Consider the following 868,827-nt stretch of genomic DNA (forward strand, 5'->3'; position numbering starts at 1 on the left):
ATGTTTCTCAAAGTAACGGGCTTCAGATACCCATGTCACGTTTTCGAGCAAAATAAAGACATTTCGGCGTCCAAGTAGTGTGGTCATCTCGAACATGTCGAGGGCAGGATACGAAACTGTCATTTGCAATCCCCCAGCGACGAGCTTGTAGGTGCAGTCAAGCGAGTTCTCCTCTGCCCACTCCTGACCGATCTGCGCACTGCACTCCCTTCCCACTGTTCACACCTTCCTCAAGACTAAGGTAGTGGCACGGGCAGCGGATTCTTTCCCAGACAATGCCGTCTCATAGCAGTGACCTCTGCAGCATGAACATCCGTCCTGTGGGACACGGGAGCCCCCATGTGCGGGTCTGTTCTTGGGGGGTCGACAATTATCTTCAGGAGGGCCGTGGTGTGGTAGGGTACGGTAGATCAGAGAAGAGTCAAGTACTGTCTACACAAAACGGTTCTGCTTCAGATCCTGCTTAAAAAGCGTTGTTCTGTGATACCTTCCGGTAAGACTTCTTGGTGCGGCGACTCAGGTGAGAACAAAGGGCATATAGACACAGAGTACAGAGTACATACTCCGTACACCGGGGTGTCATCTCCACGTTGCATTCGACCCCCCAACATTCGTCGTTCCAAACTGGACATTCCCACCCACTCGAGGGCACCAGATCGAGTGCAACGCGCGGGCGTATGATACGTACTCCGTATGCTTACTCCGTATGCTTACTGGCATTTCTACATCCACGCATGCTTGATTAAGCCACTTCCTTTTTGATCGACACAGTACACGCCACATTTCGACTCTTCGACACCTGGTATCCGCATTGGATGTGCAGATGTAGAAAAGCAATGCGTACGTGTATACAGTGTGTGTATCCGAATGCTTGTTGACGCTCCTCCGTCTATGTATGTACGGTACGTAATTAAAGCTTCATCTCATCTTCAGCCACAGCCACAGCTACAGCCACAGCCACAGTCGAGCACACAAGGTTCGCGTTCCTTGGATCGCGCCGCGCGAGGACTGTCGTCTCAGTTCCCTAGCAGGTACCTTACCTGCCTGAAGCGAGAACCTCAGACTCCGAACGGGGTCTCAGTCTCAGAGTGGATTGGGAACTGCAATCGTCCCTTCTCGCTCGGAGGGAGTGGCAGTGGCAGTGGCAGTGGCGCTGGGGCCGTCTCGTTCTTCGCACGCAGAGCCAGGTCCCGTGGGTCAATGCAGGCTCGACGGGTCAATCAATGTGCCTCTCGATCAGGTGAAGTCCAGTCGATATCCTTGGGCGGGGAAAACATTGCGCAGGGAACGGCATGTACTCCGTGATCTGGCCAGCTAGGCTGGCGTGGATACCGCGGAACAGTCGAGTGGTGGACCGCGAGCGTACTTACAGTCGTCGATATCGACGTCACCACCGGAGATGCGTTGAACCGTGACATCGGGCCTGCCGAACGTTTCTCACTGCTCGTTTCACTGACAGGCCGACCTTGAAGGCTTCATCTTCCAGTAGTGAGCACGGCTGAGAGCACCGCGTTGGGAGGAGGACAACCGAGATCGGGCAGATGGAGTATGGCAAGCAAGGCAGAAATAGTCCTTCACCCGTGCTCGGATGCTGTATCATGAATATGCTCTCATTATTTGGGGAAAATCTCAAAGTGGGTATGGTATGATGGTAGGGGATGTTGTGGTAGATGGATGGCCCTCAGCCAGTAGATGGCAGCCTTGAATCTCCTTTATTTTGTGCTTCTGTCGTGTGTGCGCAAGCGACCGTTGATAATAACTACGGCCACGCTTCGCCTCCCAACCAGGTCTATGTGCTCGTACTCGGATTCTTTTCTTCTGCTTCACTCTCAGATCTCTCTCTGCCTCTCGCCCTCCGTGCCGCTCCGCTTCTATAATCATTGTCCACCCTCGCTTCGCTGCCAATTGCTCCGGTCGTTCAGCGAGTCGGTCGGGGTACGTAAGAAAGCGCCATATATTACCTCTTCTCCATCGAGAGATCCCGCCTTGGCGAACATCACAGGTTGGAGACGAGGCAAGTAAGATCGTGTCAACATGTGTCGTGAGTAAAAGCAAGATTCAAGATGCCTTGTCAAAAAACGCCGGCGATGTATGAACTCGTCGGAAGGGAGTCCCGTGTACAATCCCCAGCCATGGTCATGCAATCTGTAGCGACTTGAATAATTCGTCCATTTGCTTAACGTCCTCGCTTGATCAAGTGTCCGGTTGTCCTTGCGTCTGCGAGTCCTTCCGTGAAAATTTTGCAGGAACTGGTCGTCGTTCGGTAGGTCGTGCCACGCCGAAAAGGCGTGGGTGAATCGATGCAATAGTGCCAAAAAAGGCTCAAGGCATAGCAGCCTCGGTGGTATCGTTAACATGACGGGAAGTTATTCCAGGTGGTGGAACATGATGAAAGCGCATAAAGCAGACGAAGTATGCAGGGTGATGGGATCGGAAAAGACTGTTTGAGCGGCGCTAGAGCTCCATCAAGGAGCTATATTCAACAGGTAAGGAAAGAAAAGGAAATTCGAGCTAATTTGCTCTGGTGGCTGGCTTTCAGCGCTGAGATTCTAAGCAACCGCAGCAGCAGTGGCTATAGCCTCGGTGGCCTCGGTGGCGGGAGCAGCTGGAGCGCTATCCGCTGGCGCTCCGTTGGCGACTGGCGCTGCTGAACCGTTGGCTTCAGCGTTTTGAGGACAGTCCTTGCTGATGTGACCGGGTTGTCCGCACTTGTAGCAGGTCTTGCCTGCAGCGTTCAACGGCCCGCCATTTGGAGCTGTACAATCACGAGAGATGTGGCCCTGAGAAACAGTCAATCAAACGTCTCGAACACAAGTGCGGTTCACATACGAGTTTGCCGCAAGCATAGCATTTCATAGCCTGAGCTTGACAGTCTCGAGCATAATGATTAGGGCCACCGCATTTGTAGCATGTCGCTGCCCGGTTGTTGGTCACACCGTAGCCTGGGCGGAAAGCAGCATATCCCCCACGACCACGACCGACGGGTGGTCCCTGAACATTAGGAGTGGGGCAGTTGCGAGCCAAGTGACCGATCTGGCCACAAGAGTAGCATCGACCTCCAGTAGGGCCACCGTTGATGCGCAGGGTAGGGCAATCAGCCTGGACGTGGCCAAGTCCCTGGCAGTGGTAGCATTGTTTTGCTGCAGCAGCCTCAGTGAGCTTCAAGGTCCTCGAGATATGAACAAAACGTCACTCACTTTCGGTTGTGCGCGGCATAGGACACTGATTGGATTCATGACCCGGCTGCTTGCAGTTGTAGCACAATCTCTCCGAGGAAGTGCACACTTCAGCATAATGGCCGACATTGCCACACTTGTAGCATGCGCGGCGAGAAAGAGACGACATGCTGGACTAGTTGGTTTGATCTTGTCCTCAAGCCCTGTTCTCAACGTGTCAGATATCGTCCTCTTAAGCCCGATTTGTGCGAGAGTGATCGGAGCGCAATCGTGTCGGTCGGAGGGAAGATCGATAAGGCGGAGGCGCGGACTCGCATAGAGACAATACGGCGACATACCTCGCTGGATGAACCTGGTTCGAGTTTCCCTGTCCCGCAACCTCTGGGTGATGTTAGCCGCCGCAGGATCCAAGGCGTCGGGTACGTGCAGTTGTGGACCTCCTGACTGAGCGCAAGGAGGGGTACAATTGAGGGTGAGTTGAAGCAGAGATACAAGAGCAGAAATGTGGTTCACTCACAATTGGCGCAACTTCCCACTCGACCTTTCCAACGACTTCCAGCCTCCTTGAGACCCTTACGACGTCCGAGCAGCACCGACTGATGGAAGAGAGAAACGAGCTGCGCAACAAGGACCTCAATCTGTCCAGAGTCGCATTCAGAAAGAAACGAGCCAAGGCCGACACTAAGCCAGAATCAGACTAGCTGTCATTTGATATCACTCTCCCGTCATACCGTCGCCGTCGAAGCGCCGGACCACATTGCGAACAACGACTACGATCGTAACAATGGACGAGTGCGGCAGGACATCCTCTCGGGAGCCCCTCGTCTTCGAGAGCAATACCAACCCTTCGCTGGCTCTGAAGTTTGTAACTCTTAAAGTGGTATTTGGCAAATACAATCCGTGTCGCTGTTCTAATGCATAACCGTCGCCTTCAACATGCCGTCCTGCCCACAGTCGTTATTCCTGTGGGCTCTTTTCAATGACAGCCGGAGCTTTGATCTCCCTACCCCTCAGATAGCCGAGTCCTTCGCCGCCCTGTCGTCATTGTTAGCAAAGACCCAGAAACAAATTGGTCGAAGGACACCACCTACATAGCTGATGAGAGGAGACACCTCGACACCCTTAGCATTGCCTTCAGACACGACCGTAGCCCCTGCAGCTTGAAGCCACCGAGCTCCCTGGTCCATGATATCTGCTTTGCTGGTGTCCGGGTTGTCTTCCGCGGACCCACGTGCATTCTTCAAGGGCGAGAACTCCTCTTTGCGGTCAACCTCAAAGCATGCAAACTTCTCCATGGGTACAAAGGGAAAGACATCGAACACAAATTGCTCCAGCTTGATACCATTGGGCTTGTCAGGCTTGACGGTTTGGCCGGTCTCTGTATCCATAAAAGGGATTTTCTTCTTGGCAACGTGGTGAGGAAGCTTGTAGCCCCATTCCTCGATTGCTTCGAGGAATCTGAATGAGTAATAGTGGTTGACAATGTTGGCGGCTCTGAACTTGAGACGGTCGCCGGTGTCCTTGGCCTCGGCCATCTCCTGGTCCATCTCAGAGTATTCAATCACGTCTGGCTTGCCGTCCTTCTCTACGATCAAACCAACTGGTTCGTTAGCAGCTCGCTTGCGGACCACCTTCGTGCCAATGTCAACCGCCTTGCCAGCGGCGAAGCCAATGAAGACTGGATCAGCTACTTTCACCAGACAATTGTCCACACAGTAGGCGTGAACATGTTCAATACCACGCTTCCGCATATCTGCCCGGGCTTCGGAGAGCACCAGAGCCTGGTAGATGCCGCCATTGCCATCCGGAGCAACAGCAACCTTGGATTTGGTCTCCATAAGGATCTTGCCCTCGTTAGATATGCACGGTAACACTCCTTGCTCGAAGATGACGATGTTCGCTTTGTCCAATCCAAAGTAGTTGTGCTCTTGAAAGAACCTCTCCGTAGGCGCTCGCGTAGGGCCGCTGGTCATGACATACCAAGGTACAACAGGAGGCGTCGAAGCAGAAGCATGCTGCTTGGCCAGTTGTTGCACCTTCCATATGCGTTCTGCCTGCATCTGAAACAGCGACTTGTGGCTGGGAAGACCAATGTCAAAACATCCCTTGGGATCAGAGCTGCCCAGTCTTGTACCCTGCCCACCTGCCATCAACACCACCGCCACCTTGTTTTTTGCGATGATACTAAGGCCCTCCCTGTACCATTTCTCTTTCTGCTCGTCGGTGGTCTCGAGGAGGGAAGCCGTAGCTGACTCAGGCAGAGGGTTGATGGAAGGAGCCTGTGCAGAGTCCTTCGGAGGATGTAAAGCCTTGTCTGCAAGGATATTGATTCGGTCCGGATCGAAGCCGGAGAGCTGCTCGAACAGCGCGCCTTTGCCATCTGTGTCTAGGTCATCGTAGAATGCAAACACGTGTTCTTGGTTGGCTTTTTCGTATTTCTGACGCAACGACTTCAGCTCTTCTTCGGTAGGCTCCCTAGCTGGGGCGCCACGGTCCTTGGAGGCCAGATTGAGCCTTTCCAGCATCTTGTTCACCATGCTTGCAGCCATCGTTTGGATTCGTGGTTACTGTCGCTTCACGTGGTGCACGGCAAGTTGGAAACCTCAGAGAAAGGGCAAATACGTGTCAAAGAGGGAGTGTACCACCTTTGGAGACAAAGACAGCTGCTCACTGCAGTCAAAACAGCAAGTGACAGTAGGGGCCAACTCTTGAGCTTTCACGAGCTGATGGAATGTCTGGTGCGGTGAGACAGCAGCGTTTCAAAACATCTCCGCAGCTCCTCCGAAAATGACCAACACACGAAGCCCTAGGGTGACGTATGACAAGGTTTCAATTCCTTGCCCGGATGAGGTTGATCCAAGGTGAGAGATACATTCTGCAGCACTGGGCAGATTCATGCTAAAGACAGCCGTCGAAAACTGCAGATGCAAGCCGGTCGCATATCGCCTTCAGGATGAAATGGGGAGATACTACAGTGTAGAAGTTATTGTACACAAATTGATTATTACTATTCAAGAAAGGATAGCTGGACAACTTGGTCACCGATCTCTATTCCTTCTCGATGAGCGATAGGAATCTCCTCTGCTCTCTCGTGGTCTATCTCCCTCTGTACCTCTGCCACTATCCCTGCCTCCGCCCCGATAGTGGTCTCTTTCCCTCCGATCTCGGCCATCATACCTGTCCACGTCTCGAGCGCGGCGGTCATCTCGTGCTAAGTCTCTGTGGTGGGAATGTTGCGGGCTCCTGCTCCGTGACCTTCGGGGTCCCATCTCTGGCAGGCTGTCCACCTTGCGGCGCGCGTCGTCCTTGTCGAAGACCATTCTGTAACCCCGTCCGTTCTGCTCGCGGGTAGCTTCATCTCGGTAATGTCGTTTTTTCTCGAGACTCGCGATCCCGCCAAAGCCGCCTGCCTGTCGCTGTCTCTTGGTATTCGTCGCATCTCTCCAGGTGTCTGATAGCTTGGACACGCTTTGCGAGAAGTCTACATGGATGCGATGATCATCAATGAGTACGCCCTGCATCTTGAAGTACGCCTGCTCACAGTCCTTCTGATTCTCGAACTCAATAAAGGCATACTGTAGACTGTCGCCGGTGCGTTTGTCTCGGATCACCTCGCAGGAAAGGATCCTGCCGAAACGGCTGAAGATCAACTCGAGATCCTCGTCATGGGTGACGGGATTTAGCTTGCATACAAAGAGAACGTTCTCCGGAGGCTTGACTTCTGCAAACGGGAGGTCACCCACCATTTCGAGGGTCAAAGCCTGTGCTCTTGCCTCTCGTTCACGGCGAAGTTTTTTCATGGCTGCTTCATCGACTTCTTCATCGAGATCCTCATCATCAGCGATCATGACGGTGGCCAGCTGCGCTTTGGTTGGAGCTGGACTCGCATCAGGCACAAGGAGCCCTGGAGGGTCAGGGTAGGGATCTTCAAGGACGATCGTGTGGCGGATGCGGATGTCCTTGAGCGGCCTCCCATCGGAGTTCGTGAAGGCATCGTTTATCTTCTCCAGAGTGTCAAAGCCTTCTACAACCATTCCAAACGGAGCGGCTTTGCCATCCAGATAGTCGATGTTCTCCCCGAGAGTGATGATGAATTGGCTTCCAGCAAGTCGCTCGTCGGGATCGCGTGCCGACGGCACCGTCGCCATGCTCACTGTCCCACGCTCAGTATGTTTGAGCTTTGGGTCGATGTCGGCAACGAAGCTCTTCTTCGAGGGACCGGAGAGCAGGCCCCATATCGAACTACCTCCGTCACTCTCGGGTGAATCTGAGCCGAGTGGATCTCCGGTCTGACAGGTGAAGCCTTTCTGAACGCTGTGAAACGGAGAAAAGTTATAGTACTTCACTTTGCACAGTTTTAAAAAGCTTGGTGGCATGTCAGCGTCCCTATCATGGCAGGATAAACAGCGTCAAACTCACTTTTCACAGCATCTTGGCGAGCTGTTGACGAGCAGGTCGATGACTATCTCGCCCAGCGATGTTTCAAGTAATACACTCATGTCGGATGTCCCACTCAGACTTAGCGAATGCGCGCCTGCACAGTCTTCGTTGACCAAGCCCGCGTTCTATGGCTTTGGCATGACGAGGGTGAACGGAGCATGACTCCGGGATTTTTGATGGGGAGACGTCTCGACATGGAGGGTGTCGGTCTTCATGCCAACTGCGCTTTGAATCTGAGACTTCAAATGACCGTCATTCAGAACCATCGGCCAAGGCGCCTCTGCCTGGCCACATTACCTACACAGTAGGTAACTATGTGGCAGCTAGGAACTAGGCCTTATCGGGCTCGCGCCTTCCTGCTGGTCTAGTTAGCTTTACGCTTCGGTCCAGGCTTCACTGCCACTTCACGGCCGTCTCACTTCGCGTTCACCTCCTCCTTACAATGCACTCGATGCTGAGTGTGAGCTTCAAATGAGATTATCTGTGCTGCACTTCTCGGGTGGGCATTTAATGGCTTCATCTTCGCTTCCGTCTTCTCAACCTAATGCTATCGCCAAGGTCAAGCTCATTTTCCCAAGCTCATATCGATACTTTTGATCGGCTGCCAACAGACAACAGACCATGAGCCTGACACGCATGTCCAACGGAACATGAAAATCAACAACAGAACTGGGAAGAGCAGCTCGATTTGACCTCCGTCTTTGCAACAGCGAATGAATGCACGCCCCCACCAGTCCGAGAGAAGTATACTGTAACAACGCCCACCCTGCAATTATCCACGTTGCCAGTCCTTCTTTACACAGTCATACAGAAATCCCCCGATTCTGTCACGAACCGTCGTCTTTCATGGCTTCCACCCGTGCGTCGATGACAGGTCCAGCCGTGTTGCCCTGGTCTCACCGTCAACCTCCCATCTTCTGATCGGCGCTGGTCTGCACAACGTGAGCTTGCACAAAAGGAGATAAGCATCTGGCGTGGATCATTTTCGAGCCGCAGCTGAGCACGCATGTCCATCAGCCATGCCCAGTATCTCGCAAGAGCCATCCATGGGGCAACTTGTCGGCGGTCAGTGTGCCCGCCATGATGAGTTGTGCAGTGCTCCTCGGAGTCGTCCAGTAACTACACGACTTGATGCTCACGGGCATCATTCGGCCAGAATGAGCAGGTAGCATTCGGGGGTTGCTTCTGAGGGGTGCTTCCTGCTGCAGACATCCGTAAAGGAGGGTTTCCCGGCTAACCCTCGCACGAAGGTGGCGGCAGCTCAGGCCCTACTAGGGCTACGTTCTTGGTTCAATGCACTTCTGTGTGACGAGGACGGACCTGAAACACATTCTCTGATTTGTCAGGTCCTCTGTGGGTTGGGCTTTGGAGGGATGGGGCTGACCTCTCGACATCTTGTGTTACCAAAGTACCCTGTGATGTTCCGCAGGCTCTTTACAGCGACGGTGTAGGGGCCTACCTTGCACACAGGGTACATGTTATCTCAGGACAGCCCATCTCGAACGCTCAGCTACGGTTCTGCTTCTGTCATGTGCACCATTCCTGTTGCCAGTTCTCTGCATCAACTGTTCCGCACGTCCCGAATCCCCTCAGCGTCGGGATGACAGTCCGATCGGCGAGCGATTGTGCGAGGAGTTAATTCCCCTTCAGCACCCAAGATGTCAGGGATATCCTTCCGCTTCTATCCGAGTGTTGTGGATAGAACATGGGCAGTAGTCCTCGACGAGGCTGCGTAATGAGAGGCGGAAGGCTGGGCTTGAAGGTCGCTCCTGTGTGCAAAGAGTCCACCCCTAATAATACTACCCCATACCCGGCTGATCCTTCCAGCTGCGAGTTTGCTTGAAAACAAATTGGGCATCTGCAAGGATTTGCGGCCGAGGTTCGCAGCCAATCAATTGCGATGGACACTAATAGCAAACAGAGCCCGCTCATGAGCTGTGTTTGGAGCCGCAACAACACGACGCCGATTTACATTCCACCCTCTTCGATATTTTGCCCCCAGAGACGTGCGTCACGCGTTCTTGGAAAGGTGTGGTTCAGAAGGATGCGGAAGCTGTTTTGATTACCCACATGGAACCTATCCAGACAGAATCCAGACCCAGTTCTATGTGCAGTCAGGGCTCCAAAACGGTTTGCAGGTTGGTCTCTGAAGATTCATGAACCTCTGATTGGTCTTCTGCACCTATTCTGTTTCACGGCTGTTATGGCAGGCGTCCCATAAGCTCGTCGACGACTGGTTAGTCGCTAGTGTCCGCTGAATCAGGTTCTTGCAATGGACCAAGCATCAGTGTCACACGACCGGATGCCTGCAGCAAGGCCGTTGCAAGGGAATCTTACGACCAGGTTTCAAGGACGACTCCGAAAGCGTGACTTTTTCGGTGCAAGTCCACAGTGAAGCCATTCGGGTCAACGTCGTTCATGATATGACACATCTCTTCAATCTGGTGTGGACCGCCATTGGGATATTTGATCTTTTCTCCTATTGGAGTACATCCTAGACATGCTTCTGTTCGACTGATCCTGGCTTCTTTCTTATTTCTCCGCTGATGCTCACTGCTCAGGTTCGATCACTGCGCTAGTCGGAGGTTCTGGCAAGCTCAAATAGGACCTGGTGCCTACTTTCAGCCATTGGTCGGCGAAGGCTCAGCCCTCTTGACGTCGCCAATTTTCATGCCTGAGTACTTTTGTTTGCTGATTCTCGCTTCGGTTTCAGGCGTGTTGTGCATTATGGTGGGCAAAATCCTCCGAATGTTGTGCATGTTTCGGTTAACAGTCGAGCTAGATCATGACACGGCCGCTATACTCGGACCTTGAGTTCTTCAGGCGCACCGATCGAGGGGTGCACATGCCACTGAGCCAGAGTTCTCATGTCCACGATCAATATGAGACTGGAAGCCACCTCAGCAGCCGCACTACGCCATCATCTGAGCCAGATAGCAGAACGTCGACCGGCTCGAGGAAGCGTGTGCCTGTTGCTGTACGTTGTGCATAGCTCATACGATATAGTTCGAAAGGCTCTCTGACACGTTGCAGTGCGAACGATGTCGAAAACGAAAAATCAAGTGCAGTGGCAATGAAGGCGATAGTCAAGCTTGTGCCAACTGCAAGAACTCTGGGTTGGAAGACTCATGTCGATTTCTTCGAGCAAGTGCCCTCCTTGCCGTCATGGAGGCAGAACTGCTGACTTTTTCAAGGTCCAATCTGTTGAAACCACGCACCTTGGCTTTCCGCGGACCTATGCACCCCGATACTCTCCGTATGGACTTCCGTCCCATCATCGCCTGAATTACATGTCTATGCCGTCGAGATGCTCTCCGCCCAGTACTCTACAATATCACTCTCTTCCTAGCAGCGTTGAGTACAGTCCGTACACTCATCAAGCCACGAATGTCGACTGGAGGCCGCCATATGTCGGACATATGAATCCGTATTCACCATACCCTGACGACGAAGAGTCAAGTCCCCTCGTTACGCAACCTCCGTCCTACATGCTCCCCAATACAGATCCCATGGCGACCACCAACACCTTCTACATGCACGGACATGGAGTGAGACCACATCCTAGTTCACTTTGGCCAGAGACTCAGCCCTGTGTGTCTCAGCCCATTTCGCAGCTGACCGGCATCCCCTACACTATGCCTCATGAGACTGCACAGTCCTTCCAAACAATTGGAATCGCTGGAAGCCTTCCTTCAGACCGTATCTTACCACAACCCATCACGGCACGTAGCTATATACCGACGCCAGCCAGCTCAATTGATATACCTTTTTCCAACCCGGTTCAGCGAACGCATAGCCTCTGGCACAACGATACGGGGACGTCTGTTCACCAGCTACCGAATCCAGCGGAGGCGAATTCAAGGCAAGAGCAGAGCACTGGCAGGGAAAGTGTCTCCTACAGATTACAAGACATGACATATAACCAGGCGAACTTGAATGAAGCACTTTCCGTGACTCCTGCATCGGCCGGCAACTATCTTGCAGTCGACGAGTCTCGGCGTTCTACAACGACAGCTCCACGGGAAGATGCCACCTCTCAGCAGTCGGCCTTAGGTCTGATCACGCCCGGGAGCCAGAAATCAAACACGGAGACCTCCGACGTGACATACAACTACAGTTCCATGGGCAGCCACCTTTCACAATTAGGCGGTGCATCTGGCGAGCTCCGCCCAGGGGCGTTGTACTGCCAAACAACAATGCTTCCACAACGAGAAGCTGGCTCTGATGATTGCAGTCCGGACTGCACCAGCTGTCAGACTGAGTCCACTCGAACGTCGTTCACGTCGATGACCAGCACGTCCTCCGGTTGCTGAGCAGAAAGTCACATCCTTCCCGATGTTGGTCAGTCTCATTACCGATGTTTCCTAACTTGTCTAGGCTGCAGCAAAGCGTTCTGTCGTTTTCTCTCTGCATTAACATTGTGTGGCTATACGATACCTTGACACAACCATCATAACTCTAATACTGGACATAGCCAATTCTCAGGGGGCCTCTCAAAGGCACAGGACTGCACCATTACAAGGGGTTTGGCATGTATTCTCGGGACTCATGATAGTGGAGGTAATATTGCGGCTCTGCTTCTCGCGTTTTTCTGGTTGCGTTTTATGTGCCATGAAAAAAGCCGGCGGGGAAAACGTGTGATTGCGACGACAAAATGAACAGGTATTATTGGGGGGTGTTGTCGAGCCGTTCGCAGAGGGGAAAAGTATTCATGCTCCAGTCGGATCTCGTGTTGGATGTCATTGACTTCCTTGTTTTCAGTGTCGAGCTGAATCGGAAGCCAGGTAATCAAGCTGCTGCTGTGACGGTGCCGGAAGAGGGCAGATGTACGAAGAAGCCCATCATGTACTCCAAAATCCCGGTCTCACTGAAATCTCGATAGAGGGCCTCAGCCCTCAAGCAGAGTGTGATCCTGGTCTTCACATGACTTTGTACCATTAGTTGAAATGAACGAATGGCTTCGGTTCATTTCACCGCATAGGCTCGTTACAAACCTGGGAAGCATCCTCTGCTGCGAGAAATGAAAGTCAAGAACTGTCCTCAAATGAGCGGGCTGCCAGCCATGTCCACTTTGATGTAATTTTTCATATTGTTGTCATTTGCAATGCCACAATGCTGGGTGCTGGTGTCATTCTAGCAGACCAGTCCGCGTGCAAGCCAGAAGGAGGCCAATATGAAGAGTCTGTTCAGGCTGACAATGCTTGACCACCTTAGTCGCTTCTTCTATCCGCGCAAAGGTTGTGCCACCTGTGTTCTCTTCTCCTCTCCCCATCAGGTGAGCAACCACAGAATACCTGCGCCCTCGAACGTGAGGCATCTCACCCACTGCCACCGACACCGAGATCGCCACCACCACGGCTCCACGACCATCACATCCACATCCACTACCACTCTCCCCCTCAGGTATGTCCCGCTTACTTGCTCTTCTTGTCCTTCTTGGCGCCTTTCGTCTTCGCGGTGCCTCGGAACTCCTTACTCCTATTCTTCCGCTGCTTTCTCTGCTGTCGACTGGCCTTCTCGATCTTGGTGGCGTGCCCGACTCTGACCAACCGATAGTGCGGCTCGAATTTCTTCATGGCCTCGACGGAATCGTAGATGAGTGCAAAGCCCGTGGACTTGCCACCGCCGTACTGGGTGCGCATGCCGAAGACGTTGATCTGGTCCTTGTTGGATTTGTACACTTCGGCGAGTTTGGCGCGCAGGTCGTCCTTGCTGACGTTGGGGCGATTGGGGTGCAGGACATCGCTGGGTGGGCCATCAATGTCAGCTTGAGATGTTTGGTAAAAAGAGGCACGACTTACACGACAAACTGCTTGCGCGAGAGCAGTCTGTTGGTGATGAACTTGCGGGTTCGGATCGTGACCGCTGAGTCGGCCATGATTGCGACGGGCTGGACGGAGTGATCGCAATCGAGGTCGTCGAGATGGGAGGGGAGTCGAGTATCTTTTGTCGCTCGGATCAAACGAACGCAGTTGGATGTCGATATGCAAGATTCGGTCGCTCGCTCGCGCCAAAATTGTGGGCTTGGCATCGTGAAATCTTGGCGGCCGGATGGGCTAGTCCCGATTGGTATGCGAGCGCGCTCCAGGGCAAAATCAATCACCACAACGAAAACTAGTTCTTTCACCCACCTACTCTTTGTTGGATCAACCGATGTCAGGTGCAGACCGGAGGTCTACTAGATATCACTCATTAGAGAGGTTGATAGCTCTCGGGGCCTCGACAGTGGAATTCTCGCTAGCGAGTCCGTCGTCATGGATATTTCTCGAGCTGGCGTCGAGCCCGTCGTGGTCAAGTTCTATCGACAATACATGCAGCAGATCAATGAGCTAAGCTATCCACCTGGATCTCTGCTGCTCGCTCCAGACATCCAGACGTGCTTGTACAAGTACTTTTTCGATGCAAACCAGAACAAGTTTCTACCTCCACCACGGTATCAGACCAAAGTCCTGCGCCAGATCATCAGGGAGATCGAAAAATCGATCAAAGACCCCGAAGAAGAGGTAGGCCTACTGCTTTTGTGATTTTCCACGTTCATGCCTGGCTGCTCTTTAGAGTCTGTTGTCTCATTTCCTAGTCTGTCTTGGAACAACTGACTTGGCGCCACACAGCAAGTCTCGGACCAGTTATATGAACACCTAGGCCACCTCTCCGGGATCCCGCTCCCGGACCCGTCAGAAGAAGCCCAACAACTTCGCGTGCACTCTTACTTCCCACCGCTTCCGTATGACGAGCCCGGCGTCCAGCCCGTTCTGATCAAAGAAGCACACAATCTTCTCTCCAAGGGCAACAACGTCGGGCTCCGGACGTGGGAAGGCTCTCTCCATCTCGCGTGGTACTTGGCAACCCAGCGCCCAGAGCTAGTCAAAGGGAAGAACGTGCTCGAACTTGGCGCCGGGACGGGCCTTTTGTCTCTGCTTTGCGCCGGACATTTGCGTGCTTCGTCCGTCCTGGCGACCGATGGCTTGGGCCACGTATGCGAGTGCCTAGAAGCCAATATCGAGCTTAACGTGGAAAACAACACACTGCAGAACGGTCGAGCGCCGCAAGTCCTGCAGTTGGACTGGACGGACCGTGAGGCAATCGATGAACTAGTGCAGAGCGTCAAGAACCCAGGCACGAGCTACGACCTGGTCATAGGCTCAGATATCACCTACCACCCGGACATTCTACGACCGTTGGCTCAGGTCCTCGGCACTTTGAAGGATTATTTTCCCGACATGGTCATCCTCATCTCGGCAGCCATTCGAAGCGACACTTTCTCGCATTTCACGAGGACCTGTATAGACGAGTTCGGGTTCACCGCCATGGAAGAAGACGTCCACATCCCTGACGGACTGCAGTACTCGGGCTTTTTCCATTCGGTCATCACGCCCATCAAGGTCATCTCTCTCCTGCGCTGATGGTGATGGTGATGGTGAAGCTGGAGCCAGACGTCTCGCAAAACACAACGGCGGAGAAGGCACGAAACAGCTATCTGACTAAACTCGACTTGGGAGCTCTCGTGCAGACGAAGTGATTATCAAAAGACAAGGCTACTAAGCTGGCAATTCCGTCGCGTGCGAGGGTTTCGGACGGTCCACCTTAATCCCTCGGAACAGTCTCCGCTACGCGGGTAAATATCTGAACTCGCAGGCCTTTCAACGCATTGCACGGACGACAAAGCACGCAGTGAGTACTCAAGCTGGTTCAGAAGAGAAGTTCACTTCCTCATCCGATTGGGTTCAAGTTCTGTTGAATCAAGTATCCGGTCTCGTGGCGCGCAACTATCGAGCATACGAGTCACATCCATGCATTGCAGAGCCATGACACCGGGATAACTGCGTACCCAGACCGTGGCACTGCGATGGTATTTCTGTGTCCCCACGTTCTCGGGTACAACAACGTGGCATCTGGGCTTTCAATATCGAGAACACCTATTTCAACAGCGAGCCATACAGGCGTGTACAAGATGGAAGATCGTCACCCTACTTTGTCCAACTCGATCCATTTTGTCATATGCAGACTGCGTGCAATCGGCGAATGTATATTAAGTCGTGCAGTGCAGGTGGCTGTCTGCACGGTGTCAGAGTTTCAGAGTACCTAGAGTGCTCGTGTGTTGTTGAGAGCTGTATTTAAGCGGCCAAGATCTGGAGCCTCTATGCCACGCCAATGTCGGCGTATTTGTCCCTCGCGTACCCTGCATCACTGGCGTACAGTAGCTGTAGCTGTAGCGAGACGAAGCCAACACCGACACCTACCTACCTATATTAAACCCTCCGGCTCTACCCTTGCTGGGGATGCCTCCGGATGCTGGATTCCTTCTCTTGTGATGCATGCGTAAGTGGAACCGAAATGCCCGCGATCACAAAGCCTATCTGTATAGCCTTGCCGGAGGTGCGACCGTTTGGCTTGAGAGCCAAGACTCAAAGCTCACGACACCTCCCTGACCAACGGCTTGTACTGGCCCAGATCGCCATCATCACCATCCTCATCCTCATTATCACTGACATCAAAGTCACTCGGATGCGCTAGCCCACGACCCTCCCCCGACTGCAACTGATCCATCAGAACATTGACGTCCATCTCCGCGGCCGTCATGCCCCCGCCGTGCTGATCCGCGCCTCCTTGGCGCGCATCAAGTACAGCGCGGCGACGCTCCTCGGGTAATGTCGTCCTCAGGAACATGATCAACAGGCCTATGTCGTAGATGATTTTAAGAGCTGCGGCGAGTTCAAAGGGGACCCACCATCGCTCCTTTGACCATATCATGCCCGTGACAATGGGGCCGAGACAAGCGCCGAGAGTGCGCACAAAGTTCAGCGTGCCCATGACTTGGGTGCGTTCCCTGGGCAAAAACACCGCCGCGACAAACGCCTCGCGGGGCGCTTGGTCCATGCTGCCGAACACGGCGTCGCCGAGCAGCAGAAACACCAGCAGACGCCAGCCCGAGACCACGAGCCCGAGCGGGACAAGGGCCAGGAACACGGCCGAGGGCAGGTGCGTGCAGACCATCGCTTTGACCAGGCCTAGCCTGCGTGCCACGGCTGCTGAGAAGAGGTTCGAAAACGAGGCGGCTAGCCACACGAGTGACAGGGCGTACCCGATCCGGTGGGTGAGAAACCAGCGGCTCCGCCACGACATGTACCACGACATGACTGTGAGGGGGAGCATGCCGGACGCGAAGGCGTTGAGGCCAAAAAGGCAGGAGAGGCGTAATAGGATAGGCAGGGACGAGCGGGAGACCTTCCATGGCGAGGAGAGGGAGGTGCGCAGCCGGCCAAAGAAAGAGTCTTTTCTGCCACGTTGAGGCTGAGAATGTGGCGATCCAGATCGGATGCTGGCGGTGCGCGTGATATTTGGCTGTTTCGCAGTTGAGGAGCGCCGTGGCGTGCCGTCGAGCAGAGGTCTCGTTTGTTCTGACGGAGAAGCCACTTCTTCGTCTACTTCGGTCATTGACGCCGTTGTCGCCGCCCAGGAGTATTGCCCCGCGGCCTTTGCTTCGATGTTCTTGCTCAGGAGGAGGGTGACGAGGAATTTGACGAGGCCGATGATTGCGTACATGCCGAAGATTGGAGGATATGTTTCTTTCCAGTCAATCTTCAGGTATGTCCGTTGTGCATAAGTGATCCACCCTGTCACGAACAGGCCAAGTGCCATGGCGAGGGTGGAAGAGACGGCGAACCAGGCGAATATATCCGTGCGAGCTTCTAACGGGGCAAGTTGTGCAAGGATGCCTTCCTGTTGAGGCACAAGTCAGTCCAGCCAAGGCTGTGCCTAGTGGGTGCATTTCGAACCTACCTCCACAGCGCGGAATGGTCCGACTTCGTGTGCTCCTGGGGATATTACTCCAAAGACCGCGGCCAGCAGGAGCAGATAGTAATTCTTGCTGAATGCAAACACTGTGCCGGAGAGTGTCATAAGCAGCGACCCGATCAGCAGAATCCGTCGTCTTCCAACTTTATCCGCTAGGATTGTCAAACTATAGCTAATTGCGGCATCGCCCAGTAGGGTCAATGTCATGAATGTCCCCGTCTGTTTCCAACTGACACCGGCCTGCGCATACAGGAAGATTGCCAGGACGAGGGCGGCGCCGCCATAGGCAAACATGCGGAGGAACCGAGTCATCAAGATGAGGTAGATGTCTCTGTTGCCATATTCGCGGATAGATTGAAGGCCCGTCTCGCGGTTGAGCCAATGGAAGAAAGCGGAAATGGATGCCATGTTGAGAATCAGATATCGGCGACAATGAATATCGCGAGGCTGATCTGGGCGGCAGTATGCGGAGCACTGCTCACGCCGATAGAATAAAAAAAGATCTCGAAGGGAAAAGAGCAGAAACGACAGAATCGAAGCGGCAGCACGGTCGTCAGGACCGCATGGGGTGAGGTCAAGGTACACCGGCGGACATCTTCCAGAATATATCGCGCCGGCTTCCAACTTGAAGCTGCAACCAACCGATCACTTACTCTGCCTGGCATTGTTAGATAGGCAGAAGTTCCCCGCACCTCGAGCAGGGAAGGCGACGATTGGAATCGAGGTGCGGGATGCAAAGGAGATGCATTAATGCGTGAAGGGGGGGCCTTACTCACGATAGCCGGCACCGTGGTTCGTCGCTGTCAAGGATGGTGTAGCAGCGGAACAAGCGTGGTTAACCAACAACGTGCATGCTGATCGTCATTGATATCAGAAAGCCTGGACTGTGAGAGGCCGACATTTTGCTCTCGCTTGAAGCTCGAAGGAAGTAAGTGCCGCCATTGCGAATCCACCAATAGAAGAGGGTGGATGGTGCTTGTCGAGCTTACTGTGTAGCTACACCGAGAGGAGAGCTGCCGTTTATCCTGTCCAGAGCCGTGATGGTGGTGGTACGGTATCGATGCGCATACTTTGCCGTAGTTGTCCGGCAGACCGTCTAGCCGCGCTTGGATGACTTTATGCTTAACCATATGCGAGCAAGACGCGCCGTAGGCAAGAGAATTGCTTCACCCTAGTCAGGTTCCGGCGGAGTATCGCCAAATAATGGCAACTTCCTCGAGAGAAAAACAGCCATGACTCCTCAATATCCGGACCCTCGTCCTAATCATCAACGATCATTTGCATCACTTCATCCATTTCCTCTTCCTTCGACTTCGTCCTCGCATCTACCTTGCCTTTGATGGGCGGCAGCCAAGCTAAGCCACCGTGGACTGTCTCTCCGATGTGTGCCTTGGGTACTTTGTTAGTGAATCGCCAATCGACGTGGAACGATCTACTCACGGTCCACTCAGTCTTTCCAAGGTTGTGGTTGAAGTTCAACCGGCCTAGAAAAATGGTTGCATCCTCGGGATCTTGACACCTGTATCCAAAGGAGACCTCAATCTTACCGCCCGACAATTCAGTGCCTTTGTCACTAAGCCCTGCAGGAGCAGGTGTCCTAACGATGCACTTATCCCAAAGGGCGATGCCTCCTTGCCCAAGAAACAGTTCATTCGGCAGATCTCCTTCCCCAGCTGGAGACTTGCGGCTCTCAAAGCCTTTTGATAAATCGCCCGTTGACTTGAACAGACGTCGCCACCGGAAGGTGAGAGTGGAGATCTCCTCGCCTGGAAGCGATTCCTCTGTCCACTTCTTCCAAGCCCTCTCGTGGCCGAGGACGCGACTCGCCGAGCCAGTCATGAGGACTGGCTGCAGTTCCAGATCTTTTTTGCTCGACTCTAGATATAGAGTCATCTCCACAAGTACAGCGCGGTCGCCAGACTGAAGGAACTTATCGAGCGGGTTCAGGAAGGGGTAAAAGAGGTCAACCCGATTAAAGGCGCACATATCCTTCAGGCTGTCCTCATCTGGAAGGAATTGCTCCCAGGTGACTCGGCGATCCTTATCCATAGCCAGTCCTTCGAAGGTTGGGGGAAATGATGCCACAAACTTCCGAAGGTCATCATCCTTGCGACCAGCTCGTGTACCAAGGTCCCAGATCCATTTGTTATGTGCCTGCCAAAAAGGCGTCAGCCGAGTCTTGAATGTTGAAATCACTTCGTGGGGGGCGTGACGAGCTATGCCCAGGACTTTTTTTGGAGAGTCAGGTGGATTCGACGCAAGCATTGGACCACCTGAGTTACCTATGAGGATCATCAGCATCGAACCTCGCAATATGGATGATGATGCCTGCCTACCACCAAATACGTCCAGGTCCGCCGCGATACAACTACTGCAACGTTGTCAGAACCGTGTGTTCGAGCTGGAGGGTCAAGTCTTACTGCAGCCATCTCGGAGTGTCAGGGGTTGGTGCTGCGATTATACCTGGCCGCGAACTATACCTGTCGTTCTCGTCTCGGTGAGCACCGGTGTACTTCATAGGTACACCATGGGGATGGCCAAGAGCATAGACTGGCCTGAAGCCGCTAGTGTCTACCCGCGGCGGAGTGTCGGTCAGCTCGAGGGAGACAGCAGGAAACTCTTGTTGAGAACGCTCCAGTTGCAAGATCACCACGTCATGATCGACTATTTCTGACAGCTTCTCTGATATCTTGCGGGCTCGTTGAGCGCCTGGGCTGACAGCGTTCAAATCCTTGAGTCCGCGCAAAATAACCCTAAGCGCAGTCAGAGCGAGACATTGTTGGCTGTCACCTGAAGAGTGCTACTACCTCTCAATGCGATGGGCCGACCCATGCTGAACCGAGTAAGTCTTCACAGTCTCGGTTCTTCCTCCGTATGGCAGCCACGAAGGCCACTTACTTGCTTGTTGGCTTTGCGATGAGCGCACTTTGTTGTGGAGATGGAAATAGGCCAAGTATTCTTGCCACTCCGTTTTGCTGGCCCCCTCCAGAACGTGCTGTGCCGTCATGACAATCCCGGGGGCAATTTGGAAGCCGGTACCAGTGGCGAATCGATGCTGGCCCTCGAATGCGACATGTACAGCCACGGGGTGTTTCACCGACGGCCATTCAAGCTTGTCTAGTGCTGGGACATGCTGCGTAATGAATTTGCGGAATTCGTCTCTCTTGTATTCGTTGTCATTGAACTTTTGCTGAGCTGCATTTATTGCCGCTTGATTTTTTGGGATGGCAGCCTGAGCATCTTTGAGCTGCTGCAGGGATTTTCCCACCGCGTCCTCCTCGATGTTGAGGAGCCTTTGAGCCCTATCTTTAAGGTCTTTAATCCTCCTCTCAGCTGCATTTGACAATTCGTTAAGGACTTTCTGCCGGACAGTAGCATTCGGACGATCTTGCAAGAGAAAGTTCGGGGCCAAATCCTTCCGCACGAATCCACAGACAGCTTTTGCAACCTCTCTTCGCACGATCAGTCCTGAATGGACGGAAGTTCATCGCTTTCTGGACACTCACTGTACTTTCTCGGGAGCTTCTTCAACCTCACATCTGTTTTTGTCCCACGTGACATCAATATTGTGGAAGTTGCCATCGGGTACTCGCACAATGATGGGCATCTTATCGCTCCTGGCGCACTCTGATGGGTAGGAATCTGATGGGATATTGGAGCCTTTCCACGAGCTGAGCACCAATGTGCGGCTGAGTAGTCGTGTCGCAAGTTCGGGGGAAGGCGAGACACACGCTACGGCCACCGCCTCCCAACATCATGTAGAGCGCGCCGGCGTGTGTCGTATCGCACGGTCTTGCACTTGCCCGCCGACTGTCAGGCGGTTAGAAACACTCCCGCAATTGGTGTTGGCACCACTGGCTTTGGTATGAAGACAAGCGGCTCGTCTGGGAGCAGGAAAGGCTTCTCATTGGATCGGCTGGCAAGCGAGAATGACATTTCCAAGAGAGGTGCGACGTCCGGACGGCACGTTGAGATAGTGCTGACTCCTCAGCCAGCCTTTTTTCCTTCACGCTCTCTTTACATGCGGTGCCACCTCTCTATGCGTACTCATTGGCATGAGAACGAGGCGAGAGACAAACCGGGACAGTAACACTTGACCCAGATTATGCCAGCTCAACGTCTTCTCTTCTTCCTGGATATCACTCATCTTTCCAACGGCTCGCATAACCGCCTCAGCCATGCCTTCGATTCGAGCGGAGTACTCCCTGGTGAGTTCGCCGGCTTCCTGGAGCCTCAACTTGCCAGCGTTCCCTGGTAATCGGACCAACGAGTTATCCATTGAGTCGAACGCAAACAGGTTGAGTTCCACCTCCTCCGCCAGACCCTCTACATCCTTCTCCATAACCTTCTCCGCCGAAAAACACAGGAACTGAACATCGACTTTGGCTCTCAGCTTCTCAGACGACTCTCGCCTGCTCAACGCTTGGCTGACCAGCACGCCTGCGTCGGCGCCTATGATGAAACCAGAAACGTAGAAGTCTCCGTACCGCTCGCAGAAAGCCTCGAAGCCGTGCTCTGAAGAGTTGAGCAGCTGCAGAGCTTCAGCGGACAGCGGTGGAGGACGCTGGAGATGGACAGCTCCACACTGTACGGAAGTACGGCGGGAGATTTTGCTGGACTGGTATGTATCTTGTGAGTAAAACGAGCCGCCAAATGTCGGAACGACGCACCGATTTGTCCTCGAGCACAGCCTTGTCATATGAACCGGTCACACTTGCGCTGAGCACCGCGTTGCCCAGGCCTATACCCAGGGTCATGCTCAGGTGATCTGAAGAGTGGCTCGACGAGGTGGTCGATGCGGACACGTATGTACCATTGCAGCTATCAGCGCAACGGTAGGTGAGTTTGCTGGATTGCAACATATCCAGGTCGAACGGGCCAGGGCTCGTGATGAATGGATTGCTGCTTGTACTGCTGGCCAGCTTTGTGCTGAATCCTGCGCCTGGCATGATGACCTGCTCCAGACGAGGCAGTAAAATGTAGCCTTGAGCTGATGCCCGCGCGACGCTTAATATGGCGGGAGTCCCCGTTTCAAAGCCGGCCATCGTTGTAGCACGCTCTCGTCGTCCCATGATTCTCGGGCCACAGCATTGGGAAAGCTCCGAGAATAAGGGCATCGTAGGCTCCTCCAGCGATGATGACTCGTGGCGATACTGGTTGCCAAGAGTATTCATGCCTCTTTGAGACCTAAGTAACTCCCTCTCCTCGCTTGCAAGGATAGTGCCAAAACCTTGGTACTAGTATACCTTCAGCTCGGTAAGAGACGCCACAAAGATCAGCTACAAAATGGGCGACGCGAGCACCTCCTTCCCACCACGAGGGGCACGTCCACTCTCGTTGTTCAGTCGACGATGGCGCTTCTTCTTGTGCCGTACAACAACTCCATGCGACTTGGTAGGGAACCTGGCTAATCATTCTTCGCGGTTGCTGACCCCCATTCTCACAGGTCAGGGGTGAGTGTGCCTCTTCACGGTCGCCATACAAGCTGACCATCGCGCAAACCACTCCAGCTTCAACTCGTTTACGCAACAAGTCTGCATTGACAATGCCGTCGTCGGCATCTCTGATCCCGAAGATTCACAGCCCCTGACACCAGGAACTTACGCGCCGATAGCAAAGGACGGCGCACCGGCCCCGCCAGCCGTCAGTGCTCCCATCAAAAAGGACATCGATGTCATTCTCAACGACTCCGGGGGCAACAGGATTGTGCGATATCCCAGCCAGATCGTCACGTACACGTCCAAGTATGTCTCGAAGCTCAGCGACGTCAGCAACGACCTCAACATCTCCGGATCGCTTTCGATCAGATACGGCGAGATATCTGGCGGAGGGTCTGGATCGTATGTGAATACGGAAACGTTCCAGGACAGCGACGTCAACTTCGTCGTGGTCGTCAAGGTGATCAATCAGACCATCAACATCAAGGACCAGCTGCAATTCTGGCCCCTCAGCGGCCGTGACAACTATACCGCCCAGACATTCACCGACATATACGGGGACTGCTTCATTTCCGGATTTCAGGAAGGCGGACAGTTCTCGGCCATTGTGAGCATTCGGGCGCGGGACAAATCCCAGGTCACCGAGATTGCCGCCAAGGCACACCTTGCTCTCCAGGTGGGGGTGGGCTCCGTCGACGCCGAGGGGGCCGTGAAATCAGCAAAGTCCTTCATCAACAAGAACTCCGAGGTCAACATCACCGTGAACTGGTCCGGGGGCGGGCAGCTCAAGGAGGACCCTCACGCCAAGTGGGACATTGACACGCTGCAGGACGTCGCGGTGCGCTTTGCCGATCTCGTGGCGGCTTGCCCCCAACGCACGCATGCCATCCTGACCAAATACACCGCGCTGCGTGGCTACCTACAGTGGAAGCCGGCCACGTTGCAGCCGCTCGACTATGAAATCGCCAACCTCTACACGTCCGAGCTGCTGGACGTCTACATGGGCTACAAGCGGATCTGGAAGGACATCCACGTGATGTTGGAAGACGCAGAGGACGACCCGACGGTGTTCGAGAAAGCGCCTGCAATACCGGGCGACGGGGTCCGCATGCCACCAGATCCCGACGCCCCGGCCTCGCCGACGCCGGCGCCGGGCGCCAAGATCGACCCGTTCGAGCCCACCATCGCTGGCCTCGACGCTGCATTGAAGTGCTGTCGCCAGCTGATGGTCAAGATCGTGACGGAAAACGACCAAATCACGAGGGACCCCAAGCTGGCCATCGATTCCAAACGCAGCACGCCTTATATCCGCCCGCAGACCTTTCGACTTCTCCTGCCTCAGTACAAGGTGGGTGCAGTGCCGTGGGATCCAATTGGAGCCCTCCCCGTCGACTCATCGCCCGGCGGCACGCCCTCAACACCAGTCAAGGTCGGCCTTCGCAGCGGATACCATGACTTTCGGTTCGACAACGAAACGACCAACATCAACGTCCTGAACAACAGCACCTTGGAGGCACTAGTGCCCCTCTCGCCGCCCATCACGACCCCAGCGGACGGCATTCTCTGTCTCAACAAGGTCGACCTCCGTCGTCAAGGCACCGACCCAAGGACGATCGCGCAAGCCTCCATGACGGAGATCCGGGCCGACCAGTACAAACCCCGCCTGTCGACCATGTCGACCACGGACAATGTCAAGACACGTTGCAACCAGCTCGCGTGCACCAGCCTCCTCGTGCCCCGCAACGATCAAGTCCAGGTCGGCATGTGGAGCATGCCATACCGCCAGCCGACGAACACGGCTCGGCCCGGGTTGACGACGTTCCGCCAGCGCGTCGACTTCCGCGTGCCGTACACCTCTTCGGCCCCACCGCTCGTGACGGTCTTCCTCGCCGGGTTCGACTTTGACTCGACGCCCCTCCTCAGCGCCCACGTCGCGCCCGACAACATCGACAACAAGGGCTTCGACATGGTCGTCACGTTCAGCGAGACGGCGCGCCAAGTCCACGCCTCCTGGTTCGCGTGTCCGCCCACGGCCAGCAACATCGTATGCGGCACCTCGCCCGCGTTCTGGCTGAAAGACACGGCAACCGAGATCGTGGCGCGCAAGACCCAGGTCTCCTTCCAGGGCGCGGTCACTATGCCGACCGACGCGTTCAAGTCGCCTCCACGGGCGTTCCTGGGCCCAAGTGGATTCGTCATGGGCAAGGATTGGGACGTGAGGTTGCAGTCCCGAGCACAAAATCTGACGGAAAAGGGGTTCGATTGGAATGTCAATACGGTGGATGACACGCCGCTGATGGCGGCAAGTGCGAGCTGGGTCATGTGGGCGGAATGAGTACTTAGGGACCCCGTGGGAAGAAGGAAGGGTAGTGAGCAGACACGATGGACCGAACGGTTATCAAGAAGCCAAGAAGTATTGTACTTATCCCTCTCAATCGTGTCGCGCAGCACAAATCTCGGACCAGTCTACGTGTCTGTTGTCGCTGGATCACTTCACTTGATCGGAGGTGGGAGAGCATCAGCCTTTCGTAGGTCATCGAGCGCTCGACGCCTACCCCTACGGCAGGTATCCAAGCGCTCTTTCATGCGTAGGGCATCACTTCCGATATGGGATTGAATTCTTGGTCAAGGTATTACGGTTGACGGACGGTAAGTCGGATAATGAAGAGAGATGAAAATAAACTTTGAGGGCTGTGGAAAGACGGCGTCGCCTCACAAATAAAGTAATTGGATTGCTTCGCTCAAGAGATCTCTTCGTCGGAGTACTGGTTGAGGCAGAAGACATTTCCACGGAGAGAACAGTTACGATCTCATTATCGTGTCTCTCGCCCAGAACACAATGTTATCTTGCCAGGAGAGTCCCCTTCTCACTGGCGAGAACATCGATCGCCCAGCTTGTATGCTGTATCCGGCAGCAAGTGCACCTTAGGTTTGACATTCCCCGAGTAATACGTCATGACTTCGGATCGTGGTGATTCGGGCCCTAGCTACCTAGGTAGTGACGAAGTATAGGTACGTGATGTTGGTCAGGTACCGCATCGGTTTCCAGAGCACGTTTCCAGGGCGGCGATAGTGTTCTTCGCTTGCTGCGGTGAATTCCTGGAACATCGCTCAGCGCTTAAACCAGGCCGGACCGCTTCCCAGGTATACGACATGCCTGCCAAAAAGCCATCAAAAGCAAAACCAGAAGCAGGAAAAGAAGGCTCCAAACTACCGTCTCGCAGCAAGAGAGCAGCTCGAAACCACTCCGAAGACCGTGAGCAAACCAACGAGGTGATTGCTGAACCACATAACGGACAACACGACGACAACCAGGCGGCCGAAGAGCCGGATCGTTACTCAAGATCGGGCTCCAAGCAGCAACAAGAACAAGCAGAAACCGGAAGTGAGCCCGAACCTGAGCAAAGCTCTGACACCACAGACGAGACTGCAGTGCGCGCAGGACAAAAGCGCAAAGAGCCGCCGGACGAGGCTGCGAAATCGAGACCTAATGCAAAAGCACCACGACAGGGGACCCGCTCGTCGACAAGACACAGGGATAATCCCGCTTCGCCCGGACAGCTTCTAAATTTCCTTCTGTCAGCTGCCGCGCTGCGATACTGCTTCCCAGAAGACGAGTTGGCCGACGCGAAGAAATCCAGGACATATAAATCGTACTCCTTGACCTCGCCGACAAGTCTGGCGCCGTTTGAACACCTACTGTGCTCACATATGCTCTCCAAACCGCTTTCTCACAAGCTGGGCATGAGAAGTATCCGCACGCTGCTCAACGAGCCATTCAGCTTAAACAGCGCCGAGGCAATCACTTCCGTAGGGCAGAAACGTGTCTGGGAAGCACTAGAGGCGGCAAGGACGCAGCACCGGCAGAAGACAGCCACCTACATTTTTGAGACGGCACAGTCGTATAGTGACTCCGAGACGATGTCCCAGCTTGCGGATGCTGCGGACAATGGAGGGCCTAAAGCTGTGACTGAACATATCAAGAGCACCGTAGCAGGGCTAGGTGTGGTAGGGGCCGGTATATTCTGTCGGAGAATACAGTGCGTTGACGGATGGGGTGATGCACTGTGGCCATACGCGGATGGGAAGTCCATCGACGCCATGAAAGAGATAGGTATTCCTGTCGAGAATGCTGGAGACCTGCATACCGCGATTGAGCGGGATGTCGATTGGGATATAGTCGGAGATATGGGTGTCCATGGAGGGGGCTTGGGCAAGTCGGAGCGTGCTGGCGAGCAACAGACGAGAGGGCGAGCGAGGTTTGTGATCGCTTTAGAAAGAGCCGTGGGTTGCGTGCTCGAGGGGAACGTCCGAGAATTGAGGCAGGCAGCTGCAAAGGTTGAGGGACAATGAATACTTGGACCTCCGCAGAGGTGCTTCGCGCACCAAAGTGAAGCTCTAATTACGCCTGGTACCCAGAAGTCTGAGATACCGGGCATGAATTCCCCATCTTCCTTTCTTAGACTTCTCCCAGCCAAATAGATCGTGCGACTTAGTGGGAGGCGCAGCTATGCAATTTGAGAGTGGATTGGAGGGTGCACCAGTGCCATCTTTGAGGCTAGAAGTGTTAGACACTGAGGACGGTTGAGCCATCATGCTGGAAGACCAATGGGCTTGAGATCAGAATGCTGGCTGATTGCCGAAGCATGATCGGGGTGCTCGCACATCGCCGTAAGTGTCACGCAGCCATGTGAACAAACCAAAAGCTCGGCAGAAAACAGACAATCATGATCATCAGACTGAAGATCCCGTGAATGGAAGAGTTCATCGTGTCAACACCGCAGACAGCAGAAGCATGTAGAGCGAAAACCACATCTCCATCTGCCTCATTCTTAGTTCACTTCGATGACACCACTGAGACAGTACGGACAATCAGTGACTTCAGAATAGAATGGTGGATTCTCAAACTAAGATGAGATTCCCGTCGACGCCCCCTAGGACATGCCCCTCTCTAGAAACCACACAAGTCGGGAGTATTATACTTCTGCCACTCAGCAAGTCGACTCAGCTGTTCAGATGTGTAAGGCAGAACGGAAACTCCCAACACCATTGCCATGAGCTATGTTCATCCCAACTCTGTACTCCCCAATACCATGATCCACGATGCGTCAACCCAGTGCTCCCTGCCATCCGGCTAGAATATCCAGTACAGCCTCGCAACCAGCTACCTCCACCACGAGTCCACACACGAGAAACGCCGCCTCTGTGAAGTGGTGTTAAGACGAAAACGTTGCTTGTAGATTGACGAAAGCAGCAGGACCACCCTCTTCGCTGAGCACATCAATCAGTGCCTCGGTCTGCTTCCATGCCGTCTCCAGTGCAGCAGAAGGCGATCGTCCCAGCGACACTGCATCCCGTTAGCGAAACGTCCAATATCGAGGTTGTGAGGAAATCAAACCTAAGATAGCCGAATTCAGCTCCTCTGCAACTGCTGTCCTTCCAGAAGTGTCCAACAGATGCCCATGTACACTGCCTTTCGGATCGTTGTAGGCTACCAGGCTAAATATGTCCTGAAGAGCCTTTGCATGCTCGCCGTCCTCATGCTGAAATTCTCGATGCAGCTCCTGGCCATATAACATGACTTCCTGGAGCAGCTGGTCGTGCTGTAAGCCACTACTGTCGGCGCGCGACTTGCCGACCCCATTAGCATGGTTGTCCGAATCAAGTTCCATGTCGTGAACAGGATCGTCGTCCGCACTGTTAGACTTCTCGACACCATTACTGGGTCTACGGTCATTTCGTGCTGGTGGCTTGCGCGTATTGAGGTCAGTTGTCTTGCTGATTAGCTCAATCCATTTTCGACATTTCAGCCGGAACACTATGTCCGGGTTTTCCGCCAGGACGGTGGGAAAATGTGCATGTGTAATTTCGAGAGCTTGATCGATATCTCCGGAGAGAATGGCCCGCCGTATCCCTGTATGGTGAGCATGACATTCGGCAGAAAGAGGCCAGTCAACTTACTTTGCCGATGGACAGCGTCGGTGTCATCCTGAGCTGTAACGGTAGGTGTGTTTGCTGGAAGCACGTTGCTTAAGGACTGTTTTTCTCTTCCTATTTCCTCCGCGAATGCTTTGGCGGTTTCAACGTAGCCGTCATGGCTCAAGAATTGCGCCACTAATTCCTGGATGAGACTGTTTTCGTCTCGTTGACGCTGTAACGATGTAATCCTCGCCTTCGAAATATCTCTTGAGATGTTGGCCTGTTCGGCCAGCATCTTGCCGTCGATGTCGAAAACAAAGGGCCGCTGCCCAAAGTTCCCCGTCACGAGCGCGCCAGAGTGTTTCTTCATTCCGATGGTCGGGTATAGTTTCATGTCCTTCTTGAGTTCTCTGAAGCAGACGCCGAGATCCTGACCATTCTTGGTGAAGAATGCCTGCCAGGTGTTGAAGTTGATACCACAGCCGATAACGTCTCCAGCTCCGAAAGTCGGGCCATAGTTTCGACCCGAATGCTCACCAAAAAACATTCTCCCGTCGTCACCGTGATAACCCCACGAGTGTGTCTCCCAGCCAGGTAACCGCTCCAGCGAGGCCTCACTCGTAGAAAACCCGACCGCGATAGCTGTGTCCTTGCTCTTCTGCTTGATTACCACCTCGAAGTAGTACATTCCACATCCGAGAGGCATGGCATGATTTGTCCTGACAGAGGCTGCTTCGATTTCCGCCTTACTCGCCGATCCGCTGTATCTTAGATCTTGTCCGTCACTCATTATATCAAGACCCGGGTACTTGTCCTGCTCACTCCATCTGGATGGCAGAGGTGGCAACACCTCCTCTTCTTTGGGAGGATTGCTTTCGATAATGTCGTATGTCATGCCACGATGGGATGGCGCTAATCTCGTGTTGCTGGGGCTAGTAGAAAAGGAGCTCTGCGAAGAAGTGCCCGACGGCTGCTCACGTTCTCGCTTTAGCTTCGCCTTGTACGCAGCCTCCAATTTCGCCATGTAACTAGAATGTCGGAGGTAGGATGGGACGAAGAAGGGGTTCGGATGCATTGTGCCTGTTCTCAGAGACGGGATGTTGGCAAACTTCCTCGAATAGGACGGCAGTGGTGTGGGCTTCCGCCAGCCTCTGGCTGCCAGCGAGTCTTGATCGTGTTCTGAATATCGTCTCTGATACTGATGTTCTGCCTGATATTCAGCCGGATGCGTGCCGCTCGGAGTTGACGCCGCGAGATGGGAGAAAGCACCAGCCCTTGTAGGATGGTGAATGTTCTGTGACGCTGCGCCCCCAGCCACTGAAGCATACGACAATCGTCGAGGCGCGTTGCCACCAAAGGCACTGGGCCGGCTGCTACTGCCTGACCCAGTCCCATCCGTCATGCTGGACGAAGAGCAAATCGCACAGGAACGCACAGGGATTCGTGGTCGGGGTCACGAGGGAAGTGGTCGAGCCGGTGGGTTTGGTTGATGTCGGTCGGCGCTGGCTGGGAAGTCAGATTGACGTACTGAATGCCGTTTTACGACATGTTTGCTGCCCGTCGGTGGCTAAGGAATGGCGGGTCTAAGGACCGAAGCTGCTGTTCCTTGGTTGGGACGGATGAGAGAGCATGCTGGGTGTCGTTATCGTGCTGATACCGCGTTACGGAAGGTCATTGACGGCAATACAGATCTCATTGGGCGGGCTTTTGGGCGTGGCAGGTGGGCGTGGCAGCCCTTAGTTAAGCGGCTGCGGGGACCGGAAGGAGTTGTCCATCCAGTTCCGAGGCCAGCGCTGTCCAAAGCTTCATGGTACGGTTACTTTCTACACACACCAGAGCATTGCATGATTTAGTGCAGCGAAGAAAATGTTCTTTCGATCGATGACACCAAACTTGCAGTTATGCTCTATTGTTACAACATATTCCGGGCGAATGGACCCAGGCCTTACAATCTCAAAACCCCATTTGCCTTTTGACCATACGCCCAAGAGAGGTGTCACCCCGACGCATGGTGTTGATAGTACAAAGCCGCTGGTGCCGGTATCGTGATCCCAATGGCCATGCCCACGGCCGGCCAGAAGGTAAAGATGATCCCATAACGCCATGCTGTATGAATAGATACACTCTGTCTGGTGTTTACAGGACTGTGTCGAGGCTTTCCCGCAAAGTACGTTTCGCACCGTCCCTAAGTATTTGGAACTTTTGTCGAGATAGAAAAAAGGCTTCGCCTTCCTCCGCATGCTGTAGATGTTTGTCATGATAGAATGGTGATGATACACGGCTTTTGCATCACCGTGGACCGGTGGTGGCAATGATCATGTTAACCTTGGGCGGTAATGACGGTGCTCGGTGGTGGCATCGGAGCCGGTGAACTTGCTGGAGGCGTGGACATGATCGTCACATCGGGCCTGTCACCGGCATTGCTGTCCATGGCGATGTCACTTCCATTGGGTTTGGCCTCACTGCTGCTTTGCTGTGACACATCCTTCGCGTCACTTGACTCTTCGCCGTTGAGGGATGAGTGTGGTTTCTCTCCGCCTCTCCATGAAGGTATTTCCCATACCACACCAGTGAAACTTTTCAGCGTGAATGCCTTCTTTTTCCACTTACGACAGGGGGCACCAGATCGATCGAGAGCACGCAGGCCAGCGTTGATAGCGCCCTGGTTGGCCTTGGGGCCCAACTTGTGCGACGGCCCAATTCCACTGGTGTTCGGTACCTTGGTGGCGTTGTGGTCGATGGTGCCATCTTCTCTGTAGATAGTTAGTATCGTAGAAGCCAGAGTGTCAGGGAGTACGGTGATCTTACAGTCGTGGCTTCTTCTTGGGGCCTGGCTTGCCTCTTGGTTTCGGTGTGCCATTTGTCTCGGCCATCTGTCCTAGACTTCTTTTGGTCCCTGCAAGTGAGCCTCCTTTGCGTTTCTTGGAGCCGTCACCGTTGGAGTTTTCAGCTGCTTCTGTTCCAACTGGCGCCGGCGTTGACGCGGACTCGGAAGCGTTGTCGTTGACTTCCGGAACCTTCAGAGTAGATAGGTCCTCGGGTGCAGCAGGTGATGAGGCTACTGAGGGTGATGACTGATCTTCTGACTTGACGAGAGAGTCTTGGAAACGGCGTAGGAGTTTCGGTGATAGTTTGAGAACAATTGTCTTGGTCTGCTTTTTATTCTTCTCTGTTCGAGCCGAGGATGATGGTGAACGTGTGCTTGAGGACGACATAGTCAAGTATTGATTGTGGTGTCGTTGAGAGAGGACAGTAGGGTTTTGCTGATGGTTGACGTGGAGTAGTTTTGTGCAGTTGGTCGTTCAGCTTTCTGCGGTTTGTGTGGTGGTGGCAGTTGCTGGGCGGCTGCAATTATTTGCGTGTTCCGTGCATTGCTGTCAGGAGGTCGTGGTGGGTTTTATGATTGTAAGCTATTCAAGTCTGCGGCATTGGTAGGGGTGAGATTCTCGTGGGCTGGTGAGAAGTGTTCATTTGGTGTGTGCAGAGTGGTGAGAGTGTGAGGCGATGATGAGCAGTGGAAAGTCGAAGAAGAGGTGGGCATGATTGCTGAAGGGGATGAGACAAAGACGGTGCTGGAGCTGGACCTGGCGTGTGATTGTGTGGCCGGATCATTCTGGATGGCATGGCTTGGATTTTTGCGTGGTTATGCTTTGGGCTGGCTCAGATCAGATCGTAGGTGCAGGAAGTGAAATCGGGCTGACGGGTCACCGTTGCGAGGCGCGTGTGACGGAGAACGGAAGGGAGGCAGAAGCGATGACCAGGGCAAGGTTGCTGCTCTCTTGTCGAAGAGGCAGTGAAGAGGGACTTGAGAGGGCAGACAGGGTTCGTTGAGTTGGAACGAGCTAAGGTAGTGCAGTGCAATACTTCGGACTGAAATGTCCTGAAATGACACAGTAAGTCACGGACTTAGCACATTGGAGGTGCGTTACTCGAAAGTAAATGCAAATCGATATTCTCGGGCAAGGGTTCACTAGTCAGGCCCCGGGTACGGAAGCTAAGCTCAATTCCACATAGTGATCTTTTAGTGCCCACCTGTCAGTCATGTTGCCTCCTCTCATGATTCTTGCTTGCCAGTCACTTCCCGCTCACTTGCCAACTCTCGTAGAACCGAAAGAAATCCTTGACGCACCTTTCGGGGGCTCCTGCTACTGTAGGCGTCAATGATCCAACCAATTCACTCCCACACCGTCACCAAACCACGCTGCCTAGCTGGCGATCAAACCATCCATCGCCCTTTCTCTTCTCCGCATGTTCCGCAGAAATAATGCACTCAAGGAAATTGGCAATAGCAAGCTGATAGCGCAACAGCACAGACTCAACTCGCTCTTCTCCACCTCAAAGACATGCATCCAGCCAAGAGAAGGAAGCTGGATCAGCCTCAGCCATTCCAAAACAAACCTTTCCGCTCACCGCTTCGTGCAGTATCCAAAGCCCATTTACAACAAACGAGGGGACAATCGCAAGACCTAGGCACATCCATTGGCGTCATACCTCAGCTGACGCCATTGCTAAACAATACAGACTGCTTGAATTCTTCCACAGATTCTCATGAGTCGATTTCCACTCTTCATGTAGGGTCCGCCTGTGTCAAACCTGCAGACCTCCAGAAACAATGCACTGCGTTATCCATTCGACTGAGTCAGCTGCGGCAATCTCTTGAGAAGGCAGATCAAGCTCTTCACATCGAGGAGTCTGGTCAGGGTACCGAATTGAAGAAGCTAATCGTCAAATGGCGAGCAGTCGCTCAGGAGGCTGCGGACGAGCTCTTCGCCGACGCGAGAGAGAGAATCGAGGGAATGGGTGGTGTAGATGCCTGGCGACGGCAGGCCGACCAAGACTCACGACATTGGAATTTCGACGAGAAGGAGCTTCTGCCACAAAAACATAAGCAATTGGCAAGTGATTCTGCGTCCACGGAGGACTGCCTGGCGATTGATGAGAACAGACTGTCTGAACCTGAGGGGGACGACGACAACGTAAGTCAAGGTTGGTTTGCTCCTCTCCTGAGCGCACTAATTTTGCATTCTCGCAGTCATTCACAATGGATACGATGCTACATCAGATGAACATTGATTTGCAAGCCATTGGCTTTGATAAGCACCTCGAGAAGTGGATGGACTGAGAAGTTCGTCCAAGAGACCTTCCGCAGCCGCAATCCTTCCTGCTAGGGGTAGCAGATCTGCCACCGAAAAGGGTTCTGACGACAAATTCTGTCCCCAAATGGCAACAACGTCTTGCCGATTTCAGATGTCCTCCAATGGACATCCGTTCCGAGGCTGACAAAGCGTCTTGCTCTGCTATTGGCTTCCTTGGCTTTCATGCCCCTGGGACGAAAATGGTATGCGAGAATTCAGGCTTGCATAGTTATGCTGCTGTTGGGCCGTCCCAGAATGCCGCAATGCAAAGGGACGGGGAGATACGAAACCTGTGGGTATTCCGTGCCGATAAATATTGCAGCGGCTCTTGGGTCAGAGAGCATTGAGAGCAGCGCATAGAACAGGCATTTGAAGCAAAAGCGAATATAAAGGTTATATCCTCAACTTGCAGCGAGCATGGATCCAACAGCACTCTCCTTACTTTCGTCACCTCGTATAACTCTTTCGGCCTGAGCCTCTTTCTTCACTGACCTTGTGGCCTTTCTGTGGCCCTGCTTGCCGTTCAAGTCCAGCTCTCATCCCATCAGACTAGCAGAGTCACACCGAATCCCTTGCCATTCCAAACACCCTCGATCTAGTGGATCTGGTTACCCAACGAACGCCATCGACCAAATAGCTCTCTTCCCATCTAGTATACTCGTGCCGAATTCCTTCCCGTTTCAAACACCCTCGATCCAGCGGACTTGCTTCGAAAAGGCGAACGCCATCGACCAAAAATGCCGACCACCCTCGTCACCGGCGCCACCGGCTTCGTGGGCTCCAGCATTGTCGACGAACTTCTCCGCCAAAACCACACCCTCCTCCTGGCCGTCCGCTCCCCGTCCTCTGCCAATGCACTTCTGGAAAATAACCCCTCATGGCCAGCCTCGTCCCTCATAATCTTCCCGGTCCCTGACTTCACCGCGCCAGGAGCGTTTGACTCCGTCTTCCAAAAACACCGGGAGATAGAGTACATCGTCCACGTGGCGGCTCCGTTGCTTGATGACCCCGCGCACACGGACTTTGTCGAGCATTTTGAAAAGCCCAGTGTGCTCGGAAACTTGGGACTGCTGAGGAGTGCCAAGGAATACGGTAGACATGTCAAGGCTATCAGCGTGACGGGGAGTTTGAATGCGATCACGACAGGAAGTCATGAGGACGTGAAGAGCAGAGTGTTCGGGAATAAGGAGTGGTTGCCGCTAGGGAGGGAGGACGCGATTCAGGCGAATAACAACTATGCAAGTTTCCTCCCGCATCCCTTCATTTCTTCTATTTTTCTGTATACGCAGCTACAAGACAAACGGCTATGATCTTTCGGCGAGATACTGACCACTGCTAACAGATCTCCTACTGCGTCGGGAAAAAGCTCGCCGAAGAGGCAATCTGGAAATTTGTCAAGGAGGAGCAACCTTCCTTCACGGTCACGAATTTCATGCCTCCCTTGATCTGGGGCCCGATGCTGCAGCCGGTCAAGGGCATTGGCAGGATCAACTTCAGCAACTCGCTGATTAAGGCGATCATGGAGAGTAAGAGTTCGGAAACTGGCAAAGTCCCGAACACGGCGTTTCCGGGACGGGTGAGTGAACCGTGCCGTCTTTCTGCATCCCACAATGATGGTTTAGATGGAGCCCTGGAAAGCTGACCAGTCTTTGTACCGTGAAAGATCGACGTCCGTGACCTCGCCAAACTCCAGATTCTGGCCCTCACCACGGCAGGAGCGGCAAATAAACGCTTCGTTGTCGGGCGACCCTTGATCTTCAACCAAGTTGCCGATGTGTTCAGAAACGATGTGCAGCCCGGGCTGGCCGACAGGGTCGGTGAGGATAACGATGAGGCGAGCACTTTGACTTTGCCGAGATTGGACATCAGCGAGGTCGAGGAGGTGTTTACATACAAGTGGACGCCATTGGCGGAGACCGCGAAGGATGTGGCTGCTTCTTTGCTGGAGATTGAGAAGAGGCCTTGAGAAGACCCGACTAGATCATCAAGCTGTTCCGTCCTGGCCAGCTCGGGTGGCTAGTTTTGGTGTCCTCCGTACCGCAGCTCGATAGCTTGTCAATTCGGTCGCATCATACATGTCGTATATCCTGGTGGCCTCACCGACCTTCATCTCATGACGGGAGGACGAGTCTCTTTGTTCCACACGACCCGGCTCCTGACCCATTCAACAGCTTCCTTGACCCCGGTGCCTCTCAACGCACTGACAGGCAGCACTCGACTATCTCTCACCATGCCTCCCTTCTCCCCCTCAAAAACTTTCTTGATGAAACCTTCCTTGATCCGCACAACCTCGAGACAATCTTCCCTGTCCTGCTTGTTCGCCAGCACTAGAATCGGAATCCCTTGCGTGTCGTCGTTTTCTAGAACACTCTCCAGCACAGCCCTGCATTCATCCAGGCGTCCCTGCGCGTGTCCCGAGTCGAAGAAGCCCGGCGTCATGGGCGTCATGGGCGTCCATGGCGTCTCGGGCACTTCATCATCGCCAACCTTCCCGACATAACTCTTCTTCCGCCCATGCCACATCGCCCCGGGCGTCTTCGGCGCCTCTTCAATCTCCCCATTCCCCAGATCCGTACTATCCACCACAAATACAACCGCGTGACAACTCTTGAAGTAACTCGTCCACAATCTCCGCAGGCTCCATTGTCCTCCCACGTCCCAGATCTTCAAGTACATGTCGGGAAGGGAGATTGTGGCCACGTTCTGACCCACAGTGGGGACCGTGTTGCCGGCTGTGGTGGAGGCGGGTGCTTCACCGACGGCCCCATTCGAAGGGTCGACGGTGGTGTTGAAGAGGGCTTTGATTTGTGTCAGGAGCGTAGTTTTGCCGGCGTTGTCGAGGCCCAGGAGGAGGATGGAGTATTCTGACCAGTTATTAGCCTTGCGGACTAGGGTCGTGGCTTGACCGCGGACTTGCCTGGTTTGCTGGTCGCGTAGAGATACAGGGACCGTGCTAGGTGATACATCATGCGAGATTGCAAGTGTAAGAGTGAAAGGCAGGTGTACCCCGGACGGAGAATGGGATCAAGGGACGAAGGAATAGTGCTGATAGCCGGACGGGAATCCTGCCACGTATATCATCATCGCAACGGCCCCAATTTCCACATTGAACCGTACGGATATGCGGCCAGAACAAAGTGCGGCTGGTAACGTCTTGTAAGCTGCGTCCACCTTGCCAGTCTTCGATCAGGCCAGGACTGTTATGTCTATCGAGGCACCGAGGTAAGATCCCATAGCGATAGGCAGTCGGCCGCCGGAACATGATTCTTCCGGACAGAATCATCGAGCAACAACCAATTCTTGCGCCGTGCTGCAACCTGACTATGCCCTTCACCTACTTCGTAACGGGGCTTCCTGATCAAGCGGCGAAAGAGTGCTGATGGCTGTGGCTGTCACGATGATAGAGGTTCCATTGGCCGATACAGGTGCTGATACAGAGGCTCCAAGCTTGTCTGCGAGGGACGTTGGACTGAATCGCTGGTCCTGTCCTAACTAGAGCTGAGGCATGCCGGCAGCATAAGCTCGGATTCCTTGATTTCAAGCCTCCATCACTCCCGGACCGCTGCCAGATTTTTTTTAGACTTAAAGGCGCACAAGGCAGCTTGGGCCCGTGGGAAGCGTGCATCGGAAAAGCGCCTGGTTTAAAGTCCGAAACGTCTGGAGCGGACCTATTTTCGAATCGTTTTGGATTCATCCCGGCTGCAGCAGGTGATATAAGAGGTTTGATACACGCGTCGCTGCTGAGAAGATGCTTCATGCCCACGCAATGCACCTTCCACAATACTGCAGCAAAAGACGGTTTCCGCGGGCGCCATCTTCCACCCACATCAGGCAAGCACAATGTCCAGCTTCATCTCCCTCAGCACGTCCTGCCATTTTACGTCCGTGGCATCATCAACGATCGTCCGTCTCCGCCACACCTCCCTTGCTATATCTTTGCTCATTTCTAGGTTCATGAACCCATGCCTCCTTTTGCACATATACCAGCTTAGCATCTTCTGCTGGGTCCCTTCGTCGACACATTCGCACGCCACGATGAATGGCGGCCAGACCAACGTGCAACCTACACTCTCGCCGCCTAAGGTTTCGATGTCTTCGAGATGACTGACGGCGCTGGTAACAAGGGCTTGGATGATAGGCGAGCCGGGGTGGAGATGACGAATTGTGCGGTGAAAGTGGATCAGCGAGGCGTAGTAGAAGACGTAGGCGTGGTGAAGGGTGAGAGTGTGCGCCAGGGGCGTCAGGTCTTGGGATGAGAGATCGAGGTTCGTGGGCGATTGCGCGTAGAGTTGGCTCTCGAGGTTGTCGATCTCCTGTGCGGACGGTGATCTTGATGACGCCCTCGAAATGCGTTTGATGAGCGAGTTCGTCAGGACTATGTGTTTGAGTATGGGGCGTGTCAGGCCAAAGAAGCGATCAAGCACGTAATGCCTCGTGTCGGCTAGGAAATTTTCGCTCTCCACGTCGATTGTGGACGGGAGATTGATGTTGCAGAGTGCCGCGATGGCAAGGTATCCCTGGTAGACCATCGATGAGGACTTGTCTCTGTTCCAGGCACTGTCTTCGATGGTCGACAGCCAGGATGCGCCACCTTGCAGATGGGTCCGCCATTCGTTGGACCGACCGGTTATCATGTCCATGGCTGAGAACATGGTTATGGTGGCGAGTATGGAGCCCCTTTGGAGGTCGACTTCGTGGGTGTTGGGGTGCTCCTCCAGGCTCGCCAGGCTGTGTCTCAGATGCATGATTGCCAGGTTGTAGTGTTTCGTGGCAAGAGTGAGCGACTTGGCCTCGTGGTTGAGCAATTGGCCGCGACTAAATGCCGCGGTCGCACACAATGCGTGGAACAGCGCGACCTGCCCATTGGACTGGCTTGACGGCGAGGTAAGCCCTGCAAGTGCCATGGGCGTGAAGACGCTTCGGAATGGGTTGTCCGGTCGGTCGACCGGAACCAGGTGCCAGCATACGAAGTCCGTCCAGTGATGGACCAGCGCTCGTTGCTCGGAGGGACGTGGGAGAAGATCCAAATGGCGTGTTGAGAGTGGCATAACATCGCTAGAGCGCCGATGTTGCTGCAAGCAGTCGTATTCATGTAATGAGGAAAAAGGCGTCCCGATAGATGGCGAGACTATTGTCTCTATCTCATCGTCTGCTTCGGAGCCCCCTCCCACACTCACATCAATCTCAAACGTGTTCGCCGAGGCTGTTGTGGAACTATGGTCGTCGACGTCGTCAAGCAACCCTGCTGGATGAGCTGCACTAAGGCTTGCCTCCTCGACATCTGGCTTGGGCCAAGTACCTTGTACAGCGAAGACTGAGAACGGACCGCGAGATAAGCAATTGCCTTCTTCGGACAGCCGCTCTATCTCCTCCAGAGCCTCGTGTACGTCAACTCGCTTGAATGGCGACTCCTCATCATAGATTGCTGGATTGCCTATCGCACGTCGGATATTTTGCACGCGTGCTGGATTGTCTGGGTTCCAGACCAGTCTGACCCCATAGCCCTGGCAGTCGAACCCGCCCCTCAGACACCTAGCGCAAGCGGGACGCCCTTCATCGCACTTGACATGGCGTGAACGACACGTCCAACAGCCAGAGAATGTCTTGCTGTGCTTGATGGGAGGTCGGTACCTGGTCGCTTTCCGCCCTGGCTGCTTACCCGGCTTCATCTGCACCTAGGATGCATAATCGGTGCTCACGATCGGTCAAGTCCTAGAAGATGCCCCCTTCGTTGCCTAAGCATGTTGTCTCCCGCCAGAAGGCAGTCCAAGGGTCCGCCGCAGTATGCAAACTCTATTGTCGCACAGACACAGTAAGAGTCTAGAACTATCGGAGCACGCGCCGAGGATGTCGCTCTCGAGGTCAATACTCCGCATTATGTACGAGGCCATGCCCATTGAAATGTGCTTCACCTAATGTGGTATAGCTGATTAACAGTGGCAAACATGATGCATGAACCAACATGCTGACCACCTGATAGGCCGCGTTGCTTGAGGACCGGCAGGAGGATATTGAGGACCGCCTCCAAATGACCCTGGATTAACACAAGGCTCCGCGAGGCTGACAAGATGGGCCAATCGGATTGGTCAGATAGGCAGCACCCCACGTACAGGCCCTGATTGGTATGCGCACATTACAATGGGCATGGCCTCGTACAGGATGGCGGGCCGGAAAAACAAGCATCCCGCGCACCCCACCTTTGATCAACGTCATGGCGGCATCTCGCGCTGCTCACCTGGCAGCGATGCGCCGTGCTCAGCCTCACCGGGCTGTCTTAAAAGGTGCAGTCACGCAACTAGACATGAGATGTCCTTCGTGTCCGGAACGCCCTGCTCTACTCGCTGACATTTGGCTGCCCTGATGCCTGGTCCGTGTTGGATCCATGTCGGTCCGCATTCGGTTTGATCAGCCCGAACAAAGTTGCTACACCAATCTCGACTTCGTCTCGGGCAACGTTATCCTTATCCTCCCGCAAGATGCCACGATCGCTGCGGTCACTGTCAAGCTTGAAGGCGAGAGCAAGACGAGACTCGCCGCCCCGAAGTTCCCTGACAATGAGCGCTCAGACAAAAAGAGGAGTGAGCTAGAAGTACACAAGGTTGGTGAGGGAGCTGTCTCGACACTGCCACCTCCGCTTATGCACAAGGCTGCAGCTTCTGTACAAGGTCGTTACCGTGTTTCCATCACCTGAGCTTTTGGAGAATAGTAGCGGCTCGGCCTTCACGCTGCTGGCTGGCCAATACCTCTATCCTTTCAAGTTCAAGGTGGGCGACTCCTAATCTTCAGGTTGGCAGGCGTGATATTTACTGTGGCGGACAGTTCCCATTCAATAATGATTGTCAGAAGAATCCCAGTACCTTCAAAGACCTCAAGCTGGGTCATGTGAATGTGCAGTTCGCACCGGACACGTTGAAGCACGTGAAGAAGACACTGCCGCCGTCACTGAGTGGCTTCCCAGGAGAGGCGGAAATAAGATACTATGTCAAGGCAACTGTTGTTCGGCCAAAGTTCTTCCAGGAGAACATCAGAACAGTATGTCCTCCTGGACCAAGTGGCGGTACAGGTACTGACTTTTCGTCTTCCAGATAGCCGACATCAAGTTCTTACCTATTGAGCCTCCGCGGCCGCCAACCCGTCACGAGGAGACCTTTGCACGACGGAAAAGACAATTCCAGAGATATCCTGCTGAGCCACAGAAGAAAGCACTCTTCGGCAGGAAGTCATCCACGCCATTGTCCGCCGAGGACGAGCCACCTGCATTCCAAGTTGACGCACGCCTTCCGAGCCCCGCCATCATTACTTGCAACGAGCCTCTGCCGATGCGGATCCTGGTGGAAAAGCTCAACGACAGTGCGGCAATTGCCTACCTCAAAATGCTCCAGATCGAGTTAATAGGATACACTCAAGTGCGAGCTCACGACTTGGACAGGACTGAAACATTGACTTGGGTCCTCATGTCCCAAGCCAACATGAACATGCCCCTTGGAAACCCGACAGACAAAGGTTGCAAGCAGTGGAAACTGCCGTCTCGACTGTGGGATGACATCCCCATCCCAAACACCGTCTGCCCTTCCTTTGATACCTGCAATATCTCTCGGCGGTATGAGCTGGAAATTCGTGTCGGGCTCGCACATGCCATGGCCAGCGGTGTCCGACCAGAACTTATTGTTCTGCCCTTGCGCTTGCCGGTGCTGGTGTACTCTGGTATTGCTCCGCCACCAAAGCTTCTGGAAGCGATGGCGAGCAACCCGCGTCCCCTACCGCAACCCGAACCTGCACCGTTAGGCTTATTTACGCCCCACGGGCCGTCGGCGGTGAACGGGTTGCCTTCTCCATCCGACACGCCGCTAGGCACACCATTGGAGACACCCACGACACCAATCTCCGAAATCAATTCATATCCGGCGCAAATCGGTTCTTACCACCCGGCGCAGGAGTCCGACATCCCTGATGTCGCTCCTCCGTCGTATGAGGACGCCATGGCTGAAGACATGGCGCCTGTGGATGGTCCTCGTCGAGATTATCAGGTCCCGTCAGAGTCCGAAGTCCAAAAGCCTGCCTTCAATCCTGATTCGAAAGGCAGTGCGCTTGGTAGGCGAGTTAGCGAACGGCTGTTTCCGAGTAGTGCAATGTCGACCCCTACAAGAACGGCATTGATGGCGAGCAGCATGCAAGGCCTGACTATCGCTGAGGATGGTAATCCAGGCTTGTCAGGCTCGCCAAGCTCTCCAAGCTCTCCGCCAACAGACAACCTGGGAAAGATGGCGAGCTGGAGGAGGAGCTTTAGTGGGAAGAAGGAGTAGCGGGATGCTCCTGTGATCTAGGTACAAACCGTTGAGCCAGGAAGTCAGCAAGCGAGGAGTTGGACATGGGCAGCATTGAAACCGAGTACAATAAAAATCTCCCAATTTTGAAGCGTGATGGTTGGAGCCCGGGGTAACTCGAACGTCTTGCATGCTGCCCTCCGCGGTCAACATTTAAGGTGGGGCTAGCCTGGACACGCCTAGTGAAGCCTGTAGCGCATTCGCCTTGTCCCGAGTCCAGGTCCGCCTGTGCTGGAGACTGACTGACGTCACGCAGTGACGCGAAGCTGCCCACCTACTGGAGCCTATTTTCCTTGGTGTCGCTTAATGCTTCGTTCGTCCTTCCACCAGCACTACAACAAAATTGTGCATGCATTTTAGCCACGATACTCTTGGGACCTCTGCTTGCCAATCCGTAGTCTTTGCACCAGATGGTTTGCTTTTCGGGGCGGCTTTATCATCGGTGTTAGTGCAAGGTTGAACTGCCAGTATGGACGTCATGAAGGACAAGGTAAGAATTGTCCGAGTTTGAACATTTCCATCTAAACCAGATCACCCGTCGCTTCACTTCCGACTAGGACTACGATGTCGGTAGTTGTTAGATACCCCTTGGCCGTTCAGTGGCTGTTTGATTCTACAAAGGCCGCCTATGTTCTGGCTGCCGCCATCAAGCATACTGTGAAACTCATGTGACTAACGCGCTTCCAAGAACACAGGTTCTGGCGGCGATCGCAGCCCCCAGTCAAGCTCTTTCGTCGCGATCGCAGCAGCCCTAATCCCCTCAGCAATTACAGCTGCCATCTTTTTGGTCGCGTTCTTGTCCCTGCGATGGAGGTATCGAAACATCTACGCGCCAAGAACCTACTTCCGGACAATCAATCGCAAGTCAGTATTCCACTCTTATTGAGTACTCCGGGTTGACAATTCATAGGGATCGAACGCCCTCGTCCAGCCACGCGATCGTTTCTTGGTATCATGACTTCCGTGTCCTCGATGACAAATTTGTTCTGCGGCATTCCTCACTGGAGGCATATCTCTTTTTGAGATTTCTTCGGATGGTTGTCCTGATCTGCGTTGTGGGCTGCTGCTTGACTTGGCCGATTCTCTTCGCCGTCAATGCTACTGGAGGTGGCGGAGCTACGCAACTCGACAGGATATCGTTGAGCAACGTCGCCGACAGGAAACGCCTCTACGCTCATGCTATCGTGGCATGGGTGTTCTTTGGTGATTAGAAGACAGTCCCGCGATCGCTTGCGTGCTGACTCGCGTCCAGGGTTCATCGTCCTGCTCATTACAAGAGAGAGGCTATTCGTCATCGGACTCCGCCAAGCATACCAGACCATTCCTTTGAATGCGAGCCGGCTCTCATCTCGAGTGGTGTTGTACCTCAGTGCTCCGCCTGAAGCACTCAAAGAAGAAAACCTTCCTCGATTCTTCGGAGAGAACGCTGTCAGGTCATGGGTCGTTTCTGATTTCAGCCATGTGGAAAAGATCGTCAGCAAGAGAAACAGCAAAGTTGACCAATTGGAAGGCCTAGAGCTGCAGCTCCTGAAGAATGCGAACAAGGGCAAAGAGAACGGTACAGCTAATGGTCAGTTGAAAGATCATCGGCCGACGCACAGAACCAGATACCTGGGGGGAGACGAGGTCGACAGCATTTCCCGCACTCGCAAAGAACTTGAAGACATTCTGGCCGACCTTGACCGGGTCCGGCAGGCAGACGGAAGTGGTCCTAATAGACATACAGGGGCAATATTCGTCGAGTTTAAGGATCAACGCAGTGCGCATCAGGCCTTCCAGTTGGTGCAACATCCATCTCCGCTTACTTTGCAGCCAAGGTACGTTGGGGTTCAGCCCCGGGAGGTAAACTGGCAGAATCTCAACCTCGATCCGTCTCTTCGAATCACGTATTCGTACCTGGCCGCGGCACTCGCGGTAGCAATCATCATCTTCTGGTCAATTCCAGTCGGAATCATCGGAACTATCTCCAATATCAATTACTTGACGGACAAGATAAAATTCTTACGGTTTATCAACAATCTACCAGATCCAATTCTCGGGTTGCTCACAGGGTTGGTGCCACCTTTACTTCTCAGCACTGTGGTATCTTACGTGCCTTACTTCCTCAAATACGTGGCAAATCTATCAGGTCAACCAACGACGTTCGAAACGTCCAAATGGGCTCAACAGTGGTATTTTGTGTTTCAAGTGGTGCAGGTCTTCCTTATCACAACCTTTTCGTCAGGGGCAGCCGCCGTGGCTACCAAGGTTGCGAACCAACCAACATCAGTACCGACTCTCCTTGCTAAAAATCTCCCGAAGGCTTCGAACTTCTACCTGACCTATTTCATCATCCAAGGACTGGGGACTGCATCGAAACAGATCCTCAACTACAGCGACCTGTTCTCCTTTCTGTTCTTTTACAGGGTAATGAGCAAGACCCCGAGACAGAAGTTCAACATATACACGCAGATGAAGGGAATCAGTTGGTTCAATGTGTATCCCAAGTTCACCAACCTGGCCGTCATTGCAATAGCTTATTCGTGCGTCGCACCGCTTGTGCTGGGGTTCGCAGGCACTGGCGTCTTCCTCTTGTACCTGAGTTACCGCTACAACTTGCTGTATGTGGTTCAGGTCAAGACTGAAACACGAGGAGAGAGCTATTCCCGAAGTCTGCAGCATCTCATGACGGGTGTCTATCTTGCTGAGTTGTGTTTGATTGGCCTGTTTGGAGCTAAAAAGGCTCCTGGCCCTTCAGCTCTTACAACTGCTTTATTGGTCGCCACAGCGCTCCATCATTTCACCGTGAACAAATATCTCGGACCTCTCGAGAACTATGTGCCGATCGACGCATTTTCAGACGAAGATGAAGAAAGGCCGTTGCTTAGGGGTGATGAGGACGTCGATGGACCACACAGAACACAGGTCGAACGCTCACGGATTCACAGACTGGGTTCGGGGAAGGTTCCGGCAATTTTACTTGACCCATTGGCCACCTTTCTGGAGCCACGTATCTTTGCTTCCCAGGAAGCCCTTCGACCATGGCTGCAGGATCCCGAAGGTGAATCAGAAGAAACCATCACGTACACCGACGAGCAGATCGAGAATGCATATTTAAACCCGGCCATCACGTCGAAGACGCCGAAAATATGGCTACCAAGAGACCGAAAAGGCCTGTCCAAGACTGAAGTCGAAGCCAACGAGAAGGAGGGTTTGCCCAGTACAGATGAAGGCGCTGAACTGGATTCCTCCAACAGCATTCGATGGAACTATGAGGATTTCAATACAGTGCCTATTTTCAAAGAAGCGACTCGTTATTGAACCCGATGGCTCTTGAAGGCCATGTTGGTCATGTCAAGGGCACGCGGTTCTCATTTCAAAGCAGATATATAATGACCTCGAGAATCTGGCAACGGGTCCATTCTCTAGCCCAAACCTCGAAATCTTCTCGCTGGCGTGGGAACTGTCATGACTCCGGGATTTTGTCTTCTGGTGGCTACCTGACACGTTTAGTCGTGCGTCCCATGGCTTCTGGGTGACAATGCACTCATACGCTCTTAGCATGATATCGCCGGAGATGTCGAGGATCTGCCCAAGCAGAACCCATCACCTTCCTCTAATTGCACAGAGTGAGAGCATCGATGTCATCCCGTCCTGAACAATGCAGTGGATCGGAAAAGGATTGGCGCATACCCAAGGCCTTTTGGTCCGACCTGAAGAAGTCTCGGTGATAATGCAGCCTGCCTGCGCTAAGCCCCGTTGTTCGTCGAAGCGGTCGCCCTGTGATCCGGGCATGCCAGATGTCAGCCCTTTCACTCCCACCGCGCCCAGCTTGATTTCAGCCAAATCCCAGAATAAACCAGAAAGTCCGATTGGCCCGGTGGACCTAAACAAGCGCCATCGGCTACAATGCATCCTTTTCGGTCTAACCTCGCATTACTGATTTCGTACCGAATGGTCAGTCGGCTGCATGACCATCGTTTGAAGGCTGGCTGAGCCTCTTGTAACACTTGCTATTTCCATAGCACCGCAATCAAACCCCAGCACCCTTCGACAACACACCCGGGCATTTATTCCCAAATATGTTGGCTTGTCCCGACGTCGCCGACTGGTGCTCAGTCGATCGCATATCCGGTTGGACGTTTGTCCATTTCCGAATCAGCTTGGCGTTCACAGCCGCTTCTGGGCATCGTGTTGTGAGATCAGCTCACCGCGAGTCCTCGTGCTGTGAGCTCGGTTGCTAAGTCTCGCGATGATTATTGGAAAGCGACGACTCGTGTCAATCGGTGAGGCCGTCGAAGCCAAGGACAAGTCTTACTACGGGGAGCATACGAGGAATGGTGTCAGATTCGGGGATGTAATTAGTAGTAATCGAAGTATAAGTATATATGCTCTTCGAGGCCTGTCCAAGGGAGGAGCACTGTCATCGCCATCAGTCATCGGATTGAGAATCACATCCCTATTCACTCTCATCACCCAGACTGCTCACAGGAATAGACACATCTCTACCAACCATCTTGGTTCCACACAAGCACAAGCAACGCGCACCCCACAGCCGCAACATCATGATGTCTACAACAACCACAACAAAGAGACCTTCCCTCTTCTCCCGCTTCTCTTCCCGGACCTCCATGCTCTCGACTTCACCCTCCTCCTCCTCCTCCTCGCCGACGGAATCCTCATCCTCAACCCCAAGAGGCTGCCGCGACTACAACCGCTACGCAAAACACAACAAGGGCCACAACTTCACCCTGACTGACCCGTACAGCGGCTCCTCTTCAAGTTCAAGCAATGTCTCCTCGACTCAATCCGACTCGACCTCGACCCCAACCTCGACATCTGCCGACATGCCCGTCGGCGCCCGCGACTTCAAGCTCCGCTACGCAAAGGACAGCAAGCTGCAGGGCCATGACTTTAGCAAGACATACTTGTATGCCTATGCTGCCACTTCGACGACGAACTATTCGATGGCCTTGGACGCCCGGGGCGACGTGGACGTCGTCTCCTCTTCCTCTGTGCCCCGGGGTTGTAGGCACCTCGCCAACAAGAACATGAGGTATGCGTGGCATCAAGGTAGACAGGTGTTTTGAGGGTGGGATTTATATCCAGACGACTATGTACCCTATCGGGACTCGGATGTACGGTGTCTCGACCGTGTGCAGATTTGATACCAAGGTAATTATTGGGATTCGCGGTTCACATGTCTGTCACTTCCTTGGTGCTTGGTCCTGGGTTCTGGATATCTGGTGTCTGGGTCCTGGGTCTCGCCTTATTGGTCCTCGTATGGTACGGTGTACAAGTTATGGTGTACGAGAGGGCGCCCAACCTGGTCGGGTCGGGTCGGGTCGAGTCGGGTGGCGTTGGACTGCGTCGAAGCGAAAGTCACTGTGTCAAGTATTTACCTAATGGATGGATATCACGTCCATAATCGTGGCAGTCTAATTAGTTTGCAACGATGTACTCCGTATGCTCGTACCTTATTGCCTTGACCATCCTTTCATGCTCATGACATCGTATTCTTCATCGTTGACATCGTAGCTCATTGGCACTCTATTTGGCAATGAAGTGGGTGTCCTCGTACCGTGACACTAAGGGGGAACCACTTGCTCAAATGCGTCTATGCTCGCAGCGTAATGACATTGGTTTTTTGCAACCGGCCTGTCCACGAGACTGTGGATGACGGCTTGAACCAAACTTGAAACGCACTCCCCCCCAAACAATGGACGTTCCTCACGCCGAATGTGTCGGCAGCGCCAACGCGCCTAACGCCGACAAACTCACAAAAGGCCCGCCTGCCCGGCACTAATTCTCTCACTCAATGAGCCTTGCCGTTGCCCTTCAACAACGGCTGCCCCTCCTCATCCGCCGCGGCCTTGACATCACCGCTGGTGGCGCGCCGCTTTCCCCCGTCATTGGCGCGAAGCCACTCCTGCACCACCCCGCGGTAGTCCGGCGCCATGTAAGGACTAAATATCTCTCCAAAGATGTTGCCCTTTCGCCAGTACGGCAACCCAAGGTCCTGCAGCAGGGAGTCCATGTAGGGCAGCTGATCGAAGACCAAGTCCGGGAAGAAGCGGCCGTGGCCGTACGGCGCGCGATGCCGGGCATACTGTGCCAGAAGGGCCGTTTCGTCATAGACGGTCTCCGGGTTTGGACGCAGCGAGAGGGCGTTGTTCAGGTACGCGTAGGCCCACAGGCATTGGATTTCCATGCGCGGCGTGTTGGCGAGATTACTGAACATCGATATAAAAGCGAGGGAATGGTCGCCCTGTTGCGTGAGCCCCGGGGGTGCGATCGCCCGGTACAGGCGGAAGGGCGTGTAGTTTGCCTCTTTGTCCATGCCGGGGTTGAAAGGCTGGACGTCGCTCGAGGTCGGGCTTTTGAATGGACCGGCGAGAAGTCTCGGGAAAGAGGCGCCTATCGTGGCGTCGGCTTTGGCGTTGAGGGCGGTCCAGAATTTATGTTGAGACGTCGTGTACTCGCTCGACGGGACGCCGAGGGCCGAATGGCTTGTCTCGGGCACGAACTTGAGCGTGGGTTTGGCGGAGAAGCCGGTCGCCGTGACGAGGGCGTCGGCCTTGATGGCCACGCCGGAGGTGAAGGTGATGGTGTGGTTAGAGAGCCCGGCAATGTCTTCGCGGTGTACGCGCACGTGCCCCGTCCTGACCATCTCGTAGATGTCCTTGTCGTAGCTGTAGATGCCCGACGCCGTGCCGTACCAGAAGGGACTCTGTTCCGGTTCCAGCACTTTCGTCCGCTCGTCCTTGAGCATGCTGCAGTCCTCGAGCGTCGCCTTGTGCAAGTTGATCCAGAATTTCTGCGCAATCGTCTTGCCGATGCGGGTGAAGTGGAGGAAGTGCCGGATCCAGCCGAAGCCGTCGTTCCACAGGTTCGGGCTGAAGAACGACACGATCCGTCGGGCGGGCAGTTTCTCCCGCACGGCTTGCAGCGGGCCCATCGTGTGTGCCGGGAAGATCCATTCCGGGCCTTTACCTGACTTGCGGATGATCCATTCCACCTTCTTGCCTGCCTTGCCCGCCAGGTGGACTGTGTCGTATGCGGATTTCCCTCCCCCGAGAACGGCCACCGTTTCGACGTTCGAGTCGTCTGTGAGGCTGGTGCCATGCATGCCTAGTTCGGCAGAGTGCATGATCGGACCGCCGAACTCTTCGGAGTCCCTCAGCTGGGGTCGGTTCGGGACGTTGGTGACGCCCGTCGCGATAATCAGCTTGTGCGTGTGGATTTCTGTGCCAGCACCGAGTTTGACCTTCCAGCCTCTAAGGTCTTTGAGCTTCGAGACTTCAGCAACATGGGATTCGAAGTCGATCAGGCTCAAAAGCCCAAAATGTTCAGCGTAGGCTCTGATATAGCGGTGCATCGCTTCGCCTGGGACATGTTGACCTGCCGGGACGCCAAAGCCGTCGTGCATAGGAAAGTCGGAGAAGTCGATGCCGCCTCGAATATTGTTCGTTTTCAGGCCCGGGTAGATCTTCTCTTTCGACCAGACGCCGCCGACGGTTTTGTTCTGGATAGCTCAGCATGTCAGTATTAGAAACCAAACCCGCTGGGCTGGCCGCAAAGACCTACTGAGTCAAGAATCTTGACCCGCGCATCTGGTTCACATTCGCGTATCGTCTTCGCAGCACATAGCCCCGACGGCCCTTGGATGCGATCAGTCTAATGCATGCGTACGGGCTCGACATTGGTTGCAATTTCATACCGGCACCGATTATCAGGTAGTCATATATCTCCCCTGCCGACATGTCCAGCACTGGCGTCGAAATGATGTCGCACCTTTTGTTGTTGGAGAGCTCAGCACGGGTGCAAGAGAGCGACAAAGTCTTCCACAGCCATCATGTATGCAGAAGCTGTTTCCAGTAGTCGGGCTCTGGAAGTGAAGGATTATCACTTAGGTCTGGCAGTGAGCAGTGGCATCGGCATCGTTCCAATCAGCTCCAGCCACAGCAGGTGACTTGTCCATCTTCACGAAAGTGCTGGGAATCCTGCGAAGTCCAGGCACGTGTCGGATTGGTCGGCGTAAGCTGCAGATCCGTAAGCTGATGTCCAAGGTAGTCAATTGCTGACCTTAAGTCGCTGGTTACCAAGAGCGTCCGGCTCTTACATTCCAGCCCTTTAGGTCCCATGTATTGACTTGGTGGGATTTCGCCTATCGAAACCACATGGTTGGATACTTAGATACCCGGGACCACGTTGCCTCGAAACCACGTTGCCTCAAGATTCATAGGTTGCCGACTTCGACACGAGCTTCGCCGGGTCTGGCCCTGTCGGCCGATGTATCCAGAAGTTTGGGGGCATCTCATCGCCTGAGACGACCAGTGAGCGACCGGCACAGTAGCGCAGGAAGGGACCGCAGGGCTTACCTTTTTGCTTACTTTTCCGTGTCGACCTCAGCCGCACATTCCTTCCATCTCATCTCACCACTCAGTCCTACGCTACCGGGCGTTTAGCGGCTACCCTACTTGGTGTTCGAGATGTTGAATGCTGAGGCTTGCTTAAGAGCCAAATGTCCTCCCCGCGGAGAGGTTTGGAAGATGTGTGGAGCTGTCTCTGTGTGGATACGACTGTTGGGAACTGTTGAAAGAGGCGGCGCACCTGAGGGACAAACATCAGAGGCATTGTTCAAACCCAGTGCTGGACTGTGGATACAGGGTGCCTGCGCCGTGCAAACATGACAAACGCCGCCGGGGTGCCACAGGCGGCGTGGGCTTGTACCTGGTTGCTTCTTGGGCCATCTCCCAAAGTAACTTCTACCTAGTAATGAACTCCGTTTGGAGTACTGACTACAGTAATTACTGGCCCGCACCAGATGCCGCAGGTCCTGTCGTGACTCATGCGGTCAGTCACCATCCAACACGATTACTGTACACAGAGCTATTTCGTCAACGGCGCGCACACATGCTTCAATTAGTCAGTCAGGGGATGTTGGACCCTTCGTCAATGTTCAATCATGTCACAGAGGATGTGTTTGGATGTGTTTGGATCTGTATTTGTGCGCTATACGCTGCACGCTGCACGTCGTGACCATTGCAAGCACGTTTACATGGCACGGGACATTACAGGCCAGGACATTGCAGTACATGAATGCTTTGGACTCGTAAGTCATGACAATCAATCAATCACCGTGGATCATCGAAGTCTGGAGAGACGATCCACGAATTCATCCATCCATTATGAGCATCACTTTAACCGATCGCCACGGCAGTCTCGACAGCAGCCTTCTCGTTTCCGAGAATGACTTCCCTGTGAGTGACGTTGCCGTGCTCGTGCTCCTTCTCGCTGCCTTCGCTTCCATCCTCCTTCGCAGCCATGGCCACGGCGGCGACGGATCCGACGCATCTGTATGTCCGGAATTTGCGGGCAGGAAGGCGGGCTTCGAACTGTGAGGAAAAGAAAGTTAGCAAACTGCACGATACACAGGATCTCTTTTGCGTTGTGGTTTTTCCAGAAGCACGGACTTGTCACTCACCATTTCGTCGATCTCCTCGAATGTTCGGTTCTGCACCTCGGGTAGGTAGAGCCATGTCCACAGGGCGCCGAGAAGGCAAGACGGGAACCAGATGTAGCCGTACTTGGGTCCCCAATTGAGCGAGTCGGGGTTGATGAAATAGGGGGCGGTGAAGGTCGCGAGCCAGGCGCCCAAGAAGCCGATCGAGGCTGCAAGGCCGAAGGTGTAGGATCGAAGGCGCTGGGAGGGGAATTCGCCACCGCAGAGCCATGCGTACGTCGCGACCATACCGTTGTAGCCGACGATGTAGACGACCGAGACGCCGACAATGACTTTTCCGGTTGAGGTGCTGGCGCCTTGCTTGTCATACACGATGGCGACGATCAGTTGCGTGATACCGCAGAGACACATGCCGATGGTGAGGAAGACACGGCGACGACCCCATCTGGTAATTACGGCGCTGTTGACCAGGATAGCGACGACACCCACGGCAACGAGGATGCAGGAGTTTTCGAACGCCGAGCCAACTTTGGCCATCTCGAAGAAATATGTGCCGTATGCTTTGCAGATCTGTTAGTCTCTGGTTCACGGATGGGGCCCACTCTTCGGGTACTCACAGATCATGTACATAGCACCAGACGCGGCTTGGAGAGATACAGCACCAACGGCGAGGAGCGTTCGTCGTCTGTCCACGGGGTTTCTGAACATGTCGAGGACGGCTGCACTCTGGGCCAAAGCTTGCTCGGCTTCGATGGCCTCGGTGATCTGGGTGACTTCCTCGTCGACGGCGTCGGGATAGGGTCTCAGCCAGTTGAGAGATTTGCGGGCCTTCTCGGTCTGGCCCTGAAGGACATACCATCGGGGGCTCTCGGGAATGAATAGCAAGCCGATGGATAGGAAGACTGGCACAATGTAGACGACTGCCAGGGATACAATGTATTGGTTCTTCCCGTCGAGCTTGACCGTGAAGTTGTCGATGACAGTACCGACCAAAGTGCCAATTGACGTCCACGACTGGAACAAGGCCAGAACGAGACCTCGGTATTTCGCTGGAGCACTTTCTTGAAGGTAGAGTTGAGAGAAGGTCATGAGCATGCCGTTCGCAATGCCGATCAGGAAACGGGCGAAATAAAGAGCTCCGATGCTCGTCGTGGTCATCATGATAACGTTGGCGACAACGCAGAGCAAAGCAGCAATCCAGATGGACATTTTGCGGCCGATGAATTTCGCGATTGGACCGGCAGTCGATGAGCTAATGAAAGCTCCGAGAATCATCAGCGATGAGATGAGCTGCTGTCGTGTGTGGTTGATGTTGTAACCGATAGGTGAGACAGACGTGGGAACCTTCGAGCCAAAGACCTAGGGATTGTCAGAACTCGTCGTAGTATGAGCCTCCTTTTTCGTGCAACCATACCTCCAAGAAGCCAGGCATGGCCTGGAGACCACCAATAATGCCAAAGTCGACACCATACTGGAACGGACACATGCTGACCAGAGTACATGCTACCATGCACTTCCAGTGGGCTTTCAGGGTGTCAGGCCGTGAGGTCGCCATGATGGACGATTTCGTGGTTGCTGAGAGGTCCAAGGCAGAGGCTCAGGTGAGGTTGGAGGTGATATCGAACTGCCCGAGACAGAGGATTGATATATCACACCGTCGGTCCAAGCAGCCGACATATTCAGAGCTGGTTGGAATGAAATGGTCGGCAGCGACCAGTACGATTCTGGTAACGGCATTGAGGAGAGAGCTAATAGCCCCACGATGGAGGCAAAACGATAGCGCATCGCGCGTTGTTCATTGGCGGGAATCCATCCCAAAGCGCCTAGAATGTTGGCGTGACTGGGCCTGTCCGGGGTAATGCTGGAGCGAGCTAAGCCAAACGTCGACAATGACCCACGGCCTGATAATGGGTAGTCGATATTTGACCAGGCTTGGCCCGGCCTCCGAGACTTGCGATTCAACCAGCCTCGCTCGGACAAGATGGGCGGGCGAGAGCGATGATCCATTGCCTCATCAGAGACAGACTGATGATCTCCATGTTCGACTTGAGGCAGATGTTAAGCTTTTAGCCGTGAGCGACTGCTGGGCGATGCCCCTCGTCTTCTCACAGGACCTACACAATACTGTGTAGTGCAGAAGAATGGCACAGCTTCGTATGGCTGAATGGTTCTACGAGGTCCCTTAGCACAGTGGTAAGAACGCGCTGTGATTGAGTTTCCGCTGCGTGATCGAAGAAGCAGCCATTGAACGTGCCGGTAGGAACGCACATCCGAAAAGCTTGTCCTCGTCCGTGGAGGTGTGCCCTGTGGCCAAAACCTCGCATGGCTTAGGCCTTTCTGAAAGCCCCAGTTTCGAGCTGCTCCAGGATCTCCACGTTTTGAGCTTATGATTTGCAGATCTGGAGATAGATCCTTTGCGACGTGCCCAATGGCTGCTGGCAGGCTTCTCCGCAACACTGGAGCCCCTGTCTCCAGTTGTTGGGGTGTCGGTCATTTGTTTGTGGCCGACGTGCGGGGGCAGGACGGGCTTCGACTCTGGCGCCTTTCCCAAATAGCCAGCTGGACAAGCTGCGAAAGTGCAAATTCATTTTCCTAAAACGGCGACTCCGACGGTAGTGCAAGCCACAGGCATGTCCGACAGGAAATGCACGTGTTGTCCCCGGAATACTGGTGTTGAGCTAGGCAAGCCGAGAGCGTCGTTGAGGTATCGCGTAAATTGTTCCCCATACAACTACAGCCAGACTCGACGTCGGTATGTCTCTAGTGCCTGGTACTTTCCCCAGCCTTTTCAGGGACCAGAGCCGGATAACGTTCGATCACGGGGGTGTGTGCTGCATCCAGCATTTGCCATATTTATATTGGTTCGAACCGGGTTATAGGATGCCATGTGACTGGATAGTCACAGCTTCCACACCAACTTGGAGACCTTGCCAACCATGTTCAACAGTCATCACCAAAGAGCCGGTTGTGTTCCAGCGTTGACGCAATCTCACAAAAGTGTACATGTCTTTCTTGAATATCAGGCTCCCACAATACTGACCAGGAGTACAAGAAGGCAGGGAGCCATAGTCCGGCTCAGAACTGTCGAGGTTTTCGTGAGAAAACATCAAATATTCGCGCCCCTCTCCAATGCATTGGAGCAAGCCAGGGTCCAGCAAGTGTGGGGGATGCCAATAGGTATCGGAAATCCGGAGGCTCTAGAACGGCATGTATGGATCCCAGCATCGACGTTGTGGGTAGGTTGCGGCTTCTCACTTTAGCTCGCATACAGGCGACGCGGCTCTAATGGTCCTGAGCCCTGGCCGATGCGCCATGAGGCCATTCTCCGTTTGCAGGCAAGTGCGATTGGCATTTCCCAGACCTGGAGCACGACTCGGCTGCCCTGGGCCTGGGCGATCCCTCTTGATCGGTCAGGGTCGTCAGCGAACTGTGTACCGTCCCGGCCTCCAAGGGTCTCTTGTTGCGGGTCTAAAATCTAGACTCGTCAGTGCATAACTGGGCCAACCAGGTCCTTGGACACTGCTTTAGCGGACCTATCCAGGTCTGCCATCGTTTTATCCTCAATGCTCTTTTGATCTGCACATATCATTTCGAACAGAACGGTCCAGGCTGTAGCATGCACCGTGCCTTACGGCACCAGGCAGTAGCTCGGATACCAACGGACTTGGGTCTTCCGCGGTCGACAAGATGTCGCTGCTCATATTGAGTGTTGAGAGAAGTCGAGGTCTCGGGTAGGGTGCCATCGGTTGGGGCTGGTAGCTAACTAGGAGAGCAGGCAATTACTTCGCCCAACAGTTCTTACCACCTGTTAGCTTGCCAGTGCAGGTGACCTTGCGACAGAGAACAGCCGGTTCGAGGATGCTTGACCATGGTATGGGGAATCATCGCTTGGTAAAGCGGTCACTTGCCCAGAGAAGGAACTGAACTCGCCTTGGGCACTGAAATGTGCACTTATCAGACCTGCCGGCGGAGCAGTGCCACAGGTACTGCCATCCAAGCGCGAGCGGCTTGACGAATGAACAAGGTCAAAATCTGGCACCCGTTACTATCGTGTGCTTGAGCCCTTCAAGGCGTGGTCATGCAGAGGAGCAGCAGCAACCCCGCAACGCGAGTGAGAGCTTCCACGCGCCAAGACTGTGTTCGGCACCATTCCATTTGCAGACTAGCGGGGACTTTTCAAGTGCTGCGCTTCGTGCCGTCTCAATCAACACTTGGTCTGCTTGCACTTCTCGCGCCTGCAGACCGAAGGAGTCCGCTCAAGCTCGCATCTTGATGAAAGTACACAGTTGAGGAACCTGTCTTGGCAAAGCCCCTTTTCGGTTTTTCACGGACTATACTGCTCTAATTACCCCATATTCTCCACGGAGTCACCCCGTCCTCCCACATCGCATGACGCTCAAAGAACCCTGCAAGGAGGAGAAGGAATATCCTCTGAGAGCTACGATGGACTCTCTATCACACCATCCGCACTCACCGGCAACACTCTCGGACTTATGGTCGTGAATCCGTGATTTAGTCCTCCCATGGTGCGCGACCAACCTTGTGCTAAGGCATATCCGAGTGTGGATAGTGCTGCCCGAGCCCTCACAAGTCTGTCCTCAACTACTAACCCAGCATATACTCCGTCTACCCAGCCCAGCACAGGTGATCCGACAGGGACATGTAAATAGGCGGTATCTATGGCGGATACTTCACGAGAGGTCAGCAGGCATCGACCCTGGGGCTGTAGTGAAAAGCATTGTCTTGCCCATCGAGACTCCGCACCATCGGTTGCAAGCCTCGAGAGTCTCCAGGAGGTTCTGTTTCGGAGCAGCACAAGAATGATCAAGTTGCGCGTGATTAATGCATCAGGTGGTCTGATGGATAGCTCGACGTGGATAGAGATTCGTGGCTACAGCACGTATTTTATGGGCTTCAACGATCGAGCCGACAATGGGAGAATGTTGTGTACTGTGGGGCGAAGTAGCACGACCTTGAAAACAGATTGCTGTGAAACCGCAAGCGCTGCAGAGCATACACTTGCTGACTGTTCGGATGTAGACGCACGGTACCTCAACGAGGGAGTAGGTGAGTCCCATTTGTGCTCGTACATAGGTATCTTTGCAGAAATAACACCGCAATACGGCTTCGATCTTGGAAAGTATGCCAGGTACAGTATCTGCGAAGTGAATCATGACCGAAGATACCGAGTGCTGTGTGGTAGGTCCGACGGTGAGGTGACAACATGGTCGAGCCAACCGTTGACAGGAACCGCACGTGCGCCTGGACCTGCACCCACATGCGCACCCGCGCGGTCAACGTTCGGCCCGTTGAACCTACAGCGCCGCCTCCGGGCGCGGTCCTGCAGTAGCAAAGAGCTTACGAGGTACCTGGTTACGTAGCTCACTTCCACGCCAGCGAGGGGTGGCCGTCTATCGAGCCTCGTCGTGCCTCGTCCCATTCGCTCGAGGTCCCGAGGTTGGAAGTGCTCGGTTGAATACTTACGTACGGAGTACACAGTCCAAAAACGTGTCGCACCATTGCCGGGGAAAGCTGTCTGTCGACCGTAGCGTTACGCATGGAGATTTCTGGCGAATGCGAGGTACAAGCCGACATGCAGACTCAGCAGGCCGTACGGGGTACTGTGTACTCTTGCGTGTTCCGGCGAACCCCTGGCGGTCGTTATGATCGGTGGGTTGGCGCCCAGCCACCGTTTCAGGCACTAAGCCTTCATTGACGAAACTTCGAGTCATCGACGTCGTGACCTGCGTAGATCGACGATTTCGACACAGCCTGTATACGAAGGGAATAGACATTGATCATATTCTATACACATGGATATTATACAGTGTATATTGCATGCATGTACATTCGAGGCGTTGCCCCGATGCCCTCGTTTACTGTTGTCTCTGGGGGCGTTCAGATGTATCGTGGCCGTTTTAACTCATCTCCCCATTGCCCCAGCTACGTTGCGCGCTCCGTTGGCATCGAGAATACTCCATTGCTCGAGACGAAAACCTCCCGGTCAAAGCATGCTTCGCGCAATGCGCTCGTCCATGTCATTAGAACTCCGAGACACGGACGGTTGTAGTCTTCGTAATGGTGCCGTTGGGTGGGCTTGCCGTCCACTGATTGTCGGTGTCGGTGCTGACGGCGTGGAATTCGTCTTCCAACATGATCTTGTCGCTGTTGTCATCACCCGCCGTCACCGTGCTGGTGAAGCCTCCCAATTTTGTGCCGGCCCCGCGCCGCAGGTCCTCTAGCTCCGTCGATTGCCGCGAGCCGAACTTATAGTACTGACTTGCTGGCTTGCGGACAGAACGCTTGTCGGTCTTGCTTTTGCCGTAGGCGAGGCCGTCAGCATCGTAATAGTGGCCGGGGCTGCGGCTGTTGTTCGACGTGAATCTTGCCGTTCCGCCCAGGATCTTTACAAAAAGTGGTCGTAGCGCAGGCAATGACGCTGCAAGGATGCCGATGTTGAACTCAATGTTGTTCCACATGAAGAATGAGTCATGATATGTCCAGTCAGGATCCTGGAGCGCATGTGCCTGCTTGACTGTTTTGATAATACTCGAGACGCAGGCGAACATACCCAAGCTCAGGACAAAACACAGGGTGAGCTTCGTCCGCAGGTTTGCCTGGAGCTTCCACACGACGGGGATGGGCAGGAGCGCGAACAGCACATCGGTCGCAATGTTGATGCTGCTGTTGAAGATCCCGATGTTGGTGAATGTAGTATTGCTGAAGCACTTGGCCTGTCCATTTGCGCGGAGTGCGAAGTTCCAATTGGCGTCGACCCTCGTGCCGCAGTTGAAAATCAACGTTCCGGCACAGGAGATGGTGAACGCGACGAGGAAGACGATGCAGCCCATCAGGAAACGTCGGTAGACTTGGCCCTGCACGAATCGGCGCAGGAAGAATGCGATGGAGATCTTGACCAGACTGATACCAACCATGATGATGATCGAGTGGAAAAACCGCCAGTGTGAAAAGAGGGCAAAATCGTCTGGGCTGACCAGCGCCGGATGCCTCCCCAGGCCGCCGGCTTTGCTTTCTCCCACAAAGCAGATCACGACGCCGATTTCGCAGATCTGGATGATTTCAGTGATTGTTAGTCTGGATCACGCCAGCATTGTAGGTTTGGGAACTCACCGCAGCTGCGACCATGAGGTAGTCGTCCGCCCCTAGGCTCTTCAGCATGAATATCCTGACGTAAAGCCTCAGCAGGACGGTCAGGACGGCTGCACCGCAGAAGGCGCCATGCACCGCTAAAAGAGCGCCTGAATTGTTTTCATTTTGGTACTGCACGGGAGCAGCAGGAGCTTGCCGTTCAAGAAGCTGAAGGAGTTCCGGGATGACCATAGTATCGGAGGGAGGCGCAGTCAGTTCACATGATCTGGGAGCGGCGGTAACAAGCGAGCTGTAACGCTTCGTCAGGGCGAGACTGTTCGCTCCGAGATGTAGATGAAGGAATGTTTGACAATGCTGGCTGTCTCAAATTTATGGCAAGCGGAATCACTTCACATGATCTTGCAGTAGTGGTGACAGGCGAGCTGGAACGCTTGGGCAGTGCGAGAGTGTTCACTCCGAGAATGTTGATCAAGGAGAGTTTGACAATCTCGGCTGGCTCAAATTGTTAACATGACCGAGCCCTAGTTACAGTACCTGTTATGAGCTTGCTTAATATGAGTCTTCTCGGACTCCTTTCCCTCATGCACGGTTTCAACATATGCTAGGCTTCTGGAAGACAAGGAGAGGACACGGATCCTTAGCGTCCATTATCCTTCAACCAAAAACGCGGGTAGATCCCACGAGCGGCTTTGGTCAATGGCATGTTGCAGGTTTTCCTGGTGGAACGGATTTTGCGCCTCGTCTGCAGTTAGTTGAGCGCCAACTCTTAACTGCTTACCACCGTCGACTGCCTAGGCCGCAGCGCTGCTAGCCACAACAAGCCCGGGCATTGACTAAGTAGGGACTGCGGAGTAGCAACCAGTGCTTCGACCTCGAACACGAGGCTGTTCCAATGAGAGACGTACTGATTCCAGGCCTACCAACATGGGCAAAGTCGACCACGGCGTCTTCCAGCAGAGACTGCGTTAGAGGGTACAGAGTACATTTGCCTGGGGTAGAATGATGGTGGCGCCGAGGTCGGAAGTGCTTTCGGTGAAGAAGCCGTATTTGGTGCACGCCGTTATGACCAGGCTTTGCATATCGAGCCGGTTCCGGGGTAAGGACCCACAGTCATATTGTTAGACAAGGATCATGCTGGAGTCTTTTATGAAAACCAGCCGTAAGTCGCTGCACAGAAACTGTGAGGACCGGGGTGCCTGTGGACTTCTTCCCCTAGCTTCACAGGCCCTGATTCGAGAGCGCAGCAAATACGGAGCATAAGGGAGCCAAGGATACGCCGGCTCAGCGATGCACGACGCCGAGAGCTCGCCCCTGAGACGACATCGTGATCACACCAACCATGTCTGCAAATCAGACTCTATTGCAGACGATCCTCGCAGCCCGGCGCCCGTTGCTAGTGGCTTTGTCGTTGTTGTAGAAAGGAATGCAGCAGCAGTGAAAGGCTCGTGACGAGCAAAAGTAAAGATGAAATGTTAACACCGTACTCCGTACGGAAGATCATGGGGTATGGGGTCAAAATTAGGCTTTGGCACCAACTCTTTTAAGCTGCCCTAGGCCATTTACAGGATAGCCTAAATCTAATCCGCGTAGCCTAACGAGCTGGTCGCGTGGGATCTGCGCCGGTTCTCCGATCACGTCAAGCATCCTGCTCCTTCTCCTACCACCCAATCCAGCACGATCAACTGACCGCCCTTCCTGGCGTCTCTGCTGAAGTTGAGCTGATCATCGTGTAGAGCTTCATACACAGTAGAGGTCGTTATCTCCGCCCTCTTCCAGACTCAGCTCTTGTGGAAGCACTATTGAAACTCCAAATCCTGCGCCTCGAGGGTTTCGAAGATTGGGCCGACGCTCATCGTATTGTGGGTGCATACGGCCTCGGTCACATGGAAGCTTTCACCTCGGCCGTTCTAGACTGCGTACAGAAATGCCGAAATCAGCCGTCTGATACGCTTTCAGAACCGAAATGATCGGCGTGCGCTTCGAAATGAGAAGACTCCATCACACTGCATGGTTTCACCGCAGCCTTATCATACGACCAATCTCTTCACGACGGTCGACCTAGGGTCCTCCCTCGTGGATGGCTATTTAGCCAGCTACCTGACCCAACTCATTGGCGAATCTCGGTAGGTGCTCGCTTGGCCCACTGACGAACATTCGACAGTCACTAGATAATCTGCGATGCCCACTCATGCGTCTACCGAGGGACTATCGATTCCCTAAAGCCTCGTCAAATCCACCTCGCTCACCCGCCCGAGATCTCGCGTGGCCAGATAACAACCTCATGGCAGTGAGAGGAGTGCAAGTGCGATGTCTATAAAGCGACGTAAGGTCCAGGTTATCAGCGCACCCCTTCTCTGAGCTCTCACAGACATTTTGCCTCTGTGACCCAGCGGTCCCTTTTGGTGTGATATTGGCTTCAGGTGTCTGCCGTCCACTCCCTTGTTTCTTTAAGAGGTCTTTAATTTTCTCATCTACGTCCCATTCAGAACAACTTCCAGCGATGCATCTTCGATTCCTTGTGCCAGCCCTGTTGGCAGTATCGGCGGCACGCGCAGCTCCAACGCCTGCGGACAGCGAGTTTTCCGAGCGGGATAACTCTGTTTCAGCCGCTTCTTCGGCATTTTGGTTCCCTGCCTCGACGATCCAGACGGATATTTTGGCCGCGAAAAGTCTCGTCAACCTCGCCTTCTATCAGCTCACGAATCCGCCGAGCGGGAGCTGTAATCTGCTCAACGCAGCAGTCCGCCGAGAATGGTCTACCCTCTCAAAGGACGAACGAAAAGCATACATTTCCGCCGTGTTGTGTTTGCAATCCAAGCCAACCAAGGATCCCAGCTTCGCCGCAGGGGCCAGATCGCGATATGACGACTTTGTTGCCGTACATATAAATTCCACTTTAATGATTCACGGGACTGCCAACTTCTTGGCGTGGCATCGATACTTTACATGGGCCTTTGAGCAAGCCCTTCGAAGCGAATGTGGCTACACAGGGTATCAACCATATTGGAATTGGGGAAAGTACGCCTTCGATCCTCTTCACTCCCCTCTCTTCGATGGCAGCGACTCCAGCATGTCCGGAAACGGCCAGTACGCACCACACGGCCCGACAAATGCTCTACCTACAGGACTGAACCCCATTCCTCCTGGGCAGGGAGGCGGTTGTGTCAACACGGGCCCATTCGCAAACTACGTCGTCAACTTGGGCCCTGTCGCACCGACTTTGGATGTTCCAGGCATTATCGACTATTCAAGCCCGGACCCTCTCGCGTATAACCCGCGCTGCCTTCGGCGAGACATCTCATCGTGGGTCTCCTCGAAGTGGTCCAAGGACTCCGACTCGTTCGACCTCATCTCAAACTACAATGACATCCTCTCATTCCAGAACCGCATGCAGGGCGACTTTGGAAGTGGCTTTTATGGCGTCCACACGGCCGGTCACTTCACCACCGGAGGTGATCCTGGTGGTGACCTCTTCGCTTCTCCAGCTGAGCCGACTTTCTTCCTGCACCACGCACAGATCGACCGGACATGGTGGATCTGGCAGAACCAAGACCCGAAAAACAGAAAGAGTGCATTCGCTGGTGGCACCTCGGTTTTAGATCCCGTTAACAGCCCTCCTGGAAAGCTGACTGATCCTATTATTATGGGATCTCTGGCGCCGACGATACAGAACAAGGACGCGCTGTGGACGACGGGCGGGCCTTTCTGCTACATTTACGTTTGATGAGAGGGAGTGTGCGAACTTCTTTGGTACATGGTGATCATTCTGAGCACGCAATAGAGATTTGCAGGGTCGCACCAGAAGATAGATTATCGTAGCATAATGTCTAATGTCTATTGAAGCCGAACTTGTCTTCCAACTCCGGTACTCGCGTGCTCACGATTGCCAACTCACCACGTCTTTGAAGCCAGCCTCGAGCGCGAATGTCACTGGGACCCGCTTGGATCCTATTTCACGAGACGGTGGTGACACGCGAGCTGACAGCGCGTCTTCGCACTTCGCGACCCGCCGCCGAGGCGGGAACCAATCGCAATGCGTACACGGCTGGTGCCGCACAATTCTCCGAGAGGCTGAAACCGTAAGGCTGACATCGAGAGCAGCGCCTATGCGTCTGGAGTATGTAGGTATCTAATAGACAGCACTGCCTCCTTGCGAACCCGCACAACGACGTAGTGCCAGATCTGACGTATCAGCAAGTCGTGTGGAGTCTCGTTCGCGAAAATTGGAACCAGTGAAATACACTGTCTGGGGTTCATGAAAACGGAGTGTGAGCCTTCATCTTGAATTCAACAGCACTGCCACCCCCCGATATTGCAGCAAACAATAATGATGTTTCACAGCCAGATCTCAAAATCTCTTCTTTGCCAACGAGCTATGTGGACATGCTCCTTGACTTCGACCTGCACTTGATTTTGTGCTACAACTTTTCAACCTTCACCCAACACCTCCATTATCGCTTTCCCCGGACCGCCGCTCTTCCCGCATCCTCAGGACTCCATCCAATCGTCAAGTGAAAGTGATCGCCACCTCCACCACCGCAGAAATGTTCGACCCGGTAGATTGGTTCATGCTCATGTGCTGCTGGTGCTGCGATCGCAAAGACAAGGACGAAGAAGAGTACGAGGTCTCCGAGCGCGAGCGTACCCGCCAACAACTCAAAGCCGACTTGGCCGATGAGGCCGGCATGCCGCACGAACAAACGAAGAAGCCGCCCCAACTAGCCCACGCGCCGGCAGAACTGCAATGATGTGCCCGAACGCCCTCAATCAACGGCTGAAACCCATATGGTAGAATGAGTGTATGTACCACTCACTAGTGTCCGGGAGGCGAGGCAGCTACTCAAATGATCTTGCTGGATTACTTACTCTGTACATACGTAGCGGACTGATCTGATCACTCCTCTGCGAAACTCCCGCCCGGCGGCTCCTCCTCATACTGCTCCACACCCTCCGGAATGTCTACCACCGCTGACTTAGTCCAAATGTGGATGGCCTTCCTCATCAGCTCCTTACTCAACCCCTCCAGACAACCCGCCTTGACGCTCAACATGGCCGCTGGTTGGACCCTATCTCCACTTTGGCCGGCCACAGCAGACATAGACACATGCACCAGACGACTCCCGCATTTCGTGCAAAAATAGCCGTCTGTGCGCCCTGAGGAGTTGGCACGACTGTACATTTCTATGGCGTCGGGAGTGGGTGCGTATTTCTGGATGTCAAAATACGGAAAGATCGCAGTCATGCCGTACGTGGAGGACGACTGGTGGCGGCATTCCGTGCAATGGCATATGTACAGCGCGAGAGGCGCGACGAGGGGCGTCACAAAGCGGATCTGGCCGCATTGGCAGCGTGCGTCCATGTCGATTGAACGGAAGGATGACAATGGTGTGCGATGCGAAGCTGCCAATGGAACCTGGTTTCTTCCTGCCTTCCTTCTTCTCAGTATCTCGGAACTTGTGCTGTATCTGCGGACCGGGATGCGTTAGCGGCTGGACTCGCTACAGTGGACAGGTGGAGTTGATAGCGAGGATGTCGAAGACACAGGACCTTGTACCTAGCTATACCCTGCGCCCGGCCTGATTGTAGCTACTGTACAGTGCACACTGTGCTGTAGACCTTGAAGTGGTAGTGGCTAACGGACCACGCTTCTGCAGATACGAGTACGAACACGAGCACCATTCCCCCGCCTCTCTTCCGTCCTCCCCTCCTGTCATTCCCATCACCATGGCTGGTGCTGTTACGCCACGGCAACTGTGGCCCTCCACTGCCTTTATTACTCACCTCAGTCTGACTGCACCTTTACACACCTCTTACGCACCTCTTCGACACTCATGCCTGCTACGACACCAGTGCATGCCATCTCAACCTCGTGTTCGGGTGGTCGCGCCCGTCGTCTCCGCAGCTACACGTTCGGTCCTATCCCACCTACGCCTCAAGCGGCCAGGCCACGAACCGGAAGCCGGGATGCTAGGCTCCCAATGCGTGACGGTTGCGCGATCGGCATGCCACCTACCACGATACATAGCACGCCCAGCATGCTGCATTGGGACAGATTCGTCGCTTGACTACCACACAATCCCCGCGAATTAGGCGACCCGCGCCTCTGTTCAGGTCAAGGTCGCGCATTCTTCGCATTTGGGGACGTACAATTGGATCCTCTCCGGCGTACTGTAATTAGCGTACAGGTCCCTGCCCTTGGCGGTGTTCACAGTGGACCATGTTGGGCAGGATGCACCCAATGCGTGCGTCACTTAGCTGCGAGCTGCTCCCTAACAATCTCATTGAGCTGCCAACGAATCAAGCGGGGTAGCTGGTGGTGGCCCTGGCCGTTGAGGCCATCGGCCCTATCCAGCCAGTCAACCACTCGACCACGACAGACGCTCGTTTACTAGAAGGTTCCGCTACTCCGTACCGGGTAGGCCACGCTGGTCAAGCAACAATACTCCGTACAGCGCCTTTCTTGGGTGAAGGAAGAACCAAGCCGTGATCGCTCCTACGTGGTCCGTCCGGGGAATACATGAAGAGCCCAGGGCGGCCACACTCCGTACGCCGCAAAACATACACTACACCCCGTTCTTTCGGAGACTTGAACTTGAACTCCAAGCCTTCCGGTGTCACCCCTTCCCGCGCCCTGCAATACACAAAGTGCTCAAGGTACATAACGTTATCGAAGGCCTGGCGTCGGTTCCCGACGGGTCATCCCGACGATTCTGCCCAGGAGATTCACGGGTTTGGTCCCATCTAGAGAAAGGCATGACAGACGTCTTCAGCCATGGTCATTCGTTAGTTGGCTATTCGGTACTGCCCTGGAAAAATAGCGACCGTGATCGCAATCAACGAAAATGCCTACTTTCAACTCTAACGCCCTCGACACACCCGGCACCGAATCCTCAATCGACAGCATCAACACCCCCGAGGACGAACAGCAGTATGCACCTCCGCCGATTCGTAAGTCGCCGTCTCGCCAGCTGATAAACTCGCCGCGCCGGCCCTCCGGCTCAGCATTTGCCTATCCCGTTCCGAAACCCATCTCCGCGTGCCTGGTCGACCCCTTCCACACCCTCCCGATCGCGGTCGACACCACGACAAACAAGCTCCTCCACTTCTACAGCCAAGACAGCTACTGGGCGACCGCGTACGCGCTGGCCCCGAAGATCAGACCCTCGATCAAAGGCTCGTGGGAGTACCAGGCCGGGGCATGCCTCTCGCACTTCCACATCCTCATGGCGCGGTCGGCGCTGCATCAGCTGCGCATGAATGAGAAGTGGGGCACCGACAAAGCGAGGCGGGAGCTCGAGTACGCGGCATTGAAGCACCAGACCGAGGCGATCACGGTTCTGCGCGAGAACGTCTCGCGCGGCCAGAATGCCGACTTGAAGCTGATTCTCACGAGTATCATTTCGCTGGCGACGTTTGAGCAACGGTATGGAGACCACGAGCGGGCGGTCCTCCACTTCAGGACTGGCCGGGATATCATCCGCCAGATCGGCATGCAGGACGATGGGATGAACGATCGGCTGAGAGAGGAACAGGCACTCTGGTTTGAGGGCATCTATCGCGATCCCAAGGCGAGCTGGATGTGGGGCAAAGAAGACGCGAATGAGCGGCTAGGTTGGTTGAAGACGCTGCTGAAGGAGGTCGATCGCATGTGGAGGGATCGACAGATGCTACCGTTGCGGGACAAAGCCGAGAGCCTCCTGCCGGCCGACAGCAGGTTGCGTGAATTTTTGTTCAGAGGAACTACAGGCCGCAGCGTGGGCGTGTATGGCGACATCGACGAGTTTGTGGCTCAGCAGCGGTGTATTCTGATCTTTGTCTGCATCATGTGCGCGATATACGAAGAGCCGGGCGCCGACGACGACGGCGGCGGCGGCGGCGGCTGCCTCAAGACGGTCGCGAAAGCCATGGCCTTGAACGTTACAATCCGCGCGTACGCTGCCTTCCTCGAGGATCTGCTGGTCGAACATGCTTTGGGCCCGGACCAGGCTGTCGCGGATCTGCTCTGGATGATGTGTCAGAACTATCGCGATGTGAAGGCTCACCTTGTGACTGCGGCACCACCGAGAACGCTGCAGCGGCTCGACCTCAAGGACTGCCACTGGCGAGCGAGCGGTATTGCAAATGTGGTCAAATATCTGCCGGGGAGGAGGCAATCGAGCCTTCGAAACATGTTGTTGGATTTCATTGATGGAAAGGCCTATACCGGCAAGGTTCGGGTCAATGAGTTTGACTTCAGTTATGCTGGCTTGTGACGTTCTAGGGGCGGAACGGGGTACGCGTTCCGCTGAAAGGCGTCAAGGGGTATGGCGAGGCGTCAGACAGTGTCAATGCGTCATTGTTCCATAGGCCGATGGAATCCGAAACACAGGTACAAGTAAGCAATCGCGGGCAGTGCAAGAAGCGATTCTTGCCATGAGCGTGGCCGTGGTGCTTCCAAACAAACACTCCATAGCGCTGGTATGGAGACACCACGCGGAAAACATCAAGCTGAAAGTATTCGACTGACTGACGGCACTACGCAGTCCCTGGGTGGATATGGCATGTGTGGCCAAGTTATGACAACTTCTCACTCTTCCACTTGCTGACCTTGTTGGTTGGAGGCTCATTCAATTCGAGTCTTGGCCGACCATGTCAGCAGTATTGGGCAAGGGCGCAGACGAGACAAACTAATTAGGGAACGGTTAGAAAAGGCAAGAGGAAAGGACGGGAGGAAAGTCTGGGAAAGGCTCTGGGGCGTGCTGTAATCTACGAGATGCTCGCCGGGCGAGCGGTTCAGGCTCGGTGATTGTAGTAGCAAACCGTGCTCAGAACTACACCGGTCGCCCCTGACGGCCAGGAGACGTCGTGAGGCCGTGGAGGCCAAAGGAGTCTTGGAAAGCTTGGTACGATGCGACGAGGCTTGGCTGGAAAGCATCGTCATGATTCCCAAGCGCGGCGCCGAGCTTTTTTGGATACAGTACAGCCATAATAGTGCTTGGCCGATGGAGGTCATTCTCAATTCGTTCAGGACGAGCACATTGGGTGCCCGGCTGCGCTGCGTCTTAAGATCTATGTATATGTAGTGGCAGGCCTCTGGAGCATCATGAAGCCGTTTCATTGTCAACGTTCAGAAACTGCGTGCCTCTTCCCTGATCCGACGACCCAGCTGCGCCAGACTCTTCTTGCTGTGCTTCTCGGGCAGCCGTGAGCCAGACCGTCCGTTCGAGTCTGGACCCGACCAATTTTCCATCAGACTTGGAGGCTATGCCACACTCTTCTTCGGCCTTCGCTGCAATGACTGCACTTTCCATTGCCCATCACGCAGTCCCGCTCCATCATGATCTCGCTTTGCCTCGGGATGCCTGTAAAGTGGTCACCACAGACAGGGATGGAAGTGTCACACCTGCCCAGACGACGCCAGAGACCGAGGTCCATCACTTTTCTGTCCTGACCAAGTCGTTCGACAGTGGCGCTGGTATCGACGGCGAGGGAGCACCTCCGCTTGGGCCACAGGATATGATGTCCAACGATCTCTCACTTCTGTAAGCGAACGATATTGTTGCCGGATGGTGTGCTTGTACTGACAGTGACCATAGCTTGACCATTCCATCGGCCCCACCTGATGACATGCCCGGTCCTCCAATCCTAGCACTTGGTGATGGACCTCACCAAGACGGACAGGCACAGAGGGTTGCAGGAGCGGGGACCACAGTCGCTCGGTCCAGATCACCTGGAGGGAGCCAACTGCAGCAGTGGTACACCAGTCCGACCGTGACGGATCCATTCCACCTGATCGCTGTTGGCCCTCACAACATCACCTGGCAGGTCCGACATGAGGTCAACTCCAAGCCCGATTATCATGTTGATGATAGTAAGACTTCGATGGGGAACTCATCCAGCCAAGAGGATACCCAGAGCGAGCATGTTGGAGATGAAGAGGAGACGGAGCCGACCTCGAAGATGTCATTTTGACTGCTGCGGCCGGGGCCACTCGGCAGACAAGATCGGATTGCATGGCATCTCATCTGGGCTAATGTCGCTGTGGTGTCTAAAAGGTCATGGAGACATGCTTGCAGCTTCAGTGTGTTGTACTAATTGACTCCCGACGATCTGTCGCCATGTCTTTGATGTTGCGCTGCTGGTTGTGGCTCGGAGACGACATTGTATCGAGTCTGTCATTCTTGCGAAAAGGAGCAACTGTTATAATACCATGTCCTTGATGGATTGCATTGGGGAAAGTGAACGGAAGTGCAAAGAGTCATGATGATGAATGTTGAGACCCGACGTCTTCAGATGGTGGGAGATAAAGTTTCTTCCGCCCCTGATCTTAGGGCCTCCTCCGGCCTTCCGTACCACCGGATCGATAAGTCTAAGAGCTGAGTGGACCTCCCCCACGCTGCCGGCAACCGACGGGGATACCCGATGTTTGCTCGGAATCGGGTTCCTGAGATGCATGTTGTTCGCCCCGGCACCGCTCGCCCTAGTTGACGCTGTCAAGATAGTCCTTGCATGATCCACCGAAACCTCGATGCTATCATCAAGATAAAGACATCGTGGAACGACTGTCCACATTTGGACCAAGACTTAAGTGTTTGACCGAATTCACGCAAAATTTGTGACCGAGTCTTCAATCGAGGCTTCTACGCTCTCGTACCAATTGTTAGCAGCCACAACAGCGAGATCATTACTGTTGTCAGACTTGTTCGAGCTCAGCCTGACCTTACACCCAGGATGGCCCGCTTTGTCACTTCCGACTGTACAAACCACGTGGACATCGGTGCCTCGAATCGTGATTCGGCATGTCTGAGATGCTTCCTACTCTGATTCCACGATGCGCACTGGTTCCCACAAGAACCAGCAGTCTTGCAGTCACGCCAAGCTCTCAGAAAACCCTTGTCGAAGGCTTTGTCGTCACCGAGGAAAAGCGAAGGGTGAGACCTTGAAACTGAGCATTCGTCGAGGGCCCCACGTCGGGTCGGTGTTAGTTTTCGCCGGATTGCATTCCCCAAGTCCCGCCTTGCGTACTCCGTACCACAGTACACGTAGCCTTGCACCCTTGCTGGCCATTTGCGCACCCTGGCACTCCCCGGCATCAGGATATCTGTTCTCTTGATCTCGGGCCAAACTGGCTCTCACTGAGACGAAGGCCATGTTGCGGTAGAGTCGTCGACTCAAGTGCAGTCGATATGGCTGACAGCGCGATATCGCAAGGATTCTCCCTCGTGGGATGGGCATTCTTGCCAACTGTGCGTTAGCCCAAATCCTCCCTGCGAAGGCCACACACATTGACGAGCCCACAGTATGCCACTAACATCTTGCAAACCATCTACTACCGGGTGACCATTCCTGCCGGGCAGCGACATCCACACCCGGGAGAGCCGCTCTTTGCATATCACCATCGACGGATTCGAGTCTTCGTCCTGTCACTCTACCTCGTCTATACCCTCGCGCAGGCGCTGTATGATATCACGTTGTCTGGCGACTTCTACAGGTTGCTCGGCGTGACACCATGGTCAGGCGAGAAAGAGGTCAAAAGTCGGTTCAGAAGACTTGCAGCCAGATACCACCCTGACAAACTGCATGAGAATGGGCAGCCGTTCCCTAGCGCCGACGCAGTGTTTGTTCGCTACAAGCTAGCACACGATACCATATTGGATCCTGCAAAGCGATTCGCATACGACCGATTTGGGCCGGTCATTGTGCAGGTGCAGCACCCAGGACTGAAGACCATCAAGGATTATGTCTACGCTGGCCTGCGCTCAAAGGCTCCTGAGTACCTGTCCAACGCGGGGGTGCTTATTCTACTGAACTACATCTGGCTACCTAAATGGGGCCAGTTCTGGCGGTATTTTGCAGTCGCCTGTATGGCGTTTCTCGAGCTATACTTCCTAACACACGTCTGGGAGCCACCGAAACTCGCATTGCTCTGGGCCTCTACGGCCCAGAAGTTGCTGCCAGACCTGCTGCCGCCTCATCTCCTACCCTACCAGGTATTGGGCTTGGCCAGGCGGATGTCCATGTCCATAAACATATTCATCTCCCAGCTTGCACCGCCCAAAGCAAGAGACCCTGCCATGCGTGATATGCAAACACAACAGCAGATTGCACACCTTGCTCAGGCGGCCAGCCGGCTGGACGCCGAGACAGGAGGTTTGCTTCAGCTAGCCATGAGTCCGTTCCGAGGAGAGGGTGAAAAGGCGGAGATTTTGAGGTCTGGGATGAAGGAATCCTTGGTGACAAGTACCTTGAGGAGACATCCGGAAGTAAGAGCGGCTGTGCAAAGAGTCCTGGATCGCAGGAGGGGCGCGGCCATCATGCAGGAACGCGGCGAGTCGGTCTCGTAATAGCACAAGAGAAAACAGAATCTTATTCAGACCATCTCTAAAGACACCCAAGTGGTAGCTCTGCACCGTCTATTCTTACTCCTACTGTGATCCCCGTCGATTTCTGTGGGTGCCATCCCTTGCCCCACCTTGACTTGAGCCTTCAGGCATGGTTTCGACTGTCTTTCTCCTTCTGAGATTCTACTTGCAGGCAATGAACCGAGTGTTTGTTGTCACGAAGGCGGTAGGACGTCAGTGACCGATCTGGAGGCCTATTGAAGAACGAGGTTGGGCCAATCACTGGCTGATCGCATTGCCGGCAGACTGAGTGCGACGTTTGGATTGACCTTGGCCGATCTTCTCCACCATTGAACGCGACTCGCCTACTGTGATCCTCGCAACCTGGTTATCGCACTTCACTTACCAACCACTGGCCCGACCTTCGTTTGACTGGCTATCGATATCTTCCGCCATGTTCTCGACATGTCCTTACCTATTAACACGACTGCACTCCGATTTCAATCCTTTTGCGATAAAAATGACCCTCCCGCGCGGCCAAACACAAGCATGGACACGCGCACTGGCCGCATTCCGGACCACGACAACACCCCGATCATGACCCCAGCCAATGACCCGCGCCCCTCGAGCGGTGACGGGAAATTGCAATGTTGCTGTGGACGGCTAGAATGCGCTTACCTCGAGAACAACAGCACTATACTTGGTGGCATAGAAAGGGATCTTGAGACTGCCGCCAGGCTTGGTCAGGTACGTGCACCGTCACCTGAGTCGGGGTGTCGGAAGATGTTGTGTTTTGCTGTTTGCTTGTGATTGCTTCCTGGGCACGATACAATGCCGTGACGATGCAGTGACTTCTGGGAAGGAACATTCAAGAGTCACAAAATACAATCTGCATTCTTCTTTCCTCCTCCTCATGAGCTATCCCCATTTGCGGCTTCAACCAACACGACGAGATGAAGATCATCTTGCCCAAGGCACATCGCCATAGCACAGTGGACACTATGCAGACGAGCAGCGGGCTAACATTCGCTCTGCAGGCCCTTCTGACCCGCCATGAATCGTATGTCAGTGAATCGCAACAAGAACACCAACGTCTCACAGCCTATATCAACGACCTGGAAAGAGAGAGGACACATCTGCAAACGGCAAATGAGAAGATAGTGGAGGAAAACCGACAGCTCTTGAATCAGCTCGAAGTCGCAAACACTTCGCTCCAGGACAGCGATAGCCATGTTAGGAGCCTGGAGGCATTGCTCCGCGACTGCGAGGTGGAATACAAACGGTTGAACGGCCTCAATCGACGGACAGAAGAGCTGGAACTCCAGATACTCGAATTGGAGAACGAGCGAATCACATTATCCCGCCAGTCGGAAGACACCAAGGAGGAATCCAAAAGCACAATCAGACGGTGGAAGGAAAGCGAGACGAAAGTCAGGCAGCTCGAAAGTGAACTTCAAAGAATCGAATGGGAAGCCAAGAAGGACAAAGAACGATATGAGGAGGTCATCGCCAGACTGCAGAGAGAGCGAGTGCTTGAGAGAGAACTCGGTGGTGCCGAGGGCCGACTCAAAGGTGCTGCTGCGTTACGCGGCCTCAACGCAAAAGAAAGCGGCACCAATGTTATCAGCCATTTTGTGCGCGACATTCTTCAGGACAATGCGAATCTGCAGGCTGGAATTGTCGAGCTCCGGGAACTGCTTCAAGCCTCAAACGAAGAGGTACAGAACCTCAGGGAGCAGATTCTACAACATCAACCTGTGGAAAGTGATGGCATGCAGAACCTTTCCAGATCAGTTCCTTTGAGTGAGCAAATTGACTGGGCAGAACCGTCCCCGAAAGTGCAGCAGTCAGTTCATGTTCACCATCACTACCATGCAAAACTCGGCAAGAGGGAACGGACATCGATTATACGAAGAAGCTCTCGAAAACGGGCGGTCATCGGACTCAGTATGCTCCCTTCTACCCCGGAGTCGTCTGCGCCTTCAACACCACTTGTCGGACCTCATCGGTTCGTCTCAAGCCCTATTTTACCCACGAGTCTTCACCAGCCGCAGCCAATGCGGAATCGTTGGTCTGTACAGTCGACTGCAACAGCATCATCCATGGCGTCCAGTTTTCCTAGCTCTCCGAGGTCGTATTATGAGCAACCCAGCTCTATCTTCGACCGGATTGAAGCAGGCGAGGAGTCATCTAGACCCACAAGTCCAGAGTCTGCAGGCTTCGCGACTTCGCCGCTGAAGTTTGACGACGCACCTGTCCTAGGAAAGTTGCATTATTCAACAGCGGGAGAAGCCCCGATTGCGCCCGACCACGAACCTGTCGATCATGATACCTTGCAGCCTGAGGTCGACGCCGAAGCCGAGACACAGAACCGAGATACGGGTCTCGAACCAGGTTCTCAGGAACTGACGCCGAAGCCTTCGCAGATACTTGTTGCCTACGATAGGATAGAGAGTCACATCCATCCCGAACCGCCAGATCCTGGCACTTCGAATGAGCAACCACCAACTCCCACAGATCCAGAACCTCCGAACATTATTGTCGAGGAACATCCTGAAGAACATCCGGATGCACTCGAACAAGCGTTCGCAGATGATCTACCTAGTATCGGACCGGTGCACGTCAGCGGACCAAGTCTACGACGCTCAGCTTCTCATGACTCGCTAGTCTCCATCTCCGGCATGGACATCCACATTGCCAAACGACCAAGCTCTTCGACATCACAATCGTTCAGCCTCCTCAAAGGCAACAAAGCCTATTTCGCCCTCCCACCTTCTGCGGCTCGCAGAACACCGTCAGCTCAGCCGCTTGCCACTGTTACGGAATATACCGCTTCGAGCTCGGTGAGATCTTTCAGCTCAAATTCGTTGACTGTGCCATCCGCCGAACTTTCACTGCCCCCGCGAAGTGTAAGCTCGAGTGTTGCCGCTTTGAGTGGCCTTGCCGGTCTTCCATCTCCACAGCACGAAAACCAACGGTCGTCGGCGTCGAGCTCGAGCGGGTTTACTGGACTCGTTGGTGGTTGGGTCCGAGGCAAGTGGGGCATCGCGCCTGTAAAGTCGAGCACAGACTTGCGCTCTTCTGCGGCTTCAGTATCGACATCTTCCTCGACTGAATCGCAACCACGAGGCTTATTGCTTCCGAGTGGCAGACTACCGGGCATCAACCAGAAGGGGCCAATACCCGGATTGAGACCACCTCAGAAAATCAAGGCGGTGCAGGTAACGTTGGTGAACGAAGCGGGGCTCAAGGAGAGCTTAGCAGAGTAACGCCCCGCCCCACCGGGAATAGTTCCGCTTGATTATAGAGCTTGACGACAGGACAGCATAGGTGTCCATAATGGTGGCTGACGAGATTCTCTTGGATGCATTGCCACAAGATGATACCCCTTGAGTTAGCTGAACGCGCAGCAGTACGGAGTACATAATAGCAGAGATCACGGCCTCGAATTGAGTTGTTAAAGTTGCACATTCCCGTACTCCGTATCTTTAGACTATATGCAGAGCAGACGGTAGGCCACTGAGATGTTTGCCATGCCCAAGGCGCACGTTATGGCTAGGTACCTAGGTAGCTAACATCTGCCCCAACCAAGTCAGACGATCCGCCTGTCAACATACATACAGTACTTCGACGGACGCAATGCAACCAACCGTCAACGTGAGCAATGCGGGCAGCCATATCCGTAGAAGCTCGTCCAGGAAGGGAAGTATCACGCTAAGTACGGAGTACGGAGTACTGTACAATCTACACAGGCGCTGGCGCTCACACCTACCAGGATGCGAAAGTATGAGATATGGGGTATGAGGCATGGAATGCTTCTGAATTAGGTGGGTAACGACGGTACGGAGCGTCTTGTACCTCGTGGCATTGTCGCACTACGGACAACTTGAAAGGACTTAATTACCCTGCCCGTTGAGAAAAGAAAAGCGTGAGATTCAACTTTCTCCGACAGAGTACTTCGTACACTGTGCCCCAGTGGTAGCAGGCGGCTGTGCTCTTGCATACCTAGGTACTGATAGCTACTCCGTAACAGTATTTGCTGATATGTCCTGTGTCCTGTGTTCTGTCTCTCAAAAGGGCGGCGGGGGCGGTTGGAGAGGGGTGTTTGGGGGTTGAGGGAGAGGGGCGGGACAACTAGACGAGCATTGTGCCTTGACGAGGCTACGAGTACCATCCGTGTTGAGGTGCATCATATGGACCTATGTACACAGTATGCAGCCAGCCGGGTCGCACGGGCTAAAATTGCAGGGCAGTGGAACCGATGCGGGCAAACACGACGCTTAGCTATCCGATCTAGGGATAGCATACGAGTTATGAGTTTAATCCGATTTAAGGATATCACTGCCCTGCAATTTTAGCGTGGGCGGAGAGGATGGCTGCTGTACTCGTACACAGTAGGATAAAACAGGCCCGAAGGAGTGGTTCGCGTAGTAATCTCCGAGTACTGTGTAGAGGAGAAGCTAAGTCACTATCGAATGCCGGCAATCTTAGTGTGGATGATGGCCATGGCATGTGCTTGGTATCAAAACTCCTACTATGGTACTCCGTAGACAGCCGGATAATCCTACTCTGTACCCCGCCACCATCTGTGTACCACAGTATGCAGGCCTACAAGGCCTGTGACATCAGGGATGCCCTGCAATCGTAGCGTGGACGAAGGCCCTGTGCTGGCACGGCTGGGTAGGCGCCCATATATAACTCTTATATAACTCATCGAGGTAGACGGCGGCGGGATAATATCCCACAACCACCCCCTCCAATACTGTGTGTAAGAAAGCGAGCTCTAGCCTGCAATCTTTGTCCGGATGAAAGGGTTGACCATCTGATATCCCGCTTCACGTATGCCGACGGATACGGAGTAACCATATATAGTACATGTTCCTTCGAGTGTTCTAGCTTTGTTGGCCATTCACTGCCTTTCCACCTCCTTCCTTCGAGCTAAAATTGCAGGGCACCATATCAACCACTGGCGGCTTAGGCATGGCTCGGAACCGGTGAGCCAGAAATGGAAGAATCGGTGCTCGGAAGGGAGCCGTTAGTTACTCGTGAACACTTCTGCCCTGCAATATTAGCTTGGTTGAAAATGAAACCTTGGAAGGACTGACCGCCTAAGATCCCGTACGAGTACCACGAACGCCGGTGGACGGCCATCCTGTACAAGTAGGCAGGCACTCTCTGTCGACTTGTTCAAGCTTTATTGGCCACTCACTCACCGCCTTCCCTGCTCCCTCTTCGCCCGGGCTAAGATTGCAGGGCATTTCAGAGAAAACTCTTGCTGTGCTTCTCCGCCTCCGTGCCAGAATGGCAGGGTGTTTTGGCTGATGCCCAATTGGTCCAATTGGATGGTGGGATCATTTTAGTGCGCAGGCAGACGCACGAAGAAAGTCAGAGCCGATCGATCTCTCACTCATCTCTCTGTCTCTCTCCTCAAGAGAACCGACTCTCACAGCACATTCAAAACCGGAAGAATTGTCGCCGTACGCGCCGCGTCTACTACTACCTTGATATTCGCAAGGTGAAGCGACGCCAGTGCATGGGTGGGCGCTTTTGATAACTTACTACAGAAGACAAGCAGCGAAATGTCAGGCAGACTTGAGTGCGGCTGCCTCTACGGCTGCGGTCGACTTTGTCAGCCTCATGCGGGGAATCTGAGCAGACCCTTTCTTCTACGCTAAAATTGCAGGGCATTCTGGGCTTTGCCCGCCCATTGGCCCGCAACGGGGTTACAGAACCTACGCCCATTGATGTACCACCGTCGAGTATGCACAGAAAGTGCACCCTGATTCTCGACCCCATGATATTGATGCCCAGTCCAGCGAAAGAGCTGCATCTGCAGAGCCGTTCGGTGTAGGCCAGGCCATTCTTCCGTCCCAGACCACCCTTGAAGGGCACCATAATTTGCTAAATACGGCGGTATCAGGTCCGGTCGTGAGGCTCTAGGACTGAAACGCACGAGCGACGAAGCACATGTCGGACTTGGGACCCCCGTTTGCGGCTCAGCACCCGGATCTCAACGAGGCCATGCAACCCAGACTTTGTGACTTCCGGGCTGCCGGCGTGACGGAGTACAAGTACGAGTACGGAGTACGGCGACAGACCTCTCCGGCCGAGCTAAAATTGCAGGGCAGAGGAAATGAGGCTCAACTGTTACCGGTTAGTCCACTGTGTGAGCTGGGTGGGCAGCATACTTCAATGTATACTTCTGTGTACCCCTTACTCCGTCGAGGACGTCACTCATTCACCAAAGCGCGTGCCTACGCTAGGAAGAAGAAAACTCTTCTCCCCCTTTCTTCTTGTCCGTCCACTTCTTCCGTACTATGGCAAGCACGTCTCATAGCGTACAAATTATGCGACTCCATGGTGTTGATGCTGTAGAGGTGAAGAAAAGGAAAGGGTCGAACTGCCAATGACTATAGAGTCTAACTCGAGCAAGGATGCGCTGTGCGCTGCCAGCTTCGTGGTTTGTGGACCTAACGCCTACAGACGGGTCTCACAGCGCAGCATTCTAGTTGGAGCTCTTTGTGACCATGGCGTCTTCCTATACTTACTGCATCAGTTGCCGTACTGGTGCAACCCTGTATGACTCGGGTCTTGAGGACGGACCATCTGGGACCTTGCACGGGCGGACTTTATCCTGCCAACAAGTACAGACATTCCTACGGGGGTTCGACAGCTTGGATTCCTAGCATCGGCACTCCTTTACAGATTAGCCTGCAGGATGTCCTGTTCGCTGTGGATTTGACTCTTGCTCAACATCTTCCCCCTTCTCATCAACTCGGCAGTCTTGGTCATGATCGGGTCCATCATCATACTGGCCATTGCAACCACCGTGTCGCCCTTGCAGTAGAATGCGGCGAATTTGTTGTTGTCGGGGTCACCTTTGAGCACCAGCTCATCCCATCCATTCGGCGTGGCGCCACAATATCTCAGCTGTGAGCCCAGTGCAGACCAGAAGATAGGGGTGAATGGCTTGGGTTTGCTGCCCGGCTGCGCAATCAGTTGGCCGATGGTGCGACCCATGTTCTGCGCGACATTCCAATGCTCGATGCGTGTTGGGGTGCCGTTCCCTCCGGGACCGTGGTACGGATACGTTGCGATATCGCCGAGTGCCCAGACGTCCTGTAATCCCTTGACGGCGAAGTTTTCGTCCACGGCTATACTGCCGTCTTCCTCGAGCTTCACTTTGGGATTACCCTTCAAATACGACGTCTCAGGGCCGACGCCGATACCCAAGATAACCAGGTCAGCCTCGAGTGTGGGACCGTCCTTCAGCTTCACGGCCCCTACAGAACTCAAGCCGACAGCGTTCGCGAGTTTCGATGCCGGCAGAGCAGCTTCGACGCCAGAATTCATGTAAAACTTGGCTCCGTTATTTTCCAATATCCGCTGGAAAATCTTCCCCACTTCCGTACCCATTACTCGTTCGAGTGGGGCGGATTCCATACCCACGATGCTTACGTCGTTCTCCTTGGCGAGGGCATTCCCGACTTCCATACCGATGAAGGAAGAGCCAATGATGACGATCTTCTTACCCTTGTCTCCAACCGCATTCATGATGTTCTGCACGTCGCTGACTTTCCGGAGCAGGAATATATTGCCCAGTTCATTGTTCTTGAATCCAGGGAGGGGTAGTTGACGCGGTGTGCCGCCCGTGGCTAGAATGAGTTTGGTGTATGGGTACGACTTGTCCAACTTTGTCTTGACTGTCTTTCCATCGAAATCCACCGAGGTCACCGTGTCGGAAACGAAGTCTATTGAGCCATCCTTGTACCACTCCTCGGGCTGTAGATAAAGCTTTGTTGGGTCAGTGATGAGGGCTTTGGAAAGCTTCGTGCGGTCGATAGGCAGGCCTTCATGGGTGATGACTGTGATCTGGCCTTGGTAGCCGAGTTCTCGGAGTTTGAGGAGGGCGCCAAATGTGCCGGAGCCACTGCGAGCTGCGTCAGCCAGATACTCATATGTACGATCAGCCGATAGTCGGGCTCACCCGCCGACAATGACCAGTTTGTCCTCGGAAGAGGGTGTGGTCTTGATGTTGACCGTTTTCTTTCCTCCCTTGATGTCTGCCTCTTTGCCCTTAATGTAGACACCGCCATCCTTCTCAACCACGTCGAATTTGTTCAGTGCTAGAGGCGCAGGGGCGTCTTCGACATCGCCGCTCTTTACATTGAAACAAGCTGTGTCGCTTGTCAGCGCTTCGTGTCTTCTTAACCTGGGTTCGGTTCTTACCTCCATGCCATGGACAGGTCAGTCTACCCTCAGGTGTGAGGACGCCGTTCTTCAAAGGTGCGCCAAAGTGCGTGCAGTTAGCATTGAGTGCGTGAACCTGGCCATTGACATTGCACAGCAGGACCTTTCCACCTTCTATCCCCTCGACCTCGTATTCAGCCTTGTCCAGGTCTTTCAGATCGAGCTTGTCGACACCCTTCAGCTTGAACTCTTGAGCCATCTTAAGCGTCTGTGCGGAGAAGGCTCTGGCGCCGTGGGTACTAGACAGAGTTGGGACGCCGAAACGGACTACAGTGCTTGGAATGAGAAATCGACTCGGAAAACGTGGTTTACACCAGGTAGAAGTGAAAGATCCGGCAAAGAAGCGGGTGGAGGATCGTGTAAACATGAAATCTGCCGGCCACAGGAGTGAGTCGTGTCCACCAGAAGATCAAACTGGTTGCGGCCGGAAGTTACCACAGCCACGATAATAAGACATGCACCCAGGAGACGAGTAGGAGATTGATGGATGATGCGTGCAAGGGCAGTGGTGAGCACGGTTCCTCCTTCGCACTCCCCTCTGCGGAGAGACTCCATTGGGATGAGAAGTGTCGTGCGTCATCGTCTGCCGTTGCACGGCCCAGTGCGGGTACTGCCGCTCAAAGTCCTCCAATCAGCAGACGTGGATTGTTAACACCACGCTTGTGATCTTGATATCGTACGAGGTACAAAAATAGCCCGATCAGGGGAGTTCCACACTGTGGTTGTCGAAACGTCTTCATTACGAGGTACCCAGTACGCGTACCTCGTACCTAATATGCCAATCTATGCCTCGCCGGCGCCGGCCCGGATAGTCTTGAGGCAACACTTCCTTCGCGACTTATCGACCGTCCCAAGGCTCCGCTCATCACCACATCGCTCAACCCCGGGGATTTCGACCGGCTTCGCTCCTGCGCACGTTCGAATTTTGCCCGCTCTTCCTGCACGACGTTCTCCTCGGCTTCCGCGTCGAGCAGCGTGCCATGTATCTGCAACGACCACTTGTTTCTGTCATGTGCAGGAACGGCTTCAGTATCCACGACCCGGAATTTCAGCGTCGATTTGATCTTCGCACCATCCGCATCTGCAAAGTGACCGCCTTCTTCATCTAGCGAGATTTGAGAAGATGACTTTTCCACAAAAGTTACCTCTGTCTCCTGTGTATCTTGCTCCTGCGGACCATCTCCGCCCTCCTCGCCACGTAATCGGCCCTTCCTGCCTTTCTTGCGGCGCTGGGCCTCATTTCTACTTGGGCCATTCCACTTCCATCCCTCCGGGATTCGGGTTTTTCCAACGGCTGTCTGAAAGTAGTTGTAACTCACCAATCCCACGAACCCTTCTGAGGTAACATTGGTCCAACCGTAGAGTTCGTCACCATTTTCGGGTCGGAAAACCAAGAATGTCACCGTGAGCCATGCCCAACAGACGCCAAACTCGTCCGCTGTGCCTGCGAGGATTTCGGCTTGCGCCTCAACGTCGCCGCTTCGCGGTGGTAGGAGAGGTAAATTGATGCCAGAATTAGGTTTTGCGGAGAGGTCGGGGTCGGAGAAGGCAAGGACGATGCCTTGCGCAGGTGGGAAATATGTGAGTAACAAAGGTGCCAAGTGTGTTGCGAGTAGTGAGGACGTGCTAGTTTCGAGGGAAACTGCAGGTATGGGGAGGTAGAGCGATAGTCGCGTCGAGTAGAATGAGCTAGGGTCCTCGAATTCAAGAAGCCTCAGGATATCTTCCTTATCTGGGCCTCCTTCCAACCCATTTGCATCGCTCTTCAGTGACTGCGCATCTGCCGACTCGCCTCGTTCGTCCTCCCGCGCAGGCGCATCAGGCAGTTCAATGTCCTGTGAAGCTTGCGTCTGTTCACCATGCGTTGCTAATTCGCTGCCGTCCTTCGGCTTCTTCTTCTTGCTTTTCTTCTTCTCTATGCTTTCTGTCGATTGTTGGGATGCGGTGACTGGCGGCTTCACACCGTCCCCTGTCCTGGGCTTCTTTTTCTTCTTCGCGGATTCTCTATCATCGGCGTCGTGCTTGCGCTTCTTTGGCGTGCTCAAGGATTCGGCATTCTTGTCTGTCTTCAGGGGAGCAGGATGTTTGTCTTTTTCCTGCACTGACATGATTGGAGTGTCCACAGTCTGAAGCTCCTAGTGCATCTGATGCGAACGACTACTCCATACTCACTCGCGCTTTCTCTTCGAAATTTCTTGACGGAATGCGGAGCGCGGGATTTATTTCCGCCGACCGCCGGCTTGGCACGCGTGCCTGACTCCCACTATCACAGTCTTCACTCACGTTAAGTCCAACACCCACGCTCTGCATCTTCAATCTACATATGGTGTACGGAGTAATATGCTATTGTACTCAAAGGAAGGGCTGTACGCCGTGCTCTCGCGTGTCCATGGACCTCGAGGACCCAAACCGCTATGCGCGAACAATGACAGTGCGGCCATCAACCCATCCTGCACGCTGTTCACCAGCTGCTGAAAATGGACGCCTGGAATATGTCCGATGAAGACTTGTTTGGTGCCGAACCCGAGTTCGATAAGTTGTGTGAGATATGTGCAGGTCTATTTGACCACGATGCTATCTGGCCAGAGGGTCAATATCGACCTCATCATGATATCCGTGCGTTAGCTCAATCTGCGAAAGCAGGCTGTCACTTGTGCAGCTTGATACTCGGTCGCATATCTCCAGAAGATATTCTCCATCTGGAAAAGGAACTTGAAGACCCCGCTCCTACATGTTCTCGTCAAATTGGAGTCAACATTCGTGGCGCCGAGACTCTCACGCTTTGGGTGGCTGTTTGCAATACTCGAATCCGTCGAAAAGGATGGGATACATGTAAGAATGGCTGGGTTGGAATTGCAAGATTTCGAATCCGGGCACTGAGAGATGACTATACCCAAGAGAAACGCTCGGCTGCCAGGGGGAACTTCTCCAAGTCAACCATGGCTCAAATCTCGGCCTGGTTGGAACGCTGTGATTCCTCGCATTCGTCGTGTCGTACGGTGCGAAATGTTACGCCGACACGGAAGCTTCTGCCAACGAGACTTCTCGACGTGTCCTTGGCTCTCGATGACAATCGTATCAGGCTCTGCGGATCACAATCATTGCGTGTCGGCGTTAGATATGCAACTTTGAGTCATTCCTGGGGAGGGCAATGTAACATGAAATTGACGATGAAGACACTGCCCGAGTTCCAAAAGGGTATTTCTCTAAACGATCTTCCCAAGACTTTCCGAGATGCCGTGGTTGTGACCAAACAGCTCGGCCTCCATTATCTCTGGATTGATGCACTCTGGTGAGTCTCCCAGGTTTTTGGAGGGTATTTCCAGCTCCACAAGTGAAATCCTTTCCTTGGTTTACTGTCTTGTCTACTTATTGGGCTAAAAGTATGCTTCAGCATTATTCAAGATTCGCTCAACGATACAGACTGGATACAGGAGGCTTCTTCGATGGGCGATGTCTACGCCAACTCCCATATCACCATTGCAGCAACCACGTCTCCGAACTCGGAAGGCGGCCTGCTCCACAAAAGGAGTCCACTATCTGTGTGGCCCTGTAGGCTCACAGCGACCTGGAAATGCTTTCAAGCTGGCGAACTGGTCATCTCTACCCCTGACTGGGCTGATGAGACAGATCTCGAACCCCTCGCAAGTCGATCCTGGGCGTTCCAAGAATGGCTCTTATCGAAGCGACTCTTACACTTTGGCAAAGACCAGGTGCGTTGGCAGTGCTTCTGCTTAGCTGCCTCTGAAATTTACCATGACGGCGGTAGCGGCGACGGTGGCGGTCTCGACGCATATGGGATCCCAACGAAAGGCATCATCGTGCGATTGGTACAAGATCCGCGGAGAGCGGCTGATCTGTGGTTCCAAATCCGAGAAGATTATTCCCAAAAGGAACTTACCAATGCGACTGACAGACTTCCAGCTCTTACTGGTATCGCGCGCATGGTGTACAGGATTCTCAACTCGCCCGAAGACGACTACCTCGCTGGGATCTGGAAACCACATTTGCTTCAAGAGTTGCTATGGCAGAGAGGGCACCACACCGCCACGTCAACTGGGACAGATAGTTCGTACATTGCACCATCGTGGTCGTGGCCTTGTCTCAAGGCTCCCTTTCTCCGGTATCAGGCGGGCGGCAACGCCAAAGACGTCGAATGGCTTGTTCACATCGTCAAGGCGAAAGTCTATACGATTGGAGATGCTTTTGGCCCCGCCATCAGCGGCTCACTCATCGTTCAATGCTCATTAAGCTCCATTACCGCTACTTTGCATCACGGCGATCAGTCCACACCCAGACAGGATCACCACCGATGGACAATTGAAGCCATTAACGGTCTTGCCGTCAGCTATAATTGCAACCTAAGCCTCGATGACCCTGCAACCTCCCACCCAAATCCCCCACCGCGTACATTCTTGTTCATGTCCATCCGGGTAGGCTTCGGGCACAACCCCGATCAGAACACCATAGCTGGGCTGCTCCTCCAACAGACGGGTCACTGCCGTGGACAGTACCGTCGGATAGGACTGCTAAACATCTTCGGCGGCAGACAACAACCAGCCTTGCTGTCCAGCTTGAGGCAGGGAGCCGCTCCAAGCGAGACCTGTTACCTTGAAACCGAATCCCGCGCTGATCGGATTATCGAGATTGTGTGACTTTTCCGAGCATCGTGACACTGTCCGCGGTCTTGATAGATCAAAGGGTCCTCCGCATCTGGAGCAATCTTGGTCATCACCCAAATCCAAAGTTCACATATCACGTTCGACCTATCAGCTCGTATCAGTTCAGGTAGTGCCGATTGCAGCCTCATATCCCTTTACTCCTCCATGTTTTCGCCCCCGGACAGGCTGCCAGATCAAAGCATTAGTGTACAGAGCTGCAGCAGCACGATCTATTGCTCCTAACCAGCTAGCTGCATCAAGCCCGAGCTTTCTGAAGCGGCACCACCACAACAATCCAAGAGGTCGGAAGTCATCGTGCAATGGGTCGGCATTGCTGCACTCACTGTATCGTCAAGAATCACAGCGGCGTCCGCTGACACCTTGGCATTGCTCTCACGGTCCCGCATCGGTATAGGACCTGATTCTCGAACAGCCCTGCACAGGAGCGATTACACGGCTTGTACTGAGTCTGCAAACAGACTCACCATTCACGATGACGCAATAATCATGACGCGCGAGCAACCCAACGACATGCATGCCCTGCAATTTTTAGCGTGGTTGAAGCGGCTGGCTCGGCCGTGTAGAACGTTTTATTCATATATAGGCTACACGGTCTGCCAGTACATCGGACACGGGCAATCACTGATCCTCCTCATCCGCGTCGCATGCAGCTTCAGCGTGGATGAGTCTACAAAAGATCCCTGGTGATGGCAAAAGGCCCGCGTTCCGCCTCGACTGCCTCATGTGGGCGGAGCTCCATGCAGGGCGCATGCCGTGGTACTGGAGTTGTGGCGGCGCTCTTGGATCGCAGTGCCGGTGCCAAATAGGGGAACCAAACCCGGGCTCATGAAAACAGGGGAGATGCCCTGATTTTATTCGATTTTCGAGCCCACGGGATGGTGCCCAAATACTCTGGAGAAGTGCTCCGTCGTTATATATTCTCGTAGGGGCAAGAATCGTGGAATGTTAGCTTCTCTACTTGTTCGATGCCATATCCGCCAATGCGGCCATTTTGATTTTCCGCTGCTGCTGTTCTCGCATCGCCTTCGCGTGGTTAGTTAAGCGGCAGGCTCATTGTGGAGTCTGATCACCTACCTTCTCGACAGTATTCTTGACGATATAGCGAATGACCAGCACGTGGTTTTGCTGCCCGTATCGCAGGGCCCGAGCGATTGCCTGGTTCTCAATGCTTGGATTCCACTGAGGTTCGACGATGAAGATCCGATTTGCAGCAGCAAGGTTCAAGCTTCCCATGCATTAGCACCAAGGGTCATTTCGTGCTGGATTGTAGCGACAACGCCTACCCGAAAGCACCTGTTCCGGTGGTCATGATCAGGACACGGACATCTTGCGAAGTTTCGAATTCACGCAGTGTAGTTTGCCGGTTGCTTACGGGACTTTCCCCATCAATACGTCCGCATTTGATGTTGTTCCTCTGCAAATGCTGCTCTATAAGGTCGAGGGTCTTGGTCCAACATGAGAATACGATGCTAAAGTATTAGTCAGTAACCTCCGCCCTGCCATGACCCAAATGGCTTACCTCTTTGTCTGCTGCAGGCCGAGCCGTAGGTCTTCCACTAATGCATCCATTTTGGCTGATTGACCTGTCGGTACAAACTTTTCGTGTCTTCCAATTTGATCACCTGCAGAGTTGCTGTTGGGAGTCGCTGCCCCGTTATACAGTGGCTTGCAGATAGGACAGTCTGATGACGTGTCGTGACTGGTCTTGGAGTACCCCTCCAGTTGCATGTCGAAGCACTCGTTACACAGGACGTGGGCGCAATTCTCAGTGAAAGTCCTGTATACTTGGTTGGTGCTCAGATATGGCATCGACTGCATGCATAAGGAGCACTTGACTTCTTTGCTTGCTTGCCCAGATCTCTGGTAATACAGATCTTCCCGTTCGCTCTGTAGATCTCGGTACCTCCAAGAGTACGGGTCTTGGAAAGTGCCGTGGTTGCAAAGGATCCGTAGTTGCAGCTTTACGTGGAACTGGCCGAATGTATTGCGCCTCGATTCATAATTTCCCTGATGTGCCAGAAGGCGTGACATTTGTGTTTTGGTTCGGTCGTATTGCGTTCTCTCCGCGACTGAGAATTCCACTTCACGGATTTGCTCCTTCTGAGAGGGAAGGTGTAGGACACTTCTGCTCCGTCGGAGGCAAGTCGAATCCATTAATTGTGACAGTCGTTGCGAGGCAGTCTTCCAATTGCGGTCATGGTCGAATGGTCGAGCGATAAAGTGACGAAATACGGCGATCTTATCGAATGGATCTGCGCGAACGAAAGCGAATAGACTGCCAATGTCATCCAGGGTGTTCTGAAGGGGAGTCCCAGTGAGACACCAACGAGACTGTGCTTGCAGCCTTGACACTGTTTCATAGAATGTCGTGGTCCGTCGGCGGATGAAGTGAGCTGTACAATCAGACAGTGTTCGATGGTGGGTTAGAGCAAGATCGTCTCACCTTCATCTAAGACAACTCTAAACCAAGCAAAGCCGAGAAGAGGACTGCGGATATGATGGGTCGCCACTGGAGACTCGATCGCGATGGTCTGATATGTTGATAGGACAATGTCAGCGTCGGGTATGCGAGGTACATCTCGATCCCTGTTCTTGCCATGATACACTATGATTTTGAGGTCTTCGTGGACATGCCTACAGTCAAGTCAGTATGAAGGTACTTCTGCAAAATGACTGGCACATGCTTTTGGATCTCCGTTTGCCACTCGTGGAGCAACACTGGTATTCTCGTCAGTTGGGCGTGCGAACAAGGAGGATGGCATGGTCTGGGCAGAACATACATGCAAATGGGACGAGAACCAATGTTGCACGCGATCGTATGAGCTTCGAGGCCCCCTCGGTGGTCGGGTCTATCAGGTGGGCGCCACCGCCATGCTGCCACGCATGTGAGGCATCCAGAGTTTTCGTGATTAACGCAAGAATCGAAAGGGATTTGCCCATGCCCATCTCATCGGCCAGGATGCCGCCTCCGATTTCCGAAGGCCTGAGTCGAGATTTCGCCCTCGTAATAACGTGTGTGAAGCTGTAGCACGAAATCAGAACAAAGACAATATTGTTCTTGGGCGTTACAAACCCCTCCTCGCAATTTGTATCATCCGGTTTCCACAGCGAAAACTCCGTTGCTATAGGGCCTATCTCGCGTTGGAGCATAAAGTCGAGGGCGGTTTTCTGATGGCTGCTCGATACGCATTAGCTTGCTATGCTTGCTGAGATGCATGATCTGGGCGTGTTCAAGTGTCCTGTCGCCATTTGTCAACGCCCGGCGTACGTACAACAATAACGGGGTTTTGAGTCGAGGGTCGCCTTCGACGGTCTTGAGATGAGAATCTCGCTTGAGAGAAGCATAGACTTCAGAGATTGCACGCTGGAACTTTTGAGACTCGTCAAGGACTATTTCCTCATCCGAGCTTGGCTTGATCTCAACTGTAGTCTCCGAAAGTTCTACTCCTGGAAACGATATGAAGTGCGGATTGTCGTATGTTGACTCAGGTCGTCGATGGTCAGGATGTTGGAGCCAGATTTTATGTTGGGAGAGTATCATGTCGATATTATGGCGGACATCGGAAGATCCATATATGTTCATATTGACTTGTATTGTAGCTTCGCTCGCTTTTTGGGCTCTGCGTATTGTGTCGCCCACTGTCACAACATCTGCGAACACGTCGATCTCGATGCAAGGTAAAGCCAAGACCTGTACCAGGGCCTTGGAGATTTGGGTGTTGAGGATGCCAAACTCTGTGCCATCGACAAAGAAGAGTGCAAGATGAGTCGCAGTACGCCCAACGGTGAAATTGTAGCTATTGGCATTCCGACGAGCATCGGGCGAGCGCAATTTGGTATCCAGATGCAACATTTCGCCCGAAAGACGAACAGCTGTTCGATAGATCTGGAAAGTCGTTAGGCCAGAGTACCAACTCTGTCATACGCAGGAGAGCGGTGCATACCATCCCGAAGCAAGTTTGGGAAGTAAGTGACGGGGGGTCCATCTCAAGAGAGAAGTCCTCCATGACGGCGGTTGAGGGAGTGAGTCCATTCTGACTGAAGGGTTGATCGTCCACCTCCCATGAGCGTATAGACGCCTCTGCCAGTTGCTCGGGCCGCCAGTCTGGATCCTTCTCGCTCCCAGACAGAAATGGTCCGTCACAGAGAGTACTCCATGATCCGGGTGAATAGTTCAGATCACCACTGGGTTGCTGTCAGTGAAAGGCCCAGTGTATCCTATCGACAGAGAAGTAATATACCGTACCTCCAGTCGTTCACTTCCCAATCCAATGTACTCGTTGAAGACTGTAGTGTTGCATAGCTGAAGCCATCCGTGAACGGGTGCTCTACGACCAAGTCTCCGCAGTCATCGTTGAGTAGGTGCTGAATTGAAGCCATGCGCCAAAAACGGCGGGGCTTACGCGACTATGTAAGTAGCGTCTTGGCTCAGGTTCCAGCAGGCGCGTCGGTGAGCGCGTAGTGAGGTAAGTCAAAGTGAACAATGATTCTCTTCAGCATCGACTTGTCCCTCGTTTCCCCCTTCATCGTGCTTGGAGAAGGGTCAAGTCCCCCAGGCTGGTTCGAAGGGCGCTCTGGATGATCATATGAGGCTCCAACCTCCTCCCGGTCTCGTTCGGCTGAAATACGAGAGGCGCCTTCTAGGCTCTTGAGTCAGCCTCACAGTCAACACCGCCCTCCTAGGCGCTACATCCGGCTAATCACCTGCATCTCAAGGCCCTTTGGTGCTGGGAGGCGACCGTGGCTGCCTTCCACGCCTTGTCATGAAACTTATGCGAACCATGGCCCCAACACGTCCTGTTCACCCGCGTCTCATGCACAGGCGTGAGCTCTCAACGTCTACTTCTCCTTCCCGTATTCTTTCCCCATCGCAAGGACACGTTCTGTTGACTCGCGAGGCTGAATGCAGTGGTCTTGAAACCCGCACCGAAGGATGGACAAAACGGCCTCTTCTGCGCCGGTTTGCACATCTTATCGACCGCAACACCCTGATCAAGCTTTCCAAGACAGCCTGAGCCGCTACCTTGCCAAATACAAATCTCGCCTGACGAGAGATGAAGAGAAAGAGTTGGAGAACACGAAATTAAGTGACGTGAAGAGACAAATACTTCAAATACAAGACCAGCAAGGCAAAGAACGAAAGGCCATCAACTTGACCCGCATGGACAAATTTATCAAGGCAATGGACGAATGGGAAAATGTGGTCTCCATTTTCGCAGACAGCACCGTCTTTGTGGCCTTCGTTTGGGGCCTTGTTAAAGCTTTGCTCCGGGTAAGCAAGTCATGTGTTGCCCCGTTTCTGACATTTTCATGCATGGCAGCGTACAAGCCCTCCGTGAGAAAGGCCCAAATTCTCGGCACGCAACTGTACTGTGCCTCGAACAAGCTTATTCACCTCGTACCGCGTTTCTCATGTTAGGGGCTGCCGGCTCATATACGAACCATTAACAGGCAGCAAGCACTTTCAGCGACTCTTTCGAAAATCTACTCGATGCTTATGAGCAGCTCGGACTGCGCCTTCCGTCCCTCGAACCATACCGAGAGTTGTTTGCCGAAAATGCGGAGATGAGGAACGCTCTAGGGTTGATGTACTCCGATATTGCGGAGTTTCATCTCAAAGCACTACGGTTTTTCTCGGGTTCCGGTATGTGGACCATCCCCCCAGCAAGGAGGTAAGTGCCACTGAAGCTGAATAGGATGGAAGAAGTCTTTCACTTCGCTCTGGAAAGATTTCGGCACGAAATTTGGAGGTACTCTCAGGGCTCTGGATCAACACCGAAGCCTCATCGAGGAGCTGGCCCGGCAGTACCAATTCAATCAATACCAGCTCGATCGCAAGCAACTTTTTGAAGTTGTGCAGAGCTATGAAAACCTTCGAGAGAAATTAATGGCCGACATCGACAGCCGCGTCGAGCAGGAGCACTCCAGGAAACTCGACGATACGCAAGCTTTGCTTAATGCGGCAAGTCCTCATTCCGAGCACGAAAGAGCTTGCAGAAGAAGGGGCTACGATCAACATAGTGGGCGATGGCTATTGGAGAAAGCACAGATCAAATCTTGGAAAGACGATGAGATCCCTGAATCATCCGCACTGTGGCTCAATGGCATGCCAGGGGCAGGTATGATATGGCTCTTTTCACTGCGCCACGAATGACTCCCTGACGGCAACAGGAAAGACAGTCCTTGCCTCACTCATGGTAGAGGAATGTCGGAAACAGATCAGATCGAAAGTCCTGTACTTCTATTGTGTTGAGAAGGACTCGACCAAAAACACATACATATCTGTTGCAAAGTCCTTGATTAGCCAAGCCATTGGTGAGTCTAGCGAGGTTCTTCTGCCGCATTGCTACGATCGTTTGAAGAAGCACGCCGCAAAGATTTCACAGTCAAACACCGATGCGGCTACTTTGCTTGAGTTCGTTCTACAAAGGGCCACGCAGCAGGAGGAGATTCTCGACCAACAGTCAATATCCACCAGATATTATGTCGTGATAGACGGTTTAGACGAATGCGAGTCGGATGAATGGCAGAGGATTGTTGAGTCCATGCGCCAGTTGATCCAATCGCTAGAAAAGACCCATTATTATGGGAGGTTGCGGGTCTTGCTTGTTAGCCAGCACACGAACCAAATTGAGTCAGCCCTCAAAGGGGTAGCTTCGCTTTCAATTATCCCTGGAGACAACGCAGATGATATCAAAGGTTACGCGGAGCAGAGAGTCAACGCGATACAGCAGAAATTCAATCTCAAAGACGAAGAGAGGGCAGGCATAGTTGCAGAGACTTGCGACGGAGCTCACGGTACTCCAAGCAGCGTTGGCGAGCAATCATGGCCCTGAGTTGACTTATCTTAGGAATGTTTTTGTATGCCCGATTGGTTATGGATAATCTCCTCAACCAAAGGACTAAGATCCTCTTCTACGAGGAGCTTGCACAAAAGTTCCCGAAGGGTCTGGCAGAAGCGTGTGTATGCTCCCACGGTACCGATCGAAGTCTAACATATCCTGCAGTTACGAAAGGATATTAACACGCATAAGACGAGACTCGAGCGCGAAACTTGGCTTGGGAGGATGGGAAGAGATCCGCACCCTCCTTGGGTGGCTGGTATGCGCTCGAAGATTGTTGACATGGCAGGAAATCCAATGCGCATGTTCCATAGATCCGGACAAATCCACCATCGATTTCGAAGGCCGACAGCTTCGTAATCATATCCGTGATGACTGCGGTTCGTTGATTGAGGCTTCTTCGGATCAATTTGTTCGGCTCGTGCATGGCACTACAAGCAGGTGAGAACTGCTTCTTCGAAGCTCTACGCTTGGTAATGACTTCTCCCAGATACCTCGTGGTGACCGGTTTCGTCAACGAGCTGGTTGCGGAGACCAGTCTGACCACTAAGTGCTTTCAATATCTGGTACTTCCGTGCTTCACCCAGGGTCTTTCTCCGCAAGGAGTCCTGCACGTCGCGCTCCTGGGCCATTACATATTTCAGGACTACGCAGTAGGCAAATGGTCGGGTCATTTCACAGAATTGCTCAGGAAGGCCACTGCCGCCAAAGAGCAAGAACATGGACTCCCTTCGACTTATCGGGCAGAACTATCGAATCAAGCCCTACTGGATGACGCGCTGGCCCAGTTCCGAGACGCCCTAGACAATTTCACCAAAACCTATCAGGACGCCTTCACGGACACTTCCGAAGAGCAGGTGACATTGGGCGCCTGGAATCAACTTGCTTTCAAGGAAGACACGGAAGACTTTCACATGAGTCTCTGCGCAATTCAAGCCCATATCCAGCAACACCTTAGAAAGGCATTTGAGATCCGAAACAAAATCAGCATTGAAGCTTTGGCGACAGCCTTTGACCGCAACCGATCTTTCCTGGAAGATCCGGCTCAAGACCCGTTCAAAATAAAGCTGAAGGCCCACGAGGAAAAAACTCTCAAAGATACATATGGCGAGCAGCGCTATAAATGCCCCAGGCTCGACTGCGACAGCTTTTACATGGGGTTCGTAAACCGCAAACTCCGGCAGAAACATGTGGATCGGCACGAACGTCCATTCCGTTGCGACGTGCCAGAATGTCCTGGAGAGCTCGGCTTTACATCCAGCCATGATCTGCAGAAGCATAAAAGAACGGCTCACTCGAACACAGGTGAGGGAATAGCGACTTTCGAGCCACTCGAAAGTTGCGTAACTACAGAAACTACCGCGAGATGGCCGTGTCCGCATTGCCCAAAGAGATTTACACGCGGCTTCCATATGAGAAATCATATCCGGACGCATGCAAATCAACGTCCTTTCAGCTGCACTGTGTGTGGGAAATCTTTCACCAGGGATTATGATCGGAAGAGACATGAGAAGACGGTGCACGCCAGCAAATGAGAGTTATGAGCTGCATTGCTGGCGCAGGGCTGCATTCAGTCATAATTAACCTGCAGGTAATCACACTACCTGAATACGGTTTTAAGGGGGAAACGCACCTGTCATGTTCATGTACATTCGGCGTCCCCAACGATCTCTTTTACGGAAGATGGCTCTGTCCGCTGCAGACTGATTCATCAGCTCTGTATGAACAAAAAAATGTGATTGAAAATACAGCAAGCTACGACCGAGCAAACTGCCTGCAGAGGTTCTGGCAGGGTACCCAATGACTGAGCCACGCTTCAAGTGGCCAGTCTTAGAGTCTTCGAGTAACACGGGTCAGACGTCTTCCATCCAAGTGTGGATTGAACAGCAGAGAACGCGGGGTTGGACGACTGCCGAAAACTATAGCGTGGCCACAGATCTGGCAAGCAGTGGTCCCTGGCCAGACTAAAATTGCAGGGCATCACACAAGGCAACCGTGGCATTCGCAAGGCGAACGGGATTCACATGTCGAACGGGATTCACATATCAAACAGGACTCACAAGGCAAACGACATTGACAAGGCAACCGTGGCATGGTGAGGGTTCACTATGTGACTCAATTAGAGGACATGATGAATTTCAGAGGGGTCTGGGGGGAGACCCAGCTATATAGTTACGAAGGCCTATGTAAACAATACGGTATCGTACAATAGGGGGTATGGCCCAGTACACCTCTTGAGGCTGTCTGGCTAACCCTTCGGATAACCTTCCTAGTTATAGCTTCCCCTACTTAGCTTCGAAGGCCCTCCTTCGATAGTCGGGTACTCTTCGTAGTACTCCTCAGTCTTAAGGCATCTCCGAAACCCTCTAAATCCATTAAGTTATTTATCGGAAAGGTAAGGAAAAGGTCCGTTTATAGTGTCTGACCTGCGTAGGTAATAAGTGTGTTGTTAGAAAGAAGGGAATATAGCTCTTTAAAGGGGGTAGTGTCTCGATTATAATTATACTATTTATATTATCGTTAAATTTATAAGGGTTACTTACTTATAACTCTATTTAAATAGGCCTTACTTTAATATTATTAATTCGTAAGTTAGTGTTTATATATATATTTATATATATATCTAAAGGTTTAGCGAGGTTTAAGCCCTTATAAAGTAATATTATTACTTAGCTTATAAAGTAATAAGTGTCAGGAATGGCGGTACTCGAGATGTAAAAAGGGGTGTATAAGCTAATATCTATCTAGCTATCGACGAAGACTCAAAGCATGCGGAACGAGGAGGGTTCGCATGCGAGGAGCAAGCTATATAGGCCTAGAGCGCTAAGCCCATCTAGGCGTTCCTGATAATAAGCGATAGTAGAGTTATAGTATATATAAATAATAGTCTTAGCGCGATACGGTAACGAGGGTAATAAGTATAAATATCTCCCTCTTCTCCCCTCTCTCTCTCTTACTTTTTCTTTATATACCCTTTTATTTATCTTTACCTTACTATCTTACCTCTTACTTAAAGCTTTTAAATATTATTCTCTTACCTTATAATTATCTTTTAGCTATCTCTTATTTTATTTATTATAAATATAAATTACTTCTTAAAGCCCTTTAAATCTTAATTAACTAGATCTCTTAGTATCCTTCGCTTCTACGAGAGTAGTCTCGTTAAGCCTTCCTTACGAAGGTTAAAGGGTATAAGAGCTCTTATACTAAATTTACTCGCTTATAGCTCTTAACTATAAGTTCTAGAGTCTTAACTCTTTCGAGATATAGTTAACTATTTTATTAAGTTAATAAGAAATAGCTTATTATTAAAGAGGGTTCTATTCGCTAGTATAAGTAGCCTTATATTATTCGAAATTCCCTTATAAAGTAGCCTTTATAGGCTAAAGGAAATATCTTAAACTAGTTAAATACTCTATTACCCGGTAATAAGTATCGGCCTTTAGAGTTCTCCGGGAAGCGTTAACCGGATTAAGTAGCTAAAGATTTTTCCGCTTATCTTATTTATACCTATAGAACTATAGAGCCCGAGCCCTATATTAATTATATAAAGGGTCTAGAACTTATTAACCCGGCTAAACCTATCTTTCCTATATATATCTAAGCTCGTAGCCGTTTAAGGGACCCTTTATCTCCCTTCTTTACTTATAGCGACTATATAATATATATTATAAGAGATTAGCTTTACTCTCTTTATTTAGCGTCCGAGCTATCTTTATAAAAATATCCGGTATTACTTAACTTCTTTATCTTCTTTAAGAAAGCTCTAAATAAAGAGTATATTACCTATAAGAGTAAGAAGCTAAAGAATCGCGAAGGCTAATTAATTACTTATATACTATTAATCTCTAGCCGATAAGGGCTCGTAAGTATATTAACTAAAGATAATTTAAGTATTATTAATATTAGGGTTCCGCGCGAGTTTAAATTAAAACCTAAGGCTAGCGAAGCTTAAGAAAATAAATTTATAAGCCGTATAATAGTAAATTTAATAAAGGTTATATAAGTAGTTTATAGCGAGGGTATAGGCGTTAATTTAATATAGTTAGTTTAGCTTATTCTTAAGTCGGAGTGTTTAATACTCTTTATTAAGTAAGAATAACCTACTCTCTAATAACGGTAAGTTATTAACCTACCTCTAATAGAGTCTCGTTTAGTCTTATCCCGTTAAAGCACCTTTTAGTAGCTTATTAATCGCGTCTCCTTTTCGTTTACCGCTCTTAAGATATCTTCGCGCGGTCCGCGAGTGTCTAGTTTTAATATACTAAGCGTTACGACTTAGGATCGAAGGGCGGAGGAGGATTATTAGCGTAGGGTGTTAAGTTACGCCCTTAATCGGGCTTAATTAATTAAAGTAATTATAGATACTAGTTAATGTATTTAAGAGGTAAAGAAAGCTATAGAATTATATAAGCTTTAGCGTTAAAGCTAAGAGACTAGTGCTTTTATAAATAAGGTAACCTATAAGGTTTCGCCTCGGTTCCTTTCTTCGCCCTCTATAGCTGCTGCGGGTCGCGCTATTACACTTAACCCTTTACTTATAGCGTCCTTTTATCTCTCTTCTTCGGGTGCGCGCTTATTTAGTACACCTTTAGTTCCGTCTAGTAGTGATAAGAGCCCGGCTTAGCCTAGAACTAGGGGTAGTTCGGTGCGAGGTTAATATAGTAATATTAAGATATATTCTTAATACTACTAGTTTATAATAGGGTTTTATATCTTAAGCTAGTAGTACTTTTAGAAGTATTTTAATTATACTTAAAGAGAGCTTTAATAAAGCGGTTTAGTTAAGAAGTACTCTTTTAAAGTATATAATTCCTTTTATTTCCTTTTAAAAACCTAAAAATAAATCGAGTACTTTTATAAATTTAAGTATTATTAGAGTTTAATTATCTTCTTTTTATCGTAGGCCTCGGGTTTTATCGTAAGGACTATCTTAAGATATATCTTTCTCGAGCGCGTAATTATCGGTCTCCCGCTAGTTTATCTATAGTCGCTATAGTATCCTATAAATATCGTGTCTTTCTAGGCTTTTCTATAGCTAGACTTATTAGCTTTACGAGGGCTTATCTTACCCTCTAAGCTAGGCCGACTATAAGTAAGTCTTCCTCGGCCCTTTAATATATATACTCCGCTATAGCGGGAGGGGTTTAGTATCGAGACTACTTTATTTCGTCCCTTATAGTCCTTTATAGGCCTTCGAAAGAGCTGCTTCTAGCTATTTCCTCTCCTTTATAAGTTTCTATACTTAGTATAGTAGCGTTTAATAAGTAGTTTAACGATATCTTCTCTTATATCGAGTTTATTATTACTAAGCTTATAGGAATATCGTAGAATTTTCTAGCTACGTCCTAATCTATTCGCTTAGTTATAAAGACTATATTACCCCTTTTCTCTTAAGCTCCTATTTACTCCTTCTTTACTTTACTTAAATAACTATCGAGTCGTTACTTTTCGGATATAAGCTACTACTTATAGAGGATAGTTATAAGCTTATTGTATAATAAAGGCGTACTATCTTATTCTAGCACCTTTAGGACTTTCTTTAATAGCCTCTTAATACTAACCGTCTTCTCTTAAAGCTATCGTTACTATACTAAAGTTATTACAGCTTAAATAACCTCGCTTTCCTCGTTAAAAGGACGGTATTTAATAAGCCTTACTCTATTTACGAGTTTCGGGAGAATATACTACTCGTTAACTTCTTCTAGTTAAGCGGCGAGGATATAGACGCTAAACTATAGCTTCTTCTCGATCTTAAAGGGTCCGAAGTAAGTTGCTTCGAACTTTTATCGCTATTTATTAGCTAATAAAATATACTCTCTTATCTTTAAGCTTATTACGAAGGGGGTTAAGCGATCTTAATATAGCTTCTTTATATAGATACCCCTCTTAATTAGTCTTCTATTAGCCTCGTACTATACGGTTTATAAAGTCTCGAGGCGTATACTAAAGTCCTAGTCTAGATTATCCTTATTAAAGTCTTCCTTATCTCTAGTTAGGCGGAGTTCGATTTTATAAACGAGCTTAAAGGGAGATATCTCGGTATCGTTATAAGTACGAATATAATAAGTAAATAAGGCTAAAGGAAGTTATAAAGCTTATTCGGCTATAAGTCGGTTTATAAACTACTTAGTTAAGATAAATTTAAATATACTATTAAGCCTTTCGACCTTACTATTTATTTATAAATAATAAGGTATTATAGTTTAATACTTTACCTTAATCCGATTAAGGTAGTATTCGATTATTCTAGATATTAAGTTAGTATTATTATTTAAAAGGAGCTCTTAGAAGGCTTTATAGTTATAGTAAATATTAAAGAGGAAGTTTATAATAGTCTTTAAGGTAGCGTTTTTTATTACCTTAGCTAGTAGCTAGCCGGTTACTTAGTTAATAGCTATTAAAATCTATTATTTACTATTAGGAGTTCGAGGTAAGGGTCTAATAAAGTCGATAGCTTATTTCTTAAAGGGTTATACAGCGAGCTTAACTTACGAGTAGGGTTTCTCTCGTTTAGTCTTTCTTTATTATATTATTTAGCACTCTTAATAAGTATCTATATACTTATATATATCGCGTTATATCTTTAGCTACTATTTATAGAACTTAATTATATTATCGAGTATAGGCGTATTAAAGTAACTATAATAACGGTAATAATACTTAATAAAATCTTTTCGGAAGGGTTTTAGAGTAAAGGGTATATATATACCTTTAACGTTATAATATAGCCGATCTTTTCGAAGGACGAAGTTTTATAGGAGGTCTCGTTACCTCTCTATTAGCTTCGCCTTTAAGTTCTATAAATACTATACGAGGGCCGTTTCCTAAGATAAATCTTCGTTAAGGGGGTCTTCGTTATTTATAGTTACTCTAGTAGTATTTAAGGTTTTAATCCGGTTATTAAGCGTAGGGATCTATACCTTTATCGCTAAACGGGCCTTTATAAAATCTAGCCGTCGCGAAATCGCGTCTAGTATAATTACCTTAAAGCCTTTACAGTACTTAATATTAAGTTAGAACTTACCGAACTCGTTAAGCTATCTCGCTAGTCTTTTTAAGGGGATACGAGTCGTGTTTATATACTTAAGGCTCTTATAGTCGGTAACGATTATAATTCAGTAGCCGTTCTAAATATATATATACTAAGCTCGGAGGGCGTGCTTAATAGCGAAAAGCTCCTTTTTATTAAGAATTACCTCCGCGTAGTGTATATAAGGATATATAAGTATATAGGTAACCCTCGGGGTTCTTAAGTATCGGGGGTAGAGTAGAGGTTAATACCGAATAGATTATTAAATAGGATATAGCACTTATACTATATCTCCTTAAGTGTAATATTAACTAAAGTTAACTATACCTTCTATAGAAGTGTATCTAGCTGTAACTATATATATAGGTAGTTTTCCTATCTAGGAAAGTCTAGGCGTTATACTATTGCCTCCGTTATATATATAACGTATAACTACTATAATACCTTATTTCCTATTTAGGGTATTACGTAACCCGAGCTAGCCTTGCTAATAAGGCTAACTTCCTCGCTTAACCTCCCTTTCTATACTAGGCCTTATAGGCCGTATAAAGGTCGGTTCGTAATACTTTCCCCTCCTTAGCCTATTCGTTATTCGTAATATACTTAAGGTAGGCTATAGCCTACCCTCGTTATTATCTATTATTCTCTTTCCCTTATAGCTAACTATATAGGCCTTTAAGGTGCGTAAGTCGAATCCTAAACCTCTTAAATCCTTTAAGCCTATCGTCCCTTAGCAGCAGCGTTAAAACGAGATTATTAATTATATTAAATTTATTAAGAAGACCGAAGCTATAGTATCTTACACTAAGTATATAAACTATAGTAAAGTTTATTTCTACTCGAAGGAGTAGAGCGTAAAGTATACGGCGTATCTTTAGTACCGGAGAGAGTATAACGGAATATTTTCCGTAAAGGAGCTCCGAAAGATTAGAGAGTAAAAGAAATAATTAGCGGCTAAGTCGAGGGCTAAAAGGCGCGAGATCGCGCGTTTACGAAAAACACTTACTAAGTTAGAGGAGAGCGATGCCGACCTTTAGGACTCCCTAGCGCGTCTAGACGAGATTTTTAGTAATATATTAAAATAAGAGATAATAGCGCTAAGTGCCTTTAATAAGGCACTAGCCTAGGCTAAGGTAGCTCTAGCTAAGCCTAACTTCGTCTAGTAGAATGCGCCCCTAACCGAGTTAGTTAACTAGAATAAGATCCTAAACTTTAAAAGTAGCAGCCAGCCAGCGGCTAGCTAGCTCCTTATACCCTTATTCTAGTAGTATTATTTAATAAGATCCGCGGGTAAGTTTTCCCTAGGTTCCTACGTGTTTTCACTATTCTTATACCCTAACTATCTAATTAGGTATTATTATCGGTATTTAGTTCCTCGGTAGTTCACGATTCGCTCCACGTTGTACAGTAGCTCTTATATTTCCTCGTGGATTAGGATTAGTCCTAGTGTAGCGTTCTAGGGTGCTTTTTTAAGTAGTAATTTATAAAATACTAGGTAGATATTTATGCCTACCGGCAATTCTATCTTAAATATTACTAGTCCTAGTTTCTTTTTAATTTTATATAGTTTAATTTTAGTATAATTTAGCTTATTACTTAGTCTTTATATTTTAATATTTTTTTATGGAATATAGACTTTCTCCCCCTTCTAAAAGTTTAGTCCCTTAGATCTTTTCTTATTTACATATTTTATTAATTTTTATAATATTTTTTATAGTTTTATTTTTATTATTTTATATAGTAATTATAACTTCTTAACTAAGATTTTTACTTTCTCCGTTATTAGTCGAAGTCCTCTCGCGTCTTTTTCAATATTTAGGTATTTTCCGTAATTTATATAGAATAGTAATATTCTCGTTAAAGCTTTTAAGTTATTATATACGAACTATACGATCGGTAATAGTTTTATCTAGTTATTTTATTAGTAATTAACGTAGTATCGTAGGTATTATTTAAGTATTTAGTTAATTTATTCCGTTTATCTATCTATCTATAGATAATATACTATAGATAGTTTTTAGTATATCCCCGTTAGATTTATTAATAATTACTAGAACTATAACGTAAATAGCTTATCTTTATCGGATATAATCTCCTTTAGTATTCCGTGCTATATAACGATTATCCTCGTGAAAGCGTATACTAATTCCTTTACTATACTTAATTCTTTTTAGAGTATAAAATAAGCGTATTTTATAAGTGTATCTATAATTATAATAATACTATCGTAGTTTATTCCCGTAAGCGGTTCCTTAGATTATAGTAGTTTAACGATAAAGTCTAGTATAATCCGTGCTTATAACTCGTTTTTAAGTTCCGCTGTTTATAGTAGTCTATATAGTTTATATTATATATACTTTACCTTTACGTATATATCGTAATTCTTAATGTATTCTTTAATATCCTTCCTTAATCCTTTCTAGGTAAAGTCTCTTATAATTAGTTTAATAGTCTTATTCACTTCTAGATATCTAGCTAATTTATTTTCGTGTCGTCCTTTAATAACCTCTCTCTTTTATTCTTTTATTAGTTCGATATTTATAATAGCTAGTGTATTCGTAAATAGTATTTAGTATATAAGGTAGTTATTTTCCTATTTAAGAATAGCGGCTAGTTTTAGTTATAAGTTTTCTTTATAGTCTAGTCTTCTGTTTAAGATATCTACCCTTCCGTTTTCTATTCCTCTAATATAGTTTATCTTAAACTAGTATACGGAAAGTATCTCTACTTACTATACTTATCTCTTAGTTAACTACTTTATAGTTATCTAGTATAGTAGGTTTTTATAGTCTAAGTAGATCTAGACAGGATACTTAGGTCCTTTAAGATAGACTCTCTATTCGCGTAGTGCTTTAACTATCGCTAATAGTTCTTTATCGTATATATCGTAATTCGTCTCTAGTCTAGTTATCTTTCTAGAATAGTATATAATCGGTCTTATTCGTCCGTTATTATCCTTTTATATAAGGTAGGCTTCGATAGCGTAATCCGATATAACTATTTTAAGCGTGATTTCTCTCTCTAAGTCGAAGATTACTAAGATAAATACCGATATAAGTCGGTCTTTAATATCCTTAAAGGCTCTTTTATAATCCTAGTTAAAATTAAATATAGTATCCTTCTTTATTAAGGCTAATAAAGGTGCTATAATTTTTAAGAAATCTTTAATAAACTTTCGGTAGTAGTTTATAAATCCGAGTGCCGCTTATACTTCTTTAATATTAGTTAGTTCGGGCTAGTCTTATACTACCTCGACCTTTTTTAAGTCTAGTTATAATCCCTTAGTTAATACTATATAGCCTAGAAAAGCTATACTATCTTTATAGAATTTATACTTACTAAGTTTAATTAGGAGCTGTTTCTCCTATAATCGTCGTAGTACCTTTCATATATATTCTATATATTCCTCGTATATTTTCGAGAAGATTAAGACATCGTCGAGGTACACTACTATAAAGTTATTTAAGAAGTCTTTTAACGTATCGTTAATTAAGCTTTAAAATAAGGCGGGGGTATTAGTTAGCTTAAAAGGCATTACTTAATACTCCTAGAGTCCTTATCTAGTTTTAAAAGCTATTTTCTACTCTTCCCCTTTTTTTATTTATACTCAGTAATAGGCGTCCTTAATATTAAGTGCCGAGAAGTATTTAGCTCTAAGGAGTCGATTTTATATATCGTCGATTTATAAAAGTAAATACCTATTTTTAATTATAATCTCGTTAAGTAGTCGAAAGTCGATATAAGGGCGTAGTCCTCTATTCTTCTTAAGTATAAAAAGCACTCTATAAGAGATAAGTAACGTCAATTTATATATAAAGCCTTTTACTTTAAGCTTTTCTATATAATCTTTAAGGAACTCTTCTTCTTTCTAGAATAGCCTCTTTAGCTATCCGGTGTACCGGGGCTCCTTACCCTCCTAAATTAGTATTTTATAATCCTATAGCTTATATTCTAGTAGCGCTACTAATCCTTCGCGCTCTTTAAAGATATCTTTAAAGTCCTTATATTCCGGGGGAATCTCCTTAACACTAGAGCTAGCTAGTATATTTCTTCTTTACGGTCGCACTATTATCGCTCTTTCTTCGATAGGGGCCTTTAAAGGTAATCGATCTCCCTTTTTCTTATTTATACTGTATAACGAAAATATAATTTTTCTTTTCTACTAATTAATATATAAGTTATAGTTATAAAGCTATATTATACCTAATACGATATTATATATTAGGATCTTAGTAATATCGAGGGTAATTATTTCTTTATATTATCCGATTATAAAGGCTATATCTCGAAGCTTTTTCTATACTATCTTAGCTGTCCTGCCGTTAGCTATTAATAGAGTATAGGGTAATAGTTTCTTTCGTTAATACTTAGCTAGTTATTTAATAACTTCTCTACTAGTATAGTTACTATTAGCACTATAATCGATTATTGCTCTAATCTTAATTCCGGCGAGCTATACCTTAAAGACGAGGTGCTCTTTTTAGATATTTAAGAGGATTAAGTATAATCTAGTAGTTATTTAAGGTAACCTTAGTAACTAATCTAGCCTCTTTAGGTTAGTGTTTATAAGTTTTTTAATAAGTGTCGGTAGAGCTATAGATCTTATTAATAGTCTTTATTCTTATAGTCTAGTAGTAAACTATATTAATCTAGTGTTAGCGCGATATTACTATAATCCGGGTTAATATTATAAATATAAAGATGCGCTTCTTCTTTATATCTATAGCTATAATCGTAACACGTAAAGTATTTAATAATATAGTCTACGTTAAATTATTTATCTATAACGGCCTTAACTATATCCGGGTTATATAACCGTCCTATAACTATATTAAGTTCTTATTTAGGAAAATAAAGGTGTAGATATCGTCTTTACGTGTATTCTTATTATTTACATATTAAGTTTTATTATATTATCTTATTATATATATATAATAGTATAGCTATATATAGGTATTTTAGGTTAATATTAAATAAGTACGCGTGCGCCGTATAGTAGTGTTTATAAGTAGTATCGCAGTATATAAAGTATTCCGTAATATATTCGTCGTTACTTCGCTTATTAACTATAGTTTCTACAGTACCTAATATTTCTATTATTATATTAATGCTGTTTCCTTATCGGCGCCTTTTTAAGATCTATTCTAATTACTCCGAGGAGTGCTTAATTTATACCGTAGTTAGCTATATATTTTAGTATATATAAAAGTTCTCCTTATCTTTATAATCCGGATCTATATAGTAACTAAACTAGATCTTCTTTATATACTTCCGTAGTTCTATATCGAGATCGAATATAAGGTAGTAATATTAAGTTTCTTCCTTATAATCGTCCTATTAATATAACTCCTTATATTACTAGTTAGTAATAATTATAAGATAGTATAATAACTATCTTAGTACGACTGCTATTCGGTTTATTTAGTCGTCCTAGTCTATAACTAGTATACCGTTATCGTCGTCTTTAGACTTAATCCTTTAGTCCGGTTTCTATTCTTTTAAAGCTTCTTCCGCGCTTATCATTCTAAGGCTAGTATCGGGTATCTCGATAAGTTCGATTCGTTTATTACTTCTCTAATAGAAATGCATTCGGGTTTCTTCGCATTCCGTATCACGACAGATCGGGAATATTAGGATATATAGCGTCTTTTCTTTATCCTAGTTCGTATCGAACACTATATAGGTATACTAAGTCCTCTATTAACAGCTAGAGTTATAACTCTCACCTTTCTAGTATAGCGTAATAAGTTAAATCCTCTTTACTATATATTCAGTAATAATAAACCGTAATTTATCGTCATTCTAAGAGTTTATTATCTAGAACCCTAATTCGTTATATAAGTCTCCGTCTCGAGCGAGAATCTCCTAAAATTCCCGACTCTTCTTACTCTTTTAATTTCTTAACTTCTTCCTTTAAGGGAACTATCTAGACTCTTCTTTATCGAAAAGGTAAATAGTATAAGAGTCGTTATAGTAAGCAGTTTAAGATAGTTTTATATATTTATACGTAGTATCTAGATACTTAAATCTAGCTATATAATTAATCGGTTTTTCCTATTATTAATATACTTCTCTATTTAAGGCTTAACTTACCTTATTAAGATCGGTTCCTTACTCTTAGAACTTCTTCTTCTCTAGCTTACTTACGCTCTATATATCCGAATCTTAATAGCCCTTCTATACTACTTAGTCCTAGTTATCGGTAACTATTATAACCTTAATAAAAGTATTAACCTTTATTTCTCCTATACCGGCTATATCGTCGCTTATTATTATATATAGTCCGTAAGCCGTTTACTTATAATCTTATATATAATGTCCGGCTTTCCCGTAAGTATAGTATAGGTTCTCGCGTCTATATCTCTCTTTCTCGTTATTTCTTCTATAGCCTCCTAAGCGTTTAAGTCCTTCCTTATAATGTAAAGTTCGAGTCGTTATTATATTTAGGTCTATAGGATCCCCTTATAGTTAATAAGTAAACTATTTTCTATATCTACTTTTACTTAAGTAGTATATAGTCTTAGCTTTTCCTCGGTAGCCTTACTTATTTAATCGTTATTCGAATAACTAGTTATTAATTTCGATAGCTTTATCGACTAACTTATAGTAGTCGGTAAGTCGTTTAACTCTTAGTTTATACTTAATATTATCCTTTAACCCGTTATAAAATACTACTGTAAATGTATTATCTTTCTAGTTTAGTTTTACTTAAAGCCGCTTAAAGAGGGCGAAGTATTACACTACGGATCCCGTATACTTAATTTAGTGAATCCTTTAGAATACTGCTTATTCCTCTCTAGGAGTACTAAAGATCTATTTAAGCTTAGCGATAAATATTAGAAAACTCCTAAAGATCTCCTTAGTCTTATTATCCTTTTATCCGTCTAGCGAGGTTAGGTGGTTTATTATAATAGGCTTAAATTAGTAAAACGCTAGTCCCTTTATATTAAGAGCGGTATATAAGACCTTATCCTTATAGGTTAGGTACTTAGTGCGTTAAAGCTTAAAGAAGGCCGTAAGTTAGGTAATAAATATACCTAGCTTAGTACGGTCTCTATAATACGCATTAACCTTATAATAGTCCTTATTACTCTATCCTCTTATTACCTAGGTAGTACTATATAACGAGGGTCCTAGAGTTAAGTTAGATGCCGAGGATCGAATTAATCCCGTTAGCGAGGGGGATCGAACGAGTTTCGATATTATCTAGTAATACCGTTAAGAGGTAGTTAAAGTGTTAAGAATTACCTTCGCGCAGTGTATATAAGGACACGTAAGTATATAGATAACCCTCGGGGTTCTTAAGTATCGGGGGTAGAGTAGAGGTTAATACCGAATAAATCGTTAAACGAGATACAGCACTTATACTATATCTCCTTAAGCGTAATATTAACTAAAGTTAACTACACCTCCTATAGAAGTGTATTTAGCTGTAACTATATATATAGGTAGTTTTCCTATCTAGGAAAGTCTAGGCGTTATACTATTGCCTCCGTTATATATATAATATATAATTACTGCAACACCTTATTTCCTATTTAGGGTATTATATAACCCGAGCTAGCCTTACTAATAAGGCTAACTTCCTCGCTTAACCTCCCTTTCTATACTAGGCCCTATAAGCCGTATAAAGGTCGGTTTATAATACTTTTCCTATATAGAATAATTAAGTTCGGCCTCTTAAAGCTTCCGCCCTTTAAAGGCGATTAAATACTACTTATTATTAAGTCTAAGCTATAGGAGTATAGCTCTTAAAGCTTATTCCGAGTAGTCGGTTTCGATTTAGAAGGGTTTAAACTCGTCGACTTACTAAAGGACTAGCTTCGAAGAGAGTGCTTTCTTTAAAGCGCGAAAGGCTATCTCGTACTTAGTGTTTTACTTTACGAGATGGAACTTCTTTTTCCGAAGCTCTATGTCTGCTTTAATTAATAAGTTAGAGAGGGGTGCTGCTATTTTAATAAAGTCTTAAATATATCGATAATAGTATAAAGCTAGGCTTAGGAACTATCGTACTTTATAAACATTCCGGGGCTAGGGCTAGTCTATAATAGCTTATACCTTAGCGGGAACGGGCTTACTTTATCCGTAGCCTACGATATAGCTATAGAACTCGAGTTCCCGAACCTTAATAATGTATTTTAAGGGTTTCGTATAGAGCTTATTCTCTTAAAGGTATTTAAGCACTTATCGGAGGTAGTCTTAATATTCTTCTTTAGACGAGGAAAATATAATAATATCGTTAAGGTATATTACTATAAAGCCTTAATATATAAGGTCCTTAAGGGTATTATTTATAATATATTAAAATATTAAAGAGGCGTTCGTAAGCTTAAAGAGTATAGTAATCTATTTATACTTATTATCCCGAGTATTAAAAGTAGTCTTTTTAATAAATGCTTTAGCTATCTTAATTTAGTAATACCCCGAGGTAAGGTTAATCTTTAATAAGTACTAAGCGTTTCTAATACGGTCTAGATAGTCTTATATCTAAAGTAAAGAGTATATATTCTTCTTTATAATACTATTTAGAAGGCGGTAATTAATATATATCCTTTATTCGCCCCTAGGTTTAGGAACGAAGAGGACGGGCGAGCCCTAAGGGCTAGCGAACGGTTAGATAAGCCCTTTTACTAAGAGATCCTTAATTATATAGTCTTATTTATCTTAGTATTATTTCGAAAGGTTATAGTAATGTATATTAATCGGCTTCGCATCTCTAGTATCGATTTTATATTTAATATTACGCTTTTTAAGCTCCTTAAGTATAATCTCTTAGCGGAAGGAGCCTTTAGCCTTTCGAATAATAGATTCGAAAGCCGGGTCCGTATAGAAGGGAAGTTCCTAGCTTATCTTTAAGGTTTTAACTATCGTCTTAGTACTTTATTAAACTATTATAAGGTAAGGTACTTAGCCTTTCTATATATTCGCGCGCGGTTCCTAGCTCTCTTTAACCTTTAGAACTTTTAGGGAGCTGTATTAAAGGAACTAATTAATAAGCTTAGCGGCCTTATAATAACTAATATAGTTTAGCTTAATAAGGGGGTCTTTCTTAAAGCTAATAGCGAGAGTCTAAAAGGGTCGGATAGAGATAATAGTAAACTTTTAGCTATCGTTGCGAGTAGTTAAATAAAGGCGACTAAAGTCTTATTTAGTATTATACTTCCGGAGCTAGTCTAACCTTAGTACGATATTATATATATTCTAATTAAGGATATATAGCTCGGTCTAGACTTGAAGTTCCCTTAAGGAGAGTTTTATTACTAAAGTTTAAGTAGTGTATATAGTATTACTATTTATAAGCTGTATATAAACTGAAGGTATTTATTAAATCTTAATATCCCCCTTAAGGCGGTAAAAGGCCGCTCTTAATATAAATAAGAGGTTAAACCCGGTGTTAATAAGGATTATAACTAGTAAGGGTTCTCTAAACTAGCTAAGTATTTTATTAGTAATATTACTTTTACCGAGAGGTCCGTACCTTATATCTAAATATATAGCCGCTGTAAGGACCGCTTTAAAGGGCTTTAAGTCTATCGCTAAAAGTGTTATTTACGGCTTATATTTATTTAAGGGTTTCTTACTCTTCTCCTCCTTCTCCTCTATATTACTAAATACCTCGTTGTTTAGTAACGCCTCGCTTTTCTCTATTCGCCTCTTTATCGGTCGCTATAAGGGCGACTCGAGTAGTTATTATAAAGGTGTCCGGTCTTATTATAGTTATAATAGCGGGGCTTATCTTATCTTATAGAGATAGTACCTTTTATAGTTCCGGGTACTACGGCGAGAGTTCTAGACCCGCCTTTAGCCCCTCGCGATATATTCGACCCCCTTCTTCGGAAGTTCTAAGGGGGTCGAGTTAATCTTATCGCGTTTATTATTATCTTAATATCCTTATTAGCGTCTTTCGCGAGGCCTTATACTGTAGCCGACTTATTTCTAGAATATATACTTCTATATATAGTCTAAATAGTAAAGGTAGTAAGTTTTACTTTATAAGACTTATAATATATAGTAAGTCGTTTATACTCTTACTTAAGTTACCTTTTAAGTTAAGTAATATACTTAATATAGTTTATATATATATTAAGTTTAAACTTTATAAGTAAGATAGTAAATATCTTTTAAATCTTTAGCTTAAAACCTCTTCATAAATAATTAAGTATTTATAAATTATCTAGGCGAGGTTTAAGGTATAAGCGAGCTAAATTAAGGGTCTATATAAACTTAATTACCGAAGTCCTTTATATAAGAGTCTCGAATTTATCTTAGCGCTATTCTTAAGTTTAGATATTAGTAAAGTAAGATATAAAGGCTCTTAATTACTATTCTTAACTATTAATAAGTCTTTCGCTAATAAAGAGTCGAGTATTAAAGACGGTATTAAGAGTTTACTATACCGCGGCTTCATTCTATAGAAAGGATATTATAATAACTACCTACTCCTTAAGAGGGAGTACTTAATACCTTAGTAAGGATATATAGTGTAGCTAATCTTCTATAATTAGAAGCTAAACCTTAGCGGTGTCCTCTTTCCTTTATCCTCCGTACTTTAAAGAGTCCTTAGGATTAATAGTTTAAGTATAGAGGATAACTATTTAAGTTACTAGGGTTACTTAGTGTTTATCCTAAAGTCCTATAAATATTACTTAAGGTGTTATAGGGACGGCCCTAGATAAGTTTACCGCTCTATATATATCGGACTTTTTTATAGGTTAGTTCTTAGTTCGCTAGTTATTAATTATATTAACCTAGCTAACTAGGTTTTATATAACCTTTATTAGCTTATTAATATTAAATTCCCTTTAGGCTAGTAAAGTTTAAATAGCCTTAACGGTTCTAGTAACTAAGTTAAGGGCCGGTCCTTAGTTAGCGAGCTGCTAAATTTATTTATATAAAGTTACCTAGCCCTAGACGATATTTTAGAACCTTCCTTAAAGGTTAGTAATCCCTTATTCCGTTTAGCCGAGATATAATATAGCCTCGGTTTATCCTTATAATACAAGTCCTTAAGACGCTTAAGGTAGTTTAGCTCTATATCTATAGCCTTCCCCGAAACCCGTCGATATAGTTAGGAACGCGGTAACTAGCTTTTAGGTAAAGGAAAGAGTTAATTTAAGCTAATAAAGGGGGTATATAAGAAGGAAAAAGTATAATAATATAGTAAGGGTAAGTAAATATTAAGAAGACTAGGTATAAGGAGATAAAGTAAAAGAAAGATAAGGAGCTATAATTAGCGACCTCTTAGTAAGGGTCTTATTCTTTTTCTAAGGGCTCGACCTAGCTAATAAAGTTTTAATAGGCCGTATTCTTTCGGATAACGCCCCTTCTTAAGTTAATTTCCCTCTTTCCGTATTAAAGTAGCCTTATCGCTATTTCGCCCCCTTTCTATTTCCTTTCCTTCTCCTTTAGGTGCCTTTTCGAGGAATATCCGATATTATTGTTACGGTCTCGAGTCTTCTAGAAGCCTTTAACCGTTAAGAACTAAGGTATTAACTTACTTAGTTCTTTATTAAGGGTATAAGTAAGTTAAGTGTAATTTCCGTAGAGTTTTTAAGGCGCTATATCTATATTATTTCTAATATTAAGTAAACGGCCTTCTAATTCTTAATCTACTTAAGCTCTAGTCTCGGGTTTTATTACCCTTTTATTAAGAAAGCCGTTTTATTCTTAGAGCTAATAATAATCGAGTCGCGCTTTAGCGCTCTAGAGTATTAATAGTAAACAGTATTAAGTAAATTCTTAAGGGGCTCCTTAAAGCGGATAGTGTTTTATCGGCCTTTAATATAATATAAACTCTAAGGGGACCGGTCTAGTAGCCCCTTTATAAAAGGATAGTTTATACTAGAGAGAGAAGTAACCCTAAAGTCTCTTTTTTAAGTACTTTAAAGGGTTCTTACTATTAAGTAATGCTTTAATAATTATTAAGGCTTTTTAAGAGCCTAGGTATAGATTAAGGGACTATCTCTTTACCGTTTAAAAGAGATAAAGGCCTTTAAGGGCCTTAGCCTAAGGCTAGCGAGGGCTATCTAGCGTGTTACTACTAGATATAACTTAATTAGAGGACATAATGAATTTTAGAGGGGTCTAGGGGGAGACCTAGCTATATAGTTACGAAGGCCTATGTAAACAATACGGTATCGTACAATAGGGGGTATGGCCCAGTACACCTCTTAAGGCTGTCTGGCCAACCCTTCGGATAACCTTCCCAGTCACAACTAGATAAAAGGCAATCAATTACAAGGGCAAATGGCATTCACAAGGCAAACTCCAATTCCGCTGGGAAGGGTTGAAACCCCGTCAGGCGTCTCCAGGCGTATTATGCGTTCTACCAGAGCCCTCCCTCCGCGCTAAAATTGCAGGGCGGGCCGACCAAAGTTCTAGGAATGGAAAGGCGTTGCGTACATATTTTGTAAAGCTTGCACAAAGCAACTTTCGCAAGGACTGTTACGAGCCGACCTTTATACGGCCTGCCGGGCCTGGCACAGAAGGGAAGGTTAAGCGAGGAAGTCAGCCTCGTTAGTAAGGCTGACTCGGGTCACGTGATACCCTAAAAAGGAAATAAGCCGTTGCATATGTTGCATCGTTGCAGGGTATGGGGCCGCAACGGAGGCAACCATACAACGCCTAGACTTTCCTAGATAGGAAAACTACCTGTGTATATAGTTACAGCTAGATACACTTCTATAGGAGGTGTAGTCAACTTCAGTTAACATTACGCTTAAGGAGATACAGTATAAGTGCTGTGTCCCGTCTGACGATCTATTTAACATTGACCTCTACTCTACCCCCGATACTTAAGAACCCCGAGGGTTACCTGTGTGCTTACGTGTCCTTATACACGCTGCGCGAAGGTAATTCTTAACACTTTAACTACCTCTTAACGGTACCATTAGATAATATCGAAACTCGTTTAATCCCCCTCGCCGATAGGATCCATCCGATCCTCGGCACCCAACCTAACTTTAGGACCTTCGTTATATAGTACCACTTAGGCAACAGGAGGATAAGGTGATAAGGACTATTATAAGGTTAATGCGTATTATAGAGACCGTACTAAGCTAGGTATATTTATTACCTAACTTACGGCCTTCTTTAAGCTTTAACGCACTAAGTACCTAACCTATAAGGATAAGGTCTTATACGCCGCTCTTAATATAAAGGGACTAGCGTTTCACTAGTTTAAACCTGTTATAATGGACTACCTAACCTCGCTAGACGGACAGAAGGAGGATAAGACTAAGGAGATCTTCGGGAGTTTTCTAATATTTATCGCTAAGCTTAAATAGATCTTTAGTACTCCTAGAGAGGAATAAGCAGCATCCTAAAGGATTTATTAAATTAAATAAACGGGATCCGCAGCGTAATACTTCGCCCTCTTTAAGCGGCTTTAAGTAAAGCTAGATTAGGAGGATAATACGTTTACGGCAGCGTTTTATAATAGGTTAAAGGATAATATTAAATACGAACTAGGAGTTAAACGACCGACCGACTACTATAAGTTAGTCGATAGAGCTATCGAGATTAATAACTAGTTGTTTAAACGACGGCTGGATAAGTAAGGCTACCGAGGAAAAGCCGGGACTATATACTACTTAGGTAGAAGTGGGTATAGAAGACAGTCTACTTATCAGCCGTAAGGAGATCCTATAGACCTAGATATAATAACGACTCGGACCTCACGTTATAAAAGAGGATTTAAACGTTTAGGAGGATATAGAAGAAATAACGAGAAAGAGAGACGTAGACGCGAGAACCTATGCTACACTTGCGGAAAAGCCGGACATCGTGCACGAGATTATAAGTAAACGGCTCACGGACTGTATATAATAATGAGCGACGATATAGCCGGTATAGAAGAAATAAAGGCCGACACTCCTATTAGGGTTATAGTAGTTACCGAGAACTAGGACTAGATAGTATAGAAGGGCTACTAGAATTCGGATATATAGAGCGTAAGTAAGCTAGGGAAGAAGGAGTTCTAATAACGGGGAACCGATCCTAACGAGGTAGGTTAAGCCTTAGATAAAGAAGTATGTTAATAATAAGAAAAACCGATTAATTACGCAGCTGGATTTAAGTATCTAGACGCTGCGCACGAATATATAAGGTTATTTTAAACTGCTTACTACGACGACTCTTACACTATCTACCTTTCTAAAAAGGAAGGAGCTGGATAGTTCCCTTAGAGGAAGAAGTCAAAGAATCGAAGGAGTAAGAAGAGTTAGGAATTTCAGGAGATTCTCGCCTAGGATAGAGACTTATATAATGAACTAGGATTCTAGATAATAAATACCTAGAATAACGATAAATTACGATTTATAATTACTAAATATATAGTAGAAAGGATTTAACTTATTACGCTATACTGGAAAAGTAAGGGTTATAACCCTAGCTGCTAAAAGGGAACCTAGTGCACCTATATAGTGTTTAACGCAAATTAAGAAAAAGAAAAGACGCTATATGTCCTGACGTTCTTAATCTATCGCAATGCGGAATACGAAGAAACTAGGATGCATTTCTATTAGGGAAGTGATAAACGAATCGAACTTATCGAGATACCCGATACTAGTCTTAGAATAATGGGCACGGAAGAAGCCCTAGAAGAATAGAAACCGGACTAAAGGATCGAGTCCGGAGACGACGATAACAGTATGCCGATAATAGACTAGGACGACTAAGTAAATCGAATAGCGGTTATACTAAGATAGTCGCTATACTATCTTATAATTATTACTAACTAGTAGTATAAGGAGTTATGCCGATAAGACGATTATAAGGAAGAAACTTAATATTATTACCTTATATTCGATCCTGAAATAGAACTACGGAAGTATATAAAGAAGATCTAGTTTAGTTACTGTATAAACCCGGATTATAAAGATAAAGAGAACTTTTATATATACTAAAATATATAGCTAACCACGGTATAGATTAAGCAACCCCCGGGGTAATTAGAATAGATCCTAGAAAGGCGCCGATAAGGGAATAGCATCAATATAATGGTAGAAATACTAGGCACTGTAGAAACTATAGTCGATAAGCGAGGCAACGACGAATATATTGCAGAATATTTTGCATATTGCGACACCGCCTGTAAGCACTACTATACGGCATATGTATACTTATTTAATATTAACCCGGAATACCTATACACGGCCATACTATTACACACATATAATAAGATAATATAACGAAACCTGATATATAAACGATAAGAATGTATATAGAGACGATATTTACACCTCTATTTCCCTAAACAGGAACTTAACATGGTTACGGGACTGTTATATAACTCGGATATAGTTAAAGCCGTTATAGATAAGCGATCTACCGTAGACTATATCGCTGAATACTTTACGTATTGCGATTACAGCTATAGATATAAAGAAGAAGCGCACCTTTACATTTATAATATTAACCTAGATTATAATGATATCGCACTAACACTAGATTAATATAGTCTACTACTAGACTGCGAGAATAGAGATTATTAATAAGATCTATAGCCCCACCGATACCTACTAAAAAACTTATAGATACTAACCTAAAGAGGCTAGATTAGTTGCTAAAGTTGTCTTAGACAACTACTAGATTATACTTAATCCTGTTAGATATCCGGAAAGAGCATCTCGTCTTTAAGGCACAGCTCGCTAGAGTCGATATTAGAGTTATAATCGACAGTGGCGCTAATGGTAACTATATTAGTAAAGAAATAGCTAAGTGACTAGCTAGGTATTAATAAAAGAAACTACTACCCTATACCCTATTAATGGCTGATGGTAGGACGGCTAGGATAGTATAAGAAGAGCTTCGAGATATAGCCTTTATAATCGGACAATATAAAGAGACGATTACCCTCGACATCACTAAGATCCTAATATACGATGTCGTGCTAAGTATAATATAGCTTTATGACTATAACCCCTATATCGATTAGTAAAAAAGGAAAATTATATTTTCGTTATGCAGTACGAATAAGAAAAAGGGAGATCGATCACCTCTAAAGGCCCCTATCGAGGAAAGAGTGATAATAGTGCGACTGTAGGAAAGAAATACACTAGCTGGCTCTAGTGTTATAGAGATTCCCCCGGAATATAAAGACTTTAAAGATATCTTTAAAGAGCGCGAAGGATTAGCAGCGCTACTAGAATACAAGCTATAGGATTATAAAATACTAATTTAGGAGGGTAAGGAGCCCCGATATATAGGATGGCTAAGAAGGCTATTCTAGAAGGAAGAAGAATTCCTTAAAGATTACGTAGAGAAGCTCGAAGTAAAAGGCTTTATATATAAATTAACGTCACCCATTTCCTATAGAGTGCTTTTCGCACCTAAAAAAGATAGAGGACTACGCCCTTATATCGACTTCTAACTACTTAACGAGATTACGATTAAGAATAGATATCCACTTCTATAAATCGACGATATATAAGATCGACTCCTTAGAGCTAAATACTTCTCGGCGCTCGACATTAGGGACGCCTATTACCGAGTATAAATAAAGAAAGGAGAGGAATGGAAAACGGCTTTCAGAACCAGATAGGGACTCTAGGAGTATTAGGTGATGCCCTTTAGACTAACTAATGCCCCCGCCTCATTTTAAAGCTTAATTAACGACACGTTAAAGGACTTCTTGGATAACTTCGTGGTAGCGTACCTCGACGACGTCCTGATCTTCTCGAAAATGTACGAAGAATATGTGAAATATATACGAAAGGTACTATAACGATTATAAGAGAAACAGCTCCCGATTAAACTTAGTAAATGCGAGTTCTATAAAGATAATATAGCTTTCTTAGGCTATATAGTGTTAACTAAGGGACTATAACTAGACCTAAAGAAGGTCGAGGTAGTACGAGACTAGCTTGAACCGATTAATGTTAAGGAAGTATAAGCGGTACTTAGATTTATAAACTACTATCGGAAGTTTATTAAAGACTTCTTAAAGATAGTAGTACCTTTATTAGTACTAATAAAGAAGGATACTACGTATAACTTTAACTAAGATTATAAGAGAGCCTTTAAGGACATTAAGGACCGACTTATATCGGTACTTATCTTAGTAATCTTTAATCTAGATAAAGAGATCACACTTAAAATAGATATATCAGACTATACTATCGGAGCCTGCCTTATATAAAAGGATAACGACGGACGAGCGAGACTAATTATATACTACTCTAGAAAGATAACTGGACTAGAAATAAATTACGATATATACGATAAAGAACTACTAGCGATAGTCGAAGCACTACACGAATGGAGAGTTTACCTTAAAGGACCTAAGTACCCTGTATAGATCTACTCGGACTATAAGAACTTACTATACTGGACAACCACGAAGCAGTTGACTAGACGACAGGTACGATGGGCCGAGACGCTCTCGGTATACTGGTTTAAGATAAACTATGTGCGCGGAATAGAGAACGGAAGGGCGGACGCTCTAAGTAGAAGATCAGACTATAAAGAAAACTTACACCTAAAACCGGCCGCTATCCTTAAGTGGGAAGATAACTAACTTACGTACCGAATATTACTTATAAATACGCTGGCTATTATAGACGTCGAGCTAACTAATAAATAAAAGAAAGAAATCATTAAAGGACAATACGAAGATAAGTTAGCAGGACATCTAGGGGTGAATAAGACTATTAAACTAGTTACAAGAGACTTCATCTAGAAGGGACTAAGGAAAGATGTTAAGGAGCATATTAAAGAATGTAATATATATATAAAAGCGAAATATGCACGATATAAGCTATACGGGCTATTATAAACAGCGGAACTTAAAGACGAGTTATAGGCCCGAATTGTACTAGACTTTATTATTAAACTACTATAGTCTAGAGAGCTACTTATAAAGATAGAATACGATAGTATTATCGTGATTACGGATACACTTACGAAATACGCTTACTTTATACCCTAGAAGGAATTAAGTATAGTAGAGGAACTGGTATACGCTTTTACGAAGATAATCGTTACGCAACACGGAACACTAAAGGAAATTATATCCGATAGGGATAAACTATTTATATCGCAGTTTTAGTAATTACTAATAAATCTAACGGGAATACACTAAAAACTGTCCACGGCATATCATCTATAGACAGACGGACAAATAGAACGGATTAACTAAACACTTAAATAATACCTACGGTGCTACGTCAACTATTAATAAAATAACTGGGTAGAACTACTACTAATCGTATAGTTCGTATATAACAACTTAAAAACTATAATAAGGATATTATTATTCTACGTAAACTACGGAAAATACCTAAATATTAAAAAAGACGCGAGAGGACTACGACTAATAGCGGAAAAAGCGAAAATCTCGGTTAAGAAGTTATAATTACTATATAAAATAATAAAATTAGAACTATATAAAATATTATAAAAAATAATAAAATATGTAAATAAGAAAAGATTTAAGGGACTAGATTTTTAGGAAGGGGAGAAAGTCTACATCCTACGAAAAAACATTAAAATATAAAGGCTAAATAATAAGCTAGATTACACTAAGATCGGACTATATAGAATTAAAAAGAAACTAGGACTAGTAATATTTAAGATGGAATTGCCAGCGGGTATAAACATCTACTTAGTATTCTATAAATCACTACTTAAAAAAGCACCCTAGAACACCACGCCAGGACTAGTCCTAATCTACGAGGAAATATAAGAACCGCTGTACGACGTGGAACGAATCGTGGACTACCGAGGAACTAAACGCCGACAACAATACCTAATTAAATAGTTAGGGTATGAGGATAGTGAAAACACGTGGGAACCTAGGGAAAACCTACCCGCGGACCTTATTAGATAATACTACTAGAATAAGGGCATAAGAAGCTAGCCAGCCGCTAGCTAGCTGCTACCTTCGAAGTTTAGGATCTTATTCTAGTTAACTGACTCGGTTAGGGGCGCATTCTGTTAGACGAAGTTAAGCTCGGCTAAAGCCACCTTAGCCCGGGCTAGTGCCTTATTAAAGGCACTTAGCGCCATTATCTCTCGTTTTAATATATTACTAGACACCTCGTCTAGCTTCGTAATAGAGTCCTATAAGGAGGAGTCTTCCTCCTCCACCTTAGCCATCTTATACTTTAACGCCGCTAGGGATCGGCGGGCATCCACTAATGTTTTTCGAAGACGCGCGATCTCGCGCCTCTTAGCCCTTAACTTAGCCGATAGTTATTTCTTTTACTCTCCTATCTTCCGGAGCTCCTCTACGGAAAATGTTCCGTTACACTCTCTTTAATGTCGAAGATACGCCGCGTACTTTATACTCTGCTCCCTTAAGTAGAAATACACTTTACTATAGTTTATATACTCGGTATAGGACACTATAGCCTTAGTCTTTTTAATAAATTCAATATAATTAGTAATCTCGTTTTAACGCTGCTGCTAGGGGACGATAGGTTTAGAAGACTTAGGAGGTTTAGGGTTCGACTTATGTACTCTAAAAGCCTGTATAGTTAGCTATAAGCGAAGAGGAGATAATAGATAATAATAAAGGAGGGCTGTAGCCTACCTTAAGTATATTGCGAATAACGAATAAGCTAAGGAGGGGAAAGTGTTACGAGCCGACCTTTATACGGCCTGCCGGGCCTAGTATAGAAGGGAAGGTTAAGTGAGGAAGTCAGCCTCGTTAGTAAGGCTGACTCGGGTCACGTGATACCCTAAAAAGGAAATAAGCCGTTGTATATGTTGTATCGTTGCAGGGTATGGGGCCGCAACGGAGGCAACCATGCAACGCCCAGACTTTCCTAGATAGGAAAATTACCTGTATATATAGTCACAGCTAGATACACTTCTATAGGAGGTGTAGTCAACTTCAGTTAACATTGCGCTCAAGGAGATACAGTACAAGTGCTGTGTCCCGTCTGACGATCTATTCAACATTGACCTCTGCTCTACCCCCGATACTCAAGAACCCCGAGGGTTACCTGTGTGCTCACGTGTCCTCATACACGCTGCGCGGAGGCAATTCTTAACAAGGACGTTCTCCTCACGAGAGCTAAAATTGCAGGGCAAGCGTGAGCAAGCCACCAAAGTCCATGTTAATGTCGGGGAGCTCAACCACAATTGGCGTCCACCGGCAACGGCCAAGTACTTCAGCATTGCTTAGTTGAAGTTGGGCATTGCCTTGACAAGCTCGCCTCCCTCATACAAGGCATCTTGCGACCTTTCCGGCTCGTGTGCCGCACTGCATACAACAGTAGCAAGGAGCGCGACCCGGTGCTAAGTGAGAGGTACATAGTAAATGCCACACCTCAGCCTCGCCTCACCCGCGCTCTCTCCCACTACAGTTGTCGGACCGTGTGCTCGTAATGCGACTGAAAGCTGTTAGTGTCCGAGGATCAACTGGTCTGCAGCCTGGTTACGAGTAGTCAGACGAGGCAAGAACGACGAGATCAGTGTCTGCCTCGCTCCCTTCGCTACCTCACTGCCCGTCAATTTTGACTTGCAGGGAGAAATCAAGTCTGTTGTTGTGCTCAGCAGTCTCTGCCCTTTCCATCAGAATGACGGGGGAGGGTTCTACTGTTTCCTGTTCATCAACGTCTCCGTCGAGAGAAGCCCTGCATTTTTGCCGCGGAGCGAGGCCTCCGAGACGCAAGAAGAGTGAGGGTATCCCTACCTACGTGGAACGCGACAACTCACCATCTCAGGTACTAACAGACAGTTTCCCCCATGGTGTCTTCGAGGCCCTTCCTCCGCGCTAAAAGTGCAGGGCATACTACTTTTGTATGCAGGGTCGGCCTAAGTAGGTAACTAGATGCGCACTGTACGAGCCAAGTACTGTAAGTTACCCAGGCGAGCCAGGCGCACCAGGGCGCTTCTGAATTCGTCATGTCCTCCGAATAGAGACACTCACCGGTAGTCGGTCAGTTTCTGGGTCACATGCACTACTTTTAATCCAGTCCGGACTACGGAGTACTCGTACGAGGAATCCATCTTCCTGTTCGCCCTCAGACGTTATGATCAACAATCGCAATTGAGACTGTGAGTTCTACACGATGATGACGGTGCACTGCGGCTTTGGGAAAATTCTGCAACAGAAATTCCGCATTGGGCAGGAGGCTGAGTGACGACGAAGAACCCGGCGTCTCCTGCACGCTAAAAATTGCAGGGCACCGGCTCACAACCCAATGTGGCAATGTGGCGAATGTGCGTAGTACGGATCTCCAAGCGCCGTCGGTTCCAAACCGCGTATCTACATCGGAACCACATGGGAGGTCAAGCAAGATGACAAGTATGCTTCCCCAGCGTGGGAACAGGGAGAAAGCTGCCAAAGCGAAGTACATCGGCCGGTCAGCTTCAGCCTCGATCGCCAAAGCCGAAAGAAAAGAAACAGGCACATTGCGATGTATGATAGGATATATTTGGCATGGCTACAGGCCAGGCAGCGAGCCAGCGAGCCAGCACTCCCCATGGACCAGTAGTGTGGTGTCCTGGCTCGATGGGACTTTGCAGTTTGGTATTGGATTTCGACACAGGGCAATTGGTTCGACGCCAAGTGACATCGACAGTCACGGGCCCCCGGCAGGGAGGGGGGAGGGGAGGCGGGGGGGTGAGGAAGGGGGGCTGATTGAATTAGTAAATGGGCATAAGAAAGCAGTCTATGATTCGCTTGGAGTACAGAATGCACAAGATAAGCGAGTGGACGCTGGACGACCTATCCTCCTACCGTGACTAACGATTTGATCGAGCTTGGTCCAGCAATGCCACGATATGTCTGCGGTGACTTGAACTTCCGGAACGCCCGTTGCCACGTCGAATGGCTCATGATGCTGTAGTCAACACTTCGGCACGAAACTCGCATTTTCTAATCGACTCACAGTACCGCTTCTGCCTTTCCAGTCTCGGGCTTTGGTCGCTGCCAATTTTGGGCAGGCCGGATGGCCGCTGTCCGTGCCAAAGCATTATCATTTTGAAGCAAAGTATGACTTGGTCGGAATCATCTATCCATGCCGGTATGCATGGTAGATATCCAGTGCTCCGGTGGTTAATTGCCGGACTGGTCGAGATGCGAGATCTGAAAGATATCCACCGCAAGAGGTATCGACCTGAAGATATGTCGAGGTGCATGTGGAGGCACTAATTTCGCACCGCTGTTTGGAGCTGCCGAACACTTCGGTCCCTGCCTCTTCGAGAGATCCAGTCTGCGCCCAATCAAACAAGGTAAGGGCCAGCTTCGCATTCGGATGAACGTGATCAAGGAACTGTGTGAATCTAGGGCCGTCCCGTCGTTGACGTCCCCGTCAACCGAGCCGTCAAAGAGGTACGTACCAGCCACTCATCGGCGGAAGCCTGCAGGGTCCTCCGCACCAACGACTCCAGCAATTTGTCTTGTCCACGCTGTATTTTGGGGTCCGGGCGTCCCCCGCTGAGGTCTTTCCGCATCGGCATGGATATTGATCGCACCTACCTGCCCGTGGTGGTGGTGGTGGTTGTCGAAGGCTTTTGATGCACCTTACGGTCGATACCATCCGCTATGCTCCGAGATATCGGACTTGCGGGATGGAGCCAGCTTCGGACTATTTGCTCTGGCATCCGACAAGCCCTGTCGGGGGTTGATGGATATGCGTCTAAGCGAAGCCGCCGGATGAAAGCCGGATGAGGTGAGATGCTCCTAAACGCGCGGTGACGGCTGTCCGCCGGAGTGACAGCTGCCATGAACGAATAGCCCATCGCAGCCTTGCGGGACGTGCTGGGGGATGCCGGTCTCCAAAGACGATCACCGAGCTTAGCACGTTCAAAGATCGCTGAAACAGCTGAGCAAACCATGATCGTGCAGAGCAGGCGGACGTCTTCCCAGGTCCAGTTGGCTGCCCGCAGCGACGAGCTCAGCCTGCCAACCGCAGCGTTAACGAATGCAGTGAGAGTAGCAGAAATATCATATACGGGTTGTGGCGGAGGAAAATGCCGAAGTACATGTTGCAAGTCACCCTAACACATGAACCCACCATACTGGATGTCTACCGGAGACGCTTGTCAAGGTCCTTAGTGTGTACGCCGTCTTTCGGATCTAGTCGATCTGCCTGGATTGCTTCGGAAGCGCTGCAGACTGGATTTCATCCTTCTAGGTCGAGCTACTGAAACCGTCTGAATTGTCGCTTTTCATCCAGGAACCCTGAGACAGCTGAGAACAATTGCGCACCAAGGTGGCAACAGAGCATCGATACCGAGCGTCGACGGCGGACGCAAGCATCGTGAGCGTCCCTGGCCGTGCTGACAAAACAAACAAATGGCTGATGGCTGGAAGACGATGAACATGGTTCATACTCAAACAAGCAGGAGGCGGCCAGGAAGCATCTCGCAAACCCTAAAGTCCCTTCCGAGCCCACCAACCGCCTCCCCTGGGGTACGGTGGAGCCATAATCGTCAACTTTACTCGCATCATGCATGTGAATGAGCCACTTGTGCTGATGTCGTTCAGGCACTTCCGGCTTCCGGAGTCCCATCACCCCAGATCTGACAACGCAGGAATCTGGCAAAGCTCCTCAGGGCCCTGACGATCAGAAAAGCTCCCAGTGCAAGACCGTTACCACAATTCCACGATGTCGAGGAGTGAACTTCACTAGGTGAAGTGTGCGGATGTGGCTTCCAAGCGAGTTCTGTAAAATCGTGGCATTTCATCATGGTCGATAGGAGAGACCCTGCCGCGACCGGGGCATATCGATAGCCTTCGGATCGGCAACCATGGCTATCCACTGAGCTGGCAGTGCGGAAATTGGAAAAGCCACTCAGGGAAAGTTGGGGAAAATTCTAGCGACGGTGGGAATGAAGACAAGCACCAGATAGGTTTCCTGTACGGAGTAAGCAGGCACAGGCAGAGAACAGAGAGGAGAAGCGGCAGGGACTTGGCTTAGGCATGCCACGGGCTCGTTCAGGCACACCCGTGCACCGCACCTACAGTACCACAGCACCAAGCAAGTACAGGCACCGGGGGGCGGAGTGCCTGGGATTGCCTGGGATTGCCTGGCCACGAAGAAATACTGTGTACCTGAGTTACCGCATGCCGCGCTCCTCACTGCCCTTTTCAAGCCGGCTCACTGGTGACTCGTGCGAGGGACTTGCGAACTACTCCGTACGGCACCCATGCAGTTGGTTCGTCCGAGCTCCATTCTCGCGTGCCCGCGACTATCCCTTCCCAATTGACTGGCATCCAAGTCCTGGCTATTTACGCCGCTGAACCTTTGGAGGCTTGCCAAAAATGTGCTGGAGCCGCTTCTCCCTTCGCATATTGCACGCCGAACTCCACCATCGATGATATTCCATGCCAATACTCCGTACAGACGGCTTCTCATCTTAGAGCCCGTGTTCTTGCTCCATGCCTGTCCCTGGTCCCTGTCAGGACTGCAAACTTTTTGACTTTCCATGCACAATCCAGCATCCCACTTCGTTCTATCTCAGCTCAACATTGGCGGCTTCCGTACTCACGACTTCCCGCCCGGCTCTGTCTACCCAATCATGTATTCGATGTCTCAGATCCTCTAAATGAGTCTCAATGTACCGAGTATCAAGGGGATAGACCCCCAAAGTTTTCCTTATCGTCGTGGTCTAGATAGTTGCAATGTTGGCCTGACATAGCACGGTGTTTCGAATTTATTGAAGCATTCCAGCACCTGCGGACGGACCTCTTCTCAAATTGCGATACAACCTTTCCTCGAGCCCGCTAAGAATTCCCACGGTGGAGGCAGCGCAGACGGCCCGGCGAAAGTGAACCAAAAGTGACGGTCAAACACGATTGACAGAGGCGGGACCTTGACGAAACGCTCCCGGGCCTGGATATCGGTGGTGGTGGAGGAGACCTAGAATTACAAGGGCACGTTTGCCTGGACCGCTTAGTCGAGGGCTAAGGGCGACGGACGGCAAAGGTATTGTTGCTCGACCGCACAAAGGCCCTGCTGACGAACTGATATAGGACTGGTCTGCCTGCGAGGGTCCTGTACGATACTAGAGATAGACTCGAGGACGGGACGTCATATCGCTCCGAACTCCCTTCGAAAATCCAACGACATATCCTTGACAGGAGGGGCATCAGGCAGCAAGAGACGAGCAAAGAGGCAATTGGCACAGGAATGACACAGAAGCTGAAGACACAAGGCTGAAAATTGGACATATACATCAGCATAGGGCTGGTGTGAAGACCGCGCTGTGACCTATCAAGACCATCGTGGCAGCTCTGTGGTCGTGCAATTACATCGACAAGGACATAGACACCCCGTATTTTGCGAGACTTGTCATGGCTTCGAATCAAAGACCCCCAATGGGGCCTCCGGAGACTCCTGGCAGATATCTGCAACACCCATCCCCAGGCCTGTTCCCAACCCTTCAGCTTTCACCGGACATTTATGCCACCCAGTTCTCGGCCGGCCCGGCCACAGCGCCGGCCTATTCCAATCAAAGGTTCTTCTGGGATCCTTCAAATGTCGACTTTCAGGACCCTTCTTTCTGCCAGCCATATCAAGATCACTTCCAATTCAGCCCAGTGACAGCTACCCCTCCATTCACCTCCTCATCCACAGTCCTACCCAGTCTTGCGGCCACAAATCCGCCCTTGGAGGAGCGGCCTTACGAGTTACCTGCCCTGCCTCGTTCAGCCAGTTACTCCCACAATGACACATCTGCCTTCCCAGCCCCATTCACAACATCGCCGAGAGTTCCTGCGCCGCAGATGGAAAACCCAAGCATGTTCTTGAGCTCACCGGCACGAAGGTTTGGGACCGGTGACCAATATTCGAGCCGTTTCCCACAACACCTGGGCCCTGAACGGCCGGCTTATGCACATCAAATTGAAGAGTCGAAGCGAGAAGAGGAAAGCAAGAGACTGCGACGAGGAGATTCAAGGAAGCCGTCCATTACGCGCTCTGTTATGGAAGCCTTGAGACGCCCAGTCTCTCCAAAGAAGGATGGCAGACCGGGCCTGAAGAGAAGCCTGACTCACACAGGAGTGCGTAATGAACGAGGCTTCAAGCCGCAGAGCCTAGGCAGCGTTGGAGGACGCAATTCTCCCATCCCGCATGACCACAACATGCATAGACCGGGCCGATCTTCACCACTCAAATCAACGGTCGACCCAGTAGCGCGGACGCTGAGCACTAGTAGGAACGCGAAGCGGGGGGCTATGTCTCTGGCCATTGACGAGAATGGTGTCGCCAAAACAGTCATCTCAAAGGTGTCTGACGATATGGACCTAGACGAGACATCCGAGAGCGAGCCGGACTCTTTTGATGAGGAAGACTTTCACTTTCTTCACAGCCAAGGCAACTCTTTCGCCTGCGGTGGGGATGATGAACCCACCCAGGCTCAGGCGAGCCGGCTGCACGGTCATTGCAAGACCGATTCCCACTCTACAACCACCTCGGCCAACTCTGCCAGGCAATCCTCGTACCAGGGTTCGTCGTCAAGTCTTACAAACAACAGGAGTTCCGACGGACAACAGGGTCGAAGGAAGCGGCCCATTCTTGGCTCTAACGTTCATGACGATACGTTGATGGAAGAAGAGCCGAGTGGTAATGCCCAACAGGTCTTACGAGCGATCATACAAGACCGCTCCCGATCCACATCCTCGCAGGGGGACAACAATCAGCTGCATTCCTCGCCTCCCTTGCACCAGGGCCAATATGCTTCATACAACGCATCGCCAACAACGATCACGGATCCGGATCTCGCAACACCGAGCACCGATATGGATAGCCTCGCAAGTAACCTGAGTCTCCGTTGCTTGTGCAAGTCATCTATCCCGGACGGCTCGGTGCCCATGGTCCAATGGTAAGTCATCAGTCCTTGTCTGGTCTTGCGGGTTTCGGACTGGCCTGCGCATTGCCCGCCACTACATATTCTGACTAGGCTATGTTAGCGACTCGTGTACGAGGTGGTTACACAGTACCTGCGTGGGTATCGATCATCGGCGGAGGCCCGAACCATACATCTGTGTCTTCTGCATGCAGACCCCTCTCCGCTCAGGCCATGCACCGTTGCGTCCCTCAGCTCTGCCTTCGACAGCCAGCCCGCTGGCACACAAATCAAAACGACCTCGCTGATTGTGTGCCGGCTTCGAAATGACACACCTTCGACTCTAAAGCCACGCGCCGTCACCTCGATTCCGTGAGATGTGGTCGAGAAACACCTGTCTGCAGGAGCGATTCCCCGCGTTGACGTCGTGTCTGCATATTGGGCGCTGAAGTAAGGGGTTGGGAGATGCTGATACATAGATACCCCTTTGGAATGACTTATCATGTCCCCATTATGTCCGTACATACGAAACAATTGTTTGAACACAGAAAACGGTCGTCAGCAACAACACACGTCCCATCTGCTTCGACTTTCCCAATTCCATCTTTTTGCGTGCCAGTGCGTCGTTTTCAAAATCAGCTCCGTGCTCCAAAAGAATGTCGGCAGACGGTGACACAAGAAAGCTCGTTTGGTCTCGATTGTCTCAGATACCTGGGAATATTCGGCCAGTCGCCCTTGGCACAAGGAGACCATGGGGGTCGGTATAAAAGCGCATAGCCGCCAGGAGATGTCTCGACTGATTAGCATTGATCTTCAGGTTCTTACCCAACTTCTTCTTGATCGGCCACGATGTGGGCCACAGGGATCGTTGCCTCTCTTTTCCTCGCGTCCCCTACTTCGGCTACTTACCTGGGGCTTTTCGGAAGAGCCAATAGACTTTGTCCAGCTGTAGTTGATACCATCGCCGTGACATCGACTGTCAGCATCACCGTTCCGGCCGTCACAGTGACTGTTTCGCCGACCCTTCCTCTGGCCTCGTCGGACCCGGCCGTCGCTACGTGTCTGAGCGACACCCAGGCAACGAGCATAGTTGGGCTCTGGAAGAGCATCCTCACCCACGCAGACCGCAATGTTGCGAATTCCACAGCTCAAAGGTTGATAACCAATGAGTTCCTAGGAACAAGCGACTCGATCAATTCACTCGCTGGAACTTCGGTAAATCCTTGATCTCCTTCCTTAGATCCTCATTGCTCCTATTGTAGTTTCATTCTGACCATGCCATGTGGTGCCAATAGTTGGGCAACGCAACCTTCTCCGGCAAAGACGCCTTCATCACGGCCACACTGGAAGCACCTCCCATCGCACTCCTCACCACACTGGACATCTTTCACGACTGCAGCCGCATAGCGTTCTACTGGGCAGCCACCGGCGTTGGTTCAGGCGCCGAAGAGATCAGAGGCATCGACCTGCTGTATCTAACGGACGACCAAAGTCAAATCAATATGGCCATGACCGAGTTCAACAGTCTGGCGTGGGCAAAGGACGTTGGGTGGAAGAGCCAGAGAACAGACGGGACGCAGTATTAGCTTCGTCAGCATGGAAGTCTCAGCTTCTCGTTCTGTCGGCTCTGTTGGAGCTTTTTGGTAGAAGTTGGTGCTGGGTAGAAGGGAACTGCCAGGCTTTTGTCATGCTCCAGTGTCCCGGCTAGACGGAACAGAGGGAACGTGGAGCTGCGTAGATCTTGCACAGGGCGATTGGAATCACCGAAGGTTGCGCCTTCGCCTGTCGTTCTTTCCCGCATGGCATAAGCGAGCTTGAAAGAATAAGAGAAGCCTTCCCCCAGATTGTTGTCGTCGTCTTCTATGGTTCACTTCTTATGGTTGCTCGACCTTGACTACGGAGCAGCCGTAACTTCGGCGGCCGGCCTGAGCCAGCTGGACCCTGGACGCCGAGCGATGACCGTGCAGGATCTAGATCCTTCAAGTGGAACTGCGTGCTCTGGTGATGCCCTTGACCGCTGACACGGACAGGAATGTGACAGGCTACCATGTTATTTTCGGCAAGACGGGGCAGACGCATGTGACGAGATTCTTGCCTTGGGACAGCATTGGCACAAGCCACGGGGAATGTCCAAACATGGCGTCCGTCGAGAACCTGCTCATCGCATGATCTTTCGAGGCAGATGGCGGTGGATCAACACTTCTTGTCTGCTGTGCCAGTCTTGCTCGAGCATCAGCTGGCCGATGCTTCACTGCCCACCATACGATTCCGGGCCACTTCTACATGATCATCATTGGTGTACCAAGCACCAAGGAACACCCAGCCGACACTTCCATTGTCAGTAAGGCGCCTCTCCAAGCCCTCTCCGGCGTCCGTGGAACCATCTGACCGCTACCGAAGCGAGTTTAGCTAGAAGTCAGTCGTAACCTGCGCGACCATCAGACATAAGCACGCTATCTTCAACCTACTCTGGTCTCATTCTTTATCTTGCACTTGCTTCGGCTGGTCCGGCGTGTAACTTGTCCTCGACAGACGACAACGTCGTTGCCCATCGCCGACCAACATGGCTACCGCTACCGTCACCGAATTCGTCACCAGGACGGTGAATGCCATAGCAGCCACCAGTTCCGCCGCCAACCGAGCAACTCCCCAAGGCGGTGTCTTCGAACATGTCAATCCGAGTCACTATGACCCTAAGAATCCCATCATCCTCTTCATCATCCAGGCTGCCATTGTCATTATCATGACCCGCATCATCCATTGGCCTTTAGCCTTGCTCCGCCAACCCCGGGTCATTGCGGAGGTCCTCACGGGCATTCTTCTGGGCCCATCGGTCATGGGCAGAATCCCTGGTTTCACGGCGCACATCTTTCCCACTGCGTCCATGCCGGCGTTCACCTTGGCGGCGAACCTCGGCTTGGTGTTGTTCTTGTTCCTCGTCGGCCTGGAGGTGGACTTGCGGTTCTTGGCGAGCAACTGGCGGATTGCCCTGAGCGTGGGTGCTCTCGGCATGGTGATTCCTTTTGGTCTCGGCTGTGCTATCGCATGGGGCCTGTATCGGGACTTCCGGAGTGACGCAGGCCTGGCCCCTATCAGCTTTGGCGTCTATATGCTCTTCATTGGCGTTGCCATGGCCATCACGGTAAGTTGGCGTAACTGCGCTGCATGCCATCCGCAATACCTGGTGTGTCTGACAACATCTAGGCCTTCCCGGTGTTGTGCCGTATTCTGACGTCGTTGAAACTGCTCGGGACGCCCGTCGGTGTGATCGTTCTCTCTGCAGGCGTGGGTAACGATGTCGTCGGCTGGATATTACTTGCTCTCTGCGTCGCCCTCGTCAACTCTGGCGCCGGCCTTGCGGCTCTATGGATTCTGCTAGTCGCTGTGGGCTATATCCTCTTCCTGGTGTTTCTGGCCAAACCTGTCATGATGTGGTTCCTGCGAAGGACAGGGAGCCTCGCAAATGGACCAACACAGACTGTCGTGGCCCTCACCATCCTCCTTGTTCTGGCGTCAGCGTTTTTCACGGGCATAATCGGCATTCACCCCATCTTTGGCGCATTCATCATCGGCCTGTTGCTTCCCCATGAAGGAGGCTTCGCCATCAAGCTGACGGAGAAGATTGAGGATCTCGTCAGCGTTCTGTTCCTACCTCTCTACTTTGCCTTGTCCGGCTTGAGCACCAATCTGGGGCTCCTCAACGACGGCCTGACGTGGGCTTACGTTGTCGGTGTCTGCGCAATCGCCTTTATTGCCAAAATCGCAGGTGGAACGTTGGCTGCGCGGCTGAATGGGCTGGTCTGGCGCGAATCCTTCACCATTGGCGTACTCATGTCGTGCAAGGGTCTGGTCGAGTTGATTGTGCTGAACATTGGTCTGCAGGCCAAGATTCTGAGTACCCGCACGTTCACAATCTTTGTCGTAATGGCCGTGGTCACCACCTTCGCGACCACCCCGCTCACGGTGTGGCTCTACCCACCATGGTACCAGCGGAAGCTCGAGCTTTGGAAACAAGGCAAGATTGACTGGAATGGGAACCCAATACGGCGCGCCGGGGACGATGACACCGAGTCCAGCGAGGCGGATATACTACGCAAGACCGACGTTGCCAGACGTATACTCGTCTACCTCCGCCTAGACGGCCTGCCCAGCTTGTTTACCATGGTGTCCCTGTTCGCGCAGAAGCCGGAACTAGCAGAGACCCCCCACGTGCCCACCACAACGGCACCCACCGCCACTGGGCACGGGCTAGCCGGCTCTCAAGACGAGCGGCCCGTCATGAAAAACGCACACGCCCTCAGCTCGGTCGCGACGCTGCGGCGCCCACTACAAGTCCACGGTCTCCGACTCATGGAGCTGACGGAACGAAACTCCAGCGTGATGCGCGTCTCTGAGATTGAGGAATTTGCCGGGCGCGACCCTGTCATCAAAGCATTCGGTACCTTCGGTCAGTCTCGCGACATCGCGGTCGGGGGCCAAATTGCCGTCGTGCCCGACTATTCCTTCTCCGGGACACTGATTTCACGGGCAAGAGACCTGGCCAGTGATTTGATCCTGATTCCCTGGTCCGAAACGGGTACTCTGTCCGAATATCCCAGCCTGTTTGACACCAAGCCGGGGGACGCGCTCGCGAACAAGCAGTTCTCCACCCTCGCGGCGGAGATGTTCGAGAAAGCCAGGTCGTTGTGCCACGTCGGCGTCGTACTCGACAAGAGTGTCCTGTGCACGCCTAGTTACACTTCCAACGCAAAGCCCGAGTCCCCAGTGGTGGAACGGCCAAACCGTCAACTCAGCAAGACGCTCACAGGCATGAGTCTGGGCGGCGACTACATGAACTCGACAGTTCACTTCAAATTGTCAGACAGCGGACGATACAGACTGATCGCGCTATACCAATCCGGCAGCGAGGACGACCTGTTCGCCGTGCGTCTGGCGCTCCAACTGGCGAAAAACGACCTCGTAGATCTCAAGATCCTGTACGTCCGGAGCGGTGGTGACTCGGACGTCGACATGGACAGCGAAGACAAGAAACACCACGACTCGAACAAAGTGCGCTCGCTAAAGACGCCGACAGACCACGAATTCGACGCATTGCGGTCAAGCATCCCGACCAGCGAATCCAGCGCCCGCGTCACGGTCCTCGACGTCGATGTCCCCGGTTTGGAAGCCCTCACGACAGCCGTGTCTGAGCCCTCTTCCGCAGAGTCCCTGCTCATCGTTGGTCGTGGATCGCATTACGCAGCAGACGGGGCAGACACTGGCGTGTCCGGGTCTGGAGTTCTGTCCCCATCGGCGGGCCCCTCCTCTGCACGCGACGATGCCCGTACCTTAGGGCCCTTGGCCACGCAAGTCGTCAAGGTGATTCGAGACCGACAGATCGGCGCGAGCGTGCTGGTCGCGCAGGCGAAGAGGGAGAGGGATGTCGAAACATATACCGCTGAGGGGTTTGGTGGGGCTCCCAGCATGAAGGATGGCAAGGGGTTAGGTCTGACGAAGAAGCTGACGCATATGAGTGAGGACTAAAGTATAGCTGTATCGCGACACAACTATAGTGGTGGTTATGCCCGGAAGGATGGCGTTGACTTGATGATGAAGGGGTACCAGGATCAGGATCAGGATCAGGATCAGGACTAACACAGTAAGTCCAGCAGGTCAACCTCTGTAATACGTGTGCGGGCTATATATAGGGGTCAATTGAATTGGGTCAGGAAAAGATAGGGATGGCTAGGATACGCGCCACGAGGATTCTAGATACGGAGCGGAGTAATACAGCACAGTACAAGCAAGGAAAACGGTATACGTATATTATTACTCGATCGATCAAGCTCGAAGCGATGTGGATGAGTTAGATTCGACGTGCGACTACGGAGGACGGAGGACGGAGTACCACTATACTTGAACCTCCGCTGAAAGGAACAAGAATGCTCGTTTGCTTTGCCTCACTGGCTGAATTACAGGGCTTTGCTCGCTTTGCCGTTCCCCTCGTACGTGCACTGTTCCTCCTACTCCTGCTCCTCCTCCTGCTCCTGCTTGTCCGGGACTCTTTGCTCCCCGTTTTCCCACCCAAGTATACCGGGCCTGAACGTTTTGAACCGTGAAGGAGGGCCTGCTCACTTGACTTAATCCTCGGGTCCCAAGAGGTTCAACGCGCCGGCTATCAAGATCGATATAATAAAAGCTTAGAGGAAGGGTCTGCTCACTTATACTTGTACTCGAGGCCCAAGGGTCCAAGCGCGCTGGCTACGAGGGATCAAGATCGAAATACTAAGTCCTAAATTAGCAGATTCTACATCCGTGGACATGACGTCTCTCCTTCGAGGTCTCTCTCTCGCAAGTCATCTCTCCACTTCACCGTAAGTACCCTAGTTGCACAAGATTGACCGCTACTGAAAGGCCGTACCGAAAGAAGCCACAGGCACACAGGGGAGCTCAATCCTCCGCCTGTCTGTCATCCATGACGCCTACCCTACCTCCCAACACGGATAACACCTGCGGCGATCAATTTCTGGATCTTAGACCGAATACCCGGGTTCTTCATGTGCTCGTTCAGTGCCGCGGGGTCGGATTTGGCTTGTTGCAGGATCGATTGCATGACTGGGTCGGAGAGGATTTGCACTGCAGAGGACAAGTTAGTAACGTCGCCATACAAACAATACTTGAACTACGGTGGGCTACAAAGGTTCGAGAGAAGTGGCTGTCACCAGGGGATGTCGGGCGTACTTACTTATTTCCGGATCCCTCTGAATTCTAGAGCTGGTCTCTTCCTCGGTCTCGCCCTCCCTGGCCTTATACATGGCCTCCAGGGCCCTCTGTTGCTGCTGTTCGATTTCGCGGGCGTTCTTGCCTTCGGTGTCGTGCTCCATCGCCTCGGTACACACGTCAAGGCACTTATTGTATTCCTTCATGCCGAACAGGGCCTGTGCTTTGCGGAGGTAGGCTTTGATGAAAGACGGATCCCGGCGGATGGCTTCGTCACAGTCTTGGATCGCGGTCGGGAAGGCGAGGAGCTTGATCAGGGCGGCGGCGCGGTTCGAGTAGCCCCTTGGGTCGTCAGGCGCGCGCTTGGTGAGTTCGGTATATGCCTCGACGGCGCCGGGCCAGTCTGCGTTCTTGAATTTCTCGGCACCTAGTAAACGGGCTTCTTCTGCTTTTTCGGAGTCGACGTAGGCGTCCTTTTCGGCTTTGATCTGTGCTTTCTCTGCGGCTTTGAATTTTGCCAAGATGTCCGGAGTGCGGTGTTCGGTCAGGGATTTCTGGTAGTTGATGATGGCCTTGGGTAAGTCGCCGAGTTTCTCGTACGCGGAACCGATGCGCCCAAATGCTTTGGCGATGATCTTGAAGTCGGCCAGCATGGAGCGACCTTCTTCGATCGCCTTTTCGCAGGATTCGATGCAGCCTTTGTAGTCGCCCTTCTCAAATTGGGCGGCGCCGAGATTGGTGAGGTATGTGATATCTTTGTGGAGGTCCCAAGCTTTAGAGTAATGTTCAATTGCTTCGTCAAACTTGCGTTTCTTGTAGTTTTCTGTGCCGAGAGCCTTTTCTTTGTCGGCTTCTTCTTTGGCCTTTTTAGCCGCAATAGCTTCTTCGTCCTCGGGCTCGGCTGAGGGTTCTGGTTCGGGGGCTTTTTTCTCCGTTGATGGGGGCGGTCTGGATTGAGGGCGGGCGTCAGGCATGGGGACGTCTTCTTCTGCTTCAGCTGGCCTTGCGGAGGATCCGTCTTCGGGCGGCATTCCCATCTGCATGTCGACGCCCAGTAGTACGCCCATAACCTCCAAGAACCGTGGGTCCCCTAGCGCTTGGCCCATGTCTTGAGGGTTCTTCGCTAGTTGTTGCAGCTTGCCCATGAACTGCGGGTCTGCTAGATATCTCGCCGTCTTGGGATTCTGGGCCAGCTTCTGAATTAGTTGAGGGTCGTTGAACATGTTTCCAAGCCCACCCATTGGATCTGCTCCATCTGCACGTGCTTCAGCCTCAATGGCCCGATTGACCGCCTGCAGACCTTGCTGAGCTTGGGCGTTGGACGGGTCGAGTTTCAGAGCTTCTTCGAAAGCATCTTTGGCCCCGACTAGATCACCCAGCCCGTGCGCGGCGGCACCTTTTCTGCCCCAGCCTTTCGCCCAGTCAGGCTTGATCTCTGTCGTCTTGTTTGCGTCGTCCAGAGCTTCCTGGTAGTCTTTCAGAGAAGCGTATGCGCCGGATCGGTTGGAGTAGAGGACGTGGTTGGTAGGGTCTAGTTCGATGGCCTGGGAGAATTTCTCACTTCACACCAGAGTCAGCAGAGGAGTTAGAAACGGTGTTGAAAGACAACTTACACTGCGGTCTTGAAGTCTTTGGCCGCAAAGGCCTTGTTGCCCTCTGCCTTGAGAGCGTCGGCCATATCCGTAACAAGGATGAGATTGGGAGGGATGGAAGGTATTTAGTAAGTATTTATGAAGCTATAGTTCGAGGGAAACGGTGGTGAGAAGCGTCGCTGCTGATGATCTGCAGGTGAATAGAAAGTGAAGAGTTGGAGAAGCAGCCTGATGTACAGCACCACGCGATGTGATGCGGGCAGCCACTTGCAGTGTCTAGAAAATTCGGCGCACAGACCACCTCACCAGCTGGTGCATACTGTGTAGGGCACGGAGCTGCCACGGTCACAGCCTTGCCAACCTCGCCAGCCTTGCCTGTCGCCGACCCCACTATTTACCTATGCCCAAGCCTATGCCAAAATTTACGGGGATCCATAGCGGGCTGCTTCTTTTTTACACTGACATTTCATGCTACCATATGCCTCGCACAACCACAAATTCTCTTGATCATGTCGCGGTGACTCAGGTTGCTCGGCCTAATCTCGTTATCGCATCTGGGTCGGCAGGTTTCTTGCATGACCATGATGTTCGCACACCTCTATCCTCACCGGTAGCACACACTCCCCCAAGCCATTTTTGAACATGGCTCCTCCGAAGAAGGCCACGGCCTCGCCCACGCCAGGACCGTCGTCCGGTCCTGGTGGCCGTAATCTCGTCGGCGATGCTCTGTATGCCTGGGCCACGGAGAACTACGACCCAGGCTACGTCTTCTCGCAACAGGAACTATTAAGCGCCCCAGTGATACCAAATGCAGATGTCACCGTGCTCCTTCCCACCGTGGACTACCTGGTCAGAAAGTCCCTTTTTCGACTCCACGACAGAGCCGGAGGTGCTATAGGCTGGGAATTGATCGACTTAGAAGTCGCAAAAAAGTAATGAATACACCATCAAACCACCTGCACTTGGGCCTGCTACAAGTGCTGACTTGATTACTTTGAACACAGCTATTCCGGCCTCAGCCGCAACGAGGCGATCGTTCTCCAGGTCATCGAAGGCGCAAAGAACTCGGGAATATGGACAAAGCAGATCCAGACCAAGACCAACATCCACCAGAACACGGTCGAAAAGGTGTACAAGGCGCTGGAGTCCAGGAACCTGATCAAGCAGATGAAAAGCGTTGCTCACCCGCAGCGGAAGATGTACATTTCGGCAAGCTTGATACCCTCGGAAGACGCGACCGGTGGTTCATGGTTCTCCGAAGGTGTTCTTGACCAAGGCTTGATCGATACCATTTCTGACGTTATCGAAGCCTACGTCTCCAAGAGCAGCTGGCAGGAGGTCACTCTGGAGGAACACGAGGAGACCAGCCTTGGTCAGAAACGCAGGCGACCGTCCGATGGCTTTGAAGAACATGGCAACGATAAGCTCAAACTCGCAAAAACTATCGATGGGCAGAACAAGACCAAACCTGTCAAGCAGCATGGTCCCTCGAAAGCCTACAAGCCCTTCGAACCTGGGCACTCACGTTATCCTACTCTGCGCGACATCACACGGTACCTCCTCGAGTCCAAAATCACCGCCACGGCCCTACCTCAAAACGCCATTGCCCAGCTGCTGCAGGTGATGATCTACGATGACCGGCTTTTCACCCTCTCCCGTGTGGCCCAAGCCAGCGAAGTAGCCGACAACTTCGACAACAATACGGTAACAATGTACCGATGTTTCAAGACGCCACTGGATCTTATGGAGCAGCGTTCCATTGCCAAGCGCAAGATGCACAACGACGAAAAGACCCGGATCGCCGCCTACCGACTCGAAGAACTAGAGGCCCTTGGTCCAGGAGGAGCAAGTGAGGTCCCCTGCATGAGGTGTCCTGTCTTCGACATTTGTGGCGAGGGTGGGCCTGTCAATGCGGTGACGTGCACGTATTTTACGAAGTGGTACGACAATCTTGAGCAGGCGGATCAGGAGAAGGAGGCAAAGGAGAAGAGAATCAAGGAAAGAGACAAACCCTTGGTGGATAAAGGGAAGGGCAAGGCGCAGGAGCTACCCATGGCCAACAAGGATAGGGGGCCAGGTATCGAGGTCGAGCTGGAGGAGGTGGATCCCTTATAGCATTGCGATCTGCTCCTCTGGTCATGGCTAGATGCTGCTGCGAGGTGTGCACAGAGAGAGCATCGCGACAGCTTTGGCAGATTTACGAACCCACCATGGGCTTGGTCACTGGATCACTTGAGAGGAATGAACTTTGCACTTCAGAGGGATAAATACAGGAGCCCTGCAACGATACCCCCGCCTCCGCCCTCCGTATTTAGAGGTAGCGGCAGAGCATAATAGAATCAATTGAGATACCACAAAATAATTACTTGAACTCGATCGAACGGCTTCTGGGCTCCGTCGCTAGAACCCGCCGAATAAACCCTTCGATCTCAAAACAGTATCTCGTTGCATTGGCCGCTCCTGGTGGCTTGATCGGTCAAGGCTGTCGGATGCAGTTCCAAATGGGTATCTCAGTGGTTGCAAAAAGGCCGTCGCAATTTGAGCATCTGATTGCTCTATTATCAATGGCTGAGCACTACTCCCAGGGACGGGAAGTCAGGAGTTGCTCGACAAGAAATACATACTAATCAACGGCCATGTTCGACGATAATATAAGAGGTTCACCTTCCCATCCCAACTTGGTTCCTCAACCCTCATGTTTGCCAGTTCTACTTTCCTCCACTCGACCCTACTAGAATTCAACAGTTTCACATCTTATCCCATCATGAAGAATACTTCAGACTCGAATGACGTCGATGCGGAAAGTCATAAATCTGAACTTGACTTGCCGCCCTGAGCCTTAGGTCCAACCATGCTGGTCTGACAAAGACGCTGCCGTGGAAGAAGCCACCAGCAACGCTTGCGAAGAATACCTGGCGTCAGACGACTTCCGTCTTCCGCGCACCCGCAATCTCGTTGCTTCGGCCTTCGGAGGGAGCGCTGTGACCAGAATATTACAGTACTTTGTGGGCCGCAGTGTCCCCGTGCGGCCCAACATGGCGGCCCATTCCAAATTATGTGTCCACGGCTTCTGCAGTCAGCTGATGCAAGCTATTGGGAGCTCCTGCCATTCAGGAAGCTTTCAAGAACAAGGCTCGCTGCCGGCATATCGAGGTGCATCCGAGCCCGAAACCGCAGAGTCCTATACAGCGTTGTGCGTTCCAGAACAGCCTCGCTCGACGATAGGCCACCTGGGAAGACCAAGTCATGTCAAATGCAGTCTCTCGTCACCCATGGCCATCTACTCGAATTCAAAATGAGAACCGACCAACACAGCGCTAGTGACCCGGGAATTTCTCAGCAAATCGTCGCGAACGTCAGAATGAAGGTAAGGAGCTACACTTCCCACGACCATGCCAGCTCGAACCAAGCACACGACAAGCCACCAGGTTCCGGGCTGTTCCATTCGAACGTTAAAAAGTGTCGATCTTACAGGCATCAATGCCGGATAATGAACTGCTCGACTCGGGTATCTCTGGCTTGCAGAGCGGCAATGCGAATCGCGTTTACTGTACGAAAAATGGAAATCTGTCAGAATCAATCAAATACTACCCCTCTTGAGCCCGCTTCAGTGCCCCTCGTCGCTGACATGTGGTGACGCAAATCGTCCCGGCCAGGGGATCGATCAATCGGCGAGACGCGTATGATACCCATAATCAGCCACGGCGGGGGCTTTTCCACGCTTTCATGCATGACCATTCCAAATACAACACCGTCCATCCTGTCGAGCCTATCTTGACCTCTGCTTGCAGGAACAGACATGTAGGTTTATAAAAAGTCCCTGCCCCTTCGTTATTCGTGTTCTTCCATAGCACAGCAAGATCTCAATCACAGCTCAACAACACCACGCTCATAATTCTCCTAAAACAACCATACCGACGAATCCATCATCATGCCTGAGTACAAGGGACACTGCCACTGCGGCCAGATCGCCTGGACCGCCGACATTCCCGAAGAGAAGCACATCCTCTGCCACTGCGGGGCCTGCAAACTCCAGGGCGGCGGCGAATTCACCCTCAACCAAATCATCCCAAAGAGCAACTTCCACCTTACCAAAGGAGATTTGAAGGTCTACACGTACAAAGGCGATTCTGGTGCGTCTACGGCAAGATGTTTGTCAGAACCAATGCTGACGCGGTAAACGTGGACAGGAAACACCGTCGACTGCTTCATGTGTCCCAACTGCGGGAGCTCTCCATATCACCATCAACATGTGATGGGTAAGTCGACTCCGTCCATAGCCCCTCTGATACAACTTCGTCTCGGCAGCCGTGCACATTTCTTAATCGAGTTTCATCCTTCTCCTGGATGGCCTTCCAGCACACTTCAGTTCCTCCGCTTACTCGGATACAGGCGATGACAAGATCGTCATCCGCACGGGCCTGCTCGAGGGCTCCGACAAATGGGGCAAGCCCGCCGCCGAGATCTACGACAAGGAACGTCCATCCTGGCTACCACAGACGGGCGAGAACAGTTTCCCCGAGGTGCCTCCTTCGTAATTGACTTGACTTGAACAAGCGAAGGGGGTCGAGTTGGGACAAACGTGGAGAGTCGACTTGAGACAAGCATGAGGTCGAGTCGGGGAGTGATCGTCTGGAATGCTCTTTGGACCTTTGTAGGACAAGCTGACATGCCATCGCCGGTCTCGAGGAGGGAAGCAGGCTGATCCGATTGGAGTTTATGTCGTGGCCGTGTGTAGTTCTACAATAGCCGAGAACACAGGAACCGTCAAAATATATAGAATCATTCACTTGTACACAGACTAGAGCCTGCGCAGCATGCTCAGTGTATTGCGCGCCGCAGAAGACGCAACCATCGTTGTCACCCCTAGATAACAGAGCTCGGTTTTCAGCCTTACTCCGAACATGCAACACCCAACACTTGAACAACCTCCAGCATCAAGCCCATCAAGGACAACATAGAAGTCATCCATTTCCATGCACAGCTCAAAATACATGCACCATCCACATCGTGTCCTACCTACCTACCTACCTACCTGGCCTGCTCCCCCTTCCCACGCTTCTATAATCCAGTCAAACACCCGTCACTCATAAGCCATAAGCCATCACCGATCACACAAAACCCACAGCTCATCATCCATCACCCATCAGGCCATCACCCATCACCCGTAACTCATACCTTATAACGCATATTGTACCTCTTGTAAACTACCCACTGCTAACAGGCGGGATAATCCCCACCTCATCCCCCGGCCGTATCAGCAGATCCAACCCTTCGCCGCCACCCTCACCCGCGCCCTCTCCTACAGCCTTCCCCTCGCCCTTCACCCGCATCCGTTCCTGCTCGCCGCCATCCCCATGCCCTCCCCCGGTTTCCCCGCCTCCGGCTCCCTTCCCACGATTCCCCCCCGACGACGCCTCATCCGCCTCAACATCGACGTCCACGTATTCCAGATTCACAGTAACGGCGCTACTCCGCAGAATCCGCCTCGTCATGCCCGGGAACCGCCTTTCCAACTCGCGAAAGACACCCCGTAAAGTCGTGGGCGCCGGCAACGTCAGTGTCTCGAGGTCGCCTGCGAAGGTGCTGGCGCTGGCGAAGAGGAGGAGGGTGAACGTGCCGGTCGACGTGGATGTGGATGTGGATGTCGACATGCTGGGCTCTCTGGCTGTGTGTGTGTGGGTGCGTCGTGCTTGCGTGTGCCTGTCTTGGCTCGTGGGGTCGTGCTCGTGGACGACGGGCGCGCGAATGTGGGTGGGTGTGCGTGGTCGTCGACTTTGTGGCTGCTGCTTCCTGCTGCTCCTGCTGCTCCTGCTGCTCCTGCTGCTCCTGCTGCTCCTGCTGCTCCTGCTGCTCCTGCTGCTCCTGCTGCTCCTGCTGGTGCTGCGCGAAGTGAAGTGGACTGATACTCTGCTCCTGTTTCCTCTCCGCTGCTCGGCTCGGCTCTCCTCGCCCCCCTTAAATCAGTGGGATCCGGTAATTAACGTCGTGTATCCTTGCTTCCTTCTTTCACGTTCTCCTGGATTCTTGAAGCTCGGATGACTTGCCGATGCAGTGCTCATTGGCTGTCAGGACATAGGGCGCACTGCACTTGAGTTTTCCCAGCTGCCGTAGTTTAATTTACTCCGTAACTTGTACGTCCTTTAGCTCGGCTTGACCCCCTTCTCAAGAATCTGTAGATATATCGTGCCTGGGATATTTTCAGGCAACGAAAGCTTCGGCGTCCGGCACGTATCCAAGCGCGTCAACTCTGTCACAATGAGATTTCACGTCTCCTCAGCTGGGTTGCTTCTACATAGTAGACCCTCCGTCCCGCCACTCATGTCGGTGGCTCTTCCGGCTTGAAGCGGAAAGGGACAAATGGTTTATCCGGCCTCTATACCTACTTAGTTTTCGACATTCTCCTATGACGTCGCATTGTTTATCAGATATTTGGTTGCCAGAAAACTTCACACTGGGATCCATCACGGGAAGTTTTCTGGCAATGGATCGCAGAGGGCTTGCACAACACATCGGACAGACATGTACGCATTGCCGTGCTTTTGCTATGAACTCACACCCCGTACATATGATGTGCTGCTAATTATCCTAGGTCGAACCGACCCGCATATGTCCTCGTTCGATCCCCAATTTTGATTTTTTTGGTGTCTTGTTACCACGTTTGGGCATAGGTTGATGATCTCATCTATTTCTAAGCACCTCTTCTCCATTCTCGAACCCATACTCGATTATGCCGTTGTACATACTTATGTAGGAGAATCATGAACCACGAACACATCTGCACTATTGTGGACCCACGGGTGATCTAGTGCTCGAGGAGTCTCAGTGATCCCTGGACCACGACGTTCTCCAAAATCGACCCGGGTGGGATATCAATGGTGCTATTCTCGGTTGCAACAATGATGACAGTACCTGCAGTAGGATTAGTGAATGTAGCTAAAGTTCGGCAGTTACTAGACGCACCCTTCAGGACAATGCCGCGGCCAAAGTTGACATCACCAGTGACCGTCAAATGATCCAGCTCGACAATGTTGGGGATGCTGCTGATTCTCTTCTGGAATTGTGCCACCTTCTTGAAATCACTGCCCAGCTTGATCAGAGGAGCGGGGCCGAATCGGTTCGGGTCAATGACCAATTGGCCGTGGCTCAAAGTGTACAGGTTCGACTTGACAAGCATGAGGTCGGAGCACGTCTTGACCGGCAAGAAGCGTCGTCGGGGAACATTGACACCGTGGGAGTTCTTGAAGTGCTTGATCGCCGCGCCGACCGCCGTCTCAAGTTGGATGATGCTAATGTCCGCTTCACCCTTCTTGTCCGCAGGGATCGACTTCTCATTGGGGATGATCTCCATCTCCAATTCGTTGTTCTCCACGACACGTTTGATAGCTCGCAGGTTCATCCAGATGTTGTTGGTGTTGAAGTACTTGAACTTCTTGATCGACTTGAATTCGTTGACGTACTGCTTGGGAACCTGAGCGATTTCAAGCAACCGTGCACGACCTTCGTAGTCAATGATCGTACCACCCTTGACATCAGCCTTGGTCTTGTCTGTCAACTCCATAATATATTCGGCCTTGCTCTCGACCATATGTTGCAGGATGCGGAGATCCACAACAGCACCGAGGTTGTCAGCATTGGACAAGAAGATGATCTCGATGCCGCGTTCTAGTAGCTGGTCGAGGAGGCCACTGTTGTAGAGGGATTCAAAGACATCACCGTGACCGGGTGGGTACCAATCAGACAGCTGCGAGTCATAGGATTTCGGCGCAGGGAGGAGAGAGTCCTTGATGACACGAGGGTATCTGGATTGGTTGAAGGTGAGAATGTCGATGTTGTGGCCCTCGTATTTCTTGATGATGGATGCCGTGTCATCGTCGGTGTTGAAGCTGTTCATCAGAACAAAGGGCACATTGACATCATAGGTGCGGTTGAGGTATTCAATCTGTCGGACGGAGAGATCGAGGAACGACATGCCGTCTCTGACTTCAATGACCGATTTGGGACCAACACAGCCCATGGAAGTACCCAAACCGCCATTGAGCTTGACGACTGCGAGTTTGTTCAAGAACTCAACAGCGTCGGTGTTGGGGAGATCGTCGTAGGCGACGACTTGATCGGGGTTGGGAGGGTTGATTTTGGCCCAGTCAATGGTGTTACCCTTCGCCCGGTCGTTGAGGTATCTTCGGAACAGAGCAAAGAAGTTGTCCATTTCTGCCTCAAATCTCTTCTTCTCTTGAGGGTCCTTCACCGTGTCGGCAATGTTGTTGAGGGCATTGCGCATCTGGCTGGCGGCCACATTGGTGGATGTGTTCTCGAAAGCCTGCATTGCGGGAGATTTGATTAGCGTGTCATCAGAGTGATGCAGGGAGCGCTTGTAAGAGAGAGAAGGCTGGCGTAGGTCGATCGGAGCGGGTACTTCGAGATGCGGCATTTTGAACAAGGGGAGGCGCTGAGCTCAAAGAACTGCAGTAGCAATCGACCGCGTTGGTTAAATACGAACAGCTGCAGCCGCGAGGAGATTGCATAAGTTGCGAAATGACGAATATGAAACAAGGTGTCGAAGCCGCGATTTGGACCATGGCTGGACGTGTTCGTAGTCGTCTCGCAGGGAACTGCTTTTGGACGAGGAAAGTGGGCAGCGCAGCGACACGGTGCCCGAACCACAGCTTAGGAAAGCAGAGTGGCCCGTGCAACGGGATCGTGTCTTTGTATGTTTGACCAAATCGGGAATTGGGGTGGTACAAAAGCAAAGGAGAAAAATCAAGAAATCTGCTGCTTACCACGTGGGATTGTGTCTTGCCATGGTGTCTCTTCTCGCCTTGCGCGGCGCCATTGGAACCGTTGGCTGAGCCGGAAGGACGGAGATGGGATGGGATGGCTCTAGAGGCCATGGTTGTAGCTCTCGGTTGCGAGACAAACAGTACTGGGAATCCGGAACAGGATGTGGCCACAGACTCTGGTCTGGCCGGCGTTTCTGGAGAGGAATTAGCTGACAGTCGAATCGAGTCGAGTCGAAATCAGGGAAGGTGAAATGAGGTGAAAGTCAGAGTCGAGAAAAACTGCAGACTGAAAGTGGGATGAGGAGGCGATGAAAAAGCGAGAGCTTTAGCTGCCTCATTGAGAGCTTCTGCAATAGGATTTCATCACTGCATGCATGTGCGTGGGCACCAGGCAAATGACGTCGGGCAAGGGCAACAGCTCCGTATTGAAGCCGCTGCAGCGAGGAGGATATGCAATGGGGTTCGTAGCCCTCATTTGGCGGTCAGGACTCACCTAATATCGCAACGCTTTAATTGGACCTGCGGTCGGGTTCGTGATGGGGCGTCGAAGGAACGAGAGGTAGGTGAGTCGCAAGAAGATGGGGTTTACTGACTGGGCTGAGGCAAAGATGCACATCAATATATGGTCCGTCCCTCTACGATCAACGGATTTGTTGGGCACAGGCGTCCATCAGTGTTGTATCGAGCGATATTTTCCTCGCACTCGACGACAATCTGGACGACGGCGATCCCCCTCCATCACCAGTTTCACCCCACCTAAAATGGCCGTCCGCCCACGTTCGCGCCCCTCGTCGACCCGCCATCAGGGAAAGGTTCTCCATTGACTGAGCCTCTAGGCCCGTTCAAGCCTAGAGGGACCGCCAGAATTGCCATGTTTCACCGGGTTTTCGACGCCGCGGTGGTGCATTGAGCCGCACTTCAATTGCGTCGCCGCCATCCACGCTCACCTTCGCCTGCAGTCGGTGCCGAGCCAGACAAATCAAAGGGAAAAAAATTGTCGGAAAAATATCTCATTGTAGTCGACAACTATCAGCAACACAGGAGCACCAGAAATCACCTGTCCCTTGACCCCGTGCTCACTTCCCGCTCGTTCCAAGTACGAGTACTAGTCCACTCTAGCTGATGTTGTGCCTTGGAATCGAGTGGCGGTGAGCCTCGGGGCCCTTCTCGTGACACGGGAGCAAGATAAGAAGACATGGTATTCACATAGAAGCATTCGCTTTGATGCATCTAGCCCTGTTCGGCTTCATGTATTTGTGACCTTTCTGTAGTACGGCCCGTCTGCAATTAACAACCTCCCCAGCCACGGCAAGCAGAAGTCGCCCATTAAAAGATATCGCAATGTCTACCTGGTATCATTGATTCAAGTCCAAGCATAGTCTTGTCACCACAAAGACGCGTAAGAGAAAAGGGCCGTCCAAGCTTCTCTGTGCGGGTGAACATATTGAGCTTTGTGCCGTGTACCTTGGAAAACGCCCACGCTGAAAGATAGAATATTCGGTGATGACTCCTTTTCGAGGTCTTCACACACCCATGCTGAAAGATAAGATATCCCTGATGGCTCCTTTTCGAGGCCTTCAAGACTCGTGCTTTCCACTGAAGCCGCTGAAATCTCTTCGTGCGAAGAAGCTTCGTCGTCCTTCTCGCTTAGAGTCTGGTGATTCCCGCCCACTAGTCGCTGGCCGCTGACCGTCCGTGGAGACTCCATTGCTAGCTGCGAAGCTGCTGCGTATGGTAATTGTCCCAGAGCCAGCTTGAACAGATTGCGCGGAACCACTTCCTTGGTCAGAGACGAAGAACATGGCCTCGCCGAGGTCTTTGGACCGTAGCATATCGTGGTCTTTGACCTGCAACACAAATTGCGTGTCTGCCGTGCACGGCACCTTGAAGCTCTCGTGGTTTTCGTCGAACTCGACCGTTCCCGAAGCCGACCTCACGGCCTTGGTCTTGTGCACTTCTTTGGACCCTTTAGGTCCGACCATTTTCAAGACGACCTGGACATCGGCCTTGGGAGGGTAGCCAGCCGCGGATACAATGGTAAAACTCGCCGTGCCTGTCTCTCCTGCTTTGGCGGTCGTGATTGTTGAATGATTGCTCTTGGTACGAATGTGCAGCATGGGCGAAGGGCTAGCTGGAGTCGCAGGTGTGGTAGCTCCATCCGGGCTCAAGCTGTCTTTGGCGGGACTCGTCATCGTCGGAGTAACTAGTCCTTCTACAGCGTCCGCTGTGCCATTTGTGTCGTTCAGACTGGACTGTGTTTCCTCTCTGCCGCTTTTCCCACGAGAGAAGCCATGTTTGATGAAAGATGCACCCTTCACCACCCCGCTGCCGACCCTGCCGACTCCCTTCACCGGGGCACCTACCACTTTGCCTGCGGGGGCAAAAGTACCTTGGAAGGTAGACGTTCCTTGCCTTTTGCGAACAACGTAGTCAGGCTTGAACAACATTCTAAGTCGAAGAACGCCCGACTTCCCGTCCAGGGCGTATGTGAGCTCTTGAGGCTGAAATGGCTCCAACACCTGCAGGTTAAGCACCGCCGAGCCCAGGTGGTCGGCTTTGTCGCCAAAGTCCCAATCATAGACGTCGACTCTGAAGTCAGCCGCTGTCCGAGACGGGATCGGTACCTCGAAGAATTCGTTCCAGGCTGGATGAAGTGTCTTCTTCTGCGTTTTTGTTTTGTAGACCTCCTTGCCGTTGAGCTTGAACCTGCAATAGGGATCACTATAACCGTTGCGATCAGCTGACGGCAGATCCGCCGCATCCATCACGTCAACCCTCAGGATGCCCATATTGTTGATGCTTTCGCTGGGGTCAAGCTGCATCTTGACAGGCAGATATTTGAGATTGACCACGACTTTGTTGATACCGCCATTATTGCTCCTCAATGTGAGCTCGGTAGGCTTGTATAAGCATTGCTGCAAAGTAGCGAGCGTAGGACCCGTCAACTTGGCGATGATATCGTCATCGTCTGCTTTGCCTGTTTTGTCGACCTTCTCAGTCAAGCGAAGAGTGATCCGGGACATTTCGATCTCTCGAACCATGGCATCGCCAGTCTCACCGAAGTGATGATCCTTCTGCCGGATCTTGGAAGAGGTATAGGCTGGGAAGGCGTGGTCGTCCATCAACACTTCGAGCTGCACATCGGTCTGAGCGAAGTGACCTTCGACGAGATTAAACACGATAAGGCCAGATTCTGCGCGTGATCAGCGTGAATAAATTCGAACTTTGATACAACTTACCGTATTTGTGGAGGTCTTCTGGCATGATCTTGACTTTGGGAGCCTGCTTCCTGGCTGACCCGATGGAATCTTGAATGGATGGCGCTCCATTTGACAGGCTGCTAAGCCTCCCAGCCTTATCGAGGCTCTTTCGTAAATCTGTGCTTTGTCTGGCGACATCTGTCGACAGTCTTCCATCAACGGACGACTTCTTGCTGTGGCCGGGCGTGGCCGGCCCATCTGTAGTTTCAAGCGCAGCCTGCACCTTTCGCTCTTCTTCCTCTTCTTCTGGGTCCATCACGTTCAAAGTCGGGAAGAAGGACACGGTGTATTGGATGGTGCCCTTTGCTTCACCAGCACCGCCCATCCGCAATCCCTCTGATAATTGGGTTTTGGTATCGTTGACTTCATAGCCACCCTCATCAGCTTCTTTCATGTAATCAGAAGCTGCAATTTGAACCAGTCCTAATGAGCGATCTTTGCCGAGCTTTTCTTCGTCCATCACCTCGAGTATCAGCCGCTCACTCGGTGTATGTATCGGGACGTAAATGGCCTCATCCCATGTAGGATTGAGGTCGTTCTTGTAGGTAACAGTCCGGCCCTTCATAACGCTTGACAACAAGACCCTGGCGTATGGATCTGACTTGCCCATGGTCTCGTAATTTCGCAGGTTCTTCGCACTCTGGACATGGATGCGCATCACACCGACCGGCGTGATATAACCACCGGAACCAGTGATGCCTTTCAGGGCGACTGGCTTCCAGTCCAGGTCCAGCTTGACCTTAGAGCCAGTCGACGTTCCGTGCAAGTTGTACCACTCCTGGCCGCTATCAACGAGCTTCAGCATATCGTCCAGCTTGATCTGGTAGGTGCCCAAGATGGGGTCGGTTGCAAGGTCGCGGCTGTCTTTGATCACCAGTCCGATCCGGGCCTTCTTGCGATCTGTGACCAGTACTGACTTGGTATTGTCGGAGAAGACCGGATTGTTGGTGTGCTTCGGCGTGTTGGTCTTGTGGATTTCCTTGCCGTTGAGAAGCAGCACGGCGTAGGGATCGAATGCACCGACCATACTTTTGCTGCCGTCCAGGTCCTTCGCTTGTTCGACTGTGATTCTTGCAATACCCGTATTAGATTCTGGCGGCGGCAAGATCTCTCCAGTGTCGAGTTTTTCCGGTTCCAAGACAGGGAAAAACCGAATATCGCAGTTTAGAACTCCTCGGTGTTTCCCATTTGAGAGGACATCGATAGACAGGTTTTCGTGCTCCGTCACCCCTTCCAACTGGTCTAAGGCGAATGTAGCTGTGCCGAGGTGCTTGTCCTTGCGGACGTCATTATAATCATAGACCTGCAATGTAAGGGAATCCGTAAAGTTGGTAACGATGATGTACATAGTCTCGTTCCAGCGGGGGTTGTGGTCTTCATGAATTGTTTTGGTACGAGCAAGCTCCTTGGCGTTGTTCAGTGAGACAATCACATACGGGTCCGGCGTCCCTGAGAACTTGTCGGGGTTTTTCAGCCCATGGGCGTTGTGAATCGAAACAGCCACGACGCCAATTGCCAGATCAATCGGATTTCCTGATAACAGTTTTGCTACTTCAATAGGAAAGACGTTGGGTTCGTACATGATTGGCGCAAGGTTTCCGTGGATCTGTTCTTTGATAAAGTTCTCCAGGCCAGGGATGAAATTGATATCGAAGCCAAATGTCTCGCCACCCAGGGGTTTGCAAACGTAGTCGATGGTCGGGCGGCCGAGGAAGCAGATGTCGACGCGCTCGATATGGGGATACGGAATCTGCAGCTTCATCTTGACTCGCATCAACCCCGAGAACTCGAAATCTTCGACAATGACCTTCATTGACTTGCTGACGAGCCCTTTGCCGATCCGAATTTCAAGAACTACTTTTGGATTGATCTTGGTTTTGAGCTGGCGAGCCGTCATATCCATGGTGTCCGTTGGGGTGAAGCTAAACTTCCAGTCCATCATCACAATGTCGTCCTCCGCCCGAGGGTAGGTCTTGACGTGTTCGACACGAGGTGGCTTAGTGCCCAGAACGAAAGCCTCGAGTCTCATGCTGTCAAGAAAGGCTGGAGTAGATGTGCTGAGAACTTGATCCACCGACATGATAATACCCTTTGCCAGCTGTGGGGCGTAGATTGGCCAGAACTTGGCGAGGAAGCTGTTCATCCACTCGAGACTCTCCGTGTCGGTCTCCAGGCGTGCTTTGGCCATTTCCCGCGTGATGTCGTCTCTGAAGTTTCGCCTCACACGTCTGATCGAGGTCCTATAGTACGTGCCGCACGTAGCCATGACGATGATAACCCATGCTAGGCCGCCCCCAAGGGTAGCGATCAGCCATGATGATATGCAGGCAAAAACGATGACGGCCGTGTTATGGTACCAATCTGGAAGCCTTAGTGATACGGCCATGTATCTGTGAAGAGCATATACGCACCACCAAAGAATTTCTCATCCAGCTTGCCCTCAAGGGCTGTCTGGTGGTCTAGTAAGTTACGTTCGTCCATATCTTCCTCCTTCTCACCCGAGCCAAAGCGCGGAGCCCAGCCGACCTTGTGCCACTGCTCTTCTTCTTCTGGGGGTACTCCATTGGCCGCGCCAGGCTCTGTTGTAGGGGCATTTGCTTTCGCGGCAACGGCTGCGGGCTCGGGCGGAGGTAGATCGTACTGGTCAGGCTTTCCGTCGTCCTAGCGCAGGTTTCGGTCAGTGGCGGAGATAGGAGCAAGAGTCTGAGTTACTCACAATGTCGGTGGCTATCCCGACGCCTTTTGGCGTACGACCGGTAGCATTCTGCCGCTATGGCGTTGTCAGTGGTGTATTGTTCAACCGGGTTTCTCCAAGTCTTACCGATCTGGCTTGCGCGGCCTTTTCTTCAGGCGAGGCATTAGGGTCAAACCGCAGAGCAGTGGCACCAGCCTTTTTGCTCTCGTCCAAAATCACCCGTGCCGCAGCGTCGCCGGTCACGGAGCTGTTGGGGTCCTGGGCAGCCTCGACGGCGCCTTGAGACCTGAGTTCGTTCTTCTGCCTCTCGGAGCTCATGGTGATTGGGTGTGGAGACGATCAATCGACCCTGGTCCGAGCTGCTTCAACGTCTATTGGGCATGTGGAAGAAGGGAAACCAGACGGGATGAAAAGAAAAAGGCAGGGAAAAAACGAGCCCGCAGTCACTTGTGCGACTTCTGCGCTTTCACAGCCACAGCAGGGTGAATGAATTGGACGCAAAGGGATGAGGCCGGTGAGGAAAGTGCCTGCGGTCTATGGCTTCTTGTTTGACCGGCGGCTGGTGGTGAGAGACGACAGATGCGGAGAGCTCCAGCTTACGAATAAGTTGCAGGGGGGTTCAGCTTGGTAGGCGCCGCTTAGGCACGTTAGGCTCGCTGAAAGGCCATCAATTACTGGGTAGGCGCTGTCGCTAGCCCACCGCGCAACTCGATTCTTGAAACTCGCCAAGTTCGCCTGTCCGGCAGCCGAAGTGACAGGCATCAAGCAAGCTGATCTTCAAGACTGGCCGCTGCTGCCGCCCGACAATGCGCCGCTTTCATTCGCTGAATCCCGAGATCGATCGTCCCCTTCCGCGACCGCCTACACAGGTACACTACGCCATTCGGCAGGAGGTAATGCACGGTCGTCTTGGTTGCTCAATGTGTTATTTCTAAGGCCCATTCACTCTGCATCCCGGTTTTCTTCTGCCGGGAATACTACCTTAGTACACTGTAGCTGATGCCCCGTGAAAGAAAAGTCTACGCGTCCAACCCACCGCAGCTGGGCCTCAGCGCAGCCATGATGTCAAAACTCGGGGATCTCGGCACATACCATACTGTGTACTCCGTACACTTGACAGCTATCCATCCCATCCATCTTCGGAAACCCCCCACACACGTTCCTTTAGCGTTCCTTGAACCACCTTGTCCGCATCTGTCCCGCTCGGGAACATCCTTGCGGGACCCATGAGGCAAGTGTCGCTCCAGCTCGGGGAACGCTCTGTAGCCATCGGGTACACAAGGGATATTGGTTCCACCTGTCCTTCCCATACGGCGGCGCCTCGCGTGCACGCCTAATGAAACACATCTTGCGGAATGCAAAGGCAGATTGAGCATCGAGAACCGCCACGAGATTAGTACAAGATACCAGCAGCCAGCTCGCAGTCTGACATGAGCTTGGCCCGTCCTTACTTGACACCAGTCTGCATTTTCCGCATGACTTTCTCGATAATTGCTGGCTTTTCTCTGCAGTTCGGACAATACCAGTCTTCGTCTTCATCTGGCACTTTCTTCATGTTCAAGCACCCTGTATGGAACCATTGGAAAGGACAGTCCTCATTCTCGCAAGCCACCATCTCACCGTAGCTGCGCTGGTGGCAGAAACAGTAGACCTTGTCGTCTTCTCCGTCGTCATCTTCCATTTCATCATCCTCGCCCGCTTCAGCATCGGCCTCCTCGGCAACAGGTTGTTGATGCTTCTTGTTGCCGCGTCCTCTTCTCGATTGTGAGGCGTCAGTCTCCGAGGCATCTGCTGATGACAGGGCTGAGTCTGCATCTTCCGAAGCCGCCGTTCCGCCGCGGCCCCCACGCACCGATGGTGATTGACCCTTCTTTCGCCCAGCGGACAATCTTCCCTTATTTGCTGCCTTTTGCTTGAGCTTGTTGACCTGCTGATGTGAGATGACTTTCTTTGGAAGGCCTGACTTTTTAGACGGTGCCGGGGCCTGTTGGGAACCAGTAGTCCGAGGAATGCTGCCGGCACGGCTTGTACCTGTGCCGGTGGGTGTTCCCGCCTTCGGAGTACCTGGCCCGAGCGACGACTGACGTAGACCCGAGGGCTGCGAAGGAAGATTTGCACCGGCAAGTGGATTCCCGAGCTTTCGTCGTTTATTTTCAGCACCAAGGGAATGTTCACGCTCTCGTTGACGTTGTTGCTGTACGGCTGAAGCAGGCGTTGTTGGGGCCGAACTCCGTTGCGTTGGGGCAGTCACGGTCGTGATCTGTGGCACCGGTCTTGCTTGCGTCTGCTGGATCGCGGCCGCCGTTTGCGCGTTTGCCCTATGTGCATTTGCGTTGAGAGCACTGACGGATGCATTTTGCAGAGGGATGGTTGTGGGCAGGTCGAGAAAAGGCTTTTGCGCCTCTGCCTTGCGGTTGAAAACACTTGGTAATGGCGGTCCATCCTGAAGTTGGCCATCGTTTTGCAGCTCTCTGATCTTGACGTCGAGTTTCTTGACCTGACGTTCAAGAAGCATGCACGCTTTCTCACTCAACGCGATTTTCTGGTCTTGCAGCGCCAAACAGAGATCGAAGTTCTTCTTCACCAGATCGGCATATTCATTCTCCTTCGGATGAGGTGCCAGCACTCCATTGGTTTTGAGATGCTTCTGAATGTTGGCATCTTTCTGATTCACGACTGACAGGTGTTTCTGAAGGTCTTTGTCCTTGGCCTGGATCTCCTCCATCATGTGGGTGATCTCAGCAGGCAGATTGGCCGCATCATGAATGAATTGCTCCAATACTGAAGCACAGTCTTCATTTGACGCCATGATGGTCGATGCAGGACACCGAAGACAGAAACAAGCGAGGAGTTTCAACCTAGATTCAAGCGGCTGTTTGACTTTTGGTTTACTCGCTTATTGCGTGTTCCGGCCACCGCCACGACACCGAAGCATCAACAATTTGATTCTTGGCTGTGGACAGATATCAGTGGCCCTTAATCTAGGAAGATCATGATAACTGACGCGGTCATTACTGCGAACCTGATGAAGTACTGTGTAAAGGTGAAAGATGCAAGGGGCAGATGGAGGAAGAACTGAGCCTGACGCCTGTAACAAGCGAGAGTCACCTAACCTCTTTGAGATTAGTGCATAAGTATGTGGCTGCTTTACGCCACATTCACTCGAGACTCACCCAGCCACATTTCTGCACCAATGAAGACTCCTTGTAACAATGAGAACTTAATCGCAGCCATCAACATCTAACATTTTCGAAAGATGATCACCTCACCCAGTAACTAGGCAAGCCGGGAGCATGAGCCACCAGGAGATATCGAGGAATTTTCACCACCAAGTCACGTAATGTCACCAGAAGGGCACCATCACATCAAGTCCTTGTCTCGCAGTAACATAAGATGGCCATCGTGCAAGAATACCATGAATCCCCAATCACCGACCCCCTTCCCACATTCACTCTTTCAACCGGCCTCCAACGCGAGATTGAACAGAACGGCGTCGCGCGACCGAAAGGCTACACAGTATCATGGCATTACAACCCTAGTGTAGAAAACCACCACTTCGGACAGACCCATCCCATGAAGCCATGGCGCCTCACACTGACAAAGTCTCTGGTCCTGTCATATGGGATGCACCAGGCCATGGACAGCTACGTCTCCCGCGCGGCCACGAAAGAAGAACTCGCGGAATTCCATAAGGACGAATACGTCGACTTCCTCTCCGTGGCCACGCCGCAGAACATATACGAGATGTACCCGGAACTCGCCACAGGGACGCTTGGGTACTCGTCGCACATCTTCGGTGTCGGCGACGACTGTCCCATCTTCGACGGCCTGTTTGAATTCTGCTCCACCTACACGGGCGCCTCGATCGACGCGGCCCGCAAGCTCTGCGCCAAACAATCCGACATTGCGATAAACTGGAGCGGCGGCCTCCACCACGCAAAAAAGGGCGAGGCGTCAGGGTTCTGCTACGTCAATGACATTGTCCTCGCGATCCTGCAATTATTGAGATATCACTCGCGGGTTCTTTACATCGACATCGACGTCCACCACGGCGACGGCGTCGAACAAGCCTTCTGGTCCACCGACCGAGTCATGTGCGTCTCGTTCCACAAGTACGACAAGGAAGTTTTCTTCCCAGGCACCGGCCCGCTCGAATCCACGGGTCCCATCCACCCGGACAACCCTGGCAAGAACTACACGATCAACGTGCCCCTGAACGACGGCATTGACGACGAGTCCTACGACTACCTCTTCCGCAATGTGATCGACCCGGCGATCAAGATCTTCCACCCAACAGCAATCGTTTTGCAATGCGGCGCCGATAGTCTAGGGCACGACCGGCTCGGGTGCTTCAATCTGAACATCCGCGGCCACGGCGCATGCGTCTCCTTCGTAAAGTCATATGGCATCCCGCTCCTGGTGGTCGGCGGAGGCGGGTACACGCCGCGAAACGTCGCCCGCGCGTGGGCGCATGAAACGTCCATCCTCATCGGCGCAGACCGCACTCTAGACCCAGCACTGCCGGAACATATGCCCCACCGCGACGCCTTCCGAAAGGAAGGCTTCACCCTGTTTCCCAACCTGGGCGGCTGGCGGCGCGAGAACCTCAATTCTCGCGCCGACATTGAGAAGATCATCCGGCATGTCAGGGAGCAGCTGGCGGGGATCAGAGGCGCGCCGAGTGTGCAGATGAATTACATCCCGCCGGACATTGCGGGCTGGAGGGACGACGTCGAGGAGGAGCTAAAGGCAAGGAGGCTGGAGAGGGAGGAGAAAGGCGAAGAGAGGGACGGAGCTGGCGGATTGTTAGCAAAGGTCGGCAGGAGGAGAGAGCTGGAGCGAAGAGACGGATTTGGCGGAAATCTCGCGTTGGCCAGTGGGGCAGCGGCAAGTCTGAAGCCAGGGTTAGGGGTAGGAGTAACAGATGGGAGTAGGTTGTCGGCTAGTGAGGACAAAATATGATCACAATGGCTACCTTCAACCCTGGCACCACTGGACCCGTGGAGGGTCGCGTTAGCACAGAAGCAGAGGCCGCAGCACCAACAGTGCTTAGTACTCTTAGGAATCACGACGACCTTGACAATTACCGAAGCGCGCGTGGTGCTTGCTGGCTTCAACAAAAACAACGCAATACGCAATACACAGGTCCTCACGTTCGACGCATCTCCCACCCTCGACTCAAGCCCTTGGCATCTAACATCTGACTATGCATCCCGTACGAGCACTAACTAATCACGGCGGGCTGTGTCCGGTCTACATGGGACAAGCGGCGAGACACCCATTCAGCCTCAGGCCCCCACATACCGAGTGCTATACACCTGTGAGCCATGGAGGACTCTGCGTCATGCACAAGGTAACCTGGAACCTGCGGTATTTCATGCCTACCGTGTCCCAAAAGGGGAATCCCATCCTCTGCTGTAGGTATCCCCCAAACGTCTCCGCGGAATACCGATATACAGTACCTTGAGAGTCTCTCCAGACGGGTCTCTCTCCCCGGCACTTGCCACTTGGGCGAGGTCCCGTTGTAGTGTAACCCTCTCCACGCCATTGACGTTCAGGGCGTGTTCGTCTTGCCACCTCTACCTGTTTACTTGACCTCGTAGGATCGCTGGAAGAGCGACTAGTGCCTACGTAATTGCTCATGTCTCTCGCATCAGATCCTCCTTCTGAGCCAAAAATAGACGGCCCTATAACTCCTTTTCTTTCTCCTTCGTTCCTTTTCTCCTTCCTCCCTGTCTCGATCGAGAGCAGCCATGCACTTCGCTTTGCTCCTTCTTGACGCTGAAGGGGATGACCGCTTGAAACTACTGTATCTAGGTAGATTAGCAGCCTGCTTACTCGCCCTGACCCTCGACCGTCTATGGTTGTGCCGAACGGGGACGATGGTCTAGAGGATAACTTTGAAGTACCTTGTGTTCAGTACAATACGTTGTACTCAAAGCGCCGTAGCTTACAGGCGAGGAACGGACTAGATGTGATCACTCATGCGATTGTGGAAAACACTTGCAGGTGCTGTTATTGATTTTGGTACGAAGGGCTTTGGCCACTGACTGCCCTTCATCCAGCGTTGTGAAAACATGCCCTTGCAGGGTCATACAGCACTAGCCCAGTCCAAGAGGGCAGAATCATATTCATGGACTGTGAGGGTCCCGTTGAGGTTGGCCTTCATTCTCACGTACTCGTGCACTTCGTCAAGTGGAGCACTGCCTGGCATACCCTTTGAAATCTGGCTCCTGTCTCGGCGAACGACCTCTCGTCGTGCCAGAGTGCTAACAGCCACATCATGAAGTTTCGGCCAGCTTCCAATCGTAGAGAGTATCGTGCAGTTGCATTCGGATTTCGGGGTGCGCATTGATGGCCGCCGGGTGGTCGACAGAGGCTGTTCTTATGCGCTGCAGACTCCGGTCTACGAAAAAGGATTTCGAAGCTGATTGAAACATTACCACTGAGTTTTCACATTGAGCACTTTGGCAAAAAGGCTTTCTGCCTTCTTGATAATGCTTCTTTGCCCAAGGGCCGGTCTACAATCAGGAAAGGGTGTGGCAAGGTCTCTAGAAGACGGTGAGATATTTGCTTGCGCCTCAGGAGCTTTTCCTTCGTCCAACGTGGGGCAGGACAGGTCAATATTCGTCCTCGCGCACTCCCTTCCCCTCTCCAATGCCAATCATATGCAAAGCATATGGCAAAGAAAAAAAAGAAAAGAATTGCGGCCACTGTGGATCGAACACAGGACCTTCAGATATACTGGAACCGAAGTTGAACTTCAGTCTCTGTTAAACGTTAGCCTAGCTACAAGGAGAGGTACCGATTTAGACATACGACGCTCTCCCAGCTGAGCTATAGCCGCATCACATTTGTTGGTCCAAAATTCGACTATGCATCTTATAACAGATAATGAACTGTATTACGCACGTGGATTTGGAGCGCTGGCAAGTTGCTTGCTGGGCGTTGTCTTGTCTTGCACAGCTACTGTGATCGCTACCTATGACTTTTAATGCGCTTTCCATCGTGTTTTCCCTTAGCATAGCGCATCTAACTGGTAAATTTAATGGGTGTTGACGCTTGTGCCTGCGAGCCAATACAGCCATCAGTCAAACGGGCGAATGCCCCTATAGCTGCTGCCTTCTATTTGTGCTAACGGAATAGCCCCCGAGTACACGCAAATGGTCCCGAAACGAGTTCCAAGCAGCTAAACAAGCTCACAGGTACGGATAGGATCCGCAAATACAGGTATATAGCATTAAGCCCTTCGAGAACAGAGCTTCGATCCGCAAATTTCTACAGGATTTGAACCGGGATTGATCAGAATAGACGCACAGTAAGCGAACCCGACAGGTGACTATTCTAAGTCGAATTTATAGTAGGCATCCAATCTGCCTACATTTCACCTTCCGTGATCTCAGAGCTAGGGAGCCTAATCTGGCTCCTTCCACCTAACTACCTCATTACTCGTGAAAGGGTCAGCAGGCAACAGCTTGGTCCGAAAAGCGGCCTCGTGAGCGCGTCAGGTATCCGAGTGGGAGAGTCCGGAATATGGCCCTTCAGAGCTTTGAAACACAGGAAACTGGGAACGCGCGGGGACAAGTTATGGATCCCTTTCGTGCCATAACTTATGCTCAGGTCTCGAAACGGAAATGGACTTTGAAGAGGTCAGTATTCGCCGCTGAGTAAAATGGTATCCAAGCACAGTCGTGATAGCATAAAGTCGTAACAAGCTAGCAGGACAAGATACCGTGCTGTTAACCCCAAATTGTGTAACTGCACCCAAAATAGCTGTTTTCAAACGATACGCGCAAAGATCCGCCCTCAACAGGTCGTGAAGTCGTTCATCATTAATCCATCTGCGTTGGTGGACAACAAATTCGCTCATCGTCGACGGATTTCCCGGTCGCCCAGTGTGCGCATGACATGGATAACAAAGAGGGATGTCTCAAGGAATACTCCCTAGCGTCTTGTGTCTGAACCATGCTCTTTGCCTGTTGTGCTACAGTGCACTGTACACTTGGGTAGTTAACTCATGCCTGGTTTCGGAGGGTTCGTCGTGCAGGGCGGGTCTGAGGCCATCCCCCGGAGGTGAAGAACGGAAGGAAGTGGTTGATCAGGGTTTCCTCCCAATCACAATGACACTGCCAGACTGGTGAGTATCACACATCCGCTGGTGGCTCTGATGAGGGCTCGAGGGCTGAGCGTGCTTACAGTAGGAAGTAGTAACGGTGTTGTCGGGAATTGATCTCCTGGAAGGCTTGGGCGCACCAGGCATTAACTTCTTCTGGCTTCTTCTATATCGAGTGTCAGTGTCTGGCTGCGGCCAGGGGTCAATATCGGCTTACCCCCAGAAACCTGGTGCAGATGTGCATGAGCCAGCCCTGCAAGCCTGTCTTATAGAATCGTTCGAAGAACCGCCCGATGTCTTTGAGCTTTGGGTCACTGGCCCAAGGCCCCAATGGCAATTTGACCTTCTGCTCTTGCACATCCACAAAGCCAGCTTCCTCAATCAGGTGTTTCATCTTCATGGAGATGTGGAAATCCCTCCCAGTGGTCCTTGCCATGTCTTCGGCGGTGTGCCTTAGTTTCATGATCATACTGCTGTCTGCTGGCTCATTAGGGTCGTCCGTCTTCGCATTGATCTCTATTTCATATTGTTCAATCCAGCCGCCGGACCTCATTTTCCTGGTCACAGTCAGTACATGTGATGTGTGAGAGGAGAAGCAAAGCGCGTAGGTGCGAGACAGCGATTGCCTGCGCCACTCAACTCACTCAAAGCATTGTTGGTACACAGGTTTCCAATCTTTCACGCCGACAAAGAGGTTTCGGATGTGGACGAGGTCGAACAGCATATCAGGGTTGTCGAGAACCCAGTCATCCGTGACATCCTGTACGATAAAGGAGCAATTCGGCTCAACTGAGAGGGGATGGTGAATTGTATCGAATCCTATAACCTCAGCGTTGGGGTATCTTTGGGCTACACCTTCGGCCCAGAAGCCCGAACCAGTCCCCACGTCTGCGATACAGCGCAACCTAGACTCATCGATAGGGGACAGGAAGTACCTGTCCCCAAGAAGAAGCAAGATAACGTGGTGAAGGGAGGCCTCATTTTCCTTCGAGACTTCGTCGTAGGGAAACGGATGGCCCTCCTTGTACTCGTGATAACGACGACCATGCTCGACGCGGAAGTTGTGGATCGATGAGGCCTGGGAGTACGCGGAGTCTGCGACATCTTCCTCTTCGAGAACCTCGAACCCTCCATACTCCGTATCAACCGGAATGCCACCTGGCAAGTTGAGATCCTCCATCTTTTTTTCACTCTCAGTCATCACCAACTTGCATAGTCCTGGCCCGAACGAATACAACCAGTCGTAGCAAAATAGCCACAGAAAAAGGCAAGACGAAAAATTATCTGTAGGTTAATGAACTGAATTCTCTGATGTCGCGGTGAACAAAGAACGAGATATCAAATGATCCAGTAGTGGGAGAAGGGAGGCAGCAAAGCATAATGAGCGAGCCACTGCGAGAACAGCCTGGTTAGCCAACTGGCGCCCTGGAAGTAATCCTGAAACGAGGTATTTCGGTGCGAGAGTGGGGATCAGACGGATCATTGCTAAGTAAGATAGAATCATAGCAGGCAGACCAAGAGGGTCATAAAGTTGTGGATTAGACCTGTACGGTTGGGTTGTCATACCGACTAGCTGGAAAGCATAGGGTTGAATGGATCTTTTTCAATCTCGGATCAACCCACTTGGCATTGTCGCGGCGAATGTGCGACTACGTACCGAGAATGAGGGCTCGATCGCGGCATCGTACGAGCGGGTGACGAGATAACAACCGATCCGAAGGATCGAGACTTTCAGTAGGACCATGGTAAAACGTGGACTTTAAGAAGGACGGATGGGAGAGGGTCAAAGGAAAGTGGGCGAAGGCGCCCGGAGGAGAAGCCTGGATGTGGTGGATGAGTGGAAGGGGCTCGGACCGGATAAGCGACAATAGTTGGTGGACTGACTCGACGAGGAGATACGTAACTAGTACCACGGCCCCAGAGCTTGGACAGAGTGGGAACCAGAGCGAGACAAAGACGGTGATGGGATTTGTGCAAAGCAGGAGCGCAGCGTTGGTTGGTTTTCACTGCTCGGTGAGAGCAAAACTAAGTTAGGGAAATTCCGCAACGCCACGATGGAAGGCTTCTGGGAGGCTAAGCGCGGGTGCGAAGTGCTGGGCGAGTATTGCCGGAGCCCGCCTGGGTCATCAGAGTGAGGGAGGAGTGATGGGTAGGTGACGGGCAAGTCAACGGTTACGCAACATAATGCAAGTGATGCAACTGTCAAAACCCCCGGCAGACGTTGAGCCCTGTCACTTTTCTCGGACGGTCGAATCACAAGGGCATCCAGTCTGTCGGCGTTACTCTGTGTGCTGTGTCAGTGTCTCTGGCGCACGACTGGGCGCATTTCTCACCCTGTCATGGGGCATTCCTTCGCGCACTGCGCATGAGGAATGCGTCGATGATTGGCGCCCCCCCCCCTCGAAGCTCGGCTCTACTTGTACTTTGCAGCTCTGCAGCTCTTTACAGATAGTTGGTGCAGTGTACGTACGTGGCACAGGACGCGAGGCGTGGTCAGACCTCGTGCGCACGGTTTGCTTTCCAGAAGGGCCTCAAGGGTTTCCAACAACCCGGCTCGTGGGTTCCCTGATCAGCGAACCCAGAACACCCGGCTCGTGTTTCGGCATCAACGGACTCCGTGGCTAAACCTGAGGCGTGCGCTCGTCTCCTCCGTCGATTCTGCTAGGCGGATTTGGCGCCTCTCTAAGCCTTGATGGAGAAGGACGCTCAACATCGCAAAGTAGCCTGATTGGTGCCGAAAGTTCGTTATTCGCTTCAGAGCCCACCGGCCCGGCATTCTGGTACGAGTCTAACGGGTCAGGGATAGAAGCCATCCACCCGCCCAACCGTTTTCACACTCCCTCCCTGTCAACTCAGCGCTGCCGCCATCGTCCTTGCAAACACGATCCTTGATGGAGCAGACACCAGACTCACGTATGTGTTCGTTGCAAAGGCATTCGGAGATCGGATCATCTTAGGACCTTACTCTGATTATCGTCTTCTGCAAGTGAGGTTAGGATGTGCCTTTGTTCTGCAGGTCCTGACGCCCTTGGCTCCTTCGGATTTCTGCCGTGTAACATTGGCAAAGCTACTGGAGAAATCGGTCGCTTGTGTTGATCAGTACTGAAAGCTGCCGTGGGTGCTCGTCTACGGAACATGACTACGAATGTGCAGGGGTGCAGAGAGGCAACCCAGTCTTGGTGGCTGTCTCCCTCGACGACGTGTGGCTAGCACAGCTCTCTCAGAGCGCCTTCCCGAACCGAGGGCGAAAAAGGCTCCAGGATCATCGGCTGATCTTTTTACTACGCATGAGTTTCCCGGTTGGAGCAAGAGATTTCCGAATATGTGAGACCAACTCCCATTTGGAGTCGCTGCGACAATTTAGGAACTACTCGCACGATAAGTCAGGATCTCGCTTAGATTTCTCAGTCGTGCGAACTTGCTTTCTCACTCTTGAGATGACGGAGGCCGGCGCGCATCATCCAGACAGATTTGATCAGACTGGCTCTGTTTTCTCAGCGTGAATTCATGACGATCGTGGGCGATCCAGCTTGCGATCACCTAGCACTCGCATTACACGCGTTCCGAATACCGGTAGTACAATGGAGTACTCGTAACGTTCTTTCTCATTCTTTTGGCGATCTGCAGGAAGCCGAAAATTGATCCCTAGCCTCCTGGAGGCAACCTATCGCTATTTGACACATCTTCCACTGACTGAGCTGACTGCTCAACTATTCACAGGCTGCTTCACCTGCCAGCCTCCTTCTAGGCGGAATTTCCAAGCTCATTAATGAGACAAACCAACTTTACACCGGAATCCTGCAAATTTACCCGAATCAAAGCCGGCCAGGGCCAGAAACCGTTCCCGAAACCATTAGGGCACAAGCTCGCAAGAAGCACAACCGCCCGTCCACGGACTCCACCCAGGGAAATCGTCCCGCATCTAACCTGCCTAATCGTTGATAGCTGGGCGCAGAAAGCAACGTGTATATTGAGAATAGGGCCATTGCTTCATGACAGTATTAAGCTTCGGATTTGTCGGCAGGAGCTTGCTTGGTTCTCTTCCAGAGACAGACAGTACTCACGGCTGAGAAAGTGAACAGAATGCTGGAACATACAGTCAGACATGCAACAAGAATGAGACGTATCCAAATCAAACTTACCAGAGCGCAATACTTAACCCCCAGATTGATTTCATCTCCAGACACGTGGCTTTTGAAGTTCCGATCCATTGGGAATAATTGACGACACCACTTTTGTTCAGGCTGTTGCCGAGTGCCGAAGTAAAGTCATACGCGCTTGAAGTGGCGTTCGAGATTTCGTCAAGGACCGTGCAGTTGAGATAGGAAAGCGGCTTTCCTACCACGACTGAAACGACAATAAGAGCAATCAGGAAAAGAGCGTCGATGCCGGAGCTGATCAGGAAAGGAAGGATGCCATCGAAATAAAGAATGACGGTGATGGCGCAGTACAGCACGGCAATGCAGACCTGCGGAACAGTCAGTATAGATAAGACAACCCTTTTTGGCAGCGCTTACGATGCTCAGGATCGCAACTATAACTGATGGCGGAGTTGCACCTGCGCTGACCATTTCAGAAATGAAGTTGGCCGTGATGCCAATGACAGCGATCATCGATACCATCTGAAGAACTCGTGTGGCTTTGAAGGTCGCCCCGAGGACACCGTGATCGGGACCCATGCTGAGAATTGTTCGAAGACAGTGGCAAATATACAGTCAAAGTAAAGAACGTGGCTGCAGATTGAGGTAGGAAAAGAACGTTGTTTATGGCGTCGTGCCGATTGATCTACAGGCTGACAACGAGGAAAGTATAGGCTGAAAATAGCCGAAAGGAATGGTCAATGAATGCTGTTGCGTAAACCACGATGCTTTGACTTGAAGGAAATTCGTTGCAGCCTGCTGAAGAGATGATGAGCTCGACAGCAACAGGACTTACAGCTGGCTTAAGTATTTGCGGCGAAGTCACTCATCTGTCGCTCCGGGGAGCATTGCTGGCTTCAAAAGCCATGTGGCCATGGTTGTAACCAAGGAACAAAGACAGAGACTGTTTCTGCGCGGCGTCGGATGATCTGGACGTATCTCACAGTGGATGGCTGTTGTGTGCCCTCAACAAAGAGGAGGCCGTTTCGACCAGGACGCCAAGAGCTATTTGTGGTAAACTCCATCCACACCTCGGCGGCTATCTTCGCCAACATGGTCTGCAGCCGCCAGCCTGATAGCCATTCCAGTTCCAGCCTCGAGATTCGCGGAAAGCGCCTCTGATCAAACAAGGCTGTGCTGACATGCCCTGATAATGTTTCATTAGGTTTTTCTTCAGGGCCCGGTTGGCAGTCAATATTTTTCGGTGCAGGTGGAACGATGTGGAGATACAGTAGTCGCGAGACGCGCCGATGGGATTCTACAATGGCCGCGGTTTTCAACTGCCACTCGAGTTGACCATGGATTTATGTTGTCAAACAACCGCGTCAAGCTCTGTTATGCTCTACGCAGTACCAGCATTTCCAGTCAAGCGCGTGCGAGGTCCGGGATGCCTCGCAGCTGAATGAATGACCTTTGGACTTTGCTGAGTCTTGGGCGTCGGAGGCTGCCACCTGTTCTTGGCTTCAGACGATTTCCGGGCGAGCCCGAAGGAAATTGATCGGCCTGTGCCCGCCTCCCAGCCACCGGAACCACCAATGGTCAGCTATCCAGGCCTTTGCCTGTCCTCCAACCAATAGACGAGGCGGTTGCCCGCCCCATTTTACCTGCAGTTTTCCAGCTTATCGTTATCAGAGCCTGTGCAAAGCTCAGTAGCATGAAGAACACAATATTTTTTTTCTCCGGCCTTATCACTAAGGTGGAGGGGAGCACTTCGAATCGTCGTGCGTTGGTGAGCTCTTCTCCTCAAGGCCGTCAGTTCTATATACAACTTCTCCGTCTGTGTCAACTCGTCATCTCTGCTCTCACTGAGACTTTGACCCTCTTCTGCTGCATGAAGTCACCTGTCACTGAGTTCCCCACAACACCCTGTCATCAGAAGCACTCCGCATTTTGCTGCACAACATCCCCACTCCACATCCAGCCCAGCCAAGTTCTGCTGGGCGCTGGAGAGACACAGGCGCAAACAACATGTCTCTCACCCGGGTGTCGTCTGTCGATGGCTTCGAGCGAGAGAGGAGAGGCTCGAATGCTTCGTCGCATCGAAGAATGAGCTTCAATCCTTTCAACGACGCAATGCCGCCCAAGGACCGCAGGCCTAGCCTGGTCCCGACGGTGATGATGTACGATGAAGTCTCGAAGCAGAAGCGGATCGGTCAGTGGTCCTCCCTGCTGTGTAACACAAGGAGACTCGCTTACAGGTGGAACAGCCCAGGTCGTCGTTGCCATTATCTACTGTCTTTTCGCGGCTGGAATAGTCTTCGGCTATGCGGCTATCAAACCCGTCCTGATTGATGAAGGAGTCTTCAAGGGCTTATGCACGGCAGAAGAGGTGGAAAAGCAGATATCACCTTGCTACCAGCAAGAGATCCGTCTGAACTTGATGTTCACGGTTGCAGCAGTCTCAACCAATGTGGCTGCTCTGCCCATCGGCACCATCCTCGACAAATACGGCCCTCGAGTATGCGGCATCATAGGCAGCATCCTCCTCCTCACCGGTGCCCTCCTCTTCTCTTTCGCGTCACAGGTTAGCGGTGACATGTTCACACCAGGCTACTTCTTCCTCGCTCTTGGTGGTCCTTTCGTCTTCATCTCCTCCTTCCAGCTCTCGAACACCTTCCCACAAAATTCCGGTCTCATCCTCGCCCTTCTAACAGGAGCATTCGACTCGTCCTCGGCCCTCTTCCTCTTCTTCCGCCTGCTCTATGAATCCACCGGTGGTAGACTCAATACCCACCGCCTTTTCCTCGTCTACCTCGTCGTGCCGATTTTCATCTTCATCGTCCAGGTTTTCATCATGCCGCGCGAATCCTACAAGACCGTGTCCGAAGTTGTCGAAGACGTCGAGGAAGAGATCAACGCGCCTACACCGCCCGAAATCACCGCTGAAGAACAAACAGTGTACCGCGAACGCAGACAGTCAACCATCGAAGAGATTACTGCCCTGCTGGATAAGTCGACCAACAAGAAGCGGCAGAAGAGAGAGGAGAAGAAAAACACAAAGTCCGGTGTCTGGGGCGCTATGCACGGATATTCCGCATTCCAGCAAATCAAGTCCCCCTGGTTCGTGCTCATCACGCTCTTCACAGTCGTCCAGATGACGCGGATCAACTACTTTGTCGCCACGATCCGTCCTCAAGAGCGGTACCTCTTGGGCTCCGAACGCAGGGCCAAAATCGTGAATGATTTCTTCGACGTGGCACTGCCGGTGGGTGGTGTACTGAGTATCCCCTTCATTGGCTTGCTGTTGGACAACACGTCGACGCCGTTTGCGCTGGGATTTTTGGTCGTGACGGCCACGGCCATTGGGATTTTGGGCTGTTTGCCATACATGTGGGCTGCCATTGCTAACGTCTGCTTGTTTGTCGTGTACCGGCCGTTCTACTATACCACTGTCAGCGACTACGCGGCCAAGGTGTTTGGTTTCCAGACGTTCGGTAAGGTTTACGGCCTGATCATCTGCCTGGCGGGACTGTTCAATTTCTTGCAGTCTCCTCTCGACGCAGCCACACACAAGGTCTTCCACGAAAACCCTATACCGGTCAATGTGATCCTACTGTCTTTGGCAGTTGTTGTCGGCTTAGCCCTTGTGAGTTTTACGGGGTGGAAGGCTCGGACGATGCATAGGGATATGTTGGAGGCCGAAGCGGAGGGCGCGAGGGAGACGTTGATGCCCGATCCGAGTGGGGCTTCGAATGGCTACGGCACCTCAGCCTGATATACCAGGAATTGAGGCTGGACAAGCATGGTATTTGTACAGATCTTCACAGCGTCGGCGCGACGTGCTGCCCTGGGCCTGGGAAGGAGTTTTGGATCTAGTCGGCCATTGCACGACATGATGATCATGGAAAAAGTCAGGGATGTCTGTGTGAACACTCGGCTTGGGTGGCACTCCTCCGTTTTCCACGATAAGAGCTGCATAGCACGGCGCCGCTCTAGGATGGAATTTTGACAGACATTGTCGAGGGTGAGAAAAGATTTCCCACCACGTAGGTGACGGAATCTTATATCGATAGCGGATTGGAACAGATCGTAGGAGAAGACAAGCAAAAAACATCAGAGACATCAACAAGAGAACAGTTTCGTCCGTGAACGACTCGAGAGTTTTCAACCTAGAGGTTCGGATATTGAGGCGAAATTGTCGAATCTTGATTTAGAGCAATGTTATCAACACTTTGCTGGGCGCATCTTCTCCGTCTGCCTATAGGGCGCCCACAGTTGGCGTATTTTGGGCTCCATTTCTCCCGGCTCGATCAGGTGCAGGTCATTGCCAAAGGCTGACCATACAGTCCGCATGTGGCTCGGTGGTCTCGGTTTCATGATCCGTTATGAGTGCTCCGAAGCTGAAATCTAGCCCACCCAAACCGACTACGTTGCCGTCCGTTCCATCAAACGGGGACAGCATAATTGCCATCTCCTTTCGTCTCAGTCGAGATTTTGTACAGTTCATGTTAATACACATAGAAAGCCGGCGAACGGGCCCCCAGTCGTCTCGGTAGAAGATATGGGGACGGCCTGGTTCGAACCGGCGCGAGGCGGAGAGGAGTGGAAGGGTGTGAGAATCGTAGGGTGGCTAAAAACCAGGGAGGAGCATCTCGCTCCATTCCGAGTTGAAGAATGCAATGGCGGCCTGTAGATGAGAAAAAGTCAGCGCGAGTTCACTGCGAGAGAGCTCAGATGCATAGTTAATGTGAATCGTGTCGCAATGCAATTGATATGGCTCCTTCCACCAAAGGTTAATTCGGTAGACTTGGGGCAAGACTCGACACTCGCCGCATCGCATTGCTTTGTCTTGTGCGCCCAGGACCGGAAAGCCGGCAAATTGAACCAGATTCTCGAAGTGGTGGAAATTCGCAGTTGGACAGTCAGACCTACCCCGAACATAGCAACACTGATGACCACGCTGGCGTTCTCCTCTGATGTCAAGGTTTGATATACCTGGCCGAAGTAGCCCTTGGGCTGGGCTCTGCTGCGAGCCGGCTGAACTTGAATGCGCTTGGGAGGCATTGTGAGACTTTGGATGCGGGAGATAGTCGAGGGGTCGTAAGAGGTGAAAGTTAGAGAGTTGTTCACAGCATGGATGGGAAGAGATGCAATATCGGGCCAGGTCAATCAGTATCGAGCTGGGAAATTTCTGGTACGGTGAAGTATTACTGCAAGTCAAGCAGGTGACCGGCTTGAGTAGGGCGGATCATTACTTATTCTATGTGCTTCCCGAATCCAAGCTCCCGCCTGCCTCGCCTTCCTCACCTCCCTTCGCCTACCAATCCAACTACTTCCTCGACGCTATCGATCTTTTCTGCTTCCTTCGCTGTAAATATCAACCTGATCCTTGCTTCTCTATCCTGCTTCGCAACGTGCCATTCGGGTGGGTGCCCTACCATCTTGTCTTCAACACCAAGTCGCTCAGCGTCTGCGTTCACCCAGTCAACGAGGTCTTTTACATATGCTTCTTCAGCCCCAGGCGCCTTGAATCTGTGGAACTCCCTCCCTAATCCCTTGGTCCTCGCTTTCTCGTCGTACTCTCGGCGCATCTCGTCATATCTTGGCAATTGCGCCTTTCCGCTCAGTACTCTTTCTGCGACCTGACCTTGGAACTCGAAAAGTGAGAATGTCGCGATGTGGTACGGGACTCCGATGAAGATAAGTGACGGATCCTCGATGTAGAACATGTCCTTGTGCAGATTGTGGTTCATGTTCCCCTCTGCCGTCACAAGCACCGGCTGGTTTGCCTGTCCCGCTGAAATGTCATCGCGGTGCAGGTGCGGTAGGAACGGATACGAGGTTATGTAACCTGTGCAGAGGATGACGGAGTGGATATCGCACAGCGTCTCTCCATTCTCCAAAACTACCTTTCCGGCAATGGGCTCGGAGGACTCGTCCCGGATGCCACGCTGGCTTGCCTCCAGCTCGAACGATCTGATGGCACCCACTCTGGTGATGCCTTCTGGTAGAAAGCTTGCCGGGAGGTCGAAAAGCCCGCCTCGAGCACTCTGATATATGTGCCTGGCAACTCCTACGGATTCCCTAGCAATATCTGCCGCCGACACCCCGGCTCCGAGCAAAAGAACATTTTGATCTCTGCATATCTGAGGACTTCGGTATCTCTTCGAGTGCCAGACTCTATCCGGATATGCACGTTTCCACTCGCTGAGACCAGGATAATCAGGTATTCGAGCCATGTGGTAATGGCCTGAGGCCACCACGACTGCATCAAAAGTCCAATGGCGCTCTACCAGTCGCCAGCCCGGTGTCGCTGTCTTCTGCAAGCGTGTCGTGCGCACCAACCATCGGCCTTCATGTTTCCTCACTTCCTCGACACGAGTTCGATAGTGTGTTACTGCATTAACACCTTGCTGCTCTGCGATGCCCTGTATGTACTCCTCGAGGACGTTCTGGGTGACAAAATCCGCGGTTCCTGCCGGCCATGACGCCAGGCTGACTTTCATCTCTCTCGTCGAGACATTATTCTTGAGTCCGGCATAACAAGGGCCAGGCGGCGCATGGATGATCTCCAGCTCGTCGATATCCTCGTCTTCCGGCGGAGGGGTACGGTATGCAGCCACCGGGATTGGCTCATAATCACCTCTCGACGGGACCTCGCTTGGATATGGCGACGGATCGTGAGCGACCCGCTCGTCGAAATGCCACACTCCGCCAGCAATACTTGACCTCTCGAACGCGACTACTTCCAGACCGGCCTTCAGAAGATGTGCTGCTGCGCATACCCCGCTGATCCCTGCTCCGATCACGGCGACCCTTTTCGGAGCGTCTCTGGTCATCTGGGACATTGTATTTGACGGACGGACGAGCTCTTGGACAGTCCTACGCAAAATTCATGGAGAGAGATATTGGCATATACTGGCGTCTCATGTCAGCCCGCTCGTCTGCAATTGGCCGCATCTAGAAGTCTTGGAGGCACCGTTATTAGCTTGATGTTCGCAGCTTGTATGAGGGTGGGAATCAGCAAATATCCTCGTCTAAGCACGCAATATTGGGTAATTATCGCCTGCGGGATATCATGATCTTTTACGACGTGTGATTCATGCGAGCTTGGGGTGCATTATCTCCAGCTCATTTTCTGTATGGCTGACAAATCTATCGATTCGGTGTACTGGTACAGTCACTTATCGAACGCAACTGTATGTGGACGTACCCGCCTGCTCGAGACCGGAAAGTGGCATTGCTTGACTTTCCTCACATTGGAGGGTGTTCATGGTGCCGTTCAGGAAGCTGGGTACAGGTCAGCTTACGAGCTTATCAGGCCTTCACGCACTGTCAGAAAGCCCCCCTGCCATCGGGCACCGCCAAATGTGCTTGACCGTATTCAAGCAACAGCACCCATCTTGGCCTTCTTCGCCAATTCCCTCTTCCACAGCACTCTGATCACGAGAGAGATGATAATCATGCCAGCAGCGAGGCATGCAGAGGTTACAAAGCCTTTGTGATACCTTGGTGCGTCGATCTGCTGCCAGACCACCAACGGCAACCAGGCTTGGAACACATACGCCAGCTCGTTCATGGTTCCGACAACGATCGCCCTTTCCTCATTGTCATCCGAGCAGACCTCATGCGCCCAGGCCATGCAAAGTCCACTCAAGCCACCGCCACAACCGGCGATGATATAGCACGCCCAGTGCCAACCCGTCGGAATATCCCAAAAGGCCAGACTCGCGTAGGCGATGATGGAGACCACGCCGCCAAAGACGATTGGTGGCCACCTGGCACCACGGAACACGCTGTCCGATGTCCAAGCATACGCGAGCGTACTGACGATCTGCACGGCATAGGTTGTCGTGGGATATGTATTGATCTGACCAACGGTGTATTTTGGGTTCACTGAATCCTTGAGATACTGTGCAAAGGTAGGTTGGGTGACTCCTGAACCGGCGTTGTTGAACGTCATGTACAGCGTTGCTAGGGTGTATATATGCCACGAGGTGAAGATCCTTTTGAACTTCGCTTTCGTATATGGCGCGCGCTGTGCGCGACCCTCCAGTTGCATTCGCTTCTGTGCAAATAGGCGTTCTTCAGGTGTAAAGTACCAGGCCCGAGTAATCTCCGGCACGTCTGGGAGAAGGAAGAATCCCGATATGGCGATGGGCAGAGAAATGATGCCGTCCACAATGAACAACCACTGCCATCCGCGGTATCCCCCCTTTCCTCCGAGATGATAGACGGCGGCCATGAGATATCCAGAAAACATCGACCCGATGGCAGACGCGGTGTGGAAGATGCATGACCGCTTCGCAAGCTCGTCGCGGCGATACCACGACCCGATGATGTACTGCATTCCAGGGTAGAACGTTGACTCGGCCAGACCGATGAGGAATCGAAGTGCATATATCGAACCCGCGGAGTTGCATTTGCAAAGGCAAAACGTCAATACGGTCCATGTTAGTTCCATCGCAGGAATCCAAATGGATGGTCGGACGCGAGTCAGGATCATATTGGCTGGAAACGACATGTCAACGCTCGGTCACCAGGTGTTTCCAAGACAAGAACTTACAAGGTACCTCCCCGATCACATAACCTACAGTCCAACAAGTTTGCATATAATTGAGCTGATTCTTGTATAACCCTAGATCCTCCTTCATCCCCGACACGAAGGCATTATTGATGTTGATCTGATCTAGGTACTTGATAAAGTACCCCAGCGTTGCGAAGGTAAGAACCGCCGCATCGAGCTTGAACATTAGGCGGCGTTCTTCAGGTGACTTGTCCAACGTGTCCCAGATGTAAGACTGCCATTTGCGCGTCGGCTTCGCTTGGATCGGGTTTGAGAGATCCTCCTCCGACCTCGTTGTGGCTCCCACGATGATGCCCGGGTTTTCTTCAAAGCCTTTGATGTCGATCACTTTGCTGTCCCCATGGAGTGCCATTCTTGCCGACCACAACAGGCTGGGTCCTCTGGGCTCCGATACTGATTGCATGGTATTCCCGGCTTCCACGGGGGGCTTTTAAAGCTTCTCTTACTTGAGTTCTTGACCAGTCCGGCTTGACATTCTTGGCTGGAACACACCAAGCTGGGGTTCAGCCCACTCGATTGCACCTTTTGCTTTATGATTGCGTGCTGCACATCCTTTCTCTACCATCAACTCTACATGCCACACATGCTTGTCAATGCTTGATAACAGTGCGTTCGAGCCATCGTGCGACGTGCGCCATTAGTCACGCCAGCGAGAACGTCCGCCCTTTCAGCCTCTGCCCATTGAGAATCATCAGAACAGCGGCACGGCCCCATGCAGATATACCCCGGCATGTACCATGGTCCACGCTAGGTCCAGAAACCTCCAACATACCACCTGCCCGTCCTGCCTGTCTTGCATGGAAATCCTACAATGATAGTTGGAGGAAAGTGGACGAATAAAGGGGTATAAGCACGCCATCATGCGGAAGACACGTGATCCTCCAGATGACCTTATTGCACCACCGTTGCGACACATCAGCTTCGAATCTCGACCACATGCGACCTTGCCAGCTGAACCGATAAGGGACCTGCGTGAGCGGGGTAAGAATGCAAACTCGACGACAACGCGGCACCGTGCTGGTGTTATCTCCGTCCGGCTCGTGGTTCAGGCTCGCTCCTCGCATGGTAGGCCCATCCTGTATATGCAACTAGGTATTTGATTGTGTGCCGACTGGACTAACTCAACAGCCGGCAAGTACACGCCATAGGGGACTATGATCTCGCAATCTTATAAGCGTGGGGGACGAAACATGTGTCGAAGTGGATGGGTAAGCGAGCCATGTTCACCAAGGATTCTCGATTGCAAGAGAGGGACCGGACACCCGCGGCGTGTTTTCCGAGGATTGAAAAGGCGACACAAATACTCAGCAGCCCGGACAGGTGTTTCGAGTCTTGAACCTTTGCTTGAACCTTTCTTTCTCCCCAGACGTTGCTGCCTAGGCGTCACGACAGCAAACCATGGCACCTGCTCCAATCGAGCCCACCATAACCGACTTTGTGGTCCCCAAGAAAGACACCCTGGGACTGCCCGACCCGGCATACAACCGTCTCAAGAAAGCCGGCATCGACCTCAGCGAAGGCTACCCTTACCGTCCCAACCGCCCGCTCTACCTGCAAGACGTATACAACATTCGAAACCAAGACCGTCCGCACAACGATGCCGGCGCCCGTGCCGACAAGTCTAAATCCGCCCTGTTGAGTGCCGCGACGAAAGTCACAGACCTGACCGCCTACATTGGCACCGAGATCGAAGGACTGCAGCTGAAGGACCTGACGGACCAGCAGAAGGACGAGCTCGCCCTGTTGATCGCGGAGAGGAGCGTCGTGTTCTTCCGCGACCAGGACCTTTCGCCCCAACAGCAAAAGGAACTAGGTGAATACTACGGCGAGGTGGAAGTTCATGTACGACTTTTCACTGTTTTCCTCTCCGCTCCCCACTCCCACTCCCCTTTGGAGCCTCTCTGATATTAACGTGACCTCCCCGTCCTTCGCAGCCCCAAGTGCCTCAAGTCCCCGGCATTCCCGGCGTGACGGTCATCTGGCCTGCTCTCCAGGCGCAAGAATCCGCCGCCAGCTTCCGCAAACCGGGCGGCGCCTCACGGTGGCACACGGACCTCGTGCACGAGCGCCAACCGGCCGGCATCACGCACCTGCACAACGACACCGTGCCCCCCGTGGGCGGCGACACGCTGTGGGCCTCGGGCTACGCGGCCTACGAGAAGCTGTCCCCGGCCTTCCGCACCATCATCGACGGCAGGTCCGCCGTCTACCGCTCCGCTCACCCTTACCTGGACAGGGACAACCCGACGGCCGGGCCCAAATATATCGAGCGCACGCACCCGTTGGTCAGAGTCCACCCGGCGACGGGCTGGAAGGCCCTGTGGGTGAATCGCGCCATGACGGACCGGATCGTCGGGCTCGATCGGGCGGAGAGCGATTTGATCCTCGGGTATCTGTGCGATGTGTATGAGGGGAACGTGGACATCCAGGTGCGCTTCCGCTGGACGCCCGGCACGAGCGCCTTGTGGGATAATCGGATCACGGTGGGTCTCTGTTTCCCCCTCTCTCAGTGTGTGTGTGTGTTTGTGTATGTGTCTGTGTCTGTCGGTGTCGGTGTATACTGATGTCAGCCTTTGCGGCGGGCCCCTCAGATCCACAACGCGAGCTGGGACTATGCGGGCGCGTACCCCCGGCATGGCACGCGTGTGACGTCCCTCGCTGAGAAGCCTTACTTTGACGCGAACGCCCCGACTAGAAGACAGGCGTTGGGCCTACTGGGTCCGGACGAGCAGCAGGTTGATGGCATTTTGGTGGATGGATAGTCTAATCAACTTAGTTAGTCAATGATACATACGGCGCTGCCGCTCTGAAATCTCAAGCAGGTAGGAAGGTAGGTATGTAGGCAGTCGTGGCAGGTAGCTAGCTCTCGTCCTGTCCTCCACTCTGATACAGTATCAATGGGGGAATAATCGTAGTCACTGTTGCTATCACGCCACGTCCATAGCCCGTTCGGTGGTTAGAGTTTACCTATTACTGCGTCCGGTTTGGGAGCATCTCGTTGTTCGAGGCTTGAGATTTGGCCCTCATTTGCTGGTCCTGGCGTCCGACTGTACGGACAATTCTGCGGGCTGCCGACGCCTCGCAATATATGTTTGTATCTCAAGAAGCAACTGAGATGGAGGGCGTGTCACGTTCATATCACAACACGGCTCATGGCCCGCTCCTCGCCCACCTTTCCGGGTCCTCCACTTTTGCTCTCCTCATGGATGGGCATACGCTTTTCGAACGCTTGACTTCTCATGGACCCGCTCCCATACATATGACGTCGACAAAATCTTCAATGACGAGCATGGCTCCTCATGTGCAGAACAAGAACGTCTCTCCGATCCCTACGTCTATAATAGCAACCCAGCCATTGGCAGACAGGTTCGAACGTCCCGTTGGCTCTACGACCCACGTGGTCTTCACACAGGTGTTCCTAGGACGCCAGCTGTCAGCCAGATGTCTCGATGGTTAGATGGACGGGGATGAGAACTCACGTAGAGGGCGGCGGAAGCGTCGAAGCTTCTCCCGCAGCCTTGCCATTGGCAGACGATGGTCGACGGTACATCTTCATGCTCACTTGCAGTCTCTTCCTCCTCTCCACCTTCGTCGGTAGTGGTGGAGCCGGTCTCCTTCTCCTCCTCATCGCTTTGATCCCCACGAGCTCCGGCAAGCAATCTCAACTTCCCGTCCTCTTCTAGGCTCACCAAGCCTTCGAAGAGAGACATCACTTTCGACCGTGCCTTGCGACTCTGCATGAGAAACTGCAACATGGCGGCATCGCCAATGCAGCTGGTGGCGAGTTTCAGGATCCGGTTCGAAAAGGCGGTTGCGCTTCGGCCGCATCTGTCCCTCTGCTCTAGGATTTCCTGGCGTTTCTGCTCCCTCAGCTCCTCCTGCTCCGCCTCGCTCATCTCGTCCCATCTTGTGCGTGGATCGGAAGCTATCACTTTCATCACGCGGCGCAGAGCCCGCACGTCGGCCCTCTCGTGGAGCATGAGAAGGGTTTCCATGAGGGGCATTTCGGCGCGTTTCTGGCGGCTGCGTATCGCCCACTTGGTTGTCGAGTACTCGTTGGGATCCTTCTGGGGGATGTTGAATCTAAGGAGTCTGCGGCCGCGGCCGGACTTCTCAGGGACGATGTCAAGGAGGACGTCTTGCGGCATGCTGGCGAAGACCTCGCGGATGGCGGAAGGGACTTGCTCAGGACGCACGCGCTCAGCCTCATCGTCACGGCTTCCCTCCTCAGAAACGTACGCTGGAAGAGTCTGAGACGGTCTCGCGGATGAGTGGTGCTCGACTGCTGAAGTGGAGAGTCTTGTGGGTCGCCTGCCACTACTCCTACGTGTCATTCCTCTTGCGCCCCCTGACGGCCTCCAAGGGCCGTCTTCCGATCCAAGTCTCGCACGTTTCTGTGGTGGTCGGGGGGATTCGGAGGAGCGTGGTGGTGATTGGACTTCAGATGCGTTACGTTTGATGGCATTTGATGTCCAATGCGTATCTTGTGATATTGCCACCGTCGCAGCGCCATCCTGAATTGTGTGAGTTGACCGACTAGACCTTGTGACCTGAACGGTCTCTTCTGGGTCTTCTTCGTGTACTATATCGCCTTGGGTTTCATCGTCTAACATGGTGTCCCTCGTGACAGGTTGTGTTTCCGGGTCCAAATGGGTGCCGTCCACGAGCGTCGTGGATATGAGAGCGGATGTGGTTGGGGATGTAGTTGAATATCCAGAATCAGTGAGTGCTCTACTGTCGCCCTTCAAGGTCGCAGGAATGTAGAGATCGGAATAGGCACAGATAATGCCTCGTCTTATACATCTCTGGCAGGGCAGCATCTGCAAATTAGTCAGTTAACAACCATATCCTCAGTTGGAATGGATAGTGCTTGAGACTCTGGCGGCACGGATATAGAATATGGAGTGGACTCACAGCGTCACAGGGGCTGTGGCACTTTGCACACCCATTGCAAAAGACCATTCGTGTCTCTTTGGGGTCGGCATTCTGCATCCGCACCTTTTTCACGCCAGAAAGGCCATGTGCTGAAGTCACAGATGCCGTAAGAGAAGTAGCGGAAGCGCCCAAGTTCGCCGATGCTCCTTTGGCAGCACTTGCACTACCTGCTGCGGGAACATGGCGTGTAGAGTAAGAACAAAGATGGCCAATACCTCGGATTTCGCATCGATCGCAGGGAAATGTAGAATCACATGTGCTATGACATTTGGTGCACTGGTTACAGAATACTCTCCTCGTATCAGATGCGTCAGCGTTCGTCATGCGCACCTTGGTGCTGCGCCCAGTAATGGGAAGAGAAGCAACCGGAGTTTGATGTGATTGTGAAGAGGACTCGGAAAAATGGTCAGGAGAAGGGCCTCGTCTACCACGAGGCTTCGTATAAATGCATTTCTGGCCTTGGCCGTGGGTAACGCAAGCATTGCAAGGAACCATACCATCGCAATCCCGATGATTGGATGCACACGGTCGACAATCGAAGGGTTGCCTCGTAGGTCCATCGGCAGCATTGGAAGCACCTTTTGGCATGTGCTTGCAAGCATCCTGAGAAGCGGCAGTTGAAACCGGAGCCTTTGCAGGAAGGGGGTAGAAACTTTGGGCTGTGAGAGTAGGCACCGGATCCACGATGCCCCATCGAAGCAGCAGACGCCATCTATTTCTAAGTGTTGATGTGGCTGGCCCCAAATTCAGGCGTTGTTTGATCTGCGTACTCGTCAAGCCTTGTCGCTTCCCTTGTATTAAAGCGTCATCGTACGGCTGAGGGTGGTAATTGCCGCGAGCCGTTGAGGCAACCGAGGGATGGAGCTTCTCAAAACCATACTCAGAACCATCTGAGTCTGTCTCTGGCATGGTTTCTTCGGCCGAGTCAGGTACACTTAGCTCGGTCTTGTGCGACCTCTCTAGCAGATGGGCAGCTGCGTTAGCCTTTTGGACCGACGCCTGGTTTGTTGTTACCTCGCGGATGGATTGCTTCTCTTGGACCGCGAGTTGCACATCACTCTGCCTTTTTAAGTTGGACTGTGACCGACGTACCGGCGGCTTCGCGTTGGGGTCGTAGCAGCGCTTGCCGTATTTGACACAGAACTGGCAGGGTCGCCTACCATTGCAGCTCAGCCTGCTGGTATTACAGTGTTGGCATTTCTTCGGAGAAGAAGCAGTATTGGAGTCGGAATCGCAGAGATCCAGATACTTCATGGTGTGAGAGGGCTTAGAAGACGACCATTGTTGTGGATCGCCTCCAACATCCGGATTGGGAAGGACATCGCTGAAGACCAAGTCCTTGTTGTGCTGTGAACCATGGTGGCAAGTGATACCGGTTTGGACTAGGTCGCTAGACGGCTCTAGCCTCCCAGGTTCATTGGTAGCTGGCACCAGCTCAATCCTTCCTGAATCATGAACCAGAAAAGGCCCTTTAGGTGTAACTGACTTGGAATATCGTGGAGATGGAGTGGTAGGCAATTGCGCGTGTCTCGACCGGTCACTCATATGGAATTGTGTGCGCGAAGCACGGGCTGAAGGCCAGTGACATCTTCCCCTTTTCGATATCGCACATCTGCCACAGGTGGGCTTCACGCCATCGCATTTCCTCTCGTACCTCAAGCAACGTTCACAGTTTAGATCGATGGCTTCGGAGTTCGTGGCCACGTCCCGTCTGCCATCGGTGCCTGTGCTATCGGCTGGTTCCAGCTCCCTTCGCTCAGCCTGGAGGGAACCATGATTCTTGTCGCCGCCCGTTGGATCTTTCATGAAGCCGCTGAGCAAATTCATGTGTTCAGGGTCCCTGAACTGCTCTCGAACGCTCTTCGAAAGGAAGCCGCTGTCCACGGGCTCCTCATCCTCTTTGTCCGCCTCTAGCCTCCGAGAGACGACCCTGCGATTGTCGGGACTTATGTCTGGTATCCCTTGGGTGGCTCCCTCTTCATCGCTCCCCTCAGAGCAAAGCTCGATGATGTGGGCATGCAGACGCGGGGATGGACTATCGGAGGATCGCGAGTCGTGCGCAGAGCCTTCAGAATCGGACGCTTCCAGATCCGTCCATGCGCCATCGCCATAGTCATCAAGGAATGCGTTAAACGGCATTTTTGTCGTGGTGGGACGTAGACTATGCTGATCTTTCAATAGGTCACGCGTTGCTTGGGACTCTTCGGGCTGCCGCGTCCCCGTAAGTTAAACGAGGGGGTGCAAGGCATAACGGTCGAATGCAAGGACGCCGGAGGCGTCTGCTGTAGGGTAGAAATGTCGTCGAACATGTAGCATGGCACGTCTAAAGGTGGACGCTTCGCGCTGGACATTCGAGTTTCGTTCGTGAGAAGCGTGCACGTTCCCCACGTTGGCGAGGCTGCACAAGGCTAATACTGTGCACTGTACTTCGGAAGACCCTGGCCAGGTTCACACCATTTTTGGCAATTGCCAGGGTCTACGATGTAGTCTCTTAGTCTATTGCGACTCTCGTAGCCGGAAGCAAGTCTAAGCAAAGAAGCAAGCGCTCATTCGTCGTCCACTTCGTCGTCATCCTCAGTGATAGGCTCAACAATCAGGTTCGCCCCCTTTCCCACTCTCTCCCCTATCGAGCCGCCGCCTTGGAGGTCATACACCTTTCGAGGCATAGGAGAGACGAGCCGGAATGAGTATTCATGCTCATATTCTTCCGGCTCCTCCACGTCCTTTTCGTCTTCCGCTTCCGCCTCCCGGGCCTTAAGAATCTCATAGCATTCCACAAAAGCATAAAGTTCCTCCATCTCCGCCTCGGCGCGGAATTTCCTTATTACCCTCTCGCCAGAAGGCATCTTGATACTTACACGTATCGCGTCGTTGACATTTCCGGCTGGCTCGAGAGGAAGAGACTGAGCGCGCCACCTTCTCCACTGGTGCATGTTGCTCTTCTTCTTCTCCGCTAGTCGCACCTGTTCCCGCGCCTGCTCCTCCGCCCTCCTAGCGGCTTCTTCCTCTTCCCTCCTCCGTCTCGCTCGTTCTCGGTCCTGGGCTAGTGATCTTTCATAAGCGGAATCTTGCTCTCTCCGCAGATTCTGAGTCGCTGTACGCTCGGCTTGCTGGGCTCGTGCGGCAGAAAGGGACGCTTGATGAGACGTGATTGCTGTGCCGAGCTTAGCGACCAGTTCTGCCGGAGGCATGGGCCCCACGGCACGCAACACTACCGTCATCTGCCCGCTTGAGCCCGGCTCGGACGACTGGCAGATTAGCGCTGCAAAGGGGAACTTTGTGCACTGTAGATTTGCCGACACCTGGTAGGCTTCTGAGTCTCGTACATTGCCTCCCCACAAAATGAGATCGGACTCGTGGGAGTCGAAGAAGGATTTGAGTTGGGTTGAGAGCAATGTCTCGCGTATATAGGTTGCGTTTTCGTCGTGACTTGGGGACAGAAGCACGACCAAGAGGAACTTCAGGTCTTTCTTTGCGGTGTCGAGGGTGAAGTTAAAGCCGGACTCTGCGAAAGGCAGGAGGGCAGTGGAGCTCCCTCCATTCGTGCTCTCGTCGTTGTGGTCGCCAAACTCTTCACTGAACTCGCGGATAAATCTCCTGGCATTTTCTGCTGGTGGAAGAGCTCTTCTTTGGGTGGGTGTCTGCGTCTGCGATTGGTAAAGTAACCGGTGGAAGAGGCGGGAGAGGAATGTAGGCACCAGAAAACCAAATGGTGATAGGATCGTGCTGAATACTCGGTAGAGGACGTTGACTGGTGTGAAGATGATGGAGAAGAGTGGTGATGGTCGGTACGTCTGCTCGGGAACTGTGCCGCCTGTGTCGACCCGGTGGACTATGTCCTCGGGCTCGATCCGTGATGCTCTATGCGATGGCCGAGTAGCCGCCAGCAGGTTCTCATATTGTAGGTTTGCGGTCTGGCGGGTGGACGTAGTAGGTATTTGCGCCTGCGCCTCTGCGAGAGGATCTGTGGCAGGCTCACCATCGAAGAAACGGGCTATGGCAATCTGTACGTTCCACTCGCATCGTTGCAGAAGAGCGATTGCGGCAATTGGGTCAGCTTGGTCGGTGACGGCGGTGTACGTTTGAAGAGCTTCTTGCTGAGTTGGCGTTAACTGAGAGATGTCCGGGGTCGCCATAGTCGGGGTCCTGTCGAAGGCAAGGGAAACGGCAGGGAGGAAAGTCGTGGTTATCGACATGCGGAAATAGACATGTCTGGCCTCTCTTGTCTTCACCTCTGGCACAGGTATTATATCCTCAGAAACAACATAATTATTTGGTTGGTTGACGACACGGTTCGGAAGAGGATAGGAAGGCGTGTGTAATGCCGCGCAGCTGCGATTATCCCCATCTCCATCTCCCTCCCATTTCCACATCAACCGCACGTACAAAGCAGCGGACTCGAAGACACGGGCCCTGGAAGAGCTGTTGCGCTTGGCCCGTCCCAATCTTTACTTCATCTTGCAGCCGGAGACTGTTCCATCTTCTTCTCGCCTTCTATTCACTGTCCCATTTTGGATATCTTTGTAGAGACATGGATATTTCCCTCGCGCACATCCAGCCAGCCGCACCACGAGCCACGTAGTATAGCAACTGCGCCCCTGCAACAGTTCATTTTCTACTTCTTGTCGCCTACTACTGGAACCTACGTCTCTCTTGCGCGCCCACATGATGCGTTAGGACCGCAGATCTACCTCTAAGCCAGATGGATCATACCACTGCCATGATCCACCTCAGCCAGTAACGACTATGGCCGCAGTGAGCAAGAATAATGCAGAAGACACAAGGCACGCTGCTTTGTCCCCTAGAATCAAAGGCAGGGGTATGTCGACCACAGCGGCCGGAAGGCGTCGCGTTGCTGATGGTTGAGTGACAGAGACCGCGAAGGATACTCTCTGTCGCAATGTCACAATCTACGGAAAATGCCGCTATGAAGACAAAGGTAAACTGAACCACTGTTGATGAGGGTATGGTACAAGGGTGCTCACTCGTCGGCGGTGTAGGGTGTGCCTTCAACCACACGATAGAAAAGCCCTCCTCCGATGCCGGACACATGGATAGGTATCATCAAGATGCACTGGCTCGGAAGCTGTCTTCTAACCCCTTTGACAGTCAAGCCAAAAAGGTGCTTAGTGTCGATTCTCCCAGCTTTACTCCCTCTTTCCTGTCACCGAATGGCGCCGCAACTAGTGTAGCGGCGGCGAAGAAACCAGCCGCTGGCATTTCTCCCAAGGCAGCAAGCGCGGCTCCCTTTATGCCAAAGGCCATTATCTCCAGTGAGCGCAATCCAGTCTCAACCGAGTTTGCCCTCTTACAACTCTCGACAGGGTCTTCCAATGCAACTCCGCTTCGTCAAGATGCCAGGACCCCCGACTGGACCGTGGGTGAGGTCCAGGAATTCGTTCCAAGACGGGTTCAGGATCCCTCGATGGTGGGCTAGAGACCTGCGACTTTCTTTTCGAAGGCTTATAAGAACAGACAAATGAGAACGAAATCCCCGTATCTCATGCTTTTGACACCTTCCAACCGAGCCATGCTCCAAATCCCTACCTTGATCATAGCCTGAATGGAGCTGCGTTCTTTCCCAGCGCCAGTGGCTTTCAGCAACCGGTAAGTAATTGCGATGATGGTGGCTGGCGAGACTCATTGTGATAACAGGTCCAATATCATCAATATGCGCCGATCGGACACTATAATCCAAATCTCACGCAGTATCAACGCAGTGTCCATGACCTATTCATTCCGAACGATCTGCGAGAGGACATTCAGAAGAAATCTGCGGCTGCCTTGCAGACTCTACCCAGTACGCAGCCTCGCCTCGCGTCCCAGTCTGAGCTCACCGTATCTACAGATTCACAGTTGCCCAGCCACATCGAAAGCTACCACTCTTTGGTACCTCTCGACACGAATCACAAGAATTCCAATCTCTTGGGTGGCTACACCACGTGGGTCTACAAGGCTCAATCAAGCGCCAACGGCCACTTCTTTGTCCTTCGGAGAGTCGAAGGCTTCCGCCTGACAAATGAACATGCCATCCGCGCCGGCCAAGCATGGAAAAACATTGTTAACGCCAATGTCGTCCGCATAGTCGACGTCTTCACGAACCGCGGATTTGGCGATTCTTCCCTCTTCGTAGTCACTGAGTACCACCCGCTTGCCAAATCCCTCCTCGAACATCACCATCTGGGTGGCCACGCATTCAATGCACGCCCATCTCGGTCCTCCCACGGTAAAGATCAAATTACCGAACCTGCACTGTGGGCGTACGTCGTCCAGATTGCCTCGGCTCTGAAAGCTATCCATAGCTCAGGTCTGGCTGCACGAGTCCTGGATCCGTCCAAGATTCTAGTGACAGGGAAGAATCGCGTTCGCCTCAATGGAGGCGCAGTTTTAGACGTGGTTCAATTCGAAGCTAACTCCCACACGCCTCTCGCTCAAGCTCAGCGTCAGGATCTCGTTAATTTCGCCTTAGTTATTCTAGCAGTCGGGTCCGGGACTCTTGACGCAGGCCAGAATTTCGCCCGCAGCATGGACGCATTCAAGCGCTTTTTTAAACCCGAACTACAGAATGCCGTTGTGTGGCTATACTCGGCCGTGCAGAACCAAGAGAAGACCATCGACGGCTTCATCACGCTGATCTCGAATCAAATGATCACTGCCTTTAATGCAGCTTTGCATACCGACGACGAACTTTCCTCTCACCTTGCGAGAGAAGTGGAAAATGCACGCCTCTTTCGGCTGATGGCCAAGTTGAACTTTATCAATGAAAGGCCCGAGTACATGAGTGATCAGGCCTGGTCTGAGAACGGCGAGCGCTATTTCCTCAAGTTGTTCCGCGATTATGTCTTCCATCAGGTCGATAGTCAGGGACGACCTGTGATTGACTTGGGACACACGATATTAACACTAAATAAGCTGGACGCAGGCACGGAGGAGAAGGTTATGCTCGTAAGCCGAGATGAGCAGAGTGTGTTTGTGGTGACATTTCGGGAACTCAAGAAGGGCATCGAGAGCGCCTTTCAGGAGTTGGTCAGCAAGAGAGGCGGGTTGATGAGATAGACTCTCCCACGGAGCAAGCCACGAAAATTGTGGCGCCTTCGAAAACCACAACGATCTGCTGCAAGAGTTTCGAGCTGGTGGGCGAACAAGACGGACGCACCCGCGGACTTGATTGCACCAGTGGAAGTGGCACAAACGTAGAGGGAAGGAGAAGGGCTGGTCAGAAGACCGCGGAACAGGCGGGCATTTGGGATGAGGCTGAAGGAGTGGCAGGCTCAATATGCTGCAGGGTCAACCGGTAACCAAAAGGCACCTGGTGCAGAATTGATTACGCCACTAAGGAGCGAGATGCGATTTATAGAAAAATTGAGGCACAGATCACGGAGAAAAAAAATCAGAAAGCATATTTGCACACTTGATCTCAGCTTCTCCATCACAAGGTCGCGTGCTTGCGTAGTGTTCATGACAAAGCGATAATAGAGTGCGAACAGACGCAGAGACAACGGAACTTCAGGATCTGAGTGAGCATCTCTTACGATTGTGATGGAGCCTGCTCCGTGAAATGTAGACCGACCATCCAGGCCTGCAGGAGCCTGTATACTCGGACATGAGATGTCCTCATCAGGAATCGATGCAGGGCCCCAGCATTGCTCAGTCAAGTGAGGATCTGCTCTCAAACTAAACCGGCTCAGCTGAGTTGGCCCGTTGTAGACTTTTGTCGACGCGTCGAACCTTTCCCACCGCGTTCCACTGCGTAGCGCTGATATGTGCTGATCGCATGCTAGGCGATTAAGCAGGGGATGGGTGGGCTGCAACTTTCACAGAAAATCGTGCTTTCATGACTCGGGATTTACTCTTCCTGCTGCTGCTGGAAGGGGTTTTCAATCTCCTCGCTTCCGTCGACAGGCGATATTAGCACGAGTAATGTTCCGCGGGCAACTATGAGCCCGAGGGGTCGTGTTGTCTCGTTGCCCTCGTCATCTGCAAGAGAATAATGTCAGCTTAGATTTGTGTCTACGTTCGCTGGATGACGATGAAAGCTCCAGGTCCAGCGCTGAGCTTACCTCTCATGGTCTCCTTGACATCATCCAATACCAGGTTCATCAACTGATCGTAACCCTTGAGCGTGCCGACAACTAATTCGAGAATCAAGCGAGTCAGTTTCCAAATGTCCCCTTCTCGCACTTGCAGACCCGAAACAATAAGGCATAGGTGCAGACAACATACTTTCTCTCCCACCATTGAACTTGACGTTGATCTGCTTGTCGACATACTTTGTCAAGTCGAGAATGTTCTCCTTCTTGGGCTTCTCCTGTAATCTGTCGGACTGTTGTTGGGCGCCACCGCGGCCACCGCCTCCGCCACGTCCACCGCCTCTGCCGCCGCCTCCCCGGCCGCCTCCACGAAAATGACCTCGCTCCGACATTTGTTGCTCAAGGTGGCTTTTGTTCAATGGCAAGAGGAACAGGTTGTAGTAGTTTGAAGGCGCCTCAGTCTCAAAATGGTTAGTGCCGAAAGGCGCTCTGGTCACCTGAAATCCTGAGCCCGACCAGTCACAAGCAGGAGGAAAGACTATTACGGTTGGGGATCTGTCCGAGTAATTTTTGGCTGTGTGGTCGGAGTGCAATCAAGCCGAACGATGTGCCTGTGTGGTGTGTGACGTGAGAGAGAGAAAAAGGGTAGGTGCAGCTTTCCGCCGAAGTTGGTGTCGGAACATCATTGGGCGGAGCGCCGCCCTTCACGCCACGCGTCTCGCCCTCTCCACCTCTCACTTTGCTCCCTGCACCACTCATTGCGGCCTGCCGCCTCTGCCACGAGAGTCCGCGATGGTGCAGACGGCCAGGGTAGCGGGAAGTCCCTAAACACGCGAAGAAGCTCTGTCGTGCGGATGGTCAATTTCTAGTCCTAAAGCTGAAAGTGCAATGGATCTCTGGGTGCGTTCAGCATCTTGAGCTGCCTTCCTGCGCAGCTCTGGTCATCCGGGTGCTCATGCTCACCACCGACGGAGGCGGCTTCCCGCCCACCGTACTCCGTACAGTAGTTGGAGGAGACGCAGGGGGGAAGGTCGCGATTTTCGACCCCGCGCACCAACCTGAACTAACGTTAGCAATCACCACCACCACCACCACCACCAATTCACGGCTGCCGCACGCATCTGACCCTGAGGCTGCAATCGGAACGGTAACTGCTGTTCTTCCCGCGATCGCACTGGTGTTTCGGGGCCGTCCAATTCCCGCCCTTTCAGCGTCCGTGTTCGCATCCGCGCGTCCTCTGCCTCCCGAGTGGGCGATTGTGACTGGCAGACGGATCCCTAGCCTTTACCTAGACTCAGCGCCAGTATCCCCGCGATGCTGCAAGTGACGGTTTGGCTGCCGTGGCTGCGCGCTGAAGCTGGCGGGCAAGGGCCGGGAGACGATGCTCTCAAGTTCCCGAAATGGTTGGTTGCCGCGCCTGTTTCAACAATCCGCTCCTTCGCCGCTGTCTGTGCTTGCTGCTCCTCACCTGCCTTATTTGCCTTGGATTTTCTGCTCTCGGTGGCCTCAGCTTCTGGTTCCGCTCATCGGCCCTCCTCACGCCAGACCCTAAACCCGTGCCCAAGCTTTCCCACTCCTGCCCACTCTCACATTTTCCACCCTTTTCTTCTCACTCCTCGTCCTCCTTCGCTACGAGCGTGCACACGGCTTGGTATCTGTCTTCGCTCACGGCGCTGCAGCTTGCCAAATAGCTCTGACCATCTCGGGTCAACTATTTCAAGCTGATCCACCAGCTCCCTCCCCACTTTTACCTCCGTCCACACCTCGTCGACCACCGCTCCGCAAGGCTCCCAGCTGAACAAGCACAGCCCGAGCGCACCACGAGCGACTCGGGCTTCTCGACCGATTTGCAGGACACCTCTATGTTGGAGCTGTGCAACCTCAACATCCTCTCACCATGAACGTTGAGCAGACACCCTCGCTTAAGCGTCCGCGCTCGCCGACCGAGCCTCACCCCATCCCAGCCGCAAAGATCCCTCGGACAGCTACGAACCACCTGCAGATCAACTATCTCGTCCGTCAGCACAAGGAGGACATACCACTCGTCACGGTCAACGACACGCTGGGAGAGATTGCTCGGTTGCTGAGTGAATACGACGGAGTCCTACAACGCCATGAAAGTCTGGCGGGCAATTTGGGAGCTCGGCCTGTCGGACCCATCTTGATCAAACGCTTCGAGAAGATGTTCGACGGGCCACCCAAGATCCTGAAGTCCCATGCAAAGGACTCACAGGTAACTTGGTTGGATGTGGCCGAATTTGCTCAGAACAATCCCAAACAGTTCAACCTGGAGAGGACTCGCAATGGTATAAGAGTCTGCCAGTTCTACACAAAACAGTGTCGTGTCGAAATATCCGAGGAAGACTACGTGCTCATCGCAAGTGGTCACCCTCAAAAGCTGATCCCCCCACAGCCCATCAGAGAGGACGAAGACAAGGAGCTCGGCGTCATGGATCTTCTGGACCGCAACTTGGGTCAAGTCATCCAGCTTGCTGATCAAGGTATGGGAAGCCCTACTTCCTTTGTAGCTTCAACTTAACTGTGACCAGTTTCCGGCCGAGCTCGGCAAATGATTCACAAGATGAAAGGTCGGCGGGCTGCAATCTTGACCCGGCGCGAGCAGGAACGAGAACCGCGAAGACAGCCAACAAGAACCGAAGCTTCGCCCGCCCCACCAGCAGAGATCAATGGAGTCAACAACAGCAGCAGCAGCAGGCCAATTAGGAGCATCGAGGTTTCTCAGTCACCTCCTGTCGGCTTCACAGCTGTCAATCTGCGGCAGCCTGCTGCTGAAGATCCAGATCGACGCCCTCCTTCGACAAATGATGCGCTGAGGAGCTTCGCTGAGGATGCATTTGGCACGCCGAGCAATGTCACCATTATCAATGGCAGATCGGTCAAGGACACCTCGCCCACCGAGCGAGCTGAGCTGATGAAGAACTTCTTAACACCCAGTGAGAGAGAAGCTGGCCTGACCGAAGAGACCATCCGACGTACGTCGTTGGGTAGTGGTACTGCTCGGACTCAAGCCATGCATGCTAATGCAGCAGACAAGCCACGTTCTCGTTCGACTGAACTGCCGGGTGGAAGTTCGTCGACAGTCGCCATACCAAATACGCCTGCGTCGTTGATGCCGCAGACGAAGCCTGCTCAATCAGATAGGGACGATGGCGGCCCTTTTAAGGCGGAGATGGTTCGCAGAATGGACAATATGTGGAAGGGAGATCGGGTGATTCCTCCCTGTGATCGTTGTAGGAGGCTACATATGGATTGCCTGAAGAACCTCACGGCGTGTATGGGTTGTACCAAAAAACACGCCAAGTGTTCATGGAAAGATGTTCAAGCAGGGGAACTGGATATGACGGCACAAGCTCCACGGGACAGAACACCGACACCATTGGCCTCCCCTGCAGCACCCGCACCACCTCTCTCGGCCGGATCTACGATTGAGGTCAACCAGCAGCCTGGTGGATTGAAGCAACCGTCTCACATTGGTCGGGCGTCATTAGACTTGGCAGGTGGAAAGACAGAGAAGTCCAAGGACGATGACTTGCCGCAGACACGAGACGAAGCAAAGTCGGAGCCAGCTCCATCGAACACCTCGAGTGGGAGATTCGATGTGCGACCACCACCTTTGGCGCAGCAATTGCAAGATGCAGCGAACGGGCGAGCATCGACTGGATCGACGCCGTATGAGACAAGTTTCCCACCTCGCGAAAAGGAAAAGCCATACGACGACGATGATGAGGGCGACCGTTTGCAGGCACTTGCTGCACGAGTTGCTGCACGACTCTATCGCTCCGCCTCCCAGGGAGGACATCGAGCTTAGGAAACAGGCCATACCAACCCAAGTGCCCTATCGGAGGCGAAGATGCATGGGAACGGCCACGGAGGTGTTCGCATACAGGCACTAGTCTCACAGATCCAGTCATGATATTACTTCAGACGGATACAGGAGCAGATTAAAAGGGTCCTGCGAGCGCGCTGCGCATCTGAGTGGTGGACAGCAGGAAAAGTGCAGGATATGATTACGAGAGCGCCCCGAAATGTGTCGCAGCACAATCTGGAGGAACAGATGATTTGTTAAAAGTTTCGCGGTGCAGCGGCAGGCTTATTCTTCACGCATAGCTTGTATTGATAGGGGCATTTTTGCGTCCTTTGAGCTGGTGGCTGATAGAGCAGGCCGGAGTTTTGGCGGAATACATTCCACTGCCGCCATCCAATGTACGACGAGGCTTTGTCAGAGCGACAGGCGAGTACAATGTGCCCCTCGATTGTGGGGATTGTTCCTCTGCCGATGCATGTTCCACGTCCACGATGCTTGTCTTCGGATCCTGACCGTCGCACAGCCTCCACCGTCAACATCCCACTTCACCATGTCGCCCACTGCCGTTGTGCTTGTGGATCGAAATTCACCATGACCTGACAAGCGACTGACAAGCGAATCGGGATCCTGGGCGAGCCCTAAATAATGGTCTTGCTCAGCATCTGCTGAGCGTCTGCTGATCTGCTCCTGGCCCATCGGATACTCCCACCTGCATTTCTGCATTACCCCACGATCAATCTTAGCTTGTTCGGTGGGAAATATTATTTCACCTGTTCCTGTCCTCACATCTGCGTTTTCTGGGGCCGTGTTGATATCGTTTGACCTGTTTCTCATATCTGCGTTTTCTGGGGCCTGTGTTTGTCTACCACCCGCCTTGCCCTGACCTGACCTCTACTCGTACCCAATCTGCCCACTCGCAGTCGGTCAGTCTACAATGGATCCCTCCAAGGTCGACATCCCTCCGCTCAAGGATCTGACGATCGACAACATCACCGAAAACGTCATCGCGATCAACTCGAACAACCCGGACCCGCGATTCAAGTATATTCTCGAGAGATTAGTCGTGCATCTGCATGACTTTGCGCGGGAGACGAGGCTGTCCACGCAGGAATGGATGGCGGGCATCCAGTTCCTGACCAAGACCGGACAGATCTGTACGGATGTGCGGCAGGTAAGCCGTCAACCTACCTACCAAGCAAGCACTTGCCCTCCACTGCTCGTACTGACGAGACTACCCCCCCAGGAATTCATCCTCCTCAGCGATATCCTCGGCCTGTCCCTCCTCGTCGACAGCATCGACCACCCCAAACCGCCCAACTCGACCGAAGGCACGGTCCTGGGCCCCTTCCACACGCACGAGGCCGAAGTCCTCTCGCACGGCGACCTGATGTCGCACGACGAGAACGGCGACCCCCTGCTCGTTCTGTGCACCGTCAGGGACGTGCAGGGCCGGCCGATCGAGGGCGTCAAGATCGACATCTGGGAGACCGACTCGTCGGGCAAGTACGACGTGCAGCATCCGGACCGCGACGGGCCCGACGGCCGGTGTATTCTCAAGTCGGACGCCGAGGGCGTCTTCTGGTTCAAGGCCATTGTGCCCGTGCCGTATCCGATTCCGCACGACGGGCCGGTCGGGCAGCTGCTCAAGAAGCTGGGCCGCCACCCGATGAGGCCGAGCCATATGCATTTCATGTTTGAGAAGGAGGGGTTCGACCATTTGATTACGTGCGTATACCTTTGTCTGCACCTACATTCGCACAGTGGCGGAGGTAGTGGTCTTGTCGTTTGTACTGACATTCTCTGCGCGTTAGGGCTCTGTATTTGAAAAACGATCCCTACGAGACCAGCGACGCCGTCTTCGGCGTGAAGAACAGCCTCATTGTCGAACTGTCCAAGGTGTCGGCTGACCAGGCCGCCAAGTATGGCGTCAAAGAGGGCAGCGCTCTCATGACGTACGATTTCGTGTTGGTGACAGAGCAGGGGAGCGCGGATCTGAGGGCCCAGAACTCGCGGAAGGCGCTGGAGAAGCTGGGCAGAAGGGTCAAGATCGTGAAGGGCCTGCCTGTGCCGGATGTGGATTGAGCGGAGGGGAGCGGTGGAAGGGGAGGTTACCCTACATGAGCACGACGAGGCGAGGGGGGAAAAAAGGTACTACCAGGTAGGACTACCGGTTGGGCCACATATATGTGTATATTTGGATGTTCTGATGTATGTTCGTGAAATTGACGGAAGAAAACAATACGTACCTAGTAGTGGTGGACCTGATCTGGTTGGCCCCGATCAGTCTGAACTTGGTGATTTGGTGACTTGGTGACTTGGTGACTTGGTTACAGAACCAGAAACTCCGTCCTTATGCAGTACGTATTCTAGGATAAGCATGAAGCTACTGTCAGGAAGTGCGTTGCAATCACCGCCACAGCCACACAGAGCACCCAGATCGCGAACCCGCGGGAAGAGATGTGAAAGGACGCCCTGGGAGGCGTGAGGTTGGTCGATGTACCCGCATGCGCATGTCCCTCTGCGACTCTCGACCTTGTTATTTGAGCATTCGACGTCCCGCCAGAGATCCCAGTTATTCGTCAGTCGTGAAGGCACAGCAGTAGGGCACCACGAGACATCTACACATGCTCCTGTTGATAACGGAATCATGCAGGGGATTCATCCCCAGGCGGGCCCCTGAGGGGCGCCCAGCGCTGATAGGTGCGCTCGGCCCCCCGGAACGAGGCACCCCCGCCACAGACAACTGTCAGCGCGCTGTTTGCCTCTTGGTGGTTTTGGAGGTTTCCATCCCCAAATGAATGACGTGCTTGATGATTGATCGACCGCCCGCGAATCTTCCACGAGAGCCTAAACTTGCGATACCATTCGACCTGCGTTCAGATTCTGGCTTTCAATATATATTTGCAGCCGTGTTGCTCATCGCGTCCGACAACGAGCACAGCAGTAATACTTAACGACTTGTCCGAAAAGCAATCGCAACTTGCGAACCGCCATCCCGCAGATTCAAACATCACGAACACTTTATCTCCTCGCCCCTCCTCATCCTCGCGCTGAACAATGGCCTTCTCAATGCCCTCGTTCCTGACCCGATTTCTCCGCCCCTTTTCCACGACCCAGCTCTCCCTCCAACCAGACGCCCTCTCCGCCATGCAATTCCCGCCAACGTCCCAGCGCGCGATCTTCGCGGGCGGCTGTTTCTGGGGCCTCGAAGAACTCTATCGCCACCACTGGGGCGGCGGCAAGGGCCTGCTCGACTGCCGCGTCGGCTACACCGGCGGCCACACCAAGGCGCCGACCTACGAGGACGTCTGTTCAGGCCGGACGGGCCACGCCGAGTCCTTGTTGGTCGTCTTCGACCCGGACGTGGTGACGTACCGGCAACTGGTCGAGTTCTTTTTCCGCATGCACGACCCGACCACGCTGAACAGGCAGGGCGCCGACACGGGCACGCAGTACCGGTCTGCCGTGTACGCGGAGAACGATGACCAACTCAAGATTGCCGAGGAGATCAAGCAGAAGGTCGGCGAGCAGTGGTATAAAGGCAAGACTATCACGACCGAGGTCAAGAGGGCGACGCAGTGGTATGATGCCGAGGGCTTGCATCAGAAGTACTTGTTGAAGAATCCGTCGGGGTATCAGTGCCCGGCGCATTATGTGCGACCGCACCCCGAGTTGAAGTAGGCGGCTTCAAGCGATCGGGAGATGTGAAGGTCGAGGAGAGGAAAAGCAGAATGTTTATCATGGTGACTTGGGTGTAGCGTAGTGCCAACGGCACCCAAAACAAAACGGGTGTCTTGTGTATATGTGTATGTGTCTTATGAATTGATATGCTGGATGTTGTTTGTCAAACGGGTTTGACGGGATACTCGTACCAAGCGATCAAATTCCCTCAGACCCAGGAAGTGTGTGGTGCAAGCGATTTGAAGTACTCATGTTTATACCCCTTTCGCGGAGCCGGACTGACTTCGACGCTCCCACTGGATATCGGCATGCTCATGCGTTGGGTCAGTCACGACTGGCGGAAATTATCGAGGAATGATCCTGGTGGAAGCGCAAAGTCAGACTCCGCCACAATAGTTGTAGGGCGGTGTTAGGCCGCCGAGCTGAGGACACAGCCTTGTCGGTGATCTGAGTACCTACGGAGGTCCTTACAAATATTGAGTACTGTAAGAAGTAGAATCCAGAGATCAATGCCCAGTTCCTCCGAAGCTGCTCAAGGTGGATGACTAAGTTTGACTTACTTGTATCCTTGCCTGTCTGGAGCTAGACACCAGATCTCCCCTCTTACGGCGCGACCACTGTTTCTTGGAAGATATACTGCGATTGCCTCAATCGAAGTACATCCAGCCAGATAACCTGGGTCATTCAAGGACCCTTTGATCCAAAACCGCGACGGCATCTCATTACCCCCAGACCCTTGGTTGACTATCAGGTAGTCGCACTCCGTACCTCGTTCCACGAATCCAAATGCCCGACTTCCTCCGTGTGGCCGGCGGTGTCGTTGCAAAAGACCGCATCGCCGAATCAGAAGCCGCCCAATTCGAGGCTCTCAAGAAGGGTGTCCTGGCCGAACAAGCCCGGAAAGAACAAGAGGACAGGCAGAGGCGGATAAGCCAGGGTCTCGCTGCCGAGTTGACGGCCGAGGAGAAGAGAGAACGGAAGAGGCAGGAGAGCATCCGAAGGGAGGAGGGAAAGCAGAGGAGGCGAGGAATGCTGGGCAAGGGGCAAGGGAAAGCAAGTAACAGGCAAAGTCGCGAAGGTAAAGGGAAAGGAACCGGAGTTTTGGGCATGTTGTGCTTTGGTGCTCGATGAATGTTTAGTATTGCAACAAGTCATAGCCGACTGGGCATTCTCACGGCGCCGTCGAGTCGAATGACAAACCCGTTCAGCATGGGGTTCTCCACGATTTCCTTGACGAGGCGGGCAAATTCGTGGCCTTGTCCCATTCGCATGGGATATTGGATCATCTCCGTGTTCATGCCCGCCCTTGTGCTTGTTGCTCCCTTCTCTTTCTTCGCTCCTTCCTTTTTAGGAGATTGCTGCTCTGGCGACGGTTGTGGTTTCTTCTTCGGCTGAGTTGTCATGCCTGTCTGGAACACTCCTGGCGCGGTGCCCATGACTCTTATCCCGGCCTTTTGGCCCAACTCCCGTGCCAGCGGGAGAACGATGCTTCGGACGGCGCCTTTGCTTGCGCTGTATGCCAATTGACCAACTTGGCCCTCGTACGCCGCGACGGAGGAGACCACGACTATAATCCCACGCTCGCCGTCCGGACCCCATGGTTCGTTGAGCGCCATGTGCGGGATCGTCAGCCGGATGAGGTCAACCGTGCCCCGCAGATTGATTGCCAATGTCCGATCAAAGCCGGACATGTCCATATACTTGGCCGTCTCGTGTGTTGCTGAAGGATCTTGTCTGGGTAGGGAGAGCGCAGCCGTACCGATCCCCGCCGAGCAGATGACGCCGGAAAGAGGTGCAGAAGTATCTTCTTTGATCCATTTCAGAGTGTTTTGCAAGGCGGTTTGTATGGACTCGGTGGATGCTACGTTGGTCTTTGTAAAGAGGATACGGGCGCGGTCAAACTGCGAATCTGAGGGAGGAGGATTGAGGTCGAGGATCGAGAGGTATGCGCCGAACTGAACCAGGAGAGAGGCAGTTGCGAGGCCGAGCCCACTGCTCCCGCCCGAGACGATGAATGTGCGGTCCTTGATCTGCATGTTTATTGACCCTACTTGATATCCTGACGGGTAGATTCGAGAGATATCGTGGCAAGAATGGGGTGGCTTGAGCAGGAGTCTAAGACAGCGATGAACCTACCTCGGCCCGGCAAAGGGCTTTCATGTGCCCCGTGAGACCAGGCGAGCATCATGAGGCTGGTTCCGGGCAACCTTTCAGTGAGTAGAGAGCCCTGATAGGTCTTCCAGTGGCGGTAGCTTGTGTGCTCCCGGGTGCTTCACTGACCGTAGTCTGAGAGTTCTGTGAACTGTGTAAGTGTGTTGATTGAACTGAGGAGAAGCGCATTGAGCGCACCGACACGTGACAGTGATCTCCCTGGGCACTGCGGGCAGCTGCAATCGTCCGTCATAGGTGCCTATTTTAACCCACCAGAAATGCCCCTAAAGCCTTGCGGGCGCCACCACGGTTGCAAGCCAGCGCCCGCAGTGCTGCATCGGGCGAATGTCTGGGGTTGGGCTTGAAACATTATTGATTCTGTCACGAGTCACTCGCTGTCAATTGATAAAGGAAATTTCACCCAGCTCAATAGCACAAACCGGAAGTGAACAGCCTGTGTGTTTGACTGACTCAACTTGAGCTGCAGGTATCCTTTATCAGTACAGAAGAAGTCCAACTACAGAACTGGATCTATCCGGCCCCAATCCAGGGGCACTATTCACAACGCTGATCTGGTCCGACCACGTACGGCGCGGGGCCACAACGAGACTGGGCGCATGCGAACGTAACCTGAGAGCAATAGATATCTCCCTGGTGTTGCCTACTCGGCTTCTCTGCAGCAATCCTCAATGACCACTGCGCCATATGTCCCAGTCCTCCAGTCGCTCGAAACCGCTGCCTGTACGGAGCGTCAACAGCCTCAGAAATGGAGGAGCCAGATCCCGAGAATCGTCGAGGCCGCGCAGGAAATCTATAAGCGCCAATGATGCGTACCTTTACGCTTTGAGGGTGGCGTATCTGGCATACCTGTTACAGCCTCGCAAAACGAGAAAGAAACATGTCGAGACCAAGCCCGCAGTCAGTCGCGCAGCGACCTCTAATTCTTTCAACGACCTTATGAACGACTTCACCGTGGTGCGAGATTCGAAAAGCACAAGGATCCCTCATGATTTCATTAGGGCACTGGAAAAGAGACTGCAAGGCATCCTCATGGGGAGGGAGAACCGGCAAGAATACCAGGAGCCAAACGTCAAGAGAGTGTTTGCCATTTTCCTCAACACGTTGTCCGACCCAGCTTTCAAGAAACGCATGGAGGCAGACCGAAGGGCAGAAGACTTGGTCCTCATCTTCTTCTCAACAGCCACGAAGGAGTTACAGCGGGGCCACCAGCCAGGAGACGACGGCGTCAAGCGCATGGTTGACCGCCATGTCGCCCTCTTCGTCCGGCTGATGTCGCTAATTCTGAAGGATAAGGACTGGGCAAAGGACAAGCCCGATCTGGCCACCCGGTTACACACGCTGGAGTCGAAGTTACTGAAAGGAGACGAAAATCTGGCGACCTCTCAGACGAACGGAGAACTCAAAACCGTGGACGAGGTGGTGCCGCTCAGCTACGAGGTCAAGGACATGCCCCTGGTTCTAGTGGTTGGGCGGCTCTTCGGCCTGACTCCCACCATGGTACAATCCGACATTACCAAGCACAAACCGGTGTGGACGGAGAAGGCAGCCCTGCAGGATCTGAAGACATACCAACAACACCTCACTCTGGGGACAAAAATGGTCCTCAACACTAACGATTTTGATACCCACGAAGCGTATGAAGCGTGGAAGAAGAGCGAAGGACCTGACCTGTCCCAACTCATGCTCGCCATCATGCAGTCAAACCCCGAGTTGGCCAAAAGCACCCCCGGAAGCGCTCTGCCTCAATTCAAGGACCAAGCCGAGCCGACGAGTCCGTCCGACGCTCACTATGCTGAACTCTCTAGAGCCATTTCGCAAGGGGGAGAGCCATCTTCCTATGTGTTGGATCTGCCGGCAGATCTAAGCGCTCTCAACTCGAATGTGAATGATTCCTCCCAACGTAACGATGACGCAGCCGAACTCTATACCTTCATACCTCCTGATCCCAGATCCATGTTTCGATATATAATGCTTCAAGCCCTTGATCATGACCTAAACGATAAAAGGAACGAAGGTGGGGCGCAATTGTTCTCCAAAGAGACCACAGAGGTCCTGAACGAGATCGCCCTGAGATGGCGAATACCAAAGTTCACTCGCATTGTCCTCTTCCTGGATGTTGTCCGCGAGAAGTTTGTCGAAGGAGCCATTAGTCTGGAAATGCTAGATGCAGCCTTTAATTACGTCAAGGAGCCTCCGCAGGAGGAGCCGAAGAACAAGAGGAGCTCGCTGATAATGAGCTCGACTCTGTACGACCGGAATAATTGGACCGTTGCCGACTTCGCCCTGATGGGTAAACTCTTGAATGCCATCTACGAACGCCTGCTTCGCGATTTGTACGAGGTCATATCGACCTCTTATGCCGACAAGGCGCAACTACCACGGCTCGGAGCGATCATGGCTGTGATGGACGAGCACATTCGGAGCGATCCCAGTTTCCGCCAAAGCCCTGAAGACTTTGAGAACTTCAAGGCTGCCGCCATTGATGGTTTGGCTACCGAAGCTCGAAAAATGTACGACAGTCTTCTGGACCGTGAGTTGCCTCAAGAGCAGGAAAAGTGGGAGTGCTATCACATCATGCAGCTCGCAAAAGCCGTGTTGAAGCTTGCAGAGAAAGTACAAAAGAGGTTCAAGAAGAACCCTGAGATTCTCGGAATCAATCCGCTCATGATCTTGGTCAATTCTACTCTACCTGCATTTGCGGAAGACTCGAAGGCTATGCTGGAGCAAGTCTTGGACAATGCTCAGAGAGACGGGCTTGAAGTCCCAATCCAGGACGGGTTTGATCTGTATAAGGAGTTGAGCGACTTCCGCCGAGTGCATGCCGACGCCTTGCCTCATGTGCCGTTTGCCTACAAGATTGAAGATCTGCTGAGCGATTTTGTTTGGCGATGGATTAGAACGACCGAAGCACAAGTCATGGGCTGGGTGGAGAATGCGGTAAAGCAGGATGAGTTCAAGGTCAGAACGGAAATACCTGGTCAAACCCCCACTGAAGACCAGCGTCATTCCACCTCCGTGCTCGACATATATAGCTCTTTCAATCAAGTCATCAACCAGATCGGTGAACTGAATTGGGACGACGACCTCAGCTATGCCAAGTTCATGACGGCTCTGTCAAAGGCAATCGGCCAAGGAATCTCCCGGTACTGCGATTTACTGGATCAGATGTTCAGCAAGGAGATGGATAGGCTGACTCCTGAGCAAGAAGCTGCTGCCAGCATGACTAGACAGGAGAAATGGGTCCAGCTTGCCAAGGACACCTGGAATCAGAAAGAGAGAGTCGAGCCTTTCAATTTCTATCCTCAGTCGTTCGTCAAGCTCAACGACATATCCTTCGCTATCCAGCAATGGGACAAGCTCGAGTCCGAGGTCAACGTTGACGGGTGTGCTGAAGTGATCAAGAAACATGCTCCTCCGCTGCAACAGCGACCAAAGAAGACATCCAACTACGTCTTCACCATCAAGATCGTTGAGGCTGAGGATCTCAAGGCTTGTGATGTCAATGGTCTTAGCGATCCGTATGTCGTGTTGACCGACGAATACCAGAAGAGACTATTCAAGAGCAGGATAGTCTACCGGAATCTGAACCCTCGATGGGATGAGTCAGTGGATATCACCACGCAAGGGCCCCTCAATCTCATTGCAACCGTCTGGGACTGGGATGCTGTGGGAGACCATGATTACGTGGGTAGGACTTCCCTCAAGCTCGATCCTTCGCACTTCAGCGACTTCCTGCCACGAGAATACTGGCTAGACCTCGATACCCAAGGACGGGTGATGGTTCGTGTCAGCATGGAGGGCGAACGCGACGACATTCAGTTCTACTTTGGCAAGGCGTTTAGAAGTCTTCAGCGGACACAGCGAGATATGACACGCAAAATCACCGACAAACTATCTGCCTACATCAATCACTGCCTCTCCCGGCGTGCACTTCGGTCATTGCTCAACAAGGGCATCTCCATGGCCAATGTCTCTGCCAACGTCTCGTCCTTCTTCGCCAGAAATCGAGTCTCTACACTACCGCCTACGACGGCCATGCCCACTGACGCCGAAATCGTCAACGCTATAAAGCCATTGTTCGACTACTTCGACGACAACTTCGCCATTATGCAGCAAACGCTCACCTCGGAAGCAATGAAAGCCGTTATGACCCGTATCTGGAAAGAGGTCCTCGTCACGATAGAATCGCTTCTGGTACCCCCGCTTTCCGACAAAGTCTCACAGCAGAAAGCCCTGACTCAACAAGAACTTGACGTTGTTTTTAAATGGCTCCAATCGCTGTTGGAATTCTTCAACGCTGTGGATGAGGACACAGGAGAAGCTAATGGCATCCCCCTCAACGTGTTGAAAAACCCAAAGTATCACGAACTGCAGATGCTGAATTTCTTCTACTTCGAACCGACGGACTCACTCATCCGCGAATCCGAACGCATGGCCAGCGCGACTGCAGCTTCCCAACAACAACTTTCGCGGTCCCGCTTTTCTGCGCCAGCAAATCTAGGTACTGCGAACCTCCTGTCCCCAGGGAACCTTGCTCTTGGTGGCGGAGCACGACGAGCTAAGAGCATCATGCTCTCCCGCAACCTGGGGACCAAGCGGAAAGCCAAGGAAGAGAAGTGGAAAGCCGCTCAGGCGGAACCGAATGACGATATGATCCTCAGGATTCTGAGGATGAGGCCGGAGGCGGGCACGTATCTCAGAGATCGCAGTAGGCAGAAGGAGAGGCTGGCTGCTGCGGCGGCCGCGGAGATGATTGTGAGGCAGAGCCTTCTCTCTGGTGGCGGCAGAATGACAGGGCCAAGTGTCGTTAGACGATGACGTTGGAAGAAGCAATTGCTAGCACATGACCTGGGTTTTGAAACGATAATCTGCGTTATGGGTTTATCGTCGGTTCAGCAACCTCTTGTCATGATCTATGGCCCAGCTGGTTTTGGGCACACATTCGTCGTGCAACGATGAACGGGCAGGTTCTACCAGGCGCCCAGGAGCGAATCTCCGATTTTACAAGATACAGTATTAGTGCACACGGGCATGGGATGTGAAGGCGTTGGTTCAGTATACCCCATCATCTATCGCGCACGCTTTTTCTCTTCAGGAGTCGCCTATTTTTAACTCATTGCTAGAGCCTTTGCATTGGTCTCATTCCTTCTACTCTTACTCGGCGTTGATCAAATCAGGAGAGCAGTGACCCACCCACCCGGCTGACCTGACCTAGTGAACAAACGCGAGTATGGAACACCGTTCGACATCCTCGTTCTATCCAAAGCCCCAATGGGGACGTCAGGGTATTCCACTGGCATGGCAAACAATGCCAGCACGCTGTCCGTCTCCTCTCCCACAACCTCTTCCCGTGTAATCAACTTGGTCTCCTCCCATTCAGCGGCCCAGCAATTCTCACAAAACGAGGTATTCGACGCTCTCAATTCCCTTTCGCGCCCAGGTCGCTTCGAGTCCGAAGATCCTCATCTCGACCATTACTTCCCCACCCTCTTCGCGGCCCTGGAGGGTGCACCAGTCGAGATATGCTCGACATTCTTGCACCGGACATGGGAGGTTGCGGCCACTATACGATGAGCGAGGGGATTGGGCAGATTGGGCAGATTGGGCAGACTGGTGGAAATTCGAGTACCGATCCTCCGCTGGAGGGTGGTGTCTGGATGAGTACCGATCCTTCGCTGAAGGCTGGCGCTTGAGATGCAATATACCAGGCCACCCTATGGACGTAAGCCACCCGTTCGATCGCCAGGTGCAGATTTCTGTTTCCGACCTGGAGTGTGGAAGATGGTGGTGGAAAGGTGAGATTTTCCACGCGCCACCCTTTGCTTGCGGCCTCGGTGTCGGGTGCGAGTATGTTGTATGCGTGTGCTCGAAGGGTGCGGGGGATCGGAGCGCGGACATTCTTGGGACAGAGCTTGCTGAGGCGGGTGACTTGGAAATGTTGCAGGATGAGGGTGTAAAATCTGTGAGAGGTCAGCGCGAGGCAGACCAGAGAGGGAGCGTCGAGGTGGTGGATGATCTCGAGGAGGATCTCTGGGGCCAAGCCACTGAGGGATTGGCCTTCGGTGGTTTTGCCGTCGCTGCTATTGCGTGAAAGCGGGTGAGGTGATGGGACAACCACAGGGACGCTTTGAGTCAGATCGAGGTTGGCGGCATGATCGTCAGCAGTGTCCTGGGTGTTTTCTGTTGGAGGTGCTGGGACTGATATCGGCTTTGTTTCTAGAGGGTCGGTCGTCATGTTCTGGGACTCCCCTGGAGCAGTCACTTCCTTGACCGTGGAGACCATTGTCGCTTAGAGTCAAAGGACGTATGCTGCTTCGAGACCGTGACGGACACGTGGTGATAGGTAGGATAGAAGCACAGGAGACACATCTTGTTGACATCGCGATCTTCACCGCCTCGCGCTGGTCGGGAGACATCTCACCGCCCGTGTGTCCGCCTACAGTGAAGAGGAGGGCGTAGATGGCCAGACCATTGTCCAAAATAGACACACATCATTGTGCACGACTTTGCGTAATGAAGCGCAGGGTGGTGGTGAACGAAGAGTGAATAATCGCAGGATCGTGCTGTTTCAAGTTATAATACCATGTACAGTTAAGAGTTAAGGGACGTTGGGCTCAAACGAAATACAGCTTACCAGAACCAAGGATGTGCGTCCACTGCGATGGATGTGCGTTACCGCTCTGGGTCGACTTCAGCAACTTGGTGCCGTCCATCCAGACACAGATGATACGCCTGTCCTTTTTGTCGCCTGGCTGGAAAGTGGCTCACGGCGCGCTCAGAAGGGAGGAATACATTGTCTGTAATGCTGACAGAAGCGGGTCCGCAATGGCAAGGCGGAGGCACAGATAGTTGCCCGTCGATTGCGATAGTCCGGTAGGATAGCAGTCCTTTCCAGCAGCTCATGCTCTCTTCGTTTGTCCTTATGACGATTGGTACTGTCCCGAGTGGCTTACTAGATGTTGGATGAATGGGATGGCCTCGAGAAGCATATACATGATCATCGGCGTGAACGGGGTAGCCGAAATTATGGCTCGGGATTTGGCAGTCGTACTCGCTGGAACTTGTATTCGCTCGAACTCTGTCAAGGGTTTGAGGGAGAGATGACCTCTGCTCTGGCCCAACTCTCAGTGTGGTTTCTCTAGCCCGTCCACGATAGGCTGGTGCGGCTTCCGCCCAGGACGAGGTCCACCGAACGCTCCGAGGTGACCAAAGCACATCGCCCGAACGTTGCGACGACCCACTGCATTGCTGACAGCCATGACAAGATCACGATGTAGGAGTAGTGAGAGGCAAGAGTACGAGTAGAAGGAGCCTCGCCGAGAGATATCGGCACTTGATACCCCTCTACTCCACCGTATACGCTACGTGCTCTCTCTACGGCCAGCTGTTCGCCAAAGCGACGCAATATCTTGGCACACATCCACCACCGCCCGCGCAAAATCACTGCGAAATTTCCCCACCCGCGTCGTCGACGACAGTGAACAGCCTGCAATTTCAATTCCGATTCCTAAGTCCACGAGAGTCTCCTCCCCTTCGTCCCGCTACCTGTCACATTCCGCGAACAATCAACCCAGCAACAAATAATTCATCCTCACCATGGAGAACGAAAAGGGAGAAATCGTCGATCTGTAAGCCAGCCCATTCATCGCTCGCTCGCTCACCTGCTCGCTTCCAAATGGTAATATCTCTAACATGTTCTGTGTCTACCAGCTACGTCCCCCGCAAATGCAGCGCCACCAACCGCATCATCAAGGCCAAGGACCACGCGAGCGTGCAGATCTCGATCGGCAAGGTCGACGAGAACGGCCGCTACACGGGCGAGAACCAGGTGTATGCCTTGTGCGGGTTCGTGCGGAGCCGGGCCGAGAGCGATGACAGTCTGAACCGCCTGGCACAGAAGGATGGGTTCTTGAAGAGCGTATGGAGTGCGCAGCCTACGAGATAGGTTGTGCAGACAATGTGAAGGAGAGGATATGTGAGGGAGAGGATGTGAGGGTGAGGGTATGAGCAGCGAAGCGAGGCAGTGGGAGAGGGAGAGGGAGAGATGGGAGATGTCTGGTCAGAAGGAATACCCATGGCCGCTTTGTCTGCTTGCGTGCATGCCTGCCAACGACGCCAACGATGTGTCCCGCCGTTGTTGTTGGCCGAGACGGTGGTGGAACGGATGGTGGAGGCCTGAGCATTGCGGCTATGGCGCTTGCTTGCATGCGCGCAATGCATTCTATCTGTCAGGCAGACTGGCGACGTGAGGCGAGGCAATGTGCTGCCGCAGATTCAAGACGCACTTCGACTATCACAACCATAATCACCGGGGGTGAGGTCATGATCATGGCGACGGGTTAGTATGATAGAAAGTCAATGAAGCATGGCACGGCTCAGTGCGACTACAGTTTTTGGGTGGGAAGATCAAAACCCAACAAGCCAAAATGAACAAAATGAACAAATCAAAAACAAACCGATATCTTGTGTTTCTTTGTCCTATGCTACGCTATGCTCAAGGAGTTCAAGGATGATATCCATGTTCTGCGAATGTAAAATGTGCTGCCCGTATCTGTGCTCTGACTCTCAATCTCGGAATTGTCACAGCTCTTCAGAAGGCGGCTCTGTATCCACGTCTTGATGTTCGGCTGGTGTATGTATGTATGATTTTCTACCTCCCCAATCATGGTGGTAAGTCTGGGGAAGCCTTGATGTGCCGGTCATGCCTTATGCAGCAAAGAGAGGGGAGGTCAAGGGTGGAACGTTGATAATCAGAAGAAACCAAATGGGTATCATTTCTAGTTCTTCTTCGAGGCTCCGAATCTACCTACAGGGAAGACCGTGCTGCGGAACGGAGCTGGCATTGTCTTCGCTTGACGACGCATGTCCGTTCGTACATCTGGATCAGTAAATCAGGTCTCATACTTCATACAGTCGTATGGTCGATAAAATTCCACCTAGTCTTTGTGTAGCCGCACGGCCGGGTTGGTCTCGATGAAGTTGAGGTCGACTTTGTGGCCCAGCAGTTCTCGGATGTTGTTAACGCCGTACCTTTTCAATGTCAGCAGATAGACTCCTTCAAACAGAACTTGACTTACTTGATCATGGTCGGGCGCTCCAAGCTCAGACCCCATCCGTAGATCCGCATGTCCTTGGGCAGACCCATGGGCTCGAGCATTTCCGGTCTGAACATGCCGCTGTTTCCGATCTCGACCCACTTCTTCAGGCCTTCGTGGTAGCTGAAGATTTCCATACTAGGCTCAGTGTACGGATTGTAGGCCGGCTTGAACCTCAGGTTCTTGATGCCCATCTTGCCGAAGAAGACCTCCATGAAGCCTATCAAGCCTCCGAGCGTTAATCCCCAGTCCGCAATGACGCCCTCCACCTGGTGGAACTCTGCCAGATGTGTTTGGTCGACGGTCTCGTTTCTGAAGACACGATCGATGGAGAAGTATCTTGCTGGTCGGGGGTTCAGTGCCAGCTTATGCAGCATGTAGGTCGAGATGGCGGTGGTGTGAGTTCGGAGAACTAGTCGTAGTGACTCCTCTTCAGCCCAAGGGTATCTGTAGCCTATGGAGCCGAATTTACCGTCCTGGTGGACTGCTCGTACGTCGTCCCAGTACTGCTTATAGTTTAATGTCTTCTCCTTCGACTTCGTTCGCTTATGTGAAGCTGCTGGGGTATGTTTCTCGCCAGGAGCGACAGGCTCCGGATCTGCGCGGGGTGGGTCGGCCTTGGCAGGATCTGAGATATAGAAGGTGTCTTGCAGGTCGCGGGCAGGGTGTTGTTGAGGGACGAAGAGGGCGTCGAAGTTCCAGAACCCGGTTTCCACATATCGATTCGTGGGCATCTCCTCAAATCCCATCTCGAAGAAGATCTCCCGGAACTCTTGCCGGACTTTGTTAAGAGGATGTAGTGCACCAGACGGCGTTATTGCACCTTTCGCCTTGAAATTGTATGGCTTCAGCTGCACTGTCTTCCACGACCCCGAAGCCAACATATCTGCCGTGAGATCTGTCTCCTCCTTGACGAACTCGGTCGAGAATTTGGGACCTTTGGAAATCTTGAAGGTGACAATCTTCTCTTCAACCACATACTTCCTTTTCCTGAAGTCGGCAAGGGTCTTGGGGTTGTCTAATGTCTTCGTTGACTGAATCTTTTGTAACTGTTCTTGTACCTCATCCTGTATTCTGTCTGTTGCGGCCTTGAGGGTGTCACCTTCCTTCTTGACCCACTTGAGCTTGAAGGCATCCCCTTGACCGAACTTGGCGACGTTGGCGTCACCAACAGCGGCAGGTAGGTCCTTGATTTTCAGCCCTTCCAGTGCTTTGCGCACGGCTTCAAAGACTCTTGCGCCGTTGCTTCCAAACTCGGCAATATCTTGGCCTTCTTTTGTGAGAACGAGTTGTAACCGGTCGATCTGCTCGGCTTCGATGAACTCTCGTGACCGTAGCTTGTCGACGGCAGATTTGACACTGACAAAAGTGGCATTAGGAAAGGCTTCGGAAGTCAGGACTGGCCCGGCGGAGGAGTTGAGGACTTGAAGCACCTGCGGGGTCAAGTCCTCAGCCATGGTTAAGCTTGCGAGAGCCGCCTGCACGCGGGCAACAGAGCAATAGGGATCGCGAGGCGAAGGACCAACAGGACAAAACAGCACTGAGGGAAAAAAATAATTGTGCCTCGTCTCTTTAATGACTCCAACCGTCAAGGAAAATGACTCGAAAATGAAAGTGGGTCTGACGCGCCGAAGCCTCGTGGTCGGAGCCTCGCCGAGTGGAGCAGGGGAACTTCACTAGCAACGCGCTCCAAACGGTGAAGGATGGAGAATCATTATTTAGGTTGCTGGCAAGCCATAAACAACAGGAGGACAAAGTCTCGACCCCGATCGAGTTAATAGGATGCGATGATACGCCAACAGTGTTCGTCGTCCCGACATAAATTAATTCTCCCATGTCTATCGAAACCAAAGTACAATTCGCGGACCTTCTCAACCTCCCGCTAATACCTGCCCATCCGGTATCTCCTCTCGCATGCCAAAATAGACGGGCCCAATGGAGCGTGTCTCCTATGGCCTAATTGTGGCCTTCGCTTCCATATCAACCACCTTACCCTCTTGCCCATCGCGGCGGCTCCATTTGTGCCCGAAGAAGAGGGTGAAGAGAACAAGAGCTCCAACCATCATCATGACTCCCGTCAGCAAGGTGAAAGTCCAACCAGCATGCGTACTGTTGAGCAGAGGCCCTACCACAGCTGTTCCTCCGGCAGCCAGTAAGCATCTGACAAGGTTCAGAGATGCCATTGCCGAGGCACTCTGGGTGTGGTGTATGTCGACAAGGTAGGTCGAAACCATGCTTTGAAGAGAGATAGCGGCCCAGCCAAGTACAAAGAGACTGACAACCGGTACGGAAATGTGAACACCCTGATCAACCGTCCATCCAAAGACCAATACCGATGCACATTCCAATGCGGTCCAAATCCAGACGGTTCTCAGCCGAGCTTTCTCAATGGATAGGGGTTGCTCAGCGCCGTCAGATTGGGACATCATCTTCCTGTAATCGTGGTCGAGGAATTTTCCTGTCAGGAGGGTGCCAATCATCGAGCCTGCGCCATTGGCAAGGAAAATCAGTCCAATCTGGGTTTCTGAAGCATGATATGTGTCTTGGACGAGCACTGGCAAGGCAGTGAGCACCATCTGCCATACTGTGTAGTGAACAGCAACATATACGATGGCGCAGAAGGTCTTGCCATGGGACAGGATCCTCATTGGTCCTAGAAGGTCGACCCTTTTGTGAGCATTGGGGTAGTCGTCCTGTGCCTCGACTGAAGCGTCCGTCTGGTGACGCTTCTTTTGAACGATTGAGAGAAGAGACTTCGCATAGCACGCCGGCTCTTCCGAACCATTTCCCACCATCGACCGCAAGGTCTCGGGCAGAATCAGCACAACGATGATGAGGCAAGCTCCTCCGTAGATGGTCAAGAACCAGAAGACGGACCTCCAACCGAGCTTGTCCGCGAGCAGGCCACCAACGACAGGGCCAATGGCAACGGGTATGAGCAGGCCGCCCTGGAAGAAACCCATGTACGATCCCCTATCCTCGCGTGTTGTGATGTCTCCGATCACTCCAGCCCCTAGAGCAATTGTGCTGGCACTTCCAGTGCTCTGGACGCAGCGAAGGACGAGTAATTGTGCATAGTCCCAGGTTTCCGCCAGGCTTATGCATGCTCCAAGGAAGACAGCGAGGGTGCAGCAATATGTGATGCGGCGGCCTTTGGTGTCGGCGAAGGATCCCCATATAGTAGGTGACAGTCCCTGGAAGATCAGGTAGCATGTAACCGTGAGGTTGACAAGGGTGGGGGAGACCGAGAGGTCTTTAGCGACCTGCGGAAGGGCAGGAAAGTAAATATTGGATGCGAAGCCCGAGAGAGTGGCCGTGAGTGAAACAATAGTGATAATCACCGCTTTTTCCCTCGACGTGAAAATTGTGTAAGGCTCAGAAGAATTACGTCGGGCTGGGTTCTGGGATTGATACATGGTTAATGGATCTTGAAAATGTGCGAGATTTGTGGCAGCATCGCTGTACATATATACTCACACTGGATCGAAGCTGCAGGGGTGTTGGGTGCCCATCGGATCTCCGAGAGCAATATTCGGGATGTTCGATTCGTGAATCAATAGAGATGGCAGTCTGTCTGACCAGGAATACCCCGTGCCTCAAAGCCTCAAAGAACTATGGTCACGAGGTGTGCTCTCTGTCCTTTGATGTCGTAAAGCCGTTGCCCTTGGGGAGCAGCCCAAGCCTTGGGCCACTGAAGGGAACTGACGGCATAGGTCTGGTTCTGGGAGAGAAGTACAAGGATGTGCGAAGACAGACGACATGCGTCGGCAGGGTACGTATTGTAGGAGCCAGCCATCAACCAGTCACGCGAGTCTTGGCGAACTGTGACCTTTAAAACAGGAGCTTCGGTATTCCGAGATTGCCACACCGAGGCGGAGTCAAACGTCTACTCACATCCGAGTATCGTCGTTAGTCAGACTCCCAGTGCATTGATAGCATCGCCAATTGCGAGAGTCACGACGTAGTGGTTTTGTGTGTTGATATGTCTTACGACAGCAGGAGGCGAAGAACTTGCTGGCGGCTGAAACGAGAGGTAAAGGCAGGGGGAGGGATGAGTGAACGGAGACATGAAGCGAGGGCCAGGTGAGGGCCAGATTGCCAAAGGAAACTTTGCCGGAGAATCGCTCGACGCATTCACTTGGACAGTTTCCACATCATTAGCCAGTCGCGCCAGTACCCCGTCCCATTGCCGTGGTCCAAATATACTAATGCATAGGACTTCTCCTCTCCGTCTGGTTCACTGAAACCGCTGCAATGAGTCCGAAGTTGACAGTTCCCAGGAAGAAGTCCTGTAACAATTGTTTCAAGTCAAAGCTTCGATGTGACCTTCGGCGCCCTTCCTGCTCGAGATGCCAAAATCGCAGATGGGATTGCGTCTACACTGCTCACTCCTACCGTCCCAGCGTGGGGGATGGAGCTGAAGAAGTCGATCCGCCCTCAGCCACATCTTTCATTGCTTCACCTGCCGTCCACCTTGACCTATATCCAAAGCCCAACAACCAACAAGCAGATTCCCTGTCCGATGAGCCTCCTAACAACCATTCCAGCGCCAGCTCCTATATCAAATCGACTCAGCCTAGTGAGACCCTTGACTTCTCCCACGTGCAGCTGATGTGTACCGTGGATGCCCACCGAATCCGTGTCCGTTGGCTCGAAAGTCTCCTACCATCCATCGACCAGAGACCTAAACCGTTTCAGCCGGCAACCATGTCGTTCGTTGCAAGCATTTTCAAGTCGTACCCTGGCATGTTTGTGGACGGCGGCTGTCCCCCGTTTGTTCACTGGTCGCAGGTAACGGGCGAGGCCACATGTCAGCCATTAGAAAATTGTATGAACATGGCCCGTATGTGGGCCGCTCGAACAGTAGGAAGCGCTGATATGGTCCAAGAGGTTATCCAACAAGAGATGAAAAGACTTTTTGAGAAGGGAAGTACGATCTGCCTTGAATTGACTTCGTGACTAACACCGGAGTTCACAGCGTATCGACTGCTGTCACTTAGACCTTCTGGCAACGTTCCAGGCCTATCTTCTCTATGCTATTATGCTCTTCCCGAGCACGATTTCGGCTGGCAGTATCCACCAGGATGTCATGATGCGACTCCAGGAATTAGCAGGAGACGCAGCAGGCAGAGGAACCATTTGCTATGCGGAGATGGAAAGTACCCGACCTGACTGGGAATCCTGGATTATCGCATCCGCCAAAAGGAGGACCCTTTTCGCCGCCTCACTGTTCGATAACTTGGTCAATTTTTCTCAAGGTTCGCCGTCCTTTGTCGCAGTTGAACTTGCCGGTCTTCCTGCTCCAGCAAGCAAGACCCTATGGAATGCACGGACACGTCAATGCTGGAACCAGGCTTATAACCGGCAGCTAAGCCACTGCGGAGACGGTGAATTGTTGATCAGCGATCTCTGGCCCCAGTCTGAGGCAAATTCAGAAGCGCTACAGCCGAAGATCGACCGTTGGTTGTCATCAGTTGACGAGTTTGGGATGATGCTTTACGCTGTCACAGCTCACACTTATAACCACAACGGCCCTCGTGCTTGACCCTGGTGCCACTCCTGAATGACAACGTATGTCCTGTGCCACAGAGGGTGTATGAATGACTGATCTGTTTACAAAGCATCTGCTAAGAGCCCGAGGAATGGCTGCACAACATCGCTATTGTCTTCGCAAAGCCCAAACTCTGGCCTAGACTTACCCGAGAAATGTCAACCTTGAGGCCATTGTTGACGAATGGCAAAGGAAAACCTGGGCTTCGATGACCAATTTTCCAGACCGTGATCATTGATACCGAATGTTGATCCGGAAGCTCTGTGAGCAGTCGATTTGGTTGGGGAGGGCGTGGGCTCCTGGGACCCGTCATCGACAATGCATCTGTTTATTCAGCTGTGCACACCAATCAAGACATATGAATATCAGCGGTCGGAATCAAAGTGGTTCACCCGCCAAGCATTAACTTTCCTGGCATCTCGGCCAACATCGGCTTCCGTGTTCAGTCGACCAGGAAGTGTTCGCGCCCCACAAGGCAGTAAAGGGCAGTCTTCAATGCAGTATCTCATTACCCAGTTGGGCAACATAAAACCGACGCCAAGCGCATTGACCTCTGACTCTCCCATGACGGGCCGCATTTTGTTACCACTCCGAACCATCGATCAGTAATCATGACAAAAAGCACTTCAAATCTTGGACCTCAATTATCCCGATAAAGATCCCTTTGCAGATTGGCGATCTACACTCCTTCGATTATGGAACTCAGGGGCCATCGCGTACGGGTAGGGCAGCGTAGGTGCACGGTACATCTAGTCCTGAACTGAAGAGCAGTCATTATGCAGGCTTCCAGTAAACCACTTCCCAATCCCCAACAGTGTGTTGGCCTTGTCGAATCCATGCACACCGTTGCTGTCGATGAAGTGAACAAGCCCCAGCTCACCAGAACTCGGGGCTTTGTGCTTGCAACCACGATTGTCATGACACAGTTCGTCCAGATGGCCCCTTTTGGTGCGGGCATCAATAGTGCGCTTGCGATCGGAAAGGACTTGGGAGCCAACGAGTACAGCTCAGCATGGATTGCCGCCAGCTACCCGCTCACTCAAGGGGCGTTCGTGCTTATGGGTGGGCGCCTCGGAATGATACTCGGGCACAAGAACATGGTGTCAGTCGCGGGGGCCTGGTGGGTGATATTCTCACTCGTGTCCGGATTCACGAGGAACTTCATCGCCCTCTGTACGCTCCGAGCGCTTGCCGGCATTGGTGGCGGCATGATGGTGCCCAACTCGATCGCGCTGTTGACGATCACTTTCCCGCCCGGGCGAATGCGAAACATTACGGTCGCTCTTTTCGGCGCCATGGCTCCATTGGGCGCATCCGGAGGCAGCGTGCTTCCTGGGCTGCTTGTCCAGCTGGTGCATTGGAAGTGGTTGTTCTTCTTTCTGTAAGTCAGGGCCAATCCCGAGCAGTCGAATCCGCTCCTTCAATTCTTATCCCTAACCCTTTTCCGCCAGAGCAATGTTCGGGGCAGCCATATTCACTTTGTTCTATTTGGTGGTGCCTTCCGAGGGCGAGCCCTTTGACAAGCACGGATCGTTCGACTACTTCGGGGCGTACTTGGCGACGGCGGGCTTGATATTGTTCAATTTTGTGTGGAAGTATGCATTTACGACCATTTTGGCCCCTGCCGTGGTCTGAGACTCACTATGTCGCAGTCAAGCTCCCGCTGTCGGATGGGATGAGCCTTTCGAGTACGTCCTCCTCATCGTCTCCGTGCTCCATATTGTCGGGTTCTTGATCTGGGAGGCGAAGTTTGCCAAGCAGCCGATCCTCCCATTCGACATCTGGAAGGCGCCATCTTTCCTGGCCATGATAACTGCCACGTTCTTCACCTTCATGGCTGTAGGGGTCCACGTATGGTATACCACCGTGTGGAACAGCAACATCCGTGGGTTCAGCATGCTACTGGTCGGCGCGGCGTGGCAGCCGCTGACTGTCTTCGGAACCATAGCCGCCTTTCTAAGTGGCAAAGTCGTGAGATACACCTCTGCCCAGTGAGTGCCCGTCGTGTATTTGTCTCTACAGTTCTGGAGACCATGAATGTTGTTGAACCTTCCGACCTGCCACGCCCCAGCGCGTCCCCCTTTCCAGCCTGAAACCCAGGTCTCAAATCCTGACTGGCCATTTTAAGGAGCTAACATGTCAATCCCTCCAGATACATCATGGCAATGGGCTCCCTCGCGACGATGGTGTGCATGATCCTCGTAGCGACCCAGCCAATTCCCCAGACCTACTGGGCACAGTGCTTTCCCTCGACCATCATCCTCTCGTTCGGACCCGATTTCATTTTCACGGCCGCGCAGATCATCGCTTCCAATGCCGTCAAGCGCAAACATCAAGGCATAGCAGGCTCACTGATTGGCACAGTGGCCTCCTACGGTCTGAGTACAGGACTAGGCTTTGCAGCCACGGTCGAGGCATACACTAATCATGGCGGAAGAAAGCCTGTTCAGGGGTATAGGCATGCGCTGTGGCTTGGTGTGGGCATTGCTGGGGCGGCGATGCTCCTTGCGCTTGGATTCGTCAGGATTCCCAAGGATGAAAGGGATGGGTGGGACGAGGATGAGACTGAGGTTACGAGTCTTACGACTGAAGATGCTCGGCCCTACGCAGAGCCTACGCAGGAAGACAAAGCTGTCCCGTCATCTTGATCGATGGTTCGACTGAAATACTGGAGAATATTGTAATGGAGGGGGTGAAATACGGGCATGCATGTGGTGCATACAATCATTGTCTGCATTGTGGATTGTGGATTGTAGCGCGGCTCCCAGTCACCTCGGAACTCGACATGTCCACCCTGTCGCACTCTTGGGACTTTTACCTGCTGCAAAGTTGGAGTACAGACAAAGGCTATTCGCTCCCTCTGGACTGTAACTCGGTGGCCGAATTTCGTGTCAGACTGCGAGAGGTATGAAGATGGCCCCCACACATGGCTTTTCCTCGCTGGCACACATGCAAGTCAAGCTTGCCTCGACCCGACCTCGAAACTGCCTCCCAGCATGCGTTTTGGGATTACTTAGGAATAAGGTCGCAACTTGAGCAGTTCCGCACGCCACGTACGATAATTGACTCCTCAAGAAGCTGGGCAAGACGGGATACATCCATAGTGGAAAAATTGAACGAATGATCATGTTCTCGATGCTTAGTATAAGTCAGCATTCACGCAGGCCGGAGGCTCGGGACAAGATCAGGCTCCGCTCTGGTTCTTGCACCGTTGTGTTCGGATTGCATGGCAGGTACGTAGGCCGGAGGTCGGAGGTATCAGTAAACCACCTGTGCGATTTGACCAACTGCGGAGTTCATGGTGCGGCCTATGTTACTAATTTCGAGCTGCTGCAAATGTGGTGAGAGCCTCCGTTGGCGTAAGCAGCCTGGGGACTGCGGTTCTACCTCCGTCAAGCTGGTGTCTACGTGTGGCTCTGGGTCGCTATCAAGATGTGATGCCGGGTTTTGCGGCGCGGATTCGCATGGTGGGAGAGATTTGACCAAGGGGATTTCACGTCTGCTCTGGAGATACGGACGAAATGAAAAAAGGGCTTCAAAGTATAAATTCAATGCTTTCATGACCAGAGAATGGCAGGAGTACAAGGAGCCAACTCACGGAGACCGTCCAGTCGAAGCAGAAGAACACCGGCAGTCTGGAAGATTAGCTGTGTTTCTCTCGGTTGGATCACACCATGCCTTTCAGCACCAAGATCGAGCACTTCGAATCGTATGATCGGATCTCACCGGCAAAATTGTCTTCGGAGTATGCCTCGAAGAATGTATTGATCTCAGGCGGCGGTTATGGGATAGGAGCGTCCATTGCACGTTCATTTGCAGAGGCTCATGTGGCCAGCATTGTCATCGTGGGCCGTACCGAGTCGAGGTTGAAAGCCACGGCCGAAGAGTTGAAACGGGATTATCCTGAACCAAAGGTCGAGTACCGCGTGGTGGACATCGCTTCGGAAGAGTCTGTCAAGGACTTGTTTGCGTCCATCACAATACCACTCGATGTCCTCGTCAACAATGCCGGTTATCTCTCAAAGCGTGAGAATTTTGTGCACGCTGATATGAAGGAATGGTGGCGGTCGTTCGAGGTCAACGTCCTGGGGACGGCCATGGTTCTGCAGCAATTCCTCCAGGGCCGGGCTAAACAAAACGCAAAGGAACAAGCTGTGGTTATCAATGTCAATAGTGTCGCTGCTTACAACGTCCTTCTGCCAAGTCTCCTTTCGTCATACGTCGGAAGTAAGGCAGCGATGTGGAGGATGATGGAGACCATATCAATGGACATCCTGGACGAGACGGTCCTGCCTGGGAGCGCGAGACTGATCTCCATCCACCCGGGTGCTGTCGAGACTGACATGTACTGGAAGGCTGGTCTCGACGGCGTCGTGCAAATCGAATCCACCAACCCCCAACTGGCAGGCGATTTCGTGGTCTGGTGTGCGAGTCAAGAGGCAGCTTTTCTGGCTAACAGGCTGGTCTGGGTGAATTGGGATGTTGATGAGCTTGTGGCGAGGAAGGAGGAAATTGTGGACAAGGATATGTTTAGAACTTCCATGTCTTGACTTTCACATGCCCCTGAAGTAGCCTGTAGTAGATCACTGGCATATATGGCTACATGCTGAGATGCTTCACTGCCACAATGGAATGGCACATGCTCTCGAGGGAACGAATGTTGGGAGCCGCTTGAGTCCGTCTCCCTGTTCTGCCAAGCCAATGATGTTCTTCCGTTGGAAGTGGCGGCTTCTCGGTAAACCTTCCCTTCGTTTCCGCTTATCGTTATCACTTTGCCCCGCCCGGAGTTTGTCGCCGTCGCTTCTACATTGAGTCAAAATAACCAAAAAAAAAGTTGTTGAGCACTCTCCTACGCAGGCACATAGGACATCTCCTCGCTCCTTACCGTACGCTTCAGTCGTTGGGAACCTTGCCGGAACGATGGGTACAGGACTACTCGTCGCTGTCGACCCTGAGGCCATCCTCCAAGACGAAATCAAGGGTTTGACCCTGCAGCAGGTGTCGTACCTTGGACAATGTCTCGTCCAGGTCAGGCCGGAAAACTTCCACTCGAGCCTGACCTTCCTCCGCCAGAACTTCACCAAACTCGATATATACCTTGATGTTAGGAAGCTGAAGAGCTGGGACGATGTGGTTGACGTGCTTAACAACGGCGCATCCAAAATCTTCGTCACCTTTGAGCAGTTGAAGGTGCTGGCGCAGGAGCCGACCATTTCACCTGATCGTCTGGTTTTGACAATTTCACTTGTCAGTCCAAAGACCGACATTGCCAAACTCAAATCATTTCTTCACGAGAACCCCAAGTGGAAAACTTCGGAGTGGGCATTTGACGGCGACAAGGGCAACGAGCTTGTTGATACCGTCTTGAAAGATTTGGACAACTATCCCCCGAGTCAGGACCAACCGATTTACATCGCAATACCGAGCGAAACCGATGGAAGGAATCTACTCCATGAGTATCCTGGCAATGCGCTCATTGTCTCGTCCACCAAGTTAACGTTCGACCCATCCCAGGCGTCAGACAAAGATTTATTGTCGGCTGCGGAGTTGATCGTCGCGGGTGCTACTCCTGACCGGAAGACGGGCCTCTACGCGACCACGGTAGTGGATGAGCGGGGAGTCGCCCTGGGACTAGTATGGAGCAGCAACGAAAGCATTGCCGAAGCCTTAAAGACTGGCACAGGCGTGTACCAGAGTCGGAAGCGAGGACTATGGCACAAAGGAGCATCGAGCGGTGACACTCAGGAACTCATCAGCATCGGTTTCGACTGTGACAAAGACTGCTTGATTTTTCGAGTCCATCAGAAAGGCCGTGGCTTCTGCCATCTCGGGACAATGTCATGTTGGGGTAGGGTTTCTGGTCTTTCAAGGTTGCAGAGGACTTTGCAAGACCGCAAGGTCGATGCTCCTGCAGGTTCATATACTGCTCGCCTCTTCAACGACCCTAGACTCGTCAGTGCAAAGATCAAGGAGGAGGCAGACGAACTTTGTGCGGCAAGCTCAAAAGAGGAAATCGCCTCCGAGGCAGCCGACCTGCTTTACTTTGCCCTAGCTCGATGTATAGCAGCGGATGTGACCCTTGAAGACATTGAGAAGAACCTCGATCTGAAAAGCCTGAAAGTCAAGCGTCGGAAAGGCGATGCGAAACCACAATATGTCGAAGAAAAGCCTGTAAGTGAACAAGGGTCCGCGCAGCCCGAGAGCAATGGAACCAATGGCCACCAAGATGAAGACGTCAAGGAAGCTGCGTCTGTGCCGAAAGCTCCCTCAGATCCTGCCGGCCAAAACGAATCACGCCGGATACAGATGACGCGTTATTCCACCTCAAGGGCCTTCTCAGACGATACGTTAAAGTCGGCTTTACAACGACCTTCACAGAAGTCAAACGAGAAGATCATGTCCCTTGTCCAACCTATCATTGCTGATGTCCGGTCGAAGGGCGACTCGGCGGTGCTGAAGTACACGCATAAGTTTGAGCGGGCCACCGGTCTAAAGTCACCAGTATTGAAAGCACCGTTCCCCGAAGCTCTCATGCAACTACCTGAAGAAACCATGAAGGCAATCAACGTCTCATACGACAACATCCTGAAATTCCATTCTGCACAGAAGCCGTCGGCACCGTTAATCGTAGAGACCATGCCTGGAGTGACGTGTTCTCGATTCTCGAGACCGATCGAAAAAGTCGGTCTCTACATTCCGGGAGGCACGGCGGTTTTGCCGTCAACGGCACTCATGCTTGGAGTCCCGGCGATGGCTGCAGGATGTAAGAATATTGTACTCGCGTCACCCCCACGATCGGATGGTACAGTCACCCCAGAGATCGTGTACATCGCGCACAAAGTCGGAGCGGAAGCTATAGTCCTTGCAGGTGGCGCCCAAGCTGTTGCGGCAATGGCATACGGCACGGAATCTATCACCAAGGTGGACAAGATCTTGGGTCCCGGAAATCAATTCGTGACAGCTGCAAAGATGATAGTGAGCAACGATACTTCCGCCTCGGTCTCAATCGACATGCCGGCCGGCCCCTCTGAAGTGCTCGTCATCGCAGATCATACTGCCGACCCTGCGTTTGTGGCTAGCGATCTTCTCAGTCAAGCTGAGCACGGCACAGACAGCCAGGTCGTTCTGATCGCGATCGATCTTGATGAGAAGCAACTCCAGGCGATCGAGGATGAAGTCCACAAACAAGCATACGAGCTACCTCGCGTCGACATTGTCCGAGGCGCAATCGAGCACAGCGTAACCATCTCGGTTGGTTCTCTCAAGGAGGCCCTCAAGTGGTCGAATTACTACGCTCCGGAGCATCTCATCCTGCAAATTGCAGATCCGAATGCTGCTTTGTCAGACATCCAGAATGCAGGCTCTGTATTCCTCGGCGGCTGGACACCAGAGTCGGTTGGCGACTACTCTGCAGGCGTTAACCATAGCTTACCGACGTACGGCTATGCGAGACAGTATAGTGGCGTCAATCTGGGAAGCTTCATGAAGCATATCACCAGCAGTGAAGTGACCGAGCAGGGTGTGGGTGAAGTGGGTTATGCTGTAATGGAGCTCGCCAGGTGCGAAGGACTTGATGCTCATCGACGGGCGATGGAGCTTCGTCTAGAGAAACTCGGACTCGTCCCGAAGAAGTCTGCGCAGAAGGCCCCCACCGCCTCATCGCCGGACATTGAAAAGCACGTTTCATCGGCATTAGTCGATGGGAACGAAAGTCTTTCATCTGCAGCGGCTCCCTGAGCGATGTGTCGTGGAAGGGCGATTGTTCGAGGCAAGGCGTCACGGACAGGTTGTCAACTGTGTCATGTCACCGAAACCACTCCAGATTTCAGGCTATTGTGGGAGATAGATTGGGTATAGAAAAATATTAGAGCCCCAATGGCATTCAGACTGGATTGGCCTTCCCCACGCAACCTTTGTCGAGAGTTACAATGACGAGGTGTGTGCGAGGTGCGAGGCCGAATGGCTGACTAATCCGGCTCTTCTGGAAGAACGTTGTTCCGCGGTCTCAGGCAGCAATCGAAGCTAAATCCCTTCGGCTTGATTTCCAATATAGATAATTAATTAGTGATTTATAGCCCCTGAAACATCTCAACCACGGGCAAAAGGGCGTCTCGAGAAAGGCAATAGGTCTCATTGTCTCGTAAGCGGAGTCCGCCACCATGAGCACGTCTGAATTACCTGAGGTCCATAGCGAGGGCAGCGACGACAGCGACGAGGCGGAGCAATACAAGGGCGCCGCTCCCAAAGCCAAAACCGTCAGATCGAGTCGTGCATGCATAACTTGCAGACGGATGAAAACGAGATGCGAGATCGATGAGGCACTAGGAAGTGCTTGCAAATTGTGCATCAGGACGAGACGTCAATGCATTATGCAGGATATACCTCGACGAAGAAAAAGAAAGACGACCGAGAGAGTAGCAGACCTGGAAGAGAAGATCAACATTCTGACGGCGTTACTTGCATCCAAAGACGCTGGTGCATCGACCACGGACACTGATTCCGTCCCTAACCGACCCGACCCTGACCAGGAGTCGTCAGTAACGCCCGAAGAGAGCCTCATCGCGGAAGCGTTGTCACGAGGCCTCTTCGATTGGGAAACGGCCTGCGCGGCATTTGAGAGGTACCAGCATGAAATGAGTCACTACTTCCCGTTCGTGGTGTTTCCAAAGACCACGAACGCCAAAATTCTCAGGGAGCAGCAGCCCCTGTTGTTGTTTGCCATTATTACCGTCTCTATTTCCAAGATACGGAGCAAGGTTGATTCGGAGCTCTGCGACATGTTGGTCAAAGACCTTGCGCTGCGGATCGTGTACAAAGGGGAGAGGAGCCTTGAGTTGGTGCAGACTCTCCTTGTCCATGTCTGCTTCTACTCAAGGGCGCTGCAGATGCGCGACCTAAACTTCAATCAGATGACACACATCGCCAGCACTATGGCCACCGATATAGGCTTAGGGAGGCGTCCTCATCGGGCGACCTCGGAGCCACGCAACGGTCCTTACCAATTGGAGTCTCTTGCAGCACGGAGAGCTTGGTTAGGATGCTACTATATGGCCACGAGGTAGGTCATAACTAAACGGTCCGGTGACACTGCTGATACTGTTGCAGCATCTCGATGGCTCTCCGTCACCCTGCCTTCGTCCGGTGGTCCGTGTACACTGAGCAGTGCCTGGATATCATCTCAGTCGAACCCCCTGCGTTACCAAGCGACGTCTGGCTGTGTGACTTGATACGCATCCAGCGTATTGCTGAAGCTGGGTCGCTCGCCTTCTCCATGGACGACCCGGGCGCGAGTGTTACTCTTCGGGACATCAGAATTCAATATCAGCTGCGAGGCTTTCGTCAGCAACTCGATTACTGGCGACGACATGCGAGAACGGACTTGAGCCTGCGTAAGTCCGATGCAGGGTGCCCCGGGAAATATCTCGTGTAGTGCTGACTTCAGCAATGTGAAGCATACGTGCGGCACGTCGCGGCAAGTACCGATCTCTTCATCAACGAGATAGCTCTCCATCCGGAGCACGACATAGATGATCTTCGATCGCCGCTCCGTATTCCTCAGACTAAGGGACTGGACGAGCTTGCCTTGAAGTTCAAAGACCTGCACTTCATACCCGCCAGAGAGGAGGCCCTCTTTGCATGCCTGGCTGCTATCCATGAATGCTTCGATGCTTTGCTGTCCACAGACATTGCCACGGCTTCCACGTTACCAAACCTCTTCTTCGTCCGTACTGGATACGCCGCTCGAGCGCTGCGCAAGTTACTCAACATATGTGACAGCCAGGCGGAATACGAAGGCAGGTCCCATATCGACGTGAGGGATTTGAAGTTCGAAGAATATCTGAACTCCATCATCGCTCTACTGGCCAAAGTGCACTCTGAGAACAACTCCACCGTTGCGCGAGCTTTCGGATTAGTCCTTGCGCAAATCAAGGCACAAGCTTTGGAATCGTCCAAGTTGCTCTCCGCGGTCAGGTTGCCAGGCGATAGTAGCGGCATCGACCCGAAACTGGACCCGGACTCAACTTTTTCAATAGGTACAAAAGGGCCATGCGATGATCCATGCTACCAACTCTTGGGGAGTGCAGCAGTCTCACGGCCAGACTTTGCCACTGGAACGCCATTTGCTGCTCCTCCAACCCTCCCCATTCAGCCTCCACCGGTTGCTGGTCCCCTACACCCGCAAGCTCAGGTTCACCCGACCCCGTGGCAAGAGAACGATGCAGACGATGAATTCATGACAGGAATTGATGTTTTGCAGTGGTTCGAGCAGGATTTCGCCTTGACCTCTGGAGCCTTCGACTACGACGGTATGGGTCTGCAGCCTGCAGACGGGCATTGGCAGTATTGAAGCCGATGCTCGACGAACGTGCACAAGTACGATGGATTTAGGCACGTTCAAGGGCAACTCGGCGCCCGTGTGCGCCATGATTTTCATCCGCTATTTGAGCAGGTGCATCGTATAGGGGGCAACTTCCACTTTATGGAAACCTCTCAGCTTGTCCCTGCCACCATTTGTGCTCAGCTCAGTCGTGGAAGGTCAAAATATATATCGCTCATCTGAACCTGTTCCAGGAACCTTCCACTTCCACTTCACTCGCATCCTCCCATAGTATTGCTAATATCTTGGAGAACTGTTTCGTCATGTACATGAAGCTGACGAGGAGTTCCAGAACTTCGGCAGGCTTGTGGAGCTTAAGAATCCTCTTACTTCGTCTGAGATACGACAAGAACCACGGGTGCTCTTCAAGGCCTACTGACAATTCTACGCCATAAAAGCATGCCCGGAGTATTGTCCGGACAACTTCGTCTTCGAGATTCGACAGGTCGGACAGATCCAAAGCCTCCAATGCGGCCTTGAGCTGCGCTGACAGGCAGGGGACGAACAGTGCTCCTGAAGGCAGCCCAATGACGGCAGCAACGTCGCCGATCAACAGCACCCAGCGGACAAGATTCCTCACAATGAAGAGCCGAGTCAGGTGTCCGAGCGTGAGCAGATGGTAGTCTGCACGATGCACCATGCTCGATGAGGCTGCCTCAGAGGATGACCGGACAGGGTCTGATGGACACGGTCTTACAAGAACGAAACAGGAAGTCTGTCTTCTAATCCAACGACGTGGAGTGGAAAGGAAGAAACACCATGGGTCCTGTGAATGTGGATGAGCTCCTTAACCCGTCTAACCTTGCAGCACAGCAGCATCGTCGGTCTTTGGGCCGCATTCGACACATCTTTCATGGTCTGCTGAATGTCAGTCAGGCCCGATTGGGGGACTTTTTGCAGCTGACGGCCCTTAGAAGCGAGAACTTGGACTTCTTCCTCGATCCTGCCTTCTTCTCATGCCTGGGGCAGGCGTTGGCTTTCTGTCTGGCCCCGGGCGGCAGCTGGCACATTTGCTGTTCGGGGGTTCGTCGTCATATGTGCACGGTCTATGGCTGGCATTCCTTCGAAGGGTCGCTAGGCCCAGTGGCTATCTCATGAAACTTCCGGTGTGACAGTCTGGCAACTCAGTAAAAGGGGAGGTCGAGGGTCTAATTGATTACGCAGGGTGTTAGGCACCGTTCCCCATCAGGACTCCTCTCCATCCCTGGATCTATCTAGCGGCATGCAGGCTCAAGAGCTTACCCGAAAGAAGCTTCGACGGAGGGAAGGCACCACTCATACATTGAGACTAGCTGTGACTAAGCAGATTTCCACCTGAATCAGCAGGGGTTTGGGGTTGAGATCTGACTGGACTATCCCGCGTTCACAGTGGGATCGCTGGTCTAGAATTAACCGCTGCTAACCGACAGCATGGAACGCGTCTATCGGGAATGCCACCGGGCGCCTGAGATATGGCAGCAAGAAAAGCACGATTCTGGCTCAAGGTTTGGCAATCGTATGACCTTACCAAGTGCATCACCTGCACATGTCCAAAGGACTACGGCAATTGCGTTGGATGTGGCACTATACGGCATTGCTCAATTCTGTCTAGGAGAGCTACTTTGTACTCGGGAGCTTGATTGACTCTTCATTTCCATCATTTGCGTCTCGAGGTCCTCATACATCAGCCTGAAATAGTCACGCTGTGCCCGGGTCTGCTTCAACTCCTCATTCATCGCCTCGACATTGCGCATCGTCTCATGGAGGAATCGGTTCCGCTTGTCTCGGTGCCGGACCTGTGCCGCTCTGTTCTGTTGCCTCCGACGCTGGATTCGACAGTTAGCCAAGGTACATGTCACTATATTCGGCCCATGATCTACCTCTTTCCTGGTAGGTACAGCTGGTCTCGAGTCTTCGCGTATCTGTGGCTCGATCGTAGAGAAGGCGGACTCGGGGTTGGCCAAGTCTCCATAGTCTTGAGGCGTCGGGGGCTGATGGGAATAATCGCCCTCGGGGACGAAATCAAGCGAAGTTGGAAGACATGTGCAGTATGTGTCGGGGGTTGCTCCGCACACGCAGCTAACCAGAGTGTCTCTGGTCCAAAACGCGAAATGTGAGCCAAACGCCGTGTTCCAACCCGGAGTTGGTCTTTCTTGCTCGAAATCAGAGGAGAACGCGGAAGCCACTTCGTCAATATCGTTCATCACTTCCACCATTGCTGACGAGCCTGTGTGGAAAGATGGAGCCAGACTAGAAGAGTCGGCGATTGGTTTGCTGGGGCGTTGCAACGCAGGACGTTGTAATGGTCTGGTTCCAACCCAGTCAGATGTGGCTGCTGCAGGAGAGTGTGTAGTCCTTTTGAGCCGGCTTGCTGTAGCAGGATCTACTCACGGTTTCGACGTCCCCATCTCCCGTCCTCCACCATTGTACCCCGGTTGCAGCGCGACAGACTCTGCACTTATACGGCGTGCCATGAGAGACTCCCCAGCCGGCGGACGCACACATGGCCACCCACATGGCTATATCAAGGTTCGAGCCCCAGGCGTTCAGCTCCGACAGAAAAGTGGAGTGCGAAGGGATCGTCGAGCTGCCACAACTGACTCAGGGCTGGAGAGTAGTCGTGGCCATCGGAACCGTGGATTTTGGCCCCAATTCCACCGTCTAGTACCAAGACGTGATAGAACAAATGCACCACGGAAGCAGGCTGGCGTCACCATTATGCATTCGAGATTCACCGGTCGCCACGGTTTCACTCCATCTGGTACGGCGACAGACCCTTTTGTACCTGCCTGGCTACCTTATCTCCGCAACATGGCTTTGGGCGACCATCCAATTGCAGGTCCATAGCTGGCGGAAGCTCCGATCTTTTCGACGCCCACGCGAGGAAAGAGGTCCTCGAGATCGGTCATTTGCTGGACAATGCGAACCCGAAGCAGTGCTTCATTCAGGGGTCCCTGGAGCCAAGGGCCGGCGGGATCCAGCCAATCGGCTTCTGTTACCCGTCGGTCCCGCAGCCCTGCGCCTTGCAGGGGGCACGAACTTCTAGTATTGATTGGCCGGGATGCTGCCAAATGGCCGTTTCTGGAGACAAACCAGAGCAGTGCTAACTGCGTACCGAATGGCCCAGAACAGTAAAAGCTACGCAGGGGATCGGCAACAAGCACAGCCGGGCCGTTGCTTGACTGATTAACTCCGCACTTTTGGACTCTGGAGGCCATGGGATTTCTGGTTTCCCCATCGTGAGGCCACATAGAGGGCGCCACTCTACCCAGGGCGCCAGGGCACCTACACAGTACTCGACACAGGTTAACCCCCTACTTACAGTAGTTAGGTTAGTGGTGCCCACGGCACTTTCCTACACGATTCCACGTCGATAGGTCTATGGACCATGGAAACAGCACATGCCACGCAAGCCACGCAAGCCGCACCATGCGAGATACGCGGCGTATCGCGGCCGTTTATCTACTTATCTGACATCGGCTGTCGACCAGCAGTCGTACGGTATTGTACTCCAGCTAATTGCTGCAGTCAAACAACAAAAGTACCAGGCTGTACAGTACGCGCTGTCCATTTCTCCGCCCATTTCTCTGCCACAGTCGATGCTACAGTACCCAGCTGATCGCTTAGAAATCGCGACCGGTCCACCAAGCGAGTAGGCAAGCAAGCGCAAGAAGCGCCCCGACTCGACGGTCTGGACTATGGCAGAACTAAACGAACTTCACCGTCAATCATATTTCGCTAGTCGGCTATGAGAAACACCCACTCGTGCAGCTCACCATGTGTACGCTATGATGGACGAAGAGACTAGTATAAAAGATAGTATGCATTCCGATCATCGAGCGTCGAACATCAGCTTTTGAATATATTGACTATTTTGGCCTCGACTCACCAATGCAGCTAATCACAGCTGCTGTTTTCTGCGGCCTGTTTCCCGTAATCCGTATCCTATATCCTATGTCCTTGTGGCTATATCCTATGTCCTGTTGGCTGTATCCTCTGGCCTGTGTCCTGTGTCCGACATCTATCCTGTATGCTGTAGGCTGCTGAACAGTATGACAAGTTCCGAGATTCGAGAACAGTATTCGCGTACGCACGTAAAGACCACTCACTCACTTCAGTTTCCAAGTGCGTGTATCCTTGGGGCAAGGTACTTACTCACTTCAGCCTCCAAGTGCGTTTGTATGAATCCTCACTGCTCAGGGCAGGGCAGATATGTACCTCATCTACTTCGGTACATATACACACATGCAGTCCTATTCTGTCGACCACTGAAGACGTCCGGGACAAGGATTCACAATTTCACATACTACCTAGGTAAGTATGCCCCCATCCATTGACCGAATGCGGAAGGATCAGCGGTGTCGGTCAGCGCGGCCGCTCGGGTTACGGGGCTCAGGGCCCTGGCCAGGCTTTGAAGGTTGAGGCTCTCTGATCTCAACTTGTCAGAGGTCAATCCTAATCATACTAGGCGCGGATACACTACCTCTGAGTGGTAGACCGCGTACTTGGCCGGTGAGACATGAACCAGATACCTTTCTGCATACATGGTATTTTGTCGGGTATGGGCTTGAAACACCTCCATGCATAATTACACGATACTTGCCTGTTCAGAGTCCGCTGCGTTACATTGTTACTATCATCATGTGTTCGTGATTGTTTAGAGTACACTCAATTGCAGTGAGCACTGCATGCCTGTCTGTAGCCTACACTGCCATGCTAGGCACAGGATACACCATCTCGGAGAAATGCATGGCTTCTTCGTCACGCAGGGCTACCACCTCATCCCAGAGCTCCTTGTGTTGTTTGTCATCCTGGTACTCGTGCCAGATGACCTGTTGAAGACTGGCCTTCATGTCCTCCCACGAATGGATCTCCAGATCGGTCGCCACGTCGGCGAGTTGGCTGACGAACCACTTGTGCTGGGCGGGCCCGTAGGGGCACGTGCCTCCCACGGAGAGAAGCCACAGCAGGAGCTTGGTCGACACGTGGCGCTGGTCGATCAACGGCCTCAGCGTCAGGAGGAGATTGTGCTGCGCGGTGCTCACCAGCAGGGTCGGGTCCGGCTGGTGACCGCACCACTGGGCGAAGACGTGGATGATCAAGGCGTGACGGCATGCGGTGGTAATGGCGCTCTCGTAGCTGCCTATGCCGCTGACGCCGAGCAAAGGGTCGTGCGCGGGCAGGGGCAACGTGAGGAGACGCTGCAGGGTGGAGCACAGGAAGGTCAACACGTCCTGGTACTCGCGGGCGGAGCCGCAGTCGTTGGCCGTCTGGTAGGTCTTTGCCAAGATGCGCAGGTTGAGCATTAGTTCAGAGTACTCCGGCGTGACACCGTGGGCTTGGAAATCCAGCGCGTGGTTGGCGTTCGCGCTCGGGTTCGGGACGAGCTCGCTAGATTTGGACTGGCTGGTTGTCCCGCCCGAGCCACTGGCGAAGGAGAAAGACCGGTCGAGTTGCAGGCTGTGGTAGAACCAGGGGGGTCGCTGGACGATCGTGTCTGCGTCGCAGGTGGGGAAGTCCACATCGGCTGCCGCCACGAACATGCTATAGTTGAGGGTCCGCCATGTTAGAAATCGTTACTCTGGAACATTGGTTGCTTAGTGGAGGAGACGGAGAGTTCCGCTTACCAGAAGAGCACGTTTGCAATCGTAGGGTTTGAGATACGAATTGCTTCCAGCCCGCCTCTCACCTCCAGCATCCGTCTAAGCCCAGTAACGTGGATGCGGGAGAGACGCAAACTGCCCTTCTCGTGCTTTATAGTAGTAGTCAGCGTCCAGCACTTGAGAGAAAGGAGAAGACAAGTCGAACCTCTATAACGGCAAGCCCTGCCACAGCCGCCAGCGTCTCATCCGAGACACAGATGGGGAATGGTTCATTGATCCTGTTTTGAATCAGGTCCATGCACATCTTCGAGAGCCGTATGCATCTCACGCGTTCGTTCGGCGGTAGGTGCCGCTCCAGTCGAAACGCGCTGATCAGGAGAGTAACGTGAAATAACACTGTATCCTTTGTTATCAATGGGGCAAAGAATTCCAGCACGGGATTAAGCGTTGGGGTCGGATACTGTTTGGTCTCCGTTAGTCTCCAGTCTTGTCAGTCACAACCACGCCGCGATAGGCGGTGCTCTCAAGGGTGGAGTGGTCCTTACATAAGGAAAGACGTTGAAGATATGCGATGAGAAATCTGCCACATGGTCAGTTGGGGCCCGTTCCACTCCCTGCCTGACCGGTGTGAACTGACAGGTCCCCATCAAAAGGTTGATGTCAGGTTCCACTGAAGGTGGATGTTGCGTGAACGGATCCCAGTTCGACGAAGCAGGCCTGGCAAGGGTCGAGAACCCGACGTCCTGGCGATGGCGAGACTTCGGCAGGATTGGCACCGCCTTCAGCGGACTTCGCAGTTTGTCCGCTGCAGGTTTCTTCGTCATCGATTCCTGGCTGCTGGGACTTTCGTCGCCGTAATCGCACTTCTGGATATTGGCATAATGAATGGCGCATTTGTCACATACTGGACGCTTTTCATCGCACTGGTGGTTGTGTCTGTCAGTCAGGGTGAAGCGGCTGATGGTCTTCTCGACTCGAACTCACCTTGACTTTCCTCAACTTGCAATTCCGACAGCCCGTCCGGCTCTTCTGGTGGACGCGTCGCGGTACAGGGTATGGCGCCTGGTCGGCGGGTGATTCCTCCGACATCTGGTGAGGAGGCTTGGGAGGTTGTGCGGGAGGAACTGCTCGCGTTCGGCATCGTATCGGTGGGGCGTCTCGAGGCTCATATACCTCGAGGCCTGCCACCTCTGCGTCAGTAGCACCATATCGATCGACAAGGCTGTGATGTAAAGGGAGAGCCTCTAATCCAATACAAGCAGTGGAGCCGCTCAAGGCTGGAGGAAGTGCTAAGTCAGCCGCAGAGAGGGAGAGCAGCAGACGCAGGATGGGGTTGCTCCGAGCTGGTCGGCGGCGTATCGACAGCGGTAAGGCAGAGACGCATCATGTCAGCACACGTTTTGTAAAGACGGGTCGAGAAGGTGCATTTTAGGCGTCCCGAGGGCTGTCTTCTGAATTCATTCTCGGATTCGGCTGGTTCCTTCCAATACATCTTCCGGGCTCTGCGTGGCTGCTGCACTTGCGGATCAAGTTGCTTCCAGAACACTGGAAGCTTCTGCTTGCGAGCTTCTGATGGAAGTGATTTGGCAGCCAAGATTCCGCGTTCATGACGCGTCGAGCCCTGGCGAGCTTGCTCAGCTTACTTTCACCTTTCATAAACAACGAATCTAGAACTATCTCTAGCGTTGCTCTACGTAGAACTCCCTTTCTACAGAAGTTCTGCGTCATGGAGGCATCGGAGGCTCACAACCACCATTCAGCCACGATTTCCGCCGTGCCACCAGTACACACCGCCGGCATTGCATGCAGGCCTCCTGTGACGAGATGCGCCACATGCATGACCCGCCAACCGGCCGTCACGCGTCGTAGTCCTGGAGAACTTCTGTGAATCCCAGTCTCTCGTAGCTGGGACCCTGCTGCCGTCGACAATTGGCGGTCCATTCTGCATGAGCACCGAGTGAGTATTTCCTCAGTCTCCTCGTGGCTCCTTGCGCCTCGACATTTTTGGGCTCGAGACTTGCATCCAGTCACATGCGTCCGCTTTTCATCAGTGAACGCAAGCTGTCTGCTGTGGTCAAGGCCAATTATGCGACACTCCCCTGCGTGAGCCCGCCACCCGGGTTTCAGAAGCGCCTCGCAGTGATCAAGCTATTCCGAATTGACCATGTCCACTGCGGGCTGCGCATACAGTACGGGGCGAAGACAGCAGGCAAGCCTGCATCCTGCCGAGTTGGTAACCAAAGATGGGCGTGTCCCTGCACGTACTCCGTAGAAAAAACCGAATATCTTGTCCACGGCGAACGGATAATGTGTTGACCAGGCATGCCAGAGAGTATCTGCGGTGAGTAGCCGGAAGCCTCAAGTGAAGAGCCATGTTGCTTTCAGCCTTACTTCACTTTCTGTTTTTTTCACCTTTGATTTCTCTCGCACCCAAATGTCCGCACTTCCCCATCCAGATATCTCGGGGCTTCATCAACTATTATGGCTATTACGCTTGTCTTGATGGTGTAGCTCAATCTCAGGTTCTTTCTGCCTTCGCCAAGTGCCTGTATCCCGATGAGATAAATCAACGCAGAGGCGGCATTCGGACCCTTTGACTTGATGAACCATTTTCACCTCAAGCTCAACAATCGCCTTTTCCATCTCAAGCCCAACAATCCCGCTCCTACATGAACAGAAGACCATCAAACGAAACTGGTCGTCGCCTACTCTTGAACTCAGCCGCAAAATGTCCGAGAGCGACGAATACGATGATTACTCTTCGGACATCGACTACGAAACTGAGGATGAGAACAGCGATTTTAAAAAGCGCAAGACCGTGCCATTAGCGTTCACAAAGTCGTACGCCCCTGACTGGACCGAGAAAGATGCTTTCAGAGAGTTCTATCAAAATTGGTATGGGAGCTTCTCTCTACTCTGCTGTTTGCACAAGATTGACATTTTATAGGCGAGACGGCATTATTGAGTCTTTCAACCTACGACCCGATTTGGTCCGGCCGGTCTTCGCACGGAATGACCATCATGAGATTCACATCACCGCATCGTTGGTTGCCGAGTCCACCGCAGGCACATCTACCCCAAGATTGTTTGGATATATCATCTTCAAGAGCCAACCAGGAAGCCTGGAGATAACCAATTTCGAGGCTAAACTGGAACGCAGACATCTTCACTTGGGAGAAACGAACAAACGCGATGACCCACGCTCTGCAGGAGGTCACGGTGAGGGCTTCAAAGTGGGAGCACTGGTATTGCGTCGAAGCGGCTATTCTGTAAAATTCGAGACCAATTCTCTATATTGGAACTTCGGTTTCGCAAGAGACCGCGCTCTTCTCTGTTGCGCCCTAACCAAACCACAACAGTCAGTGCTGATCAAACAGGCAGAGAAGTGCCGGAAACAGAAAGGCACGCCAAATCAAACACGAGGGCTTGTTGCACGCATCCGAGAGGACATGACTGTCAAAATCGGTAAATCGACAGACGACAAGCATGGCGTTAGACCCAAGAAAAGAGGGATCTCGGAGGAGACTTTCCGTGCCTGGCTCACGGTTTCGCTTGATCTAGATCCGCCCAATGCAGCGCAGGTAATACACACACCTGCTGGTGATCTGATAGGTGATCCCCGGTATCGTGGTCGGGTCTACCTCAAAGGTCTTCTTGTTAGCGAATACGGTGACCACAAGTCTGGTGGGAAGAACTACCGGTTTGGTTACAATTTCAACAGCGGAAAAGTCAACCGCGACCGGCAGAGCGTTGTGGATCTGAATGAAGAGGCGAGAATGTTAGCCAACATCTGGGAATCAGCCATCGCCATGAAAGGGGTGGCCATCATTGATTCTTATGTCAATTTGTTCAACCAAGATGGGGAGGTTCCGGACATAGCGATGGCATTGGACCATGTTTCGCGTCTTACAGCAGTGAACATCTGCAAATATCTCAAGATGTTCCATCCAGAAGCGTTCTTCTACTCGGACCGACAGGAAAGCGAGCAGAATCCAACTACAGACGTGGGTTTGGGAGCTTGCCGGGGAATAGGCGTATGCTAACGATCGTGAAGGAAGACATTATCTCACAAGAACTCAAGAAGAAGCCTTTCAAGCTGGCGAAGAAGCTTTGGCAGATCATTCGCAAATATGAAGACCAACAGGGCCGACAATTGATGCTTACACCTCTTCAAGAAAGAAAGCGCTTGTTCTAAATGTCACCGCGTATCGGCCTACCCACCGATGTGTTTGGCCTCAACATAGTCCGGGCTTTGAAAGGATCGTTTTCGCTCGACAGCAAGCTGATGGATTTGCAGTTCGAGTTTGTCGATGGTGCCCACACAAGCATTGATCTCCTCTACGACCAGAACCTCAAAGTCCTCCACATTCATGGGAAGTGGCTGAACTTTACGCATATGCACCGAGGGTCTAATTGTGAGTTCTTCAGAGCCATTGGAGAACATCCGGTGGATAGTGATCACGGCTTTGTCTGTGACCACGTCGTCCAAGATTTGCTCGAAACAGCCTTCGATGAACTCCGCATCCCTTTTGGCTTAACACATGAAGGCGCCTCCTGCCTTCGACGAAACGCAGTTGAATATCTACGACAAACGCCTAGAGCTGTCACACTCAAAGTCCCGACAGCCACTAATACGCTGAAGGTCAGCTGGATTGGAAATGAGAGCGGGATCTTGATCCGGCAATTCGGTGCAAATATCCACTATTAGGTCACCCTTCACAAGGCAAGCTCATGCGAGAGGGAGATGGGAGTCGTTCTGAACACAAGCAGTACGTCACGCATCTCTTATAAGCTTGATTTAACATTATAACATAGCTAATATCAGCTCTGGAGACAGATATCTCAGGCACACCAACCGAGCCCGACCATGCCGAGAAGGCCTGTGGCTGTCCCGCACAGGTTATTGCACGGGCGGATTCTAAGGCCATTTTCACAGGACTTGACCACATCGAGGCATATTTCCCCATGGTATCGAGGACACAAGGGCCATCCTTTTTTGGACTGCCCCCTCCAGCACTGAAGCCTAGAGAACCTACAATTGCTACGGCGCAACCGTCTGATGGGCAGCATGGCACGGCGATTCTTCTGAGGCGGCGAGAAAAGACACATTCAGTCAATTCCAGTCCCTTCGATGACTCAACAGACGGCTCTGGTAATGTCTTCGACAACTCATCAGACACCACTTGTGGCTCTTCCGACGACTCCTCAGAAGGCCTTTGGGATGACTTCGACGACTCTCCAGCAGCCGCTTCTAGTGACCCCAGCAACTCAATAGAGCCGTCTGCAGTCCCTCCTAGCGACTTCCACAACACAATCGCGCAAGAAGATGAGAATACGTGGGCCGAATGGCACGACCAGCATCTCCCACAAGCTTTCTCCGGCCTCATTCCGCCACGAAAAAGCGATATTCAGGTATGCCCTCGGCGCTCGCTGTGTTTTGAAACCCTATTCGAGGCAATCTCTCACACTCACATTTACAGGTCCGCGGAGTTCTTCTGCAAGCACCACTGCACGACCGGGATCTCAACCATACCTTCGAAAGACGTCAGTATGCGTGGGTTCAGCTAAATGAAGACTCAGGAGAACAGGTCGTTTACATCCACGATATCTTCCAGCATGAGAACCAATCCGAAGTCAACCATTATTTGCTCGCCACGCTATATTCATCCTTCAGCTCGATCTTTCCGTTTGGCAACGTCCCGACTAATGGACGTGCAGCAGAGCGTGAAAACGAACTGATTCTGCACTTCGGTGATTTCGCAAAGATGAGGACGCCTGAAGATGCGACTCTAATCTTGCTTGCCGAAATCTCTGCAGCACGATATCTTGACGCCAGTACGACCACAGTCTCTCACGTGTTCCAACACCTTCCAGGTACGTCCTAGTGACGAGCCGATGCGACTTCTGCTAACGCAGACTCAAAGGCGACCATGAGGATCTCTTTTGCCGTTTTGCCATCCGCGACTCCGCAGCTGAAAGTACCGCATCCCTTACACCTCTGGCTGCGCATCTGGTAGAAACTCGAGAGGAGCTATGGAGCAGGCCCAAGCCTTGCAGCCTGGGCACGCCTCTGGTATTCGACCTGAGCCCAGAGGTACTGGGGGTTTCCGAAGGGTTTTCTCAGGCTGGCTTCACCATTCAAGCAGCGTTTGGCATTGACGAAACCCAGCCCAGCACGTGGAAGGTATGTTGCGTCGTGATACCACACCGTTGCGTTCTCGAATTTTGCTGACTCCTTCAGGTCCGACACAACTCCGCTCAAACATTTGATGGAGCCATCCTAGGTACTTTCGATGACCTCAACACAAGGAAGCTTTTGCCTATACAACTACCAGATCCGGTGCCCCCTCGGATTGTACTTTTTGCTGGTAGACACACAAATTTCAGGATCAACGAGCTGAACGAGCAGATGCCGTCGTTGGATCAATTCCTGCGCGACCTCCAAGTCGTCGACAAAGCCGCTGCAGAAGAAGGTCCCAATTTTCTCGTCATGTTCATGTCTCCCGCCCTCCTCCATCCGTCTGCGAGCTCGAGGTTTTCCGAAACCGTTCTCGGACTTCTGAAGATGAGGTACTCCGTGCACATGAAGATTGTTCAGGTGCAACAATACGGCTTGCCGCAACAACGAAGCATATTGATTATTGTGGCATCGTCCATTTGTGCGCCGCTACCTTGGAAGGATGAGAGATACACTGTGCAGCCCAGAAATGCCGTTGGCCTTGGCGAATTACTCGCAGACTTGAATTTCGAGAACAGTCGAATGGCCGACAAGGAGTGCTCCGGATTTGTGTGCTCGCCTCCCCAGGATCATGACAGGGCAAGAAATTCTAGCCTCGTTCACGTCTACAATCATTACACCGGAATCAGCGTTGCTGATGGCCTTGGGCGAATCGATATGGAGGCAAGCACTACCTTGAGACTGGCTGAAGGACCGAAACCGTGGAAGCACCCAGGTTCGTGTCCGGCGATAAGTTCACCCAGCCTTTCTTGTTTGCTGACCGTCCGTCACAGATAGGCCTGACAGACTCACCGTTCGCGAACTCGCTCGCGTGCAGGGCATTCCTGACGACTTCAAATTCTGGGGCACGATAGAATCAGAATACGAGGCTGTATGCAAGGCGATACCTCCTGTCATCGCGAGGATGGTGGCAGACACCATCCGCCAGGCCATCCGGAATACCTTGACAGTCACGGTAGACCCCCGTAGAAGGAACAAGAGAGCGAGAGTGGCTGTTGCCGAAGAACATTGCTGAAGGTAAGATGAGGTCGTGAGGACCGGTAGCTAATGCTTGACTCCGAGTCGTGTGCTTGTTGCCCATTTGTGCAATGACTGCGAAGCTACGCTGGCTACGCTACTTTAGAGACATGGATAGCTATTGGACAGGGTCTGGATCCGGCATTGGATATGGACGGACCCGCTTCTTGGTTCAGCTTACGCACTTGGCTGGTGGCCGCTGTGAGATGACGACGAACGACCCGGAAGGTTCGCCGTACGCATACTGTCTCCTGCATGGATGTCTCAGTTTGACTGAGCGGGTATGGCTGGTGAGTTGGGAAATGAAAGTCATGCGACGTGACGAATACTTCCCATGAAACATGGAATGCGCAGCGGGCGAGCACAGGTCATGGCTACAGGTGATCGCTCCGAACTCTCTCAGCTGTGTCTCCTTCTACTTCGAGCTCACTCTTGCAAACAAGGCAAAGCATAACAACAGCATCTCGCTCTCTTCACCTATTCTTCCATTTCTCTTCCATGAGTCCAAATAACCCTTTGTGTTACCAGTAATTGGCAATATCGGATCCGATCGCAGCGACCTGGTGGTTCACTAGAACGGCTCTCGAGGAAATGAAATGCGATATGTGGGGGGAAGGCTCATGCTGCCGACTAAACGACCGAGATAAGGGGATGCCGTCCTTGCACCAATCCTTGCGCCTATCCGAGAGTATCGACGCGACCAAGGAGTCATTATGCCAGAACGAACACAACAACGTCAGCTCTGGTTCGGTCCTGTTCTCTCCGCCTCATGGGGAAGCCACGCACAAACCTAGGAAAGGAAGGAGCGCGACCCTCGTATCCAGCATCTGCCTTGGAGATAGCTGACTGGCTGGCTAACTGGCTGACTGACTGAATAACTGGTTGGCTGACTGTTCGTGGACCGCGCGACAGAAACCTCTAGGCCGAAGCCCTCACCTCCATGATCTCACTTTATTTCACTTCCCTTCCTTTCACTTGCCCATCTACACGGTACTGTACTCTGCAGCATGTCCTCTTACCCGCACAGCCATCACATAGATGACAGCCGTAGCCGAATTGCCAATCCCCGACAAACTCACAAACTCACAAGAAGAGGGGTATGTAGGTTGGCACGGGCTGGCCATGCATCAGACCGAGTGCTGGCGACGACTGGTTAAATTGCTGCCCATTCGCCAGACCGAACGCGAGCGCTGACGAGGAACCACGACGATCATACCCCTATCCGCCACGATATGTACTGCGGTAGACCCGTGTAGACAAACCACGAGTATGCCGCGTGCCACTCCAAGACATGAAGTCGGGTGTTAAAGGGATTCACGACCCTAACGGGCGCCAATAGGGACGTACCGCTTCGGAGGCCGCGACTCGGCGTCCCGTGCCCTTGGAATAGAGGCGTCCTATTCGAGGGATGCCCGGTTGCGCGGCTGTGCAGTTCCGGTGTGTGTCCTTGATTGTGGGGCTTCCGCTGGCGCCCAGCGAGCGAGCCGATAGATATTGCGGGGAAATGGGGATCGGGCGGGTCGTGCGCGTGGAGAGTCGGGTAGGATTCACACACAAGGTACCTCTGTCGGTGTACTGCGTGGACAGGAGGGAAAGGGACGTTGGAGCAATCTGTAGAGCAGACGCGAAACATAGGAACATACAACACATCACTCAAATCACCGGGCAGGTTGTACGTGGCACACATTTGGTACGAGAAATTTAGGAGATGGAGAGCGAGAAAAGGCAGCGCGAGAAGGTCCGAAGATAGAATCATCAATTCATGGTACAGGATCTGTATGACATTCATGATATCCAATTTTCCCAGAGGCTCTCGTGGCGTTGAGAGCCCTTGAGGCCCGGTCCCTCGTAGCTAATCACTCTGTATGCAATTCCCAAAAACATGATATCGCAACTCCTTCAAGGCGAGGTACTCGTGTAGTGAGTACCGGGACACTATCATTCCCCCTGCAGGCTGATACACAACTCCAGTAATATGCAATGCAACGCAACACAACACAAAGTATCATGTCATCCTGTTAAGACACGCTGGATATAAGAAAAGTCGTTCAAGATCGCCCCCTGCCGAGGTCGACTCGTTGGAATGAAAGCTGGTTGCAGACATCGCCTTTACCAAAGTCCACTCGTCTGAATGAAAGCTAGTTGCCCAGCTTCAGGAACTTATGCGCGACGACCTCGGGAGACTCGACTATGTTGGAAGCGAGAGTAGGGTTTTCGACGGAGGAGGCGGACCCCGTGGAAGTGGTGGAGCTGGATCGACGGGTCTTCTGCAATGCCGGGACTAGTGATTCGTCGATGGCGGGACCATCAATCGGAGATGTGAAGGGTGACATGGTAGCGACACGGTGTGTGGCAGGAATGAGGGTTAGGAAGTTGTGAGTCGGGCTCGACATGTTGTTGCTGATGTGGAGGACGGTGGTAGTATGTGTGCAAGTCGTGAATGTCGTGTTCGCAGAACTTCAGAAGGTGATTTCCAAGCGCAAGGATGTAGACAAGGCGCTCCTTTATGAATGTTCTTTGTCTCGAATGACGCAACAGGGGCGGCTTTGCTGTTTGAGATTGCCTTGAGTCGCGGATGTCACGAGGTCGTATTTAAGACTTTGGGTTGCTTTGTTGAGGGAGAGAGTTTCTGCTGACAGGAGCGGTGTGTGTTGGAACTCGGTGGACTCGTGATGAGATATTTTGATATAATGGCCCAGGTAAGAAGTGAATACTCGGCGGTGAGAAGCTGTCAAGCAGAAAAGGACTTCTACCTGTCGAGAGGGGCTGTCATGTTTTATAGACACGCCCACACTCCCACATCCATCATGCAAGCGGGCACACCCGAGATAGGGTCAGAAAGACACGACTCGAAATTGATCGTGGTCGAGGGGTTCCCTGGCAATCTTTCAGTCGAGGCTTTCAGCGACGAATTGGATGCCTGCACAGGGCGGATGAAACCGGCAAAATTGTTGGCTGTTGTCGAAAATGTTTCGATGCACAGGATATCGAGGCATAGATCTGCCGAATTGGGAAATGTCAGTGGTGGGACCGGCCCAAGCTTCACGAGCTAATGTAAGCCCGGCAATGACCGTGGTTAACCTCGGTTAGTGTGGTGTGATAATCAGGGCACGACAATGCACAAAGCATGACGAGATTGAGAGTTGTCGGCCTACAGACCGCCCCCGTGGGAAGACCGGGCTTGCTCAATTCCCCATGGCTGAAGAAGGGCATTCTTCCTTGATTGTGGTTGGCTGCAATATCCATGATTGAGCGGTGTACACGACAGTGCTTGCAGAAGCCTTGTGTAAGCTGGAGGGATAATGTGCAAGGTACCGCTCGTGGGAGATGCACTTCAGCCCACGCTATCGTGCGATACTAGAAGGAGTCTTACCAAGATCGTGAATCTCTCACGGAAAAGCACGGAAAGCGACTGGGCCCCTCACGCACGAGGCGAGGCTTAGCAATTGTGATGTCTGACAGCTTGGGTTCCTTAGGCCCGAAAGCAGCACCGTGACTTTAGGACGATTGATCCGAAACGTTGTGTAACTGTGCATTCACATCTGACATAGGTCAAGATTGAGAAAAGCAACATAGCTCTGGAATGGTCGAGTGTCGGCCATCCACCTTGAATGCATTGGCAATCACGTCTGTGATAAGATGGCAAGAAGGGAGAGTACGAGGCAGAGTGGGATGGACTGAAAATGAGTCCACGTTCGGTGGGCTTGGCCTACGTCATGGCTTTGTAGCCGCCTCGTCAGACCTGCCTCGCCTGTCATCGCCGGCAACTTCTCTACACAGTACTGGACAAAGTATGTACAGAGTATGCTCCAGGATGCTGCCATGTTGAGAGCGACGCCTGTACACTGCGCACACCAAGACTAACACTCGGTTTTCTGACAGATCAGTATCCTTCGGGCGGAGACAACGAATTCTGCGCCCATGAGCAGTCCTTGTACTGATGCCTTCCAGACCTGATAGCACGTGTGCGTTGTCGCTCTCTTCTGAGAGATGACCACAGGCTGAATCTCCGCAACGTTGGCAGTAAACACCCGTATTCGTGCTCCCCGCCGCAATGTATGATGGCGACTGTGGGCAAGGCAGAGATTTCCAGCGTCATCGCTCGCTGGCATGCAACATTGCTCGGCACGTAAGCAGGTCAATCTCAATCATGAACCAGCTTCCCATGGTCTCACTAGTCTACGTGATATTCATGTCCAGCTCCCTTGTTATTCCGGTAGACTCGTGAGGTCTGTGGCTCACGCAACAGTGGCGAATCATCAAGGACCAAGTGATGAGATATCGCCAGCTTCCTGATATCGAATCAGGTCTCGACGAAGCTTGTCATATTGCATGTTGACTGCTGCGATTTGCCATGAGTTATTCATTGCACTTAGTTGCAATATATAATGCCATCCAGAATGCTTCCCTAGATGCTCTTCATGCTTCTATGACATGAATATCAAATTACTTTCATTCCACGTCGGCGCACGCCAAGCCTTAGCCTGGCGGTGCATCACCCGGGGTTTGTACATGACAGCTCGTAACCTTCTTCATCAACAACCTAAACAATGCACTCCGCGCTGAGATGATCGCGCTGGCTCGCTCCGTAGTGACAGAGGATGTCGGTAGACATTGGATGGGAAACCATCACCTCCGGCCCTGACGGTGCCGCTCTTGCCGAGAAGATTCGAGGCTTTGTACACGAGAAATTCCAGCAGGTGGCGCTGCCTCGATTCATCAATGCCGTCCACGTTCATTCGTTTGATCTGGGGACAGTCTGTCCGGAAATCGAGATCAAGGACATCTGTGATCCGCTGCCTGACTTCTACGAGGATGACGATGACGACGAGGATGACGGAGACGAAGATGAAATTCGAGCCGAAGACGATGAGACTAAAGCGGCGAAGAATCAGAGCTTGGAGAGCATGCGTGGCAATGGATCTGAGGGTGCTGCTTTGAGCTCCCGGCAGCCACGTCCGACACCACAGCTTTCCAATATATTGACGAGCTCAGAATTCGCCGAGTTTGCCGCCAGGGGGCAGAGTGCAAGCGCCCACACCTTGAGCGGCCCGTTTCCACGAAGCACAACTCCGGGCATTCCAGGCGGGACGTCAAACCTCAGCTACTTTCATTTCCCAGGCAGCGGTCTCTCTGGCACTCAGACTCCGCTGGCGGCACTTGCCAGCGGAACTCCCTTCACCCCGAGACCCTGGTCGCACGATCCGGCATATAATGCCGCTGCCCAGCACACGGCTTCCACCGAAAGAGGACAGTTGCAGCCTGTCCCATCGGTGCATGGTGATCCATCCACCAGACCATCCACGGCCAACAGCATTTCTTCACCTCGCGAGTCTGAATCAGGGCTGTCATCGTCGCCTCCATCACAAAACAGACATACTCCAGGCACCGACAGTAGACACGATTCTACGCTAGATGATGAGACGGCACTGTCACCCGCTAGACTACACAGCAGACAGCCCTCGGACTTGCAAGTGGTTGCGAGTGTCAAGTATGCCGGGAATGTGCGCATGACCCTGACGGCAGAGATACTGCTCGACTATCCCATGCCGAGCTTCGTGGGGATCCCTCTGAAGCTAGCCATCACTGGCCTCACCTTTGATGGAGTCGCGATAGTGGCTATGATTAAGCGGAAGATGCACTTTTGTTTCTTGGATCCCGAGGACGCTGCCGCACTCGTCGGCGAAGCCCAGACAGATGACCGACCCGCGCAGATCCGTGGCAGGGATGGCTTGGGAAGTGGTGTGCCCGGTCTATTACAGGAAATCCGCGTGGAGAGCGAGATTGGGCGGCAAACTGATGGAAAGCAAGTCCTCAAGAATGTGGGCAAGGTGGAAACGTTCATCCTTGAACAAGTCAGGAAGATCTTTGAAGAGGAGTTTGTCTTTCCAAGCTATTGGACGTTTCTAGTGTGATACCAGTGGTGTTCTAGATGCCGCACTGGCCTCCCCAAAGATGAAGGAGGACTACTTGAAACACCCTGTCGGGATGTCACCAGCATTGGTCAGTTCTCGAAATTGTGTACCTGCAGATTGCGCCATCCTACGACGCTGCCCGTACAATGTCTGATGACAGCCACGTCACACGCTACGTTGGTACTCCATACTGTGAACAGTAACCGGGAATCAGGCGATCAAAACCTTGGTCACTCAGACCGCTCGCCTGTCAGGTACGCAGCCAATAGGAGATGATCAATCCCGGGCCAGGATCTGTTCCGCCGACCTCGGCTCGTGGTTCGTGCCACGTTCGTTTGATGCTATCAAGATGAAGTCCCTGGTCCCCAGAACTCCTGTTGACATCGCTCTCTCGATTAGCAAATAACAATCAGCCGGCAATGAAGCATCGCAGTGGCCTGTCACTATTGTTGGCCGGCGCTGTGCATCATGTCTCGACGCCAGGACCAGATGTTCTAATGTTCTGACATCCGGCATGACGTCGACCATTCGAGCGACAAGGTGGGTAGGTGGACAGGTGGGCGGGTTGAAGCATATGTATGGGCTGTAAGGTCCATGGTGGCGTGTCTCCAGAAAAGTCAATCAATACAGTATCGATTTCCCCTTCTTTCCTACACATCGAGAAATGCTAAAGACAATCATGCGTCGTTTCAAAAAGGTCCTCCAACGCGCCAGATTGAAAGGCTCGCCATCACAGGGTCCGCCTCCGCCTCAACCTGCCGCTGCCCATGCCGCGATCTCCGAGCAACGCGGCCCTCCGCCATTGCAATCGCAATCTCCAGCAGTCGAACCGGCAACGGCGACAGCAGCAGCAACTGCTGCTACAGGCTCAATGTTGAACATCGCCCTCCAGAACCAGACGACATCGCAGACCGTATACGCATACATCACCGGCAGGGCGCTCGACCAGGGCAATGCGTGGTTCCTCCTCTCCGCGGACGGCCGCACGCCATACTATCCCAGCTCCCCTGGCTCGGTGGGCTCCCCGATCCCGCAAAACTGCGCCATCCCCCTGGGACGGCCGGGCAACACGGTCACCGTGACGATCCCGCACATCGCCGGCGGACGGATCTGGTTCTCGATCGACTCCCCACTGACCTTTCTGCTGAACCCGGGCCCTGCGCTGGTCGAACCGTCCGTGACCAACGCGTCGGACCCCAACATCCACACGAACTGGGGCTTCGCTGAGTTCACGTTCAACGCGGACCAACTGTACGCGAACATCAGCTACGTCGACTTCGTGGGCCCGCCCATCGCGCTGACGCTCACGAGCGCCACTCTCCCGCCGCAGCACGTGGCCGGCATGCCGAGCAAGGGGCTGGACCAGGTGTGCGCGGCCTTGCGCGCCCAGCACGCCACCGACAACCAAGGCTGGGACCAATTGATCGTGACAGGTGCCCAGGGACAAAACCTCCGCGCCCTCTCGCCCAACCAGGCCATGGTGACCAACCCGGCCCTTTTTGCCAATTACTACGACGACTACGTGACCCGGGCGTGGCGCAAGTTCGCCACGCAGCCAATGTCCATCGACACGCAGGCCGCGTTCGGCACTGTGACGGCCCAAGTCGACCAAGGAAGCGGGACGCTCAACTTTGCGCCCCCTAGTGGCTCCGCATCCACATCGACCCTCTCGTTCACGCGGCCCTCCACCCGCGACATTTTCTCTTGCTCGACAGGCCCCTTCGCCACGGGCCCCAACCCCGCGATCAACGCCATCATCCCGCGTCTCGCCGCGGCATTCAACCGCTCCACGCTACTTCAGACGAACGTCTTCCCCGCGCCCTCGGCGCTGTATTACAAGGACAGTACGACAAACCACTACTCCCGCATCGTGCATGGGGTGAATCTGGACGGCAAGGGGTACGCGTTTCCGTATGACGACGTGCAGCCTAGTGGCGGGGCCGATCAGAGCGGCGAGGTGCACGCTGGGGATCCCGTGTTATTTACTGTCGCTGTTGGGGGTGGGAATGCCGGGACAGCACCAAGAAGGGAGCTTTAAGCAACGTCTTCTCTTTACAAGCTGGAGCCCAGTTGCGACTTGCTCGGGATGGTTCTTCCGTCTTTTTGGGTCGCAGTGGGTCGCGGGTTCGTGTCGGTGATGTTCGCTACCTCGTATGCTACTCGCTCGGTATCTAATTACTATACCTTGCTTGCTATATAGATCTGGGCGGGTGGGGTTGTTTGGTGGTCGCACGTCTTGTTGGATGTGGATGTGATGGATCATTGCCATCGTCCCGGCCAGGGCCAGGGCCATAGAAGGAAGGAAGGAAGGAAGGAAGGATGGATGAATACTTGCTTGTTTTGGTTGTTGCTAGATACCCGTAACGAAATGATTGACGCCTTTTTTATCTACAGTTTGCTTTCTCGGTCACGAGCGAGCATCGTTTTATGCAGTTCTTTTGTAAGCAAGGACAATCGGGGTTTCTATACATGGCAGATAGATCAGCGGATCAGTCCCTCGCCGACCTTGCAATACTGGCCTCGTGTTCATCTTGGATCCTCCACCCGGGCACTGCATTCAACCGCCGAGATCAGTCCGACTTGGAACATTGGCTCACCTTCCTCTATCATTTTGTGCGAGATCAGAAGTAGATGTGGCGTGGAAGTGAGTGCGGAAAGGGCAGGACCACGGACCGACTGGGCGGAGATAAAAAATTGTGGTGTCACCAGTGTCATCGGTCAGTGATGAGATAGCTCCCACATAACAATTTTTGCTCTCCTCTACCTCGTACATGGCCAACGTCACGGCGGCGGAACCAACTCCAACCCCTCGACAGTCAAGTGAAAGGCATCAGGCCGCGAATAATGCCCCGTGACATCAAAGTCCAGATGGCCCCTTTCACAGTCCTCAAAGTCCACGTCTCGCCAGAGCAGGGCGTCTTCGTGTTCCCATACAGGTCCGACCAGGGTCTTTCCCATGGGGTCCACGATGCAGGCGCCGCCTCTTGACAGGAACTCCTCGCCGTCGGCCTGTTGGGTTGGCGGGGGTTGTGATATGGCGGACCGACCGAGCTTGGCGGGCTTCCCAGTGTCTTCGGTGTCTTTGTATGCTTCTTCTTCTTCTGCTGCTGCTTCCTCAATAGCCCCAGAACTGGCCGTGTCTTTGCAGCGCCAGGCTATGGAGTGGTTCTCCTCGGTGCGAGTTATCGAGAGCCGACGGCCGGGTTGCCGATCCGGGGACGTGCCGTTCGTGAGTAGTGATCCTTCTGGCTTCGTTGCCGGTCTGGACGCCCCGGCCCCTGGTTGCGATTGCGCTTGACTTGCCAGCCACTCCTTCGGATCCCCCGTGATCCACTGGGGTAAATTCTTCCGCTTGATACATTGGTTCGTGGAGAGCACGAAACACCGTCCCTCCGCGGCAATCGTCCGCATAAGTGGCTCCCACGTATCCCGCCCGTCCGCCGTGGGTGCCAGCCAAAGGTTCACTCCCTGGCTGTACAGGCTGTACCGCAACAAGGGCATGAAATTCTCCCAGCAGATGGCGCATCCCATGACGACCCGGACGCCCTTGATCGTGGTGGCCACTGCCTTCAATGTCGACGGCGACCCCTGGGCCCAGACCAGCCGTTCAGAGGCAGTGGGCATGACTTTCCGCCGCTTGCCTATGATCCCTCTCTTCGGGTCAACGTACACTGCCGTGCAGTAGAGACTGCCGCCGGCTTTCTCGATCAGTCCCGTCACAATAAACACGCCCGTCTCCCTGGCCACATCCTCGAGAAACTCCCTCGTCCCGTCCCCTCTGCGTCCTGTTTCTTTGTTCACGGGCAATCGCCGGTCGATCCAGTCTTGCTCAGCTCCCTGCGGCGTATCCCCTAGATCCACCGCCCCCTTGGTATATGCGAGGAACTGATCCCGACCCCAATCCGTGCGACCGCCTACCGCTGCGCCGAAGTTGCATGTCCGTGGGTAGCCGCCTAGGTATGCTTCGGGGAAGAGGAGAACGGAGATATCCTTCTGAGCGGCACGTTGAGTGGCTTCTTTGAGGGCAGAGAGCGTCTCTTGCAAGCTGGAGAGGGTGTGCGATTGGGAGACGCCGATCCTGAGGAGCTGCGGCATGTTTCTTTGCAAGGTGGGAATGAGGGAGGATGTGGCTTGACGAAGAGGATTCCGCACAAGCTGGTTGCTATCTCATGGATCTATCTGGTCTTGTGGCTGTTCCTGGCCCGGGTGAGAAGATTTCAAGCCTCGACAAAGCAGAAATCGAGAAAGATGTGGAGGCACGGACATGAGCGAGCAGCCGAGCTCGTGGAATAGAGAAAATGCGGGGAGACTCTGTACTTTTGTACCTGCCACTCTGGGCCTAGGTATGGAGAGGCGATGACATTCGAGAGAGACGCGCCTCGGCGACAGCAGCAAGCACTGAACTTACCTTGTGGGAACTTCCAAGGTCATGGCCTAAACACGATCATGTGTCTTTGACTGCTGAATGACAAATTCTACATCTATAGCCTTGACGCCTCATGGTACGACACATAGTCTGAAATGCAACTAAGGCAGGAGTCATTGTATTGCCGGAAAAATTACAATATCCACCACCGTGAGAGGCGGAATCGTACTCAAAATCAGCAAGGTTGATCTTGTCTCGTACGCACACCGGAGTGGGCATCCAGCTCAAGATCAAGCAATAGATAAATGCGGACCGAGCGAGGCAAGAGACGTCTCCGGGGATTGATAGTGCAAGCACCGTTCATAGCACGGTAAGCATGAAATCAACGAATGGTCAAAAGGGTGGTATCAAACGATCATGTCAAAGGACCATCGCTGCTTGGAAGCCTCTTGAATGGCAGGAACTGACCCCATACGGCCTGCTCCGCCTCTTGTCCATGGGTATCATTGACCTCACTCCTGTCTCCGAACTGAGGAATGGCTTTCTTAAAGAGACTTTTCTTGAGGACGTTGTGTCAGCGCACAAGCCCTCGCTTCCCTGCGAGCTCAGTATGCCACCCGTGTCCTCATGTCCGAGATCTTCCTCTCAATCTCGCGGATACTGCGATCCAACTCGGCAGCTATAAGCTGTTTCTTGTCACCCGACAGCAGGAAAAATGTCTCGCATAGATCGCCATCAATCGTGCCCTTCGAGGGTGCATAGTATGACCGGTAGATTAGATGATCCCTTCCGAGCAATGGGGGGTTGCCATTGGTTGAAGCGAGCTGCGTTTCGAGGCTCTGGAAGAAATCGACATCCTCACGGCTCACGAATGGCACAAGGATGCCCAGCGTGCTTTGAAATCCAGTCCAGAAGACAACATCACGCCCACCAGCCACAAGATTCGTCTTTTGGATACTGGTCGGAATGTCGCCGGGGAAATAGTGCGCCATGAGACTGAGGCGATTGGGTGCGCCATTGAGGTACTGTCGCTCGTGGAGGAGATGCGCACCGGATCCATCCTCGTCGGCCTCTTCAGATGCCTTTTGCGGGCAGCGAAGCATCCACAGATTACCAAACTTGTCGCCTCCTGCCACCGTTTCGTAATCAACCATGGCGCAGCAAGTCGTCCAGCGAGCGATCACATCATCGGCAAAGGGGATGAGTTTGTTCTCCTGATATTTGTACACGCAGTATGACACGCTTTCCTGGATGTCACTGACGATGATTCTGCTCCCTTGGGTTTGCAGGCTAACGATGATGTTGGGAGCAGCCTGCACCTGACACTTGCGTAGCATTTGTTTCATGCCGAGATCGTAGATTCTCAGATCTGTCCCGATGCCCGCCAAAAGTCGCCCCTGAAATGCCAGGAGAGCGGTGGGCGGGTGTTCCACCTTTGTCTTGTGGATAAACTCGAGCTCCTTGCCATCTTCGTGGAAACGGTACACATGGATGTATCCAGCAGCAAAGGACCGAGGACTAACGACTAGATCTTTTGCCGTCCCGACGACGAGGAATGTCTCGTCATCTTGACCTGCAAAGGGAGCTGCCGTGATGCTCGTTGCGCATTCATTCTCCTCCAGTTCAAGGGTGAAAACCACAGACTTGGAGCTCACAGGGTCAATGACTTGAATGCAAGACGCCCAGTGCCCAGTGCCTCGTGGATATCCAAACTCTTCGGCCGGCAGTTGAACGGCGTCTCCGTTGACGGCCGTTGACTCTGTAAGAAGCTTTGTTCTTGTGGCTGGCGCGAGGACATTGTTATCTGCTTCGATGACGTAGAACAAGGGGTGCTCTGGATGTTTGATGAATTTTCGAGGAGTGTATGGAAGTGGGATGTTTTCTTGCAGGAGGTTTCTTGATAGGTCCTCGATGGTAAATATCCTGTCCGAATCTCGTCAGTTGGTGTCGGGAACGTGATTGAAAACGGTTTGGGGCACGGTCGGTTCAGAAGGAACAATTGGTTGAGTTTGAAGGTCCGCATAATGAGCTCGGAAAGAGCATAAATTAAGATTCATCATCAGAAGAGGGGGAAGCAGAGATTTCACATACCTTAGATTTTGCCCTTGGATGCCCACCATTCCCTCTGGACACTGTTCACTTGTAAAGTTCCAGACGTACTGTAACCCGACATAGTCGAGCGGCGTAAGCATGAAACCGTTCGTCTGTATGTCGGTGTATCCCAGCCAAGGACGAGAACTTAACGCCACCACGGCATTCTGACCCTTCACTGAGACGCGGAAAAGTTTGGCCGGCTTGATACCCAGAAACCGAGTCCGAGTATCTGATAACTCGCCAGTGATCTCATCTAGCACGGTCCGCAGGTAGACGCCCGAGTAGAGCCCAATATGAAGATACAGTGTGGTTCCCCCGGATGTAGAGTCTGCCATGGGCATGATGCACAGAGCTGAAGGTGCCGAAGTCAATGCCTGCACTGATTTGTTCTCCAGCGTCGAGTCGGGGTCAAGGCTCAATATTCTGACAGTCGAATCGTCACAGCCAACGGCGAGGAACGAACTGCGGACGCGGCCTTCAGGCACATCTCCTAGAGAAAGACAAGTGACAGTCCCAGTCATTTCTCGTCGCTCGTCGTACTCTGCCAAAGACCCATCCGAGTCCATTTCAAAATAGACGATTTCTCCCGAACTTAGAGCCACCGCAACTTGCTGCTCGTTCGTCGTGGCAGCCACAATTGATCGATGTTGGGGTGCAGGCCATTCATTGACTCGTTTATCTGCTCGAATGTGCCGGATGCCTTTGGGATGTACTTGGATCAATGCATCGTCCCCCAGCTGCTGCACAGCAAGCGTCGGAGCTCCCGAGAGAAAGCCGGTATCGGTGACCTCCTCGACCGTCTCCCCAATGCTTAACACAAGGGTCCCAGTGCGGAAAGACAGCACGATATAGGCATCGTATTCGTCATCCCTCGCCAGCTTGGTGGTCCATACAGCCTCAGGTTTATCTGGGAGTTCTGACTCGACAATTTCCGAGACTGACAGCCCGTGCTTGAGAGTCTTGAAACTGCTGCGAGCGCCTGAGCCACAGATCGAATATATCTGCGGAGCATCTTCATCGAGTAGGTTTGCGATTTTGCAGTCCATCAAGGGATTCGCTGAATCAATGCTTTGGACTAGGTTGAGATTGGAGAGAGGCCGAACACGGAAATATGCTGGGGGGTAGTCCTCGGCTGGATCTGCTGGAAAATCGTCGCTGTTGAATTCGGTCTCATCGTCATCGTCCCCGAGCTTTTCAAACTGGTAGAAGTGATGATTCCCGCTTTCACTGCTCACAAACAGAAATCCGCTCTTCAAGATGAGCAGACTGTTTGCCACGGGCACCGTGTCAAAGTATTTGATCTTCAGAGACTTGACCTCCCCGGTTGGTTGGCCATTGTCATCGTCCACCATATCGATTGTAACTTTGAACAGATCGCCGTCTTCTGTCTGCAGAAGCAGGAAGAACTGGCCTTTCATCTTGTGCATTACTCCTGCCACAATATGTCTCTTACGGTCAGGATTCTCCAGAATTCCTCTTCTCCGGGGGATAGGCACACGGAAGGCCTCCTGATTCGAATGCCGATATGTGATATTGTCTTCGCCGCAAACTAGGACGCCGCTCGGACCATCTGAACCACCGGGGACCTGTAATAACTTTGTCGCGCTTCTCGCGACGGGTTCGGCCCATTTGCGAACAACATGGTTCAAGCCCAGGTCAAGTTCGTAGAAGACGAGTAGTTTTTCGACCTCCTCGAGAGCCTGGCCACTAGGATCTTGATCCACCTCGGTATAGTCAACTTCGAGGGCGGCGAAGATTGGGTTCTCGTAACCGACGTCAAGGGCTATCATGTCAAATACCAGAGTCTGGGGTTTGTGCGCCTCAAGGGGTGAGGAGATCGTAAGCTCGGCCTGAGCATTTCTGTTCAAGACGTAGACCAGTTTATTCTTTTCAACAGACGCGATCATACATGCTCTTCCTTTTGGGTCGGCCGCAAGGTATTGACCAGGGATGACTCTTCGAATACCCGATTTGCCGTATGTTTCGAGGTGGACGCGGTTGAAGCGGTTCTGTTCTCGAAGGTACTCGAGAATCGTAATGCGACCGGAATCTGAACCGACAATGAGATAGTCTACATACATGTCAGCGAAATTTTGCGCAGGAGGTGAGCGTACCGACCTTTACTGCTCCCTGCTAACCGAAAGGCAGCAAGCGATCTGATGATGCCGAAGCAATCCTGGGTGAAGAGAGGGGAGACTTTGCCCTGAGTGGCATCGGGTCTGTGGATGGTGAGCCTGGAGCCCGATGCTGTGATGATCTGTTGCTCTTTTGTACCGGCAAACTGACCCAACACTGCTTGAGTAATGGCTGACGGCGGCTGTATAGTCAAGCTATACATGAACATAGAGCTTGTCGTCGCCATGGTGGGCTATGTGGAAATGGGTATTTCTAGGTCACTTCTTGCAAGATATCGAGTCGCATTGTCGCCAACAGCAACCCCGAAGTACGTGCAGTACTGTTCTGGTCTTCGATCAAGCAGAAACAACCGCTGCAAGTCGACGCACCAGTGAAGGCGAACAATAGTTGAAAAAAGTTCACAGCCTTGCCAAGCGCAAGCGACGAGCCTCGGGGTGCAACCGAAGGGGTAACTAGGCCGATATCTGTGCCCTTGGTGCCATCGACAGCCCGGACACCCCTCGGCGCTTGCCCCTCCGAGCCGCAGGTGTGCCTGGACTGCCGTGACGCATGCCCAACAGCGCCGCCTGGCACCTTCCGACCGGTCCAGCAGTCAAGTTCCTCACTCTCTCCATCGATTCACCGGCCAACTTGTCCACTGGCCTGTTCGCAAGATCTTGTTCACTACAGTACATCTCGTGGTTAGCACGACTGGCCATATCACCCTTACGACTGCACCAGGCACCACATCCCTCCGTCTACGCTCTGCTCGAGCATCTCACCTCTACCTCGTTGCGACTCCAAATCCGTCATCCATCCTCCGTCCGTCCACCTCTGAAGCTTTCTAATAATGGCCGACACTGCGGGGGCTGAAGATGCCAGCGTCACCTTTTCCGTCAAGTCCTCTGGTGGTCAGAAATATACCCTGACGGTCCCTCTATCGATGACAACGATTGATCTGAAGAATAAACTCGCCTCGGAGGAGTACGCCAATGTCCCAGCTTCTGCTCAGAGGCTGATCTACAGCGGCAAGGTGCTGAAAGATCACGAGACTCTTGCATCGCACAATGTCAAGGACGGCAATACGATGCACCTGGTGAAGAGCGCCGCCAGCAATCAGAGACAGAATCCTGCCGTACAATCCTCCGCGCCTGCTACTCCGTCTTCTGGGACGACATCACAAGGCGTTGCTGGGGTGCCTCAGAACCTTGCATCCGGCACAGGAAACGACCCATTGGCTGGGCTCACCGGTGCCAGATACGCAGGCTTTGCTCAGTTGCCGAGCGCCAGCGCATTGCAAGAGAACCTGAGCCCCGACGACTTTCTGCGCCAGCTGGATAATCCTCACTTCCAGCAGATGATGCGAGAGGCCATGGGCAATCCTCAAATCCAAGATATGATCATCAATCAGAATCCTCACCTAAGAGCGCTGGGCCCTCAAGCTCGGCAAATGCTCAATTCAGACTACTTCCGAAGCATGATGACCAACCCTCAGATGCTGCGCAACATGATGCAAATGCAGCAGCAGATGGGGATGGGTCCTTTTGGAGGTGCTGGTGGACAAGAGGCATTTCCTGCTCCTGGCGAAACCAATACGACTGAGGGCACAACCGGCAGTACCCAGAACACGTCCAACAACCAAACTGGTCAACCTCGGCAGCAACAACCACAGCCCGACCCTTTCGCGCTGCTACAAACACTGGGCAATCCCTTTGGCAACTTCACTGGCGGTCAGACTGGAGACGCCGCATCACAGGCTCAGGCTGGAGGCCAACAACAGAATCAGCAACCTTTCAACCCCTTTATGGCCTTGTTTCCCCAGGCAGGGGCCCAGACAGGCGGCCAGGCAGGTCCCCAGGCGGGGGAAAATGCCGGCACGACTTCTCCTCCTCCTTACAACAATCTTTTCAACCCTCAGAACAATCCCTTTCTGCAAAACCCCGAGGCCATGCAACAAATGTTACAAGCCATGACTGGAGGTCAACAAGGCGGCACAGGAAATGACATGGGTGGTCTGTTCAATCTGTTTGGTGGTGGTCAAGCGGCAACACCAGCGGATAACCGGCCGCCTGAGGAGCGCTACTCCCAGCAACTACAGCAATTGAACGAAATGGGTTTCTATGATTTCGATCGGAACGTTCAGGCACTCCGACGGACTGGTGGAAATGTGAATGGGGCAATAGAATATCTCCTTAGTCATCCTACTGACTAGAGCTTGAGGGATGAGGATTTCTGTTTTCCAGCATTATGATTACCACCATGCAAGGGTTCAGTATGCGAATATTATGTTATCGAGCAACCTAGGCTCGACATGTACCATGCGCTCCAGACACAAAGAGACGTCCCATTGGTCACCAAGACTGCGTCTCCTCAGGCTACCGTGTACCTCTCAAGCCTCATTTACTGCCCTTGTTGACTCCCGAGAGGCTGACTTGATCCAGCTCTTGCCTTGCCCCGATCACAGCTTCGATGTTGTTGGCCTTTACAGTTCGTTATCGTCCGGAGTTCATCGTTCGAAGGACTGACTCTTTTAGGGTCGATCTCCCTCCTGTGAGCTCAGTGACATCGAAGGCGGCGTGACAGGAGTTGGAGGATGGTATCGGCGCATGTGTTTCTCTGATTATAGGACATCTCCCCTCAACGAAGTCTGATCAATCCTGGGGTCGCACTTCCGCCGCCTGAGCCTCACCGCAGAGTCAGGCTTACGCGTAGTATGCTAAGACCCCTCTTGTCCTCCTCGATGGACCCTAGCGGGGTCACATTCACCAGTGGCCTAACTCCCTGGCATTTCAACGCGCCTCGAACAAAGGATGCGTAGCAAGCTTCGGCCCCATTCAGCAGGTGTTGCCCGGTAAGCTTCTCCAATGCTGCTGCTGCCACGTGGCCAACATAGAGATTCACTCGCACATGCTTAATCCACTGGCGGTCTTCGTTCTTGAGCCCCCAAAACAGGTTCTCCAAACACAATCCATTGCAGAGGACAAACTGCTTTGGCGACCGAGTCATGAGATCCCGGACCTCGTCGTGAATCTGGCGGTTTACTCGCAGTATACGGTTGTCGAGAGCTTTGTATGCGTCGAATTGTTCACAGCATCCGCCAGGGAGGTGGATTATACAAGTGCCTGGTGCCGAAGGGCATATGCAAGGCTCCACTTCGACGGGCCCAAGAACGAACTCCCATATCTTCAGGCGCACCTCGGACGGCAGACGGAGTATCGATGGAAGCATGGTGGGAGCAGAGCAGGGCATGATGGCCGGACGCAGACATTTGCGACATGGGTCAGTTGAAACGTTGAACCTGTGCTTGGATTTAAGCCCTACTCCGTACGGAGTCTATATACATGAAGCTAGGATCACCCCTTCGTTGCTTTTAGAGTCAGAAATCCGGGCCGCGTGCCCCCTAGCCACCTAGCCCTAGGTAGGTCAGAATACCCCGGCCAACAGACCCGATTTTAAGTGTGTTTAGAGCATTACTGTGTATGCCTCATGCGCTACTCCGTATATACAACAACAATATATTCTCATAAATCCATAATCTATAGATAGCCTAAGGCCTAGCTACTATAATAGTTGAGAAAAGGGAATAACAATTCAGCACGATCAGGATAGAAAATTAAGAAGAAAGACTCGTGAAGCAGGAATTTCCATGGGCGACAGGGGAAATTTGTTAGCAAGCCGGCTGACTTTCCTGGGGAAGGTGGCCGGGTAATTCTGTCCCTGGCTACACAGTAGGTGCGAGGATACCGAGGGGGTTGTATCACGTGATCTCGCGTGAGACGCTATTGTCTTGGCTTCAGGTGGTTGCTGCGGCTAACTTGCCTTGGCGGGTTGTGCCTTTGCTTGCTGTTGCTGGTTGATGCTGCCGAGGCTGTCACGAAGCTGCCACCAACAGCGCCATTCCTCTGTCCATAGATTCATTCTACTGCTGTCACTCTTTAATAGCCCTCACCTAAAGAAAAAATTGACCCAAGCTTGCTGCATACGAGCTGCTTCCAGTCATCTTTTCGTACATGTTCGCACAAGACTTACCTGAATAAGTAGAAAGTCCCCTGAACATGAAGACAGACCAAGTTCTACGACGTGCGTGTGGGCTTCGCAACTCGTCAACTGGCCTACCAACAACAAAAGTCCCTGCACCGGTGTATACGACGCACGTGTTTCGGAGCCAACGCTCGAGTCGGCTATTTGAACGGTCACAATTAGAACCGCTTGCGAGAAGGACGTTCGATCGACAATATTCGACGACCAGGGCGTGGTCGTCAACTACTGACATTTCCCACAAAATCTTGGCGACAAACTTCTATGGTGACGACGGCTTTGGCCGAATACGCTACGACGAGATAGCTCTAGGCAAGGACGGCCGCAGAATTGCAAAAGTCACGATCCAGAACAGTGCTGCGGGCAATTCATTGAATGTTTCCTTACTTCAACACATGACGACGGCCTTTCGCGAGCTGAGCCAAAAAGACGACCTGCGGTGCGTCATATTGACCGGCGATAAAGGGTTTTGTACCGGCATGGTGAGTCGAGAGAGCCCTAAATGGCAGGGTACAGCACCTAGAGGACCAGTAACTGACTGTACCCGCGACATCATTACAGCATGTGACGGAACTTGCCAATCTAGCCACCCCTGACCAAGCCAGGAGCCTGATTTTGAAGGTCTGCGAAGCAGGCCAAGCTATCCGCGAGACAGCCGTACCTACTATAGCACAAATCGAAGGCCGTTGCTACGGTGCTGGACTCGAGCTGGCCGCCTCGTGTGACTTCCGCTATGCCTTGAAGGGGACTGTCTTTGCCATGCCAGAGGTCGCCCTGGGAGTCCCGTCCGTGGTCCAGGCGAGACTGCTAGCAAACATCATTGGGTGGCAGAAAACCAGGCAACTTCTCTTGGTAGGCAACAACGTCGATACCGATATCGCTCCCTCCTGGGGTCTTGTTGATTACGTCTATCCCACAGCCGAACTTCTTCGCTTCAATGTTCTCAAGACGGCGCAGAGTATTTGCGACAACGCCCCCCTCGCCATGAAATCTCAGAAACGCCTGATCAACTATTGGGAGGAGAATGATCTTGCGGCGGGCATCGCTGCCAGCGTTGATGCCTTTGCAGGGGCGTTCGAGGGTGGAGCCGTCGAGCCCAAGGAATACACCCAGAGGTTCTTCGTACGGAAGCAAAAGGCCAAAAAGGACTACGAAGCAAGACAGGCGATAAAGACGGCTGACGAGAAAGCATGAGATGGGGAGGATCCGTCCGACTCTCAGGCCGTTGCCTCGTCCCAGACCGCTCAGCAACGCCAAGGTGACACAATCCAGCGAGCTCCATCAGATCTTTTCACGCGGAAGATAGCATGGGCGGGACTGCTGGCTGTAGTCGCCCCTTTCGCACGGCTGCTTTTCAAGTCTATAGATACCAGCATGCCGGTCTTGCCACTGTTGTCTTTCTCTGGGCGAATACAGGCAGTCCTGGAGTGCCGGGCAAAAGCGCCACGAGCCAACCATGAGCAGAGCCATTCCGGATGCTACAAATGATGTGACACCACCCCCTTTGCGGATACAAAGATTAAACAAGGACAGGGAGCGGCAGAAGACGCACCTGCTGCTTCCAAGCAGGATCCCTTCTCCAATCGTCAGATAGCCACCTATCGATTCATCAACTTCTACCTGCTGGTCACCCATGCCAGGGCCACATATACTACAACGTCCCGACAATGTCCTCGATCAGCATTCTCGACGTACCAGTGTCCTCAACCAGCCTTATTGGCGAGAAGCGGAGGGAAGTTCGGTACCAGACACAACGCTGCACTCGCTCGCTTACCATTGTAATGGGGTTGAGAGAGGCCAGGGGTTGGCAAGGCTGCCACCTCTCTGGACAATGTCCAGCCCTGCAACCGAGCGCTCTGATTCGCTGGTACTTTAGCGCAAGGCTGCGCTTCTTCTCCTTTTGTCCTTGTTTACTTTACGGATAGCACATAGACAGACAACTTGACAAGCAACGTATGCAATACAGACAACCAACTACAGACCTTTGCGCCGTTCCTTCAAGATGTAGCGTGTGGTTTGGTTTGAGCGGCCCTGCCAGCCGCCGCACGAGAGGCATACCCGTTTGGCCATGAAGCCTCACCCAGTTCACTATCGCTCAGAATTGCGCATATCTTGATTTAATCTATTCACAAGGAAGGCGCGCAAAAGATCCTGCCGACGCCCACCCTATTCAACCACGTGCCATGACACTGACGACACGCTGGAACAGCTCTGCCGGACTGGGCGCCATGGCTGACGAAGGGAAGCGCAGGACGGCATCCAATCCTCCTTCCACCATCTCAGTCTGTGGCTGCACTTGCATCTGCTTCTGCATCTGCTTCGCCGTCGTCTCTTCCGGCGCCGCCAAGAGGCCTCTCGCAGGATCTGCTCCGTCAATTGCAACTGCGGGAACAGGTCGGCGACCAAAGATCGAGTCCAAGCTCCTTGTTACCTCCTCGGTCTCGGCTCCCCTTCTTCCGCCGACACTTCGTGTGACCGTCAATGCCTCCTTCGCGGAGCCAGTCTGTCTTAATACCCTTGTCTGATTACGTTCATCAATCATCAAGAACCCTGCTCCGCTGGTCAGGGCGAGTAAACCTTTCAACACCCCGGTGAATTGCCCTTGATACACGACTTTCACGCTCACTCCTACTCCTGCCCCTGCATCCGCAGGCATTCCTCCGGCAGTGATGTCGTTGAACTCCAAGACCGAGACTTTATATCCTCGAGGCCTCTCACTCTTCCCTACCCCAACTGCAACAGTTCCATCATATTTGTTTCGGGCCAGAAATATCGGCGCGTTGCTCTTTGGCGGAGTGTACGCCTCTCCAAGCTCGAGTGAGGATGGTACTTCCTCACACAGTATGGTGTCGAAGATCCCAAGCTTTGACGACAAAGCGAGGAGATAGCGACCATTGAAGAGGAGTTTCGCATACCCAGCCGACAGGAGGGACGGAGCAGAAAATGCGATGCTCCCGGAAGAGGGATCAATCAGGTGGACGAAGCGTGTATGCGTCGTGGATTTTATAGCGGAGTGTGCGGCGGGTATAGGAAACGACCAGGAAGCAGCTATGACAGAGCCGTCTTCGCCGTAAGCGAGTGCTGCGGACGTTGCGGGCTCAGCCTCGGATAAGGCGTTGTCATTGCAATGGACGGCTCGAGAACTTGTCCACGTGTATAGCTGGTCGTTCGCGTTATTGCGCACGGCGATGCCGTTTCTATGACGTGCTTTCGCTGTCCAGATACGGACGTTCCCATCTGCTCCTATTGTCGCGAGTTCGAGCCTCGCAGGGTTAAAGTGCAAACCGAGCACGGAATTTGGTCCCGCTTTATGAGGCTCGTCGATTCGAGTAACTTGTTCGAAATTGTCGGAGGACTCGTTCCATAGCCAGATGCGCAGATTCGTCTCAATCGCTCTACCACGGAGGGCCTTGTCGTCAGAGTTGACATACATGGTCTCAAGATCTTGTTCATGAGGCGTCCACTGGTCAATCGTGGCGAGCCATTTCCCATCATGGCTGAGATCCATACACGTAACGCTGGGCTCCCTTACGGGTAGACCAGATGGCGCCACATTCGAGGCTGTGACCATGTTTCGTGTCAGGGCTTGGCGGGTCAGCTGCAGAGACGAATCGAGGTCGTAGACTTGCAGAAATGTAGGAAGCTTGCTGTGGAAGGAATCACACGAGATGGCCGCGAGGAGACGATTAGGCGTACGGGGATGGAGGAGGAGTGTGGAGGAAGTCTGAGAAGGCTGGCCCAGTGCGAGGCCAGTGACGTTCGTAGACGGTAGCAGATCCGCTGTTGAGAGGATCATCACCGAGTTGTCGGCCAGGCGAAGACCGTAAGCCGAACCAACGGCAGAGACGGTGAGGTTCAGAATCGGCGTGGACAGATGCGGTAGGTACTGTCTCCGGTTCGAATCTAACTGCCAGATGACGAGGACGGTCTCATTGCCCCCAGAGATGATGTAATTCCCGTCTCGTGACCATTTCACAGTGTTAACGGCCGTCCTGTGCCAGTGAAGCCTGCGCGCAGTGATGTCTCCGGCACTGGTCTTGTTCTTCTTCTCCATCCCGATGAGCTTGAAGAGGATGTCTTCGTAGTGCATGATGACCCCATCGTTGAGACCAACAGCCACATCAAGGTAGGGCACTTTTCGCGACGTCTTGGACTTGCCCGATTTGAGCTGCGCGTCGAAACTAGTGACGGGTCCCGGCGTGGTGAGTTCTCTCCATGTGTAAGAGAACTCCAAGTATTGGTCCTCCGTATGTTGTGACTGGCCAACTAGGAGTCTGTCGGCGACACATGCGACAAGGACACGTCCGTGACCATAGGATCTTACACAAGGTGAGAAGGCTGATCCTCGGAGCACCGTCTGCTTTTCGGAAAATGTGCCCCTTGATGTATTGACGAGATAGACGACGAGGTTTTTAGTCCCTGGGCCATCGTCTTGGAGGAGTAGGACTGCTTCATCTGCTTCCTGAGACTGCAAAGGAAGAATTTGGCGCGCACACTTGCCGCTGTTGAACTCCGCTAATCTTGTGCCACTAGTCCAATCCCAAAGAGAGATCAGTCCGTTCGAACAGGAGACGTACAATTTGTTCCGGTCGCATGTCGAAAGAGAGCAAGAAGTGATATTCGACTTCGAGTCAAGTCGAAGACTGCGGACGCGAAGGGACGTCTTGGTAGAATAGACTTGAATCTCCGAATGTGTTGGGAGGATCAGGTGCTGGTCGTCATCCGTCAGAAGAGGATCTTGGTCGATGAATATGCCGCCTCTGGTAGTGGCAACCGACCATTCGTCTTTGTTGACCTTCGCCTTTTGTGGCCTCTCCCGTCGTGGCTTCACCACTGGCTTGAGCTTCTTCCTTGTGTCTCTGACTCGTTTGGGAGATGGTTGCTTTGTCTCTACCACATGTTTCCCAAGGACTTGCCTGGGTAATTCTGCCAATTTTTTGGAGGCAGCGTCGCTCCGTTTCTGCTTGAGCAACTCGTCGCGTTCCTTCAGCCTCTTGGACAATTCTAATGCCCGTTCCTGCGAAGTCGATGACGTCGAAGGTGTTTGTCTAGCTGCTTGGAGCGCCATATCCGAGTTTTTCTGCGTGCCATTCTCAATTGCGGTATCTGGTGAGCGTATCTCCTGAAGTTCGAGAGATGGGGGCTGCTCTGTCACCTCGTTCGGAGCGGCTTTGATTTTCTTCCGTCGCTCTTGTCTGGCTTGTTGCTTTGCAGCACGTTTTTGCTTGTGTTCCTGCGGCAGCGCCTTCTCGTTCTCCTTTCGGCTCAAGCCATTCACGGTCTCCTGTGGTGTAATTTCCAGCTGCTCTAGCGCCTCCGTCTTTTCGAAAGCAGGAGATGGGTCCTTGGGTTTTTCATCTTGGACAGGCGTTAGGGGGATCTTTTCCTGGTTTTTCAGGCTCCTGCGGCTTCTCTGCCTCTTCCTCGGACGACTAGTACCATCGGTCGTACCGTTGAAAGCAGTGACCGCGTCACGCTTTCCGGAGGGTGACATCTTCCCGTGATAGGGCTTCCCAAGGTCGTCGCGGTAGGGCTGGCTGTTCCTCGAAATACATGCACCCAATATTTTCAGAAACTTTTTCTCCGCACCTGGGAAGGCAAGTCTGCCGACTGACATCACGTGTTAGCGTGAACTGCGGAGAAGAATTTATTTTGTATTGCGATCGCCTCCTTCTCGAGCAACAGCAGGATCGCCCGCCTATCTACCAGCGTTATTGACCTTGCATTGCCTTGGTCCATCGTCCTCCGACTCAAGATGATTATTCCCATCCGGTGTTTCTCGTGCGGCAAGGTATGTGCTAATCAGCCAGCGCCTAGCGCGACTTGCCCAAAGGCGTTCGTTAACGTGAGATGTCCATCAGGTCATTGCCGATCTCTGGGAGAAGTATACCAAGCTGCTCCAGGATGGAGTCTCTGACGGGTAGGGCCAGCCTCGCTCCTCAACGCCTGGAAGAGTCTGACAAATAGCACAGTGAAGCAATGGACCAAGTTGGAGCCAAGCGATATTGCTGTCGCCGCATGCTGATGACCCACGTCGATTTGATTGAGAAGCTGCTACAATACGACCCTGCCGAGCGACGGCAGAACAGAGTCCAGTGATTAGAATTGTTTGGAAGATTGCTGCAAAATTACTATTGTGACTCGGCGTGGCGTTGGTCAGTTCCTCTTCGGGCAATACAGTACGCTAGGCATTGGGACTACCGTGTCAGACCCTGCTTGCGTCGGACCAGATGAACAAGTCGGCGGGAACAAAGACTGTAGGGAACAAAATCTCGGATTGGCATGCACTTCGCGCTCTGGCGCTGAGGTCGCCGTGGGCATAAGTGGCTATCATGGGCCTTAAAAGGTGAATTTGACCCGAAGTCCGCTACAGGAACAAAAGCACCACAAGCTTTACGGCTGTGGAACGTTCGGCTTCCACATGCTCCACCAGCAAGTCACCTCTGCCAGACTGCCGTCTGGGCCACGCCAGTCATCATATCCTACGTCTGTCCCTTCAGCGACCAAGCTGAAGTCCAGCTCTTCTAGGATACTCCTTAAGGCGCGCCTCTCTTCGTCGTACCTATCTCTGAGGGGGAGTTCGACGATGAACCTCGCGTCGGTCTCCCAGCGGATCCAGCGACGGACGGTGCTGATGAGCATTTTCGGGTGGTCAGCGGAGTAGATAGGATCCGCTGCAAGAATAACTTTGAACCTGTCCTGCTCCCACACCGGAGTGTGTGTCTCATCTGCCCAGTCTAGTGCTCGCGACTCGACACTTCCTTGATGTTCTTGAATGTCATCTTTATTGTGCTCGAGATTCTGCTGGAGGTTGGGAACGATTTCTGGCAGGTCAGTCAACAGTACGTGTGTCTTCCAGAGACAAGCGGCTGATATGCCCACTAGACCGGTGCCAGCACCTAGCTCCAAGACCCGGTCGACAGTGCCAGGGATCAGCCTGCGCATCTCGTGAAGCCGCCGTGAGAGCAGAAGCGACGACGTCCATGTTTTGAGTCCGAGATTATCTTCAGTCAGTGTAGGCTCGTGTAATTGTATCACGACATCGTCGCAATCTTGGCCTTGGCTGATGACGAATGACCGACTCATAGCGGGCATGGCATTCCTCCCCGACCGCTCACTCAGCCGCGCACTTGCGGTCATCCATATCGACTCTTTCGCATCTTCATCTTCAATCCAGTGCAGACTGGAGGAGACAATGGAGGTGAGGTAGCCCGGTGCACCTTGCCCTGCGATCCTAGGACAGCCAGAGCGTCCTGTTCCCGTGCCTGCAAAGCCGCTCTGCCTCGACGAGAATAATTCTAACGCAGCTAGGAGAGCTGGGGCTGAGGGTCTCTGGTAGAGCTGGGGTAAATCATGCACTGCATATTCGAGTTGGAACTGAGAAATAAAAACGCAAGAATCCTTCCGTCGGACCTACCATGGACCACCGAATCCACCGCATCTGAGTCCTGATCAGGTGTCTCACTTCTAGCCGGGACGTTCATCTGATCTCGTCGAGGGAGCCGGCACGACGGTTGAAGTGACGTATTAGCTCAAGAGTAATGTCTCTGCTGAGAAGGATCAAGTGGTAATTTTGAATGCAAGCTGTTCTAGGCAGCACGCCTCATGGCCTCAGGCGCATAAGAGGGAAAATTGGCGTGTCAGGTGCAGACTTCCACACTTCCAAGTGTCGGAGATTGCGAACAGAGCGAAGTGCGGCCGCAGATCCAGAATGCGAATCGTGATTCGGTGTTGAAAAATCTTGGCTTTCCACTAGCCGCTGCTTGATGCTGAACGTCGTGATGGTACCCCGTAATGGTGGTGATGGTGAACCCAAAATCAATAATCGTCTTCAACCCACGATCGAGACACAGCTGTCCTCAATTTACTTGGTGTCGAAGCTGACGGCGGGGCAACGCCCAGATCCTTGGAAACTCACAAGAGCGTGGCAGAAAGGGGTGGAAATCTGCACTGCAGCCTCTGCTCTGACAAGCAGCGTGTGGAGTCTAGGCGCGAGACTCTGAAGTGACGAAACCCGTTTCTTCGCCTCCGGATACCACACCAAACACCGTGCCTTCCCCTGCTTGGCGCTACGCTCACTCCAAGATGCAATTTCCCCACCCCTGGCTGTGCAACGGTACCAAGGACGCCTGTTCGCTTGCCCGCAAAATCGAACATTCTTGATCAGCACAAAGAAGAGGAGGATGACACATTGAAATCATGGATGCTAGATGGTGCTCCAACCCGGGGATGCTGAGTCGGGTAACACCATGCCCCTCCCCAGAGACTGACCGTTAGAGGCAGAGGACTTGCCGCATAGCTTCGAGTTGTGTCACACAATTTTTATCGTTGAGGCGCGGCAGGCGACGTTTGACATGTTGATGCCCCAATGCCCACGCGAGTGCCACCCTCGTATAAAAGTCTTCATTCATGCCACAACCGCGACAGACAGGCGCAGAAGGGCACGCCGAAGCCTTGAGGCGCTGGCATCTTCGGCGAGATGAGATTGAAGCCACGGGGCTACAGCAGCAGAGGCTTGCAGGGCTTGAGCCGCCATCCCCGCAGAATGACCGTTGATTGGCCTCGAAGTTTCCTGTTTCGGCGTCGTGGGCATCCTGCTTGGAGCCATCCGAGACCCGAACCCATGGCCAGGTGCGCCTCGCTTTAGCCTCTCCTGAGATGTGCTCCACTCTAGCACGCCTGTTTACCCCTGGCAGCACAAATTCCCGCTTCGAGATGTCAGCGACGTAGGAAGGATGATTCGGAACGGCAGAAATAATTTCTCGAAAGGATCTTTCGCTGACTGGCGCGCCGGAACCTCGAGGTTGAGACATGCACCTCCCGGGCGGTTGTGCTCCGCCTATGCAGGTACAATCAGGAGGCACAGATCCTCCCGTTTTTACTGCTGACATGTCGTCGTGCATTCCGGATATGTGCACCGCTTTAGCATCCAACGACGACAGCAATTTGCCTCTGGAAGCTGCCATTGGGCGCCTCTCCACGAACTCCAAAGTTCAGCGCTACCCATGCGGTCACGACCCATCGTCCCCCAGGACCCGACTGGGAGGAGGAGTACTCCGTACGGTAGCTCCTTTTCCAGGCCTCACCGATCTAGAGTGTCGCTTGCGAAATTAGCTTACTGTTTCCACTCTAGGGCCACGGTCTCAGGCCGCCCTCGTGGCTAGCTGGGGTTGATGGAGCACCCAAAAAGGGCACTGCCCACGATCCACCAAGGCGCGAGTCGCGATAGCAGGGCTGGCATAAGTATCTTCTGCTTCCTCCATCCGGCGACCATTCCTCTCAAGCTCGCTACACCACCTTCTAACTTCGATTGAGATTTCAATCGTCCACTCTTTTCAGAGCTCGTCGTATTCCAAGGTCGTTTGACCTGTTCCACTCGTTCTAAACGCTTACACTCGTTCTAATCCTTCAACATGCAATACATGTCCGTCGTCCTGCCGCTGGCCGCCATGGTCAGCGGCGCCCTCGCCAACCCTACCTGGGGTGGTGACAAGGCCGGTGCCTGCCAGAACAACGCCTGTCTGGCCGCTGTCACTGGCAAGGCTGCGCTGGGTGATGGCAGCATTCGAGCCTCCCACTGCGCTAGCTACCTCGCCACGACGGTTACACCTATCGTCACAGAGACCGTGACCATCACCGGAAAGGGCAATGACAACTGGAAGCGCTCCACCGTCGCTCTCTGCCCCAACGAGGTGCCCAACTACGCCAGTGCCTGCGATGATGCTGCGTATACTAGCGCATGCTCGTGCTTCGGCTACACTGAGATCAAGACGACCACCGTTGCACCCACCACCACCACCAAGACCGTCTGGGTGAAGCCTACTGGTGGTGCTGGTTCCTGCTCCGCCTCTACCGTCTCCGTGACAGCCACCTCGGTCGTTGTGTCTGGCTCAACCTGCGCCGCCCCTAGCACCTCTACCAAGGTGATTGTGACTGGAACGACCGTCACCAAGACTGCAGGTGCCAGCACTGTCACCGAGACCAAGACCGAAACCAAGACCGAGACCAAGACCGAGACCAAGACCGTCCCAACCTGCAGCGCTACCTCATCTAAGCCAGCCTCGGCTTGCAAGGTCGATGATGCTCTGGCCACCACCCTGGTCAACAACTTCGTTGACTTGCTTCAATTCACTTCCTACGCCGGCGATCGTGGTGCTCCCGGCCGAGGCTACCACCAGGCTGTTTCAGATGCCACCCTGGCCACCGACTTCGTCGATATCTCTGACTCGATCAACTTCATGGCTGGTTTCCCTGTGAGTTCTTTTGGAATTCGTTCTGTCTGGCGTGCTTCTAACCGTCTATCTAGCTTGGCTCTGTCACCTTCAACAGCAAGGCCGCCTTCGACTATGGCCAGGGTGTTCTCCAGCCCGAGGTCACTGTCAAGGTTCTTAACATCTGGCACGACTGCAAGACGGTCACCTTCAGATGGAGAATCGTGTCTCTGCCCTTCCCCGTCAACGGTATCAACCACATGGAGATCAACGATGACGGCAAGATCCAGAAGAACTACGCCGAGTTCGACAACGGTGCTTGGCTCCAGTCCTTCGGCCAGAACTGCACGACCAACAAGGCTAACCCGCCTGTTACGGTCGCTCCCTCTGTCGCGTTGAAGATCTAAGTAGCGAATTGGGAGGCAGGTGTAATGTCAGCTGGGACTCGGCGTCACACAGGCACACACGACGCCGGGAGGATATTTCTCTTCATGTATGAAATGTTATTGCATCTTCAGGGCGATTTTGACAACGTGATCGATGAACAGCATCGCCTTCCAGCATACGGATTATGAATTGCATTGCATGACCCTGGCCAGAGCATAGTTTGGTGTACACGCGTGATTTATCTGACAAAGTTTTCGCACAACTGTACACACCACTGTTCATCAATCCGTCCTGAAGACATCCGAATTGAATACATGAGTTTACTGTGCAGTCGTTGTTTGAGTTTCGTGTCGGCGCGCTTGGCCTGGTATCGTGTTGCTGTGTTTGCACCTCGTCATATGACGTCACGTGAATCTCGGATTTCCGACAGATCTCGGACTTCCATATCGAGAAATGCTTCAGGATTCAGCTCATGAATAGATGGAGGGATATCTTATTTCTTTGCCGCTGTCCTCGCAATGCCCTGTCAACTTTTCTCTTCTTCTTCCTTGCTAGACACTATCAGCTACTTGTATCTAGAAGAGTTGTTTGTTTCAAAGTGTACGGAGTACTTGCTAACTACTCTTGCGTCACTGATTGTGCCCTCGTCTCACCTTCACTATCACATCAGTTCGACTCATCCTACGACTCACGCCAAGCTAGGCGCAAGCATTGTCTCCACCAAACTAATACAGTAAACGTCAGTTCCTATCAATGAGCTCAGAACCATCAGAACCCGGTTCAAACACCTCAGCCACATCCGGCTACACCCAGGGACACAGCGCCGCAGTCGTCGCCTCACACGCATCCCGCACAGTTAACAACTCTGCTGCGTTCCTCCTCCCCCATCTCAAACCCGATTTCACATTGTTAGATCTCGGCTGCGGCCCCGGCACAATCACACGCGGCTTCTGCTCCTACATCCCCAGAGGCAGGGTCATCGGGATTGATGCGGCCGAGTCGGTCATTGAGCAAGCACAAGCATTTTCCTCCGCGTCCACCAAGACAGAGTATCCAAACCTCTCGTTCCAAGTAGGAGATATCACCGCCGCATTACCGTTCGCAGATGGATCCATTGACGTCGTCTACACGAGCCAAACGATCCTGCACATCCCGGCACCCGTCGCCGTCATGAAGGAAGCCCACCGTGTCTTGAAGCCAGGCGGCATGCTGGCCATGCGTGAGACCGATTCTATGGTCTGGCATCCCACCAACAGCGGCATGGACGCGTACTGGGCGGCTCTGGGCAAGGCGGTCCCGCCTGGCGCCCAGGGGATGGGCACGGGGCGACGACTCCATGTTTGGGCGAAAGAGGCCGGCTTCTCCGCGGCGAAGATGCAAGTTGGCACTGGGGGAATGTGTTATGCCGCGCCGGACTTGTCGAGGTGGTGGGCGGATGTTCACGTCCAAAGGCTGCGTGGGGATGTCGGGAAGAAGTGGGTGGAGGATCTCAAGCTCGTGCGCGATCAGAATGAGATTGACGAGATGGTAGCGGGTCTCAAGGCCTGGGGTGACAATGAGGAAGCCTGGTATGCTGCCTTGCAAGGGGAACTGATTTGCTGGAAGTAGGATGCGGCTGGAGAGGTGGGGCCTGGACACCCTGCGAGATCAGCACATATGAGGAGCAGGGATAAGACGGCGTGGGCATCATCTTCCCAACTCCTCAAATATACATCCGACTCGTCTATCTTCGCCGTCTCATGCGACAACCAGCGCTCAGCACCCAGCACCGAGCGAGCATCTTTCTCCTCTCCGCATCAACAACCAAAGCCTCACCAAGCAATGAACGAGGAGAGTTTTGTGACACCAATCAGCGCCTCGACCTTGAATGAAGACGCACCAGCTTAAATGAAGACGCACGAGCACAACATATCCACCCAAGACGCACGCAGCGCCGCCTGGATCCTCGCGAGCCATCTGACGGCCATGTATCGTCTGAGCCTGATAACAGCAATGTCTGCGAATGGACCTCCTCTCCCATTCGGTCTAGCCCGACTTCGTCTGTACGCCTGTCTGTCACGATAGGCTCTAGGCTGCAGGGGTCAAAGACCATGTATAGGCCTTGAGATCAAAAGATCGTATATGCACTCCAGGCCGCGAGAGCCAAGGATAGTATATAGGCTGCAGGCTGCGAGACCAAAGAATACTATATAGGCTCCATCCAGGCTGCGAGACCAAGCATCCTATAATTATATATATACACACGTGGTTCTCAGTAAGTACTCCGTATCATATAGCTGGATTAACAACTTTGCCCGCGTTTTGAAGTCCTGTGTACGGAGTACTGTCACGATTATATATCCGAACAGGAATACTTTTCACTACCTAGGTATGAAATACCCTACGTACCACTCCGACCACGACCTCGAACTCGTGCAGTCCAGGCCAAGCAGAGGACGGACTAAATGTGTGCATGCTCCACTTTCGACCCTTACACCTTCAGAACACCCAACCAGCGCCCCTCCCCTTTGTCATCCTGCACAATTACACCCCTCCCACCTATGTGGCTGACCCTCCCACGCCATCGACATGTCCTTCCACTCTGAACCGGCCCTGCACCTCTCCTTCGAGATACCCTATCCTCTTGACAGTCTTCACTACATTGAGATGGGATGACGTCCTTGCTGAGTTTTCTCCGCGCTATATATGCACATCCTGTGCCCGATAGACGTGTATGTAACCTCCCAGATCTCGAGCTGCGAATTCGACGTTCGTTGCTGGTACCTTCCCGAGGGCGGGAACAGTAGGTTCATCGCATCAATCTCAATCTGAACATGGCCTTGGCCGGATTCACTTTTAGCGAGAACTTTGTCGATCCGCACGCGGGATTGGATCCTCTGTCCATCGCAGAGGATGTTCTCCAGGTCGTTCTTCGTGTTGCTGACGCCGATTCCCCAGCCATTTGACCACGATCATGGCGTATACGCCGCCCTGAGTTCCATGCGCCTGCATATTCCCTTTGCCGAATTCCGTTCCCTGGCAGACTGAACGTCTTGGTCCACCCGAGGTAGTTCCAGAATGTAACTTGATACGTTAAGAGCAAATACTCTGGACTCAGCACTGCGGATGAACTGATTCCCGAGGTCGTTGAGGGCGAGCATGTCGAGCCGCGTCGCTCCTGCAGCTGTATCTGCCTGACTCTCAGCGGATAGAGATCCGTCAAATGTCCGACGGCGGACAATGAGCCGGGTGAGAATTTAATAGTGTCGGCCGCAGGGTATCCGGAGAGTACTGCTGTGCTGATGCCACATCCTGTCGCATGATCATCTTAACTTGTTGCAAACCTGGAGTTTGATTGGCCCCGACTTTAGCGACAATAGCCTTACAGCATTGCAGCAATGCATCCTCGACAGAATATGCCTTGTCTCGTAGAGACGCGTATGTCGGAAGGGTCGCACGCAGTCTGCACCCTCATACGGGGCCGAAATCTGAGATTTCTTGTTCTTGCGAGGGTTGTCTTCCCGATCATCCACTTTCCTCCTTAGGTTCAGTCCCGCTCTTCCTCTCTCGACGTAACATGGCTGGCTCCTCTGCTTGGACCCTGGTCTCATCTTTAGTTGTCAGTGGCTTCGGCCGATGGCGCTTTCAGAATATCATATTCGGGAATCCTTCGAGGTTTTCAGCATGGTACATAGCTGCGAAATCCGCTTCAGTGGTGGTACCATAGGTAAACGCATCGAGTGCCGTGACTGTATTGAAATCCGCCACGCCGTACATTTGAGGATCAGACACCGCTTGATGTAGGTGCGGCTGATTCAGTGGCTGCAACTGTCCGCGGTAGTGTTGCTGGTGGCGATGCCGCGGGCGCTGTGGTTTGAGTGTTTGGACGACATGAGTATGGAGCGTCTCGACCGGAACATAATGATCTCCTGCGGACGGTGGCTTGGCCTCCTCTTCTTCCCCCACCTGAACGATGCGTCCGGTCTGCATCGTCTGAGGCGACGGAGCTGGCGATAGCAACTTTTTCTGCTGAATCTGAGTGAGCATAGTCGCCTCAGCGGACGAAGGCGTCTGCGGAATATGGTTCCAGCTGGGCATGTCACTGTACAGCTCGGGAAACCTTCTGAAGATATCCGGGCCCATCGTCCAGCACCTGATATCCGACAATCGCTGATCAAACATCGGTGAGACCTTGTACAGGCCCGTCTCAATCTCTCGAGTATAGCAGTCGCGGAACTCATACGGCCACAGAAGCTTAAAGGACGTGGTGAACAGCGTCCAGAATTCATTGCCACAATAGTCATGCTCGTTGAAGATGAATCGTTCTCGAACACCAGGCCAGGCGAAGTAATCAATTGCATAAGAATGAGCAATCTTCTGTGACGGACGGCGCATGTACCAAGGGGGAAGCCGCACGTAACGTTCCGAGGTGGATTCAGTGTGGAACTGTAGTAAAGTGTGCATGGCCCGTAGGATGGCGAGGCGCTCGACATTGGGGCACATGGCGAACAACGTTTCGTCGATCCGACGCAAGATCTGCCATGATGGGTGTAGGGGCCCCCGACTTGCCACGGCGTCCCACCCTTCGAGCAAAACACGAATGGGCACGTCGTCGCACATGACATCCGACTCTGGGGCCACATCCTCTCCCCAGTCAAAGCGTTCGGTTAGGACTTCGTTGGCGTATCGCCAATAGTTCCCTCGCCAGGCGGAGCGGCGTCCGGGTTGATGTTTGTGGCAGCTGATGCATGAGCATGAGCTGAGAGGAGCTGTCCAATTTTCCGCATAATTGCAAGGCATAGGATTCGGCTCCTTGGAGCACTTGGCCTGAACTAGGACCTGGGACGGAGACTGCCCGTCACCAGGTAGCGGGACAACTTCTGGCGCGAAAAGTTGATCTTGTGACCGCAGAGGCAGGCTTGGAGCAGGTGAGAAAACAGCCAGATCAAAATTCCGTGAAGGGCTCGTTCTCTTGGGTAACTCTGCACGCTCCTGTGGCAGGTTTATCGGCAGATCGTCCGCGAGTGGAGAGGTGCTGCTAGAATTCCGCTCACGTTGTGTGCCTTCACGGACCAGACCCGTCTTGCCCTCCATCTCATCCTCGGTCGTCGGATTGAAGGGCTTGTGTGTATCCATAGCCTTTTGTATATCCTTGAGTGTCTTTGCCATCATGTCTCTCTCAGACTCCATCTCTTTTAACTGCTTCAGCAACGTCGCGAGCTGGCCACTGGAGTCCTGGCGTCGAAAATCCTCCACCAGCCCTTCGAGGTAGGCAATGCGAGTCTTCGTCCGCTCACGAGCTTGGCGTTGACATCGTCGGTCGATTTCCCGTTTCTTCAGCCGGCGGGAGGAAACGCCTTCGTTGGGTTCGATTGACTGAAGAGTACTCGGATCATTGTGCTGGCCGACAGCGGGAGTGCGCATGGCCATGTTGGACACTATTGCCGCTGCAACCAATGCTGACGGGTGAAAGGACGATGAGGTCGTTGAGGTTAGAGGAGAGTAGATGAGAACGAGAGTCTCATGGCCGTGTTTGGTGTGCTTTACTCAGTGTCAGCCACCTTGAGCCAAGGACATGACCGCTGGACTGAGGGACAGGTAGCAAATAGTCGCCAGCGCCACTGTCACTTGGTTGTAGACAAGCTTCAGACCTGCGGGGTATATTCTGCCTCAATCATTTCAAATCGGTTGCTCGCCTAGGCACTGACACATGCCTCTAAGGGCCCCGACCCAGGTGTGTTCCAAGTTTTAGGCGGAGCCCTGTCCGAGTTCAGTTAAAGCCGCTAGGCATTTGTTGCATTGCGTGGCGTCCGGCTCCCATACCCCAGACCCCCAAGGTTGCATCCACAGTTGGACTCAATAATACGAACGTTGCTCGTATGTTTCCTCTCCACCGCACCCGACCTTGCTCCGGGGCAGGACAAATTGCTCCTTTCTATTGGCGGTCGGTTTCCGCGGCTGCGACATCCCCGATGTGGTGGGATTGTCGACGATGCCACCAGATGCCTCCTATGAGCCGAGGGGTGAAGGTCACTGGATATCATGTACTGTACCCAGTACCTGTGTCTACGGAGTGCACGCTGTCAGGCTTGCGTCTGACACTTTGCCGGTCTGTGCCGTGGCGCGCCAAAGAGAGCTCCTTCCAGGGCCATAAAAGCTCGCCCACCAGACCTGCTGTACATGATACGTACTGCCAAGTAGGTGACAAGTCACATCTTCGCAGTCTTCGCCTGGGTCGCCCTTGGTCATTGTGGCCCTTCACTCCTTGCACATCCGTCGTGATCGATGCCGCTATTGGTCTGGAGTGAGATATCAAAATGAGTCCCTCGTACTGGATTAGGTAGCAAGAACAATGAGCGTGTTCGCAAGAACTGCCTTATTTCGTTGCTCTTTCCTCTTTACTGGTAGTCTGTCTTCGGGCCATTTACTCGTCCCTCCATAGGTGCTGATGAGAACAGAGTCAAGTATCTTCAGCCAATTGTAAGTGGCCACAATCTGCGATTGTGTCTGGCGAGACAAGACCCCGCGACACCATCTGCCGGCCTGAATCTCAACAACGTATCTTCAACCATTCGCCACTTTTCATCTTTTGTCCTTCTGGCATTCCCATTGCCAATACACAGTGATTTCCCCTCTGAAGCTCTAGAATTCCAGAAATCACAGTTTTGCACTTTCAGAATGTCCCTCTCTCAATGCTGCGCTACCGGCTTCCGCTGGGAAGGCACCCCCAAGGGCAAGGAGACCACGCTGTCCAGCAACAAAGCCTACGTGACGGGCACGAACAAGGACGCCGCGGTGCTCATCGTGCACGATATCTTCGGCTGGACTCTGACGAATGCGAGGATGTTGGCGGATCACTATGCTGAGGAGGCCGATGTCACCGTGTACCTGCCGGATTTGTGAGTCTACTACGCACCTTTGGCTGTTATTGTCATTTGGCGTTTCGATCCGATCCGATATGTGGTGTATGTGATGGCGGGGTACTGTAGCTGGGCGTGGGTTGTAACTCGTAGGCACCCGAGGAAATCTCCGGTGTCTTGGTCGACCACGCCCTCCGGTCGCTGTATGCACATACTGACCTCTCCTTGCCTGGCAGCTTCGCCGGCGAAATCGTCGCTCCAGATCGTCTCGACCCTGCGTATGCAGGCGAGCCGTTCGATATCAACGCCTTTATAATCCGAAACAACAAAGATACCAGATGGCCCGAGATCTCGGGCTGCGCCAAAGCACTAAAGACTGAACATGGGTTCAAGAAGGTCGGCGCAATTGGATTCTGTTATGGCGGCTGGGCAGTAATGAAACTGGGTGCCAAAGGTATTTCATGACGACCGCTCATTCTCCCAATGTCCTCTTGCTCCAACTTTCGCTGATCAGGCATCCTAGAAAACGGCTTGGTAGACTGCGTGTCGACCGGCCACCCGGCGCTTATGGAGAATGCCGACATAGACAACATTGGCTGCCCGGTCCAGTTCCTTGCGCCGGAAGAAGACAACACGTTTACTCCCGAGATGAAGGAATACACCTTGAAGACACTGCCGACGCTGGGCATTGATTTTGATTATCAGTACTTCACGGGCTTGAAACACGGGTTCTGCACAAGGGGCGATGTGAACGATCCGAAGCAGAAACATGGTCTTGAACGAGCGAAGAATGCGGCGGTGAGTTGGTTCAGAGAGTATTTGCACTGACGTTGGAAAGACTTAGAGTGTTCTTCTCAGAGTGTTATCCGAGCTTTTCCTAACACGAGAGACACCGGAATGCGCGCAAGGCATGTTGTGGGTACCATAAGACCGCCCTCCGCCGGTTTCCCATCGATCCGTACTCGAAAATATCGTAGACAAGGAGCTCTTCATGTGTCCACGTCGCTCTTACTTCGACGCTACCTTCCTCTTCTTGCCAGGCGGTCCGTCTTCATGATTCCCATTTTCGCCCCCGTTCTCGAACACCTTCTTCATCTCATTGAAGAACTCCGGCGGCTCCAGTGGATGCTGACCTGTCACGTCATGATACGCCGTCGTGGAGATGTAGTTAGTCTTGCCATCGCGGACTAGGGAGTAGTACTCGAGCAAGTATTGGATTTCAGAGGGGTCAAGGGACGATTGTTCTTCGAGAATGGAGCGAGCTTCGTTCCTATAAAGATGTCAATACGTACCCGCAGTCGAAGTGAGAAACAAGCACGGGGCAACGGAGGGAGGCCGTGAATCATGTGAAGACGTACTCGGAAATGTCCTCGAACTCGAGCTCCGTGCCCAGTGCCTGTGACGCTGCTGTCGCGAGCTCCTCTCCCGCACAAAGCAGAGGTCCTGTGCGACGACTGTCAGTCCTGCCCAGCCAAGACTTAGATATGCTAGGATCTTACCAGTAAGCACCATCAACTGGCCTCGATGCTTGTCACTGAATCCATGCTTCCCTTTGCCGGTCAAGACATGAGCCGCAACATGCGCGAGGTCCTGCGACAATCCATCAGTTTACTGCGCCAGGTACTTGTACGAGCTGATGACTTACCGTGATACCCATCGGCGCGAATTTATGCTTGTCCCCGATCGGCAGCGGAATGCTCTGCTCCTGCTGCATCTGGGGCGCATACAGGAGGAGATTCTCGGCGTAGAAGCCCGGCCGAATCACTACGGGCGAATGACCCGTCTGGGTATCGGGATCGCCCTTCGCAGCAAGCACCATTGTCTCCAGCTCAATGAACTCTCTCAGCCGGGGCTGCTTCTGGGGGTCTGCCAAGTCACAGCCCGCGGAGCTGATGAAACAGACGTTCGGGATCCCGGCCTTCTTCGTCGCGTCGACCAGTTCGCGCGTGATATCCATCTTCTTCTCCGAAGCAGGGGGGATCAGACAGATCGTGTCCGCGCCCGTCGACTTCAACTGCTCGACCATCTGCTTGACGCGGCCGGGCTTGTGCTGCACGATCTTGACGCCTAGCTTTTGGACCTCCTTGGCGAGGGGTGCGTTCTGGTTGAGGGCCAGGCCCGTGATCGTGCCGACTTTCTTCTTGAAGTTCTCGTGCTCGAGGATATATTTGGCGATGCTGGAGCCGGTGTTGCCGTCGATGGCGGTAATGCAGATGTTGCGGTGAGACATACCGGGCGTTGGGGGAGGTGGATTGGGAGCAAGCAAGTAGGAAGTGTGATGAAGAACAAAGGACAGCGAGATCAGGTTGGGGAAATACTCGTGGTGTGTAATGTACAGTGTGAAGTGTAGAGTAGTACGGCAAAAGAAGGATGCAACCAATTTCTATAACCGCACCCTTTCTCTCTCCGCCTCCGCCTGGCTTTTAAGAGTCGAAGCATGTTTGTTGCGGCGTCATCGACCGAGCAAGTGAAGGACACAGCAAAGTGACAGACCGCCAGGACGGGACTTTGTGCCGCAGCAAGGTGGCAGGCGGCTGGATACATCATGACATACGTCCCGTTCTTTCGGTCGCTGTTTTCCAGGTTCGGTGACGGTGAGACAAAATGTAAAAAGCGGCTTACACTTACATCACGAACTTTGCAAGAAAACGAGACATCTCCAGCCTAACTGACGCACAGGCAGGGAGAAGGAAGAGTCACGACAGAAGATCCGATGAAGTCCGATCCATTCGTTGTCTGACTTCGGAACCTCCCTCCCTGTTACCCATCATGCACGGTGCTCGCTCTGTGGTACGGTACTGTACCTTGCATTAGCCTGACAAACAACGCTTGCAACCAACCTGGTGGCAGAATCGGTCCATGCGCCACTGGGGAAATCCGCGCTTGCGGGGAAAGACTGTGCAGGCCTCCGGAGGAGTATTCCAGGACGTACAGTAGCTCTTACGGAGGCCTCCGTAAACAGCACAACACTGTGCACACCGGATGGAGTACAGTACCTCGGAATCTCGAAGACTCTTATCCCAATCATTGGTCGGGATTGGCATCCTTGTCATGGGCAGCCAGCCTCGTCAGATTTTGTGCCCGTACGGGTACTTGATGGGGGTGCGGGGTACTGTCTTACATCATGCTGCCGTTTGTTTCGTGAGCAATCGAGTCCGAATGTCTGAGTTTGAGCGTGAGCGGCAGGGGCGAGATTAGCGTACATTCTACCACTTTGCGAGCAATGGGCATGCAAAGTACACGGTTCTTTTGTTCCGACATAGGCCCAGATCATAACAGGTAATATTTCATTCCTCATTCTGGAGCAGCACTACTCTCGCCCGTCACGTTTTCGCCATCCACCTCTTTGCTCGCCGCTGAAGAGGACGCCGCAGACTCGACCTGTCCCTCAAGATCGCCGGTCCGTCGCCGCCGCAGTCCACTCCGACCGATTGGCCGCACCAACGGCTTGGTCGCTTCGAAAGTGACAAAGAGATCGTCGAGCGGCGACGAGCTGGTGAAGAACGCCCACGGACTCGTCAGCGGCGTTGGACCCGTCGTAGCCACCTCGCCCCCCTCGCCTTTATCCACCGCCAGCTTCCCCTCGGCAGGATCTTTGGGCGGCGAGATTTTGGCACCAAGATAGCCGACCACGCACCTGGTCATCCAGAATGTGCGCGCCCAAGGCCAGAAATCGGCCATGCCGCTGGCCTTCCAGCACGCCAATACAACCGCCGCATACGCGAGAGACATCCAGAAGGCGAAAGATACCGTCGTGGCCAACACGAGAATCAGCCTCCCAACACGCGGCAACAGTACATCAGCGACTAGAAACCACGACGGGAGCAGAATGCGGAGGACCGCGCGTCTGGCCTTGAATGTGCTTGTGGGGGACGAATTCGGCGCGACATCCCCGGACGGCCAGATTGCGTGCCGTAGCTCGCGCTCTGTGTCTGTCGGGTCAAGCACCAGAGTCAGTAGTGGGACGATACTTTGCTGCCGCGATGCGTATTCCTCGTGTTCCTGTACGAATTGTCAGCTCGGAATCCCTGCTCGGGGCACACATGTAAAGTAGAGCACCAGCGCCAGCACCAGTAGCAGTACAACTACAAGTACACGCACAAGTAAGCATACTCACCCAGACTTCACTATCAGGCAGGACTTGGATATTTCTGTCCCCGTGGGCCCGCAACCGCAACGGCACATCAACCACCTCTTCGTGAATGTCCCAGAACAGCAGCGTGGCGTCCGCAGGCGTGAACCACGGCAAGTTGACCCCATCGCGGTCCCCCGTCTTGACATCCACACCGAAACTCTCCGTCAGATATACGTTGTCGTCCTCGTACGAAGCGACTTCTACCAACATGCTGACGTTCCACACCTGCGCATCGCGAGGCCCGCCGATCGTCAACCCGCGCGAGCTGGCATTGTACGCGAAATCCAAGGCGAAGGACATGCGCTGAGAGCGCCGCGCCTTATGTACGTAGGGCGACGAGTCGGCATAGGGGAAGAAGTCGTCGACACTGGGTTGCGCGCGTGCGTGCGTCAGCTGTGATTGCGCTTGGCTTGTTGCATTGGAGGATATCGAGGCAGGCAAGCCTTTTCATCGTGGCTGCCTCTCGCAAGAACAGGAGGAGGAAAACACATACTCATATACCCTGGTGATGGTGCCGCCGCGCCATAGATGCTCCGCGGCCTTGCCTACGATGTCTGTTCCCCAGGGCACTTCGGGCGAGGGCAGAGCAGCCCATAACAGGACGAGAAGGGCGTAGAAGACCGGTATGAGAAGGAGGACTCGTAGAGGCGTGAATCTAGGCATGGCCGTGTGGGGCAAGGTCGTGGTTGTTCAGGTATCCAGATTGCATTCGAGGGCCATCTTGAGGGCGAGGGAGCCAGGTACTCTTCGCAGAAAAGGCAGAACCATGGTGCGAGGTGTCATTATTGGGGGCCAATGCTAGTTGGCTGTGGTTCCAGGCTGCATATTTAAAGTTGGCGAAAAGCCGCACAGCCTCGCTACAGAACCTCAGTTGGCTAAAGGATGGTGGTGGAGGCATCTTCCTCGCCAGGCTCACTTCGCACAAAGTTCATACAGCCTTAACATACTAGGTACTCGGTATGCAAGCTCTGCTTGATACTGCAGGCAGGATCTGATACCCATTTCGAATTGCTCCATCGTCTCCCCTTGCGCACTCATCAGACACGTGTTGCAAAGGAGATGATGGGATGATGGCCCTGCGTGAGCACGATGAGAACGTTAGGAACAGAGCCCAAACAACTCTGACTGTTGTGCAGTCCTGGTCGAAGTCGTCGCTCGTCCTGTCTTTGCCGCTAATCTTTTCGGAGCTGCCAGAGTTGGTCCATATTTACGAGGGCCGCTATTTCCAACAGAGGGTGTCGACGAAGCACAGTTCGCAGGCAGCAAAGGCGACGGTAAGTATCGCGAAGCAATTGCTGTCAGGAGAGGAAGAGCCTTTTCCCGTTGGAAATCTCGAAGGAATCTCGTCGGATTCGGTCAACTGCTTGGACGCCGTCACTCCGGCTTGCTTGAGCGACAACTCAGAAGGCGGGCCCATGAATATTCCTCATATGTGTGATGTTTTCCGCCTGATATACGGAGTACCATGACCGACGCTCTTTGCTCCTGTTCCTTGCAATGCACCATATGAGGTTCGACAGAACGTTGCGTCCGGGAGCGTTGGGTGGACTCGATTGAAGGATACGTCGGACCCGTCGAGGCGTATGAGAGCAATATGCAAGCGTCGTTCCGGCTAAAATTCTTCTCTAGATCTGTCACTCACCTCCTGCGACCTCATCATATCTGTGCAGTGATTACTGGCCAACAATCAGTGTATTGACGGTGTGGTGTAGTGGCCCAGCACGTCCTCACAATACAGAAGTGCATTTAGCCTCTGTGAGCCTTCATCATCGATCAGCTGATAGCAAGACATGCGACAGCTTGATTCTAAGGGGCAGGAGACCTCCGATGTCGCGTGGAGCAGAGCTAATATGTGCAAGATGGCACTGGCAGAGGAAGACCTTGGTTCGAGTCCAAGTACCGTCGTTGATTTCTTTTTGCTAAAACAGGAGATCGATCAATCTGTTTCCTTATTCTCTGAAGCCCATGGGGTCGCGGTGTGTAGGTGGCACGTTCGTTGTTCTTCACATCTTCTGTCAATCGAATCACTCGATGCTTACCGTTCACTGACGAGATTGGCTCGTGATGCCGGTATGAGATTGTGCGTGAGCGGATATGGAGCTATCTCTTTCCATAACAAGGGATGTAATGGGTGTTTGCTTCTGCTCTGCAGCGTGTGTCCATCACTCATGCTCCTACTTGTTCGTGACACCACGCTAAGAGCCACACCGTGCTTTGTTCCTATTGTAGCGGAGCGCCAGACTCTGACTCCTTGCCGGAGACTCCCCAGAGATCCCCTCTCCAGTCATTTGTGCCCCTGGATCAACAAACAAGTAATCGATTGATTCAAGGACCCATACTGTATTGGTTAGCATTTCAAGCTATGGATATCCGACCGTCGCCTGTATGATCCATCTTTGCTCTTCGCAAGAGATGATCGTGGCCAAAAGGCATTATTTTGTACTGGCTGTAGGCTGTATTCAGATGGCGCGCTATCATTAGTTGGAGCTGGCCTCGCACGCAGGTAGCCAGCACAAAGGCTTTCTCTATTGCCAGACGCGGTAGAAGGTGTGAAAGCAGGGTAGTGACACCTGCGGCCAAGATAGAGTGCTATATTCGGAACAACATCAACAGAGCATGGTCAATTGATGAGTCGAGCACACAATCGATGGAGAGACGTTGAGGAGAGGGACTGAGTATGTATGAGGATGACGGGACAGCTCTAGCCCCACCTCATCTACCATGGCACCTTCCGCATAAGGCATGGAAGGCCAGCTGGCATGTGGAAACAGTTTTCCATCCTACATTTCCAGTGCTTGCTCGTGGTGCCAGTTGTGGTCTACATCTCTATCATGCATGGGTATCATTGCCCTTAATTCCGTCTACGGACACATCAGCCTGTCATCGAATGCGTTCTTGCCTCCGACGCTCCGCTTCTCTACCTTGGGCACGGTGTGATATAAACACAGTGCTAGGTGAGTGCAATGTCACCAGCTTTCATTACGCCTGCAATGAGTGTTCTCTGCCACTCTGTGTACAGAGATACCTTGATCCGAACGTATCACGGAGCTCCGCCGACAAAGTTCCAGCCAAGTTCATCGCTTTCGCTGCACAGTCTGCCACCCATCGGTATCAGTACCTTTCCTGGCACGCAGGGCCGCACCTGGTATAAACTTGGCCGCGTTTGGGTTGTAGGGGCGTCCGCTTGATGCTGATTTGGCGCTATCACTGCGGTCTCTAGGCACGCAACCCGGGTAGGGAATTTGAGTTATCAAGTTCATGGGACGCTCGCAAGGATCATGAGAGAACCCAACCTGGACGTCCTGGTAGGGTCCTGCCCTCCTTGACCGGCGGATAAATTCATCCCGGACGATACGGGCGACAACAGTAGAAGAGAAAACGGCAGTGGCTGAATCTCCATGTCAGTCGCGAAGAAGGTATAGCAGAACTGACTTACCATTGCCGGTATTGAACAACCAGACCAACTCAAGATTGTGGCGTCCAACAATTTCGATCAGGTCCTTTCTAAATCTCTCTTCACTCATCCCATTGGTGAAGAGTTGCTGACGAGCAAAGGTCAAGCGTCGTCGCTCATTGAGAGGGGGTTGCATCCGGAGCAGGTCTTCGTTGTCCGGATAGGCTTCGCCATATTTGACTTCATGGCCTTTGCCAAACAAACCGACGCCATACTCGCGGATGAATTGACTGTCTTCCTCGGTGAAGAGCATGGCTCCGCCAGCGTACTGGAAGATGACACACACCGCACCATATTGTTCCACGTAGGCCATGGAGAAAATGGCACCCGTGCTGATTCGCTCTGTGACCATGCTCAAGGGCTTGTCTTTGGTCCAGCCGTAGATCCAGACGCAACGGAAGTCCTCATCTCGTGGCTGCAGCTTGTTCGGCTCTTCCTCTGTGATATGTCGCTTCAACCCGTCAGATGGTCTGAACTTGACCAAATAGTTGTTACCCGCGATATCGGTGGCGGCGACTGCTGCCCAAGAGGAGGCGTTCGGTCTCGCGACAGGACGAGTTGTGGTACCATTTCGAGCCATCAAGTCAGGGTTTGGCGCCGGCGAAGGCTTCATGTGGAACTTTTCGATGGACCACGGAGCTGTGGTCTGATTGAACGTGTCCAGCATTGAGTGGACATCGCGTGCAATGCCATTCGCTGCTTCATTTTCACCCTCGTCTCTAAGCTGCTTGGTGATTAGTCCAGCGGACCTGCAGCTCGGGCGGAAGCTGCTCTTACATGTTCCACCACGCGATTCAAGTGGCTAAGGGCATCCGCCATCACGTCGCTGACATGGAGAGGGTCGTTTCCGATAGCCATCATGTCCTGCGTTGATGCCCGATCAGTATAGTCTTCACCTCACGAGTATTGGGATCCTATTGAGAAAGATCACGTACCTCTAGATATTCACTGCTGGCATCACTGTAGATTGAAGGCGGAGTAAATGGGTCAGTGGGTGAGTTAGTGAGAGTGCGTTGGGTCGGTGAGGAGGTCATCGATGAAGATGAGGAAAAGTATCTGGGCACCATGGCGCCGAAGAGCGGGTGTGAACAGGAGGGTCTGGCAGAAATGATCGAATAGACAGAATGAAATGAGCGATGGTTCCAGGCAGTCAGTCAGCCTTCGCCGCCCCTTCACTTCCGCCCCAGAAAGCCGTGTCTGTGAACAAAGGACGTAAGGAGCGTGCCCGCCACAGGACGGAAACAACAGCACGGGTTATCTGGGAAAATCTTGCAGGCAGCAGCAGCTACCCGGGTGTGCAGACGACAACTTCTCAAACAGCAAGATCGATGGACTGGGTTCCTAGCTCCGAGAAAGATACAGTGTTTGCTCACCCAGCCCAGGTGGGAATTTCTCAGATTTTTATGCCCGATCAAAACCCTGTTGCTCCATTCTGGGGCGCCATAGACCATGCAGACCTCGCAGCATCGATAAGAGCAACCTGCAGATGGGCAAAGCAGTAAACCTCCCAGATCATGCACGCACAAAGCATTTGATGTCCTTTGATAGTTCGTTCACCGCCGCATCCAATCGTGGCATTTCACCCCCGTCAAACCGAACGCCAGAAAGCAGCCCTGATGCCCAACTCCCGACCCAACGCGCGCCTTGCATCGACGGTCCTGCTCACAGCGTCTTTATTCTCATGTGCTCGTCGAAGGAGATATTTCATGCATTCCCCCATCCTACCCCACACCAGGTACTTATATGCCTTGGGAACCTCCACGTCAGGATTACTGCCGTGTGACTCTAGGCGGGTCCTTGCTGTCTGAACCACCTCACAGCTAACGTTGTCTGCCATCCCCATCAACTGGCCATAAGCCAACTCGATTCGCTCTTCACCATTGCGCGCTTGCTCGTCTCGCAATTCTCTCGCAAGTCTGACCGACTCTGCATTGTGGGTTGCAAGGACGAGACTCACACGGGGGAACTCCATAGAGGCACCTTCCACAGGCTGGAGAATGCCTTGGTACCGTTTCTGCATGATGGCTCTGGCAATGCTGTTGTAGCATTTGTGGGTTTCGTCAATTGTTCCCCAGAGTAGCTCTCTCGGATCGCTGCCCATGTACGCCCCTCGGACGAGCTTGACTCCCAGGACAAATCCCTCCCTTCGAGCCAACTCAAGGTGACTTGCGAGGTTTGAAGGAGTTCGTTTTGCATATGCCTGATATGTGCCATATACCACTGCCTTCTCTTTGTTGTATATCTTGGCGAAGTACATGGTCCAGTTGTCGATGCCTTCTTGCAATGACGCCTGTTCGGCATCAAATAGAAGTCCAACGCCTCTTTGCTCCGCACGCTTGCAGATATCATGGACAGCATCTTGAAATTCGGGTGAGCAAGCGACCGTGGCTTTAAGGCGCCGCAGTGCTTGACGTCCTGCCCCACTGAACTTGAGGGCTACGTAGTCACCTCTCTGCGTGAGTTCGATCGTGCTGATGGTGTTCTCTCTCCAAGTGGCAACTTCTCCAGCGTCCACCTGAGCTTGATCCATGGCAGTGGGTTGCGCACTGAGACTTTCCAACTCTTCCTTGCTGAGGACCACTTCTTTGGCATGACCCAGAATCACTCCTCCAAAGCCAATGTTTTTTAGGTCTGCGATGGTCACGCGGACCTCTGGGGGCGTCTCTCCTGCACAGAATTGGGCGTAGAATGTTCGTTTCAGGAGAAAGTGCAGGAGGGGATTACGGTCCGGGTTGAAGAAGGGCGATGTCGTATGAGCAAGAAAGGTCATGGCGGTTAACGAAGGTCGTAGAAGGAGAGGCACTGAGGATATCGAAGTGATGATGTACGATAAGAGGAGGGAAGAAAGGGGAAGACATGCTAGCGGCCTGTAGGAGGGTATCTGTGATGCTTGACTATCGGCCGCTTCAACATCGATGGCTGTGGATGTTATGGTCCGCCGCGTATGCGCTTTGCGATGTTGAGTTCTCGGTCGTAGTGTCCTTGTCTTAGGATAGATCTGTTGCGAACCGAGGGACTTATCGTGCCACGGGACCGGGGAAAGTGCGAGAAAGGATGGCGCACGAAGATATTGCTTCACAGGTACCCGCGAAAGTAGTCTTGTATGCAAACAGCGATCCATCTTAGTTGCCAAAGACAAGAGCCGTAACAGTAGTGCGGGCAACACGCAGGGGACTGACAAAGGACATATATGCTCATCTCAAAGTGGCTTCGACGGGCAGATAGATACCAAGGGTAGAAGAGGGACACACGATTGGGGGCAGTACGTCAGCGGAGTTGAACGGGCATCCCCGCCTTGGAGATAAAGACGCATTGAGCCGCGAGTAGCCGCTCAGTCGCGCCCTAGTCTGGGTCAACGGCTTGTACTTACTCCGTACCCGTACACAGTACAAGCAACTCAAATGTAGGATAATTCTGTGGAGCAGCGCAGAACGGACTCCATTACTGGCGACATGGACGCCTTGTGACCAGGACCTCGATTCACAGATGACTGCACTTGATAGTCCCGTTCTGTGGTGGCCAAGAAGGAAGCACAAGGATGGGTCAGTGCCCACAGCTTGCGACTGCTCTGGACGAAAGCCGTACTGGTAGAGTGATGATGGTCGGAGCTACACGGTACTGGTGGGTAGGGTAGACTTACCGCTGAAAATGATTTGAGCTGAGCATGAGTGTGACGGTGAGCTGAAGCTGAAGATGTGGGAGGTGGTGGAAGAAGCTGGTTGCTTGGACAACACAAGCGCCAAGCCCACTAGAGCCGATCCGGAGAAGTCGCAACATTTGAGCTTTCCGTCATTCACACTCCACACCACCTTCACTTCAACAGCCACGGTCACGCCTGACAGCCGCATCTAACGCGCGGTTCGGCTTCTTCGACTGTTATCCCGTCTTTCCTGGCCTGGAAGAGTGCCTGCTATCTTCTCATGGTTTCCGCCAGTCCATGATCTTATACCTTTAGCAACTTCACTGCAACGATGACAGCGGACGGCGCCTCTTCGATCTCGGTTACGGTGCGAGTGAGGCCATTCACAATTAGAGAAGCTGCTCAACTTACGAGATGCGACGACACAACCATATTCCTTGGCGATGGCTCCCTGGCCGCCGCCCCGACTCCGAAATTGTCTCAGAAAGGCCTTCGTCCAGTCATCAAGGTTGTCGACGACAAGTGCTTGTACGCATGGAAGAAACCGAGTCCCAGTCCCATAACTGACCATTTCTATAGAGTCTTTGACCCTCCTGAGGATAATCCAGTTCAGAAGTTCTCCCGGTCCGTCGTGCCGTCGGGCAAGCGTGTCAAAGATCAGACCTTCGGTTTCGACCGAATATTCGACGAGAACGCATCTCAAGGTGAAGTCTATGAAGCCACCACAAGACCACTGCTCGACAGTGTGTTGGATGGCTACAATGCTACGGTCTTCGCCTACGGTGCCACCGGTTGTGGAAAGACTCATACAATCACTGGAACTGCTCAAGAGCCAGGCATAATCTTCTCTGCTATGAAAGAATTATTCGAGAGAGTGCAAGAGTTGTCAGCCGAAAAGGTCACAGAGATATCGTTGTCGTACCTGGAGATCTACAATGAAACGATCCGCGACTTGCTCGTCCCTGGCAATAATAAGGGTGGGCTGATGTTGAGAGAAGATTCCAATCAAGCCGTTTCGGTTGCCGGCCTCTCCAGCCACCACCCACAGAATGTTGAAGAAGTCATGGAAATGATTGTACGAGGAAACGAGATGCGCACCATGTCGCCCACCGAAGCCAACGCCACTTCCTCGCGATCACACGCCGTCCTCCAAATCAATGTCGCACAGAAGGACCGAAATGCTGGCGTTGACGAACCACATACCATGGCTACCTTGAGCATTATCGACCTTGCAGGTAGCGAACGAGCAAGTGCTACCAAAAATCGGGGTGAACGGCTGCTGGAGGGCGCCAACATCAACAAATCCCTGCTGGCACTTGGCAGCTGTATCAATGCGCTTTGCGATCCGCGTAAGCACAACCACGTCCCCTATCGCAACTCCAAGCTTACTCGCCTCCTAAAATTCTCTCTTGGTGGTAACTGCAAAACAGTGATGATTGTCTGCGTCAGTCCTTCCAGTGCACACTTCGATGAGACACAGAATACCCTGAGATACGCAAATCGAGCAAAGAACATCCAGACGAAAGTCACTCGCAATGTGTACAACATCAATCGTCACGTCAAAGATTATCTGGTCAAGATTGACGAACAAATGGCACAGATCAACGAGCTAAAGGCCCAGCTGAAGGAAGCTGAAACATTCGCCTTCACCAAATTCAAGAAGCAGAATGAGAAAAAGGAGAACATTGCCCGGGAGGGCGTGCAGAGAATCAGAGCAGCATACGAGAATTCTGCAACAGAGCGACAAGAGCGTATCAACAACATGATCAAGCTCAAACAAATCGGGCGTCGCATCGCTATGCTGAACTCTTGGATTACCGCATTTGAAGCTGTCTGCGACAACCTCGACATCGAGGAACCAATGCCGAACATGCAGGCAGTGAAGAAGACCGCCCATGGAATCATGATCGAGCTCGAGAGCGGCCGACATCACTGCCATCAGAAGGTGTCCAAGAGCAGCTGGGACCGGTCCATGAACACCGCTTTAGAGCATAGCTTGAAGCAACTCAACGAAGTCGACACGGGCGATATGATCGACGCTGAGATGCTTCGACGTGAGGTCGAATTGCTCAAGTCAAAAGCTGAAAGAGAGGCCTTCGCAGCTGTGGCCGAGCAAGACAAGAACGGAGACGCAGGCACCATTCAGATTCTGCTACGGGCACATTTTGAGACCATTTCTGCCATAGAGAGGTTAAACGATATGAGCGTCGATGACGCGGTTGATGCTGCCACACAGATACTTGGGAAGATGCTGTCCTCGGCTTCGAGCGCAGCATCTTACGTCGTCAAGCCCGACGGCAGCCTGGCTCCTTTCGAAGTGTTTGCGCCTTCCAAGTCAGGTACACCCAAGAGGCGGAAGCAAAATGCGGGCACGTCCATCTTGGAAGGAAGCCCAACGCGAGCGAGACCTACTGCCATCCCCGTGGTGGCGCCTCACCTCACGCTTTCTCCGGCTAGACCCTCCCCTAGGCGTAGAGGGTTGCTAGGAAGTGCAAAGAAAGGTATCCAGGTATCCTTCACACCCAAGAAACGGAAAAACCCTGCGAAGAGTGCGAAGCGAGCAGTAAGGTGGCGAGACGACACCGAAGATGGAACACTGGCCGAGTTTGAGAAAACACCCCAGAAGTTTCCTTCAGCGGATGAGTCAACATCGGAGATTACTCTTCCTCAGATCTCGGACCTTACATCGTCCTTCTCAGCTCTTGCGACCCAATCGCCTGACTCATCTCCCATTCCTCCTCCGCCAGAGGCTACCATCAATGTGCAACACAAAGGCGGTCGCTTCCAGGCAGGCTTTCTATCCAAGAGATATGACGGCTCACCATTGTCTTCAAACCTACTCCCTCCCAAGATGACACCTCTATCATCCTCCGACAGCGAATTGTCCCCGCTAAGAGAGCTCGACGCAGGAAAAGCCTCGAACCGTGGCTCACTAATCCCTCAAAACAAGGCTGCTGCGACATTCGATTCCTCTATCGACGGAGATAATATCTCCTCTGGCACCAATTCTGACACTGAGAACCATGCGGCTGGGGCGAACAAAGAGGAGGCTCTTGTGATCCGCAATGCAGTCAGACGTTCCTCTTCCTTGCGTCGCTCGGGTGTTCACGGCTCGCGGACCCAGCGTCGACGATCACCCACAGCTGCAACAGCGGCACTCGCTGGTTCTCCGCCTTCAGAGGGTATGTTCGCGGCCGGCCATGTTAGGAGGATGGTCCACACCGGCAAAAGTGAACATGGACTGCTGAAGGAGAACGATCGGGAATGGAAGGTGGGCGTGCTTAGCCCGCGCGTCCAGGGCATTGTCAGTCATAGCCGAGGGCTGAGCGCGTCGGCGAACCCATTGAGGAGAACGACCATGAGTGGCACGGACGCCAGAGGGACAGCCACTGGGATTGGTGAACGAGCCGCGGGCGGAGGAGTAAGGTTGTCAAGCATTAACCATGGTCACTCGCAGACCGCATCAAGGGGAAGTCTAATGCCCACGGGTAAAGCTGTCTGGCGCTGAACAGGATGAACTTGACACGAAAGGACTTATCGATTTGTGCTCACAAGCTTCTTGTTTTGTACTTGAGGAGTTCGGGGTCGTGGTCGGGAGCTCGTCCCGAACAGAGACTCGCATAGGGCATAAAGTGGTGGGCACGGACCTGGGGGACTTCGGCCGGCTTGGTGGCGTTTGGATGTGAGTCAAATGGCGCACAGAAAGCTCACTTAGGGAGCCATCACGAGCTGGAGTTTTGGATCTTTTCCTCCATACAGTCAACTCTTCGGCTTTTGGATCGGGGCTAGAAGAGGGGAATTACCAAGCCACGACCGGATCTCAGGCGCTGCGACCACGACGCTGTGCCTGCACAGCACACACAGACATCAACGACACAATTATGTGCTGTATTCCATAATGCATAGATTACTGCTCGTGAGCTGCGCTCGGTCCCTTGCCTCGCGCCAGGGACCGGGAGCGCTCCTCAAGCCCGATAAGCCATGCACTAGTTCTTGCCTTGATGGTAATAAGACCAATCTTGTGACCGTCTGCGAAAGACACTTCTCTTGAGGAGAGATGATTCCCAGAGAGAACTTCAATGCCAGGCACAGCAAAACACATCTCCAGATCAGACTGCCGTCGCTGAAGAAGTTCCGCAGCAGGGGAGTCTTTCCTCTCGACGAGTGTGCGTTGGTATCGCCGAGCTTGACCTAGACCATGTGAAAGGCCCGGCAGGGCGCGCTCTTCTGTGTATCCATTTGGTCGATCCCATTCCCGGCGACCGCCTTTTAGAGCCCACGCTGGACGCTCGAAGTCATCAGCTATGTAGTCCTCGCCATTGCATCATGGACGGACCGTCTGAGGGATTGCTCATTTCGCGACTCTTGTGTCGGTTTCCCGCCAGCGTAGTTAGACTTGTACAGCCTTGATCTACCCTTACATTCTGTATCTTTTTCAATCCCAGGAATCACCTTGCTTCCACACGCGATCATCGAAGCAGTGGGGAACAGATGGAAACAACGGAGCCCGAGACGACTCGTTTGAAGCGCACAAACAGATGAGCTGTTTTGGATGCCCGGTCCGTTTGCTGACAAAAGCCAGGGAAAGGCATAAAGCCGAATGGCTGCGTCCAGCAAAGATGAAGTTCATCTCCCGCGGGACATTTTCTACAAGATTCAGCACCCACCATACAGGGTCTCAGAGCATCTTGCACCACCTCCCCCTCCACCACCACAAACAGCTGGAGCGTAGCTACGACCAAGCGCCAATCCATTTTCACAAATGGGCGACGATGACGGCGCCAAGATATGGGTGCCAGTAACGGTTGTGGGATGCGTCCTTATCCTCCTGCTCATCATGTGCTGCACACCCTGCGGCGGCTGCGGCGGAGACGACCTCTTCGAATCCGGACCAAGACGACGGGCACCATCGTGGCATCTACCGACAGGGTTGCCCTGGGAAGAGATCACCACGTTCAGCTCGTTTCCGACGCGACCTGAACCAGTGCTTTTGGGGCCGCGAGGAGGCCGACCGGACAGGGACAGAGACGCAGGATACTATCCCGGGATTAACATAATAGAGAGGGAGCCCATCTTTGCGCGGAGATGAGCCATGGCGGAACAGAGCAAAGATCAAATCGCACACACGCACGAAACTTGGGGTAATTCATGCTTGGGCCAGCAAGCTCAGGAAAAGGCTCGCCGTATCCCACGTGATTCTTCAGCAGTGCCCTGGGTTTAGTCACGTGTTTCTTTCGTGGATTTGGCTCTCGCGTCCGCGTAACCGTGCGCGTTGTCGCGCGTTGTTCCACATTGGGGAAACCGCCGCATAACGTTGTTCCTATATCAGTGTCGGTCTGTGGCATCAGAGTAGACAACAGTGGTATAGAACACTCATAAAATCCATCCCGGCCGCAACCACGCTGATCATGTCAGGCAAATATGGCCACAAGAGACTTGCATCCAGCCAGGGGGGTCAACCACCCTTCAAACGCTCTGGAGCTGGTCTCCTCCACAGGCCGCCCGTGTCCATCGAATCATTGCCCACCGAGTTACTCGAATAAATCTTCCTTGCCTCTGTAAACGGGAATCTCCTCCTCGCCGTACCTCGATTCGCCGTCAGGCTGTCCGGAAGCGAGGCTCTTTACCGTGCGACGTTCGCACTGGCATTTTTCAACCATGCACTGCAAGACGTCCTGAACCATCTGGAAATCTCCTCGCTGATGCCCAATTTCGAGGTCCCCTTGACGATTTGGGAAATCCGGTCCATCACCAAAGCTGTACTAAGGGCCCGGTGGTGCACTCGTGGATGGGTGCGCACCTTTATTGATGACATGTTCCTATACAACACTGTCCCGATGCAATACCGCAATACGGGAGTCCGCCATTTTCTTTTCGAGCGCGATGCTCGTTTCCTCCAATGTCCACTGGACTCATTTGACGACGAGATCGACCAAAAATTACTTGTGGAATCTGAGGCGTCTGAACCTTTCCGCTTGCTTCTTGAGAAGTCTTTAAAAGTGATCCAGCAAGGAAACCCGCATCCAGGAAATGGCTGGTCTTGCCTCGACACACTGGACTTTTCGGATGACGAGATCTGGGATGATGATCAGAGGTCAAGCGGATGGCTCCGTGCGTGGATCGCAAGCGACTACTACTTGTACCCGGAAGACGCCTCATTCAAAATATCACCCCACGTATTCCGCAGAGCTGCAGCCCAAGACATCAGTAGCGATCTACGCGAACAGACCGGCGACACAAATTCGTACGCATTGCTCTACGTCGCGCATCTCTTCGACGTAGACCCTCAGTCACTGCCACTCACCGACCCGATTCTACTCAAATGGGCTGCGGAGGCGAAGGAAGATGTTGAGTTCTACCAACAGCAGTGGGTCGAGTCGAGCGGCGACTTACCCTGGGCCGCCACTACTCGTACGCGTCAGGAGTGGGAGAGAGAGCGGCATGCCCGAATTCGATCAACGTTCCTGTACCACATGCATCTCGAAGTCCTGCGCTATATCACCACCGGACGGCTGGAGCCGGGCTCCAAGGGACGCTCTTTTGATCAAAGTGGACGCCTGAAACGGTTCGAAGACAGGGAGATCATCGACGAAGAGCGCACTAGCACTGAGCCGCCGTGAGGTGATGAAGACCTGAGGTCAAGAGGTGCCATGCCTCCTGAGGCTGAAGATCTTTCATTCCTGTCTCCTGACTTCTTGGATTCGCAAGTCCATTGCTCGGAGTTCGAAGCCTATGTGGAGCAGGAACCACGTGTATACGATTTCCGGTATCGACGTGCGAGCCGGTCGTGTCCATGGGTCGACAGAGACGACAGCCCTTCTTCGTACGACTACTACTATTCCACCAACTGCACCAGCGATTCCGACATGTCGGAAATACCATTACATCACAAGTGGTACGTTGGCGTTCCCACGCATTACTGCGTGAGCTTGTCGTCAATGTAACCAGCCGCAATGCCCATCTACTGAGAAAACAAATGACTGTATTGAAACTCCCCGAATCAGCCCGGCCAACGGAGTTCCGAAGGAAGTCTCCATATACTGAAAGATGTCATTTCCCGTCTGCCATGACATCGCAAGGGCGTTTGTGCTAAGAGGGATCACGAGGATGAGACGAAACCAGAAGCCGCATCAAATGGATAGATGCGTTGATTGGGCCAACCGGAGTAAAACAACGGTAAAAGGCGTAAGGCGAAGACCGATGCTCTTGCTCGGTCCAAGCGCAGCCTCCGTTCACGGACTGTTGCCCATTCCACAGGATACTGTCCAGGACGATGAGTCGTGTACCGAGCCTTCCACGAGCCAGTAGATAGTACCATATCATTCAAGCAGGCTCTGATCGTCCCGTCTCACGAGGGGTGGGAATTCTGGCTTGTTCACGCGGCCACGGCTCAGACTCCATGCCGAAGACGGTGCTCTGCATCGAATCCTGCCATATGGCACATCCACCGCTGCGGCTTCCCTGGGATGGGATCGAGACTGTAATGATCTATCAGCAAGGCCTGGTGCTCTATCCACCGAGCTCGGTGTGTCTCTTGAGGCGGCTGCGCGGGAGGCCCACATGCGGAGCATTTAGGGGGTACCACTTCCACCAGAGGATGAAGAGAAGGAATCTTCAGCTGCAAAACTACCGCGCGTTGTTTGTCTACGGTGTCTAAGTCGACCTCACAGCACCAGCAGCAGCCGACCTTGCAAGGGCAAAGACCCAACCTCTCTCGGCGACTCGAAAAGACAAGTTCGCCTCAGCTGCTGGCGCCGCCCAGGCCACGCAACAGTTCACGCATACGATAAGGATGCAATGAAGTAGGTAAGCATCTACCATGTGATCGGACTCCTCTGTAACGCGAATCGGGCTTTAAACTCGTCTACATCCACATCAGCATCAACATCTACAGGACACTAATACAGGATACGGGACAGGTGGTATTCGCGTCGCACGGGAGCAACGACCGGGTACATACATACATACACATATACGTAGGGACATACATATACGCATTTACACACATACAAAACTATGTCCGTACACATTCCTACGCATATATGTCTATCTACACACAGTGTCGTATATTAGTCACATTCAGGCGAACGCTCCCAGTGACCTTGGGATGGCCAAGTATGATCAGTGTTCAGGGTACGCACATAGGCTACATAGCTGATCCACCAGTGTTGGCACTGCTACCCACACAATTCTAGAACACCGAACATGGGATATATAACATGTGAGATCTTGTAGGTATCTCGGCTGCCCTATCGATGACATGGCCTGTTTGACAAGTATTTTCCCAGGGATCCAACACTTCTAGGGCTACGAGGGCGCCTCATAGGCAGGAACGGTCACTCTCGGCGTGGGTCTTCCGAAATGAGAGCTGTTGATACAAGGCATCGTAGTGATTCTTGGTAATTAGTAGTAATACACGCAGCACACTGCCTGCATACCATCTCATGGACTAGTCGTTTGCGTGTATAGTTGCGGTCGACAACATTTCCTCGTGCTTACTTCCGGCACAGTACTGGCATCCACGTATTCACAAAACCCATGCAATCAGCGCCTCTCCCTCTTCTCCAGACTTTCTCTATAGCACCGCCCTACACGAACCCCTCTGGGATCAAAATCGCGCCCACCCCTTCCACCCCTCGCTCCATCACAAGCAAATTATACGCCGCAGCCGCGTTCGCCGTATCCATCACGTCGACCTTCATGCCCAGCTCCTCGGAGAGGTACCGCCTCGTGTCCTTGGAAAGCATGTGCAATTGCCGCCCCGTGCCGAAGATCAACAGGTCGGGCTTCGGGTAGAGTAAGGCGAGCAACCCGAACGCCGAGGGCGGGAAGTCGAGGACAGAGCGGGCGGTTAGGAACTGTGAGAAGCGTGACCGTGACGCTGCGGCTTGCTTCTGGCCGGACGCGGGTGAGGTCGAGGAGGTTGTGGCATCATCCCAGGGACTCCACACGAATCCCTCGCCTCCCACGAGCACCACCCCCCGACCTCCGGACGTTTGCACGCCATTGTTCAAGTGGAAGCCGTCGGGCGTGCAGGCGTCGATGGACGTCGCGGGCTCCTCGACGCCCGCGGAGGCGTAGATGTCGAGCTTTGAAAAGTCCGTCTGCGTCTCTTCCTTGGAGGCCGGGCCTCTGTCCTTGCTCTTCGAGGGCGCGTAGGGGTTGATCCGCGGTGAGCCGGGACGCGCGGGATTGGGAGGAGGCGCGGTCGGGCGCGGGCGCGGCGGGATGTTGGATGATTGAGCGGGTGAAGTCGGTGGACGGGCGGAAGATTGCTGATCATGATATGTAGGAGTTGTTGAGAAGGCACGGATACGGGGATGGTGCTGTGGCTGAGAGGCATACAGTCGATGACACCGTAGTTGGGCCCGGGGCCGCGACGTGTATACCACATTGGGTGAGGGTGTGGTTGTAGTAGCTCGACGCAGCGCGCGCAGCAGGTCTGTGGACGGAGCTCGCATGTTGGGGGAGTGAGCTGTGATGTCTCCTTCGCAAATAATTCGCGCTGCCGTAACAGTAGCAAGAATCAGTGCGATCCAGCCGGAAGAGAGAGCTTCAGAGGTCGCAACAAGGCTCGTCTCTTGTACACGTATTCGGTGTTGGGCTTGAACCGTCAGTTAGATCACAGAGCTGTACCTGACTCTGCTGCCGTGGGTGCCGCTGATTTGACTCGGTCTTGATATTGGTCGTCTCTCGTTCGTGTCAAAGTACAATGGAGAACTAAAAGTATGCTGCAATTGGAAGATTACAGTTGGAAGGGGACATTGCGTTGGAGTTTCAGAAAAAGTCACTGACGCTTCGAAATCACAAGCATGACTTCATACTCCTCGGGATCTGGAGAAACGTTCGGCCGCCGCTCTGGTCTAGAGATCCAGCTTGGGAGACGAGCAGGGTGCAGTGTAAACGTCCTCGAATATGATGGCTCCACAGAGATCAAATGCTTGTCTAGCTGTATCTTACACAATCTGCAAGATCCGTTCTTATGTCCTCCACCGTCCGCAATGCAAACAAATCGAGTTCAAACATCCACCATGTCGGACGCGGCAGATGATCCCCACTCATTAAAGCTTCGCCCATTAAATCACATCCCCATGCTTGTCAAATCACATAATGCAAAGTCCCACGACAGCAACAATCGCAGCAAACAAGCTGCCCTTGAGCAGATTCTCACTGTTCCCACCGACTGAACCTGCGCCGTTGGACGAGCCATCACCGCCATTGCCCTGAACGAAGCCTGTTGACGCAGCCCCTGACGAGCTCGCGGTTGCACTTGAATCACTACCCGAGCCTCCATCAGAGCCACTGCTGCTGCTATCCGTGCTGTTGTCGCCTCGGCCACCGTTGGAACCGGTGCCGCCGCCGGAAAGACCCGGGATAGTAGCGACCTCACTGGTCTTCGAAGAGCCGCTTGAGCTGGCGGTGTTACTCCCGGCGGACATGTTGGTGCCGGTCCCGAGGAATGATTTCAGAACGGTGTTGTCATTGGTGACCTCGACAGAGAGGTTGGTCATGCTCGGGTCAGTGAAAATGTAAGACTTGCTGCCTTGGACGTTCGCACCAGAAGGTGGATCGTAGCATTCCACCGAGACGGAGTCGAATTGAGCATAGTAATATCCGTTAGTCATATACTGTGAGTCCCATTCCACGAGACCGCCCGCCCAGTCGATGGTGCCTTTGCCGTTGGTGGGAAGACCGCCAGGCCAGAGTGACAGCTGCACCTGGCACGGTGTTTGGGGGTAGTAGTAGCGGTTCGCGGTGGCGTTCCATGTGTCTTCACGGTCAAGTGTGCGGACTACCTTGCCGTCGACTGACCAGGTGATCGAGTCGGGCTGCCAGTCGATTTCATAGTCGTGCATGTTGGCATGGACGTCTGACAGGCCGGTTACATTGCCGCCGTTGGTATCTAGGGCCACATGTCAGCTTCAATTCTTCGCTTCGGAATATTCTCTTCCGCTTACAAACTGGCACACCCTGGGAGTAGAAGTTGGTCTGCGCCTGCTCCAGCTCAACACCAACGAACTCAAAATCTATTTCGTCCTTGGAGTTGCCGAGAAGAATAAACGCCGTGACCACACCAGCCCCGGCAGAAGTAGAGAATCTGGCGCCAACTTTGCCGTACCAGACATGTCTTGTGCTGGTCAATAACGTTCCCACAGTCCCTTCGGCCATAGTCAAAAGCACAGAGTCCTGATATTCCAAGGGGTCGCCCGAGGAAACCCAGTCGGCGGTGGAGGCATCGCCCAGGTACTTGGTGTTGGGAACGATGCCGTCGAGGTTACTGAAATCATAAGTTTTGGACTTGCACACGGGTGCAGGTACGCAGGAATCGAGGCTGAACGAATTGACGGGGTCGCATCCTCCGAGGCAGTAGGCGCCAACACCACATTGGCCATATTCTAGATGTCCCGTGTTAGTCTTTCTCTTCTCTCTCAGGGCCTCCTGGATATACATACGCGAGCAGCATGGTGTGTCTGATGGGCATTGTACACCTCCGCCACACTCAACCTGGGCGAGTACTGAGGGAGCCAATGCGGCGAGGAAAAGAAGGGAATGCAGGATCTGCCCTGCCATCGTGTTTCTTGGGGGTTCCTGGCGGGCGGATGCGTATGCAGACGTCAATGAAAGACGCGACGGCCAAGTGCACGCAATGCGGTAGAAGGAGAAGGCAGGTTCTTTGCAGATAAGGTGTAGCACACAAGCGGGGCTCTCCCTGGTCGTACAAAGGACAGGTTTCGATGCTGGTGAACGAAAGTTGGCACGATCCCGTGGGTTGGAATGTGACAAAGAAAGATTCCAACAACCGCCAAGTGACCTGTGGCAAACAAACTTCAGATGAAAATGGTGACAACGATTGTGAGAATGAAGAGACTGTCGAAGGATTACAATGATTTTTCCGGATAGCGAAAGTGTTGAAAAAGTGAAGGTTGAAGTGAGAGAAAGGTGATACGGAGTCAAGATGGCGCAGGCGAAAAAGGCCTTGCTTGCTCAATTGTTACTATGCTTGGAAAGACGCCGCTCTCTGGGCCTGTCAGGTGCTCGAGAGGGGCCCCGAGTCCAGGTCCCTCCAGGCTTTGACTGGCCCGTTGGTGCGTTGAGCCTGCAAATGACGCGGCGCGTGAAACAAGGCACGGCCCTTAAACCGCGAACAGTTTAGCGGCGGTGGCGTCTGGGGCCAATCACCTACCGGCTGTGGCGAGAGATCCCCAGATCTTCTTTCCGATCCCTTTTGGTGGGCGTCTGCTGCACGTAACGAAGCTGTCGAGACTGTCGTGTGATGCATCGTGAGAGGGCATTGAGAATAGCGACTGCAGGTCGAGGCGAGGTCATCTTAGGCCCTCAAGGGATTTACGAGCTGTCCGTCTCAGATCTCGGATCGCGATCTGTGGTGCGGCGCTTCATCTCAAACGTGGAAGATGTCGGCCTGGGTCAGGTTTCTGAGGTTTGGGTCGAGGGAACTCAAGGATGCAGCCGAGCTTATGAAGATCCCTGATATTCCCCAGCAGACTCCGATACCTTTCGCTCTCGGAAACCACAGGCCAGACGCCGGCTTCCTCAGGTAGACATCGGTCATAAACCTCTTTCCACGCAGCGAAGAGGGAAACTTTCCGCTCGGGTGTGGTGCGCCCGTTCGGTCGTCCATTCCCTTCACGTAAGCACCACCTCCGTCGTGGGGAAATCGACGACTTCCAATGCGAAACTTCAAATCATCGTCGTCAGTGCATCACTCGGGCACACCCCAATCGTAGGCTCGATTCGATGTGCTCTGTCCTTGGGAGAAGACATACGCTTCTGAGAGACTGTTTCCGTCTTTGCCATCTCATCTGAGCATTCCCGCAGGCTTCTTACTCGCATTCTGACCACGACGTCAGCCGGAACATTCCGTGCTGTCAGCGGTGTCAGCGTATACGCACAGTATGAAGGTCTAGATACTTATATCACGGCGAGAGACCTCTTGCTTCTTATGCCGATTCATTTTTGAGATTGCAAGTTGTTCATGACGGTAAAGATGGGGTCGGTTGAGCAAAGAAAGCCGTTCGAGAAGGTGAGTTGGTCGGCTGATGTCGATGAGAACTGACCGCACTCCATTCTGCTTCAGCCTCACCGGCTTTGCTCTTGCTCACCAACATGTGCAGATCATCATCGTCGGAGCCGGTCCAGCAGGGCTGCTCCTGGCCCTTTTACTCTCACAACACAACATCCCCTCGCTCGTGTTGGAGTCATGGGACAGACTGGACGAACGCCTCCGAGCAACCCAGTATGGCGTGCCGGCGACAAGGATATTCCGTAAGGCAGGACTCTTGGACGACTTTCGCGAAGCGAGCATCACCAGTTTCCCGAGCATATGCTGGCGCCGAGTCAGTGATCATCAACGACTGGCGGGCATCGATCTCTCTGTTGTCAGAGACCATCCAGATCGCATGACGATCCTCCCGTTGAACGAGATGATCAAGATCATGTACAAGCATTGTCTGGAAAATGGCAACGGGCTGATCGACATCAGATTCAACCACAAGGTTGTTGGGACGGGGCAGGACGAAAACTCTGCTTGGGTGGACGTTGAAGCTGGAGCTGAAGGGGAGGTCAATGAGAAGAAGCGTTTCAGCGCGGACTATGTCGTGGGATGCGACGGAGGTTCCAGCACGGTCAGGAAATCATTGTTTGGACGTGAATGGCCGGGCCAAACCTTTGATTTTCGCCTGTTGGTTCAAAATGTCTGTGTGCCTCGAGCTCGCAACTTCGATAGTGGACTGCCACTGATATCACTTCTAGGTCTGGTACGACGGGTTCGAAAAGCACGGCTGGGATGGCGGGAACTATATGATCGACCGCGACTACTGGGGGCTCATCGCGAAACGAGGCAAAGGTGGCCTCTGGCGCGTCACATACGGAGACAACCTACCGGGTCTCACAGACGACGAATACCTAGCACGACGGGATACTGCTTTCAAGAAACTCCTCCCTGGCCATCCCGATCCAGGACAATACAAGATCACACAGACCGACCAATTCCGCATCCATAACCGGTGCGTCGAGAAGATGAGGGTAGGACGGATTCTGCTGGCTGCTGACGCTGCACACGTCTGCAACCCCTTTGGTGGCTATGGCTGCATGACGGCGGTCTTGGATGTTGGTGGGCTTGCGGACTGCCTGATCGGCTTCTATGAGGGCAAGGCAGACGAGAGCATCCTCGACCTGTACGCCGACATCCGCCGTGAGAAGTTCCTGAAATATGTGGATGCGAGGTCGATGAAGAACTTGAACAGAATCATGAATACTGACCCAGACACTGCACTGGAAACCGACCCTTTTCTTCGGCTGCTCAAGGGGTTGGAGGGGAATGCCGAAGCAACGAGAGCGTTCTTGTTGGTGAGTAACGTCGCGCAAGGCGTCGTGCCTCAGCGGTCGCATTCAGAGCTTTATGGCAATACTAACCTCACCTCTCCAGAAATACTCCAGCATCGAGTACGACTTCACGCAACACTACAAACAACCATGAGATAGTATGTTTATCTGTCGTTAGCAGGAAACGATTCTCTTACGAGGGTCGTTTCTCCAGCTCTCCCGTTAGCTCTAGCATTCTCTAGGCAGGAAAATGCCGCATGTGTCTGTAAGGCGTCTCAGCGCAGGTGCGAGGCTGCGCCAGCCTTGACCTAGGAGGAGGTGCTGTTGGTTGCGAGACTCTTGGCCCGGGAACGGTATCTCGGCCGAGTAGCTATTGACATAGCGAAGCGTACGCAACAGGGGAAGAACAACCCTGATGATTATTGGAGGCGGGCTTCCAGCTTGCAAGGAGCATTGTAGTTCTCGGTACCCCGTACTGCATACCCCTTACTGTAACTCGCACAACTTGAGCCTGATTTAATCATCACCGCGCGACGCAGGCGCGTCGTAATTCGTGTCTGCCCGTACCCAATTATGAACCAGGACTCCTCTCAGGCCAGCTCGCGGGAGTTGCCGTGCCACTATGCCTGCTTGGGAGGTGTGGGGCAGCAACAATGTCGCGTCTGGGGCTCCGTGATAGAAAGGGAACAGCGCCAGGTGTTGGGAAGGTTGGGGCAGAGCCAACGACAACATCATGGAGGATTTCAGAGAAGCGAATGCCTACTCAACCACGATGACTTTCTAGTCAAATTCGCTTTGTCGGAGCATGGCCGGTCATGCCTTGCTCTGAATCGAGAGCTGTAACTGCACTGCAGCTCCATTGTTTGGGCCACAACGCGTCTCGGTCGTACTTTGGAGATTCAGTCTCGAAGGATGTGCAGGTCTTCGGGAACTTGGGGAAAGATGTTTTGGCACAGCGTCATAATCGGCATTTCGTGTCACTCAGCGTGACTCCTACCTCAGGTATCGAGAAGCGTGGCGAAGGAGTAATAGACACTGTTCCAGAGTTCGAGAAGCTCTTGGATCGCAAACGTGTCGAAGCCCGGGGATATAAACAGACCCGCCGGTCCTTTGCCTGGACAGTATCAGTCTGAGTGGCGCGAGCGCTGACATTATCGCAGTCACGATAAAGTACTGTAGATGCTCTTTCTCAACGAGGCACATTTTGGGGCTTTTCCTCTTCCACGGCCGCAATACAACAATGCCGGCAGGAACCGTTTGCTGGTGCCCGTACTACCTTCTGGACCATCGAGGATACTGAAGATGTGACAGCTGCTTAGGTAGCGACGCTTTGGTCACAGTCATGGTGTGGTCAGTGCACTGTGTCGTTCTCGGATACTAGTACCCCACCATTCGAACATAACGGAGTGATGCCACCACAGTCGATATTGCCTCGGGTGCAGTGTGAGACAGCGATGGCTCTAGCACGGAGGCAATCATAACCACCAGTCTTGCATGTCGACAAGGACAGTATGGTGGCCCTACTGGTGAGCACGAGAGACGACAGCGGAGTAATAATGTCCGTCAGATTTGACGCACAGAATGTCCGTGTTGTCAGTACATACACAATTGGACCACGCGCAAAGGATTACTCTCATCCTTCGCGTGCACGCGTCATGCTGCACCCTCGAAAGCACGGTTCCGGATCATATCATCGACGAGATATCGAGCAACTCAAAATATTATCCGGATTTGCGAATTCAATGGGTGACAGGTGCAGGTGATTCAAATGCTTCTCGAAGCCCAAAGCTACCTTGATGCCTTGCGTATCTGTCCTGACAGTGCTGCGGTCGGTGGTGCTCATCTTCTTGCTGCTCTTCGGTTCGAGCGCTATCGTTTAGACATCAAGATGCCAGTCGATCTTTGCCGTCCATCACAATCTCCGACAGCCGATCCCGGGTGTCCTCATGTCGCGGAGTATAGAAGGCCGTGGCTTGCAGCCACATGTACGGAGTAACCATGACGGGATACATACCAGTAGGACTCCCGACGCAGCATATTGAAACCGAAGCCGGTCGCATAGACGGAATCTGCGCTACGGAGCGACTGTGGCGTAGACTTGCGGTAGTGGTGCAGGGTAGGCGACATGGGACCTGCAGAAACTCCGTAGCTTGTGCAGGTTGAGCGTTGACGGTGCACGACCTTGCTTGCCGATCGGAGTGCTGGAAGCATGGTGATCTACGGTTCATGGCGGGGTTTCCCTGTTATCGTGAGCTGAAGGAGGATTGCGACCTCGGCCGGCGGGCTTCGACTTGTTCCATGGTGGCTTTGGCGCAAGAAGGCTGCGGATGGCTCATCGCGCAGCATGGAGGAATTTACACAGTGAATAGCTCGAGGACAGGCGGGCACAGCTTTCACGACGGGAGAACCTTGCGAAGAGCCCCAGCCATGCACAGGTCCATGCCGGCATGAAGCTTCGGCGTCTTGGCACGCAACTACTGATTGCTTAGGGACTGGGCCAAGATCGGCGCTCGGTATCTGCGAGATTAGATCACAGTCCCTGCAGAGCCACCGTCACGGTCACTCTACTCAAAGTCTTGACTGTCACATATGCAGCTGCTTCAAGTACCGAAAAACTCTCCATACTACATCCGTACCTTGTCGCGAGTGCTGTGTAGCCTCGACGGCACTCCGCAGGTGGTGGACGGACCTTGGGATGGGCATGTCCGCATGATTCCCAGACTCGCTGCGTCAAGGACACGAGGATCATGTCTTCTTCGCATGTTTCTCGCAGCGCGGAATACCGTGTACAGGTACACAAGTTTGGACGTCATGATCATGCAGCATCGCGTACTCCTACTCCGTCCGCCACACAACACACGCACTCCGTCCAGATTGTGTATATTGATGGGCCACGGATCAGCAACGCGAGTTGCCTTTCCTCGAGCCTGGATACTGCATGAGTGTCTATATTGAGGCCATAACAAGGACGATCTCACGCGAAAGACGGTATCTCTTGCTGTACCGAGTACCGTATGTCCGTAGCTCCCGCTACTCCACATACTACTACGTACAAGGTACTTCTTGCGGTTGATGCACCAGCGTGGAGCTGGTAGCTCTCCATTGTAGCAAGTGCAATGCTGTGCTGTGGTCTATCTTCAGCAAGTGGGAGGGGTTTCCGGTTCAAGCACCGCATCCTGCACTCTGCTCCCGCATAATCACTGTATGAGTACGGAGTACGGAGTAGTGCACTATGTACCGACTGCCGGCTCTCGGGGTCGGAATCGCATCAGAAACCCCTTGCACGCTGTCCTGTTAGGATACCCAAGTAACTCTTGCGAGTAGCAATAGAACTCGGCAACGAGTGCAGGAGTCGCAATCTTCCCGTACGTACCTCCCTTGCCTGTGAGACTGTAGTCGACAGGACTACATGTTCAGGTCGTTCTAGGCCTCCTATCATTATGTAGCACCCCATCAGCACTACTTGCATCGCACGATCTGTACCTGGCGCCTCGTAAAAGAAGCTCCACGATAAGCACTACTGTCTCGAGTCCTGGACATATAGCTCGTATACCTCGTGGTGGAAATGCTGACAACGTGTCTTGGCATCCCTGTGTCAATGCATCGTCTTCCATCACAGCACGTCCAACGCAAATAGGCACATGTACGGAGTACCTGCAGCCGACATTTCGGGCTGCGCATGGAACGGAGTGAGTATCGCATTCACACCGCGCTGTCTCCAGTGGCGCCCCGAGCGCCGAGCGGCTCTTCATACAGAGATAGTACCTGTACTCTCACGCGTCCTTGAGCGAGACCTGACACGCAAATGAACACGACGGGGCTGCGGGTCCGTGGTGTGCCCAAGACTCCAGGCTTCCGACTTCCACCAGAAGTGGTCTCCGGGCAGTGAGATCCCCTCCCCCTCGATCTGCTTTTGTGTCAATCGTAGAAATCATCCCGGCAGCCTTGGGCCCTCTCTGCAGCAGCCGGGAACAGATTGTAATCCGTAAGCGAGTCTACATGCCACCAATGCTACGTACGGGATCTGAGTGCCCCTGATTCCACGTTGCGCTGACCAGGCGACTTACCAAATCGCTCGCAACGAGTACTCGAATTCAGATAGACACAGAATACAGACACGAATGAACACGGCATACGCACGGGCGACCAAGCCATTCGTATCACGTGTGTTATATTTGGATCTTCCTTGAGGTATTCCGTACCACGGTCCTATATCCGGAGTATGTACATAGATGCTGTAGGTACCCACCCGGTTGACACCTCAGATTGGCCGAGATAGGCCTCGGAGTCGCGTTGCCGATCGTGAACGTGGCTTGTGCTAGGCAAGATTGGGGACTAGGTTATTACTCTTGAGGCTTCCCCCGGGACAAGGGACGCGTTCGTGAATTTTCACCATCCAGAGCACTGCAGCACGGGCCAAGACCCTCCCGAGCCAAAGGTCGTTCCGGGGCCGGCTGTCGGTGCCGGTCGCGCAGGGCTCATCATCGATAATCACAATGAGTACCGTAGGATGTGCCACTGCAGCGGTGTGTGCTATCCACGACTGGGTCGGCCTTTGCTAGGAAAGGCAGCTTATTATCAAATGGACTGGGGGAGAAAGGAGATATGGGTGGCCTAGGGGATATTTGTATGCAGCACTGACAGCCATAGTTGCAAGCCAGACTCAGATTCAAGACTTTCGTAACGCCTGTCTGCCAAGTGCACCGCCCGTCGACGCCGATGCCCAGACACCAGAGGGACTTTGTTCGCCCGTATTGCGAGGGTGAAACGTGAGATTGTTGCTACAGTTGGTTTGGTTACAGTGGTGGTGGGGACCGTGGTTGGCTCGTTTGACATCTCCTTTTTTCCCTGTGAATATGCTAGCATCTCTTTCCTCCGGGTGTCGGCGTTCGCTTGCGCAGTTCATTGGATGCGCGGTTCGCTGGTCGGCCTGCCGCCTTCTCCAGCCTCCGAGCCTCATCAAACGCTGTCTTCGATGGTGTTGGCGCTAAAACCTGCAACCGCGGGTCCTGGCCACTCACGCGCCACGCTCCTCCAGGTAAATAGCCCGCTTCGGTTTAGCGGCGCTGTGGCTGCCCTTGCGATCATCATTGCGCGCCGCTGTTTTGATCGGGCGCAATTTCTGTGGGATCCAGCTTATAACCTTGTACACAGTAGAGAGATTGGAAGCGCAAGAGTTGCGAGAAAAGTCTTGGGCATCATATGTTGTCCTCAGCTGCAAGCTTCGGTTAGAGGTCACAAGACGCGGCGCCGACTAAGGCGACCATGCTCGTAAAGGAGAGCAGCAAAGCTGAGCCTTGGCTGGCCGTTGGGGGTTGGGAGTTGCGAGCCCAGGTTTTTATCGCCCGAGGGTATGCGTTCATCGCCCTATTTTGCCTGGTTGGCAAATCATCTGCAAGCTTTACCCTGTGGGCCCCAGCACAAGTAGTGGATGAGCCGCCATGAGATAGTGTCGCCTTACCAGAGACACCAAGATTACAAGGACTCTTCCGTAGTGGTCAGTCGATTTCCGCTATGCTTCGTGTGACATGTAACCGTTGACCGATTCCCAGACGGTCTAACACCGTGGGATCTTAGCAGGGGCCGAACACGGTCACTTGTGGATACGCCTTAGTGGAGGGGAAATCTCGTCGCCCTTGGTGCCCTATCTCCTTCGCTTGCCCGTGGATGGCCCAAGGTGGAAAGTTTCAACCCTTCGCGAGGCCGATTTTCATCACAACCCTTGTCAGGAAGCACGGGTGCTCCCCTTGGGGGCCGGACTGGCAAATTGTGGTCCTCCGGTTATCTGGAGACGACTCCGTAGGTTCGCGCGGCGAAAGAAGCATAAGTGCTGCCCTGGTCCCTCGTCAATCCGATCGATACCCTTCCGTTTCCTTTCCTCGCGCCGTCTTTCTTGAGATTCTCGTCCCATTTGCAACTGCCAACCTGGTCGGCGATTTGCATCCCACCTCTTTCCCCATAGCCTCCTGCCAAGGTCCTTGGACGCGTCTTCGACTGCTTCTCTCTTCACTTCCTACCATCGACAACCCATACACACCGCAAGATGGGTCAGACGGCGTCGCAGCCCGAAGGGGGCAAGACCCTCAAGGTCATTGGAGCCGGTCTGTCAAGGACGGGCACCACCTCGTTTGGTGCAGCTTGCTCATACCTCCTCGACGGCCCCTGTTACCACGGCGGCACCCAAATGCTCAACTCCCCCGAATCTCACATCAAGCGCTGGATCGACATCATCAGGCACACCCCCGTCAAGGGTGAAGCCGACCGGAAGGCATTACACGAGGGCGTCAAGGAGATGCTCGACGGATACGTCGCCTGTACCGATCTGCCTTCGAACGCCTTTGTCGAAGAACTCATGGAGATCTATCCCGACGCCAAAGTCATCTGCACAGTCCGTGATCCTGATAAGTGGTGGAACAGCTTGGCGCCCATCGTCGAGAAGGGCAACTTGACTGTCCTGTCGTGGATCCTGGCACCCCTACCGACTCTGCGGTGGTTCCGAACATACCACGACGCCCTCGACGAAGGCCGCGTGGGAGAGCTGTACTTCCGACCCGGAGAGCCTCAGAGGCCCACGAGGGCCATGTGGGACCGACATATCGAGCATCTGAAGAAGGTTGTCCCCAAGGAGAAGCTCTTCTTCTACGACGTCCGCGATGGCTGGGAGCCCCTGTGCGCCATCCTGGGCGTGCCTGTGCCCAAGGACACACCCTTCCCCAAATTAAACGATGCTGCCGCCATGGAGACTTTCATGAAGAAAAGTGCCCAACGGGGCATGATGGCCTGGGCTGGCATCTTCGTGTCGGTCGGTGTGGCTGCCTTCACCGCTGGCAGATACGCCCAAGTGTTCTAAAGAACAGTGATGTATATGGGACCCTCTTTCCGTGGTCTCATAGGTCTTATTGCGGCGTCACGATACAGTATCGAGTCCGACCCTGGGCCGTATGGAGTCCAATGGCTGAATGAATGGGATGGTATTGATCATGGGATTTGACGTCAGACAGTTTCGTCAGGTTTTGCTGAACCTTGGTCGCTCATAAAAAGGAGAACTTTGTGTGTACAATCATGAGATCCAGTCGATAAGCGGAGTTTTTTTGGCCTTCAGCATGGGCGTTCGATACGGTGGTCCGAGGCATCCTTGTGCTCGACTTGCGGGATGGGTTGGTGTTCGGTCATGGATACTTCTTTTGTGGGTATTTTGTTAATATCCTCTTGTAATAGGAGGACTCGGATATAAGCCTGGGTGTAAGCACCCCCTAATAAGCGATGACACACCCTTGAAGTACCGTCAACACCATTTTGGTCCAGTCTCGCAGCAGGCGCAAGGCTGAGAAACTCTAATGGGTCGTTTGTGACCGCAATGAAGACTCGACACCTGACGATCGCACGGGCGACAAAGAATCATGGAACTCGTCAGGAGAAGAGCAAGGGGCCATGGACATGGTTGATATAAAGTTGAACCTGATCTCTTGGTCGGTCCACCCCGCGATGGCGCTCGCATCCCTATTTATTGCGCAATCTGCGCCAAGCCACAAGAGGCGGTGGTTGCGAAGGGGGCGGCATCCCTTGCCAGGTAAGATCCAATTCTGCTATCTGGTGTACCGCCTGCGGCTTGCTTCGACACTGATAGGGTTCAGCACGTATGCACTAGTCGACATGGAATGTTTGCTTTGTGGGCATTGCATATGGCGATTTTCGCCCATGCCCCTCATGTGGTCGAGACTGCCACGTTCAGCCACCCACAGTCTGGAGGCGCCAATAATCGCACTCCAGTCATCCGGTCGCTGCTGACGGGATCCCCTTGATTGAGCAGGTTAAGCACTGAAGCCAGAGACTACTTTCCCACAGTGGCCTTAATTCTCTTCACAAGAATTTTACCAGACTCCAGCTCCGCTGATGTGCAACCTTTTCATATGCCGGCCGTGTGGGAGCTTATTGACGTCCATGCCCTACATCTGGCACGGCGGCCATGTCGGCTGGCGGATGCTGCATCTCGTGCACCTGCTCCCAATGTACCATTTTCCCAGCTGCTGCGTAGTACCCGGCTGTCAAGGTCGCATCAATGCATGCAGTTCTTCTGGCTCGATGCCAGGCGGGTGCTGGAATGGCACATCTTCACCCTGAGGTAGTCGCGCTGTTGTTATTATGACATCTGTCAAGCATGGCACCCGCAACACGAAGGTGAGCAGCAGCACACTATGCGCCGCGACCATAGTGAGGCGCATGGGAGCGTCGAATAGGTCCTCCAAGCTGATGAGGGAGGTGAGGGAGACCTTCCTTTCATACGTAATCTCGGTATAACCACACCGTACGTTGTCTTGCACCATTCTGTCGTCAAGCATCGAGAGGCGTCAAGCGTGCATCGGCCGGAGACCTCGAGCTGCCCAGGCACGTCAACAACTCTCATGGGTTGTGATTTCGCAAGGACGCTAGTCGAAGGTTTCCCGATCGACCTAATCTCAGAGTCACCAGCGCCGTGTCGACTCACCTAGAATCTCACCAGTCCTCTCGAGCAACAGGGTGAACCGGCTTTTCTTCGAGCGAAGCGAATATCTGAGCGATAGCTGGTGCTTGTATGGAGGTCTGTGCCGTTGCTGCGCAAGCTACAGGCGTTTTGCTCGAATGCTTGAACAGCCTTTGGCAAGGAGGGACAAGGCAGATAGAGCGGACATGGCAAGGCAACACTTGTCGCACAGAAGATACATGAAAGGGGTTGAGCGCATCTCGCCGAGTAATTAAATACGCCCCCAATCATCCGGCAGTCTCATGGCTGTCTTTCACGGAGTGGCCTGATTCGCACTCCTTCCACCGAAGAGCCTTCAATGTGCGCCTCCCCGGATAGGGGCACTATGAAGTGTTCGATTTCGTGCAATTCTTGTACGTCGGTACTCAAAGTACAAGGTGATCAAGTGGCGCAGAGTGAGGCACAAAGTGAGCGTGAGCAGCTCTGCGGAAGACCCCTGCACGTGACCATCCTTCACAGCCACGTGCACTTGCCCTTGGTGCAATCCAAGTCATTTGACGACAACCATCATATAGTTATGGCTTCACAAGGCTAGGACCTGGCTGCACTCCCCCGGCGTATAGACAGGACGCCTCTCATGGCACGCGAAGAACCCCTTCTCGCGCGACCGGCGTCGCCCAACTCATCCACAAATGATATCGAAGAGGAAGACGCCCTCCTCACAGGCCAACCGACCCATCGAGAACCCGCAAAGAGACCCCAGAAATGGCGAGAAATTGGGCTGTTCGTCTGGGCCTTGCTCGCGACCGTCGCTGTCATCATCCTGGCAGTCATATATCAACATGACTCCTCGGTAGGCCGAACGAGACCGCGGACCGGAGGCTGGGGACCAGATGGGAAACCTTCAGGCAAAAGAAACATGATCTTTATGGTATCAGATGGCATGGGACCTACATCTCTATCCATGACAAGGAGCTGGAGACAATATTCGAGCGGATTGCCGTACGACGATGTCCTCATCCTCGACAAGCATCACATCGGCAACTCAAGGACTCGGAGTTCGAGCAGTCTGGTCACTGACTCGGCTGCTGGTGCAACCGCCTTTTCATGCGGCTTCAAGAGCTACAATGGCGCCATATCGGTGCTGCCAAATCACACTCCCTGCGGTACGGTTCTCGAAGCCGCGAAGAAAGCAGGCTACATGACCGGATTGGTGGTCACCACAAGAATCACCGATGCGACTCCTGCTTGCTTTGCAGCCCATGCCAATCGAAGAGAATACGAAGATTTGATCGCAGAGCAGATGGTTGGCCACTATCCTCTCGGTCGCGTCGTTGATCTCATGGTTGGAGGCGGAAGATGCCATTTCGTCCCCAACACGACCGAGGATTCGTGCAGAGCAGATGACAAGGACATCGTCGCAATGGCCAAGGACAGATACGGCTTCACCTACGTCGACAACCGCAAAGATTTCGATGATCTGGACCCCAATGGTATTAAGCTCCCACTTCTTGCCCTCCTCGCTAGAACCGACATCCCTTATGAAATCGACCGTGCCCACATTTCGGATATATACCCATCCCAGGCTGAAATGGCCCGCTTTGCATTGACAGCTCTCTCGGCAGCGACAAAAGATTCTGACCAGGGCTTTTTCCTGATGATCGAGGGCTCTCGAATCGACCATGCGGGCCACGCAAACGATCCTGGTGCCCAAGTCCGCGAAGTTATGGCCCACGACAGAGCCTTTGGTGAAGTTCTGGACTTTTTGGAGAGAGACGACACCGAGGGCGTATTGGTGTCGACGTCTGACCACGAAACCGGCGGACTAGCAGCAGCGAGGCAACTGCACGAAGCATACCCGATCTACCGGTGGTTCCCCGAGGTGTTGGACAACGCAACTCATTCCACAGAATACCTCGCCGCCGAATGGACAAAATACCTCGCCTCATCCGAAACAGCCGTTCCGCGGAAAGACCAATCCTCCAAACTTCGCGAGCTGATCACCTCAGGCCTCGGCATAACCGACACCACGGACGAAGAGATCGAGGCTATCCTCGATGCCACACCCACGTGGCCGCCATTTTACCTTTTCTCCGACATGATCTCCCGACGCGCACAGATCGGTTGGTCCACGCACGGACACTCCGCCGTCGATGTGAACATCTACGCTTCCCACCCTTCCCACGCCCCGCAGCTGGTCGGTAACCACGAGAATATCGAGGTCGGGCAGTTCATTGCTGAGTATCTAGATTTGGACCTCGAAGTGGTCACAAAGGAATTGAAAGCGAAGAAAGTCAAGACAGAGACTGATGACGACGAGGGCCACGAATGGGGTGACTGGATGGGCCCCGAAGGACTTCCAGTCAACGAGGATGGCAGTCTCGTGGCGTTAGACGCATACCATGGCGATTTCAAGCATCGGAAACGCGAACTTGAGGAATGCGGTTGTGGGATCAAGCATTAGACGTGTATAGGGTAATTATCGGTATTGTACTGGATAGAAAAGGATGGCCTGCCTACCAGCTCGCCGGTGTTTGAGGCGTTTGGGAGAACAGAGTAGAGGTACCTACATGCCTGGGGACTGCAAGCAGACCACCATAGCGTAGAACCTGGATACATCATGCTGCATGCTATCAAGGAGACTGGGATCGATCCACGGTTTGTCTGCTGGCGTCCATTACACAATGTGTATATTCTATATTATCTCGCCATTGTTTTGACCTACATCTCACTCAAGGATGCGTTGAGTAAATGCCCTGCTATACCCCTTTCACGAAAGGAGTCCACAGTACGAGGTACGGTATGCAGGAAGGTTGCCAACCTTCCATTTCCCTTGACAAAATCCCTCCCTTCTCTTCTCTCTCCGTTTCTTTTCCTCTCGTTTAGTCTCCTCCACGTCTTTGATATCACTCCTCCAAACAGTGCTTGGACGATCACCGCGTTTGCACTTTCGTCGACCGCCCGTGTCAAGCCATGTGCATACTGACCGGATTGCGCCAGGCCGCGGATCTGACTTCTCATTCCTCATTTCACCACGACAACGACGACGACGACGACCTCCTCCACCCGTCCGCCAAGATGTTCGCATCCCAGACCTATCAGATCCTGGGGCTTCTAGAGCAGCAGACGCCGCTCACGCCAGTGAAGGTCCGTTCTCCGCTTCGTCGTCTGCCTTGGACTTCAACTCCCACGCCAAGTACATGCTCTGCGATCATCGCGCTGTGCTCCACTAATTAACTGCTTGGCCCCCCTGGCTCGGTCGCACCTGTCGATACCAGGGGTGCTGCAGCACACTCATTCGGTGGCCGCGCAATCGTCGCGATCCTGTGCTGTGGGATTATTGTGGACTGCGTATGCGCGCGGACTGCCGGTGGTTGCTCCCTGGCGCTGATGGCAGGAACATACTATGTACTGGTCAGTGGTACGGTGTACGGAGGACAGAGTCACTGTGAATATCGAAAAAAACTGTATGAGTGCCAACTCGGATCAGTTCATTACGGTTTCGTTGTGGCGATCTCTCGCACCCATGCTCTACCGTGGAAGAGAAAAGACATTTCAAAAAACCGGCCTATGCTCGACGTTGTGCTGTATTCTGCCAGGGGTCTTTTTTGGGCATCAAAACACAGATAACGACCCATCTGTATGCGGGCTGCGTGGTTCCCCTCAGTTACTCTACTCCGTAGTTCTCCAGACGACCGGCTGCTAATGCGATATCATGGTGATAGACACAATTCCCATACCCGTGGCTTTTCCACTCGACCGTTCACGATTCACCCCGTTCAAGCGAGGGCCGGGGGAGCAGAGGGAGGAGGGCACGAGCCGCCAATGTCGACGATCCAGGCGGCCGAGTTGAACTCGGTGTGGATCTCGGCGAGTTGCCAGCCGGTGGGACCCACGACGGCGGCGTCACCGACCTTGATGGCCTTCAAGATGGTGATCCCCTGGGCGGGCAAGGCGTTCGAGCCGACTTGGCCGACCCATCGGAGCGCGATGACACCGTCGCAGGTGATGGCGTCGGTGCCCAAGACGGTGACACCGATGGGGGGTTGAGCGCCTTGACCTTGCTCGTATGCTTGGGCGGAGGGGAAGGTGGGCCCACCAAGCGGGATGCCGGCGATGTAGTTGATCGAGTCGGAGACGTCAACGAGCTGGGGATACAGCAGGTTCTCGGCGGTTGCTTGGTCGTAGTTGGTCAAGGTTGAGATCCATGCGGTTTCGATGCCGATGGCGACCTCGTAGGGTATGCACGTGGCACCACCGTCGGCACCGCGGGCATTGAGGGCCGGGGCCGCAGCGGCGACGGCGGCCAAGGTGGCTGGGGCGACGATTGTTGAGAAACGCATTCTCATGTGTGGAGCCGGTGTTGTGTCTGAAAAGACGGACTTGGTGTTGGATTACTTGGCAGTGGTATTACCTGTATGAGGACAATGAGTGGCCTTAGTTTGTAAACGAAAGTAATTGTCTGCTGTTGCGGGAAGCTGAATCGGTGATCTGAGCGAGAGGAATACTTCTTGAGACGTGGGAGGCCAGTTGCTTTATGCATTCGAGTGTGAAGCTGGAGCCTCGTGAGCCTCCCACCAGCTGCGCCTTGGTGATCCGGTCGGTCTTGCGAACATGGTCGGCATCGGAGCCGGAATAGTAATCCTTCCTTGTTAGCATTAAGATTATGTTAAGCTCTAGCCTTGCTTTGCCCAGGATGCAACGAGGTCCGGCGACCTGGATGACGTGGCAGGCCCGATGCAGGAACCGTCTCTGGCATCGGTCTGATGTGAGCCGTTAATTGGGACCCAGAGCTGTCAGCTTGAGCAACTCCATACCGAATAAGGTGAGTGTTGCAAAGCTTGAAGGATCGCTGACTGACGGACGGTCAGTTTAGCGACTGGCGAGCCCATGACTTGGTGCTGATGGTGGAGGCGCAAGAGGAAGGCTGGGGCTCAAGCAGACGAGGCTAAACAAATTGAGGTCGCACGCTGATATTCTTGGACTGTGCTGCCGCCAAGTGATCATTAGCTTACCCAACACCTCGAGCGTGTTCGGGGATAACGCTTTGGGTCGAGGGCGGGCCAGTCGAGCTCGTACCTTGATACCTTGGCTGTGCTCTGTAAAACGCTTAGTTCGACGCTTTCCACGAATGAAGGACTGGCTATCTTTATGGCCCAGACGCACGTCAGCCGCAAGTCCCGCAGGCTAGGTGAAAAAATAACCCGGTGTGAAATACGAGGTACCCAGGTTGACGGTGACTTCTGCAGACAGGGCTCCTTGCCCGACGAGACCATCAGATGGTCTACCGTAGGGTGACGGTCTTGGTTGGCCGCCTGTCGACCAAGAACAACGGACTTTAGGCTCGTGGCTGGCTTACCTTACGAGGTGTGCCGACTGGAACGCACTTCTGAAGGACTTAGTGCTTCGTAATCCTGAGCAGAAATGTCCGTGGTGAAAGACGACCCGGGCAAGCAATGCATTACGGAGTACGGAGTATACAGGTGTGGTCTTTGTGACTTTCACGTCAATGGCGTTGGTTTACGAGTAGCAAGTTAGCTGGGGTGGGAAAGGTTGGGAAGACCTACCATAGTACGGGGGATCAGCTGGGAAATGATTGACAGGCACAGTGGGATGATCCGCGAAGCAATCGCTTACGACGGTCGACGCTTTGTACGGAGTACTGGGCACATACTCGTGACTCCGTACACACGTACCACAGTAGAGCAAGCAGGATTAAGAGCCAAGCGTACGAACTAATTAAACATGTCCGAAAGCAGTCGTGCAGTCATTGGTCGTACCTCGTAACATAAACTCTGCAACAATTCACTGACACCTCAGATCTACCTCACCCACACCTCACAAGCGATCCAACAATGCCACGCTCCGAACTGCGAAGTCGGCTTTTGTACTCCGTCGTGCCAATCACGTCATTCATCCAGCAGCTTGACTGAGGGAGGTTGTCGCTTTAATCGCATGCCATTTAATCGCTCTATCTATGAGTCGGAGTACTGTGGTACATCAAAAGATTACACTACCGTGCAACCGGGCCGCTGTCGCCACTAGTCGAGTTGCAGGCCGGGCTGGGATGTCCATCGACGCCATTGCTACCTCGTACATCGTCTCATCATGTCCAAAACGCCGCCGTGATGGTCAGGTATCTTCGGCTGTACACCGCTAGCTACTGTACAACTTTGGAAGGTCCACCTCGTACTCCAGCAGCACTGTCTTGCTTTCTCATGATCTGGACTGTGAATGTCCACCTTCCTCCTCCCCTGGTGTGACGAGCCGGACACTCTTCCGGGAATTACTGAATCCCGACGATGTTTGTCCCCGACCGCTACCTCTCCTGCCGGGCAAACTCCGCTCGTCGCCGCTCTGCGTTGTCCGCTCTGCTGCAAAACCATTGCGCAGAGCTGCCCTCGCCTTGTCGACCGCAGGGCTCGGCGTGGCCTTCATAGGATCTCGCTTGGTTGAGCCGCTGGCGTTGTGCCCCGGGCTCGTGCCCCGGATGAGCTTGACTTCGTCCTCCCGTTTGATTTGCTGCTCGATGCGCTGTTGGCGTGTCAGACCAGGCCCACAGTCGCAGCCGCAGCCTGGCGTCGGACATCTCCCTTCACTGAAATGTTGACTGAACCACTCCATCAAACACCGGACATGGCCAGAATGGCCACAAGCATGGCAAAACATCCACATACTGTTCTTCTGTCCCCACAATGGGATGTGGTTGGCCGGGGTCGTGCCCCGACCCTTTTTATAGCCATCCGCTAGTGACTCGCAGATCGGACACACTGCCCTTACCCGCCGGCACCGCTCACACGTGTTCCTTCCTGCTGACATGGGTGCCTGGCAGTCACTACATACGATCGACAGTGTATTCTGATCTCCGGCGGGGAGACCGCTGGTGGCCGGCTTGCCCTTTGTGGACGACTGAAACGTCTGAAGGTATTCAAAGTCCACACACACTTTTCTAAGCAGTGCCGTCGATTCAAAGAGCCCCATCTGCGTCAAGAATGACAAATGCCCTTCGAAAATACTGCCGATGATCCGGTGTCCGAATTGCGGGGTCATCAGTCTGTCTGCAAGATTGTCCGCAGCTTTGCCTGGTGCTGCCTTCATGCTGCGGAAGCTCGGGTGGAAAAAATATTGATGGACATGCATCAAAAGGTGGGCCGAAAATTGTGCATATGCAACGCCGCTCTCCAGATCAAAGCATATGCATTGACATATCAAGGGGATCGCCGACCATGCGAACGGCCGTTTGGGCTCGTACCTCGACAGGTCGATGGGATGGAAGTCTTGAGCCAAGTACGTCGGGCAATCCAACTCGTCCAGCGACAGAGTCTTTGACAGTTCACTCCCGGTGGGTTGAGTGTTTCCGCCATTACTATGACGTAAAAGGTCGGACCGAAGAGGGTTTGAGGTGTGAATTCGTGGCTTGGGTACTGGGGCGACCGCCTCGAAATGAAATATGTCTGGCGATGTTGATACCGCCGTGCCTAGCTGGGATGGGAGGATAGAATCGTGTTCCCGGCTTGCACCCCAACCGTCTTTGACCTCACTAGGAGCGCGCCATGTGCCCTGTCGTTCTGAAGAAGGAGTCTGTCCATCAAGCCCGAATCTCATCTGTAGCGATGGGTCAATCACAGAAATACCAGATAAGGGTTCATCAGACGTGTCATTCACTGTCTGATCCCCATTTGACCGATCAATAGAGCGATAGGAGTATGTCCCGTCAAAATCATCATCGTTATCCGAACTGAGGTCGCTCAGTTGACGCCGCATGGACGCCCTGCCTGCATCATGAGGAGAGTCCAGAGACCGTCCGACAGACAGAACTTTGTGCGAGCTGCTTGTCGATACAGAGAACATGGGAAAACTCTCCGCAGAATCATGTCTGGACCCCGAGGTTCCACGGGGAATCGGGTCACCCAAACTCAGTATCGGCCGTGCTTGGGCACGATAGTCCCGTAATGCTGCTCGGCGATCCTCTTGAGACCTTTTTGGACCTGCTGCATGCTTCTGCTCGACGACCGGATCGGATTTTGGCCGTTTGACTGGGGATACAGGCGACCCGGTAGTCGTTGATGACTTCTGGGAAATCTCCGTGGATTTGTGCGGTTCAGGTGAGGATATGTCCGATTTTATCACCTGATCTGGAGACTCCCTCAAAGCTCGAGCAGCGGCAGCCGCGGTGGAATGTGAGCTTAGCACCGAAGGCGGTAATGGTGGAAGGTTATCTAGCCTGTCGTCAATATTGGCTTGAGCCCATCTCTTGTCATCGGTTGGAGGTGAATTTGGCAAGGGTTTCGCTAGGGGTGTAGTCATATTCGAAGTGCTGTCCACATCAAGACCAGCCCGCACACGATCGCCTTCTGCCACACCCCTGAACAGGCTGCTGATCAGCTTGTGGCCCTTACTGTCGTAATGTGAGTTGTGCCCGCGGTCCGGGAGACCGGCCAGTGGCGAAAGGGCTGAGCGGCGCGCACCCGATCGGAAGCTCTCCAATGCCTCTTTTCTTTGAGCAGCGTCAGCTCGGCGTTGCGCGCGGTTGGCATCTGCCCAGTCTCTCAATTCCGGCACAATCACTGCGCCTAGAATACGCCAAGTTTGCGCCGTGCGATGCATGCCAACCACGTCGCACGCAGCTGCATTCTGATCAAAAACGTCCTGGAGGCGGTGAAGGATAGTGTCGGGCGAAGACCGGTTCATTTCGACTGTTGCTGGTGTGGCGTAATGTGAGGCTAGATATTCCACCACCTCTGCCTCAACCGCCACGCCCGGCACGTACCCATCAGCACCAACTTGATCGTTGTTGAACAAGTCCGGACGGGTGAGGACGGCTTGGTCAAGTGATAATATTGGCGGTTTTTGGTCCATTGATTGCGGGCTATTTGTCTGCGACTTGTTTGATCTCGAGGCGACCACTGTGATTTCACGGCGACGAGCGCTCATTCCCACTGTCGCCTCAAGCCCACCCTCATCGTCAGTCAGACTCCTGCTTGCCGAGCCGTCGTCACCACTGCTTAATTTGCCCCGTGGAACGCTCAGGAAGCCGACAGCGGAGTCTCCGTGGGAAGCTGCATGCCGCACTTCTCTGTCCTCCGAGAAGCTGAAGTATCGCCCATCGGGAACAAACTGCGCAGTACATGGTGCAAGCTGGTTATAAAAGGGTGTGTTATGCCTGACATCCCACTGGGTGAAAATGCCGTCGTCACCAACCGTCCACAGTAGATCCTTGTCTGCCCACAGAAGGTCATTAGCCGGTGAGATGTATTTGTCCAGTTCACGAAACGGCAATAAAGGGCGTCGAAGATCCCAAATGTGCACCCGAGGGTCATCATGGTGATAGGAGACAGCAACCTGGGTACTCTGCCACAAGTTCGTTTCCTCTGATTCCAAGATACTACAAGCAGGTCGCCATCTGATGTTCTTAATGGCATGAGGGGCTTTGAGCTGACGAACAGGCTTCTGGCGTTTCTTGTCACTCTCGAAATCCCAAACGCGGATATACTTGTCAAAACCTCCGGAGATGACATGTCGGCCGTCCGGATGGTAGTCAAGAGAATAACAAGCTTTTTCGTGTGCGTTGATGCTTAGTTTGGGCAACGTAGGGGCACGAGCATCCCATTTCTGAACAAATCCGCCATCAGCGCAGACGGCGAAATCAAAAGGCTCCACGGGGGACCAGCGCACATCTCGAACTGCACTTCGGACCTCAAACCTTGTGCGTGATTTCTCTGGCTTGGGGGCTCTCAAGTCCCACAGCCTGACCGACTTATCTTGGCTGGCGGACAGCAAGAGATAGCCAGCGTGAGGATCGATGTCTAGCTTGTTGATCTGTCCGGTGTGTTCATGTAGCCATGCCCATTCCGTCTTTGCACTTGGAGCGTTCAGGTCATACAGCGCAATGCGGCCATTCGTGGCGGCTGTTGCGATGATGTGCTCCCAGTTCCCTATTGACCACTTGACGTCTCTTGCCGGAAGGTACTCCCTGCGCTTCTCGGCGCTGTCTGAGTGGGGAGAGATATGTGCCGACGCGTAGGAGCTGATGGAACCCCGGAGATTGAAATCTTCAGTGATCTTGCCATCGTGGATCCGAACTGTCTTGAGAATTTCCTTTCCGGCCAAGATGGCATGAGTCTTGCCCTTGTTGATGTCAAGGGCAGCGATAGGGATGCCGGTGCGATGGGTTACGGTTCGAGACGAGTGCGGACTGGCCACGGTGGTTGTCAGTCAGGCCTGCGCCACCTAGCAAGCAGACTTTCATACCTGTACGTGTGGATGCCGCTGATTCGACCCAAGCCACCGTCTCTTTCGCCCTGTACTGGGCTGCCATGCGCTTTGGAACCAATATGCTTGCCCCAAGGTGCGATAATTCTCTGCAATTGGCCGAGCCGGCCAGGCGGTAGGGGAGGTGCTGGTGGAGGGGCAAGATTCTGAGACTGAGAGGTGGAGGGCTCAGACATATCCTGTTACCGTGTCAACGCCTTCTACGCATATGACGACTACCGAGGACGACGGGGCTGCAACCATGGCTGTTCGCAAGCCCCATCATTGGAACGGATAATCAGCGCCTGAGTTTGTGGTCCTGCAAGGTAGCTGCACACCAAGTCGCAGGTCAAATGCACCAGAGGAAGGGCAACGAAGCAGCATGGCAGAAAAGGATGGAGGTGGGAATTGGAGCAGCGCGACTGGCTTGCAAGGCTGGACGTGAGAGCGAGTGGCGCGGAGGCCTGACTGCGCTGGCGAGGCTTCGATGTCCGGGGATGCAGGACGGTGGCTGCAGCCCTTAACAAGTTAACTCGCCGGGTGCCTAGGCTGGTGTAGGGGCGCATACCGGACCACCTGTGTAGGACTTCGGCTACAGTGCTTAGTTAAGGCTCGCCGGTGAAATGCCCTCGGCTCTCAGAGTCAGTAACTGCGCCGTGCCCTGCCTTTTGCTCGTCCAGACCGATAGTGATTAGCTGCCTCGACATTTATTCTAGCCAATACAGGCTGGTGGTCGACGCAGGCACACGGACTATTCCCCTTCCAGGTATCATCCATCCTGGCGGGTTGGTAAAGCTAGTGCCGGCAGTAAGAACCTCGACTGGGGGCTATACAAGCCAGATGTACATCCGGACCAGTCGCTTGGGATTGGGCATGAAGTTATTGTCAACGGCATGCACCATTCGCAGCTTGTCGTCGCTTAAGTCGACAGGTGGCAGCAGCTACTGTGGCTACTTGCATTCCGTTTTCGACGACTCTTCGGCGGTGAGCGAATTTTGACCTCTTTCGTGCTTTTTGCACCCCTTCACATTTGCTTCAATTTTCCCTCACCTGTTCTTAAAATGCCCAAAATCAAGCCGCCGACTCATCATGATGCAACACGGATCCCAATGCAGGCTCGAGCCAAAAGATGATACCCTCGGGAGACATGTACCTACCTAAGGTATCTAACTAGCACTTGCGTGATACTGCCGTACCATGGCCAAGGGTTTGTGGAAATGTCTATATCTCCTTCGCAGCGTCCATCGGAAGCACCGCAGTCTTACCTCCCTCCTCCTCGTGCCTGTCAAACAAGACCGGCTGCGACCGCCAGTGTGATTCCTAAATGCGCCAGCTTTGAGCTCGCGGCCACTTACTTCGCTCTTCTGCTTCCACAACATCTTCTTCATCGTCTGTCTCTTCCGCATATACCTTTTTCTGTCTCCCGTATCACCACAGCGAAGACTGCATTCTTCTGCCAACCCCGCACCGGCACCTGACATCTAACTAACGCTTGACGTTTGACGTCGGTATTTCTCATAGCTGCGGTGGGAAGGTCACCAGGTACGTACCCACGTATCACGTACTTTGCGCTAGGCACGGCACATGGATTCTCACATGTCCAGTGACACCGTTTAGCTGCCACCCACTGCCTCGTTCCGCACTTCCCCTGGGGCCTAGGCCAACTGCAGCGCATCTAGGATCGAGGCAGCTGTCCCCGCTACACGCACTACCACGACGCGCCCGCCGAAATCGTCCAGCCCCAACACCATCTCAGTCAGAGTCTGCGCTTCAGACTCAGCTCACTAGGCCAAACACCACAGCCCAATCATTTCCTTTTTCCATCACGCGACAAGAGCGCGATCGCGGAAGGCCAACCTTATGATTACAGCTTGACCTGAGCTGGTTCTGGGCTTCAAGCGGCGGCCGAAGTAAGGAACAAGACTACTGCACACCATCACTCAAATCTGAACGGGCAGCAGGCCAGTTGTGTCGCCTCCAGGTCACCTTCCCCCCAGTTCGATCGCCACCCGAAGGCCTCCTCTCCAACTTACGTCGTCATACTGGCAGCACCTTTAACTTTTACACTTCCAGACATCACTTTCTCAACTTGTCGACGATCGCTATCTCACTGTCAAAGCAGTCATTTTCCTTTTCGTTGTTGTAATAGTTCCTTCTGTCCCTCGCTCAATCATTCGTACACCAGTTTTGTCTAATACGAACCGAGTCTTTGTCATTGGAATCTGAAGAAATCTCGGCAATCAACCGAGGAAGACAGACAAGCGAGGTGTCCCGCACTCTCTTAAGTGGACGCGAGGGCAACACATTCAGCGAACCCTGGCAGAAAGCCGCTCAAGACCGAGTCCATAACATTGGGAGGCTTTTTCATACTTATATTGCGGGACCATACGCAGGGGCCAACACTAGGAGGAATATGCCAGATCAGCCAGACTGGAATGCCATTCAAACCTCTCTCAGGGTACTGAATGTGACCAAATCAGCCAGTCCTGCCATACTTCTTGTCGTCTTCGTCATCGCATTCATCTACCATGGCATCAAGACGTCGCCCGATGATGGCAAAGTCACAATTCAAGCCATGCGAGGTCCTGGTGGACGACCACTTCCCGTTCGAAGGAGATCCGCCAATCAGGTCAAGGAAGCTGCGGCCACCAAAGACCTACCACCCGGGGTCAAGGCTGTGTTTAAGATCAGCCAGGTCGTTGTTATGTTGACATTTCTAGGCAATGCGGCTATTCTGCTCTTTGAGATCCTGCTGAACCGCAAAGACGAATGGTGGCCTGGTAAGAATGCTGTGGTAGGCTGGGGTCCTTGAGTTTCGTTGCCTGTAATTCCACTGACACTTCCTAGATATACGTAATCGCTTCTACCTTTCTCTGGCTGATAGTTTTCATCTCTATCCTCGACACGAAGCCCTCTCCAAACAACGCCCATTTCATCTCTTGGCTATGTGCTCTTCCCTTGGAGGTCGTCATTCTGGGTGCCAGCCTCCGCATCTATACCATGCCCCATTTTGAACCTCGAGTAGGCAATCAGCAGGGTGGCCAGTACAGGGAGAACATCACAGGCTGGGAGTCACTTGAAGTTGTCGTCAACCTGGGCCGAATTGTTTTCCTCCTCGGTCTGTGCGTCCTCTACATCGCGATCAAAATCAACTGCCGAAGACAGAAGACTAGTACGTCGGGTATTGAGAATGAGAGAACGCCCTTACTTGGTGGAGATACCGAATCTGGAAGACGCCCCAACGCCAACCCTCATGCAAACCATCAAAGTACTCCGTCCTCCGAGCCCAAGGAGCATGTCGATGCATGGGCCAAACCAACGGAAGTGCCTAACATCACCTGGTACGCCTACTTAAGAGGATTTGCCATGCTGATCCCGTACCTTTGGCCCAAAAAGTCACTCAAATTGCAACTTCTTGCAGGATCCTGCTTCCTCATCATGATCGGTCAGCGAGTCATCAACGTTTTCGTCCCTGTAATGGTGGGCAAAATTACTGACGCCCTCTCCGGGGATGATGACGGTGGGGTGCGAGCTCCTTGGCTGGATATCGCCCTGTATATCCTATTCAGGTGGCTGCAGGGCTCCCAGGGTATTCTCAGCGCGGCTAGGTCAATTCTCTGGATCCCCGTGGAGCAATACTCCTACCGCGCCATCTCAACAGCGGCTTTCGAACACGTTCATGGTCTCAGCGCAGAATTTCATACGGGCAAGCGAACGGGAGAGCTGATTTCGGCACTGAACAAGGGGAGCTCGATCAACAGCTTCCTTGAGATGGTCACCTTCCAGGTGGGACCAATGGTCTTCGACCTCGTTGTCGCGGTCGTATTTTTGACCATCAAATTCGACGCATACCTAGGTTTGGTGGTTGCCATCGTGACATTTCTGTACATCTATGTCACCATTCGGCTTGCCGCGTGGCGTGTTACCTTGCGCCGCAATTACGTCAACGCGGACCGAGAGATGGAAGCAGTCAAGAATGACTCTTTACATTCGTGGGATACGGTCAAATACTTCAATGCCGAGGGTTATGAATTCGGCCGATACCGGTCATCGATCAAGACGATGCAGAGTTTCGAATACTGGGTCGAAGTGACATTGGCTTATATGAATACGGTGCAGGGTGCGCTCTTCATGATTGCCTTGTTGGTTGCTTGTTTCATCGAAGCCTTTGAAGTTGCACAAGGTGATCAAACCGTGGGTAAATTTGTCCTCTTGATCACCTACATGGCACAGCTGCAAGGACCACTCAACTTTTTCGGGACCTTCTACAGAGCGATTCAGACCAATCTCATCAATGCCGAGAGAATGCTGGAACTTTTCAAAGAACAACCGCATGTCGTCGACCGGGAAGGCGCGGAAATACTTGAGGATTGTCAAGGTGATATTGTCTTTGACAACGTGAGCTTCAGCTACGATAAGCGGAGACCAGCCTTGGACCGACTGAGCTTCCGATGTCAGCCTGGGTCGACAACAGCGCTGGTGGGTGAATCGGGAGGGGGAAAGAGCACGGTCTCAAGGCTACTCTTCCGCTACTACAACCCTGACTCGGGGCAAATCAGGGTTGACGGGAGAAACGTTCAGGACATCACCATTGACTCTTTACGGAGGTTTATTGGTGTCGTGCCACAGGATTGCAACATGTTCAACGAGTCCATCATGTACAACCTGCGTTACGCCAATCAAGATGCGACGGATGAAGAAATCTTTGACGCTTGCAGGGCAGCCTCAATCCATGACCGGATCATGGAGTTTCCTAATGGCTATGAGACAAAAGTTGGGGAGCGCGGTGTGAGACTCTCGGGCGGAGAGCGTCAACGAGTTGCTATTGCCCGAACATTCCTCAAAAATCCACGCATTACTATGCTTGACGAAGCCACTGCTGCCTTGGACACCGAAACCGAAGAAAAGATTCAGGAATCTTTCAACTCCCTTGCTGAAGGACGAACAATGCTCATCATCGCTCATCGACTGAGCACCATTGTTAACGCCGACCAAATCCTGGTGCTTTCCCACGGCACTGTGGTTGAAAGTGGAACGCACCAAGAACTTATTGCGCTGGGGGGCAAATATGCAAGCATGTGGCGGAAACAATCCAGGGCGCAAAGAGCTGCTGCGGAGGCTGCGGAACTCCATACCCGGGCTCGAAAAGCACTGGAAGAAGCCGAGGCTGACAGTGCCAGCGTCAGCGAAGAGGAGCTCGAACAGTCAAAGAAACGAGACCAATCTCATTGGAGTCGAGGCCACAAAAGGGTCAACTTTAGTGAGAGCAGCCATCTCCGGGCAAACTGGACTGTGAGTGACCGGGATCAAGATGGAGATGCTCAGTCTAAGAGTTCGCAGACGGGACCCACCGATGGCGCGCACGGCCACGGCGGAAAACCGCCGGGACACCCTTGAACTGGACTTACATCATATCCGACAGACGCCAGTTGTCGTACAGAACGTGGCCGACAAGCTGGCTGATCCTATGGGTCAAACTTCCGGTGCAGCGGCATTTTCTTGTCTATGGGATGCTATAGCCTATTAACTGTTGACTGTCTCCTCTCCATGCACCCAGACTGGCCACGCTTCTGGCAAGATTGCTCACGATGAGACGCTATATGAAGACGACGAAAATGCTAGACGAGCGGGAATCAGTTCCAGTGTTGAAATATGTTTCGAGCTTGAGGAAGGACAAAGCGTGGCAAAAGTTTCTCGCCTACTTCCGTTGGGGGCTTTGGTAAACTTGGTATTTTCGGGCTCTGCTGCTATCAGAGCAAAGAGTACTTGCCTTGCGGTTTTGGAACAGAACACACATTGGATGCCTGGATTGAGCATGAGGACGAACGAGGACAAGCCAAGTGCTGCGTGCCGCGTGCTGCGTGCTGCTTGCCAGCTTCAAAAGATTGCCGAGCGAGCGAAGACTGGAAGCATCGCCTTGACATTTGAACTTAGAGTATACATGATCCCCACGCGGGCTTTACAATTATAAAATACTGTATCTGTTGACTCCCACACTCGATGCTAGACTCAAAACCTCCGCTTCTTCTTCCCCGCCGTGCCCGCCTCGATCGTGCGTTTCAGCTGCATTCGCCGCCGAGATGCTGCTTCCTCGGCCGTCTCCTTCGGTGGTGGTGAAGGTTCAGCTGACGCTGCGCGGCGTTTCGACAGAGACTTGGACCGGCCCACGGCTTTGGAGGATTCCAAAGCGCGTGGATCGGCATCGGCATCGGCGTCGGCATCCGGGCGAGCCTCCGGAGAGGAAGACTCATCCCTGTGTGCTTGTTTCCTTTTCCGCAAGCCGCCAAGTTTGTGGACACCTGGTTTCCGAGGGGATTGCGCCTTCTCGTGTTGAGAAGGGCGTTCTTCATCAGAGGCTGGATCCGGCGTCGGCGTCGGCGTCGGCGATGGGTCTCTCTTGCGGGCGCCGAGACGACCTAGACGGTTGGGCGGTTGTGCGGTCGTGGGGGTAGGGGACTTGGGTTGTGGGTTGTGCGCAGGAGAGGCTGAGGAGGGAGGGTGATGACGGTCATTGTCCTCATCCTTGTCCTTGTTCTCGTCCTCATCCTCGGTTTCTGTTTCCGTTTCAGTTTCGTCATCTTCTGCCTTGCCCCTTTTCGGATTTTTGGGGGAGGCTGGTGACGAATGCTTGGGATGTGAGCGTGTGAGCAGCGGAGACGGAGATGGAGATGGAGATGGAGAGACTGAAGGCGAGGGTGTAGCTGATGGTGAGCGGGTCGTGGCTCCCTTCTTATTCGGGACGCGCGCTTTGGGCTTCTGGGCTGGTTGGGGAGATTTGGTGCCCCGTCGTGAGGGCAGTCGGATGTCTTCGTCCTCGGCGTTTTCTGAGGCTGTCGCTGTCGCTGGGTCTGTTGAGGCGTCGGAGGCTCGACGCACTGGTGATGCCTTTCGTTCGGCGGGCGGAGATGCCTTGGCTGGACTTTTAGAGGTAGAGGCGCCAAATGCCTTGGTCGCGTCTCGTTTGCCGAGGCCACCGATTTTGGATGCTTTGGTACTCTTTGGAGGACTGGGTTCTTCGTCCTGGGTATCGTCGTCCACGGTGGTGGTAGTTGCGGGCTGGGTCTTCCTTGTGGCTGCGGGACTCGTAGTCTTCAAGTATGGTGGGGTTGGTTGACGTTCGAATTCATCATCCGTAGACTCGTCGTCTGGGCCGGGCTTCATCGGCGGCGACTTGACCTCTGCGTCGCCCTTCGCGCCACGCTGTGTTGCAGTTGTCGTCGGTAAATCCCTGACCCAGCTCTCGTGCTCAGACCTGCTGTGCACGAAGCACTTCTCACACCCGCGAACGAGGTTACCCAGCCCCGTCCGATCCGCGCCCTCGTACCCGTCGTCGGTGGCGAACTGCTTGATCCAGGCTTCCTCGTCGAAATCCGCCATCCCAGGGACGCGCTTCTTCGCATCCGCAACAGAGACATGGCTACCCTTTCTCGACGCGAGGCCAGCAATTCCAGGGAAAACGAGGCTCAGGTCCACAGCCGAATTGCCGATCCGATCGAGCAGTTTCGAGATGACATGGTCTTTCTCCCTGACGATGCTGAGCAAGGAGCTGATTTTGCTCTGCGACACGGCCACCTCGTGCAGGCTGGGCCGGAGGAGGCGTTCAGCAAGTTCCGAGCTGGTCTGGGGTTCTAGCGTGAACGTCCAGTCTAGCGGCGGCAGACCGCGAGGTAGGTCGATTGTCGTGCGGAGGTACAGTCTCTGTGAACTCTTCTCTGACCCTCGTGTGATTGTGTTCTCGCCGTCGCTTAGGCTCTGGCGGAGTTTGGACAGCAGAACCTCGAATTGGCGGTCCGAGGCTGACGGGTCGACGGTCGTGTGCTGTCGGGCTGCTGCCGCTTTGATGTCGTAGCTGTCCAGACTAGTTTCCCAGATGGATATCAAGTCGGTGAGGAGCAGCGTCAGCGATTCGCGGCTGGTCGAAAACTGGTAGAACAGCTTGGGGCATTGGCGGCGGGAGGAGGTCTGGAGTTCTCGCCATCCTCCCTCGCTGCCTGGTTCCGACATGTGTGAGGATTTAGAGAAGCAGTCACATCTTTTATGCCGGAGATGACCAAGGAAACTTTGATCGCCGTGTAGCTAGCGGTTTCGCTATAGCTACTATACGGTCATTAGACGCTTAGCGACGTAGTCCCGGCTCGATGCCCGGGAGACTGGTAAAGGTGGTGAAGGCGTCGACCGCCTGCAATGACGCCCTCGCGGCGACCAATGAGCACCTGTCTTGGCATTCGTACTCTGATTGGCCGCTATCTCGGCCTGCAGCCTTGCCTTTCTTTGCCTGTCGTGCCTGTCTCTCTTTGTGTCGTGGAGTCACCACATGGCAAGCATAAAGTAAGCACCATTCATTGAGCTTTCTAGTTTCTGAGATTCGCCTTCTGGACCGGCAGACTCATGGGGCTGTGCGAGCCAGCTCTGCCTCCCTAAAAAGTGACCAGCCCTCGCCTCCGGACTATGCTAGCTTCTTACCGCCCTCTCGTCTGGCCAGACCTGTTTCGTTTCAGCGCCTGAAATGGTCGAGCGCTTAGCCGAAAGCTATGAACGCGCAGCATCAGTCCGTCACATGCAAAATTGGGCCTCCTGTGGCCCGTACTGTTTCCTGCCATGACCCGGGTCAAGGGTGCGCTGTTATCACGGTTGTCGGTGCCTTAATATAGCCCCCAGGAACGGATATGGCCTCATAGCGCGATCTGGCTGGCGATGTCCTACCTTCCCTATTACCTCGCGTCGTACGAGTCTGCGATGGTCAGTACCGTATATGCCCAGTCTTCACCTCCACCCTGTTGTAACGCCTTTCGCCACGTCTGCCCCCAAACAGCCGGGCACATGATATCCATCAGATATACGCCGGAACCACCCAAGCAGTCCTTGTCGTTCGCTGTCTTTATCGATATCGTCTGCGTCTCTTAGATCGTCTGACTCGAATCGGCATCATCAGTCCTTCTTTACAGTCTTTGCGCCGGAAAGTCAGAATCCCTTCGCCCTCGACATGCTCGAAAAACAACCCCAGACTGTCCTCTCCGTCGAGGTAAAGGACTTTTCCCGCCTCAGCCACATTCACTGGCGTGCCCCGACAGTTATGGGCGTGGGCTTCCTCCTTGGGATCGTGCTCATGGGCCTTCACCACGCCCTCTATCAAACTTTAAGCGGCGAACCTGCCGACCACGCTCTTTTACAGCTCTGGGCCATCCGCGGTGGCACGGCGATCGCATTTCTTTCAAAGCTAGCGATGGCAATTGGCACAGGAGTGGCGTATGATCAGTGGATGTGGGTGGATTTGCATGCAAAGCCGCACGAGATTGGGAGTCTAGACTCGATGTTTGCGGTTTTGGGTAATGCATTTGAGTTCCTGGCTGTGGGGGTCTGGGTTCGACGCCCGGTGTTGGCCTTTCTGGCCGCTGTGACCTGGTTGCTTCCTATTTCCGCCATTATCACACCCGGAACGCTGTCCATCCAACCCGTGATAGTCGCCACGAACGGCACACTCAAAGTCCCTCAACGAGAGTATACGACGAACAACAATCTATACTGCGGCGTGACTACCAATGGCGACACCACAATGTATGCAACGATGGCCACAGGTCTGCTGAACCCGACTTTCTCCACGGTTCTCTCCAACAGCGTCCTGCCCGTTCAATCCTCCAGCTCAAATCTCACTTACAACCTGCAATTCTTCGGCCCGGCTATCTCATGCGACTTGGCCGGAGGCGAAGCTTTCGCCTGGGCCAAGAAGGCTATGCTCCAGTATGAGAATATGACTGACAGTCGGGTGTTTTACTTTGGTTGGGCACCTCAACCGGGCTGGGGTCCCGAGGTGAACGGCTCGTTCTTCGCATCTACCGATGTTCAGATTGGGAATAACCGTCTTGACTTCACCTCGCAGGACGCGGCGCGAGTGTTCATCTACCTCAACACGACTGGTGTTGACGAGTCAGGCAATCGTATTCCTGGGTTTGCTGGTGAGCCTGAGGCGCAGATGATGACCTGCAAGTTGTATAACGCATCTTATGCCGCACATTTCGAGGTCAAGAGTACCGGTGCCCAATTCATCACTGCGTCCCCTACATTCGAGAACTGGATGCCGGCACTTGCCACGATGCAAGGCACACCCGCCGAACCACTGGTCAGTCGACAGATGAACATGCAAGCCGTCATGGAGGCCTTTGCCATGATGGTCACCGGTCCGATCACCTACTCGAACGACGTCAACTTCCCCACGACCAACTCGGTCTACTCGCTGGGGATGAATCAGGCGCTGTTTCCCTCGCGGCCAGGACTGACCCAAACAGAGATGACCATGAGGCAAGCGAGGCAGAACGAGATGTTGTTCCAGAATATTACGTTGAGTATGCGGTATAGTGTCGTCTCTGGGTACGTCGTCTTCCCTCACTCCTCCTGACTTTGTGCACTTGTTGCATGGCTGACATTGGACCAGACACATCGGACCAGACAGCACGACCGCTCCGGCAAATCGCCAGGTTTTCCAATCTCAGTTCGTATATGAGCCGCGCACGCTGCTGATTGCATACGGTATCAGCGCGCTCTTCGCTTTGATATGCGTGCTGCTCGGTGTCCATGCGCTGCTTCGCAATGGTGCGTCCTACACGAGTTCCTTTTCGACAATCGTGCGCGTCACGCGGGACCGGGCGCTGTCGAGGTTAATTGCCGACGAAGGTGATCTGCAGGGCGCGGAGCCTGTGCCGAAGCACATTCGCAGGGCTGGAGTGCGGTTGGGCAGAAATGCAAAGTCGGGTTCGCCGACTTATGCTTCGAGCTGGATTTGAGGGTTCACGACATGATGTGCCGACGATTTTGAACGAATTGTATATGGCTGCAAATATATCCCCAGATCTGTCTCTAACAGGTTTCGCGTACGTAGATAGGCAGATGAACAGACAGATAATGTACATCCTGTCCCGCACACTGAGCTACACGGCCTCGGCACGGTTGGTGGCCTTGCCACTTCGCCCAGCATTATGACTCGTCAAACTGCGGCGGCACGTAAAAGTCTCCAAGTTCAGTGAACAGGGAGTCCCAGTCAATGAGGTCGCCCCCGTAATCGAACGACAGGTTGTCCGGGAAGATTTGCATTTCCGTGCCGTTGGGCGTCGTCTGGGTCTGGCCACTCGCCGCGGCAAGTCGTTCGCTTAGTGACTGCGCCGGCTTTTCCAGGCCGAAGTGCTCCTTGAGCCGTCTGATCGTGTCCCACATGATACTCGACGCCATCCTAGACTTTGTCTTCAATGCAAAACCGTTGCCCTCCCGCTTCAGCGGATGCTGGCTGAGATACGAGATGGTGGTGCAAGTCCGGCTCAGGTAGTCGTGCTCTGTAATGATGCAAGCATGCAGCGTGTTCCAAGCTTGGCCGATTGCTTTTCTCGTGGCGGCGAGGTCGACGAGAGGGTGTTCGCTGTCTCGAAGCATCAACAGGAAGAACGTCGCCGCGATGAGAGACTCCTTGGTGTGGACGCTCCAGGAGCTGATTTCGCGTTCGGCATTGTTGGCCACATCGATGAGCTTCAGTCCTGTCGCGAGAGCGGGCCCGATGAATTCGTCCACGTTCGAGTGCCGGCCGTTCTGAGTGCTGCTGACATTCGACGAAGTTATGGCGTAGATGTACAGATTGAGCTTCGACCCAAGAAACAGAACTTCCTCGTGGGGCGACCAGAGCAGGCCGGACGTGGATTCCATTAGGGAGAATTCCTTTTCGAACATGTGGATGGCTGAGATGGAGCTCTGGAGGACACCTGCCGGGCTGAGATCGGAGTTGCCTAGGGTAGTGTTCGTCCTGTAGGACAGATAGGCGATCTGGAGCTGCTGTTTGAGCTTGACTGGGATAGTCGATGCTGGGGAGGAAAGGGCTTCGAGGATGGTATGGTCGATGGGAGCGGTGCATGGAACGCCGATTCTGCGGCTTGCCCTAATGCTGAACATCAGCGGACAGATAGGCAGAGAGACAGAGAGGCATACATCTCGTTCTCGATAAAGCAAGCAATCCATGCTTTTCTGCGAGACAATATGATCTCATCGTCGAATTTCGAGCCATAGATGAAGTCGTTTGCATATTCGGGTCGATGTAAGCCCATTTGTAGAGCTGCGTGGGTGGCGATGCCGCTGTACGTCCACGACAGGTCGGTCCAACTCCTGTCGTCGCCGCCTGCCCAAGTACAGAGCAGGAGAAGCGCCTGGATCATCTCAAGGGACTGACTTGACAGGTACTCCGGACTAAGGACAAGCCTTTTGAGTGGTTGGCTGAGCTTGGAGTACAGAGCGACATGTTGGCGGCATTTGGCGGATACGAGAATTATGCTCCAGAACAAGGGTGGCCATTTCCTAGACGAGCGGAAGGTAATTGACGGCGAGGACAGGATGGGGAATCGCGAGTGGTGATAAAGGTAGTAGCTTCAAACACGTGGTTAGACGGGCACACACAGGGAGTACAGATCTCCTACCGCTCAAACAACTCAACAATCGTCTGAGGCTGGATTGTGATATCGTCGAGGGTAGTCGGTTGCAGGTCTTCGAAGAACTGGGCGAAATCGAACGTGCTGAAGTCCTCCTCGACGATCGAGGGTCGGTGTCGAACTTCAGGTGACCCGATCGAAGGGGCAGATGCTTCCCGTGCTCGTGGTGTGCCTTCGAGTTTCTGCTTTGCCTCGAGCAGTTGCTCTTCCAGCCTCTCAATTCGTCTAGCCAAAGAAAGTCAAAACTGAGCCGGACATTGGCATCGATCCATCCAACTTACTCCTGCCGCTTCTCTCGTCGGAAGTGAGAGTCGATCAGACACTTGGAGCCAGTCCTGGTGCATCTTGTGCACGGAGCCGGAAAGGTCTGAGCTGAGTCACATTTTAACTGTTCACGAGGTCAATACAAGCCATACACAATATATAGAGAAAAGCAGTCGCGCTGAAATCGACTCTTCTGCATGGACCTACCTTTAACTGGCGGCACTGAGTGCACGCCGGGCCCTTGTTCCGGGTCTTCTGGACCTTCTCCATCCTCTGCACAGTGCGACCCTGCTACAGAAAGGCACATCCCCGATTTTGCTAGCCAAGGCGGCAAATGGGAACCTGGTCATAGTGGTCTGCACTGCCTTGTGGTGAGAATGAGGATCACATTCAACTTGGAGTGAAGCTCTCGTGTTTCTCAAGTCTTGTTGCCGAAGTTTCTCCGGCGCCACTTCTGCCTGCAAACTTGAACTTACAACAGTTGAAATTGGGCGCTGCACCGCCCGTCCTCGCTTCTGCCTATATCGCCCAGATGAGCGACGGTGACTACCCCAACAAGCGGCGGCGGTCGCAATCCCCTCCGCGGCGAATTCACGATGGCGCCCGTCAGTATCGAGACCGCCAGGCGCCCAGCAGACGCGAGCATGGCCAGCCCCAACGATGGTCCCACAAAGACCAGATGAGGATCAATCAGATGCAGGAAGATGAGCGGATGAGAGAGTGGGTTGCGCAGGAGGATGACTTTGTTCTCAAGCAGGCCAAGAAGAAGGCAGATATTCGAGTCAAGGAAGGCCGCGCAAGACCCATCGACTGGCTGGCGGTCACCCTTCGCGTTGTCGACCCTACGCGGAACCCGTTGGACGACGAAGTGGACGAGAAAGACTTGGACTTCGTGGACCCTGACAGTGTGTTCGACGACCTGTCGGAGACTCAGCTCACGGAACTGCGCAGGGATATCGAAACGTATATGAATCTGGAGAAGAATCGGAAGAACAGGGACTATTGGAAGACCATGCAAATCATATGCAAAGATCGGCAGAAGAAGCTGCGCGCATCAGGTCCCGAAGGTAGAGCAGTCAGCTCCGTTGCCGCGGATATTGACAAACTGCTGGGACCCAAGACATACGAGCAGTTGGAGACGCTGGAGGGCCAGATCCGGGCCAAGCTCGCTTCAGACGAGCCAATCGACACCGACTATTGGCAGCAGTTGTTGGACAGCTTGCTAGTTTGGAAGGCCAAGGCCAAGCTGAAGAAGGTGTATCAGGATGTCCTCGACGCTCGGTTAAAGAGCCTGAGGCAGGAGAACGAGCGAAAAGCGACTCTTGCACAGCAACAGTTCCGCAGCGCTGGGGTCGAGGCTACAGAAACCGTGCAGTACTCGAAGGACTTGGACCCCGACCCGTTGTTGGAGATAGCGTCAAAGGACAAGTCCCTAGAATTCCAGGACGAAAGCACATTCCTGCAAAGCGTCGCTGCGAGTAGACGGAAAGTGCTACACATGGGCTACGTGCCAGCGCCGAAGACGAACACCGCCGCAACATCGACACCCTCCCTCTCAACCCAGTCGCGTCCATCCTTGCAAAAATCCAAGCCTACCGACCCGACCGCCCGCTTCGACACATCCTCGCACGACGATTCCTCCAGCACGAAAGCGCTCTTCGACCGCGAAGTCGCCCGTGGCGTCAATGACGACGAAGAAATCTTTGCGAACGAGGACGAGTCGGCCACCTCGTCACAACAACCAGCCTGGCTTTCGCAGTACGGCGGGAAATACCGGCCTCGAAAACCTCGGTACTTCAACCGCGTCCAGATGGGCTACGAGTGGAACAAGTACAACCAAACGCACTACGACCACGATAACCCGCCCCCGAAAGTCGTGCAGGGCTACAAATTCCACATCTTCTATCCGGACCTGATCGATCCGACCAAGGCGCCGACGTACAAAATTATACGCGAGGGCGGCAGGAAAAAGGGCCAGACGATGGCCCCGGCGGGCGAGGAAGACACCTGCATCATCAGGTTCATGTCCGGTCCGCCGTACGAGGACATTGCGTTCCGCATTGTGGATCGCGACTGGGATTATAGTGCCAAGCATGAGAGAGGGTTCAAGAGCACGTTTGAGCGGGGCGTGTTGACCCTTCACTTTAGTTTCAAGAGGATCGTCTACCGCAAGTAGGTAGTTGTATACCATTGTTGAATGCAGAGTATGCGGCCTGCTCGGGGTCGAGACGTTGTGATGACGACACGTGCATCAGGCTGAGGTAAGGGGAGATGAGCGTGTGAGCAGGCTGAGCTGAGGCTGAAAGGCTGAAGGGGCTCAGGTCTCACTGTCGGCTTCGGTGTCGGTGTCGGTGTCAGTGTCAATGTCAGCACGGCCTGCCACGCAGGGCATCCACAGGACATGTGGCTGACGATTACTAAATCACAATACCCTCAACCATGGCCTCACTAATTATGCACATGGGATTGGTTGACTTGATTACCGCTGAGCTTCTTTCCAGTCCAAACGTGCTAGATATGCTCTAATTATGCACCTTGTTCAGTCGTCCTGCGCATGCTGATATTGTCAGCCCCCGACCCTGCATAACAGGCAATCTATATGTCCACCGAGTCACTCAAAGGTCATTCATTCCTCATACTGTACTGTGCTGTGGTCAACTAATGAGAGGCAGACTGTGAGAGATAGGACCTCGGTCTATCGTAGTTCAATCTACACTTATCGCATGAAAGAAAACAAGACACCAAGTCTACGGTAGGCGATGATCCAAAAGAAAATCGGATCTTGTCATTAAGTTTCCACGATTGTGATTCTGTTATGTATCTGCCCTTGACGCCATGTTCTTTTAGGCCAGTATGCTGATGGGGTTATCCAATGCTTCACGCTTGAATGTTTAGACGAACCGACATAGGGAGGACCGGCTTGAACGCGGACGGCAGATGGTAGAAAGTTGGCGCTGACAGTTCGAACAAACGTACTATATCTCGTAGTATGTGGCGACGAGGTAGAATGGTTCCTACACAAGTCGAACGAGACTTGAGCGCTCATGGTTCGGGTTGAGGCACTGGCTCCTTTGGTGTTTCGCGTTCGGAATCTGTGGGTTCGAGTTGAAGTTGCTTCTCCTTCTGGCGCGTGCCGGGCGCGATGCCACAGTCTTCCTCCCATGTCACGGTCTCCTTGTGCATGTCATGCCGGACCCAGGGAATGGTAATGACGACCCAGATCCCGATAAAAACAAAAGGGACGCCCCAACCTGTACGTGCCGAGTTAGCTATTCCATGTCCACTTCATGGGCCTTGGGGCGGTACCTACCAACACCATATGCCACGTCTTTTGAAACAGGGTGGATAACAACAACCACAGTACATGCAATGGCGACTATCAAGGACGGGATAGACCAGAACAGAGACTGGACCTTGATCATCCTCCGGAAGCGCGGGCTCGCCTTGTATCGAGCCGCCAGAGCTTCGCGGAAAGGCCTGCCGGCGTTGGCATTAACAGCAACGACATCCTCGATGAGGTAGTACACTCCGGGATACACCTCGCCGCCTTTCTCGGTCGAACTGATCCGGAACGGCGCTCTTTTACCGGAAAGACTCCACATGGTAAGCGCGAAGACGCTGCCTCCGATGCAGTACAATATCGCAGGGGCCGGCATGGAGAGCACACGGAGCCACACAATGTGTGGCGCGCTGCCAACAATCAAGAGTGCCGTGACTGCCGTGATGGTCAACACCGAAATCCAGTGCGTAATGTCGAAAGCCCATTTGTTGCTGGAGCCGAGAGGTCGGAAGAAGTTCTCTTTCTTCCAGAGTCGCAAGCTTCGTACTGCGAACTCCACGTAGGTAGGACCACCCCAGATGGTAGCGACAACTGCGAAGACTGGGTACAATGGTAGTCAGCAGGAGCATGGCGCAAGTAACGGGGCAGGTCTTACTGATCCATCCTTCGATGTGGCCGATGAATTTCATGGTATAGAAGAGAACGATCGGAATGACACACGCGTCGACAATGATCAGGAATATCGTGAAGAACAACTTCCATCTTTTCCAGCCGTGTCTCCAAGTGAAGGGTAATTGCGGCAATAGGGTCGGATTTTGCGCATAATATTCTTGCAGCGTGCTCGCTCTCCGTCGGAATTCTCGTTTCGTGGCGGCACGACTGTCATAATATGCGTCTCTTTCAGGCTCAGTTTTCCGCTGTTTTCTCGCCTCTTCTCTACTCTTTCTGCGTTCGGTGCCTGACATGGTACTAAGTCCCGTGTCCACTCCTCTTAGACCGGGCGTGGGCGTTTCTTCCCTGTCGAGCCCAGGGCTCTCCGGCCCGAAGTGGACATTTCGAGGCTCTCGCGCGGGAGATGAAGGACCCAGTCCATCCGGAGAGGCAAGTGGCGTCCGGTCCACTTGGATACTGGCGCGACTGCCTCGCACAACTTCCGGCATGGGGTCGCGTGGTGTTTGCTCGGTTTTCGGAGCTCGAACAAGAAGAGCGAGGAGGGAACAGCGGTCAGGGTCTCAGCTGGAGTTGTGGGGGAATGTGTATGATCGAGAGGATCCAAACTCAAGCCTCAGGAAGGCCGCGGAAAGGGTTGACCGCTTCCGGAACTCGGCGCTAGAGCGTGGTAGAGGATGATAGAGGGCACTGCCGCTGGAGGATTAGTCTTGCAGTGTCGTCACGCGTGAAATCGCAGTCGAGAGATATGAGAAGGTGAGGGTGTTGATTGCCATTTCCCTGAAGAGGCCGCTTCGGGCATGACGGCTCACTCAGCAAAGTAAGCTCGCATGCAATTGACGTCGCCCTTAAGTGCCTATGATGTCGATCGGTCGATCACAGGAATACTGGCTGGCCCGGAAGTGAAGCCTCCGGGCGCGGCGCCTTACAATGCCAGCGCCCAAAGCTTGCCGCACTTACCAAATCAATCGCCCGAGGCGCCCATCACAAAGCTGCCACGGAGGCTAAGCCGTTTGTGGCCGTTCACACCGTTGTGGCCGCGGAGTGGTCACGAGATCACGGCTAAAACTAACACCTTGGCGTCTTCTCAGAAACCTGCTTCAAGCTCAGTCGTGGGTCATGTTGTCGTAGTACGAGGTACTGTGTAGTTGCTGCTTGAGTGAGTGACTTCAGCGACATCATTGTCGCGAAGGGACAACAAGAATGCTATCGCCTCTTCAATGAGTCACGGGTCATGTCAAGAACTGTTGTTTTTGTTGCACGGTTCTCCTTGCTTTCCCACCCTCTTCTCACCTCGCAACGTCCTGCCACATCTCAGTGTGCCAAACACATCAAAGTCCTTTCATCTGACTGTGTTTCTGCATCTCCCCGAGGTTCTGGAACCTAACAATAACCCATCTTTTCTAAACCTGCAGCCTATCCTTGTTCGCAAAGCTGAAGCTCAGTTGTCCGCTAGTCACGCAGGTGAAGCAAGACTGAAGACATTGACAAGCAGCACCAGTGGCTCACAAGAGCAATGTTCTGCAGTGAATCTCTTGCATTCCTCTTCATCAGGGCAGTACCTGCGGCCTGTTGCATCCGGATCAACGCCAGCAGGGATTCAGAATTTTCGATATGGGGCGGGATGGTGTCAGGTCACGACGCGATGCACTGACCCTAGTGACTTACAAAGCCAACCCGGCAGAGTATCTCTACAGCGTCTCAATGTCCTCTAGCACACGATCTCCAATATACCCAGCAGCCTTGTCTCCGGCGATTGAAGCGAAAGGCTTTTACCTTCCACCTAGTCAGCTGACCTCTCTCCTGAAGTCATTCACAACCCAGCATGACTTGTCTATTCGTCACGCCCCGTACCATCCCACAAGCAAAGACAAAACACAAACCAAATTTTTCTGCTGCAGGATGAGCGTGGACCACTGCAGGTTGGCATTTGAGACCAAACTAGTATGCACTGTCCCGATATGACAAGCTGTTGAGCTAATGGGCGTGGTACAAAGCTCCGCATGTTACTCACCTCTTGATTGGACAGGAGATTCTTCAGGAAGCCCGGATTCCTCTGGAGAGAAGTGATACAGTATTGTACTGTACTAGCATGGAAGAAGTGCTTCCAGGCGTCTTCTCTTATGGCCCAGAAGCCATATGAGGTCGGTTCAGGAACGCCCTTGTTTGCATCTCCCGACGCCCGCTTCTCTCATCCCTCTCTACCCCTGCCTGTTTGCGTGATTCCACATGGTACATACGCACTTCAGAGCCAATTGCTTGCTCTAGCATAATACCATTCTGGCTCTGCCTCTTTGTTTTACTTCCAATCCTTAAGCACAGTTCTTTTCCCCGTTACTCATAGTCCGCGGTCCAAACATCATAGTTCTCATTGTTTCATTTTGAATACGACAGTGTGTACGTTGAGCAAATTTGCTCTGTTTACATCGGCAGCGCCTGACATATTCAACTCAGCCAACACACCAGCGTCCCAATGGGTGAAATGGCAGGAATAGATGCTGAACTTCCAAGCCATCACTATGCCCCTTACGACGACTTCGTGGACCTTGAACTCTCAAACATTATGACCAGGGCGTCGTTCAGCCATCAAACTTTGCACACATTGCCTCCATCCGTCTCTCAGCTGCAGGCGTATCAGACACAACAACATCAACCAGACATCCATTCCCTGCTCAAGCTGGAGACACAAGGAGATGTATCATTCGGTCTTCCGCACCACAGCCAAACTCACAGGATGCCTTGCAATACACAGCTTCAACTTTCGGATTTTCAGCTGGGATCAAACTGGGCGCCAGCCGTCTGCGCATATCCACAGCTCATTAATGACAGCATGGAGCACGTTCCAGGTACCACTGGTCTTCCTCTGTTCTCATACCCGACTCAACCCGCGCTTCCTCAGCCAGCAGGACAGTATTTCGTTGAGGGGAATATCCAGAGCCCTTGGTCCTCATCACCAGAATATGTCCATTGCCCCCCATTGGCGAGCGTGGAACATGACGAGGATGCCACTGATGACAAACCCTATGCTCGACTCATTTATGAAGCTTTGATGCAGGCACCAGGACATAGGATGATGCTCAGGGAGATTTACGAATGGTTTCGCCATAATACTACAAAACCGCAGGAATCCGGATCAAACGGCTGGCAGAACAGCATTCGGCACAATCTTTCGATGAACAAGGTTGGTGAAACCCCGATACTGCCCTCTGCAACCCTCTGACAATGGCACAGGCATTCGAAAATGACAGAGACAGTGCACGGGGTAGCTCTCGAAAGGCCACCAGCGTGTGGATCTTGACCAAAGATGCGATCGACAATGGCGTTCAGTCCACCACGAGATACCGCAAGACGGGAGCAGGGAAGAGGCCGTTGGGAGGTCGGATGCCCGCCATTCAACGCCAGAGAGCCGGGGCACGAGGTGGCCGGGCAGCACGAAATTCGGCCAAAAGGAGACACCAGGACCTCTCTGCGTTGACTGACCCCGCGTCCACGGCGAGTCCGTCGACCACATCGTACTCGGACTATGGCGACTACCCAAGCTTTGACTGCCACGACTTACAACCGGCCCTAAGAAGTTGGCCAATGACGCCTGTGGAAGACAACCTTGCAGTAGACGAGAACAACTTGTTCAACTCGCTATCCCCGCTGAGCAAGTTCGACCTGAAGTCGCAGAACGTCGCTTACGGGGAGGAGAACATGCATGTGCAAAATGCACTGCTGCAATCGAGGCGAGATCAACACGTCGACGACTTCAGACTTTCATGCTGAGTGAAGCCGGAGCCCGCCACTTAAGATCCGGGGTTGGAAATCATCACATTGGATACCACGTTATTGATCACCATCCCGAGCGTTAGTAGTGAAAATTTACACGAATAGGGCGCCTGGGAAGCCGAATGAAGTGGGCGAAGATGAGCAGTAAGCAGGACAAGAGCTCCTTCTGGCGGCATCTTGGTGTCATGATTGAAAAGAGCGGATCTCATAGCAAACGATCCTGGATGAACGTGCATTCGCGTTGACTACAATGCGACTTGGAGTTACGTTAGTATATGGATGTACCATTCCCCTGTAACAAGAGAACCGCCATTCCGATCCAGCTTGCAGCTGCAGGATGTCAGAGTCTAATGCCTGATGCTCGTGCTCGTGCTTGCGGTGCTACTCGCAGCAGTCCACCTCCTACCTGCCAGGTGCGGCCTGACCTGGGTTGTTCGCCTTGGCTGAAAGAGCGGGCCTGGACCTTTTGCCTCGCTGCCTCGCTGCCTCGCTATGTCCTCTTTCTCCCCAGCGAACATCACATGACCTGGCCAGAATCTCAAAATATCAATTTGCTTGACTCTTTCATCGGAAAGCCAGCAGGCCCTACTCGGCATGCTCCTCGCAAAGAAGCCCCTCGTTGCCCTTGGCTGATTGAGCAGTTCGTAATGGCTCTCGCTACCGCCGATTTCCTCGCTTGGAAAGCGTCCGTCGCCAGTATGGTCCGGTTGTGCGTTGGCAAGATCGCCTCAGACTGGTCAAAGCCGATCGTCTCCCCTGCAGTTTCTTGACTATGGCACTGGCTTACAGCAGCTTATCCCCGGAGAGGCTTGTACCAGCAAGGGCAATGAGGCCCTCCACCAAGGTTGACAACCCAGCTGTAGATTGGAGATTGTGTCGTCAACAACCCGGGGTTGGCGCACAAGACGTGTCAAAAACATCTAGCAGATAGAGATCCAAGCCCGACCTTCGGCGTTTTCTTCACACTAATGCACGCTCTCGTCGAGCGGACAACTTCTCCCGCTTCCCCGAGGATCGAAGGTTCTAAATACCGATGCTGCTGATGCACCGCCGGTGGCGTCACGGTACGGACCGATCTAGAACGACACCAGACAAGCATCGCGCAGCGCAAAGAACGTGTGGAGGAACCATGACGAATCCAGAAATCCGACAACCCCAACCTCGTCCTTACACGCCCAGAATCTGCAAGACGGCCCCTTCTCTACCGTTTCGGTTTCCGAGCACGATATCAGAGATCTCGTCCGAGCAAGCAGGATCTGATGCGAAGCTTGGAGCGGAAGCAGATCGAACTCGGTCCTATTACTCTTTCGCGTTGCCGTCTGATGATCTATCCGACGATCTCAAAAAGTCCCGGGGAGCTCGACCCACCACTGGCGCACCATGCAGTCCATTCGTTGGTCTTTGAGCTTGCCACGCTCCAGATTCGTCCCGCTTGCCGTTCAACAAGGTGAATCTCGGATCTGAGCTTCGGCCATGTGCCAGCAAAGCACGGGATGGTGATAGATCGAGTCGGTAAAGTGACGCACCCTCGATAACCCCCCTGTCGTTTCCGGTCAGTAACCAAGAATCTTCCGCTGATTTTCCCGACATGCATCTGACATGGACGGGCACCCTTGACACGCCTCGGGGGCGACCTGAGAGCCCGCAGGCTGTGCACCTGACGAAGGCGGCTGAACGCTCGCTGCTGCAGACATGTTAGCGCAGATTGGTCGCGGAGATGCGACGCATTAGCCGTCCACCCACGCTCATACTGATGTGAGACTTGGTCTCGCACCACCCCATCTCTGCATGAATGCAGCGGCACCCCCTAGGAACCGATGTCTCTCACCTCTTAAAAGAGGCGTTGCTCAGAAGAAATAGAAAGCCCTAGGTCAGCACCTTGCGAGGACACGAACACGACGTTCCCACGAAGTATGCGCTTCGCATTCTCCAAGGTCGGCCTCCTTCGACGGTTAGACTTTCGGATATCCCAAGTTTGACTTACAAGCACATGCATGATGGAGCAGAAGATGGCGCACTATCATTTCAATCTCGATTGGCGAGGATGATAATCGATCAGGCTTCATAACTCCCCGGGCGAGATACTTGCCGTCGATCATTAACTCCTCTATGCTCCACCATCTCTGCGGACCATCACACCAGCTTCCTTGGTGTCTTTCGGAATCGAACCTGAACATTATGCCGCCTGTGACACGGCCGCTTTGCCGTCAACCCGTCATGCACATTCCCGAACATCCGTATCCAGGTCGGTCAACCACAACGTGCTTGACATATGCCGCGTAACGTCTGACGCACGACCTGCCACTGGACGAATCGATGTTCAGTGGTAGAAGCATCCAGCTTGTTTCTGCTCGGATTCGTCTCGCGTCGTATCACTGGCATCAAACAACCTCGTGCAGGCTATGCTCAGCATGACACTCCCATGCCAATTTCTCGACATGTCAGTCGTCGAGGCAAGTTTCAACATGAGCATTGTCTGGCCACTGACAACCCGGCCTCGAAAGTCCCATACTATTCGCCGAGGACGGCGGTTGCAGCCAAAGTCATTGCTTCTTAGCATGCTAGAAACTTCGTACCGGGAAGTGACGCGACAATCAGCCATACTGTCTGCTCCTTGCTGCTCACTTTGCTCATGAAGCATAACTGACAACTGGGACTCCCTTGAAGGGGTGAACGACAGGTACTTCGGGCGTGTCCATCTCTCCCATTCCCCGGAACGGAGTATAATTTGGGTACTCGACCCTTAGACGGCCGCGCTTGAAATAACGAAGAGCTACAGAGGACATAGTCGGCCCTTACTGCCAAACCAACCGGAAGCTTCCGGTCTGCTGGGAGTATACTTCCTTGTCGAAATTACCAGAACATCTAAAACAGCTGCCAGGGTTTTGAGGCTTCCTTTTTGGTCACTAGGTCAAGCATCATGAGTGAGAATCTCCTATCGTGCAGATACACTTGTGTCACCAAATGTGTCCCCTCCACAACAACCTCTAGTCTTTCAGTACTAGTACGGTCTCTGTGGCGGCGGGAGCTGAGTGCTGGATGCCTGTGCCGTGGCGGCTCGTCAACTTTCTGTGCTCACTTCAGGCCGTGCCTGGCATCGGAGGCTGGCTTCCGAACAGCCAACGGCACCTGGTTCAAAATTTCACGGTGCCCATCACCGAGTAACTCACATGCCAGGCAGGTGTTCTGACAGCTTGGTCGCACAAGGGTGGCTCCCGGCCAGTACTAAACGCCCGCAGGGTTCTTCGAGGACTCACCAGCCTGGCCACCCGCAGATATGACAGATTTGACAGCGGCACTGTACCACAACCCCAGCCAAGGTCAGGAAGCTCACGTTCCGACTATCACCTCCAGCCACGGTTGTTCCGGAGGCACCTCTCAAATACTCCGTACCTATAGTTCGGAAACCAAATTCCCAATGGGCTGGCCGTGAGAAAGAGCTCTCAACTGTTTGTAGCATGTGTGGAAAGTGATCTCGGAGAAAAGGTGAGTGGCAGTCAAGGAAGTTTTGCCTCCATGCCGCCCTGGCAAAGCGTTGTGAGCCGTTTCGTGGTGCAACTAGCAGCCTTAGCCAGCAGGAACACACTGCTGCAGGCGAGGACGACGCGCATCTTGGTCGGTCGCGCTCGCTCGGCGCTCAACAGCCTGTGGTAACTCCAACTGTTTCGGCGTTGCTGTTGTTGTGCCACGATCATCTTCTGTGGCCGTGTATCGTCATGGCAGTACATACTGACCGAACAGAGCCTTCACTTTCCCAGCATTTTCGGGACATGACGGGCCGTCGAACACGTGCCAATTACAATTCAGTTGCTTCACGGGGGCCGAGTCTGTAGTCCGCCGCCTTGGAGGGCTGGACACCCGAGTGACTACCTATAACAAATGCCGCGCAAAGTCAATATCAGATTTATGTCGCCTACGTGAGGAATTGGTAAGAGGTAGGGCGACCCACGCCAAAGTCACAAGTTGATCTAAGTGAGTTGCGATGTCAGAGTAATCATCATGGTGAGACTAAGATCACTGCATGGAGCGACACACAAGGCTGGATGGTGGAGCTTGCACATCGGTCCGCCTGTGTCACCACGAGGACATACTCGATTGACCAGGTTAGGATGAACGCAACCGCTACTGGGTCGCGAAAGAACCAACGTCACGATACATGCAACAACACTGACTGATGGTAACTGGGAGATCCGCTGAAAATTTTGCTCGGCCGAGACGCTCGATTTCTGTTTCGTTTGTGATGGCTTTGTGGGATGTACCAGCCACAGCGCCCTGGTATTACCTTCGACACATCGTACCTTTTCGCCGTGAGGAGTTTTGTGCATCTGAGAGGGTTCAATAGGCCAGCGCAATTAGACTGGTTCGCCAGCCGTCACTTTCGGGAGTGGGAAAGCGATGGTCAGTGCCTGCCCTTGCCATGCCTAACCCTCGGTCGAGGTACAGCCATTGATTGTAAACCTCGTTGGATCACCAACAACCAGAACATCCCCCTGTCATTCGACCGATCATTTCTTTCCCCTCTTCTTATCCTCAGTCTCCTTGAGCACCTTCTTCACAATCTTCTGCTCCTCAATCAGGAATGCACGAACGATCCGATCCCGCACGCAGTTGCCGCATCTCGAACCACCGTATGCGCGTTGCACGGTCTTCTGTGGCCGGCTGGTCGTCGCGTATTGTCTAGGTCGAAGGGCGGGAACCTGTGGCATGATCATCAGGAATAGTCCAGCCAACCAGGCCCAGCGTCTGTGTAGGGAAACTGCTTTCTTCCATGGACGCGACTTACACCTGGGAGTTTCACACCGCAGTCACCGCATTTGGGGGCAGTGCCTCGCTTCTTGATATGTAGGAGTCTGAGCTTGCCGCCGGGAGTCTTGATCACCCGGGTATTGTTGGAGCTGGTGTTGTAACTGTGCGGCGCGGATTTCGTTAGCCATCCTCGATCTAGTCTTCGACGTGGGGCGCAAGCAAACGTACGGGTTTCGACGACGGTATTGGAGTCTGACGCCTGCCATTGCGACGGTGTTGATCTAGCAATGGAAGGACAGATGGAGCGGTATTATTGTCGTTGGTCGAGACTTGAAGTCGCTCGTGAAAATTGCCAGATGGTGGCTCCGATCGCAGTTGTGTGCCAAGAGTTTGTGACCATTCCATATTTGGAATAGCGTGATTTGACCCGCTTTGGCGGGCAAGTTGATCCTTCATCGATGAAAAGTTACAACTAGGCATCACCGCCGACCGCCAACCTCGCCGCGACGCCTTCTGCTTCCCACCAGGAGCAACGCGAGGTGGAAGTACAATTGAGGTGCTGCAACCGACATAGCTTGCTCTCTTGGCCGGAGCAGAGGGCAAGCAGCGCTTCATAAATGGTAAGCGACCTACAATCCAATCACGCCTTCCGAGAAAGAACATCGAGTTCATCCTCTCTATCAAAGCAGTGACAGCCAACGTCCCACACGACATAATGGCCTCGGTCCCGCCTCCGCCCCCGCCAGGATGGGGCGCCGGTGCACCTCCTCCGCCTCCCGGTATGGCCCCTCCGCCTGGCATGGCACCTCCGCCGCCGGGCTATCGCCCACCAGTCGATCCTCGGGTGGCCAAGTTCGCGCAAAAGAAGAAGGAGTGGCTTAGGACACAGCGCAATCGATTTGGCGAGAAACGCAAGGGTGGCTTTGTCGAGACACAAAAGGCAGATATGCCTCCGGAGCATCTGCGCAAAATCGTCAGAGATATTGGGGATGTCAGCCAGAAGAAGTTCAGCAGCGACAAGAGGAGTTACCTGGGCGCGTTGAAGTACATGCCGCATGCCGTCTTCAAGTTGCTGGAGAATATGCCGATGCCGTGGGAAAGTGCCCGAGAGGTGAAAGTGCTATACCACGTCAACGGCTGCCTGACGCTCGTCAACGAGACGCCGCGGGTTATCGAGCCCATCTTTCATGCGCAGTGGGCGACGATGTGGGTCTCGATGAGGCGGGAGAAGAGTGACAGACGACATTTCAAGCGCATGCGATTCCCTCCCTTCGACGACGAGGAGCCACCCCTGTCCTGGTCGGAGAACATCGAAGACGTGGAGCCTCTCGAGCCTATACAGATGGAATTGGACGAGAACGAGGATGGCCCCATCTACGAGTGGTTCTACGATCACCGACCTCTGCTGGACACACCACACGTCAACGGCCCAAGTTACAAGACGTGGAATTTATCGTTGCCGCAAATGGCGACGCTTTACAGATTGTCGCATCAGTTACTGAGCGATGTGGTAGACAAGAACTACTTCCACATGTTCGATCGGGAGAGTTTTTTCACCGCCAAAGCACTCAACGTGGCTATTCCGGGCGGGCCTCGCTTCGAACCGCTGTACAAGGACATTGACCCTAATGACGAGGACTTTGGTGAATTCAACGCCATTGACAGAATCATCTTCCGTGCGCCTATTCGGACCGAGTACCGAGTTGCATTCCCCTATCTGTACAATTCCCTACCGCGTAGCGTCAAGCTTTCGTGGTACTCGCACCCTCAGATTGTCTCCGTCAGGGCGGAGGACCCGAACCTGCCGGCCTTTTATTTTGATCCTGCCATCAATCCCATCTCATCTCGCTCAGTCGCGCCAAAGAACATCACGGTCAGCCATGAAGACGAGATCTTTGGTGCGGGCAATAATGAGGACGACGAATTTGAGCTTCCAGGCAACGTCGAACCATTCCTTGCCGATGAGGAGCTGTACACAAGTGAGACGGCTTCCGCTATTGCTCTGTGGTGGGCTCCCTTCCCATTTGATCGACGATCCGGAAAAATGGTTCGGGCTCAAGATGTGCCACTTGTCAAGCAGTGGTATCTTGAGCACTGTCCTCCTGGCCAGCCGGTCAAGGTTCGAGTCTCATATCAAAAGTTGTTGAAGAGTTATGTTTTGAACGAACTACATCGCAAGAAACCTAAGGCGCATAACAAGCAAGATCTCCTCAAGACGTTGAAATCCACCAAATTCTTCCAACAGACCACCATCGACTGGGTTGAAGCTGGATTACAGGTCTGCCGACAAGGCTTCAACATGTTGAATCTCCTCATCCATCGAAAGAACTTGACGTATCTGCATCTTGATTACAACTTCAACCTCAAACCAGTCAAGACTCTGACCACCAAAGAACGCAAGAAGTCAAGATTCGGCAACGCTTTCCACTTGATGCGTGAGATCTTGAGATTGACAAAGCTCATAGTTGATGCCCAGGTTCAGTATAGACTTGGCAATATCGACGCCTTCCAGCTGGCTGATGGTATTCTTTACGCTTTCAACCATGTTGGCCAGCTTACGGGTATGTACCGGTACAAGTACAAGCTCATGCATCAGATCCGCTCTTGCAAAGACTTGAAACACTTGATCTACTACCGTTTCAATTCTGGCCCTGTGGGTAAAGGCCCTGGTTGTGGCTTCTGGGCACCAGCCTGGAGAGTCTGGCTTTTCTTCATGCGAGGGATCATTCCTCTGCTGGAGAGATGGCTTGGCAACCTGCTCTCTCGACAATTCGAAGGCCGGCACAGCAAGGGTGTTGCGAAGACCGTCACCAAACAGCGAGTTGAATCGCATTTTGACCTCGAGCTTCGTGCCTCGGTCATGGCAGATCTGATGGACATGATGCCCGAAGGTATCAGACAGAACAAGGTCAATACTGTACTTCAACATCTGTCCGAAGCGTGGCGATGCTGGAAGAGCAATATCCCATGGAAAGTGCCTGGTTTACCTGCCCCAATTGAAAACATCATCTTGCGATACGTCAAGAGCAAGGCTGACTGGTGGATCTCCGTTGCCCACTACAACCGAGAGCGCATCAGGCGGGGTGCGACTGTCGACAAGACCGTGGCGAAGAAGAATCTTGGCCGTTTGACAAGATTGTGGTTGAAGGCCGAACAAGAACGACAGCACAATTACATGAAAGACGGTCCATACGTGTCTTCTGAAGAAGCTGTTGCGATCTACACAACCACCGTCCACTGGCTCGAGTCACGGAAATTCTCCCCCATTCCTTTCCCCAGCGTCTCGTACAAGCATGATACGAAGATTCTTATCTTGGCTTTGGAGCGACTCAGGGAGGCTTACTCCGTCAAAGGAAGATTGAATCAGAGTCAGCGAGAAGAGCTTGCGTTGATTGAACAAGCCTATGATTCTCCGGGAACAACTCTTGCCAGAATCAAGCGCTTCTTGCTCACTCAAAGAGCCTTCAAGGAGGTTGGCATCGACATGAATGATAACTACAACTCCATCAATCCAGTCTACGACATTGAGCCAATCGAGAAGATCACTGATGCGTACCTTGATCAATATCTCTGGTATCAAGCGGATACGCGACACCTTTTCCCGTCCTGGGTCAAGCCTTCCGACTCAGAAGTCCCACCTCTTCTGGTTTACAAATGGGCCCAAGGTATCAATAACTTGACCAATGTGTGGGAGACGGCAGATGGAGAGTGCAACGTGATGCTCGAGACTCAGCTGTCCAAAGTCTACGAGAAGATCGATTTGACTCTGCTCAACCGGCTCCTTCGACTCATCATGGACCACAATCTAGCGGATTACATCACTTCCAAGAACAATGTCCAGCTCAATTATAAGGACATGAACCACACGAACAGCTACGGTATGATTAGGGGTTTGCAATTCTCTGGCTTTGTCTTCCAGTACTATGGCCTGGTCATCGATTTGCTTCTACTTGGATTGCAGCGAGCTTCCGAGTTGGCTGGACCGCCTCAGAGCCCGAACGACTTCCTGCAATTCCGTGACCGAGAGACCGAGACCAGACACCCCATCCGACTGTACACCAGATACATCGACAAAATTTGGGTCTTCTTCAGGTTCAGTGCAGAAGAGTCGAAGGATCTAATCCAGCGCTTCTTGACCGAGCAGCCGGATCCCAACTTCGAGAATGTGATCGGGTATAGGAACAAAAAGTGCTGGCCCCGAGATTCCAGGATGAGGCTGATGAGACACGACGTCAATCTCGGTCGTGCCGTATTCTGGGACCTGAAGAACAGACTGCCTCGTTCCATCACCACGATCGAATGGGACGATACCTTTGCAAGTGTCTATTCGCGTGACAATCCAAATCTGCTCTTCTCCATGTGCGGTTTCGAGGTGAGAATCTTGCCGAAACTTCGAAACCAGAACGACGAGTTCCCGGTCAAGGACAGCGTCTGGGCTCTTGCCAACAATGAGACCAAGGAAAGGACCGCATTCGCGTTCTTGCAAGTGACCGAAGAAGATATTTCAAAGTTCAATAATCGCATCAGACAGATTCTCATGTCGTCTGGGAGTACTACTTTCACCAAGATTGCAAACAAGTGGAACACCACCTTGATTGCTCTGTTCACGTACTACAGAGAAGCTGCTGTTTCCACCGTCAACCTGTTGGACACCATTGTCAAGTGTGAGACGAAGATTCAGACTCGTGTCAAGATTGGCCTGAACTCGAAGATGCCTTCCCGTTTCCCGCCTGCTGTATTCTACACACCAAAGGAACTGGGCGGCTTAGGCATGATCTCCGGTTCTCACATCTTGATTCCGACAAGCGACAAGCGATGGTCCAAGCAGACAGATACTGGCGTCACGCATTATCGATCGGGTATGTCTCATGATGAGGAGACCTTGATCCCCAACATCTTCCGGTACATCATCCCTTGGGAAGCCGAGTTCATCGACTCGCAGCGAGTATGGACGGAGTATTCCCAGAAGCGAATGGAAGCAAATCAGCAAAATCGCCGTCTGACGCTCGAAGATCTCGAGGATAGCTGGGACAGAGGTCTCCCCCGGATTAACACGCTCTTCCAGAAAGACAGGAGTACCTTGTCCTTCGACAAGGGGTTCCGGGCTCGCACCGAGTTCAAACAATATCAACTGATGAAGAGCAACCCTTTCTGGTGGACGAGTCAGAGGCATGATGGAAAATTGTGGAACTTGAATGCCTATAGGACGGATGTCATCCAGGCGCTGGGCGGCGTCGAGACCATCCTGGAGCATACTCTGTTTAAAGCTACGGCGTTCCCTTCGTGGGAGGGTCTCTTCTGGGAGCGTGCCAGCGGCTTCGAAGAATCGATGAAGTTCAAGAAGCTTACCAACGCGCAGCGCTCTGGTCTCAACCAGATTCCGAACCGACGGTTCACTCTGTGGTGGTCGCCAACCATCAACCGTGCAAACGTCTATGTTGGGTTTCAGGTCCAGCTCGATCTGACTGGTATTTTCTTGCATGGCAAGATTCCAACCTTGAAGATCTCTTTGATCCAGATTTTCAGAGCCCACTTGTGGCAGAAGATCCACGAGAGCGTTGTCATGGATCTGTGCCAGGTCTTCGATCAAGAACTCGAGCAGTTGGGGATAGAGACTGTGCAAAAGGAGACCATCCATCCCAGGAAGTCATACAAGATGAACAGCTCGTGCGCAGATATCCTGCTCTTCGCCAGTCACAAGTGGAATGTCACACGGCCATCCCTGCTGTTCGACACCAAGGATCAGATCGAAGCAAACACGACGAACAAGTTCTGGGTCGACGTCCAGCTGCGGTACGGTGACTACGACTCCCACGACATCGAACGCTACGTCCGAGCCAAGTACCTCGACTATACGACCGACAGCATGAGTATCTATCCCTCCGCGACTGGGTTGATGATCGGCATCGATTTGGCATATAACCTCTATTCTGCCTATGGACAATACTTCCCCGGTCTGAAGGCTCTGATACAGCAGGCCATGGCAAAGATCATGAAGGCCAACCCGGCTCTCTATGTGCTACGCGAGCGCATCAGAAAAGGTCTTCAGCTCTATGCCTCTGAGAGTACACAAGAGTTCCTCAATTCTCAGAACTATTCGGAGTTGTTTAGCAACCAGACGCAGTTGTTTATTGACGATACCAACGTATACAGGGTGAGTAAGACATTCTCCTCTTTGATGCATTCAAAGACTCCTCTCCCCGAGCTCCAGTCAAACAGTATACGTACTAATATATTTGTAGGTGACCATCCACAAGACATTTGAGGGGAATCTGACGACGAAACCGATCAATGGTGCTATCTTTATATTCAACCCGAAAACTGGCCAGCTGTTCTTGAAGATCATTCACACCAGCGTTTGGGCTGGTCAGAAGCGTCTTGGACAGCTAGCCAAGTGGAAGACGGCCGAGGAAGTAGCAGCGCTCATCAGATCTCTGCCCGTCGAAGAACAGCCCAAGCAGCTGATTGTCACGCGGAAGGGTCTCCTTGACCCACTGGAGGTTCACCTGCTGGATTTCCCCAACATTTCGATCCGCGCTTCAGAACTTCAGTTGCCCTTCCAGGCTGCAATGAAGGTCGAGAAGTTGGCGGACATGATTTTACAAGCCAAGGAGCCACAGATGGTGCTCTTCAACTTGTATGACGAGTGGCTGAAGACGATCTCCTCGTACACGGCTTTCTCGAGGCTGATCCTCATCCTGCGCGCTCTGCACGTTAACACGGATAAAACCAAGCTGCTTCTGCGACCTGACAAGACCGTCATCACTCAGGCACATCACATCTGGCCCACGCTGTCGGATGAAGACTGGATCAAGGTAGAAGTCCAGTTGAGAGACTTGATCCTCAACGACTACGGCAAGAAGAACAATGTCAATGTCCAGTCTCTGACCAGCAGCGAAGTGCGCGATATCATCCTGGGTATGGAGATTTCGGCGCCGTCCATGCAAAGACAACAAGCTGCCGAGATTGAGAAGCAGCAACTGGAACAGCAACAGTTGACTGCCGTGACCACCAAGACGCAGAACGTCCGAGGTGAAGAAATCATCGTCACCACCACGTCTCAATACGAGCAGCAATCCTTTGCGTCGAAGACCGAATGGCGAACCCGAGCCATTGCCACCTCGAATCTCCGAACTCGTGCGAACAACATTTACATTTCCGGTGACGATGTTCAGGAGGCCGAGGAATCGTACACTTACATCCTGCCCAAAAACGTCCTCAAGAAATTCATCACCATTGCCGACTTACGTGTCCAAGTGGCTGGGTACCTCTACGGCTCGTCGCCGCCAGACAACGACCAAGTCAAGGAGATTCGCACAATCGTGCTGGTGCCTCAAGTCGGCTCCACACGCGAGGTACAGCTGCCGCAACAACTACCTCAGCACGAATATCTGAAGAACATGGAACCCTTGGGCATAATCCACACCGCGTCGGGAAACGAGACATCTTACATGCCGGCCTCTGACGTGACCATGCACTCCCGCCTGATGGCTCAGCATCCGACGTGGGACAAAAAGACAATCACCCTGACCGTCAACTTCACACCCGGCTCCGTCTCGCTCAGTTCGTGGTCTCTCACTCCGCAGGGCTACACGTGGGGTGCCCAAAACAAGGATACCCAATCTGACAACCCTGCTGGATTTTCGACTTCGTTTGGTGTCAAGACTCAACTGCTCCTCTCGGACAAGATACGCGGGTATTTCCTGGTCCCCGAGACGGACGTGTGGAATTATAGTTTCATGGGCGCGCAGTTCTCGACCGTCGAGAAGAGACCTGTCTATGTCAAGATCGACACGCCAAAGAGGTTCTATGACGATTTGCATCGGCCGGTGCACTTTAGCAGTTTTAATGAGCTGGAGGATATCTGGGCGGATCGGGAAGATGCTTTTGCTTAGTTTGGCACTGGAGGAGGAAAAGTCGGTATTTGTCGAGCAGAGCTTGGTGCAAAACGTGGCAAGTAACACAGTACTGTAAGCATGATGGGTTGGTTGGAGAAGGTACTGTATTTGTGATCACCACTGACCAGTGGATACTGGTCGTCAGCTTTGAACAAATGTACTATAACACCATCGTGGAAACCAAAACAGATTCAAGAGCTTCTACGGAGTACGTACAGCAGAGGCGCGCCACTCCATCTTTGACTCGCGCTGTACCTATATAGGACTCACCCGCCAATGAAAGTACTCTACCAAGACGTGGCTGGACCGTGTAGAAAAGGACCTCAGCTTGAGGTACGGGCTGCGACTTGTGTACAGTGTATATCCAGAGGCTACGATAGTGACGGAGGGCTGCAAACTTGGCCTTGAGCATCAAACAAGGTGACTGGAGCACCCCATATAGAGTATGGAGCATTCCGTGATCAATCCTCGCGAGTGCCTGTCAAGAGAGGAGAGTTCTTCGGCCTGGCGGCACGTGCCGCAAAAGTCTGATAGTTTTGTTCGTCATGGTCGTCTTTCAACGAACCACATACCAATCAATTTATGTGCTTCCTCCTGGTAATCTTGGGTTTTTGTCTCGCGGTAATCTCAAAGCTTAACCGCTAATCACTACTCTCTGTCGAGTGGTGATAATATTGGGATCCGGCTCAGGCTCAGGCTCAGGCTCAGGCGCTGGATACGAAGGACGCAAGAACGAATGAAGGCGGTATTCTTCGTATTGCTCCTCCTCCTTCGCCTAGATCCCTGTGATGCCAAGTTCCGCTGTCTCGGCTTCTCTTCGCTTGTGCCGCCCGGTGCGCCCGGCGGACGTGAACGCGGCCGCCAAGTATGCAGGTGCTCCTACGTGGAGTCTGGGCAACTGAGCAGCTGAAGGTGCTGCATGCCGGTGACTTGAGTGTGTAAGCAAATACGGGGTGCCGAACAATCCAACGGCCAAGACTGATCCGTCAATGCGATGTGCGATGCCGCCCTGTATCGCCATTCAGGTTGTCTTGAAGTGTCCGCGGTTTTGACTGTTGAGCATAGTACGCTGGCGTAGGTTCGCTTCTCGTGATTGCTGTCGCTGCTGAGCCGAAACCAATAGACAGATCAAGTCCTCACCCAAGATGCAGCTCTCCAAAGCACTCTTCGCGCTGGCGTCGCTCGTCGCAACCGTGACCGGCTCAGCGACTCGTTCGGCATCATCCCTCGAAACACGCCAGGCAGGGTGGCCCGCCTGCCAACGAGCCCTCAACTGTACGTTTGACCAGATCCAAGCGTCGACCATGCAGGACCGCCACACCTACGTCCGGTACATGCAGAGCACGTTTTTCGGCCCGCTCAACGCGGCGAACCAATTCCGCGCCATCGAGGGCGTCATCACCTTCTTCATCAGCAAGAACCTCGGCGCCCCGGACAGCTGGATCAGCTACGTCGACACGGGCATCGTGGAGGCCATCCAGCGCGGCGGCGCCATGGCTCTGGGACTGAGTACCGAAACTGGCGGCAATCCGGGGACCACACTGTGGCGAGATTTCCTGGTCGGCATGAGAGACGGGGAATATACGACTAGAGAGGTGAGTGAGCGAGTGTGTGTTTGTGATATCCCGAAGCACGGACGAGCACTGTCTTGACTTATACCTATTCTGCCATTTGTATTGGGCCAGTCCTTCTTTTCACTCTCAACCGCACCCAGGCCACAGCCCTCTCCAGCTCCACCCCAAGTTCCCACTACAAAGTTGTGAAGTTAAGCCCAGCTGACCTACCGATGATGCAGGCCCACGATTATGCATGGGGTCTCGCCGAAGCGACAGCGACAGAGTGGTCCAAGGCGAAGAAGGCCGACATTCTGGCCTCTGCGCCCGCGACCCGTCGAGAACTCAACTGGTACCAATTCACGGTCCTCTTCCGGTGGATCATCCGGCACGAGTCCGAGACGATCCTCGTGTTGAGGCCCCTTTTTTGGACATCATCCGACGACTTCGTGTATTGGTTGACTGATGTGACGAGGTCAGAGCCCACAGTCTACGGGTCCGAGGCCGCGTGGGCGATCTCAGGCACCTTAAGCTTCTCGTTGGGCGGCTTGCTTGAGTTCTCGCAGGATATTCTTGATCTGTTGCGTGTGCTGTATGATCGTTGGAGCGACCTTTTTTGAGAATACTTGGTCAAAAATCGCGAATGCGCTAGGATTGTGCGTGGGAGTGATATTGAACAGGCCCGACGTGCCGTAGGACAGGGTAGATGACTCCGACAGCTTGGTGTGCAATGTTTGCATCTCTATCTCTCTGCGTATATGATCATCCTAGGCAGTAAGTGCGCGAGACTAATCCCTGATGAAGCCGAAGGCCAGCAGAGTCATACCCCGCAGTAGTGTAATAGTTGGCAAAATGATTCTGGGTCTGATGTTTCGGATCACACCAGTTGAAGGCGGTTGCAGTAGGACGTAGGTGGGGAAGAAGACACCGACAATGACCGAGGACTGGCTGCCAAAAGGCGTAGCTGCGCATCTTGGTTAGCATGTACTTGGTACCCCAGTCGATGGAACGATGGTGTCAGCTCCACCAGAAGCAGCATCGTCTTGTGTGAACGCGGGAGAACTCACGTCGAGGCCCATACCAGCGACAATGGCGTTCGAGAGATTCGCACGGTCCATCAATGAGACGGTGTACAAGAAGCCCAAGGTCAGGACAAGGCGTCTATCGACCAGTCACCCGACGCACGACGTCGACGCTGCGAATAGTCCGAGTCGACGATTTCGAGTTGGACTTGACAGGAAAAAAGGAGACGCCTTGAAGCTGGGTAGACGCGCCTGCCATGAGGAACTTTCGGTATTTATCCCTGTCGTGCACCCACCAACACTGGCGTGTGTTGTGGCTTCAGTGGCAAGCCGTAACCGCTGCTCATCGATCGCTGGTAGGGATTGCGGTCATGGCTCCAGACTGGGTTGGATCGGGCTTTGCGGGGACGGAGAAGGGGCAAAAGAGTCCTTGCAAAGTCCTGAAAGAAAATACAACGCGTAAATGAAGTAGAACCAACGAGGTCACTGTCATAGGTCTTCCTGCAGGGTTATATTCGGTCCATCACACCCGAGACGGGCCGGAGTTGCGACATTGAGCACCTGTAGGGCCTGTAGAACATGCCCATATCCGAGTAGCAGAAGTTCTCACCAGAAGCTGTGCTTCAAATACTTGCTGACGGTTCAGCATCCGAGTATTTCCAAGCTGGGTCACGACGAAAGGACAAACCCAATGACGCTCTCCAATATAAAAGGAGAACGCGGCCCCAGGGATGCTTTAGTCACCAGAAATGGGTCAGTTTTCAAATATCGGTAGGTGCTACTTGCTGCTGTGTGAGGGTCGAGTGAAGGGAAGGTAAAGTGGAAGAAAGTTGACAGTCAAGAGATAATGAGTCGCCAAGACACTGATAGGGGCTCATGATGCCACTAACGCTGCATGCGCTATGGAAGCTTCCGACTCACCAGTTAGTAAACCATACAGTACTCACATTACTCAGTATGTAAGTGAGACCTTAGATACTAGTCACACGGCTGCTGAACCCGTCAGCTTTCTTAGCGCCATATGTATTCGCCTGGCTGGAATATGTGGACGTTACTCCGTAGAAAGCCACCCGAAAGCCACTCACCACCAAATAGCGACCGCTCTATGCGCCCGTCTAGGGAAGATGCAATGCTCGACAATCCTCATCCCAACAAACCATATCACAAGTCAATCACTCGTTCAATCCTTCGTCCGTCCTGTCCTCTACCTCCTCGTACATGGTTCGCTGCGAGTGGACACCAGAAACCTGGAAACCCACACGGGTAGAGGATCCTTCAATGTACTGTGGAATTCAGGTCTCCTCGACAGCCCCGCAAACGTTTTATTCAGTTCAGTCAGGTAGCCTCAGCGTGTGCTTGTGCCCCGGGGAACATCAATGTATTCCCGCAAACAATGCATGATTGATTGGCCCATGGTTGTACAAGAATGCTCACCCAGAGAATCCTTGAATGAGGATTCTCTGAATGATTACAGAAGTGCAAAACCCCAGAAGCTGTACCCATTGTCAGCTGATGTTCATCAGGTCCGACTTTCGGACTTGTATCGGCGGGTATTCAAGGAAGTCGTGCGCTCCGGTTTTGATCGAAGGATTGGATGGCGATCTAGGTTTCGATAGTACGTTTATCTCTGTATGAACCTGAGAAACTCGGCTGAGTAGTCGTGAGCGGCGTGGGGCGACGAGATGCACTTGCAGCATTCGACGTCTTTCAGGTGTTGGCCCCCGACGTGACGGGCCGGACAATTCATGAATGCTGCTATGAATCCCCGTTTTGGCATCGAGTCGGTGGTGCTCTGTCCCTGTCAGGCTGGGATTGTACCAGGCATTTTCTTCGGTGACCAGGTATGTTACCAATCAAGTCCAAGCACTCCGGACGTGGTATGCAGTTGAGTTGGCCGTCTTTCGACCACGACTTTTTTATTGCGAGGATAGATACGCAGCCTCTACCTGCCCGCTATTATCAAAAATATTCTCTGCTCCGCGTTCACTTTTTAAAAAGCAATTGCCTTGGACCCCGCCCCTGCTAAGTGCAAGGGTAATATTGGCGCCGTAAACAACCGCCCCACAAGGGCCGCCAGCAACGTTGTATGCAGCACATTGGTCGATGCAAGATTCAATGCTGTACGCCACCACGGCAGTGATGTCCTCTACAGTTCCTCCGCTGAAGCTGTCGACGCCCACCGGCCAGTCTGTGTCGCAGAGGATAGTCCAGGTTGCATCGCTCAGTAGGGAGGAGACGTAAGATTTGTTGTTGTCTGAGGGGCAGTTGTAGCTTCCTTCGGAGGAAGTGGGTGTCGCGGCAGAGGAGGTGGAGGTGGAGGTCCTGCTCGAGGATACCGACGACGATGAGATGGTTGGGGGGATCACCGGCTCGTTTGTACTCGTAGTAGTCGGTGTTGTGCTGGTTGCTGTTGCGGTGGTCTGCGTGGTCGCTGCAGACGTGCTGCTCGACTGCACGGCAGAGATATCAGTACACAGTCAGTGGGAAGGGAGGAGGGATATATCCTTCTCACCTCTACAGCATCAGCCTGACCTTGAGAGCTCCCTGAATTATTTCTACTGGCAAGCGCGCCTCCCACACTGCCTCCGATGATGGCAGCCACAGCCAATGCCATCACAACTGCGATCACAATTATAAAAGCCCTCCTGCTGAGCCCACATATCCTCCGTTTTGGATTCTGTCCGGACCACGCTGGCCTCGCATTATCGCTCGCAAGGAGATCGTTAACAACCTCAAGACCTCCGTCTCCTCCGCCTCTTGAGCTATCATTGTTGGTATTGTTGGGATTAGCATATGTGTACGCGTCGGGATAAGGCTGGGTGGTTGCGACAACTTCTTTGCCATGGTCCATGCTCGCCACGACCTGTTTGTCACTGTAGGAAGACCGATCATTTGTTGATGGTAATGAAGCCATACCGACTCTTGCGCCCAAGGGCAGCGACGATCAGGAGAGAAGTTAGGAAGAACAAACCGTGGAGTTTCGCAACTGCGAAAAGTCAAGACTTGACCGTTCGAAACGGGATTCCAATCATGCGAACGGCTTCTAAAGATGTGGACCATCTCCACAGCACAATTAGAGCGGGCTGTGCCAGAAACTGAGCCGGAAACGTCTCGCAACACTTGCGAGAAGGATAAAACAGTGGAGAAGCACAGGAAAAGCGTGGCAGTAGCGGCCGATGCTGGAGCGACGGGAAGCCTGAAACAAGCCACATGGTGTGCTAGGGGGCCAACTCGGCGGTTAAGCAGGGAGGCTCATGAAACAGAGAATCCTGTAGCGAGAGAAATTGCGCGTAAGAACAATAGCATAATGACTGTACCGGTCTTGTGGCCTTCATTCTTCCGACACAGAAGAGATCAAAGCATGAAGGAAGCGACAAGAAGTGGCTCATCATCAGGGACCGAAATCTCCTTGCTAGCACCTCGGCGCCAAGACTTCCGCGTGGGCCAATCGAACTTAAGATTAGTTGAAGCACCGTGGGAATCAAATATAGTACTGTGTACACAGACGAGTTCGAATGGAAGGTGCATGCATCGCGGTCCAGGACCAGAACTCTCTCGGTGGAATCGAATGGACGTCGTTCCAGGTGAGGGTAGAGCGAGTCTGGCACAAGATTATGTCACACGGCGACAAGGGCCAGAATGGTGCAAGTTTCGTGTCTCTGATGGGGTTAACTGAGAGCTCATGTTGACTTTGACGAACGCAGGCGAAGGATCATCAGATATCACGGAGCGACGAGGGGGAGTCGCACCGCAGAGCCGCATGACTAAGATGCTGTTAGGATACGTGGCAGAAAGCCAAGGTACTTGAGTGCCTATCCAGGAGAGAGGAGCGTGGAATCCGTCCTCCGGTGGTGAGGCGCTCAAGCGATGAGCGATGTACTGTGTACTGTGCAGCTGGCGGCGTTCGAATCAGTGGCGGTGGTGTTGGTATGAGGCGGCGAATATGGACCCATTTGGGCCGGTAACCTTGCCGCTTTACTAATGCATCATATGACCTGGCTCACTCTCTGGCTTAGTCTCCGTGCTCTCCTCACCCTTCCATGAATCACTTTTGTCATTCACTTTTTTGTCACTGTTGGCTGCCCAGCCACACAGCTAGGTGGTGAACAGCTCCAGGCGCCACAGGGGGCACAGACTTGAAGCCCGGGGCATGCGGGGCTTGGAACCCCCGCACCGCTAACGATACCCAAACAAAGCTTCACTTAACCACCTTCTTTACAAAGAAACGCCACCACGGATTAAATCTCAGCTACTCCGTACTCCGTCTTCCTTTGACTTTTCATGCGAGCATTCACCATCCCGGTTCCAATAGGACCGCTGACCGTGGCTTTATAGGCTGAGCTTCCACCACACACCCTTACACAGACGCCCACAAGCTGCGGTGATCGAATCTAGACCTTTGACCCTCCCGTTCGCTTACTGCCTCCCACGCTTATTGCCGAACGCCATGTGATGCTGCATATCACTTCATCCAATGTCATTCCTGCGCGGCGTGATGAGATCATCTTCCTCAGGACATGCTCTTCCCGATTTGAGCGAAGTTGGACGAGCTCTAGGTCGCACATGGCACTATCCAGGTCTATACTGAATATTCAGCCCGCCACGGAATGTACATCTGGATCTGCATGTTCAGCCAGCCATGATGGGCCTCGCCCGATGACCCCAGGCTCCTCCAGAGGCCATGGTGATAGGGTTCTGGTTTATCCTACTTCCGAGGTTGTGGCTTGCAGAGACTGGACGGCATGTTTCCTACTCGGTTGGTAGTCGCTAGGGGGAAATTAGAGTGCTGAAAGATCTGAGGTGTACAACTGCAGCACGGACATCAATGGAGTCGGTAGTTTCTGATAGGTACCTTCAGGCTCCCAGTATGTGCCTGACATTTGCGCACTACCAACACTTTGAACCAGCAAATTCGTCTTCTTCGAAGCTCTACGTTGGACGTGCAACAGCGCTCTATCACCACTGTATCACAGCAATGGCGCCCGTCGACGCCAACTTTCGCAATAATGTGCAGGGCGATCTGTTTAGCCGTGGATTCCCGAAAATCCACGAGACGTACTACTTTTTCTCGATCGTCCAAGAGACAGTATTCCCCCAGAAACTGACTGACCTGGGCAAATCTAATGAAATATCAAATCTGACTAAAGTCCTTGACGATTGGAAAAAGGTCGATGCTACACCGAAAGGCGAGATAATCGACGTTTGTAACGCCTTGATCGCTTTCTCGATGGAAGGTTTGAGAAAGATCCAAGCGGGTCTGGGTGGAGATGATCTGAAATTGGCGAAAATCAAGATCTCGGATCCTGCCTTTTTCTTGGGCATGAAGCAAGAAGACCCATCAAAGATGCACGATCCACCTCTGGAAGAATGGCACCCGCTGTTCGGCCAGGACATCCATGGACTTTTGAAGATCGCTGGGAGTGACCCAGCCATAATCAACACCAAGCTGCACAACATTAAGGCGATTCTTGGCCACGGGACGGTCATCAATGATATTGTCTACTCGTCAGAGCCAACAACCGAGAACTCCAGGGTGGATGGTCAAGTCAGACCTAAAGATAAACAGCTCAACGGCCGTGAACAGTAAGATAAACCAAGCTCGAAGTTTGCTGATTCGTGATGTTAACCAGTACTTCGTTCAGCTTCGGTTTCGAGGATGCGATTTCCCAACCCTTGCTGGAAGGCATTGATGATATTGATCGGCCTGCCGTCTTCGCCAAGGACGTACTCATGCACACCGCACAAAGGGTAATCACGGCCTCGAATGACCCGCCTGGGTTGCACCCGAAGCCGGAAGCGCAAGGCAACGCTTTCAAGCGTCCAGACTGGATGTTTGACGGCAGTTTCCTCGTCTTTCGCAAGCTTGAACAGGACGTTGCAGGTTTCAATAAATTTATTGAGCAGAACCACGCCAAGGCACATTGCGACAATGCTCCACTCTTTGCTGCGAAGTTGATGGGGCGTTGGCCGAGTGGTAGGCACTACTCTACAAGCTGCTTTGATGTTTCGATTGTTGCAGCGAGATGATGGACTGATTGAGTGGCACAGGTGCACCCGTCATCATGTAATTTTGAAAAGGACATAGCAACCGATCCTAAAGGCGACAACAGCTTCAAGTTTACGGACAATCGCATATGTCCGATGGCCGCCCATATCCGCAAAATGAATCCTCGCGATGACGACCTTCAATTCGCCCTCAATGCCCGCATTATCCGGAGTGGCATCCCGTATGGAAAGGAATATTCCGAAGCGCCGACAAACAAGCGTGGTCTGCTCTTCGCATGCTATCAAAGTAGCATTGACAATGGTTTTCGATTCCTCCAAATCGCTTGGGCAAATAAAGATAATTTTCCCAGAGATAACGCTGGATACGACGTTTTCGTGGCTCAACGGGGACCCCATGTGAAATTGACATGCAACTTTGAAGGCGAGGACCATAAGGTAACCACAATTAGCGACATCTCGAGCCTGGTGACGATGAAGGGTGGGGAGTATTTCTTTGTGCCGTCCATTTATGCATTGACGAGCAAACTGGGCAAAGCTTAGATTGTATTGACCCTGGAGGCACTGTTGCCGGTCAACCATCTCTTGATTCTATCTACATTGTAGCAAGTTTACACCGGTCGTCGAAAACGCCGATCGACCACGCCTCGAGCTGTTCTCTAATCGTATCAGTGCAATACGCACCACCAGTACTACCTCGTTGTGTGGCGAACACCGTGGACCAAGCTGTTCCGGACCAATCGCAATTATAGAATGCTAAGCACATTCTAAGCTCTTTTGTCACTGCCAAAGAAGTATAAACTGATGCTCTTCAGCTGAGCTACGATGTGCCACCTGCAAATATCCAAGGAGGTTGGAGGAGTCCAGAAGGGCCTCCTTGGCCTGCCTCTGCTCGTGGCTGGCTGAAGATAAACCTTCACATCACGAACCAAGCGGGGTTTGGAGGGGCCTCACGCCATCTTGGGCGTTTGTTCCCTATCAGTCGGATCAGTGATGATCAAGAGCTGAAAGAAATAGGGAGAGATGTGGAACTAGTCCATTGGAGGATCTATATGCTGAAGGCGCGAGGGACGTGGTCGAGGAGCTTGGCGCAAACTCGGAATGCGAATGCCTATATATCATCCTTCGAGGTCTTCCTCTTGTTCCTGCTATATCTGTTCTGCTCGACAGCCATCACTTGTGGCCGGCACCAATTCCCAAGGACACACGGTTGTGCCGTCTCTGGTCTTTGGTCTCGAGGACTCGAATCCCTCCTGTGGTTAGGACAGAGTCAGACATTCCCCAAGGCAAAAATGTCCAAACAACAAATTGGGTTCTGGGAACCGAAGTTCGACCTCCAAAATGTCGCCGCTCATGCCACCCTGCTACCTGATACCAGGATCCTGTACTGGGGTCGACGAAGGACACCCTTGGTCCCTAACCCAACAGCCACAGACTGGGACGTGCAAGAAACCAAAGCTTACCTCTTGGATCTCAGCAACAAGCAAAGCAAGATGACGGCCTCTCAGCCGAAGAATGGCGTCAATCTCTTCTGCTCTGGCCACTGCCATCAGCCCGACGGGACGGTGATCGTCTTCGGCGGGCATATCAAGGATGGCTTCGGAAGTGATCAGGCCTGTGTATTCCATCCTGGCACCGACACATGGACCGACATAGGCCCAATGCAGGAGGAAGTGGGTCGTTGGTACCCTTCGGCGATCACACTCCCTGATGGTAACGCCTTCGTTATGTCTGGATCCTCGACCAATAACTACCAGGGCAACCCGAATTCGCAGGTCCGGACCAGTGACAAGTGGATGCCTGTCGAAGGCCTGAAAAACCCTCCTCCCCTTTATCCGAAGATGCATATAAGTCCGAAGGGCGATGTCTTTATAACAGGGCCACAAGCACAACTGCAGGTCCTCACAGGGGTCAACGGTGGCGCGGGTTCGGGTAAGTTCAAATTGCTGAAGACCCAACGTGCTGCCGCCTGGCGTGAGTACGCCCCTTCGGTTCAATATGACAAGGGCAAGGTCATTTTCATCGGAGGTGGGGTCAACAGCGAACCGAACAGCCAACCTACCAACAAGGTCGAGTTACTGGATCTGAACATAAACGAGGAGGATATTGACTGGACGGAGGCAACGCCCATGAATGTTGCGAGGACGCATCACAACGGTACTGTGTTACCGGATGGCACCGTGCTGGTGACCGGAGGCACTTCAGGGACAGGGTTCAACAATACAGATCATCCGAATCCGCAGCACCGGGCGGAACTATGGGATCCCAAGACCGGAAAATGGACCTGGATGGCTCCGGAGGATGTCGATCGCTGCTATCACTCCGTCGCACTACTGCTGCCCGACGGCCGAGTGTTCTCAGCCGGTTCTGGCGAGGGCGCCGGGGCAATGGGACCCAATTCTCACACCGACGCGCAAATCTTCAACCCGCCCTACTTGTACAAAAGCCCCGTCAGGCCAGTCATCTCAGCCCCACTGCCGCCGAAGAGCACCACGTATGAGACCAAGACGTTTGAAGTCAACGTCACCCTTGCCGCCGGCGACTCGATTGGCAAAGTGAGCTGGGTGCGCCTCGGCTCGGTGACGCATTGTGCCAACTTTGGTCAATCACTCATCTTCCTGGATTCGGATCACAAGGCCCCGAAGCTCACGGTGCAAGCTCCCACCGATCCCAACCTGACACCGCCAGGTCATTATATGCTCTTCGTGTTGAACCAGCTCGACGTGCCGACCGTGGCGCACATCATGCACATCGGATATCCGGCAGGGCATGTCGTCCACAAAGACCAGGCGGCCATTACAAAACGTGTAGCCCGGGCCAAAGACCTCGAAGTCGATTTCCACGCGCTCGACCAACAAGTCATCGCCGAACAAGCCCGACCGGCCGTCATCGTGGGCATCACGCCCGCGTGCCCTTATGGACTGGGTCCGTGCTGGTCCGGGGCTTACCACGGGCTGCAGGCCGTCAAGGACATCGACGTGGTCCGCCGCGTCGCGAGCCAGGACGATTCAGTCGCGTTCGTCTACCTCAAGCAAGACGTCCTGCCGGACATCGACATGTGGAGGCGTGAATTCGAATCCGTGGCAAACAAACAGTATGTCATGCGGGGCATCGAATTGACGCTTTTCGGCCACGTTGCCAAACATCAACTTGGTCCTGAGGAGCAGCTATCGCTTGCTGGTACCGCGACGCGACCGGAGCTGTTCCTCGCGCCGTTCCAGGCAGCTAGCAAGATTGAATGGGATCGACACGCCAATGCCCCGAAACCCGTGTCGGAAGCAGAGGCCCGTGCGTACGATCGCCTGTTCGCGGCAGTGGCGGACCATCCCAAGGGCGTGACCGCACAGGTGACGGGGCGGCTCCAGAAACACGGCGATGGCATCTTCTCTCTCGACGTTCGGGATTTCAAGGTCGATGCATCGTCCTAGAGACGGGAAAGATCTCGCGAGCTGCCGCGGATCGACAAGGGTTGTCTTGTGTCACAAAATGCTCGTCGTGCGGGCCCCGTGGGGGCGGAGATCGGGAGAAAGGGGAGCACAGCCTCGTTGGCAAGGCTGCATATATCGCGGGATGCGCGCGTGCTGTTAATCTGCTTGACAGTAGAGGATAGCAGAGCACGGTCGAGCACGTGAACTTTCTTGTCTGCTTGGCAAGGCTCGCAAGGTACATTAGGAACGAGCGAGAATTTGCTCAATACATTGAAGATATCAGTCTATACACTCCATTGAAACTAAAACTCGTGCTCAGTTATATCGACGGCTACAACTATATGCCTTCGAGGCCCAGGGCTCGCAGCTTCTTTTGGCCATTCGTACTGTAAATGCGGGGGCTGCCGAGGTGGGACGTCACAGTTCGCAGTTCGGCCAGCATGATCCACGCACAATCGTTTCGCAAGCTAGACTCGGGGCAGACCGAGGGCCTCCCTCCTCCCCGTTGACGCAGGATCGAGATATGGCCTTTCGCCAATACCCGAGGCGCGCACGCCAGTTCTGTTTCCATCGACGAGATGTGTATCGGGCTAGATTGAAATAATCTGTCAGCAGCATCCTGGAAGATCTAGAATGGAGATTGTAGGGGATAGATGCAGCGAGTGACGTGGGGTGGGAAACATACTGTGGCTGCATGCAGCGTGCACGCATTGCTCCAGATGGCACACGCCTGCTTTGTCCAGTGCATTCTCGCGACACAGTCGTGGTTCCGCGTGATCAACCTGAGAACGTAGTCCCGGATCATCTGATCTTCATAGGTATAGACATCATTGATCCGAGAGACGTGCAGGCCGACACCCGCGAAAAGGGACTTCCAGCCAGTCACTGGGTGGGTACGGATGACTGGGTGCACGGGGGCGAAATTCATGCCATGGTTCAGGGGCGAGCCGCGAGGCGAGGTGATTTCATAACCACCGGCTTTGGTCGCGGACTCGAACACTGGTTGTGCACACGTTGCCGTTAAGGACTCGAGGAAGGCTTGCATCGGTGGGGAGACGCGATCGTAGCTGGAAGAAGTTAGTGACTGCACGACGAGCACGAGCTGACGGCAACCTACAGCTCGTAACCAGAGACCCAAAGAGTGTCTCCGCCAGACGGGGGTGTATCCTGCATGCGCAGGAAGCTGAAATCGGCCGGGCATTCCTCGAACAGACAGTCACTGTGCCATTCTCTGCTCAGGTCTTTTGGCTCGCTCGTGCTGTTAGGTCGGTTCTTCATGGTTGCATATAGTTTCTTCATGGCTTCCGAGTTGATCACATAGCTTCCTGTATGTCAGCACACTAGTTCGCGCTGCCGAAAGGTAGACTGACATGTTCTCATCCGTCGTGCCGTCGGCCATGGGAATGTTGTTGGGGTCGTTGTACAGCGGGTGGACGTGCAATCCATGATCCTCGGGCCTGCCCGTCAACTTCCCTAGCAGATCGGTGATTTTCTTCTGCTCCTCAACGGTCAGGTCATCCTGGGGCGCGCGGAAGAAGACAACGCCACGCTCGCAAATGGTGATGGCGAGGTCGCGAAGCTGAGCCTCAGCGTTGGAGGCATTGAGCATGTCCTTGAGTTTGGCTGTCGGGTATTCGCGCCCAATAATCGGCGTTACATCGACATATTCGAGATGGTCGATTGCCCCGGAGTTCTTCAGCGGGCTGCGCTTCAGCGTCATGTGTGAGATCGAACCCATTGTTTTGTTGGTCGGTATCGCCGCTCTATGGTTATGACTAGCGATTTCTTGTGATGCCAGACGATTTTGATGGGTAGAAGTCGCAACAGCAGAGACGACGAAGCTTCAAGATATCATGAATTCTCTCATGCAGTGGCCGTGTGATCTGCCGTGGGGCCTCCCAATTGTCCTGCCATGGAGACGTATGCGGAGTCTTCCACTCCAACGTCGGCAGTGGGGAAGTTTGTTGTGTGCCAGCACGAGGCGTCAGATTGGAGTAGAGACTTCCCCATGGGACTACAGGTACTCGCTTTTGAGGATCTATCTGCCGAACCCCGGATGGGGAATAAAAGCAAGTACGGACCCGATTTCGAGGGCGCACAAGGCCGCGTGCACAGTTCGAACGGCGAGTACTCACAGGACGGAAAGGAGTGGAGTCGGCCAATGCCAGAACACAGCGAATGAATGACCTATATCAGTACTGCGTCGGCATGGCCTTACCGTATGGGCTGCCACCAAGCTTGGGCCAAGGTTGTAAGCCACGAAAAGCTTCGGCCGTCGCAGCCACGACGGCGACTCTCCGGGTGTAAGGTGGGATAAAGACACAACTGCCGACGGGAGGCGGCTAGAGTCTCTCTTAACTTGCGACTTGGCACGGGGACGTCATGGTCACCACGGTGTCACCAGTGTCAAGTCAACGTTGATTCGGTTGTTGGACAGATTGCAAATAGCAGCGAGGTGATCACGTGAAAGCGCGTTGCCAGAGTCGCGTTGCCACGCTTTCACTGCCCGCAAATTGCCCCTCTTTGTGGTTTTTGACTGAGGTTATCTAACAGGTTCCAGGGTTTCTTACCTCTCCTAGCTATGTATCACCGACTCACCAAACACCGAGAAGATGGTGTTCACCGATAGCGAAGATGACGATCTAGACGCCCCCCGCATAAGACACAAACATGCTCGAGCCGAACCATCTCTTGCAAAGAACACTCTCGTCGACGTCCCCAAGACCCCGACGATCAACCCAGAGACTCCGCGTCGATATGACAGCCCTGCCATTACCTCCGATGCACATGGTCGCAGTTCAAGAAAGCAGCCCTATTCTGGCCGTGATACAGTCGCGCAGATCGAATACGACTCGGCCGATGAAGAGCTTGACCGGATCGAGCGAGAATGGAATGAAGATCATGAAGTGTCAGCAGAAAAGACGAACCAAAAACCCAGGGCGAACGTGAAAAAGGGTGCAGCACCACAAATACTCGAAACAATCAACGAAGAGTTGGCACCGCGTCCCAAAGCGGGAAGGACAAGATTGACAACGGGTGTGGGACGACAGGGACCCTTCAGAAAGCGTCGAAAAGTGAAAGCCTACGCAGACACTGACGACGATCAGGATCTGATGGAGTGGACATTGCCTGAGTACATAAGGGATCGAAGAGCCAATTTTGACGCGCGCCTAAAGCAGCTCAAAAGAGGCGGTCTGGAACTACCTCCTAATTTTGACGAGGTCTACTTCTCCGACGAGGAGCACTTGGAAGATCTCGTCGAACGACCAGACTTTCCGCTGTCGACTGCCACCAAAGCCTATAAGGATATTGAGCTCCCTAACTCCCTAGGCCTCATTCCAGCACCAGTTGCCCAGTTCCTGCGCGACTATCAGATTGACGGTGTGAAGTTCTTGCACGAGCTCTTTGTCTATCAACGAGGTGGCATACTCGGTGACGACATGGGGCTGGGTAAGACGGTTCAGGTCATTGCGTTCCTGACCGCGGCTTATGGCAAGACCGGCGACGAACGCGACCAAAAGAGGATGCGAAAAATGGCCCGGTCCAACCAGCGTTACCCCAAAACCCTCATCATCTGCCCGGGAACCCTCATGGAAAACTGGAAAGATGAATTCCAGCGTTGGGGTTGGTGGTATGTCGAGACTTATCATGGTGGTGCAACACAGAGGCATGATGCGCTCCTACAAGCCGAAGCAGGCATGCTCGAAATTATGATTACCACCTATCACACCTATCGAGCCCACAAAGAAGAGATCAACCTGATCAAATGGGATTGTGTCGTTGCCGACGAATGTCACATCATCAAAGAACAGAAATCCGCAACCACCATAGCCATGAACGACATCAACGCACTCTGCCATATCGGCCTAACCGGCACCGCGATTCAGAATAAATACGAGGAGCTGTGGACCCTCCTTAATTGGACGAATCCTGGTAGACTAGGACCGATTGCGACGTGGAAGAAATCCATCTGCGAGCCGCTCAAGTTGGGTCAGAGTCACGATGCTACTCAGTATGAACTAGCCATCGCCCGAAAGACAGCGAAAGCCCTTGTGCAGAACTTGTTACCCAGGTTCTTTCTTCGACGAACGAAAGCTCTCATCAAACATCAGCTACCCAAGAAATCAGATCGTGTGGTCTTCTGTCCCCTCACACCCACTCAGGCAGAAGCCTACCAAAATTTCCTCGACAGTGACATCGGCCAGCTGGTCAAGAATGCCACAGAGCTCTGTGACTGCAACCGAGTGCCAAAGAAAAAGGCGGGTTGGTGCTGCCACATGTCACTGGAGGATGGGACTACTTGGCAGAGTTGGGTCTTTCCCGCAATCAATACTCTGCGAAACTTGTCCAATCATTTAGCGATCCTTATTCCTCAGGGAACAGACCCTAAAGACAAGCAAGCAAAGGATCTCGACATGCTTGAGATTTGCATGCCTGACAAGTGGCGGGAAATCTATCGGACTCGTGACAGCATCATGCACACAGGCAACCCAGAGTACTGCGGGAAGTGGCGGGTCTTGAAAAAACTTCTCACCTTTTGGCATGACCAAGGTGGCAACAAGGTGCTCATCTTCTCGCATAGCGTTCGCTTACTCAGGATGCTACAAAACCTGTTCATCAGCACCCAGTTCAACGTCACATACTTGGATGGAAGTATGGCGTACGACGAGCGTTACAAGGCAGTCAGAGACTTCAACACCGATCCCTCACAATTTGTGTTCCTCATAAGCACCCGGGCCGGAGGTGTTGGACTGAATATCACCTCCGCCAACAAAGTGGTTATTGTCGATCCGAACTGGAACCCCAGCTATGACTTGCAAGCTCAAGATCGGGCATATCGAATCGGACAGACCAGAGACGTCGAGGTATTCCGACTCATCAGTCAAGGTACATTGGAGGAAATAGTCTACGCTCGGCAGATCTACAAGCAACAGCAAGCCAATATCGGGTACAACGCAACGAGCGAAAGGCGATATTTTCAAGGTGTCCAGGGCCGCCAAGATCAGAAAGGTGAAATCTTTGGCCTGCAGAATCTCTTCGCGTACCAAGGGGAGAATCAGGTACTACGAGACATCGTGAATAAGACAAACATTGCCGAGTCCAAAGCTGATGTGCGGGTCGCCAACCTAGAGCTCGAGGAGGATTCTGACGGCAACGGTGATGAAGACGGTGGAAATGACGAGGATGACAAACCACCTCGGACCAAGGCAGATTCCGACACGGAGGATGCAGCACTGTCCCAACTTGCGGCGGAGATAATTGGCAGCGATAGTCGTCCGTCTCGATCCCGCTCAGGGACGCCCTTCCAATCGACCAAGAATGCCGCCAAGAAACATGACCCAATACAGGCGATTCTGTCCTCGGTTGGCGTCTCCTACACGCATGAGAACAGCGAGGTGGTCGGCTCTTCAAAGGTCGAAGCGCTGCTGTCGAAACGTGCCGAGGAAGCCGCAGCTAGCAAAGAGCGTTGGGGCACACAGGAGCAACAAGCAAAAGTCTTCGAGGATGAGCCGTCACAGCAACTGGTACACAGCCATGAAGACGAAGATCTGTATGAAAATATTCATGACAATGTTTTCCACGAACGACAGCGTAAGAACAAAACCGACACACCTGATGGTGGAGTCAAATACAAATACCGGCCGCCTCAGGCTGTCAGGAAGAGACAATTCTGCAGTATGGCAAAGTGGGCAGGGTATGGCGACGACGTTGTCACTTTTGCGCTGGTTGTCGAGAACTGGACGCAGGCCGAGAGAAGGGAGTGTCTTGATCGGTTCTACCAGTATCGAAGGGATGTGCTCCGCGGACATGTCAGGAACAAGGATCACGAAGCGAAGGAGCGGCATCCGAAGAGTGTGGCAGAGCAAGTGAGCCAAGAGGAAGATACTAAGGTCAAAGTCGCGAAGAGTATGTCTGTGGACCTGGAAACCAAGGTGCAGCTCGAGGTCGAAACAGAAACCGAAGATGATGAGCTCTGATTGAGGTTCGAGTTGGATGGGAACGGCGTCTAACATCATGTGGGAGACACGAGATGAGATGATGAAGTAATGGTGACACGGCTTTACGAACTAAGATACCCCCTGTATAAATACGTGATAACTATAGTTCGCCGAGGTAGCAATGTCCCAGACCTACCAAAGCCTCCAAGTTTAGCCCAAGATATAACTTGATGCACGAGCTTCATAATCAGAAAGGATAGGTGGATGGTTGTTCAAGATTGCACGAGCCCTTCATGCGTGCGCTCCCTTTTCGGAGCGACAAGATAGCTACAAAGCAGGATGCAACATGCCTAAAGATGCGTTTCAGCAGCACAAACTGGTTGTAGACAGTCGCAGAGCCTGAGAGAAAGAAGCTGCGAGAAGTGTGAGACTCCGCCAAACGAAGCGCAAACGGTGCCTAGACACGCTAACCTCTTTCGGCGGAGAAAGCTTGGCAAGAGTCAAGCGAGTCTCGCATTCTTTCACATGGACTGCGACTCCAACTGCTTCCGCTGCCGCTGCTGCCTTCAGATTCAGATTCACCTTTCGCTCATACAGCAGACTCTGAAATGATTCAAAAGAGCGTGCACCGCCATCAGCAAACCTGCAGGACATCTTTGCTACTCGCTCTACGCGCCCAAAGCTACTGCCATTAACCTCCTGATACCCATCATTCCTGAGTTATTCACGCCCATTTCCATCTGCAATCAGCGCCACACCCACCTCAAACATCGCAGCGCAACGCCGGGCTGTAGGCAAGACACGAGCAACAAACTTCGTAAAGGCGCCAGCTTCTTTCCGCCCTACCATTCGGGCCTGAGATGACGGCAATCCCTTCCTTCGCAATTCTAGACATGGACGCGTCTCATCTCGATGACAAGATGGACGTGGCTTCGTCGCCATTTCGGCAAGTCGACGATATCGACATCGAGCTTGACTCTGTTCGTGAACCGTCTGTGATTGGTTCCGTGCAGGACGAGATGATCGATGATACCGTGGTAGCTGCCGACGCGGCCTCCGATGTCATGCAAGACGAGTTCGACGAGGCTCTCGCCGACGACGATATGTTTGATGACACAAGACAAGACCAATCCGAACAGCAAGATATCGACTACAACATGGATGGCTCGATTGAAGTGGTGCAACATGATGAAGATGAGGATATCCTCTACGAAGATGAAGATGATATTAGGGCTGGGCCTCCACAGAACGACGGGATAGTTGAGTACAACAGCAATGAAACGTCGCCAGGCTATCTAGAGGTTGCTGCTGAGGTCATTTTAGAAGACCTTGACCACCAAATCGAACCAACGGAAGAGCACGACTTCCTTACTAATGAATCAGAGAACCTCCCAGTCAGTGACGATACCATTACCGGAGATCAACTCGCCGACAACCTTGACCAGGACCAATCACTCAACGTTCCTCAAGAGTACCTAGGAGAACCAAGCGATGGACAAGATCATCAGCAGCATGACCCTCTCCCACAGAGCCAAGAAGATCCTAAACAAGTTGAGCCTCTTCAACAGCAAACCGAACGGCAAGACATCCTTGAGGAGCCACACGAAACGCAGGCTACAATCCACCCTGGTGAGTCTCTAGTATCAGCTGATGCAGGAGAACCGGGACAGGAGCACCATGAGGAACCGGCCAAGAGCAATGCAGAGACCAGTACTCCCAAGACTATGCATCCTATAACCCTCTATTACCTGGAAGAAGAAATGTCGCTCTTTCCGCCTATGCTTGGAGACACCTCGAGCGTATACTTCTTGTCTGACTCTTCGCTAGCCTTCGAGCCGTTGGACAAACTGCTTGCAGCATGTCGTGAGATTTTGGTTGGGACTTTGGATCATCACGATGAGCTTGTGTTGGACGTGCCCGGGCTCGGTCTCCACATTTGCGAAGACTCGAAATATGCTGCTCAACTCACCCTAGCTCAGGTTGTTGATGTTTACCTTCGCCTTTGCCACAACGACGAGCACCAGGAGGCTCAGCCTCTGTATTGCAATCTCAGCAGCAGAGTCAGTTTAGCATCCCAATACGCGTACCTCGCAGCTGCGAGTGGTGAAGGCAAGACGTACGCCGAGATCGCTGCAGATCATGCGGACAGCCCGGAGTTGCAAGATGAAGATACAGCAGTAGCGAGTCAAAAGCAGGCAGTAAGCAGTAATCAATCTGCAACCGATGCAGACCCACTCGTCGCCACCGACCAGCCAGGCAATATATCGTCTACAGATATTGCTGAAAACAGCGATAAACCAGATGTCTTTGATTTGGAAGATCAAGCACAGAAAGACGCTGCTGCTCAGATCACGGCTACGACAGAAAATGCACCCCCTCCAGATACGGACAATTCGGAGACTTTTGCAGGAACCGACGAATCCGAACAGCCCGATCCTCATGAGGATGGCAATCCACACGATGGCGAACGAGAGGATGGCAATCCACACGATGGCGAACGAGAGGATGGGTATGGCGAGCTTCCAATTCCTGAAAGTGCTGGCGATGAGCCAAAGCAAGGACCTGGGGACACTGATCACTCCTATGAGGATCGTGAAGACGAGACGAACAGTTCGCACACTGTCGACGGCGACCCGGCCGACGCATCTCTCCAAGCTGCCAGTGTCGATAGCCCTGGTGCAGATATCTTTGATAGCGGCCCAGGTGACGCACAGCAAGAGGATATCTTCCCTCCAGAAGATGACATCGTTGAGCCGGACTATGGGTACGCGGCTTACGATGACGAGGAGCTCTTTCCCGCTAAACCTGGAGATGAGGAGACCCGCGAAGGAGATGTCACAGCAGACATCCCAGCTGATGACCAAAGTGCGACCTTACAGGACCTCGCCCCGCAAGATCCACCGGAGGATGTCGTTTCGTTCACCACCCTTGATGAGTCCCATGGTCAAGAGAAGCCACGATCTGCATCGCCAGCCGGCATTCCCACGCTGGACAACCTCAGTCCTCCCGTAACTCCCAAGCAGGTCAAGCGAAAGGCGGAAGATGCTGACGACCTTCTGTTCCTCGATCTGGACACTCCGGACCCCAAACGGCCACGGTCTTCGTAATTTCCTAGCTCCATCATTGTACCACCGCTCTCATCGTCAGTGGGTTCTGGCGACAGCTGAAAGCCGAGGATTTGATCCGGTCGATCCGGACCCCACGACAGATCGCGGTGATCGAGCCGACAAAGCTTGCGCCCAGACTACTGACCACACCTGCCCTAACTTGCCCTGGAACCCCCGTAGACCCCCTGCTTTTGTTGCGCTTGGTGACAACAGTCTGCATCTGCGTTCCCACGTACCCGGATTGTTTTTATACCCCTGTGTTACTAACCTTTAGTTTTCTGCGGTCAACCTCACCCGTTCGGTACCATTGTCACACAACGTCCTCGATTTCTTCGATGGGAGCACGGATTTTCAGGGTCGCCGAGCATCAATTCTTTGTTGACTGACAATGACACGATCGGATCTCGATTTCATCGTGGCTGCAACGGTTGGGTGGGTGGGTTTGCAGCCACAGTAAGTAGTATGGAGAAGGAGGAGACAAGCTACTAAAGGATGGGCCGGAATACGGAAAAGCAATCTTCAGTTCTGCCTTTAACCAATCTGTGCTACAGCGTAATGGGTGGGACAATAGTGATTGTACTTCTTCTTTCTGCATGGGAGAGAAAAAGGAAACGCGTGTGCATGACGAGGAAGTCGAGATGGCCTCTGAGAGGAAAGGGGCAGCCAGTCGAGCCAGTGTATTGTGGATCACAGACACGCGGATAATGAGAGCATACCTACTCTTCAGCACCACTCCTCAAATGAAGACCCCAGTTTGACACCGGAACTCCTTATCAAGGACGGGGCAGCTCGTGGGGCAGCTCGTCGGTCGTTCTCAAGCCTCAGTAATTGCTTCTCTTGCTTAATATTGATATGTTACATACTGTGCTGTTGGATGGTGTACTCTGTTGTCTGATGACTAAAGACTACGTCGATTGGGCACATCAGCGGGCAAATGTTACATGTAAGCAGCGTGGCAGCCAATTACTTGTGTGAAACGCGCCGTCGAAGGCGAAGAGACGTGAGGGTACGGAGTAAGCGAAGCAACGATCTCGGCCTGTATGATTTACTCCATACACTCTTTTCACCATCTCTTCACCATCTCTTCCTCTCTCTCGCTACCTAGGCCCCCCTCTCTTCCATTGGACTACTGTATCACTCACTTACTCCACTTCCCATACCCGCACCCGGGCAGGATCGCCATGGTGTTCGAACCTGTGCGGCAGAGGAAACCATCTAGGTAGGTACAGGACCTGTGTATGGTTCTTTCCGGAAAAGCTCGTATGGGGGGTCAATGTACTCTAAAGAGAGGGCAACAGCGACAAGAAAGAGAGAGAGAGAGAGAGAGAGAGAGAAAGAGAGAGATAGGAAGTAACCCGGAAGCCAGGATGAGGAGCGGAAAGAGATGGGATGGGATGGGTGGATGCGGTGCAAGATGGATGCGCCTTCAACATGTCCGTCACATATGCTACGGCCGGTAATTTGCATGGCAAGAGTGGTGGGCGGTGGATGAACAATCATAGCATATCATTTCATATCATATCGTAAATAGCTCGTACACTTTGTCATACGAAGTTCGGCTTTCGCGATACTACGCGCACGCACACATACGCACGCGGCGTCCGAGGCAAGGTAAGAGCGCAGTCGTGGTTCGGAGTACAAGGACTTAGAAAGGCCACTACTACATCAGCCTCGATCCGAGGTCCTGTTCTGTTCTGTTCTGTTCTACCTCATCGTACCCTCTCTCATCTACATCCACGCACATCTCTACGACCCGGTCTCCTGGCTCAAGGTGACCTGGTCCGTGACGAGCATGCCCGCGATACTGGCGCTCGTCAATGTCGACAGGACGCCAGAGAACAGGGCGGAAAGGGCCACGCGGGAGACGTCACCAGCGCGAGACGGAGCGATCTGTGATAACACGCCGATCTGGGTGCCTAGAGATCCGAAGTTGCCGAATCCTGCGAATCACAGATTAGCATGCGTTATGGACGGGACGGCGCTGCAAAAGGGCAAAGCATACCGCAAAGAGCATAGGTCGCAATCAGCCTTGAGCGTGGGCTCATGTTGATGTATTGCGCCTCGCTGGTCAGACTGTTATACGCGACGAACTCGTTCGCGACGACCTTGATGCCGATGAGTTGGGCGACCTGGAGGAGATCGCCGCGCGGGACGCCGAGCAGGAAAGCGACGGGGTAGCAAATGTAGCCGAGGATGAGTTGCAGGGTGAGATATGCTTCACCGTCTTGGGTGATGTTGATGTATCTGTTTCGCATTGTTAGTTCGGGCCAAAATGTAGACTGGCGTGAACTCACCTTCCCCACCAGCCGAGCAGGCCGTTGATGAGACCGATAAGTGCGATGATGCAGAGAAGTGTAGCCACAATCATGCCCGCAATCTTGATACCCAACCAAGCGCCGTTGGCAAATGCGTGGAGCGCATTCGTCGCGCGGTGCTCGTCGTCGTCCGGAATGACCACACGTCCGGAAGTAATCGTCTCCTCTGTTTCGGGATATCGCATCTTGGACACCGCCAAGGAGGCCGGAATGGACATGATACAGCTCGATACCAACGCCTGGGGATTCAACCCGAGGCCAATATAAGCAACCAACACGGAACCCGCAATGGTAGCGAAACCAGAACACATGACCTGATGGATTTCGGCGAGCGTCAAGTGGGGGACGAAGGGTCGAATCAACATTGCCGATTCACCCTGTCCGATAAACGGCGACGCAGCAGCCACGACGGCCTCAGCACCGGAGACGCGCAAGCTCCAGAAGAAGAAGACGGCGAATTTGCCGATGAACCATTGCAGAATGCCCAAGTAATACAGCACCTGCACGAGAGCGACGAAGAAGATGATCGGAGGCACGACACCAGTCAAAAACCAGTGCAGATCGACAACGCTGTCTGCGGTCAAGAAGGCAGTGCCTTGGTCGGCGAATCCCAGGAGAGCGCGCGCGAGGAAGGAGATGAAGTTGAAAATGTCGTAGCCGGCTTTGGTCCGCAGGACGAAAACGGCGATGACGAATTGAGTCAGCATGCCGCCGATGACTGTGTGCCAGCGTATCTTCCTCCTGTCGCGCGACGTGATCCAGAGAAGGGCGATCATCAGAGCAAGACCGAGCAGGGAAATCGCACGATTGCCGCGCGTATTGTCTGCGGACTCCTCCGAAACGAACGAGCCGATGAGAATGACGGCAAGTGCCACCAGTGCAGCGAGCCAGATGCGGAGTTTCTCTGGAATGGCCTGATAGACGCGCACGCCGGTGAAGTTCCATGCCCAATGCATCGGACGGGTGACGATGGTAATGGGAACCCAGAAGAAGATCAGACGGAGGGTGATGGCCAGATACAGGAGGAAGGGTTTCAGCCAGCCCAGGTTGTCCGTGCGGTGCAGAACGAGGCCGGCGATCCACCATCTGTCACAAAATCGTGAGTAGGAGTCCCGACGCCAACCAGCTACGTCGAACTTACCCGGTGAAGAACAGCCAGATAAAAATGTGCACGAAGATCTTATATTTCGCGTAAGATCGCGAGACGCGATGTTTTTGGCCATCGTCTGAGCCATTCGTCATGACCCTCGTAGGGTCGACGGTTCCCTTTTCGGCATCCTCTGAGTTGCTGAAATCCTTCTCGTTGATCTGCTCCGAGGGCTTGCGGAGCTGGTGCTTCGTATAATCTTGAGGGTTATTGTTGACGAAGGCCATGTGGTTGTCGGCGGTAGTGCCGTCCGCGTACAAGACCTCATCGTGCTTGCCGGCCAGTGAGGGGCGGCCGTGGTGGAGGTGCTGGTGCTGATGCTCGTGCGAGTAGTGCAGCGTCAGGTCGGGGTTCTCGTCGACGCTCTTCTGTAGCGAAGGGTTGTGCCCATGGGCGGGGATGTCATGGTGGGTTCGTCGTCGCTCACCGCCCTCCGCAGGTGCATCGATCGGGTGTGCGGCGTGCACACCGTCGTGGTGGACCTCCCTCACCTCTTTGGGATCAATCGAGTCTGGATTGGAACTCATCCTGGAGGTTGTCTGCGCTCGTGCTTGTCGTCGAGGTACTTGGACAGGACGGTGGAGCGCAGGAAGGAGAGTGCCACCAGAAGGACGGGCACAAATGCGACGAAAGTGATCAACCAGGGAGACATGGTGGAGAGGTGGAATGGTATTATGTATTTGCTGGATCGGCCAGTGAGCAGCAGCGCTGGACGGTTATCGTCGACATGCCGTAAATGGATGGCAGCTCCGACGAGCTTGACCAGGGCTTCAATTGTCGATTGTGCGAACGTGGATTGAGAGTGGATCGCGATGGCCGTGGATCATCTGCCCCGCCAACCGCGGCACGCTGCCCTCCAGGCCTGTGAGTGGTGGAATAGAGGCGGACAGACGTCGTCCAACGCCACTGAGGGCTCAAGGGTTGCAGCGCTAGAAGTCTTGGCTCTGGATTTTGGGCGCGCCCCGTAGCTCTTCGCTCCAGGCGCTCCATGCCCTCGCCCACAGCGAGTCTATCTCTCGCTTCAGCCCTCGAACCGAATGGTCGTGATAAGTCACGGATCTGACATGCTGAAGCTGGCAGTTCGACCAGTAGGCCAAGCAATCAACCTCCCGTGGAACCCGCCAAGTGATAAGGGCATAGTGCATATTGATCCCACGAGGCTCAAATTGCCTGTGCTCGCTTCGTCCCTTCGTGGTCACCGCGCGAATGCAACCTCAAATCCTCGTGCTGACCTGCCTTCGTCTCCAATGGGCGAATCGGACACAGCGTCCTCGATCTCTCCCCTGTCAGCGCCGTTTATCCATCGCCCACGCTTCGGTCGCCTCCGCGTTCTGGGTAGCTGCAAGGATTCTGAGGCCCAAGACAGTGGGTAGTGAGGGCACCAACGGGCGACAAGAGACAGACGAGATATCTCAAGTACCACAGTAGACCGCTCGCCAGCACACGACATTCCTATTTCCCTTTGCCACAATCTCTACATCCCACTGCGCACTACTGCCACCTGCCACCTGCAATCTGCAATCGAACTTCCAGAAATCACGCTTTCGTTACCGAACACGACTTGGCTGACGATTGCCAGTTGTGCATTCTCCAGTGCACAAGCATAAGAAAGTGACGTTTGCTCATGCACGTGGTATGGCATGACGCCGTCCTTCCAACTCCTCGCTATTAGTCTAGATAATACCAAATACACCCGTCAACGAGTGCGCCGCTAACAAGTTCTTCTTGCTTAGAACACGTTGCTTGACAACGTCATTTGCACGGCCTGTCCAGTCTTGGCTGCCCCTCCCTTCGTACTCAGCATTCCAAAGCGTAGAAAGACCTCGCTGCAGGTCACGAGGATGGAGATGACAATAAGCACTATGATAATCCAGTTGATTTGTGACATTTTGTTGTCCGAAATATAGTCTGACAGCACTTCGGCCAGGTCGAGGAACACCCGACACCGTTCATTAAGCACTTGGATCCGAGGCTTAATTTCGAGATACTCCCGGACTGCGTTGTACAGTGGATGCAGGGTCGGCTCGCTGTCCCAAATCAGGTTCGGGACGTCCAGCACATTCGAGGCTGCAGGTAAGCATCGGTCAGCCACATATAGACGGGCAGTGAGCAAGAGCTGGACTTACACAAATTGACGTCCACTCGACTCTTGAACAAGCCGCCGAGCAGTTTGATGACCTCTTCTCGTTTCATGCCGAGCTCTCCGGTTTTGGCGAGCTTGCCAGGAACATCTTTGGCAGCTTCCATCTGACCCGCCATTGCTTCTTCAAAGAAACCCAGTTTGGTGCTCTGCGCTATGGCGTGGCTAATGGCCAGCTTGATCATGTGGTCGCCAGTGCGCAACGTGATCATGTCGTTATAGACCCGAGGCCGCGAGATCTCGCTGTTGTATTCGAAGTGGAACTCCTCGGTCTCGAAATCTTCCTCCTCTAAGGCGTTCGTTGTGAGGGTCAAGGGAGAGACGACGTTAGTGTTCGGGTCGACAATGGTCGCGAAAGCAAAGTCAGCCAGGACATCTTTTTCCTGCCTCTCGCTGAAATTCCAGAACACCACCACTCCATAGCTGAAGACGAACATCTCGGCGAACCGGTAGGCGTCAAACGACTGGCCTCCACCGGGACTGTTTGACCTTTGCGAATGGTTGCTGTTTCTGCGCTGGCCGTTGAGCCGGGGTGGTTCCAGCTCGTCCGCATGACTGCGATCCAAGTCGACAGGCTGCTCATCTGGCGTGTAATTTCCCCTCACGGAATGCTGCTCCTCCTCTTCGTCATAATACGGCTCTCGGTAGTCTCTTTGCTCACTGCGCGCAATGGCCTCATCCAAGACCGTCCCACCTTTTGCGCTCCGAACCGGCGGGCTGCTTCGAAGACGGTATCCATCGTTGCCGGGTATTAAGGGTAGGTGATATGCGCAGTATAAGCAGTCATCGTAGAGTTTCGCTCGGGCGCCATGCCGTTGGCGGACGAAAGTTGCGGTGGATTGCAGTTTGTATGCTTGTGCCGTGCAATAGGCCGTAACCCTGGGAAGCTCCTTTTCCGTACGTCTTGACTTAGGTAGTCTCTCAGCGTAGCTTTTGACTCTCTCGCCTCCAGGTTTGCGGTAGTCTTCATCGTCCTTTGGAGGACCTTTGTCGGTGTCGGCACCAAGGCCGAAGTCGCCTTTCTCGTCGTCCTCCTCGACAGCTTCGGGGAGTAAGACGAGCTTTTCTGATGTCTTCGTGGAACGAGCTGGCATTCGAGGACCAACAGGACCAACGAATCGGCCAGTGAGTCTCGGGTCGACAGGTCGGCCTGAGGTGGTTCTGAATGGTCGAGGTCGTGGAGGCACACGCATCTGAGCAGACGGAACATCGGATACATGCTGCAGGACACTATCGACAGTGATGAATCGGGAGGGCTGTCTCCGAGGCGACGGGAACGGCCTGGCTTCTCGAGGCTCCGAGACCTGATCGAGCTCAATGTTAGTGGTGTCCAGCGGCAGCACCACGTATTTACACGGGAGCGACTGACCAAGACACTGGGGCCTCTCCTCGCAGTCTTGCTTGGGCGAGACATGTTACGAATGACGGTTGCTGCAGGCGCGATACAGGTATCGTTCCAGGAAGAAAGTATTCAGGTCAATCACATGGACATCTCGATGGTTTCGGACCAACCAAAAGCTGCTGTGATGGTCGTCATAGCCTCGGTAGAGTTGCCCCAAGTGTGTACCGAGTACTAAGGTACCTAGAAACAAGCCTCCGAGGACTCCATCCTCCAAGATCCGAGTAAGACGGAAGCCGTACTCCGTACTCATCGACCTGAGCGCGTCATCGTCCAGATTCCCGCGACGTCGACCTATACCATTTAATCAACGTCACTTACCTGCGCTTTAAATAGGTTCGAATACTACTACTCTTCGAAATAGCCGTTTGATACAAGGCACACTCGCAGAACGTCTCTGGTTGCATGGTACTGTACGAGGTAGTGCAGCGGTGCCAAGACCTGGCCCGGGCTGGAATGCACCGAGAAGTAAGAACCACTGGTGCCACCGTGAAAGCATGTCCAAGCTGCGTGATGCTCCAAGGTGATTGCCTGCGCAAAGGAGCCTAAGACGGACACACCAAGCACGATGTCCTCGCCCATATGCTTGATGTAGAACCGGCATCCCAGCTGCATCGCATGCAGACTAGCTCAAGCACTGCTCTTTGTTTGAGCCGTCACCTGACAGGTCACGTGAAACTATCGGCAAAGATGCAGTCCAGGAACAGCGCTGCCAGGCGCACCTGGACACTTCCCGCCCCAGCCGTTGCGGGACCGTTACCTCCCGTCACACCTTGAGCCGCCCGCTTACTGCCCGTTCTGTGTGGACGACACCTCCTCACCCACCTCGTGTTCCCGACATCTCGAAAGTCGACTTTCTGTGACCTGAGCAGCTCCTCTTGCGTCTTGTCTTCCACCACGAAAGTCTTGCCTAATCTCCTCTCTGTGAAAAGGTCTTCCACCTTGCACGGTCTGTGTTGTCCTTTTGTCGCTCAGCTTTTAACTTAACACAGTCGCTGTATCGTTGGAGGTGTGATAGTGGACGTCGTAGACACTGCTATTGCATGACAGTAACGTTCGAATGGCAGTATTGGTGACGCGGATATTGGAATCGTTTCGTCGAAGGCTTTTCGAGAACCATTCATTCGTACTCACAGGAGCACCGCTCAAGTGACCTTAAAGCCAGAAGTGCCTTTCGTGGAATTTTCTATCAGTTCCAGCGACATCGAAAGCGAATTCTTTGAAAGCGACTCATATTTTCCCATCGCTCAACTTCAACAGGAGCTTCCTCAAGGTCGACCAGCCGTCGGTCCGTGGCTGCGGAGGCCAGTATGGTTTGTGTTTGTCCAGCCGCATGGTCCAGGGCACTGAGCTTCTGGAGGGACTTGGCTCCGAATTCATCTCGACGCCTGTACCCGTGGTGCATGACCGCCAATGTATTCGATTTCCAGATTGGAACCTTGTACGATTTAGAAAGGGAAATCGCTATGATGAGCTGGAATAACGCGAGGATTGCGGCTGCCGCTGGTATGAGTAGCCAGATCCATTGGATTTTGTAGCTGCTCGGGAGCTGAATGCGTGCTGCGGACACTCCGTTGGCCAAACCATTTACATTTTGCACGTCTTTGAATCCCTTGCCCTGTTCTGATGGATAGAAGTCGCGCAACCAATTGCCCATGGAGCGAATAACCTGACTAACGACGGAATCAATTTGAAAAAAGTAATCGCCTGCATTCTCGAACTTGTAAGCTACAAGCGAGTACACAATGCGATCCCAAAGAGCTGTTCCTGTAGGCTGTTGTGCAACTTGCGATGCAAGCTTGAGCCGATCGGTCATCGTGAAGTCGTCGTTCGTCGCCAAAAGACCGCTATATTCTGGCAGTGAACCTGTGCCCGTGAAGACCGAAAAGAGGTAGTGTCTCAAAAAGGCCGTGCTGTTTGCATCGATAGTCAGTGTCACGGTACCCCCCTGCCAGTGGCTCGTCGTTCCATGCGTTAGTCTCAAGGTAGAGTTTGCAGGCACGACAATATCGTATTCCTGTGCCTCTTCCACATAAGTAGCTTTCTGGAAGCTCGCGAGCAGTGACTCGGTGGCACCACTTGATCCGGTATCTCCTTGACTGATATCAAGACTATATATATTGGCACACAGCGTGATAGAGCATGTCTGCGCCGCGAAGTCCAGGGGCTGGTCGCCAGCAGTCTCGAACGGAACGATTTGTTCCACCATGGTAAATTTAGCTAGAAGGAGCGGGCCAGGGTGTGAGGATGTGGACGGTGCGATAGGCGTTGCGTTGAGCGCTATGCCTTGCGATGGATAGTACAAAGCCGGACCGCCTGGCATCGAGACACCGCACGGTTCATCAACGTCGCCGCCGGGTTGTGAACACCATTCATTCATTAAGAGGGCACCACTCACATCCTCGCACGTCGAGCAAAAGGCGAGGGTGACGTATGGATTCGGCTGGACGCAATTTGCCGTCTGGCAACGATAAATCAGCTTTTGAGGCAATAATGTTTCAACTCTTTGAGACGGTGCCAATAGGTAATTTGTCCCAACCACCGGGATCTTGGTAGTCATAGCGGCGGTGCCTGCATTGATCATGCCGACATTGATTGATTCATAATCAGTGGCGAAATAGTCAAGCAGCTCAATATCGGTAAGTACTGGCAGATAAGAAATGGCTGTCGTTTGGAGGCACTGCTGGGCTGCTGCCTCGATGCCCAAAGCAGTGATAGCCAGTGTAGCGGAGAGCGCAGTCCACAAAGATGGTCGAGTGACGAGCAGTGCAATGACACCGAACAGACCACGCGAAGCCGCGTCAAATCTTTGGAAGTCGACAAGAGCTCGTGGCCGGTAGAAATGCATCCAGCCCATTTGGCTAATAGAGGCGGCGACAGGCAACATAAGCATTACTTGTATGGCTTTAGACATAATGGCGATTACCGTGGCGAACGACAAGGCTGCAGACCATGCTGTGGTAGATTTGCCGTCGAACCCGCGATACAAAATCGCTAATGCCGCCAGCAAAAGCATCGAGCAGATAATACTGGCCTTTTCGAAAGCCCAACCATCGGCGAACGCGGTCGCGAATGCATGCCATCTTGATCTGAGCTTGGACCTGAACGTCGGTCTCTTCTCTCGGATTGCGCTGTCGGCTTTCACAGTATCTTCTAGATCAGACTGATCCTCATGCGACTGACATGGAACCGAGACTGTGGTGCCGCTCGTAGAAGGTCCTGGATCGCTCCGGTCCATATCTTCGGTAGTTTGCCGTGGAAGTTCGGATGTTGTATCCTTGTTAGCCGTGTTTTCTGTGAGCTTCTGGCGAACAGGCTGAATCTCGTCTTGGTCAGGTTCTGCGAGTACGGTGTGTTCTGAAGGTCGAACATGCTCAGCTGATATCAGCAATGGGTCTGTTGAAGCCATGACTGCTGATTCGGAAGGACAACGAACGTCACTCACTGATGTAGCGGCGGAGTGCCCATTTTATAGAAACGACTAGGAGGGTGACCAGGAAGGTGCAAGATGCGCGAGTGGCTGAGTGGGCGCAACCGCCAGCAGTGCATGTCTTGATGCAGGCTCGTGTCAATTGGACATGCTTGCATATTCTTGCATGTTTGCATGCGGGCTCAGCCTGATTCTGTCGCGCCACTCCTTATGGTCTGATCAGTAGAAGTCGCTCGCCACTCAGCTGGTCGAAGCGAAGAGAGGAGAGATTGTGTGGTATCGAGTGACTCTGTGAATGAATTATCCATGGGAATGAGCTCAAGGAAAAGCGAAATAGACGGACTCGACACGTCAACAACGCGGCAATTGGTCGTGAACCGTGATAAGCCGCAGTCGAATAGTAACTATAACTTGGACCCAATTGAAGGTGACGTAATGGTCCCAAAAGTTCCCTTTCTCTACATTGGGTTAGTCTGGGTCAAACTTCACCATCATCCTACGAGGTACTGCCCCCTTGCAGTTCCGCATCGCCACGAGGACGTCGAGTCAAAGTGCTTCGTTACTCAGGCATGCTGGCGCTTACGCTATTATTTTAACGGCAAGGTACATTTAGGTAGACAGGGTTGACGAAGAGCACTCCGAGCACTGTTGCTAAGGCTGTCCACTTGACATGCCTAACACAACATCCGATAATGAGGAGATCCTGGGACTCGCTCCAGCTACAGTAAGAGATGACGATGTTGAAGCTGAAGAATCTGCTACCTGCTGTCGATTTCTAGGGAGTTTCACTTAGACGACGAAGTGTAGGACCAGAGCAGTCAATCGCAGTCGTCAATCTGTGAATATCCACTGCGAGACGTGCAGGAGCATCTCAGGTTGAAGCAGCGAGGCTCAGGGCCACGCTCAGGTCCAAAGATGCAAATTGAAAGTGCTCGTGTCGAGATTCCGATGTCGAACCTGCTGTTTCCTAGCCCGGTGTGAGGATGAGGCGAAAATGGAAATATCCCAGTGTAAAACAGTGAACGTCTCTGCACTAAAGACCATATAAGGTGGGGGGCTCTTTCTCCTAGGGATGTGTCGCGGTCTCTACCGAAGCTCGCACCAAGTTTGTAACCCTTTGTGGCCCATCATGGAAAAGCTCAGCAGGTGGAATGTTGCCCCACGGCTCCAGAAGCGAAGCCTACTGATCGCGTACGTGCACGTTTCATCTTCCTCGAAATGAGCGAGTTGCAGACATCTCCTCTAGCATCAACAGTGTCGCCGGGCTGTCATTTCTATCTTTTTGGCTACGATCAGGGTATGATGGGAGGAGTAAATACTAGGTCCGACTACTATAACCGGATGGGCTTCGGCCACCGCGGAGCAGATGGCGGCATAGTTGTAACAAACACTTTGCTTCAGGGAGGGATCGTTGCGGTCTACTACTCCGTACTTGGGGACACTTGCAGGGGCTTTGGTTGAAGGCACCATTGGTGACCGAATCGGCCGGGTCAGGTCAATCTTCATCGGCGCAATTATCGAGGTCATTGGTACCTCACTGCAGTGCTCGGCCATGAACCACTCCTGGATGATCTGTGCTCGTCCGGTCAACGGCTGGGCCACTGGTATCCTCAACGCCATTGTTCCTGTTTGGGCGACGGAGACTGCAGAGCACAAGTCCCGCGGACAATTCGTTGCCATCGAATTTACCCTCAATATCGTCGGTGTTGTCATCGCGTACTGGCTCGAGTACGGATGCTCGTTCTACGGCAACGGCGAATCTTCATTCATTTGGCGCTTCCCAGTCGCTTTTCAAATCCCCATGCTCATTGGCCCGGCAACGGCGATATTGTTCTTCCCAGAATCTCCCCGTTGGCTTGTGAAAATGGGCAGGGAGAACGAAGCTCGTTACATCCTTGGTAGACTTCGGGGTGATTCACTTGCCGAGGAGAAGGAGTTGGCTGAAGCGGAACTTCAGGACATTATTGAATCAACCCAATATGAGCGCAACAACTTCCGCAAGCAATCTTACCTTCATATGCTCCTCGGCGCTCGCTCCGGCAAGCTGCATATCGGCAGGCGCGTCCAGCTCGTCGTCTGATTCCAGATCATGCAAGAATGGATTGGTATCGCGGGTGTCACCATTTACGCGCCCACCATTTTTGGCATTGCCGGAATGAGTCCCGAGAAACGCCAAATTGCAGGGCTCAACAACAGTTTCTACATGTTTTCGACGTTGATCTGTGTTTTTACGCTGGATCGTATAGGTCGTCGGTGGACCTGCTACTGGGGATCTGTCGGGCAAGGCATCGCCATGGCCATCGCTGGTGGATGTTCCAGACTCGGGCAAGATGCCCGTGCCAGCGGCAACCTCAGCAAGGCCAGCGGCTACGGAAATGCTGCCGTGGCCATGCTCTACATCTTCACGTTTGTTTTGGCGCAACGTGGTTGAAGTGTCCTTGGTTATACCCGGCGGAGATCTTCCCGCTGGAGATTCCAGCCAAGGGCAACGCATGGGGCGTCATAGGCTGTTCCATCAGCAACGGCTGGCTGACACTCCTGTGCCCTGTCATGTCCCAGAAGCTCGGCGAAAAGACCTTGTACATCTTCGCTGCTTACAACGCCATCACCATTCCCATGATCTGGGCGCTCTACCCGGCGACCTCTCAGCGCACACTCGAAGAAAGAAACCTGCTCTTCGCGTCAGATAGTATCTGGAATTGGGAAGCGGAGAAGAATCTTGCCTTGTTGAGGGAATAGGGGCAAGTACCTGAGAAGCGCCAGTCGGTCCAGGCGGCCAAGCACCTTGGCTCGTCATACGCTGTTACCAACGGCACGGGCCATCATCAGTCCGGCAAAAGTTGCAATGTCGAAATCGAAGGCAAGGTCTGAACATCTGTGGTGGTGGCCAATAACAAGTCCAGGCCTTCTGGGATATTCGGTAGTGGACACGACTTGGGAAACGATTAATGGTATAGGATCCTTCTCCACAAGCGTCCCAAGGTTTCATGAGCTCCCACGCCCAAGGATGACGACAAGCAGCTTGACCAAATTGTTATACACCAAGGTTTTGACCAAGACGCAAACACCAACAATAACGGATGACTGAATCACCAAAGTCAAAGCCGCACCACAAGCCACATACGCCTGCACGCGGAGTGGTATCCCCTCAGGTAACCAGTGGGGACGGAAGATGTAGACGTAGATTCTGGCACAGGCACTGAGCGCGTACAGGAGCCGACTAGCAGTTCCCAGAGTCATTATCCAGTTAAAACCAGCAGTATATCTGAGACGTCTGTTTGCTACGCTGCATTATCCAAGTGAAACTTATCACCTGCCACAGCATGTAAAGGAGAAGAGTGGCCACGACTGCTGCCATGGTGCCCTTAGACGTGTTCCTCTGTGTTGCTGCGGCAGCACCAGCAGATACTGCTGTGTGGTCGTCATCTGGGTCATCATTGCCGTGGTTGCCAGTGCCTGAACGGGGTGCGGGTTCTTGCGATGAAACGGGCTTTTAGCGTTATCATCGTGATCTGGCTAGGTCTTTCTGCTCAGATTGACTCTCGGGGTCGGCCGTGGCGGCATCTTGTTCATGGACGAGTTCCAGGATGTGAAAAAGGATCTCGCTCACGAGGACTGTGGCTATGATACAAAGGGAGTATTCGGTAACAGGTTGCATGTCTGTCAGTGACTATTCGATTGTACTCAGGACATGTGGAAGAAGAAGAAGACGAAGAAGAAGACGAAGAAGAAGAGAAGATAGTGCTCGCTGACGATGTCACTGTTCCTGCGCCCAAGGACTTTGTAGGGTGCTTGGCGTAAGGCAAAGGCCAACCATCCGGCTCGCGCTCGGGAACAAACCAAGAGGTCTGATAGACGCCAGCCCTAAGCTGGAGGGGCGCAGCTATGCCATCGTGGAAAAATGGTGCCTGTCAAGTCGGAGGACAGCGCTGCTGCTTTCAGGATTGTGCGGAACACAAATCGCAGCGATTAGTTCGATCGACTGAAGCTGAAAGGCCTGTCGGCAAGCCCTTGTCTGATGAGGTCGAAACAAGGACGACGCGAGGAAAGTGGTCCGAGCATTGCGTGTGCCGTTGTCGACCCAAGCGGTCGGCCCCCATCGGTTGCCTCTAATGGGAATGGAGTTAAGGAAAGAGCCATCAACCTCCGTGTAGCTCAGCCTTTCGGCGGCTTTCGATACTCCCCAGAGATCAGTACCAGGTTGTGTTCGATCAAGATGAGCCACCTGGGGAGCAGGCCCTGAAGTGTGTCGTCATTGGGCGGAGCCAATCAGTGGCTGGAGGCGACGCGCAGAGACACTAGGTTCTCATCATTGGACAGCGGTCAAACACAAGTCGGTACGAAAGAGTGGGCGTCGGATTCATGCCGGGGAACTGGATCGGTCGGATGAGCCTGAATCAGAGGTGTCCATATACTCGACCATGCATGTCTTTTCAGATACGCCGATCGCGCCGATACTGTGATGACAGCCTTCGTGAACCCTTCCACAGCTTCGACCAAGCTCCACAGCCGCCGAAGCGCCACTGGTTGCAGAACTCCCAACCTATCTGACACGAAGGCCTAGTGACTAAGTCGGCTTCTTTTGCTCAAGCCCGTCCGCTACATCAGCAACCGAGGCGGACGGAGCGTGTTCGTACAACTTCTGTCGCGCCGTGTCTGCAAGCGTTCCTTGCGGCCCGGTCTTTTCTTCCCGCCTGTTCAGATATGAGAGATACGTTTGCCAAACCACGGCGAAGAACCCAGAAAATGCAAATCGAAGGTGTGCAGGTATCAGACTGAAGTTCAGTGCTGTCACAGCGGGCCAGAACTTGGCCGAGCTCACTACACTTTCTGGCACGGCTGATACCACCCGGTGTATGACGACGGATGGTGGTGCGCCCGACAAAAGCGCTTGTATGCCGAAGAAGTAAGTGTTGAAGATTGGGGCAAAGAAGAACTGCTGTATCAGCACCTTGACTGTGATCGAAGTCCACCTGGAGGCATAATTGAAGTGACTGCCGAGGAATAGAAACCTGTAAAACGCCCCCGACACGCCGTCAGCTACAACATCCACGTTCAGATGGCTTTCTTTACGCAGGCCTACCATTTGTACCCTGGTACGGCTGCCATGCTCCCCACCACTATCATCCTCAAGGTCCGTACGGGATTGTACGGTTCCCCGCCAACCTCTTGGGCCAGCAAGTCTCCGCACAGATATGTCGTCATCGACGTCGCGGCGGCAGTGGCCAAAGGTTTCCGCCGCTGTATTCGACTGAACCAGCTGAAAAAGTCTTTGACAGGACTTAGGCGGTGGTACCATAGTGGGCTCGGCACATCGATGAACGACGATTCTGTAGAGTGTGGGACCTCGGTCACCACTTGGTTCGGCGTGTGAGGAGTCTTTTGCAGCTCGGCCGTCTTGATTTGGTCTTTGGTGAAGACGGACCTGCTGAACCGGCGGTGTCGAGGAAGGAAGCGACGCCGTCCGACGCGCCTCGAGAGCTGGGCCAGCATTGCTCGAGATGGGCTGACGCCTATTTACCAACAATACACGAATGCTTCACATAGTCGAAGGCAGGGAGTGATTCGACGTTAGCATCCTAGCGTGACGAAGCTCCTCAACATTACATTAGGACATGTGACCCCAGGAGGACAGCGGCCCGTGGTGAACGCCTTGTATGAGCATTTGGAAGAGAGCACCAAGAATTAGGTGAGAGTGGTGACACCACAAGTGAGATGCACAAGAACGGGACTTCGATGACGTCGGCGGCACAATTATCGACAAGGGCAAGATCCCGCAAACTTGCTGAGCTATGAGTACCTCGGAATGTACTCTGTAGAAGCTGCTTTTCCGGCGGCCATATTGCCCCCGTCAACTGATTTATCTTTTACCACCGCATGGGTACCTGAAACAAGAGTTGAAGGTTGTTGTCTTCGGTTGGCCGCCCCAAGTATCGCTACGCAGCCTTTCAGACTGCCGTAGTGGATGGTTACTGCGAACCATGACTCCCGAGACGCACTCCGAGTTTCCACGTGGGGCTTGCCGAGGCCGCGGATGTGCCAGCCAATGCCATCGTCTTCTAGCGCCGTCGTTCCTCTGCATCTCGATCTCACAGGCAACTATTAAGCAATACCGAATATCTTCGCCCTTTGGGCTCACGCAGTATGAACCGTGGCCGCTAGTATTTTGAGATAGTATCTGGTTCGAGCTTTGTCAGCATTGAGCGCTACCCTCGTTCGAAGAGGCGCTACTTCGGTGTTGGACGCAACAGCCATGGAGAGACTACCTACAGAGATCCTCGTTGATATCCTCGACTACCTCGACGCCGAAGAACTTGTATCAGTCCAAAGGACATGCTCGTCTCTGTCTCATGCGGCACGTTCCAATCCTCTATGGAGATACAAATGCTTCGAGAAATCGCCCAGCGCCTCGATGAGGCAGACCAGTAGTATCTTGAATACCCTGACCAATGCGCTCCAAGGCCTGACTCTCTCAGAACGCCCTGCTCAGCCCCGACACACCGCAGCAAGCAGCCGCAGCTCAGACCGAGTAGCCGAAAGTGCCCGAGCCCGTGCGGTCAATCGGTGGGATCTTTCAGCGGATGGTGAAATAGTCGACTGGTACTCAGAGTATAAGGGCAGATACGCGCCCCTGAGCGCTGACTGGCTATCCGACGACGCCACAGCGCACACGGAAGTCAAAGGCATATCGTTGCTCCCCGGCACCGATATAGTGGTCGGATACCTGGAAGACCATAGTGTGTGCGTGTGGGATCTTACTCGGGCGTCGACTGGAAGGAGAAAATTCCGGGAACTGGGACGAAGCAGATTACCGCCATCTACGCTACCCGACGGCCCTCGACATACGGGCGAGAACTTGGTCGTTGACTGCGTGAGCAGTTTTGCGTCGCCGCAGAAAGCTTATGTGGCCGTTGGCAACGTTGTGGAGGAGATCGACCTCAACACTCTCACATTGCTGTCACATTCGAGTTACCCATACCCAATAACGGCTTTGTCGCAACCGGGGCCGCTGGATCTTCCGCTAACGGTAGGCACTCAATGGAGTCTCCATGTTCTTGATCCGCGAGTGCCTGTCCGGCACTCCTCTTCATCTTCTGAAGAACGCATGGAAGAGATATCAGCCCACCCAGGGAGGCTGACGGCCATGCTTCCAGACATAGTCGGCAAGTCCTCATTACTGCTCAGCGACATACCCGGAGACTCCTCGGTCTTGCCCGCCATCTTCAGAAGGTCATCGCCTTTTTCATCCAACCCTCTCCCTTCAGCACAACTCTCCAGCTCGCCAAGCTGGCTACCACCCCAAAGCCTGCGAAACCCATCATGGAATAGCTTTGCTAAAGTCGAGCCCGGTCCGCTCAATATCCTCCATCAGGCCGAGAACGAAATCCTCATCTGCGGCAGGTTTCCCAGCATCCTGTCGTACGACCGCCGCTTCTTCCCTCGACTACAGTACGTCATCCACTCCAGCGCCAGCCTCTCCGCCATGACATCCATCCCCCACCCTCCCGCTGGATCATCCCCAACCATGACCGGCTTATCCACGCTCGTCGCATGCGGGGAATATCGTGGTCGAGGCTCCCTTGAACTCTACTCCTTACCGCACGTCAAACCAGACCAGCAGCACCATCCGCCCACTTTCGACTCCTCGGGTTCCACCCCGCCAGAAGACGATGATGTCGACATAGGCAAATCCCGCTCTCGCATATCCACCTCCCCTCCCTCGGACGCCGGCTTGTTCAGCTACAAAAACCGACAAGACGCCGCGAAATCAAAAATCCTCTCCGTCGCCGCGCACGGCACGAGGATCGTCTTCTCCGACTCCGAGGGCGGGTTGAAGTGGGTGGAGCGGGACGGCCACAGCTTGGCACGCAGGTGGAACATCAACGCTTTTGAGATAGGCAACGCCAACGCGATGGCCACCTCAGCCTTCACGACAGGCGACCTGGTCGCGCGCAAGATCATCCCACTCCCCGAACCAGATTCCGAGAGAGGCGCAAGAGGTGATGCCGACCTGCTGATCTGGACGGGCGAGAAGATTGGCATCGTGACTACGAATCCACAGTTCGGGAACCACGAGGACATGGTCCATGAGATGGAGGGGAATGCAGAGGAGAAGAGGGAGAAAGAAGAGCAAGAGAGGAAGGAAGAAGAATACTCAAAGACGATGCGACAGGCGCTGGAGCGCCAGGCCGACGAACGGCGGTGGATGAGTCAGTTCAGGCTCAAGACGAGGAATTGGTGACGGTGCGAGGCGCAGAGGTTGCCGTCGGCTGCATTGCATAGCATGGAGCTACATTAGAGTAGACAAGTGCATGATGAGTCCAGCCATGTACTGGTATGGGCGTCCGTGCCGATTACTGTATGGATATCGATATGTACAGGCAATCGATGAGTGCCGTGCCGTGTCGTGTGAACAGACAGGCAAGCGAGCGAGTAAATAAGTACAGTAAGGACTAGAAGAGAAACCTCTCGCAGAACACACAGGACGCACAGGACGCGGCAGGACGTCGAATGCTAACACGCGTTGGTCGACATGGACCACAAGATCTTGCTTTCCACCTACAGGCAATATGAATATATGTATGTACGTAGTTACGTGGGTAGACACCTATGCGAGGGGGGGCTACTATCTCAACTGAGAGGAAGGTGATTATCGCATCTGCATCTGCATGCATTTGCGTTCTCAAGACCAATTTTCCCACCACGTCCTTCCGTGTCCGCCTGCCCGATTCCAAATCCCATCACGCCCGGCAAATATGCAACGGAACCATGCATGTACTCCGTACAATACGTGCATTGCCGCGCATGATCCTGCAATCTCGTTCCCGCTCCACGATTTCCACCTCCACTTCTCTCGCATAACGCGTAATGCAGCGCCGTTGGAACTCCATAACCCCAAGAGACCAGGCACCATGGTTCATTGCGTGACATGCGCAAGTTATTGCGCACAGCGTACAATTAATCAATCATACTCACGCTCATACTCGCATGCATCTCACCTCGCACGGAGGAGACTCGAGAAGTCCAAAGCATCCAATAATCAATCACAGTCGCATGAAGCTGCAGAGTTGCCACATCACGCGGTACAAGGGAAATTCGAGAAGCCCAGAGCATACAATAAGCAATCCTACTCGCATGCAGCTCACCTCGCACGGGGGAAATTCGAGAAGTTCAAAGCATACAATGATCAATCATACTTGCATGCAGCTCACCTCGCACGGAGGGAATTTGAGAAGCCCCAAAGCGAGCAAGCAAGGAAGCGTTCATCCGATGGAATGGCCGCATGATGAAATTAATTTAATGCTTACTATCGAGTGTATCCCCTTGCCGCAGACGACATGCACCACCAGCTCCTCCCCCGTCCTGCTTCATCCAATCACGTTATCGTACTGATAACAGAACGGCCCGCCCGTCGTAGAAATCAACTCCCTGACTTTGATGGGACTTAGCTGGAAGTACCCCCAATCCGGCTCGGTCGAGTCGAGCGTGACCACGTCGCTGGGCGGCGTGTTCAGCGCCGTGCCCGTACTGCCATCGAGTTGGTCCGCTAGTTCTGGGTAATTCTGCTGCCACGACCAGTAGACCTTGTCGATCATGGTGTGTAGGGGATACCAGACGGGATCCTGCGCACTGACGTGGATGGAGTCCATCTGGCCGCCCACGCTGAAGTGGGCGCCCGAGTGGATGCCGAGGCTCGATGACCCGATCACGCCGTTGAGCAGGAACTCGAAGTTGGAAGCGTTGGTCGCGTGCGCGGCCGCCACGAGTTCCGTGCCGTTGGTGTACGTCTGGGAGACGTAGGCGTTGAGGTCGCGCATGAGGCAGATGTCATTGTACGCGAACGCGTCCGCGGGGAGAGTCCCCTGGATGAGTTGGCTGGGGTCGATGAATTTGAGGGGCGCGACCTGGTTGGCAAAGGGACCTGTCGTGACACACCCGCCGCCTGTGCCATGTGGGATCGTCAATTCCGCACCGAGCGTGATGGGCCCTGTGTCGTTGAAGATCCCGTCGCCCGACATGGAGTATTCGGAGCCGTCGAAGATGGGGAAGGCGCGCGGGTCTGACGCCGTGGAGGCAAAGTCCCAGTAGGGGAAGGGACCGCAGTAGCCGCACGATTGTTCGAGGTCGTTCTCGTAGATCCACAGGAAGTAGCGGTGCCAGGTGAGGAAGAAGGCGTCTAGGTGCACATATTGGGTGCGATTGACGTGGATGACGGCGTAGTCCATGTACCGATTTGTGGCGGCAGGGTACACGGCTCGGTCGAGGTTAGAGGGCTTGCCCATCAGGCATTTCACCGCGTCGGTGTAGGCCTTTCGCTCGTCCGGGGGCATCTTGTTGAAATCCACCCTGGTCTTGATCTTGTCGGGCGTGCACGAGGAGCCATCTCTGGCAACGTGTCTTGCAGGAGCGGCAGAGACGAAGGAATTAGAGAGGAGAGCGGTGATGGCAACGAAGGACAAGAGCGAGTGAAGCATCATGGGCAAAGTATGTGAATCTGGAGAAAGCCTACAACAGCACAGCGAACGGCAGTGTCCAATGTGTCCTTTGACCCCGTGCGAGAAGTTAGAGGTCACCTTCTCGAGAGAAGGGATACACCGACCTAAATACTGGTCAATAGAACCTTCAGGTTGGGAAGCAAGGCGCGACACGAGCGATTCTCATCGGGTCGGCCATCCTCGTCTGCAGCATCCAGCCGCGGCTGTGAAGCATTGTCAGGCGGGATGCATGTGTGGCTGCATAACACAAGTATGATTTCGTGGTAAGGCGACAGGATGGCAGTTTGGCGAGGTAGGTGTGGTCTGCATTGGCCGTGGGTTTCTCTGCGCGGAAGGACAGGGTTTATTTCGAGATACGGGAAAGCGGCATGGCCACTGACAGCTCGCCATTTTTGGGGATGGCCTGACAAATGCCCCGAGGCTTGTCCAGGTTAGGACCATCAGCTAAGAAATGAGCTTAATGGTGCTTCGCCAAAACCCGCAGTGGCTGTGGCAGACTTTGACAAGCGTCAATTCTCCTCATGAGCCCGTATAGACAATGCGGGGGACCGCATCGGAATCTTGTTCGTGGTTGGTTCGTAGGCTGCAACTGCGGCTGGCTCGGGCAATAAGCCTTCCACTGAGATGAGTCTCCTCCATATTGACGTTCCTTTTCAGACCTCGCTGCTGCGCCACCAGACGCGGCTCGAATAGACCATCTCGATCTCCTCTCTCAATTCGCCTTTGGCGCTTGGGATCATTCGTAACTACAACCCGGAGCTAGTTGTCGCGCTGAGGAAGAGACATGTGAACCGCGTGGGCCCGCTCGACATGCCTTGTGATTTCACACGTGGATCATCGCACTCCCTTGTCAGTTTATTTGTGGCACAGTTGGCGTTGGCACTGGTGAAGGCCAGGGTCCGCATCTGACTACCTCTTCGCTGGCGGCGGGACACATATTTGACTAATGCAGATCTTAGACAAGTGTTGCCATGGTGGCATGATTAAGGAAGATGTCTGTGTACTGGTGCTGATGATGAGCGTAGGTTGGACTTTAAGCGGCGTTGATGTCGGTGCTTTAGCTTTGAGTACTTCCAGTGCATCGTGCAAGGCACGCTCAAGCGTATGCCAATATTGGACCCTCTTGCCCGCAGCTGCGGATGACTTTTGGGTGATGCTTGCTTGGTCCAGACACCAATGTAGACATTCACCCGCAGGTATCCTTCCTCGCCACGTGCTCGCTTTAAACTGTGAAACAGTACTTCAGTTGCGCAATCACCGCCAGTTTCAATGCGAACACCTGAGATTGGGGTACAGCTCGGAGGAATATGCCAACCGGTCTCATGTTGCACAACCTTGAAGCTAGCCCTTTCGTGGCGTACGTGCCAATCTTCATGGTGAGATATCATCAGCCTCGTCTGCATCATGTAGACCGTCTGTGTCACCCATAGACGCTGTGGCCATCCTGACTGTTCTTATCTGCCTGAGCCCTCGTGATGGAGACCTGCGGCTCAGGGCAATGTGGCAAAACACTGTGGAGGCCGGTGATGTGCCAAATGTTAACCATTGTGCTGAATACGAATCTGCCGCAATGGCTCTGACCATGATTCAGCATTCGCAGTTCCGAGTCATTAGAACAATAACAGAGGAACGAGACATACACACGCAACAGAAGCTGGTAACGGGTGCTGAGTTCAACGAGGGCCAAAGATTGAAGTAGATCGAAAACGATGTCAAGCGATAAGGGCTCTTCCAGACGGCAAACCCGCACAATAGCTGGGGACGGCAGTGGCTAAGAACCTGACATTGGGAAGCTGCAACCCAGCGAGCCTCTTCCGCCAGGCCAATACCCTGGAATCGGAATGTTTGTGTTGCTAGTAGGTTGCACCGCTTCATCTTGAAAGGTGCTGCACAGAAATGACCGTGCTTCGAGACAGCAATCAGCTGCGGTAGAAGCAGCCTTATAGCCTTGTCGATCTCATACTGATGTTTACCATGTACTGCAATTTTTGAAGCGAATGCTGTTAAGACATGCTGTATGGACAAGTAGCAGAGCTAGAACACGGCACGGGCGGAGGTCGAACACAAGACATCTTAGAGTCAGGCAGCTGCTGGACACAGGAGGAAGGAGACTTGGGGAGGAAACAATGTCTTAAGCGGCCCAGGCAGCCAACATAATAAGCGCTGTCATTGCCAACTCGAGCCATTGTATTATTCTGCAACTTAACAGTGAATGAACGGTGAATGAAAAGTAAGGGAGGAGGCAACAGCAAATGAAAGAGGTTTGACGCCAAGCTGAACGCACGTGACTGCCCTCGACCCCGGATTCAACTTCTGCTGCCCAAAGAAACTCGAACAGTAGCAGCAACAATTATTTCATCGACTCGTCCAGTGATCGAGGTCGCCTTTTCTCAAAACAAAGAAACAGTCACAACAGAAACCTCACCGACGCGTTCGACTCGATGGTACAGCTTCTAGGACCTCAGCTCTCTTCGTTCCCCTCTTCTCGACCGTCTTCAATCAACCAGTAACATGCCAAAACGTGGTCCATCCGAATATATCACAAAGGAACACGGTTCTATAGCGAACGAACAAGACGATAAACCGAGAATGTCGACCGCCGCTCAGCAGGCCAGGCGCAAGTAAGTCATTCACCCAGCATCTCATTTACGCGTTGATGCTGTTGCCCTCCTGAGATTGAACTCGAAAATCGCCGGTGGCTCCGCCGCGATTAACTGCTCCGGCTTGCTCGCTGCCGCTACCCGTCTTCACTTCAAATGCCTCTATCCCACACCCGTGCTTTTGATGTGCTTGAAGTGACTAAAGACCAAAACACTAACTGCCTGACAGGATCGCGCAGCCTCGAGGCAGGTTAGGCGCAAACCGATCTCATACGCCGTCCTCCAATTCCGTCCCGAATCCTTTCTCCCAAAATCCTCCTGCACAACAACAACAACAGAACTTCGGCGCGATGAATGGCGGTGTGTCTTTCGGCGCGAGCCAGTCATTCCCTCAACCATCGGCCGGAAATAACGGTTCTTTCAACTTCCAACCCCCTTCGTCAAGTTCCTTCACCTTCGGGGCTCCTTCCGGTGCACCAAACCCTTTCGCGGACCTGAACGGAACGAGTGACGCGCAAGACATATCGATGGAGTCGCCTCAAAAGAAAACAGCATTCGGGAACACCTTCGGGTCGACCATTTTCACGTTTGGGCAGTCAGCACAACAACCGGCAAATCCGTTCGGTAACCTCGAGGGGAATCAAACGGCAAAAACGAATGGCAGCACCTTGTTTGGCCAGTCCACAACGACTTCTGCGCCGTCTAATCCATTTGGTCAAGCGGCTCAATCAAATCCTTTCGGTGGCCTCGGTGGTCCGCAGCCTTCCGCAACGCAGGCTCAGACATCAGGTTTCGGGGGGTTTGGTTCAACCACAAACAACTCGTCCGCCACCACGAGTGCTCCCTTTGATAGTTTTGGTCAGAACAACCCGGCCGCCGGCCAAAGTGCACTGCCAGCCTTCGGATCTCAGCAAGGTACTGACACGCAAACTCAATCCCAACCTTCGAAATTCGTCTTCGGGCAGACGAGTTCCACCTCTCAGCTTCCAAGTAAAGGTCTGTTTGGCTCGTCGGGCCCGCTAGGTCAAAGCAGTGGCAGGAACCTCTTCGGACCTACGCCTTCTCAACCATCTTCCTCAGGATTCACGTTTGGCCAAACCTCGAACCAAGCTACAACCACATCCAACCCATTCGCAAACTCCAATCCTTCGAAGCCCGAAGCTGCCGACTCTGCTCCCGCCTCCTTTGATAAGTCGGCGAGCAGCTCGCAACCAGCGGCGGAGTCAAAGCCAGCATCGGCGTCCCCAGAGAAGCCAGAGACTTCAGGGTCTGATGTACCAGCCGCGAATCCTTTTGCCGGCCTCTTCGGCAGTGCAAGCAGCACAGCGCAGGTCGCACCAGCATCCAAGCCGGCGTTCAGCTTCGGTACACCCAGTCAGCCACCCGCGCCGGCGGCCGAGAAGCAGCAATCTAAACCGACATTCGGCTTTGAAACAGCAAGCAAACCCGTACCTAAAGGGACAGACGATGCATCTCAATCAATGCCAGCTACCTCACCATTCACATTTGCTCCACCAAGTCAATCTGCAGCTCAAGGAACGGACAGCTCTGACCCGAAGACGTCTGCATCATCGTTTAAGTTCGGCTCAACGGCTTCTCCGGGAGTTTCGAAGACATCAGGGCTGTTCGGGAAGCCTGCTACTCAGCCAGAAGCTCCAAAAGCTACAACTGAACCGAGAACGACTGAAGAAGACAACGACAAGGCCAAGGAAACTACTTCGGCTCCCCCCTTCACTTTCATCCGTCCGTCGCAATCAGTCTCCAGTGGTGGGCTGTTTTCTCCTGCGAAGCCGCCCGCAGACAATGGTGCACCTTCGGGCGGGTTATTCAGCAAGCTGAATAGTGCTGTAGAGACATCTGCCAAACCGCAGCCGCTGTTTGGTGCTCAACCCAAGTCGGCGACCCCGTCATTCACATCTACGCCCAAGGTGGGGACTGATAGCAAAACGGGTGCACCAGAGGCGATCAAGTCTGCGCCGCCGTCTTTCGGTGTTGCCTCACTTCAAGCGTCCGGACAGTCTCAACCTGCGCGGGAACCGCAATCCAACGCGGCCACGTCCGAGGTCGCATCCTCCCAAATCAGCAAGTCTCCCGCAGCGAAGCCAAGCTTTGCTGCACCTGGCCAGGCTGCTCAAGCTCAGAGCACTGCCGAGAACACACCAGACTCTGCAGTAACGCTAGCACCCAGCAAACGACCAGTCTATACCAAAGGCCCAACACGCGTACCTGGCCATACCTCTGCCCAGCAGTTCCAAGAATACGACCGCGACTATCGCCTTCATTCGTTGAATCACGGTTTGCAACAGAAGCTTGCGTCCCTGGACCCTCGCTCATATGACTTTGACAACTTGATCCGTCATTATGTCGCCGCACGTGACAATATTGGAGCTTCGCTGGGGCTGTATGTACGAAATGTTGCGGGCACGAAGCGAAAGGGTGACCAGGTTGACGATCACGAGGAACCGGAGCAAACCAAGAGAAGCCGAGAAGAACCTGTGCAAAGGCCATTTAGCTTCGGTAGTAGCAGTTCCTCGCATCTGACTTCTTCTGCAACCAACAGCGCGGCGTCGACATCTTCACAGGCGACAAAACCTCAGCACGGCGGGATTCCGGAACCAATGTCCGCAAGCACAAGTGGTCTTTCACAATCCACAGCCGGCTTCAGGCCAACCACAGCCGATACTGCAGGTTTTGGCTCAACATCCGGTACAAATACAAACGCGTTTGCTTTTCTCAATACAAGCTCGACCCCCCCCACATCCGCGCCATCGACGACTCCAATCAAGTCGCCGCCGAAAAAGCCTGTGTTTGAGATGCCCAAATTTGGTAGTGGGAGCAGCACCAACTTTCTCAGCGCATTCGGTCAGCAAGCGAAGGAAAGCTCAGCCAAGTTTGAAAAGGATCTCCTGGAGAAGCGCAAAGCGGAAGAATTTGATTCCGACGAGGATGATGAAGAGCAGTACCGTAAGAAAGTCGAAGAGGAAAATCGGGCCAAGCGCGCAAAGATCGATGCCATTGCAAAGGGCGGTTTCAAGCCTTCTTTCGGGGCTGCGTCAACAGAGAAGGTGGGCAAGCCTGCTTCCGGCGGCTTTGGCTCTGCGACTTCAGCGAATCCTTTCGCCGCTCTTACCTCGACATCGATAACCGACGGACGACCAGAAGCTGATGATGGCGACGATGAAGATGGCAGTTACGTCGACGATAAGGACGAGGACGAGGACGAAGCCAGCGCATCCAGCGGTAATCAGACCGACAACGGTGATGAAGAAGAGGCTGGTGATGCAGACGGGGAGGAAGAGCACCGCGAAGAGAGTCTACCCGAAGATGAAGTGGTTCAAGAAGATGGAGATGATGAGGACGACGACGACAACGATCTACAAGCTGCCATGGATCGAGCGAGAAAGAACCCAAATGCTGGCAAGAGCTTGTTCGAGCGGATCGAGCCCAATCCAGATAAAGAGAAAACCACCCCAACCACAAACGGGAACAAGAAGGAGACTGAGGACGCAAGTCCCATCATGCAGTCAGCGAAGAACTCCTCGTTCCCTCCTGCTGTCTGGGGTTCGCACATTGGCAAGTCAACGCCCGAGCAGCCTTCATTTTCGCCTTTGACGCCTACTACCGGTGCTTCGACTGTGAAGCCGGCCAGCACCTTCATCTTCACTCCAGCGCCAACCACGACCCCTACTTCGGCTCTAGGTGCCTCGATTTTCTCAGGCGGTGCTGTGAGAGGCGGTCCAGTGCCAGGGGAAGGTCTGTTCGGCTCAAGACCGAGTACACCTAGCAACGCAGAGAAGAATGGCAATCTCGCCAAATCAGTCCTCACTTCTCCAACGGGAACTGACAACACCTGGAAACCGGGCAACAGCATATCCTTCGCAAATGGCGACAATGGTCCGAGTGCTCCCACCTTCAAGTTCACTGCTGCTTCACCTGGAGAGAAGAATAAGAGTACCTCCAGTCCTTTCGGCACGCTCTTTGGAACCCCTGCCCCTGGCTCAAGCGGTACTGCGACACCCAACCTTGGGTTCCAATTCGGTGCCCCTACTTCCGCTCCCGCGCCAGGCTTTTTAGGTGCGGTTTCACATCTTGCAGGCGGATCTGCAGCTAGCTCTGCAGCTTCCTCTCGGGCGACATCGCCGGGTGTCTCAGAAAATGAATCTGTTGCTACAAATGAAACGGAGGATACCAATGAGGACCCGCAGACTTCGTTGATGGACTCTCGTGCCGGCGAAGAGAATGAAACCGCACTGTGGGAAGGACGCTCTAAAGCTCTCATGTTTGTCAACGCCGAGACGGCGAAAGGCACGAAGTATACGCCCAATGACTGGAACTCTGTGGGCATTGGTCAACTGCGAGTGCTCAAGGACACAACCAGCAACAAAACTCGCATGGTCTTCCGGGTCGAGCCCTCTGCGAATATTCTCTTTAATTCCCATCTCGTGGGCAGTACGACTTACGAAAGCGTACCGAGCAACAAGAGTGGTGCGGTGCGAGGAGCGCTCATGTACAAGGGCAACCTCACACGATTGGTGTTCAAGTTGAAGACGTCGGAGATGGCCGACGAGTTGGCCAAGGTCTTGGAGGAGAACAAGAGTGCTTGATCCAATTGGTTGTGTTGGGCTTGGATGGGTAGAGCAGAAGGTGCTTAAGCGCAGGTCTCTTCTACCATGTGATTACTTAATGTGGAATTGCGTTGATATGGGCTGGACGAGCAACTGCATGTAGCAAAGGCAAGAAGAACAGACATGGAGTTCTTTGCACAGCGATGGAGTTCTTGGGACAGGATTACTTTGCGAAATGTACAGTGACAGACGGACAGTTGGAGTGCATCGGTACGTGGACGTGGGTGGAGAGGTCATCCGGACTATCTGATTTGAGGGGTTCGTTGCAACAGTGATGGTCGGTCGTGGATCTTGGTCAGATTGCCTTGGTCTCTGCAGAGGCGCGGCTCCTTGTCCTTGTGGCAAGTTGAGCTCCCTCTTCCGCAGTGACGATCCTGGTTGGCGGCAATGCGAGTGCAGCTCGCAGAAGAAGAGGCGCGGCTTCTCCTTTCGTCTCAGAATTGAGTTGAGCTCCCTCTTTCGCCGCTTGAGCTCCTCCGGACAACGACATGCTGGGCTATTGCAGACCTTGAAACGAGTTGGATTGGATGTACCTAAGAGAGCTGTTGGAAAGTGGACGACTCAACCATTGCGGAGAGCATGAGTAGCGGAACAGTCCAAACGGCCGAACTGCAAAATACGAGTAATTCTCATGATATCTTGTGTGGTCTCTGCATCTGGTGCAGGCAGACTTTGGCTTTGCAGTGCTTTTCATCAATGCGTGCTTTCTGAACGTCCACCATGGCACCAATGCCGACCACAGGCCACAAGCCGGAAGTGGTGGCATCGTGTACCCTTGCGGTCTACCGTCCGACAGCGTGGTGAGGCTCATCATATTGACATGGACCTTCTCCATCGAGCTTCTCTTGATGGTGGGTGGACATGCGAGTATGGCACCTCTGCATCTTGCAGACCTATCCGCACTCCCTGCTTTCTCTTTCAGCGAACAGCGTCGTCTATGATTCTTCAACGACAACGGTGTTCAACCCCTTGGCCTCCCGCTCCTTGACATTCACGGCCTGCACATACGAGTACAGCTTCTCCTTGGCGCCCTCCTCATCGTTTCGCTTTCTCGAGATGCGCACGCGCAGCCGGAAGGGCACGCCCTTGATGCCGGATTCCCAGACCTTTTTGTTCAGCTGGGGGTCGAGACGCACGTCGCTTGTGCCCTACACACAGACAGAAGTTAGAAGACTTGGACTGCAGTGGACGGGGCCGATAAAACCCAGCGGAATACGGCCAGAATGCAGCGTGGATCGTGGAACAGATAGGTCCAGTGGTTGCTTGTAGACAGGACGAAAGGGCGTATATGTACGTACCATTGCCAGGGTCGCGAATTTTCGAATCTCCTTGATAGCGCGGGGGGCTCGCTTCTTGAACGATACGCCGTGGACCTTTTATTCCGAATATCATCAGTCTTCCGTCCCAATGCTTGATTTACTCGAGGCGAAAGGGTGCACAAAGGCAAGCCATTCGGGTGGACTTCATGAAACTGATTTTTCTTCTTTGGGTTCCTCCTCTTCTTTGCTTTCTTGTGGACCTTTGTCCGTGATCAAGGTATGGAACGTACTCGTTTGTGGAGGTGGATGGTATACTCGCGGGCCACGACATCAGTGATGGCGGAGCGCGACTTCTTGGGCGTCTGGGTCGACTTCTTGGGTTGGGTTTTGGGGTTGTTTTTCACCATTGTGACGGTATTCTGCGACAGGAAGGTTAGAGACTCGTGGTATATAACCCAAACAGGGTTTCAACAAAAATTAGGGCGACCGTTAAACATACTGTTTGGAATGGCCGCTGAGGGAAGAGGAGGTCGACGACGTGCTGGGTTGGGTGTCTGTGAGAGTCTCGGCCCGTCAATTATTTTCTGGGATGTGGGAGCGCAGGATGCTCGGAAAGGGAATAGTTTGCCAAGATTTCTATGATCACGTGATCAGTTTTATCAAGAGCCAAAGAGCCGGACGGGCTCATCTCTCAAAACGAGAATGAACAGCGAGCGAAGGGATTTTGATGATCATTTGCAGGCTCTTGTTGGTATCTCCGCGAGTTGTGATGGAAAACCTCGGCCATAACTGAGCACGGGCGAAGCAGCATGGTATCATTTCCCGATTTCTCATTGACCCTGGTTGTTCCCTAACTCGCTTCACTCCTCATAGCGCACCTTGCCAGCACTCACATCAGGATACACATCAAAACGCCTCTGTGTATAGATGGGTATTCCTTTCCTCGTCTCCTCAATTTTCGCCCCATCAAGCTGAGCGTACACAATATCCTCATGCTCTTCGGCTTCAGCAAGCACCTCCGCTTTTGGATTGACAATCATCGAGTGTCCATAGGCATGATAAGTTGCCTCAGTATCCCTTGCCGGACTGCACATTGCAACGTAGATTTGATTGTCCATTGCTCTCGCCCGCGCCTGTAGGGTCCAGTGCATCGGACCTGTTGTCGTATTGAAAGCCCCAGGATAAACAAACATAAATGCACCCTTTCTTGCTGCGATCATGGCAAGCTCGGGAAATCGTACGTCGTAGCATATCGCCAGTCCAATCTTACCGTAATCCGGGATATCGATTATAGTCACCTTATTCCCCGGAGATAGTACGTCACTCTCCTTGAACTTGATCTTCCCAGGTATATCGATATCGAATAAGTGTGTCTTTCGATGGGTTGCCAGCAACTCCCCTGTTGGTGAGAAGACCAGCGAGGTATTGAAGTACTCCTTTGTATCCGGTACAAACTCAGGTATACTCCCACCGATCAGGTATGTCTTTGTCTCTGCTGCGACTTTCGATAGCATGTGCCATGAAGGCGACTTCTCTTCCGACGGCGGCGAAGGTAGCACGGTCTCGGCATACTTGGGGAAGTATTGACAGCCATATGGAGAATTGAAGCATTCGGGAAGAACAATCATCGAGGCGCCAGCTTTGGCAGCTTCAATGACTTTCGACCGAGCATGATGCAGATTCGCTGTCTTATCACCGCCTAGTAGGGTGTTAGTTTGATTTCGTGGCATTGCTCGAGTCAAAGTACTCACCACTTACCTGATGCAAGCTGCACGAGGGCAAGTTTGAAGGGCTTCTTTAGCAGGCTTGCCATGACTGTGGTCGCAAGTTCCTCGTCTATCTGGGATAGTATGTAGAGGTACAGTACACAAACGGGTGTTTGTATTCACCGTGGGCCTAGTCTCTCAGCACCAGATACAGTAGAGCTGATCTGGATCAATACAAGGGAGTCGATCAATCCGCAAGTATGGAGTAATTGGGTGGTAATCATAAAGCAAGACAGTTCGGAGATGCGCAACACAGCAGGTTGGCCGAGCGGTTTCCTCACTCCCACTTCCAGATCTTCCGTTCAGGCATTGTTCTCGTAGATGGCGTACTAGCAGGTCAGTGAAAGCAGCATCAGTAACAGTAGGCAAGAAGCAGTGGTCTGCCTAAGAGGAATGCAGGTCCCATCAAGAGACACTGACTGAATGGCCCTTGAAAGCTGGAGACGGATCTGGCTGGATGATGAAGTGTGAAGATGAAGATGTTCAATGACCAATTACTCTACTGAATATGCCTTCGCTACGACCGTCGACCTTGTTTGTGCTGCCAGACCTTGCGTGCGTCTTGTGCCTGCCCTTCCAGGACTCGCAGCTTGGGCGCGGGTAGGTGCCTTCCTTTGTCTCTGGTATTGTGTGTCAAAACAGATTGAAGTGAATCCGTCTCGTTTGCTCATCTTTACTCTCACCTTGTCTTGCAGATCTCTCTGCTTGCTTCCCATCTCTAACCTCTACCTGCTATTCGCACCAACATTGCTACAAGCCCGAAGCCATCCATCCTCAACATCTTGTGACCGCACATTCCTAGAGTGAGTGAGTCCCCTGTCACCTCAGCAGCTTTTCAGCACTGACTTCCGTCTAGCATCAGGAACCATGGCCGACGTCTCTTCTTCCATCGTCAAAGCTGAGGCCGCTCCTATGAATGGCGTTGCGAAGACCGCACCTGGCCCAGAGTCTGCCACTCCTCAGAAGACTGGCTATGTCAACGCCACAACCCCTCAGTCTAGCTCAACTGAGGTTGCTTCTCCTGAGACCCATGACAGTAACACCAATATAATCTCTGGACCAGCCAGCAAGCCGTCTCGCCCACCACCAGAGCTCGATGCTACCATGGAAGATCATGTCCGAGACATGATGAACAAGGTTCGCAGAGTTGCGAATGGCGGAGACAACCCGTTCAAGTCAGAAGAGGACATCCGAGAATTGACATTGCTCGCCAACAACCTTGTCAAGCTTATGAATGCCGCCTACATCGTAAGTGACTTTGGCTACAAGAACCTGCTGTTACTGATGGTTGAGCAGGCTACGGACACTATTGTTCGTGGTGTCGCCTACATACAAGGCGGAAGCCAAGCACATCCCAAGACCGCCATGAAATTCGCTAGACAAGATCGCCGTGCACATCTGGCTGCCGGGAAAGCTGCTGAACATGCTCTTGCTGGCACTCCAAGTCAAGCTCCGGCAGAGACTGGCGCCAAAGACACTACTCAAGCTGTGACGAACAGAAATGGGACAGAAGCGGCAGGTGACAGTGGCTCTAACAAGGAAAATGCTGCGTCCGGCACTGAAGTCCAACAACAGAATCCAAAAGCTCGTCAGAACAAGACCAGCAAGAAGAAGGGATACTGGAGCAATCGTCGCGCCCCCCGGGAAGCGCAAGGCAGTAATCCTTCCAAGATCCAAGAGAACAAGATCAAAGGTCAAGCCGGTTGCGTGGAGGATGCGAAGGACAGTGTTAGCAGCAAGGGTACAGCCAGGGAATGAAAGCCTAAAACATCCAGCTCGGACACCACTGTTCGGGAGACGGTTGTGGGTCAAGGTGTCGATATTCCTGTCACGGTCTGAACGGCTTCACAAGAATATGCTCTCCCATGGTGTCTGGATGGTCCGAAAAATGTCGAGATGATTGGAATTGACAGCTGGACGGCAGTTCACCAACAGATAGTGAAACATCATAGTAGCTGTATGGTCCAGGAGACGAGCTAGATTGAGAAGTGATCAAAGGCGGTGTCCATGGATGGTCCGACAGAAACGGACGCGTGAATTGACAAAAACTTCACCTCTCAGCCTTTGGGCACTCTTACTTTCACAACGATGTGAAGTCTTCCATGCAGTCCGAGGTCAACTTGAGAACGCACCAGCAAGCCGATTGACTTCTGAAAGGTGAAGGAATTCCTTCCAAATGCACCTAAACCGTGTCGACTAACATGTTGTAGGCTACATATTTGAGCGCCGCTGGATGCACCGTTCGAGGTCGCGTCGATGACTGGCTGTCTAACCATGCTTCAAGAAGTCAATCACGACACCCTCACACACATCCTATCCTTCCTCGATGCGCCCTCCACAGTCTGCTTGGCATTGACCTGTCACCAAAATTACGACTCCGTCCTCTCGATATGCCGTCGCTCAAAGCTCGAAGACATCTGTCCCAGAGATGTTGGCAAGCCACTGCCTAAAATCATCGATGTACAATCATGCAATGTTCTTGCCCTTGATACAGCAGGCGAATCCGCACCGACAAGCGAAACACCCGACCGCTGGATGATCAACAATTGTCAGAACGCAGAGATTCCTGATACAGTCCTTCATCACAACGGCTACCGCTCCGGCGAAAGGCCCATGATGGCCAAACATCTAGCTTATATTAGGCACGTGGAGTGGCAACACAAAATTGAGGGCAACGCGCAATCGTCACACCAAGCTCAACTGCCGGTTGTGCGCATTTATCCTCGGGCACAAATCTCGTTTGACACGCCATTGTCCAGGGCGTACCTCAGAACCACGTTTGATTTCACCCGGTGTTTCGAGGATGTTGCCCGCGAATTCATACTAATGCTGGATCTCTGGAATCAGCAATGTATTGAGAGCGTGGAGTTCATGGCGTTGAGGGAAAGACTGGGCGATAACTGGATTAAGACGAAGCCGACCTCGGTATTGGGACTGAAGCGGCGCGAGATGCGGCGCGAGCGGGCTTTGCGACGCTTCATCAAGCTCGCCTCCAACTTTCACACGCCAGGACCTGTACCCAGAAGGGCAGGCAAACTCCGACGAACTGTGCGAAAGGTATCTAGAGAGTTTGGGTATCACGGACATATCTACTCAGGATTGATTTGGATTGAAGAGCGAATCCGATCCGGTCTGCACCGGTAGCGTCCGCCATATGGATTTACTGGAGGATGTCCAGCGAGGCGGAACGGCCTGGAGGCAGACCCGATAATAAAGTCACAGCCACATCGCGCGGCGTAATGATATAGGGACGACTCCATGGTCCGATCTGGAGATTGTGTGTCAGGAGGCTGTTGTCCTCGGAACTGCTGTTGAAGACCAAATGCGATGGGCGACCGACTTTATGTACGAATGACCGTTGCAGCAACGAGCCATGTTTGTCCAGGGAAGGACGTTGCTTCACAAACAGGCCACGCACTCAGGTTACCCTCGAACAAACTGCCTTTTTAATAGCGATACCTCCTTGAGCTGTTCCTCACTTTGACTTCGTCTGCTTCACAGATGCGCCCGTCTTCGCAGCCATTCTGGTGACCCATCAACAGGATCGCAACTCTCACATCCCGAGTTTAGCAACCACGACTCGCTGCACGCGTCGAGATCATGTCGGATCCGGCACACACTGTCGAGGCAAGCGAGGGCGAGGAGGTCCATGGCGAGTCCTCTTCTCCTGTTCGATCCGCCGACACTGGTCCTCAACCTGAGTTCTCAGTATCAACTCGTGTGGCTGCACATCTTCAGAATCTGAGCACCGAACTCCTCCAGAACATAATCTCTCATATCCGCTACCTCCAGGACGCGCAGTCGTTCGCGTTATCCACACGTCGAAAGTACTTCACAGTTGTCTCACATTTCCACGTCGCCTGTCCGGCGCAGATTCCGCTCGAGCCACGACCTCACCTCTTCGGCTTGCCACCTGAGCTGCTCAACCGGATCGTGAGGGACCTTGATAGGGAATCAGCCCTCAATCTTGGGGCCACGAGCTACGTGGGTTATTTTGTCGTTGTGGCAGCGCGAGGGTCAAGGAAGTCGGTTTGGCCAATTACATCCTGCTGGGTATTAGTGCATAGGGCTGATGGACTGTCCGCACAGAGTACTGTTCGCAGAGACCGAGGGTTGTCAGGGTTTGACGTGGACTGAGGCCTCAATTGTCAGTGAAGGAGCGAGCTGTAGCTGTGACTGGATGAGGCGATTACGTGTCGCGCAGCACGAAAGTGAAAGGGGAAATTACGGCAAAGAAGGATGAAACGAATTGTGAAGTGGGGGGGAGACATACAAGCATGTGGCCCCAGCGTGAAAAGGTGCTTGAGTGACGGTTGAGGAAGTCAAAGCTCGAACGACTTGAGAGGAGCTGGTCATGGTGGAGGGAGACGAGCTGACGATACACGCTCAACCACGTAGCAACCAGAACAGACGAGCTGATGTCTGATGTCTGATATTGTGGTCCTGTCCGTGAAAGCAAGGATTGAATTATCAGATATTGTCCTGACTTCCTGTCTCCCAATTATTTTATGGATGGCATTTCCACACCGGAGCTGAGATGCTCTGCTTGTGGTCCACTCCCACCAATGACTCGCAGTGACCCTCTTGCGACAACACGGAGTGCTGATCCCTCCGCCACTGTCGGTACGCTTGCATTGCATTGCAGGGGAAGGCCAGCAGTTCGTGACTATTGTGCGCCTCGCGGCAGACTTCGCAGTCGATCGCCGCGACGGTTCGGAAGTACCGCGCCAGTCCGTCCAGCGAGTGTAGACGAATGCCAATGAACCATGCGGTGTCGAGCTCAGGGTACAGCATCGACAGGACGACCAGCGCGCTGTACATGTGTGCCAGGATGACGAGGACAAAGGGATTCGAAGCATGGATGTCCGTGAAGGATATGGCTTCCCGGTTGGTGAGTTCGCAGAAAGGATGGGCCAGCCAGAACGGGTCGTGCTTCTGGCCGGCTTGGTGCTTCGCGTGGGCCAGGCGGAGCATGTCCGCCAGACCCCGCGCCGTTGTGCAGAGCTCTTTGCGGGCCCTCGTGCATGTCGCGAGTCGGTTGAGCGCGGTCACGCCTTGGTCGAGTAGGAACTCGACCGCAGCTCCGACAGACTGGACGGTTACCATGGGACACGTGGTCTTCGGGTCGGCGGATGGCTCGCTCTTCACGACAGTGGTGGATTCCGTGGCGTGGTAGATGTGTTTGAGGACCGGCCAGTGCGAGGAAGTCTTGATCCATGCTGGTCCCATGGCCTTGATCACGGCTGCCGTGCCCTGCGTGACTCTCTGCCATTCAGCCGGGGTTTGCTGCTGATTCATCAGCGAGATGGATGCTCCAAGGACGGCGTCGGCGTTTTCTTTCGAGAACGAGGCGAGTGCGCGTCGTAAACCCTTGATCGCCAGCCCCTGGTAGTGTTGTGCATCCTCCATGACGCTGGCCAGTTTTGTCACCCTGCCGAGTCGATTGGCCGCCACGAGGATATGGGCGTACGCGACGTAGTCGATACTCGCTGCCATTTGGAGGCCTCTAGCCCACAGTCAATGGTGGTGTCAGGCGGGTGATTGAGGGTGTTTACGCACAGGTCATAGCCCATCCACCAGAGGCAGAAATGCCGACTGTTGTTCCGGTCCAGCACGTCCCCGAGCGAGGCGATGTAATAGAAGTATCGAAGGCCGCGGGCATCAAGGCCATGCCAGTCGAGCGATGACGGAACCATCAGTATAGGGAAAGGGGTCTCTCCCGTGTCCCTCCATGCTTGGCAAGAGCCGTCAATGTCGTCGAGCCATGCCATCGAGGTCGCGTGCTCTGAGAGTGCCTCTCCCGGGACGCTCGCGTAGATGCATTCCCGCCCACTGCGTGTGCACTTCTGGCTTCGTGGAGCGGTTAGTGTTTGAGCAGCGAGACTGGACAGTTTTTAAGCCTTTACTCACCACGCTGGCTTAGCCTGATCGCACCTGATTCTCCTGCCAACGCATGTCTTGCAGCCGTTCTTCGACTTGCCCTGGCTGCGTCGAAGGACCGTTGAAGGAGCAGCCATGCTTCCACAGGTCGCCGTGCACGTGTCAGTTTACCGTCGATGGTGCAATGCCGGAGAAGTCTCTTATGCCTTGAAGGAGCCTGCTTCGACTTTTGAGGCAAGCCACTCCGCCAGCCTTTTTAATGAGCTGCATCCTTCCACCTAACCATTTTGGTAGAAGGGTTCGAGTTCCTCAGATTCGTCCGATCCAGAGGCCTTCGAGACGAAAGTTGCCTCGATGGCACGCACGACGTCAAGCCCATCCAGCAGTGCGAGCTTGGCAGAAGCTTCAAGTTACTGTTCGTACACGGGGTATTGCATCTAGGTTTGTCGCCTTTACAAATGGTTTGAGGCTGAGGCTGATGCAGGGTGGCATTGGGACGAGCACAAGTACAGACGGAGTACGAAGGAGGAATCGCTGTCGCCTAGCGACCGCTATGCGCACGATCTGCCACTTACATATGAAATTGTGCATTCCTTCACCGACGCTTTGCTTCGTTTTGCTTCCCTTTACCTACCTAAGCAGCTGGGATCCTGTCGCCGTCCTCTCGCCATGGGTGCGCCAATGGATGCGCCAGTTCTTCCGTGGCTCAGACACCCAACAATGACTTTTCCGACCGTTGGCGTCCTGCATCGTGTCACTTTTAGCTGCTTGGCTCTGCAGCCCTAGATTCGCCTGTGTTCAAGCCCTCTTCCGCGGCCCCAGCAGATCTGGGGAAACCAAGGGTAGTGCAACCGCACGAGTGCCAGGGCGCAGGGCTTGTCATGAAATAGGCAAGAGCAAATCGACTGCGATTCGCCCTGTAATTTATGCTTTGACCTCTGCTGACTGTTAGAGTTGTCCGTTGCGAGGTGCAGGATCTTATGTAACATCCGTGCTCAAATCCTGCTGTGTGCCTGCTGTGTGTGCATATGCATATCTGTGCAGCTCAAATTCCAGGTCGCTTGCAAATCACCGGCTGTGCACTGAGAACGTCAAGGAACCAGCGAGCACGTAATACCTTCGCCCTGGTGCAGCATAAGAAAGTTCTGGCCCAAAACCATTTGCCGTGGTTGGCAATCCATTAATCTAGCCGGTGCAAGGCCTGACCTTGGACCAGGGAGCATTACATGCTCCATGCCTCCTTTGTCTGAGTTGTGAAGAGAGATAAGCGCATAGGATACTTTGCGTGTCTTCTCATCTGGGTATCCAAGCATCAAGACATTCAGGTAGCAAAGCTTTCCTTTTTCGTTTGAGCTGTTCCAGATGACTCCCCAGGCTTCATGTCCCTCCCACCCTCAGTCCTGCCCGGGATTGTCACGACTGGGTAGGAAGAACCATTCTTCGACATGCTTGGGCAAAGGTGCTGGTGGTAAGTCCTCCCCTTCAGGGAAGTGCAGCTTCCCAGGGTCGACTCTGAATGGCGAACTTTCAAGAGTTGTGTTGGTACTGGATAACTGCATCAGTGTCGATTCGAGCAAGCCATCAAGCTGCGATACATACCGATCGACGTCACCGGGCTCTGTGTTGCCCGTGATCAAACGCTCCCACGCTTCGGAACACTCGTGAATGATCCGCAGTGCAAATCTAAGGGTACGATACGCGTTAGTTGGGTGGGAGTCTCCGATTCGGAAGACCTACATACTCTCTGTTTCGATATTGCCCACCGAATGCGAACTCGTTCTGGCCGTGGCCGTCTGGAACCTTGTACAGCCGGAACCATTCCCGAGTTGCTGTCAGATAGCCCGGCATGAGTCGATCCACGTCGTCGATATCATGCAGTTCAGCCGCTCGCCGGTCTCGCACGTCGATGACAATCAATTTCCAGTCAGTCTCACCGCCGTCGATCAGGCCCAATATACCCAACACCTTCACTTGCTGGACTTCGCCAGTGTACGAAATGTGCTGGCTGATATCAACCGCATCGATCGGGTCGTCGTCGCCCCGGGCGTTCGTGTCCTTATCGACGTAGTGTGGGTCTTCCCAGGTCTTTTCGATTGAGAAGATGTGTCAAGGTCTGGCCAAATAAGAAGCAGCGGAAGGTGTTTCCGGCCCGGTGTCTATGCCGGCAACATACCTGAGGCAAGGCCCCGTAGTTCCATATATACCCGTGGTGTGGAAATCTGTTCTTGACATAGCGAGGAGGTCCTGTTTTTTCCCCGTCTTGATGGATGGGATTAATCACGTCGGATCGTGATATCTATTTATGCAAGCAAGACAGGTCAGTATCGGAAGGCAAGCACACCGACGCGTTGATTCCCCAATTCCTAGTCCAAGATCCAGTCTCGCTTTGACTTCAGAATGAAGACGGGAGTGTGGATGCCCTGACCTCGTACTTTGCATTCGTCCATCTAGGCACCTCGACTACCATGTTGAAGATCTGCTTCTCCATGTCCGCGTGCAAAGGGATGTCGTGGAACGGTGATATAGGAATTCCATCCTTTTTGAAAAACACCCGGAACTCGCTCGTTCGAGGGCTGCCATGTTTGTGTAACGTATATGTGCTGGAAGACGCCGACTCCGATGAGTGCTCGAGTGTCTTGGTCTTGCTGAGGAAAATCCCCATGGCTACGAGCCAAACTCTCGTACTCGTCACAGCAGCGCCTTAGGAGCGCCTTACACCCAACTGAGCGACTTTGGCACGCGCTTGCTTGTCGCGAATATGATGTCAGGTTGTACGCGTACATGAAACGCCGGCAAGCAAGGCCGACGTCATTTTGGTCTAGTCAACCCACTACTATGGTGTTTCCCCAAAGTCGTCTAACGAAAGACGCCGTATGGTCCCTCGTCGCTCTACACGGCCAACATAATGATGCACAGGAGATACTCTCTTACTCCTGGAACATAGCGCACACAGGTTAGCAACTTCCTGACAAGCGCAAGAAGATGTGCCGCCGCTCAATCAGAGAACGCACGTGAGGTTCTGCGCTATCAGCACCAACACCTACGACACCGTAGACCCAGGAAGGAAGCACTGCCGAGCACGTCAGCCTCGCCCACAAGGCTATGCACAACCTTGGCGCCCGGCTTACCACATACGGAGTACACACCTGGCCTCAGTCCTCCCTCACTGTTCGTTGCCCTCAGTTCACAGAACCCCAACACCGCCACCATGGTCGTCCTCGCGGCGTCGATAATCACAAGGGGTGGCAAGGCGTTACTATCTCGCTCGTTCAGAGAAATCCCCAAAACCCGCATAGAAGCCCTGCTCGCCTCGTTTCCAAAACTCGCCGACTCGTCCACCCAACACACGACGGTCGAACAAGAAAACGTCCGCTTCGTCTACCAACCGCTGGATGAACTCTACCTCGTCCTGATCACAAACAAGCAATCCAACATCCTGCAGGATATCGACAGTCTCCATCTCTTCGGCCAGGTGGTCACCTCCATCTGCAAGAAGACCGACGAACGGGAAATCCTTCGCAATGCCTTCGACTTACTCTCCGCCTTTGACGAGCTCGTCACCATGGGCTACAGGGAGAACTTGACTCTCAGCCAAATTAAGACATTCCTAGAAGGGGAGTCCCACGAGGAGAGAATCCAAGAGATCATCGCACGGAACAAAGAGTTAGAAGCCTCCGAGGAGCGCAAGCGTAAAGCCAAACAGCTCGAGGTGCAGCGCAAAGAAGCCGCCCGCTCTGCTGCATACGGACGGGGCGTCGCTCCGCGCATGCCCAGCCAACCTACATACACACCTCCAGTACAGCCGCAAACGTCGTCGTACGACACGTACGAGGCCGAAAAGAACAAGCTCGCCAACAAATTCACGTCCCGCTCCACCAAGGGCATGCAGCTGGGCAAGAAATCCAAGACGTCGAACGCCTTCGCGCAGGTGCAGCAGGAGATTGGCGCTGAGGAGCCGCCTGCTGCGGCAGAGACCACGCTGCCCGTCCGCACTGCCCCCGCAGCAAGCACGCACGACACGACCTTCTCGTCCTCAGCCGCAACTCCGATCTTAATATCCATCACCGAGACCTTATCAGCGAAGCTCACCCGCGAAGGCGCCCTGAAGTCCATGGAAGTCAAGGGCGATCTGCAGCTTCGGATCACCGACCCCTCCCTCACCAAGCTTGCTCTGTCAGTGCAAGCAGTCGAGGGTCCCTTGAAAGCACAATTCCGGACTCATCCAAACGTAGACAAAGCCCTGTTCACGTCCCAGAAGCTCATCCAGCTAAAGGACACGTCCAAGAGATTCCCGGCCAATAACAGCATTGGTGTCCTCCGCTGGCGGGTCACAGCACCCGCAGACCATCCTACCGACATTCTCCCCGTGACATTTACGGCATGGGTAAACAAGGGCTCCGACGGCATGTACACCATCACCATCGAATACGAGTTGACAAACCCTACGGGCACGACCTTGCGAGACGTGTCCATCACGATCCCCTACGTCTCCTCGGAACCTTCGGTCTCGTCCTTCGACGCCATCTACCAAGTCACGGGCGACAGTCTGGAATGGAACATCGGGGTGATTGACGCGGACAATCCGAGCGGTAGCTTCGAGTTCGAAGCCCAGGCCGAGGATGACGGCGAGTTCTTCCCCATGACTGTTGGCTTCGAGATGAGCGGCACGTTCGTGGACGTGGACGTGAGGGAGGTCAGAATGCTCGAGGGGAGCATGGAGGAAGGAGTTGACTTTGAGAAGGTCGTCAAGGCGAGTGCCGAGGGTTTCGCCATTGAGTGAGGGCGGAGGTGAGATTACGATTATGATCACGATCGCCTAAGACGTACATGGCCATGTCCATGTATGACGATCGATGGGGATGGCATGGGTTTTTTGGCTCTCCCAGTTCTAGAGCGATGTTGGCGGTGGTTCGTGTGTCTCCGTTGGTGGGTTAGGCTACGCTACGCTACGCAAGGCACGGTGCGGCTGTATAACGTAGGAGTGCCTTCTTGATGGAATCAAAAGTCAAGTCGCACGCGTGGATGGCATAAAACGATATGATGAGAAGCCTTGAATGCTAGACTGACGGATCTCTATCTTCGAGACCCGCCATTATCATTACCCGGTACCTCTTACCGCGCCTAAGCTATGATATATGAACGCTAATTATGCCATTCGTGCTATGATGTGGTGGGGACGGATTCAGCCGCCACTTGAGCTTCCACTCTTGCATGCATCATTGCATGCATGTCAGCCTTGCCCATTCTTTTTCATCCAGTCTGCGAATATACTGATTACTACACATGAAGGATCCATTCATTGAAATGCTCAACACGCTCCTTCGTCCATCCATTACGCCTGCATGCCTTTGCGCCCGGGGGTATCGAAATCGAAGGAAGCGCAACGTGACGACCCGACAGTATGCAGGTGAAGGGTGCCATGCAGGGGAACGAGAGTCTTGAATTGAAAAATCAGCTGTCGTGATGGGCGGGAGTTCCACCATTGTTAGTGAGCCTGTGGCGACAGGAAGAAAGCCGGATTCTGACGAACTCCTCCCGTCATCGGACGAGCCATTGACTGAATTGAAGTCAGCCCATGCTAGGCCAGACACCGGCGTCGATGAGCCTGAAAAGATCCCACTCGGCCGTGGCCTCGGTCTTGAAGTTCCAGAAGAACCACCCCTGGATCTGGTTCTCAAAGACATCCAGCTGTGCGGCAATGTAGTTTCTTGTCGTTGTCTTGTTGTACTCGCTCCACTGGTCAATGAAGTTGATGGTGTCGCACGACCCGACGAACGCGGAGCCGGAGTAGCTGCCGTCCGCGTTGCGGGTCGAATAGGTGCCGTCATACCGCGCGCCGACGCCATAGCCATTGAGGGCTGGCGCGCAGTCGGTCATGGCCGCGGTCCATTCGCCGCAAATGACGAATTTGTCTTGTCCTTGGGCCCAAGAGTCGGCGCTGGTGTAGACGTAGTTGACATGTTCTTCCGGAGTCAGTGCCACATTTTCGTTAGTGAACACTTGGTACTCGTGGTGGTCGACGATGGCGCCGGAAGTTCCCTGGCCAGTGAGGAAGCCGTTCCATGACGACGGATCGGTGAAGCCGTCCTGGATGATGACTGGCGTCTGACCTTTGCTGCGGACAGTCTCGAAGCCTGCTTGGTAGTACCCCTGAGTTGCGCCTCGCCCACCAGGTAGAGCACTCATCCTGGGTTCATTCAGCAGCTCGATACCGGAGATCACGTCTGCGTAGTCCGAGCTGCCGTACTTGTCGGCTAGCTGGCCTATGACGTCGAGCGTAGCTTGGACGGAATTACCAGACGTCCAGCCTGGCGATGAGGTCAATTGGCCCGAGTTGTCCTGTCCATTCTGTGAAAGCGGTGCGCCTGTCCAAGAACGAAAGTCAGCCCTCGATCGGTGCGCACTTGGCGACAATTTGACTCACCGTGCAGGTCAATCCAGACCTTGAGTCCCGTCTGACGAGCCCAATCAATGGCCTTGTCGAGATAATCTGCCGCGCCTTGGATGTATGGATCGCCTCTATACTTCTCAAAGGCCCAGTAGCCTATAGGGATCCGGACCGAGTTGAAGCCGTGGTCGGCGATCTTCTGGAAGTCGGCCAGGGACACCCAGCTGTCCCAGTGGTTGCGAAGGATGTCTCCCGCATTGGGTATCCGTTGGGTCAAGGTGTACTCGTCGATCACTGAACCGCCGAATTGATGGAAGATGGACGGCGTTATCCATGGTTCTAACACGAGCCAGCCCCCGATGTTGGCGCCTCTTACCGGCGTCGATCCATACGGGAACTGACGCCTTGCCAACGGAACACTGATCGCAGATGTCAGTACCCGAAGCCCATGCGTTGGAGACTGGTCGCTTACCTGCTTACAGCGGTAGCTGAGAGAGCGACGAGGAAAGCCTTGACAGCCAGCATGATGCTATACGAAGTGGGTGAAGACGACAGGATGAACAGGAGCTCACGGGCTCCGGTATAAATAACTGAAGCTTCTCTAGCCGGGACAAAGGGACCAAATCTGGAGGTCAAACAGCGGCTTCCCGCGTGTAACCTTTCCTCCCTGGACCCGGAGGATATGCAAGTAGAGCAAACGTTCAATGACGAGGTTGCTGTTGACTTGGTTGGTTCAGAGCAGCAGTACCTTAGGGAAGGTGAGGGGAAAGCTGCTTAGGGATGTCACGCTGTGGTGTCATGTGGTATAGAGAAAACCCCGGCTAGGAGAAGCTGGCCATGTCGTCCTTCGGGATCATTGCGATGAATGTAGTTTTTATGGGTACGAGCACCGAGCATGACGGTGGCCATGCCGCCGATCGAAGGGATGCGCATTCGATGGGTAACTTTCTTTGACGTGACTAAAGGGAGCTTGTCAGCTTGGTCTGTGTTGCGAAGCTGTGGATAGAATGCTGGAGCTCGCAGGTTCACCGGCTGGATTGGGTGGTCGTCTATTCAAGCTGCGGGCAGGTGGTGGAGGAGCATGTGTGGGCCAGCTGGGAGCTGGTGATGGACACGAAGGGCCACTCATTTCAAGCTCGGTGCTCCAACACATACTACGATTGGACGACTGGTACGTGATGCAACCTGTGGGAAATGTTTGTGGAGAAGGACTGAAGGGAGGAAGGGAGGAGACGAGGCCGACGAAGGTTCATCCGAGACCCGTGACCATTGACCGCTCAGAGACTGCTGCAGCAACGACGAAGAGGACAGCGAGCAGACTCGCAAGTGGGCGGAGCCAGGAAGGTTAGCTATCATTTGAAGTAATCGACGCTGAAGATCAGCACGAACTGGGAAGCAAAGGCGGAGGGGATGCCCAATGTGAGCTGTATCTGTTCACTTGTTGTTCACATGTTCCTCAGGTGCGTCATCGCTGCCCGGTCACAGCCAACCATCACCGCGAAATTCAATTCATCCTACGTGTAGAGAACCCGCGAACCCGCGGTTCCGTGTCGGGTGACCCTAACACTGCTGCCACTCGTACGACACGCTTCGAAGCATTTGCATTCTTTTGCTTAAACAACTCAAGCCGAGGTCGGACAGACGGATCCAGGCGAAGAATTCGAGTACAGCTCCACTGCGTACATCGAGGCTCTAGTTGACAGTGGCAGATGCTTCAGCTGCTGTTGCTCGGAGCAATGAATATCTCGCTTACCCACACAGTGTGGTGAACCTCCACTCGGTCCCCTGGTGCCTGGGCGATGGTCCCTTGCAGAGCCAGCCCTGGCGCCGTCGCCCAGCCAATGTCACGCCCCGGCCGCCACTGTGGCTTCCAGCCCGACACTCTAAATCCACGTGCTGGCACGCCTGAATAGCTGACAACTTGCTGTTGGTCTCTCGCAACGTGTCATGCTCTCATTTGAACCCAACAACTCAGCTATGCACAAGGCTTGGAGCACTCGGTATTCGTTGTACAATAGGCACAGCACAGCCACGCCAGCTGTTTCAGGTACCAGATACTAATGGATTCTCTGAGGCGGCGAACGAAGTCTTCTCGAAAGTTGTCATACCTCGAAGGCATGAGGAGCAATCCGCACGTACGGTGTACGTGGGTGCCTAAATATTGAATAACGCTTACAAGACTTCTGCGATGCTCTGTCGCTCAATGACCGAGTTCTGCGCCGCATCTCTCGACACCCGATAATAATTGCCTGTGAATTTGGAACATTCCATCTGCCGCAAGAAGTCTTCGTCATGGGTGATCACAATCAGCTGGAAGTTCTTCTGTTGTTGTCGGTATTCAATGATCTCCTTCAGCGACTGCGCCAAACTTTCGATGTTCTCGCGATCAAGGTTGGTGGTCGGCTCGTCCAGCGCAATCAATCCACAACTGGAGCTGAAACACTCCGCCAATGCCAATCGAATAATGATGCTGGCCAGGACCTTCTGGCCGGCGCTGCAGCGACCTCGCATGTCCATTTCCGCCCCCCGCTTGACCATGACGACACGGTAGTTGTAAGACCGATTGCTTCGCGCCTGCTCGTTCTCCGCTTTGATCATGATCGTGTCGACATCCGTCCCCCGATACGTCTTGCGCCAGAGCTCCTCGATGATGGCATTGATCTCGTCCATCTTGAGGCCATGGTATTTCATGATCGCCTTGTCCAAGGCTCCTCCATACCGTCCCAGGTCCTCCACGGCCGCCTTGGTTGTCTCGACCTTGATGTGTGCTTCTTTGTACCGCTGCGGTGCGTCTCTCTGGTTTTGATTATACTCGACTAAGATTCCCTTGAGCTGGACGTCCATTGTCTTCATCGAGCCCATCACCCCTGCCTGCTGCGCAGTGAGTTTGTTGTACTCCATGCTATATTTCTGCGACTCCTGTTGGAATCGATCACGATCGACCTCGGCGTTGTGACTCTCGAGCTCTTCAATCTCCGCCTGAAGACGAGCAAGAGCTCGCGTCTCTTGCCGATGCCGAAGATTGTCAGAGTAGCGTCTGCGGGTAGTCTCTCCGTCCTTGATTCGGTCGTTAATCTTGTTGATCTCGCTTGTGAGTCGTTTCTGCTCGGTCTGAAGACTATCAAACTCACCCTCCAGATCCTTCAGTTCTCGATCGACCCGTGCCAGCTGATTCGGACAGTCACGATCAAGGTAGGATTGGATCTGGTCGTTGAGAATGTCAAGGTTGTTGATGCTGTCGCTTAGTCGGGACAGCTCTTCTGATAATTCTCGTTCCTGGGTGGCGGCACGCCGGTCAATGTCGTCGTACTTGGCCTGAGCCGTCGAGATCTGAGGGTCTAATTCCTCTATCTCCTTGGTGAGAGCTTCCATGATATCTTTCTGCTTTTCGTTCATAGCACGGAATTCTTTCACCCGGGCAGCCAGAGAAGCCTTCTTCTCGAGTTGGAACCCAATGTTGTCCAGCTTGCTCTTGAGATCGCGTAATTCGAGCTCCATGCTGGAGATGTTTGTTCGAGATTGTTCTTGCTCGTTTCTCAACCAATCGATGACGTTTTGCGTGCCTCGAATATTTTGAGCAGTGGTATTGAGTTCTTCTTGGATCTCTTCCAAGGTTCGCCCGGCCATTGGCTGGCTCTTTTTGGCAGTAAGCTCCTCGACCTGGCGATCTAGATTGCCGAGTTCCCCATTGCATTGACCGATGGAAGCGACCGTCTGGCTTATTGACTCAAGATCTCGCTTGACTCGCTGGCTCTGTAGGACTGCCTTGTCATGATACTCCAGCTTCGAGAGCAAAGACTGTCGCTCTGAATCGAGGTCCTGCAGTTCTTTCTCGGCTGCCGGGATTTCAGATTCAACAAGCTTCCTCCAGGTGTCACGGACTACCGCCAGATCAAGCACCCGCTTGTACTCGGCTTCGGCTGCAGAGGGATCGAACTGCATGGCCTTCTGTTCCGTATCCGAGATGTAGTTTCGGATGCGTTGTTGAAATTTGGCCAAGGCTTCGCTGTTAGGCGCAAAAGCCCGCATGCACGTCCTGCAAGCTGGCTTGTGCTCATGACCTGCTGCCACCAAGACACTCTGGAAATAGTCGTGAAGTCCACTGTATCCAGAACTGTCGATTCTGGCTTCATCCACACTTTTCTGGGCCTGTTCGAGTGCCTCGTCGTATGCTTCGGGACCTTGTTCGACCACAGCGCGGATTTGGCTATCACACTTGCTCGCTTCAGCCTTCTTGCGGGAGAGATCTTTACGGACAGTATTCTGCTTGAACTGCAGCTGTTCCAGATCCCGGCTTATCCCGTCTCTCTTGCGCTCCGCAACTTGAGCCTCATTTGCCGCACCTCTCAGAACCTCCCGATGGACCTCTTCGACTGTGTGAGCATCCCATTGTTGATCACTACCAAGAAGGGTGGAAATGTTATCCCGGTGAGCAGCCATCAGAGTTTCCAGGCGCTTCTGTCGCTCTTTCAACTCTTGCTTGAGATGTGACAATCTTGCCAATTCCGCTGCCTTCTTTGTCGACTGGACCAACTCGGCGCTCAACCTCGAGCTGACTTCCTCAGATTGTCGGAGCTCTGCGTGTGCCTTCTGAAGCTTGTCGTCCCAGGCAGCCGCTTCTGCAGCCTCACGAGCCCTCTGGAGCTCCTTAGCGAGGTCCTCGAACCTTGACTCGGCCACAGCTTTGCTCCCCTCGTCGAAAGCAATCTGGTCGACTTTGCGCTGGAACTCTCCAGCTTCTTGGTCGTTCGAGTCCATCTGCTTCCTTGCGCTAGCTCTCTGGTCCCGGAGTGCAGACTTGCGCTCAATCAACTTATTCACGTGCGATTGAGCCTCTCGTCGCTGTGCGGTATGTTTATGTTTCTCGCGATCAAGGGTATCCTTCTGCTGCCTCGAGATCTTTCTGATCTTGAGCAAGAAATCGTCCACTTGACTTTCATCGTCAAGATACTCGTACTCACGGATTTGATGTTTCGCAGCGACTTCTCTGACCATTTCTTTCCGTCGTGCGAGTTGTCTCTCGTGTGCGTCCTGTTCTTCTTCATATTTGCCCTTTAGTCTCACTTTCCCCTCCCGTTGTTTGCTGAGGGCTTTCAACTGATCTTCTCGCTCAAGGTAATCCCCCTTCTTCTTACGCACCTCGTCCTGTAGTTCTTCCTGTCGAGCATCGAACTGTTCTAGAGTGGTTTCTAGCCACTCATCAGTCTCACCGACCTCTTCCAGATGCCTCTCAAGGTCGTTAATGGTAGACTGTTTGCCTCGAGCCTCGATGCGTTTCCCTTCAAGCGCCCCGAGAATCTTTGCGTAGTCCTCCCCCTTCCTCCATGTCTCGTCCGCCATCTTTCGAGCATGCGAAATGCGTCTCTCCAAATCCTCACTCTCTTTTCGCAGGCCATCAATGTCTCCTGCGAGCTTGTCCTTTTGCTTTTTGGTTTCGATTGCTCTGTCTTTGTCGCTCTTGGCCCGGGCCTCCAGGAGCTTGTACTTGTCCAGTTCAATCTTTTGCTTCTTCTGGATATCTTTTATATTGGCAATAGCCTTTGTGTATTTCTGTGCCTCGAAGATCTCATCGAACTTCTTCTTCAGAGTGCCTGGCTCACTGAGGGGCCAGAAGCTTTCGTCTTGATGGCAGAAGATGACGTTGTCAATAACCGCAGTGGACACACCGAGGTACTGCGGAAGGATGACGTCCAGGTTGGCCACCCGGGAAGACATGGAAGTCTTTTCACCCCGCCTACTCACAGAGAGCGTCGCTTCCAAGGTTTGAAATTCACGCCTGGATTTTCCCACTTTCAGCTCCAATCGTCGAGTGACAGTTATAACAGAGCCATCGGCCGACTTGAAGGAGGCTGCTACCGCCGCCTTGACCGCAGTTTCGCTGTTCAGCTTAGGGTCATGCACAAAGGCGCCGCCTTTGGTATTTGGAGGTTGCATTCCAGTAAAGGCATATTTGAGGCATTCGATGATGGTCGTTTTGCCGGAGCCATTCTGACCGACGATGAGAGTCAATGGAGTCTCAAATCTGATGTACTGCCCGGCGCCATTGTTGTCAAAGGAGCGGATACCTTGTACCTTCAGTTGATGCAGTCGTGACATCTTGGCCGAAGAGGAAAGCAGCTGCTCAGCTTTTGATGGAGACGCCAGAAGCGGTCATCGGGAAGGGGAGCTTAAGGAGACGTGGAAGAGATTATCAAAGACTATGCAGTGCAGTGGCAGTGCGTGCCGGTCCGAATGTCAACTTCCTTGTCCAAGTCAAATACAAAGCAGTCAGTATACTGTGACCATCTGTGGTTTGGTCGTCACCTCATATCAAGATGAAGGAACGCGTGGAGTAAAGTCGGCACGTGAGGCGTGGCTGCCTGCGTCATTTGAATTTAGCGCGCCGGCGCGTCTGTTACTCGACAGCTATTGTTCCACCGTATATTCAGCGGCTGTGCGCAATAGCCTCACCGTAAGGCTTCAATCACGTGTCAATCGAGAGATCAGTTGTCATCGCGAGATCTTGATCCCGTCGTCCATCGCAACTATCAGACTTTCGATCGAGTCATCGCCGTCGTATCAGATTACGAGTATTCGCTTCGCACGGTCTTCCGGCTGCCTTTTCCGTTGTGCTACGCTTGTCCGCCGTGTGTTTTCGGCCCTCTATTGCAAGTTTCGCTCCCAACCAAGCCTGCTTAGGCTCTTTTCGTTGGTTCGAGCACGGTGTCTGCCCTCCAGCAAGGTCCCCTTGGCGCAGGCACCGACGAACTGTTGGCTATCGAACTGGGCAGGTCACGAAAAGGCTGCACGCAGCCGACAATTCGATCCTGGGACCCACAGCTATTCCTGTCGGCTTGACCTTGCATAATGGGCACGTTCCAGACCGACCCCAGTCCCATGTTGGATCCCACATTCAGCCTCCAACCAGGCCTGCTGGATGCGTCGCTGGTCACGAACCCCGACTTGAGCGTCTACGATCCTGCCATGTCTCTCGATCTGACCTCGATGCCGCCTCCAGGTTTCGATCAGATGGATTCCGGCCAGCCGAGCTTGATAGCAGATCCTCCCAGCAAATCTGAGACCCCTGAAAGTAACACGCCCGCGAATGGCGTCGGTGCTGGACCCTTACCGACTGACTTTGCCCTTCAGAATACACACTATCCGACTAGCACGAGCACGCTGACCGAATTCACCAAGAGACGAAACTGGTCCCAGCGTGTGGTCGAAGAGCTCAAAGACTTGATGTACATTTTGACTACCGACGGTCGGATCCTCTACGTCTCGCCCTCGGCCAGACCGCTCACAGGATACAGCCCCCAAGACCTCATAGGGAAATCGATATCAGAATTTGTCCACCCCGACGACTCTTCTTTATTCATTCGCGAGTTCAACGAGAGCATCGCCACGGGGAATACTCTGCGTTTCTTTCATCGCTTCCGCACCGCCGAGGACAAGTACTGCATCTTCGAATGCCATGGCCATCCACATCTCACCAATGAGGCTACCCTGCTTGAGCAGACCGGCCCTCCAGTCGGACGCGCAGGCTACTGCCGGGGCTTCTTCATGATGGCAAGGCCCTATCCGACACGAAACTCAGAGTTGCTCGACTCCTTCCTGGAGCACAAGATCGAGAACGTCCGGCTACAAGCTAGGATTGCCGCGCTTAAGCGTGAGGAGGCCGAAGACGCGGATGGACTGCAAGAACATTACCATAAACAAGCATCTGGTGTTCAATCCCGCACGTCCTCAAATTCAGCGGACCTACCACCACGCTCACCGTCCCTGAACTCGACACCCGCCTACCCGGAGTATGCAAGCATGCCACCGCCCGCCAAGCCAACCGTCTCAAACATCGCCTTGACCCGGGAAGCTCTAGATGAAGCCAACGCCTCCGCACGCCCAGATAGCATCCGCGACAAAATGGCCCGCTACGAGGGCTCCTCGCACGTTGACTCTATCGAGATGTTGACGGGTCTGCGCTACCGTGAAGGCGAGCGCTCACACGGTATCTCGACCGGTGGCACGTCACCAGCTCTCATCCGCGGAGATGCAGGAATCCACATTCCCATCGACAAAGCCGACTCGCGGTATTCTTACATGGACAAGAAACACAAAAAGGTCAAATCCGCGGACGAATATGTCTGTACCGATTGCGGCACGCTCGATAGTCCCGAGTGGCGGAAAGGGCCTAATGGGCCAAAGACCTTGTGCAATGCCTGTGGATTACGCTGGGCCAAGAGGGAGAAGAAGAAGAGGAGCAGTCTGGCAGCTGTGGATGGGGTAGACGACAGTGGCGCAGACGCCAACGCAGCAGCAAACGGGACTACAGATGAAACAATAGTGAAGGCTTCGAGTCCCAATCCTCATGGGCGTCCGACCATTAAGCAGTCTAGCTCTGCGGGCTCGACATGAGATAAGTTTTCAGCTGTGTAAAGAAACTTGACTGGGCCACCCGAAGGCGGCTCCCAAGACTCCTTCGAGCAGATCGCTGGCTTCCCGACACGGCCAAGGAGTTGACTTCCCGAACCCGACGATATAAACCTCGATGGTTCCAGTTGTGGCTCGAGTTCCGCTATCACCACGTCCTTGCTCCGATCTCGATTTTCGCATCGTCGACTTAGTAAACATGTCGATATCGGACTGCACAAGGCTGTTCTCATGGAATTCGATCGCCCCCCTCGAGTCCTCCGCATCGAGGTGGAAAGCTGCGGATTACTTGATTATCCCGCTCCCTCGATTGTCTTGCTGACGTTCAGGAAGCCGCGCCCTAAGGATCTTCTCCCCGGTTTCCTAGTCTTTGGCATGTTGTCAAACCTTCGACTTGCAAACGGGACCTGGGAGATCTTCGAGGATTGGCGTATCCGCTATTTACGCTTTCGAGGCTAATTAAATGACATTTCCGCGAGCAACCATGTCATCGTTATCATCAGCATCGCATTCGCGACGTCCACGCGACGTTCACAGTCTGGAGATATACTGTTTCCTACCAGAGCGACCCTTGATACGAATATAGACCTCATTTTGCCCACGAGCGCGGATGTCGAGACTTGCTAGAATTGACCACTTGGGTGTCATTGGGCCAACTTCCTGTTCGGCACAGTCAAGGCCAGAATGGGAGTCATCCACGGCCTGGAAGTCTCGCTAAACTGCCTGATCATGTCCCTCTTACCACCTCTGTGTTCCTGGCCATCACAGCAGCAGTAACACGTCGACACTACCTCGGAGTCAGGAAGTCATTGAGCATGCAAGGTTGTGCCATGGTCTTGGAGGGGATGCGGAGTATACTCGAAGGATGGCGGGTATGAGGTGATGGGGACAAGCGGCTGCTGCGCGAGGCGCATATGTTCGGCTTGAAACGATGGGTGAGGAGGAGCATTGAGCATGCTTTGCTTTTGTTGCAAGAGTTAGATAAGACCCGAATTTTTCGACCTCTGCTTGAGTAGCAACAATACACCATTTCGGAGTTTGTTTGATGTCGGGTCCTGTCTCAGGCTCTGTGGATGTCGTGCCCCAGTGAACGGCACTCACTTTGACAGTATCAGGGCTCTTTGTTCCTACCCGGGCTTTCGTCTTCGGTCTTCCCGTCTGCGTCAACGAGGACTACATCCACAACCTGATCATCTGGTGGCTGTGAGCGTTCAGTTTCTTGCGCTTCCGTACCCGTGTCGTCTAATTGCATTGCTTCCAAGTCACCATTCCCAACTGCGTCTTCGAGCACGATTTCAAAGTCCTCTGAATCGGCCGTTGATGCTGCTCCGCTGGAGGACGCCTTCGGGTCTCCCACTGGTTCGGCGGATGAGACATTTCCAGGTAGGACAGTCTGTGCATCATTTGCATCGGTCTCCCGCTTACCATCTTCGCCCGGCGGACTGCCAATGCGAAGTTCGACGTCTTGGCCGTCGACGCGACCCATGTCAACTGAGCCCACCAGATCAGGTCCCCGCGCATGCGGTACCATGTCCGCGTCCTCGAGCAGCGAATTCTCCTCCAGTGTGCCGCTCACGTGGGAATCGGGAGGATTCCGCGTCACAGGCACGACGCCTGCCTCTTGCTCTAGCCGAATCAGCTCCCCTTGCGTCACAGCTCCGTCCGGCCGTTCAGGAACGAGGGTATCTCCATTCATTCGCGTGACTGGCATTCCCAGCGAGTCTTCCAAGCCCTCGGTGCTCGCGCTGGTGTTTGAGTCCAAATTCCCGGACTCTTCATTTGAGTCTTCGCTACCGGTGACCCCGTTCCGTAGCCATGGTATAGGTGTGAGGAGAGCTCCGCCCAGACTCTCGTCACTACCTAGAGAGGCACTATCGTAGCCGTTCCTTGTGTCGCTATTGTTCCAGAGGATTCCTCCGCCGCCGTCGCCGTTTACCCCGTTCACGAGAGCCGGGGCCTCGGAGAGGGGAAAGATGTCCGCAGGGCTGCTCACGCTGACGACTCTATCTATTGCACGCAACCACGCGGGAAGTGTTTTGTAGTGCGTTGTAGGGTATAATATGAGTTCAGCGAGACGTTGGATCGTGTGAGGCGGTCTTTTGGAGAAAGAGGAGCGTAGATTATGCGTCACGCTCTTAAGGATCTGGAGTAGTAGGGGTGGAAGCTCGTTTGCGGTGTCAATGGGAGGATCTTGTGAGGGTGGCAGAGAGTCTGGGACATGGCTGGTCGTGGTAGCGGATGAGTTTGGGAACGGTGGCACTGGCGGGAGGTTGCGAGCAGGTGTCGATGGTGTTTGCGATACTGGATTAGGGTCTCGCAGAGGTGGAGGCTGTGTTTGGCTGGGGGAAGATGGTGCAGGTCGGTTGACAACGGGATATGGTCGTGGCATAGGGAACTCGGTATATACAACCTGGTTCAATTGCTGGAGGAGCGGTTCGAGGATGGATGGCCACTTCTCACTGTAGCAGGGTTAGTTGCCTTGTCATGCAGGAGACGAGCAATGGGCATACTAGTCCATCTCGCCATTGTTGGCGACTTGCTCGAGAGCGCGCTCGTCTAATGAGAGATGCTGAGTTAGTATTCTCTCCGAATGAGCTTCAACTGATGTCAAATACACAGTGACGGGCTTACCAAGAGACATTATGAACGTGGAAGGCGCGCTGTCTTTTCATCGATGTCTGAGTCCTACTGCCGTGTCTGTTTCGAGACCATGCGCATAGACGAGGCTGCATGCGACAGGCTTTCTCCAGATTCTGAGCTAAAAGTGGCGCGCAAACCCGGGATGAGATTCTGGCGCAGCCACGCAGCCTGAGGTAAGCGCCTGACTGTGGCAGAGGCTCAAGGCCCGGCACCGTCCCGGGCCCGGATCTTGAGATATTCCGGGCTTGGTACGAGTACTCCGTATGAGGTACTGGAAATGACCTAAGTCAGACCACCGTGTAATGCAACAACCGCGTACTGCAACAGCCCCGCATTTACGCGTCAAATCGCGTTCTTAACAACCCTCTCTCTTTCATATCACACCAGCACACTACAAACCTCTCTTATCTTGTTCATACTTGGTCAGCATGCCCTCCTATACCGAAGAAACCCTCCAGGAGGCAATCCGGGCCTTCTAGCGCGGCGATTACCCCTCGATTCGATCTGCAGCGACAGTATACCGCGTTGACTTGAGTACTATAAGTCGTCGACTGAAAGGAGGCTAAACTCGATAATCAGTAAGAGAAGACCAACAGCTACTGTCCTCTACATAAGAGGATCTTCTTATTCGATGGATTATCGATCTTAACTACACTGGCGCCCCCCTAACCTTCTCTTAAGTACGCGAGTTTACTAGCCTTATCTTAAAGACTTCGGATAGCCTAACTTTAGTCGGTATAAACTGGGTAATACGCTTTCTCAATCATTATCTAGAGATAAAATTAAAGGTAGGAAGGAAGATTAAGTACCTGCGCGTTAAAAATACTAGTCTAGATACCCTTTAGACCTTCTTTACCCTTTTCCGCGTTATTATTACCCGTTATTAGATTAAACTAGCTAATATATAGAACTTTAATAAATCCGGACTAGCTATAGGGGTCTATACTAACTAAAGAGTTATTAATATAACTAATAAGAGATATTCATATCGTGTTAGGAACAGCCTATAGCGATAGGTAGAGAGTAATAGTGGTGGGATTCAATGATATTAGGTGTCCCTAGACCTCTAGGTTAAACAGGACTCAAAGCATGAAAGGAGGGTGAGACTCTCATGCGAGCTGCATGAGAGATGAAGGCGTCCTCTTAGCAGGCTTAGTAAGCTCTGGTCGCCATTCCTGACATTATCCCCCTCCCTAGGCTTCTCGTCCTCGAGAAGCAGGCTAGTCGCATGCGACACGTGCTCGATAAGTCTTTCCGTGAGCATAGGTGTGCCTGTGCGCATATGGCAGATGTTAATATATAGCACTTCCGTTATAGTGCTACTTCGCTATATAACTATTAGGGCCTTACCGTAAATATATAGCCTTACCGTGAATACGCAGCCTTACTATTTATATCGTTGCCTGCGGCGGTGAGCTCGCTGCCGCACCCTATAAATAGTTACACGCCTACGGCTAAAACTTCTTTACCTTCGTCTTCTTCTTCTCTCCTCTCTTCTCTCTCTTCGCAACAGCAACAACAATAACAACGTACGTACTCTGCATCTTTTGCGGCATACCCTGTATCTCGCAATACGCTGATACTCTTGCAGATCGCCTTCTGTCCTGCTACTGCCTTTACCTATAAGTTTACGCTGTATTATAGTTTAATTTTAAGTGCTGGTACTAACTTATATATATATAGTAGACTTTAAAAACCTTAGTAGTAAGTTAAGATATTAGTTACACTTAACTCGTATACTGATTATATAATAGTTATAGTCAATACTGCTATTATAATACCTCCCTTCGGCGATCCGCCTTATAAGCTACTAGGTAGTTAAAAAAGGAGTATATATATATATACGGCTTATATAGGACTCGTATTTAATATATATATAGACCTACTAAATAACGCCCCCTCCCCCTCACGCCTAAGCCGTAAGCGAGCTAAGCGCGGCGGCGACCCCCTACCCTACTAGCGCTGCATCCGCACGCTGCGCGCGATGAGTAGGGGCGCTAGGGAGCTCGTCTCGTGCGAGACCCTAGCGGGTTATTACCGTTATCGCCGCTACGGCTTAAGTAAGCGGATGATTTCGGCTTACGTTTCGGTAAGGTCGCGCCTAGTTATATCTAAGCTGTATACTAATCGTAGTAAATCCCGGAGCACCTCGAGGACGACGCCCGCGAGTTACTCGATAAGAATCGGCGTCTAGCGCGCGCGGGGTCCGGGGTGACTAAGGCCGAGGTGGAGTCGCTAGCGGAGCGGCTGCACCTCGACATAATGTCGTATACGCGCGTAGTTAATAAGCAAGCGCGTGCGGCGGGTGCGGTTACTGCCGACCTAACTACGACTCGGTCCTTAGTTGCCCCGCCTCCTAATTCCCCGGCTTCGCGCCGCCTTCTCGCTATTAACTCGGCTGCGACTACCCTTATTCTTACCTCTCTCTCGGCCCCCGCGGCGCCCGCCTACCCGAATATAGATGCCTTTTTATAATTTATACGGGCGTTATAAGGGGCTATCGATACTTTAGCGGTAAGTGCGGATTCTATATAATTAAGTACGAGTTATTAATGAGTTATAAGCGACTATAACTACTCGCCTCGATAGTCTTAAGTAGCGACTTAATTATATAGAGAAGGTAATTATCTTAGCCGTATTTAGTAACGAGAAGAATAAGGAGGATAACGAGGATAAGGAGGATAAGGAGGAGGAGGAAGATAAGGAGGATCCGTTTAACTCGCCGTCTACCCCCGACTTATTTACCTCTAGGGATTTCGACGGGTGGGATAATTAAGTTCCGTAGCGTACTCGGCTACGACTCCCTTATAGGGTCCAGCGCGAGAGGGCATTAAGTCGGCGTTAGTGGAGTTTATAGGAGCGAAGGGCTGGGAGTAGAGGCCGCGCTCGCCGCAGCTAACTCTCCCGCGACCCTTACTACGGGTCCGGTGCGAGCAGTCGTAAGCCGGCTTTCGAATAAAGGATTTTCACCCTTATCTTCCCGTATCTCGCTTATAGCTTATAATCTTCTCGCGTGCGTTTATAAGGTTCTCCTCTAGCTTCTAGGAGTTATTCGTCTCCCCGAAGCCCTTCTATCTTATATAGAATTATCGCTCTCCTCTCTAGGTACGCTTATTAAGAATCTTATTAACCTCTTATTCTTCCTCTCCCTTAATACTAATAGGCTCGAGCGGCTCTATCCTAGCTTATATACGATACTCCCGTAATAGCGATATATAAAACGTATAGTGTAGTTTACCGTACTTCTTAAGTAGGTCTAGCTTATATACGTTCGCCCCGAAGCGCTTTAGTACTATAAAAGGCTTTAGAAATTAATTAGCTATCTTCTTACTTATATAGAGGGTCTAAATATTCTATACTAAGAGTAGTATACGATCCTCGATACTAAGGTATTTAGGTGCTCTCCTCTTATTATAGTGTCTTGCTATAGTCTCGCGCGCCTTCTATACAACTCGCATTAACTCTATAAGTACTCTCGCCCTGCCTTCTGTAAGCGCGTTCTCGGGCTGTGTTGTATCCGAGTCGCGTTCGAGGTTTATACGAAGCGAAGGTGTAAAGGTAAGGACCTTTAAAAATGGTGTCTCCCTAGTAGTTACATTAGCTTACGAGTTTATCGTATACTTAGCGGATAAGAGCAGTATAGCCTAATTAGACTATTAGTAGTTTATATAGTAATGTAAGTAAGCCTTAAGGGTTTAATTTATTCTTTTAGTCTACTTATTTATTTACGAGTAGAAAGCGGTAAAGAAAAGCCTACGGGTCGTAAGGTATAAGTATAGGGTTCCCTAGTAAGCTAAGGTAAACACCGATCCTCGGTTACTTATAATAGACTTTAGTACTCTATACTTCGCTACGATCTTTTTAAGGATAATCTTACTTAAGTCGCTTACGTTTACCGTGCTAGTATATAGCGTTAAGACAACTATCTTAAAGTATTTATCTATAATGATAAGTATTATATTATATACACTTTTACTATATATTAATAGCGGTAATCCTATTATAAAGTCTATAAAGATATCCTTCTAGGGACCTTTCGGTATAAATAGGCTCTTTAAGTACTTATAGGGTTTATGCCTCGGTACCTTTATCCGTTAATATAAATTATATAAGTCGATATACTTATATATCTCCTTTCTTATCTACGGCTACTAGTAATGTCGTATAATAGTCTCAGCAGTCCGCCGGCGGCCGAAATATCCCCCCTACTAAGGGTCGTTATAATTTACCTAGAGAATCTCCTGTCTTGTAGCGGGATTATGCGGGATATATACGGCTCCGCCGCGACGGATAACACCTTATGAGTCCACGGTCTATATTCCTTAGAATATACCTTTTTAGACTTACTTATTTAGTGCGGATCTTTACGCCCCTTCTAGACACTATTCGTCCTAGTATTAAAGTTCTTTTAGGCGTGTCGCGAGCGAGTCACGGCGTACTCCTAGTATACTCGCTTCTTCCCCGCTTAAGCTTAGTTATAGATTTAACTTAGCCTCTAGGGTTAGTAAAGTTACGACGTTATACTTACTCCTAGTTAATTCTCGACTATACTATACTATAGCCCGAGTTAATACCCCGATAAAGACCTCGCTACTTACTTATATATATCCTTAGTCTTTATCGTCTTCGATAAGTATATAATATTTAAGTAATACCTAGAGGGGATTCTCTTCCGGGGGTTCTTCCTTATCTATATAGTCTAGACAGCGGGATAGCCTATTAGCTAGATTATCCTTTCCTCGCCTCTACTAGATCTAAAAGTCGTATACGGCTAGTACTTCGGCCCAGCGCATTTAACGCCTATTCAGCATCTTTATAGTTATAAAACTCTATAGCGCCTTATAGTCCGTAAGGACTATCGTGCTACTCGCAGGCGACTCGAGGTAGTGTCTTTATACCTTAAACGCGTGTATAATAGCTAGCATTTCCCCGTCCCCTATATAGTAGTTCCTCTCCGCGGTTAATATCTTCCGCGAGAAGAATACGACCGGCTTTTATAGCGTACGACCCCCTTACGTCTCGTAGGCCTATATTAGCACGCCGTTAATAGCTTCGCCGGATATATCTACTTCGACCCGAGATTACCTCTCTAGATTAAAGTAAGTAAGTATCGGCGCACTCGTGAAGTATTCTTTTAGTATATAAAATATATACTCCGCCTCTACGGTCTATTCGAATAGTCCTATCTTTTTACTAATAATTATTCCCTTAAGGAGGTTTATAATAAGTGCTACTACTGCTAAGTATCGGTAAACGAACTCTTAATAGAAGTTTACAAAGCCTAAGAAAACCTAGATCTCCCGGAAAGTTTTCGGTATAGGCTAATCCCGAATCGCCGCGACCCTCCCTAGGTCCATCGAGACGCCGTCGACTCCTATACGATACCTAAGGAAGTCGACCTCTTTTGTAAAGAACTTATATTTTAATAATTTTACGTATAGACTATACTCCTTTAGCCTCTTAAGTATAAGTAGTAAGTGTCTTTTATACTCCTCCTCGTCAGCGTTAAAGATAAGTATATCGTCTATATATATAATATAGATATTATTTAGAAGGCCCCGGAGGGCTTTATTAATATAGCTCTAAAATATTACTAAAGCATTAGTAAGCCCGAAAGGTATAACTAAATACTCGAAGTGCTTATATCGCGTGCGAAATATAGTCTTTTAACGGTCCCCCTCTACAACTAGAATACAGTAGTACACGTCCTTAAGATCTAGCTTAGAGAAGACCTTCGCGCCACTTAGGCGGTCCAGGATCTCCGGGATAAGGGGTAGGGGGTACCTATTCTTCTTCGTGATCCGGTTTAGGCCCCGATAGTCGACGTAGAGTCGTAGGGTACCGTCGGACTTAGGTACGAAGAGGATTAGTGCCTCGGCCGATGATTCACTCGGTTAAATCCACCCCTTTTCTAAGCTGGAATTAAGGTACTCGCGTAAGACCCGCAGTTCCTTTATACTAAGAGGGTATATAGGGCTGTATAGGACTGTTTCGCCCTCTTAAATCGGGATTTAATACTTAGTTTTTATATCGGTAGCGAAAGGATCGCTACTAGGCTCTTAAAAGATAAAAGCGAACCGACTTAATCTCGCGTCGAGTGTTATCTCGTCGCGAGTTTCGTGTAACTCGCTCTTATCCTCGTTATCTTTCTAGATAGATTATATATAGGCGATTAGGACTTCGTCCTTCTCCGCCTTAGCCTTTAACTCTAGTAGTAATATCTTAATTATATGTAAGTCGGGTTTATTTCGGAAGCTCTATACACTAGTTAACTAATCTATATTAGGGTTAGCATCTCTTAGCTAAGGAAACCTAAGAATAGCGTTATAAAATATAATTTTAGTTATAAGGAAATCCTAAGGGTGCGACTTACGTGCGTATCGATAGTCGGTTACTATCGTATTAAGGCGGTATTAACCGTAGACTCTTACTGCCTAGCTAGCTACTATACGGACTTAGATATTCGGCTCGGTTAACTTCACGCCTAACTCCGCTACTAGTAGATATTTAATAAAGTTAGCTTACGCGCCGTTATCGAGCAGTATACAAGCCGTCCTCGTACTGTTTAGTTGTTACGAACCGACCTTTATACGGCCTGCCGGGCCTGGTATAGAAGGGAAGGTCAAGCGAGGAAGTCAGCCTCGTTGGTAAGGCTGACTCGGGTCACGTGATACCCCAAAAAGGAAATAAGCCGTTGCATATATTGCATCGTTGCAGGGCATAGGGCCGCAACGGAGGCAACCATGCAACGCCCAGACTTTCCTAGATAGGAAAACTACCTGTGTATATAGTCACAGCTAGATACACTTCTATAGGAGGTATAGTTAACTTCAGTTAACATTACGCTCAAGGAGATACAGTATAAGTGCTGTGTCCCGTCTGACGATCTGTTCGACATTAACCTCTGCTCTACCCCCGATACTCAAGAACCCCGAGGGTTACCTGTGTGCTCACGTGTCCTTATACACGCTGCGCGGAGGCAATTCTTAATATTAGTCTAGTAAAGTAAACTTCTAGTGTGAGTACCTTAGGTGCTACTTCGGAGCTAGCGATTTCCTTACTAATATCTAAGCCTAGCGCTACCACGGCACTTAGTAGGCTAGTACTTAGTTTTTTAACTAGTCGCCCTTCTTCCCCTTCCCCTTAGTCTCCTTCTTCATATACAAGGAGGGTGCGTCTCGCGGTTTAGTTAGTCGCGAGCGATAATCTCTCGCCCGATACCCTCTCTTATAGTAAATATTATATTCTCCGTCGAAGGGTGACTTCAGTCTATTATCTCTATAACGGGCTTTCTTCGTTAGTAAGGGCGAGGTCCGCTCGCGAGGCGCACAGGAACCGTGTAGGGATTAGTGGCGAGCGGGGTTAGTAGTAATCGTAGTTAATATAACCCTCTTTATTATAGAGGGTGCGACTCGCTCGGTACTTTCCCGCTTCTCTCTACTAATAGTCTTTTCTAGTCTTTAAGCTGATACCAGCACTTATACTCTAGAGGTAATGTTCTTTAAGTCCCTCCGGATAGTATCTTGTAGTGCTAGTATTAGAGTATAGAAGAGGGCTTAACCTTACCGCTCCTCTTTAGTAAGGGGGCTAATCTCCTCTTTTAAGAGTTCTATCTAGTGTACTAAGTCCCGTACGGACTAGCCTACTTCTTACTTAAGAGTCGCGAGCGCGACTAGTGCTTCTCCCTTACGAATATCTACGTCTTTAATAGTGTCCTTACACTATAAGATAAAGAGAGGCCACGACTCGGGGATAAATTATACTAGCTGGCGGTCTTATCGCCAGCGGTTAATCGCGCGGTCTTCGAGCCCGTTAGCCGCGGTTCGTATACGGTATCCCTAGTTAAGGGTGACCTCGGGCGGAATCGCATCGAATACTATTTGCCAGTTATTATTAAAGTCGCGTAAAGCTCGTATATTCTTCTTATTAAACTTCGGGGGCTACTTAAGTATTCGTAATATCCGCTGTAACTATTCGTAATCTTCATTTACTTATAAGGAGCTATATAGTCGCTTATAACTCAGTAGCGTTATACTTACGACTTCTATATATTATAGTAGCTCGCGGCTAGCCTTCTCTTCTTCTATCGCCTAAATCTCGTCCTAAAGTCGCTTACGTCTTAACTCGGTCTTAAGCGCTTTTCGCCGGGCGACGAGTTATTAGTATTCTTCATCTTTACCCTCTAAGGTATAAGGTGTCCTCGACTCGCGTGTAAGCGTCGGGGGTATTAAGTGTACCTCGATGGGTTCATCGTTTATTAGGTTTTCTCGGGGGGCTATGGTTGAAGACCCGGCTTCTATAGGTGACCCCCGAGCTGCGGGTGTAGCTCTTTTAGGCGCCATTACCGCCTATATTATTACTTCGTCCGACCGATCGTGTTGAGATGCTTTGAGAATGTTAGGAATAGCCTATAGCGATAGGCAGAGAGTAATAGTAGTGGGATTCAATAATATTAGGTGTCCCTAGACCTCTAGGTTAAACAGGACTTAAAGCATGAAAGGAGGGTGAGACTCTCATGCGAGCTGCATAAGAGATGAAGGCGTCCTCTTGGTAGGCTTAGTAAGCTCTAGTCGCCATTCCTGACATTATTCATATCGTAAGACGCTTAAAAATCGTAACTAGGTCACTATAATCGAGGCCTACTCGGCGGAGGGTCGTTTTATCGATCCGCTAGTGCTTTTTAAAGGTAAAGACCTCTAGTTAATATAGTTCCTGTATAATTCACCCTTAAATTAGCACTATAAGTGTACTGAGAACGCCTTTATAATAAATATAGTCGAGTTAAGCTAGTTATAAGAGATCTTCCTCCCTTAAACCGTAAATAGCACAGCACCCCGATTACTTCTTTACGATAACTATAACTCTTACATTACTATTACATTTATATTCGAGTGCTTTACCTATAATGTTTAGCTGCTTTATATACCTTTACACTTATCGTACGTCCTTTAACCTCTTAATATTAGTGTTTTTTTAGTCCTTAAAAGCAACTATCGTAAAAGCATTACTAATATCTTAAGATTCGTCGAAACTACGCCCGTATAACGCCTCGAGTTCATCGAATTTTATAAGATAGCTAAAGCGATGACTCTAACGCCTTAATATATAAAAGGTAAATAGAAAGGCACTAGTCTATACCTATATAACCCCCGTAAAGTCCTTTAATTATCGCAGCTAGTGTAAACCTCTAAAACCCTTACTATAGCACTATAAACACCATAATCTTATAAGCGTAAACTATCTAGAGAGGTTTATACAGTAACGCCGCGTAACGGGCGTTATTTATAGGTATAGGCGATCGGCCTTATCCCGGATATTATAGCTTAAAAAGGCACTCGGTTATTTATACGTAAGGCTACTAATAAGATCGACTAGCTTTTATTGTAATCAGCGCAACAGACCCTCTAAATTCAGCAGTTATCGGTTCAAGTTACTTAAAAGACCACCACTAAGCGTGCACAAGTTAACATCGACTCGAACAAGTCCTTTACTTTAATCGTTGAGATAAAAGAGGCGCAAGACCGTGCCATCGCGCGCCAAGAGGAGTGGGAGAGGATCGATAGAGATAAAGAGGCCCGTTTAACCTCTGAGAGGTGCCAACAGACCGAGTTCACAAGCCTCTGCAACGTCTTTCATATTTACAACGTCGCTAGCGCCGATCTTTAAATAGTTACGACGGCGATCATATATGACGTGTAAATGCGGGGCTGTTGCAGTACGCGGTTGTTGCATTACACGGTGGTCTGACTTAGATTATCCGGAGAAGGTCTGCCTTTGCTCGTGCCCATTCTTCTGCAGGGTGATGAAGGAAATGCGACGACGTTATTAATAACGCGTGAACATGTCTTGCTCGCTGGCAAGCAATCCATTAGCATCGATTTTACAGTGAGGCTTTCGCCGTCGCAGTTTCTCAATCATGTTACCATCTGCTACTGAATTTCGAGCATCAACCCACGCTACACAGTGGAAGAGGCACTGACTGCAGCACGAATACTGGAGAGAGCCGCCAGAGTCAGGAGGACTTGTCTTCCGGGCGCTGCCATGGGGTCCCATGTCTACTTGTCCTGCAGTTCAACCTTATATTTCAAGTACCGAATGCAATGCGTTAGAAATGTCCCGAGACCCATGAATCTCCATGAGACTCTTTTAGCAGCTTCAGATGTTCCTGATCTCCGGTGTCTGCACTATTGGACACGGCCGGCAAGGGGTTACGTGCATCAGCGTAGGATACAGCCCGTCAGCGTGTCCATAGTAAGATCTTACGAATTAACTTGTGTTTCGCCACTCTGGGTTGAGGGCGTGGGCCAGGCGGTGCCTCCTGCGGTTCTATCCGTCCTCGCCGCAGACCGAGACCCGACACAGTAGGAGGTGGCCTCTCTTAACCAGGGCAACCGGGTTGCTCATATTTGCCGCCTGTACGTGTCAGAGCTCGACGCATCTCTGACCATGAAGCCATGTAGCCGGGTCTACAGCGTTTGATCAATCGGTATGACATCGAATGCAGCATTAGAATATATGCACTCTCAACATGTACACTCGGGTTCTGACACGTCGGCCGTGAAACGTTGGCGTCTGGTTGACCTCAAGCGGATTTGAGACTCTCTCGGCTCTGATACACAGCGAAAGTCGTCAGTGGCGAACGATTACCGATTCATGCCCGGCTGGTCCCTTCATCCTCTCAAATCCTTGGGTTTCAGTGTTTGAACCCTTTGCTCGGTCAGAGTCGGAATCCCAAAACTTAGCAAGCTGAGCCCAGCCGCTGCTATGCCTGAAACACCCTCGATGCTTCTTCCAAATGCAGGCATTTTCGATCCATGTTCCAGCTTCTCTCGCTATCGAGCCAAGGACGAGGTTGCAGTACGGGAACTACTGTGTACGCAAACCCTTCCAAATGGCTGGATCGAGCAGAGCTGATGCTGCGCGTGATGAAGGGACCTCTTACTCGCCTTTCCAGTGCTGACACAACGCCAAATGACAACCATAAGAGCCCCGGAAAGGCGGCAGTCTAGCTAATGCGGGAGTAGACCCGAAGAATGTGGCTCGCGCCTACCAGTGGGCAGCCATTCAGAGGCCCCAGAATTGCCGAAGATGGGTGCAATGGCTCCGTACCCCGGTTCGTCAACCGCCTTGGGACGGTCCTAGGCTGTTGTTGGCGTCCCTAAGACGTCGCTGTTTCTCAGGCGGCCCAGCCAGATCGAGGCTTGATACATAGCATTGCACCACCGTTTGCCGTGCGCACTTTCTTGCCCACACAGGCAAATCGCAGTGGGCGTGCCACAGCCCGAAGCGCGTGCTTCCAAGATCGCCTCCTTCTCCCCCTCTCCACAGCTCAGCCCTTCCAATAACCGTCAGCATGCCTTTGTCCTGCTTTCGTCCTCACATTCGACCCTCGACCTCAACCTTGTCTCTGCTGAACGGGTGCTTTGTTCCTTCACTACAGGCACCTTTTGTCCAACTTCACTGACACACGCTTCCCTTGTTCCGTGCTATTCTAGTGTCATGAAGGCACCTGCTAGTGGCTGTCACGACTGTGCAACAGCGAACCGCCGCTTATTGACGTCGATCTGCCCATGACCCGGTCCTGTTAACTCTCGCATACGAGGAATGATCCGCCTACACCAACGCCTGATACTCCTACCTGAACGAAATCCGTTCTTCCTTTCTTGCATTATGGCCCCGTTCAACATATCCCCGGATGGGGTTGTTGTCCGGCACGAATCCCAACATGACCCAAACAGTAAACACTCGGCGCCAGTGATTCGTCTGGACTTGTTCGAGTCTGTGACCAAGGATATCCTCCGAGCTCTCACGAACCATGAGCAAGTCCGACTCCGATGCGGCAAGAAGCCAGTGGTGCAGTTTGGAAAGAAGACCATATCTCTGGAAAGCAGCATCGACTCCTTCCCCTCTGAGATCTTCACAAAGTCCGCTGGGAACGCCAGCCCCCTCTACTTTACCGGGAAAGCGAGCCATAGGCTCGAGGTGCGGAAGGCCGAGGAAGATACTGCAAGAGCCGACGGGGCACTAGCCACACTTGAAAACACACTCAAATCGATCCAAGAAGAGCGAGCGTCGAACGAGACTAGCTTGAAAGAGGGCACGGGACACGGAGCAAAGAAAGCCATCAAACCATCACCTTTGCTGGGCCAAGGCACGACTTTGAGAAAGGAACATTTCCTGGGTAGCTTGAACCGGTCCACCCCGGGCAGCCCTTTCCTAAGCACCTCGTATTCTCCTAGGCTAGGGCCGACTTCTGCTCCTCTTGGAGGCGGCCTGTCCACCAAAGACCGGATAAGATTGGATGCCATTCGGATCCCCCTGGTACATCTCCTCGCTGTCCAACCTATGACACCGAAAGCACTTCGTGACCAACTCCACGCCACCCAAGATGACATTGATAAGTTGATTGATAAGGTGTCGTGGGAATCCAAAGTAGAAGAGGGCAAGAGAGAGCTGAAAGAGAAGATTTACCGGGAACTTGACGTCTGGAAGTTTCCTTACAGGTCAAAGGAAGACAGACAGGCCGCCATAGATCATGCCATTCAAGCGTACGACAGGACGCGGGTGGAGAAGAGAGACCCTCTCTGGCAGCTGTTGCTCCCTCCGGAAGAGCGAGGAAAGGGCAAGATCCTCTCAAAGCTCAACTTCGACAAACCAGTACCCAGTCATGCCACTCCAAAACCTGGTGACGACGCCAATGAGACTAAGATTGAATCTGATCGAGAACATACCAAGGTCCGACCAAAGAAGAACAAAGAAGCGGCGGTCGTAGAGAAAGCACGCAAGGACAAAGTGGCCAGCTCAAAGGGTCTTGGTAAGGGTGAGGCAGGAGTGACTTTGAAGGTCAAGGATAAAGGCTCTAAACCTGCAAGACATGACACCAAATTCAAGTCTTCGGAGCGCATTGTGGATTCCGATGAGGAAGCTGAAGCGGCAGATACTGCCCTAGCCAAGCCAAAGAAGCAAGACGCTGCTGCCATTGCCAAAACCAGCTCGACCGTGAAGCGAAAGTTAGAGCACGACCAGCTGAAATCGAACAGATCGCCAGTGCTAACTACGTCTGCGAAGAAACCTGTGCATAAGTCTTCGCTTTCGAGTCTGTCGTCGTCCAGCAGCAACAACAGTGGGAACGATCAGCCTCAGTCCGGTGTCACTAACACTGAGACGTCGCTGAAACCTCAATCCCATCATCACAGAACGGAAAGTTCGAACTCCCGCATCTCACCAAGGCCACGCCACGACAGCTCGCCGCAAAAACCGTCCCCTCTAGGATCATCTCCTCCCACAACGTCGACTGATCTGGACAATTCCAGCTCCAGCAAGGCATCCAACCAGTCCTCAGCGCCATCCTCCCCTCCGTCCGGGTCAGACATGCCTCAAACAAGAGCCGGTAACAAGTACTCTCCAGTGATCTCTGATAAGAGTCGCAACGTATCACGTGGCAGAAGTCCAGGTCCGAGTGCCGCCAAGCGGAAGACAGGCTCGGCCGAAGATGAACGCCCTGCCAAACGCCAGCAGCAAAAACAACGAGACCCTCTCCCTCAAGCAGCTCAGCTGAAGCCTCTGGCCGATGGCGACCATCATACTCTTCAGCGCCCGGTAGGCCCAGTACGCAGTGACTCCGAACGCTCCTCTAGCCCCGAGAAACAAAGGATCAATCGCGATGCCGTTATTGAAGAGGCCAGGCGATTTCAAAAGTATTACAAACGCTACAAGGAGTTGCACATTAGACTCGACCAATCAGACGAGAAAGATCGTGACGATAAGGACATGGATGATTTGTTAAAAATGCACCACCGACTGAAGGAAATGAAGGCTGAGATCTGGGCGAACTGGGGCAAAGTTGAAAACGTGAAGGATGCAAAGAACGACACGAACCGGGATGTGAAGGAAATGCTAGCTGTTTGATGAGAAGATCGCTCTGCTATCCGGGAAACAATGCATGGCATTTCACGCCAGATGAAAGTTTCCATCTAACCATCTGGCTGCGGGTATGTAGCGACAGGCGAACTGACCACAAATGAGCACTCGTATGACCAGCATTCCGCCGATGGAAGACATGTTGGTATCCAAGATTTTCAGTGATGCTGTTATGACACCATGGCTCCGTCGCATTGATTCTTCGGACAGAAAGGCAGAGTTACTACTGATGCACTCCTCTTAACGGTTCGGCAGATGCTTCGATGAAGTGACGATCAACGATTGTGTACCAGCGTCCTCTCCTGCCTGACTTTCGCCTTCACCTCATTGCATGTTGACTTCTCAGTGAGCTTCGCAGGCGTGCTCCTTCCTCAACAGTTACAAAGCAGGTCGGGTGAGAGTGAAGCAAACTTCACCAGTAACTTCAACCTCTTCTTCGACTCTTCTCTCTAATTCCTCACTTGACCCATTTACCACAAATCATTCGTCTAAACATCCGCCCTGTTCTTGACTTGGATATCTCACAAGTGCCACTGTGTTGTCTTCCCGTTCACTCGCTACAACCAAATGGGTAAAGACAAGAGCCGCAAGCATCATCCGCGCGCTTCGAGCGTCACTCCGCAGAAGTTTGAGTCGGGTGCGGACCGCGTTGATCTCACCCAGACCGACCCTTGGGCTTATCATGCAAGAATAGCCAAACGAGCTCAATCAGTTGGACCGGCCTCCACCTCGAAACCCACCCTGTTATCACCTGCGTTCTCCGGAGAAAGGACCACGCGCATCAGGTCGACGCCACGTTCTGGTACCACGATCAGCGTTCCTCGAGACCCTAACATCGAGCCCCGCCTTGTGAACCAGCGAATGGCTGCCCTGAAGAAGGATCCCCACCAGCGTCACTCATTCTTCAGTACTGTAATGCTCGATGAGGAGGAGGACGCCTCCGGGAAGAGTGACGAGACAATGCGTGACGGGACGCCCACCCCAGGTCAGAAAGAGGCGAGGGACAAGAAGAAGAAAAAGTCGAAAAACAAGGACAAGGAGAGCAGAGAGGATGGAGGCAAAACCAAAGTGTCAAAGAAGACCCATACGCAAGTGGAAGAAGACCTGCGCAAGGAGAAGAAGAAGAAGGTCAAGGAGGCGATGGAACAGCAGACAGCACGGGCCATTGAGGGAATGCATGCTGGTATATGAGCATCTCCATCTTAGTCGAGATCAAGATCACTCAGCTAACTCGGATTTTGCAGCCGCCGCCGACGAATCTCGAAAGCGGAAACGCGATGAGGACGGGGCAGAGGCCTTCAAACGCCGCGTCGAAGTCGAAGCCAATGCTGTCAAACGACTGCGAGAATCTCTTCCCATCTTCCGCCTGGAACGCGTTGCCCACGCCCTGGAACGGGACGAAGGTAGCCAGCCAACGGAGATGGCTGTGCTGCTCACTGCTGCAAGGGAGACTATCATCGATCTGGCCAGAGCGCAACTCCTTCAGATGGAGCAGATGTCAAACGTCGTGGAAAAAGAGATGCTGGATATTGTCAGAGCTCAGCGGACGAGATTGGACGAGTTGGAGGGACGAAAGGATGCCGGAGGGCTGGCTCCTGCGCCTGAGACCGCAGCCATCGCCAAGCCCAGAGGAAAAGAAGCAGAAGCCCTCGACGACACGTCTTCAGCTGATTCAGATGACAGCAGCGATGATGACGATGTCGAGGTTGTCGAAATGCCCAAGCAATTCGCCGCCAGGGGAGTTACCACAAAAGCACCAAACACCCAGGGACCTTGCTCAACCCAGTGAACAGGGGCATCATTGACATCTTACGATGCGTGGTTGAGGAGCTCTGGCGCTGAGGTTTCGAGATGGTGGTTGAAGTAACCTCTAGAGAGTTCAGCATATGCAGAGCAGAGATAATCGCATTACTCGCCTTAACTCAGACCGAAAGAAAAATAGCGCACAACAACCCAGGGTTTGATAGCAGGCGCGAGATGTTACTGGTAGGATTGGCTGCGCCTGTCACGATATTCATGATTGAGGAAGGTCCGGGCATAGTGCAGGGTCGAGCTGAAGCTAACTGAATGGTTACTACATCAAGAGGAACTCTCTCTGGGCAATATTGCAGGGTCCAGGGCATACCGAGGACGATAGGGAAATCTGCCACGAACAAATTCCTCTGGCATTGAAGCTCGGCTTCCTGCTTTTCCTCTGACCGGCTCAGCACATGGTGATTCCAGGGTGCTGGGTCCCTCCATAATACATATCAACTAGTTTGCCCATCGGTGGGTGACATGTTTCCTACAACCTCACGCGTGCATATCGCTTCGACCTCTGCCCCTCACATGCTTGCCATGCTCTGCTGATTCTCTCACGGCATTCCTCTTCTTCCGGGCTTCGACCAGCACACGGCCTCTCTGGGCCCGCTTTTTCCAGAATGCAGAATGCAGAATGCAGAATGCAGAATGCAGACTGCTCGGATCGACTTAAGTACCCGGCCACCGATCCGGTATTTTATATAATGAGAGGACCCCGTCAGATCTGCGCCAGACTGCATGACGATCGAAATTGAATAGAGCCTGAGTAGCGCTTGGGGACGTGGAATTTGAATCTAGAATCTGGACTGTTCGTGCCCGATCTGCCGTGTGTGATGCGTGCTACAGTAATTATGCGAACGGCGCATAATTGAACGGGTGTCCTCGTCACTACAGCTGCTCCTGTCTCGGGGTAATTACAGTAAGAGAGTGTTAGCATTAATAGGGACAGGGGGGTGCAAATTGTAATCTTCTACCGGTTACCTCAGGCAAGCTGGGTGTTGTTGCTGGCAAACTTGAAACTCGGCATACAGATACTGTAGCTACGGTCCCGACTACATATGCTGAATTGGGTAGAGGATTAAAGGTGCAGATCACACACTGTATAATATGAAACGGATACTTGACGCAGATTATGCTGTTGACGGCCCCTTCCGTCGTCTCTAGCCGGTTTCCATGATTCATTATTGATCTTCGGCAGAGCGTATCGTCTCGGTCAAAGTGGTTGTAATTCTACCTATGTAGGGAAGGCCATTCCTCACGCGGACAGAGTCCAGTTCCCACCCCATGCCTTGCCTCCCAGCACGTTTGCAAGATTCGTAATGCTGAATGTCTTGGCCGCCGAGTTGTACGTGCCATTGCCCACGTTCCGGCCATTGATAGTAACTCCATTGTCCGAGGGAGCACTCTGGACGCCTAAAAACGTGACGTTCGCCAAGGGCAGATCTAGACCCGTGAAGTTCCCGGACACGACGACTCTTAGACTCAGTGTTCCGTTACTGGCGGGTGAGCAAGTCAGGCTGACTAGCTTGGTCGCGTTGGGTGCAAGAGATTCCCCGTCGTCGAGGTACAACGAGCCAGTGGCGGAGCCGTCAATCCCGGGCGCCACGAGGATTGACCAGGATGTGTCCCTTGCGGCCCGGGTGGTCATGGCCATTTGCTGTGTGGCCAAGATACTCCCGCCTCGGATGAAGACGGGGATATGTCCCAATGGTGCGGCAATTGTGGTGTTCTTGGTATTTGGGGCAGGAATGGGCGATTTGTTGTACCAGTCGTAGTATGTGTCTGTGCCTTCGACGAGGCCTGGGAAGACGCCGCTGACCGATGTGGCACCTTGTGTGAGCACGGGGGTCACCAGGATGGACGGTCCGAGGAAGAATTGTCGATCCGCGTTCGCGAGGGATGCATCGTGGGGGAATTCCCATGCGAGAGCTCTCATGACGGTGTCTCCTCGGGTGTGTGCGTAATAGAACAGCGTGTAGAGATAGGGCAACAGCTGGAAACGGACGTTCATGGCCGTTTTGGTCGCGTCAATGACGCTTGCCCATACGTAGGCCTCTTGAGGATTCGCACTCAGGACGTTGTGATTCCGATAGAATGGGAAGAAGGCTGACAATTGCATCCATCTGTTGCAGAGCTCTTCGTCGGAGTTACCGTTGAAGCCGCACGTGTCTGGAATCATCGTTAGCATCCATGCTGTAAGAGGCTAAGCAGGTGGGTGGATGATCTCCTTTCCGCTGGGGAGCACTTACCGACGCCGAACATAGGTATGCCAAAGAGAGAGAACGACAGGGCTTGCGGAATAGAGAAATACATGTACAAGAACTTGGAGTTGTTGTCGCCACCCCAATGTCCAGCCACGGTCCCACTGCCGGGGAATGTAGAACGGCCAATGATAAATGGTCTCTTGTCCGGAATGGCGGCCAGCAAGCCGGCATACGTTGCTTGAAGAATTTGATGGCCGAAGAGGTTGTGCACGTCGTACTCGACAACGCCATTGTGGTGGGTGGCATTTGGCGAGACGGCGTGGACTGCCAAGTCATGGTTTCCTTGGACGTGGTTGATCACGTATGGGGGATAATTGATGTTGCGGTTGCTCAGACCTGGGGTCGGCGTTGACCGTAGGTAGCTTGTTGACGAAGATGAGGAGGACAATGAGATTGAATCCGTAGCGGTTGCCGTGGCGGTAGTTGTAGGTGTCGCTTGGGCCTGGGACGCCGAGGAAGCAGAAGCGGCCGCTGTTGCATTTGTGATGTTGAAGCCTTCTGGATAATCGTAGACGACGTTTCCAGGCTCGCCAGGGAGTTTGAACGGCGGATGAACGGGGTTAAGGGTGAGGTTACCCGTCCCACAGCTTCCAACGCAGAATGAAGAGACTTCGCTCATATCAATCCATGCACCGTCAATGGGAAGCTTCTGATGGTATGTGACAAGTTGGTTCTTCCACCATGCGTGCGCAGACGGCTGCAGCCAGTCAGGAAAGACGGTGTAGCCTGGCCAGACCGCTCCAATGTATAGCGATCCGTCCGGGTTCAGAAGGAACGAGTTCGTGTCGTTTCCATCATTGAAGGGTGCGTATGCGTCACTCGCATTCGTCGGATCCGGGGCATAGATCGCCGCGTCAATGATTGGCACGTAATGCTGGCCCCTTTCGTGGAGGCGTTGTAAGAAAGCGGTTCCGTCGGAATAGTTGAAGCGAAGAGGGTCATTGTCAAAATCCCGATACTGAAACATGTAATCAATGTCGTTCCAGATGGTCTCGAGAGGAATGCCGAACCGCTCGTAGTTGTTGACAACATCCTCCGTGACAGTCCAGTTCTCGTAGCCCCATCTACATTGGTGGAAACCGAAAGCCCAGTAGCTCTGCAACGCCGGTAGGCCAATGACACTTTGGTACTGCTGTGTCACTTCTGGTTGTGTAGGCCCGGAAAAGAAGTACAGGTCAACGCTGCCTCCCAAGGTCCTCCATGTGACATTCGTAGGATGCAGGAGGACCTCCATGCCATGGGCGTTACGGAAGTACACGCCGTGAGTGGCCGAGGTATAGTTGCCAGTGTCAGTTGTGTTGACCTGTTCCGTCACCAACGTTGTGCTGTTGTCGTCTCCCACCTCGAAATACTTGGTCTGCAAATAAAATGGATGGCTGCCGTAGAGATTCGTGTCGATCGGGTCCCCAACATCGGCGGCATAGATCGTCCTCGTGAAGTTATTGCCGAGTCTCAAGCCGTGAATGACTTCCCCAAGGCCGTACAGGTTGTAGCCCTCATCCTGATGCGTCACCAGCTCAATGAACTGATTCTCAAAGACCAATTTCGTGCCTGTAGTCGAGAAGAGCACATCACCGGTGCTGTTGCGAGTCACGTTGAATCCGAATCCGGTTCTCGGTGAATTCGTCCAAGAGAATGTCAGGTCGCTTGTGGTCATGGAACCCCTGCCTTGAGTCGCCGCTGGAACGTAATCTGTCGACAAAAGATACCAGCTCTGGTTCTGGTATGTGATGTGGGAAGGTCGAATGTTGACGTGAAGCCGGGCGGAGGTTTGATACTCCACTGTCAAATCCAGGTCGCGGACATCGGTGCCATAGACGTTGCACGCACTCCCATTCAAAGTCAATTGAGCTGTTAAGCCGGTTGAAGAAGACCTCACGCCTGTGGCAGTATAGCCGGGGCATTTCAATTGGGCATTCGGCGCCGACGGATCATCAATGTTTGGTAGAAGGGTGACCCCGTTGTCCGCTTCTGACGGGACCGTGAACTGTGCCGCAACTGCGGTCGAGGTTGATGCCCGAGATGCTGTTGTTGATGACTGGGCTACGGCAAGACAAGGAGCAAGGAGCAAGCTGGAAAGAAGAGACGACCTCATATTGTTCTGGTAGTATGAGCAGTATCGCTCTACAAGCGGCGACTGTTGAAGGAGTGGTTCGAGCCTAAGGCACGAAGTGTAAGGCTTGAGGCATGCGAAAGTTATGTGCGATGATGACGGGCGGTTAATCAGAAAAGCTGCTTGTCGCTTCCGTGGCTGCTGAGGGATATAGGCCACACAGGAATAAAGTAGCGTGGGTGGATTCAGCAAAGAATGATGACCACTTGGGTACACTTACCGGGAGAGACCGAATGCATTCCTGCACAGACCCCACGCCATGGATATGAAAATCGCCATGTAGATCCACCTCATCATCTGCCTCCGAAGCGAGCGGGCAGGGGAAGGCCTCATCAGTGGTTCTTTCATTGCACCTGCTGCAACCTTCGAGAAGGACTAGCGAGAGGGGAAGAGGTTGTGGAAGATGCCGTGGAGCTGATCAAAGCCGGTTCGGGCAGCTTCAAGCGCTGGCTGCAGCGTGTGTGGAGCGGCGCACTCGCCTTGGACAGGTTGCCTGCGCTGGATGTTGGCTTTCTTCGTCGAATGGCGCTGAGGTAGCAGTAGCAGTCGTGGTCGCATGCATATTGCGGGGAAGGCCAAGGTCGAGGGAAATCGAGCGGAGGATGGCGAAGACTGAGGCGGGAGTCAGGAACACCACCAGGAGGGCCTAAATGCATTACAACAGGTTCGTTCTGCCCCTGGCGACTATGTGATAGTCAGGGCGACATTGAGCTCTTTTCTCTTTTGCACATTGCCAAAGTCGACGGGACTGTAATTCAGGAACCCGCGGGTATTGAGGTGTAGACACAAGCTTGGGCAGAAACCGCCTCCACAAAGCTTAGCCTGTTGTCAAGGAGGTGCCACGGTGCTGACTGTACACCTAGCTTACCTTAACGAGGGCACGCGACGTGACGTGGTTGGCAACGCGGGGCGATGAGCGCTGGGTACGAGTCACTTGTACTGGCATCATCAGCAACATGGAGATTTGCCGAGAGATGGTGCGGTCGATCCTCCTTACCGCCTGCGCCGGAATTCTGCTTCGTAGTTTCAATCCTTTCTGGAGAAACAACATACAACGCTATGTAGGGGGTATCCATCTTCCGATTGCCCATCCCACGCTTGATTTACAAGCAGTCAATCCCGGCAAAACACAAGCTCAACTCAAGCTGCGAGCTCCAAGGCTCGAGCAGCAGGCCGGACTCGACCGTATCCGACCTCTCGCGCGTGCAAGACTTTCCACCGTACAAGGAACGCCGGCAGCTGTTGACATGAACCTGGCCTCTCTTTGCTCCGGCACGTCCAATACCACTCCCAATTACAAGGCCGTTCCTGAATCTGCCCAATCTCGGCAAAGACTGGTCAAGGTATGCTGGAAGTAGAGGTCCCGCCGAAAACAGCGGTCCTTAGGATTGAATAAGCTGAGACCCGATTCCCGCCCACGATTAATCACTACAAGAAGAACCGATATCCATCCTCTGACGAAGCGTGAAGGTGCGGCCGAGTGATTTTCTGCCCAGATCTGAAGAGATGCTGACTTGTTCCACCTGCTTCAACGATAATCACCATCGGTAGGAGCACGGCGGCGGCGGAAGAAATCCTGCACCTTCTTGACCGCTCCCGACCTGCCGCTGTGGTGCGTAGGCCCTTGCTCTTGATCGTATGCTTCCGTAAACTTGCGGTTGTTTTTGACCAGCACCCCTCGACCCTGACGACCTTGTTGCATGGACGGTCTGCCGGCTGGCTGGGCGACTTCTGGATACGCCATCATTTGTGCCATAGGCTCACTTCGTTGGCGCGAATGTGCATTCTGTCCTTGCGGGTTGTAGACGGCAGTCCCACCATACACATCACTAGACACTGGAGATCCAACAGGTTCTGTTGCCGGGTAGTGTTGTGCCTGCGGAGGTCGAGAGAAGTTGTTGTACTTCATGGGCCGCGATCCATCATACTGACCGTCGGTGTTGGACACTTGCAAGTCCACGTGTTCTTGTCCAACGGGCGGTCGATTCAACGTCTGCTGAGCAAATTGATCAGCCTGAGGAGTTCCTGGCTTGGAAGAATATTCCTCCCTCCCGCCTCCCATGAGACCCTTGAGTGACATGGAGTTAGGAATCAATGAAAATCGTCGTACCGGCTTCTCCGTCTGGTTTTCCATGTCCGTGCTCCTCTTCCTGCCTAGTCCGAACGAGAAAGATCGCTTGGACTCCGTCGACAGCCGGGGTTGCGCATCTGAAGGCCACTCTTTCATGCTGGTTGGCGGATATTTTCGTCCATTCTTTTGTCGCTCTGGGTCTTTCTTGACGACCGAGTTGGATCGACCAAACAAGCGCTCCCCGAGACCACTCAACGTGCTCGATCGCCGATGGTGTGCAGCCTTTGGTGGCTGTTGGGACTCGACCGGTGGTGGCATGGGTGTCGTCATCGGTTGGCCAATCGAGTTCTGAGCACCTGACTGTGGGATGGGACCGGATATGTTGTAGCCTCGAGAAGTCTTGGTCGGCTGCGTAACACGGCCCTGGACGTTGGTGGCAGCAACCGTAGGAGCAACTGGCTGACCATACGAACCCCGACTAGGGAGGCGAAGATCAGACCGAGTGTTGGTGGGGCCAGTGGCCGATGTCAATGAGCCCTGAGTGCTTGGCCTAGTCACGTATTGACCACCGTGGCTTATCGTCATGGGAGCCTGGCCAAATGCGCTGGTAGAGTCCGACACTGACCTAGGGATATCTCGAGCGGGGCGAACAGGAGGCTGCATCTTCTGCTGGGTGGATGCGCGCTCTCGGGTTCCGAGTGGAGGATCCTGCGGTAACGGTTTGGACAAGGAGCTCTGTTGCGCAGATGCAACAACCTGGGGAGCTTCCTGGCTGCGGCTGATTGTCGGCTCCAATCCGGCTGCCGTTTGTCCACGAGTTGTATGTGTCTGTGGGGGCACGTATTCAGGTTGAAGTGTATGACGGGTCCGTCGCGAACCGTTGGAATCCTCGTCAGTTTCATGGTGTAGGCCTTCTGGCGCGTGTGCAAGAGCGCCGGGAGAAAGGCGGCCAGGTTTTGTGGGCACCTCACGAACTGATGCGCTTCTGTTGACAGTCGGTCGGTCTTCATCATCTATGATCAGTCAGAACAAACTCTCTGTCTTAATGCAGGAAGTGTCTTACCAGCAAGAACCGTAGTGTTGGCAATCTCAGCGACATTCGTAGTACTGCTAGTAATATGAGATACCACATGGTGATATTCGCTGAGCCAGCTGTGACGGGCGACCTCGAACAAATCGGCACGCTTGCGTGGATCTGGCACCAGGATGCGGCGAAGCAGATCTCGTGCATGAGGAGTGACATATTCTGGGAATGTCAAGGGCGTGGTGGTGATGTACTTGTACAGCAGATTTATGTTATCCCCTTCCGGATTCGCTGGATCGTCATCGAAAGGCAGGTATCCAGCTAACATGGCGTACTGCGGCTTGTGAGCATTGCAAAAGGGCACTTGCGCGGTGCGAACCACTTACCAGAATGACTCCGCAACTCCAGACGTCGACCTTTCTGCCCGTGTAGAGGGAGTCACTAACTACCAATTCAGGAGCAGCGTAGCATGGGCTCCCGCAGCTGGTCTGCATCAAATCCCCTCTTCTAATGCCACGCGCATCAAGTCGGTCAAGCTTGAACTTTCGGACAAACTCTTTGTTGGTCAGGTTGTACTCGATCTCATCCGACAGCTCGTCCTTAGGATCGAAGGTGTTGGCGAACCCAAAATCAGTAATAATGATGTTCCGATTCTGATCCAGAAGAAGGTTTTCCAGTTTCAAATCTCGGTGGACAATGCCTTTCTTGTGCAAGTAGCCGACACCCGAGACAAGCTGGGCGAACAATCTTCTTGCAGCAGGGTCTTTGAGATAGCGGTGGTTGAGAATGTAGTCGAACAGTTCTCCACCAGAGGCGTATTCCAGGATGATGCCAATGTGTCGGTCGGTCTCGACCATCTCATGCAGTCGAACAATGTTGGGATGCGCTAGGTCTCGCAGGATCGAGATTTCGCGATAGATTTTGGGCAGTCTGGTAGGGTTCGATGCCACGGTTTCTCTTCTAATGAGCTTGATAGCCACCTGCGAACTACCATCCTTCTTCCAACCCAGCTTGACCTTGCCGAATTCACCTTCACCGAGGGTCTGTCCAAGCACATAATCACCGAATTGAACATCCTTTCTTCGGGATGACTTGGAGTAGTCCTGGCGACGCGCCGGACCTGGCGGAGGAAGCAGATCGTCATTGAGTTCTGGGACATTGTGGGGATCAGAGCCTATCGGCGCAGGCTGAGACTCAGCGATTCTCTCCTGGGCTCTCTCGATATCTTCTTGAGGGTCAGATACGACAACTCTGTTGATGACATCGCTGTACTCTCGCGCCAGTGAGGCGGGGTGCTTAGAGGGCAGCATGGTTGTCTCAGATCGGCTCTGAGTAGGCGCGGTGTGTCCACCTCGTTCTCTCGTGCTGGCAGCGCGGTGTGGACCTTCGGGACTTGCAGGACCCTTTCTCCGGCTACGCGCAGCAGATGCGGCAGCTGTAGCTGTATCGTCCCGCGGCCTATCTCGTGTTTCTTCCTGGTAATCTCCGACGCGATTTTGAACCCGACCAGCCTGCGATTCTGGCGCATTTTGTCTGGCGTGCCGTGTCGCCGCCACTCTAGCTTCCAATGGAGCCGTCGATGGAGGTACTGGAACATGAGGGGAACCTTGGTGCTGAGAGGTTGTTCGAGCAGGAATGATGGGTGGACCATCGTACTGATCATGAGCGGCAGATTGGTTGCGAATATGATAAGGGAGGCTCGTGGTTTGTGTGTCATAGGCAGAGGTAGCTGCGATAGCGCCTTGCTCCTCTTGAGAGTGATATCCCAGGGCATCGTTGACATGCGAGGAATAGTACTGGTGAGGCAGAATTAGTATTCTCTCTACTCACCGATCTGTCGAAATCGGGTAAAGCGTGGTGAACTCACAGATTGATTGGGGTAATAGCCACGAGTATCTGCGCTACTGTGGCTGTCGTAGTGAAGATCTTCGGGTTGTGAATAGCCAGCAGAAGTCGGGACACGCTGCCGATATTGGCTTGTGGCCATGTCTGTTGACATCTTTCAACCACTGCACACAAAGCAGTGGCCTGAGCCGCACCGCACGATCAGGCCCTCACGACCGGTTTCCGGAACGCTGCAGCACGTTGATGTCGGTACGTGATTGTCTGAATTGTTAGGAATGTTCGGGCGTGGTAGGTTGAAGACTGAAGGGAGTGGCATGTCAGTGGTTTGAGCAGATCTGAGGTCCCGAGCCTGCTCACCAAAATAACAGTCGCCCATTCAAAGACGTGATTTTCTTGGCGCAGAATGTGACCACAGATCTTCACAGGAGTACGCGCTGCGTAAGGCGTAATGGCGAGGATCAGTGCTGAGTCTGGTTGTTGATTGTTGACACCGAGGGAGAGGGCTGCGTGCAGCGTCGGAGAAGCTCGTGTCGAGGAGTGTCCCCAAAGAACAACAAACTCTGGACGAAGGAGTGAGCGCCAACGCCGTGCCCGCGACGTCTGCAATCGAAGGAGAGGAGACTGTTGATCGATCGTCAACAGACAACGGTCAAAATGAGGTAGGACGAAGGAGGAGCCGCAGTCATTATCGCGGACTGGTTGGGCGATGCGGAATCTAGGTGAGGGTGGAATCAAGCGCCTAGCTTGAGGAGGAGACTTGTTGTGACTGGCCGCGGGGACAGTTGTGGCGGTGAGGCAGGGCGATGAGTCGTATACTGTCTAGGGAGTCGAATGATATGCCTGAAAATTCAAGGCGATGTCGTTGGTGGAAGAGGCATGAGAGGTCGCGGTTCGATCGGTGAGGGAGACGACAACGCAGCACAGCACGGTCGGTAACTATTTGGTTAGAGCATCGCCGAGAACTACGCTAAGCTACTAACTCTCCTCTCCTCTCCCCAAAACGGGCCTTCTGCCCTTCGTTGAGGGACCTATATTATTCTATGAGAAATACACCTATGGTACGTGAACACGGGTGGTTTTGTTGACGCTGGCATTGAGGATTTCGCTATCGCCACTCGTCGAACCTGCTTCAAGCAATTCACAACGCAATCGAGGGCATGACTCTGGAACGAGCCTCCACTCAGTCGGCGATGAAAGCTCGGGCACCTGAACCTCTGTTTCTGACATGCAACGCACGGCTAACTGCACGATCTTTGTGCCTTGCAAGGCCCTGTAGCTGCTTTTCAGGTGACCGTTGAACACTCTTCTGGTGTGGTCCGTTCCATGGGGCGCACTGACGGTGGTTGTTTGGTCAGTTTTGTTCTTTGCAATATCTACACCGACACGCAGGGCCTTGCCATGAGCAACACTCTAGGGCGAACAGCGCGGGTACAACAAGACAGGTTGTTGTGCCGAAGACGGCGATCTATTATCGACGCAGCAGCAATCATCAACTCATCATCGATCGTGAAGGATCCGATGGACACGAATCCAGGCACAAGTCCAGCTGAAACTTGGGTATTAGGAAAACCTTAGATCCTCAACTTGGCCTGATTTCCCCTAGCGAAATTTCCTTGCGCGTTGATCGACAAAACGCGATTTGCTGGGGCAATGCAAGTGTCGACGCGCAGCCGAAATAGGTGCCCGCAATCGTGACTCGTGATTTGTTTGGCGGCCATGAGTGGCTCGTGAACCATGCTCTTGACCCTGACACGCTGGGGCTCGTGGGCCGAAGACTCGTGAAAGAGAGCCCGGAACGAACTCCTCTGGGGTATGGACGAATAGGCACGCGCCACACCTGTTGAGCTCCAGTCTTTATTTCGCGGCGTGCGTTCCCTTGAGCCTCGAGATCAGCGCATGTGAACGTCGGATGCTGCGGCCTTCTCCATGTCTTGCATGCTGCAGAAGCGGCTCGCGCAGCATCGGTCCAGATGCGGATCTTGTGACAAGGCTTTCATGGCTTGACAGCAAAGGCGTTAAACAGCTGGTAAATTGTTTCAATAGCCCACGATCCCCATGGTTTTCCAGAGACAGCCACGGCACATCAGCAAATCAACTCAATTATTATTGCTCGAGTTTGGGCACCCGGTCCGCGTTTCAGCCGCGGGAACCGAAGAATGTCGTGCAGCGAGGATGCATGGTCCATGCCTATTCCGGGAAGAGGAATCGAAGCCCTGAGTTGTCGAATCGCGGACATGTGGAAGCTTGTCATGGTTTCATCAATTGCTGTACGCGCGTGAACACTACTGTCTTGTTCCATCCAGCTTCATACCGCTGCGCAGTACGGAGGTTGCGCTCGAAAACATCCCAAATCATCCTGTCCGTGACGATTCACATCTCGTGGGAGATATCCCAAGACCGGCTAAATGGTCATCGCTTCTCGCGCACATTATGTCCCTGTAACGTCGATCCCATGGGTTCACCAACTCCCGAAGGGTACGACGGTGGCGCATTTGCAGCATTGCCATAACTCTCCACACCATAACCTGGCGGGGCTGCACCAGCCTGCGAAGCTCCTCCGTACATGTCGGAGGAGTAATAATCGTTCTTCTTCCGATCGGCCCCGATTGCTTCAGCCGGAACGACACCTCCGTCTCCCGAGCCGACGACGAGTTGTTGTCCGTTTGGCATTCGGCCTACCACCATACCCTTGGCCACAGACTTGATCACAGCTCGGCGCGATACACCCATTGCATCAATGTAGACAAGACCGACATTCTTGACACCGCCAGCTAGGCCATGCGCAACGTTACCCGCCTCTTTACCGTACTTGTGACCGACGACATTGGTCGCCGCCGCTGAACCGGAGGCCAACAAATTCCGCCCCGCCTGGTCGATGCCGTCGGCGATGGTGGAGAAAGCAATCATGGATTTGTTCAGAATGCCAGGGGTGTAATCTTTCCCAGGCTCCCGCTTGGATTTCTCTCCTTTTCGAGCAAGGGATGCGCCAAAATTCTGCGCGTATCTGCCCAGCTGGCCAACAGTCTTAGCACTGAGGCCGACAGCGCCCTGGGTGAAAGCGTGGATCTGACGAATGCGAGCGTGAGTCGCCGGCGTGAAAGTCATCGGCTTCGGATTCGGTTGCGTGCTCTTTTGGAATGAGTCTGCCCCCGATGCCAGCTTGTTCGCCAGGAAGGTCGATCCAGTGACGATCAGTCTCGAGGCAGTCGCAGAGGTTTGCACCACCCTGGATTTTGCGTATGCAGGGTGTTTCGCCATAGCCAGGTACTCCTCAGACACGTTGTCTACTCGAATCTGGTTCCCTTGTCCCTCCATAGGAAGTTGGATTTGGACAGGTGCTACATACTCGGTCAGCGCGTACTAGAAACTAGAAATCGAGGCAAGCACTCACTCTTTGATCCTGGCTTCACGTTTGCTCCTTCGACCACGGCATAGTTGTCCTGCAGCTCGCCGATGACGCTCCCATTCTCCTCGTCGATAAGCACAATCTGGCCATGTTGCCCAGTCCGATCTTTTTCAGGTTTTGGAGTTCCAACATAGCCCTCCCCCGGCCGATAACTGCTAGGGTCATACCGCTCAAAGCCAGGGGGCATGCTTTTGACCCGCTCGAGGAATGATGTGCACTGGGCAAGGATGGTCTCGAAGGTATCTACCTCCTCTTGAGTCACCTTGCCCGGTCCGCTGCCGATCGAGGGAAACTGGATACGGATGAAGGCGTCAGCATCCGGACCCAAATCCCAGCGCGGAATGAGATAACTGCTCGGAGGCTTATGGTAGACCTGGGTGGTCGCTGGCAGTGGGAGGTCGACTTCTGGAGGCAGATGGAGGTGCAGATAGAAGTCTTCTTCCGGCGCATGACTGGTCGGTTCGGCTGAAGATAGGTCGGCAAACGGTGACGCTGTCGGCACCATCAGTAGCGACATCGTCTGTGGTCCCGACGTGGTGATAGGATGCTCTTCTCCATTTTGAACTGCAAATGCAGAAATGTTGTTGACACTGTATAGAACCTGTGGTTCAGAGTGGCCGGCTGACATGGTCGCAAGACGCTAGTGAGGCGGCTTTGAGACTTTGAGAACAACAGTTTATCGTAGAGGGTACAAACAAAACCCGTTGACGTAGGGGAGATGAGATGCCTGAACAACTTCACAACAACAGACAGGATGAGAGGAACAGACCTTGGATTGATTCACGGCGGCTACAGCAAGTTTCCTAATATACTCATGACACCTGGCGCTGGGCAGCATCCTCATCGCCAATTGAATTGGATGATCGCATCGAAAAGCGGGCGGCAAAGCAGCTGAACGATCCTTGCGTCAGAGGCACAGCCACAGTGTGGTCGCCAGCCACAGATGCACCAGCCACAATACACAGAGTCCAGACCCCTGGAGAAAAGGCACTGCGTGCTGTGGGACGAGTACTGTGGGAAGACGCCACAGAGGAAATGGATTGGCACTGCTCTCACCAGACCGCGGACATGATCTCACGCGAGTTTGTTCTTCAGCCAGGAGCCAATGAAGAGTGGAAAGACTTCCGTCCTAGGCATGGCGGCGCTGCAAGATAGGATCCGAAAGCCTTGAATAGCCGCTTTCCCCCGGGTGTCCTTGGGTGAGCCGAGCGCCGAGGGACTCTTCGAAGCATTTGCTTCGGACAACACGATTGTTTTTCACCACTGCGCCCATGTTCGCCGAACATTGACCTTATGAGCCTTGGTCTTCGTACGCGACCTCTATATACATACAGCTCCTCAACTATTGGCACATTCCAGGCTCATCCCACCCCAAACACACAACATGGCTTCGTTTCAGAGAACGCTGCGACCTCTTACCAAAGCAACAAGTCTTGTTTCTTCCACAGCTCCCGCGACTCGGTCTATACCTCGAAGAAGTCTGTTACCGAAGCGATCGCTTGCTACCACATCAAGACGACGCTATGCCGAACCCTACATGCCCGACGACGTCGACACGGACTCTCTTTCTCCCACACCCATCACCCACTTTTCAGAGACAGAGCGCATGTTAGCAGAGTCGGTGTCAAAATGGGCCAATGAAGAGGTTGCTCCCAAAGTGCGAGAAATGGACGAGAAGGAAGAGATGGATCCCTCTGTGGTCGAGCAAATGTTCGAGCAAGGTCTCATGGCGTTTGAGATCCCCGAAGAGTATGGAGGCGCCGGCATGAACTTCACCGCTGCCATTGTTGGCATTGAAGAGATTGCAAGAGTAGATCCCTCCGTCTCGGTGATGTGTGATGTGCACAATACACTGGTGGTGACGGCGATTCTCAAGTATGGCACGGAAGCATCTAAGAAGATGTGGCTGCCCAAGCTTGCCACTAACACCGTGGGTGCTTTCTGTCTATCTGAGCCGGCGTCGGGATCAGATGCCTTTGCACTGAAGACGAAGGCAGAGAAGACAGAGCATGGATACAAGGTATGTTGATCCTAAAGCTGACAGCCCTGGGGTCGACTAGTCTCGTATATGCTTACAGGGCCATCAGATCAACGGCTCCAAGATGTGGATCACGAACTCCATGGAGGCTGATTTCTTCCTTGTTTTCGCAAACCTTAACCCCGAAGCCGGCTACAAGGGCATTTCGGCCTTTGTTGTCACCAAGGACATGAAGGGCTTCAGCATTGCCAAGAAGGAAAAGAAGCTTGGGATCCGTGCCTCGAGCACGTGTGTCCTCAACTTCGACGACGTCGAGATACCCAAAGAGAATCTTCTTGGGAAAGAAGGCCACGGGTACAAGTACGCAATTGGGCTTCTGAACGAAGGGCGGATCGGCATCGGCGCTCAGATGACAGGCCTTGCCCTGGGAGCCTGGGAGAATGCGGCCAAGTACGTGTGGAATGATCGAAAGCAGTTTGGCAAGCTGGTCGGTGAGTTCCAGGGCATGCAGCACCAGATGGCCCAAGCGTACACCGAGATCGCTGCCGCGCGGGCGCTGGTCTATAATGCGGCCCGCAAGAAGGAAGCAGGCGAAGACTTTGTCACGGATGCGGCCATGGCCAAACTGTACGCCAGCCAAGTGGCGGGGCGAGTAAGCGGACTCGCGGTCGAGTGGATGGGTGGCATGGGTTTCGTACGAGAGGGCGTTGCTGAGAAGATGTTCCGAGACAGCAAGATTGGGGCTATTTACGAAGGCACCAGCAACATCCAGCTCACAACCATAGCGAAGGCGCTGCAGAAGAAGTACACATCGTGAGATTGTACGAGGCGGCCATGTATAGTTCGGAAAGCTACCATGGAGGTAGCCTGTATCTTAAGCCGGTGGTACGGAAGATACTCCTTCTGCACCTCCCGGAGCTTAAAGGCAGCCCGAAACGCCATCCGGTATAGGCTGTTACCAGATTGGCTGCAAGCGCTCTTGGCTGTTTAGTCAGAGCGTCGTCGAAGATACAGTAGATGCATGGGTGATGCTCGACCACATTTGCCACAGGGGCATTGAGGTGGTAAATTTATATGCGGGCCATGTTCATTTCATGTTCAATGCGGCCGCTCGACCGCCAGACTTCATCTTCACTCGGCCGTCACCTCTCTCCTTTGCACCACCATTGCCCACCATGGAGCTAGACATGCCAGACCAAGCCGACCGGGCTCCTCAGGCCTGCGTCTCATGTCGTCGACAGAAGCGCAAGTGCGACAAGCTGCTGCCCAGCTGCTCGCTGTGCAGCCGCATGTCCCGCGCCTGCGACTATTCCGAAGTCACCGCCAACCCTACCTTTGAAGACTTCGCGACCATGAGGCAGAAGATCGCAGACCTGGAGGCCCGGCTGGAGGGGCGCCGGTCTGAAAGTTGGCATGGACCCATGCGCTCCGTTAGCAGGAGCCCGGCCAGCTGCATCGACCATAGCGACCGCAATGCCACGTTCCCTGCAGCCTTCTTTCTCGATGGCGAGGTGTTCAGGGACGCCCAGATGGTGGTGCCCAAACCCACCATGCCCGTGCCTCCAGAAGTCGTGGCCACGGTGGGAGTCTCAATACTCGATATCCAGGATGTCGTGGATCGATACTTTGCCAACGTCCAGGTCTGGCTGCCTTTTATTTCCAAAAAGCGCATGCAGTTGAACCTGGCCAACCCTGGAATGGAACTTACCCTTGACCTGGCACTTCTGCTGCTCTCGATGAAGCTGATCCTACAGGTGCCGCAAGGTGGTCCGCATGCTGCTCGATCGCCCCTTTACAGTCTGACGAAGAGCTATTTCAACATGGTGGACTCTTTCGGTGTGGTCTCACTGCAAGTGCTCCAAGCCGACCTCTTGATCGCCGCATACGAGATCGGTCACGGCATATACCCAGCGGCATATCTGACCACTGGACACTGCGCCCGACTGGGTCATATTCTCGGCATCAACGACCGAAAGAATGCACCTCAATTGCTTAGAAGAAAGCCAGGAGCGTGGGCCGAACTCGAAGAGATGAAGCGGGTTTGGTGGACGGTAATGCTGCTCGACCGGTATGTCCCAGGCCCTTCAGTACACGACCGATGGACTAAGCAAAGTTAGTTATGTCAATCTTGGCTCGCGCGGCCATCCTCTGGCGACCGACGATCCTGTCCGGAACGAAACCCTGCCTGCGGACGATGGCATGTGGGATGAAGGCGAACTCAGCACCAGTGAACCGCTGTACGTCTCGACACCGACAAATGTGAGAGCCAGCCCGTTCGCACGCACATGCCAGGCGACACATCTACTCGGGCGACTCATCCGCCTGCTGAACGACCGAGTCCTCGATGCCTCCATGCGATTCTCCGAAGCCATCCAACTGCACCGCACCCTTCAAGCATTGGCCAATCTTCTTCCCAATGATGTCGCGCGGGCGCCAGAGCGGTATGGGACGCCTCTGGCGATCTGTTACAGCAGCCTCATGCACCTCTGCGATCCTTTCGCCTGTACAGAGTCAAACCACGGCCAGCACACAGTGGAAGAGACCGAGATGCAGACCATCGCCATTGCCGGCTTGAAAACATTGGCAGCTGACGTCCTGCGATTCAGCGAGCTATTCCACATCAGCATGCTGGCGAACCCAGCTGCGAGCAGCCCGCTGGTGGGAGACTGTCTGTATTTCGCAGCCTCGATCTATGCCTGGCTCGCCAACGAGACGGGGTCGAAACCAATGGCAGATGCATACCATTCGCTCAGGAGAGTGCTAGAGACGATGGGCACGCGGTGGGCTGTCGCGCATGAATATCTCGCCCTGCTCAACACAAGCAAAGAAACACTGTATGCTGACTCGGTGCTCATTTGAGAACGCAAAGAAACCCACAGGCCAGTCAAAGTTATCACCCCTTTTTGACCCACCTCGCTGGATGCCACCACACGAGGACGTACACAGCTACCACTATAGGCAAGAACTCGAGACACCCAAAGAACACCTCATGCGTGGACAAATACTCCAGGAGTCCTTCGGCAGTCTCGGCCAGCCGAAAACACGTCCGCAGGTATACCGCGACAGTAGCCACCATGACCGCAGCCGAAAAGACCTGCAAATCCGTCCCCATAGCCTTCCTGGCCCGGTACACCAAGACGCAGAAACAAAGGACAAAGACGGCGAACGAAAAGACCTGAAATGCCAAACCTGCGAGAAGGACGTTGTTCGGCGTGTCCGGATCTTTCTGGTCGGAATAGGCCCTCCCCACCAAGGCTGCACCGGTGATCTGCACCACCGTGGCCACGACATCACAGACGATGAACACCCAGAGTATGACCCTCGGTGAGAGCGGCGCGTACTTCCTGCCCACCACGCCGATCATGACCGAAACGATGGTGTATATGGCGGCGGAGAAGAACACTGGCGCAACCACGATGCAGAAATATTGGGCCACAAAATACGACACCGCATAGGGGTTCCTTTGCGAGGCGAGCAATCGAAAGGCATAGCCTGCGCATCATCGTCAGCCTGGACGAGTACCGTCGTGGACAGGATAGACAACACTGGCTCTTTCATGCCAGGATAGTCTCGGCGAGAGAGGAGAAGGGAAGAGGACTGACCGACGATCTCCATGACCAGACCGACGACAACGGTGCTGAAATACCATGTCCGACGGCGGATGAGGAGCCATAAGTGCGCAAGCAGGGCGACGCCGAAGAGGACGACGCCCAGAGTACCCAGTGCCAGCGAGGGGACATATCTAGAGCGGAGCACGAGTATGAGCATCCATGTCCGAAAGCAAAGGCCCTGGACAGTCTCCCTACCCGTATATGATGATGCAGGCGGAGTCACCGGTATCCGGTCGAGGCCAGTTAGGGTCAACATAGCCATAGGTAACGGTGCTGCAGTCGTGGTCCGACATGGTGGGAGTGTTGAGGGAATGTCAGTCTAGAAGAGTGTCTGTCACATCCCCGCTTAGAAGATACCACATAATTCACGCACATTCGCCTTGATATATCTCCGATATAATCTGGGAAGTGCCCAGACCTCATGGCTAGCGCCGTCGATGGTAGTCATCTTTGTATACCGTGCCGAGATCGTCTGGTGCAAGTCTTGACGTACGTCGAGTCGAGGCCGACAGGGGTGAAGGGCGGGGCGGTCGATTATCTCGTGAATGGCCCAAGAACCCCGAATCCTCCATTGTGGTTGGTTCGAAATACGAGGCTGGTTTTCGTGTGATGGCCGAAAATGTTCGGTCCCTTGGAGATTTATACAATGAGATTCTCACGCTCGACGGGTTGGCTGGCTGCTCGCCCTCTTCCAGCTCATGAGGACACGCACATGGTGGCGATCGCCGCCCAACTGACCCAACGTAGTCGGTCATTTCAAGTCTTGGCCACCCCCTTTACGTGTCATTCGAAATCGTGCTTCGACGCCCTCGACGCTTTGTCCCGGTCGCGCCGACATGCCATTACCGCCATGATCCAGCCGAAGACTCGACCATGTCCAAGGATCACGCAGCACAGTACAAGATCCGGAAGGAGGCCTTTGTGTCGAATCTTTCTGGAAGCTCCCTGACCGAGATCAACTTGGTCACCCTCGTCGCCGCTGTCAGTCCCTCGTTGACCAGGAGGAAAGGGAACAGTGGTCGCTAACACTCGCGCAGTCTGCGGTCTTTCTCTGGACGGCCCTGCAAGCCCGACATTCGTTGTTCACGCCATACACGCCCGTTGCCCTGGTGGCCGATTTCCTGCTCAACGTGTGCGCCATTTTATTCGCCATCACACTGTACTCTTCCTCGCCGCTGGCGTTGACCATCTTCCTCATCACGCCGGGGGTAGTGCTCCTTCTTCTCGCGAAGCCACCCGATGGACGAGCCTGGAAGTCGAAGAAACCGACGGGAGCTCAGCCTGGGCCTCGATCTGCCGCCCGTGTCGCCATCGCCGCTCCCACCCAGCCGGGATCCAAGAGACCCGCGCTTGTGGTCCGCCCATTCCTCACGCACTACCGCGGGTCCATGCTTGTGGTGACCTGCCTTGCCATCCTGGCCGTCGACTTCCCCATCTTCCCGCGCCGCTACGCGAAAGTGGAAACATGGGGCACCTCGCTGATGGACCTGGGCGTGGGGTCGTTCGTCTTTTCCGCCGGCGTGGTGTCTGCCCGCGCGGTCGTGCGCGCCGAGTCCGATGACCACCACGCATCACACCCACAGTCTCAATCACCATCACAGTCCGGACACGCGAGGAAGAATAACAACAACTTCGCCGCCCGCTTCGTCAAGGCCCTTCGCCATTCCGTCCCGCTCTTCATCCTCGGCTTGATCCGGCTGTACAGCGTCAAGGGCCTGGACTACGCCGAACACGTGTCGGAATACGGCGTGCATTGGAACTTCTTCTTCACCCTCGCGCTGCTGCCGCCGTTTGTCGAGATCTCCGACACGGCCACCCGTCGCGTGTTCAAGTCGTCCGAGGTATTCGCCCTTGTCTTGACCACTATGTATGAGCTGGTGCTCGACAACACGCGTCTGCTCTCGTACATCCTCATCTCGCCACGCGGGCCGGACCTCCTGTCCAAGAACCGCGAGGGCGTCTTCTCCTTCGCCGGCTATTTGGCCATCTTCCTCTGCGGGAGGGGCGTCGGCGTGCCGCTCGTGCGGTTGAACCTGCAGAGAATACAAAAAGAACAGCAGCAGCAACACCAGCACAGATCAGAGATGGAGATCGGGGCCGAAAGTACGCGCCGAGAACGAATTTCTGTTCTACGAGACCTCATCCTCCGCGCAGTCGCCTACGCGGCGCTCTACGCCCTCTCGACAAACCTTTACACATTCAACCTATCCGTGTCGCGCCGGTTGGCCAACCTCCCCTACGTGCTATGGGTCGTGGCATTCAACACGGCCCAGCTGTCGCTGTTCGGTCTAGTCGAGGCGGTGGGGCCGGCTTTCTCCTACACGCCGCCAACCTTGCCGGACGAGGACGCGCGGCAACAAGACAAGAAGGCGGCTGAGAGCGAGAATGACGGGCAGCGACAGGACGAAAGCGCGGCGGCGCGAACACCAACACCGACTCAAAAGGCCGCTACAAGCACGATCCTACGCGCCTTCAACTCGAACGGACTCGTGACGTTCCTCGTCGCCAATCTCCTGACCGGGCTCGTCAATCTCACTTTCAACACGCTGGATATGCCTCCGGCGCGGGCCATGGTCCTGTTAATCGGATACGCCGTGGCTGTGACGGGCGTGGCGCTGGGATTGGATATGTCCGGCGTGAAGATCAAGCTGTAATATAGAGTACACAGTACTTGGAAGAAGTGTGGCTAGGTGGATCAACTATTGAACTGAGCTTGTCAACCTTGGCTTCACCACCCTAGCTATATCCCCAGCAAAAGGGCCATGCTCCTGCTGCTCGGTTACGCCGTGGTCGTGACGGCCTTGGCGCTGGGGTTGGACGTGTCGGGCGTCAAGATTCAGCTGTGTGATACATACCTCGTAGAGTAGGACATGGAAGATCCCTAAGAAGTTCAGGGGTACGGTAGTACTGGACATGGAAGATACCAAGGACCCAAGTAGCCTAGGTATCTTCACTCGCACGGCGCTATGGTACGGTACGCAACACAGTCTCCTCATATCCTCGAAGTCGTCCAAGGGAAACACGCGATGTAATTAGTCCCCCCGCCGCTCCCGCTCTGCACAGCACAATACAGCCATGCAGGTAACTAGGTGACTGGAGATGCTCTGACTCAGAATATGTAAGTAGAACATGTCTAGTCAAAATACACTAGGTAAGCACAGAGTGATCGTCCCCGCTCACATCTTCTTACATGACCTAATTAGGGAGTGAGCGGTCAGTTCCATTAGACGAGTTAAGGATGGACTGTAATTAGTAGTTGGTAGTTGCGCAGCACCTCGTCGCTGTCCGGTGCCGTTATTCAGGAGCGGATGAGCACAATACCCCTACGGTAGCTCATGCCCAGGTATGTGAGATACCTCGTACGGTAGCTAATCTGGACTGAATGGATGGCCGAGTCCTTGATTCCGGAGAAATACTCTGTATACCGGTATCCATTCCCTGGCGTTTCTAGGTCCGCCGGCGTAACCCATCGGGACATTTCGTCGCCTCTGCTTCCTATTCGCACTTGAGCCGAATCGTCATCGTCATTGCGGTCCTAACTATCACAGTAGTAGGTGTTTGTCGTGGCTATCTGATCCGCTCCGTGCACACTCAGTGATGCCCTGCCATGCGCTGTCCTGCCCTGACACGCTCGCAATGCTATGCGATGCGATGCTAAGCTGCGCAATGCCCATGCACCTACCATGCAGTCCCGTCGTACTCTCCCAGAACATTACATTACAACCACCCACGGCGCGTATTGATCATCAATCTAAGTCCTGTATCCAGCTACCTTAGCCTGCCGGGCCGTCTGATCGTCTCATCTCGTGCCAAAGTGATGCGGCAACTCAGCTTACTCCCAACCCAAGCAAGTAAGGACCTGAAAGGCGAAACGTAACTTCCAGCCAGAAAACTAAGATCGTCACGCACGCAACCCAGCACAAGACTTCCGTTGCCCTTACTCCGTCTGCCAAAGAGAATATCCTCAACCCGTCACTTCTCTCAAATTAACAGCGTCGTAGTGACCACGTTCTCATTCGCTTCAGTGAGAACCTCACTCTTGTCCTTTTCCCCTTTCTCCTTGCCGGCTCTATCATCGCACTTTGCATGATGCTGCCCCTAGTAACTCACCAGGCCAACCCCGGTATCTCCCAACCCCGCGCAGGCCAACACCATACGATGAGGATGATACGCCGTCGCCACGATGGGCTGCCTCCCAATCCCCAAGCGTCCGGCACTAACCCCAACATTGACCCCGACACTGCCCACCGCGCCCGCCAATTGAGCCATGCGCGTGGACGACGGTTCAAACACCCCGAGAGCATCACCGTTAGTGTTGAAGGTCTTGACTTCATGTCGATCTGTGCCGACGCAGAATATGGGTGCGTGTTCGTGCACCGACAGACTCCTGAGCAGCGCGGTCGGTTTCTCGGGCGTCGAGATTGTGGAGCTAGTGCCGCCGTCTTTGATGCTATCGAGTCTCAAGGGTGAGGGCGTGCTGCTCGTCGCGTTGAGCGTCAGGACCGCTTTATCGTTGCGCAGGTCCCACAGTTTCACCTCCCCGTTGCGACTACCGGAGATGAGTTCTCGCACGCCACCGCGCTGCATGTGAATGTTGGTGATCCATTGTCTGTGTTCCCTCCAGAGTCGAACCATGGCGGTGCGAGGGTTGAGTCGTTGATCAAACACTCTCACCACACCGTCTCCGAAGCCGGCAACAAAGATGTGGCCCGCGACTTTGTCGCTTGTCAAGGAGGTCACGCAGCTGGAGCTCCTCGCAGGGATGTCCCCGACGCACAGCTCGGTCGCGGCGTTCCAAACCTTGATGACCTTGACATCACCCGCCACCAGGGCTTTGCCCTGGCCTTGTTGCCAGTCAAACACCAACCCGGCATTTTTATTGCTAGGTATCAGCTCCGTCAGAGCTCGGAAGGCCGTGATCACTTTGACTTCTGCGGGATTGGCGTAGTTCTTGTACACCTTCAAGACGCCGTCCGAACTGCCCACCATGAGGAGAGGTTGATCATCTTCATTGAGAAACTTGGCGTCGTTGATCCGGGAGCCAGTAGGGTTGCCGTTGCTAAATCGACTGACCTGTTCATTGTTCTGGAAGTCCCAGATCGTGACGGTGTCTTTGTCGTCGGCGACGGCGAGGTGATCATCGAATTGATGGAACGTCATTTTCATCGGCTGGGTCTGGTTGTTCAGGAAGCCCTGGGGACGAACCCATTTCGAGCTGCCCGCCACGGCTTTCAAGGGCTGGTTGTCGGCAATGATCTTCTCGTTGCGGTTCCTACGCCATAATCTTGAGTTGTAATCTGCTGAGCCTGGTTCATCCGGGTCATTTGGTCGCATTTGCGGTTCGCGAAAGTACTCTGTGGACCATTCCAACAAGGTACTTACCAAGGGGAACGCTGGTGGTTTCTTTGGATCTAAGGGCACAAAGCCAGCTGAGGTGGGTTGCTGTGCGGAATGATACGACCCTGGTGTGTTTGTGGCATTGGGTGAGTCTGGTGGTCGACTCCATTCCGGTGGGAGGCGACTCCTCGGAGTGTTGACTGGCTGCACTAGATCTCTCGTCTTGGTCGGAGATACCTCAGGACTTGTCGAGCTCGATGAAGCATTGGATGAAGCGGCGCCGAAAGCAAGGTTCCGAAGTGAGCTACCTGCTCTCTTTAAGCTCAGAGACAAGTAGCTTTGCTGTTTTGTCAAAGTTGGAGGAGGAGTGCCAGGTTGTGCCTGGACCGGCTTCAGCGAGTCTCTGCTAGAAATTTTCTTGAGCTGGGGGTCCTCTCTTTTCGCAAATCTCAACAAGTCGTCGAGGACAGCCAGAGCCATGTGGCTCATCGGCGAGTTGACCAGCGTCTCATGCACGTGATCGACAACGAGAGAAGCGTTCCGTGCGACTTCTGGGTGAGGATCTACCGACAGCATCAAGATCTGGACCCAGATCGACCCGTAGATCGTGTTTGCCGATATCGGCACCCACTTGAGTGGTTGACCATTCTCCAAGCTTCCTGCTTCGGATTGTTTGTATGGATGGCGATCCCGTTCTTCCACAAGCTGTTCGTAGGCGACCACAATGAACTTGTTTTCGTAGCGCTTGACAAAGTGAGAAAGGAACACGACCAGCTCTTTTCGCACCAAGGTGCTGCCGTCAGAAGTCAGGAAAAGCACAGAAGAGGCAATGCCCTCTTCGATCTGAGAGACCTGGTCCGTAAGATCGGGTATACCAATGAAGTTGGTCAAAGCATGAAGCATGGCCGCACGCACTTCTGGGACGGGATCCAGCGAGAGTTCGCAGAGTCTAGAATGAGCCAGGCATCTGATACCCATCCACTTCGCGTCGGCATAGTCCTTCCAAAGCATACTAAGACACAGACATGACCATTGTCGCAGCAGCGGGTTTTCAGGTTCAGCCATGTTCAGTAAGCAGGCACTGAAAAGTTCCGGCAATAGACAAACGGTCTGACCAGGAGGGTAGCCCTTGCAGAATGTGGCCACGATAAATGCACACATTGCCCGATGCTCGCTGGCGTTGCCAACAGGAATATCTGACCGCGGATTCATAATAGAGATGAAATAGTGGATGCCGTTGTCCTTGAGCAGATCCAACTGGACGGTTGAGTCAACTGCCATGATCCGAGCCCAGATGAATACCATTACTGGCTTGAGCTCTAGAGACGCCGCCTGGAGGAGTTTCACCACGTACGGAAAGATTCCTATGCTCAACGCGAGGTGAACAGCCCACGGGCCCAGATCCAGAAATTTGCTTAAGAGAATCAACGCTCGTAACCGGTGGACCTGACTCAGCAGTACCTGCAAGACGATCGGCAGCTGATCCGGTGCTCGACTCTTGGTTGGACCAGAGCTAAGATATACCTCAAACGCGGTGAGTTGTTCGGCGAAGAATGTCGAATGCTGATACTCATAGACGCGCTTTCCCTCGTCTGCTTCCCGAAGCAAAGGTAGTTGTGCTAGGACCATCTCCATGGCGAGATCCCAACTCTGCCAAAGAGGATGTCGATGTGTCTCAGGAAGCGCCGGAGACGATATGGGATGACAGTGATTTGCCCTCATGATACGCTCACTCAGCAGGAAATTACGGAACAATGCAGCCACCATGAGGTCTTGACGAAACAGCTTTTTGAACAGTTTCCGCGGCAGAATGTTCCATGCGATCGTATCAGTGATGGCGGTAAAGATCCAGTTAAGCTCCCCCAGCGGACTCCGTCTGTCCTGTAGACGGCCTGGAACCGGGATCTTCCCATCTTCAATAGTATGTCCACTGGGGAGTGGGTTTTGTAGAACAAAATATCGCAGTGCAATATCTATCGGCGTGGTCAGGCAACATGTGAAGAGGTCGGCAGGTAAATCTGGATTCGTTGGCAGCATTTCGTTCTTACCGCAAGCTGCGAGTTGAATGCAGTCTCCGTAGTTTTGGATGGGAGCATTGGGATCTCGTTTCTTGAGTTCTTCATTCTCCTTTTCGTGCTTGGCGAGCAGTGTCTCGAAGTTGTAGACGATGTTGCCGGCGTGTGAGACATCATAGACGAGGAGACTAGGACCTCCCAGCCATGACTGTAGGTCATACAAGCCGACAGGGATGTACTGGGTGTAGTTCTTGTTAAAAACCCAGATCTCTCCTGAGGGCGTGGGAAGAGGCACACCGTGGCCGTTATAGTGGAAGAGCACCCTCTCATCCTTCGCGTTACGACGCAATGAGATGCAAAAACGTTTTGTCTCATCAATCGAGGGATCAAGATACTGCTTGTACCTTGTCCTCAGACTCAATGATTCGTACTGTTCTTGTAGACGTTTCCCGATCTGTTCCATGGTTTTCGTGTTGCCGCCACTGCTTCCGGTAGGATCGACCCAAGCCTCAAGTTTGGCGGTGGGATTTGTCTTGATGACATCGGGAGGGTCGACGCCAATATTCAGGCATATCGCCAGCGCGGCAGACACGGTCTTCATTCTGTCTTTCATGCGCCAGTCCACGCTAGGGAACTGCTTAGATTCCTCGGACTGTGACCCGTTGCTCTCGTGCCGTTTTTCGGTGTAGTACATGTAAAATGTCGAGTGTAACAGTGACAGGTACTCATTTGACGTGTATTCATCGTCCCAGCCGTGTCTAATGTGCGCCAGCTTGTCTTCTGCAGGTGCATTCTGATCCTGAAGGCCCTCCTTCCTTCGGGGGCCAAGGTCGCTCTTCGTGCGGTGGAGCAGGCTGTTCGGTCTCGCTGTCAAATAGTCTTCCGCCTCTTGAGGTATTATTCTTGGGGTTGTGTAACCATTCTGTTGAGCTCGACCCACGCCATTCACGGGAGAATGGTGACTAGAGGTAGAGCTTGACGGGAAGCCATCGCCATCGTCAACCACATCAGAATGTGCAGGCCGGTCGCCTCCTTGCGTCGCGGGTCTGTGTCGGTTGACGTCAAGCAGTCCGAGACCGACACTGGCCGGGCCGTTCTGGGTAGCCATCCTGTCCGCCGTGCCTGAGGCTATGCGCGGTTCATGCGCGCACCATGGAGCACGGCACCGAAGCCTTCACGTGAGGGGTGGAGCGCGCAGGAAGGTAGAGACATGGACAGCCGAGTCAACTTAGGCAGAGAGGAGACTAAAGTCGTAGTGGGCGTGGTCTGGAGTTAGGGTGTGGCAGGCGTCGTAGCCGGTCCGACTGTGTCTAGTAACCATGAGTGGACATAAGGATGGCATGAAGAACAACAGCTGTAACCTTAAAGCATGTCAGTGTAACACCGTGTAAAGGTGGACTGTGCGCTGGTAAGAAGTTTCCTGCCTCCTTCAGTATTTGGTTTTGCGGGGAAGTTCGGCATCGTTCAGCCTTGCAGCTGCGTCGACAAGGCTGAAGCGCTACCGGCCAGTCACAGCAGGATGGTTTCAAAGAGCCAGCAAATGACGACTTCACCGCATTAGACTATCGGCCCATGGAGAGCGCTCCCGCAAGGTCTCAGACATCCGTTCATGGAATATGATTCATTGAGTAAAGACCAACCAGCCACAATCAGATCCTATCCCGTCCCTAGCACCTAGTGCTCTGGCAGTTAAAACTACAGTTGGAGCCCTAGCCAGTAGAGCAGCTCCTTGACATGGACGTTGTCTTCATTATTGTCATCCACAATTCGCCAATCCCGAAGACAACAACTCCAACAAACAATGGTGGGAGAAAAACGAATTTGTTCACACAGAAATAGTCGAAGCCCTTCCCCTTTCATTACTGGTGACATTTGTGACGCGCAAATGTCCAACACCTCAAGTGACCTTCTGTGGCTCTTTAGCCACATTTTCTTCCTCCGCAAGTCGTCGCCTCCAGTTTGCAAGATTGTCACTGAGCTCAGTGCCATGGGTCTCTGCTGTGGGGGTCCTTTCCGAATGTGCGCTGAGTCGGTAGGCACTGCGGCTCGTGCTCTCCCACTGTGATCGTAAGGTCTCCAGCTCTGACGCAAGGTTGTCCAGCGCCACCGATCCTCTGTCGTCGTGGGTGAGTGTGTCATCGCTCACCGAAACATCTGTCAGCGTTGAGGTGCTCTCCTCCCGGTTGTGACCAAGCCCGTTGATGCCATGCGGTAGGGGTTGCAGCTGCGATTGCCGTCTGTAGTTGCCAACCCTCTCGTTTACTTGATCAAGCAGCACTGTTATCCGGCTTTCAGCTTCTTCGGCTTGCTGCTCGAGCATCGTGTTTTCTGACTTCAGCTGCTCCAGCTCCCTGCCCAACCGTTGCGCGGTCTGACTCAGTTGTTCCTGACTGGCTTTCTGTTGATCTCTTTCTGCCCGTACGGCAGCAAGGTCCGTCTTCAGTGAAGAGACGCTCGACTCCAGTTGCGCAATCTGCTGGCTCGTCTGGGTCTTCATCTCGTCAATCGAGGTCTGCAGCAGAGATCGCTCGCTATCCCAAGCGGCAGCGTCAGCGGCCGTGCCAGAAGCGGCGCTTGCACTTCGGGCGGTCTCCAACTCGGTCGTCAGCTGGGCATTCTGTGACTTGTACTTGGTGAGCTCTTCCTTCATCTTCTTCAACATCTTTTCCGTGCCCTTAACATAGTGTACAGCCGACTGGTAGTCATTTTCAAGTTGCTCCAACTTCTCCTTGTACGTGCTGTCGGCTTCTTGCATACGAGCCTCGGACTGGCTCTTGGTCTCTTCGTGAGCCTTGATGCTGGCTTGGAGCTGCTGTTCGATTTCGCGAAGACGCGCCTGCTCTGGCGTACCGAACCTTGAAGTTGGCGAGTTGTCACCAAAGGCCGGCGACCGCCGCACATCAGACACATTCAGGCCGCGCTCACCCAGTAGATCTTTGAGAGCACTGTGCTGGACGGCAAGCGCACTGGCATCTCGCTGATGCATCTCAAGATTTGAGCGCAGCTCGCGGATCTCGGCCTGGTAGCCTTGCGCCTCACGCATCGCAGCCTGTAGTTGCCGACGCGTTTGCAGAGCCTCACGGCTGGATTGCTCCTGATATGCTTCCAAACCAGCGATCCGTTCTTCTGCATTACGTAGTTTTTGCGCAGCTGTATCTGCAGCTTCCTGGTTGCGCTTGGCCAGAGCCGAGGCTTGCTCTGCTGATTCGCGCAGAGCAATCATCTTTTGCTCCGCACCTGGATCCTGTTTTGCCGCTGGCTCTGGATTGGACAGCTTGGCCAGGCCGGCAAGCAACGCCTCACGGTGCGTCGCCGCTTCTCTCGCATGCGTCTCTGCCAGCTCTTCAGCGTCGCGCAGTCGCTTAGATGTGGTTTCGAGCTCTGTCGTACGTTCTTCGTGCTCGGCTCTCAGTTGTCCCAGTTTCCGTTCAACAGCCTCTCTTTGGCCGCGCTCTTCCTCTATTTGCCGTTCAAACAGGCTAGCTTTGCCTGTAGATGCTGCAACAGCCGCTTCCAAAGCCGCCATTGATGAAGTGTGACTGTTCAAGCGCCCCAAGATATCCTCATGCGTCTTGCTCAAGGAGTCGTGGTCGACTCGTAACGTCCGCAGCTCTTCCTCGACTTCAGCTCTGCGACCTGCTTCTGCCCGAGCTAGGCTCTGAGCTTCGTGGAGTTCCGCACGGAGCCCTTCGATTTCGGCAGGTTTGCGACTCTTACTCAGGTCGTCATATCGCTGCTGTAAAGCGTCCATGGATTCTTCAGCGAGCTCCCGGGCTCTTCTCTCGGAAGCAAGGTCATTGTTCAACGTGTCAAGTCTGGCTCTGTGCTCCGATTGTGCGGCAAGAGCCAGAGCCAGCCGTCGGCTAAGGTCGGTGAAACGCTCTTGCTCGTCGGGCTCACGACCGTGGTCGGGCTGGGGGGTGCTCCGTTGACTTCCGCCATGCGCTGCGAGTTTGGCTCGTGCGTAAGCAGCTTCTGTGACAGCCGCATCACGCTGATGCTCGACCTCCGCAATGCGTTTGGCCATCGACGAAGCTTGTACTTCCATAGCTTCTTGCATTTTCATGAGCTCTTGCCTCATCATCATAAAGGCTTCCATCAGTGGCCGGTCGTCGTCTGAGACTTGGCTGACAGCGCGGTCATCGAACATGGGGCTTGAAGCAGTCCCGCTATGGTAGCCCTGCTTCCGGGCAAGTGCCAACTCTGAAGCGTACCAAGCATTTGACCTCTTCGCCGTCTCCAACTCTTTGAGCAGCGCCTCCTGATGAGGACTGATTTTGGGGGATTTGGGTTCGTCACCATGGATGCTTCTCGAGCTGCGATTATCCGAATGCAAGTCAGGATGGTGTCTGGCAGAGGATGAGCGGCCGAGCAGTCCGTCCTCGGTGCTATCGATGGAGCTCTGGGCTCGTTGTGACCGAAGCGACCGTTGTCTAGCCACGCCGCTACCAACAAGCGGAGCTGCCTCCCCTGCTTCCATGGCCTTCGCCTTCGATTCCGTTCTCTGTATCGGAGTCCTTCGACCGTGAGTACTGGGGCTGTTCTCCCGGCTTGGTCGGATATTCTCTTTCTGGACTTCCCGGATAGCTGGAGGCTGTACCATGCCGTCTGCATGAGCAGCCCTAACACCATTGGGGCCAGCTGAAGGACCTCTAGTGTCCACTGGAGGGCCGTTGTACCTTGGTTTAGGTCCTTCGGGCGCGCCTGAAGGAGACTGAACGCCGTTAGCTCGAGGGTTGGGAGCTTGGCCTTGTGGAGGCGGCCCGGCAGGAGCTTGCGCCATGGAGGTTCGCGGCAGTCTCGACTGGCCAGTGTTCTGTGCTGGATCTGGCCGCTGAACTGGTCCTCCAGCAAACTGTTCACGAGGAGCATTTGGGGTCCCTTGTCCCTCCCGTGACGTTGAACGAATGGGCACGCCGTATCTCGCCTCTGTGCTTGGCCTCCCGGTTGGACTGTTGGGCTGCCTGGCATCTATAGCTTGGCTTGCCCCAGCGGCGTCATTTGGATACCTGATCTTTGCCGTGTCCAGGACGTAAACCATGCTGAGTTCTGCAGGGTCTCGAGGTGCCGAACTAGGCTCGCCAGCCAGTACAATGATCTTATCACGATATGCTGTCATACTGTGGCCGGACCTTGGAGACGGAGAAGGTCCCATATTCTGAAAAGTGTACCACCGCTTGGATGAAATGCGGAAGGCCGCCAGATCACCCAGATCTGTCCCCTCCTCGGTTCTACCGCCGAAGATATACATGACGTCGTTAACCAGGGCTGCGGAGTGGCCTTCGCGAGGTGCCGGAATGTATCCTATACAGTCTTGTTGAGTCCAGGAATTCGTAGCCGGGCTGTAGGTCCAAACATCGTTGAACCATTGAGTTCCATTTGTACCTCCAAATCTGTATTGTCCTTGATCAGTCGACATGTCAAGCGCTCTTTTGCTGCTTTACTTACAGAAAGAGCTGATCATTATAGCTCACAACGGTGTGATTTGTTCTTGCGGCCGGCACCTTAGCACTCTGGCCAACATCGTCGCCCGTATTCTGCAGCAAAAACTCCCATTGATTTGTCGGGTTCTGCAGGGCGTTCAAATCGAAAGCAATTAGATCGTTGAAGAAGTAGCCCTCAACCTGGCCACCGAAGACGTATATCTTGGACCCCAGAATGTTGAGAGTATGGCCATAGCGGCCAGAGGGGCGTGGACCGGGCGGGGACGCCCTTGACCATTGTCGAGAGGCTGGAAAGGTCAGCGTCATCCCGAGTCACAGACGAGGATAGCACACTCACAAGTGTTAAGCAGGTACAAAGTGTCGTCAAGCAGGTCATTATCGTCCATCTTGGTATCACCGCCGAAAACAATAAAAGCATTGCCAACAAGTAAGCTTGCATGGCCAACACGCGGTCCAGGGCCCTCAGAGACCGTCGCGATTGGATAGCAGGAGAGGTTGCCCACGCCCGATTCGACCATCCATAGGTCTCCTCGGACCATAGAGCCATTGATGAGGCCACCCATGATATAGACATCGCCATCTTTTGAGGCGACTGCGTTCACAGCGGCGCCATATCGAGGGAACGGGTTCGACTGCGGAGTGGGAAAGTTCAATCGCCGTTGCGACCAGGGGTACAGCGCGGCATTAGGTACTTGAGTCGCTTGTGAACTCGTCGTGGGCCGCGGCTATACGTACAATCAAGTCAGAAATGTCACCAAACGTGAAAAAGCATCGAGCGTGGACATACCGCCGACTCTGATTCTGATCGTTCGCGCCGTGGATACGTGGGCGCATTCGCTACCGAGTTCATTGAAGTGAGGGATCCATTTGGGCCCGCATTGGGCGGAGGCGACTGTGTTGAGCGTTCTCCGGTACTGTCTATTGATCCGTTGGGTGCGGACGTCGAACCAGATGTGCCGTCAGAAGTATGGATATTTCGACTGGCAGGGGGTAAGCCCGACGCATTCGGCGCGTTTCGTCTGCTCTTAAATAGGAAGGCCATCGTTGTAGATTTCCCTCGCGGAGCCGGAGCTGCTAAAGGGTCGTTGGAAAGATCGTGCCTCGATTCGCCTCATGCGACTCGGCGGTTCGCGAGGGGATGGTTCGAGAGGTGAGGCTGGGTAAGACACGGTGTACCGGGGTCGCCAGGCCTGCTCAGCGCAAACCAAGTGTCTCATTCAAGCACAATCCATCGTCGCGGGCGTGCAGCGATGGTCGAAGAGTTGGGAGTTCAGTCCGCGATTAAAAACCGACCGCGGCTTGGACGATGCGTGGGTGTGAGATGGGGGATGCTCGTCCAAAGTCCAGTTCCAACGTGCCAAGGGAAGCAATATGCAAGGCACCAGATCACCTCTGCAACCAATTGTCAACCGTGCGTGGAGAAGGGTCAATGCGGTGATTGCACGATATGAGTCGACGTCCAATATGACGCGAAGCGACCACACGGCACAGAAAAATCCCCCAAAAGAACACCTTGAGTGAACGGATGGTGATGACGACGAGGACAAAGACGCGGGCTCTAAATCAGGAGAATAATTATTTCTGTCTACAAGAAGACCGAGCGCAGCCCGCGGACGGAGGACTCGCTGCGTGTCGGTGGTCCCGCCCACCACTTAAGGATGCGCGCCCGGGATGCTCCAGCTTCCAGCTCCCGCATTGTTTCAGGTGGCTCGTTCAAGCCTAGCACCAGGATTCCAACGGCTAACGGCTCGCCCCCTGTGCGTTCCATGGCGACTGCGCCGTGCTTGCACAGAGACAGGCGAGGTCTCTCCTCCCCTTAGAATTTCCCCTGATGAGGATCTCTCTTCTCACCATGACTTGCAGTCGTCGTCGTGCTGCAGGAAAAACACGCAGATGCCATGTTTTAGCGGTGATCGCTTCCACCCAGCTGCAAGCTCGCCATGGACGCAGAACTCTATCCCAGTACTCCGTAAGTCTTCCGCAGCTGACGATTCTTCACGTGATGATTCATGAACCATGTCAACCATGATTGGAGGAACCGTACAACTTCTTTACGACATCCGGTTCCTTTGACATCCGAATCCAACCATAGGTGTCTGACAAGAGACAAATCGCGAAACGAATCAACTTGCAACGACGACCCCGGAGCCAGGCAGGATTTCACCCTGTGACTTTTGCTGACATCAAAGAGGCAGTCAGTGGTTACCTGCTCAGGTCGTCGCCTGTGGATCACCTGAGATCATGTGCCAGAGGACCCGATAAGGCTTGGAGGACATTACGGAGTACCCGTGCCCAGGTGTTTGCTAACGTAGCGGAGGTCTCTGGCCAAGACAGTTTCTGTCCCTGGGGGGTACCGAGTACGTTACCTTCGAAGCCCACCAAACGGAGCAGAAGATCCTTATCAGCTCAGAAGCCGCTACCCCCCTGGAAGAGAACTCCGCATAGAGAGCACAAGCACCGTATCATCCTTGAGTGAGTAGGGACGAAACAAGCACCATGGCGTCGCAGAGCACAAGACACCACCTCTCCCCAACCATGGACCTCCCCTCCTTCATCTCCGCCCTCCCCAAAGCCGAACTGCACGTCCACCTCGAAGGCTGCCTGACGCCCGGCTTGGCCCGCACCCTGGCCGCGCGGAACAACCTCCCCCTCCCACCCTCCCTCAGTGCCCTGGACCAAACGGGCTCTTCCTACTCGTTCCACGACCTGACGACCTTCCTGCAAGTCTACTACCCCAACCTGTCCGTCCTCCAGACGGCGCACGACTTCGCCGACCTAGCCATCTCGTACCTGACCACCGCCCACGCCCAGAACGTCAAGCACTGCGAACTCTTCTTCGACCCACAAGCGCACACGGCGCGCGGCGTGCCCTTCCCCACCGTCGTGCGCGGCTACCAGGCCGGCATCAACACGGCGCAGCGCGCGCTGGGCATCTCGGCCTCGCTGATCATGTGCTTCCTGCGCGACCACAGCGCCGAGTTCGCCATGGCGACGCTCATGGATTCCCTGCCGTTCAAGGACGTCATCATCGGCGTCGGGCTGGACAGTGACGAACGCGACAACCCGCCGTCCAAGTTCGCGGCCGTGTTTCAGCGCGCCGCCAAGGAAGGGTTTCTGATCACCATGCATTGTGATATCGATCAGCCGGACACGTTGACGCATATAGGTCAGGCGATCAATGAGATTCAAGTCGATCGTATCGACCACGGGACCAACATCATCGACTCGCCCGAGCTGATATCCACGTTGAAACAACGGGGGATTGGATTGACGGCTTGTCCCATCTCCAATGGCATCGTCACAGATGACTTTAAGGGCAAAGAAATCATCGAGTTGCTGAGACAGGGCGTTCGCGTGACGGTCAATAGTGACGATCCGGCATATTTCAGGGGATATCTGAATGAAAATATGCTCAAACTCGCCTCAGCTGCGGACCTGAATGTGACGAGGAAGGAGTTGATTCATTTGCAAAGGAACGCTTTCACGATCAGTTGGATCAGTAGTTGGAAGCGGAACCACTTTTTACAGATGTTGGACGAATTTGAACGTCTGACGTTGGGAAGTGAAGCAACGCAGGTTCTAAATGGTGTTTGACCCCTAGTAGGGGCCTGATATGGATCTACCGCAGTATTCGGCGCGCGACAATCAAGACGCGTACACCGCGCTGCAGTGACAAGGTATCGACAACGCGCACCGCTACAAGTAAGGCTACCAAGGATCGCTCTTCGACCGTTGCTCTCAAATTGTGCCTCTTTTTTCACTACCACTAACCAGAGACAGTTGTTCCAAAGTCGACCCCATTGAAAAATGTCGCCCGAAGCTGTATTATCGCAGTAAGCTCGAGGATGAACTCCTGGAGAATGATGGCATTCGTCAATACGTGGCTGAGAGTGACTTGGCCTCGAGCTCCGTTCTCATCTCGGGCCCCAACGGGAGTTGCAGAGCCCGAATCGTCACTTCCGCGCAGCGCTAGCCTTTGGTCAGGTGCTGGACCTGAGCTCTGCTTCCTGCCAGCATGTACAGGCAGAGATTCGGACGCCTCTTCCGGTGCTTTTGCGTATAACAATTGAATTTGTGTCTTCAGTGGCGTTCGAGCTGGTGGTACGACCAATGGGTCATGATGTTTCGCCTCAACATCGTACTGCTCAGGTTGTACGGGTGTTGACCAGCGTAAAGGCGAATGGGCCAAAGTACGTTCCACCAAGCTGCCACGATGTCCTCTAGTCGTAGATACTGTACTATCTATGGACCCAAACTCGGTCGTCGTAGTCTTCTGAGGAGTTGTCGGTCGTGACCGAGAATTGAGACTTGAAGGCGAAGTCCTTTCACCAACTTTGGTGTCCGTGATCTGCCCGGAAATGCTGCGTGAATTGGAAGGACGTAAGGGTGGCTCCTCATCATCTAATTCATACCTTCTTCTACTGATGAGCTGATCCCATTCAGTGAATTGTGACCGCCATTGACGAACTTGTTCAATCAGATCGGAGACGACGAAGATGATGTTGAGCGTCGAACGGTCTTCCGCGTCTAGTCCACTATCCGATGGTAGGAGCCATCCGTGGACGTTCATGTGCTGGCAAGCAGCCAGGTCCAATATGGCCCTAGTCAAGCTCAAATTCGTCGTAGTGTCGTTTGCAAAGAAGGTTCGTAACAGGGTCAGGATAGCCTCGAAAAGCTTGCATTCATGAGATATGGACATAGTAGTGGTATTGGCAGGCTTCACCTCCGACTCATCTATCCTGAAGCAGCTGTGCTGTTCGAGAATGACTTGCCCATCCGACAGCGCGCCCTGGTATGAGGCGTCCAGGTCTGGATTCTTGGCAATTGTCGCACTATAGTCAACCAACTTGAGCAGAGAAGTGTTCAGGTGCTTGACACCCCGTTGACCTGGAGCCATCGTGGTGGGTACGAGTCTGAACAGATTCGGAAGAACATGCGAATGATGATGTTCGAGAATAACGGATAGTAAACTGAGGCAAGCATTGACGGTCTGCGCATGACGCGACTTCAAGCTCATTACCATCAGGTCAAGAAGGTTGAACAAGTTCGGAGACGGGCTGTCCGCAACTTCCGCCAAGGCCTTCAAATGATCGATGCTTTTTCTTCTGCTGACGGACATACGCTGGCGTCGGTGACCTCTGTCCCTCGGATGCTGAGGCATATTGGGTGAAGCAAGAAGATACTGCAATATACGATCCACAAGTTGCAAATGATGAAGTGCGCGCAAGATCTGTGACAGATGATCGATAACAGCAGCGGTCGAACCCCCCTCCACATCTGATGATTCAAGCAGCGACGGGTACAACAGTTGCTGGACAAAAAGCACCTGGAAGTGGTCGAGTAAAGTGTCACTGACCTCCACCGACTTACAATGGTTCAGAGTATCCTGCCAGAAAGCCAAATACGTGAAGAATGCCTTGCTGTCCTGTTGCAGCTCTGCAGTCGGCTCTGCAATGCGCGCTATGCTCTCCGCATGGTCTGAGAAAAGGACGATGGGCGGCGCTGATACGTGTCCTGACAAGGTAGTCGACTGCCTGCTAAGCCTGCTGTACAAAGCACCGAGGCCACTAGCCATCTGAGGTGCTAGGTCACTCTCAATCATCCAGGTTTCAAGTGGCTTGAACTTGGACGCAGTTTCGGTCAGGTATAACAGCGCCGTCCGGGCGAAGTCCCCGACCGGGCCGTCGTGATGGACATACTGTACCAGAACATGGAACAACGGGAACTGACTTCTCCTAGTGTCGTCCGCGGCGTTGCGGCCACGAGTTGTCTCTCGGTCTGGGTAGAACCAAGCTGGAAGGATATCTGGATCCAACCTGATCTTGGTAGCAATTTCGAACAAGAGTTCCACCAGATCTGTTTGTAGGCGTTCTTCAACAATGATTCTTCCCCCTATTGTAGCAAAGCAGACTAGATCCAACAGTGACCTGGTAAACAATTTGCTGTCGAGCAGCCCTTCGGCCTCGCCATTGATGAGGATGTGGAAGAGCTGGGCGGAGGTCTTGATGATATCGGTATTCGAGGAGGAGACAGCAAGCTTCGTAATTATGATATAGGCTTGACTCGAGGCCACATAGCGAAGACAGGAATGTGGTGCGGCTCTTCGTGACTCGTCGTGTAGGATGGCTTCGAGGCGTTGCAGGAGCTTGAGAGTGTAGTTCAATGCAGCCTCATCTTCGCGCTCGACGTTGCCGCTGCGCCAGGTATGCTGGACCGTGTCAAAAGAGGCCGTCCGAAAACAGTGCTCTTTGACTCACCGTCAAAGCATTGCAGATGCTCTTGCAGGACGCAAGGCGCTCTGCAGGAGTATTTGTTCTTTGTTTGGTTGGCGATGAGCCGGAGCCCGCAATCAGGCGGGTGAGCTGCAGGTCATGTTCTGGTTAGACACTCTCAACCCTCACACAGCATGCGCTGGCATCCTTCTTTCGAGCGGATGACCTACAATATCCATATTCTCCGCGTCATCTTGAGACGATCGGAGGGACAAATACAGGCTCGTAGCTATGCTGAAGCGATTCCTATAGTGGAGGCAAGTAAGACAAAGATTGAGGCGTGGTTGTGGTGAAGCTACAACAGGTTGGTTCTCTGAGAGATGTGAGACGATGGCCGCACCGCAGCCACTTGGGCGCGGCTTCCATGCTCAGGCTTCATGTCTGCTCGGCTATCAATAAGGTAAGCGCAATGTGACTCTGATTTGCTTTCTGAGAATCCATTATTTCCTGTCTGTGGCTACTCATTTTCTCGAGTTACGCATTGTGCTCGGGGCATGTAAAGGAAAGTTAAACCAGCTTCATCTCGGCTTCACTCAGAATTTGTGGCCAAGTAACGTCTCTCATACGACATGGCTTCCCGTGAGAGCATGGTTGCGCCAGAGGTCGCCGTCAAGATTTCTACAACATCACCTGAGTCTGGATCCCATGACCCTTCATTCAGCAAAGACGTTGGCTCGAGCGAAATGCACATTAACCCAGCGACGGCGCACTCCGCCGAAGCCATCGCCAGGAAGACTCGAACCGGATTGAAATCTGAGCACGGGCACAGTCTCTCCTGTATTCGCCCCATGACACAACATCCAGGCTCGTCTGTCGCGGCTTTCTTCAAAGGGCTCTTTACCACTGTCATCGGCATTTCAACACTCGGCACGAGCGTCACTTTCTCGTATGTCCTCTCAGGCGACGCCACCCACCCTCGTTCCGCAGACCCGGAATTCGATCTCCGACAGACACAGCTCTTCCTTGCCATTAGCTGGCTCTTGTTCCTGCTTGCTTTGGCGAATGCTTCTATCTGCTCGACTCTCCTGACATTTTTCAAAGACCACTGGATTGCGGACTGGGATGGAATGAATGGCAAAACGAGCCAATTCGAAGTACAGATGTATGCTGTTTCTGCAGCTGCTCTGATGGGTGCTCTGATTGTAGGAGCCTTTGTGCTGCTAAGTTTGGTGGTGGCGGCCTACTCTGCTATGATCGGATGGGTTGCTCTTGGGTTCACCGCATTTTATGGACTCATCATTGCCATGGGGGTCCTTCAACAGGTTCCATGGCCCTGGAGGCGCAACATGCCGACTCCGGGTTCGAACCACTCTGAGTGCTAGGAGTACGTTGGTAGGGGGAGTAGAGCACCCATACGCTGGTGCAGGAGTTTCGACTCTGCAGTCGTGGTGCAGGGATACTGTGGTGGATGACTGTTTTGTGTTTCATGTCTTCATCGTAGTGGTCCGTTCGGCTTGACCGTGAGGAATGTTGTCGGTGCCCGGGTCCAACGTGACATGCAGGAAGCTGATCCAGCATAGGTAGCTCACCTGGCGGTCGTCGTGATAGTCATACACCAGGGCTCTTCTAGAATGCGCGGCTCATGGTTTTCCTCAGTCACTTTCATCATCGGTGTCGGCTTTCCTCTTTCTTCCACCCTTCGCCTTCCCTTTGGGCTTTATATCTTCATCGCTATCTTCGCTCTTGGCTTCAGACTTGGCACGGGCCTTCTTCGAACTCTCATCGGGAATGTTCTCGCAGATCTCGTTCAAGAAGTCAAATTGGCCATCGTCCATGAGTGCTGCCTTGAGATGCTGTGCTGTGACCCGCTTGGAGTTGTGGTTTCTTGCTTCCTTTGCACCTTTCGTGACCAGAGCTATCATGAAGAGCTCAAGGGCTTTGGCTGTGTACAAATTAGAACGGAGTCTCTGTCGACGAAAATTCATGGAGGAAACATACCGACCGCCGTAGGAGTGGCTTGGGCAACTTTGCCGACATCCTCATCGGCTTGCATGATGCGCTTGATACGGGCAACGGGAAATTTTGTCCTGACTTCGATACCTGCTGTCAAATCTATGGGGGCGGCAGGCATGGTTGGTTGAACAGGCAGGTCTGGCTCGGCTTTGGGCTGTACGACATTCTTGGGAGATGCGTCGACATGGAAGTCCGGGTCATGTTGTGCCTCGGCGGCTTGTTGCCGTCTTGTTCGGGGCATATCTCCGTACTGCGTGACCTGAGCCGGGAGGGGTGGGAAGTACTGCTGATTCGGATTTTGATTGAATGGTGATCCTGACAACGAGTGCTGGTACTGTGGCGGTGATGGGTTATATGGTGGTTGACCCAAGGGACGAGACTGAAAGGGTGGAGGATGTTGAATAGGATTCTGCCCTGGTAAGCTCGGGGTGCGGAAAGTTTGAGGTGAGTAGGGGCTTTGTTGCGAGAATTGGCTTTGTGGTGGAGGGCGTGAACCAAAATATGATGTCGAGGGCGTAGCAGTCGAAGGGGAAAAGAAGGGCGATGCGTCGTAGCTACCTCTGGGACTGAACGAATAGCCTGGCGGGAAACTTGGATCCGGCACGTTGTAGCTTGGAATTCGAGCTAGTCTGGGTGGTGGGGCGTTGGCATTTGTGAAGCCTGATAGATCTGGGCTGCTTGGGCGGTATGATGACTCGGGATTGTCGTGTTGTTCACTCATTGCTTGGCAGCGAATAAAGGTTGCAGCTGGACGGGTGGTGCAGAAATTCCGGGGGAGTAATAGTACTGGTGGTCTTGCAGTAGTGGATGTGGATGATTGTGCAATGATGTGACAGAACTCATTTTGGACGGGACCAAGCTGCGTTCACATATGACTTTACTGCGCGACTGCCTTCATGGTCGATATGAGGCAGTGGCCTGTTCAAACGGCACGACGTGAATACACGACCCAGGCCAAACGTCAATGCGAACAACTTCAATAATGACAAACAATGAAGCATCCAAGTGAACACGTTTCGGGAAAGGAGGAATATAAATCCGGCAGAATGGGTCCTGTCTTTGCGTGTGGTGGTGGATATGAGCGACTTCGGAGTTGCAGACGGGTCACGCAGTTTTAAAATACTGCTGCACATGCGGCCTCCGGAGAGCGAGGGGATGGAGGGGCCTTATAAAAACATTCGGCGAGGCATCAATCCAGGCCACTGCGGCAGGGGAAATGCGCAATCCGATCATCAGATCAACGCCGCTACACCCTAAACGCGCCCAATCCATCCCGGAATCTCCGACTTGCCCTTTTTGTTCCACCTCGTTTTCCACAGCTCGCTCTGAATTTTCAGGCCTGTCTCCATTATTGACAGCGCTTCTGCCCCACCAGTTCCAGCTCAGCGGCGTCCATTCACGACTGCCCTGTTGTTGTTGGCTCTGTACAAACTCGTGGTGACAATTTGGTCATGTTCGTGGATCGGTCTACAACTTCAATTTGATGCAGCATTTGTCTCATGTCATCCGCACGCGCTTGTCGACACGCTCGCTTGACGCGTCGGCCTTGGAATGTCGACGTTCAAACTCCCGCAACCATTCTTCCGCTTCATTACTCACTGCCAAATGACGACAGAGCAGTCTGGAGACAGTGGCCGACATTCAAGAGCATAGCAGCAACCCAGTCGTCAGACTGTGGTCGTGGCTTTACGCGTCGAACTACTGTCGGTGAAAGACCTTGGTACTTGATCTAATCTGATGGCACTGTCGCCCTGATGCATGTCATTGCACATCGCCCTATTTGATAGCTGAAGCAAGACTCGAGGACATCACATAACCGGTCATTATATCAAGGCCTTGAAGCCGTTCTTCTCGAGTTTCACCCAGGAACAAGTTCACCACAGGCCAGGCATGAATACCTGCTTCATGCTCATGGACCTTGACCACGGCGCCGGCCTTCTTCATGTTGTTGACCGTTTCTTGGATTCCAGGCGCAAACACTTCTTCCGAGCCGTACAAGACGCGATAACCACTCATAGGCGATGCCTGTTTCCACCGCCCCGTACAAAGGCCCGGTGAAATAACACCATCTGTCATAGACGCTTCACCAGCATATTGCTTTGCGTACAGATGGAGGCTGTTCCTGTCCAAGTAGTCGCTCCGCGTATTATGGTTCAGGTCAGACACGAGATGTGTCCACGGGCTTAGCAAGATCGCCAAGCCTGGCCGATACAGAGCGTGGAATTGAGGATTTTGTTCGATATGACCGGGCTGGAGTAGCATGCTCAAAATGAGTGTTGCCCCTGCTGAATCCCCACTGACGCAAATTTTCGCAGCCGAATCGTCTCCGAACGTCTCTCGAAGAAACGTATATCCTGCGCGGGTCTCGTTGAACTGGGTCGGCCACTTAGCATCTGGGACGAGGGTGTATTCCAGGGCGAAAACAGCTGGATTCTTGAACCCGCTCTCTTTCAGTCTCGTCGCCCAGGCCATGAGAAACTCCATATAGAAATATGCTGATCCCATCGAGAAGCCACCTCCTACAACAGCAGAGATCAGCTAGCTTCAACAGAGAATCCGAGATCACTGACCATGGGCGTAGTATACGATGATATCCGGCTCGGTATGCGCATCCTCGGTGATCCAAAGTCCTCTTGTGCCATGCCGGATGACCTCCCGATAGAACATCGGACAGTGCAGATACCCATGTCGCAACAGACGGAATCTAAAGAAGGGTAGAGCCACCCATTTTGAGAAAAAGACCCTTCCGACACTGGCGGGAATCTTTGCAAATGCAAATCGAACACAGCGAATCACCACGTCTTGGAAAATCGAGGCGTGCCGAGTGAATGGCGACTGTGACTGCTTTTTCATATAACATCGTTCATATACCAACTGGTATGGGAGTTGAAAGGCTGCCACTAACTATCAGTACGCGTGCCTGGCTCAGGATGATATGCGAACGGACCGAGGAAGGGGGTTACTTGGGTAGCTACAACCAAGAGCTCGCTGAACGCTACTTGGTACAGTAGTTGTGGGATTAGGAGAACAACAAAGGCGACGCAATCCAGTCCATTTATTGGCCCTAGGATCATTGTTCTCGTCGCTTATGGTGGTATTGGGGTATTGGACAAATAGTTCACTCGCTTTAGTGATGTCTCGCCCTTGTATGTGGAAACCCTCACAATACAATCCCGAGCTGAAATGAATGAGAGACTGTAAGAGATCTAAGCCCGAGACTGGTGCAGAGGAAAGCTGTGTATTACAACAGAGGAAAGTACATTAACTTGAAGTATTGAATGTCTGCGAGATACCTCGTACGTACATCTAGTTAGTGGGCGCATTACCCCTTCGACTGGCTGGTGATCTCACCATTCTTTTCTCCGGCGAACTGCGAGTCACTTCGGGGCTCGAGACTCGCTAGCTCTTTCCGCTCTAGCGTAATCTGGAGACCTTTGCGACAAGCGCGAAGCCTCTATTAGGCACAGCCTCTCGTGGCTTTTGAGTCGTGGTCTGGCTACTGGCAGACTTCCATAAAACTGCGTTTACATTACTGCCCGACGACACCATTCAATATGCATTAGATATTCACTGCCACAAGTTCTGCATATGTGATACTGTTACCTGCTTTGAAATTCGCGTCAGAGCTCACGAGACGCTCTTGCCGTTCGGCATCTAATGGCTTTAATCTTTCGGTGGTCCCATTCTTGATTGCGACAATCGCACCCACGAGCCTTTTAAAGAACCGAATATCACCATGGCTGCCATTGCGCTAGATGCGTCTCTGAAGGAAGTGCTTGAGTGAGCCCTGAGTGTCCACCTCTTGACCGCCTTGACTGACAACAGCAGTTCGTTAGACTTGGACAAAGTCCCCGAAAAACTGCGATGTACCAACTGCCTCAATCTCAACCTGAGCCCCTACAAGACATCCTGCTGCGATGTCTACATCTGCGAATCCTGTCAGTGAATATCGACTTCCTTAATCTTGGCATCCAGCTCATACCAGACAGGCTTCAATGACCACCGCAATTCGACTTGTCCCAAATGTGAACACAAACCTTTTATCGACGACATCTGTAAGCCCAATAAAGGCATGCGGGCCACAGTCAAGACCTGGCTGAAGAGTCAAGAGAAGGCGAAAGCCGAGGGGCAGGACAAAGCGGATACCGCTCAACCAAACACGGATAAACCGAAGGTGAATGGCAATGGTCAAGCAGATATGACCGCCAGTGCCGCAGCTGTGACAGAAGACCAGCCGCTGGTCGATGCAGTTGAGACAGAAGGGACGCCAGCCGCCGACTTGCACCCTTCCATCGAGGTGAGTTGCATCCGTCCCCTACTTTTCGTCTACAATCTCTAACTTGTCCTCTCAGGAACCTGATCACGAATTAGTCGATAACGACGACGACATTGAATTTCAGGTAGAACTCGATGACGACCATCAGCAATTTCCCGCCCAAGGACCGAAGAGCGCGGAAGAAACTCCCCAGCCTCAATCTACGAAATCCTTCGAGAACCTACAGTCGCAGTCACAAGACGTGCTCAATAACAACAGCTTTGATGGGATGAGTGGCGTGGACTTCTCAAACAATATCGGTGGCTTCAATAACAACATGGACGCCCCCCAGATGCAGCAGGTGATGCAGATGATGCAGGCCAACATGCAGAACGGCATGCCTTTTAACCCCATGATGAGTAAGTCTGAACGTGCAATCACAATATGATAGTTCTCATGCTAACTGAATCCGACTGCAGTGACCATGATGTCTAATATGAACCAAATGTCTGGCATGCTCGGCGGGTTTGGCGGTCCCAATGGAGGCATGAACATGAATGGAATGAATGGCATGAACATGGGCATGAACTTCGATCCCACCCAAGGGATGTATGGCTGGAACGGCCAGAGCAACAATATGTGGCAGAATAATAATGCAAATGCATTCCCGAATGGCATGGGCAATAACCTTGGTTCCAATTATGGGTTCAACATGGGCCCCAATGGCAACTTTCAGCAGAACTACGCAGGTGGTGATTTCCCAAACGCTTACCACAACGGCCGTGGCTACGGCAGGGGCCGTGCTCGCGGTCGTGGCGGCTTTGGAAGAGGTCGTGGTAACTTCAATCAGTACTCGCAGTATCAACAACAACAACAACAACAACAAGGCTATCAAAATGGCACGGGTCCCAGGCAATTCGATAATCGCAACACGCAGTCTCACATGATGCACAATGACCGCGTCGCGACGACCGCCTACCAAGAGGGCGAAGACAATCGTGATGTGGTCGACGAGAGTCATGAAGATGATGAGTTTGCCCCTGGTGGTCAAGAGGAGGTCCAAGAAGCCCTCGGTGAAGACTATCAGAAGTCAACTGTCGCTGAGGATACTGCTACTCCTGAGGTCGCTATCGCTGCAGATGCTAATGGAACCGGTGAAGCGGAGCCTGTGCGGCCAGCTGATGCCCAGAACATTGATAAAGTGACCGAAGCTGCCATTAAGAACGAGCCTGAGTTCGTCGAGCAAGGGCCTCCTGAGCCTGTCCCTTCGGCTGCGCCGGAGAAACCAATACCAGAGGCTTACAATGAGGATCTTCAGGGTTCAATGGCACCACCGTCAGCGCCGCTGGGTCCATCGGCTCAGTATGGTGATTATGGGTTTCGTTCCCGAGGACATGGTAGATTCTCGTCGCGCGGTCGTGGTTCACTGTCCATGTCAAATGGTCATGTTGCTTCACAAGTAATGCCCTTTTCACCTTCCTCGCCACCCACGGAGCCCAAGGGGGTCGGTGTCGTTGGTGCGCCAACGGGTCCTAGAGCGATGCGTGAACAGCCTGCACCGGCGGCGCCTACGAGACCAATCTCTCGCTCCGCGGCGACAGGGTTTCAAATCATGGGCAGGGCATCTATGACTGCGTCCTCGCAATCAGAATCACGGGATGTTGACAGAGCTCATAGCAAATCACCCGACAGAGAGAGCAGAGATCGCTCGAGGCGGCCGTACGAAGAGGAGAAACACCGCAGTTCGAGGCGTGATACCGAGGCGCAAGACGAGAGGGACCATCGCGATCAGGATAAGCGATCCAGGAGGTCGTCAAAACGAGACAGCTACGATGACTACGAGCGGGATGACCAGGAATCTTCTTATCCTCAATCTGAGTCGGCAGATTACAAGTCTTCGTCCCGCCGCAGTCGAAATGATAAGGAAAGACAGTCCAAGCATTCCTCCCGCTCACGACGGCATCACGACGAAGATGCCAGCGGCGACTACGATATGGACGATTACGAAGACTCCACCCGATCAAGTCGAGACGCGTACGGCGAAAGCAGAAGCAAACACCGAAGCACCAAATCGTCCAAGTACGAGGTCCGAGAGCGAGAGCGTGACAGGGAGCGTGATCGCGACCGCGACCGCGACCGGGACCGGGACCGGGATCGAGAAAAGGCCCGAGACAGAGACCGCGACAAGGAGCGAGATCGCGAAGACAGACATCGAGACCGTGACCGTGATCGCGATCACCGAAAACGCTCCCGCCATGACCGCCACCGCGAGGACAACGGCGACGACCACGACTACGATTACGAGCAACAAGAAGAAACCGTCGAAGAGTCCGAGTCCCGGCACCGCTCCCGCCGGCACAAGAAAGACCACCATCGCGACACGTCGGAGCATAACGGCACACCTCTGGCGAACGGCCGTTCTCAATCTCACCGCTCTAGCGCGAACGCGACACCGGCGCCTGCTGCACCCTCTCAATCGTCCGCAGCAGCATCCAGGCTCGCCGAGGAAAAAGACATGTATACCATCGAACGTGAGAAGTTGTCCCGCGAACGCATGCTCAAGGAACAGCAACGACGGGCGAAGCAAGCCGGAGGGACTCCCAGTTCCGGAAGTACCAGTACGAATCTCGGCAGAAGAATGTCGCATAAATACGAGGACGACTTGGAACGGCATTTGGTCGAAGGCGAGATGCAGAGACATGGGAGTGGCAGGACGTGGCGGTAGAAGATTCGCAACGAGCCGGCCGCAAGACATAAATGTGAATGTTTGCATCGATGGTCTGGTCTGGTCTGGTCCGAATGGGCGGAGAGATTTGGGCAAGGCAAGGCATGCTGATCGACCCTGGTGCTTGATGCTTGATGCTTTGATGCCTCGCGATAGTGGATGTACTGGGCAGCTAAGCATCCTCACCTCGCGCACTCACCCTGTGCCATCGGGTAGACGCCTGAGATTCCCGCGTCCCAAAATCCAAGGACACACGACTTTACTTGGAAGTCAGCTCGGTAGGTTCAGGCTGTCTATTGTTCGTGGACGGGGGCCACGAAATACTCCGTACAGCGGACAGATTAGTCGATCAATCAATCAATCAATCTACGAATCAATCATCTCTGCTGTCCCTGGTTTCCCTGGTGTCTCCGTCGTGTCGTGAGTCAATCAATGTACATTCCGACCGGCTTCCACTCTACACAGTGGCAGCACTGCGGTACTTTGGTAGGTACTGTACTAATCGCGGAGGCATCAGTAGTGGCGCTGGTATGTAGCCTCGCAGTCGATTTCCCCGGCTCTGCTGTCTCGATCGTTGTTTTTTTTTTGGATTACTGTGCACGTTCCGACCAGCTTACATTCTACACACTTCCAGTACTGTAGTCCCAACTCCGGAAGTATCGGTAGGTAGAATCGATAGCCTCGCTTCAAAGTGATGTGTGTGCACGCGTGAGTGAGGCCGGCCGACATGATGGGACTTACACGGAATGGAACGACAAGGGGAGCGTGCAGGGGCAGCAGATATGATCCTCTACTCCGTTCCGGCACATACTGTTCCTTTCCTTCAGCGCACCATGTTGTATGGACTGCTACTCTCCTCAGCACAACAAAATCGATCGGGCATGTAGTACACCATGAGCTGGGTCCGCTTCTTTGCACTTCTTCCGTATCGTTCGTTACACCGGAAGTTACCCACGTACCCAGGAAGGTACTGTAGTCCATTCAATCAATCAATCAATCAATCAATCAATCACCCAGTCGTAAACCAGGCAGGGCTGGTGTCAAACTATCGTCTGTATCCAGAGCCGTTGAGAACGTCAGAGGTGATGTGATGACTTCCGCAGAGTAATATTGCAATTGTAATCATGACGCGATTCCGTGTCCTTTACCACATCCACTACACGGTACCTGCGCCGGTTCCAGGAGATTCCGCAACCTCCACACCTTTCCAGATTCCCAGAACATTGGCACGGAACACCCGGTATAGTCTTTCACCAGGGCACGATCTTGACCTTTTCGATCACCTCCTTGGGCAGCTCCTCCTTCTTGATCAGGCCCATCTGGATACAATCCCCCCAGAAGAACATGGCGCGTTCTTGCGCATAGGCGAGGTAGTCGAACTCCTCGGTGCCTTCTTGCTCTTGAGTGTCCGAGGGATCATCAGCAGCGCTGGGCTCAATTTCAGGCTGGCTAAGAGGGAGGCCATCAAGTCCAGGTTTGTCGTCCTCGCCGTCGATGGTGATTGCGTGTTCGAGAGCAGTTTCGACACCACGGTCTCCTTCCCGATGTGCCGCCTCTTGTGCGCTCCCTTCGGGCCGATCCCAACGGCTCGCCAGCTGCAGTTCTTTTTCTTCTTCCGTGAGAGGGTCCGACATGGGTAGGGGCCGTTGCCCGCTCTTGTAACCGTGGTCGGCGACCATTTTCTTGACCTTGTCCACGACCCTCTTCTCCCCAGTAGACACCTTGTCGGCGAGACCCTTTCTACCTTCATTCATCGCGTGGCCTACTTTCGTCGCCATCTTCTCTTTCTCTTCCATCGCGTCCAGCTCGGGCACTTTCGCCTGCACGATCCCCCAGGCAACCCACATGGCCGAGTTCGCTAATCTCCATACTCTGGCTTGCTGCAATAGTCGCTGGATCTCCTCCTCTTGAGCCTTCTCTCGCTCCGACTCTTCTTTGTCGTAGTCGAAAACCGCGCCAGCTCCACCTACGTAGCCGGTTGATGACCCGCCCGCACCACTGGGAGTCCTCGCATCGAGCATGAAATCGCTGATGTTCGTCTTTTCCCTAGCTTCCATCTTGGGCGTCGCACTCGCCGATGGGTTGAATTGTGGACGGTGCATGACGTAGCTCCTCACGAACCGGTATTGTTCCTGCTCGGTAGGATATCTCCTTGTGTCGCATACGAATGACTTATCCGGGGTGTTGTGGTAGTTGTAGCACCACTCGGTGAAGTGGTTTGCAAATTCTAGTCCAGCCAAATTCTGAGCTGCGTATTCAAAATCAATGACCACAAGTTGTTTGTGGTGATTCGAGGGTTGCAAGAGCGGGGAGGTCCCAGAGGGTTGAAGCCGCATGAGATTGCCGTACTGGGTGTCGTTGTGTGCAAAGACAAGCTGTTTACGGATTCCATCAGGGCCGCCGCTCTCTGTGATGAGTCTTTTTCGGTACGCGTCGTAGGTGCGTCGGAAGACGGGCCACTCCACACCACAGATGTGTCCCCTCCGCACGTAACGGGGATTGACTAAAAAGTTGCGTCTTGAGGTGCCAGCTGCAAGTTCCTCCTCTGCTTGATGGATTTGCGCGTCGAGCCACGTAATCACCTTCCCGCATCGATCGACCCATTTGTCCCAATTCACAAAGGTGGCCGGTCCAGAGGCGAGTTCGGACTCGAGCAGTTCAATCCCGTCGTGGAGTTCGCGCATACGCTTAGCGATCTGTTTCGATGTCTCCGGGATTCGCAGGTCTTCAGCCGTCAGAGTCTTCGCTTGCAGGAACTCTTCGAAGCGACCGTTATCGAATGAACCCAGGAGACGAGGGCCAATTCGTTTCCGAGCCAGGCGGCGGAGAATATTGAGCTCAGCGTCACGATCTATCAGATGCTCAACTTGTGGGCCGTAGATGCGCAGAAGTAGCGATGAAGGACGCCTTTTCGAGACGGTACCAGCTGGCGCGGAAGAAGGATCAGACTGCTTGGACCTGTCGAGCTCGGGCAAATCCTTAGGGGGGTGAACGACGTAGACAGCATTGGTGAGAGCCCCGCTCAATCTGGCTACGTCGAGTTCGGCAGCGCGTTCAAGAGGAATGCGGCGCCAACCCTTGATTTTGAGTGTGTGCGTTAATCTCAAGATGTCTTGCTTGAAAGTAACCCAGTGGTCGTACTCCTTCCTCTTGGCCTTGTCAGTGGCGTCGCTATCGGTGGCTCCACCTGTGAAAGCCATCGTCTTGGTGTTGTCTAGCTTTGCTTCGACGTTGGGGACTAATATGTCCTCGCCAAAGAACTCTGTATCCGACGATTGAGCAGGCACCGAGCGAGCCTGCTTGAACTTCGACGCTATCGAGCCTCTTCTCAAACCGGCGGTCGAGGTCTTTCTCAGAAGTCTGGAGGCGTCACCACTGAAACCCTGTAGAATACTCTCTAGCTTTGCCAAGGAGAGGTCTCCTTCCTGGTCGGGCGCAGTGTCGTACGTCTTCGTCTCACCGGGCTGGATTTCGGGAGTCTGGAGGTGCTGATCACGGTGATGGCTATGTCGGTGACGGCCCCATTTGTGCCTTTTTGACTTCTCCTCCTGGAGCCATTCGGCGACTTGAGAAAGGACGCCTCGCAGATCTGGAGTCTTGCTTTCTGCGGGCGTCGTACCTGGGGTAATGCTCCCTCCACCTGCCATCGACGATGGCCGGGTAGCAGTATCGTCGTCTAGACTGAAATACGACATGGCCTTGGTGAGCGGAGCTCCAGGTGAGGAAGTGTAAGAATGGGTCTGGTTCACCGCTGGTCTGCCGGTCAACTTCTTGCCTGAAATACTGGCACGGTGAATTCTGGGGCTATGGGAGCCAGTGGACGTGAGAGAGTAGCCGAACCCTGGATTCTTATCGTCTGCCGGGGCTTTGGCATTTGACTCGGGGATATGTTCTGGCTCGTCGAAGATGGTCACACCTGTGTTATAAGAACATGTCAGATTGTGTTCTTGTTCTTTCAATGTGTAATGCTTAGCAGATGATGCATAAAAAGCAAACATCGGCCCCATGTGTTCGTGCCGCTTCCTCACGTGCGAGGCCACAGAGAGCCACTCGTTTGTTCGATTGAAACCTGTTGTCCTCTTCAGGATCAACGGCGACAAAAGGAAATGTGTCGCGTGACCAGTAATCGTACTGGAAGCCAGGTGATGGAGACGGCAGTCGCGCACGTGCTCGAAATCTCTTAACAGTTTGGTGGCCGCCTGCTCAGCCTAGCTCTCCTTCCTCCAGTAGGAAAGCAGCAAAGAGCGGTGGCACAACAGGCCCTCGTGCAGCAAAACGCAAAGATAATGTGGGCAAAGAAGTAACACAATGCCTCAGAATCGGTCAGAGAGCTGATTTCCGGCAGCAAATGCAATGCGGCATAGCATGCAGTGACACTTGCTGTGTTGCAGACAAGGGATGAACGGGGTATCCGTACCTTTCTGCGGCCCTGCACGGGGCGAGTCAACGTCCCGAAGACTGGGAGTGGGATACGAAGGCGCCATGGTGAAAGCATGCACCGTGCCACTGAGGCTCTGAAGGTAGAAAGTAGATTGTGGCAATATGGCATGAAGTTGATATAATGCATTGGAAGTTGTCTTTGCGAGGGAACGATGTCGCCTGGAGCAGAAGTAAATGGATGGTAAAGGGAGAGTGAATTGAAGCACCCGAGGCACCCAAAATGACCTCACAAGCCACTGTGAGGACCGCCACTTCCAAGGTTCGTGTGGCGTCACGAAATCGCCCAATTAGGTGCCTACCAAGCACGCCGATCAGACACGTGTGTTGCAGCCTCGCTTTCCGACTCTCAGCCTGTTACACGCTTCATGAGACTGTGAGACTGCAATACTGCCTCAGCGTGTCATGTGGATATCTGCAGTCTACAGACATTGTCAAACCCAACCTTGGCCCTGTGGATGCCGTTCCCGTTTCGTCGCTATACCGTTGCTATGCATGGATATCGTTACAATGCCAAAAAAGTCCCTCCACGTTATAATCAACATTGCGAAGTGCCATCTCAAGGTTGCTGTGCTCACACTCCTTCACCGGCCTAAACTCTTCTGATGCGGTCGGTCATGTAACCTCGTCACGAGCGACCCGTCGGCTGGACTCCGACTCCGACTCGTACTACCTTGTTTTGAGGGCCCGCGCATCTCTTCCGGATCTTCTACAAGATCAGACAGTCCAAAGGCACTGTGCTCCACATCATAGTTGTGCATTAGTCCTGCGCTTTCAGCGCTGGCGTGCCGACCCTCGCCCCTCAATATCCCGCCCGGGCTGAACGTGAGGCTGCTACTCCGCCGGTGCGGATCGAGGCTCCTCCTGGCTTGCATACTCCTCCGTGTTTGAAAGGTCGCCAACGGATCCGTGGGAATCCCATCTTCTTCTGGGATTTTGCCGTTGAGTAATCGATGCCCGTCGGGGTCACCCCGCGAGAGATTGAGTAGGTAAACTCCCGAGAAGATGACCAGAAACCCGCAGAGCAGGGATATCGTGTTGACCGCATCCGTCGTGTTGAACCCCGAGAACAGGATAAACGACGCGCATAATGTGGCTGTCGTGAAAGTCACGTAGTACAGTGGATTCACGATCGAGGTGGAAAACTGGCTGAGGGCCTTGTTGAAGTAATTCATCTGGGTGAGAATACACACGATCGTGACAATCATGAAGACATAGGTCGAGGGGTGGGTGAATTGGTTGTTGCCCGCAAACGTCAGCTTCACCGCGATGCCGAACGCCTTGACTGACATGACCGATACCGAGCCGACGGTAGAGCAAATCGAGATGTAGATGAGAGGATTCTTCTTGCCGTATACCGGCGCCACTTTGTATATCATCACAGTCGAGAAGACGATCGCGGCTAAGCAATAGATAATGAACGCTGCCACACAAGTTAGCTGCACAATTCTTTCTCACTAGCCGGACGGCACGACGCTGGCGGATGTGGTATTGTGGTCTCCATACCTGGTTTGATCGCGTACGCCAGGATCTGATCGACTGTCTCGATCTCCTTGTCCGGCGGCGCATGAAGCACAATGATCACGCTGCCCAGCAAACATATAGCGCAGCCCAGCTTCCCCAACACTCCCAGCTCTTCCTCCAGGAAGTATGCGCCCAGCACCGCCCCGATCAGCACGCTGAGCGCGCCTAACGGAGTGACCAGAATCGCAGGGGCAAAAGCGTATGCGGCGAAGTTGGCGATCTCGCCCACCACCAGTGAGGATATGCCAGCCCACCACAGCGGTGTTTTCAGGTATGCGAATCCATCTCCTTCGAAGCCATGCTTGTCCGCGGCGTCGTTAAGGCCCTTCTTCGTGATCACAAAACTGGTTCCGATGGCCAACGTCGATATTATCGCCAACGTCAGGCCGATATATTTATCCTCGAGCATGTTGAACACCATATGCGAGCCATTGTCGTTCTGTGTGGCCGCAGGAGCAGGGTCGCCCATGTTGTTTTACTCTTCGCTCGCCCTCTGGTCGTCGACCCGCCGGATCGTGACAGCCGCACCCCCAATGCGCAACGATGACAGCCGTTGGCGAGCAAGGGAAGCTGGTGTGTCTCTGTACAAGGAGTGGTCCCAAAGCACGGGCGGCGATTAACTGCGCATTTAGGCGTGTGCGGGCGTGATGTATTCTCGCTTCAAGCTCTGCTCAGCTAAAACGTGGCCGGACTCCGAGGCTTGGGTTTCTAGGTAAGGCGAGGGGCTATCGCAGAAAGGATCGGATCGGTGGGTCGCAGGCTAAACGAGAGACTATCCCACGAAGGGAATGATTCTGCAGAAAGAACAGCCGCTGATCGATGAAGCTCAGAGGGCCGGGTAGGTGTTGGACGAAGGAGAGTGAAAAGTGGAAAGGAATCGAGTCTGTCGCCGACGTTGCAGAATTCAAGATGCCAGATGCCAGACGCCAGGTTGTGCCAGGGGCTCGGGCTGCACACGCGCACGCACACGCACACGCACACGGCCACACACGGCCACCACAATCAGCTCGCATGTCCATGTCTTGTCTTGTCGCAGACCCTTGAAACTCTTTTGGTCACTGCCACGCGTCGATAAATCCACCGAAGAGCCTCCACCGGCGCACTGCGCCTCCCTCTCAGCTCACTTTGTGCCAACGTCGATGCGCCTTTCCGTACCCCGTAGCCACCTCCCCTCTATCATGTACAGGTACAGTGCTGCTACGTTAGGTACACAATCCCCCTTTCCTCGTCACCACCCAGCGGAACAAAGCGCCCAGATCTCACACCAGTGCGCCACCTCAGCAGCCTCAAACTTCCTCATTGAAGCTTGGTTCACCTGAGCTATTTTCAAGGGAGCGTGAATTGGTCGCGACGTGCTTGAGCTTGTCACTCAACTCCATTCTCGAACAGCAACCGGATAGATTGATACTGCACAAGGTCGAGTCCTGGAATCGACATTTTGACTGAGATGCTTCCTTTCGCGTTCACTGGGTACTCATCAACACCTCCGTCGATTGCAAAATCACCGGCAGTGAGGAAGAGGGCTGCCTCTTCCCTCTGTTCTAAGCATCCGTCTATTCTGCAAACGTAGACACCCGACCACCGCCCCCGCAATAGAACGTATCAGTCTCCGTTCAAGGCTGCCACCCCGGTCCGCAGAAAGAGCGCGGCATCCGCCTAAGATGTACAAGCATCGCCGATTTCATCGAGCCATCCTCAACTGGAGGAGGGAGAGTCCTCGTCTGTCTAGCACCGCCCACAACGTCGTCTATCCAGCTATTCGCACAAACGCCGCGTAGTCGATTGGTTGGAGAGAAATGTGAGACCCGGCACCTCACCAAGGGCGCTGTAATGCTAAAACAAACACCTAAGCACATTAACTTTTGAATAACCAAGCCAGTCTATGATTTTTTTGAGCAGATCTCGTTGTCTTGTTGGAGATCAGTCGGTCTGTAGAGATCATGGGCGATCCCCGAGAGACGATCTCGGAGAACTCTTTTCCAGGCACCATGGGTGTGGAGCCAGGCTTCGACTGTCAATCGCCGTCTGATAGCCCGCCGTGGCTGATTTGCGGCCGTCTCGAGTCATTAGTGATGTAAAACATGCCAAATAAAGGTCGATCTCGTGGATGAGGGGTCATGCTGCTTGCGGCCGTCGAATGGTCATCGTCGTCTCCATCGTATTATTATGATGGGTACTGATCTCGTCGCTCACATCATTGACAGATCTCCTGAGAGGCCAGCTCCCATGTTTCCGGAATGTTGACCTGCAACCATGCCAGGCATATTTAGTGATGGACTCTTGTTCGCATTTATTTGGAGGTCTGGGTTGCACGGCGGCGAGTGCGTCTTGTGATACTTGAGCCCGTTGAGGTTCTTGTACCGCTTCTGGCAGACGTCGCACTTGTACGGCTTCTCCTTCTCCATACCCATGGTACCAGGATATGGGGCTTGGGTGTCAGGGTCGACAATGGAAAAAGTGCCGTCTCCGTTCTCGTGGAGGCGCTGGTTGTTGTGTCCGTGCTAGCTCTTTGTTAGTCATATACACAGAAATCTTCTCGTGACCACTTACTGTTTTGTGATATTTCAAGCCGTTCTGGTTCTTGTAAGCCTTCTCACAGCCAATCACCGGGCATCGGAACGGCTTAGGCTCTTCATGGGGGAGAATGTTTGTCGTAGTGTCGGGCAACCCGGCAGCCACTTGCCGCTCACGAATCGTCCGGGCAATGTCGCTGTTCGCCGCGTACTGCCCGGTTCCGAGCCGGTTCTGAATCTGCTGCTGTGTTGTTTGTGCTTGGCTGATGCCTTGGTTAGCCGTGGAGAAGAGTCGCTTGGACGGCTCGTCTATGCAGAGATCGATCATGTCATTGTTCATGCCGAAACCATAACCACCCATACCATTGGGAAGCCCATTGTACAGAGCTATGTTCTGCATTGACATGTCATCCATCCCATCCATCATCCCGTCAGCCATCTCACCGGGCGTGCCGGGGGCTGAGGAATCCGGGGTACCCCGATACCCAGTTTGGAGGTCTTGGAACTGCTGCATGGGGTTCGCCATCAATGTGGAGGAAGTGTTGCCCTGAAATCGAGCAGCATTTCGCCCCGTAGCTACGGGCGTGTTGGGAGTGGATTGTCGATAAGCTTGGTGTCCCTGCATCATGCTGGTGTTGAGTTGGGGTATTTGGGGCTGTTGCGAGGGAGCGGCAAAGGAGGTCTGAGGAGAGGCTTGGGCATTCTGAGTATAGAGATTCGGGGGCGGAGTTGTCTCATCAGCGCCGTCAATATCATCCATCTCCATGTCTTCGACAGTGTCCATATCTGGGATCGTCTGCAATGTGCTGGAGAAGCCTGTTGAGGATCTGTGCACGTTCTGGGGAGCGGGCTGCTGCATACCGAACGGCCGACCTGGAGCGTTCTGCGATTGCTGTTGTTGACTCCGCTGCTGCGCCTCTTGTTGCACTTGAGCTGCAGTCGTCGCAGCAATAGCGGCTCGGCTATCAGGAACGGTGTGTTGAGCAGCATGGGGCTGCACCGGATCCTTCTGGGCGTGGGCTTCTTCATAGTGCTGTAATAGATCGTGTAGGGTGGGTAAGGTGAGGCCACAGCACGAGAAATCTTTCATAAAATTGGCCTCAAGCTTTGGGAGGTAGGAGGAGGAGTGGAATGAAGGTGAATTGAAGGTAAAAGGTGACGTGCCGGACATGACCATGCTATTCATCCATCAGTTCCATCGTTTTGGAAACACTAGGTGAGGGTCAACTTACTCATCCCGGATCCAGCTCCCTACTGAGATCCCTCCCCAGCTCATGCCCGCGTTGAGACTCTGCGCCAAACTCTCACGCCGCGCCCTGTCGTCAGGCCTTCCCTTCATCGAAATCGGCCGAGCGCCGTGTTCGAAGTTGGAAAAATCGCTCGACGAGTTCGACGGCATTTGGGGTATGGGGCGGTTCAAGGCCGTGTCTGGTGTGGCGTTCGCCATCATGCGCTTCTCTTCACTGTCACTTCTCTGCAATGCCGAAGTCAAGTTGGAAGGTTGATTTCCGCGTGGCGATGTCGATGTTTGTCTCACGGAGATGTCGAAAGGTCTGGCTACGCTCGCCATTCCCTGCCGCGGTGGCGAGACACCAAATGTTGGAAAGGTGTTGTCGTCGAAGTCAGGCGCCAGTAGTGAGGTGTCGGTGTCCAAGCAGAGTCGTGTAGTCGTGCGTCCTACGTCGATGGGTTTCTTGAACCACGGCAGAAGGTCTTTCTCAGTCTTCCTGCTGAAGGACGGGCCGTTGCCGACGGGTGTCACGGGAGTGGTATCTCGAGAAGTGAATTGCGACCGATCACTCGGAGACGGCGAGTGATTCAGTGGCGGCGGGCTGTCTTCGAGGTCTAACATAGACTTCTGAGATACTATTTCGATGGTGATATCGAGTGAGGAGACCGAGCGAGGTGGTCGTCGTCTGAAGGTGAGGATCGAGGCGGGAATGGGCGGTGACGTTAGACGTGACCAGGTCGGCTTCGGAGTACCCGACTGCGAAGGTCCGGCGAGAAGCGAGGCTGCAGATGGAGATGTAGTTGTGTACAAATGAGCGACAGCACAGTGGAGATGCTGGCTTAAATGGCTGGCACTCGCAGGTAGGACAGTCTACAAGATGATTGTTTGGGACTCTGTGATTGTGACGTGAGGGAGAAGAGTATGGACAAGTTGAAAGTGACGAGAAGGTCGTTGCTAAGGTACAGTACGGGTTCGTGTACGGGCATAGTGCCATGCAAGTCCAGTCGAGTCGGTACGAGAACGACCAGTGGCTCCCCTCGAGAATGAATGGGCACTCTCGGCTTCCACATCCTTGCCTCCCAGGCTCCTCCTCATCAGGAGCACCACGTCAAAGTTACCACCCGCATCCACAGCTGCAACGCCGGGGCCTGTGCTTGGCCCGATTCCCGGTGGCCCCTCGGCAGTGGGACTCCTCGTTCTCGTCGCTCTCGACGCCGGACTAATGGCTATTCTCGAAGGTCACGACAACTGCTGCATACGTCGGTGTAGATCTGTGTGCGACAGCGGATTAACTCACCGAGACGAACGTATTGGTGCTGAGGATCTGCCTACACTCTAAGGAAGTTGAGGCTAGTTGCGAGACTATGGTTAATGCGGGATCCCTCGCGTCAATCACCCTTTCCTCGATTCCTTGACTCCATGACAACGAGTCAAATCCGGTGCCGCTTCAAGATGCCGGAAAGTTCAAGAAGATCTCATCCCCGAAAATCAGGCTCAATAGTTAGTGTCAGTCAGGCTCACGATTATTGTCTGCCGATGGCCACCTTGATTCTGCCAGCCTCGTGGAAGATGCAGACGACCAGGAATATTGATCAATGATTAGCAACCCGGGCCAGGAGAGTACTGTGTATGCCGCCGTCGCTTAGCTTACCGCTCGTCTATTCAGTCTCCCTGTGTGACTCGTAACATCAGTTTTGCTGGCCGGAGAGTTGGGGGTAGGAGCACTGGGCAGGCTGAGGCCGGCTCATGACCGCATCCTCTGCAGTCATAATTGGCGACCATTCAACAACCTCGTCAACGTCGTCCAAAGTTCTAGACGCAGCTGTTTGTACACTGCTGAGCCACTGATTCCAGTCCGAGGGCGTCTCACGTTTGCCCGGGCGTCTGTAGTAAGACTGGATTCGGAAATTTCTGGCCGTGCTGCTCTCGTAACAACAACACGAAGACCATCAGAGAGGACCCGGACAGTACCGATTCTCGTGAGGTGCAAATGTAACTTTCCCACGCTTTGCCTCATGAGGGTTCCCGACCTGGTAGCTTGAACCATAAGTCGCAGGTGGGTGGGTCGCCTGGAGCGCCCATCGGCCGCCTGTGGCATGGCGCCTCGAGGTGTGTGCCACTGGTGGCCTCTAAACGATCCTTGTCAAGCCCGTTGTCCTAGTCCTGCTGAAGTGGGTAGGGCCCCACAGCCTCTACTGGCGCCGGTTGTCGGTCAAGTCGCGGCTTGGTAACTGGGTGGTAAGGAGTTTCGAGCGACGCATCTGCGACTTGGATTTCCGGCGCAAGGGTGTGAAGCCTCACGGTCCGGTACCTGAGCATTCATTTCTTGACAAAGCCTACTTACTGTAGAACACCGTTCGTTCCGGTCGGCCTGAGTCCCGGCTTATAAGATGCAATGGAAGGTACTTTGATAGTCTTGATGAGGGTAGTGGTGCTTGCCGAAGGCGATTTCGTGGTGTCGCAGGGACATCCATGTGGCTTCTCGAAGCCCTGGGTGGTGGACACCAGGATGCAACAGCGCGTCGGTTGTCTGACCACGCCCACTTCGGCGTTCCTCGATCCAACAGTCTCGCATCCCTCAATTACGGGAGATGAGAAATGATCGGGAAGAACTTCTACTCGAATCGGAAATACGGCTGCTGCTTGCTCTCTTGCATAATAAGCTGTGAATGGTGGTTAAAGTGTACTCGTAATGGTTTCTGATGCAATGTAAACAGTGAAATCGTCTTTGCTGATCTCATAATGCAGGCAAAAACACATGGCCCGGCTATATCAACCGTTCAGCTTCCGGCAATAATTGGTTGGTCACTGTTGAATTGCTTAAGAGCACCAACGCGATAGTTCTTAGTGCACAAGACCATCCCTAGCATTGTTGAAGAATGATCGCGAGCTGTTCCTCCTGTCGAGTGTCTCATCGAACCGAGGCCGATCGACTGTCAGATGAATTTCATGCCCTCTCGAGCCTCTGTTTGCGATCTTGCTTGTTGGCGTGGCTTTGGTCGATATGCATCTGGCACCGCTAGACGACGCTCTGCACGGCGTACCTGTGATAGGTTCTTCACTTCCAAGGTAGGCTATTCAGGAACATCTTTAAGACAGTTCCTCCCCATTTTTACGGCGCCAGGGATTTGCTCACTGTGAAGTGCCTGAATTGGAGCATCGAGGATCGTTTCCATGAGCTTGGTTGGTTTCCCAAGACCACCAAGTGGGATGCAGCTCGCCTGCATATCAATCCCACGCTATGATCCAATCGTGCGCAAAAATGGAGTAGGGCACCATATTGAGCATCGTACAGCAGACCATGAGTGGATGTGATGGATTTATCGAGTCTGAATCTCGTAGGATCAAAGAGTGTGCGTTTCACTTGCCTTCTCGACCATTTACTTACGATCTGGGAGCTATCTCTCGTCTCGGCAGCCTCAATGCGTCAATGAGTACGGAGTAAAGGAACTCTTGGGTCTCGTTCAAAAGGCGGTTACCAATGCCACGTGGATTACCACCCACGTCAGTGGGACAACCCCCCTGCAACACCTGTCACGAGTACACAAGGCTACATCGGCTCTGCCACAATAGAAAGGCTTCAAAGCACAGGCATTTACACATAATGGGTCTCTACTGGTGCCGAGGTTCGTGCTTGTTTGACAGCGGCCTGGCGAGGAGCCGACGGGATGAGGGATTTCAGGACAGCCTTGCGTTGCCTGGTGGGCCAGCGTCTCGTACGAAGTCACTGCCCGAGGGGCAACTTTGAACTTTGGGGTCGTTGCTCGCCGAAGCCTTGTTCAACTGGCGCCTCGGAGATAGTCCGCTCGACAGAAAAGCTTTCACTATGCCCACTGAGTCGAATGTAGAGGAAGCGCCCCTAGTGATCTGAGTCCACACGTGGACCGGGACGCCACTGTCATGTACATCGTACGCTGGTAACTGCAAGGGACTCACACGCTACGAAGAGCTCACGTACTTTTAGACGCTCCTGAGAGTCTCCTCTCTTCAAGACTTCATCTGTCCAATAGAAATCCTCCTGGTCCATGAACCAACAGGATGGCAGTTGCTGACAATTCGAGTGTTCAGGGACAGAATCCAGGAACAAGCTGGATATTCATGCCTCATTAGTGGTCGAGGGCGCCAGTCGCTGGTGAGCCCTTCGCAGGCACAATTTCAAGTGCTGCCGTCCCACTCAAGGCGACTTCGAACTACTGCAATGCAACAAAAGGAATAGTGCATTGGCTTTTGCATCACTGATTCGTCCATATGTCCTCGTACGAGCACCCTGAGAAGGGTTTGCCGGGCCCATCAGCGTGAGAAGTTCGGATGATATGGTCCGAGCCTCTGCCATTTGGGTGGGTCATTATGTGCCAAGGCCTCCTGGAAGCCGTGGAAGGCACCAGGAGGTGTCGAACACATGGAACGCATGGAAGCCGGAGAAGGTCAGCTGCCTCTTGCATTTCCCATGCTGTCCTGCTGTGGCGGGCAGCCTGGAATGTCAGCAAGTGGAGGCTTCGGGCTTTGACTCGATTAACTGCTCCCATTCGCTTGCCACTGGCCACTGTGAGACACATTTGATTGATCCCCTCATCTGGTGGCGTACAGAGACAAGTGAGTGACATTTCAACTTTGAAGGGCCACGGTACACCGACACTCTATTGAGACACAAGCCCCGGAAACAAGCCAAACTTCGGCTGACATGTCCTAGACGAGCCAACAACCTTGCCGGCGATCCCATCGACCGGCCCAGGCATCACATTCTGGATGTCGTTGTCCTCATGAGGTTGACGTGCATGACCACAGGCTTGAAATCCCAAGACTGCTCTTCCTAAGCCTGCACAACGACCGGGCGCTACTACCTCAACACAGAAACCTTGAGGGCGTCTTTGCTAACGTACAAGGCAACACAACAACTCCTGCTTCCTCTAAGCATGTCCCGTGGCGTCTTCCCTTTACTGTCTCCTTCATGTCCTTCTTATACCCGTTCAACAACGATCACATGTCGCCACCACCCTTCCATCTCGTTCTTCGCTCCTGCCAGAAGACTTCAACATGCCAACCAGACAAGTGAGACACTGCTGCGACAAACTACGCCTGGCTATCTCCTTTCGCTTAAGACTTCAGCATGAGCATATCCCCTTCATTTTCGCCGGTCGAATTCGCAGAAAAGCTCTCTCTTGGGGCTGAGGATGCCTCGGCCTGGTCGATCGGTGATGGGGGTAGAGCAAAGCTGGCTGCCGTGAAGCCCAGCTCCTGGTGACAATGAGGGCAGCTTGACGTCAAAGATTGCCGGTAACGGATGTACCTCTGGAGGCCTTTCAAGGCCATATAGCCATGCATGGCACTTGGGCAGGGATTAGCAATGGTGCATGCGTCATCTGACTGTCCGCTGTGTTCGTTGCTCTCGAAGAGGGTAGACTTACAAGGCGACCAGAGTTCCGATCGATGCATAGGCCATCAGCAATACCGGCATCCGACGCCAACCACCATCTCGGTCGGCAGTCTCGATGGTGGTGCACACGTATAGAGCCAAGAAAGCAAGAACACCGACGCCGTCGGTTCCCCAGACAAGCAGCGAAGGGCTTTGCTTGTGGACATCGTCGTCCGTCAACGTCGGACGCTTTGGCCTAGCTTCGGACAGGAGGACTAGCATATTGAAGATGATGGAAACACCAAGAATCGATCCGGTGACCATGAACAGAGGCCGCATACTAGCAAAGCTGAGAGCCAAAGCGACTCCGTTGTTCAGGAGAAGCAGGAGACGGAGTGTGGTCTCGAGGTCCCACGACCCCGTGGGCTTGCTGAAGGAAACCATGATGCGGCAGGAAATCTTTGAGGTAAAGGCAGATAACGTGCGCGGTCGAAGAATGATTGGAAGGACAGAGCAAAAGGTAGGGTGTATTGACAAGTCGGGGGCATTTAATGCTGTGGTTGTGCCTTAGATGACTTGGACAGCCATATTTGGTGAGGTGCGAACGAGGCTGTGTAGGGAGGATGAAACGCGGTTGCCTGTCCAATATCTGGAGTTGAGTGGAGAACCCATACATGTTGTTTTGATTACTGGCCCCAAACGCAATGCTTTAGCCTATATGAACGTGAAGCAACCTGTTTTAAATGATCCGGTCATAATCCTTCGTGTCAGTCAGCCCGGCCGCGATCCAATGACGATAGGTCGTTTACCGGCCATCGAAAATGGTATGGCATTGGGAGGTGTGTTGTGACGCAGTAGCACGCTAAAACTTTATAGAGACATGTGCGTGCCATATACGAGTACGAGTACTCCGTACACTGTCAAGCATTAAGATCGAGTCTCAGATCCTTCGTAGCCAGCCAACATCCTGGAGCGACCTCCATTCGTGAATCGGTCGCGACGAACGGTTGACGCGCTGACGCTTCCATTACGACCCCACGCGTTTGAGTCGTGTGGTCGCAGAGGAAAGTAGAGACTTAGCCCAGTATCACTGTCGTATCTGCCCATTTCGGCATACGCAAGAACATGTACATAAGTACTCGTAGTTGAATCTTGGAGTATGTACTCCGTAGTCTAGGTACTTACGGAGGAGCTTGTGCTTGCCTTGTAACTGGAATCCAGCGCCTAAAAGCAGCCTGGCTAACCTCGGCCGAATGTCTTCGGCTTGGCGAAACCTCAAGATACAGTATGACCCCACAAACCCACTGCACGTCACCAATTTTTGCCGTGGCACACCACCTAGGTGGCACATATTACGCGCTGTTCTTGACATCGTGCTTGGACATGCTGAGTCGTTGTGATCTCGGCAAACCCTTGACGACAGAAGAGCGCTCCGCACGAAGAGAACAGTAGAAAGTTCTTAGCGATGGATGAAAATTCAGTTGGCCTGCCTCCTCAATCTGAGGTCGACATGACTTCGTATGGTGCCCCTGCCGGCATCGCTCTGCCAAAACCAGCAGATGCCCCGTCACCATCAGCTAAGCGCAAAGTTGGCGAGCTCGATGATTCAGCGGAAAATAACGGCAGCAAGCGAAGAAAGGGCACAGCGCCGGTCAAAGAAGAGTTCTTGGTCACGTCCGATGACCTGATCGAGTCGAGACCCGCCCGTGCTGAAGCCGATGACGATGCCGCAGAAGCGTTTCATCATCAAGACAGACAGCCGAAAAGCCAGAACAGCAAAAGCAAAAGCAAACGCCGTGAGAAGAAGTCAGGTCAAAACAAGGCTCGTGACTTTGGCACTTCGAGGGACGAGGTAGGCTTGTGTTCCACCCGTGTTCACAGACCCGAGCTCTTACCCGATTCATGCCCGTTTGGGGACAGCTGTCGCTTCGAGCACGACTTACGGAAATACCTGAGCCAATACAAGCGGGAAGACCTGTCTACATTCAACGGCGTTTGTCCTGTTTGGGAGGTCAAGGGAAGATGTCCGGCCGGGTGGAAATGTCGCTTCGTTGGTTCGCACTCTAAAGAAGTCGAGCACGGCGATGGTCGGAAGGAATTGGTCCTGGTGCATAATGCCGACCAAATGGCGAAGTATGCTCAGACTTCGTCCGAGGAGGAAGAGGTGGGCGTGGCGAACATCCTAACGCCTCAGCAGAGGATTCAGCTCACCAAGAGGGCGGTGCCGACACCTAGATCAGATGACTTTCTCAGCTGGCTCGACGAGCGAGCTCAGAATCCAGCGGACCAAGGTCGAAAACGTCGACATGAAAAGGCCCCGCACAAGCCCGAATCTCTACGAAATTCTTCCTCTCCCGAAATGGAAGCTATTGAAGATGAAAGGAATGGAGCCACTGCGCAAGATTCAAGAGCTGCGTTCAGGGAAGCTCCTCTACGGCCATCAGAGAAGCGTCGCTTATACTTTGGCGCGGAGACGCCAATCCTAGCTCCACTGACGACACAAGGCAATCTACCGTATCGACGCCTGTGCACTTCGCTTGGGGCGACGTTCACTTACTCCGAGATGGCAATGTCACTTCCTCTTCTCCAGGGTCGTAAATCGGAATGGGCTCTCATGAAAGCCCATGAGTCGGATGTCCAACCGCCAACCTTTACGATGAAACGCCAGGAAAACATTGTCTTTGACTACGACCAAAAGAAAGATCTCTGCTTTGGTGCCCAAATTGCCGCAAATAAGCCTTGGTTGGCAGTCAAAGCAACGGAAGTCCTTACGACTCTCTTACCAAAGAGTTTGCGGGTCGTTGACCTCAATGTCGGTTGCCCTATCGATCTGGTCTACAGGGATGGTGCCGGCTCGGCTTTGATGGACTCGCCACCCAAGCTCGAAAAGATGCTACGTGGAATGAACGTGGTGTCGGATGAGACACCCGTCACAGTAAAGATCCGCACTGGGACAAAGGATAAGCAGCCAACCGCTCAGAAACTCGTTGATCGGCTCGTCCTTGGCAGTGGAAATGGTGAGTCTTGTGGTGTCGCTGCAATCACGCTCCACGGACGGACGAGACAACAGAGATACACCCGTTCCGCAGACTGGGAGTACATCATGGAAACGGCTTCATTGATCAAGGAGCTCAACGCGAAGGCCGATGCCGTCGCCGACACTGTCCATGAGCCCGAGGAGCGGGATCAGCCCAACGGGCACAAGGGCTCCAGGAACGGGAAGGTCTTCTTTGTCGGAAATGGCGATGTCTTTTCTCATGAGCATTACTACGACCATATCCAGCACGCTGGGGTAGATGGAGTGATGGCAGCGCGCGGAGCGCTCATCAAGCCGTGGCTGTTTGAGGAGATTGCAGCAGGGCAATATCTAGACAAGTCGTCTTCAGAGCGGCTACAGATCGTTGAGCGTTTCGTCAGATACGGTCTGGAGGCGTGGGGTAGTGATGAAATGGGTGTAGGACAGACCCGGCGGTTCTTGCTGGAGTGGCTCAGCTTTGCCTGTCGATATGTGCCGATTGGCCTCCTGGAGTATCTGCCGCCCAATATTCAGGATCGACCACCACGGTTCCGGGGCCGGGATGAGCTCGAGACATTGATGGCGAGCGACAACTACAAGGACTGGATCAAGATCAGGTAAGGACAAGAACTACAGATTCTCGAACCGCCAGCTGACCCCGATGGCAGTGAGATGTTCCTAGGACCAGCGCACAGAGACTTTCGATTCGAGCCCAAGCACAAGTCCAATAGCTACGAGATCCAGGCCGAGGGGTGAAAAGGTAGTAGAGTGAATGACAGCAGCAGTAACAATGAACGAGCCCGGGACTCGTCGGCCAGCCGCTCAATGCAGATTTGCCGCCCGCCCTGAACATAAGAACTGGGCTGGTCAAGTTCGAATCAAAGCGTCAGGGACACCTGCCTGGTGCCTCAGCTAGCCCCAGCAGCTGCAGTGTATTCCCAAGACGTCCGTTCGTCTGCTTCCCCAGGCTGCCAAGCACGTCGACTCGAGGCAAGTCTTACATAACCCGTAAGACGCCCCATAAGCATCCGCATGCGAGATACGCCGTACATACGAAGTACGTACGAGGCACACGATGCGGCGGCCAAGGATCAATCCTCAGAACAGCCTTATGGGTCATTGCTTCCCCACTTCGGCCTCGTGCCGCTCGTAAACAGTAAAGGGATTCGACCATGTTATTGTGGAAGGTCAAACATCCCATGAAGACCGACGGCTATTGCGAGGCTGTTTCGGTGTAGTGCTTACCTTGGCATAGCCTTTCCGTGAAGAGCCCTAAACCGTTCTCCTTCCTGGTGGAGGAGGATGTCCTGTTCGTACTCCTATGAGCAGCTTCACTCTATACGGGCGACTTTTCTTGCCTTGGACGTCGCTTGGCGCCTCCATGCTTTAAAATCGCAGACTCGACAAACTCAAGGAGCGCCGTACTTTGCTGGTATGCTTTCGCTTTACTAATCCCCTCTTTACACCAGCTCCTGTCCCTCTGCTCAGGCACTGTCATCCGAGGCAGCATCAAAGTCGAGCTCAAGCGTTCAGGGGCTGAGGCATGATGTCGCAGGCCGGAACAATCTCGAGCCTCGCGTCCCTACCAACACCTCTAGCACCCGCTCCTGATGGCGACGTCTTCACCAACGATCAATGGGACATCCTGTTCTCGATTGTCGAGGTGTTCATACCCTCAATCCCCATCTCGGAAACCGAAGCGGCCGTTGCTGAGCTGAAGCCGTACCTACCAGAGGACGCCTCGGAGGAGGTGGCGAGAGCATATCTCTCCGAAGATGCGACCAAGAGCGACGTCTTCAGAGACGCCGTCGTCCGCAAATTCAAGCTCCATGTCCCACCTTCAGATGTACAGGGCCTGGCTTTCGTCCTTTCCCTGTTCAATACGAGACTGGGCTCCTATCTACTTACCGGCTACACGACGCCGCTACACACGCAAGACCTCGAAACTCGCACCACGATCGTCTGCCAGTGGTCGCGCGCGCGACTGCCTCTTCTTCGCGCCATTTACAGGTCGCTGAGTGGACTGGCTAGACAGGTCTGGCTCGCCACATCGACCAGTCTACCAAGGCTGCTCGACTTCCCGGCCATTCCCAAACACATTGAGCGCAACCCGAGCTACGAGTTCAAGTTCCCTGACTTTACGTCTCCGTCAACGTCCACGACACTGTCCGCCGATGTGGTGATTGTGGGCTCCGGATGTGGTGCCGGGGTGGTGGCTTCTCACCTCTCCCGTGCCGGGTTGAAATGTATGGTTCTTGAGAAATCCTACCACTTCCCCTCGACGCATTTCCCCATGTCCCATGGCGACTCGGGCGAGCACCTCCTGGAGAACGGCGGCATGATGCTCTCAGACGACGCGTCGATGGGTATCCTTGCAGGGAGCACCTTTGGCGGCGGCGGCACGGTCAACTGGTCAGCTTCCCTGCAGCCTCCCTACGCTGTCCGCCACGAATGGGCATCCGAAGGTCTGCCACATTTTCTTGGGCCAGAGTATCAAGATTGTCTGGACACCATCTGCGAGCGCATGGGTGTCGCCAAGTCCACGGACCCAGAAGGCCTAGGGAAGATCGAGCACAACTTTGCCAACCAGACGCTCCTGGAAGGCTCACGCCGGCTCGGCTTGGACGTCCGGATCGTGCCCCAGAACGCAGGCGGCTCCGAACGGCATTTCTGCGGCTACTGCACGCACGGCTGCGCAGGGACGACCAAGCAAGGTCCCGCGAACTGCTGGTTCCCCGACGCGGCGGCCCACGGCGCTCAATTCATCGAAGGCTGCTGGGCCGAGGAAGTCACCTTTACAGACCACCAACAACCTGACGCCACCGCCAAACGGAGAGCTACCGGCGTGAAAGCGACATGGACGTCCCGCGACCGCGCAACCACGCGGCAACTGACCATCTCGGCGAAACGCGTCATCATCTCCGCAGGGACGCTGCAATCGCCACTCGTCCTCCTGCGCAGCGGGCTCAAGAACCCGCACATCGGCGCGCACCTGCACCTCCACCCGACCAACACCGTGTGGGCGACGTGGCCGCACCGGACCAACCCATGGGAGGGCTCTATCCTGACCGTGGCAATGACGGGCCTCGACAACCTCGACGGCCACCACCACGGCGTCAAAGTCGAAGTCATCTGCTCGACTCCCGGGCTGGGCCTGATGACGGTGCCGTTCCGGGCGCACAAGTCGCTTGTGGCCGCCGCCGCCGCCACATCCCCGCTCGCCAGCGCCGTCGAGTACCGCGTCAACGCAGCCAAACACGCCTTCTCGACTGGCTTCGTCTGCATCGCCCGTGACGCGGATACGGGCCGCGTGTACTTGGACCCAAAGGACGCGGCGCGCCGAAGGCCACGCATCGCGTACACGCCCTCGCAGCGCGACTCCCGCTCCATCCTCGAAGGGATGATAGCGGGCCTACGCATCGCGTTCACGATGGGCGCCGTCGAATTGGAGCCCAACCACCCCGAGGCCACGCGGTGGGTGCGGCCGAGCCACAGCCACGCGGACGCCGACGCCAGCACCACCAAGAAGACAGCGCACGACGACGACGACCAGACGAGCTTCGACGCTTGGATCGCCGAGCTGCAACGGCTGGGGTTCACGGCCCCGGACCCGTGCACCGCGGGGAGTGCCCACCAGATGGGCTCGTGTCGGATGAGCGGCTCGGCTGGCACGGGCGTGGTCGACGCGCAAGGCAGGGTCTGGGGCACCGAGGGACTGTACGTCGCGGATGCGAGTGTGTTTCCTAGTGCTAGTGGGGTGAATCCTATGGTCAGCACGATGGGCGTTGCCGAGTGGATTGCTAGGGGGATAGTCCGGGAGTTGAGCGAAGGGCATTAACAACAGTAAGTAAGAAGGGCATTGACCTGCTAGAGACAGAAATAAAAGTACAGTATGTACCAGTAGCGTACACGGTAGAGTAGAATTGCATGGAGTCAATAGTAGCTGTACCGGACACGATAGACTAGATTGGCATAGAGCCAGCGTAGCAGATCGGATCATGTCATTCGTTGCATTGCATCGCATCACATCTCGTCGTCATGTCATTTCATTTAGGCTGAGCCTATGTATGTGTGCCAGCCGCCTTGGTAGGTACATACGTCGCCTTCTTATACACAACGACCAGAAACCCTCGTTGATGGGGGCCCCAGCCTGATGAGCCCCTTCCCCAATAACCCTGTAAACCGACCCAAGCAAATGAGAGTCACCCATTTGATATGAATCCTGCTGGCTGCGCACCGGACCTATTCCATGATGACCATCCCAGAACAAAAAGCACGATCCAAAAACCATCCAGTTCCAGTTGTACACAAGAAGCGACCGCCTGCTCGAAAACGCGATACCAAACAAGCACGTTCCACTCAGCACCAGCACCAGAACCAACCAAAACACCTTGGAGGTGCGTTTCACTTCAATTCTCCTTCACACTGTTTTCTACTTTCGTTTCGACATCATTTCGTCTTTCTCGCCACGCCAATCTTCGTCTTTGCCACTTTATCCGCAAACTTCAAGCTCGTAATGGTTTCACTGAGACACTTCTTCTCCGGCGCAACCATGACAAACATCAGCGTCTTTGAGTTCCCGCCCAGAGAATATTGTAGGAGGTATGTCAACTTGCTGTTCCGGTAGGGAATGTGGGCAGTTGCACCAGAAGCGGTGGCCGTGGAGGAGCTCGATGGCGAACTGCCTCTGGAAGAAGCTTCTCGTTTCTGTGACGAGGGTGGGTGCGATGATTGCTGTCCCAATGCCCCAATCACGTCGCCCAGGCAGGAGAGCGATTTGTTGATGTTTTGGGTCTCTTTCAATCGTGCGCCTTCGACTTTGGAGTGCGTCAGTCTTTCGGACCCAGCGAGATCAACCAGGTTGAGCGTGCCTTTGCTCTTCTGGCCTGTGATGCTGTTGACGCCTTGTAGCTTGAGGATAAACACCGAGTGGGAACGAGAACTGCGCTCGTTGGCCTTGGTGGCTGCTACACTGCGGCGCGACATGGCTTGCGCCAGGATACCTTCGACTTGATCTTGACTGTCAAGACTCAGCGTCGCGACATCGGTGATGGTCGTCTCGCACGTGGCCGCATCATGGATGATCTGGTGTTTTTTATTGCCCATATCGTCCTTTCCAAGCAGATCGCGTAGTTCTTCGTTGTATACTTCCACGAAGCTGCCTTGCATGGTATACGACCACCCTCTGGGCTCGAGTTCTTTGCTGGTAGTGTATATTTGTCGGAGCGCACGCGGGATCATGCCATCTTCCGAGGACATGGTGTAAGTCTTTCCTGAGCCTGTCTGCCCGTAGGCGAAGATGCAGACATTGTAGCCATCCAGCGCAGACTGTATCAATTGGCTGATCTCCTCAAAAATCTCGCTGTTCGTCGCCGACGTGTTGAAAACGCGATCGAACGAAAATTGGTGAGTTTTCGTCGTGACTTTGCCCAGACTGTTCACCTCTTCTGGGCCTTTGACTTCTATGTCTTTGATCTCCTCTTCTTCGAACTCGGACTCGGGATAGGTGATTTTGGCCGTGTCTTCGCCGTCTTCACCGAGGGGTCGAACGCGGCAGAATACCCGAATATTGCCCTTCAGTTCCTGGACTTGATTGTGTAACTTCCTTCGAAGCATTTCTTCCTTTCGGAGCTTCTCTTCGCACTCAGCTGCTGTCGCGAGTGCTTCATTCATCCTCCGTTCCATAGCCGCATAGGCCTCTGACTGAGACTTGCTGTCCGATTCGAGGTACTCGATCTTCGCTTGCAATGCTTGCCGAGCACTTTCCATCTGCGATGCATTGTCGCCTGCGGTGGAGAGGTTTTGTCGGAGGTCGTCGTTGCGGAGTCGTTCTCTTTCGAGATCTGCTTTCATCCGCTCGATCTCACTGCTGAGATTACTGATCTGTTGTTCCTTTGATTCAAGGTCCAGAAGGTGTCGCTGTTTTTCTAGCGCCCCTTCTGTGGACACTTGACTTAGAGCTTGTATCCGCTGAGTCCGTTCACTCTCGAGCTCGTCTTCTAGTCTTCTTTTTAGCTCGCGGATCTCGTCTCTGTGCTCATCTCTTAGTCGCTCCCGCTCGTCTCGGTGCGTCTGTCGGATGTTCTCCACTTCAATCCTGTGGTTGCGTTTCAGGTCTTCGATACTCGCTTCTTGATCCCGTTTCAGCTCCTGCTTTGATCTTTCAGCTGCTTCAAGCTTGAAATTCGTGGTTGCGAGTTCTGTCCGCACAGCGATCAAGGCCTCGATCGAGTCTTTCCGCTCATGCTCAAGGCTCGCAATTGTCGATTTGTATGAGGTGTTAATTTCGGTTGCTGCCATGTTGTCTTCCATGGCTTGCTTGTAATGCTTGCACACATCTTCGTACATTCGCTCGATGTTGCCATATTGTTCTTCGGGATCCCAGGCCACTAAATTAGAGTCTTTTGTCAGAAACTGTTGGCTTTTAGTCTTACGAATAGTATTAGTCCAGAGATCCTTGGCCAGTGGTGCCGGTATGAAGCTGTTCTTCGGAGTGAATGGATCTCTTCGCGTCGGCGCTTGCTGTCGAGGTGCTGGCGAAGGTCGAGGTACTCGCGAAGGGCTACTGGGACGGGACTTTGGAGTTGGTGTCGGCGGATCCAATGTTATCCCCAATAGTCGCTCGGTAATTGTCGTTGTCGAGACGTTGCGATCGAGTCGAGCACGGGGGGAGGCCTCCCGTGGGCCTATCAGTGGTGGAATATTTCGAGCACCTCGTTTCGGTACGACAATCGCAGATCCATTCACGGGCACACGCGCAGCAGGGGTAAACTGGGGCTTGGAACACAGGGAAACCATACATTTGCCATTGGGACCGTCCTGAATGTTTCCTCCTCGGACTACTTGTGCTGACTCTTGCCTCGAGTCGGCGGCGGGTTTTGTTCCTCTTTCTCTTGCAAGTGAAGATTTCGGTCGGGCGAGGTGGGAGGTGGCGCGCACAGCAGGAGGTCTGATGCCGCTACCCACGCTGGCAGAGAAGGTAGATGAAGAGGTGGATGCTGAAGCTTCCCTCAACGCGTTTGAATTGCTTCGGTATGATTGGGAGAAGGCGGCAGGATTTCGAGAATGGACGGTGGACAAGACCCCAGCACCGACAGGCGCATTCGGTTTAGGAGCTGCTGCGTTGGTTTTGGTTTCACCGGCACGCTCGACCAGTGTTTTTCGCTTTGCTGACGGCTCAGGCACTGTTGCTGTCAGCTTGACCTGGGCTTTCTTTAATTGGGCCGTATACAAACAATTAGATCCCTGTCTCTTGTGGCCGACCGTCGATGGAGGAGGCATGTTACTGCGTGAATTGGCCGCCGCCACCGTCATCTCTGCCATGGCTCTCTGAGGAGACGCATGCCCATATCGAGTGGGCTGAGGGAGTTGGGACACGAACTGCGATGCCATGTTAGCGGATCGATGGCTGTCTGGGATGGTGTCAACATGCATTCTCATGATCCATCTTCGAGAACAACGAGAGCAACGGCGAGGGGCGCGATGGTGCCCAGTAACCTCTGGTGTTGAAGATGGATTGTCGGTCCTTGAATGTGATGAGCATCCAGATCACAAACATGTTACCCAAACCTGACTAGTGCTGCTTACATAACGGGTGGCAGGGGTGGACGTCGCAGCCATCTTGCCAAGATACTGCAACACCTTCACTCAACCGGACGCCGCTTGTATTGTGCACTTTGTTGTGATGGGAAAGACACTGTCTGAAGGACAATCTGTCACAAAGAAGACTTCAATTGTGCGCTCTTGGCGTACGTTGCAATTAACTTCAAGTCAGGTGCCTACGTGCCCCATACACTTCTCATTGTATCGCTGGATGTGTTTGCTTTGTCTGGGTTGACCCTCTCTGCCTCCGCTCCCAACCTCCTTCCGTGGCCAATCGCGACAGCGCCCTCCACCTCATTAATACCATCTCAGGGCTCTCTCACCTCCTGATCCGGCGGGATAGTATGGGTCTAACGGCTGCCAGATGTAAATTGTTGTTCATGACGTCTACAGTCAGTTGGAAGTAATGATCGATCACTGGGATCGCTCCGGGTGCATCGTATCTATTGATGACAGGCTGCAGCCACACTGATGACATCTCTAAGCACCATCCGGCCGCTGCTCATCTTCATCGACATCGGAAGCTCCTTTTGATGTATGGACATAACTCTCCTCACCAATCAGCGACGTGTTTCCTCTCCGCATCCTTCACATCCTTTCCCGCTCCTTGTTTGATAACATCATCAAGCACCTTCACCAACCCCTCTACTTCCTCAACTGTGTTATAGTGCAGCAAAGAACATCTGACCACGCCGTCATCTCCATCAGGAATCCCGAGCACATTCTCGATCAGCCTCTTGCTGTAAAAGTGGCCACTTCGACAGCCAAAATCCGACGTCGCCTCGATCGCATCAATCACCCCCAGCGAGCTCTGGCCTTTGACTCGGAAGCTGATCACCGGCACGCGCAGCTTCCTGTCCGAAGAAGGCTCACCGTATATTTTGATGATGTCGGCCTTCGAGCGCAGATACGAGAGCAATATCTCCTGGATCCTCACCTCTTGAGCGGCGATGCCGTCCCAGCCAACTTGTTGAATGTACTCGACGACGTTTGGAATCGATTGTACGCACTCATAATTGCCCGCCGCCAGCCCCAGCATCTCCTCCAACGTATTCCTTGTCTTGAAATAGTGGCCCAGGCTTTGAAGTTCGTTCTGTGCCTTCTCGCTCGCGTACAGCATCGAAACATGCGGTCCATACACTTTGTACCACGAGAAGGAATAGAAATCCACTCCCAGTGCCTTGACGTCAATTGCCGCATGCGGTGCATATGCCACGGCATCGACACAAAACAATGTGTTCGGGTTCGTTTCATGAATAACCTTTGCGAGCGCCGCGACATCTGTGACGGTGCCCAGGATGTTGCTCGTATGCGTGCAGCAAACCAGCCGTGTCTTATCCGTGAGCAGCTGCTTCAGATCTTCAGTCTCTAGCTTGGGATTTGAATTCGTGTTCTTGCTGGGAATCCACCACTTCACGGTAAGGCCCTTCCATTCTGCTAGTTGGACCCAAGGCGCAAGGTTTGCTTCATGGTCGAGGTTCGAGAGGATGATCTCTGAGCCTGGCTCCACCTTCAACGCCACGGACAGATTGCGGAATAGCTGAGTCGTCGACGGACCAAAGACGACTTCCCTGGGCGACGCATTGATATACTTCGCGCCTGCGACGTGACCGTCGTTGAATTTTTGGGTCGAAACCTGGGAGACTGGGTAGGAAGCGCCAAGTTGCACATTTGTACGGGACAGGTAGTCGGATATCGAGGTGATGACCGATTGAAGTACCTGGGAGCCTCCGGCGTTGTCCATGAACACCTGTTTCTGATCCAAGGCCGGAAACTGAGCCCGGATGGCAGATACCTCGAAGTTCGTTGAGCCCATGGTTCTCGATTGGTTGAAGCGGGTCGGAACTCAGCAGTCGGGTTCAAGCTTGTTTTTCTTCTGCTTTACTTGACAGAGATGCAAGGGTGTCATCTACCTCGAAATCTCTGTACATTGCGAAACACCTTGTCGCCATCATAGGCGGGGAGTCCATGCCACACTACGCTCGAGGAGGAAGGTCACGGCCAACTCCGCCACGTGGAGATGGATCTTCTCCGCCGAGCCTTATGTAACGGCACGTCAACCTCCCTCCCGCCTCCTGTGAAGACATACCTCCAGAATTGATCGATGGTCTTCCTCGATTCAACCGTGCCGTATCGTATCACGTGCGGCAAATGTAAAGACATGAATGATGCTCTGGATCGGAGTCGGGCGCCCGTTCGGATTAGGCCATCAATGTCAGCTGCCGGCTGACAAAACAATCTTCCCCTCGGAGTTCTGGTCACCTGTTACCAGCGAGCCATGAGTCTCGCAAGATATACCCGACTTCCAGCAGAAGCAGCATGTACGTACCGGGAGTGTCGCCATTAGTAAGTATGGGTATTACTAAAGTATCTTGGCCGACGTCTGTTTGACCTCGGCCGACAGGGTAGGTCACTTTGTGCCAGACAACTGGGAAGCAGATATGGAGCTGTATATAATGCGGGTGGGAACCGTGCTGTTTTTTTGGTCTTCGAAATCGAAGCAAGATACTTCTCCAACACTGAGCATTCAACCACGAGAGCACGCCACCTCCAAAATACAAATCTGATGCTCTTAGAAGGACCCACGATGCCCTCGGAAGAGATGCTCAATCCTACGGGCCAGCTTGCTCTTCATGTCACGCTTCGCATTGACGCCTCACAAATTCCCTCCTTCCTAGCTGCACTCCGCCCAGTCTGGGAATCCTGCATCCATGAGCCTGAATGCGTCTTCTTCGACGTGTCCCACTCACTCACGGAGCCGGGAACATTCCGCTTCGTGGAAGTCTGGAAGGGTGATCAGAAGTGGTTTGAAGACGTTCAGGCAAAGAAGGAATATTATGCGCCGTATCTGGAGATGACGAAGCCCATGTGGGTTGGGCAACGGGAGTTGGTGTTCACCGAAAGGGTAGAGGGGTGGAGTTACGCCAACGAGGCGTACCTGGAGAGGACTATTAGGGAGTAGTGGCCTCGTCGCAAGCCGAATGTAGGCGACAATGCTATGATTGTAACGCGCCTCTCGTCACGGTCTGAGGACGATTCCGCGCTGTGAAAGGCAGCACAGCAGAGGGTCTGACATGATGATTCTGTCAATCATTAATTAAACGTTTGATGAAAGGTGTACACAATATGGAAAGAAGCATTGTCGTGGGATTTAGCCGTAAAGTCAATCTATTGTGACTATGCTCTGTGCTTGCAGCATATCTCGAGACATGGGTGAAGGCGAATCGATATCTTGCCGGAAGCAGCAACCAGTCCATGTTGCACCCAGCGTCATATCTCCGATTCGCGGATGGGACCAATCTCAGCGGAGAGGCTAGGCAATGAACATGGGGTTTCTGAGGTAGTCTCTGTCCTGGCAGGACTCGCTAGAATGAGTTCTTTTCCATAGAGTGAGAGCGATATCTAGAAGTCAGGTCCCAGTGAGTCCAGATTGAAGTTGTAGGCAGTTACTCGTAGCTCACACTCTCGACACTCTAAAAGCGGCAGGGATGGCTGCCACCTAGTGGTTGCCAAGAATCCTAACGGCCCGCGTATGATCCTTATGTCACGGTCTTGACATGTGAAATTGTGCTTCCGTCGCACTCGTCTCATTTTTCCAACCATTTGCTGCTACGTACATCACCACGACGTACCACTTGGTGCAGGTGCATAGTACAGTAGCAGGTGAGGACTCGGTCGGGAGCACCACACTTACGAACAACTTCTTCGCCGAGAGTCCTCCGACTGGACCGAGTTCCAGCTCGTTTACCAGCGTTCCACCAGATTTGCCTGATGTGCCTTTCCAATCACACCAATAACCAGATGACCTGGTAGTTATTTGCGCATGCTGGCTCTGTTATGTAGCGTGCTCACCTGTCTTATCTGTTGGTCTCGCCCTCACGAAGCATCCACGACCCGGTTTCGAGGTCCGACGAGCTGAGTCACTATGGAGAGGTTCTCGCAGTTTCGTGACAAAGGTGTGTGTTCCGATCATTGATACTTTCCATCATACTGACCGCACTCTTCAGGCTCGGGTATTGCTCCATTTCTTCCCATACCCACCGAGTCTGCGGGCATCGCGCTACCCTTCCACATCTTCTTGTACATCTGTCGCGTGCCGCTTCTCATTATCTTCGCCCTGTCATGGTTCCTCGTCTTACAGTGGATGCCCCTCGGCATCTTGGGGAGGAAAGCTGCGTTGTGGTGCATATTGGGAATCCCGGGAATATGGTGGATTGATCTACAAATCGACGGGGTCAAGAAAGGGTATGGGGAAACAGAGAGCCAGACAGCACGTGCTGATGTCTTGCAGGTCTTTGGCCCAGAACAAGAGCAAAATCCCTCAGGAAGGCTCCATCATCGCATCTTCGAGCGCTTCACCCATCGATCCCCTGTACCTGGCCGCCATCTTCGACCCCATCTTTGCAGCGACGTACCCATCTACAAGACTTGTTGAACCAATATCCTTGCTAACAGCCATTTACCGAACATTCGCTCACCCAAAGCTTGAACCAGCATATAATGCCAAGTTGGTCGACATTGAAAAGCTGATCAAGCAGAACCCGGAGCGCATTATCGCCGTGTTTCCGGAATGTACGACGACGAACGGAAGAGGGATCCTACCTTTAAGTCCGAGTCTGGTGACCATTCCTCCACGTACGAAAGTTTTTCCAGTTAGTCTTCGATACACACCTCCAGATGTCACCACCCCAATCCCTCACTGCTACTTCTCCTTCCTATGGAATTTGTGCAGCAAGCCGTCGCATTGTATTCGCATTCGCATAGCAGAGGCCATGTACAATACCTCAAAATCATCGTCGGCAAAGGCGCCCACTGTGGCCGCAAAAGTATCGTCATCATACACTACGAACTATTTCGACACATTGGGATCAGATAACGGGGTCAGCAGTGATGCAGATACACTCGTCGGTAGCGGGGGTGAAGAACAAGACATTTCCATGACCAAAGAAGAAAAGGCATACCTTGACAAGGTTGCTGAAGCGCTGGCCAGACTGGGGCGTGTCAAGAGAGTCGGTCTTGGGGTCAAGGAGAAGATTGAATTCATTGAAATGTGGGCAACGTCAAGAAGTAGAAGATGATTATGCGCATTTCAACCCGTTGAGGTCGCTCTGAAGCCTGGGGCCAAGACGAGTGTACATGGCGCTGACCTGGGTTCGGAGGCTACCTACAGATGAGATTAGCAACACGCAAGGGCAATCTGGAGCAGAGGAGGGCACATGTTCAGAAATGCACATGCCTTTCACAGGCCAGGACGGGATGTCAAACGCTGCTCAGGCTGTATTGCCAAGTGGATGCAGTCCCTGCGATATCACCAGTGGCAGGCCGCATTGCCTGTCTGTCAGTCCGCCACGGCCGCCAGATACTCACTCCAATCGACGCTCTGTATTTCGATGCACCAGCACCTACTGATTCTTGGACAGAAAAGGTATGGGATGTACGAGTGCTGACTACGGGTCGAGCAAAATTCATGCTTGAAGCAATCCACTTGCTACACTGAGGGCACCTCATTCTGCCGGAGAAAGGTCCATTCGGAGGAAGCTCTGGCAGAGGAACCGGAGCATTGAGGGCCAAGGCCATTACGACGGAGTAGTGCCAGGTTATCGAGCCAAAGTCCGCATCAAGCTGTACCATATTTCATTGAGCCGGACAAACAAGATCGTCCGGCAGCGTCCCCCACCAGTTGTCCATCTCCACCAGCTGCAGGACGATCAATATCCTTTGCATGCTTAGCTCGCATCTTACAGTATCGCGATGAGCGGATCATTGTTCCTAGGCTGTGCTTGGCAAACGCCCGCCTTACGCCAATGATTGATATATGTCCAATCACGAAACTGCCATTGGTCGGGACCTCAGAGTTCGAGAATCGCATGCTATGCTGTGAGAAACCAGCTCGGGGATTCGGTGTCCACCATGAAAAGTAATGACGAAACCATCACATTCTGCAAACGTCGGACAATTATCCTCGGACAGCATATCCGGACAATACTTTTTGACCTCATCATGACATGCCACGCCACCGTTGCACAACTGTATAACATTCTGCAGAGCTCTCACACAGTCAGCAGAATGGCGGAACGACCAGGACCGGACGTATTCCATCACTAAGTCATCATGGGAAGTGTAAGCGGTCGTTGAGCCCCCGGAGAGCGGAAATCAGCTGACCAGTCGCAAGGCTTCAGAAGATGCCCCTGTTTACACCCTCGCCGAGGGCAGACCCGTCCAGGACCCTACCTCAGCGGTAATCCTTCGCGGGCCCAAAGTGCGCGGTGGTGGCCTAGCCCTGTTGGAAGACACCCAACTTATCGAGACGTTGGCTCATTTCCCCCGAGAGAGGATCCCGGAACGGTTTGTACAACACTATATGTCTGCCCAGGCTCATACTAACACCGTCGCCAGTGTCGTTCACGCAAAGGCTGCGGGAGCATGGGGCGAATTCGAATGCACAGCCGATGTGTCGGACTGGTGCTCGGTCAACTTTCTCAGCAAACCGGGCCAAAAGACCGAGGCCCTCGCTCGCATCTCCACCGTCGCAGGAGAGCGAGGGTCGTCCGACACTTTGCGAGACATCCGAGGATTCGCCCTGAAGCTCAAGACCGATGAGGGAAATTGGGACTTTGTCGGCAACGACCTACCCGTCTTCTTCATCCGTGATCCGACCAAATTTCCCAGCTTGAATCGCTCGCACAAGAGGCATCCACAGACCGGCGTTGCCGACGGCTCCATGTTCTGGGACTTCCACAACAACCACCAGGAAGGGGCGCATTGTCTCATGCAACTTTTCGGACCACGTGGAGTGCCTGCCTCGCTGCGCAACGTCAACGGCTTCGGCAACCACACCTTCAAATTTGGCAAACCCGAGGACGGAACGTTCAAGTACGTCAAGATCCACTTCAAGCCGGACGACGGGATCAAAACCCTGACGCAAGAAGAGGCCGTCCGCCTGGCCGGCGAAGAACCGGACTATCATATCAAGGACCTTTTCAACGCCATCGAAAGAGGCGATTACCCCAGCTGGACAATGTACCTGCAGATCATGGACCCCAAGGACGCCGAGACGTACCGGTGGAATATCTTCGACATCACCAAAATCTGGCCACACAAGGATTACCCTCTCGTGCCCGTTGGGAGACTGACCCTGAACCGCAACCCGCAGAACCACTTTCAGGAGATCGAGCAGGCAGCATTCTCACCCTCGAACATGGTCCCGGGCATCGGGCCCAGTGCCGACACCATGCTGCACGCGAGAATGTTCTCGTACCCCGACGCAGCCCGGTACCGCGTCGGACCAAACTATCAGCAATTGCCGCCCAACGCGCCCAAGAAGGCGTACTCGCCCTACCAGCGCGACGGGCCCATGCGGTTCGACGGCAACTACGGCAGTGATCCAGACTACGGTAAGCGGACGCCTATGTATCCCCTAATAGTCCTCCTTTTTCTGCAATTCTAGCTTTTATCCTGTTTACCTTCGACACTTCAAGCTAGAGCACGTCGCTAACTCATATGTCAGTCCGCTCCTCGTTCCGCAAGCTCAAACTAGGTCCAGGCGACGTCGCCCACGACGAATGGGTCGGGCGCGTGTCCGCCTACTCGTCCGAGGTCGAGGAGGACGACTTCGAGCAGCCGCGCAACCTGTGGAAGCTGTTCAAGGAACAGGGCGAGGACAAGGTCTTCCTGCACAACCTGTCCGGGCACGTGGCCAAGGCGCTGCCCGAGGTGCAAGAAAAGACGGTCGAGATGTGGCGACGCGTGGATGACGAGATTGCCGAGCGATTAAAGGAGGCGCTCGCGCAGACGCACAAGGACAAGGAGGCGGATCATTGCACGGCGCCGGGGACGCAGCGGGCACTGGCTACGAACCGGAAGTAGGCAGGACAGACAGGTGGTAATTTTATCTTGACGAATGGATAGAATGGGCGCTTTGGACTATACTCGACGTCACAAGTATCGAGGGCTTCCAACATCAATGTTTCTCTTCTTGTTCAGTCGCAATGTACAGTGCAGAAAATTCTGGGATTTGTCCGACCGAATGGATCCATGTCGGAACTGAAACTACTACTAATACATACATATATACCTATGAATGAGGAGTCGGTTTTCGACTCGCCCGCCAGCACCGATACCAACATGGGGTGTTGTATGCAGCAAACCTCTCCTGGATATCTCGTCACCTGTGAACCGAATGAGATGACCATGGCCGTGATCTCCTCGTCATGATTAATGATGGCATGATCATAGCGAAGTCCCTCATGTGGAGGAGAAAAAGCGCACGACAAGACGCACCCTTTGCGCGCATCGTGCAGCCCCAGCGCCAGCAATGCAAAAACACATCATATCATATCCTTGATGGGTAAGAAAAGGGGAACCACCAATCACACACCTACACAGGGCAGCATCTACACCTGCCTCCGATCCCACCGCCTGACCACACTGCCCAGACAGACCTTGAGCAATCCCTGCCCCGTCAGCCCCTCGTCGCCGGCCTCGCCGCTCCAGGGCACCGTATCGACCATGTCCCGGATATGATATTCCCCGGACAACGCGTCGTCCAGTTCCTGGAGCATGTCCCTGGCCTCGGGCTCGCGGCCGACCTGGAAGAACTGCACGCCGACCTGCCACGGCTCCGCATTCATAGAATCGAGCTTGCGCGCCGAAGAGACAATCACGCTCTCGACATCGTCCGAGGGCACGCCGTCGGTGATGACGATGATGTTGAGCGGTTTCACAGTCGCGTCGTGGCCGTGCGCCTGGCGTTCCAGGCTGTCGGCCAGTTCAGCCAAGTAGGGTTTCAGGATGTGGTTGAGCCGCGTGCCCGTGGGCGTGCCGCCTAGGGGTCGGACGGTGTTGAACAGACCCTGCACCGCGGATGTGGTCGTCAGGTTCGTGTATCCGCCGTGCGTGCTGTGCGGGTTGCGGTGGTTGAGGAAGTACACGTCGATGCCGTCGGGGTCGTGGGCCGTGCAGATTGGCGCGATGGCCGCGAGTGCCGAGGAGGTCTCGCGCCACGAGCGGCCGGCCATGGAGCCGGAGTCGTCGATCAGGAAGATGGTGTCGAACGTGCGCAGGAAGGCGTAGGGTGAGTCATCGCCCGTTTGCATCGTCGTGGAGAGATCGGCTGGGGAGAAGGGCGCGGTGGTAGTGTTAGCGGCGCTGGTGGTGGCATTTGCAGTAGGTGGTGAGTATGGTGGCGGTGCCTCCGGTGTTGATGGCCGGCGAAATGGCCCGTTCGAGGCGTGAGTACCGTCAAAGTAGTACATGTCATTGTTGTTTCTCGCGCCCGTGGCCTTGTTTGAGAACCTTCTGAATAACCTGTCCATCTTGGAGTGAGGCAGTCGGTGGCAAGTCTCACAGCGCGAAAGGGTGAGCGTGGCCATCTTTTGAATGGCTTGTTTGCTCGTACTGTGAAGGGAAGTGACGCGGCCTCGTACAGTCACAGTAGAAGCGGCGATGCGTCAGAGTTTGCTCGGTTCAGCTCAGATTGAAAGGCTGGAGCTTTCACTTTGGCTTCAACTAGTCACACCTGGTCTAGTCTTGTTAGTCTATTCACTCAAAGGCAAGAAGCTACGCGACCAAGGCATATATAAAGGTTATCCTCGGGACGCATGGGCCCGAAGCTCGACCATCGTGGACACCGAACATTGAGCTACTGTGAAGTCTGCCAAGTAAGGCGGATTTTGAAGCTGGCAGTGAGTATCGGGAGGCGACTCATGGCTGGTTTCATAGTCGATGAAGCGTGTCCGCCGGTGATTCCATCTGGAGGGCATTGCAGCAGATCTCGTCGTTTGAAAAGGACGTTGGGTGGCGGAATCTGGACGACGCCGAGGAAAGGCTGCGGTTAAGAATCAAGGGGCTCCAGAGCCAGCGGCAAAGCCAACGCACAGCCTCACATGGCGCCGCCCCCGCCAATGGGCAGCGCTCTCCACCGCATCACCTGCCCAAACCGCGGGACCGTTCAGGCGGCCTCGGCTGCTCAGCCTCGCAAACCCCACCATGTCTCGTGACACAGCCCTGTTCCGTCCTGAATCCTGGATCAGCCGTCTGATGCAAGGCTCCAGGGGCTCGCAAAGGGTCTGCTGTTACACAAAACTCTTGGGAAGCGATATACGCCGGGCTGGTTGCAGTGGTAGATACGCTCCTTCTGGGAGAACTTGGCATGGTACGAGCAGGCTACACCGCGCGAGGCAGTATCAGTATGCCCATTGGGCAGTTGCAAGCCATGCGCGACCCTTGTCCCCGCAAGGGGCGCACAGAGGCGTATCATCCTACGGAGTACGTGAAGCATATACCTTGGTGTTCTTTTCTCTGTACTGCGTACTGTAAAGTGTGGTGGGAGGCGCGCAGTGTGATTGGGACGCCGTAGTGTTCCTGTTCCGGTCCACAACTCTCAAGGCAGATCTGAGAACGCACTGACATTCATCACACTCGGCATTAGGTAGTGGGCCAGTAATGCGAAAGGTGCACAGCCGTGATAGCACCATCTAACGCTCGGTCTTGAAGGCTAAAGGGGTGGGGGAGCAGAAAAGGTACCGCAATCAATCTTCCGCGGGCGTGATTCAGAGCTATCACCAGAAACTATCACCACATGTTCAAATGTGCTGCAAAGTATGTCATATTGTCCATGTACGTGCATTAACGGTGGTCGTTGAGAAGTGTATGATGCCGGAAATGGACTGTCGAAACAGGTCGTCTCCTATCACAGAATATCAGCACAATGGGCACGACCGCTTCCGAGAGCACAACATGACATGTCGCCAGAAGACACCGAGGACGGGCATGTATGCAACGCAGATTTCAGACTTGTGGAGAAAGTGAGAACGCTGTCCCTATGCAGTCTGTCATCGCCTTCGCCAAACGCCTTGCTAGTATCTTATGATGGTATGCACAATCTGTTCATGGCCTGCGTCAAGGTCATACGCCGCTTCACCGGCTGTCGTAGATGCACGACGAATGCAATATGCACGCATATAATCAAAGAAACAGGCTGTGCAACGCCGAGCTATGCTACCCAAGGCCGCCATGGTGCCCACCTGTGCAAACGCCCCGATGGTGCATGATGGCCACGCCGACCACCACGTCAATGCCGCTTGTACTTCTAAAAGTTGTCAGTATTGGATAATGCATACCGATATGCCGACTTACTTCATCAATCCTCCGCAGATTCTGTCTGTCCAGCATGTTGCCAGCGCCCATCAGTGTCTGCCCAACGGCCTTGGTGGCTCCAATCGCTGGCCGCAGAATGATAGTCGGGCTCTGTTTCAGCACGGCTGCAGCAGCACCTTTGGCAGAGCTACTGGCCATGACCTCGCCGGGAACTGCCACGATGGCGTCTTTTGCGATCAACAAATCTCGTTCCAGACTTGCATATGCTGTCCTCAGTCCTTGCTTGATGCCAATCGGTTGATCCGCATACAGCGAAATCTGTTTCCGGCCTTCGTCGTCGTCGGCCACATCACCCCGCTCCTCGCGAGACACGAGTATCTCTTCGGTGTTCTGCAGAATCTGTTGTGTACCAATGGCCATCTTCGCCCCAAGGTTGACAAGCTCAGTCGCAGTAGTCTTCGCAAACGCCAACGCCCCCTTCTGAATGCTTCGGACGAGTCTTCCGTCTTTGCGATACTCGCGAATGGGCACCGCGATGAGGTCTCGCACGCCGCTAGTCACGTCGACGAGAGGTCGGACAGGTGCCAAACCAGCCAGAACTCCGGGCAGCTGGTTGCGCTTGACGTCTGGCGTCCAGATACTGTTCAGCATGAGACCTAGACGCTCCAATCCGGGCACACCGTACAAGATCACTCGGCGTAGGACCATATCAGCACGGTCGAGTACAACGAAATTCATGAACTCGGTTGTCCGGCCAGACCGGAGTGCTGCATAATCCACTTTCTTGGGTTTGTAGTCGAGTCTGACCTGCACAGCATTAATCTCCGCTCGTTGTAAGAAGGGTGGACTTGATGAGCCACCGTCCGCCGGGACGCTGTCATCTTTGAACTCGAAGAATCGAGTCAAGAAATCCAACGCATCTTGATCAACATGTAGTCTCAGTGGCAAGACCGTGACTTTCAGCACCATTTCTGAGGCTGATAAGTCCGCCACGGGCTTCACGTTGAGCATTTCAATGTGGACCATGTTGGCGCCGTGTTCGCGCTCGCCCGCATCTTGCATATACGTGACAAACTTCTTCCAAGTCGACGTCGGGACATGGTCGAAGATCTCCAACTTTTTGATACGGACATCAACCGAGCTTTGAACTTCGGTGCTGCCAGCAGGAAACGCCAGGAAGTCGGCTGAAATTCCCTCCAGCTCAAACGCCATCTTGTGGTGCTTGCTGCGGTGGAGCTTGAGCTTCTTCTGACGTGGCACGGTTCCCGACGTACGTCTGGACGTAGTCGCTGTAATCGTTGTCCCTGTAGCATAGCTGCCCGTCTCGCTCACCAAGTCGTCAATATCGTGATTGATTGCGTTTGCCAGGTCGCGTGGATCTTTGTTTGCCGGAATGCCGATATAAATCGAGTTGAATAAGAAATCTCCAATGACAGACTCGTCCTCTTCCTCGGCCCCTGGAGCGCGACTACTACTTCGAGGACGTCTTGCCATAGCTTTGTTCTCAATTTCTTTCACAGCTTGTGAAATCGTGTCTCTGGTATACTGCCAATCGTATCCATCGAATAGATTCCATATGATGTGGACGTCCCTGATGCGGACCTTCAGTGGTGACTGTTCAAACATTGCGTCAGTTGCCAGGCCGTATGTATTGTGAGTCGAATTCCAGCGATGTGCCGTGCCGCCCACGGAAGATTTGGGTACGAAGTGATCTGCTCTGAAGTCCAACAGGCTGTGCATCATCACACTCTCGCTCATATCGCCAGCATCCGAGCCTGTAGCACCTACCGGAGCTACATGAGTACTTTCAGTCATGGTCGAACGGCCAAGATCTGACTCGACGTGGCTTGCGGTCATTTCGTCGTCAGCATCATCCGCGTCGCCGTACATGCCCATAAAATCTTTGTCGTCCTCTTCACTGTCGGAGTCCTCGACGGCACCCGCCGCAGATCCAGCAGTGACCGTATGATGTGAAGCTTGAAGACCAAGCTCGGGACCTGGCTCCGATACGAAAGCGTTACCAGTAAACGAAGCTAGCATGTCCTGAATCGGAACGACCTCGGTTCTGTATTTTGCGACCTTTGACGGTGGCGATGGAGGAGCTAATCCACCCAGAATCTGAATCATAGTCTGCGTGGAGTCGGCGCAAGTCTCGAGAAACAGCAGATTATTGCGGAACTCGACGTCCAATCTGCTTTCAGAGGTGACTTCGTCCTTGATGACATGAATGATGGCAGAGGCAGATGACATGGACCCGACAGGAACGAAACCAGCCTTTGTCAGCTGCTGAACTTGGTCGTTCTCCTCGAAATACAGTTTGTGGTCGACATTCCCAGATTCGAGCCCAATAGTAGAGACATCATTGATAATCAGAAGAGAAGCCTTTCTGATGTCAAGGGTATCAGCCGAACCCCGTTTCTGGTTCTCATGCCGTAGGACGGCATCCGTCAATACGAAAAGACCTTTTGCTGGGCTTCGATCTGGATTGAGTGCGATTGCCGAGTCTCTGAACGCAAGAGAAACTCTGATCTTTCTGGCCAGTGAGTTCGCATCGACACTACCAGCAGCGGACAAGGATGGACTGGAGGGAGGCGAAGCAATGGTCTGCTTGGCTACCGTCTCCTCTGTCTTCAGACGCTCGGCGAGCGCTGTAAGGGCAACAATTACAGGTACCTTGTACTCGATGCAGGTGTTCGAGAGTTTCAATCGGACAGTCGGTTCCATCTCATCCGCGATGAAGCGACACATAAACATAGGTGGGCCCAGGACAGTCTTGCTCTGGGGAAGCACATCGCCAATGAGGACATCATCCTTACGTGATAACGTCCAAGCTGCAATCTGGGCCGCAGCAAGTGAAGGGACATTGATGTGAGCTCCTTCTGCAAGTTCGACCTGGAGCCTGAGCGGACCAAATGCTTCGTCAACATCGAAGCGGACGTCGAGCTTCTTGAGCAGCGCGAACGTAAGTACACCAGGACGATCATCTTCAGGCAGATACTTGGTGACTGATGAAAGCTTCGAGATTTCGTCCGCAACCTTGGCAAGATGCGGCATCCAGCGAAGTCCCTGAGCTCCAGCCTGTAGGTCACCGACAGTTAGGCGCAACACGCCACCTTTCCGACGCTGCCTCAACAGCGTATCAACCATGATGTCGTCATCCTGTTCATATTTGTCGCTTGAAGGCGTGATTAGAGACAGCAGCCTGTCTAGGTCATCGTCATCCGGGGAGTTCGAGTAGTGGAGCTCGATATTGCGGATCTTCGCGTAGATGACCCCACGAGACCTAGAGCCAGCAAATAATGGGCCCTCTATAGCGGCGCCGTCAATGACCAGCCTGAAATTGCTATCGCGATAAACCGTCTTGATAGCTGATGACTTTATCTTGATAGAAGACTCGGATCCAATCAAGTCAAGAATTGCTCCCGAGACTCTTACGTCGAGCTTCAGCGATGTTGACGACGGGTCACTTTCCGCCCGTTGTCTTCTCCGAGGGTTATTAAACCTCACCGTGCGCAACTTTGGTTCAGGTGCCGGCGCAGGCACCGGGCCTTTCACGGTATTTGTCGACATAATGGAGTTTCCCAGATCCAATAGTGAACTCAAGCCGCCACTTCTGCTGAGGACATCATCAATGACTAAAAGGTCCAGGACAACATGAACCGGTTTGATCTGGACTTCAAACCGGTTGTCTGTCATGGTAATCAGGACGTCATGAGGTCTGAGCATGGAGCTGGTCGCTATCGAGTCTCGTACGTTGATCGAGTCGACGAATGAAAGCACTTCTCTTGAGCCGTGCGTCATCACGATCTTCGATATCGACAGCCGGCTTTCTGGAATTGAAGTTGAGGAGAAGCTTATAGAAGAGAAGGACAGCTTCAGAAGAGCCTCCTGACTGGGGAGGATCGACTCCATAGTCTGTACTCCCACTTTGCTGGGCGGTTTCTTCGGCACCGACTCACATACGTGCAGAGATATGTCCTTGATGCTGATATTTGGAAGAGGAGAGTTCTGAGCAGGAGCCGTAGTTTTTGATTGCTGTATTGCTGGGATGACATCCGAAGCAGTCTGAGTCGCTCTTACAAGAATACGACAGATCATGATGTCGAGGTCAAATGATATGACTCCGACTTCGACGCTCAGGCTATCTTTTGATTGCGCAACGGTCTGCCCCTGAGTGATAGGGCGGGCAGACAGTAAGCGTGAATCGCTCAGGAAAGTACTTGGCGAGCTTCTTCCTGCGGCGTAAGATTGACGAATTTGAGAGGCATGACTTTGGTACGGTGGCGAAACCGGCCGCTGTTCACTCGAGGAACTCTCCTGGTGATGAGGCTCGGGTATCTGTAGCCGGACAGTATCCACATGTAGAATCCGCGATTGGAAGTACGATGCTAGGCTACCCTCAAGTACGCCCTCATTTGTTACTCCAGGTTCACTGGAAGGTTGTCGCTGCACCGCGGCTGGGACATCTTCTTCTCGGACGAGCTGCTCAGGCGCTCGCGTCAAAGCAATTGGCGGCTCGTCTGTGTCTTCGGGCTCTTGAGAGATTTGATCTCGTTCCGTTTCCGGTATCGGTCGTGCCCACCCGAACCCACCAGGCATGTTGGGCATATCGCTCATTGCACTCATATACATGCTCTCAGCTTCAGCATGCGTGAACGTCCTAGACTCTTCCAAATTTTCTGAGTGACTGACCAAGTGCTGAGCAACCTGAGCACCGCCCTGAGGCACTATTCTCTGTCCTGTTTCCACGTGAGTCCGATTATCAGTTGGGAAGAACTCATCTGATGAGTCTCGCAAAGCGGAGGCAGTTCTTGACGTTCGCCCAAAAATGGCAGAATCCGATAGAGCTGCATCCTCGAGTCCGAGCCCAAGAGCTGAGTTGCTTAGAGAGGCAGATGAGAGTTTTGACCGGTCTGAGTGTTGACTGAGGCTGGCACTGCTTGACAGACCGCGGTCACTGTAGTCGCTAAGGGAACCCGTCGGCTGCGTCAGTCGAGGCCGTGATCTGGTCAACTTGGGCGAGCTTAAGCCTGACAGTTCCGAAAAGTTCTCGGACTCTGACAGAACAAACAGCTGGATGTCCTCAATCGTGACTGATCGTCTTGCATCTGGCTGAGCCTCCTCTTTTTCTGCCTTCTGCTTTGCATCCACGCCAATGCTTCCCACTGAGAGCATGAATTTGGTTGTTTCCGCTGACCCGGTAGCCGGCACCGAGAGGTCCATCTCCAAGACAACATTTACGTCGTTGACTTTGACAGCCAACCGGTCTGCCACACCCTTGAGGAAGTTGGCGACGAAGGTAGGGAGGGACAGTCCACCGGGCATGCCGAGGCCCACATCCTCGCTCGAGGCTGAAGATACCACAGATTCTTGCATCTGTGTCTGGGATTGTGACTCGAGGGCTGCTTGCAGTTCATCTCTTTCTCCAGGTGATTCTGCCTCCAGAAACGACGCTGCCAGATCTTCTGGTCTCGGAATGACTTGTGACAACTCCAGGTGGCCTCCTCTTCCATGTCTGCCACCAGGATCATGTACGGAAGGAGAGGATAACCGAGGGAGGTTCGCACGGTCTGTCCTGTTGAGGGCAGATCCACCTTTTGAACGAGACGTGGGTGCCGTTGCGCCTGCGGCGAGCTGTGGTCGGACACTCACTATGACATCGACGCCTTCGAGTTCGACTTCAATGCCAGAGATATGGAGGTCTGAGGGAACGGTCAAGCGGAGTACTTTGATCGAGGCATGGCTGAGGACGAGGGAAGGTGGAAGGTGAAGAAGGTCAGTCACTCTCTTTGTCTTGATGCCCACATTCTTGAGTTCGACAACTGTTCGCTGGCCCCATTTGAGTCCCAAGTTGTCGAGGTCAAATTCGTCCGAGTCAAGGAAGTCAAGTCGGTTGAGGAGGTATCGAAGAAGGCGCTTCTGGAAGTACGACGGAAGGAAGTACGACATGTCGAAGGTGACGGGAGCCTTCCTGGCTCCCAGATATGAGTACTACCCTGTCGACGTTTTCATGACGGGTGTAAAGGGGCGTACTCAAGGCTGTTAACGACGTGTGACAGACAAATGAAGTCCAGTCCTGGACAATGACACGCACGTCAACATGAGGGACGGGAGAGATCAGAGATCAGCGCAGAGGCGTCTGAGGTTGGGAACACTTCTGTCAAGCTGAGCTCGTGGCCGTTTGTCGTCTCCCAATTAGAGAATGAGTGTGCCTACAGTGTCTAGAGAACATATCAGGTGTCGCGATATGTCTACACCTGCCCGTTAATCCGGACAAAGCCAGGCGCGCAGACGGTCTTGAGTCGGAGAAAACAGGCAGATGTCGAGCACAACTATCAACGACTGACGTGCTACAATGGGCCTAGGTTACCACCACAAGACGTCTACTCCACAGCGATAAGTGCCGCCCAGGATCATGCAGGGTGGCCAACGAGGGGCTCCTAGGCGTCTGTTTGGGCATAGCGCTAGGCATACCTGGCTCACGGAACTCGGGGCGCGGTTGGTACAGGTGGGGTTAGCCCGTTGGTCACGCTGCACACGAGACTTGGGGTGCCAGACGCCACATGACGGGGACCAAACCAGGAGCTCAAACGACATAGATCACCAACGGGTCTGAAAGAGCCCAGACGGCCTCTTAAGAAACTCGATATCTGTTTTCGATCAACCACAATCAGCCCGAGCCCTGGCCTGTTGAAGACTACTTCAATTCCCGCCTGCCTGTCGTCCGAGGGTGCAACAGGAAGTCAGGTGAGCAACAGCGAGGTTGACGAATCACCGCCCCTGACAACCAGAATAGCAGATGTTCGGACCCCAGAATCTCTCATTCATCGTCCTCTTCGTCCTCGTCGTCTTCATCATCCTCATCGTCCTCGGACTCCTCCTCATCTTCATCCTCTCCATCCTCTTCCTCAGCCTCTAATGGATACTCCATCAAAATCCACTGGCACCACTTCTCGAACTCGGCTCTCCACTGTCTGAGGAGCTTCGCCTTTGTGCCCTTGCCGAGGTAGCCATCCGTTATATCCTTGGTCCATTCCCCCGGTTTTTGATCTTCGATGGCGCACCATCTCAGTGAGTTCTCGGCCATGGTTGCCAATCCTTCCAAGCCAAGATTCTCAAACCCCATGTATGCTTGCCAAAAGTCGTGGCTCAAGCCGTTCCTGCCATGGCCTAAGATTGCAGGATCGTCATTGTTCAGCGATACGGCTACACCACGCGAGAGCAATGCCGGCAAGGAGTGGGATAGGATCGAGCTGGACAATCGCAAGATTTCGTTCGATATCGGGCAGCTCTCGACCAGTATCTTCTTTTCTTTGACCATGTCGATCAGCAGAGGGTGCTTGTAGAGCGAATACCCATGTCCAATCCGTCTGGTGCCCAACAGGACCGCATCGAACAAATTGTTGTCAGTACTGTCTCCATCACCCAAGCACTCTCCAGCGTGGAAGAAGAAAGGCAAATCCACGCCTGCCTCAGCACACTTCTTCCTGAACCAGAACACCAGCGGCGTAAGATCCTGCAATGTTCTTCCTCGATCCTCCTGTGCCACGAAATCGAAGCCACAAATTAGTTGAGGGAATTTCTTCTTCATGCGAATGCACTCTTTCATGGAACCCGCAAGGATCCTGTTATCCTCCCTACGGACGACCGTCCATATCATGCGTGCACCAACGAAGCTCTTGCCCGCTTCTGACCGCTTGAACTTGTCAATCTCTTCACCGAACACCTTGAAGAAATCATCGTATTTACCGCCTTGTCCTGTCGTCTGCCCTTGGCGTCGGAATTCAAACTTGAAAGCAATTCTGAAGTCCACATAGGTGATACCATCGGCGGCTAGTTGGCCCAGTAGTCTTTGTATTGCCCGGCGGAAGATTGGCTCATAGGTGAACATCCATGTAATCACCAGGAACGTGCTCTGGAACTTCCTCCATATGGCATCTAGGCCGTGGTGATGGCATAACGACTCCTCGGCGGTAACGGTGCATCTGCTGATCAGCCATTTCTTAAATGTCGTCTCGTCATCGGGAAACGTCCGCTGTGCTTCTCTAATGGGAATGGGAGTGTTCGTTTTATATGCGGCATTCCAGATACTGCCTGGGTTCTTCTGCTTCTTGATCTCTTCGTCTGGATAGTACCTGAACTGTAGGGCGCCCGTGGTGCGTTTGCCTTTGTCGCTCAGGCCTTCTGGTGCAAGCATGCAAAAGCCCTTCTCCGCCAGAGCCTGGTCAACCAACCAATCAATATCGATCATAGCGTCCATATGAGCATGTAGTAAAGCACCCTTGGGCATCTTCTCCATGATATTCCACAGGTCGGTCGTCTCCATACGATCTCGAGCCAGAGTGAACATCATGCCTGGGTAGAGATTGCCGCCATTCTTATCGGCAAGGCTATCTTCGAACTCTGATGTCCAGACTGTTTGTAATTCTCTCCGTCGAATGGATGCCATGATCTTCGCAGCCTGCTTCGCCATGTGTGACATGCTTTGCTTGAATGCTCGATCATGTCGTTGCTTCTTTTCCTGTTCAATCAGGGCTTGTCGACCTGCCATGTATTTTTGGATGAACGGATCGTCGACTTGAGGAATGCCCTCGTCGAGTTCCCATTCGACTTGAGAGTCGACCGACTCATCGTCAGACAGTTCGGCCTGAGGCGGCATGGTGTGCAATGGTGACACTGGGCTAGCAGCCAGAACTTCAGCGGGGTCCCGACTTATGCGGTAAAGACTCGTGTGATAGATTGAGGGGCGTCAATATCCGTCATCGGGGAAATCGACCCGACAGCTTGGCACGCTGCTTTTACAGCTTCTGATCTTCAAGGCTGACGATGAGGCTGAGCATCTAAGGAGGATGCCTTGCTCGCTTGAACAAACTTGAGTGTTGGGACAGATCAACAGGCAACCTTTGTAATTGATCAGAGAGAGCTGGAGCCATCTGGAATGAAAGATATCCGGTAGCTCTTGATAAGGTTCTGTTCATAGCATGTAGATTCGACGTTGTTCTCATTGTGCATAGAGATAGAAGCAACTCGTGGACCATAATAATATGCCGGCTACCCCGGAGTAAGGACTTCCCATTACTTCTGTGCTTTTCGGGTCAATATACCCAACCTCCAAGCTATTTTCCAGCTGTGGACTAGAGCTCGAAAGTCAATCCTTCATTATTGCCTTGAGCTCGCCAAGTCACCTGTCGTGGCTGGCCTTGTCTGAGACACTGGCCGGCTCGGATAGTAAGGCTGAATATCCGGCACACCTTCCTCAATCACCCCTCGAGTGACCGCCCGAGATCGATGAAAGCACCACGCCCACGATTGATACCTGTATCCTCTATCTTTCAGCAAGCTCAGCATAGAACCCCTTCAGCGTTTGCTTGCTTCGAACACTGAACAGCCCTCTGCCCTGGCTTGGCGGCGGCGCCAACATGTCCGCCTCACTTCCTGGGAATCGAGACCTCCCGGCCTCTCAATATGACCTCTCCACGTACTGGGGCCGTGTCAAGCAGTCTGCGCAGATCGCAGATCCGAGGTGAGGCAAAGAACACAAACCATCACTCGAGACAACCTTGAGAGCTCTGGCTGAAGACTATACGCGCCTCGAAATGGCGCCGAAGGTACAGCGCAACAGACCTTGGCACATTAGCATATACACCCTCAAGCAGATCAGTTGGCGGACACGATGCTAATGCCTGTGGCATGACAGGACGCTCTTCGTCTCCTCCTCCGGCCTAGAGAACGCAAAGAACCTAGTGACCTCGTACAAGATGGGGCAAGCAAAAGTGATGACACCAGAGATATGGCAAGCAAAGAAGATTGTCGACTCGACACTGCACCCGGACACAGGCCAGCCGGTCTTCCTCCCCTTTCGCATGTCGTGCTTCGTCATCTCCAATCTGATCGTCACGGCGGGCATGCTCACACCGAACATGGGTACCACGGGTGTGGTGGCGTGGCAGGTGATAAACCAGTCGCTCAACGTGGCCATCAATTCGGCCAACGCGAATAAATCGTCCCCTCTCTCCACCTCGACGCTGGCCAAGTCCTACTTCTTAGCCGTCTCGGCATCCTGTTCCGTCGCCGTGGGTCTCAACGCCCTTGTCCCCCGCCTCAAACGAGTCTCACCAAACACGAAAGTCATCCTTGGCCGCCTCGTGCCCTTCGCGGCTGTCGCATCCGCAGGAGCTCTGAACGTCTTCCTGATGCGTGGCGAAGAAATCCGTCGCGGAATCGACGTATTCCCCGTTCAGTCGCAGGCACAGAAAGCCGAGCGCGAAAAGACAGGCAAGGAAGTCGCCAGTCTGGGTAAATCCCGCAAGGCCGCGTTGTTGGCGGTAGGCGAGACTGCCATCTCACGTGTGTTGAACGCCACGCCGATCATGGTCATTCCGCCCTTGGTTTTAGTCCGGCTACAGACGACCGAGTGGCTGAAGCAGAGACCGAGGATGGTCTTGCCTGTGAACCTGGGACTGATCTTGACGACCAGCATCTTCGCCCTACCCTTGGCGTTGGCGGCTTTTCCGCAGAGACAAGCTGTCAGCGCGCATAAGCTGGAGAAGGAGTTCTGGGACAAGGGGGGAGAAGGCGGACTGGTCGAGTTCAATCGGGGTATTTAGTCGGATACTGGGATATTGAGATATTGGCTTTCCTCACGAGGCGGTGAAATGATCACACCGAGAAAACCACACCTTTCAGCCAAACAGAAAGAGTCGACCACATCGCGAGTTCTGCCAATCCAATGTGCCCGTGCGACACCGTGCCGTCGTCGCAAGGCCTGAACTTTCGGCCTGAATGCCGGGAACGAGAGGAACTCAGTAGCAACACAATCTAGCCGGCGGCCCACGGGGCACTGGGCGCAAATTTGTGAGCATCAAGGCATGTTATGGGCACGGCATCTTCAGGGCTGGTTTAGCGAGGACTGCAAGAAATGGGTGCACATAGAAGTCGAGTCACATACAGAACGAACATGAACATGATAATGAGAGACAATCGAAAGGCACATGAAGCATTAACTAAGTTTTAATTCCTTGTTGGCTTGAATTTGGAAGTCCCCCGACCTGACGCGAGTCCTGTACCTATCTCGGCTTGCTGTTACCAACGCCTTGAGTCTTCAAGAAAGATCCGGAATGCGCAAATCGCGCACATGCTCAGCTGAAGACATCGACTTTGGCGGCGGTGCACCATTTACTGTGCTACCTTTGCACGCATCAGGTTGACGTCTTCAGCAAGAGATTGCTTGCCTGGCACGCGAGCATTGGGGCTTTACCTGCTCACTTTTCCATTCAGATCCCTCACCCTTCTTTCGCCTTGTCCCCTCCGTCCTCGTTCTCGCCCTCATCGTCCTTCTTCAACATTTCTGCAAAGCTTGGCTTATCGCCCGATCCTGCTCCCTGGGCCGAGGTCACTGTCGGTTCCTCTGCATTGCCACTGCCTTCACCATTAGATTTAGTCTTGGTATCGACGTCCTCATCCCTCACAACCTGACTGTCGTCGATGATCTCATCTTCTTCTTTCTTCTCCACCTTCGTCTGTTCACTCTCATCCGTCTTCACCTCGCTCTGACTCGGCCCAGGCACCTCGTCGGCGCCTGTGCCATTTCCGTTTGGGGTCTTCGTTTCCGACGTCATACTTGATTCTTGGTTCTGTGATGTGAATTTGTTTACCTCGGATGCTTCCCCCTTTCCGGACGAGGCGCCCTGCTCTAGACTGTCCTGGATCTTCTTGGAGAGGTCTTTTGCTTTGCTGGAGGCTGATTCGACGGTAGCTTCTGCTGATTCCTCGGCGGCCTGGGCGGTCTCTCTCGCTGCGTGGCCTGCTTTCTGGGCTGGCTCATTTGCTTCATCGGCCGTCCTCGATGCTGTTTCTTTGGCTTGATCTGCGGCGTTTTTGGCAGTTTGCTTTGCCGACGCACTTGCCTGCTGTGCTGACTCCTTTGCTTCATCGACGGACCCTGGTATGGATGATTTTGCTTCACCTGCAGTGCTCTTGGCTGTCTCAGTGGCCCGATCCTTCAGTTCGGCGGCCTTGTCAGCTGCCGCATTGACAGTGGGCTCAGCCTGGTCTTTCAATTCGCCTGCTTTCTCTGAAGCATAGTTAACAGCGGGCTCGGCTTGCTCATGCACACTTCCGGCCACGGACTTGATGCTGTCCACAGCCTTCCCCACGGCATCGGCGGCGCTATCTTTCAAGGATTGTGCCTTCGCGTTGATCTTCTCTCTATTCTCCGCATCTCCAGCCTTGGCAGCTGCATTCTTCACTCTGTCGGCTGTATCCTGCAGAGTCTTCCTGGCTGATTCCACATCACGGTTGAACTCTTGCTTTACGGCCTCAGGACTGATGCCGCTGTTCTTGACTGACGATTTCACATTGTTTTCTCCTCGCTTGATTGCATTCTTGGCTTGTTCGGCAGCCTCTCTCATTTCTCTCCTGATTTCATCGCCGTCCACAAGGACAGTGTCATCGCCAATGTCCTCAGATACATTGTGCATCTCTTGAACCGCTTGACTCAGACGCCTGGATACACCCTTGGAAGCGTCGATGAAGCTGTTTCGAGCGGCCACGGCAGCATCGCTCGCGGATCGACTCCGTCTCCGCTCGACTTGGTTAATGTATGCCTGGATGAAAAATTGCAGGAAGAGCCACGTAAGCGGCAGGAGGTACACGCAGTTCAGCAGGATGGCGAAGACTTGCCCACTAGTGTCAAGGCAATGAACCCATCGGAGTTCGTCTCTGTAGCGTGTCTCTTCTCTTCTAACCGCGTCCTCTACGATATGAACAGCGTCCACTCCAAACGGTTTGCCTTGCTCGTTCAAGACGTTTTCCGCAAGACCCTCGTAGCCTGCGCCTCGGAGGACGGCCTTCTTCAGCCAAGCGCCATAGTTCGCAGCTGTGGAAATTGCCGAAGCGACGCTGGAGGTGACCTCGGTTGGAGCTTCCGAGACGACCTTTGAGGCGACTCCGCCGAGGTGGTAAAGGTAGGGCACTTTGACTGGGATCTGATACACAAGGAAGATATGTAGGAAGGCGAAGGTCGCTCCGACAACGAACTGCGAAATTTGGAGGGTCGTCAAAGTCTGTTTGAACCACTTGGGGACTTTGATTCCGAGCGCCGACAGAAGATAAAATGTGTACTGGATACTTGTGTTAGCGCTGTCGGACACTTTCCTTTTCTGTCACTTACCATGACTGCGTGGATGCCCGAGTTGACCAGAACGAACATCCAGATGGGCGGAGACATGTACCTAATACCAGCCCACATGCACAGCATGGCACCAGCATGATGGTAGGTCTGCAAGAGGCTGCTCTTCCTGCCCTTGGCCAGGATGATCAATGTGTCCACAATCTCGTAAAACTTGGACAGGTAAAAGAACCAGCCGTAGAATGCTAATCCCTCGTTCCAGATCCGCCCGGCATCGGTAGTCTCAGGACCGAGGCCGTCCGCAGCCAGGTGAAATAGGCGGTTTGTCATTGTCCATGCGCTGGTGGTCGCATTGTATGTCGCCGCATTTCCAGCTCCTCGAGGCCCGTGTAGCTTGCACAGCGCGTCCAATGATGTTGAAACACTCCAATCTTCGTTCAAGGCTGGTAGCGACCGGTGCAAGGCATTAGCCATGCCCACACACGTCCATGCTGAATATGCCGCCAAGAAAGTATTGTGGAAGATGACCAGCAACTTAAAAATGCGTGTTCTGCTGATTGCCCACGGTTTGTTCCCGCGATTGGCATTGACCTGGTTCAGGACCGAAACCAATGACATGTACACCAAGGCGACCGTGATGGGGACTTGCGGCTTGAGGAGGTCGTTGTAGACATCGGTGGGTACAGTGAATGGGTGCGCAAGGGTAGGCTCATTGTAAGCTGCTGGTGGAGGTGGTACTGTAGTCGGTTCTGGAGTGGGTGGAAACTTGAAATATGACAGTGGTAGGGTGTTGAGCTTGACTTGAGGTGAGGTTTCGCTCAGACCTAGCCAGTCGACCAGGCTTGAGACCGACATGATGCGTGCCAACAGTCAGATGGTTTGTCGCGTGTCAAAGTCGTTGCGCACAATTCACAGGTCGCAAGGAGCTTGATGGACTTCGTGCGGGAACAGGAACGAAAAGAACTTGGCTGAGGCTACCTCCTGGCCATGAAAAAGAGAGAGGCGACGCGACAGTGACGCACAGCAGTCACCGGTGAATGACAAGTCAGCGCTCAGTGAACGAAGGACAAAGCCGTGACTAGCGAAGAACGGGACCAGGGAATGTGTGCCTGAGCCAGCGAAGATGCTCTCCAGCAAACGGTACAGACCCTACGTCAAGGCTCTTCCAGCCACAACCAGCTTCACACGTCATGCACTCCACCAGCCTCCCGCCAGCTTCTAGCTGCCACACCAAATTCCAGCGCCACAACCGCGGCTGCCGGCGCTTCGGGAAATACATCCGCGCAGCCACTCAGGTGGCACCAGAGGTTCAAGGTTTAAAGCCTGTGGCTCTGGATTGTCCAGAGCATGCGGTTGGTTCATTGTTATACGTAAAAGCAGGCCGCTATCATTATTGGAATCCAGAGTGAGATTGACACTGAAACTGACGCCATTCCCTATTCCATCTGTCACAAATGCAAACCATTCTGGCGACCAACGGCTGTTCTCGAGCTTACATGCAAGCCATGAAAGCCAAAGCCAATTGCACCGTCAACATGTGCCCTTCCGACCTCTGTCATCGTCTTCGCATTGAGAACAAGTAGATAGCTCTTCCCTCCTGGACCGTCGAGAACGACAGACAAGAGCACCCCACCATCTTCGTCCTCCGACTGAGGATCTGCGACAAATATGGGCTCCCCCGGACTTTGACCATGAACACTCCATCGGAGCGTGGTATGTGTCTCTGCGTCGTACTTGACCAGACCGTCAACAAATGTTGATTTCCCAGTATCGGTTATGCCATACATGTACCGATGCTTCTTGGTGACCATCATGGGGTTGATGATGGGAAGTTCGAATGCGTTCAGCTTGCTGCTCTCGAACTCCAGAATAGCTTGCATATGTTTGGTCTCTGGCAGTGAGCATATACCTGGTAGCCGGTATCGTCGATAGTTGGGGACTACTGTGGATGGCATAGACTTCCTCGCGGAATGTGCTTGAGGAAGGTCGCTGATGATGTTGTCCAAGTAGAAGTGGTGAAGGATATCCATATTTTCATACGCTGCCAGGTCGCAAATAACGTCGAGCGCTCCTTGCTGACTGGTCGAGGGCTCTTCGTAGGCGTTGATACTGTGGAACGAGAAAAATGGCTCGGACTCATAAGTAGCAATGACGCCCCTGCCGCCCTCTTCCGGCGACTTCTTGTCAACAACAAACCAGGTAGTCGATCGTTTGCCATCCCAAGCCATCGCATCGAGCAAATTGCGCGTCCACAGAATAGAGGCGCCTCCGGCTTTGTAGTACGAGTTCCACACACACAAGATAACATAGGTTTCCGTCAAGAAAAGAGAGTGGATGTAAGCAGGGGCATGTTGGAAGGTTGCCAAGATCGAGGTCTTGCCACTCGACGCTGAAGCACGCCATATTCGATACGTTCCAGTCCGTCCAAAGTCGAGATTGTAGTTGAACACATCTCCAGTAGCTGGATCCGACTTTGCATGTGCACCGCTCCCTACGCCTGTGAGCTCAGGATGAAGGGTCGCTTGCCGCGCGACCCCTATTGGTTCGAGGGATTCCGGGTCGAGGAATTGCAACATGTTCGCGTCAGTCTTGTTGCAGAGAGTCATCCCATCCCTAGCATCATGAGGATGCTCAGCCTTGTGCCCATCCCTCGACAAGCCGGGGAAGTTCGCTGACATTGTCACGCCGATATTGACCTCATTTGGTTTTGGTTCGGGCTGCGCGGGTTGGAAGACAGCTTGCATTTTCTGAAAGAATGATTTGCATGGATCATACCGCGCGGCAAATGTGAATCCGTCAAGCTTGCCGGTCTTCCTGATCTTTTCGAGGAGGCCGTCGCTCGTCAAGCGCGAATTGTAAGTGACCCGCGTTTTGTCGCCTGGCTGTGGCTGGTGGATCTGGAAGCGGTGGATTTGGGAGAAATTGTCGAACCAGTGGTTGACTTTGAATTCTGTATCTTTGGATGTGCGGATCGACCTCGGTCCTAGACCAGTGCGGAACAGAGTACCCGCTGCATACGCTGGGATATCTCCCTCGACTCTTAACTCGATTGGGGTCCTCTCCTCGTAGTGTGTATCGAACTGACAATGTCAAATTAGTTCACGACCAACTCCAAAGCAGAATCATCCATACTCCCAGTGTGTTCGGCCAATCGTTGTAGTGTATTGTTGGGCCAGCCTCCTCGCCAGACAGAGATCCTGCTTTACCCATTTCGACCTGATCTGCTCGACTGAGGGAAGCGATCCCGGCTGAAGAGAATCTGTTACTAGGAAGGTTTAGCTTGGAGAATTTCTGCTTGTATGTATTGACGCCTTTGTAGCATATCATAGCATGCAGATGGGCCTTGCGTACATATGTATCACATCGCAGTACTTATATCTAGGTGTTGGCAACCAGGTGACTTCGGCGTCCTGCTTTGAGTCTCTCCGTGGCCCAACGCATGAGGACGCAAGATGGTAGGGGATATGGTTCCTACTCACCAAGAACAAATTGAACTTCGCCGAAATGACCAAAAGGGTATGGAGCGCGAGGCTGTGATGAATGCAGCCTCGTGGATATGCTTACGGCCGAGAGACCTAGGGACACTTGCCAAATGAGTGTCCTTTGCGCGAGGCCCCAAGGATCCAGCAGGATTGGCAGGGTGAGACAAACCGACTTCAACGATCTGAGAGACAGTACGCGTGGAATCTCTAGTGTAGGACTTGCAGCTGAGTGTGCTCGTAAGAGAGTGCGTTGCCGATGGCCAGGAGAGTCGACAGAGACCCACTGTAGGCCAATTCCTCTTGGCCTCGAGGATGCTCGAAGGCTTGCTAGATTTGGAACAGGCGTCCTGCTACGGTACTCATCTTATTCTGAGAAGACCCAGGGTTATCGGTGTGAGGCGACTTGTAGCTCGCGCCATTGTGGGGGGAGGAGACAAAACACTCATAGCGCTGGTGGAAAACGACGCCTTCGGGCACCCGCCTGTGCCGTCTTAAGCTGGAGCCGGAGTTCCATCCACGCCCCGATTTACGTTCCATCACATGGCGCGTCGTGAACGCAGACTGGCTGATTGGCTGCAGTACTGTGAATGAGTGAGAGTTCGCGAGTTCGAAGTTCGAAGGCGACGTTGCCAAGACGCTCACTCGCTTAATTAGCGAGCCCCTCCACCAAACTCGTCTCCAGTTCACGAGGATTCGCCTTTCCAACTCTGGTATTTTGTCCGCGTTCACGCGCTCGGCTACACTGGCTTGGATGCAATGGCCGAACCGCAAGATCAGGAGATCACTCTGGAGGACGAGTATGACGAGGAAGCCGACAGTGACTTCGAGGCAGAAGGGTCTGATGCTGAGAATCCGTCATCTGCGTCCGAGGATGAAGAGGGCGGCATCGCAGATGCGCCTGAGCGGCCCCGCAAAAGACGAAAGACAGAAAAGACGCAGGGAGTGTTGATCACCGAGCTCGATTCAGGTGACGAAGCAACTATTCGGGCGCAGAAGAAGGACCAAAAGAAGGTTGAAAACGCGAAGGGCGCTGCAGCAGAAGACGCTGGAAATCAGACAGAGGAATGGCGAGCTCGCACTCGTGCAATGCGTACAAAAGAGAAAGAGGAGCGAACAAGACGCAAGCTAGCATCAAGCAAAGGCAGCACCATTGACGTGGACAAACTATGGGAAGAGATGAACAGGCCGGCGTCACTGCCTCCACCGCGCATTGAAGAGGACGACCAAGCTCTCAACCAAGTACAGCAGTCAGGTCTCACAGACAATTCCAGAAGTCTGAACATTGTCAGCGGAGATAGCGAGAAGGAGAATGTGCCAGCCAACAACGGGGAAGCGACAATCACAATCAAGAGGGCGTACAAGTTTGCTGGTGAAGTGCACGTTGAAGAGAAGACTGTCCTCAGATCGTCAGCAGAGGCACAGTTGTGGCTCTCTCAACAGCGACCTTCAGAAGGCAATGGCCCGGCAGCCAATGGAAAGCTTGTCAATCGGCCACTGCGTAAATTTTCGCGCTTCGACCCGAACCTCAGCAACATGGACGCCTTCAAAGGCGCCTGGGGTGCTAGAAACGTGCAGAACACCAAGTTCAGAGGTCCTAAGCTGAATGTCGTGGAGAAGAGCAAGATGGACTGGGCTGAGCACGTTGATACTGAGGGTCTGAAAGAGGAGCTGGATTTGCATGCCAAAGCAAAGGAGGGCTATCTGACGAGAATGGACTTCTTGAGAGGAGTCGAAGAGCGCAGAGATGCTGAAGCCAGGGCGGTAAGACTCAGAGCACGTTGACCGTTGAGAGGATGTCTCCGCTTCTCGTTGTCAGATTCACAGGTAGACTCTTGTCCCCAAGGGCGGCCCGCATGTCCTGTAAAGCCTGCGACAACACTCGTCAATCTTGCATTGACGCGGGTCACTCTTGCCCCGGCGACGTCGACCACTAGTCCACCACCTTCCCTGGCGGCGTCAAAGCGGAATGAAAACAATCTCGGCAACCCCTTCTACCTCGACGACATCCAGCGCTTTCACCAGGCTAATCATTGATCGATCTCCTCTCTGCTCTGCTAAGCTTTTACCTCAGGCCTCAGTGTCATGGCAAATCCATCGGCCTGGCGCACTCCTGGGGCGCATGAACTGAGACGTCAACCAGCTGAGCCGTCCCACCTTACAGCTCACTGGAGGACACAGCATTCGGCTGCACCAAAAGACAAAGGCAAAGCGGTCCTGACAAAGCGAATGGTATCTGCCTCTCCTCTAAGAACTATCGATACAAATAGAATGTCGCCAGTCAAAGGTCGGCCTGTCCTATCCGCAACAGCCTCCATCACGTCTAGGACCAGCAGCCTACCGGCCACTCCTCTCGACGAGATCCCCGAGACCCTTTGGCCACGAGTCCTCCGCACAGCTACTACTCCCGAGGCGGGCACTCCAGAGCTATCTATCGACGAAATCACATCTACCAGGCTGTCCCTTGATGATCAGGCTATCCTGACCACCCTTCCCAAGAACGGCGATCGGAAAGAAGGCCAGACTCTCAGAGCCGTGTCGAGAACAACTTTTGGGACCATGTGGGGAGAGCACAATAGCCGATTCAAGAAGATGACCAAGAGATTGAAGAATATACCCAGTGGACTATTCAGTCGCAAGGACCGACGATCGCGGGAAGCTTTGACGCCGACTACCACCCGAACAATCCCATCGCCGGAGCCGTCATTACCACAGCTTGAGCTCACAACTGAACTGTACATACCCACAACTCGCACATCGTCAAATAGTGGGAATTCTGCTCACAGCAAACCTGTCACATTGGTACGCGACATGTCCTCACCCGTGCGTACGCCATTGCTGACCCTTTCTGAGCAGATGGATTATGAATGCAAGCCAAAGGAGTCCGAGTCGGAGTCGCGCCAGGAAGAGATGGCCAAGGTACGACGATAAGAAGTAGAGCCAGATGGACAGACCTAACAAAGTTTTTGAGATATCCTCCCTCATCCGCAAGGATCTTTATGAAGCTAGAAACAGAAACCCTAGTCTACCGTCTTCACGGTATGGAATTGTCGAAGTTCGTCAACTCTTTGCTCTGTGTGCGCCTCTAATCCAGCATCTAGCCATTACCTTCCCATTTTCTCAGAGCACCCACCTACAATAGCACAGCCTCAGCTTCAGCAGGGAACCTCGCCCAAGTCGCCGAGGACCGACTCTTGCATGGTCCGCGAACTCTGAAAGCCACGTCTCGACAGGTAATCGGCAGGGCAACTTCGGTCGGTAGTGTTGAAGAGATGCGCACTCATGCCTTCGGGAACCGCAGAAACAAGCGACCGAGTTTGTCTGGCTTGTCATTCCATCGTAGCTCTGCGCCCAGTATCAGCCGGGCATCCTATTCCACCTGTCGGCCTGCCACACATGCGGGCTCTGTTTCTTCCGTTAGTGCTACCTTGGTCTCCCAGAAGCCGCTACTGTTCATGGATGGTCCGAATGCAGGCTCCGAGGCTCTCTGGCGAATCCCAGATCCGCCGAACCGCCCGTCAACATCCCTTCCAGCACGCCCAGTCTCGAATGAAGTCGCCGCCAGGAACAACCAAGACGGTGCTCCAACGCTCAGCACAAATTGTTCGCCGGTTGCAGATCTCGGAATTGGCTTCGGCGACCTTTCAGACTACACCAAAATTCCGATCTGTGTTCCCAGAAGGGTAGAGCCACCACGGAGATCCCGACCTGCAGCGGAGGAGGACACCGCCGAAGCAAACCAGGTGTTGACCCAGCATACCGAAACTACTCTTTCCACGCCGACGTTTTCAGATAGGTCATTTGGGTCGTCACTACAGGCTCAATGGTCAATCCGGTCACATCTTGAGCGACAAGCCATTGACTGGGAGCAAGAGAAAGAGCAGGAGGTGCGCGGGAGCCGAGCCATGGCTCTGTATGCCGCTTTGTTCCGAGGAGGTCGTCAGTGAGAGTTGGCAGGAAGTGGAGGGTGTCGTCTGGAGCCGGGTGCTTATGGGAAGAATCCCTGTAGTCAAAAGGTGTAAATTTTGCCCACGCGTCGAGCTCTTCCTTCACAACCACAGGTCAAGCCCAGATCGTGAAGCATGTTCAGAACGGTGAACGTGCTTGAGCTGTTAATCCTCATATGCACGGGTAGACTGCTTCTTTACTTGGGCTCTGAGTTCTTGGTATGCGGAGCTTTCCCCACAAAGACAACCTCGGTGCGTCCCGTCTGGATCGATTCTGAAGTCACTCGACGTATGCTAAGGCATTCTCCCAGTCCACACCGACTTCCACTACTATGACAAGCCTCAATCCCATCTCGTCCGAAATCGGCATTTACAGTCAGCGACCTGTGAAGGATTGCTATCGCGTGCCACGTAGCTTTCATTAGCTAGCAACCAAGACTAGCGTATCTCACCAAAGTAAATCAGCCGTGGGATTTGCTTTCCTAAAGCAATGAGTTCTAGATGCAGGGACAAGCTGGTCGCAGTATCCTGCAATGCAGTATTGATCCACGGGAGGCGCGAGTAGAAGTCGGTATTGTCGGGATTGCTCAGAGAGGCACCAGCTTGCACTGATTGAGGTAGACTTGTTGGTAAAGGCACATGCATGGTGAAGAATCATAGAGGCTTAGACTACTCCGTTTTTCGTACAGTACGAATACGCGCGGTGCGGACGCGATTTCGGCGAGGAAGCACGTGAGAGGACATTTAGACTTTGCACATCAGGTACGCAGTCAACTTATCTTGACTTCACTTTGTTCTCACTGGCAGCGGCACTGTTACGATGGACTCTCAAACCCACTCCAGCACGTGTCATATCGCTTGCCTTTCCCCGGAAGATCACATCATTCGTGCTTCACCGCCTTCTGAGGGAAGGAGCTCGACCCAAGGATGCTCCTGCGGCGGTACGGAGGAGACACGACTCTGACACGCGAATGAGACACTGGTGCACCTCACGTCACACCTCACCGCAGGACTTCAAGGCCCGGTTTTTGAGCTTCGAGCTCGCCACCTCATTTCTGCCTTTCGCTCAATCATATCTTCGAAACCTTACATCCTATCTGCTTCCTGACTTATTCTGCTTTCATTGAACAGCTATTTGCTATGATGCCACTCCGAGGGCGCCCAAAATCCTCCATGGACCTGACGCAATGCTGAAAGAATGCAGCCTTTTCGAGTCAAATGGTGCTCTTTTTCCGTACTCATACACACCCACGAACAATCGTACCGGTGGCAATGGTATCCAGCTTTTCACAAGCATGATAACCAACCCTTTTGGTACAGGCGAATCCAAAGTATTTCCAGTTACAGATGACGAAAAGATAAACCCGGAATGAGAACGGCTCGATGTCCGGACCCGAGCGCGCTCCTGCCCATCGCTCCAGATGCACCAGCATGCTGGCGTGGCACACCTTGTGTCCACACGGACCACCGAAGCCAGAAGCGTGGACCGCTATGAGGACATCGGATATCCGTCTTTATCGAGTTCACCAACCCAGTCTGGATCATAGAACTCGCTGTCCTTGTCCAGGGTGGCAACATATCGATTCCCTCGAACACCGGGCCTTTTGCAGTGAGTATTCCTCAAATGACTTTTAAGGTTGTCGGTCCTGCTGAATCCTCGCCCGCAGTCAGGCACCCAGCATGTGTATGTTGTGTGCTGTGTCTTCTCATGTACAGTCTTCTCATGTCGCTTTTTGTGTTCTTGACGCTTGAATCGCTTCTGCTTGCCGGTGTGCTTGTCGATGCAGCCAGGGTAACCACAGGCGAATTCGTTCTGTTCGATCACTAAGGCGCAGTCCATGCCAGTCTTGATCGGTGAGCTTTTGGGGTTAGAGGACGGTCCGGCAGGACGTTTGCGTTCGTAAGTCCGACGTTGCAAACGGTCGTTGCCGGCACGTTGTTTCTTTGTCCTGCTGAGAGCTTGCTGCAGGGAGGCATATGGATAATCATCCACGTCGTGCTGTGATGGTACGATTCGTGGCGAGAATACCGACAAGGGACTGCTGCTGGAAATGACCGAAGAAGGCATTTGTCCCTTCAGAGGTGTTGATGGCTCAACCTTGTAACAAGGTGAGCTCGGCAGAGTCCCCCGGAAAGCAACGCTGGGCTCGATTGTTTCTGCGGGAGGCTGGACACTTGTTGAGTACAAGCCAAGCATATCATCTGTGGCAATCAACGCACAAGCGCCAGGCGTGGCAAATATTGACTTTGTCAAAGACGGATTTCTGTTTCCGTGATTTAAGCCGTGCCCGTCTAAATGATATAGTGGATGGGTGACCTCGGTCATGGTCAGATCGTGGTTGCTGCCCAGCAAGGGCAGGTTAGCGTCATCAGGAGCTTCCCACAAGATCGTGTGACGATCCTGCTCTTCATCCTGGAGATGATGGAAAATGGGATGATTATTTGCAAGGTAGGCCGTGCGTTTCACATCCTGTCTGCAAGACAATTGTGTGCCTGACTCGAAGGACATATGCGTCGTTAGGCTCATGGAGGTTGCCGGTGGTGTCCAAAAAGCTTCTGGTGACGCCGAGTGGACGGACGACGCCAGTGAAGGCCTGCGGTGGCAATGGGAATCGGTCGTTGATCCATCGGAAGAAAAGAACGTGGATGAGAGCGAAGGACAATCCCCTGCATATTCCAACGAAGAGTCTCTGTCGAAGTCGGTGTCGATGTGCGGTAACAGACCAAAATGGCTCTCCTCGACCTTGGTATGGGGCCTGTACACTGCAGCAACAGTCAGCCCACTGTAAAGACCAACAAAAGCCCTGCTCTGTTTCTTACTCGGTGAGTTTTCCGACCGACAATTGAGCGACATGCTGAGCTACTGGTTTGCCGGTGTTATCGGTATGCGGTTCGGTCGAGATGGTGAGTGAGGTGCGACAGAAGATGGACAGCGTGTGAATAAAAGGGATATCTTGCTCCCGCTGATATCAGTCCACGGTGCGCGTGTGTCTCGAACAGAATGCAAGGCAAAAATATGTTGCTTCGTCCAGGACGGTTCCTGAGATGTGGCCACCGGCTCCACTTTCTGCGAATCGGGCAGCTCAGACCATTGAGGGATAGAAGTTTCAGTTGCGCGAGGCCAGATTTGTCGCCTCCGAATACCTGAAGGAGGAAGACCCAGGCCCGGGTACTCAAATTGGACGGCCTCGACAAGTGTGGCTGCTGAAGTCCGGTACGGCGGCAAGGGATGGTTGGTTGACGGACTCCAGGAACTTGCCGCACGGATGAACAGGTCTTGACGGCGAACTATGATCGACAACGAAGTCCTCGATCCGCTATTGCTAGATTCTTTTGCTTCAATGAGGCAGCTCGCGTCCAACAAGCGGGGCCATATCGAAACGCGCGACGGCACGGCAGAGCGGGAAGGATAGCAATGGAGGTCTCTCACAAGCGCAAGGGCGTCTATTAACCGGTTCCAGACCACTGATCTCAACTCGTGGTGCGATTGATTCCCGTGAGCATTCCTAGTCGCCTGCTTCATTCCTTCGGCATCATGATCTCGGTGGCTGGGTTATCGCATCGGTCATGCAAATTAGACGCTTCCCACGACAGTCCCTGTATGTTCCCAGAGGAACGAACACGCCTACCAGCGATAACGGGACGGCTCTGTTATCGATTGCCCTATCAATTTAAGTGCTTGCATGTCAGGGGACCATACTAGGGCACGTCAAGTCAGTCAATGCAGGCTCGATGGAGCCATATTGAAGAGACGACATGCAATCTCCGGCGTCGTCGGATCCCTGCTCATACATACCGACCCAGGGGGGTTGACTCCAGAACGCAGGCTATCGAGACGGCGAAGGTTGGAAGCAACATGACGGTAGCGAAGGCAAATTGCGTCTCACTGACGCCAGGATTACCGCCAGATTGGTTCAGTCGCGTACAAGAATGCGGGAAAATCTGGTGCTGTGAGACCGGAGATGTAGTCGGCCTCATGGACGAATGTTTTGCGAAAGTTCAACGCCCAACCCCGGGTTGGGGCTAGGTTGTACAGTACAAGGTTCAGTCCTCGCCAAAATTGCGCCATTCCCCGAAAACGGTCCATCATCACAGAAGGGTATGCGCCAGGTTCTTGAACTGGGAAGGCCCCGGTTGCTCAGTGCTGCATCTGGAAGAGAAACGCCACACTCAGAAGCGCACTGACCACACATCAGGTACGCAGCACCAACAAGTACGTATGGAGACAGTCGTTCGACGCTCCAGGTCGGTATGTTGCACGAACTCTTCGGCCGCGCTGCAGTGCCCTTATTGATTGGCTCGCGCTCCACCCAGACACCAACTGTCAAACCGAGTTATATCGGACATTGGACAGAACCAAGCGTAATGACATCAACACACACTAGGATATTCCCAGCTGAACCTCCAAACCCCATTCTTTGATATACTGGTGGCTGGCGTGGTTGAGCGTACTTCTCATCGGAGTCAACACCCTGGGTAGATATGTGCACGGTGCGCTGCGCCGCGCCCATTACACTTTTGCGATGCGGGTGATGACACTCAACGGTCCTGTTTGAGACTTTCCGACCGTTGGATTGCATTGCGTTGCCGTCTGGGGAACATGGCGCGCGGAATTGTATCTGCGAACATGCTGCACGCTGCGCCACCAGTGAGGGGGCAATCAGACAAGCCAAGGGAGAAGCTGATGTCAAGCCTGTACCCCACACAGCCCTAACACTGACTCATGTACGATGAGAAGACGCCAAAGAGCTTGCAGAGCGGATCCAAGCTTCTCAGGCTCAATTCGCTTGCTCTCTTGATTCTCTGAAGTTGTACTGTGGTTCGGTGCGCTTCTACAGCTCCAACACAATTCTCCCCGAAACGTCGCCCTTTTCCAGCAGCTCATACACTTCTGGCAGGTCCCTGAAAGGTCGAACCTTAACGTGCGGCTTCACTTGGCCCTTTCGCACAAATTCAACCGCTTCTAGTGTCTCCTTCAGTGACCCGACCAGATTTCCCTGGATCTTGAGTCCTTTGATCACGATACCCGCCACTGGCGCGTCCAGATGCACGTCCCCTGGTGGTATCCCCACCAGGGAAATACTTCCACCAATCCTGGCCATATCGGCCAAACCTCTGAAAGCAAGAGGGTGGCCGCTCGTGACCACAACAGCATGTGAGCCGCCACCTGTGATGCTCCTGACCTCACCAGCCAGGTCCTTGCACGTCGAAAAGTCGACAAATCGCGCACCGAGGGATTCGACAAACTTCTGCTTTTCTGCGCCGGCATCGACGCCAAGTACGTTCATACCCAGGGCCAGGCCGTATTGCACTGTTCAGTTGTGTCAGTCGGAAGCAACTACTGTAAATGCATGAAGATGAGGGCCCACCTGCGAAGTGGCCGAGGCCGCCTCCTGCACCAATTACTGTGAGGTATTCGCCCTTCTTGAGATTCGCGTTTGTCACAGCCTTGCATGCTTAGCACATGTTGCTTGTTCAGAGGAGTGCTTGAGTACCTTGTAAGCCGTGACGCCCGCGCAGAGAGCAGGACCCACGACCTTGGGATCAATATCCTGTGGCAGCTCCGTCAAGAACTTGGTGTCGAGCACGCAGTACTGTTGGAAACTGCCGTCTTCGTGGTGCAGGTGATTTGTTGCATTGCCGCAGTGCTGATCCCGTCCAGAGGTGCAGTACTCGCATTCGTGGCAGACCCGCGAAAGAAAACGGATCCCAACTAGAGTGCCCAACTTGAGTTTCTCGGTTGGTGACAGATTTGGGCCGAATTTGACGACGCGACCAACGCCTTCGTGGCCGCCCACATGCGGCAGCTTGATGTTCGTGATCGGTTTCCCGTCTGCACCGGTTGCAGTACCGGCTTTGGTGTGGAGATCTAGCACAACATCTCAGTTCTAACCTACTACTCGGGTTAAGAGTCTATAGTGCTGACCACTTTGACAGACCCCGGTGTACAGGACCTTGACCAGGATCTCATCACTTCCAGGGAGAGTGACAGGGTAATTGTCGTCAAATTCTACCGGTCCGCCTTGCCTCCGGACTAGTGCAGCTGTCTGCGTTTTGGGAATATTTTCTTCGGACATCTTGTCTATCGAGGTTGTAATCAATGGGGGCAAGCGGCTGTTGAGGAACGGATGATATGAGCAAAAAGAGTACGAATATAATCCTCTACTAGACGAGACTAACGTCGTTGTCGAGTGTTGTGGCTATTAACAGTGTTATTGCCGGCAACGCTTGCAATGAGCTCCGGACCGAAATGAGCGGCCTTTATAATCTCAATGACACACGAGGCATCTAACAAATCACAGTCCAATACCTCGTTGGGCTGTGGAATGGGCCTCTCGACCAGCGAACGTTGGGGAACAGACTGTCAAGTAACGCAGGCATTGTGTGTTGTTCAGTCGGAGATGTTAGGACGGGCATGGCGTCACCAATTGAACGCCCGTCCAACAAATAGGGCATCATGAATAGCCGTCCAAACAGAAGGTCGCCGAGGTGTGGACTTCGAGGCATATCTCTTTCTCCCCTGCTCCGTCTTGCATGGACCGCCCGCACACCCCGCATCTGCACAACGTCGAGCAGGGGTTGACGGTCAAGAAGCGATTTTTGAATCTGATGCAAGCACTTCGGCTGTTTGACGTGTGCCAACTGTCAAGTCCATCTGCATCTGACACAGGGGTAGCATTATAGCTCGGTGGAAGGTCTTGACGGTTAGAAGTCAGGGTCCTGGCTGGAGGGCAACCAGGCTGAGAAGGCTGTCACTGTCGCTGTCATTGACTTCCAATCCCACCAACACGGTGGAGTCGGAAATGCGAGCTGGATCATGGATGATGAGACACTTGGGACTCGAGGTTGCTACAGTAGATGCGAACACTTTACAGCTCCTCTTTCCTCCCGCAGGCCTCTTAGCTACAGCGACCTGATAGCCCGATGTCAGCTTGAACCTCCTCTGGCCGAGTCATGCGATTGGTGACATGTTCATCGTTAGGCTACCACAGTAAGTCCCCGCCACGGGATAGTTGATCAGCGTGGGGTTGGTCCGTTGTCCCCCATGTGCCCCCAAATCGTTACCATAATGGGTAGAACAGCCGGAGGGACAATGCAGCTCTTCGAAGCGGGATACAAGGAACTCGTACCTCGTACAACGCACCCAGGAACTCAAGCAAGCGGCCAAGTGGCGCTTAACAGTGGCGTCGGCTATCGAATGTGGCTTAGTGAACCCCGCTACAAAATCACGTGCGGAGACGAGTGCCTGATGACGTCGTGTGCTTCTCGATGCGCATTCCGACCCTCCCAGCCCCTTCACATGCAACATCTCGTCGTCGGGGTTTGCAAGCAATCATTCCTGCCAATGCCTCCAGGTCGGCGACACTGAGCTTTCCGCCGCAGCAGCTCGATACCTCAGGCCCCATGGTGTCCTCATACAATCCAGCATGCTACCTCCCTCAGTCATGGTCGTCGTATGTCCCCACTGCAGTTTCCTGTTCACCACCTCCCTCTTATGCAGCCCAGCTGTATAAATACGCGACCGCACCATTCTCATCGACCTATACCGCATTGCGCACCATGACGGACGCCATAATAGGGCTGCCGATGCTCTCGTTCCTCCTCATCCCGACCGTGTCGTCGTACTCGACCTCGCTCAACCTCCTCTTCTTCTACCTCACTTGGTCGACTCTCGTCCTGTCGCACCCTCCTCTCAAGGTCGAGATAATCGCCAGCCTCGCGGTCCGCCTATTGTTCTACGTCTTCCCGTCCCTATTCTTCCTTGCCTTCGACGCATTCGTCCCTTCGGCGGCCGAGAACCTCAAGGCCCTAGGCGACTCGGCGCTCCCGTTGAAGAAGAACGCCTCAAAGAAACGCACAATCGCGCTCCTTCGCATGGTAGGCTGGTCGATCTTCAACACCCTCCTCGGCCTCACGATCCAAGCGAGCGTGGAACTCGTCTTCACGCGCGTCCTCCTCTGGCGCTCCGCCCTGCGTGTCACCACGACGCTCCCTCTCCCATGGGGTATCATCAAGGACCTCGCGAAGGGCTACCTCCTGCGCGAACTCATCGCATACACCCTCCACCGCTATATCTTACACAATTGGAACCACACGGTCTCCCTCTCACGAAATCACAGGGACTGGTACCACGCCATTGAGGCGCCGTTTCCGCTCAGCGCCACGTACGACCATCCCCTAGCTTACCTTGTCCGCTCCTTCTTGCCCATGTACCTCCCCGCCTTGATCCTGCGGTTCCACCTGCTCACGTACATCTTTTACCTCACACTCACGTCGCTGGAGGAAACGTTCGCGTACAGTGGGTATTCCACCATGCCGACGAATTTCATCCTGGGAGGCATGGCGCGCAGGACGGATAACCACGTCCTCTGTGACGGGGAGGGCAACTTTGGGCCCTGGGGACTGTGTGATTGGCTTATGGGCACGAGTGTGGGGGCGGATGTCGTGGATGATGTCGTCGCCGAGGCGGATAAGCATGATGTGTCCGGGAAGGTTGAGAGGGCGAAAGGACGGGTGAGGAGAGGAGTCTCGCGGGAAGCCAATGGGGCGAAGGGGGCGGTGACGAGGAGAACGAGAAGGAGGGCGGATGATTGAAGTTGAATGCCATTCTAAGATACCTACATAGGTCTGCTGGGGGAGAAGGATATTGTTGTATGCTGTCCTTGATGGGCTCCATGTTCTAAATGGATCCTAGGTATCTTTTAAGATCTGTTCTGTGGATGTCAAGCGTTTGAGCAAGCAAGCTGGATGGTTGATGATGATGCGGTTTCTTTCAGTCGATGATACCCAGGGTAGCAAATATGGGAAACCTGAACGAGCCAGGTTCGTGCTGGCTTTCGCAGCAGCAAGGCAGTCGGGTTGTGACATCGGGCTAAGAATTGTCGGCGGTCTTAATGGCGCTGTATTGTCATGATCAAATGGCGGGTCGCCATGCTTAGGGTCAAGGATGACAATGCTAAGGGCCGAAGATGACCATGCTAAGTGTCAAAGATGACCATGCCAATATGATGATATCTTGAACAGAGGCTCGGAGTCGCAGGCTCGTCCGGTAGCAGTAGATGCAGGACAAGAACAAATGACGCGGTGGGCAGTAAACACGCGGCAGCGATTAAAGGAAAAAGCAATCCAGTCGCGACATGTCGATTCCATTCGCAGCACTTCGCAAAATGGCTCTTGAAGCAACGGAAAAGGGACATTCGAGTGTCAGCATCGGAAAAGGGACACGCGAGTCTTTATCTCTCAGACCCGTGCTGTGTGTGTGTGTGTGTGTGTTCATTGATCTTGGATTTTTCTCGTCGGCCTCGACTAGACATTACCAGCCACAATCGCATGGGGACGACTTCGTCTCGACCTTTCGTTCTGCGTTTGGGGCCATGTTGGCGATGACAGTATGCATGCTGCGCAGCACCTCCCCCACCAACCGGCCTGTCACATCATGCTCCCCCGTTTGAAGGATGATTGGAATGGATTGGGTGGTGCTTGAAATCGCCTCTTGTGCAAGCGTACACGGTACACAGCAGAAACGCCCGTTCACGAATCTATCTCCACGCGCTCTCTTGCTCATGCGCTTTTCTCGCAGCGCTCATCACGGTCGCCTACGCCGCACCACCTCCCACGGCGGTCCTCCAGGTCAGCAAAGGAAGGGCCGCACACGCCCGGCCTGCATCGCCTTGGTTAGAACACCCAACCAACCAAGCAGCCAGCCAGCCAGCCAGCGTGCCAGCCAACCTAGAAGGCCATCTCGTGGGGCTTCTGGCCACTTCTCAGGCTGAAGCTGGACTTCAAGTAGCTGGCGAGGAACTCTTCGTTCTTGATCGCGGAAAGTAAAGGCTTGTCGATGCTCTTCTGGTCGGCTGCGCGTTCGGATGCCGGGGCTTTCTTCTGTGGGAGGGTGCGTCAGTCGCGCCCATGACAGATGACATCGCCCAAAAAGCAGGTCGATTAGGGGGGAATCAGTCCTACCTCTGGCTTCTCTCCCTGCTTCATAAAAGCGTCCTCGCCCTTCTGCTTCCGGCTCTTCTTGTCCCGGGCAAAGTATTCGGGGCTGGCGACCTTGTCCACCGTCTTCTGGTCAAGACCGCCGATGTCGACTTTCGTGGACGTGGCAATCACGTATCTCGAGTTCACCCGTCGGAGGGGCACGCCGTTGATCTTGAACGGTCCGGTCACCAGCAGGGCGCCTTCCTTGAGGTGCTTGAGGAGGATGACTCGCTTGCCGCGGAATCGGCCAGCGAGGAGGATGAGGACGGCGCCCGGTTGTAGAGCGGCTCGGGGTTTGGATGGGTGCAGAGTCTTGCGAGCCTGGAGTCACCATCGTGTCAGTTGGTTCGTCATGTCTAGTTGGGACTGAGGTCTCCAGGTGAGAGAGTGCACCTCGCGAAAGGTGGCATTGCCTCTCGCAAGCATGCTCACACTCAATTGTCCTGCAACTCACCTTCTTACGTTGTGGCTCGTCGTAGGCGGGATACCATTTCGAGGCCTTCTGCGAGTGATGCGGCACCGTTCGCTCACCGGAGCCGAACTTCTTGGTAACAGCGGGTTGGGCCTCCGTAGAGGACATGGTGCCTGCGATCTGGACCACGACTTAGTTGAAGGGAGGGGAACAGGTAAATTGATGGTTGTGTGTCGCCGGTGGTGGTGTTAAGTTATCGACGATATCTGGCGCAATCGTGCTCGACTTGGCCGCACTGTGCGATTTCGTTCTCTTGGCAGTCGGGACCGGAAAAACTTAAGAACGTACTGATTGTGTGGGGCTTAGTCATTGGCTCTGCCAAGCCACCACAGGCTGTTCCTTTCCGTCTCTGAGTGGAGTCACAGTGTTTGCTCTGTTTGTCTCTCTAGGCTGGCCGTTGTCGTCGTCGTCGTCCCTCGAGCAGCGAAAGTCAGTGTTAGCTCGTCTTGAAATTGCTCGCGTCTCAGATATCAGATTGAAGCTCGGTCTACGACGCCTATCTTCAGAGACCGGTTTAAGTCTGCACTCTTAGGTCATCCCTGCAAACCAGCCATTCACGATGTCAATATCACCGATTTTAACATTCAAGGCAGGGCTATGCGACTTCGATGTGAGCGTTGCAGGCTATTCTTCCCCCTTGAAGCTTGACGCTGATTCTTCTACAGACCAGCTCCTCGCCTGCAAAAGTCAAACCTCTCCCAACTCCGGGCTACCTTTACCTCTATGCCGAAGATGAACTGTTGCACCTGTGTTGGCGCCCGAGAGACGCTCCATCGGACGAACCACAGCTCGACTTGTTGATGCTCCCCACGGACGGCTCCTTCACGCCTTACCACCCAACAAGCGCTGCGAATCCGTCAAATACCAAGAAAGCCACCAATGGCAGAATATATGTCCTCAAGTTCACCTCGAGTTCTCAGAGATATCTCTTCTGGCTGCAGTCCCGAAGTCAGCACCCTCAGGGCGACCCGTCATGGTTCAGCGCCCGAGATTTGAAGCTCGGCCAGATCGTGAACAATCTGCTACAGGGCGAAGAGGTCGACGTGGAAGCACAGATGGCTAGCATTCCGAGGGACCAGAATAACCCGGACGACGACGACGAGCCCATGGAAGACGTCGAAGGCACAAATCACGACCGCAATCGTCGTCCGTCCCATGGCGGTGGTGGAGCTGGTCCCGATGCCACTGGCGGGGACATTCGTGAGGAAGGCGAACCTTCGAGAGAAGGTGGTGCCGATGGCGGAAGAGCGTAGGTAATGCACCCGCGCCGTGCGTTTCCAACATCCACCAAGAAGCCAAGTCGCTGACTTCTCATGCAGGGCGGCAGCTAGTGGAGATGCAAGCTCTCTGGTCCAAAACTTTCTACGTGCCATGCAAGAACGCAATCAGGGCGCGGGCGGGGGCGGCCAGCCACAGGAGCAGCTATACACCACTCTCGCGGACTTGCTTACACCGGCCTCAACGATACCTCTGTTGAACGCGGCTGATGACGGACTGATCGGTCGGCTATGTGAATGTCTGCCCCCGCAGCTAGTAGCTACGGCACAGGACTCGGTGGATACATCGGCTTTGCAAAATCCCAATTCGAGCGCTGAGGAGAAACAGGCTGCGCAACGAGCCCTGACCGGCGCCAGAAAGGACATGCTACGAAGAGTTTTGCATTCGCCGCAGTTCTCACAAAGCTTGGCCAGCCTGACGGTTGCACTGCGAGAAGGTGGTCTTCCTATCATTGCCGAAACGATTAAAATCCCGGTTCGAAACGGTGGATATCTTAGACATGGCGGCGTCCCTATGGGCGGCGGCGAAGCTGTCGAGGCTTTCGTGGAGGGCGTCCGAAAGGATGTCGAGGACAAGCTAGCGAAGGGAGACGACGCCGCGGGTGATCGGATGGAGAACGACTAAAGAACCATGTACCTTTGTACGCTGGGTAAGAATGCTTTACCTGGGCCGAACAGCCGCCTCTGTGTCTTCTAACCGACCTACTCATGATCTCTAGAGGCTGTTGACCGTGTAGTTACCCCAGTATCTAGCGCCCAAGAAAGCGTCCTGAAACGCTTTCTGTCTCACAAACATACCCAGCGCACAGTATCTACCTCGTCATGCCCTTTTGGGAGTTCTCCGTGCGCATATATCAGCCCCGGCACCGAGTACACTCCGCAGGCTCCGCATCAATCCCCCACCACGGCCCCTCACTTCATGTTCGTGATGCTACAGTAGACACAGTACAAGTCCGGTCTTCCGTGGGGAAGGAAATGCAAAAATGTCGAGCTGCTTCGCCCATGGGACTCGGCGGGGAGCAATTGGTATTCAGCGGTCATCCATAACCAGCTGCAATCTCTATCTCTGGAACTCAGTTGTACCTTGATACGGTACTATTCAGGCCCTCCGCCTAAGGAACCCGTGCTTCGTTGGCGACATCCCTCGAAGAATGGACGGTGCGGGACGCCACACCTTCGGTATCCCCGCAACATGTCCATTTACGATCCAAGAGATCCGACTCAATGGAATCACAGGGTCGAACACATATCTCATCCGAGAGCGTGACGAGTATGGAGAGTTTCCCCATATTTACGCGAAGTTATGCAGTGCGCCTGGATCGTCTACCTCGCCCGACGAGTACGTCTACCGCCATGACAGCTACTCGCGCTACTTGAAGGATGGAGATTTCGAGAACAAGCCTCACAAAAGCTCCAAGGTGATCGTCCTTAGCGACTCGGGATGTGGGACTGAGGTTCCGAATGCCTCCACTGGCAGCTCGAGCCTCTCATATCCTCCTGCTTACGATGATCGTCAAAGGCCGTACACGGTGCGCGCTCGACCCGAAGTATGGAATATAGGGACTTTTCTCGAGTACACGATCAATCCAGGCGGACGGATCCCCTACTTGGTCATGACCACGCATTGCCATTACGATCACATCATGGGGATCGGGAAGTTACTTTCTTCGTCCACTTCTACTACTGTCTTGACGTCTTCGCACGCCAAAACGTTCGTCTCTCCGTATGCCAACCTACAGAAGCACAGCCTCTGCAATACACTCAACCTCGACGCCCCCAAGTACGATGTGGGCCTCTGGGCGGACGACCTCTCCCGCGTTGCATACACTCCTGGACTGGATCCCTCTCCACACTCCGGGGGTAATACAATCCCCACGCCTTTCACTATTTTGCATACTCCAGGCCATACCCCGGACTCCCTCTCTTGGTATGATAGTGAACTCCGCCTCCTATGTGTCGGGGACAGTTTCTACGCCAAGGAAACAAGTACCACGAGAGACGCGACATGGGGTCACGAACCAGCCATGCCGGTCATGTTCAGTCTGGAGAGTGACCTGAAGGACTGGTGGAGGAGTCTGGATAAAGTGCTTCAATTCGTGAGGAAAAAGAATAAGGAAGTTGGGGGCAACGCCCAGGGTGAGTCCGAGGGAGATATGGGAGAGCGATCAGATTCACCGACGCATGGGCACAAAAGTGATCTCCAAAAGAACAAGGACGGCGAAATCGAGGACGAGGGATTCGTCCTCATCAATGTCGACAATGCCGCCAGGGATACAGATGACATAAACGCCCTGGTAACAAAGACAAAGCACTTATCTCTAGCGTCCAGTACCGCTACCGCCGCCGCTGCAACGAAATCTGCTACGGCGGTAAAGTCACAGAAACAAACCGGCTTCGACAATCTTCCTAGGTCCGAAAAAAGCTTCGCCGTCTGGCCCACGACATCCACAAATTCCTTGTTGAAACCAACAATCCTGCCCACCTCAGCAGCTAACAAAGGTGGCTTTCCACCCGGCGCACTACCCTTCTCGCCCAGTGGACTGAACCCGGACCCATGGATGCTCGTCGTCAACCGACACGGACCCTTACCTTGGCCAACTACTTCACCTCCGCATCCGCCTTTCCCCGATCGGCAGCTCTCTTCCCCGAACCAGCTCACCACCACGCTAGATTCTTCTTCTTCTCATGGCCAGCGTCAACGCAAGCCTTGCGCCCCCTCCGCGTCGAACACAGGCCCACTACCCCGCGTCAAGCTCTGTGCCGCCCACACGACATTATCCCTAGACGCAGAGCACGCGCTCGTCTCGATGCGAGGATTCCTCCTCCGCGTCTTGAAGGGCGAAGTCCCCTGCCAGCGCGTCGAGGATGGTCCTCACGGCGAGGAGCGGTGGCTGTGGGATTCTGCGATACCGGCTTCCGAGGACGACGTGGCGCGAAGACCGCTGCCTCCTACCGCTCGGGCGTGGGGATATTGGGTTGCTGAATCCCCCGCGGAGGTGGCGCGGAGAGAAGTGGACAAGAGGGATGTGGATGTGGAGATGGCAGGACGCGCACAGGGACGAAGGCACCAAGAACAAGCGAAGCACATGTATAGTGTGCTTGCGCCGTTGAGGGTGATTGAGGCGGGTAGGAAACAGATTCTGGAACTGGACTATGGCGGCACGAGGAGGCCCGCTGGGGTGGTGTAGCCTCACGGAGCAGTGTAGGAGTATTTGCCACTATGTCCTCCGTACACTGCGCCGAATTTCATGCTACTAGAGACCGACGGCTTCACTGTTGTACCTTCATCTACGAGGTACTGGGGTTCCCAACTGTTCCCAACTGTTCGACGGAACGAGGCTTTGGTCAATCAGTGACAAGTCAGGCACGCAGGCAGGTAGACAGACCCTCCCTGATGTCACCGCCGAATCTTGATCACAGCGCCTGGTGTGTCTCCATATACTGCGTGTTCCGTACAGACTGCAAGGGATCCAGCCACGCAAGATGTGGGTCATATCTCTCCCTCGGAATTCGCAGGTTGAAATGCCAGCCTGGAGAATGCGTCGGTGTTCCATACCTCGAATTTGCTTTTGAGAAAAGAAAGTGAACCGCTTTCATTATCCAAAGCGCGAACCCGCGCCGGAGGTCCGCCGTGTAGCCAGCAAAAGCTATACAAAGTCTGGCCTCGTGGCTCCAATGCCACAAGCATGCTCTGGGATGACGTTGCGGCACCATCAATCGCTCTCCTCGTCGCTCCCGATCTCGACCTCGCCGTTAGGCAGGAGACCTCTCCTTCGACCGTTCGTAAGCCGGGCGTCATCAACGTCGTCATTGTCTGCCACGTCGTCGTCTTCTGCGTTGTCATTCTCATCCTCGTTCTCATCCTCGTCATCTTCCGTTTCGTCATCGTCCTGGTCGTCTTCTTCATCGCCAGCGCCATCGCCATCGGCACCGTCGTCCCCGGCATCATCTGCATCTCCATCGCCGACGTCTTCATCTTCGTCCTGCTGTCCACGCGATGCTGTGATGGCCTTTTCTTTTCCATTCCCGAGCCCGGAGAGAGAGGTCGCATCGTCTTCGGACCTTCCATTCACGTTCGGAGCATCCACCTCGACCCCCGCCGTCCCATTCAACTGCTGCTCCAGCATCCTCTCGTCCTCATCCTCGTCCTCTTCGTGGCTAGTCCGTCTGAGTTTCTTGCTACTGGGCTCGCCCCGATCCCGATCCTCTTCCCCACCACCACCACCCGCGGACTCCCTTGCCTTGACTTTCTCTCTATACCCCTTCCGCTTCTTCATCACGCTCTCCTCATACGCCGCGACTTCGCGTTCTAACCGGCCGCCCTGTCGCCCGTCCTGCCCGATCGCGGCCAGATCCATCACCCCGGCCATTTCCATCTCCTGCAGCGCGACGTACACGTCTTGTACGCCCAGCGTCTTACGATGGCGTAGCTGGGACTGCTCGTTGGCGTGGTGCGCGAGGGAGGAGACGAAGACGGTGGCCGAGCGTGTCAGCGCAAGGAGGGCGTCCTTTTGCAGGGACGTGTTCGGGGGCAACGAGCCGCGCGCGAGCCGGGATATCAGCGAGCGCGGGAGGAGGAGGTCCTGTAGAAAAGAAACACGACATCAGTTCGTCAGTCCGTTCAAGGCATACACGCTTGTGCGCAGCACACCCGGCGCGTAGAGTAGACTACATCACCACATCACACACAGCCGCTGGTCGCGCATCACGTACATCAATGCCAACACCGTCGTCTTGTTGCTTCCCTGACCCCCCTCCGCCGCCTGATTGCCGCGACTGTTTGGGATGCGTGTGCGCGTGCACGTGCTGAGTAGGTGAAGTCGTCGCGGCGTTGGTGGCATTCGAGACCATTGATACGTCGCCATTGACGGCGTCTGGTGCACTGGCTGCCGTCGAGGCGCCGCTCTTTCGGGGCGGCATCGTGGGCGTAAGAAGGAAGGAAAAGCACTCAGTGCTGCTGTGTCTCGGTATCCCGGCGTCTCGTGCCTGGTGCGGTGACAGGCTGATGCGATCGTGCTGTGCTGGCCTGGCCCTTCCAGCTGGGGTTTATAGTCTTTCGATAGTAGTTTCGTGCAGGACACGGGGCACGTATCAGTGTTTTAGACAGCGTGTTCAAGTCGGGGTGGCAGTAGACGGTGAGTGGTCTTCCAAGGATCCGTGTATCGTCTGCGTGGTCGGGTGAATAGTCCCAGGCAAGCCAAAGCAGAGTGAGTGCTCCAATGCAGCACAGAGATAGATGGGCCTTCCAGAGGCACGCGATGCTAGATATTCGATAGGACACGTGTTGAAAGGGCCTCTTGAGCGTTGATATTGCGCGAGCAAGAAATTTAGTGACTTGTGGGATTGGCCGACGTTGAGACACGGTTGAGGTCGCGAACGCGAGCGCGACGCTGGGTACTGTACGAGTTAATTAAGAATTTCAATTCTCTAGCACTCTGGGGATTAACGCCAAGGACTAATTACATATGAGCTACTACTGTATATAGCCGAACGGTATGAGCGATGCTGGAAGCAATGGATTGTGCGATCGCCTGAGATCGTGTTCTCCATGAAACGCCTAGGATCTCGCAGATTCCTATCCTCGACGCCCGACGCCGTTTTCATGCGTTCGTCAGCATTCATGACTCTATCTGCATGGCATCGTCTTTGACAGTGGCGAGCTCATCATGTCCCCCAAAGTCTACCAACTGGAACTCCGCAGCCCACTCCTTCACGATCTGCTTCCGGTCAGCCCCAGTAGGCATAGCCGTGTCGGCACCTCCTCCCTCTACCATTTCTTCATCATTCGCTACTTTGAGCGTGGGCGGCTCAAGCCATCCTTGGATCCTGCCATCTCTCCAATCCGTAATCACTGTCATGGCAGCAGAGTGAAAGTTGGGAACGCCGCCTTTGCCTAGTCGGCCTCTTTTCCGTGCCACTTGAACCAAAAAGTCCGTCGTTTTATCGCCCTGCCCGAAGGGCCCAATGGCCACGATGCCGTAGTATTTCAGTAACTTATTGTACAATGCGTCTGAAGTGGACAGTCTCTCGAGCAGGAGGTTGACAGCTGGGATAGGATCTGTGATCTGGCTCGGCGGTAGCGCGTTGAGAAGGATTAATCGTGCTTCATGTTCGGCCTTCCTTCGCAGTTTGTCTTCCTTGGCTTCTCCATCCACTGTTGAAGGGAACACGATGCCGGGCGAGTCCAGGATTTTGAGCTTACTATCGAGCTTCACTTCTCTCAGACTTGTGGTCACTCCCGCCTCGGAGCCGACCGGGCAGGCGAAGCTCTGCGTACCCTTGTTCAACCGCGACGTGAGAGCGTTGATGACAGAGGATTTGCCGACGTTGGGATACCCTATCACGCCCACGGAAATGGATCGTTTGAGTTGCTTTGAGGCGGCATAGGACTTCAATGAGCGGAGAAGTGCTTCGGAGGTGGCTTTGAGGGTAAGTTGTTTGTGGTCAAAGGTTTGGGCGTTGGAAGCGGGAGTTGAGGCCCGTAGTGGTATTGTAGGAAAATATCGCCGCAGATGGGTCAGCCAGCCCTTCAAGACTGGCGGGGGAACAAGGTCGATCTTGTTGAGGACGAGGACAAGTCGCTTCGAGCCGCCTTCTGCGGCCAGGATCTGGCGTTCCACTTCTCTTGATCTTGTGCCTTCGGGATCCCGTGCGTCGAGGACGTATAACACCACATCTGCTGCATCCAGGACCTGCTTGAAGATCTTGTCGAAGGCTTTTCGCGATGAGTCAGGGCTTCGGTGGTCGACGGCAACGGTCTCGGAAACTTGGATGCCCAGACTGTCATAGTCGTCTTCTTCGCCAGGCCTAATGTCGCCTGCAAGGGCGCCACCGTCAAACTCCGCAGCCCTGGCTTGTGCAGATGCTACCAGAGCAGCCAGAGGATTTGCGTTATCAGCTTGCTCTTCGTCTTCGTCCATTTCGTCGTCGATTAGATCGTCATCTCCCTCCATGATATCGTCCTCGGTATCGTTCCCTGCGATGTCTGCATCGCCTCCGCCCTTTCTGTCGGCCTTGGCAGTATCTCTTAGCCTCTGGGCTTGTTCTGCCTTCTGTCGTTTCTTCTCCTCAATTTCTTCAAGGAGCTTCTCTTTGAAGGGGAAGAGGTTGGGGATTCCAGGATCTTTCTTTAACCGCGACTTCCACTGCGGGTTCTATTCAACCAGAGTTAGAGAACGAGGGCCTCATGATGGACAAGATTGGCGGACCTTTTTTGCATCTTTCCTCAACTTCCTCTGCTTCGCCGCACTGGCCTTTTCAATCTTGTGTCGTAGCCGCACAGGTGTGCGCTTTGATCTCGAGACTAAAAGAGTCAATAAAGGCCCAGTAGAATCGCAATGGTAACACTTACATGGCTTGACCATCGTTGCGGTCAAGAGCGGTGTTCTGCGAGATCAATGACAGTTGCTCGAGTCCCGATCAAAAAAAAGTCGCAGCCCGCATTCGCAAATGTGGGGCGGTGGTATATCGCCGGCCCGAAGCCGATTCGCTTACCGCGCCTCAGCCTTGTGGGCGGAGGCTCGCCCTATGAGGTAATCGAACCGATACCACTCAAGTAAAAAAAGCCTGCTGCCAATGTATATAACATGAGGAATTTCCCCGAAGACATAGATGATAACTGGGTTATAGACATAGACATAGACATTTCGTTGCTTTGCCTAAGAAGGACACACCGAACACCTGAATCAGGAGGGAGCACAAAATCTCACAATGGGCTCGATCGATGAACACAGTTTTTCCGCGCCACCCGAGGTCGTCTCGGTGCATGGTCTACTATTTGATTTTGATGGTAAGACTTCTTGTTGCACTCCGTGTGATGGCAGGATACGTTGCTCACGAAAGAAAAGGCACTATAATAGACAGCACCCCTGCTATCGAAAAGCATTGGCATAAACAAGGAAACCTGATGGGGGTAGACCCCAAGGTTATATTGGCCACGTCGCACGGCAGAAGAAGCATAGATGTTTTTAAGATATATGATCCATCCAAGGCAAATTGGGATTGTAGGTCTCCATCGTTCTTTGGTCTTACCAAGCTGTGACTGATAATGGTGCGCAGATATCAGCCACGAAGAAAGCCTCATACCAAAGGAATTCGGGCATGATGCTGTGGAGATTCCCGGTGCACGGAAACTCTTAGTGAGTTTAGAAGAGGTCAATGCTCCGTGGGCGGTAGTGACATCAGGCACGAGAGGACTGGTGAACGGCTGGCTTGAGGTATTGAACCTTGCACATCCCCGCACAATGGTCGTGGCCGAGGACGTGGAGAACGGCAAACCTGATCCAACTTGTTACCTGCTCGGTCGACAGCGCTTGAGACTGCCTGACACTGCAGAGATGCTCGTTGTCGAGGACGCCCCTACTGGTGTGCAGGCGGGCAAAGCCGCTGGTTTCAAGGTCATCGGCTTAGCCACGACACATACCATAGAACAGGTGAAAGGGGCTGGGGCTGACTGGATCGTACGAGACTTGACCAGTGTGAAGCTCAATGCGTTCCAGAATGGGAAGGTAGAGATTGTCATCAGTGATGCCCTGATCAACTAGCCGTACGATGCGTGGTGCGTTATCGCACAGCAGGTCTCACGAGCATTCTCCAGCGCGGCGTTGGCGGTGATGGAAGGGAGGAAAACGGAAAGGGAGATACTCCGTAGACTGGTTCGCGTAGACGATAGGATTGTCAGACTTGGGCACTGCAAGTTCCGCACGATAGAGCTTTCGGAGCACCTCTCAGGGGACGATGTCACTGTCACAGGCGAATCTTGTCTGGCCTCGTTCGAAATCGAGTGACGGGTCGGGTGCCCAATGGAAGCGACTGGAGCAACGTGTCCTATGAGACGCTGATCCCGCCTCATATGGAAACTGTAGTCCTGCCCAATGCAGTTAGCAGGTAAGTCGGGAGTACTGGGGAGTCTTGGAAGGAGCTGTGATTCTGGCGCGTCTGCTCCAACCCTCGAAAGTGTGTACGCGAGGACAGTCCTGCAAAAGATCCAACTAATCGTACACCGATCTTCATACTGTACTCGGAATTCTGTGGAAGAACAGCAGTGGGAAATGCGTCGGCAATGGTCGTGACTCTTCTAGGCGTCGACTCACAAGTCCGAAGCGTGTACGATTTCAAGAGCCACGAGTTTTGTTGCTTCCAGGGAAGGGATCCTCGTGCATCAAAGTTTTAGTGTTGCTGTGCCGTCAATTTCGCGCGCATGACTGGTCGTGGGAATGCATGTTGCACACTGGCAGCATTCTGCCGCATGGCTCCGAGGATGCGGAAAAGCTTTGAGACAGTCCCTGTTTTCGTGTGCCACGGAATCTAATTCCATTCCCGGCCCCCAGAAGCAATGAGCAATCAGAGAGTCGAAAAATGCCACAGGCGTGAACAAAGTGAAAACACTTAAAGCCTGATCGAAAAACACAGTGTTGAAGAGAGTGAAGGTGCAAACCCATGACTCGAGCGAACCACGACAGATGCTGCTTGCCGAGCTGATTGGTTGAGCCCAGAGTTGATGGAAAATTAAATCAGGATCGAGGCGAGACCCATCAGGGGCGGACTACGGAAACAGCCTGAGCGGCGTCTTGACGATGACGAGGCTCGGCTGAAGCCCGAGAGCGGCGACCAGAATCCACGTGGCCAGGGACGCAAGGCCAGGGGTTTAACAAGCGAACAGTCCGTCGATTCCACTAGAGAGTACGGAGAATTGCTGGCATTAATCGCCTAAGCAAGCTTTAGAAAGAGACTTGGATCAGGACTGGAAGTAGCGTGCGCTACCGAGATAAAAGGAGTCCGGTAGAAACACACGCGAGTTGGTTTAGGTGGTGGTGGAGGTCGAGGCAGACGATGCACGGCGGACCGACAGTGGTCAAGGCTGAGCGCGGGACGATTCTTGTCTCGAAGTCGGCGATTGCGATGTCAGGATGTCAGGCTAGCCCCTTATGGACGATGCGAAATTGGCTGTCTCTGATTTCGTGCTGCCCAAGCCCGAGTGTTCCTTGCATATGTCAGCACGCCTGCAAGGCCCACAATGCCAGAGGGGTCAGTTCGCATTATTTTCGACACATTCGCAGATGCGGCATCAGTCGCCCAGACCGTGCCTCATGATCGAGGGACCCCCTGCATAATTCGGAGTTCACGACGTGCTGGAAGTCCAGAAGAGTTCTTGTCGCGCGTTTGGAAGCGAACATGTAACAGGGCAATGGATATGTAGTCTAGTGCCTGAGCGTGTAACCGTCATGTGTGAGTGGATGTAGGGTGCAGCCTGTGATGCACGACGCGTGATAGGGTGATTTTGCATGGTGGTCGCTGACTGGACGGAGCGGCAGGTGGGCTCTGCGAGCTTGGGCAGAGGTGGACTGCAAAGTGCGCTTCAGCTGTCTTTGACACTTGCGGGCTCCTTCGCCACAGCTGCAGGTACAGGATTGTGTTATGCATCTGTTGACAACGGACAGGGGCCTACCAGGGCACCCATCATGACGGGTTCGAGCGGGCACAGAAAGTATAGCAAGCTAAGGATGCATAATATGCATCGCAAACTGTGTATCTTCGCGGGTCGGTTTCGCGAACCACTTCTACTGGTAGCTGTCCCTCAACCGCGGCATGCCAGGCCATGAGAAGTGACGCCCGTCGGCCGTTACCTCGACAAAACGTGTGTCAAAGGAATAGCAAAACTGCGGCTCGGTGTGCAGAAGGTTGTAACCGCCGGGCATGTAGGGAGATGTTGAATCTCTCCGTGGCTAGAGTTCATAGAGAGACCGCAGTCGAATGTGCGTCATCTATTCGACTTGGATAGCCGACGCGTTGTCGATAACTGGGCATGGACAAACTGATAGCAGTCAGACCCGGTAAACAGGCCCGAAGTGGCTTTGGTTTTCGTCTTGCGTCTTTCGAATTTTTCCTCTTGGTCCAGAGCACGGCCACAGGTCGTCTCGGCTGATCCTCGTTCGAGACACCCCTCCAACAAGATTTCAGCGGTTCGACTCTTCTGAGTGGTAGGAACTGTTGGGGTCCATTCCCATTCAGCGTAATGACTGTGGCACAACTCGCCTTCTGGGCTGAAACCTTGACAGAAGAGGTTAGATTTGACACCGAAATGGCCTGAAAGGGGCAAGAGAAATGCTCGAGACTGAGTTCTGCCTAAATGAGCCGAGTGGAGAGGCGCCCTTGGGGCTTGTCCTTCTTCCGACATCGATCACCTAGCCCGCTTCGCCCTCCTCAAATTGCACTCGCAGACTGGCTGGCTCGCAGCATGGGGTTCCCGGTTATCCACAGTTGTTCCTGCATATTTGACGCCCGACCAAGCCGAACAAGGGCTCTTGGCCAGCAAGACACTTCCCCGGGGAATGGCGGCAGCTCGTAGATGGCGGCGACGAAGAACTGGTGGACAGGCAAATCAGCTTTGGAACGCTCACAGGACGGACCTGCGCAAGTGATGAGATCTCGCGTGCCGGATCTAGACTTACTGACTGGAGTCGCGCCGTGACGACAGAGAGCATTTGTTGGAGAGGGCGTGAGAGGAGGAGTCGCTTGCATGATGATGCGGTTTCAGTGGTGGAAGAAAGTGACTGGTCCTGTAGAGTTATGCGAGAGCGCCTTGTTCCGCAGCACAGCATCGCGCCGTGCAGGGCAGCTTGCAACTTCCACCCTCTCAGTCGTCGCTCACTTTCACCTCACCCCTCCAGCGCTTAACCTTTCACATCCAAAGCCCAACTTCCCTCGAAAGTGCTTGTCTTTGACGCTGGTAAGGGTCATCATCATGGTCGCCGCTAAGACGAGCTCCACTCGTTGGCTTCCGCAGTGGCTGACTGGCCCGTCTCCGCCTTATGGGTCTTTTGAAGCCCTTGTCGTTTGGCTTGCCAGCTTGACGGCTGTTGGTCCTCCACTACAACTCTCCCGAGTGGGGAGTGTGCCGCTTGTGTTGTCTGCAAGAAAGTGAGTCGTGTTCGAGTACCTGCTCGCTATCCCTCTCGTCGCAAGTGATCAAAAAGATCCAGAGCGCACAATCCATCATCACAACCCTTTTGCTTCTCGTGCTTCACCACGAGGACATACCGTGGTTCTGCAGATTGCTGTTGCCAGTGTACTCGTAGCACGCTTTATCGTGGTACTCTCGACCTCAGACAGCCTCGACGCCTTGATCCATATTTTTGCCGTTTGCCCCGGCCTTTGGGATCTCGTTAAGATACGTCTCGCCTGATCCCTCGCGACGCCGCCTCAAATCTAAAATCCCCGAGTCCGCCCACTGAGCCACCTTGCCTCGCTCCTCTTTCTTAGTCTATCACTATCGACATATCGACGCAATCAACAATCACTCTATCGCCCGCAGGGTTTCGTTCTTTACAACGAGCGAAGAGCTGCTCGTCAGTGCTCATCATCAGCATCAAGCTTGAGGCCAACCAGGTCCGGTGGTCGAAGCATCTTCGTTCCTTCCTCTTTTCACGCTTCGTCACTTCACTCCTTCCTTCGACTCCAGACCAGCATCACCTTATCTTGACCATCGCACCCTCAGTCACTCTTTTCCTGTCCAGGCTCACACCACGTCCTCGTTGAACAACACGACACATATCTGATCAGTTAACTGCTCCACCATTCCGATCCTGCTTCCTCTCATGTGCTAGGCCCAGCACATGGAGCATACCTGAAGAAAACGAACCAGTGGTGCCGGTGCTGTCCTTCGACCAAAGCAAATACCATCCGCGGCTGAAATGAACATGGCGTATATGCACCAGAACGGCTTTGCCTTTACACCTCAGCCTCAACCCCAGTTCTTCTATCACCCCGACCAATACCACACCTATGTCGGTCATCCTCAACAAACCCCGGACGAGTTTTACATGCCCTATGCTGGAGCGGAATATGCGGATTTCATAGAGGCAGGGATGCTGCACGACGATATTGGGGAATCACAGGAGATCTCAACTCGCCCAAGACTCACCAAGGAACAAGCAGAGGTCCTTGAGGCCCATTTTCAGGCGAATCACAAGCCAAGTTCGCAGCTCAAGAGGGAATTGGCCATACAGACAGGCTTGACTCTCAACCGGGTTGGGGTATGTTTTGATGACAAGGAAGTAGCTGCTTTGAGCTGACAATGAAACAGAACTGGTTCCAGAACCGACGGGCGAAGGCCAAGCAACAGAAGCGACAGGAGGAATATGAAGCTCAAACCTCCTCAGCCAATGTTCAGTCGAACGAAGCCGAGGGAGACGAAGAGGCAGAGGACGTGAAAGATGCCAAGTCATCCGAGGACTCGAGGTCAGAAGCTGTTTCTCCAGCGGGCTCTGCTTCGCCCACGAAGGCATCCAGCACGACAACTACGGCAGACTCAACTTCAGACCTTGCATCAGCTGTCCAGACGCCGGATACTCCCGTGCAGGCAGTTGACAACTCGAAAGAGGCAAGCTGGAACTCGTTACAGAGAGCACTTGGCCAAGCAAAGGCAGCACGGGCTCATCGATCAGGCCAAGCCCAAGTTAGCATGTCACCTCCAAAGATTCCTGCACGCACTCGAGGTATGCAGCTGCCACTGCGGCTCAACCAGCACCAGATGAATCCGTCAGCCTCGTATGTGTCGGCCTGGCAAAGTCAGCACGCCAACTACATGGCATATCCATCTCCCATCACGCTTCAGGACACTTCGTTCGACTTTGGCTTTGGCAACGACATCGTCGACCAGGCGCCGGCTCAGGAGCCTACGATCGATCCAGTGGTGGATTACGCACAAGATTCATTTGTGGTGACGCCCCAAGAGTTCCAGGAGCCTCTGGCCACACCGAAAGGCATCACGCATCAGCAGAACGATCCGATGACAGCTATGCCCTCACCTGGATTCGCGATGCCTTCTTATCCCGGATCACGACGCCCTTCGGCCACAGAAGACCTTTCAGCCACCTTTGGCAACGTTGCCCTTGCAGGAACACCGCCTAATTTTGTTCCGGACCTCTATGGTGCAGCATCAATTTGTCCTCCGAGCGGTCCTCTCGACATTGCTGCTCGGCGAAAGCGACCTCGACCAGCTGCATTGACTTCTACCTCGCTTCGGAGTCGTTCGTACGGCGCAATGACTTCTGCTTCCCCCACCTTTCGCCAAGGTATAATGAGCCCCCAAGGTCCTCACAGCGTCCGGCACGTCAAGTCGGCAGGCCAAAGCCTGCACTCTAGGTACGCTGGCATTCGTAAAGCTAGCTCAGCACAGAGGTCTCCAATGTGCGCAACAACCTTTGCCGAGGCTGATGCTTTCAACCAGCTGATGGCGCAGCAAGCCGTTGCTACGACGCCACTTGCAGAGGTGTCAGAACCCCTATTATCACCGGATCATGTCTCCCACGGCCTCAGCTCGGTGGAACCTGAGAAGAATCCCTTCTTCATGCAGAATGTGGACGTGTCTAACCAGTACTCTATGCAACCGCCCCAGAATCTTTCTATCACCACAGCATCACCTCCAGCTACACCAATGATTGCAAACTTCATGAGCAGAGGACCATCACAACAATCACTCATGCCTCCAGCGTCTGCCCCTCCACAATATGCGACCTTTCATGACTGCACACCACCCTATTCTGCTGGACCTCTTACCAATAGCAGTTGGTCAGATGCGCCGATGACCTCGCCAGATGTACCATCATTCCCTGTCACCTATATCTCGTCTCTGGGCTTTCCGCAGCACTACGACGCTGTAGACAGTCAAATCCAGCAGTATGTCCTCCGTTCAGACAACAAGTCCGAAGTGGATTTTGATTCTCATTTCGACCAAAAGAAGATGGAATTTTGCATCCAAGAGTTTCCCAATCAAAAACAAGAGCACGCACATGTTGCCCAACAGCTCGCCCAACAAAAGCCGAAGGCTTACGTGTTTGCTAACACGGCTCCTCAAGACTACAACGGTGCTTGAGCATCTGCGAAGATACCCCCTTACTGTCAATGGGAATATTGACAGGTGTACGGATATGAAATTTGACCCTAGTTCTTTGAGCGTATCATGCTTGACTGACGGCGCCCTATGGTTTGAAAGAAATGGATTTAGCGAAATGGTTTGATGGCATGAAGTTAGACCTTCAGGGATACGGCAAGAGGCCGAGGACAGCTCACAGGGACCAGAAGGGGGGCATCTTGTTACTTTGAGCGAAACGTATAAATGTAATAATGAGAGGCATCCATGGGAAATGAAATGAGAACATCCTGTGAGGAAATGAGATCAAGAATACTGTGAGTTGAGAGTAGCATTATTCTCCTACGTAATTTGGACTGCCCTTTCAATGCACCCGAGAACTAGTATTTCCTGTAGCTGAGGGCCTGGAGAGGTTCTGAGCGGCTAATTACCATTGATGAAGATTGGCACAAATTCCTTTCAATCAAGAGCACAGACTTTTCCCAGGCCACTCCATACCGTATACACGGATACATATGAGTCTACTAAATCCATGCAGCTTGACACTGCTATGAAGCCAACCTACAAAGCTCCGCATATTAGGTTCGTGCATTATGGCTTCGATCTCGGTGGACTGCGTTGCACGAGTGGTAACTTGCCCTTGACAACTTGATTGCGAATCTGTGAAGTTAGGTAACACACGGAAGAGAATCGAAGGGAGTGGTGGAAGGCATGATAGGATGAATCCTTTACAAGGTTGAAGACAAGACCATATTGCAGATTTCTCAGGTCTCCCGGATTGGATCTCGTTGCCACTACTCTTGTTGCCGCTGGCGCTGGCGCTAGTTTACACACAATTGCTCACGATGAGCTACTGTTCCTGCCCAGATCCAACCATTTGATCTCCTTGACCTCTTGCCTCGACCTTGTCATGCCAACGCCCTTTCCTCGACCTCCAATACCATCACTTCACACTCAAGAGTCCTTGTTCATCTTCAAGCGCTGGTCGGGCTGGCCGTCCTTGCGGAGACCCTCGCCACCGAGGTGAGCGGCGCCCTGGGGAGCGTCACTGCCTCCGGAGCTGGAGTCAGAGTTGCCGCCTCCGCTGCTGTGGCCACCCTTCTTGCCGGCCTCGACGGGGTCGACTTTGCCGTGGGCGAACTCGGTCTGCTGGACACGCTTGTCGGGCTGGCCGTCCTTGCGGAGACCGTCGTGCTCTGTGGACATGTCAGTGAATGTGATTAGAATAGTGGGTAGAGAGTGAGGGTGGGACAAGGGAGGACTGTGATCATTATGTGGAAGGGGGGATGAAGAACCGGGCTAAGACAGGGCAATGAACAGGTCCGGTATGGGATGAGGTAATAAGGAAGTGTGCAGGGTAGGATGGTATAGAGTAGTATAATGGAGGAGTGGAGGCGGAGAAGTCACATCGACGTGATGATGAGGGCAGAGTGAATGTTGGGCAAAGCCGACATACCGGTTGGCTTGTAGTCAGACATGTTGTTGTTGGGGGGTTGATTTGTGGGGATGACTTTGGTTCTGTGAGGCTTGTTTGAGAGTGTAGTGATTGCTGTTGATGGAGTTGTTGATGGAAAAAAGTGCTGTCGACGGGAGGTATCTGGTCAGTTTATATAGACGAATCGAGCCGTACTTACCTTCACACCACTTGAGCTCTCCCACTGTTCCTTCCAGGGCAGCCAGATGTGACGAAATCCAATGCATGCATGCTCAAGATTGTGACGTCGTGATTTCAGCTTGGATCTGTGCAGTTGCTCGCATGGTCGCTACCTTCATCATGCTTCAGCCTTCATCATTGAGCTTGCAGCTCACATCATCAGCAGGCGCAACTCAACCATGGAGCAGTGAAGTCATGATTCATCATTTCTAGGCCAGTTTTGTTTGACCGCGTGCCCTCAGTCCACCAGAGATCTGGTACCTGGTGCCTTGCAGAACGATCCCGGATCGGAATGTCCAAGGAACAAAGAGGACGATCACTTTAGACACCGGTAGTGCTGGGAGCGAGTTTCGACGTCTGGCCTCAAACCCAAAAGAGTAGTATCGGTGAGGTGAAACAGGCACCTCAGCTGATCAACGGCGCCACATCAGTCATGCGGCCCGTGGGGACATGTCCTCATATCTGTACATTGTCTGCTAAACGGCCGCGAGGGGCCCCGGCCGAGTCGTAAGTAGAAGTCGATACGTGCCGCGTGGAGCAGTCCTGAGCGACGAGGTCGATCAACCGATCGATCGATTTGGATCTATCTGGATCAGAAGAGTATTGGGTGAATACTCATCTGACATGGAGCAATGGTCCCGCTATCTGACAATGGACCGGAGAAAATAACGTCATGAACCATGGGGTAGCATCAGCAGCAGACCATTCATGCCCCAGATCTGCTTGGGATATGCTGACACCCTAGTTATACTGATTCGTGCATCGAACTGGTACGATGTATGGCCCTCGGAATGTCCTAGAATGTGACCGCAGGTTCAGCATGGCCTGCTCCCAGTAGGTGTCCCTAGGAACGAGGAGCTTTCAAGCGGAATGATCTCAATCATACAGAGGTAGCCAGGTCAAGCGGGCTTGATCCCCACCCCGTCTCCCAGGTGACAAATATTTGCGGAGCCTACCTGTCACTGGCAGAGTACCTGTCACTTCAGGTCTTTCATCAACGAGCGACGTATCCCATGAGATCATGACGAAGAATGTAATGAGGTCGAAAAGTCAAACTCCTTTGTCGACGTCGAAATTCCCCACAAGATAGATCGCGCTTAGCGTAAAGGCCAGCATGAGGGTTGCTGATTCGTCCAAGACCGAGTATGTCTGCAGGAACATCCCGGCAATTATGACCTAGACTTGAAGGGGCACAGGCACAACCGGGGAAGACAACGGATCGCTCAGATTGGCGAGGCCACGACGCGGATGATCGGACTTCGGTTGCTGGTCCGTAGGTTCAAGGACAACCGTCGCTGTGTGGATGGAAAATTGTGCAAGGGGAGAAATCTCGTCATGACTTTTCAGCCGAGCCTCGTCAGCACCTCATTTCAGCCTCGTCAGAGATGCGGGATGGAGGCCTAAGGCTTGGCGATTCGGTACGTACCCGAATTTCTCACTTGTCCAACCTCAGTCACTCAGTCTATCTCGCACTCCCCCTAGGAGCTCGCTAGTGCAACAAGCGCTACTGCGATTGTTTCCCTCGGCCTTCCATTCGGTGAGCCGTTAGGGTCAGTTTTGCGTACCAGATATGAAACCATTTCCAGACGGAAATGCTCAATTCTACTCAATTGCTGCTCAATCAAGTAATCCTAGAAGGTGGGATCGATCCCATTTAGCAGGCAAGGGTTGCAAATGCTACCAAAGCAACAGCATACTGGAGCTATTCTCTATCTAACGAAGAAGTCGGGCAGCGTACGATTGCTAACTGTGGAAGTGCGATCAATGTTCGTCATTCAGTGGTTTCCTTTCAGCTCTTCTCTGCTGCACCGCCGTCGATCCACTTGCAACCCTCTCGGAAACCGCGAAGAGAAGTCGGACGCAACACTCGAGCGAGATAATGCTCGGGCAAGGCTTGGGACATATCACCCTAAAGAAGCTGCAGAAATCCCTCCAAGGTTGAGGATACACAACATCATGCTGCTGTGAAGGTGGACTGCATCCGGAAACGGACTTTTTATGTTCGCCACCTGATGTTTAACGCACTTGCCCCGACACTGCGAGAACCATACCTTCTCCTGCAATCTCCTGGCGGTGACGAGCTGCGCCGCCACCTACTCCATGCTCAGCGATCTATCCTCCCTTGTAATCGGCCGCCCAAAATCCGCCGAAAATTGGCGACGGCATCAAATGTATACCAGTCTGGGGTGCGCATTGGATTCATGGAGCTAAGAGGGTCATTTCTCTTCCTGTGACTTTCCAGAAAGGTAAAGGTAGTATGCCGCAGCCTCAGTTGTTCTACAAGAATGATGTGCGAAAAGCCATGCGTGGCTTCGAGGATATCAACACGGCAGCGCCTGGTCGCTGCAGATCAAAATGTTGTACTGAGACCCCAGCGTGTAGGTCAAGTTGGTAATGCAAGCCAATGCGAAAGCTCGCCCAGCATATTTGCCAACTTCTGTTATTCTTAGGACTGTACACGTGAGGTCTGCAAGGACAAAACGGACATCTGAGAGCGGACTACCTTTTTGACCTGCTGCTCACCAAAGCAGTAACGCTGGTATGGATGGTGTCACCATACCGTATCACCGCACGGAAACAGCATGGGGCACTAATAGGATCCAGATGTTCGGGGTGCGATGGTGACAGAATTCCCATATCAGAGGTGTTTTGTTCATGCTTCGGTCTATTTACGCGCTGGACACAGCGCTCAGCGACGACGTTGCATCGGCCGGTGCTTGGAATTGAAAGGCAGCTCGATAGGATGATGCTCGAGCTCCTTCTTCATGACTTGAATAAGGCTCAGGCCTAGAAAATCAAGATCGTCAAGGTCGGGTTTGGCAGCTCCGACGCCTTAGATCAGGGTATAGGAACTGTTTTCAGCGTCTAGCAAGCATGGAAGCGTACTCGAGTTCCTTGGCAGTGGCTCTGAAATATATTGATTCGCAGACAAAAAGACGCTGAGGTGAGTCGGTGGCCTTTACGCATCAGGCCTATTTTCTCGGGCCTGGGTTCTGGCCTGGATTGTAGCCCTCGCCGGGCTGTTGATTCATCACCGAGCACTTTCGAGTCACTCTCATTTCTCAATATGTGTTGCAGGCCCACCACCCAGCCTACTCGTGGTTATTCTATAGCAGCAAGAAGTTCTTGCTACATACCGCCTATGCGGTGATCTGCCACCACCGAACCCGATTTTCTCTTACTTGGCTCACGACGAGCTCGTATGCTGCAAGGCACCCCGACCAAGCATCGATCGTGACAGTGAAGGTGGCCTTCTAACCATCAAAGCCGTTATCGCGATTCCCCGTACCTCACCAAATCGCTGTGACCAACGTCATTCGCTCACCTGCCCCGCCACCCCACGTCCCCAGCTCGCTGGATTATTGCCAGAGTCTCGCTTGCTACGATCGCCTCGCGTACACAGTACTGTTGAATCTGGAACAAAGCGCGACGTTCCCTGCACCATGCCTCAATCCCAATCGCACCTCGACTCAGTAAGGTCCATGTACGACGAGCGAAGCGACCGCTACGACGAAAACCAGGTCCACGTCAAACAAGCACAAGACTACTGCCGGTGGGCGGGCCTCAAGAGCGGAGAAAGCCTCCTCGACCTCGCATGCGGAACGGGTCTAGTCGCCTTGGAAGCCAAGCGCCAAGTCCCGGGCGTGGGGCATATCGTCGGCATCGACATTAGCGAGGGCATGCTCAGTGTCGCGCGCCGCAAGGCCGCAGCCGCGGGCCTGGACGACGTGCGGTTCCTCAACCACGACATTTCGGATCTCAGCGCCATTCGTGATGAGATTGTGCCTGCAACTGGCGAGGGGTTCGATGTGATCACCTGCGCGGCGGCGCTGATTCTGTTGCCGGATCCGCTTCGCGCCGTTGGGGAGTGGCAGGCGTTGCTGCGGCCACGTGGAGGGCGGCTCATTACGGATGTGCAGACCAGGGATGCGAACGTGGTGATGAATATCTTCTCGGACATTGCGCCGCGGGTCCGGGAATCCGTGCCGTGGCATTCGGAGCTGTGGCAGTCACAGGGGGAGCTTGAGAAGTTGGCCCTCGATGCCGGGTTGGTTGTCCAGATGGTTTTTGAGACGGACGTGTATGCGAAGACGCGATACTACGGGGATGATGCAGGGCAGATCTTCGATGACGCTGTGGGCAAGGCTATGTTTGGTAATTTTGGGAGAGCTGAGATTCGGGAGCAAGCGAGGGGATTGTTTGTCCAGCGGTTCAAGGACATGGCTGGGCCGGAAGGCGCAATCGAAGAAGAGACGAGATATTGGGTCATGGTGGCCACGAAGGCTGGATGAATGGGCCTGTCTCAAGAGATGCTAATGATGTGGCAAAATGATTTATCAATCAGCCCGTATGGACAGGGACATGAAATCCACTAATATAGAGATGGAGACACATGACACATCATATCGCATCCATAAAGTCTGGCGTCAATCGGGACAAGGAGGCCTTTTGATCTGGGATCGGATCTAGAAGTATCGCTGCGAACGCCCAACAGTCGCGTTACTATTTGGGACGGGCTCTGCATCAGGCTTGCGTTAGCTCATTCGATGCAAAGTTGACGAGTAACGTATGATGGTAGTGGAACACCCAGGGAAGTGGTTTCGAGGGGAGGGGGGCAAAACACACGCACTTTACCCGTTCATCATCTGGGCATACCTTGTTCAGCCACAGGTTTACGTTTGAACAGCTTCCGCAGGCCTTTCTTCTCGTCCACGGTAGGCGAGATTTCTCTCGCCGTCCCTGGGGCCACCGGCTCCTGTGGTAACGTAGTAGTGTCGTGGACAGGCACCGGATGATACTCGGGGGTTTCGTGTGCAGGCCAGCCCCCCGGGATGCCTTCCATCTCGGTACGGCCCCTTTCTAGGACTTCCTCGTTGTAAGCATTGGTTCGGGCTGCTTTTTCTGGGTTCTTCGACGGGAAACGGCGATCGATTGTCGAGTTCAGAGTGCCCCGAAGAGTCTCGCCGACGCCCTATAAAGTACCCGATCAGACACAAACACATGTTAACGGTTTCACTGCTTAACGTACGTGGAGCCCCTTGGCTGCCGCTCTCAGGTCGTTAATGGTAGTTTGGTTATGCCGCTGTGGCTGTCCCGCCGTCGTGAGGGATGATCGACTGGGGTAGCTGAAATTGGGCCTCGAGGGACTCGCCGGAGGCGTGCCACTATCACGACTCAGAAACGGAGGCTGAGGTTCGACGGGGCTTACGGGGGCATGATCAATGGGGTATCCGGGGTATCCGTCTCTAGTTGTCTCCCGAGAGAAATCGCCCGACCTCCGCTTTGGGCTTTTCGCAGGTATACGAGGCTGTTCGGCCGCCAGCATTCCTCCAGTGGTCACCGGCGGCCGTCCTTGATGAGTTGTGCTCGTGGATGTCTGAGCAGGTAGATAATTTGCTGGCTCGGGCGTTGTAGGGCCAGCTGGCATTTCCAATAGGTGCGGCGGCGGCTGGGCTGGACCGGACTGGACCTCACGCTTGACATCCTTTTGAACATCTTGGTGCTTCTTGCCGCCCCTCGTGGTTGTCGTGGTCGTCGTTGTTGTCTACAGCCTTTGATCAGCCTCGCCGTTTCACAGGGTCAGTTGGCACTTGAGGTAACACGCACCGTGGTGGTCACCACTGTAACTACCTCGCCTGTATCCTCATCGAAGACCTCCCCAGTGGACGGCCTCACAGCAAGATTCCGATCTTGATCGATGTTCGCTATCTCACTATTCTTTTCAGCGGGGATAATGTCGCTGGTGTGTCTCTCATTCTCTGGTATAACCCCTTGGGGTCCCTCTCCACTGTTCCCTTCGCTGCTGCCGTAGGCAGAGTCAAGGCCAGCCCCAGGGGCAGGCTCAGGAGTTTTCTCTCGTTTCCCTAGTAAGCGACTAAATCGATGCTTCTTGTCTTTGTCGCGTGTGGGCGAGGGCGTCTTGGAGTTTACTACGCCGGACATTGTGCGGGCGCCGTATAGCACGAAATTCAGACCGAGTGGGAGAACAAACAGCTGAGGGCGACGACGTACCAACAGCAGACCGCAGGCATTATTTCAGGGTTCTGCTCCTCCATGGCAGGCGTAACGGCGTGCCCAGTCGATCGGGGAAATGATGTCACTTTGCAAGCCATGATCGGCCAGGGAATCGAGGAAACGCCACAACGTTTGCACAGCCACATAGCGTGGGATAGCCGAACGATGGCGACAGCCAATCACATTTTCTAGCGATGTGGCGCTCGCTTGCCCCAGGTCTAGCTTTAGGGGTCCGCTCTGTGCCGAATCGTCGATCCCATCCCACCGCGTCGACGCAGACTTGTATAGGCCGCATCAAGCTCAAGCTCGATGTCGCAGCGGACCTTCAGCTCACAGATGTATGGCCACGTGCACTTTTCTCCCCGGGCACTCCAGTACTGCAGCTTCACTGGGGTAGGCGTATCGAATGTTCTAAATAAATCCAGGAGTCCGATCTGGGAAGTGATTGATACCTTGGACCACGATGCCATGGTGGGCACGACCTCGTCCATCAAGACCCGCTGTAGGAAAGTCGGCAGCATGTTGAACCGGTTCAACACTTCGAGCCAATGCCGCAATTCCGATAGAGTGAAACGAACTAGCAGGCCCAAGGGTTCATAACGATCCGCAACTTTCTGCAGTTGGATGAATGGTGCGATGTAGGGTCTGGTTTGTGACACTATGAAGTGGTTAACGTTGAACAGTTCTCCTATCCTCGTCAACGGCGCTTCCGGGTGCACGGTTGATTTGCGATGGTCGTGGTCCTTCTCTGAGAAGTCGGCAGCGAAGTACATAACAATGGCGCCTGCAGGATCCTTACACAGGAGCTGGACGGGCGCATACATCGCCTTCGATGTGGCGATTGATGCCACTACTGCAGACCTTACAAGGACATGAGGCGCTGTCAGGTAGTTGAGGAGCTGTGGCGTACCGGTGACCTCGGACATGGCGATCGTGATATTCAGAATCCTCCCCGTCTTGTGGTATGCTTCCTCAAAAGTGACATCCCCAAGATTTTCTCGGGTGCATTCTTTGAGGACGTCGATATCAAACACATGGTGTGAGGTACGATATCGCCTGTAACGCCGCTGCATTGTTGTGAAGAATGAAGACTGCAGCCACGACGAAGCGCCACTTGCAGAGTGGTTATTTTGGGAGCGAAGAAAAGCGTCGAGGTTGATATGCGTGACCTCGAGCACTCCCAGAAGATCTTCGTCCTTAGTCACACAGATATGTGCAGCAATCAGAGCTCCGGATGATGTACCTGTGATGATCCTGGGAAGCAGCTGTTGCTTATAGAGTGCTTTCACAACCCCTAAATGGCTCATGCTGATCATGGCCCCTCCCTGGAGTACCAGGCTCGTGCGGCCAAGTGTAGTGCGCATATCCACAATGACCTGCCGCCTTTCCTGGGCGGGAACAACAGAGGCAGCTCCATTGGTGACGCCGTTTCGCTCTCCGAGATACCTGATACATTGTTGCACTTCCTGAATGTAGTCATGAATGAGTTTCTTGGTCTGTATATGAGACCTCCGGTAGAGCGCTGGTGAGAGAACACGACACATGTTGCGGGAGCTTTGAGCTCGTAGTTGACTGCACAATCCTCTTTCATCGCCCAGCCTTCGGCATCGCTCGAGATCCTTTTTCATGGTCCGGAGGACTTGCCAGTCATAGCGAGGATGACGATCCGTCACCGCCCAATCATCCACCCCTCGAATGGCATCACGGACGGATTGCTCGTCGTACCAGGCTTCGTAGGTCGATGGGGGCGTGTCGCCATTGACGTGGGGGTTGGTCCATGGCTCGATGCAGACAAGAACAAGTAGAGACCGAAGGATGCAACTAACATACCCAAGGATGACGAAGAGGAGTGACATCGTGGCAGTCCCTCACATAAGATAGCCCGATGGCATAAGAAGACCCATTGACGATCACATACCGGACACTGACAAGCACTGATAAGTGCCCGCAATATTGAGAGTGATAGAGAAGAGAAGCAGGCGACCATTTACTGCCAAGTCGGACTCTCCGTTGTTGCTGGGAAACTTGGTGACGCCGCTTTTGGTTGTGGGCCACCGGTCCGTGTTGGCGCGCAGTCACGTGAGAGGTACGTGACCACATTGTGACGGCGCATTTCTCCTGTCAATGACTGACGGCTAGAACTCTCCGCAGATTCCATCATAATCACCTTGACCTCCTGTCCTCTTACTTCTTACCGAGCCTAGGCTTTCCCATGGGAGATACCATATCTCCGTCGGTACAGAGCAAGGAACGGGACGATCATTATCTTGAGCCGAACTGCTGCTGCCGACCTCCTTTATCGGTACTGGCTGCGCAAGGGTCGGAAAGTGCAAGGCCATGCGAGAAGGGACAATAGATGAACTCTTGACTTGCTTTCCCCGCATCGAGTCATCAGTAGAATTGGTGGAATCAGGCGTTGTGCCAGCCGTGCAAATCCAGAAGTTGAGTACGACAACTGCCGATATCGGCCATTTCCCTGTCACGTCTTCATTCGGTTATATATGCACTACAAGCGAACGGTCAGTTTACTCAGGTAGTGTAACTTCAATCTCTTCTAACAGCTGAGCGGCCGCAAGTGAACGTAGGCGGCCCGTCACAGACAGCCTCTGAACCTCAATAGACACCTACCTAGGTCAATATTAACAATGGCTCAAGAGCAAGCAATCTACTCCCACGGACACCACAAGTCCGTGGTACAGGACCATGCACGCCGAACAGCTGAGGACTCTGCGGCTTTCCTTCTACCACATATTCAACCCAATCACACTATCCTCGACGTTGGCTGTGGTCCAGGCACCATCACAGCCGACCTAGCGGCTCTTGTACCGCAAGGCAACGTCATTGGTGGTGATGCCGTGGAATCTGTCCTGGAGCAAGCAAGAGAGTTCGCCTCCTCCAGAGGCTTGACAAACATCACCTTCCAGAAGATCGACGGAAATGCTCTGCCGTTCCCCGACAATTCTTTCGATATTGTGTTTGCCCATCAAGTGCTGCAACACGTCAAAGACCCCGTCAGAATCCTAACAGAAATGCGACGAGTCGCGAAGCCTGGAGGTATCGTTGCCGCTCGGGACGCAGATTACAAATCCTTTGCCTGGTATCCTGAAACGCCCGAGGTTGCCAGATGGGCTGAACTCTACCAGAAAGTTGCCAAGACAAATGGAGGTGAGCCCAATGCCGGGCGATATGTCCATGTCTGGGCGCGACAAGCTGGCTTCGCGCCTGGCGAAATCACTGCTACCTGGGCGACCTGGAGGTACAGCGGGGAAAGAGTGAGCCAGTTCGCTCAAAGCTGGTCGGGCAGGATCCTACAGCCTGGCTTCACAGGAACAGCCGTCAGAGAGGGCTTCGCGACAGAAGATGAGATCAAGGGTATATCTGAAGCCTGGAAGATCTGGCCGACTCATGAAGATGCATTCTTTGCTATCCCACATGGTGAGATCTTGTGCCGCAAGACGTAATGTGGCGTCGCTGGAAAGGCGGAAATAATGGGTAGGAGATATACAATCCCTCGCCACGACTTCTCTTTCTCACTGTATTTCTGACACAACGCTGGCTTGACCTGCCCCACCAAAGGCCGCATCATCGAAATGGAAGGGACGACTGGATCTCGCGCTGTACGCAAGCAGAGGCAGCCCAAAGCTCCTTGTCGATGAGATCAGCGCATATCCCGCTGCTGACTGTACCGAAAGCGAATTGCGCGACCGGGAAGACATGTATCGAGAGGCCGTGACAACCATGGACGACGGACATGTCGTGAAATTCTTCCGCGCGCTAAAGAAATGGCGAGCAGGTCTGCAGCAGGCCGTTGTCGTTCAACGACCGCGCCAACCATGCCTCGACGGATATGGATATCCGCAATGGTGACAGCCACGTCCACGATGGCGCGGACGGGTCTCAGACGCCGGAGCCGGACAAGGTCGCGTGTGATGATGACGTGGCCCCATGGGAAATCAAGGCAGACATGTGGCGCCGCGTCTCTATGATGGTGCTGGACCGCGTGAAGCCCGAGTATGGCGACCGCTGGGCGAGGAACGTGGGCTTCGAGCAGGCGTGGGAGACGTATCCGCTTAGCGCGGTCGAGAAGGGAGGGACTGGGATGGACTCCTGACTATATCCATACGTACGTACACTCGCGCATACACATGTGCACGCACGTAGACACGGAGGTCCGTCCGGGGATTTTGTAGGTACGTATAGTTGGGCCCATGTTTCCAGGATGACCGGGCGTATCATCTATGTATACCGTATGAGTAGGTACGTGTGCGTGTGTTTGTAAGTGCCTGTTCGTGACATCCCACCCACGCTACCCCCCACAGCGTGAACTACGTTCTGCATGGCATGTAATGTATCGCTCTGGTTCCGGCCCAACCGACTGAAGAACATTGCTTTTGGAAAATTGTCACTTGACCTCGTCCCGTCATGTCCTTCTTGCCCCCGTCATATAAGGCAAACAAATATTAATATCGCTTGTATGTTGTATTGTACAGAAGTGCCCTCACTAGAGAGCAGCAGCTAGCCCAGACAGTGCATAGAGGTCAGCGAGCACGGCGTGCACCGAACGAAAATCGGTCGTGCACATCGAGGAGCTTCCATCCACAGAGACATGAGCCATCCCCTGCCTAGGCTGTCCTTCGTCCGTCGCGTCTTGAATACTGTACAAAATTCCCTTCTAGGGTATCGTCCATCCACATGACACGTCGCAGCTCTAGCTGCATGACTTTCTCCAGGTCTAGTGTAAAGTGTTGACCTGACTTTCCTAAAATCCTTGCGGCAACTTGGGAATGTTGATTTTCGGGAAGCTGATGCCGCCAAGAGAGTCCTTTTTAGGGTGATTTCTCTGCTGTATAGGCGTTGAAGGAGGGGTTGATGAGTTCTGACCACCGCCGAGGCTTGTCCTCTTGTTTTGCACGTTCTCGAACGTGGTGAGGCTTTCATCGAGGCCATTTTGGAGCTGGAGTCGCGCGGCTTTTTCTTCCGGCGATTCATCGTCAGGCTCGTCGGTACCGGGCGTCGAACGCTCAGAGTTGGCGCCTAGCTCTGTTGTTGCGATTTGTTCCGGCGGCGTTATCACCTCTCTGTCAGGCGTACTGTTTTCCTTGTTGTCTTCCCTCGCGCGCTCAAGCTCGGCGCTCATCTTCCCACCATCCACGGGCGTTTGTTTCGGTGTCGGGATAAAGGCTGGCACCACACCTCCGGCCATCCTTGCCCAGAAAAGGCGTTCTCGTAGCCGGACAAGTTCCTCCCAGGCATCCTCCTCGTCTTTCTTGTCCCCAACCTTGACGACACCCTCGCGAACCATGCGTATATAGGCTACCAGGTCGCCGACTCCGCGTACCTTTTCCAGGCAGAGGGAGCATATACACCATTTTGTGGCGCCCTCGCCTTCGCGGACACGCATAGCGTGCGTCCGAGGATTTTCGTCTTGCTTTCTACTCTCGCCGCAAATAGCGCAAGGCGTATACTTGCCGTACAATTTGATCGACGCTTCAGGTATAGGTTCTACGATCAGCGTCGATTCTCCTAGGGCTGCAAGTATGCTGCGTCTGTTCAGCCAGGAAAGTGATGGGGAGTTGTCGAGCCGCAGAGTAGGTTCGATATCTTCGACTAGAAGACGCTTGAAAAACTTCGTCTCCTTAAGCGGTGCCGGGCCCTTGGGGTCCAGGTTAGGACTGAATGATCCGGGCAAATTCGGGGAATTGGCGAGTTTTGAGGTGGCTGGCTGCGAGTTTTGTGAAAGGTTTGTCTGAGAACTGTTGCTTAAAGATCCAAGACCCATTACGTTGAGCCCGCCGTACGAGCCAGACCCGGCTCTGGAAGGTGCGTGTGATGGATTATGAGAACGGAAGTGCGATGTCTGTACAAGGCTTTTGAAGTCTTCGTAGGCCGGGATATCCGTCCTGCAAAGTGGTTTGACAAGATGGGTAAGTTGTGTAGAAGGACTGGGCACGAGTTCACCGTGCTCGGGAGTAACCGGCGAGAGATTCATGGCTTCGAGGAGACGCGCGAGATCACTTCCTTCTCGGGTCACACCTGGACTTGACGGTGCCAGCGATACACGAGGTGAGTCAATTTCCTTGCGGTGATCGGAGGCGGGCCCAATCTGCTGCATGAGTATTTTCAGTTCCGTCAACTGTTCCGTTTGGGAGGCTATGACGGCTTCACCATCCTTGATCTGGTCGCGGAGCTGTTGATTCTTCTTTTCGACAGCATCGCGGTCCTTGTTGGCCGAGGCGACCATTTTGTTTGCTTCATCGAAAAGCGACGCTGTCAGGGTTTCCAACTCTGACTCTATTCCGCGCTTCTCCTGCAACACTTGAGCCTTCTGCTTCTTCTCCTCTGCCAGTTCCGCAATGAGCCTGTCTTTGTCCTCATCGAGCTTCGCCTTGGGCAGAAGCTCTCCTCGTGATATTCTCTCCTCGTAGGCTTTGGCTTCTGCTTCTAGCTTCGCGATCCGTGCCCTTGATGCCTCCAGTTCCTGCCTCGTCTGCGCAAGGGTATCGTCCAGGGTAGTCTGATGGTTAATGGCACTAATGAGCTTGTCGCTCAAAGCCGCGACTTCGGGGTTAACATCGCCGTGTTTCGAGGAGCTAGAGGCAGATCTGGAAAGGTCGGAAGTGCTCGCGTTTCTCGGGTCTGCGATAGTTCGGAAGGAGGTCTCTGGAGAGGTCCTATGCCGCCCTGGATGTTCAGGTGGAGAGTCGTCGATGGTCGCCATCGTCCGTAGGCTTGAAGCCGACTGTGCTTTGGCCAGGTGGTTCCGTGGTGAGGCTGTCATGGGCGGCCCCAGAGAGAGTGACCGCGAGTGAGTAGACGTGCCAGCTCCCAAGAAGGGGCTGTGCACTGCCCACGCATTCATAATTGCGCAGTCTAAGTCGGGCGAGTGTGAGTTGTTCTATGCAGCTGCTGTGTAACACATGCTGGTAGCCGCCGTCGTCTAAGTGGCAGACAAGGCCTGCAACGTGGGCGTAGCAAGCGCGGCTTTTAGCCAGAAGTGCAGCAGCCGAATAACCGAAGGGCAACAAGCGAGCGAGACGCGAGAATCAGAGCGGCAAAAGTCAGATGAGCTGACCTGGGAGAAAACCTGGGGCGGTCCCGTGGACAATATGTAACACGATAAGGAGTAAATCATAGGTATTATTACGAGTGTCCGGGAGGGTTTGGTCGAGACGGTCAGTGGCCGCTGACTGCGGGCGACAGAATCATGACGCCGCCGTTACTGGAGCTGCTCCGGAGGATTTGGGCTGTTGTGGCTCCCTGCGCCAATGGCGGTTTACCTAAACGAACTGCTGTGCACTCCGTAGAAGCGCCTGGACCACCTGGGAAGTACCTCATACAGTGCTCAAGAGTGCTGCCCCGCTTGCCACTGGCTGGCGAAGCCCGCATCCCACTTTTCACAGTATTCTTCAAACTCGACTCTGTTCAAGGCCATCATGGCAGACGACGACTTGGCTCAGGTGTGTTGGCGCAATTTGTTGGTGACACTATCTAAGAATGACTAGATTCGCGCTGCGCGTCTTGCGCAATTGAAGCAGAAGCAAGGTGGAGGATCAGGCGATAATGGCGAGGAAGAACAGGCGAGGTTAGACAGGCGGCATTGTGACCAGGACACGGCTGATTTTCCACCGCAGAAAACAAGAGTCGGAGGCACGCTCGCATATGCTTGCTCAGATCCTTGAGCCAGAAGCCGCAGACCGTTTGGGCAGGATACGCATGGTCAAAGAGTCACGCGCCACGGATGTCGAAAACCGACTGATCATGCTTGCCCGGTCAGGTCAACTCCGGCAGAAGGTCACCGAGACTCAACTGAAAGAGATGCTAGCCAGCCTGTCCGAGCATGAGAAGCAGACTGGCCAGACAATGGAGAGCGTCAAAGTCGTAAGAAGAGGCGGTTGGGACGATGACGACCTGGATGACCTGTTGAAGGAGTCCTGAAGGGCCACAAGAATAAAAGTCTTCGAGCGTTTGCATATGATACCCCTCAATGGTCATGCTTTGGTATTCAGATCTGTGCCTATGATAAGGCAGCCTTTGCAGCCTTGCGCTCTTCCCTCAGTTTCTTCCTGATGGCTCTCAGATCAGGCGGCTGCTCGATGCCCAGTCTGTTACGCAAGTCCGCAACATCCGTCTCAAGTTCTTCCTCCCAGTACACGTTGATCAGGTCCTTGCTCTTCCAACCGTTCGCAAACGCCCAGGGCAAGAAAGTCTGGAACATCCTCCGCCTCTCTCGTGGTTTTAGCCGAACCATTGCAGCTAAGGCGAGCCCAGTCATGGGCAGCCCGGTATTAGCAAACTCAAATGCCTTCAGTCCGAGCTCACCCTCTACCCACACCGGCAGCCCCGTCACGGCATGGTAGAAGTCGTGGCATTCACGATATCGCTGCATAACGTATGCCTCCTCCTCATCGTCAACATACTTCACTGCGTCTCTTGTGTCTGGCGTCACCCCCTCTCTATCGAGCCATGCGGCGTACACTCTCCCAACACTATTCTCCGGCAACTGTCGCAGCTTCTCCAACGACATCGTCTTCGAAGTTATCCGCGGTCTGTCTCGCAATATGCGCCTGCCAGTGGGATCCGAGAGCATCCGCTTGCGCAGCCAGGAGATAAAGAATGGTTGCGCTGTGGCTTCTCCGCACGCCGCAATCATGTCGTGCCGGTAAGGGTCAATTAGAGAGGCGATGGCACTTCCGATTGCGAGACCAACACGTTCGACACTGGTAAGCGGGACATGGCCGGGATAGTTTGGGGGAGGTCGGCTGAGGACGGAGAAGGAACGCGGCGAGGAAGGTTTTCGTGCATCACCGTGGTTCCGGTACTTGGGACGAGTACAGCTGGCGCAAATTGGTTGAGAAATGCGGAGGATAGATGTTAGCAGTGCGATATCTCGCTGTCTGCTCAGTGAATGTAGCTTCATCCTCCTGGCATGCCTGCTTAGCCTGCAACTATATCATTTCCGAGTAGATATGTGTAGTCCGTTGTTTCTCACTTATTCTTTGCTGAGTACTCCGTACTATGTACAGTGTTAATCCAGGCATTGCTTCACGATGCGGTTGATCATCGGCCGACAATGCTCGGAGGCCAGCCTCCTTTGATTGGCTGGAGTCCGCAAGGCTGGCATCGGGCTCATGTCGTAAGGATCATTGCGACAGCGAGTCATAGATCCACAACCTCTCCTCAACTTTTCCCGAGTCAATGATGCCTCCAGTAACACAGCACTCCAAGTTTAATAGAGGTGATCGGCGCCATGTTGATAGGCTCGAGGTCATAAATCCCTTGACATTGCAGCTGGCCTGAATCAATTTTCGACGAGTCGCGTTGAAAGTGAAAGGTTCCTGCCTTCAGTCCGTGGTATCTCATAGAAAGCTCCTGCTCTTTCGTCACAAATGATGTTTTCCTTTAATATCTCTCACCGTCTCCTCTGTGCTTTCTCTTCTCTCTTCAGAACCACTACCTCTTCAGCAACAACAACAACAACAAGGTCTTTACTCAAGAGAACGATTCCGGCATCATCCCCTACTTCATTCTTGACAGCACCTTTCCATTCCACTTCTCTCAGAATGGCCTCCAACCCAGTTCTCAACTCCGAGAACATTTCCAAGATCACCGAAGCCGAAAAGAAAATCACCAACTCTGACGAAGTGGTCAAAGGGGGTCCAACAGCTCAAGCCCAATCCCACGCTGGCGAGCCCATAAACTCTCAGACCCTGCACGACATCACAGAAGGCGAGAAGAAGACAACAGGTGGAGAACGCATCAAAGGTGGTCCAACGTCGACTGCTCAATCTATCCTTGCCCGGGAACGTAACGGTACTTCTTCCAACACCGACAACACTCCAGCAACGGGCACACTAGACAGTAGCACCATCTCCAAGATCACAGACGCCGAGAAAGGCCTCAGTGGCTCTGCCAACCCTATTGCTGGTGGTCCAACTGCTCAAGCCCAGAAGCATGCCAATGAACCCATCAACCATGACACCCTTCACGATATCACTGAGGGAGAGAAGAAGGTGACTGGTGGTGCCAGACCTGTTGCTGGTGGGCCGACTGCCACTGCCCAGAGCGAGTTGAACAAGAGTCGTTCTTGAATGCACCTCTCCAGGATGTCTTATTGTCAAGACGGGGATGTGGATTTGAGGCAGCATAAGTTTCTTAAACGCGAGTCGGGAGAACGACAATGTATCAGCACATTACACAGCAAATTCGCATGAGCGTGTGGCGTCACAGGGATTAACAATATGAAAATGTCTTGTTTCAAGCCCACGTCGGATGCCATAGGTGTATAGTAGTAAAGCATGTATGTGTACGGTCAAACTATGGTGTGGCACACGTCCACCGGATGATTAGTCTCGAGACCCGAGAAATATGCAACCTAGGGTCGAATCTCATACCTTCTGGTTTCATGCAATTTCCCGTCGCGATGCTTTACATTGGGCAAGGGAAGGCCGTCTGTGCATTGAAGGATTTTCCTCCGGGAAGGAATGCTGCATATGACAAACCTGCAACTTTCAACAAGATCGGGGTTACTGATAGGCTGGAAGAGTACATCAAAGCGACAGAGCTCTTTTGCTGTCAAACAGCTTCAACTAGGCTGGGGTTCCCGGGCCGTCCGTTGCAATCTGAAACTGCTTCAATAGATTACGCTTCGTCCCGATAGTCACAGCGTGGCCTCGTCTTCGGCTGATCTTGCATTCTGACCATAATACTCGTGGCCCTGGTTGATGGTGCGGGAGATCGTCCGGACTGAAAATGGGTACTTTAGAATCAGGACTCCACGGCGTATGACATACTTGGTTCTTGTGCCTTTCACCGCGCTTGGGGCGGAGATACCGCCAGTGACCATGAAAGCCTGGTGTAAGCATGTCCCCTGCGCAAGAAGGGCGTCAAAAATCCCCTGCAAAGTGCATAAGAGCACGAGCAGGCGATTCAAACTGGTTAGGATGAACGTCCATTCAGCGGTACTATAACTCTTGGGATATGGTTGAGACACTCCGAGCCGAGATGACAAGAACCAAACGGAACTTCTGGAACGTAGAACTTTTGAATGATTTCTTCTTCGCTGCATCCCTGAAGGATATGTACACTTGCGACAAATCATATATGATATTTCAATCCGTTTTGCTGGTCTAGCTGGCACACCTGAAAGACCCTTGGTGAGCGTGACCAAATTGATAATTCTCCTAATAGCCCTCCTTTCCCCACTTGTTGAAAGCGTCGTGAATGGCCTAAAACAAGCTATTAGATGGAGCCGAGCACAGATATTGAGAAAGGACGTACCTTCGGTAAGGTCACATTTGGAACGACGACTGTGTTCAATGCACTGGGAGCATTCTTGGGGGCCTGGTTCTTGTCGCCCTTGGGGTGATATTGGTATTTAAAGTGCTTGGAATGGTCCTCGTGATCGTGGTCGATCTGCCAGGGCATCGAGCTGCTGGCGACTGAGACTTCGGCTTCTGAGGTGGCGGTGGTAGGCTTGCGGCCAAAATAGAAGCCAGCAAGTCCGAACGCGCCGGTCATGACACCTAGGAGAATCTGGGAGACGTCAGAAACTGCTTCGCAGGGTGGGCTGGCGGCCACAATGGCATACATAAAGCTCAGGATCTCGGCGGGCACCCCTCTTCAAAACTGCTTCCTTGCCGGCCGCCGTATTTGGCGACTTAGCTGCATGACGAGCCAATGTTGCGACAAAAGCCATCTTGAGGGTGGATGAAGGACGGTGGTGGACGTGGATTGTTGCTGAAGAAGGTACGAGATGGTGGTGTGAGTTGCGAATGATGCAAGTCGACTGACAGTCCGCAGTCTCCGTTGGATGCTGCCGAATTGAGCTTAGCTTAACTGCGTGCTATCAACATATGCTTTGCCGGAGCTGTGCTAGGGTCTGCGGGCTCGTCCAGGCTCGTCTCGGCTGTGCCCCTGAAGTCATGTTCGAATCTCGGAAATGCTCATCCGCTTCCTTTCCCTCACTCTCACTCTCATCAGCCTGGCTAATGCCTCACCCTCACTTTACCGTCGCGGCCATGGCTCTCCCACTCATTCTGCCAACTTAATGCGCCCCCAAGCAGCGACATAACCTGCGATCTTTCTGTGCGACATACTGCGACCCGGCGTTAACGGCCTCCTCCACTCGTGCATCTCAGTCCAACCGCTTGAACATGCACCGAACGTTGCACTCGTGACGCTATCCTGTACCTGTCTACAGTAATGGCTGCTCGGCCGGAGACCGCTCGCAGCGAGATATCATCAGCCATATCCGAAGATGGTTACGTTTCTCGACCGCAATCGGGCGTCCCTCCGCCTGCCCTTCCTAATCCGCCCACGTCCCAGCATGGCTACGCCCATCTCAGAGGCATCACACAACCTACGAACCGGTCGATAAGAAGCAACGCTTCTCCGGCGATACCCGCCGCGCCTTCCAGTACTGCAGGGTCTAGTCGCCCGCAGAGTCCGGTCTCGCTGGCCAGTCGCACCCACGTTCCGTCATTGACTGCACAAGGCTTCTTCAAACCCATGAGTTCTCAGAGATTGCAGGCGCAAAGACTAAGAAAACCTCCGGGATCGAGGGCGATGCAGAATCCGACACCCATTCCGGACGGTGATGGAGACGAGGATGCGCGAAGTGTGGCGTCTAGTAGACAGGGCCCTTTCCATGCGATGCCCACCACCCATCGTCCAGCACCGTCCATCACAACCGAGTATACTCAGTCAGAGGCACCAGACACTCCGGATGCCGTGTCTCCCGACTTTGCTTCTCACCATGAAGCCGATACGCAGCTAGTCAATGGCGCACCTGCCCAGAAACCACACCGCCCATCCCGCCTCAACATAGCTACAACCAATAAAGGTGGCGAAGCACCCCAGAAGTCACCGATGTCCTTTCGGTCTGGCCTCAGCCTGGGCAGCAAACACCGGCTGGAAGCAGGCCATCAACAGCTATCCTCAAATGTCACTTCCCCAGCTTACCCTCCCGAGTCTAATGCGGAGGTGGCGAAAAAGAGCGCTTTGGGTAAGAACTATGAGTATTTCGAAGGCAACACTATCTTTTGGCTGGGCGGACGGCTTCAAAATGCTCGCGATCGTCCCATCAATATAGCTACGGGCGTGTTCTTGGTCCTTCCGGCTATCCTATTTTTTGTGTACTCGTAAGTTGAAAGATCGTGAGGCAGCTTAAACGTGGACTGACCATTCCAGGGCTCCATGGCTGTGGCATCATGTCTCGCCCGCTGTACCACTAATATTCGCTTACCTATTTTTCATTTGTTTGTCTTCATTTCTTCACGCTTCTCTTGTTGATCCGGGAGTAAGACCACTCTGGCATAGTTCCGTACTGTTTCTGACTATGCACAGGTATTCCCTCGAAATATCCATCCCTTCCCACCCGAGGAGAATAGTGATCCCCTCGCTCTGGGGCCACCAACTAATGACTGGGTCATGGTACGACTTGCTACCTCACAAACAGCGGCTATGGATGTGCCGGTCAAGTACTGCAAGACCTGCAACATTTGGCGACCCCCTCGATGCTATCATTGTCGGGTGTGCGACAATTGTGTGGAGACCCTTGATCACCACTGCGTCTGGCTGAACAACTGTGTGGGTCGCCGCAACTATCGTTATTTCTTCGCCTTTGTCACCTCGGCCACCCTGTTGGGTCTTTACCTGGCTTTCGCCTCTTTAGGCCATGTGCTGGCCTATCACCGCCAAAGGCATGTCTCCTTGGGACAGGCGATAGACCGAAACCGAGTTCCGTTCGCTATGTTCATATATGGGCTATTGGGCTTTGCGTACCCGTTTGCATTATGGGTGTATCACTTACTGCTGGTCGGCAAGGGTGAGACAACCAGAGAATATCTGGCGTCACGGAGATTTCCCAAAGCCGAGAGGCATCGACCTTTCACCCAAGGAAACGTCATCAAGAACTGGATCACAGTTCTCGCTCGGCCGAAGCCGGCGACTTATCTGCACTTTAAGAAAAAGTACGAGGAGGGCGATCAGCGCTTTGGTGGCCGGCGAGGGGACCGACAAGCAGCGTTGACTGCAGAGGCGAAGAATGGAGAGATGGAGATGAAGCCTGTTCAAGGCTCTCAAAAGACCTTCGAAGGTCCTACAGCGAGGACGTTCTCGAAGCAAGAGGCCCGATGAGCGTGTATAATAGTGTAATTGGTCCCATGTCGGACACCAGGTGTATCCCAGGCTATGGAATGAAATCATATGTTTCCATCACATGGACTGAGCACCGACTGAAACACGACAAGCATTGCTCAAGTCTGGTACATACGAGTATCGGCCTGTGGAATGTTTATTGTGCTTGACGGCCGCTTTGTTGGCCGTGCAGCTGTAATTGGTGGAGCAGCGGCATGTCGCCCTTGTCATGGAGACATAAGACCCATTTCCCAATCTCGCACCCCCTCTGATGCTCCAGCCTCTTGTTTATTGCATCCTCCAAACTGCGCAGGGCACACGCGTATCTCAGGCAATATCCTCCTCCAGACGTGTATAGTTCTATACGGCGGTCTACTTGCACGCTACTATCCCAGTTTGACGCGTCGAATTCGCTGGTGTCCAAGGTCGGGCTCTGCCCGTTGGCAACAACAATGCCACTCCGCCAGACCCTCCTCAACTTCTACCGGGGCCGTGTCGAGAACCCGAAATCTGCTACGGGCACTTCCTCTGAATCACGGCCTGTACTTGTTCGAACCCCCAGCTCGGCCTCGTCAGAAACAGACCCAGACACGATAGTTGTGCTCCCTGATCCGCCCCGACAACAACAACTCCCCACGCCGTCCGAGAGCTCGGTCGACGTGTCTGCACATGATGCGCAGGCAATGACGATGAATGAAGTACCGAAAGGCCGCGCACGACGCGTCAGTCGCCGTCTTGCAAACAACCAAAGCCAGGCTGGTCTGATTGAGCAGGTTCAGGATGAGCTGGCCAAAGGTAGATCTGTCAGCGGCGAGACCTTGGTCAACTTGGACAATGCGAGCCAATCTACTCTGCTGAAAGAGGGTGTTGCAGCTTTGGATCTGCCCTGGAATATGAGTGGGGTGTTTACGGACAAAGGCCATGAGGCCTTGCTCGCAGAGAAGAGCGCCAAAGTCAATGAGACTGAGCAGATGCCAGACGATGCAGAGGACGCCGAGGAAGAGCGCATTCGCAGAGAGAAAGCTGCGGCAAAGAAAGCCAAAATGGACGAGAACAACAAGTCGTGGGAACAACGACGCAAAGCTGCCGACAAACAGGCTACGAGGAGGTCCTCAAGGGTTCCTGTCCTCGAGAAGGCTGGAGAACTCATGTCTAGCTTTGCCAATAGCGTGCTCGGGAAGAGGAAGGACCGCGTTGCAGAGCTTCACAACAGCTCGAGACCCGAAAGCATGGGCGGCACGGAGTCTACGTCCGAAGAACCTATACCAAAGAAGAGACGTGTGAGTGAAGGGGATGCTCCTGTCCCCGACGAGCCTGTGCAGCCTCGACAGCCCGCTCGACGACGGGAGAAGAAATGGCTCACCTCAGGTCTTTATGCTGGTCAGCCTCGGACCTTCGATGGGCGTCTCACCGAGAGCAAGAACAAGCGGAAGAGCACTACTGTCGCGGAGCCACCCAGGGAGAACAGAGTGCTGCCGCTGCCCATGTTCGCCGCAGAACGTGTCTTGAAGCAAGGTCGGGATTTCAAGCTCCCCTTCGACGTTTTCTCTCCCTTGCCGGCAGGCCAACCCAAGCCAGACGAGTGGAAGAAAGTCAACAAGAACGTCTTCGTGGGAGACGCTGCCCAAGCGTGGCGAGTCGACAAGTTCGAGGAGCACTCAAGCTGTCTCTGTAAGGCCGAGACAGGCTGTGACCACAACTGCATGAATCGCTACATGTATTACGAGTGCGACGACAAGAACTGCGACCTGAACCCCGAGCAATGCGGCAACCGTGCATTCGAGGGGCTCCGCCAACGTGTCAAGAAAGGCGGCAAATACAATATTGGCGTGGAAGTGATCAAGACGGAGGATAGAGGCTATGGCGTCCGAAGCAATCGCATGTTTGATCCTAATCAGATCATTGTGGAGTACACGGGCGAGATCATCACGCAAGAAGAATGCGAACATCGGATGAGGAAAATGTATAAGAATAACGAGGTATAGCAGCGCACCAATCACTTCTGGAGAAACTCACTGACCTGAATGCAGTGCTACTATTTAATGCTCTTTGACCAGAATATGATCATTGATGCTACACGTGGCTCCATCGCTCGGTTTGTCAATCACTCGTGCGAGCCTAACTGCAGGATGGAGAAGTGGACGGTCAACGGCAAACCACGGATGGCTCTATTTGCAGGCGAACGCGGGATCATGACAGGAGAAGAACTCACTTACGACTACAATTTCGACCCTTATTCGCAGAAGAACGTTCAGGAGTGTAGATGCGGCGCCGAAAAGTGCCGCGGAGTCCTCGGACCACGACCTAAAGAGGACAGGAAACAGAAGAGCCCGGACGTTGAAGTCATCAAGGGTCGCAGCAAACTGGCTGGAGCGAAGAGAAAGCTCGCCGATGCTCTAGAAGGAACGACAAGTCGAGTCACGAAGAAGATGAAGGTCTCTTCCACGCAGACGGCCACTATTTCCACGCGGAAAGCGTCCAGTGCAGGCAAGGTGCAAAAGGGAAACGTCATCAGGAAAGTGGTCTCCAAGAAGACCAGCGCAACAGTTATAAAAGGATTATCCCGCCGGCCATCAAAACTCAAGACCCTTGTGGCTGCTGCCAAAGGTAAGACGGTCAAAGGGAGAGTGGTTTCAAACACATCCACGACAGCATTGATCGAGAGGGAGAGTCCCAAGAGGACTGCGAAGACGCTGAGCAGATCATCGAGTTTGCGGGCGAAGGCTTCAAGTGTCAGAAGTCGAGTGGTGAGAACAGTTCGAGGAGCACCGAGTGGGAGGACCAGGAGCATCCGGCCTGTTGTCGGTGCAGGTGGAGATGAGAATGTCGAGATTTAAGGAAGAGTACGGAGTAATGTTCTGGGTGATGTCCTGATTAGCGATGGCGCAAGTCGAGTTTGCACGAGAGCTGGATTAAGCGACAGAGGCATAGCGTGGGAGATTCTGTTTATTGCGGGCGGCCCTTTCCAGATGGCGGACTTCTCCATGGATCAACAGCGGCGACGGTGGCAGACCTCGTCCGTGGTGCGGAGAAGATGGTGCAATGCCAATAGTAACTGGTGCTCATGTGCCTTGGTAGGAAACTCTTTCTGCCAACTCCTTCAATCTGCGATCGAACTTCAACTATGGGGGAGCCCAATGCGACCAGGCACAGCGCACCGTTCGCGTCAGTCATCAAGGAGTATCGACCGGACTTGAAACCATACGAAGAGCTGTACAAGCACTGCCATGCCAACGGCGAGCTGTCGACCCAGGAGAAGGAGACGGCCGCGCTCATCACCGACCGCCTGAAGAAGCTCTCGTCCGATCTAGACATACGCACTGGTATCGGCGGGCACGGCCAAGTCGCCATCCTCAAGAATGGCTCCGGCCCGACGATCCTGCTTCGAGCCGACATCGACGCCTTGCCCGTGCAGGAGAAGACAGGCCTCGACTATGCCAGCACGAAGACCATGCGCGATACGGACGGCCTCGTCAAACCGGTCATGCACGCTTGTGGGCATGATTTCCACATCACATCCCTCCTCGCGGCCGCGGAGACCCTTATCGCCGCCCGCTCAAAATGGTCAGGCACCATCGTCTTCCTGTTCCAACCCGCCGAGGAACGCGGAAGTGGTGCTCGTGCCATGATCGACGACGGTCTCTACGCCGCGGAAAAACACGCCTGCCCTATCCCGGACATCGTGCTGGGCCAGCACGTCTTCCCTCTCCAGGCAGGCAAGACCGCCACTCGCGCCGGGCCTGTCATGTCCGCGGCAGACAGCTTCAAAGTCACAATCTACGGCAGCGGCGGGCACGGCTCGATGCCGCACCGCACGATCGACCCGGTCGTTATCGCATCCCACGTCGTCGTGCGCCTGCAATCCATCGTGTCGCGGGAAGTCCCGCCGGACGAAACCGCCGTGGTCACCGTCGGCGCGCTACAAGCCGGGAGCACCGAGAACGTCATCTCCGACGAAGCGGTTCTCAAGATTAATATTCGGAGCGTGAGCTCCGCATGGCGCGAGAGATTGCTCGCCTCGGTCAAGAGGATTATCCAGGCGGAGTGCCTGGCGGGGAATTGCCCGAAGGAACCGCTGATCGAAGAGACGTCGAGTTTTCCGCTGACGGTCAACGATGACGCCGTCGCTGGCGAGATCAACAAATCATTCACAGCATATTTCGGTCCCGAGGCTCACGATCCTAGCGTGAAGAATGTGCTGGGGAGCGAGGATTTCGGCATGCTCGGCTCAGCGATCAATAGGCCGTACTGCTTCTGGTTCTTTGGGGGTCATGATGCTGCTATGTACGAGGAGATGAAGGCGAAAGGCGAGGAGCACAAGATCCCGGTCAATCATAGCCCGTTTTTCGCGCCGGTCGTGCAGCCGACGTTGACAGTGGGGGTGGATGCCCTGGTCGTGGCGGCTCTGACTTATGTTGGGAAGAGCGAATAGGGAGATTTATGATCGAAACGGTCTACTGGAAGTGACTCTGTTTAGCTGAGTATGAGTAGGACGGCGTATTGTCACGACGTCCTGCTCTCCTCTGCGTATGGTGAAGGATGCCAGGAAATCGAAGAGAGCTGCGCTTAGCCCGGTATTGGTCCTCCGTAGAGACGCCTAGCCTAAAACTGTCCTTAGATCTAATGTTCCACCGTACTCGATCCGCGCTTCTGAGCATTATTCCCGGTCTTCTACTTCCTTCTCACTTCAGTATTCTCTCAAAGTGGCTCTCGGAACAGTGGAATCTCACTTGCGCCCTGATGGACACAGGTACCTGTTTGTAAGCAGCTGAGGTGTGTATGTCGCCATACGATACGAGGCTTCTCCAAGGCCTCAGCAGCGACATCGGCATCTGCGCTGCTCTCCAACTCGGAGAATGGCCGATCACGACATCAACCACGTTCGCTCCAGGCGTAATCTGTAAGTAATAAGGACACGGCCAAGACCGCTCCCTCGCGTAGCCGGATCTGTATAACAACCACGACACAGAATTATCCTGCGTACCAAGACTTGAAGCCGCGGTCTATGAGGTTCATGACCCAGGCAGCTCGTAGACTAACAGCAACCGCGAGCACATTATCTCAGCCACACCACAGCACATCCAACTTCGGCACCACTTTTACCACAATGTCGTCGTCCTCGGGTGTCAAACTCGCCATCCTTGACGACTACGCGGCCATCTCGTCGGCGCATTTCCAACCCCTCGCCTCGCGAATCCAGATCGACTCGTTCCCCCAGACTCTGCAGGCCCGGGTCCCATCGGAGCATGACGCCCTGGTTGCCCGTCTGAAACCATACACCATCATCAGCACGATGCGCGAACGGACACAGTTTCCACGCTCCGTGCTCAGTGAGCTGCCTAACCTCAAGCTCCTGCTCACGACGGGCATGCGGAACGCGGCTATCGACACAGCGGCGTGCAAGGACCTGGGCATCACCCTCGTGGGCACGGGTCCCAAGCGCAACGCGACCAAGGGCTATGACGCCACTAACGAGATGACGTGGGCCCTGATCTTGGGGTTAGCCAAGGACGTGGCGCGCGGGGATGCCGTCGTCAAAGGTGGGCCGTCGGCCACGTCGAACCATGACCCGAACGCCCACGTCGGCGGATGGCAGACGACGTTGACGTTCGGGCTCGCGGGCAAGACCCTGGGTCTTCTGGGGCTCGGCAAGCTCGGCACGCAGTGCGCGGTCACGGGACACTTGGGCTTCGGGATGAAAGTTATTGCGTGGTCGTCGTCGCTCACGCAGGAGAAAGCAGACGAGGCGGCGCAGGGGCGAGGATTACCCAAGGGCACGTTCCGTGTGGTTGGGAGCAAGAAGGACCTCTTTGAGCAGGCGGACGTGTTGAGCGTGCATTACGTCCTGTCCGACCGGTCGAGGGGCATCGTGGGCAAGGACGAGCTGGGCAGCATGAAGAGGAACTCACTGCTCGTGAACACGTCGCGCGGGCCATTGATTGATGAGGCCGCGCTCGTTGAGGCGCTCGAGGCCAGTAAGATCCGTGGCGCGGGGCTCGACGTCTATGGTGTGGAGCCTTTGCCTAAGGAGAGTCCCTGGCGGAGGAGCGGATACTGGGGCGAAGAGGGGCGGAGTACGGTGCTGCTGAGTCCGCATATGGGCTATGTTGAGGAGGAGACGATGCACGATTGGTATGAGCAGCAGGCTCAAGCTATCAAGGCGTGGCTTGACAAGGAGGAGGTCAAGGGGATCATTCAATGAGGACCTGGAACGACCGCAGCAAAAGAATCACAGACTCAAGACGATATCTATCAGCAGTCTTGAAATGGGACGTGTATGCCGTTACTAAAGTTGCTGTGCAATGTACGCGTGTGCAGATCCGTTGATGAATGAATGCCCACATTCCTGTTCACCTCGCTGGTCGCTATAACGGAGATGCTACGACTCCCTCATCATAAGCTGTCGTCGTTCTTGATCTGCACCTTGATGGCCCCGCTCTTGGGATCGCTCGCCGTCTTGAACGCCTCGATCGCATCACTCATGTTATACCGGTGCGTGACCAGCTTCTCCAGGCTGATCACCCCGCTTTCCACTAACCGGATCGCCTTGGGCCACGTGTTGCTGTACCGATACTGGTACTTCAGGTCGATCTCCTGGGTCGAGAGACGCATGAACGGGATCTTCATCTCGTTCTTGCCCACGCCAATAATAAACACTATGCCGCCGAACTTGACGGACCAGATGGCCGCATTGACCGACGACTCGACACCCGTGCACTCCAACGCCACGCGAGGTCTGACGCCGCCCATGGCCTCGACGATCTGCTCGGCACATTCTTCGGGGGATTTGCCCATCGGCACCTGGAAGGTCGACACGCGGGGGACCAGCTCCTTTGCAAACTTCAGCCTCCCGGCGTCGATGTCCGTGATCAACAGCGGAGACGCCCCCGCCGCGGCACAGCACAGCAACGACACCAACCCAATCGGCCCGGCACCGCATATCAGGACGGGATCCCCCAAGCGGACGCCTGCGCGGTCCAGCCCCGCAAGCGCCACGGACAGGGGCTCCAACAGGCTGCCGTTCTCGTAGCTCATGTCGCCGATCTTATGGCACCACACGGCCGGATGCTTGACGTACCGGCGCAAGAGGCCGTCCACGGGCGGAGTACTTAGAAACTCGACGCTCTCGCACCCATTATACCGTCCCGTCAGACAGGGCTCGCACTGGAAACACGGAATGTTGGGCTCGATCGCCACTCGGTCGCCAGGCTTCAATGTCTTCACCGAGGGGTGTGCGCCGAGGACCACGCCCGCGGACTCGTGGCCGAGGATGTGATCCGCCGTCACGATCATGGGGCCTATACAGCCTGCGTGCCAGAAGTGCACGTCCGAGCCGCAGATCCCCGTGCTCTTGACGCCGATGTACACTTCCCCTTCTTTCAGGTCCCTGCCCGCTTGGACGTCCTCGAGCGAGGGCGACGCCTCGGCGACCCAGAGGTCGTGTTTGGGGTTCGTGAAGACGCCGATGTTGGATTTCGAGGCCGTGGTCTCAGAGGGTGCGTGAGTGCCATTGGTGCCGTTGGTGCCGTTGGTGGTCGACATTGCTGGCGATCGTCTTCTTTCGACAGGCTAAGACAGAAGACAGATGAAGGGACTTGAATCTCAACGAGAACGAGAGAATCACAGACTGTATTACGTCCCGGCAGGAAAACAGAGAGTGGACGAAAGAGAAATAGTAGCGACCAACGCTTGGGATGCACAAAATCTTTACAAGCCCACCACTGCACGGGTTACAATTTCAGCCGGCTGGCCACCTGTTCCTGTATTTGCTGCCTATGTACGCAGTACACGGTAGACGTGACGCTGCGCTGTAGCACTCCGGATCGGTTCCGGGTGAATTCAACCCCACTGACGTCGCGGGGCGCCGAGAAATCCTCCACCGGAGAATCACCATCTTGGGGCATCCGAGCGCATCCCACAGAGTTAGTGAAAGATGTTTCGGCGCTTCTCGGGCCACGTTCCTGTCCGCCGCCGGAGTGCCACCGCAAAGGCTGCAGCCACAGCCACAGCCACAGCCATAGGCACAAACCTTTGTTCTTTACGTCTGTGACTTTACCTTCTCTGCTGTGACTGCAAAATCGACCTTAATCTGTCTTTAGTCAAACTTCCATCATATCCATGACACTCTCGTTGCATTCCCGTTCAGCTCGGCGAGACGATCATCATGTGCACGAGCTCTCGAAGGTCACCCATCTTTCTTTTGGGCAGGACGGACTACGAAGGTGGCTGGTGCAAAATATCGAGGGGTGAGTAAAGGTACCTGGTTGACGCGAACGGATACAACGATGGTGCCTTGTAATGTTGAGTCGTCGCTTGTCAGAGCCTTACTCCCGCTCCACGGCCTATTGCTATGCTTGTCTTCGAGGTCTCTTACCCCCATGTTGGACGTTGAGATGCGCTCGTCTTGTTATCCTCGCCTCCTTCGTAACGCAGTCGGAAGTTCTACTCATTGCAGAGTGTCAACGGCGAAAGAACGGGCTATCGTTTCAGAGCTCCACTACTACCAATGAGCCACGCTTCGTCGACTTCGGTGATGGATTGTCTCATGTTCTGTCTCGAGCGAAGGCTGTCTCTGAGAGCAACACTTCTGTTTGCCATAGAGATGTCAACGATGGCTTAACGGCCATTCTTAGAAGCGTGCCCCGGACGGCATACATACCGTCGTCACTGAACAGGAAAGTCGGGCATGCTTTGACCACTACTGTCCGTGTGAAGCAACGGTGTCAAATAACCCAACCCAGACAGCACAGCACAGCGCTACTGTAGGTGACGGGCCAATCCAATACAGTTCCCTCTCCGTTCTCGAGCGTGAGAATCGTGACTTTTACCTTCCAAATAGCAGGTCAGCGGCAGTGACGACAGTGATTAGAAGTGTGAGCGGGATTCATCTAATATTTTAATCTATTCCGCTCCCACTTTTACTGTCCGATCTCAATCTTGTTGCTGATACATCCACAGCCAAAGACCATCCTAGTTTCGGGAACCAGTCTTTTGCATTTGACACAATTCGACCATAACCCGAACCCATCTGAACAATGATCCCCCTCGAGAAACCAACGGCCGACACCTCGAGCATCACCTCCAGCCAAGACTCCATCGCCGAAGCAAAGGCCCAAACTCACAAGCCGACTACCACCCCGGGACCGACCAAGAACGGGCTCGAATTCTCCGTCCCCGCCAGCTCGGTGATCCAGTCTCTCGACCAATGCAGCGGCGTCATCACTATAGTCGCACACAATCCGACGAGCCGATCCATCGCCTTCCTCCTGGATGGCTGGGATGGTCAAGATTTTCCCTGGAACATGTCAAAGTCTCGCAAGTCGACCTTTTACCACGACATGGGGGTCAAAGATGGACAAATCCTCTCCAAGTATAATCTCACCATAGAGTGCTTCACCCTGGATTTAGGCCGCACGGGCGTCCTCGGCCGGATGAGGCAGTGGTGGACTCTCTTCAAGGACTGGGAATGCAGAACGCAGGTGTGGAACGTCGCGCCGGGCGAGACGCGCAAGCTCTCCGTGTGCAATACCTTGACTCGGTGGGCTGGGTTTGCGGAGAAGAAGAAGGGCCTGGTCAGGCTCTTCAAGCGGAAGACCTATATTGCGGAGCTGGACAAGGATTTCACGGCCGAACAGTGGCGAGATCCGGACTTTCGAAAATCGCCGAACCCGCGCTGGGAGTGTCCGCGGGATGAGCAGTGTGGGTGTAGACGGGAGGCGCGCGTGATAGGTAATGCGGTGGTCGTGGAAGAGTCTTGATGTTCTATCCCGGCATCACAACATTCTAGCGTCACCTTATGCATGCAGGTACTGGATGTCTACCGCACAGTCACGACTGAGGATAGCTTTCGACAACGCCGCAAACCCCGGATTTCGACAATCATACGACTTCTCTCACAGCCACGACATTGCGAGAAAGACCCCATCCCGCACAGCACGAAGTCAGCGGCCGGCATTTGCAGACTGCTGGGAATCTGGGAGAGAGGCCCCTGGGCTGGCTTTACACCACACATTGGAGACACCATACGGCGCAAACGCCAACGGAACTGACAATGCCTTTGACATACCAGTCACATCAGGCCTTTCCGGAGCGTGGGTTCCATCAGGGTCGGTGGGCTCCGCCGTGGACCCGACGCATCCCTGTCACGAACTTTTGAGCCCGACAGCTACAGTGTGCCCAAAGGTACACTAGATAGGCAGTGGAGACCATGTAGAAAGGTAACATGTGCTTCGACTTTGACGTGCGTCGGCATCAGCGCGATCGATGCTCTACTCCAGTCTGCTCAACGCGACTGAACAGCATATCGGCTACCCGTGCCCCTATTTCTCGTGGTTTCTCAAGTACAACCCCACCCCAATATCTATTCCCTATGCCCTATGGGCCCCTCATAGTTCCCGGCTTATGGTTCGTTCGCATACTCGTCATCCAATCCCTGGACGTGCTCCGACGTGTAGCTGTTGATCTTTTCGTAGGGCGGCTCGATCGTCCAGATAAGATCGAATCTGTCGCCGAGAAGCCACATGCATCCCATATCAGCAATGCTTGGCCACGTGAGTCCGGAGACATGATGTGAAATCCGCTAAGTGTCCATCGAGACCGTCTTGGAAGAAGGAACCAACCCCAACCATGCAAAAGAGCCTCCACCAGGAAAAAGCACAAAACGCGACGGACAAACTCACCTCTTCCCGGGATAGTCAGGCACCTTGTCCACGCCCAGCACGCCCGCGATCTTCTCCAGCGTATCGTGTTCCCAGCAGATCAGGACGTTGCCCTCGCCGCCGCTGCCCTTCCCCTTGATGTAGTCGTGCACCGCGTCCTTGACTTTGTCCACGTGGTCGCGCTCGATGGTGAAGTCGAAGGGCACGCCGAACTGCTCGAGCGACTCGGCGAGTGGTTTGACCGTCAAGTAGGGACGATCTCGTTTGCCGTCTGCGTCGCGCGGTACCATGGGAGGCGTCAGAGTCGAACGTTTGTCATTGAGAGCAGATTCAAAGTCGACAACGGGATATAATTAAACACGCATGCGCATACGCATCTCTGGACCTCGGGAGTCCGAGCGATCGAGGAACAATATTGGAAAATATTGGGGTGCTGTTCCGCGAAGAGGAAACTTACGCTTCTTCGGCTTCTGAGCGATGATATACCCTATGTTGTAGGGGCTGTTGCGTCCAAAGACCTCGACCATGGCCTGTGCGCGGTCGACGCCCTGTTGTGAGAGACCGGGCCCGTCTTCGCCATCGGGCTGCTTTGGCGGTTTCTCGCCATGGCGGATGAGGTACAGCGTGGGAGACTTGTCAGGCTACAATCAGGGCGTTAGAAAAGGTGTGAATGCGTAGCGAGTGACGAGTAGTGAGTAGTGAGCATCAAGCGAGCCAATGGCATCCCTCGGGAACCACGACGCGAGAAATACGGAGTACATACTTACCATATTTGTCCTGGATCCACGGGCGATGGTTTGCGAGGGCAAGCAAGTTCGTATATGTGGCAGGTAGGCATGCGACAGCCCTTTTGTAGGGACGATATGGTCGTCGCTTACCTCGTGCGAGGTGTTCTTCTACAGACCCGGTGGACATGGATTTCTGCGATTGCCCCGCAGCTGTGGCTGCGAGTGCTACGAGCTGGGAGTGTAGGACAATGGTGTGCTGACGAGGGGCGCACCATCACTGCTTGCGGAGGCTGGCTTTTCAGCTGAGAGTGTGTGCTTGAGGTCCTCGTCTCCCAGGAACGTGATTCGTGCATGGTGTGCATGTTCGTCTCATCTGTGCTCAACCCACCTCGAGTTCAGCTCAACCGTGCGTGCACGGATGTGTCTCCGGTCGTGGCGGTTGCGGAGCTGAGATGTGTCTTCGATCAGGAATTGATCACATGGCATGGCGGTTGATACCGTTTTTGCATTCTGTGCCGCTCTAGCTCTAGGGCCGCATGGAACTGTGGCCATTCACGAAATTCCGCAGCATGGCCCAGGCATGGTTTTAGTGCTCTGGCACTTCTTTTGGTGAATCGTTTCCTGCATCGATGGCGCATCAAGTGTATATCGAGGCATCAGTTACCGACTCTCCGTGGTGGCAGGAGCCACCCAGTGTGCCTACCACTAATTACTTGAAGTTGCCGAGCGGCAGGTGCTTGACACCAGTGTACAGTCTTCCATAGCTAGCTGATAGCTACGTTCTAGACTCCGGAGTCGACCATTCATTCATCAGACCAGACAGACACTTGCACGGTGTGCATCTAGCACTCCCGATGCCGAATAAATCTCGGCAGATTGGGAAGGCGCCAATCGTGTCCGGTGTGTTGAAGTGATCGGGCATCCGGCCAGAGTCGCTTCCGCTGCGGGCTTTGAGCGGTGGATCGTCCGAGGGTCAATGCTGGCACGGATGTCTGGTCGTCGCCCTGGCGATCAGAACTCTCCATTGCATGAGAAGAAACGCCCGGGGATCGAGGGGCGAGCATGCGTCTTCCTTCAGCCGTGGCTTCATCAAGGGATATAAACTCAAGCGAGATTGATAATCGGTGCACCACGTGGTGGAGACCACCGAGGTTGTAGATCGTTGGACTGCTGAGCGCGAACGAAATGAGTCCGTGGGCGCGCACAGGTATGCAATTGAATGGTCACCGGGGTCGTGCGTGAGAAGACAATCGGTCCTCGAGTTGATTGATACAGCTCGCCCGCTAATAACCGTGAAGCTCGGTGCAAAAGCCATCGACATTCTCAACGACCTTCGTTGCGACCATCGACGTCGCGACGCACATCCAACCGTCGGTGTCGACTCGAACAAGCCACGCCGCGACCTCCCGATGCAAGACAAAACGATAATTATTGAGGTAGAGCACCTCTCGCCACCTTGTCAGCGCAAAGGTCGGATCCGCCGGCACGCCACGTGATTTATGATTAAGCCATCCTGTGCAGTGGTTGTGCGAGGACAAGTCCTGAACGTTGCCTGAGTAGCATGAGCAAAGTCCTGAGTGCATGAAAGAAGGGGCAGAGGCGGGAAAGAGCTTCAGCTACAACCCTTATCAACCGGCGTCCACACTATGTCCACCATACTCAACGAGGACGGGAAGGCGTGTGTTCAACCCTCCTCGTGATCCACCTGACGACGAACATGGGAATGAAGACGCGCAGGACAGCACGAATCGATCGTTGAACGCTCACGAACAAGATATGAAAATGATGCTACCGAGTCGGGGAGAACAAACATCCCCCAGCAGTACCAGCAGCATGGAACCTTCTATACTTTCAGCACACCGCACACCGTATCAGAACCTCGCCAGTCTATCTCCAACACTTGCTTCTGGTCAGGTTCGCGCAACTGTAGTCTCCGTCGAGGACATGGAAGTGACCGAAGGCTCTGACACAGAGAGCTAATAAGTCATGAAGTCTCTCACAAGCCACACTCACCCGTCCTCTCCGTCCTGCGCAAACAGCTCCCCTTCTCTATCATCTCTCGACAAGCGCCAATTCTAATTCACCGAAAAATACCAGCTTGCGATACCGGCGGCAACGTTCTACACACCACGAGAAAGTCGATCATACCGCGCACCGGCCGTGGTGAGGACACAGGGACAAGGCACCAAAGATCAGGTCTTTCACACAGAGATGGTCGATATTTCTCAGCGTTCAGCTCTTCTGGTGGGCAGCCTTAGCAGTCAAGTCGGTCCGGTTCGGATCGCACGGTGCTCTCCAAGAATTGAGAGGGGATTAATCAACACGAGTACATGGCGTCCCACGGCTAGTACGGGGCTGAAACAATAGCCGGTGACAGAGCATTTCTGGATCCGGCACGCACGGATATGCCGGCAGTGCTGATGATTTCGAAAAAGTCATCGACAAACGAAACCACCATGGCTGGCGTCGAGTGGTTGTGAACTTCACTCTTTCGTGGTTCGCCGTCACCATGGGCACCAGCATCGTTTCAAGCCTCCTTTTCAATCTCCCCTACAACGGCACCTGGCTGTACTGGATCTCCATCGTCATATTCTGTCTCAACGTAACGTTGTTCACTATCTTCTGGGCGATTTCCCGTCTTGAGATACACCTACTTTCGAGGATTGTTTCAATTCATGATCGGCCACCTGTCCAGTCCCTGTTCACTGGCCCTTTCCCCATGGACTTGGCCACGATCGTCAACATGGTGGTTTTTGTATGTGTGCCGGCGTGGGGCCCTTGGGCAACGACTCTGGCTTGGACACTCTGGTGGATTGATGCTGTCCTCGCCGCCATGGCGTGCTTCTTCCTCCCTTTCGTTGTCATGTACAAGCACGACAGCGAGCTCTCACAGATAACGGCGGTCTGGCTGCTACCTATCGTCTCGACAATAGTCGCAGCAGCGACCGGCGGTATCGGGGCGGAAATCCTCCCAAACCAACAACATCAGCTCTGGACGATCATCGTATCTTACGTCCTATGGGGCACGGGTTTTTGTGCAATCTTGAGTATGTCTTTCATCGTGGGGTGCTGGGGATGAATCTTTTCCAACTGGCGTTGCGGTTATGGTTTCGAACAGTTTGACTGACGGGTACATATTCTGCCTGTGACAGAATCTTATTGAATCAAGTATGTCTTTTGATATGAGCTCGGTCAGCAAATAAATAGCTCCAGACGGGATTTGTGCTCTAGGAGCGCAGGTTCTTTGAGCCTGAACGTCGTACAATAGTAAGTATAGCATCATGCCACTTCTGCCGGCTGCGCCGTTCGCACGTCCAGAAACAGGTTGCTTGCCAGGGCTATCGATCTGTACCAGAAAAGAACCACTCTGATCGATTCAACTCGACAAATCGGAGATCGTCGACAAGTTGGACAAGAGGCCACTACGGTCACGAGGGAAGAAGTGCTGGTTAGGAAGGACGGCCGATCAAGATGAAGAAAAGGTCGTGGTGTAGCTTATATACTCCCGTGGCGCAAAGCCTGCTTTGTTATTTCGTGATAGTGCTCCAGCCGTGGAATCAGCTGAACAAGAATCTAACACGGCCGTCCCAACAACCCTCAAGAGCAGGACCATGGTCTATATCATGCCCACCACCCTGCCACGATCCGTCCAACTGCTTCAGTCAGAGCAGAACTTTTCACACGTGTATGTACTCCTAATCTGAGTTCCTGCTGAAAAATATGCCGCCGGAAATCTTACTGTGCGCTTTGCGAACAGCGTCGGTCATAACCTTTAGTCCAGATCATACTGCCCATTATAACCACTTGACAAGCCAAGGCCATTGCTACACTAGCCAAGCCATAGGACCAAGCGTGCTTGCGCCTCAGCCCATTCAATTCTGCCACCCATGTGCTCACTGTCGTGGTGCAGCCACAAAATCCGAACACGACACCCTCCAAAACCGCGCACGGCACCGCATTTGAGCCGGCCACCTTGGCCATGATCGTGCTTGAGTGCTGCAAGTCCATGCTCATCCCTTCGATGACAGTTCCGAAGATGTTGACAATGAACGTCCCAAGTGGGAAGGCCGGGATACGGGCGTTGAGGTGCTTCGACAGATAAAAGCGTAGGAGTGCACCAGGTGGCGCAAGGACGAGTGCGAATGTGACTCGATGTCGCCAGTCGTCCGAGGGGGGCCAGATCGCGAGAAAACCTGCGCCCAACCAGCATCCCCACCCAAGAGGGATCGACAAGGAATCTATAAAGCGGTGGAGGAATGTTGCAGGCAGACTGGGGAAGATGGGCTCGCCAGCTGCCGCGAGATGAGCGCCAGTCTTCAAAGCTCCCAGACTGACGGCTGTTTGGACGATGAGAATGGCCAGTGCGGCCATGAAAGAGTACCCACCATTCCGGGCGTGAATGGGCGATTGCGTGGCGTGATACGGCGCTGTTGGAGAGGGAGGTACCAGCCCATTGGAAAGTGCCAGGAATGCATCGGTAATGAAGCTCGAGAAAGAGGTGAAGCTGCCGCAGAAGCCAGTCGCCAACCCAATATACAACGGCAACGTCTTCTTCGCCCTGTCTATCTCAGGCGTCGCGTCTTTCTCATCGTCGTCGACTTCCACGCTATAACGAAAGAAGCGTCGGTCCTCGAGCAGAAAACCGAGGAGGAAGGAGCCAGCTAGGTTTGCCCACAAGACTGAGGACAGGAAGGGGGCATTTGGGTACGTTGAGATGGCTTGTACGCCCAGTCGGGCCAAAGTCCCCAGGAGGGCGAAGAAGATCAGCCAGCTTATCGTACAGAATTCTGCATAGGGGGAGAAATCCTTGGTCGGTCGTTGTCGGCTTCCTTCTTCTGGACGGGTGGAAGAAGAATCTCGCGTGTGTGTGAATCCATGGTCGGCTGGAGCCACATTGCCAGCCTCTTCACCAGAAGTGCCATGGTGTGCGAGGGGCGAAGGTACAGCAAGTTCTGTTAAATCTGCATCGTCTCGACTCTGTCGCTTCAAGGAGAAAGAAGCCCTCTTCCCTTTCCCTTCCTCCTCTTCGTATGTGTCACGCATGTCGTCACCCGCTGCAGCAGGGGGTGGGACCGCCAATTCCGTCAATCCTGCATCATTTTCACCCAGATTTGACGATTGACGTGCTGCTTCGTTGGCTTCTCTTTCTTCAAAACCGTTGGAATTGGAGCCGGGCAGACCGCATTGGCCGCTGACTCTCTTCTCGCACCCGTGAGAAGCCATGTCGCATGTTGCGGAGAGAAGAGGGCTCAAAGCGAAATGTGTACCAAGGCTATGTGTAGAATGAAGCATGCTCTGGGAGCCCGCAGATTCGACAGGACTGCTGCTTGCGCATTTCTACGCCACCGTCACAACAACGGGCAAGGAGAAGAGAAATTTCGCCGCGACCTTCACAGGGTGGATCGGGCGGAAAGGACGGGTACACGGGCCTTCACAATCTGCATATATACCAAAATGAGTCTTGATGTTGATCACCGTCTTGGCGAGCTCATCGGTCGACACTGTCTTTCCTCTGCTTGAAGCGACCGAGAACAGTGACGACTCACACAGAGGAATGGCCGGTCAGCCTCACCAAGTGGAAGTGAGCCCTGTCCTTTCACCTACCACTCTTGTCCGAAGTTCCATCCAACTTGACCATGAAGTCGTCGATGGGCTTCAATCCCGCGGCCAAGTCAAATGCTTTGCTCACGATGGCAGGTCCGATAACTTCTTCTACGTTCCGGACCGCTTCCAGAACCCCGTTGCCGCCAAACGCTTTGCTGTCTTCATCTCTGAGCCCGATCGCTTCGTAGTCGCCTTTGGAAGCGCCTGAAAGCACGATTGCAGCGAAGGTTCCGTCTGAGGTCGCGATCTCGACCTGCACGGTCGGCTTGCCGTGGGAATCCAGGCGTGGAGCGGCTTTGATAGAGAAGATCGTCGCCCGCATTGTGGTTTAGATCTTTCGAAACCCCAAGGATATGAGATGCTGTGCCGATATGCGAGTCGTTCAGGGTACTGTCATCGCTCCTTGACTCACGCAAGATAATCTACTGTCTATCCGGCAATCTTTCAAGGCGAGGCGACCACCGCAACCACGGTGCCGAGATGTCGTCGTGTGCTCCGTACAATCCGTCCGTCACGCCCAGCCTTATTTTGCGGCCAGGAGACCCAGGGTCGTCATAATTAATTACATACTCTATGCGGGACGCTACGTTATCGGGTTACTGTATGTACGGAGTACGTGCCCAATGATCCACCGCCGTGCCCACGATGGTCTCTCACTGTAGGCAGGGCTGCCTCTGCCACGCTGACTCCCCAGGATCGAACCTGGGGTGAAGACATCCCGGACTCGAGCAGTGTAGAGCCCGCAGGCGATTTCTCATTACAATCTACAACACATCGCTAAACAGTATACGCGGGCGGTGGGCTTCCCGGACACAAATCATCGTCCTCGTCAGAAGGCAGCCACAAAGCGTCATATTCCGAGCCGCCCGTGCTCGCTCTGTAGTCTCGCCAGCGAAGACCCGCTAGGTCGCAACCATATTCATCATCCGCTTCCAAGCCCTCGCTCAACCGACGTTCCAGCTCTCCCTTAGACTGCGGCACCACCCGGATAGGCACATTACGCAGCGTAAATTTGTTCTTCTTTCCTGCATAGATCAAACAAAACCGGACCTCGAGACTGTGAAATCGCGCAATGTTGTACGTGGAGAAGTCCGAGGCCAAAGTATGGCGTGGAAGGGACAAGTTGACGACATCACAGAGGTTGACGGTCGAGTACGGAGAATTCGCGGCCCCAGTCGACGCCGAGGTGCTTGTGCGGGAGACAGGGACTATGCATGCGCCTTTCCGAGTCAAAATCTTTCTTGTAGACGAGCTACTATGACAACCTGTTCGGACATCTGTATGCTGAAGAAGCGAGAGCTTGAAAGAGTGGACAACGAGATCCGAAATGTGCGCCGGCATGTGCGGTTCCAGCGCATCCAGGCCTGAAGAGTGCTCCATCGTGCAGGCGACCGGAACCGATAATGCTTGCCGCTCTCTTACTTCGATCTCCCTTGGCAGTAGCACAGAAAAGCAGAGTTTCGCTTCAGGTTCTGAAGGCCGGTCTTTCGGGCGGAAGTTTGAAAACCGCCGGCGGAACAGCCGACGCGAAGGTTCTGCCCCCGGACAGCGCAGGGGTTGACGATAGGTCATGTATACCCAGTCACCGCCGGGAGAATTGCGAGGCGTCATCTCCAAGTTTTGAACAGGCACAGAACGTGAAGACCGCATTTCTGTGCTCTTTGTAGCCGTTGGACGTCGGTGAGAAAGCGCCGCGTCAAGCGTATAGCGCACATTGCAGACGAAGGAGCCTTTTGCTTGCATGCTCGGCGGAAGAGGGTGAGGTCGGTCGCGCTCCAGAGCAAAATCACCCCTCCATGGATGCGTCGGACGGTAAAAGTCCTTGGACCCAGGTGAGACAATTCTTGGGGCTGCAAAAAAGGGGATCCGAAACGCGAAGGGCCAAACATGGGTGCCTTTGTGGTGAACGACATTACCGCTGTAGAGGTCGAGATGGCGGCTGAAGAGATAAGCCCTAGAGCCGGCATCTGTTCTGGAGGCCCCCATGTCGCCGTAGTTCTGGTTCAAGAAGACGTTGGAATGACCTCTAAAGTCAATCTTCAACGCCTCAATGATTTGATCCTCGTAGTTTGTGAGTTTCACCACGCCAGGCACCATAGATCCGGGTGTGAATTGCTTCCCCTCGTCGTGACAAAGGCTGATGGAAAGCGCCATTGAGGATGTGGATTACCAGAGGGCTTTCTCCTGTTGATGTTCCGAGTTGACTGTGGGACACCAGCCTGCGGTTCATCCATGCGAGTTATAGAGACCAAGCGGCATCACCTGCCCGTGGCGTCATGGTGTGTGTGATATTATCAAACGCAAATAGAGAACCTCCGGCCAGGCGAGCTGAAAAGTGGTCCTTCTGCAAAAATGGCTGGTTCAAGATCGACATCCTTTTTAGGGACCATGGTGTGAAAGGCGACATCGAACAAAACAGAAGTCAAGTATGTCCTTGTGATTGCTCTCCGGCCCGGACGGAACTAGGAGCCTTGTTTGAACTGCGAGCCCAAGGCAGCCTATGGGATCTCGGTGCTGTCAATTTACTCCTCTTATTCATTATGAAGCGGCCGACTGATATTGTAAGGTGGGCGTAGGATATTCTCTCCCTTGCCGTCGGCCCGAGCAGTGGGTTGTGCCGGGGCAGTCGACCTGGGTAGGAGAAAAGACTGCACTTATCGGAACAGACAGCAAGCAGCTCCAGCTTCGTTTCATTTGGCTTTTATTTCAGTCGCGAAAGTTTTCAATCCCTGCTGTCTGATGGAACACAGGCCGTACGGCGTAAGCTTTGTATCAAACAGTGAATGCGGCAACTTGGCTTCCGGCCCCTCGGGATCTTGCCATATCCTGGAGCCTCACGTGCCTGGATGACGAGAGAACGGATTGTAACTTTCATTCACGAACTGTGCCGACCCTGTCAAATCAAGAATTGTCAGTCTCAACGATGATCATCACATTTTGCGTGTAAATGAGCAATGGAAGTGGTGAAACCCGCAGGGGCCGCGAAGGAATGTGTCAAATTTAGCATGGATGGATATGGAGAAATAGACGTACACATGACTGATTCCGAGACCTCGTAGGGCATGGTTTGAAACATGAGATCGATTGAATCTTGACTGAGCCCTCCGAAGTCCAGCTGTGATGGCATCGAAGCGTCTGATGTCGAAGCGGCTATTGGGTCAACATTCACACCCTCAATTCTGCTCTCCACTGCAGGCATCGACGCACTGGGGAGAGAGTTCATCATATTTCCTGCATGGAGCAAGTAGACGTCAGTCAGATTTGCCTCTGTCAAGATACTGGTTTGTGCAGTTTCCTAAAAAGTCTCACGGCAGCCGACTTTGGGTGCAGACGGCTCCGCTGTCTTCTCAGCCAGGAGGTACACTCATGGCAACCCACACAGAATTGCCGCAATCTTTTTATCTGAACAAAGGACACGGGAACTCACCATAGGAAATCGTTCGTGTTTTCTTGAGTCTCTGCATCATGTCTCTCGCCAACCTTGCGGCATTTGAATTAGAGCTCAGAGCCTGGAAGACTTGCAGGCAGACTTCAGCATCTTCATCCACTGCCAACCAGTCTATGTCTTCGAAGACCTCGACTTCAATCTCCGAATTCAAATCAACGCAGATGCTGGCAACGAGAAGAATCGAGCTGGCACAAATGAGACAAGATATCATCTGCCACCAGGGAAAGCCATAAACGAGACTTTTCTTGTTCTCAAGATTGTGCAAGAGCTTGGCGGTCTGTTGCGCTGCCATGACGCACTTCCGTTTTGACATTGAGATCCGGCGGTGTTCAGCTTGACGCCACGCCAAATGATTTGGGCTTGAAGCCGTCGTTTTGGCGAGTGATAACAGCGGTCGATGAATCAACGCTCGAAGGTTGTAGAACTTGACGGCAAGCATGTTGCGCTGAGATTCGCGTCAGCCGAAAGCGACCTTCCGACGTGAAATAAGATCTCAATGACTCACCTGGTTTTGGAAGACCTTTGAGCTTTCGAAGGTGTGCGAGAGGTCGAATCTGAGTTTCCGTCGCAAACTCGATCGCCACTGCAATAATTCAGTGTCTGAAAGGTCGATGTTCGATAATGTCAAAACGCCATCATCGGACCTTTTTGGTCCATAAAGACGATGGAAGACTCTTCCCAATATCTCCGAGAACTTGATCATAGCAATGAAGTAGTCTCCCACCCAGCCTTGCTGGTGACTGTTGTTGTGACCTCCGGGTTCTGTCAAATCATCGTCCGACTGGCGAGATGGAAGTTTGACGTTGAAACCGTCATCGCTGATAGATGGAGGACGCCCCAATTGCAACGCAAGCAGTCGATCGAGCACGAAAATAGAGTACCAGACTCTACGGCGTGTTTCGTGAGACGAGACAGCGTCGCCACAACTTACACTACCTTCTTCCACATGGAGCCCGATACTCTGGGCGATCCTGGCCGCCTTTCCAAGTGTTATCCAGCATCGATCGGTCTGGCAGGTGGCCAAAAGATAAAAAGACTGAGTAAGCAAGGCACAAACATGTTCGACCGTACGTTTCGAGGTATGCTTTTGTGAGATGGCGACTGCGTGGTCGAAATACCGTACGTCCTGACGCGAACTGTGTGAATTCGAAGCTGTCCCATCACCGGCCTCGGCGACCTTTTCATAGCACGAACCAAGGGCGAATATCGTTACTGCAGACAAAGTCAGTTTGTGCTAGGTTGAGCTATTCCAAACTCATTGATACATGCAGCGTCTGTCATGTTGGCGAGATTCTGTGGCACAGAGCGCGTGATACTCACATAGCATGGACAGCCAAGGGCCACGAAACCCCTCCAAGGAATCTGATTGCCAGAAGTTCTCATAGGTTGCTCTGAAATCCGGCTCTGAGACGAAGGGATAAGCAATGTGAATCGTAGAAAAGTATATGTCGACAAGATTGTCGGCAACCGTCCTGTGTGGCAAACATCCTTGGTTTTGCTCTGGAGATCCTGGACGGATACCTTCTTGCTCGTAACTGTCGACTTGCTCCTGTGAAGCGGGTCCGTCCTGCTGGCCAGGTCGAGGTCGCTGACCAAAAGTGGATTCCACTGCGTGGAAAAAGCGTATATCGCTCGCCTCTCCCAAATAACGTTGAACAGGTAGCGAGCGGCGGTTCTCCGCCAGCAGATGCTCTGGTGACTCCGTGGTGTTGGCCGCCCCACTTCCGACTCGCTTCACTTCGGCCAGCTGGATAGAAGCGAGACGCAAGTCAATCATTTTGCGATCCTCTGGGGCGAGCTTCACGCGAAGGTCCGCGATCAAGTTTTCATGCGCCGTGATTGCATCCCTCAGCTTTTGGCCATCGTTGTCCATCGACAGCCAGGCTAAGTCAGCACGGCTACCTTCCAGGACATTTTTCCGGACATGAGCCTCATTCCAGCGACATTCATAACCGTAGCCACCACAGCGACCACAGATAGGCTGGTTGCCATCGCACTCGAAGGCGAATTGTTAGTTTCCAAAAGTCAAATGTAGTTCCGCGGGTGATAGGCAATTCGTACCTTGGCTTTCAAATTCCTGCAGCTCTCGCAGGCACGTGCAACTCGGCGACGTTTCAGAGAAGGCGTTGCAGACATGCTATCCGGTACCTAAGGATGGGGCGGGCTGGGACAAAGATTCGGTGATCCCCGCAGGGTAGATACGTAGTAAAGCACTTCGGAGAGGGCGTGAAAGCTCGGGAGTGTCGCCCCTGCACAATCCGACCGTGACATCGTCTTGGTTGGATTCCAACCGCCATCACCGCTATCGTTGCCGGGCCTTCCGCCCGATCCGCTTATAAGGGGATTGGATTCGCATGGGGACTTTTTGGTCCATCCGGAAGCCAGGTACACAAATCCGACTTTGTATGGTCGTAGTCCCGGGTGAGTTCTCCTGATAGTGGTCGGCTCTCTATCACTTTGGCCCACATGGCGCACGAGGCTGCTGGAGAGGTGGCCGCGATATCGACGGTCGTGCACCTAGAATACCGGCATCATGCTTCCAACGCAGCACATAATTATTCGTCCTCTTGACGGCATGGCGAATCATGGGCTTTTTTTCACATTGTCCTACTGACAGGCTTCAGCGTCTTGATCTTTCTCGACAGATCTTAGAAGATCCCTCACAAATCACGTTTCTCGTGTCCAGCGACAACACTCACGAACCTTGTCTAATCATCCAGGTATCCTGCTTGAGGAGGACAACTTTCGTGCGCAGACCCTCAGCCAGCACACATGTCCCAGTTGTCTTCTCAAGGTTCGGTGTCACCTGTGTCGGGTCGGAAATCGGCAAAACGCACATTGGAGGCGTGTGATCGGTGCCGTATCAAAAAGACAAAGGTTCGCCAGGAACGAGACTCCTTTCGACGCTTCGATCTGACCATGCTCTAGTGCAATGGATCGAGTCCCTGTGAAAGATGCGCAACAGATAACGCAATTTGCGTCTTTCGCAAGGTCCGCAGACCCCGAAACAGAATTGTTCCCAGAGGGTGAGTCCATCACCTGCGGTGTGCCGCGTCACGGTAACATTGGGCTCATTGGTTCACAGTTACGTGGAGCTGCTCGAGATCCAACAACAACAACTCGTGAGAGGTATACAAAAGCTGTATCAATATATGAAAAAAGAAACGGCAAGGATTGGGGCGCCCTTGGAGGAAACCAATGACAGCCGACCCTTGACCCATGATATTCTGGAACGACTGGGGGTGATGGAGCCAGAGGATCTCACCTCAGGGCATGCTTTCGAGGCAGATCTGGAGGTCTTGCAGCAGAAGCTATCAAGAGCTGGTAAGAGTGATTTGACGATTGAGCAGGCTTCCAGCGATGCCCTATCTCTCGGTAGTCATCATCCCATTCCCCAGCCCGTTCCTCGAACCACTCACTTGCCCACATGGTGCAACGACAGGAGAAGCCTCGATTTAGGCCTGGGAGATCGAGTGGCCGGCGACCGCTCTACCCGACATCCTGCTGAGTTCTGCGACCTCCCTAGTGTTCAGTTGAGCCCAACTCAGGCCGATACTGTTCATGGACTCTATGCTCCCTTTATGTTCATCAACCCAGTGGACTTTCCGGTTGTGGAGGACGACAAAACTTCTTGGGATCTCTTCAGTGAGACGTCAAAGTCATGGCGACCTTACAAGAATCAAGTCTGACCACCTCTGGAACGTATGGTGTAAGCGGGCATATGTTTTGCACGCCATGAATCAGTCTTGAGCGATTCTCTTCCAATTCGTCGCAAATCTGAAGAGATGCACATCAGGGAGGTTAAGCTCGGCTCAATTGCGAGGACGACTTGACTCCTGATCTCAGCCAAACAATCATCCGGGCTCCTCAAAATGATCTTTGGTTGTCGATGGTAAGCGACTTCGTTGTGTGCAGGAAAGCCTAACACCGACCCAGCTCAAAGCAACCGCATTGTTCGATAATGGCAAGTGCAATACAAGAGATATCTGTTCATAGTACAACAGCAAAGACTACTGTAAGAGCGATGGATCGATTGATCCTGTTTGTCCGACTGGATGTCCTTGGGAAGGTCGTTGCATTGGTATGTTGCACAATCCTGGATCCTACCCTCGTGACGCACAGGCTCATCATTTAGGGTGTGCATGCGGCAACGATGACGACTGCGTTGATGAGAATGTCTGCAACCAGGGATTCTGCTTTCCAGATTAAGTGTGCGGTAGCGGATAGAAAATAGGGTGAGCCATGTAGTGGACGTCGATCTTCACCTGTATGAGCTGAGCTCTCTGGGCATCACCTTTGAACGAAATACATATCCGGGGCGTTCAGGCGCATTCTTGTACGGTTCCGATTAACTTATTGACTGGTGAAGGACATAGTGGAGGACAACGAGGCAGATTCTGGCCACTTGTGCTGTACGGGTGAACGTCGTGGGTGCCAGTCCATTGCGCTTTGCCTTATGCTTGAGGGACATGAGAGAAGTCGTACGATTAACCGGCATAACAGTGACATGGCTCAGGCTTCGGCTGGCAAGGTGCTCACCTGCAAGCACTTACCCGTCCCTGCAAAGCAGTTGATTGCTTGTGGTCTGAAGGCGTACAACATCCAGTAGCACGACAGCAGAGACATCCAGAAGACTCCGGCCTCAAGTTTCTTTCGATGTTCTCGAAGCCTGCGCTAGCATCCCACAACGGAAGCTCTCGTCGAGTAGGCCAAACACAGCGCTTCCTGGACAGTGACAGAAACAGATATGTTTCAGTTGTTGTCCTGGGCACGATTTGAACCGTGCCGTAGGTCGGCCGCGAAATAGTACAAAACAAGGCGGCGTCTGTATGCACCGATCAATTCTAATTTTCCAGTCTGCCAAATTTCGATGTTTTGATCAAGGCCACATTGCTAGAGACGCCTTTCTGAGCAGCACCTGGCCCCCAAATCTTTCGTGTTGTGCAGGTGAGGTAACCATGAGGGGAATCGTTTCAGCCAAGGGCACCGTCTCGTGTACAGAGGGGGAGTACTTGGTGTGAAAGGCGAGAGAGGCACAATGGATGTGGGATTTTGAGCAGTACTGAACGTGACCGATGTGTATGTTAAAACCCCCAGCTTCCCGGTGCACATGCTGAAGTAGTAAGCGGCATGAAAGGGTATTCGCTAGTGTTCGGGATTTGGACGATTGTCCGATGACAAGCCAGTGACAGTCTCAACGACCTTCGTTGTGCACGGGAGGTGACCATCAACACCGCCAAGCACATCCCAACGTCGGTGAATGGCGCCAACAAGCCACGCTGTGGCCCTGGCTGCGACCCTCGCGATCCAAGAGACAGCGATACAGTAGATAAAGTACCAAGCTTTCCGGAGCTGGAGCCAAGCACAAGGCTTGAACGTCAAGCGGCCAGCCTGGGCTTCGGGCTCCGTCTCTTCGGCTCCACTGCTTTGAGCACCACGGACCACTGCCGGATGCAACCCTATTAACCCCCGGTGTGATGGGTTCTCAGCGCCAGATAGCAGATCCCTCCAATCGATATCACTGGCGCTATCTCTGCAGAATTTTCTTCGAACCCGGATCGAAGCTGGTCTGGAAGAGATATGCAGGGCTTCCCCCCCATCTAGGCAGGTCATCGCGGGCACACGACCTCCAAGATGACCGCGCTAAGAGCCCGCGTGGCAGCAGCGATAAATACACTGCTTTGCGTCGTGGCGTCGGCCATGCGCGCATCCTACGAGTAATTTACTTAGCTGCGCTCTCCAGGTTTACAACAAAAAGCAGCGGTGCTTGTCGCCTCGGTCACGATACCCCTGGGCCGTAGGTAGACAAACTCGGACGATGGCATCCAAGGCGTTCGCCGACGAGAAGGGCTTCGACGTCCCACCTAGCCTAGTCCTAGGATCCGGAGAGCCCCAACCGCAACCGCAACTCTACAACAATACGATCATCCGGCAGGACGATGGCATTCTTTCGCGCCTCCGACGGCTGGAGGCGCGTCTGGACGCGAAACTGGGCGTGGAAAGCGAAGCCATCGACCGCAAGCGGGCCGAGGACAAGAAGCCCGTCCCCTGGCACCAACAGCTGACCATGGCGCTGCTGTGGGCGTCCGGGACGATGAACACGTCGTGTTTCGCGACGGGCCTCCTCGGGTGGGAACTGGGACTCTCTCTGAGGCAGAGCATCCCGATTTATATCCTGGCAAGCATCCTGGGCGGCGCCGTGACGGGCTACTGCGCGACGTTCGGCGCGGCGACGGGCCTCCGCCAGATCAGCGTCTCGCGGTACAGCTTCGGGTGGTGGCCGAACAAGCTGATCGCCGCGCTCAACACGGTGCAGCAGATCGGCTGGGCCGCCGTGTCGTGCATCACGGGCGGATTGGCCCTCAATGCCGTGGCGGACGGCCACGTGTCGCTGGTGCTGGGGATCGTGATCCTGGGGGTTGTGGCATTGGCCATCTCCTTTGTCGGGCTCAACGCCATCCTCGTGTATGAGCGGTACGCGTGGTTCATCTTCTTTGTGATTTTCATGATCATCTTCGGCGAGACGGGCCGGTACGCGGACAATCGGACCCCTTCGTCCCTCCGGGGCGCCGACCTCTCGGGAACGGTGCTCTCGCTGGTCGCCATCGTCTACGGCTCCAGCGCGTCCTGGTGCACCATGGCTAGCGACTACTACGTGCACTACCCGGCGCACGTCTCACGGGTGAAGGTGTTCCTGATGACCACGTTCGGCATCTCCCTCCCCACGAGCATCGGCATGGTGGCCGGGTCAGTGGTCGCGTCCGCGCTCAACAACAAACCCACGTGGCAGGACGCATACGAGAACCAGGGCCTGGGCTTTCTCATCCAGACGATGCTCCACCCGCGCGGCTTCGCCAAGTTCCTCCTCTGCCTGCTCGTCCTGTCGGGGATCAACACCAACGTCATCTCCATCTACAGCGCGGCCATCAGTTGCCAGCAGTTCGCCCGCCCCTTTGCCCGCGTGCCCCGCTTCATCTGGACGTTCCTGTGCTTTGCCGCCATCCTGGGCATCGCCGTCGGAGGCCGCGAGCAGCTCAACACCTACCTCGTCAATTTCCTGTCCCTGCTCGGCTACTGGTGCACGTCGTACTTTGTCATCCTCTTCTCCGAGCACGTCATCTTCCGAAAGCGCGATTTCGCAAACTACGACCTCGACGGCTGGAATGATCCTAGCAGGCTGCCTCTCGGCCTGGCTGCAGGGACTGCCTTTGCGTTGGGCATCGTCGCTTGGGTGATGGGCATGGTCGAAACATGGTACACAGGCCCCTTGGGCAAGTTGATTGGCGCATATGGTGGAGATGTGGCCAACGAGTTCGCTTTTGTGGTGACGGCGGTGGTGTACACACCGGCGAGGTACCTCGAGCTGAAGTATATCGGGCGATGAGCAGTCGGCATTGAGGAAATCAAGATACACCTTATGGCGCAAATCTGGGTGCACTGTCTCCTCAAGTGCGGCAAGCATATATTTTCTACAAGACAAGCGTTCCAGCGCTATTCCATGTCAAACTCCACCCTAGGTTCCATCCCATGTGATGCGTTCATGACACTCGTCTGCCGAGCTATTGCTCCTAAGCCTGTTGTGCTGTAAATACTGCTACAAAGGCTCTATGCGGGTTATTCACGCAGGCCAAACACCGTAAGACCATGCCTCGGAGTCTGAGATCAAGAGCTCGGCAAGTCCAGGTCCAGCGGCCCAGTTCACGACTTTCGTGAACCCAACATTTGACCAGTATGTGAAGGCAGTATTCTTCGGAATGAAAGCGAGGTCGCCGAAAATCAACTGCGCCGACTCGCCATTAATTTCCAAATTCAGCTGGCCTTCTGTCACCTGGAATGCTTGGTCCACCGCGAATGTGGCCTGGGATTGCCTGCAACCTGGCTTTATGGCGATCGTCGAGACGCTCAACTTGTTGTTTGTTTGCTTCGAGGACGCAAGCTGGGCAACAACTTGGCCGCTACGTCGATGCAGGAATTTGGGGCCGCGGTTGCTGGAGATGAAGTAAGCTTGGTTGGGGTCGTCTGGTACCGATTGATCGGCGACATGCCAGGTATCCAAGCCGTCGGGCGTTGTGCCATTCACCCAGTCCATATTGATGGTGTTGAACGGCTCAGGTACGATATTGTACTGTGGCATCAGCCCTAAAACTTTGGTGACGTTGAGCTGGGGAGAGCCTTCTGGGTTGAATGGTGCATCCGAGTTGTATGGGTTCCCAGCCGCAGCGAAGAACTGGTCGATGCCGCCAGGAGCCATACCAAGGGTGAGTTGGAAATCGAGGTCGTTGGGTCGATATGTATGGTTGTTACCAGGAGCAAGGAATACGAAGTCATTGGCACGTAGCTCTCGACCGGTGTCGGCATTGTGGAAAACCTGCACACTGCCCTTGAGGGTGTAGAATGCCTCGACTTCTTTGTGATGATGGATGAGGTTTAGGGGTGCCGGGCCTGAATTGACACCGACGAGTGAGAAGGCTCCGTTCGTGGTGGTGTTAGGGACAAGCGTGCGGATGATCAAGCCACCAAAGTCAACAGCTTGCCCTTGCAGATTGGGCAAGACATAGGGCTGAGCCGTCGTGGGGGCGGAAGTGACCACCAGACCATTTGACGACACTGGAACGGTGGTCGCCGCAGACACAGCTGCGGTAAGAGATGTCACCAGATGGAGGCTGGAGATTGCTCGCATGCTGCCGGGTTGTAGGTCATTATCTGGTGTAGAGAAGAGCAACCCGTGGAATGCGGTCTGGAGGAAATTGGTGAGATGCATGGTGCCCGGTTAGTCGTGTTGGCTCAGAAGCTGCCGCTGGGTTGACATGGAAGGTGGGCTTGGTGCACCTGCCACATATACAAGAGAAGCAATGAAGTACCGCTGGAGCTGCAGTGTCAGCAGCAGTCGGTCCGTTAAGTGATACGCATCTAACAAGACTGTGAGCCATGACTACCAGGTCGCATGTAAGCTGATGTGGGGACAGAAATCAAGTTTAGTACTCCGTTGGACTGGACTGATCCTTCGCTTGCCTGGACCATCCAGGGTAAAGTTAGGTACCATCGTCGCGAGAGTCCAAGAGTCACGCAGTTGACCGAGACAATAATTTGACTGGCTGGAAGCAGAATTGAAGAGATGCTGTAGCTTAGAAACATGAACCAGTTCTTCTATTCTTCCGCAACCGTCAAATAAGGTACACGGTTTGCGGCACATCAGCAAATGATCCCCGTTTTTGCCACTGTCACCAGATCTGATTGAAGATTCCCCACCGCCGTCAGTCTCTTGGTCTTTGCCCGTCTCAGTTTCGGACGATGGCTTGACAATCAGCCCTCTTCTGGCCCGCTTCCTGTAGGAATTCTCTGTTCATCGAAGCATCCTCCACATGCAGCCCGAATCACCACCGCCGCCGTCACCTCTCCTTTGACCTCCCACCTCTTTCTTCGACGGAGCTCGTTCCTCTCTGTGGATGCCTTGCCGCCTCCCTGTATGCCTGTCTGCTCTTGCTCTCCCTGTTCCTGGCTGGCGGTGTCCTTCATCGCCCTGAACATCGTGCTGGCTTCAGACCTCTCTGCTCGAACACTGGCAGATGGGGTTCGGCTGAGTACGGAACTCGTGGCTCGGTGACGGTTGACCAGCACGCCTGCGATCTACACTGTACCTATTACGAGCCATCCACAAGCTACTGTCTGGTGCGGCGGCACGGCAGCCCACCTGAGATTGCCGCGCTGGTTTGATCGCACCTTGTCGTGTCGTGTGTGGAGCGAGATCTCTCTCGTTCGGTCCAGTCGCAGAAATGCCTGATGAGGTGACCTATACGTGAATGAAATAGTGGGAGGACCGAGGCGGACCACGCCTGTCCGCCCCGTTTTCCCTCCTAGGACGGGGCGACCACACCCGACGGTGGTTCCTAGTATCTCGCATTGACGTCGAATTGACCGCGAGAGCTAGGATTCTGCCTCGCCGGAAGTTGACGCGGTGTCTTCAACTGGAAGTGGGATGCGAAACGAGGACTAGAGCGGGAAGGAGGGGCTGGCGTGGGCGATCTTGGGCTCCTACTAGAAATCGAAGATGGGAGCCATCTTCGCGCTCTAGTCAGTTCCTCGTGGTTTCACACCTTTTTCCCTTGCTGCGAGGTCCGAAGTCTCGGCGAGATCCAGTCCTATGAACCAGACAGGCTTGCTACGGGAGAGTCACAAACTAGCCTGGCTGGCTGTCTGTCGCCGAGAGCAGGCTGCGCAATGCTCAGGCGGGATGATGCCCACGACGATGGCGTCTGACGGGTTTGACCGTGACAGTCATGTCGCTTTACAGACTACTCGGGCTCGGTCCTCAGTGTGGGGCCACTCCCGCTCTTCGGGGGCGTCAGTGGTGGATGTAAGTAGGGTTTCCGTGCGTCTGGAAATATCGAGCCGCATGCGCATGCTGAGGGCCGTCCCACATGATTCACCTTAGCCCTCTCTGCAGAGAGAGCTGCAACGCCTTAAGTCCCTGCTGACAAGGCCTCGATTTTGCAGATGCCGGAGGAAGGAGAATAGCAGATTGCGATCCAACGACGGCGGCCCCAGTCGACCGAGGGGACGCAAGATGGAGGGATCTGTAGGTTGAACTTCCCTGGGGCGAGGGGGAAGAGAGAGCCTGAGGGCAGAAGTGCGTCCGACTCTACGTGTAATTCACCTCGCTGGAGCCCCTCGATTCCGAAAGCCTCCACTATCACCTTGAACACCGCAGCACCCACACAAGCCGGACCGACGAGTTATTACGGACATACCCGAGACACGGTCGTCCCTTGACACGAGCCGGATTCTAGATGACGTCGATCACACCATCGTCGACGAGTACAGTGGCATCCTCGATGCAGCCAAACTCGATGCAGCCAAACAGCCGCAGGAAAGTACCTGGCGCTTGCGAGGCGGGCGTAGGAACTGAAAGCGATTCTGGCTCGAGAACAAGCCGAGTTCGACCAGGTCACGGCCCTCCTACCAGCGGGACATCTGCCATTACAAAGACACCAACGCATCCTTGCGAAGAACCTTCAGAGAAAGGCAATGAGGCTTCAGAAATCCAAAGACGACCACGAGTTGCCACGCCGGCGTATCAACATCTGGGTGGAGACTTGAGTGACGCGAGGGAACAGTTGGTGAACGTCGAGCATCTGAGGCGTGACATCTACAGGGAGAATTTCAAGACTGTGACGACACGGTATTGGCACGCCTACTGTGATCAATGCCTACGCGCCTAACTTTGCTGGCACCTGTCAGACGCGAATGATGAAGATGATGACTGCGCTAACGGCCTGGCGGCGAAGCCGATTTGTCCAATGTGTCCCGGTACTGTGAGACCTGACCAGGACGTCTGGCACCTCTAACTGGACGATAGCAGGTGCCCGGAAGAAGTCGTGGTCAGCAAGAGTGACAGCGAGAGTGGTCGTGAGTGAGGGAGGCCGTGGTTGCTGTGTCCCGTATATTTTTGCTCTCCTATCAGCGATTTGTCGAGGTTCACTGAATGATCATCTTTGGCATGGAATACATCCCACCTGAGTTACCCGCCATCTCTGTGTACCCATGTCGTGCCCTCAAGAGCAAGAAAACCCAAGATGCCAGAGCATGTCGAGGTTTCAGACTGTCAGCGTCCGGCTGCCCAGTTGTCGATGGAGACGGACGCCATCTTATTTGCAGTCTCAACGCAGACAGTATGCGACATCCACTCAGTCCCCAATTTTCTCCATTAAGGGGGGCAACTAGAACTATCCACACTGGAAGCAACGGTTCGATTGGGACCCAATACCACATTTCCAATTCGAGGTTCATCAAGCCTAACCCAATCAACTTTCCTCTCGTCTGTCGACGTTTGCGATCGAAGCCACCCAAACACGTCTACGAGGTCCAGCAGTCGACCACCCACTTGGTACAACGAGGTTGAGCTCGACCGTCCTGAGGTGTGTCCTCGTAGCGTATGAAATACACTCTGGTACTACGAGGCCTCTGGTTCTGGCGGCGATGTTTCGGAAAGTCCATGGATTGCAAAAGAGCACAGATGAAAGAGACCGGAAGATTGCAATTGCTGCGTTAGGCAGGAATGAGGAACGCCGGGAACCCCCATCGTCATCTGGGACAGTGCTGTAGCGTCGCCCGACCTCTTTGTCGTGATCTGTAGTTGAAAGAGAGGTAGTATTTTGTTGATCCTGGAATCGAGTTGATGAGGTCTTGGAACTTAGAACACAAGGTCTACCACGTGACTCTACGGGTGGAAAGACCCTCAGGCGTTGGATTCCTAGACTGAGGACCACTGTACGAATCAAGGCCTAGGGGCAAGACCTTTGGGACGAAACAAGACTAATTTGAGAGGCCAGTAATCCCCTCGCTAAGGGTAGAACTGTGAGATATCATTAGCCAGTACTCACTGACTAGTCCTAGTTCTTGTTGGGCTCTCCTACCTGACAACACAGCGGCGGCGCCTATCCAACCAATCAAATAAGCCTGATAGGCACTGAGGTTAGTATTTGAACTCGCACCTAGCCGCTTGAACCAGAGACTGTTACACTTTGCATTTACTTCCTCATAATCATCTCACAGCGAGCGTTAGAATGGCAGACCCTTTGAGCATTACTGCCTCATTGCTGGCTGTTACGACGGCCGCTGTCCAATCGACAAAGTCACTTTACGAAACCGTCCAGCGCTTCAAAGGCCGAGACAAAACTTTACGTAGGCTTCAAGATGAGCTTGCCGATCTCACCAATATTTTGGAATCATTGATACAAGTAACAAATGCTGAGCAGTCCATGTTCGCACTCCTTCAAGGTCCTATCGAACGATGTAGCCAAGTCTGTCGCGAGTTCAAACAGTCCATGGAAGTTTTCGCAGGGAAATCAAGAATAGGCTTGCGAGATTGGACAAAGATGGAATTTATGAGAGGGGACATGAATGAGTTTATAGATACTATCGCCCGGTACAAGTCAACGATCTCGGTCGGTATTGGTACTATCACGATGTAAGTCGCAAGTCATGGCCCACTTCGCGCTCTACTGACATCATCCTAGGATGCATGCGTCTAAAATCTCTAACCAAGTCCTCCAAGACTTTAACGAGAGGATCCGAGATACCGAGTATGACCTGGAAATCTACCTACGGCGAATTGACGAGAAGATGACGCAACTATATATTGAGAAGACCAATCCTTCTGGTGTAAACATCGACCTGGAAGACGAAAGAGAGGTGACTAAGCAGTGCCTTCGCATTTGTGAAGGGGCGAAATCTTATATTGAATCCTTAACAGACCGGGAGTCATCTGTACTTCCCGAGACGCCCGCAAACGCCGTCGAGACGAACGTGTTCGAAGCGCAGTTGCGAACGCGGAAAGCCCTCGATGAATATCGAGATGGCTTTGCTGAGACCATTGGCTACCTTCAGAAGCGTCTCGCTTTCTTGATCGAGGAAGACGGTCCTGCAAAGGACAATGCAAGATCGGGATTACTAGCTGATATCGATGTTTCCAAGAAGTGCCTGGAGGTTTGCAAGGTGGCAAGCGAAGTTTCACGTCAGACGATATTCAGAATCGGGGAGGTGATTGCGGAAGACTCCAGCGATCAAGTCGTGGTGACGACTTTGGCAGATCTATTCGACATCAAGAAAGCGGTATCCAAGAATGATTCGGCACAGTTGGTTGGTTCAATGGCAGCGGAGAATCTTCTGTGTCTCACCGAGAATCGGTATAGCAGTCGTTTTGGGACTGCGGCAGGCCACTCCGACTCTGTCGAAGTCAGCACCACCACGTCGTCGGCAGTCTCCGAGATTCAAAAGAATCAACATCCGTCGGCGCTTAGAGCTGCTGATCACGAGCAGTCTCCTGGATCGAGAACACGACACAATAAGCCGTCTGCCAACGAGATGAGAAAACGGCCCATGGATGGTGCCTTGGACAAAGAGAAGGGTTGGAAAGAGGCTCACCCGGGGTAGATTGGTACAGAACCATAAGAGGGCCTGTCAACATTCCTGCCGATGCTTCCTCCCATGTGTTGTCCAGGTCACCTATATACACACTGGCTGTGGGGATGCTCGTTGCGAGGCTCTTGATTTGGGTCAAGCCGGCTCGTCGTTGGGGATGGCGAGGCTGCACTCCCCTCTCCTGTCCAGCCCCTCGAGGGCGATACAAGGGCATTCTTGTGGTTGGTCCAAGGGTACCCTCCTCCGGGCAGCCCCGCCAAGCTGGGCCAAGTTCCACAGTTGACATGATCAGGTGTCGAAGTTAATATTCTGGCTAAATTTGCGGAGACGGCCACCGAGCAGGAGAGCCCGCCCATCCCAGTTCATGATCCGGTTGCATTCTTTCCGAACCTTGGAAAGGCAAATGAAAAGAACTTGGAAGCAAACCACGGCTGCAATTGAGATTGTCCATAAAATATCAGCTGGAGGGGTCCGCTGGTCACAATAGGCCTAGATCCGATTCTCGAATCGACCTTCTAAACCAACGCGGACAAGTCACATCCGCAGACACGACACTAGCATGTAACATCTATGAGGAAGGTCTCGCATAATGATTGCGCTAGCGACAGATACTGATACTCAAATCTATACGTGGATCGTCGGGCAATACAGGGCCAGGTACAGTGTCTGCATGACCGGATCCAACATGGTTTCATCAGCAACATCGGCCATTCTGCTGATGGATGATTTGGTCGCGTGTAACATTAAGCTTGCGTTGAACCCGGTCTCTAAAGCATCTACATCGTTTACGGGATCGGGAGAGAGCCTTGGACCTAAACCCTCGGGTCAATGAAGCAGTGAGGACAAACTGATCGTTGACCTAGGATCGAATTAAGAAGACTGGCCCGAGATGAGGACTGAATTCCGTAGCTTGCGCCACGGCATACTTGTACTTCTACCCTTTCTTAATTAATTGGTCAACTAGACAACCCTTCTCATCACAGGAGGGCAACGGTAAGGGAGAGGAGCGCAGCCTTTCATTTCCGCCCAGTGAAGAGCTCGGCGGTCGTGAAATGACCTGCCGTAGAAGGCTGCTCAACGGGTCATCTTGAAAGTAGTGGTCGTGAATCGTGTGAAGAGAGATGGTCAAACAGCCAAGGGGGACCCTTCTGCACGACGGAGCAGCTCAGGCACTTTCTTGGTGGCCTAAAGGCTCTAGCGTTGCCTAGGCGTGGTTCCAAGGCTAAACTGAAGGCTGGTGGATACGATAGACATCGAGAAGCCGTTCCCAGACCCGCCGCCTGGGTACCCATCGATACCATGAGACTCTTGCTGCGCCTACAGTCTTCACGTACCCCGAGGAATGCCGCAGGAGAGACAGACAGATCCGCATACACTTCCCGACCGTCAGCTCGGCATTTTGCGCCCGCCAGTCACTGTAGATTTTCTTTTGAGATACGCATCCGCTGCCTGTGTTGATCTTTCGATGGGTTTCGCGGGTGTCCACTGCCGCCGAGGTGGGCAGAGAAGATTCAAGAGCCTAGAAGAGCCCCCGAATACTTTTCCCCACGGAAACCGCAGCACGTTGTGGCTCTTCTAGGGTCGCCGAATAGAATGCAATTAGCCTCTCATGCTGTGACTTCCCCCCTCACAACATGGCTCACGGCACCTAAAGCTCCCCACAGCCAACAAACACTCATCTCCCAGCTACCCCTCTGCCCTCTCCGTCCGTAGGCAGTGTGATATGGTTTCTACCATTCTCGAGGAGGAGTCTTCACGGAGTTATCTCGTCAAAATTCGCAACGTATTTCAGCACATAGGGTTTTCCGCGTGTCAACTACAGGAGAGCCGAGGCATCACGCACAGCAATACCATTATCTACCACAACTACGCAGGTGAAAGCTGATCGTGGCCTGTGATGCTGATGCTGGGCAGAGGGATCGCTACGTGATTAATTGAATTCAGCGACTTGCGAATGGAGATATCCATCCTAGCCAGGGTGGGGAGATCTTCCAGCGCCGCCAAAAGATGGGTGGCTGGAAGCTTTGTTCTGGCGACGTCAACTAGCGTCTTCAAGCGATGGAAACGGCGTGCTCCGGGCCGGGTCGAAGCGTGCTCTCCAAGCAAAAGAGGGTCTCGAATCCCTGTACAGGAACATTGGCCAACACTTCACCAACCACCCCTGGCCAACCTTTCGTTCAACGTTGCCCGGAACGGCAGCACAGTACGGAGTATGTTGTGTTAAGATGTGTCCTACGCTGATTGGAGTGTCCAAACCCTTTCCTTTCTGCCGCTGACGCAAACTGAAAGACGACTGCGCAGGTAGCAGCGTGATAATACCCGTTAGTATAGGGTGGCCGGATAGATTCCCCTCCATCACAACGTACAGCATCGCCTCTTATCCTCCTCTTGTAGCCAAATATGTATCAAAGTCAGACGCCGCCCAGAAGTCGTCGTCCACTCTTCAATTGAAAAAGGACCTCAGTCAAGCGGTGAAAGTTCTACAGAATTTGACGACATCTTTGGGAAAGATCGAGTCCAGCCTCGTGGACTCGGACACAGCACGTGCCAACAGAACACCGATATGATGAGAGATTATCGCAAGCACGTCGCGAGCTGAGCGAGCTACAGAATCGATATAAGAGCTCTGAGGACGAACACCAGAAGGAGGTTGTAGTTTTTGCCACAGCCAACCTCCGGCTCAACCAGGAATTTAACGTACGGCTGAAGCACCACGACGCAGAGCATGCATCGAAGTTGGAACCGGTCAAGACGCTACATGCTACCCAAGAGCAGTCCCTCAGGCAGGACATAGACTCGCTACAAGGCGAACTTAGAGTTTTGAAAGAGCAGGAGACGTCGAAAGAGCACCATTTTGGGAACAAATTTCAGCCGGAGAAAACGAGTCTGAAGGCGCAGGTGGATGCACGGGAGACTCAAATAAAAGTACTTCACGAGAAAAGTGCGGACCTATCACGGCGAAATGGGAATCTCACGAAAGGTCTCTACCAGCACCAGACCATCTTGAAGGGGAGAGAAACAGAGATCGCCCGACTCAAGGCGAGGCTTTCGGCCCTTGAGACGTTTGGCCAGTATTCGGTCGATGAGTGAGTTTAGACCGCAGATCTTTCACCGAATCGAGGCTGATGGCAGGAGGACAGAGTAAAATCCGCGCTCATAGCGTTGCAAAATAAGGTTCAGGAATTCTGTGTCTTGTGCTTCGAAGCCGCAGAGCTTCTGCCGGGATGGGTAAGAGACCCATCTCCGTCCGTGGTCATCACTAACGTGTGCCAGCGCCCAGTTCCAAAAGATCTTCATCATCCAGGATTACCCCTGTCGTACTCCACACAATCACCAGCAGGTGGCAGTGTGTTGATCGCCACGATTCAACACTCCCTCTGGAAGGTACTTGTCGACGACGCCTTCGGCGCGAACGGTTTGCCTCACTGTCCAGAAGTGGATGACGTGGCCAACGCGTTGCACCAGAAAAGCCAGCCAGATGAGGCGGTATGGCAGGCGTTGACCGTCAGCGCAATTCTCGACCGTCCTCACCTGCTGGAGAAGACCAGAAGGCGTCTTGATGCGGCTGCCAGTCAACTTCTGGCGTCCTGGGGAGTTTTTGAAGAGGAGCCTCAGAGAGCAGAATTTCGAACTAGGCTGTTCGCTTTGTTGATTGATCATTCCCGGACTTGGTTATCTCTACTCAAGCAGAGGGGACTAGTATCTGTGAGCCTTTAATGGGACGTCCACGCCTTTGTCACCGACACTGGAGAGGACGCTCTCAACGTCCCGGGCGATTTCACTCCCCGTGATGCGACAAACTCACTTCTTGTTCTGAGTCCAGCTTTTTTCCAAGATCCGTCCGATGGAACACGGCAGCCTATGCTTCTCCTGAAAGGCAGAGCACTGTTGGAGAATTCCTCGCTGATTATCACCGCGCTGAAGGAAGAGCAGGATGTAAGATTACCAAGGATGAGTAAAAACAAGCCTCAGCTCTTGAAGAATTGAAAGGGCGTTAGTGGGAGCGAATGCGGGATGACCTTCAGGGAAAGGGTGTCAACATCTCTTGGATGCCAGGGGCACACATTGGTTCGACGGATGGAGATCATGAGCTGAAAGACTACCAACGGAAGAGAGCTAGAACAGCGTGATGAATCTCTCTAACAAGATAGCTGGTTAACCTCAATTGTCTAGATCAATGAGTTTGCGTACGCCGCTATCGGTTCAAGCGTCTTCGCCCTCTCTGACTTGAGTGTCGTGTCCTTGCCAGCTCTGGGCACAAATTCTTGTCGTGGTTAATCGCGCCGTTCCCTCCAGACCCGGTCGAGGCCTCCTACCTCTCGTCAACACCGGCATCTGAATGTTGAGACAAGGTGCCTGGAGAGGCTGTACCCCTGGTCACCCGGTCTGGTTGTTGTCCAGGTCGACATGAGGATGCAGGTTGGTTAGTAGGAGAACATCCCGTCAACGCGCCACCGATCCGAGATCGTCAAGATCGACCGGTCGGGAGCTGGCTGCGGCTCTGGACCACGAAACTATTTAAGCCTGGAAACTTTGCCACCTGTCCTGACGAAGCATGCCACAGCTCTGCGATAGGAGCTGCATAAACCCTCCCACAGCGCTGGACTGAGCTGACATTTCCAGGCATATCAGCTCGGATCTCTCCTTTTGAACTCGTGTTTTCAAATGGGAATTTCTCTGATGCTGTCGGGCTCAGCATCTTCAAGGCTGCGATTCTCTTGCATCGATAACCCGGCGAAAGTGCTCGTGATAATTGCATTGGACGATCTGCCGTGTGTTCCGAAATCTGAGGGAGAGAGAAGTCGGCCGCCCAAGATTGCCCCCATTTGAGTCTTTCCAATATCCTCGCAATTCTTCCGGATCTTCGTCGTGGGCACTCGAAGGCATGAAACTGGACTGTCACGAAAACCGGAAACAGAGTTCATCTGGCTATCACAGGCTCGTATAATGAACCCGTCGGCAGCGATCGTGCTTTCCACGGTCGCCGTCTGCCATACGAGGCCGAGTGTGGTACAAGCCCAACGTACTCCGGAAAAGAGTCAAGATAGAGCTGTCCCGCAAATAAATTCAGTTAGGTGATATGTTAGGGTAGCAAGATGGACGGTGTGGCTATCGCTGTAACGCGATACAACTCCAACCCATCTCTTGGTCGGATCTCTAGGATTTACATATTAGGGGCTCAACGTTCATTATAAGAGGAGGCAGATGCGGTATATCTTAAGGGAGGTAGCGTTGTAGAGTTCGATCGTGATCTTTCTTCGTCTTCGAGATATACTTCCCAACCCCCCGGACCTTATCAACTTTTGTGTGTGCCCCTCTTGGTATCCGTTTGCTTTCGCTCGAGCCCATAGATCATTCGTGGTGTCGGTTCGCGCACCCATGTAGGTGATGGAAGAGAGGATCGACGGTTCCACAGTTGTGGAGGGAAAGCAGTGACTTCCGAGGCAGCGGCTGAGGGTGATGGCGTTGGGCGTTGGGCGTTGGGCGTTGGGCGTTGGGCGTTGGGCGTTGGGCGTTGGGCGTTGGGCGTTGGGCGTTGGTGCAGCACCAGAGAAGATTTCGCAGACCACGGCGTGGGATCCGGACTCGGCTCTGTCTTGTACTCTGGAGGGGGAAGGGGCACCTCAAGGCGGATCTGAGGAGGCACGATGGCCACCGAGCCTAAGGAAGGAGGACCACTCTGGGTCCCCAGAAACGGTCCATGTTGACCGACGCCAATTTTAAATCCTGGTGTAGACGCGGGCGTACACGACGCACCTGCAGAGGGGGAGAATGGGACCGTCACGCCGAGGGTGAGTCAAGAGGGAGTGAAAGGTAGGAGGGAGGGTGAGAGGAAGGTGAGAGGACGGTGAGGGGTGAGGTGAGTGTTTATAAAAGCGGCGTGGTCGGGGTGAGCCGCCCGCGAGCAACGAGCAGTTTTCACAAACGCATTTCACGCCAAGCGTCAGGGATGAAGCTGCACGACTGGCGCCATGCTTTCCGCTTCTGCTTCTCGAATTTCCCCAGAAAGTCGCATTGCATTTCGCAAAAGTGTCCACAACCACCACCGGGTTTCATTCTCGATTCACGCAACCACGACATCAACATTTGCATGCTGTTTCTTTCTATTGATCGTTGACTCTCTTTTCGTCAGCTTCCTTCCCTCGTGCCTCCACTCCCTTATTATTCACGTCGACCCCTTTAACTCTCTACCCATCCCTCTCAACCATGGTACGAACTCGTCCCTGTTGAACTGGACCTGCCGTCAATGACTGCGCACTTTCGAAGCTAAGCTGTACACGCTGACTCGCCCCTAGGCATCTGCCAGACCGTCCTCCCCCATGACTTCAGGCCCCGAGTCCGGCCCCGACACCACGCCGTCGACACAAAAGGCCAGCGGTTCCTCCTCGATCGCACGCGCCGGTTCTCCTCCCGGAGGCCCCCGATCCGCCATCCGTCGACGCGCGGCCGCCGATCACAAGGAGTCCGTTAAGAATGCTCGACCGACCTCGACGCGTGCGGCGGGAGCAGGCGGCTCTTCAGGCACGATGCTGAGACTATATACCGACGAGAGCCCCGGGTTGAAGGTCGATCCTATGGTTATTATGTTTTTGAGTTTGGGGTTCATCTTCAGCGTCGTGGCGTTGCATTGTAAGTGGGCTATATCTGGTCTGCTGCGCTGGCGGGGAATACACCGGCTAACTCTTGTCGTCAGTGATTGCGAAACTCACGAAGCGATTCTCATAGAAGAGCACGGCGATGGAATGGGTAGAATGGGTTCTATGGCGAGAAGGAAAAAGCATGGGCTTTGGTACAGCTTCTTTGTACAATACCACTTCAGCCATCCAGTATGCATTTTTCAGACGAAATGTGTCCCCCCAATTTTGGTCCGGCTTTCCAGATCCCTTTGGCAGCGACCTCAGTTCCTACCAGTTGAGCGCGCTACGTGGCCCAGGGGTGTGATGCATCTTCCTACGAGTCTTGTTCATGGTGGATCTCCACGTGCCTTCCTAGCCACCATCCAAGGGTACGCCATCGGAGGTGTTCTTCACTCCCGTAGCCGGATGACATGGGCAATGCCCAAGCGTCCTATCTCGTGGAAGGCCATTCGAAAGGGCTGGACCCGGCCATCGACAGCCTCGGCCAAAACATCCCCGTCCCGTCGTGCAATCAGGTATGCAGTTTCGTGATAAGTCGCGGGTCTCACGCGGATGAGCATAGGCAGGGCAGTCAGCCACCCGTTAGCTCAGACGTTGAATCTGGCTGGGTCTGCGCCTGCTTAAAGCAACGCCAGCCACTCATGCGCCCAAGCGAAGTCCTCGCCATCAGTCGCATACCCCTAAAGAGACATTCCGTAACCCTCTGGTCCAAATCTGGCGGTGAAATTCGATGCGTGCTTGTGAAGGTTTCTGAAAGCCCTGAGATTCGATTGATTGATCAGTAGCGGCACAGCTCCTGGTCATCTTATAGCCGACACGGCAGACATACGCTGACCATGCTCAAGGTTGTGAGACCGGAGTCACCGAGGAGCCTAGCGGGGACCACCAAATCGGTCAACAGAGTTCACCATTTGGTGCACTCGCCTGGGGACTAACGTCCCCAAGGAGTGATCTGATGATGCCGTCGCCTGATCATTTTGCGGTCTCAAGCTCCTCACTGAAGCTCCTATAGTGCCGATAGTAGAGTCACTCTGAATGAGTGGTGAGAAGAATGTAAGGAATGACTCAGGAATCGGTCAAGTGGCGGCGACACGGGACGCGGGCAGTCGCGGGGCGAGGCTGAGCGTCGAGTCTGTGTGACGCAGTTTCTGTCTGGCTCAACATCCTCTGCGCCGCTTGACCTTGCGAAATCTGTTTGCATTGTATTGTGCGTGATCGTCGTCTGCATTGTATATCCCTCTCAGATATAGTACGTTCAAGCCAAAAACGGGAGTTGCTTCGCCATGACGGACGGCGGCCAGGATCAGACGTCTACCCCTCAACCCCAAGTCAACGGCGACGACGAGGACAAGCACGCCCAAATTGAGCTTCCACCCGCAGACGCAACGAAGCACCACTCGTCTACGGCTGCCCCCCTCACCAGCAGCAGTGGCTGGGATGGCAAACTACGCATGCCTTCTCGCAAGGCTATACTGACCAATCCTGAAATCTTGTCCGACCCTGAGTACTCTATTCCTGATGCCCCTCCGGTCGACGAGATTGAAGCCGATGAAGATCTCTTGGACGACTACCCTGTCGACACCGAGGATATTGACCTCGTCCACTGCCGCATCTCCTCCCTTCCCGCCCTGAGACTCGACCGCTTTACGAACGTGCAGAGATTATGTCTACGTCAAAATGCAATCTCGTCCATCGACCTCCCCGCCAACGTACGGGCTACCCTGCAAGAGCTGGACTTCTACGACAATCTAATATCCCACATCAAAGGTCTTGAAGACATGCCGGCGCTGAAGAGTCTAGATCTCTCCTTCAACAAGATCAAGCACATCAAGAATGTCAACCATCTGACCACCCTCACTGAACTATACTTTGTGCAAAATCGCATCTCTAAAATCGAGAACCTCGAGGGTTTGTCAAACTTAACCATGATTGAACTCGCCGCGAACCGCATCCGCGAGATCGAGAACCTTGACACTTTGAAAGGAATGCGAGAACTCTGGCTAGGCAAGAACAAGATCACAGAAGTCAAGAACCTTTTCCCTCTGACGAACCTACGTCTACTGGATTTGAAATCCAATCGCCTGACTACTCTGTCCGGGCTGTCTGACCTCACAAATCTCGAAGAACTCTACGTGTCGCACAACGCCATCCCTTCCATCCCAATTGATGCCCTCATTCACAACACCAAACTGCGCGTCCTCGATATTTCCAACAACCAGATCTCGCACCTGGAAAACATCTCCCATCTGACAGAGCTGGAAGAACTCTGGGCGAGTTCCAACAAACTGGGTGATTTCCGCGAGGTCGAACGGGAATTAAGTGACAAAGAGAACCTGGAGACCGTATACTTTGAGATGAACCCCTTACAATTTCAGGGCCCAGCGGTGTACAGGAATAAAGTACGGCTGGCGCTCCCGCAGGTCAAACAGATTGATGCTGGTAAGTCGCGCGAATGCACGCGAGAGGAACACTGAATATTAACTAACTTTTGTGCTGCAGCATACGTCAAAGTCTAGAGCCTCAAGCCGCCGTTCGCCGAGGCCGGAAACGAAGTAAAAGATCCCAGCATCTGTCATCCCGGCAGCCGTTGTCATGGCTGTCGCATCATGACATTCGACAGTTCTGATCTGTCAACGAGTCCCTTATGTCATACGACACGGATCATACGCGCGGCTTGCTCATACCCCTGGAGATTGGCATGGCCTGTTCTTGTACCAGGGCCCTTCAACGAAACCTCAATGGGGCTGCAGGGGTCATCTCCCTGCGGGTCTACAGGAGGCTCAGATTGTGGAATGATCACTGGGACTCATCCCGCGTGGATTGTGCGACACAACAAGCAGAGCTGTGACAATCCTTTGAAAGGGTGCCCTACAGCTGGACGCACGTTAAGGAGTGTTCAAGCTGGGCATTACCCCGCTACAACCGGCACAGGAGTCGAAGATCATCCAGCGTGGGACTGCTTATGTGCAGGGGGGTTGATTTCCAGACAAATGTGCTGCACCGTCAGTCACAGTAGGCGTAGCAATGAGTGCATGAAGCAAAAGGGTAGATCTGATGTGCCGAGTTTCACGGAGGACGATGCAGAGCTCTTGTGGATTGGTCCACAACCGTCTCATTATTCACTTCCTGAACGTTCAAAAAGCTCAATTTGTGGATAATTTTTTCATTCCAACCAGCCGTGCATTCGATTCTGCCAACCTGGTCATGTACATTTTGACCAAAGGCAAACAACATCACATCCTGTCCCATCACCAGCTGTTCGTGCTCGATCAACACCGCAAACGCCGTGTTCCGTGCTCGTTACAGAAAGATCGAAGTGAGTGACTTGGCGCATCGCTCTTCACCTCTGTCGGACAGGGTAAAGCCAGCTTGATCTGATCAGGATTTGACCTCCCAAATCGGCATTCCCTCCTTGACGCTCCCAAGCGCGAGAGACCGACAGGAGCACGTGAAGAGGCGTTCGCGATCCCGGACGACCCCGTCGTCCCGATGCATGAGTGTAGGCACCTGTAAGTGACCTTCACGCCAAGGTAGAGAGAGAGAGAGCTCAACTTAGGAGAATCCTCTTCATGTCGTGGAGGATGGCAAGGTAATTCACGTCACTCCGCGCTCGGCGAGAGGACAATCACTGAGCGACATGCTGATAGATGCCCGCGACGATGCAGTGGTCTCGCTCGAAAGGCTCTGCGGGAGGGGAGAAAACAATCAGTACGTGCTACTTACCTCGAATAAAAGAATGAAACAAGGGATTTTAGGTGTCCAGGGAAGATCCGAACACATGGAGTCTCTTTCTCGGCAAACGGCCCGATGCATGGACATGCCAGTGCATGTAACGTGGACCATGCAACAGGCAGGAACAGACAGCACAGAACATGCGGGACCAAAGGATAGGGAAATAGAGAGGCAGGGGGTGTTGCAACTCACCGAGCGTCAACTGCTCCTTGGGCTTGATCCTCTCCTCGCGCATCTTCTTGACCTCGTTGGCAAACACCACCTCGGGCTTGGCTGTCGAGTCGATACAGTTCGCCTTGATGCTGACCACGACTCCACCGCCGACTTTCAGGAAGAGATGGGCATTCAGGCCGACGATGCGCGCCTGGTCCGGCTGCGCCACGTCCGCGAAGATGACGTCCACCATGCCAACGAGCATGCGGTACCGCAGGGGGTGGCGCGCATCCTCGATGATCGGGATCACGTTCGTGCGGTGTGTGGCCATGGTGATCAGGTCTCTTCCGCTACGGTGGGAGAATTCCACGGCGTAGACTCGTCCCGTGGGTCCCACGATGTCGGCAACGTGCGAGACGGACGTCCCTGACGCGGCGCCAAGGTACAGCACGCTCGCGCCGGGGCGGATGTAGATGTCGTCGAGACCTCCCAGGATGCCGGCCGCGAGCTTCGATCGGAAGGGATTCCACACTCTGTATTCGGTCTTTGTGCCCGCAGGGTTGACTTCGCCGTCAGTGCCCGGGTTGGTGGGCGAGTCGACGCTGATGCGCTTCTCGCCGTACACGGATTCGCCGGGCGTCAGGTTCTTTGTGACTAGGAGATCTTCTTTGCCGCCGCGGGCGACGAAAACGCCAGGGTGACGGTGGGGTTCCTGTCGAAGGCGAAGAAAAGAACGCATAGGTTAGCCCATTGTTTGACCGTTGTCTGTGCGAGCGTGGTACTGTCCCTAACTCGATCGGTCGAGCTAAGGGCAAATCGTACGTGGGGATTGGGCAAAAACATACGATAATGACCTTTGCGCCGCCTTTGATGCCGGGCTTCGCGCCCCCTCTGCCACCACCACCGCCTCGTCCACCACGTCCAGCTCCTCGAGGTGCACCTCGACCGAATCCTCCTCTGCCGCCGCCGCGACCACCTCCTCGCCCGAAGTCACCGCCGCCTGAGAAGTCGAGGCAGACACGTCAGCCATCCAGTTCGCGCAGTCGTGCTGGCCGCGATTTCGGCGATTGGTATTAGAGATTTCTCACCTCGTCCTCCACCGCGACCGCCTCTGAAACCTCCTCCTCCTCTGGGTGGACCGCCTCGTCCGCCACCTCGCCCGCCGCGCGGCGCACCGCCAAAGGCCATCTCCGGATGTGTGTTTCTGAAAAGGCCAGCTGCTTCAGGTATTCTACGGTACGTAGGAAGTTTCGGCGGCTCAGTCTCAGGGGCTCGCAAGGACGTATGCGCAAACAGGTAGTTGATAGCTGCAGAAGCTAGAGGGAACAAGTTTATGGGAGTGTCGCAGTCTGCGATTCTTGGAGACCAGTTCACATGGAGAACTGCTTTTTTCTCGAAATTTTGGAGCAGTTTGGCCAGAAGCGGTTAGCCTGAAAGCCCAGTGCCAAGAGTTGATATCATTGGCGGATACAGGGGTTGGAGCCACTGGAGCAATCAAGTGGACACAGCGACATTGACTTGACTTGATCTCGCCTTGGGGGCTGCTTTGTTCGGTTTATCTTCTCAGTGTCAGGAGTCACTCCCCGTGTTCAGCTCGTTCTCTTCTCCTGAGTTTCTTGATGTCCTCAGTGACCGTATGTGCATTGAATATCGTCGCCCTCTGGTGAAATTATTGTACATGCGTGCAACTTGGTGGCAGCCTTCCTGTATTCCAACCACTCCTGCTGTACAGGGTATGGGGGTACTGTTCCTGTGCAACTGATATGTCTATCACGTGAAGGTGGGAATCTCCGGCATCTCATTCCAGATCTCCCCTTGCATTTGCAATGCCATCCAATATGCCGGGTCATAGACCTCAGTCCTGCCGTTCCACTCGCAACTTCCAGCACCATCAGGCTGCAAATGCTCAAGTGGTATGATATCTTCCGCGTAGATGACTTGCTGACCATAGGTCGGGGGCATACCGCCTCGGCATATGATGGCCCGTACCAGCATGGCAGCGGAGTCGGCCGCGGGATTTTCGTCGGACCCTTCTAGCTCGGCATTTTGCGTCCAACCAGTCCACTCTTCCCAAGCTCTCTGGATGCCGAGGTTTGTGGTGACGAACTGTGGCGGCAGACTATCCACGAGCGTGTCGGTATCCGCGGGCATGCCCAGCGAGTAGAGCGCATTGCGACGAATGACTCTGTACGGCATCTGGTCGAAGACAAGGCGATAGTCGCAATCGATGTTGTCGTTGGCGGATACGCCAGGATCATCCGCTATTTTGTCCTGCAGCGAGACGGCGCCCGACATGTACACTGGCTCGCCAGCGAAGTGGGTCTCTATAGGGACGGTAGGACTGTTCTCCTCGTCAAGCTCGGGCTCCAGCTCTTTGCCTGGAGGCGCGGTTGTTGATGCTGCCACAGTCTCGGCGTCGAGTTCTTGTCTATCAGCGACGTCTTCCTTGCTTTCATCCTTGGAGCTGTACAGGACAGTCTGTGGCGAGGATCGTGAAGGAGATAATGGTGGCGAGGAAAGCTGGAGATCGGTTTCCACAGTGCCGTGTTCAGCTATGAGAGGCATGTTCTGTCTGTTGTGCGACGTCCAGAACCTGGCCCACACCTCTTCGTTGATATCTGGAGCTTGAGAAAGGTCCAAAGACAAAGCAGAAGCTAAGAAACAGTCAGAAGCATCTGACGCTGAGATGGCACCGTGATAGAGCTGGAACAGGGATGGCATGGTGGCTTACCTTTTCACATTTGAATTTGCGTAGAGGGTTGGGTGACGAAAACTGGTCGATGCCATGTCACTCATAACAATTAGAGGGTCGCCTTTCAGAACAATGGAGAACAAACAGGTATCTTGGGCGTTGAGCTGGAGGCTGGCTGACGCTTTTTGTTTTCTGTTTGACGGGGCATGGTTCCTTTGTCACAGTATAGCTGATCGCAATGAACTGACAATGGATACAGTGGGCTTCAGCATTGTGCTGTATCGATAGTGGGTGCAGAGTGCGACACCCATGTCACCTGAACACAACGCAGCAGGTTACAACAAACGCGAACTAGACTGTTTTACAGGTGGCGTGTCTCCTGTCTATGAAGGTACAAAGAGTTTAACTCTTCTCTGTCTCAGAGAGTTACTAAACAGATTTCCAGTAGTGTTTATCGCGAACTGGAGGGTTGAGCTACCAGCGAGAAGTATCAGGGCTCCATGTTGTCCATCAGTGAACACCAGGTGCGTTGCCTGCCGTGTGCTTGCCAAAATCATAGCTTGGAAGCATTGATGGGCCGCTTCTGCTTCGGATACCACCAGCCCACAAACCGCTCCAATTCGCGATCAGTTACTCCAGAGTTGGGGTCATACGGCTCATGCATGTTCAGATACGTCTGGATAGCAAGCTCGGCGTCTGCTTCCGCATCGTAGTTGTACACCCTGAAAAGCGGGTCAGTATAGTGCGGGTATGTCCTCGACCTAACAGACACTTACTCCAATGTGGTTACCGGGTCTCCGTAGAGGTTGGGTGAGCGGACGTATTGTTCCTCCTTCAGTTCCATTGCCATTGCTTTGTCTCGTGCCTGGAACTGATCAGCACCAGGTATCGATTTAATTTCCAGATCAGAGGAAGACCATACCTCCTGAACCGGCCCATCCGCGACCTGCCATATGGCTCCGTTGAGGAAAGACACCTGCTGCTTGTAGTACGCTCTGGGCATCCGGGACCTCTCATATACCTCAATTGCCTGCGCGAGGTTGATCCGCCCTTCCACTACCTTTGCCAGGGTCCGGGCAAGGAACGCGCCGTCTTCCATCGATGTTGCTGCTCCTTGAGCCATGTGGTTTGTCATCGAATGAGCAGCATCACTGTGGTGTGTCAGTGGCGAATGCCTAGTATCAGCTTCAAAGGAACAATACCCCATTAACACGATGTTCTTCTCCTTGGTCGACCACGTCTCCAAAGGCCCGGTGACTAACAGCGGCCATCTTCTTGCCGACGTCACCATATCAACAATACGCTTGATACGCGGGTCGTAGTCCTCGTATGTCTGTCGGAAGTCCTTTTCCATATCAATATCCTGCACGTCGTCAACGAGATGGTCCACGTGATGGCTGAGGACCATGTTGAACAGCTTTCCGCCTGAGATGGGATAAGAGATGATGTATGACTTGTCAGCCATCCAGACCTCCATGGTCAGCTTTTCAACAAGCTCTTTGGCGACGGGGTCCTTCCGGATCTGATCGTAAGGGACGAGTGCTCGATACGCACAATTTCCGGTCGGAGGCCTCGGCTTCACATGAGGCATGATTGCTTTTCGCACGGAGGAGCGGACCCCATCGGCACCGACTAGGAGGTCGAATGTCCAGGTTTTGCCTTTCTCGGTTGTGACGGAGACTTGACCGGAAGGACTTGAGGTCCAGTCGATCTTTACCACCCGAGCATCGATGACCAGGTCTGCACCTTCTCGCCGAGCCACCTCGACCAAACCAGAATGAAGATGCATCCGATGCACTGACCATAGGTAAGTAAAAGAAATACTATATCGGGTTGATTCGCTCACCCAACCACCAAGGTACGCCCAAGTTCCTGCTGCATGTCAGTCCTCACTTGGCCCCGAGTCCTGGGTACGTACTTGCGAACGTTAGGTATAGTCTTGGTATAGCCGACCTTCGTCCCATCTTTTCGTCTCATGTTCAATTCCTGTCGCGCGTGGGTCAGCCCAGTGTCTACGCGGCGAAGGTGGAGGTCTACCTCGAACTCGACCAAGTTGTCACCAATGACCTTGTCCACTCCCCACTTCATCAGAAGTCTGGCGACGTTGGGGGTCATCTGGATGCCAGCACCAATTTCACCCAGTTCAAGCGCGGCTTCCAAGACGGTCACTTTCGCGCCCGCCTTTCTCATGGCGATTGCTGCTGCCAGGCCACCGATGCCGGCGCCACATATCCCCACGTTGAGTTCTGGCATTTTCTGGACGGTAAGGGGATGGCAAGTCCAACAACAATGAATCTTCCACCGCTCTTATACTTTGGTAGCTAGCGTCAACACCGGACGTCAATGGAGATGCCCTGTTCCCCACGAGTACACGCCGCCGACCACGCAGATGTCCTGACTCTGATGTGGAAGTCTAGACAGGTAAACATGTGCAGGTATCAACGAGGTGGGCACTGTGCAGCGACGTGAAGAAAACGAATGACAGAAGAGCCTTGCATTGCACAAGTGATACAGACGGATGAGAACCGTCCATATCCGCGACATTACACTTACACAGTACCTCGTACGACTCCGCATCAGCTGGAGAACTCTCGGAGAAGATGGAAAACCGGGGTAGTCAAGCAATGAGTAGGGGCGATCATCCTGCATAGGACCAATAGTATGGATTGGATGTGCATACGAAACGAGGGGATAGCGTAAGTACGGAATAGTCGTGTCCATCCTGCGGAATCGCTAGAACCAGAGTGGTGGGCGGTCAAGTTCCGAGATTTGTCTTCTCGGGCTCGTCGTAACTCGTACCTTCGTACAGTACAGTAGTGCTTCAACCATACGAGGCAGGCAGAAGCTCGGCAATCATCTCGGCCGTGGCCCGCACGCTCTATGAAGTGAAAGAAAGCAGAATTTCCAGTCAGTCTACTCCGTACCAGTTCCGAATAATGTCTGTCGTTTGTCTCTCGATTTCGGGAAGAAAATCTCCGAGATGCAGCTTGGCAAAGCTTGTCCTAGGTGACGTCACCACTTCCGAGTCCCAAGCGCAGTTCAGTTGCTCTTCAGGCACGTTTCAAGTGGAAAGAGGTGCACACATCATTCAACCTATGCAATTCCTGGTATCGAATGTTGTTTATGCGACAGTTCCAGCCGTTGTCACGCCGTGTACGCTACTTCAGTATCTGGCAAAGCCTTCGCGCTCGAGTGCTGGGAATCCCAGTGGTCGGGTTGGGAAAGCCGCAGCCACCTCGTGAGGTATCTCAGGAAGGCAAGATGGCTGCGCACCTGAATGGTGAGCTCACTCTGTCGTGCTAGGAACACCTTCAGAGTCTCGGTAGCCTGTATAGAACAGTGCACTGACATACGCAGTCTTCAGACAACCCCTCCAATTTTTCTCCAACCGCCCTGTGACGGGCTTCTATCGAGATGGGTATTGCAGGACAGGAGCTGCTGACTTTGGCAACCACGCGGTCGCTGGCGTTGTTTCAGAAGAGTTCTTGGATTTCAGTGCTTCACAAGGGAATGACCTTCGGGTCGCAGGTCTGAGAGGAGGCTGCAAGTGGTGTTTGTGTACGTCACGATGGCTAGAGGCATTCCAAGCTTTCCAGGATGGCAGGATCAACAGAAACGCGGTGCCCAGGGTGGTACTGGAGGCGACCGAAGACAGCGCCTTGAGGCAGGTCGACCTGGACACGTTCAAGCAGTTCGAAGCCAGGCCGGAGACGAATGGTGTGAACGGTGTGAATGGCGTCAATGGAGTCAATGGCCATTGATTCCTATACCGCTCAGAAAAAGCAAGAGTGCCGAAACTCGTTAGCAGCATCCCAAACTTTTCGAGAAAAGTCAAGCTCAACACTTACATGAAAAGGAAAAATGATGGCGCCGCTCCCCAGAGTAATCGGAATCGAATTGAAACCGAGCCATCCAAGATAATGGAATGCTAGATTTCCGCTGCGATTGCACTAAAGTGAGGTACGCTTTCGCGCCCAAACAATCTTCGCGACGGCTCTTCCATAGGGAATCCCCCAAGACACGAACACTACGAGAGTGTTGGCCTTGAGGCCCTGTAAATTTCTGATGCCGGTCGCGAGCACGAAATCGTGCCGGGCCCTCGCGGGCGGTACCATGTGCCTTAGATCGAGAATGATCCGGGGCAGAGGTGGACTTTTGAAGATTACTCCGAATTTCTCATCTGCAAGAGCAGAACAAGGGCTCAACTGTTGAGACAACAGGAGCACCTCGTTGTTTGTAGCAGAGAACGCAGCGGATGGGGAGCGGCGCACCAAGAGGAGAAAGAAAGAAAAGCTGCGCGTCTATTTTCTATGTATGATATTTTACCTTGACCACGGAGTCACAAATATCTGCCGGTGTTTTGCCGAAGTTGTGCGTCATCTACTGCCATACACTTGACCGTAGGAACTATCGTCTCTGCAAAGGAAAGCAACATCCCCTTGATCTGAATAATGCCAAAATTGTCGTCCAAAGTAAATACGGCCGAAGCTCGATGGGTGCATGCGGATATGATTGAATATAGCTATGTGATGGACGCGATGCCCATCGCCTCAGTTAAGCGCCAACGTAAACTAGCAGCTGAAGTACGGAGTACAGACGCCCCCATTCTTTTATCCCCAGTACCGTGTGCCTCCCGCACCTCTCCACCAGGGCTCGGTTTAGGCGTGTGCCCATATTCAGGGCTGCCAATGGCGATGGGATGGCAGAAAGGCAACGAATCCTTACGATGGATTACATCGAGACAAAACAAGAGAAAATATAAAAGGTCCAGGAAATGTCCCGTTAGATGCTCATTCATGGGTTGAATGTCCTCAGCACACTCCTGCAGAATCGGGGCCATGGAACGTAATCTTTCCCAACGCGAGGCGGGGCTTGTCCGTGTTGCAGTGTCTCAAAAGTTTCCATAAGTCGAATGCGGCGCTTCGCTAGCCAAACATTCGCTTCTTGGTTCCCCAGAAGTCAAGCACTTGGTCAAGGACATCTTTCCCGGTAGCCTCTTCCGTAGCTGCGCGAGCAACCACACAGAATTTGATAGCAAGTGGCAGCTTCCGGCGTTGTGGCAGGCTCATTGGGGATGTCAGGTAATTTCTGGGGTTGGGATACCTAGGACGACCGCGTGCGCTCGTAGATGTCGCCTGAAGCATTGGTAACGAAGGTTGCTGAAAAGGCGCCTGGGTTGCTTGCAGATCGAGTTATGACTTCGAGTGGACCAACAAGCGTTTCCAGCAATCCCGTGGCGGAGCAAGAAATGCTACTATGGTATGCGGAAAGTGACCTTGGAGCATTTACTGATTTCGGCTCGGCTGAGATCAATGGGTCTGGAGCAATGATCGAGAAGGGACGATAGGGATTTTATTTCGATTCGAAATGACAGGTCCTAGATCGAGGGAGTCGGAAATTGTTTCTGTGCCACTGTGAAGGCAGATAACTTTGATGTACACTAATATCGACAGGACTAACGCTACTGCGCCAGAATCATGCATACCGGCTCCATAACGCCTTAGCTCTTGCAATGTTCAGGTGTGTCGTGTATCCTCACTTGTATTGCTGTCCTCCTGGACCTGGAGGATGCCCGCCCCAGCCCTGCGGAGGTCCTTGATGTTGGGGAGGCATGGGTCCTTGGCCTTGCATTGAGCCAACGTCGGGTCGGTTACGGATGTCTTGACGGAATCGGCAGATGGAGCAAGCGAGCTGCAACGACGAGTCAGTGCTGCTGGACATGTCTTTTGTTTCTTGGCGCCTTACATCTTTGTGCTTTCCTCCCAGCGGAATGATCGGGACCCAACAGAAGGTGAACCAGTCCCAGGATGAAATTGGATGTGCCGCCCAATTGCCACAGTTGTGGCACTGTGCTGTTACACCCTCATAGCCCTTCAACGGGCTCGTGAAATCTAGAGAGACCGTCAGCTGGAGCAGTCCGAGCGCTCAGCGCATGCATTCTTACCTTTCGTTCCCACCACGAAGAAGAACGCCATCAGTACGAATGAGTGGTCCTGATGTTGCTGCCAATATAGCACAGCTTCTAAGATACACCGTATTTAGGAAGGTGAAGACCTGCGGATGGGATCGGCTATGGGTGAAATGGCAATGCGAATTGAGGCGGTGCACTAGATCTTGACGCAGTCGCATGACGAGAGCGTGACGCGCAATTCTCAAGCCAATCCGCAGCTTGGCGCCACGCGACTTGGGCTCACGTGCTGCGTGCCGAGCCACTTCTTACACGTGACAAGTGATCGTTGAGTCACGTGGCGGCGCGTAGTCTTCTTGCCGTGAACCTCTAGAACATCTGAGCGTCTTCATGTTTCTCACTCAGGCACGCACTCACCCTTCATCTTCGGCCTGCTCCATCGCAATGCAAGGTCATACGCTCCGCCAATCCATCGCTTACCATGCCAACACGGACTCATATTTGACGGCAAGCCAAACAACCGTCTCTCCTATTACGCCTCCAAAACTGTCGACGACTTTACTGTTCTCCTCAAGCAGAACGGACTCTCCCTTTTGCTAATGGAGTATTAAAACCCCGTCCCTGATCTTACGAGCTACCGACATGTCAAGCATAGCAGCAAAGAGCTAGAACTTTCAAGCGACAGACGAACACGTGTCTATATGTTCCATCTCGAGGGAACCAAAGAGGGAGCATGCAGAAGGCGCCAAACAAGGTTCCGCATCAAGCATTGCGCCAGCAAATCCTTGGCTGAACATTCTACCGCTGTCGCGGGTGCAGCGAAGCTTCTGGTATTTCAGTGCGGATATATGGTTCAAGGAATCATCCCGTGTAGCGAGACCCAGTGGTTCACCCCCTGCTTGCAGATTCGCGAAGGAGTCTCGAAGGGCATGACTGGCTGCGGTCCCATGATATCTGACGTAAAGACCATAGGAGCTGAAGGGCCAGGTGCCACAACGCAAGGATTGGAAGGAAAAGCAAGTCACAAAGCTTGAGCTACTCAAGCTAACGATTCTGATCCTTGTGGCTGCACAGGGACATCAGCCGTGATATTCGGCTACCAACCGAAATTCCTCCCCTTCTGTGCAATCCCGCGTCTGAGTCACTCAGCACGGTCCATACATTGGTCGTCATACACTCATCACAAATGAAGCAGAATCATTACCAGGAGTCCCGCACCGGGCGCACATCACATCAGCCTCGGTGGCCGCTGGAATCTCAAACCGTCTCATAATGTTCCGTTGGCATCTTCTCATCCATAACAATCTCTCGGGGCTCTTCGTGCCTTGCATCAGCCATGGCATCCCTGCAGCTGCGGTATACCTTGATAACCGGATCCTTCGGCGCCACTGCGACTTCCGACTCCGACTTCGTTTCTGATGCAGTATGCTCTGATGCGTCAACCAGGGACCAACCCGGCTCAGCGCGCTCGAATCGAGAGCGCACGTATGGGTTTAGCCCAACGAATCTGATCTCGACTTTGTCGCCCGAGTACTTCTTGACCTCATTGTACAGCTCGTGAAGCTTCAAGTTGGCTGTGCTGTCGAGATGATTGGATTTGGTGAAGTCGAGGATCAGGAGTCGCAGAGGAGGCAGAGTTGACATATTGCTGATGCCAGCCTCCCTTCTGAGTCTCGCAACTCTCTTTTCGCCCACGACAGACCATGTCCGCTCAGCCTCGATATTCTCAGGTGACATGTGAAAAGGCGCGTGATGTGTTTTCACCACGTCCACGATCAAGGTCTTGAACCTCTGTGCGTTCGGGAAGAACATTGATTCAGCGAACGTGAAAATCTGCGTATCGGCTGGGATATGGTCAGGCATGCGCTTCGAGTCGTCAATCGACTGCACAAGTTCAGAACCCGATGACGAATTGACGTTGTTGATATGCTTGAATGCCTGTCGCACCAGGCAGACGAAAATAGACCAGCCAACGCCCGTACCGATACCGATTTCGGAGGACTTGAACAGGGTCAACCAGAAGGTAAGCATTGCCGCCACGAAGTCGGTGAAGGATGTCCGCCAGTAGTGGTAGTACGTGCGCCAGGTGCCAAACAATGGCCAGACAGCAGTGATGACAATGGCGGAAAGGACGGCCTTCGGGATCCAGTACAGGGCACCAGTAAGTTCGTAAATGGTGATCAAGACCACTGCGGTGGTGATGACGCCTCCGAGAGGTGAGCGGACTTTGCAGCCTGAGTTGACTGATGTTCTTGACATGGCTCCACCCACGCCCATGGCGCCCCAGAAGCTGTTGACCATGTTCGCCACGCCAAGGTAGCAGAGCTCCTGAGAAATGTCGGGGACGTAATTGTTGCGAAGTCCAAAGCCGCGGGCGATTGCGGTATGTTCAAGAGCAGCAGCCACAAACGGAGCAATACTGCGGCCGATGACCTTGGTAAAGAGCTTGCTGTCCACTGCCTTGGCCTGGATGCCGTCGGATTTGACCTTGGCAACAGACCAAAGGTAGTCATCTGAATCCTTTTTGTGGTTGACGGCATAGCTGATTCCCGTGTACAACAGAACGCAAATAAATGCACGGCTGATGGACAGGTAGAACGCGATGCGGTTCTTACTTCCCCACCTTTTGCCCACTTGTTCGAGAGCCACGAGGATGAAAATTGCAGTGAAGCCAATTGCACAGGTCAATCCACTGGCGTCCGGCAACTGCGAGAAGATGTTGTGGATCTCACCCGCCGTTTTGCTGCTGCCGCCATCCTCGCCTAGGAGAGAAGCACCCTGGCCTAGAGCAATGACGATTGCGGCGGCAGAAATGAAGCCATTCAAGACGGGTGTGGAGACGAAGTCCAAGAGGAATCCGAGTTTTAGAAATCCCAAGGCCATGCCGTAGATGCCCATGCCCAGAGCGACAGCCGCGGCTACCTCTTGTGCCTGGTAGCCCTCCTTGACGAGGCCCTTGACAATCTCTGCGGTGAGCAGGCCGATCAGTGAAGTTGGACCAGTGGAGAGATCTGCAAGCAAAGAGGCATGTCAGTTCATTCAGGGCCTCCAGGCAGTGTTTCCGCCGTCGGATTCTGTACCTTTCGAGGTCCCCATGAACGCATACAAGATACCCGGGAACCAACTCGCCATCAGCCCATACTGGACTGGAATGGTGGCGATCTTGGCATACGCCAGTCCCTGAGGGACGAGCATGATGCCGATCGTGAGACCAGCGATGAAGTCGTTGATGAGCCATCGATAGTTATATCGTGGCAACCAGCCCACGATAGGCACCTTCTCGAGAATGTAGGTGGCGGTGGCAGAGGGAGCGCGACGGAAGCCAACGCCGGCATAGCGGCGGGCCTGTTTCCAGTTCACGTCCGTCTGGAGTGAGGTTTTGACATTATTGACAACCTTTGAAGCCATGATCACTTGATGGACTTTGGGAGTTGTGCTTTTCACCTTTTTCACCTGTTCCACTCGTCCAGGAGCAGATGGTGGCAATCACGGAGGCAAGTGGCGGAGGGAGATGGACACTCTTATCACGCAGGATATAAGATCCAGATCCATTTGGGATCCCTGGACCAGACTTACCATTAGTGGCAAAGATGGCTGGTTCCCCCCGGATTGGAGAAAGGGCCGCCATGTGTACACGGGCGCTGTTGATTCAGTGGACGCTACTGGGCCTGTGAGGGTGTGCACACCAGATAGCCCCAGATCTCGCCTCTGAACGTCGAAACAAGCCGCCAAGGAAAAGTGCTTGAGCCCAGTAGAAACCTTGGAAGAGGCTTGTCCTGTGCAACCTTCCGGGGGACTGTGTGGACTGTATGGGCTATCCGTGCGGGGATGGTGCCCAGGCTGGGTCTATCAGTCCCGCGTCTGGGGAAATCGTCCTAGTCTCTCTGCTTCAAAACGTGGAGGGACAGCGGATGAGACGGCAATCGATTTGTCCAGGCATACCCTGGGATTCGTTCCCGCTTAATCATTGCACCGGATATCGTCGATAATGTGCTGTCAGGACGTGGACATAACCCTGGAACCGGCCCTTGTAACATCAGGGCGCAATGGGGTTTGACTGATGAGGGCTGGCCGCAACTCCCTTCAAGGTTGTCAAATGCTGGTTATTTCAAACCTCTTACATTACCGCTTGAACGATCTCCCTCGGTATGATGCGGGTAATCGTATATGCTTCGAGGGTGCATGCTCTTGCCCCTCTGGAGATAGTAACAACGTGGTCTCTTTCAGCTACGCGCGTGGTGTTGAGGTATCCGATCTCCAAGCATCAACTTTGATACCACTTGCCAAGGGTTTATGCCAGCCAAGAGAAGGCAAGAGCTTGGGCTGAAGCTTCGCAAATGTGGCTTGCCAATGTCAGTAGTGGTTCCTGGTGGTTTCGAGTACGGAGTACAATATGGGGAGTGCTGCCGGCTTTGCAGCGCTGCACCAAGCGCCACTGTGTACAATGGTGATTGTGACAGTGACTGTGACTGTAGACCACACCCAATGGCAGGGCACGGGGTGATAGCAGGGCGGCGATACTCTCGCTTCAAGGAGGGGCGGTCACGCCTCTACACAGTATGGTTACAGGCTGGAAATAGTACGCATCATTAGTCCCACGCATATCACAGTAGTGTCGACTTTGAAAGGGAGCTTAACCTCAATTTCTTCAGCCGCCGACTCTCAACCTCATCAGTCTCGGCTATCCTGACTGAATACTCCATACGTCTGCGCCGATAACTCTCTTGCGCGTACGCTCTGCAACCGCTTCTTCCGCCGAATGCCATTCTATGCCTCGAGGAAGGATGTGACTCTATGCTCTCGCTAGATGACATGGGAGGCTATCTCCCCATCCGGAATGTCGAAAGTTCATTGATGCTAGCGGTGCAATTGAGTCCAGCTCATCTAACTCATCTTCAAAGGCGAGCGGTAACACGCCTGGCGCAGAGGTGGGCACTGGTGTAAATGCTGGAGTTGAAGGGCTCGTGATTGTACTCCGTACTTGCTTTAGTATTCGTGCTGTTCAGCTGGAGACTGGTGCAGACCGAAAGCAGCAGCTGTGGCAGCAACAACTAGCACCTTGTACGAAAAGAACGAACTATGAGCTTATTGAACTACTGTGTAGCGCACGGGAAAGTCCACTTCGATATGGATCAGACCAGATTTGACGTCGCGGACATTTCAGACCAGCGTGACCAGCTCGACACGTGTAGATCAGGTGTAGCTTCAAGACCCTTAATTAGCTCTCTCCCGCATTCAATCACGCTGACATACCTCGTCGACGTGATCGAGTAAGCCGCGTTCCTGCTGCCATTGGGCATTCAATGTACGTACCGTACGCGTGTAGTCCGTACAGTAGCGAACAAGCTCTGATGACTGCGTGTGGATTGGAGTCGCTTCGAGCGGCTCGGCGGCGGCGTGCGGCGTTGATTCGTGGACGATGAACTCAGCCCAGCGTCACTTCTACCAAGATTCTGGTAACACCCAGGTGGTTGTGTGGAATTCTCACCATTCTACCAGTTCATCACTAGTATCTGTCATCGTTATTGTTCGCAAGGACACTTGCTTCAAGGCTACAGGACTCATGCCCGGTGATCCCGCAGCCTCGGGACGCTCATGTGAAGCCACGTCGGTCGTTCACCTGCCACTTTCACCTCGCCAGCCTTCACCATGGCGATCCATGCTGGCTCGAGAACCGAGCACTTCATGGAGCTCACGCAGAGCCCTCAGCATATACACCGCAGTCTCGGACATGATCTCTACCAGCCTATGCCTAATCCCCATCTCTTACACGGCGAGGCGAAGAGTTCCGCCGCCGCCACATCTGGCCTGCAACACGACGAAGACACGATCTCACGCCATCGCACTGCTTCAATGTTCGATGCCGAGAGCCAATCTCCTACCCATGCCTCCGCATCTGATCCTCTGGACCTGACACGCCGTCTGAAGTCTCGCTCCGAGCTTGACCGCATGTCGGCTAATACCGCGCGCAAGCGGGAGTACGCATGCAATCCATTACACTTAGGCGGACAGTCCAAACAATCCAAGATCACGAGCTTCTACGAGTTACAGAACGAACAGATCGAGCGGCTGCTGAAGCCAGTGAATGAACATATCAGAGAAGCAAAAGAAATTCAAGACTCGACGCAGCTACGCTACAAGATCGCGGTGTATGGGAGTTTTGTGGCCAATATCCTCCTCGCAGTGTTGCAGCTCTACGGCGCCATCGCTTCGGGTTCACTCTCACTTTTCACGACCATGGCGGACGCAATCTTTGACCCCATGTCCAACATCACCCTCATTCTCACCAATAAAGCCGTCAAGAAGGTCGATGCCCGGAAATTCCCGGCTGGTCGCGCCCGGATCGAGACAGCTGGCAACATTGTCTTCTGCTTCCTCATGACCGCGGTGTCGTTCATTCTGATTGCGTTCTCGGTTCAGGAACTCGTCCGGGGCTCTGAGGAGGATACAAAGTCATTCCATCTGCCGTCCGTCGTCGCCGTGACTGTGGCGTTCTGCACGAAACTCGGCCTCTTCCTCTATTGCTGGGCTCTCCGGAATCAATACTCGCAAGTGCGGATCTTGTGGGAGGACCACCGCAACGACCTGTTCATCAATGGCTTTGGTGTCCTGACATCCGTGGGTGGCAGCAAACTGCGATGGTGGATCGACCCGGCAGGCGCCATCGTCCTGTCGGTGCTCATTTCGGGGTTATGGCTACACACTGCTTACTCAGAGTTTCAACTGCTTATCGGCATTTCTGCCGACACCGAGACTCAGCAGCTCATCACTTATGTGTCCATGACCCACTCGGATCACATCAAGCATATTGACACAGTTCGAGCATGGCATAGCGGGCCCCGCTTGGTTGTAGAAGTGGACGTGGTGATGGATCCGGAGGAGAGTCTGAGAGTCAGCCATGATATCGCCGAGGATCTGCAGATGAAACTGGAGAGCCTTCCAAATGTGGAGAGAGCATACGTCCATGTGGACTACGAATTTGAGCACCGGCCAGAGCATTTCTTGAAGAAAGAATTGTGATGGTGGACTTGGAATCGTCAACCCAAGGCTTCAGCTTAGTTTCGCTCCCGATGTTTGGACCTACTCGTTGCAAATTGCCAATTGGATATCATGAATCGCTTCTTCCCAAACCATCTGACCTGGATGATCGCAGACAGGGCGCCACCATAGGAAGGTGGACATCAAAGATCTGAATACTTGCCACACACATAACCTTTCGTCAGCACATAGTCGCACCGACAGTCTCCTTACAAACCAGCGCCTCGCAGTAGCGGTTGTCGCCGCCATAGCACCCAGTGCAGTTGCCCACAGCAGCATGTTGGAAACCGACGTGAGGCGTTCTTCTCCAGACAACCAGAAATAGGCGGTCTCCAAGGCTACCTGCAAGTCGCTTACCAGCCTGAACATAATATCACCCTCCGAAAGTGAAGGAAACAAAACAAGTTCGCAGTAGACCAGGCCAGCCAAGCGACAGCAGTCCACCACCAAGATCTCACCTGTCGTGGCTGCAGGGAACGCAATCTCGATTGTCTGGAATGCCATGTATGAGTGCTCTGCTTCTCCGACGATGTCCTCCAATAAAGGCGCACCTATGGACTCTCTCTGGTACTGATCGAGGGCCACGGTCACACTCACCGCTCTTCGCTGCGCCTGCTTCAGGAGTGGCGGAAGGGCAGTGAGGCCTCCGAATCCGCTACCTAATACGAACGCAAGCAAGCTGGCTTGGACGTCTGGTATGTGTCTTCCTGATGTCAGCAGTGAATGGTAGGTTCCACTGTCATCTTCCACAACCAGGCTTGAAGCAGTAGCCGACTGCGCAGAGCCCAAAGCGGCGTCCAAGAACGAGTCGAGGGACTTAGGCCACGGTAAGGCGTTCGTGTAATCGAAACGGGACCCAAGGCCGCTGCTTGCGTGCAAGTCGATTTCGGAGCTCGAGGGTTCAGTCGAAGGAGACCGCGTGGCGCTCGGTGATGTCTTGGGCGTCGACTTCGAGGTTGCTTGCTTCGGCATGTCCACTCTGTAAACCGAAGTCCATCTGGGACGCGATGTTCTTGCGCGGCCGCTACGATCGGCACCTTCATTCGCCTTCTTGACGACGTCGGCAGAGGTCTGACGGGACTTTTCGGTGTCGCTGTCCAAGCTGAGCAGGAAACACGACTCGAGGGGAGCGGCAGCACCATCGTTGATGCTTGGAGGTCTGCGCGACATCCAGGTCTTCCTGTGGCGAGCAGCAGCGACTTTGGCGGCATGCTGGCGTACCTGGAATGCAATGGCAGACTTGTTCTTCCTGGGATCTCCTGACTGCGGAGTCGTGAATTGAAGCATGTCTGTGACGACAGTGCTGGTGCTGATGCCGGATGGAGGGCAGGACAGGGACGGATCCGATCTACAACTGCGATATTGGTGATTCCGGATCGTTGGGGGGGTTCTAAAAGGGTAAAAACGACTTCTAGTCCCTGCCGCGGCCAGATGTATGCACACAGACTGCTCCGGTCAGAATCTACCGGCAATTCCGCACACTGGATAGGTTCTCCCCCACATCACACCCACGGATGCGCATCGGTGGCGCCGAAGTGATCAAACAGCAGCCTGCTAATGTCTGCCCCCAATAGTGCGGAAGTACAGGATGCGAAGCCGCCATCGCAAGTTGCCCACGCGGACATGACAGATTGGCATGAGCACCCGGTTGCACGGGCTTTAGGTTTTCAGGCTCGCCTTTTGCGTCTCGCAATCTTTTTCATAGGTCGTCCACTATGTGCAGACTACTATTCGACCACGGAGACACCTGTGTATCTGGGCAGATTACAAGGTACCCCCAATATCTCGAAGGACTGATGGTTCCGATAGGGGCCCGCCACAGAAGGTTCCCTGTCTACGCAGTATCGCTAGAGTGCTTGGATGGCCATCTTACTCGATAAGGAAAGCCAGCAGTCATCCGAACCGCTATTGCCACAGATGATCCGAGGCGCCCAGGGTCTGCAGGACGGTTACGAGTGCCCTAGGACTCGTATCGCAAAGCTTCTGCCCTGAGTTCATTTCTTCCAAACCGAAACGGCCCAGATACCCCACATAAGATCGATACCTGGGTTACAGGTGGCTAGGGTTTGTTCGAAGCGCCGGAGACAGCAGCACCAGAGACATAGGACTTCGTCAGGAGGGTTCGTTTCCTACTTTGACGTTGAGAAAGGCAGGACCCCAGTGCACTCTTTGAAGAACTAAGCTTGGTAGTCTGGGACTTCGTCCACATGGGAGTTTCAGGCCGCCGACAATGGTCAAGTCTTACTTCTTTAGGCATACGGTTCATCCATTTCTGCGAGACGCGTGAGTGCTTCCCCTTCTGAGGTGATGATTCTGCCTCATATTGGGCGTTCTCGAGGTCGTTTCGAGGCTTGATGTGCTCTGAACTCCGATTGCTATGGTCGATTTGTCCGTTGTCTGACAGGATTCAACCCCACCAGGGATCGCCTCCTCTCATGCGACGTTGCGGGACCTTGAACTCCATCGTCCCTGCAGCACTTGGCGACTAAACGCAGTTGGGGACCTGGATTAACCGTGTTGCTTCTAGCTCACGGATAGCTGCAGCTGCTACTGACTGCTTTGCTTTGTCATTGTGAGGCTGAATGATTCCCGTCTATTCGACTTGCAAACCACTGACATCGAGACTTACCCGGCCTTTTGTACATGGGTAGTGCCCCTCGAAGACAACGTCGACATGTGGGAGGGCCGGGTCTAGATGCCGCTCGCAGATCTGTCTCTTGGGCCTCTAATAGGAGGTTTTCCAGGCGGGCCACTACCTGAGCGACGGTTCTCACATCCTGCAAAGCGACCTTTTACCCTTCTAGGGAGATCCTGCGCTCGCGACCGATCGGCTCCTCTGCGATGTTACCAACGTAGCTGCAGCAGGAGGTTGGCGAACAAACAGCCATGAGGCCCATGACCTCACAACTGCTTGTGCTCCGCGGTCGGCGTGATGCGATCGCGCAGAATGCTAGCGAGAGTTCTCATCGAGGCCGTCAACTTCCGCAGAATGTATCGCCATTCCACCCGGACCCTGAGCAGGAAATCACTGCGGAAGATTCCCATGCCAGCAAGAGGCAACGTGCCCGGCAATGCTACGACCGCACCCCGAGTCCGCGGGTCTACCTCGATGACCGAGTCATCGATCGATTCTCGGCTCTACCGACCGACTTGCCTCGCGAAGTGGTTACGGAGCAGCTCTACAACTGTGAGAGTTTACCACTCTTGAAGCGAATCGTGGACACTGACGATTCCGTCTGCAGCACGGCAATGTTTCGTGGAAATGATCACGAACGTCAGCTCTCGTGATGTCTACGGCCCTCGCTTCGCGCACCACATCCTGTCCATGGCGGTTCGCAACCCCGTGTTGCTGTACAGCATGATGTCTGCTGCGATGCTGTTCATGCGGGTGGCACAGAAGTCCGAGCGGAATTATATGCTGGAATTGCAGGTGAACGCGACAGCGGTGCGATTACTGAGCGAGCAGATGCGCAACCCGCAGACTGCAGCCACCGAGGCAAACATCTGGGCAGTGGTGGCCCTGGGCTACTCCGGATATGTTGGCGAAATAAGGACGGGAAAGTGTCCTCGCCAGTCTTTTCTGAAAGAGCTTCAGTCGCTACATATCTACGGGAGGCTCGTGATCAACAAGGTCCACGTGGCCGGATTAATGCAGTTGGTGCAGATGCTTGGCGGAGTTGACAAGATTACAACCCCTGGCATGGCTCAAGTGATATGCTTGTAAGTCGAACACGTTTCAGAGCTGCACCACGTATCTTGTTGACCAAGTGACAGTGCGGATTTGTTCGAGTCGAGTCGGTGCCTTCGGAGGACGTTCATGCCCTTTGTTCCTCATACGAGGCTCTATCTCGAGGCCGATCGTCTTGCGGTGAGTGTCGCAGAGAGGGAATGGGCCGAGTCAACGATGGGCTCATTGGCAACTTCGTTCACGATGGTGTGGCCTGATCCCGGAGACGACGCGCTTCTCGCCCTCCTAGTAGTCATCCGAGATATGGCCGATTTCACCGTCGTCGTCGACAACTACGTTGAGGGCAGGTTTGTCCCCAGACCTCCAGTGATGCTGACAGATCAAAGAAACTATGTCCAGCACAGGCTGATGTCGCTGGAGTCGCTTGAAGAAATCGAGAGTCGCAGGACGGCGCCGGCCGATCTCCAGTACGAGGCCTGTCGACTCGCATGCATTGCATATAGCTTTCTTGTCATTTTCCCTTTCCCGCCCGTTGTAGGGTTGTTTGAGCGGCTGGCGAAGAGGCTCCAGATCAGCCTCCTTCAGATGCGGACCGGCGTGGACGCCTCGCCTTATGCGAGAGTGGTTATGCAGCTCTGGATACTGACTCTAGGTGCAGTTGTCAGTATCGGGCTGCCCGAGAGAGCCTGGTTTGTCGACGAGCTCTTGCCGGTGATGGTTCGCTTAGGGGTCGATTCGTGGGGGCAGATGGAGCGGCTGCTACGAGGATTTCTGTGGCATCCCAAGACCAGTGAACGGGATGGACTCGACGTCTACCGCGATGTCAAGCTGAAGGCTCACATAGTGCCTGCTCATGCACAGCAATGAGATCTGCGTCTTCTCGAGTACCGTACACGCCGTTTGGTGCGTAGAGAACCACGTTGTCACGCGGATATGGAGGTGGCGGGAGCATTGTCAGTCGGATTTGCATTCGGGACCATCGCCTCAACTACTTGATTACTAAACGCGGCATGGTTCAGACTCACGAGCAACCCGTGGTAAATCATCCTGTCAGACGACGCCTTTTATTCTGCCCCTTTGCTGCGTGGCGCTGTTCCGAGGCAGAGACACGGCACAGCTGATGGACAGTAGCACTCGACTCGCCAACTGTCTCGACCTCGATCTCGACCATCACCGCTATCACCTCGAAGAGCTGCAATGTCAGTGGTCTTCAACAAGTACAGGAGTCGATAATATGGAAAGATCAGAAGGACCAGAGGGCGACGATCTCGAACTCGACGAAAGACGGTATTGGCACCAACGCCGCAGCTAAGCCATGTGAGTGCCTTTGTCCACTTATGTCCATCCCATCAAGGAAATGTCCCTGGCAATACCAAACGAAAGACCCAGACCAGCAATCGCAGTGTTTCTCGGACCAAGACCTACCACCCGTCTGTAATGCACGGTCTCCAATAAGACCATCACGTAACCTGACACCGGAACGCTGGGACGAACTCCTTCGTCTCTGTACACACAGCTGACTAGCCGTTAACGGAACCTGGACTACCTCATGCTCGTCCAGTCTTTCGTACGCGGCAGGGGTGGTTCGTGCCCCTGGCCGAACTGACGAATCCATCACTGACCCGGCACTTTCCTAATAGGACGTCGCTCCAGCCTTCAGCCACCTTCATCCTTGGCTATCCGCAGACGCAGCGTGAGAAAGCGCAGTCACGTAGCGCCATCAAAGCGAATGCTTCAAGAGTGCGTTGGCGTAAGGGCGCGCTGCCGTCGACCGCTGACCCGACTCGATCACCGCTGGCCCCTGAGGCTCCTCCTCCTCTGGCGGCATTGGATCCATCGACGGCACCACGAAGCCATCTCCCCAACACGAGGCACCTTGTCCTGCACGATCCCCGCCAATCAGACCATGCCCATGTCGGCCCCGCGCTCACGTCGCTGCCGAGTCAGAGTCACTCTCAACTTGTCTCCCAGCGGCCACCCGCCGAATACCTTTTCCACCTGTCTGTCTGCAACTCTCTCAACTCTACCACTCTACCACTCCCTGTACCATTCAAGCAGTTGGCCGCTTTCTCTTCCCTCGAGGTTCGATTACTCGTCCAGCTGGTCTACGAGACATTGGACCAGGCTCTTCCTGCCAGTGCTGATGGCAACAATGAATTGGCAACGATATGGATCCACAAGATCATGTCCGAGCCAGGCTGCCTTTACGCCTATTTCTTTGCCCAACTGATGCGAAACAAGTATAGTCGTCACTTCCACTCAAAGGCACAGCATCAGCTGCTCCGCGCGCACGCCGAGACCGTCTCCTATGTCAACAAGGCGCTATCGGATCCCTCGACGGCTTGTAGCGACCTGACTATCCTGACCGTGTTTAATCTTGCGTACCATTACCTGGCCATGAGTCCCGAAGCCCGACCAGTGTACGCGACCCGCCGACGTCCCGAACAGGGCCCCCTGCGTTCACTCCGTCTGCTCAATCTATACGGCGGCCCCATCGAAGCGGCCTCGATGCACCGAGAAGGGCTCTTCAAGATGATCGAACTGCGCGGGGGCCTGGAGAAAATCACGATCCCCGGGCTGGCCGGTCTGCTCTGCTAGTGAGTGTCGAAGTTGACGGAATGGCAACCCCCATCTAACGAAAACATTGTGGCATCAGCGCGGACTTGATTGTCGCCACCCGCACCGTCCAGCCGCCGCGGCTGCCCTTTATCCCCTGCGTGAAGGGCGTCGACCTCGACGGACCCCTCTCGCGCACGCGCCGCGCCAACCATCCCCTCCGCACGCTCGGGCAGGGGTTTTCCATCCTCGACAAGTTGGGCTCCTCGTCGCCTCTAAGGTCACTCGATCTGCAGATCGCCCTGCACAGGCTGAGCCTCTACACCCTCGCCGTGGACGACTACCTCGCCGGAAGATCCGCAGCGCACAGTCTCTCCCTGCTTGGCGAGGAGCGCTCGCTGGTCATCCATACCCTCATGGGACTCACTCGGGCGGTTACTGAGAGATGCGACAGAGCCGACGACGACCTCCTCGATCTCTGCCACGTCGCCGCCCTGATATACAGCGTGCTGTGTGTATTCCCGATACCTGCCGCGCCGTTCGGCCTCCTCGTCCAGCGAACCAAAACATTGTTCGGCAAGCGGAGCTTTGCGAGAGAATGGTCCGAAGCACCGAGTCTCATGCTGTGGATCGCGTCCATGGCAGGCATTGCGGCCTTAGGGGCGAATGATTGCGCTAGCAGATCGTGGTTCGTCGGGCTGATTGCGCATGGCGCGCGGAAGTTGAAGATCCGCTCGTTCGAGGCGCTGAAGGGACGCGTCCTGTTGGAGTATCTGTGGTTGCCGACGACGAATGATGGGGACGGGAATGATTTGTGGGACGAGCTCGAGGGTGAGGGTGAGGGTGAGGTTAGTGTTCATGATGATGAGGAGGAGGAGGATCATGATGATTACGTTGGTGTTGCACCTAGACTGCATCCCCTGCCGGACGGATGAGCTGAGCTGAGCTGATGGTTATGAGATGATGAGATGGGAATGAAAAAAAGAGATAGATCCCAAATTCAAGCTCAAATCAAGACTTGGACTTGGACTTGGCCTTGAACTTACACTCAGCCACCTGGTAGCTCAAGATGCGCCCCCCCCCTCTCTCTCTCTCAGCAATGTCTGATCTGCGGTACGGTGATGTGAAACTTATGGTTCTGGGTTCGGTGCTGTCTATGGTTCCTTCAGCTCCTCATCACTCTCAGAGTCACTGCTCCACCATAGATGGACACACACCTGGACCCGGGACAATAGAGCGAGCTCCAGTAGTAGGAAGACGATTGTAGCGTCGAGCCGTCGAGCGTCGAGCTCGCTTGCTCGGGAGTGGAACAGCTATGTATCTAGCTACTGTAGCCAACAGTATGGACAGGGCAGTCTGCAGTGCCAGTCTAGTGGTGCGCGTGGGTTCAGTTGGTGCATATATGTGTATAGAGTACGGTGGTTTGCGATCAGTATCTCTATCGATGTCGGTGTCGCTTTCAGCATTCAGTATTGGTATCAGCATCCGCATCGGTGTCGGCACCGCTATTAGCATCACTGCGGTATCGTCGGTATCACCAGCACCGCTGGTATCACTAATAACATCAACATCAGTAGCAGTATGGCCATTCCACCAAACAACTATGTATATGGGCGTGTTGCCTGCCTGACTTGCATCGGCTTGACGACTTGACTTGATTGTGCAATATCCATCCATTAATTCATCTCTGCAAGGCTCCGATATTGCCTGCTCCCCTTCCTGCTCCTATCCCTCCACCTACTCCTGTCCTGCTCCAGCTGCACCCCGAGCCCAAATGTAATCATTCTTTTCGTGGATATCATAAACAAACAGCCGGGTCCGGCTTCCATATGGCCTCCCAAGAAGTCCCCGTTCCAACTAACGCCGTGGATGCAGGTTGCCAATGTCCCAAGCGGCCCATGCCCTCAGGCGTTTGCCCTGCGCCCGAAGAGTCAGGTCAAAATCGGCCGCCCAATCCAGTGCAGAAGCCTTTGCAATAGCTAGGAAGTAGGTAGGTGGGTGGTGGAAAAGTCGACGAGTAACAGGATCTGAGCATATCAGTGACATGGTAGGAATTGTTTTTGCCCTCATACAAGGGCGCGATGACGACGATCCGGCGCAGATTCCCTGCACAGAAGCTATCTCTGCTGGAACTGCATATTTTGCTGCTGCTGCTGCTGTTGATGCTGTTGCTGCTGGGCCATCATCTGTTGTGCGTGCTGCATCTGCATCTGTTGCATCTGCTGCGCTTGCTGCTGCTGGAGAAGCTGCGCCATGTTAGGGGGCACCTGACCTCCTTGCATGTTCTGCATTCCCATCATGCCGTTGGGCATGCCGCCTCCTCCTTGCTGCTGTGCCATCTGCTGGCGCGCTTGGAGTTGTTGCATTTGCTGCATCGCCTGTGCCTGGTTCGCTTGAGCTCCCATTTGTCGTTGCTTGTGCATTTGCTGTGCCGCCATCTGTTGAGCTTGCGCCTTGATCTGCTGCACTTCCTGAGGTTGAAGCATCTGTGGATTTCCGCCGTACTTGACGGCGGCTGCTGCTGCGAATCGTTGTTGGTACGCTTGGAAGAACCGCTGGTACTGCTGCCGTTGCGCATCAGAATCCATCTGAACCCGCTGTTGCGGATGCGGCATGCCCTGGCCCATCATTTGACCTTGAGCTTGCATCATCCGCTGCTGTTGCTGCTGTTGGGCATGGACCATCTGGGCTTGCTGCTGTTGAGGAGTCATATGATTAGGTGCAGGTGAGCCGTGATTTTGTCCCTGCTGCTGGAGGCTCTGCATTTGAGCCTTCATGGCCTCTGCGACTTGCTGATTGTACGCCTTCTGATTCTGGCTCGGAGCCGGCGACATATGCGTGGTTTGGGGGGTCCCTTGCTGCGACTGCATGGCTTGTTGCTGCTGCTGCTGCCGGATTGCGGCCTCTCGGTTGGCTTGAGCTTGCGCCTGCTGTGCCTGCATCTGGGCCATCTGAGCGGGAGAGATCTGAGGAGTGCCATTAACCATTCCATTCTGCATGGCCGCTTGTTGTTGCTGTTGCAGAGCATGCCGTCGCTGCAGTTCGGCCATCTGTTGGGGATTCAGCTGTTGCCTATGAACACCATTCGGCATCTGCGCCTGCATGCCAGGCATCATGCCAGCGGGCATCATCTGAGGAGTGACACCGTGTGGACTAGCATGGGTAACAGCCTGAGCAGGAGTGTTTTGCCGCATGATCGGCGTGGCATTCCTCTGAGCAGGGGTGCCATGAGGGATTTGTGGGGTGCCATTGCGACTTGGGCCTTGCTGACTAGGACCTCTAGCCATGGGAGCGCTGGGATGACCATGCTGTACGGCCGAGCTCGGTCTCGGTGGTGATCCGTGACCTTGCTGCGAACCGGAGACAGCCATAGGGGCTCCGCCCTGAGCAGCGCTCGTGACGACAGGCGAGGAAGCCATATGTGGAGTGCCTTGGCGGATGACAGGCGATCTGCCCTGCATCATCTGGTTCCGCATGTTAGGAGGAATGCCATTAACTTGAGAAGAAGGAGGCCGTTGTGCAGGCTGGGCAGGTTGCTGTTGTTGTGCAGCCACAGCGGCCGCCACTTCCGCCTGCCGTGCACGCATCAGCCGAGCCTCTTGCGTTCGGTGCATCAAGATGCGCTTCTTCTCTTCCTCCTGCATCCGCTCTTGCTGGCCCCTCCTAGTCTCGTCTTCTTGAAGCTGCCGATCCTTCTCCCGTTGCTTGCGCTCTGCGATTTCACGCTTAATGTTATCGAGCGCATTGAATTTCTCGAAACGCGGCTGGAACAATGCGGAAGCCGCTTGACCATCCGCAGCACCTGCGTTTCCAGCACCATTAGTACCGGCGGTGCGCTCGTCCATAACGAGCATAAACCGCTCTTGGTCCTTCGCTTGTGCATCATCGGCCGCAAGCTCGGCAATCGTTCTCTTGCGGCTCTTCGGGGATGGTGGCCGTTGATCGTGCAGTGGATCTTTCAACATGTGAATCAGAGTCTCGGCCTCTTCAAGATCCTCCACAGGGTCGAGATATAGAGGGGGCGCCGTGGCATTCACAACTCTGCCCTCATATTCGAGCATGTCTTTTGGGTCGATCTTTAGCTTTTGCTTCTTGAACGGCGGGCCTCTCTCGGTAGATGGAGTTGGCGGCATGCCCGATACCGGGGTCTGAGGAGCGCCCGAACCAGCTGCGCGGCCACTCACAGTAGCTTGTGACCCTTTGCGAGCTATTGACTTCGGATCCGGCTGCATCGCATCAATGACCAGATCCATATGTCGGGATAGGATGGTTGGTCGCAGCGCGACATGATAGACTTTCGGCTGCGGCCTGGTTGACTTGGGGACGACATCGATAGGCCGCTCGGAAGGAGGTACTCCTCCCTGGTCGGTCTGTTCCTGTTTGAGGGGAGGAGATTTTGCGACGGACTGCTCTTTCGTCGGGAAAGGCGCATAAGGCGAGGGCGTGATGTATTGGTTGTAATTATGAATAGAGAACGGCCTCTCGTCGTCTGCAGCGGCACCCGAGGCAAGGGCTCCTTTTGCGGCCGACTTATGGTCCACCACCCGGACTATGAGCCAACCATCGTAGTACTTGACATCTGACTTCCGAAACTCTTCCACCATGTCATGCGGAATGGTGCCCTTGGCGAGATGTTCGATGAAGACGCGCATTTCGGAGTGGTAGCTGAAACTGCCGTCCTGTTGATCGAAGCGAAAATGGGTGGGATGAAGATGTACAATGAGAGAGGGGGTGCAGCCCTTGAACTTGCGCAGGATGTGAGTCTCCTTGGGAACTACGCCCCGTCAGTCCTCAGTCTGCCCAACACTCCGAAAGTGTCTGAACGTACCATATGGCTCCGGATACTTCTTGGCCGCCCGTTTATCCTGGGGTCCACTGTCCACCGTGTTATTTCTTGTGGTCAAGCGCTGAAGCCGCCGATTCGGTCGAGCTGCGCCGTTTGTCGCGGCGGTATTGCTGGTCGCAGACGTCGGGGTTTGAATCTGTCCAGGAAGGCTCTTGCGCACGCTGGATGGAGAGGCAGAGGGCGCTGTAGGCTTGTGTCCGTTGATATTTGTCTGCAGCACGGGCGTGGGGGGCTTCTTCATCTTGGTCGCCGTGCCCGCAGGCTTCGCCATGACTGCAGCCATGACGGGCTGTAATCAGGCGCAGAAGCGGCGGCTGGATCTTCAGGGCAGTAAGATGTTCACTCGGAAGGAGACGAGATCCCCTTGCAAGGTCCTCGGCCGTGATGCGACGCTAGGGAACCAACGCGCATCATGAGGGGCAGAGGTCGGACGGAATCCGTTCGGAAGAGGTAGAGGCCAAATGTGACTTGATCTCTCGAACGGAAGGCGCCCTGGGAATAATGGCGACGAAGAGAGTGTGAGATATGGTGTGGAAATGAATGAATGCGTCGAGATCGGTTTGGCTGGTGACGGGCAGTCGCAGTATCATCGTAGTCGCCTCAAGGTCGGAACAGAGTTGGCTTGGCGTTGCGTCTTGGTACTAGTGCTCAGTCGAAGTGGTACGGGGGAGCATTGATACCTGAATATCCGAACTTATTGTCCGGCACCGGCACAGCCATTTTGCACTTTGCTCGTTCTCCGCCCTTGGCTGACCCCGCTGGCTATGTTCAACCCCAATTGTACATGAACAGCTTGGTCGAGAATGTCTACCGGGCAGGTCGGAAATGACGAGATCTGCACAGAGGATGCGGAGGCGGTCCTTGTAGTTATACTTCCACTTCCTGAATACTCCTGCCCAAGTTATCTGAAAGAACTTAACACGACCACAGTTTACGGACAGCCATTGACCATCGACAGGCCAATGGTCCTCTACCACTGCATAAACAATGGCTGACAACGCAGAGACCATTCTCCTCCAGGGAGGTACAATCCTCCAGCACGGGCCGGACGACAAAGTCCATGTGCTCCAAGACACGGACCTTCTGATTGAAGGAGACCTTATCAGCAAAATCGGGAAAGACTTGGAGGCGAGTCCTCATGCCAAAGTGATAGGCTGTCGCCACAAAATAGTCTCCCCGGGCTTCGTCGACACGCATCACCACGTCTGGCAGACACAGTTGAAGGGGAGACACACGGACGACACCCTGCTCGACTATACCGCGAAAGGAAACTGGCAGCCGTTCAACTACACGGCCACTGATGTCTTCTGGGGCGAGCTGGGAGGTTTACTCGAGGCCATCGATGGCGGCACAACATGTATTGTCGACCACGCCCACATGGCATACTCGGCGAGCCATGGCCTTGCCGGGTTGGCCGCTACGCTCACTGCCGGGATACGGTCCGTCTACTGCTTGAGCTTGACACCTCGACTCGACAGGTGGGATACTCAAATCGTAGCCAACGGTCAGCTGGAGCCGGACTGGTTCTTCCCGCTACTGAGCGACCTCGAGAAGCAGTGTCGGCAAACTCGCAGGAAGGTGGCCATCGGGTTTGGCTTCGATTCATATACGTTGCCGTCCGAGGACGTGATTCGCATCTTCGACAGCGCGCGAAAGGCCGGGGCCAAGGTGATCACGTCGCATTGGCGAAGGAACAACATAGCAGGTAAGGAGTGGGCGGTGCACGCGGGGTCGGCTCGCTCTCTCTCTCTCTTCTGGCTCTGACGGTGCGCAGGAATGGGACTGTCGGTGCCCAAAGCACTTGAACAATATGGGCTTCTCAAGCCTGACATCATCCTCTCTCACGCGACCGGGTCGACCGAAGAAGAATTGCAGATCTTGCAGAAGTCCGGAGCCTTTGTCTCTACGACGCCTGGGACGGAATCTCAAATGGCTCACGGAGAAGTCATCGGTTTCCGAAAGGACGTTCGAGCCTCCATCGGCGCCGACTGTATGTGTTGATTCCAGCTCGTTGGGTAGCGAAACACTAACTATGCGTGCATATAGGCCATTCCAACAATCCAGCAAGCCTGCTTCACGCCATGCAAGTCGGTCTTGCAGTAGCGAGATCGCATCGCAATTCCAGGATCTTGGCCGACGGCGAATTTCCAAAGCGAATCGAGCCTACGACGGAGCATGCTTTCAACCTGGCAACAATGCTAGGAGCACGAGCCGCAGGTCTTTCCGACAAGACCGGCAGCTTGGTCGAGGGCAAGGCGGCGGATATCATCGTTATTGACGGCAACACACCTGCCATGTGTTGCGCTTATGAGCATGACCCTGTCGCAGCGGTAGTTAGACACGCTGGCGTCCAGGAGATCGACACTGTTATTGTTGGAGGCAAGCTCCTCAAGGAGAAGGGCCGTCTGGTTGATGTCTCCTTCCGTGGTCCCGAAATCTGGGATGGTAGTGAGGATGTCATCGCTACGTTTGGCCGTGGAAGCATCCCGTGGGCCACAGTTGCAGAACAGCTGAGGTATACGAGGCTGCAAATACAACGGAGAATAGATTCTTGTGACATGGATGTGGCAAAGGCAGAGATACTCAAGCTCTGGGGCTCACAGGCAAGTGTAAACTTGCTAGTCTGAGACGAGCGGCTATCTGCCATGCTGAAGTTCGTGGGCCAAGAAGGTGTACAAAACCCCAGTACGGGACGATAACCCAGCGTTCCTCCGGAATGAGTGGTAAATAGATAGATAGATAGCTTGTTCAGGCATTGTCACGACAAAACGGAATTGTCTCACCCTCAGTCGCCTGATCTACTCGTCGCCACTGCCACCGCCGTTGCTGCTGACGCACCGCGCGTTTTCCCAATCCAAGCACCATGCCCACCAAATCCGGTCGTGAAGTCGAGTTCAAGATCGTGGACGGTCTCATGGGCATCATGCTTCGAGTTGGATCTATCTGGTTGCCCGTACAGTGCAAATCCAACCATCATCTCGACAGGTGGTTTAATTACAGTCCGTGACTTTTATGCTCCGTCGCAGATGTCTTCACTGGCTTATTTCCTCATTTCCGCAGCTCTCGGGCGTCCAAAGAGAGGTGTACTACCCTCGACAATTCCACGATCGGCTCCAGGAAGCTGGGCATCCCATCCTGGCTTGCGAGAACCGCGGTTCCGGAGCGAGACTTGATTCAATTACTTTTTAGAGTCCTTCATCAATCGTCCTTGTCTTCGACCGCTGCGGCATGGCCCTTGGCTTTGTTCCGATGGTGCACTTCCAGCAGGCTTTGCTTCTTGACATATTCGATCACAATATCTTCCTCTGTCCTCTCTTGTGTCGTTTTCTCCCCTCGCTGTCCGTCGCCCCGTTGCGCCTCGAAGTCACCTTGCGTGGTGCCCCAGAGATGCCCCGGATCGTATGAAAATCGCCGCCGACCTGCCACAGCTGCCGCCTTCGCCGCCGTCGTTTCGGAGTTTCTCGGTACCCGCTCGAACTCATCATCGTCTTCGTCATCAACTCCTATATCCGATGGCCCTTCACCGGCGCTGGACCTCTGCATGTGCTCCCTCAGACTCTGTGCCATGGCTCGCTTCAGCTGTTTCTCATATTCCAAGGCTTCGCTTGCGTGTCGCTGGGATTCGGCTTCGCTGGCCGCGATCGCCTCGCTCAAATTCGCCTGATCTGCTTGATGATCTGCAGCTTCCTGTGGTTGGCGCCGAACCTGAGACACGCTCACCCGAGTCGCCCGCTCCACCTCGGCATCCTCTTCTACGTCTCCACGTGACTTCTGCTGGACTGACGGCCGTCGATTGGATTCATCGATTTCAGCCGATCCCAGCGATGCTTCGGAGGACTGTGAACCAGCCACGGTGACGGCGAGCATGGGACTCTCGGGATCCAGGATCGGCGCATCTGCACTGGCGGAGTCAGTGGGACTCGCAGTACGCCCGCGGCTTTGGCGGATCTCTCCGTCGTCCATATTCATCTTCCGCTGTGCTTCCAGGACATCTCGTACCATCTCGTCAGGCGTGCGTTTCTTCTTCAGGTATTTCTGGATCAACTTCCACCGGTCAATGACGTCTTGCTTCTCTGCACCGGTGCTCTGCAGCCACTCCTCGTATCCTTGAGCTGTTCTGGACGCGACGATGTGGTTCTGCACATTGCTGCTGTATAACTTCTGCACCTCTTTGTGAAACCCCTTCATCAGATAACTGGGAACACCAAAGAGGGCGGCGCCTGGCTTGGTTGCGAGACCTCCGATCCCTTTGCCGATTCCTTTGAAAAACCCGCTGGTACCCTCTTTCTGGGCGCCCTTCCAGGGCTGAGTAAATAGGCCAGTAACTCCATCGTAAAAGCCAAAGCCAAACTCTTTCCCCATTGCGACGGCGCCTGACTTGACCCCGGCGACTCGTTCTTGGGGGCGCACGGTATCGTCTCCCCAAAGCTTAGGGGCATTGTGGAACCCTTTGGTGATACTCATTGAGACGTCCATAGGTGCCTGCAGCGCCGCCTTTGCGATACGCCCGAAGCCTTTGCTCGTGTGCACGCCAGTCCGGCGCATCATGTCACCGTCTTTGCCGGAGCCGGATTCGTCCCGGCTGCGGACATGCCTTCGGCTAGCGCCGTCTTGTTTGGCGCTCCGCTCACCTTGCAATGCATTGGACATAGAGCTTGATCCGTTGTTCGAAGTCGAAGATGTCAGAATGGAGAGGTCTGAAGGACTCCGAATGTGAGCAGGAGATCTCTGCACATTCAAGCTCGTCTGGCTTTGCTCTGGCGAAGTCGGCGGAGTCGACCTTTCCCCAATACGCGAGAACTCACTTTTCCTTGCGATTGTGGACGTTGGGCCGTGGGACTGCTGTCGGCTGGATCCCATCGGGATTTGCAACGCTCTCCAGGTCTCCGAGGGAAAGTCGGCTAACCCCATTACCATGCTGCTGATTGCTCCAAAAAGTCCCGCAGCAAATCCGGATATTGGATCCCAAGGACCTTCGTCGGTGAAGTATTCTTGTGGTCTAAAGAGCTTCAGGTCATGGAAGTCCAAGAGGCCCTCATTTGCAAGAGTACAGGCAGCAAAAGCGCTCAACCTGACCTGGGTGCGCTTGATGCGCCATGCAGCGGGTCGAGATGGTGCAAGGGTGCAACGGAGTCGGTCAGGCTCGAGATGTTGATGGAACGACTGAGCACCCATGTCACCACCTCGTTCCGCCACAATCTTACTTGCGAGCTCTTTGGCACGCTCCAGGCTGTCGGGTTTCAGGCAGAAGTTGATGGCATCGGCTAGTTTGTCCGCTGTGAGCTGTCTGTAAGGGATCGGATCGGGACCAGCGCCTGCTCGCGCGACAACGGCTCCCCAGAACGGCTGGTCTCCAAAGAACGGAACAACTAAGGTTGGCCGACCCGCGGTAATGCCTGCCGCTGTGGTTCCTGCACCACCATGGTGGACGACGCACGAGACGTGCTTGAAAAGCCAGTCATGTGGCACGTTGCCTAGCATGAAGACGCTGTCGGGGATACTCAGCTCGTCCGCGCCCATGCCTCCCCAGCCCTTGGAAAGGAGGACACGCTGGCCAGTCTTCCTCACGGCCTCGAAGATGAGCTCCGTCATCGCATTGGGATCGTCCAAAACGATGCTCCCGAATCCTATGTAGACAGGTGGCGGACCAGCGTCGAGAAAGGCCTGGAAATCAGGCGTAGGGGTGTAATTAGAGGCCAAGTTAAGAAAGTAGAACCCGGAAATGGATATATGAGGGCCCCAGTCTTTCGGTTTGGGTAATATGCTCGGAGACCAGCAGTAAGTGTGAGGGACTTTGAGACGCTGGAGCATCCCGGGAGCCCAGATCAGACTCACGGGATCTAAACCAAGACACTTCGCGCGAAACCGGTTAATGATATCACCTAGGCCCTGCCACGAGAGGACTTCGATCATAGCATAACTTATGTAGTTAGTTAGTTGAGGGTCGGCGTTGGAGGATTGAATATTGGCCAGCGGATGGGGGAAAGCCTGGGTGGGAGAGTAGGGCATAGTGAACATAATATGGAGAGGGATGCCCAGCTTCTCTGCGCAGTGGATATGGGCAAAGCTTGGGGGGTTAGCGATGATACAGTCGGCGACGAAGGGTCTTGCTGCATTCTGGGGGCTAGAGTCGTTCTCTGAGGACTCGGAAAGGTCATCGGTGGTAGCATGAAGCCTCGTGCCATCACCAGCCTGGTAACATGATCGCCAGCAGCCTTGGATGTACTCGGCAACATCTTTTCTTCGCTGACTGACGTCTCCACTTAGTACACTGCGAAAGCCCGGCATCAGGCTGGGATTCTTGACCATGAAGGCCATTAGCTGAGAGGGATCGCCGCCAATGCTGAAGAATTCCAGGCCGTTCTCCTGCACGAAGTCCTTGAAGAGGAGATGAGTCGCTAGACGTACGCGATGGCCATAGGTGCCTTTCAAAACTTTTCCCAAGGCAACGAAGGGTTGCACGTCTCCGCGCGAGCCCACGACCTGGATGACGATATTCAAGGGTGGGGGTGGAGTAACTCCTTTGCCGCCTCCTAAGGAAGGGGGAATGTAGGGGGAAGGAGGCGGGCGACTGTCTTGGACACTCTGGATCTGTTGACGCAGGGCAGGAGTAAAGATCTGGGACAAACGGCGGTTGATTTGATTGATACGGATGTTGATACGGCCGTCGTCGGTGACACTGGTACTGATGCCCAGGCCATTCTTCTCGTTACGGATCTCGCCATGAATCTGGCCGTAAGGGGGAGGAGCCATGTCGTCCTCGGCCATATCTGGAGTGACCAGGTCGGTCATTTGCAGGAGGGTCTCCTGTCTCGTAGGTCTCGTGGGATCGTTCTGGGCGTCAGCGGCAGCTTGTGCTTGCTGAAGTATGGAGCGCGGCACGAGGATCTCAGGCACGCGTCTGTCCATCTTCGAGGAAGTCCGAGTGTCCAGGGACTTAATTAGAGAAGGCAGGCTGGGGTCACCATGGTCATTTACGGTGTCAGTATAATGTCGTGGGAGAGCGACTGAAGCGCGTGGCTTAGTGGAGTGACGTGGCTGCAGGGACAGAGGCTTGGAGGCATTCTGTCATAGATGCGTCGATATCCACCTGGACCGTGTTAATGCCAATTCCAAGCGTGTATGATTTGATCAAGTAGCCTGCACACCCTAGAGAAGCGTCCTAAGCAGGCAGCATCGAAAGCAGCCCTGGGTTTGGGATCGGATAGTCTTTGTACCTGATAAGGAAGGTCAAGGCAACAACTTTACGGCCAGGCAGCGCCCAATCGGAGCGTCTAGCAGCAGGCTAGGGGCCGTCGCTTGGCAGGGGCTGAGCCACTAGCCGTAACTGCCGTGATTCACCTGAATACTTCAACGACCTTCACCCTCACGCCCTTGGTATCCAGTTTCGGACTCGGCACGAAGAAGTCGTGCTTCAGCTTCACATCAGATATGTCGGTCTCGAACAACTCGAACCGAAAGCGGCGAAACAAGGCCGCCATTAGTAGAAACAGCTCCGCCCATGCCAGGCTAAGGACGCCCTGAAGTTAGCCATATCTCCAGCCGTGATACCGTCTGTCAGTGGAAATGCCACTTACTTAATCCCAAGACAACCCCTAGTCCCTTTGCCAAAGCCGACAAAGTAGTGCTCGAGTGGGGCACCGTCTGGCGCTTTTGGATTGCCCAACCACCGTTCTGGATAGTACGTGTGCGAGTCCGGAAAGATCATCTCATCGTGGTGGATGTCAACGATGGTCATGCCAATGACCGTCCGCGGAGGGATTGTCCACTCTCCATACTGCAGTGACTGACTGAGCACACGCGGGTTGCGTGCTGAAATTCCATAGGAGAGTCGGATGGCTTCCGTGATACAGGCTCGAAGGTACGGTAGCTTTTCGATCTCCAGCAGGTCCGGAATCGTGGCTGCGTCAGGTATCGCTTGAACGAGCTCTTGATGCAATCGAGCGTAGACCTTGGGCTTGTGGACAATATGGAAAGCGCCAACGCTTAGTGCAAACGCTGTCGTCTCGATGCCTCCTCCTATAACAGCCTGGGCCTCGTCGGCCATGCGGCGGTTGCCCTTGTCTTCTGGGGGAAGCGAACTTTGGAGGACGTCATGAAATATCGTGCGGTGTGTCGACTTCTCCTCTTTCAAGGCCCCTTCCTTGGTAAGTCGTTGGATCATGTCCCTGAGATCCTGCGATACTGCGAATCAGTGCCGGCCACCAATTTGAAGCTGTGCTATATGCTTACGTTTTGCAGCCGTAGTAAGCTTCCAAGAGCCGGCTGCATGCTCCGTACAAGGCTCTGGGGAAGGCTGTTTAGGAGCTACGTGATCTCAGTCCTTGCCGTATAGGATTGTGATCCGGATGGAAGGAAACTCACCGGATGGAACCACGGGAACTGGACTGCGACGTGGCCGAACTCGCCGACAGCCATGAACGCCGCGTGGAATGATTCCGAGAACTCTGGAGAGTCGAGGTGGTTGTAGCATATCCCGAATGAGTATTCCGTGATGATGTCGCCCGCAAACGCCGGGAAAGCATCGCTCAGGACGATCAGCGCATCCCTGTCTTTATACTCGCGGATCTTCCTGCTAAGCAATTCGACCTTCTCACGAATGATGGGTTGGAAGTCTAAGATTGAGCGTTTCGAGAAACTGCGCTTAACGTTAAAAGGCTGACCACCAAGGCCGGGCGGCGTTACTGCTTGTTTGAGACTCACAAGGGATTTAGGGCTGCGCGACGCCGACGATGTAAAGCAAAGTCGGCCGTCGTGATGACCGAGCCGTGGTTTCCAAATCTACCAGCGGCCCAGTCATGCTTGTCCGGGCGTGGACTCTTGGCATATAGCTCACCGAAGAAGTCGCTGTCCTTGATGTGGATCTCATCGGGCGCGACTCGGACAATGGGACCTAGAAGAGCAAGCATCGGTTTTGGGCTCGCGAGCCTTTTGAAGCAGGCGCCGGTTGTTTCATCGTACGATCATGAAAGTTACACATACCGTATTGTTTATGCATCTCATCTATCCTCTTGGAATATTGCCCCTTGAGAATGACCTCGTAGTAGAATTCGTACCATCGCGACAGGGCCGCCACCTTCGGTCCCGGGAATCCGGCGAGTGGGGAGAGGTACAGTCGATTGAGGCCCAGTGAGAAAAGACACAGCAGCCATGTTACAAGTACGATCACAATGGCCAGGGGAGATATTTGCGACGTGCTAAGCCAGCTCGCCGCTGTCGCAGCAGACATTGTTAGCGCGATATGGACACGGCCGTCCGGGCTGTATGAGAGCAGGTTGTACAGTCTGCGACTCCAAGCGGATTCTGATGAGGCACGAAAGAGCAGGTGGAGTGACCGTGGGCGGCTGCGAGGAGTCGTCGCAGGGGCCCGCAGCGGCCAGCAAAGGTGACCATGCGCCAACTTCCCCGCTACTCAGGCTGTGCTGATATCAGTCTATCAGGTCTGTCTTTAGCAGAGGTAGGTGGCACCAATTCAAGGGGACTCGGTTATGCAAGGAGATAGCGTATGTAGCCCGAGTGACGACGGGCCTAACCGAGGACAGCCATGACCTTCGATTCCCCGTGTCTTGGATTCTTGTTTCCGGACTAATTACGGAGTATGCAGGGAGAATTCACCTTCCAGTACCTCATCACCCCGGTCGCCATGGCCAGGCAGCACGGTACCGATCACAAATTTACGGAGTATGTAGTAGAAACCACTGGCTTGGCGAGATCTTGTCTATAGTTCATTCAAGTCATCTGGGTAAAAGCTCGACTTGACTTGATCGGCATCGTGAGATAGCGTAGGTACATTTCGATGACCTTCTCAGAGAGCATGAGGGTATACTTCATATTGCGCGTAAAGTGAGGGACTATACTCCGTACGATTCGTCTATCAGACGAGTCGGCGAAAATGGCACTCCTCAACAACAGACCAAGCAGTCAAAAGACACTGATCCCAAATCGCCCAGGCTAATTAATCTAATCCTTCTCATTGATCCTCCGTTCCCAATCTTCTCCGACCTTCAGACTTTCCACCACAGCGACCCGCCTCCCTACGCCGGTGCGTTCTTCCTTCTGCCACCACTTCTCGCCCCTTTTATATCCGCCCACCGCGCTGCCCTCGTCATCCGTGTCGATCAGCCCGCCGTGTCCGCCTTCATCGCCAATCACAATCACAGTCTGCCGTACCCAGCCGGACAGGTCGGACACAATCTCACCGTCACGCCCGCATAGCGATTCCTGGATATACACGACCTCGGGCGCGAGGGAGCGGAGAATGTGCTTGTGTCCGTTGGGCGACGTGTAGGGTAGGACCATGGTGTCGCGATCCACAATGCCGATCGCCTGACTGTAGAGTGTTTTAAACAAGCTCGACGACTCGTCGATGGGCTTCGGGTCAACTTGCGTGAGGATGCCGTCGCTGCTGGGGAAATCGCCTGGAGTGACAGCCGGCGTGTGCGCATCTGCTTGGCTGATGTTGGAGAACGAGGAGGCCATGCTCTGCGAGGGGCGGCGGGCCGGCGTGTGCGAGCTGCTTAGGGGGCGAGCTTTGAGGTCGGGAGCGTAGATGAGGACGAAGACGCGGGTGGTTTCCGGGTCGATATATTCGGGCAGGTGGGAGAGGATGGACTGCAACAGGTTCGTTAGTCTTGCTCAACGATTGTCCTCCGTGCCCTGTAATGGGTGATGTGAGGGTGGGAAAATGCACTCACGGCATGGTCGCCGACATCTCCGTCAGCATCGCCCACTGCTGAAACAACAACAGCCACAGTCTTCCGTTTGGGACTTGCAATCGAAGCAGAGCGGGGCAGTTCGACGCTCCCGGAGAAGAACTCGTCAGCCGTGCCTCGCCTCTTGATGCCCTGCTTGATCTGCCGGTCATTGTCGCGTTGTTCTGCCTCCTCGCTCCACCGCTCGTGGTCTTCGTAGCCTTCTCCGCCTCCACCACTGAGCGTGCTGATCGCGGCGCCGACCATGGCCCCGGCTGCAGCGGTTGCGGATGCGAACGGCCTATTCGTCCAGTCATACGATTGAGTTGGATTTTGGCCAAGAGAGCGTTCGCCGGAAGGTGTGCTTGAGCGACCGAGCCCCAATGCGCTAGACATGCGCGCCACTAGTCCTGTCTCTTGTTCCTGTTCCACCACCGTTGAGCGAGCTGTAGAGCGCCACTCCTCTTCCGTCCCTCGCCAGCCCGGAGGTGGAGGACCGCCTTGAAATCCACCGGGCGGAGGAGGAGGTCCTTGGAACGTTCCTGGCGGTCCAAACCCGCCGGGCTGAAGCGGACCAGGTATCATTGGTTCCAGAGGCGGTCCTGGTGGCCCTTGAAAGCCGCCGGGCGGTGCCGGTCCAGATAAACCTCCACTCATGGTATACCCTGACTGAGCCGCACCTCCCTGGTAGTGTTCATCTTCGCTGGAATCGTACTCTTCGTCTTTTCTCTCGCCCCAGACCCATGCGGCGAGACCAATTGTCGCAGCCGTGACGGTCAGGGCGAGCGGCACCCAGTAACCGAACGTCGATCTCGAGCCTGAATACCCATATCCGCCCGAGGTGGTCGTCTTGCGCTTTCGCTCTGTTACCGTGTAGGAGTAGGACATGTTTGCATCGGTCCGTCAATGGTGCTGCTCGTTCGATTGCACTGAGGAATGCTCGGCGAGCCTTGTGTTTACTTGCTCCAGCCAAGGTTCGGCGCTCTGATCTGCGCGAGTCTTCAGAAGGTAGTGACGGTCAATGCATCGACAATACTCTTGCTATGCTCCATTGAAGCCACGAGAGAGAAATGACCGAGGAGGACCAAAGCGCGGGTGGAGGGGGAGGGCGAGTCGAGCTGAATTGCGCGTGGCTGGAAGATACGTCTCCATCTCCAGAGGTTCCCAGCCTCGAGGCCACAACTTTCCCCACATCTTACTCGCTTGCTTCCTACGGAGTACAGCAAGCCAATGACAGCAGTTCCACAATGACCAGAAATCCATGTCCCTGATGTCGATGTCTGGTGCATGGTCTCTCGTCTATAAATTACAATGGGCGACTCAGAAACCCGGCGGCGAGGACCAAAAGTCACGTCCTCTACTGCGAAACTCGCCGGCCATGTCGATGAGCAGCCAGAAGACACCGACTCACGAGTGATCTCCTTGCTCGACGTCCTGCGCCTGCTCCTTACCCTTGTTTTTGCGTCATGCCTGCTATCATACTACCTCACCTCAGGCGCCTCCTTCACGTTCAACTATAATCCCTGGTTTCTCAACGCCTCAAAACTCTCAACCTGGTGGAGCGGGCCCCTCCTGCTGACGCCCGCACAGTTGGCGCTCTACAATGGCACCGACCCTTCCAAGCCAATATACTTGGCCATAAACAGTACCATCTTTGACGTCACCGCGGGAAAACACACTTACGGACCGGGTGGAAGTTATGAGGTTTTCGCCGGTCGAGATGCCACGAGAGCGTACGTGACAGGTTGTTTCCTCGAAGATCGGACTGGCGACCTGAGAGGAGCGGAGTGGATATACATCCCGGTGGAAGACGACCCGGACGAGGACATTTCAAGTGGAACAAGGAAGCTACGCGCGGAGAAGGAGCGCCGAGATGCGAAGAAGAAAGTCCTCGCAGAGGTGGCCAAGTGGGAGGAGTTCTACAGGAATCACAAGAAATATTTCGAGGTCGGCAAGTTGGTGGATGTGCCGGAGTATGTGGCTGAGGCACCGAAGTTGTGCGAGCCAGCCGAGAAAGGACGGCCGAAGAGGAAGAATATGAATGCAAAGAAGGACAAGAGGGACAAGAAGGACGCGCCCGGGAAACCTGTACAATGATCAATTCGAGCGGTGCATGATGGGACGAAGAATTCTTTGCGTAGGTAGATGCATAGCAAAGGCGTGCTGGGTTTCATGTCTGAACTGCCGGGCTTGTCGGATTGCCTCATCATATATTTGGCTCAGCCATCAATTGCGAATAGTCATAGATTGGGCCCAGATTGCTTGCATTTGGTGATGACTGCATTCGAATGTCCCTAAACCGATGCCGGGCATTGACTATGCCAGTCGAAATGTGTCTATGAGTCGAGCTCGGAGCATATGTCCCAGGCCCCAACCGATGCAGATCGAGCGAATTCGCCTGGTCGTTGCATTTGTTGATATCTCCTCATTTCGAGCATCTTGACTTCGAAGAAATCGTCTCGCAACAGCACCGCCACCACTCTAACTCCACCTAGTCGCCACCAGCAGCGGCTCTTGTATAGATGCTCCCTCTGCTGTGCGCAACAACCTTTCTGATCACTCCTCTGTCTTCGAGATCTGCGAGCGCCTTTCGTGCCAATGAGCCATTGATCTTGAGTCTGTCGACCAGGACGGCCACGGTGATGAGCCGGTATGATTGAACATCCTTGTTGAGTTTGTCTGAGGTGGCCTTGTCGAGCACGACGGCGTGGTTGGCCTTATCCTTGACTGTAGCGGAAAAAGTGTATCAGCATATCAGTGTTTAAGGGTATTGAGGATGATCGTGGTGATGCTGGTGATGCCACGAGGACCCCATGCAGACATACCCTTTCCCTTGGACCACTTCTTCTTTTGCTTCTTGCCGCCGGATGATGCTGCGGGGGCCTAGTTTTGTTAGCGAGACGCTCACGAGACGAACTTATCAATGCGCATACCATTTTGACGGTGTTGGGGTGTGTGAGGTGGGAAGATGAAGGAGGAGGTGAGGTTGATGTTCAGTCCGTGATGCGTTGAAATCTCCCGCCCCGCAGTTTCCCAGTGTGGACGCTAAAATTGGTCTTGGCATTTGCACGGTCAAAAATTATGCGCAGCGAGAGCAGAATCTGCAGAAGTTGAAGAAATAGGAGTTCAAGGGCAGATTTCATTCATCAAGCGTCTATCTGCCTGTGATCTCTCTGGCGCTGGAGACCATGATCTGAATCCAAGACTTTTGGGGGTATCTAGTTGCCCTCGCTCATGCCATCATGTCATGCAGAATTCCCATTCAGATCGACCCATCTAGTAGAAGAATCCAATGACCTTGCCAGCAACATGCTTGCGCCTGGCTTCTTCGTGGTCCATGATGCCAGCGCTGGTCGTCAGGACGATGTAGCCGAATTGACGAGACGGCAACAGCTTGACCACCCACTTCTCAAGATCGCGGAGTTGGACGTTGTAGCGTGGAGAGATGACGCCAGTCTTGTTGAGACGGCCGTTGAGCTGGATGACGACCTTGCCGCTACGGTGGTCGTCAACTTCTTCGAATTCTCCGATGTAGCCTGTAAGCCTCGTGTCAGTCGACGCCTTTGCAAAAATGTCCGAGATGTTGCGATCGAATAAACATATAACAAACATGGCAAAAAGAATGCAAACGTGTAAGATCGATCGCAACTTGAAACGTTCAATCTTTCGGGTACTTAAAGGGCAAAGGTCGTGGGAGCAAAATGTGAAACCGCCGCCTAGTTATCAACCCGAAGTCCAACATCGACAGGTGTAATCCTCCTCTTGTGCGAAATAGATCCGGATGTTTCCGGAGCGCCGACGTACCGTGCTTCTGCATGACGGACAGGAATTTGATGATGACCTTTGAGCTGGGTCGGATCAAGACTTGTCGCTTGCCGGCTTTCTCAGCATTGTTGATGCTCTTAAGGGCATCGTTGAGGACTGAGGTCTTGACCATGATTGCGGTGTTGGGATTGGGATGAGATTCTCAAGTTCGTGTGCCGGCCGAGGAACTTGAGGTATCTACAGTCGAAAAGTTAGTCTTCAGTAGCCTCGAGCCAGGAAGAGTGCCCAGTCAAGGGTTCTTCAGCTCGTGTCGCAAAAGATGAGCGTATCCCAAAGCCTGCGATCCGACCTGGAAATGTTACAGAATAGGCGCTGGCAGTCGGGATTGCTCATCTCAAGGCTAGCCGAAGAGGGGGCCGTGAACTGGACATACCTCGAAACGTGTAATGATGTTGACGATGGAGATTTGTCGCGGTTGGACGTGGAGAGAAAAGTGTACTGTAAATCGAGCGTGGAGTTGAATTTCGAAGTGCGGTTTGCCAAGATTCTAATTTGCGTCTGGATCACTAATAATCCGCCGGTTCAGGGTACTCAGCCTCGTCAGCCTCGCGCATCCAGCGACAAGGCTCATCTGCGTAGTACCTTCCTCGGTAGCAGGATCGTCGGTCCTTGTCTGTTATTTTACCGAGATCTAGCCATTCTGCGGAGGCCGGGCTAGGAGGACGACCCTGTGGTCAGGAGAGATCCTGCTTCCTCTTAGAAGTGAGACTGGACTTCTTCAATGGCTCCGTGGACGGCCTTCACAAGATGTCGCAATTGGCACCGATGAACAACGAGATCATTGTAGCTTGTGTTCATAGCCAATACGTTTGCCTCAAAAGTCACCTCCAGGGTAACTGGGTATCCGCCAGATGATCCACAGTGAAGTGGGCAATATCGTAGATCCTAGTGTGTTGGCTTTCTGTTCGATGTGTCGGGAGTGTCTCATCCGTAGCGACGGCGACTGTGGAGGTGATACATGGCATGCAATAATGCCACAGCTGGCTGCGAAAGAAGTAGGTGCCGGCTTTGCAGATGTCAACCTTACGATGCGCGCGAGTGTTCTGGTTCAGGACTTCCCGTGTTCTAGTATGCCGAGGCCACGGATGAGTTGTTGTCCTTGTGATCACTGGCCTCTTGGAACCGAAGGATCAGCACCATCGATGAGCACTTCATGCAACACTGACCGACACATCCAGATACGGCCTTGGCGTAGTGACTCATGCCATTCCCTCGTTTGAGGGCTGGACGTGGGTCATCCAGTTCACAAATTAGGGTCGACAATAATGGTGAAGATGAGGAGCGCGAGAAGCAGCTGGTGCATGGTTCAGCAATGAGGTTGACCTTCGGGCAACAAGAAAACTGACCAATATGAAGGCCGGGATAAAGACGAGGACCACAATCCCACTGGTAACAATTTGCTTCCTCAACGCCATGGCATTTTGGCAGGAAAAGAATCTCCACACTCCAGCAATAGCGACAGCAACGGCGATTATGAGCGTGGCCGAAGCAACGGGAATGCCCAAATCATAGTCACTCAGCTTGCCCTGCGGGACAGGATGATGCTGTAACCTGTAAAGCTGAAGGGCTGTGATTGCAAAATTGGCAAGTGCAGAAGCAGTTCTGATATAGCCAAGGAAGACACGCTCGTTCGCCAGATGATCGCGCGCTGCTTTCGTGGGAACATGGCGGTCGTAAGATGGAAGGGTTAACCATTTTCGGGAAGCAGATCGAGTATTGCTTCTATGCTCGCGCGGAGTGCTTCCGAGGGTCGGGGTTGACGGCCGCGCAACAGTGGCCTGATGTGTCGCATTGCCAAAGCCATCGAGCTCGAACTCCTCATTCGCTGGGCGAATTCGACCTGTCAGGCGGCTTGCTGGATCGTGAGCATTCAGCATACCTTCCACCCACGGGTATGGAAGATCATGTTGGAAAGCAACGATTGGGAAAATCCGTTATTTCTAGAGCTTCCCCACGGATTTCACTGGCGGTGCTGAAAGCAGATGCCGATTTTGCTTCAAATGCGTTACGATCCTCCGTAAAGATGCCTTCAGTCGGCTGGTACCAGCAGAAACAGAGCGCGTATCGATCTGTATGTGTACATGCAGTGTCGAGGACTAGCAGTGTAGGGTGAGAACGACTGATTTTCTGCCGTCTCGTCTGAGGCTGTACCAGAGGGTTTGCACATTGTACTATTTCCAAGACTATCGCCATCATGCCCAAGTACAAGCGAAAACAATGCTTGAGAAAGCGATGACAATATTCTTCCAGTCAAGGCAAACATACAACATATCGAGGTCTTGTTCTAGGGTGGCAGCATTGATCTGCTACTTTGGAGAACTCGAATCAGTAGTAACCTCTCTACCAAATCAGTAATACCATGATCGAGCGGAAAAATCGAGGCGCTATACATGGCTATTAGAGCCCTGGATGAAGTTGGATCTAGATTCGTAGGCCAGGAGAAGGAGCAGCGGTTGTTTAGTGGGAATGCAGAAGCAGGGAGACGGAATAGTGCCATGGGTTGCATGGGCGTCAGCAATACCTCCGTACTGCCCGGCCCAGCAGTGAATTTCAGCGGATCTTTCTTCTGCAACAACAGCACTCGCCTGTGTCTGTTGGCCCACACTAGACAACGCGCAAATCACCCCCTTCCATGACACAGTTCTCGAACAACTCTTTTCGCAAGCATCACCGTGCGGTAACGTCTATGTTGGACGGGGCTATTTCTCAAGCAACTTTTGTCCTGAGCACCGTTAATCTCTCACTGAGCGACTCATTTCCGCATCTGGTCACTCGAGGAGTTGATGATTCAGTTTCGTTCTCGCAAAGAGTCCTTTTCTCGTTCAAATAATACATACCGCAACCATGCCCAGCGACCATAATCCGGCAATCAGCGACAGCCTTTTGGCAACAGGCAATTTGGACGCCTCTCTCGGTGAATTAGCTGATCGTTTCACTGCTCTCGACCTACCACTGCCCCAGCACCTCGTAGCAGCTATCCGCGCCAGAGCCAAACAAGCCCACGGGATTTATTTCTGCAGCAACTCTTCCAACAAAAGCTACGCGGGGCACGCGGACGCCCAAGAATGTATGCCAGAAGCACAAATCGCCGATTTCGTTCGGCGTAGCCATCAAGATCTTTTCGAGAGATTGAATCAGATGCCATTGGAGAGTAGCCACTTGGCAGGCGATGAAGAGGAGGCCATGGAAGACATCAACAAGAGCGCCATTTCGAAGAGCAGGAACGTGCCATCGATCACCAACGTCCTGGCCGCCTCTGAGAATGTCGTGCTCCTGGCCAACAACGAGCACCAGGTCCCTGTCACGCAGGGCATCGCTGTGAATGAGCGCGCCAACGAGGCCGAACCTCTCGACATCGATTGTCCAAGTGAGCCTGACACTGCGCTCCAGGCAGAAGACCAACCCCTTCTCCGTAAGCACATTGTCCGTCACTAACAACAACAAGACTGACGCGGATTAGCCAACGGCCACCACCTCCCTGTCTACCGCCACTGCCAGCCAGGCGTGGTGGTTTGCTGCGGGTCGGCGTCGTGTGGGTTCCTCGAGAACATTGTTCCTGAGGGGAGCTTCTTCATCATTAGCAATCAGGCCTATTATTGCCTCGATTGTGCTCGCAATTTGTGAGCGCGGCCGCCGTGTGGGATTTGGGTTGTCTTCGTGTAAAGGGATGTCCACAGGGGCGATTGTATGCCGCCGGGCAAGTGTTGTGTAAGGAGGATCATCCTCCGCCGTTGTATGGTCAAAGACAAAAGACAGACCGCGTGTTTTAGACAGTGATGAGACAAAGATGTTGTGAAAGACGCTATTCCATATAACGTTAGCGTGCCAAGTGATCACGATGTCGCCGTAGCCTTCGATTTTCAGGTGACGAGCAATTCTTCATCTTTGGCCACTTGCAGGAGACTCTACCGTTTGACGTTCATCTGGACCTGGACCCGACGCCCTAGTGATTGTTTTGAGGCGTACAGAAACTACCGTTCCAAGGGTTTGCCCACGCACGCCCTCCTCCATTTCCGACTCTGACCACAGCCAAGTGAATCTGCTCCTTCCCGCGACTCCACGCTCTCTCGAGCACACCACCAACCACTACTCAAAATGTCAGGACTCGACGTCGAGGCCCTCCTCGACTCTACAGCCGCCAATAATGTCAAAGACCGCGAGTCCCCTCGGGACGCCGAAGACCGCCATCGTACCGAACGCTCTGATCGTCGCGACAAGGACAAGCACCGTGATGGCTCCCGTGACCGTGACAGGGACCGCAAGAGACGAGACCGCAGCCGAGACCGAGAACACCGCCGAGACCGCGATGAGGACATGAAGAGCCCAAGAAGCGAGCATGGTAGCGCTAACGGAAGCCATAGAAGCAGTAGGAGAAGAAGTCGCAGTCGTGACCGCGAGGACGACAGAAGACGCTCCAAGCGCGACGATGATTACCATCGCAAACGCTCTCGATCTCCAGAATACGATCGCTACTACCGACCCAGTGGACGATCCAGGCGCGATGAGGACGACCATAGCCGCCGCGACCGAGACCGGGATCGGGATCGACGTCGCTCAGCAAGTCCAAGAAAACGTGTCAAGAGCAAAACTCCCGAGCCGCAACTTACTGAGGATGAGCGTGACAGGAGAACTGTTTTCGTTCAGCAGCTAGCCGCTCGTCTACGCACAAAGGAGTTGATTCAATTTTTCGAAAAGGTTGGTCCTGTCAATGAGGCCCAGATCGTCAAGGACCGAGTCAGTGGCCGCTCCAAAGGGTAAGTCCTCGACTTCATTCTACTTCAGATGCATGCTAATGGTTTCCAGTGTGGGCTACGTCGAATTCAAGAATGAAGAATCAGTCCCACTTGCAATTCAGATGACCGGACAGAAACTTCTGGGAATTCCCATCATCGCACAGCTCACTGAAGCAGAAAAGAACCGCCAGGCCCGCAATCCCGAGGCTCAAAGCAGCAATCACAATTCCATCCCCTTCCACCGTCTTTACGTTGGAAACATCCACTTCAGCATTACTGAGCAAGATCTACAGAATGTCTTTGAGCCTTTTGGAGAGCTTGAGTTTGTTCAGCTTCAGAAGGAGGAAGGCGGCCGTAGCCGAGGTTATGGCTTTGTGCAGTGCGTAGTCTCTCTGTGCTTGTTTTTCGATATATGCTGACTATTGCCAGGTTCCGTGATCCAAACCAAGCACGTGAGGCCCTTGAGAAGATGAATGGTTTTGACCTTGCAGGCCGCCCCATCCGAGTCGGACTCGGGAACGACAAGTTCACCCCCGAGTCAACCGCCAATTTGATGCAACGCTTCCAACCCCAGGGTCAGGGTGGCGGCTTCCAAGGTTCCTCATTCTCAGGTGCCGGTGGCCGCGGCGCTCATGCTGGTGGATCTGGAGGCACTTTTGACCGCGCGGGTGGCCGTGATAACGACAAAGGCACCGGCGGTGCAAGCGCTTTGGACGATACCGACGTTGCTGGTGTGAATTTCAGCAATTACAGCCGAGATGCATTGATGCGCAAACTTGCTAGGACCGACGAATCGACCCCGGATGCCGATGCCAAGCGCGCAGCGGTTCCGGTCAAAAAGGAGAGTAGACCTCTACCTGTTAACGTCAGCCAAGCCAGCAGATGCGTGCTGCTGAGGAACATGTTTGATCCGGCCGAGTGAGTCTCTTATATTCCCTGCCATGTGGCAACAGTCTGGCTAACAAGCGACAACAGGGAAGAAGGCGACGCATGGATCAAGGAGCTCGAAGACGATGTCCGTGCCGAATGCGAAGAGAAGTACGGCCATGTTGTCCACATCTCTCTGGACCCCAACACGGCAGGAGACATCTACCTCAAATTCGAGCGCGTCAGTGGAGGGGAAAATGCTATCAAGGGTCTCAATGGACGATACTTTGGCGGTAGGCAAATCAGCGCTCAGCCAGTCGTTGACGCCGTGTACAGCAGTTTGTTCTCTAGGACCAAAGCACTCTGAATGAGAACGCGACTGGCCACGAGTGACAGGGACGGATTGCGCCAAAAGATCCTACGCCGTCGCAAACTGAGCCACCAAAGTGGAAACACCGAGGATCGAAACTCTAGTGGGCTATAGCGCAGCATCTTGACCTCTTTCTAGGCACATCATCTCGCCGCTGGTCTCAGTGGATTCACTCAGCGATTGGGACGGGATGGGGACTTTGACAGAAGTGGAATTTGAAACATGTTGACTTGTTCTTAGGTCAAATCTGTATAGGGCTTTGCTGGCTGGCTGCAGCCTCAACGCTCGACTTGGAGCTAGAAATCATGGTACCCCCATCACTACAGGCCCGGTAGGTAGGTCGGTCGGTCGACCTTATCAATGATCTTTACTTGCGCGATGAACCTCTGGCGATTTAGAAGCCGAAAGGCATTGTGTTCAGATTTTCGTATTTCGTACCGCTCTCTGCTTTCGCGTTGCCCACGACGTGGCATGACGTTTTTCTCTTGGCCCTTATCCCCTTCCCTTGCGTGGGCCTGTCACAGTGGAAAGGAATCCAGCTCCGATGATGACCATGTCTAGAGATCAAATCTAAGGAAACAGACATCAGCATCGGAAGCCAACAAGTCATGTCTCGAAGAGAAGCGCACACTTTCACCTCCTAACAGTATACTTTCAGAGAGTATACAAGGCCTCGATGGTCACATCCAGCTGAGTCGCAAGCCAAGTCGCTGGCGGATAAAGCACAAGTCCCAACCCTTAAACAGCCGACTCACAGAGACCTCCCTGTGACCATTCCTCGCTTCACATATGGTTTACTTGTCCAAGGCCTGACCCTCCAGAAGACAAAAAGGACATGGCTCGTCGTCCTCGCCGGTCGCACTGCTCAGTGGGAGCATGAAGACGATCCGCCGACCGGCCCCGAGGGGTCACCCTGAGGTTGAGAAAGTGGTGGGTTGCAAACCTGATGTCAAACCAAGCTGCAGTGCGTATCCCCAGCGAGCCTTGTGACCGTCGTCATTCCTCGGCTCGTGAGGTCGCTCGTTGATGTAAGCCGCCATGGCCGCGCCATAGCCTCACCAAACAAAAGCACCTTAAGAAGGCTGCACAACGAAGACTGTGCAGCACATATAATCACGACGACAGCTCTGGCCCACGAGGACCCATTGTGGCTAACTTCAGCGACCATAGCGGCTCCGAACGCCACTGAATCGGGCAGGGCCGACGGGAAGATAGCATCAAGCGAGGACATTGATCGAGACGCGGTGGAAGTCTTCGGGTCAAATCTCAGGCTTAACCCCCTTGTGGCTTGTTCCTGTTTGCGACAAATCTCAAGACGGCGATAAGGTCAGCGGCAATCTTCTCCGGCGCCTCTCGAACGAGTGTTTGAGCACGATCGGCTCCCAGATCGTGTGGGTGTCTTGTCTTTGCTGCTGGTGGATCGCCGGTGGATATGATCCGCTTCTGCGGATTCTCACCGCATGCACCCCGGTATATGATGAATCAACCCGGGGTACTGAAGTAGGAGGTAGATGTTTTGGCGAGCGCAGCTCTTGTGCGAACTGTCTTCGCCACTTGGTCTCGAATAAGTTTCTCCAAGGTCCAGTCTCTTCGTTCGACCTCCTCACTGATTCTTTCCATTTGCGAAGGTCGTCTGAAAAAGTGTTAGCCTCGTCGATTCTCATCTGAGATCCGAAAGCGAAATGCGTACACCCTTGGCTGACCTGATATTGAGGTAATACTTTCAGCTTCTTCTTCCAACTTCTGGCCTCCCAGTCAATTGGGAAGGTTTGACCCAGCCGAAAGCCGTTAGGGTTTGGGTTTGCTGTCAATGAAGGGATAGGTTTATGAGATCGCTCTGACGGAGAGGCTGGCTCGTGGTCCCGGTCATCGCAGCATAGGTCAGTACGGATGGCAGTTTGCTTTTGATGAGTTTCTCGGGAAGGATTAGGTTTGCTATTATAGTATTTGGTCGAACGCTCCAACGAATTGGGCTCACAGATGAAGAGGGTTGAGATCCGGTTGGGATCTCAAAAAGCTTGCTTGGAAACCGCGGGGGTTGCTTGAGAGTAAGTGAGTGGTCGTCTGGGCGGGTTGCTTGATGTGGCGAGAGTCTCAAACTGAGAGAACGGCTTGATCGTGTGCGTTCGGTGCTGATGCTTGAGTATACCGCGGTGGCTGTTGACGATTGGAGCTGATGGGAAGGAGAGAAGCAAACATGAGATCCTTCAAAAAGTAGGAATGAGCATCATTGCGGCTCCCACTGGCTCACCAAGGCAGACGCGAGGGGAAAAGTCAACCGTGGGCCAAGTGCGGCTTGACCATTCCAGTCGTCTCTCTACTTTTCTGTGCACATCAGCCGCACAACTCAGCCGCCGTCACCTTCTCCAAGCCCCTGCTTACCTCGTCGTCGCGCTCAATTTGAGACAATCACGCCCGTGACGGGAATAGACCGACCAAGCTGCCTGCAAACAGATCTCAACCCTGGACTGTTGACCGACCAACCGACATACCTTTCTTTCTTCCCGCCCGCCACACCATCTTGGATCCTGCGTCGGGCAGCAGTCTTTGTGTTTGAGAAGGCTGACAGGTATCCAGCGTCGGACGAGTGTAGGCAAAGTCCTTGCACGTTCACAATGTCAACGTCGATGCTGGATGTCCGTCAGCCCCGGACACCACAGGCAAAATACCACTTGCAAGAAAGGTAAGATCTATAGCCCTGAGCCACAAGTATGACAGCCACTGACACACAGTGAACAGTAACTGTATATAAATAGCAATGCCTCCTGCTGCTTCGAGCCCACGTTGGTCCGGTACGTGCTGCTTTGCTCCTCCTGTCTTGTCCCACGCATCAATACGAAGAGTGTCTAAGAGGTGGATAGAAGGCTGGTGTCTCCCGTTGTCAACAGGGATCAGGACTGGACCCACCTAAGTTGTTGTTTTCTCCTTGTGCTGACCGTGTCTTTGGCAGATAAAGATAGCCGCTTGCCAGCATCAGACAATACAGCAACAGACTGTCAGACCTCTGCCGCCACCAGTTGTGCCAGCCTCATGCTGCATATGCTCCGCTGGGGCCGTCTGTCTGGCTTCTCAACGAGAATGTGCACCGCGGAAAGCGCCAGGTTAGCCTATGACAGTGGGAGTTTTTACACACAGGACAGATGCCGCTCATGCCTCTTGCAATGGCTAGCTGTCCACCTGGGCCTTGTGGAAATGACTGGGGGCGGGCAAACATGCAAATTCACCTCCCGTTGCGGTAAGTCGTCCATGCCGCTATGGAGGCCGTAGTGTGACCATTTCCTGGCTTCACTAACACAGCCATACACAACATCACAAGGCATGGGCTGCTGAGAAAGACATGGAGAGAAGAATGGTCAATGTCAGCAAAAGGGATCGGCAGGACCAGGAGCCCTCGTCCTGGGAGCCTTGTCACTCAGCCTTGCACAGCCAGCCTTGTGGTTCAGCCTTGCGTCCACCAAGGAGTGTGTAAGTGTGCAATGCCATAAGCTCAGCGACGCACCTTGACGAGCTCATGGGTCCTTGTGGATAGGACGCCGACACCGAGGAGATCGGTTTTCACTCTAGCCTCGCAGCTGTCAGCCATGTCACCAGAAGCTTTCTGAAAGAGGCGCGTTTGTCACTGGCCGACTGGGAGACCTTGCGACTGAGTGATCGACGGCAACAGTCAAGATGTCAGTGAAGTGATAGATCGGTGTCACTCACATTCACTGTCTGGATATTAGCACTGCCTCTGGTGATTTGTGCTCTATAAAGGTCTCCCTTTCCCCGAAGATCTTTCCACTCTCTCCTCTCTCCCCAGTGGCATTTGATTTCTTATCGCTAGGGCTGTTTTGACCTTTTTGATTCTCTTTTGCTCAGAGAAAGACGACATCTTTGTGCTTTTGTTGCGCGAGGAAACCACATTTCAGTCTCCAGAAGTCACTGTTTGTACGGCAATTGTGCCGCGTTGGCTGCTTCGACGACGTTCAGTGAGTTCCCAGACCGGCCTTGGCATCACACTCCTCCATTCTCCTTACTGACTCTTCTTCCAGCTCTGAATTTCTCCTTTGCCGCGAGTCGCTCCTGCCGATCTCAAGAGTAAGCACTGTCCTCTCTTTCAGTCGTCATCTTTAGTGCTCGATTTCCAGCTCCATTATCCCTTTACCTTCTTTCTCGTGTCCTTCCCACCTCAATCTGGATCCTCTCCTCAGAAAGTCTTGTCTCCGGCAGCAGCAGCAGCATATTTGGCACCACTTTCGGCACACCAGCTTGTGATCTTCATCGCACTGCTGCATTGTATATTTTGACATCTCGAAGGTTCTGCTCCTGTGGTTTCTGTGTCCCCTTCCTGCTGCCTGTACCATAAGCATTACCGGCTTGCATGAGTACTCATTCAGCTCCTACTCACACTGACCTTTGCTATAGCTCGAGATGTCCTCCTACTACCACGACAGCATGCCTCATGGCGCCTGTCCCAAGTCCCCTGAGCTGGAACGAGCCCAAACTAGGCTCCAGCAGTCTGAACTCTCTTTTTCACGGACCCAGCATGAACTCCAACAGGCACTGAGGGTCCGAGCGACCACTCCCATGTCAGCCAATGAGTATTCAGCCAAGGACCAAGAAATCGCTCAACTGAAACGCAAGTTGAGGGAGACTGAAGAAGAGATGAAGGGACTGCACGACATCATCGAGAGGCAGAAGATGACCATCAAAAACCAGAGCGAGGCCATCCAGAATCCCAAGCAGCACTTTCCAACACCCACCTCTCACCGCTACGGCGGCAATCAGTATGGCCAGGCCACTCTTGCTCTGCCTCCTCCACCACAGCCAATCTTCGCTGACCCAGCTCCAATGGCCACCCCGTCGTCTCAGTCCGGTCCAATGCGGCCTTCTAGTCAGCTGCCTAACCAGCGTCAAACACCGTCTCCATTCAGTGTTCCTCGCAGCCAATAGCCAGTGAGACAACCCCAAGGTCCTCAGGCCCATCCGACCGCCACTCCATTCCGTCAGACACGCAGTGTCAACGACTACGGGTCTCCTGAGGCAATGATGCACTCATTTGCCAATCTGGGACTCTCGAACACTCCTGTGGGCTCCTCCAGAGGCAACGAGACCCCTAGCTCATCCAGCAGACAGCATACTCGAGGCATGCCCTCCAGCATCACACAGCCATCGCCTGCCCCTACCTTCAATCCTGTGAATGGCATGGCGTTGGTGCGAGCACCAGACATGGAACCTGCTGTGGCGGTTTTCGGTCCGTCGGATATTGCCAGAAACTTTGGCGAAGTCTTGCACATGACCGAAACGTATGCCTATGCGCACGTCAACACACCGAGCACTCAGAAGGACAACGCGATGCCTCAAGAGGTGAAACAGCGGCTCCTGAACGCGGCGTCGACCACATCCGCGTTCCAGTTCATGCAAACTCCATTCACTCGCTACATGCTTGTGAACAAGGTCATGCTGCAATTCGTCATCCGGACCGTTCTGAAGCACGACACGTTTGCTGGCTTCGACCCTCGTGTTGACCAGGCGATGGAGAATTGCAAGAACCAGATGTACCAGAGTAAGTTGTTAGCTACCTCGCGCCTCCCCTAACACTAACATGACTCTCCAGCTACGCCAGCGCAAGTCAAGTACCAGCTTCTTGCGACTATGGCGGAACAAGTCAGAACCATCAAGGCGCACCCCAACTTCCCGGCATTCGTCCAAAGCATTGCTCGCAGCCGCGGCAACGAGCTATGGGGCATCCTCAAACCGATGATGCACCAGAAGACGTCTCGCGACTGGGAGGACTTGTACGAACTGATGCTCAAGGCCCACGAGCTCGCTGAGATGATGTACTCTGGCTCCGAGGAGTACAAGTTCGACTTTCCAGTCATGGGCCAGCGGTTTCAGCAGGCGATCATGGAGCCGCGCGACCCTTACCGAAACATCCTGACTCCTGACCAACTCGAGCAATTGGGAGCCACCGTCAGACTTGGGATGACTCCGCTCATCACTTCCCGCACTAGCACCGCGGCTGGATACGTCAACTCGACCCAGGTCATGAAGGCATTCGTGTTGTTGAAGACGGATAGGTGAGCGAAGTGCGGAAAAAACGACGCAGAGCATGACATGGTTGGTGAACGAAGCCCAGGGGATGGTTGCAGCAGGGCATGAGAAGACTCCTGGGATTTGATCATATCACATTGTCACAGAAGCAGTGATTTCAGCACAGAGTTAGGAGGACGTTTGCAATTTGACATGCGGAGTTTAATTTTCCATGCCAAGAGCCTGGAGGTTGCTGGAGTGATGATATTATTGCAACGGCACGGCAAAGGCTATGTACACCAGTATCGAAAAGCATTGTTCCTTCGGACAGGCGTTAGCAGGATGGAAATACGCCACTTTGAGTTGAATGCTGCAACCTTTCCGGTATTGCCACTCCGTTTCTAACACAGCATCGTCGACAATTGTGCTGACATAAGCTCGATGTACCTGGCCCTGAGCCGAATGCCACCTCCCTCAACTGTCTACGGGGATTTGCATTGCGCGGCACACGTTGTCAAACTACATTTAATGTACTGGAAAGCTGGCATCTCGCCAGATAGCATGACGTACTCGGCATCTACGTGATGACAGGAACCCAGCCACTCTCGGGAACGACGTCCTCTAACGGTCCGACGCGTCTTCTTGCCTGTTCGCCGCTGCAGACACAGAGCGACACACCCGCCCAAAGGATACCGCAAGGAAAGTCCGCGGTCAGAGAAACGAGAGACCAGGATGTCTCTGAATAGAAGCGCTGGCCAGGAAGAAGCCAATTAGAGCGGCGTCAAATCCGGGGACTCGCCGCCGTGTAAGAAACGACGCGCGGAGAGATGGTGGCGTGCCGAGGCAGCCGACTGGATAGACGTGGCGACGATGTGAGATCTCACGTCTCGTTTCGTCTCGTCTCGTGTCTCGTCGTATCCATATCGTGTTGTGAGGGTGACGGCGCTGGTAGAGCCACCAACACTGGGCGTCATCTGTATGGATGCTCGCTGACGGACGCGTACCTATCTTCCACAACACCACCTCGTCCTTCCCGCACCCGCCAAGAGAGTGTTCAATCACCGGGTGCCTCGATGACCGGATTGTCCCCTGGGTCTGGACGGATACGGACACGCCCTCTGCCATGGTTTACGCCCGGAGACTTGCAGCTCGTCGATGATTTGCCGATAATGCCATTTGCGGCACACAGGTCCGAGGGTTGCTGGAGACATTGGGAACAAAAATAGATGAATGACTTCTTCCGCTTAGCCTGAAGGGTACACACCACCGAGAGCAATTGACCAGGGGACAGCCGCAGCTCTCCGAGGGGGTTCGAACTTGTGGAAGAAGATTGCAGTGTTTGTATATATGTCGTGGTCCAATTTGTGTCTGTCTTTGTACCCTTCACTCTTCACGTCTGCCGGCCAAGTACTAATTACCGGCCCAGTCCAGCCTCGAACGCCAAAAACCGCACGTAGTCGCGCGACATTCGTCCCTCGATTCGAGCAAAGACACGAATTACAGTCGCAGTTGCAATTGCGGGAACGGCCAATTCCAAGCCAACTCCCACATCACCATGCGCAGCCACGCCCTCTTGTCCCTCTCCCTTGGTGCCCTCGCATCCTCTGGCCACGCAGCGACCTTCGACGTCGACGCTGGCGAACATGGCTTCTCCTTCGAGCCCGACACCATCACAGCCGCCGTGGGCGACACCGTCAACGTCCACTTCTACCCCGGAGGCCACACGGCGACCCAATCAACCTTTGATGACCCCTGCTTCCCCATGTCCGGAGGGATCAATTCCGGCGTGGTGAACTCCAACTCCGGCCAAGCCAGCATGATGTTTTCGTTTCGAGTCAACTCCACGGACCCGATCTGGATGTACTGCGGTGCGCCGGGTCATTGTGCCGCAGGGATGGCGTTTGTGGTTAATCCGCCGTAAGTGACGGTGACAGCCTTGCTGCCGCCGCGGCAAGCCAAGGCTGTGGCTGGCCCCCCCGGTCCCTGGTTACTACGACCCAATGCTGACTCATCCACGCACCCGCAGAGCAAGCGGCGGCAGCACCCTCGCGGCCTACCAGAGCGCCTCGAGCGGCAAGTCCGGCTCCGCGCCCAGCGCCGTCTCGGGGGGTGTCCTCGTCGCCAATGTCGAGAATGACGAAGGCGATGGTGATAACAGTAGCTCGGCTTCCGGTTCGGCCACCGCCGCGCAGAGCTCCTCGACTACAGCTACTGGCTCCGCCGCGGCGGCTTCGACAACCACGGCCGGAGGCTCTACTACGGACACTCCGGGCAGTGCCGCGAGTTCGAATTTGAAGGTCGGGCCCGCCCCGTTGCTGCCATTGCTGCTATTGGCAGGACCTGCTGCGGCCTGGATGTTCTCGTGAGGGATTTGACACACACATGGCATCTTTCGCGGTGAGGGTGGAGCATGGCATAACAGAGACGGAGCGGAGCAGAGCAACACAGGGCACGGCAGGCGCGGACAATCTACGTACAGTAGAGGGCCATTATTGCCTTCCCGGTCTCCGGACAGAGTCGACGGACAAGTCCCACGTGAATGGGATGGTCTACTCACCAGTCGTGGATCCGTACACTTGGTTAGTTATCGTACGCAATAGATGAACGCACGCGGCATGCAAGCAAGCAAGCAACTCTGGGGGACTGTGTCGAACGGACTAGCAGCAGATACTCGGAATGTACACAGTACCCGTGGAAGGAAGGACGGTAATTAGCATTCTGAAGCTGGAGCTAGAGCCAAAGCTCGTACAGCTCCAATGATGGAACGGATGGATGAAACGGTGGTTTAATTACTATGGTACATTATTACCTTAGATTCACAATCACATTCGGTTTCTCGAAATAGCATGAGTTCACACCCACACATGCGCAGTGACAGGGAATTTCCATAGACGGTACATGCGCAGTTCCCGTCCCCATCCTCAAGCCCCATTCCTTCGAGTTAGACCAATGGTATCACCTTCCCGCGCTTAATGGCCGGTAAGGCTTCATGTGACCTTGACCTTGACCTTGTACCATTAGAATACAGACTCGTCAAGATCACGCACCGTACGAGGATCCAGTACGAGTACCAGTACTGTCCACTGTGTACTATGTCCTCTATACTGTGCGGGTGTAGTCTGCCGTGCTTTGTACGGCCTCCAGTACCGACGGCTTCGATCCGGCAGGACAACCTCCAAGTAAGAGAGCGAACGAGCACTCGGTAAGCATGCCGGCGAGCAGACCCTCGTACGTGCATGCTTGCATAAAGTGCAGTACATGGCATGCAAGGCTACACAGCTGTCTCGTACATACCCTTCGCAGTGCACAACATTGTCCTGTGCCGTGTACTTCGTACCGTAGCTTGACTGACTTGCTCGTCTTCCTGTACCCATCTCCCTTTGTTTGTCCTCCAACGAATGCTGTCTCCAAAGATCAGCCGCATCCCACGTCTCACATTCTACAGTCTGCTTCGCCCATCGCCCCTGCCTTGTCCTTCCAGGGGTCTCTACACGATCCACTGTTTAGGGCACCGGACCACCTTAAAGCGTATACCGATAGAACGGACTTCTGTCACCCAACTCCAGCAGTTCCTGGTCGGTATACCGCGCCTTGACGGCCTCTTCACCTTCGCGCTCAATCAGGGCGTCACGGGCCCTGTTCTGCCGCGAATATTCGACACGGAGGATCATCGCGGCAATGATGCCCAGGACGCAGCAGCCGAGAGACACGCCGAAGCCGGTCGGGTATTTGGGAGCCTGGGCCGCGAGGTAGATGTTTGAGCCGCAAATGCCGCCCATCTATGGGTTATTAGTGTCCATGGCATACAATTGGGCGAGCGTCCGCTGGGTAAGGAAAAGAATCAAGTGGGACAGGTACTTTCACTTACATTGCCGATGCTGATCAGGAGGGCCATGCCTAGGATGGGAACGATGGTTAGCTTCTACTCCGCGCGCTAGGTACCGAATATGGCTTGAACCTCCGCCAAGGGAGTGCTGCGCAGGCGGCTACTCACCGACAGCCCGCTTCGACGAGGGCGCAAGGTTGTTCGCAACAAGCGTCACAACGCACGTGAACGGGCAGTACAGGCCCGTGGCGACGAGGAAGAGGAAGAAGTACGCCACACCCGGGTACCTGGGGTGCGGGATCGCGAGCTGCGCGATAAACCCGACGACTCCGATGGCAAAGCCGCCGATGATGAACGGTGTGCGCTGCTGGATGTGATCGGCCCAAAAAGCGACAATCACCGTGGCTACCATGCCCACGACGTAGATGGGGATGGTCATTAATTGAGCGTGCGCGGACGTGTAGCCCATCTGCCTGATCACCGTGGGGACTGTGGCCGTGAAGCCGTAGGTGCCGATGCTACAGGCCCAGAAGGGGAGGACGGCCATCCAGATGCGCCAGTCGGCGAACCCAGCGCGGATGTATGACCAGCTCATTTTGTCGGCGTTCGTGACGCGCCCTCCGCCGGACCCGGTGTGCAGGGCAATGCGGTTGACGATAAACTCTCGTTCCTCTTTACTCAGGAATCGCGCCGTCTCCGGCTTGTCGGGCAAAAGGAAGTACAGAGTGAAGGAGACGGCTACGGGTGCCAGGCCCTCTAGGATGAAGATCCACTTCCAGCCTCCCAGGCCAGCGATGCCGTCCATTTTCTCAATCGCGAACGCGAGGAGCCCGGAGAACGCGCCTGAGAGCGAGGCCGCCGCGTAGAAGACTGCCATCCGGCGTTGGACTTCATAGCGCTGGTACCAGATTGTGAGCACTGAGAATGGCCGACCAGTCTGTCAGAATGTGCGTTTGTCCAGGATGAAGCGAAACAGGCAACTCGCCTAGAGGGCGTGCAGCAATACTCACAATACGTAGCGGCAGGGAAGAAACCCGCCTCCGTCAGCCCGAGGAAGAATCGAGCAACCACGAGGCCTTGATACGTCGTCACAATTCCCATCAGCGTCATGACCAAGCCCCAGCAGAAGCAGAGGATAGAAATCCAGATCGACGGCCTCAGCATCTTGAGGATGATGTTGGAAGGGACCTGTGATATGTGAGCGTAAGGGGGCTCCAAAGCAGCGACGGATGAAAATACCTCGAACAGCGCATATGGGACGAAAAACACCGTCAACGCCGTGTTGTAGCGCATTCCATACAGATTGAGGTCCTCTTCCATGCCCGCGATCTTGGCATTTCCAATGTTGCTGCGGTCAATATACGCGAGGCTACCATTGACTTGGTCAGTGTCGGCTCGCACAGGATATTTCGTTGAGAGGACCTTGCGAATGCTCATACGTACAGGTACAGGACGCCCAGAAGGGGAATGAGTCGAAAGTCCACTTTCCTCAAGATCCTGCGCACTTCCTTCTGATCGTACTGTGCGTCAATCTGGTCGGCGGTGAAGCCCGCATCAACTGTGCGCAAGCCATCACTGCCGTCAACGCTGCCAGATCGGAGACCCATCTCCTTCTCGTTGGCTCCGTACTCGACGCGCTCGCTTTCGTGCTTTTCGGTCATTGTTGTGAGTGTCTTGATGGGGGGTTGTGGACACCACGGAATGAGAGCGATGCTGGCTCATTAAGTCGGGTGCCGGTCCTCAATCCCAGGATGGCCTGACGTGCGACAAGGATATTGGCATGCAGCCTGTGACTCGAGCAAGGCGGCGTCCGGCATCTTGTTGGAAAGCCTAAGCTCGTCCTGGTAGGCTGGGGTGGCCGGTCCTCATGGTCTCTGGACAGGAGGTTCTTCTCCGACGGAGTCAGAGTCGATCATGAGTCCAATCGCTTAGGTGCGAGGTCTGTCGATCTTAACTGCCGATGTCCTGCCAGGCATACACAGCATGTCAGGACAAGAGCTTGGCGAAATGCAACGTGGAGATCAACGTAGATTATGCCATTTACGAAAGTCATGAGCGCAGGCGAGCGAATCGTCAGTCAATCTGGGGATAGACTTGTCGTCCTGAGATGCGGAGGGAGCCCCTTGGCAAGCTCCGCCGAGTATCTGGGGTGCGTAAGCACCGAGGAGCCCTCGGTGTATACTGTGACAAGAACTGGGGTCGCAGGTGGTATGTGGAAGGTCGAGCTCCGGTGGCAGCCAAGCCGACGCCGATGTCCACCGGAGGAATTCTTGGTGCATGGAGTGTCGGATACAGTCGCCGGAATCGGTGCCGGATCGACAGCTAAAGAAGTTCTAAATTCCTTGCGTCTTGGGACGACGTTCTTCCAGCATTCGTCCATCGGGCGTGCAAGGGATTATTGTCATGCAGTGATCTCTATGAGACCTACAATCGCCGTTGCTCGCCAGCTTGTTATACGCAGTCCCTCCCATTCAATATGTCCTTCACCGCCTCTGCTGTACAACAGATTTCGTGTCCTCGTTGACCACCTCACTCAACCTAAATTCCTTGGCCAACGCCTTCATTTTTGATGAGGCCCTCCTCTGATCCCTTAACTGGCGCCTCATGTGTATGTCTTTGTTCCACATCTCGACAAGCTGTCTTCTGCGCAGGCACCACCCTGGATTCAAAATGGTAAGATACTTCTTACTGACACGGCGCTTCTTCTCTGCGGCGGCCTCCTCTGGTGAGAGCAACGCACGTGGTGGGCTGGCTGGGAAGGACAACGCTCTGTGGCCAGGAGTGCCTGGCTTGACGCCGGCGTGGAAGTGGAAGTGTGTGGGTGTCTTCTGTTGGAGTTGGAGACGTCTGTGGTTGAAGAACTGTTCCATCGACTTGTACTTGGCGTACTCTGGCTGAGTCTCATCCGTCTTGACACTGGCGTACTGTGGCCGAGAAGTAGCAGAGGACATTGGGATTGCTTTGAGGCGCATTTCAGCGGCAGTTCGACTGATGTGGTGGTGAAGAAGGGCACAGGTATTTGGTGGCAGTTGACCAGCCTGTGGGTGATGTGACGATTGAGGAAGCTTTGAAAATACGACGGCTGAAACAGATACAGCGACATCGCTGACGAGGTTGTTCTCCGGCGACGCTTAGTCGTGCAAATTTATCGACTCACTGTGCGGCACTGCCCTATAAGTGAATGTCTAATGCTGGAACGTCTTACGCCTGGCGAGCACCGACTTCGCGAGAGGATGGGCAGGGTGGCTACATGCGTCTGTGCCAATGACAGATGTCGGTTCCCTGTCACGCTGTTGTCGGATGATTTGTAACTGAGACCTCGACGGCTTGCATGTGGCGAGCCTTCCCTTCCTTCCCAACCCTAGAAGAGAGGAAGGCACGTCCCGAGGGAGTTCATGGCATAGCTAGTTCGAAAGTTGGTCTCTCTCACAAGAACCTCAAATAGACATTCAAATGAGTCCTGTTGGTGCTTGGGACAATGCAGAGGTTTAGGATGAGTTAGGATCAGGGTTGCACGCCATCAACCATGGGAATGGTCGACTCATACCTGCCTTATAAGAATCAAAGGAGAGAAAGGCTCATGGAAGGGAGAATTGTGGATGTCTTGATTACACCGCGGATGTCAGCCCAAAGAGCAGCTTCAGACCAGAGCTAATCGCAGTAGAAACACCATGATACCACAGCGACATGAATCCATCAAGTGGGCATAAAAGAGGCTGAGGTTAAGTAGCCGTTGAGAAAGGGCCGGGACAACACTATCCAGCGAGTGATCTGAATTTGTGATTATTGTCTTTTCATTGTGGAAATCACCATGGTCTGCACAGGCATTTCTTCACCCTAACGCGGGCCGATGCTGTCTGAGTTGCCATGTCATGCTAGGACCGGATTCTTCAAGAACCACACCTCGAGCTGGGTCGCCGCATTTTCCATGGGACTCCCGTGCATGCTTCATATCTGCTCAACCATTCCACAGGTAGAAACTTGGAATAGTAGTAACATATCGCAACCCTCGTTCAAGCATTTACGCAGCGGCAATGGCCTTCTGCCTCCGGGCAGCACGCTGTCTGGTGCTCAAACGTGTGCCCTTCTCGACACCCAACTCTTCGGCCTTGGTGACCGCCTCCTCCGCTTCCGTCAAGATCAATTCGATGTGGCAGGGATTCGACATGTACGGGTTGATACGCCCGTGAGCCCGGTACGTGCGGCGGCGCTGCTTGGGGGCTTGGTTGACTTGGATGTGCTTGACAATGAGTTTCGAGGTATCGAGACCCTTGGTATCGGCATTCGCTTCGGCATTCTTCAACAGGCCGATCAAGAACTCGGCGGACTTGACGGGCCAGCGGGCTTTCGAGACACCGAATTGTTTGCCTGAAGCAAGAAACTTGTCAGTCGGCTGTAAAAGTATCTCGCACAGACATTGCCGCCATGACCCGGACTCCCTCCACCACCTATTGTATGAACGCCCATGACCACGTTGATCATCGGTTGCGGAAGAGTGGTGAGCCGAATTTGTCCAACCGTCTGTCCTACAACCAATTCTTGGAAAGACGCAGAATGTTCGTACCTTGTGCGGTTCGGCCTGTGCTGCCTGCATATCTCCTCATGGGTACAGCCTCCTTGAGTCCTTTGACATTTTCGAGGTATTGGAGAGCGCGGTCAAGTTTCCATCCGTTGATGGCCTGGGCCGTCTCGCGGGTGTTCTTGAAGCTGACACGCAGGTAACTGCCACGGCTTCGAGCCGAACGGGCACTGGGAATGCGGTCGGCAGGGGCGTAGCGGACCTAGAGAGACGGATGTCAGCAACTGCTGTTCCTTTTGGGCATGATTCGGGGCGATAGCGGAGGGCGCATACCATCTTGACGGTGAGGTGAGGTGCGAGAGATGGTCCTTGTCGTCGTTGTCAATTCAATCTACAAGTGAAGCCCGCAAACTTCGTGTCATTTTTCGTTGTGGGAACTGCCAAGACTACGATTCGTGCTTAACGCAGCAGGTGTGCCGAAATCTGTTTCTCTTGGCGCTTGTTGGGTTGCTCGATGAGGCAATGCCATGCCGCAGAGCAATTTGAACATCAACCTTTCAATCATCATTGCCATAGACTCACGACGAAGACGCAGGAGCATTTCGCTTCTGAACACTTTCGTATGGTGGTCTAGAGTACTGTACAGGGGTTTATGACACTTGTGCTCCTCCGTTAGGCAGCTCATGCAACATTTGCCGTCGTCCTGTGAACACTTTTGTCCGGGTCAAGACCGCTTGACGAATCGTCCTGGCTATGATCCTTGAATCGCCTTATCGCCAGTGAACCCTCACGCTGTCCATCATTGCCTCTAGTCATCATCAGCTCCGGGGTTGTAATCGCCGCCCTCGGTTTCCTCCGTGCCCCCTCTTACAGGTAGCGGCGCAAAAAGCTCATCGTCGTCGGAGAATGATTCCTCATCAGCTGCACTTGCCATGATTTCAGCTTTGGTTTTCGGTCTTTTCAGCTGTTGCGTAGGCATTGGCATGGCATGCCGGATCAGCGCAGGGCTTTCCGATAGTGGTTCGACTGGTGGGTCCCACGTCTCCTGAGCCTCCATGAACGGTTCTTCATCACTATCCTCTTCGTCTGTCGAGACAAGAGCAGCACCTGCCAATTGACTCCCCTTGTGCTTGCTTGGTGTGAGCTGCACTGCACTTCCACCGTCGTGACTCGGTTCATCGTAGCCCGGCTCACCCGGGTAGTACACCTTGTTGTTGATGACTTTAGCTCCGGCTTTCCTGCCACGCTTCTTGAGACCCAGGATGGAGTCAAGAGAGGCAAAGTTCGTGAAACTTTTGGAAATACTGTCGATCGAGACCTGCTGGCCACTGAGGATCTTCAAATGCGTCCTCCAAAGTTCCAAGGTGTCTTTATCTCGAACTTTATCATACCTACCAACTTCAACTCCATTGATACTTTGCAAGTCTAGCGCCTCAGCACGAGTGTCAGCCCAGAACCAGAGCAATGGTTCTTCATGTGACTCTTCAAGGCGTTCGTCGGCACACGTCGCATAAATGCGACCTTCTTGGATGCCTTGCAAGTCGTAGTCCAATACTGGCTTGATGTACTTCTCGCCGTGGACGGGCTTTCTCTGTAACTGGCCTGTCCAGAGTTGTACTGCTGCAGCTTCATACAGTCTTCCCAGTATCTGGTCATGAGAGATTTCGTAGCGGTTTTGAGGAGCGTGTAGGTTGTACCAAGGACCGTACAATGCGGAGCCAACAGGTCGGAAGGTCGTCTTCACTCCTTCTGGCGGGACCAAAATGGCGTGAGCAGGTGCTTGCGAATGCGGATTCTTCTGAAAGTAGCGATTTCTGTCAATCGTGTACGCTTTACCGACAAGAGTAATGTAAGATTGCGTTGACAGTAAAGGAGAGTCTGGGAAGAAGTGCTCGGGCTTGATGTCTCGCAAATGTAGACGAATCGACTCGACAACCAAGACATCGGTACACGCCGCCTCCTTCGTCTCCGGCATTATCCGCACCGCATCTCCGATTGTGATCAACTCGGCGCCGATATAGACGCCCTTGCATCGGATACTGGCCTGAGGTCTCTTAATTCCTGATTTATCCTTTCCCCAATCTCCCTTGAAGTAAAACTTCTCTAAGAGGGAAATGCTGGTCATGCAGGTCAGAGCGTGTTCGATCGATGGGTGCCATTTTGTTCTCGGGATGCCTCGAAGCAACAACTGCCAGTGGCCGAGTGGTCGTATGTTGCGCAGCGGCAGGTATTTGTACTGTTTCGACGCCGTTTTATCCTCTTCGTTGTTCGGATCAGGGAAGGTCTCGATTCGAAAGCCGCCAGTGTTCAGACTGTTGGTTTTCTTTGGCATGTCTTGAATGTCGGAGAAATCCACCGGTCCATCAGCCGCAGTATCCGACGGAATAGCAGAGACCACTCCGGCTCGCCATGCCGGGAACCCGTGAAAGCATTTCTGTTCGAACGAGTAGAACTTGTACTCTTGCGTTCGTTCGTCCAGCATCAGATAGTGTCGATCAAGGAATATAGGACAAAAAAGAACGAGCTCGCCGACTCGCGGAACGAAAGAGTGCTGATGTTCAATCGAAGTGAGACTTTGTTGAAGTAAATCGACTCCGAACCAATCCTGCGCGTCTGATGGCGTCCAAGAGTGTTCTGCTCTCCAATCGATCGAGTTGGGTTCGCGGATATCGTCCTCGATCCCTTTCTTACTCTCCCTGTGGGCTTCTAGTGTCTTGAGCTGCAGCTTGTAAACATCCTCGGTGCCTTCGTCATCCTGAGCGTAAGGCGCACCAGCGGTTCTGACTTGACGTTGAGGCCGACTGGATGTGCCAGTAGTAGTTGGGCCGGCGACAGAATTTGATCTTGATGAACTGTCGCTCTCGTCCAGCAGCTGAGGTTTTCTTTTCTCCCGGACGCCCAGAGATTTCTTCTCGGCAGGAAGTCGCATTCGATGCCTAATCGGGGCTTCCTGTTTGAAGTGTCCGCAGTGGATGCATTCGCAGTCTCGTTCCATGCCCAACATCAACCATAGGAAATGGGGCTGGAAGCGTAAGGTCGAGTCATAGTACTTGCCGCTTGGATGGCCAAATAGTCGTTTGTACGGTGCTTGGCCCCCTGCTCGAGGCAATTCGAAGAGGGCAAAGCCATCAGGAAGTTTGTCGAGGTAGTACTCGACGCCTGGGAGCAATATCAGCACAGGATCCCCATTGGCATCACTCGGCGGTGACAAATACGAGGAGTTGTATTTGACTCCTCACACAAGGACTAGGCATCTCTTACCTGGTTGTTCAACGCCTAGCTTTTGGGCCCAGGCTTTGGCCAGGGAAATCAAGTACCGCTCCTCGGAACCCGGGCGATACGGCTTTGCTGGCCATTGCCGCTGCTCGCCGTCGCTGTAAGGTTCGACATGAAGTCTTTGCCAGTGGCCCTTTCTGCCGATGATTTCCCAGCCAACAGTTGGCTGCGGTGCCATGCTCACTGATTACTCCTTGGTACTTGAAGCTGGTGCTGGGAGGAAAATGATCATCATTAAGTTTCAGTGAAGATCTAACCGAAGGATGGTACGAAGCTGTTAGGAAGCAGGATGGTTTTCTCATTAGCAGCGGTCGTGTCTACAATCTGCCTCACCCAGATTCACTGATGGCTGCATTTAACCGTCACATGATACACAGTCAATTCAATATAGAGAGTTCTGAGCGAGATCTGAGGTAAGAGTGAGTTTAGCCTGCGAAACATTAGAAGCGAATCTGCGTGAGAGCGATGAAGAGCCACGCGCGAAGGTTGATAGTCACATCGGTCAGTCGCGTATTACTAAGCAAGCAACCAAATATCTATTTGCCGCCTTCTGCGCCGGGTATCAACGTCCTTTCCAAGCTGATCTGGAACTTGCGCCTGCCCTTTGGCACAAACCGACTCAACCCGTCGTCATCCATGTCGTAGTATAGCTGCCATTTTCGGGTGGCTGGATCTTCCACAGCTGTAAAGGCCTCGGTCTCATCGAAAGTTATGCCCTCCTCGTCCTCCGTCCAGTCCCACGGCCCGACGTGGTGCTCTATGCTGGCTGACTTGTTACCGTATTTCAACTCCATCGTGTCTTTGTCCACGTAGATCCAGTTCAACAACGGCGGGTCTTCTTGGACTTGACTGACCAGCCCAAGGGGCACAGGGACTCTCTGAGAAGTCATGTCAGTCTCGAGATGAAATGGGCGCAAAATATTCTGGCCGCGGATCGCTTACTTCGTTATCCGGATATTCAATGTAGAACGCCTCGATGACATATCCATCCTCGCAAGGATTTAGGGCTTCATGTGGTCCAATCCACACCCGGCCATCTTTTAGGACAAGTCGTTTCTCATGAATCTCGCGCGTGCGCGAACTCTGGGCTTCACAATACACGTCGATATAGAACTTTTGCATGCGCCTAGCATCTTTCTCCCTCTGCTTGTGTTCCCTTTGGCCATGGACGGCCTGGCAAACACCAGTCACGGTAGGAATCGCGGTGAGGATGAGAAGCCCAACGACGTCCATCAGGTCTCAGGTATCCGTGCCGAGGGGGGAGAGACGCGGCCACGTGTTTGTGGCACTTAATGTGCATCCATTTACCATTTCGAGGTCTCGTCAAGCCACAATGTGGGTTGCGCTGAAATTGGCAGTTGTTGGTTGTTGGAGAAGGAATTTGGCAGAGCGGAGGCACTTCGATGAGTCAAACATGCCAAGACTGTCCCGCTCTGACTTTCCTCACGTGACAACACTACGCCTTTCCTCAAATCTTCTCCAGAAACTCAACCCGGACGGCTACTTACCGTCGCGCTGTCTATCTTAGATCGGCTGCTAGGAGGCTTCTTCTTGCCGCACGATGACTGATATCTACCTACGGTTCAGTTGACTTGTTGGTTCGGAAGATGCTGCTCCTCAATGTTGGCCTGCTTTTACAGGGGTATAATCTGTCGATCAAGGATTGGCGTCAGAACCTTCGGCAGTTGACCAAGCGTGCTTCTCTACCAGCCTTACAACAGCACTGTGCGACAATCGTGAACCCTGGAACTCCGCTCCTCCACAAAGTTGGGGTGCCGCCAAGGGTTTCAGGGTGTCGTCCACAGGGTTACAATAGGTAAGTGGTAATAGGTGCTGTAAGTGGCCAAGTGCTTGGCTCGCTGTTCGGCATATCATCATCAAGGTTCCACAATGCAGTGCGATATCCGTGCTGTAAGTGGCGACGGGCTCTGTTCGAAGTTGGGGAGTACATATGCCTTCAAATGACCAGCGCAATCTGCCGCCCCTATGCCGTCTCTCCGTGAAACACTTCTGAATGTGGTCTGAGGTATCATGGCAGGAAGAAAGAACGACGGCATTGCAGCCAACTGGCGCTGCTTTGTCGCTTGTGCGATTATCACGCTATCGCCATTTCAATATGGCGTCGATTTTGGCCTTATTGGTGGTCTGCAGGCAATGCCTGGTTTCTTGAAGGTCTGCTCGCATTACGTCTTGCATTGGATCTCGACTGATATCAACCCGACAGATCTATGGCTATGAAGCCCCAGAGACTCCTATCGGGTGGAATCTTACGCCGTTGCGCCAACAACTGATTTCGTCGCTTATGACACTCGGCGCGTTCATTAGTTCTGGTGCTGCGGGTTTCGCGGCCGCGAAGCTCGGGCGCAGACACTGCTTGTGGATTGCTAGTGGCCTCTGTTGCGTTGCGAATATCCTAATGATGGCGACCACTCACATCGGAGCCTTATACGCGGGACGGCTACTTATCGGGTTGGCCAATGGCTACTTCATGACCTTCTCACAGCTGTACCTCCAAGAAAGCAGCCCAGCCAAGTATAGGGGTCTCTTTCTCTCAGCATTCCAGTTCTTCACCTCATTTGTACGTCCCTCAAGTCAAAGCAGAGCCTGGCAGCAATTCTGACCGTGTTCAGGGCACCCTTATTGGGACCATAATCGACTATGCCACCAGCAAGCGACCTGATAAATCAGCGTACCTTATTCCCCTCGGCATCATCTATGTCGTCCCCACCTTTCTGAGCATTGCGATGTTCTTCATTCCCGAGTCCCCAAGGTATGTGCATTTCAGAGCAGCGCCATATTGGCCCACCTTCTTAATCTTCGAGGGCCCGCGATACATACTGTGGCAAAAGATTCACTGACTGTCATGCACAGATGGCTGATCTTGCAGGGACGACATGAAGAGGGAATTAAGTCGCTCAAATGGCTGAGGCCGGATGGAGCGGATGTCAATGCTGAAGCGCTCGTCATTCGCACCGCGATCGAGAAGGAGATGGAGCTCAAGAGCAGCGTGGGAATCTGGGACATGTTTAGAAATCCTATCAATCGACGACGCACAGCTCTGGCAGTATGCGCGGTCACCCTTCAGGCTGCGTCAGGCTCAATGTTCATCATTGGTGAGTTTCTTTTTCCGTCCGTCTCGAGTTTGGTTCTGATCCAGAGCAACAGCTTACAAGGCATACTTCTTCGCCATGGCACATGTTAGCAACCCTTTCGGGATGAGTTGCATTCTAAGTGCAACTGGTTTGATTGCTATCCTTATCAACTCCACCATTGTTGTGCGATACGGAAGGCGCAGAGTCCTTCTCTTGAGTGGCCTCATCGTGTGTGGGATTCTGCAACTCATCATTGCAGTGGTCTACGACAAGGAGCCGGGCACCAAGACCACCGGAAAGGTCATTGTCGCCCTTGTCACCCTGTACATGATGAGCTACAATGTGAGTAGTTGTCCGAGTAGCAAGCCAAGACAAACGGAGATCTAACATCGGAACAGGGTATGATAGCGACTTACGCCTGGCTCTCCGGTGGCGAATTACCCACTCAGCGTCTTCGAAGCCATACCTTCGGTCTTGCTGCAGCCATCGGCTTCCTCGGAGCTTGGCTAACCACGTTCACGGCACCTTACTTCATCAACCCTGCCTCCTTGGACTGGGGCCCGCGATATGGTTACATCTGGTTCCCGTCATGCGTCGTCTCCGCGGTTTGGGTTTACTTCTTCCTGCCGGAGGTCAAAGGTCGCACGCTGGAAGAGATAGACGAAATGGTAAGTTGCACCTACGTTACAATGGAACGTGCATTACTGACAGCCACGTCCAGTTTGAGGCCAAGTTGCCTGCGCGGAAATTCCGAAAGTACAAGTGTGTGCAGAGTGCAGTCGTTTTGGAGGAGAAGCTGGGCAGAAAGAGCACAGAGGAGCAAGTGTGGGGAGACGAAAAGGTACATTCTTCCCGAACGTGACCATGCTTGCGAGCATCGAACAAACGGCTGACCCATCGATTTCTCCACAGGCTACAGCCGAAGCGACTGTCGCAACAGCCTGATCTGGTGCAGGGACGAGACAGGCAGTCTCGGCCGCAACCGAACACTGGGCTTGACGGAGAGGCGTTGGCGAGCTGCAAGGACAAGGGCGTTGATCGAAGGATCGACGAGAGGCTGAAGTCTTCCATCAGCGGGTCAACCCGCCCTAGTCACTAGAATACGCAGCCTCGCCATCCTAGCTCAGCAATTGATACCAGAGAGTCATTCCTAGCCCATCTAGGCTAGGCCAGTCGTGGCTCAGGTACACTGCCATTGCTGATAGCCTGAAGTACATAGCACAATGTGTTCGCAAATTCCAGCCTCGAAGTGGTCCAAATGAAGCACAAGCACAAAAAGTAAAGACAAGAAACTTGCCGTCCATACAGAATTTTTGTGGAAGCCCTGTGTGGCTGAAACTCCCTTTGAAGTTGAAATTCAGCCAACTGCTACTGCCTTTTTCCGGCTTGTACTCCGTACTCGAATGGAAGTGTAAAGGAACTGGCTGATCGAATAATGTGGCGAACAGCCTTGTAGGTGCCTCGCAATTGACTCCCCACACAAAAGCCACAAGGCTGCGACTCGGATCCGGACAAACAGGCCTCCGAATAGCTTGGCGCCAAACTCAAAATCTTTGCAAAAAGCGCGTCGTCGTTCAGAATGCACAGAGTATATCCCCAGCAAGGACGACAACGTGGCTACCAAAGCCCTTTACTCGCCTCACTTAACCTCTTCACATGGAACGATCTCGACAAAGGAGGGGACGAAATGGATGCACTTAAATTACTGTCTCGGTCTACCCGGGTAAAAGCGAACATCACGGATGCCGCGCCACAGAAGATCCCATCAGCATCAGGACAGGCATCCAACCACGAAGGTCTTAATGACACCAACAGCCGGAAGCGCAAGCGGGGTTCTGACGTTGCAGATAATGGAAACTCCTCCGCTGGCGCATCCACACCACTATCCGAGCAGGATATCAGACATATCCATAAGAAACACAACATCAAGGTCGTGGACTTGAATCAATTTCGAACTATACGCAAGTCTGTCGAGTCACGAAAGGCACAGAAAGAGCAATCTCGAATCTTCCCCAGGCCTCTGACTTCGTTCGACCAACTTCGCGCCGATTACAGCGCAAATCCAGCCCTTGCAAGAAACATTGCGGAGCAAGCATATCTCAAGCCCACCGAGGTTCAGATTGCTACCTTGCCGCTCCTGCTGAACCAGGAGACCGAGCCGAATCTGCTGACGGTTGCACCTACGGGAAGCGGGAAGACTCTGGCTTTCCTCGTTCCGCTGATTGACAAAATATCCAGAGTGCACAACACAAGCGGATATAAGGCGGACAAATATGTCCGCGCTACCATTCTGGCTCCCACAAAGGAATTGGTCTCCCAAATTGTCAATGAAGGTCGGAAGCTTGCGGCAAAGACAGGTGTCACCATCACGGCGATGAAGAAGGGAATGAGACTTTTCGAAGACGCTGGTGAGTCTGCCGAAGGAGACTCGGATTCTGATGAAGGGGAAACTGGAGGTCAAGAACACGAGGGATCTTCCGCGGATCCAACAATTGTCAAGAGCGACATCTTGGTCTCGACACCTCTCAGTCTCGTCCATCTTCTTGCTCCCTCCGGGGAAGACGGCGAGGGAGTGACACCGCACTCTCTACCAAACGTCGAGAATCTGATCTTTGACGAAGCAGACGTCCTCCTCGACCCGCTCTTCCGGTCCCAGACCCTTGCTATTTGGTCGGCGTGCGTTTCACCTGCGCTAAGGATAAGCATGTGGTCAGCAACAATTGGTTCGAATATTGAGGAGCTGGCCGTACAATCCATCTCTGAACGTCAGAAGAAGCTCAAGATCCCACGAAATGAGCGCCCACCACTCCTCCGGGCTATTGTTGGGCTGAAAGACACGAGCTTACCAACGATATCGCACCGATTAGTCTATACTGCAACCGAATCCGGCAAATTACTGGGAATGCGACAATTACTTCATCCGTCACGGCCAATGTCAGCATTAAAAGGCGAGTCTGAGAAGACGGCGCCATTGCGTCCCCCGTTCTTGGTCTTTGCGCAAACCATCGACCGGGCGCAGGCCTTGTTCAGCGAGCTTCAATACGATATTTCAGCTGAGGCAGGCGGGTCGTCGCGCGTGGCTGTGCTCCATTCGTCTCTGTCTCAGCAAGCGAGATCGTCAATCATGAAAAGCTTCCGGCAGGGGAAGATATGGATTCTGATCACCACTGACCTCCTTTCGCGTGGTGTCGATTTCAGGGGAGTGAACGTGGTGGTCAATTACGACATACCAACCACGGTGGCGGGATATGTCCACCGTGCGGGACGCACAGGGCGAGCGGGAAGAGAAGGCGGTGTATGTGTCAGCTTTTACACCAAGGAGGACATTCAGTACGTCAAGGGCATCGCGAACGTCATCGCCGCCAGCGAGAAGACGCAACGGAAGCCAGAGGGCTCCAGCACGCAGAGCCCCGATCATGCAGGCTCATCTTGGACGGGGAAGTCGGGGATCCAACCGTGGCTGCTGCACGCGCTTCCGACTGTGTCCAAGTCAGCAAGGAAGGACCTCAAGCAGCATGGCGTCGAGTCTCGGCGAGCTATCCATGCAGATGATGACGAGAAGACGAAACGGATGAAGCGGAAGGCGAGGATCGGGACGCAAAGTGGATACGAGAGGAGAGAAGTTGATCGGAAACGCGGTGCTGCGCATGGCAGTCTACGACTGAAAAGGAAGGTGGAACAGGAGAAAGGGAGTGACGATTGGGAAGGGTTTGGTTAACTCACATTGTCCAGAAGGAAGTCCTGCTGCAGGAACAGATGGCACACTTGCTAAGAAGTTGTAGTCACTTCCTGGAGCCGCTCATGTCGATAGAAGCGAAGGGCACCTCTGCGTCGATACTCCTATCTGTACCCATGAGTCGTGGACAGCAGAGAGGCAGAATACTAGCGAGTACCCATGGGCAGACTCGGAATGACAGCCCCCTTCAGCGTCACAGCAGAGCTGTCACTGTTGCTGGCTCCCACTGTCGCACGCAGCCAGCGAGTCCAGAACACTCTGGCCGAGGTCGAGACGCTCCGGTGGTGGCCAGTCTCCTTCGGGCATCAGACCCCTGCAGGAGAAGTATTAGCCGCGCTTGTGGCTTACCGATGGCGTTTTTGGGTCCCGGGCGAGGTCCGGGTCAAGAGCAAAAGCCGATAGCCGGTCCTTGCCTGGGTCCACGGCAAACAACGCCAAATCGTTTTCCCACATGTCATCCCACGTCCAAGGTCTTTCCCTGCACTTCTGAGGCATGCAAGCAATGGCAGACGCACGAACTAGGGACATGCTCGGAGGTGTTGCCTTTGGGTTCTTCGGGATACAGTCCAGCTTGTAGTGCCTCGTTGAACCACGCCGGTGTGAAGCGGCAAGGCAGCCTACCGAGTCTTCAGGTTTGCAGAAATTCAAGAGTGGTCAGGCGCCATCCATCCCTGCATACATGAGCATGGCACGGTCTTCCCCGGGCGGTGCCGCTAACACATGGTATGACATGCTTTTTGTTCGCGGGTGCGGAGGTATTGTGGCACTGTCCACGGAGTGTCTGCTGGATTGTACACTGTGGTAATTACAGTACTTCGGAGCGCCACAATCCCTAGTCGTACGGAGTGACCACCGGGATCTCGAAAGAGTTCACGTCTCTTCCCGAGATATCAGCACTCCGAGATCAGGCGCTTCGCTCTCTCCGAAAGTTGAGTTTCGTGGCCCGTCCCACGTCGCTGTCCATTGCCGCTACGAGCGCGAGTACTTGCTCCGGTGTCTCGTGTTCATCTCCGGTGTGGTTCCTCACCGTCACGACGTCAGGAAGGCCTCGGGCGGAAAGCATGACCAACCTGCCAGTCTCGATCCTAGATGCCTCTCACGTACTCGGTACGAAGCAGCTTGCACGGCTCTACTGAGGCAGCACAGTCTGTCCCACTCGTCAGCCTCGCCAGCATTCTGGCAATCGAGTCGCAGATGCAGAACAGATCGGTCCAGGACCCGGACAAGCGAGGTCTTTCCTCTTCCACAACATTGTTATGTGGGCTTCTCTCCATGACCTCGGAGATTTGCGCTCATACGGGCGGGTCCGTCTCCGTGCCGCTCTCCTATGTAGCTCCGTGTTGGGAAAAAGTCGCTGTTGCGGTTCCTTCCGGCGAACGGGACGGAGTACGGAGTACTTTGCGGTAAATTCGTTCCAGATACCAGAGGCCGCCGCGCCGGCGAGACGAAATGGGCGACGGCTGCTGTGCATGCTACATATCCTCGACGTTGGTCAAGGACTCGAGCTCAGAAGTCAATACTCCAGCTGAGCAGCACGCGTAAAGGATGACTTGGGTCTACATATGCATGCATGTAATTGACAATACGTCAGTATACACGGCCGGCCCATCGTTGGGGCCCTTGTGCTCTCAAGACAACTCTAGCCGTCAAGTACCGAATACGTACCTAGGTAATCATGTACGCACGGAGTGAAAAGGATGCTCACCCGACGGTGGGTGAATGAATGGCAGAACACAGCAACCACGACTCCGCCCCTACTGTTCTTGCCTGTCGCATCTCATCTCTGCATTTACAGTAACTCGTATTGCTTCGGGGTTTGTTTCTTTTCTCCCCACTTAATCGGTTAGTTTAGCTACTGTACCACCCCGTCCGCGCGGCGCAGGTCTTGGACTCTGTGTTTTTCTTCTTTTCTTTTCTTTTCTTTTCTTTTCTGCCCGTCGGCTTGGAAGTTGGAAAAGCTTCTGCTCAAGTACATACGCATACTTTACTCAATGAGCATGACTGATGGGATTCTCTGTCCGGCCGTCCCGCATAAGCAACCTGTGACCTTTCCCCTCTATCTGCTTTTCTTTGCAATATTTTTCAAGAGGTGCACGACTTTGAGCTGTGGAGAAGAAAGATGCGAGCAAGCCAGGCTGCGAGTACGAGTACTGTATGCACGCATGACGAGTCAGTCAGCGAGCAAGCCAGGCAGGCAGGCAGGCCTAACCCGCAAGCTGCATGGCACGGCACGCGATGGTCCAAGTTTTAACACTGTATTGTACCAGGGATGGTACTAGCTAGTTCCGATCTAGCGAAACGTGGCCGTGATGAAAGATGGACTTCTGGGTTTGCATGATAGCCCCGATTTCCGGTACTGTATGCACTCTGACACATCAAGTGACAATCGTTTCGGGATATGACTCGGTACGTGTTCGCGTGCGCAGTACGCGGTATTATGTGCTTGAGTGCCTAGACACTTGCTATTGTTACGAGCTCCTTCTCCTGTGCGGGTGGTGTCAAGAGGATAACGTACAGGCAGGGTACGTCAGTCATGCATATTACTGCAATGCTTTCAATGTTGACGGACTGGAACAACGAACAACAGAGGAGTTTGGATGACGGAGACTTTGCGCTGCTGTGGCATCCCAACGAGCCGTCCCACTAATATGTAAATGAGACGGGGTCCGAGGCCGAGCCAGCCCCATGCCAATGGAGTCCACACTGTACATAACCATGTCACAACCGACGCATCACGCCTGCTACACAAGACATATTGCGTACGCCATCTACACAACTTGTCGACGTCCGGAACATGGTGCGTTCTGTGATAGGAACGAGCGGGGTCCACGGCCGGAATTATGCTATTGTCCTGATGCTATTGTCCTGACTCCCGGCACCGACTGCTTCTGGAGACGATGAAGCACTCGCACAATGATCCCACATATTTGAAAAGATCTGGCCGTGGGGTTGTGTGTGTGTGTGTGTGCACTGCCTCCATGGGGAGTCCTTGCGCGCATTTGTGGGGAATGGGATGTCAGGCGGTAGACACGTCTCTAACCGCATCATTGACGTTGTTGAATGTCTTGATCTCTTCCCGACAATATCAAAAGGACGAAGACTGCCGTCCTAGTTCCCTCACCTGGGGGACTACAAGGCAGCACCGTAACACGGGAGTGGATTAGATTCGGTAAGAGACCCGAGTGCCATAAGCGTGGTGATTTTGCGTAAGATGCATGGAAATGCAGCCGCGTGGTTCAAGCTCGAGTCCGATGATCCAGCCTGCCCGGTGCTTGGTGCTTTATGGGTTTGGCGGAAGGAGATCGAGAAGCGAAGTGCACACAACGTCGAATGCATACATCAAGCTCCCTGCGCGGCCTTGCGATCATCGTGTGTCTGGGTTGAAGGTTGAATGCGTACGTTGAAAGACCATGTCCGGTGATAACCCCTGCGTGCAGACCCACGCCTTCCATTCAAGCCGCCCTTCTGTGGTTCGCATCTCTGCGGATGCCTGTATTTGATGTGTCGCTAGCTTTTTGGGGCTGTCAGCTGTTGGTTGTCAGATGGGAAATTGTGCGCGTGTCTACTGCGTCAAATGCTCAGAATTGATGGTGTGGTTGTAACTCGGTTGACCACGTTCGAAGCCATATCATATATCTTCTTTGATGATTCGTACTAAATCGCTCTTTGGGTATCGTACAATCGTTCACATCCATAACAACTGCAACCTGCTCAGCTGGTTCGCTTTCTCATTCGGGGCGATTTCCTGCTCGCCGCTAAGGATGTCGTCCGTTCCTTCTCGATCCGCCCTGAATTCGACCCACTTCCACAGATCCCCAGCCCCGAGACACCGCTTGACGAGTCTGTCCTTCCCCTCGATGACCCATACGCTTTCAATATCCCCGTCTCGAACGGGAGCGACGACGGATGGCATTCCTCGATGAGCATAGCTAGGTCTGGTGTTCGCGAAACGAGGCATTGAAGACGCACCAAGGCTTGTCGCTGGCGGCGACGCATCGTGTATGATGACATGGCCTGGGCTTCCAGCGATAGAGAAGGTCGGGGTGATGATGTGGCGACCATCGCATCCGACATGGACAAGTCCCATAGCGTCGGATCGATTTCGCTCGAGTCGTACGAGAAATCAGACACCGTCGTGGTCGGCGTGTCTGCACCTTCGCAGTAACCTTCGTCCTCCGTTGTCGACGACAAGTCCGAAGGTGATGCCATGTCAATAGGCGGCGGCGAGGGTGATCGCATCTCCATGTCGTTCAGTGCGTGCGATTGCAGTTGTGCGGTCAGGGCTGTGACGGAAGCATGTCGAGGTGCAGACCTGTATGTGTCGAATCTGGAATCGCGACGCGCTAATGGTCCGTCCGAGGAATGTGGTGTTGAGCAACGCGATGTCAGTGGTGAGATGTCTGCTGAGGTACATTCTTCGATGCTGAATTGGAGCGCTGTCGGGTTTGGGGTCGACCCGAAAGAGAAGTTCTCGTTGAACATTTTGTCGAATTAGGTTTTGGCGGGTTGGGTGCGAGGGTTGAGAGAGTCAGGTCGTTCAAGATGCCGAAGCAGTAAGAATGTAGCACCGAAAAGTGAAGTCGTGGTAGAAGTACGAGTACGAAACGGTCGATTGTTCGACTCGGCCAATTTTATGTCACCGGTACCCGTACGTCTTGTCACGATTATTCCCCTCCTTAGGCAAAGTCAGTCCCAGAAGAAGTGGCAGAACGGGTTCGAACAGACGCGACGAACCGTGGAGAAGTTTAAATGTCGAGCATGAGCGCCAAACCATGCCTTTTTTCTTTCACTCTTGAGTGGAGTGCCACTGAGTGAGACTGGAGTATCACCCGCCGGCTCGAAGCCGCCCTGAACGTCAAGACGGCCCTCGAATACCGGTTTGGGGGCGGAGTGGACCAAAGTTGCGGAAGAAGGGTGAGGGGGGACCCAAGGACCCCACTGGCGTGTGGGTTGCTCGCTTGTTCCATGGTGCCATCGTGCAATCGAAAGCGCACAAGTCTCGAGATGAGCGAGAGTGTGAGCGAAAGAATTGGAGCCAAGCCACGCCACGTTGCGTGACTAGTCCCGGATGATTCAAGGGGCGATCGGGTGAGCGTTCCTGAGTCCGGCAACTGTTAGACGTTGGCGTGACATGCGGACCCCTAGGGGCGCCTCCGATGACAGAAGGGGCGAAGGCCGGTTTCTGGCCTGGCTGCCAGGTCATCCCACTGCCGAATGCCGCTAGAAGCCGCCTAGAAAGGGCTCCAAGACCAACAATAGCAAGGCCAGCCGTGGACGCCCAGGATCGGCCATCTCCTCTCCAAATTTGCGACCCGGTGCCGTCATGGCTAAATTCTCGGCCCTTCTATGATCAACCCGATAGTCACTTCCGTCCTCCTCACGTCGCACCCTCATTTGTCTCACTCGCCTTCGCGATTCAGAAGCGCGCCCGGGGTGTTGCGGTGATCAAGACCCCAGAGTGAGTTGAAGCAACCGTCCTGCTGAGTTGATTGGTGGCGACCCTTGGCGGCCACCTTTTTTTGTTTATCGTACATTGCCACCGCACTGCAAGGACACAGCTTCAACTGCCCGAGGGCAACATCGTGATACTTCGGCCTCGTTTCGGCCCGGGAGAAGAGCTCCAGCTGGCCGGATTATCTCACCATAGCAGGGGCATTTGATGGTCCACAAGGAAGCAGATCCAGGTGATGGAGTTTGCTGTGTACATCGGACTACAGTATAGCCGCTTTTCTCCCCCCTGCAACCCCCATTTGACTAGCATATTGAAAGGCGATCCTTGAGCCAGGGCACTGCTTAACTCAGCCATTCGCTGTCTGTCGGTACATGAAAGATGACCATTGATGTACTCCTTGGACTGGTATAACAAGGGCGAAACGTTGCAGATCTCAAAGCAGGTCTCGTCGAGAGGCGATTTGCCTAACAGGAAGAACTCCGAGTACAAATCTTGCAGGCCGCTCATGAATTCGTCCAAAGCGTCGTCGACAGTACTGCTGGTCGTTGATGCCTGTGATGCGTTGGATCTTGGGGTATGGTTGATCTTCGGTGTCGATCTCGATGTGTTTCTGGGTGCCGGTCTTCTCTTCTTCTCTTCGCTTGCCAAGTTTAGCCAGATATCCTCCGGCAGCTCTCCATAATTCGCGGAGGATCGCAGCATGGGTTCCCGATCGTCAGGTAATAAACATCCTCCAAGCAGATGGTCCGCGGAGAGTTTATAGCCGGGGGTATGCCAGTCACGGATGTTCCTTTCCTGCGACGGTGTCTGCACCTCGCTCTCTATGATTGAAGACTCGAGTTCCTGGTCGAACTCTGGTAGCGACGCTGTGTCGTTGATGAATTTCGTGACTTCAACCAGACATGCAAGCATGAACCGACTGCGACCGCTGCTTGGGATGATAAGAGGTGTGAACAAAACGAGGTGCGTTATTGGATCTCCCGCTGCGTCCTGTCCGGTTACAATGTCCATTGACGCACCCTCACACTCGGTATTATTGAGAAAGAAGTGTTCACCAATCTCAAAAATGTAGCAGAGTTCTCGGGAGGTGGCCACTACAGGACACCCGGACACAGCTGTGTCGAGAATGCAAAATGACCTGAAATGTTCAACCGATCGGATGCCCGTCTGGTCCTGTGTTGGGCTCCCTTTGTCCGAAGTAATCGCGGCCTCAGCCACCGAAACGGAACTTGCGGTGGGAGAGTGCAGCCATGAGACATGGTTGGTCCGTCCCCTACTGGGTTTTGTTTGCGAAGTGTCATTCCAAGTCACCGAGGCCGGCACCGCAGCGAGCGATTGGCGCGAGTCCTGGATGCGTAGCGTGGAAATGCTCGGTGCCGTGGATAGAGTCGAAAAGCTGCCTACGCTGGCTTGCCGGCTCGTAAATGACATGACGCTGGGCGACACGGCATCATGGATGGCTCGTTGAGCGACAGTCGAAGGATGAAGGTAAGCGTGGTGAAGATCAAATTGGCTGAGGCTCGTCGCTGGCAGAAGTGACTGGCGAGCGGGTGATCGGATTGACGTCCGGTGAGTTGGTGACTGGAATCGATTAGGGATCGCACGAGAAACGGTGTATTCCTCGAGACTGTTGTGGCTGCTCAGCCGGTCTGTGGATGAAGAGAAAGTCGTCGTCGAGGGAAAATAGGGCCTAGTCGATTCGGCTCGTCTCAAGATTCCAGATCCTACTGTGTCTGAATGGCCGGATGACTTCCGCAATGTCCGGCAGAAAACATCTTTGAGGCTCTGCTTCAGCGACCTCCGTGGCGGATATGCTGCTTGTCTCCCTGGAGGCAAGCGATGATGGGAAAAGGGAGGTTGAGCCTTGGTTGTCATATTGCGCTTAATGCGGTCGCCCACACCGCAGCTTGGGGTGTCTGTTTTTGCGGAACGGCAGCGAGTCAAGCCACGAAGGAGCTGAGGTCAAATCGAAAGAGTTTGATTTCAGGCCAACAGGCCAACGATGATAAAAGTCATAGGCTTTCGGCGATTGAAGCACAAAGACAAGTAGGTATCCCGCTTCAACGCCGCTAGGCACAATCGACTCGCAGCGACACAAAGAAGCGACCACCCGAAAAGAACGCCAGCCAACAAACCGCCGTACATGGAGAATGTTTTCTCATGATCACATCTCTACAGCAAGAACGTGAGCACGAGCGTGGAAGGCATCTACAGAAATTTCGAAAGAAGATCGCGTTCGGACGAACTTGAGAGATCTGCTGCAGGGGCTGGGGGTTCCGGAAGCGATGAAGCAAGTGGTGACCGGGGAAGGCGGACGGAGCAGTTTAGGCCCCAAACAGGCTGTTTCAGGTTTAGCAAGTACCCGGAATGCTGGCACCGCCTTGTCCACCGAACGCAAGGCAGCGAATAAACCGTTGTAGACCGTACCATCTACGTATGCACGAGGTACTCAAGGAGCACGTTTGCTGTGGCGGAGATCAGAGGTTGATGTGGCCGGTGTGATGGGTGAAAGTAACAAGAATAGAATCCCTGGGCGAGTTCCATTATGGGTATGGCACGGGCTCCTGGCTTTGGATTATGTTATGAGCGATGGCCTCGTCCAGCTATCCGTCCGAATGGTCATGATTCCTGTCGCTCAAGCTATATCTAGATCCGGATGCCATGGGGGGAACATCGGAAGTGAGAGTGAGTTGAGATTGAATGCAAAGGAGAGTTTTTCCCAGCCGTGCCGACACACATCAGGTACCGAGCAACGACCAATAAGGAGCTCGGGCCGTGAAATTTTCCGGACCAGTGAGGTAGTTGCAGTCCTTTTTCAACACCTTAACGTCCAATTCTCAATCACCGCGACGACGCCTGAGCAGCACGAACAGGCCTGTTTTGTCCTCGCTAGCACTGCCAACTCTCCTCCTCCGCGTCTTGCGTCCTTCGAGGAGCTTCATCAGCCATGTCGGCAGCTCCTGCTGCTCGTGTCCTCCTGCGGCAACCCAGATTTCTCCTGCGTCGCAACAATTTCCGACAAGCTTCCACCGCCTCAGAAACCGCTTCAAAGGCACAAGACAGCGGGAAGCAAGCCGTGTCAAAGGCGTCGGAAGGTCTTACCAGAGTCCAAAGCTCCGCCGGCTCCTCGATTTCTAGGGTTGGCTCATCCGCATACAATGCTCTGAGCAAGGTTGGCGGGCGAACGGGAAGATTGATTTCTTTTGTTGAATGTATGCTGCAGATACCTGAACTTGATTGCGCAGGCTGGGAACTGACCTCTTGGTAGCATTAATACCACCTACTGTCTACTATAGTCGTGTCGGGTTGGAACTGGCAAGAATTGTTTTCAGAGGTCAACAAATGGCTCCTCCGTGAGTTCTTATCCGGAAACATGCAAGAACCCCTCACTGACAACGCCTCAGTCCCATGGCTCAATTTCAATCCTACTTCCAGCCTGTCATGAACGTCCTTCGGAATCCTCGATCTATTACCTCAAGCGCGAGCTCTATGACTAGCTCCATCAACCCCGACGCTGTGTTAAGCAGCATCCGCAACGTCAATCGCAAGCAGCTTACCACTGCTGGGATCATCTTCGCCGAAGTCTTGGGCTTTTTCACTGTGGGCGAAATGCTTGGGCGGCTGAAGATTGTTGGCTACCACGGCGAACCTCACCATGACCATTGAGAAGCTGGAACAGAGTGCCTACAACCCATCAGCTGAGGGTCACGCATTGTAATCTTAGGAGTTTATTGCACGAGAAATACAGGTCAATACATATCCTCGGGTTACACACCGCGATTGCTCGTTGTTTCTGATCTAAGGGACCTTGTACGTGTCGACTGATCTGCTGCTTCGTTTCCTGGTAGACATGCGGATTGATTCATCTGGACTTGACCATCTGTGTGTCCTCTACAGGCTGAATGTACCTTCCGAGCCGTGAGCGTGATGTGACCGGGTTGACAGTGAATACAGGTTCGAGCGAGTAACTTCTCGATGCTGGACAAGTCTCAATTGGCGAAACGTTGGCGATCTGTCTTGGAAGGCGGTTATATTGTTGCAGACGGCATTCAAGGTCGAGTAAACAGGCGAGTTCTTCATGGCCACAGAAGCTTTGTCAGTCATCAGGAGATCTCCCCTCTAGTCTCGTGCAAACAGTGGACTGTCTACGACTTTGTTCTTCCTCTTCACTACTCCTCCAACGAGCTGTTACCCTTGACATCTGTAACACTGCCTGGTCCTTATGCGAAAAGCCGTGAGGGAAGCTTTCATCTCCGCCATTCGCTCAAGCACATGATCTGACGTGCAAACATGTTCCGACGCTTACCATGCCTTGGCCAGCAGTCCCGAGCAACTGTACCGGTTTCGAGGATCCAAGCCCCTGTCACTTGCGGTGGCCATGGTCTTCGAGTCCACCAAGGTTGTCCACACCAACAAACAGGATTAGAGATAGCTCTGCCCGCGCGAAAGAATACCTCAACCAGCAAGGGTGCGGCCACACGCATCCGCCGAGTCTGATGCTGGCGAAGTGATCCAGAACTATGCTCCGCGAAAAGGGTGAGCTCGGGCGCTCTCCTCGGTCAGCAATGTATGAACCCTCTGAACCTCTGAGTCTCCGCCTACCAACCATGAAGACTGGCTGGATTGCCTATTATGCGAAAATTGATCCCACCTCGGCTCCTGACCGCATACAAATTACTACACACTGCCTTTTGGCTATGACTGACATCTGTTGCTAGCTCACCGAGTCCTCCGAACACTCGAAGTTGGCCGGTATAATCTGAACCCAGACGCTCAGTTCAACATCTTAGCCAATAAGAGATCTCCACCACAATCCAAACGTCCCTTTCGTCTTGTCAACACCTGTCAGAGCCTTTCCAGCCTCCAGTAGCCCTTCAATCGTGCCTTGTTCATCGGCAAAGCTACGCACATACTAGCGAGTGCGCTCATGACCGTCCGGCTCCAGCGACATGTCAAGAGGTGGCGGTAATGAAGCGAGTCACACATGCGACAATAAGGACACCGCCTCTTGACCATTCAGCAGTTTGCCATGGTCTCTGGAAAGCATGAGTCGAAGGACGGAATGGTCAGGCCACTGCCTGATTCGATCTCACCTGGAGACTCCCACACCCCAGCCGTCGATTGCGGGTCAGTCTGTGGCGCCATGTGCTTTGGACTGAGCCTGGCTCTTCTTGTGCGAATGCGAGCAGCTGCTAGCCTAAGAGAGGATGCTGAGGACACGCAACATTGTCTGTGTCAGACCTGAGGAAGCAACATACCTTCGACGACGGGGGAACGACGATCTGCCTCCTGAGCACAAGGATCTGCAGGCCCATGTGGTCTGAATGCAGGAGACACACGTGCCGAATAAACCTGCGGCAAAGTCTGCTTAGAACACTATGGAGAACGTCCTTCGTGCCCGTCCGAGCAGATGGCGCTTCGCTTCCCCTCAGTGCCCGGGTACTCATCTCGGCGCCGCATCTGTGAGAACTTCTTAAGCGAGCCAAGAAATGGGGGCATGGATTCAAGGACGAGGAACAGTTGGGAGGAAAGGATCGAAGACTAAGCACAACTGACCCATTCCTCCTAGACAAGCAGCAGCGCGGTGTGCTCTCAGCTAGTCGAACTGAGGGACGTGGACCCTGTTGCATGGGCCGGAGCTCGCTTCAAGATCGGTCCATATGGATAGGACGGGCTTGGGGATGGTGACCAGGCGCTGCCGTCTTCAACCCCCCAGTAACGACATGCCTACCAACGTGGTTGGCCCTGTCATCTCAGCCTTGGGTTCTGAGCGCCAGTGCGTTCGACGCTCGCGCGAACTACTGCACCAGAGACAGCGCAAACAGGGCCCCTGCAAGATCATCCAATCAAGATTAGTTTGATATCTTGCGCAGATTCAGAACCCTGCAAAAGTACGAGGATAGGTCAGCTGCTCAAAAACAATCTGGACACTGGCACACGTCTGCTGAGACTAGATCTGAAAAGGCAGAGGCTTTTCTCCAGCAGCCCATCGTGCTGAATTAAGAGACGATAATGTGCTCAGATATACGGGAACAGTCACAGGCTCTGTTCGACATCCTCTAGCCTGTCAGGATTTCCCCGTTACCCCGTCCCGGGGTGATATGGGTGTGACAAATAGAGCCCACCCCGATGTTGAGCAGAGACTCACCTAATCACTGAAAAGCTGGAGAAGTCTTCTCTGATAGGGGCGAGCAGAGCATGTTACTCAAGATCAATTTGCTGTTGGCGGCGGAAGTGGAAAAGCAAAGCTATGACAAGCTTGAAACACATGAGAAAGACGGAGAACTCGAAGGAGATGGCCGATGGCGTCGAGCACGGCCAACCACCACGCCTCTTGGCTCTGATAAGGCCAGCCCAAGTTGTCCAAGCCTGCTGCCAACCACTGGTGCTGCTTCTCTCCACCAACGGATGATCGACCCTCCAACCAGCCCTGCATATCTCGTGGACACAGCTGTCTTGCTTATCAATGCTTCCAGTTAGCTAACGACTTTGATATCAACAGATTACCTCCATGCCAGCGATGCTGCTTTGCGCAGACCCACCTGCCTCCGACACCCTGCTTCGTCGTGCATAGGAACATGGAGCCAGAATTATCGTTCAGTATGCCGTTATGGGAACGGCATCGATTTGCAAATTTTCGTCTCCAGTATCGCGTGCCCTGGCACTCCCAGACGAGATGCAAGCTCCCCACGAACCCGGACACCTGTCTTTTCTTTTTCTTGAGCTCTGTCCAGCATCACCAAGACGAGAGCCCGCGTGCCCAATATAAATCGCGCCAGGAAGTCACTTCCCGACCTTGCGACCAGGACTCCCCGTTTCTTCATCCTCTGGCAAGAGCCTCTCCACAACCTTGACCAAGATCTTCAACATGTCAGATACGGCGGGTGCCGCTCTTGTGCCTCTGTCCAAGGGCTTCGGCTATGGCATCATCCTTGGGCTTGGGTTTGCCTTTGCCCTCGGTATGATTGGGACCACCTGGGCCTTGAAGAGGTACCACGGCGAGGTAAGGGATGTCTGTGTACAACAACGTTCATTTGCTAATCTACGAATGTTCTAGGTCCAAACCTCCGAAGAGTTCTCAACAGCAGGCCGGACAGTCAAATCAGGTCTAGTGGCTGCTGCTGTGGTATCGAGCTGGACATGGGCTGCCACTTTGCTCCAGTCCTCTGGCGTTGCCTGTGAGTACTTCCTAAGCGCGCTTCAGCTTGTGCAGGACGCCTCCAGTCCGCGCTTTTCCCGATAATGTCGTGGATGCTGACACTGGCAGATTCCTATGGTGTCTCCGGCCCATTCTGGTATGCTTCAGGCGCGACTGTTCAGATCCTGCTCTTTGCAACACTGGCCATAGAGTGAGTAGCATCGACATCCGGGTTGTGGGATGCGCTCACATCGCTTTAGATTGAAGCGCCGCGCCCCTAACGCGCACACCTTCCTGGAGGTCATCAAGGCGAGATATGGCGTCGTCACGCATATCGTCTTCCTTGTCTTCGGCCTCATGACTAACATTCTCGTCACTGCCATGTTGTTGACTGGCGGCAGCGCTGTAGCGAGTGCTCTTTGTGGCGTCCCCACCGCAGCAGGTTGCTTTCTCCTGCCAATTGGTGTCGTTCTATACACAATGTTCGGCGGCATTAAGGCGACATTTTTGACGGATTATGTTCACACGGTGATCATTCTCGTCATTATCTTTGTGTTCGCGTTCTCCGCGTATGCTACCAACGAGGTCGCGGGCTCCCCGGGCAAAGTCTGGGAGTTACTGGTGGCCGCCGCGGAACGACATCCTGTGTCTGGCAACAAGGACGGCAGCTATCTCACAATGCGCAGCCATGAAGGGGCCATCTTCTTCGTCATCAATATAGTTGGGAATTTCGGAACCGTCTTTTTGGACAACGGATATTATAACAAGGCCATCGCGGCTTCACCCGTCGATGCTTTACCAGGGTATGTTATGGGGGGTCTCTCGTGGTTCGCGATCCCATGGCTCTGCGCTACAACCATGGGTCTTGCGGCACTGGCCCTTGAGAACAACCCGGTCTTCCCAACTTATCCCGAGCGCATGTCCCACGCTGATGTTAGTGCTGGACTGGTCCTGCCTTACGCCGCCGTGGCGCTTTTGGGGAAAGGCGGCGCTGCTGCGACGTTGCTGTTGGTCTTCATGGCCGTCACATCTGCATCTTCGGCTGAACTCATTGCGGTATCCTCAATCTGGACGTACGACATCTACCAGACCTATATCAACCCAAAGGCCTCTGGAAAGTTCCTGATCCGAATGTCCCACGCCGCTTGTGTCGTCTACGCCATTTGCCTTGCCTCTTTTTCGACAGGCTTGTTCTACGCCGGTGTTTCGATGGGCTATCTGTATCTCCTCATGGTGAGTTCTTCCCCTCCTCAGAGTCACGCGCCCGCACTGATCAATGCCTCCAGGGCTGTATCATCTCCAGTGCCGTGATTCCAGCAACGCTGGCCCTCATGTGGAAGGACCAGAACTGGCAAGCCGCGGCAGGCGCGCCGGTCCTGGGCTTCATCTGCGCGATTATCGCCTGGCTCGTGACCGCGAAGCATGACTGCGGCGTCCTCAACGTCGATTGCACCGGCTCCAACAACCCCATGTTGGCTGGGAACGTGACCGCCCTGCTCAGCCCCATTATCTTCGTCCCCATCCTTACGTATGCGTTCGGCCGCCAGAACTACGACTGGGAGTCCATGCGTGCGATCCGCAAGGGCGACGACTCCGAGATCATCCGCCGCGCCAGCGTCGACACGGAGATCCAACGCGAGATCGCAGCCCGCACTGCCGAGCAAGAAGCCGCCGAGCAGACCAAGTTGAACAAAGCCGCCGTCATCTCCAGGAGTTTGACCGGCTTCATGACCATTGCTCTGCTCGTGCTCTGGCCCATGCCCTTGTACGGGACGGGCTATATCTTCTCGAAGAAGTTCTTTACCGGTATGTCACGTCACGTTATGTCACGTCATTCATGTCTTCCCTTCTGTGACCTTCCTATCATCACGTTCTGGTTTCTACGTTACTGATTTTTGTTCACGGGAACAGGTTGGGTCGTAGTCGGCATCCTCTGGCTCTTCTGTAGTACCTTCGCCGTGGGCTTGTTCCCGCTCTGGCAAGGCCGGAAAACCATGGGCCATACCGTGAAGTCCATCTTCTTGGACGTGACGGGCAAGAGACGCCCCGCCATCCATGGACAGATTGCCGAAGTCGACGAGACGAGTGGTCATCAGACTCCCGAGGAGAAAGTCGTCGTCAAGAATGAGTAAGTGAATGATAAGTGAGGAGGTCGAGCAGGTTCAGCAAGTCCCCCGCTCGCCAGGCGGCGGTGACCGCAATTCCATGTAATGCAATTCTGGGCAGACGAGCCATGGTGGAGTCATGATCGGGGTAGCTACTCGTTCAATTCCACAGAGATTACCCAACGTAGCTGGTTTGTAGCTTGATGCTCAGATTAGTTGAGCGAAGCAAACCATACGAAGAACTTCGAGCCTCCGGACGTGAGTACATGATGTTCCTCCTATCTGGTTGTTTCGGAGATTTGAGCCTCTGCCTCCGCCTCCGCCTGCAGCTGGCCTGCGAAGAGCCTGTGGAAATACCTCAGTGGGGTGAAAAGAGCTGTATCCACGACAACGGAAGCAGATTTCCATGGAGGGGAAAACCTGATGGCACGATCCGAGAGTGAATAATCAGTCATCCTTTTGATGCTCGCCTCGAGAATGGCCTTGGGCATTTCATGCAAGCCGGTGAAGAAGGTCGGTTCCAGATTGCAATGCGCACGACGGTCTCATATAACCCATTTCCTCTCTCCCTATAGCTTGCCCAGTCTCTTCGCAACGTCAATAATTGGCCAGGATTCGGGATGACAGCAAAGCACTCGGGCCAGGAACGAAGAAGGATATGGACTTGGGAGAAGTAAGATCAATCGCCCTGTACATTGGAATACAGTTTCGTTCAATGGAGCGGGCATACCCCGCCGATCCGCTGTTGGACAGATCACAATCTCATCTCTCCGCGCTCACACACCTTTGCCGCGATATCCGTGCGGAACAAGGGGCTCCATCACCCCATGCGTATGCTCGGCTCATGCCATCACCCCGAGATCAAGGTAACATCCTGGATAGAATTGACCCCCTTGTGGCCCCCTTACCACGCGCATATCCCAAGTCACTCATTATCTCGTGCTTCTTTACAGTACCCGGTACTAGTACATTACTTCTTCTCGGCAGGCTTGGACGACACCAAATTCGAGAGGAACCCCCCGAACGAACCCCCTGGTTGTTTCATGTCGTCCCACGACTGCCGACGCTCTTCGTGGCTGCTTCGGTTCGCCATGAGGCCGGAGAAGACACCGCCCTGAGAGGCGGAGGACTATATCGCGGCACAGCCCGGACAAGTTAGCTCGCGGAGCAATCAAAGCGTCAAAGCAGATAGGAACGAGGGGGATAAGGGCAACAGGCTTGCAGCCACGTTCTACACTCACGCGTCTCCTGCCGGCAATGGCCGCGGCGAGCCCCCCTCCCGCGTTGGTCGCCGGCGGAGAACTGCTCTTCGGCACGACCTCCGGCCTCGCGGCGCTCGTCCCGCTAGGGCGTCTGGCCGGTTGGCGCACCTCTTTCCCGGCTCTGCCCATGAAACGTCTGTCCCCACCCCAGGCGTCCGGGTTGGAGAGCACCTTCTTGTCCACGACGGGGTACTCGGGCAGAGCTGGCGTGGCGTCCGTTCCCGCCCCTGCGGCGGCGGCAGGGGTGGCGTTCGTCAGGACGGGGGATTCGGCGGTCGCGGACGAGGCAGAGGACGCGGACATGCGGCGGGTGGAGCCTTGGTGGACTTCTTTGCCCGCGGGGAACATGAAGCGGCGGTCTTGCCAGGTGGGAGAAGACATGGTGATGCCGTGCGTGGTCGGGTCGACTGGGGATGTGACGAGGTGATGATGCACGACTTTGAGTCTCGAAGTGATGGGAGACGGGTATGGTAGTAGGGTAGATACGCGTATGTAGATGGCACGCTGGGGTATTGGACGGATGAATGGCTAATATGAAGGAGATTACAAACGGTCGAGTGGGAAAGGGAGAGCTCGAGTCACTACGTAAGGTACACAGTAGCTCTGTGGCTCGTACAGTACTGTGTACATTCACATGCTCATGGCTTCTAGGAACCTAAACCTACCTGCTCGTACAGTACCTAAGAAAGCCCCGCCCCCGCCTTTCTAGGCGTCTGGGGTTAATGGATCGGGCTGATAGGCGGTCGGTTGCACCAGTTGGAGCTTATCCGGCTCACATATCCAGCTTGTGCTCGTGACGTAGTGCATTGTAACTGGTCAGTGGCACCAAGAGACGTCGAATCTACTTGCGTCCAATATGGCTTATGTTGAACCCGCTTGTACGAATCATCCACAATCATTACGACGATAGAAATCAGACTGGCTACGCCCACTTGGGCTGACTCTGTGTACTTGAAAGCCAGTGGCGGAGCCGGGAGTTGTCAGCTTGAGGACTGGGACTGCCCACCTTGTCTCGAATAAAAGCCTGGATAGCTGGCAGTCGCGGCGCTGTTGATGTGACAAGAAGCGGTGACTCTTGCTGACTTTCTTGTAAGGCAGATGTGTCCCGAGGACAAAGGAATCAATGGGAGGGCGTTTAGTGGTGGTTCCTTCACAGGCTAGAGCGAGGCCGGGTCAAGTCATTTTCCTATGATGAGAAACGTTTCAGCCGATCCCACAGGGACACTCTCTCGAACTCATGCCAAACAACCTCGTTCTGCTGAAGACACTGCAATTGTCAATTAGGCTAGCATAGTCTGACGCCCTCTGCCCGTCCTTCGAGCTCTTTCAAATTCTTCCAGGTGAGTTTGGAGTAATCCGAGAACAATTACAGGATGGGTTCCGAACCGATTTCCTACCCTCTCAGCATCATCAGTCTGCTCATTGCGTTGGTTCAACCGTCAAAGGCAGGTGAGGTGTGAATGCCAGACCTGAGGCCGGCCACCTGTCAATATTTCAATTGCAGCCCAGCAACATATCACTCGGAGAAGAAAAACCTGCTAACTTCTGCCAGCAGGCAGCTCAACGCGTTTCATCTTACACTGCTTTCTCTCGTCACAGACGGCTCCCTTCTCGTCGCTCGACACCTCGGATTGTCACTTCCACCCTTGGCTTGACAAGCCATCAGCCAAAATGACACACCAGTACTGGAAATGGCATTACATTTTATCTGTGACCAACCCATGCCATGGTTTCTTGATGCTCCCATCAACATGAGAGACATCGACCTCATCGCAGGGGAGCGGGTTCCCTGGTTGGACTGCGGGCAGAGAGCTACTTACACAAAATCGTGAGTGTCCCATTTGACGAACTCTAATTTGTCATCATCCCAAGACTCTCCATCGGCAGTATCACATGAAGGCCGATGAGGCCCTCAAAGTAGTACATGGGTGCCTCATGGACAGTACGCCAGTCCCGTTGTCAACAGATCTCCCACTCCGTTACCCTGACAAACTGTGTCGTATTCTGCTGGGGATGGTGATGACTGACTTAGGTCACCAGAGGGTTTCTTTCCCTTGTAATTGGTCGTTGAGGAGGCGGTTTGCCGCGGCTAAGTCGAAGACGTCGCAAGCAGCATATTTGTGTTCATTCGCTTTGCCCTTGTCGTTTGTCTTGGCTTCGGACGTGTTGCTGGTGTTGTCTCATTCTCTCTCGCCATTTTCCCGCAGTTCCGGACGAGTGATCCAACACTTCTCGGCTGTATGACCACACTTCCCGGACTCAGCACACTTGTCTCGCTTTTCTTCCTCTTTGTCTCTCTCCTTGTCAACCTTCGGTAGAGCTAGCGACCTTCGGAGGAACGGCTTCGGCGAACACGAGACGCCCCATGAATTCGGACATGGTCACCTCTTTGGCCTTTGGCATGTCTTTGATGATATTGATGCTGGTAAGGAAGTCAGCGAAACGATCCTTAGGGAGACTTCGAGTGATCGTGTACATGACCATGGCGTTGGTGCAATTACCCTCGGCGTCTCTGATGTCCCGTTGAAGGATGCGGACCTTGTTGACGAAGGTCATAGCAGGTTCGGAAGGGCTGAAGGTAAGATTCGCAAGGTTCTCTTCGGCGATCTTGCGGGCGCGTACGTTGTCGAATTTGTATGTCTCCTGGAGGTATACATATGCCTGGTTTGGCGTCATACCAGTGATTTCATATCGGATGACTGGATCGACCGAGCTGGCCAGAAGTGATTTAGCGAGTCGGACGCGTCTACGATTGTCGGCCCAATCCTCAACTTCATCTTGTAAGTGATCTGCAGAAACAGTATGCCTGCGTGCCCGTCTTTGTCCGTTGCTTCCTCCAGCATGGCTTCGAAGTCGGGCTTTGGAAGGATGGGCTCATCTCCGGTGAACAGCATCCAGACGTCCTTTTCTTGTGCAACCGCACGGAAATTGCGTGCCCATGGGACGTAATTGTTTGCCGTGAGAACCGTGACATCGGAGTCAGATAAACTCGACATCTTGGGTCTGAACTTAGTTGCGTCAACCTAAGTGTTGTCGAAGACAGAGCTCACAACCACTTGGATCCGGGAAATGATGAGACAGTCGGGTAGTGAGTATAACTACCTATGAAGGAGCCAGAGCTTTTACCTGTCGGAGGCAGTGCGCGCGCTTGCGCCTTCACAGGGCATTGACTCGCTGACTCTGTCACTCAGGTGATGTGACCACAAGGTGGAGGGTCTGAGGTTCACATTGAGTCCAACAGTAACTTACTGAGGCGTGTAGGAAGCTGTTTTATTCTGCGGGTTGTCAACTTGTCGGCTGCGACAGCACCATCTCTTACCACATTCGTTGCGCTCGGTGACAGATGAGTCAAGGCAAACTGACCAGGCATTGAGGAACAAGCGCACCAGCTGATAACACCATTGAACACCAATGTTACCGCCCTAAGTTGGGCATGATTGCGAATGGTGATCCTTGTTCCCTCGGCATCTCATCATTCACATCTTCAAAGGACCGCCAGGAACTCGTCCCTACGAAGTACCATCCGTGGGATGCCATGATTCTTCGTGATCGTACCCCAGCCACAGACAGTTCGATCGAGGTTCCGAGCATTGCTTCGCAACATGGCATATTCTTTGGCTGAACACGTGGGGGACTACCCACCGGTTGCAACTTGTTCAATACACGGCGACACGGGCCCTTTGACGCCGGACCCTGTCGTACAGCTCCATGGGTCGTTGTCGCTACAGAGGATTCTGGCGTCTCTTCCCTCCCAGGTGTTCACAGCTGTCAGGATACTTCCCCCTGTGGCTGTGTGTTTGCTCGGTGAGCGCGTCGATCACTCAACGCCAACCCGAATCACCGATATGCTGTCGATGGGAATCATCAGCGATTGCGGCGTTTGACACGTGGCAGGAGGTCGTAAAAGTATCTCCGTTCGCCGGCATAAGCGCACAGATTCAAGGAAGTGTGTCGAAGGCGCACAAGAACCGAGCTACTTGTCTAACCCAGTTCAGCAGTTGCTTCAAGATACAATGTGAATTTCCGCAGATCTGATTTCAAAATTGGCCCAGCGCTCAGGCAAGCGCGGGTAGAAACTGACAACTTGAGCCAGGGTGTGGAGCATCATCGAGAGGTGGCACCAGAACGTCCCGATGCAAGAGCTGCGGAGACTCCCTCGCAGGGGTTGTACAGTGCCATGTATCCTCATACTATACAAAGCATGACTGGCCAGAACGCTGGGCTAAGGCTTCGGTTCTGAATCACCTGAAATCAGGTCTTTTCCAGTGGCGCCTCCAGAGTTTCCGCGCCCGCTGTGAAGGGAAGGAGAATGCGTTCTTCCTCGGCCTCGTAGATTCGCTGTTCCAGAAAAGCCCTAGTTAGCGACGCCACCATGATACCGACCGGGAAGCGGTCGCTGGGCTCAGCAGGGACGGGGCAATACTGCGCGGGCATACGCACCTCGATTGCCCGGTTTGCCGTCATCCAGCTTGCAATCAACATGCTTTGCAAGATCCAACTCTTGCTGAAGGTAGCAGATCTGAATCTGCCCGTCTCCCAAGTATCAAATCCACGATGTGGGAAATTTCCATCCAGGTGCAATTGCAGCAGCTGTGGGAACCTCTCCACCGCTCGAAGAGACTTGCGCACGGCGTCACGGTAGAAACCCCATACGCCTAGAACGAACCCCGCACTTGCCGACACGATGAATGGGATCGTGGCAGTATCGAAGATCAAGGCTCCCAGAGACGCACCACTCATTCCCATGACTATCGACGCGACACCCCCGGAGACAATGACGCGCGTCATGCTGCGTATATGGGAAATGTAAGCACTTTCCGCCACCCAGCATGGTGTTCTATCGATGCGAGACAGATGTGCATCGGTTCGCTGCAATCGACCAGCTGCCGGCAGGTGCCACTTACAAGATTCCTGGACCGCTGTAGGGAGAATCCGATCAGATCAACCAGACCGACTCGGGTTCGTTTCAGCACTAACCTAACATTGCCCCATCCCCCGCCCAGGCGCAAAATGTTCCTGAACGCGTCAGTAAATCCAGTACTCGTGAGCGCGTCATTGCCTGGCGTCGACATCCGAGCGTTCATGTCGGAGATAAAGTGACTTGACGGCAGGCATTATTGAGTTTCGGGCGACTTGGTTAGAAGCTCCAAGGAATCTTTTAGCGAGGCTTGCGAGCTGTAAGTACACATCTTCAGGGTTTGCTCTGCCGTACCGCTACTGCCAAGCACACGTACATATAAACACATCGTTGATTTTCCACCAAATGCCAAAACCTTCCTCGACCGAACACCTGCTTTTCTAGAAATTCCGGCGTGGAATAACTTGCTCATTACGCATGCCTGAAAGAATGAATATCGCCCAAAGAAAGAAGAAAGTTCGGCCATCGCGAATCACCACTGCCCGTGCAGGACCAGAGGACTGTTGGCTTGTCGGTCCAATGACGCGTCGCGGCCGAACAGCGGGTGGCCGGTATGAGCATATTTCCGAGTGAGGCAGCTCGGGATTTTATGTTACACAGTAAACTGCAGGCGCGGCTTGAGCACATTTCCGTGCGCATGTTCTTGGCCACTCTCTCATTTGTGAGACTTGCTGAACCTAGCCATATGGCAAGCTTAGCTACCGACCTGGTAATAGCTTGAGCCCTCTTGAGGGAGACGGCATTTCGCTGGTATTGGCTGGTCATCATGCTCGTACAAACCTCCTTTCAGCTAGGCGCACATCCACGGCTCTACATTCTCGAACGGACATGGATAGCGATATAATGGGCCGGTCCATCTCCCTGGGGCTTCAACGCCTCGACCGCATCCACGATTGACAGGACAGGTCGCCAACACAGTTAACTCTCCCTGCTCGCTGCTGCTTCATTGCTGCCGACCATGCATCCTTACGACTTCCAAAGAGGTTAGTCGTAACAACAGAGATTCTTTTTCCCTTACCAGCAACAGCAATTAACAACTTTCCAGCTTCGCCCCAAACCTCATCCCCTCCGAATGGCCCAACAGGTCGAGGTGAAAATGCCCTATGGGTCGGCAACATCCCGTCGAACACCACCGTCATGCGTCTCAGAGACTATTTCTCCAACGCAATGCCATCACAACACGACTTGCTCAGCATCTCCTATAACCCCGATGCGAGATACGCATTCGTCAATTTCCGAACCGATTCAGCTCGCATGCTCGCCATACAGCAGGCGGCATATCACCTCTTGGATGGAAAACGACTGGACTGTCGTATCCGTCAGAACGGCTCCAGCAGATCAACCAAGGTCAACTATGGTCTCGACTCAGGACGTCCAAGCCAATCGATATCGATATCCAGTGATGCACCAAGCACCCTACGGCATAAAGTGGAGGAGATGTTGCACTTCCCCGAAGCAGATAGCTCTCAATACGGAAAGGAGAAGTACTACATCCTGAAAAGCTATTCACTCGAGACTCTTTACCAAAGTCTCGCATCTGGGCTTTGGCACGTTCCCAAGCGGCATGTCGAACGACTGAATAACGCCTTTCAGACAGCCAGCAAGGTCTACCTGATCTTTTCGGTGAATGGTTCTGGTCGCTTCTTCGGCTATGCAACGATGCGGGCCGAAATCTCAGATGAAGAACGCCCCACCCCATCTGCAAACGGAAATCTCTTTCCGGCGCACCCAGCGCAGGAACCGTACGACACCGAGTTGACAGAGTCTGGCAGCGATTCGCAATCGGAGCCCACTTCACGGAGGCCGTCACTTTCGTCCTGTGACACGTCTGTCACAACCGGATCGATTTCCTACGAGCCCCAGAGAAGGAAGATCATATGGCACGCGTCGTCATCACCGCATTGCCCGAGAAGTCCCTCCACCGCAGATGGCTCATACCCGTTGCAATTTCCCATCTCGTCGCCAGATTCGATCGACCCACCGAGCCTGGACTCAAACTCAGTGTCCTCAAACCTGACGATCTGCACTCAGCCTTGCCGCATAAAATGGCTTTCGGCGCAGAGCGTACCCTTCGAAGAGCTCCGTGGTCTCAGAAATGTCTGGAACAGTAACAAGGAGATTCACGTCGCCAGAAACGTCACGGCTGTGGAACCCGCCGCTGCGGCAATGCTGCTAAGGTTCTGGAAAGGACGGGAACAATCCACAAGGTTAGGGAGGAATGGTTTGATTCCAGCTGATCTATCGATCATGAAGCGATAAAACATGCCGTGAATGGTATAGTATATGTATGTACTGCTATTTGCATACCCTCAATATTACCATACGTACATGTATTTTAAATCTCATGCAGACCATTTCGAGGCTGTGTCAAACAAGCATCAGATGTTGTTCTGATGCTGCTCCGACGCTTTCTCGAGTCCTTAAACTACATTAAACTTGAAGTCTTCTTGAAAATCCTCGAAGTGCCGAGGCCGTTGTAATGTAGTACTAAGTACGTACTTACTTATGTAGTTACTAGTACATAGTACTTAATGTACGGAGTTAGTACTTGCAGTGTTCAAGCAAAATTGATGAAGCTGCACCCTGATACGTCGCCACAACTGCCGCTTAATGTTAAGGTGAGGGCAGAAAGTAAGTACAGCAACACTTGACCTTAACTTCACCTTACCCTCTCTAATAGAGTGTCACTGGAAGAAAAGTGCTATGTAGCCGCGCTCCCAGACCCAGCAAGCCCAATACTAAATAAGGAATCCACATTTTTCGTGAGGATCAGGTTGAATCCTCCCTAACTACTAGTAGTACTATACACAACATTCTGCGCTATGGCTTGAAAGCTGTTTCAGAACAACACTAGCGTTCCTTTGTTATGCTTTACATTTTGCAACGGAAAGGGGAGAGGGAAAACATCTAGCTCGATTCTAGCTCGACAACAGCTCAGTTCTAACTTGATCCCAACTTGATCCGAACTTACTCCCCACTTGATCACAGCTCCATCCCAACTTGATGTAAGCTCGATCCTAGCCTAATCGCAGTCCGACACTAGCTCGACATAAGCTCGACTCCAGCTCGACACTAGCCCGACACAAGCTCGACTTCAGCTCGATCTCAACTTACAGTAATCTCAACTTGATCTTAATATGACCCTAGCTTGATTCTTAATCTTAGGTCGACACCAGCTCGATCTTAACTTGACAACAGCTCAATCCTACATAGTATGTACCTAAAATAAGTATACTAAGTATATTTCAGTACTAGCTTAATACGCTGGCAGCGCAGGAGGAAGGGAAGGTCTAAGCATCGAAAGTGGCTGTAGCTTACTTAGTAACTCTAACGCGGTGCTGACTCATTTCACTCCTATACTACTAGTATTTACTCGTCGACTAAACTAAGCGGATATCCTAGGGGTAAAGTAAAGAATACTACTACTTATACTAGGGTAACTAGACGCGAAGAGTGATAACGCGCTACGAAATTTACTAAGTTAGGCTTAGTAAAGCTTATATCATTGGTCATCAATTTCCTGGGCGTTCTTAAAGGCTTGGCATCACGTGGTAAGCTTAAATTTCCCATGCCCTGACCGCGACTTCTGAGTTGATCTCGCCATCGCCCCCTTCCGGTGCTTCTCTCATCAACATCAAAATCATGCCTGCCAAAGCACTGCATTTCGCGAACTGTAGGCCAGAACAGACACGGCGAGAAATCCGAAGTGCGTGCTACCAGGATGTACTGCAGCCTGTGAATGTACTAAGTACTGTACTTAGTACTACTTTTAGTGACTGCTCCCCCAGTACATGCATGGTTCGAATCTTATCCAGTGCTGTTTTAAAGCTGTACCGGTGAGCGTCTGATGCTGTTCTGATGCTGTTCTCAAGCTGTTCTCATGCTGTATCGATATAGTCCTTAAATTTCAATGTTGTCAGTATAAAGTAAGTACCTTACAATAGTGTCAAAGCGGTTCTGATGGTGTATTGAGATGGGAATGAAGTGACGTTAAGTACATACATAGTAGCGAGGACTTGTTTTTAAGCAAGGTCATTCGGATGCAGTTCCTCCGCGTGCACGATTCTTCTCCTTCAAAGTTCTGGAATCCCAGAGTGCAAAGTCGGCTGCTCACTTGCCCGTTAAATGCACTGTCATAGACAGGACGTACACAAGGACTTGAATTCTAGGTGCTGCAGTCTGTGCCATGCTGTAAAATATGACTCGAGTTCTGTCTTTTAGGGGCGGGTTGTCGTGCTCCAATCTCTGATTACGTGTACCGACGTGGGCAGCGTTACAGTAAGTACTTACTGTACTCCGAGGATACTATGTAACCAAAACAGAGGCGATCCAACGTTGAGAGATTCTCGGCGAAACTTCAGAGGTTATTATGACTGCTGTCACTATGTACTTGTGGTCCGATCGTGAAGGCAATAGGGCATGCCTGCACTTGGTCTGTTGTTGACGATGGTTAGAGTACGTACACCGACAGTGTAACGATTGAAAAGTCTGAATTCAACTTCCAGGTACAGTAAGTACTTAAGTAGTCCAGGAAAATGCATTGCCTCTCAGCGCTGATTCACTGCATCCACACTACCTCAACCAGAGCTCTACCTAGATTATGAACCCAATAGAAGCGCGGCGGTGAGAGCCGCACCCAAAGCAAGGCTACTCAACCCCGGCGCGCTCATGCCCATGGCAGCACTCTCACCGGTCGCCGAAGCTCCCGCGGCACTCGCAGTCACCGTCACCGTTGCTGCCGCGCCCACCATTGACCCGTCGGCCTGCTGCTGCACGAGTGGATATAACTCGAGGCCCGTGGTGTTCTGGCACTGATCTTCGCTCAAGAGCGTTGCGTCCGCGGAGAACCGAATGTCCGCGCACTGTGAAGTGTCGTCGGTCAGCCATGTGTATACACAGGAAATACTCCGTACGACGACGTGGTGATAACCCGAAAGTGTGATGCTACGCGGCAGAACAGATGGATGAGTGCATTGAGTGACTCACGTTATACAGCGCCGTCCCACTATCCCCGATGGTGATGATCTGCAAGCTGGCGTCCGTGCCGTCCTCGATGTTCAAGTCGGCAGGCAGACGCCACTTCGGAAAGCACATGGTGCCGTTGCCCGTCTCGTTCAAGAGCATCGGGTTCAACGAGATGTTGAACGTGTTGGTGTTTGAGCCGAGCCCGAGGTTGAAGGCGACGTAGGTCCATGAGTGGTGAAACTCGATCTTCAGGGAGCCTCCGTCCAGTGGCCACAAGGTGCGGTTGTTATTGGAGGCGTCTGTGGTATTGACGTTTGCGCCTTGGAAGGGAACGCGGAGGGGTCAGCGTGGGAGCGCAATAGTCACGCAAAAATCGGTGCACTCACATGGGAACATGTATTGCGATGCTGGCGGGAGGAAGGAATCGCCTCGCCAGTTTGGATATGTGAGTTCGAAGTGCCCGGATACCAGCTGCGCAATGAGCAGGAAGGCTAGGGTGAAGAGCTGCATCTCGGAGGGAGGTGAAGGTGAAGACGAGTAGAGCTTGAGATGTCAGTGGCACGTAGCACAGACTTTTCTGGCTTTGGGGGAGATGTGACAGGAGAACGACGAAGCTCCTGGAGGCTCTTGTGGACTGAGAGACCATTTCATGGTGGCATCGTTGTCTCGCGGACCCTTTATACCGGTGTAGCTCAGGCAAAGCTTTTTACTTTTACCCCGATCGAGTAGGTTCTTTGCGATTCGGGTCCCTTGATTGTGGTATTCACTACATTAGCCGACATGTGTTCGAGCGAGGATTGCACGAGCCGTCGACAGTTATCGACGCCATTGGTCGAAGGTCTCAACGCACAGAAAGACTCGCAGCCATAAACTTGCTCACCCTGACGGTCTATCCTTCGCGGTCCTTGGCGAGCTTGGCTAGAGGGTATAAGCTGGCCAATGCTTGCTCCGGAGCAGTTGTGGGTCGGAGCAGTAAGAATGTGGCTTGATGACCCTGAAGGTCTGGCTCATGGGGGTTCCGTAGTCGGGTCACCTCGAGTACGGAGTAGGGAACAAGCACCTACGGGGGATAACGAGCAAGGCAAAAGGGTGCATGAATTCATATCTCGTATATCCCGTGAGTCTTGAGCCCGCCATCGCTATGCATTACCATCCATAAGTTTCACAGAACAAATATATACCCTGGGCGCCAGTGCCCTTATGAACGCCTCTTTCATCGGACAGCCTCGCTACACAGTTACGCATCTGCCCGGTGAAATGGCAACCGCCGCAAGCAATGATGCCGGTCTCTCCCCAAGCTTCTTCTACCATGGGACGAACGAGAGAATCCGGGTCAGGTCTGCCATAATTGATGGCAATCGTAGGCTGCTCGCTGATCAAAGAAGAAGCGGAAGAGGATACTGAGGTTTCTCTGACAATACCTGTATCTCCTTTCTTGATGGACTCGTTTTTCTCTGTCGACGGAGGTAGTCCGTCGCCAGGCTTTTCACCACGTGAGGGATCTGCATGCGATCGTTGTTCGATCAGCGGGCGGCCCTCGGATGGCGTTTGGACGCTGTCCGGCGCTGATCCTGTGATGAATGCGTGAATGTTGACTCTGACATTCCGCTTCCGCGCTGTCGTCCAGGCTGAGAGTAGCTGTTCTTTGAACCAGTCAAGTTGTTCCGCCTGCCGGAAGATCCAGACAAATGATATTTGCCTCAGGTGGTTGTTCGTCCTGACGGCTTGTTGGAACATGGGGAACGTGAAGGATGCGCCATTCCCCGCGGCCACAAAGACCATGGATTCGAAGCGCTCCACCGAAGGAGGGTTGCCCCACGGTCCACTGATGAATGACAAGAAGGCACGTGGCCTCAGTTGCCTCTGACACTGTCGCTGTAATCGTTTGGTGAATCCATTGTGTACTCGCAGGTACAGTTGAACATCATTCGGTCCATCTGCTCCAGATATCGAGCTTGGAACGCTCGCAATGGTGAATGGATGTGCTTCGAATACACCAGCCCGAGGTATGGACAGATATACATGTTGACCGGGCCGCCACGAGAATCCGACATTTCGGATTTTGACCAAGAGAAACTCGTTCGAGAGACTCGTGACTTCGGCTTCATAACCGATCCGGCGCCGGGAGGATACGTTTTGCGTCTTGGAGGGGTCGAGGTGCAGATTGATGACCAGGGACATGACCGTCCTCACCAGCCTGTCAAGGACGATAACTCCGACAGCGAACCAGACGTTGTACGCCGCGTAGGAGGGAACATGTTTGTGTACGAGCCAGAGCAGTACCAGCGCCGCCGCAAGGTGCTGCAAAAACCAGAGTTCGTAGGAGAGATTGCGAAAGAATCCAAATCCAGTGATCACCATCCAGCCTAGTGTTGCCCAAGCTCCGAAGCCGTATTTTACCATGGGCATAATCTTCAGCTCGAAGCTCACAAAGTCGGCAATGGTCCATTCCGTGAAAAAGTATGACCAGTGCACAATCACGGTCAGGAATATCGTCCGGCCAACCCAACGGTGCAACCAATTCAACCGTTCATATGAGATCCCGGTCAACATCGTGATGATGTTGGCCTTGCCGGAAAGAATGTATATCAGAGGGAGCTGGGTTATCGACACCCATGCAGCGCGGAAGCCGACAATCTCCCATCTGTAGGCGTAATTCGAGGCTGAAGGCGCAAGAATAACATTCGACCACAACATGGTCAATATCACTGCCCAGTAAACGAGCAGGAGCAGACACCTGCCGAGCGGCGGAGGCGTAAAATATCTGCTGAATTTGCCGGTACATGTCCACAACTGCGGGTAGGCCAGCTCCCTACAGATTGCTATCGTGGTGTCGTAGCATTGCTCGAAAGCGTTTTGGGGACGCCCAGGTATTCGCTGGGGTTGCTGTTGATTTCGTCGGCTATTGCACGTTGTCAGTAGCCGCAAATGCTCCCCGCCGTGTTTCCGCTTACAGTTGCCAGACTCTCACTCGATCGACGACTCGACGAAACACAAGTACACCAACGACGGCGGCGACGAAGTACCAGTAGAGACGCGCGACCTTCTTGTTCGTCGGGGTGAACATGCCCGCGCTGGACATGTCCATCCCCATCATACCTGACATATCCATCTTTGTGGTGAGTCTAGGGTGTTGCAGTTGTGTCAATGTTCAGATACAGGGACTCTGATTCCAGATATCATGCGCCTCTGACGAACGATACCACCCCCTTCGGCCACGCTATGTCATCAGCGGTCCGCAGGCACTTGGTAAGACTAGGCGCAGGACCCCCCTTTGGTACGCTGGAAATGTGCTCGCAGTGTCAGGTTTGTGAGGGAACGGAGAGGTGAGCAAGAAAGACGGCGATCCTCCGCCACGGCTCCTGCATCTGGCGCAGGACTGGACTCTGCAAGCCGACGCATGGCGTAAGACTGGGTTCTTTTCTATGACCTTGTGCGATCGTCGCCGTTTGGTTCGAGAATCTCTCGGGCCTCAGATCGCAGGTTACCGCTGAGAGGTGATCGGCTGTGATTGGCCAGAAAACGTGCTCGCGATTCACGCGACCCACTTGGGAAACTTGCTCACCAGCAACTAGCGCCACGCACAATCGTCGCTGACACGCGTTAGCGACGAGGTCGGAGCAGCAGTCAACAGGAGGCGGCTGAAGGGTTAGCAGTAGGGCAAGAAAGGGACGAGGGACGCCGTCGCTACTAATATACAGACCTCGGTCTTGGCCACGAATTCTGTGAAAGTTCAGTGACTGTCTCTCCATTGCAGCTACACTGTGTCTTCTGCCCCTCTTTGTTCTCGATCTTCATCAACATCGCACTCGAAGCACGTACCAACAGAGTCCAACAAGAATGCGTCTGTACTCTTGCGTCGCCCTGCTGTCCGCCTGGACCCTCTCTGCATCCGCCCACTTCATTCTGCAATATCCCAACTCTCTCGGATTTAGCGACGACGACGAAGGCACCTCTCCCTGCGGTGGCTTCGATGTCACCTTCGGCAACAATGACTCCTCCGTCCCTGTCGGCGGGTTCCCTGTCTCGGTGTTAACCACACACCCAGCCTCAGATTTCTTGTTCCGCGCGACTCTCGATCAAGAGCCTCCCTTCAACTTTACCAACCTGCTGCCCGTAGTCTCGGAGACAGGTATCGGCGAATTCTGTCTCCCTGCCTTGGTGGCTCCGGCCGACTTCGCGGGCAAGCCTGGTGTGATTCAAGTGATCCAAAATGGGCCTGACGGCACTTTGTACCAGGTGAGTCTTCTCGAGATGGGTGGTCGTCGGCGTCCATGTTAATCTAACCTCCCGCCGCGCAGTGTGCGGCAGTCAATTTTGTGTCCGGCATGAACAACACGGTCGGCGCCAGCTGCACCAACGTCACAGGCTTGACAGCAACGATCACAAATCAGAACGACTTCGACTCGAGTCCTTCTTCCTCAGCTTCTGGCTCGGCGTCAGGGACGGCCTCGCCCACCGCCTCTGGTGGTGCTACCTCATCCAGCTCACCAGATTCCGCCGCCGTCGCCAGTGCTCCTCGAATGGTGATGGGAGTCTTCGGTGCCGTTGCGCTCGCGGCTTCATTCTTGCTATGAGCAGATTGTAGCGCGCACTGTCATCTGGACTCGAAGGGTTGTAACATTACACTTCGGAGGACAAAGCCTCTCGGGAGAAGACGAGCATAGCACGGCGTACACTTACTAAGTATCAGAGCACAAGGTGCCCAAAGAAACTTGGCAGCGCAATATTAGCAATCTTGATCCCGAGACTCGTATGCGTTGTGAGCTTTTTGTGCTTTGGTGGCATCTTCCTGAGTCCTTTGTGCGCAGTGAGCCCTTTGCGCTTTGGTGGCCTCTTGAGTACTTTGTGCGTAGAAACTGTGTCTGACTACCAATCGTTGATAGACTACTGAGCGCTAGATCAGTATCATCTGGTCAGATGTCCAATCGGCATAGCCCATCGGCCTTTGTAGAACGCGAAGATCTCTCAACCTAGGCAAAACTTTGCTGCTTTAGAGCCCCGTCTACAAATCCAGGGACACTTGTGTTTGCTTCTGATTGGCTGTTTTGTTTGTCCTGCCCTCTTTTGATTCGTCCAGATACGCGGAAAGAGCGCTGGTGGCGCAAGCTGCTAACTTACACGATTGGCTCGAAAGCGCGAAATGGCCTCAGGCTCACACCAGGTCAGTCGTGGCCAGACAGGCCAGAGAGGTATAAGTATCCCCTCATCTTTCGCAGAGTTGAAGTGAGAAGCATCCATCCTCATCACATCCCCATCTCAAAGCATTCACACGACAAGACCTCAACAGTCATAATCACTCCTCAACCGTCAACCGAAGCCAAACTCTCGGCAATACAATCCCCAAACATCCACAGTCACAAAATGGGTCCATGTAACTGTTCCGGCACCGCCAGCTGCTCATGCGGCAGTGGGTGTAAATGTACGGCATGCGGTGTAGGTCTTTCCCCCTGAGTCTCCTGGGTGCGTGGAACGCTAACATGCCGTGCAGCACTAGAAAACCTCCACATCAGATGAACGAATAGGAGAATTGTAGGGTGGGAGGAAAGCAGCAGTCTCGTGATGGCGCTCGCAACTTGAACTCTGCATGGATGAACATCGAGGCTTCACTTCAAACTTGCCCTCAGTGTATGCTCGGTGGCGGAAGCCTGGTGGGAGAACGTTTCAGGCGCGGACCGGAGTGCCATTCTATTGCGTGGCAGGAGAGTAGACAAGCTTGTTCGGACATGGGACGCATTGCTTCCATGCCAGATTGTCAGGGTAGCAAACCGCCTATGCAACAGACAGCTTTGATAGAAAATACTGAGAGGGGTTGAATTTGGTCCTTGAAATACATAGAATGTGCACGTCGTGACCGCTGTGTTTGCGGCTGCGTGGTCGTCGTTCGTCGTGTGTATAGGCATATCTGTAAGTCGCCATCCTTCGTCAAATAAATTAGGGGGCTTAAAACGAGGCATCCCTTCCTTTCGCTGCTTCACCTTGTCTCTTTCCCCGCCTCCACCTTGGGACTTTTGGCTCTCTCACAGGTATATGCCACGACGGTCCGTTTCCCGCCGATGTGAACTCAACATGAGGCCTGGGGCGAACAATACAAGTATGGAGGACAAGTTGTTGTCAAGGGAAAATCCAACGGAACCAAAGCAGCCTCGGTGGTGTTGTCCTGGCTGTTTCTTACATGGCAACAAAAGCCACCTTTGCTACCTAACGTGTGACAGGCTCGTGCCAGGATGAATACAAATGAAGTAGAAGCAGAGCAGCGAGCGGCAAGCATACTCTCGGCCCGAAGGGAGAGTGAATGAGTCTACGTGGGAGGCCGAAGGCAGATGCGAAAATCAAACATAAACCAAGCAGGTTTACCAAATCTGTTATCCCACTAAAATCCACAGGCGCCTTGGCACCGCCGACGACCTTCATCTCCAGAGTACTCCTGACTGTAGTGACCGCCCCATCACCTACACTCGAATCACTTATGGGTCTGCTAAGCAATCATTGGCGGCCACAACATCTATCATATGCTAAAGAATCATCACTACGAATTGAGTGTGTTAGCGGACTTGGATTGAAGAAGCAGATAATTCCCATCACCCCTTGCATGCCCGAGGTAGTGACCGAGTACTCAGGAGTGACTGGCTGACTGATCCCCTGGGGCAATTCACCCAAAACCCGCATAATGTATGCCTGTTACAAAACTTCCGGAGATATCGCTCTCCCAAACCCGCTCTCACCCCTGCACGTCCTCCATCGACACTTCAACGAGACTTCCCCCGGGGCTCGCATCCGCTGGACCAAGTGGACTTGGTTCCGCGTGTGCTTGGAGTTCGGAGTCGCTGACTGCATCAGCCATCACTAGCTGCAGACTGTTGCTGAAGCACTCGCCAGCCGCGGCGGCACTAGGATCGGGCTCGCTGTGCGCCCTGGTGAAATCGCGAGACCCTTCATCCATTATGTGGTTGCGGTTGCTTGCACGAAGGAAGTCCTCCGGCGCAGAAGCAGCGGAAAGCTGGTTGTGGTCGTCGAGGAAATGATGGCCGTCAAGCTGTGCCAGGGGTTGCGACAGGGATAGTCCGTCGCCATGGTGCTCGCCTCCGTATGATGATACGCGATGCAGATTCTCGTCACTTCGCATGCCGGAAAAGCTGTGATAAGAGTGCAGAGGAGGGCGGAACGACATGAGTGGGATGCGATGCGGTTCGTCGTGCATTGGTTGCTGATCGCTAATGGTGCTGAACTGGTGTTGGGGCCGGGGTGCCCGGTGATGCCGCGGCGTGACTTCGACAGCAGGCATGTCTGGTGTGCCGAGCAAGGCATTGCGCAGTTCTTGGTGCTCATCGACTTGAGATGGCCATGTCTGGCGCGTTAGTGGTTGGGCCAGTTGGTGCTGCTGCGCTGCGAGGATATGAAGTATTTTCTCATCCTCATCAAGCTGCTGGCTCCAACGACAATTGGGTCCATCGCTGAGCAGCCTGGGAGAAGACCCGGGTCTGACGGACGGCGAGTGGGATGTAGACGCGCTGTGCCGGCTGTCTTCTGCATTAAGCCGCTCCTGAAGCACTTGATGTGTTGTGACATCGAATCTGGAGAGGGGTAGATCCTGGGTGTGGCGGCTGGTGACAGTTTGATGGTCATCGGACAGAGGACCATTCATGCCTGATTGCAGGCTCGTCTGAACATTGGGTGGCTCGAAGAGGTTGCCATTGATGCTGTGCTGGTTAGCAGCCGTCGTTCTGACATCGCCATGCTGAAGATCAAACGTATCGTGGAGTGCAGGGTCCACGCCGGAAAACTCATGGAGTGACATGTCGAACGACTGTAGGTGGCTGAAGCCAATCTGTTCGGGCTTGAGACCCATGAATCCGTCTTGACAGAGCTCTTCGTCCATGACTTGGGAACACATATCATATTGCATGCTGTGCTGCGATAGAAATTGGTTGTTGCTCTCGAACGAGCCATTCCCAGGCGAGACGATAGAGTCGATGGAAAGAGGCGGCAGATCCATCTCCGTCCCAGGTGGTGGGGGACTATTTGTTGTCACACGATCCGGTGGAGCGATCAGGTTCTGCCACGTCGTTGTTCCCACGCTATCTGCCTGAGTGAATTTCCATAGCAAGATTGCCATACGCGTGCGCTTGTCTTGTTGCGTCTGCCAATGACCAGCACAGCGGACGGCCGAAATTTCCTGCATGATCGAAAGTCCTCGGAAAAAGCTGCGAGACTGTTCTTGGGCATGCTCGATCGCTTCTGGATCTTTGGTATCCTCTGCCACCTTTCTTGCTTCTGTCAGCGAGGTGAATGTCGATGCCCACCATTTCGACTGAAAGAATGGTCGGACTTTCCAGTGTTCTGAAACCTGGCACTCTTTGCGAGTGGGATCAGATATCAGTATCCCGTCCCGGTACATAGAAGTAGTGCAAGTCCACTTTTTGAAGTCCACGTCTCCACGAGACTCGGGCCAGAGGAGCGGATCCGGGAAGTTGACCTCGAGTCCGATTCCCAGCTTGGAGTAACGTGGAGGAAATTCTTGCATCAGCTTGAAACTGGTATTGAGTAAGATGAGGTCGCACTCGTTGAGCCGTCTTCCTCGATCGACCAGGCTTGTCAAGTGTGGAAAAGACAACCGCCAGCCCGCAAGGTCTTCGAGCGGCATAGCTGCCAGTTTGTCGGACTTGAGTTTGCTGTAGCAGTGCAAGGCACGCTCTTGGTCGGTTGGCGAGCTCACCCACATTTCGAAATTTAGCTGCTCGACCGGGTGTGAGAGGTCCGAGACAATATTCGGGCCTCCAGACGCGAGTGGGTCGTCAACATCGTCAAGGTCGTCATCCCATGCTGTCCCGCTCTGGTGCCGGATGTTGCTTCGAGCTTTCTGTTCATTGACCATGTGCTCGATTGAATTGTGGTAGAATTTGTGGCCGTCGGAAGGCCCGACGTCGTCGTCGTCGCCGGGCTTGATCAGGCGATCCCCTGTGATTGAGTCAGTTTGAACATGGCCGGCGGCAAGAGGGACGGTGGCGTACACTCGGGGATGCCCGCAAGGAATCGGTGGAGCACTTGTATGTGACTCGAGACTTGCTTGCGTTCCCTCTTGTGGCCAGTTGCTCGGTAGATCCATTCAGCGATGAGCATATTCCGGCCGTAGGGTTTTCCTCGCTGAGAGCACTTCTTCCGACCCATAGGCTTGATATGGACCAGGGCTGTCAATCGTCAGCATCCACTCTGCGGAATGGGAATTGATAAACGCTACCATCTTGGAAGGCCGCCTCGATGTGATCAGGCCAGATCGGTTTCCCATCCTTGCCGATGTCCTGCCTAGGCCGGGACCTGTATTCGATGTACTTGGGGTGGACAAGATATGGTCGATCCGGATCATTGAGCCTCGGGCGTCGTGGTTTGAGAGGATGGCGTCTGGGCCTCCCATCGAACCCGTGGTGTGAATTAACATTCGAGCCGAGCTTCAAAGATGGGATCGGGAACTGCTGAGGTGTTTGCCTTCCACTGGATAGCGCAGGAAGGGGATATTGGTTCTCGGTCCCCTCTCTTTGTTGAACCGGGAGCAGCTGTACGTTGCCAGAAGAGACCGAGAGATGCTCCCCCGCCAGCTTGGAGTCCACGAAGTGCAGAGATGCCGACACACCGGAAGGTGTGCGCTCCATTGTAGTGAATGTGCCCAATGCTTGTCCAGTGACGCGCGAGAACAAGAACGAGAAATGTGGTAGACAATGTCCAACCAGGACAAATGGGTTTGGAATGAGAGAAGGTATGCTGAGAAGGAAAAGGCCAACATATAACAGTCGAGAAGTGCTCGTGCGATCGAATCCTCTTCATGTCTTCGACCTTCAATCGGTGGATGATCACAGAAGCAACCCCACAGTCGTTGACCTTCACCCCGTCCACAGAATCGAGACCGAGCAAGACAGGTAATCTCACGATGTGAAGTTCCCTTTGCGATCCTTACCGCACAGACCGAAAACGTCCCAAAAGGGCCATGCAAGGGATGGGATGCTCCCAAAACGCCTAGAGATCCGATCCGATCTGGTGCTCGAAAGGCACTGGCCGTAGCTAAGAGGCAAAAATAATAGCATCGGCGACAAAATGAACGAGTGCACAGATACCGGCCGAGCGAATCGTCTTTCGCCTGCTTGTTGTGGCCAATCTGACCACGGAATGAGATCCTGCAGCACAGACCTCCAGAACAATCCATGTTGGCCGGAGCCAGATCTAGGAATCTCATTAATGCCAGCGTGAACTTGTGTCTGAAACCAATATTGGAGGAGAGAAAGGGCTGAATATTCCACAACGGATGTACATATATTGAAGGGAAGCTTCTATGAGTCCGAAACCTGGAGTGTGAAGTTAGGAGGCTCTGCAAGGGATGAAGTGGATACCGCAAGGCAGCCGATCAGCTAGAGGGGGTCGAAGTCTTCTCGTGCATCGACGTTGAACTTCTTTCGAGACGATCCAGTCATCCTATGGTGAGTTAGCGTATCCTGATGACCCTGGACCTTCTTCTCCATGGCTCGGATCTCTGCTTCGGGGTCGACAATCTCGCCCTCTGCAAAGTCAAGTACCAGCCTACGGCCTAGCAGATGAGTGTTTGAAAGGGCCTCGATGGCATTTTCGGCTTCCTTAGCCGTAAGGAAGTCGGCAAACGCAAATCCGCGCGCAGTATTGTCGAACTTCTTGGGCATTCGTACAGTGCGGAGCTGGCCGTATGAACTGAACAGGGCGCGAACATCCTTCTTGGTGGCTTCGAAGGGCAAGTTCTTGATGACGATTTTCGTCTTTGCCGAGTTCAGCTTTTTGGCCGTGTCTTCTTTGCGCCTCTCCTCGCCGAGATCTGTGGCTTTCTGTGACGTCTGAACAAGAAGCTCGTGCCCGTCGAGCCGTCTTCCATTCATCGTTGCGATTGCCGCATCCGCTTGGCTCTTGGTGCGAAACTCGACAAAGCCAAAGCCCATGCTGAGAATTTCGCCCGGCCGGCTGGGATCCGTCCTTGTCTTGACTCGTGCGGAGAGGAATCCGGACAGTGGTTTGAACGCCTCCACAAGTCTGGTTGAGGTGGTCGAGAAATTTAAGTTGCGCACGAAAACCGTAAAGGTCGTGGCAACGACGCCATCGGTTTCGTCTCCCTTGGAATTTGCTGATTCCGCGGTTGCTGCCGGCACAGGACCGTCCCAGAGGCCAGCTGGACCCTTTTCGAGAAAGAGTACGGAGCCTCTTAGATTCCGATATGCCAGCTGTTTTAGCGCCAAGGAAGCCTCGCTACTCTCACGATACCGGACGGCCGCCATGGTACCTGTTGGCGGGAAAAGCAGACGCTCGACAGTCCCGTACTGGGCGAGCATCTGGGACATTTCCTCCGCGGTGGTACCGAAGGAGAAGTTCTTCAGTAGTAGCGTCCGATCGTCCCGTGACCGGTTCTTGAAGGCGTCAATATTCACACCATTGGACTTTAGATAGTCCTTGGTCTCCTTGATAACGCTAGTTTCCGCGTGGGCTTGTTTGACAGCCGCATCTGCCGAGGCAGGGTCGAGCAACTCTGCCTTCGAGACACCTAGACGAGTAGCGACAGATGCCAGAACCGCATCTGGGTTCATATATAGGGAGTTCCAGCTGAACGTCGAAGTCGAGGCCTCATTTTTGCGCTTGATAGCCTTTTGTTGCTTCAAGGGCAGTTTTGATATTTCGAACTCGCTGAGCTTCTGGGTCTTCTTGTCAGAAGATGGGAGAATGTGCATCAACCGGCCTCGGAAGTCCTTGCCATCGAGGGCGACAAGAGCCTTTCCCGCATCCACTGGCTCCACGAACTGTACATAGCCAAGCCCTTTACCGGTGGATTTTCGAGTGTCTGTCACCAGATGGACCTAGTCCACAATCAGTAACGATCCCAACAGCGCACCACGGACGAGAGTCGGAAAAGGAGAAGTCAGAAGTGAGAGGCATCTACTAAAATACTCTTTCCCGGTTCGAATCATATGCAATGCATAAGCTGTCCCTATCAGGAAATCATCACGAAGCAGGTGGCATGATGGAGGAGATCAGGGGCAGACTCACTTCTGAGATTCTACCAAACGGAGCAAAGACGGCTCGGAGATCGTCTTCTTGTGTATCAAAAGGAAGGTTCCTGACAAACAATCGAGCGTTGGGCACAGGTATAGACGGTTCCTGTAGAGGTTCTGTGTCTTGATCATCGGTCTCGCCGGCCTTGATTTCCGCTACTGTCGTGTCCGCAGTGCGAGTATCGACAACCTCAGGGTGAAGTGCCTTTGATCTGTCCTTGCCAGTTTCGGTTTCGTCCACCAAGTCCAGTGTTCTGTTTGTTTTCCGTCGCAGCCAATCCATGTCTGACCTCGGCGCTTCTGGAGCGTCATTATCACCAAGTTCTTCCTCTAATGGTTGTTCTTGTGATCGAGGTTCCTCCTCTTCAAGGACAGTCTTTGACTCAGCGCCTAGCTTGGAACTCGCTTCAGTGGCAGGTTTTGTGGGTTGGCTGATTGGGGGCTGCCGGGTGTGCTCGCCATCATCTTGGACATGGCGCTTCCTCTTCCTCGAACCACGTTCCGACACAGGTACCGCCTGGCCTTTCTCATCGCGCCTGACTTGGACGGGCTTAGCTAGGGTGACAGAGATCTTCGACATGCGAACGAAGGACTTGTTGAAATACTGAACGGCGCTCTTGGCCTGTTCATTAGTCGAGAAGCCTACAAAGGCCATGCGGCGGTCTGGAATGACATGAGCATCTGTGACGGTGTACTTTCCTCGTGCCGCAAAATGTGACCGCACCTGGTCTTTGGTCGTCGATGGCGGGAGTCCTGACACGTAGATTCGAGTGACCGAAGAGTCATCGTGGTCCTCTGCTGCTGCCATCTTGTTCTATACTGGCAGTGCCTTGGAAGAAATTGACATGGAAACGCGCCTTTGGCCTCGAAAAAAATGGCCAAGAGCAACCGAAATTTCCCCGCATGGATCCTGGTCACCGGCTGCACGCGTCTGCATGTGCATGAGAGCCCTAAAGGATCTTATCGTGGAATCCTGAGGCCACCGCTGCTTTACACATCAAATTAAGACTGCAGCCTGCTCTCGTGCAGCCTCGTCCTTGATTTTCTCGTTACAGCGAAACGATCGCCACAGGTGAAAGCTATCATCACCATGGCTGCCCCGGAACCCAACCCCGAAAAGAAGGTCAAGTTGGAGCGTAAGTCGGTCAATGCATGCGCTTGCAGATGTTCGGCTGATGTCCTGAAGCCCAGATCAAGTCTGTCGACATGGTAAGATACGCCGAAGCGAGAGAAGACCGGCGCGCTGCTGACGGTCCACAAGAGCGAGGATATGCAACAAGAAGCTATTGAAGTTGGTATGGAATGCACAACGCGATAAGAGTGGGAACAAGGGGTATACTGACAGGTAGCTTAGCACAAGATGCAATGGAAAAGTTCAGTGTCGAAAAGGTATACAGTCAGCTCCGTCGAGTCGGGGTTGGTGGCGTGCTCATTCGCGATAGGACATTGCGCAACATATCAAGCGAGAGGTATCCGTTCCTCAGGACACAGCATGTCTGGTCCGACTCTTCTGACACCTTGACGCAGTTCGATTCGAAAAAGGGTGCCACATGGCACTGCATCGTGGGAAGGAACTTTGGCAGCTTCGTTACGCATGGTACGTGTACTCTATAACTCCCAAGGATCACGCGACTCCTTGGACCAGAGACTGACGCGGCCGAAACAGAGACGAAGCACTTCATCTACTTCTACCTCGGCCACGTCGCTATACTCCTGTTCAAGACGCAGTAAGCAGGCAGATGCAGGGCGCACGTGGGCGTCATGGCATTTTGATGGCTTTCGGCGATACAGGCTTGGAAGAATCGTTGTGCTGCGGAGAGCGAATCGCAAGGCGCAGGAAAGTTCTGGGTGTATCTACTCGACCCTTAGTACATACGATGGGGGGAGTGGGTGTCGGATATGCTGCGTTGATCGGTGTAAATTGCATTCCTCGCATGGTTTTCTTTGTTATTCGAAGGATTTCAGCTCATGCCTACCTACTCTCCTTGCCTCTGGCCTGTCCATTGTCAGCAGCTACAAGAGACTGATTTGACTTGACTTTGACTGCCAGAAGACACCAGCGGCGAATGAATCTCGGAACCTTCACCACACCCTCAAAGGCTATTGGCGGAATACACGAAATAATACCCGGGAGGCACACCAATGACATTGCGAACAGAATCCGGGGTAGGATGCTTAATAACTTTCAGCTGAGTGGTTTTCCTCCTGGTGGCCCCTCAACACGGGTCAAAACGTCAATGAACGTCATGATATTGAAATTCATGTGGAGACATCATTATGGTGCAACCCAAACGCAGTGAACGGTATGTCATTCTCAGCTTGTCTCCTTGTAATTGTAATCATCTTGCTCTCACCGCAGTCCTACCTCTGAACATCTGTGTTTAACACGAAACAATTCCCTCTCAACACTTGTGTGGAATCACGAAACAAACACTCTTTCATACAATGAGGCCTCTCCCTTTCTCAGCCTCAGCTATGAGGATACCAACCTCAAGCACATTCCATCGCACCGTGCCACAATCCTCCCTCCTGCTCAGACGTCCTCGTTCAACCGTTGTGGCACCTCCTCCGTCAACGCAACCCACGACTCAATCTCAAAATGAAACCGAGCCTGAACCTCAATCCCAATCCCAACAAGATATCCAATCCAAACGCAACGCCCAACAAACCCGTACGACGATTGACCGTCAGTCCTACGAATATACAAACTCGGGCACCGACGACGCCGTTGCCGCTCAAGCAACGTCCTACACCCCGAATACAGGCTCCACCAGCAACCCAGGCGAAGCAATCGCCCAAGCGGCAGAAGAATTACAAGAAGTATCACAGCCGCACATCTCCACCACCTCCACGGCTACGCACGCACAAGCACGATCACAAGCAGGCGTGAAGTTCAATCCCCTGGAAGTTTCGCCTGCCAACACGGAAATCTCGGGCACGACATCGGATTACGAGGGAGGGGGTTCCACCGTTGTCACCCACGACGGAGAGCACATTCAAGGGGCCCCCCCAAAGACATACATGGGTTCAACTACGCGCAAGAGCAAGAGTAAAAGTGCGAGCGTGGTATCCAAGACGAGCGAGAAGAAAGTCTTCGCCGGAAAAGATACGAGGAAAGATGTCCGGCCCGGGGCTGAGCAGCGCGAAGTTGAGGAGGCAAAGGGCAGAGGGCCTATCATACGTCCGGGGCCAAGGTGAGGTGGGGCGAGGTGAGATGAGGTGAGAGATGGGCAGTCTTGCATTGACGAGCGAGGGAGCGAAGGAGTGAAAAGGAGGCAACCAAGCAACTGAGGACACCCGTCAAGCATAGCATAGCATTAGATGGCTGAATTAACGAAGTATCATTTACAAAGCTTCAATGAGCGAGGGGACACCCTTTGAGGAAACATCTCCTGAGGAAACATTTCCTGAGGAACGGCGACTGAGACCAAGCAGAGCGGAAGGGGGAGAAGGGAATTATTCCGTTCCAAGACTGGAGCACCCGCCACAACGGTTCACCCCAGACACCTCAAGGGCACCGCACCTGATGTTGATTTTAAGGAAATCTGAAGAACGAAGAAGAGTCCCTGTCTCTCGCCCGGGACCGAGAAGGAGTAGTGACAAGGCAGACCAGTCTCCGAGGGGCACAGGACGCAATACTCAATACTCAGTACACGAGGCTGCATTTGTGGTGGAGCAAAAGCCCAAAGGCAAGGTCAGGGCCGGCAGTCCCCGGAGTCAAGATTCAGCAACATGGCAAGAAACTAGCTAGCTAGCCAGCTAGCTAGCTCTCTGCCACCTGTTCTCCATATCCCTTACCGAGCACCGAGCCAGCAATCAACAAGCAACGCATTCATTAACCAGTACTGTGCGAAGGACTTGGTGGAAGAAAAGCCCAAAGGCAAGCCCACGCCACCGATCCCGGAAGAGTTATGAATCAACAATACGAGAAGAAACCAGCCAACCTACTCACACATCTACCGCGTGTTCTTCGGCCGACACCAAGATGAAACACAAGCGCCGAGCAGCAAGCGCCGAGCAAGCACCGAGCAACGCGTCCATGAACCCCTCCTCTGCAAAGGAAGTGTTGGATACAGCCAACCACGCCTCCACTTGCGCTTTCGTTCACGGATTGATGCATTCATGCGTTGATCCGCGCTTCATTTTCCATCAAAGTAGGAACTCAATCGGGCATGAATGAGCGCATGGGCATGTATTGAGAATGAGGCGCCTCCGTTCATGCATGAATCCACGATCCATTCCCCTTCAGAGGGGGGGGGGTTTCAGACGGGCATGGACATGGACAGGGACCGGGAAATGGACATTGGCATGTACTCATATCGAGAACGCGGCGTTCGAGGGCAGGGAGGGCATGAAACCAAATTGAACCGCCGAAAAGTGAAAGGCCAGATCTTTTATTCCGTGCCCCGTTTATATGTGCTGCGCTGTCGCACGTGGCATACTGCACATCGCATATCACATATACCCTGGCTTGCGTGAGAGCTGGGGCCAAGTCAAGTCAAATGTGATCAGACCAGCCCGAATCGGAGTCCAGGATTTAAAGGTCCTTAGACAAAATGGGAGCACAGCACAGCTTCCGTAAAGGAGCAGTCCATCAATGGGCAACCAGTAAATCAATCAGTAGTCCATATGTCGATTGACTTGATTCAAGCTCTTCGCAATCTCTGTCACGTCACCATCTTACATCCGACATGCTAGACTGTATCTACTTCAACCCGCCCGTCAACAAAATACTCTGCCCAGTCAAGTACCCCGTCCGACAAAGCATGGTCACGACATTAGCGCACTCCTGCGGCGTCCCCAGCCTGCCCACGGGAATATTCCGCACATCGCCGGGCGTGCCCTCGAGAAATTTCGCATCGGGAATCATGCCCGTCTCGCCGATCATGGCGGGCGCGACGTCGTTGACGGTGATGCCATCTTTGGCCAGCTTGTTTGCCAGGTTGCGCATCATGCCTGTGAGCCCGGCTTTCGAGGCCGCGTAGTGGCACCCATTGATGCCGCCGCCGTAGCCCGCGATGCTGGACATCATGATGATGCGGCCCCACTTCTGGCGCGCCATGTGCGGGACGGCGAGCTTGGCGAGGATAAAAGGCGCGCGCAGGTTGATCAGAATCGTGTAGTCGAACTCGTCGTACGTGATGTCGACGATCTGGGGGACGCGCTTGCCGTAGCCTGCGTTGGCCACGAGGATGTCCGGCCCGTGGCCGTGGTGGGATTCAATCTCTTTGTATAGTCTTTCCATGTCTTCCGTTGAGGCCATGTCGACTTGATGTGACGAGATCTTGAGATCGGACGAGGAGGATGACGAGGATTGCAGCTCGGAGATCAAAGAGTCGACATTGGCTTTGTTTTTCGAGTATGTCAGGGCGAGGTGGCAGCCGTTCTTGTACAGGTCGCGTGCGCAGCCAGCACCAATTCTGTCGCAGTCAGTCTAGAACTACTCGGAGAAGTCATAGGGGGTACTCTACCCTCCTGATGCGCCCGTGATTAGGGCTAGACGGCCTTTGATCTCGTTGTCGACGGACATTTTGGAGGAAGGCCTGTCAGAAGCTGGGCTGCTCGTATGCGAGGTCAGTTGGCGCAGTCTTTGTCCTGTATTCATGCCCAAGACCGAACGGCAGCTTGCGTGCAACTCTAAATCTCCGCCACAGAAATACCCATGTTGTTCAGCCGCGGTGACTGCACCGGAATGAGCAGTGCGGACTGCGACCGGGGGGGGGGGGGGGGGGGGGGGGGGGGGGGGGGGGGGCCGGTGCGGGGAAGTTCAAGTGTTGCCCACATCGGCTTCTGCAAAGTCGATCTCAGTCGCCGACATTAGCCTGATACGGACGGAACAGCGCCCTCGACAGGGGCTTCTCCAAAGAGACGATTCGGCGTTCAGAAGAACAAGTTGCCGTTCCAGTCCGTGGGCCAGTTCGCACCATTATTGCTCGTCTGCTGCCATTGCATATTCTGACCTTGAGGCGTAAAAGGCGCCGACGTTTCGAACCCTGCCATCGGAGCGAGGATGTTCATGCCGTTGCCAGGCATCTGGTCGCCAGAGACATAGTCTCCGACGGCCTCGAGGTCAAGCCAGGAGAAGTCGTTGGCAGGACTGAATTGCATGTAGCCCTGTGCATCGACGCGGACGCTCCCACTCGACGACAGCGGCCCATCCGAGGTGGCGGGGGATTGCAACGGATGTGGTAGCTGTGAAGCCGGCTTGTGCGGCTTCATCCACAACAACTCTAGCAATCTTGCGTAACGTGATCCAGGATCCTGAGCGGATACGGACGCTCGCTTGAGGACGTCCATGGTCTGCAAGACCAGCTGTCGAACTTGTCGTTCCTCCATGTCGGCCATCACGCCGAACGACCGGGCTTTGTACAGGAACACGGCCGAGTAGATGCAATACAGATAGTACCTCAAAGGCATGTATCGCAGGTACTTGCTCGGATCAATCTGCGTGCTGAGTAGCGTGAGGTAAGCCTTCGCGGCGCCCACACTTGCCCAGATGAAGCGTGCATCTGGCATGGCGCCAACGTTACTAAAGACACTCCGAAGGTGGTCTCGTAGTGAATGTGCTTCGGTCTTCGGCTTGCTCGCAATCGCCTGGGCTATAGCAGCCTGAAAAGCAAAGGCATTTGTGTAGAGACACAAATATTCGTACGACAGTTGCAGTGTGACCTTGATGTACGGCGAACACTCCAGTTTTCCCCAAGTGGTATTCCACCTCGCAATGGCGGCCCGAAAATCGTCCACATACTTGACATAGTCGCCCATCAGCATCATCTGGCCGCTAGTGCGCATCCCTGAGTATAGGACGTCGTGGACGTTCGAGTAAAGCTGTGTCAAGTCGAGAGTCGCTTGCATGATTTTGGCGTGGTCCTCGTCACCGGGGTTGAGCGGCTGCAGCGATGGGAAGTCTTGCGATGAGAGTCCTGTCATCGGACCTGGTCCCCTCGACCAGAAGGCCTTTCCGATCCTGACCGATATCAATCGATCAGAGACATAGCAGTTGGCCCATGCTAGACGCTTCCGTCCGTCGATCCTGGCTTCTTCTGCAGATTCTTGCCGGAAAGCTGTTCGGTCCAGACCCAAGAAGTAGCCCGTCCGAAGAGCCATCCCAACATGCATCCAAGCTGAGCGATCTTCTTCGCCTCTCCCAACCGCTTCAATGCGGTTTCGCAGACCTTGCGGCTCCCATTCGGCCAGCAGGAGCAACGCCTCAACCGCCTCGACGTCGCAATCGTGCCCCCCTGCTATCCCAGAAATGAGATCATGCATATACCTGGAACAGCAGGTGTGAATGTTCGGTTGCTCGATAAGATCTTTAGAAGAGATGGTGATGACGGCAGTAAGAAGGTGTTTGTCGTTGGCAGCGAAGGCGTCTAGTTGGCTCGGATCGAAATACTTGCGTGGGACCAAGGGCAGATATGGATGGTAATGCTCGGCGAATCGCCTGACTAGCATCTGGATGATTTCGGCGGTCAAATAGCCTTCACGCACGAGACGGTACGTCGAGATGCCTGCGTGTATACCGTTGATAGATCCTCTTGGCTCGGACAATTGCCCATTCTGTAACATCTGGTTCGCAGAGTCGTGCTGATGATTTGCTGCCGCTGTCGCCTTGAGATGGTCTGCCTCCCGATTCGCGACATCTTTCAACAACTGCCAGGCATCTGACGGGTTTCTAGGTATGGTATCGCCGATTGAGCTGTCAGCAGTCGACGCAGTATCATCGTCTTCGCCAGCATTTGCGCTCAAGGCCGGACCTCCACTGCTGTCCTGCCGGACTGCGCTTGCGCCTGCAGTGGTGGGATCCCGAAGAGGGGTGGGTTGCAAGAATGCGGGCGGGCGTGGCCGCGAATCGACGGTGGGAGAGGTATCAAGGATATCCTCGTGGAGGGTTGTCAAGGGCGGAGGGTTCGACAATGTGGACAAGTGGGTGGTGGTCAGAGCCTTCTTCCTCACTCGACTGCCGCCCCGGTTCGAGGTACCTAGGATACATTCCCGATTTTCCTTCCTGCACCGCGCGCATGGCGGTTGGCCGCCTGACGCTTCTCTATCCGGTGGTCAGTTAGTGTTACGATGGATGCGACACAAGATGAAAGTCGTGAGAGGGTTTGCCGATGGCGGCTATTGCAGCTTGTGAGAGGCGTGTCGATAGCCGGGGTGGACAACCGAAGCGGACGCCTCGCAGTCGACAGGATCAGGTGCCGCCAACCACGAGAGGTGGCGCACGGCATGGCATGGGCGGACAAGGTCGACCGGCGATAATGTGATACACAGATGAGAAGGCTTACAGTTCGCAGCGCGACTTCCGGGCGCGACAGAAAGTGCAGGCCCTTGATACGCGCTTCATAGGCGTCGGTGGGCTTTGCTGTTCGTCCGCCATCCGGGTTGACGTCGAGCGGATTCGGATACGAGCTGAGCGAGGGTCGCAGCCGGAAATGCTTCAGTCTGGGTCATCGGTCATCTCGGGCGTCAAGCGTCGAGGATGGCTCCAGATCATCTAATCCACGATTCAGCATCAAACGCATAGTCGGAGCGTCTTCGACCATCGCATCCGATGCAGCCTTGGAGGGAATGGCTGGGAGAAGATTCGAACAACCAAGCGAGGAACGAGCCTGGTTGTCTCCAGATGTGCCGTGGTCTCAGTGCTGTGCCCGGCTCGCTGTACTCCGTCGTCCGTAAAGAAGCGCCGACTGCCCGCCAGGCACCCAACGGGGATGCGTCCGAGGGGACAGTGGGGGGCCCTTGGAGGGGCCGGTACCACCTACCCCTGTACGTAGCGCCAGGCGCCTCTTAGCACGCAGGCACATCTCCTCTACCGTACACGGCAGATCAACCTTGAGTCTCTGGATACTTCTACAAACCATACTAATTATCTCATTATCCATCCAGGTGTGCTCGCTCAATATATGTATTCTGGGGCGCTGCAGCTGTTGAGATGCTAGATATAACAATTTCTGGTCAACTTCGAGTTCACAGTAGCATATTCCGTCAGGCTCCTTATTCGGCTCGGCGCTTCTTTCGTCCCCTTGCAGTCTCATCAGTGCCAAAACGAATAGTGCTTGTAGGTTCAGATGAGCCGATCGTATGTGTCGTGTCCGGAACTTGCTGAAGGGTGCTCGTGCTCGTGAATGAGGTTGTGCTAGACGTTGAAGAGCTAGTTATTATCAGACATAGCACTCCAACTCCAGTGCCAAATGCTGTTGAGGATGTTATGACTTCCTCCACCGTTGACATTGAGGTTCGGCGCAATAAAGAGATCGTTGTATTTCGTCCATCAGGATACGTCCATGGTGAACCGAAGAGGAAGACGTCGCCCTTGACAGAGCCCATCCGGGCAATGAACTCCGCTTGAGCCGTGCCATACGGGCCAAGACCGAAGTGGGATAAGTCGAGATCTGGCTCACCCTCGTTGAAGCTGGGGCCTTTGTCGTCGTACGTATTATTGTCCACCGGAGAGGTCTGAAGACCCGATAGTGTGACGCATGAAGCCCACATTGTTGCCGTTTTGACCAAAGAGGTCGCCGAGGACTCTAGCAAGGGTTGCATTGTCAAGTGTATTGAACACGGAGGTCGCGCTGTCGGTCCATGCATGCCCAAAGCCGACCATCTCCTGCTGAGCACCGCTGGCAGTGTCGATGACGATGTTTCGACGAAGTGGACATGATCCCGTGGCAAATGGAGATGCCGCGAGACGAACGGGTGCAGGGCCTGGTGCTATTTGACGCGTGCTGTTCGGTATCAAGGGGATCAAGGCATCCGTAATGAACGACTGAGGAACCAAGACTGGATGAGCGCCGTCACCGATGCCACCTCGTGGGCCACATTGTTGAGCACCGGCAATGCATGAGACGCCGAGGTTTCGGATGGACTGTGCAACGACGAGGTCGAGGCGCAGTGCCGCCAGGAGAATTGTGAGCATAAGGGCAAACATCTTGAAGAGTCCTGCTTGGCCCGTCCAAGAACCCAACATTCAAAATGCAAAAGGCCGGGACAACTCGTCTTATAAGCAAGCAGAGACGTGAGATATAAAGAAGAAACGAGGTCGATCTTCTCCATCTCGACGGCCAGGCAATGCATCAAGCAGCAACCTTCCATTCCGGTCTTCAGGCGACTCCCCGGTGAGGAGAACTCCAGATTCTCATGCAAGAACAAATCAGAACAGAATTATGCCTACCTTCTGTATAAAGTCAGGTACAATACTCACAACAGGATGAAGCATGTCACGGGTGAGGGTGTCGATGTTCAATCGGGCCTCAGCTGGAACTGACCCGAAGCGCCAAGCTGTGGACTGGCATAGCTGGCCGATACTAAGAGTCGCCAGTGAATTCCTTGACACGCACCCGGCTACAGAGCTTCCGCGTGCAGCTATGTAGTAGATGATGTACGGAAGAGAGTGCCGCAGGACGGTGCAGCAGCGAGTTTAATAAAATGCCGGGTTGACGCCTTCGTTTCCGAAATTCCGCGGCTCAGTTCTACAATGAGAGAACATACATACTAGGTAATCAGATCCAGGAACCATGGACAACTTCACACTGCCAATGATCATGACATGGGCAGGCGTCAGGTGCACGGAAGGACAACTCCTGCGTCGATGGTAAACTCTTTCCTTGGGTACCGAAGTACACCATCGCCGTGCATGGCAGGCGGTGCAGCTGCAAGCTCACCCTCCGAGGGCGCTTCTTGTCTGTATGTCAGAGGATCATTGTTGGCAAGGACGGGCTCCCGTCAGGGGTCATTCGCGCCTTTGAGGCATCGCAAGCCGGGGACCTTCGAGGTGACTTTCCGCACGGCGGAAGCGACCTTGCTGGCTTTCCTCCTGGTGCTATTCATGCCGATACCGAAGGTGTCCGCGGAAACAAACGATGCGAAAGATACATCGCTGGCGTTTGAATGGGTGGAGAAGCGCTTTGGGGGCGGACTTTGGGGAGGTGTGGTCGGCGACGGCATTGGCGTTCCTACCTTGGCGGCTTTGACCTTCTTGTTGACCTTCTTTCGTTCGGCCGCTTGTTCTTCCATGAGCGCGGCTTCGTACTCAACCGGATAGGAATTGCGCAGCATGGTCAATGCGTCGATCAACTTCTCCCGGTGGAACGCGCCGGCATGCGTACGCTTCGTGGTACGGCCACGTTCAAGCTGCTGATTAAGCTCATATGGTCTGGCAGGCTTGTAGAGGAAGTCGTGACCAAACTCAATTGCATACTTTTTCGCCTTCTTGGTTCCAAACATAAACCGAGACTTTTGTCGTTCCCGCAAAAGAGCCCGAGGTTCTGGCTGTTTGTCGTTGACATAGGGGGATGCGTACTGACCTCTGTTGCTCACTAGCCAGCGCTTGTTGCCACGGCTCAGTGCGGCACGACGGTCTTCTCCAAATTCGATCACTGCTGGTACTGCCACTCTGACGTGAGTGCCATCTTCGCCATGCTTGATGTGGCCGGAGTCTTCCATACGCGACGCGAGGGAAGTGAGCCGTAAGAGTCTAGCATCTGCAGCGAGCGCAGTGCCGCGGAAATAGATTGCGTCCACGAGGTTGCTTCGCTGGGTGATGAGCGTCTTCGCGGGGTCGTTGAACATGGGGAACTGTTCTTGCTCGTATAACGGCATAACTGAATTCCTGGATACGAAAGACATGCAGAACGGTCAAAGAGATAGGAATCCTGTTGATTGTAAGGTTGTGGTGATGAAGACGTTAGATCTGATGCTGGTAGGGCACAACGAGTCGCAGACCGAGGGCCAGTCGCGTATATCAGATGCTGGCATAAGAACAGTCGAACTCGTAGAGAACAAAGACGCGGACAAGGGTTGCCAGTGTTGACAAAGACAACATGGGAAGAAGGAGGCGAGACTGACCAAGGTTTCAGACCACTGTCTTTGTTGGTCGCACACGCCGTGAACATTGCATTGTTCCGAATGCTGAATACACCCAAAGAGCGGAAGTTTCGTGCTGAATCACCTGACGTGGTGTACCTCTGCCATCTTCACCCTTCACCAGGATCTGCGTAATCGGGATCCGTCTCTCGCTGCCTTGCCCAAAGTCGCTGGATCTGTTCCCTCTGTGCTGCGTCTTCGACTTCTTGGCCTTCTTTCTCCTTTTTCACTTTCAGTCTCAGTCGCCCTTGAGATCCACGGCCGGTGAAATCTAACTGCCATTCCAATGGTAACTTCCCTTTCGGAGCACCATCACGGGTGTCTTCGGCGTCGGAACTAAGCCAGCTATAGCCGGCCTTCAAGATGACATTCGCATATATCGTGAAGTAGCCCCATCCCAGCCGTGTAACGGCGTAGGGCGGTCTGTCAAGCACGATAATGGGGTTTCTGAATGTAGGATGCTAACATCACAAAGTTGGCGAGCTCAATTGGCCACACGGACATGCGGACTTACCAGAAAGATTTGGATCTCTTCGATCAGGTCATTTCGTGAAGGGCGAACGAAGAACTTCCACTGATGCTTGTTGTTTGAGCCCTCGGCGGCCCTGATCTCTGTGTGTTCGTTTCCGATGTAGACGGTCAAGGTCTCGACGGTTGAGCCAAAGTCGTCTTCCTCGCCCGCTTTGGTCTCGACCTCTCGTGCCTGATAGGATGAAGGATAGTCACGCTGAAGAGCCCTCTCCCTAGTCGGGTCAGGTAGGGAGTTGGTGGATGTCCGGCACATGGGACAACGTGTTTCAACTTCGTGAGGAAGGAAGACTGTAGCTTCGTCATCCAAGCCGACATGAGCCAACTGGGACGAGATTGATACATCTGCCCATTGAGCCATACAAGACTCGCACATTGTATGGTTACATCTTGTGCGGACTGGCCTGTATAAGAGCAAATGGCAGATGGGACAGAGATCGTCATGGTCGATGTCTTTCTCTTTTGCACTGGTCGAGGCGCCACCCGTTGTCGCCATAGTTGCATCTGAAGGCTCAGCCCGCAGTTTCCGCTTCATTATGAGAGAGGACGAATATATCACTGGCCTCAGAGAGGGAATAGCTTTCTTCTTCGCTTTCGGCGCCAATTTGTCGCACTTGAAGTAGGCAGAAGGATGTAGGAGAGCAAGATCGGGTTGTTGCCTCCCATGGTTGCCTCGAGATTTCATCACGCGAGAGGTTCGTCTGGCTCGCCGTAGAACTTCGCATAACTACAAGAGTACGGACGACCGAGAGCACAAATAGTGCACAATCCCTAATATGATGATTGGCGTCATATGTGGAGTGACTTCTGGCCACCGGCTGCGGAAGGCACCGGCAGTCTGGGTCTCCCTAATTGCCCGCGATTGGGTGCTGAAGACACGCTTGGGTGCCTGGGACGCCCCCTAAAAATTGCAGTTGATTGCATGATACGAGGTACGCAGATCGAAATCACGACGAGGCAAATTCGACGAGACATAAACCCAGCGACCTGTCAGCGTCTTCGCTTGCTACGAGCACCAATGCTCAAGTTCCGGTTCTTCGTCCTGTTCTAGTCCTCATTCCTGATTGTGCTGTCCGTCTTGTGGCCGCTTGTCGTCCTCACCTCCGCCAAGCATCTACGGTTCACCATGCCTGGCCGAACACTCCCTACCATTACCCGCGCCGAGGTGGAGCAGCATAACAAGAAGGAGTCGTGCTATGTCACGATAGGCGAGAAAGTCTTCGATGTGACTGATTTCATTGACGACCACCCGGGTGGTGGCGAGCTGATACTGGAATATGCCGGGAAAGATGTCAAGGCCATCATGGAAGACGAGGTGTCGCATTCCCATACCGAAACCGCGTACGAGATTCTCGACGAAAGCCTCGTGGGCTTTATGCCTACGGAGCCGGTCTTGAAGACCGCAGTCGATTCTTCACGCCCTGACCAAATTGTTCCGCTACCAGCCACACAAGCAGGCAATGAGCAACTGAAAGCCCATGGTGTCGACACTGATAGTCTACCATCCCGACCACTGTACGCTTCGACAGGCATGTCCTCGGAGGAAGATCTCTCGAAGGAGACGGATTTAAATCAAGATTGGAAAACGCACAAGTTTTTGGACCTAAACAGACCGCTCTTTCCGCAGATGTTGTTCAGCAAGTTCTCAAAGGAGTTTTACCTCGAGCAGATCCATCGGCCACGACACTACAAGGGTGGCGATTCCGCGCCGCTGTTCGGCAACTTTCTGGAACCCTTGAGCAAGACAGCCTGGTATGTCGTGCCCTCTTTGTGGCTGCCACCTGTTATGTATGGATCATATCTGGGCATCACCAACCTCACATACAAGGCCGAGGGAGCCGGATATTGGTGCCTAGGACTGTTCCTGTGGACGTTAGTCGAATATCTTCTGCACCGGTTCTTATTCCACCTTGACTACTACTTGCCCGACCACCCGGTCTTTTTGACGCTACATTTCCTCCTTCACGGCATCCACCACTACCTCCCCATGGACAAATACCGACTGGTAATGCCCCCGACGCTGTTCCTCGTCCTGGCCACACCGTTCTACAAGCTCGCACACGCAGTCTTCTGGTACAACTGGTACGCGGCCATTACGGTGTTCTCTGGCGGCATCTTCGGATACATCTGCTACGACTGCACGCACTACTGGCTGCACCATCATCAATTACCGGCTTATGTACGCGAGTTGAAGAAGTACCATCTCGCACATCATTATCAAGACTTTGAACTCGGGTAAGCACACCATGACAGAATCCCGACCTTCCGGGTAATGGAAAAGTTGGCTGACCGATCGACCACTTTTAGTTTTGGCGTAACGTCCAAATTCTGGGATTACATCTGGGGAACGGAGCTGAAATACGCAAAACCCGTAAAATCATCGTGAGGGCGAAACCGCGGACCAACCGTTCCCTCGATTGTACTTGTACGATATTGTCTTTGGAGCGATAGAAAGCGGCATAAGGAGACAGCTGATCTTGCGAATGGCTAGAGTCAAGGGCGGCGCTACGGGCGAATGGTCTGGTTGCCTGGCAGTCTATCTATACCAACACCCTTCAGGGAGCGAGGGGACACAGACAGAGGCGCACAACCACGCGGCGTGCATACCTCTCTGGTGGCACAACAGCGCAATAACTACCTAATGCTAATGAATCTGGCCACGTGCTTTGGCCCTCCCGCGCTTTCCTACACTGAAGAACCGGTACCTCCGGAGAATAAGGTGTCGAGAATCAGTCGCCACGTGCTTTCTTAATCTCCTTATCTGACTGCTAGGGTCAAGGTCATGGCAACCATTCACACCCCTACGCCGTCCCATTTCGTCCGCAGTATGAGCACATACGGTAGCCGATCGCACGAGGAAATACGCAAGGAAGGGAAATATACTCGATACGACTGAGCAATTAATTCCGCGGAAGATCAATAACGAGGTGGGAAGTAGGAAGTAGGGGAAGTAAGTAGAATTAGGAAGCAGGGAGCAGAAGAGTAGCAAGCACTCCTTAAGAGTAAGTAACTAGTAGAAGGACGTATGTTCATTCGCAGTACCATGACTCGCGCAAATGTGAATACCCTAGTCGACTGTGCAGACTGCGTATCTGGTCATATGTGTTGCGTATCTGTTATGTATGTAGATCGTGCATGAAGATCATTTCGTCCAGCCCAGTGCGTTCCTGTCCAGTAACGAAACGGCAAGTCGCATCAGTGGGACTCGTTTTGGCCGAGCCAGCCAGCCAGCCAGCCAGCCAGCTGCACAACTCTATCACATCCTATTGACGGGAACCAGTCCGTCTGGCCAGTTTAGTCTGATCAGCCTCTCCGGCAGGGTTCGGTGCACCCAAGCTCTTCGCTCCTCAGTATCAATCATGATGCAGTTGTTGTCGTCTCCGCACCCTTTGCTGACATCCATCCGAGGGCGACGAAGGGGTTTCGTGCTCTCAGGCGGAACGCAGCGTGGTTTGTTGATGTGGGAGTCGGAGCGAGAGTCGCGGCTAGGTCTTGAATTGGGAGGACTGTTAGTGACTGTGCCTGCTGTCGCTCAGACGACGGTGGTACTGGGGCAGAAGTAGGCAATGACAATGTGGAAGTGACGGGGATGACTGTGCTGGTGGCTGTGTATGTGAATGGGGAGGTGGGTGACACGGACTCAGTGGTCGCAAGGGGTGGGAAGGGTGAGGCAGCAATTGGAGCAGTAGCAGCAGCAGCAGACGGCATATATGTCGTCAAGCTGACGATGCTTTGGACTGTGATGGTGGTCTGGTTATGGTCATTGCGGCCATGGCCGTGTCCATTGCTGCTGCGATTCCCCTGTGGCCATCCTGTGGGTCGAAAATGAGGTCGCCCAGTCCCTGAAGCCGACACGCCACTGAGCCACGGCGGCCGACCGCCAGACCGAGTGAAGTTCATGTTCGCCCACGGATGGGTGCGGGAGAAGGGCAAAGTTGCAGGGGAAGGAGAACCATCGGACGAAACAGTAGGAGCGGTGGGAGATGACTCACCTGCATCACGCTTGGTGTACTTGGTCACGTACACAGTCTGCAGGAGAGTTTGAGTGACCGACTCGTACTCGGTAAAGGTCGCAACTTGTTGAGCGTTGCCGACTGCATTGGGTGCTCCGGTCACTTGCGGTCCTGATGAGTCGCGTGAGTTAGCAGAGGCTTTCTTGAACCACTCCAAGAGTGACTTCATGAAAGCAGGGAGGTGGGACGACGCACTGTTGTTATCACCACCACGGCCACCACGGCCATTTCCATCGGCGCCGCCAGTAGGTTGAGACGAATCTGCGGTGCTCACGCCGATCGGAATGACAGTGAAGGTCTGCGTCTCAAGGCCTGGGCCAGCCGTCGAGCCAGTGTGGACGGACAAGAATCCGGGAACGGATGTGTCGGATGCAGTGGCAGCGAAGATACTAGCTTCGCTTGCAGCACCAGCAGCCGGACCGGTAGCCGAGGCAGAGAAAGCAATCGTGGAACCTGTTGGGGATGAAGAGGTCAGCAACGGCGTTGTAGTTGTCGGCGAGGCAATTCTGCGTGTAAGCAAAGAAGTAGGAACGTTCGAGAAAGGGATGGTCTGACCTGTGACTGCAGTTGGGTTGGCAAGGTCGGACATTTGCTCGGGCACAGCAGCAAGGTCGTACGGTTGGCCTTGCGCAAAGTTGACTTGTGCCTTGGAGACGGGAACAATGCCAGAGTCACCAACAATGTCAATATCCATGCAAGTCGTGTAGATTTCCTGCTTCCCATTGGGGAATCCAGGGGTACCCGGCATGGTGGGCCAATCCCACACCCAATAGAGAGTGTATGGTTGACCGGTGGCCATGTCGGTGGGAAGCTGGATGTCTTGTTGGCACCATAAATCATTGCCCATCACCATGTCGAATGGATGTTTGAATTGTTGTTGACGTTGTTGGGAGAGTGAACCGCCATTGGTCTGGTAGCATTGCCCATCGTCAAAGTTGCGGGTGGAAAGAAGGCGACCACGGCCATCACCGCCTGTCCCATCCGGAGTCCAGACACGGTGGATAGCGAGAAAAGAGTCGTCCGGGCTAGCCTTGGTGGTGCCATAGACGTAGACTGTGCCACGATTCTTTGGCTTGCCAGGTTGATTGTCTGGCAGGGTGACATGGCCGTTCTCTTGGAATCGCAACGCAACAGCATCCCCAGGAGCCGCCTGCAGTCTGGGAGAACCATCCGTCTGGGTCTGAGAAGTTTGGGATGATTTGCACATGAGGTCAGACGGTAAAACCTGGTTGATAGTGCGACCATCCGGTGGGATGAGATTGACCATGGTAGGATCGCCGAATCCGGGAGTACCGCGCAAGACATTCCCACGAGGAAAACCTGGTTCACCAACCAAGGTGCCATTCGGTGCAATCACCATCAATTGTTCAACCCAGGTATGCGCCAATGCGAGTGGTGCTGAAGCAATCAACCCGATGAGGGCGCTGCTAAGGATTGATTTGATCGGCATGGTGAGCTTTGAAGATTTGTAGAAATCGGCGGTTTGAGAAAACTTGCTTCTGGCCGGAGAAGTGTATACTTGTCGCCTTGACCAGCAAGATAAGTCGCACAGGTGTTGGGTATTCGGAGTAGTGTGATGTTCGAAGATCTAGGTCGTTGAGAGAGAACGTAAAGTACTCGCTGAGGATCTGTGTCTGAAAGGAATGGTTTGTTCGAAACTTGTCGAAGGCCGGAAGGCAATGGAAGTGAACGACTCGGTCGGAGCGCAAAGATTGTCAAAGAACAAACAAAGAGAGTGAGATACAAAGGAGTGACAATCGATCACATTGACCTTGGAGAACAAAGAGTGTCCTACAATGCTTGCGCAAGCATTGTTGTTGCTTGGTCGTGTGAACAATGGTAAGGAACGGCTGGACGACAAGCGAGCGACTTCACCTGCGGTTCGTGGTCAGCGGACACCCGAGGGTCAGGCAGAAAAAGTGACTGAGCGCTGGCCACAGGAACAAGAGCTTCAGACCAGCAGATGAGCAAGTGGAGCATGAATATGGGAAACCCGATCGGCACCTAAGCGCAAGGGGCCATGGAGCGGTTCGAACAGACGGAGGATGATCCATGAAGACAGATCCCTTTCAAGGGAGAAATCTGCAGGAGAGACGCGGCCTCTGCCGTCTATAGGACAGAAAAGAAGCTTAAGAGTGTGGATGGTTCTGCAGCCTTTCCAATGGTGTGGCAACGGATAGCCAATACTTGACTGCCTGCAGGGCCATCATGCAGAGCAAAGGGTCTATGCGATGTCCAGTAGGCGAAAGGGATGGTGTTTCAGGAGCTTGATTTTCGCGTGGCGTGCCAGGGTGCCGGCTAGGGACTCGGTTGGTGCGGAACATTTGGTCGATCTCGTGATAAGGTGATAAAGCTTTCCGGAATGAAGGCCTTGGCCTGCAAGCTGTCGGCTGCGTATTGTTCACTATGTCCACTTCTCTTTTGAGCGACGTTGTGCGCAATATGAGAGCTCAAGTTCCTGTGAGACTGAAAGTGACATTGTCAGCGACATCCACAACGCGCGATCGTCGAGCGCGACCATCTTCCCACCCACTGCGCAATACCGGGCATCCTGGACATTGGTGCAACAAACAAGGAAGTCCTTGTGACCCCTCTCAATCTCGACCTCCCAAGCAGGGAGAGACAAGAGAGGACAAAGTGAAGCCCAAGTAAAGGGGGGGGAGACTTGGAAGTGGAGTCCCTTCAAACGTTAGCGTGTGCTTCAGATCGGTTCTAGCGCTTCGCTAAATTGAGACGTGGCCATCTCCGCCAATCATTGTCTCCAAGGCTCCTCTTCCTGCAGCTTCGCATGTCCATCTCGCCCGCATCATTGCCGGCCTCGCCTTTTGCACTTGGGCCCGCCATTGAGCATGGAAGCACCTATGCCTTGTTACGGTATGCTCAGACCCGATGCATAAGCACGCGATGAATGTTGGACTCGGACGGTTATACGAAGTCATGGAAGTACAGCTGGAAGCATTTCCGATAAAGCGCAGCGGGCGCATTAGGGCGTGTCTGGCGAATTAGTTGGCGAGACACTCCTCGTCTGGGCGACGAGCTTCAAGCTTCGCGTGGACTCGCACGCCTCCATGCGAACGCTATACGGAGAAACCCTCACCCAGCCCTCTCGAATCACGATGATGACGTAGGCAAGCAACTGCTGGTGCCAAGGTACGTACTTAGATTGCAGGCCGCAGGCCCCCATTACTGACCTACCACCCCACATGCTTCATACCGATGCTGTTCAATTAAAACCGAGATGAGATATTGACGCTCCTATGGATGTACGATTCCAAGCACTTCAACACCACGACTGGTGAGGAGACCATGATTGCGATCAACATTGCCGCCTTCCACAACTTATCGCTTGAAACCGCTCTCCTCTCGTAGATATCCCTCGAAATCAAGTATGTTCTCGTTCAGCCTCCGACATTGGGCCAGGTCCGCACCGTATCCTTCTTCTTTGAACCACTTGAACATCGTTCCTACTTCGGCTATCATATAAAGGAGAAGGTCGCTGACGAAGTCGTATGTGCGTGGCATTGGCCGACCCAATACCTTCCAAAATATTTCTTCCGCCTGCGCCTGGGTGAGGTCGCAGCCAGCAAGGCTGATCGCCGTGTTTCTGTAGTCGCCCGTGTCGGACTTGGCGAATGCTAAGGCTGCGAAAACACCAATGTCCTTGACAGCCACCAATTGTAGAGGTTTATCGCCCAGGCTGTGCCATGTCGCGGCGAAGATTTGTCCGCCAAAATTCGGTGTCAGGTTGTCCATGAAAGCTGTGGGCCTCAGAATGGTGTATGTCATGCCTGAGGTATGAGCCACTTCTTTGAGATGCTTCTCGACTTTATACTGAAAAGCGTAAGCCCGTGCATATATCTTTCAAGTCATAGAGTCCGGACATACTTTTGACACAAAATGTGGAACGTAAGTAGCGTTGACTTCAGACTTTTCGGCTCCCCCACGGTCGACTGAGGTGTAGACGAAGTGCTTGACATTGTTTTGGATGGCCGCATCGACCAATCTGATGCCCTGCTCGGTTTCCAGACTCTCGACCTTGCCCTTGAAGTTGGGGATGGTCACGCAGAACACGCCCCATACTGCGCCAACACCGCCGGCCTTTCGAAATATAGCTGCTGAATCCTCCAAATCGCCTTCAATCAGGGTGACTTTGGGATTGGATGACAGGGCTTTGGCTGACTTCGACGTAGTCTTCCGAGTGAGGGCGAGAATCTCGTAGTCGAACGGTGGAGGGTTGGCGAGGAGGGCTTTGACCACAGCTCCGCCTTGCTTGCCCGTTGCTCCCGAAACCAATATCTTTCGTGCAGACATATCGGATGGTGAGGAGAGCCTGTGACTGAAAGTATTTGAGGTTAGTAGTGTATACTGTGAATTAACTCACAGCTGTAACTCATGTCCGGGCGCAGGAAACAGCCGGACACACGGGCAGGTTAGAGACCGACGCGACGAGCAATACGCATGGGTGACGTCACTACCTAGGCACGCACCTGTAGTTTGTTCTGGTTAATTAGGTGACTGCGAGTGACTCTCGTTCTCCCTTTGACCTCCCGTAAATTAGGTACGGTCCACAGTACAGCGCATTTGAGGCATTGTAAGGAGTCGACACAGGTGTGGAGAACAAGGCGGTTTTCTCACATCACGATGTGATAACAACCTTCACCGGTACCCTCCCTTCATCCTCGCCTTCCTCTGCTTGATTCGATGCCAATCTAAACGCTTTCTCTCCGTCCACGAGCGCAACACGGTGGGTGACAAGGTCTTCTGCGACCCCGTCTAGCTTGCCACTAGCAAAAAGCGCTATAGCTGCGGGATAGCAGTTGGCATACCGGAATACACCGATAATATCGACTTCTCTCAGCGCAGCGGCTCCTAGGGGAAGGGTCTGTGTCGGTGTACCCATTCCGACCAGCACCAGCTTTCCGCCCGCTGTTGTTGCGAAGAGACCTAGCTGGACGCATGAAGGAACACCCGTGCATTCAAACACTCGATCAAAACCTGAATCCAGGCCTGCCGATTTGCTCACTTCTGCTGCAAGCTCTTGAGCACCCGCCAATGTCTCCTCCATCGTTGGTGCAGGTGATTTTCTGGGGAGAAGAAATGTCTTCAGCTTGAACCGGCCTCCGCCCAAGCCTGCGGCAATCTTCAATCGAGGAGCATCAATGTCTGCAATCACAATTTCAGAAACACCGGCTACTGACAATGCAGCAGCTGTCAGCATTCCCACGGCGCCCGCACCTAGGATCAAAGCCGTTGAGCCGACCAAAGGTACCCCGACCCCGGATCCTGCACTCTGGCTTCTGTTCAATGCATGCAACGAAACAGCCAAAGGCTCGATGAGGGCTCCTTGCTCGAAAGTGACATTGTCGGGCAATTGATGGCACATGCTGGCTGGTTGTGAGATCAGCGTCTGTAGCGTGCCATCCGCATGCGGGAAAGTCTTTGCGGAGGACCGAAAAGAGAGCTTTGGACACAAGTTGTATCTGCCAATCGAGCACAGATTGCAGGCTCGACAGGGAAAGCCGACCTCCATAGCTACCCTGTCGCCTACTTTCAAAGTTGGAAAAAAAAGTGCACCATTCGTGGCACCATCCATGAGTTCTGGGAGAGCGGTCACGACGCCTGATGCTTCGTGGCCGAGAACGAGCGGTGCCTGGACGACAAAGTTTCCATTACGGCCGTGGTTGTAGTAGTGCAGATCTGAACCGCATATGCCTGTGGCTTTCACTGCTATTTGTACTTCGTCGGGTCGTAGAGCAGGCGGTTGTCTTGTCTCCTGTTGGGGCAAGAGTCTGTCAGTTTCCTGGATGTCATGGAATGGTCGCGGTCTCCTCACCAGCCGAAGGTCTTTCGCGCCATGCAGCACCAATGCTTGCACCGTCTGAGTCGTCGTCATCGTTCAACCTGCAAGAGCGCTGTTTAACCGAGTGCGTGTTGTACGCTCTTTTACTCCGATTGTGATTCCTGTTGGGCCCGAAGCTCTGCCAATGGTGGTTATTCTATTTCATTAGCGTGGTGTGGTAGTGCAGTATAGTTTGGATCGTGTACTGTGGATTGATTACAACCAGATCAGTTTTTACACAAGCATTATCATCGATGAACGGGCACACTTGAGCTGCCCGAACCCCGTGGCTGATATTTGCCCTGAGTTCGTGGTACGGACCCTTCTCCGACCGTTAAGCGGCTCTTTCAGGTAAAACTCGGCGATCCACAGGCGCACTCCTACCCTCGAGCCGTCACGAGTGCTGCAAAGCCGTGGGGAGTCAGCGTGGTGGGGGTTGAATGCGGCAACTGGTGCGGAGTGTCAAGAATCTCCAGTGTTGCCCCTCGCATTTGCGATTGCGATTTTCGCAGTTCAAAAGCCGACGGTGCTCTCACCACTCGCGGCCCACTGTCGCGATGACGGGGAAATATATCCCGCAACGTGGTAACGACTGCTGGCAGTCCCCGTGTAGGTTCTATTCCTGGTTATGTTTGCTCGATTCTCTTGTTCCAGCCTCACGCGTTCACTTCAAATCGTGTCACCAAGAATCGTATCGCGCGGTCGTTACCAGACTTCGGGAGCCACCAGTTTTCGTAGCATCATGACGAAACCCACGGTCCTCCTGATCGGAGGACTGACACACACGAATAAAGAGTGGGAGGAATTAGGCTCGAAATACAACCTGAAAGAGTTCCGCAAGGGCACACGGGAACAGTTCCTCTCCAATTGCCAAAGCGGCCAATACGACGATGTGGTTGCGCTCTACCGCTCGAATATGTCCACGTCAGTAACGGGCCTCTTCAACGACGAACTCGTCTCGGCGCTACCGGCATCTTTGCAATATATTTGTCACAACGGCGCTGGATATGACAACATCGACGTTGGCGCATGCACAAAAAGAGGGCTCAAGGTCTCCAGTACGCCCATCGCGGTGGACGATGCCACCGCTGATATTGGCCTCTTCCTGATGCTGGGTGCTCTTAGACTTGCTTGGGTGCCAATGGTCGCCATAAGAGAGGGCAAATGGCGGGGGAACACACAGCTTGGGCATGATCCCAAGGGTAAGACACTCGGAATCCTGGGCATGGGCGGAATCGGGCGAGTAAGATACATCTCTCGGAGCATTTGACGGGTAAACTGACGCGCGCAGGCAATGGCACATCGAGCACGGGCGTTCGGGATGAAGATTGTTTATCACAACCGATCGAGGCTCTCCAAGGAACTCGAAGGCGACGCAACATATGTCAGCTTTGACGAACTGCTGGCACAGTCCGATGTTCTTAGCTTGAACCTCGCGCTGAATGCGAAGACACGACACATCATCTCTGCACCTGAGTTTGCAAAGATGAAGGACGGCGTTGTTATTGTCAACACAGCCCGAGGAGCCTTGATCAACGAGAAGGATCTCGTCTCAGCACTGGACAGCGGGAAGGTTGCCTCGGCCGGGTTGGACGTGTTTGAGGAGGAGCCCAAGGTGGAAGAGGGGTTGTTGAAGAACGACCGGGTGTTCATTGTGCCTCACATTGGCACCAACACGTATGAGACGCAGAGGGAAATGGAACTCTTGGTCTTACACAATTTGCAGAGCGCGGTCGACAAGGGCACGCTCTTGACGCCGATCGCAGAGCAGAAGGGCAAGATGAACGGACATTTATAGATACCTGGAACAAGACATGATTAAGTAGACCATGCACGGCCTGGACGTGATAGAGGAACTGAAACTTGGGCTCGATTACGGTGCAGCGAGCACGTGGCGAAATACTGCTATTGATGCCCATATGCCTTGCAGCAGGAGACCTCGGCATTTCTTTCACATGCGCGCGCAGTCGAAGTCGGTCTCGCAGTGGCCGTCGTCATCTCCGGACTTCAACTCGGCCATTCACACATGTCACGGTGCTTGTGATACTATCATTGCTCGCCGAAGGGAGCACCTCCTGCGCACTCAGTAAACCATGAAATCCCACCCTGCCTCCAGATGAAACCCGCGGCTCCATCACGCTCGCGATGGCGGTTCACTCGAAGGAGGACCCTCTGATGGTGTTGTACAGCCACTACCGTAACCTATTCCGCTCTTCTATCCGCCGAACGCCTAGGTCTGTCAAATTCGCGGCAACAGCTGCTCTGGTTCTCTCGATACTGTCGTCCAGCTATGGAGGCCTCAAATGGTGGCGGGCGCGCTCGAAAGAGAAGGCTCGAGGCCGTGCGTTGGTGCGGAAGAACAGTGGTCTAAGAGGAAAGGCAGGAGAGCGTATCATATACGTGCCCAAGGGCGACACCACCTCCAGAGTGGTTATTCATCCCGTCCGTCCTACCACTTTCGACGCTCATCGCCGGCTGTTCTTGACACCTCCACGAGTGACTCGACTCAGCAGCGGCACGTCAACGCCGGCATATGGACCTCCCCCAGCTCAAACCAAGCCCGGCCTGAATCTGGCCTTCCTCCACCAATTCCTCAGTCTCGCCAATATCATGATTCCAAGATTTCGAAGTAAGGAGACGGCATTGCTGCTGAGCCATGCGCTTTTTCTGGTATTGCGGACATACTTGTCTCTGCTGGTGGCGAGACTCGACGGCGCGATTGTTCGGGACTTGGTAGGCGGTAATGGCAAGCAGTTCCTGCTGGGCCTGTTGAGATGGCTGTCCATCGGGACTTTGGCCTCCTACACCAACGCGACCATCAAGTTCTTACAGTCCAAGATTTCCATCGCGTTTCGCACGAGGCTGACGCGCTATATCCACGACTTGTACCTGAACTCAAATCTCACCTACTATAAGCTTTCGAACTTGGATGGCGGAGTAGAAGGTGCAGACCAGTTCATTACTCAGGATTTGACGTTATTCTGCACAGCCGCAGCCTCGTTATACTCTTCCCTCGGAAAACCGCTTGTCGACATTTTCGTCTTCAACTACCAATTATACCGCTCATTGGGTCCACTGGCTTTGACCGGTCTCCTGGTCAACTACTTTGGCACCGCCACCATGCTCCGCAGACTCTCTCCTCCATTCGGAAAGTTAAAGGCAGTTGAAGGGAAAAAGGAAGGCGAGTTCCGGGGTTTGCACGCGAGATTGATAGCCAATGCAGAAGAAGTCGCCTTTTACGGCGGCGCCGATGTTGAAAAGGTCTATCTAGACAGGTCTTTCAAAGAGCTTCGGAGTTGGATGGAAGGCATCTACAACGTCAAAGTCCGATATAACATGCTGGAAGATTTCATCTTGAAGTACTCGTGGTCAGCGTTTGGCTACGTCATCACGTCAATACCCGTCTATCTACCCGCCTGGGCAGGGTTGAATGGCAACCTCGAGGCGACAGCTGGTGCAGGCACAGAAGTAGTCTCCGAGTCAAGCCGCTCGGGATCGCATATGAAGGAGTTTACGACCAATAAGCGGCTTATGCTGTCTCTGGCTGACGCCGGGGGCAGGATGATGTACAGCATCAAAGACCTGTCTGAGTTGGCCGGCTACACGTCTCGAGTCTACCAGCTGATCTCCACACTACACCGAGTACACGCCAATGCCTACGGCCCACATCACCGTCGCGCGTCACAAAGGATCGAGCTCTACTCACTTGCAGATGTCCAAGGGACGATACATTACGGCTTTGATGGTGTCAGACTGGAAGATGTCCCCGTGGTGGCACCAAGCCTGTGGCCGTACGGCGGAGAAGACCTCATCGAGTCCCTCTCCTTCCACGTCCGCAACGGCGAGCATTTGCTGATTTCCGGCTCCAACGGCGTGGGCAAATCAGCCATCTCCCGTATCGTCGGTGGCTTGTGGCCTGTATACCGGGGCCTAGTGTCTCGACCTCGCAGCAATGGGCAAGACGGAATCATGTTCCTCCCGCAGAGACCGTACCTCAGCATCGGCACGCTGCGAGATCAAGTCATCTACCCGCACACGGAAATGGACATGCAAGAGAACAACCGCCGTGACCACGAACTGGAGCGCATCCTCGAGGAAGCCAAGCTCGGACACCTCCTCGCTCGCGAAGGCGGATGGGACACGCGCAAGGAATGGAAGGATGTCCTCAGCGGAGGCGAAAAACAGCGCATGGGCATCGCGCGCTTGTTCTACCACGAACCCAAATACGCGTTCCTCGACGAAGGTACCTCGGCTGTCTCCTCCGATGTGGAAGGTCTGCTGTACGAACGGTGCAAGGAGAAGGGCATCACCGTGATTACGCTCTCCACCCGCGCGAGTCTGCGAAGACATCACACTTTCAACCTGATTTTGGGCCTCGGGGAGGAAGGTTATGATTGGGAAATGGTCCGAATCGGCACGGAGGAGGAGAAGTCCGGCGTCGAGAAGGAGATTGGCGAGTTAAAGGAGAAGCTCGCCATGGTGCCGGAGTGGGAGAGACGGCGGGCCGAGATCCAGGCCGAGCTGAGTCAGGTTCTCGTCACTGCGGTCCGGGAGGGCGACGGCCACGCTAGTACAAGTGGTAGTGGCAGCGGCAGCGGTAGTGGCATCAGTTCCGGGCATCTCGAGGGGCCGGGTGATGTGGACGATGGACCAGATCCACAAGGATAGTCCTGCCACGAATAAATCATTGACCCGCTACTTCGCCGTTCTCGCTGTATTGTCTCTTTATTTCCTGCCGTTGTGACATGGCGCCTTTCCTATGGCGTCTATATAAGTATCTGTGGAACACACCCCATGGCCTTCGTCATCAGCCCCACGCCATCCCGAAATACGTAAGAGTAAGTACGTTCAGTCCGTCCGCCAGCCGAGGTGCTTTTCACGGTTTGGTCACGGTAACTTGGTTGAGATTCTGATTGGTGGGCTGGTTGTCATTTAGTTGTTATGTATCTATGTTCAGAGAGTGCTTCCGGTAGGGTTGGCGGGATTGAAGCTCACTACGTAGTATTTGCAGGATGTATGTTGTGAATGTACGTGCACATGTACCTTGGAGTAGGCATGACACACCAAACTCAACTCCATCACTACATGCTACATGCTACATGCTACACTCTACATACACGTCAAGCAACCCGGCCCCTCACCTGCTTGAGATCCTTGACGTAAATATCACGCCAGAAGGCAACGGCCACCACAGCCAGGGCAAGGAACGCCGTCGACGCAATGAGCATGTTTCGCTGACAGTCGCCGTACGCCCTGTTGATGGCGTCCCGGGTCGGCGAACCCAGAGGGTAACTCGCCTGCGTGACGAGGTCGCCGTAGATGAGATCGACGTCCCCGCGCGCCTCGACGGGCAAGTACTGCAGGAGCTTGTCGCGGAACTGGCCCGTCCAGATGGCGGTTGCGATGGTGGAGCCGATAGCCCCACCGACGGAGGCGAACATGCCCTCGATGGCCAGCACGACGGCGATGTGCTGGTGCGAGGCGGCGGCCATGACGGCAATTTGTTCGCAGATGACGAGCACGCCGCCCCCGACGGCGATGAACACCTGGCACATGGCGATGTACCCGACATTGGTGTCGGGTTGGCGGAAGCGCAGCATCAGCGCCACGCCGAGGATCGTGATCGGCAGGCCGAAGTACAGGGAGATGTTCTTGAAGCGGCCGCGCCACCGGATGTAGAGACCCACGGGGATCGCGAAGAAGCAGGCCACGATGCTGTAGATGTTGGTGATGTACGAGGCATGGGTGACTGTTTGGTTGTTGACCACGATGAGGAACGAGTAGAAGAAGGCGTTCCAGATGTAGAAGCTGACGAACAGCACGGCGGCGAGGACGTTGGCGCCCAGCACGGTCCGATCAGTCAAAAGTTCCCAGGGGATGAATTTCTTGGGGGCCAGGTATTTCTCCCAGAGGGCGAATGCAACGAGCAAAACGACGCCGAAGACCAGCATGCAGATGATCATGGGCGAGCGCCACCCGTCCGCTTGGTACGAGTAGAGCGAGAAGGGCAGTAAGAAGAGTGCCAGACCGGCCGTGATGAGGAGCAGGCCGAACAAGTCGAATTCGACGGCGTAGTGCTGGATTGACTGCAAGATTGTCCTGTTGCTCTCGCCCACGGGCATCAGACCTGCTTTCTTGGCTTGGCGGTAGTTGAAGATGAAGAGGAAGAAGAGCAGCGAGCACACCACAGGCGTGACGATCGCAAAGGTTCCGAATCCCCACCTGAAGCCTGCGCCGGCGAGGAAGCTCTCCGCTGCTGGGCCACCGATCCAGGTTGTTGCAATGTACGGCGACGACGCGAAGCCATACATCAACCCTCGGTTCTTGAGATGGGACGTGTCTGCAATGAAGATCGACAGGGAATAGCCGATACCGTTGTAGCCTACCCAGTAGAACACCTGGGCGGCAGCGTATGTCTCGACGTTCTGGCAAGCAGCCATCATGATGAGACCGATGACGAGCAGAAAGACCATAATGATGAAGCCTTGCGGCCGGCCCCAGACGTCCAAGATCTTCGCCAGCGGTAGTTTCGATAGACCTCCGATGATCTGGGACAGGATCCCAGTCGTGGCAGTCAACGAGTGGAGTTGGAAGTTGCTGGTCACATAGGGTGTCAAGACGCCGGTGATCTGTTGCTGCATCGAGTCGACAAAGTAGATGAGGAACATCCTGCAAATAGCCATCAACTGACCGTTCAGAAGGCACCGGGCGCACAAGGGACATACAAGACATAGGCAACAATTAGCTGGTTCTTGCTCCAGACCGATGTGGTCGCTTCGATCTTTTGAACACCGGCCTGGGCATTTTTATCGACGCCCTCAGAGTCCGACTCGGCAGCCCCAGGGCTTTCAGAGGATACTCTGACTTCCTTTGGATCATATGACGGCGTAGCCGCCTCGGAATCGTTCTGCTTTTCGTTCACAGCAACCGGTACAAAGGTCGCGGGCGTGACCCGGGCTATATTGAACTTCATCGTGCTGGTCGACGTCTGCAAGGCAGTGCTCGGGATATAGAAAAATCAAGGGGCAGCTTGATCAGGGAGCCAGAGCTCTGTGACCATCCACTGAAGATAACAGCTTGACCGGGCGGAAAAGCAGAAGAAACTGGCTGGCTAATATACCTACCTGGGCGTGGTTTGCGGCATTAATCTCAGAGTGCGCCATTGCGATACTCATATGCCCCGCCGAGAGACCATGTTCTATCGGCGCCAGAGCCAAGGATCCTCCAAGCTCTAGACGAGCCTGCTCATCCTCGACTTAGCGGAGCCCTAGCCTGCGAGCGGTTGTAACTCCGCGGTCGCTTCGTGCTTGACTTTGAGCGGAGTAGAACGTGGTCTCACCTCTGTCCGTCCATAAGCGGGCTTGGTCAAGAGAGCAAGGCATCTTAACCTCCAGTAAGGCACGAGAGCCCAGTCTTGGCTGGATCGAAAGCAATCTACTGGGTAGTAGAGTCAGAGAGGCAGTTCGCTAGAAAAGGAAGTGGACGAAGGGTGGAGGACACACGCCCGATGCGACGGTGATCGGGGCCACATAAGGATAAGCGCCGAAAATTTTTATCTTATCTCCATCTGATTTCTGATCTAATCTGATTGATAGCAAAATGATCGCCGATTTGCCTGGGTCCATCGTGGTCCGTTCATCTGCTAGACCAGACCGTTCACCGAGCATCGGGGCTCTCAGGTACCACACTGAACGACCCGGCAAGTGTCAGTCAGCGTACTGTGTAGTTCAGGATGCGGACTCGCCGTTCGGAGGCACTACGCCTTCCAGATTTGTGGTCTTGGTGTCCGTCTCTTGGCAAGGAGCCCTGAGCGGCATCGGAAACGACGAGACCCCCTCTATTCCAAGCCAGCTCCGCGTCCATCCTTTCCACTCCAGACTCCTAATCGTGGCGATGGTGAAGTCTACTGAGGCTGCCCATTGATCTCATGGCCGGTGCCGCCACCTTGGGCAAAGACAGGCATTTTAAAGCGGACCCTGCCACAGCTTGGCGACTCGACACGTTGCATTCTGACCCCGTCAGTCGACTCGATATACCTCTCGTCTCCACGTGGCAAAATGAATTCTAACTCTCTCCAGGGTGGGAGAAAGAGGTTGTCGAGGGCCGGAGTGAAAGACACAGCCACTTTTTGTGCCGAGCTACTATATGAAACAGTAAAAGACGATATGTCTGGGTGGAGAGACATGCCGTCGTCCTCATACCAAGTGGTGGTGAACGCCGTACCGTGCGAGCTTCCTTTGGGAGGAAAGATCTCAACGCCGCGATAATCGTCTTCGGGGAGCGATTGACAGGCTGGCTTGGTATCACCTGGCATCCGGGTCTGGACACTCTTCCCGACAGGTAGCGCTCCACCAACTTTGGCAAAGATGGGTATGCTTTCCCTCCAGGGCGACGACACCGTCACCCACTGACCAGATGCAAGGTGATCATATGGTGCGTTCAGGTTAACATAACCATAGTCAAATCCACCTTCGCCACGTCGGGGCAGGTACATTCTGGCTGTGTCGACACCAGGCTGGTAGACTCCGCCGATCAGCAGCGTGTCGCCGAACCAATATTGCTCCTCGCCGGACTTCAGCGGCTTCGTCCAAACTTCCGGATCTGACTCGTAACCCCAACCGATCCACCTCTGCGGCGGGCTTGCTGCCAAGTGGCTTTCAAGACCGAGTGAGTAGATGTACGGCATGATCTCGTAGCGTCGCTTGATCGCCATGCGTACCAGTGGCGTAATCTCCGGGTACATCCACGGCTCAATTACCTCCCCGGCTTGGTTGTCTTGCGGCGACGTTTTGAAACAATTGATTGCGAAGCGGATTTGGTGGCATCCCAGCTGAATCCAACGGAGCAGCAATTCGGGAGAAGGTTGAGGGCCCTCGAAGCCGCCGATATCGTGACCGTAACATTGCAACAAGCTGATCCCGGCATTCAACGATATCGCGTTCGCAGCCTTCATCGACTCCCAAGATGTCACTGCGTCGTTGTTAGCCTCCCACACCTGATCAGGACAATTTGAAGGTTGGCAGATACTGGCCGATGCTTGAGGGTAACTGACTATTGTCGCCGCTCCAAGAACTTGACGCATATCGCAGCGTTCCGATGCTCGCGCTGCGAGTCAGGACGAACGGCCGCACACCAGGTTCCGCTCGTAGGAGACCCTCGTACGACGCCTTTGCCATCAATTCAGAGTGCATAGCACGTCCCCAGAGCCCAAGCTTATTCGGTGCGTCGGGCCTGGCTGCCAGCAGCGTTTCGAGGGCCAACTGCCAGTCATCATTGGGTAGAGGGTACTCGTTGTTGTCATTCCACATGCCATCAATGCCTTGCTCTTTCAGCCTCTCGACACCACGAGCCCACCATTCATACGTCGCCGCCGAAGTAAAGTCAAGGTGGCCACCGATCCCGCTTTCACCGCCACCAGCACTCCAGAGCCGCATCTCCGCGTTCTTCTTCCTTCTGGGATCGGTGAACAGGCCAGTCTTCTTTACCAGGTACTCGTAATCAGGATGTGACGCGAGAACAAAGGGCTTGACGTTCGTCAACAGCTTGATGCCTTGGGCATGAAACTGCCGAATCCACTCTTCGGGATCCGGAAACCGATGTTTGTTCCAGGTAAAGACGTTGCGCACTCGGGGCTCGGTTTCGGCTATCGAGTAACCGGAGCTCATCTGGTGGCCAGAGCACGGAATATCATGCTTCTTGAGCTTCTCCGCGAACTCTAGAAGCGCTTGGTGTGCCGGAGGATCATCGAGAGCAGTATACCTGTAGCCACCAGAGATGTAGCCGTAAGCCCAACGTGGAGAGAGAAGCGGGAACCCAGCGAGCTGCGCATAGCTGTACACCACATCCTTCAGCGTGCGTGCCACGATCAGATATTCCTCCAGCCCGCCGTAGTCTTGCCTGTAGACCTTAAAGTGGCCCCATAGACCATCGATCTCGGAGCCAACGGACCATGAACCTCTCGAGTGGCTTGTGGAGACCATCGCAATGCAGCCATGCGACGTTGCTTTCACCAACAGGGGCATCATCTTATACATCGGATCAGTCGCGTAAGCTTCGTACCCGAAGCAATCCGTTGCCGACATCTGGAAATGGCGAGCCGTGAGATCCATCGGCGCAGCTTTCTCTCCAAGTCCAACATGTAAAGCTTTTCGGTCGTGTTGCGTATAGTGAGCAATACCGGGGCCATCGACAACATAAGAACGGAACGAGAGATCAGAATGCAGAACCTCATCCGAGTCCAGCCAGCTCAAGCTTACCACTGGGGCATGACTCCACTCAATTGATACCCTGACATTGCCAACTTCAGTAACGCAACTTTGCTCGCTCGGCCGGAACGACGTGACCTTGGTCCCTGAGATGTCGCCTTCTGGTGGAGGTATGGACGGATATGGCGGGAGCGGGTGAGACGTAGAAGAGAATGTGGTTCTGAGCACGTTGGGCAACACTGGCTCGAAGGTCAAGTCGAATTTCGTCTCTAGATCATTAGACTGAAGATGAAGTGCTCCAGGTCTCTTCGATTCTGCGGCGACCTGTTTGTAGAACTTTGGGATATTCTCTAGCTGCGGCATACTGGCGACGTGGAAAGCACTCGGGATGGAGCAGAAGATGCTGTCGACAAGGAAGCACGACCTTCACGAAAGAAGGGCTTTGCTGATAGGGATACTCGAGCACAGTACTCAATTTGACGCATCCCACATGCTTCAGGATCAGTTGTTCGGGCATATTTGCGAGGTGTCCCTCGGGTCGACAAGGTGATGAAAGGCAGACGCCCGACACGCTGCTACGGCAGAAGTGACAGAGGAAGAGGCAGGCATCGGAAGCCGGCTGCCACGCGCGATCCTTGCAATCTGGCGTTGCTCTACCAATCCACGGCATTGCTGCTCCCATTCGCCTCGTTACTTGCGCTGACAGGCCCGACGGCGTTGGCCCTCTTCTTCGTCTGGTCTCCCCGCGTTGATGGTGCCGCAGATCGTCCCCAGTCATGTCTGCCCCGTTCCTGGACAGCGGAATCAGTCGACCTGTCCACCCTGCAGGGTATGATGAACGGTGATCCCCCAGAAAAGCATAGGCGGCATGGGTATCGCAAGTCGAGATCGAATGACCCCCCAGTTTCAAGGCGATGCAACCTTTCGTCTAAGGGGTATTTATGATAGCTACATCCCCGGCGGCCAGAGCGACGGATATTTCGAACGTCATCTCGAAAATCGGCCGGCACAGGTGACTATCCGGCCTACAGCCTGAACAATTAAGATGGGAGATTCTGGCGTCAAAGCACCCATCGACCATGTTGAGAACAAGACTGACGTCGACGACCTACCGCAGCTCGACAAAGCCAACAAGATTCTCGCCGACGCGGGAGGCCAAAGGGTTTTCCTGCCTCCGGAGAACAATTCCCGAGTCCTGAAAAAGATCGACCTGTTCATTTTACCGGTCGTGCTTGGGATATACTTCCTGCAAGCTCTGGACAAGGCGACTCTGGCATACGCCTCGCTATTTGGCTAAGGCGCCTTTGTTGGTGGCATACTACTTGGTGAGTCAGGCCGTGTCCTCCAGTGGCTGGCGCGCAGCTGACAAGAACAGATATCGATCTATCCCGGCATCAGTAAGTACTATCGCAGACTGACTCTGTCTGGCCAGCACTGATGGCAGTAGCACCGTTGATCTACTCGTGGTCCGCGGCCAACACTGCTGGAGAGACGAAGATGAAGGTAATCCTCGAAACCTTCACTCTCGACGATCAATGGCTGACGCATTACAGGTCACCACTGGGGCCCTCTTCATAGCCCAATGCGCTGGTAACGTTCTCGGACCCAACCTGTACACCACGGGAGAAGCACCGCTTTACCATCGAGGGTTACTCTCAAAGTAAGAAAGCCTGGTATCGGTCACCTCGCCAATCGCTTGCTGACCAAGGAATAATAGTCTTGCCTTGTTTGTCGTACTTATTGGACTGTACGCCGCCCAAGTCTTCTACCTCATGATCCTCAACAAGAAGCATTCAAGCACCCACAAACGCCTAGGGAAGCCTGCATTTATTAACGATGTGTCCATGAGCTGAGTGAAGGCAAGAACCGGGGATGCCTCTGACGAAGGTCAAGATCTTCGAAGATGTGACGGGTCATCATGCTTTTGATGACAAGACCGACTGAGAGAACGAAGATTCATCTTCGTATATTAACGATATGCATAAGCCCTGTTTCTGCCCAGAGACGGTTTACAGCTGTGCTCAATGTCCATATCTGATTGAGATTTTATGCAGTTTCATCCTATGCTAGAGTACCTATGCGACTGTAGACCGCAGTCTCTCATTGTTTCCCGAAAAACGTGAACCTCTGCTAGAGATATCCAGGGTTCCGACACCTGCGACACCAGTTAAGGCACCTTACTTCATGCTATCATAAATCGTATCCCCATGGGCGTGAGCCCGCTGCCTGTTTTATTTCATGTCTAGATGTCATGCGCCGAGTCATGCTGTATCGTCATGAGCCACTGTAGAGTGTCCCATGGCTGAAAATGGCGATATGTTGTACATAGGGTTAGGGATTTGTCTGCTGATAGGGCCTTCTAACGAGTCGGATGGGCTCAAATGCTGTTGAGCCCAAAGAGGTAACCCAACTCACGTACACCGAGCCGAGACACTTGCCGGCCTGCCGATTCATCGAGCGCAGTTTCGACCAGTCGGCGCTTCTTCTCTTGGAGGTTCAGGATCCGGTCCTCGACTGTATAACCCACTGAAGGATCTGCGGGGGCTCTCAGAGAATTCCCGTCCTCAGAGTCGTCCTGGCCTATTAGGACTCTGTGAATGGTGACTGGGCGCTGCTGTCCAATGCGATAGCAGCGATCCGCAGCCTGGTACTCGACGAAGGGATTCCAGAAAGGATCCAACATGATGACATGATTCGCAGCTGTCAGATTCAAGCCCGCGTTCCCAGACCGTAGACTGACCAAGATTATGCCGCAATTCGGGTTCTCCGTAAATTCGAGGACGGCGTCATTTCTTTCATTGCTGCTCATCGACCCGTCGTAACGGACGTAGTTACTAAGCGTTTTGTGATCGTAGAGCGTGGTCTCGATGATGTCCAGAAATGAAGTGAAGTTGGAAAAGACGATCGTCTTCTCATTTTCACCGCGGCCTTTGATCTCCTCGAGAATCTCCAAGGTCCGGATCGTCTTTGCCGAAGGTTCGAAAGTTTTCTTCAAGCGTTTGAGATACCTTCTCCTTGCGCTCTTGTTACGCAGGCCCTCCTTGCGAAGCTGTGCAAGGCTTTTTGGTGGTTGCTTCACTCGTACTTGGGACTTGGCCTTAGAACGTTTCTTGCTCTTCTTGGGTGGTTGCGCCGGCTTCCGAACGCTGGACTCGGCATCCGGGTCGGTGTCATAGACAATGAAGCCATTGAGATCATCTCCTTCGTCGGAATCATCGCTCTCATCATCTGTGTCGGAGTCAGAGTCTGAGACGAACCCCCCATCCATGTGTAGATCCAGCTCCTGCAATGACTCGTGCTCGGGACAATGGACACGAAGAAAACTGGTGTAATCCGTAACATTATTGATGTCGATGTCGGCGCGGCATTGTGGACATTTCGGTCTGGCGCCATTGTCGTTTCTGTCTTCAGTCAACCTGCTAAGACAATCGCCGCATATCTGCAAGAGCCTATTAGCATGCACTGTTACAGACACGTTCAATTTATGAGAGTACTCACGGCATGCCCGCAAAAGAACAAGGAGGGGTTCTCGGTGACATCGAAGCAAATCGGACATTCGTAAGCGTCGAGTTGCTTCAGGCGTTCAACGACCTTGATATCAAGTTGTGCAGCATTTCGCATGAGAACGTCCGTGGTCAATTCTCCACCAGGGAGCTGAACAAAATCTTTGCTTGCAGTGACCAGAAAGGGGTGACATGCTTTGAAGCTGTTAGCTCCACAGGACTAGAAGGTGAACAGGGATTTGAAGCGCCGAAGAGATTGTAGATAGTACTGACCTGCCTGACGTAGACGAAGCAGCAATACCAGTATGTTGGCGTAGTGTCGTCCCACAGTACCCCTTTGTAGATCTGCATTTTCGCGTCAGCTGTCGACAATAAGGATAACAATAGCCAAGCAATCTGCCACCTGAGTTCCAGCCACTCCAGAAAAGGTAGACTTACATCTGTTCATCTGAATTTGTGCACTGTTCTCTAGGGCAAAATAAAATTCACGTTGGTCCTCCAGAAAGACAACTCGATCTTCCGTCGTTTCTTTCGGAGGGAGTTGAAGAATCGGTTGGCCATGAATGTTCGATTGCTTGGTCCGTCGGAGTAGGATGGCACGGAGCAATGCTTGGAGAGTTGCCATCCCGCGTTCCTGTGGAGCTTCGTGTCTTCTCTTCAAGGGAGCGGCAATATCTTTCCGGAATCTCTCCCAATCGCCTATCGCAGATCAGCATCGAACGGCTCCAGGACGAACAGGACATCCTCGAAGAGAAAACCGGCGGGATTCTGGAGTACGTACAATAAGGACGGATTCGACAGAACTTGACCAAGCTAAACATCTCTTCCGTTTCATTCATCATGGGCGTCCCTGTGAAATGTCAGTTCTGGCTCTTGAAGTTGATCCATGGTCGCCAGCCTGCAGTCGAAAAGTCCGCTCTGGCGTTGACCGAAAAAGGGAACTGCGTCGTACCTGTCAGACACCAACGGTAGTCGGCCTGTATACGACAAGCTGCGTGAGCAGCCTTTGTGTTTCTATTCTCTGGTAGATTCGTCAGAAGCTGCTTCGCTTGAGGGAGACTTGGAACCATGGCAACGGCAGAAAGTAATAGTTTAAACAGTACAGTTCAGACAAATGTCGATCGCTAACCCACATCTAAGGGCGAAGTTGACTTACTGATATTGTGTGCCTCATCCAGTATAACACGGTGGAAGCGAGATCTGTCTCCCAAAACAGGGCAGTCCTCGGCAGGGGTGGGCACATAGTTCTGCAATCGTTTGGCTTTCTCATCGAGCACAGCCTTGCGTTTGAGCTCGGACGCGAGCAGTCCGTAGGTGGTTAGAATAATGTCATAAGCCCTCAAACTCGACCATGTCGCCTTTCTGGTGTCGCCATGAAGAATGAAGACGTTCATGCGATGGCGTGGTCGAACCATTTTCTCAATCTCACGCCTCCACTGATGCATGAGCGCGACGGGCGCCACAACTAGCGTTGGTCGATGCTTGTTCTCGGGCGGTGGGCGTTCGAGCATCAACGCGATGCTTTGAAGCGTCTTTCCAAGGCCCATGTCGTCTGCCAAAATGCCCCCTTTATTAGTGCCCTCCTCCATGCGCTTCATCCAAGCCAAGCCACTCAACTGATGTGGCATCAATGATACTTTCAAACCCGGAGGCTGCTCCGGCATCTGATCTGCTGTGAGCTCTTCGTCAGGACGAATATGTTGTAAAAGCTGTCTCAACTCGGCTTGTGTCTGCGCATGTTCCCGGCCTCCGTCGTAGGACCGCTCGAAAGCACCGTGGCGAATGGCGTCGAGATTTGGATCCAACTGACCAAGCGGCTGCGCGTACTGATCTGGACTGTCAGTACCGAGGCCAGTACTACCTCGGCTACCATACACAGAGAGGCCCCCAAGGCTATCATAGGCTTGATTTTGTGGGAGGGCGTCCGGGAATGCTCCAGGCATGGACAGTGAGGGACTCATGCCCAGTTCGGCTCTGAAAGTACCGTGTCGCGCGGTTTCGTGCTTGACAGGTCTCAAAGTCGCTGGGTCCTCCCGCATGCTCGTCGGAGACATATAGGCTGGGCCTGGGTCCGCTTTGATGGTGATCGAGCGACTAGCATTGTCAGAGGGTTCCGACTTGACGAATGAGCCATCGCTCCTGAGGAACGACTGTGTATAGTCAGAACGATATGGCAGTGTAGGTTGCGTCGGCTCCGTGGCTGATCCGCCTGCCCATTCTTGAGAGAGACTCTGGGCGAATTTCTCATCATTCTCTTCCTGCTGTTTTTGTCTCCAGAACTCCTGGTTATGCTCTAGCTCCTCCTTTGTCAAGCCCCCAAACAAGGAGTCGAGGAAAGGATCGTCAAGGCTGTCCAACCCGTCAGATGAATCTGCTGGCGAAGGAGGTGTGAGGGTAGAGGTGGGAGTTGTCCGTCGAGACTTGAAGGAGTCTTGTCTCTCCTCGTCGGAGAGTGCGCGTTGTCGCTTGCGGCTCGGAAGTGGATAATGGGCCGAAGCAGAAAGATGGTCTGATCGGTAGGCGGGCTGAGGCGGGCGACTGACGGTACGGGAGTCGGGCGTTCTTCCAGGTATTTGATCAAGGGATTGCAAAGGATCAAGTTCGTCCTCCTCGTTATTTGCGGCAGGTTGCAGAACACGAAGATGCTTGCGAAGCCTCTTGAGTTCCTTCTTGGCCGTCTTCCTCAACTCTTCGTCCTCGGAACCGTTGCCATCGTCATTGAGACTTTCGAGAATGGCTTCCTTAAGGGCAATCTCGTCGCGAAGGTCTTCCATCTCGGCAAGCAGCGCTGGATCTGACGGTCCCTCCATGTTGGATATATGGGAATGGTTGGAAGTGGGGTGGTGTTGTCTCGGTACAGTGAAAGAAGTTCAGGCAGATGTGGCGTAGGACGGAGTCAAGTGGGCTGAGGCAGGTCGCGACCGTGAGGGGCGGATAGGATAGCCTCAGCAGTACATAGAGAAGGCAGACTCATGCGACGGAAACGTGACATGAGGGCAGTTGGTGAGGTGAAGGTGAGAGGGAACTAATTAATTGGTCAACTGAGATCGATTAATTAGTGCTTTGTTTACGTGGTGAAAGGAATCTGAGGGGTTGAAAATTGTTGGAAAGCATCGTCTGAGAACCCCTTCATATCATCACTATCGAGCAAAGACTTGTACTTTTGAGGTCTCGTCGACATGCAACCGACACGGTCAAACCCGTAACCACTTTTCTTCATTTCCCCGCCTGACGCGCATTGCTCTCAACTGGGTGCAAGCACGAACGCGTCAAGAACCTGCGTTAGTGGCGATTATTGAACCGGGCTGCGGAGTAATTCTTGGGTGGCAACATTCGGCGGCCTGAGTACCAGTTATTCTCTTCTACTCCGTACCACTGGGGAGTACAACTACTCTGTACGTCGGGTTGCGTTCTGCAGAATCTACATGAGCTTGAATATATTTTTATGGCTGGAGCACCTGTCAAATCCACGCACAATACTCCGTACTGTACAGTGGCTCGCTGAAAGCCTCGGACAGACACCGTTCTCGGAACGGTTGCCCTTGTGCTCCTGCAACATCCATTTCCGTCCCAGCCTCACACTCGAGTACTTCCTCGCCAAGCCCTGTTCCCTATTTGACCTCTTGTCGGCAATACTCGCAGCACGCTTTGAGGACACGCGGCTGGTCTCCGAAACACATCATGAGCTGGTTTCGTGGTGGAAAATCTGTTTCGACTTGCGTCAATCTGTCCACCTAGGAAGCAAGCCTACCATTCTGGCTGCGGAACCAGGGGTGGAAACACGTTGGGCCCACGAATGCATGCATACCAGTTGCTAGCACCGGAAGATCCAGAAATGGAATCTGTGTTGATGGAATGATTTGAAGTTGAGGTTTTCTCATCGGACTACGTTCCGCATAAAAGGCAGCGTCGGAATCGCGGTCTCCGCCCGTATCCAGCGGAATATGCTATCGTAAATCAATGCGCAGCAGGGTCAGAACAGGTGCACAGTCCGAACCGCTCGTGCAAAGCGAGCTGATGATGTCTCGCAGATTGCTCTTCCTTCCCACCAGCTCAATCGTGCGGCCAATGCAAAGGCTTCCTGCCTAGACTGGAGCGCTGCTGGTTTGTGAAGGCACTGCTTTGCAAGGACGACTCATATCCTGGCTTCTAGTATCGCCCACCGACCATTCCAGTCACTTGCTGCTTATGAGCTCCCCTTGTCGAACGGATGAGGGTTTTGAGCAGAAATTACATCAAGTGTGAAACTCGTGGCGGAGGAACTGCAATGGGTCCGGCCAGCATCAGACTCTCGCGATTGTGTTTGACCCCTCTGCCATCCCCGCCCTGATGAGCTATCTTTAAACGACAGACTGGCACGGGAACTATCTTGGCTTTTCCAGCATTGCGCAAGGCTGGTGCAAATAGAGGGTATCACATTGATCTACACTGCGCGACGCCAGACGCACCCAAGGGCATCACCGACTTTCTGATCCTTTCAGCCGTTTCCTTCTTCGAGAAGCTGGGATCGAATACCTGAGTCTTGGTCTCCAACCGGCGACCCAGCTCAGCGAGATCAGCGAGCTATCGCGTCCAGCAACTACCATCACAAAGACATGTTATCGGCGCGCTTTCCACGACCTGCCGATTGGCAGCAAGAAGGCGTATCAGGACAACTTTCGTCCAGACCCTATATTTAACTCAGGCCTGCATACGGAGTATCGTCTATCCCGACGGCACAACAGGGCATGCAAGAAGTGTTGTCATCCTTCACTTGAGAGTAGCGAAATAGGCGGGCTCTTGGAGCGCGATATGTTTTGCAGATGGACGAACAAACAGCCCACCGCGAAGGACCCTCAGGCACCAGCAGCAACAACATCATCAGCCGCAAAGCAATTTCGAAAGGGACAAGCTGATTTCGCACCTCATGAGGCTGTGCCGCAAAAATTCGGTTCGTCGTGCCGGGTCATGCCATCACAACGTACTGTGTACGGGAGTGGGCCAAGTAGGGCGATCCAAGTCCTTACCCGGATTGGGCTGGGCGCAACACACCACGATCTAAGTGGGTGCTACTGTAACTACACCATTCCTTTTGCGGTATATTCTACGATAGGTCCATAATAGTCATGGCCGAAATATCCCGACTGGTCAGTCCAGATCAGTGGTCCCTGCGGCTTGTAGTGCTTGCATGCATGCTTACTAGGTAGGTACGGAGTATTCCCGTATCTCTAGTGACCCTGCCGATACGAGTAGACTGGGCCTTCTGGTAGGGGATCTGTGAGGCTGCGAATGAGCCCTGTGGAGCCCCTGTTGGGTATCCTGCACGGAGCACTCACATAGCACAGTACCTATGTACTTTCGACTTCGCCCAACTCCCTTCTTTCTAGCGGTGCATGAAGTGGAGAAATCTCACCCTTCAGCTTCACCTTTTCGTCATACGAGGCAGATCGGGCAGTGCTGGGTGCTGTTGTACTGGACCTCGCGGATAGAGACACAACGGGCAAGCTGATGCGCTCTGTAGATTGCAATGAGAGGAACGCATATGCTTCGCACGCAGTACTGTATTTAAAGAGGATCGCAATGCGCTCCCAAGACTGAAGGCACTACAGTACCACATCGACGTCTCTTTGATATTGCATGTGTCTTTCTGTACCAGAGGACTTGCAGTAGTGATCAATACCCTTGTCTGTGTTGGGTCTCCACACCATGAGTTTCACAAAATCAGAACCTGGCTTTCGCTCGCCTCATTACAATCCCTCCCCAGAACGTGGACAACCGCAGCCCCATCCACAACAGCAGTCCTACACCAGCTCCTACGTCAACCAAGACTGGTGTGACGCGGGAGCTCCGAGTTATGGACCTCGACCACCTGCGTACGAAGAAGCGACGTACCCAGATGCCGACGTCGACCGCAAGGACACACCGTCCCAACCTCCATATGGCCACGCGAGCCACAGCGAGCCACTTCCGCGGGCACAACACCCTGTCCTTCCCCTTGTTGCGCATGGTCCCCGGTCTGCGGTTCACGCGAGGCTAGACAAACCGATCGCCATCCCCGCAACCGTCGCACAATACGGCGCGCCCTTCCTGCGGTGCTACCCGCCCTGTCTGGCCTCGTCCGGCATTTCGGCCGAAACGTTCCTCTCCTTCCTCGACACGCTCAACCGCGTAGCCGTCAAGTCACCGCCCCTGCAGGTGCTGGGGCTGGCAGGGAACATCGTCGGCTTCGTGCCCAGCGCGGCGGCCCAGATCGCGGGCGGCGTGATCAACCTCACGGCCGGGGTGGCCGCGGGGGTGATCCAGCATGGACGCACGGAGTTGGAGCTGCGGCGGGCAAACGTCGACCTTTTCGGACCCAGGGGTCTGCGAGTCGAGATCGCAAAGACGGAAGCGTTGATGAAATTGCTGGGCGTGCCGGGCGTGTTGGGCCCGGATGGCAAGTTGGACAAGAAGGCGAAGTTGTTGGCGCGCTTGGAATTGGGCGGGAGCGACCACGATGAGCCCCTCGACATCAGTGCGCAGCAGAGAAGGCTAGATGCGTTGAAGCCCTGGATTGCGGAGTTGGATGTGGCGCCCTTGCTGGGGATAGAGGCGCCTAATAACCCGCTGAGTCGGTTGAGCGTGAAAGTCAGCGAGCGCAACCGGGCGAAGGGGGAGAAGAAGCTGCTCGAGAAGCGCGGCAAGGCGCATCAGGGGTATCGCAGGGAGGCTCGGAAAGCGGAGCAGGAGTTCGAGCGGGAGGTAGGGAAGATTGAGAAGGAAACGGGGAAGGAATTGCGGGAGATTGATGCCAAGTTGGAGAGTGCTGGTAGGAAGCAGAAGACTAGAGACGTGGCCAAGCTAGAGCGGGAGAAGGACAAGGTCTTGGCCGAGTACGAGAGGGATAGGACAAAGGTCGAGAAAAGGTACCAGAAGGAGATGAAGGAGATTGCAGATGATAGGCTGAGTGATGACGAGGAGGAAAGGAGTCTCCGGAAGCTGTACTGGCTGGTCGTACAGGAGCAGGACGCTCCTGAGCGTCTGAAGTTTCCGGATACGTATGTAGATTGATACTGTCCTGTTCTGTTGCGCTAGTCCCGCTTGGCCATCTGTGCTTGTACCTTTTTCACCATCGAAATGACAATCATGTCCTGCAGCCTGGTTGGCAGACTCGTGATCAAGCCGAACTGCACCCAATGTCCGATGTACGGGGTGATTCTCGGAGTCCCCCAGCTCCAGCCCACCTGTGCGAGAGTGGCGCGGACGAACGCCCGCGTGCTCGCCACCACGAAGGAGACGTCCTTCTCAGACCTGCCTGTTTGCGTCGTGGCCACCATGCCCGTCGTCAGAGACTTCATCTCAATGTCGTGGCCTTGCATTTTCATCTCCACGTTCAGACATTTCGTCAGCGCCTCGAGATAGGCCTTGGCCCCAGTGTACAAGGAGGCGCCCGGGGAGGCCATCTCCGTCACAGCACTGCTCATGAACAGCATCAGGCCGGGCTGGCTCTTGAGCAACACCGGCAAAAGCAGCCGCGTAAGGTGCGTGGTGAAGCGAGCGTTGACATCGATCCAGCCGTCGCACTGCTTCGCAGAGAAGTCCAAGAACATAGGCATGTCGACCTTTGCCTCACCGTTCCCCGCGACATTGTGGATCACGACTGTCAGATTGAGACCCTGCACGGCCGAGAGGACCGTCTCGTCAAATTCCGGAGTAGCCGGCGCGGTGGCATCGAGGACAAGCAACTTGAAGCTGGTCTTGTATTTCGGCTGCAGCTCCGAGAGCCTTTTCTTAAGCTTGGTCTCGCTGCGGCCGTGCAGGATGACATTGAAGCCACGCTGGGCCAGTTGGTTCACGAATTCCAGGCCGATACCGTCACTGGCGCCGGTGACCAGAGCCCAGGGTTCGTGCCCATGGTGATAACGCTGTATCTTGGAGGAGTGCAGGTAGAAAAGAAGAGTAGAAAGGGTTTTGAAGGAGATGTAGCTGAGGGTGGATGCACCCACAACAGCGCAGGCGTTGTAAAGGGACACGGACATGTTGAAAGCCTTTGTGCGTGACCACGGGGAACAGACAGAGGAAGAGGTAGAAGAACTCACAAGGCGAGGTGATTGTGGCTGAACCGTCAGCCATATGCGACAGTTGAAGAGTCGTATTCGTCACAACGCCCACTGGTGGCCTGATGCCAGGGCAACTGCTTTGAGGTCTAGCGTCGTAAGCGAATAAGCTGTTAGGTCCATCCGGATCGTATCAGATGGAGGTATGTAGCTCGACCGCATATGTTGTACGTACCTAAGGTAGAGAGGAGATTGAGTTCAGACGATGATATGGGACAGTTGTCGCTGGGCGCGACCTCCACGACGCCGACGGCAGCTTAGGTTCCTCCTTGGTCCGTTCGTCGGCCGTATAACTCCGGGGGACTTGCAGCTCAAGCTTGATATCACTACGAAGTAATTAGTCAGGCAAATTTACTGGCAAGTCGACAATTCGTCCGTAAGGCTGAGTGGCATATACAAGCGAGGAGGGATGTCTTCTCGAAGTCTACAGACTACGGAGAACGGGGTGATCAGTTACTCCTTCGACACAAACGTCACATAGACAACATTGCTTAACTTAATTCTTTTCCCTTCCTTTGGTCTATGACCGCTCACTATCGGGCGCATCTTCATCTCCTCAACACGCCCGAGCTATGCCTGCGCAACACTGGACCTCGGAATATGGATGAGGACGTAGTTTCTGCCGAACACGGCCGCTACGAAGGAAAGTCATCCAGTGAGGGCACAACTTTTAGGACTGTAGGTCAAAGGTACTTCGACTAAGGGGAAAGGCAGCATGTCAGCACCGAGATACGTGCACACATGCCACATGCCACATGGAATAGTGAGGGCCATCGTCTCGGGGATGTCGGAAAACCGGCTGGTGTTACGAGTGACTGCTGTGTCTGTCTTGTAGGTGCCTGACTTGATGAGCATACATATATGTATGCTGGTCTATCTTCATGTAGGAGTGTCCTTTCTTGTTGCACAACGCACCCCAGCCGCCAGAGACACGATCCTGTGCTCATAGCCAGCATATTCAACATGTCGACGTGCACGCGGTCAGTCCTCGTCACCGGAGGCACAACTGGAAATGGCTTCCGAGCTGCTGTTGAGAACGCTCGACGGCGACCAGACCACTGCATTGTTGTTGCCTCGCGTAAAGATAACGCTCACAGCGCAAAGGCGAGCGTTGAAAAGCTCGGACAGACCAATGTCCAGTCCTTGTCGGCAGACCTGGGCGACCAGAAGAATGTCCGGTCCTTCGTCGAATCCTGGGAGAAGAATAAGTTTCGCTCGTCGTCACCCTGCTTCTCAATGCTGGGGTTGCAAATCCTGTGCTGATCCGCCATACCATCGATGGTATGGAAGCGACCTTCGGTATCAATCATGTTGGCCACGCCGCTCTCTTACATCTGCTCAACAGTACCTAGCAGACGAGGCTCGCAATGTCGTCACAACCAGCGGAACGAATGGTCCAGCCCGGGAGACTAGCTCTCCCAACGCAAAGTACATAACGGCTGAAGCGCTGGCACATCCGGCCGGGGAGGAACCCCCCGTCGACGAGAGGGAGCGATACTCGACCAGCAAATTCTGTAATATTGCCTGGACATATCCTTTGGTGCAGCGCCTGCAGCAGATCCCGGACAAGAAATGGACAGTGGTGGCCTCGGTCCAGGTCCCACGCCCCCAACCGGTCTTGCCAGGAAATATAACGCAGTCCTTCGCTTCATCTTGAAGCGAGTGGCCCACACTCGATGGGCTCGTAGACCAACCTGAATCGTCATGACAGCTGACCCGATAAACTCCCACCTCTTCCAAAGCGGCTTCTTGGTTTTGGTTTATCCTTGCCCTTCCCTTCTAGCGGGTGATTCTTCTCCCATTCCTCGTCCGCCTTGAAGGCCTCCACGGCGATCTCCAAGTTGTAATCACTGCCTTTGAGGTACAGTTGGGCCACGTTGTAATCCGCGCATTTGGTAGCAACCATCCACCTGCGCAATTTGGTCTTTCTCTCCTCCTCAGCAGGGTCGGGTGGGGTCGAAAGCGGGGGCCCGTTGTAATGTGATCGGGGGATTAGGATCCATTTTCGAGCCTGGAGTAGTTGATCCGAGTAGAGGTGGTTGTGCCTACGCAGTATCGGGATCGGCACTGCGTATGCGAGGGAAAGAGCCTGCAACGAGTCGTCCGAGCCGACGAAGTGGACAGTGTCTTCAGTGTCAGCTGGAGGCTCTGTGCTTTGCTCCGGCACCCGCCTGGGCGTTAGCAAGTCGTCATACGATGGTGGTGGCGATTCCGTCCTTGAAGCATTCCGTGCATGCGGAGTTTTTGTGTAGGACGGAGGTAGTCGAAGCCCTTCTCTGGGCAAGGCTGAAGGACCGGAGGATATCTGACAGAACGGGCAGTAATCTTGAAACCGCGGATTCTTAGATTGACAGCTGGCGCAGATGTAGCGCGAACAGCAGTCGAGTCGTCGATTGTACAGCAGGGGTTTCTCAGAATCGGGGTCGTAAGGGACCTTTACATCGCTGAGAAGTGTTGCGCATGTGCAGCAAGAGTCGGCCAGCGACATTTCGACGTTCAAGTAGTCCACGTTGGAAGAAAGGACTGGTACGTGATAGGAAATAGGTACTGCAGACGTTCTGTCCACGAGCATTATCACAGTAGACGAGGGCGAGGCTGTCATGGGCCCATATCGATGACATCAATGAACCCAAGCGGAACAACTGCGCTCCGGTGTTGGGATGCGCCTTCGTAGTGGCTCCAGTGGTTCAGTTTGTCTTCAACTTTACCCCGTACCATCGTCTTCACTACCTATGTAGCCACACTGGATGCAAGTTTGCACTCGACATTCAGCGCCGTCATTGCCCAGCTTTACGTCTGGCAGGAAGAGGATTTCAAAGAGTGTTCTCCATCATGCCAGGCAGGTCCGAGCCAGTTCGGTCTTGACTACAGCTGCCTCCTTCGCACCTTTCCTCCCACTGAACAGTGAGGCTGGCCTCAACGACTTGATGGCTGCTTCCAGGATGGCTTTAGCAGGAGCCATGGTCAGCCATGCCTTCATATTGCACCTTTTCCGCTCTTCCCATGCTTTGACCCTGCTTGAACTCCCTAGTTGCTCGTTCACCACCTGTACCCGCGAGTCGACTGTGGTTATTTCCATCCTGTGGTCTGCCTTTTGGTGTTCTGGAAGTTTTGGAAGGGATCCTTGTCCCAGCCTCCCCTTCAGAGCGTCTTCGTCTTGGTCCTTGACCTGTCCACCAGTTGGATGCTTGTCCATGCTCAATTTCCTAGTCTCATTCCACATTCTCTGAGACCAAAGCCCACACTTGCTGGTCGTTTCTGCGTCGTGGATCCCAAAAATGTCGTGGAAGTTGGCAGAGCTGAGATGGCGCCATGTTGTTGGTCTCAACGAGAGGCGCAGGGAAAGAGACCAGGAATCGGGGGAAGATGGCCAGCTGGGTTCGCCGAGGAGCGGTCGACGCATACAAATGAAGCATGTCCGATCGTCCAGTGCTCCTTGGTGTCGTATGGTGGAGGCCAGCAGTCTTTCTGATCTGTCCGCCTGCAATTCTATACGGCCGGACCCAAGGTCGCTAGCGTTGTCTGCTGGTCCTTCAAAGTCTTCCACACCACCTCTCCTGAAGAGGACACAAAGCAGGACAAACACCATCGCAGACCACTGTTGTGTGCTTCCTCTTAGTGATCAGAAAGAGAAAGAGTCAGAATTGTTGCTCAGCCACCTGCAAGCCCCTGTTCAACCCAGCTCCTTTCTGGGCAAACACACCTTGAATTCGCGATTTGATGGAGTGCAAGAGACTGTCTTGCCACAAGAAGGCATGTCATCGTACCACGTCTTGACAAAGGAATTGCTGACGCTTCAGACCGCCCGACCTCGTCCACGATCACAACACCTTCCTCAACCACGAGTAGAAAGAGCCACAATCGTCTTGTGAAAGAGCATCTCACAACACCGCAACAACGATCGTCATCCGTGAGTACACACATGATCCCGTCTTCTCAATTTAACACTGTTGATAGCCATCCCAGTCGACGCCTAATGCTCAAACCCCCTTCGAATTCAAGTTCGCCCGTACTCCGAGTTTTGGCCTTCACTTCTACCAGAACGCTCGACTGATCGATGAAAGGCGTAATGCCTACGCCTTGAACGGGGAGCATCCAAGGTTTCAGCCGCGAAGCCAGTCGCTGTCACCATCCATCCGGCGCACCTCGCTGGAGTCGACACATCATTCGGATTCGGCTCTCATGCAAAATATCAGCATGGAGATTCCAACGTGTTATTCCAGCCCGGACCGCCGTGCGACTCGTCCACTGTTCCCAGATCTGCCGTCTGCGTATGCCCAGATCCAAGGTCGCAGAGTAGTGAGCCTCCAGCCAGAGTCGTCAAGTCGAAGTGGAACACGCTTCCCTCTCAGCCCGTCAAGTTCGTCGTCTGACGAAGAGCCGCTCGTGCCACAATCTTTCGGCAACGATGGTATACGGTTGAGAAACCTGCGGTGTCGAAAGGTCCGCTCGGCGCATATTGTTCTCCATGAGGCTGATCATCACCCTGAGTCAAGCGCAATCTTCGAAACTTCTGACGAAAACACTGAACCCAAGCGGAAGAAACGTCGAGCTTCTACCACCCTTGAAGAAATCGTTTCTCAGTATGCAGACGCTAGTCCCGCGAAGTCGGCCTTGCCTCGTGACAAGTTTGAGCTTGGAAGATCGGATAACCACCAAAGATCAGTGGTGAACCTCGGTCAACAGAGAGCCGCTGAGGCTGACCCCTTTTGTGTTGATTCATCACAACAGCGAAATCTCGACCCAGCTTGCGAGCATTACCACCTTTGCGAGCAGAGTCGTGAGCCTGTCACCTTTCCAGCTCATAGAAGCGATGAAGCGATGGAGCATGATGAAGCGTGGGAGGATGGACCAAAGAGTCGTCGCAGCGGATTTTTCACACCCTCAAAGCTACGGTTTCGCCTGCGGAAGAGAAAGACTGTCGACACATGCAGCTCAAGCATGACCGGCAGAACTCCTGCATCGCCTTGGGATCCGCTCTCAAATTCGACACAGTCCAAACCGTCCAGACAGCGCCCTCATCTTCACCACAAAGACCAGCTGAACCATGCTCTTGATCCACTTGTCCCTGACCGGCTGAGACACAGAGACAATTCAGCGGGTAATAGAGAAAAGAAGACGAGGCAACCGGGATCAGAATCTACAGCGACACAGATAAAAGCCGCTGACGGTCATCGCCGTTGCTCGAACCCTGCACGCGCCTCTTTCGGCAGTCCGCTTCATCCTTCAACCCAGACTTCGAGACCTTTGAACCACATCACTTCGAGCTACGACAACTCTCAGTCTCTTCCGGGGCACCACTCTGTGTTGGTGGCAGCCCCTGCTATCGCTTCAAGCTCTCTCCTTCCCAAGATCCTTGACAACGCTTGTGCCCGGACATACATATCACCGAGCACCATGAACTCGTCAACCGAAGAAGCACCACGAGTGGTAGCAAACAATTCGACATTTAAGCTACCCTATCTCGGCACAAATATTCTCAATGATGGCGATGTGAGAACTAAACGCTCTGATCTTGCCTTTTATCACGACGGAAGCGCGCCTGGCAATGGCGGAGATCATGTCCAAGGACCCATTGAGGCCGTTCAACCTGCGACGACTTTTGAAACTCTCATTCCAGGCTTGAAGACAGACTCCTGTACCAGCCACAACATCATACCCCCGTACATGACTCAGGACGAAGCATTGTTGGCGCAGCATCTCTACGAAGGCGGATACACACTGAATGATGGTGACGTTTCTCGATTCCTTCGAGACAGTCGGCGCCTGCGCCATGGACTGGAAACCGCTCAACAGTTCATCGATAGTCACAGCCTGTTGGACCATCGAGCTTTTCGAACTACTGGAAGTAGCCTGGCAAACATCTCCTCCAGTTCGACCACTCTCAACCGACTGCGCGTCGCCGATGCCTCAACTTCTGGTAGTCATTACTCAAACGATGACGACGAACCGGCTCGAATCAGGAGCCAGCCTGCGCGCCGAGTTCTTCAGCTCCTAGGCGGCACCAGCAACATCTCCGAGTATTCCAGCTTGGAGAATTGTCGGGCGGTCTTGGTCTGCAATGAGGCGCCCATCAGCGTCGACGAGCGGGTCGTCCAGCGTACAGCTGGCACCCTGCTGTTGGTGTTTGGTGTGGTGGCATACCTGCCGGGCGGGTGGATGTTGATCCACTCGATGGGAGAGGGAGGCCCTCTGGCCACGACGGCTGTGGCAGAGTTGACGCGGGTTCTGGTGGGGAGAGAGGAGGGCGTTGTCTGCTGTGTGCATCCAACGGATGCCGCCATGGCGCGAGCCATTGAGAGAGCGGTGGTGGTGTTACTGGTGGCGGGAGCCTTTTCTTGGTTGGCCGTGGCCGCGTGGGCGGCAACAACATGGTAATGAGACTGGAGCTGGCATGTCTCGTTGGTGTGGTCATTGGTGCTGGTGCTGGTGCTGGTGCTGGCACCTGGCGGGCGAAAGCCCTGATAGTAGTCTTCATGGATAGGTATAAAGTTACAATTAGGGTGACGAGCAGTAAGTCGTTGCCTCGGCGCTATTCAGGGCGTGAGATTCATTGTCATTTCACACGCACAGTGATACACCAACGGCTGTAGCTTGTTGCTGCCGTTGGAGACGATACACCATGAAACTAAGTCGTATCGACTGCGACCGTGCAGAAGGATCCAATGCCAACTGTAGGACACGGCGAGACCGCCGAGGCAACGACAAAGCCTCTGCGAGCACAAGAACATCATGTCTTCAGGCACTATTTTGTACACCAGGAGTGACCACTGTAGTCAGGCTACTCACTACTCACTACTTACTACTCCTCCTCATCCACCACATACCCCAGAGCCTGGCCCATCTTGATCTTCTGGCCCTTCTCGACCGCCCACTTCAAGCCGGGCCTACCCTCCTTGCCCGCGGGCGCCTCAAACACCAGCACGATACTACTCCCCAGCCGAAACCCGCCCATTTCCTCGCCCCTGCGCAGCGCGTGGCCGCCCAGGATCTTACTCGCGTTCTGGTACGTTGCCTCGCTGAAGCCCGAGTAGGGTTCGCCGCGCTCCGCGGCCAGCGCGGCCTGGCGATCGGCCTCGGTATCCGTGGTCAGCGAGTTCGTGCGCAACTCTTTGTCGAAGTTGATGACGACGGAGCCGACGTTCGTCGCGCCCACCGCCACGTAACTGTGGAAGCCGTGTTTCCAGCGGCCCAGGAGCACGACCCGCTCATTCAGCGTGAACAGGCCCGGGAGCGTGCGCTGGACGTACGGACTCACGCTGTACAGTTCGCCCGCGAAGTGCCGGCGCGTGGTGCATACCCAGCTCACCGGCGAGTGGAAGCGGTGGTAGTCTCCCGGGGCGAGGTAGACGACCGCGTAATACAAACTGGACGAGCGCGCGGGCTGGGAAAAGGGCGACCACCATGGTTGTTGCTGGCTCGCCAGGTCGGCGGAGACGGCGGCTTCGGAGGAGGGGGCCGATTTTGTGGATGCGTCGCGGCTGGGCGTCGGAGTTTTGTCCGGGGATGATGACGCCGACGGGCCACCAGAGAACAGGCCCGGCAGGGTATACGAGATGCCGTTCATGTTGGCGAACTCTTCATCCCCCGAAATGTCTTCCGAGGTGTCTGCTTTGGACTGCGGCTGTAGAGTGTCCTTGACTTTGGAAGACGAGGTGCCAAAGATGTTGGACGGGGCCTGTGGGTTCGGCGACTGCGGCGCGATTTTCCCTAGGAGGGCATCAACGCTGTACGTCATGCCTTTGACCTGCTCGACCTGGCCATTCTCGATGGTGCCGAACTGCAGAACCTTGGCGTCTGCTGGGGAAAGGATAGCATTGGGATTGGGGTCTAGCGGACGAATCCCCGGCTTGAGTTCCCTGTAAAAGAAGGCAGCCAGGTTCGGATACGCGCGGAGATCCGGCTCGGCCACTTCGTCGAAATTCACCCCGAAAATCCAGCCGTAGAGCTTGAACCCGGGCACGCGCAGGTAGTAAGGGATCGTGAGCTCGTTGAAGCGGCCCCAGACGCGCGAGATGGCCTTGAGAGGCAGCGTCGACATGATTTGGACCTGCCAGCCGCCGCCAGACGGATACACCCTCTGCCGCTTCGGAGGGGGCGGTTCGTCGCCGTACGCACCGTGGCCTTCTCGGCTTCTTTGCATGCGCGCAAACTGGAAGAGACCCAGGAAGGCGATGCCCAGGCCGATGGGGATGGGCTTCCATTCTATCTTTGTGGAACGCCATGCTTTGCCCAGCCGGGATGTGAACCTCTGGTTGCTTTTGCTTTTTTGTTCCTTTTGTTCTTCAAATAGCCTCCTTGTGTTGGAAAAGCATCGTCGCTGCTGTGATTGCGGTTGTGATGGTAATTGTGGGTATGATTGTGACGGTGGTCGAAGGCGGACGTTTAGGTGGAGTGGGAGATGCGCTTGTGAAGGATGGCACAGAGCTTCAATCAAGAATCGTCCTCCATCGAAGTCACGCGCCGACCGGCGGTAGAGACACGATCTGCCTACTCGAGTTGTCGTGGCAGCCATTGTCGCATCATGGCATGGTCAGTTGACAAAGTAGAGTCGGGGCAGTCCGAGTGCAGTGAGTGAGTGGAAAGCAAGAACAGCGTCAGTGTCTTGTCTTCTTCATGCTGCACAATGACGCAGCTCCCAAGAGACCGAATCGGGCTGGCGGAAAGGACCTCGAATTGGCGAGCTACACACTACACCAGGCGTAGACGACGAGACGACGAAGACCGATGCCTTTATCAGAGCGCATAAAGATTTTCCGCTTCCAAAACAAATACATAGCCGGCTTCGGCATCGTGATAGTATACAAAGTTCATCCTGAGTCTCCGCCCGTCCTGCCGTGCAATTCCCCATCATTACGTCCTATTCCGCAGCTCTCCAGCACCATCTTCCTGCCTGGCTTGCACGGAACTCGAAGTACTCTGCTCTCCATTTTCGGGGTGGTTGACCTCCGATTTGTCTACTGCAGATTGCCTCTCTGGGTCATTGACTTGTGTTTCTTCCTGTGGCAGATTCTGGTTCTCCGCTGCTGCCGTTGCTGCCGCTGCTGCCGCCGCCGCCTCAGCGCGCCTTCTTTCCTCTTCCCGTCGTTGCTCTTCTCTTGCTCTGACATGGCGCTCACCTACGCCTGGGATCAGACTTGCTAGAAACAGAGCCATACTCTGTTCAACGCGGTAGAACGCGTCTCTCCAGAAGCGTGGCGGGCGGTCTTGGTTGTTCTGTCGCCCTGCTATGAGTCGTGCTGCTGCCTCTTGCGGGGTCATCTGGACGGCGCCACGAACATTCGCCGGCCTCTGCGCAGGAGCTTCTTGACCTGCCGCATCAACACGCTGTGGAGCTACAGCTCCAGGCCGTGGTGGTGGACCGACAAGGGAGTCAAAGTGTCGACGAGCTGCCCTCATCAAGCGAGTGAATGGGCCATCTCGGGGCTGCAGACAGACGATTGCGGCCACAATGATCATGAGCCAACGTTTCCACGTTCCGGGTTCAGAGAAGACGAACATGAACAAGTAGAGCCTCAGGAACAGCCATCCCCGATTGATAAGAAACGCGAACAGGTCATTTTCTTGCCCGTTTTGCTGTGCTTGAGCCAGTGCTCCTGCAGGCTGAAGCTGGTCGGCTCTGATTACTGCGCGATCCCCACCTTGTTGCTCCCGATCGGCCGCTTGACCCACTCCAGGCACAGGCATGGGATTCGTATCGCTCGTTCGAGTCTCGGGGTTTAGTGCTCCACCAGCCTGCTGTTGTTGAGTAGCCACAGGTGGTAAGGAAGAGAAGTAACCGTGGCCCGGTGCGAAAAGCAACGCTCTCGGCCCAGTGGGTGAGGACATCAGCCATGCTGTAGCGGTCGATGGGTGTAAAGTGCTCACAAGGGGCTGCGCAAAGGGTCGCGGGACAGGCAGAGGCGGTAAAGTCGTTGGGGTCGAATAATCCCAGCCGGGAGGTGGCAGGACTGGAGCAGGCGTCGAGCTGTCGGTCTGTGGCGTGTGGGAGGGGACATTTCCTCGTTGCTGGGATGGCATTGGAGGGCGCTGTCCAGGTGCAGAGGATGGACGGTGGGCTTGGTTCTGGATACTCACTGTTTCAGTAACCACGGTCACACGTTGAGGATATGGTATCTGGCCGTTCTGCTGCGCGGGATTCGGCGTGGAGGTGCCCCCAGTCGGGCGGTGCTGTGCAAGTGATGCTGGAGGTGTATTTGCAGGCTGTCCAGGATGATGTGGTGTCCGAGTAGGAGGTAGTGGAAGTTGTGGCTGCGGCGCAAATGGTAGTCCGAATGGCAGGTTCATGGGGAAGCCAGGCGGCAAGATATTGGGCAGCGGCTGACCGTTAACATGGCCATGAGCAGCCATGGGAGGACCAGCCAGATTCGTGTGTTGAAAAGCTATTCTCTGTTGCACCGATCTTAGATCTGCTCGATTCGCCTCGATCTGTTCTTGGATCCGGACAAGCGACTCTTGCAGTCTGTTTGCGGAGTGCTCGGCCGCTCGCAATGGGTTGGCAACATCGGCAGGTAGATGTGGATGCATCGCAGGAAGAGCCGCTGGAGGAGGAGGTTGAGGAGTAGGTTGAGGGCTTTGTATTACGATGTGGATGGTAAATGGAAGTGGACCAGCTTCTTGTCCAGGCTAAAGAAACAGTTAGACTAGACAAGACCGTCGAAGTTGTCGGTGAAACGTACCTCGATTCTCAGCACATCCCGCAAGGTGGCTTCGTTTCTAAGCAGAGGACGGCCCTGGTAGATGAGCCTTTGCTCAGTCGGAGCAGGGTGCTCTGGCAGCTCGGACCGAATCTTTGCCCTCAAATCTGCGATGGTGGTGTTCAGATGCACATTTCCCAGGGAATGAGGAGGCCGTGGGTCCCCTGTCACCAGATACGTGACGCGCAGGTTGACATGGTCTTTCTCCAGCGGAGGGTGCCCTTGCGGCGGAGGACTGGGAGACGATGAGGAGTCCATGTTCGCCGCGGGCAAGACAGAATGTTATGAAGACATTTACACGTGAGGAAGTCGAGTGTGCGTCTGGTACTGAGGCGGCAGGGTGCAGGTGATGATCGAAAGAGTGCTTCGCCCACTGAAGGACTGGAGGAGTCGTGGCAGGAAGCGCAGAAGGACAACGGGACCCTTGACAAGGTGGAGCGCGGAAGATGCCACAATTGTCGCAACCACAATCACTAACATGTTACCTCCAGACATCGCCTCCAGATATTCCTTTGACACTCTACGAGTTTGCATTTGATTCTAGGAGCTGCAACTGCTTGAACATGCCCAAATGCTACTACCATGGCTGTAGCATTCGTCTCGCACTGATTCGCGAGTAATCTCCATCAGCGCTTTGCAAGAACACCATTGCTCTGCAGGATTGACGGATGTCCACGATTGATCTCGGCAATGCTTTTGCACCTACACTGGCCATCAGTGGGCGCGTTACAGAGGAAATGCTTCAGCAGTCTGACATACCCGGCGAGTCCCATGGTCAACCTGAATTCGTCGTACAGAAGCTGTTTGTCCAGTTCGACGCCTTTGTGGCCGTTGTACTTTAACATCTCGTTAGAGCAGCAAACGGACTCTCTCCGCAACCCGCAAACTTACAGCCAGGCCCCAGATTGGGATCCTTCCGGAAAAGCAAAAGCTGGCACCCAACGCGAGGGTCTTGAAGATGTCGATTCCACGTCGGATGCCTCCATCGATGGCAATTTTGATCTTTCCTTTCGCTACGGGGGCACACTCTCGCCAGGCGTCCAGGGTCGCCGGGACGCCGTCAAGTTGCCTGCCGCCATGAATCGAGATCACGACGCCGTCCAGACCAGATTGGATGGCCGTCACGACATCTTCGGCTGTGTACACTTGGCGACCGTCACCACTGTGGCTCTATCACCAAGAGCAAATGACTCACGTCCTTTGATCCAGAGTTCCAGGTTTGTGTGACTCTTTACGAAGCAGATCGCCTGTTCCCAATCCACACCATTTTCCGGTACTCTATCAGCACTCCGAGAGCATCACTAACCATCTGAATCGAACCCAAAGCGGTGGACCGTACCGTATGCCAGTTCATTATCCCCTCCTTCTTCCAAATTGCTCAAATCTACCCCGGGCGCGATAGTTGGATACGTGGTGCCCTTGGGCATGCAGAATGCGTTCCGAAATTCAATCAGACGCCGCCCCAGGAATGGGGCGTCTACTGTTAGCAGGATGGCTTTATATCCAGCCTCTGGAGCTGTGGTCAGCAAAGTGCAACAAACCTCTCAGACCCGGATACTTGATATGGCCCGCTCAGCCCCAGGGACTACACTCACTCTCGGCTCTTTTCAGCAACCTTGTAGTCAGGTGCTGACTCTTCAACAGAATGACCTGCACGGCATACGGATTCGTCTTCCCCTCAGCCTGCTCAATGACATCTTCCAGCAAGTCATTCGGGTACGCGCTGAGCCCCATACCAATATTCAGTGCTGCACAAACCTTTGGCGTGCCGACTTCTCCGTCCGGATGGGTAATTCGATGCATCGCTGCAGGCGAGAATCCGAACGAGAACAGCACTTGACTTCCCCAAATCGTCGTCGTAGTATCAACGACGGACACGTTTCGGAGGCTTCGAGGCCTGACGCGATATCTGTTAAAGGCAGCCTCGTTGTCTCGAAGGCTGCCGAACATACTGTGTTGGCGGCTTTACATGCTTGATGCGGTTGGACCTTGACTGTGGACTTACTCACGTTATCATGTCCATGGCGCCTTCATGGAAATACTCTCAGTGGAGTGTTGGTCTGGCGTCCGGCAATGACTAAAGTACTAAACTTACCTCGATACATCCTGGGCAGTTTTTCTCGATGCTCTCTCTTTCAGGTCCTTGATGGAAAATACGTCAGGATCTAGCGTGCGGCCACGATTCGCCATGGTGATACCGCGCTGGTTGAATTGGAATGTCTAATGTCTGCAGTATTGAGCCCAGAGACACAGACTGCAGTCGTGCACATTCGATGGTAAAGATTTCGATCCAAGTCTATTCTGAGCGACACGTATTATCCGCGTCTTTCGTTGCAGGTAATGTGGTTGCGGATCTCTGCGCTGTAGATATCGACAAAAGTGCCACGTCGTGTTCCAGGGGACCAAAGCCGAACTCGATGGACAACTCCGACCTTCTTGAAGCGAATCGCTCGAGCTTCCAAGCCGCCCACACTGGCGTCCACACCATTAGCGTGTAGTCGAGCCAATTTATCACTAAGAACACTGATGCATTCTCAGTCTCATCTTTGATAGATGATCTGAGAGGGCAAGGCTACCACTGACGGCGCTCAATCGATCAGGTAGTGTAGACGACAGCTTCCTTTCTCTATGATGACAGCCTCCCATTCACCACAACCAGCAATGTGATTCCAGCGTTCAAGGGTTCCAAGCACTGAGCCCTTGGCAGCAAGAAGCAGAACGTACATGCAGAGTGCGAGTCGGGCATTGTACTGTCGAGACTGTATGTAGGTAGAGCCAAGTGCCCGTCGAGTCCCGCCAATCATCTGTCTCTGATTGCGGTCAAATTATTTGTTGGACACCTTTGAATACGATCATAAATCCGAAGGCACGCAAGGACACAGAGAAGGACCACATGGGGGCCTCGTAGCCGAAATGGTCACGATGGTCAGTACAATGTCAAATATGTCCACAGTACACAGTATGTACCTCATTCTATCTCTCATACAAAATCATCTCAGTCATTATCTGGGCCGGGCATCAATCCTGAACGATGCCGGAAGTTCAATTCTTTCTTCGTCGCTAGATGAATGTAATTGATTCACATCACTTCTCGACGTCGTTCCTCTCCTCCACGAGTCGGCCGGCTCCTGGAATTTGTCCCACCATCCCATGCGGAACATCTCACTTTGCCACACACCACTCTTCTCCCATTCCTCATCTGACCAGTACTCGGATCCGGGGGGAACCAGGCCGGATCTGGGATTGACGATGCGGGAGCCTGCTAGCAAGCTTGCCACGGCGGCGATGCTCCCGATGGGCTTCGGTAAGACATTGCGCATATCAATCGTGACGAAGACGACTAATGCACAAAGCAACAACGCACCGACAACGCCGACCAGCAAATGAGTCGACAGTGGCGATTGCTTGAGCCTGTAATGCTGTGGATTCGTGTAGAACGCCTCCAAAGGATTGACGACCGTTTCAATTGCGTTATTCGACAAGGTGGAAAAATCCGCTCGAAGGTAGATGTTGACAACTTGTGCTATGTACTGTCGGTATAAGTGCGTATATGATTCGATCAGCGTGGTATCATTCAGAAGCTCGTTTGTCGGAATGCCGTCCCTGCCATACACCATAGCATTGAAAGTGTCGTCCAGCTCATCGTTAGCGGAAGTCACGTTCAAGACCTGCAGCGTCGGAAACCCAACGTAGAAACTGGAAAATTTGGCGACCGAGTTTTCGTACAACGTCGGTTCAGTGGAGATGGAGTAGCCCGGGAGATCAAAGGTCACGTTGGCCTGGACTCGCTCCAAGTAGTGCGTGCACAGTAGAGCAGTGAAGTTCCCAATCTCGTTGTTGGCGACATGCCCGTAGTACAATGCAAGTGTGGGACAAGTGTCGAGGAAGCCAAGTACCAATGAAGAACCAAAGTAGCCCGAGGAATTGACAGGCACTGGGACGCTGGTACCGAGCCAAAGACTAGGTCCGTCTCCGAATGCATAGTTCCCACAACCATCAGGCGTACTAATGTTCGAGCTGATGTACCCAGCCATCATGGTGTTGTTGAGGATGCGATCCTGAGGAACAACATTGCATTCTACACCTCCTCGTACCGCAGGCGTATTCACAGAAAGGGAGCCACCTTGGACAAGCAGCTGGTTCGCGTTGTCGCCGACAAGAGTCAGTCTGGGAATCGCTAGTTCAGAGAATGTCCATTGGGGATACGACATGTTGCCTTCAATGACGAGGGAGGGGATGTTCGTGGAACCGTCTTCCAAAGTCGTGGTGTTGAACCAATCCAACGCGTTGACTCCCACCCGTATCCCTTGGATTGTCGGCTTGGTAGTGTAGAGCCCTGACACTACGACGGTCAGAAGAGGTGCTAGAATGGCAGAGGCTGAGGCTGCAGTCAAGGCAAATCTGCTGTGTTTCAGGCCGCTATAGGTGGCATGTACCGACATGTGTCGTAATGGATACCAGAGCATGGAGGATCTCGCGTCACAGTCCGCTTTCGCCAGAGCGTGGAAAGATTCGGTGAATTCGACTTCGAAGTCCATGATGTTGAACAACGTGGCCAACAGGAGGAAGACCAAGACCGGCACATAGAGCCACGAGTACCTAGTCGCACTGCCCTCGTCTACAGCGCCAAGGCCATTGTGCTTTTGGGACTGCGACAAGAGGACTTCGACGGCAAGGATGGCGGCGGCAGAGGCCAAAATAGTGAGCGAGATGCCGATCCGGCACAGTATGAATGGCTGAATCCATTTGATGTTGCGAGGCACTGAGCCGTCCTGGGTTGGGACTCTGGCTAGCTCGGTTCCAGTTCTGCTGGAAATGCGAATGGAGAAACTCCGGGCTCCATCCTCATACCCGGTCCTGGTCTGGTACTTATGCGGAGCGAGGATCTCGCGGAGGTCATCCAAGCTCTTGTGTCCGGAGCCGCGAAGACGCGCCTCCAGCTCTGGGCTTCGAGCAAGGATTGCTGCAACGGCTGCAATGGAATCGACGCTCCTTGGCACAACCCCTCGCGGGCGTATAAACAACATGACCACAACAAGCAGGAGCATTACAGCGGTGACAGCTTGCATGATTCGGATTGGCGTCTGCCTAGCGGTCAGTCGACTCTCATCTTTTGCGATCGTACCTTCGACGATCGTCTGCGGATCCTCCGTGCTCTCGGAAAGCAGATACAAGTTTGCGAGTTGCGCAACAACCTTCCCGAAGACCAGATTTCCGGTGCTGTTCAAGTAAGCCGGATCAAGAAGATCTTTCGTACTGAAGTCGGTTGTCTCCTGCTGCATCATGGTCGTGAAGACATCTAGTGTAAGATCAGAAGATGAAGCGTCGGAGATTGAAGAGGCTTGCAGGCTAGTTGACAGAACGCCATCAGCGATATCCACGGCACTGAGTCCATCGATTGTACGAGCTTTTCCGGTCACATTGACAGACTTCACGTTGCCTTGCGTGTCGAGTGTGACCATGGCTGACTGCACCGAATAGGAAGGAATACAAACAATATTGGAAGAATTGAGCAGTGTGTTGTCGTTTTGCCCTGCCCCCTCTGAATAGGCTGCCGCGATCATAAAGCGAAACCTGGTAGGGTCGGTTGGTGCGAGATTTGAACAGGTCACATTCTGAAAAGATGCTCGATAGCCAAAGCGGTGAACGGTATCGTTTTGTTGGTAATACCAATCCGGAGCATCGAGATATGCGCCTAAGATTTGACAGCCGGGAAGAGTCACGGTACTGTTGTACCAAGCGGCCACCGGCGTATTGCCTCGACCATAAGACGTAGTGTAGTTGATTTGGCCGGTCTCGCACAAAGTAAGACTGGCGCTGAACACGTCAACGGGTGCAGAGTATGTCAAGCTACCGTTGACGAGCCCCGCGCTCGGAGCGAATCCCTGGACAGTGTACTGATCCGTGCTGCCGATCGGTAAACTGATATTGTACTGCCTGTGACCATACGCCACGAAAGCTGCCCTCGAATCCACGGCTGCGGCATGCTGAAAGCTTGTGCCATCGAAGGTGTTGTTCAGCGCCATCGAAGTTGGCACATCGTTCCTCTGGACAGACTGCAAGCTGAATATGCCGGTGCTAAGCACTGTGATGACCTTGATAAGAACGAAAACGCCGATGCCAATACTGACCGCGAAATGGCGCCTCTTCAGTGACCTCCAAAATGACAAGATCTGAAGCGGAGTAACATAATCCAGGAGAAGACTGTTCTTGGCTGGCTGCGGACCCATGGCCATATTCGCCCATGGCTGGAGGGATTTGGTGGCATAGTCGACCTGGCGCCAGAGGACCGTCACAACCACGAAGACAGCCGTGGGGCCATACGTCCATAAGTAGTGATGGTCGTCACTGCTCGTCGCAATTCCATGATTGCGCTGCGAAAAGCTGTAGACCACTTGAAGTGCAGCAATGACTGCAGAGAAGAATACAGCAAATGCGATCAATACCCAACTCCTCAAGAAGAAAGGGTCCCAATGTGTGTTCAAAGTTTGTCCCTTCTCTTCAGACTGTATGATTTCCGACGGGACGATAAACGGTGCGTTTGGGGAGGGGTCGTGGTGGGAGAATGCTTGCGAGTTGCGAGAGGTGATCAACTCGATTTCACTGGTGTTCTGCCTCGTCTTGAGGCTGCTGAAGCCGAGACGCGAATATCCTCCCAGCCGGAAGCGGTCCATCACCGAGGCCTGCCGGTGGACGAGTCGCAAGAGGCCGCTATCTGTGTCGATCTAAGAGCATTGTATGCAATGTCGAGAAATGAGCGTGTTGGACTCGTCCGTAATGAGTGGCTGTAGGACACACTGCAAATGCGAGAAAGGAAAAGTTTCCGCTTGCACACGATGATCTGGTAGCGAGCCATGGCATTAGTTCTACTACTGTGGGTTGCTGTAAGTAGGTCAGGCTATCAAGGTTCGGGGCAGAATGAACTGTGCTAAAGGCACTTTGTCTTACAGTGTACCTCGTATTCCGTACTGTGGTGCCTTGGTTCAGGCGGGCAAGGCCGACGACGGTGTGAGGCCCCTAGCGCCTTGGCACTGTTACCTTCATTTCCACCACAGTCATGACTATCATTCCATAGTTGCTAGATACCATACACCACGTTACAGCCCCATCCATCATTTCCTTTGTCTTGACCATCAACGGGTCCCACGACTTGCACCGACAGGCTCGATTTCTTCCACCATTTTCGGCTCAAGAAGGAAACAACTCCACATCGATTGGTCACTGAGATCTCAGCTGATGACTGGATGCCTACAGCTTTTGGCTTGAGTAGCATCAATCGGGTAGTCGCTATCCCGCAGGCTTGGTACCTGAATGGCGAGCCCCCATGACTGATGCATCGGTTTGTGCAACTACTGCGACCTGCTATTGGTTTGCCAGCCTACTCACGAAGAATGCCCAAACCCCAATCCATCCCGGTCAAGGTATTCAAGCAGTCTCAATCCATTACAAAATCTGCCAAGTTCAAGTAGCCCTTCCACCGAGCGAGGCCAGAGCGACCGGCACCCGCTGCCGAACGTCTCGTTGTTCTTCTAGACTGGACCCCGTCGCACTGGCCACTGGTCGCATGGCCCGCATCTCGGTTTCCGCTCGAGCCCTGCGTTGTTTGTGCAGCATCCGGCGGAGCCAAGCAATGAACCTGTTAGTGCTTGTTTGGCTTCCCGTAGGGTCACCAAACAAGGTCGTCGCTCTACGGGCCGCTTGACTTATGATCATCTTGATCTCCCCTTCGGGCGTGACAGTCTCGACAAGCCGCGTGTCTTTGATGCTGCCCGTTTCGAAATCTATGGTGCTGTGTATATCGAACCCGATATGTTTCTTGTCCTCGTCATCCGCGTAGTGGCCAAACATGAACCTATCGCCTGAAAGGAGGATGCGAGCCTCCATGATGTCCTTGGATGGAGTGCGCCTTTGGTCTGCAAGGTCGAGGTAGGGCCGCTGGAGGAAGGTGGACTTGTGGCACATTGCCATCAAATCAGCCATACTGTAGAATTGGCGCGGAAGGAGCCGCTTCTGGATGGGATACGCGAAAGGTATGGCGATGAACCACGCAGAAAGGAAGACCATGATGCCAACATATGCCGACAGCGAAAAGTTGAACATCACTGTGTTGGTTTCACGTTCGTCGGTCAACGTCAAGAGGCCACCGATAAAGATGGGGAAGAGCGGTGAAAGGGTATTCAGGGTCGAGAATGCCGCGACGCGATAATGACCTTTGTCGATTGCTGTTATGGGGACTTGAAGTGGCGATGTGGTGATATATGCCAGCAAGACAGTGTCGGCGGCATTGCCAGCTTTACCGGCTTCACCAAACATGTTGATGAATGGTTGCATGAATCGCATGTTCAGATCGACCCATTCGACGATGGTACCAGTGAACAGCCCTGCCACGTATACTGGCGCTGAGCGGAAGACCAAGGCATACGCAACAAGCTGCGACTCCGGGTCCGTGGGGTCAATGGGTGGCAGCTCGATCGTGTGATGCCCGGCACTGACGGACATGTTCGAGGGGAGACTCCAGTCTTTTGGCAGAGGGAACCCCTGGAACACGACGCCATTGATAAGGCCAAAGATCGCGAGACCGAGAGCCGTCGCAACCAGCAGCCATGCAAACACAATCCAACCCTTCCCGCAACCAGGACTGTGGCGGTAGGGATAATGTTCACAGCTTGGCCAAGAACCCTGATTGCAAGGCGCAGGTAAGTTGGTGTTTCGATAGTTCCCACAGTCGTCGACCGGGCTGGGAGCATTGTTGTATCCCATCATCTGTTCATACAAGCTCGGCTTATAGATATCCAAGGTAAGCTCTGGAAAGTTGTCAGTGTGCATTGATGACCAGGACTCCGCAACCTGTACCTGCTGCACTGTATGTTGTGCCAATGCCATACACTATACTCTCGCGCGATCTGGGGGTCTCCTTCTTCCAATAGCCCAGTCGAAACAGATGATTCGTCGATAACACGTGTTTGGCAGTGCGGTTATGGAGTAACTCAAGCGCCGAGAAGTATCCTGCAACATTACATCCGGCAAACAGAGCACAGTAGTCAGCAATGGTGATCGGATCCCATCTGAGGCCAGTCGACTTTCCAGCGTTCAGACACGCGACCCAGAGCACATAAGCGGTCATGACGATATGGCCAATGATCAAAAAGAAGGCCGGCCATACTCGAATCGTCAGAGTCCAGCCCGGACCGCCATCTTGCGCAGGCCCACTTGCAAGCAGCGCGACCTTCAAGCTGACAATGAAACCAACCATGAATTGGCAGAATAGAGAGACGGTCGACGTCAGTCCCCGCGTCACGGAAAAGTCCTGCCATGGGAAGAAAGCCCCGCTGACACTTTTGCTCGGCCGTTGTCCAGGGCTAGGCTTCCCCGGCTGGTCTGCCATCGCAATAAATGGTTTCATTCTGATAAATTCGCGAACCAGGTGACGGAAGAGGATAACATTGAGAGTACCCAAGGCGGATGGGAAGTAGCGTGATATCATGCGTACGTTCTCGCTCGACAAGTGGTATTGCCCGTTGGTTCCTGCGGCGAGCCAGAGTGCCACAATTGCGCCGGACGTTCCAAGATACAAGGCTGTCAGGAAAACCGTCGAGTACCATTTCAAGATTGGGGGCCAGAAGTTTAACTCCGCGAGACGCTCGTCATTGGTGTCGGAGAAGGCTGTCAATCGGACTGTTGGAGGGTCGAGTTAGTCTATTCTCTGGTTGTGAACAGCATACTGACCTGAGCTATGCCTGGGTAAGTCAGATCCAGCTTCCGTGGAGTTTTCATGGGGAGGTAACACAGGTTCAGGAGCATTCATGTCGTTACGGCTGTGCAATAGGGGAACATCGGACGAGCTGCCGGCCTGCGAACCAGACGGTCGCCCTAATGATGAGGCTGACTGGTAGGGCGCTGGGCCGGGCCGTAAGTCTGGCCTGGCGAAACGTGGCCCATCCATTTTTGCAGGAAGTCAGATCAAGCCGTTGAGACGCCAGTGTGCACTGGGAATCGAACACACAATGGCCGAGAAGGAGATGGATGGGTTCCATAGCGACGGAAGGGAGGGGTTTTGAGGCTGAAGGACGATTGAGCAACGGGGCTGGACATTTCAAGGCCAGATCAATGATGGAGGGTGGAACGTATCTCAATCGGGAAAGTTCTGCAAAATAGGCGACATTCTGCAGGGCAACTTCACGAGTCATCCAATGAGACGTGCTGCGGGTGTAAGCCACATGCACTGGCTAGCCGCAGCCCAAGAGGAGGCCTTATCGCAATGCTCGGGAAAGGTCATCACGACGAGGAAGTTGGAGGAGCGTTGACATCAACTCGCTCATTCGGCCATCGTGTCGGCCTTGCTGCGATGTCCGCGAACCGAACAGGCGGTTGGAGGGCGGAGAGATGACAGGAACTTTTGTGATCAGGCTGAAAATCGCGTGGTGGAGTCGTTGTAGCAGAGGAATTCGCACGGCGAAGCAAACTCGTCCTCAGCCCCTGTCGCGATGATGCTAGATCATCTACGATGCCACCGACCACACTGTTCTGACTCGGTTCACCTTTGCTGTGCTCAATCTACCCTCTTTGCCTTTTCTTTGAGATGCCGGCTATCATAGATGCAGACTGAAGCGGACCCGCGACGAGGCTTGTATGCATATCTTTGGCGATTGCGTTGCGTTAATGTGTGCACGGGGAAGGGCATGGGGGAGCTGATGACATGGGACATATGAGAACGCGTCCTCGACATGTTCCCGAAAGAGGCGAAGAGTCGAAGTGCCAGATCGGCAGCCCAGCCGAGGATTCGGCAGCCAGCAACGGCTCTCACTGGACTAAGGTACGAGGGTACATGCAGTACCTCGTACTGAGAGCCACCTCCTTTCCGCCGGGGATCATGTTTCAACCAGTGGCGTTCCCTTTGTTATTCTCATCAAGTACGCTCCGGAGTAACTCAATCTCGACGACAGCCTGATCCTTCACCTTGTCTGCTAAACCATTGTCGTCTTTGTCAAAATACAAGGCCCAGCAGTCCTCACCCTCTTGGACAGCGACAAATCCCTCCCAACCGTCGAAGGCCACCCGCCATTCACTGTGGTCGCCAACCAGTCTCATTGGACCGGTCCATTGAGTCTGAGCTTCAGCACGTACCCCATACTGTAATCGATAGGTGTCTTTGTTGATGAAGATCCAATTGAGCATATTGTTGGCATTAATCGTGCTGACCAGGCCGTCGTACGATTTTTCTGGGAACGGCAGAAGATAACCGGTGAAAGGATGTTTCCGACTTGCAGCTCTGGGCTCCAGCAGCAGATACCCGTCTTGCAGGACGACCCTCATGTTCCTAAATTGGTCTTGTCGTTTGGCAGTCATTCTCCTTGTCGCTCGTCCATTGAGGTGGCATTTCTCCGTCTTCAGCAGGAGCTCGGCCTCTTCTTGTTGGCCTTGTGATTGTTCTTGCAGCTGGATCGTGCTTGTTGCAAGTAGAGGCACGGTGGCCGCAAGAGTGATCAAAGAGAGCACCATCGCCAGAAAAGGGAATCAATCAAGGTAAGTGCTTGACTTGTATGGTAATGTGGCTCACCCCCAACGAACCGGTAGAGCGTTGTCTATTGTTGACATCAAGCACCGAAGTTTGGTGTCGGGTTCCCAACAATCCTTTCGGCGGATTTACTCGTGGTCGGCGTTTATAGGAGACTTGGTTGCTCCGTCCTTGTCCTGTCCTATCATCATGAAACCCAGCGCATAAGCAGAGTCGAGCTGGCTTCGAAAACCTGGCCAAGGTTTAAAGGTTACGGGATCCCATCTTCGGTACGACGGAACCAAGATGCTGCGTACCTGACTGTGGGGCACGCGGGGCAGCATCCAATCACACCACAATTGTCGCGCGCACCAACGCGTTCTATCTTGGTGACGTAATGCTAGCCCATAATTTCCAAGTCTGAATTGCAGTCAGCAACGGGTCCGTCAACGCTAGGTAAACGCAAACTGGGTTCCTGCATGGATGAGCAATCGAAGGCGCGCATCCAAACCTGTTGACGCGAATGGCATGGTCACCATGGTACGAGGTATTGCTAAGTGACTAAAACACAAGACCGGAACTTAACGATGACGCTATTCGTCCCTTCTTATTGCATCCGAGGACTAAAGAGTGCAAATACCCTCCCGAACAGCTACTTACCCTGTCTACTTGATTGCTTTGGATTTCTTCGGCTGTAGTAACGATTGAGCCAACTTTGGCCAGAAGGTCCACATCGACGCTGAATGATCCCGAACCTGAGACACATCAGTCGACTCGAGAGCTAGTGGGAAAGCTCACTGGACGAGACGTCGCATTGATACTCCCACTTGATACAAGAAGTCGGCATTCCGAGCCAGACCCCCAAGCAGTCCATCTAGTCAAACTGCCGCGAGAGACCATGGCGGACGACACCCAATACAAGTATGTTGTGGTATCGCTCGCACGTTTCCTGGTCACTTCCTGATGTGTCATGCCCGCAGGGACGAGACCAGTGATGCCACCTTCGACCATGCTCCGGGCGGTCGCAATCAGGGCGAACTCGAAAAGTCCGCCAAGGAGGCCCCGGCAACTAGCTCGAACAGCACCCCGGATTACATACCCGAGGGGTTCTCGAAGAAGGATATCGAGAATATGGGAGGAAGCTTGAAGGTACATGTGAGGTTGGCGTTGAAGGCGGACATTCGTATTACTGCGGAAATCAAGGGTGACATCTGCATTGGTATCTTGTAAGGGCTGGTCGAAACAACCAGGGGAGTCCGCTGCTGTCTGCAGACCAGCCACCAGCAGCTGCGAGATTAATTCTAGTCAAGTCTCTGTGTGCTGTGCTAGCCGCGTCTATCGTGATCTCCTCCATGCCGAACATGAAAGACTGTGAAGCAAGACCGGCCACCCACTGGCCGAAATACGAGGAGCTTAACCAGTTCGCTTGGCGCGTCATTTTCCCGGGCCTGATCTGCTGCGGCACGCGCGCTCCCATCCTCTTCTCTTGTACTGCACTGAATGCCAGCTCGATGGTGCTGGAACAGCCAGCGAAGCTGACATTCTTGTCATGGAGTGGCAAGGGCAAGAAGAAGCAATCCGAGGAGCGGCTCCAGTCTTTACTGCGACATCAGCACACCGCTCTGGCCGGCCACAGGAGACAGAGAGAGCACAAGAGAGCCCAGCGCGACAAGGCTGATCCTCAAGCATCCGTCGCTCCCTCAAATTCGCCAGGACAGCTCTCAGACTTGGGCACCGACGCCTCATTGAGCCTCACGTGGAGTGCTACTCCAGCAACGAGCAATCATCTCAGTTATGACTTCGAAAGATTCCCCTCTCCTGTCACGGTGTTGGGCACGAATCTTTTCGACTCTGTCCACACTAACGGCGATGTGAAGCTCTCAAAAGAGTTCCAGAGCGTGCTTCATGATGGTACGAACATGGGCTGCCCATCGAGCCGTCACTAACCCAGGCCTGCAGCCTTACTCCATCAGTGGCCGGCGTTTGCCTTAGGGACCAACGAGCATGCCATCGTGGAAGTGCGTAGAGCCGCGTTCTCTACCTCGGCGTTGTCGCCGCACACGCTCTTCGCCATCATCTATGCTGGCGCGTGTTACCGATCCTACTTCAGGAACGCTGTGCCGGGCGACAATTTGCTCCAGCTACAAGCCAAACAGCAAGCGCTGGCTTGTCTTCGAGAAGCAGTGCAACAGGGAAAACCTACAGACGAAATGCTGATGACTATAGCGCTCCTGGCCATCCATGGTTCTGTGCAGCCATTGAAGCGCCCGCGGTTCACGGCACCTCTGTACAGAGATAACGAGTTCTACTCGAATGTGAAATTTGATCAGACCCATTTGCGCGCATTGCGAACGCTTGTCGGTCAAAGGGGAGGCTTGCACGAGCTTGAGATCCACGGGTTAAGTAATATCATATCAATGATCGACACGTTCCAGAGTCTCATGTGTCTGAGCAGACCGCGATTCGAATCTCTGTATCCCGCCCCAGCACTTTCTGAAACACTGCAGGAAACATGGGATGATGTTACGTGGACGCGGTTCGCTAACCAAGAAGACGGATTCCAGTTCCTCGACACCTATGACGATGGCTTCCAGTTGCGCCGCATCATCTGCCAGACTCGAATCCTCCTGGAGACGTACTCACTCTTTCTCCGCAATCCGCGACAAGCTCCGGATTTGATGCTCGCGGTTCACACCCGCCGCTCTTTACAGCATGCAGCCTTAATGCTGGAACGCAGGGCCGAGTGTCTCTTCGAGGCTGCACGGGTTGCGACCATCATCTTCCTTGCCGAACTTGGGTGGACATTGCCAGTAGTTGGCGGGTTTCAAGACACCGCCACAGCGCTTCTCCTCCGGGCGTTGAAAGAGTGCCGTCTCCAACAGTGCTGGCAAACTCATCCTGATTTTCTAGTATGGGCAACAGTGATTGGTGGCCTCGCGGCGCATCAAAGCCCTCGACTTCGAGATTTCGCCGAATTGCTACGAGAGGCGTCCATGCCGGTGTCGAAGGACTCTTGGCTGCATGTCAAGTCCCTTTCACTGAAGTTTTTGCCCTTCGAGTATGAACTTACTGCTACCTGTCATGCTTTCTGGGATGAGGCGTGCGACCCGCTGTCAAGCGAGCTGGTGACTTGAGGTACTCCGGAGAAACTGAGACACCCTGACATCGCTCGCTTGGCACCCTGCAAAGATTTTCTACGACAGAGGCACCCGTAGAGATCTTCATTAGATTGTGCATCTGCTCAGGCGGCAACTGCACGATACAGCATTGGCATGTCTCCCCACGGGGTTCATCACCTAGTAAGTCGAAGCATACCTCGACAGCATATGCTCCTCCACTGTAAACGGCTTGCCATGGGACCCGTCCAACGGCCGAATAACACAATCGGCGTTGCCATCCAGGAAGAAAGGGACTGAATACCTATCCGTGCCGGACGAGTTGATCACCCTATGGACATTACTCTTGTACGTACCGCTCGTCCACGCCTCCAGCATATCCCCCACATTGACGACGTAGGCGCGCTCCCGAGGCGGAACGTCCGTCCACTCCCCCGAGAACTGGTTAAGCACCTGCAACCCGGAATGGCCGTCCTGGAGGAGCAGCGTGATGGCGCCGAAGTCGGTGTGCGCGCCCGCGCCGACCAGCGTGGCATCCTCGGTGTTTGGGTGTGGTGGGTAATGAAGAAGTCGGATCGCGGCGATGGGATCGCGGCAGAAATCGTCGAAGACGGTGGTGTCAAAGTCCTTGAGACCGCGTGCAAGTATGCGCATCAGATGGAACGACAAGTCGGACATCGCGCGATGGTATCCTAGCAGCGGTTGGCGGAATTGGGACTCCGGGAGTTGGGCGGGCCAAATGTTGGCTTCTTGAAAGGGCCGGTATGGTGGCTTGTTGCCGGCTATCTCACGGCCGATAAAGTACCCCTTTGATGCTTGTCAATTGCTGGTTCACAGGACGATAATGCCAACGCTGATTACTGTACATATGTTGGAAGCATCTCGTCTGGTGTTAGCGTACCTCTTTCCGGTCTGGTTTCTTGCCAGCTTCCAGTGTCTGCGTGCCGATGATCTCGTATCCGCGTCCAGGCTTCCCACTCAGCTTTCGTTTCTCGTCATCCGGCAGCGCAAACAAGGCTTTGGCCGCGGCAAAGACGCGGTCCTGGAGTGCCTCTGGTACGCCATGTCCGGTGACCTGGAAGAAGCCGCTCGTTGTGCAAGCCACGCGAATCTGTTCGACGATACCTTCAGCTTCTGCAGAGTGGGGATTGGTCAGATATGCCTTCAAGTCCACTGTTGGGATCGAAAAGGCAGCCTGTCCGTTCCCCTGGGCGCTTGCCATAGTGACTTGTGAGTAGGTCCACGAGCAGAGACAAGATGAGAGTCGGAGCCAGTTTCGTGGGACGACATCTTGGTAGTTGAGTTGCTCTGCCTGAAGCATAATATACTGAGCGTCTGTCATGAGACAGCTACGTCGAGACAGGTCTTTGAGTCTGGCCTTCGGTGGATTCCGCTACTCACACACGATATGATTGGATGGTGTTATCGTACGAAGTGACCCCTTCGGCCTGTGCCTATCAAGCCCACGAACCCACTATGGTCAGCAATGGCACGCAGATACCGCTGTGCACACACAACGAAGCCGTTGGTATGAGTTACCGCACCTCAGATACCGTGTTGCTGTTGAGACTGGCAACCATCAATGCGCAACAAGTTTAAATTGAGCTCATAGTAAAGTCCTGAGACTGACTGTATAATTCCTCCGACGCCGCTATATCAATGGTCTTAATGGGGTCAGAGACAGTGGATGTGGATTTTCTCACGGCCCAACTGGACGTGTGGCACGTTTAATGCCCATGCTGTGCCATGGTCAAGGCATTGAATTTCAGCAAGAAAAGACGCCGGCACGGCAGTGGTGCTTTCGCATGTTGCAGGGCTGACAGGCTTGTAAGGGTTAGGACGCAGTAATGGTGTTGAGAGTCCCTAACTGTGAGTGAATGGCTGGCTGAGAGGTCAAAGATGGCCATAACCGGACCTCAGGGGCAGTGGCTCACTCTGCACTGTTACTCAGCCAGTGCAGTGACAGCTAGATAACAATAGGGAATACCTCGTACCAGAGCGTGGACGAAGTGAAAGTGTAGTAGCCTGTAGGGCTGATGGGAAGTACCACCAGGCGCAGAGAGTCAGCATGAGAGATTGATCTGTCAAACAAGTGCGCCCATCATTGCTGCACGCAATGCCACCAGGGCACCTAGCTGTACCGAGTACTCCGTACCACCACAGTAAAAACGGCGATGGCTGCACCGTCGGAAAGCCACACTGAGCACGTTTCTTGCCAGGCCTCGACTTTCCTGGTGACCCACCATATCACCGGCGCACCGATAGTACTGGCTGAGTACCTAATTAGCCTTCTCCCGCTTACACCTTGCTTGCCCCGCTGCGTCCAGAGAGAGAAACTGAAGGCGCACGCGCACTGGGGTGACTGTCTTGGATTCTTGCATGAGCGCGTCCCCACTAAGACCTCAGCCGGGCTGGAACCTCAATGTTCAATGGTGCTGCGTCTGTTTGGTACGTCGAAGTGACTTGTCGGCCCGTCCACACCTAAATACGAACACATCCGCTTCCTCAAAACCTTCACGAAACAAGCCTTTGTCGTCGCAATGCAGACTCTCGACTCCGATGTCGAGAACACGCGGCTCTGCAACAAGACTACTTTCCTCCGCACTCGCCCTCGATGAGACTTCTGCAGGTCATAAGCTGCCCAAGCGAGGGAATCGATAATGCCTCATAAGAGACTGAAATGGAAAAGTCCACCCTATCACCAATCGCCGAGTCCACGCAGGATCCTCTGAGATTCCGTAACGTCCTCCCCTCACAGTTCATCGGCCGGCCCCAGTTCGAACCGCCTCGCTTACGACAGCCATGGCGGCATTCGGTGACAAGAGAAGGGCTGGCGGCGAGCTCACCAACAATTAGAGAATTCAAGCCCGAACGCCAACGTCAGAGGCTCTTCGCGGTGGGCATATGGCAATGGTTCATCACTACCAGCCTCTGTGGGCTCTTGGCTGCATGCCTGGGAGCATTTGGTGATCTCCTGTCTATGACGGTCACGCACGTCAAGGCCTTCAACGCCCTAATTGTGCTGCTGTCCATTCTCCTCGGCAATAACCTAACAAGTTCACTGCGGGAATATGCGCTTATGCTGCGGTGGAAAATATTGGCGTCAAAGTACAGACCTCTGCATGAATTCGACTTGTTGTTGCGCTGCGAGAGCCTTCGCAAGGTCATGCGTTTGTTCTGGGTAACAAGGACGCCAGGAGCAGCTTGGTTCTGGTTGAACACGACACAATGGCTGTGTGCGCTGTGGTTCGGGGTCAACATACTTTTGCAGGTTCTGGTGGCCTTGCTCGGCTTGACTTACAATCTCAACACGTCCACAGTGCCTCAGCGGAAATTCGGGATGGTCAGCATTGCCAATCTATCAGTCATCCGCGATATTTGGGGTGCGGACAATCCTTCTTTCGATGCGCAGCTGGGATCGGCAAACTTCTTCGGTATACAGGGGCAGGATTACCTCTTCGTCAACGGCACACCTCCCGGTCAAGGAGATATCCCAAGCTATGGGACGCCTGGAACTCCCAGGATCTGGAGTGACGACCAATGGACGACTGTCACCTACGTCTTCCAGGACCAAAATGTACGGAACCCCGACCTGACCTTGATTTCTCATCGCAATATCACCGCAACGGCTACTTGCAGAAAATTCAGGGTTCTAGAAGGCGGAAACGGAACGAGTACCTTTATTACCTATGTCGATGAAGACGGCGCGCCAACCACGCTCGACGTCGTAAGGGTAGGACCTGGAGCGATGACTTACATTGGCGTGTTGAATTCTACTTGTGGACCACGTTGCACCGAGGTGATGGCCTTGCAAAGCGCCAATAACGACACCATCCCCGGAGCGTCATTCTTCAAGTGCAACAGCACCATTTCGACTGTGTCAGCAATCGATGAATACCTGTATGACGGACATACCGCCGAGGCATTTCAGATGCCTGACCAACAAGCCAAGATCATCGCTGGTGCCATCGGTTGGTCAGGCTTCAACCACACGCCAGGCGACATGTATCAGTATGTTCGATACAATACAGACTCATGGTGGAGCCCGAACGATCCGGCAGATGCTGGCATGATCGCTGGACGAGTCATGGATTTCAGCATTGAAGCCGTGGCAGCGATCGACTACAACGGACCGCGCCACAATGTGACGGGCTGGTATCCCGTTACAGCACAGGTCGTGAGCGTGCAGTGGCGTTGGTCGGCTGCGATCTTGGGCTTGATCCCAATATTCCAATTATCGGCTTTGGTATGCGTCATTGCCCGGGCGAACTCTGCCATCATCCGGGACGACAGTTCACTGAGCACGGCACGACTCTTGCGCCCCATTGTAGAGAAGCTGGGTGACAGAGGCTGCTTGTTGACAGGCGAAGAGATCGCAGAAGAGCTGGGGGAGATGAGGGTCAAGTACGGATGGAGAGAGCCGGGCGGTGAGTTTATGTTTAGAAACGAGATCGACACCGACATTATCCGACATGTCGATATACTGGAAGAGAAGGAGGGATTTGGTATCCAACTGGCAATGCCACCTGGTCGTTATGACGGATTAGAATCTGGGTATGCTTCTCAGAGGCGCACTGAAGGACGTAGAAGTTGGGCACAGCGGGACCATTATAGAAGGCGTTCGATGAGTCTGTAATCCAAATTCACCAGATGGTGAGACCAGCTCCATCGTACACTCTGTTAAAATAATGTGAAGGACATGAAGCACCGGCATCAGCAACATGGCCATCTCTGCATTCACATTTGCTAAGGCCCATTTTTCAGACACGTATGGTTGACACATGGATTGCTTGCTCTCAGATGACCTGCCTCGCGTGTGGTGCGTCTGAGGATCGCTAGAAGCTGTAGCCGATCCATGTTTCCTCCCACTGGTCTAGAGGCGAGCATTCGTAGCGCGTCTCCGACTGCACGAAGACGTCACTATTTCTATCAGCGTGACCAGTCTGCTGCAATTTGTACGAGCTATGAGCGATGAGCTACTGGCCGGCGTTTTTGAAGATTTCGGCTCCAGTACCTTGGTGTTCACTGGTAGTGCTCGCCCGCACAACTTCACCTAAAGGACAAAACATCATCCATCATGTTTTCTTTAGAAGCCGTTACTTACCCCTCACTAACTATCGGCTCTGTCTACGATATCGCTTGACCATGGATGAATCGAGGAGTCTAACTTAAAGCTTTAATTGCCTCTGAAATTCTTTGGTGCCCTTCGTTACTGTAACGCACACGCGCCCATCCACCTCACTGGTGCTGTTCCGGTCCAGAACACCGTCAACTGTCCAAGATGGGGAGGTTCAACCTACGCAGGATCATGGACAAGCAGGCCCAGGTCGTCATGGTCAGTTCCACGGCCATTGCCCTGTACGGGTACGACCAAGGTAAGCAAGCCAGCAAGCAAGTGGGATGGGATATCGATCCACATGCTCTGCTTTCTCGACTTGACCGCCCAGCTCAGGTGCAGGTGCGCGTGCTGACCTGTTTGCGAAGGAATGATGTCCCTGATCAACACAAACTACAGCTACCTCTCCACCATGGGCATCGACGAAGAGTCCCCAGTCGTCGGCCTGATCGTGTCGGTCTACTATCTCGGCTGTGCGGTCGGGGCCGTGCTCGCGTCACGATTCGCCGACGCGAAAGGTCGCAAGCCCGGCATCTTCGCCTGTCTGGCGACGGCGAGCCTGGGAAACCTGCTGATGTTCGTTGCTGGGTTCGGGGTGGCCACGACGCAGCACGCCGCGCTGGCGACGATGATGATAGGGCGGATCATCATGGGTCTCGGAGTCGGTAGGTGATTTTCGAAGGGACTAGCGAATTGTTTTTGGGTCCCCACAATTGATTTGACAAACGCTGACTGCCGTGGCGCATTAGGAGGCATCGACGCCGTGGTCCCCGTGTACAGCTCTGAATTGCAAGAAGACGACGCCCGGGGCACGGCGCTCGCGCAGGAATTCCAGGCCAACATCTTCGGCCTGAACATGGCGTTCATCACCAACGTGGTCATCACGCAAACGCTGGGGAAATGGAACCAGTGGGCGTGGCGCGTGCCCATCATCGTCATGCAAGTCTACCCGATCTTGCTCTTCACGGGGGCCAACTTGTTACCCGAGACACCTAGGTGGTGCGTCCTGCACGGCGACAACGAGCGGGCCAAACGCAGCATCCGCCGCGTGTTTGGGCCCGATGAGGTCGACGATCGCATCACCGAGCTGGTCCGCGCGCACAAGAAGGAAGAAGAGGAGGGCATGGCAACGTACGCCGACATGCTCTGGCCCGGCGGGTTGCAGTTCCACCCGACAGTCGTGACGGTCATGGGCCAAGTCAACCAGGCCTTGACGGGCTACGGCGCCGTGTCAGTCTACGGGCCACAAATCTTCGAACTGTTGGGTTTCGGCGTCACCACGGCCGAGTACATCACGCTGGGGAACTACCTGTTCTACTTCGCCATGATGACCGTCGCGTGGGTGCTGATCGACCGCGTGGGCCGGCGCAAGCTGATGATCAACGGCGCGTTCTGGCTGGCCGTCTCGTTCGCCCTGCTCACGATCCTGGGCGGGCTCGCGTACAATCGCCGGAAGCTGCACATCCCGTTGCTGGCAACGGGCGTCCCGGGCATCGTGGTCCTGTACTTGGCCACCTCGGTGTTCGGCGTCGGCTGGCTCGTTCCCCCTTGGCTCATCCCCACGGAGATCTACCCGTCCACGGCACGCGCGCAGGGCGCCGCCATCAGCGTCATCGTCTGGGGCCTCGCCAATTTCGCGGTCACGCTGCTGACGCCCATCGGGTTCAACAACCTCGAGTTCTACCTCTTCTTGGTCTTCGCGGCCACAAATGCCTTCGCGGGCCTGTGGACGTATCTGTACTGTCCCGAGTCCGGCCACCGGACGTTTGAGGAGAACCAGGATTTCTTCAAGGAGGCCGCCGAGAGGGGTTCCTGGATCGTGAGCCGGGTCAGGGACGGCGAGCTTCAGAAGCTGCCGGCGGCCGAGGTCGAAGATGAAGAGGGGGTCGAGGTCGAAGTGGCCGAAGGCGATCAAGACCGCCGCAGGAAGAAAGAACGGAGAAGGAAGGTGCAGAAGAAGCTGGACGCGCATGATGAGACGGTGCCTTTGCTCGGTAGAACTAGCACGTAGTAGAGACATGAGAGCATGTCCCAGACGGACAGCGTCCGTATCACGAAGAAAGAATCTGGTCACGCGAGCCCGCAGCGATGATGATATCACATAACCATTTCTTGATGACTTCATAAGCGATACGAAGGTATGGTATGTAACACACGAGACCCTAGACGCCTCGGATACAGGAGGTCGAATCCTGTCGGAACGGAGAAGCGACTGTACCGCCGACATCCGCGATGTGCAAGCCCAAACCTGTCTAGGATGAACGCTCCTGACCTAAACCTTGTGATGGATCCCCTGTTGCTCCATTAAGGGCCATTCGACCGCCTTCCATCCAATAGCACAACAGCCTGCTCATGACTTCTCAATAAGAGCCTCGAGTTCTGTGGCAATCTGCTTCAGCTCGGCCTTCAGCTCAGAAGCCTTCTCCGAAAGATAATCCTCAGGAGTGAACTTATTGACGGAATAGCCACCATCATCAACGATCTCAGTGAAGTTAGACTTGCCACCACCGTTCCAAGCGAGAATGTTGGCAGTGTCAGATGGGACATTGGAGAGCGCGCCCTCGGTAGCAATGGCGATGATGTTGGCCTTCAATTGCTTGGGAGTGATGGCGGCGACGGCATAAGCAGAGTCGTTAGCTGGCTGCAGAGACAAGAAGTAGGCCAGGAGACCACAGATGTGAGGAGAAGCCATCGAGGTGCCAGAGATGATGTTGGTGGCATACTTGCTTCCGATCCAGGTGGAGAGAATGTTAAGACCAGGGGCGAAGATGTCGTTGCAAGTACCGTAGTTGGAGAAATAGGCGCGCTCATCAGCCAGAGTCGAAGCACCAACAGTGACGGCCTTCTCGGCAGCAGCTGGGGAGTAGTTGCACGAGTCAGCATTGTCGTTTCCGGCAGCCACAGCGAAGTGAAGACCAGCGTCGACAGCGGCGTTCACAGCGAGATCGAGGATCCTAGACTTGCCACCGCCCAAGCTCATGTTGGCGACACTGCCCTTGAAGTTCTTCTTCTTGCCCTTCTTTGCAGCGCTGATAGACTCGGAGTGAGCATTTGCAGCCCACTCGACACCTTTGACGACATCCGACATTGTTCCAGATCCGTTGCTCTTCAACACCTTGACGGCGTAGATGTTGGCTTTCTTTGCAACACCAAACTTCTTGCCAGCGATTGTACCAGAGCAGTGTGTGCCGTGTCCGTTTCCGTCAATGTCTTCGTCACCGGCTGGGATTGTCTTGCCCCAGCTGGCGCGGCCCTCGAAGTCCACGTGGTCGATGTTGGTGCCAGTGTCGATGACGTAAGCGTCAACACCTTCGCCGCCGTCCTCCGAGTAGAGATATTTATTAAAGTCCCCAAAGCCGAGGGCGTCACGGTGAGAGATACGCGCAAGACCCCAGGGAGCATTCTTCTCGAGGGCAGGAGTGTGGTTCATGGTCTGGACTTGGGAGTCACGTTCGATGTATTCAACCTGAGCACGTGAGCTTCGGAGCAGGACATAACAGCGACGATAAGCAAGTGATATACCCGTTCCAGCGGCTGAGGCTGAAGGGAGTATCGCAGGCACTCAGAGCGATGCCATGAGCTCGCTCCAGGCTTATCTGAGGTAAAGGGCTGATGAAACACGGGTAAGACTTACATCTGGGTGCCTGCGGACCAGCTCAATGACGCCTTCGTCGAAGTGACCAGCGTAACCCAAAAACCCGCCGGGAATGTTGTATGTATGTCTCAATCCTTCGAATACGGTGTCATCCGCCAATGAGACCTGGCTGCGTTTCCGAAGCTCAAGCTTGCGAGCCTCATGTGACGAATGAGTATCAAGGACCCAGCTGTGGTGAGCGCTTGCATCTCGCTCGGTGACATGCTTCTTGAAGACGACCATATAGGAGTCTGGAATCTCCTTCGCATTAGAAGAGGAGACGATAGGGGCGGCATCATTGTGGATGGTATCGACGAGGACTGGCGAGCCTGCCGCCAGCAATGGAAGTAGAGATAAGAGTAGGCCCTTCATGATGACTGCTGGGACGAGGACGGGTATGTATCAAACAATAGAAACACTGAAAGCACTGTTCAGACTCGATGACCAGTCTGAACAGGAGATGAGGAGTGCGGTGAGGTGGTGATGGGAAGGAGAGATAGTGAAGAGAGCAAGAGAGGATGACAGTGTCGAGGCCGAAGATGTATCATAAGAGATGGTCCGCAGCGCTGGCTGGCGCATGACCGAAGGCTGCCTGTGACGCTCTCCACTCTTCCCTTGGTTGCCCCGAGCAGCGCCAACTCCAGTTCCAGGTCAGGTGCGATCCGGACTTACTCAGCTGGGAATGGAGGCAACCCCAGCCACTCAACGTGGGGGTTATCATACACGGTGAAGCAAATGTGCCCCTGAGTGCATTTATCTGAAGGCTGGAGCCACCGAGCCACCTAGCCACCAAGCTTCCGTATGCTTTTTGATCGAGGCGTGCTTTTAGAGGCTTGACGATGGACTGGGACCTTAAAATGGAGAAAGCAGTATTGTTTACAGGACTGCTGCCTCACCACACATGGAATGCACTGCGACAGCTGCCTCCCTGGACATGCAGAGCCCATACCGCCGCTTTTTCCGTTTCTGTGAATCTGTGAATTCCGACGTCAGTCGCATGACTGGCATGGTCACATCGCTGCGGTCAATGAATGTTGTCCTGGAGCCTTCCTCGTGTACTTGTGGGGAGACCAAACCCACGAAACTGTAATTCTAGCACGCTTGTCGTACTTTTTGCTAATATACCCTGGGTGTCCTTGCCTGTATCCTCTGTCGGCAGTTCTCTTGGATTCGCCTCGCCGCTGCAGAGCAGAGCCTCAATGCTGACCCTTCAGAGTCCAGTCTTAGGCTCGTTCAACTTCTGACCTGCCGGCCCTTCTAGCACTATTGCCCAAGACTTCTCGAACCTCGAGCCTCCCTATGCAGCCATCCACGACAAGTCGCAGTTACGGTGTTAAGGCCAGACAAGAGGTGGACAAGGGGAAGTCATGGGCCTCACCGTTAACACACATGCTCGTTCGCGGGCCGTGTCGACCGCCGATGTCCTCCGCCCGGAGGACAAGCATATTGCAGGGCTGGTGAAGAGTCTAGATACCCTCGATAGCAGTTCCCGCAGCGCTCTGCAGCAAAGTCTTGAGCAGTCCACATGCCTGCAGCAACTGCGGCACTTCCTCAAGGATGACAGCGACCTCCATGGCGCTCATAGCGGCTTCCGACGTGCGGGTGGCTTTCAGGCAGTACTTGGTCTCCTTCATTGCCTTGTCGACAGTTGCGCTGCTCCAGTTGATTCCTCTGCCCCAGTGAAATTCCTTCTGCAGACCTTGTCTCAATTGTTCGGAGTCCTCGGAGCAGCACTTGAAAGACATGAGGGAAACCAAAGGTACTTTAGAACGAAAGTGGACAATGGCGGATGGCATACGCTCCAGTCCACCCTGGAAAAGCTCTTCCTTATTCTAACATGTGAGACCCGGGACGAATTGTACCTGGAGCAGTTCTTCGGGATTCTCTTCGCCGTTGCGACCGGGGTGGAAATGATCAACGACATCTACACCTCTGTGGACAGGTCCACTAGGTCTACGAAATCTGAGGATGAGTCCGTACCGTCGGCAAACACGGTGGCTTCAGTGAAGGTGGGCATAGTCAAGGCACTGGCGAATGTGGGAGAACTGGTAGTGCCAGAGCTATCGACTGTGATTCTTGCGCTTTGGTTTACGGGCATCAAGGCTAGGAAAGTCCCGCAACGGTGCCTGAGAGTCGCAGTACCGCTAAGTCTGAAAGAGTTGTTGTCAATGTCAAGACACAACATCGTCTCTGCCCACACCGCCGGTGCTTTCTCTGCGAGTCTCAAATTGATCTTCGAAGAGCAACTATCAGCCACTGAGAGAAGCTTGTTTAAGGAGGTTGCGCTGCTGCTAGGTCAGGAGGGTGTATCGAGCCTCGAGGATGCTCAATTCCTCTTCAAGCAAGCCAGCACATCCTCTGAGGCCGCGTCCTTCCTCCACTCTGCAATCGATGTGTCCCGGCAGCCACCTAGTCTGCAGTTCGATTTGTCCCACCACGGCTATGCTTCAACAGAACTTGGCACCCTTGGCCGTCCGTTTCCACCACTCGACACCCCGGGCTACACTCTGAGCCTGTGGGCACGATTCGACGCCTTCGACCCTCAAGCTCACACAACACTCTTTGGTGCCTTTGACAGAACCCAAACCTGTTTCGTTCTTGCGTACTTGGAGAAGGACACTCGCCACCTCATCCTACAGACTGCAATTCAGGGCAACAGACCCAGCGTTAGGTTCAAGTCAATCGCTTTTCAACATGAGCGCTGGTACCACGTCTGCATCGTGCACAAGAGACCGCGCACTACCTCTTCCTCCAAAGCCTTGCTATTTGTTGACGGCGAGTTCGTCGAGCAACAGAAGGCTAATTACCCTTCTACTCCTCCAAGTGATCGCGGGCCGAACGTCAAGGTACAAGCGTTCTTTGGTACACCCCAGGACCTCTCTCCGAATCCTGCAGGCGTGGCTTGCTTGTCAAAATGGTCGTTAGGCCCGGCAATCTTGTTCCAGGACACAATCAGCGACGACCTGATCTCTGTCTTCTACCATCTTGGCCCTAAATACCATGGCAACTTTCAGGACTGTCTTGGGTCCTTCCAGACCTATGAAGCTTCTGCAGCACTCAATCTCAGGAATGAACTGCTGCATCCGGGGAAAGAGGAGCAATCGGAGCTAATCATGGCCATTCGACATAAAGCAAGCAATCTCATCCGCGAAGAGAAACTCCTTATCAACATCTCACCAGCAACCATTCTTGACAACGATGACCGGAACAACATCGACGAATCACAGTTGATCAAGTCTCTGTCAAAGGTGGCAGCGAAGAACCTGATTAGTTACACACGGTCCGGTACGAACGCTGTTGCCATTAATGGTGCAGTTCCAGCTATCAATGATGCATTGACTCAAGCTCGGGGTGTGCTCATGCTCATGGGCGATCCGACGGTGGCAGTTCCCCAGTCTTTGGATGATGCTAGTTGGCGACTCGGCGGTTGTGGCGCCATCGGCTTAGGTCTCGTTCAGCGAGCACGAACCACGGAGGATGTTGCTCTTGCAGTTGATATCCTGCTCGAAACTGTTCGGCACAGCTGGAGGAACAGCGAGGTGATGGAGAGGGATGGCGGTTACGCAATACTGGCAATGCTGCTGAAAGAGAAGCTGACCCTGCCAACTCAGAACAATGGCGATTCGGCAAAGGTTGGATGCGCGATGCCGACTTCGAGGCTCGACAGGAGCGGGCTGAGCGTGCGGGTCTTGAGTTCCATTCTTGCATTCACCGGGTACAACTCGGAAGAGCTGACGAAATCCGTGATCAACAACCCTTTAGCTTACAAAGTCCTGGTTGCTGATACCAGTCTCTGGCGATGCGGCCCCATTTCTGCGCAGCAAGTGTACTTCGAGCAATTCTTGGTGTTCGCCGAGCACAGCGAGTACAAGCGCTTCAACTTGAAAAGATTGACAAGGATGCGAGTTTTGAAACGGCTCATGGAGGCTCTGAAGTCGGAGCCGGTCTCTCGTATCATCATGCCTCAGTACATGGCAGCCGTCAAGGCTCTTTTGCCGCAAACATTGTCCGCGGAGACCTTACGCTCCTTGGCTCTCTTTGTCACATTCTCAGTCAACAAGCGGAACAAGGGCTTGCAAGTGCGCAAGCCGACACGCAAGGAGGCGCGGCAACATAGCTCGTCTAACGGATCGTCGCACGCTCCCCAGGAAGAGTCCAACTTGTCCCACTTCGAGATCGGGATGGAGGTTCTGCGCCTGTACTCCGAGATGCTGTGCCGCAAGGACGACGACAGTCTCATTAAGAAATTTGCCAAAACCGTGACAAATAAGTGGCTGCTGTACCTACTGTCCGAAACTTCACCAGAAGTTGTGGTGCTGTCGATGAGGATATTGGCCCGATTGCTCGTCGTTCATGGTGACACGTACGTCAAGAAGTTTAAAGACTCGGCGAAAACTTCAGGCTTCACGGTTATGGCTTATCGATTGAAGAGATGGTGGCACCTGCCTGCCCTGTGGCCTTCCCTGTTTGCTATCCTATTTGATCTTGATGTGGCAGATCTTGACCTTGACAGGAGTTTCGACCTGTTCAATCTCGTTGATCTCTTTGCGAACAAGAAAGAAATAGCTGTTGTCTACCCAGAAATCCTTGAGGTCATTATGGGTATGCTACAAAGCGGGTTGAAGACAATCGTATCATCAAAGCGGCATCAGGCCGCCACTTCGTTGGCTCCACCAGAAGATTTGAGCGGTCCCCCAGAGCGACTTTCCATGTCGACAATGGCACCCCCAAATCCGCTGCTTACCATTGTGACAAGTCAGCATGTCGGAACCTTCAACACGGTCGTTCAATTTCTTGCGGACCTCCACACAAGATCACAGAAGTTTCGAGACTTTGCAATCACCTCAACCTACATTCAAGATCTGCTCGCCGTCCTGTTCCCCGTCGTAGTTGGCTCTGATACGGTTGAAGCAAAGACTGAACTGGATGCTCGCGATTCCATGCTCACGTTCGATGGTGGAGACGTCGTTGTGCATCCGCTTTCAACCACTCCTCCAGTAGTCCGAACCACTGCAGACACTTCATCTTCGGCAACCAGAGGGAAGACACTTGGCAGAGGTTCGTCGTTCGTTCTGGTCACCAAGGAACATGCTCATCAGAACGGTTTGTTGTCCGTGACGGCGGTTCCGAGCTCACCTACCGCGAAGGCGGCAATCAAGAAGCTGCCGGATCTCCAGGAAGGACATTCAATTGTCCAAAGCTTGCTGGAGATTGTCATATCGGTCTTCATGGATCAAATCCTTGTTCGAAGGGAATTTCCAGGGCTCGGCCTTTTCTTGAAGACCCCTCCAGGCTTCGTTGAACACCAAACCTACTTTGAGACGTGGATCCTGAGGAATACCTTATCGCAACTGTCGAATCAAATAGCGTTGGATCAAAAAATCCTCACTGAGCCCAGGGTCTTGATCAATTTGGCACGCCTGTTTGGGCATCTGGAAGAGGCGCTCTTTGAGGGATGGTTCATTGGCGGCGCAGATCCTGTCCTTGATTTGTCTGGATCGATCTTGGAATACCTCCAGCGCCCAGATATCGCGAAGCTGAAACCCGTGCGACTGTGTGCGCAGACAATTACCATTATTCGTGCTGTCGTCTTCCGCATAGTTGTGCTCAGCTTGTCCTCGATTCACGACAATGACTCATTACCTTTCCTGGCAAAGTTGACGTATTGGCAGACCGTTCTTCTCTCCGGAGAGGAGACCCTGTCGATACATCTGCAACTTATTTGTTACTTACTCTATGCCAATCTCATCTCATCAGCGGACGCCGTACGCGAAGCAGCTTCGAATCTGTGGAGAATCATACTCGTCCAGAAACCTGACGAGGCAGCGGCGATTTTCGGACAGACCGCCAATTCCGAGCAAAAAGGACTAGCTAGTGGCTTCTCAAAGTTAGTTGAGCTTGACAACGAGAGTTTCCTCTGTTGGGTAGATGAGCACCGAAACGAATTGGATTCCTTATTTTTCGACACACTGTCAAAGCACTGGAACGCCTTTGTAACAGCTGAAAACAAGAGGACCGAAGAAAATGGCACAATGAGAATTGCTCGCCGGCGAGAGAAAGTCAAGCAGTGGGCGCGGGAAGAAGCCGACCGTGACGATCTTATTCGCCGTCATGAGCTCGCTTTCGAGAACTGGACCGCCAATATTTACTCTTCTGAATATCTCAAGCACCAAAGAATGCTCCAGGATCAGCAAGACGACCTCCTGTACACCGAAACCAGCTTCAACCGGATGCAAAGAGACACAAGCAGACCAGCTGGGCTCTTTGCTATAGACAAACCTCGAAAGTGGAGACTAGATCAGACCGAGGGCAGAAATCGAATGCGGATGCGCCTGCACGAAGACTTCACGTATACCGGAGAAGATCAGCAGCCGAAAAGAAAGGGCTCTGACATGCCGCAGCTTCGGCTTGACACCCGGAATACCAAGCTGTCCACGGCTGAGTCGATCGGAGTGACACCAGGCGGAGCAACGCCACTCACGGAGACCCCAGGCCGAGAGGAGCCTGGTAGTGAGCCATTTCCTCGGCTTCAGGAAGCCACGGAACAACCTGCAGGCCGTGAAGCCGGTAACGAAGAACAAAATGAGCTGGAAGAGGGTGAAGAAAGCTTTGAGCTGGTTGAGGATCCTAATGCTGAGTTGGATGACTTCGAGGACAAGAACCGGAAGGTGATGCGCAGCCTTCACCGAGGTGATCAAGTCAAGCACGTCGCCAACATCTCACGTATTCTGGGCTTGGAGGCCGTAGAAGGATTACTCATCCTGGGAAAGGACTACATCTACATACTCGACAGTTTCTTTCAACGGACCGATGGCGAGATTTTGAATGTCTGGCAAGCGCCACAAGAAGAGCGTGATCCCTATGTGCGGATGATCTCCGGCCGCAATGTCACGGAGCGCAAAACCGTCTCGCGCAGTGACGAGCATGGGACGCGAAGCTGGAAATGGTCCGAGATTATCAGTGTCTCGAAACGCCGATTTCTGTTTCGAGATGTTGCAATCGAGATCTTCTTCGGTGACGGCAGAAGCTACTTGCTGACCGTCATCTCGCCTCAAATACGAAACGACTTGCACGGTCTCATTAGTGCTAAATCCCCTTCACCCACTGGTACGGGCAGTCCCTCGGAGACCGCCTGGCGCTATGAGACATTGCGCAGTGTCGATGACGAGCCGCAGACCCTCGGATCTAAGTTCGCAAACGTGTTCGGCCAGCAGTCCAATTATCTTGCCGCTACCCGGAAATGGCAGAAGGGAGAAATGTCGAATTTCCACTACCTGATGCTAATCAACACCATGGCCGGACGAACTTACAATGACTTGACCCAGTATCCGGTATTTCCATGGGTCATTGCCGATTACACGAGTGAAGAGCTGGACTTCACCGATCCTCGAAGCTTCCGCGATCTTTCTAAACCTATGGGCTGTCAGACACCCGAGCGTGAGCGGGAGTTCCGAGACCGATACCAAACCTTTGCGGAGATGGGTGACAGCAGCACGCCCGCTTTTCACTACGGCACGCACTATTCGTCGGCAATGATCGTGACGTCCTACCTTGTTCGGCTACAGCCCTTTGTCAAATCGTACCTTCTCCTGCAGGGCGGCACCTTTGACCATGCGGACCGCATGTTCTTCTCGATCGAAGGGGCGTGGCGGTCCGCATCCCGGGTGAACATGACCGACGTTCGAGAGCTGACGCCCGAGTTCTACTACCTGCCAGAGTTCCTGATCAACATCAACGACTTCGACTTCGGCACCAGACAAACTTTACAATCTATTGGCAACGTCGAGCTACCCCCGTGGGCGAAAGGGGATCCCCGGATCTTTATCACAAAGCAGCGTGAGGCGCTCGAAAGTCCGTACGTCAGCCGCAATCTACACAAATGGATCGACTTGATCTTCGGTAGCAAACAGAAGGGCGAGGCGGCCGTCGATGCCGTCAACGTGTTCCATTATCTCTCCTACCAGGGAGCGAAAGATTTGGACAGCATTACTGATCCGATGGAACGTCTGGCCACGATCGGCATCATCCACAACTTCGGCCAGACCCCGTATCAGACCTTCACCAAGCCTCATCCCGCGCGAGAACAGACTCGTCACCGGTATAAGCGATTGGACACGGCTGCAGAGTCGTTGACTCGCATTCCGTCCACCCTACTGGAAACTGGAGAAAGGGTGGCCTCGCTCAGATACTCGCGGAAGTCGGATCGCTTGCTGTGCTCCGGCCCATTCAGACTCAACATCCCTCCCGACTACGACACGTACCTTGAATGGGGTTTCTCCGACAACAGTGTGCGGTTCTACTCGACCGAGAGTAGGAAGCAGCTGGGCCTCTTCGAACATTTGCACATTGGCCAGCTGTCTTGTGCCTTGTTCACAGACTCCAAGACACTCATCACAGCTGGAACGGACTGCACCATCGCCATATGGTCAGTCGTCGAGAGCGGCAAGACGATCGAATTACATCCTCGAGCCACCCTGTTTGGCCACCGCAAGACAGTGAGTGTTCTAGCAACCTCACGGTCGTTCAATGCATTGCTGTCAGCGTCAACCGATGGGCAAGTGATGCTCTGGGACCTCAATCGATGTGAGTTCATCCGCAAATTGGGCGATGAGCAGCAGGTGCAATGTGCAGCCATCAACGATGTGACAGGTAACGTTGTCCTTTGTCATGGCCACGAGATTAGCATGTATACCTTGAACGGTGATCTGCTCCTCCGCCAGGACTCCGGAGACCGGTCGCAGGACAGCATTGTGTCCTGCGCATGCTACGAAGGAGCGGGTAATGAATGGCTTGAACGTGACCTCGTCTTCACGGGCCACAAGAGGGGTCAAGTTCGGATCTGGAGCAAAGTGGTCCGTGGAGGACGGTTTGCACTGGAGCTCATTCGACAGCTGAATCATGCCGACAGCAGCCGGGATGATGGGGCAAATGTCGGTGCAGGGATCAGTTGCATCCTGCCGATGGCACAGGTCGTCTACACTGGAGATGAAGACGGGCGAGTGGTGAGTTCTCCGTGGGATATTTCGAGAAGCACAGCTAATCATGACTGCAGTATGAATGGAACTGTGTGCAGAGGCACTAACGTAGCGATGGGTCCCGGGGACGGATGCAGCATACACCAACTGTGCGACGAAAGCATAGCGAGGCGCATGGGACGGGCATTCATGAATACGAAGATCGAGTGTTGAGAGCGTAACATGGTTGGGTACTTGGGGACAAGCAGGATTGGATAGAGCAGGTAGACAAGAAAGGCAAAAGTAAAAGGACCGGAAGGCCGTGTCAAAAGCAATTGAGACCATCGTTATCAAATTCCACATGCCTGGAGCTGTGTGCGGTGACTTGTGAAATATATCGTCCCTGGAGATGTTGCCTGCCGTTGGTGAAACGGTTTGCGAGCTGCATGAGTCCGACGCTGCTGCATGCATATGCAGCTAGCCAGAACCACTCCAGCTGAGAATCTGTGGGCTCATCCACGCGCCAAAGGACCCTCGTCTTCATGTCAACAGTCAGTATTGTCCTGCCTGGGTGGCTAAAATTCTAGAGGACCGTCGGGACAATGCATGAGCTGCTTCTGTGGCTGCGTTGGTCAGGCATGAAGGTAAGACGAGGCCAATGATCGCGGTACACGAAGGATCGGTGGGCTCGACAGGCTGGGATGATGGCTCGCCGCGGAGGACTCGCTGGAGGCGTGGCAGTATGCTGTACTATCCACAGCCTTGGGCCGATGCTTCACGAGTTCGACAGACATGTATTTCTCAAAGGTGAACAAGGAGCACTGTGGTCTGAGTGTCGGGAGAGGACAAGAGAGCCTCGTGCTGCTGACACGAACGGGACGACGTTTGGGCGAGATTTGGTGGTGGAGATCGCCCCGGTAACTGTTTGTTGTGATTCAGCGTGGGCAACCGTCGCCCGTCGCCGGCAGCGTGTGGCCGGCCCAAGACTCGCTGCTCCACTCTTTGCTGTCCATAAGTAAACAACCCTGGGTGCTGGACCTCCTTTTCCTCTTTCCTTCCCTCTCGCTTCACAAACATTGCTCTCTTACCAAGTCCCAGTTGCTCATTTCCGTGCTCAGCGCGCATTGTCGGCTTCCAAGCTTCCACACACCCACCACCCCTTCCCCCCCGGACCCAGTTCCCCAGAAGACAGTCTTGACTCTCGACTGCCGCAAGGGAGAAGAGAGTTAAGGCGCCTTTGAAAACTGGCAATCTGGACTTTGACGCCCGAGTCCCCATCCCGCCCAGTGTCTTCCCGTCAACGTACCGGAGTGACGCTTCTGCCCAAGAGACTACCATCACAAAGGTAGAAGGGGAAGTCCAACTACCCCAACCCTCGTCGCGCGTCGGACGGGAAGATACTCGGTTCTCCAAGGAAGAGGTCGACATCTCCTACAGAGACAGCCGTCCACGCCGCGACCAGCAGCAGCAGCAGCAGTACCAACGAGAGGACGTTCGAATCTACGAGGAGCGTGACCGCAAGTACCCCGAGGTAGAGCTTACACGCGAGAAGTACGTGCCTCACACGTGTCCGATGCCACGTTGCCCTTGCGTCGTTGCATTGACCACCACTGACTGACACGTTATGCTCCACAGGTACCGTGCACCTGCCGAGTACAAGGCCACCAACGTTGACATCGAGATCGATCGTCGGGACACTCGAGACCACGTCGAAATCGATTACGACCGCCGCCAGACCTACGACAAGACCTACGAGAGTCAACTAGACGTCACCGAGCGAGAGTATCGCCGACGCGTCGATCCCACCTACGACGTCGAGTACGAACGCCGTCGTCCAACAGCAGGAGCGGCAGTCACCGTTCAGAAGGAAGAAGTCAAGGTCGATCAACCGATTAGAAGAGACATGGGTTACTACGACGACGAAGGCCAGTACCACAGCTTCCGCCGTGGCGTGGAGCGCGCTGCCGACCGCATCCTCCACCCGTTCTCCCACCATCACCATGATGGCGGCCGCGAGGAGGTGGTTGTGACCGAGTCGAGAGAGTCCGCTGGCCCAACGCGCGTCCGTGATGGCGCTGTCGAGCAAGTTCGCTTCGTCGAGCCACGCTTCGGTGGCCGCGGGGTGCCCATCCAGTGCCACTTTATCCGCATCGGCGACATCCTCCTGCTCCAGGGTCGTCCGTCGCAGGTCATCCGCATCACCATGTCTTCTCAGACGGGACAATACCGCTACCTCGGTGTCGACCTGTTCACGCGCCAGCTGCACGAGGAGACCTCTTTCATCAGCAACCCTGCCCCGTCAGTGGTCGTCCAGACCATGCTCGGCCCTGTCTTCAAGCAGTACCGCGTCTTGGACATCCGTGAGGACGGCCAGATTGTCTGCATGACCGAGACTGGCGATGTCAAGCAGGGTCTGCCTGTCGTTGACCAGGGTGGCCTGTTCAAGCGCATTGACCGAGCATTCAGTGACGGCCGAGGCAGTGTCCGTGTCTTGGTCATCAACGACGGCGGTCGCGAGTTGATTGTCGACATGAAGATCATCCACGGCTCAAGGTTGTAGATTTGGGGAGATGGGACGGAGGAGAAGAGGTTAATGTGGAGGCAGGCAGGCATCTCAGGGGAAACACTCAAGCCAGATTGGTATCAATGTGCGCACAATATGTCGGGCATTAGCCAGTCAGTGTACTTCGTACATGATAGCAAGACATGCCCTAAACCCATGAGAAAAGTATGTAGTTTCATGCCCACACTTACTTGTAGGGATGTATGACGGGATAGGTATAGATATGTAGGTGTTGAAGGTATTTGTGGTAGATGATGGCGCAGTTACCGTTCGTGTTGTTGATTTCACCACTTGCATTTCTTTATATCGTCCACGTCGTCGTCGTGCGTACGAGTAACATAAACCCCCTGTTTCCCAGGGTGGCGACGGCAAGAACCGCCGGTCGATCCAAAGCCATCAGACCGCGAGACTACGAGCTACACCTCACAGAGGGGCAGATTCAAGTCCAGGCACCTACAGTGCTGTGTACTCTCAATCTACTGTAATAACACATCTCATTCGCTCACAGACATACCTAGATACACATCTCATCCATTCTCTGTTCTCTCAGGGAGACGTCTTGATTTCATATCTGATAATTAACTAGCTACGAGTAAGCCGTGACTGGTGTGGCATGCATGGCATTTCGGCTGGCTGGGGATCTGAAGAATTTCTGGCCACCGAGAGATGGTCATCGTTGCTACTGTACACATCTCCCTCACTCATGCCTTTCAGTCTCCCCACACGTCCTGATTTCAAATCCCATCACTAGGCAGTGCGTGGCACGGCATGACATGTCCGCTGACTGATTTTTATTTCTTTTTCGGCCAACGAGCAAAGGGCCATGGTCATGGTCGCTACTGTAGGGTATGTCCTTGGACGTTGGCGAGCGCGAACACCCGTGCAAACGTAAACAATACTTGTGCCGAGAAGAACAAGTGGGAGAGTTGGAGTGCAGCGTCGCTACGATCTGGGCCAGTCCTTCGCTAGGCCAATCAAATCAATTTGCGCCCGAATGATGGCAGAGATGGATGAGAATCGACCGCGGGGTGCTGCGCGGCGACTGGGTTTTTGAGATTTCTGGGGTTCGTCCGTTCACTAAACGTTCTACAGGAAGAACAGCACAGTAGGACTGACGAGAGTGAGTGCCTAGATCCTATCCAGTTCTGGAAAGTCTTGTACTCGTTCTCGTTACTTTGGCTCACACACCCCGGGCCCTTGCATTGCATTGGATATACTGCGTACGTAAGTAGCATACCGTACCTGTATTCGCCCACTTCCCGTTTTCCGGACTGAGACGCGAAAGTATATAAAGAGTGTTTCGGACGGAGCGGTGCTGTGCGTCAATCCGATTTCTCTAGCTTGGGGAGCAAGCACTCGATTCACTCTTCCGTCAAGCTACGAGCTATCGATCTAGCTTCTGCTTCTGCTTCCAGGTCGGGGTCTTACAAAATCCTACGCCTAATCCAGCCAGTTCGACCATGACGTCCGCGACACAAGTCAAGTCGTTGAGGGATCTGCTGGGTGCGCCCGCGGCGACGGCCTCTCCCGACGACAGCACGCTGATCATCATTGACGCGCAGAACGAGTAAGTAAAGTCAGCTATGGGTGTCTTTCTTGCTTGCTCGATGGCTCGCTCGCCAGTCCACTCCTTCATGATGTCCTAACCACCACCCAGATACGCCGAGGGACACCTCAAGACCGTCAACGTGGAGCAGACCCGCAAGGCCATCGCCTCGTTGTTGGAGAAATACCGCGCCGCCGGCGACGGGAAGAACATTGTGCACGTCGTGCACAAGACGCCCGACGGGGCGCCGGTGTTCACGCCCAACACGGCCCTAGCCGAGGAATTTGACGAGTTAAAGGCCCGGCCTGGCGAGAAGGTGGTCGAGAAGCAAGCCATCTCGAGCTTCACGAACACGGATCTGCATGAGTATCTGAGCAGCCTCGGCGACAGGGGCAAGAAGACCGTCCTGGCGGGGTACATGGCTCACGTGTGCGTGAGCACGACGGCTCGACAGGGGAACGATCTCGGGTACAATGTCGTGCTGGCAGGGGATGCGATCGGAGACCGAGATATCCCTGGGATCAGTGGTTCCGAGGTCACGGAGGCGACGTTGAAGGAGCTGAGCGATGCGTTTGGCACGGTCGTGAAGAGTTCGGATATCAAGTAGTAGTGTCTGATGTCGGACATATACATGTCACGTCGTCGGGGCGTGAATAGCGACGTAAAAAGTAAACAGCAAGTCACTCAGTCAGGTATCGTCTCGGTCATGATCACGATCTTTGGTACCCCTTCCTCCACCAAATCACCGACCCGTGGAACGGAAAGTTCTTGACATCCAAGGCCGGCAATTTCATGTGCTCGTGATTTGCCGCGAACTGCACAGCAGCGGACCTCGTCTGCGAACCCTGCTCTTCCTCCTCCTGCAACAAGTAATCCAACGACCGATGGAGCCAGACCCTCGGCTTTCTCGCTATAACAGCCGCCTCGACCTCCCGTTCCGCGGCCGGTGAGTACGCTACAGAGTGCTCGTCCAGCAAATGGAAGCCACGCGGATGGTCCACCAGTGTCACATTGAGAGCGTCAAGCAGCTCGCCGTCCAAGTCATTGTACTTCGGCTCCTGGGCGTACGCGCACACACGCTGGCCTGACACCCGCTCCACCGTGTGCACCACGGTCCGGAACGCCGCGAGCTGGAAGTACGCCGAGTCGTGCCTGTCGATCCAGTGCGCGGCGTCGCCGCAGAAGGAGCCGCTGCCGAGCATGACGCACGTGGATATTGGGTCAATGTTTCGACCGTCGCCCGTCAAGATTTCCTTTTCCAGGACGTGTACGAGTGTTTTGCAAAGCTCTGTGGCCTGCCAGCGCGACTCGATGCCACGGAACTGAGCGAGCATGGATGAGAGGCTCGAGCCTGGACGGGCCGGCATGGGGTCGCGAGCGGGCAATGATCCGCTTAAGCTTGGCGGAGGATGGCCTGCTGCGCTTGAACTTCCCAAGTCGTTAGGCGTCGTTGTGGTAGAGGGGCGTCTCCCTGTGGAAGTGGTGGTGGAGGTGATCCGTGTCCAGCCATCGTCGTCCAGGATCTCCGTTCTCTTGTTCGGGATATGCTTCTTCCTCCTGTGGCTCGTAGGTGGCATGTCGATGGGCTGGGTGCTACGTCGGCACAGGCACGGGGAACAAGGTGGTCAAAGGCCTCTACGTTGGTCGCTCGGTAGGAGGAGTGATTGAGAGGGTTGCCGCGGGCAGCTCAAAGACCATTCGCAAAGTCCCCAGTGCAGATTGGATTGTGCTGAGTCCAGCTGAGGAGCAGCAGCGGCCGGGCATCTGAAACTGACAACATCTTCAGTAGCAGGTTCTCACTGGCGCATAGGAGCATGTTGGATATTTACACATCTTCCAGGTGGGCTGTCCGCTGGAAATAATCTATACCGAGGTTCAGCCGACAACGCTAAGTGAGAGCTGACGGAGATACCGTAATTACTTATAACTGTGTTTATTCACTGTCTATCAACCCTTGAATTGATCGGCCTCTGCTCGCGCCGGACTGTCATAGCCATTGTTGATTCCCATGGTGAGAAACAAACGAGCCGCCATTCTCTTCCGCACTGAAAGAGTGAATCACCTTGAAACAAGCTGTCGCCGCCTCCATGGGCGTCATAGGCCCTCCCCAGCCAGGAGCGCCCTTTCTCAGGTCGTCCACCACGGCTGGTTCTTCTCCCTCTCCCCAAGTAGCAACAATGCCCGGGGACAACGCAAAGAACAGGATCCCCTCCTTCTTGTATTTGGCATTGTACTTGTAAATGGCCGTGTTCGCTGCCGCCTTGCTAATCGTGTAGGGCGCGCCGGCTGCGATGCCGGAATTGATGAGCGCCGGATCAGCCATGCCACTCGAAATGAGCACCACTTTCTTGGCCGAGCCTTTCTTCACCAGCGGCAGAAACACGTTGATGGTGTGGATGATGCCCACCACATTGACCCTGAAGGACTCCATGAGTGCGTCCTCCAACAACTCGGTCTTGTTGTCGAACTCGTCCAATGCCTTGCCCGCGGTCTTCCGATCAATCAACGCGGCATTGTTGATCAGGTAGTCGAGCGAGCCGCCGGTGATGTTGGCTACCTCGTCCCTTGCTTTCACGAGGGATTTGTGATTGGCGATTTCGGCCTCGACCATGGTGACATTCTTGAGGCCGTCGGCAGCCACAGACTTGTCCGCGGTGGCTTTGTCGCGCACGATGCCGATGACTGTGTTTGCTGGGTCTTTGGCCAGATACTGCACAAAGCCGTACTGGAGAAGAGTCAGTACAGGTACACGTGGACTGAATCTTGAGAAGTCTCCGACTTACTCCCAGGCCACGATTGGCGCCTGTCACAAGATATGAGGGCATGTTGCTGAATTTGATGGTGTGATAGTTGTTTGGCGAGGCTGGTTTATTGATTACAAGGCGAGCTTCGGCAGTGCTGCTTGACTTTGAAATACCTTTCGAGACGGCCGGTGAACACAACGCCATTTATACTCGTTAGACGGCCCATCTCTGGCACTTTCGACACCTTCATTTGTAATACATGCTCCATCGACGTCAGAAATATGGAAGCTATTATGGACTAGCAGGACTTGACTCGTCCGAGCGCATGGAAAATGGCTTACTTGAGCCAATTTCCTGGATGTTTGGGTCTGAAGCCGGCAAAACACGGTCAAAGACAGTTGAGAGCGCCGCAAAGGAAGCCAAGGACCGTACAGATATCATCTTCAGTGTAGAACCAACGAAGAATCGAATGTGGTTGACGTACAAGAGAAGCACGAGGCTGAACAGAGAGGTCCGGGTTGCACTACTTATCCCTTGTACATCATAGGAGCTGTCGCGAAAGAACACTCAGCCTCGGACGTGATTCGACAGTGAAGCACACGCTCGTTTCTAGGACGAATAAGAAAGGTTATCGTCAACGCACGTAAGGCCTCCAGTCAAAAAGTGCCAGGAACGTGGACAACCTAGGATCGATAGACTTGGACCGCCTGTGGGGCCCGCCACAACGCACCTGTAAGACCTAAAAATGCTTGTCGGTCTTCCCAACTTTCCGGGTGTCCTGCGGCCAGCGAGCAGTTGATGCTCTCTCCTGAACAATGGTTCGAACACGCAATCTGTGCAACCGCCAAATGCACTGCATTTCCCGATGGAAACAGAAAGGCGCGTGATGCGAGTTGCCGCTGGCTGGCTCACCTGTCTGTGGAGCCGAACTGAGATCTGAGAGGGAAAATCACGCCGAAATCACTGCTCGACTGGGCGGGGGGCGCCCAAGCCCACGATTACTGGTCCAGCGCTGGGCTTCGAGATCCAGTCTCCAGGCGAGCGGCCTCTGTTGGCTCTGGAGTAGCACGAGTGGAGGGGCAGATGCCACGGGTGGGATCCCTGTCGATAGTAAGCTCCTGCCCGCCGCCGCTGGGCAAATCAGCGCTCAGATGCGAGGGTGACTCGGTCGCTTTGCCGCCCAGCTCTCTCGTCCGCAACCAATGGCTGCACCCATCACTGCTCTTGAACAAGTCGCCTTGCAGGACTGGGCGGTTGGTCCTTCTGGCCTAATCCCAATCACCTTGGCCACAGGCACCGAGTCCTATAACACTGGATGGCCGCCGTAATGGCTCCAAGACGGTCTTCCACCTCGAGCGAAGCTCTCCACTGCGACCCTCGCCGACCCGGTCACTCCGACAGCTTTCGCGACCACGTCGACGACCGAAGTCAGCAAGACTCGAAGAACACTTGAGTGTGCGATCTTCCTCTCCAGGCCGCATCTTCCGTCCTCTGCGCCGTCAGAATGCCCTCATCCTCGGTCTCGACGGTAGCCGTCGCCATCCTCGCGTTCCTCGGCCTCGCACACGCACATACGGTCATCACGTACCCGGGTTGGAGAGGAGACAATTTGCATTCGAACGGCACGGTTGACGACACGGCCGGCTTGGGAACATATGCCGAAGGACAAGATTATCTCTACCCATATGGCATGCAATGGATGTATCCATGTAGGGCTCTTTCCACCCCATCAGTCGACTACCACTGACAAAGCATAGGCGGTGGGATGCCCCTCTCGACCAACCGCACGAAATGGCCGGTGAAGGGCGGTGCAGTCGCATTCCAGCCGGGGTGGTTCCAAGGCCACGGATCCGCCTTCATCTACATCAACCTGGGTCTGGGAACAAACCCACCGAACATGTCCAACGTCATGCTCTCTGGTGTGCAAATCATCGGGCCCAGCAAAGACCCGTACCCGGGCTCGTTCTGTTTCCCCCAGGTTCCTCTTCCCGCCAACCTCACCGTCAATGTCGGAGACAATGCAACCATCCAAGTCATCGAGACGGCCGTCCACGGTGCCGCTTTGTACAACTGTGTTGATATCACATTTGCCGAGCCCGAGGACGTACCGGAAGTCAATGCGAGCAACTGCTTCAACTCGAGTCAGATCTCCAGCGACCTTATCTTCACTACGAGTGCCCTCACGTCGGACTCGTTTGAGCTGTCGACGACCCGATACGGATACTTATCAACGACACTTGCCGTTATCCTGGGTATGGTACTGCTATGAGCGTGCAAAGGTTCAGCAGATAAATTTACGTGAAGGACCCGGTCGCAGCCGCTGCGAAGGGTGCGATGGCGCAAGGTGCATGTCATGCGCAGCAAGAACTGCGAGAAGCAGCCCCGGTCAACGGCGTCGCGGTTACTCGACACTTCCTTGTGGCGACAGTGCAGACACTATGGGAACGGGCCTTTTGGCATTAATGAATCCACTCTTGCTGTCACGCTGCCCCTGCATTTCCAAGCCCGCCGATCACTTACATGCGGTAGCGTCAGGGCATTCAGCGCTCCGCCCAGCGTCCGAGATATCAAGAGAGACCCAGTCACCCACTCGGAGTGCCATCCCGGCCAGAGCATTGCCAACCGTCTTCGCTGTTGGTGGACGACTGACAAAACGTCACGCGCCCAGCCGAGGAGTTTGCGCTGCTCAGATGCTGGAGAGCCAGGAACAGTCGCCGGCTACTATGGGGCACGGCTCTGTCCTAGAGCTTGAGGGAGGATCCCGTCGAGGTGGTCGTCCTCCCCGAGATTTTTGTGTACATGTGGGAGCGCCATGGGCAGCCCCAAGTAATACCCTGTATTTAGTCCTACATGCGGTCATCTTACAGTGGCGAAACGGATGTCATGTTCATCAAGACACCATCACATCCTTCTGATGATGTCCTTGTCACAATGCGATCTTGTTTCGGCCATCTAGTTGTTCAATGGACTCTATGTGACAATGCCGCAGAAGAACATTTCCGTCCAGCACTTGACCTTCCCATGGATCTGCAAGTCTCAAAAGGTGCATCTCTGATGTTCAAGCAGTGTACGAGGTAGTTCGTCGCTGCTCGCAGGATCTATTTGGTAGTGATTCTATCTTGACCTGTGGGCACCGGAATGGGAGCTCCTTCACTGACACCACGATTAGAATTCATGAGCTCAGTCATACCCGCGTCTCTCGATCCTTCCAGCTGTCCGCCAGTCCGACGATTTCCAGTTGTTGAAAAGGTCCGGAAGTAATCATTCAGATTCCTCAGATCTTCCATCGCATTGTCTCCAGCATTCATCTCTATCTCAGACTTTGGTGGATTGACCTGTGCGGGTGTCCGGATGATGAGGCCATCCACCGCTTTTTGAGTAGACTGCTTGCGCTCCATGCAGTTAAGATTCAACAAGTCGCCACCTCCACGTTCCGTAAGAGAACCTGGATCTTTGCGCGCGGTGTTACATGGGAAGCCCTGGTTATACACCGGTCCAGGCTGGTATTCCTGCCAAATGCTTGTTCTGCCATTGCTCAGAACCTTGACTGCCTCGCTCCTGATCGGTGGCTTCTGGATATTACCTCCCGGTTCATGTCCATCGCGTGGAATTTGGGGCGCGTATGGTGGAGCGGTGTTCTGTAGTCGTGCGTCATCTGCGAGAAAGCCTCCCTGCGCAAAGCCTTTCCATCCTCTCTGAAGTTGACCATGATCTTCGGTAGTCGCCAGGTTCGGGTTACCTGCATGCTGTCGAGTCGCGTTCCAGTTGCTGGGTATTTGCTTTGGGGTTATTAATGCTTGATGTTTCGGAGAGAGAAATACGGGAGGTCCACGAACGGAAGCTGGATGAAATTGTCCGTCACCACGATCCAGCGTAGAGCCCTGCTGAGGTAAGTAGGATGCGCTGCCACGAGTGGGAGGTTCCTGACCATTCATTTGAGCCCCACGAATATCTTGATTCGCGTCCCTCGCGCCCGCGTCCATGGTGGTTGACTCCTCCGCCACCGCGTCCGCTCGTTTGAAGGTTGAGAAGGTTTCACAGGAGCAAAAGCACAACTCCCCGCACTTGTTTGAGCATCCATGACCACAGGGCAAGGTATTTCTACAATGTCCCACACACTGAACGGTGTCATGGGAGTAAGAATGGCACAGAAGGTGGCAAGGATGACCACATTGTAGTGCCACCCCACATGGTTGCGCGCAGCCACCGTCGGTCTTCTCCCAATCCTCCGGATAGCTCATTAGCGTGGTGATATTATGGCGCTTGCACATCACCGGAAATTCTTCACCTCGCCGTCGAGGCCTTGAATCCATCAGAGTGATGACGTTTTGCCACAGCAAGCTGTTGCGCATGAGGATATTAGAATTGCCGAAAAGATAGAACCCAAATTTTGCTCGGGACAGCGCCACGCAGCTCCTGTTGACGTTCTCCAAGAAGCCAATCTTGCCTTCTTGATTGTTTCGAGCCAGCGACAGAATGACGATGTCATTTTCTTCGCCTTGGTCTGGAGCAAAGTTAGTAGAGTCAACTATATATGTGCTGAACTGTGAACTTACACGAATCGACCGTCTTCACGTTAACGTATGTACGAAACTCAGGGAACTCCTTCAACTCACGGAGGATTCGCTTACGTTGTCCGTTGTAGAACGTCAAGACGGTAATCCGGGTGGGATCGACACCATTTCTGAACAGGTAGCGGTAAAAACCGGCAACGAATTTTGCTTCTTCGGGGTTGAAAATCGAGAACGATTCGTCTTTCGCTTCCCACCACGGGTGATCAAAGAAGAAGGATCTGACCTCGCCTGTTCCCCATGTCTCGAGCCGACGATTGACAACGCTTGGATGGTTGGTGAGGCCCGGGTATAAGGGGGCGACGAGGCGGCAAAACTCTGGCATCATGCGGCGTTGCTGGAGCAGCGTCGTATAGGGCATCTTGTTTCGTACCAGTCTTTCGAACAGCGACACGTTCAGGTGGAAAGGCTCATTCTCCAGCTCTTGTACGCTGCAATGGCCTTGTAGTTGCTGGTGGTCCCCAACGAGGATGAGATGTTCAAGCTTCTCCGTGCAGGCTACCGTGACAGGAGCTTCCAAGACTTCAGCAGCCTCTTCGATGAGGATCACTTTAGGCTTGAGAGCCGAGATCAGCGGCCTATATTTGCTCAAACCGGTGGTGGTCATGCCAATGATAGAAGCTCGTCGCAGGTAGACAATATCTTGTTCCCACTTGCCAACAAGGTTATCTTTCACTAGCTTGTTGTAGACCTTCGCATCTTCGCGGAACCTGCTAGTGATCTTGGCCTTTGCTTGAGCCTGCATGATATGATACACATGAGCACGGTAGTAGGGTGGGACCTTCCACATGTCTGTCACGGTTTCGAGGAGCTTGGCTGCTCTGCTAAGATCTGTTGTAGCAGGTTCCGGGACCATGAATTTGTCGCGAAGTTCACGCCATGGGCCTCTCAACATCTCAACGTCTTCTTCATCATTGACGCCCGTGGAGTCTTCGTTTTCTCTGAGCTGCTCAAATTCAAGGTCGTCATCGTCACCTTCCTCAAAGCCGTAGTTCTCTTGGACGTAATCGACCTCGAAAGGCACCAGTGATTTGCCCAGCCACAGTCGTATGGGAGCATTGAGAGCGGCGTCCGCGGAGACCCATTGCGTCGCGCCGTCTTCCAGTGACTTTGCTTGCTGCGCGGTGAGCACTCCCAATTTCTGCAACATCTTGGGACCGGAAACTTGATCAGTGGACCAAGGGTCAGGACCAGGCATGACAAATGGTTCAAGTAACTCTATCAAACCCTTGGTTTGCTTTGTCAACAAAGTGTTCGACTTGCCGAAGAGGCCTCCTGGGATGGGCTTGATCCTCTCTTCCTGCCGGATTTCGAAAAGAGCTCGTTTCTTGACTTCGGGCTTGGTGGATCTGCCTCCCAGTCGGATGTAGTTTGGTTCAAAGAGAGAAATGTGTCCGAGCAGTTGGTCGAGTGCATGATTTGTCTGGGCAGCAATGATGATGGGTGGGTCGTCTGGCTTTCGATTGGCATGCATGATTTCCACCGCAACACGCGAGACATACGTCTTGCCGGTACCGGGTGGACCTTGTACAATGGGATGGCGCTTGGTAAGGATCTCTTTCAGAGCCTCCCATTGCGTGCTGTCGAGTGAATTAGACGAGCCAATGGGCCAGTCTTTTGTGACGTCGACCTTCTGATACTCTTTCTTCTGAGCAGGGTCTGTCGCGGCAGCACTGATATCTAGGACGGGGTCTTTTTGAAGGTGGGCAGGAGGCTCATTTGAAGGTTCAAGGTGGCAGATGTGGTCAGACAAGGGAAACCTGGCTATAGTCAGCGACGTCAACGGCATATTGAGGCTAGAGAGCTCACTTCTCCTGGCTCAGCTTCTGCAGAGCCCTTAGCGTATGACGATAAGCTTCAAAGTATCCCTGTTTCGCCTCGATCATGAGCCACTCTTTTTGCGTATCGAGTTGAATATCCTCTGGGCGGCCAAAGTGAATATCGATCTCTGGGGGCTCACACGTAACGCCTTGCAGCGGTCTCGCGGCCACGATGGCCACAACCAGCTCGTTCAAGTCAATCAACTTCGTCTTGGCAGGGATTAGAGCGACGATGCTGCCACTGACAAGCCTCTTGCTGTTTTGCCACTTGATTCGTTTGCCTGCGCGTCGTGTGGAGAATCTGATCCTGGCAGCCAGACCTCGTCGAGCGAATGTGAATCCGACGACGTGAACTTGATCATAGACCGAGAATTTGTGTGTGTCTCCAGTTGAGGGATCCTTGCGGAAGTCATGGATAGCATCTCGAAAGCAGCCGACCGCATCTTCTCGGAGCAGTTCGTAGTGCGTTTTCAGGTATCGATCCTTGCTCTTGTAGGGGCCGTCAATCTTGTTTGGTAGAAGATCCGCCGAGTCGGCAAACAGCTCTTTATTTGTAGGAATCTCTGGCTGAGAAAGCCACACGTCTCTATCGGAGGTGGACTCAATTTGTTCTTGCTTCGAAACATAGTCACGGATGTCGAGATTCAGGGTGAGGTCGAGCTCGTCCTCCAAAGTACTGGTCACAGCATTGTGAGTGTTTGGACGACGGGCTGGACCTTTGAAGCATTCCGAGAGATCCGCATTCATCTCTAGATATGCGGTCAGTAAGCACATTGCTCTGAGACGTGGCACGGTGCAATGATGTGGGCAAGGCACATCGCCTAAGACCGTCATGTATTTGCCGATCAGTGTTCGAACCTACCTCCATTAATATCAAGAGAGGCGAATGAGTTTCGGACATCTGATGAGTTGTGCGTCAGTCATTTCCCAGTGAGGACCGCTGTAAGCCTGACTTGAGACCAGAATTCGAGGAGGTGATGAATTTACCGATGGATGCCCTGCCACCTGGACGGTTTCCTCGTCCTCGACCCCGATTGCTCATGCCACGTCCCGGTGCCATATTGATCAAGATGGCAGCAGTGGTTTAAGCAGTGGCAACTTCCATACGGGGTTGAAGATAGGTGAGTGAGGAACCGGCTAATATTCTGTGAGCACAGATATCCGCTTTTTCGGCTCTGACAGCGGTCAGAAGTGTATGGCAGACAGGCCACGGGCTGATCTTGACCACTCCTGCGAAGGTGTGTAAGGAGTTATCGAGTGGCAGTAGTTTTGAGACAGACCGAAAGCTGCGGTTGCGATGAGCGGTCAGTGTTGGACGCTTCACCGCGCAGCAGGAGGGAGAGTTAAGGAATTCTAACAACGCACCAAACCCACCGTTGCTGGAAGCGAAGAAGAAAAGAGTGCACCGTTGCCATCAAGCAATGTTTAGTGAACGAGGATATTGGTAGCTCCGAGCGGCAATACTACAAAACAAGTGAAGCAAGCAAACATTTCCTTGAGCCACGGGAGAAAATTGCGGGCATCAGGAACACAGCAGCTTTTGTCGTTGCCGAACCGAGAAAGATGGTCCAGCGTCCAAGTCCAACCGATTAACAGGTCCTCGGTGTGTCCCGACGCCTGGGAAGCATTAACAGATACGAGCAGTATATTAAAAACGCCTCCAGAAATGAAATCAAAGTGAGCTTGTTGTGAGGACACAAAGTAGTTCTTGCTTGTGACTGCTCCAGAACCAAAATCCGGAGGATCATATATTGACAAAGCGTAGCGCTAGACCTGTTGTGGAATAGTTGGATCTCGGGGACCTGGCTCAATGTCGCTCAAAGACGAACTGTCTCTCTCCCCGTTCCAATCTGGCACCATCAATATCACGTCGGCGTGGTGCCTCTCGAAGACAGGCTATTGCACGAATCATGTGAGCGGCAAATATGCCTGCGTTCGACGAAGATGACGAGCGCTCCCAAGATGGGAGCTTCGACAACGACAATGATGAAACCATGCAAGATCTGGACGACGTTGATGCCGACGGCGATATCGACGGCGATGCAGATATTGACCAGGATGGTGATGGTGATGGTGATGGTGATGGTGATGGTGATGGTGATGGTGATGGTGATGGTGATGGCGATGGCGATGGCGATGGCGATGGAGATCTAGATATTGAGGGTGATGGAGATGCGGAAGGTGAAGGCGACGAGGACGACGACGCCGAAAGCCAATCTGAGCAATCTGACAACGAAGATACTTCTGGCGAACCGAGCGCAGCACAGGACGGTACTCAGCAAACTGCATCTGCACAGGCAGACTCTTCGCGAGGGGTTGCAGCGGCCTCCAACATCTCTGCAGAGTACCTCAACGCATGGTCATACGATATTGTCCCCACCGTCGCCGCGCCCCACAGCACTTCTATAAACGCAGTCTGTACCACAGGGGATATGCGGTGGGTCTTTACCGGGGGTTCTGATGGTTATATTCGCAAGTTCAATTGGGTCGATTCTATCAACAACAAGCTTGCACTTACGGTAGCACAGAGACACCCATTCGTTGACAGCGTTGTGAAAGCCGGAGTATTGATGAGCTACTGGGAGAATTGGGATGCTCGGCCAAAGACTACACAGACGTTGTCGCCTGTGTATTCTCTTGCCTGCCATAGTCAAGCCCTCTGGCTGTTGTCTGGTACAGCCTCCGGTCCGATTCGACTGCAGTCCATCCGACACGACGAAGGCAGGGAAATCACCTTGCTTCAAAAACATACGTCAGCCGTTTCGGTCCTCACACTTTCTTCCGATGAGAAGAGCTTGCTGTCCGGCAGCTGGGACAAGTCAGTCCTAGATTGGGACCTCAATACCGGTCAGGTTCGAACAACGTTCGCTGCCAGCGCAGGTCAGATATCCTCGATTGAAACGCGGCCAGTCTCATCTGTGCATGTTCCTGCAGAGTCTGGAGAGGTCGTTGTATCCAATGGAACATTTTCATCGAATGATGGGAAATCTCTCACCAATGGCGTTAAGAGCGATCTGCCCAGTCAGAATACCCAAGAACATCCAACTGTGGCGACTCCAGACTCACTGTTCGGAGATGGAGGGGATGACGATCTTTTTGGCGACGACGGAGGTGTCATGGCCAATGGGGGGGGTCTCACGGACGATTTTGGGGTTGAAGACGACGAGATGAGTCGCGCAATGGCAAATGGACCACAACCGGAAGAATTAGTTGATCACCCCATGCTGGATTCTGTGGCCCCGACCCACGATGCTGCAGCTGCCCTCCCAGACAGTTCTCAGCTCCAAATATCTGCTGATGAGCTGACGAATGGAATACCTGATTCTACTGAGCAGTCAATCACGAACGGCTTGCCACATGGGGATGATCTGGAAAGACATGGCGAAGATGAAGCAATGAGGCAGGACAGCGAAGCACCACATACTTCTGATTCGACATTCATGGCGACTTCCATCGACGGCGCGATACGTGTCTGGGATAGGAGACAGTCAAAACCGGTGGCACGTGTTCTGCCACGCAACACTCCGCCATGGTGTCTAAGCGCCTGCTGGTCCCCAGATGGCAACTATATATACGCCGGTCGACGGAATAACACAGTGGAGGAATACGACTTGCGCAAGGGCCTCAAGGGACCCGAACGGGTTTTCCGGTTTCCCAACGGCAGCGGTGCAGTGACCTCAGTCAAGGCGATGCCCAACGGCCGACATCTGATCTGCGCTTCATATGACATTCTACGGTTATATGACCTGAAAGAATCTCATTCTTCACGGTCCACCGTCCCGTTCTTGATCGTTCCTGGTCATCGAACCGGCGTCGTGTCCCATCTGTTCCTCGACCCAGCTTGTCGATTCATGCTCTCCACTGGCGGTAATCGTGGTTGGGAAGGCGCTTCGGCTGAAGTACTGCTTGGATATGAGATCGCCGTACCTCGCCGCTGAGCCTTGACCACCTGTATCGGACAATGTTAACTGCGGTCGTTGTACTTTGGCCCTCGCCTTGTCTTCCGTGAATCGAGGACTACTTGCACTGCGCAACGACAAGTCGGTCCCGGACAAAGGCCTTGGAGCGGCCACTGAAAGAACACAAAGACCAAAGTCGATGTTTCACTTCCACTGCTTCGCCTTTCTCTGCTCAAGACAGTTGGTGTCTAGAGGCATAGTGGGCCGTTGTCGCTTCCGAGTCGTCGAGCCGGGCAGTTCTTCAACTGCCTCCATGTCATCAAAAACGGTCTCTCAGCTCTGCTTGCTCTTTGCTCCCAAATAAACTCCAGCCTTACCAGTCCCCAGAAACACCAATAGTCTTCAGGCAACCACACCACTACTATTCGTGTTTCTCACCCTCCTGCGAAGATGCCCTCGGTGCGAGGCTTCAACGTCACCGTAGAAGGAACGGATGGCACACCATTCACTACCTATGGGACCCGCTCCAGAGGGAAAATTGTCTATACCAGCATTGAAGCTCGGGATGGTGCCAGGTTCCAGATCCGAGTGACACCGGACTTCCCTTTTCCCGAACCGAAGGACGCAATGGTTGGCGGCGAGCAACAATCTAACAGCAGGCACGGCGTGGAGTCTTCCAATGCCCAGAACGCCATGGACTGCGACGAGCCAGATGGTAAGCCCGAGATACCTTATGAGTTTTTCGCGTCCGTGTACATTGACGGCAATTCCGAAAGCGAAGACAACTCCCAGATTCCTACCGAAGCTGGCGAACAACATTATCGCTCTAAAGGCCATGTCTTCAAGGGTCGCTGCTGTGGCGCGGTCATGGAGCAAGACGCGTTCGGTGGAAGCGATTACGGGTCTGGAATGCTCGCGAAGTACCTGGTGTTACCCTGGGTGTTCCGCCAAAAAGGGATCGATGTCTTGCTAAGTCACATGAACATCTCAGAAACGGAGGCGGACATCCCAACGACGGATCTCGAAGCAGATTTGGCGGATGTTACCGAAGCAATGGCGAACGATGGATTGTCTAAACCAACCGGCAGGAAGCCAGGTCAGATTGAAATTGTCATCACAAGAGAAGTGACTGTGAAAATGGTGCGACCAAAGAAGTACGCGAAGCCAGAGGATACAGTACATCTTGACAACGACGAATGCAATACGCATGAAGTCACTGTTGATGCAAACAACAAGCGACACATGCACTTGACCACGGTGAAGACACGTCCCTATCGCGCAGACGAACAGTTCTTTTGCAAAGTATGCATTTCGTATTGCGACATTGCGAAGTTGAGGAAGCTGGGCCTGTGCACTCAGGATGGTAGCCCGACCGACCGTCGACTTCTTGCAATATCCAGTAGCCCGGAGTCACCCGGTCCGCTGAAGCGTCTCAGGGATTATGAGTCTGGAAGGCACGAAGTTCGCACTGACGACCCCATGCTGAGTGATGGAGAGGAATCAACGTCTTCGGATTCAACATCAGACTCGGATGTGCCTCGTCGGAACAAACGACGTGGCGCAATCACTTCCCGCAGAAGCAAGGCTAGGCCGGCTAAGCCGCGCAGGAACAACCATACGCTAAGCTGGACAGCTCGGAAGGATCATGAGTCGACAAATCAGAACCTGCGGGCTGCTCATGCCTCAAGCACAAGCCTCGTGTTGCCCGAATTCCATTTCGATTTAAACGATGAAGTCTCTGGATGGGTCCGCGAGCTTCATGCAGAGTTTGGGAGACTGGGTGCAACTGACAACAAGCCGCAGCTAGCCCTTACAAGTGCAGAGCCAGAAGATGTCCCCACTGGCACAGGAGATATGAAGTTGATCACTGTCAGCAACGAAACTGTTGAGCTATCGGACGAGGTAGACACCATGCATGAAGAGTGAGGCTAGGTAACTCTCTGCGAGAAGGCACAGAGCTGTCACCCAGCAGTGTGCAAGTGGACTTTGCTTGTTTATGGAGGGGCGCAGCTCGCACACGGTGACCTAACCAGTGTAACGGGTAAACATCTGGCATCAGGCTGAAATAAGTTTACACGAAATCCGTTTCTGTGCCTCTACTTTCGGGAAGCCGGGTAGTCCTAGATCAAGAACGCTTTTCTTGCGCGCACACAATCCAATATCAGTTTGTAGGCGTGCGCCCAACTGTTGCAAGTCTTTCTCCGCAATGCCACATTGCTTGTCAGGTCTAAGCCTCATCGATCTGAACGGCGAGGAGGATCGGCGTGGCTTTCAATTGGTTGCACAGCAACGGCGCAGGCTGAGTGAAGGCGAAAACCCCCCATGTCCCGCCGCCATCGCTGCCAACTTTACCAACATGCGCCATCTGCGAGTACGTAGTTAGGTAGGAGTGTCAATACTCATGACAGGTCATCTCAGTCTCTTCCGCTTTCCTGCGTCTACCCAGTCAACTACAAGCTCTTTGCCTGTATAATCCTTCGTTCTCTTGGCTGATACCTGTGGTTTGTTCGTCGGAGTCCGGCTGACCAGCGTTTCACCTGCCCGGTTCCCTTTCGGCTCAGCCGCCCCTACCATACCGACCACAGTGCGCTCCCACACCCTCAGACCTTGCCACGAAGAGGCTCTCGACGGGTTTCAGACTTGACTGATTGAATCCATTGCCCATGTTGCGCCGTCGCTCGCTATACTGAAGACTTTGCTCTGCCTGCGCACCCGGGCGAAAGACACGCCGCTGTGATCAAAATGTCCACCGGCGGCAGGAGCTTCTCGTTTGAGCCCCAGAATGACAGCGGGCTGAATCCAGATGCACGACAGGCTCAGGCACAGGGACGTCCGCCCCAATCTTACACACCCTCCTACCAACAGCCGTACCAGGAGCCGCTCGACAGAGACTTTACATCTCCGCCACCTAGATACGCCTCTGCCTCTCCAAATCGCAGTCAGCAACTTTCTCCTCCTTCATCGCCTCGCCGGCGCCCTGTCTCTTCAGACACCCACCTCCTGAGCGATCTCTCCCCTCCCAAGGCCCTTGCAAGACAAACAGTGCCTACGAGTGCCGACGACTTCGGCCCTCCCCCTCCTCCACCGCATAGAACCAGTCCGGACCGACTTCCTAGAGCCGAACATCAGTCTTACCGACCCTACGCAGAGGCAATCGCAGGGATGGACAACTACGGCGACAGGGCTGCATATCCTCAGTCCTACACTCCCTACCAACAGCAGGCTCCGTCGCGGCTGCCAGAGAGGTCCTCGTATGGCTCGACATTCGCGCTTGCCCAAGGTGCCGCCACGCCTGGTAGAGCATCTCCTTCTCCTTCAGGTCACAGATCATCTGCATACTCCGGCAGAGGCATTCCTCTGGATGATTATCACTCAAATTCGAGCCGGGCGCCGTCGTATCCAAGCTACCACGACCTGCCCTACCAGTCAAGCAATCCTGCGGGGCTGATGAATCAAGCGAGCATCAATCCCAACAATATCCTCGACGACGCCGATGACGATGGTTTCCCGGCCCGGGACCAGCAAAGGGACTCTGGCAGGAGATCGGCAGCCCCTGGCGCTGCCGCAGGTGCCGCCGGTTTTCTGGGAGGGCTCTTTGGCCGGAAAGCAAAAAATCACACTCCCAGTGGTACATATAATGCGGTTGATGGGCGGCCCCAGCCCGAAAAGAGCCAATGGTTATCAGAGCAAACCAATCGGAAGAGGAAAATGAAACTTTGGGTGGGCATCGCGATCGGACTGGTCATTGTCGTCGCCATCGTGGCAGGAATTGTAGGTGGTGTGCTAGGGAACAAAAACTCGGACGATTCAGGCTCCTTCAGCGGCGACACTAGCAATGCTGCCTCGGACACCGCAGCCAACGGCGACCTCGACAAGAATTCGGCTGAAATCAAAGCTCTCATGAACAATAAGAACCTCCACAAAGTATTTCCTGGGATGGATTACACACCCTGGGGTACACAATATCCGCTGTGCCACACGTATCCTCCTTCGCAAAACAACGTCACCCGCGACATGGCAGTCTTGTCGCAACTTACCAACGTCGTTCGACTTTATGGTACTGACTGCAATCAGACCGAGATGGTGCTTCATGCGATTGACAGGCTTGAGCTCACCGATATGAAGGTGTGGATGGGTGTGTGGATCGATACCAATCAGACCACCATTGACCGCCAGCTGGACCAGATGTACAAGATCCTAGCAGAAACCAAAGATCTCTCCATCTTCAAAGGGGTCATCGTCGGCAACGAGGCGCTCTATCGTGCAGGCGAAGACAAGGCACAGTCTGAGCAGGAATTGATCACTTATCTGGGTGATGTCCGGTCCAAATTCAAGTCCCTCGGTTATGATCTCCCTATCGCGACTTCTGATCTCGGCGACAATTGGAACGCTCAGCTTACGCAAGCGGTCGACTATGTCATGTCCAACATCCATCCCTTCTTTGCTGGCGTGACAGCAGAGGTTGCTGCAAGCTGGACTTGGGATTTCTGGCAGAACCACGACGTCATCTTGACCCAAGGCATGCCCGACGTCAAGCAGCTCATCAGCGAAACCGGTTGGCCCAGTGGAGGTGGCAAGGATTGCGGCGGTACAGATGGCTCCTGCCAGCCGGGTCAAAGCGGTTCCGTCGCCGGTGTTGATGAAATGAATACCTTTATGGACAACTGGGTGTGCCAAGCACTGCAGAATGGTACAGACTACTTTTGGTAAGTCGCATGTCCTCGTGAACGTAGCCTCGGTCTCTAACTTCTTCGCTACAGGTTTGAAGCATTCGACGAGCCTTGGAAAGTCGTCTACAACACAGCTACCCAGGCATGGGAAGACAAATGGGGACTCATGGATCCAGCCAGGAATCTCAAGCCTGGACTGAAGATTCCGGATTGCGGTGGGAAAACTGTGGGATCATGATTTGGATCGACCAGGCGCGGTGCGGTGAAAACGGCGGTCTGTTGGGCTATTTTCGAAATTGTGGCTCTTTCCAGTGCTTACGTTAGAGCCGGCGGCATATTGTACGGCACTTGAACTCGGAGGCAGTCGATGCATTAGATGGAGAGGTCACTCGATCTACCTTCTTTCCTTGCGGGCGGTCACCCATCGCATCGCATCACATTCACGTTGGACATGGTCGTCGAGGAAGCGCGTATCGCGTATCGCGTATCTTGTATCTTTCCGCCCAGCCGATCTGGGTTCGGGTTTTCGAATGTCGAGGTCTAGGTCGGCACAAAAGTTGGTTTGCGCAGTCGAGTCGACAAACCATGTTGACGCCATGCAGGAACGAGAACGAGAATGAGGTTGGATCCAGGATATATGTACATTACTACGGGCATGATACTTGGGAACAGGGCAGCAGGACAGAAGGGATATGGTTACGCTGGAGGGCTACATACATAGTACGGTGTTTTCACAATGTGCTGTAGATGCTGTCATGGTGCAAGGGTCAGATCGATACCACCATGATTGACCCGGCAGCATGGCATGGCATGGCCTGCTGAGTGGTACAGTACGTGAGATCATCCAAGCAGAATGGATACAGTAGACTATGGCTTTTCGACCCACCGTCAAGTCGATGGTCACCACATTTTTTTGCGAGGAAGAAAAAAGGGAGGACTCTACGTAGTAGAGCCTACATATATGAATGCATGTATTCCTATGTGCGTATGAGGAGGGAGACATCGACGTGCAACGCATCTCAAGCGCAACAAGGATTCGACTTGTAATTCACAGTACTCCGTAGATGGCGAGGCAAGGAGGAGCAGGGGACTTCCTTCGTTCAAGAAACACGGACGTCCAGGGGAACCTTCAACCTCCATACTATGATGTTTCGGAGCCCGATAAAAGTCCCAAGTGCGATACCGAGTACATACTCCGTACAAGCAATTCATAAGTAGGGGAAAGCTCAATGCTGGATCTGATACCGACTAGGTACATAGTCGACGGATAAAGGGACAGACTGACTGTGCGACTGGCCAACTGACCTACTGGCCGGCCAGCCAGGGTGTAGAATGAAAAGACAGTATCCATTCTCTGACGTGCTTGTAGGGCGTACGAAGTATGTACTCCGTACGTCTGGCGAATTCATCTACAGTACGGAGTATTTGGACGGGAGAGAGAGATAGAGTTCACTCTCACAGTCATTCATTCACTTCATCCCTATACCTATCCATCTCTCCATGCATCCATCCTACATCCCGACTAACAGATGCCCATCCTCCCCTTGGTGATCCTTATCCCTCAACTCATTCATGGCTACCTATGCATATGACGTGGCTATGTGTGCAAGCTTCGCCTCGGCGGGCTACAAAAAGTCCCATCGATCCGTATCACTCGTTCGTGGCCATGCATATCTGTGCAAGCCTCAGTGGGCGACATACAAGTGCCATTAGTTCCAGTCCCAGTCCCAATTCCCATCAACGGGTCAAAAACCAAAACAAAATCCGCCCATGGGGAATCAAAAGTAGACGATATCCACAGAAAGAAAAAGCGTGTCGTAATCCATCCAAGACGAAGAGAAAACCAGTCGTTGCCCCCGTGGCCCTCCTGTTCCTTTCCTGAGTCCCGGAGCCGTGATGTCCTTACCGGCCTGCCTGAGAATGTTCCGTCTCTGGCCGGGATCGTCCTGACCCATCCCATTTCCTTATAACCATTCCATCCCGGTTATGGCCGTCCCAATCAACCCAAGGAGCCTTCCTTCCTATACCGGCTCCTTTCCAAATGTACAGAAACACAAGATAAGTGCAGCGTCATCGACGTATGCTGACATTGCTCCACAATAGGCCGTCGCTTGAGAAACCAGGTACCCAAGAATCAAAGCTCGGAGTCCGAGGGTGATAAAGTAGAGTGATGGCGAGGCGATTTGACGCCAACCGTATCGTATCATCACAGTGAAATTCTCACGATGAAATAAGATCCATCATGTATCCCGACGAGGGTAATTCTTTTCATAAGGAGTAAGCAAAGGAGTGTCTTTTGAGCAAGACACAGCTTTTCACCTGGTAAATTTCTGCAACATAGAGGCTAAAAACCGCAAGGCCGTAGAACTGAGGACAGGGTCCCCTCGGAGCCGGCCTTCATAAGTCGCATCGATGTAGACATGAACCATGCTGTGCTTCTTTGTCGTCACAAGAGTCGTTAGATGAACAGTGGTTTGTCGCGACATTCGGAGCCCGGTGTGGTCACAAGCCTGGGTCGCATACAAGAACAATCCAAATTTTGCGATTTGCGAATAAAAATTGATTGTACAGGAGGTCGTCTGGCGCGTCCCGGAATAATGTACAAGCTCAGGTGCTTTTCGATTTCGCTGGATAACGCAGACCAACTGCATGAAATCATTTGCCGAATCGATAGATTAGTCGGCAGTGGGATTGGGCGGTGTTGGTGCCGGCGTTGCGACTCTTGTTCTTTCAAGCCATTTCCTCTTTCCAGGTCGAGTTTCGAGGTGAGCTGGAATGGTCGATGGTTCTGAACCAGCAGCAAGGAGAGCACTTCGTTGCTTGCTCCGGTAAGAGTCAACTGTGAGACCGTTAGCAGGTGGCGGAAACGATCGCTACAGGGGAAATCTTACGTGCTCGTGCAAGGAAGATCGGCCGGCCCGAGAACACGCGACCTTGTCCCCAAGCCATGCGATATCCAAGTTCATTCATCTTCTGTTCCCGACTGCGCTTACTCTTGGAAATTTGAGGCACATTAACCTCGGCATCACCATCACATGTCTGGACGGAAACAGCTGTCTTCCCCAACGTTGGGACGCCACCATCTACCTCATCTCCTTCCTCAACGAAACGACCTTCCCGTGTCGACTCGGAAGAAGCTTGCATCTGAACCGGGTAATATGCGCGCGGGAAGACAGAATTCTGCTTTCGGTAAGAATCGGGAATCTCGCTCATCTCGATCTGATCCAGTGTGACCTTGACTCTCACACGGGCGTTCTTCTGGGTGTCCTCGACAAGGATGAATTTCCGTCGCTTGCCCTCGGGCAGCTCACCGAACAAAGCGTTGTCCTCCTCGTCCTTCTCATCGTGGTCTTTCGAAGCCATTGCGGCTGTCCCGCCAGGCCGTCCGAGATGATGCAGCCCGGGTTGCATGGCGGGGGCCATAGACGGTCCCATCGAAGGAGCCAGCGAAGTGGCATAACTCGGGTACCCGGTGAAGTGGTGGCTCTGGCGCAAGTCGCTTGGACTTGCCATATGTTGAGGTACCGAATTCTGTCGGTAAGCTTGTTGTGCGGGATTGTATGTGGGAGCTGCGAATAGTCAGTGGGACTCTCAAGGCAAGAACGCATGGGACGATTGTCGTGAAGACGCGCGAAAATCTATGTTTACATACCTCCGACATTCTCATGCCCGGTAGGAGACACATCCTGCGGATGGTGCAGGATCTGAGACTGTGTATTTGGCATGGCGCCGGATGGTCTGGTGGTGGGAGCCGCCATTGAATTTGGACCAGGAAGCCCTGTCGGAACTTGGCCCCCTGACCCAGGTGCTTGGACCGAAGCTGAAGCCGTTAGTTTTGACCTGTTATTCATCTTTGCTTGTCGCCTGACACGACGACTTCTCAGTCGCGGATCTTGGTTGCTGTTCCTCCAGCTGTCCACTGCCCTCTGTATCAAACCTCTCTTGCCCCGAAGACATGGATTAAGCTGCGCCAGCGCCCAGCCCACCTGGTTGCAATCTGTCTCGTAGTTCAATCGATTACCCTTGTACTGTTCTTTCGGCACACAAGCCCGGGGATATACACAGTTTTCCGACTTGAACTCTTGTGACAGGGCGTTGGCATCAACAGACTCAACATCACACCGGATAGTATATTCCATCTTGACACGGTCTCTGGAGTACTCGAAAGCAATCCACTGGACACCGTTCCCATCTTGCCGTACCACCAAAGGCGTTGTTGCGGGAATCGGCCCAGGAGCGGCATTCGAGCCGGGCGGTAGATTTGGATTTTGCTGTTGCTGCTGCTGTTGTGGTTGCTGCTGCTGCTGCGACTGTTGTTGGACTTGGGGCACCTGCTGCGGCTGTTGTTGCGGCGGCTGCTGTGGTTGTTGTTGCTGTGGCAAGGACGTCGGTTGCGGAATCGGAGTAGGATGCTGTTGCTGTTGTTGCAGCATTCCGCCTCGGGATTGAGGGGCATGCTGATAGGCCTGGCTCTGCTCATACTTGAGTTGACTCTGCTCGGATTTGAGTTGATAGTGTTGATTCTGTTCAGACTTCAACCTCGGACTACTCGAAACGGCGGGGTGGTGCGAGTTGACTTGGGCTTGAGGCATCTGAGGGGCCGCGGATTGATAGGAAGCTAGCATCGACTGGGAATTCATCGGATGTTGCTGTGCTTGTTGATGGTGTTGTCCATAGTTGGGCTGGTGCACAGCGTTCATCCCATATTGATAGCCATATAGCGTCGGCTGGCTCAGTTGCGAGCCCGGTTGGCCATACATTGGCCTGGCGGGATCATGCGTCTGGGGCGATGTCACTGAAGCAGGAGAGTTGGATTGTGGAGTGTGATAGATGGGAGGATAAGGCCTCTGCATCGCCGCGGTTGCTGCCATAGGCTCAGATTTCTCTGTCGCTTGATCAGCTGATTGACGCGATGATTCCTCGATGACCGACTTACCCGTAGAATAATAAGTTCCGGTACCGCTATGCTGGCTTCGAGGACTCTGAGCCGGGGGATAGAAAGTCGGCGTTTCGGCCGGCGCCTGTTGCGCCTGGAATTGCGCCTGGCTATTGACAAACGGTGAATGCAGACTTGGTTGCGGCGTGTAGATGTTTGGCGACGGATACGGCTGCTGAGTGCTTGGGTTGCCGCTTAACGTTCTTGACTGCGACTGGTGCGGGACGTGGTGCAACGGAGCGACGTTCGGATACGGCTGTGTTGTGCGATGCTGCATTGGAAGTCCATATGTCAGCGCCGGCTTGTGCAAATGAGCAGTGATCGCAAACAGCAGAACAAGTTCGTGTCAGGTGTTCAAGAGCTCCACGGCAGGAACGGCAAGGGTGATAGGCAAGCTGGGTCAAAATTCAAGAGTCTGATGGATGGTAATCCTGGAACGTAGGTTCGTAATTGGTCTGAACCGCTGCCCTTGTCCATGGTGGAGAGGGAGGAGATCTCACTGGATCCTGAGTATCTCGGTAAGAAGCGAGGATCCTGATGCGCAAACAAGCATGGAAGCAGACGAGAAGCGTGCGCTATGGAAAACGTGATCTCCAGCAGTCCTCAGAATTGGTCGTACCTATAGTGTAGCCAGGGTAGATGCGCCGTCGCCGAATGTGCCAGGGTGGTGATCTCAATTCCTTTCGAGTTTGTCGTGCGCAACGAGAGAGGTTCAGGGCCGGAAAACGTGCAGTCGCACAATTTGAGCACAGACAAAGTGATCCTCGAGCATTTGAAAAGGAGTTATGATGGGTTTCAATGCATGAAACTCAGGTGTGTAAGAGGGGTCAAGGCGCGGGCATGTGATAAGAGATGGGGCAGCCACAGTGGATTTTGTGGGTAGAGCATACCATGTACCGGGATTGACCACCGTTGACAGGGCCAGGTGGTCGAAGCTTGAATAATGGGCTTTGTAGTGAAAGGACTGGGGCAGGGGGAATAAGTCGGTCCTATGTAGAGCAGCGTCGCATTGTATGGATGTTGTTTTTGACGTCGAAAAGGGCAAATGTAGAGGACGGACGTCAGACGTGGCGGTGCAACTCGATGGGAAGTCAATTCAAAGAACAAGTTTTGGCGAGAGTTAGAGAAGGATGATCCAGAAAAGCCGAGGGGGCAAGGGCGCTGTAAAAGATACTGGGGAGGCACCGCGAGTGGATGCTGGATTTGCGCGTTGAAACTGGTAGTGTGCAAATCAAGTGGACCGATGGCGCGGGAGCTTAAACGGCATGTCGAAAGAAAGAAAACCGGGGCGTCCGGATGGCGTTTGCGAGCGACTTGGGAACCTGGCAGTTTGGAACCTTCAGTGCTTGGGCCTGGAGGGGAAGCGTGCTTAGCAGTGGAGCCGGCCGTGACAATCTCTGTGTGGTTGCGTCGAGCTAATTGTGGGTGGTCGGATTGGAGCGTGGGCCCAAGCGTCAACTGCTGGCGTAGTCTGGCACTTTTGGTGCTTGAAAAGCCGGTCGCAGAGAGAGGGGCCACAAGCGGGCTAATCATAGCGGCGCGTGGGCCAAACAGAACCCCGAGATCAAGCCAGGTAGGTCAGGATCATGGCTGGCAGATGCAGACCAGGGAGGGTGGACCACTCAAACATGGACCAGGGTCGTAGCCAAGGACGAGAGATTGTGGGCTGCTGTTGCGCACACTGGAGTCCAGGGGAGCAGTCAAGCCAAAAAAGCTTCAACGCCTAAACCAGGAATGCGTGCCATAAGGACGATAGGTCTTTTGACGGCCGGCGTGGGCAGATGCAACAAGAGGCAGGAAACGTTATGAAGGAAACTCACATGTAATTGATTGTTGGGATCTCCAGGCCTGTGAACTTGACCAGATCCTGCTCCTGTGTCTCCAGCCGGACTTGGATTGAGGTTTCGTGCTGGTGCGACAGCTTGCGCAAGATTGGGATGAGGGGCTTGCTTCTGTTGCTGCTGCAGTTGTTGCGCATGAGCATGCGGCTGCGGATGGCGGGCGCTGTTCTTGGAATTGTTGCGCGCTCTGATCATCTGGGCGTGCTGTCGCGAGGTCTGCGGCGGTGACTGATGCAGATGTGGATTCAAGCTGCCAGCCCTCATGTTCAAATTGCCAGTGCCAGATGATTTCTCCGAAGCGACGGCGTACTTTTTGCTATGGTGAGCGGGCGCCATGGCGCTGCGGGAAGCAGGGCAGCTAGCGAGACCAGGCGTAGCAGGGAAGTTGGAAGGGTGATGGGTGACGAGCAGTTCGAGATTTGACCGGCAGGCCGAGGTCAAGGTAAGAGGTTCGTCTCGGATGTCGATAGAAAGATCGGATGCACTCCGTAGCGTGATGATAGGAGAGGAGCCATCAAGAGGTGAGGCTTGAGGCGCATCAGGTGAGCGCTTGACGCGTGAAGGACGGCAATGGGTCGTGAGTGGGGAGAGAATTCAAGAGAGGATAGTACGGAGTAGGGGATGGGGATAACTAGTACTGCGTGTCGCATTCAGGGCTGGCCAGGGTCAGGACTGTCTGATTGAGCCAAGTCAGTGGCAAGATGGTATTGAAATCCCAGGCAAAAACGAGGTACGCGAGGCACTGATAGCTCTAGGATTTGTGTGAGCGAATGAATAGTGTGGTCAAGGCCGAAGCCATGGCCAAAGTAAGGGCCTGATTTGCTCATCCTCGGCCTCAGCACTTAGTAACAGGCGCATCTTCTCCAAGCCATTTTTATCACCATCATGAAGGATTAAGAGCCACTACCGTCTGACAGACAGACCCGGCTCCATCTCTTCGCCTAAGAAAATAGTACGACATCCCCCTTCATCTCCGTACTGTGTAGAGTGCGATGCAATAGTCCCGACCGAACCAGCGGTTCTATTATCTACTACACACCGAACGAACTGCCAGCAACAGAGTGTGTGTACTCCGTATACTTACTCGTGCTCGATACGATAGATGAATTGTTCGGCACAATAAAGTTTGGCATCCCTGGAGAATGAATACTGTAGGCACCGCGTGAGGTCGATCCATGGCTCCGTGGCTCGTGGGCAAGATCCCTGCAATTTCCAGTGCTTTCTTAGTGGCTGTCGATCAGAGTTTGAACCCGAAACACGCCCTAACCACACCTCGTCAACGGCGCCGGGCGATCATTGACACGCTCTGCCAGTGGCCCCGGGCCTTGCCTTCCAGTGCCAGTGCCAACGTCTGTATCACTGGCTGCAGACCTCCTGCCGCCGACAAACCTGCTCATCCACTCAAATGTATTTCCAGACGGGCATTCGCTCCCATGCGGTTGTGTCAGGACAAGCACACGCAATGCAGCTTTGCGCAAAGTCCTGCAGCGAAGCTAGCCTCAGGCATGCAGCTCAAGATTAAAAGGATACGTCTCCCTCCACAGTCACTTTGCGACTGGGAACAGTACCTCCAACGCCTCCCAAAGCCATCTTGCTCCTCTCTCCTCAAATCATGTCAGGCTGCGAAATTAGCGCTGGTCCCTCCCTGTCATCGTCAATTGATGCCTCTACGATCGGAAGTCCACCCGTCGTCGCCAGCACGGATTCACGATACAGTTCAAAATCATACTAATACAGTAGAGGACATTTGCTGCATGTCTCGACAACCATCTCTGGCCCCAAGTCCTTGACAGCCAACCTGCAGTCGATTTCCCAATCCCGGACCCCAGGAACGGCAAAGCTGTCCCGTCGCCTGTTTCTCTCACGTCTTCCAGCTGCTTTCTCCCTCGTTACCAAGCTCCGTCGGACCAGTAGAAGCCTCGAATGCTTCCGCTCTGGTCACTCAGTGGCGAGCGATAACCCACCACATGCACTGCTAGACCGTAAACAGCCTTAGGTCCGGTCTGTAATACGGCCGGTCCATGGTGCGTGGCCCGGTGTTGATCCTGCATCTAGCTCTGATCGGCATCGGCAATGGCGACCGTGACCAACTTGCCCACCCTCCACGCGTGAGCTGCCTGATGAAGGTGTTCCTGCGACTGAATTAATACTCGCAGTGACTGGAATTTTGGTCGTGCAGCGCTGACCCAAGTAGGGTCGCCTCTCAGTGGCATATCTCGCACATCCATTGGCTCTCCTCGTCTGCATTCTCATGCCGCGCGAGAAGCTACGGTGCCTTTTCTCCAGCACATTGACAGAGGACGACCGGCTGGAAGGTACACCATCATCATCTTAAACTTCCGCTTGTGGAAAAGGCGACTACGAATCAGCATGCTCAATTGTTCGGCCAACCACCTGGTGCAAATGGCCAATAGCCTGATCCTCTAGCCAATCCAGCAAATGAAGACCCGGTCTACCTTGATCGGCTTTCTCGCGATTGCAGTGGTAAAACTCGTCTGAGCCTGGTTGGCGCCCATGTTCGTCCCATGCCACATCCGCGCAGGACTAAGGAGCCTGCCCTCTTGCTTGCGTTTGCAGGGTTAGGCTAATTCACCCTTGACCCAGACTCGGACCCTACCGGAAAGGCAATTCTTCACGACGTCCTCCAGTTCAGCAGATACCCAATATTATTCATGCATTGGTTCAGCCTTACTCAAGATCGAACAGGGTTTGATCTCCTGTGGACGGCATCATCGTGTTCAGCGGGAGTGAAGCCCTCTGCTTACAATCCCGTCTGGCAGGCTTCACTGTCTGGGTGACACAAACGGAGAAATCCAAGTCCGGAGGCATTAACAATAGAAGCCTGCCTGATGCGGACTGACATTCGAACCAGAAGCAACTACAAAGTACGGAGTACAACTGTGTAGAACAGGTTGCTAGTCATGCAGTTCTCACCGAGTTGCGCAGTCGCAGATGATGCTCGTCGACAACCCGACAGCGCCTGATCTCATCTCGGATCTGATTGTCGTCGACGCTACAAACTGCGGTGGCTGGAAAACTAGAGTAGCCGATGCTGTTGACTAGGATCGTCTCGGCATTACGGGAGTAGCGGCCAGCGATTCCTCAGCTGCTTTTCCGCTGCAAGTGATTGCAGGGTGAACAGTGGACTTGTGCACAATCTCCATCCGAACGCCCGTCTTATGCATCTTTGATTGAGCGATGTCTCGAGTTCACCGTATCTATTTGTGATCTGCATCTTACTGGCCAATCTCGAAGGGCGGCGACATTCCCCGCGTTGCCATTCCCACTGCTGTCGACATAGCCATTTACCTCGTAGAGTGGCGGCATTGTGCCAAGAGCGTGCTGGCCTCCGATGATTGCCAGCAGTCGTACCTTCCATTCTCATCCGTCATTTAAGTCCATCTGTCAGCAGCATGAATCTACTGTCATATCTCTTCCACCAGGCGGCCTTCAAAAAAGTTTGCTTGTCGTCATGACTTGAGGAGGCCTCTTCTACGTGATTTGCGCATTTAGCGCTCCTTCAAATGCCTGGCAAGAACTTCATCCTGCATATACTTTCGGGTTCGGGCTCAAGGTGCATATTGACATGGACCAGACTAAAGTAAGTACTCCGTGCTACAGCACTTACTGCAGTAGACAATTGTAGGGTGACCCACGACCGAGAAACGATGATGAGACGATTGTCCACTCCGAGAACCACAGTCATGTTTGTGGGCCTCTCAGAACTTCGTAGGCTGAGGTGGCTCAAACTTCGTGGCGCGAAATCGCCGGTACCTGCCATCATCACCACTCCACGCGGCACGGAGTACTGTGTACGGCATTTGTCGGTCACGTTGCGGAAGTACCGTTTGTGGGCTTCTGTCAGTACAACGGAACAAGTAACTGCCCAAGTACATCAAATGAGTACTGTCAGATTGTACGGCCTGAGTAATGACTGCGAAGAAGACTGTGAGGTGGTCCACAATCAACAGGAACAAATACAGCCCCTGAATGCTCCTGGACGATGCATGAAAAGTTGTTATTCCAAGAGGAAATATCACGCTTGCTTCACCTATTACTGACAGCATGTATTTTTCTCCAGCTCACGGCACGGCAACATCATGACCACCCTGCACGTTAGCCAAGGATGCCTGAACAGACTTCCGGAACGCACATCACGCGCGCAAAGTTCGGGTAATAGCTCCGTCTGCCGTAGAAAAAGGAGGACAAACGCCTTCCACCCGCTGTGGAGAGACAGATTTCCGTCAAGACGAACTCTATACCGTGCTGTTCTGCCGCAGCCACAGCGGAAGTGCGGCGTCGAAATGGAGTTTAACTGAGTTGTCGAACACGCTATGGACTCCAAAAAGACCCGAAACGGTCATGATCCGTTGCATTGTTGCAACCGGAGTATTGTTGACGTTGTGAACGAGCACACACTAACGTCAATATTCTCCTGACGCAGGCTGGTGCAGGTGTCTAAGTAGTAGACACGTGAGACACACTCAGGACGGAGACCAGAGTTCGCAGCTCGTCGATCATGCTTCCGACAATGCAGCCCGCCAGGAGTTGCGGAAACCTTGCTCTGCTCAGGAACCAGTAGCTAAAGAGACAATACAGAGTACGAGGTAACTCGCATAGCAAGTGAAAAGCATGACTTGGGTTCAGCTTGCACGGTTGCGAGGACCATGACTGGCGGTGAGTGTTGACCTTGTTCTTACGTGTGCAAGGCATGTTCTTTGTCCTTTGTGCCTGGACAGTGAAAGGGCGATATCCAGAAACCTATACGGAGTACAGTAGGTACTTGTGCGAGTACGAGTACGGGTTACAGTGCAGATTGTCTTGTCGCCGCCAAAAGACGCCAGCCTCACTCACCCTTTCATTTATTGGCGTGGCTAACGTGCTAACTCACACCACGAGAGCCGTGAGAGCCTTCCTTTCACCGTGGCTGCCACACTGTCGATCTTTTTACGACCTTCCGAACGCGGGGATGATCGGCCACCGAACTGCCCCGCCTGTCGCCCTTGACTTTGACCGACGATTGAAACACAATTCCTCGTGGCGTCGCCGTCAAAAATGCCGCGAGAGCATCAGGCAGCATTCACTCCTGGGAACCAAGGTAGTGACTACTGTACTCGGTCACTGATCGACAGTGCTTCATATGCACGGCGGCACAGGGCATTTCATCGTTGACCGCGAGATGTCAACTGCCTGGCAAGAGCCACAGGGCCTGTACCCTGGGGAGTAAGGCCATCCCAGGAGTGCGATGGCTGGGATTGCATGGATGCACCGAAACGAACGATCCAAGGCAGCGGTCCGAAGCAGTGGGCAAGGGGCTTCAGGACAAGTTCTCCGTACCAAGAAGAGTTCAGCTCAAGCAACTCCAGAACGCGGTGACAGCCTAGCTGAGTGTTTCGGCTCACTGACGCAGCACAGAGGGCAGTCTTCGAAATGTACGTAAATTATCTGCTTAGGCCTCCCGGCCCCTCCCTGGGTGCCTCCCTTAATTGGCGGGCTGCGTGAGGGCGATGTGAGGGGAACGGAATCAAGCGCGCCGCTTTTATTCCTAAGCTTGCGCTGACCGAGGACCCAGTGGCTCACAATGGTGGGTTCAATTTTCGCTGTGTGCAGAATCTCCCTCTTCCCTCAATGGACAGGCTTGAAGTACGCAGCAGGTGATTGCCGTGAAAGATAAAGTCGGCACATGATTAGTAGAGTTCCTGTGACAGGAACGTGGAATGGAACGATCACTCATGGCCAACTACAAGTCCTCGTACGGCGTACACAGAATTTGTAGCTCGTTGAACCTGTGGTGCCCGTGAGCCACACCCACGGGTGCATGGCCATGTCCGGCCGTGTCGATCAACCATGTGTGTGCCATGCCTGCGACCACGCCTGCCATGGGCCATGGGAGGGGGCTTCAGGGGTGCCCGGCACGACTGGCGGGCCACCTCGGCGTGCCAGGCCACGCAGGCACAGGGGTGGCTCCGGGCTAAGGAACAGATCTTCAGGCACCGGTGATTTTGTTCGTCGAGTTCAATCAATCCACCGTACGAGTTACGTGTGAGATGGAGATCCTGTCACGTGCCCGTGTCTACTGCAACGCTTCGGCACTGCTTAATGAGGTGACCAAGGGCGACGTGAGCGACCACCCGACTCAGCCACTCAACCCATATACAGGTACTCACTCTACCCAATTATTAAAGGACACCAGTATACGATGTCCTCGCCCCGGAGTTCGAATTACTCGGCTATTTGGAGTATATCCAATCTCGTGAGAATCGAGCGCGTTAAGAACACACTGCAATGAGAAGAGACCACGAACGACACGACCGCCAGTCACCCTCCTGCTGTGTACAGTGATGCTCAAGAAGCGCCACAACTATGTAACCGCGGTGGCTATTAATTAGCTGGTGCCATCGTCGCATTTCGCCGCTCGTGAGACATCGTGGGACACCAGCTCTCCAACGTATTTTGCCTTCTTGACATCTAGGTGATCAATGTCAGATGGAGTTTCGACGTGTCTATACCCAAAATTGAGTGAAATCTAACGCGTTTCAACAAGAGACCAGGCTTCTTGGGCTAGCAATCGTGGAAGAGACGCTCGAGATGTGATAACTATACACCCGTTTTGGTGGCAAAGGGGTCTTCAACATGGATATCAGATCGGATGCCTTGCTCATGATCGAACGTCTCCTATGTCTCTCATCACACATACATCCCGCCCCACAACGAACAGAATGTCAAATCTTGCGCTTCTTGATCATCAGTCACTGTCTACTTTCCCTAAATGCCTTGACTACACATTGTTCGCATAATTTCCAACATTTGGCTCGACCCTGATATCTGGCACAGGCATCGTTGGGTACTGCTGCTGCTGCAGCACCGGGGGCGCCTGTTGAGGCGGATATGGCGCTCCTGATGCAAGACCTTGGTGCAGCGGAGCCATATTAGGCATACCCGGCTGCAGGGGAGGTGCCGTTGCGGTAATAGGCACCTCTTCCCTCTGCTGCTGTTGCTGCTGGGCGAAGTAGACTCTCGGATCGCCTTGCCAACCTTGGACAGGCGGTGCTTGCTCCAGAGCTGGCAATGGCCGACGGTCGTCATCGGTATAGGATCCGTCACTCTCATCACTATACTCTCCTCTCTCTGCTCGTCGGCGGCGCTTCTCCTCGAGTTCAGCTTGCCATTTGCGCTCTCGAGCTTCTGTTCGGGTCGTCAGTATTGCATCGTCGCGGCCTGGAGGGAGTACGTACCTCTAATCTCTTTGGTCTTCTCTGCCAACTTCATAATCTCCTCTTTGGACACCACTCGCAAAATGATCACGTAATCGTCCCTCTCCTCGTACCTTTCGTGTGCCTTTTCGAGTGCTTCTGGATTCACCAGTGCTCGACTGATCTTCGTCCATCGTGCGTTTGGTGGAATTCCATCCTTTTGCGCATCCTTTAACGGCGCAACCCCTTCACGAGTAGGGTTGGGATCTTCAGGGAAAGGCACCTCTCGGGGCGGTTTGAGGATCCCCTTGGGTTTGTACTCTTCCTTCTTCTCCGCTGGTTCAACCAATTGGACCTTGCGTGGGCGGCCATCTTCCTCTTCACCAGGTGATATTGTACGCTGTTCGAGATTTGGCGGTACATCTCGATCCTCCTCGCGAGAGGCTCCACTGTCTCGGTGTTGTCGAGGAGCATCACGAGGATCCTCTTGATGGTCTCGGTCAGATCTGCGGTGGCGGGATTCTCTTGCTTCAAAATCCTCCGTCGTATCCGACTCGTTGTCACGATCTTTGTGCTTTCGGTGACGGTGGTGCCTCCTTCTCTCGCGGCGATCTTCATCATCCTCGACTTCCTCTCCTCTCCTGTCCTCGTCTCGACGACGATGGTCACGGTCTCCGTTGGTCAATTTGAGTTCACGATCCAGACGTCCAGCAATGTCGTCAGGGCTTGGTTCCTCACCGGTGTGGTGGTGACGTCGTCTTCTGTGCTTCCGCTCCTTACGCCCGTCACTTTCCGACGCTTCATCGTCTTTATTCCGGGCGTTCTTGATGGCCGCTCCAGCCGCCACGCCTACAGCACCCACAGTAGCTGCAGTAATACCCTTGCGTAGCCCAGAGTGATCTGGGCTACTCTCGCGGCTGCGAGGCTTGCCAGGCCTTTCAGGTTCCTGGAGTCGTTTCAGGTTGTGGTCACGGTCGCGGTCCCTTTCCCTGTCCCGGTCGCGGTCTCTGTCTCGATCCCGCTCGCGGACACGATCAGACTCGCGTGGAAGATCCCGTGCAGGTTCTCTGTCACGTTCTTCACGATGTCTATGCCGTGGTCTGTCGTCGTCATCCTGACGATCAGGGCGGTGTCTAACCAATGGTCGACTGTCTCGATCATCTCGATTTGATGAGTAGCCGTCTTCGGGATAATGGTGCAGGACCGGAGCCCTTGTGGAATGACGGCGCCGTGGCACACCACTGCCCCGGTCTTCAGTGTCGCTTGTGCGGCCACTTGTGTGTCGTAGCGGTTCATTCCTCTCGATCCGGTCCAGAGCACGTGTCGAAGATGGAGGCGGGGCATCTCGGGTATCTCTCCTTGCAGGCACTCTATATTCCGGCAAACCTATCATGCTCACCGGTCGTTCCCGTCTACTATGACTATCTCGCCGCTGAGGCGGACGGGATGATTCGGACAAAAATTGCTCTTTCGGCGTCGTGTACGAGAAGCCTTCATCTTGTAGCGGACCCCGCGATGTCGAGTATGAGGGATACGCATTGTAGCCGCCTCGACGATGGTATTCAGGTTGTCTGCTGACTCTGGCGGGTAGCAGACGCTCCTGCTCGGCGCGAGTAGCGCTCGCGTGACGCTGGTGGTGGCGACCTGTGGAAGCAGCGGGGACGAGATATCGCTGCTCCTCCCTAGGCGACAAAGCTGGACTCCGTGGATCGTCGCGGGCAGGGCCGCTGACGATTGCCGGTCGAATTAGAGGTGGAGAAGACCGACGCTCGGGGAAGTTGCTGACCGGCCTGCGATTCTCCAGTGTCGAGTTGTTTCTCGGACGGACAGCATACTCAGTCCGCACAATGGAGCCACCACCTGGATGAGTGTCGTCAAGCACTTGTCTCTTGGCTATACCTTGGGTGCTGTAGACGCTACCGTGCCGGGAGGCCGGGAATGTGTCGATGACACTGCGGGGTTGTGAGGAAGATGAATATCGAGCAGGGTCAAATGAGGAGGATATGAACATGCCCGTCGAGGCGCGAGGGTCGCGAGGGTCTGCGTACCGGCGTCCCGGCGGGGAGCTCGGTCGATAGCGATTTTCCGTCATTGTGAGGCTCTTTCGTTGTGGGTTCTGGTATTGCTTCAAGACATCGAAGAGCCAAGATCGAGAGCAAGGCTAGTCTCGGTGCGATGGCCACCGCAAGGTGGGCGACGGTTGACCAAAAGTAGAGGCTGGACTCAATAATAGATCATGTCAGCGGGATTCGGGGATCAGGTGAGCATAGGCATCAGAGACCTGACACGGGAGTCTGATGTCAGGCGCAACCATGAGGTGGCTCAGTCAAGTCCAGGGCGAGGGTGAGGTGAGGGCGAGGAATGTGAATGCGAATGTGAAGGGGAATTGAGGGCCGCCTGAAGAGTTGGGGTCGCTCGCACCTTCTAGAAATGCACCAGACAGTACACCGTCCCAACGAAGGATTTGCGGAGGGATTATCGGATGGTTCGATGCATGAGGGAGTAAACGACGATCGAGAGAGGGAGACGTTGTTCTCTTGTGCGTTCTAGAGGGACGATGACAGGCAATTCTTGTTCCACCTGACGATCTCCATTCTGGCTTGGAGGCCTGCGACTCCCTCGAAGTCGACGTCATCCTGTGGTGGGCAAAGGCCGAATATGTACACAGTTTCTCCATCCCGAGTCCCTCGTAACTCGGACCGCCTCGTTTGAACCACCTCTCTTGCTTGTTGCATCTTGCTCTTGATTCTTCCTCCTCGCTGCTTGCCCACACAAGTGGTGCCTGTCGGCTGCTACTGGGGCTGCGCTCCATATTCTGAGTCACGTACTCCGAGACCCTGCCCAAGGACCCAGAGACTATGCCACCGCTAGCTTCAAGTTCCTCTCACTTCACCCCATCCAGGCACGCCGGTTGCCCAAGCAAGCAGACAGTTGCCTTCTTACTCGTCCGCACACCGGTTCGCGTCCCAAGCAGACAGTACTACCGCGTGTGCCCAACCCAACCAATCTCACGCCGACGATGTTTGGTGCCAAAAGTTCGCCGATCAAAAGCACTGCTGCCCAAGCTAATTCCCACTCTACAACCGCACAACCTCCTCTGACCGGGAACTGAAGTGGCCAGTATAGCCCCTCATCGCTTGCAACATCAGTAGTCGGTCACAGCAAAGAACACCGTGGTACTCTTTGCCATCCGGCCGTCGCAGCTGCCAAGCAATGTGTTCGCAACCCGAGCAGTCCCCCTTCTACGGTGTATCCCTTCGGGCGCTCACTTGCTCCACCTGTTCTTGCCAAGTACTTGCACCACTTCCGATATCGAACGTGCGATATCCTCGTGACACCATCTCTTTTGTGAGGCAACTGCGATACTCTGAGAGTGGTGGGAGGTAATTAGGTCGCTCTAAAGCTTAAGATGTCTTCTAGCCTTACCATGCATGGTCGAATTGCCTGCTGACACAGGAGAGCATCCGGGACGACTTCCGAGTTTGCATGATGAATACTCATTGTTCATCACGAGACATGGACTGAAACTACGCCCTGCCGTTAACCTATTCAGGCGACAAGATTCCCAGGCTGTCACCGGAAACGCAGGATCACGTGCATGCGTCTGATTTCCAAATTACCCGCTCCCACTCTCCAGCATTCCATCCTCGGCACCTCATGGTCCACAACCAACTTTCTGTTCCTCAGAACTCCCTCACATGACATCGAGCAACCCCGGACCACGGTAGCACCGTCATAAACCATGATTCAGCCGCCTTTTATCCCACGCCTCGCCGACCTCAACCAACATATGAGCTTTGGGGATCATGCAAGGCTGTAACAGCACTGAGGTAAAGAACTTCTGTCGTTGTTTCGTGAAGCACTGTGGCTGTGTTTTCCCGACAGCCATGTCACGAGTGTTGCACTTCTGATGCTATGCCCAGGCTTGTCACCGATCTACAGATGGGCTTACCTTGATTTCAAAACTCGGATTCCCACAAAATGAAGCAATTCTACCCGTTTACCAAATCAACGACGTCTCTTCTCAGAGCGAGCACCGTCGAACTGACCTTACGCCAGCCGCAACCCCTGCAAGGTAGGTTTGGGTTTGTACTCAATGACGAGAGCCCCGCCATGGCCGAGGCGTATGTGGCATACTGTCGATATTGCACCAAGCAAGTATCCCAACAAGACGATGGCCTATTTGTGGCTTAGATGGATGATGCCGCCTCATGTTCATGTGCAGAGTGCTTGGGAGAAGCGAGAATATCACCAAACGGGAGCAGGGCATCAAATTGGTCAATGTGTCAAGATACACCTTCTGCCGCTACCAAGGCGAGCAGGCTGCTACGGGCAAAACCTTCCACGTCAAGCTGAATGGGACAACTATACTACCTTGCAGCTCGGGGCAAGTATACTGGCAATGCTGCCACGCATCACCAAGGCGAGATGGGCCGCAGTTGTGTTCTCACGCAGGATGATTTTACCATTGCTCACAAAAGAAGGATATAAAATTGCAAGATACTCACCCAAAGGAAGGTATGAGAACTCCTCACTCATCCTGCTGCTCGCGGTTCAAGATTCCTTACATTTGCTTCATCTTCAATCCTTTGTGCCCCTTGTCCTACCTGTTTCTGCGTAGCTACGGTTTTATCTCCTTGAGCGCCGGCTTTCGCGAAGCAGCTTCCTGTTCGACTCAAATCCTTCAGGCGATACGACCCTAGCTCGAGAAATGCCGACGCTCTGGCAATGTTGCCGTTGCCGCGATGGACCCATGACGGTGAAAAACAATCCGGCTTGTGTCAAATGTGGACACACTCCTTGCGGTTCGTGCAAGAAAGATGACAAAATCAAAATCCTTGGCTCGAGGAGAGCAGCAGCCGTTCGCTCCTACGACCATGATACTGCATGTTGTGCAAGTCCTGGCACCAGCCTACACTTCAACCGCTCCTTCACAGTATCTCCTCCGGCTACCTGCCCGATCGAAGCAAATTCGGTGCACGCGAGGCAACGTATGCGCCTCGGTAGCCGACCTGCACCTTCCATGAGAGGCTGGTGGTACTGCCACAAATGTGACAGCATGAACAATCCGGATCTGAGCCAAGGAAGATGTACCGTGTGCAATCACACGAAATGCCACCAATGCCGAGCAGCTCGTTAGAGAGTGGGCGGGAAAGGGGTGACAAGGCTGCAAGCCCAAATGCTCTCCGTTCAATTTCCCCCGACCGCGAACACCTTCACCTGGACATTCTCTGGCCCCTTGCTATCGTACGCGGCTCGATCCTGGGTACTTCTTGCGGACTTTTCCTACTTGACTCCTATGACGACTTTCACTCGTTTTCTACCAGCAAGACATGCCATCCAGCACGGTTCTTCCTCGCTCAATTCATACCCTACCCAACCTGCAGCAGCCGCTCGTTCCCGCGGCCCTCGACTCTAGACTCCCCTCCGTTCCAGAACTACTACAGGCTCACAGCACAACAGCACAACAGAAAGGACAACCACGGCTCCAAGACGGCAGGGGAGTTCGCCATCGCTCGAATACCAGCACGCATTACGAAGAACTTATTATTCCTTTCATTCGCTTCAACTGTGTATGCAGCTGCTACATACGAGGCGCCATGTGTCAACACAATTTGGAAGTCCACTCTGGAACGGAAACTAAGCATACTGGCTCATTCCACGTGGCCCAGATCAGACGAGTCTAGTATCTATTCATTTCATTCACCGCTGTCGTTTGGACCAGGTAATTCATTTCATGTTTCATTCCACACTGTCGTTTGTATCAGATACTTCATTTCATTCAACACTGTCGTTTGTATGGAGATAGATTATCTAGCTATGTCATGTAGCATTCGTTCACATTGCTCACTTTTCATCCACGGCAGAGGACCTACTCGTACCTTCTCGTCCCCAGCCACAATGTTTTTTCATCTTCATCCTCCACTGTCTGTATATATAATGCCC

General features: G+C 53.3%; 311 protein-coding genes across 311 annotated transcripts; 146 read left to right on the forward strand and 165 right to left on the reverse strand.

Moving 5' to 3' along the window:
* Nucleotides 1-2,549: 2,549 nt before the first annotated feature.
* A1O7_02412 (cellular nucleic acid-binding protein) lies at nucleotides 2,550-3,345 on the reverse strand (the record flags this gene model as incomplete). Its single annotated transcript, XM_007756444.1, has 3 exons — nucleotides 2,550-2,780; nucleotides 2,830-3,140; nucleotides 3,198-3,345. The coding sequence occupies 3 exons, from the start codon at nucleotides 3,343-3,345 to the stop codon at nucleotides 2,550-2,552; spliced, it is 690 nt and encodes a 229-aa protein (XP_007754634.1).
* Nucleotides 3,346-4,133: 788 nt separating this feature from the next.
* Nucleotides 4,134-5,725, reverse strand: A1O7_02413 (UDP-N-acetylglucosamine pyrophosphorylase; the record flags this gene model as incomplete). Its single annotated transcript, XM_007756445.1, has 2 exons — nucleotides 4,134-4,211; nucleotides 4,268-5,725. The coding sequence occupies 2 exons, from the start codon at nucleotides 5,723-5,725 to the stop codon at nucleotides 4,134-4,136; spliced, it is 1,536 nt and encodes a 511-aa protein (XP_007754635.1).
* A 489-nt stretch (nucleotides 5,726-6,214) lies between these two features.
* A1O7_02414 (peptidylprolyl isomerase) lies at nucleotides 6,215-7,675 on the reverse strand (the record flags this gene model as incomplete). The annotated part of the gene is made up of 2 exons (XM_007756446.1): nucleotides 6,215-7,541; nucleotides 7,596-7,675. The coding sequence occupies 2 exons, from the start codon at nucleotides 7,673-7,675 to the stop codon at nucleotides 6,215-6,217; spliced, it is 1,407 nt and encodes a 468-aa protein (XP_007754636.1).
* A 2,723-nt stretch (nucleotides 7,676-10,398) lies between these two features.
* Nucleotides 10,399-11,929, forward strand: A1O7_02415 (uncharacterized protein; the record flags this gene model as incomplete). Its single annotated transcript, XM_007756447.1, has 3 exons — nucleotides 10,399-10,593; nucleotides 10,650-10,778; nucleotides 10,811-11,929. The coding sequence occupies exons 1-3, from the start codon at nucleotides 10,402-10,404 to the stop codon at nucleotides 11,927-11,929; spliced, it is 1,440 nt and encodes a 479-aa protein (XP_007754637.1). The 5' UTR covers nucleotides 10,399-10,401.
* A 1,101-nt stretch (nucleotides 11,930-13,030) lies between these two features.
* On the reverse strand, nucleotides 13,031-13,494 carry A1O7_02416 (small subunit ribosomal protein S24e; the record flags this gene model as incomplete). The annotated part of the gene is made up of 2 exons (XM_007756448.1): nucleotides 13,031-13,361; nucleotides 13,418-13,494. 2 exons carry the CDS (start codon nucleotides 13,492-13,494, stop codon nucleotides 13,031-13,033), a joined length of 408 nt encoding a protein of 135 aa, XP_007754638.1.
* A 376-nt stretch (nucleotides 13,495-13,870) lies between these two features.
* On the forward strand, nucleotides 13,871-15,019 carry A1O7_02417 (uncharacterized protein; the record flags this gene model as incomplete). Its single annotated transcript, XM_007756449.1, has 2 exons — nucleotides 13,871-14,119; nucleotides 14,228-15,019. The coding sequence occupies 2 exons, from the start codon at nucleotides 13,871-13,873 to the stop codon at nucleotides 15,017-15,019; spliced, it is 1,041 nt and encodes a 346-aa protein (XP_007754639.1).
* A 1,009-nt stretch (nucleotides 15,020-16,028) lies between these two features.
* Nucleotides 16,029-17,819, reverse strand: A1O7_02418 (uncharacterized protein; the record flags this gene model as incomplete). Its single annotated transcript, XM_007756450.1, has 2 exons — nucleotides 16,029-17,336; nucleotides 17,397-17,819. 2 exons carry the CDS (start codon nucleotides 17,817-17,819, stop codon nucleotides 16,029-16,031), a joined length of 1,731 nt encoding a protein of 576 aa, XP_007754640.1.
* Nucleotides 17,820-18,671: 852 nt separating this feature from the next.
* On the reverse strand, nucleotides 18,672-21,018 carry A1O7_02419 (uncharacterized protein; the record flags this gene model as incomplete). Its single annotated transcript, XM_007756451.1, has 5 exons — nucleotides 18,672-19,693; nucleotides 19,748-19,782; nucleotides 19,832-20,164; nucleotides 20,219-20,863; nucleotides 20,918-21,018. The coding sequence occupies 5 exons, from the start codon at nucleotides 21,016-21,018 to the stop codon at nucleotides 18,672-18,674; spliced, it is 2,136 nt and encodes a 711-aa protein (XP_007754641.1).
* A 399-nt stretch (nucleotides 21,019-21,417) lies between these two features.
* A1O7_02420 (uncharacterized protein) lies at nucleotides 21,418-22,456 on the reverse strand (the record flags this gene model as incomplete). Its single annotated transcript, XM_007756452.1, has 2 exons — nucleotides 21,418-22,029; nucleotides 22,082-22,456. The coding sequence occupies 2 exons, from the start codon at nucleotides 22,454-22,456 to the stop codon at nucleotides 21,418-21,420; spliced, it is 987 nt and encodes a 328-aa protein (XP_007754642.1).
* A 306-nt stretch (nucleotides 22,457-22,762) lies between these two features.
* A1O7_02421 (uncharacterized protein) lies at nucleotides 22,763-25,184 on the forward strand (the record flags this gene model as incomplete). Its single annotated transcript, XM_007756453.1, has 3 exons — nucleotides 22,763-22,805; nucleotides 22,858-22,864; nucleotides 22,922-25,184. The coding sequence occupies 3 exons, from the start codon at nucleotides 22,763-22,765 to the stop codon at nucleotides 25,182-25,184; spliced, it is 2,313 nt and encodes a 770-aa protein (XP_007754643.1).
* An 818-nt stretch (nucleotides 25,185-26,002) lies between these two features.
* A1O7_02422 (uncharacterized protein) lies at nucleotides 26,003-27,202 on the forward strand (the record flags this gene model as incomplete). Its single annotated transcript, XM_007756454.1, has 1 exon — nucleotides 26,003-27,202. One exon carries the CDS (start codon nucleotides 26,003-26,005, stop codon nucleotides 27,200-27,202), a length of 1,200 nt encoding a protein of 399 aa, XP_007754644.1.
* Nucleotides 27,203-28,065: 863 nt separating this feature from the next.
* On the reverse strand, nucleotides 28,066-30,170 carry A1O7_02423 (uncharacterized protein; the record flags this gene model as incomplete). The annotated part of the gene is made up of 3 exons (XM_007756455.1): nucleotides 28,066-28,196; nucleotides 28,248-28,763; nucleotides 28,811-30,170. 3 exons carry the CDS (start codon nucleotides 30,168-30,170, stop codon nucleotides 28,066-28,068), a joined length of 2,007 nt encoding a protein of 668 aa, XP_007754645.1.
* A 918-nt stretch (nucleotides 30,171-31,088) lies between these two features.
* Nucleotides 31,089-31,983, reverse strand: A1O7_02424 (uncharacterized protein; the record flags this gene model as incomplete). Its single annotated transcript, XM_007756456.1, has 2 exons — nucleotides 31,089-31,521; nucleotides 31,577-31,983. The coding sequence occupies 2 exons, from the start codon at nucleotides 31,981-31,983 to the stop codon at nucleotides 31,089-31,091; spliced, it is 840 nt and encodes a 279-aa protein (XP_007754646.1).
* Nucleotides 31,984-33,111: 1,128 nt separating this feature from the next.
* On the forward strand, nucleotides 33,112-33,890 carry A1O7_02425 (uncharacterized protein; the record flags this gene model as incomplete). Its single annotated transcript, XM_007756457.1, has 2 exons — nucleotides 33,112-33,744; nucleotides 33,801-33,890. The coding sequence occupies 2 exons, from the start codon at nucleotides 33,112-33,114 to the stop codon at nucleotides 33,888-33,890; spliced, it is 723 nt and encodes a 240-aa protein (XP_007754647.1).
* Nucleotides 33,891-34,640: 750 nt separating this feature from the next.
* On the forward strand, nucleotides 34,641-35,869 carry A1O7_02426 (uncharacterized protein; the record flags this gene model as incomplete). Its single annotated transcript, XM_007756458.1, has 3 exons — nucleotides 34,641-35,145; nucleotides 35,280-35,479; nucleotides 35,567-35,869. The coding sequence occupies 3 exons, from the start codon at nucleotides 34,641-34,643 to the stop codon at nucleotides 35,867-35,869; spliced, it is 1,008 nt and encodes a 335-aa protein (XP_007754648.1).
* A 140-nt stretch (nucleotides 35,870-36,009) lies between these two features.
* Nucleotides 36,010-36,869, reverse strand: A1O7_02427 (ADP-ribosylation factor like protein 1; the record flags this gene model as incomplete). The annotated part of the gene is made up of 2 exons (XM_007756459.1): nucleotides 36,010-36,783; nucleotides 36,810-36,869. 2 exons carry the CDS (start codon nucleotides 36,867-36,869, stop codon nucleotides 36,010-36,012), a joined length of 834 nt encoding a protein of 277 aa, XP_007754649.1.
* Nucleotides 36,870-37,730: 861 nt separating this feature from the next.
* On the reverse strand, nucleotides 37,731-39,572 carry A1O7_02428 (uncharacterized protein; the record flags this gene model as incomplete). Its single annotated transcript, XM_007756460.1, has 1 exon — nucleotides 37,731-39,572. The coding sequence occupies one exon, from the start codon at nucleotides 39,570-39,572 to the stop codon at nucleotides 37,731-37,733; it is 1,842 nt and encodes a 613-aa protein (XP_007754650.1).
* A 713-nt stretch (nucleotides 39,573-40,285) lies between these two features.
* Nucleotides 40,286-42,206, forward strand: A1O7_02429 (uncharacterized protein; the record flags this gene model as incomplete). The annotated part of the gene is made up of 4 exons (XM_007756461.1): nucleotides 40,286-40,501; nucleotides 40,557-40,667; nucleotides 40,723-40,935; nucleotides 40,989-42,206. 4 exons carry the CDS (start codon nucleotides 40,286-40,288, stop codon nucleotides 42,204-42,206), a joined length of 1,758 nt encoding a protein of 585 aa, XP_007754651.1.
* A 490-nt stretch (nucleotides 42,207-42,696) lies between these two features.
* A1O7_02430 (uncharacterized protein) lies at nucleotides 42,697-45,527 on the forward strand (the record flags this gene model as incomplete). The annotated part of the gene is made up of 4 exons (XM_007756462.1): nucleotides 42,697-42,717; nucleotides 42,916-43,091; nucleotides 43,138-43,430; nucleotides 43,480-45,527. 4 exons carry the CDS (start codon nucleotides 42,697-42,699, stop codon nucleotides 45,525-45,527), a joined length of 2,538 nt encoding a protein of 845 aa, XP_007754652.1.
* Nucleotides 45,528-46,774: 1,247 nt separating this feature from the next.
* On the forward strand, nucleotides 46,775-47,296 carry A1O7_02431 (uncharacterized protein; the record flags this gene model as incomplete). The annotated part of the gene is made up of 1 exon (XM_007756463.1): nucleotides 46,775-47,296. One exon carries the CDS (start codon nucleotides 46,775-46,777, stop codon nucleotides 47,294-47,296), a length of 522 nt encoding a protein of 173 aa, XP_007754653.1.
* A 725-nt stretch (nucleotides 47,297-48,021) lies between these two features.
* On the reverse strand, nucleotides 48,022-49,969 carry A1O7_02432 (uncharacterized protein; the record flags this gene model as incomplete). Its single annotated transcript, XM_007756464.1, has 3 exons — nucleotides 48,022-49,731; nucleotides 49,794-49,867; nucleotides 49,927-49,969. The coding sequence occupies 3 exons, from the start codon at nucleotides 49,967-49,969 to the stop codon at nucleotides 48,022-48,024; spliced, it is 1,827 nt and encodes a 608-aa protein (XP_007754654.1).
* Nucleotides 49,970-51,409: 1,440 nt separating this feature from the next.
* A1O7_02433 (uncharacterized protein) lies at nucleotides 51,410-53,227 on the reverse strand (the record flags this gene model as incomplete). Its single annotated transcript, XM_007756465.1, has 4 exons — nucleotides 51,410-51,604; nucleotides 51,694-52,232; nucleotides 52,290-53,031; nucleotides 53,087-53,227. The coding sequence occupies 4 exons, from the start codon at nucleotides 53,225-53,227 to the stop codon at nucleotides 51,410-51,412; spliced, it is 1,617 nt and encodes a 538-aa protein (XP_007754655.1).
* Nucleotides 53,228-57,713: 4,486 nt separating this feature from the next.
* Nucleotides 57,714-59,013, reverse strand: A1O7_02434 (uncharacterized protein; the record flags this gene model as incomplete). Its single annotated transcript, XM_007756466.1, has 2 exons — nucleotides 57,714-58,742; nucleotides 58,804-59,013. The coding sequence occupies 2 exons, from the start codon at nucleotides 59,011-59,013 to the stop codon at nucleotides 57,714-57,716; spliced, it is 1,239 nt and encodes a 412-aa protein (XP_007754656.1).
* A 2,269-nt stretch (nucleotides 59,014-61,282) lies between these two features.
* A1O7_02435 (tyrosinase) lies at nucleotides 61,283-62,506 on the forward strand (the record flags this gene model as incomplete). Its single annotated transcript, XM_007756467.1, has 1 exon — nucleotides 61,283-62,506. One exon carries the CDS (start codon nucleotides 61,283-61,285, stop codon nucleotides 62,504-62,506), a length of 1,224 nt encoding a protein of 407 aa, XP_007754657.1.
* Nucleotides 62,507-63,326: 820 nt separating this feature from the next.
* A1O7_02436 (uncharacterized protein) lies at nucleotides 63,327-63,530 on the forward strand (the record flags this gene model as incomplete). Its single annotated transcript, XM_007756468.1, has 1 exon — nucleotides 63,327-63,530. One exon carries the CDS (start codon nucleotides 63,327-63,329, stop codon nucleotides 63,528-63,530), a length of 204 nt encoding a protein of 67 aa, XP_007754658.1.
* A 146-nt stretch (nucleotides 63,531-63,676) lies between these two features.
* On the reverse strand, nucleotides 63,677-64,141 carry A1O7_02437 (uncharacterized protein; the record flags this gene model as incomplete). The annotated part of the gene is made up of 1 exon (XM_007756469.1): nucleotides 63,677-64,141. The coding sequence occupies one exon, from the start codon at nucleotides 64,139-64,141 to the stop codon at nucleotides 63,677-63,679; it is 465 nt and encodes a 154-aa protein (XP_007754659.1).
* Nucleotides 64,142-65,624: 1,483 nt separating this feature from the next.
* On the forward strand, nucleotides 65,625-67,034 carry A1O7_02438 (uncharacterized protein; the record flags this gene model as incomplete). The annotated part of the gene is made up of 1 exon (XM_007756470.1): nucleotides 65,625-67,034. The coding sequence occupies one exon, from the start codon at nucleotides 65,625-65,627 to the stop codon at nucleotides 67,032-67,034; it is 1,410 nt and encodes a 469-aa protein (XP_007754660.1).
* Nucleotides 67,035-68,055: 1,021 nt separating this feature from the next.
* On the forward strand, nucleotides 68,056-68,733 carry A1O7_02439 (uncharacterized protein; the record flags this gene model as incomplete). Its single annotated transcript, XM_007756471.1, has 2 exons — nucleotides 68,056-68,303; nucleotides 68,358-68,733. 2 exons carry the CDS (start codon nucleotides 68,056-68,058, stop codon nucleotides 68,731-68,733), a joined length of 624 nt encoding a protein of 207 aa, XP_007754661.1.
* Nucleotides 68,734-69,947: 1,214 nt separating this feature from the next.
* A1O7_02440 (uncharacterized protein) lies at nucleotides 69,948-71,105 on the forward strand (the record flags this gene model as incomplete). The annotated part of the gene is made up of 2 exons (XM_007756472.1): nucleotides 69,948-70,007; nucleotides 70,062-71,105. 2 exons carry the CDS (start codon nucleotides 69,948-69,950, stop codon nucleotides 71,103-71,105), a joined length of 1,104 nt encoding a protein of 367 aa, XP_007754662.1.
* Nucleotides 71,106-72,103: 998 nt separating this feature from the next.
* Nucleotides 72,104-74,371, forward strand: A1O7_02441 (uncharacterized protein; the record flags this gene model as incomplete). The annotated part of the gene is made up of 1 exon (XM_007756473.1): nucleotides 72,104-74,371. One exon carries the CDS (start codon nucleotides 72,104-72,106, stop codon nucleotides 74,369-74,371), a length of 2,268 nt encoding a protein of 755 aa, XP_007754663.1.
* Nucleotides 74,372-77,801: 3,430 nt separating this feature from the next.
* Nucleotides 77,802-79,551, reverse strand: A1O7_02442 (uncharacterized protein; the record flags this gene model as incomplete). Its single annotated transcript, XM_007756474.1, has 3 exons — nucleotides 77,802-79,032; nucleotides 79,090-79,279; nucleotides 79,332-79,551. The coding sequence occupies 3 exons, from the start codon at nucleotides 79,549-79,551 to the stop codon at nucleotides 77,802-77,804; spliced, it is 1,641 nt and encodes a 546-aa protein (XP_007754664.1).
* A 571-nt stretch (nucleotides 79,552-80,122) lies between these two features.
* On the reverse strand, nucleotides 80,123-81,460 carry A1O7_02443 (uncharacterized protein; the record flags this gene model as incomplete). The annotated part of the gene is made up of 1 exon (XM_007756475.1): nucleotides 80,123-81,460. One exon carries the CDS (start codon nucleotides 81,458-81,460, stop codon nucleotides 80,123-80,125), a length of 1,338 nt encoding a protein of 445 aa, XP_007754665.1.
* A 1,050-nt stretch (nucleotides 81,461-82,510) lies between these two features.
* A1O7_02444 (uncharacterized protein) lies at nucleotides 82,511-84,007 on the forward strand (the record flags this gene model as incomplete). Its single annotated transcript, XM_007756476.1, has 2 exons — nucleotides 82,511-82,644; nucleotides 82,747-84,007. The coding sequence occupies 2 exons, from the start codon at nucleotides 82,511-82,513 to the stop codon at nucleotides 84,005-84,007; spliced, it is 1,395 nt and encodes a 464-aa protein (XP_007754666.1).
* A 981-nt stretch (nucleotides 84,008-84,988) lies between these two features.
* On the reverse strand, nucleotides 84,989-88,041 carry A1O7_02445 (uncharacterized protein; the record flags this gene model as incomplete). The annotated part of the gene is made up of 10 exons (XM_007756477.1): nucleotides 84,989-85,057; nucleotides 85,109-85,259; nucleotides 85,318-85,503; nucleotides 85,554-86,427; nucleotides 86,478-86,668; nucleotides 86,695-86,752; nucleotides 86,815-87,056; nucleotides 87,108-87,209; nucleotides 87,307-87,920; nucleotides 87,979-88,041. 10 exons carry the CDS (start codon nucleotides 88,039-88,041, stop codon nucleotides 84,989-84,991), a joined length of 2,550 nt encoding a protein of 849 aa, XP_007754667.1.
* A 926-nt stretch (nucleotides 88,042-88,967) lies between these two features.
* On the forward strand, nucleotides 88,968-92,193 carry A1O7_02446 (uncharacterized protein; the record flags this gene model as incomplete). Its single annotated transcript, XM_007756478.1, has 8 exons — nucleotides 88,968-89,306; nucleotides 89,486-89,678; nucleotides 89,731-90,153; nucleotides 90,206-90,832; nucleotides 90,886-90,994; nucleotides 91,042-91,317; nucleotides 91,367-92,035; nucleotides 92,061-92,193. The coding sequence occupies 8 exons, from the start codon at nucleotides 88,968-88,970 to the stop codon at nucleotides 92,191-92,193; spliced, it is 2,769 nt and encodes a 922-aa protein (XP_007754668.1).
* A 30,992-nt stretch (nucleotides 92,194-123,185) lies between these two features.
* A1O7_02447 (uncharacterized protein) lies at nucleotides 123,186-124,694 on the forward strand (the record flags this gene model as incomplete). Its single annotated transcript, XM_007756479.1, has 1 exon — nucleotides 123,186-124,694. The coding sequence occupies one exon, from the start codon at nucleotides 123,186-123,188 to the stop codon at nucleotides 124,692-124,694; it is 1,509 nt and encodes a 502-aa protein (XP_007754669.1).
* Nucleotides 124,695-125,503: 809 nt separating this feature from the next.
* Nucleotides 125,504-126,240, forward strand: A1O7_02448 (uncharacterized protein; the record flags this gene model as incomplete). The annotated part of the gene is made up of 2 exons (XM_007756480.1): nucleotides 125,504-125,869; nucleotides 125,950-126,240. The coding sequence occupies 2 exons, from the start codon at nucleotides 125,504-125,506 to the stop codon at nucleotides 126,238-126,240; spliced, it is 657 nt and encodes a 218-aa protein (XP_007754670.1).
* A 977-nt stretch (nucleotides 126,241-127,217) lies between these two features.
* A1O7_02449 (uncharacterized protein) lies at nucleotides 127,218-130,177 on the forward strand (the record flags this gene model as incomplete). Its single annotated transcript, XM_007756481.1, has 2 exons — nucleotides 127,218-127,796; nucleotides 127,859-130,177. The coding sequence occupies 2 exons, from the start codon at nucleotides 127,218-127,220 to the stop codon at nucleotides 130,175-130,177; spliced, it is 2,898 nt and encodes a 965-aa protein (XP_007754671.1).
* A 943-nt stretch (nucleotides 130,178-131,120) lies between these two features.
* Nucleotides 131,121-133,031, reverse strand: A1O7_02450 (stress-induced-phosphoprotein 1; the record flags this gene model as incomplete). The annotated part of the gene is made up of 3 exons (XM_007756482.1): nucleotides 131,121-131,269; nucleotides 131,379-132,913; nucleotides 132,967-133,031. 3 exons carry the CDS (start codon nucleotides 133,029-133,031, stop codon nucleotides 131,121-131,123), a joined length of 1,749 nt encoding a protein of 582 aa, XP_007754672.1.
* A 556-nt stretch (nucleotides 133,032-133,587) lies between these two features.
* On the forward strand, nucleotides 133,588-135,060 carry A1O7_02451 (uncharacterized protein; the record flags this gene model as incomplete). Its single annotated transcript, XM_007756483.1, has 2 exons — nucleotides 133,588-133,877; nucleotides 133,950-135,060. The coding sequence occupies 2 exons, from the start codon at nucleotides 133,588-133,590 to the stop codon at nucleotides 135,058-135,060; spliced, it is 1,401 nt and encodes a 466-aa protein (XP_007754673.1).
* Nucleotides 135,061-136,876: 1,816 nt separating this feature from the next.
* On the forward strand, nucleotides 136,877-137,483 carry A1O7_02452 (uncharacterized protein; the record flags this gene model as incomplete). Its single annotated transcript, XM_007756484.1, has 3 exons — nucleotides 136,877-137,078; nucleotides 137,136-137,204; nucleotides 137,338-137,483. 3 exons carry the CDS (start codon nucleotides 136,877-136,879, stop codon nucleotides 137,481-137,483), a joined length of 417 nt encoding a protein of 138 aa, XP_007754674.1.
* Nucleotides 137,484-138,152: 669 nt separating this feature from the next.
* On the reverse strand, nucleotides 138,153-138,599 carry A1O7_02453 (uncharacterized protein; the record flags this gene model as incomplete). Its single annotated transcript, XM_007756485.1, has 1 exon — nucleotides 138,153-138,599. One exon carries the CDS (start codon nucleotides 138,597-138,599, stop codon nucleotides 138,153-138,155), a length of 447 nt encoding a protein of 148 aa, XP_007754675.1.
* A 1,151-nt stretch (nucleotides 138,600-139,750) lies between these two features.
* On the reverse strand, nucleotides 139,751-141,376 carry A1O7_02454 (UTP-glucose-1-phosphate uridylyltransferase; the record flags this gene model as incomplete). Its single annotated transcript, XM_007756486.1, has 2 exons — nucleotides 139,751-139,857; nucleotides 139,909-141,376. The coding sequence occupies 2 exons, from the start codon at nucleotides 141,374-141,376 to the stop codon at nucleotides 139,751-139,753; spliced, it is 1,575 nt and encodes a 524-aa protein (XP_007754676.1).
* Nucleotides 141,377-143,302: 1,926 nt separating this feature from the next.
* On the reverse strand, nucleotides 143,303-147,998 carry A1O7_02455 (uncharacterized protein; the record flags this gene model as incomplete). Its single annotated transcript, XM_007756487.1, has 5 exons — nucleotides 143,303-144,918; nucleotides 144,965-147,346; nucleotides 147,397-147,646; nucleotides 147,702-147,755; nucleotides 147,807-147,998. 5 exons carry the CDS (start codon nucleotides 147,996-147,998, stop codon nucleotides 143,303-143,305), a joined length of 4,494 nt encoding a protein of 1,497 aa, XP_007754677.1.
* A 1,129-nt stretch (nucleotides 147,999-149,127) lies between these two features.
* On the reverse strand, nucleotides 149,128-150,489 carry A1O7_02456 (uncharacterized protein; the record flags this gene model as incomplete). The annotated part of the gene is made up of 1 exon (XM_007756488.1): nucleotides 149,128-150,489. One exon carries the CDS (start codon nucleotides 150,487-150,489, stop codon nucleotides 149,128-149,130), a length of 1,362 nt encoding a protein of 453 aa, XP_007754678.1.
* Nucleotides 150,490-151,073: 584 nt separating this feature from the next.
* Nucleotides 151,074-152,642, forward strand: A1O7_02457 (histone deacetylase HOS2; the record flags this gene model as incomplete). Its single annotated transcript, XM_007756489.1, has 1 exon — nucleotides 151,074-152,642. One exon carries the CDS (start codon nucleotides 151,074-151,076, stop codon nucleotides 152,640-152,642), a length of 1,569 nt encoding a protein of 522 aa, XP_007754679.1.
* Nucleotides 152,643-153,682: 1,040 nt separating this feature from the next.
* On the reverse strand, nucleotides 153,683-154,361 carry A1O7_02458 (uncharacterized protein). The gene has a single exon (XM_007756490.1). The coding sequence runs from the start codon at nucleotides 154,030-154,032 to the stop codon at nucleotides 153,772-153,774; it is 261 nt and encodes an 86-aa protein (XP_007754680.1). The 5' UTR covers nucleotides 154,033-154,361; the 3' UTR covers nucleotides 153,683-153,771.
* Nucleotides 154,362-155,872: 1,511 nt separating this feature from the next.
* On the reverse strand, nucleotides 155,873-156,973 carry A1O7_02460 (uncharacterized protein; the record flags this gene model as incomplete). The annotated part of the gene is made up of 3 exons (XM_007756491.1): nucleotides 155,873-155,959; nucleotides 156,011-156,350; nucleotides 156,438-156,973. The coding sequence occupies 3 exons, from the start codon at nucleotides 156,971-156,973 to the stop codon at nucleotides 155,873-155,875; spliced, it is 963 nt and encodes a 320-aa protein (XP_007754681.1).
* A 2,821-nt stretch (nucleotides 156,974-159,794) lies between these two features.
* On the reverse strand, nucleotides 159,795-160,472 carry A1O7_02461 (uncharacterized protein; the record flags this gene model as incomplete). The annotated part of the gene is made up of 3 exons (XM_007756492.1): nucleotides 159,795-159,879; nucleotides 159,936-160,261; nucleotides 160,311-160,472. 3 exons carry the CDS (start codon nucleotides 160,470-160,472, stop codon nucleotides 159,795-159,797), a joined length of 573 nt encoding a protein of 190 aa, XP_007754682.1.
* A 1,428-nt stretch (nucleotides 160,473-161,900) lies between these two features.
* On the forward strand, nucleotides 161,901-163,647 carry A1O7_02462 (uncharacterized protein; the record flags this gene model as incomplete). The annotated part of the gene is made up of 2 exons (XM_007756493.1): nucleotides 161,901-162,084; nucleotides 162,140-163,647. The coding sequence occupies 2 exons, from the start codon at nucleotides 161,901-161,903 to the stop codon at nucleotides 163,645-163,647; spliced, it is 1,692 nt and encodes a 563-aa protein (XP_007754683.1).
* A 1,094-nt stretch (nucleotides 163,648-164,741) lies between these two features.
* On the reverse strand, nucleotides 164,742-164,936 carry A1O7_02463 (uncharacterized protein; the record flags this gene model as incomplete). Its single annotated transcript, XM_007756494.1, has 1 exon — nucleotides 164,742-164,936. A coding segment is annotated over one exon (195 nt), but the record flags the coding sequence as incomplete, so codon positions are not given.
* A 239-nt stretch (nucleotides 164,937-165,175) lies between these two features.
* Nucleotides 165,176-166,720, reverse strand: A1O7_02464 (uncharacterized protein; the record flags this gene model as incomplete). The annotated part of the gene is made up of 1 exon (XM_007756495.1): nucleotides 165,176-166,720. One exon carries the CDS (start codon nucleotides 166,718-166,720, stop codon nucleotides 165,176-165,178), a length of 1,545 nt encoding a protein of 514 aa, XP_007754685.1.
* A 536-nt stretch (nucleotides 166,721-167,256) lies between these two features.
* A1O7_02465 (uncharacterized protein) lies at nucleotides 167,257-168,811 on the reverse strand (the record flags this gene model as incomplete). The annotated part of the gene is made up of 2 exons (XM_007756496.1): nucleotides 167,257-168,383; nucleotides 168,439-168,811. The coding sequence occupies 2 exons, from the start codon at nucleotides 168,809-168,811 to the stop codon at nucleotides 167,257-167,259; spliced, it is 1,500 nt and encodes a 499-aa protein (XP_007754686.1).
* Nucleotides 168,812-169,857: 1,046 nt separating this feature from the next.
* A1O7_02466 (uncharacterized protein) lies at nucleotides 169,858-171,221 on the forward strand (the record flags this gene model as incomplete). The annotated part of the gene is made up of 3 exons (XM_007756497.1): nucleotides 169,858-170,301; nucleotides 170,394-170,942; nucleotides 171,051-171,221. The coding sequence occupies 3 exons, from the start codon at nucleotides 169,858-169,860 to the stop codon at nucleotides 171,219-171,221; spliced, it is 1,164 nt and encodes a 387-aa protein (XP_007754687.1).
* A 656-nt stretch (nucleotides 171,222-171,877) lies between these two features.
* A1O7_02467 (uncharacterized protein) lies at nucleotides 171,878-172,607 on the reverse strand (the record flags this gene model as incomplete). Its single annotated transcript, XM_007756498.1, has 2 exons — nucleotides 171,878-171,889; nucleotides 171,939-172,607. 2 exons carry the CDS (start codon nucleotides 172,605-172,607, stop codon nucleotides 171,878-171,880), a joined length of 681 nt encoding a protein of 226 aa, XP_007754688.1.
* Nucleotides 172,608-174,935: 2,328 nt separating this feature from the next.
* On the reverse strand, nucleotides 174,936-175,533 carry A1O7_02468 (uncharacterized protein; the record flags this gene model as incomplete). The annotated part of the gene is made up of 2 exons (XM_007756499.1): nucleotides 174,936-175,020; nucleotides 175,049-175,533. The coding sequence occupies 2 exons, from the start codon at nucleotides 175,531-175,533 to the stop codon at nucleotides 174,936-174,938; spliced, it is 570 nt and encodes a 189-aa protein (XP_007754689.1).
* A 407-nt stretch (nucleotides 175,534-175,940) lies between these two features.
* Nucleotides 175,941-177,530, reverse strand: A1O7_02469 (uncharacterized protein; the record flags this gene model as incomplete). The annotated part of the gene is made up of 1 exon (XM_007756500.1): nucleotides 175,941-177,530. One exon carries the CDS (start codon nucleotides 177,528-177,530, stop codon nucleotides 175,941-175,943), a length of 1,590 nt encoding a protein of 529 aa, XP_007754690.1.
* A 610-nt stretch (nucleotides 177,531-178,140) lies between these two features.
* On the forward strand, nucleotides 178,141-180,450 carry A1O7_02470 (uncharacterized protein; the record flags this gene model as incomplete). Its single annotated transcript, XM_007756501.1, has 7 exons — nucleotides 178,141-178,213; nucleotides 178,268-178,333; nucleotides 178,395-178,667; nucleotides 178,719-178,822; nucleotides 178,870-179,001; nucleotides 179,050-179,194; nucleotides 179,243-180,450. 7 exons carry the CDS (start codon nucleotides 178,141-178,143, stop codon nucleotides 180,448-180,450), a joined length of 2,001 nt encoding a protein of 666 aa, XP_007754691.1.
* Nucleotides 180,451-181,240: 790 nt separating this feature from the next.
* On the reverse strand, nucleotides 181,241-181,816 carry A1O7_02471 (small nuclear ribonucleoprotein; the record flags this gene model as incomplete). Its single annotated transcript, XM_007756502.1, has 3 exons — nucleotides 181,241-181,371; nucleotides 181,455-181,526; nucleotides 181,618-181,816. The coding sequence occupies 3 exons, from the start codon at nucleotides 181,814-181,816 to the stop codon at nucleotides 181,241-181,243; spliced, it is 402 nt and encodes a 133-aa protein (XP_007754692.1).
* Nucleotides 181,817-183,321: 1,505 nt separating this feature from the next.
* A1O7_02472 (uncharacterized protein) lies at nucleotides 183,322-185,253 on the forward strand (the record flags this gene model as incomplete). Its single annotated transcript, XM_007756503.1, has 2 exons — nucleotides 183,322-183,925; nucleotides 183,974-185,253. The coding sequence occupies 2 exons, from the start codon at nucleotides 183,322-183,324 to the stop codon at nucleotides 185,251-185,253; spliced, it is 1,884 nt and encodes a 627-aa protein (XP_007754693.1).
* Nucleotides 185,254-186,184: 931 nt separating this feature from the next.
* Nucleotides 186,185-187,332, forward strand: A1O7_02473 (uncharacterized protein; the record flags this gene model as incomplete). Its single annotated transcript, XM_007756504.1, has 3 exons — nucleotides 186,185-186,421; nucleotides 186,494-186,975; nucleotides 187,062-187,332. 3 exons carry the CDS (start codon nucleotides 186,185-186,187, stop codon nucleotides 187,330-187,332), a joined length of 990 nt encoding a protein of 329 aa, XP_007754694.1.
* Nucleotides 187,333-188,307: 975 nt separating this feature from the next.
* A1O7_02474 (peptide-methionine (S)-S-oxide reductase) lies at nucleotides 188,308-188,931 on the forward strand (the record flags this gene model as incomplete). The annotated part of the gene is made up of 1 exon (XM_007756505.1): nucleotides 188,308-188,931. The coding sequence occupies one exon, from the start codon at nucleotides 188,308-188,310 to the stop codon at nucleotides 188,929-188,931; it is 624 nt and encodes a 207-aa protein (XP_007754695.1).
* Nucleotides 188,932-189,717: 786 nt separating this feature from the next.
* A1O7_02475 (uncharacterized protein) lies at nucleotides 189,718-190,062 on the forward strand (the record flags this gene model as incomplete). The annotated part of the gene is made up of 1 exon (XM_007756506.1): nucleotides 189,718-190,062. The coding sequence occupies one exon, from the start codon at nucleotides 189,718-189,720 to the stop codon at nucleotides 190,060-190,062; it is 345 nt and encodes a 114-aa protein (XP_007754696.1).
* A 20-nt stretch (nucleotides 190,063-190,082) lies between these two features.
* A1O7_02476 (uncharacterized protein) lies at nucleotides 190,083-190,967 on the reverse strand (the record flags this gene model as incomplete). The annotated part of the gene is made up of 2 exons (XM_007756507.1): nucleotides 190,083-190,236; nucleotides 190,303-190,967. The coding sequence occupies 2 exons, from the start codon at nucleotides 190,965-190,967 to the stop codon at nucleotides 190,083-190,085; spliced, it is 819 nt and encodes a 272-aa protein (XP_007754697.1).
* Nucleotides 190,968-191,787: 820 nt separating this feature from the next.
* On the forward strand, nucleotides 191,788-195,921 carry A1O7_02477 (uncharacterized protein; the record flags this gene model as incomplete). The annotated part of the gene is made up of 1 exon (XM_007756508.1): nucleotides 191,788-195,921. One exon carries the CDS (start codon nucleotides 191,788-191,790, stop codon nucleotides 195,919-195,921), a length of 4,134 nt encoding a protein of 1,377 aa, XP_007754698.1.
* Nucleotides 195,922-196,577: 656 nt separating this feature from the next.
* On the reverse strand, nucleotides 196,578-197,386 carry A1O7_02478 (uncharacterized protein; the record flags this gene model as incomplete). The annotated part of the gene is made up of 2 exons (XM_007756509.1): nucleotides 196,578-196,817; nucleotides 196,871-197,386. 2 exons carry the CDS (start codon nucleotides 197,384-197,386, stop codon nucleotides 196,578-196,580), a joined length of 756 nt encoding a protein of 251 aa, XP_007754699.1.
* Nucleotides 197,387-198,699: 1,313 nt separating this feature from the next.
* A1O7_02479 (40S ribosomal protein S21) lies at nucleotides 198,700-199,048 on the forward strand (the record flags this gene model as incomplete). Its single annotated transcript, XM_007756510.1, has 2 exons — nucleotides 198,700-198,731; nucleotides 198,814-199,048. The coding sequence occupies 2 exons, from the start codon at nucleotides 198,700-198,702 to the stop codon at nucleotides 199,046-199,048; spliced, it is 267 nt and encodes an 88-aa protein (XP_007754700.1).
* A 991-nt stretch (nucleotides 199,049-200,039) lies between these two features.
* A1O7_02480 (phenylalanyl-tRNA synthetase alpha chain) lies at nucleotides 200,040-201,655 on the reverse strand (the record flags this gene model as incomplete). The annotated part of the gene is made up of 2 exons (XM_007756511.1): nucleotides 200,040-200,133; nucleotides 200,181-201,655. The coding sequence occupies 2 exons, from the start codon at nucleotides 201,653-201,655 to the stop codon at nucleotides 200,040-200,042; spliced, it is 1,569 nt and encodes a 522-aa protein (XP_007754701.1).
* Nucleotides 201,656-202,147: 492 nt separating this feature from the next.
* On the reverse strand, nucleotides 202,148-203,614 carry A1O7_02481 (uncharacterized protein; the record flags this gene model as incomplete). The annotated part of the gene is made up of 1 exon (XM_007756512.1): nucleotides 202,148-203,614. The coding sequence occupies one exon, from the start codon at nucleotides 203,612-203,614 to the stop codon at nucleotides 202,148-202,150; it is 1,467 nt and encodes a 488-aa protein (XP_007754702.1).
* A 1,033-nt stretch (nucleotides 203,615-204,647) lies between these two features.
* A1O7_02482 (uncharacterized protein) lies at nucleotides 204,648-205,731 on the forward strand (the record flags this gene model as incomplete). The annotated part of the gene is made up of 2 exons (XM_007756513.1): nucleotides 204,648-205,128; nucleotides 205,199-205,731. Coding segments are annotated over 2 exons (1,014 nt in total), but the record flags the coding sequence as incomplete, so codon positions are not given.
* A 794-nt stretch (nucleotides 205,732-206,525) lies between these two features.
* A1O7_02483 (uncharacterized protein) lies at nucleotides 206,526-208,397 on the forward strand (the record flags this gene model as incomplete). The annotated part of the gene is made up of 4 exons (XM_007756514.1): nucleotides 206,526-207,130; nucleotides 207,201-207,344; nucleotides 207,402-207,740; nucleotides 207,902-208,397. The coding sequence occupies 4 exons, from the start codon at nucleotides 206,526-206,528 to the stop codon at nucleotides 208,395-208,397; spliced, it is 1,584 nt and encodes a 527-aa protein (XP_007754704.1).
* A 1,026-nt stretch (nucleotides 208,398-209,423) lies between these two features.
* On the forward strand, nucleotides 209,424-210,299 carry A1O7_02484 (uncharacterized protein; the record flags this gene model as incomplete). Its single annotated transcript, XM_007756515.1, has 1 exon — nucleotides 209,424-210,299. One exon carries the CDS (start codon nucleotides 209,424-209,426, stop codon nucleotides 210,297-210,299), a length of 876 nt encoding a protein of 291 aa, XP_007754705.1.
* A 370-nt stretch (nucleotides 210,300-210,669) lies between these two features.
* A1O7_02485 (histidinol dehydrogenase) lies at nucleotides 210,670-213,486 on the forward strand (the record flags this gene model as incomplete). Its single annotated transcript, XM_007756516.1, has 1 exon — nucleotides 210,670-213,486. One exon carries the CDS (start codon nucleotides 210,670-210,672, stop codon nucleotides 213,484-213,486), a length of 2,817 nt encoding a protein of 938 aa, XP_007754706.1.
* A 422-nt stretch (nucleotides 213,487-213,908) lies between these two features.
* Nucleotides 213,909-216,097, forward strand: A1O7_02486 (uncharacterized protein; the record flags this gene model as incomplete). The annotated part of the gene is made up of 3 exons (XM_007756517.1): nucleotides 213,909-214,807; nucleotides 214,855-215,138; nucleotides 215,202-216,097. The coding sequence occupies 3 exons, from the start codon at nucleotides 213,909-213,911 to the stop codon at nucleotides 216,095-216,097; spliced, it is 2,079 nt and encodes a 692-aa protein (XP_007754707.1).
* A 205-nt stretch (nucleotides 216,098-216,302) lies between these two features.
* On the reverse strand, nucleotides 216,303-216,767 carry A1O7_02487 (uncharacterized protein; the record flags this gene model as incomplete). The annotated part of the gene is made up of 1 exon (XM_007756518.1): nucleotides 216,303-216,767. The coding sequence occupies one exon, from the start codon at nucleotides 216,765-216,767 to the stop codon at nucleotides 216,303-216,305; it is 465 nt and encodes a 154-aa protein (XP_007754708.1).
* A 937-nt stretch (nucleotides 216,768-217,704) lies between these two features.
* On the reverse strand, nucleotides 217,705-218,322 carry A1O7_02488 (uncharacterized protein; the record flags this gene model as incomplete). Its single annotated transcript, XM_007756519.1, has 2 exons — nucleotides 217,705-217,932; nucleotides 217,987-218,322. 2 exons carry the CDS (start codon nucleotides 218,320-218,322, stop codon nucleotides 217,705-217,707), a joined length of 564 nt encoding a protein of 187 aa, XP_007754709.1.
* Nucleotides 218,323-220,809: 2,487 nt separating this feature from the next.
* On the reverse strand, nucleotides 220,810-221,649 carry A1O7_02489 (uncharacterized protein; the record flags this gene model as incomplete). The annotated part of the gene is made up of 1 exon (XM_007756520.1): nucleotides 220,810-221,649. The coding sequence occupies one exon, from the start codon at nucleotides 221,647-221,649 to the stop codon at nucleotides 220,810-220,812; it is 840 nt and encodes a 279-aa protein (XP_007754710.1).
* A 2,788-nt stretch (nucleotides 221,650-224,437) lies between these two features.
* Nucleotides 224,438-225,904, forward strand: A1O7_02490 (uncharacterized protein; the record flags this gene model as incomplete). Its single annotated transcript, XM_007756521.1, has 3 exons — nucleotides 224,438-224,604; nucleotides 224,657-225,713; nucleotides 225,764-225,904. 3 exons carry the CDS (start codon nucleotides 224,438-224,440, stop codon nucleotides 225,902-225,904), a joined length of 1,365 nt encoding a protein of 454 aa, XP_007754711.1.
* Nucleotides 225,905-226,417, forward strand: A1O7_02491 (uncharacterized protein; the record flags this gene model as incomplete). Its single annotated transcript, XM_007756522.1, has 1 exon — nucleotides 225,905-226,417. The coding sequence occupies one exon, from the start codon at nucleotides 225,905-225,907 to the stop codon at nucleotides 226,415-226,417; it is 513 nt and encodes a 170-aa protein (XP_007754712.1).
* A 257-nt stretch (nucleotides 226,418-226,674) lies between these two features.
* On the forward strand, nucleotides 226,675-228,962 carry A1O7_02492 (uncharacterized protein; the record flags this gene model as incomplete). The annotated part of the gene is made up of 5 exons (XM_007756523.1): nucleotides 226,675-227,121; nucleotides 227,190-227,583; nucleotides 227,634-227,893; nucleotides 227,951-228,662; nucleotides 228,721-228,962. 5 exons carry the CDS (start codon nucleotides 226,675-226,677, stop codon nucleotides 228,960-228,962), a joined length of 2,055 nt encoding a protein of 684 aa, XP_007754713.1.
* A 2,140-nt stretch (nucleotides 228,963-231,102) lies between these two features.
* Nucleotides 231,103-231,357, reverse strand: A1O7_02493 (uncharacterized protein; the record flags this gene model as incomplete). Its single annotated transcript, XM_007756524.1, has 1 exon — nucleotides 231,103-231,357. One exon carries the CDS (start codon nucleotides 231,355-231,357, stop codon nucleotides 231,103-231,105), a length of 255 nt encoding a protein of 84 aa, XP_007754714.1.
* A 2,208-nt stretch (nucleotides 231,358-233,565) lies between these two features.
* A1O7_02494 (uncharacterized protein) lies at nucleotides 233,566-234,879 on the forward strand (the record flags this gene model as incomplete). Its single annotated transcript, XM_007756525.1, has 1 exon — nucleotides 233,566-234,879. One exon carries the CDS (start codon nucleotides 233,566-233,568, stop codon nucleotides 234,877-234,879), a length of 1,314 nt encoding a protein of 437 aa, XP_007754715.1.
* A 679-nt stretch (nucleotides 234,880-235,558) lies between these two features.
* On the forward strand, nucleotides 235,559-236,917 carry A1O7_02495 (uncharacterized protein; the record flags this gene model as incomplete). Its single annotated transcript, XM_007756526.1, has 1 exon — nucleotides 235,559-236,917. The coding sequence occupies one exon, from the start codon at nucleotides 235,559-235,561 to the stop codon at nucleotides 236,915-236,917; it is 1,359 nt and encodes a 452-aa protein (XP_007754716.1).
* A 743-nt stretch (nucleotides 236,918-237,660) lies between these two features.
* A1O7_02496 (uncharacterized protein) lies at nucleotides 237,661-238,974 on the reverse strand (the record flags this gene model as incomplete). Its single annotated transcript, XM_007756527.1, has 1 exon — nucleotides 237,661-238,974. One exon carries the CDS (start codon nucleotides 238,972-238,974, stop codon nucleotides 237,661-237,663), a length of 1,314 nt encoding a protein of 437 aa, XP_007754717.1.
* Nucleotides 238,975-239,850: 876 nt separating this feature from the next.
* A1O7_02497 (pre-mRNA-splicing factor rse1) lies at nucleotides 239,851-243,701 on the reverse strand (the record flags this gene model as incomplete). The annotated part of the gene is made up of 3 exons (XM_007756528.1): nucleotides 239,851-241,168; nucleotides 241,337-243,410; nucleotides 243,458-243,701. 3 exons carry the CDS (start codon nucleotides 243,699-243,701, stop codon nucleotides 239,851-239,853), a joined length of 3,636 nt encoding a protein of 1,211 aa, XP_007754718.1.
* Nucleotides 243,702-244,304: 603 nt separating this feature from the next.
* A1O7_02498 (uncharacterized protein) lies at nucleotides 244,305-245,666 on the forward strand (the record flags this gene model as incomplete). The annotated part of the gene is made up of 1 exon (XM_007756529.1): nucleotides 244,305-245,666. One exon carries the CDS (start codon nucleotides 244,305-244,307, stop codon nucleotides 245,664-245,666), a length of 1,362 nt encoding a protein of 453 aa, XP_007754719.1.
* A 1,843-nt stretch (nucleotides 245,667-247,509) lies between these two features.
* On the forward strand, nucleotides 247,510-248,686 carry A1O7_02499 (uncharacterized protein; the record flags this gene model as incomplete). Its single annotated transcript, XM_007756530.1, has 2 exons — nucleotides 247,510-247,974; nucleotides 248,054-248,686. 2 exons carry the CDS (start codon nucleotides 247,510-247,512, stop codon nucleotides 248,684-248,686), a joined length of 1,098 nt encoding a protein of 365 aa, XP_007754720.1.
* A 976-nt stretch (nucleotides 248,687-249,662) lies between these two features.
* Nucleotides 249,663-252,986, reverse strand: A1O7_02500 (uncharacterized protein; the record flags this gene model as incomplete). Its single annotated transcript, XM_007756531.1, has 1 exon — nucleotides 249,663-252,986. One exon carries the CDS (start codon nucleotides 252,984-252,986, stop codon nucleotides 249,663-249,665), a length of 3,324 nt encoding a protein of 1,107 aa, XP_007754721.1.
* Nucleotides 252,987-253,247: 261 nt separating this feature from the next.
* Nucleotides 253,248-253,591, forward strand: A1O7_02501 (DNA-directed RNA polymerase I, II, and III subunit RPABC5; the record flags this gene model as incomplete). Its single annotated transcript, XM_007756532.1, has 3 exons — nucleotides 253,248-253,283; nucleotides 253,354-253,412; nucleotides 253,465-253,591. 3 exons carry the CDS (start codon nucleotides 253,248-253,250, stop codon nucleotides 253,589-253,591), a joined length of 222 nt encoding a protein of 73 aa, XP_007754722.1.
* A 294-nt stretch (nucleotides 253,592-253,885) lies between these two features.
* Nucleotides 253,886-254,587, reverse strand: A1O7_02502 (uncharacterized protein; the record flags this gene model as incomplete). Its single annotated transcript, XM_007756533.1, has 1 exon — nucleotides 253,886-254,587. The coding sequence occupies one exon, from the start codon at nucleotides 254,585-254,587 to the stop codon at nucleotides 253,886-253,888; it is 702 nt and encodes a 233-aa protein (XP_007754723.1).
* Nucleotides 254,588-256,905: 2,318 nt separating this feature from the next.
* On the forward strand, nucleotides 256,906-258,110 carry A1O7_02503 (uncharacterized protein; the record flags this gene model as incomplete). Its single annotated transcript, XM_007756534.1, has 2 exons — nucleotides 256,906-257,745; nucleotides 257,799-258,110. 2 exons carry the CDS (start codon nucleotides 256,906-256,908, stop codon nucleotides 258,108-258,110), a joined length of 1,152 nt encoding a protein of 383 aa, XP_007754724.1.
* A 733-nt stretch (nucleotides 258,111-258,843) lies between these two features.
* A1O7_02504 (uncharacterized protein) lies at nucleotides 258,844-259,698 on the forward strand (the record flags this gene model as incomplete). The annotated part of the gene is made up of 1 exon (XM_007756535.1): nucleotides 258,844-259,698. The coding sequence occupies one exon, from the start codon at nucleotides 258,844-258,846 to the stop codon at nucleotides 259,696-259,698; it is 855 nt and encodes a 284-aa protein (XP_007754725.1).
* A 2,016-nt stretch (nucleotides 259,699-261,714) lies between these two features.
* On the reverse strand, nucleotides 261,715-263,499 carry A1O7_02505 (uncharacterized protein; the record flags this gene model as incomplete). Its single annotated transcript, XM_007756536.1, has 1 exon — nucleotides 261,715-263,499. One exon carries the CDS (start codon nucleotides 263,497-263,499, stop codon nucleotides 261,715-261,717), a length of 1,785 nt encoding a protein of 594 aa, XP_007754726.1.
* Nucleotides 263,500-264,747: 1,248 nt separating this feature from the next.
* A1O7_02506 (uncharacterized protein) lies at nucleotides 264,748-265,757 on the forward strand (the record flags this gene model as incomplete). The annotated part of the gene is made up of 3 exons (XM_007756537.1): nucleotides 264,748-264,968; nucleotides 265,166-265,383; nucleotides 265,453-265,757. The coding sequence occupies 3 exons, from the start codon at nucleotides 264,748-264,750 to the stop codon at nucleotides 265,755-265,757; spliced, it is 744 nt and encodes a 247-aa protein (XP_007754727.1).
* A 180-nt stretch (nucleotides 265,758-265,937) lies between these two features.
* Nucleotides 265,938-267,159, reverse strand: A1O7_02507 (uncharacterized protein; the record flags this gene model as incomplete). The annotated part of the gene is made up of 4 exons (XM_007756538.1): nucleotides 265,938-266,199; nucleotides 266,288-266,372; nucleotides 266,429-266,519; nucleotides 266,575-267,159. The coding sequence occupies 4 exons, from the start codon at nucleotides 267,157-267,159 to the stop codon at nucleotides 265,938-265,940; spliced, it is 1,023 nt and encodes a 340-aa protein (XP_007754728.1).
* Nucleotides 267,160-268,223: 1,064 nt separating this feature from the next.
* On the reverse strand, nucleotides 268,224-269,727 carry A1O7_02508 (uncharacterized protein; the record flags this gene model as incomplete). The annotated part of the gene is made up of 3 exons (XM_007756539.1): nucleotides 268,224-268,931; nucleotides 269,047-269,431; nucleotides 269,558-269,727. 3 exons carry the CDS (start codon nucleotides 269,725-269,727, stop codon nucleotides 268,224-268,226), a joined length of 1,263 nt encoding a protein of 420 aa, XP_007754729.1.
* Nucleotides 269,728-272,138: 2,411 nt separating this feature from the next.
* A1O7_02509 (uncharacterized protein) lies at nucleotides 272,139-273,376 on the reverse strand (the record flags this gene model as incomplete). Its single annotated transcript, XM_007756540.1, has 3 exons — nucleotides 272,139-272,452; nucleotides 272,501-273,242; nucleotides 273,296-273,376. 3 exons carry the CDS (start codon nucleotides 273,374-273,376, stop codon nucleotides 272,139-272,141), a joined length of 1,137 nt encoding a protein of 378 aa, XP_007754730.1.
* Nucleotides 273,377-274,106: 730 nt separating this feature from the next.
* On the reverse strand, nucleotides 274,107-275,288 carry A1O7_02510 (uncharacterized protein; the record flags this gene model as incomplete). The annotated part of the gene is made up of 1 exon (XM_007756541.1): nucleotides 274,107-275,288. One exon carries the CDS (start codon nucleotides 275,286-275,288, stop codon nucleotides 274,107-274,109), a length of 1,182 nt encoding a protein of 393 aa, XP_007754731.1.
* A 1,201-nt stretch (nucleotides 275,289-276,489) lies between these two features.
* Nucleotides 276,490-279,666, forward strand: A1O7_02511 (kinesin family member 18/19; the record flags this gene model as incomplete). Its single annotated transcript, XM_007756542.1, has 2 exons — nucleotides 276,490-276,686; nucleotides 276,738-279,666. 2 exons carry the CDS (start codon nucleotides 276,490-276,492, stop codon nucleotides 279,664-279,666), a joined length of 3,126 nt encoding a protein of 1,041 aa, XP_007754732.1.
* Nucleotides 279,667-281,860: 2,194 nt separating this feature from the next.
* A1O7_02512 (uncharacterized protein) lies at nucleotides 281,861-282,778 on the forward strand (the record flags this gene model as incomplete). Its single annotated transcript, XM_007756543.1, has 1 exon — nucleotides 281,861-282,778. The coding sequence occupies one exon, from the start codon at nucleotides 281,861-281,863 to the stop codon at nucleotides 282,776-282,778; it is 918 nt and encodes a 305-aa protein (XP_007754733.1).
* Nucleotides 282,779-284,746: 1,968 nt separating this feature from the next.
* A1O7_02513 (uncharacterized protein) lies at nucleotides 284,747-285,619 on the reverse strand (the record flags this gene model as incomplete). Its single annotated transcript, XM_007756544.1, has 1 exon — nucleotides 284,747-285,619. The coding sequence occupies one exon, from the start codon at nucleotides 285,617-285,619 to the stop codon at nucleotides 284,747-284,749; it is 873 nt and encodes a 290-aa protein (XP_007754734.1).
* Nucleotides 285,620-286,261: 642 nt separating this feature from the next.
* Nucleotides 286,262-287,729, reverse strand: A1O7_02514 (murein transglycosylase; the record flags this gene model as incomplete). Its single annotated transcript, XM_007756545.1, has 3 exons — nucleotides 286,262-287,061; nucleotides 287,117-287,554; nucleotides 287,612-287,729. 3 exons carry the CDS (start codon nucleotides 287,727-287,729, stop codon nucleotides 286,262-286,264), a joined length of 1,356 nt encoding a protein of 451 aa, XP_007754735.1.
* A 1,435-nt stretch (nucleotides 287,730-289,164) lies between these two features.
* A1O7_02515 (uncharacterized protein) lies at nucleotides 289,165-290,655 on the forward strand (the record flags this gene model as incomplete). The annotated part of the gene is made up of 4 exons (XM_007756546.1): nucleotides 289,165-289,200; nucleotides 289,292-289,870; nucleotides 289,929-290,525; nucleotides 290,605-290,655. The coding sequence occupies 4 exons, from the start codon at nucleotides 289,165-289,167 to the stop codon at nucleotides 290,653-290,655; spliced, it is 1,263 nt and encodes a 420-aa protein (XP_007754736.1).
* Nucleotides 290,656-296,544: 5,889 nt separating this feature from the next.
* On the forward strand, nucleotides 296,545-297,351 carry A1O7_02516 (uncharacterized protein; the record flags this gene model as incomplete). Its single annotated transcript, XM_007756547.1, has 1 exon — nucleotides 296,545-297,351. One exon carries the CDS (start codon nucleotides 296,545-296,547, stop codon nucleotides 297,349-297,351), a length of 807 nt encoding a protein of 268 aa, XP_007754737.1.
* A 2,248-nt stretch (nucleotides 297,352-299,599) lies between these two features.
* On the forward strand, nucleotides 299,600-301,426 carry A1O7_02517 (alkaline phosphatase; the record flags this gene model as incomplete). Its single annotated transcript, XM_007756548.1, has 1 exon — nucleotides 299,600-301,426. The coding sequence occupies one exon, from the start codon at nucleotides 299,600-299,602 to the stop codon at nucleotides 301,424-301,426; it is 1,827 nt and encodes a 608-aa protein (XP_007754738.1).
* A 1,315-nt stretch (nucleotides 301,427-302,741) lies between these two features.
* On the reverse strand, nucleotides 302,742-303,305 carry A1O7_02518 (uncharacterized protein; the record flags this gene model as incomplete). Its single annotated transcript, XM_007756549.1, has 1 exon — nucleotides 302,742-303,305. One exon carries the CDS (start codon nucleotides 303,303-303,305, stop codon nucleotides 302,742-302,744), a length of 564 nt encoding a protein of 187 aa, XP_007754739.1.
* Nucleotides 303,306-305,178: 1,873 nt separating this feature from the next.
* On the reverse strand, nucleotides 305,179-309,410 carry A1O7_02519 (uncharacterized protein; the record flags this gene model as incomplete). Its single annotated transcript, XM_007756550.1, has 2 exons — nucleotides 305,179-309,157; nucleotides 309,214-309,410. The coding sequence occupies 2 exons, from the start codon at nucleotides 309,408-309,410 to the stop codon at nucleotides 305,179-305,181; spliced, it is 4,176 nt and encodes a 1,391-aa protein (XP_007754740.1).
* A 2,216-nt stretch (nucleotides 309,411-311,626) lies between these two features.
* A1O7_02520 (uncharacterized protein) lies at nucleotides 311,627-314,610 on the forward strand (the record flags this gene model as incomplete). Its single annotated transcript, XM_007756551.1, has 2 exons — nucleotides 311,627-312,007; nucleotides 312,061-314,610. The coding sequence occupies 2 exons, from the start codon at nucleotides 311,627-311,629 to the stop codon at nucleotides 314,608-314,610; spliced, it is 2,931 nt and encodes a 976-aa protein (XP_007754741.1).
* A 612-nt stretch (nucleotides 314,611-315,222) lies between these two features.
* A1O7_02521 (uncharacterized protein) lies at nucleotides 315,223-317,217 on the reverse strand (the record flags this gene model as incomplete). Its single annotated transcript, XM_007756552.1, has 1 exon — nucleotides 315,223-317,217. The coding sequence occupies one exon, from the start codon at nucleotides 317,215-317,217 to the stop codon at nucleotides 315,223-315,225; it is 1,995 nt and encodes a 664-aa protein (XP_007754742.1).
* A 979-nt stretch (nucleotides 317,218-318,196) lies between these two features.
* Nucleotides 318,197-319,991, forward strand: A1O7_02522 (uncharacterized protein; the record flags this gene model as incomplete). Its single annotated transcript, XM_007756553.1, has 2 exons — nucleotides 318,197-319,578; nucleotides 319,643-319,991. 2 exons carry the CDS (start codon nucleotides 318,197-318,199, stop codon nucleotides 319,989-319,991), a joined length of 1,731 nt encoding a protein of 576 aa, XP_007754743.1.
* Nucleotides 319,992-320,181: 190 nt separating this feature from the next.
* A1O7_02523 (uncharacterized protein) lies at nucleotides 320,182-322,205 on the reverse strand (the record flags this gene model as incomplete). The annotated part of the gene is made up of 5 exons (XM_007756554.1): nucleotides 320,182-321,127; nucleotides 321,178-321,609; nucleotides 321,660-321,896; nucleotides 321,953-322,059; nucleotides 322,143-322,205. 5 exons carry the CDS (start codon nucleotides 322,203-322,205, stop codon nucleotides 320,182-320,184), a joined length of 1,785 nt encoding a protein of 594 aa, XP_007754744.1.
* A 262-nt stretch (nucleotides 322,206-322,467) lies between these two features.
* A1O7_02524 (uncharacterized protein) lies at nucleotides 322,468-324,111 on the forward strand (the record flags this gene model as incomplete). The annotated part of the gene is made up of 1 exon (XM_007756555.1): nucleotides 322,468-324,111. The coding sequence occupies one exon, from the start codon at nucleotides 322,468-322,470 to the stop codon at nucleotides 324,109-324,111; it is 1,644 nt and encodes a 547-aa protein (XP_007754745.1).
* An 866-nt stretch (nucleotides 324,112-324,977) lies between these two features.
* Nucleotides 324,978-326,375, reverse strand: A1O7_02525 (uncharacterized protein; the record flags this gene model as incomplete). Its single annotated transcript, XM_007756556.1, has 3 exons — nucleotides 324,978-325,186; nucleotides 325,246-325,815; nucleotides 325,871-326,375. 3 exons carry the CDS (start codon nucleotides 326,373-326,375, stop codon nucleotides 324,978-324,980), a joined length of 1,284 nt encoding a protein of 427 aa, XP_007754746.1.
* A 2,339-nt stretch (nucleotides 326,376-328,714) lies between these two features.
* Nucleotides 328,715-329,652, forward strand: A1O7_02526 (uncharacterized protein; the record flags this gene model as incomplete). The annotated part of the gene is made up of 2 exons (XM_007756557.1): nucleotides 328,715-329,065; nucleotides 329,116-329,652. The coding sequence occupies 2 exons, from the start codon at nucleotides 328,715-328,717 to the stop codon at nucleotides 329,650-329,652; spliced, it is 888 nt and encodes a 295-aa protein (XP_007754747.1).
* A 4,508-nt stretch (nucleotides 329,653-334,160) lies between these two features.
* A1O7_02527 (60S ribosomal protein L34-B) lies at nucleotides 334,161-334,667 on the reverse strand (the record flags this gene model as incomplete). Its single annotated transcript, XM_007756558.1, has 3 exons — nucleotides 334,161-334,352; nucleotides 334,439-334,562; nucleotides 334,630-334,667. 3 exons carry the CDS (start codon nucleotides 334,665-334,667, stop codon nucleotides 334,161-334,163), a joined length of 354 nt encoding a protein of 117 aa, XP_007754748.1.
* Nucleotides 334,668-335,116: 449 nt separating this feature from the next.
* A1O7_02528 (pre-mRNA-processing-splicing factor 8) lies at nucleotides 335,117-342,296 on the forward strand (the record flags this gene model as incomplete). The annotated part of the gene is made up of 2 exons (XM_007756559.1): nucleotides 335,117-340,555; nucleotides 340,644-342,296. 2 exons carry the CDS (start codon nucleotides 335,117-335,119, stop codon nucleotides 342,294-342,296), a joined length of 7,092 nt encoding a protein of 2,363 aa, XP_007754749.1.
* A 1,148-nt stretch (nucleotides 342,297-343,444) lies between these two features.
* On the forward strand, nucleotides 343,445-344,472 carry A1O7_02529 (uncharacterized protein; the record flags this gene model as incomplete). Its single annotated transcript, XM_007756560.1, has 2 exons — nucleotides 343,445-343,894; nucleotides 344,095-344,472. The coding sequence occupies 2 exons, from the start codon at nucleotides 343,445-343,447 to the stop codon at nucleotides 344,470-344,472; spliced, it is 828 nt and encodes a 275-aa protein (XP_007754750.1).
* Nucleotides 344,473-344,640: 168 nt separating this feature from the next.
* A1O7_02530 (uncharacterized protein) lies at nucleotides 344,641-344,970 on the reverse strand (the record flags this gene model as incomplete). Its single annotated transcript, XM_007756561.1, has 2 exons — nucleotides 344,641-344,816; nucleotides 344,841-344,970. The coding sequence occupies 2 exons, from the start codon at nucleotides 344,968-344,970 to the stop codon at nucleotides 344,641-344,643; spliced, it is 306 nt and encodes a 101-aa protein (XP_007754751.1).
* Nucleotides 344,971-346,790: 1,820 nt separating this feature from the next.
* Nucleotides 346,791-347,788, reverse strand: A1O7_02531 (uncharacterized protein; the record flags this gene model as incomplete). The annotated part of the gene is made up of 2 exons (XM_007756562.1): nucleotides 346,791-347,324; nucleotides 347,387-347,788. 2 exons carry the CDS (start codon nucleotides 347,786-347,788, stop codon nucleotides 346,791-346,793), a joined length of 936 nt encoding a protein of 311 aa, XP_007754752.1.
* Nucleotides 347,789-349,849: 2,061 nt separating this feature from the next.
* A1O7_02532 (uncharacterized protein) lies at nucleotides 349,850-351,420 on the forward strand (the record flags this gene model as incomplete). The annotated part of the gene is made up of 3 exons (XM_007756563.1): nucleotides 349,850-350,457; nucleotides 350,517-350,848; nucleotides 350,915-351,420. The coding sequence occupies 3 exons, from the start codon at nucleotides 349,850-349,852 to the stop codon at nucleotides 351,418-351,420; spliced, it is 1,446 nt and encodes a 481-aa protein (XP_007754753.1).
* A 749-nt stretch (nucleotides 351,421-352,169) lies between these two features.
* On the forward strand, nucleotides 352,170-354,305 carry A1O7_02533 (uncharacterized protein; the record flags this gene model as incomplete). The annotated part of the gene is made up of 1 exon (XM_007756564.1): nucleotides 352,170-354,305. The coding sequence occupies one exon, from the start codon at nucleotides 352,170-352,172 to the stop codon at nucleotides 354,303-354,305; it is 2,136 nt and encodes a 711-aa protein (XP_007754754.1).
* Nucleotides 354,306-354,772: 467 nt separating this feature from the next.
* A1O7_02534 (uncharacterized protein) lies at nucleotides 354,773-356,043 on the reverse strand (the record flags this gene model as incomplete). The annotated part of the gene is made up of 4 exons (XM_007756565.1): nucleotides 354,773-354,895; nucleotides 354,991-355,372; nucleotides 355,423-355,626; nucleotides 355,676-356,043. The coding sequence occupies 4 exons, from the start codon at nucleotides 356,041-356,043 to the stop codon at nucleotides 354,773-354,775; spliced, it is 1,077 nt and encodes a 358-aa protein (XP_007754755.1).
* Nucleotides 356,044-356,917: 874 nt separating this feature from the next.
* A1O7_02535 (uncharacterized protein) lies at nucleotides 356,918-360,283 on the forward strand (the record flags this gene model as incomplete). Its single annotated transcript, XM_007756566.1, has 1 exon — nucleotides 356,918-360,283. One exon carries the CDS (start codon nucleotides 356,918-356,920, stop codon nucleotides 360,281-360,283), a length of 3,366 nt encoding a protein of 1,121 aa, XP_007754756.1.
* Nucleotides 360,284-361,137: 854 nt separating this feature from the next.
* On the forward strand, nucleotides 361,138-363,351 carry A1O7_02536 (uncharacterized protein; the record flags this gene model as incomplete). The annotated part of the gene is made up of 1 exon (XM_007756567.1): nucleotides 361,138-363,351. One exon carries the CDS (start codon nucleotides 361,138-361,140, stop codon nucleotides 363,349-363,351), a length of 2,214 nt encoding a protein of 737 aa, XP_007754757.1.
* A 1,746-nt stretch (nucleotides 363,352-365,097) lies between these two features.
* A1O7_02537 (CNT family concentrative nucleoside transporter) lies at nucleotides 365,098-367,340 on the reverse strand (the record flags this gene model as incomplete). The annotated part of the gene is made up of 4 exons (XM_007756568.1): nucleotides 365,098-365,291; nucleotides 365,354-365,595; nucleotides 365,646-366,752; nucleotides 366,808-367,340. The coding sequence occupies 4 exons, from the start codon at nucleotides 367,338-367,340 to the stop codon at nucleotides 365,098-365,100; spliced, it is 2,076 nt and encodes a 691-aa protein (XP_007754758.1).
* A 1,202-nt stretch (nucleotides 367,341-368,542) lies between these two features.
* On the reverse strand, nucleotides 368,543-370,146 carry A1O7_02538 (uncharacterized protein; the record flags this gene model as incomplete). The annotated part of the gene is made up of 2 exons (XM_007756569.1): nucleotides 368,543-368,880; nucleotides 368,940-370,146. The coding sequence occupies 2 exons, from the start codon at nucleotides 370,144-370,146 to the stop codon at nucleotides 368,543-368,545; spliced, it is 1,545 nt and encodes a 514-aa protein (XP_007754759.1).
* Nucleotides 370,147-371,541: 1,395 nt separating this feature from the next.
* On the reverse strand, nucleotides 371,542-373,761 carry A1O7_02539 (uncharacterized protein; the record flags this gene model as incomplete). Its single annotated transcript, XM_007756570.1, has 1 exon — nucleotides 371,542-373,761. One exon carries the CDS (start codon nucleotides 373,759-373,761, stop codon nucleotides 371,542-371,544), a length of 2,220 nt encoding a protein of 739 aa, XP_007754760.1.
* A 1,150-nt stretch (nucleotides 373,762-374,911) lies between these two features.
* Nucleotides 374,912-375,862, forward strand: A1O7_02540 (uncharacterized protein; the record flags this gene model as incomplete). The annotated part of the gene is made up of 2 exons (XM_007756571.1): nucleotides 374,912-374,973; nucleotides 375,184-375,862. The coding sequence occupies 2 exons, from the start codon at nucleotides 374,912-374,914 to the stop codon at nucleotides 375,860-375,862; spliced, it is 741 nt and encodes a 246-aa protein (XP_007754761.1).
* Nucleotides 375,863-375,871: 9 nt separating this feature from the next.
* A1O7_02541 (uncharacterized protein) lies at nucleotides 375,872-376,213 on the forward strand (the record flags this gene model as incomplete). The annotated part of the gene is made up of 1 exon (XM_007756572.1): nucleotides 375,872-376,213. The coding sequence occupies one exon, from the start codon at nucleotides 375,872-375,874 to the stop codon at nucleotides 376,211-376,213; it is 342 nt and encodes a 113-aa protein (XP_007754762.1).
* Nucleotides 376,214-376,332: 119 nt separating this feature from the next.
* Nucleotides 376,333-376,521, forward strand: A1O7_02542 (uncharacterized protein; the record flags this gene model as incomplete). Its single annotated transcript, XM_007756573.1, has 1 exon — nucleotides 376,333-376,521. One exon carries the CDS (start codon nucleotides 376,333-376,335, stop codon nucleotides 376,519-376,521), a length of 189 nt encoding a protein of 62 aa, XP_007754763.1.
* A 1,828-nt stretch (nucleotides 376,522-378,349) lies between these two features.
* On the reverse strand, nucleotides 378,350-379,275 carry A1O7_02543 (uncharacterized protein; the record flags this gene model as incomplete). Its single annotated transcript, XM_007756574.1, has 2 exons — nucleotides 378,350-378,794; nucleotides 378,866-379,275. 2 exons carry the CDS (start codon nucleotides 379,273-379,275, stop codon nucleotides 378,350-378,352), a joined length of 855 nt encoding a protein of 284 aa, XP_007754764.1.
* Nucleotides 379,276-380,035: 760 nt separating this feature from the next.
* On the forward strand, nucleotides 380,036-382,024 carry A1O7_02544 (uncharacterized protein; the record flags this gene model as incomplete). The annotated part of the gene is made up of 1 exon (XM_007756575.1): nucleotides 380,036-382,024. The coding sequence occupies one exon, from the start codon at nucleotides 380,036-380,038 to the stop codon at nucleotides 382,022-382,024; it is 1,989 nt and encodes a 662-aa protein (XP_007754765.1).
* Nucleotides 382,025-383,150: 1,126 nt separating this feature from the next.
* A1O7_02545 (uncharacterized protein) lies at nucleotides 383,151-384,257 on the reverse strand (the record flags this gene model as incomplete). The annotated part of the gene is made up of 1 exon (XM_007756576.1): nucleotides 383,151-384,257. One exon carries the CDS (start codon nucleotides 384,255-384,257, stop codon nucleotides 383,151-383,153), a length of 1,107 nt encoding a protein of 368 aa, XP_007754766.1.
* A 2,971-nt stretch (nucleotides 384,258-387,228) lies between these two features.
* On the forward strand, nucleotides 387,229-391,482 carry A1O7_02546 (uncharacterized protein; the record flags this gene model as incomplete). Its single annotated transcript, XM_007756577.1, has 1 exon — nucleotides 387,229-391,482. The coding sequence occupies one exon, from the start codon at nucleotides 387,229-387,231 to the stop codon at nucleotides 391,480-391,482; it is 4,254 nt and encodes a 1,417-aa protein (XP_007754767.1).
* A 956-nt stretch (nucleotides 391,483-392,438) lies between these two features.
* Nucleotides 392,439-393,169, reverse strand: A1O7_02547 (large subunit ribosomal protein L31e; the record flags this gene model as incomplete). Its single annotated transcript, XM_007756578.1, has 3 exons — nucleotides 392,439-392,651; nucleotides 392,802-392,876; nucleotides 393,053-393,169. 3 exons carry the CDS (start codon nucleotides 393,167-393,169, stop codon nucleotides 392,439-392,441), a joined length of 405 nt encoding a protein of 134 aa, XP_007754768.1.
* Nucleotides 393,170-393,622: 453 nt separating this feature from the next.
* On the reverse strand, nucleotides 393,623-394,575 carry A1O7_02548 (nitrilase; the record flags this gene model as incomplete). Its single annotated transcript, XM_007756579.1, has 2 exons — nucleotides 393,623-394,461; nucleotides 394,521-394,575. 2 exons carry the CDS (start codon nucleotides 394,573-394,575, stop codon nucleotides 393,623-393,625), a joined length of 894 nt encoding a protein of 297 aa, XP_007754769.1.
* An 820-nt stretch (nucleotides 394,576-395,395) lies between these two features.
* On the forward strand, nucleotides 395,396-396,286 carry A1O7_02549 (uncharacterized protein; the record flags this gene model as incomplete). Its single annotated transcript, XM_007756580.1, has 2 exons — nucleotides 395,396-395,776; nucleotides 395,825-396,286. 2 exons carry the CDS (start codon nucleotides 395,396-395,398, stop codon nucleotides 396,284-396,286), a joined length of 843 nt encoding a protein of 280 aa, XP_007754770.1.
* Nucleotides 396,287-399,034: 2,748 nt separating this feature from the next.
* A1O7_02550 (uncharacterized protein) lies at nucleotides 399,035-400,545 on the reverse strand (the record flags this gene model as incomplete). Its single annotated transcript, XM_007756581.1, has 3 exons — nucleotides 399,035-400,034; nucleotides 400,088-400,378; nucleotides 400,439-400,545. The coding sequence occupies 3 exons, from the start codon at nucleotides 400,543-400,545 to the stop codon at nucleotides 399,035-399,037; spliced, it is 1,398 nt and encodes a 465-aa protein (XP_007754771.1).
* A 1,257-nt stretch (nucleotides 400,546-401,802) lies between these two features.
* On the reverse strand, nucleotides 401,803-403,070 carry A1O7_02551 (inorganic pyrophosphatase; the record flags this gene model as incomplete). The annotated part of the gene is made up of 5 exons (XM_007756582.1): nucleotides 401,803-401,953; nucleotides 402,008-402,091; nucleotides 402,150-402,493; nucleotides 402,582-402,704; nucleotides 402,834-403,070. 5 exons carry the CDS (start codon nucleotides 403,068-403,070, stop codon nucleotides 401,803-401,805), a joined length of 939 nt encoding a protein of 312 aa, XP_007754772.1.
* A 546-nt stretch (nucleotides 403,071-403,616) lies between these two features.
* Nucleotides 403,617-405,188, forward strand: A1O7_02552 (uncharacterized protein; the record flags this gene model as incomplete). Its single annotated transcript, XM_007756583.1, has 1 exon — nucleotides 403,617-405,188. One exon carries the CDS (start codon nucleotides 403,617-403,619, stop codon nucleotides 405,186-405,188), a length of 1,572 nt encoding a protein of 523 aa, XP_007754773.1.
* A 788-nt stretch (nucleotides 405,189-405,976) lies between these two features.
* Nucleotides 405,977-407,321, reverse strand: A1O7_02553 (uncharacterized protein; the record flags this gene model as incomplete). Its single annotated transcript, XM_007756584.1, has 3 exons — nucleotides 405,977-406,773; nucleotides 406,833-407,215; nucleotides 407,269-407,321. 3 exons carry the CDS (start codon nucleotides 407,319-407,321, stop codon nucleotides 405,977-405,979), a joined length of 1,233 nt encoding a protein of 410 aa, XP_007754774.1.
* A 1,647-nt stretch (nucleotides 407,322-408,968) lies between these two features.
* A1O7_02554 (uncharacterized protein) lies at nucleotides 408,969-412,892 on the reverse strand (the record flags this gene model as incomplete). Its single annotated transcript, XM_007756585.1, has 1 exon — nucleotides 408,969-412,892. The coding sequence occupies one exon, from the start codon at nucleotides 412,890-412,892 to the stop codon at nucleotides 408,969-408,971; it is 3,924 nt and encodes a 1,307-aa protein (XP_007754775.1).
* Nucleotides 412,893-413,642: 750 nt separating this feature from the next.
* Nucleotides 413,643-415,187, forward strand: A1O7_02555 (uncharacterized protein; the record flags this gene model as incomplete). The annotated part of the gene is made up of 1 exon (XM_007756586.1): nucleotides 413,643-415,187. The coding sequence occupies one exon, from the start codon at nucleotides 413,643-413,645 to the stop codon at nucleotides 415,185-415,187; it is 1,545 nt and encodes a 514-aa protein (XP_007754776.1).
* Nucleotides 415,188-416,313: 1,126 nt separating this feature from the next.
* A1O7_02556 (uncharacterized protein) lies at nucleotides 416,314-417,843 on the reverse strand (the record flags this gene model as incomplete). Its single annotated transcript, XM_007756587.1, has 2 exons — nucleotides 416,314-417,661; nucleotides 417,713-417,843. 2 exons carry the CDS (start codon nucleotides 417,841-417,843, stop codon nucleotides 416,314-416,316), a joined length of 1,479 nt encoding a protein of 492 aa, XP_007754777.1.
* An 11,669-nt stretch (nucleotides 417,844-429,512) lies between these two features.
* A1O7_02557 (uncharacterized protein) lies at nucleotides 429,513-431,750 on the forward strand (the record flags this gene model as incomplete). The annotated part of the gene is made up of 1 exon (XM_007756588.1): nucleotides 429,513-431,750. The coding sequence occupies one exon, from the start codon at nucleotides 429,513-429,515 to the stop codon at nucleotides 431,748-431,750; it is 2,238 nt and encodes a 745-aa protein (XP_007754778.1).
* Nucleotides 431,751-432,677: 927 nt separating this feature from the next.
* On the forward strand, nucleotides 432,678-433,551 carry A1O7_02558 (uncharacterized protein; the record flags this gene model as incomplete). The annotated part of the gene is made up of 2 exons (XM_007756589.1): nucleotides 432,678-432,945; nucleotides 433,007-433,551. The coding sequence occupies 2 exons, from the start codon at nucleotides 432,678-432,680 to the stop codon at nucleotides 433,549-433,551; spliced, it is 813 nt and encodes a 270-aa protein (XP_007754779.1).
* A 1,266-nt stretch (nucleotides 433,552-434,817) lies between these two features.
* A1O7_02559 (alpha-glucosidase) lies at nucleotides 434,818-437,921 on the reverse strand (the record flags this gene model as incomplete). Its single annotated transcript, XM_007756590.1, has 2 exons — nucleotides 434,818-435,731; nucleotides 435,812-437,921. The coding sequence occupies 2 exons, from the start codon at nucleotides 437,919-437,921 to the stop codon at nucleotides 434,818-434,820; spliced, it is 3,024 nt and encodes a 1,007-aa protein (XP_007754780.1).
* Nucleotides 437,922-439,467: 1,546 nt separating this feature from the next.
* On the reverse strand, nucleotides 439,468-443,021 carry A1O7_02560 (CAMK/CAMKL/KIN4 protein kinase; the record flags this gene model as incomplete). Its single annotated transcript, XM_007756591.1, has 4 exons — nucleotides 439,468-441,023; nucleotides 441,074-441,368; nucleotides 441,421-442,830; nucleotides 442,902-443,021. 4 exons carry the CDS (start codon nucleotides 443,019-443,021, stop codon nucleotides 439,468-439,470), a joined length of 3,381 nt encoding a protein of 1,126 aa, XP_007754781.1.
* A 2,267-nt stretch (nucleotides 443,022-445,288) lies between these two features.
* A1O7_02561 (uncharacterized protein) lies at nucleotides 445,289-446,913 on the reverse strand (the record flags this gene model as incomplete). Its single annotated transcript, XM_007756592.1, has 2 exons — nucleotides 445,289-446,217; nucleotides 446,271-446,913. The coding sequence occupies 2 exons, from the start codon at nucleotides 446,911-446,913 to the stop codon at nucleotides 445,289-445,291; spliced, it is 1,572 nt and encodes a 523-aa protein (XP_007754782.1).
* Nucleotides 446,914-447,669: 756 nt separating this feature from the next.
* Nucleotides 447,670-449,080, forward strand: A1O7_02562 (acyl-CoA dehydrogenase; the record flags this gene model as incomplete). Its single annotated transcript, XM_007756593.1, has 2 exons — nucleotides 447,670-448,305; nucleotides 448,373-449,080. The coding sequence occupies 2 exons, from the start codon at nucleotides 447,670-447,672 to the stop codon at nucleotides 449,078-449,080; spliced, it is 1,344 nt and encodes a 447-aa protein (XP_007754783.1).
* A 358-nt stretch (nucleotides 449,081-449,438) lies between these two features.
* Nucleotides 449,439-451,122, forward strand: A1O7_02563 (uncharacterized protein; the record flags this gene model as incomplete). The annotated part of the gene is made up of 2 exons (XM_007756594.1): nucleotides 449,439-450,331; nucleotides 450,381-451,122. The coding sequence occupies 2 exons, from the start codon at nucleotides 449,439-449,441 to the stop codon at nucleotides 451,120-451,122; spliced, it is 1,635 nt and encodes a 544-aa protein (XP_007754784.1).
* Nucleotides 451,123-451,156: 34 nt separating this feature from the next.
* Nucleotides 451,157-452,167, reverse strand: A1O7_02564 (uncharacterized protein; the record flags this gene model as incomplete). Its single annotated transcript, XM_007756595.1, has 3 exons — nucleotides 451,157-451,755; nucleotides 451,866-452,005; nucleotides 452,070-452,167. The coding sequence occupies 3 exons, from the start codon at nucleotides 452,165-452,167 to the stop codon at nucleotides 451,157-451,159; spliced, it is 837 nt and encodes a 278-aa protein (XP_007754785.1).
* Nucleotides 452,168-452,747: 580 nt separating this feature from the next.
* A1O7_02565 (uncharacterized protein) lies at nucleotides 452,748-454,528 on the forward strand (the record flags this gene model as incomplete). The annotated part of the gene is made up of 2 exons (XM_007756596.1): nucleotides 452,748-452,855; nucleotides 452,912-454,528. The coding sequence occupies 2 exons, from the start codon at nucleotides 452,748-452,750 to the stop codon at nucleotides 454,526-454,528; spliced, it is 1,725 nt and encodes a 574-aa protein (XP_007754786.1).
* A 1,444-nt stretch (nucleotides 454,529-455,972) lies between these two features.
* A1O7_02566 (regulatory associated protein-mTOR) lies at nucleotides 455,973-460,334 on the reverse strand (the record flags this gene model as incomplete). Its single annotated transcript, XM_007756597.1, has 1 exon — nucleotides 455,973-460,334. The coding sequence occupies one exon, from the start codon at nucleotides 460,332-460,334 to the stop codon at nucleotides 455,973-455,975; it is 4,362 nt and encodes a 1,453-aa protein (XP_007754787.1).
* A 789-nt stretch (nucleotides 460,335-461,123) lies between these two features.
* Nucleotides 461,124-465,712, reverse strand: A1O7_02567 (uncharacterized protein; the record flags this gene model as incomplete). The annotated part of the gene is made up of 4 exons (XM_007756598.1): nucleotides 461,124-464,619; nucleotides 464,675-464,957; nucleotides 465,008-465,395; nucleotides 465,458-465,712. The coding sequence occupies 4 exons, from the start codon at nucleotides 465,710-465,712 to the stop codon at nucleotides 461,124-461,126; spliced, it is 4,422 nt and encodes a 1,473-aa protein (XP_007754788.1).
* Nucleotides 465,713-467,205: 1,493 nt separating this feature from the next.
* A1O7_02568 (adenosine deaminase) lies at nucleotides 467,206-468,264 on the forward strand (the record flags this gene model as incomplete). The annotated part of the gene is made up of 1 exon (XM_007756599.1): nucleotides 467,206-468,264. The coding sequence occupies one exon, from the start codon at nucleotides 467,206-467,208 to the stop codon at nucleotides 468,262-468,264; it is 1,059 nt and encodes a 352-aa protein (XP_007754789.1).
* Nucleotides 468,265-468,436: 172 nt separating this feature from the next.
* On the reverse strand, nucleotides 468,437-471,121 carry A1O7_02569 (uncharacterized protein; the record flags this gene model as incomplete). The annotated part of the gene is made up of 3 exons (XM_007756600.1): nucleotides 468,437-470,878; nucleotides 470,928-471,032; nucleotides 471,113-471,121. 3 exons carry the CDS (start codon nucleotides 471,119-471,121, stop codon nucleotides 468,437-468,439), a joined length of 2,556 nt encoding a protein of 851 aa, XP_007754790.1.
* A 390-nt stretch (nucleotides 471,122-471,511) lies between these two features.
* Nucleotides 471,512-472,264, forward strand: A1O7_02570 (uncharacterized protein; the record flags this gene model as incomplete). The annotated part of the gene is made up of 1 exon (XM_007756601.1): nucleotides 471,512-472,264. One exon carries the CDS (start codon nucleotides 471,512-471,514, stop codon nucleotides 472,262-472,264), a length of 753 nt encoding a protein of 250 aa, XP_007754791.1.
* Nucleotides 472,265-472,534: 270 nt separating this feature from the next.
* A1O7_02571 (uncharacterized protein) lies at nucleotides 472,535-473,616 on the reverse strand (the record flags this gene model as incomplete). The annotated part of the gene is made up of 2 exons (XM_007756602.1): nucleotides 472,535-472,824; nucleotides 472,881-473,616. The coding sequence occupies 2 exons, from the start codon at nucleotides 473,614-473,616 to the stop codon at nucleotides 472,535-472,537; spliced, it is 1,026 nt and encodes a 341-aa protein (XP_007754792.1).
* A 1,055-nt stretch (nucleotides 473,617-474,671) lies between these two features.
* On the reverse strand, nucleotides 474,672-475,562 carry A1O7_02572 (uncharacterized protein; the record flags this gene model as incomplete). Its single annotated transcript, XM_007756603.1, has 2 exons — nucleotides 474,672-475,414; nucleotides 475,466-475,562. The coding sequence occupies 2 exons, from the start codon at nucleotides 475,560-475,562 to the stop codon at nucleotides 474,672-474,674; spliced, it is 840 nt and encodes a 279-aa protein (XP_007754793.1).
* Nucleotides 475,563-476,967: 1,405 nt separating this feature from the next.
* A1O7_02573 (uncharacterized protein) lies at nucleotides 476,968-479,875 on the forward strand (the record flags this gene model as incomplete). The annotated part of the gene is made up of 3 exons (XM_007756604.1): nucleotides 476,968-477,192; nucleotides 477,248-477,569; nucleotides 477,630-479,875. 3 exons carry the CDS (start codon nucleotides 476,968-476,970, stop codon nucleotides 479,873-479,875), a joined length of 2,793 nt encoding a protein of 930 aa, XP_007754794.1.
* Nucleotides 479,876-481,125: 1,250 nt separating this feature from the next.
* Nucleotides 481,126-483,882, reverse strand: A1O7_02574 (uncharacterized protein; the record flags this gene model as incomplete). The annotated part of the gene is made up of 1 exon (XM_007756605.1): nucleotides 481,126-483,882. The coding sequence occupies one exon, from the start codon at nucleotides 483,880-483,882 to the stop codon at nucleotides 481,126-481,128; it is 2,757 nt and encodes a 918-aa protein (XP_007754795.1).
* A 1,014-nt stretch (nucleotides 483,883-484,896) lies between these two features.
* On the reverse strand, nucleotides 484,897-486,305 carry A1O7_02575 (uncharacterized protein; the record flags this gene model as incomplete). The annotated part of the gene is made up of 2 exons (XM_007756606.1): nucleotides 484,897-485,735; nucleotides 485,819-486,305. The coding sequence occupies 2 exons, from the start codon at nucleotides 486,303-486,305 to the stop codon at nucleotides 484,897-484,899; spliced, it is 1,326 nt and encodes a 441-aa protein (XP_007754796.1).
* Nucleotides 486,306-488,025: 1,720 nt separating this feature from the next.
* On the reverse strand, nucleotides 488,026-490,201 carry A1O7_02576 (uncharacterized protein; the record flags this gene model as incomplete). Its single annotated transcript, XM_007756607.1, has 3 exons — nucleotides 488,026-488,337; nucleotides 488,387-489,527; nucleotides 489,582-490,201. The coding sequence occupies 3 exons, from the start codon at nucleotides 490,199-490,201 to the stop codon at nucleotides 488,026-488,028; spliced, it is 2,073 nt and encodes a 690-aa protein (XP_007754797.1).
* Nucleotides 490,202-494,981: 4,780 nt separating this feature from the next.
* A1O7_02577 (uncharacterized protein) lies at nucleotides 494,982-495,377 on the reverse strand (the record flags this gene model as incomplete). The annotated part of the gene is made up of 1 exon (XM_007756608.1): nucleotides 494,982-495,377. One exon carries the CDS (start codon nucleotides 495,375-495,377, stop codon nucleotides 494,982-494,984), a length of 396 nt encoding a protein of 131 aa, XP_007754798.1.
* A 1,021-nt stretch (nucleotides 495,378-496,398) lies between these two features.
* Nucleotides 496,399-498,705, forward strand: A1O7_02578 (tRNA-dihydrouridine synthase 3; the record flags this gene model as incomplete). The annotated part of the gene is made up of 2 exons (XM_007756609.1): nucleotides 496,399-498,566; nucleotides 498,618-498,705. 2 exons carry the CDS (start codon nucleotides 496,399-496,401, stop codon nucleotides 498,703-498,705), a joined length of 2,256 nt encoding a protein of 751 aa, XP_007754799.1.
* A 790-nt stretch (nucleotides 498,706-499,495) lies between these two features.
* Nucleotides 499,496-501,787, forward strand: A1O7_02579 (uncharacterized protein; the record flags this gene model as incomplete). The annotated part of the gene is made up of 1 exon (XM_007756610.1): nucleotides 499,496-501,787. One exon carries the CDS (start codon nucleotides 499,496-499,498, stop codon nucleotides 501,785-501,787), a length of 2,292 nt encoding a protein of 763 aa, XP_007754800.1.
* A 611-nt stretch (nucleotides 501,788-502,398) lies between these two features.
* A1O7_02580 (uncharacterized protein) lies at nucleotides 502,399-505,341 on the reverse strand (the record flags this gene model as incomplete). The annotated part of the gene is made up of 1 exon (XM_007756611.1): nucleotides 502,399-505,341. One exon carries the CDS (start codon nucleotides 505,339-505,341, stop codon nucleotides 502,399-502,401), a length of 2,943 nt encoding a protein of 980 aa, XP_007754801.1.
* A 763-nt stretch (nucleotides 505,342-506,104) lies between these two features.
* A1O7_02581 (uncharacterized protein) lies at nucleotides 506,105-507,367 on the reverse strand (the record flags this gene model as incomplete). Its single annotated transcript, XM_007756612.1, has 1 exon — nucleotides 506,105-507,367. The coding sequence occupies one exon, from the start codon at nucleotides 507,365-507,367 to the stop codon at nucleotides 506,105-506,107; it is 1,263 nt and encodes a 420-aa protein (XP_007754802.1).
* Nucleotides 507,368-508,138: 771 nt separating this feature from the next.
* Nucleotides 508,139-508,513, forward strand: A1O7_02582 (uncharacterized protein; the record flags this gene model as incomplete). Its single annotated transcript, XM_007756613.1, has 1 exon — nucleotides 508,139-508,513. The coding sequence occupies one exon, from the start codon at nucleotides 508,139-508,141 to the stop codon at nucleotides 508,511-508,513; it is 375 nt and encodes a 124-aa protein (XP_007754803.1).
* Nucleotides 508,514-509,476: 963 nt separating this feature from the next.
* On the forward strand, nucleotides 509,477-510,629 carry A1O7_02583 (uncharacterized protein; the record flags this gene model as incomplete). The annotated part of the gene is made up of 3 exons (XM_007756614.1): nucleotides 509,477-509,507; nucleotides 509,559-509,796; nucleotides 509,843-510,629. 3 exons carry the CDS (start codon nucleotides 509,477-509,479, stop codon nucleotides 510,627-510,629), a joined length of 1,056 nt encoding a protein of 351 aa, XP_007754804.1.
* A 1,033-nt stretch (nucleotides 510,630-511,662) lies between these two features.
* A1O7_02584 (catalase) lies at nucleotides 511,663-513,417 on the forward strand (the record flags this gene model as incomplete). The annotated part of the gene is made up of 4 exons (XM_007756615.1): nucleotides 511,663-511,671; nucleotides 511,724-511,896; nucleotides 511,948-512,945; nucleotides 513,059-513,417. 4 exons carry the CDS (start codon nucleotides 511,663-511,665, stop codon nucleotides 513,415-513,417), a joined length of 1,539 nt encoding a protein of 512 aa, XP_007754805.1.
* Nucleotides 513,418-513,944: 527 nt separating this feature from the next.
* A1O7_02585 (uncharacterized protein) lies at nucleotides 513,945-514,865 on the reverse strand (the record flags this gene model as incomplete). The annotated part of the gene is made up of 1 exon (XM_007756616.1): nucleotides 513,945-514,865. One exon carries the CDS (start codon nucleotides 514,863-514,865, stop codon nucleotides 513,945-513,947), a length of 921 nt encoding a protein of 306 aa, XP_007754806.1.
* A 1,757-nt stretch (nucleotides 514,866-516,622) lies between these two features.
* On the reverse strand, nucleotides 516,623-522,597 carry A1O7_02586 (uncharacterized protein; the record flags this gene model as incomplete). The annotated part of the gene is made up of 2 exons (XM_007756617.1): nucleotides 516,623-516,640; nucleotides 516,688-522,597. 2 exons carry the CDS (start codon nucleotides 522,595-522,597, stop codon nucleotides 516,623-516,625), a joined length of 5,928 nt encoding a protein of 1,975 aa, XP_007754807.1.
* Nucleotides 522,598-523,468: 871 nt separating this feature from the next.
* A1O7_02587 (uncharacterized protein) lies at nucleotides 523,469-525,307 on the reverse strand (the record flags this gene model as incomplete). The annotated part of the gene is made up of 1 exon (XM_007756618.1): nucleotides 523,469-525,307. The coding sequence occupies one exon, from the start codon at nucleotides 525,305-525,307 to the stop codon at nucleotides 523,469-523,471; it is 1,839 nt and encodes a 612-aa protein (XP_007754808.1).
* Nucleotides 525,308-526,067: 760 nt separating this feature from the next.
* On the forward strand, nucleotides 526,068-527,255 carry A1O7_02588 (uncharacterized protein; the record flags this gene model as incomplete). The annotated part of the gene is made up of 2 exons (XM_007756619.1): nucleotides 526,068-526,171; nucleotides 526,346-527,255. The coding sequence occupies 2 exons, from the start codon at nucleotides 526,068-526,070 to the stop codon at nucleotides 527,253-527,255; spliced, it is 1,014 nt and encodes a 337-aa protein (XP_007754809.1).
* Nucleotides 527,256-527,930: 675 nt separating this feature from the next.
* A1O7_02589 (uncharacterized protein) lies at nucleotides 527,931-530,632 on the reverse strand (the record flags this gene model as incomplete). The annotated part of the gene is made up of 2 exons (XM_007756620.1): nucleotides 527,931-529,769; nucleotides 529,820-530,632. 2 exons carry the CDS (start codon nucleotides 530,630-530,632, stop codon nucleotides 527,931-527,933), a joined length of 2,652 nt encoding a protein of 883 aa, XP_007754810.1.
* A 593-nt stretch (nucleotides 530,633-531,225) lies between these two features.
* A1O7_02590 (uncharacterized protein) lies at nucleotides 531,226-532,987 on the reverse strand (the record flags this gene model as incomplete). Its single annotated transcript, XM_007756621.1, has 2 exons — nucleotides 531,226-532,857; nucleotides 532,910-532,987. 2 exons carry the CDS (start codon nucleotides 532,985-532,987, stop codon nucleotides 531,226-531,228), a joined length of 1,710 nt encoding a protein of 569 aa, XP_007754811.1.
* A 1,028-nt stretch (nucleotides 532,988-534,015) lies between these two features.
* On the forward strand, nucleotides 534,016-535,041 carry A1O7_02591 (uncharacterized protein; the record flags this gene model as incomplete). Its single annotated transcript, XM_007756622.1, has 1 exon — nucleotides 534,016-535,041. One exon carries the CDS (start codon nucleotides 534,016-534,018, stop codon nucleotides 535,039-535,041), a length of 1,026 nt encoding a protein of 341 aa, XP_007754812.1.
* Nucleotides 535,042-535,527: 486 nt separating this feature from the next.
* Nucleotides 535,528-536,187, forward strand: A1O7_02592 (uncharacterized protein; the record flags this gene model as incomplete). The annotated part of the gene is made up of 1 exon (XM_007756623.1): nucleotides 535,528-536,187. The coding sequence occupies one exon, from the start codon at nucleotides 535,528-535,530 to the stop codon at nucleotides 536,185-536,187; it is 660 nt and encodes a 219-aa protein (XP_007754813.1).
* Nucleotides 536,188-538,692: 2,505 nt separating this feature from the next.
* On the reverse strand, nucleotides 538,693-539,730 carry A1O7_02593 (uncharacterized protein; the record flags this gene model as incomplete). The annotated part of the gene is made up of 1 exon (XM_007756624.1): nucleotides 538,693-539,730. One exon carries the CDS (start codon nucleotides 539,728-539,730, stop codon nucleotides 538,693-538,695), a length of 1,038 nt encoding a protein of 345 aa, XP_007754814.1.
* A 2,305-nt stretch (nucleotides 539,731-542,035) lies between these two features.
* A1O7_02594 (alcohol dehydrogenase) lies at nucleotides 542,036-543,280 on the reverse strand (the record flags this gene model as incomplete). Its single annotated transcript, XM_007756625.1, has 4 exons — nucleotides 542,036-542,514; nucleotides 542,573-542,651; nucleotides 542,699-543,072; nucleotides 543,130-543,280. 4 exons carry the CDS (start codon nucleotides 543,278-543,280, stop codon nucleotides 542,036-542,038), a joined length of 1,083 nt encoding a protein of 360 aa, XP_007754815.1.
* A 1,483-nt stretch (nucleotides 543,281-544,763) lies between these two features.
* Nucleotides 544,764-545,798, forward strand: A1O7_02595 (uncharacterized protein; the record flags this gene model as incomplete). Its single annotated transcript, XM_007756626.1, has 1 exon — nucleotides 544,764-545,798. The coding sequence occupies one exon, from the start codon at nucleotides 544,764-544,766 to the stop codon at nucleotides 545,796-545,798; it is 1,035 nt and encodes a 344-aa protein (XP_007754816.1).
* A 1,134-nt stretch (nucleotides 545,799-546,932) lies between these two features.
* A1O7_02596 (large subunit ribosomal protein L6e) lies at nucleotides 546,933-547,764 on the reverse strand (the record flags this gene model as incomplete). Its single annotated transcript, XM_007756627.1, has 3 exons — nucleotides 546,933-547,085; nucleotides 547,167-547,505; nucleotides 547,639-547,764. The coding sequence occupies 3 exons, from the start codon at nucleotides 547,762-547,764 to the stop codon at nucleotides 546,933-546,935; spliced, it is 618 nt and encodes a 205-aa protein (XP_007754817.1).
* A 451-nt stretch (nucleotides 547,765-548,215) lies between these two features.
* A1O7_02597 (uncharacterized protein) lies at nucleotides 548,216-549,558 on the forward strand (the record flags this gene model as incomplete). Its single annotated transcript, XM_007756628.1, has 3 exons — nucleotides 548,216-548,266; nucleotides 548,322-548,905; nucleotides 548,976-549,558. 3 exons carry the CDS (start codon nucleotides 548,216-548,218, stop codon nucleotides 549,556-549,558), a joined length of 1,218 nt encoding a protein of 405 aa, XP_007754818.1.
* Nucleotides 549,559-550,084: 526 nt separating this feature from the next.
* On the forward strand, nucleotides 550,085-552,121 carry A1O7_02598 (uncharacterized protein; the record flags this gene model as incomplete). Its single annotated transcript, XM_007756629.1, has 1 exon — nucleotides 550,085-552,121. The coding sequence occupies one exon, from the start codon at nucleotides 550,085-550,087 to the stop codon at nucleotides 552,119-552,121; it is 2,037 nt and encodes a 678-aa protein (XP_007754819.1).
* A 525-nt stretch (nucleotides 552,122-552,646) lies between these two features.
* On the reverse strand, nucleotides 552,647-553,853 carry A1O7_02599 (uncharacterized protein; the record flags this gene model as incomplete). Its single annotated transcript, XM_007756630.1, has 2 exons — nucleotides 552,647-553,516; nucleotides 553,647-553,853. The coding sequence occupies 2 exons, from the start codon at nucleotides 553,851-553,853 to the stop codon at nucleotides 552,647-552,649; spliced, it is 1,077 nt and encodes a 358-aa protein (XP_007754820.1).
* Nucleotides 553,854-554,551: 698 nt separating this feature from the next.
* A1O7_02600 (uncharacterized protein) lies at nucleotides 554,552-556,297 on the reverse strand (the record flags this gene model as incomplete). Its single annotated transcript, XM_007756631.1, has 3 exons — nucleotides 554,552-556,087; nucleotides 556,142-556,236; nucleotides 556,285-556,297. The coding sequence occupies 3 exons, from the start codon at nucleotides 556,295-556,297 to the stop codon at nucleotides 554,552-554,554; spliced, it is 1,644 nt and encodes a 547-aa protein (XP_007754821.1).
* Nucleotides 556,298-556,643: 346 nt separating this feature from the next.
* Nucleotides 556,644-557,476, forward strand: A1O7_02601 (glycerol 3-phosphatase 1; the record flags this gene model as incomplete). Its single annotated transcript, XM_007756632.1, has 3 exons — nucleotides 556,644-556,722; nucleotides 556,781-556,936; nucleotides 556,992-557,476. 3 exons carry the CDS (start codon nucleotides 556,644-556,646, stop codon nucleotides 557,474-557,476), a joined length of 720 nt encoding a protein of 239 aa, XP_007754822.1.
* A 4,155-nt stretch (nucleotides 557,477-561,631) lies between these two features.
* On the forward strand, nucleotides 561,632-563,808 carry A1O7_02602 (uncharacterized protein; the record flags this gene model as incomplete). Its single annotated transcript, XM_007756633.1, has 2 exons — nucleotides 561,632-561,967; nucleotides 562,018-563,808. The coding sequence occupies 2 exons, from the start codon at nucleotides 561,632-561,634 to the stop codon at nucleotides 563,806-563,808; spliced, it is 2,127 nt and encodes a 708-aa protein (XP_007754823.1).
* A 951-nt stretch (nucleotides 563,809-564,759) lies between these two features.
* On the reverse strand, nucleotides 564,760-565,283 carry A1O7_02603 (uncharacterized protein; the record flags this gene model as incomplete). Its single annotated transcript, XM_007756634.1, has 2 exons — nucleotides 564,760-565,001; nucleotides 565,262-565,283. 2 exons carry the CDS (start codon nucleotides 565,281-565,283, stop codon nucleotides 564,760-564,762), a joined length of 264 nt encoding a protein of 87 aa, XP_007754824.1.
* Nucleotides 565,284-568,902: 3,619 nt separating this feature from the next.
* On the forward strand, nucleotides 568,903-569,751 carry A1O7_02604 (uncharacterized protein; the record flags this gene model as incomplete). The annotated part of the gene is made up of 1 exon (XM_007756635.1): nucleotides 568,903-569,751. The coding sequence occupies one exon, from the start codon at nucleotides 568,903-568,905 to the stop codon at nucleotides 569,749-569,751; it is 849 nt and encodes a 282-aa protein (XP_007754825.1).
* Nucleotides 569,752-570,101: 350 nt separating this feature from the next.
* A1O7_02605 (uncharacterized protein) lies at nucleotides 570,102-571,402 on the reverse strand (the record flags this gene model as incomplete). Its single annotated transcript, XM_007756636.1, has 3 exons — nucleotides 570,102-570,431; nucleotides 570,489-571,004; nucleotides 571,067-571,402. The coding sequence occupies 3 exons, from the start codon at nucleotides 571,400-571,402 to the stop codon at nucleotides 570,102-570,104; spliced, it is 1,182 nt and encodes a 393-aa protein (XP_007754826.1).
* Nucleotides 571,403-571,698: 296 nt separating this feature from the next.
* A1O7_02606 (uncharacterized protein) lies at nucleotides 571,699-573,330 on the reverse strand (the record flags this gene model as incomplete). The annotated part of the gene is made up of 1 exon (XM_007756637.1): nucleotides 571,699-573,330. The coding sequence occupies one exon, from the start codon at nucleotides 573,328-573,330 to the stop codon at nucleotides 571,699-571,701; it is 1,632 nt and encodes a 543-aa protein (XP_007754827.1).
* Nucleotides 573,331-574,119: 789 nt separating this feature from the next.
* Nucleotides 574,120-574,935, forward strand: A1O7_02607 (uncharacterized protein; the record flags this gene model as incomplete). The annotated part of the gene is made up of 1 exon (XM_007756638.1): nucleotides 574,120-574,935. The coding sequence occupies one exon, from the start codon at nucleotides 574,120-574,122 to the stop codon at nucleotides 574,933-574,935; it is 816 nt and encodes a 271-aa protein (XP_007754828.1).
* Nucleotides 574,936-575,321: 386 nt separating this feature from the next.
* A1O7_02608 (uncharacterized protein) lies at nucleotides 575,322-575,585 on the forward strand (the record flags this gene model as incomplete). The annotated part of the gene is made up of 1 exon (XM_007756639.1): nucleotides 575,322-575,585. One exon carries the CDS (start codon nucleotides 575,322-575,324, stop codon nucleotides 575,583-575,585), a length of 264 nt encoding a protein of 87 aa, XP_007754829.1.
* Nucleotides 575,586-576,233: 648 nt separating this feature from the next.
* A1O7_02609 (uncharacterized protein) lies at nucleotides 576,234-578,192 on the reverse strand (the record flags this gene model as incomplete). Its single annotated transcript, XM_007756640.1, has 1 exon — nucleotides 576,234-578,192. The coding sequence occupies one exon, from the start codon at nucleotides 578,190-578,192 to the stop codon at nucleotides 576,234-576,236; it is 1,959 nt and encodes a 652-aa protein (XP_007754830.1).
* A 715-nt stretch (nucleotides 578,193-578,907) lies between these two features.
* A1O7_02610 (programmed cell death protein 5) lies at nucleotides 578,908-579,409 on the forward strand (the record flags this gene model as incomplete). The annotated part of the gene is made up of 3 exons (XM_007756641.1): nucleotides 578,908-578,931; nucleotides 578,977-579,056; nucleotides 579,106-579,409. The coding sequence occupies 3 exons, from the start codon at nucleotides 578,908-578,910 to the stop codon at nucleotides 579,407-579,409; spliced, it is 408 nt and encodes a 135-aa protein (XP_007754831.1).
* Nucleotides 579,410-579,488: 79 nt separating this feature from the next.
* A1O7_02611 (uncharacterized protein) lies at nucleotides 579,489-580,391 on the reverse strand (the record flags this gene model as incomplete). The annotated part of the gene is made up of 1 exon (XM_007756642.1): nucleotides 579,489-580,391. The coding sequence occupies one exon, from the start codon at nucleotides 580,389-580,391 to the stop codon at nucleotides 579,489-579,491; it is 903 nt and encodes a 300-aa protein (XP_007754832.1).
* A 643-nt stretch (nucleotides 580,392-581,034) lies between these two features.
* Nucleotides 581,035-581,562, forward strand: A1O7_02612 (uncharacterized protein; the record flags this gene model as incomplete). Its single annotated transcript, XM_007756643.1, has 1 exon — nucleotides 581,035-581,562. The coding sequence occupies one exon, from the start codon at nucleotides 581,035-581,037 to the stop codon at nucleotides 581,560-581,562; it is 528 nt and encodes a 175-aa protein (XP_007754833.1).
* Nucleotides 581,563-582,654: 1,092 nt separating this feature from the next.
* Nucleotides 582,655-583,169, reverse strand: A1O7_02613 (uncharacterized protein; the record flags this gene model as incomplete). Its single annotated transcript, XM_007756644.1, has 3 exons — nucleotides 582,655-582,699; nucleotides 582,752-583,006; nucleotides 583,062-583,169. 3 exons carry the CDS (start codon nucleotides 583,167-583,169, stop codon nucleotides 582,655-582,657), a joined length of 408 nt encoding a protein of 135 aa, XP_007754834.1.
* A 506-nt stretch (nucleotides 583,170-583,675) lies between these two features.
* On the forward strand, nucleotides 583,676-585,610 carry A1O7_02614 (uncharacterized protein; the record flags this gene model as incomplete). The annotated part of the gene is made up of 3 exons (XM_007756645.1): nucleotides 583,676-584,613; nucleotides 584,663-584,771; nucleotides 584,819-585,610. The coding sequence occupies 3 exons, from the start codon at nucleotides 583,676-583,678 to the stop codon at nucleotides 585,608-585,610; spliced, it is 1,839 nt and encodes a 612-aa protein (XP_007754835.1).
* A 452-nt stretch (nucleotides 585,611-586,062) lies between these two features.
* On the forward strand, nucleotides 586,063-588,447 carry A1O7_02615 (histone-lysine N-methyltransferase ASH1L; the record flags this gene model as incomplete). The annotated part of the gene is made up of 2 exons (XM_007756646.1): nucleotides 586,063-587,589; nucleotides 587,641-588,447. The coding sequence occupies 2 exons, from the start codon at nucleotides 586,063-586,065 to the stop codon at nucleotides 588,445-588,447; spliced, it is 2,334 nt and encodes a 777-aa protein (XP_007754836.1).
* A 287-nt stretch (nucleotides 588,448-588,734) lies between these two features.
* On the forward strand, nucleotides 588,735-590,042 carry A1O7_02616 (hippurate hydrolase; the record flags this gene model as incomplete). The annotated part of the gene is made up of 1 exon (XM_007756647.1): nucleotides 588,735-590,042. One exon carries the CDS (start codon nucleotides 588,735-588,737, stop codon nucleotides 590,040-590,042), a length of 1,308 nt encoding a protein of 435 aa, XP_007754837.1.
* A 675-nt stretch (nucleotides 590,043-590,717) lies between these two features.
* A1O7_02617 (uncharacterized protein) lies at nucleotides 590,718-591,812 on the forward strand (the record flags this gene model as incomplete). The annotated part of the gene is made up of 1 exon (XM_007756648.1): nucleotides 590,718-591,812. The coding sequence occupies one exon, from the start codon at nucleotides 590,718-590,720 to the stop codon at nucleotides 591,810-591,812; it is 1,095 nt and encodes a 364-aa protein (XP_007754838.1).
* A 191-nt stretch (nucleotides 591,813-592,003) lies between these two features.
* A1O7_02618 (L-iditol 2-dehydrogenase) lies at nucleotides 592,004-593,152 on the reverse strand (the record flags this gene model as incomplete). Its single annotated transcript, XM_007756649.1, has 1 exon — nucleotides 592,004-593,152. The coding sequence occupies one exon, from the start codon at nucleotides 593,150-593,152 to the stop codon at nucleotides 592,004-592,006; it is 1,149 nt and encodes a 382-aa protein (XP_007754839.1).
* Nucleotides 593,153-594,645: 1,493 nt separating this feature from the next.
* Nucleotides 594,646-595,368, forward strand: A1O7_02619 (uncharacterized protein; the record flags this gene model as incomplete). Its single annotated transcript, XM_007756650.1, has 1 exon — nucleotides 594,646-595,368. One exon carries the CDS (start codon nucleotides 594,646-594,648, stop codon nucleotides 595,366-595,368), a length of 723 nt encoding a protein of 240 aa, XP_007754840.1.
* A 641-nt stretch (nucleotides 595,369-596,009) lies between these two features.
* A1O7_02620 (uncharacterized protein) lies at nucleotides 596,010-597,038 on the reverse strand (the record flags this gene model as incomplete). The annotated part of the gene is made up of 4 exons (XM_007756651.1): nucleotides 596,010-596,112; nucleotides 596,290-596,539; nucleotides 596,726-596,909; nucleotides 597,036-597,038. 4 exons carry the CDS (start codon nucleotides 597,036-597,038, stop codon nucleotides 596,010-596,012), a joined length of 540 nt encoding a protein of 179 aa, XP_007754841.1.
* A 2,467-nt stretch (nucleotides 597,039-599,505) lies between these two features.
* On the forward strand, nucleotides 599,506-600,075 carry A1O7_02621 (uncharacterized protein; the record flags this gene model as incomplete). Its single annotated transcript, XM_007756652.1, has 1 exon — nucleotides 599,506-600,075. One exon carries the CDS (start codon nucleotides 599,506-599,508, stop codon nucleotides 600,073-600,075), a length of 570 nt encoding a protein of 189 aa, XP_007754842.1.
* Nucleotides 600,076-600,731: 656 nt separating this feature from the next.
* On the reverse strand, nucleotides 600,732-602,219 carry A1O7_02622 (uncharacterized protein; the record flags this gene model as incomplete). Its single annotated transcript, XM_007756653.1, has 1 exon — nucleotides 600,732-602,219. One exon carries the CDS (start codon nucleotides 602,217-602,219, stop codon nucleotides 600,732-600,734), a length of 1,488 nt encoding a protein of 495 aa, XP_007754843.1.
* Nucleotides 602,220-602,592: 373 nt separating this feature from the next.
* A1O7_02623 (enolase domain-containing protein) lies at nucleotides 602,593-602,922 on the reverse strand (the record flags this gene model as incomplete). Its single annotated transcript, XM_007756654.1, has 1 exon — nucleotides 602,593-602,922. The coding sequence occupies one exon, from the start codon at nucleotides 602,920-602,922 to the stop codon at nucleotides 602,593-602,595; it is 330 nt and encodes a 109-aa protein (XP_007754844.1).
* A 455-nt stretch (nucleotides 602,923-603,377) lies between these two features.
* On the reverse strand, nucleotides 603,378-604,697 carry A1O7_02624 (uncharacterized protein; the record flags this gene model as incomplete). The annotated part of the gene is made up of 1 exon (XM_007756655.1): nucleotides 603,378-604,697. One exon carries the CDS (start codon nucleotides 604,695-604,697, stop codon nucleotides 603,378-603,380), a length of 1,320 nt encoding a protein of 439 aa, XP_007754845.1.
* Nucleotides 604,698-605,998: 1,301 nt separating this feature from the next.
* On the reverse strand, nucleotides 605,999-607,921 carry A1O7_02625 (uncharacterized protein; the record flags this gene model as incomplete). The annotated part of the gene is made up of 3 exons (XM_007756656.1): nucleotides 605,999-606,493; nucleotides 606,554-607,260; nucleotides 607,369-607,921. The coding sequence occupies 3 exons, from the start codon at nucleotides 607,919-607,921 to the stop codon at nucleotides 605,999-606,001; spliced, it is 1,755 nt and encodes a 584-aa protein (XP_007754846.1).
* A 956-nt stretch (nucleotides 607,922-608,877) lies between these two features.
* On the forward strand, nucleotides 608,878-609,374 carry A1O7_02626 (uncharacterized protein; the record flags this gene model as incomplete). The annotated part of the gene is made up of 3 exons (XM_007756657.1): nucleotides 608,878-608,925; nucleotides 608,977-609,074; nucleotides 609,134-609,374. Coding segments are annotated over 3 exons (387 nt in total), but the record flags the coding sequence as incomplete, so codon positions are not given.
* A 2,492-nt stretch (nucleotides 609,375-611,866) lies between these two features.
* Nucleotides 611,867-613,432, forward strand: A1O7_02627 (uncharacterized protein; the record flags this gene model as incomplete). The annotated part of the gene is made up of 1 exon (XM_007756658.1): nucleotides 611,867-613,432. One exon carries the CDS (start codon nucleotides 611,867-611,869, stop codon nucleotides 613,430-613,432), a length of 1,566 nt encoding a protein of 521 aa, XP_007754848.1.
* A 234-nt stretch (nucleotides 613,433-613,666) lies between these two features.
* Nucleotides 613,667-614,809, reverse strand: A1O7_02628 (uncharacterized protein; the record flags this gene model as incomplete). The annotated part of the gene is made up of 1 exon (XM_007756659.1): nucleotides 613,667-614,809. One exon carries the CDS (start codon nucleotides 614,807-614,809, stop codon nucleotides 613,667-613,669), a length of 1,143 nt encoding a protein of 380 aa, XP_007754849.1.
* A 3,802-nt stretch (nucleotides 614,810-618,611) lies between these two features.
* Nucleotides 618,612-619,980, forward strand: A1O7_02629 (uncharacterized protein; the record flags this gene model as incomplete). The annotated part of the gene is made up of 2 exons (XM_007756660.1): nucleotides 618,612-619,015; nucleotides 619,065-619,980. The coding sequence occupies 2 exons, from the start codon at nucleotides 618,612-618,614 to the stop codon at nucleotides 619,978-619,980; spliced, it is 1,320 nt and encodes a 439-aa protein (XP_007754850.1).
* A 6,308-nt stretch (nucleotides 619,981-626,288) lies between these two features.
* Nucleotides 626,289-626,694, forward strand: A1O7_02630 (uncharacterized protein; the record flags this gene model as incomplete). The annotated part of the gene is made up of 2 exons (XM_007756661.1): nucleotides 626,289-626,598; nucleotides 626,663-626,694. The coding sequence occupies 2 exons, from the start codon at nucleotides 626,289-626,291 to the stop codon at nucleotides 626,692-626,694; spliced, it is 342 nt and encodes a 113-aa protein (XP_007754851.1).
* Nucleotides 626,695-627,889: 1,195 nt separating this feature from the next.
* On the forward strand, nucleotides 627,890-629,080 carry A1O7_02631 (adenylate cyclase; the record flags this gene model as incomplete). The annotated part of the gene is made up of 1 exon (XM_007756662.1): nucleotides 627,890-629,080. The coding sequence occupies one exon, from the start codon at nucleotides 627,890-627,892 to the stop codon at nucleotides 629,078-629,080; it is 1,191 nt and encodes a 396-aa protein (XP_007754852.1).
* Nucleotides 629,081-630,357: 1,277 nt separating this feature from the next.
* A1O7_02632 (uncharacterized protein) lies at nucleotides 630,358-631,679 on the reverse strand (the record flags this gene model as incomplete). The annotated part of the gene is made up of 3 exons (XM_007756663.1): nucleotides 630,358-631,203; nucleotides 631,337-631,491; nucleotides 631,580-631,679. The coding sequence occupies 3 exons, from the start codon at nucleotides 631,677-631,679 to the stop codon at nucleotides 630,358-630,360; spliced, it is 1,101 nt and encodes a 366-aa protein (XP_007754853.1).
* Nucleotides 631,680-632,261: 582 nt separating this feature from the next.
* Nucleotides 632,262-633,212, reverse strand: A1O7_02633 (uncharacterized protein; the record flags this gene model as incomplete). Its single annotated transcript, XM_007756664.1, has 1 exon — nucleotides 632,262-633,212. The coding sequence occupies one exon, from the start codon at nucleotides 633,210-633,212 to the stop codon at nucleotides 632,262-632,264; it is 951 nt and encodes a 316-aa protein (XP_007754854.1).
* Nucleotides 633,213-633,736: 524 nt separating this feature from the next.
* A1O7_02634 (uncharacterized protein) lies at nucleotides 633,737-635,436 on the reverse strand (the record flags this gene model as incomplete). Its single annotated transcript, XM_007756665.1, has 6 exons — nucleotides 633,737-633,905; nucleotides 633,960-634,048; nucleotides 634,106-634,334; nucleotides 634,386-635,006; nucleotides 635,102-635,169; nucleotides 635,221-635,436. 6 exons carry the CDS (start codon nucleotides 635,434-635,436, stop codon nucleotides 633,737-633,739), a joined length of 1,392 nt encoding a protein of 463 aa, XP_007754855.1.
* Nucleotides 635,437-636,444: 1,008 nt separating this feature from the next.
* Nucleotides 636,445-636,944, forward strand: A1O7_02635 (uncharacterized protein; the record flags this gene model as incomplete). The annotated part of the gene is made up of 2 exons (XM_007756666.1): nucleotides 636,445-636,463; nucleotides 636,541-636,944. 2 exons carry the CDS (start codon nucleotides 636,445-636,447, stop codon nucleotides 636,942-636,944), a joined length of 423 nt encoding a protein of 140 aa, XP_007754856.1.
* Nucleotides 636,945-638,718: 1,774 nt separating this feature from the next.
* On the reverse strand, nucleotides 638,719-639,158 carry A1O7_02636 (uncharacterized protein; the record flags this gene model as incomplete). Its single annotated transcript, XM_007756667.1, has 3 exons — nucleotides 638,719-638,874; nucleotides 638,929-639,074; nucleotides 639,128-639,158. The coding sequence occupies 3 exons, from the start codon at nucleotides 639,156-639,158 to the stop codon at nucleotides 638,719-638,721; spliced, it is 333 nt and encodes a 110-aa protein (XP_007754857.1).
* Nucleotides 639,159-640,348: 1,190 nt separating this feature from the next.
* A1O7_02637 (uncharacterized protein) lies at nucleotides 640,349-642,499 on the reverse strand (the record flags this gene model as incomplete). The annotated part of the gene is made up of 2 exons (XM_007756668.1): nucleotides 640,349-642,102; nucleotides 642,172-642,499. 2 exons carry the CDS (start codon nucleotides 642,497-642,499, stop codon nucleotides 640,349-640,351), a joined length of 2,082 nt encoding a protein of 693 aa, XP_007754858.1.
* A 2,241-nt stretch (nucleotides 642,500-644,740) lies between these two features.
* A1O7_02638 (uncharacterized protein) lies at nucleotides 644,741-646,111 on the forward strand (the record flags this gene model as incomplete). Its single annotated transcript, XM_007756669.1, has 1 exon — nucleotides 644,741-646,111. The coding sequence occupies one exon, from the start codon at nucleotides 644,741-644,743 to the stop codon at nucleotides 646,109-646,111; it is 1,371 nt and encodes a 456-aa protein (XP_007754859.1).
* A 60-nt stretch (nucleotides 646,112-646,171) lies between these two features.
* A1O7_02639 (uncharacterized protein) lies at nucleotides 646,172-647,416 on the reverse strand (the record flags this gene model as incomplete). Its single annotated transcript, XM_007756670.1, has 1 exon — nucleotides 646,172-647,416. One exon carries the CDS (start codon nucleotides 647,414-647,416, stop codon nucleotides 646,172-646,174), a length of 1,245 nt encoding a protein of 414 aa, XP_007754860.1.
* A 1,599-nt stretch (nucleotides 647,417-649,015) lies between these two features.
* Nucleotides 649,016-650,684, forward strand: A1O7_02640 (uncharacterized protein; the record flags this gene model as incomplete). Its single annotated transcript, XM_007756671.1, has 3 exons — nucleotides 649,016-649,316; nucleotides 649,372-649,849; nucleotides 649,904-650,684. 3 exons carry the CDS (start codon nucleotides 649,016-649,018, stop codon nucleotides 650,682-650,684), a joined length of 1,560 nt encoding a protein of 519 aa, XP_007754861.1.
* Nucleotides 650,685-652,001: 1,317 nt separating this feature from the next.
* On the forward strand, nucleotides 652,002-653,308 carry A1O7_02641 (uncharacterized protein; the record flags this gene model as incomplete). The annotated part of the gene is made up of 2 exons (XM_007756672.1): nucleotides 652,002-652,414; nucleotides 652,474-653,308. The coding sequence occupies 2 exons, from the start codon at nucleotides 652,002-652,004 to the stop codon at nucleotides 653,306-653,308; spliced, it is 1,248 nt and encodes a 415-aa protein (XP_007754862.1).
* Nucleotides 653,309-654,490: 1,182 nt separating this feature from the next.
* On the reverse strand, nucleotides 654,491-657,502 carry A1O7_02642 (uncharacterized protein; the record flags this gene model as incomplete). Its single annotated transcript, XM_007756673.1, has 2 exons — nucleotides 654,491-657,147; nucleotides 657,202-657,502. 2 exons carry the CDS (start codon nucleotides 657,500-657,502, stop codon nucleotides 654,491-654,493), a joined length of 2,958 nt encoding a protein of 985 aa, XP_007754863.1.
* A 704-nt stretch (nucleotides 657,503-658,206) lies between these two features.
* On the forward strand, nucleotides 658,207-659,846 carry A1O7_02643 (uncharacterized protein; the record flags this gene model as incomplete). The annotated part of the gene is made up of 3 exons (XM_007756674.1): nucleotides 658,207-658,924; nucleotides 658,994-659,209; nucleotides 659,266-659,846. 3 exons carry the CDS (start codon nucleotides 658,207-658,209, stop codon nucleotides 659,844-659,846), a joined length of 1,515 nt encoding a protein of 504 aa, XP_007754864.1.
* A 571-nt stretch (nucleotides 659,847-660,417) lies between these two features.
* A1O7_02644 (uncharacterized protein) lies at nucleotides 660,418-664,128 on the reverse strand (the record flags this gene model as incomplete). The annotated part of the gene is made up of 1 exon (XM_007756675.1): nucleotides 660,418-664,128. One exon carries the CDS (start codon nucleotides 664,126-664,128, stop codon nucleotides 660,418-660,420), a length of 3,711 nt encoding a protein of 1,236 aa, XP_007754865.1.
* Nucleotides 664,129-664,556: 428 nt separating this feature from the next.
* A1O7_02645 (uncharacterized protein) lies at nucleotides 664,557-666,448 on the reverse strand (the record flags this gene model as incomplete). The annotated part of the gene is made up of 6 exons (XM_007756676.1): nucleotides 664,557-664,728; nucleotides 664,797-665,395; nucleotides 665,452-665,526; nucleotides 665,584-665,857; nucleotides 665,923-666,112; nucleotides 666,202-666,448. The coding sequence occupies 6 exons, from the start codon at nucleotides 666,446-666,448 to the stop codon at nucleotides 664,557-664,559; spliced, it is 1,557 nt and encodes a 518-aa protein (XP_007754866.1).
* A 731-nt stretch (nucleotides 666,449-667,179) lies between these two features.
* A1O7_02646 (uncharacterized protein) lies at nucleotides 667,180-668,798 on the reverse strand (the record flags this gene model as incomplete). Its single annotated transcript, XM_007756677.1, has 2 exons — nucleotides 667,180-667,830; nucleotides 667,914-668,798. 2 exons carry the CDS (start codon nucleotides 668,796-668,798, stop codon nucleotides 667,180-667,182), a joined length of 1,536 nt encoding a protein of 511 aa, XP_007754867.1.
* A 423-nt stretch (nucleotides 668,799-669,221) lies between these two features.
* On the forward strand, nucleotides 669,222-670,007 carry A1O7_02647 (uncharacterized protein; the record flags this gene model as incomplete). Its single annotated transcript, XM_007756678.1, has 1 exon — nucleotides 669,222-670,007. The coding sequence occupies one exon, from the start codon at nucleotides 669,222-669,224 to the stop codon at nucleotides 670,005-670,007; it is 786 nt and encodes a 261-aa protein (XP_007754868.1).
* A 394-nt stretch (nucleotides 670,008-670,401) lies between these two features.
* Nucleotides 670,402-670,846, reverse strand: A1O7_02648 (S25 ribosomal protein; the record flags this gene model as incomplete). The annotated part of the gene is made up of 3 exons (XM_007756679.1): nucleotides 670,402-670,637; nucleotides 670,736-670,793; nucleotides 670,844-670,846. 3 exons carry the CDS (start codon nucleotides 670,844-670,846, stop codon nucleotides 670,402-670,404), a joined length of 297 nt encoding a protein of 98 aa, XP_007754869.1.
* Nucleotides 670,847-671,186: 340 nt separating this feature from the next.
* On the reverse strand, nucleotides 671,187-671,847 carry A1O7_02649 (40S ribosomal protein S22; the record flags this gene model as incomplete). The annotated part of the gene is made up of 2 exons (XM_007756680.1): nucleotides 671,187-671,446; nucleotides 671,715-671,847. 2 exons carry the CDS (start codon nucleotides 671,845-671,847, stop codon nucleotides 671,187-671,189), a joined length of 393 nt encoding a protein of 130 aa, XP_007754870.1.
* A 1,131-nt stretch (nucleotides 671,848-672,978) lies between these two features.
* Nucleotides 672,979-673,612, reverse strand: A1O7_02650 (uncharacterized protein; the record flags this gene model as incomplete). The annotated part of the gene is made up of 2 exons (XM_007756681.1): nucleotides 672,979-673,029; nucleotides 673,082-673,612. The coding sequence occupies 2 exons, from the start codon at nucleotides 673,610-673,612 to the stop codon at nucleotides 672,979-672,981; spliced, it is 582 nt and encodes a 193-aa protein (XP_007754871.1).
* A 967-nt stretch (nucleotides 673,613-674,579) lies between these two features.
* Nucleotides 674,580-675,170, forward strand: A1O7_02651 (uncharacterized protein; the record flags this gene model as incomplete). Its single annotated transcript, XM_007756682.1, has 1 exon — nucleotides 674,580-675,170. One exon carries the CDS (start codon nucleotides 674,580-674,582, stop codon nucleotides 675,168-675,170), a length of 591 nt encoding a protein of 196 aa, XP_007754872.1.
* Nucleotides 675,171-675,830: 660 nt separating this feature from the next.
* Nucleotides 675,831-677,702, forward strand: A1O7_02652 (uncharacterized protein; the record flags this gene model as incomplete). The annotated part of the gene is made up of 4 exons (XM_007756683.1): nucleotides 675,831-676,489; nucleotides 676,539-676,847; nucleotides 676,898-677,386; nucleotides 677,444-677,702. 4 exons carry the CDS (start codon nucleotides 675,831-675,833, stop codon nucleotides 677,700-677,702), a joined length of 1,716 nt encoding a protein of 571 aa, XP_007754873.1.
* Nucleotides 677,703-682,115: 4,413 nt separating this feature from the next.
* On the forward strand, nucleotides 682,116-682,637 carry A1O7_02653 (uncharacterized protein; the record flags this gene model as incomplete). The annotated part of the gene is made up of 1 exon (XM_007756684.1): nucleotides 682,116-682,637. The coding sequence occupies one exon, from the start codon at nucleotides 682,116-682,118 to the stop codon at nucleotides 682,635-682,637; it is 522 nt and encodes a 173-aa protein (XP_007754874.1).
* A 195-nt stretch (nucleotides 682,638-682,832) lies between these two features.
* On the forward strand, nucleotides 682,833-683,768 carry A1O7_02654 (uncharacterized protein; the record flags this gene model as incomplete). The annotated part of the gene is made up of 2 exons (XM_007756685.1): nucleotides 682,833-683,250; nucleotides 683,302-683,768. The coding sequence occupies 2 exons, from the start codon at nucleotides 682,833-682,835 to the stop codon at nucleotides 683,766-683,768; spliced, it is 885 nt and encodes a 294-aa protein (XP_007754875.1).
* Nucleotides 683,769-685,272: 1,504 nt separating this feature from the next.
* Nucleotides 685,273-686,083, forward strand: A1O7_02655 (uncharacterized protein; the record flags this gene model as incomplete). Its single annotated transcript, XM_007756686.1, has 2 exons — nucleotides 685,273-685,634; nucleotides 685,744-686,083. The coding sequence occupies 2 exons, from the start codon at nucleotides 685,273-685,275 to the stop codon at nucleotides 686,081-686,083; spliced, it is 702 nt and encodes a 233-aa protein (XP_007754876.1).
* Nucleotides 686,084-687,238: 1,155 nt separating this feature from the next.
* A1O7_02656 (uncharacterized protein) lies at nucleotides 687,239-689,204 on the reverse strand (the record flags this gene model as incomplete). Its single annotated transcript, XM_007756687.1, has 6 exons — nucleotides 687,239-687,496; nucleotides 687,586-687,614; nucleotides 687,712-688,461; nucleotides 688,554-688,731; nucleotides 688,783-688,912; nucleotides 688,987-689,204. 6 exons carry the CDS (start codon nucleotides 689,202-689,204, stop codon nucleotides 687,239-687,241), a joined length of 1,563 nt encoding a protein of 520 aa, XP_007754877.1.
* An 822-nt stretch (nucleotides 689,205-690,026) lies between these two features.
* Nucleotides 690,027-690,494, reverse strand: A1O7_02657 (uncharacterized protein; the record flags this gene model as incomplete). Its single annotated transcript, XM_007756688.1, has 1 exon — nucleotides 690,027-690,494. One exon carries the CDS (start codon nucleotides 690,492-690,494, stop codon nucleotides 690,027-690,029), a length of 468 nt encoding a protein of 155 aa, XP_007754878.1.
* A 1,070-nt stretch (nucleotides 690,495-691,564) lies between these two features.
* On the reverse strand, nucleotides 691,565-692,398 carry A1O7_02658 (60S ribosomal protein L17; the record flags this gene model as incomplete). The annotated part of the gene is made up of 3 exons (XM_007756689.1): nucleotides 691,565-691,911; nucleotides 692,108-692,324; nucleotides 692,396-692,398. The coding sequence occupies 3 exons, from the start codon at nucleotides 692,396-692,398 to the stop codon at nucleotides 691,565-691,567; spliced, it is 567 nt and encodes a 188-aa protein (XP_007754879.1).
* Nucleotides 692,399-692,870: 472 nt separating this feature from the next.
* A1O7_02659 (uncharacterized protein) lies at nucleotides 692,871-695,516 on the reverse strand (the record flags this gene model as incomplete). Its single annotated transcript, XM_007756690.1, has 2 exons — nucleotides 692,871-695,221; nucleotides 695,324-695,516. The coding sequence occupies 2 exons, from the start codon at nucleotides 695,514-695,516 to the stop codon at nucleotides 692,871-692,873; spliced, it is 2,544 nt and encodes an 847-aa protein (XP_007754880.1).
* Nucleotides 695,517-695,874: 358 nt separating this feature from the next.
* Nucleotides 695,875-696,571, reverse strand: A1O7_02660 (uncharacterized protein; the record flags this gene model as incomplete). Its single annotated transcript, XM_007756691.1, has 2 exons — nucleotides 695,875-696,216; nucleotides 696,281-696,571. The coding sequence occupies 2 exons, from the start codon at nucleotides 696,569-696,571 to the stop codon at nucleotides 695,875-695,877; spliced, it is 633 nt and encodes a 210-aa protein (XP_007754881.1).
* A 798-nt stretch (nucleotides 696,572-697,369) lies between these two features.
* Nucleotides 697,370-699,529, forward strand: A1O7_02661 (uncharacterized protein; the record flags this gene model as incomplete). Its single annotated transcript, XM_007756692.1, has 8 exons — nucleotides 697,370-697,510; nucleotides 697,563-697,916; nucleotides 697,969-698,108; nucleotides 698,210-698,451; nucleotides 698,504-698,772; nucleotides 698,829-699,098; nucleotides 699,152-699,271; nucleotides 699,350-699,529. 8 exons carry the CDS (start codon nucleotides 697,370-697,372, stop codon nucleotides 699,527-699,529), a joined length of 1,716 nt encoding a protein of 571 aa, XP_007754882.1.
* Nucleotides 699,530-700,009: 480 nt separating this feature from the next.
* A1O7_02662 (uncharacterized protein) lies at nucleotides 700,010-702,148 on the forward strand (the record flags this gene model as incomplete). Its single annotated transcript, XM_007756693.1, has 1 exon — nucleotides 700,010-702,148. The coding sequence occupies one exon, from the start codon at nucleotides 700,010-700,012 to the stop codon at nucleotides 702,146-702,148; it is 2,139 nt and encodes a 712-aa protein (XP_007754883.1).
* A 3,906-nt stretch (nucleotides 702,149-706,054) lies between these two features.
* A1O7_02663 (uncharacterized protein) lies at nucleotides 706,055-706,648 on the reverse strand. Its single transcript, XM_007756694.1, has one exon. It carries the CDS (start codon nucleotides 706,578-706,580, stop codon nucleotides 706,377-706,379), a length of 204 nt encoding a protein of 67 aa, XP_007754884.1. The 5' UTR covers nucleotides 706,581-706,648; the 3' UTR covers nucleotides 706,055-706,376.
* A 1,156-nt stretch (nucleotides 706,649-707,804) lies between these two features.
* A1O7_02664 (uncharacterized protein) lies at nucleotides 707,805-708,629 on the reverse strand (the record flags this gene model as incomplete). Its single annotated transcript, XM_007756695.1, has 1 exon — nucleotides 707,805-708,629. The coding sequence occupies one exon, from the start codon at nucleotides 708,627-708,629 to the stop codon at nucleotides 707,805-707,807; it is 825 nt and encodes a 274-aa protein (XP_007754885.1).
* A 1,936-nt stretch (nucleotides 708,630-710,565) lies between these two features.
* A1O7_02665 (uncharacterized protein) lies at nucleotides 710,566-711,284 on the forward strand (the record flags this gene model as incomplete). Its single annotated transcript, XM_007756696.1, has 3 exons — nucleotides 710,566-710,830; nucleotides 710,887-710,971; nucleotides 711,023-711,284. 3 exons carry the CDS (start codon nucleotides 710,566-710,568, stop codon nucleotides 711,282-711,284), a joined length of 612 nt encoding a protein of 203 aa, XP_007754886.1.
* A 3,202-nt stretch (nucleotides 711,285-714,486) lies between these two features.
* On the forward strand, nucleotides 714,487-716,888 carry A1O7_02666 (uncharacterized protein; the record flags this gene model as incomplete). The annotated part of the gene is made up of 6 exons (XM_007756697.1): nucleotides 714,487-714,621; nucleotides 714,676-714,796; nucleotides 714,886-714,967; nucleotides 715,017-715,989; nucleotides 716,043-716,562; nucleotides 716,668-716,888. 6 exons carry the CDS (start codon nucleotides 714,487-714,489, stop codon nucleotides 716,886-716,888), a joined length of 2,052 nt encoding a protein of 683 aa, XP_007754887.1.
* A 943-nt stretch (nucleotides 716,889-717,831) lies between these two features.
* Nucleotides 717,832-718,504, reverse strand: A1O7_02667 (uncharacterized protein; the record flags this gene model as incomplete). Its single annotated transcript, XM_007756698.1, has 2 exons — nucleotides 717,832-717,990; nucleotides 718,103-718,504. 2 exons carry the CDS (start codon nucleotides 718,502-718,504, stop codon nucleotides 717,832-717,834), a joined length of 561 nt encoding a protein of 186 aa, XP_007754888.1.
* A 1,923-nt stretch (nucleotides 718,505-720,427) lies between these two features.
* A1O7_02668 (uncharacterized protein) lies at nucleotides 720,428-721,119 on the reverse strand (the record flags this gene model as incomplete). The annotated part of the gene is made up of 2 exons (XM_007756699.1): nucleotides 720,428-720,836; nucleotides 720,896-721,119. 2 exons carry the CDS (start codon nucleotides 721,117-721,119, stop codon nucleotides 720,428-720,430), a joined length of 633 nt encoding a protein of 210 aa, XP_007754889.1.
* Nucleotides 721,120-722,374: 1,255 nt separating this feature from the next.
* On the reverse strand, nucleotides 722,375-722,911 carry A1O7_02669 (uncharacterized protein; the record flags this gene model as incomplete). The annotated part of the gene is made up of 1 exon (XM_007756700.1): nucleotides 722,375-722,911. The coding sequence occupies one exon, from the start codon at nucleotides 722,909-722,911 to the stop codon at nucleotides 722,375-722,377; it is 537 nt and encodes a 178-aa protein (XP_007754890.1).
* A 1,088-nt stretch (nucleotides 722,912-723,999) lies between these two features.
* Nucleotides 724,000-725,300, forward strand: A1O7_02670 (uncharacterized protein; the record flags this gene model as incomplete). The annotated part of the gene is made up of 2 exons (XM_007756701.1): nucleotides 724,000-724,024; nucleotides 724,087-725,300. 2 exons carry the CDS (start codon nucleotides 724,000-724,002, stop codon nucleotides 725,298-725,300), a joined length of 1,239 nt encoding a protein of 412 aa, XP_007754891.1.
* A 2,339-nt stretch (nucleotides 725,301-727,639) lies between these two features.
* Nucleotides 727,640-728,516, reverse strand: A1O7_02671 (uncharacterized protein; the record flags this gene model as incomplete). Its single annotated transcript, XM_007756702.1, has 3 exons — nucleotides 727,640-727,903; nucleotides 728,028-728,326; nucleotides 728,393-728,516. 3 exons carry the CDS (start codon nucleotides 728,514-728,516, stop codon nucleotides 727,640-727,642), a joined length of 687 nt encoding a protein of 228 aa, XP_007754892.1.
* A 636-nt stretch (nucleotides 728,517-729,152) lies between these two features.
* Nucleotides 729,153-731,088, reverse strand: A1O7_02672 (uncharacterized protein; the record flags this gene model as incomplete). Its single annotated transcript, XM_007756703.1, has 2 exons — nucleotides 729,153-730,908; nucleotides 730,961-731,088. 2 exons carry the CDS (start codon nucleotides 731,086-731,088, stop codon nucleotides 729,153-729,155), a joined length of 1,884 nt encoding a protein of 627 aa, XP_007754893.1.
* Nucleotides 731,089-731,846: 758 nt separating this feature from the next.
* A1O7_02673 (uncharacterized protein) lies at nucleotides 731,847-732,583 on the forward strand (the record flags this gene model as incomplete). The annotated part of the gene is made up of 2 exons (XM_007756704.1): nucleotides 731,847-732,245; nucleotides 732,308-732,583. The coding sequence occupies 2 exons, from the start codon at nucleotides 731,847-731,849 to the stop codon at nucleotides 732,581-732,583; spliced, it is 675 nt and encodes a 224-aa protein (XP_007754894.1).
* Nucleotides 732,584-734,727: 2,144 nt separating this feature from the next.
* On the reverse strand, nucleotides 734,728-737,653 carry A1O7_02674 (uncharacterized protein; the record flags this gene model as incomplete). Its single annotated transcript, XM_007756705.1, has 3 exons — nucleotides 734,728-736,964; nucleotides 737,018-737,194; nucleotides 737,245-737,653. 3 exons carry the CDS (start codon nucleotides 737,651-737,653, stop codon nucleotides 734,728-734,730), a joined length of 2,823 nt encoding a protein of 940 aa, XP_007754895.1.
* Nucleotides 737,654-738,403: 750 nt separating this feature from the next.
* On the reverse strand, nucleotides 738,404-740,867 carry A1O7_02675 (uncharacterized protein; the record flags this gene model as incomplete). The annotated part of the gene is made up of 2 exons (XM_007756706.1): nucleotides 738,404-739,864; nucleotides 740,055-740,867. 2 exons carry the CDS (start codon nucleotides 740,865-740,867, stop codon nucleotides 738,404-738,406), a joined length of 2,274 nt encoding a protein of 757 aa, XP_007754896.1.
* A 282-nt stretch (nucleotides 740,868-741,149) lies between these two features.
* Nucleotides 741,150-741,790, forward strand: A1O7_02676 (dynein light chain, cytoplasmic; the record flags this gene model as incomplete). The annotated part of the gene is made up of 7 exons (XM_007756707.1): nucleotides 741,150-741,195; nucleotides 741,246-741,268; nucleotides 741,321-741,354; nucleotides 741,414-741,448; nucleotides 741,502-741,528; nucleotides 741,587-741,656; nucleotides 741,726-741,790. 7 exons carry the CDS (start codon nucleotides 741,150-741,152, stop codon nucleotides 741,788-741,790), a joined length of 300 nt encoding a protein of 99 aa, XP_007754897.1.
* A 744-nt stretch (nucleotides 741,791-742,534) lies between these two features.
* Nucleotides 742,535-743,257, forward strand: A1O7_02677 (uncharacterized protein; the record flags this gene model as incomplete). Its single annotated transcript, XM_007756708.1, has 1 exon — nucleotides 742,535-743,257. The coding sequence occupies one exon, from the start codon at nucleotides 742,535-742,537 to the stop codon at nucleotides 743,255-743,257; it is 723 nt and encodes a 240-aa protein (XP_007754898.1).
* A 1,507-nt stretch (nucleotides 743,258-744,764) lies between these two features.
* Nucleotides 744,765-745,589, reverse strand: A1O7_02678 (3-oxoacyl-[acyl-carrier protein] reductase; the record flags this gene model as incomplete). Its single annotated transcript, XM_007756709.1, has 2 exons — nucleotides 744,765-745,479; nucleotides 745,531-745,589. The coding sequence occupies 2 exons, from the start codon at nucleotides 745,587-745,589 to the stop codon at nucleotides 744,765-744,767; spliced, it is 774 nt and encodes a 257-aa protein (XP_007754899.1).
* Nucleotides 745,590-745,939: 350 nt separating this feature from the next.
* A1O7_02679 (uncharacterized protein) lies at nucleotides 745,940-748,082 on the reverse strand (the record flags this gene model as incomplete). Its single annotated transcript, XM_007756710.1, has 2 exons — nucleotides 745,940-748,019; nucleotides 748,042-748,082. 2 exons carry the CDS (start codon nucleotides 748,080-748,082, stop codon nucleotides 745,940-745,942), a joined length of 2,121 nt encoding a protein of 706 aa, XP_007754900.1.
* Nucleotides 748,083-749,498: 1,416 nt separating this feature from the next.
* On the reverse strand, nucleotides 749,499-749,990 carry A1O7_02680 (uncharacterized protein; the record flags this gene model as incomplete). The annotated part of the gene is made up of 1 exon (XM_007756711.1): nucleotides 749,499-749,990. One exon carries the CDS (start codon nucleotides 749,988-749,990, stop codon nucleotides 749,499-749,501), a length of 492 nt encoding a protein of 163 aa, XP_007754901.1.
* Nucleotides 749,991-750,784: 794 nt separating this feature from the next.
* On the reverse strand, nucleotides 750,785-751,660 carry A1O7_02681 (uncharacterized protein; the record flags this gene model as incomplete). Its single annotated transcript, XM_007756712.1, has 1 exon — nucleotides 750,785-751,660. One exon carries the CDS (start codon nucleotides 751,658-751,660, stop codon nucleotides 750,785-750,787), a length of 876 nt encoding a protein of 291 aa, XP_007754902.1.
* A 374-nt stretch (nucleotides 751,661-752,034) lies between these two features.
* Nucleotides 752,035-752,948, reverse strand: A1O7_02682 (uncharacterized protein; the record flags this gene model as incomplete). Its single annotated transcript, XM_007756713.1, has 2 exons — nucleotides 752,035-752,385; nucleotides 752,439-752,948. The coding sequence occupies 2 exons, from the start codon at nucleotides 752,946-752,948 to the stop codon at nucleotides 752,035-752,037; spliced, it is 861 nt and encodes a 286-aa protein (XP_007754903.1).
* A 630-nt stretch (nucleotides 752,949-753,578) lies between these two features.
* A1O7_02683 (cytochrome P450 oxidoreductase) lies at nucleotides 753,579-754,838 on the forward strand (the record flags this gene model as incomplete). The annotated part of the gene is made up of 2 exons (XM_007756714.1): nucleotides 753,579-754,687; nucleotides 754,760-754,838. 2 exons carry the CDS (start codon nucleotides 753,579-753,581, stop codon nucleotides 754,836-754,838), a joined length of 1,188 nt encoding a protein of 395 aa, XP_007754904.1.
* Nucleotides 754,839-755,809: 971 nt separating this feature from the next.
* Nucleotides 755,810-757,915, reverse strand: A1O7_02684 (uncharacterized protein; the record flags this gene model as incomplete). The annotated part of the gene is made up of 1 exon (XM_007756715.1): nucleotides 755,810-757,915. The coding sequence occupies one exon, from the start codon at nucleotides 757,913-757,915 to the stop codon at nucleotides 755,810-755,812; it is 2,106 nt and encodes a 701-aa protein (XP_007754905.1).
* Nucleotides 757,916-759,804: 1,889 nt separating this feature from the next.
* On the reverse strand, nucleotides 759,805-760,776 carry A1O7_02685 (uncharacterized protein; the record flags this gene model as incomplete). Its single annotated transcript, XM_007756716.1, has 2 exons — nucleotides 759,805-760,296; nucleotides 760,351-760,776. The coding sequence occupies 2 exons, from the start codon at nucleotides 760,774-760,776 to the stop codon at nucleotides 759,805-759,807; spliced, it is 918 nt and encodes a 305-aa protein (XP_007754906.1).
* A 325-nt stretch (nucleotides 760,777-761,101) lies between these two features.
* Nucleotides 761,102-762,358, reverse strand: A1O7_02686 (L-iditol 2-dehydrogenase; the record flags this gene model as incomplete). Its single annotated transcript, XM_007756717.1, has 2 exons — nucleotides 761,102-762,238; nucleotides 762,299-762,358. The coding sequence occupies 2 exons, from the start codon at nucleotides 762,356-762,358 to the stop codon at nucleotides 761,102-761,104; spliced, it is 1,197 nt and encodes a 398-aa protein (XP_007754907.1).
* A 688-nt stretch (nucleotides 762,359-763,046) lies between these two features.
* Nucleotides 763,047-764,102, forward strand: A1O7_02687 (D-3-phosphoglycerate dehydrogenase; the record flags this gene model as incomplete). The annotated part of the gene is made up of 2 exons (XM_007756718.1): nucleotides 763,047-763,547; nucleotides 763,596-764,102. The coding sequence occupies 2 exons, from the start codon at nucleotides 763,047-763,049 to the stop codon at nucleotides 764,100-764,102; spliced, it is 1,008 nt and encodes a 335-aa protein (XP_007754908.1).
* A 347-nt stretch (nucleotides 764,103-764,449) lies between these two features.
* A1O7_02688 (uncharacterized protein) lies at nucleotides 764,450-766,972 on the forward strand (the record flags this gene model as incomplete). Its single annotated transcript, XM_007756719.1, has 1 exon — nucleotides 764,450-766,972. The coding sequence occupies one exon, from the start codon at nucleotides 764,450-764,452 to the stop codon at nucleotides 766,970-766,972; it is 2,523 nt and encodes an 840-aa protein (XP_007754909.1).
* Nucleotides 766,973-767,424: 452 nt separating this feature from the next.
* A1O7_02689 (uncharacterized protein) lies at nucleotides 767,425-769,277 on the reverse strand (the record flags this gene model as incomplete). The annotated part of the gene is made up of 2 exons (XM_007756720.1): nucleotides 767,425-768,973; nucleotides 769,030-769,277. The coding sequence occupies 2 exons, from the start codon at nucleotides 769,275-769,277 to the stop codon at nucleotides 767,425-767,427; spliced, it is 1,797 nt and encodes a 598-aa protein (XP_007754910.1).
* Nucleotides 769,278-770,207: 930 nt separating this feature from the next.
* A1O7_02690 (alpha-glucosidase) lies at nucleotides 770,208-772,872 on the reverse strand (the record flags this gene model as incomplete). Its single annotated transcript, XM_007756721.1, has 2 exons — nucleotides 770,208-771,274; nucleotides 771,357-772,872. 2 exons carry the CDS (start codon nucleotides 772,870-772,872, stop codon nucleotides 770,208-770,210), a joined length of 2,583 nt encoding a protein of 860 aa, XP_007754911.1.
* Nucleotides 772,873-773,554: 682 nt separating this feature from the next.
* Nucleotides 773,555-773,806, forward strand: A1O7_02691 (uncharacterized protein; the record flags this gene model as incomplete). Its single annotated transcript, XM_007756722.1, has 1 exon — nucleotides 773,555-773,806. The coding sequence occupies one exon, from the start codon at nucleotides 773,555-773,557 to the stop codon at nucleotides 773,804-773,806; it is 252 nt and encodes an 83-aa protein (XP_007754912.1).
* A 140-nt stretch (nucleotides 773,807-773,946) lies between these two features.
* Nucleotides 773,947-774,362, forward strand: A1O7_02692 (uncharacterized protein; the record flags this gene model as incomplete). Its single annotated transcript, XM_007756723.1, has 3 exons — nucleotides 773,947-774,012; nucleotides 774,063-774,169; nucleotides 774,227-774,362. The coding sequence occupies 3 exons, from the start codon at nucleotides 773,947-773,949 to the stop codon at nucleotides 774,360-774,362; spliced, it is 309 nt and encodes a 102-aa protein (XP_007754913.1).
* A 524-nt stretch (nucleotides 774,363-774,886) lies between these two features.
* On the reverse strand, nucleotides 774,887-778,822 carry A1O7_02693 (uncharacterized protein; the record flags this gene model as incomplete). Its single annotated transcript, XM_007756724.1, has 7 exons — nucleotides 774,887-775,948; nucleotides 776,008-776,207; nucleotides 776,286-776,357; nucleotides 776,451-776,711; nucleotides 776,794-776,862; nucleotides 776,965-777,033; nucleotides 777,169-778,822. The coding sequence occupies 7 exons, from the start codon at nucleotides 778,820-778,822 to the stop codon at nucleotides 774,887-774,889; spliced, it is 3,387 nt and encodes a 1,128-aa protein (XP_007754914.1).
* Nucleotides 778,823-781,697: 2,875 nt separating this feature from the next.
* A1O7_02694 (uncharacterized protein) lies at nucleotides 781,698-783,041 on the forward strand (the record flags this gene model as incomplete). Its single annotated transcript, XM_007756725.1, has 1 exon — nucleotides 781,698-783,041. The coding sequence occupies one exon, from the start codon at nucleotides 781,698-781,700 to the stop codon at nucleotides 783,039-783,041; it is 1,344 nt and encodes a 447-aa protein (XP_007754915.1).
* A 20-nt stretch (nucleotides 783,042-783,061) lies between these two features.
* A1O7_02695 (uncharacterized protein) lies at nucleotides 783,062-784,009 on the reverse strand (the record flags this gene model as incomplete). The annotated part of the gene is made up of 1 exon (XM_007756726.1): nucleotides 783,062-784,009. The coding sequence occupies one exon, from the start codon at nucleotides 784,007-784,009 to the stop codon at nucleotides 783,062-783,064; it is 948 nt and encodes a 315-aa protein (XP_007754916.1).
* Nucleotides 784,010-785,050: 1,041 nt separating this feature from the next.
* Nucleotides 785,051-785,350, forward strand: A1O7_02696 (uncharacterized protein; the record flags this gene model as incomplete). Its single annotated transcript, XM_007756727.1, has 1 exon — nucleotides 785,051-785,350. One exon carries the CDS (start codon nucleotides 785,051-785,053, stop codon nucleotides 785,348-785,350), a length of 300 nt encoding a protein of 99 aa, XP_007754917.1.
* Nucleotides 785,351-785,789: 439 nt separating this feature from the next.
* A1O7_02697 (uncharacterized protein) lies at nucleotides 785,790-786,575 on the reverse strand (the record flags this gene model as incomplete). The annotated part of the gene is made up of 1 exon (XM_007756728.1): nucleotides 785,790-786,575. The coding sequence occupies one exon, from the start codon at nucleotides 786,573-786,575 to the stop codon at nucleotides 785,790-785,792; it is 786 nt and encodes a 261-aa protein (XP_007754918.1).
* A 2,909-nt stretch (nucleotides 786,576-789,484) lies between these two features.
* On the forward strand, nucleotides 789,485-790,465 carry A1O7_02698 (uncharacterized protein; the record flags this gene model as incomplete). The annotated part of the gene is made up of 1 exon (XM_007756729.1): nucleotides 789,485-790,465. One exon carries the CDS (start codon nucleotides 789,485-789,487, stop codon nucleotides 790,463-790,465), a length of 981 nt encoding a protein of 326 aa, XP_007754919.1.
* A 424-nt stretch (nucleotides 790,466-790,889) lies between these two features.
* A1O7_02699 (phosphatidylserine decarboxylase) lies at nucleotides 790,890-792,602 on the reverse strand (the record flags this gene model as incomplete). The annotated part of the gene is made up of 1 exon (XM_007756730.1): nucleotides 790,890-792,602. One exon carries the CDS (start codon nucleotides 792,600-792,602, stop codon nucleotides 790,890-790,892), a length of 1,713 nt encoding a protein of 570 aa, XP_007754920.1.
* Nucleotides 792,603-792,940: 338 nt separating this feature from the next.
* On the reverse strand, nucleotides 792,941-795,042 carry A1O7_02700 (uncharacterized protein; the record flags this gene model as incomplete). Its single annotated transcript, XM_007756731.1, has 2 exons — nucleotides 792,941-794,713; nucleotides 794,767-795,042. The coding sequence occupies 2 exons, from the start codon at nucleotides 795,040-795,042 to the stop codon at nucleotides 792,941-792,943; spliced, it is 2,049 nt and encodes a 682-aa protein (XP_007754921.1).
* A 368-nt stretch (nucleotides 795,043-795,410) lies between these two features.
* On the reverse strand, nucleotides 795,411-796,974 carry A1O7_02701 (uncharacterized protein; the record flags this gene model as incomplete). The annotated part of the gene is made up of 8 exons (XM_007756732.1): nucleotides 795,411-795,486; nucleotides 795,544-795,620; nucleotides 795,676-795,929; nucleotides 795,980-796,060; nucleotides 796,124-796,294; nucleotides 796,380-796,723; nucleotides 796,794-796,825; nucleotides 796,888-796,974. 8 exons carry the CDS (start codon nucleotides 796,972-796,974, stop codon nucleotides 795,411-795,413), a joined length of 1,122 nt encoding a protein of 373 aa, XP_007754922.1.
* An 812-nt stretch (nucleotides 796,975-797,786) lies between these two features.
* On the reverse strand, nucleotides 797,787-801,458 carry A1O7_02702 (uncharacterized protein; the record flags this gene model as incomplete). Its single annotated transcript, XM_007756733.1, has 1 exon — nucleotides 797,787-801,458. The coding sequence occupies one exon, from the start codon at nucleotides 801,456-801,458 to the stop codon at nucleotides 797,787-797,789; it is 3,672 nt and encodes a 1,223-aa protein (XP_007754923.1).
* Nucleotides 801,459-802,245: 787 nt separating this feature from the next.
* Nucleotides 802,246-804,187, reverse strand: A1O7_02703 (uncharacterized protein; the record flags this gene model as incomplete). The annotated part of the gene is made up of 2 exons (XM_007756734.1): nucleotides 802,246-803,588; nucleotides 803,638-804,187. The coding sequence occupies 2 exons, from the start codon at nucleotides 804,185-804,187 to the stop codon at nucleotides 802,246-802,248; spliced, it is 1,893 nt and encodes a 630-aa protein (XP_007754924.1).
* Nucleotides 804,188-805,659: 1,472 nt separating this feature from the next.
* On the reverse strand, nucleotides 805,660-806,283 carry A1O7_02704 (uncharacterized protein; the record flags this gene model as incomplete). The annotated part of the gene is made up of 1 exon (XM_007756735.1): nucleotides 805,660-806,283. The coding sequence occupies one exon, from the start codon at nucleotides 806,281-806,283 to the stop codon at nucleotides 805,660-805,662; it is 624 nt and encodes a 207-aa protein (XP_007754925.1).
* Nucleotides 806,284-807,176: 893 nt separating this feature from the next.
* A1O7_02705 (uncharacterized protein) lies at nucleotides 807,177-807,508 on the forward strand (the record flags this gene model as incomplete). Its single annotated transcript, XM_007756736.1, has 2 exons — nucleotides 807,177-807,199; nucleotides 807,259-807,508. The coding sequence occupies 2 exons, from the start codon at nucleotides 807,177-807,179 to the stop codon at nucleotides 807,506-807,508; spliced, it is 273 nt and encodes a 90-aa protein (XP_007754926.1).
* Nucleotides 807,509-807,639: 131 nt separating this feature from the next.
* A1O7_02706 (uncharacterized protein) lies at nucleotides 807,640-809,412 on the forward strand (the record flags this gene model as incomplete). The annotated part of the gene is made up of 2 exons (XM_007756737.1): nucleotides 807,640-808,189; nucleotides 808,238-809,412. 2 exons carry the CDS (start codon nucleotides 807,640-807,642, stop codon nucleotides 809,410-809,412), a joined length of 1,725 nt encoding a protein of 574 aa, XP_007754927.1.
* Nucleotides 809,413-809,574: 162 nt separating this feature from the next.
* A1O7_02707 (uncharacterized protein) lies at nucleotides 809,575-810,616 on the reverse strand (the record flags this gene model as incomplete). The annotated part of the gene is made up of 2 exons (XM_007756738.1): nucleotides 809,575-810,201; nucleotides 810,296-810,616. The coding sequence occupies 2 exons, from the start codon at nucleotides 810,614-810,616 to the stop codon at nucleotides 809,575-809,577; spliced, it is 948 nt and encodes a 315-aa protein (XP_007754928.1).
* A 1,458-nt stretch (nucleotides 810,617-812,074) lies between these two features.
* On the forward strand, nucleotides 812,075-814,030 carry A1O7_02708 (uncharacterized protein; the record flags this gene model as incomplete). Its single annotated transcript, XM_007756739.1, has 1 exon — nucleotides 812,075-814,030. One exon carries the CDS (start codon nucleotides 812,075-812,077, stop codon nucleotides 814,028-814,030), a length of 1,956 nt encoding a protein of 651 aa, XP_007754929.1.
* A 645-nt stretch (nucleotides 814,031-814,675) lies between these two features.
* Nucleotides 814,676-816,521, forward strand: A1O7_02709 (uncharacterized protein; the record flags this gene model as incomplete). The annotated part of the gene is made up of 3 exons (XM_007756740.1): nucleotides 814,676-814,769; nucleotides 814,879-815,175; nucleotides 815,260-816,521. The coding sequence occupies 3 exons, from the start codon at nucleotides 814,676-814,678 to the stop codon at nucleotides 816,519-816,521; spliced, it is 1,653 nt and encodes a 550-aa protein (XP_007754930.1).
* A 339-nt stretch (nucleotides 816,522-816,860) lies between these two features.
* On the reverse strand, nucleotides 816,861-818,516 carry A1O7_02710 (subtilisin-like serine protease pepC; the record flags this gene model as incomplete). The annotated part of the gene is made up of 2 exons (XM_007756741.1): nucleotides 816,861-817,976; nucleotides 818,145-818,516. The coding sequence occupies 2 exons, from the start codon at nucleotides 818,514-818,516 to the stop codon at nucleotides 816,861-816,863; spliced, it is 1,488 nt and encodes a 495-aa protein (XP_007754931.1).
* Nucleotides 818,517-819,511: 995 nt separating this feature from the next.
* On the forward strand, nucleotides 819,512-827,226 carry A1O7_02711 (uncharacterized protein; the record flags this gene model as incomplete). Its single annotated transcript, XM_007756742.1, has 2 exons — nucleotides 819,512-827,146; nucleotides 827,197-827,226. The coding sequence occupies 2 exons, from the start codon at nucleotides 819,512-819,514 to the stop codon at nucleotides 827,224-827,226; spliced, it is 7,665 nt and encodes a 2,554-aa protein (XP_007754932.1).
* A 1,775-nt stretch (nucleotides 827,227-829,001) lies between these two features.
* On the forward strand, nucleotides 829,002-829,658 carry A1O7_02712 (woronin body major protein; the record flags this gene model as incomplete). The annotated part of the gene is made up of 1 exon (XM_007756743.1): nucleotides 829,002-829,658. The coding sequence occupies one exon, from the start codon at nucleotides 829,002-829,004 to the stop codon at nucleotides 829,656-829,658; it is 657 nt and encodes a 218-aa protein (XP_007754933.1).
* A 1,463-nt stretch (nucleotides 829,659-831,121) lies between these two features.
* Nucleotides 831,122-831,814, forward strand: A1O7_02713 (uncharacterized protein; the record flags this gene model as incomplete). Its single annotated transcript, XM_007756744.1, has 2 exons — nucleotides 831,122-831,228; nucleotides 831,319-831,814. The coding sequence occupies 2 exons, from the start codon at nucleotides 831,122-831,124 to the stop codon at nucleotides 831,812-831,814; spliced, it is 603 nt and encodes a 200-aa protein (XP_007754934.1).
* Nucleotides 831,815-831,917: 103 nt separating this feature from the next.
* Nucleotides 831,918-832,784, reverse strand: A1O7_02714 (uncharacterized protein; the record flags this gene model as incomplete). Its single annotated transcript, XM_007756745.1, has 1 exon — nucleotides 831,918-832,784. One exon carries the CDS (start codon nucleotides 832,782-832,784, stop codon nucleotides 831,918-831,920), a length of 867 nt encoding a protein of 288 aa, XP_007754935.1.
* Nucleotides 832,785-833,194: 410 nt separating this feature from the next.
* On the reverse strand, nucleotides 833,195-834,032 carry A1O7_02715 (uncharacterized protein; the record flags this gene model as incomplete). The annotated part of the gene is made up of 2 exons (XM_007756746.1): nucleotides 833,195-833,932; nucleotides 833,991-834,032. 2 exons carry the CDS (start codon nucleotides 834,030-834,032, stop codon nucleotides 833,195-833,197), a joined length of 780 nt encoding a protein of 259 aa, XP_007754936.1.
* Nucleotides 834,033-835,455: 1,423 nt separating this feature from the next.
* On the forward strand, nucleotides 835,456-836,220 carry A1O7_02716 (uncharacterized protein; the record flags this gene model as incomplete). The annotated part of the gene is made up of 2 exons (XM_007756747.1): nucleotides 835,456-835,660; nucleotides 835,709-836,220. The coding sequence occupies 2 exons, from the start codon at nucleotides 835,456-835,458 to the stop codon at nucleotides 836,218-836,220; spliced, it is 717 nt and encodes a 238-aa protein (XP_007754937.1).
* Nucleotides 836,221-837,049: 829 nt separating this feature from the next.
* A1O7_02717 (uncharacterized protein) lies at nucleotides 837,050-837,934 on the reverse strand (the record flags this gene model as incomplete). The annotated part of the gene is made up of 1 exon (XM_007756748.1): nucleotides 837,050-837,934. The coding sequence occupies one exon, from the start codon at nucleotides 837,932-837,934 to the stop codon at nucleotides 837,050-837,052; it is 885 nt and encodes a 294-aa protein (XP_007754938.1).
* A 118-nt stretch (nucleotides 837,935-838,052) lies between these two features.
* Nucleotides 838,053-841,089, reverse strand: A1O7_02718 (uncharacterized protein; the record flags this gene model as incomplete). Its single annotated transcript, XM_007756749.1, has 4 exons — nucleotides 838,053-838,069; nucleotides 838,141-838,455; nucleotides 838,508-840,282; nucleotides 840,332-841,089. The coding sequence occupies 4 exons, from the start codon at nucleotides 841,087-841,089 to the stop codon at nucleotides 838,053-838,055; spliced, it is 2,865 nt and encodes a 954-aa protein (XP_007754939.1).
* A 1,178-nt stretch (nucleotides 841,090-842,267) lies between these two features.
* Nucleotides 842,268-844,280, forward strand: A1O7_02719 (transcriptional activator SPT8; the record flags this gene model as incomplete). Its single annotated transcript, XM_007756750.1, has 1 exon — nucleotides 842,268-844,280. One exon carries the CDS (start codon nucleotides 842,268-842,270, stop codon nucleotides 844,278-844,280), a length of 2,013 nt encoding a protein of 670 aa, XP_007754940.1.
* Nucleotides 844,281-844,691: 411 nt separating this feature from the next.
* A1O7_02720 (uncharacterized protein) lies at nucleotides 844,692-846,167 on the forward strand (the record flags this gene model as incomplete). Its single annotated transcript, XM_007756751.1, has 1 exon — nucleotides 844,692-846,167. One exon carries the CDS (start codon nucleotides 844,692-844,694, stop codon nucleotides 846,165-846,167), a length of 1,476 nt encoding a protein of 491 aa, XP_007754941.1.
* Nucleotides 846,168-846,983: 816 nt separating this feature from the next.
* A1O7_02721 (murein transglycosylase) lies at nucleotides 846,984-849,149 on the forward strand (the record flags this gene model as incomplete). Its single annotated transcript, XM_007756752.1, has 2 exons — nucleotides 846,984-848,947; nucleotides 849,002-849,149. 2 exons carry the CDS (start codon nucleotides 846,984-846,986, stop codon nucleotides 849,147-849,149), a joined length of 2,112 nt encoding a protein of 703 aa, XP_007754942.1.
* A 2,437-nt stretch (nucleotides 849,150-851,586) lies between these two features.
* A1O7_02722 (uncharacterized protein) lies at nucleotides 851,587-853,764 on the reverse strand (the record flags this gene model as incomplete). The annotated part of the gene is made up of 3 exons (XM_007756753.1): nucleotides 851,587-851,750; nucleotides 851,803-852,480; nucleotides 852,564-853,764. 3 exons carry the CDS (start codon nucleotides 853,762-853,764, stop codon nucleotides 851,587-851,589), a joined length of 2,043 nt encoding a protein of 680 aa, XP_007754943.1.
* Nucleotides 853,765-862,466: 8,702 nt separating this feature from the next.
* Nucleotides 862,467-864,973, reverse strand: A1O7_02723 (uncharacterized protein; the record flags this gene model as incomplete). The annotated part of the gene is made up of 2 exons (XM_007756754.1): nucleotides 862,467-862,873; nucleotides 862,924-864,973. The coding sequence occupies 2 exons, from the start codon at nucleotides 864,971-864,973 to the stop codon at nucleotides 862,467-862,469; spliced, it is 2,457 nt and encodes an 818-aa protein (XP_007754944.1).
* Nucleotides 864,974-868,827: the final 3,854 nt, after the last annotated feature.

The sequence above is a fragment of the Cladophialophora yegresii genome (genome assembly GCF_000585515.1).
Source record: "Cladophialophora yegresii CBS 114405 chromosome Unknown aczIN-supercont1.2, whole genome shotgun sequence".
NCBI lineage: Eukaryota > Fungi > Ascomycota > Eurotiomycetes > Chaetothyriales > Herpotrichiellaceae > Cladophialophora > Cladophialophora yegresii.

Excerpts from the sequence above, each read along its gene's own strand:
- A1O7_02458 (XM_007756490.1), bottom strand. The coding sequence starts at position 154,032 with ATGCGCACCCCGAAATCCGAATGCAACTGCACGATACTCTCTACGATT.
- A1O7_02663 (XM_007756694.1), bottom strand. The coding sequence starts at position 706,580 with ATGTACCTCAGCAGACATCTCACCACTGACATCGCGTTGCTCAACACC.